Source organism: Vanessa tameamea, chromosome 17 (genome assembly GCF_037043105.1).
Source record: "Vanessa tameamea isolate UH-Manoa-2023 chromosome 17, ilVanTame1 primary haplotype, whole genome shotgun sequence".
NCBI classification, from domain to species: Eukaryota; Metazoa; Arthropoda; class Insecta; order Lepidoptera; family Nymphalidae; genus Vanessa; species Vanessa tameamea.
Genome location: NC_087325.1, coordinates 2,231,723 through 3,385,155, shown reverse-complemented (window position 1 = coordinate 3,385,155; position 1,153,433 = coordinate 2,231,723). Strand labels below are relative to the sequence as shown.

The window sequence follows — 1,153,433 nt, the reverse complement described above, 5'->3', positions numbered from 1 at the left end:
TTACTTTTGTAGCTTACGTTACGTCAAAGGTCATATGGATTACACATATGTTATAAAACATACTGTATGTAATTTATATGTTAAAGAATTTATTCCGTCATACACGATGTTTTCCTTCGTCGCTGATGACGACAACAATTCCGTAGATACAAATGAAGCACTTGAAAACTTAGTGCTTATCCTGACTTGATATATTCACAAATACCTTCGGTTAAGTACCTATATATGTTATAAGTAATGAGCCATTTGTAATATCCTTGTTTACAATTAGGAGATCATTACGACGTGACTCATAAGAAGGTCCATTTATTTATGACTGGAAAGAATTTATATTGCAACAAATATTCATATTATTTTCTTTAAATAATTAATTAACAAATAATATCACTTTTTATAATTATAGAAATAGGACCTGTATACCTGAAACATCGATAGGCGTACGTAAAAACTATTTCTAGATATTTTATACGAAATTTAATTTAATCCGTTCTATTGTTTCAGTGTAATTGTGTAACAAAAAACCAATTAAAATTCGGATTTATAATAGTAAAAAGATTTTATTTGCAGTATAAATTTACGAGAGCCGAGATGGCCCGGTGGTTAGAACGCGTGCATCTTAACCGATGGTTTCGAGTTCAAACCCAGGCAAGAACCTCTGAATTTTCAAGTGCTTAATTTGTGGTTATAGTTCATCTCGTGCTCGGTGGTGAAGAAAAACATCGCAGGAAACCTGAATGTGTCTAATTTCAACGAAAATCTGCCACATGTGTATTCCACCAACCCGCATTGGAGCAGCGTGGTGGAATATGCTCCAAACCTTCTCCTCAAAGGCCTCCTGCCTTAGCCCAGCAGTGGGAAATTTACAGGCTGCTAATGTATGTAAAAATTTATCGACAACATTCTCATAGAATATTTCCATACTTCAACCTGAAACACTGAAACTACGATGAAAATTAATTTATAATATATTAATGCTTTATTCGTCACGCGGTACAGCACATACCGCATTAATAATTATAAAACTAATGTGCTTTTAAAGTCAGTATTAATAGCCAAGCGATTATACAAACTGCCTCGGCTATCATTAACAAAATAGGCCTTTGAACTGTCGTTCTAACAACAGTTCAAGTGTGGTTCAACCATAGTTAACGGTTGATAACTCAGTAATTTTCGGCCAAAGATTAATTGATAAGGTTACAGAAAGGTAGCGACTCGGCTTATTGCCGTGTTACAACTAAATATTAAATCGAGGTGTTTATTAGGAGAAATAATGGGCGTGCATACATTTAGTATGCTATTGTTGATATTCGTAGGTTTTTTTCTACTAGTACTTAAGAATACCGTCGATAAGTTTCGATTCGAAAGTGTTGGATAAAATTATTTCAAAGAACAATATTACCTCAGCTGTGGGATGGTTTGTTCTATGTTTGCTGAAAATAAAAATCAGCTACATACATATGCTATACTTTGATAATCCACAGAGTTAAGTAAATGTTCATGTAAGCATTTAAATTTTTATTTTTTGCAATATCCTGAACAATATGTTTTTACAATTGAATACATAAATGCGTTTCGACTATTATTATTTAACTAACGTGACTGTATTTTTAGATATTGAAAAAGATTAACTATTGAGTTTCTTGCCGGTTCTTCTCGGTAGAATCTACATTCAGAAAATCAGTCACGTGTGTGTATATTTCCATTGGCGCACAGGTGGAATTAGCTCCTAATCTTTCCATCAAACGGAGAGGAAGCCTTAACCCAGAAGAAGGACATTAACCGGCTATCACTTTACAAACTCTAAGCTTTTGTATAATCTATTGTATTATTTAAATAGATGCATAAAACTTCAATAAGTATTATACGAAATAAAATAATGATAATTTAATAGTCTGGAATATTTACATATTTACTTCCGAATATCAAAAATATATTCACAACAAACAATTTTTTATCGCTAATTTTAAACATTACAATGTTTATTTTTTATTATCGTTTTTTTATGATGACTAGCATCCTCAAACATAATGCCATATATTGTTCTTTTTTACTTTCATTCAAACCTCAGACGGGCCGACGAACAAACAAACAATGACGCATGTAAGTTTATTGCTGATATCCTCGTTCTAAAATATATAATAATGAGGAACCGTAACAGAATCTACCTGTGCGTCATAAACGTGTATAACAAAAACTATTTGTGTTATTATTATAACGTAATGGTTACAACGACATAATATGTTATGATACACCAAGTAAAAAAATATAAAGGAAGCTTAAAATCTCTATTTTACATAGGTTCATAGTTATATATATATATTTATACTTAATTAAGGGATATAATAAAAGTCTTATAAAACAATCGTTATTAAAAAAAATATCGTTTTAAACAGGAAGCTTTCATTTAATAAGCTAAATAACATTATTAAATAATTATATATGCGTCACGAATATTAAAATACAATTTATATATAATATAAAAAAATATCTTACTTTAATGATTTCAGTACCTCGCTTCCCAATAATTCGCCAAGCAGACATTATAACATAAAACCTTTCCTACACGTTTCCTAATAACAATCCGGCATGTATTTTAATGTATTATGAACAATAATTCCAAAAACAAAATTTTAAATACGAATCGGTAAATTTACTAACAGGGTCGTTCACTATTGATCACACAAGTATTAATGAGGGTTACGAAACAGCTTAGGGCTGTGATTCATTAGGCGATATATCGACTCATACACCGCGATCAAAGAGTGTAGATGTACCTTAAATAAAAACACAAATAAAAAAAAACTGTATATATTATTTATAAATAATTAATTACACATTAAAGAAGAGTCTTCGAAAATGAACGTAAGATTAAATTGCAACCTTATTACTTAACCAATTAACTTCATAATCCTATACGTGTATTCTAGTTTCTAATTGACTATAATTACATATCAAAATATTTTCTACTTTATTTTAATCTGCGATTGTAGTGTGCGCTCTATTTGAAGAAACCGAATAAATTGAAGATAAGTAAAAGATTCAAGTGAGGTGTTTGCAGTGTTCCACTCTGCGGATAGAATTTTTTTTTGAGAATTTGATATTCAGTACTGGCAACATGCAAAAACAAATATTAATTAGTTTCATTTGAAGTTTTGGTTGTAGAATAAATATATACATCCTCATAGTTTTTATCCTAGTGGTGGTATGGACTATTATGCTTATTTGAATATGTACTTTATCTTATATAATATAATTTTCAATTATATTCACTCATAGAATAAGTTACTTAGCTTCTTTACAAGAAGAAAGTTTGGAGTATCTATTTAAGCTTAATACCTAATGGCGTGTCTGCAGTATTTTAATCTTATACCCGAAAGTATTTGGTAATACATCGCTAACACGCGAGCTACACACGTGACTTCCACGACTAATGAAAATGAATAAGCCTTCATATTAGATGGACACAGGCTGATCTTATTTTTTTATTTCAAATTATATACTATGTTACTTTGAAAGATCGCGAAGCAGAAATGATTTGTTAAAGTATTGGACGGATAAACAAATAATAATTATATAAAAACTATTATTATAAATGCAAAAGTATAACTGTCTGTCTGTTATTCGTTCACGTGTAAACTACTGAACCGAATTTGATGAAATTTAGTATAAAGCAAGCTTGAACTCCAAGGAAGGAGGAGGCTCATAGGCTTTTTATGGCCAACACCTGACGACCAACCGACATTGTTATAAACATTGCGAGAGAATCCGCGGGCGAAAATTAGTATGTAATAATTTAATCGAATGGAGTATATCACTCACTTTTTTACGTATTGGATTTCTTTAAAGGCTGAATCGTTTCGATGTAAACACGTACCGATAGTTAGTGATACATAGTGATGGGCGGATACTATACTTTGTGTTTTAGAAGTAGAGGTATTCTGTAAGAAGAAACTCGGAATTCACCGCAGAAAACGAACGTGAAATCACAGAATTTGATAAGCGACGTTGACATTTATAATTATAAAATGTGTAGGTTAAAAGTGTCAAAATGGTGCACCGTAAGTCGTGATGTGAATCGTGATGCAACAATATTAATATTAAGTTATATTTTTTTAGTATCCATAGTTTCGGACAAACATACATACGTACATTTAATGTAAATATTTTCAACCGATACGGAATGTTTGAATGTATATGATTTCATTGGCTCGTAGTTAATTGCTAATTCAGTAAATGTCATGATAGCTTATTTACGTGTTCGTTTTCCAACGTTAACGATTCCACAATCTAGATAGGATAGTAACAGTCTGACTATTTATAATGACTGCCAAAAAAAAAAACACCCTGTATGAGCATGGCGCAAATTCGGGCAGCCCGTGCCAGGCCGCGCCGGCACCCTGTATAATTGCCCGTCTGTCTTCCATGTGTGTATGATCACTAATCTATGCTTCGCTAACTTTAAACATTTAACAAGTAAACATTTCTACGGCAGCACCCTTTTGTTCCCTTTTTTTAAGCTTCATTTTTAATCTTGTTCCTTTTACAGTAACATTTTATTTAGTATTATGATGTGTAATAAAATCTATATATTCTCCTACTCTTGAAAATATGGTTTAGATGTAGAAAACACCGAATAGTTTTTTTCTAAGAATCTTGACACACACCGATGGTCAATTCGAAAACAAGCTTAACTTATGTTTCGAAATGAAATCGGCGTGCAATTTCGTCAGTGTGGAAATAGTACGAAAATCTGTCGAAAACGATTTAACGGTCGATTAGTTTGTTCGGATCGAATTAACCCGATGTTGACATACAGGTCTCGTGGTGTCGCAGTGTCTTGAAGCCATCTTACGTCGACCGTGGGACAGGCAGCTGCGTAAACGGAACGCAGCTGTGACGAATCGATTAGCCAGAATCGATTTTTCAATATAACGGTAGTCGAGCGATTTACATCTCGATAGTTACAATGCAATTTGTGAGCGTGATCTATGAAATTTTCTTTTGCGGGTAAACGTTTGCTCATCGAAGCTTCAATTGTCATTTCATAAGCCACTGCGACGCAATGGCACGAATGTATACAGCATAGATAAGCGGCCAGTTCGTTTTGACCCGTGTCCGGCGGTCGATTTCGTCCGTTGTAGCTCGTATGAAATGACCGAGGGGAGGCGAGGTGGGCCTAGTTACATCGGTTAGGTGACACATTGTCACCGGTCGCACGATTTCACTGTCCGGCGAGACGTGACGAGTTACGCGTGGTCGCCGTTTTTATTTCTGCCAATGACGGGTGTCGAGGCGTGGTGCGACCAGTGCAGATTCACCGTCATAACAAAACAAGCGGTGACTCTTAACACATAAGCGGAAGGTTCATTTTCAGATCACGTTATCATGTTATTAGTTGATTACCGTTCAACCGGTAAAGAGTGGGAGTGATATGTTTTTTCATAGCCGACACACGCCCACAATACGAAATCGTTAGCTGCGAAAAGTAATAGATTGCGTTACACTATTCCCAATTTGATTGTTATTACAACAACGGATCTATACATTTACCATATCGTAGACTCGGAAAATGTACTTGATGCGTGCTTTGTTTAAGAATATCTCTACTATCTATATCAAATTAAAACTTAGTTATTTGAGATCGAATAACGCGTTGCTTAGATTTAACAGTAACATAATTGTAGTTAGAATTTGTAAAGTAATCCGAGCGAGATATCTCCGAGATTCGATTGGGCTTTATGTATTGTCCGCTATTCTGATTATGACGTGACTGGCACATCTGTCCGTCTGTAGCACGCGCCCAGTCCCGCCAAAACGGAGGTCATCGAACCCTTATCTTTTATTGAAAAAATTATGTTTCTAGTAGCGCGGTTTTTTGTTTAGTTCGAGACAAATAAAAAATAAAATAGTTTTTGTTTAACATTTAGAAATGAAGAAGTTAACAATAGATTGAACCGACAAAGTAATGGCCACTAACGATATCGTTACTTTTTAAATGCGGTAAGCTATCTTATATCTGATTAAAAATGGGCGTAATTTTGGAAACCGGATAGTATTCTAGATTAATAATCGAGAAAGAAGTTAGCGATGGGAGATCTGTAGAGTTATTCTGTATAACAAACTAGTTGCTCACCGTAGAACACGATCGCTAAATATAAGAAATTCATATGCGCCATTGACGATGTCAGTATATTAAGTATTGAAATAGTGTATAATAGTTGGTTTTAAACACTCAACGAGTTAGATACGAGGTGAGTACTTAAAGAATAGTACAGTAAGGCTAATGGATCACCTGATGGTAAGTGGTAACCATCTAATAATAAGCATTGTTACAAATACCCAATCACATACACCAAAACCTACTAAGATGATATTTGTGCCTGTACTCACACTGGCTCAAACGCGCTTTAAGCAATAATCTAAGTATTGCTTTTTAAGGTATATTACGTCTTATCGCAAAATAAAAACAATAATTGGACTTATTTCAACACTTCTTTCCTTTTATTATCAAATATGATAAATGCTTTCTTTTGACTTAAAAAGGTTAACTTATAACTATAAACTTAATTCTCATTTTGAAATACGATAACAGTTGCTGTGTGTAGCTTTACATATTACAAAAGCAAGTCGATTAAATCTGGCTCATTTCGGTTCCCAAGATTTGTACGTGCAAGTAATGGGCAAGTTATCGACGTCGACATATCTCGATATTATCGATAACATTCACACGTAGCACACGCTCTAGCCGTCTTGTCAATAGAGATGGGTTGGCGGGTGCTTTGTTGCTATCGTATCGACTATCGATAAAGATTTTTCGACGGCGGTCCTGTCACTCAAACTTTTTTGAGTTTTTATACAGTCCTTGATATATCGCTGTGTTGTAGTGCAGCAGGTAATTTGTGTTTTTAGAATTAATGTCGATTAAATAATTTATAAAGATGTTTTTTTTTAGTTTGAGTTTTTTATTGTAAAAATGATAAATATTTTATTATACAGGGGCCATGCTATGCTCATTACAGATAATCACTGGTTTGACGATATTATTTTTATTAAGCAATAATGGGTATTATTAATAAATTAATGGGTATTAAATTTTATTACATTTTTACAAAGTGGCCATTTGAAAAAATAACTTAATCTGTGAGTTTATCCATAGCTCGTAATAATTACATTGATATTATTAAGTTGTGTACAGACGTGAGATATCGGGACGGTGATCTTAAATGACGGTCAAACCTTCGACCATAGATATGTTTCAGATCGTTTTAACACTCGGGTTTTAATGGATATTTCATTTGTTTTTCATTATTTCTTACGACTGTATCTGATTGTTAGAATATTTGCTCACAGATGTATTGGTACTCATTATACAGAGTAGAATAAAATAAAAATAATTGTTTGATTAAAATAATGTTTATATTAGAATTTGAAATGCCTTATTGGTTTAGTGGTTCTTGTTTTTGGTTGCAGATCATCAGGTTCCGTTTCAGAATTCCCAATAGTCAATACAAAGATTATTTTTACTTATAAATATATTCTCAGTTAAAGCTCAGAGTATGGAAGTTGGCAATAAAGATTAAAAAGTTAAGATGAATGGAATTGGTTAATTTTATTATTATTAAATGATATTTTTTTAAATACTGATTATGTTGTACACATTGAAAATTAATTTGATACCTTTATTCTGTTAAATTAAAGGTTTTCGCTGTGTCAATTTTGTTTTATTAAAGACTGCCTGCAAAATAATCAACATAATAGACGTAAAAATTAAGTAGCTAAAACAATAATAATTTTATATAAAATCAAAGTCAATTTTCAAGTAATTATTTTGAAACAAATTATTATATCAAGTAATTCAGTTTCATTTACAATTTTTTTAACCAATCAAAACATGAATGTTAAACCTATAAATGTGGAAACTTTACCCTGTACGCTGTATATTCTAAGCGGAAGTATTTTTTAAAGTGGCCACAGAGTTCAACGACCCGTTAAAAGTTGCGGACAATGGGAAAAAGTGGGTAAATTTGAAAATACAATGTCAATAGCCGGCGGCCGGACCTGCCCTACGCGCCCTTGACTTGGGATAGAGGGAGATGACCCACCCCGATAGCCGCTGCCCGCTGCCCGATGCTTCATTGCTTCATCCCCGTAAGTTTTTTTAAGTTATGATTCATCTTCAACCATGAAGATTGTATACTTTTTGTTTCATTGATGCAGTCTCAGAATATTTACGAACGTTTCCGAACCATATTATGAACTTAATGTTTATTTAGTTTGATGTGTATTTTTAATCGACAATATCTAAATATTTTATTTAATAAGGTTCTTTTGAATATTATTTATAATACAAGGTAATTATTTATTTAATTATTGGATTTTTTTTTTATATATTTAAAATATAGATAGTTTGTGTTATAAAATTCAAATTAAAGCCCAAAAAGATAAAAATTGTTAAAAACATCTTCGATTTTCCCGCCATATTTTGTCAATACTTACAACCAAAAATAAAAACGTGTTTAAAAAATAAGTAGCGAGTGCAGTTTAATATCAGCTGATCGTAAAACTGTCCCCTCGGTCGGGCGGCGACCTTGAACGCGACCCCACTATTGAAATTAAAAACTCCGAGGTTACTGGCACTTTGCACTTTTTTAAAACACCCGCAGGATTTATTACAGCCCAGTGATTTGACAAAATAAAAATCATAGACATTTTTTTTTTCTTTTAAACTTATTTTATAATATTATGATTTTATTTTTATTTCATAAAATGCTACTTAGCATTTTTAAATAATTGCAAGAGGACATACAAAAATTTTTTTAAAAAGAAGAGTTTAATGCGAATTCATTGTTTGATTGACATATATACATATATATAATATGCATGCTTACGCATATTATTTATATAAGTATGTTATAAACAAAATACGACCTTAATTTAAGCTGTATTAATGTATACGGTTAAGTAATAAAATAAAAGAATCTACTTATATTGTAAGTAACTATCGATTATACCGAAAGGTTTAAAAAAGTCTATTCATAATCGCTCTCACAAGTTAACTGGGCATACAGAGTGGTAATGAAACAAGCGGTTATGTACAAAACTACGCATTGAGGAATTCGTTAAAAACACCAATATATATGACATACATATTCTATAAATCACGTGATCAATTATAAACGATAAATAATTTCGATATCAAGAATGTTATGACTGAGGTTTCTTATATGATATTGTACAAATCACCTTCAGAAATTGATTTCCAATTCTATTTTTGTTGGATTATTTTAATTGGAATTCCATTACATCTTAAATACCACTGAAGAGTGCAAATTTAGAAATCGTATCTTTTTGGCGTAATCAAATTGTTCGAGCCTGATTTTCGTAAAGGAAATTTCACATTTGTCTCTTTTAAAGACTGGTGTATTCGTTTACGGTTTATGCTTACAATAATCAAATCAATTAAAAAACTATTGTATCAGCGTAATTTTATTCTTCAAGAGCAAAGAAACTATTCGCGTAGTTAACATAATTTGTTCATATTTGAATGTTCACAGGCGTAATGACAGCTGCTTCAATGGCTACATTCTAATACAATCGGAGGCCAACGTCCACCACGTCCATTGATTCGGCTTTCTTCAAGAAATCACGTCTTACGCCGGAAGACAATTCGACGCGCACCACGCAACCAGAACGATAGCTGACCAACGCTTCACTACCACACGAAAATCTACCACTAGTCGTTTATCATAAGACTCAAACTCGAACAACAGTGTTTGCATAGGCTTTCTTTAAATGCATAAGCTAATTTGAGTCTTATTACATGTGTGACATAGTTGCTTATTGCTTGTAGTTTTGGAAAACGTCAAGTGTGGCATTTCCAATCCTTAGTCGCTCCTTCACGGGCGAATGCAGGGGGTGTAAACGCTAAGTCACCGACAGATGATGTTCCGCCCTGATAGATGTGACAGTGAGGTGTGTCGAAGTTTTTAGATTGTTTAAACTTATTGATGCCTTTGATACGATTGGCTCATTCAAAACAGAATTATTAAAACAAAATAGAATTTCGAAGTATTTAGACTTTAATATACAGATGGTTTTCGAAGAATACTATGTAGTTATAAATCATAGAAAATAAAGATCAGTACAGATCGTGCAGATCGGTGCAAATTAATTAATTGATATTTGAGACACAATAAATTTTAACGTGCTATCTACATAGTATTAAAATATTGTACTTAAATTCAGCACTGCCTGTAGTTTGTTAATTTAGTATATTAATATGCTTAATCAATACGCCTCGACCCTTTTTCTAGGATAGAGTACATCAACTGATTTAAAATATAATCGTCGTGTACTTAGTACACGCAGAACAGAAGAATGAGCCTTAGATGACCGACCCAACCTTGTGTAGTAAATTATAACATTCGTAAGCGTTGAATTCTTTCACATGCGTCTACGTATGTGTAGCACATGCGTACGCGCATCTACGGAACGCTACGGATTTTAGAGTGGAGATAACCTTATTTAAAATAAATGTAATTGTTTCGATAAGATTTTTTATAATTTATTTCGTTAATGTCTTAAATATATTATTGAATGTGTAATGCAAATTAAAAATAACTTGACTTTATTTTGTACGGTTCAAAGATTAATATAGCAGGAACTGTACATGGGTATGTATTTACGATGATAATATGAAATTTATTTTTTTCTTTAAAAACTATACTCGTGACAATAAACTTGTCTTGTAAACTTGAAAGATAACTTTAGATTGTACGTACAGTTTTTTATTTTCGTAAATATTGCAACGTACTTGGTAACCGTACAAATAAAAGTAAATCAATAATCGGTTAGCAAATAGACCTCTAAAAGATAAAACACACCGTCCCCCAATACCCGTCTAGTTCGCTACACATCAACAGCGACCAATCAAGCTTTCATTAGTACGAAACAATCAATATTCATATCCCATGCGAAATCTTCATAACTCGCAGTCGAGAAAAAACATCCATGATAGATGATCCGCCGACTGCGCCGCATTCGCAAAACGAAATTAAAAAGAACAAGCCATATCACTTAGCCGCACACAGAGGCGAGGTTTTATTAAAAAATTCTACATATCTCGCGCGTCTTCGCTGCCTTTATCTTAACCCCCGCCCGCCATAAAGAGAGACGGCTGAAAAAATACCGCCGAAAGAAAGGGACGAAATAGAATACGAAAATTATAATTGCCAACTGTACGTAAATTAACACCGTGGATTTGGCTTTTGTCTCCGTCCCGTTCCTCATCGCTTACGTTATGGGCCGTGTGAGGGAGAGGGCTTGTGTTTGTGTGCGGAAGAATGATTTGCATACATGGTGCGCTCACAAACACAATAATGGACATGGCAGAGGCGCGGAAAATCGAAGGAAGCGACGATCGGTGTTCCGATTTGATTTATTCGTTGCATTTCGGATGCGCGGCTGCATAATGGATATGAGGCGGACAATTCAGATCTTTATTGGATGCGAACGTACGATTGCTTCATTTGGTAGGTATTGGAAACTAAGATGTATTTAAACTTTAATTTATTTAGTATTTATAAATAAATTAAAGAGCGCTTACGAAAATTCAAATGTCCAAATAATATTTGAATAAGTTTGTTGGAATTTGTGGTTTTTTACATGAAAACAAACTGTGAAATCGTTTATGTTGAGAATATTCTATTAAGGTTTTTTTATCTTTCTTCAACTATACGATATACAAATTTTAAAGAAATAAGAGAATCATTTTCCGGGGAATTTTTTCTCGATAAAAAAGGAACGTTAAAAATACATATTATGTTAATTTTAAAAGTAGTAAAAATTAGTATTCTAGATTTATTTGTACATAATACAATATTAATTGTTATCGAATTAAATGTCTCCCATTATAAGACATAATAATCATGATTCTTACATAAAAAATTGCCGGTTATTTTTATGTATAAAAAAGTTAAACCATCGTCAAAAGTAACGTAATAATGTACTAATTAAGCTTTTTAACAAAAGGCTTATATGTGCCACAAAACTATTTGAAGTCGATGCCAAAACAGCGACTGATCTGATGTTAAAGAACTTGAGATATTTTCATGAATATTTTTTGAAACATCGTTTAATATGAAAGTAAGTACTGGTTCAAATTATGAAGTGTGAACAATATATATATTTTTTCTAAACGTTTAAAATTATGTTGATAAGGATTCAGAAAGTATGTCAATTTTGTTATCAAATTGATCCGATCGGACGAATCAGAAAGTGGACAAACGTTGGTAAGTGTAGGGAAATCTAGGCTGTATTACCATATAATTAACTAAGAAATTACTGGACCTATGTTAATAAAAAATACGTCATTTTACTCTAATATCGATAAATATAATGCAGTTTAAATCATCGATGAACTAAACCTTTATTAAAAAAGTCTAATAAAATCGGTACCGTTTTTTTTTTAATTGTTACATTTTACGATATAAATGTCTACGAAAAATAAATGGGACAATGGGGTTCCGTATAATGGGCTGTTTTTTAAATATTTTTATTTATATAATAAATAGATACATATAAACACACATGTGATTACAGAAATCCCTTTTTTGAATTCGGTTAAATGTGTGGACGCGCGGTAATATGTACTTAAAATCCAAGAACATGAAAATCAAAATCAAAATATTCTTTATTCAATTTGGCTTTAAGTTATTTGATCGTGAGATAAAGTATTAGTATACGAACAAAGACATTTGATACAATACAGATTGTATATTAAAAATATAAGTAATAATATCTTTAAATTTAAAACAAGTATTTTAGATAAATCTTGAATTACGTACGGAGTTGGATAGCTAGTTATTTTAGTATATTGACATGGCTTTTATGCTTTTACGGGATAAACGCCACTGTTAAGACAATAGGTGTGAAACTTAACAGTCTTTTGTCAGTTCCTTTACGTACTTACCAGTGAATAATTAAAACTTTGAATTACTTAAATTATTATTATTAAATCATGCATGCATTTGTTATTATAAAATTAAACGAGAATAAATTAATACGAAATATAATTGAAGCTTTATGTGCTAAATATAATAAGTACAGTAAATAGAAAACAGCCATCTATATTACAGATTCAAATCCCGAAAATACCATTGAGATTTTATGTTCTTAATTTGCGTTTATAATTAATCTTATGCTGGGATAAGATAAAGAAAACTGTCCCACCAATCCACTGAAGCAACGTGATGGTTAAAGCTAGTAACCTTCTTGTTATGAGAAGAGAAGGTTTTTGCTCAGTAGTGGAACATTAATTGGCTGGAACTTAACATAATAATAAAGACGGGTTGTGTGTGGACGGGTCAATATTTTGCCCCGTAAGTCCCAGCAAATGAACCGTAAGTCAGTATATCAAAAGTCATTTCCGTTATAGTATAGTAATCTTTAAAGAAATTCTTTAAGTAAAAAAGAAAATATTATATTCGCTCCCGTAGTAGACGATCATCTACTGTTGGATTAAATTCTCATAGTTTTCAGTGACCAGTGAAGACATTATAACCTAGTGAATTTCTAGAAGTATGTATCTATACCAGCCAAATATTCTACTGTCAATCATCAATGATTTTATCTCTGGTTAGACGGGTGAGTAATCCAGTGTCATTATAGGTACAATCATCTTTGATCTCATATACGGTGTATGAATGACGGTGAACACCATCAGAATACCGATTTTCGTCGTCATAATATATTAAAATATAAAAAAATATTGTAGGGATTATTGTACTTTTATTATATTAAAATACACGAGTAATCTTTTTAAATTGTTTAAAAATTAGATAAAGCCCTTCGATTCGATTTTTTTGACTTTCAATTATAATTAAAGTTCCTTATACGAAATTTAGTTTTCTTAAACTTGAAAATATTTATTCAAAGTTCAATGTTTATTGTGTATTCTTAGAAAATATTTCTTGTTAAAATTATTTGTAAAAGTCTTTTTGAATGTTTTGATTATGGTTTGAATATTTAATCGAACATACTGCTCCAAACAAAGAAAAAATGAGATAATGTTACCATATTATGTCGTCCTGAGCGATTTCTGTCACGGCCAATCTCAAGAGAGACCAGCCAACTACGCAGGACATACTACAGTGGACATGTGTGTGCACAAATACATATGCCCTCTCTATTTACTCACTGTCATAATCCGATGAGAGAGGAACAAGGGTTTTACGTACTTTCCAAGACACGGGAGTATGCACATTTCCAACTTGTAGACTCCGGGCTGTTATTATGAATATTTCTAGGAAAATCCCGAAAACCCTTTATAGGGCCGACCTAGGGTTTGAGCTTAGAATCTTGGAATTTCTGGTTTTATACCTCGTTACTAGAACAAGAAAAGAACATCATCATCATCATCATCATGCAAAGAACAAGAAAAGAACGCATGACTGATACTTCTTAAAGAACTCAGCCAGCTAGCAAAAGTATTACATTTAGCCCTTTTAACTACATTTCTGCGTAGTCTTAAGATATTTGTATTTTTTTAGTATTTGTTATTAAAGTAGAGATCCTTAGTCACTCGGTCCCGCAAGTATTACTGAGTACTCCTAATTGCCTCATTTGTGTATGTAATTCTCATATTTTCTTGAGAAAAATAGTAGCGCGTTATTTATTAAATAAATCAGACTTTATAAGAAATATTTAAGGAGACAGTCAACTTAAAATTAATAAAGTTCTATATTATTTCTAATACCATTTCAAATAGTTTTATAAAAGTTCACCTTATACTTAAGGTAGGTCTGATACTTTTGATAATTGTAATCATAGTTATTCTAAGGCGTTAACAAAGCATCGAGACATTAAAAGTATTATATATTTTTTATTTTCCCAGTAAGTTTAACCATTTTCAATTTACGTTCGAATCTGTTCATTAATATCGAATATAATTTCGAAACAAGGTCAACATAAGAAATATGTACATAAACATACAACTGAGAAGTGTTTTATGTATTATATAAAAGGGCTTATATACAATCCCGTTACCCGTACATTCTACACTCGTACCGAGGAAGCGTAGCGGGCGTCGCGCGTCGCACGCAAAACAATGGCGCGGCGACGGTTGACCTCGCGGCCGCCTCCCCATGTCTTGCCTCCCGGTAGCGCCGCGTGCAATTAATATGCCGAGGCCGCGTGTAGTGCGATTGAATACACCATGTACCTTTAAGTTTTTTTTAAATTAATGGATGATTTATAAGTCTTTTAAATTTAATCTAATATTGTGTTAATACAAAATAAATGCTAATATCATGTTTTTCAAGTATGACAACGACCCACACGATATTTATTATGTAAATAAAAGGGTTAAATATGTTTTTGTAAAATGTAAATTTTACACGTAATATTGCTTAATTATATTTTTATTATAACGTTTCTTTTTATTTTAATAAATTTACTTACAGTTAGTTCAGTATTCTTGTGATCCTTGTATTATTACAAATATATCTTATTAAAATATTATTTTTACTTACGTTTGCACGACTACCATACCATACTGTAATTATATTTATTTTATTCTACCAATCTTTACTCATTTATAGAAAAAAATGTTAAACAACAAAAATAAATATCAATTGAAATTATCTAATTACAACGACCAAGCTACACCGGTTGACACATAACCCGTCCAAGTTTTCTTTTGCGAAAGAAGAGAGAGAATTTTTGATCAATAATTGTCACTGGGCGGGTTCCCTCCCGGGGGCCGAGGGGAGCGGTTACGGGTGTGGGAGGAGGGGGTAATTACGAGTGCGTTTTGTTACCGAGATGATAGGCGCGAAAAATGGCTTGCGCGTGCCTTTACGTGTCTCCTCTAGTTTTGAATATTCAAGCCGGCCTCTTGGCCTGATGAAATATTGAATAGACTGAGTAATTTATTCCCCGAGGAGATCTTTCGAACGGTCCACGTTCCGTTCGGATATTGAAATTAGGTGCTACTAAGAAAGCGTTCGTTTGACGTGTCCTACGCCTCTGTCAGATTGCGATATTATTTTACCTGAGCTCCGGTTATTAATGAAATCTTTTCCTTTAAGGATTGGCAATCAGTGACTCGGCTTGAGAAAGACGAATGTTCGAATATAACACTGTACCATAATTTGAAAGAATGATCCAAGTACAATGACGAACACCTAATATCAAACGAGTGCTCTTATTGTAGGCAAATTAATTATTTATTGAAAACATATCAAAGAAATTTGTTTTCATAATAGTAGGTACTCGAAATATGATGAAATGATTTTCGAGACAACATATTAGTTTTTTCTTCCATACAGAATAAAATATTCACTAAAAAATATTCGACAGCAATGACTTTTCATAAAAAACATATTAATTGTCAATTCGATTTAGCGAGAAGTGGGGTAAAATGTGTAAATAGGAAGAATGTTTGAGTGCGTAGACAAGCTATTGCACTTAGAGCGTTGAATATGCAAATTCATGCTTCTCATAGCTACCAGTGTGTCGTGTGCGGACAGCGGCTCGCGAGATCTATGGAGATTACATCATTCTAATTACTTTGGAAAGCAGTTGCGTGCACGTTCAGTTGAATAGTAGTATACAGTGGAGAGTGGAGGTGTAACAGTGGATAGATAGACGAAGATCGGTGGATCAAATTCGCGTACCGTATTGTGCTCGGCTGTTAAATAAGCTTCGTAAGAATGTTAATGTTTTGGATGAAATTCTTAACATCTATAATTGAAAATAACATTTGAACGACATCGTAGAATAAACAAGATTTATTATAGTTGTATTAGTATTAGTAGAGTAGTAGAGTATTAATAGTAGTTATTATTTTAATTACTCGATTTAATTATTTGTAATAAGTTCCTACATTTCTCGATAGATGGCGGTATTTAGTTTTCAGAATGGTACAATTGTTATGTTACCGTTGTTGCTATAAAGTAAGATATTAATTTAAATAATCGGTATGTGTTATTCGAACGTTTATTTATTAATTCATGATTCGGCTGTTGTATGTTGTATTGTCGACATAATGATTATATTAAATGTCATAATAACTTAGAATATTTCCATTATTTTGAATATGTCAACATTTTTAAACTAAGTTTTTTTAAATATTTTTAATAGTTAACGGCTCTATGCATTGCTCTGTTATTTATGAACCAAATCCTAAGAAGAGGGTGGTTAATGAATAAAAAAATCCCGTTTTTTTCATAGCACAGTGATTAGTTACCCTCATAATTAACGTGGCGTGTGTGTGTGGATTTGTGTGTGTGTGTCGGGGGGCATTATGAATCGCATGTGACATTTCGTGAGGGACGATATATTTTGGTATTTATTGAGTCATAAACAAATATTGTTAGAATATTTCATACTTCATTCGTATTCTATTTTTAATTTTAGATGAAATTGTCGTAACTGTTATACATAATTTAATTTGTTAAATTCGTGTCAATATCGTCAAGACTCATGCTGTGGCAGAAACGTGTCACGTGTGTGATGAAGTTTTGATAGATAAACTGCTAAAACGTATCGAAACTGCGTGGCGTACAAAGTATAAAATTATGATTTTTACATACTTTCTGCGAATCTCATTTTAACATTAACAAGTTATGTTGCAACTAAACCTACAATATGAAGCCAATGATGCAAAAGTAATCAAATATTTTCGATGATTGTTTTGACTCAAAATAAACTAAGTAATTGTTTTTCTTATTTAGTTTCTAATGTTGTCTAATTCTTGTTTATATCATCACATTCTATTTAATATTACAAAGCAATCTTATTTTCTAATAAATGTTAAATATATTTATAAGAAAAGTAATTAAGGCTAATAAGTTCAAATAACAATATCGTACTTATGTCAAGAGTAGATTCTCAAAACCGGCGCTGTTCTCCCCAACTCGGTGTAACATAGCCGCAAACGGCGTGTCAAGGTGAACCCCAAATGAAATCGGCTAAGTATCACATACATATAAAAAAAATAAGTGTACTGCCTGAAGAAATGGGGGCTTTCTTACTGTTGCCTCCCTTCAACTTCGCATGTCAAAAATATGTTGAACTATGAGCTCAAGTATCAAAACGTCCTTGTAGCCTATTTTAGAACGACACGTGACAGGCAGGGTAGCTCAACCTAAAACGGCTCTCATTCAAGTAGGGATGTAAGAGTGACTCAAGTTAAATTAAGAATGTGGAGCTCGTATTTTCTTTTACTTTTTTCACTCACTTTGTTTGTTGACGGAGACTTTTTTGACATTGTGGACTTTGTTTGCTCCTTCCTTTTTTAATTCTTGAGGCGTTCATGTATACACACCCTTATGTTACATTTCCTCGTATAAGGTGCCTTTGGAATATTTTTTACGACGTATTAAGGGATTTTGCGAAGGAGAGGTGTGTTTTTTGGATTACTACCTCTTTGAAGTTCCTGATTAAGGTTTAGGTATAAGGTTTTACGGGATGCGTTGTGTTTACTTTGGGAGGGGTTTCCGAATTCGCAATATAGAAATAATATTACATATTGGATTTTCTAGTTACGGTAAACCAAATCATTCGGAAGTAATTTACGATAAAACTGGTCACGATTTCCAAGAAAACAAATCACCGCTGATCAGAAAAAGAGCGAGGAATTAATTAAAAAAAATATTGCAGCTATTTGTTTTTTTTATTTGATTTTGAATCTTATTTCGTACGGTATAAAGTTTGAGGCAAAGGTGATTTTTTTGAAGCGACCATTGTGACGGTCAGGTGGAGCGTGTCGCGAACCGTCATTTCAGAAAAAGTGTGTGACGTCGGAGAAGCACACGTAGGCCTAAATAAAAATACTGCAATGTCGAAGAAAAACAAAAAAAAAAAACGTTTACGTCCGATTAAGATTGGTTGACTCGCCTCGCAATTTTTTTATTTCCTTACGGTTGCGATCTTTTGTTATATCGATTATCGATATATTATTTATACTAACTTTCTATTAAATGTTTCTAATAAATTGTACAAAAAGGAACACGTTTAATCATTTCTATGACAACCTTTATTTATGTCCAGCAAAAGCATCCGCAGACGTTATCTTGATTGAATATGTATTTTATACTAAAACCTTCTTCGAGTTATTATATACTATATATAGACATATTAGGTGAGTACATTTTAGTTAGGCATTAAAATCGACTCCTCATTTATTTGGCATCGAGTATAGAGTTTATAATGATATTTATTATCAGAGACACAATTATTCAAAATAATATAAAAATATTGTCTCTAACTGCACAAAAATAAACCTCTCTATTAAGTATGAAGAATTGCTAATCAACAAAAAAAAAATCATCAAAATAAGTTGAAACATGTGCTTTGAATAATTAAATAGTACGTGATAAATATTAACATTTAGTACGAGTAAGGTTACTTTGAAACAAATCGTGAAACTTTTTTAGCACATTAGTTTGGAGATTTTAAGGTTGTCTAGTGGTGCTCAGAGAATTTCGTTAAGGTTCGCGGGTTTATATTAAGTTTAGTCACGTTTAGAGTTAGCGGCTCCAATTGCCACTTAAAGTTTGTATTGTTATGTACTTGTTCCTCTAGTTAGTAATATTAATAATGATAATGATAAATAAATTATTAAAACTAAATGTCAAAATGAGTTTGTTTGTTTGCCCTGCTCAGAAGTTCAACGTGTCTCAAGTGATTCTGACATTTAGCAGAGGGTTATATTGGTGATGATCAAGCAGAGCGATCCTACGTGATCGAATTTTTGACTTGACTTAATAACTTATAATATATAATATGTTACTTTGGTCCTTTTAGAATATTGATATGCCATCTCACGCGTAGATAAGTTATCTGTTTGGGTATAATTTTCATAATTATTTTTACACAGAACCAGAAATCTTGTTATTATATAAAAAGACAATGAAATGATTTGTGATGGTAATGGTAATGTTCCACTTACATTAATATCGCTATTGCTATATATGGCGCCGGTGCTCGCTATTTATCAGAGTAGATCACCGATCTAAGGACTTTAGAAAATTCAGTACTGTAACTATAAATATTTACTAAGTAGTTTGCATGTTGTTCAAATATATTTAAAACCAATTTATGAAGATCCACCTGCTTTATCTTTTTTTGAAATAACTCTCTTTACAAGATTCGCTTGAACAGCTCTTTATAAAACTACGTGTTGAGTATTAACGTAAATATGAGTGTATTGGTTTTTTTCCTAAACCGCAACAGGCAGGTGTGTGGAGCGGACCGTGATTCCTCAATCACATCGGAAGGGGCAGGAAATTTGCGGTTAAAACGCCTCAAGAGGAAAGGATCTAAGACGTCATCAGTACGCAGTGAAGGTCATTGGAGGGGTCGAGGATTGATAGCTGTCGGTAAAATATGCAGACACTTTTTTTGACCTATGTAGGCGGACGGGCAAATGGGCCACAAAATGGTAAGTGGTCACCACCGCCGATCAGATATTCGCTTAAATGTACCGCCAACTTTGGGATTTAAGATCTTATAGCTCTTGTGCCTGTAGTTACAGGCTTGATTACTTTTTAAGCAGGAATACAAGAATACTACTGGTTTGCGGTAGAATATGTTGAGTCACTTGAGACCTTAATCCTTTATATGTATGAATATACAGCGCTTTTTTTTCTTTGTAAGTTTGTGTGAGAACTACTGAACGTATGAGACTATGACCAAACGACGCGGAATCGTTCGTAGATGATTATGGGCTGTATTTTGAATTCCATTGATCGTTGTCTTTGTCAAGTTTATTTAATGACCAGGCGATAGATGAAACCCGCTGGGAACAGTTAGTGTAAACTAAAAACCTTTTTTCATTGTATTTGCACGTAAACAATTCATAAAAATTACAAATGATGTAAACGAAAAGTACTCAAAGTAAAACCTCCAGTAGGCAGATGTATAAACAGTATAATTTTTCAAAATCTTCAGGAACAAAGAAATCTTTATAATGATAATTTGGCTAATTATAATATAAGATTTAATAGAATCATTATTACTATTGGGCCGTGCATACTAAAGCATAATATAGTTGCATATTACTAAACATTTATAAATATAAATAAATACATAAATACCGAAGTGGCACAAGAAAAACCAAACAATCAAAATTCCCAAACGAGCTAATAACATTATGCAATACTTTAAATTGGAATTATGGTGTAAATCCATATCGTGAAATAAGGAAGATTTTTTTTAAATGTATTTATAATATCGTTTATAATGAACGACCAGCTAATCTTGAGAATTTCTTGTAATTTTTATCACTTCGTAGAATAAATATAACTATTATCACCATTTTATGATATCGTCAAAGGGTTATAGGTCTAGCCGGTTATCTTCTTAGTAATATTGTGTAAGGAAGCGCAGTTGTCATACGATCATTTCAGTTAAAACACGTCTCGAAAATTAAAAATATGAAGAGCGTATACTGTTTCTGTCTTATTGTGAATACATTATTGCTTGTTCGTAATAGTGATGCAGGATTGGCCAGAGATATATTCGGCTCAATACACGATGCTGCTCACAAAGTTCGTGATGATATTCATCAGACATTTCACCCTAAACAAGATCAAAAAAATGAAAAAGTTGATGTAGTTCACGTTGCCGATAATAAGAACAATGATAATAATCAGTTCGTTTTCGTTACAACATCTACTGCGGCTACTATAAATAAAGAAGTAAGTAAGGAACCAACTGGTTTTGTTATGCCGAAGGATGACGATGAAACCAAATTCGTTTTTCCATCGATGCCAACAACTGCAGCTACGGTGAATATAACTTCGACTACTGTTAAAGATGGAAGAGAGAATTTCGCTGGCGGATGTTCTACAGGCTATGAACGCACCGCTGACGGTCGATGCAAACCTACTTTCTAACTAAAAATTACTTAAAAGTTTCTTTTGAAAAATTATACTATTTGCTAGTACAAGACGTGTGGTTGTTTTTTTTTTAATTGACATAAACTTTGAATAAGGAATATAGTAAAGACCAAGTAGGTCTTATAATTATATTTAAATAGAGTAAAAACTATTTTATCACGGCAATTAATCTAGCTTTCAGTACGTGTGAACACGGCCCGTTCACTATCAGCTATTAATTGGCTCTGAAAATACTCATAATGAAGTAACAGTGTGGAATACGTGACTTGAATAGTTGAGAAATATATATAATTACAACTAAACGGAAATGCAATGATTTGAAACTGATTTAGAGAAATAAAAGCGTAAAGTTCAATGAACTATTTAGAGGTAACGGTATGAATAATGTTTATCGTAATATTAACAAATTAACAAAGACATAAACAAATATACTATAGTTATATTGTATTGTTAGTAAGTATATATGTTACTAGTTGAAAAAAAAAAAACTTATTTAACATTTCATATTGCTAACGTAATTCATTTCAATTTACATAAAGCTGATACGAATCCAAACTTAACTATAAAAGTACTAGGAGAATGCTATGTGCTGGTAGGCTCATAGTTCACAGATATATATACATTTATATGGTTAATATCTTATAGTTTTGAGGGTGGTCGACAAAGAAGTATTTAAATGTTATTATTTTTCATTATAGTATTAGAATTACGTTTTTCTTGTTTATTAAATAATCTGTTGAACTGCCGCTTAAAATATAAGCCTTTTGTAATAACTATTACGTATAGCTATTATTTATTTTTAGGTATAAATTGTGCCTGTATCTGCAACACACACAGTGTTTGCTTTAAATTAAAGTAATATTCTAAGCTAGTTTAATGCGATGCACACAAACACACATTAAATAAATTTCTTCGATTCGATTTTCATTCGATGACTCGTTAATTTCGATTAATCGATTAGTAAACTAGCGACCCGCCCCGGGTTCGCACGGGTGCAATGTTGGCTATCGCTAAGAGATAGACATATACCATCGCGAACTTTTATGAAAACCGTTGTCCAATACTGTAGTACATTATTTTGATCTATCTCGTAGGGTCAGTCAGCGTTTGCAATTTAAGCGAAAAAAATTGTTTATTTACGATATCACTTCAGAAACCTGTAAAATTATCAGTGTATCTCTACTATATTGTGCATATATTATACATATAACCCTTCCTCTCTAATCACTCTTTCAATAAAAAAAAAACCGCATCAAATTCCGTTGCGTAATTTTTGAGATCTAAGCATACACATAGGGACAGACAGCGGGAAGCGATAGATAGCTTTGTTTTATACTGTGTAATGATATAAACCAGACGGGTCACGAGCTGACTAAATAAAACGAGACAAATTTTTCTACTAAATCAGATTTCGTATTGCATAATCGATGTTCACATTAAACTTTTCATATGGTCGTGCGTGCCGCCGCGACCGATGCTATCGTCTGCTACGTTATTAATTATAGAAGGCGAAGGAAGGGTTTGTGCATATTACTGCTGTAATTTATCGTCGAAATACCGACGATACGTGCTGATACGTATTCGGTGTTCCGATTTTTACGAGTCGGAACACGCGATTTCGAGTTGTTTCGAATGTATCAAGTTGATATGTTGAGTTCTTAACTATGTTGGTAAATTATCATAATTTGAACAAACGATATAAATTCGTTCGTTTTTCTTTTGAATTTCTACTGTATTTGCTTCATGTTTATTGATCAATTGATGAGCTTATAGTTTCGACTTGCAATGTGTTCATTTTTTTCTATTCACAGGGGTATATATTGTCAAAGAACATGAAGTCATCGACTTATTTTCAGGCCATAATTTAATTAAATTACATACATAAAATATAAAACTAACAATGTCATTTGAATCGTTACTGGCTACTTTTTATGTTGTTTAATCATTTTAAAAGATATATTTTACTAATGTTATTTGAAGAATAACATACTATACTACATATATATATCATAAATGTAAAGAACCTGCGATTTAACGAAAAATTCTAGAAGCTTCTTAAATCCCAAGGAAATATATTGGCTCCTTTTATATATGTAAAACCTACAATTAACCCCTCCCCCCCTAACAGCGGGCGAAGCCGTTGTCGTAAATTAGTATATTTTCACCAACTAAGAAATTTGTAGTAGAAACTTTTTATTGAATATTTATCACCCCACTGTTTTCCCCTTGTTCACACTAACAAATCATCACGTGTGCTTATCAAATGGTTATAGTTTGGTAGTTTTAGGTCTAAATTACAAACAAAAAGGTTCTTCAACTTTCAGTTACGTGACTTCCTATCGTGAAATTGTGAACATCCCAACTTTCAACCTTGTTTTCATTAAAAACTTTAATTTTTTGATACTTTGATTTTGAATCATATTTACAGCGGGATAGGGATGTTAATGCCATGCCAATATAGCTGAAAATAATCAATAATTAGTGTTATATTACATACAAAGATTGGTCGTCAATTTCTGAGGAAGATGAGAAATGATCAAAACTGTAGAAAGACTGATCATAATATTATCTCATGTTATCATATACATCTATGTGAATATCTATGTGATTAACTTTACTGTACCGCTTCGTATAAAACTTTTGTATTCTTAATTTTGTCTTATTTGATTCACACTTTATCAATCAACTAGGTGCCATATTAAATTAAATTATCAAGGGTTTGACATTGACAGTACTTATCTATAATACTAATATTATAAGTGCGGAAGTAACTCTGTTTGTCTGTTGTTCTTTCACGGTCAAAGCACTTAAACGAATCGATGAAATTTTGTAAGAATCATGCTTGAACTCCAAGCTCCAAGACCACCAAAGACCACGGCGCGAGCAAAGCCTCGGGCGACAACTAGTTTAGTATGTATAACAAACAATATACAGAATTGAAGCATAAAAATTTCAACGCCTAATACTAATATATATTTTTTAATTGATTACGTCTCAAAGCGTTGAATAATATGCAACTAGGTATTTAGTTTGAATTATTAAATTATATTTAGCCCTTTTTTAATTCCTTTATATTTGTCACATAAAAATTCAAAGGTAAATTTTAGGTTAACATCCTATTAATTCTGAATGAATTATTTAGAATTCTCTTTTTGATTATGAAGTAATTATTTTAATATAATAATTAAGATACTACAACAAGAGCCAACGAACGAATAAATTACAATGTACTGTAGTTTTCGCGCAATATATGTATATCAAATTGCTCGCCAGTAGTTACTGTTTAAGATCAACACCAAGATACTATCATATTTGATTAAATCAACTTAATTTCAGCCGACGAGTTATCACCGAGGGCGTTTACGCTAAAATATGTTTCCGTTTGTAATAAATGGTGATAATTGGACACTATAAGCAATAAATAACTAATGGAATTCAGATAAGCCATAAATGTTGTAACAGGTCGACGCTGGCAGTTTACTTGATGAATGAAAAAGAACATTCATTCCAAGATTCCATTACGATCATTCGAATTCGAAATTCTAATTATAATAAAATATTTTTTCGAAAAAAGAAATCGGGTACTTCTTTTTTTGAATTTGCTTCGATGAAATTGATATGAGATCTACTCAAATCTGTACGAACGAAAGCGTGGCATTTTGACATTTCAACAGCTTTTGACAGGATCATATGGAATACCGTTTTTAGCCAATAACGTGACGCAAGCGCGTTACAAGCTCTTTTATGTTTTCGGTGGCATACAGAATAATTTGATAGTAAGACTGGACTGTTAATATTTGTTATATACGTCATTAACATAATTCTAAATACCGTTTGATTATAATCTATATCGCGAGATTGTAAACTGTCGCAAAATTGTGAACCGTAACACATTGCTTAAAATTTAACGCATTATTTTCCGGTAAATTTTAATCTATCGAAGTGAATTTTATTTTAAAATGAATTACCGTTTACGAGAGAGATTATTATCTAATGGTATTACAATTGTACGGTTACATACATATATAATATGTTTGTAATCGTATGTATTGAAGTTTTACAAGATATTACGAATACACATAATAAAAGTCTTGTCTTACAAGAAATATAAGTTTTGTTTATATTTAACAATATTTTTTTAAGTAGATTAAAGATTTTTACTTTGTATTAAATTATCTCAAATTTTTTACTAATAGCGTAATGTTTTATAAATTAATTAATTAATTTATATAAATACATATATATATGCTGACGTTGTTACACTGCAAATATACTTTGACTTTTAAACAATGCGTTTATTTAACCCCTGTATCAGGTAAAGGATCAGTGAATCAGTGTAATGATTATTAGGGGAAAATATTTACCAGTAATGTATGCCAATATTTTTTTCATAAATTAAATGATTTGTTTTTCTTATGTTTTGTTATGGAAGATATACTCCAAGATAGATTATTATTTCTAAGTCACTCTTATTAGCCCTTGATCGATATTCTCAGTACGGCGATCCGAATCGAGAACGGTAGCCGATCGAGAAATTCACTTAGAGCATCGGACGAGCCTGGAATAATTTAACCAATAACAATCCTTCAGCTAATTTTAGAAGCGAATGAAAAATTCGAAGTGTTCTGTATGATGTATTTCGTTAGTTGTTGCGTAATTTAATATAACATTAAACATCAAAGAGATTGAATCACATTAATAAATAACATAATGACAAAAAAATTAGTGTTTACTATGACAAGACTCGAGATAATAACAATTTCTTTCTTTAAAAAAAAGTGTAGTATCAATGCCTTTTTCTCGTTCACAATAATCTTAAGTTAGCAAGTAGTTATATAATAAATATTTTATGGATACATATATGATTAATTAGAATGTTATAAAACAGTGCATTTTATGAGTTCGTTTAAATAAGGGCCGAATAATAAATCAGTCAAAATACATAAAATAAGAAACTATTGGCTGTATAAGATGTTTAAAAACAAATCTCTATTACCTAAGCGATAAAACCGCCTTGTTGTACAAATGTGTATATTATTATGATTTCATTTAATTGGTGGTAGGGCTGTTTGTAAGCTACTCGGGTTGGAATCACCCACTCATTAGATATTCTACTGTCTAACAGCAATGCTTAGTATTCTTATGTTCCGGCTCTAAGGTGATTGAATCAGTGTAACAATAGGTACAAGGGACGTAACATCTTAGCTTCAAAAGTGGTGGTGCATTGGCGATGTAGGAAATGCTTAATATTGCATAAAACGCCAATTTCTAAGGGTGACTTACCATTATGAGGCCCTATAGAATATATATTTATAGTAATTTTAAGAAAAATAATGTATTTATTTGTGTCAATGGTGACAATAAAGTGGTATCTATCGCAGTTTTAAAAAAATACAAAGATTAATATAGAAAGTGTTTTTGGATTAAAGTACGGTCTTAAACAACGAGATGATACGCGGACAGTACCAATAGCACTGAAAGTCGTGTATCACTATGTTCACAGAGGAAAATAATTTTTAATTTTGCATTGTCACAAATCGGCGGACCCCTACCACGGCTGTACGCTTCGCGCTGGTAAAGCAATTTGTGACGAAGTAATGTCTGCGTGATCAACGAAGTCACTGTCGTGAATTTTCTTGGTTACATTGTTTAATGTATTAAATAACTTTAGAATGTATCCTTTAACAAAATTTAAAATAAGAGCTTACAAACATAAGTATTATTAGGAATAAGTCCTTAAATATATGTATATAAAAATGAATTACAAAATTAACATAGTATAGAGAAATTTTGCCAAGTTATGAAGAGGAGAAAAGTAGCTAAAAATAGCCATCGTAACATGGCCGATCTTAATGTTTTTTAGCTGTTTATAGAGAAGAAATGATTGATTAATGAAATACATAATCTCAGTAAGAATGGAGAATTTTGCTTTAAGAATGGAGAAATCTTCATTAAAGTATAACACCTCCTTTCATTGCCTCCGCTGGAGAGAGAAGGGCTGGTTCATATTTTGCCAAGAAAAACGGAGAAGTGTTGCTAGCATTCTTGCCACCATTCCACGCGGTCGTGATTTATATAACTATTTTTAATTCTTATTCGTATATATGTAGGTTTAAGCCCTTAATTTTAATCATTCCTTGTGAGTATAGTATTATATATATTTCTATTACAATATATTAAATGAATAAGAGAGCAAATTTTACCGAAAATCGTATTGCATTATACGTAATATGTTTAATCTGAGCAGGAAGGTTCTAGTGCCTGTGTCATGAATCTTAACTTCCATATTCAAACCCGGGCAAGTAGCACTGAATTTGCATGTGCTTCATTTCTGCTTAAAATTTATCTTGTAGTCAGTTCTGAAGGAAAACATCGTAAAGAAATGTGCTTGTGACCATATGTGTGTGGAGCAGTCCGCATTGCAACAACGTAGTGAAATAAGCCGCACAATATTCTTCTCAAAAGGCGAAGACGCCCATACCTATAGATTACTTATTTAATTTTTACTACATAATATACATAATATAAAGGTTAACACATGTTGTAGGTAAAAGTAAATCTGTAAGGCTACCTCTAAACGAATACGTAAATAAGATCGACAATTAATCAAGTAATTTTGATGTTGTGTTGCAAACGGACGTTGTACATTAGAAGCATTCATACTAGGTATTAACTTGTCGTTGTGTGGAGTCTAATTAGTGACTGCGGTTAACGGTAACATTTAAAACCTACCTGTATTTAAATACAGTATGAACTATAAATAGTATACATACTTTGAATATAATCTTACATTGATAAACTATATTACGAAGTCGAAGCATTTTTTAAAGGTTAATCGCAGGATATATTTGTTACTATTTGATTCGATAGATAATATTTATGGTAACGCCAAACAGACCACCTGATGGCAAGTAATCACCGTTACATATAATATATATTAGCGCACATTACACCATCAATGGCTCACCAACCATGGGATTTATGTCCCTTGTGCCCGTAATTAAACTGGCTCAAATCGTAACATAGCAATACGAAAGATGTAGGTATTAATGTTTGGCTCTAGAATAAATCCTTACTAATATTGTAAATGAGAAAGTGAGTCTGTCTGTTACCTCTTAAACTGCTGAACCGATTTAGATTAAATTTGGTATGGTGATAGTTTGAGTTCCGGGGAAGGACATAGTTTTTTTTTTAAATATTTTTTTCATAAATTTCGCGCAGGTAAATGTATAGACCCGAGTTCAGCAAGTAACTATATATAATTTATAATTTTGAAATATAGTCACTCTGTCTTTAGTGTCTGTGCGTAAAAAATGTTATATGAAATTCAGATTTGACCAGCACAGTGGTTTATGTTTTTGTTTTATTTTCTATAAAAAAAACCAGTTTCTAATCACATACTGAAATTTATATTGGACAAATATTTATATAAGTATAGTCATAAATATTTAAATAAGGTTACAATAGTTTAAACGAGTAAATAACAGATTGCCATATCCCACTGCTGGGTAAGGGTACGTCAACGTTCACGTCATCCAAATGTCAATAGAGTCTAGCGTTTCCCACATGGTGGTCCGTATCCAACAGCGTGCCACGAAAATATAATAAGCAAAGCTGTCTTGATTTAATTATCATTGTAAATGATCAAATTGCGTGGCGTGACGTCAAACCAGGGTGAAACAGTGACAATACAATATAGCATATTAACTTTTTTTTTTAAAGTGAGTAAATACTCTTTTCTATGTTTTAAATAATTTATTTTATTTCACCTATTAATACAGAGATAGTTTTATTGGGACAGAATATGTTATGCATGCGAAATGGGAAACTGCAATAGTATACTTGATACTGGAATGGAAGGCTGTCGCCCACGTGTTATAAATAATGATTTCCATATCACCTATAAATCCACTCGAAGCTGAGTTAATATAAATTGTAATCAGATCAGTTCAACAGGTGAAATCTCATTAGTGGAGTGAATTGGACCACGTTAACTTGGAACTTAAGGTTGATGCATTAACGACGTTATTAGTCTTATTTATTAATATGGTGGTTTTGATTATACCAAAATTCAATCGCTAAAATCAAAACCGAAATATATCTTATTCAAGTGAGTTCTTTAAACGATTTTGAATAGTTATGTTACGAATAAACTAAATGTAAAGCTATCACTAGTTGGAAACGTAGTACTGAGAATAACCGACGCCAAATTCAGTGGGAAGTTACTTCTTATACTAATTAATTTTTTTTTTTTGGTGTATATATTTTGTTTTTTTTTTATAGATGGCCTATAAAATTCAACCTCTTTTGTCGTTCATGATCAGTTGACTTAAAATGTCAAAGTTATTGATTGAAAAATTACCATTTATTTTGTAGAATTATGACATCATAAATAAAAACAAAGAGCAATCGAAAAACAAACACACGCTGAAATATTCACACACACATGTTTACAATCATGTACGCATGAAGAAAGTGACATTAACCATTATAAATAATAGCTAGCACTTATTCCAGTTTTAAAAACGGCTAGACACCAATATTTGAACGGTTGTACATAACTAATAGTGTTTTCTGAATACGTTATGAGATAGTTGCGCCGTAATTACGTGTTTAGCAATACTATACGTCAGGGCAGAATGCGATTGCGCAGCGGGACCATAGAACTTGGAACGTTCTATTTATTATTTATTTACTTTTCACTAACTCGCCTCACTGCTTCTGTGGGATATCTAATTAACATATTAATTTAATGGTTTAATATTCAATTTATACGTTTAACACGAGGGATTAATATAACGGTAATAGTTTTTATCTCATTCCCGATTGCGGTAAGTTAATCGAAAGGTATATTTCGTTTACGCACGTTTAACGTTCCTGTTATAAAACAAACAAAAATTAAAATTTAAAATGTTGTGTTCGATATTTAAATAATTATTAGCAATAAACATTTTTTCACGACAAGAATAATTATGTTTTTTTTAATTATTCATATATTGAATTGGTAATTATTAATTGTTAAGCTCCTTCAATGTTCGGGTCTATAGATTTATAGATCTACTAGAACCGGCGTCGCGACATGTCACTTGAATGGACGCCCGTATTCTTACTATTTACATATTTAATGACGTAAAACGTCGCTGAGTGTTCGTTCGTCGCTTAATGAGATACACTATCGGGTTGAATAAACGCACAGCCTCGTTTACGTCCTCCACTGGATTTAGGTGAAGTGGAGACAAAATAATGAAACTCGCTAATTGTTTGCTGAATTTGTTCAAAACGTGAGAGAAAATACTGAAAGTCTATGATGTAACTATAAAGTGTGAGTTCTTAATAATAAAACAGATGATTAATTAATTGGCTATATTTATAGATGTCGCTAGTAAAATGAGTCTCTGTCTTGAATTCCAAAGACTGAGCATGGATATTTACGTATATATTTTTAGTTAATATCATTTGAAGTCTACCAAATTCAAACAGCGATTACGCATTTATGATGTGTAATGATTATAAATTGTCTATGGTCTCGGCTATTGTGCTATACAGATTGACAAATCGAAATGCCTTTATCTAAATAATTCACATAACACATTCAGAGGTTTCGTGTTGTAGGCAACAGGAATAAATATTATAGTCGCTTAAATTAGACTTTCGAATTAAATTAGCTATAAAAGATAGCCGTTAGAGGCGTCCTTAAATCACGCAGGCATCGTGTAACAGTAAAACGTTTGACCAAAATTATCTATAAGCAATGGCCCATTCAGAACCAGTTGTATAGTGCACACGCATGGCGCCATAATGAGGGCAGTGCGGAATCGCTGGATTGTCATTTGTGCGCTATTGTTCACTCTATATGGTGGAGCTACCGCGTATGCGTCGTCTCGATTTGGACGTGTCTAAATAGGCATAGATCTATGTGCGCGGCTTCGCTTTTTGCTAACGCCAGATTCGCTTGAACCTATTTTCTACTAATTTCTCAAAGATTACGTGTACTATCGTATCGTTTCAAAGGTCAAGTATTTCTGGTCGTTTGAGCGGGCTGTTACGTATGGAGTTACATTGTCAAAGTTACAGCTTTCTTCTCGGTTGTTGACTTAATTAGTAAGTTGGATATGTGAATGGCAGCGCAATGCATTCTACCATTTCTGCGTAAATCTAAGAGGGTCGTTATGTTGAAAATATGGGTGGCGGTAAGCGACTACTTTTGTGATGTCGGGTCGCTTTTGTTTTCTTGTTCGCGTTATTTACGATAATTAATATTTGTATAGGTTTTGAGGTTATCTTTTAATATTTATTATTGAATACATAAATGTTTCGTATGCAAATAATTTCTCTTCTATATTACATTCCGGGAAAATTGGAAGGTAAAATTCTAAGATCAATGAAAATATTCAGAAAAACGTCTACGACGGCTAATCTCGAAGGTTTGCGCAGGACATATTATATTATATATATACAAATGCGCAAACAAAATAATAATATGGTTATTTGAAGTGACCGAAGATACCTCTACTTACTCTCCCAGGCATGGCAATGTAACTTTTTTGGTTCCGTCCGGATTTGAACTCAGGATCTCGGGATCTGCAGCCATATAAACTAGCTACTCTAGTATTGACATATCTAGCTCAACTGATTTAAGGCGACAATGAGAAATATAAATTTAATGTAATGATAAATGTAAGGTGGCCTTTATAACTTGGTTTATAAATATATAAATTATTTACTTTAGGGTGAGCTCAAAACTTTGTGAGAAATCCGGTAGGTTTTAGAAGACACATGTACATCTGTTTTTTAGCAGTGGAATAGGGTTGATTCAATTTTGTATCATTCTTCTTAACAGAAGTGACTTTTGCAGTATTTATATTGTTTTTATTTATTGAAAAGTAATAAACAGTTTTAATTTTTATTTTTATACAATTATAAATATTTATAAAATAATATATATATATACATATATTATAGGTTTTACATACATCACATTAACAGCCTGTAAGTGCCCCACTGCTGGGCTAAGGCCTCCTCTCCCTTTGAGGAGAAGGTTTGAAGGCATATTCCACCACGCTGCTGCAATGTGGGTTGGTGGAATACACATGTGGCTGAACTCTGTTGAAAATATTAGATACATGCAGGTTTCCTTACGATGTTTTCCTCCACTGTCGAACACGAGATGAATTATAAACACAAATTAAGCACATGAAAATTCAGTGGTGCTTGCCTGGGTTTGAACCCGAAATCATCGGTTAAGATGCACGCTTTCTAACCACTGGGCCATTATAGGTATAAGAAGAAAACTAAGTGTATCATTATTAGCGTGGTTTTGTTTTTGCTAATAAACGTCATCTTCATTGTTATGTTTTAGATAAGCGAAATATACCTAAATTTTAAGTTTTATCGTAGGTTTGAGCCACATGTGAAAGAATAGTTATTTTTTCGTTAGTAATTAATTAGCTTTAGATCAACAAAAGGTTATCTAGTAATGAAATACATAGCCGTTGCTTTCTTGTTTATTTTTACTGTAATTACGATTTTTAACTGATTAGTTACTAGTGACACTTAAAAATACATTTCACGAATTTAAAATTAGTTAATGTACGGAAGTATAGTTTTATAATGTTTTTTTTTTGTACCAAAATAATAACGACGTAAGTTCGATTAAAATTCTCTATTTTTAATTCCCAATAAACTCAAGCGGAATACGAACTGGGCTTAACTCGCGATCTTCAGACATTAAAATACAAAACTATGCGAAATATTATCGAAGCGGGCGAGCAGGAATTTCCGTGCAACATCCGATTTATTAGCAAAAGTTCTACCAGCGTACAGTTAAAGACGATTTTTTATGTAATTTAAACTTTGTTATAAATAAAATAGTGCATCATGTAATTAGTAAATAGCCGTCAGTCATGTGACGTCATGTGACGTTTCACTAGAAATTAGATTGTATTTGAGATGATCATAGACAGCCGAGATGGCCCAGTGGTTAGAACGCATTCATTTAACCGACGATGGCGGGTTCAAACCCAGGCAACCATCACTGAATTTTCATTTGCTTAATTTGTACTTATATTATTCATCTCATGCTCGGCGGTGTAGCAAATAATCGTGAGGGAACCGGCATGTGTCTAATTTCAAATAAGTTCTGCCACACTTGTATCCACCAACATGCATTGGAGCAGCGTGACAGAATATTCTCCAATCATTCTCCTCAAAAGGGAGAGCAGGCCTAGCACTGGGAAATTTACAGGTTGTTACTGTGATCATAGACAATGGACAATGTACAAAAATATGTATTTTAACACGATTTTACTAATTAATACAATGACAACAACAATGCAACGGCATATCTCGAAAATCAAATTCAGCCGTACCCTTCACAGTACTTCTAACACAAATGATCAACAAAATAAAACATAGATCAAAAAGCAAATTCTATCAAACTTGAATTAAAACGAAATTTAATAAAGACCGAAAGCGATTAACTTAATGTAAATAACGCACAAACAATATCATACATCAGGAAACGAAAGCCTCGTATTAATTGAACATTGCGTGCGCGTAGACAATACCGACGTTACTATTCGTAAAGAATCAATAAGATTAAAACCGTGTTAAATCAACATTGGGCGAAGAACAAGAAACGAATCCCAGAATTTATGGTCGAGTCCGCGCAGACTTGGCAAATACTAGAGCCGGCGTAAATGATGCGACGATATTTCATTGTCACCGGCCCGAGTGGTGCTTTGTGTAAGTCTTAGGATTTGAGAAGTCGAGATGTTCATTTTGGACCTAATTAAGCCGAGATTTATTCGCTTTGGTGGTTTGAGTTTGTAAATGTTTTTGGTGTTAGCATACAAGAAACAATATGATATCATCGTCGGTTTAATTGATGATTATTTTTTTTTAATTAATTAATTTAAATAATATTAAAGTTTCGATAGATGGTGATAGGTCCTTGTTAACCCTTTTTAGTTAGGTACAAACTACTAAATACTGGTTGTGCCTGACAAGGAATATACCATCTCATGGGAATATACATCATCATGGGGACTGTCCCATTCTTAGTAGGTGATAGCAATGTATTGTTAACATTCCATGATGACCACGATTAGGTGGCATTTGTAAGACTTCCTACCAATTTCAAATAAAAAGTTTGATACATTATTAGGTTTCAATTACATAGCTTTAATTTAATAAATTGAAGAGTTTGAAATATAAATATTTGCCCGAACAATCAAATAATTTATTTCAAAGAGTCGTATCTAAGAATACATAGGTCTATTATATCAAGCTTAATTTTATTAAGGACGCGCCCGCACCCGAAAAAGGCGAGAAACACACGCGATATAAAAAATGGCGGCATGCAATTTGAATGCGTGAGTTATTGTCTTTTAAGGATAAATAATATACCTTCTATTCAGCCAGATGCCCCTCGAATATCTGTAATATCTGTAATACACTGTAAAGTATAATTTACTTTATTAATTTTACTTGTAATGTGAAATAAAATATCTCATCTTAAATTGGATAGTTTTTAAAAGACGGATAAGATTCTGTAATACAATGATTGATTTTTCAAACGTTAATTAATTTTTATCTAAATGATTCGTTTGATATTTTTACTAATTTTAACGGACTTCGATAAAAGGATATTATCCATAGGGATTTCTTTTTATTTTTTTAGTTCATAACTCCATCATTTAAGACCCGATGTGGATTTTTTTTATTCGTTATTTTTTTCTGTTTAACTATAACTTAAACAGAATACTTTATATTTGAATAGAAAATTCAAAGTCTTGTTTTTAATATTATTTTGCCATTATTTTGACCAATGACCAATGAGAGTTAATTCGATTTGACCAACGTTTTAGTATAGGCGATGAAGACATGATTAGTTTTATATTAGATGACATGCGACCTGATGTCAAGTAGCTAAGATTTCCGCTGCAAGAAATACTTATTAACAGTTTCTTACATCAAACCAATGCGTCACCAACCGTAGGAGCCAAGGCGTTGTGTCCTGTGCCTGTAGATACATTGGCTCACACTCCTTCGAACCGGAACACAACAGTACTAAGAATAGCAAGCAATACTTTTACAAAACATCTGGGTATGTACTAACCTATCCAGATGTTTTGTAGACATTAATCAAAATCAAAATACACTTTATTCAAGTAGGCTTTTACAAGCACTTTTGAATCGTCATTTAACAAACTAAATTAAGTGAAGCTACCTTCGGTTCGGAATGCAGATTCTACCGAGAACAACCAGCAAGAAACTCAGTAGTTAGTCTTTTTCATAATTCCATTTTTTTCATTTTTTCATAATCATTGCAAAATTAAAAAAAATCTGCGGAATTTTATTAAAGAAACGAATACGTAGCCCTAAGAAGGATTTATTGACTTTCCATAAAACCCTACCAACAAGTATTAAAATTAGCAAGACATTAATAGATTTTCGCAACGTTATTTTTTTATCAAATCGTTAGTCGTATAATTATATAAACGAACGTTTATGTTCAAACATAAATAAGACCAATTTATCGTAACAACGAGCTTAGATAGTTTTTGCATATCCTTGGCGGTTACAATCCAATGGTTGGTTTGATAACTTGAGATTGAATCTGTCATTACTATAATGACTAGGAAAAGTGTTGTGTTAAATAATGTTAAGGAAAATGTCGTTAACGTGTGCTCATTAATAGTTCACCTTGTTTGTATTTTTTTTTAATTCGAGATATATTTATACAAATTTTTGATCGACATCTGACTAATTCAGCTATAATTGTTATATGAGTTTCAGGGTTTGTAAGCATTTGATTATTCCCTATAAAATTTATTAAATATATTTTTTTTAATATTAATAAACCAAACTTAGACTAAAAAACTATGATCAAGAATGTTAACACAGTGAAATTTGAATGTACCTATCCTTATTTTTTTATTGTAATCTTGTGTATCTGGTCATAGATTTATAACCTATTGTATACAAATAAATGCATATGGAATCGAATGTTTACTTAAAACAATATGTGCGGTACGAAATACAAGCGATATATTTCGTTTTATATCTCATCGCGGCGAATAGAATCAATTTAACATCATTATTATAATATGTACGCAGGCTTCTTGCACAGAATCCATTGATTAGCATTAGGCTAGATAATACCACAATGTACTAGCAGTAACCTGTATAACATACTCGCTCCGCAAGATACAAAATTGTACACGCAAATAAAACGTAGCGCTATAATCCTCACAAAATGGCCGATTTGTCAGACGAATATATGAAACTCACGGCTTATTACGTCAACCGATTTTATGTGGCCAATAACAGTTTATCGGTTCGTAATTCCAGCATTCTATTAAAACGCTATCTATAATAATATCAGTGTGATACGAACGGTGCTCTCGGTAAGTTCCACTTATGTGACTACAGTATCGCTTTCGCGTATCTGAATTGCTAATAAAGGGAGAATGTGTGCCAGGCGGGTGCGCGGGCGCAGCTTAATAGTGCAGTGGCGCCCTCCGGACAATCGGCCGTTACGTAGCCTGGCGTGAATGAATTAATGGACATTGGACACGTCTTAGCGGGACCTTTTTGCATACGTTGCTACTCGAACACGGTTTGGTTGTTTATTTTTTATTTGTTGTTTATAGTTAACATGCTTCTTGGGTTTTTTGCTAGAGAAGGTTATACATTATAAAAAGTAATAAAAGCAAAACTTTTCTTATTTTATTTCCATAATTAAAATGTATGTTGTAAACATATTATTCTATAGATATTAGGGTTAAATATAATCTATTTAAATTATAAACAAAGCTGAATAATCGATTTTAGCAAAACATATAAGAATTGAAATTATTAATTTAACTTACATTTTATCATACCTTTAAATCAATGAAAATATAAAATTACAAAATGTAAGAAAACATTACGTATTAAATTTTCACAAATAAAGGAGGAAGGTATCATTTAAGTGAGTTCGACGGGAACGCTGTCAATGCGGTCTGGCAAATGCCGTTTCAATTTACACCAGGAAAAGTATTTGCCTTGATTGTACAAGTATTTGTCGCTGGCTAGGTGTGTCGTGTGTCGTGTGCGATTCGAGGCGCGGACATTCTCGATGGGGCTTCGAGCATTGTTTGTTTGAATGGTAAATAAACGGTATTATCGACGCTGCATACTTTCCGATGTTATCAATGTTAGTTAGATTTGAAAAAAGAATGATGAGGGAATATTTTTTAAATGAAAAATTTGTTCAATGATTTTGTGCCAGTATTTTTGGAATCTCTTGTTATTTTACCAATGTAATAATACAACAATATATTGATAGAATTGTGTTAATTGCAATACGTTGTCTATACTAATATTATAAATGCGAAAGTAACTCTGTCTGTCTGTCTGTTGCTCTTACACGGTCAAACCACTGAACCGAACTTGATGAAATTTGGTGTGAAGCAAGCGTATACTCCGTGTACCTAACCCAAGCCCTAAAACACTAGCGAAGTTACGGTCGACAACTGGTTGTTTAATAAAATATAGTTTAATAAAAAAACTGTACAAAATGTTTTCTTTAAATTATCAATAAAATTGAAATTAAGAGATTTAATTTTCTGATCAGTTGTTGCGTATCAGGTCCAGTATATGATCGTATCCCGGTAGCTCTCAGGACGGCGGCGCAGCGAAGCAAGTTTCTTGATAAATGATAAAGATATAGGCTGTAAGAATGTACGATAGGACGCGGATATCACGCGTGCTTCCTACTTTACAAGCAGTACTGACGACTAACTTTACGCTTCGGGCGAATCAAAGGGCTATTTTGCATGAAACGATGCCCTATAAAACTATTTATAGTATAGTGGCAGTTACCGCTTTAGTCGGCGTACTTATTTATTTAATTTAACAATGGTTTAATAAAAATTATGAGTAATCACCTACTGAACTGAAGATATAAACGGCTTCTGCATTAAACTTGAATTAGAATTCGACCAGCCAGAAAGACCGCGGTTGTGTAATAATAGAATTCATACACTATTTCATATGCTATTTCATAAATATATGTATTAAGGAGATTATTCTAACTGCATTGTTGGTCTAGCTTTGTCTAGCTGTACACAAATTAGTAAGATCTTATAGCCCTGTAAGACCCTGAGATTCTAGGTTTTTCTGAAAAGAAGTTCGAAGTTTGGAAGTTGCCAGTTTTTAAATTTCCGTGCTGTATAATGCACACAATATTTATCCTCCGCCTGAACTTTCATTGGACGCATGGGATTGCTATCCGATCGGATTATGAAAGTGAAGGAAATTAAAGTGCCTGTGTTTAGACACACACTTGTGCAAAATAATATCTTCTGCTCAGCTGACTAGCTCCGTTGAGATTGTTTGCCGTGACCTAAATCATTTAGTGGCAAATCTTCAAGATTATTATACAGATTTTAGGCCAACGTGATTTCCAGCTATAACTTAATTTGGAAATTGAATGAATGACTTTTTTCTTATAATATTACCTTGTTGTTTTAGTAAATATATTAAAACATGTAAGATTATTTATTTTCATTAAATATTTGGTTAGACTATTGTATATTTTAATTACAATTTAAATTTACGAGTTATGATTGTCAAAGATTAATAAAAGTTATTCTTAACAGACGGTCATCGGTTCAAATTTGGATAAACGCCAAATAATTTGATTTTTGCTTTTGTAAAATTTTCACGGTCTCAGTAAAGGAAAATGTCTTCAAGAAAACTGATTATTTAATCTATTATTGTATGTAATGTATTCCTAAATGACAGATTCGTTGATCTACAAGGTGGAGTACGGAACTTATAATACTACTTTTTTTTTAAGAGAACTTCAAAGGAAAAACCCCAGCGTGTAACTGTGGAACATTAAGGGTCTATTAATTGAACAAAAAATAATGGCTCACAATCTTACTATGAAGAACAGCTGATTCCATAAATTAATGAAAACCTTTTCTTAAATGTAAGTTTCATTACTCGCATAACCCGACATATTGATATAGGGTTAATATACGAAGTCTATTGGCACTTTGTATAAATAGAGGCGTATTATATTAACTTTCATTAATAAAACCATTGAGTCAGCTATAGCTAAATATGTAGCATGTGCGCACATAAAGTAGCATAAATTTAACCTAATATATTCATAGTTTTAATCCAGCTATTTCAAGTAACAGGTATACGCGCCAATAAAATGCCAGTGACATAAAGAGCACTGTCTGGTTTTAATTAGCATGCTCATGTTAATATGCAAATGGCGGATGCAATAATGAGTGAAAATGATATGTATTATTAACTCGCAGTCGTATTAGAATTGTTGATTAGCTTAATCGAAATACTTAGGTCGGAAATTTACAAATAGATTATTTATAGCTTTATCTGAATCTGTTTTGTTTCGCCGTGTGATGTTAAAACTTATGTGCTTTGTTGCCCTAATATATCTGGAGTTATAACTTATAAGATATTTGAATGTTATTTATTTGAAATGTTCATTAACAATTATATTTCTCGGGAAAACGTCGAAGAAAACCGGAACAAACTTGTGTCTGAAATCGAGTCTTATTTAAACAAAGTCTCGAACTGGGGCCGGCTAAACCTAGTCCATTTCAACCCCAAAACGACGCGAGTTTGCGCGTACATATACATAAAATTACAGTAGTCAGGGAGTTAGGACCTTCAAATTCCAATGTCTCGAAAAGCAAGTAAAGCTGATGATCCTGTATCTGATCTCTCTCTCTCTGCGTTTGAACCTTTCTATCTGATTGCGAGACTGAGTGAGGTGTTATTTTTTCTCATCCTGGATTCACTAGCTGGATGATTTATATTTTGATATTTTCTTCAAATGCTGCTAGTATCTTTCGCACTATGTTACATTTATTATATTCATTCAATTGTCGATGCTTTGACGAAATAACGAAAACCATCTTTCTTACCACATATTAAGAGCCATGAAATATTATATAAATTGAACAAATCTTTCTTATGTTATTTAAGCACGTATTTGATTAAAACGTGCAAAAAATATTTGATATCACGCCAAACGTCAAATCGTGACCCATAAAGATATTTTGATATTTGTGGTTACGCAAGGGTCTACACTAGAGCCGATTTCGTTCAACGTTTACGATATAGACACATATCCTTAAATCATAATTCACGGAACGTGCGGGACTGTTACTCAATGTTTAATGACAATATAAAAGTGACGCGAAAGTACAATCGCCTCAGATCTCGCGTCGTGACCGTTTGAGATAAGTGGACATGTGAGATTACACAAGGAACGAAGGTGGTTCCACATTTGAGTGAACAATGCCTTAAATTTTTTAAATCAAAATTAATCCACAATAATTAATTTTTATTCTATCTCTATTTCATTCGGGACAATACAATCGATTTATATATAAATCGTTCATATTAATTTTTAAGTGAAAGCAAAAAATATATTTCAAAACAGATATAAATGTCTCACCTAAGCATATTTATTACACCTGTAATCTGTCAATTAATGTCAATAATATAATTGTTTATCACATATAAACATTTTATAAGGCAGTAGAAATTGGAATAAGATTTAAGAATATGTTAAGAAATATAAATGCATGTTTTTAAATAATAATTTTCTGAATTTTGCTTTGATTTGAAGTTCGATTAATTGACTTTTACTATAACTGTATATGTTGTCAAATAGAATAAGATCTTTTTGTAATTGCCATGTACAAAAAAAAAAAACTTAATATTAATTTTTATTCTACCGTTGCAAGTGCTTAACAGCTGGTCGTATCATATGTCCCGTAGCCCTAAACTCATATCATTATTTGTACCGCGCACGTTACGTTTATGGACCATTCGCCTCCATTACGTACTCATATAAAACGGTTGGTATTTAGACAATAGTAGCAACTACCTTGCAATTTAAAGTTCACAGCAATTTCCCAACGCGTTTTGTAACACGGACGTCGAACATGTTTATTATTATGTTAAATTATAAATGGATATCACCTTCTAAATTCTTGGCTTTTAGTGCTAGTATATGTGGTATACGAAATCTTATTTTCTCACGCTAAAATGTTCGTTCGCATGCGCATTTTGCGTATCTATAGTTATTATTACATAACACAACAATTGGAATACTTTTAGTTGTTTCCATTTTCGAAAATGATTCAATCGATTGATGATGATAACGACTGATTTATTTGAATTATAATAAAATCGTTACTACTGAACTTACTGCTGGTATCTTTCAATACATTCCGAACCGCCAGTAGTTTCACCGCGAAAAATCTATAAAGGCCTTTAAGAATTCACTTGTTTCATTTCGATCACATATTATTTTGGTATAAATGAGTTGACCGATAACGTTTTTATGGTCGAGTTTTTAATTTATTTTTTTAATTTAGAATCTATTTCCCGCGTAATATTGGTGACATAGTATGTTATTATATTTATCGATAATCATGTATTACATTGAGTTACAGGTTTTTCCTCACAAGTTTCCATATATTATGGTTACCGATAATTATCAAGAGAGCGCTCGGACCAGTGATTTCCGAACCGACTGCATTGACTTAACTAACCATATCCCATTAAATATCCAGTGTATAAACATAATTATAGTTTATGCTGTCTTAGATTTTAAAGCTATCGTAATACATATATTTAACGGTTAGTATTGTAAGTTTCTTGAAATCTAGAAATATTAATCAACAAATCAAACTAAAGAAAATATATGTTTTATAAATCTGAGCAATATTAGTTTTTATTATGAACATAGAAATTCGAAAAAAGATGATGGTCGAGAGCTATTTGGAGATGAAATGCATATTTAGCCGGGACGACGAAAGGGCACGGAGTGGTGGGTCTTAGAAGCGAGGAGTCCAAACCACCACCGCAAAGATAAACAGTAAATCATATCATATATGTAAGCATATGTGTAACATAAGAAAGAATCCCTATTGCCAGGAGTGGATTGACGTGGAATGATAATATACTATTGAAATCATTACTTGAATTTATTTCAATGAAAATACGCGAAGTAGGTTCATGTTGTAAAATAACCAAATTCGAATTAGTTTCTTATTAACTTTGAATTATTCTGAGGCGATTACTTATTTATAAATATAACGAACTCTTGATTCTCGATTTCAGTTTTTATAAACTTAATGTAGAATATATCCCCTTTAACATACAGGATAGTTCAAATATATATAGTTATATAAAAAGCAGATCCAAATCCATGTCTATTAATCATAGACAAGAAATAAATAAAAAAAAATAATTATATAAACGTAATTAAAAACATATATGAATAAGCATTAAGACATTCCAATTTAAGTCCATTCACCATTACGACTGTGTGTCAAACAAATAAATCGTAAGCCTACATTCTAACCATAACTGATTATATCCTAACAGTTAATGACTAGTGTAATGCATTCGGTTGTATTGAGTGTAGCCATGCGCGTGCGCAGGCACAATGCGCAGATAATCAGGTGTTACCCGGTGCCCTATATAATGCGAAATGGAAACGGTAAGGGACTTAATATAGAGGCTGTGAATATTTTAGTAAATATTTCATATTATATTTATTTTGATTATCTGATATTATGTTTTTTTTTATATCACATAAGGTATTTATTATATATTTTGAAATGGGTACTTTGCTATATCATTGGCTGTAATAATAAATATGTATAATACATCTCAAACAGTGTTTCTAGCTACATGAACATGTTTCGTGCTGAAATTTATGCAGTAACATAAGTGGGTTATATTAAGGAATTTATGAACTGTTGTTTTGTAATCAACCTGTATAACGTCAGTTACGGTACATTGTCCTTCAAGGCTGTGGGCGCTGTCACTCGCCCACGTCTATGGACATGCTGCTCAATCAAAACGTACTGTACTATGACGTCAGGTCAACATATGACTGTTGGAGAAATTTGCAAATATGTACATATGCTGTGTATGAATTAATTGATCGACCAATGATCCATCAATAACCTGTCATACACTAAAATATAATTTTTCACCATAGTATAATGTTTATACAGGCTGTTACATTGTTATAATTTTAATGCAATCGCGTTATGAACAAGTGGCTTATTATTAGCAACCTGTATATCGCCTGTTACGGTACATTGTCCTTCGAGTTTGTGGGCGTTAGTGCTCGCCCACGTCCGCGGACACGGTGCTTAATCGAACCGTATTGGACTCGTGTAGGGACGTCGGTCAGCTGATATTGTAACTTATGAATTATGATATTCTGTTGTAATTTTTAGTATTGCGTATGTAGCGTGTGGGTATGTGTGGTCTTGTAATTATATGTCCTATTGAATAATACCTACTTATTAATTATGACTTATGAACCGAGATGGTTCCAGTAGTTAGAGTGTATGATTCTAAATCAAAGGTTGTAAGTCGAAACCGAGCAAGCATTTTAAGTTTTTTTGACACGTGTTTCCTACAAACGACTACACTTACTACAACTACGAAACTACGTATGTACATGAACGAATCATACGCTTACTAGAATTATAAGATGTGTGCATACGTAAAAAAGTAATTTTCACAAAATAATAAACAAAAGCCGACTTAATTTTTTTAATTAATGTCTGCATATACTCGCACTTAGGTAAACTAAAACTTCAAAATATAATTTTTTAAAAGATCGAAAACACTTACTATAGTACTATAGAGCATTATAAACATATTGTTTTTATCTTCCAGAAATGTAGTTGATCGAAAATACTTTGATTTTTTATTTTACTATTTATAAAATATATTATCCTTTAAATGTAATTAATAAATTCGTACAAAAGTCATTAACTATAAGGTATGATATAATTGTGTACTTACAATAGTTCATTCATAGAACAGATAGGAGAAGAAATGGTAACAGCAATTCCGAATTCCGATATTTTTATTGGAAATTAAATTACACAAAATTATCGTTCTGGCTATAAAAGGAGGTGTGTTTTTATTATTATTTTAAAACCACATTAAAAAATCGATATTGAGGACATTTCGTTACTGTTAGTGCAAAAGTAATTTGTAAAATGATATGTACTTAAAAACAGAGCCGATGTTGCCTAGTGGCCAGAACATTATCACAACACGAGTGTCATTGGCATCACGTATCCTCAAATCGTGCTGGGTCGTAAAGAAAACACCCTGAGGAAACCAACATGGAATAATGACATCAGTGTGGTGGAATAAATTCCAAGTCTACTCCTCAAGAGGACCATTCACTGATTGTTACTTACATAGCAGAGCAGAGCATAAAAACTAATGATTCCCTTATGTTTAACTAGCTGTTGCCCGCGGCTTTGCTCGCGTGGAAATTGCAAAAATATTACAGTTATTATTACAGTATTATAAGGGGACTCAAATCCAACTTGAACGCCGTTCACTTTCACCTTGAGACGGCGAAGCCGGCCTTGCTCTTTCTTACCGAGACCCAGATATCCTCTCCTGCCGATACGACTTTTCTTTCCTACCCCGGGTATAAATGCCTTTATAGTTCCCATAGCGGTAATGCCGAAACCGACCGACTGGTCGAGCACGTCCAAATGGCTACAGATTCCGTGCTGCAGCAGATCCCATCCGTAGAGATCGTAGTTCTTGGCGATTTTAATTCCCACCATGCCGAATGGCTTGGATCACGCACTACCGATTATGCGGGTAGATCTGTTCTCGACTTCGCTTTAGCATATGATTTGACACAACTGGTCACCTCGCCAAAGCGAATACCAGACGTGGAGGATCATACACCTTCCCTGTTGGACCTTCTGCTGACTTCCCATCCGGATAGCTATCAGGTTATCGTCGATCCCCCTCTGAGCTCGTCGGATCACTGTCTCGTTCGGAGTACAGTGCCGGTTGCGCGGTACTCACTTTATGTTGTTAGTCACTTAATGTGTACTACCTTAAAATATTAACGGAATTCCATACAAATTATCAACCCTTAAAAACTTAAAAAATAATGGACTTCTATACAAATTTTTAACCCTTATTGCACCCCCTTAGGGGTAGAATATCTAGTAGTGCTTAAATATTTATGTACTAAGTTTTAATCAGTATCTCAAAAGTAAAGCTTCATGTTTCTACTTTAAAAAATACGGACTTCCATATTTTTTAACCCTTATTTCGTCCCCTTAGGTAGAATATGCAGAAACGCTTAAATATATATCTACTGATTTCTAATCAGTATCCCAAAACTAATGTTTCATGTTTCTAACTTCAAAAATGGCGGATCTCCAGACTAACCTGTATACGAAATGGCCATCCCTATTTCACCCCTTAGGGCTAGAATATCCAGAAAAGCTTAAATAGGTATCTACTCATTTTTAATAGTATTTCAAAAATGAAATTTCATGTTTCTAACTTAAAAAATGACGGACTTCCATACAAACGTTCAACCCCTATTTCACCCTCTTAGGGGTTGAATTTCTAAAATTCCTTTCTTTGTGGGTGTCTACTCAATAAAACGATCCTACTCACCAAATTTCAAGGTCCTAACTTTAATAGTTTACGCTCGGCGATGATGAATCAGTCAGTCAGGACTTGTTATTTTATATATATAAATTAATATAATATTCATATGTAACGCTCTACTATTACCTGTTACCTGTAACGAATATAAAACCATTTTTAAATTATAGCATTTATGAATAAAAAAATGTGAAACGTTCGATTTTTTAAATTTAGAACTTAATTCTTATATGACAGTATAGTTAGTACGTGGCAGGATTATTTGTGTCACTTTTGATGCAATACCAATTCCAAGATATTCTTTATTCTAAGGCATTAGTACCAGAAATAATTTTGCTTTCCCTCCTACATAAGATTATGGAAATGGGTTGAAATAAGTAGCGAGTCATAGGATACCTAATGCTATTCTATTCCATTCGCAGACCATAAATACGTCTTAGCGTCGATTCGGAGTAACGGTGGAATGCAAAATCCGACATGCACATACATACATACGTGATTATGTCGCATGATTTGTTAACGAAGTCATATTTTATTGAGATCACTGTCAAGGAAGTTTTCTATGAAAGTAAATAAGCTTATGTTCCTGGGTTTGTTTCTATTTCAGCTCCGTACGGATTATATGCTTCGATTTATTACATAACATTTACAATAGGTTAGGTTTTTAGATATTTATTCTCAAAAAGACATAAGTCGTTTAAATGAGAATACACATATATGATAATATAACATTGGAGTTCATCTTAAATAATAATAATAATAGCTATGTTAATAGTTACCCATTCAACGCATTGGCTTATTATTGTTATTTTTTTTGTTTTTTTTTTCAATATTAATTTATCTCGTATTTTTAATATAATATGAACTATAATATACTGTTTTCGTGATTACTTTTAACGTTTTGCTTTTAAGCTAGTCGATACGTGTCATAAACGTAAAGTAACAAGTGCCACTGCCAGGCAAAGCCCTCCTCCTTATTAGACGGTAAATAAGCATTGTTTGAAAAATAATAATTATAATATCATAATTATAAGTTATACTATTTAAAAGAAAGAAAATGTGTTCAGTTGTGTCAGTTTATTTGGGGAGTTTACAAATTATGTTATTGTTATATTTGTGTGTGATGTTTTTCAAGTAAATTGAATTGCTCAACATAATTTGAAACTATTATTGTATTAAGCCATTGTTTATTGACCATATCATCTCTGACTCATCAGTCTTTAATTAAATAAAGAAATAACGAAATATTTTTGAATATATAGTATTAGTAGCAGTATAGTTTTAATTTATTTGAGGTTATATGCGAGTTCCGGTTGTTGGCGACATGTCGGTGGCAGATTATCAGCGTGGCTGGAGGCTAATGGCGAAATAAGTTCGTGCCCCACTCAGATAACCGTAGGAACGATACAATCTCAACTTTAATTTAAATTGTACCCGCTTATTTAACTGTAATTGTAGACTAACAAAATTGTTATATTTGATAATGGTTTATTTTGTCTAAGCTTGAGTTACACATATAATATACCAATTTGTCTTGATGGTCAAGTGGTTAGCTTAAAAGGCTGCAAATACCGAGGGTGTGAACTCAATACTGAGTTTGGCCAATAAAAGAATATTAAGTTTTCTATCGAATAATACTTCCGAAATATGGAAGTTCGAAGTGTTTGCACTCTCGGAATTCGAACTGCGTGGATACTCGGAACGCACTTAAAAATATCGCTCCTGCCTCTGAACTCTTTCCAGGTTCACTCCATCGATTTGATAGTTAGGAAACAGAAAGTGCACCTGTGTTTAGCCACACACTGGTGTCCTATAATATGTCTTAAGAAAAAAAAAAATCTTTGGCAAAAGTCGGTTAGAAGGATATCATCATCTGATTGTATGTATGTATATGCTACTTAGAGGTATTCGCTGGACCTATATCCAGCGAATACCTCTAAGTTCAAGTTCGAACTTGGAAGGGTATGACTATCTCATATCCTCCCAAGATTGCCTAAAGATATCTCTATTAGAGATCTGTCTCTCTATAAGAGAGCGAAAATAAGGGAAGGAAAAATAGTATGGTAGCAATTCTTACTTTTTTATTGTTATTTGTATTGTTGGTGATAAAAATATATTATTGATATTTTTTACTATTGTAAACACTCAGTAATGGTATGACTCAATGTAAGCTCCTGGGTTGGTGTTGAAATATCTATGTCATTATAAATATTACATATTGTTAGTACTACTGTGTTTATTGGTGAGTGAGCCAGTGTAATTACAAGCACGAGGTATATCACATACTAATATTGCATATTTGCATAGGACTAGCGATATAAGGAGTATACTAATATTTTTTATTAAGGGGGAATGTCACCAAATACCAAAAACTTGTAACCGATTTACCTATCTTTCTTATATTATATCTAGTGAGTGAGCCAGTGTAATGACATGGTGGTTGGTGTAACATTTTAATAATATTTAAATAACTTGAATGTAGAGTTACCTTGTTACATTTGTATATGTAATTGCAATTGTATGTATGTGTATGTTTAAAATATGTTTCGCCACAGAGTTAGAAGTGTTATTTATACCGTGGTAAATAACAATCAGCACGCTCTAACACGTCCTGTGTCAACAGAGTGAATCAACATAAATCAAACACACGAGCACAGCGCGGTGGACTGAGCTCAGCTTGATTGTTAGATATTTGATATTCTTACGAGTAAATACGTCATATATAAGTAGTATTATAAGTATTATATATTTTTTTATAATGATCCTTTGTTTTGGCGGTAAATTTACAAAAAAAAGAAAAAGTTATTGCCTAAATCATGACCGCGTGATGAATCATACTATTTATTATCTGTTGTATCGCAATTCCAATCTTTTGGTATATGTGATCACTAGTTTAGTGTGTAGAAGCAAAAGCGGCGGCAGCTGCTGTAATCCTTATATTATATACAAAAACTTTATCCGAAAGGCGCTGCAACTTCTGGTATAAGTTTTTTGCAAAATGGTTCAGTTAGGGAATGCAAAAAACTTCTCCTAATTTATTAATATACATTGTTACAAACACTCAAATGAAGTGCGAAATTACACCTAAAGCAGTTGAGAAGATCTGCTTTTAAAGTGAGTTACAAAATTTGGACCACATATACAAACCAGACAAGTGTGAGTCGGACTCCCATACAACCGTATGGGAGTCCGACATACACAACTACATAAAAAAAGGAAAAAAAATGGTTTGGTCTTGAATTGGAAGTATGTATTTTAAAATATAAAAAAACAACGTATTAGAGCTAAACCAGTTAAAGCGTGCGAACTTCAAATAATTTTTATTTAAAACTAATGTTTTTTAAGTTTTATTTTAACTGATGCACTAAAACTGTATTACATTATAGTGATGCTGCCAACATTTGGACCAACCTTAAAAATGTAAAGTTATATGTAATTAAATCAATAATAATGCTTAGAGTTATTTGTAAAATTAAATAAAAAAAACGGAAAAATTAGAGAAAAAAAACGTTTAATCTCGTTTTATAATTTAAATAGGTTGTATACGTTCTTAAAAATCATTTATAAATTAAAAAATAAAACCTAAAATATTATCGTTATATTTGCCACCTAAAGTACCCCACGTTCCCTTGATTTTATGGTTTCCTTTTTTTTAATAATGGACAGTATTTATTACTTTCTATTTTTTCTGATTTTCGTTAAAAAATATAAACATAGTTTATATTCGATTCGTTTTTGATTTGTGCTTGATAATCCGCTTCAAACTAATTTCCAAAGCTGTTTTTTTTTAAATATCAATGCTCGATATTCATACAATATCTTTATAATAATGTAGAACAATATTTAAAAAAAAAACATGTTTTTCGTTGTACTTGGTGGTAGGGCTTTGTGCAAGCCCGTCTGGGTAGATACCACCCACTCATCAGATATTCTACTGCCAAATAGCATACGAATGAGCCAGTGTAACTACAGTCACAAGGGACGTAATATCTTAGTTCCCAAGGTTGGTGGGGCATTGGTGATGTAAGGAATGGTTAATATTTCTTACAACGCCATTGTCTATGGGCGGTGGTCACCACTTACCATCAGGTGGCCCATTTGATCGTCCGCCTAACTATATAATTAAAAAAAAAATCGAGCTATAATGTGCGACTTGATGCTCTTATGACTTTTTTTAATTCACCTCAAAATCCATTACAAATAGCAGTTAGATTATTTACGTTATACATCAGTAGTTGGGGGATCACTAAAAATATTCAAACATACGGACGAATGGACGCGTGAATTATGTTCGAAATATACGTTTTTAAAATGTTTGTATATTATATATGAATGGCGTGGTGGTCGTTTTCTTTCTAAGCGCAAATAGGAATTCTAACAAGCTCATCATAGCAAGATATGTGCCAGTTTATTTGTGTATGCAAAGTCGCCTGTCATCAGACCGCTATGAGTTACTTACGTACGTCTAAATTATTGTTCGGTTATGCATATGTGGGAGAAACTACTCGTTAGGTTGCCTGATTGATGTATTCCCTTTTAATATATACAATATTGATGAATGTTTCTTGCAATTTTTTTTTTATATTTTGCATACGACTTGTACATGACGCATGGTTTCCGTTCAAATAATATTTTGTTTTTAAATTATAAATGATTTCAAGAAAGTGTCATTGTGAAGTTATTTCTATTTATACTGTAAATTTTGACATTTGAATTTTTCGTGTTGATATCTTCCTGGCTTTCTGGCCGACTTCCGTGCTTTCAAAATCAAAATATATTTGCTAATTCTCATCATTCACGTTTAATATGTATAATATTAATACCTTGGCATTGTATACACTATTGTACTATTGATAAGTTTATAAAAGTATATTTGAAACGATATTTCCTATATTATTTTATGTCTAGTCTAATTATATTCAGTTAGTCTTGTCCATTTAATTAAGAAAACAATCAAATATTAGTATTATAATATTTAAATGGGTCACAGTAAGATTTACATGGGGCTTATTGGGCATTCGTTGTTTCAAATCCTATTTGTTATTCCATTTGTAGGCACAGCCTAGGTGTTACTGTGGTGTTACCGTGTTTACCTAATCAAGTAAACCGTACGTGACCGAAATGAGTCAGATGGGGTATGGACCAGTGCTGAGCAAACACTGGGATGTTAGCGTAAACATGTTGAGGAGCGCTGCCTGCGATAATACGGGAACGAGAGTACCAATTGCGTGTTGATTGATGTTTATTTTTGCTGTATGGAGATCAGAAATTGGATGTAAGATAGGTTGAGAGCCAGTGTCGGCTTGAAATGCAGTTACAAAATGTGAGTTATCTTTACGTTTATTTTATAAGTGTGTTTAGATATGTCACATGATATTATAATATTTATTTTAAATTATGAAAATATGAATACTAGAAGATCTTTTTGTAAATAAACATAAATAAATTGCACACCAATTTGAAATTCGTTGAAACGAAAATGCGAGACAAAGAGTCAAAAAAATCGTTATTAAGTTTGACTTCTTTAATCGTGAAATTCTTTTTTAATTAATTACTCCTTCTAAACATATATTTAGGCAATATGTCTCTGAAAAGTTCAATGTGAAGATAATTTAATATATCACAGAGTAAAATTTCAATTTGAATTATAAAAACAACGTGTATACAGGTTTGCAATCTGTCGTATCTATATAAAATTAAATCGATTTAAAAGTAAACGATCCATTTAAATAACTTAGTCATACATATTCTTAAACCTATCCAATTCAAACCGACATAATAACAACAAAAACGAATATTATATACAAAGTAAGTAATATATTATATATGAACACGCACTATGCCACGTATTAAAATATATCTCATCTATCGTGAGAGCATAATATCTTTGAGTAAAACCCGACCCTATTCGTTATCGTAGACTTGTAAATGCAAATCAATTCAGTCCACATCCACTCCGGCGAGCTATAAATAACCAACTTTTGATTAGAAAACCTTCTATTACTACGTATATTCATATGAAAATTAATTGGTTGCAAGCGTTAATGAATTATAGAGTAAGAATTCAGGTTTGAAATATATGATATATGTGTTGTTTATGGTCGGCGTGTCGATATTTCGATACTTTACACAGTGTTAAACGGACTGCGTTCAGGAATATCTAAATATGCATTGCCTATTCACATGATATTTTTCTTCGGTTTGCTATATATTCTCATATTCTACATCTCGTCAAAATTCCAAATATCACCCGCACCGCCTAGATGTCCGTAGATGTCCTAGATGTCGTATATCCACAACAGCACGATTTTTAAGACATTTTCTGCCTCGCGCAACCACTCTGTGGAACCAGCTTTCGCCGGCGGTTTTTCCGAACCGATACGACTTGGACCTTCAAGAAAAGAGCGTACTCGATACTTAAATGCCGGCAACGGATCTGCAAGCCCCCGGTGTTGCAGATGTCCATGGGTTGTGGTAATCACTTTCCATCAGATGAGCCTCCTGCTCGTTTATAACATAAAAAAAAAATCTGTCGATGTGTTGTGGTACCAAGAGAAATAGGTCACCTAATGGTAACTAGTCACAACTGTTAACCACTGTAAGGAATGGTCAACATTTCTTATTACCAATGCGCCATCAACTTTGGGAACTAAGATGGTACGTCTTATGTTCCTCTAGTTACCTACATCGTCTCACTCACCCTCCAAAGCAGAAAACAAAAATACTAAGTATTACTGCTTGGTGGAAGAATGGATCGTCACAAGCTTTTCTCAGCAAGTAAATAATAAATCAGATAAGGTTTTTTTTTTCTGTAATAATAGATGTGTGAGTAACTTTGTGCATGTGTGTAATTATTGTTTTCTTTATGTTTCTATGTTATTACTTGCCTTTTATAGTTATGGTAAATATACTGGTTGGAAGAAAAAGCTTATACAATTATGTATGGCTTTGTAAATAAATAAATTTAATAAATGTATATTACAATATTCTCTTGAAAGTCAGGGTAATCGTTTACTATATAGCTCAACTATACCATTCAGCTTAGTTGTTCTTTTGTCTTTCAAAAATCCTTCGAAATGAAGCATAATATCTCTACAAGTAAAATTATTAATTTGAATAACTTTCGAACATACTAGTCTTTGTTTTAATGTTTCTATTTTCTAATAATGTTTTGATGTTATAGTAACAACTAACTTCATAGTAGCTAAATACTGACATATATTACGAAAGTTAGTCAAAAATATAATTATAAATGGAATGTCTTACGAAAATGTGTTATGTTTAAATAAAAATAAAAAACGCGTCTTAGGTACGGAAGCACGTGAAGTAAAATTAAAAGAAAAGAATATACTCCGTAACATAACACAGCAGACGCAATATTTAAACAATGAGCATGAATCATATGTAACTCAAAGTGGAATGGTAAATATTATTTGAACTAAAATACATAATACGTAAATAAATGTCAAAATGGTTAATAAAAAAACATTACATGTCCTCGAAGAGCACGTCTGTGGAGAAAAAAAACGAAAACAAAAAAAATGTATTCCCTCACAACTTTCGTGCTCAAACAGCAGACATAATATCAATCAATGAGCATGAGTCATACGTAACTCAGAGTGGAATGATTAATATTATTTAACTAAATAATATACGTAAATTAATGCCAAAATGAACAGTAACATCAACCCACGCTCAGCTGCGCATCACACCAAGTTCTCATTCAGAAATGGCTTAATAATCACTAACAATAAAATGTTTACTCTCGTTTTACTGTTTAAGTACTGCATTGACATATCCTATCGTTCGGAGCTGTAAATACTCCGTTGTTTATAGCTTACTTTCAATATAACTTCGTTTAAGTGCTTCTTAACATAACGGATCATATCAAGGAAATATACATATATATTAAAGTTGGGGAAATATATGTTGAAAACTAGAAATAAGGCATGTAGCGTAGTCTTGTTTTTTATTTTTATGGTATACGTGGACTGGCAAGTGGTGTGGTGGTAAGTGACCACCTTAGCACTGTAAGAAGTATTAATTATTCCTTACATCGCCAATGCGCTTCCAACCTTGGGAACTAATATGTTAAGTCCCTTGTGCCTGTAGATACACTGGCTCAGTCACTTTTCAAACCAAAACACAAGACTACTAAGTATCGCTATTTGGCGATAAAATATCTAATGAGTGGGTGGTACCTAACCAGACGTGCTTGAACAAAGCCTTAACCTCTAAGTTATAATTAGAATTTAATTGTTTTACGCACTTGTCTGTCAATAAGGATTTAATAAAATAAAAATAACATATCTGGTTAGTTTTTAAGTTACAGCGTTAAATAAGTAATATTAAAACTCAACTTTTTGCCTACAGTTAATAAAAATTTATGAGATTTCCAAAGCGAGAATTTAAAAGTGTCCCTATAAAAATCGGCTCTTAAGTAATATAGAAACGACTATGTGACTCGTAAATCTAAAACAATCGTTTATTGATGTACAATAATTTGTTCGTTAAATATAGGCATCGGGTGTTTAAATCTATGCTAACAGTTCATCCACTCAGTGGTAATTTCCATATCTATTATATAGCACTACGTATTATAAAACTAGGTTTCTTCATCACGTTTGTATGTCTGTGTGTTTGTCTGTTGGAATGCGGTTTGATTCCTGAGAGAGTTATATGTGTATAATTAATATCATTGCTTACCGCTGTCTGTCCCTTTGTATGCTTAGATCTTTAAAACTACACAACGGATTTTGATGCGGTTTTTATTAATAGATATATTGATTCAAGAGGAAGATTTATATGTGTAATACATGCTCAATATAGTAGATAAACACTGATAATTTTAGAGGTTTCTGAAGTGATGTCGTAAATAGACACATTTTTTGCGGTTACATTGCAAACGCTGGATGAACCCTACGAGATAGATCAAAAGAATGTACTATAGTATTGTACGCCTTAAAAAAGTCTATAAAATGTCTGCAATGGTATGTATCTATCTCTTAGGGATAACCCACAACAACCGTTTTTTATCATTTACATTTAACGAGAAATAATGGCTTATTTTCGAAGCGATATTAAGTAACACAGCATTAATATTTATCCAATTAAGTACCTTAAATACATTGCGACTTTAATATAGATCAATATGGCCCTTTACAACATGTAATTTAAATGAATATTTTCGAATTTATTACAGATTTAAAACGCAGGGACATAGCGGTTTGTATTGTCTAATGACTGAAAAACTGTGAAGTTGTAAGACATTCTGTAGTATATTTAGTATCAACATTGCACCTGTGCGAAGCCAGGGCGGGTCGCTAGTTTAAAATAAAATCATGGCGAATTGGGGCTTTAAAGAAGTTTGCCGCGTAAACTATTAGAGTTATATGTATATTTCATATATTATCTAGACGATTCCTCTACCCGTGGGAAGCTGGAAGTTAAGTTGGATAAATAATTAGGTACAAAACTCAATTCATGCTCACCATTGTAGACGACTGATAAGATTAAATATTATTGTACATTGTAATATATAATATATATAATATTAACTTATGATATTAGAAATCAAATATCCATCTCTCATATAATTCAAAAATCTTATTAAAACACGGTCCAAGTAACATTAATTTAATTCTCACAAAGGAAGCCAAGCTCGAGAAAGGTATATATAACGTTGAACATATTCTCATGTAGCCCTCAGCGTTTTATTGTGAAAGGATGTGAGCGGATATGCGAGTAATTGTACCAAATAACAGCTATAAGGGACAAAGATGTCAGTTCAATTGAAGTGGCATGAGTATTTTATCGTTATATTTAATGTAAACAGAATCAAGCAAAAATATGTCGTAGTTTTTTTAAATAATCTACGACACTAAAAAAGTGAAGTGTTTTTATTTAAAATGAATATATTTTTATAATAATATATAGCAACTAATATAGCAACCATACACGCAAAAAGGAGTAGAAAATGGTTGCAGAGAAAAAGCCTGTAAGAGAGTGTTAAGTTAGTGTTGTTCCATTTACCGTCACGACATACGAGTCTTACCCGAAGGTGCGCCAATGAATAATTCAGATAAAAAATAAAACAGTAAAAACTGAATATTATAAAATATTAATCGTTTCAAAAATATGATCAAAATTAAAGTCTACGTATATCTATGTAACTCTTTTTATTAAGTAAAAAATATGATGGTTGAAATATATATGTGCCATTTCTAGTATTTATTAAGTCTGCAAAGCACCACAATATCAATTAGCCGAATAAATCGTATCACGAGATTATTATTCATCAGATTATCGTTTTTATTACAATTCGTTGAAAAGTAATGTTTACATTATATTGTATGGAAGGTTTTATTTAAAGCCTTATTAATACTGAATAACTGTTACTAATTAATGTTTTAATTATTAAATATAATTGGCAACGATTATCATTAAGACTAAGAAGCCTTGCTATCTTTATACACGAATGTAAAAGTAATTTTATATAAATAATAATATAATTCGGTTACAATAATAACAGGCAATAAAACTAATAATACCAAACTGCAACACTAAAATCATTCACATCACTATAACGGTACCACTCCGTTCCTCAGATATGTTAACCGGTGTGTCAGCACACAATATCGGTTTGAGACATCGTGCAATTATAAACTGCCTTTGAGTCAACTAACATACTTACGACATTTCCTAACGACTATCTGATACGATTATCTTAAAGTTACAATGCAGTAATTACACTCGAGGGCTTGACATTCGCGAATAAGTTGATCTTACCATTTATGTGATTTTTTTTAAAACATTGCAAGGTTTTAAATTTAGAACATCTCGTATTTTTTTTAATATAACACGGATCGGTTTATATAAAATATATTCAAACTATGTTCTAATCTCTTGTTTATTTTCTTATGTTGATTGTTGGAATCTTGTAGATAAAATAGAAATATTAATAAGTTTACATACATATAATACAACTTTTGTAAGAGGTGAAAAAGGTACCTGCGGTTTAAATAATGAAATATAAAATTAATTTATATATCGGAAATGTATTCCCCGAACCGCCCCGTGCGACCAACGGTAGTGCAGCGCGTTCTATCGACATATCGACTTCGAGAGATTTATAGCGGACGTACCGCGGACGCTCGGTATTCGTACGTGTTAATTAATCGGGATCCGTTAAATCACAGATGCTAAATCTGGCCTTGAGATAGAATAACTGTTGTTTTTATCGATATGCAAATCGGCTCTTTACTATGCGTGCTCGGGAACTCGTATATGGCTGTCCGCTTACAATTAAAGCTCGGAGAACACGTTGAAATGTTTAGACTTGTTTTATTTAGAATTCGTTTAATGTCACTTAATATATTAATTATGTAAATAAATAATCGATTTGATTTTTAAATTATTTTTTAAAAATAAAAAAGAATTAAAATATATGGCAGGAGCCTTCAATAGTATTAGATTTAAGCTTAAATATAAGAGGTTTATAAAGATATGAAAAATACACGTACAATATATTTAGTAGTAACAAGCGTGGTGAGTGATTTATATTAATTATATGTTGTATGTTTTAGTATATTGCTAACGAAATTTATAAATAAACTTTGTACACAACTCTTATATATTGACATAGTTCAGTATTGTATTCAATCATTTATAAAAAACGCTACATATTTTGAGTTTAAGGTATTTACAGAAAAGTTGCGGAAATGATACTATTTCTCGCCCGTATATTTCGAAATTAGAAGCCATTTGCTAAGATACTGGTGATAAAGCAGAGTATCAGATTTATGGGGCTCAAGCGACAGCTCCGTGCTGGCCCGTGGACACTGCATTGTGCCGCCACGTCGTATTCATACGTCAACACCCAATTTATTAACCAACACAACATTTGCACCTATATATATAAAAACGCAACACATCGTACCCTTATTCCTTATACATAAAGTTCAAAATCCCGTAACGAGAAATTGTCAAATAGAAAAATATAATTGTAGCGCGAATCCGCGAGATGTATGGAGACGGTTTCTTTCAATAGCGACTTATTTATTGCGAAGGGGAATTTAATTACAAGCTCTAAGTAATTGCTTTATTGATGGAATTATCGTGATCCCAAGACTTTGGTTACATGTCTCCGATTAAATGTATTGATATTATAAACACACATAAAATAAATACAAGACGTATTGATATTATATTGTGATAACAGCCGAGATCTTAAATAGTACTAACGATTGACTATATTTATTACTAGGAAAACTTTTATGTAATTACGGTAGTTAGTTTATGTACCTAATAGATAGTTACGCAAGATGTACACATACTATATTGTATGTATTCAGACAAGACAACGTCTGCAGGGTTTTGCTAATCTTACACATAGGAATACGCTATGTTCATAAATCCTTAAAAAAATTAATAACATTATATTATTATTAAAATAATATATTTAAGAAAATTAAAAAATAGTTTAAATAATATTATATAATACAGAAAAAGAGGGAAAAGTCGTCTGTAACCCTTCTTCTCTTTCGTGACGATTTTTGCCAGTTCACTCTAGTGTAAGCCGCGTAAAGAACTTCGTTCCAAAAATAATGGGCCACTTTTCATAATACGCGGTCAAACGGCGTCGAAATCCATTTATCCCGAATATATCAACATTCAATTTTCATAACATGAAATTGACTTGTCACGTCAATCAAATTTAAAACGGATGGAACTGCAAAGGATAGCTACTTATGTTACAATACATATACAGTAAAACCTTCGCCAAAACGTGCTGCATCTTCTGACTTTAACTTATAATATGACACTGACTTATCATTGGTCTCCTCATTTATAAATAGATGTAAGATAATAAAACAGGCCGTCCAAAAAAATGTAAAATCCAAGAGTACATTTAAAACGGGAATCTGTTATCAGCTCACGCTAAGGATCCACTTGGCGCTGGAAGCTATCCGCGATCATCTCGATAGCCATCTCTCTGTAAGCGATCAAGTAACGTGATACACTATTGTGTTGTCTACGAATCGTTAACGTAATTGACTAGGATTTAAGTTTCTCACTGACTACCGGAACCGTTTGACTGAAAACATCTAGCAGTTCTTTTTTTTTAATAGGTAAGTTATGAGGTTTCCTTTGTAATCACACATATCACTGTAAGTTACTGCAGTTAGTTTTACAACGAGGCTAGGTACCATCCAGTCATGAAATATTCTACCGCCAAACAGCAGTACCCAGTATTGCTGTGTTTCGGTTTGAAGGGTGAGTGAGCTAGTGTAACTAGAATGGACATACCATCTTAATTCCCACGGTTGGTGGCACTTTGGCGATGTAAGGAATGGGTAAAATTTCTTATATTGCCATTGTCTATGGGCGGTGGTGACCATTTACCATCAGATGGCCCATTTGCTTGTCCGCCTACCCATATCATAAAAAAAAACATATGCGAGGTTTTGTGAACCTGGCACAAATAAAATTGCAATAAATGTGTTATGGCTTCTGTGCAGTTACACAGGCTTACTCAATATTCAAGCTAGACCAGTAGACAGTAGCACAAGTGTTTTTGCTTCGTTGTTAAATATTCTGTCGGCGATTGTTAAGATATGTCTAGGTTTAATGCACTCATTGACATATTATTAAGTAAATTAAATATAAATTTGATGACAAAAATCTGAAAAATATTTCGGTTTATCCACTGAGTAGTCCGACTTACCTATCAAGATATAATCTTCTGACTAGTTATTCTACGGACAACATCGACGTGTTTTATTGTTCGAATAGTATGTGATCCAGTGACAGGCACTACCATCTAAAATGTCACCTCAGATATCATGGTAGTGAGCGCATTGAAGGCGTTAGAAGTCGTTAATATTTGTACAGTGCCAGTATCTATTTACAAAATTTGTCAATTTATCCGTTTGCCTTCCAAAAATATTAAAAAAAAAACTTATTAAGATTTGGTACCCAAATGAAAATTGTATTTAAAATTTGAACAAGCTCATGCTATGCTGCTGCTGGTTTTTTACTTTTTTTTATAATTCTATTTAAATCTACATGCAAACAGGTAAATAAACAAACAATTTACTACCAGTTAATATTTAGAGTAGACAGTAAATGATGTTTATTATTATTTAATCGGTAATAGGATTCTCAACAAATAAATAATCGAAACAAGCTTAGCAGTTGTTTTGAAAAGTGATCGTTATTAGGTTTAATGGCCAATTAGTCTTGATAGTATTATAACGTACTTAAAACCAGTAAAAACTGACTATTTAATAGTAGTATATAACAATACAGTCACTTGTAACAGGCCTAATTTGACGTTTACCAGCCGCCATTTTATAGATCTAATGACGTCACTATGACACGACTATGTCGTTATTTAATTTATTGAAATTGATTAAGATATGGGATGTGGTATAAAAATAAAAATATTTACAATTATAGGTAAGTAAAAAATATGAGAACTATCATATCTGTACTTGGAAGGTTTATAAAATTTATGGATTATAATCCCCTATTCTGATTTTCAATAGACAATTTTATTTAATTTTTAATTGGAGGCAATTGTCGGTAATTCTGTTTGAGTCATATTTTTTGGTGAATGTATTAACTTGCTGCTTTCAATAAAATATTAATAAGTACAATTTGATCCCTGAGGATCACTGAAAGCATTTATTTTAGGAAATTTATACGTCAAATGCAATCTATAGGAATTATTATTTTTATTCATCTGTCGTTATTGGTTTTTTAATTTTTGTCTCTAAATGAGTTCTTACATTTGATTATTGGACAATATATTCTAAACAAAATATTTAGTCATAAAATCAACATACACACACATTAGATAAAATCTATTAAGGCGTTGAAATGAAATCACGAAACATTACTTCAGATATTAAATAGAATTTCCATTAGATTTTAACATAATTTTATTTTATGACGCATTAGACACGGTAGAGTAATTTATGTAATTACTTTTCTAGACACAGTTCTCAGTTGGATAATAAATCAATTAACTAGTATTCTCATTAACAGTGCGCTGTTATCGGGAATCGAACCCTGGACCGGTCGGCGTCGCGTGCGCAAGGTGAAAGTGTTTATTCGCACACATTCGCGTTCATTAGCGGGCATTTGATGTGGATTTATGGAAATTATTCTAATTACATTAGTTTATTCATATTGTAAACTATTTTAAATCGTTTTAGATAAAATTATAAAATTCTTATCTCTATATCGCTTGTAAGTTCCAGACAATTCTTAGTATACAAAAATGACAACAGTATAATCTAATATTGTGTTAATTACATTAATATTCATCTTAATCTTATATGTAATATACATATATTTATATTTCAATAATATTCATTTTTTGGTTCATTTATTGATATATTTATTCTTATAGAATATCGTTGTAATTTAAGAATCTGTTTATTTTTACAAAAAAGACAGACAAATTTTACAATATATAAATTTATATATTAACATCAGACGTTGCGACAACGAAGAAACAGTCATTATTTAAACCATTATTTATAGATTAAAAATTAATAATTCGCAAAGCAAAGTCCCGATCTGATTATAGAGCTGTGTTATAACGAAACACAGTTCAAGCTGCTAGTGCTATTGCTTGCTGTCAGCGTTGGACCTGTCCCGATACCTCGCAGCACGATAAGGAAGCGACGGCACGTCAAGCTATTAATGTTTTAGCTTACTATTATAATGCATGTGGATAACATAGTGAATTTAAATATTGATTTATGAGGAACTATCAAATTTGTAACACTACACATTAGTGCTAATGTTTTATCGAGGTATGTCTACGGCGAACATGCCTTTTAGGCTGATGGGCACCGGTTCAATTCTGACTCCGCGAGGTATTTATAAAGGCTATACGGATATATATTTATGTAAGGAAATGAAAATTACATTCAATCCAATTTACCAAAGAGACAGCTCAGGTTAAGTCAAGTGTGTGTCGACTAACACTGATATTCATTGACAACCTATGGCTGTTAACAATGAGGTTATAAACACAAATATCTTACTACGCTGCTCATCTCGAATGTAAAGTTGCGCGTTTGTGTTATATTATACATATGCGTGTATCGCGCCTATATACCTATATATCATTGTGATGAACTCAGCTTTAATATTTTTTAAATTTAGCTAACCTTACATGTTTAATGACGAAACGATTCATGCTCGAACTAGACGAATCTAACAATTAATTTGTAAAAATACTTCGTATCAAAATGAGCCGAGATGGCCCAGAGGTTAGAACACGCGAATTTTAACCGATGATTGCGGGTTCAAACTCAGGCAAGGACCATATAATTTTCATGTGCATAAGCTAAATTTGTGTTAGTCATTCAACTAGTACTCAAAGGAAAACATCGTGAGGAAATCTTGGTATATCTAATTTCAATGAAATTCTGCCACATGTGTATTCAACAACCCGATTTGGAGCAGCGTGATGGAGTAACCTCCAAACCTTCTCCCCACAGGAAAGGAGGCGAAGGCCTCATCTCCTCAGATATTTACAGGCTGTTTTAACTTTGTATATATGTTTCCTATATATATAATCCTAAAAGGAGACGAAGCCTTATTAGTGAAATATGATATATATAGGTACTACTATAATGATTACGATTTAAAAAGTTGAATATTCTTTAATAAGATTCACTGATAAGCAGGATTTTATATAAATAGACATAAAACCGAACGCATTCTGAAGTTAAACGGTTAACCCGATTACTCTGCTCTTCAACATAATTATCCCATAAAACCGAGTATGCAAATACATGCATGGGTGAATTCAACGCTCATTTAGTTATTGTATCCAATTAAGGCTCGTGTTTATCATAAAGTTCTATAGAGAAAGTCAGTTGAATGTATGCCAATAATCATATGATTACACCAGAACATTGCAATGGTTATTAGAATAATGTATACACTCGGAACTTTAATGTGGACTAGAATATTCTCGGAGTTATAGTTAGTGGCGTTGACCGTTCAATAATTGTTAAGACTTAGATGCTGTCTTGGATTTATCTTTTAGAAAAAAAAACTGATAACTGATAATCTGTCATTGTTATAAAAAAAATCTTCGTATCATAAATGATGCAAAGGTCAATGAACTTTATATTATACATAGTGCACATATGATTATTCCTTTATATTGATATGCATTGTATAGTTTGATTTATAGAATACAAGTTCAAAACTGTATTTATGCATACGTAAATTAAACAGCGAACGCAACTCTTCACTAACGATATCCGCATATGTGGTAGCTAATAGATAAGATAAAATTGATTTAATTCTCGTGTCTTGTACAAGTTCGATCTGGAGATAAGCCCCGATTGGTTCTAAGATCTTGTTAACATAATTAATATGCGAGCGTCTTATTAATATTACTAGCGGACTTAGTAACTTGGGAATGTGGAATTAATTATGTGCGCATGTGGATTTGATATATCGAATCTATTCAATATATCGATTTTTTTAAGGAATATTACTTTCGCAGTTATAATTATTTATGCGAATAAAAAAGAGTTTCTTCTATCCTGAATTGCACTTGTTTTTTTTTTTTTTTTGGTTAATGTGTTGCCTGTCCTAAATTCAAAAGTTATACTCAGATATCACCTACCATTTGTAGTACTTAGTACCGAGCATGCCTTAATCCTTTATCAAGGAAACAGTATATATATATAAATAGATTATCCACATTTTATTTATTCGTTTAAGATTCAGACTCAGTACCGTCAAATAGATAGTAGTAGTACCAAACGTCAAATAGATAATAAAATGCCTAAAAGACGAAAAAGTTCTTAATTAAAAAAATAAAATAAAGAGATTGATTGAATTGAAAATTTTATTCTATTTTTAAAACGTGTTAATACAATTTTAATATAAAATGAAAAGCGATGACTAACACATTTTAAAAAAAGAATAATGCCTGCACTTTCCCTGCAAATGTAATTTTCTATGCATGTTGCTAATCTCTCGCCCCGGGAGACTTTCCAATTCCCGTATCGTAACCACTACAATGCGTGCACCTACAATTCATATAGAAAGTGTTTTGCGATCACATTGATACCACTGAATGTTTGAACTTAACCCTTTAAGTCAAATTTGCATATTTATTTATAACTAAATTAAAATAACGTTGATACCACTGATAATTCGAACTAAGATATTTAAGTACATTTTTTAATATTTTTCCTTTTGATATTCGTGACGGTTATGTCTTACGGTCTTGTCACTGTACTTATAATGGTTTCAGTTGCGATTGAAATGACGATAATGTACTTCAAGTCTTGGTGAGATAAAACACAAGATCTTAGTAAGATTCTTAAGCAACTAAATAGATATAAAATATTGAAGGCTAACCCTTCAAATATATTTAATAATGATATATATGTTTAGAAAAATATATATAAAAATTGTGATATATTGTACAAGGAATGAGTCTAAACTTGTACTTTTTGCCCGATCATACAGAATTGGTACTCGTATACCAACAGTATATCAGATCTGAAAAATGGTATTCACTTGTGGCAGGTACTTTTGCAAGACTATCTTGATTGGTACCATAATATTAGTTAGCTTACCTTCTAAAATTAACATAAAATTGCTGTGATTCGGTTTAAAATTGAGTAAACTCTTAGATCACACGTTTGTTTCTCTTTACAGTAACTACACTAGGTACTTTATTAGTTTAACTTACTGTTGGTCATATAACATCATAATCAATACCATTATACTATTATTCTAGTCCTCTGAACAAAATATGAACCAGTTCTTTCACCTGTGGTATAAGACGAGGAATAATAAAAGGGAATTTAATTATAATAAATATATGTAATTCCATAAAATTATTATATCTGTTAAAACATTATATTATGTAATGTCTTATGTAAACTCGCAACGCCGCATTACATAACAACATAGCTATATTTATTACTAGTTTTCTTATTGGAAAATACAAATAATTTAGAATATTTTTGCGATTCATTAAAAGGTAAAAGTCCCACCAATGGGCAAAGGCATGATCTCCTGTCGAGGCAGATTTTCATCTGAAGCGTGCAGGTTCCTCAACATGTTTTCATTTACCTTCATTAACGAGATGAATTATAAGGCAATTTAAGCACATGTAAATTTCTGTGCTGCTTATCCGGGTTGAACCCGCAATCCGGTAAAGTTGAGCCATAACATGTTTTATGTATATGATATGGTTATATATTATATATTTCATCGGCAGTTATCGTAATGTTTTTAATTTTATCGTTGTACCGATTAATTTATATGTAAATATTAATTTAATAAATTGATCATCATAATAAAATGCAGTTTCAATTAAGCTAAATTATAATCTTTACTGATTGTATGTATAAAGCGAAAGTGAAGTTAATAGTTTATATTTATTAACTTATTAACGATTCAACTATAGTTTTTGACTTGATTTTATGTTTATGAACCAAGGTTTTTTAGTAGGTTTTTTTTATGCCATAAGTAGGCGGTTGGGCATATGAGCCATGTGATGGTAAGTGGTTCCCATAGATATAAGCACTATAAGAATTACATCTCCAATGCATCAACAAACTTGGAAGCTAAGATATTATGTCATTTGTGCCTGTAGTTATACTGGCTCACTCACCCTTCAAAGCGAAAAACAATTCAAAGTATCGCTGTTCAACGGTAGAATATGGTGGGTGGTATCTACATCGGGTTTGCTCAAAGTCCTATCACCAAGTAAAGGTAAAATATACAGCAGTGGTATGTGGTATTATAATGATAGTGAACGTAGCTTTCGTGGTGTCAGTAGAAAGCGGCCGTGGTATCAGATGAGGGAGCTGGCCTGCGGACATCCTATAGTGTGTTTGACGTCTAATGCCTAGACTTCTGAACTAACATATAAATACTTACTAGGAGTACTTTGTTAACTTACTAGGCTTAAGTGATCTGCGGCTTAAATTTTTATTTAAAACTTTAATAATTTCTTAGATCTTATTTTACAGATTTTTAAAATAAAATTTTGGTTAATAACTATTAAAAAAGTTTTTATTACTAAATTAAAAAAAAAATGTATGAGAAAGTTTTAGTATAAAAATGTTATTTCATACAATTAGTAAGATCATACATTTTTTACATAGTGGTTACCTTCGTAAAAGTCTCGAGGGTGTTGGCAACTGGGTTATGTTGGAATCCTACCCACTAAAACAACTGCGATGACCGTCTTCTGCACGGTTCGGAGAGGCTTCAGTTTTTTCCAAATAACGCTCGCGCTGGGTGCATCTCGTGCTATGCCAACCTTACGTTAACCTTACGAATAGGTATAGGAACGATTGCTTCGTAGCTAATTTCTTGTATTATCCTGATTGAATGGTATGTTTTCTTCACATTCTAGATCATTTTCTAGTTTCGTACTTTTCAAAGCACAATATATACCGTATCAGTTTTTAATTGAAATAAATGAATATATTGTCAATACATTTGTTTTTGTTTATGATGTTGGTCGAGTGAAATGTATCAAATCCTTTTTCGTGAGTAGTAATAGACACGTTAACAGTTGTGATATTAATCAACTAGTCTATATAACCTTAATTGATTCTGGTGAGAGATGGCGAAAGCCCGTGGTCATCCTAAATCTTGATCTGAATGCATATCATTCTGATACAAATAGCTTAATGTATAGTTATAGCTTTAATAGCTTATCAAACGTATTAGCAATTTGTAATATAAGATTGAGTTGAATTAAATGAACGTAAAACTCGATTATGTAATTGTGACAAAAATTATACTTTTTATTGATATTTAATTTATTTAATTATTTATTCAAAACATGAAAACATAACACCGCCAGTATTATTAAAAAAAAAAAAACCTATTTATCCTGTTTCATGCCATAATCTCCCGTTTTTTAAAGGTTCACATCACACACAAGATTAATTCATCCATAAACAAAAATTATCAAAAAAAAGTGAAAATAGTGCGTAAAATATTTAAAAACCAATCGAATAGAACCTCTTTTAAACGATCAATAATAATAATCACCCATTTAATTACAGCTAACAATGATATTATTTGTGTTATACAGCGATCGACTGTAGTAAAACTTTCACACGTGTTATTTTATTAACTAGACTTAATCATAGACAATGAACGATTAAATATCTGCATAAGGCGCGACCACCGTGCATAACTAGGGCGTGTGTGGGCGTCACGCTCGTGTGCTAGTCAAATATGAATATAAATGATGGAAATTGTGCGGTATTTGAGATTATTAGAGATATTATTGGTTCAAGGCATCAGTGCCGGTCCGTTTGAGTCGGTACCACCCACTCTCAGCTTATTTTACCAAACAATGCTTTGTTGATGTGTTTCGGTATTGATGGTCAAAGAATCCGAATAAGTAACAGTTATAAATTCAATTAAAATAAAAAATTAATACACTTTATTCAAACATATTATTATAAGTAAAACTGCCACAACTGTTTCGAAATGTATACGGAATGTTATATAATATGATTGTTTTAATATTTAGTACTAGCTGTGACCCCCTATTTCACTCGTATTTTAGGGGTTGGTCGTCGGGTGTGAGCTATAAAAATGTAGTCTAAGCTTTTCCTTGGCGTTAAAATTTGTTTCATACCAAATTTCATCAAAATCTGTTCAGTGGTTTGGCCGAGAAAGTGTAATAGACAGACAGAGTTATTTTTGCATTTGTAATATTAGTATAGATTGGTAGATATTTACGAAAAGTCAATAAATACTTTACATTACATTTACATTAACAGCCTATAAATAAGGACTCCTCTCCCTTTGAGGAGGACTTGAAGCATATTCCACCACGCTGCTCCAATGCGGGTTGGTAGAATACACATGTGGCAGAATTTCGCTGAAATTAGACACATGCAGTTATCCTCACGATGTTTTCCTTCACCGCCGAGCACGAGACGAATTATAAACACAAATTAATCACATGAAAATTCAGTGGTGCTTGCCTGGATTTGAACCCGAAATCATCGGTTAAGATGCACATTGCACACGTTCTAAACACTGGGCCATCTCGGTTCATAATAATTACATATTCATCGCTTTTAGTTATCTATACAAATGTCATAAAATAATTATGATGTCCTCCTGACTGACTCTGGGGAGACCAGCTAAGGACGAAGGATATATCATATGACACAAGTGTGTATAACACACAGACGCACTCTCTATTTCAAAGCTCTCATTGGATGGAAACGCAAATCCGACATTGCCGGAAAGAGTTCAGGCGCAGGACCAACGGCTTGACGTACTTTTCGAGGCAAGGAGTTTAATTTAAAACGTTAGCGGCCTTCTTTATAAACTTTGTTAATAGTAGAGGTAGTCTGTGAAAGGAAACTAACCGCATAAACTTTGAAATTTCAAAATGTGATATGCGACTTTAACTATAAGAATTATATAATTTATACGCACGTACGTCGCACAATGGCATACATACTTTAGATCGGTTGTCAATATTTCAACAGGTGAGATACAAAGTTAATTCTATCATGACCGTACTGTAGGTGTTTAGGTAAAGAATATTATCTCCTTTTCTCTCTTCCTTGATTTTCCATCAGAAAGAACAACACAGTATTATTTAAGTACTCATAGATAAAATTGTAGTACAAGCTCACTTAGTGAATATCAGTGGCACAGGTGACACTTTTTCAAAATATTTTCGTGGTAGGGTTTTGTTACCCGTCTGGGTAAGTACCACCCAAACACCATCAACATTGTATTGTGTTTCGGTTCGAAGGGTGACTGACATGCATAATGGACATAACATCTTGGTCCCCAAAGTTGGTGACGCAAGGAATGGTTCATATTTCTTATAGCGCCAAAGCCAATGTGCGGTGAAGACCCCTTGCCATCAGGTAGTCAATTTGGCCGTCAGCCTACCTATTAAATAAGAAAATAAACTTCACCGTGACAGACGAATCTTTAAATTTAGAGGCGAGTGAGCAAGTGTCAAAAGAAACAGGACAGTCTTTGCAGGCGGTTTGGCATTGATGTTGCAAAATAATAACAGATATATAATATTAAATAAATAAAAATAAAATTACTGTCATGTCATTTCATTAAATAAAAACGCTTATTTTTATGTAAAGGTTAAATCTACGTCTGTAGAATAACTAGAACAGGACAAAGTTTTGGTCATGTCTACCACATTCTAAAGCCGATCGGTATTATAAATGCGCGCACGCAGATCTGCGTCCGCTACATCAGTCAATTGTTCGAGCTGTCGCTGGTAATGGCGCAGTGATTGTTAACCGCGATACAATACAGACGGTAGCACAAGTTTTGTTGTTCTATACAACTAGCGGCAAAGTTTATTTATCATGTATTTAAAATCGAGCAATAGTTTTATCTGTAATGATAATTATAAAAAAACCCTAAAGAACAATCTTGTAAAATTTCGAATCGTATGTTATATTTTTGATAGTTTCTCATATTAACCACATACATATATTTTATACATATTTACTCATATTATTTTTTAAATTTACATAAAGTCATTTCTAAATCACCCAATTACTGTTATTTTTATTGAATCTACTATTATTATAAATGCAATAGTATGTATGGATGGATATTTTTTTCTCAATAACGACAGAACGACTGAACAGATCTGAATGAAATTTGACATAGAGATAGAATATAGTCTGGAAAAGCGTAAAGCTTACTTTTTAATAACCTGCACCGCCCTCTCTTCCTCCTCCTCCTAGTGCAGTCAATTTCGGATCAGCAAAACTATACAATGATTACTCTGTATGGTGTTGATGCGAAATGAAAATAAAATAAAATTGTAGCTGAAAAAAAAATTATAGGTGAACATTCAACTGCTAGAATTATAGTTATCATGTAACGGAAAAGTGGGAAAGCGTTCAATGATGATAATAACTGATCTACGCGTGTAGGTTTTCTGACAAGAACTTAGTACTTAGTTTCTTGGACTTGATCTCGTGAACTTTAATCGGCGTACACAGATTCTGTTTACTTGATTATCTAACTTTTTCGACGGGTTGAGGGAGTGGTCAGGTTTTTGTTACCCTATGATCCTCAGTAACTAAGATTTGAAAGCGTTACAAAAAAACCAATTATACATACTCTTTTTCTCATTTAAGAGATAGTATTTGTTAGGTTTTTTTAGTATAATGATTGCAATAAATCAATAGAGTTTAGTATTCATTATTATTCAATAACATTTGATTTTTTCAAGATATTTTTTCATTGTATGATTCTTTTTTATTTCATAAAATTAATCTTATCATTATAAATGTATATTTTCTACGCTTTTTAATTACTTCGATTAACATGCAAAACATATAACAATTAACAAAACATGTTAGTTATTAATATATTAGTAACAAAACATAAACGAACTCACGTTGAATTTCCGTCTACTACAAGATCAGTAGCGTTTATCAGTAGATCATGACAATGCGTCTGCGAGTACGCTGCAATTATTCAAATAAGCTAGCGGAGGAACCAGCTATGTTACAGAGCTCAGGAAACTCTAATTTATAAAACGACATTTAAAATTAATGCTTAGAAAATAACCGGAATGAAAATAATATTCAATTTAATCAAGAAAATATAACGTGTAGATATCGATTAATTTCCCACAGCTGGTCATATTATATATAGCTGGGGAGGGTCAGAGATGATTCTACTATGCTGGTCCATGGCAAGTTGGTACATTTACAAGTGTCAGATTTAACAGCTTCGTTCGTGTAGTGGTTAGATTGTACGCCTGTAGATCGTAAGGTTTTGACTTTGATATTCAGGTTGGAAAAACAAATGTTGTTGATCTCCTGTATCTGGGTAAGGGCGTTAATAATGATGTTCTTATTTTATTATCGCTTTATCTTTTTCTGTTTGTATCGGACTGGAATACTAAATTAATCAATAGTTACCGAATTTGATAATTAACTTGATACTATCATATTTCTAGCATAGTAGTTTAGTCGCCGTAAAAAATGGCCGCTATAGTCGAAATTTCGCCTATAGAACTGTAATATGTTTTTTTCGATATATCTAATTTATATAAATTAAATATATTTATATAATAAAAGCAACAGTATCCTACCAAGTAAATTTTAAACAGTTCAAGAGTGACTAACGAAGGGAGTTTCACAATAGTATTGCAATGTATAATATATGCATAGACTGCGGTGTTAGTCTAGTGGCTCCAGATCCCGAAGTCCTGTTGAACTCAGGACCTTGGTAAAGCCAATAAGATGTAATCGTGTTTTTCTCTATCTAGATATTGTCAGTAGTAGCTCGTAGTCTTGACCACACTCACAAGACAGGCTTTACACTCTCGCGTATCGGAACGAACGTAAAGAAATTGGTCTTGAGCCTGATATCTTTCCGGTTTTAGAGTTTAGCAGAATTGCGTGCATTATCATGCATAAACTCCAGCTATGCTTTCATTTCAATGTTGTATTCCATAACAATACTTAAGCTAGATCATTAGAATATGATAGAAATTTACTTAACGACTCGAATCTCAGTCTTATAATATCCTGATATTATAAACAAACTTATCGTCTTATTAAGGCTCCTACTAAGTATTTATTTAAAAAAAAAAACAACTTTTTAATAATCAGGCATTTGGCATCACGACCTTAAGATACGCAGCCTCACAAGCCGCTGTATCAAGAACAATTCGTCTGTAATTACGTAACAGATGAAACAATCACGTGTTCACGTCAATGTATAACAAGATATTTAGTCCTTCTTACCGTTACGAATGTTTGTTGAATTTCAATTTCATCATCCGCAAAGGTTACACAAGTTACGTGTAATGCAAAACAGTCATGCGTGATTCTGGATATGCATAAAGGGAACACATAAATCCATTTAAAGTTTGCGCAACGACAGGCGGTTTAATCAAAATAACTCAATGCAAACACGATGTTACGACAAACGGAGACATACACTAATACATACATAATATGTAAACGGTATTCAATTTTAATATATAGAAATAGTTCATAATAAAAAGATGAGATTTCAAGGTCAAATTAGATTGTACCGTTTAAATATTTCTACTTATATTATGGGTTTTTATTACGATATAAAATTTATTTCAGTTCGGTATTAAGAGGCACTTTAATTATGTATTATTAAAAAAAAACGAACTTTTAGATTATTATTTCATATGTAGACGTTACACTTGGTGGTAGGGCTTTGTGCAAGCCCGTCTGTGTAGGTACCACCCACTGATTAGATATTCCACCGCCAAACATCAGTACTCAGTATTGTTGTGTTCCAAGTCGAAGGGTGAGTGAGCCAGTGTAACTACAGGCCCAAGGGACGTAACATCTTAGTTCCCAAGATTGGTGGCGCATTGGTGATGTAAGAAATGGTTAATATTTCTTACAACGCCATTGTCTATGGACGGTGGTGACCACTTGCCATAGAGTGGCCTGTCCGCCTACCTATCGCCAACCTATATTATCATAAAAAAACAATCATAAAGTTAAACATGCTTGTAAACCAACTTCGCTGTGATCAAGGAGGTTAATGGTTTTACATAAAAAATTCTAAGCAAACTTCACGTTTTGGTACGTGATTTTATTTTGTACAGAAACATACATATACTATAGTTGTGATATATATTTTTAACACAATACAGAAGACCATAAAACATATTTATTTATTATAACTTTCAGAAAATTAACTTTAACAGTAATAATCATTAAACCATTTAAGCAACGATTGCAAACGCCTCGTCAGCGTTTATCGCGATTGAATCGCGTGTCACTGCGCACGCGCAAGCCTACCTACGGTAAACTAGTTACATTTAATGTAACAATTATGAATTGTTATTTTATATACAATTTAGTAAATATATATATATATTTTTAAATTAAACAATTTATTAAGACAAGGATTTTGGTCTCTTGTGTGTGTGATGTATTATGTTTTATACAATTTGATGTCCTCATACATACGCACTTTAATCTATAATTTAAATGTATGGTTTCATGCATGTCTATGTGGGTAGCAACCATTATTCTACCGGCAAACAGTAGCCCGATTTCAAAGGTGGTAGGGCCAGCTAAACGGACTTAATATCGAAGTTCGAGTGGTTAGGGACACATTGAAGGCGTTTGAAGCATTTCTTAGACTACCAGGGTCTCTGAATTGACAACTTAACACCATTTTTTCCATTTCCAAAATTGCCCTTTGAAATATATAATCTGTTATTCGAATTTAATGGGAAACTAAATCAGTTGCCTACTATGAATCAGCGCCATTAAATTGGACTCAAGATAGCGACGACAGTCACGATGCTACGAACATATTATATATGTATGACGTCATGTACCTACTCTAAGGCCTTCTAAACGTGAACAGTCATCAAAATTTGGATTTACGATACCATAATTTACGTATGTAAATTACTTACGGAATATATTTTCTTTAAATAAATTAATAATAAATAAAAGTTGTATTATTATTATATTTAAAGTAATTACTTTTACTTTATAGATTAGAGTAAAAGTAAAGAATGTTTCATAGTACTCTATTAACAATTTTGAATAGCATACAAAACACACGGTGTAAACTTTAATTGAACTTCAGTGTACAGATTTATCTCAGTTACAGTTATTATAAATACACGCGATTCGTATCCGAGACCTCTCGTGTCGCTGCACGTCACAACTCATACATTGAAATTCTATGGCCTATAGTTATTTATGCAAGTATTTGTATTCATGGAACATTCTCTGTGATATAGAATTATGGGTATTTTTATTTATTGGACGTTTCTAATTGGTTGTAGTAATTGTATTGAGGATGTGTTATGAATTGTGACGTAGGGACGATATACTGTATATATAAATTGGATGGAGAGACTTTTTTATGTGATCGATAGGCTGATGAGCAAATGAGCCGCCTGGTGGTCAGTGGTCACACCGCCCATAGACATTGGCGCTGTAATAAATATTAGCCAGTCATTACATCAAACTAATGCACAAACCTTGGAAGATGGGAGATGATATGTTTCTTTTGTTTGCAGTTCCAGTGGTTCACTTACCCCATAAACCTGAAGACATCAATACTAAGTATTACTGTTTGGCGGTAGGATATCCGATGAATCGATAGGACTTGTTCAGAGGGGCGTACACAAAGCACTACTACCAAGTGAAATTTATACGATTTAAATAATTAGTACATAAAATAGTTCAGCTTATATAAAAGGCACATTTGCTTTTAGTTTGAAGTATAGTAGCAGGTAAAGTCACAGAATAAGAGAGAGACAGAAAAGTGTTTTTTGTCTAGGCGACCATTGATGGTATGATTCGATGTGGCCTAGTGGCCAGAACACGTACATCTTAACCGATGATTGCGTGTTCAAACCCAGGCAGGCACTACTGAATTTTCATGTGCTTAATTTGTGTTTATAATTCATCTCGTGCTCGGCGGTGAAGGAAAACATCGTGAGGAAACCTGCATATGTCTAATTTCAACGAAAATGTGCCACATTGAATCCACCAATCAGCAACGGAGCAGCATGGTGGAATATGCTCCTAACCTTCTCTTCAAAGGGAGAGGAGGCCTTAGCCCAGCAGTGGGAAATTTACAGACATGCATACATGTTGTATGTTGACCATTGTTAATGAGACCATCTAACGTATATTATAGTGTCAATTTGTGCGTGTGAGCCGAGCTTTTGATAGTACTGCAAAAGACAAAACTGGTGCGAGTTTAGTTCGCAACGGCTTTATGTGTTTACCGATGCGTGGGAGTGTAAGTACTGTCTCCTAAACTCAGGGCTGCTACTGACAATATCATGAAATACAACCTCAATACTGCCTCGTGGCTCGTGACTAATCTCCCATGCACGTGAACTGAGAAAACTGATTGATGATGAAATTCTGCCAAGAATTTTTATGAGCTTTCTCATATAAAATATGGGTAGATTTAGTTGTTTTGCGGTAAAAATGCTCAACGTCAGGATAGGATAATAGGGCTTACATATTTTGTTGTTTTTTTTACGCTCAGCAATTGAATTGTCATATCATTTTTTTAATATACCGTTGATCGTCTGAGATATCGAACGAGAGTGTAAAAGACTAAGAGCTTGAAATTTGTGTGTTTAAAAATTACTGATATTGAATTAATAAAAAATAAAAAAAAATAAAAAACAACAAATTTATAATACAATATCGGAATGGACAACATAACTCAATTTACTTTGTTTTCTAACTGCAATCGTAATTTCAGTGAAAGCAACATTGTCTGTAATTTGATATTGCAACGTATGTCATTTGCGTGGGAGATAGCCTACTTGGTCTCTTTGTATTGCAATACAATGTGTCGAATATAATATGAGGACACATATCAGATCGTGGATTATTTATTGCACAACTAATAGAGTCAAAAGGATATGAAATGCGAGAGGCAAAGCAGATTTTCCAGTTTCATTTAAGAATAATAATTGAATTTATTTCTTTTATTATTTTCTAATTAAAAAAAAAAACTACAGGTGTCATGGGACATCCGGTTGGAATGTATTTGAAGTATACATATTATGTATTAAATGACAATGAAAGACTTGTTATTAAAATACCGTGTGAAATAAAAAAAAAATTATATAAAACTATATTGTGAGAATTTCATGTGTTTTTTAAAATCACATTAAAAAATATACTTTATCGAAATTTTAGATAATACGTACGTTCGATAATTCGTTACGTAAATACCGAAACGAATCGGCAGCTCCGTAGTTACTTTTTCATCAATCATGTCAGGAATGCTTAATTTCGGAGATATTTTAAAGCGAATACGACCTTTATAAGTAGTGAGAATCGAGCTTGGGTACTACAATTCTAACCAGTTCATCTCCACATCAATCGATAGCATTTCATATGTAAAAAATGACCTTTTTTAATCGGGTTAAAAAAACTGACAGTTCTTTGAGTTCTATGACAGTAATATAAGAAGATCAAATATGATTACAACGTATGCAGATGAAACTAGCTATGAAACGAGCTATATTATTCGTTCTATTAATAAAATTGCGCTACACGCGCTTACAATATTTTGTTTGTTAAATTATGTGAAATAGTCTCAATATTTTGCGTAACAGTTTTGGTATCAAGGACGCAATAGGTCCATAAACTAACAAAGCAAAGATATATATGTCCGAGCGACAATAAATCAACGTCCACACGTAGGCACATAAGCGTGCAGTGCAACCAATCACTAGACTTGATTTAGCTCCTGTTACGATGTCGTCCCACGTACGCACCGGCCGTCGCTTACCGGCGCAGTAACATGAGATTCAGGGCCGCTGTCGATACGAGTTTTTCCGGGTACATGTTTTACAATGAACTCTTCTTTTGCGGAAATCTTTTCAAGGTATAGAAAGTAGCTATTTTAAATTGTATAATTTAATGTATATTTGTTTTTTTGCTTTTTTAGTATTTGGTTTGTAATTTTCGTGAGGTTATCACTATTTTCTTTTTCTTCTTAATGAATTAAAATTTATGGTTCTGTGTTTGTCCTTTATGCGTTCCTAATTTAGTTATACTTTTGAAATAAAATTTAGGTGGGCTGTTATAATAACGCAACACAGGTTCATCAGCAGACCCATATTGACCCAGGGCGTAGGGTGTGCCAAAAACCTGGGACACACACATTGGAGATCACTTCACGGATGATGATAAATATTGAGACCGTCGGTCCCAGGAAGGGGAGATCGCCATAAAAACTGTTGAAACCTATGCGCTTGATACGCTTAAGACGGGGCTGTTCATCACGCTAGGTTCTGAATTCGTTGCAAATGGACTGTACAATAATGCCATGTCATTAGATTGAGAATTTAAATTTTGTTTTAATTAAAAATACCCTATTAGTACATTGATAGGTTGACGTTTAGTTTTATTCTGTAAGATGACGTTTTAAATGACTTTACAAGAGCCTAATTAAATAAAGAATATTTTTTCATCTTGGTTCTTTTCAACGATTTTCATTTATATGACCAATATTTGAGAACAGGCTACCCGATGCTAAGTGATCACTGCTGCCAATAGATGTTGGTACTGTAAGTATTATTACATAATTCATTGCCAATGCACCACCTTCCGAGCTAAAGTGTTATATCCCGTGTACACTGTGTGTGTGTGCACTGGGTCACTCACCCGTCAAACCAGAACACAACAATACAACGCATTACTGTTTTTTTAAATAAATATAAGTTGCTTGTTCCAAGCCAGATGTCTTGTACAAAATCTTACTAGTGGTCATTATTTGGCATATATTTGGCACGTGTCACGTAAAAGTGACTAGATCTCTATTCCATTGGAAGAGTTGAGAGATTTAATTCTAACTAAATAACATTTATTTTTTAGTAATAGTTAAATGGTAGATATAGACAGTTACGTACGGAAGTGTTAACGTGTCATTGTTAATGTATTTAATGATTGGCATAATTAATCGCCATTGGAAATGTTATCCAATTCGACCCAAGCTTCTTCTTGAAGAAAGTCATGCCTCTTAATTATATTATAATGAAGGTTGTTTGTTTAAAAAATAAGTCGCGTTGTGTAATATGCTTCAGGTTCTTTGCATTAACAAGAGGGTTTTTTCCATTTATGGGGTATTGCATGACTGTCACTATAGATATGTGCGGTTTAATCTTTTCCATACTTTTACTTCGGAATAATTGTAATAGATGGTTGGAAGGTCACTTTTACTTTATAATATGTTAAAGTAATTATTATATATATAAAAGCGAAATACCACTCACTGATTACTTTAAATTTGGCAGGTTGGTTCCTCATAGGGTGTAGACGCTACGAACGGGTTTTCAGAAACTGAGGGAGTAAAACGGGGATTGGAAGTTTGTATTTTATAAATTTCGTGCGGGTAAAGCAGCAGGTTCAGCTAATTAAATATATATTAAAGTGAATTCGTGTAACTTTTCTGTGTTTTATTTTATAACCTTCTAACTTCCCCTTTTATTCCTTTCATGAATCCATAGTCGGATATCACTTATATGTCCATCCAAGAATCGTGTTAAATTTTATAGAAAGTATTGTCTTAGTATTTTAGCAGCCCTACTTAGATTGGACATACTCCTAGCATTAGGCTCATGTGATCTTACTGTTATATCGGCTACAGTTACGCGGAACAATCTGCGGCCCATTCTGCAATAAATCCTTGTCCGACGCGTAAAGTATCTGTTGTGATAGGTGTCATAGACTTATCGGCTTTCGCAGAACTTTTGTTCAATTGAACGGACAATTATACCTTATATAAAATTTAAATGGTTTCATTTAAATGTATAGATTTCGCTTATACAGATTAAAATTATACAAAATGTTGAATAAAATGAATGAAATTGTTTGCTGAATTCTAATATATATTTTAAGCGTCTTTGATTATTTTGTTTTTGTTCATTGGGTACAAATCTAGTTTTATTCAGTTTATTCGAGTTTGTGTTTGTTTTTTTCAGAGTATCAGACGTAATCTAGTCATTATTGATCAAAATATAAAAGGTATTGCACATGGTTTGCCAATATGTTGGCACTTATACAACTAAGTTATAATCCTTGGTGATTTACACGCTCTTTTTAGCCTCCACACCATAACGTAAAAGAGGATTTAACATTAATATCGTTAAAGCGTATCGTGAGAGTTAAATATATTTAATAAATTAATACAATTTCTAATTCAATTATTCCAAAACAAAAACAAATAGTTTCTAGTTCGCAAACGATCCCGGAAGTAAGGCAGCGTCTACACGTGATTCAATCTACTCGTGTATTATGAAAGCAACACGTTAATGCACGCGAAACACGCCGTATCTTCCATCTCGTTCTGGCAAACTAATTCCTTAATTAAGTGTAAACCGTTCAATAGCTGTGCGTGGGTTAAGGCAAGCAGATACCGGGACTAAATATAGAACTAGAATATCTTGTAAGGCAAAGGGATGCGCGAAAGAGACAAATTATTTTTTAACGTTACTTTGTGATAAAAGTTACATTTTAATGTCGTTAAAACGACGGCATTAAAATGAAATAATTAATAAATTAAAAAAACACGTGAAAGAAGGTTTAATATCAGAAACGTTACAGTTTGAAACAAAAACCTTGCACTCGAAATTGTAATTAAAATAAGTTGTATTGTAAAAACATCAAAACTCATAGTTTAATATAAAACGGGCGAAGTATAAGATGACGAATAATTAGTAACAACTAATATCCATACTAATATTATAAATGCGAAAGTATCTCTGTCTCTCTGTCTGTTGACCTTTCATGGCCAAACCCATGAACCAAATATGATGAAATTTGGTATAAAGCAAGCTCAAACTCTAAAGAAGGACTAGGATATCTGTACCTACCACCTAGTCAGTGTTGTGTAGTGTTGGTGGTCACCAACTCCCAGAACGTGAGCGAAGCCTCGCACGACAACTATTATACTATACATAAATGCTTAGTGTCTTAAACAAGTGTAACTTTTTAGATATATTTCCTTTTGAAACGCAACAATATCACAGGTTATTTGACATAGGTATGTTCACTGAACTTTGGAAATGAGCAAATGTTGACATTTAATATGCATTCAGACGAGCAATTTGTACGACATGACTTATTTTACCTTTTTTTCTTTTTTTATATGTTTAATTATATTCTTCATTTACTTGGATCGTATATTATGAATCAACATATGAAAATACGTAGGCAACATTTAATGATAGCAAAAATGAAATGGACAATAATCGAATCTTAAAAAAAATAATTGGTCTAAGTTATTTTGGCCCTATACTAAAAAAAAAAAAAACAAAATAATTAATACGCTGTTTGACAGTTCACCTGAATTTATGGTAGAGTCATTATAGTCTGTGACATTTTGGCTTTAACATGACTAAAGCTCTTAGATTGTATTCTATTTCATCAAAACTTACGAGTAATATGCGTTTTAAAAAATCAAAATTGTGTCAAAATTTCTTTGTGAGTTTAAATTACATTAAATCGCCCGTATAGACCACAGTATCAGGCCAAATCAATATAAAGCTTGTCAAAATTAGTATGATCGTTTACAGTCTCCGTAACATCAAATAAACAAGATAAGATCTATGAAAATTTTGTACACGAAATGTTAACAGTTATAATTAATTCAATCTCAGTGTGCACACAGCGTTATACTACCGCAATAAAGGGGTAAATGTTGACACTGTAATACGCCGCCACTTCTGATACGCAATTAATTACCACATACCCGCATCACGCAATCGCGAGTACACAATAATTACCTGTACCCTTTCAAACTAATATTCCTATTTGGAATATTGTATTCGAATATCAATGTTACAAAACTTTTGTGGTATTTTGAGTTGTTTTGAGGTGTAAACTTTAAGTGTTATTGACAATTTAATTTATAATATATTCTACATGAAAATTAACGAATTTTATTATATTTGTAATATTTGTACAGAATAATCTAGAATAAATCTTTATAAGACGGGTATATCTTATAAGGTGAAGTATTTTCTTATTAAATCAGAAATAAAAGGCAGAAGACTAAATGGGCTACTTGATGTCATGTGGTCACCTGCACCCATAGAAACTGTAAACTGTAAAGAAACCATTGTTTTTAGTTTTCAACCAATCACGTTGATCAATCACATCTGTGTTATTGATTGGTCACAATTCAGTTTTTTAGAGACTTATTCCCAATAATTCTCTTTTTAAATTCATTCCAATATATATTTTTTGCAATAAGAATAAAAAATTGGAATTAATATAAAAAATTAAATTACAAACACCAGAAGTTCACCTAAATTTGCATACTACATCAGTGATTCAGGTCCATTAATGTATGACGCAATTTTAGTACTTCTTTATTGTTTAAATATAATTATATATATAATTCCTTCGAGCCCACGTGGCCCAGTAACTAGAACTGGTGACTCTTAACCGAAAATCCCGACCTACATCTTTGAGTTTACATGTGCTGAATTTGTGTTTATTATTCATCCCGTACTCGCGTGCATCTTAACCGATGATTGCTGGTCAAACCCAGGCAAGCAGCACTGAGGTTTCATGTACTTGTGGTTTTATAATTCATCTGAAACTTGCATGTGTCTAATTTCAACAAAATTCTGCCACACGTGTATCCACCAACTCGCATAGAAACAGCGTGGTGGAATCCAAAAATCCAAATCTTCTCCTCAAAGGGAGAGGAGGCTTCAGACCAGCAATAGGTCATTTACAGATTATTTCATGTCGGAAATGGAAAAATTTGTCAGGAAGCCTGCTTATATTAAATTTCACTCTAATTCTGCTACAAGTGTATCCAACAACCCGTATTGGAGCAGCTGGTAAAATAGCTCCAAAATACAAAGGCAAAAACAAAGTGGTACATTTTTAGGTCACTTTTCTGTTATTCCTATTTATGTTGGTATCACTTATGGGTATCAAACATCTCCGATAATCTGACGTTTTATAAGTATATACGCTCAATTATTACTTTGCTCTTTGCACCTCGTTACAAATGAACTGGTAAAATATATAATATCTTAAATTATTTAAATATCTAGATAGGGTGTCGCACTATAAAATAACTAAAAAGACGCGCCAACTTTATTATCTTGGTATGGCCAAAGGAGCTACTTTACTAGTGTGCGTGTACTTAGTAGCGAATATCGAAAATTTGTATATATTTTTAGTATTTGTAATAGAGAAGTGGAATATTAAAACTTTGAAATATCATTAGAAAAAAAAAATGTTTTCGAAAATTTATTTAGAAACAAAGCATAACAAAACCATTTCATCGTCACAATTTCAGATACGAATTCCAAATTCAAATTTATTTATCGACATATTTAGTAACTAATTTGCATTTCGTATGCAAAAATATTTCCGAACGTAAGATTTCAATTTTGAACACAGAGGCGTTTAGAAGTCATGTTTTTATTCCTTTCGTATAACATAATCCAAGCAAACAATGATGAATGGCAATGTCCAAGATATTAACATAAGAAGTATGAACATAGCTCGGTGAATTTTAAACAAAACATGACTAGCGTGGCCTCGCTCGCATGTTATTGATATCCTACAGTCTAACATATGCCTAACATATAAACAGTACGCCTATTGCCTAGCCTGAGATTTGTAGCTTCATTCCGACGTGGAGTTATGGCTGCAACTCGGTGAGATGTGACGTATACACGCTAAAGTTTCTTAAGGAGGTTACATTACTATGTAAAAGCAATGTATACTATTATAACAAGTACGTATTATAACAGGTACGTTTGCACTATGTTTTTTTAAGTCATATGTCGAAGGTGAAATATCGACCACCACCACCTGATGGTAAGTGACTACTACGTATAGACATTGGCACCGTATGAAATTTTAACTATTTCTTACAAAAACAATGCACACACAACTCAGACGTTATATCACTTGTGTCTGTAGTTACATTGGCTTACTGATCCTTTAACACAACAATAATAAGTATTACTGATTGGCGGTAAGAGCAGAAGAAGATTTAATGAGTGTGGTACCTACCCAGACGGGCTCGCAAGAAGCCCTACCACCAAGTTATTAAAATTCTACCACAAAGATAATAGTATATTTTTTTAAATTATAACTTATTAAAAAAACAATGATCCATGGTGTCTTTTTGTGGTAAATTTTATTTTCTACGTTACACGCGTGAGCATACGTATAATATTATATATGTATATAATGAATAATATTGAATGGTATATTTTTTGAGAAATAATGTATTCCATTTACAAATTTAGTTGGTTAGAAAAGTCTAGAAGGTAATGCTATAATATTAAGATGCGTTCTATATTATATGATTAGAAAATAATCGGACTTCTTATTAACAATATTTATTTATTTTCGGGTATGAGTTCGTAATACTTATAATAATAATTTTATTATGTAATAGAAATATAAATTTTAAATATGGAATTAATTGATTCAGAATTTTAATTTCGACTATGTTTCTTTATACATATGTACATATTATGTGCAATCTTCTTAACTCGAGGCATTGCAACTATATTTAGTTGAATTTAAATCTTATAGACCGACGATAGAGTACAATTTAAATTGTCATTTATTTATCCTTTTTCATCAGTCCGTCTGTCTGTCTAAGGGTGATGTGTTGCCTCTTCATGTTGCAGACTCCATTAAGAAGCGATATATGGTCGCTTGGCGTGTATAGCCTCGCTTAGAGAATGAAGCAACCAGTGGCTTTTTTAACCCCCGAGGTTAAATGCCGGGGTTGCTGTATATTATTCTGTGTACGCGTCTGCAATCACGCATACGTCATCAATCAAAGTTGACTGTGTGATGGAGTTTGTTTATTTGAGTATAATTCGTTGAACTATATTAACATCGTAGTGTAAATTTTTGAAGTCATTCAGGTTATTTGATACACTAATTTATTGATGTCTTTTTTAGTATGTAAGTTTAAAAAGGATAAAATCATACATATTACATAAGTTTGGGTAGAAATTATTCAATAAGTTGTTACATACATTTTTTAGTAATTATTTTGTAAAGCGTCAGTAAATTTCTGTACGCGTGTATGTATGTTTGTTAATTGGTTTTAATGCCTATCATACATTTGGTTTATTATTATGAAATACTGTTTTTTAAATATGTTTTTATCGTAGTATATATCAAACCCTTAACAATATAAGCCGTATACGTCCAAGTAATGTGTTTATTGTGAAGTTTGTGTGAGCCAATTTATATCAGGCATATGGAACATGCCGTCATATTCACTATGACTTTAGTGTATATACGGTGTACAGGATATTGCAGTGACAACATACGAGCTGTGGGACCACATTTTTGGTTTGACCATATTTTCACCCAAAAAGTATTTAATTGGGCAATATTTTTTCGCCAATTGTTAACCATTATAGGATATTGATGATGAATTTCTATTTGATCAATAATATCGAGTGTGGTCTCATTATAATTTATAAAAAAGAACCCTAAATGTAATTTTAAATTTAATTATAGAATATTAATGGGCTCGGCTATTGTAAAACAATTTTTTTTTGCTAAATTTATTAATTAAACATGGGTATTTGTACCTACATTATGTTTCCATAAAAGTTGATATCTTATTTGAAAAGGGCACTTAAAAATAAATGTGTGGTTGTGCAAACCAACGCCAAACATAAGATACTGATTGGGTATTTCAAATGTTTAATAATTATGCTCGAGTTTTCAATATAAGTATCGAATTTTGCCTTGCGACATTTTGTAAGACAGAATCATGTACAGTATCGTACACTTGGGAACTTTCAAGAAAAGAGCGTACGCATTTCTTAAAGGCCGCAAGGTTCAATCCACCCGCAAGTCGCCTGTGCTGTAGATGTCCATTGGCGTAGGTAGTCACTTTCCATCTGGTGAACCTACAGCCACTACTGCGTCTTTCTCCCTCTCCGCCAACGTTCTCTACCCCTTTTTTGCGTCCATGGAGCGTTTACTACGAGTTCTGTTAATTATTACTTTATTAAAGGAATGTAACTGTAAAATATTTTCATATTCAAGTTTTTAAATTAAGACACTGCCTATTAAGACAATACCTTACATAAATAATGATACATTTTTGTCAAATAACGAATGTAGGTTATTTCTCGTACCGGTTATTATCGGGCGGAACATTGGAATAAGGTGATTGTGGAGTAGATAGATATGAAATATGTATTCGCAATTAGAATATCTAGGATCTTGTGTTAATAGTTTTTGCGCAATGTTTAGGAAATTGTTAGTCTGTTTGTTTGGCGTAATAAAGCAGCTGTGCGCAGGCGCCGACCTTGTTATATTGAATACGTTTATTGAGACTATGATAAAAATCGTTAATATTATTACGTCGAGTTTGTTTGTCTTTCTATTTATTATATTAATTTATCTTAAATTTGCTTGATTTTAAATCAATCTGAGAAATATATTGTAAACTATTTAAAAATAAGTAGTATATATTGTACGTGAACATGGTCATGATTTGACTATATTTATTAAAATGTGAGAAAATCAGCAAGGCGGGTAGACAAGTAAATTGTAAATCTAAGAAGGGTTCAAGATTTTAAAAGCACCGTGTGAATAGATTAGTTCTCAGTTCGTGTGTTTGTGTAAGATTATTGTACTGATTATAATGTTCATTGTATTAAGTTAAAATGTACTAATGTTTAAATGTGATTTGTAAAAATAAATATATCGTATGATGTGTGTTCTGTTTTATTCTAATATAAAATAATAATAAAACGTTAACAATATTATGCTTATAAATCAAGAAGGTTTAGAGCTTGTCTACGCTGCTCAGTTAGACACTCTTCCGCCACATAGCAATACTACCGTTATATTCCGGCTGAAAGAGTGAGTGTTACTACAGGCACGTGAAGTATTAATTTTAGTTCCAAAGTAACGGTTAACATTTCCGAAAGTGCCAATAAGAGGTGGAACCAATTACCAACAGGTCGCCTTTTCGTCTAGCTATATCAAGTAATAGTATCAAAGAATGTAAGTTGGTTGGTACTTGAGGCAGACTACACACGATACAGGTTTGCGACGATGTATTTCTTCATGCCAAATCAAATCAAAATATACTTTTTTCGAGTAAGCTTCTACAAGCACTTTTGAATCGTCATTTTACACAACTGTATTAAAAAGTAAAGTTATCACCGGTTCAGAATGTAGATTATATAAAAAAGAACCGGTAAGAATTTATGATATTATAATATATTATATCTTGCCTGAAAGTCAACAAGTATTTGAAATCGCGATTTTCTATTGATATATTGGTTGTTCTATATGCTAGGCCATCTCAACTTTGACTCTCATTCAGACATCTCATTTAGAAGAGAAGAGACCTTAGTACAGAGGGCAGTTGAGTAATTACTATTTAGGAAATGAAAAAATATTTAGACAAGTAAAACCACGGCTTAAGAATTGTACGTTATATGTTAAATACTAAATATTAATTGGACGAAAAACGTTTTGTCAAATGTCATTGTTTGGTAACGATTTTAATAGATAGTGAAAGGTTAAGAATATTTACCTATTATTAAGCAAAAAATAACATACGTTTAATTACCTACAATATTAATCGAAGATTAAACTCAGTTTCGATTGCAAACTGTTAGATAATAATACAATTATATTCAAACGTAAACGTCAGTTAAACAATAGTTATTGGAAAAACATATAATTTATAAGAGCCGAGATGGCCACTGGGCCATCTCGGGCGTTCTAACCACTGGGTTAGAACGCGTGCATCTTAACCGATGATTTCGGGTTCAAACCCAGGCAGGCACCACTGAATTTTCATGTGCTTAATTTGTGTTTATAATTCATCTCGTGCTCGGCGGTGAAGGAAAACATCGTGAGGAAACCTGCATGTGTCTAATTTCAACGAAATTCTGCCACATGTGTATTCCACCAACCCGCATTGGAGCAGCGTGGTGGAATATGCTCCATACCTTCTCCTCAACGGGAGAGGAGGCCTTAGCCCAGCAGTGGGAAATTTACAGGCTGATTATGTATTATGTTTATGTTATATAATTTTTTAATTAAATACCTTTTAAGATAAATGTAAAGTAAATAGATATATCTAGATTAACGATAGGTTACCTAGGTTAGGTCATAAACTCACTGGCATCTAGGGCACGGTTTTATTGTTACTTGTACTCGGACAAGTGGAAGCGTTAATATTTATAGCTCCAATCTCGTGATTAATACGTATCCTATATTGTAATGCAAAGGCGAATGGTAACGCGTGTTCCAATGTTGAATTATGATATAAAATAATTCATTTGTATATATTTTAATTGATTTACAAAAAGGTCGTAAGATATAGCAAACATTTTGTTAAAAAATTATTTAATCTGTGACATTTTTTTTGCAATGCATGCTTTTATGGTGCTTATTTCACGATCCTCTCATCTGACATTCGTCAAATAATCTCCCAACCAACATAGTTACTCTGTGATCTTTGGTTCACGGTTGGCGGCCAATTCATGGTGTGGCTAATAATTCTTATATATTTTTTAAGTACATACTAAGGTTCACGTAACTATTAATAAATTATTATAGTGTTTTAAATTGATATTTATATTGAGCGTCACAGCACCTTCTGTACGCTAGATTAAACTAAAATGTTTTGTTTCTGTATGAAAGGTCAAGGAACCGGTGTAGTTACAGACAGGAACATAGCATGTTAGGTTCCGTATCTACTGACGCATTGGCATTGCAAAGTGTATAGTACAGGTGTATACATTTAATATTAGTTTTTATTGATATATCATATAGGTAGATGAGCAAATGGGTCACTTAACTCAAACTGACATTGCAAGAATTATTAATCATCTTACAACGATCGAAACCATTGTGGCAAACCAAACGTTAGCGCGATTCAGAAAAAGATTTTCCATACAAGTTTTAATAGGAACTAAAAATGTATTTTGTTCCTCGTATTATTATTCTAGTGGCTCATTCCTTCCTTTTTGCTAGAATTTTTGGTTGTTAAATAATTGATGGATGAGTGATATCACTGTGGCCACTCCGTGATTCTGAGAACTATGTATTCTAAGCTACAACATTCACAAAGTTGAAATAAAATTAGCTTGAATTTAATTCACCGTTTATTGTACGGAGTGAAGTTTGCAAACATAAACACAAAGTTCACTCGAGATGTCGTAAGTCTTGTCAAATTACAGAGGACAGTAATGTGCCTAATTCTAGAGAATACGGTGCGCAGGAGTTTTCTATTAGTAAATGTGGTTTTAAGCTGAGGCTATGGTATTATTTTAAGCGATTTAATTTATGTATTACTATTAATTACTTTCATTTATATTTAAAGTAAATATACATTGTCAAAATGTGACAACATTTAATTTGACTTCAAAAACTAAGGAAGATATATCTAGGATAGTTGAAATTTTCATTACAATTTTATTAATCCGTTTTTTTGAGACGCTATCAGCCCTATTAAGTAATTTAGGTATGTTAGATATTTTTATCCTTATAAATTGTTTGAAACGTTATAAATATATTGTGTTTAGTTTAGTTATATATTGTTTTATATTATTTAAGATAAAACGAAAGCACTTATTGTATTGAAAATTATTAATTATATGAGAAATCAATACTGAATAAAGAGATTACTAATTTAATTATATAAAAAAGTGAAAATATACTAAAGGTCAGCTAGGATCAAATTTCAGCGGTCTTTCAAAGAGCTCTAAGCTGAATTTTGAACTTTTTTTTTTTGTGACGCAGTGTTCGATTATACATTTATAAAAAATTCTTGCCCATCTTTAAATATCGTTTGAAAAATTTAATGCCTATCCATTTCTAAATAACGTTTTTATTTGGTATCTTTTATTTTATCAGTTTTTATGTTGTGCGATAATGATAGATAAATAAATATAGTAAATGTAATCAAACACTCATCGTTTTATATAACAGTAGCCGTAAATACGTATTTTTCTGCACCGTGTCCTGGGTGCGTGATATTGCTGTGTAGGACAGCATTCCAGCGCAGACCACAGCCACACGCGCGCCTGAATTAATCACAATTATGTGACAGCCGCGAGTGTGATTGTGATAGAAGGATGCTCCGTGCACGAGCTCTGTCGTAATATGAATTTTAGAACACATTTTAAATTCTTAATTTAAAATTTTAAAAAGCACTTTTGTTTTTTTTTTTATATAGGTTATTATGACTTTGAAATCGAATTTCAAATTCGGATACTTGTATTATTAATAATAATATATTTGTTTTTAAAATTATATTACTACGATTTGCAGATTTCGAATTTTAGTTTGATTCTTATTGACAGTTTTTTATTAGAACTGAAAAAGCTCTGCTACCGACAATGGAGCTGAGCTAATAGAAATATTTCGTGTGCTCTATTATAGTGTGCGAATTTAAATTTCATGTTAAATAAACATTAATAAATGTTACTGGTATGATACTTAATATAAATTTAGTAGAATTTAAATAACAGTAATATAAATTTCAATGGTCGTTGTGTATTCAATTAAAATACTTCTGTGATTTAATTGCTACAATAGAGTTACTACTGAGTTTCTTATCGATTTTTCTCGGCAAAATCTAAATTCCAAAGTGAATAGTAACATTTAATTTCATTTAGTCTTATAAAACGACGATTCAAAATTGGTTACAATTATATGAATAAAGTGTATTATTTTTGTGATTTGATTTCAATGAAGTACAAACTTATTAAAAATAAAAAAAAAATGAACCTTAATGAAAACGTTTAAAAAAAAATTGGCTACCAATTTAAACGTACCACATTTATAGCAAGGAGGTTTTTGTCCAATGATTTATTCACATAAATATAGAGACGAAGAGTTATGTTTTTAAAAAAATTGATGCGTTTCTTTTGAATACTGAACGAGGTTGAAGTAATAGTTACGAAGAATCATTTTTTTACTACGATATCAAAAAAAATTATGACAAATAAGCGAAAAATCTATCGCAAAAACAATTATAAGGCGCACAAGTGCCACTACCTGATAGCAATAGAGGCTGCATTGTCTCGGGTAGCGATACCATCTTATAAGTATGTAACGAGGTACCGCGGTGGTCCGCCGGAGAAACGCCAATATTTCATGTCCTAGCATTCCGACGGCTGGACGAGATATTACCCCGTCATATCGGACAATGAGATATCCTTCGCTCTAAACTTGGACGTAATTAGAATTCGATATTTGAAAATTATAATATGTATTATTATTCCTAGCAAAATGACTTTGTATATAATACACACACATATAAAGAAAAAAAAGTAACTCATATCTTCTAGAGAAGAAGGTGTAAAGTCTATTCCATCATGCTGCTCCAATGGGGGTTAGTTAGTGGATACACGTTTGACCAACTGATGTTAAGTGGTCACCAACAGCTGACTGTGGAGCTGTAAGTAATATTAATTATTCCTTACATCCCCAATTAGCTAAGATGTTGTGTCCACCAGCTACACTGACTCACTCATGCTTAAATCAAATCAATTTTATTCAATGAAGTGTTTTTAAATCGTCAATTTTAAGATACTACCACAGTTTTGGAAAGCAGCCTCCAGCGAGAAGCAACGGCAAGAAACTCGCAATTAGTACTTAGTTTTACAGTTTGGCTGAAGAATATCAGATGAGTAGGTGTTACCTATTCAGACGGACCTATACAAAGCCCTACCACCCAGTAAAAAATAACAGAATCATCATATATGTGCAAGTTGCCTAACGGTGTTTTCTTTGACCACCGAGCACGAGATTATAAAAGTAAATTAAGCACATGAAAAATCAACAGTGCTTGCCCGGGTTCGAACCCGCAATCTTCTGTTGAAATTCACGTGCTCTAACAATGGCTGCTGTATCATTATGAACGAACGAGGGGTTTTATATTAGTAATTAATTTATAGTAATAAAAATATAGAACAAAAATACTAAACTTAGATTACCTATATAATACTTATTATACATACAACTTGAGTGCGCTTAGCAGTTTTAGCAGTTTCACTTTGAATTTATATTAGAAAGCAATAATCCCCTTAATATAAAAAGGCTATATAAATTGCATACTTTTACTAATTGCGAAACAAATAACTCCTAACTAACTACGTAATAGTTTAGAACAGCTTTAAAGTAAAGAGCTTAACGTATTTTTAGTTAAAGGCCGTAATTTGTATACTTACAGATGACTTGACGCTAAAATACTAATTAAACACTTGGTGTAAATTTTTTGTTAAATTCGCAATTGATCACTGAATTAAAATAAATGGAAAAAAAGACAATTTTATATACAAAAATAAAAAGCCCACCGTTGGGCTTCATCTTCTCTTCAGAAAAAGCGAGCTGGCGGAAACAGCTGGTATTTTTTTTTTCGGACACATGCAGGCTTCCTGACGATGCTTTTAAAATTAATTATAAACGAAAATCAATAATACTAACTTTGGTAAGATTTACGTGTTTTAGATAGATATGTTAACTAATTACATATTCGATATTTCATAATACACCCCCTGTAATAATTCAGCGATAAACGTGTTTACAAGTCAGGTAAACTATTTCATCAAATACAAATTAAGATTCCAATCATTTACAAGGCAATTTCGCTAACAAACGTTTCCAGAACAAATTCATAAACAAACGCACCCACGCTCTTGATCACAGCGTTATCATTAACGCGAGCATTGGCGTACGAAATAAGAACGTAGTATTAACCACAATATCCGTGTTCCACTGATATTATATCATCCGTGTCTGGTTCTAGGTGCAACCTGTATAAGGGATGGTGTACACTGGGCACTATTAATTTTTTTTTTAAAGATTTAAATGTAACATAACATTAAAAAAAAAATAAAATAACGGTAATTCCGGTTTACACTCGTTACTACTACGCTGTAATTAAAGAAAAAGAAAATCTAATCCTACATGTATCACGGAAAACGAAACGACAGCGCGATTCAGGAAAATTTTAAAGGCCAGCAACGTACTTGCAAGCTTCCTGGTTTTGCAGATGTCCATGGTCGGTGTTAGTAACTTTTCATCAGGTGTGCCTCCTGCTCGTTTGTCGCCTATAACATAAAAAAAATACACATTTTTTTTGATTTAACAAGCTATCAAGATCAAGAGAAGATTAGCCCTGCCATGAGACATTTATCGGTAACTTTTATTAACTTTATGTTAAGAAAATATTGAATATGTTTTACGTTACAACGGAACCGGATCGTAATAAACGCTAGATACCATATAATACATATATATATATATATATATATATATATATATATAGTGGAATACTACTACTGCTACTATACTGATCTCACTGTATCGCCATCCGGCTCGTAGATAATACAGTAACACGTAGATAACAATGCACCTCCCGGGCGGGGATTGGTTGAAAGGATTTCATTAGTACACGCGGAACAGCTAACAATGATTCATCTTAGATGTGGGTCATGCACAGATTGCATTATCTACGTTTGCAGCTATCTTGATTATAATTTCAATATAATTTATTTAAATGTTATATTCTACGTTCAAAAATTTATAATGAACATAACACTGTAACTAAATACCTATTAAAATATTTCTGCTAGTATATTCTACGTAAAACGTTTGCTTTGAAGTGTCGCTAATTTACAATACAAAATTTCGCTTGTGAATGGATTCCTGAGTTAGATCTTGACAATTTATATATATTATGATGTAATGATAAGCTATGTTTTAAACAAGAAACATATCTTGGTTACAGCATATCATGTATAGGAAGTAAAAGCGTTAAAACATATGACTAGCTTACCGTCCCGGTTTCACTCGGGTACAATAATTATACAAGTTTTAGATTGAAGGACAAACATAAAAATTATGCTTTTTTTTCGGTTAGAATAGTAGAAATTCTCAGATTTTCTCTACTCATAATATGCATGTCTTATACGTAAACCTTTCTCATAAATCACTCTGTTTATTGTGAAAAACAGCATCAAAATCCGTTGCGTAGTTTAATAGATCTAAGAGGGATGCGACTTTATTCTATACTATGTAAAGAAGCTGCTGTATTGGTTTCTTTGAACGCACTAATCTCAGGATTACTAATGCCAATATTAAAGCACATATTTCTTTTGTAAGGCAGCCAATTTATAGCGAAAAAATTATATATTAAATCATAGTTATAACACCATATTACTTGCCGCAGTTGTAACATTTAACGCGGACTTAACTACGCGCACGAGTTAGTTATTATTGTTTCATTCATTTGAAAAAAAAGATGAAAATGATATATTCATAGTATAGGCTAATTTAAAATTCCTAAAATAAATGGTTATTTAAAAGTCTAGAAGCACCGCTGAAATATTAAAAGAAAATTGTGTTTTATTCATAAAACAAAACTCGCGAGGGAATATTTTGACAGGTTCAGGTTCTCCATTGGACCAGTTCTCGCAGATTTAAGATCATGAATGTCAAAATCGTTTTTTTTTTTAAGTTTATTCTAAATAAATAGTTCAAAAGTTTAATAAAGTTTTTATTGTTGATTTATTGAAAGTAAAATGTGATATATTTAATTTTAAAATTCCAATTTTTAAAGTAATTTCTTACACCCTTGTTTTGCACTTTAAGTCACTAAGTATAAGTTGAATTATTGCGTAAACTAAATACGTAGTTAGAATTATCTCCGCACACTCCATTACACATTACAACTCATTTACTTCTAAAAGAGATAGTTCAAAATTGCTTGTCAATCGCTTATCTATGGATTATCCTTTTACGAGCAAAATCTATAACCTACTCATTGATTAAAATAAGAACCTTATTGCTTTATCTTAAGGTGTACATTTAAACGAATTTCAGATACTTAGCTGCAAAAAATTACTTTGTAAGCGAAGCCCACGTTCCTGTGACGTTTATATTTATCGGCGCTGGCGCACCGCGTCCAAACACGGGAACTTGGCGCGAATGTGACCTAGATGTTAATCGTGCCGCTCTTATGGTACGAATTTGTTTTATAATCTCTTCATCTAGAAATAAATTTGAAGCGCTAATATTATCAGTTTTATACGTAAATGGTATTAAGTGTAAATCGAGTTTTAAATCATATCCTTATAATTGATTAAATTTATATGGATAGATTTACTTCGACAACTATGGTGGACCGTTTTAAAATTACTGTTATTTGATATAAAATGAGACAAGAAAACAAATAAATATATATATATATATTTTTATAAAAATCGTCTCAGCTAAACGGCACACTCGCTATTGGCGATCACGAGCGTCGTGTCCGCTTATTAACGCTACAGGGGCGATATATCACGCCGCTCATATGCCGTTGAGCGTCATACTCCCCTCCATAGATAACAGAAATATTTAGAAGTTGTCCTTAATAATATCAAATAGTTATTTTTTTAATAATATCCAGGATATAAGCCCAGGAGTCTGGCTCAACTTTATCTTACTTCTAGAATCGCCTGTATCAATGCATTAGTGCAAAATTTATTTATAGTTATAATCACTAACGAAGGCGCGCCCCTCGATGTTAAATTAAATATTATCAGCGTGCATTAGTGTGAAGGTCTGTGCTTTACTGTAATATTCCTATATGTGCTTGAAACGATTGAAAGTGAAGGCAGCAAAAAAGACAAAGTTTTACTTATGAAAACGCCGTTAATTTAACGTAGATCTAAAACCTTCTATGATCATACTAGCTTACTCATTACATCAGAATACAGCATCATGGAGAAAAACTATTTAGATAAAAATCAGCGTGGAAATAATCTTAGAGAGACAGAAATATAACATGCGAAAAACCATGGAGTTTTTACTTATTTTGCTGAAAATATATTAATGTAACAAAACGACTGATATATGATATGAGTTTAGATAAATTATTAAATAACCTTTGAAGAAGAGAGAAGTTATTCGAAAGCATTTCTTATTCATTTTATAGATTTTAATTTGAATCTTAATACAAATAGCCCATCAAAATGAAATATTTCTTAATCTTCGGCCATATCTAACATTCACAAGGCTATAGCTTCTAAGGCATTGTATCGTAAGGAGGAAGTGATTTATTTAGAGCAAGCGCCGACCATATATCTGACGGTCGTGGCTCTGCCTGACCATTTACAGGCTGATTGTGTGGTCACCCGATGAGCTATTGACCACGCGCCGCTTTTAACGAGTACCACTTGTAATTTGTATGAACCTGTCGTTTATGTGCTGATAGACACCTATTAAACCTATAAAATCCTTATATTGTCTTCCTAACACGTATCAGGTTCCTTTAAAACTCTTTGGATCATACCTCTAATATATTTACGGAGTGGTGTAAACAGCGATCGGTATCACCCGACCTGCAATCTTTAAAACTAAGTCAGAGTCTTTTAAAATAATCATATCAAAATACTCTTTATTGTAAAACAATAAACACAAACATAAGTCACATTTAAGAAAGATGCACGAGAGGAGGCCTTATCAACAGCGATCTCTTCCTGGCAACTCTAAGGTAGAGGTTTCTTTAACAGAGGTAAAAATATTTTAAACTAGGAAGGCTGAAGTGATGTTATCAACAATAATAAGCTATAAGTATTTGGTTGCTGTTAAATATATAATTTTATTGAACATATTAAAATAAGACCTGTCAGAGGGCAGCACTTACAAGAATGTAACTTTATATTATATTAACTTTATATTTTCTATTATTTTGTATCTGTGTCTGGTTATTTATTACAAATTATTACAAGTGAAAAAATAAAGTGCTACATACGTTATGCAATAGAATATCTCAATTTCAATATACTCCGAATCATATATAAAAGTAATTAATCAATAGTTGCCGTTAGATTACCGTTCTATCGAATTATGTGTGTGAAGGAATAGAGATTGGATCTTTGTTTCCGCACAAAATTGTGCACTAGAATGTCTTCTTGGCAATGTTTAGTTTACTTAGTAGGGCTTCGTGCAAACTCGTCTGGGTAGGTACCATACTGTTAGGCTTATCCCACCACGCTGCTCAAATGCGGGTGGATACACATGTGGCAGTTATTACCAACGAGGCTTCTATGTATTTTTACATACCTATATGTAGCAATATTTATATTCATTATAAAATTATATATTTCATACAGACGAGTGTAAAGTCGTGAGTTCTATAACATGTAAATAAGTTCCGTTTAAATAAGCTCTCGCCGAATGTAATAATGCTATTTAACACGCCAAAAAGGGCCGTTCACAAAGAAACAAGCATTATCCTACTGGTATATTCCGAACTAACAGAAATCATCAAATCAAAGGCACGACTAGATATAACATCAACGGATAATGCAATTTATTTCGTAAAGCACGATTTTGACACAGTGTGTATTAGACTATGATCTAGAACACAACAGGTTGATTAACCAGTCCGCTATTCGGGTGCGCGCGCGCATGCCGACGTGACTGGCCGGCGTTTTCATTAAAATGCCTCCCGCTTCCAATAGAATAACGTGTGTACATTATTATATATCTGTGATCGATGTACTATATTTATTATGAACTGGCTATGATATCTTTAAGAATAATAATACAATAAAAACTTCTTAAAAAAAAAACACTTAACGATTTTGACAATCGAATAACGTCTTGGTGACGTCACCATATATTTATCTCGAAAGATACTACAAAACGAATTATAATCATAGTGGTTTTCTGGTATGTTCATAATTTATGAGTAAGGTTTTTTTAAATATTAATAAGTTAATTATATTGGTTCGTATTGTAATATGCGTGCGCGCATCTGTTTTGAGTTGAGTCTTTCAACACTGTAAAGTTGTCGCGGACACGAACGTGAAATCTATTCAATATTGGCGCGCAAGTCATATCAGATAATTAAATATTAAGCAAAGCTTCGGGTTGGTTGCCAAATGGTTGGTCAGTCTTATATACATAATATTTATATGTATGTTGATAGTCAAATAGTACTTTTTTGGGGCCAACAATTTCAAAATGTTGGATGTAAATTTTTGGGCTTGATTTTGGGCGTGATTTTTTCATCTACATGGTCGAATTTGAAAATAACGTTTGTTAAATTAATAGTTTCTAATCTGATTCGTTGGTTTTGGTATAGAGCTAATAAATATTTTAGTTAAAGATAATTAATATTATTATTTAATTACATTTTAGTGATATATTTGCAAGCAATTGTTTTTATAAATTATATGTTTGTTTAATCTGTTGTTGGTCTTGACACATTGTGCCTTTAACGATTTTTTGGGTGCACAAGTGACATAAACTTAATATCCGATTGACTTGGAATTCAGTATTATTGCTCGTTTAGCGACGACGCTCACGAGGAAAGATTTTTGGAATTACAACTTTAAGGGGAGTGAAAGGGTCTGCTTTGTATTAATTTTACCCTTACGAAGTTGGTTAATGCCTACCCAATATTGCTGAGATGGCTCAACAGGTAGAATATATGAGTCTTAACATAGTATTGCTTTTTTAAACGATTGATCAAATACCACCTATTTTTATGTGTTTGATTTGTGTTTCGATTCATCTCGAGCTCGGTTGAAGCAAACACCGTAAGGAATCCTTCATGAGTTGAATTCCGGCCATCGACCAGCAGGATATAGCATTGTCTGCAGACGGGTTTGCTTGTGATTACAATACGATTGATTACACGAATTACAAATTCACATTTTTGTTGTTACAATTATTACACTATTGTCAAATAACCTTGTATCACTGCATTAAAGTTTGAAGAATGAGTGAGCCAGAGTAATGAAAGATCTTACGTATATGTTCTTATATTATGTAATATAATATTTTTGATTTTGTAGTTAGCAATGTATTGATAATTTTATATTGTTTATAGCCAATGGCTCATGTGTTAGGTGTATCATTTTATTTCTCTCGAAATTCGAAATTCGAACAATATTTTTTAATAGTATCAAAATCTCAATGTCAAAAGATTCAATGATAAGGAGTATAGACTTTTATCCCGCTATCGCCGCGCTAACGATATTGTTACATTGCATCCGGCTGTTATCGCAACTATTAGCCGATAATAGGCAATAAATTATACGAGCCGCAATCACAAGGCGATTGTTAAGATCCTAGTATGAACGAACAGCTATGGGTGAGTGCGAATTTATGTTGTGGAGTGAACGAAAAACCCAGGTGAATATCAATGAACGAATTGACGGGAACCGAAAATTGGAAGACTCTCGCATGTCTTTTGAAGAGATTTTACTGGAATAACAAATTAGAAAAAGATTAAATTAAGTAACCTCGTAAGTGGTCAGTATTTGAAATCCGAATTATGTTCCTTGATTTGCTGAGGCTGTGTGAACGCTCCTCTGTGTGTGTACCGTTCACTCATAATTTATGATATCAGCTAAATATCAACACTCCGTTCGGCTGTATTCCCGTTTGGATTTCTTGCCGGGTCTCCTCAGTAGAATCTACATTCCAAGCCGGTATAATCCTGTAAAGTAACGATTCAAAAGTGCTTGTAAGAGTACTTGAATTAAGTATAATTTGTCTTTAAAGTGAGCTAGTTTAATATAAGGCACAAAGGTTATAACGTCTAGATGACATAAATGGGCCTCCTATAAATGGTTCTATGAATTTCTTTACACATGCGATGAAGATGTGATGACTACACCAATAGCTGACCAGTTTCTGCTTCTGGTTATAACAATGATATCGATGCTTATCATTTTTTTTTTATATAATTTATTTTTTTGCATTGACTGAACTTTACAGAAATATACGCGTATAAAGAAGTTTTAAAATATTCTGTAACCCGGAGTAAATTAGCGTGATGTATTATTGTATAAATTCAGTCACTAGTTGTCGCCTGTGGCTTCGTTCGCGTTAGTCGTCCGGTGTTAGGCATATATAGTTTACGTCCTTTCTTGGTTTTCAAGCTTGCTTCATAGTAAATTTCATCGAATTCGGTTCAGTGAATTGGCCGTGAAAGAGTAACAGACAGTGTTACTTTAGCATTTATAATATTAGTATAGATTAAGTGATTTACTGGAAGTGTCTTTACTTGGTAGGGTTTTCTGCAAGCCCGTCTGGGTTACCACCCACTCATCATATATTCTACCGCTAAACAGCAGTACTCAGTATTGTTGTGTTCCGGTTTGAAGGGTTAGTGAGCCAGTGTAACTACAGGCACAAGGGACATAACATGTTGTTTCCCAAGGTGGGCAGCGCATTAACGATGTAAAAATACAAAAAATAAAAAAATAAAAAAATACGGAAAAAGTACCGTAAAGTACTAAACTTGAGACTAATTTGAACGATTAATTAATCGACTAACATTCGATTAAAAAAATCGATATTGGTAAAATATTAAAAGAGAGTTTACCTTCAATATCATTAGTGATATCGATACAGGAATATCTTGTATAGGTCGTACATACTTGAATAACGGTATTATGCTTCTAGTATAGCCATTATATCTTTGTCCGGTGTCTGTTAGATTTATGGTGAATGTACACCTCGCCTAACGCCCCGGGCTCGCATTGAATTAAAATCCGTACTGCTTGTCTTGTATGCACTCGGTTTAATGAGTGCAGTTGTTACCCTTGCAGCTAATATAGTCTTTAAGTATCTATTATTTCATTATAGTAAATTTAATTCAAATTGTGTAATATTATGCTAGGTTTTATTGTATAGTCTTTGTTCCTTCTATTTAATTCAGATTTAGTTTTTTTATTATTCTATCAATAAAACAAGCTTGGTAATAAAATATAAATTTGAGTCCACACCTTTTTGTAGTTTTTTTAATTGTATTATTCCATGGAAACATAGTCAATTTTTAGAGATGTGTTTTTATTCTGTTTTGTGTTCTTTGGCTAAAAGCGTGAGGTAGCATGCAAGTCGACGAGAATTGTGAGATACGTAGGTATCGGCTGACGAATACTATATTGATGTGGTGGATCAAACTTATATCCTTAATGAGTTAAGAAGCCTTTGATCATTGGAAGGATAATATTTTTAAATGGTAATTTTTGTAAGGCGGACGTGCAAATGGAGAACCTGATGATATGGGTACACCAGTGCCCATAAACATTGGCGCCGAAGTAATTTTGACAAGTCCTCACATCGCCAATACGTTACGAACCTGAGTGACTAACATTATAGGATACTCGTGTCTGTTACACTGGCTCACTCACCCTTCAGATCGAACCACTAAATTACTAATTATTACTTGGCGGTAGATTTTATTATGAGTACCACACGTTCCCAGCCGGGCTTGCATAAAGCCCTCCTACGAAGTTTTTTTTTAATTAGTAAAATAATTTTCATATATTTTTTAGATTAAAATCATTAATAAGATTTCTTTCATCGTTAAAAAACTCAGCCACTTCATTCCGCCCCTTGCAGATGAATCACACGTCACGAAACCTCCGTGACAGTTTCGTCACGCGTGACGCATCATCCATCACGCTGTGTGTTAACAGCTTTACCAAGTTTTATTTTATATTTCGACACAACCTTATCCCCATCACATAAAGTTTACTTTTGTTTGCCCCAATTGCAATGTACAATGTTGAAGAACATGTCAACATAACGTAAAAGAAGTATTTGCGGGTTGATTACATAAGACCGATTTTTCCTTGGCGCGTGATTGAATTTGCGTACGTGTTACCATTTTTATAATGCGTTCCATTATGTTTTATTTACAATGGCATAAGGTTCATTTTTATTTGAATCTAACAGAACAATGGATACAGATTTGCGTCACGAGTTTAAGGGTTGACGAAACGTAAAATTGCTCGGTAACTTTATTTTTTAAACGTGAGATTGACGCGCAATATATCACTGATAACTTATCTCGTTAGGTTTATTGATAGGCGGTAAACGTAATGGGATCTTACAAATTATATAAGGAGGTTTTTTGTATTTGTCGAAGACTTTTGGTTACGTTTTGATCTCAAATCGAACTTTATAATTTTATGCTCAATTTCTTGTAAATATTTCCAGGGCGTTGTGTGAGTTCAATAATAATTTGATAGTGCGTTAAGGCAAATACTTCCATGATTATATAAGGTTAAAATTTTCCTTACTATAGATTTACCGGCTTAATATTCTGTTTTACCTAAATTGTAGTTCTTAAATAACTAAATAAGAAATACGAATGTTACGTAAACGATTATTCAAACCACAAGCAATCCAATAAAACCATCTATAGTTGGAGTATTTATTCGACTAAATAAAAAATTAGTGATCGCGGAAATACTTTCGCTTTTGGAGATTTAACTCCGTGGTACAAGCTAGCATATTCAATATCCGCAACTGCGTGACTGAAATGTCATTGAGAGCCCTGATGAGCAGCTTGATCACATGATGGTAAACCTTTGCCCTAGATACTGACACTGATGATAATGTTGACCGATGTCGGCCACGGCACAGTCAAGGGAACCTGGCTAATTACGAAGGACATATTACAGTGCACAAACACAGGTGTACCCTCTATTCCCTCACTCTTCTAATCCGATGGAATGGAAAATCCGACACGACTGAAGAGAGTCCAGGTGCAGGACCAACGGCTTTAATTGCATTCTAAGGTATGGGATTGTCGCATATCCAGCTTTTTTTTATATGATAGATGGCAAACGAGCAGGAGGCTCACCTGGTGGAAAGTGACTACCATGCCCATGGACATTTACAACACCGGGGGTCTTGCAAATCTATTGCCGGCCTTTAAGGAAGGAGTACGCTCTTCTCTTGAAGGTTCCCAAGTCGTATCGGTTCGGAAAAACCGCCGGCGAAAGTTGGTTTTCGATAGGAAAAATCCGAAAATTTTTTTTCGCCCGACTTGTAATTTGAACCTAGGATATATAGATGTATGTATAGTCAACGACTCAGTTAAGTAGTCAATTCTATATGAAGCATAGACTGTTTCTCAGAAGATCAGAACAATAACTGATACCATCGCAGGCGTAGATGATCCTGCTCAAAATCCATTTGTATAACCTAGACATTCTACCAGCTCATTAAACCAACTTTTTTATTTAAATAAATCACGAGTTGTTTACCGACAAGTTCAGATTAACCTTACAACATATATGTAGTACTGAACTCACTTTGGTCTTGTCGGATTAGCGTTCTACGTGATTGTGCAACTGTCTTTGCGCACACACTTGAACAACAACTATAATATCCTCCGTGGATCTTGTTATTGTCTTTCAAAATCGTCATCGAGACCAAAATTGGTCAAGAGGACATCATCAAGGAGAAGTTGAGACTATTATTGGTTATGTCGATTAAGAAAAATATATTAAGATTGAGATGTAAATATAAAAAAAAACGAACGTAGGTATATGTTTATATATTGGTTTACTAGTAAATTATTACGTAAAGAATAAATATTATGAACATTTTTCCAAAATGGGATTGCACAAATCTGAAAACGTACGAAATAATTATAAGCAAAGTGTGTAAATTCTTAATTCTCATCTTCTTTTTTGTCATAATTTGTATAAATCCATTATTATGTATGTTGAAGTGAACTTAAAAGTCACGCATTAATAAGTTTAAAAAATATTAACGGTTAACGGGTTGTTATGTTCGATATTTAAATCTTTAGATAAAATCGTAATCACTCAACATTTTGGGCTTAGTTGGAGAATAATAATCTTCGCTAAGATTTTTATTTTAAATGAAGACATGTCATTATAACATTGTGTAAATTGTGAGTATGTCTTATATACTAGCTAGAATTGTGAGCATGTCTTATATACTCCAATAATAATTCAATAAATCAGTTTTCACCATAAATCCCTAAGAAATCCTAAGAAAAGGAAGATATTGAGCAAAGACCGTCTAAGACATCGCATAAAGACCCAGTCGATAGAATCTATAACATTGCACACCCGGTATTGATTAAAAAAGCAACATAAATTAGCGAATTCGAGGGGAGAGGGCTAAGGGGGGTTGTTGTCAAAAAACTTTTATAAGTGTTTATGTGTACGCGGCCCCCCTATTCGCCCGACACCCTTTCGCGTATACCCACATTCGTATAAAACAGCCGAGGTACTGGCGAGTTCATAATTGCGATGATGGATTTGCTGGTTTCAGAATTAAACCTTTGTAGCTATTATGATTAATATACTTATTTATTGTATTATGAACTCGAGTTTCGACTCATATACAGTATTTTGAATATAATTATTATGGTTGTGAATTTTAAGCGTAGGTTAAACTCTTTTAAATTAAAACTCTTTTAGGTTAAAATCTTCTAATTTAATCATATTATGGCAATATAATTTGAAAATAACAAACCAGATTAATTTGACTGATATTATTTATAGTCTATAAATATCTTAAAATTATTATATAAATAAATAAATTACAATTATACTTTAATAGTTATTGATGAGTATTGCTAAATAAATATTTTATATATATGACAATAGAACTATATATAAGTCTAAATATTACCTAATACATAAAATTGTAAATAAACGAGTAATAAAACGCATTAATTTTCCATAATTCTCACCCCGCGCACCGTACGACTGTACTGACATACAAGTACATGTAAATTAAACACCACCGCACACAGACACGCACACAAATAAAAACGTAAAGAAACACCGCGGAGAGGAAGAATGTATTAAGAAAGCGCGACAGAGACGACCTGTAATTAACACCGAGGGAGTGAGCGAGATAACGCTATCCAACACGCTAATTAAGAATACAAGAAGAAAGACGCGTTTTATGTACGCTTCTGACTTACGTTAGTGTGCGCGTATTTTATGTATGTGTTGACGATTTCCGTTTGTAACGCCCGTGTGTAGGTGTTGTGTTATTAACTCATTATGTGAAGAGTTAGTGAGTACATAGACTTATTTACTGGTTAATTGAAGGCGGTTACTCTGATAAGAGCTTAGTAAAGACAGCGGTGTAGAATTTTTCCGGCCGATAATGATTTAAATAGACGCTTAAACTTAATAGGTATAATATAATATAATTATATAAAAATATTATAATTACGAAAATTTTATGAGTCGTTTTATGTTTCGTCTTTATATAGATAAACGAAATGTCTTCGAAATAGTTTAGAGCATTTATGATTAACCGCCTTCTAAAAAATAGTTACGTACCCAATTCGTGTTTCAATAATTATTTGTTTATGCATTTTTCTATTTTTTAACGGATTTTTTTTTTGGATTCGTTTCTATAGCTGTAGAACCTCTTTGGTCTTGTGTTCAGACCAAATTTTCATCAATCAGTATAAAGTTATATATTATTTTAGATGTCAATACAGTTTGTTAGTTACGGACTGTTAATGAGGTTCTATAAATGCATTTGATAGAATTTGCAATGTAAAGTTGTCTGAATATATAACCTATCAATCATTATTGTACTTCAGTTAAAGAGATAGGGTATTACTTAAACCTTTATTTTCTAATCAAGAACTAGATTTATAATAAAATTGGAATTCAAACCGATATCGATAACTCGACTGAACTATTATTATCGTAAAAATGAATGGAGCTTTTTTGATGGAACTTTTTGAATTCTTGCCTTGTTTTTTTGGGAAAGACATTAATTATTATTATTGTTATAACTTTATTGGTAACATAGTTGATTAAATGCAGACAAAGACGGATGAAAATGTGGCTAGTTCTATGAGCACTCATTATTCACTTCAATCATATTAAGATTTTAGCTCTATATAATGTCTTCTAGGACTTATATTTGTTTAAAAAATTATCTTCTACAATTATATATCAGTAAATAAATTATGGTACTATGATGTTTATCTATACAAATGAATAATCTACGAAAGTGTTTCCCTGCCTGCTCACTCAGAATCGAATCCCGAACCTCTAATGATAGCTTCGTACAGCGAAATCTTATCTTGAAACGTTCACGTTTATTTGTTTAAGGCTTTCAATGCGGACGAATGAAACAGCCTGTGTATTGGATTACTAGAAATGTTATATATCATTGTTATTGCTATTGTAATATCAACTTTACACGCGTGCAATTGAGTTGGTTTTCGATTGGATGCATTATCAGGACACAGGTTGTACTATCTTGCTCTGGAAAAAGCTTGTAAGAAAGAATGGAGGAAAAGGGATGGTAAGGAGATATGTCCCAAGCTGCGTGATGAATTAAATTTTTAGGGGGTGGTCGGGAGACTCGTTGCCGCGTCTTCATTTAGTTCGTTTCTTTAATTTGTATTAATTATGTTTTTGAACGAGTTTTTACTTTAACAAGTAAAGGATTGTAATCATTTTGTAGCCAAAATTTTAATAGAAATATTAATTTTTAATGTTTATTCTAAATTCAAACGGTTTTATTACTCGATATGATCGCATCGGCACTGAGTTGAAAAGACAATTTTCTTTTATACATTAATTCTAAATTGCTTTCTTGATATTTTTGCGTTGTTTAAAGTTTGTTAAAATTACATATATTCGTTATTAAGAGTATAACTAACTATATGATTACCTAGTTCTATTTTATACCACGAATCTATACTAATATTATAAAGAGGAAAAAAATGTTGTATGTATGTAGGGGCTATCTCTGGAACTAATGATCAGATTTAAATACATTTTTCACCGGTAGAAAGCTAATTTACTCCTGAGTGCGATCGGGTATAAATTATATTTATATCATATAATTGTCTTTATTAATAAAATACACGCGTGCGAAACTCGGGTAGGTCGCTAGTATATGCGGTTAAGGATATAATCTAAACTTAATTCAAATTGGCTCTTATGATTTTCATATTGTCATTTTACATGATAGAATTACATTTTAAGCTACAAGGCGACTCGATATGTAGTATCTACCAGGGATAATCGTCCAGAAAATCAGTTGCTTCTGTACGCATACATAATTACATAAATAATATATTACAATTTCATAATTCGTGCAAGATATGTATGGAAATCTATGAATAAAAAAAATGAATTAGAGTGTTTGTTAATTTGTATTGAGTACTATGTATTTTTAATTAATGTGTTTTTATTTTGTCTAAATAACAGCTTAGCTAATCATTGGTTTACCTAAGTGATCAAAGTCACTTCTTTGGCTTCAATTTTAATTCTTATTGGCCAATCGAAGTCGATGACGTCATTGGCGACCAATGGGCGTTATGCTGTTATGTCTAATTGTTAAGATTTAAAGACTCTTCCTATAATTTTATCAAAACGCCATTAATTTGAAATCTTTATAAATATATTAATCGATATAAAACTTGGAAGTGATTTAAAAATTACGCCGCTTTTGAAAATTAGCGTTAATGCATCTATTGACATCTGCTTGTCTAGATGTTTTAAGAAATCTTTTTTCGTATTATTTAAGCCGGGCACACACTGTATCAGTTCGATTAAGATTATCCCAAAATAATTCGGCTAGTTTTTTTAAATTACTTTTATTTTTTTAAATTCAAACTAGCAACACTAATTTCACACGCTGACGTTTACACCCTACACATGTTTTCTAGTGCCGTTTTTCTTCCACCTGACCGCCAACCGCGAGGTTTATAATAAAAAAAATTAAGCGCTTTAATTCTAAGTGGAAATTAACTCACAATCTTCTATCCAAATTTAGATATCTATTATAATTAATATGTATTTTAACAATAGATAATTTTACTTGCAATGATTAAATACAAGCTATTAGACATTAAAACTTGTAGTAGCAATTAAATTAAAGTGCTGTAAAGATATAACTTTAAGTTTACTATTTCTTATTAGTGTTTTTTTTAAAAACAGTGTTTGTTTAAAACACTGATCAAATTTAGATCTACTGATCTTTCGAAATACTGAACGCCCATTGGTCGTCAAACACGTCATCGACTGCTTTTGGCGAATGATCGTTCAAGTTACAAATAGTCAATCGTATAAATTATATTATTGGCTGCTATCGTAGCTTGAAACCACAATATGAATAAAAAAATTCATAGATAAACAAAATAACACTGATTGATAAACGTCATGATATCATAAACCGGAATCAAAGTAATGTTACAACATTATTACTGTTATTACGAATGATGATAAACACGATAACTTTATGACATTCAAAATTTCAATAAACATCGTTGTGAGCATTAGTAAAATCGATTCCACTATTAAATTAAAGCGTCCCCCGCACATATGCAAACTCGACTACAAACAAAAAATGAATCGATAGGGCAAAACAAAAGACTAACCCCCGAAAATGCTAAAATCGATGCGAAGAAGTGTCATTAAAGTACCCCCAAAAATTAAAACCCCAGCACGCACACATGCAAGACTAATAACGCATGAAGGGTAATGAACTTTGCATGTGGGTTTTTTTTTGTGAATTGTTTCGAGATGCGGGGAATAAATCAGATAACTATGAAATTTTATATTCTATTAAATTCCTATCTTTATTTTACGATTTACTGTTGATAGTTTGAGGTCTGACATTTTAGAATTTTCTGACTAGATTTGAATACTTAACTGTTTTTGAATGATAAACTCTATCAAATCTTTATTTAAATAGGCTCGCATGAGGTCAATTGGATATATCATAATACCAAAAAATAATTAAATTTAAACCTATCACCAGTTTGAAAGGATAACCCCCTTTGTAGAGCCTTTGTCAGGCACTTAGTAGTTATTCTATTCGATTTTATCCAACAGCAAAACTAAATAATGCCAATTTAATTATTTAATCCTACGTCAACGAATATAAGTTATCTCAAGCAACTTTAAGCAATGCAGCATATTCCGTAAAAAATGGTTTGTAACACGAAAAAGACTACGAGGCACAGATTCAAAAGCTGACTGTGGTTTTGACAGATAAGTGACATTTAATGACATTTATAAAGTGTGACGTCAACCGAACGTTATTAAAAATAATCTAAAATTAAATAAAGAGAATTCTAACAATAGTTAGTTTATTGCGCATGCGCAAAATAAATTATTTTGTTTCTATGTATGAATATATCTTACGTTATTTAAACATGAAATAAATTTGTAACGGGAACATATCTGTCTATGATATCTTATCTGTCTGTCTGGTTGTGTACGTATTACGCGGAAACAGCTGGATGTTAATGAAACACAGCCACGGGGCTTATATCCTGGTGTAATATCTTATATATAAAAAGTTATGCTTATATTTATTTGTATTCTATATGCTTGTACGCGTCGTTATCCGATCGAGTTGAAGTTTTATACTTTGCTAACGTTTCTGGCATAGTCGGATGCATATTTTTTAGATATTATAATATTAAATAAGTAAATATTAGAGAGTATGAACTGTATAAAGCCGTTCTGCTCAACTAATTTTAGTAATAATTAGATCTCGATCGTTATAGTCAAAGTCAAAAATCTTTATTCAATATCAAAAATCTACCACCGGTTCGGAATTTAACACCTCGGACCTGAGAATAACCGGCGAAAGAAACTCAGCGGGATATATTTTTTTTCCATTTTGCATGTACAATAATAATTATATTTTAGTTATTTGAAACAGCCTGGAGGCGATCATTTCATTCCCAAGGTGTGCAGTCAACTAAAAAGTCATTAGTGTTGTAATATTCTTTAGCTTATATTAACTCCTAACGGATAATAAAAATATAAAAATATTAATATGTATATTATAATTCTACCAAAATTCTTGTAATTCGCAAACGCCATCTACTTAAGTATAAAATATACGTATAATATTAATTGTATAGAAAAAAAATATATAAACACACTTTATGCATATTTAATGTAAACGCAATTAAAGCACCGAATCGCGAACCGTTCCACTTTATAGGCCAATAAAGGGCACGCAACGCTTACGTTAAATGCCAACAATATTATACCGTAATGTGCACGTATTTTTAATGTAACGGCTATAAATTTCACTAAAGCCGATGTTTTCAGCCTCTTTGACATATACGGAAAATATATTCTGGCGTGGTTCGTCGCTATTGTACTGGATAATGTTCGAAACAATTAAATGATTGATTTTGATTATGTAAACGAGGTTAAAGCATTCATGTAACGGATGTCGGAAAAGTTTTTTTTTTTTTTTTAGTATTGTATCGAGATTTAGTTGAATTATGAAAGCATATTGGTTGGATATATTCATAATTATGTTAATGTTAATTTAAGAAAAAATAAATACGACTTTCAAAAGAAAAGGTATTTTTTTAAACCCTTATTGAATGTTTGGCGATATATTTTTCGTTGATATCAGGAGGTTTCGAATCCAAATTCAGGGGATTAACGTTATTGGATTGTTTACGCACACATTTGTCCAATACAATATCTCAGAATCTAAGGAGATCTAGTATGCCAAAATAACTTAGCGATTATTTTTAATGACAACATTTTAAAGACGTATTTTAATTAAAATCTGATAGTTCAACTCAGGATCATTGACCGAAGACATTTTATATCCCATTCCGTGTAAGCTCTTAACTAATAATAAATTGGTAGGTTTATATTAGATACACATTAAGGAAAAATATGTGTTCGGTAACGACGTCGTAAAGTATAAAAAACTCCAGTTTAATTAAAAAAGACGAATGTCTTAATTAAAAAAAAAATCTTCAAATAAAAACGTTTTTGAAAGCATAACTGATTTAAATTACGTATCAATATATGTATATCTGTTTATATATGCACGGGATGGCAAGGCGGCGATGAGTTTTAAAGTTTTTAAGGGTTCGAAGATTGCGTGCCTTGATTACCGTCCCCCGGGGTGGCACACACGCTGCCCCGAAATGCCCTCCCATTTTTAAGGAGGGAAAATTAAAAGTGTCTGAGAGGGACGTGTAATCTTGATACTTTAAGACGTTTGTATCATTTATTACGATTTATTTAGGTGCGCTTTCAAATGTATAATTGGTACGAAAATCTCTGTACGAGAAATACTTTCAGTAGTATTTATCGTTGACTTGTCTAAACATTTTTCATTAAATATATATAGATATTATATTTCATATTATTATATGAGACCTGTCTATTGGTAAATTAGCTGTAAATATGTATTGACCATTTGCTAGATTTTAAAATTGTATTTTTTGTTTCATATAAATAATCTGAGATGGTCTATTATAAAAAAACAATATATTTTTTAATATTTTTGATACTTAATTAGTATTGACAATAGAATCGAGGTAAATACGCAGTTTTATTAATATATATTTACAAAAAAGTACTTAAATCATTTGCGCTTTATACTATTCCAAATTCAAATTATTTTATTTTAATAAATTTATCCTGAAAACAAATTACTGGCTATCTAAATAAACTTATTCCAATATATTCAATGAAAGTATTAAGATACAACATTCGTAGTAGGCGACATGTGTGGCGCGTTCTGGCGTCATTCATTTTCAAGATTCGAATTTCTTACTTTTTCCTAGTGTGGGTGTCGCGGGTAATATTAAATAACGACGTTGTTTTTGTTTTTTAGCCAATGGAGATTAAGTAAGAATTGCATCAGTTATTTATAACGTTACTTATAAATATCGTTATATTAAATAATACTTATTCTTATTTGTTGTTTTTTGTGTGTTACAGTGATAAAATAATATGGGTCGAATGTTAATCTGTGTCTTCATTAAGTAAGTTTATTAAGTTTTTTAATCTGTAGTACATATTGACTTACTCTGCTCTGCTCTGCTCCAGCTAAGTGAGTTTATTGACACATTATACGTATAAGAGCTTAATAATGTTACGGAGCGGTCATGCATTAGTTCCTACTTATTTTAATATTGCGAAATAAGGTCGCAGCGTGTATAAAGTGGTATTATTATTACAAAAAACATAAAACGAATACAAAAATTCTTACTTCTAATCGCACGTTACCCCAAAATTAAAAACATAACGCACACAAGCGTCATAAAGCCGAGTACACATCTACATCTTCACCTAATTATCGGCGCGGGGGCCTTTGCATAAGAAAGTATTGCTGCGTTACGACGCGTGTCGCTCCCCACCCCTCGGCCCAGATAAAAAATCTCCCATTTCCTTAATTCGTTTATCGGGGCCTGCCGAGGCTTTGTCTTCGATCGATGAACGCCTCCAAATGAGCGTGGAACGTGACGCGCGTGTATTAGAAGTGACGTTTATGGTTTACTACTTTTTTTATATACCTACTAAAATTTTAAAGTAGAAGTTCGTCTTATTATTATTATCTGTGAAGTGTAGATATATATCTGTAGTTTTAAGATAAAATGAAGTATTGTTAGTAGATTGGATGTAATTGAGAGTGACTGATAGTTATTTAATCGATGTTTAATTACTAAAGAGATAGTTTTTCATTGAATTTCTTATTGAAATCTGTCAAGGTTTGTATGTAAACAAGACCAATCACAATTTTGATGATACATTAATAACGAATAGGTAGTAAGGTAGTTGTTAAAAAGTTAACAATAACAACATATAAGACCTTTTTTGTTTTAAAATTTAAAATATAAATGAATATCGAAAGATTAAAATCTAAAATTTACGTTTTTTAGTTTCTCTACGTCATTCTACAAGATTAAATTTATTGCTACCACCAGTTCGGAGAGTAGATTCTAACGTTTATACTTAATACTAATTACGTATATACCATAATAAGCAATTAAATTTAAGTATCCCTAATAATTATTTAATGGCTCGTATATGACCAAATCGTACATTATTAAATATAAATTCAAATTTAAATATTTTATAATTATAAAAATTTGACTTGCAGATTTGATTGCAGACTAAGATTGCAATCAATTTGAAAAAAAAAACCTAATAAACGTTGCACAAACATACATTATAAATACAAATAAGCCCTACCTTAAAAAAAGCTTAAAACTTCGCCAATCAAAACCACCCCAAGACGACGTAAAAGTCAATAAATTAGGCGGGAAACACATGCATAGTCCCCCGTTAGGCGAACGATAACTTAGTAATTAAGAAACGCATTAATCATGGATTGGAGACACCGGCTTTTCTACGCGTCTGATTGCACGCTGACAAACTGCGGTCTGACATGCGTTCGTGGGTGCTAAGCTTTACAATTGGATAAGCCTTATATACGACCATGCTAAATTCGATACCGAATGTTGTACGACCGTGTTCACGCTAAATTTGCTTATGTAGGTCACTCCGTTACTATTTCTAATATATTCAAGACTAAAACTAAAGTACGCCCGACTATGATATTGAATGCTTTAACATAATAAATACTTTGGTTGACGATAAGTATGAAATATTATAAGGCATTTACTTTCACTTTGTTTTGTACAATTGATTCGCGTCCTATGGTCAAACATATATACGTAACGTGATTAAACATTAAAGGCCATCCCTTTTTTTAGTATAATCTGTTACTTTATTTCTTCTATGAAAGTATCAAGATTATTTTAATATTATTTTTGCAAGCATTTTAAAAATATCTATTCTCCTAATTCAAACTTATAACTTCAACACAGCAGTGTCCGTAAATATTAATTTGTGTAAATGAATATTCTTTATTAGGTATGTACACTTGCTTATGTTTGTGTGTGTATTTTTTGGTTTGCCAATGATTAAATAATATCTGCGAGACGCCGTGTACATCCAAGAGAATAACCTAGATCGAAGAGTATATGATATATGACTATATAGCTTACAAAATATTTAAGTAACGTCAGATGAAAATCGTATCTACGACTATTAATATTTAAGCTATTCCATTATAATTGTCATATTTGACAGTTTTTTTTTAATTATTAGTATTGGCGTTTAATACAAGGAACATATCATCAAGTAATTTTTATCTGTTTATATTTGAATTTAGAATACGTATAATGTTTTAGTTATTCAGTTACTTTTTAAACAAAGAATACGGTAGTTTGAAATTTGTTTTATGCGAAGGCTTGACAGCGTTCATATAATTGCATATCAATGTTGAGCTCTGAGCTCTGTATTGCAATTGTCCACGATATCTCTGTATTATACAGCATAATAAATAGTATATTTACATTACTCTATACATTCAACACACCTGTTTTGTAGCAGCGGTAGCATTCGAGTATTCTGTTTTGTGATATTTTAATATTTCATTTTGAAACCTGGATTGTACTGTTTATATTTATTTTTCATGTAAATTATTGGAATACTTATGTACTATATATATGGTATAGTATTAAAAATATACAATGCCAATGGCAATATCTGAAAACCTATAATTAAGGCACGTTCAAAAATAGCGTTATATTTTTTTTTTTCGTGTTTAATTAGGCCAATGTCTCACGCTGAAAGGTATGAATATTAATAATAATTAATACTCTTATATAGTCGTTACACTGATAGGTACGAATATTCACTGCAAAGCTAATATCTTGTTTGAAGATCAATTAGATCAGATCGTGAAACGTGAAAAGATTATAGTAATTAGACTTACATCGTAGACCATATTTATTGACACAATATTTATTTTTTAAGAAATACTAATATTAATTTTTACCTTGATGATGCTTGAATTTATATAAAAAAGTCGCGTAATTTATACTAATATAGCTAAAATATCGAAACGAATATTTTAGACTTTAATTATTTTCCATTTAACTCTCATAACACGCATTGTTACGGCACTTTAGACGGAATATCGCAAACATTTCCCCTACCAAAAATTAGAGCACCATTTTCACCTCAAAGAAAAATCGGGAGGTAAACCTGACAGATTAAATATGCTGTCCACATGACTTTTATTAATGGGCGTTAGAGTCGAAATTGGCTTGTGTTTATGATGTTAATAGCATGGTCTATTAATATGAGGGAGTGGACGTGACATTTATTGTTTGACAAGCATCGATCTGTCCTTTGCGATGCGAGGCGTGAACTCAAAGTTCACGGGGACTTTTTATATTCTAAGCTTCTTGTATAGTTAACGTTTAAACAAATTATGAACTTAATTTATTTGAATATAACTTTTTCAAGATGTATTGGTAATATTGTTTCAAAGTCACTGTTTAGTAATCAATCAGTGGTGTAACTGAATCGCGTTTGTGTATTTTTATTCGATTGATATTTTGTTTATGATTGAGTCACCACCGCCCATTTTTGATGTAAAAAGTCTTACCCATTCCTTACATCCCAGCCCCTAGTATCTGTAGTTTCACTGGTTAACTCACCATTCAAAGTGGAACACAACGATACCAAATATTGTTGTTTGGTGGTAGAACATATGTGAGTGGTAAATACCTACCAAGAGGGGCTTGCACAAGTCTCTACCACCAAGTAATTAACCAAGTAATAGTAGATTAATTTATAACAATTTACTATTTTTTTGGGTACTGCCTTTGCCTTTATTAAACAGCTGTTGATAAATTGTTTGTTACTTTATTTCAGATACATTATTTTTCATGACCTTCTGGGAAAGTTTTAATATTAAAATAACCCAAATGACATCAGAAAAGCCGTAATTTGTTGGTTATATGTATATTCAATTCAATTCAATATCTTATCAATGCCCAAGTAAATTTTATCAGGTATGTTTAATAAGTAGTTTAATATTATATCTTCGAATCCCGTAATACGAGCGTATTAGATTTTTTTATAGAGACTCAATACATTACGTCAGGATATTCTAAGAATAATTTCTATTTGTTTATAACGTCATTATACTTTAAGGTTATAGGACAATAAAAGATTATATATGAAACACAAATATTTATTTAGCCATTATAATAGCTGTAGTAATCGCAATATTGTATTAATTAATATTTACATTAACGCCTTAATACTAACTTTGTATCTTGATAATTGCAAAAAACATAATTCATATATTCATCAATAATTTAACAAGCAATAAAAATTATACTTTATCACACAATTATATCATACCTTAAGCGTTAACACCTTGCTGCTCCAGGAAAGATTAAAGAGTAAAGTCAGTATTCTGTATATAGCTTCCATAACTTATATAAGTTCACTACAAATCACACGATTCATAATATTGAACAGAAAAGACAAAGTACCCTCTTATTTAATATCAATGTTATTAATATAATTTAAATTTAATTATTATTATTATAGAATTGATTAAAACATGCCATAAATAATGTAAGCGTTTTTTGTAATCATCTAATTATTTAATAATTTCTCACTTAATCTGTCAAGCGCGACACAGATTTTACAAACAAACATAACGATTAACGATTCACGGTTTTATTATAAAGATTGATTGTTGCACACGTTGATATTTAATAAATAACAAATAAATAAATATTAGACAACATCACATACATTACTCTGATCCCAATGTAAGCAGCTAAAGCACTTGTGTTATGGAAAATCAGAAGTAACGACGGTACCATATACACCCAGACCCAAAACAACATAGAAAACTAATGAACTTTTTCTACATCGACTCGGCCGGGAATCGAACCCGGGATCTCGGAGTGGCGTACCCATGAAAATCGGTGTACACACTACTCGACCACGGAGGTCGTCAATATATGTGACATATAATGTGACTAAAATAGATTCCTCTTCTGAACTTAGTAATATTACAGATATATTACAGATATATTTTCTAATCAAATCAAATCAAAATCAATTTATTCAAGTAAACTTCACAATGAAGCGTTTTTCTATCGTCGATATTTAAATACTACCACCGTTTCGGAAAGCAGCTTCCAGCGAGAAGAAACGGCAAGAAACTCGCATAGTTGTTCTTTTTAAATAAATAGACTTACAACGCTGGTTTTTACAATAATTACTGTCCTAAAACCAGGCTTTTTTTTCTAAACAAGTATTATTTTAAAGAATAATAAGATTTATTTATTAATTTAGTCTTAACAAACTTTTTAAATTTCGTAAATGGTAAATTGATTATATTTCCCGGTATCTTATTATATATGCGCATACCATTGCCCAAAAACGTTCTCTGTACCGTATGCAAACGGAAAGGGGTTACAAGTTTATTCTTATTTCTTGTATTAATAGTATGTATATCAGCTTTTATGGAATACTTTTATATTCTTCTGTATAAACAATATATTATCATAAATATATTGTGAAGCAGCCGTTCATACACCTCTTCTATCATCAAATATATTGAGAAATCAATACCTAATATGGTTACGGTAACCCTTTGTGAAATCTTCAAAAACAAAATTATAAGATAAATGTCGCCCTAAAGTATAAAGTACATACATATCAAATTCCTGTTCGACACGACTCCTAACCATAATTACAATAATGATATCAATGTATTCGTCAGAGTTGTTGCCTTCATTCGATTAATTAATATATTTTCTTATATCCAATAACGAATTAATCTGGATATGCAACAATGTTTTCTCAAAGTGGTAAACTAAGCTATTATACTTTATTTTACATATAAAGGTAACTGCATAACTGGTGTTTACAGTTAAAAAAATTACATTAATTCCGTAAAAGCCGGCAACGCACATGCAAGTCACTTTCCATCAGGTGAGCGTCCAGCTCGTTTACCACCTATTTCATAAGATGTTGGGTGAGATATTGCCACCCGAAGTGAGTTAACGTAATGCTCTAAGCCAGTTCTATAATATAATATGGCTTTCGCCCAACAGTGGGACATTAGCGATACCTTAAAAGGATATACATCTTATAATTGTAAGCAATGTTGAAGTCTTTATAGAGATCGTATAAATTATACCAATTTATTGATACTAATATTGACTAATAAATTATTTATCGTATATTAAGTAAAATCAGTCTATCGTCTGTGTATAAAGTGCTTACTCATAATAATGAATGTCGAATGTGTGACGCGGCACTTGAGCCCTCTAGCGTCGATCATCGACAAACGTTTTGAGTGCCTTTGTAAACTCCTTGCTTTGATTTACAATGCTTGGCCTTTTATTAAAAGAACTTTTTTAAATCACGTGAAGGGATTTTTTGTTGTTGTGTATTTTCGTCTTGAACATGATGAGGTATGATTTTGAGATTTAATTTAATTATGGTAATATTTTTTTAAGTAAAACCTTTTTTGGTATCGTTGTTTTTGTTAAATGGCAACATTGGAATGTTTTCAATTAGCGGATCAACATTAATAGATGTGTATTATAATATAGATACAAGATGGCCCAGTGGTTATAAAACGTGGATTGCGAGTTTAAATGAGGACCAAGAATTCATGTACTAATTTGTGTTATTATTCACCTCGCGCTGGTCGGTAAAGAAAAACATAAAATACGTAATTATGCCACATTAGTGATGGATACAAATGTGGCACAGTCCCCTATGTATTAGCGAAATGAGTGGACGAAAGAATAATTACAAAAAAAACTTACCGAAATATTTGATTATTTTTATAAGCAAATCAAAATAAAGTTTTATTCTAGTACGACTTTTACGGAAAAAAGAACCTTCTGTACTTACTAACGACTTTTATATAAAAATCTAAATACTGTTATTATGTAAACATAGATGAATAAATTGTTAATAATAATAAAAAAAGTAATTAACTCAATATAAGGTATTCGTTTTAAAATACTGTATTATTTTATGGAAGTGAGGTAATATACTGGCATATTGTCTTATTTAAATCAGCTAAACGAACACAAAAAACACAAGATATGAATTTACCTACTCAAACAAATTACTCGGGAACGCATTACACCGTTGGTAATCTTTTGTATCCCGACATAATTTAACGAAAGAAAATTCCGAACGTGAGGGACGCAGTCTTACGCAGCACACATACACTTAGTGAGTTACACCCCAAATTAATAGCATCCTAACAAAAAATGCCCCCCCTATCTTATGAGGGTGGTCGTTCATTTGCATATATGTCCCCCTGGCACCCTAAGGAGCGGGCGAGGATGTATTTTTAATTTCATTCTTATCCCTGAGCTTAAATCATGAGAGCGGCCATGCGTGCAAGGGCGAACCCCCATCCCCCCTCTAGCTTGCGTCATACGTCGCTAACCACGTACAGAGTAAAAAGAAAAGAAATCTTAATAAGTTTGTTAGGGAGAGACAGTATTATATGGATATGACTCCCTATCAATTAGCAAATAGACAGAAATTCATCTATTATTTGAAATTAACATTTAAATTAAGTAAATACTTATTAGTGACGTTATATTTTAGTTTTCTATTTTATTTTTAATAAAATAATTTATTAGTAATAGCCAATGCCAATGGCAACACGAGTAAACCTTAACCTTACTTTAAACCTTGCACCTTGATTCGTTGGTCAAGATCTAAAACAAATAATTTATAGCTCACTACGTATATCAATAAAAAGTTAAATATTTATAAATAATGAAATATCTTCTATATATTAAACAAAACATAATCGCATATAATAAATGTAAGGCTTGATTATCTTTACTCCTTCCGATATTGGAATGTCCAATGTGTATATTAGCGACGAAGAGCATTTTAAAATGATAAAATATTTCTGTAATCAATTCTATATCCTATACATTTTTTTATAATAAGAGTCGTTCGTATATCACATGAATTGGTGAATACCTATTATAAAATATACGAAACTTATGAAATAAGCGTTGTAGTAAAATAAGAATAAGAAAAAAATAAAATGCTAATTAGTGTGGTCTTATCCTTACCATTCTTTTAATGAATTATACGCGAACAAAAAACAAAGTCGTCATTTGGGCGAATTTGGCGGAAGTTTCGTACTGCGCAGTGTATATGTTAGTTGGTATGTTAATATTCTGGAGTCACTGTTCTATGTGTGTGTGTCATTATGGTGAATAATTTCGGGATATTATTTCGTATGTGTGTTAAGGAAGATCTCGAGAAAGTAAAAAATGGATGATATTATTGATGAATTAGTTTGGGATCATATTTTGAAAATTTAACTATATAGATACATTGAGTAATTTTAAATTATCGTTCGTTTTCTACAAACCAAGACAGATTTAATAAGATTTTTTCTTCCAAATATATTCAATAAGATTTGCACCAAAGCAATATAAATATGTGCGATTATATACAATTTGTATTAGTAGTTTTAACGATGTTTAATTTCATGTAAAAATGTTGTAGTCAACCATTATTCTTCGTACAAGCTTATCGCTGTAGCAACAAAGCGCTCTACCGGCAAACTGAAAAATGAAGATAACTCAAAAACCGCGACCTTTATAATCGCATCAGCGACCTCGGATTGTGGCCGTTAATTATTGATAGAATGAAACTTTTATCAAAACTTCACGAGCAGAAGCCAAAATTATTTGAAAGCAAGGAAACCCTTCATAATGCTTGCGAAAATATTAAAACAAAGCCGCGGTGCCCACCCCGCCTTCTATACAGGACAGAGCGACTTCAGTATCTATATAGAGCTGATAATACGAATTTATAAAAACTCAAATGTCTGCTAATTAGGTAGCTAGATATTTTTTTTTAGATATGCTATATACCTACCTATTTTTATTTTATTTATTCAAGTAAGGGGGCCTCTTAATATGTTTATTATAATTGTGAATACCTTGAGTTATTTCAATATTGTAATTTTTTTTATATTTATTTTGCAATTTAAATTGATAATTTATATTTATCAATTAATAATGCTTCTATATTATTTAGTTTTAGTTTTCTCTAAATACTATGTAAGTGTTAAAGTTTGCATTTAAAGAATAGTTCTTAATTGATCGGTTGCGTGAAGACACAATATGCAGTAAAAAATTGAGAAATAAAGAAAATCTTTTTATATAATTTACACTCTATTAAATAGAATTAGATAAGATCATAATATACATAGATATTATCGTACTGGATTGTTGCATTGGCGGTAACATCAGCTCTGCGTATTGTCATTGAAATCCTCGAAGACGACTGCTAGCGGGTGGTGATTAATATAACGCATCTCCCCAACGGTTTAATCGTTGGCTGGCAACATTTTTACCCAATTTTTGGGGATCCCCCTGAAGCCCCGCACCCACCCCTTTCTTTCGTTAAGATAAATTATCTTGCGATCAGGATAAGAGTGTAGGTTCAAATTGCCGCCTTTAAAATTCAGAGTTCGGCCGAAAATTTTCTTTGAACACAAGCCACCCCGAATTCACTGTTTCTTTGTAAATGTTTAAACGGTAAACTTACCCTTTAAATGGTGTTAGGAAAGTCGAATAATAAGTACGAACAAACAATACATTTTTGCGTAAAGTAACAATGGTGGAATACAATAGTATGATTTTACTGTGACAGCAACTTAACAACTTGATTACTCTTAATTTGTATCTTGCCAAATAAACCATTTTTTTTTATTAAAATAAATAATTTGTTAATTTATAAAATAAAAGTAAGCAATTTTCTAATAATAAGATCTCTTTAATATACACAGATAGGCCATTGTTTTTTTTTATTTATTAACGGTACTAACTTAAATGACAATTATACATTACAATGAATTTACTTTCATTTTATTTGCGGGCAACATTAAACTCAGTAGCACTTAGAACAGATAGAGAGAGATATATATTTCGAGTGCCATTATAATATGGTGTGGTTTAAAATTTAGACTAGAAGCACTACCCAACCGTTTGAGCGGAATACACAGATACTTATTCGATGCTCTTATAACATACGATTAAATTAAATGTTATAATTTTTTAGTTATATGTTACATATAATATTTCAAGTATCAAGACAGGTTGTCCTTTATTGCTATCTATAATCATTTCTGGTCGGATTGTTTTGACCGAACTTTTTCTTGATATTATTGGTCGTTTTGAATTTCATACAAACTTCAAATCATCTTCCTTTAACCATCTATTATATATTCCATCATCTTTAATGATTGGTTCTGACTGTTCTTTAATGGTGGCTTATTATTGGTCAAGCCTCTTTTTCCTTCTTATGTAATAATGTTATCCCTATTTGTATATTTAAACAACTTACAACTAATTTATCAAATTAAATTGTAATACCATTTTTTAAATAATTCAAACGAATAATGTATTTAAGCAAATTTGATCTTTATGTTTAAACGAGCTGTTACCCGCGGCTTTGCTCGCGTAGAATATGAATAATTGAATATATTTACAAATTAACTTAAAATATTACGTTAATGTAAGACCTCTTTGTTGACATTGGTGTGTATTTCATGCTTCTAACTACAAAAATGACGGACTTCCAGACTTACCTGTATACGAAATGTTAACCCAATTTCCCTTCATAGGCGTCAAATATCCAGAAACACTTAAATGCGAATCAAGTCATTTTTATCGGTAGCCCAAAAATAAAGTTTCTTGCTTCTACCTTCAAAAATGACGGTCTTCCAGACTATCCTATATACAAAATATCAACCCCTATTTCCCTCCTTAAGCGTAAAATATCCAGAAACGTTTAAATACGTATCAACTCATTTTTAATCGGTATCCCAAAAAGAAAATTTCATGCTTCTAACTTCATAATGACAGACTTCCAGACTAACCTGTATACAGAATGTTAACCAAATTTCCCTCCTTAGGGTAGAATATTCAGAAACGCTTAAATACGTATCGTATCTACTAATTTTTAATCAGTAGCCCAAAAATAAAGTTTCGTGCTTCTTCTTCAACTTCAAAAATGACGGTCTTCCAGACTATCCTATATATACGAAATGTCAACCCCTATTACCCTCCTTAGGCGTAAAATATCTAGAAATGCTTAAACACGTATCAACTAATTTTTAATCAGTAGCCCAAAAATATAGTTTCATGTTTCTATCTTAAAAAATGACGGACTTCTATACAAACTTTCAACCCTTATTTCATCCCCGTTGGGGTAGAATATGCAGAAACACTTAAAGTATCTACTCCTTTTTAATCAGTATCGCAAAAATAAAGTTTCATGTATCTAACTTAAATTATTTAAATTCACTTGACTTATTTCAATCACCAGCATAATAAAATTATAAATTAATGTTAATGAATCAAATTTTATTTATTAGATGTAATATTATTTTATAAAAAACATCATTCTTGATAAACTTTGATGTTTTTATCTGTTGTTTATATATATAGCAAAATTTTCTTACTTTTTACTAAAATATTATATTTGTTAATTTTTTATGTTTTATTTTAAACAACATATAAAGTATATTTAATCGAACTATGGTTAATTATTTAAAATTGTTTAAGATATTAAGAATTATAGAATACATTACAATGGGTGGTGGGTTTTGAAGACAAATCTTTACCTAAAATTTAACTGAATACAGACATAATTTATCATTTGATGATTGATAAAACTTTTTTTTTTGTAACAAAGCCATTAACTGCTTACGCTTTGCGTTTTTATTATTCCTTTCATATTTTATTGACTTTGATCTAGTATTATCTCTTGTACTGCAGGTCTTTAAGGCGCCTAGATTCGGGTCCCGGTTTGGGCCAGTAAAACAAATTTTGGTTTGCCTGTCTGGAAACAAGAAAAGAACTGAGAACTTTGGAGCTCGGAGTTATTATGTTGGCGGCACTGAGAGAATGATGAACTAAGAAACTAGGTGGTAGCCTTTATTTGCGCCTAATATACATATTTTTGATCCATCTGAATCTATTGAATTATGACAGCATTGCAATGCACTGCACAGTGCACAAGTGTGAGCGTCCGTGCACACACTGTGCAGTTGAACTAACTTTTAGCTTAAGAATGTTCCGTGTAGCCGAAATTAGTTAAAAGGGCCTCGTCATTATATTAAACAATAAAAGCAACGAATCGCCCAACGATTAAGAAAACATTTAAATGTTGCCGTAATACACTAAAAAATTAAAAGATTTTTTTCATAAATGACAACCCTAAAATTCATTCCCTTATAAAGGCTATCGCGGTGTTAAAAACGCAAAATGCTTGTGTTAGCTTTTTATACCCTACAAAGTTTGAAAAAAGTAGTCGTTTAGTATGCAGGCGACCGTCCAATACAAACAAGCGCTGTTTGCTGACGCGACATGTGAACTCGGCTCGTTCACGACACGTAACATTAAATGAATTTTTCTTTTTACTTTTATTTTCTTTTTATTTCGTATTCTACTGGCATTTTAAATGTTTGATTTTTATACGCTGCTTGGAATTTTTAACGTTTCAAACGTGGCTTAGAATTTTGTTAATATTATGTAACTTTTGATTTTGGAATAAGGTGTTTTTATGTGTGATGTTTTTCAAACATAGAATAATAAATTGTCTTGTTAAATAATTTAAGGCTTACGTTAATCTTACAGCTTAATTTTATGTAATTATAAAAAAAAGACTAATTACATTTTATGTACTAGATGTCGGTTTCGACTTCGTACGGTAAATTCATAAAATTAAAATAAAGATAACACACATTGACCCCGCCCCCCATAATGTTGTTCTGTATAAAAATAAGTAAATATTTTTTATAAAAAAATGTATTGTTATAATGACATCTTATTAAAGAATATATTATCGTTACACAGTTTAAAAAAAATAATTTATATTTGTTCTTTAATATAAAAGTTGTACATATACCCTTATTTACCCTTTGAGACGGGACGAGTAGCTAGTTTGTTATAAAAAAAATCCTTAGTATATTCAAGTGCCCCAGTAACTGATAATTCATATATATATATATATATATATATATATGTTTGACATGTATATCTAGTAGAATACATGTATATCTAGTAGAATACATGTATACTAGTTAATTCGTTCAATGAATCTACTTCTGTCATGTAGTTTTTAAGTTAAGTATTTTAAGAATAATTTTGATGCTTATGAAAGAATAAGATGATCCCACTAATTATGGTTCTTCGTTCTATTCTCAAGTGAGACTTGCTAACTACACGAGACACAATACAGTGCACAAGTGTGTGCTCAAACACAGGTGCACTCTCTATTACCTCACGCTTATGATGTTATAGTAATTCCGACACGGAACTGAAAGTGTTCAAGCTCAGGACTAGGCTTTACGCGCTTAAAGATATTAGCAACCTCTGTATTCATTTAGTCTGTATTACTTTTTGCTTTTTTTTTTTAAATTACATGATATTAAATTTAAAAAAAGCACATTACTTACATTGACTTCGCTAAGCCAATAAATCTCAACGAAACATAAATATTCTATTTGATTTCCGATCGTTTAAATTGCATGCTAAGCTGTATTACTACTTTTTTAAACGTTTCAGCAAATAGACCGGTCCATTTTTTCACTAATTGGCCGACCGAGATGACGTTTTTACAGCCATTCGATAGCACTAACAATAATGACGTTTTAACAAGCTAAGTTTAAAGTAAACCGCGACTCTTTAACAACCTAATTTTGACATAATAAATTTATTGGTGGATTATTCTAATCAAATTTTATTTGTAATGATCGCTTAAATGTTGATAAGTATAATATTACAGATATAGAAAATGGCGTATGAGCTATTAATCACGTTAAGTTATTTGTGACAAGCTACTTTGTGGAGCAAGAACGTCTAGGTAAGTCTTCTACTTGCTGGTCCGCATACCTATATCATAAAAAAAGTCACGATATTTTATGTAGATTTATATTAATGTCAAAAATTAAATTCGCTAGTTTCACGCTCATATGAAGGAATTATTTATATTGAATCTTTTACTTACTACCTTGACCTTAGTCATTTTCCTAGGGACATGAAAAAAAAAAAAAAACTCAGTCTTACATTTCACGATCATGTGGCGCTGAGTTTCGAGTTTGTTTTTAAGGAATAGTATACGACTTATAAATATTCATTTCTATTTGTTGACAACAGAATGAATCGGTTAGTATAACACAAGTGAACGGGGTACATGAGTCTTAGGAAGTGAAGACGTGGCTACACCTGTGGTGCAGGTTCGCAACAAAGTGTTTGTCACTTGATCGTAGTGTAGCTGAAGATTTATAGATGATTCTACTTCGCTCCAGCTCGCAAGTGCAATGGATTTAATATGTAGTATTAGAATTAACATATGGACGCTTATCTATGAAATTATTATGAGATTTTCACTCTGTTATATGTTCTAGAAACAATGTAATTGAAAATTATAAATTTTTGTTTATTTTACGTTAATTAGCTAACTAATGTGAGAAGGAAATTTATAGAGACGAGATGGTCCACAGTTTCGGAAACGTGAATCTTAATCGGAAATTGCGGGTTCAAAAGTGGGCAAGAGTCGCTGCATTTTCAAGTGCTTATGTGAATTTAAAGCCACTTGTGTTGAGTATCTACAACTGTGTGTACAAATCGCTTTAGCGTGGCAGCGTGGGTTAACGTCGAGGTAAAAAGAGGTCTTTGCCCAGCTTTGGGATACTTAGAGGTATTACTGTATTAATATAGTTATACACTGGGTTGTTAGAGATGCATTTAAAACAAAAGCATCTTGCAGGTTAATATTGTTGATATCATTTGATCGTTCTGTTGATATCGTATTAATTTTATGAATAAAGTCTTAAATTTAATATTATATTTTATATTCGTATTTAAAAAAAGAAATTACGGTATAACAAATTATAAATTGAATATATATATACTAATCCTATACACTAATCCGAACTGGCCATTAAATAAAAAAAGGGGAAGATCAACGGAATTTAAAAACTTTGAAGAACCGATTGGTCATAATCTCATATCGATACGTTCAGTATTTTTCACGTGTCTGTCGCACAATGAAAAAAATAATCATAATATATTTATCTACCAGATATATATTTGTTATTTCATTTGCTGCACTCGTTCATAATATAGATGTCATACAATGTGTTAGTTTTTTAATAAGACTCGTGTGGTATGGAACTTTGAGCCCAAGCTTAGCTTTTAGTGGAGAAATTCTATTTCGTAAAATGCTTGTTTGCTTGCTTTGTAAAATTGCTAATATGTTGTAATATTTACAGCTGTTGCTTAAAACAAGAATGTATGAGTGTATGTCAATGTGCACTTTAGTATTTTTATACTTTATTTTTGTTGATCTGTAAATAAAAGGAAATGCACGAGATCGAGCAGCCATTAGGGCTCATCCCCACATCAGTCCGTAATGAATGTTGACGTCCCAGTAATTACTAGGAGCACGGAAAAATCTAATCTCACACGCACACATGCAAAACTAATTCCCGAAAGAAATTCACACAGACATAGACACGTGCCTAATAAATTAAGCATCCCCCTACAATATATGCGATGGCTGTGTGTTGGTATTGTAAAGTCTTAAAAATGAGAGGACGGAGGAATCTTTTAAAGGGTAGGACTTAAGTGGGGGCCTCCCTGTCCTTGTCCCCCTAAATGGGGGGGCGTTCGCGCAAACGCGTTTTACGGCCTACTGCTTTCTCATTGTCCGTTGTTTTGGTTCAATATTCTGATGACGATAAAGGTGGGTTAAGTGTTATTTTACGAAATTAATTCTGTTACATCGGCTTTTTAAGAACGAGGATGAACGCTGAGAGGTCTCCGGTATCGTTTCTTTGCTTTTATTATTGTGTTAAATATATCTTTAAATGTGTCTTTAATTATTAATATTATATGAAAATAATATTAATAATTAAAGTACATTTAACAACTGTAGTTAATCTTCACAATACATGATAAAATTTTAATGTTTCAGTATCTAGAATTATTTTATTTTTGGGTAACGTGACGTAACACGTTTTAGCTTGCTCTTTAACTTGACCTGTGGGCCAAATCTTATATATATTACCTATAATTTGGATGTATTTTAATCTCCCGTCTTGCCTTTACTACCCGGTCGTCATAACTACCTAAATTGTAAAATTATTGACGAGAATACGGTATTCATATGCAAATACAAGTTTGTCTTGGGAGCTTCTTGATACACTCGGAATTTGTGTCAGTTGTCTTCCTTGAAGGGGTGTTTGTCTTCATGGGGTTCTGGATTCCTTAGCCGGTCCGGATGGCATTCGGCCAGTCTGTCCATAATCTGGTCCTCTCTATTATGGCAACATTATTTGAAACAAGTTCCACTAAATCGGTTGAGCTGAAATTTTGCATATATTTTTGGTGCTGGTGACAATACCTCTGTCAGGCAAGTACACGAAACATTGAAATTCAATCAAAATGTCGTGGTTAATTTTTTTTTTTAATAGAAACCGAAGATATTTTTTATAATAAAATATGGTATTCCTATTGATTCCGTAGAAAATTTACGTGTTATTTTTATTCTTTATAGGGTAATAATATCGAATCAGGAGAAATGTCACCAAGTTGAGTTAATTTATATTATCCAATCAATAAGTTATTAGATTTGTTATTCATAATATTTAATATGGGAATAAAATATTTTACTTATTTTTAAAAAAAGTTTTTATTTATTGGTTATAAATACGTCACTGTCAAATTAATACGTTTAAATAAGAAGTATTAATTATTAATATGGTATTGTTTTCACACGTATTAAATTAACATAGGATTACGCAAAGTAAATTTTAATGAATTCTTTGACATAAAAATGATTTAATTTTTCTAATGAATTAAAAAAATATTTTTAACTTCAGTTGCGTTGTATTTAATGTCGTGTTTACCTTAAAAGGAAATTAAATTGATACGTGTTAATATTATGTATCTTTGTTATTGTACTATTGCCATTTCTAATGGTGATCCTAAGAATAATTTAAAAAAAAAATTATCAATGTTTTCGAAGAGAATTAATCATATCATATTATATATTTTTATTAACACACAAGTTTTATATAAAAAAAAATCCATAAAGCATTCATCACCACTCGCTAACAGAAAAACTTTTAATTTCGAATTGTCGTGGGTATAACATTAAGACGGAGCGAGCAGCGATCGTGTCTCCAATGTTTACTTAAACACAGGCCAAAGTTTCAAATAAACTCGGTTAACTTGCATTCTCGTAAAACCTGCGACATTAGCTAGGTATTATTTACGTACTATCATTGTCACGCACGTTGAATTGCGATTCCATTATGGAACTACACATTTACAAATATAACGTATCTCATTCGAAAAGAACAAATCGTTGTAAAATGGGCTCTATTTTTATAAACATAAGGTAGAGTGATAATTTCTTAAATTGTATCGATTTTTTGCAATCGTTCACGTTCATAATGACATTTATTAGAAGCCGTATTACATGACAATAATTAAAACCCATGCACGAACTCTTGTACCACACCGTGCCTCGCACGTGAGGGTTTAGCATATTATTAGGTTAAAAATTATTGGCCAGACGATCGTTTGGTGCAGTGGCAGTGACGACTGCTTTTAACGAATATTAAAATCGTATTTATATTGATATGCTTATTTATCCCCACATACGATCCAAATTTTAAGTGTTTTGTTCTATTCGAATCTAAATGTAGTTTATACGAGAAGGGTCTTACAATCACTTATGAAAGACTTAAAAAAATATGACTGTTTTTCTGTACGTAAATTAAATCGAGTATAATTAGAAAGAAACTCAGTGGTCGACTCTTACATTAATCATATACATGTTCTTTAATGTATATGTTACTGTAAAAGTTCGAGCGACGGTTAATCTTAAGATTTTGCAGTAAAACCTAAGTTCCCAAGGTTGGTGGCGCATAGGTGATGTAAGGAATGGTTCATATTTCTTACAGCGTCTTTGTCTATGGGCGGTGGTGACCACTTACCATCAGGTGGCCCATATGCTCGTCCGCCCACCAATGCCATAAAAAAAATAGAAGAAAGTGACAGCTTTTTAATATCCCACTGCTGGACGAAGACATCCTCTATTCTAGATGGAATCAATGTAGGGCGGTGATTTAGGAGAACGTCTTCCGACATATGCAGGTAACCCAACGATGTCCTTCATTATGCCGAGTACGAGATAAATTATAAATACCAATTAAGCAAATAATAAATAAATTTTACTTGACCAGTCCTGAACCCGAAATCTTTAGTCATGACCTGACCACTGAACCATCACGACTCTCAGATATTTAAAATAACACAAAACATGCAACTCGAATTTACTGCGTCAGTTGACAAGCGCTTGTTATTTGCATGTGTAATGGAAAAGTTTGTAAGGTTAACAGAGCTGATGGTTTTCGTGTCTTCGACATCTTGATTGCATTGGTATTGATCCACATAACTTCGTTTATTAAGTCGATTTTTTTAAATAGCTCGATATCTTTGCGGAATTATTGGAACTAAGTTATTTTACACGACTATCATTAGAGTGAAAAAATCGTCTCATTTGGTAAAAGCGTTATATAGGCGTCCTTTTCCTCGCTCTCTGTCTCTTTCTGTTATAAACGGTTTATAAACTGTTTGGAGCATATTCTACCACGCTGCTCCAATGCGGGTTGGTGGATGTGCTATTTTGATATTGTGAATGGTATTTATTATCAAACTATGTTAATTTATTACATTGTGTCTGGTATTTAATACATGATACAGGAAAATTATTATAGCGATAGCAACTTAATTCCAAACGGATATCCCACGACACCACTAGATTTTTTTTTTGTATTTCCTATCTGTTATATTAGAAATGTAATGATTTTTTGAACTTAATGACTTTGATTATGTTAGTTCCAGTATTTATGGCCACAATGTATTCTTTACCCACTACCTATTAGGATATACAAAAAAAAAAACGATACATAAATATTTTTCATTCATCAAATTAATTCATAAGTGGTATTTTACTCAGTACAAGATTTTATAGATTAAAAGAACGCCCGAGCGAGCAAATACTACCAAATATGAATGCATCCTACAGTCCAAGTGTTTATGAACAAGTAGGTGTTTTTTTTTTAATAATTATTAGCTAATTGCTTCTGACACTAAAATCCTAAAATACAAATGAGGTTTATAATGTAATAGATAACTTGAAAATTACAAATTTAATCCCGTAAAAGAGTTTTCAAACAAATTTAAATTATGCCACCCAGTGCCAATAAAAATCAGCCGTCAAAGTATCCCGCTGTCGTGACGTTCCCCGAAGGCCATAAACCAAAAGTGACAGCCTTAATGCGATCTGAGTTCTAATTATATCTGAAATTTCCAAAAATTCCAACCACCAGACCACCCCGTTTTAACCCATTAAGGGAACTCTTCGAAACTCGCACTTTTCAAACTGTTGTTTGTCAAACGCGGTTTGTCAAATAGATTATTAATTTTTACATAGCCTGCCTATGTAGGCAGAAATCATGTAAGCGTTAATTCATATATTTTTAATACGTTAATTGTCTTCTTAACAAAAATTAAATGTTTGTATGTTCGTCCTCTATGCATTCATTGAAAGGTTTATAAGACATATTAGTAAATGGGGCATATTATTTGGTTAAAAATTGTATAAATATAAAAATAAATTGCAAACACTTATTTTGATAGTATTCGTCAATTTTTATGTTACTGTGTAATTAATTTTCAAAATTACTTATAATATAATAAGTATATTTTTATTTTTTATGATAATCCCGTAAGCAATAAATTCATGCAGTGTAAAATAGTTTAATGGTTTGGCATTATTAATAAATAACTATTACAAAAAGGTAATTATTACCCATCAGCGACACATCTTCTTTTCGAACATTCTATTAATAACGAATATTGCCTCATTAAATAACTTAAAAATTAGGCATGAATATTATTATAGAATATTCTTAATCTTTGCAAAAGATGTCACGAACTTCCCACGAAAAAATCTTTTTCCGTTTCTTTCGCGCGTCAGCGAAACTTTTTTCTTCAAGATAAACGAAGAACAAAACTTAATTACACCTCTGTCAATGCATTTTCACCTTTATTACAAGAGGATAAGATATTATAATGTTATTATTGTAATGGGGCTTCAATGTAACATTAGTTTGTGTTGTACTGATAAGGGTTTGTAATTTATAAAGTGAGTGATGAACGCAAGTGTTGATTTGCATAATGACTTTGGGAGTGTGTAAATTACATAATGCCTTTGTTATTTGAACAACATTAGTTTAACGAGTACCTTATACTAGTATGATATATGAAATAGGAAATAAAATCATTTTGTGTCATTTTTTCAAATTAATAAATTAATAATTTATTAATATGTATCATAATTATATAGTAGATAAGTTGAGTTGAATGAACACATGGAACATACTTATGGAAAATATTAAGAATCACATATACCGGAAGGAATCCTGCAACATTCGTATTTACCAAATGGCACTGGAGCTGGTATGAGTTCTAAACCTACTATTTAAGAAGAGAAGTAGTCTCTGAGCAGCGATGAAACATTTTGACTTGTTAGTATTTAATTTAATTTCATAAATTGTCGCTGAAATTTCTTTAGACCGTTAACTAAAAATTTTGTATGGTTATATACAATTTTCCTTTTTGTTGATGTCTCATGGAATTTCTTCTGTCAATTACTCATATTATGTTATATGTATACAAACTTTGAGTGACAAATAAGCTCAAATAAATTCTATATCAATCAATAAATATATATATAAATCCGATGAAAATCCATTTAAGAAAGTCCATCCTGAAACTGTGATCTGTAAATATAATACTTACTTCATATTAATCGGATAAGTGGTTTATGATATAATCAAGAGTAAAGAGAGTTTTATCTTTATATTATTAAAAGCCAAGCCAGGCTCGTATAGTCCTTCTTGTATACTAATAGTCATGACGATCAGTTCAACATTGTATAGAATTTTATATACAAGAAAGTGGATAGTATAAAAACTGTCTTTCTAAAAAAGACATTAGCATTAGCAGCCTGTAAATTTCCCACTGCTGGGCTAAGGCCTCTTCTCCCTTTGAGGAGAAGGTTTGGAGCATATTCCACCACGCTGCTCCAATGCGGTTTGGTGGAATACACATGTGGCAGAATTTCGTTGAAATTAGACACATGCAGGTTTGCTCACGATGTTTTCTTTCACCGCCGAGCACGAGATGAATTATAAACACAAATTAAGCACATGAAATTTCAGTGGTGCTTGTCTGGGTTTGAATCCGAAATCATCGGTTAAGTGCACGCGTTCTAACCACTAGGCCATCTCGGTTCTTTTTTTAAAAGACATTACTATACAAAAATCGTTTAATATATATTGAAAATGTACCTTTATATAATATATGGTTTACACTTTACATCATAAATGTCATATATGTAAGTCATAAGTATTTTGACCGCTAACAGATACCAGCATACATTTCGAATAAAATAAGATATATTTTCTATGGTATGCGTAGGCGAGCAAATTCAACACCCGATGGGAAGTGCTCACCAATGCCTTAGACATGGACGCCGTAAAAAAAAAAAAAAACTTAACTCGTAATACGCCACCAACTGAGAACTAAAATGTAATGTACCTCGTACCTCCAGTTACATTGGCTCACTAAACCTTCAAATCGGACCAGTACAACACTAAGCGGTATATAAGGTGAAAATATTAAGGTTATATAAAATACAACGTTAGAATATAATAATAAATGTGGATTTACTCGTGCCTGTCAACGTGCCGAAATGTATGTCTGCCTGAAACAGATTATATTTCTGCAAGATTTACTCTAATTATATGAAAGATGTTTGTTTTTATAAACTATATTTTGTAATATTATGATGATATTCATTTTGTAATATAAATATGCTCTGTATAGACTAGCTGCGCCTCCGTCTTCGCTCACTTTTCGGTAGGTGTTAGATAGCATATGTGTTAAGTCAGTGCAAAAGCTCTATTGTAAATTTCATCTAAATCTGTTCAGACCTTTTTGCATTATTAATTAACAAACATATAAACTTTCAAATCAACACATAATATTAGTAGGATAAGTAAATGAAAAATTGTTTATTTTTCTTAATGCAAAAGTACAAAACGTGCAAAAAAAAACACGTTTAATATACTCGTAGAAGCCTCATAAGCTCAATGGTGTATTCCTTGCTCGCCCGGCGATTTGAAAGTAGCAGATTCGAGCAGGACTCTTAAACTATTACTGTACTGTCGAATTACAAGCGTATACGCTTATATGTATGTCGGTATTAATTCGAATTTACAGTTAAATAGCAGAAGATTATGAATACGTACTACCTTTTATGACAAAATACATTTGAAAAAAAAGTACCATAAAATGATTCAATTTTCCGTCCACTTAACTATTTCGTATAAAAAAGTGATATATGATAACCTATACTCTCCGTATTGCAAAACACTCTACATTGCATTTTATATTGTAAGTACTATGTCATAAGACCTACTTTTCATTTTTTCAGATAAGGTTCGGATTTCATTCGCTCTCTTCCAATTCTCCAATTCGAGCACGAAGTTTTACGCATTAATATTACAATTATTTAACATATTTAAAAAATGTACACGACGCTATGGAAGAACGAGATCTCCTGACACGGGTTTTCTACACACTCATTAAAAGGGCCCAACCTTGTAAACTTAAGAATTGTACATTCTTTCAAAGAATAAAATATTTTTCACATTTCTTCTTATATTCGTCTGACGCTCGAAGTTAAAACATAAATTACCTTCAACTAATATCAACCCATATTAAAATTGTTTTTAAATAAGATTTGCTGGAGTATCTACTTCATAAATATTAAAAAAAACAAGATATTTATGAAAGTATCCACTCCATAACAAAAAGCATCTCCAACTGTCGGAGACACACGTGTCTTATCACAGAATCTCGTCTTTTCCGATTTATGTATGAAGACAACTCATAACACAAAGCAATGGAAAATATACCCTATTACTAAAGAATTAAAGTTTGTTTTCGTTTACGGGTGTTAACTCGGTAACCCAATTAAGTATGCATATATTTTACTATTATTGATGAGTATAAATTTTTGAATAAGGTTTGTATTAAGCGCTTATCTACCTGTCTTTGTTAAATGAAGTTAAACAATTGAAGTATTAGTTTTCTTAATATAATACAGTTTAAAAAATAGTCGAATTGTAACTTATAATACAAGACTTAATTCTAAGTACAGTTTTTTTTTTATAAAAATTGGTCCTTCCATTTTTAATATTCTCAAACTTTATAAAACAGTAGGAACTCTTTAATCGCTTTGTAAAATGATATTTCATTGCTAACAAACTTTCTTTTAAAAATGGAACAAAGGATATTAAACACATAGTAAATATAATAGCTCAGAAATAAATGAATACAAGAACGTTAAAAGTCGAACTACTACACAAAAACATCTTATACAAAAGGTTTGCAAAGCCTGCTTTATTTGACAAAGCACTAAAGAAACTCACAAACGTCCAGGGGTAACAAACCTAAAATACGTGAAAATCCGTGGGACCAATTATTTTTTGCCCCTGGAAATTCGAGAATTACAAAATTGGAATCGTTTAGAGAGAGGTATTATAGAAAAAGCTGAGCATCTTCAAAGGTGGGTTTAAACCCTTTCGGCGTGGGGAGGGGTGGGGAGCACGGTACGCACAGTAATATAGAAAACTTGTGTTAGCCCAGTTCCGAGTCTTTGTAACATCATTTCGGCAGCCGGTGTAGTTAAACTAAAGGAACTTGATCATTTGTTGTGAATTAATATATTGAATTTATTTAGTTAGCTAGTTTTCATAATTATGGTGGTTTGTTTAATAAAGTTTATTAATTTCATTAGATTTGTTTTCGTTTTTCTAGAAATTAAATTAATATTAAAAATCGTGCATTATTAATATTAATGTTACCTAGAGAACTAATGATATATCTTTGAAGAAACAAATTAATTTAAAGATATGTACATTGTACATTATTATTAACATATTATTTGTTTAAATAAGATTTATTTACAAATCGGTAAAGTAAACGTATACAGTATTATCAAATTTCAAATTAATTATATTTGATTTAAATAAATAAAGCAAATATTAAATGTAATAAAAAATTAAAAAGGAATATATATTTTAAAAGTATCAAGACTTTTCGATCCACAGCCAGCTTTATAATTTAAGAAGAAGAAACAGGCCATAAGAAATAAATGTAAAGAAGGAGAAGAAACGTTCGGATCCCGAAAGGGTTAAAAAGGGGTGCGAAACGCCCCCACCTGTGTACGACTAAGGAAATTAATACGTAATAAATATTTTTATTTAATGTTTGTTTGTAAAAGAAAATATATTTTATTACTTAAATAGTTTTATTTTGAATTACACAGGTGAATTACTGGGTGTTTATAATTGATTATATAAAGAAATAAAGTTATATTTTTATTTAGTAGATATATTTTATCTTATATACATATATATAAGATAAAATAATTTGTAATTTTTATTTTTGCACCGATTTAATTTAAAAAAAACGTTTGTAAAATATAGATTTTTAAACGTAAATTATAAACGTCATCCCGCGAGGCGAACATATAGTTCGAGTATCGATGTAGTGGTGCCTTTCTCTGTGGTTGTGAATTTTTGCTTACGGAATAAATCGTAAGAAGCATGCTCTATTTAAAATCGTCCGACCCTTTGTTTCATTAGGGGTAAGAAATTCTCACAAATTGTTTTTACGACGCGTATTGATTGCTTCGCTAGAACGTTGATTTAAAATATACGTCAAAAATTTAATTCGTTTATATTTTTTTATTTGAAAATGGAATGTTACATTTTCACAAAACGGTTTTATAGTCAGGTATGTCCGAGCAGACTTTAAGAAACTACAAACGTCTATTATGATACCGTAAAATTTTAGGGACCGTTATTTTGTAACATAAATTTATTACTTTATCTCTTTCATTTTTTAAACCATTGCTTAATGATATCCAATTCCATATCGATCCTAGCTAAAATTAATAGATGTATAAATAGATAGATAAAATATTTCATTAAAAAAACAAAAGGCTCTGTCTCAGTATGTATAAAAATCAATCTTATTAAAATATAAGCTAAGGTCGATATGGAGTTGGATCTCATGACGTAATGGTTTATATATTTTAGTTGAGACGATTTCAAGCTACAAGTCCCATTGAAAATAACACAAAATCTCTATAACAAAACAGTTCAAGATTGGTTATAACGCAAAAAAAAAAAATTCGATGAACACTATCCTAGGAATAATACTTAGGTTATATATTACGCAAGCATCGAAGACAAGCGATCAAAGATCTGGTAAATTCGCCCACAGAAAATCAAAATCAAATTCCTTTATTCAAAATAGAAGAATTACACTCACTTATTAATAGTCAAATTTAACAGTACCATCGGTTCGGAAAATAAAATACCCTGACCTGAGCAGAGAATAGACACGAGGATATAAGTCTAAGTTAGATTCTTTATATAATCAAGCAAGAAAATATTCCTTACATAAGGAGTCGACATCGCTCACAAAAAGTAGTACTGTATCATTACATACACCGTAAATACGCCGCGAACCACGGCGATATTTGCTATGTACCTACTCTTTGTCTATATAATCTTAATCAGTATTTAAATTAATAAGTTAAATGTAACATTACATGTCCCACTGTTGGGCTAAGGCCTCCTTTTCTTTAGAGGAGAAGGCTTGGAGCTACCACCAATGCGATTCACATGTGGCGGTATATCATTGATCATGTATCTAACATGCGGTTTTCTCCACGATATTTTCTTTCCCTGTCGAGCACGAGATGAATTATAAACACAAATTAAGTACATGATAACTTGATGGTGCTTCTCTGGGTTTGAACCTGCAATCATCGATTCATGCACATGCTTAAACCAGAACAGAACAATAGTAGTTATTAGTAGAATTAGTAGCAAGCGACTACATCCATCTCGCAACTTACAAATATGTACGTACATATATCCATAAAACCAGTGAAATGCATCTGTGATACTTATCACGTATCAGTAGTGTTTTAAAAGTGTATGTAAGAATTTCCTATTATGTATATACCTGATAAAGGTCTTTATCTAATATATATTTCAGTAAAAGCGATCTCAATAACGTAATGTTTAAATTTTTATTCGATATTGTTAAAGTGAAAATGGATTCTAAAACGTATGGGTATTTTCAAAATACCTATAATATATATTCTATTGCATTACCTATGTATTATGTCACACGAATATGTTGATATATTTTTATATACTTGGGAATGGCAACTATGCTATGTTAATGAAATAAAAGATATAAAAAAACGAATTATATCAAATATCTATTACATAACAAAATTAAGAAATGTTTCATCAGTCATTGATTAATTGAAGATAAAAAATACTTTTTTCCAAAAAAGATAATGACTCACTTTATAATTTGATTTGTCCGAACGTACATAAAAAAAAAAAAAATTCGTTAAATCAGTATTAACAATAGTCAATACCAATTAACTGGAGACTACTATGGGACTACCTAGCGGTTAAACAGAAACCAACGCAAAAATATCATCTAAGTTAGATCAGAAACAAAAAAGGTTATATGCGATACACCGAAAAACTTAGACCCAAATTCCTTGAAGTCGGTTAAAATACATAAATTAATCAAATTAAGAACATTAAGACTTTTTTAATGTATTCTGTTTGTGAAACTGATAAAACATTTTTTATAAAGCGCTCGGACAATTGGATTCGAGAGATCCCTGCAATTATTTCCAATAATAACTAACACCAAACCCATTCCTCTATCATCTGAGGACAATACGAGAAAAAAACAAGATAAAGTCACCTAAGTACCCAATCGAAATTCAATACCAATTAAAATGGTTCATTTCCCCCCCCACTGCCCCGAGTCTTGGCCCTCGAGATAGTATTTAAATTAAGGAATATTCTCATTGAGTCGTCCCAAGCGGCTCATTTAAATTAAGCTTTTTGAAAAAGTCTCATATCTTCTTTACCCGAGGCGCACCGGTACATCAAAGAGGGTGGGTGGTAACGGGGTAAGGTATTTTTCTTGGAGGGGGGGCGGAGGCAAAAATGCGTAGACTCACACTTGTGCGTGAGTAAATACCAACGCACACAGCTACGTCTGTATGTAAAACACTTTAAGAAGCGACGAAGAAATGCGAGAAGCTTAGACAATACAGGGTGTTTTAAGTAGACCAGTAATTAAATTTTAATAATAATGTATATGTTATAATATATTTTGAATATTAAAAAAAGTTTCAAAGTTGAGAAATCAAAAGTTAATTTATGTTTTGTAAAATAAAACCATCACATTGTCTGAATAATTGTAGCATTCATTACGTCTATTTCTTCTATAAATACAATTATTCATTAATCGTGATCAAATTATGTTGTTTGTTCTGTAGTATTTTTATAAAAATTAAACTATACTAAAAATAAACGTTCGGTATACTTTAAATATAATTGGGTGTACTGATGTGATTGATACCAGTTATCTAGTAACGTTTCTTTTCCTTAAAAACACGTACTTTCAGTAGAAATTTGATTAATTTATTGATTAATTTAAGTCTCTTAAACATATAATTTAATAAATATGACAAGTTAAGTTTACATTATAATTTTCTTAGATACTTACATTTACTTTGCGATACATTTCAATATTTCGTTAAATATTTTTTTAATTACTCAATACGAAATAATATAGATGATAAAAAACCGTAAAGTTAATACATTTTTACTTTCAAATTCAATATTGAATCAATACATTATCCGGGAGTGATATGGGTCGATCAAAATTTTTTTCGATTAATGTATATTTCGAGCCGAGATGGCCCAGTGGTTAGATCGCGTGCATCTTACCGATGATTTTGGGTTCAAACCCAGGCAGGCAACACTGAATTTTCATGTGCTTAATTTGTGTTTATAATTCATCTCGTGCTCGGCGATGAAGGAAAACATGGAATATGCTCCAAACCTTCTCCTCAACGGGAGAGGAGGCCTTAGCTCAGCAGTGGGAAATTTACAGGCTGCTAATGTAATGTAAATGTATATTCCGAACAGTAGTTAGTTTTAAATTTAATACAATCATATAAAAGACGTTTCAAAATCGAGGCACTTCATCGAAAAAATCTATGTTAAAGCTAAAAGAACATATAATTTTATTTTATTAAATTTTAATATAATTTGAACAGCCTGTAGGTGGGGGTAAAAGCGAAAGGGTTGAAGGCGATCGTCTCCCCGTGGGGTGTCCACCGCCTTCTTACAACCTTTTTACAAAGGGGGCAAGAGTAGGCGCTAGTAGACCGCTCGTGCTGAGATGGAGACTTTTCAGAGCATTTATAATTATTAATCGATGTTAGAAATAAACACGCTATATATGACGACGTCGTTATTTATTTAAAGAGTAAACCTATACGCTAATAATAATATAATATATTAAGAGATAAAGTTAAAAAGTAATATTTTATTTATATGTATGATATACTGACTTTAAGCCTCTTATTTTTGCGTCATAATCATATATAAAAAAGTCAATGTTATCGAATGCTGTCAAATCGGTCGAATGTGATTCAGTGACTGGTATTGGTTAATTAACCCATTTATTTTATCAATTTGGAAACGTGTATCACTAGAAGTATTCTAAGTTACGCTATGATTGCAACATATAATGAATAATTAATAAATATCTCAATAATATTGAGTCAAACACGTGTGTTCTTAAGCATAAAAAGTTGTAACAATAATTCGAAAAGCCGTTATAATACGGAACTTAATTTAAGATATGTTTGCCCCAACGGTTCAAAGGGTAAATATAAAATAATAAATATATATTTTTATTTCTTCATCTTTAATCGCTTCATATGTACTCTAGAAGTTTGTCCCGGTGCCTGTCGCCAAGAGTGTTGTATTAGCGAAGGGGGAAATAGCCGGCACAGAGTTGGGTGGGGGGTGTAATTGCAAAATAAAATTAGCCGGAACGGGTACGTGCTCAATTTGTGCCACCCGCACTGATTTGTTTTCATTCCGTAGTCTCGGTTTCGCTGCTCTGTACATCTTAGCCTATATATTATTGATCGGATCATTGTGAGCCTTATTGTTTCACAATTCGCCTTCCCAGACTGTAAAAGTATTACAATTCAGAAGCCTTTCAATTATACGACCTTTTTGTTAATCCTGACTTTATATCATCGAATACTCGTTTATATTTGCTACTTCTATTTAATGTTGAACTGTAACGAAATGATATTGATATAAAATAGATTTTTAAAAGTCACGATCCAGTATTTCCAAGGGTTGCATTGAAAACAGATTTCAGTAGTTAGTTGACAGGAATAAGCGACATTCCCCGGAGCTACGAAAAAACCTCGCTGTGATTCCGTCCGCGGGATGTTGAAAAAAGCCGAAACTTTCAGGGCCGGTCTGCGGAGTCAATGGCTTTTTTATTTTCGCGTTTTCTTTCCTTTCCGGTTGAACTTTTCCCAAGTTTTATTTTGAGGAAGTTCCACGAGTGTCAGTTTGACGTTCGCCCCGCAATTTTCCGCGGTTCGCACCGATAATTGCGCCCGCAGGTGGGATTTTTTTTATTTTCTTTCCCACTTCACTATTTAATTTACGGAGATATTACTATTTGCGGGAAGTTTGGATTGGTATGTGCCGGGTTGCTTACGTTCGCCCCGCCCATCGATATGTGGCACGTATGGCCCGCCTACCGTGGCGTACGCCCACCGAGCATGTGCTTCACATATGTGCCCTACTTCGGGGACACTGGTGCACGCGTCACACGTGGGCGTGCGTGCCCACTGCGCATGTCGGGGCGTGGCCTCCCCGCCGTGAACCTTCACGTCACGTTACGCCGTAACGCTTCTGTGTGCGCCAACGTGACAGCTATTTATCCAGCCGGCGACTAACGATAAATGAGTTATAATTTATTTTTACTCGAAAAAGGAAGGGTAAGGGAGGCGGCCTTGTAATTAATGGCGAAATTGGCTATTCCCAGTATTCTGGAGTCGGTAATGAGGTGAGATTGAGATTAAAACCCGGGTAGATGAGCTCGTGAAGGATTAAGCGCGGAAAAATGGAGGCGCATAGGCCGGCCGCCCGCTTCAGATACATTATGTATGATTCCCTTATTCGCTCGAGTCTTAGCGTAAGCTTTGAATTAAATCAGTCTTCTAAGATTTATCATAATCTTAGAATATATATTTATTCATCTCTGTTTGTTTAGCGTAGTTTTTGCACTTCCTTTACATTTCTCGTCATACGTAGACTTTATTTGTATTCCTAGTGAAAAGTAACTTCTTAAAAGTTTATATACATGTTAATATTTTACAAATAGATACGGTCATTGACACGGATACGTTTTCACTTCTCATGTCTCTCACGTCAGTGTTTAGTCAAATATATTTCCTCGGTATATTTATGTATCGTAGATACACGTTTTTTTTATGATATATGTTGGCGGACGAGCATAAAGGCCATCTGATGGTAAGTGGTCACCATCGCCCATAGATAATGGCGTTGTAAGAAATATTAACCATTCCTTACATCACTAATGCGCCACCAACCTTGGGAACTAAGATGTTATGTACCTGTTACACTGGCTCACTCACCCTTCAAAGCGGAACACAACAATACTCAGTATTGTTGTTTAGCGGTAGAATATCTGATGAGTGGGTGGTACCAAGATGGTGGTAGACCTACCACCAAAACAAATACCAACTTTGATCGAAATCTCAATTTCAATCTATTTTGATATTATTTACTTAGTTATTAACATATTTATGTGAATTATTAAGGAAACCTGTTATTACCGGATGAAAATCTAGCACATGTAGGTAGGTAGGTATCTACCAATATACAGTAGAAACATAATATCTAAGAATTCTTCTTAAAAAATTGTAATGATTTCCCCTTCTTGCTGTATTCTATGGCTATACAGACCATTTAAAAAAAATCGTAAATAATTAATTAAATAGGATTAAATAGTGACTCTGTCTCTGTTTGTTACTTATTGTTGAGGAAATTTAAATAAAGTAAATTTAGCTGTATAGGATATATTGTAATACTTATAAGATTAAATGTATTAGCGATTTAGCGTACGAGTATACTATATGTGACGTAAAAATATCTTGATTTTAATTATCATATAAATTGCAAAACACATACTATATGAACCGAAGTGCGGGCTTTATTCTGTGACTCAAAATGGCTAAGAAATACCGAAACACCATAAATTACTTTTCCACCTCTGCTGGTCATTTTTGTACTTTCTTGAAAATTTTATTCAATTCCATACATTCGGTCCAGTGTTATCAAACCTTTTTAAAAGTTGTTTTACACGTCAAATACACACACACACACACACATTAACACATAAACATGTATATATACATACAGCTTATAAAAATAATTAACTGTTTTGATTTTATTACTATTACGAGTATATTAATGAAAACCAGGGTATACAATATATACTTCCACCGAACAAATTTACATTTACAGTAATTCTTCTAAACAAATTATACATACAATGCACATAAGTTTATCCGAGAAAGAGAAACTAAATAAATTATGTAAATATTCGTTTAAGTATGTTAACAAATGATCGCACAGCGGGTTCGGGTGACCATTAAATAATGTCAAGGCGGAACGTGTGGAATTCAGGTAGTAGTTGTGATGGACTGTCCACAGTCGTTCCGGGTTTGTGCGTAATGGATTATACAGCGGTTGTTTATTATTATCAATTTTTGATAATCTTTGCTTTGTATTTTTATATGTTAATCTTACAAAATGGTATTACTGGTTATTTTCGGTTTTTTTTTAAATTAATTTTGTCTAATCAAATGTCCAAGACATATCAAAACATCCATCTTATTTTTAACTATTAACATAATATTATTACTTAAAAAATATAAAATTAACTTTTTTATATAGAAAAAAAATAATTAAAAAACATCTACAAGTAAATTTATTTATTGCATTAAATATTCGATTACAGTTGACATTTTTTTTAGTTCCTTTTCTTTTCTTAAAATACAGATAGATCCCTGAAATTCTCAAAACGAGAAGATTTATTTAAATTTGAACTTACAATACACGGAACTAATAAATAAATTTTGTAATAAGTAATGAAAAATAAAGAATCAATTTCTAATTTGCAAGTTGATAACAAAAAAGAGCAGCATGTATAGTGAACACAAATCACTTTTAAATGATTAAATAGTTCCGAACATGGTAGTGACCGTGCGTGATGATGACCGGAATGGTTTACATTCGGTTTTTATTTAGTTTAATTCATTTTATTGAATAAAATTCTTACTTGTGATAAATTCAAATAAAGAATACCAATTTTTAAATGAAAATCTTTGATGAGTATCTTCATATTCGAACACAATTGTTTGGAAGAAGTCAGTCTGTAAGGCTCTATGAGTATGAGTCTGGTACTAATAGCGCAGAGTTCTGTACTGAACCGAATTTGATGAAATTTGGTATGAATCCTTTATTAAACTCGAAGGACAGAGGCTACTTTTTTACTACTTTACTACGCTACTTTTTACCTAACACTTGACGTGAAACGCGAGCGCAGTCGCAAAACTAGTTATAAAATAAACTATGCTGTTAATTGGTGGAAATATATTCCCAATTAGAAATAACGAATCGAAACGATACCCCAAATGTTATAAGGCTAAATGATTAGTCGGAAATGTCACAGGACATTGGTCCAGATCGAATGCATCGCGATGTCACACTGATATGAGATGTGCTGAGATAACGCTCGTGTGTCTGTTTGTAATTAAATTAATTAAATAATTATTTTCAATTTATATACACATTTTTAATTATTTTTTTCTGGTTTTAGGATGTGTGATTAATTAAGATTAAAAAAATTGCTTTTTTAATTAGTTCTGACGGCTAGAGATGAAATATGTTTTTTTTGATTATCGATAAATTTTTCCCACACAGTTAAGAGTATATAGATCTATCATATATATAGAACATAGCATTGTTAATTGCATATTTCTTTACATATATGTTTACTTTAAATATGCAGTTTTTATTACTCACATCGTCATCTTAGTGGACATCGATCATTTTTTTTAAATAATGAATGCCTTTTACTTTATTCAATAAATTAATTGTTTTACTTACGGATAGTAGAATCGACTACGAGAATTGAAATCGAGATTTTAATTTATAAAGGTGTTCCTATAAAATATTCCATTAGCGAAACTATTAAAAAATAAGGATGTTTAGCATGCATTCATTTTTAATTCAATCCTTACTAATATTATAAATGTGAAAGTAACTCAAATCTGTTATTAAATCTGTTCTGCGGTTTGAGTGTGAAGAGTTTCACACTCAAACCGCAGAACAGATTTAGATGAAATTTAGTAAATTGATAGTTGGAGTTCTAGGGAAGGATATAGGGTTATACGTATATATTTTTTTATTTTAGCCCTCGAGGAGGTAAAATAAAGGTATATATTATTATAATGTTCGCATATAGCCGCGGTTTCAAATAGTTAAAAATATGTTTGTTTGTAATAACGCAATATCGCATATATAAAAACTTAGTTAGGACGTAAAATTGTAAAATGTTAAAATATCTTAAACGATTCGTTTTACTAAACAACGACTAGTAACTGATGTGTAATAATTACCTAATTGTAGGTACAGGGCATTAGCAATTACGAATTGATTTTTAAGCTCTCGGAATATTTTTTTTAATACTATTCGTTTACACAGTAGTGGTTTCACTCGAACAAGAAAATACATACATGTATATAATATAGTACTGATAGCCCTCATACATTACCTCGCCCTATAACAAAGACATAGTAGCGGGCCGGCTCCATTCATCACAATCGATGGCTATCTTTTATCCAGGCGATCTGCGACCGAGCGTATGATTAGTATTGTGGGCATTATTTTAATGGGCCGGTTTAAAGTGGTTTGTCTTTACGTAACCAAGGATTCCTGGCTCTGGAGCGGAACATGAAATTCCTCAATTTTCGCGCTAATTGACGTATTGTAGATTTCGTATTATGGTTGAGTCGATACTTTTAAATGTTAATAAAAATGATTTTTTTTTGTTCAGAGTTAATTGAGGCCGAGTGCGTATATGGGTAGTGAGCGAAGGTGGCGGCTACAAAATAAAATACTAATTATATAAAATAATCAAAATTAATTTAAATGAGTAGTTAGATTCCCAAATAAACTTATATTGAAATCTTCTACGCATTGCGGGCGTGACCACACTTTGTCCACAAAATGAGTGGAAGCCAGTTGTCGCACAATGTCCGACCATTTATGAATTGTTTCTTTACTTTTTATTTTACAAATAAACGTTGATCATAAGTTATTACAAAGTAAATTATTAAGAGATAAAAAAAATAACATAGTTTTTTTTTATTATTAAATATTCAGCGTTACATGTATATGTTGTGGAAAACTTTATTGATAAAAACTGACTCGATCTAGGAAGTTGAACTTCAGGCTACCTTTCTTAATCACTATGGTATCAAAATTCCATAAGTGGCAATATGTTATCGTGAACTGCAAGATCTGATCAGCCCCAAGCGGCTCCGTTTGTTTTGGCTCTATCTATAGTAAAAGATAATTAATATTTTCTTTGAAATAATACTTGAAATGCCCATTTTCACTTACTCACATATCAAGCAAAAGTTTGGTTTAGCAAATGAAACGAAAATAGCCCGATTTTGATCTTGAGACTTTCACATCGCTAGGCTTCCCGTAATAGTTGTTCTGATGAGGCTTCTATACAACCACATATAAGGGTTTCATAATATAGACCAACAAATAACCCCCTTAGAAGATATTTCATTAATTACAAAATTTGCGGAAAACAAAACCATCACTATATTAATGGCAATAAAAGAGCATAGAAACATTGAAAAATTGAAATAAAATTTAAAATAACAACGAAATCTTCAAGAGTATTCAAGTGGGCAAAGGTGTATAAAAAAAAGTCTGCGCGAGCAGCTAACTTCGCGTTCGTAAGCGCGGTTAAAATCATTGCGTAGTTTCGCACATACATACGCTTTTCTGCCTATGGTCATGCGCACCGTAAGAAATTTTAACCATTCGTTACATCGATAATGTGCCACCAACCTTGGGAAATGTGATGGCTCCTGTGCACAGGTACAATATAACTACAAAGTTATACTAGCTCACTAATATTTTAAGCTGGAACACAACAGTACTAAGTATTACTACTTTTAAATATATGGTACTCGGAGTACGAGGATCTGCGCGTGCAGAGCAAACCGCTCTCGTCTCATATCTGAACGAGCATGCTATGTTTTAATACTATGTCATAGAAAGCAAGCGCAACTACATCACGATCTATAATTAAACCAACATATAAACTTAATATTTGTTAATGCTATACGTAATTTTCTAATTTATTTAATCAAAGTGAAGGATTTGTTAAAATCTGTTGAGCGAAGCAGATGAAAGTCTTGGTGATGGAAATTATTATTTTAATTTAAAAACAAAGCGGCTCTTTAATTAGTAGTAAGGCCGTGAGTACATACATTATTACGAGGTAATTTTCATAGATATCTTTATGATATACTAATTTAAATATTATTTAAATAAATAAATGAAAAAGTCTCGATCCTTCTAAATGAGCCTTTAAAGGTTTATGTTAAGAAAACTTTCACAGTTTTTATTATAGGATATATTTTGTAACAATATATTTTTATTTATATGTATTATACCATTTAAGTAAATAATATATATGATGTTATTCTGGTACAAGGAATAAACTTTACTAGGTAGAACACTAGATTGTGTTTACATAAAAACTTAGACAGTAAAGGAGGAAAACATTTGGTAATTTATAGCTTTTATTAACAACGTGACATTGATATATATGAATGTCTATGAGTAAACAGGATTAGCAATGAATCGTAACATTGGCCGTAAGTATAGCAGGAAAGTTGGGCGATTACGTCACACATAAGTTAGTTCATCATGATCATCATCAGCCAATTGTAATCCACTGCTGGACGTTAGTACACGTATATATCATGACATGACTCATGTATATACATAGTGAACCAGTACTTCCAGTACTCTGCCTTCCCCTTTCAGTCGGGTGCAGCTTTCTCCGTTCCGTGCCAGTTGGCTGAGTGGCGCTCTACGCTGCGTCTGCCAATTCACGGTCTCCACTCTTTAACTCGTATGCTCCAGCGGCCATAAGTCCTTCGACATACAGGACCAGCCTACTGCCACTTCAGTCTGCTTATCATACAATAATATCAAATGTTTGATATATATAAATTACGTGTTCAATTCCTGTCGTGTAAATGGAAACATCTCCAGAAAAAACAATCTTCGGGGTCTGCATTTATAATCAAGATTTTTTAAATATATTTTTCTGTAGCAGAGTGTGTCAGAATTTAAAAGAAAATCCTTTGATAAGCGTTGTATAATTAATAAAATTAAGAATTGCACAATGCTGCAACCATAAAATAAACAAGTAAAGTAAAACTTCTTCAAGCTTAAAATATTATCTAGGGTATGTTTTAGGAGATTCTAAGCATAATATAATTTACACAAGAATAATAATAATTGACTTCAAAGAGACCGTACTTTACTAAACGTTTCTCCAACACTTTCCCGTTCACGAGACCTGATTTCTAAAAATAACACCAGTACTATAAATACGTGGTCATGTAAAGCACAAGCAACGTGGGTTGTAATTCTGAACATAACATTTACGAGAGTGAGAATTGCTGCCTCCGGGACACACGGACTAGCGCAACGCAGCACTAATTTCAATTTCTTTGTACACTAGCCTTATTTTGGAATTTATTTTATATTAAACAAATAAATTTTGCTATTGAAATAGTAAGTGACTTATACGTATATGCAACATTTTTTTTACCAATCAGTTTCAAATCTTCAAACTTTTTCTGAGAGTGGTTCTAAGTGGGTCAAAGTTCAGGTGGTCAATTACTAGTTGTTTCTATCTTCTAAATCTTCTTAATTTTTTGACGTACATTAATGAATATGGCCCGTTTTTGTTTTTCTGAAAAGTCCTAGTTATTTATTCGTAATAAAAGAACCAACTAATTTGCATCGTCATCGTAGCTATAATCATTACAACAATTGTAGTCAGCCAATTTTTAACGTAATTGACAAATTATAAAACGGCTGGTCATTTAGGAAATTTAAATTTTCAACTTATTGCTCATTAAAAAATATATCCTAGATTTTCAAAGATTCAAGGCCATCATTATAAACAAATAACACACTATTATATTACAAGTAGATAATCTACAACAAAAGAGCCTCATAAGCCTTTATCGGTATCTAAATCAAGCGACACGCTCCATAAGAGAATGGATCGTACCACCTTAAATAAGGAAGATTTATTTCATCCCATCGCGTATATGAATCATCTGGCAACCGTGACTGATCGTCGTTTAGAGTCAAAACACGACGACACACGGAAGAACTAAAAAAGCCACCGAGCGCATCAATCCAACACGATTTATTACCCATTCGAGCGTAGGAGGCAACTTAAAATTAACCATGAACACAACTACCGGTCTCTGGATTTTAAAATTTCCACGCTAAAGTAATAGTCGAGATTAAGAGCAGTGTTGCCTCGGGAGCCACACAGAATAGATGCTTATTAGAATTTATACGAGCGCCGAGCACCTACTTATTCTTGGAGTACGCGTTTGATGTAGCGCTGGCCGTTTTTTAGAACACCCCGGGACTATCATCGGTTTTATTAGAAGAAATATTGTGGTTGAACATCATGACATATAGACTGAGCTTGTTAGTTTACGCTCGGGGCCTCGGGACGTAAAATGGGATAATTTCGCGAAGTAATTCGAGCTGTCGACGAGATATCAGCCTCTGGTGACGCAGCTGTACGCGTCCAACGTAATCGTCGGTGGTTCGAGTAATAGTAAATTCAAGGTTATTCGGTAGCGAGTGGTCAGTAATGGGCGAGGATCGCTGGGCGGGGTGCCGGAGTTGTTGCGAAACACTAGCGGAATTTTCGAGTGGGGACCCATTTTGAACGCACCTTTGCCACCAAACACGCCAATTGGTCCGGTCTTTGACACCTTGATGTATGCCGTTACTAGAGTACCCGTGAATTATTAATGGTATCGGTGCTATATCGTGTCGCTGTTTATTTATTCGTAACTTTGTATTCGTAATTAGTATTTATTTTGACGTTGAATAAATTTGATGTCTTTATATTGAAGCGATGTTTTTGTACAAATCACCTTTTTCGCTGCTGCTGAGTTAATAATAAGGTACTTCGAGGGAATAAAAGGCTATTGAGGTCTTGATCGGTATCGAGTATTTACACGATTAATTCACTTACCGCTGACACACAACATTAACGTCCTTGTGTCATGTGACGTAACTGTTTTGGTTAGGACGAATGGTTTTTAGAAAGTAAATGTTTTTTTTTTTTTGAGTAAAAATTCTTTAAATGCGAAATTTTTCGAATTTTATTTCGAGCGCATCGTTTTTATGTAACTTTTAATTAATACAATTCTAACGAAAAATGTTTTCATTTATGTTAATGTTATATAATAGTTATGACCGAAAGACATACACTTTAAACGATTGTCATTGAAATTTAAAGTTAATTTAGCTTTCGCCCGCCTTTTAGAGGGTTCCAGGTTTTAGATATAAAAAGTATTCTATGTCCTTTAATTTCATCAAATTCAGTTCAGTTATTTAACCATGAAAGTAACAAACAGACAGACAGGCTTACTTTCGCATGAATAACATTAGTATATATTTTATTATTATCTTTTGCCAGTCTGGGCGGGACCTTACCACTGAGTCTATTGCCAAACATTAATTCACTGTTACACTGTGTGCTAGTATGATTACTAGCACTATGCATATAATTACAGAGTATAATGTATACAGAGTACTGTAGTAGATTTATGTCCAAAGAGTATTTAACCCACCCAGACAATTTGTGTATCAATTCAAAATTAAGAAAAAATCATCGTGATTGACACATGACACATCCATATCAAATGATAAAAAATATTCTATTTTTATTATAACGTCTATCTCACATGGTACAAACTGTACTTATTTTTTTTACACCTGGCAATACTAGTTTAGAAACGCCAGATAAAATGTGTACGAGATTACATTAAAAGTGACGCGAACGTTTTGTTATGACCAACTTTTGATTTCGCTTGCATCATGCAATCTTATATTTGCTCTCTTTGCATTCGACACGAATTTAATTTGGTCACAATTCAATTCTTATATTGATTTGTCATAGATGGGACGTAATTTTAAATTAATGATCTTTTTCTCGTATGGTTGTGCAATATAGATGAAATTAAATTATAATTCGATTTTTGAATGTGTGTTTATTCATTTGAATTTCGAATTTAATATATTCGGCCTTATGAATCTAATTATGACTTTCTTTCTGCTATAATTGATTCGATATTCGAAAGTAGAAGATATAACTGCTTAATAGAATACTCCCTAAATTATGTTTAGCCGTTAACGTTTGAGTTAATGTTCAATACAGGTTACATTCTATTCACAAACAAAGGCGCGCCCCTCCACGTCATATTATCGGCGTCCATTCGTTGAGTGACGTTTATGCTTACAAGATGTCTTGGTGCTCGTGATCGAGGACTAATGTAAGAAAAACAAATTAGATCAAATCAAAATAGTTTGATAAAAAAATCTAATATGTTATGTATCAAATGGTTCTAAGATATTTTAACATATGTCACATATTTAAGGAAAAAAATAATGAATTTATTTCATTGTACTAGCTATATTTTATTTGGTTTTTATATAAAATGAGGCAATATTATGATATGACAGGAATTCTTTTAAATATGATTTTCTCGTACTGGAATTTAACTATAGCCAGTGTTATAATATTACGAAACATAATTAATTAGTGAAATGAAAAGCTTCCTCCTTGACAGATATTTTGCAAACGATATCAAATGTACTTTAAAACATTTCTAGACTAGACTCTTAAAATTCATCTATTGCCTATACTTAAAGCTATAACCCTTTTCTACCTCATTGTACCTACATTTTAAATTTAAACAAAAGAATTAACAAAACGGAACGACATCTAATTTAAAAAAAAAACACCAATTCCTCATTAAGAAAACATCGTCTTAATAGATGCCTAATCATTCAACGATCTTGTTATTCAAAATGTATTCGTTAGTAATTAGGCAAATATATATATATATATACATGTTATTCCACATATTATTAATTTATAACCGTTCCCCGCGATACCAGACGACATACGATGCATCGATTATTGTAATCGTTTTCTATTCAGGATGTTCTCTTTGCATACGATTATAAAACACACGTTTATTAGAGCAATTTTCTCTAAACCAGATTGCGAAGACACAATGACATATTGACAGTGTTAGAGAAGTCTACCGTTAGGCAGACGTCAGATTTATCCGCAACTGTCCGCACTTGTCAACGTCAACGTTCAACGAGTTTAATCGATTTTATTTCGGCTTACTATTGTCGTTTTATTTTTTTAGGTTAGTATGGTACTTAAATAAACAATTATTCGATATAATTGGGTTGAGTTTTAATTATAGTTTGATATTATAGTTTTTATCATCTATCATACATACATATATATTCATATGGAAAATATTTAAATTTAATAAAATTGCATTAATTACATTTTATTTTCAACGAGATTTCTTTTAAAATAATATATATATTTTTTTTTATAGTAATTTTAATCATGTTTGTAACTAAATGGTTAAGGCGATTCATCTCGAATGCTTGCGTCTAATTCTGTATCATACCTGTAGGTTCAGCTTTGATGGAATATGTCATCGTCGATGCCGAAGGCTACAATTATCGACATGCCGTCCTTCAATGATTTGCAACCCCTGATCACTGGCCCTGGGCCTCACATAAACCTCGATATAAGCTGAGCAAACACGGTTATGAAGATAACCTCGTAAAAATAAAATTGCACTAGCGAGGTTTGCACTTAAAATAACTGTACTTGTACATCGCGTTTTCATCTTGTTTTATGATGAAAATTTGTGGAAATTGTAGATAAAACTGCGCTCAAACGCTTCCTATAAGTATGTGCTTTATTGTCTTCAGTTTTAAAAATTACTTAAACGATTTTTGTTGTTTATTTTTTTTAATTAGATATTTGTAAATGTTTTTTAGTCTAAGGCTTAATATATACAGCCGTGATTGTTAGTTACACAGCACTTAGTATTGTCATTAGTAAACAATCGTATTAAAAAAATATATTAGCATATTTCACATCAACTTTGTACTTTACGTGTAACTCTAATGGTATAAGATTATAATTTAATCGAATTGAAGTATAATAACTATGATTTTATTATAAAACGGTAAGCAAAGATACCGCTATTGAACCGATACATCGACTCCGTAATTACACATATGACTTCTGTGTTCCGCATAGACGTCATGTGAATGTATACACCGTCATTATCGCATAAATCAGCCGACATCGATTGGATCATAATTGCAGATACATCGATGTATCGACTATCGAGCCAGCTAAATTAAAGTTGCCATCGATATAATTTAACTTGATATGTGTGACGTTTAATAAATTGTGTGATACTATAGTCGGTTTCTAGCTTTAGCTAATTTTATAGATTTTTTTTAAATCGTGTTTGTAATAAACTATAAATTATCTTCTAAGTTTAAATTTGTAACTGTTCTGTTTTTGGTAGATTTTTGAAACCCTACTGGGAGCATTGTAGGGCTACAAGATTTCAACTCATATTTTTGAATAAAATTATTTAAAACGAACTCCAGAAGTAATTCCACATATAGCTAAATACGATTTATATTTTAAATAATAAAAATCTGAATGTTGCAATCATGGATATTTTTTACTTATTAACATAGCTACCTCTAACACACATTTAAACGAATTAAAAAAAAAAAACACAAAGAAAATGCATTTTAAAGCAACAATGACGGTTCAACGCAATCAAAAAATAAAAAAACGACGAAAACAATTCAAAGCGATCTTATCACATTTATGTAACGTACGAACAAACCTTTCACTCTTATTATATATAGTGAATAGTCTCATAAGATATAAATCATGCATCATGCGTGTAATGAATAGCAAATTGTGTTGCTAATATATTAGATAAGGAAATTTAATTGAACCAAGTAGCAATCTGCGATTTGTTCCGTTAATGTGAATCAATTTAATTTCATTATTTTGATACTAAGCCGATAACACGCGGAGCGTATTTAGTATCAGTAGAAGTCATTACGGTGTCTTGTGTCTTGCATTTTTTCATAATTACTTTTGAAATCATTTGATTTCTTATTGATTTAGTTGTTAAATAGAAGTAAGATATTGTAGCGAGCATCTGCGTAATACGTTAACAAAAGGTCTGGCCGATTTCGGTTACAATATCCGGCCATATTTTACAGTCACGCTTAAAGAAGAATAACTAGCTATGTGAGTAGTATTACTTCTTCGCAGCTGAATGTAAACTCTTCATATCCGTCACTTTCGTAATCCAATAACGCACGACCAATGACTTTTAGTAAAAAGTTTGACCTTTTCTTCGGACAATTCGAGTTCTTGAACAAGTATTACTTAAACTCTCATATAACAGTATTGTCATGTATACATTATAGAAATATAAATACATTATTATATAGCCAGTCTTATTTTATTTAAACTTTTACAAGTATCGATTGCGGAAACAAAATATATATCAGCACCGAAGACTTGTTTAAAACTTATCAATAAGGCAATACGATTTACATTCTCTGCAAGGGAAATACCGATACGTGGATACATTTGAAATGTTGCTGTTTATTTACGCGGTAATGATACAGTTATTCTATTCATGAATGTATCTGAAGAAAATGTGTGCTTTAATTTCTAGGAAATACTTTGTAGTGTGATATAAGTTACGTTTTATCATATGGAATCAGTTGGAATTTAATATGTATTATTATATACTCGATGGAAGACCTTTGTGCAAGTCTGTCTGGGTAGTGTTGTGTTCCGGTTAGAAGGTTGAGTGGGCTAGTGTTGTACTGTGACATAACATCTTAGTTCCCAAAGTTGGTGGCGCATTGGCAACATAAGGAATGGTTATTTCTTATAGCACCTTATAAGAACGATATTGGCGTTGTTAGAAATAAACTCCCTCTTTAAACCGGAACACAACAGTACTTAGTATTGCTGTTTAGCGGTAGCATATCTGATGAGTGGATGGTACCTAGCCTAGGGCTTGCACGTAAAATTGGCCTACCACCAAGTAAAATTGGATGGGTGGTTCATTTGTCGCGAGGAGACTAATATTGTTCACTAAGGAATAGTATTCTTCGAGAGTGCCTATTGTTAATTTCGATATACTTAATATGTTTTAAATTAGGAACTTAAAATACATACAATTCGAAACCAGCTACTCCAAGCCACTTAGAGCCATTAATCATGATTTACGAAAATTATTTCCCAAGTATCAAATACGAATGGAACATTATTCCAGTATGTATTGTGCTATTAACGATTTACGGTACAATAGCAGTGTGTATGGTGCTATTCATGTGCGGAATCCGGTCGTCGAGCGCCGTAATTAATACGCAACACAATTAATACATAAGGCATTGATTGCGTTCAACAACATATCAAAATTATATAAATATATATATTCGATTTTAAATTAACATGGTTATTTTTATTACTAAAAGTATTTAAAACGGGATATCTACCATGTTTTTTTATTTTTATTTGGTGGAGCTCGATATTTCGACATTATCTACGAATGTCTTGTTCACGAGACTCGTGTAAATAAAAATAAAAAACATGGTATATATCCCGTTTTAAATACTGTTAGTAATATATATATTATTATAAATCTATTCACGCTCGCTGGCGCATAATACAAATATAATAAACTAATCCAATTTGTTTTTTTTTGCTATCTTCACACGACTCACGCACACTAAGATATGTTATAAGCACACGTTGACACTTATACTATAGCACGCCAAAATTTTAACGTGAGAGGCGCGCCTTCGTGACTAAATAGATCTATATTATGTTAAATTACATGTAATTCAAGCCGGATGATCTAACGAAGATCGACAGACCCGACTGTATGTGATGGCTCAGGAAAGGCATATCCAGCAGTAGGTCATGTTTAACCGATGACGACGCCAATAACCATATGAAATTCTAAAATAATTCGTATTAAACACACAATAACTTACTGATTAAAAATTTTCGAAATCAACATAAGCAGTATTTGAATATATTGGTAAAGTAATAAACATCTCACTGCTGGACTAAAGCCTCCTCCCAAGTTAGATTGTTTCGAAGCTTAATTAAAAAAAAAAAACAGTTTAATACCTATTTAAAATTTACATTACAAGTAATATAACGAGACGCTCGACTGATTTATGTCACTTTATATGCGTTTACGCGCTGCGTCCTGCGCATACGCAACTGGCAGAGATAAATTGCATTGCTACCATACGATTGAAGTTGTATCGGATGTTTTGTTGTTTTACTCGTATGAAAAATGTTGTTTTTTTTTTTTTACAATTAAGATAATGGTATAAAATCTAATATCATCTACGTTCAACCAACCAAACTTATAGTTTTTCAGCTCTTCCATTGAGGCCGAATTCCGTTCACAATTTTGATTAATAAAAATGACTTCATTTTCCACTTTTCTAATTTTTTTATATTAAACTTCGATCGTGACAAAAAATTAACTTACATTAATAGTTTAAACAATAGCATTGTTTTTTTTTTAATTTAAATCAAAACTTAAATGTACTTTATTCAAATAGGCTTTTACAAGCACTTTTGAACCGTCATTTTTAATAATTGTATCAAACGAAGGCTATCGGTTAAGAATGTAGTTGTTACCGAGAAGAACCGGCAAGAAACTCATTAGTTACTCTTTTCCAACATTTGAAATACAAAGTCCTTTTAATTAGGATATTGATTTGAAAAATTAGAAAGTTAATCTATCAAACAGGAATACAGGAATAAAAATATTACTCTTCGGTCGAATGGTTAGTGGTACCTATCCACCGGACTCGTATCTCAATACCGGTAAACGTTATCAGTGTTTTGATAAAATAATTTTATTATACCTTTTCATTTTCCACCCTATTATTATAATTTTTGATATGTAAGTCTTTAATCCCGACCAAAGATTGACTTCTAATCTACAGCAAAAAAAAAAAATAGTATTAAATCGAAATGCAAAAAACTCTGGCTGTTCGTACGCCTCTTTTTTCGCTTTTTCTTACCTCTAAGCTTCAAAAATCAACAATAAAGTATAATGCATCTTAATTGAATAAATATCTTGACAAATCAGATACGGTTCGCGCAAAAAATACTTTTCTGTGTGCTATATATTACATAAGTTGTCTGTGCAAGTACACGATCATGTTAAAAAACTAAGCGACACGTTGAAATGAAATAGCTACAGTTGAAGCTAAAACAAGAGAAATATAAAATATACAACACAACTATAAAATGTCTACGTCATATTAAGATTTCGTGTAAGAAATATACAATCTAAGAAAGAGAGATAAGTCAAGATACCGCATAAATAACAGATTAAAATAAATTATTGTAATGCTAAAAATGTAACCTATTCAGAATATTATGGTAACGTTGGGGATAAAATGATTATTAGTATCATGAAATGCGAAACCTGGGAAAATAGAACAGTTGTTTTCACCATTATATATAGATCAGGATAACAAATAAAGGGTACTTCCCATAGACACTTTCTCGTAATCGTGCGAAGTTTCCATTCTAATCTAACTGGATTATTGGAAACATATTGAACAATAACGAAACGGTAGTCAAACCACGATCGAATGGCGAACTGCAAAATTCAACGGATATCCAAATTAACTAGATGTGGCTCCAAATTGTAAATATACTTTTTTCAACCAAACCTTGCCCTCAAAGTCAAAAGGCTATCCAGATGTTTACGGATTGTTAATTTACTTTTACTTTTAATTTATTCAAGTAGAGTAATTTGATATGAGTAGTTTTGAATCGCCATGTTATGTGATTGAATTGAATGTAACCCAGCGGTAACTGCCGAGAAAATTGAAACACGGTAGATACTCTTTTCCTCAATACAAATAAATTTATTAATGCCCTGTATGTAAATCATTGGATACAAGTTTTACGCTATTTTATCGCCTTTCCACTTTATATTCATAGATACAACTGAACCATAAATAGTACTGATATATTATGTTTATATATATATATATATATATACAGCTGCCTACAGTATGCACCTGTATTTATCTATCATTCTTATATCCAGTATTCCTTCATCGATAATTTTTTAAATTTCGAATGTAGAAGTTATTAGTATTTTTATTTAAATTTCTTATAAACTGTTATGATGACGTATTATGCTGAAAGTAAATATGATATTGTTTAAGATGATGAAGAGATATTGTCATTGTTAATTCAATCAAGTGATGAAATCCTTGGATTCTAGTTCAACATAAAGTTAATTGCAATATCATATACATAACCGTCAAATAAACTGGAACAAATATATCAAGAAGTAGCAACCATGAAATATATAACACTAATTGTCGTTCGCGGCTTCGCTCGCGTTAGGGGTTGGTTATCAGGTGCTAGGATAAGCCTAAGTAAGTAAGCAATGAACCGAATTTCATGAAATTTGATATAAAGGAAGCTTGAACTCCAAGAAAGGACATAAGCTATTCATATTTATAATATCAGTATAAATATATACTAATTTAATTTGATTTATAATAATACTGTTTCTTATTCCAAGTTAATAAAGTTCATTTTGAAATTCAACCAACATCAGAAGAACCACTCCACTTCAAAATTAGAATTTGATTAATATAGTGATATATTATAATCTTTATAGACCTTGCATACAAGCGGTATCAAGTCCAAATCAAAGCATAAGCTTTGATTGGACCGTGTCAGAACAGGATGTGATTTGCGGTTTTGATATTTGTGAGTCATTCGAAATTCAAATATGTAGATAGGAATATTTGTTCTGGAAAAAAACTGTAAAGTATTATTTGTGATACACGGTCACGTATAAATTGGAATTTAATATGTAACTTTATTCATAACAATTAAATTATTTTTTCAAAGTTATATATTTTTGTCTTAAAAATCGTTTTGTTATTTGTTTATGGATTTATATAATATTTTTCTTAAGGCCTAATTATATTTACTTCAGAATATATATGATGAATATAGATTAAAATTAATAAAGAAACATACATCATTTTGATATCATTGTAGTTGTAATTATGGAGTCGATTTGATTGGTAAAGGTTGAAATCTAAATCTTAGGTATTTTATTATATTATAAGTATTATAAATGCAAAATTAAGCTTATCTATTACCTTACGACTAAATACATTTGACAATAAGGTAGCCTGAGATCGAGATAATTGATGCGAACGAAGTCATAGGAAACGGTCATTTTTATTCGAAAGAATGCCGTATCTAGTATATTTAATTCTACGCCAATATTATTTTCAATTGGTCGTGAGACGTGACGCTCGTGGAAGTGAAACTTCTTTTGTAATGACTTCCACGAATGAAGTTTTCATATCTTTTTTTTTTTTCGAAAATCGTGACAAATCTTACTAGAGATTTATTAATCTTCATTGATAAAAAATATATTTATTCTGTGAATAATGAATACAATTAATTAACAGGCAGGAGAGCTATTCCTTCTGAAATCTGACTGAAGGCGATACGCTATTATAATGCGTGAATTCTTTAAATGTTCAAATTATTATTAGTCAATATCGTAAAACACTTTCTGACATTTCACGATCGAGTTTTAAGGTGAATTTCGAGTATCTTCTACCAGAATACCTAATATGTTTCTTGATATCTCCTCAGCGTATATTTTATGAAACGATTATTTCATACGTTGTCGGCTAGGTAAAACTAATTTAAAATACTGTAACTTTAAAAGGAAGTTATAAGAAACTATCATACTTTGAATCATTTAAATTATTGATTAAAAGTGAGGTGGTTTATTTAAAGAAGTATCTCAAACTATGCTTATTATATACGTTAACTAATTAGCGATGTCGGCTTCCGATATCAAGACTATTCAACTATACACCATATGATATACGTTTACTACTACTATACTATAGTGATGTTATATGAATTATCACATTGTTATAGCCTGATGGGATAGCCAGTCGGTACGATCAAAGAGACACAAGTTGCAAGACCGACTAGGGCATTGTGCTCTCTGAGTTACGGCGGAATGTATCACTGGCGTACCATACATATAACTATTTTTTGAACAATACTTGGATTGAGGCCACTTTCGTACCCTAATTACTGACACATGCCTACGCTTGTAGACTTTCGTGCCCGTATTACTTATAATTATATAACTGACATAAAATATCTCATATTAGAAAATGTTGGCAAAGAGACTGATTTCATTGCCAGTACGTATCTTTATAATCTACATTCCGAACCGGAACTTTATTCTAGTATGGTTTTTTAAAGTACTTGTAAAAGACTACTTGAATATTATATTTTGATTTTGAATTTAAGCCGTCCAATTTAACCACAATATCAACAAGAAAACCAATAAATAACGAACTATAAAAGTATAACATGTTACGTAGAGTTCATAAAAGTTTGTAAATACGATGTGAATATAATCAAAAGATCCATAAACAAGCGACGCACGCGCAATCTTCAATCGCCGTTTGTCAACTTCTGTCAATTACTGACAGATCAAGACAAATTGAAGCGTTGACGCGGCCCGTCATGACAACTATATTATCTTTATGATATTATTGTAATGTATCGGAAGGTTTGTTTTTATTACTTTGTATTATTATGAGTACGGATAAGATTGATTTTCAGTCTTATGACATTGTAACAGAATTGTTTTTTGTTTAAGTAATTGAATCGGATTCAATTGTTTATTTTGTCTGTGTCATATATTTGCCATGTTAAAAGACATTTTTTTGGAGTTAATGACGATTCGATACCAGTTGGGCTTTGTGGGAAACCGTGCTGGTTTCCCGCATGATCCTCCTGTTTAGGGATTACTGACTCACTTCTATTTTCTACTGTGTAGAGAAAAAAGTGAGTTTTATAAAGACAATATATAGTAAGCAGTAATACTTAATTTTTTCCTTGTAATTTCGCTTCCCGTAAATTAATCCGTTAAATTATAGGAATTTAAAATGTGACGTATCATCACAATAATTTTAAGTCTCTGAGGTTTGCATATTGATGATGTAAGAAGTCGTCATGGTATAATTTAAGTGTCCTAGGGGGCTCGTGTGCCTTCTTAAAGTGTAATAATTAAAAAACAAACAGAAATCCTTGCTTAGTACCTGAATATATAAAATTTATATTGACATTTGCAATATACATTAGTACGGGTCAATGACAGTTAAATTTACCATCCGTTGATTAGGATTCCAAGAAAGAAATTTAGAATAGTTTCAATTTTTAAAATAAATAGAGTTCTATATTCGAATCTAAAGAACCAATTAGTAATTGATATCACAAAAAAGTTTATATTACAAGTATTATATAAAAACTTTACTTAAGTACAATCTACTGGTTGCACACGTCACAATAATATATAATCAGTTAATGCGCGTGTACTTTTGTAATGATAGGCACATGCGGCTTAGGGCGGTTTTATAACCAGGGGGAGGTTGGGGTTATTTCGACTGATTTAAAATATTTATTCATATATATTTATTATTATTATTATTTTTAAGTCACTGAATTTGATGTTTTAAGTTAATTTTGTATTAAAATATATAAATAAAATATTATGATGCTTTTAAATAATAACATATATTCGTACCCGTATATTTAAAATATTAGTTTATATGTTGAATCCCGGTTCTCTATAACAGGAAATATATTAAATGTTATTTTGTTTATAAATAATTAAAAAATATGAAATATGTATGTCTAATATATACTAACGATTTTTCACTTTCAATGTTATTAAAAATATGCCCAACTAACCCCAACCTCCTCTCGGTTTCTTGACACAGATCTCTGTATAATTGTAGCAATTTACCATAGTCGTAGGACACGTCAAAACATATCGACGTTCGTTGCTCAACCTTGCTATGATTGAGCCATTCACATAATCAGCTGTTTATGCCAGTTCTACTCAGGCCCCTCGTCCCCCGGGGCCTTGTGTATGCGGTGTCATTATTTGTTATCCCAGTCTGACATGTGACATGCGATACATTGTGCAAATGAGAATGTTTACTAGTAAATATATTGTTGATATGTAATATACTTGAATAAATTATATTATCGTTATTTATTTAGTAATTGATATGAAAATTATTATTTTGTATAAATAATAATTAATTACTTTTAATATATTTGACATTACATTTATTTGAAAAAAGAACTTTCTGGAGTGTTATGTTTTTTTGTCTAAAATATTTAGTTTAATTTATGTTAGATAGTTTTATTTTCATAAAATTGTCTAGATGGCGTTACTAGTCTTTTAAATCGCGCTGACGTTTTGTACTAATGATTTAATTAATCCACTGAGGAGTGTGTTCAGTACAATAGTGCAGTGTTGACGTTTCTAGAAATATTATTTATTATTTACTTATAACAAAATTGTAAGGTAAGGTGTCGAAGTACGTATATTATATAAAATAACCCCTGAGCACGTGATGTATTGGTTTTGAATCCGCTATCTTCGGTTAAGATTCAGGTGTTCTAGCCACTGGACCGTCGGCTCTATACATTAAATGTAGCTTATGTCAGTGAGAGAAAGAAATGTAAAATTGACTTACTAATTGGAAATGGTTTGTATACAAATGCATTAATGACAGAGATTCAATCAAATGAAACCAATTGAGTTGGAATGAAATCTTTATGTTATCCGCTTTACTAGTTCATTTATACTGGTATTTGTTACTTGTTATTTTTTATATTTGTTACTTTTCTTTAATGGTATAGCCTGGTGGTCAAGTAAATGGGCCACATGATGGTAAGTGGTCACCATCGCTCATAGATATTGGCACTGTAAGAAATACTAACCATATCTGACCTCGCCAATACTCTACCTACCTCGGGAACCCTAGAGCTTGTAGTGCACACTCACTCACCCTTCAAACCGGAACACAACGGTAGAATATCTGATGAGAGGTGTATACCTACCCAGATGGGCTTGCACAAAGCCCTATCACCAAGTAAATCCAAGTATATTGAATCGAATAAATATGATAAGATCTACTGTTTGAATGGTTTCACTGTTACAATTACATGGTTCTATTTATAATTTTGACAAATTGATTGTCTTATGTACAATAAATACATCAGTTCATCAACCCCATTTTTTTGTGACGCTGTTGGTACGTTCTAAGGATACCTGGATCTTACCCGAGTGATACCTGATTATGTAAAATAACACCTTACTAAAACATCTGCTGCTATCTGTGACTTGGTTAAGGCTATCCTTGGAGGATAAAGTGTGACCACGCCTCTCCACACTGCTTGATGTTGCGGACAGCAGCTCGTAGCCAATACTCCCCCGACTGTGCAGCCTTTCTATAGTAATAGGAAAATGGGTATTATGTATATATGTATGTTACTATGTTACGTAAGCCGTTCTTGTAAGAATTAGTGGATAAACGTGGCAATATATCACTAGCAGGTTTTTACAGGAGTATATTCCATTTAACGTAAAACTCAGTACATTTCCGTGATTTGAATCCACGACACATTTAGAAACGTATTATTTCTACTAGAGAATTTCAGCTCCTTAGTAAATTTTTACATTACAACAATCATATTAAATTATTTCAATTAAACACTATTTCATTCTACTATTTTACATTCAAACGACGTCACGGCTAGAAGCTGCTATAAAAAAAAATAGAAACAAAAAATTACGTACCGATTTCATTTGTAATGCATTTTATAGTCTGTTCGATAGCGGCGTATCGTGGTAGCCGTCGGTTAATTTCATGGTCATTGTGAAAGTACAGTTGCTTTTTTTGTATCAAATAATTACATATTCAGTTTAGTTTATTTGAGTTTATGTTAATTATTGATGCTCGGTAGCAGCGTTGTCATATCGAGGAAATATTTTTATTTTTTTTCTTGTAGTAAGGCTATGTGTGACCAGTCATTCTTTTTTGGTAGAGCTTTGTGCAAACCCCTCGTATCCACTCATCAGATATTTTACCGCCAAACAACAATCACTTTTGTTGTGTTCCGGTTTAAAGGTTGAATAAGCCAGTGTAACTTCAGGCATAAAGGACGTATAACATCTTAGTTCGAAAGGTTAAATGGTTAATATTTCTTATGGTGCTTATGTCTATGGGCGATAGTGATGCGATGGTGGTCTAAGATGTTATCTGTCCCTTGTAACTATGTAACGATCCTGGGTCACTTATCCTTCAAACCGGATGATGTAAAGTGTTGGTGTTAGCGGATATGTGATCAATTGATGATACCCACACGGACCACAGAGTTAAATACAGTTTTTGACAGCTTCTTAGCTATACATGAAGTTACAAAGAAGTTTGATTAAAAATATGTACCTATATACTAAACGCTGTGTATGGATATGCTCGTCTAAAGATTCCACACCGGTATCTGACTGACCGGTATGTGGACTTTGAATTCTAAAACGATTGGGGATTGAATAAAAATACCAAAACATGAAAAAACAAAATGGTTTTTTTAGCCGAGTGACGTATGCAATAGGTTGATTTCCGCACCGACGATTTTTTTCTTTAAAACCGCAATATGGTAACCGCGTATTCAAAAAAACTATTTTGTTCACGAATGCTAGGAGTCTCTAATTGACAACATATACAATAACTTGAGTATTTTATTTATATTTATCTACTGTATTTAATACAAAAATGTCATTAGTAAATACTTGGATATTTGAGTAGGCAATACAAAATTTAACCCCATTTAACGTCAATACGAAAAAAGGTAAAAAAACGAATAATTTAGTTTTATTTGTAACCGAATCGAATTAAGGCTTTCTACTATTACATAAATATAGTTATCCGACATCACGTAATCTTCTATTACAATGCAATTATAAAAATAATTAGTTTTTGATTTGAATTTATAAAAGCTGTGGTAAAACATTACAAAAAACCTAAACAAGATTTTATTTTTCTTCTCTTTCTACATTTGAATAGATAATTTATTTTCAATATATGTCATCTATGTATGTCAGATACATACACAAATGCCAACATGCACAGTTAAACTTTTTACATTAAATCTGTTAACTCTGTATTTAATAGTCAATATTACACATACACAAACACAAATACAAAAATGTATTCACACATTCATAGACTGTTTTGCTGGGATTTGGACTTAAAAAAAACTTGTTAATTACGATAATATCTAGGGAAATATAATGAACAAAAATTTTATGTTTTAAATGTTATTTATTGAAAATAGATAAATGTAATAAATAAATACATATGATAGATTATCTTGTTATTATTTTAAAAAAAAATAAAAGTTTCAGAATTTTAACGTCTCGATGTTAGCTTACAATTTTTTAATGTTTCCTAATAAAATGTATATATGTTAGGAAACGTATTTTTTTCGGTGGAATTAAAGTAAGCTTGGGAACGGACACAAAACTCCGTGACGGAGTCACTCGAGTGTAAACAGTGTGTTAAATGTTAACAAAAACCAGTCTTGACATCATTTCACGTTGATCAACGGCTGCCGATGAATAACGCAGGAAAAAACACCAAAAAACAACTTCAAGACTCCTCAATGCGATTCATTTTATGAATGAAATAAGATTTTTTTATACGGAACCGCGTCAAATACGTGCTTTCCTTTCTCGACCGTCTGACGCGACGTGCATTCATTTTCAAACAATCTCATTTTAAATCGACCTATCTTGAATAGAACTTAGAGCTAAAATGAACTGTATTTTAAATAATTACGGTTTATTTTGAATTGTAATCGTTTAAAGGTGTGTATATATTTGTGCTCTCTTTGAGGTGTAGTGGACAAGCTGGTCGCTGCACTACATCGGCAAAAGATATTGGAACGCTTGAGGGACGCAGATGTGGTCTCAGTAACGAGATTTTACTCTATATAGGCTGAATTCGTTTCTTCCGCGTCATAATTAAAACTAACGAGCTGTTTTCCTGCACTTTCTTAATTACACAGCCTACTTTGTTCTATTACTTTAAAAAATGTGGATCCAGATAGAGGTTATCTTGATTGATTTCATTTTTAATTGTAGCCATTGGTCGTTTAAGAGTCGCAATGTATTCAACGTTCTGCCACCAAGCAACTTAAACTAAATTTCTTTGCAAGTAAATGAATTTTTAATTTATAATTATAAAAAAAATCTATATTTGTGTCATTTTAAGAAATAACACATTCCATTATAGTTGACAAAATAAAAAAAAATATAACTGAAAATTTATATAAATTTAGTCATATTATTCGATACTCGAATCGATTAAATATTTATTTACAAATCGATTAATAGTTTTTTTGAACGTGAACATCTATCGCGCTACTCGCTAGGTATATCTTGTCAATCAAAAATGATATCAAGAACATCTGTATACATTTTACAGTGTTGTAGTCGCAGGCACGCGGGCCAGCGGCAAAAAGTCTTCGAGCTCGTGGGAAGTCAATTACTCGATTAGTCTTCGCTTCGTACCGGTTCACGCTTAGCCTCCGATATCATTTACACGATGCATGGTCTAATTATTATGAATATTGGAGTATTATAATATATATAATGTTATATAATATAGTAGAACATCTACCCGCAAACTTCAGTCTCGTGAACAAGACATTCGTATATAATGTCAAAATATCGAGCTTCACCAAATTAAAATAAGAATCATGGTAAATATCCCGTTTCAAATACTTACAGTAATAAAAATAACCATGTTAATTTAAAATATAATATAATATATATTTTTTTATCTATCTGTGTGTATTATTGCTTCGAAACCTACTCTTGATTTGAACAAATACATCTAATATGCATATATGCCCCCCCCCCTAATTAAGTGTAAATCTTGTGATAGAAAGTGACACAATAAGGATTAAAATCGAACTTGAAACTTTTGCTTCCTTCCCCTGTGAACTGTTGCGTAATTGTAGTTTAATTTTGTAAACATTTTTTTGGTGAATTAATACTACATATATTCAAGAATAATTTAATAGGTTAACTAAATTCAATATTAAATTATAGGAGGTGAACATATTTAAATAGGTAATAAAAATACCTACTTATTTTATTCATGTTAACCTATAATTCGGCTTACTTAACTATTTGTATAAACCCATGTAACTACTAAAATGAGCGGTCAGTATTCTTATACTAATATTATTGAATAATGACAATTAAACGTATACTTGGTATACTGAAATATGACAACTAATTATACCTTCCTCGATAAAATAACGCCAAACAATGTATATTTTTAATTATTATATTAATAAATATTATTATTAGCTAAGTACTCTAACTACATGTGATTTGGCACAAAGAGTGAAACTTATTATTCTTTATGGGTTTATATAACGTGTTTTCAGGATAATTGATTATTCCCTAACAGGAAATTATTAGTAACATAAGATAGCAGAGTAATTCAAAGTGTCAAGAAGTATTTAAAAAATGAAAAAACAAAATGTAATGTAATATAGGCGAACGCTGCAAATGAAAGCATGGATGTGTGTGTTGCTGTGTATGTGTGTGTTTGTGATGTGATGTGTCCAAAAAAATAATTTGTAGATCATCAGATAAAGCTAGATAGTTGAACTAAAATATTTGATATTTTATATCATATTCGTTGAAGTTATTTCATCGAGGAATGCTCGGGACGTTACGGTGTTGATGGTACCATCACCATCAGGAAGCGGATGCGTCGAAATCATATCGTCTAGTCATACAGATTTGCTTGATTAAGCGGCTAGTTAAAATAGTGTACACTTCCATGGTTGTTTTGGAGAATACCTGTGGAATACCGGACGCGAAGCGACGACAATGCGTCACCACTGTGTCGCGGACTGGGACACCCCCCAACATACGCTGGAGGCGTGCCCCGCATGGAACGAGGAGAGGTAGATCCTGGTCCGCGAGTTTGGACGAGACCTCTCCCTGCGAGCAATCGTGTCGGCGATGCGACGCAGGGAATCGGCGTGGAGGGCCGTAGTTTCCTTCTGTGAGACCGTCATGGTTCAGAAGGTTCAGAATACTTCCATATTTCATTTCTCATTTGAAAAAAAAAAACTATAATAATTATTTAATCACTTGTTTATTTTCATAGTATAATTATGACATTAAATTCTAAAGCGAACCGCTTGTATAAACTTTCAAACGAATAATATTATGAAGTGTGTAATGTTCAATAATTTAATGTTGAATGACAACTAACATTACAGGCTGTTGTTAATTAATTTATGAATTTCAAGCCAATGAAACATTAAACATTCGCCACTAGCTCTGCCTTAACCTACAGTTCTAATTCTAATTTAGTTCTATATTTAATGTATGTTAAATTGTTATATCTTGAATGTCTCTTAACCAAGTTTAACTTATACTCAAAGAGTTCAATCGTATGAGCACAGGTGCGGTCTATATTTCTTTTCAATTCCATGGATTGATGGCTTGAGAATCCGTCATGATTGAATATACATCATGTGCAAGACGGCTATAATGTTCTTCTAGGACGTATGTGTGACTCAGACTTTTTACTTGGCTTGCATTTGATTATTCTATAAATTTGAGTTGACAATGACAACTATGATTATCGCAACAGTTACAGTAGGTACAATTTAATAAAGGTTTAATAAAACCTTTCATAAAAAAATTGATACAAAAGTTCTATCAAAAAAGATTCATCTTCTTGGATACTATATACATAATGCGTTTACATTACTTTACATTAACGTTGCTTATATTTATTATCAGTGATAAACGAAGTTGGGTCAAATAAAATAAGGTTTACAAAATTTTATAAACAAAGCGTGGTAATAATTATATCTCGTTAAAACGAATATTGCGCAACGAAACCTGTAGTTTATACTAAATAAGACTGAAACCTTGGCCGTTTTGCGACACGAACAACTAAAACAACAAAAGGCTGGTTTACATAAACGGCGAAACTTTCGAATGCTAACGTAATCGAGATCACGACTCGATCCTTTGAGATCGATACGATCCATCGATCTCCGCGGCGCGTCGCGGCGTGCGTGCGCGCATGCATTATGAACTCGCATTCCTGGATCGGCCGGTTCTACCGTATTTTCATTGTTGATTAAAATAAAAATAAAAAAATGTCTTACTAAAACTATAAATAAAGTTATGGAATCAAAAAAAAAAAAACTAAAACGACTTACTTTCAGACAGATATAACATAATTATTTCTTTGTTGTTAACACATACTGCTACTGCTTAAGCAAAATAAGCAATTTAAATATTTCATGCCAAGACAGAATAAAATGTATAGTAAAATTTAAATTTAAACTAAAGTTATTTTATCTGTTCTTACCTAATTTTACTATTGGTTAAGGTTGTATTATTTGTAAACTTCAACGCTATAAAAATAAAATTGGTAATGTTAATGTTTGTTAGGCTAACGGCTAAAATAACTACTTAAAGGCTCCTCTAACTTTCTCTTTTCTCATTTATTTTTCTCTTCGGGAGAAGGTTTGGATCTGATTTCCCCTAGCTGCTTCAAACCGTTATTTTTTTCTCTACTTCATATTATTTACCTCTAAATGTAACAGTATATACTATTAAAAATGGGAAGCTTTAGCAAATTTGTACCCGTTTACCTGCATTTAGTTATATTAATATATTGTAGCTCAATGGCATGTATAAAAACAAAAAATAAATTCAATAACACATAAATTAATATTAAATTGAAATCATCGGTTAAGATTCGTGGTTTAACTAGCCTCTACAAGTAGAAACCCGATAGGCATCCAGCAATGGGATCGTTAGTTAGTGCAACGCGATAGCTATTGCGGGCATTTTGCTTGAAATTAACAATTATGGCTTAACACTCGATTTGTATGTTTGAATGTTAGAATGGACGTGAACTAGAACGTGGTCCTAACGGTAGTTTAAGAGGAATTGTATGTTACGATACAAAATAAACACCTTGTTACAAATTACTGCTATTAATCGATGTACGTGTGAGAGTTTAAAATTTTAGTATTGTACAAGGGAACTGGTTGATTTACTAACAAACAATGGTTTAATTCCCGATTATTATAGATTCAAATTTATTTGGTGGTAGACGTCTAAATATGTACCACCATATATCACATATTCTACGGCCATACAACAATACTTCGTATTGTTGTATGGCATGTATTAGTTCCCAAGTTTGGTGGCATATTGATAATATGAGGGTCAGTTCTTCTAATCTATAGGCTGTGGTGATAACAAACCACCATCAGATGGTTTATTTATAACCTGCCTATCTATTTTAAATTAAAAATTTTAAGCAGCCTAATAAATAAAATTTAAAAACAGAAAGTTTGTGATACATTTATACAGGTAGTATTGATTTTATGATGGTTTTTATGGGTGTTGTTATTTTTTAATTGTGTCTATAGATACTTATCAAATTTACTAGTGATGCTGTCTGGAAATAAAAATATGGAGGTACATTATATCAGTAATAACCGTAAGTGCATCCCGCGCCTCGGAAAGCACGGAAAACTTGGTTCTCTTTCCGGTGGTTTCGAATTTGCAGTTGGATAACAAGAGTGAGAGAATAGGGAGTGCATCTATATTTGCACACACACACACACACACACACACACACACTTGTGCACTGTAATATGTCCCTCGTATTTGGCTATCACCCCTGACAAACGCTGCCATGGGTTTAACCTGTCAGGAAAACAACATCATCAATAACATAAATCAAAGCAATAGTATAGATACATCAATATTTACAAGCAAAACCGTCGACAGAACTCGTATTGCTTGACCATGCAAAAAACTCCAATAGATTATGGTAACTTCCGAGTAATTGTAGATTTCATAATGTGCATTTTTATATAGTTATAGGTGAAAATAAAAAATAACTGCTGCATTTATTGCCGTTCTTTTATTAAAACTCTAAATTAAAGTTAATAAATAAATTTATTGTAAAGTGTGAACGTAATTGAGTTTTATAAAATGAAGATTACCTCAGAAAAACTAAATATTGTCCACATTACTCAAGTAGGATAGAATAAAAAAAATCGACTCATTGGTTTTGTATAGTGCGTTCCTCTTCATCTTCACAGTGCAGATGGTCAGTCTTTGGCGTTAGTTGCTTTGAGTAAAAATTAGTCTAGAGGACATTACAGAATATGCCCTTTAACATCTGTGGCCTTCTAATAATTTTCATATCGAATTAGGTTTATACCGATTATTTGAAGAATACGCTTATTTGTATGGTTTCTTAGAAAATATGTATTATTGGTATATCTAAATACTATACTAGGTTTTTCTTAACTATAAAAAAAGAATGTTCCAGTAAGCAAGGTCAGATATTTGTTTGTTAAATAGGCACGTTAATAATAATTTATATTGAATAGAATAGTTATCTATATATACTGGTCTGCTTGATATGCTTATATAAAGTCATTAGGTTCCAGTGCAGGTTTTTATGGAAACATTTTAAATTCTAATTTTTCACCTTAAACAAAATGGCTCTGGTATGCAAAACAGTAACACAAACATAAGGGACGGCGTGAAAGTAACGAAGTGGATCTAATATAAGGGACAATCTAGCGAATTACATTCGCGTGTAGCCATCAAGTGTAAGGACATACAAACAAGCGTCCATTAGCCGTGTCCAATAGCGGAAGAACTCGCGAGCTACGGAATCGGCCGAGCCGTAACAACCTTCGACATCACACGACGAGACAGTGATGTTCGAATATGGAGCGATGATTATATCGATATAATATTAATATTATTATAAGCATATTAGTAGTTTTGAGTAAGACGTTTTCAGAATTCTTGAATGTGCAAATTATTATCGCAAAATATAAATGCAGTTTTAGCAAATATTTATGATTTTGGGTGTCTAAAAAGTTTATTAAGCACTATATATATCTACAAATCTTTACTGCACTTATTGGCAAAGCAAATTAACGAAAATATTCTATCCCGTCCAGTTATAAAAATTACTCAACACTATAAAAATTAATTTGTGAAAAAGGCACACGAAACAAGTGCTTCTATTAGTTGAAACATTTAAAGACTGTTAAAGTATGTAACTTCACATTTAACGTGAAATTATTTTTCCCAAAGCATTTAAATACAATTATGGTGTTAATATCACGCAGAAGTCGAGTAAAGCCCCGTGCAGAAGGAAGTATTAAGCCGACCACATTATCAACCCGGCTCATTCCTTCCTAATTGAGACGGCTCGGAAACCAACTAAGTTTCCCGTAGACCCTAAAAATAATTAAAAACTCCAACCATTTAACCGTGGTACGTTAAATCTCATCTTGGAAGCTAGATAATTATCCTGGCGACACTCCAAAGTGTCGGGCTCATTTCAATTAGCTCTCTTAAATATTCAATGTCTTTAAAATAGGCTTCGCGATTGCACGCCCCCTAACGTCGAGTCTAGGAGAACCATTACATCCAAAGGTTAACTGGTAAGTTTGGTCTTCATTTTACGACTCGACTTTTACGAGTGAAAATTTGATAATACTGATTTTGGTAATAAAAACGGAGATTGTTTTGTTTTACCTCTGTTTTGTGTTTTAATGGATTGGTAGTTTATTTATATTATAACGGCACATCATATTACATGTATATTTAAAATAGTTTTAACAAACACAGATAACATTAAATAATTTATTTAATATTATGGGCGTTTGTTAGTGGTATTGAATACTTTTTTTAAATATGATAACTGTATTCCTTCTTGTAACCTGGTTATTTGATGATTAATCACAAAGCGCAGACTCATCTATCAGTGTTCGCATCGTTCCTACATACTTCAGTATCGATAACGTACCGACGTATCCGCATCGATAATTGGCAGGAGCGCGCGGAATGCGTCCGGTCACATCACTAGACGCACACGGACTGATGATCATTGCCGGCGCATGCGCTCTATAAATAATATGTTGTAAAACGATTTTCGATAGATTAATCTGAATCGTGCGCGCGGTCGTGCGCCGCCGGGGCAGAAGAGGGATCTATTGTAGATCGACGTTGGGCTTGTAATATCACGAAGTACCAAAGACTATTATTTGCACTATTTTTTGTATTTAATAAAAAATACAAAATAATCAATTTACTGTGGAATGAGATAAAATAGTTTTGCTTGTCCCTTTGCTGCCATCTATTAATTTTAAACAGTTAAGTAGAAAATAAATGGAAATTTAAATATTTAGTACCTACTGAGTACAAAATAATACAATATTAAAGACTAACATAATAATTATGTAAAATGAACTCTATAAAATAGTTTACTCAAATGTTTATTTTTTTAATTAGTCACTTATATTAAATATCATACCAGGAACCAAAAGCGTCATGAATGTTTTTTTCTTTAATTGGAAGGTAGGCTGACGAGGGCTACCTGACGTCCTGGCCACCATCGAAAATATATATTTGCACTTTGAGAAATATCACCATGGGAGATGTTATCACTGATTTTCTCGCCAACCGGAACACAACAATATTAAGCATTGCTGCTTAGCGGTATAATATTTGATGAGTGGATGGTCCCTGTCCAGATAGGCTTGGACAAAGCCTAGTAAAAATTAAACTAATCTCTGTCACTTCTACCACATTTCTAACTCTACGGTGGTCAAGCGCACGCGTGTCCATACGTAGTACCTAAATGAGCGTAGTTGTGGGAATGTCCGTACTGTTTGCCCGTACAGCCGTCTAAACGTCGGAATATAATGCATTTACAATTATTTAAGCAGTTATATATTAGATGCATGATGCGATATAAGATATAATATGACCATTAAAGATTTTCAGATATCAAAATTACACGATAGTGACGTCAATAACTTATATATTGAACATTTCCGATTATCGATAATATTTTCTTAATATATCGATGTTTATATAGAATTGTCAGTTATTTGTAGACAAAAAATTGTACAAACTTGAATTTGGAACGCAATTTCAGTTCCGAAATTAATTATAGCAGCATAATAAAAAAGATGATTTTTATGATGACGAACGAGCGTTTTTGTAACGATGCGTGAGAAGTTCTTCTTATTCTAAATAGATTTTAATCGCATGCAAATAAATAAATAAAATAAAAAAATAATATTTATTAATAATAAAATTATTATAATTATTTAACTTCAAAAATGAGTGTGTCGAGGATGATTATTATATGATCTTGAAAAGGAAATGTCCGTATTGGATATATTTATATACATATTAGATATATATGTGGTAGAATCCGACCATTTTTCTTCCACCGAGCACGAAATAAATCTATTACAAAAAACAAATTGAGCATATGATATCCAACGCTTTCCCGAATTGGACTCGTGTTTTTAGGCTTAACGGTATCTATCCTTGGTCATCTCGGTTTACAGTTGATTGAAAAAGTAGGGATGTTTATAAGTAATCCGCTCTAAGATATCAAATCTCTTATACTATAATTACACTGAATCACTGACCTCAGAGAGGGTAACTATATGTAGCAGTAACTGCAATGAAGTATATGCTACCTACCCAAATGTGTTACTCTGATATTTTTATATGCAAATTATGTATTAAACAGAATATATGATCATCATCATGCTCCTGCCCTTATCCCAATTCTATTTGGGGTCAGCGCAGCCTGTCTTCTTCTTCCATACTTCTCTATCTGACGTCATATCACAAGTAACATTCTTTCTAGCCATATCGTCTTTCACACAATCTTTCCACCGTTTCTTTGGTCGTCACCTAACTCTATATCCATCCACGTCCATGCTCAAGACCTTCCTCATATATTCAGCATAGACATATATTGTGCATAAAAGGCTGCGGAAGGCGGAAGGATGATAAAATATTTTTCGATTTTCTCTCGAAAAAATTTCAGTAACATTTCGGAGTTTGGAAGTTGGAAGTATGTCTTGCCTTGGAAAGCAAGTAAAACCATTGGTTCTGCGCCGGCCGATATATATATTTGGGCACACACTCGTGCACTATGATATGTCCTGCGTAGTTGGCTGGTCTCTCTTGAGACTGGTCGCTGTGGCCGTGCTGAGGCGACACCCTACGCATAACGTCATATTTATTAAATGACGTCACATTAAATAAGCCATACTTTTCGAAAAACGACGGTTTGTTCATACTAGTATTCACACACTTGCCGATATTTGGCGTTAATTTCCGAAAATTTTTTACCTATTGTTATTTTTATTGAAGGCTAGGGCTCATTATTATCAAACAAATAATATTAATAAAAGATTCAAAAACAGAGGAAATATACTGAACACTTTTGCGAGTAATAACTGTACCTTTTACGTATAAAAGGTTTCTTGATTTAGCAACATACATCGTACTTACATAATAAGGCTTTATGTGAAAAAATATAGCATCTATATAATATATAGATGTTCTTGGTCAATAACTTTATATACTTTATCTAATTTATTTTCGTTGGTGATAAAATGTGTTATGCTAATTTAAAAATAATAATATAAAGAATTTTATTGACGTAAATGAAAATTGTGCGCCATAATGGCAGTAAGCTAAAACTATCAGCATAAAAAATTCTCTTTGCATTTTCTTAACTGGACATTTTAAGCCCCATAAAACTTTTGGAGCGTACTTCACATAAGTTTCACGTTCGCTCCTATAATATACAAAGACAAAGTATTAAATACACACAAAAAAAAAATCAATCGCCCATAAATCAATGCTCATTAGGTTGAAAATCGCTTGCATCTATTTTTATGACTGTTATTGGTATAGAGTAGTGTAAAATACAGGACTGTTGTAGTAGAATGGTCGTAAACAGCTGTGAGTGTGTACTGCATCTTTATCTCAGTAAGACTACCGACCGCCCGCGGCTCGGCTTCTGTGTATCTCAATAAATTGCTGGGGAAATATTTAACACTCTTTTTGGTGGGAATACATTGTGATGTTGAGCCGTATCTGTGACCATTTTGAAATAAATACTGATAAGTATATCGTGTTTATTTCAGTAACATATGAGGTATCAATTTTAATTTTATTTTTTCACTTCAAATATTTTATGTCCGACTGCAGGACTATGCAGGACATATCATTATTCGTGCACAAGTGTGTGCAAGATACACAACACTATCCCTCACTCTAATCATTAAAGGGGACGGCAACCTGACACCTGAGCTTAAACGTTGTATACTTCCAAACTCTGGGCAAAGAATTTCGTGGTAGAAAAACCCTTTGACTTCATAGTGGACACGTGATTACAAGCAAGTCTCGTCATTAAGACAATGAGGCAATTTAGAGAGTAAGTCGATCCGATTCTTGCACTAATTCGAGGATATAATTTAAATACTGCTTACAAAAAATATTGAGTTCACTAAATTATTGTTACCAAAATTTGTAGCCTTTTGCTAACAGCATCTTTATTTATTTAAGAAACCCGACAGTTGTCATTAACATAACAATTATTTTAAATATATATTGAATTTTATTGGTAGGTATACATTATGTTCGAAATTTAAAATATGTTTAAATATGTTCTTTGGCAATTGGCGGTACTTTATAAAAGTAATTTTAAATCTATTCAAATGCCTTTTACCATATCAACGTTAACACTAAGACCGGCTTACAAAACAATTTAACAATACATTCGTACGTTAGATCAGTCTGTTGATAGTGAAATTGCAATAATGCTAATGCGTAACCGTAAAATGACAGGAGATGGCAATTAATGATAGTATCCTGCAAATGCACTGGCTAACGTACAAGACAATGTGGGGTAAGTATGCTGTGGGGCCGATATTTTGAGAGCGTACGATAAAATTTAGTTCGTCAAAGTTGTATACATTTAATTATCACATCACACCGTGTGATGTCTATACTTATAATAACTTGGTCATAGCAGTTTGAGGTCATCAGTATTGGGATTAATTGGTAATCATACTAGAGTAATAGATTGTAAATGAAAAGATAGAGCTAAAGCCTAACCTTTTATTGGGAGTTATTAGGCTTCTTCTGCCACGCTGCTGGATTGCAGAAAAACACGTGGTAGACGTTATTCTGACAGATGTTAATTTCTTCACCGCAAGGTCTGAGATGAATTATTATGCATAAAGTTAAGGAAATGAAACTCAGTGGCATACCTGGACTTGAACCTAGACAGATTAAGATTCACATGTTTTACCAATGGGGCTGTTTAATAATCGGGGCAAAATTGTAACGACTAGGTATTTCGTCTAGAAGTAATTAAAATAAAAGAACTTACCAATCATTTTCATTTGTTCTTTTAGACTTCGAAGTAGTTACTTGATCTATCCATACATATTATGATATTATTAAAATTATTAAATTTTTGATCGTTACTATAGCCTAACCACGAATAAGATACGTTTAGCATATTCTATATCATTATGTCGGATTAACTATTCGAGTTTAAAACACAATACCGAATAGTTTACAGAATAGTCCCCCGGTATCCACGTGTGTGACAAGATCTCATTGTTACAAGAACGCGTTCGATCGCGAACAACGATTGCGAATGAACGCAAAACCGCGGACACGTTCGTTCCAATCATGATTTGACTATTTAATTCCTACTCACTTTTCGGTCGGTTGATTGTGGAATAGATTAATACAATTAAATACAGTATGACCAACGCCTTGCTATAAATGTCAGTGATAATGTGTCACTTCGAAATGGAGTCATGTGATAATGACGTCACAATTCATGCCGATTGTAATGGATTGGATTTAGTTAACTCAAATTCAGTTTACATTTAAAGGGAACACGAATTATAAAGTGCATCAAAATTGTACTGAAAAGTTATATCAACAGTGTTATTTTCAAATTGACATAATCAAGATTTTTTTTAATTAATAAAAAATTTTGATGATTTTGTGCAAGCTCGCTTGTTTAGGTACCACTCAATCTTCAGACATTCTACCGGTTTGAACGGTGAGTGAGCTACTGTAACTAAAGCTGGTGTAACAAGGGACATAACATCTTGAGAAGTTTGGTGTAGATTTATGGAATGGTTAATATTTCTTACAGCGCCAATTTCTATGGGCGATATTGGCCATTCACCATCCGGTGCAACATTTACCTTTCCGCCTGGCAATTAAAAATAATATACATTTATATGTGGCTTTACAAAACACATGCATTTTGTTTTTTTTTCTTATTAAATCGTCGCTCCATTAATCATGTATACATTGCTTTAGATAGTCGACTCTCTCCGCTAAGTGTTCCTAGATAGCAATGACATTCGCTTGATACAACTTGTTGACCGATAAACTACATCAGGCGAGATATAAAACTTGATTCTTAAACTAACAAACATTTAAATCTCTCTGAACCGAACACTTGGTGATAGGGATTGTGTAAGCCCGTCTGGGTAATAACGCCTACTCGTCATTGCCCAGTGGTAGGTGAGCCAGTGTAAAAATAGGCTAAACTGACATAACATTTCTATTTCTCGTGAACTTACTATAAGGTACTGGATGATAATTTTTTTTGACGAAGAGAAGGTATGTATTAGAAGGACCATATTGCTATGGCTAAGATGTATTATTTACGCGGTGGTGAGGTTTTGTACATCTGGGTAGGTACCACTCACCAGATATTCTACCGCTAAATAGAAATCTTAGTATTTTTGTATTCAGGTTTGAAGGATGAGAGAGCCAGTGTATATACCACAGGTTATTGGTACATTGGCGATGTAAGGAATGGTTAATATTTTAACAGTGCCAATGTCTACGGTGGCTACCACATACCATTAGGTTGCCTGTTAGCACATCCGTCTGCGTGTATTATAAAATAAATAAATTGTATGAAGACACAATGTTTTCTTCCCAATTTGAATTAAACTGTCATCATATTCATCTATCACGGATGAATAAATATATATTTTTTATATATGTATTGTAATGTTAGTTAAAACAAGCATGATCCGTGCATTAAAAAATTTTATGCTATAAAGTGTCCTTATTCTGACGGTACCGCGACTTTGGTCACACTCACTCAAACCAAATAGCTTGTATTATATTTCTCTTACAGGAAATTCATAGTTTTATATCCAGAGCGGCTTTATAGTAGCATATGTACATACATATGTGTTCGAGCGATCGGATTGCGTTGGACCAGAGTGAGAAAATAAAGTGAACGTGTTTGTGTACAGTTATGTAATTAAATTTGACATGTAAATTGTCTTTGAACGATTTTCTAAGGATGACTAAATTTTAATACAAATATAAGAATAAGAAAATGTTTATTCAGGACAAAAATATCTACGTAAATATCTACACCTGCAAACTTATCATCTATATAATTGGCGATTTTGACGAATATCTTCGTGTTTTATAATGAACTTATGTAAATAGAATTAATTAAATTCATAAATTTTTAATAGAGCCATATAAGATAAAAAAATTAAAAACAATAAAATGATAACTCAAATATCTGTAGAGATAGTCTGTGGTTATAAAACAATAATAAGAATCTCAAAAATATTGCTTCTTATATGGGACACAAAATAACTCATACCAGACTCGTCCTTCAGAGCCGATTCCTTAAAGACAATCGAATATATCTGGTAGTGAATGTTTATGATATTGCATATTGTAATTTTATTCGTTTCACGGCGCATAATCTAGTTAATTTTATTAGCATAATGGTTGACAACATAAAACCATTAAGTCTCGGAACCATTTATAGTGTGCGGCTGCAGTTGCGCTTGCGCCCGACCTAAGTGTAAAGGATTAGCGATTCATATAAACTGATTACTATTAAAAAATCAATACGTACATTGATATTGGACATATTTTATTCTATATGAATATATTTATTATTTATATTTAAAAATGACGAGTTAATAAATGTTTAATTTTTTTTTATGATATCGATAGGCGGACGAGCATATGCTTATGCACCTGATGGTAAGTGGTCACCACCGCCCATAGACAAAGGCGTTGTAAGAAATATTAACCATTCCTTACATCACCAATACGCCACCGACCTTGGGAACCAAGTTGTTACGTCCCATGTGCCTGTAGTTACACTGGCTCACTAACCCTTCAAACCGGAACACAACAATACTGAGTACTGCTCATTGGCGGTAGAATATCTGATGAGTGGGTGGTACCTACCCAGACGGGCTTTCACAAAGCTCTACAACCAAGTAAATATGTATCAGTTAAGTTAAATAAGAGCACGGTTGCTGTCTGTATAGATAAAATGATGAATAATAATTTAAAATACTTAGTTGACCAAGGATATCGGGTTCACAAGAAAGTTGCTAAAGTTATTTTGCTTAGTTTTATTTAATGTAACCTACGAATCAGCACGTATATACTTTTTGTCGATAGTAAACATTTATTCTCTTCCTTTCAACAAGAATATACACCTTCGCTTGTAACCTTAGACCATGCAATGTGAACGAATGTGTACCCCGAGGTCGGTGTACGTTTCTATATATCAAGAGAATATAATTATTGCCTCCAACCGTTCGTGGTTGTGTCGTCATACTTTTCCGAGTACGTCGCTGTAGGCCATGTGTGATTGATTTTATTAGTTGTTATTACTTACTTATTATCAAGATTCGGTAGATAAATACACGTGATATAGTCAATGTAAAGTATTTTGTTGCTTATGTTTATGAAAAGACTTTGGCCGTCGCGGGACCTCAGGATGTGAAACAAGTTCGAAGTCGATTTTTGAAAAAAGAATTATCAGTTTGTAAAAGTCACGCTGCTGGGGAAACGCCACCTCTTGAATTTGAGGAGAAAGTGGATACAGCACGTGACAGTTTCTCGTCCACCGAGTGCAGATTTTCTTACGATGTTTTTCTTCACCGCCAATAAAGAGATGGATTATAAATACTTATTATGCGAATGAATTCATTAGTGCTTGCCCCGGGTTGAAATCGGAATCATCGGTTAAGATTCACGTCTTGGTAGCACCGGGCTATCACGGCTCCTCGGTTATTAAATTGAATTTATGATTAATGAAAATGTAATACACAAGTGAATGAAATCTTAAGAGATCGCTATGCCGTTTCCCGCCACGGCATTCTAGTCAATCTTACTCTCGAAGCGCGCCAATAGTTTGACATCAAAAAGTTTTTATATGTTAAAATTCTTGCCATCCTTTCAATTTTGACCCCCAGTCCGACTAAATAAAGTAGATCTGATATGGTAATGTCAATTAAAAATTGTATGTTAAAAAAATATGAATGTATTGTTATTTTTCTATACTGTGATTTGTTGCAAAACTATTTAATCTAACCTGTCATAATATATCGCATTTCTATCTTAAGATATGACATAACCTTAGGCGTTTAGACCCTTCCCTAAAAATCTGATAAATAAGTCATCCCTTAAGCCGAATAAACGGCAATAAATCGACGTACCCTTGTGTTAACAGCATATTAGTGAATATGGATCGACCAGTACATCACGACCTACCATACCCCTACAGCATTATACTTACATAGAACCATGAAGGAGATTTACATATTACGCCAAAGGTCTACAAAGCCTGGTCGCGTTAAGCCCTCAGATTTGTCGCGAGTAAATCACGCGAAAAATTCAACGATAAACGTCTATATCCGCTTTTCCCACATATTTTCGTTTCCCTCTCATGTGCTCACTTAACATGACGGTGTTTGCCCTTTTCCCCTTGCTACCCGAGATAAATCTATACCGTTTAAATTAAATATAAACCTTATGAGCTTCAATTTAGTGTTCGATTTTCATTGCAGTAAGTAGAAAAGAATAATGTTCACTTCATTTTTTCAGAAATCACCACGAACGAAAATTTTAAAAAGAAAGAAGCCCTAAATGTAAAACTTTAAGGTTGATTTTTGAATGTATTCAAGTATCAGTGTTTACAGGGTTTTTCTATGAAAGGGGAAGTTCTGGTGACATTGTTACACAGTGTATTGCACATTATTGGGTGATTGAATGGTATACTTAACTGGCTGAGCGACAAGTTTGATAAGGTGCCCTCGTGTTGAGGATAAAGTGGGAGTAGGGAAACCAAATTGTTTTGATATGTTGCCGCGAATTTTTATTGACTTGATGTTCTTTTATTAATATACCGAAAATCTACTTTATATATAAAATAAGTTCAGGACACGCTTGACTCGTGAATTTAAATAAATGAAACGGTAAAGAAATGTTTTATAGTTGTATAAATGGTAAAAAATTGCATTATTTATTTGCGATTCTAGAATTATCTTCATATGGAAATTTCGAGAACATGATCTATGATTATTATACTATACTTACATACTACATACATAATAATATGTTGAATAATAAATAAATATTGGACAACATCACATACATTACCCTGATCCCAATGCTAAAGCACTAGCTAAAGCACTTGTGTTATGGAAAATCAGAAGTAACGAAGGTACCACAAACACTCAGACTCAAGACAACATAGAAAACTCATGAACTTTTTCTACATCGACTCGGCCGGGAATCGAATCCGGGACCTAAGACTACTCGACCACGGAGGTCGTGAAATTGGTTAATTGTATTTGGTCACACAATCAGCTTGGTGGTATAAGCTCTATTAGAGGAGAGGAGGCTTTTGCCAAACCATTTTATATTTAAGCCAACTTATCAAGATTATTTATCAAAATATGTTCAGTGTTCACTAGTTATTGTGATTAGATGACAACTGTTCTTATGGCTTAAATACCCTGTCTGGGTTACTGCCCACTCATCAATTATACTACCCTAAAAAAAATATTATTTATACTGCTGTTTTTTAGGTTTAACCTGTAAACAGTATAATTACAGGCACAAGGAATACAATCTTAAATCTACAGGATCAGACATAGTGCATATTACTATGAGCATTTCCATCAACCATTATACATAAAAAAAAGAAAAACGTACACATAAACAGACCCTTTAAAATCTGTACTATATTTGATTGCAATTAATTTACGAACAAGACGATGTAATTTCCTCTTGATAAATCGAAACACAAGTTATATTGTTGCCTTCAATTATTATGTATGAAACTTTCTAAGATTTGCATGTAACCATTATTGGTACAAGTACAATTTAATTTCGAATGCCCTCAACATATATCGGCGATGTTTTGTCGACAGGAACAAATTAACACTCGACCCACCAGCAGCGCTTTACTAGCTCAGTTTTGAAGTACGTTTTATTATTAAGGAGTGTCTACACTTAAAAATCTATGTAGTTACACCAATACGAGATCACCTTTTTTGTGATTGGAATCTAGAAAATAGATATATCGGAAGATGCGGTGCTTTTCATATAATATTATCATTTAAGTTGAGCTTCAAATTTTACCAGCTTAAAAAAAAACTATTGACGTCACAAGCGTGTGTTACGTATTCTAGTAAATATATAAATAAAGGGCGGTGCAGTGTTCTAGTATGTATAATACACAGGATTATAAATGTTAAGTTATGTATATAAAAAATATAATACAAAAATATTTTATTTGGGCCGAGTTATGAACAAATTTTAATACATTTTTCACTAGCACCAAGTGTCTGGAAATTACAGCTTAAACAGGTAGGACTTGTTTATACACACAGGTATACACAGAAAAACGAAATAAATATAACACATAACGCAATTCGTTCAAAATTTTACTCAGAAACTTAATATTATAAACATTACATATAAAGTGTTTTAATTTAATTTGAATAAAAAAAAACCGCCACTCGAATAACACATTAAAGACATACATGTACAGCCTGTAAATTTCCCACTGCTGGGCTAGGGCCTCGTCTATCTTTGAGAAGAAGGTATACTCCAACATGCTGCTTCAATGTGGAAATTAGACACATGCAAGTTTCTTCAGGATGTTTACCTTAACCGCCGAGATGAATTATAAACACAAATTAAGAACATGAAAATTCGGCGGTGCTTGCCTGGGTTTGAACCCGTAATCACATCATCATCATTAAAAGCATAACTTATGAAATAGTCAACAGTTCCAGGTCCGTCCATTTTCAAGTGTAAAATCGCTTTAAGCACGTAATTTCTATAAGCTGTTGTACGAGGTAATAATTCGTACAAGGAGTCCTGCTGTTACATATCGTATACCTCATGCGTGATATATTTAACGAATTGTGATCATTTCGTGGTGCAATTTTGAATTATTTCGTCGATTGTTTTATATTGATTCCATTTGTTTTCAGAAGACTACTATCGACGTGATTAATGCTACGATATTCTTGAAATTGCCTTTATATATCCTGTATATATATGTTAAGACGTCGCTCGGATTATCTAAACACGTACCACGTTAAGAAGTTTTGTATATCACAAATAAAGTAACAGCGGTCCGTGTCTCAGCGCCTTCTCTCGCTTTTGAGGAGAACATTTTGATTGCTTCACCAAAGCTCGTTACACGTGGCAGATTCTTATCCGCCATTAAGAAGATCCTTGTATCGTTTTATAAAGTCCACATACAGACTTAAATATTGTATACGTAACGTTGAAATTAATGAAACAACACATACAAAATTGTTGCAATTAAACTACATAATGTATAATAATAAACTAATTGAATATAACTGTATCGCAATTTCCATTAGGCGCAATAACAAAGCGATACGAACGAAATGCCAGACCGCTTAGCATATCACTACGTTCGGATCTAAAGCACCGGTCACAGGGGCAGAAAACGTGATACAGAATGTTTAATTTAAATATTTAATATCTAAGACTAAAATGTTACACGTGTCCGACACGATTGAAGTACCTTTTCTTTGTATATGTTTAGATAAAGTTTTCATTATTAAATATTTTATGACGTTGATTATACTGGTATCAAATACAATGTGTCTAAAATTATTTGACTTTTTAATATTATATATATCCCACCAAAGATATTAAGGAAGAATCGTGAATCGTGAAACGATACTAAGCAATTTATATTGGAGTGACTTCATACATTTTAATAGTATTTCAAGGTCACGTGACGTAATGCTATGAAATAATTGAACTTACATTCTGTACGAACCTTAAGTTACTGTTCGGACAAATCAAGCCACTGCTTCAATAAAAAAAATATTATAACAATTCAAAGGCTCGTATGCTCTACCAAAGGTCACATCATTATAATCTGTGGACTACGTGACCGACCGAAATGGCGGCCATTGCTATCTCGACGTTCGTAATTCGAAATTTCTATTCTCTTGTCGTAATAAAATCATGCGCGCACGCATGCAGTCCACTCTTTCTAAATTTAAATTGAAGTAGTTTAGTTTATTTATTACTTTTTCTTGTTCGTAATAATTTAATATTATAACGGATATTAGAAAAGCAATATTAAGAATTGCTCTAGGAACATCTATACTAACAGTTCAATGACTTTAACAATCACAGATTAAAAATGGAGCTTATAATACAGCCTCCAGTGTAAACATTAGTTCAAATGACCGAAGCAAACAGAATTCTAATTAGCAATGCTACAATTTGCAAGATTACAAAACCGCGACCATGTACCTACACGTTACATGCGAAATGTCAACATGTACATGTTGTTAGCACTAAGCTAATTAGTTAGATCGTGGCTTGGAACAATAGGAGTTAAACGGAACACTCTGATAACAGATACACGCTGACGTATCAAGGTAGTGCTTGAATTGTTTATGCGTTTGAATCTGGAATATAAAGACATAAGTATATTATACTAAGAGTATTCTTTTTTTAATTTGTAAAACTGAATTAATTGATATAACGAATCACAGTGTTTTCAGTAGTTCTCAAATTAGATTATATTCCAGGTTTGAAGGGGAGTGATCTTAGTCTTTGATTTAGATAGGCGGACGGGGAAATGGGTAACCTGTAAGTGGACCTCACGAACCATATACATAGCTGTTATGCTGTAAGAAATATTAACCATTCCTTCATACATCATCATGCGCCGCCAACCTCAGGAAAGCAATTTGGATTGGGAATTATCAAAATATTTTAAATCAGTGATAACCTCGAAAATTGTCATAGAAATTGGATTGTTGTTGAAATACTTCTAGTATTTCCCGAGTTACGTCATTCGTAATCGGTTTCGCAATTATAGTCATACGTAAGATGTAGAGTTGTTATAAATAAAAAAGTGTTTGTCTACTTATGAATATAATTTATATGAGCAAAACAGAACTAATAATCTTGACAGTTCCTTATTAAATATATAAAAATTTCGACTTTTATTATTGATTTTAAATTTTCTAGATATATATTTTTAATGTTAATCGTATCACTTTAATTTTTTTAGGAATACGACGAGACGAACGTTTAGGTCAGATGATGGTAAGTACAGTAAAAAGTTTAAAGCTGTTTTTATACCGAAAATAGGCACAACCATTGGATATAAAACAATTTGTTTATTGTGCCCGTAATTACGTGGGCTCACTCATCCTTTGAGTTAAAAGACTTTGTGCTTCTGGTGATTGAATAATTGGTGAGGGAGTGGTGATCATCCAAATCGATCGGTAAAAATACCCGCCATCGTTAAACGTCAAATATCGGTAAATCTGATAAAATTGTTCCTCTTATTCAATCATTATCTTATAATTAAGTACTATAACTTTTTTTAATTATCTCAAAATATAATCTCATTTGTAATGATATATTACATACTATATATACAAATCTAAATGAATAGTCATATTCCCTTATATAACTGCTTAGTCACGAAGGCGCGAAATATAATGTATTTTTTTTTGCTATCTGTATTATACAATTTACATTAGTGATCTCACGCACACTATTGCACGCCGATAATATGGCATGGAGGGGCACGCCTTCGTGAGTAAATAGAGCTATACTCGATACTAAAATTAGTCAAATATTCTGTCATTCTAACCATAAGTTTCTACTTAATTTTACATGCTATTCGTTCCAATCTTGCCTTCTATCAATTCAATACTCGTTATTTCATCAATATCTATGCTTAAAATATAAAAGACGTATGTATTTCGCATTTACGATATTTATATAACCGATAGTTTCAACGGACGTGAGCATTTAAAACTAAAGCAGCGTTACATTTCATATTTTCAGAGCATAATACAAGCGATTTATAATAGAAATTTTATCTACATCGAACGCTGGGGTTCCTGCATAACTATTATAGATTATTGTATGGAGACAAAACAGTGCATTACCGCAATAATATGTTATTATTGTGCGACACAAGTTATCTGGATCCGTATTATTTATCTGTTCTCGGTGTGTGCATGACAATTTATAGATTCAATAGCCATGCATAGAAATATAGTATATGGAACGATTTAAAATGAAACTTTCACGTTTTAATTGTTTTAATATTTTACACTATTGATTGGACAGAATTGGAAGAATAATAATTTCATACTTAAGTAATATTTACTTGGGTGCGACGAGTACAGTTTTTAGACGATTTTCTGTACATGAAAGAAGCATATTAAGTTTCATTATTGAAGAAATACTCCTTTGTGTATAATGGGAGTAAAATTTCTAGGTCTAATTGAAGTAATACGTTTCAATATGCAACGTTCTTGATGCAAAAATAACAAAAAAATACATACTTATGTCACGAGGGTAATTTTTTAGAAAGTATTATTATATATTTAAATCTATTTAATAATCCAGTATTACTTAATATTATTTTTATGGTTAAAAATTGCGTAATGTATTATGAAAAAAAAAACAATCTTAAATCTTAAAACTGTAAACTAAAATGACACCATTCTCCTGCTATAAATTTTATATTTGTAAATCGAGGCAACATCTGTCATATGTGCTTGTACTATTTATTTCAATAAATGCCTCGCGGGCAATCTTTGCCTTTTGTCTGCAATACTATAGGTGACATAACATAGAATGTATTTTAGTATTTATGTTATTATATTAAGACCTATAATCGTATATCGATCATTTAGCCTTGTGTAGAACTAACTGCACTGCGCCGGCTCAGGCTTAGGGATTCTCATATTTATGTATTTCCATATGTTGTATTTATGGTAATGCAATGGATATCTTGAGAATCGCTTACGTCTAGATATAATATCCTTTCAAAATAATACAAATAAACGATACATTTTATTACGTTGTTATAAATAATTACGGTCGTATCAAAATCATATCAAATCTAATTGGTATTCAAATATATCTGCAATTAGAATATTTTAATATTATCAATTAAATACAAGGTAATTTACGTAGCAGACACAGATATAACGTATTTTACTATATACAATTTATAGATACGACACATGGAGACACTCTCTCTTTGTATAAAGGTTTTTTTGCTTGATTGTACTATTGACAGGATTCCGGGAATTAACAGCCCAACACATGAGCTTTCTGTTATATTTGTTCAGCTTACATATTTTTAATTATACACAGACATGATGAAGTGAAAATAAGAAATGATAATAAGTGAAAATAAATTAACATATTCAAAATTCTTTAGCGTTCTGATAAGTAACCACTGAACCTCTTTCGTTCTTTTGAAAAATTTGTCAGTAAGTAGATTTAAATGCAAGAAAATTAAATTTGGTACCACCCACAGCTGTTCGTTAAATAAACCTGTGCAAGTTGTATGCCTAATTAATTTTTGCATACGAATTAACGCACTAAATACTCTGTGGCATTGAGTTCGATTTTAAATATAATTCATGTTGAAATCGTAATTGCATACAATCATGTTATATAAAATGCAAGTGCGTTTAAGAATTAGAATTAGGTAATCTTATTTGTGTAAGTTGAAAGTAGCTGCGATGGTCTAGGATATCGAAGATAACGTGTTCGAATTGGGAATGTATATATTTTTAATTCGTATTAAATAATGTGCTCGACAATGATCAAAAACATCGCAAAGGTCACTTTAGTGGAGATTCGCCTAGAACCTACAGAGGCCTCGAAAGTGAGTACGGCAGCATGGAGCCACTACGACTACCGTCATCGACAGATGATTGGAAACGGGACATGCAAGGAAACCTCACACAGTCACACCACAACCTAAATCCGACCTTATCGTTTAAGCACGGGCGTCGAGGCTGTGATGTGAGGCGAAGATTGATATGAATTCTTCCTTCAGGATTTGCTGTTTTCCGAAGCATCTCCTATGTGTCTTGTTCGGAAAAGTCTTCTAGCGCATGTTGAGCAGTTTTCCGGTCCTTGCCAAAATGCTGACACACTAGAGACTAATGTAATTACATCTCTTTAAAGTATGGGTTGTCATTTGCCACACAGGGCAAAGTGTTGGTTTATATTATCGAAGTTATAGAAAACGTCATTCAACTTAAGGCGACTTATCATTTTAATTACAATTGCTATTAAAAATGTGATTCATGTCAATCTTTTCATTCTCAATTGGTTATTTTGACAGCTTACAGTCCAAATATTTGGTTAATAGTAATATTTAATTATAGTCATTCTTATTTTGCAAACTCACATAGATAAGCTTATTTTTGTAACATTTCCTTTTTGCATTAATAAATTATGATTTTTACTATATTTGAGGATGACCACTTCTCTCAATGAATGTACCAATCAATAAAAATTTTGATAGAATTTAGATTTTTCACTTTTATACAAATATAAAGTCACAATGCGATGTATAATAATAGACCCAACATCCCGACGCAAAGACCTTTAGAATTCTTAGAAAATCAGTGTATCAGCTCGTGACTTGAAATACTCGGTTCTGGTACGTTGTAAATAATAACACATGTCCGTGTGTCGCGATACGTCGCGATATCTTGCGACAAATTGTCGCGGTTCGTCGACCATGTCGCCATTGTGGACGGTACAAAACGCCGCGGGTATACACGCGTGAGTTATGACTGGTGGTTTAAGTGAAACTTAGGCTTGGGATACATTGTCTATTTGTAACATTAAATAGATCACGCGGCCTATTTAGCAAACATGTTTTTTTTTTAATATAAATTAGAGATTCGATTTTTGAATAAAACCTTCTTATTTTTTACTCATATTTTAAACTATTATATATATTTAATTTGCCTTTATGGGTTAACATAAAATTACGTATTACCTCACCTATATGAATAGTTCGTATATAGATTTCGGATATTATTTGCCTTACTATTCATCGTATTTAGTTGAAACTATGAAGTTACAGTTGACAATTTTTTTTATTGGTATGTGAATGAGCTTATTATCTACCCATCTGGTTACTATCGTCCATCGATATTGGTGCCATAAGAAATATTAAACATTCCTTAAAACACCAATGCGCCACCAACCTTGGGAGCTAAGGTGTTATGTCCCTTGTATCTGTTACACAGGCTCACTCACCCTTTACACTAATAAATAATAGATAACAGATCCACTAAAGTCACCTATACATATGTATAATAAAATTGGAGTGTCTGTTTGTAATATTAAAATAACCGCGTTTTACTAAATGCATATGTATGTATACACGGTAAATATACCTAAATAACATTTTTTACAATTTTTGTCTGTCTGTATGTTTGTTCCGGCTAATCTCAGGAACGGCTGGACCGATTTTGACGGGACTTTTATTTTAGAATTATATGTAAAATAATAATAAAGTCACGCTTTTTTATTAAATTCAAACGCCCACGAAGTCGCGGGCACAGCTAGTTTTAAATAAAAGTATAACAATAATATTCTTAATTTAAATTGATATTGCATTATTTAACCGTGTACACCCAGCATTGGATTATCGACATCACAGTATTTGCCTGTCAAATAAGGGTGCGTTAATTTGTAGGCTGTTTCGGGAGCCCATTGAATTGATGGCAGCAACACGATAATGTTGTTAGGTCGCCTTGTTTATGGAGCTTACTGGGTCATTATAACTAGTTTTAATAATTGCCTCAATCGATTGTTAGCTGTGAAAGTTTACCCAGTAAACATAACGAAAGTTTGCAGGAAATGAACACAAAAATTACATGAATATGTTCAGACAAAAAACTAAACAGAGCGTAATTTTTCTTGGCATTTACCCTTTTTAAAGAGTTTAATGCACTGCGCTGTACTCCAGTGCAGGTATCTTGCCAGAATTTCACTCGACGCATGCAGTCATTGTTTTCACCGCCGAGCTCAATGTTAATATTAAACAGATATTAGGCACATGCCAATTTAAAGTTGCTTGCTGGGTGACCCGTCAATCCGAACAATATTCATTTAATGTCTACCTACTTTTGTTTCTGCACCATCTCCTTATTTATGTAAAACGGGATTATTTAATTAATAAATTGTCATGTCAGTTGTCGTTTATATTTAATTGTACCGAAAGCGGTTGTAACTGCGAAGTGCAACTACTTATAAAATAATATCTTAAACGAAACGCACGGTCTGGTATAAGTTTTAGGTAGGTTAGGCATCACAAAAAAGTCTCCCCATTTAATCATATGTAATTTTTGAGAACAAATTTCATATAAAGATGCTGGCATATTCCAGTATATATAGCTTCTATTTTGTATCTCTATGTATGTGTATTTTATTTTTATTTGTCATATTTAAAAAGAAAAATAGTATGTTTAAAAAGATAGACAATCATCAATTTGTTCTGTATCTAAGACAATAGGGTAATGTGCTCTCTGGATACACTGGCCTCGACTGACATTTATACAGGATGATGTTTATTGTAAAACGTAACAATGTATTCAGTATATTTTTTATTGAATTATAATTACGGTAATTATTTACTTTGTTGCCGATTGACTTAACTTTGAATCGTTATAATATGAGTTTGTTTGTTATTTATCAACATACAAATTTACTAACTTAACTTTGCTTGACGGTGGGGCTTCGTCCAAGCCCTATTGGGCACCCGCTCATCAAATATTGTGCTACCAAATATTGTTATGTTCCGGTTTGAAGTATGATTAAGTAGGTGGAACTACAGGTGCAGGACAGAACATCTTAGTTCCTAAGTTTGGTGATGTAAGGAATGGTTAATATTTTTTATAGTGCCCATGTCAATGGGTGACCACCTTCTATCAGGTTGGCTATTTGTTCTCCTTTGTTATAAAAAAAAATAATATTCTTATCGTTATTTGATCTGATTTTTTTATGGTGTTATTAATTAAACACATATTTTGATTTAATCTCATTTTGCATGTTCAATACATTTTCTAAGCAGATATTTTTATTCATACGTATTCAGTATCTATTCAGAAAAAGTCCTTAACTTTTTATTCAAGCTTTTTTATTCAAGCTGTATATAGAGATGTAGAGATTCGATAACATCGTCGTCTGTCACTAGACTAGCTACCAGTGGCCATTATAATTGACGCTCGCTAACCATCTAACAAATATGTATAAGAGCTCCCCCAAATTCAAGATTTTTAACTATCCTTTTCATTTAATATTCGATTTCGAAGGAAATAATACGGGTTATGTATTTAACTTTTTTTTAATAATATTTATTAGTTACATACATACATTATTATATTTTACATTTACATTATTAATTAAAAAAAAAGTTATATATATATTTTTCATTCCAAATAGGTACACTGCCTGGCAACTGGGCCATCTGAGTAGTCGAACTTAACGCCATCAACCTTGGAATCTAAGATTGTATGTCCTTTGTGCGTGTAGTTCCACTGGCTGACTCACACACACCGATACTTTTGTATTATTGTTTAGCAGAATATATGATGTAGGTGGTACCCAGTGCCTTGTATAAAGCCCTTCCAAGTAAAATTGTAATTGAAAATTATTTTTAATTATTTCGATTTGCGTTCGAAAATTAAATACATGTCATAAAATAATTAATAGTTACTAATTATTCTGTACAAGATCATAAAATAGTCCGGTGTTAATATTCATTGATTTAATTATCGTATTAAAAATATTATTATATAAAATTAACTTACCATATTCTCTTAGTAGAATATATTTTATACGAATCAGAATTAATTTACAATTTAAAGTAATTATGTCACTTACAACAATGATAGAAAAACGCTTCTTAAATTATTTTTGTATGCCTAATTAAATACTGTTTATAATAAAGAAAAATATTATTTAAACATATTTAATTTACTAAAGAGTTTCACTTATATTATACATTAATGACAGTTATAATTTTTAATCTGTGTTCAAAATAGCCGTGATTCTCGTATCTATATTTTAAAACAATACAATGTATCTGTCATCTTAATGGGCGAGATGTATGGAATATAATAAAGTATGTATAAATAGATAGATAAAGCTTTTAGGAGATAAATTCAGTTTGATCGATTGTGGGAATGTCTGAGACGGTGACAGTAAGTTGTTTTTGATGAGCCTGTTGATCTCGCTTACCGTATGAGTGTGATACTATCTGCATAGTTGGATTGAGTCGTCTTGATGTTTTGTATATTTATTTTTGAATTTGTAAATATTGCTAAAAAATTGATATCGTTAAAATAAAATATATTTAGTAAATAATATAACGACAATTCTTTTAATAAATATTTAAAGAATAGTTTTTTTATCTTGAAATGTAAATAAATTATAACTGGAAAGAATCCAATTAATATAACTACAAAATGAAAATTATCGCATTTAATTTAACTTTAACTAAAACCTATATATCTTACTATTATATTAAATTATTCTTGTTTATTATATTGAATATAAGTATCAAGATTATCTAATTTTGTATACTCACAGAACGCTTCATACATTATGCGGTTGGCATACATTATAATATAATCACATTCTCATAATAATATCATTAGAATTAGTGCGCTTTACGACGTGTGGGGTCTGCGGGCGGGATTGTCAACGATTTAAACGTGTGTTTAAGTATGAAGAGTCAGCGTTTAATACGATAGCACTCCAGAATCTTCGAGATTGTTCAAGAAGCGTTTACGTAAATTTTTGTACTTGCTGTTTAGTAGTTTTTTTATCAGAACTGATACATAAGTATCCTTTATGCCATAATATTTTCTCTCCTATCTGGCTATGATAACCTGGTACCTGTACACCTGGTGCACATCACTTTGTATTACTGTTAAGCAGAATATATGATGGAGGTGGTACCTACCCAGGGCCATGTATAAAGCATAAAATTTTCTTCTTCTTCTTCTTTTCTCTTTTTATCAATTTGCATTTTTTTCTTATTGTGAATTATTAACAGTGAAGTCATCATTTGTTTTAAAGTGTTTGTTTCTCAAAAAAATAAACCCTCATCACAATAAAATCTTATCTTATTTCGGTTGTTATATGATAGTATATACAACGCAATCAGTTCTTTTGCAGTTAGTGACGAGGACGAGATGAAACGGGTCGGTTAACAAAAGTTCACAACATAAAGAATCTACGCTAACGTTGTTATAGCTAGATCTACGAAAGTGTTGGAAGACGAACATGGATAAAACAAAAGCAATCTTATGGGACGGACACGTTCTTTGAGTATCAAGGTACCAACGACCACCAAGTGGCATGCAAACCGTGGCGACCTTAGGGTGAGACCTGAAGCTAAAGGCAAAGTGAGGTCAACGCACTCATTCTCGCGGATGATTTGAGACAAGCCTAAAAAGAAATACAACAGATTTATCGCTGATGTGATGAAATTCATGATCTATATTGCAGCGATTATTTTTTTTAAACTATTTTTTATTTTTTGGGTAGGCATATGACTCTGCTCCACCTGGTGGTAAGTGATAGTGGAGTCCAAACGATTGTCGTAGAAATCCAAATAGCAGGAGTGACTGAAGTTCTAATAATGCCGTATAATAATGCTGCCTTTAATCCACCGTACCGGAACAAACTTTGGTCCCCATGTTAGCCATATATCTATATATAAACTATCGGTCATGCTCGGAGCCCAATAGATCAACTAATAAATTTTATTGCAGTACATATGCTAATCTCGAGTAAGATTATTGAGATAGAAAATGTAAAAGGATAAGTTGCCTAAACTATCCGCAATACAATCTTAAAACTCAAACTAAAAGGCGTGCATCCATATTGTAACGTCGCCAAGTTGTGTCAAAGTCAGCACTCGTTGCCATAATTTCTCGTTTCTTCAATTACTCGAGCGAATTAAATCTTTCACTTAAAACTTGAGTCATACGACAAGTATCAAAATGTCACGAAACATGAACGTGTGTGGTTAGCTTAATGTCCTCTTAAATACGTGTGAGTAATTGTTAAGGAGTTTGTTTGGATGGTTATTTAGGGATCGTGCGGGATCCAGTAGCGATAAGAGATTATAAATTGTTCTAAGAATATTTTATTTGCCAAATGTTTTCTAAGCATATGGCAAAACTGTAACATGAATGTGAATTTTCTTATGAAGTTATAAATCAAGCAACGTTTATACGTGTATTATTTCATTTAAAATATTTAGCAAAGATGCAAAACACAAACGTAACGGTTGTTTCTGTAACTTTTTTTTGAGAGTGTTTATATCCAGACAATGAACAGTGTCAGTACAAATCATTAGACTTTTTTTTTGTAAAGTAACAGCATGTTCCGCTGCTGGGTCTCCTCTACCTTTTAAGGCGAAGGTTTGGTTCGGTTACTGGCTAATATTTGAACTGTGACCAAAGCATTACATATGATTGTTAAAAAAGAGAAATTTGATATCCCCCGATAATACCCTAAAATTGTATGTAAAGTTAAAATGAGTTTGATCTCTCGATTATAGTACGAAATGCTAGTATAAGTATACTTTATACCTCTTGAACAAGAAATAAATAGTATTGTTTATAAGTACAAGTAAACGAGTACAAAGTACTGTACTTATATATAACACAATAAATAAGCTAATGGCTGACTGTTACCTAAAAGTTTAATTCACAATGTCTCACGTTAATTAAAGTATTCTAAATAAACCAATTAACAAACACGTATAGCATTAAATATCTACTTACGTTCTAAGTACGTGTAATGTGAACCAAAGTATTCCCGAAATATGTCAACGGAGTAACCCTTCCCGTTTTCAGCAAATAAACAACCCGTCACCGGCCTCGCGAAATAAACTCAATTTTCCTCTAGAGCGACGCCACAAAATCTCTCGACGTTTCCCCGAATATCGTCCCGTACGCCTACGTGTACTCACATCGTAGGGGTACCGTAGACACCGTATATGGGTTGTCGTATGCGAGCAACAGGTGGCCGCCCGTAGGGTTAAACGGTGCAGAGACTCTCACATGGAAGTATGCTCTACCATATTTTTTAAAAATGATTTCGTATTATTCAAGTTTTGTTTTTAATGTAATTGTATCATCAGATTATTTATTACGTCATATTATTTATTTATTATAAATAAATATATTTTTTTCATTTTAATTTGGGTAAAGCCCATAGAAGCTGCACTTACATATAAGTCGTGTTTGTACACACTGATCCATTTCGTTTTAATGAAAATATATATCTTTTTTAATTTTACGAAATACAAGAAAATAACAATAGACATATCAATAATACTATAGAAATATTTATAATTGTATGTCTATTTAAAATGTATCTTAAATAATAGATTGTAAAATTATCGTCAATTCCTTAAGCTACGACTTTTTAATCGAAAAAGTTTTGTGTGGCAAAATTCAATTCGATTAGCTGATAAGCGTTTTTTTAAAATAAAGTCTTGTTTGAAACAAAACAAACAACATGAACAATTTATCTAAAGTAGAGACCAAAGTGGAGCATACTTATAAAAATAAATTCGTGTGCAATATCAGGAAAATGTTTTCTCATATGGTGGAAAATCCTGAGGCTAATGCGTGTTAGGGCCCATAGCGGAGAATTTATGTCGCACTTTTGTTTTACGAGCTCTTTGAATAAATTTCATAATACAGTGCCACGGGCGAGTTAGTGAACATTGTTTATGAGTGAGATAGCTGTATTTATAGCGTACATGTTATATGTTTTAGAGTGAGATGGCTGTACATTTATGTTTTATATGATGCTTTTGTGTTTAATATGATTATTATTAGTGTGTATCAAATGTCCATTACATATTTACTATTTGACATCTGTGTGTGAGTTTAATAATGTTTTTAAGACTATCAATTGTTTTATAGAATTCTCGATTCCCAATTTGGTTTGGAACTAAATTTATATATAGCAAATATATAAATTTAGCCCTCTTAGTGAGTATGTTCTACGGACACGTAGGCGTCTGGGATCTTGATGTGTGTGTTTTCAGACTTCGGCACAGTGTATCTTCATCGAGTTTGTGTATAATTTTATAAAAAAAATATACTCGAATTTTCACAGTCAAAGTCTTGGTCTTAATATTATCATAACACTTCAAAATAAATTAAAATTAGTAAAACATAAAAACAATTTAAAAGATAAAACGCTACGAGATATTTTGACAAATACTTAACTTATTGATAGTAAGTAGTCTTATTGATAGATACAATCTCCCCTAGTCGTGATATCACGTAACACGAATGTGTGATAATACAGAGGGGAGGCCTCCTGGGAGATTACCCTAATATGTGGGAGCAAGATTTACGGAATTTACTTGTAAGAAATCTTAATCTCTTCACATGTAAACTTATTTGCTCATTGAATTTATGATAACACAGTTGAAATTTATAGTTGGGTATAATTACAGTAAAGTAATGCTCTATAATGGTTCTATTACTTGGCTTTGCCTCACTGATCGAATGCGGATTGGTGGATTGGACATAATCATTTTTTAACCCTTTGATTGCCGTGTTGCTAGTAGTTAGATATAAGATCGCACATCCTGAGTTCCCAGGTATCCATTTTCTGTAAAAAAATTATCAGTAACAGCCTGGCGTCTTAAGGTTGGAAGTTTTATACTTTAGCCTCGGAAATCACGTAAAAGGAGTTAAACCTCCGGTTCTTTCTGTTCGTGTCGGACTATGATAATGAGAGATTACAGAGAGCACCTCTATTTGCATATATACTTGTGTCTTATAATATGGATTGCGAAGTTGGCTAATCTCTATACATATGAAAATAAATCTACTCAAGCCTTAGTCTTAGCCTAGTATTTTACTTGGTGGTAGGGCTTTGTGCAAGCCCGTCTGGGTAGGTACCACCCACTCATCAGATATTCTACCGCCAAATAACAGTACACTGTATTGTTGTGTTCCGATTAGAAGGGTGAGTGAGCCAGTGTAATCACGGGCACAAGGGACATAACATCTTAGTTCCCAAGGTTGGTGGCGCATAGCTGATGTAAGGAATGGTTAATATTTCTTGCAGCGCCTTTGTCTATGGGCGGTGGTGACCACTTACCATCAGGTGGCCCATATGCTCGTCCGTCAACCAATGCAAAAAAAAAAAAAAAGCCGTATGTGAAATATTTGCATATTTGTGATGTTCTGAGTTATTTTTATCTTTATAAAATAAAATATTTTATAACAGATGACTACTTGTTATTAAAATTGTTTATTATACATTTCAGGAACTAAAATGTTTAGTAGACAAATTCAAAACAAAACTTTGTGTATAAAACGCATTTTGCACGTATTCTATATAGTCATTCATCCCATTAAGTAAACGCTTTATGTAATCGTTATAAGCTCTTCGTGATAGTTTCTGTTGAAGTATTATCGCCGTCGAAGATTGGCGAGTATTATGAAATAATTGTTTGCATAAAAAAAATATTGCAATGCATATCCTTCATTAAATAGTTATACATTATACATTTTTGGATTAAACATATATCAATATATAGCCGAGATAATTCGTTGGCTTTTGATCCTGGAATATTGCTAGTGTTTATAAATATACCTAAATTAGAATAATAAATATCGGTGTGTACATTAATTTGTTATAATGAAATGTTGTTAGTAATTAAAACGAAAACGAAGTGTTTCTTTATAAATGTTTTTATTATATTTATACCGACGAAGCGTCCGTGTCCTTTTTAACATAATTGATGTATATTTTTAATTTAATTTGAGGCATTTAGTAAAAAAATATAACAAAGAAATATCCGAAACACAGCAATTCAAAGTTGGCGTTCCTTGATATGTGAAACTTTTAATCAAACTAGCGTTATATGTGATATTAAGAAAATTTTCTTTATTTCTAATTTTCATATTGTTCTCCTTAACCATAAAACTTAGTTTAGGTTTACTAATGAATGTGAAAACAGTTTTATATCACAGCTAAAAGTCAACTCGTGGCTTCGACAGGTAACTCTATAGAAACATCAGATAAAAAAAACAATCGATTACTACGTATTTTAAAATTTGATGTTTTTAAATTTGGAATTAACTTACTAATTAAATGTAAAATCGTATGTGTAATGTATCAAACATTATTGTTTCACAATGCAATATAACATGCCATAAAACCTGCTTGCTTGAAAAATAATTTCATATTCGAAATTTAAAAATACGAGTAGAATAAGTACACCGAGGCGCGTGTCAGCCGACGCATCTGAATGGAGGCACATTAACGCCCAGCATTCATCAACCGACTAATGACACGTCCGCACGTCACTACGGTGATGAGGTACAAGATCAACGCTAAAGCGATCTTAAATGAGATTATATTACGCTGTTGGATCATTCGTCTTCTTAAAGATAACTTAGAAAGCCATACTTTACACTGACTTTTAACATGATTGGTTTTTATATTTTGTAAATCAATCAAATAAATGTTTAAAGCTCGAATAAACTGCAAATATTAAAATGTAAAACTAACCAATAAATAAGATTATTTAATTTAATAAAATTTGATGAAGTATAATTCCAAATGTTTTAACTGTCTCGAAATCTGTATTCGTTATGGAAATAAAATTAACCTGATTGATGAATTGCCAAGGAACCATATGAAGCGGGTGGAATCTGATAGTGATTGTGCAGTTAGCCCCAGATGCAACTAGGCTCATGAGAAACCTCATGAGAAAGATCAATTTCTTTTGTCTTAGCTCCAAAGAGGTTCTCGTCATACGTTGAAAACAGTCGAGGACGACTGCGTGCGGTCTGCCACCACGATATCATATTATTATTATTAATAACGCTTATAACTTGGACCACACGGAGAGGCATAACAGATGGGAATATTAAAACATTACATATTTTCCTTTCTTCATTCTGCCGTAGAGGCTTTCAGCACTCATTTCTAGCCTAGCTGCCTCTGAATAGGTTACATACATTTTATATTAATAAAGTATTATATTTATCTTTTGTACTATAACTAGTTTATGATGACACTTTATCTATAGTAGTTTGCTATTTTGCATGGTGATTGCATACTTTTATACTTAATTCAAACTTCAACCCAGGTATCACTTGCGATTGAGAGGAGTCATGAGGCATTTTTTTATGCTATAGGTGGCAAACGAGCATGAGGCTCACCTGACAGAAAGTGACTACCACCGCCCATTGACATCAACACGGGGGGCTTACAGATGCGTTGTCAGCCTTCAAGAAATGTGTACGCTCTTTTCTTGTAAGTTCCCAAGTCGTCTTGGTTCGGAAAACTGCCGGTGAATGCTGGTTCGACAGTGGTTGTGCGTGGCAGAAAATGCCTTAGAAATCGCGCTATTGTGGATTTTTGGATATTTACGTGGTTCGGGTGAAATTTGGAATTTTGACTGCGATGTCTGAAGGTGAAATTTAGCAACCGCAGCAGCAGCATGTGTAAATTTCACACAGCTGATAAGTTCTCCTCTCCCTTTTCAGCAGAAGGTTATGATCATATTCCACCACGCTGCTCCAACGCGGGTTGGTGAATTCGCATGTGACAGAATTTCGTTGAAATTAGACTCATGCAAGTTTCCTCACGATGTTTTCCTTCACCGCCCAACACTTCACGAATTAGTGGTGCTTGACTGGATATGAACCGGCAATTTTACATCAAAAGTCACGTGTTCATTTCTTGTTGTTCAAATCAAACGATATCCATTGTAATTATGGTTGTTAAGATCGTCTCTGAATGATCTCTATAAATCTTACAAACATACATACATAATATAAAGTTCGTTTAAATGCTTTACAAATCCTATATAATACCGACAAAAAGTCACCCTAATGTGTTATATAAAAACCAAAGAAAAAACCTCTCAAGAACATGCACGTATAACATTTTCAGTTACCATTCATAGTATCACTTAAGTTAAACGCTAAAAAACTTCCTAACACATTCGCGTTTCGCCACTAGCTGCACGTTAAGGGGGTATTCACACGTAGCACCTGGAGAGCGCCGAGGAGCTATTATCCAACCATTATGAATGTAATAACCCGTCTAGCTGAATAATGTGTGAAAAAATGCACGGTTTCATATAAATGTGTGCTATCTAGTCGTTGTGTTTTGTTTACGTCTCTGGCATTTATTTTTGTATTATAAACTAGATTTATTGCTGTGTTTTCTTGTGTATTTTGTTGATTTGGATAAAAATTAAGCTATAGCTCTCGTATGTGCTGATATTTTGGAAGTACAAGACTTTTACACTTCGGTAAGATAAATAATTGATGTTCAAATCATTACTAATATTATAAAGGCGAAATTTTGTATGTGTGGATGTTTGTTGCTCTTTCGCGCAAAGACTACTGAATTGATTTTAATGAAACTTTACAATAACATAGCTGATACGTCAGAATAACATATAGGCTATAATTTATAAAGATATCGTGTGAAAAATACTTGACAACCAACACATAAAATACGAGCGAAGCCGCAGGCAAAAATAAGTTTATAATATTAATAGCTACCGTTTCGTGAGCATAGCTAGTATTTTGTTAACAACAACAGTCTTTTTTCCCCGGGCTACGGCTTTTTCTATTATTGAGGAGAATGCTTAGAACTTATTCCACCACGCTGCTCCTATTCGGGTTGGCAGATAAACATGTGGCTGATATTGCGGCTTATTATCATTAAGAAGGACACCAGAGTTATTCTGATTTTGGATAACAAAAAATATACTGACATAAAATAGTACATAAGGTATGTTAAACTCTATCTTTATGTATAAAGTTGCTTGCCTTGTCTGACTATCAACACACAGCCAATACCAGTACAGTCTATAGTCCGTATAATATAAAATAATTTTATAATGTAAGTATCCGCTAAGAAAGGATTTTTAGAAAATTCCACTTGAAGTGAAATGGGACTTAACTTATATGATTTTACCCGAATGAAGTCCCGCAGATAGTTTTACAGTAAAAGTCCAGTTACTGTTAAACTGTTCTTATCATTAATAACTATTAATTTCGCCACCAATAAGGACTACGGGTCTTTCTTATAAACGTTCTTTAGTGCGTTTTTAGTTGAACGTTTTAATTTACCTCGCTCTATCATAATTCACTTGACAGTCGACACAAAACAGCATTGTTTAACTACACCACATTAAGAAATATATTAGTATTAGTAAGTATTCAATAAGTACTTTGCTTGGTAACCGAAATGTTTTTAATAAATAATTAACCACGAAATAGCGTAAAGATATTTCAACTTACAACCACATTAAGGTGAATTTTACTTGAAATATTTATCAATATTTTGTGCATAACTGTTATACACAGACCAGATGTTTTGAACAATGATAATGTTTATGTTAGCCTTTGGCCCGCTGGACACTAATGGCTACTTTATTTTAGTTAATCTATCTACACCTTTGTGTTGTAATATCCTTAACAACTTTATGGATTCAGGTACAGCATATTTTGAAAGGCATTGATTGTTAACGGTGTAATTCTAGCTAGTTCATACACAAATCACAGGTCGATTGCCGTTACAGCGATAAACATTGCACCGAACATTACGCGCTGCGAGTGTAAGACTTTTGTCGATACTTAGATTAGGAAGTATTGTGGAAATTCAATGTACAGTCATCATCATCAGAGTTTTAAGTAGATATTTCAATACAATGTAATAAAAGAGAATATATAACTTTTAAGAGGATTTATGACAATTGTAATACGTCAAGGGTGTTATGTATAATGTACACACATTGAACACATGACAATTCAATTGTGCTTGCTCGGGTACCTACAATCTTTGGTTAAGCTGCACACTATCAATTTAAAGTAGCATATTTTTTTGAGTTTTATTAACTATCTCGTTATTGTGAGCAAAGAAAACAATTTACGAACAAATTGAATGCCTTACTCGTTGACGATTTTTTTTTCAATCACCGTGGAATTCATTTCATAAATATTTGAATATATTTAGTTGACAGTAGTTAAATGATGTTGCTGGGGAAATACACCGTCTATCAAAAATAAGGATAAGGTTAAGACAGTGCACGTTAGATGCATTACTCTTTTTAAAAACTTTATGCAATGATAATGACTTGGTGGCAGGGCTTCGTGCAAGCCCGTCTGGGCATCTACCACCAACTCACATATAACACCACCAAAAAGTAATGCTCAGTATTGTTGTGTTACGGTTAGAAAGGTGAGCACCAATGTAATTACTGGCACAAGGGATTTGCTTCCAACGTTGGCGGCGCATTGGCGCATAAGGAATGGTTCATGCAGCACTAATGTCTATGGGCGTTTTCTAGTCCCTAATTTATATAAAATAAACGTTTTTATATATATTTTTTTGGAAATATACAGAGTACACTTGCGTAATTGTAAAAAAATTATACAGACATTCTGGCAGTCGTAACCGAATTTTTTCAGGGTGATAACACCATCATCAATTTGATGCCATTTTTAACTCTTATATCTTTGCCAAATATGTACCAATATATTTCTACAAAGGTACATGTTTTAAATGAATCTAACACACATGTGTTTTGTCGGGCCCTTCTATAAAAACTTCTGTCATCTATTCCGCCTTGATAATCCGCAGTAATATTGTAATGTTTGTTTGTTTGAATATGTTTATCTCAGAATCTGCTCGTCCGATTGAAAGAAAGACAATATTATAACAACACTACGAATTTCGGGGTTGAGTTAACTAGTAACTTATACACAGTTTTTTTTACAGAAATGAAATCGTGATTGTGATAATGTTTTAAATAGAAAATATGATAAAGTACACACTAAGATATTTCTTACTTTGGTTTAGATATAAAATGAATTATTAATTATATATGGAATATTTTATTCATTTCAAAGATACCACGTTACTTAGAAGTGGGAGAACTGGATTCTGAAGTGTAATACGACGTGATATGTCAATCGTTGACAACTGTCGACAATAAGTTATTACTCTAAGTGATATTTTAAGAATTATCTATGCTCAATTGCCACCACTGAAAGCCATTAAACGATTAGCAGTAGGTATTAGGCAATGTAGAATTGAATCACGTATCCTATATACAGTGTGCTTTGGTCTACTCGCCTGAAGGATTGAAGATTCTGAGGTCCTAGGTTCTGCCTAGTCGAGCGATTCACGATCACACATACGTTGATTCTATACAGAATGTGCAAATTTTAGCCTATTCTTGATAATAACATTTTAAGTAAAAAAAGTAAATTTTAATTGTTCGTTTTTTTAGTTTTTATTTTGTGCATAAATATATTGTAATAGGCTAAATAAATCATAATTATTATCGCATGATTTTCGTACATATCGAGTTTTGACAACTTTAAAATTTTATGAAAAAAATTCTAAAAGTAGATTATAGGTAGAATTTACTTTTACTTTGAATAAATACTGAAATTGAATTTAAACATATATCAATAAATTATATTTTCTGTGACCTAATTTACTTTCTTTAATATAAGAAAAGTAAAACATACCAATTGTATATTTAAAAATCTCCATATTTTTATTTGAAATATATTTATTGAAAGTAAATAAAACAATGTAAGCATTGAAAATGAATTTAAATAAAGAGGTTAAACTTCTAATATTATATAAAAAAATTATGATATGAAATTCGAGCTTGTTACGTCAATAGTCCATATTAAAAGCTTGTGAAACTTCAAAGCGCAACTTATTAAATGATATACTGATCCCTTCTTCAACAGGGTCTACATCTTCTGATATAAGTTTATGTTTATTGGTTATGATTTTCTTTGTAAAAACGTACTCTTCATAAATATTATAGATATGCAGATTTACATTGCGCTAATTTGACGCGCCATTTTGTATGTATCGTTACGTCATACCAGTTGAATAAAACGGAATCTCATTTGTTAGTACATTAAATTGCATATCTTCGTCACGAGAATGAAATATCAATCTTCAACGACCATGTGATTCATTTTTGTCGCACATACATAAATAGAAGCTATAATCAGTTTGCCCTAACCGGTATTTATCGTTAGGCTTATTCGTTTTGTGCGTTACAACTATTTCTGCCAAGTGCTCTGGAGGCGAGGCGTTAAGATATCGTATCAGTGAAGCTAATGCAATACTAACTCATGTGCACGCGCCTTTACGATGCTATAATGTCCACTCTGATTTACCTGTTCTCATTTTGAAAATATCGTTGGATAGCGTTTTATATGGAGTCGTGGGATAGTTAATGTCTTGTTAGCGTATCGATGGTGTTTTTGAATGAAATTTGATCAGAAATTAAATAACGGAATTGTCTTGTTTTGTATACCTACTCATAAGGTTACTTGATGTTCTTGGTTGTGTTCCAATGTAAAGATTGGTTGTGAAATAGGGAATATAACATAGAACAGTAGAGAATTTTTTGCAAGAATTTGAGCATATTTTAAGTAAGGTAACAACTGTAGTACTTTGGACTTTGCTTTATAGCTGTTAATGCCCACAGCTTAATATACAAAAGATTCAAGTTACAAAATGGTAAAATAAATAAAATAAAAATATATCGCTTTTGAGTAAAATGTATGAATATTTTTAGTACAGTTCTTTATAAAATCACGTATTCACACATCAGTCATCAGTCAGTTTCTTTAAATTTTTGGAGCAATCATGTTTCTAAATGCGTTACTGTTTTCTCATTTGATATAGTATCAATAATGGTTATCATAAAAGTCTGAAAGACTCTTAATATTAAAAAAAAAACTAATGAAATATTGGGTATTTCGGTTAAATTAATCGATAGCATCATACATGATATTGCTCCGTATATATTTGCTATAGTAACTTTCAACAAGAGTTTGGATATGGTTTTCTTTCCTAATATATAAAAATTTTGTTCAGTTTTACTACGTTTAAGACTGGAAACAATAGTGATCCCAGTAATTACAGAACTTTTACATTTACTTGTACATTGTCTCTTCGTAAAATATTTGAATAATTCATTTTAAATCAACTTATTGTCAATTTCGGTATTTATTTTAAAAGCGATCAATTGCATTTAAAAAAAGGTTGCCCGACAACTGATGTGGAAATAGTACTTAAAGTGCGTGGATAAAATCATGATATTGGCGTAATCTGATATTAATTTGTTTAATTGCTCGAATAGTATATTTGGTTATTTTTATAGTATAATGTCTTATGGTATATTAACGTAACGATAAAAATAATTATAAAATAAAGATAAAATAAAGTTTTAATTTTATAAAAGAGCGCTGTCCGGTCTATTTATAATATTGGAATCTTCGGGATTGCGTCATAATATATTTGTAACAATTTTATGTATGTTCACAATATTATTGATCACTTCGATCGACTCGGTAATAATCATTGTATAAACACTAGAAGTTAGGATAAAATTATAACGCCACGTTTACGTCACCACAAAAAAAAATCTTCCTGGGCTATTTAATTACCCTTGGATTTATTGAAACTATCTGCGAAATTCCGTAATAAATATTTTTAACTTTGTTAATTTATAAATTCAAAACATACAAAAAAATAATATTAAGCATATCCCACGGAGTTAGTACTCGTTGACAATCACACAGGAATCTTTTCCTGTGTGATTGTCTTCCTAAATTACTCTTGTAATTACTGAGTTTCTTACGGGTTCTTCTCGGTAGAATCAACATTCCGAGTAGCTTGTAAAAGTCTAATAGAATAAAGTATATTTCGATTTTGACTCCAATCAATAGACAAATCATTATTACTAATATATATAATGTCAAAGAAATTCCGTCCTATAAATATAAGCTTAAATTAAATAACAATCACAACGTATAATTTCCTTCGTATCTAACGTTTCACATCCCACAAGTGTAACACAACCAAGATGCAGGGCATTGTTGACACGTGACAGACGAATTTATGCGACTGATAGTATTATCTCACAGCTTTATTACTCGAGCACTGGAGCAGTAACGGTGAATGTGCGTAAAATTGTAAAATCTCGTTCTATATTTCTGCTATTTGTTGAAATCTATGTAAATAAATTTAATTATCTAATTCGCCTATATTTAATTATGTATGTGGTAACCGAATCTTTGATGTATACTTCCAACCACAAGAGGATGAAGGCGAAATAAACAACATTTGACAGCAAATTGACGCAATATCATTGGTCGAGAGCTTGATTAATCTGTGATATTATTGACTATGAATTAAAAAAAAAATGGCGTTTTGCACGTCGACGAAACTGTTGTCGGAATTTTGGAAGTAAAATTAAAATGTAAGTATGTAGTTAAGTGTAATAGTATTGTATTATAAATAAAGATTTATCACAAACTCTTAGTAGTGCACAATATTATTAGTAAATCGCATGAAATACGTAAATTTAAGGTTTGTTTATCTTTATTACTACCTGCATTGGAATAGGTGGTATGTACAACGGTGTTTATAATATTTTGACTACTATTTTACTTAACTGAACAAGTTGCAAAAACCAAATCAAGCATAGTTGTCGGGATGAAATGTTCAAAACAGATAAAATTCCAAATTTAAGTTTGAGTATTTCATCAAAATCGGTCGAGTCTATCAAAGATATAACAACTTTATTTCATACTTTTACTTTAGTTATGAAAATGTTTAGACGTATGTACATGTATAAAATTAATAATACCAAGACTTTGTACCGTTCGTATGTAAGCCCACGAAGTTTTGTTATTAACTCTAAGTCATTCGCAACACAGACGAATTATATGTGGATTATAAAAAGGTTGCAAAAATAGAACGTCCGTTTAGTTAGTTAGTCCATTCTTCAAATTTTAATAAACACATTAAAGATAGTGTGGTTTTTGTCCCTGTGATGGCCATCATCCGCTGCCCCTTCCGTTCCGCAACATTTTCATGCGCGGTGGAACTCGCCTCAGGCTACGTAATGTTCTTGCCCAAAATGTTTTTAAAGCATAAACGGAAAGATAAGAGATCATTGAATTTTTAGTTTATAGAATTGAAAGACTTATCTTTTTTACTTTTATATCAATATCAATAATATTAGAATAATCTATATTGACAAATATTTAAAAAATACATTAATATTACGAAACGAAATTAATAACACAAAATTTGTAAATATAATTGTTACTTTAAAGCATACATTTTATAAAAAACATCTGGTCTTAAAACATTTTAGACTTGCGACTATACAACTCGGTCGTGAAATATTGAAAGCCGAAATTATTATAAAAGTCAATAGCGCATATCACTTTCTGAAGTTTCACGGTCGTGTTCTGCGGTGAGTTTCGAGTTTGTCTTACAGAATAGCACTATAGTACGTATATACGTCAGTGCGATGTTTCGCCTGGACACGAACCCGTACCGTCGACACTACCGTATCAGGTTACTGATTTAGTGCGCTGTTCATGGTATACAAGCGTGGTACTGGCTTCGATATGTTTCCTACACTGTGTCTAGAATACGTGTTCTTTAAATTCAATGTGTGTTTGTTAAATATTAAGCGATTGTGTAGTATCATTGCTAGAAGTGATTTAGATCTAATTTAACTACTTTTAAATACTTATAATTCGCTTGTCTGAATATTAAATTCACATTAACAAATAATATTAAAAAAACACAATTATATTACGATATGATTTTTTACAATTTTTTGGGTCCAAGCACATTAATAACTAGACATTATACCATCGCGGAGTTTTTGAATTTGAGATATACAATTTCAAGTATACATTTCAATTATTTGAAGAGTTCACTTCAACAGCGCCCACACCGACAACTTTGACAAAACGAGTTTCGTCTAAAAAGATGCGATTTAACATACTATATAGTATATCCATACAGAAACTATAAATTATCATGATATGAAATTATAGCAGTCTGCCTCTACATACTAAATGTGTATCCTTAATATCCATCCTCTATATCCAAAAAATGTAATCTAAACGCTAAATCTCTACGTACATCTCATATTACCGTATCAATTAATTTTTAATACATTTAATATCGTATAATTTCGAAACGGAGTTAAAAGCTTGAATTACACAACTGTTACATTGAAGTATGCATTAAATGCGAAATGTTTATGATAATCGTACACCCTTATGTTTCATAAAAACTTGCTGTCGCTTTTATGTGTTGTCATGTTTCTTGTCTGATAAAGTACATTTAAAAATAATAATAATACAAATATAAAAACTCTTTGAATGTATTTATTTTTAATACGTTTTTTTTTTTTTATTTGAATGTAGAATGTAAAATAAAATTAATTTTACTCACCGCATATTCTACTACCAGCCAAGACGTAAATGCAAGGTATTGATCGTGTTCTGGTTTGAACGGTGAGCCAGTGTACAATATATCAGCTAAGATTTCGTCATTAGCGAGATTGATGATTATAAAGTTAATATTATTAACAGTTGTCAGAGTAAAAACTTACCACTTACACCGAATAGCCTCTAACTTTTTCAAACTAATTAAAAAAAAATTAGTGCCCTAAAATAGTTGTTTAAAAAAATTTTTTTTAGATGTTTAACGTTCGAATGAAATGGTTTTTAGTTCTTGTAAATTATTTTTTTCTAATAAATAATAAAATCCTATTTGTATATGAGTCGTGATAGCCCAGTGGTACAAGACTTGAATCATAACCGATGATTCTGAGTTCAAACCAAGGCAAGCACCACTGAATTCGTGTGCTTAATTTATAATTCATCTCGTGCTCGGCATTGAAGGTGAAATCGTGAGGAAGCCTGCTCGTGGTGGATGAGAATTTGCCACGTGAATCCACCAACCCGGATTGGAGCAGCGTGGTGGAGTAAGCTCCAGACCTCACGTGGGACGCTCACGGGCTGTTGCTTTACTTTTTTGTTTGTCTTCTATGCGCGGCTAAGCTATTCATCCGATTGTGAAACTTGGGTCACTTTGTGTATGCGCAAATAACAAGTTTTTAAAATGTTATTTCTTCAATAAAAGTTCCATGTAGACCCTTATTCGACACGTGCGAAGCTGAGACGGGCTGCTAGAAACTAATCATAATAATAGGCACTGATTTTTAATTGTCATGGAATGCCAATTAAAAATTTTAACGTCTTAATATTGATTGAACATAGAAAATATCAAAAAATAAAATGCATTTTACGTTAAAAAAACAGTTATGACATTATATTCAAATAAAAAGTGCAATTGACAAATATGTTCTTATCTATGTATATCAGTATTTAAGTATCATTTGATATTTGATTAAACACATTTTATTACGTTACAAGCTTGCATAAAATGTTGTAAGTTTTAGAATTAGCCTCCTTGACGAGCACGGTAAAGAAACGCCGATACAATTTCAATGGCTAACCTTACACTTATAAAAGGCCCTTAAAGTGAAATACTCACTGAACATTAGTGCTTAATAGGTAACACGTTACAGCGACTCCGACATCGTATATCCGAGTGACGATGTTCCTACGAAGCCGTGTCGCCGAAACTGTTTCGTGCGCTCGGATTTGATCGTCTTGATATTTGAGAAAAAGTATATATTTAAGTTTAGGTGAATGTGTAAATGATAAATTAAAATATTTATTTATATTAATGATTGTTTATGTGTAACATTTTGGATATCCGTGGCGTTGAATAGTTTTACTAATAAGACTATGGGTGACAGTAAGTAGGTAGATGATATTGTTTTAATCCAAGTAGTTTTGTTAGTCTAGAGACTAGCTTAGAGTAAATATCGTGAGGTCTTCTAGGATGAGAATCCGTGAAAATTTATTAACTTTTTATATAATGTACTAATAATAGGAACTAAAATTTTTATGGTGGATTTATATTCAATTTTTAACAATATTATAAAAAAAAACTTATGCTAGTTACGTTTATTGACATGTCAACGAAATCGTAAGGATATATCAAAAACGATTAGAAATTATATCCAGAAGATTCGTATTAAAAATATTTGATCCAAGTATCAATGGTATTGCATCCACCTATGTAGGTCTAGAGAGCGTTGTCAGTACACACATTACGTGTGAGATACTGTGGTATTGTAGAACGAAACAGGCGATTTAGCTACGATTTAACGGAATTATTTGACGCGAATTAGGGCGTTATGGCTCGCGCCTACGCTTCTTTCACGCTGTGAAAAATGTTAGCGGGTATGATGTTTGGTTTATATGACTACACTTTAGAATACACTATGAAAACATTTGATTAATTATACAAAACATGATATATTTATAAAAAAATATAAGTTATTTTAAACAAAAAAAAAAGGATGTTATATGGAATGTTTATTGCAAACGTTTCTGCAATTGAGAATCAATAATATTTTATCGTATTTGTTTTGTCCTAATTAAAATTTTAATCAGAGAGAATTTAACTAACGAACTCATTTCTGCAGTTTAATTTACACGCCACTAACAGAATCAACAAATTAGCAGAACCAATCACATATCATCTACGATCGTGATGGCCACTAATTGCGTCGGAGCATCGCGGTCACGACGCAACAACGCACACATTAATCATAGACGTATTGATAAACAATTGCCTTACCTTAAATGAGGGGTCAATAGTGCCTTCCTATGCTGTGTTCGCAAGCGCCATCTACGAAATATCTGCAAACAAAAAACAATCTTAATATCAATCCTTTGAGACGCCAATTTGGTAATTTCTTAAATCATACTTAGAACTTGTTGAACATTGAGTCAGAATGTGATTTTTCCTCTGTCTCATGTAATGGATTTTCAACCCTCAGTTCATATGAATAGAGTAGTGATTGCAAAGAATATATAAACAGAGCAATGATACATAGAGATGGCATGTCGTCGGCGATGCTTTGTCGCAGGCCGACAAAGGATGCACGTGGGAATGTGCGCGTGCGCTCTTCCTTAATATTATATGTGTATCGAAAAATTATTATTATAGTCCAATCTACATTATCAAACTATTTATAATTTTCATTAAACTTACTTACTAATAAAAAAAACTGTTAGAGATTTAGTCAACCAAAAATATCAAGATTGTATAATAAATATAACATATAAAATTTAAAACAAAGAAGCTGGTTTGGACCCTGGAGGACAAGCTACACTGAGACATTTCGAACTGATAATTTACTGCGTATTTTTTAAATATTATTTTAAGAAACAACTGAGGAAATTATCCTTTTCATAGTAAGTGGCCACGACAACCCAAACTCTGCACTTGCAAGAAGTAAAATCCACTCAATGTGCTTTATGCTTACACCGTCAATGTGCTATAAATCATGGAATCTAACGATGTGAGATGCGATGACCTTGTTCCTGTATTTGTACTTGTTTATTCTTCAGAAATACTGCAAATATAGAAATTGATGTTTAGTGGTACCCACTTATAAATTACATACGTTTACTTGAACAAATTTATATGGTCAGGTCATGGTGTAATCGACTACGAACAAAATGTACAGTAAGTGCTTGCTTTGGATGAACTCTGACTCATATATAGTCACTAGCCCGTACTCCAAATCCATCTTAGCAGGGAAGACTTTCGCATAACAGTTGGTCGTTTTTAAGCTATGGCTGTTTGAATTTAAGTTATTTGGATATTGTAGCGTGATTTTATTTTTATTCTATATATAATTCTAAAACAAAAATAGCCTAAGTTAGTCCTTATTACATCCGCTATCTGCCAGTGAAAGTCCCGTCGAAATCAGTCAGCCGTTCCAGAGATTAGCCGGAACAAACAGACAGACAGACAAAAATTGTAAAAAATGTTATTTTGGTATATGTACCGTGTGTACATACATATGCATTTAGTAAAAATGGGTTATTTTAATAAAACAAACAGACACTCCAATTTTATTATATGTATAGATAGCAAACGAAAAAATATTTTTATGATATATGTAAAAGGCACAACTGATGGTAAGTGGTTATCACCCATAGACATTGGCGATGTAAGAAATATTAACCATTCCTTACGTAGCCAATGCGCCGCCAAGATGATGAACATAGATGAACTAAGATGTCACGTTCCTTGTGCCTGTAGTTGCACTAACTCACTCACTCTTCAAATCGGAACACAACAGTACTAAGTATTTCTGTTTGGCGGTAGAATCTCTGATTAGTGTGTGCGACCAATTTAACAAAAGTAAAACCGACTTCAATAGCATATATACACAATAATATAACAACATAACTTAGCGGTTGGTTTGCGGGCATTCACTAAAGAGTTCCGTTGTTTGTCTCCGAAGCTCATAATCAGATCTTTACTAAATTTAAATGTGACCACATCGGAATAATCCTCTTTTATGCCAGAACATGTATAATATATATAAGCCTCCAAATTGGGAACCTCCTTCTTTTTGAAGTCGGTTAAAATAAGATTTTACTTATAATATTATAAAAAACATAACTAGACGAGTGAATTGATATTAATCATTTCAATAAAATAAATTGCATGGAATAGACAAAATGCGTCTTTTCACTTTATATATTTGTGTTTATAATTCATCTCGTGCTCGGCGGTGAAGGAAAACATCGTGAGGAAACCTACATGTGTCTAATTTCAACGAAATTCTTCCACATGTGTATTCCACCAACCCGCATTGGAGCAGCGTGGTGGAATATGCTCCATACCTTCTCCTCAAACGGGAGAGGAGGCCTTAGCCCAGCAGTGGGAAATTTACAGGCTGATTATTTTTATGTTATGTCTTTTCACTTTACGCAAATATGTTTTAAAACATTATTTAGTAACGGTTATGCGTTGTTCCCACTTCTCGTTCATTTGCAGTTAAATCTATCAAATCATTACGTCATTTTTTTTTTCATAAATAATATTATAAATGTTAAAGTTTTTATTATTAAATAATAATATAAAACAAAATAGTACAGATTCTTGGGATGAAATTTGGTTAAAAGTCGATCAATCATTAATAAATGTTTAATAGCTAGTTTATTAATGAACTTTTTTATTTAGATTTTTAATTCAAATAATTACGTTCTAAGAGTAATTTATTTTAATAAAAATACATTATTAAAATAAACGTAATATTATAAGGTGTATTGTATCATTGGTCTTACTATACAATAATGATCGTTGCGTTATAATACCCACTGAGACCCTGGACATTTTCATTGTATACAAATTGCATTAAGTACTAGCTAATGTTAGTGTCAATTAACCGTCATTGGTTCAAATCTAATTAGTTCCGTCTAAAAATTGAGTCCGACACACAATAGCTCGGTACATACATTAATTAATGATGAGCTAAATGTTACTGCACGTAGCCCCCCATAGCTCTATTGGTTAAGACGTAGAATGTAACTGTTTACGTTCGAATTCTTGCTTCAATTCCATATTAAATATATTATGTTTTTTGTTATAAAAACTTTTTTACTACTAACTTTACTGTATTAAATGAAGTTTTATCTGTGGTCGATTTGTGGTAAATATGTGTTGACAATTGCTCTACGGTAGATGATTCTTATCATATATAATTGCGTGGTGACTTGAGCTTCGACTAAACTTGTCAGAAGAAAATATAGCCCAGCAGTTGGATAGTTACTATTTGGGTATTGAATTGAATATACCCTTTTAGTATAAATATTATGACACAAAGTATTTAATAAAATACTAAAGTTTAATCAAAGGAATTATTAAAACTCAGTTAATCAATCGTTGTATAATGACAGTTGTATAATCGTCGCTGAGAGGCATTAGTTGGTAAAAAGTTTATGCCATGTTCGTTTACGTTCTACGTCAGACCTCACATGCGAATGGACCCGCAAGTCATGCCCAAATGAGTCGATCCTATTAACGATATAAATAGTCGAGATATCATCTCCGGCTTTCATCCGGCTAGGAAACAATTACATGTGTGCGATTTCTGTTTCAAACTTTGCAGTTCTCATTGTACCTACATATTTGATATTTTGAACCTTAAGCTGACGTAATAAAGATCAATGTGACCTTTCGAATTTCGAATTTTAAATGTGATTCGTCATTTTGTTTATGAACTCCATTGCAGCATTCTTTGTGCCTTTTCGAGAAATGTTTTTTTTTTTTTTGTTCTCAAAGTTAATTTTGATCAATATTCAATTGTGATTAATTAAATTCGTTATACTGTGGGAATTGTATTTTCAATTGCATACATTGTATTGGGACAGGTTTCAAATATATTCTTTATTCATAAGTCTCGTATAAGCATTTTTGAATCGCCATGTTTTCTACCTGATCTGATCTACCGAGAACCGGAAAGAACGGAGTCACTCTTTTTCTCAAATGGTACATCGTCAGCTACATACAATTATATTCATATAATTCCCTGCGTGTAAATTACCGAATACAAACTTAATGAGCACGTGCTGCTAAAAGGGAATATACTCGAGCGCCGTAGGGTTTGTCGTCTATTGGATTTTTAAATTCGTCAAAAAAATACAATTACATGGATATATTTTAGCGTGTCTGATATTTATATTTTAGGTGTCCAACATGCCCCTGACAACAGATATGTTTATAAGTGCTGAAATAAACATCTATATATTATCGTATTATATAATAAGCGTCATCTATCTATATGTTTTAATATATTATTGAAATGTTTTAACAGGCAATCTGAAAAAATCCCTTGACCTTGGAATCATATATTGACTTAGACTGCGGAGTCGGAAACTTGGTATTGTGTTGTATTGGATACCTTTTTCATCCTTTCTAAGAATATAAATACGGAAGACCGTCTGTTCGTTTTCACAACTAAATAGATTATTAGACGTATTATGATGTTTTATTCACGCTTAAGCCGATGAAACGATTTAGATAATATAAGGCGATAGTTTGAGTCCCTGGAAAGGACACATGCTACTTTTTTAATCCCCCCCCCCCCCCACCCCGAGGTAGTAAGCTGGGGCTGACGGTTTGTGTGCTATAGTTAAGGTTTTAAAAAAATCGCTCAAGTAAAGCCGCAGGTTCATCAAGTTTATTATAATTTCTCAACAGACGTTCTGTCCGTGGCGATGTTATATTATATATAATTTAAATTATGTTATTTTAATATGCCTATATTTTATTGCCAGCCAGTATCACAATCTGGAAGAGGACGACCTAAGAATGCATGGATGGAGTGTGTCAGAGATTTGAGAGAGATTGATGTGAACGATCAGTTGAAGAATAATAAAGGAGAATGGACGGAGAAGACATCCTGTCCCGACCCTAAATAGACAGCACAAGAAAAAGAAGAAGCAGCATTACAATAAGCGGATTGAAATACATGCGTGCGTATTATGGGGAATTGTGTTATTGTTTATGATTTTAATATTAGAAAGCCAATGAGCAATTGGCCATCTGATGATATTTGGTCATATTCGTCGATAAAGACTGTCATTGAAAGGATAAATTCCTTACACTTCAATACGTCTTCAACAACAAGGTATAACAAATTGTATACCTCGTGCCTGTTACATTGGCCGAAGGGTAAGGAACCTTTAAACTAAAACTCAACTGTACAATGTATTGATTCACGGTAGAATCTATGGTTAGAGGGAGGAACCTATCTGGATGAGATTAAGCAATCCAAAGCAAATGTTCTACAACATAGGCTTGAACTCTGGATAAAACATCTTTGAATATATTTTCCAAATCAAGCAATACGACGGTAATATTAAAGCGCTTTTTTTGTAAACGATGTTGGAAAGAGGTATGTACAAAATTTAAATATTGATCTTTTTATATTTATATGTCCGAAATAATTTCTAACGATTCGTATATAAAATTGAAAAACAAAAGTAATACGATTTTTTAAACCAGTACTTATAATTTTAAATTTATTGTCTATTAAAATTCTTTGAAATCATAACGAAATAGTTTGATTTGATTAGAATTCTACAAACATATTGATTCGATTAGTTTTGATGATATAACACTGTTATGTAATAACGGGTAAGATTATGATATTTCAATTAGTCCAGCATATCCATTACCCAGTAAACATCGGACGAGGAGTTACCAAGTTGGTCTACAAAATGTCCGCCGCTAAGTATAGTGCAGCGCTAATTGAAGAAACTCAAGCGTGCGATGAAATCATTGTAGGGATGTAACGTGTCATTGTATTCGATGTCGATATTCCGTAATAATCTATCGCTCTATCATTTATCATGTATCATTGATGGTTATTGTAGCTTTTGTATTAAGGTCTCGCGCTCGCTTTGTGACATAGAACGATATCAAATCGATTTTCTAATATATGTATTTTAATACAGATTATTCGACGACTTGAATTGAACATTATGAATCGATTTAAATTAGTTTATTAGTAATACATATGTTGTGTAACTTTATATAAGAGAAATTGAACACTTAGTAAAAAAAATCATAAAATTAGTTCTCGATGTTATAATCGATTATTATTATATCGATAATCTGATATAAGTTCCAATTACCCACAGATAGAATAGAGATATAAGTACCTACGTGTTAGACTTAATGTATACAATTAACTTACACAGCCATTATGATTACACCCCTAAGATTATGATTGTGATGCGCACGCGCCTAATTTTAAGATAGGAGAGATGTATCGATTATGTGTGTAGCATACGTTTTTATTGTAAAGGAAAAAAACAGAATAATTGAATTTTAGTAATTTTGGTAACGGAAAAAATATACATTATGATATACTTTTAGGTACGTTACAAATGATTTGTTCTTGTGTAATATATAAATTTATGTTCTTCAGTAATTATTATATAATAATAATAAATAAAAATATTAAATTCTCGCACGTTACGTCAATAATCTTATTGTAAAGAGTATAAAGGTGAAAATGCAATATTATATGTATAAATAAATATCTATGTCTGATGGCAAGTGGTCAGACTGGTCAGTGTCACCTTATATATTGGCACTGAAAGAAATACTAATTTCTGATGGTATCAATGCGCCACCGACCTTGGGAACTAAGATGATATGTCCCTTATGCCTGTAGTTAAACTGGCTCATACAAGAATACTATGCATAGTTGTTTGACTTCAGTTAGATACAACAAAAATCCTCCCGTATGGGTATTAATTGTTCTGAGTCACACGTGACATTTGTATACGTGGATCATAAACGAAGATAGCAGGTTCAAGCACGGCATGCTATGTCAGCGGTGAAAAAAAATATCGCAAGGATATCCGCCAACCGGCAATGGAGCCGCGTAGTGAAATAAGCTCCAAGCCTTCTCCCTAACAGAAGAGGAGGTTGATATTCACGGGCTATTAACTTTTTATTTTACCTCTAGGTAATATAATTTTTTCAGTCACAAAGGAAAAGTTTTATTTAAAAAAATAACTAGTTGCTTGCTCACAAAACTATGAACAAGCACACTCTTAAACCATAAGAGACATGTACTATCTGAGCGCTAATTACCAAAAAAAAAAATTATGCAGAAAAAAAACCGACGGTAAAGTTTTACACTTCCAGAGCCTTTTTTATTTCGTCAACTAATTATTACGTCCGGATTTCAAGCATAATTCCGAACGAATTCGAAAAAAAAAAAAAATCACAACTAGAATGAGTTTCGACTCGCATGCACTTAAAATTTCAAGTATTCATTTTTAATTCGAGTGCCAGTTACAAATTCGCGACGACTTGAGGCTACAACTTTTCATTTCGATATCAAACAATGCGATTTTTCGATTGGTCGCGGTCGCTCGGGGCAATTAAAAAGTTTACGAACGACGGACTCTGGCTTATTTTTTGTATAGCTAAGCATATTTGGTTAAAAGATATATCCTAATACTAGTTCGAAGCGGTTTACCGATCCTTATAAAAAAACTATATTTGTAACACCTTGTCTGCTGCTAAGACTATTATTTAAACTTAAAAATGTATTTTCTTATATGTCTAAGTAATCTAAATTAATCATAACAATTTAGTGGCATAGATAGATAATCCCTTGATCGTCGGATAAGACTTACAATGTTTTTTATAAACTTTAAATTGAAAAAAGATATTTTATTGAAATTTAATTTACAAATCGAACGATCAATACATTCATATACGTTGATTGAAACAAAATATATTTCTATTTTAATTATTATTATTTTCCTTGAATATATAGAATATAAAAAAAATGATCTATATAATTGACGAATCTATAGCCCTTTTAATTGCTTAAATTGTCTTATAAATTACACAAATATTAATACAGTGCTTCGTGTTTTATCAATCACGCATCTTACATTCGATAAAATACAAATATTAGCACTTCAGTGAAGATTTATAAACAAGGACCGAACTATTATTATATTAATTAAATTTGCCAATACATAAATTTAAATAATTTATTAAAAAAACAATCATAAATAAGGCATATTATTCAACACAAGATTACGTAGATGAAAAAAAATTGGACTAATACTTGTTTAAGATTTAAGATAAATTGTCTTCTCAAATGATGGAAAAGAGAAACTACTGAGTCTCTTCCTATACAAATGTACTTCTCGGTAGAAACTACATTCGGAACTGATGGTCGCTTTACGTACATACAATTCTGTAACATGACCAATCAAAAGTACTTATGATAGCCTTTTTGAATACATTCAATAAAGCATATTTTGATTTACATATGCCTCGCATGCTTTAAGTGGTGTAAAATTAAAATGTTACTGTGCTCTGAATAATCCATTCAACAATTATTCAAAATATCATTCGCAACAATAAAATAATGAAAATCATTTAAATCATTCGTTCTTCATCCACCCGTGTATTATGTAAACTAAGGCTACGTATGCCGTTTGTTCGATAACAATAAAAATGCTGACTTTTGATGTTTCACTTCCCGCAATTTTTGATCCAATATGGCTGCAGTTTACATTATGCTGTCAGCGTTTTGTTGCTGTATTTGCTTAAACGGATTTTGGTCTGTTTGAATACTTTTAGTGTTTCACACAAGGAATATTTTATATTTATAAACCAAATAAACTCAAGTTCAATCAAATATACTAGATTCAAAGGTTATTGTTAAAGTAATGAAGATAATTATTTAAAAACTTTTAAATAATTATCTGAATAGATAATAATACGTGTTAATGTATGTTCCGATTGTTTTTCGGTAAATACATAATCTTAAATACATTTCATCTACTCCATAAAGTATTTCCATATATATTTTTTTATATTATATAATGAAAAATTAATTTAAAATTAATTTAAATTAATTTTAGTGAGTTACAAAAGTATTTTATTAGTGTACATTATCACGTATGTTGTGAATGTACCGTTATAAATAAACAATATAAAATGTAACGCCAAAAACAGTTTTCTTTAATTATATCAACATTTTATCTTTTTGTGAAGGCATCAAACCTCAAAGGCGATTGGTGAAATTTGAATAGGTACGCCAGTTTTTGCTTGAATTCTAAGCGTTGTATTCCATGATCCATCTGACAGCTCTCACCTATTCTAATATTATAAATGTGGAAACAACTATGTTTCCACTTAAACTACTGAACAGATTTTGATGAAATTTGGTACCCAAGTGGAGAACCCCAAGAAAGGACATTACATTAGCAGCCTGTAAATTTCCCACTGCTGGGCTAAGGCCTCCTCTCCCTTTGAGGAGGGTTGGGAGCATATTCCACCACGATGCTCCAATGCGAGTTGGTGGAATACACATGTGGCAGAAATTCGTTGAAATTAGACACATGCAGGTTTCCTCACGATGTTTTCCTTCACTGCCGAGCACGAGATGAATTATAAACAACAATTAAGCACATGAAAATTCAGTGGTGCTTGCCTGGGTTTGAACCCGAAATCGTCGGTTAAGATGCACGCGTTCTAACTACTGGGCCATCTCGGCTCTCTCAAGAAAGGACATGCAGTTTTTTATACCTGTCGGGGGGTAAACTCATTTTACGGTGAAGGTAAAGGTTTTGTGCAATCAATTTTGCGCGGGTAAAACCGCGGGTTCACCTAGTATATTATAACTCAGATATTCACTATACATATATTATTTATAGTATTTTTGATGATAATATGGTCTGTTATGTACAATACGCGGGACTTCATAAATATATTTTTAATAAAACTCCGGGCGTTTATTGTTTAAGCTTCGGATATATAGGATATCTTTTATCCCGGAAATTAAAACGGTTTCTGGGGATAGTCAATAAATAAGAATATATTTTTCAAGTGAAACTTTCTTATGCAAGGTTGAATTCAAGCGGAACTTTGTGTCTTACGATATAACTTTTGTGTTTCTAGCTGGTCTAGTGGCGAAATCGTCAGATGACAGATCCCGGTGTCCTGGATTATATATCGAAACTTTTTTTGTACCTACTCGATATCTATGTTAACAACATCAACGTAATGAAAGATCATTATTTTCGGACAGATATATAGGCAATTAAATTTTTTATGTGTTGTAGCTTTATATATACAACACAGTCAGCGAGCGATTATTTGTTGTAGAAGTTTTCCATGCTAAAGTATTATTGCTTGGCAAAAAATATGTGGACCAGACTGCCTTGCACGAAGCCCTACCACCAAATGAAAAGTATATTTCGTTGTTACATTCGTTTGACATAATTAGATTCATAAAGTCAAATCATTTGTAAAACGTACATCAATAAAAAAAACATATTATTCAATATAATATTATATAGAAGATAAAAAAACGTACAGCTAATACTTGTTGAATTTCAGGCAGGAATCGGCAGGATATATATTATATACATATACAATAATGAACTTCACATAAGAAGTTCATTTGAACGTATATTTTACGACAGAACAGTACGTGTAATATCTCAAAACTGCTATAATGGGCCACTTTATCCACATCGGGTCCAAAATGAATGATTAACCAAACTAGCATTAAGATTTTAGTAAGGGACTGAAAGTAGAATCACTTGGCAATTACAGACTGACTAATGTCAGGGTATTAAACACATGTGCGGCCAAGTTCTGAGGACGGATCGGCCAAGGGGAGACACATGAGACCGATTAAGGATAGTTTTGGACCTCAATCCAAGTGATTACTAAGTTGTATACTGTTGAATTGTATCAAATTACCTTCTACTTATAAATATTGTCTGTATGAATTTATTGGTTAAATTAATACTTAAAATCGATTTGTTAGAAAAACAATCCCTTTTTTTAAGTGGGTTATTTGAAGGACATTTTAATTTACATTTTACACGATTATACTAAATCTAAGCTATTTTTTCGGAATGTCTATTCCACGAGAACCTGCAAATAAATTAAATTAACTATTTTTGTATGATGATATAATGATATACGAATAAAGTTCCATGATAAGTTGGTTACGACTTTTTTGGTTTTGCTGTTTACTATCGGTCGGACCGTTTTGAGTTACAGGAAACTGCCGTTACAGACATCATATATATGCGACATACGAAACGTATTTCATTAGGAAGTTTATGATTGACGATTCGTGGAAAATTCTAGCAATAATAATAAATAATAACAAATATTGGACAACATCACATACATTACTCTGATACCAATGTAAGTAGCCAAAGCACTTGTGTTATGGAAAATCAGAAGTAACGACGGTACCACAAACAATCAGACTCAGGACAACATAGAAAAATAATGAACTTTTTCTACATCGACTCGGCCGGGAATCGAACCCGGGACCTCGGAGTGGTGTACCCATGAAAACCGGTGTACACACTACTCGACCACGGAGGTCATCATGAGGTCAATCGTAAGCAAAATGTATATTTATTTCAATACAGTAATTGGAAATGAGAGTTTTACGTTTATTCTTCATTGGAAAAAAATAACTTAATTTATATATCGTAAATACGATAGTTATGATATTTTTAAGATAGTTTTGATATAATATATATTATATTATAAAATAACGTTTCTTAATTTAACGTTAAAATAACGTTATTGAATATTTTTTATTATATCGGTAGGCGGACGAGCTAATGGGCCACCTGATGGTAAGTGGTCACCACCGCCCATAGACAATGGCGTTGAAAGAAATATTAACCATTCCTTACATCACCAATGCGCCACCCACCTTGGGTACCAAGATGTTACGTCCCATGTGCCTGTAGTTACACTGGCTTACTCACCCCTCAAACCGGAACACAACAATACTGAGTACTGCTGTTTGGCGGTAGAATATCTGACGAGTGGGTGGTACGTACCCAGACATTTATTAAATTTTGTAGCGAGTGTCGTAATCATTATTATTTTATTATTATTTTTTTAATTATTATTATTTATTTATATCTAATTATTATCATGTAATAACTATTTTCAATTCCAAAGAAGAAATCTGCGCACATTTTTATACTTCCACTCACTACGGAATTAAACATGTACATAACCAAACAATCCCGTTAGAAACAATACACCAATTTGCGTAGGTGCAAATAATTTCAACCATACAGATAATCTACAGGAACTTTCTCTACACATCATGTCCACGCGTGCTATTAATATCGCAGGCTCTAGATATCCTATCGGATTCGATAGTCCACATATTCAGTTTCCTAGACCCATCGGGTCATGATCTTATCTCGAAAATTATATACGAACGACAGTTCACTGTTAGCTGGTTAATGTGGATTCTCTATTGCCACGTAGTAATAAGCAGAAAGTTTCATAAACCTACGCATCGCCCACGTCTCCAACTGTCTATATTGAAGATACCATTTCATATTGTATGAGAAAGTTAGTCGTGATGCTGGACGTGTGAATTTTATATTAGGAGATTTGATTGTTCATTATTGAAATTATATGTAATTTTTGTGTTTATTTAAAAATGTTGTTCTTAAAATTGATATCGAGAAGTAATGTATTACACGAATAAACCAGTAAAGTATTTTAATTAATAAATAATTAAAAAATTAAATAAGCATTGATTTACTTTTCGTTTTCACTTGGTGGTAGGGCTAGTTCGCCTGGGTAGGTACCCTCCACTCATCATATATTCATAGTTCGGGTTTGAAATGTGAGTGAGCTTGTTTAACTACACACACAAGAAGTTTATCTTCTCAGTTCCCAAGGTTGGTGGTACATTGGCGATGTAAGGAATAGTTACTTTTCACAGCGCCGGCATTGGTGACCACTTACCATCAGGCCCATAGTTCGTCTATCTATGCCATCAATTTTAGTTACAAGCGGTAAACTTACAAGCTGTTATATTCTACACTACAATAATAGATTTAATAAATTTTGTTTTTATTTTAACAATTTATATATTCTAACTTTAAATAAACATTTTTAATAAAAGAACAAAAGGCTGCGACTACGTATAGTTACAAAATTATACAGCCTAACATAGCTAAGACGAAATTACCATAACAATTAACAAATAACTCATAGAAATTGGTATAGACCCATTACGATTTCAATAAGGCAACACACATTCTCGTTGCCATACAATTTTGATACGGGTAGGGACCGCCACTAGGAATTAACTTATCACTGGGCCTGCATACCTTAAGCATTTATGATTAAGGGACGGACTTGAATGTTATCTGCGAACTTAGTTTCAACTGTATGGGGTACTTTTGTAATGACAGGGTTATAATGTGTTTAAATGATAACGTTGCCTGTCGTTCTCAAATCCAATGTTGCCATAAAAATCTTAAATTATTGGTCTATTTGTTCCTTCAATTATAAGAAACTACAGGACGTACGTGACGTATTGTATATGTAAGTTACAGAAAAAATATATAAATATATGTATATATTATGATTAACATATAATAACTTTTTTCTTTTATTTTATATTTTTCGTTTACGTTAACGTTTCGTTTCGTAAGTTTGATTAAAGAACATATTATAATTTAAAAAAAAATCTATATACAAAAAGATATTATTAGCATAACTACAATTATGACAGATTATATTATGATTGTCTTTGTTATATTTTATTTAAGAAATAAAATAACAAATTTTATCTTTTAATTTAATTGATATTAAATAATAACTCCTCTTTTAAATCCACCCCTGCAACCACCCCGGGCTCGGACAGGGAGGCCCAAGACACATATCTCAGACGGGGATGCAAGAAATGCTCTACCAATATGTAGATTTGAGCTACCGAGGTACTGTGGTCATTATTATAGAGCAACTAACAAGGTTTGATACTTTATATACAATTATATTATTCTTTCAATATCTGGTCGTGGGAATTGTGCTTGACGATCCAGTAGTTTAAAATACAACTGTGGATATTGTAATGTTTGGGAAGTTGTGATAGATGCATAATTGGAGCATTGTAAATTCCTCAATTACATAATATATTAGTGAAGAAGGAATCTACTAGCAAAAACAAAAAAATTTGTAAACAAATTGCCAAATCAAAATATACTTTATTCAAGTAGGCCTTTGCAAACACTTTTGAATCAACAAATTGTACAGAACTTTATTAAAACCTTTCCTTTTCATGCATACTGTGGCCAGCTAAATAATAATTAAAATATAAAAGTTTAAATATAATCGTATTGTTCAAATAGTATCAAAATTATTCGATTCACTGGATGTTCATAGTATGGCAATCAGCGCGCACCGAATGTTTTGACTGCGTTAGTTGGCGAGTGTGTGACGGAACCCGCCACATGGCTCAAATATCCTTCCTTGCCTATGATACGTTTCGATTGAGACAACCCTTTTAGGCCAGGAGGTGTTTTTAATATTATATTCGTATTAAATTTGTATGTAAATTTTAGAAAAAATATAGATATTAATTAATTCAAAATTATTAATGATCCAGTTTGTTTATATTATTGTTTCTATAAAATACATAACGTATATAAAAATAATTATTATACAACCTATTTACATATATATTGAATATTGTTTGAATACTGTAGTTTGAATAACAAAGCATAAGCTGTATCCAAATAAAAAGAAAATAATAATAATAATAAAAATACGTAATAATGAATCATAAAAATTGTAAACGTTTCACATTTTAAAATCCAAGTTTTTAGACGTAAAACAAGAGCTTTGTAATCCGTCAGCTCTTGTACTATCGTCTCAAGACACCGCACCCAGGGTTGTCCAACACAGACTTCAATAATACAATAATATGATTGCGATTGTCGTGTGTGTCTGAGGGAATTATTAATGGTCCTTGCACACGACGGGACCGTTTTGAATGTTGTATTATTTGAATGGATTCTGTACATAATAACTAGACGTAACGTGGACCTTAGGGAATTAACTTTTTGATTAGAATAATTGTTATTTTTGAAACCTGCATGTATTGTATGAAGAATGAAAAGAGTGTTAAACTAAGCTCCTAACTGTTTCCTCGATCGGAGAGGACGTCTGAGCCGAGAACACTTACAGTTCATTTTGTTTTACTGTGATCAACGAAACAACTCGTCAAATATAGTCAGTGGGTACTTATGTCCAGTTTCTAGCGTTCATAAGATACGTTTCGTTAGTTTTTATGACCAAAATGTGTATGCGACTTTAATGGTGCGAAACAGATTACTTTTACCGTAAAACCGATCGGTTCGTCATGTATAATACCGATTGATTAAATAGAAAATATAAAAATATAATAGTGTATAATTCCCCTTGTAATAATAACAAACAAAGTATTTATTTTTAATTTTATTATACAATAGAATCAATCATTTTTGTCATCATTTTTATATCATTAATCAATAATAGTGAATCGGAAGTATTACAATGATTATCTTTTTTTAAATTTCATTGAACCCTTTATCAATACCAACTATCCCTTCTCGACAGCCCTTACCCTTCTATCGCAGAAGGAGCTGGACAATGAAATATTCGCTCATTAGCCCGTCTACTGATTAATTGGGCTTCTTAGTATAATGTTGGTCCCAGTGACAGCGTGTAATAAGAACGTTCATATTATTTTTTTGACATTATAACATTATATCACAGAAAATTGTAAGAACTCATTTCGCGTTTCAGTCTTGAAATGTTAAAAACCGACATACGTTGCTTACGGGATACGCCATTTTGATGCGTGTATTCTTATTGTCAAGGTCATATATCAATTATTGACTTTTCACGATCGCGTTCTGCGAAGATTTTCTCAATGAAATTTGAACCACATGGATTCTTATGGCATAATATATAAAAATCGATTACATACGTAACGGAATAAATTTTGCATATATATTTTTTTTATTTAAACATTTTCATATTTTAATGGATACATGATGCAACTGTCTATTACGTCGCAATTAGTTTGCACTCATGTATAATACTATGATAATTTCAAGTACTATTCCACATATATCTTTAATTTATACAATATTTACTTTGAAGTCCCATTGAAATTATAGTACATTCAGCTATTCTTCGTTGTACATTCAATCGCTTTATTTCTATTTCTTCCCTCTCACAGTCAGACCACACATGGCTTGTCGTCTTGCCCATTCTATTGTTTATGTAGAAGATATTATAATGTGTTTTGTCGGTAGCTGCGGTGATATGGAGCTATTTACGAGGCAGATAAATGTGTTGGGACGGGAATGTGGGAGACAGCTTATATGGAGATTCTTCGGTTATCCCTTAAGATCTCTTTGAAGTTACCAGGATGTATTAAATATGCGATAAAAACTTATCGTGTGTATAAAATTGTCATTGAGCTCATTCAATGCACGGTAGTGTACTTTATTTATATAGCTTCCTCGAAGTTCAATTAAAGATTCGAAACTTATTATTATATTAATATATGACTTGGATAAAAAAATAATTTAAGAAAAAAAAGAACAGTTTATTCTGTATCCATATTCAAATATTATGAAAAAATGCTTTCTTCAAATGTAAGTAGCAGTGATCATCAGAAATAATACAAGTTTCTAATATTTTTATTATATTCAATAATAGAATGTATAAAAATCAAAAATTTTAAAATAAAAATCTACAGTCCACACAAAAAAATTAACCAATAACCGAGCTTCGGTCATCATTTATAAAAAGAATTGCGTGAATGATTAAAATGAACATTTCATGATACAATTTGTCTCAACTATAAAGCTATATATTAGGAAGGTTTCTAGTGTTACCTACTTTCATATGGACATAATTGTCGAATGCAGATGTCGCAAAACCCAACCGAGATTAATCTTAACGAGGGTACAGCTATACTTATGCGATTAATGTCTGGTACATGCATAAGCTGAAGCGATTTTAGTCACTTTATGTCAGTAAACAAAAGCTATTTGAAATAATAGAATGATTTATATTGAATGACCTTGAAAATTATTATTTTGTACCGGAACCGGAAGAGGTGAGTTGCATTAAACAATAATAATTAGATTAAATACAAATAAAATAATGGAAACATAAGAAAATCATAACCTACGTAGGTAATTATAAAATACAAATACACATTTATAACCGAACAGTTTTGTTGTGATTTTAAAATGAATAGTAAGGACAAACAGTGATCTAAAGATTACAGCTTAATTATGCTGGTAAAAATAATACTATACAAAAATGTATACAGATACCTTTGAATTGACCTTCCATTTAATTTGACCGGCTAACCACGTATAACTTAAGCCGTATTCCAACAATACGTGTAGTACACACGCCGGGACCGATCTCGCCGGATCACGTGACTGGGTTTAATCCTCGCAATACGAGCGCATACGATCTCTTAAGCCCGGATAATTCCGCAAATATTGGTCCGCAGGATTGGAATTTCCATGTTCGAACTATGTGGTACTGTGTGGTCAGTTATTACCTGATCTATGATCGCTATCCAATTAGAGAATAAACTTTGTACACGCAAATAAACCTGGGCTAGGTTCAAGGGTTATGTTGGTTAAGTTTACGTAGTGCTTTGATCAAATGATATCTGTTTGATTTGGTAGTAACGTTGAAGTTCCAAGACCATCCAAGCGTTGTATACAATGGTGACGTAAGATGATCTAATAAATTATGACTAATATTGAGAAAATTAAAATGATATTGTTTTTTGAAATAAGTTCATCTAGATTTCGATGATGGTTTTTATTAATTATAATATATAAATAGTACAATCCACATAAAAGTCTTCGGACTATTGTTATTTTTTCAAACAATTCGAATTTTCAATGAAAGTTTATATGAGCTAACAAAAAGAAAGAATCACTCAAAAAACATCAACAGATGTGTGAGTCATATACATTGTTTACACTATTATATACACATACATAAAAACTGAAACATATTCGAAATACAAATTCTTTAAAAAAAAAAAATTACCATAAAAATTAATTCTACGTTCCATCTCGTTTGCACCTTATTAAATAAAGCATTCGCCCACCTTTTCCGAAGACACTTAATGTCACCGTGTGATATGTAAATGTATGGTAATGTACCAACAATTTGCACAACTCATGACCTCCTGGTCCCAAACTATTTGCGAGCATCCCATAACTTTGCCTGTTTAGATTCGGAATGCAGATGTGGGTTTAAAATTAATATGTTTGGCTTATATTAGGACCCAGAAAGGATCATATATTTGAATAACTTATGTGCTGTGGTTAATTAATAGTTCTGATTCAAAATAATAATTTAAACTAATGTATTCACTTTCATATTTGCCATTTTTTGAGTATAGGCACTGTGCATTCGTTTAACGACAGCTTAAGCTTTATTTTTTTATATGACAGTTATCGTAAAATTGTATACTACATACGGTATGTAGTACACAATTCTTCAGTTTAATATAAGTCTAGGCAGAGCCGAGGTGGCCCAGTGGTTAGAACGCGTGCATCTTAACCGATGATTTCGGGTTCAAACCCAGGCAGGCACCACTGAATTTTTATGTGCTTAATTTGTGTTTATAATTCATCTCGTGCTCGGCGGTGAAGGAAAACATCGTGAGGAAACCTGCATGTGTCTAATTTCAACGAAATTCAGCCACATGTGTATTCCGCCAACCCGCATCGGAGCAGCTTGGTGGAATATGCTCCAAAACCTTCTCCTCAAAGGGAGAGGAGGCCTTTAGCCCAGCAGTGGGAAATTTACAGGCTGCTAATGCTAATGCTAATGCAGATTGTAAACTGTCGAAATGTGTTGACAGAGAATTTTTGTCAGGAATAAGGCCGTTGTATTAAATCCAATATGACGATGGATATTATCTAATGTATCATGGAACCAAAAGTGGTTATTATTTTAACCAATTCGATGTGTGACACACGAGACGATAATAGAAAAGCAACCCTGCAAATTGAAAGAGTCGTATTACATTTTTCATTTGTTCCACAATATACATCTCATTCCAAAACACCTTAGGCCCGTAACGGATACGACAATATATTATTTCTCATCCAGACAGATAATAAATGTGAGGAGATATTTGGATTAATCAAATAATTTTATTCTAATGTTGTTTACTTGAGCTTAAATTGTAAATTAAACTATTATAAAAGTATGTAATTGTAAAAAAATCGTGTCTATGTTGAAGGAACTCCTAATTTAGAGCAAATACATAATCTACACTCAGGTAGAATCAAGTTAGGCTTAATATTGAAATGCATTTGAATATAATCGGATGAATCAGAACTGAATCAGGGGAAATTGCAACTCCGTAGGATAAGAGTAAGTGGAACTCCATCTAACAAAATTAGATCCAAACAAAAAAAAGGCAGATTAAAGCTTGTAAAAATATATTTATGTTATCTTTTTGAATATGAATGACATTTTTTTGGTATTGTAATTCTATGTTAGATTCATTTCAAAATGTTCACACAATGCACTCTTGGGTTTATTGTATTTCAAATAGTGATCTATCTATAAAACTAGATAGGAATTAATAAAATTGTACAGTCGTGATACTTCAATTTTATTTAAGTTTCGATCCTAACTCAAGTAAGATATTATACGTGTTACATAAACTAAATTCAAGAAACTTTATCAATCTTACCATATTAACAAGGATTTCTGAAAATACAAATAATAAATATTTTATTCATTAATTCATACAAATATGAGCCATATTTCTCTTGAATATCGTTGTTACAAGTATAAGTTTTGCATGCACGTCGAGTTAAAAAGTTAGGAACTGATAAGTCGGCTCATATCCTGAAGCATCAGATTCACATCCGAATTAATTTCGATACCTCTCGAGGATAACTCGTTATGTATGTTTTGAACCGAGCTACGAAAATTATTTATAATTTAACTTATTTTATTATAAACTGTGTTGTTATTGACCGAAATATTCGTAAAATATCGATAAAAAAATGTTTACGTAAATGCAATAAGTATATATATTTTTTAAAAAAGTTTGTTCTAAAGTCACTGAATACATACATTACTGAATACATTAAGCTCCCGCTGTTTCATGCTATTTCAGACTATAATAGTCGTCTCTATGCCAAATTTCATTCAAATCTGTTCCTTCATTCTAGCATGAATGAAACAGATATCCATCGAACTTCGCATTTACAAGGACACTATTCCTGCATCCATAATGCATTACAGATTATAAATACTTAATAATAATATATATTTTAATAATTGATAACAATATTTAATATTTTCACAAAAGTAAAAGCGTTTTTAATACATAAAATTAATACCTTCTCCGAATTCGTTTGTAACTCGACGTTTCAACTTGGCCGATTCAATTTCCGACAATATCGATAACATATTGTCGCTCGGCACTAATGTGAGTTAAATGTGTATTTCGATTTGCTACAAATCGATTATTGATTTAATCGTATATTAACTTAGCTGATCATATATCGAGTCGTTTAACATTATTGGCTTTTATATTCCGACAATTTGCAGCAAATTCAATTTTAACTAATTTTATTAACGCGAGAGTGAGTTATTATGTTTGATACGTTTTCACGTCTATCATGGAAAATCGATGGGTTTACAGTGTATATACACAGCGATCCAGTAAACCTCGAGTATTTGAGTGCGTTCAGTGTTAAGGTCCGTAATGTATTTTTAACAGATTACATAAATAGAAGGATAAACGTAAAAAAAAAAAAACAAAATCGTGTAAGAACTTGTCTTTTGGTTGTTTCGTTATACGGTTATGAAAAATCATACTAATGCGATTTTTCTGTACTTTATTGTTTAATGTCTTTCATAATAAGTAAATCGATTATCATAGTATAGTATCAAACTTATATTGACATACATGTATTACGTAACAAAACAAAACTCAAAAATTAATTCAAACAATTTATCTTTCAAATCTCTAGCCTGTAAATACAAAATGTATCATGTACATGTACTAATCTACTAAATTTAAATAACATATAAAATTCCGATTCAGAACAGTAGGTAATTAGTCTCAGATACATAATCTTATATACAAGCAATTCGTATAGTATTTTGATGTTCGATTTCAAGTTGCCTCCATAATAAGGATCTACCGGAGAACGTTCCAAATCTCACGTATTTGATCGTTTGCGTCGCTTACGACTGTAACATGTGACTAAAATGTACAGAGCTGATAATACGTTTACACTTATGTAGCGGATACCATGTAGTAGTAGTTATATTATATGTTTCAAAAAGTATCGAAGGAGTATTATTATATTATAATTCCTATAATATTATTTCTTCTTCTTCAAAAAGTTTATCAAAAGTAATGTGAAATTAAAACAGGTTGAGTTTCTTATTGTTGACTGATAACAATAAAACTTATATTAAAATTTGATTTTAATTAAAAGTTATTTTAATTTTTAATTAAAATAATTTATTGATTTAAAATATATGAACCCTGAATTGAAACCAAGAAAGACAAATTTTTTTTTTGGGTTTTTTTCTCAAGAAATATACTGAAGTTAACCGAAGTTGTGAGAAGCATGTAACCTACTAGCTCTGCTCCTGAACTGTCTGTCGTGTTGGATTACCACTCAATAGGGAAAGTGAGGAAATAGATAAATGCACCTGTGCTCGGCCTCACCCTTGTGCACAACATCTCCAGCGAAGTTTGATAGTCTGCATGGGAAACTCTCTGTGACCGAAATCGGTCAGGATGACATCATCAATATTTCTTTTTAATAAATAAAAATCCGGTGGTGATAAAACTTTGATGAGTTGTCTGTCGGGAACAACTACACCAGCAACTTATAATAAGCATCAAAACATGTAAGGTATTTTTGTGGCTTTTATTTGTGCCCTTCTCGGCACAAATTATTTTGCCATGGTCACGTGCGGTAGAGAAGACATGCTGTAGATTGTACGGCACGCTTTATATTACGGACTCAATTTAATTTGTAACTCATCATTATAGTAGTCTCTTCGTAAACCTATGCTACTAGAAGAACACATAAGAACAATCACAAAACTATTTCATAACAATTTGCAAAATGGACCCTCAAGAAAAGAGCGTACTCCTTCCTTAAAGACTGGAAACGCATCTGCAAGAAGGTGTTGCAGATGTTCATAGACGGTGGTAGTCGCTTTCCATCAGGTGAGCCTCCTGCTCGTTTGCCACCTAACACAAACATTCAAAATTAATAGGACGAGGAACTTTAGGAGGGAGAATGTCGTATATGGGATGGAGTTTTTTGAGATCAGGAGAACAGTATATGGGATAAAGAACTTTTGTCTAGGCCGCATTCACACAAAGACTGATCTTTAACCCAAATTTTGCATAAATCTGTGGGAGTACATGCATGTCAATTATTTTTTTGTCCTTCATTAGAAAAGTTTTATACACTACCAACACCCTTGCTCTAGCCATACGAAGACAAAGGTAGGTAAAAATAAAATATTAAAAGACCCCTAATTAAACAGCTCCATATAGATACATGGATCAAATGATGTGTACAAATCAAACCGGCTGTGTTCTATCAACAATTTGAAGATATTTGCGTTCCGGCCCAGCGATCTTACGATCTGTCTCGGCTATGCGTCGTGTGACGTCAGACTGTCATTTGTGGTATTTTCTTGTGCCTGTATAACTTTGAAGTATATCACTCGTAATATTTATATCTCCGTATCCTTGTTCGTTCATATATAATTAAAAACAAATTGTTCTTTATTCAAGTAGCCTGCCTACTAAATAAAATATAGGTTCTGAATTTGAATGTTTAAATATTTTTTATGTGTGTTTTGGCGTGTTCCTCCGCATATAACGAGACTTTAAAATAATCTAATGTATTAAAAACAGTACACTTTTTAAACATAATATGCCTTCGCCAAAAAAAATTAAATAAAAATTAAGAACGAACGAATTATGTAATTTTCGAATGTCGGATCAGCATTACATTAATGAACGAATACCGCAATGTCCAAAACATTTGTTTTTTTTTTTATTTTTCATTCCCGACTCTGCACGGCGGCTGGAGAGGTCACTCGAAATGATTATATTAGCCTAACGAGCTATTCTCGGAACATAAACGTAGTATAGTTTTTTTATTAAAAATATGCTTATTAATTTGCCTTCAATGTTCATGTTTTTTATAAAAAATAAATTTATTCTCATTAATATTATAAATGTATATATATTTTTTTTGGGTCCAATTTCGCGGCAGAATATTTCTTCCTATCATTATGAAACTTTATAAAAGAATCATTTGATATACAAGAACTTATTTTTATATATTTTTCACTCAACACGCACACGTACCACTAGTGTAAAAGACAACTATTTTTATATTTGCTACGAAAATTATTCTCAACGAAGGTATTAAATTGGACAAAAATACCCGTAAATACAGACGCACTCTATATTTTTCACTCTCGTTCGACCTTGGCGAGCAAGATGTCTGCGTACGACTAGGTATTACATGCTTCCGACGAACGGGAGTATTCAAATTGTAATTTTTATGACCGAAAAATCCAAAATATTTTTTATTATTTTTTTTTTAATTTTCGACCCCGGACTTATACTCGGCTGTGTGTTTTATAAGCTAGGGCAACGCAGGATATGTAACCATGAAAAATATTTCATTTATTTAGCAATGAGCTTGATCCACTTTCAAAAAAATTGTTGCGTGACAGTTAGCTTGAATTTGACATTCGCCAAACGACAAAGTATGTTACTAGTGTGTACGTAGCCAACTGTTGACCACTATTTATTTTCGACAAATTCTCAGCTTTGACAGTGTGTCTAGACAGATCAATAATCATAGATATTATCATTTTTTATTACTTCTAACACAGATAAACTATAATTATAAGACGCGTGTTATTAATTCTGAAGACAAAATTGTATATTGCACACATCTATACAAACATGTTCACTAATACATGTATAAATTGACGCACACACCCAAACAAAAACCTACACAGTCTTTATTATCAAAATATTTGGTATCACACACACATACATAATATTGTTTTCTATGATATTATAATTCTCTTTAATACCAATTTATCAGAATACGTAAATACCAAATCTAAAGTCAATATAATCCCGAGGCCGAACCTGTATTAGTTCCAATATGGAGAGGCGACGCATTATACATACGAAATTATATCCCGAAGTTATTCACATTTGCCTATTACTATTGAGCGAGTTTCGCATAATATGCGATATTATTGTATTCGAATAGCACCACTGACAATCAGTTTTAGGTATCAGATACCAACTTGTTATGAGTGGTTTACCTATTTGGATCACGTCAATGTTACAAACTAATACTAATACTAATTACTTAATGGACATTTTTTTTATTTAATACTTAGATTTCGTTCTAGATAAATATCCCGTTCTAAATACTTGTAGTTCTAGATTGTCTTGATATTATAACAATGATAATTTATTTGTATGAATTATAGTTTTTTATAGATGTTTTGGTATATGAATATGTGTCTATAATTTTCGCCTATTTTAATGAAGCAAATATAGATAGTTATTTAAGTGTAGGTTAGATTGAGTTATATTTCGAGTTCTTCCAATTCCAGTACAGATATGCTACCATCAAACAGAACTGTTATAATCAACATCTTAGATCCGAGGGTTGACGGTTCATTGGCAATGTAAGGAATGGTTAATATTTCCTAAAATGCCAATGTTTATATATATGATGACCACTAACCATAGTCGCCCATTTGTTCGTCGACTTTCTATTTTTTATAACTACACTCTTTTTAGCCCTTATTTATTATACATATTAATTATTATATATATACAAGGAATTAGCCCTTATTTATTATACATATTATATATATACAAGGAAGTAACCTTCAATAATATTTTCATCGAAACATTTGCATAGGTCACATTCTATTTTCATTATATTGAATTCATATATAAAATACAGATAATAAAAAAAGCATTCGAAAAACAAATTACAATTTACTGCCTTTGAAACACAATGTACTATTTGTCAATGTGGCAGTAATCGCAGAAACAAACATTCATTGTTCTTAAAATAGCACACGCGGATAGATAGCGCTTAATGTGTGAGTATATTGTGTTAATGCAATTTAATCTGCGCACACGCATCACCGGACTGCGCCCACGCGTGTCACTGTACACTATGTTAGGGTAGTCGTACACTGATGGTACGATAAGTTAATTATCATATCATCCATATAATATACTTAGTAATAACTCTGTCGAAGCATCAGAGAATCCCATCCACTCATTCACTAATGAGCGAACACTATTAAGAAACTGGTGATGTTATCATGGATTTGGTGCAGTAATAAGGCATGTCGTATTCTGATAACAGCAACACGCAATCGACGTATGTACACAGACTCGTTAAACATTTTTTAACCTATTTCAAAAATGGAACAGGGTCTTAATTTATATTTATGTACAATACGTTAGTAACGTGAATTTTACATATGTGCGAGTTCATGGCTTGTTTGTGTTAGGTTAGGTTTGATAGACAGACTGAGACGGAGCTACCGTGCGGCTCCAAGTAGCCTCGTGTCAGTTTCATTGTTATTGGAAATTGTTAGGTTTTTGTTTTTTTTTATTTAAAGCGTACTTATGCAGGGACATATTTGAAGTTCAGCTTACTTATTTCAGCTTTTATTTTTTAATTGAAATTAAATGTATAGCAAAGCATAGCATATCTTTCTATAGTCGCTATGCTGAATCGAAGCCTGCACATGCTAATGTAATTTAAACAAATGGCGGAGCGACAATGTGTGAGAAATCCGAGATAATCCTTGCATACTAGTTTATTACCGCGATTTGCCTCCGGGTATGTGGTATTGCCATTATCAATATATTCGGTATCATGAGCTATATATTAGATGGAAGTGTTTATCAGATATGTGAAGGTTGCTATGTATTTATTCGAATGGTTTTCTGTTACTATAGCCATCTGTTTCATTTCAAGCAATTCGTGTAACTATATTTATAGATATTCGAATTTCAATTGCTTTTGCGAGGTACTCTATATTGAATAACACACACATACAAAAATATTTATTTCATAACATTAGAGTACATAAATTAAATTATTTGAATTTTATATTCGAGATGGCCTTATGGATCTTAACTAAAGTTTGCGGCTTCCAATCCAGCTAAGCACCACTGATATTTCATAGTCTTTATATTTATAAACTAGCTGTTACCCGCGGCTTTGCCCGCGTAGAATATGAATATATTTACAAAGTAACTTAAAATATTACGTTAATGTAATACCTCTTTGTATACCACATTGGTGTGTATTTAAGTCCTTAGGGTAGAATATCCAGAAACGCTTAAATGCGAATCAACTCATTTTTATTCGGTAGCCCAAAAATAAAATTTCATGCTTCTAACTTCAATATGACGGACTTCCATACTAACCTGTTTACGAAATGTCAAACTCTATTTCTCCCCTTAGGCGTAAAATATCCAGAAACGCTTAAATACGTATCTACTCATTTTTAATCAGTGGCACAAAAATAAAATTTCATGTTTCTATCTTAAGAATGACGGACTTCCAAACAAACGTTCAACCCCTATTTTACCCCTTTAGGGGACAATACTTTCAACAACTTACAACTTTTCAACCCCCTTTTCAACCCTTTACAGCACTTTTTTTCCAAATAAAAAGTAACCTATGTCCTTTCTCAGGCTCTAGACTATTTGTGTACCAAATTTCATTTAAATCGGTCCAGTAGTTTTGGCGTGAAAGCGAGACAGACAGACAGACAGAGTTACTTTCGCATTTATAATATTAGTATGGAAGTATGGATTATATCGTGATCGGGTAATGGAGTGTCACATTTGACTGTATCTCCCCATTCCACATTTTAATAGCGTCGTGAAATTAGCTCGAAAATTGTTTAAGAGGAGAAATTACTTAGTGGTAGGGCTTTGTCTAGCACAAAGCCCTACCACTTCGTCTGGGTAGATACATCTGTTATATAATCTACCGTCAATTAGTAATATTTGGTACTGGTACTGATTTGAACGGTGAGTGAGCCAGTGTAACAAAAATAAGCAAAAGCAAAAGGAACATAACATCTTAGTTCCCAAAGTTGGGACATCGGTGTATTGGTGATGTAAAGAATGATAAATATTTTTTACAACGCAAATGTCAATTGTTCAAGTTATAAAAATAATATCCACTTTAAAACAGCGTGGTGAAATACACTAGAAAATAAGATTCGGAAGAGAAGAGGCCTCAGGGCAATAGTAGGATATTTTTTTTAATTTTGATTATGTTATTATAATTTTCCTTTTATTGCTAGCCAGCATCACAATCTGAACTTTTGGATCGACATTGGGATATTTAAAGGCTTTTACTTGACAGTTTTTACTTGCACAATGTAATATTCCATAAAATCCTGATGATACTAAACGCCTTGTAATTTTAGTCGATTTTTTTTTTTTATTATTTCAGCAGTCAATATTTGTGATATTGGATACGAATTCAAACTTTCTTCAAGATTATTTCGAATATTTTTATAAATTCTTCTTTTAACAGTGTGTTCTTGTTTCTTAACTAAGTAATATCCTTAGATTTAAATTAAATCAATCACATTAAAATATTCTTTCTTCAAACTGGTTCTTGCAAGCACTTTTTGTCAAACAGTCATTTTACATGGTCAAATTAAATTAGGTCCTAAGCTACATCTACTAACTATAAACCTACTAAATATGTATTATTATTTATTCTCGAATTATAAATATAAATCAACGAATACTTACACTACACTTTTATGTCGAGTAATACGCCTTATAAATCTAATCATTTAACAAGCTTGAAATGTATTAATTGGCAATGCTAAATTTATTTAAGGAATTTATTATAGTAGCGAGCACATTGTCCGATGAAGAATGACTTGACCTTGCGGAAACGGAAACTAGGTGATGAAAAAAATTATAACTGAATTACATACCATAATTCAATTGTTATTATTGATATTATTTATTTTTATTAAATAGTTACGAATTCATTAAATAAAAACACAAATTAAACCTTATAACGTCACTACGTTGTCTTGAGATTGTTATATTTTCATTCCGTTTAAAATATTTTGTAAGGTTTAAATTATATTTCAATTTAATACGATTAATTTATCACAGAATTGCTAATATATAACTACTCTGTTAACTATCAGTATTAAGTGCCTAACACACGCACGATATTAAAATAATTACCTTACAGACATTGTTCCGATGTCCGATATAAAGCCGGTTGCAGACGGAGGCAATTTAGCACGAGCGATAATATGTAGACCCGTTATTAAGAGCCGGGACTTGTCCGGTCGCATGTCCCTGCCATTATAACAATGTACTCGGTACAGTCGCGTCGAAAAGTAGCTCTATATAAAAGTAATTATAATTATGAGGATAGTATAGTTTATTTTAACTTAAAAATGAAGGTGTTATTCGAAATTATTTACGCCTATCGTTTACCGATTCTAATAATTGTCTTAATCTACTAATATATTATTTAGACAATCAGTGGACTTTATTGGTTATACCTTACTTTTTAACTATTACAATTAGGAAAAAAGGATATTCCCTAAGCCGTGCTCTAACTTAAGCAACGTCTTTTAAAGTGCGTACCTATATTTAATATAAAAAACCGAACAAGTGCGATTCAAGCTCGCGCATTGAGTGTTCCGTACCGCTAGACAGATAGACAAACAGACACAGATGTAACAAAAGTTTTACGGTTTTCGGATTAGTTTACGGTTTAAGGTTTTCGGATTAGATTCAGATAACTAAAATTTAAAACATTTAAATATATCCATATTTTAGTACATTTTATAGAAGACTAGTTGCCTGGCCCGGCATCGTCCGCGTGAAATAAGAGTTTTATACTTGCATCCAGGGATCCATTTAAATACACACAAAAAAAAGGATATCGGCGGTAACCCAACATTTAAGAGTGAAGTTATAAACGTACAATTTATTTAAATACATAAGTATATAACAAACTCGAAAATTGAAATAAGGGTTTTTTTTTTTATTAAGACAATCGGAAATTAAATTGCTGATATTTTTTAAAAAACCCGTTTTATTTTGTATTATGTGTTTTGAGAAAATAAAGGAATAAGACCTTTTTTAATCGAAGTATTCTATGTTCAATGACGAAACGGAAACTCATTGATCACTTGTAGTTAAATTATAATTACTTTAGTAGATATATTATTAATCTATAAAATACTTCACAACCTATTTATTTATTTTATAATTCAGTATATGTAAAGATTTTTCTTAAAAATAACTTATTAAATCATAACGTAGAAAATGGATTACATTAATGTATTACAGGAATTTGTATCTTATTCATCAAAATTAAGGTACAAAATGCATTGATATACATTTAAGCTAACTCCGCCCACTAATCATAGTGTAATTAACTTAATACTCATATATTCGTTATTGCGATGCATGAAGGCAAAATTAAATTAACCATTTTACAAGCCTGGGAGGTCTATAAAAACATATTTTACTATGAATATGCTAGTGATGTCTTCCGGTCTGATGTCTCTACGGAACCAACAAACTACGTAAGAGAAGTTCAATTAAAAGTATGTTAGTGTGCTCGCCGGGCCGATAGACTCTCGAATTCCTTAGTTTTGTACTTGGAATCGAGGAGAAACTGTGAGGCATCAGACGCGAGAACAATGGCAGTTTTTTTTAAATTAAAATGAGTGGCTAGTTTGGCGATCTGGTGATAATAAAACTAATACAAATAATCATTGGCATTGTAAGAAATATCAATAATACCTTACATAGCCAACGTGCCGCCAACCTTGGGAACTTGACGTTATGTCCCTTGTGCCTCTAGTTACTGGCATACTCGCACTTCAAACCGGAACACAATAAGTAATTTACATTAAAGACATACCAAACTAAGTATACAAATCAAATTATTCGAATATCAAGATTCGAAGAAGTTATCATCATGTCCACGTTGAATTGCAATTTCGATTCACTCGACGAAAATTTAACAAGCATTACTCCAAGGTTTGGCACTTCATCGCAAACGGCAAATCCGAACGATAAACATAAGGAAATTTTAACGTAAACAGATATTTAAATTCCAATTCCGTTTATCGTTATAGCAATTGAACCTTGCATTACTTGACTTAATGCACAGATTAAATAAATAATATTAAGTCATACTTAAACAGCGCGTATAAAGTTAATTGCAAATAAAAGAAAATCAAAATCGGAGCTGTGCCGAAAAGGATGCATAATAAATAATACTCTATGCGGGGCGACCCTATCATTCCGAGCGTTTATAAAAATGCATCACTAATTAAGAAACATTTTGTAGGGAGCGTGCATCGGCTTAGACTCCTGCCCATTCGGGTATCTATGGCGAATTTTCATTTTTTCGCAGTTTTGAGTTATGAATTTTTAATGAGATCGCGAGAGATTACGAGTCAGAAAGTCATTTCCCGGTAAAGGAGGATAAAAAAAGAAGCCTCGGTACCGTTCGTTCGAGTCGGGCCACAAAAAGCGCTGTGTCTGTCAAAATAGAAAAAAAAAAAATCTGGATCTTTCTGACGAGGCGTTCTATACTTCTCCGTCTGTTTTGTTTGTTTTGACGTAATTACGCGTGTTTTGTGGCCACGTTAGGCAATCCAAAATCTGTTGTTAAGTCGTGTGCTGGTTACCAGATCCATCTTCTTATTTTTTTCTTATTTAGTTGTCTGTAAATATATAATATATGAGACGATAATTAGAACACTATGGTTTTTTTTAAAATAATTTTATACTGTTCATTATAATGCCAGAATTATGCAAATACATATTACAAATAATCTTGAATCAACAATATTACAAAAGGGCAGGGAGAGAATGCGATACCAACATTTTCTACAAAATAAAAAAAAAAGTTTCGTATGCTATAAAAATATGTAATAAGAAGCGAAAAAAAAAATTACTTATCTACCTAATTAAAATTTAAAATGACACACAACGCACAGCCTAAGCCCGTGGTTCTAGCAGGATGAAATCTTGCACTGGAATTACAAGCGAGGATTTTCCAAAATTAAATTTATTCATTAAATTCATAGGTTGAATGGGTTGAAGCTGTTAAGAAAATTCGCCATATATCGCCAAAATATGTGGAAACGGGTATTTGGAGCTAAATTAGTTTATGGAAAAGACATATTTGAATGATTTTTTAAAAATCATCACCTACGAGGTTGACGTTTAGGATAACAGTTCGTATCAAAGTACGCCTGTTTCCTATGTTTGAAATAAAGAAAAAAAGGTACTGCGTTTTTGAAAGTTCATCAACCAAGAGGATGAAATTGGGGCTGGGGGTTGAAAGATTTCATCATCTTTTAAGTGTAAAACATGGAAATCGATTTGTCTATAAGTAAAACACCAACTCCACAGTGTTATCTGATGGTATATCCCATTGGAAAGACTTGTATAAATTATATAAAAAAAAAACAATTTACCTGCAAATCGATGTACAGCGGAAATAGGATAGCTATAAACTTATGTTGACAACACATAAAATGCACTGATATATTCAATTTTTACGAATCTTTAATAATTCTGTGTAATTTTTATCTAGAAATTAACATAGGAAATCAAAATACCCTCATTCAAGGCTTATCTACGGACTTTAGACATTTGTTTTTGTCATTTTACAAAATTAAACTAAATATACAGCTACCGTCTAGAAATGTAGATTATACAGGTAGGAACCGCGAATAAAGTCGTACATGAATTATAAATAATACTTGTACATATCATGCATAAAAAAATCACCAAATACTACCCCGACGCTTTTTATCAATCTATTATATCTTGTATCTAGTAATATCCCATTTTTTATTTTATTTAAAAAAAAATCAAAATCAAAATATACTTTATTCGAGTAGGCTTTTACAAGCATTAACTTCTCGCTTTTTTATCATCTTGTAAATTTTGTATCGAATAGTATGCCTTCTTTACCAATGTATTTTTTTTACAAATGATTTGAATTTATGAAACGGCAAAGTTAAAAAAATTCTTATGATATAGGTAGGCGACGAGCAATGGGCCACTTGTTGGTAATTGGTCATACATCGCATTGGCCTTACATCGCCAATGCGCCAATAACCTTGGAAACTGAGTTGTTATATGCCGATACTAAATTATATACTTGTAGATAGAATATAAGTATATTATACACCCAGCATATGATCGGTCCCAATAAGTAAATATATGTTTAATTAAAAATAAATACTAAGAAAAATATTTGAAATATAACGAAACTATGTGTATGTAACAAATACCGTCCACGTACAGATGCCACATATGTAGAGAACAGCAGCTGACGTGACACTGTTCTGCTGCCCCCATGATAGCGTAACTAAAAGTCACGTCGTTTGCCGTCACAGCTTACGAGTCGATTAATCTCCCAATGCGCGCTAATAAACATTTGACATCAGAGAGTATAACGTTATAAAATATATACTGATTGTAATTTATTGTAATCAATGTTCCCAAATTCATGTAACTCAAAGTTGTTGTTATCGTCTTAATATGTGAATATTTATGTATAACAAAGTATTATAAAATACGACTGTTCTGTGGCCTTTTTTCGTTTGCGAGTACCAAAACTTTTCTTTAATAAACGGCTCGAACACTAGCAAAGAGAGATAGGTGACCGACTTTGATGTCAAGAGTCTGCAGTCAAATCGGTTCATGAATCTTTATGACGTGACAGCGAATTATAACAACAGTAGAGCTATTCTGTAACAAGAAACTCGAATCTCACCGCAGGAAAGGACTGTGAAATGTCAGAATTTTATAAGTGTCATTGAATATAATAATTATAAAATTTATAGGATACACTTATTAAAATGGCGTATTACTGTAAGTCGATTGTCAACATTTCACGCGTGAGATACGTGAATTCTTACAGAATGGCACTGCTGGCCGTAATTCGTTTCTCAGACTATTTTAGTATCTTTATGTTTCACATTTAAGCTGTATATGTATATTGATTAGCCGTCATCGCTTAACAGGGGTACAATAAGAGTCTACATAAAACTTATTGATAAAAGACCAAATATAAAAAAAAATTGTTAGGAAAAAATTGCTGCTAGGAAAATCGAAATGTTCGACTTTTCTCAACTATAATATAAACGTATTGTACGTATAAACCTTCCTCTTGAATCACACGGTTTGTTGATGATAACCGCATTAAAAATTGTTGCGTAGTTTAAAAGATATAAGTGCACCGTCTTTGATTTTTTACTTTGTAAAGATTCGTTTCTTATCATCATAATTCTAAATTGGATTGGAACGCGAAATAATTGTATCGGTAGGTGGACGAGCAAATGGGCCACCTGATGGTAAGTGGTCACCACCGCCCATAGACAATGGCGTTGTAAGGAATATTAACCATTCCTTACACCACCAATGTGCCACCAACCTTGGGAACTAAGATGTTACGTCCCTTGTGCCTGTAGATATACTGGCTCACTCACCCTTCAAACCGGAACACACTAATACTGAGTACTTCTGTTTGGCGGTAGAAATTATGAGTGGGTGGTACCCAGCCAGACGGGCCTGCACAAAGCCTTACCACCAAGGATGATTATCATTATCCTGATTATCAATAATAATAAAGAATTACCTTAATTAATTATTATATTAATTTTTAGTCACTTTTCAAATTACAAGAATAACTCATAAGATTTATTAAATTAGTCACAACGCGTTGTGAGATTGTTTTTTTAATGCTTATAACATAGATACATATCAGTTGTGTAAGAAATTTCCCCACGTTTTTTTCAATGCGTATGCGATCATTGCATTGCCTTACTTCAATAAAATTTAAAAAGTCAAAAATATGTAAATATTCAAAGTCCACACAAATAAGTCTCAGTACCTCATCAACAAATTATAGCGCGAATTTTAACAAACTCGCATTCGTCAAAGCCGAAGAAAACCTTGTCTTTTTCGTAACTCCATCGCCGGATATTTTTATTATTCCGGTACTCCTTACGTTCCGGTCCGGAGTCAAAAGCGTCGTTGTAGTTGTAGAACTCATGTACACTGCATCTTAAATAAACATTACAATCTCGTTTGCCTTTACTAAGTAGGCAATTCAATAATATAACTATCGTACACATAGTTTATTTCCGATTCCAAGTTAAGTAATTAGCATTTTAGCATTAGCAGCCTGTAAATTTCCCACTGCTGGGCTAAAGGCCTCCTCTCCCTTTGAGGAGAAGGTATGGAGCATATTCCATCACGCTGCTCCAATGCGGGTTGGTGGAATACACATGTGGCAGAATTTCGTTGAAATTAGACACATGCAGGTTTCCTCACGATGTTTTCCTTCACCGCCGAGCACGAGATGAATTATAAACACAAATTAAGCACATGAAAATTCAGTGGTGCCTGCCTGGGTTTGAACCCGAAATCATCGGTTAAGATGCACGCGTTCTAGCCACTGGGCCATCTCGCCTCAGTTAAGTAATTAAACAAACTTAAATATCATGTGAATACGTGACAATAGCGAAATCAACTTCGTCCCAAAAGCGGCGTCCACGACATCCCTCACTGTTTGCCAACAAAGCTTAAATAAAATATAATTAAATACATGAATGTGTGGTCGTCTCATCTTCAAACACTACGTGTCCTACACTCGCGGTGGGAGATTAAACTGAAATCCTAATTAGACCTAGCGTCGCATGTGTTACCAGATTTACTTGTTTAATTAGTAGAAATATATTTTGTTGAATTAACATATTTTAATGTATTATGTTAACGTATATTGGAATATTTTATTTATCTGTATTAATTGTTCAAATATTACCAAACATTCAATCCTTACCATTCACTAATTCTAAAATGTAGCAATTTTTAACATCGTTGGGTTCCGGTTTGAGGAGCGAGTAAGCCAGTGTAACTACAGGCACAGGGGACATAACGCCTTAGTTTCCAAGGTTGGTGTGATATAAGGAATAATAATTATTTTTTACATTACCAATGCTTGTAGTCAATTTATCAGTTTGCCTACCTATATGAAAAAACAAAAACATATTTAATTGAAATCCATGTAAACAAATTTCGTCATTTTATTTTTATTTTCATTAAATTAGATATTTTTAAGAAATACGATATATTTAGGTCACTGTTGAAATCAATTTTATTCACATAGATGCAATTTGATATAAATCTTTTGTACGTATTATAAATAAAAATAATTTTATTAGAACCGGATCTATCTAGATACGACCATACTTTATATTTGATGTAAACCATCTTTTTTAGTAAACTAATGAAAACCCGGCTTTGCTCGGTTAAAATAAATTAAACTAAACAATATCTGTATTTGTAATATGAATTTACTAAGAACAAACATGGCCGCCCGTTTAACAAGTCACGTCATTATATTTCATGAATTTAATGTCGATATATTTCGATTATACGAATTTTGCGGATATACATATATGGGGACAAAAAAATATTATTTTTTAACGATCTATAATTGTGGATAGATTGCGAGAAATTATTAATCTAGATAGTCGCATTATACTAAATTTCATAAGACATTTCCTTATTACATTCTTTGGGAGTCAATATCAGAATTTGAATTAAAAATATAAGACACGTAAACGAATATCCATATATAGGTACACACAAACACACATCCTTTAAAACCATTAAATGTGTTATTGGTGTACAATGAAGAGTATTTTGATTTGATTTGATTAACTAAATTCAAAGATTTTGTAAGAGTTAAAAATATACAAAACGTCAAGATATTTCAGATTTCGTTTTCAAATTTCGAATAATTCTAATACATGGAGCACGGATAAAATAAAAAATTTAAAATAAAATTGTCTATGGTTTATTTTCGTTGCATTTATAGATAAAAATAGTAGCAAGGATAATGAACACGTATAAAATCAATTATGTCCTTAATATGCACGCCTTGTGTCGGCGTCGTATGCCCAGCGTACAAACTGAATGGATTATGAGTATCGTACAAGACTTAAATGAATAGCTGGGTTGAGCTATCCGTCATTCTGAGTAAGAATAAAGTGGAATTGAAACAATAATGTTATAAATTGATTTAATTAAATATAAAAATGTAATATGTCAATGTGTTTAAGTACGATTCCTGTAATATTTTTTACTATGATACGTATTTATTTTATACGTATTCTTATATTCTTAAGCATTGTTTTTATACTACGTATAAAAACAATGCTTAAGAACATTTCCAAGGTACGTTACTTACGTTTTCCTTTTAATTATTAAAAAAAAAGCATTTATCAAGGTCCTTGTAGTCATGGCTTAAAACAAAAATAATTTTTTCCTGGCTATTCATAATTTAAACACTATTTTTTTTAAAAGTAATGACTGGGATACGTCTTCGCTAAATGCATTTCTTTGGACAGTATGTTTTGTAAAGTAAAATATTATGTAAATTGAAGTCAATTATTTAAAACAAAAATCAGTTTAATTACTTCTCGATAAAAAGGTAGGTCCACATTATATTATTCGTATCAAAACACATTTCGTGGTTCCCGCGCACCGCACGCGAACCTCTAACATATTGCTGAAACCCTAGTTATGGGTAGTCACTAATGAATCATGTGTCGTATTATAAGGTTATATTTATTCCGGAACGGTGTTTATTAGCTTTACATACGAAATAAAATTTAAATATACTTTATTAAAATAGAGACGGTTACAGGCAATTTAATAAACAGGTTCGGAATCACAAAAATCAAAATCAAAATTTAAAAAAAAACTTTATTCAAATAGGCTTTTACAAGCACTTTTGAATACTCATTTTGCAACATTATATTAAGTGAAACTAATTGTCAAACTAAACGTATTTGAGGATTTTTTGTTTTGAAGGATGAGTGAGCCAGTATAACTATAGGGACAAGGGAGATAACATTTAAGTTTCCAAGGTGCGCATTGGTGATGTAAGGAGTGATTAAAGTTTCTTACGAATGTCAATGTTCATTGTCCAATATCTATGAGCAGTGGTGACTACTGCTCATAGACCAAATGGTTGCGTATTTGCACGTCTACCTACCTATATTACAAAAAATGTATTTTGGTGATACCTACCAGCAAACCCCTCGGTGCTGTGGATGTCCATGGGAGGTGGTTGTCACTTTCCATCAGGTGAGCCAAATAACTACTTGCCATCTACGTCATAAAAAAGCGAACCGAACTTTATTTAAAATAGCGGTTTTCTATTCATTTAGATACGTGTGTAATTACATTGGATATTTGGATTGGCTTACCCAAGTTCCAATGCATACAACTAACTACCGCGTACAAACATACTTCAGACCAAACCTATACCTAAAGTTATAAGTGGGATGGGGTTAGAATAATAAACCCTCGGTTCGAGCTAGCGCAGAAATTTAGATATATACCTAATTAACATTTAATTTGGAAGATATTAGGCGGACGCGGGCAAATGGCCTAGTTGGTAAGTGGTGACTTGTGTGTTGTAAGATATGTTAATCATTTCTTACATCACACCAATACGCCACCGACCTTGCGAGCTAAGATATTATGCTCCTTGTATCTGCAATAACACTGGCACACAACCTTCAAAACGGCACAAACAGTACTAAGTATTGCTGTTTAGCGGTAGAATATCTGATGAGTTGGTGGTTCCTGGTGAGATATACATAATATATTTGGAAAGAAAAACTTCTCTAAAATTTCTGTGATTTGAATATCGATAGAACGAAAAAAAAAAACAAGACCACTGACAGACGACAAGTTATCACGAATTGCATTAACACATACTTTTAAAAAATATATATATACGATTAGGGAGAAAAATATTGTATTGGTAAACATTTTACTTCCTTAGCTTTAACAAACTTCAAAACTATTAACTCAGAACAAAATAGTACTAAATGAAAAAAACTACCAGTGTTTATGAGAATATGTGCCTCACATGGTAATTTGTCAAACGATGTCAAATAATCTTAAACAGGTACACCGTATTATATGGTATCGAAATTAGTAATAGTACATAGGGGAACTCCGGAACTCTATTTTTGTTTTCATTGGTTGAAAGCAACATTATTTCCTAGAATAAATTTAACTTCATCAGACACGTCATAATAATGACGCATCTGCATAATTAAGCCTTAATCTGTATCTATGGCAAGTTGTACATTCAGAAATCGAGGTCACCAGATAACCTTCCGGATAACTTAGCGGTCCACAATCAGCGCTGGGTGCATCGATACCTGCTGTTTCAATTTACAGACACGTTTTACAATTACCAATATAATCTCCACCTCTTAATCGTACGCCACGCCTTTGACCTTTGGCTATCACCCGGTTTTGTTTAGAACACACTTGTGCGCTTATCGATAATAATATTGCTATCAGAAATACAGGTTTGAAGGATCGAGGTTCCACGTCGAGAGATTTGCTAATGATATTTCAACATTTAATACTTATTGTGTTTTTTTTTTAGAACATGCACGTGTAATGAAGAATTTTTATAGGTTTAAAAAAGAAGGTATTTACCCAGATCTTGGAAGGGATCTAGGGAAGATCTTTTTTTTTTTTTAATGTGATACGTGGAAAACGAGCAGGAGGCTCACCTGATGGAAAGTGACTACCACCGCCTATGGACATCTGCAACACCGGTGGCTTGCAGGTGCGTTGCCGGACTTTGAGGAAGGAGTAGCCCCTTTTCTTGAAGGTTCCCAAGTCGGACATCTAGGCGGTGCAGGTGAAACTTAGAATTTTGACAAGATGTCCGAAGGTGAAATTCAGCAGCAGGGATTAATCCAAACATTCTTATTATTAACTAGCTACCTATGCCGGCTTAGTATGAGAATAAGTATCACATAACTTCGTCCACGCAGTGCACGACAGTAAAGTTCCCAGTTGGTACGACTTGTTCCGACATCTTCATCATTTTAGCCAATTTACAAATCAAATCGTAATTAATAATACGCTTAAAAATCACAACGTCTATTCGTGATTTTTTTTTTAATCCGTTCGATATTTGATTGTTATCTCTTAAATTATTTGGATTTGGACAAAATCTAAAATACGTGGAGAACTAAAATTTAAGATTGCGATTAGGGTCTTACAGTTATTAAATTATCAATTGGTAAATTTGATACCAATTCTGTAAATCAAGAAAAAAAACATGCTTTTAATTAAAACATCTAAATTACATTGAAACTAGAGAGCACACTGCGAAGATTTAAACACACCAGGTCTATTCCTCCAATTAGGTCTCTACCTCACTACACCAATTTTTTATTTTAAATATAGTAATGAGCAATAGGGCACTCTGGTAGTGTTCACTGTCGCCCATAGACATTAGCGCTGTAAGAAATATTAACCATTCCTTGCACGCCAATGCGACATCAACCTTGGGAACGAAGATGTGTCTGTAGTCTAATCCCTTCTGCCTATACACTGGTCACTTTAAAAATGGAACACAAAAATACTAAGTGTTTGGCAGAATATCTGATGAGTGGGCGGTATCTAAACCATATAAATAACTAACACAAATGAAATTTACCTACTTTTGAAGTATGATATAAAATGTGAACGAGTAATATCAGTGGCCATAATGATATTAAGTGAAAAGATTCCAATTTGTATCAGCCACGAACTGCCTCTCCACATATCGACTTGGCTTCATTAATCGTATTCCTCCAATTAGGACTGAAGCTGTCCCGTTGCGATATTCGCAATAGATACGCATAGTAAAATGTTCGATAATTATTATTGAATTTAGGTCGATGTAATTAATTTGAAGATTTTTTTTTCAATACAAGCGGTATCAATTAAAGCTATACAGCTCGTTTTTAAGTATGCGTAGACTCACAAATGTGGAATTACAAAATATATCGGATTTGACACATTTTTTTTATAACAACAAAATTTTCGATATTAATTTTGATAAAACAACATCGTACAATATCGCACTAGCCAATCGTATCGACAACAGAAATCCATATCTGCGCAACAGTTTTTTTTAATCATTCCGTATATGAGACACTCTTTTGCCTTTGAATTAAAAAAAAAAAGATTTACGACAATTCTATAGACGTTTTAAGCGTCCTTATTTGTTATTTAAGAGTACATATTAGGAATTATATTTGGTAACAGGTGAGCTTTTACTTTGAACAGCTTAAGGATAGATAGATTGACATCGAAACAATTATGTTCCGTACGAATGCTCTTAGCGATTATCTTCCAAAATGCATATTTTTATAATAGAATATCTTGTAACCATAACGAGAATAAACAAAAATTACAACTATAACAGAAAGGTCTTTCAATCTCGCATGATCACCTCATTAGTAATATGGATGCTGTGACGTCACTTCCAATCAAACCTCTCGTGGAGAGACCCTCATTAAAATATAACGAGTAATTTATACTACTTTATAGTCGGTTTATTTTAACGTCAATTAGGAATAAAAGATTGACACTTTAATTTAATGTTACACAAATATGTAAGAAGTGTTGCCCTAATTTCTGATTACTGACTTTCAGGAGTTAAAAGAAATATGATTGTCACGTATATGTAGCTCTATACATATGTGTGCGTATATTGTAATGCTGCAAAATTAAATTGTCTTAAGACAAGAGATCATTTTATCGAATTTTCGTTTGTGAAAGATATATATGATATTTATTGGTTTCATTTAATAATAGGATGGTGATATGATATACATTTTTTTATATGATATGTGGCTAACGAGCAGGAGGCGCACCTGATGGAAAGAGACTACCACCGCCCATGGACATCTGCAACACCGGGGCCTTGCAGGTGCGTTGCCGGCCTTTAAGGAAGGACTACACTCTTTTCTTGTAGGTTCCCAAGTCGTATCGGTTTGGAAAAACAGCCGGCGAAATTTGGTTCCACAGAGTGCTTGTAAGAAAATGATGATCATGATCACCTTTTACGGTTGCCTCTACCTTGAGATTCACATATTCTATCATCAGACAGCATTGTTGTGTTTCAGTTTGAAGGGAGAAGCACATTAGTGATGTACGATTTTCAATATTTCTTACAGTGAAGATGTATCTGAGCAATGATAGCCCCTTACCGTTTGGCAATATACCAGCCTGAGGACATACTTTAATAAAAAAGAGATATTGTTATTACCAGTCACTGGATATACAGTACTATGTTCCGCATATCGGTACCTATTTATTTATGTCTTACATGGAAATGTAACGAAAATTCTCTATCATTGTTTGAGTGATTTAAAGATATCAATAAAAGCATAATATTATTTAAAAATCAGAAGAATTTAATATTTTAATATCAACTTGATTTGTAATGCCATATCTAAATATTTAAGGCATTATAATTATATGTATTATTTTGAAATTTCAACATTCGACGTATTAAACCATTTTTTTTAAATTAGTATTTGCTTGGATAGTGATTCACACATTACACCCCTGGATGTAACAAAGTTTAATATGTCAATACGTTAATAGCGTGTTCCTTGTTCGGCGTTAAATGATCGTCCATTGTTTAAACAGGCATAATACAAATTGACTTTCCACGCCCTAAATTAAAAAAAAACATATGTAATATTTTCAAATAAAGGTGTATCTGTGTTATTTTTTGTAATTTTGAAAATAGAATAATTTGGTTTTGAATTAGTTTAATAGTAATTTAATTTAAAATAGTTACTGAATACATGACGGGAATATATATGATGTTACGATTATTTCTATAAATATATCGCTTTCGTTATTATTTATTACCTCCATAAAAGTGGAAATCGTCAATTCTTTTTAAAACTCAGAATTGTATTCACGAGTATTTGTACTACAAGCATTAAAAGGTACACTGGCTTTCAACATATTTAATGCTCCCTACGCTCATATTTCACTAAGAAATGGTTTAAGAAAAGCAAAATTATGCTCTCCATGAAAAATAGAGGCAACGATATAAAAGGGAAAAGCATAACCGAGGTCGGAAAACAAAACAATTCATAGAGTGCACCCATACACGGCCGCATTGTGACACACGTCGGGTCATGCGATTCAGACGGACAAAACAGTACAAAACCGCTATTGTGTCATGAATGGGGCGCTTTATACATTGTGCGCGGGAACAAATTTTTTTAAGAACGTGTTTCTTTCCTATTTTAAAAATGGAATGTGTTTTCGCCGTGTGAATATTTTAAGTGTATTGCTGGCGTGTGTTCCTTTTTTAATTTAAATAAATGCGTTCCATTTCTACATTGTTTCGGTAAAAGTAAATTGTATTGATAGTATGCATTGTGTTCCTTGAACATGCTTTTCCAAATTATAATAAAATGCGAAAAATATATAAGCTCGGAGTACACTGGCGAACTATTGTGCTATTACGATAGCTATTTTAAATATTTCGAACGTGTATGAAGTATTCATATTCAATAGATAACAAAGGATTTAATATAAAGCACGGATAAAACTAAAGGTTATTTAAACGATAATGTGCTAGGATTATTATGACTACATTGAATAGCAGAATATTTAATCATTTTTCTCATTGTATAGAATTATAATTGTTCTACATTTTATCTATAGTAATAGACTATATTGTAGACAGAGGGATCTATATTTTAGTTAACGGAATAACTTGACTGTTCACAATTATAACTAAATTATCTCTGAAAATATAACGATTATCTTGACATATTCTTAAAGTTTATACTTTATTCAAATTTTTTTTTAATCCATGTATTTTTTCTATACAGCACATAATCATTATTGTGTGTATTTTAGGTAATTAATAGGAGTACTTTTTTATTAATCGGTACTCTATATTCTCGCCAATTTTTGCACAACTCGTACTCGGCTGAATAAATCGTTTCAAGTGCCAAGAATGCGGTACACGTTTTTTTTAATTTTAACAAATAATATTATTATTTCTGTATATACATTGATGCATTCGAAATTAACATCACTGTTATGGATATTATGAATATTTTAACATTTGTATTTTTCTCTGTATTATATTTTTCTTATAACTACGTATTAACAAATAAATTAACACGATTTCATGCAGCAATATATTATATTGTGTGGTGTAAAAGATATCAGAAATAAAAAACCAAATCATTGACGAAGTGAAAAATGCGTAGATGTCTGTTCGGGCATGTTAGTTGAGTAGTAACGAACACGCGATTACGTCAACCGTTCTGATTCGTTAAAATTCATGAAAATATTTTTTTTTTTCTTACCTATGGAATAAAAAGTGTGTGCGACCGTATTATGAAACAATAAGTACAATAAATTCTTAAGTATCCGAACACCGATTATCCGGACTTTGATGTCACAGATATAATTGCCGATTTAAAATTGTTTTCACCGTACTAAGATACATTACCACAAATTTATTCCTAGCTCAGATCGTACATTCCTTGCCCGTGACGTCACTTGTGTAAAAAGTATTTCATTTTGCTTATTATTGAAATTTTACATTTAAATATTGTTTAATTTGACTTTGAAATTGGCTGATTTCTTATTATACGATATACCCCCAGTTTCATTTGATCCGGATTATCGGGATTATACAGAATGCACGATATACTCAAAATAAATGAAAGCCTACACATGTGATTATGTATCACGGTCAATATTTTGATGATCACAACGTTTTTAATTTCGCAAAGTCACTACTTTTGCAAGGCTCATCAGTTTTATCTTTAACAAATATTTTTTTTTATTTTCAAGTAAACATTTAGAATCTTATTTTTAAAAACACAATTATTACATACACAATACAAGAACATAATATTTCGAGACAAAAAAAGGGAAACTTAAACCTCCAGGTTCTCAGCTCAATAGTTTTTAATACAAATTCCTAACTTATTACCTAATGAATTCAAATCTATTTATAAACAACTATAAACTTAGTTTTAAATGACTATACAATGATATTTCGTTAAAATTCCTTCACAATTAATCAATACTGTATTAAACGTTAGCGAATCCAAATAATACCAGAGGGTGAGGAATGAGGCGTGGTCATAGTTTCCATTACAACTTAACTGATATCGACAGCTCAGCTTATGGTCTCGCCTCACGAGGATCTCACTTGGATAAATATTAGGACTTGGCTTACATAATATGTTTTGTAATAATAAATGAATATAGATAGTTTTTTGTAAGCTAATGGGTATATTTTGGGTATGTTTGTGTTAGTGACTAGTTGTGCCCGCGACTTCGTGTGCGTTTGAATTTAATAATATTTATTGTTGTAGCCTTAGTTACTCCTTATTACATTAGCTATCTGCCAGTGGAAACCCCGACAAAACCGGTCAGTGATGAGTCGGAACAAATAGACAGACAGACAGACAAAAATTTAAAAAAATGTTATTTTGGTGTAATAATGTAAACATACATAATATGCATTTAGTAAAAAGCTGTTATTTTAATATTAAAAACAGACAACTTACTTGGTGGTAGGGCTGGCGTTGTGCCAGCCCGTCTGGGTAGGTACCACCCGCTCATCAGATATTCCACCGCCAAATAACAGTACTCTGTATTGTTGTGTTCCGGTTAGAAGGGTGAGTGAGCCAGTGTAATCACAGGCACGAGAGACATAACATCTTAGTTCCCAAGGTTGGTGGCGCATATGTTATGTAAGGAATGGTTAATATTTCTTACAGCGCCTTTGTCTATAGGCGGTGGTGACCATCAGGTGGCCCATATGCTCGTCCGCCAAACAATGACTAAAAAAAAAAACGACACCAATTTTATCATATTATGTATAGATAAATGATACGATTTGATCAAATATTTTTGTAATACCTAAATTCATAATTATAAATCTATCGAATTTAATTTTATTGTGCTGTTGTTAATGAATATATAATATGTTAAGGAAATGTTTTTTTTTTCCACAGATTAATCGAAAATGTTGAAATGATTTAGATGATTTTAGCTTTATTTCACGTCATATTTTTATTTTGACTTATACTTTTACTAATGTTAGCTTGGAGATCGGGACACCATTTTTATCAGACTATCATGAATGTATGCTTTTTAATGGATCGTCTTTTATTTTTTAATTACTTGACAATAGAGCTCATTTAATATTCAATGAAATTTGGGAAAATTGTGACAATGTAAAATATAAACTTATAAATGTCCGGGGACTAAGGATTTCTACTTTTAAGGATAAATTTTAAAAATAATTTCACATATGCCGCTGTAATTTCAATACACATGTACCAGAGAAGAGAATTAAGTACCACACATGCGGCTTTACTCGTGAATTAAGCACATAAAAACTCAGTAGTACTCTTTCAGTTAATTATTATTAATTAAAGACATAATATTCTTATAGAGTAAACTAATTTAGTTCAACATTTACGTTAGACTTCTAGTAATTCCCGTAGAAACGTCTGTTGGAAGTTTATTTCATTAGTCTTCTATAACTTGCCGCTCTCCAATCATTCCTTGCCGCATTTGCTTATTACTTTGAGATGGGAAAAAGATAAAATTCTACGTCAAATGTATTGGACGGTGAGGTGTCTTACTCTACATTATTTATTTTTATTTTTTATACGATCACGGTTATATATTATCTTTGAGTACATTTTGAATATATATTTTTAGCAACCAGAAGCGAGGTAACACCCAAAGAATATCACAAGCAAATACTGCAAACTTCAATAACAAAAATACATCACGACTGACACTGATTATCACCATCATCCGTACCATACCACCGATGACAAGACAAATGTCACGTTACTACGAAATTATTTTTCGTCGGGTGGTTAAAGACGATGCATAAGAACTCCTTACATACATGTGCATGAAAACTCCTTACAATATATTATTCTTTTTTCAAATCTGCTTTTATGTTGTAATATTTGTGTGTACTTTTTTCATTGACATAACCATAATAGACACAGTTTAGCTTACACGTATAATAAGATTACAGATTCCGAAGTTCTAGATTCAAATCGCTGATAAGGTTATTTTTTTTGTCTATAAATTTACAGTAGCTGTTCGTTAGAAAGTTAACAGTGTTATATTACTGTGTTAAGGAAATGAAGCCTAGAGCTTTGTAACAATTTCACTGGATGTTTACATGATTGTATGGGATGACGATTCCATCGAATTATAAGAATAAGTGATTTAAAACTGCATATGTATTTGTCTAAATATTAACTTATGTATTTAAATTCAACGTATGTTACTGTTATATAACATATGTAGTCATACTATTACTATTGTTTACTTGGTGGTAGAGCTTCGTGCAAGCCGGTCGTGTGCCTGTTTGAAGACTAAATGAACTATTGTAACTAGAGGCACAAGGGACGTGACATCTTAGTTGCCAAGGTTGCTGGCGCATTGGTGATGTAATGTTTTATAATATTCTTACAACGGTAATATCTATAGGCGGCTTTGACCACTTACCTTGAGATGGCCCATTGGTCGTCAACCTACATATAAAAATTGTGGACTCAATTAAATATAAACATGATTCAACGATCTGATTTAAAAAAATCTTTACGCTTTAAATATCATGTATACATTAGTATAGCATTTTTAAAATGCTCTAAAATAAAAATTTCAACTAAAGCTATTCGGTTGAAATTATTTATAATTCATCTGCGAGATTTTCACCAAACGTGCTAACATGTAAAATAATAAAAGAAACTAGTGAAAATTATCAGATCATCATTCACTCATAGAACGAGTCAGTTCGTTCAATATAATATGCATTAAAGGAATGTCATAATTAGTTATTTTAAACATACAGAGCAAACAACCCTTAAATAAAAAAATAAAAAAAACAAATCAATTTCCTCATTGCAGTAGTGAAAAATGTAAGTGCCTCTGAGCAAACTTGACTAAGTCCTCGAGACAACGGATCTCTTGTCTTATGAAATCCTTGAGTGGACTACCTCAACGTTTTTATTTTTATATCTCACTGAATCAAGACTTAAGTAACCTCTTAAGTAAGTTTGAGAAGAAACTGTTTTATAATTGGAATGCTGTGGATTCTGACATTATATTATATATGGGTTAGTACTTATTTAATTCATGCTTCTGTGACCGGATGTGCGGGAATATCTCACGTCGACTTCATATATCAAAATATCAGTTTCCAAAAACAATTCATCAATTTACTTGTTGGTAGTGCTTCGTGCAAGCTCTTCTAGGCATCACTCATAACATACTCTATCGCAAACAGCAACATTTTGTATTTTTGTGTTCCGGTGTTGAAGGATAAGTGAGCCGGTGTAGCTACAGGACCAATGGCCATTGTCGATGGTGATGGTGGCCAGTTACCATCATTTGGCCCATTTTCCCGTTTATCTAGCTATACTTGAATCGTTATTTTACGGTATTGAATTATTTGTATGGCAATCACGGTTTGAAAATAATATGCTACTGAGAAGAACGGACAAGAAAATCAGTAGTCAAATCAAATCAAATAAATTTTATTCAAGTAAACTGTAGCGTTTTTCAATCGTCGATATTAAAATACTACCACCGTTTCGGAAAGCAGCCTCCAGCGAGAAGAAACGGCAAGAAACTCGCATAGTTACTCTTTTCAAATAAACAGATTTACAATGCTGTTTTTTTACTATAATTAGTGTCCTGTGATGGAACCCGAGCCTAAATCCAGGCGTTTTTTTTCTAAAAAGTACTCTTTTAATGAATAATAAGATTTATTTATTAATTTAGTCTTTTTAAATAACTCTAATAGTAAATATTTTCTCTATTTAAATTACAAAGTTTATATCAATCAAATACAATTAGACATATATATGATTGATTAAAGAAACTGAAATATATAATATGTAAAATCAATAAATACTACTACAAAGGACTTCCTCACATTTATATTATTAAGGTAATCTCATATTGTATAATATGCCTTATTAATAAATATTTTTTCATGATATTTAAATTCACTGATAGTTAAATAGCCCTGGAATCTTATTATAGAATATCAAACGTAAAATGTTTTTTTTTGAACTTCAGTTCGTCAAAAATGTTTGTTTTTTTTTTGGTTCGATTGCAATGAATAACTTTGATTTTACTAGTAACTCATCGGTATATTAATAGTGATAACATAATCATAATTAATATACAATAATATAATTTATTTTATTATTAAATAAAATTAAAATATATTATATTGTAGTAGGAAGTACATATTATCGTAATTTTACTAAAACTAATCTCCCTAGATGATCATAAATCTAATAAATTATTAAACTAAAAAGGCTTAACTAAACTAAACTTAAAAACAACCATTTATTTTATTCACGTACATACACGTTGAATAAGATTTACTACAATCAACTTTTACCGACCAAATGATAACAACGCGCAAAGATTGAGACAAATATCACTTTAATTTATTCAGTTAAGTGGTTTCAAATCTTGTTACAAGTTTTGAATCAAATATTCTAACAAATAAATATAATTAAAGCTTATTAAAACAAGAACACATAACACTAAAAAAAATAGTAAACAGAAAAACAACAGAAAATGTACAAAGACGGTCTAATCGCTAAGTAAACGATCTCTTAACTAACTGATCTGATAATAATTGTGCACATGACTCGACGTTGTATCAGCAGTTTGGAAACACCAATTACCGCGTCTGTATTGACATGCATTACATAGACCTTCTAGAAAAAATCATAACACATTTCTTAATGGCCCGCAACTTGTCTTGTCAAAATTCTAAGTTTCACCCGCACCACCTAGATGTCCGACTTGGGAACCTTCAAGAAAAGAATGTACTCCTTCCTTAAAGGCCGGCAACGCACCTGCAAGCCCCCCAGTGTTGCAGATGTCCATGTGCGTTGGTAGTCACTTTCCATCAGGTGAGCCTTCTGCTCGTTTGCTAAGACCCGAGATACACATGTACTTTTATAATACGTTTATTTATTAATTTCAAAATGTAGGCAGACTGGCAAACCGACCATAGATATTGGCACTGTTGAAAAATAATAACCATCCCTTACATTTCCAATGTACCTTTAACTTTGGGAACTATGATGACCCTTGTGTTTTTTACAGTGACTCGCCCTTTAAACCGTAGCACGATAATACTAATAACTACTGTTTCTGGGGTAGGATATGTCATTAGTGGTATTAATCCAAATGGACTGACACAAAACCCTATCACCAATGAAAACGTAGCTATGTACATCGTTTATAAAGTTATTTGCATACCCCCAACCGAAACCTACCGCACAACAAAGGACTCCATATAATTTAAAATTCGTTTCTCAATTTCGTAAAGAAAAAAAACTTCCATGATAAATCCAAATTTTCTTCCTACTTAACCGCGTAGACAGTTCAAAGCAAGTAGTCAATTCACCTCAGTCCGAGAGATATAGTACAAATTAATTAAATTCCCATACATTTGCAGCGAAGTCCCGCAAATCGCAATGACGACTAAGAGGAAATTGTTAGCGCGGCCCTTATTTGCGTATTTTCGGCAGTTAACCCCTTTGTTTTCGCGCGTGTGTGTACTGGAAGTCATTAATTTTTCAAGGTTCAGAGGAAGTGAGTGTTACTTTTTTTGGGAGGGGACTTAACTTGGGAGTTTGTAAAGTGCGAGTCTTAAGTTTTTTGTATAATATACCTATTTTAATACAGAGAGCAAACTTTGGTCACATTCATATAAAAAATTAAAAGCTTGTTACGATGAGCGATGTAGATTTGTATATTTATAATTCTTATTGAATAGCCGTCTTAATTAAGTAAAGACCTTGAAACTATAAATTATAGTACTAGTTTTGTTATGTATGAATATTATTATATATTTATTATAATATATTATATATATTTCATATTAATTACAATTTTTTATTACAAATGACTAAATACTTTATTTTATTAAAGTAGGCTCTTATAATTTTTTTTATATAGTCAATTGACAAGATAAATAAAATTGAAAGCATCATTTACCGCCGATTCGGGAGAGATCTGAATTACTCTTTTTATAAATCAGAAACAATACGTAATAGATTGTTTTTTATTATTTTGTTTTCTCTAATTTATGAGAAATAAATAACAGTAAATTTATAACTATGGTATAGTATCATTGCTGGGGGCGCGTAAGGGAGGGCCCGCAATTAAAATTATAATTTTTGGCAAACGTTCCTACCCCTTGCGACGTGTATCTTTGACTTGTCCCGTCGGAGGTTGAGGTGGAGACACACTCAGGAAAAATAATTTGCTTAAAATGAAATATTGTTATAATTTTCTATTTAATGTTATTATTTGGATGCATTGTACTTTTCTACTTGAATAAGTCTCACTAAACGAATTGACTGAAGAGTCAGTTAGTCATTATGAAGACGGGCTTCAAGATTCCAAGACAATATTTTATTCCATTTTTGTATGCGTTTTTATATTAATATAAATGATTTAATTATACCACACTATTAAAACCTTAAACATAGGCTTAACTTGAATAAAGTATATGTTATAGATCACTAAAACAATTTAAAAGACTTCTTTTTTTCTAAGTAGACTTCAAACAAAAGTTATATTTCGCTTAAAAATCCTACTTCTCCATAATATTGAATTAGATACTATTTTATTAGTGATGGATAATGTTAGAAAACCATTTGGAGCCATTTTGAGATGCGGTCATGATTGGTCATATTGATCTTCATCTATATCTATGTTGCATCCCGTTTTATCTGAGGATCGACGACCGATGGAGCAATGAGTCCTAGAGTAGAATAGTTAAATGATGATGATGGTAAATTAAAAATATAATCTGTGAGGAAGACTTTATATCCGGCCCCTGTTGCTATTCAGAAGATACTAGCCAACCGTGCAGGAACTATGTAACAAGTGTCTGAAGATGACCAGGGAATAGAGGCATTCATTCGTAGTCCGATCAAGAAATACCTCACGACCAGAAAGAGATCAGGCGCAGCATCAACGTTTTTAGATGCTTTTAGAAGGGTCTGTAATCACTAACAAATGTTCTTCTCTTCGCTTTTTGTGTCCAAAAATCTACTACCACTTGGTAGTCGATTTTTGCCTATCAAGAAGCAAGTGTACTTAACGCTTCTATTTTTAATAAAGCTCTGATTTTGACGTCATTACTAAAGGGATTAACATTTACATTTAAAAAAAATCTTACTTGAGTGGTTCATTCGCTAACTTCCAGAATAATCAGGCAGCAACTGATCATACATTTGTAATTGTTGGGTAAATTTCTAAACACTCAAGAAATATCGTTTATTTTTATAAATTTATTTGGCTGAAATATACGTTGTTACAGTTGATTTATTCCAACAATAAAATCACTTATAGATGAATTATTTTGATCTCGGTGTACAAATCGGAAGTCGCTGCCGAAAATACGTATCTTTCTAGATTTGGACAGCCCCGAATGTCATTGTGCTGTCAGGAGAGCACCCTTTACGATATTTAAATATTCATTTTAACTCTTTAATTATACTCCGCGCATGTGGGCGACCTTTCCATTTTACTTTCGTCTTTGTTGTATATTTTTTTTTTCAAAATGGAATCTTTGAAACGTGCTCACGCTAAGTGCAGCTTTATGTTAATTCGTATTTGTAAAGGTAACATTTCGTATCGTAATCATTAAACGTAAATAAGGCGAAATATTCCGAGAGTTTCTCTTTCGTACCTTCTATTTTGACAATCCTATATGTTTTGATGAAAGTCTTTGGACATTTTTATTGACTCGCAGTATTCTGCTTCTTGCCCTTGTCCGTGGTATAATTGGGATTACTTAACTAATTTTGTGATGGAGAACATAATGTTTACTTATTATTATTATTTTTATTATTTAGTGCCCGGAGTTTATAAATTGGTAGTGTTCTATCGGAGAGTATTTAAAGCTGTTGATCCTTCGCGGGAAAGAGTCTTTTCATGTTGGTTTATTATCCCATCGATCTAGGAAAGTAAATTAGCGTAGTGCATGCTTATAATATTTCTAACAGTTAATTAGTCATTGATCAAAACTGCATGGGAATACTACATTTTACCTCATACGCGAAAATCAGTGACAAAAAATAACATTGCCAAATAGAATAATTTAATACGAAAGGTAAAATGCAAGCGATATCTAATAAATTACTAAACGAACGCCTTCAAGACGTTCATCTTTAGACATGTGCAAATTAGATTTCCTTAAACGTCGTCGAGGTTGCAAGGTGCATATAAGTAGTCACCCGGCTAACAATTTTACTCATAATCAATTTACGGTGTCGCACCCCTCTCCCCCCATGACACGCTCCACCGAACCCGGTTCCCGCGGACACGGCACAGTGGTGCAAAAACTGTAACATAAATTAAAAAAAAAACTATTACAGGATTTTTTTCTATACCTTTTCTATACTATGGGCACAATAATAAATAAAGTTATATAATTTATATTTACTACACTATGTCATGTAGTATAAGTATATCGTGTTAAGTAGAAAAAATTAAATACATTCAACCCTGTATTTCTTCTGAATGCCAATGCCATGAATGTCATAATCAGTCTGTGAGCTGTGTTTTATTCTCATGGCAATATTTCAATTTACTGTGTAAGAGTATATTAGACTGTATTGTTATTTTCTTAATATCGATTAATCGTTATTATACATTAAAAAAGGATATATCAATCTAAAAGTATAAGATTAGTTAGATAAAGCCACGCGAGAAAATACATTATAGATTTTAAAAAAATGATCAGCATTGCTATTTACCAAGAATTCCCTTTAGTTCTTTCTGGTGAAATGTTAACAGTTCTCTTAAAGTTATTATGGGAGTGAGTCTTTAATATTATAGTAGTAAATATTATCAAATACAAATTTAAATAAATGAAATTAATTTTAAAATGTTTATATAAATCGCATCGTAATTTCAATAGTTCATAAATAATAAGCCGTCTCCGTAAAATATCAGTTTTTTTTCTATTTAATAATTGAAATTTTCACAAATTCCATTTCTACAGTTAAATAAACGAATTCACAGTACAATCCACTGCAAATTATAATAATCTTAATACAATAAAAATAATAAAAAACATAAAAGAAATCACAGACGTTGACTTTTAATTTTTTCCACGGATCTTTCAATCCCGCCCACCGTGCAAGGTACGACAACGTCAAACAAAGTTACGTCGAACCGTGATTACTTTTCCTGCACTATACTGTTTTGTATCGAGCTAGTGTTTATTGGTTCCGCTCCACTGACTATTCCATTTTCTCTGCACTTTTTTACTATTATACTTTTTACTTGCTATTAAAACCGAAACTTATAAACAAAAAGTACTTTAAGATGGGTAAATGAAACTACAGACGAACATTACATATTTCTTTTTTAAACTTGTCACTGGTCTTTGTTTGCTTGCTAAAGGTTTTCAGATAAAAATATACTATCGATGGAACCTCATTCTTTTTCATATTGAAAAATTCATCTTATATATTCAGAGTTTAATAACGAATCGGTAATTTGCATTGCTGTGTTTCGGTTTGGGTGAATCTAACGCTAAAGAATCAAAAGAATCGTTAAAGAGTGTTTGTATGCTAAAGGATATTACAACACTAATGACTTTTTAGTTGACTGCACACCTTGGGAATGAAATGATCGCCTCCAGGCTGTTTCAAATAACTAAAATATAATTATTATTGTACATGCAAAATGGGAAGAAAAAAAATATCCCGCTGAGTTTCTTTCGCCGGTTCTTCTCAAGTCCGAGGTGTTAAATTACGAACCGGTGGTAGATTTTTGACTATCAATAAGCAAGTGTAAACACTTCTATATTTAATAAAGATTTTTGACTTTGACTTTGACTTTGTTTTGTCCGGTTCGAAGGGTGTAAAGCCTGTACCTGCAAAGTTTCATAATGAAACAAGAGACAACTTAAAATCGACTTTCAATATTTGTTAACATACTTATAGACTGTTGAAAAATTTTTTTTTTTTTGCATGATGGCTATGAGGAAATCTGTTCAGTGATGCTGTCATGCGAAGCGGCTTCCCATTGGAGGCACTACATCTGTTGCTCAGAGCTACTGCCGGTCTTCTAGCTCTAAGATATGATGACGTTTTAGCCGTTTCACATATTTGACCATGGTGAGTTGTCGAGCGAGGTCGTTGGGGTGACGGATTAATCGCTCTTTGAATTTACTTGGCAAACTTCGAATTTCCTCTTTAATTGTTTTCATTTCAAGGTGCCCGTGAACTTCACTGCTGGTGATGATCCATGGTACCCTTGCAATTGCTCTCAGGATCTTGTTCTGTTGGCACTGAAGAATATTTAAGTTGGATTCTCTTGCACTGCCCCATAGTTGCAGACCATATGTCGAAATGGGTTTTAGGATTACTTTATATATAAGCAGTTTGTTATCCAAAGAGAGCCTTGAGTTCTTTCCTAGCATCCAGTACAGTTTGTTACACTTCAGCTGAAGCTCCTGTTTCTTACATTTGATGTGGTGCCTCCAGGTTAGTCTGCGATCAATGTGTAAGCCAAGATATCTTACGTAGTTACTGTGGGGTAGAATACATTGGCCCAATTTAACAGGTGGGCAATCTCCTCTCAGTGTAAATGTCACCTGTACTGACTTTGCAGCACTGGTCTTTATTTTCCATTTTTCGAGCCAAACTTTGTTAAGGGCTTTCTGCAAGTTCTCTGATGCCAGTTTTGGGTCTTTGTTACTTGCCAATATAGCAGTGTCGTCTGCAAATGTTGCTGTGGTTATCCCTGGTGATAGCGGTAGATCAGCAGTGTACAATGTGTAGAGCATGGGGCAGAGAACAGATCCTTGTGGTACCCCAGCATAAATTTCTTTGAAGCCAGAAGTGGCGTCACCTTTTTTTACATAAAATATGCGATCATCGAGGTAAGATTTGAATAATGCAAAGTATGAGTGGGAAATATTTTGCTTAATCTTACATAACAGGCCATCGTGCCAAACCTTATCAAATGCCCGCTGGATGTCCAAAAACACTGACGAATAGTATTCCTTTTGTTCTAAGGACTTTCTTATTACGTCACATACTCTGTGGGCTTGTTCGACTGTACTATGATGTTCTCTAAACCTGAATTGGTGATCTGGTATCACTTTGCGCTCCAAGAGGCTTGGCATTATTCTGCGAAGTATCATCTTCTCCAATATCTTGGATAAAGTAGGCAGCAGGCTGATTGGTCGATAGGATGTTTTTTTCGGTCATTGGTTGTCCAGTCTTGTAAATCATGATGATTCTCAGAAATCACTTTCCACGCACTCGGAAAGTATCCTACTCGTAGTATGGCATTGAAGATGATGGTCATGAAGACAATGGCCTTTTTCGGTAGTTCCAGCAATACTTCTTTAGTTATCAGGTCGTAGCCCGGTGCTTTTTTACTGTCTAGCCGTTTTATCGTTTTTATGACTTCCGCGGGTGAAACAGGGATGTTGAATAAATGAAAATATTAATGTTTGCAATATATATGCTACTGTATAAGCTCGAACTTCGGTAAATCCTAAGATTTTTCAGTAAAACCTAAGATTTACCAATTCTTAATGGTAAATGTCCAAAAAGGTTTGCCATTCTATCTTTTACCATCATTCACTTTTTAAATCTTAGGATTTACATTAAAGGTACAGTAAATGTTTTAGAATTATATTGATATATACATATGTATATATATAATTTAATATTTTACGCGTGTGACATACAACAGACAATTACACCGAATTAATTGTTTTTTTTTGTATGTTGAGTGGATCCCTGAACGGTTTAGGTTGGAAATGGTAGGAATTGGTACACTGAGATCGGGAACCATATTTTTTAAATAAAAACAAATAAAATTAATTTTACTCGTAAGTATTTCGTTAGTAAAATATTACTAACGAAATACTTTGTAATAACAAAAATTCAAAGCAAAGTAATTTAGATATTTCTTAAATGTACGGTTCCGTTTCAATGAATGAATTTATAAAATTATCAAGGTTATTTCAAAGGCAGATAATTAAAGCTATCAGTACCTGCGCTTAAATCACTTAGTGCTTTTTTATTTCGGTAACAATATTTCAACCCATAAAATCTTATAACGGCTCATAAAGGCGGCTACACACGTAAACAAAAGTCCATTATTATTCATCTACAGGCTGACGAGGCAAAGTCAATGTCTATCTTATTTCTTTTATAATTATTCACGCTGCCTCCTTGAGGGGGTGTCCCCCTCCTTAAGGGCGCGATAGAGAAAACGTCTTCGGTTTTTGCGGCGTTTGTTTCAAGTTTTTTAGGGGGTAAACCCTTTCCTGAACATGACAGGAATTGGATCATTAAGCAAGCCTACCCATATTTAATTCGGCACCCTTAATTCTTGCTGTTATGAATATCAACATGCTATAAAAACATAAAGTGTTTCGCTTCGTACAAAAATTTCAACATAAATAAGTCGAAGTAAGCAATATGAATACAAATAACTCAATTAGGTTAGTTGATTAACTCGTTTAATACGTATATTTTTGTCAATGCTATGGTGCAATAGTCTCTCAATTTTATTTAACTATTTATAATCTATGTATTATTTAACTTTATTTTATAAAACAAACAAAAATACGAGGAAATAAACATGAAAGATTACGACAGGGCTAATTGCCGGTTCTATTTATGTAATTTTGATTTTATGATTCATTTGAGATTCGAATTTTAAATACCATTTAAAGAATTAAATTAATTAAATACATAAGACCTCGTTTCAATATTTTCATGATAATTATAATAATTTTATTACGCAATATCATTATACATTAAGTTTTTTTTAAAATTATTAACGCGTCGAATGTATAATTATTTAAGAAATATAAATACTTTTAATTTAACGGCTTTAACTTTGGTCAAGGTTATAATTTAGTTATCCATATTAGAATTAGAACAAACGTAGAATTAATTTCAGATAAGAATGTTTAAGTAATAACTTGAAACACAGCCAATATGATTAGACGTATTAAATGAATATCGTAAAATACTCCAATATTCAATATCGCAAAACCGATTTGAAATAAAGAAAAAAATAACTGCACTAAAACATCCAACTCCATTCATAACTCGATATGAACCAACCTAATCAATTCAAAAGAGGAAAACGGGGCAAAACGAACACACGCATCGCGCCGTCTGCTTATGAAATTATATCGTGGAAAATCTACGGTTGGAAATGTCGAATAATTTATTCTATTTTTTTTTCTTGCAAGCAGTTCGTCTGAGACGTAAATGGGTTAGAAAATTGAATGAGCGCATGCCGCAAACAGGTTAGCTTTGAATAAGTATGAGTATGGAGGTCTGTACATCTGGTTTATTTGAACATTCGTTTGTTCAATTTGTTTTCTTTCCAATTTTGCATGATTTGGTTTAAGAAAGCTTTCTTCGACGTTATATAATGATTCACTTCGTGTTACTATATTATGCGATATAAACTATAAATTATAATTCGTTTAAAAATAGAATGACCATTCGAAATTGGAACAGCGTGGTAGAATATTCTAGTCTAGCAGTGGGATATAATTACAGTTAGTATATAATAATCGACATATTCGTGAAATATAATTTTTATAAAATAATATATCGATAGAAATATAAGTTTCGTGTCCTTAAAAATATTCGATTGACTTACTTTTACATTAAAGATTTTTACTTGACGTTGCAAGATATTTTTAATCAAAGAGAACCAGTGCATTCAGAAAAATACGATCTCGTCATACGATGTCATAATGCTCTTATCTCCCGTGCCACTATCGATGTCTACATCAAAGATTTCCTTCCATATGTGCGGTAGCTAATGAAAAGACTCGGATTTGCCGATGCCTCGAGACGTACCGATAGGAAAATTAAAATGTCTAGACAGTTACTTTTACTTTTTGTTCTATTAAACATTACATCTTAGTTTGATCTGTACATAGATTTTTTTAAGCTGGTAAAAATAATCAAAAAAATATCTAAGTTGTATTGTTGTGAATGTAAACTTAATTTTAATTATTAATAAAAATATACTAGGCGTATGTTAAAACATTTTCCTTAAAATAAATGATAAGCTAAATTAGTAAGCGTTGGGAAAAAAGTTTTAAAGCCTCAGCCAAAGGCAACCCATCCAAGACGTTCTCTTCATTAGCGACAAGAAAAGTGATGTCATTCCGTTGTGACACAGCAGCATGCGAGGGAGGTCCGCTCCCCCCGGTGGTCTCTTCGCGACTGACTTGTACGCGGTTACCACTCCCCCAGCGCCCATTCCAAAGGTGGGGGTGGACGGCTTTCTCTTTCATTTTTCCTTCGCTCTTCGGCTCATCCAGTTACATCGTTCTTATGTTTTATTTTTAATTAAAGCGTACGCAAGTCGGCGGCGTAGATCTTCCCCCCTCAGGGGGTCGGCGGGTACATACGCGGTGGGTGTTGATGATTTTTCAATGGGGAGAAAGAGTTCCCTCATTTTCTTAAGAGAAAATTGCGTTTTGTTTTCGAGTAGTCGAAGTCTGTCGTAATCGCTTTTGTTTCGTAGAAGTTCTTCGTCGTTCCTGTGCATGTGAACATTTAAGAGTATCGTAAATTGTGTACTTTAAAGTTTTGAGTAAAATTGTTGAGACGTCGGGGTAGTTAACGTGTTATACATTGCAAGTGTTTCAGTTGAATTTTAACTTTGATAGTTTTATTTTATACCAAAACATTGAATTTATTATTCACGTCATCCCACTTTTAACAGTATAAAATTTTAAATATTAAGAGGTAAATATCTGCGATAATTGTAATTAAATTATGTGTACTATAAATATTAGTAATTAGTAGAAAATATTATGGTATCGGCATATTCTAAAAATTAACGAAACATATTATTAATGACAATCATAAAAAAAATCATTACCTAACTAAATTACACGCACACACGGACAACATATAATCCTCGTCTCAAAAGTTAATGTAATGAAAAACAAAAAGGGCCAAGAAAAGGGTGCGTTAAGTTCCACCGAAAAACGGGAATTTGTAAGAAGTTGCCCCCCCAAACACCCCGGGGGACACTGCCCCCTCGTGTGCGAAAATAAATTGCCAGGAATAATAATTATAATGAAAGCGAAAGAACGTATAAATTAGTGGGGACGCCTCGAGACGCAAAAACGCTAATGTGAACGACAGCTCTCGTCTATACTTATACATACGTATATGCACTGACTACACGACCCTTATTAGGAAATCTTCAAAATTAAAAAAAAATATATTCGACTTTTTAATTTGTAACATATTTTTTACTTTTTAAATAACCTAAAAACAAAAGAAAAACGTTTGAATATTACAATATAATATTTTGCATAAACATTTATTTTAAATCGCCATATTTTTTTTATTACCTACATTGATTAACCTTACCGATGGATTCAGAAACAAAATGTCTTAATTTCTTTATTCATAAAGACTCTGTTAAGTACTGTTGTATCATAATTTGCATTTTTTTAATTTTCTAAAGTTGTCTGATAAGCATTGTTACACTATTAAATATAATACGATCGCAAATTTAAAAAAGAAATTCTAATGAGATGATCTTCAAAATCAGTACTCTTTTCCACCAACTAAATTACGTAGTACTTATGTATGTACATTAAACACAATAAAAAAGTAAATTTTCATCTGTCCGGTATTGAAATCAAATCAAAATCTTATTTTTCCCTTGTCATAATATAATACTAATATTTGTCAATTTACGGGACGGGGAATGATAGAAATTTTATTTCTAAGTGATAACAGTTATAACTTAGTGAATAGCTTCTTTCTAGTCACTAGCTTAAGTGACTAATGGTCGCACCAATTTCCACTCCTTATATTGACATTATTTGAGCACAATAATTTTGTAAGTATGTATATATGTACTTTTATATTTACTATATATGTCATAAGATAAAGTGCAAATCATTCGCTTAAAGTTATTTGGGACTTTTTTTTTAATACCTGCGCTGTTTTGAAATTCGTATATTGCATACATTTTTTATATATTTGTATTTTGAAAGAATAGTTTATTTTTATTTGGTGGAGCTCGTGAACAAGACATTCGTAGATAATGTCGAAATATCGAGCTCCACCAAATAAAAATAAAAAACATGGTAAATATCCCGTTTTAAATACTGTTAGTAATAAAAATAACCATGTTAATTTAAAATCTTAAATAGTTTATTTTAATGCCTAAACTTATGCCAGAAAATTCAGTGCGTTTCAGATAAATTAAAATATGTAATATTATTACATAAGTATTTTTAACCCACTTTCAATTCAAATTATTCACGTGACCAGCGTGAATTTCAAATATACAACACGGAAGTATTAAGTTACAAATTTTTTAAAGAACAATGAATTGTACAATGATCAATTGCTACAAAGAAAGATCGGAAATTAATATTGACTTGTTTATATAACAATGTAAAAAAAATATATAAATATCGTTAATCCTGAGGCAATTGTATACGTTTCGATATATTATTAAGTCAACATAATTTACCATGATAATAATTGTATTAGTGTGGGTAAGTTATGATATACTTAGTTATACCAATATGTAAATCTAATAATATAATCGACAGATCTCTTGCCTTGAGCTAGTGGTGCACTCTTATTAAATAGAACTAATACGAATACTAAAAAAAAGGTAACAATTATGATTTTAACTTAATTCGACGAAACATCAAACGATAACATCGAATTTAAAATAAAAACAGTTAAGTAATATTTTTAGTAAGGAAAGTAATCATAGTCATATCAGACAGATCATTATATCGCATTTTTACTAATTTTATTAAATATCAAAGGCCAAGTAAACCTTTGAATATGAAAATATTTTTCTGAAATAATTGCACTTAAATTTTTTGGAAGTAGCTTAATTAAATTTTCGGTGAAGTAATTCTGGTTTTTTATGTCCCGTTAACTGATAGTCGCATTACCTGAAAAACTCTATGTTCTATTTCTTGATCTATAATATATTTATTTAATATAAATATGGCATGAAAATGAAGTATTAATTAGAAATATTAAAAATAAATAAATATCATTGAAGCGAGCGCACATAATACACCCCATACACAACTCAATACATATTTCTTACGCGATCGCCGGGATGCGAAAAGGGGGAATGAAAAAAAACTAATTAAAAAAGCAATCAAGGTTTTCTTGACGGCGCTCACGTTCGCCCATATCGTCTTACCCCCTCTTCCTGGGGTGACTCCCTCCCCACCTCCCACTCACCCTTTAGTGGGTGGCAGGGGGAGTGGTACTAGATTTACGTAACACGTTTAAAGTGTGTTTTGATGAAGTAATCATCCCATTTCCCCGGACTGCGTTTAAGAATTTTGCGGCTCGGACTTACGGCGACATTTCTTCTCTTTTTTTCACTTTAACTCTTTAATCCTGATTTCTTAACGAGTCGCCATATTATTATAATTTCAGCGGCAATTCTCGAAATTCGTTTCGCGGGAATGTATTGAATTTTTTTTTAGAGATTCGTTCGGAGTAATTGCCTTTTTATGATTTAATGTTTTTTTACATTTCCGAATTAAGGTTTGTTTTAACGTCGGCCTCTGGAATTTTTGTAAGCACCCGTTGATTCAGCGTTAGCCTAAATGTTGTATAGGCTAATTATAAAAGCTACTTAAGCTCGTGGGAGTGATTCATACACTTTTATGCGCGGATTTACAAAATTTTAGATTCATATTTCTTATTTTTAACTTCTCAAGTACCTTTTATTGCCAATAAGTACCTTATACATGTTAATAGAGAAATCCTCTATAATAATTGACATAATTGTCGTTAATATAATTCTGCTTAATATTGTTATGAGAAATGATAAAAAAAGAACTTTTGATGTGTTTGATTCCCGGTGCTATTGTTAGCGATCATAAATAACTCTTCACATAAATCCTCTAAATAAGAATAAGTAAAATTTCGTAATTTTTTAAAACATTTTTTTTTTTTATTTACATGAAATGTTTATACATGATATTTTGTATTTATAATCATCCGATAAAATAATACTTGCTATAATTAATATGGAATAATTATATACTACATAATAAATTCTTACTTATTTACTTGACTTCGTTTTTTAAATAACGATAAATTAAAGGTTGATGAAAGTTTTGCTTGCGAAATTCTTAGAGTATTACATTTCATAAGAGAAATACAATTTGCGACATTTGTTGCTGTTATACGATTCAATTTCGTTTTGTCTTTATTTAGAAAAAAATGCTACATATAATAAAGTAATTGGAATTCCTTCTGTCCTTTAGAGTCATCCTGTCCTAGATACAAGTGGCGAGACATGATTTGAAGATTAACTTATACAAAATATACCTTATTGCCATACACATAGAGTTACAGTTCCTTTGTAAAATAAGTCGGTTTATTAAAATACTGTGGCCGTACAGGTACAGAGGTAGAAATAAAAACGAGCCAAAGCAGTTACTTTTATGAGGGCGCGAATAAGATGTTTCGGACTCCGTCTAAGGAATGAGGTGTTATACGCAACGTACACTAAACCAAAGAACCGATCGGTAGAAGTATTATTCTCGTTTCTGAAGCGTTGGTCAAACTTAAATCTGAACGCTCATTTGTCAAATATTACGTCACTAGTTGTTATCGACCAATGACAACTTATTTCTACTATACATAATACAGTAACATGTATCGAATTCAAACGGTGTGACAACTTCAAATACTTAAGGCATTATAAATTGTTACTAATCGATACGATAACAATATAAAAGTATGTCGTAGCCAATGGTCACTAGCCACTTTACTAAACGGCGCCGCTCAACCTCAACGGGCTGAATTACATATGTCAATTAATCTTCCGTTCGTTACTTCTGATTCTTCATTGTTATTTTTCTTGCAGTTAGGTGAAAATAACCGACTTCTGTTAACCCGCTAACTTTATGCGGTCTTGTTGCTTTGATACTCAAAATATTTTTAAGGATCTACCAGCAGCAACTTACTTTCAAAATTGTTGATAAAACAACCTTACTTTCAGAGGCGTTACTATTCTATAAGCGTACCTTCCTAAATAAATAAATAAAAATAACGTTACTATTATAAATATTTTGAAACGTTAAAAATCTTACTAAGGCAATCCACTTTAAGCGTTTTTTAACGTCATTGTGAGTTCGTTACGCGAAAATAATAAAATGCCGCTGTAGAGTCGTAACAAGCATCGTTGGAACAAAGCGGGAGCTCGCTCAAATAATTTGTATCAATTTGTAAAAATGCAGCGCCCACCTCTCACTAACCCCCTGAGGGAGTGTAACGCTATCTTAGAATGTAATAATTACTAACGACAGGTCTTTAAGTCATGGACTTTTTTGGTATCCTTAAAGGATTCGCGCGTGACTTTTAGAGGGACGTTTTTATCTGACGAAGGGGCCTTTTTTGATTGGATCGTTAATTATTTTTCGGCTTATGATGTTAGATCTTTTAATACGCACCCTCTGATGACAAATACCGCATACGAATGACATAATTTTTAATAAAGCAATAATTCATTAGTTGAATCATTACTGTTTATTTGAATGGATCGTCTAAATAAATTAGGTTTTTTTTTTCTAAAAAGAACAATAAACTTATAATGTATACGAGCACCGAACAATACATTTTCTCATATCTTGAAATGGTCAACATTATTATGATTACATTCTAATGGTTGTAAAATTGTTCCATACGAAAGAATTACTTAAACAAAGAACATCAGAGATAAAAAAATATTACTTACCAAGATGGAACGATAAGAATACCCAACAGACACGTCACGTCAAAGAATTAAAATACCCATTGAGGAAAATTGATTTGAATTTTTGATAACGCCTTCAAAGAATCGTTAATTATTAATTTGGAATATCAAAATTAACTGGTTCGTACCAGTTACTTGTTACCTACTATTGTTCTTAAACGTGGAGTTCATTGACTAACTATTGGTAATGTATTTTAATCGTATTGTGCGATGTGCATGATTAACGTCTAACTTTTTAAATTTAATACACGCCTACTTTATCTATAGATTTGAGATGGTTAAGTAATGTTGTTCGAAAAATAAATATTAATTAAACACCGATGTGTTCTACTTGTAGTTTTTATTATTTATCTTATTTTAAAGAACAAGGAACCTCGTGTCAAAGTCAAACACTATGACACTATGCAGACGAATCAATGACCATTATAAATAATAACATTCTACTAATATTGGTCTATAACATTGTTGTGACCATATTTCTGTGCAGTTGCAAATATCTGTATTACTTTTAACTCGGTCTTTCTGTCTGTTGTTCTAGTATGAAGCAAACTTAAACTCCTAGAAAGAACAAAGGCTACCTTTCACGCCTAACATCTGACAACCGACCCCTAAACAAGAAAATTCGTGAACGACCACTAGTCGCACAAAAATGATACCTACATAGATTAAACTTACGACAGATCTACTAATTTTTAGAGGTGTCACAATCTTAAAAAAACAGTAGCAATGATTTATTAGTTAAAATTGTAATCTCTAAAACAGAAAAGGTTCTATATTTTGTACGTGTAATAACAAATTATAGAACATCGAATGTAACTGTTACTTTTTCATATTCACACACGTTCTCATGTGAACATAATGTACCGTAATTACGCGCCTCGTTACGCCCATTGTCTAATCCGATCCGGTTAGAAAATTATAGAGGTAAATGTTGAATAAATGTATCTTTCGTACTAAGATATGATAATTATGTTTGATTTTTTTTTTCAATGCGGATGGGTAAATGAGCCATATGATGGTAAGTAGTCACCACTGCTCATGGATATCTGCCACCAATTATGGAACTAAGATGTCATGTCTCTTGTACCTGTAGATACACCCTGTTATACCAGTACCCAACAATAATAAGTATTGTTGCTTAACAGTACAATATATGATGAGTGACTGGAGCAAGACTTGCTGAAAGCCTTACCACCAAGTAGGTTTCGATGCTTAGATAGGTGGGATAGGTGTTTTTTTTTGGGAAAAACAGCTTGATATTTAGTATAAATTCTTGCTTAATATTCATTAATTTTGTCATCATTCAATAAGCACTTACCACTTATATTTAATTTACATTATTGGCATTCGAAATATGTAAATTATCTCTAACTTTCTACGTACAAATACGTCAAATAACAGGATATTTCCATACATACAAGGCATCAGCGCGTTATTGTCCCACGTTCCGGCAAAGGCATCCTCTCCCAAGAGATATGAATTTTAGAAACAAAATAAGCACGTGAAAACTTGCTCTCATGAAACACTTTTGGTAAAGGAATAAACCAAATTAGCAGAATAAAATTTTCAACTTGACACGACGAATTGAACAACAACATAAGCTAAAATACAATTATTTTCCAATGCAAGTCAAAGTACTATAAAACTCGGTCAAAATACGAGTTCCCAGGATTGTGATGTAAAATGCTTAATCGGTAATCCGGAACGATTGAGGTAATTGCCTGCACGGTCGTGTCACGCGCGAATATTGAGTGGACTTGCCCAATAGAATCTACCAATGCGTGATGTAGTGCCATGGAAATGTTCAAAGTAATTGTATGATTGTAAATTAAGTAAGCTAGGAGAATTATTAATTTAATTCAATGTTAATTAATAGCGATATTTGAAACTGAGGGTTTAATTCCGTGTGCATGTACTTTTTCATCCTAAATGTGATTACAATTATGTGTGCCTGTATTGCTTTGAAATTTAATAACTCTCTAATAATAATTATATGAAAACATAACTTTAACTTTAGAACGGGAAGATTTTCGTAGAATTTTTAAGATATCACGTGTCCCGACTGAATATTAACGAACAGCTAAATTTAATTTACTAAATCTAGAAAGTTCAAATTTGGAACATGGAGATTTTTTGAAAATTTCGTTCTTCAAAGGAGGGACTTAAGGTAACTTCGCTCGAATTTCAACCCATATGAAATCAAAACTGGCTGGTTTAAAACATATGCAAATGTGATCATTAAAATTATTCTTTGCTAAAAATAATATTATATACTTGATCAAGAATAATGCACAAGTTCAAACACACTTAAGCATGTTTGTTTTGTATCCATGAAGATGTTACCTCAGTCGTTACTCGTGTCAAAGGTTGATAAATATGCAATATCCTTTGATCTGAGATCGATCGTGCCCGAGTGACCATTATCACAAGACCCTCAAACCTATCCTTATTGTAAGACGATAGTGTCAATTTTATTATCCTGCAGAGTTCTAGATATTTTTGACATATTCAGAGCACTAGGAAAATTATAGATGGCGCCTGGAGAGATGGTTCGCTGTTTACATTCCGGACCGATGTTAGGTGATCTGAGGTTGTTTAGGAGGTTAGAGGTTACGTGTGATTACACTCTCGTCTTGTTTGCTGTACTAAAATTGATTTCGCTTGGACTTAATTTTGTATATTTATAATTTTTGATTGTTTATCTTGATTATTGAATTGAATTTAAATTATGGCAATTTTAAAGTACATATTCGTAAAATAATTAATAAATAACTTCAGATTAATCATCAGCTTGACAATGAGCCGAGATGGCCCAGTGGTTAGAACGCGTGCATCTTAACCGATGATTTCGGGTTCAAACCCAGGCAGGCACCACTGAATTTTCATGTGCTTAATTTGTGTTTATAATTCATCTCGTGCTCGGCGGTGAAGGAAAACATCGTGAGGAAACCTGCATGTGTCTAATTTGAACGAAATTCTGCCACTTGTGTATTCCACCAACCCGCATTGGAGCAGCGTGGTGGAATATGCTCCATACCTTCTCCTCAACGGGAGAGGAGGCCTTAGCCCAGCAGTAGGAAATTTACAGGCTGATTATGTTATGTTATGATTATGTTGACAATAATAATAAAACGGTTACCTACAAAACTATAATTACGTCATTAAAAAGTGACGAAAATATTTTTCTTTTCATTGTACTTGTTTTTAAATAATATAATATTAAAGCAAGCTGTCTGCCAAATGTTTGCAAAAAACTTACGATTTTACTCTCCTTAAATGAAACTTGAAGAGACGATTAATTTTACTTCACGCATCATTTATCTACCGTATATATGGTTTCCATACAATGAAGGCAACAATAAATATAATAAGTTTATCGAATCATCACAGGGGCCATAAAGGAAATCGTAATAAAGGCGATGTATTACGTCCGAAACATCAGACAAAACCAACTCAAAGTTGCGTCGCTTACAATAGAAATTTGCAATCAGGTCCCAGATCAGAATAAGGGTATGGTTTATTATAAAGAACCTTGCCCATCTTAATATCGCATAAGGTTCATCGCTTTAGAAATAAAGGTGTTAATAAACATTCTAAATTCTACGAAGAAAACCAACAATATCGAATAAAACACATAACAATTCGAATTATTAGTTTTTGAAGTTTTATTTGATTTATCCTTTTTTAATTTAATCTAAACGTAATTAAAGCGCTTCAATAAACCAGAAAACATCTGTAAAAGTTTTGAAAATGTCAAAAGTTTTCATAACAAATTTAAAAATAGTTCATCTGCCGGATAATGTTATCGCGATATATTATTTTTAATGGATATGTGTATGGCCTTTTAGAGCGTCGACCGGAAGATCTTGATACGGCTTGGCCACTCGTGATTTAGAGCAATGCTCAAGAAATAGTCGTCCATTTGCACGACGAGCCAGCGTCGTGATGCAGGCGTTTGAAGAAATGTAATGTAATACGGACCCGACTATCGGTAATAACCTCAGAATGATGAGTATGATAGAAATGCTTCAGCAACCTTAAAATATGATGATACCCATCTACTATTAATAAAAAATAAATTTTGAGTGTACTAAGATTTTACCAGATTTTAAATGAATATTTTTATTTTACAAAGAAATATTAATAAAAAAAAAAATCTTTTGAAATCATTCGTTATGTTTTACTAATTATTTAAAAAAAAAAGTAAAAATGTGAATCTGGATATGGATTTATATTTATCATCTATGTCATTTCTAAACCTTCTATATTCTAATATACCTGAATAACGTTGTTTATACGTAGTGCCGCAGGGTTCGATATATGGTCCGATATACTTTAGTGTGGTCAATGATGACCGATGCTATCAGAATCATTATCTACCAAGTTAATAGAGTTATTTGTTTAAGATACTATATCTATTACGATATACTATAGTAATAATCATTCTAAATTAACATCTTCATCTGTCCATATTAAAGTTGACAATATGTCTATAAATAATTTATTATGAGATATTATGATATATAAATATTCAGCTAAAATTATTTATCACATTTAAAAGACGAATCGGCAAATTATGGTTCGGAGCTATATTGATTCTTTTTCGTTATTTGTTTTTGATGCTCATGGTACTAGTATATTTTTTTATAATAAATACATTAGCGAAACGTTGCAAGAAATCTAAGAGTAATAAAACCACAGGTACTACTTAAACTCTAGATCATCAGGGCTTTAATGTTAGCGATGATTTAAAACACCCATAATACTCTAGTACACAAACATTGAGAGATTCGTGCTGCAGACTCGACATTGAGCCACTTACAACGATTAGATTCATGAAACTCTGAGGTAGCGTTTATTTTTGAAGCGTAATGTTTTGAAAATATATTATCTAATTACCATTTGATTATATTTTAAATAATGTAATTAACAAAACCGAGCAAGATGATTCAATACGGTAGAGAGGGAAATATACTTGAGCAAATCTACTACAATACTGCTATGTGCAATACACCAGTATACATATAGACATACGTATATATTTATACTGGTGTATTGCAGCCGCTTTATGAAATAAGCTCCGACCTTTCTGGCCAAGAGTTGACCAGACTTTCGTTCAGCATTGAGAAAATTACAGGTACAATTTACATTTAATACATTCTGCATTTATATATGTATGTTATTTTACGTTTAATGTTAAATGTTTATTAATATTCCTCTATGTTTATTTATTTAAATAATACAAAAAAGAAATTAAATAATATGATTGAATAATTTTGTATTTAAAACTCAACATTGTATAAAATAATATTATAATATGTATTTACACTGCTTTAGCAATTATTACTATGTGACTCTTTTTGTTAATTTGAAATAAAAAAAAATACAACCGCTGTTGCACATGTTGTTCTTATATCAGGGTAAATATCGTTTTTAATAAAAAAAAATCTGGGCGTGTTTTATTAATTTTTGTATTTGTCTTGTCTTGCAATTAAAAATCAGCTCCATTTTTACGCATTCCGCATAACCACTCTGTGGAATTAGATTTTCCGGGGCGATATTTTTGAACAGATATGACTTACGAGCCTTCGAAAGAAAGGACCCTTAGATATTAATACATTCCTAAAAGGCCGATAACGCACTTGCATGCCCTTTGATGTGATAATGCCAAAAGTCCATGAGTCATAATAGTCAACTTCTATCAGGCGAATTTACTGCCTGTTTGCGTGTATTCAATAAGAAAGAAAGGAAGGAACCAATCTTAAAACAATGAAGAGGATCCCCTTTTAATGTTAGAGAATATATATTATGATATTTATGAATTGTTGATCCTACCATGTTATTTTCAAATCAACCCAGAAACCAGCTATTGGTTAAATTTAAGGTCATCAAGCTGTCCTCATTTATTTATATAGATAAGATAAGATAAGATAGATTTCATCTAACGAGCGATTGGCACCTGAACGAAAGTCGTTAGTTGAAGGCCCACTCGAGGTCGGATCGTATCCGTCTTATCCAAATCGACTCCTTCGACTAAACAACTATACGGACAGATACGGCAAACGAGAAAGGAAATATATAAAATTTTTTTTTGTGGAATCTATTAAAGAAGAAACTATTATTATATAACTATTATTAAATAAACGGTATTTACGTTGATTTAAATAAAAATGCTTTTAAATATTTACAAAGCTGTCTTTTTTGTTTCCCTCACCCCACGCCTTTATTATGTACATTTATATAAAATTTAACATATTTAATTATATTGTCAGCGGCAACATAGTATATTGTGGAAATTCAGTTGCAATATTTTAACAAATGAAATTAAAGAAAATCGGAACACGTTTGTGTTGGCAAATATATTCTAGAAAACAGAAAAAATAATAATTTTAGCCATGAAATTAATTCTTGTAAATTCTTGCACATTCATAGTTCTACGTACAACTTGGAAGGCACTAGTAAGAATTTCCAAACTGTAGTTAAGTGTACAAATTACTTAATCTGATGTTAAGTTGGCTTCAATCACTCGAGAGTCATTCATTAGATTCGAGGAGGGACTTTTACTACACACACTTTCAGACAAATTATATTGTTTATCAATATTAAAGTACCGCTCCACTTACTCATAATACAGTTCTATGATACACAATTTTTTTTTAATATTCGAAAAATAAATACAATATAATATAACGCATTAGCGTCTATTATGAATCAATCTTATGAATAAGATATCAAAAATTCAAAACAAACTAGACATCTGATAGAACACCACCTTACAAAAAATATTAAGATGAGTGCTTCTTAACGCGAGACGTTTGTAAAATTTCAATTAAAAACATAATTCGCCGTGTATGGTAAAAATTATGACATTCGATGATACTGAAGACTGAGTTGAAGAAGAAATTGAAGCGAAGAAATTTTACAAAAGCTTTCTCATGCTTTTCTACATGATGTAAATGTTTTCAAGGTTCCTCTAAAAAATCCCAGTCTCTATTGGTCATATAAGCTATCTCCAGATCGATTTTGACCAAAAAATATCAATAAATATCATTGCAAGTCATCTATTCCTTCATTATTATTATTCGATGGTACGGCAAACTGAAAGAGTTCAGGTGCAATCACATTATCTTTGTATGCTTTCCGAGCCACGATGTGCAAACAATACCAATTCTGACAGAAAAATTAACAAGTTGATCAAATATGTTTGAACGACTGCCACGTTAATAATATTTTTGTAGTAACATTTTGTAAATATCCCAATGCTGAGATAAGGCCTTCACTCTCTTGAGGAGAATGTTTTGGAGTTTTTTTCACCTCGCTGCTACAATGTGGCTTGATGGATACACTTGTTGAAGAATTTAGTAGAATTTAGTCACATGCTGGCTTCCTCGTGATATTTTATTTTACCAGCGAATAGGCGATGAATGAAAACAGAAATAGAACATAAAAAATGCCTAAAATTTTCGTTCACGTTTTCCTGTACCCTGTAAATGTTACATATTATGGTCAAAACAGAAATACTGTTTTACCATCCTAAAAACCAACAGCAAACTCAGGAGACATCAAAACATTGATAGTTGTCAATATTTGAAGTTAAAAAAAGAATACATTCCAAATTTAAAATTTCATTTAAAACAAATAACATAACGCTTTCATTAAAGTTTTATTATAATATGTATAAATGTATATATATTTTAGATTTCAACAGAAGCAAAGACTTTGTAACTAGTCTAGTACGAATTTCTGGTAACTCTCGCCGCTTTCCTTGCAAGGGATGCATAATATCTACATTTCGGTCAGTTGGAATTTAATATCTGCCTCATATACAAACGTTTCCGACTTACAGTCGTGTTCGTCGCTCTTTGGTTACTGAGTCTATACAGTTGGTTTCAAAATATATTATTACAAACAAATAATTTAATTTATAATAGCATTTGAAAAAAGAAAACAATTTAAAATGAATCCTTTCATAAAATAGAGACATTGTTTAATAAAGGTACTATTTACATAAATATTTTGCAATAATAAAAACAAAACGAATTTTATTCGCAACGTAAACAAACAAATCCGCAAAAAACCAACTAAACATTAATATCTTATTAAACATCGACAAAACAAATCCCTATTATTATAATAGATTAATTAGGTTATTATTTTATAATCTAAACCGAACTTCTAATCCTTTGTAACAATAACTCCGAACACCCTGTCATACTAAATACGCCAGCGCCAAGAAATTACTGACGGTCAAAATATCTTAGTTATGACCACTTCTGTCCGGCGCACGGCTTACGTTTGCCAAGTTTACCCCCTTAAGGCATAGTTACCCCCTACCCCATCCTCATGCTTATTAATAAATCTATCTGTGCATATTCGGAGAGTTAAAGACAGTTGCGGATTGAAAACACACGATGCTATTTGGTATTAGTATCTTACCTTTGAGTTTTAATTTGATATATAATATGTTTTGTGAGTATATATAATAAGTTATTAAGTATATGGATATATACATAATAAAGAATCTTTATACATAATAAAGAAAAAAAGAAGACATTTTAGATGTCTGTTTTCAACAGTCAAGACTCAATTTCTATGGTACTTAAGGTGTCATACGTTTTTTTTTACGATGGTTAATTGAATGGTTTTTAAAATATACACGATAAGTATATAATTTTTTTGCGATATAGGTATTTTTTATTTAAAAATAAGAAATATCTATTGCGTATGCATCGGTCGTATTCTCTTATAAATCTTATTTTAATACTTTGTTACCTATTGTGTAATTTGAATTCTACTTATTTCATTTGAGTAGAGTTTTCGTATATATTTTTAATTGATCATACATTTTGATAGGATGGGTTGTTACATACATATTAAATTAACATTTCAAAGGCAAATTGAAATCAGAATTCATCACACACAAGTATAAGTCAATTACGCCGGGACAAGACGTCCGTCTGACCAGACCGACGGACAATAGTTTCGTATGGATCCAATTTGCTGAAACCACTCCGCAATCTTATTGAAATATGGATTTAATGCGGTCTTGGGTGATTCTTGATTCGAGATTCATTAATCTTCTTAATAAGATGCATGTGCTTGAGTTAAATATCATAAAATATATTAGTAATTAAGTTAAGTATTAAAATATATAGATTGTAACAAACAAGGAATTAGTATTCGTTGATTTCAATTTAATTTCTCGGCGGTTGCATCAATAGAATTCATATTTCTACAGAATTTTAATTCACGTATACTAATTGTAAGGACAATTCAAAGTACATATATTTTTATGAGATATATTCGCGCATGTTAGATTTCCTCTATTTTAAAGCGAGAAGAAAATGTTTAAATTGTAATCTTTGTAACTGCTGTAAACGTATCTATGAATTAAAAAAAATATCGTAAATAAAACTAGAAATCAATTAAATTATTGATTATGCAATATTTTATAAAACGATATTATAGAAAATCAATATTTTTAGTTAAACAATAACATAAAATAACTGACATCAATGTTTTTTTTCAAATTTAAATGAGACCATAAATAACGGAGCTCTGAAATATATAAAAAAAAAACTGGATTGATAACATCTCTTTTGCAGTAATTTTAAATTGAGTAAATATTTTATAATGTTATATTTTATGTTGTATTAATCGTTCTTTGAACATATTATGTAAAAATTAGTTTCGAGGTTACACTAAAATAAATATGTTTTAAATTGCAATATGGTTTTATTTCATTATTTACAAAGTATTTCAATCAGTATACATATTATAAGCCCAAGTACACCAATTGCTAAGTTATAATAAAAAAAAAAATCCTCTGACCTAATCTTATGTAATTCTATTCAATGAAGTCATCGTCGTATTTCAAGTGAAAGGGGTCACCTCAAGAATTCGTTGCTAAGCAATCGTTATACTCAGAATATTCTATCGTCCAGCACCCATAGGGCCGTAACCACTCGTAAATTCCAAACGTCTTCAAATTCAACTATTTCCAACTATTGCTCAATTATGGATATTTGACAACTAGATATGATACGAATGTGTGTAAATACTGCGCGTACTAAAAACTCTTAATACAAAACTGGGTTAATTTCTGACACAATTATTCTTAAATAAGCACGTATTATCTACGTATAAAAATATCTCGGTGAAGTTATTTTATAAAAAGGTTAGATATGTACTACAAAACTGTCTGTAGTCGGACCTTTGCTCAAATAATATACTACAATATTGCATTTGGACATAGAAACAACGATTATATTTTATTCTACTATCGTATAATATATCCAAAATGATAAGTCTAAATTGCATAGTTGGTTTATAATATAAACATATTTATAATATATTAGAACATTTTTCCTAGAAACAAATTTCATAGAAAAAAAAAAGAAAATTCAAACACGCGCCATTAAACGCGGTCATGATTTTTACAGTAATTATTTTTAATTTTATTTTTAAATAATAAAGCATTAATATTTTATGTAAATAAAAATATTGTTCACACTTGAAAAAGGATCTGTTTTCGGAATACCGTTTCCAGTTGCTTCTAGATCAGTGGTCATCAACTATGTCTTGCTTTTACACGGAGGAGCGCGTTATTATTGTGCCTCTGTCAACGGAATATGAAATGTATTGGAAGTTGGGATGAGTCCCCCGTCTTGACCCGGGGTGGTGGTCAGCTGAAGGGTTAGAAATAGCAGGTTACGGGTAAAACAACGAAACGAGAAATTCTTAACTTCGCTTTTATTTAATCGAAGTAGATATAAACGGCAAAATTTTTTTTAATGATTTTTTATTTTATGTAAATATTTTACTTTTAAAATCAGTGTTAGCAACATTTTCATTTCGGTAAGTATAATAATAGGAATTCTAATTGTACCCTAAAGAACCTTCACTCAAATTAGATAATATTTTCATTATGTATTAATATATATATATATATTAAACAATTGTATTTATTATGAACTGAAATATCGATTTATTTGTAAGATATCAACAAATATAGGCAACATTTTTAATCTCAAATACTTTTTTTTCACTGGCGTTATTCAAAGTATAGTATCCTTGTGATTAAGATAAGTTATATTAAAGAAATCACACTCACTTGCTACCTTATGCATTAGGAGTGCCGAGGCGTCTTTAGACGCGATAAGTTTTTAAGATTTTAGGTACAATCCTCAGTAGTTTTAGTAGGAAATAGATGTAAATACTTTGATGTTAAAAGACATACAAATGTCTGCAATATTATATACGTTTGATTATATAATCGTCTCAGCTAATCGTTGTGATAAGGGGTTAGTTACAAATGTTAAGACAATAAATAAGCACCTTTGTCATATTAAGGCTCAAACCACAGATATACGTATGAATAAATAAAAGCACATTGTCTGAAAAAGGTTAGTGATAAGACAGCCCTTTTAATATATATTTTTCAATAGTGGAATAAGCACTATTCCAAAACACTGCTCCGAGTAATTTCTAAAATATCAAATTCTAAATTAGTAAATATGAATTTAAAGAATTGAAGTAATAAAGTATATATTTATTTTGGATAGATATTTATTTAAAGATTTCCCAAACAGACAAACTGCGTAAATGACTCGAGTCAATTTCTTTTATGTAATATTATACTAATAAACTTTAATTAATCATAAATAAGATTAAACATAATATAACAACAATAATTTCAATAGTTTCCTCAACAATCAACGCAGTCAGCTTACCCATTTCAAATTAGAAAACATTGCCCCACAACTTATCCTTGTACAAACGTAACTCCAGTACTCGGTGTTTGACTTGCCCGCCCCGTACTCGAACTGGGCACAAGGTTATGCCGCAAGTCATAAGAAAATAAATATTAATAAATTCTAATAGCTTATTTTGTGCGTTTTTCAGCATTTTTATTTAAACATACAGGACTAGAAAAGTAATTTGACGAATTTATTTGTAGGAAACACCAAAAACGTATAGATAGTATTTTGTGTGTCACGTGCTCGAAGTGATAAAATATTTATGCCATTGAAGAAATTCAAAGCAATATTTTTGGTCCAGACAATATAAATTAATTTTTGGATATCATTGGAAAGGAGTTACATATTGTAACTGCTTAATGGACCATTGAAACCTCTATAGCACTTAACCCAGTAACATATTTCAACTAGTTTTTTTTTTAAATGAATCTTAGTTTTCCAAATAACAAACATACAAATTTTACCGAATTTCATAGAATTAACCGCTGAACGCCCATCACTTATAAGTTAACTAGATTATCTTAATGTATTTATATGCGGCAGAAGGTAATTTTCGGACAATCGCCGCGGTCTTCTCTTTGGTTTCGGGTCTTATGTGGGTGTTACAAAGTGAGTTATGTTAGCTTTACGGAAGGGATTGATATAATTAAGATAGATATACTAAAATATATACTAAAATAACGCTCTGGATTTAGCTTCTCAATCATATAACTATTACGATTGCTAAATTGATTATCAATATAATTAATATTAAAAATTACAAGCTTTTATATAAATTAGTCTAGAGCCAATCCTGTATGTAGAATTAAGTCTTATCATAAAAATGGATTGTCATCTGAACTGACTGACTTATAAAAAAGCCATAATACCAAGGAAGACTACTTAGCACAACCAAAATCCGAATAGAAATCATCTTCGTAGTGTTCAATGCAAACTTTTTGTCATTAATTGTTTATCTAAAAATGTGACGAGTGTGACGTTGCTGAGCAAAATAAAATAAAATCTCATTAAAAACCACATTAAAATGATTATAATTATGATATAAAACTATTTATATGTTTATTAATTTATTACTTTTTTCTTAAATTAGCAAATTTCCTCAGACGTTTTCGGCGTGTCGTTTTATATGTTTTCCTTTGATTATTTATATGATGTCTAGAGAGACTATCAAAGTTGAGAACGCGCCAAAATAATAATGACCAATCATGTGCCACTAAGTACACGCATTAGTAAAGTAGTTTGACGCGTGGCAAACATACCCGTCACTGACACCAAGATGATATAGTTGACCCGTACTTTTAGATCTTTTGTAGTTTGACACTCAATCCCATATATAAATAATATCAGATCTCATCTATTTATTTTCGTTATGTTCACGTGCCTGGATGTTTTAATTTAATATACAGGCACGCGCATTCGAGCTTGGTTTTGTTTCAAATTGTTCTATGCTAGCAGACATGTATCTTAAAGTTTAGTTTAGTAGAATGTGCAGTTTTCACTTTTATTGGATAAATGTTAGGCCAATCGTACAGGTTATCATCAATATCTCTTCGCAGTTAATTGCTAACGATATAGATAATCCAGTGCATTGCCCTTCTAATGGTTAAATATCATATGGTAATTGCTAAATTATTTGAGAATTTCAATATTATTTTTAAATATTCATTTTATTTTGTATTTCGTTGATTTATTAATGGAAATTTGAAACCATAGTCTCGTATAGAATAGCTCGGTAGAATAACCTCTTACAGTTTACCTTGAGAGTTGAGGTCTTTACCCTGTCCTGAGACAGTTACTGACGTTTAGTTTTTTACTTTTGATTTTTTTTTTTATGAACGTTCAGTAACCCTACACAAATTTCTCAATGCGCGTAGTTTGAAAATTCGCATGTTCCCTGAAAAAAATATAAGATGTATATTTGTTGTCATAAATATCATCGGATGTAAGCTAATACTTGGTCTTCTTTTAGTAAAAACCCATCAGTTGATTAAGACTAAGAATTATGAAAACTTTTTATTCAAATAATGTATTAAAACTGAATGGTTCACAACATACTAAAATTCTAGGTATTATGTTTAAATGTTATTATATTCAAAAAATAAGCTGCAATAAGAAAAATGAATTGATATAGGTTTAAGTATGAAAACATTGTTAAGCATAAAGCTGCGGCCACAACCGGCTAATAAATATTGTCACAAAAAAAAAATAGTTAAAAGCTATCATTGTTTAAGCATTGTCTGTTAAATTTCGTCCGTCCACTCGAATATTCGCATCAAAACTAAAAACAAAGGCGGATTAAACCACAATTTTTTTGCCACCACAAAATAAAAGACCACTTTTGAAATAAACACGTTTCTTTCAATATTAAAATGCGAAACATTCTGCTTTACCTAAAATTAAGGTGTATTGGATTGTTTTCTGACGTAAAAAAAGTCACAGAGAACCAACTGGGCATTTTGAGCGTTCAACGGTCTTAATTTCTTTTAATATTTTTTGTCTATTTAAGTCTTTTATTTAAAATACAGAGGGCGACTTTTATTTTTTACGCAAGTGAGTACAATGAGACTTTACGTCTAAAGAAAATACTGTTTTTATCAATAGTATCGATGTACCCACCAGTGGCTTAGCAAAGTTTATTTTAGAATCTAATTGCAAGTTCTTTTTTTAATAACGGTCGGGCAAATGCTTCGCCATGGTCTCTAGACATTTGCACGGAAATATTTTTTTATTGAGAAGTAAGATACTATGTCCTCTGTGCCAGAGTTTTTTTTATGATATCGGTACGGACGAGCAAATGGGCCACCTGATGGTAAGTGGTCACCACCGCCAATAGACAATGGCGTTGTAAGAAATATTAACCATTCTTTACATCACTAATGCGCCACCAACCTTGGTAAGTAAGATGTTCCGTCCCTTGTGCCTGTAGTTATACTGGCTCACTCACCCTTTAAACTGGAACACAACAATACTGAGTACTGCTGTTTGGCGGTAGAATATCTGATGAGTGTGTGGTACCTACCCAGAACGGCTTGCACAAAGCCCTACCACCAAGTAAAAAGTGTTTCCGAATTTCAAATATTTGATGAGTAAGTATTACTCACAGACTCGGACTTCCAAGAAGCCCTATGAACGTCTGTCCTGCATCTAAATTGTTGATTTTTCTTAAATTTAATATACATACTGTAGTAAATTGTATATATTTACAAGATAAAAACAATTTTAGCACTTAGGTTACTTGGAAACCTATATTAATACACCCTTACAATATAAACGCATCCTCTGTAACACGCGTTATCAATTTATTTTGACTAACAAAGCATCGTGGTCGAACCTGACTTAATATATATAATTTAGTATTCGAAATATTCTGTTAGTCTTGTAAGTTAATCCCTTAAACAGTCCATGAAATGATGAGACAGTGAACTGTAAGTAAAACGCAGCTAATTTGAGGAGCCTACCTTATCTCTGTGTAAGTTCGACATCGACCATCATTTGTCTTCGTCAACGTTGCCCGGTGATCATTTATGCCACAGCACACCCTACCCTTTCGTTGAAAACATACGGTCGAAAATTTGGACAATCAACTAATAACTTTTTTTTTTTCAATTTGTAATATCGCCATTAGTGAAAGCTAAGAAGTTATGACCTTCATGTCTATAACAACACTGGTTTTGGACTGTTAAAACCGGAACACAACAAAAGGATTCGAATCTCACACCTCATAATGTGCAGTTGTACAGTCCAGCCACCAAACCAACGAAGCAGTAACAGTATACAAGAACTGTTAGTTATAATAATTGTCACTGGAACTGGTTCTTGATTATGAAATAAAATCCTTGTAGTTCACAGTATTAGCATAATTATTTAATGACGAGGCAATCATTATACGCATCATAAACTAATTTAAAAAAATGATTTACTGTTTATAGAAAAACATAAATTGTAACGTACGAGATTACGTTGCGGTTAAAAAGAGTGGTGTTTAATTATGTTGATTATCAAGCAAATTGGAATAATTAAATATCATAATAATATCACTAGCTGCCGGGCCCGACTTCGTGCGGATGAAATGGGAATCTTATTTATTTCGCGACCGTGGTACCGTATTAATCAAATACATACAAAATAAATCATCAAAATCGTTTAGGAATTCAGTGACAAACACGACATACGTGAACTAATCATAAATATAAAGATATATAAACGATGTCACCGTACGCTCTATACAGGGTGTCTCAGAAATCAACGACAAGCCGGCAATGGGCGATTGGCCAATTTTTGTGGATTATCAGAAAAATAAGAAAAAAACATTAAAAAAAAATATTGCCTTTTTAAAAAAATCGGGACATTGACATCCTGTGAGAGTCTTTCAAGCTTTGTGACCACGAATCTTGACTATGTTTTGATTTTTATTGCATAACGGGTCCCTGAATAACCGTTTTATAAATTGTATTCTAGAATCGATACAAAAATGCCTCGATTATATTTAAACCTTAACTGTTTTACTTGTTTTGTACATTTACATATTTCCTGTTTTAGTTTTTATTTAAAATGTGAGTTTTCATATGTTTGTATTCATTTGTTTTTACTAAAAAGAATAAAATTTAATATAATTGATTGTTTCCCAAATAAATAAATATATCCCAAATAAATAATAATAGATAAATTAATTAATTTAAGATAGATAGATAGATAAATAAATAAATTTATTAATACATTAATAATTCATATAAAACAAAACACATGCATCGATCACATCACTAATCACGCAGTTCAATCTCCCAACCTTTTCGCACTGCAAAGGAGGATAATACGAGTTATTTATACGATATCTGAACTGGCTAAATTAACTTTGCTATCGAATTAATTAGTATTCTTTCTATTCTGTGTTCAATGTGAAATTGGTAATTTGTTATCAAGTTGTTCTAGATATTTAATTAAACGATTCCCACTACTAGGCTTTCAAAAGTCTGGGTAGGTACCACCCACTCATCATCATATTCATCCGCCAAACAGCTGTACTCAGTATTGTTGGTCAGTGAGCCAGTATAATTACTGGCATAAGGAACATAACATCTTAGTTCCCAAGGTAGGTGGCGCTTTGGTGATGTAAGAAATGGTTAATATTTCTTACAGCGTCAATGTCTATGGGCGGTGGTTACCACTTACCATCAGGTAGCCCATTTGCTTCGTCTACCTACAACTTAAAAAAAAAACTGAAAAATCTGCATCAGAAATATTATAAACAAAATTTAGTTTAAAAAAGTTCGATGCAATATTCCATCGTGTATCAAAACCACAAATATTCGTAACACAACACCCCTATTCTTGAGTCGTTAAGGGCGTATTTTGCGTGACATATGTGGTAAAGACATGACTTGGTAGTTCTTAAGGAAATTGAAGATGCTCTTTTGGAAAAGTGTGGTGACTTCGCGATTTTCCGAGACGTAGCACTATTAGCTGTTTGTTCTTGTTTTTGACTGATAAAAGGGAGAATGAGGTGTATAATTATAATTTCATTGTTTCGGTCAAAGGTCAAAGGTGACTATTATATGTACGTTATTTTAATAATAATAATTAGTTGTAACATATTATACATCATAACAGCATTATTGACACGAAATCTGAAAAATATATTATGAACGATCTTAGTGTGTATTTGGTTAATTTATATGTATGTTTGTCTATATGTAAAGTATGGACATAGTAGATCATTGCATTTTTCTTATCAGTCGACCGATTTTTTTTTGGAAGAGTATTGACGAACGTAAGCCTTAAAAAATGTAAATAAGAAAAAAAAATCAAAGTATGTAAATTCTCAATAATCATTACGTTTGAATTTCGACCACTGGGTAAAAATTAGTACGTTCACATAAATGAAGCCTAAATTGTTTTTTTTTTTTAATGATTACCGCAAACAAGCCAATATATATTATATATAAGTGTATGCGTATGCTAAGCTGATACACATATGACATAATTTCTTCCGGCACAGAAGTCTTCACTTCACGATATTTTCCTTGACCACCGAACAACAATTCAGTTGTAACCTTGGAGAGAACCCCGCACGTTCATTGACACCTTCTCATTTTAACTACAAGGCCATCCCGGCTTTTAAAAAACAAACACGGAATCCGCTAAAAAATTACATCTCTTCAGAACGCCGATTCAGCGTAACACGTAACGAATAATCAACAGAACACTCATCTCGTGTAGACCCACCCTAATTAGTTTAATGATACTATTTGCATACGTCTGTTTGTTTTTAAGATTCAACACGCCCCAATGACTTCCTAACAATAACTTGGTCAAGATGTTTCGAACAGTTAATTTAGTTTGATAAGGGTTGGACCCTTCAAGATGTACTTCAGGTGGTCAGTATCTGGTCCAAATATTGAAAGGGGATGAATTGTTTTATTTAAGCCTCGAGCTGTTGAACGATCGATCGAATTTTTGATATTTGGAAAAGGAATTGCTGTGGTTTTCTACCAACATGTTTTTTTTAATAGTTATATTTGGTAAAGGTCAAATGATAATAAATATTGGTTTCGTACTTAACATCGATAATAGTATTTGAAATAAGAAAACTAAAATGTGGGATTTGAAAATTTATTTAAAGTGACGCAATATCAATTTAAATTATTATTATAAATATAATATTATATTATAATATAATATAATATTATTATAATAATTATAAATTAATTTGCCTATAAAACTGAACTTTAAATAAATCGTCTGCGCCATTTAAATGTGAATTCGTTATATATTGCAAAAAATATATAAAGATATATTCGTTACAAAACAACGAGTAATTTATTATTTCTCTTTAGATTTTATTCAAACGAATTTTATATTTGATTTTATTTTTTTCTATCTGTTGAATGCAAAGATATGGAACTAACAAGCTTCAGTATGATAGTTTTATTTATGTGTAACAGCCGCGAAAACTTAAGACAATACGACAAATGACAATGAGTATTGTTTTCCAACTTACTCCTAATTATTAAAAGTGCTACTTAAATCGGTTTCTTTTTACTGTCTCGGTTCAAAGTGGATGTGTTGCTCTTTCCTTGGTTATCTTTTATGTGTATTCTGTATAAGAACGAAATATTATACTTTGCACAGAAAACACTGGTTCTATTTTAATAAAATAGTATCTAAAGTTATAACTACTGAGTTTCTTGGCGGTTCTTCTCGGTAGAATCTACATTACGAAACGGTAGTAGCACTACGTTTAATATAATTGGGTAAAATGATAATCAAAAGTGCTTATGAAATTCCACTTGAATAATGTATATTTTGATTTTGATTATTTAAAAAATACTTTTATAATATAATGAATTATTTACATACGTCATCAAGGGTCTTATGGCGACGGCTTCTAATTCGGGGCAATTTTTTTCTGTTAATAAATTCTTAGTCAGAAAGTTTGGGAGTAAGAACATTGATATTACGCCGGATCTCTCTTCAGTCGTGTCCAATATAACAGAAGATATTATTATACACAACGATGTATGTAAATACAGATTTTCGTAATCTCATGCAATTGAACGGCACGTCAGGAGAAAAATAAAGTGTTATTAACACTATGTGATGATTGAGGCAAAGGCGTCTAACGTGTAAATGATTTCTTCAAAAATAATTCTGTAATTTTTATAGGCACGACCTGGAATTCAAATCTAAGCCCCCAAGACTTGCAGCGGTACTTTTGCCGCTATAAAGCCGAAGTTAATAACCTCCTAAAAAGATGACTAGTAATTAATCCTACCAACAAATCAATCGAAACCATTCATACTACGAATAAATAATAAAAATCAAATAAAACGCAGTCATAATATCATATAATAATGTATTATAAATTTAACATAAAACGGCAACATAGACCAAAACAAAATCGCCATCGTGTAGCGATTCATAATTATAAATTCCGCGTCACTCGGCAACGGTGGAACAATGAAGTTAATCCATCAGGCCGAGTCCTCAGGCGTGGGCAGAGATAAGACAAGCCCGTATTCGACCCACCCCGGCTTCTTGGGTAACCACCCTGCCATAGATTATATAAATCATAGATAGTTCATTTTCATATCTGCACCTAGAAATAAATACAATAAATTAAAATTGTAGTCAATTTTATCAAACATTCTAGAAAATGTTAATCCAATTACATCGATAGGAGGGCTAGAGGATCTGTTCATTTACAAAGGCGTGCACCTCCACGTTAAATCATCCACCAACGCTATAAAAATATATTAATTCAGTTCAAAATACCTAACTACTGAGTTTCTAGCCTAGTTTGGTAATATCATATTTGCAATCACCCCTATATGGGAATATATATGTATGTGTAATCTAGCATTAAATACTTTTGTTTGTATATGTATATATTTTGGTTAATCTGCTTTATTTTTAATACATTAAATATTGCTAATTGTTAACAGTAAAATTATATACAGTATGTTTTTTTAAAATAAACCTATAAAAGAGGTCATTAAGATGGATGGTCGTTTACGTAAAAAGATTATAAAGATATTTAGTCAAACAGATTTCTATCCATGTATCAAGATTATTAGACAACAATATAGAAGATGACCACAAAGAAATATCCAGTATGATTAGGCATTAAACTCGATAAAGAATTAGCACATCTGCGTCTTAATCTATAACCGATGTCCATTGCTTAAGTCCACCCTTCTCAGATTGTGACGTCCACCTGGGTCTTTCGTATGAATATTAATTCAACCATATCTTGACCCCTGTCCGGCGGCTAAGAAGGTGACTTGACGTATGAATTTCTTAGAGAATAATTAATGGTTCTAGGTTATTTGATTGCTTACACTATCCTACGTTTAATGAATATTCAAATGTAAAACTGTTTACTTCGATTATAACTTTCTATTATAAATTTAAAAATCGAACCAAATTTTCAGTTTAATACATTATTTTACTTATACAAAAAAAAGTGCTCATTACTTTAATATAAGCAACAAAAAGCATCGCTAGGCATTTTTACTTGTCTGCTTAATAAACCGCAGTCTTCTATAAAAGCATAAAATATTCTTCAATAAACATAAAATGTGTATTTAAAATAGAATTAATAATAATAAATAAATCAATGATTTACTATTTAATAATTTTAAACGAGAAACGTAACTATTAAGCATGCTCTTTAGCTGGCATTCAAGCTCTGCTATAAGCATCTAAGCGATAAAATTTTACATAAAGTCATATGCTTTGATTTGCTTATATCTTTTATAAATAATCATATTATAAAAGAAACATATAGATAGAAAAACAAGTCATATATCAAAATTATTTTTGTACAATTTATGATGAGCGTAAGGGATGCTTACAGGAATGTTAGTAGCGTTTCTATATTGAATTGACTTCTGTACCTTTTATATACCTGACATCTCCTTTATTGTCCTAATGAAACTATAAACTAATTATATAAATAAAAAGTCATATTTATAGTACAAAGATTCGGCGTGCTTGTCCTTAACTATAAGTTTAATTTAAGCAATGTTATTATTGTATAAGGTAGCATACCTATTGAGACACGTTTTAATTTACATATGTTTAATTGATCCACTGAGATGCTAAGCATGTTTTGTATAACAAAAACCATAAACTTCATTTAGCCAAATTTTACTAAACAGGTTTAAAATATATTATGTATAAGTGAGTAATACCATGTTACCAAATTGATTCATAATTATTTATTAGAAAAAAATATATAAAATAAAATCAACGAAACCTGTTTTGTGATTACATAATAACTTCGTAGATATTTTAAAAATCGATTTAATTGTTATATAAATAATATCATAAATGTTTAAAGTAAATTAGATACAGACTTCTTGTCCGTAGATTAAGCTATCTGAAACTGCCATTAAGATTGAATAGAGGCAATAGCGCCAGCGTTTGGGGAACAAAATTTGAATGTAATTGTTTAGACATTATCCTTTTATATTTTATTCAGGTATTAATGATCCGCCCCGGATTCGCATGGGTGCAATGCTCATACTATAACGTTCAGTATTTCAGACGTTTGACAATACAAACCGCTATGTCCCTGCGTTTTAAATCTGTAATATCTTCGAAAATATTTATTTAAATTACATGCTGTAACACGGCTATATTGATCTATATTGATAATATGTATAAATGCACAATATACATATTTAAGGTACTTAATTGCATAAGGATTAATGATGTATTGCTTAAAATCGCTTTGAAAATAAGCCATTATTTCTCGTAAAAAGTAAAGGTAGAAAATGGTTATTGTGGGCTATTTCTAAGAGATAGGCCATACTCGTAGATAGATCGTAGAATCTTGTGAAGACCTTTTTTTATCTACCTCGTAGGGTTCAGCCAGCATTTGCAATGTAAGCGCAAAAGTATGTTTATGTACGACATCGCTTGAGAAACCTCTAAAATTGTCAGTGTTTCTCTACTATATTGTGCATGTATTATACGTATAAACCTTCCTCTTGAATCTATTAAAAAAACCGCATCAAAATCAAAACCTAAGCATACGTAGTGAAAGATAACCGTTCTATGAGAACGTCGTAAGGGTACGCACACATTGTTAAATATTTATGATATAAGATCGTTGACATGTACTTTTTTAAAAAAAAGACAAACGTCTCTTGTTTTACTTATATGACAATTTAACTTTCGAATCGTTTTCAATTAAGCAGATCATCAAATATCGATTCAGTAAAAGTTTACTTCGGTTGATTTATTTCCATTTTCATCCCTTTCCTTTCATCAACTTAAATCGAATCCTCCTTTGGTTATAAATGATTATATGTATAATTCGATTCAAATCAACTATGATTTACGAATTATAGTTATCATATATCAATTCTTGCTGGACTAAATACTCCCTTTGATGATAAGGTTGTAAATGAATCTTAACCGATGATTCTGAGTTCAAACCCGTGCACGCAACACTAAATTTTCATGCGCTTAAGTTTTGCTTATAATTTATGCCGTACTCGGCTTGCATGTGGCGGATGAGAAGTGTGATGGGCTTGGTGGAGTAAGCTCTAAACCTAATCCCAAAAAAGGAAAGGGGGTGCATTAGCCCAACAGCGGGATATAAACAGTCAAACAGTACAAATTATTGCGCAACATATAGAAAAACAAACTAAATCATTCAAGCATCTAATGAATCTCAACACCGCACCCGAAATGGTCTTAATTAAATACTCCTCTCGTGAACTTATATATCCTAAAATTATTAAACCGTTATCCCAGTGGCCGCAATTCACGGGTGTTATTCCAAAGGTTCTTGCCACGATATATTATTCCTGCCATAACGGTCGGTCAGTTCGCGCAAATATTGTTTTAATTGATTAGCCCGAGCCGACTTGTCCTTAAGATTTGTGAACACGGACGAAATTATTCAATATGAATTACAATGAATATTTATTAATCAAACTTCCAAATTTAAATTCATTTTCGTCCTGCTAAAAGAAAATATTATAAAAAACATCCCCAGTCGTTTGCAGTAAAGCGGCCCCCCATACATCTACAATAATTTTGCACAATATTTTTATTGTGCAATAATATTGAATACCATCTTTGAATCCAAACGTTCAACAATATTTAGCAATAAGATTGACGAACCATTCACGTCAATATTTTCATGAGAATAACATGTCAAACAAAATTTACATTTTATTGCGCGATACTAACCCTACACAGTACAAAAAATACATATTGCGCAATAAAATTTAAGCTCGCTCAAACTTCCGTTCAATCATTGCGCAATTTTTCAATATTATCCCTACACTGCTAATAACTATATATGCATAGCATATGGGCCACCTGATGACAAGTGGTCATCACTTCCCATAGACAAAAGCGCTGTAAGAAATATTAACCATTCCTTACATCACCTATGCGCCACCAACCTTGGGAACTAAGATGTTATGTTCCTCGTGCCTGTGATTACACAGGCTCACTCACCCTTCTAACCGGAACACAATAATACAGAGTACTGTTATTTGGATGTAGAATATCTGATGAGTGGGTGGTACCTACCCAGACGGGCTTGCACAAAGCCCTACCACCAATTAAATTGTTGTAGATGTATGGGCCGCCTAATGACAATGATAAAAATGACGAAGCTCATTCCAAATTAAAAAAAATAAAACAATCATACATTCATTTTATTCTAAAATTAAATAAATATGTTCGTGTTAAATTTAATTTTGTATCTGTGCAAAAGAACAAAAAATATCATATTATGAATGAGTTCTCATCTTAACAATCACACTATCACTCTCGGTCAAGTGAGCGCTACTAATTAGTCGAATATCTTAATTGGTTAGATTTGTCTTACTGAAACTCAATATATCTTTATGAATATTCGTCCGAAATAATAAACATTTAATTTAAAACGATATTATAATTAATCTTGATACTTTATTAAGAATCTTTTAAAAATAACGATTTGAAATTAATCTCAGTTTTTAATTTTAATTCTGGTAGGTTTCTTCCTAAAGGGGACTACCTCAATGTTGTCGAAAATAATATTATGATACTATATAAGATCAGCACTTTTTGCTTGCTGAGTTTCTTGCTAGTTCTTTTCAATAGAATCTACATTCCAGTGATAGGATTTTTATCAATTTAAATGAAGAATATTTCGTTTCTCACAATGTAAATTCTTCCCTGATTGCCTAATAGCGATGAGAGAAGTATACGTGTTAACTAATAGCAAGTTGGATCTTCGTTCGTAAATATAAGTAACCCAATTAATTTCATCGAATAATTTTTTGGTTTGGCTTTTGTAAAGTATCTACACTGGAGAATAGATAGTAGATAAATAGATAGTAGCCATTTAACGGTTTGCTTCCTTAACTGTATGTCTAATTACAGGCATAGGAGATATAATAATGACTTTTATTTTTTGGTTCGCAGTATCATATAAGGAATTAGACTAATATTATAAATTGTGAAAGCAGCTAGACTATAACTTAACCACTGAATAGGTATCAAATAAGTCATGGATAAGGATCCAGATCTTCTACTCTTTATATCAAATCAAATCAAAATATACTTTATTCAAGTAGGCTTTTACAAGCATATTTGAGTCGTCATTTAACAAACTATTTAAAGTAAATCTACCGAGTAGAACCGCCAGTAGATTCTACCGAGAAGGACCGGCAAGAAACTCAGTAGTTACTCTTTTTCAACATCTAAAAATACAGTCATGTTAAATGAAATTACATATGTATGTTATGTCTCCTGCCTGAAAATCAACGAGCATTAACTCCACGCTTTTTTATCATCTATATAATCTTGCATCGAATAATATGACTTCTTTACCAATGTATTTTTTACAAATGACTTGAATCTATGAAACGGCAAAGTTAAAAATTACTGCTAATACAATACATAAAAAAATTCAAAAATCAAAATATTCTTTATTCGAGTAGACTCAAGGCACTTTTGATTCGTAATTTATATTTTAATAATTAAAAATTTCACACATTATTCGCCTGTTATTGATCGTAGAATCAGTTAAAGGTAAAACGATCAGCTGAAACCCAGTTTGGTTGTTAATTTTTTTTGCTATTGTGGACATTTCTAATTGATGTACATATCAGTAATAGTTACGAAGTCTGTTTTTTTTTAGTGTAAAATATTAATAATGAGTTAAAGTACCTTTTTAAATAAATAAATGAAGCTCAGATGCAATTTAAAGCGTCAGACAAGATTATTGTAATGAAAATACTATATGCTCGGATAGAAACGATCCCAGATGTGTTTTAAACCATATTCATTAATAATAATTATACTTCTAATATTGCTCAGCTATGTGTAATGCCAATTGCGAAAGCAAATCCAGTCGAAACTTATTCCTAACCTACAATAGCAAATAGCGATTCTAAATTCGAAATATATGTCGCCGTTCCATCGACTTCCGGTCCAGTTTGAATATCCGTCCAAGTTGGACATCCGGCGGAAGCGGCCGCAGTCATGGCGTCTTTATCTGAAGAATTAACTAGCGATAGTTATTCAAATGCACTCAGAAAGGGTGGTAAGGTGGCCTACATTTTCATATATACATAGTTATACTGGTATGTGTAACATATTGTCAATGTGTGTTATGTTGATAGAACGAGCATACTTACTGTAGTAGATTTTAATAAGTCTGCATTTGGACACACCAGTGAAATATTGTTTTGTATATAAAATATATAGTGGACGATCGAACGGGCCACCTGGTGGTAACTGGTCACCAGCGTCCATTGAGATTGCAAATGTAAGTAAAAATTAAACATATTTTGACATTGCCAATGCATCACCAACGTTGGGAATTAAGGTTTTGTACCCCTTGTGTCTGAAGTTACACAAAGTCATCCTTCGAACCGGAACACAACATAACTAACTATATAAGTATTGTTGTGTGGCGGCAGAATGTTTGATGAGTGTGGTGTGTGACGTACCCAAACATGCTTGCACAAAGCCCAGTATAAAAAGTGACATAAATTTTTTGAAGCTACGTAAACAGTGGGTATGTATCGTATTGGTCAAAATAGTTTAGTATCTTCTCCTTCTGTTTTTCAAGCGATTTTCTTTTGTTTGGTTTTTAAAATCAGATTCCAAAGTTACTTATAACTTGGTCTATTAAACAATTTAAAGCTTATGTCAAAAAAAAATATTGATACATAACTCATATTATTCAATACAATATTGAAACGTGTACTTTGTGTTTATTGATTTCTAGGTAGTATATATAAGAATTTAATTCTACTTCACTGACATAATCTGTAATTAAAATGGTCGAAAAGAGTAACTATTGAGTTTCTTGCCGGTTATTTTCGGTAGAATCTACTCTCCGAACCGGTGCTAGCTTTACAATGAATTCAACACTGAACCACTATGAGCCTACTTGAATAAAGAATAATCTGATTTTGATTTTTGACACATCACATGATGTGAATTTAAATAATGTGTAATAAAAACTATCGAACCAGCACTAGGATAAATAATGTTTACAGCAAATTTGCTATTTTTTACAAGCTATGATGAATTCATCTCATCTCATGGTTAAAACTAGCAACAAAATCTCAAGCAGTTTTATTAAATATATTAATAAGCGCAATCAATAAGTTGGAACGAACCTTGTAAAACTTGTCAATAATCCTCTTAGTTTACATTAAACGTATAAATAATAGAACCACCCCTTATAGTTCAAGACAGTTTAAGGGTGTCCGAATTCCACCATATTTCAAGTGTAACTCGGAAAGGTGAACAGAAGGGTTGTATATAATTGTCCGTGGGGTGTCAGGGGGTGGTGGTGGTGGTCAGTGTTTGTGATTTGTAAATGGGCTCAGACCTTAGCCCTTCCTGAAGACAAGGATATATCACGCGCCTTGAAAGATAACTTTGTTTGAGTATTTATATGGAGCTGCTATTTTGAACTGTATACAAATTAATATGTGGTTAATTAATCCATATTCTCATTATTTTAATGAGAAGCAAAACTTGAAATTGTGGGTAGTGTCAAAACAAATTTAGAATCGACAGCAGAGACAATTTTTATTTGTTTATTTTTTTATTAATATAATTGTTTGGTATACGTAGATAACAGATAATTGTGTTTGTAATAAAACAATTAGTTTATTAAATTATTTAAGTATGTAATAATTATTAAGCGACATTTACATATAAATAAATAATTGAAATAAATAAATAAATAAATAAATAAATGCTGGTAATTTTTTTTTAATAAACATTAAAGACATTATTTCATACCTATTTATTTGTAGTCTTTCACGTCGCCGCTCCATTGATGTCGATGGATGCAATTTCATGACAAAGTCATGTAGGTTAATTCATGTTAACTTAACCACTGATGACGATGTATGGACATATTACGCACATACATTTTTCCATATATATAGCCCATCATATTCAAATCAAATACAAATCATTAATATAAAAAATATGTTCTTTTACTTAAGTAATGATTATCGTCAATTTGATATCATACTAAAATAATCACTATCACACGTAAACATCTCTTGTAGTTACACAGCAAAAGGAATAGCCGAGTACAATTGTTTGACGAGATATCTTAAAGGGCACAAAGGTTGCCGCAAATTGCCAAAGTAAGTGTAACGTCCGAATAGAAATACATTATCTGGAGAGGAAGGCGATCGGAAGATTTATTATTCTGTAGATTGTACTGCCTGGTCAATTTACGAAACAATTCGACTAGACTTAACTTGGTCACACACAGACACACACTGTACCAATTTGAACTCGTTAACAATTTTCAATAGACATGTTCTATCGACATAGATCTCCATATCACATATGTTTTAGTAACAACGGTATTGAATACAAAAATCAATATCAATATTAACAGCCGATATGTCTGCTAGATTTGTATAATATGGCAGAATTTCATTCAACACTGCTTAGTTCCTCACGATGGTAAATTTTGCAGCACTTTAAATCTTATACGGCTTAAACCCACAAACTTCAATAATGTATACGAATACCAATGTATATAAAATTATAAGCAAAGATTTTCTGTTATGTAAAGTTATACATAATAACAGGAATAGAACGATTACCTTTAAGCTATTACAAGTAAAAATTATATAGTACTATTAGTTTTACTTAATATTAAAACGAATTAGATATAATACGGACGCAAAAAGAAATAATACTGTTAAATATTTTTCGCCGGTTCTTCAAAGCCAGTAGAGTTATTCTGTAAGAAGAAACTCACTGCAGAATACGGACAGAAAATTACAGAATGTAATAAGCGACATTGAATCTAATAATTATAAAATTAATCGGATACACGTATCAAAAATACGTAACGTATGAGAAGATCAGTCATTAAATATCAGTGGTTAACTAACGATTGCATCAAATACCGCTGTATTTTCATGTGCTTAAATTGTATTTATAACGTGCCCGTCGGTGAAGGAAGATATCGTGAGGAATCCTGCATGTGTCTCATTTCAATGAAATTCTGCCACATGTGTATCCACCAAACCGCATTAGGACAGCCCGTCGGAATAAACTCTAAAACCTTCCTCAAAAGTAGAGGAGGCCTTAGCCCAGAGATATTAACAGACTGTTATTAAATGACGTATAACCGTAAGTTATCAACATGTTACGAAGTTAATTCTGATAGAATCGCACTGTTGAGGTATTCCATACAAGCAAGTTTAAAGCTTCTATGTTGAATAAAGATTTTGACTTCGACAATATTGATGACCTCCGTAGTTGAGTAGGGTGTACACCGGTTTTCATGGGTACGCCACTCCGAGGTCCCGGGTTCGATTCCCGGCCGAGTCGATGTAGAAAAAGTTCATTAATTTTCTATATTATCTTGGGTCTGGGTGTATGTGGTACCGTTGTTACTTCTGATTTTCCATAACACAAGTGCTTTAGCTATTTACATTGGGATCAGAGTAATGTATGTGATGTTGTCCAATATTTATTTATTATTTACAATTGCCTGGCATGTAATATTTATTAAAGGCAATATATATTTATTTATTTTCTTACGAATTTTAAATTAAATTTCTATATAATTTAATATTCTAATTTGATTTATTCTGAATCAAAAAAATTAAACATCAATTATTATTCGGTTAATGTTGAAAACACGAATACTAAAACAAGTATTAATTTTAGTTGTAATACAAGAAATAAATCAAGCAAATATTTTTTTAAATAATAATAGTCCTATATTAAATAAGTTTAAGTTAAATAATAAATACCTCAAAACCCCGATTCCCCTCGACTTCCACAATAAATGTGATATAAGGAGCAAGTTTTAGTAGCGATTTTATGAACTTGCGTTTCCCAGAGTCGTTCGCGTCGGACGTTTAACATTAAATATATGTTTTACCACCTTATAAAGATTGCGTCGGAGATCCGCCCGGGGCATGCGGCACGAAGCACTTGTATTCTACGACAGTTCTTAGCCCTTTTGTAGGCTAGGAGATAGCGTTCTGACTCAGCCTGTTATAAATTTAGTAATATCCCCCATCTGGGACTATGGTGGCGGTTGACGTCGGTAAAGCTCTCCTGGATGTGTACCGTTAATTCACTGTTAATCGTAAGTTAAAAGCATCGACCTTCTAGAAAGATCATTAATAAAAATAATCAACCGTTACAATGATACTGTGGTTTTGGTTTTACGTTTTTATTTTGAATCTGTATTTTCAATGAATATACATACGTACATTTATATACGTTTAATTGATTTAAATATATATATTTTTTATGTTATAGGGAACAAACGAGCAGGAGGCTCACATGATGGAAAGTGATTACCACCGCCCATGGACATGTGCAACACCGGGGGGCTTGCGTTGCCGGCCTTTAAGGAAAAAAAAATATTTTATAATTAAATATTTGACATCTATCTTCTATACTATATTACTTATGCTCACAAGCTCATGTGTGTATTGTAGCCGCCATGTGTGCCTTGATGGGCACCGCGTGACTTGCACTAACAATCTTTGTTGCGGCCCGGTGATACATAGTCTTAAACTATTGTATCAAAGTAATTGCTAAGATAACAGATTTATTTCATGACAAAAAAACTAAGCTTTACTTTTCTAATCGATTTTACTTAATCTGTTCTTATATAACTTTTCTACTGATTAAATATGGAAGGATTTTTGGTAAGTTCAAATTTAAGGTTGAATTATACCCATACGAAGTCGGGATGGGTAACTATAGTATTTTATATGAAGATACAAACTATTTTCGCTTTAAATCTATACGAATATTATTAGCGCTAAAGTAAATCTGTCTGTCTGTCACGCTGAAGTTTGGTATGAAGCAACCCCAAGGAATAGCATGGTCTACTTTTTTTATATCAAAAATCGAAGCCGCGAAACTACTTTAAAATAGACTAAAATGAGTTGGACCCAGTAAGATCTCACTTTCGTCCTCACTCGTGAACAACGAAAACCGAGTGACGGTGATACTCTTTTTATGTTATAATTTTTATTGCCATCGTTGCATCTCCCTTTCATACCTCTGTATAACTCTCATCGCCTCTACCGGTGACACTAGGGCTGGTTCATTTCTTGCCCAGAGGATCGGAATTGTGATTCAACGGGGAAATGCCGCTAGCATTCTTGCCACGAGTCCACGCGATCATGATTTGTACAATGACTTTGTTCTTTTTCCGAAATTTCAGATTGATTTTCTACGGTAATTAAGGTAACGTATAATCACTTTAGACAACATCTATGTATATTCAAGACGACATAAGAACATAGAATAAATATATAAGATTAAGTAGTAGAAGATATGAAGTAATGCATAGACAAATAAAAAAAAGTTCTTTTTGTTATAATATTAATACATTTAGTCACTTACAATGACTCTTTTAATTTATTTGTAAACTGTTGTTTGATATGATTGGAGCTGGTGTCGCTGTGCTCAAATGTATAGCAATTGTCTTGGTGATTGATCGAGTATAATAAAAGTTGATATGACACATTGCCATCTAATTTGGCAACAATCATTATAATTTTGAACATTATATTATTTATAACACAAATGTTCTTCGATAACTACCGAACAAATAAAAAGATAGAAAATCCGTTGACAAAGATACGGCACAGTTTTATGTCTTTATCTATTTATATATAGATTTCACGTCTGAAAACATGGTGGTGATTGTTTGAATTCTTTATCCCCGTGACTTGTCAGCTTATGTTGTGGTCCATGATTTCTTAAAACAATATAAGAGCATTAGATATTTTAATTCCTTAACAAAACTGTAACATCAACCCTATGATAGATAACTCCCAACATATATAGCATGTATATATCTTGTACATACTATACCGCCGGTTTAACACTTTAATGCAGTACACACAATCAGATATTTGTTTTAAATTATGGTAATAAAATGTCGGTGAGAGTCACGAGCTGTGCGCGTGCGCAGGCACCGACGGGAATTGGATCGGGATCAGGATTAAACGGCCTTTATTATAATGACGAATTTATATGGAAAACAACCGGTTCCTTATTGTTTCGTGTTTTATTTTATGGTGTTTAATCTTTGCCTTTTTGTATTCTTGATTAGTATAGTTTGAGTTTATCTCTGTGTTTTTTTTCTTTCTTTTGCGTAATATCTTCTAGTGATTTTTAGGAAGTTGATAAAAGTTCGTACACAAGACGAGTCCTAATCGAAAATTGTAAATTTCAGGAAACGTCGTCTTTGTCGTATTTAGATTCAAAATAAAAGACAGTTTACATAATACAATGATTTGTTTAATAAATATGCTTAGAGTTGTGCCAAGAAAACGCACATTATTTCATTCAAGACAGGTGGAATGTGAAATATAATAGATTTTAATCGGCGAAAGAAAATTTTATAGCAAAATATCAATTCATATATTAACTAATAAAACATTTTTCGTGGTAATCCCCTCCACTTCCGCCAGAAAACCGTTCCTTCCAAATAAGGAACCTACGGGTTCTACTGGATTTGCGCAAAGCTCAACTAGCTACATCCTACTCCCGACTCATTGCCCCCGCTGGAGACAAGACCTAATTTTTCAGCGAATCAACAAATGCTGTAAACTTTTCTACAACAATTTCGCGCAGTCGTGATTTGAACAGCAGTTTTAAATTTTGGTTGGGTATACTTTCTCAGTCCTCTGTGCCAATGACTCTTATACGTAGGAAATGAATGTTATATCAAGAAACAACCACCCAATCCTCAGATTTTCTACAGCCAAACAGCAACAATTAATAATATTGTATACCGGTTTCAAGAATATGAGAGCCAGTGTAACTACAGACACAAGGGACAGAACAATAAGGGGTGTTCTTATTTTGAATTATTTAATAATAATCTTCTTCAATAATATAATAAATTAAAAAGAAAATTAGCTAAATATTCAGCATCCTCATAAATTAAATTAACGATTAATTTAAAGTTTCTATTACTTAACTACATAACAAATAAAAAATACGAGCCATGAAAAGAGACTCGAGTAATAACTATATAGAGGCACCGAAAGCACTAGACGATCCTAGTATAAGAATAAAAGTCTACGATCTAAATACTAAGCGATGCATGAAGTCTTGAAAAGAGAACATAAATAATTCCACGCACCGATCGCTCACACAACGGTGAAAGTACAATATCTCTGTCCTGCGAGATAAGAAAATACAGATGTGCAGATTTAATATATCATTGTACAGCAGTGACGCATACTTGGCGCGCAGGAAATGCGCAGTGAGCGATAAGCCGAACGGACTTTGTGATGTCTGCTGTCCGCGCGTCGACTGCGGTGATATTAACATGGATGGGCCATGACGTAGTCGCTGACGTCAAAAAATGATGACGTAGTCGGAAACTACCACCTCAATATGTTTCTTGTTACAGAGCCACTCTTGACAATATTACAAAGGTATCATATCCTTATTTGTTGCGCGACAATAACTAAAAGTTATTTCTAATAAAGTTTGTATGTAACCTAATTATATATGATGTAGGTACATCATAATAAAATTTATTTAATTACATTAGAATTATTGACATTAAGACCTTCATTGTATACCTACATATAAAAATTAAAAATAGTTACTGTTTAAATCACGACCGCGTGGAATGTTGGCACTAATGCAACTTTTCCCCGTTGAATCGCAATTTCGATCCACTGGGCATAAAATTATCAGCTCTGCTGTCAACAGTGTAGGAAATAAGACACAGGAACCTTTAACATTTAATTAATAAAAAAGCCTGTTCTCTTGTAATAAATTATATTTGTAAATAATAATAATAATAGTATAATGATTTTCTCACCAATAGAATAACTTATTTCTTGTTGATTAAATGACAATGAAAAATAACATTAAAAAAATTTAATTAAAGTCATATCCATACGATTCCGTCCATCTCTAAGCAAATCAGAGCAGCTAGCGGCATTGTTGCACTGATTTAGAGCAGCAGACATCTCCAAACTAACTCGATCTGTTCTCACGTATTAATATATTCTATTCGATTCCATAATTCGCTAGACGATGTATCGATTCGAGGCGAGATTAGTCGAGTTTGTTGAGGAGTTATTGGAGCGTTTGTATTGGATTTTGGAGATACCTGATTGATATTACGGTTTAATTTGAAATTGTTTTTTATTTGTCGATGTTAAATGTTAATACTTTGTTCGATTTATGAATTATCGAATTTATATATTTTATTGTAACTTTTATCTCGATATGTATACGGAACTACTGTTGGATTACTTGTATAACTAAGTATTTCAAAATAATTTTATATTTATACCTCTATTTGGAAAATACAACTTTGCCTAGCGCTGGGATGTTGACAACCAAGTACTATATAGGTATAGCTATACAAAGTAATTAATTACTATCCTCATAAATTCCATAAAGTTTTTATTTTTAGTTTTGTGGCTGAATGTTCAATGTTTTGTAACAGTATCAATAAAAAAAATGGTTTTAAATTATTCATCGTGACATTATAATTAAATTTCATTCCCAAAGTAATGTATTATTTGCATTGCCCTTAATGTTGTTTTCTAAATCAATACGACACACAAGACAATTTATTGGCCCGACATTTACTTGCTAAGGTTTGCATACAGCCTTGCAAATTTTAATTTGCCTTTCAAATTATATTAATAGATCTTATTTTTAAGGTATTAAAGGTTGAAATCGATTAATGAATTCGTAGATGTTAAGATAATAGTTTTGTAATAAAGCATGTTTTATCTAAATCGGTCAGTCGCCATCGTGTGGGGGCCGATTGTATGACTGAATATGTATCCGTTGTAGTAAAAAAAAAAATTAGGCATAGATTGAAACGTCTACTGTCTTTAATCAAATATAGATTAATGAACACCGAAATACTTTCATACGAGTTTGTTAAAACAATATCGTTTTGTTCATTGAATTATGTGTTAAGCCGCCTCAAGTTAGTAGTTTCACGTAGAATTAAACATAAACAATTATAAAATAATTAAAGCTGAATTATTGTATTTTAAAGGCTCATGAAATATCAATTTATTAAAGTTTTGTATTCTTCTATCGGATTTCAAATAATCAATTTCCTAGAAATTTGTGGATTTTTTCATACACTATAGGAATGTATGTAGCGCTTTACTATATAATACAGTTATTTTTAAGTTGGCTAATTAACAAAAAAATAATAATCTCATGTAAAAACTGTCACTCAATACACTATTATATTGAAGAGAAATAAAACTTGGACTCAGTATTTACTGATTTCTAGGCAGGAAATATAAATATTTTATTGTACTATACTTACATACTACGGAATTAAAATTCTGGTAAATAATAACTACTGAGTTTCTAGGCGGTTCCTCTCGGTAGAATCTACTTTCCGAACTGATGGTATCTTCAGATTTAGTTCAACACTATAAAATGACGATACAAAAGTGCTTTTATGAGCCTACTTGAATAAAGAATATTTTGATTTTGATTTTTATATAGTTAGTATACTTAAATACAAGATCATACCACTGGTTGATTTCAGTCAAGTAACATCATATTCTAATCAGGGTCCATGCACACGTTTCAAAATTATAGTACGACACAATTTAAATGTAGCAACGACAAATAAAAAAAAAACAATAATTCGTCAATTTTTCGAATGTATTTGGTTATACGACATTACATATTATTACGTTTGCGTAAAGATCATTTTCGCATATGAAATAAATAAAGATTAATGATTTTGAACTCACTTTATTCTGGTGTGATCGGTTTTACGAAATTTGCCGGTGTTACATCTAAGTTGGGTCGTATTATACGTATAATGTGTACAGACAATGACGTCATAAGATTGTGCCTCCTTGGTGGTAGGACTTGTGCAAGCCTATCTTGATACTTAGTATTGAGGTGTTTCGGCTTGAAAAGAGAATCAGTTAGTGTTTCTTATGTCTCTTGAGGTAGACAACATGTATGTGGTCTAACATCTTAGTTTCCAAGTTTGGTGACGCCTTTAAGAAATTGTTAATATTTCTTACAATACGCCAATGTCTATGGGCGGTGGTGATCACTTACCATCAGGTGACCCATAACATGAATGGTACATTTGTTTATGAGATATAAAACAGTTTTACAATCAATTATAATATTTCATTTCAAAATTTTCGAATCATTTAACTGTCCATGTTTGGTAAATATATATATATATATGTATATATAAACAAGTCGTGGATCGTTTGCGTAGACTATACGTTTACCTCCAAGCACTGTATTAAGTTACCGGTCTAGTATTTACTACGAGCTTTATCAAAACCGGTTCATTAGTTTTTGCGTGATCTAGAAACATTTGATCAACATTATAGCACCACTGTTTTATTGAAGGCATTTTAGTGCAAACATTAAATCGAAATAGTTCAAATAATAATACAGTAAATTATTTAATTACACTTCTTAAAGAACTTAAGAACTATTTGTTTTTTGTCCCAGTGATGTTGTCGTGAACTAACAAGAGTATAATAGTAATAATAATTGAGTTGCATATTAACAGTCGCGAAATAAAAATGGACCTAAAATCGAACCTTGCGCGAAAACCTAGTTTAAAAAACACAGTAAAGCCTATAAACGTCGTACTGTTATCCTTTTGAGAAGATTCGAATCCTATTCCATCGAGCTGCTCTAATGCGAGTTGGTGGATATGTGACAGAGTTTATCACGCATGCTTCCTTCCGATGGCGTTCACAATTTAAGAATATAAGAACTAAATGGTGCTTTTTTTTCTGCATGGATTTGGAAACGGTGATATCTAGCGAAATACCACCCACTGATTAGTCACGAAATTTCATAAAATACAAACTTGAAATTTAGCAGGGAGGTTCCTAATATCCGCTGAGAACGGATTTTACGAAACTCTACGCGTAAAGGGATAAAATGGGGATTGGAAGTTTGTGTTGTGCGATAGAGCCGCTGGTTCAGCTGGTAGTGTATAAGATAATTTTAATCTATATTAAATGCCCAAGGGAACTAACATATTCATCTGAATAATGATTTATAATGAATTACAGAAAATAGCTACGAAAATACCCTATAGTTTTTCTAACTGTAAGACATTAAAATAAGTTTGAATCAGAGATCATCAATTACAATTCACGTGTTCTATCCACTCTCTCGGAACAATAATACACAGTCTGATTTCGCTTAGAATTTTGAAAGCTGTTCATTTTTTTTATGGCATATTTTGGTGAACTAGTATATGGGTCCATAGACAATGACAATAAGAAATATGAACCCTTCCTCACATCGCCAATGCGCCACCAACCTTGGGAACTACGATGTTATATCCCTAGTGCCTGTAGTTACACTGGCTCACTCACCGTTCAAACCGAAACACACAATACTGAGTAATATGTTGTTTGGCGGTAGAATATCTGATGGACCCTACCCGGATGGGCTTGCTCAAAGCCCTACCACCAAGAAAATGTTTCTTTAAAAATATAAAAAACGCTATTCAATAAATGTATGTCCCTTTTCAATACAATACAATATATGCTGCAATTGTGTAAACATAAATAATATAGTTTATATGTATATAAATAAATGACGTAATTTTAGACATAAATGTTTTTATTTTTCCTTTCGGTTTTAAAGAATAATTTGATGTCATAGCCGATTCAATGAAGGAGTCACTCTTTACTGGCTAACATAATCCTTTCGAATTTGGTCACATTTAGCTAAGCAATAATTATTGTTTGGTATTCATAAACATTTTTATTGAAAAATTATGTTCAATATAGCGATTAGTATTTTTAGACATAGTTGTAACTACGAGGTTATACTAAGAAATATTTATTCTGCACATTAAGTTTATTATGCGACATCATCAAAATTTACCGTAACATAACGATTATACCTATCACAAACCATAGAGGGCCAATCTACGACACTCCGACACGCCCACTAAACGACAATAATTATTACACACACATGCTCACATGCTTGAGATATGTATTGGAGAATGGAACATACACACAAGTGAACTTAAACCTACCAGTTTATATTGGACTCTATTCTCTATTATAACTGATACTATATGGAATACTTCACAAACTGGACATCTTTCTAAATCGTTTTTCGTTACAGCATTTTAACAAGCTTTATTAAATATTTTTACAGACAATTATTTTTTACATAGTTATTGTCACCAGAAAAAAATTATATCGTACCTCCTTTGTTACATTGTGACTACAGTAAAGGTTTAAAGAACGAATCACTGGCCATTATAACTGTTTAAAAATAAAATTCCGTTACGAAGCTAAGAGACGTATTAATTTAACTCAAATAAAAATTTCACGCAAAAAAAATCAATTGTAAACGGCATGAAAGCAGTAATTTAACAATTAACAGGGTCACAGATCGATTTCGTGACATGATTGGGATGTAGATCCGCTACCGGACTACGTAAGCACCGTTACGACAGAGTTAAGAAACCTTTTTTGACCGACTACGAAAAAGGGGGGAGTTTGAGGGTAGTTTATACGGCTGCGTACAAAGAGGATTACTGATTGTTTTTAAATTGTCAAGATTTTTTGGTACGATTTTTTTACTAGCAGTTGTGTCCCTCGCAGTCTTCTTCCAGTAGTTTCAGGTTGGTATCCCAACGTACTATGAGAATTAATGAATATATTGTGCATTGGTTACACGTACACGCGCTATCTTATCTATTTTATCTTTTGCGCAGATAGTCCGTGTCTATGAAATACGTCGCTGATGTCAAAATTCAGCCAATCAAACATTATGTCATTTTTTATAACCTACCAAATTCTATTAAATCTCATCAGACTACGTACGTGTTTTTCGCAATGTATATTTTAATTACTAAAATAACTCTATTAATTAAATTAACGCGTAATTTTTATCGAACAATTTACCAATTGACTACACAAAGTTCCTAACCCCTGACCGATTAGCTAAGCCACGATAAAAACGTAATTATACACACGAATGCGCATGATTCACGAAATATTTGAATACTGTATTACATACATTCGCCACGCTGAAACGGTCTCAGCTACCAAGTTTATTACAATCGAAATTATACCCTAAAACTACAATATAGAGTCCAAATTCAAAAGAGAATAACGCATAAAAGCTAAAAGAAAGATGCTCTGAACTCACTCTGACTTGTTGCTGTTTGAATTTGCATTCTAAGTAAAATTATTAAGGTTGTATTTTGATTGTTTAAATAATGACTTTTGGCTTGAGAATAGTGATGTGCAGCGTGGGAACGATAGAAATGGAAGCGTTTAGCTTGAGCGTGAACTGCTGATGGATGCAAAGATACGAAGAAATTGTACCGAAGTTTGTTCATGCAAAATAATAAATGTTTATAGCACACATTTAAGTGCTAAGATTAGTTTAATGTTATAGAACATTGTAGACACGTCATAAATAAACTTAAATGATTGAACGCTGTTCCTATTGAAGTACTCGTCTGTTAGGGATAAGAATTTCAAGGTCAAATTTTGACCGCAACGTTAAGCATCTAGGTAGGATCTACTTTCCGAAGTGATGCTAGCTTAAAATGTAATTTAATTTGTGAAAAGTCGATTCAAGTCTCCTCGTAGGAGATTTTTTTTAAAAAGTATTCCTACTTTAATTTGATTTTGATAAATATGTACAACATTTTTGTTAGCTTTTTAATTCAATACTGTTTATCAAGTGCAATTAGATTTTTTTTAATTACTGTGTTTTTAAATAATTAACATAAACATAATATTATTGTATTATACTCAAACAAATTTAATTTTCGAACTTCAATAGTTGTTTATATGTCTCTTATAAAATTAGTCAACAAAAAGGAGGTTTTATTTTAAATAAAAAATTTCATAAGCGAAGTATGTAAAAATGTTATTTATACCTGGGATGAGGTAATAGGTAGATTTATTTATATATTTATTTATATATATTTATTTTATGTATCCTGATTAAATTGTTATTGCTTAGTATTAAGTGGACACTGTGACTTTCTCAAGAAGCAAATACACATAATTAAATAGGATTATATTTATAAATATATTGCTTTCTTTTAAAAAAATGTTTAGAAAAATTATGGTTTTATTTAAATTTTTATTATGTATTTTAAAAAAATCCTTCAATATATTTTCTAATAATAATAAATCAAATAGTCAACCTAAATCTCATAACTTATGACATCATAATGTTATATTAAATTCTGTTATCATACAAAAATAATTTGTAATTTATTTTCAAGTATTACATACCTAATCGATTTTCACGCACACGAACTTTCCACATCACTACTGCCAAATAACATATTTTATACCGAATTACTCTAAGTGTCATGACATTTTGAATCTTATTGTTATAGTAATAAGGAGTAATCTTTTTACATAAATGACTCATGATAAAGAAAGCCCAGTCGATCGTAACGGCTATATCCTGTTTATTGTAACTTTAAAATTACTATTTTTCTTCAACCACATTTCATGAGTGATGATTTTCTAACAGATTTCGATTACAGCGGCCAATTTCAACGGAGTCTACTTCGCAGGTAGGCTGTCAAATGGACCACCTGATGGTAAGTGGTCACCACCGGTCATAGACATTAGCACTATGATAAATATTTAGCAACTCTCCCCAATGCGCCACAAATATTAAAATAATGAGGACTTATACTTTTGCATATGTCAAGATATACCTAAATGAGAAACAGTCTTTGAGAATAGTACTGACTTTTTTAATGCAAATGGACTACCTGATGGTAAATGGTCACTACCGCTCAAAACATTGGCACTGTTAGAAATAATATCACCCATCCCTTGGCTGTGTTCTTCGAGTGTATGAAGATCAAGGGAGCGCTCCCAAGAAGAACGTGTCTTGATAAGTCAGAGCCCAGTTTTGAGGTAACAAATCCCCTTTTTCCTTAACTACAGTCCACTTTTCTCTCGCGCGTACATTTCGTTTTTATCCAAAATAGTCAAAACACAATTTTAAACAGGTTATTACTATGGATAACGTTTCTAAGAAAAAATATAATTGTGGTACATACATACACTAAAAAATCCACATACATGACAAATTTGTATAGGACTCTTGTTCTGATAAGTCATTCATTTTGAGAACATAACTCCTATAAAATGTATGCTGTTTCGAATATCGTTCTTCGTATCTCATATTATTCGTGTACTTGATCCGGATTGATGCTTGATAACAAGAGAAATTTAAATAAATTACGTTAACATTTAACTATAGAACTATGGCTAGTCTTACAAACAACATTTTTTTTTCCAGACAGACAAATGAATACTTACGAAATTTATCCACGTCAACTATATATGCACAGCTATAACTACTGAGTATAGAAAACTGAAATTCAAGAGGTAGGTTTATTTTATAACGTATCTGTTAAGATTTATGGAAATTTCAACTCTAAGGAGGGACAGAAGTCGGGGCGCAGCTATACATACAAAATAATTACGTCTTAATTTCTCGCTAGTTTATCTGAATTAATATCTTGTCTCGGACGTACCTAGAACAATGGACCAATAACGATGTTTTCACATCTTAACCAATACATCTAACTTAACGATCTTGAGAAGTAGTTTTAACCTTTCGCTTTAAAACAAAGAAAGCGCTTTAAAACAAAAGTTTGTCGTGCCGATTTTGATAAAAAAAATCATGATAACTTAAAAACTTAATGTGTATTGTTTAGATTTTTTATATATAATTATGTTTGTCTAGAGAGACGCACTACAAAGTATCTAAAAATTACGGACTAATTTTAATATTTAAGTGTATGTAATAATGTGTACGAAAATCTTATTTCTATTATACCTACTAGTGTGCGTGTACTTAGCGGCCAAGGGTGTATTTTTGGGGTATTTCTTTAAGCTTTGACAGTCTATATATCTAAGACATATAAATAATCTAGTTGTAAATTATTAGTAGTTGAGAAAAAAAAAACATCTAATTTAATATCTACTACAACAACTTTCGCTTGTCTATGTAATTGCTTAAACAGAACTGATTAAATATGTCTTTTAAATACACAAAACGTTCTCTCCTCATTTATTAGGAGTTCATGTTCTCTCCACATTTATACAAAATGCTCATACTAGCGCCATCTATTGCGCAGTAGCAGAACGAAGCGTAAATTATACGTATCGGTCTATTAAAATTAATTCTAATTATTGTATCACACTGTTATCAAAACAATATAAAATAAGCGGCTTTCTTAGGAAAGCCTCTAAGTTTATATTGTTTTAAGTACTAACAATTTTTCGTAAAATCTATGGGAATTTAAATGAATATATTATATTATTGATATGAATTACCGACGGCTTAATACACGCTTAAAAATCATTGTTAATACAGTCAAACTCAGATCAAACTTGTGGTCAAAATTAGGTTACGTACATAACCATAAAATATTTCATAATACAATCAAGTATTACGAAACACGCGACATTGTGTTAATTTGTGCGAGGAACCGTTTGAATGTGGTTCGTTTTAAGGATTCGTTATAAAGACGTTCCATATAAAGGCTGTTAATAATTATTGTTTAAATTTAAAAATACTTTAGTTTTTCCTAGAATGAACTGATACAGTTTTCCCGTTATAATCAAATATTTACACATAATATTGTCATTATTTTTCTGACGTGGTATAGCCTATATGATAGGTGGACGAGCAAATGGGCCACCTGATGGTAAGTGGTCACCACCGCCCATTGAAAGTGGTGCTGTAAGTTATATTATAAGAGAGATAAGATGTTATGTCCCTTGTGACTGTAGTTACACTGGCTCATTCATCCTTCGAACCGGAATACAATAATAGATACTTATTACTATTGTTTGGCGGTAGAATATATACTTTACCCAGCACAAAGCCCTACCAACAAGAATTTTATAATGTATAAATATATAAAATTAATATGTATTTAGACCATAACACATACTAATAAAACATATATTTAAAAAATCATTGTACTTAATTTCTTCTAATAAAATGTTTTTGTATTGTGATTCAAGTATCCATTGACCTGGCTGCCTTAATCTGTATCTGATGGTAACCTTACTCAAATACTACAAATAGCGCTGCCAGTAATATTTATTGAGATATGATGTCCCTCGTGCCTGTTATTCTGGCTCACTAAAGTTTCAAACACAAACAGCAATATAAAGTTTGACAGTGGAATAAGTAATAAGTCAGTACTAAAACGAGATTTATGCAAGATAATATATTCACTCTTTCGTAAAACCTTCCCTGAATCTCGACAAACATATCCCGTGATAAAAATACCCGAGTTGATTTTATTTATTTGTTTGCTGGAATGAATTTACATCGCCCTGTAGATTCGGTGTTTTCTCAGCATTAACGTGAGGTAGGCGTCGCTGCTTTAAATCTGCGAATACGCATGACAGGGCTGTCACAAATTTGTACATCAATATAATGATATACATACATGTAGTTTTTATCTGTGTTGTAACTGTTTTGCATTTATTTCATTTTATTTTTTTGGTAAACATATAACTTTTAACTGAAGGCAAAATGTAATCTTGCATAGGATGACTTCGATTAGGTAATTGTCTTTATTATTTTCTTTAACACTAAACCATAGATTGTAGCAGCAGGTGAGGTTTTAAGGTATGATAAATTATTTAAAAAAAATATTTAAACTAAAAAGTTTGCATATTTTATAATTTTGTATAAGCTTAATTTATTTCTATTACCAGTAATAACGATTTCAGCCAAAGCAGCTAATCTATGCTATGCACAGTGCACAAGGGTGTGCGCAACCTACTCCCTATTCCCTCACTCTCATAATCAGATGGGACCGCAAATCGACCGGAAAGAGTTCAGGCACAGGACTAACTACCAACATCCAGACTACGGGCTGCTACTAAATTTTTTTAGAACTGGGTATGGAAACCAAGACCTCGGCATCTGCGGCCTGATATAGCCACTACATCAACAAGTTGCAGTATTATTAGTATATACCGTAAAACACTTAACCTACCCAAAAGTACAGTCGATTTTGTATAATCATAACCATAATGCGAATAAAACAAACGTACCTTCATCACTTTAAACAAAACCGAATAAATCTGGTTATAACCAGTTATTAGAAGATATTACACGACGAGCGACAGCCCTAAAATATCAAAATTTTGCCACTTATTCCGCGTCGACTCCCTCAGCCTCACAATACACTGTATGTTATAATTTTTGTTCCCCAAATGTATTTGGAGAACAAAAGGCGGCTTAATGAATATATCGCGAATTCGCAAAACCGTGATTATGCATTGTTACATCGAAACCTCGCATCCGCTGATTCTAAGAGATTTTTGCTCTTATTGGAGCTTTATTTTAATGTGCATTCTATATCCTAATGAAACGAACGAACAATTCATATTGTTCCGGTACGTTTTTTTAAGTTTAATTTTTAAAATTTTCAAACTGAAAATTTTCTTTAGTTCAGAATTTAAGTTTCGTTTTTACTAGTGATTAAATGTATTTTCGTCTATCTCAGCGTCTCAAAATACGCATTTTTTAATTTGAATAAATTTTCTTAATTTTCGACATATTCTTAAATATAAATAACGAAAATAACTCTTAATTGTATGTAAATAGATCATCTTAAACTTTTACATTATAATTGACTGACATAATATAATTATTCTTATAAAATATTAACATGAAATATATATAATTGAAGTGAAACTTCAAATATCCGAAGAGGTCACGATGTGAATAAACTTAATTTGAGTGCATCGTTTGACTTAAACAATTCTTCTAACACACTAAATACATGTCTAATTAACTTTATAATATATAACTAATAAAATTATCTGTGGTTTTATACATTTGTTTTATTATTATTAGCTCCCTTTAAGTCCCTTATTTCCTTTCTTTCGTACTCTATTCAAAAGTTTGAGTAAGAGTAATACACGTACTCTGCTTTTCTTAAGAATAGGGTGACCATGGTTTTTGGTTTAGTAAATTCATCAAACTCTATGATCTCGATAGATAAAGTAAAAAGTAAATAAAAATGTTTTTTTCGTAGTTTCTTCTCGGGTCTGAGGAGTTTCTTTCGGAGTTGGTAGTAGTTTTTTTTTTTGGTATTATTACCAAATTAAAAAGTCTACTATATTATTATAGTAGACTTACGTTCTATTCAAATATGTAGACAATAAGTGGAAAATTATATAATTAATGATAGTTATTTCATTTTTACTTTTTTTTTTTACTTTACTATTTATTTAATTTGGTACAATTAAAAAAATGCTGTAGGTTTCCAAGTATTGTATTTTCTACCGCCAAACATCGGTGTTTAGTATTGCTGAGTTCCAGTTTGAATGGTGAGTGATCCAGTGTAACTACAGGCACAATTTAACATCTTAGATCCCAAAATTGGTAGCACATGGCGTTGTCAGGTATGGTTAATATTTGTTGAATTGTCCATGTACCTATATAGGAGGTCACCACTTACCGTCAGAACCCATTTGTCAGTCTATATACCTATTTAACATAAAAAAATGACATTCTTATATACAGGTTAGGTTACAAATATATTTCTTAATTTAAAAATCTGATATTTTAGTCAATAATAAGTAATTATGAACCTTGACCTTATTTACTTACCTTATTACACTAATCACACCCAAAGAAGTTTCACTTCGAAAACGAATTCCCGCGAATACATGTCTTCATAAACACCGTACTTAAAGTGGGAAGGCAATTGTTCTTCAGATCGTTTCAAGTCTCCGCATGTGATCTTAATTAATGAATGAAAACGAATGAGTAAGCTTATTTACGTTAATTTATTTATAACGTTGAGTGCAAACACCCTATATATAATTACGTGTATTGTGAACAAGAGATTGTTGGATTCGGAATTGAGTTAGCGGATTTAAATTGAGTTGAGTCTGTAAAATAATTATGCGTATTTATTTTTATAATAATATTGAAAAGTCTTTAAGGGGAGAAAATAATTGGATGTCATTGACTTCGGTATTTTGTTTTTATTTGAAGATTTGATGGTAAGTTCAGGTTAATAAAAATCCTTCTAATATTATAAATGAAAAAAATGTGTGCGGTTGTTTGTTACTTAAACGTACAAAAATGGCTGAGCTGTATCCTGACTTAACGCGTTTGCTACTTCGACACCTGCTTCTGCTCCAACTCACACGCGGACTGCAGCATATTTTAGTTTTAGTTTAAGTAAATATAACAATTGAAATGCATAAATCTTGAGAATAATTAAATGAAAAGAAATAAAATTGCTATTAACATCCTGAGTGAATTAAACAATGACAAAGTAAGTTAAAATAATCTTATTTAAAACTGTAGATATATAATTAAAAGGGTCAAAGAGAGAGAAAAAAAGGTCGCCTGTAACGGACATAACGTTTCCCTTTGGTGGCGATTTCTGCCAGTTCACTCTACTGTAAGCTGCGTAAAAGAATTGCGTTCCAAAAACACAATACATAGACACATCCTTGTAGTAATTACAAGAAAATACTTGTATCTTGTTTTTATATTAAATTGTATTTTTTTTTGCGTTGTAGAATTATGTCGTAATAAATATTATTACAAACATTCTTTGTTGTAGAGTTTTATTCGCAAACTCAACCTTAGAATAACGTTGTGTTCATTTGTTCGTCCATTTACAAATATTTAAAAAAAATAATGCACCTATTACGAAAACGTATAGGTGCACAGTTATTAAAAAAATATACACGTATAATCTATACAAAAGGCCAAGAATCTATTCTACATAATTGTAGCAAAAGGACAATGAAAGCGGAATTTTATCGTACGTCATGAGAGTAAAAATATTTTTACCATATTCGCATACTGTTCACGGTCTCGTTGATAAATCTTCAATGAACATTAATGCTTTCTAGTTACCGTATGAATATTTCAAATGTGCCCGATGCGCCGATAATATGGCGACGAATTTACTTAAAGTACCGTCAGAAAAATAAATTTAAAGATGTATTCTTATTTTGTTTAAATTAAATTAATACTTGTCTGAGCATTATGAGATTTATTATCAATATTAATTTTGATAGACGTTAGGATCTCATAAGTAAAGTGCATTCGATTTGTTATACAATCACTACTAATAATGTGTGTATAAATAATTATAACAACAAGACATGCACCTTGTCAAGCAAAAGTTCAGAAAATTCAGATGTATAATTTTTTAATTCTATGAAATAATATAAAAAATAACGTAATACTGTGTATTATTTTGTTGACGCTACTCCCTCTAGACTGCATGTTCCCGATAAGAAACGCACACATTAAAACTTCGAATCTAGAGTACAACTGAACGAATATATAGTACGAAAGGTTCCCATCTTCGCTTAATTTTATATAAAACAAGCTTTACGTTCTAGTGACGTCTTAGACATTGGACGTGTGGGTACAGCTTTATGAATATCGCTTTTTAAGATATTTCTTATATTTGCTTGAATAAATAGTATCGTGTTATGATTTTACGGGCATCATTTTTTATGGGAACTGTAGTTTGCCCAACATGTTGGCATGTTGGATTCCTTGATAAACACAATTTTCTCTACATATGAATTTGAAGACCACCAACCTCAAAGGTTTAGCCAACGCAAGATAATAATAATGGTGCACTCCACATATGCGCTGTCCACTCTCACTCTCCATATTTTTATGGAAAGGTCATATACGATCCAAGTTAAATTAAATGAGAGACCAACAGTTTAGTGAAGTGCTACTCCTGGCTTGGCACGGATCGGCGCCTTCCCGTACTGTGGCTCATCGTAGATCTATATAATATACTCGCTAGTTCGCGAGGCTATACCTGACCACTCATCAGGATCATCTGAAACAAGTCACGCGTGGCGCCACCTCACACGTCCATGATAAGTTTGTGACTAAACCAACGAGCCTGTAGGATTATTATTTTTTTTTTTTAAAAGTAGACTAGTTTGAATAGCCATGCTAGAGCTCTAAAGTTAATGTTAGACTACCACAATTACTCTGCTCCAGTGTGAAATACACGATCAGTCAGATAGACGAATGATATGGTTTTAAATACCTCAATAAAACGCTTATAGAATCAAAGAATACCTTACCGCAGAACATAACGTTGATTGGAAAAATATTAATCTGGTTTCGTAACATTACTACTGGCTAGACTATTTAGAAATCGGCCTCTATTTATCAGATAAGAAATAATCAATACTAAGCCGCGAAACCTTTAATACATCACACAAATATATATCTTAAGCCCACTGAACCAAATGTACCGCGACCACCCTCTCCCCCCCATTCGCATCATTTCATTCCATTATGCTTAATTTCTTCTCGTGTGTCTCAGTGGATTTTTCTTCGAGACAGACGAGATTATTAGATTTTATTCAGTCTGCGGAACTGAAGATCGGCTGGCTGTACGTTAAGGAATCAATTTTAAACGTATGCTTAGTACCTCAGACCAGAATTATTCACCGAGAGATATATTTACGTAATATCAATTTAGAATTCCATTCAAACTGATTAAATCAATCATATTTTTTTTATAAATTTATATTGTATTTAACTTAATATTTTTAGCAGTGTTAATGGTTCTGGTTATAGGATTGAGATACAACATATCATACCAACAGTCGACTTAATAGAAAAAGTACCAGTTTTCGTATATTATATCAAAACAATTAAAAACAGTAGGTATGCAAGAAAGAAATATATTAAAAATAATAATTCTTTTTTTTTTTCTTTTTTTAAATCAATACCGACTCAATTAATTTATTTAATCCCAGTTGATTTGCTGTCATTTATTGAAGAGTTCCGTTATTTGTCCCTGAAACTCATCATCAGACCTTTATGATATTCAATGAGACCATTAATTATTTAAAATGGTTCCTTTCGAACAAAAAAATATTTTTGCAAATACATGTCCGAACATCCAAGAAAAAATAAAAACATTCAAATTGAGAGCATCTTCCATTTTCGAAATTCAATTAAAAAACTAACACACACTACACATCACGGAATATAATCTTCAAAGCAATCTACTAATTATACAATCTTAAACCCGCATCCTTTCTGTAATTCGCAACGAATGTAACCATAATCGTCGCTAATTTCGTCTGTCTGTGCATTAACACGTAACTAAAGTCTAGAATAATGGAAGTATGGAAGAAAAAGGAAACGTCAACTGCGCAATTACTAATGTCTCGTGTCTGGAACATTGATGTAGGAAAGTTTAGAGGTGGCACGATGAATAATTAAAATTACAGACTTATTACATTTCACAGGCGGGCGGGGTAATGGGATACCTGATGATACTTACCTTCATCATCGCTCATAATTGGCGTTATGACAAATATTTAACCATTCGTTAAATTGGCAATACGCCACCAACCTTGGGTGTTAAGTTGGTATGTCTCTTGTGCCTGTAGTAAAACTGGCTAGCGCATCCTTCAAATCGCAACACAACAACTAAGTATCGGCTGTTTGGCTATAGAATATCTGATGAGTGAGCGCTATCCACCCAGATAGGCTTACGTAGTACCTTATCAAGTTAAAATTATCTATACGTGTGAGTCATACTGATAAGCAAATGGTGCTCATTTGGGGATGTACAATAAACTCATAAGTCTCTTCTTGTATAGATTACATCTCAATTTAGACACCTTACTTAAGTTTAAACAAATATATTGGTAAAGAGTACATATAGTATCGTCGTTATAATTCGATTGGCTTTATCCCGTTTAATTGAAGTCGGCGTTAATGCTTTCTCTTCCATTGATCTCTACATCTGTTACTCATCTGTCGCAATGTCATTTCTTATAAAGCACATAGTTCAGAATATAACAGATTATAATACACATCTCCGTAATGAATTAATTATATCGTCCAAAACGAATACTATGTATTACTGTGTTTCAGTATGAGTTGTGAGTGCGTTTACAAGAGACATAGCATTAAACAGCGCGTATCACTAATCCTACGTTATTTAGTGATAACAAACATGGATATAGATATGTAATTTTTTACAAACATCGAGTGTTCGGTCGCTTCGTTTGATGTAATAACCTAATATTATATATGTTAAAAAATATAAATTATATTGATTTCAGAAGTGGTCACTGTGATATTGTCTTCAGAGATAAGGGCATTGAAATTCTAGTAGCTTTCTGACGCACCCTATCCGTCAACGCGTAACCAAGGACCGTAATATACCTTTTCCCTGCAAAGTACATTTCATCATACAATTTGAATTCTAATTTATAAATACTAACAACCAATCCCGGCTTCGCACGGCTACAATTTATTAATAAAGAAAATGATATTATATAAATATATTTGATACTCTATAGCGCTTAGGAACAATGTAGCTTTCTACCAGTGTTTTTTTTTTAGAATCGGTTTATTAGTTTCGGAGTTATCACCCTTACTCTTTATAGTAATAATATTTGAAATTCGAATAATTCCTAATAATAATTGTGTCGAAATTCAAAAGCCTTTAAGACTTTAAATGTGGTGTCATCAACGTTTGTCTGTAGACTGGGTCGCCGATCGTCCTTATCGAAAGTCAATAATTTATCACTGCTGCTAAAGTTAGACTGACGAATGGAAAAATCGCATCCACAAAATATTATTCCTAAGTATATTTATTGTGGAAATGAAGTTTTACTTCAATGTTGCCATGTTAATTTTCTGCAGACTGACACGCATAGACAAAGATTTAAATGCAAACTTTTATATAGCATACATTTTTGTTGAAGAAATAATTAATATATAAGTGAGAATTAAATGTTTTGGTTTACTGACTAAAGGTTCCAGAACTGCTTTGCAGGTACAACAGTTTTGTAATAAAAAAAATATATATATACATTTTTTTTTTTATAATTTTTTTTTTGTAATTGTACAAATTATATCAAGATACGTCTTTAAGTTTGAAGAACTTCAGCGTAATCCCAGAATAATCCCCTCACACAAACCACAACTGTCGGCGGCAATTTCGTACGAATGAGTTTGTCTACACGTGTTGGGTTGATTAACCATCAAAAACATAGCGCTATATAGTACATTATAACCTGACATAATGTGATATTTTCTAACAGTTTCATAACTAAATATAGTAATTACTCAAGCTACATTCTGTACATTTAACGCAATTAAATATTAGATTTATTATAAATCAAAATATACATTATTAAAATTTGATTTTAGAAACACTTTTGAATTAACATCCTACGAGATTATATTAAAAATAAATTTATTAATGTTTTAGAATGAACATTTAAAAAAGAAGAACCAATGAAAATTTTAACAAATATTCAATTCACGCTTTTAGTATCATCGATGTTTTTTCTATTGAAGTAATATTATGTCTTAATTGTAAATGATTTAACATAATATTTAACCATCGATAGTATTTTAATCACCTTTTTCAAAATCCTATAATAGATATTTCCAAGTCCAATTAATAAATACTGAAATATATGCGCTTAGTATAATCAATGTGTAAAAATAATACCATTGTATTCCAACAACAAAGCAAAGATGGTTCATCTGATTTGACGTTGCATAGCTTTTCGTATCCAGTGGACCGTCACCTTTAAATGCTATAATGTATGTCAACGACTCATTTTCAACTCTATAGCATTGTAATAAAGATTACAGAATAAATCAAGCAATTTTGTATGCACATAATAGAAATCGTGAACACGTAACTTTGATGTCTTTCGCAAGACAGTTTTAAGTAATTATAAGTCTCGTGTTTGTGACAATGTAAGGAATTCATTTAGTAAGATAAATTAAAAGTTTCGTATGAATAGGATCTGATAAGTAACGTCAGCGGAGATAACATCTGAATAAGTCATATGGTAGAAAATTTACAAGTGGCTTTGTATAAGTCTGCCATTTAATAATTACCTACCAGACCATGACAGCCGTGAGACTATGACCTAGATCAAAAAACAGTCCAGCTTTTTGATGTCATATACCCGTTGCCACTGGATTGAAGTCTCGGATCGGATAATTAAAAATGTGTTTGGATGTATCCACCACGAAATTTTCAGTAGCAGGCCGTAGTTGTAAAAAAACTATTTTTCCCATACCTTGGAAAGCAAGTTAAGCCTGTTCCTGTACATGATTTCTTTCTGGTCGTGTCGGATTTTCCGTCTCATTATATTATGGGAATTAGAGGTAGAGAGAAGATATATTAGGACAGACTTTTTTGCTCTATAAGAAGTTTACATTACATTAACAGCCTGTAAATTTCCTACTGCTGGGCTAAGGCCTCCTCTTCCTTTGAGAAGAAGGTTTGGAGCTTATTCGACCACGCTGCTCGAATGCGGGTTGGTGGAATACATATGTGGCAGAATTTCGTTGAAATAAGACACATGCAGGTTTCTTCACGATGTTTTCTTTCACCGCCGAGCACGAGATGAATTATAAATACAAATTAAGCACATGAAAATTCAGTATTGCTTGCCTGGGTTTGAACCCGATATCATCGGTTAAGATGCACGCGTTCTAACCACTGGGCCATCTTGGCTCATAAGAAGTTTGTTTGTGCATAAATGGCTAATCTACCTTAAGAATGGCTGCCGTGGCATAAATTGGTGTGGAGGATATTACATAAGAATATTCATATCGATACAAAGGACTCAGCATTCGGCCATATCATTCCCAAGTCTAGTAACTATGGAAATATATGCCATGAATAAAATTAAACCTCGCCAGTTTCGATGGTATCGACACAGACATACAACCAGACGAATTAAACTAACATTAGATGAATCGCTTTACACAAATAGCGGATGTTATAGTGGTTAGTATGATTGCTAAGGTTGATATGTTTCATGTAACACACGAATTTACATACGAAATTGTTTTGAATAATTGTAGCTATTGTGCTTTAAATTGGGGTAAGATTATGATTTGTTTTAAACTAGCGAGTCGTAAAGCGAAAGACGTACGCTTTAAGTTAAGTAGATTGATGTATTGTGCTAATTTTTAGAACGCCTTTTTTTTTTTTATTTAATTTACAACATCCACGGGATCACAGTTGCCCGTGCCTTTTTTTACATTTTACTTTTATACATTTTGTATTTTATATTTTTACTAAACATCAGCAGATTTTTGCTGGACTTCAAGCTTGTCATCTTCTTGAATGACGCGGCCCGCACTGACCTTTTTCTTCATTTTAAAATAATAAACGACTTTTATTAGAACTCTTTAAGATTAATAAATCCATGATACAATGTATACTAATAAATAGATAAACATGTTTCTGTTTCTGTAATAGGTAGGCGGATGAGGTCATGGGATATTTGATGGTAAGTGTTCATCGTCGCCCATAGACATTAGTACTGTACGTAATATCAACCACTCCTCACATCACAGCATTGCACACCAACCTTGGTAGCTAAATGTTATGTCCCTTGTTACACTACCTACAGTTACACTGGCTAACTCACCTTTCAAACCGAAATACAACAATACTAAGTATTGCTGTTTGGCGGTAGAATATCTGATGAGTAGGTCGTATCTACCCAGACGGGTATGCACGAAGCGTATTTCTCGCAGAAGGTTTTATTACGTTACACTGTTACTAGTTTTCGTTAGTTGTTTTTGTAGGATTTACGTATTTCCATCCTCGGGGTTCAAGCTTGCTTCAAACAAAGTTTCATCAAAATCCGTTCAGTAGTTTGGTCATGAAAGCGTAACAGACAGAGATACTACGCTTTTCAGTATAATATTAGTATAGATATATACTAAACAAAACAAAAGACAATCGGTACACAAACACGAGAAATATATTTTTTGATATAAAATATATTTGATAATAGTGACATCTTTGATTTAACTTTGAAACTATTAAGCCACATTAGCAGTAGTATTAAAAACATAGAATGTTGTTATAGTTACGAGAATATCCCAGAGATGGCGCTTTTAAGTAATTAAAAATAGTGCAATTTTATTTTCAAAAAAACACTATAGGTGCATTTGCTTTTAAGATTAAATGAATCCAAATAAGCTTTTCTATATGACAAGATAGGGTTAACACACTTTTATGTTGTTTTTGTTGTTTAGCTATTGTGACTACCAAAGTTTTTCTAGAAGAATTATCGTTTATGTTATCGTTAATTTAATAAAAAATATATGAAAATAAATTTTCAGCAACTTCCCGTCTCAAGTCAATTCATCTTTTATTAATCACCGTCTTCTTACAATATTGAGGCGCAGATTCTCTGTTATATTATGAAGATGATAAAAGTTTCGTTGATTTTCATACAAAATAAACAATAATGTAATTGTATGTTATTAACAAACTATTATTAAATTGTTCGAATTCGAGGCTCGACACGATATTTTAACACTCTTGAAATAATAAATAAACAAAATATTAATTTAGTACAAGATTGCCTGAGTAACTTGCCGGTTTTTCTCGTCAGAATCTACATTTCAAAACGGTGCGAGTTTTATTGTTTATTAGAAATTACAACCAAATAATGTACATGCATGTATCACACCTTATGAACAATATTACAATTTGTACGTGCAATTATTCTATGAGTACAAGCGCCTGAATTAGGCCGAGCCTGTCTCAGACGCTGAATCTAACATAGTCGTAATAAAATAGGTAAAAATCTAAGTCTAAGAAAGCTGAATCTAAAGCTTTATTTACTAGCGCCTACACAAATGAGGTAGTTAGTTAATAAGTTAGATATGAACAGACGAAAAACCAGGTATCCGAACCAATAATATGCAAATTGAATGAAAATAAACCAGATACGACTATACGTGATGGTTGTGATCATGACGGAGATGGTAATCACGATACGAAACAAAAAGGTGTCTTAATAAACAGGATTGATGAATTGAAAATGCTCGTTTTGCTATTCCAAATCACCACCCAAACCTACGGAAATGTTTTTGCTATGAATAATATCATTTCGATCTCAACATATTTGGCTTATAAATGTTCAGATAAAATTTCGTTTCCAATGAAATTTTATCTCTCCCATTTGTTAAAATAATCTCGTCCCGTTATCTTTTATTAGAATGTTCGATTTTTTTCATCAATTATTTATTATTTCTTTGGCTGAGTTTTGTATGGAATCAGAAACAGCCCTGTTCTTCACAATTTTTCCATTTCACCGGTACAACAACCTTGGTTTACCCTAAACATATCAGTTTTGACACTATCAATCATTCGCACCTCAGATAAAAATGCTTTCATACTAATGGACTACTGTACTTATATGTTATCTCGAGAGCTTTTGGTCAAAATTATTCATTTTCCACAAAACATTACCTTGTGAAGTTCGCTGTGATATGTCTAATAGAAATATTGGTTATTAATAAAAGTATGTGATATGCTGGAAGACGAAGATTTTGACGAGATACCTAAATTCCTGACCAATTGGAGCAATGATTATTTGAATGACGTAAGTTTTTTTTATACTTTCCTTTTATAGAGGATCATAAAAGATGCGATTATTAGCCTTTCCAAATTCAAATTACTAATATATATTTTTCTTTACTATTTTTATACTACTCATTGTCTTAATAAGTGATGCTTTCCATAAATAATGATACAAAAGCTTGTTTTTTATGCTGATATATATTACTCATCTATATTTTAACACGTATAAGAAAATTACCAATATTATGAATCAATTCTTAATAATAATAATTTGTATCTCTTTTAAGGAACAAAATTGATTAATATCAGTGCCGGTTTTTCCCTATTTTTAGGTAGACACATCACAATATCCTTTCCCAAATACACTATGGCATGTAAAACCAGCCAAAGAGTTAGCTCTCAAGTCCACTGCAATGGTCTTAGTAGGAGTCATTGGCATATTCCTGAACTCTGTCATCATTATCATCCTCATGAAGAATAAGTGGCTTTGGACAGCGAGCAACTATCTAATCGGAAATCTTGCGGTTATTGATCTGATCACCTTGATTCTGTGTCCCTGGTTTATGCTAGTCAGGGATTTCTATCAGAGTTATGTTTTGAGAACCTTCGGTTGCAGGTTTGAAGGATTTTTACAAGGTGAGGTGAATTGGAAATAATTAAAGGAGCTACGTTTTTCGTTTGAATAGCTTTATATTAATTATTTAATTATAAGTTTTTTTGTTGACACTGTATTCCAAAAATTTAAGGTGATAATTATCAAGTTCTTTATCAATATAATATATAAAAAAAGTTTTATATAATTCAACAATAAAATAGTGTTAAAATTTCCAGCTTCTCTTCTCCTAGCTAGTGTGGTAGCAGTTATACTAGTATCTTACGACAGACTTGCAGCAGCAGCGTTAACTTCTGAAGCTCGTGTCACGAAGTCCGCAGCTCCAAAACTAATCCTTGCGTCTTGGATTATACCGATAGGATTATCATTACCTTGGATTGTTAAAAGGAAGTACATGGTAATAAAATTAATTATTTAGAATTAATTATCATTACGGAATTAATTAAAAAATGAGAAAAAGAAAGGTTGCCTGGAACTTCATATTGAGAAAAAGCGTTATAAACCCATAACGCTTTTTCCTTACGTGAAGATATCTCTCAAGCGTGAACACTGTACTGTGTATATATATATATATATATATACCGTATATTCCTATAATACTGAAATTTATATTTTGTTTCAGGAACGTCAGTGGCTCGATTACGTAGAATCCTTCTGCGTGGAAGACTTAGACATTCTTAGCATATATTGGCACTTCATCGTTTTATTGCTTGTGTGGATACCACTTGGCCTAATGATTGTGACCGTCTGTATTATTATATTTTAATTCTCCTCTTAGTATATAATAAAACATTATATGATAAGCAAGAGTAGATACTAATCTCTCTACAGAATTTCCATCACACAGCAATGTTTTAGTTTTGTAACGTTAAATCAATGAGTCATTCAATGTGCTTCGATTTTTGAATCCACAAAACGTCAACATCAAGGCGCAACACTAACAGCTGCCTGATATAATTTTCTAAAATTCGCAGTCATTTAATATTTTTAAGCGATTGCCAAAATAAAGAAAATATTATTTAAAGTTATTGCAGACAAATTGTAAAGTCATGTATCATCATTGCAGTATGGAACGATTATGTGGCGTTTGGAGTGGAGCGCCCGGGAACTATCATCACGTGGAGGTGGTCAAACAATATCCAGAGCGAGAGGCAAAGCTATGAGGATAACAGCTTGTATCTTATTAGCAGCAGTTATATGTAGGATTCCGTACACTATTTTGGTGTATTGGAGAAATAATCTAAGAAGGGAAATCAATGCGGTAAAGATATAAAAAAATGTTTAATAATGTGTTAATGCATAAATTTAGCTACTCAAAAAATATTTGAAATAGGCCTACGGTGCGTTGACATAGCTTTTATCTAAAAATATAATTTAAATATTGTTTTAAATACAAATTAAATCTTGCTATAAGGTTCCAGTAAAATTAGGTAAATATTTTTTAATGTCTTTTAATTATATTTACAATTTCAGGTAGAAGGAAGCTTTGGAATAATGTGGTTCGTAGCCAGCTACCTCATGTACCTCAACTGCGCCATCAATCCTCTCATCTACGGTTTTACTAATATCAGATTCAGGAGAGCTATGGACCGAACTCCTGGCATAGCTTGCTTCAGATTTGGCTCATGGTGCTGTATTTGTACCACGGTAAAGTTTAATGATTATAATATAAATATATTTTATATATTCATTAAACTTAATGCTTGTCTAATTGACAATTGCAAATATCAATGATCAGTATGAAAGTTTTTTTTAAATCTATCATAGGAAGGTGAACATATTCATAGGTATTATGTCAGATTTTTATTATTTTGAAGTTCTTTTTTTAAATTATATTTGGTAAGCAGAAAAGCAAAATGGTATGTGGTCAACACCGTTCATTGGCATGCGTTTCCAACGCTCAGCATTTACTTTTGAATAAGACAATTGTAGACCATACCTTTTATTTTTACTCTCATTTCTAATATACATAAACATATTGAGTACCTGGTGGTTGAAAAATGGAACATTGAGGAACCAATACACTGTAGACCTTAAATCTGTATCTTTAAATTCGTGTACTAAAAAAATTAAGACACTTTCGCTCTTGACTAATATTTTTTACCATCCTTGAACTTATAAATTTAATACTATTTGATCAGATTCACATATAACCAGATAATTCTTCTAATAAAATATATTTATCGTACTCAGGTAGTGAAGAAAAAACAATCAGTTCAAAACAACAACGTTGAAAAGATCTTCATCATAGATAGTCCACGTCCTAACAGAAAGCTGTCCAGGATGGTCAAAAACATTTTCCACATTAACAGACACACAGTAGAACTCAGCGTCCCGAAAGTTGATGAAGCAACTACAAAACCAACTAAAGTTACTCCACTGAAGATAGAACATGTACAGGAAATGAAAATTTGTAACTGAAGATATGGTTTACCTGATGTCATTTAAAGGATTTTAGACCTTGGGATAATAGATTCGAAGGATTTTAATTATCTCAAATAAATATTATTGACTGAATCATATTGTCAAACTTTATAGATATAGGCGACATCTTATTTAATGGACTTAAGTATTATATTAGACTGTAGTTTAAACATCAATATTAATCATAATAGAAATTCCAAATTTAAAACAGAGAATGTGAAATTATTTGTGTTATATTTCGATGATTTTTTTGAGTATTTGAGCGGGTCTCTCGATGGCTTAGATTGATCTCTATAGATGACGCTTTGCTCTGGTAGTAAATAAAATTTTTGTTTCACCCGGACGAAGTCAGAACGAGCAGCGTTATCCATTAAACATTGGTACTGTCTAGCAAATTTGATAAATCTTGAACTTTTGTTTCCAAAATTTCTTTCATGTGTGGTTCTATTCTCAATATATTTGTTGCTTCTTGGAGCAACACCATGCTTTCCATTAACTGATCCTGTAAATTTAATTTTTTTTTGTCATTACATCACATATTAATGTATACTAATAAAATAAAATAACTTTTTATTTATTTGCTTTCATGGTTTCTTTTAAATAAGTAAAAAAGGCTTATATTATTTCTCAAACAGAAAGGTTGACTGGCTGATAGGCCTCTTTATGCTAAATAATATCTAGGATATTGCATGTCACAAAATATATTTACTACAATAATAAACGCCAACTTAATGCATAAAAAATCATCTGCCCACCTTATCAACCAGAAGAAATAACGTTTCAGAACCGGAAAAATATTTTACCGACAACCAGTAAAGATTAATCTTATATGATTTTTTTTTTCATAAATATACGCTTTAAAAATATTTATTACGTAAGCAGATTGTTTCTGCAACTGTAGCCAGTCAGTTTTTTATTATCGATCTGTGATATATATTCAATGTCCTACGATAATACTTAATTTAACAAATGATTCTTTTGCTTAAGAACGGTCATACAGCGTGGCTTATGAGGCGTAATTTGGATTTGATAATATTGGGTTGTTACTGATTAGGCAACTACGAATAACGGATAGTCTAGTAAATTTAAAAAGATGACAGATACGTCTTTAAATAAATAAATCTAAACCTAAATTTGACATTACTACTGATCGTATGCAAATCGAATCGTCTTTGAACATTGTAACGGACCAATAATGCTCCGATATTCGTTTTAACATCTTAATAGATTGATTAAACTAATTTTGGTTCAGTAATAGCACCGCCTTGAACAAATAGTTAAAATTGTACACGAGTATTCGTGTTCACTGTTATGACTATTAATAAAATCTGGAACGCAGTATTGCCTATCAAGCCGGGAACACAACTTTCACTGGAGCTCTGCCAATTTTTTTCTCAAATCAAAGTCTTCTAAAGCATTCATAGATCGGAAAATAAATGAATGCTTCGATAAGATACGTGTTCATTTAATGATACGTAAAGTTAATTTTCATAATTATCAATATTCAACAGAAGTTTTTACTTTTCCAATTGTGACTTCAGTAGTAACGAAATTGGTACAATTTTGTCAATAATCCTATCATATAAAGCCTAAAATTTGTACACCACAAAATTCTTAAATTAATTTATTGTATGAAATAATCACCTGAGCTCCTGCTTTCGTTAGCTTATCATCTTCAAACTCTCTCTTGGTTTGCATTGCCATGGCACCTTGTAGTTCTAGCAATATAGTGCCGCGAAACCTTGTCCACCCTGACTCGAGTTTATCAGCGACTTCCAGGAGGTCATGGCAAAGATCTATTTTACGCGTTAGTAGATAATCTGGAAGCTCTGTAATTAGTATTAGTATAAATTACAAATATATTCTCATGAATTGTTTTATTTCTTTAATCGATTTGAAGTGACCTTAAATATAAATATTTTGACATATCATAATCATTTCAAGGTAAGTGCAAATATGCTGCAGTTTCTAATTTTGATTGGTGCTTAGATGTTACATTTCATAGTGTATAAGCCTTGAAAATTTTCACGGGATATACATGAACATAATTATGGATAATAAATTACCTGTTAAAGTATATCCTTTATAGTTTCCATAAATCTGCATCAGCGCTAATTTAGCTTGAATCACCAAATGATTTGTGGGATGAAGTGTCGCTTTATACTTATCTATAAATTCTTCGAATACTTTGGGACCTGACTTGTTAAGTGCATTTATTTCTTGTTTTAACGCATTATTGCCCCAGAACATTTGCCTGCTCTGTATGCAGTATCCACATTTTTCGCATTTCCAAGGCGCTGTCTCATCTAGAGGATTTGTTGAAACTAACATACCATTTTTTTCTGACACTAGATCTATGCTGGAACTGTTACAAACGGAACAATAAATATTGCCCAGATATGTACCGAATTCAGTTGGATCTTTACATCTTTCACATTCACAATCGAAACACTTGTTAATTTTTATATGTTTTCTTCTATCTAATGTTCCGTATAGTGACTGTGTGTATGTTGCAGTTATTAATTCGCCTTTGGAAATAGGCACAGTGGCAATGAGAGCTAAAATATTATCATCACCTATATAAATATGCCGCGTATTAGGTCTGCAGTTATGGTTCATCATCGACGCTGTCACGTAAATAGCACGTAACCTTTTGGAACCATCCGGACATCTTACATCAAAGGAGTTAGTGTCAAATATCGACGACACTTTCAAAATAGTTTCCTCATCAAACGACAGTCCAAGCACTTGAATGACAAAAGTGACAAGGTTGGCCTTTAATACGAGATATAAAGGTGTGTTTATTCTATCCTTCAAATGAGATTCCAGGCTCATTATGTTTTCATATTGACGTGGATTACTTTCTTTCATCAACAACACTCTCATTGGTGCAATAACGCAATACGCCGCTTCCGTTTTTTCAGGAGTCTCATATTTGATGTTGCATTTGTAATTTTTCCTTGACATAGCTTTGCACTCTTCTCTGTGCACTTCAGATTTTTCACAAACAACATCACACATGGGCCAATTGCACGAGGAACACTTGTAGAAATCTAATTGATCGTCTTTCTGTATTGGTTGAAGCTTTACGCCACAAGACAAGCAATGTGCTGTGCAGGACATCTTTGGACCACTCACGGCCGGTTTTTCCTTCAATATTATTTCACCTTGCTGAATATCTCTTGTAGCTACCATATGTCTTCCTAATTCTTCCGAGTAATTAATCTTGTAAGCGCAGCATTTTAATTTGTGGCCTTCTTTCCAGCCATGTTTTTGGTGAGCCTTTGAACAGTAATATACTAGCTTGCATCCTCCGCATGTTTGGTTGGCTGGCCGTTGGCAAACTTCGCAGACTGGTATTTCGCGCCTGATATAATCCATTTTTTTCTTATTGGGATTAACAAAAAGTTTTTAGGGCGAGCGCGCGGGCATCTCAGCTCGTCTCTAACACAATACTCGTTTAAAATAGACCCGAGTAATTATCACTGCTAACTAAAGACTTGTGTTGGTGCCAACAAAATGAAGTATTACAAAACTTGTGCTGCTTGATAAGAACAAATGTCGCATTTCAGTCAACATAAGTTTTCGTGTATAATGTTCATCGATATTTAATGAATTGCTTCCTAAAATGACTTAAATCGAATGTTGCCTTTGGAATATCGAATAATCTATTAAATTGATTTTTTAACTGCCAAGTATTTAAATACTTGAAAAGTGTCATTCATTACATTAAATAAACATTAATAAAAAAAAATAAAACATAATTAGTATTTATTATCTTACAACTAAGAAATATTTCAAAGTATTTATTTCGGTTTTCTTATCACAACGTAGTCGAAATACTCTTCTAACAATCGATTCTATTTTCATAGAAAAAAAGTATTATAATGGCTTTCAATTACGCAACGTTATGTCCAGTTCCGCCCGCCCAGTAGTCTGAAGTATTCACGCGCGCGCGCAGTTCGTGTTCATGAAAGTAGTCGTCTTTTCATCACATTAAATAATTGTGTATACACTGAACGATGAGTTAATTGAGTGTTAAGATTATTTAAATATATATTAGTAAAGCGGTGATAATAGCTGGTAAGTCTTATGATATTATATTGGTTATAAACACCGTATGGAGTAATGCATTGAAATTTGATATAATGCACCTATTCAAGTTTCATTAGCTGTGGTTTAAACATTAGTGCATTGATTAATGGCTACAAATGTGTTTATCTTAATTACTATAATTACTATTACAACATTCAAATAGATTCAAATAGATATATTTAGTTTTAAACAAAATAATAAAGACATACAAAGTCGCTTAAATATAATTTTGAAATTAATGTACGGAAATTTACGAAATTACGTTTGTACGTTATCGTTTATTTTTTTTAAATAAGTTATTATAGATAAAATATATATTATGTTTATTTAAATTTTAAATAATGTCACGTAAGCATATTTACCTATATTATTAAGAAACAAAATTGAAATGAAATTATATATTATAATATTATTTTGATTTTTGTTGCTAATATTAATTTGTGTTTTTGGAAATATTAAAGATATTTTAGTAAATACAATTATATTAAAATGGACAGCATTTTAGGTATATAAATGTAGGCGGTGCTAAAATTGCTTTGCGAATGCAGTAACAAATATTATACGCTAATAATAAATAAAATAATAAATACTTGGTACCTACTAGGGTTTTGTACAAGCTCGCCTGGGTAAAATAATAAAACATAATCAGCCTGTAAATTTCCCACTGCTGGGCTAAGGCCTCCTCTCCCGTTGAGGAGAAGGTATGGAGCATATTCCACCACGCTGCTCCAATGCGGGTTGGTGGAATACACATGTGGCAGAATTTCGTTGAAATTAGACACATGCAGGTTTCCTCACGATGTTTTCCTTCACCGCCGAGCACGAGATGAATTATAAACAAATTAAGCAAATGTAAATTCAGTGGTGCCTGCTTGGGTTTGAACCCGAAATCATCGGTTAAGATGCACGCGTTCTAACCATTGGGCCATCTCGGCTTGTTGGCTCGCCTGGGTGGCTTTCATCAAATATTCACTGCTGGACAGGAATACTTAGTAACGTTGGGTTCAGGTTTGAAGTGTTCAGTTATAAAAGACATAGCATCCTTCCCAAGTTAGTTAGTGGTGACATATTGGATATGTAAGGAATGGTTAATATTTACAACGCCAATATCTATGTGCGTTTGTGATCATTTACCATCAGGTGGTCCATTTGAACGTCCGCCTGCGATTTATACAGAAATAGAATGATGTATTCGATTTATGAATAAAACTTTTTTAATTCTGATTATTCGAGTGCAACCATCATGACTGTTTCAGTTAAATATTAGATTAAATTAAGCTGTCAAAAATTTACTAATCGTATTCTGCTCAATTATTTACTTTAAAGAAGAACATGGTTTACTTTTATAAGATTTATTTATATTTGAGATATCAATATTAAGTTCTTAAATATACGATATAAAATCTTAATAATAACAACTTTACGAATCATGGCTGCGTGAAATGATGAAAAGAATGCGAGTAGCATTTCTCCTTTGAATCGCAATTCCGGTTATTGACCCTTTATTCCCAGTAAAAACAATAAGTCGGCAGGCCCATCTTAATTCTGGTTACAAGGAGTGCAAAGAATCTAGGTGCTGCACGTTTGGCCTCGCCGATAAAGTCTTGGACCATAGACGAGACGCTCCTGAAGGTATCTTAAAAATATGTTTTGGGAAAGAGGGAAAATCGCTCGAAAGCAGGTTGCATTCGGGTGCTTGTTGTGCTGTAAATTTACGTGTTATTTGTTTTAAAAAAATTTACTATTACTCTAATAAAACGAAACAAAATTATTTAGGAGTGTTGTTATTTTCCATTTATCTCTCTCCAGTCATACAATTGTTTTGCACTTGTCCTCCCAAACATATTATATTATTATAATCAGATCCAAGATAAACATATAAAAACCAATTACCACTGACACACTCATCACGAGTTCTCCAGAACGATGAATACGATTGACTTCAAATTTATCATAGTTACTCCTTTCGTGACGTAGTCGCTCACTAAGAAAGTATTTTTGGGGATTTCAGCCTTAAAGGGGGGAGCTTATTGAGATTTATCGTTGAAGTAATAAATTTTCTAGTCATGTTTATCTCACAGATTAAATTGAATGATAAACTCTCAAATGCCAAGAATTTCATTACGTACCTCTCTAATTATCATGTTATGAAAAATGTATTTATTACAATATATTTTATTTAAATCCAGTCAATTAAACACAATTACATTATTATGTCTTTAGGAAAATCGAAGAATACGGACTCTGCGCTTTTTTGTTCATCTCTGTACTTACTCTTGAATTTTGTACTAATAGTATTAGTATGTTATCTTTTTCTTTATATTTTTGTAGATTAATTAATGTCATAAGTATATCGGTTAATTTATTTCTTTTGTTACAGATAATAATGGGTCAAAATAATATGATTTCCGAGACATATGAGGTAAATTTAAAATAAGAATACATTTATTTTAAAATAATTGTACGGTAATAAAACTTATTAGAAAACAAAAAAAAATTAAACTAAATTATATGTATTAAAATTTACACAAATAAATGGTATTATTCTTTACAATGACATCTATTGATTATTGTTGGTACTACAATCTTAGCTAATATTTAAGAATTCGTTCTATCTAGAAGTGTTTGTAACGTTTCATAGATGTCGCTAGTAATGTAGTTCGAGCAGAAAATTTTATAATCGAAACTTGGTTTAAATTACAAAGTGTAAATTATATTGATTACGTTTAATTTTTTCCGTTATTTTTACACGTATAATATTATTAATAAATAAACAGTAGGTAGGTACTTCATACAATAAATTTGTCTTACCAAATTCTTCTGAAATATTCCATTAGGTTCATAAATCTGAAGAACTTGGGCGCTACCTGATCGCCGCACGTGATCTGTCACCTGGTGATGTTGTATTAACAGAACTACCACTGGTCTTCGGACCTAAAGCGATGTTTGATCCTGAAGCATCCATGCCATGCGTGGGATGCTATAAGCCAGTGTTTACTGACGTAGGAGAGAGGTGTTCCAGGTATCCCACCAATGTTTTTTTTCTCTTCAATAATGAAAATGAAGAGCGATACTAGATTTTATTTGTTATTAGTAGCATTTTCCTTAAGCTTTAACGCCTTAATGTTAAAATAGGTGATATATCTAGTTATAATATTGTTGCTAAAAATAATACGAAATTTAATTTTCCAATATAAATATTGAAAACTTAAATTTAAGATTACGAATGACATCTTTAGTTTCGCCATGAATCTTGACTGCGTGGATTCGGTTTGGGTTAAAAATGGATTAAAAATCGTGTTGCTAAATTGTACATTTTAGAAGTTAGGTGTTTGAATTGCAAATGGAAAAATAATATAATGAATTCAGAAAGGAATATTAGTACCGATTGTTCGCTTAAGCGCTTTTCGATCTAGGTCTAACTTTTAACAATATTGTATGAGAATGATACCCTACCAATATGACGTCACTAAAAAATTAAATAGAAATCCAAAAAAGTACCTTAATTATAAAACGAATTATATATTTCAGTTGTGGTTGGCCTGTATGTTCCGGACACTGTCCAGGGTTAAAAGACCCGCGCCATCACGGAGTGGAATGTGCCATCCTCAGTGCTCGACCGGAATGCGTCCTTGATAATATGGCTGAATATTACAGGTATTTCAATAACATTTTTTCCACGCCAGTTAATACCTTTAGAAAGGTATCCTGGACTCTTTCATGTGGGATTCTTACCCGTCCAAAATCCACCAAAGGCATGGACATGATCAACGTCATGGGTCGGAGAGACTCCGGGATAGAGTTGTTATAACGCATCCTCGGCCCCTTTCGTGCTGTGACTCGGCGAAGCTCTTTTCGGGAATTTTGGATATAACCTAGTCCGTTATGGATGTGAATCAAGGCTACGGATACATTTAAGCAAAACTACTTACATAAAAATTTTGAGGAAATTCATGGGCAAAATGATCGCTTTGACATTCAAAATGACAATACTCGAGTGACCTGATACTTGACTAAAATGTATTGTGAGAACTAAACCATAAGGAGTAATGATTTATTTTATTTATTTGTTATTTATTTTATATTTAAAGTTGAATAAACAATACACATTTAGAGTGCGCTTTGATTATGAATATTAATAACGAAATATATGTGAAACATTGAGACACAGCATCATTCTAATCTTAAAGTGTTTATATTATATTAAAGGAACAAACAAATATATATATAATAAACCGGAAACAGGTACGTATCGATCAATAACACACATACGAAGGCGTCATCTAGCGATTTTAAATACGCGGCTAACCTTATTCCCTTTGAGCTGCAGTCCCCGTTCGTAGAACATTAGCTTACCCGATAATTACTTATCTATGGTTTAGTTGAAATGTTCAGGTTCATATTCAGGTTGTCGGGCTTGAAAATACCGTCGTGGTCGTTTTAGAAAATTCGTTCGTAAATTAAATACCTCGTGAGAAAACAAACACGATAATTAAAATACAAGTATGAGATCATTGCAATATTTCAAAATAAAATATTATTTGAAGTCTGTCATATAATTCAGTGTTACTATACTCAATAAAAAAAAAAATGGGATTAAATTCATATTAGACTGAGAGCCAGTGATCGGCAGACTTACGATATAGTAGCAAACTCCATATTCAGGTTCACCTGTTGTTGCTTCACCTGCTGTTGGGGAAATGGAGGTTCACCATTCCCATCATAATTATTATTTATATATTATAAATATAATTTTATATACTTAGAATTAAATAAATAAATAAATATTGGACAACATCACATACATTACTCTGATCCCAACGTAAGTAGCTAAAGCACTTGTGTTATGGAAAATCTGAAGTCGGAGAGACATCGACTCGGCCGGGAATCGAGCCCGGGCGTTCCCATGAAAACCGGTGTACACACTTCTCGACCACGGAGGTCGTCAATTAATCTTTTATTAAATCAAGCAAATCGATTATTATCGATGATAGTTACACGACAGGAAATAAAATCAGTGAGGATATTATGATAAAAATGCAACGAATAACAAATACGTTATAATTACTTAACGATTTATATTTTCTTGCCGATTTTGATTTAATTTAATCGAAGTTGGCAACACAACTCAACGTTTGTTCCTTTTCCATTTTTCATTACTCCTTCCTTAATGTAAAATGTATTGCAAACTTTATATGTCAAATGAATGTATCTGTAAAGATAAAATATATGCTATGTTTTTTTAATGAAAGTTAGTTCTTGTACGTTTCGGGCCAGAAATGGGTATTTCCCTTTGTAAAAAATGAATAAATTTTAATTTAGATATTGTTACTGTATGACATGGATATAAACTTTCTCATGTATGAACTATTTTATATCGATAACGATATTGTTCCAGTTCAGTAGGTTTGACCCACATGATCAAATATACTAATATAAAATGTATAATTAATAAAATACGTCATACCTATCTCTAAGAGTTCCATAGTAATATTTGAGATATGACCAAAATTAAAGAAAGATCTAGAAAAATATCGTATATTGAACAGAAACATTATATTTACGTTTCAGACATGATGCACTATTGCCATTACGTTGCGTTCTCCTTCAACATACGGAACCAGACAAATGGAAGAATTTATTGGAATTGCAGTCCCATATGGAGTGTCGAACACCTGGAACAGAGATCTTTGAGTAAGTATTACTTATGATCTTTTTAAATTATATCGAGAATTGTGTTGACATAACTAAGAAAATTATTTTTTATTATATAAAGTTCTTTGTTTCATGTTTATCTTTGATTAAATAATATTTTAATATTTCTGATTGTAAATGAAATTTATCTTGAAATGTCGTATAATATAATCAGAAACGCAAACAATTTCATTATTTAATAATAAATAAAGTCAGTACCCAAATAATTCACGTGATCCCATTAATTGGTTGTGTAATGTTAATGTAGACATGCTTGATTACAGAGTCAGAACTACCTTTAACCTGTGACTGAATACTATATATATACTTTTTTTTTCTTTCAGCGAAGCAAACGAATTCATTGTCGAATATCTCATGAACAGCTTCATTAATAAGCTAGATAATTCTATTAAAAACAAATATCTAAAAGAAATATCCGAAGATCTACTTCATGTGATGTGTGGAATTATCGATACAAATGCTTTAGAAATAAGATTGCCTGATGGTGCCGAACTAAACGCTTTATATTCAACTACATGCTTAATGGAACACAGTTGTATACCGAATACAAAACATTTATTCAAAATATCCACAAAAGATAGTAACAATTTTTATCGAATTACAGTTAAAGCAGTAATACCTATTGCCAAAGGTAATCACATTGCTACAATGTACAGTCATGCACTATGGGGCACTCAAGCTAGAAGACAACATTTAAAAGAAACGAAGTATTTCTCTTGTAAATGTCAAAGATGTAGCGACCCAACCGAATTAGGTACCTATTTAAGTGCTATGAAATGCTTCGGTGACGATAAAGGACCTTGCGATGGAATTCACCTACCTGAAGATCCATTGGACGAAGAGACAGAATGGGCATGCAGTAAATGCCCTATAAAAGTCAACAATTCACAAATAAATATGCTTATATCTCAAATGGGTGAAGAAGTAGAAAATGTACAGATGTTGGGTGGGTCAGTCAACATGTTGGAAAATATACTATGTCGCCTGTCAACATTTTTACATCCTAATCATTACCATCTGTATTCTATAAAACATTCACTAGTCCAGTTATATGGTAGACAAGCCAGTTATATGTCTGAAGAAATATTGGACAAGAAAATCAAGATGTGTAAAGATTTGATTTGTATTACGAAAACTCTAGATCCAGGTAACGCTAGGCTTAGCTTATATAGCGCAGTTTTACATCATGAACTGCATTCCGCTTTACTTGTTAAATCTCAAAAGGCTAAGAGTGACGGGACTATCAAAACTGTTGAGGAAATTAAACCATTTTTAGAAGAGGCTAAAGGATCATTAGATATAGCATTACTTACATTAAGAGACGATGTCGAAGAAACATCTGGTAAAAAATTGTTTAAAGTCATTGAAGAGAGTAAAAAGGATTTTGAAAAGTTTTGTAAAGAAAAAAATATAAATGTTTAAATAAATTTATTTAAAACAAAACAAAAGTAAATTGAACATAAATTAAACTCTTAATTCTAATATCACAGTAATTAAATTGTCTGGTCACTTATATTTTAGAATAATTTATTTTTGGTAACAATAAAAGTATCAGAAGAATCGATTATAACGATATTTTTAAAAATTGACTAATTTCGCTAGCCGCTTCTCGTATACCAGTTCAAACCGGCTCTTGCATTATCATCATTCACAGATGAAACTATCCATTCAGTAAATTTAGATACTCTCGAATATATTCCTGGCATTTTAGCTCTAGCGCAACCACTACCAGTGGAAACAACACCAATCAGAATAGAATGTCCTTTCTCTTCATTGATCATTAGGGGGCCACCGCTGTCAGCCTAAAATTGACATTCTTCTTATTAAGGTGTTGCAATAACGTCTGACGTTCAGTGTTAATGATTAGTTTATTTCAATAATATTATTAATGTGTTTTAATTTACATTTTATTATGACCTTTTTCTCTTATCATCAGTTATTGTATTTTTGTATTTATATTGTTAATTAAAATGATTATTGTTATATTTTCTATTTCATTTCATATATTTACCCAACAAGAGTCTCGTCCTCCTTTTTCATGACCAGCGCATATTTGTGATGAAATAACCCTGACTTTGCTACCTTTTGATTCGTACCAACTGTTGCATTCTCCATTTTCCACCACTATGACATCAGTCTTTTGTAAAACGTTTGGTCTGATTCCTGAAAATGAAACAGATACATTATTTGCAATTACACCAATTCTATTCTTGAAATATATCACATTAATGTGACTTTTTTTACTATTTGTCTTAAAACACAACACGTTTTATAATAAACATTTAAAAAAAAAGTATACTTAAAGTGTTTGGTCTTAAGCTTTGTTAATTAGTGTTAAATAATAATTACCGATCCCTCTGTCTTCGTTAGTAAATCCCCATCCAGCTACAGTTGCCATGGTACCGCTGAAGTCCGACGACTTCGATTGCGGAAGACATGCCGGACGAAGTTCATTAGTCCATTTCAATTGACGGACCGTTTTAAGGAGAGCCAAGTCATTAGTTTTCTTTTTACATCTAAAATATTAGATACTTGTAAAAAATAGTAAAGAGAATATTATGGAATGATGTAGTTTTTAAACAAATAAGTAAATTTAAACGTGAAGGTTGGTAGAGTTTTGTAATAAAAAATATAAGCTTAAAGCTTCAAATACTTATAATATCAGATTAAGGTCAGTCTTATCCAGTTTAAATAATTGTAATTTGTCTGTATATCGGATAGATTAAGATTCGATTAGCTAAAAGGTATTCTAGGGGAAAAGTTTAATCAAAATAAGGTAGAGAAATTTAACCTTTAACCACCAACAGGAGGGCCTTTGAAGCCTAGTTCAGGTATAAATTTCAAATAAATCTCGAAATACCCCACAAGCGACTAACACGCCGCTTCTACTGAGTAAACTTTTTTAATTTTTTTGCCTCGGTGGCTCGGTGTGACTACGTTTTGGTTGCTTTGATCAAAAACGAAAGCCAAACCAAGAAGGAAAAGTCAAAGGTGTCTCCTGAAGTTCCAAAAATAAACAAATCGCATCTGTAATTCCTTTACAAATAATATTTGCCCGAAGTGTGCTAAGGACAGTTTGCCCGAAATACGAGTGATTTTGCCCTCCATTTTTACTCAGTATTTATTAGAAACAATTTCTTTGCCTTATATTGATTAATATATTTACTAAAGTTTCTCAAAAGTATAAAAACTTGTTATTTAGATTGAAATGTGTGTAAATTTACATGTGAGGCAGATTATTGATCTAAAGTTACTTTGATCCGAAAATTATGACCAAAAATATTGACGGTAAATTTTCTATTATGTCGATAAATATTGATTGAAAAAAAAGTATTGTAAAGTATAAAATTAACTCTTTATTTAAACATTATAGTCCCACAATTACTTGTAAACTAATTTAAACGCAAGGGCTTCTCAGGCCCCCGCGTGAAAAAATTCACATCGTAATAATGAACGTCGGTGGTTAAAGGTTAATATAACTTTTATAAATTTCAGTATCAATGTTTACCTGTAGTCGGGATGTGGCATAATTTTAGACAGTTTTTCATTTTTATCTGTGACCGATATATCTGTGTACCCAACAACGACTGTAAGTTGCTTGGATTTATAGAATTCATCGAATACGCTGAAACAATATTTATATTCAATAAGTCCAATACATGATTCGAGTATGTCTTTAGTAGTAATTACAATATTTTGGAACGTAATAAAGATTTAAAACTACAGTCATAAAGTAGCCGCGATGTTCCTGTGGTTGGAACACGTCAATATTAGCCCGAAGGCGGGTTTAAGATAGCGAGTACGACCGAGTTTCACATGTTTGATGATTTAATGTTCAGCAGAGTTGTTCTGTAAGAAGAAACTCGGAACTGCTCAGAACACGAGCAGGAAATATCAGAATATAATATGCGATATTGACTATAATAGTTATAAAATTTATATCAAAATGGCGTATCACCGTAAGTGGGTTGTTCGTGAGGGCGATACGATGTAAATTCGTACTGAAGTCAGTATTTTTTTCCAGATTTATCAAATTTGCGAATGTGGCGTTCTATATTCAACACTCAATTATTAATTATGTTATAATAGTTGTAAGGCTGACAGCGGTGGCCCCCATTAGGGATCATGATCATTAGGTCAAAGAAGACAAAGGACTTGGTATTATGATTGGTGTTGTTTCCACTGGTAGTGGTTGTGCTAGAGCTAAAATGCCAGGAATATATTCGAGGGGATCTAAATTTACTGAATGGATAGTTTCATCTGTAGACGATGATAATGCAAGAACCGGTTTGAACCAGTTCAAACTGGTTCTTGCATTACGAGAAGCAGCAAGCAAAATATATAAATGATTTTTTATGAGCGGCTTTAACCCAACAGCGAGACATTTTACAGAACAATTGATTAAAAATAATGCACGTATGTCTGTTTCTGAAATCTTAAGAATTAACGATTTTGCAATTATTCATTAGAAATGCATGAATAAGGTACTCGGTAACAATTTTTTTAATGTGAGTTAGATTGTTGATCATTTGTAACGTTTAAATTTTTTCCATAAAATTGCGCATGTTGTTTATAAATCAATGACTTCATAAACATTTTGGTAAGTAACTGTCAGAAATACAAAGCCATTAAAATGTTCTGCGGGTAAAAGTACTGCGCGCCAATTCTACTGAGAAAATTTTCATCGTTTTCCTATTCTACTAACACGACGTCCAGTTACGGTGAGGTCAATTTTGGATCAGAATAGAATCGGGAACGTGTTATAAGTTATAAGTAAGTAGAATTTGCCCCCTGCTCCTGTTTAAGGAGCCATCTTATTTCACCAATACGTGCTTCGGAGTTCTTCAAATATCTAAGTTTTCTGCACTGTATTTATTTACTGGCGATGAGATTTAAACAAATTGTGGTTTTCACCAGAATTTGAACCAGCAACTAGCAATATTTCCATGTTTGTCAACGAAACCTTCTACAGAAATTTGCCTTTTTTGATAATATCTAACAAACTAAACAATTAAAAGTTTTTTTTTAATAAATTGCATTTAGTGAGGATCTTTTAATAGACAAGATTATAAACAAAACGCTATACTACAAATTATAGTATTAATCTTACCTGCAAATACAATGACCAGCAGTTAGCAGCCACCTGTCGCTAATGATCGTGGCTCCACACTGGTGGGTCCCTTGTCTCCAAATGCTGGCTGCCCAGGGAAACTCAGCGGGTAGGCTATCAGTACCACCGACGATACGACCTTTTCGTGCCATGACTAGACCACATTCTATGTCTGCCACTAAAAATATCCAAAAAGATTTAATTGTACGAAAATTTTGAATTTTAAACCACTTTTATTTTGGAGCTGTTATGGGAAAAAGTGTCTCATCGTTATCTTATTTAATTTTCGATGAAATCAATATTATTAAAAATGTTACCAAGAATATAAATATTGTTATTTCGATCGACTGTGACCAGGGGGGTCATTCTCAAAGGGGACTAGCAAGCTGCATGTATAGCACACGAGATATCTCTTGTGTCTCTTCCCAATAACATTCGCTTTTCAGTCTCATATTCCAATGGAACAGCGATCCAACACTAAGTGCTATGAATATTATTTTAAGAGAGACCGATGACGAGCTGCTATTAAGAAAATTTTAATCTAATTAGTTTAAAAATTGTATTTAATTTTGAGTTACATCGGATTTACGAATAATAATATATTTAAAATTTAAATAATTTAACGTTTCATAAATTAATAAAATTTTTGACAAAGAAACCTATAAGAAAATACGATAATTTTAAATACTTACAATTCACATAGCACAATCCAAAATTCACACAAAACACTAGGAAAATAAAAACAGCGAATCGACACATTTTGACGAATCACTATTATAATCTGAAGTTAGATAATATTAACACAATTGCCTTTTAATGACTGCACTTCAAATTATTAGGTCAAGATGTTTGATAAAGAAGTAAAAAATAAAATAAAATAAATATAAATATATTAAATAAATACACTTAATTAAGAGACAAGTGCACTCATGTCAAAGTGCGTGCACACACTATATGATCAGATTTCATACGGTTAATATTTAAAGGAACTATGATTTGTTGGAACGATCCTCCTTCGTACGCTCGAAGGCCTGGCCCCTATAACTTGATGCGTCTAGTGATGTGCGGTACGGTTCAAGTTAATATCGATAAATTTAAATTTGATATCAAGTAAAGTTAGTTATATATTTACAATAATTCTTCTTTCAATCTTTCTTAAGTATTTTTATATAAATAGATAAACGGCATACCAAGGCAGTTCCAATTACATTAAGCTATACAACATCTGTATTATTTTAACTATAGGAGACTCGACATCAAAATTAAATTACTATTCTAGTCTTGTGATCCCATTTATTATTTTCATATCCATAAGGAAATATATGTATATTTTTTTTGCATAAAATGTCGAAACATTTTGCGTAAAATGTCTCTTACACGGTTGGCTAGCAAGATGTATACGCTTTTGCAATAAGATAGCAGAAATTCTCTCGTATCGTTAAAAACATTCAAGAAACGTTTATGTTCAGTTAATGTTGGAAGAATAAATCGATGGATTTATATATAACAACTAATTTGGACTGAAAAGTTATCACCTATCTCTGTAGTATTTCTTATTGAATATATTTTATTTCATTTTATCAATTTTGTTCTTGGCATAGTTATTTAATTGAAAATAAATAGTGTAACACATAATATTTTTAAAGGTAACCCCATCGATAACCGTTGCGCATCACTAATTTCAATTCATTGTCAGGTTCGGCGCGTAGCCTCGGTTGATAAGCGTAGATAAGAAGCGCGGAACCGACTGTCATTACACAAATGAATGAGCATTATCGAAATATTTCTATGCAATGTCAGGTGTAAGGAATTAGGGTGACCATGCTTATAGTAAATATTATGAGTAATACAGTTTTTACTCCAGACTTTTTCATAAAATGTCTTGTCAATAATGAATCATACCCTGATAAGTATTTCATTATTTGTTTTTTATTACGCAAAATTAAATAATGTTAATAAAACTTCATGGTTCAGTTGTTCTTGATCATAATTCGATGTAAATTATACTTTACACAATGGTTATTGAGATACTGATCAAAATCTCAATGTATATAATTATGTGTAGTTGATTTCTTGTTCTGCGGATGATTTTTTCCTTGATTGTATTGTGAAATTTTGTAATAAAATTCTTAAATTCATATCATTGAATTTAAGCGAGAGACCTTATAAAAGTGGACATTTTTATAAGGTCTTTATCTTCAACTGCAACTTTTCATCAACCAAGGATAAGAATAGCTCCGTTTATTTTGCACACAACGGTACGTTCTGGTTTCCTGCTGTTGTTTAGCAATATACAATATTAAATATTTCAAGGCGAAAATATACACGTTAAATCGACACCTCAATTGCAGAAAATATTACGTACATGCACAAATGGAAGAGACGTTCTTCTCAATGTCTGAGAACATCCAGAAGATAGAGATCGTTTTGAACAAAAAAATAATACAAAATAAAAAGAACAATTTAAAAAAGATATATTTTGAAGACTACTACTTTAATGGTGTGGTCGTTAAGAAACGGATAAACGATAAAATGAAATTACTATTAATGTTAAATTAACGGCAAATTAAAATGAATAATAAAATAAATTATAATATCTAATATATCAGAAAATATGGTTACCCTGGAAATTAGACGTGTATATTAGTCGGCCAAGTGTAACGTGAAGTGGTCGCATCTTGACCTACATTCAGTGAGCACAGATTTCTTTATCAGTCACAAAAATACAAGGTCTTAGTAATTTATTAGGAATAAAAGTGAGTTTATAGCCCTTTATTGAGGTGAAATCAAACAAATAAAAAAATAAATTGACAAAAAACATCGTTACGTCACTTCGGTTTGGATTGACTACTGGTCTGGGAAAGAGTTCATTAAAATGTCTAAGGGCAGAACTCGTACGCATGTTCTGGTTTTCCATTAAAAAAAAGTATGACTTCAAATATTGCAGATTGCCTTTTTGTGATTAAAATAAAATATTTCTAACTACTGTATTATATTTCCAAGACCAGAACCGACTTTTAATTTTTGTCTTATTGCGTTTTAGATCGCCAAACTTTATTCACGAAATCAAAAATATCAATAGCATTAATTGTTCGAAATTTAAAATTTTCCAAAATTTATTCGAAATCTAACTTATCACTGCAATCGCTCGATTCCGTACGGAAGTAAAAAGCGGAAAAGTTAGTTTGAATATAGGCGATAAAACAGAAGGTCAACCCGCGGCCTCCATCAAGTCTGGTCAGACCCGCATTTGTTGAGATTACACCACATACGGCTTAATCAAATTTTCACACAATGCATAAATTTGTTTGCAGAAGTAATTTATGCAACATTAAACCTTTTAAAATAAAAAATAAATAAATTTTAATTTATTTAAGTTATCAAAATTTTATGAAAATTAAATATTGAAAGTTCGATGACCTTTTTATAGATATCTGATAAACACATAGTACAAAATGTACGAAACTCTTAACATTCTTGAAAGACGATCAAAAAACTTTCCAATGTATATATGACTATTCTATTTTTATAATTTCGGTCCCCATCAATGCATGAACGTTGATCTATAAAATGTTCAAATAATATTTGAGAGTTTAAATAATGTTAGAGCATTAAAATAAACCGTAATGTTACCTCGTAAAAATATAACTCGGAAGAGGAATAATATGAGGATATGTAAGTCAGAAATAAAAAATACAAGGTACAGTTGTTTTATGGTATAATGAATGATAAGAACAATTCAAATTGTCATTGAAATAAATAGTATCTATTTACCTGCTATGTGAATATAAATAAAGTGTTTCAAATACAAGATATATAGTTTTATCATCGCCTTAAAACATTTTAATATAAAACCTTTTTTTATAGAATCTCTTCTGATTGATTTTTCACTTGCAACTGTCACTTAAATTGTATATACGTAGCCATATTATATTATCCCGTAATATATTTATAGTGCATTTTTAGAGAAATTTATGTTATACGTTATTTCTTGACAAGTCGGATTACGAACAGTTGTTTAAGACTGTTAATTTTGGAGCGAGAGATTCCTTTTGGCAATTTGATGAAGTATGAGAATTATTTTAATTTAATTAAGACTTTAATTTAAATAATTCTAATGTTAAGGATAACTATTTATGTACGTAACATAAATGTTTGTACTTTAATAAAATGTATTTTGTTTTTGATCAAAACGAATAACCTTGATAATGAAAGGAAATGATGTCTAATCTCTTACATTAGGATGCATCACGCCAAACAGAACATCAAACACAATAATAACATGAACAGTATCAATATCAGTCACCTTACATAACGCTCGCCAAAGGTTGCGCATGAGTTGCATACGGACGTATGTACGTATGAATGTGTTACATTGTCACGGCTAAGGACGAGGAATTAGGACAATGTTGCATCGTGACTACTTGAAGGCAGTATCCTTAGAAAACGGTGAAGCTGTATGCTAAATGTTAAAGATATGCCTTTGTTTATACTTATCGCCAGCTTATATTAACTCTTCAAATCTATATATATATATAAATGAATCCCTATTCCCCGTGGTCATGCCATAATTTGGCAGTGACTTTCACGATTTAATTGTTTTCTCAAGTTTTCTCATACTTTGTAGAAGGTTCTTACGGAAAGAAAAATGCGGACAAAATTAGAAATTATCAGGAAACTTAACAGCGTTCAAACCGTCCGTAATCGGCGTGGGTGTGGTGTATAAATATAAATAGGCAAAGATAAAAAATGTCAGCAGTCCGATTCTGTAAGAAATCGCTTTGTATCTAACACGGAATATGGTCACAACCGACTTATGTCAATACGCCATTTTGATACGTGTTTCTGACAAATATGTTGATCGTTATAGTCAAAGTCGCATATCACAACCTGACATTTGACGTTCGTGTTCTGCGGTGAGTTTTGAATTTTTTGATACGGAATACCTCAACAGTACCCTTTTCCTTCGCTGCTTGTACGAGTAGTTGCTGATTAGGTTTAGTTTATTTAAAAAAAAATAGTAAGTGTAAAACATAATTATGTTGAAAGCAAATTCATATAATATGTCCTCTAATAATTGATAATAACAATATGGATATTTATTATTGGAAAGCGTAAAGCGTAAAAGCGTTATTCGAGCGAAAAAAAGAAATGCTGTTTTCCTATGTCTTCCTATGTATGTAAAAATTAAATACTATTAAGTATTTGAAATAATGAGATGGCCGCAAGCCGATGTGGTTTGAAATTAAGTTTAAATCAATATCCACTCTGTTACGCTTTAACGGCAGTGTAGTGACCGCTTACCATCAGGTGACCCATTTGCCTGTATATAATAAAAAAACTTAACATGACAAATAACCTTTCAACACAACAGTTATAGGTACTCATTGGTTGGTAGTTTAAATAATTAAATACGTTGCAATTTAGTCAAAATCTAAGTCAAAAATCTTTATTCGATGTAGAATTGATTACACTCGCTTATTGATGGTCAACCAGTAGTACTTAGTCAATTTTAACTAATGCATGAAATTTGTTTTTAAAAATATAAGGTATTTAATATAAGGTAGTTAATAGTCAAAATTCGAGAGTCGATAAATTGCCACACTTAAGTGGCAGTGGTCGGGGCACATCGCTCGATAAACTGACGGCCGATGGGGCCGACGAGTTCTCGAGGGACGACCATGGACTGGAAGACGCAGCGTGGGTAGGCCCCCCACAAGGTGGTTAGACGACCTGGTGAAGGTCGCGGGAAGCCACTGGTACGTACGTACGGGCACACAAGACCGGTCGTTGTGACATTTTTGGGGGAGGCCTATGTCGTCCTTCGGCTGAAATGAATGAATGGATGAATAGTCGAAAGATTACTATGCGGCTTAATGTCGTAAAGAATATTAAAATTTAAACATTTCTCATATCACTATTGTATTTACTTGTGCCTGAAACACTAGCTCACTCACCCTTCAAACAGGAACACTACAATACTAAGTATTACTGCTCGGCGACAGAATTTGATGAGTCCGTAGTACCTACCCCGACGGGCTTGCACAAAGCCCTATCACCAAGTAGAACTGCACTGTTCTTATACCTAAAATTCTGTGTGTGCTCATTAAACTATAATGTTAATAATTCTTATGTAAATAAATACTTTTTATTATTTAAAAAAAAAATACAATTATATGTTTATATTTGATTGCGTCTTGCCGGTTTTCAAAACAACAATAATATTTAAGCTACACTAACCATAGAATTTTCACGTGTTTAATTTGTTTTTATAATACATCTAGCGATCAATGAAGAAAATTATCGGTTGGTATAATATTTGTACCCACTAATCCGTATTGCAGTGTGCTAGAATAAAATCTGAAAAACCTCGTCAAGTGAAGCCAAACCGTTGAACGTTAACTTTGCAACTATAATATTGTAAGCATATCCAAAAGTTCTTGTCAATTTTAAAATATACTTCAAACCGCAGTTATTCAAGCAAAGGAAAAAATTACACGTGTCGTATACGTTGAAATGATTTAAAATGTATGGGAGTCGGTGACCATCAAAGAAAATGCATCTTGTTAAGGCGAGGTCCGTCGACAATGCGTCTCTGGAATACCTCGATTTGAGCGCATATTATAAGTTTCTAATTTCGTTTTCATTGTTATTTTAGTAAGTAAGTCAAACTGATTCTTGAAAAATTCGTTACAATAAATGTTGAGCACGATGATCAATGAAACAATAAAAAATATGTTCTAAATTGGTCAACATCTGATGATTTTGATACATTTTTATTCTATCGCACAAAGTTTCTTCAACCGTGTATCGATTCTCAGTTATTAAGGATTTATCTGCACCGTAAAAGCATTTAAACTATTTTTTAAAAATGGAATTAAAAGTTTTGGCGGCCGCGATCCCGACCGTCTAAGACCACTTCACCTTAAACGGAAAATAAGAAACAACGAAATACCAACGTCATATCAGAAGATCCAATATGCAACAAGTTGGAGTCGTTTTTGCTATTGCTATTGACGACAAGAGCCGACTCGCTATTTGGAATTTTAAATCAGTTCATGTATATATCAGTTTCGGCAGTTGCCTAAACAGGATGAGGATTCATCAATGTTACGGTATGACAATTTAAAAATACATCCTTGAAATTTGAATAATGTATTCTATTACAGTCATACAAGAATCAAAATTGATTGAAAACGATCGTAACAACCGAAAATGTAACTTAGTATTTAAAGTTATGCGGTGAACTGATGTCAAATGCGCTCTTTTGAAAACGACTTCTGGAATAAAAAACATTGTTGGCAGGTGAATCCTGTATTTTTATTATCGGCATTTTGGAGTTGTGACGTCACAGTCGGAATAGATTCTTATATTTTTCGAGCTCCATGCTATTTGCGGTTTTATTATTTTTGGGTCACATAATTTGAATTTGGAAAAACAAAATATTATTCTTGAAATAATAAAGTTATTGCATATAGAACGTAACTATAACATGTATTTTTTTATTAAATAGTTACGTATGGATCTATATCTAGGTGCCGAGAAAACGTTATTCTTGTAAATTATTTAAAAAATCACATTTTTCAACTTGATTTTTAAATTACTTTTCATATAAGCAATTTATTTTTTTAGGAAAATTAAAAAAAAAAAATTACAGTGTGAACAAATCCTAATAACAGGAAATGAATTCATAGCATTATAATGCATACTGCTTTACATTTATCCATGAGATTGATGTCATAGCGCTATATTATTTGCAAAACAAATCTCCGTGCCTATGTTACCGTTAATATAAGCTAAGGAGGACAGAGGTTTTCGTGTTCCCGCCAAAATTTGTCCTATTAAAAGTTCGATATTTAAATGATTACTGTTTTCATTCAATCGAAAATCGAATCCGCCAGAATGGTAATATATGAATTTATAAGTATTTATATATTATGATACGTATGATAGAATAATACTAAGCTTAGTAATTTTTAATTCTATGTACATAAATTTATTTTAAGTGGTGAAAAATAAGAAAGTCTTTCGATTCAGGAAAAACAAAATTCCGAATCACATCGATTTGAATTATGATAGTTTTTTTAGGTGTTTAAAATTATAATTATTTATAAAGGATACTAATATACATATATTTAAGAATATGTTTCAAGTGGTTGTCTATTGGAAATTCGTCCGCAAGCCATTGAATCATTCATAAAAGTATAGGTTATTTTAAATGAATAAAAAATGGGTTATATTTCGTTATTAAGTAAAGGTTCGAAATTCGACATCAAAACCTTCGTCAGCGAAAAACACAAAACTGATAACAAAATTTGAAAAACCTTGTCATTATTGCAATAAAGAAACTAGGGAAATATCAAACACGCTTTATTGTTTTTTAATTTGACACGTGTTTTGACAATGATATGACCGTAAACTGTGAACGTTACATTTTATTCTATTTATTACCTAGGGCTTCGCCCCCATCTTAGGGGTCGTAGATAGCCTATGACCATCCTTCAGGTTCAAACTTGTTAAATAACAAATTTCATCAAATTCGGTTCACTGGTTTAGTCCTTAATGCGTTTGCATTTATAATATTTATTAATTAATTTTTTTAAAGGCGATTTTAATTTTTGGATTGGTTTTAACCAATACCTGAGATATCTGAGGAATTTTATTACAGAAACTAATACCTTGCCCCAAGAAGGATTTATTAACTTTGCGGAAACTTGGCTTATCCTTACTTTTTTTGTTTATACAACGATTATCACGGATATTATTAAATTAATCAATATAATTGTGTTTATTTATATACATAATATTGTTTTTAATATGTTGTGACATAACTGTATGTATTTCAACTTTGTTAAACACATTCCTAAGTGAGTCTCGAGTATCAAGATTATAAAAATACAGAACAGTCTTTTGTAAAATGAAAACATATCACATGTCATAAAACAAAATATTATGAAAATAACCAAAAGAGTTTGTGCAATTTCAATATTAGTTCGTTGTTTGACTTTTCTAACCGCATGTGCCGCGGAGTTGAGTCTTCTTGTTTGAAACATTATATGTGGATTCCATTAAAGTTACCAATTTCTAAAAGTACTGTAGCAGCGGTTATACCAAGAATGTTCAGTGATGTATAACTTTTTTCTCAAGCGTTTGATAAGTTACTAACTACAAATTTTGTTGTGTATCATTCAATACTAAATTATTGATTTACATTAATCTTGTATCGTGCTTTATATATAATATAGTTTTATTGTCGACTTTAACAATTTATTGAAATTTATGATCGTTAAAATCACATTAATTTTTAATTTGTGATACTTAAAAGAGAATAATATAAAACAGTGTCAGTTTAAAAAATACATTAGTCCCATAACGAAAAGTCAGCTTTATAATTAGACTTCCTAGTTATGAGTGGTCACTTTACCACAAAAACATTGGCATAAGACATTTACATGGTGGTAGGGCTTTGTGCAAGCCCATCTGGGTAGGTACCACCCAGATATTCTACCGCCAAACAACACTATTCAGTATTGTTGTGGTCCGGTGAGTGAGCCATTCTTACTACAGGCACAAGGGACATAAAATTTTAGTTCCCAAGGTTGGTGTCGCATTGGCGATGTAAGGAATGGTTAATATTTCTTACAGCGCCATTGTCTATGGGAGCTGGTGACCACTTACCATCAGGTGGCCCATATGCTCGTGCAACCTATGCCATAAAAAAACCAGTACAAATACACTTTTTGAGATACACAGAATGCACGTCCAGCCACCTAAGATGTTATATCTTCTGTGTCTGTATTTACTCTACCTTACTCACCCCTAAAACATAGTCATACAAAATATTAATGCCCTTCCAGTTAGGGGATCTAGTATATTATATATCTTGTACCTAAAATCTGAATTAGTTTATTCATTCTTCAAAGGAAACATTTGACGACCTCCTTGGTCAAGTAGTGTGTACACCGGTTTTCATGGGTACGCTACTCTGAGGTCCCGGGTTCGATTCTCGGCCGAGTTGATGTAGAAAAATTTCATTAATTTTCTATGTTGTCTTGGGTCTGGGTGTTTGTGGTACCGTCGTTACTTCTGATTTTCCATAACACAAGTGATTTAGCTGCTTATATTGGGATCAGAGTAATGTATGTGATGTTGTCCAATATTTATTTATAAAAAAAAAAAACATGGAAATAAAAAAACATATTGCTGTTATAGTTTAACTGACAGCATGGGTGGTACCTTCTCAGAGCAAAAACAACAACCAATAAGTATCCCACTGCTGGGCTCTTTAGGGAGACGGTTTATACGATGGAATCATACATGGCACGTTCCCGTAGCCGCCATGCACAAGATGAATTGTAAACACAATTAAACACCTGAAAATTCAGTATTGCTTTTCTAGATTTGAACACGGAATATTCGGTTAAAATTCACCTATTCAACCTCTGGGCCATTTGAAATTAATCATTAAAAATAAATATTTGTTCGAAACGGTCAACATCGACAATCCACTCGCATTTTACGTCACAGCCATCCATCGTTTTAATGATCTCAGAGTATGATTACATTTTAATCATAGCTCTGCTCAGTCGTCAACATTGTAAACTAATAAATCGGGCACATTTAACCGTAATTGGTTGAAATTGACACTCGTGGTAACGAACTACGTAAAGGCTCGTGTAAAATGCTATTGTATTTTATAAGACACTTGACAGCTATTGTTAAATACTTCGATTACTGGCAAATGGGCGTTAATGTAACAGCAACCTTGGGAGCTTGGATATTATGTCCCATGTGCAATTACAATGTTTAAAAAAAAATTCAAATTGGAACACAACAGTACTAAATATTGATACGTCACGGTGTTTGTGATAAGTGGATAGTTTCTACCAAAAGCAAAATTTTGTTTTGATTAACAATACATCTATATCTGTCTGTACACTCATTTTTTTTGTCGAATTTCGTCATCAATTTTCGTTTTATGATTCAATGACATCAGTTTTACCATTTTTAAAATTTTTGTCTGTCTGTCTGTCTTTATAAAAAATGCTATACAGTAAGAACATGTGATTGCGCAAATGATAGGCTATATCAATATCTATACGTCTATACTACTATATAAATCTGTAGAGTCTGTCTGTACACTCAATTTTTTAAGAGAGTTTGTTGTGAACGAGTGACAGTTGAGGCGGAGCCAGAGGCTGATTAAGTTTGTCGCGGAAATTCAATTTCTTTTTTAGTTTGGTGTTTCTATTATTAATTTTATTATTTCCACTATTACTTATTATTTTATTATCTTATCTGTTCAATAAATACATTCAAAATAAAAAAGTATGGTTTCCATTGATAATAATAATAATTATTATTATAAATAACTAATTTTAAATAAATTTTAAAACGCCCAGCGAAGCGGGCGGGAAACAGCTAGTACAGCTATAATCTTTAATAATAAACTTGCTGTTAAAATGCGTTAAAAAGTTGTTAGTTATTTTCCGTCAATAAATTCTATTCAAATTGTAAAGTATCTACAAATCGTTTTGTTTCAAGTCGAAGTATTGCAACAAAACCCTATACAGTCAAATATTGCGCAATTTTGATATACATCTCCAGCGCATTCAGCTATTCTCCATTGAAAATGACTGAAATGGAGAAAACATGGTTGGAAAATTGGAAGGAAAACATTATCACACTAGCGACCCGCCCCGGCTTCACACGGGTGTAATGCTGATACTAAATATAATACGGAATGTCTTACATTTTTTATGGGTTTTCAGTCCTTAGACAATGCAAGCCGCTATGTCCCTGCGTTTTAAATCTGTAATATCTTCAAAAATATTAATTTAAATTACATGTTGTTAAGGGTCATATTTATCTATATTATATTCATAATGTATTTAAGGTACTTACTTAAATAAGGATTAATTCTGTATTGCTTAAAATCGCTTCGAAAATAAGCGATTATTTCTCGTAAAAAGTAAAGGAAAAAAAAAGGTTATTGTGGGTTATCCCTAAGAGATAGACATATACCATCGCGGAATTTTTTGAGAACCTTTACAATGTGTACAATACTGTAGTAGTACTTTGATCTATCTCGTAGAGTAAAGCCAGCGTTTGCAATGAAAGCGCAAATAGATGTGTTTATTTACATCACTTTAGAAACCTCTAAAATTATCAGTGTTTCTCTACTATATTGTGCATGTATTATACATGTAAACCGTCATCTAGAATCAGTCTATCTACTAAAAAAAACCGCATAAAAATCCGTTGGGTAATTTTAAAGATCTAAGAATACACAGGGACAGACAGCGGTAAGCGATTTTGTTTTATACGATTCCTTAATTTACGTGAAGCTTATATAATATCCTGAAACCTTGGAAATTATTTCATTATTTTATTTCAAAACGAAAACTTACAAAGTTAGATAAAATATATGATTAATTTAGTTTTTGGTTATCATTATATAACTCTATTTAAATAACGTTATTTATCGAGGAATGTTCGTCCACTCTATGATGATAAATTTAATCTTCCCAAAGCAAGAAGAACTGATATCGGATCTCCATATATGTCATTATACTTCAACAGTTTATATCTCCAAGGCTGATATACAGCTAGACAGAAAAACATATTTAATACAAAGAATATTTCAATCGTACATAAAAAAGGCGTCGGTGTTTTTGTATCGGTTGTTAGTTTTAAACAATTTTATATTTAATAAATATTTTGTATATAAATAAATGATTAAGATTTTCTATCTACTTATTCAATATATTTAACTCGGATATTTATTACACGATCGCTCTTAAACTGATGAACAAACTCGAGTGTGTCCTGAAATAGTACATACGATAACTTTATGATATTGATCATCTCAAAAAAAAAAAACGAAAAGAAACCAATGTTTACTTGGTGGTAGGGCTTTCTGCAAGCCCGTCTGGGTAGGTACCACCGACTCATCATATATTCTACCGCCAAATAACAGTACTCCGCCAAGTAACAGTAGTGGATTGTTGTGTTCCGGTTAGAAGGGGGAGTGAGCCAGTGTAATCACAGGCACAAGGGACATATCATCTTAGTGATGTAAGGAATAGTTAATATTTTTTACAACACCTTTGTCTATGGGCGGTGGTGACCACTTACCATCAGGTAGCCCATATGCTCGTCCGCCAACCAAAGCCATAAAAAAATATATGTAACTGGCTTATAATACTAAGTTTAGAATCGGCATAGCAGTATAGTTGTTATATGTACGAAACAAACCTCGAACTCAACTCGAGTACTCAAAACGATTTTATTCATTTTTTAGTAATTTCACCATTATTTATCGGCATACTTCACAGTTATTAAATTTCCATAATCGTTATTCAGTTAACATAAAAAGTCATAAACTCTCGCAATAATCCCGATACAGGTTTTTAAATACAACACTATAGCAATTTTCATATAATTCCATTATAATATTAATGGTTAAAATAATAACTTTATTTACTGTGTTCAATATTCTCCGCGTAATACACGGACCATTTAATGGCATGTCTTATTATGAACTTTTTAGTTTTTTTGTACATATTCGTGTTATGATAGTTTTATGAGCCATTTAAAAGACGTTCGACTGGAGAACCCGTCTTCGACGTTGGGGGTCGAGGATCCTTGTACCAGGACTGCTTTGCTTAGATATTTTATCTTGACGCAGTTTAATTGAGTTGGTATCATAAATTAATTTAGATTTATCAAATCAACATTTTTAAATTTTATTAATACAGAGATGATTAAAATATATTTCGAGGTCAATAATATTTTGTTTCATTATTTAAATGTATAATTTTATATAAAATTAAATACATTTATTTATTGCCGATTGGACACACAGAACACATCTGATCGATGTCGATATTATTTTTGTTTATTTAGTTTCAGTTTTATTTTACAGAGTGAAGTTTACAAAAAAAATATATAATTTATTATTATAATTTATTTATCGACAATTGACACACACACATCCGATCGTAACTTATGTAAATACTAAAGACTACATATAGGTAAAGATTATAAATGGTTTTACTCAAAAATGTCATTCAGGGGGTGAATAGTTATTTTCTTTCAAATGTCAAATTAATTGTAACAGGAAGAGACAAATAATTGTTTAACCAGAGACCTGCTAAATAACCTTTATTAGTAAAATATTTACATAGTGGTTTGTGTAAGCCCCTTTGGGTAGGTACCACCCACTCATTACGTATTCATTTATCAAACAGCAATACTCAGTATTCTTGTGGTCTAGTTTGAAGTGTGAGTGAGCCAGTGTCTAGGTAACGGTGACCACTTATCATCAGGTTATCCATATACCCGTCCGTACACAAATTTATAAAATTGATTTGGTTCAACTTTGGAAGCTGGAGTTGCGTACAGTCACGTGTCTCGGAAAGCACGTTAAACCGTTCTCTGTCTAAGATCTTTCAGGTCGTATCGCAATTGCCCGCCCATCGGATTATGAGATGTCCTATGTATTTGGCAAGTCTCTCTTCAAAGGACATCATCATCAAAGTATCTTTCAAAATTGACAATTAAAAAATTTATAGCTTCGAATGTATCCCGATAGACTATAAAAGTGTAGACAGATTATAATCGGTACAATGATCTCAAATATAACAGGGACCAATTAATTTTAGAACTTGGTGGTGAAGAAAACGTCTCGAAGATACGTACACGCGTCGATTCTGCATTGCATCCGTTAACGCGCAGTACCGCGTTATAATAAGAGCTGCAAAATTTGTCCTTAAGCATTATATTTTGTTACTTTACTATATATAAAGTAACATAGGGCAGTTTGAATCAATGAATCAATTTGATAATATAAAAAAATCCCAAAAGGAAATTGAATCAGTAATAATATGATTATGTATTGTATCTTCTAATGTGTTTGTCAGCACAAATATTATTGTAATGATTCTTAAACAATGTTTCAGACACAAAAGCGCAGTACAAACAACTTATCACACAAATAGATCGTAAAAATTAATGACATTCCGCCGATCGATTTTCAACGTAAGAAACGCAATTTTTGCGATCCTTTCGATCGCCGCTTTATATTTAAGCTGCGGTTTCATTTAAGATTAAGACTGTCTTAAGACAAATGAAAAATATTAAAATAATGTTAATTGTTTTTTTTTTTCGTATAATTAATTATTCCATTTATTTTTTCAATTTCAATTATTCTTTTTTATTAAAAGTGTATATTCTTTATTACACAAATTTATAAAAAAAGATTTAAAATTTATGATATATAGATCAAGCAACTAGCAGACTGTCGAACTAATTTATCACTGTATACTTCTTTAAATTATGTTAATAAATTATATATATTATAAATAATAAGACTAATAACGAATCTAATAAGGCTTTAAGATTAAAAACCAATTATTTTTTTAGGAATATAAAAATTAAAAAAAAAAACAAGGTGCAATAGAGCAACAGCAACTTAACTAAATTATCCCGTAATTATTTTAAACGTTTTAACTTAATATTTAAGGCGAAACGACGGATGTATATTATTTTTATCGTAACTGCAACTCGAATTATGAAATAATAACGTTAAACTTACGAAAGGTGTAAGATTCTTCCGTAATTTTATTGTTAAACGCATTCTTTCGTTTTTAATACGATATTAAAACAGTTTAAATAATAATTTACATGATAAGTACCTTTGTAATTGTAAAATAATTTGATCGAGTTTAATGTATTCTGATATGATAATACATAAATATCCAAGTTGTATATCTGAGTCGCGATCCAACTACAAGCTGCACTTTAATTTTTATAAGTCTTTTTTTTAAATTAGAGTAACAACCTTTAAACATCCCAGTTCTGGTCATAGTCATCCTCTTTGATTGAGGATAATGTTTGGAGTATACTCTACGGGGATTGCTCGTAAAGAGAGACCAGCCCATTACGTCCGACCAGCCCACTCAATACACCGCGTTCACAGAGCTGTTGCAAAACGTGGGTGAACGTGGTACACCGGGCATCAAAATCAAAGGTGTGGCTCTCTTTATGAGTGGAGATACTGAGAGGGTGGACATTGGATTCTGTTGCCCGGAGGGCTCAGATCGCTTGACTGTGTCTCCTGGAATAGCCTTACTCATTAAAGGGAGCACTTCCAAAGTTAGCATCAAGCGGACCACCATCGACGCGCTATCAACGCAAATGCCGGGTGCTTTGACCTGTCGACTGATGCGACTACGAAACAAAGTAGTCGCACTCTTTGAACGGGAAGAGGAAGCCCCCTTTGCAATGGCGTGCACAATGCTCTAGAAGATGGGCGAGGAGGACCACGGAGGGAACCCAAGTACGATAAGCGTGGACGCCATGAGAGTCGGCTTTGAAATAAGTGACATTGCAGTCCGCTTTGGCTGCCTGTTAGCCCCGAAAAAACATGAGGTTATCGCATATGAGGAAAGGGGGGAAGACCTGAGTTTCCTGAAACCCGAGGTCTCAACAACATTCCCCACTGCAAAGCCGGCCACCATCGAGTCCAAATTAAGCGGATCTGAGCAATTGCAGCTTAAAAATAGCAGCGCAGAGAACGGCCCAGGCCCCGAAGTGCTGTCGAGACAGACGGCCGAGCCCTGGACCTGCAGTGACGGCGGTGACGTGTTTATTGCGATGTCATTCTTCACTGCCGCACATGAAAACCCAGTGGTGCGCGGGTTTGAGCTTACAAATATCAGTTAAGATTCACTTACTATAGCCACTCAATTTAAATACTAAACATAAATCTATTTAAAAATGGAGTAAAATATCCTAAGTATTGCCTTAGTAAGTAAAAGACTATTTACAGTGTTGAAAAGCTAAATCTCATGATATAAATGAACAATAAATACAGTAATACTAGATAACAAAGATATTAATAGAACTTAAAAAGGAGAATACCTCTCAAATACTTCACTCACACATGCAAATATTGATTCAAACAATTGTATTGATAAATACCGAACCTATTATTGCACTTGTGTAACAGTAATGAGAATCGATTGTACTATCATCGCTGTGATCTCTGTGCGCCACGGTAGCGTGTATTTAATCGCTGTTATATGATTTGGTCGTATCACGAAATGCTATAATATAATAAGCGATATAATACGTACATTAATATATACACACAAAAATACACCTTATAATCCTTGATTATGAAATTTGATAAATGTTTTATTTTACAGATCTATTAGTTTTAGTTACGCAAACGTTGTTGAAGTAATTTGTAATAAATAAGGAAAAAAAATCGGGTAACAATGCGACGAAACGATTGTGTGTTTTGATTAGAATCAGTCTAATAATAATGAACTAACTATTGACACACAAGTTATAATGAGCGAGCCCGAGAGGCGCAAATAAAACGTTTTATTTCTAAAACTATTTATAAAGAACCAGAAGTAAAGAAATTACATTTATCCTATCAACTAATTAGCCTAATGTCTACTGCTCGAAGCGTGAGCCAGAAGTGAAGTCACCTTCGTACTCGATACTCATGGTTGGCGGCGATTCATCGGTGGTCTTGATGTTACAACTCGTACGATTCCCACGTTATGTGTTACGAAGAATTATTGAATTCACGGCGATCGCTTTGGTGGTCTTTGTGTTGTATTCCCCAGAATGCTCAAGTAAGGTGATACGAGAATTCTTTAATGTGCAATTTCGATGGGAAATATATTACGAAAGGTATAGATCGATAGTTATCAATACTGTAGTCTAGTGCTATTATAACACACAAATAATTGTGATTTGTAAGCAAATCCCAAACAATATTCGTCTTCAAGTTCAATCTAATTTTACACATAACAATAACAATGGCATGTATTTCACTCCAACACAAAAAAATACATTAAAAACAAATTTTAATAATAAATTTTACAAATGTGGTTTAGATACTAGGGGCAGATTAAATACACTGGTGATGTTCGGTCATACCAATAAACGATGAATGAGTTTCTGATATATATCTATGATATTGATCATCAGCATCGTCCTTGGTCTATACGTACGTGTTCGTGAAAAGTCTGAGATAAAAACACGTTTGTATAACGTATTTTAATGGATCATAGTAAAAAATGAAATCCACGCAATACGGATTTAGCCTTATTATTTATTAAAGATCTAACACAGTGAGTTGGCTGTATATAAAACACCGAATATCCGGTTTGGTTTTCGGGCAAAGTATCAAATATCCGGAGCCACAGAAGCGAAGGTACTTGGGTTTGTACAACGGTACGTGCCAAGAAGTATCAGGTATATGGAATGTTGAGTTCGTTTCTCTAATGAGTCGTTTCAAGGTTATATAAACTATATATAATTAAAATCTTAATTAATAATAATAATGAAAGAATTTATTTCAAATTTAGCCTACCAATACTTTATTAAAAGTCTAAGTTTATTTAAAAAAAGTCCCTTACCACTCACTAGAATATAAATGGTAATTCTATCCTTGACGATTCATGCAAATGGTACTTTAAAATATGACCTTGAAATTTCTGATCAATTGAGAATTAAATTGAGCCCAAAAAAACTTTAATTTGATAGTTACTTCATTTGTTTATTCATTTAAAGTAAAACTATATATTTTAAATACAATATTAAACTGGATATTATATTTTTTTCGACACCAAATTGAGTAGCTGCTATGCGCACTGAGTACTCAGGTATGAGTAAAAGAACAAGCGGAATAATGAATATCTATGAAATATCGTAATTGTCGCGTCCAGTGAAACTGCATCCTAAATTGTCTCTACAAAGATAAACCAGAAACAATTTTAACGTCGTTAAGCGCTCCAATCATAGTATTGTTCATAGGCTCGCAGTAATGTATAAAACGATAAAAATATTTGTTGTTTTTTAAGTGCGTTCGCTTTGTAATGTAGGACATGAAATCGACATTAACAATTTCTCGCGTACGTAAAATAACTTTCATGTTTCATATTTTCCCATACAATAAATTATCTATATACATAAAAGACATAGACGGAACTGTCTGTTTCAGCCCTTGTAATTTTATAGACACAAAATTAAAATGTTTTGTTTTTTTTTTTTAATCTGATAAACTGACTTACTAATAATTGTTATGTAATTAAGCGTGTAGAGTTACTTATATCGTTTTAAATCATGAAATTCGTTAATCCTTCACGACACTGAAACTAACGAACGTGTTATTTTTGCTAAAACAACTCAAGAGTAAGCTACATACATCCTTACTAATACTATAAATAAAAAGTGAATTTGTTTCTGTGCGTCACGTCTGAACTAGTCCGATCCTTATGAAAGTCTTGCAATTGGGTTCAAAAAATAAATAATAAATTCGTCCTGACCGAGGACTATAGCATACGAGTGTGCGGCAAATTCAACACGATCGGAAAGAGTTCAGACGCAGGACCTCTACGAGCTTTCCGAGGCACGGGAATGTACGCACTTCTAACTTCCAGACTGCGGGGGTAAAAACCTAATAACTTTTTATTATTCCGACATGGAGTTTGAACCTAGGACTTCGGGATGAACGAGGCAGTTAACGGAAATGCATATGGGCTGGTTAACAAGACCTCCCTCCTTACGCGGGTCTAGATGGCGTTCTAATGAGATACGGAAGACGGAGTAATATCTGAGATCTGGTGGTTGGCAGTCCGTGACGGTAAACAAAGTGATTTATATTTCTCACAGTGCAATCGTTTACGGGTCAAGGTGAACAAGAAGCCCATTTGCGCATCTGCCTTCCAAGTCAAAGCCGTCTTAATATATAAACACAACTATTACGCCATTAATTCTCTGATGGAGATAATTATCTGTTCAACATATTTATTGCTATGACTTCTTATAATATATGGAACGACGGCTATATATTTTCAGAGTCATTATTTCTTTTTAACTCGATACCATAATCGCTTCCGTTATATCTCGTTTTGCGCATGCGTAAACATTAGCATCGTATTTTGTAAACAATTATAAAAATATAAGGAGGTTTTATTCAATACACATTTTTTTATTTTTTTTAGTGGAACGATTTTTGTTTTTACTTAAACATATAATATATGTCTATCTCATGTAATCTATATTGTAAAACCTCATTTGTTCCCAAAATTTATGACTTCAGATATATTTTTCTAGTTTTAAGAAAAATATACAATTTGAAAAACGAAGTCAAATTAATTAACAATTCAATTATTACGTTAAATGTATCCTGGTTATATATTTAATTTTTAAATGTATTAATAAAGATATCGTATTAAATGGAACGAATATAAATATATTTAATTTTTATTATTTTTTATAGTGATGTTCTAATACACAAAAATATTACAAATTAATGCTCTATTTTATAAAAGATATCTTCCAGTCTTGTGTAAGTAATTATATTAATTCAAAATAATAAAATAAATAAACTACAGATAATAATTAATTTATCTTATTTTGATATCTTATTATTTTGATTATGGACATTCGTATATTTAAATTTTGTGTCAGAACACATATATAAATATTTTAATTTACGTACAAGTCTAAAGGCTAGAAAAAAGCCGAAGTACTTTACAAAGCAAAATATTTACTTCGTGTTCTCTTTGGTAAAGGCATTAATACCCTTGATTCCTCGCGATCGAAGCACCCAACAATTCATCCATTGATATATAAATTCTACTTTACTTGTACGATTACACACACATTAAATTCACTTATATATGCATTCCTCGTTAAAGTCTTAGTGTGTAAACAAACAAAACGTATACATCGCCATAAATACGACCTTATAGGAACAACGAGATACATAAACTGAACGTAATTTAAAACTCTTCCCTAATTCAAGGCAGTAAGGACTGATTTCGTTTAAATAACACTTTGTTCGTTGCAAATAATTTTTGCAACATTTTGCAGAATGAGCCGATATCGGGATCAGGCCATTAACGCGAAGAGTTTAAGGCGTGGCCACACTGACGTGTTGATTACAACTTTCGGTACCGAAAAATTCAGCGTCGGCCACATCGGCGCTAGCCCCCGGGCGTTTCGGCGCTAATGAAATAATTCCACATGTAATTTAAAACTGTTTAAGATGTCAAATTTTAAATTGGATGCGCGAAAAGGTTGGCATGAAATAATAAATTAATCGGTTCTCTGAACGGTTAAAGTGACTCCGGGTAATGAATTTTGAGTTAAGTAGGTGGTGTGTTTTATATTTTTTGCGTTTATTAGCGCTCCGGACGCGCGCTTGATTGATGGTAGTCAATTTAAATGCGTAATCGGATAACTGTGATCGCTCACTGAATTTGCAAGGACGCTTTAGTAGAGCTAAGAAGGAATGTCTATATGTTACGGTTTTTTTTATCGATTACGTCATATTGTCAAATTATCGAATGGTACGGTTGACAAAGCAGACAATAATGAAGTTTATATATTTTAGTAAAGTGTACAGTCATACCATTTGTAAACAATCATCATTGGCTCGTATTTTAATGAAGTAAAAAAAAAAAATTATTTAATACTATGATATATATTTTATGTAAATGAAAAAGAAAATTACGTTCATTTTTAAACGATTATTAAATTTATTTTATATCTCGAATAAATTACAAATGAACTAAATAACTATAGAATATTGTTCTATTACAAAATATATAATAATAATAACCTTATTTATATAAAATAAAGCTTGTTTTCGTATGTGTTATAAGTTTACAGATCGTTCATCCGAGTTGAATTGATTTTTTTACAGGAATGTTGGCTATAATTGCGTGCATGTCGTGGAAACCAGAAGGTTCAGTACTATTACGTATTTATACACTAGCCCTATCGGATAAATAATTGTCATAAAAAACTAAAGCTCTTTCAATTAGTTAGTGTAATATATATTAATGTTCTATTGGTTAGAAATAAGTCTTCTAGCCTGTGATAGGTCTGTTTCTCCTAGACAATATCAGTAACCAAATCGAACACGGTGGTGGATTTAATGACAAATTAATATCCCAAAGGATGTTCCGATGTCTTACTTGAATTTTATTTTTGTGTTTGTAACCTCAGTCCGTAATTTATAAGTATTTTTTTGTAAATAGCTGTTACCTGACCGCTTCATTGGCAAAAGAGTGGGAAACGTTGATGGGATTAAAAAAAAATTAGAACCATGATTCACAGTCCATTGCTTATATGCGATACGTTCAGAGGTTGTCACGTGATTGATGTACGAAGTAAAATATGTTCTTTTTATACATACAAGACTACATAATACGTACTTCCAGGTTGTTCCCAGTTTTGACAAAATCCAGTATTGATAATAAATTTACTGTAAGAAATATTAAACATTCCTTACATCGCTAATGCTCCACCAACGTTGTGAACTAAGATGTTATGTATCTTGTGCCTGTAGTTACACTGGCTCACTCACCTTTCAAACCGGAAGACAACAATACTGAGTACTGTTATCTGGCGGTAGAATATCTGATGAGTGGGTGGTACCTAACCAGGCGGGTTTGCACAAAGCCCTACCAGCACCAAGTAAGAACTACACTCAAAATTAGATTGATATAAAATGTTAGCATGTGTTTTAGGAAGGCAGACATACGGGTTACCTAATCGTTGATTTCGCGTATAGACTAGCAGAAGAAGTATAAACAATTTCTTACACAGTCAACACGTCGTTAACCGCGGTATCTAAGATTTTATGTCTCTGTAATTGCACCTCTAATTGCAATTGCCTTACCGTTTAAACTGGAAACACCAATACGAATATTAGGGTTTATCGTTTATGTAAACATATACATGAATTGTGAAACGATTTCCATTCAACAATGTTACGTTGAATCGATTACTGAAGTTGGTTGAGCGATTTTAATTTTGCTCTTACTAAACAAGCAATGGTTAACAAATAAAATAGGAATATATTATATTTTTTTAATTTATAATACGTAGGTGGCAAATAGATTACCTGATAGTAAGCGGCTAGTGGTTACCCATAGATGTTGACGCTGTGAGTAATATCAACTAAGTATTTATCATCAATCTACTAAAGTGACGTGCTTTATCATTGCATTGTATTGTTAAAATTAAAAAAAAAAAATGTTTCGAAATATGAAAATTCATATAAGTTCATTATGTTCGAATTTCCAAGTCGAACACTAGGTTACTGAAGTCATTGGTATTTTTAGGAGAATACTAACACTATAAAAGCGAAAGTTAGTTTGTTCATTGCATTGAGTAGCTAAGAGATTAAAGTATTAACTCAACCGATCATCATAAAAATTAGCATACACGTTAATAAGAGAGGATTCCTGTTTAAGGAGAAGGTTTAAATTTTTTTTTCTCCTTATTAAGAGATATACGCGCACCAGAATGTGTAAGTTTACAAATAAAGTTAAATTTGTTCCCTCCTCGTCTATTAGAAAATCAATCCATCCCAATCAGATAGCTTCTCAAGTTGCTAATATAATTTATTGGCCCTAACGAGATTTGAAACTAGGACCACGGGAGTATGAGCCACTAAACCAATGAGACGGTCAAATCGTTTACAATAAGGTAAAAACAAAACGAGCAAGCGGAAAATCAAAAATCAAGCAGAAAGAAAATTATTGTAGTCATTTGATTTGATATCTACTGCCTATGTAATTCCTTCAAAATTGATTTCACCTTCATATAACAAAACATCTTATACGACAACCTCTATGGATAGAAGTTTTTTTATTTTTTTTGTTTATTATATTTAGTATGTCAAGGTTGTATTGTCATCAGCACCACGAAAAAGACGCCGAGCAAACGAAAAATATGATCACAAGTATCACCACGTGGTCAACGTTGCATAGATCTGCTATAAGTTGGAAAATTGACGATGTCTAGTCGTCATTTTTGAAGACATTGAATTGAATGAAGATAACCTTTATGGAAAAGTTTTTTTTTAATCTATTATATTTAGTATACGCGTTCTAACCACTGAGCCATCTCAGCTCTCATGATTACGGGTTCAAACCCATGCAAGCACCACTGAATTTTCATGTGCTTAATTTGTGTTTATAATTCATCTCGTGCTCGGCGGTGAAGGAAAACATCGTGAGGAAACCTGCATGTGTCTAATTTCAACGAAATTCTGCCACATGTGTATCCGCCAACCCGCATTGGTAGAATATGCTCCAAAGCTTCTCAAAGGGAGAGGAGGCCTTAGCCCAGCAGTAAGAAATTTACAGGCTGCTAATGTATGTATGTAATTTAGTATACTAAGGTTGTATTGTCTCTATCACCAATAATTTGAACTCAATCATTTTAGTGGAATGGGTTTAAAATTCATTCGCAAGACTCGAACATACTAGAAGGTAAATTAACATCGTAAAATGGAATACAATAATAAAAAAATAAATACCATGATAAAATGTTATCAAGTTAATAAATATCATGCAGGCTTTGATAATGTTACATTGTAACATTTGAAACTGCGTCTAAGTGATGCTATTTATTTAGTTGATAAAATTATAAAAATGTTATTTCGAAGTTAAGTTTACTAGTATTTCCTTTTGTAGCTTTATACTTGTTACCCCTCCCGGCTTCGCATGGGCACAATGGGTATACTTTTAGATGGATGAAAAAATATAAAAATAAAAATTGTTTTTCCGGTTTGAGAGTTGAAATTCTCTCGATTCACTCTATTTATTGATGAAAACCGCATTAAAATCTGTTGCTTAATTAAATATATATAAGCGCACAGACGGCGGAAAGTGACTTTGTTTTATACTATGTAAATTGTAGAGAGATATATAATTCCTCTGTATGTATGTCCGTCACGAAACTTTTCCTAAGCCGATTTTGATCTGTATGTACCTTTGTATATTTTAAATTACTTGGATGGTTTAAATTGGATCCGGTTTGTAGTGCTGCTATAGGAAAGAAAATAAAATATAATATTACCATCCATTCAAGGTCGGGACAGATCAGTAGTTTTTTCTCCTCTGTTGAACTGTGAACTGTTTTTCTTTTTTTTATTGGTATTCATTGACGTGCTTTATTAACGATAATTTAGAAAATAATAAATGTTACAAATTCTAAAAATGTATATGGGTATGTATTATGTTCGAACTTCGACCACAAGTCGAAAACTTGGTACTGAAGTCGTTGGTATTTTGACGTGAATCCTAACTAATACTATGGACGTTAGTTAGTTTGTTCTCTTCATTGAAAGTTAAGATCATTAAAGTATTACAGTCAACCGATCATCATAAAAATTAGCATACAAGTTATAATAAGACATAGAGTATCTAACACCTAGAACCTTTTCGGTACTTCCACCTTACACACGTGATGTCGCGAATGGAAACGAGTTTAAATATAGAAACTAACTAGGCATCTCATACTCTGTTATTGTCATATGACGTAGATATCAAAGTGTCAAATAATTTTGGTAAACACTTACAAAATTAAAATAAAATTTTTCTATAGGTATTCATCACAATGTTTCACAATTAGAATAAAACTATTAAAATTACTGTATCTCAGAGTACATGTTCTGTCTTGTATATACCGGTATATAACACACAAAATTAAATTATTTAAAAATTAAAATTATGATGCAATAACGTCGTTTTGAAACGACATATATACTCATTAAGATACAGCTAAACATATATTGGATATATAATAGGTAGGGGTAGACACAGATGTGGGTATCAAACAATATCTGGATTAATTTATCTTTATCCAAAACGAAGTAACTTAAAATTAAAATATACTCGAAACCACTAAACTGGATTTTAATAGTTAGTACATTTTTGTTCGTGTTTTAAAATCGATATAGGTTATAATCTAGCTAAATATAATTCTAAGGCTGTAACTATATTTTAACCGAGTCGTAATAAACGTTTGATAGTTTATTTATTCCTCTCTGAGATACTATAAAAATATCATATATTTACATCCAACGCAAGTCTAGTTATTATCGGGTATTCATATCGTCAAAAAAAAAAAATCTCCATAGAGTTTAAAATAATACAACTTCTTTAGAGAAAAGATAAGATATAAAATATTTAAAAATGGTATAATGTATTTAAATATAATCTGTGTGATTTTAGTAGAGAAATAATACATTCGTATAATCATTTGTACCAATTAAATTACATTTTTATTTTCAATCTACTTAAGAGTGTTTTAAAAATAGAATATAATAATTTAATTGTAATATTCACGTTCTTTATTTAAAATATTATTGTTTTATATTTAATAATAAAATCGTTCGTAAAATAATATATCTTAATTAATAATATAAGCGAATTGTCCCCTTCGTTTAGAAAGCTAACTGACCATTGTCACTGGTTATTTTAAACCTGACGCTCGGATGCTGCGCGTGCGCCGGACATTTTATTTTTACTACGATTAATTAAATAGCACTTTGAGACCGATCGAAAACGCGATAATTATGCGTGCTTAAATATAATAAATAAAACCGTATTTTATCTATAAATAATAAGGGAAATATATCAAGTTGTAAATGTATTCAAATTGTTAAAATTTATAATATTATAATGTTCAATAATATTGGCAGCTTTTCATCTAAGTATTTTAGTGCGTCACGTTTTTTTGTGGATGTTATAAATTTGAATATAGACTTCTAGTTCCTCGTCCGAAATAGGACAGGCGAGAAAATCTTTTACAGAAGAAAAAAAAAACGTATAAATACATCATCATGAATAATTTATAACGAAAAACAATAAAATATAAAAATATTATATCCACGCGTCAATCGAAATTCATTCATAAAACTATCCAATAAATTCAGTATGAAGTGACGTAAAAAAATGGTCATAAAAAACACATGCTACGAAACGCAATCTGCTAAAAGCTGTGAAATTACGCGCGAACCCCGCCTAAGATTGGTCGATGTGCAGTTTAGTTTGTTTGTTACAGTGCACCCGCTCACTGCACACGCATGATCGCAGCCGTGCAGTCGCGGCGCACGCGTCACCCGACGCATCGGTAAATGTGACCGCACCCTTACATTCCGTTACCGAGTACCGAAAAGCTTAATACAATAATATCACTATGCGAAATAAATTTAAACGGTCCTATAATCGTCCACTTGCTAGGTGCATAATTCGACTTACACGTTCATGATTTCGGTTTCGATTCAAATCCAATTTTTCAACATCGAATTGAATTTCAAATAATTCTTTATATAAGCGTTCTTGTTTTTACACGTTGGACTATTTCCCGTTGTATTTTCAAGGAGGTGGTTTTGTGTACGGGATTTGTTTTTAAAGATTTTGTGCATCTTTTCCGATATGAGGTAAGATACTTTTTTATTTAATGTTCTTATTTTGAATTTTTATGACAGTTTCGTTTTGTTTTAAATTTTGTTATTAATATTATTTAAAAAGAGTTTTTATTGAATGCTTAAATTAAATTTAACTTACATATATCATTTGGTGAGTGCTATAAGTTACAATTATATTAAAAATCATTATTTAACTTGTATAATTCATTTTGTATTTTTGGAATTTATTTGTTTTTTTTTTATATAAATACAAATTGTACGCGAATTAAATTAAATTGAAAAAATATATTTAAATATCGAATTTGGTGAAATAGCTACATCTGAGCTATTCTTTGCATGAAATAATTTTAAATGCAAAGTATTCGATTTATAAATTTATTTTATTCAATAATTAAACAAGCTTTATTATTATTTTTCTTTTCGCGCCATAACGAACAAAAGATCAAGTTTAGAACTATAAATCAAGAATCATTATTTTTAGTCAAGTCTATTCTAAATATAACTAGTGAAAATCGTATAAATTACATTTGGAGTCGTTTTGTTACAAAACCTATATCGAATAGCTTTTATTTTATAATAGGTTCGAATAAAACGATATCATTTATATCGGTTTAAAATCAGCTGTTTTTAATTACAAGATATGATTTATAAACCCTTCTTAATTTCTCGTTATAAGAGTTAATATACAAATGTATAAATAATCTTTAAATATGTTTGATACAGTGCCTGAGCCAGAGCTTGAAAAAAAAAAAAAGACAAAATTTTGAACGTTTGTTTTTATTTGCATGTATTTCCTAAATAAACAATAAATTAAAATTCTATTTTTAAATATTGATCATTATGAAATAAACGCAACGTATGTTTCGTTATTTTTCCGGATTAACGTAAAAACTACTGAGCCCATTAATATGAAACTTTCACATTATGATAGTAATAAATAACTTTAACTAGTTCTTAACAGATTGCCTTTTAGTATGTTTTTATGTTGTTTTATATCTGAGATAGGTACTCGAAGATATGTAACAAAAATGTCTAACTAGTTTTTCGCAATGATACGAATATTGACCAAAACTTTGGAAAATCCTACACATAAACTATATGCGGTACATAAGTCACAGTATTTTTTTATATTTAAAATAATGGGATGAAATAAAAGTTATGTGGAACCTGGTCATCTCCTCAGTCCTCATTAATTGCAAATGAATCACGAATGGATGGGGCTTTACAAGTAGTATAAGTTTTACTAGAAAAAAAAAAACTAAAATTATAAAAAATGCTTTTGCCTCATTATTAAAAAAAAAAAACGGAATGAAACTGTTAGCTGTGTAATTGTTTGTTATTTGTAATATATTTAGTTAATTCACATTAGTTCTAAGACACCATAATATAAGTAGGTAGTCAGGATAAAATAAATTTTAGGTATGTACCTATATATTCGTTCATGATACCTATCGTATATTTTTATGACAACAGCTTATAGATCATTGTCATTTTTAAATGCTGAGGAAGTCAAACGTTTCGTTTCCGATTTATGTATAAAATGTGGACATGATGAGTTGTACCTAAGCTCTCTCCATCAACATAAGACTTTGTGTAGGGAATTTTGGGTGGGTAACCCCCATACTTCTATTGTATTTTTGTTTTTTATTCTATAATTCCTAGCTAAACATTATTTTAGTGCAAGAAGTATATATTCAAATTTATGCTTCGTCTGCTTCGTTGGTATAGTGGCTATCCTATGTGTCGGGATCCTCAGGTCCTGGATTCAAAAATCTAATCGAGTTAGTGGTAAGCTAATGTATATTTGTGTCAAAAAACAAACAATAACAGCCCAAAATTTGGAGGTTAAAAATGTACATTCGTTTAAAGCCGTTCACCCTGCGCCTGAACTCTCTTTGGTCGGATCATCGGATAACGAGAGTCGGGAAGCAGCGCATGCACTCTTAATATATCATGAGCCATTGGCTAGTGTTCGTGCAAACTGGCTGCCGTATATCTTCATCTTCATCATATATTTAATCAAAATTTAAATACACTTCATTCAACTAGATTTTTACAAGTACATTTGAATCGTCATTTTGTTTGAGTGAATTGCATTAAGTTTAATCCTAGCACCCTTTCGGTATACAGGCTCTACCGAGAACTGGCAAGAAACTCAGGAGTTACTATCTTCTCAAATACAATTATATAATACGTTAATATAATATATCCTGCTTGAAAGTCAACAAGTGTATCAATAAGAATATTAAACATAGTAATAGAGCATTTATTCAGTGTTTTAATTATCATGAAAATGAAATTTAATCGGATATATTATACTTTATTATGAATGACTTTTGCGTCGATATTTTCGATTATTCTCGATTTGTTTGGCCGACTTATTAATAAACATACGTGAAAATAATAATATATATAAAACAGACGTTCACATCAATTTCAAAAGCAGAGAATCCAATGGTTGGGACTCTAACAGCTGTTCTTTTTTCCCTCTCAGTAGGATTTGGTTGCGATGCGGATTTCGTTTGGGGCACTGTAAGACACCTTTATTTTTATTTTTTTATTTTTTATTATTATATCTATTGTATTTCATTGTCAAATTGTCCACAGCCATCCAGCCCCATCTTAAGTATAAAAAGCGCCCGGATACAAGCAGTCCTCTTGCGATCTCCTCTCCCCAAAAAATATTTTCGAGAGACCTGTTAGGGTGCCTCATCTACGGCAAAAAACTTGACCATGGTCAGCAAGGCCAAGATCTCCTGCTCCTTGGACTAAAGGCATGTTATCGGCAATTCTGTTAAAAAAAAACGTAAAAATAAGCTAGTAATTGCAGCAAATTAACATTTCGTTTATCGTTTCAATTATAGATACTTATTATTAAATAAAAAAACGATACAAAAATTAACTTAGTTAAAAAATAAGCTTACAAATTAAAATGGCAACTACGAATTACCAATTTACTTAAAGTTATATTGCACCAAAAATTTTCGTAATAATAAAATATTCAATTCTCATATCAATTATGAAGCAACATTTATTCTTATATAGTACTGGTTTTACATAACAGTAGTACTGTGGTAATTAAGCACACTCAGATTTGACACCAGGGTTTTCGTCTTAGATCCAAATTTACCATCCACTAGGCAATAGGGGTCAGTTAAACATCCCAAAATCAAAAAGCAGGCTATAGCTGAAAAGTTATCACTTCTATATGTAGGCTGTACATTCTTATTAACATTAGTTCATCATCTTCATTGTTCGATACAGAAGGTCCCTTAAAAATAACGTAAGTTAATTCAACAATGAATTCTATATCGATTACTGGATAAGTACTTATCAACTTAACCCCTTCGTAACAGAATCGCGAAGCCCCTCGTCGACATAATTACTACTTCATTAGTATATGACATAGCGTAATGCTACGGCGTTACATACGATGTTACATAGTTCTAATAAATATGGTTTCAAATATATATTTGTTATATTTATAGAATAGTTTACAATTTCTATAAATTTCAAACTATTAATCTGATATTGAACTACCTACGTACGTACATATATGTTGCGATTTCTATGAAATAGTATATCTATATGAAACTACATAATTAAAACTAAACTACATAAATGCAAATAATTTTATATTTGGTAAGTTGAGGTACTTCCAGATATTTAGTATCAATCCGTATTGACAACACAAAAATTACCAAATTGTCTTCCATTGAGAGTTTACACTTACGACCTTTCGTCATTGGATAGCGGTTATATAAATACACAATGTTTTGTCTTTTTTATTCTAATGATAAATTACTAAGGACAGAAAAAGATATCTATAAATTTGACAAAAGGAAACAGAATCGATAAATTGTAAGAAACTATTAACTGTCATCTACGGACGATTCTGCGTCGATTGGTCAATATGTTTAGCAGATATCACGAGATTGACGCACAATGAAATATATATACATAAATTATACACAGACGTTCAACGCCAAATTTTTCTCCATATCGTGTTTACGTTAAATAAATTAAACACGGTAATTGTATACGGAGGGTGCGGAAACACCGTTTTGTTTCGACATTAGGGTACAACCAACCCTAAAAAACATAAACGCATAATCTGTAGGCTACATGAAAGTATATGTTTTATGTGACAGTGATTTTCGTGTTTGATTTTGTTAGGTTGTCTATACTGATTACTAAGTGTTGTGTACACTATATACTTTTTTTTAATCGATATTTTTTTAAAGCGGACGGGAACAGCTACTTAAAATATATTTAAGAAAAAAAAAGTGACGTGTCATGGGACATCCGGTTGGAACGAAGTAGGTTTCGCTATATATCACGTATTTAATAACAGACACGATGATATAAATTTACAACAATATAAATGAAAAGAAATAAAACTTGTATTAAAAATCCCTTGTGAATTAAAACAATAGCAAAATATAAGTTTAAAACATTGAACCGTTTATAATAAAAAGAGACAGAGAAACAGACAAAAAAAAAGAGAGGGCAATATAAGTTCCAAAAACAATTGTTTCTACATACCATTAAAATAAATGGATTCACAGTTGTTATTGCTCTAGTGTGAGAGGAATTGCTTATATTGTATATAAATATATAGTATTGACAACACGTTCACGCTTGACCACCATTATACTTGATATAATGGTATTTATTATGTACTAGTTGTGAGGACGAGTACCTCTGAAAACTTGTATGATAAATTTAACGATCATCAGTTGAATATTTAAAATTTGAAATCGTATTAAACAAATAAATAAACTAACTATTATATAAATAATATTAGTTAGAACAGATGTCAGAATATTTTAATCAAATATGAAAATCGTTTGCCTAGAAGATACGCATGCACTCTTAAAAGTATCCGAATCATAATTCTCGAGAAACACAAACGTTTGCAAGGACATTTGACATTTAAATAAATACGAACTTATGTTTGATTATTTTATCATATTTATCACAATGTCACCAAGAAAACAAAACTATGAAGAACTTTACTGTTGAATTTTGAAAAGAATTAAATATTCTTATTTAAATTCCATTCCAAATTTTCCAGAAACCAGAGTAGAGTCAATTAAAGGTACAACTTAAATTAAAAGCTAAAACTTAAGTTTAAGTCTTAACGTCATATACCTAATAGACTCGTTTCCGTCCGCGGTTTTGCTCATGTGTGAAGTTGCACGTATTAGGGTTACAAAGTATTAAGTCTATGTTCTATTTCAGACTATAATCTCGTTCTTCTAAATTTCATTCAGATCCGTTCAGTCGTTCTGGTACGATTTACTAACAAACACCCATCCATTTTCACAATCATATTAGTAAGATAGATTATTTGTTAAATCAATTATTTCTGTTCCACCCTTTCCACTAAATATAATATCAAACGTACTCTATGGCTTAAGTAGGTGATTTTTCCATTTATAAATGTAGCAATAGATTATAGTAGATATTAACAAACGTTAAGAAAATAACCGTCTTCAGATTATTTATCGTTTTAAACATTGTAGACAATTATGAAATGTATCAACGACAAAAGAGTTTATATATGTCAGTACTTGGTAAAGACTTAAGTCCTAAGATCTTTGCTGAACTGGCGGTAGATTTTATTTAAAAAATAATAAGCATAATCCTTCATTTTTAAATCTACACAATCATTATATAGAATATTATTTTCTAAAAATACAAAAGAACAGCAAATAAATTATTACAACAATATAAAATACCTATAAAACACAATCCTAAAACGGAGTTACACATAAAAAACTATTAAATTCACCGTCGAATCACATATAACTGTCCCCAATAAATCTTTGTCCTTCGCATACGAAAACAATAAAACCAAATTAATCTCGAACCTCGTTTCTGATGTAAGGAAACTAGATTTTTTTTGACAGAAACAAAGTCGTATTCATCGTATTATTCATGCAGTGAACAAAGCTATAATGGGAGTCAATGTGATGGAAGAGATATCTGCTTTTAATCTTTTTTACCCTCCAACGAAGTCAGGAAGACGGGATAGCTAAAAAGTGAGATGACTTTAACGACATTTTAGTTCGATATAGCAGTGATAAGTATTGCGTGCGGTCGAAATTAACTCGACATTCTTTTACGACATTCGATTTATTTATTTTTTTATAATGAAATAACATTTTAATTAAAACTATTTAAAATAAGAATTACTTAGTTTTTTTTCTTCATATTTAAATAAGACCAAACCGGTATTATGGGTCCTAAAACGAAAAATATTTTTTAAAATCGGTTCTTAAATGAATGGTAACAAACAAAAAATACAACTGATTATGAAGCCTTTCTTTCGAAGTCGAAGTCGGTTAAAAAATGTCAATATAATGAAAAAAATACGTCATTTTTATAATACGTGCATCTTAACCAAATATTGCAAGTTCAAAGCCGGAAAGGAACTATTGAGTTTTCATGTGATAATTCATTTCGTGCTGGGCGGGTGTTGAGTGTAATTTTGCCACAAGTGTATCCATCAATCCACACTGGAACAGCGTAGGAGGCTTCGCCCTTTTTACGTATTAATATTACATATACATGTATTTGAATGTAAACAAAGTCTTTATTCTTCTTCACACAACACACACACACACACATAAGTTAAAAAAATGCTAAGATATAAAAAAATATACATTATACGACGAAAATAAAGTTGTGACCTTACTGAGGTCTGTTTTCGTTGCTTTTTTTTTAATTGTCGCTCTTCGTGTTTTTATTTTCCAAGTATTTCCTTGTGTAGTTGAGCGTATATCGGCTTATACGTTATGACAGGTATCCCATGTGGTGATGCTGTGGAAGCCGTTTTGACAGCGAGCTGCCATTTTTTATTACACAAAATTCATATATTCCTCAGCATTAAGCACAGAAACCTTAACCTTTACCTTGAAATATTTTTAAAAATAAACTTTTGTAATTTGAAAATAAGATTTAATATTGTGTGTGTTTTTTTTTTAAACTATTTTATAACATCACAATGAACCATCAAAATGTTTAAATCAAGTTGGATAAGTTATCGCATGATTGTAAACATTGAACATTTTTTTTTCTTTGTGCGTCAATCAAGTTAAAACTATCGAACATACCGGTATAACATTATAACCAATCGACACGAAATCGTCCTTAGTTTATAAGCCAATGTTTATTTTATTCCATTGATACTTCCCCCTTTTTTTAATTCACATTTAGTTTAACGTTTATAGTTTAGTAGGCGTTTAACAGCTAGTTCATTAATCTAGATAAACTTATAGCCTATTCCAATGGAAGTAGGAAAAAACATAAACAAACCTTAGATTTTGATTTGCTAATAACTCAGCTATGTTGTGGTCTACTAAGAGTTTATGATTAATAAACATCTATTTATAATATAGAACTATTGTATTTAACCACTTATTTAGACTTTAATTTTACTTCCAAAATTCCGATAACAGTTTCGTCGACGTTCAAAACGCCATTTTTTCTCAAATCGCAAATGTGAACATCACATATCGTAATTAGAGTTACTTTTAAAGAAGATGTAATTTGATGTATTTTTACTAATTTATTATTGTTAACATTATTTTATTTTAATTAAATGCTTATGTGTTCAGATTTTATATTAGGTTAGATTAGATAATTAATATATTAAATTAAATTCATATCATTGTATTCAAATTGCTCTAATTCTGTATTATTTGTAAGTGGAAACTTAATTGGTATCTGTATTACCTTTTTTAATCATATATTTGTGTATTATGTTACTGTTTGTTTCCCAAATAAAATAAATAAATAAATATTAATCGAGCCCTCGACCGATGATATCGCGTTCATTTGTTGTCAAATGTTGTTTATTTAGTTTTTTTCCTGTTATGGTTGGAATAGAGAATAGGTAAATTATATGAAAGGTTTTGAAATATATAAAAAAATAGCGACAGATGATAAAAATAATTATTATCGAAATTTTATACGTTTATTGCAAAATGAAAATTCCGGTCACATTTTTCGACGGCTCACAATATGATTAGATTCTTTGTAATCTGACCGTCCTGAAATTTTTACTAAGACATCATATTATGACAATATATAAACTTATTATACAAATATTATTATATTGTTGTGGTCGTTATTAATCTTGAACCTTAAAACTGAACCTACAATAAATAATGATAAAATATACAATAAAAATATAGTTTAATATATAAACACCTCGGATCTGAGAAGAACCAGCGAATCCCTGGGATTTTTTGTTCTCGAATGTTTTATCTAACAATTTGATTATAGGTTTCACAAAGATATTAAGATTACTTTTTTTATTGCAAATTCTTAAGGTGCGTATTAAATACGTTATATCTATAACCTTGTAAATCGTAACGACCATATCGTTAAATTATTAGTAATTATTTAGTTCTTAAAATGTGTGTAAAAATATTTCTATTCAATTTTATTATTTTTACATTACATACATACTTTAGCAGCCTGTAAATTTCCTACTGCTGACCTCAGACCTCTCCATTTGAGGAGAAGGTTTGGAGCATACTCCACCACGCTGCTCCAATGCGGTTTGGTGGAATACACATGTGGCAGAATTTCGTTGAAATTAGACACATGCAGGTTTCCTCACGATGTTTTTCTTCAGCGCCGAGCACGAGATGAATTATAAACACAAATTAAGCACATGAAAATTCAGTGGTGCCTGGTTAAGATGCACGCGTTCTAACCACTAGGCCATGTCGGCTCTTCATTTTATTATACGTCAAAGAAAGTAGGCGAGATACAGCGTTCTACGCGTTCATCGATTGAATTAAAACTGTATGTAGTTAATTTAGGCACATGCGTGAAGATTTCTCGCATATTATAGTCAACATACAGTTGTACGCACGAGATGTACCGAATTTACATTTAAAACGTGCTGTGCATTACCTTATAAAAAACCTACATCATCATCCTCCTGCCGTTATTCTAATTTTATTCCGGGTCGGCGCAGCATGTCTTCTTCTTCCATACTTCTCTGTCAGACGTCATCTCACATGTAAAACTCTTTCCAGCCATATCGTCTTAAACATAAAAAAAAAAAAAAGAAACTACATACTACAATTTTATCACTCCTTGACTCACAAGAAAAAAATTATCTAAACAAAAATTATACTAAATAATCAAACAAAATATTTACAATAAAACAAACGTAAAAGAAATAAAATATTTATCACGGTAAATATTATATTATATCTAGCATATATATTACGTAACATTCGTTTTACATTACACGAACAATTGATGTAGACTTTAAAAAAAAAAATTGTTATAGCCCGTTTTATTAAACAAAAGGCTAAGATTAAAACATTGAATTAAAATAATATCTTGATCTCAACCACTTCACACTAATTTATATACTTCGTTACAATATTAAGACAATTATAACGGACCTAGGACAACGACTTTAAATTATTTTTAGCTACCTTTGATGTATGTCTGTTTATTGACCTGGGCGATTCGTTGTTTGGGCTTAATTAGATGTATCCGCATAGCGCGAATTACATCCGTAAATATAATTGAATGAACGAAATTTATAATTAATTATTTAATGAAGTCGTAAGGTTTTTTGATTGATTGATCAATTATTGTATATATGACAGAAATTTTAATTATTTTTAGACGATTTTATTAGTACGTTGATCCGTTTTGATGTCGATATTTTATGTTTTGTTATTTTTTTATTGTTAACTAGCTATCCGTCCCGGCTTTACAAGGGTTATATTAAGGGTCTATATACTTTTAGATTCAAGAACAAACATAAAATTTTCGGCTTTTCTCTACTACACTAAGCGTGTAGTATACATAATAACCTTCTTCGTGAATCAGCCTCCTTATTGATGACAGCCGCATTAAAATCGGTTGCGTAGTTTAAAAGATACAAGATACATACACACATATTCATACATAATTTATTACTAATATCTCAGAACGTATCACAACGTTCGGAGATATACAGTACGACCACCAATAGTATTATTGGACACACAATTTCCGAATTCAAATGCTTATAATTTATTTAACTTATTTATATTTTATCTTATTTTATGGCATACGTAATCGGAAGAGCAATAGGGCCACTCGATGGTAAGTGGTCACCGCCGCCCATAGACAATGATAGATATGTTATCAAAGTAACTAACTCAGCTATATTATTGCTTACCATAACAATTAACCTTTTAATAATTTCGTTCAGTTGTTTAGAAGATGTTACGAAGGAGTTCGTAAGATAAGTTGCTGTTTATAACGTGGGTTGTGACGGGCGAATCGATCGATCGATCGATCGCGCAATGTAGCTAATAATTACAAAGCACTGTATCAAAAACAAATAACTACCTACTGACCGTATTTGTCTCGTGTTAAAAGTAGTAATTTATTCTTAAACGTGTTATCATTGTTTAATATAAAATTCATTAGTATTGATCGTAACCGATTTCCATCGCAGTTTCATTCTTAAGATAGACCAGCCAACTGCGTAGGACGGTAGTGCACAACTGTGTGCGTATACCCAAGTGCATTATATATTCACACAGAAGCTCGTCGATGGATGGATCTGCGCAACTAAGACGACTGGCGACTGCAGGACCAAGACCAACGGCTTTACGATTTTCCATGGTTCATAGTGAGAATTAATTTCAAAAAGCCAGTAACTATTTTATTGGGCTGATCCAGTATTTGAACCCCGGTCTCCGGGAGTCTTATAAGTTAGTCTAATCTTTATACCCTCAATCGATATTTTAGTACTCTACTCTTAAACCATATCGGTAGGGGTATTGTTCCATTGAAACAATAAGCACATGCAGGAACGAAAATTACAAAATTATAATTTTATACAGAAAATAACTAAACTTCTATCCTTCCAAAAGCTAAATATGCCCACATTTTGATAGAAGATTCGTTAAAAATTAGCAAAAAAAATAATAAAATAAGTACAAAATTTACATCAGATATATTTATTTGTAAATTCTGAGAGGGATATAATAATAAAATAAGACATAGGCGATGTCATCGTTTGTTTTCATAATCATACATTTTGGAACCAGAGAATAAGCAAATATATACCTTTTTTTAAGACTATTGTATTTGTTACACGGGATTTTACTCAGAAGCTGAAAAGGATTACGAGGTGATCTATGCGAGAAACTACAAAAAGGAATTCCAATTTTATGTGGATATGCTTTACTCACGTTCTTCAGAGCCTGATCCAAATTTTATAAAGAGGATAGCATTTTCTTCGATGGAATAAAACGTTGAACACAGCAGGTTCAACCACCTTCCAATCACTTTTTTTTATCTTTATCTTGACTATGATAGTCTCACCTGAGTAGGAGATCGGACTCTCCCTGTCCCCGGTTTCCATGATTCAATCAGTTAATCAGAGAAGTAGCATTTTGAAGAGGAATTGCTGACCATGCCCACGATACACCGCGAGGAATTGAATCATCGAATATAAACAATTAAGCTAAAGTCTCATAAATTATACCCTTACACAAAATTAGTAAGGATTCTGTAAATTTTAGTTTTGAAGGTTGTTTGAGCAAGTGTAACTTCAGGCACAAGGGACATAACATCTTAGCTTCTAAGTTTTGACGTGCATTTCCGATGTGATGTGGATGAATATGTCTATGGTCAATTCGTTGGGTGGATGAAAATGTTGTCTACTTATCATCAGGTGGCCCAGTCGCCCTTTTTTTTCGCTGGAAAAACGCGTTACGCGTTTCCCCCTCGTGGAAGTTTATGTGGGACTCGCCGGTGCCCAAGATGTTGGCGCTACACCGGAATACCCACTAAAAAACCAGCGGTACCCACTCCGTCTCATCGGCAGGCGCCACGGGATCGCTTTCGCATGCTACCGTGAGCAAAAAAATAAAAAATAATAAACTTATTAGTAAAATAATATTATCAAATCACGAATCACATACAATATAATCGAAGCTAATTCAACAAAAACAAGCTACACTCGTATGTAAATAATCGTATCGACATAACACAAACGAACTACAAAATTTAGTTCCAATTAAACATATCGTATAACCAATTAACTGAACTAAATTCATACGAAAATATTTTGTAACAAAGTAAAGATCTCTGTTGAAGCACGTTCTGAAACGAGACTCGTGAAAACAAATATCGCATAAATAAAAGCCTATACGGCTGCGTTTCAAAGCTGTTGAACGTGTAATGTAAATAAACTGAATTCACTGTGATTAAAGGATTTCTAAAGTAACATCCTGTAGCTAAATTAGGGCTGTCGCAGACGAATGTATTTATAAATTATTAAACCGTCATTTTGTTTCGTACGTGTGTTTGACGTAGCGTTTTAATGTCGCCGATGATTAGTAACAGTTCTATGTATGTATTCAATATGGTTATTATGAGCTCCTTTGAGACTATTTTAATATACAGGGTTAATGGTAATTCGACGTATTCCCGTTAGCAGGTGATAGTGACTATTTGCGATAATTTTAACCCCCATATGCATGATGCAAAAGTGAACCATTTTTTAGTTATCACGTTTTTTAGATTTTTTCAAAATAAGTCCAAATTGCAACTTCAAAAATTTATTTTAAAAAAAGTGTCGATTAAAATCTACTTTTTTCTTCTGATTTATAAAAACGATTAAACACGGGATATTTTTCAATATTTAAACAATAATTATGTATTCAAATTTAAAAATGCGAGACGGAAAACGATATTATTTTAATATACTTTTTATTTTTTTCCCTCAAATATGCCTGAAAAAAAAAACATAATGAAACTTGTTCTGCAGATTATTTTAAAAACATAATCGTTTAATTAGCTTTCCGAAAATGTATAAAAACTAGGAATTTATTTCAAAGCAACCGAAATAAAAATAAAAGCAAGCAAGCAATAAAATGATCAGAAAGGACGCTGGTGGAAATTCGTATTCGAACATGACTGAATTGGTACTAAAGGTCGCTCTTTAAAATTCCCACAAAATTTATTTAAAATAATCAATGTAAAAAAACTTACTTATTGACTTAACTTACTTACTTAATACAAAATTAAAATTAAATTTAGATACATAAACAGTTCAGTAGCTAAGTTACAATTAAGATATTTTGTATTATCATTTTAATCCTGTGCACGTTATTTACGAAGAGGATGCTGAAAGAAGAGTTGCGTTCTGTAGAATCATGCTTAATGAGGATTTAGAAGATGCATCTTTTTTTTAAAAATCCTCTGGGCCGACAAAATCTACTACCACAATAAACATTATTGGAGTGAAAAAAGCAATCTAAATACTGCAGCTAATCAAATATTATAAATGCGAAATTTTGAATGAATGGATATGAATGAAATTTGGCACAAAGATAGATTGTTTTCTGGAATAGGTTACTTTTTATTCCTAACACTTGCACTCCCCTCCTTTCGTCACACTTGACACGCGGCCGAAACCGCGCGCGAAACTAGTAGTTTAAATCTTTTATAATATGTTACTCGTTACGTGTGGTAATATTTTATTAAAACCTAACAATGATTCAACTAGGTAACGTTGCTTAATTTAAACAGATAAATAATATAAAAATTAAAAAGGTCACTACTGTATTAACTCATCAATGGACCAAGAGTTTCTTTTTCTGTTAATGAGTAGCGAAGTTTATTCCACCGAGCGAATTTAGAAACTCCTCCACATCCACAACGCGAACATCTATTTGATAAAAAAAAACCTATTTTTTTCGGTACTAGAGCGCCATTTTCTTCTAACAAATTATAACTTTATCGCACTCCAACCGAAACGTTATCGTAAACGATCAGCTGTTTCCCTATTCTATTAACACAACGTTCACAACCCAGTTGCGATTCAATCGAAGTTATTCCGTTAAATGTTAGTAGAATTAACCCCAGTGAACTACGTTGAATGAGAAAATATTACATTAAGGATTTTAAAATATATATTTAAAGGTATTTACCCTCGTTATAATATTATTAATAGGAGATGGTTAATCGGTCAGTAAATTCATGAATCGAGAGTACTTTGTCACAGTATACGTTTTATGGAATTTAATCTTTATGGATATACAAATAAAGTCTATATTGTAATAGAAAACTTTAGGTTATTATTACAATTAGTAGAAAATGGTAAACGAATAATTTAAATATGATTATTTTAAAGGTTTATGATTGTTTTGAATGGATTATTTAGTTAGCAAAATTCAAAATATGGAATTTTATGACTGAATTAATTTTATAATTATTTGTAATATTTACATATAATTACATTTTATTCTTTTTATCGTCGTTCATTACTAAATATTTAAATTATGAATAAAATACATTAAAAATTTTGATTATATTTTTTACATATTTAATGTATGTATTTAACAAGAAGTATCCATTATTTTAATTTAATACATTATACAATTGTTCAAGAAACGATCTGTTTATATTAACTGTTAGAAATTAATATCAAAATATTATTATTACAAATCTTTCATAGTATAATTTATTTATTTTATTAAATATAATGTGTAGTTATTTTTCATTTCATTGTTACCGAAAAATATTAAAATAAGGCCTTTACTACTATATTACTTGGTATCGATATTTTCGCGAATCGATAATAATTGATTTGTGAGTATGGCATCCCTATGCATATAAAAATTGAGAATCAGCATTTCATTAACAGAACGAACAGTGAAAGATATCGTCATCTTTGCAAAACCTTAAGAATTGACGAAACATGAAATAGCTTCATCAGCATAACAATGAATATATTAAACTAGCTGAACCTGTTTTAGCCGTGCGAAATTTACAAAACTTTACCTATAGCACGCTAACCATCATTCCACGTTTTACCAAAAGATTTATGTGAATTCAAAAAAAGTAGCCTATATGCTTCTTCGGAACCGAAACTATCTCCATAACAAATTTTATCTAAATCGGCTAAGCAATTTAAGCTTGAAGAGGTTACAGAGTTACTTTCGCATTTATGATATTTGTATATATTTTTCACTATAGTAATATATATATAGTAAAGTTGGGGATTGAAATGTATCGGCACTTAGGCTTATATTTATAAGCAAAATATTGCTTCAGGCAAGTCGTTTCAGTAAGAAAACTCATCACCTAAGAGGATGAAACTTAGGGTTAATTTTTCTGTAGAGTTAGTTATTTTTGAAAGTTAGATATATGAAAATCTATATTTAGGGTTCTGTAAATGAGTGAAAGACAATTGTTACAGCGTTTTTGAAAATCACATAATCACCTGAGGGTGAAATTAGAAATGTTCAAAAATAAGTTCGCATTTTTTCTAAGTTTGAAATGTAGAAGTCTGTGTTTGTGCTAATATTTAAATGTATTAAAAAATGTATATGAACATATTCGGTCTTAATCGGACTTTAGGACGAAAGTTTTTATTGAATTTCCCACTTTTTATATTATAAATATGAAAACCGGTATTAAAGCCTGCATTCTTGCGTCCGTATAAAAATTAAAAAGACCACTTTAGTATAAAATGAATATAATTTAAAACATTTTTAAAAGTTATATAAAAACGATGATACCAATCATAATATTATAATGATAATGATTTCCTCATAAAAGATTTTCAGGCAATCTCAAGAGAGACTAACCAACTGTGCATGATATAAAGTTCACAAGTCTCTGCGCATAGTCGCAAAAATAAGTATACTCTCTGTTCCCAAACTCTCATAACCCGACGGCATATTCAACAAGGTTGAAAAGAGTTAAGGTGCAGATTAACGTGTTTTCCAATGCATAGGAAAATTCCGGTTGCTACTGAAAAATTCTCGACGCATAAATCTGATAACTTTCTATTAATCTGACCTGGGGTTGGTACCTTGTACCTCTGAAAATGTAACTTTATGAGATAGTCACTAAACAAGGAGGCAGTCTTATATATTATGATAAACATAATAAATGAATCTAATTATATATTAGTAAGTAATATATATATTATATTACTTAGAGCCGAGATGGCTCAGTGGTTAGAACGCGTAAATTTTGACCAATGATTTCGGGTTCAAACCCAGGCAGGCACCACTGAATTTCCACGTGCTTAATTTGTGTTTATAATTCATCTCGTGCTCGGCGGTGAAGGAAATTTACAGGCTGCTAATGTAAAATGTAATGTAAATATATAATATAATTATTAAATCTGTGGTGTTTGTGTGTATATGGTCACGGACCATTAATCACTTCAGCGAATAATTTACGTATAGTTTTTAAAATTACTCCGTCATTAACGAATTTAAAAATATGAACAAAGCTTTTCGACCGAAGCGTACGATTTACTTTTCGTCATGACTGTACAATTAGCGGAATTCAAAATGACTTTTTTCTTATAAATTAAATGAATGTAAATAAGCCGCAACTGTATCGTTACAGTTAGCTTAGCGTGTTAATCCCTGTATCTATTTATATCCAGACATCACGAAAACCGCGGACATTAAGTAAAATACATCAAAACACAGACAGAAATACAAAAGCGTCGCAGACTGACGGGCAGAACGCTTATTTATAGTGATTTTTACTCCCCCGTGACAGTTATTGATATATTCGCTTCAGTTTTCACACGTAGCAACTGATTTTCGGGTACAGTTCTCTTAATGGATTAATTTATGGTGTTGGAGTGACATGTCTTTTGCGTTTTGTAAATAATATATTTGATCTTTTGACTTAACTTTTTTTCGTGACGATTCGTCTTTGTTTTTGTTTATAAATATCGATATCGGTCGCTTTTCGCCGAAATACTCTAATAATGTGTTCTTGACCGAATAAACTCTGCACAGGGAACTCAGTGGGCCATGTGCAAACCCTATGTAACCTCTATACCATTTTTCTCAAAATCCGACGAGAGGGCAAATTTAATTTTATTTTTATTTTTTATCAATGCGCCGACAGCCTTAGAATCAAAGATGCTATATTAATTTTGCCTGTAATCACAAATTGTCTAATATACACTCAAAAATCCTCACCTATGTTAATATGAATGAATAACAAAATAGTCTTGGCACGGTGTCAATGACCCTCAGATATAGAAATAACAAATAAAATCATTAATCATAAGTATAAAACGAAGCAGTTAACATTCTCATAGATATTTAAGCAACTAGGCCGAACAAAACGTATTCGGTGTTTATGAATACGATTTGTAAAATACTTATTGCAATACGAACTCAAATATGCGTTTTTTATTAGGCATTGAAATAAGTATGGAGCAATTTACTATTCATTCGAGATTAGATTGCAAAAATATTTGACTAATAATTATTTTATCAATTAAATGTTTTATTTCAATCATATGAATCATATCAACCATTGAATTGTTTACTCTAATCTATTTAGTTCTTAATTAAAAAAAAAAAATTAAAAGGATTGTTTTTATTAAAATCTATTTAAGTCTTTTGAATTCGAGTAATTGTATTGATATTTCATAGATAAAACTTGATATCATCACGTTGAAAACATATTACCGTAACAAAGAGTTTTCTTTTTATTACAGAGGTAATACCGTACGAGGTAATTATTACGAGCGTTCATAAAAAAAATATTACCGATATTTCTCACTGCGTATACGACCGCTTGTGAATGACAGCTCATTTTGTTTGTTTTCCTTTAGGAAAACAACCTACTTCATTTGGAAAGATTTACGTTACTTTTTGTTACCAAATAACTCATATATTTTACGACTTTTTCGGTTTTATTACCTTTCTGATAAATAATTAATAGATTCCAGCGTAAGAGGAGTGCAATTAGAGGGAATGGTCATATAGCATTTTAGATAGTATAGAACCGTACTGGTTAGTTTGGAATTAGCACTTGTTAGACATTTAGAGGAATATTGTTATGGTATTGGTATGATTGATGAAATCGATGAAAATTTGAATGAATAAAGTGAATTTCGGTCTCATTGTGTGCGTGATATTGTAGCGTACAAACACAGATGCACTATCTGGTGCCTCATTTACTTAATCTGATAAAATGGCAAAATAGCTTGATCGATATGAGGCTAAGTCAAGGCAAATAGCTTTACTGGATTTTTAAGGGATAGGAGCATAGAATTACCAGCCCCTCAGGCCTGACATTATATTTACAGGGACTCTGCTTAAAAGTCCAATTCTTTATTTAAGCCCACGATCTCTGAAACTGTATTTCTATGCAAATAATCGTAGTATCGATATCAAAGTGGTAATTTCGGTGGTATGACTTTGTGCAAATCCGTCTAGGTATATTATCTATTGTCATATTTCGTTTTGAAGATCCAGTATAACTACAGGCACAGATAACATTAAATCTTAGTTCACAAGGTTAGTAAGGGATTGATGATGTAAGGAATGTTGCTGACAGTGGCAATGTCTATAGATGGTGGTCACCACTAGCCATCAGGTGGTCCAATTGCCAACCGGCCTACCTACCTATATAAAAAATCAGTGAGATAACATTTGCAGTAACAGCTTTCGATACTCCAATTAAAATGGCTACGAATTTACAATGGGATTCAAATTATTATGTTAAGGTTGTAATTTATGAAACTTAATTATACCATTTAATCGTGCGTGGTCGTATACTCGTATACTATACTTATGGTAGGATCAATTGTAGGACCAGTTTGATCATCTCGATTATAGATATTATGGAAACGATGGTCAATTTTAAAAGAACTGTGAAGGAGAATTTGTTCTAATAAGGATATTAAATACCGTTAACATTTTAGATGATAGCATATCTTGGTATGTAATGATCGCCAAATTAAATATAAGAAGCTAATTGTCAAATATGATTACGAAAAAAAACTGAGTTTCTTCTCGACGTATATAGTAAATAGCCGAGATGGCCCAGTGGTCAGAACGCGTGCATCTTAACCGATGATTGCGGTTTCAAATCCAGGCAAGCACCTCTGTATTTTTATGTGCTTAATTTGTATTTATAATTCATCTCGTACTCAGTGGTGAAGGAAAACATCGTGAGGAAACCAGCATTTGTCTAATTTCAACGAAATTCTGCCACATGTGTATCTACCAACTCGCATTGGGGCAGCGTGGTGGAATATGCTCCAAACCTTCTCCTCAAAAGGAGAGGCCTTAGCCCAGCAGTGGGAACTTTACAGGCTCTTAATATAAATAGTAAAATATATCAACATTTATTCGTGCTAAAACTTAATGTTAGCCAGTTTCAAATCGTTCCATATGTATGTATATGTCTATTAGTTCTGATTTTCGTCCGAGATGTAACTGTCAGTAAGCGCCAAATCTGGCGCTTGTAATGAGTGGGTGTTGAATTAGAGCCAGTACATTAAGTAGCCGAACGTTCGCCGTTCATCAAATCGGCTATTCCCGTATCACGCTGTTTTGTATTTTATCATGATCAATGTTAAACATCAAATTAAACGCGGCATTAATAATTCAATAAATTATTTTGTGACGTATGGAAGTCATATTGTACGGTCAATATTAGTTATAATGACTTATGTTATGAATCGAAGTGGAGGAGTGATTTGTTGATCTTAACGAGATAGGGAGTTTCAATCCAGACAAGTAGCCTTTATATTTATAATTCCATTATGTTATAAAGAATATGACTATATGCTTAAAAGCACACAGGTTACTAAAACTTTCCTTCTAAAGATTGAAGATGACCCAGTAGCTAGGATGCGTATATCTTAACCGAAAAAAGTGGGTTCAACCCGGACAAACACCACTGAATCTTCATGCGCTTATTTTATCTTCATTTGTGTTTGTAATTCATCTCGTCCACGGCGGTAAAGGAAAACATCGGAGGAAACCTGCATGTGTCTAATATCAATAAAATTCTGCCATATTTGTATCCACAAATCCGCATTGGAGCAGCGTGGTGGAATAAGCTCCAAACGTTCTTCTCAAGAGGGACAGGAGGCCTTAACGCAGCAGTGAGACATTTACATGCTGTGAATACTTAATTTTTTCTTATAAAAAAGTAAAATATATTTTATATATGTATCTTCCATTACTTATTTGTTCCCCTATCGTTTTTGTTATATTATTTATTAAGTTACATATTATTTATTTCACTACTATAATTACATATACAGGAGGTATTACAAAGGTTACATGAGGTGCATCAGACGCCCTTAACGCTGAAGTAGCGATCTCCACCAAACCTTTGGCCAGATGACTGAACATAAAAATATGGTACATACACTAAAACATAGAAAAGTTACTTTCTATTGATACATAGAGTCAAATAGAGAAATAACAGTAATTACTGTTCTATTATTCTTTCCTTGTAAGACAACACAAAATCATTAAATCATCGTAAACGCGACTATCGCTTAAAAAATTGCGCTCGCGCATGAACCGGACGAAAAAAAAACAAAGCTAATGGAAACTATAAATCATCGTGAAATTTACTACACACAACTACTCCGAGATTTATAGAGTATGGTCAAGATCGGCTTACGGTAATGGACCTCCTGTCAAAATTCGTAACGCCATTATAGTTTTTGCGCCAAAACTATACGGGCGATTTTAGTGTAAACATTCTTCGCTGTTTATTTCTTTTGGAACGTGAAACAATGACGTGTTGTGGTACGAGTACGGATTTATGGTCATTTTGCCATATGAGCTCATTGAACTCTGGTAGTGTTTATGGTGGGAATTTCGAGTAAAACAAAATGTATAATAAAAATTATATTGTTGTTTAAATATCCCTTGTTCTCTATACATTTGCACGTAAATATATATATATATGTAAAAATATATGTTTAGTACTGAAATATCGTGATATATGTACTTATTGAGGTGGGGTTGGACTTCTTACAATCCCATCTGGGTGGATAAATACCACTCATCATATTTTCTACTACCAAGCAGCAAAACTCAGTATTGTTGTGTTCTGGTTTGAAGGGTGAGTGAGCCAGTGTAACTACAAGCAGTACCAAGGACATACCAGGGTTGGTTTCGCATTGGCGACAGGAATGGTTAATGTTTCTTACAGTTGCAATGTCTAAAAAAATGACAGTGCATTTACCCCACTTAGTAAGCATATTTTTATGAGAGGTATTTTATTGGTGTCAGGAATTATTATTGACACAATCTAGAGGTAATTATCATAATTCTATTAACAAATCCCTTATTACTCGTTTGTTAAACAACAACTCAACAACTGTGATAGTTAAAGTAAGCAAAGGCCTGTTACTGTTCCACTTCTAGGTTAAATTGAAATTGTATATGTGAGTGTATTTATATTTTTTTGTTTATTATTGAGGCACACATAAGGTTATAATAAAATAAATAATTAAAACATTTAAAAGATATAAAAATCAATCAACTCTTCACTTGTTGGTAAGGTTCGTGCAAGCCCGTCTGGGTAGGTACCACCTACTCACGTTTCCAGTGTGAAAGTTAAGTGAGCCAGTGCAACAACAGACACAAAGGACATAACGTCGTCATAAGGAATGGTTATTATTTCTTACAACGCTAATATCTATGGGCGGTGGTTACCACTTACCATCAAGTGGTCCATTTGCCCATCCGCCTACTTATACCATAAAAAATATCCACATGTTGTCGCGAAAACAAAAACACAAGAAGACGAAAACTAAAATGATACATCAAATTACGCAACTTTAAGAACTTATATAAAACTTTAACAACAAAAGTAAAGTAAAGTAAAAGTTAGAAAAAAAAGAGAGAGTTGAATATAATAATATACTAATATGTTATACATTTTAGGCCTCACTAACTCCAAAACGTGCTGCTGTCATATTTTACGTATGTATTGGTTTAATTGTTTTTTTAGTTAGTCTTAACAAAACAATTTCGTATCGTGAACCTATGTTCATATAATACTAATATTACATATAACTACTATTATGGTAAATGTAGCCATGACTTATCTTTTCGATAACGGTACCGTTACATTTGAAATCATTAAAAATCAAATATTATTTGATAATCTATGAAGTAAAAGGGAGTGACCCAACGTCTAACCTTCGTCAATTTGTTTTGAAATCTATTTATATATTCTTAGCTTTATCCGCTGAATCATTGTTACATCAACGTTTTTTTATAACACAACCTTTTGACGATGTATTGTAATCAATAAAGGTACAAGGAAACCTTATTGCGCTAAATATAAGGTCTATTTCAAAGAAGAGATAGATTATCTTTCTGACATGATATAGAACACAGTCGAGGAACAAAGAGTTTGGAAGTATTTTTAAATGGTGAGAACTGAACTGTCATATGTAACACAATTAAGCTAATAAATGCCAAAAGAAGGTTATCCTAAATATTACTTATAAATACTGTTAAATTTCGTAGTCATAAATGTCCATAGAACGATAGTAGAATATGGTTACAACTCTTTTGGAAGCATTGTGTTATTTGTATCTAGCCTGATGTCAGCAGCTTTTGGATTAGAAAGGGGTTTTATAAGTCGTACATCGAATTCTTGAAACTATCTAATTTGTTGAAGATTACAGAAATATACAATCCAATTCGGGGAAAAAATAAAATAAACATTTACTTTATTCAAGTAGGTTCTTGCGATCACTTTAAAATCTTTAAAGCTACCGGTCGTCCGGAATATTGATTCTACCAAGAGGAACCGGGAAGAAACTCAGTGATAATCTTTCGCGATAGTTAGTTACTTAGATTATGAAATACTTTAATTTGATTGCTTAAAGTATTCTCTTGCTTAGAATCTTATTAAACATTCATGTTCTGGTTTGGATTTTTTTCAACAATAGCCTGTAAATGGTCCAGTGCTGGACTAAGGCCGTTTCTCCTTTCTAAGGAGGCACTGCTCCGATATGAGTTCATAAATATACCAAGCTTTTATTCGGTGCAGAACTGCAGTTTTTCTTGTTAATATATTTATATAGAACTCCTTGGACGAAAATCACGTCTCGTCTAGAAAATGCAACAAATATTTTATGCCACAATGAAACCATCCAATCGGAAATAACGAGATTGGATATTTTTGCAAATAATCTTGTCAGTTTTTATACGTGATTTTGGCAGAATGTATTTTTGATCAGAACATTTTGACAAATTTTTATTTTAAATATACCTCGATCAAGGGATACCCCAAATCTTTACAAGCTGCCATTCGATTTGGAAGTTAAAGGTACTGGTCTAATTTGGGATTTAGCTAAATAAACTAATAGTGCAGTTCTATTGAGAGAATATATATAGCTTGCAAATAGGCGTTCTTATTGATCGCTATAATAATAATATACATAATTTAAAACAGAAAAAGATACAGCAAAACATAAATCGCCTATGCATTTTGATACATAAAATACTTTTATTACCGTCGAGTACCGCGCATTAGTACATTACGGACCATAACTTTTGACCTTAACAAATCGATTTCCGAATAAGGGCAGTAATCGAATAAAAAGTGATCATTATCCAAAATATAGTTAAATTTTCATAGCATTTCACGAATCGATCTGAAATAATAGCGAATGGACCGAGACAGGCGAATCGAAGTCGTATTATCGATAATAAACACAGTTTTATGGACACAAATAACCTTTACAAATGGATTCTAAATAGATTACGTTTTCAATACCAATTGATGGATCTTGACTTGTTTTTTTTTTTAAAGTATTTACAAAGCAACTACACAATATGATTGAGGCAAATAATAAAATATTATATATAAGGCAATATTTGTTTTTAAAACGAGCATTGCTAGATTTGGGCCTATTTTTCATTTGGGAGGAGAGGTAGGCCTTGATGAGAATATAATTAACTAGATGATTAATTCGTAATTTAAAAAATGTAGCTGACACGGGATGACCAGCAGATGTAAAAAATCTAAAATTAATTGTTCTTGAAAGGATCTCTAATTAAAGAAAACAAACGAATTTATATAGAGTGTTTAAAGTTAATGAAGTAAATATATTTTCTATTTATTGTAATAATATATAAAGCAATGAAATATATAAGACACGCTTACACAAAGGTGACAGGGGAGAGAGCATGACATCGTAACAGAGCGTCACGTTGTTTGCCGTCACGGCATATGAGAGATCTTACCCCTAAGGCCAAAGAATGTTTCATGTTAACGCTAAAATATCTTAATATACACACTAAAACTACATAAGTTTACCTTACATAAATTAATACATAAGATTTATGTCTGTAGAAAATTGTGAGTAATTAGAAAGTAAACTTATACCATTTAAAAAAAAACAGTTAGCGCGGTCCACGTCTGTCAAGACGGACGACGAGCTCCAACTCCAACGAAGATCTGCTGATGTTTAGTAAATAAGACAAAATTGTAAATCAACTCACCTAACTAAAACTAAAAAGTGAAAAAAGTTATGGGAAACTGTGAGCTATTGGACGTAATGTATCTTAAAAAAAAACCAAAAATACGATTTTATCAAAAATATTTTCGATGACGTAAAATAATCTAGCATACATCATTTTGTAAACCCCCCAATAAAATAACTGAAATAACTCATTTCTTCAGTAACAATTACATTACAATTTCATGTAAATTTATACCAGTATGAGCCAGTGTAATAACAGGCACAAGAGACATAGTTTCAAAGTTGCCAATGTCGGTGATGCATTGACATTGTAAGGAATGGTTAATATTTCTTACAGCGCCAATGTATATTCGATAGCATCACTGACTGCTTAAACACGAGAAGTAGAAGGTTCCACATATTCAATACATCTTTGATGTGGCAAGTTATCAGTTTCTATATTAATATATGAGGCATTTTTAGCTTTACCTTTTAATAAATTTATGCAAATATGTTAAAAACATAGATTGATCTTCATACAGGATTTATTAATTTAACTTTATAATATGGTTAATGTATTTCCGCAAAGGGAATCAATACCGATAGGGTACTTCCTGTCGACCTAGACTTTTGACAAGAAGCGATATCTTGTAGCACATGTACAGTAAAAAACCGAAAAACGTAAGTTTTTAGTTACAAACACTGTCTGTCTATGCATCTGTCAGATGGTACGGAACCCTCAGTGCGCGAGTCCGACTCGCATTATCCCGTTTTTTACCTTTAAAACCGAAATGACGCTTCAAAATGCTCATAGGAATAACAAATAATATATTAACTTTGAACTACTGTCCCAAAATGACTTAAACATTTTCAATGAAATAATTTAGATAGGGAACGAATTAAATTAAACAACGAATAGTACAACAAAATGAAATTTTAGTGTCATCATTATCATCAAACATCATCAATATTCTATACAAATATAATTTGTAACTGTTTACAGAAACTTAGACAACTTTACCGTCCGGATGGCTGTCCTGGTCATCGTCAACGCAGCTGGTGCAGGCTTCGCAGCACCAAGCGTGCTGGTCACACGGCCTATATCCAGAGTTTCAGTGGAATGGTTGCCAATGGACAATCAAACGTTATACAGGCTGGAAGAAGGGGAAAGTCGAAAGTGAGAAACATTTTTTATATTTATTAATAAAATTAAAGATCTAGTCAATTGAAATTTCTAGAAAGCATAATGTTTATCAATGATCTTCATCTCATATATATTTTGATTAAATTTTATTAAAATAAAACTGACTTTATATTTTAAATTCTGTTTCGAATTACACGTTACAGCGAGATACGAAGTGAGTTCTTTCAGAATAGTGCTACAGATTTTTAGTATTGTCGAAAGTAAGTTAACGGATAAACAATTCACAAATTGGAAATGATAAATTGTATTTTAAACCTATTTCTATATTGGTGCAATTCTCTCCTAGGTCAGAGAGCTTTAACTAAGTCTTCAAACGAGATGTCTATTAGAAATATCAAATCAATATGTCCAATGTATATACACATAAAATATATACCATGTGTTTTTATAATGTTTTAGTAAATAATTTGGTCTCGAAGGCATAACTACGCATTTTTAATAATATTCGTAAATACTTGATCTGCCGCTAAGGAGTTATAAATCTCTTATTAAAAATTCATCAGTAAAGTATATTACTCCTAACGATCGTTGGATCTCGTGTAATAATTGTCCAGTATTATGAATTTTCACATTCTTAAAGAGTAACTGCTAACTTTCAATCTGGTTCCTCGTTAGTGTTCGAAACTTTTCGTAAAAGTCTATTTGAACTAAAAATATCTTTGATTTGATTTTGTATGATATATTTACAACCTTTGTTTAATCGATTTTTTTTTTAAATAAGAGTTCCGTACTATAATCTTATGTATATTAAATACAATAAATGTATACTGATATGATATATGAAGCCAAGGTTACCCAATGGTTAGAAAGCGTCCACAAGCGTCGACCGATGTTTGCGAGTTCAGACCTACGGAAGCACAAATAAATTTTCGTGTGCCTAATTTGAGTTTATAATATACGAAGTAGAAAATATTGTTAAGAAACCTGCACGTGACTAATTTGAATGTAATAAAAGTAAAACCGTAAAGTAAATGTAAATGATCCACAGTTGAGTTCAGTCTCAGTTTTCCTTTACGAAAATTAATCGGCGCTTTCCTGGGCTAGGATCTGAAATCCCTTGTGCCTGTATTACACTGGCTCACTCACCCTTCAAACCGGAACACAACAGTACCAATTATTGCTGCTTGGCGGTAGAATATTTGTTGAGTGGGTGGTACCTACCCAGACGGGCTTGCACAAAGCCCTAACACCAAGTAAACTTGCAGTGGTAGCTTGTGCGCATGGCTAGTCCTCATCGAAGGGTTACAGGGTGCAAATTAAACTATAATTTATTTTAAAACAATTTAATAGCATAAGATTTTGTTTCAGTCTGGAATTAAATACGTCACTGATATCACAGACAGTGGTATATCTCACAGTGAGTCCGTGTTCACGACATCTACATTGGACGTTCTATCGTGGACCAGCTGGCAGTAGCGACTGTAAGTAGAATATTAAAAATTCAATATTCAATGGAAGTTTCTGGACATTTTATACTATTATCACACCGGGGCTTTACATGTCAATTTTCTTTTAAATACGAACTTAATGATGAAATAATGTTAGTTTATGTTAATTTAATTATATTTAATGTGAACCAGTGTAACTATTGTTACTATGTTGGTGGCGCATTGGCGATTTAAGGAATGCTTAATATTTCGTACAGCGCCATTGTCTATGGGCGCTGGTGACCACTTACCATCAGGTGTCCCATTTACCGATCCGTCTACCAATTACATAAAAAAAAAAAACTGTCCAAGTAGACTAGCCCAAAGATAGTACTGTAAAAATTATTAATCAATCCTCATATCTAATTATACTTCTAAAAAACCCTCGAAAATAGGTAATAGAGGGGTAATTATTAAGTTTCTTGTCAGTTCTGCGCTGTGGAATCTATATTCCGAATCAGTAGTAGCTTTACATTTCATTTAAAATGGTTGCTTATGTTCATTATATTATATAATATAAAATGTAACAATTTTAAGTTACAGTACTTTGTCAACAAAATTATATTTAATTACACACAATTAGTGACATATCATTCATGAAAATTAACTTACATATATGTGACGAAATTCCAAGGTTTTCCTTTGTATAAGAATACTGTGCTTCCTGTAAAAAGATTCTTCTGCAAAAGATATTTGTGGTCCAAAAAATTACATATTGAATAAGTCGAATAAGTAATACATTTTTAAGATATCTTTGAAATTCACAGCACAATTAACGCTAGTTCAAGAACATGGTGGCAGTGAGATGTACACGATAAGATTTCTAATATCTAAACAAGACAGATATGTATTACAGGTAATTTTATCTTTTATATTTTTATAGATAAACCAAGTATATATAATACAATGTTATTGCATATATTTAAACAAAAAATAAGACCGTTTTTATAAATTACACCATTTTTAAGCATCTACAGAGACTATATAAGTATGAATGTGTGTTCATATGTTCTCGCTTATCTCAACTACCTATCATAATTTGACGATGTAGGTATCGTCAGAAACATCTAGAGCTTTGTTAAATTTGAGGTTATTTGTGACGTCACACTAAATACAGTATGGCGCCCTCCAGTTAAAATATCTTACGATCAAACATTATTAATCTGTATTGATTAAGATTTAAAGGCGATTCTAAGATGAACTTTCTTTGAGATTATATTTTTTGTTTTCAGCTGTCATCATCAAAAGGCGGCGCAGCGGCGGTTAGCGTGCGTGGCGAAGCTACACGTCTCGTGCGCATGCGCCTCCGAGTTAAATCCAAACGGAGACTATCGGCTAATTGGAATCCTAGGTAAGTTTTCGAGTTATGATAATTACTTTAGTAAAGTTTTTTTATGACGTTTTATATATATAATTTATTCCAATCTCTTGATAACTTATATTTGACGTAATTAATGACTGGATCGGAACATTAAAACAATTTGTCAATCCATAAAGCCATCGGCTTTATTTTATACTGATTATAAACAAATAGTTGTGTTACGAATTGATTTCTGTATACTCTATACACTTCAACGAATGAGTAATGAATTGTAACTTCAAGTATTTTTCACCCCATATGATGTTTTATCGTAAAACATGTCACGCTCTTCACGTAAACAGTCTTAATTTAAAGTGGGTGCGAAGTCCATCGGATTATTATATAATAATAATTATACAAAAGCATCTTCGCACTGTATCTTCGTGTAGTATATTTTTAGTATGACAATACTAAACCAATCGCCTCCTCACATATGCCACTAATTTTAAGAAATAAAATTTGTTTGTATGTAAGGGGTGATCTAAGGATTTAATGAAACAATTCCATAAATTTTTCACCGGCAGAAACACTAATCCAGACTACATTACACAATCTATAATATCATTGTTTTTATTAATAAATTTCTACACACGCAAAGCCAGGGCTGGTCGCTAGTTTATTATATGCCATTTTAATTTACTTAATCAATATCAATAGTGATTAAATAAACGCTTTAATAATTAACACCTAATATGGTTTACGACGTCATTTTAACGGGATAACGAAACAATTTAATGTATAAAACCCGTAAGTAGAATAACACCGTTAACCATAACTCTCCCAGGCCATAAATCCAAGTTGTCCGTCTGTTCGTCACAAGAACAAGTATTGATCAATTTATGATACGCCATGTATGGTGTTAGATATGACTCGATAGACTCGGGTTTAAAATGTATGTTGCAATGTTTTTGTGAATTATTGGTGACGACGTGTTCGATATACGGTTAACTGAACGGGATCTGGGTAATATTAATAATTGTTTGTCATATAATATTATATATGTATATCATGAAGAAGGTCGTATATATAATCTAATCTCGCTCAGTGGTAACAATTAAATCGCAATGATTATTGAAAATTTTAGGAAGCTACGTATTTTTATGGTTTCAACATTTTTTGTAATTTTATTGCCATTATTTTTTTTTTATAAATAATATTGGCAACTGTAACAAAAAAAAAAAGGAAAATCGGTTGACCAATGGAGGAGAAAAAGATAGTGAACTGTTTTCTTTGCCTATTTATATGTAACTATTATACATATTAATAGTAAAAAAAATTCTGATATTTGCGATGCGATTTTTATACGGCTTTTACTCTTATTTCTGCTAATGTCAACCTTTGTATACAAACATATATCCTCTGTGCGCACGTATGTTACTGAACTCCGTAACAGCTCTGTCAAATTAGATGATTTTTGTGTGTCTAAGAGGTTAGTATAGTTGAGATTGAAGCCGGCACTACGATAGGGTTCTAGGATATTTTTTAATGCAAAAAAATAATTTAAATCATCACACGTACGAAGATGGTTCAGACAGTAAAATAAACTTCATTCTTCGTTATCTATCTATGAATATGTTATACAGTCAGATTATTTCCTATTTCCCTTTCGGTTAGTTTAGCTTTGTTATTTACCAGGGAGTCAGAAAAGACCGTATCGTATCGTCTACTGAGATGCGCTTAATATACCCAGTTGATACAATTACGAAAATATATATATCTAAACTAACATAACCAATATCTTAATTTAAAGTAAGTATTCTTGAACGGTATTTGTAACGGAAAAGAGTTGTATCTGCAATACAAATGATTATCGACAACATTGTATTTACTTACCGGTAGGTCGTTCAACTATTCCTTTACAATTTGTTTGATTACAAGATCGAGCAACATTCCGAAACATCCATACATAAAAAAAATATATATTTGGTTCAAAGGAGTTTTTTAATATTATTTTTGCTATAAAAACTCCTTGCTACATTGAAGTAATGCACGGAACAAACATACAAACTGTTTTAATTGTATACGATCATGGACCAATACTGCCTCCGTATCTACATTCCAATTTATAGTCGATCTTATGTGAAATGGTTTATTTTATAAATAAATATAACTTTAATTAAAAGTCTAAGATAATAAAAGTTTTAGTATTATTTACTTCTGGCAACACTGTTCTTACTTAATATTTATTATAAAGATTTTTAAAACTTGACAAAACAATTTGTTTTCGGCAAAACTTTTTTTATACCTTTTTTGGGAATTGCTTATTATAAAAATTTGGCTTTTGTATGAAAATCACAAATAAAAGTTATGACTTATATTTTATGACAAATACAAAAGACCCATCCAAACAAGTATATACAGTTATAACGTTACGTGCAGAAACGTTGTAATCAAAGATGACCTTGACGTTTAATTTATAAACGTTAAAACAAATAAAACTATAGATACCAGGAACACATAAACAGGAGAACGATAAAGCAAAAAATACTAACGGGCTAATCGTGTTATTTTCCATCCGACATTAATAAAAATAATTTCATTTACATATTGTAATAAAAATAATACATTCACATTAACAAGCAAACTAACATTACACGACTAAAAAGAGCTCAAGTAATTTTATCCTCGCATAAATTTCACTAGTAACACCAATAAAACGCTAAGCGAAAAAAAAAAAAATTCTCAGTAACGCCGACAAGGCTTATAAGTGCCATAAAGATAATTAAAAAAGTAACGAGAACTACATCTTGTATTTCAAACTGCCAATATAAGATGACTCTACTATTTGCGGGAACGCTACTGGGATAGCACGATAAATAGATACTGCAAGCAAAAGCAACCTTCATTCCTTCAACTTTTTGTGCAATCTCATCCCAACCTTCATTGAAAAATGTCTCTAATTTTTTTAACATTAAAGTTCACATTCAATTGCAGTAAACATCCTTGAACTTGGACGTGAAATCTAATAAACGATATTACATTTTAATAACATTGATATTAGGTCTAATTTTGCTTGAGTACGTTTAAACGCCTCCGGCCTCATTGACCGAGCTTAATAAATTAAGTTTTAGTGACACTTTTCAGAAGTAAGTGTAAATTTATTTTGAATACTATATTTGAAGTGGAATGCATTACTTATTGCTAGTATTGAGAATATCATTTTAATCTTAGATTTGTGTCGTAAATCAAACTTGTTGTGTAGTTGGACCCGGAAATGTGTTCGTGGATTATGGATGGACATTTATAGTAAGTTCTGAAAACAATTTCATTAAACGGAATGAATAGGCTGTTTTATTATTTTTATGCCGGAAAGTCGCCAATGGCCCCGTGACCAGAATATGTGAACTTCACTGAGGATTACGACTTAAACCTGGTCAAAGCACAATTGAATTTACATATTTTTTTAATCAGATTCTGGAAAGGAAAACATCATGTGGAAACCTGCCCGTATCGAATGAAATGACACTGCTTTCCGTGGAAGTATTTCAATACAAATTTCCTATATCCGGGTAATTTGATATTTTCAAACTTACTAAAGTCATGTTCATTCATCCTTGCTTGGGGTAGGTGTACGCTTCTATAACAAATGCCTCAAATATATTTAATTGAAAATTAATAATTTTAAGTCTCATGTTAAGAAACTTTGATTAATAAGGCGTATTACTTGATAACGGATTATTTAGATTATAAAAAAACGTGGGCTTAGTATTCGTTTGGTATTTAAAAGTAAAGATTTTCTTTACGGTTCATCTCGTTAGAATCTACATTTTCGTTAGCATTATATTCAATTTGATCATGTAAAATAACTATGGTCAAAAGTGCTCGCAACAGCCTACTTGAATAAAATAAATCTTTGTTATGATTTTTAAGGACTCCCGGTATTCGTTTACCGGACATTGAGTCTGTTGACATAAACTAGCATCTAAACCAACGATTGTGCTAAATGTTATCATGGATAATATATAGATGGAATCTTCTTAAATCATATTCAGACAAAAGCAATAACTCTTATACTGGTAATTATTCCATCGAACGCATAAAAGGCTTCATACATGTGGGATATAATTTATATTTATAAATAGAAACCGTAATACGATGGTAATAAAAACAAAATAGCTTATCAATATTATATATATAAATTGATGTTGGAATAATCTGTTTGACCGTTTGACTGATTATCGTGAACGTTGCATATGTATTTTTGTATTAATGTTTTCGCTATGCACATTGTGTTCAGGTTTGAAGGGACATAACATCTTAGTTCTAATGCTTTGTGGCCTATAGGCGATGTAAGAAAATTAACGATATTTCTTACGGCGCCAATGTAGTTAAAAATAAAAAAATAATGTAATTATAACGTCTGTAGGATGTTTTAAACCTTGAGGATCGTAAGGGTAAACTCGCTGGGTCTAGTAGTTTCTTATATAACACACATGGTCGTAGGGCTTCGTGCTAGCTTATTTGGGTAGGTACCAGCCACTCATTAGATATTCTACCGCCAAACAGGAGTACCTAGTATTGTTGTGTTCCGGTTTGAAAGGTGAGTGAGCCAGGCACAATAGGTGGCTCATTGACGATAAAAGGAATGGTTAATATTTCTCACACCGCCATTGTCTATGGGTGTTGGCAACCACTTACCATCAAATGGTCTATTTGCTCGTCCGCCTACTTATATCTTTAAAAAAAACTCAATTCAGCACTATTAATTCTGTGCATTAAAAATATAAATATTATAAAATTATAGTATTAAAGTTTGTATGTAATTTCTTCTGTCAAACTTCTGTTCAACTGTCAATTCTCATAATTAATTAATTCTTGTTGAAATTAATTAATTATGAGAATTGACAGTTACACTTTTCGATACCGATATTTAAAAAATATACCTTCATGTAGGATTTTTTTATAACGAATTTGACCTCGTGTCTAAAATCAAATGGCTAGTTCGCTAGTCATTTGATTTCGTGTAACAAGAAATCGGAATTCCAAACGTCAGCGGCAATTGTATTTGATTTTTAGAAGAATGTTATAATATTCTTGTTAATTAATGTTACCGAGGATATGTCACTTTATTTTGGAAAAAGATTATGTACGGTTTCGTGTACATACTTTTGTTTTGTATACATTGCGCAATCGCTTTTCGAGCCGATGGATCGCTACATTTTATACGAGTGCACTTAAAGAAACTAAGCCGAAGAGACGTGGCCAGTTACTCCAGTAATTAAAGTACTTTAAACTCATAAATATTTTAGCTTGTGCACTCCAAACTTGTATTACAACTTTAATTTACTCTTCTAACTGGGACGATACAAATTAACCTTAAATAATTGCCCACATAGTTTTTTATTTAGTTTGATGAAGGTGCTCACACCTTATATATGTTTAAATAGTAAATTCTATTTGTTATTTTTATTGTATTTTCGGTAATTTAAAGTTTTAATCAAAGAATATAAGAAAAACGTGCCATCTGATGGTAAGTCGCCACCAAAGCACATATACATTGGTGTTATATTTCTTATATTAACCATTTCTTTAACAATCGACACAATTCCATCAAAATGCAGCTTCAAAGTAATAATACAATTACTTTTATAATTTTAGTCACGTGAGTTGTTTTTAAAACTATAATGACTATAGTGTTGCAAAAACAGGTACGGAACCATTAAGACTATTTGAACGAGTTCTTTTACTTTTAAAAGTCAATATATCTTTTGTATCGCTCTTGAGACGATTAATTAATTTAATAGCGGCTTTAATTATTATTTTTTGTACTTAAGTAATTATTTGGATGCCATCACAGACGAACGCCGTGTGATAACTTTATGGCTAAGTTATCGATTCGAATATAATCACAGACCAAGAGCTAAAAGAAATGGCTTGAACAGATACGCCTTTTTCCCTTGCCCTCTTTCGCGCCACCCTTCTCACTTAACACTAGAAAGACGGGCAAGGGTCTTTTGACCCATTTTGAAGTTTATCGTTCGACAATTTCGAAACTATTAGTTTTGGTGCTACGTCCTCCCGTGACTTTTAATGAAATAGTTTATATTTCAATGTACTGTTGATGTTATTGTTATATTATCATCCTGAATTAAATAAACATAACATTTACCTACAAAGACGGCGCCGGGTCATTTGACCCAAGCGGCATTTATTAAGATAAACAGTATCCATTTGAAGGTAGGTCGTAATATTTACATTATTCGTTTATAGCTGTGGATGTTACATGTGAAACTAATTATATAGAATCATACCAACTGTTACTTTCGTGGAGCAAACAGTGTTATTTAGTTATTTTACAATGTCTAGGCTGAGCGACCATCAAATATTATTATCGTTACAATCATTGCCCGAGGATCAGTCAAACGGTGAGGGTGAAGATGTGGAAAGTAAATGCGATTCAGAAGAAGAGATAATTCCATCCGAAACGAGTTCTTCAAGCAGTGACGACTCAAATGACAACATGCCACTAGGTAATTATTATCTCTTTTCTTTACTTATTCGATAAGAATATTTGCATCTATCGATTACTAGAATTACCAACATAGATGATTTGATATATTATACAATTACATTTAAATATTTTTCGTCGTCTTTTCAGCTACTGTACAACGTCAACGATCATTTAGGGGAAGAGGTGAAGGAGACAAGTGCGTGGGATTCGCGAAATGCAAGCAACGGATAATGCGGATGATAACAGTATGGTGTCGTCAGGAGGAGTATTGTGGCAAAAAAACTCTGGAACTGAGCTTGGTCAAGTAGGTCGACGAGCACAGCACAATATTTTGACTGAACACTCTGGTCCGACTCCGTATGCACGAAGGCAAATTGGCGAAAATTTTATTACTACTTGGAAACTTTTATTGGATGAAAATATTCTGCGACATTCAAATTGGTCGATTACATAAGAAGAACTCGAAAAATTCATCTCAATTTTATATGCTAGAAGTGCCTATGACGCAAAAAATATTTCCGTAAATGATTTGTGGAACAAAACTTGGGGCATAGCTTTTTTTTCTAAAACAATGTCAAGGGATCGATTCAAATAGATAATGAGATATATTAGATTCTATTTACGATCTGAAAGATCTTCAAGATTACAAACTGACAAGTTTGCACTCATTTCAGAGGTTTGAAATCCTTTTATAGACAACTGTATTACTTGCTACAAGTCAGGTGAAAATCTGACTGTTGACGAACAATTGTTTGCCACTAAAGTCAGATGTGCCTTTATTCAGTACATGTCTAATAAGCCAGATAAATTCGGAATCAAATTTTGGTTGTGTGTCGACAAGCATTCCAAATACCTACTGAATGCTTCGCCTTATTTAGGTAAAGATGAAACTCGTTCAGAAAATCAGAGTCTCAGTGATCATGTTGTTATGAAACTCCTAGAACTATTTCTCAAAAAAGGAAGAAATGTTGACTGACAATTTCTTCACATCTGTTTCGCTGGCTAAAAAATTACTTTCCAAACAAACTACAATAGTAGGCACAGTAAACAAAGGAAGACGTGACATACCTCCCTACGTCAAAAATTTAAAATTAAATTTATATGAAACAATTGTTTTGAAGACAGACGATGACCAATGTTCATTGACTATTTATCAAGCGAAAAAATCAAAAAAAATGTATTATTACTCAGCACACTGCATGATAATATTCAAGTGGATGAAAGTACCATGAAGAAAAAACCTGTGACCGTTACATTTTATAAGTCTACTAAATATGATGTTGATGTTGTTGACCAAATGGCCAGAAAATACAGCGGCAAAGCAGCATCGAGAAGATGGCCAGTACAAGTTTTTTATAATATATTAGACCTTGCTGTTATAAATGCATGGATTTTATATCAAGAAGTGACAAACGACAAAGTGTGTAGAAGAGATTTTATACTCCCTCCAGCTAGCTTTAGAACTCAGCAATATGTCGGAGGACTCTTCTACTATTGGTTCAATACAACCAGCAATACCGAGGCAGTCAGCCGTAGCTACTAGAAAAAGACGCCACTGTTCTACTTCTAATTGTAAGAATAAATCCAATAAAATGTGTGATATTTGCAAAAAACCATTTAGTGGACAATGCAGTCAATCAAAAACATATCTTTGTCAAAATTGTAAATAAATTAATATAAAAGTTCTAGTTATTAAAAACTATATTATTACGCAACAAATTAATGTTTGAATGATAATCCCGCCTTTTCTAAAGATCACAAACATATTTGCAATCAAATGCTCATTGCACATATTAAATACATTGTTATTATGACGTGGAGTCATTTGACCCCTAGCCGGCTTTCTTGGTAAGAGTATTTTGCCGTCTTTCTAGTGTTAATTTCTGTTAACGACCTCATAAAACTCACTGCAGAACACGAGCGTAAAATATCAGAATTAAATTTATATTTATATCGTAGTTTATATTTATATCGAAGCGTTAACAGCGCAATGGTTTACGGGCCGCCTAGCGATGTTAAAAGTCGCAGGATCGATCCTGAACCCCTGGGCTATTGTCGTCCCCGCTCGTACACACGAAGGAGGAGTAACAACAAAAGGAATCTTAGTAATTCCTTAATTAATTTTGTGGCATTGTTACTATTATTTGTTTAAAAAAATCTCCTTTGAATATGCCATATCACCATACGTCGATTGTCAACATTTCACAAGTGAGATATGAAGTGAATTATTACAGAATCGCAGTGCTGTTGGCCGTTTATTACAATATCCGGGTGTCATCCACACCTTCAAGATACTAAGGACATGTTTTCTTAAGTTCATGATAATCGTAGTTTCTAAGGATATGTCCGTACTTAGGAACTACGATGTTTAACTAACGAAGAGGTTGTTTGGATATATTAATAGTGGTACCAATTCTAAAGTATACAGTTTTGTGAATTAATAGAATAATCGTTAATAAATTAGCCCAAGGCTTTTTTCCATAACTGAGATAAATTATTCTATAAATATTATTTAAAAAATGTTTACATTTTTGTCGTAGATTTTTATATATATTTTTTTATAAAGGATTTTACTTTAATGACTAACTCTATAATCTGAGTTAAATCTATGTTTTTTTTTTATAAATCTTCATAAAAAAACCGTATAACGACGCTATCACAAGATGCGCGTTGAGTAAAAACTCAAGGAGTTACGAGATTCTATAAACGTAACTCACATTACCTTTAAAGAAATTGAATAGAATTTTTCAAAACCATTTACCTACTTATAACGTGATCGTACGCAACGATTTTACTTTTTTTTTTAATATAAAAAGAATTCTATTGAATGATTCCATAGTAATCGCAATTGCTTACAATTACTAAAAGCTAATAAATATCACTAGTTGGTCTTTCTAACGCAAAAATATAAGCAAAATTTAAGCTCTAAATTTCTAAATCTATACAAAATAATGTATAGATTTATATTAAAACTTATGAATTTATATAATTACATATGAAATTAAAATTTAAACTAACTTAATAAAATGCGATTCAACGGGGAAATTCTGATAGCATTCTTGCCACCATTCCACGCGGTCATGATTTATACAGTAACTATTTTTAATTCTTAATTTCATATTTAAGGGCTTAATGTTAATAATTCTTATGTAAATCACTCATATACATATATATAAGAGTATATTTGTGTAACTTGTGCAATATAACCGCTATAAGCAAACCCACAGAGCATGCCCCTTGTATATTAACGTAAGTGCAATTGACATATCTTTATTTCTAAATTTATGTATCACCTATAATCACCTAAGGATCGTCTGTTTATATGTATAAAAATTTTATTAGTCTGTAAATTATTCGTAGATAAACTTTAGTGCGGTGGGTTGGTTGGTGGTCTTAATATTATGATCGATAAAGCCATTACCAATATAAAGATTTATGTTACTATTTCTAAATAAAAAAAAAATATCTATAATTAATTTTGTTACCCGATGCAAAACAAAAACATTTTAAGTTATTTTTAAACAAAATTGTTAAGCATTAAAAAGCTTATTCCTTGGAGTTAAATCTTCTTTCATACCAAATTTCATCAAATTTGGTTCAGTGGCTTAGCCGTGAAAAACAGACAGACAGAGTTACGTTCTCAGTTATTATATTAATATAGATGTTTTGACGTAGGTACATCTGGCTCACTTGCTTCTTTGTCTTCCTATTCTCTATTAAAAAAAGATCGCCGATTCGAGAAATTTTATATACAATTTGGCACTCTTCCTATATAAATACGCACAATTACAAGTGTATATATAAACATCTATAATTGAAATTTTAAACATCTTCTTGCCCTTAGCATGTAAAAATCTGTATTATTTTCAGTCCAATAGATCCCCAAGAGACAACGTACTGTGTGGTTGCATCGCATCGAAAAAATTACACATCACTCTGTGCAGCACAATACGACGTCAGATCAAGTCGATCAGAGAAACGGAATCGCTTTAATTCAGATGAGGAGCAATCGAATGAAACAGATCGTTCGAAACCAAATTCGGTCAACAATACTTTGCCTGAGACGAACAAAATTGACTTCGACACAGATGGATTTAATATCTATGAAGAAAACTTTAAGAGTGTGTACAGAAGGAAGAAATTCGGTAAGTTACTAAAATATGCATTGGTTTATTGGTAAACCATTTGTAAGTTAAGTTTTGCGATTGTTATCTTGTGATGTGAAATCACTATCATCACAGAGCAGCTGACTTACGTATTAATGTCGCCGCAGCAAAAAAAAGGCTTTGATTTTGGGGAAACAAAGTGTTGTCCCGGATAACAACAATAAGTTTGTAATGGGTTATTTATCACATTACTAGAAGGTTTAGATTAATACATTTGACTGCACAAAATTGATACAAAACTGACTCTGTTAACTCTGACTCAATACAGTTTTGTCGGTCTTACCCCCAGTGTTTTTTAAGAAACCACTTAGTTTCGAAATTGATGATAAACAACCTAATTTTAAGGTTAGAATTACAATATATTAGGAATGGAGCATTTTTGCTGCGGTGAGGATAATACGTGTGCCAATCTTAATCGAAGATTGCGGCTTCTTCAAATTCAATATAAATTCAAATAGTCTGAGAAAATGTTTAGCATGGAATTCTGCCACCTGTAAATGAACTGCATTGGAGCAGTGTGATGTTCTAAACATTAAAAGTAGGGAAGACATCTACTTAGCAGGTACGACATTTACAGGTTGTTACATCACCACATAAATAACATCCCAAAGATGGAGAAATCATTAGTGCTCATACACAAAACAAGCAGCTTAGAAAATTGAACAAGGCAGGCTAATCAAACAAGATTTGCATCGACTTATGATCATTTAATTTATGTTTCTTTTTTGTTTCTTTTAGTATCATGAATTATTTTCTCAGAGATCGCTCATGTTAATTATTTCAAGTATGGTAAAAATGAGACCACTCCAAGATTTCGATCTGCAATGTTCCGTTGTCAAGCTGTTTTATATTTCCGTAATGAGCTTTCATTGCATTAATACATTTAAATGTTTTTTTTTTTTTATGTTAACAGGTCGTAGTACTAGGGTATCGAATGAGGATCCAGTTATTGCGTGTGTCGGAGACAGGACGCATCATTTAATTGAAAATCTAGATCCAAGCACGGTATGTTCTTAAATTACAACTGTTAGGCAATTTTATTAATTTCAATATTAAGAATCTATCTTCCACAAATTTCGGGGCATATTATCTTGTCAAAAATATTTATTCATTTATTTACAGGCCTTAAATTTTTATGCAGCCGAGATGGCCCAGTGGTTAGAACGCGTGCATCTTAACCGATGATTTCGGGCTCAAACCCAGGCAGGCACCACTGAGTTTTCATGTGCTAAATTTGTGTTTATAAATCATCTCGTGCTCGGCGGTGAAGGAAAACATCGCGAGGAAACCTACATGTGTCTAATTTCAACGAAATTCTGCCATATGTGTATTCCACCAACCCGCATTGGAGCAGCGTGGTGGAATATGCTCCATACCTTCTCCTCAACGGGAGAGGAGGCCTTAGCCCAGCAGTGGGAAATTTACAGGCTGATTATGTTTATATGTTATGTACTTACTATTTGTCTTCATTTCTTACAGACGTATTTTGTTAGTATATTTGGTGTAGCCAGGGATCGAAGAGCTGGATCTTTACTTGCAACAGGCAACGTCCGGCCTCGAACATCCACAGCCAAAAGACTACGAGAAAATATTCCGTATAAAGCTGACATAAAAGGAAAAAATGTTTATTACTTAAAGGTAAGACTTGAAGTTATCCATTTTATTATTCCAAGGTGGAATGAATGTGACCTTATTATAATACATTTTTGGAAATATGAGTTTCTCAGTTGCCTCATTTCAAACCGAGGGTACTTAATTTGAATAATGATATAAGTGTCGCACGTTCTCGTGAGAATTTTTATTGGTGGTATTAAAAACACACGTCTTAGGCTTTTTCTGAAATAATGTCAATTATTATCGCCAAACCGACCTCAGCATACATTTTACGCTTATTAATTACGTAATTATACTATACATTTTCGTTGCGATAAATAGAATAACAGATTCAGAATTTTTTGATCTGACTTGATCTAAATCCTATTAATCCAATACATTAAACCTAATGTTCTATCTCTTTATATGTTATCAAATTTCTATACTTATATAAAAATTATATGTTCAATAAATCAAGGTTCTATGTTTAATATTATTTAACATTAAACATCGAGAGTATAAAATATATTTCAAAATGTGATTATTTTAAGACTCGCTAACTTTATTTTAGACAACATCAGGTGGATCAGGTATTTGGCTGGTTGTATCAACTTGCGGAGGATCGGTTGACATAGAAGTATCTGTGAGAGGAAAACGATTATACATGGCTAAAAATATAGGTTAGTGATGAGTTAAAGGTACAAATCAATAAAAAACACCATTAATTAAATATTCCATCCAATGATTCACTTTACAAACCAGTGCCAAGAAGACTGGAATATAATATTTCCTTCCCTAATCGAATTGAAGTATTTGAAAGACAAAAGTCAGTAAGCAAATACTGGTAATAATATATCAAAATGTATTTCAGAATCTCATTTAAAGTTTTATGTACCAGCGCCTATAACGAGTTCGTCTATTCAAGAAACAAGCGATGAAGGATCTGTACAATTTGACTCTAGCTCTGAAGAATCTAAAATAAGATACGTCTTACGAGTTATACCGAATAAAAGGTATCGAGACGAAGCGGTTACACTCGAGGTAAGGGCTTAGCTTTTATTTTTGTACATTCAGTCGAACTTGAAAATTAAAAAGAAAAGAAAGCAGTGTTGCCAATTAAAAATGTAATATACATTTCCGTCTTTGCATATTTTCCACAATTATTATTTATCGGACGGACTATCTATTGCAAAATGAACTGATGAATGAGCATTCAATCATTCAAACTTTATAATAAAGACTAGCAACCCGCCCCCGGCTCGCAGGGGTGCAATGCTGATACTAAATATACTACAGAATGTCTTACAACGTTCACAGTTTTTTTCAATCATTAGACAATACAAACCGCTATATCCCTGCGTTTTAAATTTGTAATATCTTCGAAAATAGTCATTTAAATTACAAGCTGTAAAGGGCCATATTGATCTATATTAAATTTACAATGTGTTTAAGGTATTTAATTGAATAAAGATTAATGTTGTACTGCTTAAAATTGCTTCGAAAATAAGGCATTATTTCTTGTAAAAAGTAAAGGATAAAAAATGGTTGTTGGGCTATTCCTAAGAGATAGACATTTACCATCGAGGATTTTTGTAGACCTTTGTAAAGGTAAAGTGTAAAGGTGTATAATACTGTGGTACATTATTTTCATCTATCTCTTAAGATTCAGCCAGCGTTTGCAATGTAAGCGCAAAAAATGTCTTTATCTACGACACCACTTCAGAAACCTCTAAAATTATCAGTGTTTCTCTACTATATTGTGCATGTATAATACATATAAACCTTCCTCTTGAATCAATCTATCTATTCAAAAAAACCGCATAAAAATCCATTGGGTAATTTTAAAGATCTAAGCATACACAGGGACAGCGGTAAGCGACTTTGTTTTATGCTATGTATTGATGATGATTAATATTTTATAAGGAGGTTCAATAATGTTACACAGATAAAGTACGCATGTTAATGTCGTAATAACAGTTTTCCAATTTAAATTTCAGATTTTAGAAGTAAAATTCTTTAGGCGTAAAAATTCAAGGTCGTTTCAGTATATCAATATGAAATGTCTGTGATAATAATAATTAAAAATTTTCACTATTGTTATCAGAACTAAGTTGCACCGGTACTTTTAAGCTTTATAAACTGCATAACATAGTCCTTCACAATGGGCCTCAAGAAGGCTCAAGGTCACCCAAAGGGCAATGTAGAGGGCTATGCTCGAGATCGAATCAGAAATGAGGAGATCCGCAGAAGAACTAAGGTCACCGACATAGCCTTCTATCGGCTTCTTCTTCTAATTATATGAAATGAAATGAAATGAGATATACTTTATTGTATACCACAAACAACACGAAACACACAGAAAAAAAAGTAAAACAAAATTAGTAAAATAAAAAAACGAAAATTATATTACTCGAGCTTTCAGAGAAAAATCTTAAAAAGCTCAGAGAAATAAATCTTGAGAATTTTTATCACTAATTATGAAATTATTAGCATAAGACACTCGTGTTAATGACATTATTGTACCTTATCATTGTTTAAATATAACATTGGAAACTACATTAAAGATGCTTATTTCTGGAAATTTAAGGATTTATTGCATCCTTATTATTGGTACATTAATTCACACTCACATTTAGTAAAAGATGTCGTCAAAATGAATTGTTTTTTTTTAAATAGGTAATGCCTTTTATTTTGAAACGTTCCATTTTTAAAAATAACCTTTTTAATGGTAGAATGAAGATTGCAGAACAAATCAAGGAATTGCATAAACAGTACTTTAGTTACAACACTTTCAAAGCACTAATTGCATTTAACAACAAACTGCTCGACTGATCGAGTTACGCAAAAATAAAAGTCTAAGACATTGAAACAAGCAACGCAGTGACTAGCTGTAAATTTTAAGACTTACAGCAACAGCTGTGCGATTCTGTAAGAATTCACTTCGTATCTCACTCGTGAAATGTTGACAACCGACATACGTGGATACATCATTTTGATACGTGTATCCTACAATTTTTATAATTATTAGATTCAATGTTGCATATCATATCATTCATTCGTCTTCCATTATATTTGTGTATTGACCTTGCATTATGTGAATAAAAAAAACATTAATTTGTGAAAATATATTTGTTTTATAATTATGCACATAATTTGTATTACGAGTAGTGTTGCCGCATTATTGATACAGCAATAATGTTTATCTATTAAGAGTTGTTTAATTATACCTACATTTTTGCTTCTTCGTATTTATCATGTCCATGGTCCCTGGACTGAAAATGGGTAAAATCTTATTAATCTCTATATACAAAAGATTAATTAGACCGACTTTTAAACATATTCTTAGTAACTAGCAAAGTTTTAATATCAAAATAAACTGCGTTCTTGTATAAAAAAAACAACAAAATGTGTTTTCAGCTAACAGCTTCAACGTCACGGTGGGGCATGAGTACTCCAGAACTGGTGGAAGATGGTGGAACAGTTCGTGAATTGAGACCGAAAAGATCATGTAAATCCGTCGACATTGCCTTTCTTCCCGCTACCCATAACGCTACTGATGTTATTAGGTAACTTCCAACTGAACGAATTTTTTTTTTTTATAAAATATAAAAAAAATGTGTGTGCTGTTTGTCTTAACCGGCATTGACTTAAACATTGGAATAAAAGTTAAAACATATTCGATTTTTAAATAAAAACATGTTTATAAGAAAATCTATAACAGAAAATTGTGAAAACGAATAGATATGTACATACAGAGTATTAATAAAAAATAAGTATTCGAAATTTAACAATTCGGATATAAGGCAAAATGTTGTCATTTTTTATTTGAAAAATTTAAAACTGTTTTTTTTATTACATTTTTTTTCAGATATTGTATATTTTCTCGTGAAATAATAAATGTTGATAGCACGATTTGCTCTCTATCAAAAAAACCATCACCGAATACTCAATGTATAAGTCATATGCAGCGACCACCGTAAGTATAGCACTCGATCAAATATTTTTATCTTGTATTACCTTCTGCACTAGCAAATTGTTTATTGTAAAAAGTGTTTTAAATCTACGATACCCTTGTTTGTTCACAGTATTAAAGTCACTTATAAAAGCCTGTCAAAATTCCACAGTATAATAGAGCTACGTACGATACGTTATCCATACGATATTTTTCTTCACCACATAGCACGAACTTAACTATTAAGAATGTAGTGAATTTAAAACGCGAAAGTCGGTTATTTCGTCTGGTAATATCGGTCTGTATCAAAATATCCGACTTTAATGATCTTACTATCGTTCCATCAAACTGTTTAAATAATAACCATCATAAGAATAATAGTCTATTTTTAATGTAATTACAATTTATTTCAGAACAAGAGTGATTGTACAAAAAGTCGTCGGCTTAAAAGCAGGAAGAAAGTATGCCGTACAAGTAACTGCCTCGTCTAAAGGAAGCTCCGTGCCATATAGCATTTTGTACGTCGAAACCAATGTGTCTTGTAAAGATGAAAATTAATCGTATTTAGCGTGTTAGAAAATCAGTATTAGCTATATTAGTTTTATTATCAGTGTATTTTAAATTTTTAGTGAATATTTTTCAACCGGTTGTACTGGTTTAAGCTTTATGTACATATAAATCATAAAAGCGCTGAAGAAATCTCTATTTATTTTTCTTAATCATACTATATTAAAATATAATTTGTGAAATATAATTAATTATAAGTTTTTTAAAAGTAAGTTTATTTTATGCATAAAAAAAATTGAGAGGCATTTCTTGTAATTATTTACTATAAAAATCTGTCGATAACATATTATTAATTTAAAGTTATATCCTGATTGTTTTCCTAATAGATTTAGATCAATAATTATTAACCTTTTATATTATATACTTATATCATATTATGTAAGTTACTTATGGCATTTAGTTGAACAGATTGTAAGTTCCTACTATTTTTATGCAGAGTGTATTTAAAGAAACAATTATTAAAAAATCTAGATAATAATTTCTAAATGCTTATTTCCCCTGTATAATATTATTTTAAACAAATACAATATTATTTAGGTACATAATTATATAATATTATAATGGCATAAAATCAAACCTTGAGCCGAGATGGCCCAGTGGTTAGAACGCGTGCATCTTAACCGATGATTTCGGGTTCAAACCCAGGCAGGCACCACTGAATTTACATGTGCTTAATTTGTTTATAATTCATCTCGTGCTCGGCGGTGAAAGAAAACATCATTAGGAAACCTGCATGTGTTTAATTTCAACGAAATTCTGCCACATGTGTATTCCACCAACCCGCATTGGAGCAGCGTGGTGGAATATGCTCCATACCTTCTCCTCAACGGGAGAGGAGGCCTTAGCCCAGCAGTGGGAAATTTACAGGCTGATTATGTTATGTTATAAAATCAAACAAATCGTAGTGGTTTCTTTGGACGACTTTAAAACTTTAAGACTATTTATATAAATAGGTATAGACATTTTTCATACAATAACCTATGTCCACTAATTTTATATTTTGACCCAAATTTAACTAAGCTTATATGAATCAATTTTTTTTTCTAAAACTTTATAATATATTTTATAAAAAGTATTAAATATATTATTGAATGAAATGGTTCCCTTAAAAATATTTGATTACAGCTATTACACGCAGTAACTATTCTTGAGATTTTAGATCTATAATGATTATTACGAATGTCAAAGTCAGCGTATCATCTGACATCTTGTGAACGAGACACCGAGACGCGTGAATGTCAATTGTCAGTGTCATCTGAAAAAAAAACATAGTAGCTTTTAAGTCTCAAATCATTTAAAAAAAATACTATAAATCAATTTAAAAAAGATATAAATCATGGGTACAAGTGACAAACAATTCTTTGGCCCCTTAACATTACATCAGAAAAGTGAAAAGCCATCTATTTTTAAGTGTGAAAAACCGACGGAATGTGCTTGTGTTTTGTGCGATGAAATATTCTCGTTACCGGCTTCCGAGAAGCAATTTCTAACACATTTGTTCATGGAACATCGTCTGGTTATAGCTGATGTTAACGAAATTGCTGACTTAAGAGGTTATGTGAAGTATTGGAAACAGAGATTTAAAGGTAATGTAAAGTTTATTTACCTTTTTCGGCTGCAAATAAATTATTAGTCTAATCTTAGATATAAAAAAATAAAACTTAACTGTAGTTGACCGTTGAAGAGTTCCTTTGTCGGCTAACCCTGGTTGTAGAAACAGGTCATACTTAATATAAAAAATGTAATTTTATTGAAACTGATTTAACATGCAAAATTTCTATTCTTTTCAACTATAATCGTGCTAGATTTTACCCTAACTTGCAAAATTTTATGTAACAAACATTGTATGATAAATAAAAGCTTGTCAAACAATACCTTTTCAATAATATTAGATATTATCAATTAAAGACTATTATTATCATAAATTTTTTATTTAATAAACATTGAAGTACAATATGTACAAATTCAACAATGATGTGCTTAGAAATTATTCTAATGATTATTTAATCATTTCTTTTTTCAGATCAAAATTTGCCATATTATTGCACAACTATGCTTCTTGACAACAAACCAGATGGAACAAAGTCTAAAAATGAAGAATATTTTCTACTAAGCGATGTGTTACCTGAGGACAAAGAACTACGAAGCAATCTAAGGCAGAGCAAATTAGAAATTCTATTAGAAAGGCATGCATTTGAAAGAGAAGATAAAATATACTCAAAAGAGTGTCTCTTTTGTCGTTATGTCTCAAACGGCACTAGAGCTAATTATTTAAATCATTTGTATGAAAAACACAATTTTCATATTGCAAAACCTGATAATTTAATATTCGTAGATGACCTAGTTGATTTGATTGCTTCAAAATTGGAAAAACTTCAATGCATTTTTTGTGAAGGCTTGTTCAAGGATCGCACAATTTTAAAAGAGCACATGAGAAAGAAAGGACACAAGCGAATAAACCCAGCCAATAAAGAATATGATAAATTCTTTTTAGTCAATTATGTTGGTGACAAACACACTCTCCCTACCTACAGACTGAATAAACCAAACACATCGAAATATTCAAATGCTAATAAAGAAGAATATGAACAGGATTCAAATGTAGACAGTGATCCAGAATGGTCGGAGTGGACTGAAGAAAATGGACCTTTGATAACTTGTCTTCTCTGTGATCAGACTGAAATGGAGTTTGAGAGCATTCTGAATCACATGGAAAGAAAACACGAATTCTCCTTTTCAAAAGCAACATCTGGATTCGATTTTTATCATAAAATCAAAATCGTCAACTACATCCGACGACAAATACATTTAAAACAATGTCTGTCGTGTGAAACAAAGTTTGATGATTCGAGAAATTTGGAAAAACATTTAAAGGAAATGAAGCATTGGACTCTACATAAGGAGAAATGGGACCAACCAGAATATTACTTTCCGACCTACGAAGACGATTTGTTCCTGTGTTTTATTCATGATGAGGATGAAAGTTGGTGGTCAAGTGATGAACAAGAAGTCGAAAATCAGAATAATATGTGTGATAATATTTCAAAAGAAATGGCATTATCTGTTTTAAGTGATTAAGGCGTTACTTATTAATAGTTAACATGAAAATTGATATCTTCTTATATGAGAGGTGCTACAATTTTTAAAATATATGTCTATAAAAGATATTTATCTTTTTAAATAGTCTTCTTTTTAATGTTAAATGGATTTGTAGATGACTGGAGTTGTCAAATAATACAAATCAGATTTGTACTTGGTATTTCTAATTATTCTATCTACAAAATGTAACTATTGGTGAAAGAATTATAATAAATAATAGCAAATATATTATTGTAGAACGAATAATTTAGTGACGTGGTCAAGTGATGTCACCTTTCAGACATAATAAAAGATAGGGGCATCCATCTTGGATTGTCATTATGGTAACAAATCTGTGACTGTCAGTTGCATTCTTGATGAATTTAATAATATTTTTTTGGTATATAACTGAAACTTGTTAATCAGTGTCTGTCGGTATTTATTTTAAATGTTTTAGTGAATGGTCGATTATAATGTATATATATATACTGATATTATATAGTAGTCAAAAAAGTATATACCAATATACATAAAACTTATACTAGAAGACGCAGCAACTTTTAGTATACACTTATTATTATAAGAGTAGTTGTGCTTTGCAGTTTCATCCGCTTTAAATTAAGACTTAAACATGTCCTGTGGGTAGTTTATGTTCATATTAATAATAAGTCTATGATAATTTATATTGAATGAAATGAATTGATCATCATTCGGAGATTGTGGAAGCAATACTTCTATTAAACTAGTTATATCTGGATCTATTACTTGATAATTGACGTTCTAACAAATTGTTAATCACACAAATTGTACAGTACAGTACTACACACAGTGTACAGTACTAAGACTGTCTTCACCACAGATATCTGAGTCTTTATAATGTATAAGATATCGATTCCTTAATGAGACTTAAGATCTTTTTCAAAATATTAACGTTATTTTTAATATTTGAACCTTTTTAATAAAAACGATGCCTAAGTCACCTGTTTGTGAATATATACACATATTATGTATGTATATAAATTTATTTTAGCGTGTAAATAAGAATAATTTTCCGTATGTATCATGTATCTTTTGTATAATTTCTAGGCTTGTACAGCCCCGTCTTAAGCAAAATAAAAGTCCGGGTGCAAACAGTCTTCGGGTGACTTACGTCTTACACTCCCCGAAAAAAAATTTAGTCACTTTATAGGGCGCCTCATGGTCTAATACTTGACCATCATTGGTGAGGCCCCAACCCGCGGCGGCTTTTTTAGTACATTTTTTGCACCCTGGGTCGTAAACGAATTCCTGTGTCTTTTGTAATGTTCTGTATTTTATCATTGTGTATTATAATAATACTTATCATTTCAAAATATGTGTAACCAAATGAACTAAACATCGATGAAAAAATTGTGAAAAATAAAAAAAAAATAAGTTTTTTTGTTTTGTTTTAAATAATTACCAATTCTCCTTTTACTATTTAACTGGCCATTAACAAATTTACTTTATAATATTTAGGAAAACAAATGAGGAAGGTAGTCAACACAAACTAAATTCTGTGATAGTTGAACATATTATATCTATAGAAGTTTTTAAATTACTCTTTCTTGAGGTAAATTTAATATACCTATATGTTTATTATTAATGTTATAAGTTCTCCGCTCAAAACAAAAATTGTGTAGGTAATTCATTTATCAGAGCAAAATTACACATGCGCAAAAAATGGCCTAAAATTTGTTAACATTATTGCTCTTTTAGAATAAATACCTTCAACATTTTTTGACTGCTAATTCCTAAAATTGCGGATTAAGTTCAGTATCGTAAATATTAAAAGTAGCAATATAGGTATTTGCTCGGAGTATAAAATTTATGAGCATTTTCTTAATAGTGAGCTTAAAATTCCGTTATCAATACCAAGCATTGTACACTCAGGCTGCAATTTTTGTATTTCACGATCGCGTTGATGCGATTGGTTGTTTCGTTGTAACAACATATTTATACGTTTCAAATAAACGTCCTACGATAGTGTATAAAAAGTCCACAACGCTCGACAAATATATTTTTCTACAAACAGCAATTCGCTTATAATCCAATATTGCTCAATGCCAACGATGCCTTGAACGAATGGAGTCAATTTTTATATTAAAGAAACTCAATTGATCCAAACCTTCAATTGGTAGAGAATTGTATTGAAAGGATTATTATATATGTTATGGTCACAGAAGTAAATATATATAAGCAAATGTGTAAGTATAAATATTGCTATATAAATCTATATATATATATATATACATATTTACTAACACGTATGTTATTCTGACTTCTCAATATATTTGTAAGCAGTGAAGAAAAAAAATTACATTTACCGCTTACTAAGTTAAACAAGAGCACATACATATTTGTTTAAAAAATCTTAAATTAACTTTTTTAAGTTTTACACTGCGCGGTTTTTAGTTGTGACAAACGTACATAAAAATTTCAATCGAAAAATGCACTTAACTGCTGACATCCACTTTAATTATACTGTCAAAGTTACCAGTATCAGCTTCGTCGATTTTCATGAAGACAATTTTTTCGTAAATACGTAATTAAATATCATAGATTATTCAAGCTTTCGACCAATGATATCGCTTCAATTTGATGTCAAATGTTGTTTATTTTGCTTTTGTTTTCTTGTGATTGGAATAGGCTATAAAGTGGATGGACCATGGAAGGCCACCTTTACAAGTAAACACTTTTTATTCGTTTATTAACTGAATAAATGAAGGAACCAAATTTTTATGTGATACTTTGTTTTATTGTGTACCATATAAATCACTTTTTTTTAAGCTACCTTTAATCAATTTTTAAGGCCAATATTTTACATCAGTCGTACAACTTAAAAATAGAATTGTAAACATTGATATATCTGCTTTTACTAAAATTACATAATACATAAGCTCTTTCATTTAAGCGAAACATTAAATGCTCAATATGTTTTTATCATCTATAAAAAACTCAACAAACATTACTTGAACACCACCCTATAACTAAGAATATATTCATGGAAATTATTTAAAAATAATAATAATGAGTATTATATTGACATCAAATAACTTGCTAACGCGTTTTATAATAAAATTTAAAAGTTTTTTTTTTACCTAAAATGGCCTTCTTATGGGTCCGTTCTTTGTAAGGCCAAAGTGTTCCTAAGAAGGCCAAATAAACAATGATTATCAATTACTTTTTTGAAGAAGTGAGACAAAACAAATTTAATTTTAATAAATTGATTAGAAGAATATATGAATGAATAATACTTTTATCATTTTTTTGTTACTGAATATTATTACAAAACAGTATAACAGTAATACGCCTGACCGTATTTCAAACCGACTCCCGCCAAAAACGAATGAATTAAAAACAAATTTAACCGCTTGACGTTAACGTTCGGAAAGTTAAGACTAATTTTTCTTATACTATAAAACGGTTAAAAAGAAAAATCTAAACAAATAAATACAAGTTACAAATTACTAGTGGGGAGCGACGTGGCGAAATAAATTTTAGACCTTCTCCTCAAAAGATAGATCAGGAGTGAGGCATTCATGGACAGTTTTACCTTACTTTGTGTAACTCACATTGGTTGTACTATTTTATATTATTTATTTATTATACAGTAAGGAACTGCAATTGTGTTCTGAGGAAAACTTCAATATTGTTCTGACGCTTCAAGGCAATAAATACCTCCACATATTTTAACAATATGCATAGTTGTATGAAACATTATGAAATTCTCAAATATTTTATCGCTTATAAAACTTTTAACTTTTAAAGGAGGTTGTTTACACATGGCATTGTTTAAAGGAATATTTTATGTATGTACTGTAGAGGAAGATAAACTTAAGTCATTGTTGATTGTTGATCGTTTACCCTGATAATTACTATAAGTTAAAGTTGATAAAATATGTTGGAATTGCTATTGCTTGAAACAAATATTTATATTTTATACCAGAAAACTGTTTTGTAGCAACAACGATTAACGTTATACTAAAGCTTTATCTACATAGTTCTGCGTAACTACGAGTCCGGCCGGGTTACAAGCTTATATCATATTAATACAATCTACATATAACACACCTCTATATATAATTATAATAACGGTCGTCTTATGGTATAAATATTCATTCGTTCCTATTTTAAATACAAAAATATTTATGAGGCGAACGCCTATTTTCTTGTTAAGAGGAACAAACTTATTTTCTCCGAACATTGCCTTGGTTTGTTTTTTAATTTGTAGGTAGACGAACAAATGGTACACATGATGTAGTCACCACCGCCCATTGACATTGGCGCTTTAAGAAATGTTAACCATTCCTTATATCACCAATACCTGTATTTACACTGGCTCACAACAATAATAAGTATTACTGTTTGGCGGCAGAATACCATAATGGGTGGTACCTGCCCAGTGCCCAGACGGGCTTGCACAAAGCCATAGCCCAAGTATTAATTTATTTTAATAGTAACAATGACATTATGCATATATTAATTCATATTTGTTTATATGAAATATAAAACGAATTTATTGTGACCACAGGTTTACTATTCAAGCGAAATTTTGTGAAAAAACGCGGCGCCATTGCAGTTGATGCACCATATACACGAAGCCTTAAAAAAAGTTATACATGTTCCTAAATTCCGAGTCTGAATTTAGAGTTTTTGAGAGGAAGACTTTTAAGTGCTTTTCATTGCTTTATCCAATATTAACTTTCTAATTCATTACAAACCGAAATGTCGACACGGACACAACTCTCGTCAGAATATCTCCAACTTTAACTACCCTAATTATTATGATATTTTCCGATTTTATGACTTCTTAAACCGAGGTTCTAAATTGAGGTTAATGTATGACCTCTTTTTATTGTACCTTTTTCCACAGCTGCATAAATATTGAGACGTTATACATTCGCAGAATGTCAAAGGAAGCGAGCCAATGTACACGAATATTTCTTGTTTTTCCTATATTATGCGTGTTACTACGGTAGTTGTTATCTGTCTGTCTAATATATCAGTGAGATTTAGTTAATTTTATTCGTTCATTTCTTGTGTTTCTTTTTAATTTACATTTCATTTCTAACAGTAATATAACCTACTCCATGAGAAAGAAACGATAATATGTTTTACTATAAAGTTTAAATCGACTATAATGTGTTTCCTTCGCGAGAAGCATATGTGTTTTTAAAAACATTGATTCTTAAAGTTTGTATTTTTCGATCCTATGAGAATTTATCTTGATGTAAATTTTTCCATAATGGAAGGCAATACAGACTAAGGGCGGCAACACGCGGCAAATGTGAGGCATAGTTACATCAAAGTGATTAATTTCTTAAGTTCTTTTGCACTGTTTTATTGATATTGATATATAACGATATCTGAAACGTCAGATTATTTAATTTGTGCAGTTGATCGGCGGTAGTTGCATTTACTATTCGAATATATGCACATATCGGAGTTGGATCGAAGCCGACGCTTTGAACAATTGGAAGAATTCATCAACTTCCCTTACCCGATGACATGGACGCGTGAGCTTCTACAATTGGGGCAGATATCGGTAGTGTGTGGAGAACCTAGTGAGAATATGATTTATGTGCAAACTCGAATCGATACATCGTTGCCGTAAGTAGCCAACATAAGGTATAACCTACGTCCAGCGAAGTGTTTGGATAACAACTATCAACAACATGATATACGGGCTTAAACAAAACGAGATTTAATTACGTAATGTAGTTTTCCCGAAGTTAACCACACATGTTTTAGTTCGTGGACATGTTAAACTTCCGTCAACTCACGATCTGTCGTTTAGTTGTCGACTAAATGATGAGTCAGTAATTTGTACTTAACTTACTAAAGTTACTTTAATCCAATGCAACATAAATCTTACATATACAGATTAAGAGACTTCGAGCATGTTCGATCGATTATCTTGAAAGATGGGATATATATTATATATTTTTGAGATGACGCTGTATATCATCAATTCCAATACATATCCTCCAGCTGTATGTATGTCCTTCACAATAAACATTTTGTGTGGCGTACTAAATTCTAAACTCCGAGGTTTTTTTTTTTTTTTTATTTTTTTTTATGTTAGAGGTGGCAAACGAGCAGGAGGCTCACCTGATGGAAAGTGACTACCACCGCCCATGGACATCTGCAACACCGAGGGGCTTGCAGGTGCGTTGCCGGCCTTTCAGGAAAGAGTACGCTCTTTTCTTGAAATGTCCGACAGATTCGCGACATTAATTGTTACTGATAAGTGTAGCAGTCGACTAGCTTGACTAGCCCTTCAATCAACAGCCTAGCCTCTTTACTACAGCACCGTTTAACTAGCGGCCTCAATAATAAATATGCAATGTATTTCTGCTTATATGCATTTACATGTACACGCGCCGCCTTCGCGAGTCTGGTCACAGTCACGTCACGTCATGTCGCATATAAGGGTGACGCGACCCTTTTGCCTCAACTAAAAATGGTTCAACGCGGTAAAATAATTTTCACTTCAAAAATATTACAGTGTAAGCTTTAATAAACGGTAATTGTGGACTAATCGCAATTATTGTAATGATGATGATTTCACCTGATCAATATCGGTCTCATCAAGTAACGAAAACTAGGCGAAGGACATAATATTATTGTGGATAAGTGCATTTGTGCAAGTGTGGATCTATGCCTTTCACTCTGTAATTCAATGGCATACCAAATGCGATGCATACGAAAAAAAATTCAGGCGTAGAGTGGCAGCATTGTATACTTTTTGAGGGATTATGTTATACGCCAGAATAACGCCAGTATAACATCATGCCTTAGTGTGTATACACTACCATCTTCCAAACTCCTGGCTATTTCTAAGTTATTGATAGGAAAACTCTTTTTGCCTGAGCTGGAAATTGAAGCGAGGGTCTCAGGTGCTTGATAAGCTAGCCACAAGAGCGACGAGGTAATCAATTACAATATTTACTGTTATAGGATAGCACCAGAACTTTAAGTGAATCGGTTGATATACACTCGTTAAAAATTCAGTTTCAGTCTGACCCAAATCCATGAAATACAAACTAACATCACTAAGTTACATTTCAAGTTATAATATATGAAAATACTCAGTGTTTTCCTACGAGTTTGTGTTTAAAATTTCTTAATTCAAACACAGACACCAAGCGGTGGTTTAGTGCCTTCAGCAGTTAGTATCACACACATATGAAATAGTCTAGTTAAAGTTTAATATCGTCCTAAGGCCTTCGGGGTAGTTAAAACGACAATAAAGTTCACTTAGATGAAAGTTTCTCATAAATCCCACCTACTTTGCAATTGACCATAATTGCACATTATTACCTTATACATTTCTATAGAAAAATATGAATAGTCACGATATTTGCTTGTTTTATTTCATTAAGAAGACAATCGTTACGAGTTTATAATATATTCATGTAAATTCCATATTAAAAAAATTGTATGCATCGTGGATCTCTGCATGATAATTATCTTCTAATTTCGAATATTGGCATCTAAGCGAACCAATTTAAAAGATACTCTGCATTTTTTACTAAAAGCTTAGTTTCATCATAGAATATTATATTCATAGATTAATTAATGGTAAAATCTGAATTTATACACTATATTTAAATATATTTTCAGTAATATATAATAAATATATATACGCGTGCATCTTAATCGATGATTTCGGGTTCAAACCCAGGCAGACACCACTAAATTTTCATGTGCTTAATTTGTGTTTATAATTCATCTCGTGCTCGGCGGTGAAGGAAAACATCGTGAGGAAACCTGCATGTGTCTAATTTCAACGAAATTCTGCCACATGTGTATTCCACCAACCCGCATTGGAGCAGCGTGGTGGATTATGCACAAAAACTTTCTCCTCAAAGAGAGAGGAGGCCTTAGCCCAGCAGTGGCTGCTAATGATCATATGGTCTGACAAAGTGACTGGCCATAAATATAAGCATGGGAACTGAATTAACCCTTGGTCCTTGCGCACTAAATTACACGACTACACGGGATCACTCATATTTTAGCATCTGAAAAAAATTGTCTTCTTAATTCGGACTCTCAAAAAAGACTAACAAGCAATATTTAACTTATTATAGCAAAAAAGCAGAAATCCGCTCTATATTCGTAGAATGGACTTTCATTGATACTATTATTCATCAATGTTTTATTACACAATTGACAAATAAAAACAAAAAAATAATTTAATCAAATGAATCACGTAGATCCACTCCGAGTATTCTTAAAGGGATGTTACTTTGCTGTACGGCTCAGCACCTGAATAGCTGATCAGTGATCGGTCAACGTAATATTGCGACCGAAATGACGTTGAGTGATTAAATGTTTTGTTATTGTATTAAAACAAATAAATTTATTATACTGGTATCATTTCTTGTCTCGTAGTCGAAAATGCTATTCGAACCGGATGGCACATTGCTGCAACATGTGAATCTTAACCTAAAATTCAGGATTAAACTCGATCCACCATTGAGTTTTCATGTATTTAATTCATGTTTATAATTTCATCTCTTGCTCGGCCGAGCTAAAAATCAGAAGAAACCTTGTATTTTATGAAAGCCTACCCGAAGTATGTCCACTCTACTAGAAAAATAGATGCGAAAAAGACGGAGAAAAAAATTTCGTGCAGGGGTACGGTAGACTCGATGGAATCTTATCCACATTAAATTACTAATAAATGATAAACCGTTTTTGTTTAGTTTTATTTATTTTACCCGAGCAAAACCGAGTTTTTATCTAGCTAATAATATTAAAGTGCAAGTCGTTTCTATGTAACATAATTCTTTGTTCGACTTCTAGGAAGGATTTTACAGCGTTTCTGCTATAAAACAAACTTCCACGTTGAAGGAATAATTTACAGTTACGACGTTCGTTATTGGTATTTTTTAATTAAACACAGTAGGCGGTATGTTAGTAATAAAAGTAGAATTAATAAAACGTTTACTAATAAAGAAATTCATGACGAAGTCCCTTTTTTACACGGTGCAAATTTCATACAAAGTAATAATAGATTAAATTTTCGTTTCAGTTCATTATTCTGATAAGGAATATTTTATGACTTTTATGAATAAAACATATCACGTTGTTTTAAGTTTATATAAAATTTAAAAATAGAATCTTGTGCTATTAGAACTAGGGAGACGTAAAACATTTATTTTAGCACCAAATTTTCACCAAAAAAAAACCTCGGATGTGAAAACAACCTGAGGATGACAGTTAGCAGTCTGATGAAAATCTGCTACATGTGTATCCACCAAACCCGCATCAGAACAATATGCTCCTAATGTGCATATCCCACCAGTCAGAAATTTACAGACTTCGCTTCACTGTTTCACCGATTACCATGAAAGTGTTCAGACTAAGTACTTTAATGGAACCATTTTAGATAATACGTAATGTCACTTTTCCTACAAAAACGGTTACTGTGTCTTCATCTGGTTCTAGTATCGGTTCATATATATGTCGGAGGGACAGCATCATCACTACCAACGTCAGACATCATAGGGGCGTATTGCTAGGGTGATCGAGCTAAGAGGAAACCACGAGTACATAAATCACGTTTATTTCACTTTCAAAGTTACTTTGTACAATGATTATTACACTTGGCAAACGAAGCGAATGACAGTTCCTAGGATGGAGGTACTGATCTCTACGAAGGCAGAATAGTAACTGACTGTCGTCTCTGTGCACCGCCATCGGGCAGGCTCCGTCGTAGCACGAAGTCAGCCGCGTTCTGACGTAATCTCGATGGTGCTGCCACCTCGTGGGAATCGTGCCGCGCTTCGTTTCGCTACCATATACATGACCGTCTCCGACATATATAAAATTTTCATTTTTTTGGAAGTTGCGTGATTCCCTCACAGCTTCTAATTATTTGAACAAGAAAATTAAATTATGAAATTAGGCTTGTATTTCTGCTTATTATTTACTAGACGTACATTATTATCAGGTCACAGATCTCGAGGTTTTTGGATTCAAACCCCAGGCCGGCCGATAAATGGCAATTGGGTTTCGAAACGCCTGATATCTCTGGTCGGATCTGCCGGTTTACGGGCGTGACATAATAGACAGGGTACCAGTGTTTTCGCAAAAACTTGTGTATTATAATATGTCTCACTTAGTTTGCTGGTCCTCCTTGTTATTGGCTACCGTGAGTGAAATCGGTCAGGATGACATCATCACCATCATTTGGCTTCGCACGGGTATAATAATTAATAAGTAATACTTTCTGTTAGTAAGTCGTCAACAACACTCACAAACATTGGCGCGGTAACATTAACCATTACGTACATATCCAAAGCACCGCGAACCTTGGGAACTAAGATGTTGTGTTCCTTGTGGCTCTCTCACATTTGAAACTGAATCAAAACAATAGTAACGTACAGCTGCTTTGTGGTGAATATAACATGATAATGCGAGGAGATTAACCTAAACGGCGTGCACAAAAGAATTGTTTTGAAAAAATAATGACATTTTAACGGGAATATTAAGTTAAGTTAAAGATGGGGGTGTACCACATTCTTTTTATAGTGAACAATGACATTACGATCGTAGGTTTGTCTCAAGGAAACTGGAAACTTTCGCCTTTAGAGGAAGAGTCTCCCTCTTCCTCTTCTTCTTTTTCCAGAAGTGGGTAATTTATGGGCATGTTCCTTTAGTGTACTTTTTTTGAAATAATTGCATTTTATATTTTAAATGAAAATACACGTGTAATTTGTAAAAATTGACTGTAACTTATCGAAGCCATCTAATGTATTTTTCATAATAATTATAACGGTACTTAAAACTGCCGAATCTCGATACTTATATTTCATAGCTGATAGCATATGCACTAGAAATTGACGTTGAGCACGCCGTAAAGTTAAATAATAAAATTTAACTGTGTACAGTCAACACTAAAATGTGTCCTTCGGTATTTTATGTAGGAGCTAATAAAAAAAAATCTCCTTTCCTTGATCTCTAAACGTTTCAATATAACTCTTGCCGATGTAAGGTTTATATGAAATATTTGGATTAAGTGAGGTCAAGAAAATACGCTATAACAGGTGCGGTATTCATGATTTTATGAAAACCTCCTTTGATTTGTTAAGGGGATTCCTTTATCGAACCTTTATAAGTACTTGGTTTTAATCAGTTCCAATTGAATTAGTGTGTTTCATATTGTCATTGGAAATTATTTTATAAAATCCTTCCCTGGGGTCACAAGCTTATCTCTTTATCTAATTGATTTCAAACCGTTTCAGTGGTTGCTTCGTAAAAAGAAAAGCGAACCGATTGACTATAATACTAGAAAATGTCTGACGCGAGTTTTAATACCCCTTTTAATTTGGTTTTAAGCTTTTGTCCAATTCAAATACCATTTTAATATTCTCCGTGCTAGTATGTATTCCAATATTGCTTAAAATAATAATTGTTTTTAGTATGCATCGAATGAATGTGGTTTGGTGTCGTTAATTTAGTAACGAAAATAATTTCAGATATTCTACCGCCAAACAGCAGTGCCTAGTATTGTTATGTTCCGGTTCGAAGTGTGAGTGAGCCACAAGAGACATAATATCTTAGTTTCGCAGTTTGGTGGCGCATTGGCGATGGGGCTTATGGACGATGGTGACCACCTACCATCAGGTGGTACCAATTTGCTTGTCAGCCAACTTATATCATTAAAAAAAATCAAGTGAAAGAAAACATTTTAAGTTCCTTTTTCAAACTATTAGACATATTAAATACGTGGTTGAAAATTACATTGGCAATAGTCATACTCGTTTAATCTTGTCGTCAAGCAACGTTACGTCGCTACGCATCAGCGTTTATCTAGTGGAAAATTAGTATCGAGTCCAGTGAAGCGCAATCTCGTCAATTTTCACATACGTGTAGTTCCAATAAAATCGTCATATACGTGACTGCAATACATATTTTTTTTGATTCACACAAACGAATTCCTTATATATTTTATGAATTATTTTCATCCATTTTTAGTTGTTTTGTCTTCTTCGCTAGTAATCAAGCGTCTTCTATCTATATTTATAAAAATATCGCTGTTTTTATTGAACGCCCATCACGCAAATATCACTGAATAATTGGATATGAAATTCGTAACAATATATTCAGCATGTTTCTGAAAAGGTTTTAGGATAAACATTAGCATACAATCTTCTTTAAGGTTTATACCTTATTTTTTATTATTATATATGTTATCATATCCAAAGCAATGCGTGACCGGGTCCGCTAGCTTACGATAGAAATAGGATAAGAAAAAACAGTTCATGGCCTTTTTCTTCCAATGAACCAATCCAATCCAATGAACCGATTTTATTTTGATAGCTTTTAACGAGTTTTATTATTTCTAGATGAAAAAAAAAGAATTATAAAACTGTATTTTCAAAACATGCAAATTCATATAATATTGTTCCTGATTATGGTCAAATTTCCATTGAGTGACCACCATGTACACACTGGTTACTTTATAGAATCCAACCAAAATAAAAATACTAAAATATACAACCACCTTTAAAAGTCTGAGCATAATCGTAATATCTTGTTTAAATAATATACCATTACATATTAAGAAGCTTGCATAGATATTAAAAACAGAATCACTCAATTCCTTATTGATAAATAATTCTATTATATGCTATTCGATTCATGAATTTATAAATGACTCCTTGTCGCTTGCGGCTTTGCTAGAGTTTTTGCTAGAGTTTAGGGGTTGGTCGTTAAATATTATAATGGTCGTAATAAAATAACCAGTATACTTCCTTGGAGTTCAAGCTAGCTAGTTCAGTGGTTACGCCGAGAAGGAGCAACAGACAGACAGAGTAACTTTTGCATTTATAATATTAGTATAGATAATTTACAAATACATGAGTTATGCTAATATATTACAAGGGAGATGAATATTTAGTATGGCATTTTATTTTATAACCGAATGGCGCACCAACGTAATACAGACCACAGATATTATTATAAATTAACTTTTATTAGCTACTTATCTGTAGCATATAAAACATATTGATTAATTGTACTATTAATAGGTACTTTTCAAATAGAGCTTCATCAAAAAAAATTCAACGAAATAATTTGGCTTACAGTTGATAGTCGATTTTTTAGAATGGCAATTACTGAATATTGGACAACATCACATACATTATTCTGATCCCAATGTAAGTAGCTAAAGCACTTGTGTTATGGAAAATCAGAAGTAACGACGGTACCACATACACCCATACCCAAGACAACATAGGAAACTAATGAACTTTTTTCTACATCGACTCGGCCGAGAATCGAACCCTCGGAGTGGCGTACCCGTGAAAACGGTGTACACGCTACTCGACCACGAAGGTCGTTAAAAGACCACGAAAACTAAGATGTTGGGTTACTAAGGACGTAACATCTTAGTTTTCGTGGTTCATGTTCCATAGTATTAATATGTGACTCGTTGATCATCAGACAGCGTAGTTATCATATTTAGGTTCCAATTTCAAAGATATACAAATTCCAATTTCAAAGTATAGCTTGCTTGTATATTTTCATACAATATTTATAACAAAATTAATAATTTATAAATAGATGTTGTTTTATAAATGTAATTAAACGAGGATCTGTTCATAGACGCTCTCTTTACGCTTCGAAGTTTCGCCATACATGTTTATTTTGCTAATAAATCAGTTTACATAAACTAGAAATTGTTGTTTAACGCTAATGGAGTAATCGGTGTCTAGATCGTATCTCTATAGAATAAACAACACTGTTAACTTGTTTTAATAATACTGGTTTGTAATTTTGCTTAATGAGCAAATTTATTCCATGCCTTTTTACCTTATTAACATTCATAATTTTTCTTCAAAATTAAAGTGGTTGTTCCAGTGTTAGACAAAGAGGAAACGATTTAAATCTTCCGTTGAAAGATTTGTAAATTTTTATACACTATTCACAGTATTCTAGGATATGCTATCGTGACGGTAGCATGCGAAAGCGATCCCGTGACGCCAGCTGAAGATACAGAGAGGGTACCGCTGGTTTTTTAGTAAGAAACACTAGGCGTCCTGGGCAAAGTCGATCCCACATACCCCCACTTCATGGAGGTTGTGTACAAGTTTGAAGGATATTTAATTTTTTTTGAACTATTTTTATTTAAGGAAATAAAATCTGATGGCAAGTAGTCATCTTAACTTATAGACACTTGTACTTTCAGAAATTTAAACTAATTCTTATAATGTCACGTTGCCGCCAATTCTGGAATCTAGGATATTTTCCTTGTGCCTGTTTATTATAAGTTGTCATGTATACATTGCAAGAGATCAGAAGATGAAAAAATAATGTTTAATACATAATTAAACTTAGTTTCTATTACATATATGTACATCAGGTGATTAACTTTAACAAAACCTAATTGGTTGAATAATAATAATCGTTACGATTGACAATCAAGGGAACCCTCCGACGACTAACGAACCAATGACAATTCCCGAACTCACTATTTTCACAAGATCCGTTGGTATAAGAATCAAGAATGCTAATTCTAGTTTCCGTTGAAGGATAAATAATAACCCAGTTTTTATTACAAGGGATTTAATGAGATATAAGAATCTTTATTTGTTAGTTCTTTTAAATTATTTAACCGTAACTTGTACCATTAAATATACTGTATTGTAGAAGATGGATGAAGAGTGGGGAAAACATATAAAAAGCAGCGCCAGCACCCGGCGCGCTCTTTGCTGTTCGGCTGTTATCGAGTCAACATCTCGGCAACGTCATTCTGTTTGTTGGGTTTTTCGTTAGATTGTTCCGTAATTGTTGTAATAGTTTCGGAGGTCTTACATTTTTAGTTTTTGTTTAATTTAATTTTGGTTTGTTAAATTTAATTGTTTTCAAAGTAGATTCGTTTTGTAAATTGTTTTCTTGAGGGTAGTAATAAATTTGTATTTAAAAAAAATAACTTCTGGTCTTATTTCTAAGAGTATATTATAAATGATAAATGCCCCTCTGCTGGGATAGAGCCGAAGGGCCTAGGATCTGAGCGCTATGTAAAATGTTCAGTGCTTCTACCAACAAGCTGCTCCGATGTTGGTTATACATCTGCAGATTCTCATCTGACTCATCTCCGCTGAGCACGGGATGAATTATAAACAAAAATTTAGAACATGATAATTTACAAGACAACATGGATATGTCGTAATCGACTACAAAATTTGTATAACCGAGATTCAATTCAATTCTTAGTTATGCCGACAGGGCATAGATTATTTCGCCAATGTGTATAGCCGAGATATTTCGATACGAAATCCGTAAAAATGAGAAAAACGGGCGGCCATGTTTGACGTTTACGGGTGCGTTCAGAAAGCTTTCTGAATGTGTAAAGAATGATTATTGTTAGTTTTCACTCTTTTAAATAGAAAAATATAAATGTTTGATAATCATAACGTTTACAAAATATATATATATGAAAAGTAAATAATAAACCATATTCGTTTAGTTTTATTTATTTTATATTTTATGGTGTCATCTAGTGAAAATATAATACAGTCCAATTTTACTGCATTTTTTCCCCCTTAACAATCTTAAATTGCTAATAATGTTATGGTATCTATGTTGTCATTATGAAGGAAGAAGAACCACTAATTATAAATTATTATACTATGAATGACAGACATATAGACCAATTTTAACCTTTTAGTGCATTTTCTCTTATTTTTGCGTACCATTCTTTTAAGCAAATCTAAGCCTATAAATTATTTTAATAAATAAATTATTATTATAAATAATCATTACAGGTTGTATAGAGTTTAGCTAATGAGTTATATTCAATTATATAATAATATAAATGTAATAGATACTTCTTGGTTTGACATCTTTATAAATAAATGTAGAAAAAGAATATCTTTGACATGGGATTTGTTAATCTTGGTTGAAAAACGGAAAGTTGTGCTGTGTTGTGATTATTGTAGAAAAAATTGAAAAATATAAATATTGCAAACTATTATAATTGTAGATTATTATTTGATGTTCCTGTTTGCTTATAGTTGGGTCTTCACAAAGTATGGAGTTTACGACGTTATGATCTGCACGCTTTAGTCTTTGGAGTATAAATCAGAAATCAGATCATCCGGGGAAAAACTGTAGGAAAGCACAGCTTGAAAAATTAACAGAGCAAAGTGAGGGAGTGATCACGAATGTCGAAGGATTGATGGTCGTTATAGTAAAGAAGTCCTAGAATGGAAACCGCGGTTTAGCAAATGAAATGAGATCGACCTCAGCCAGGTGGGCGGGCCCATGTCCGGAAGAAGATGGCTGGACCTAGCTGGATGCAGACGTAAACTGATCGTTGTCGCATATAGGGACAACACTATGCCTAGCAGTGATTAACGATTGGCTGATTATTATGACGGTTACATATAATTGAAAGACCGCTAAAACTATTTTCTAATATAGAACCTTTGTGCAAACCTCTTGAAATGTTTCAAAGAAAGTCCATAATTCTATTAGATTAGTCGTTGCTTTAAATGCTACCTAGTCATCTCAAGACCTTGCCAATTCTTGTCAAGATAACATTACATATTATATTTAAAAGACGTTAAGATCTATCTCATGATATCTTGAATACATTCACATTTATGTATGATTTTTGTAATTGCAAACGAAATTATTCTTTCATCTTATTAGTTCTAAAACGTTGTATGAATAATGACTAATAACAGAAGCATCTATCGCAATTAAAATTTTATTTTATTATTAAATGTAACGTAGAATCACGCGAGTGTTTGTTATCAATTTCTAACTGTATAAAGCTGGTTTTTCCATTAAAGCTTTAATATATAGCGTTTAAAAATATATATAAACGTCGTCGTCCATGTTAGTTGTCCAAGAAACTGATTTTATTATAACTTATTCAAATCTAAGAAAGAAAGATAAACAAACCTTAGATTAACGTATTTCATTGTATGTGCTAATAGCTCAGCTATGTCGTACACCACTAAAAGTTCTTGATTAATATATGTTTCTATTTTTATAACACAAAACTTTTCCACTTAACTATTCACTTAACTATACATCACCACTTAACTATACAACCACTTTAATTATACTTGCAAAATGCCGATATCAACTTCATCAACAAAACGCCATTTATTCGTAAATCCATAATGAAAATCATGGATTATTATTCAAGCTTTCGACCAATTTTATGGCGCCAATTCGATATCCAATATTGTTTATTTGCATCTGTCTCAGATCAGTCCATGATGATTCAAAACCTCTAAATATTACATCAGGCAAATTGAAATTCAGATTTCTATTATATAGAAAATGTATTATATTATATAAAGAATGTTTATATAATATAATACATAGAGACTACTAAGTATTACTTATCCAAATTTTAAAAATCTCTTTTTTTAATGTTTCGCATAGAAAATTTACTTATATGTTCAATTCTTTATGTTTTGTTTTTTTTTAATTATATTAAATATGATAAAATTAATCACCACCGATCAGCATTGGAGCATCGCGTTAGAGTCTGCTCCAAATGTTCTGATCATGTCTTCCTCTAGAGACTAGTCAGCTACGCAGGACAAATTTTTGTGCGCAAGTGTATGTAGAGTATTACCTCACTGTCATAATCGACCTGGGGTTTGAACCCAGGACATTATGATCACAGAGCAACATAGAGACTACTAAGTATTACTTATCCAAATTTTAAAAATCTCTTTTTTTAATGTTTCGCATAGAAAATTTACTTATATGTTCAATTCTTTATGTTTTGTTTTTTTTTTAATTATATTAAATATGATAAAATTAATCACCACCGATCAGCATTGGAGCATCGCGTTAGAGTCTGCTCCAAATGTTCTGATCATGTCTTCCTCTAGAGACTAGTCAGCTACGCAGGACAAATTTTTGTGCGCAAGTGTATGTAGAGTATTACCTCACTGTCATAATCGACCTGGGGTTTGAACCCAGGACATTATGATCACAGAGCAAGACAGTAAATTGAAGATATATCTATATATCAATGTAATAGACTCTTAGACTAAAATCATAATTATTCCCAACTCGCATAAAAACAATTCAAATTGTTTGTTTAACAAGATTGCGTTCTACGATAATTTCCAAAGATAACATTTTACGTAATGAAAAGGCAATAATGGCTGTATGTTCTATGTTTTTATTTAAATTACTGTGGCCTCGTGCGAAAAGGGCCAAAGAAAATTTTTACGTGAATGTATACGCCACTTCACCAATAGAAATAAGTTTATTTGTGCTTAGTCTATAAGCTAAACACTACTAATGATGGTGATGTCCTCATCGATTTCAGCCGTGGCAAATCTCAAGGGAGACCAACCAACTATTCAGGACATATTATAGTTAGCAAGTGTGTGAACAAACTCACGTGCACTCTCTTTTACCTCACTCTCAAAATCAGACGGCAAATCCAATACGACGGGAAAAAAATCAGGTGCAGAAACAACGGCTTTACGTGCTATACGAAGCACGGATACACACACTTCCAACTTTCAGATTCCAGACTGTTGCTGAGAAATTTTCGATAGGAAACCCCAATCAATTTTTATTGGTCCCAAATAGTGTTTTAACCCAGTATCTTCGGCATTATATCTAGCCACTGGATCAACGATGCAGTGACATTACTAATACCAACAATGTTCCGCGAAAGGCTATATGTTACCTATATAAAATAAAGTTATTATTTAAATGATCGAACATAAATTCTAATTATAGGTGTCAATAATCCTGAATATGGTATACTGAAATACTTAGTGGGCCAATGGCTGAGTAACTACAAAATATATTGAAGACGGCGACATAAAATTACAAAGATATGCCGAATGAAAAGCGTATCGATTATTGTCTGAATTAGTTATTATTATTACGTTTTAACCCGTAATGATAATAGCCCATTTTGCAATAAATTTGCCCAATCAGTATTATTTTAGTCCACTTAAGTATTTAATTTTGTCATTTAAAATTTTAATTACTAGCTTAGATTAATCAGGATGTTTTTAGTGATTTATTATCATCTCCAGTATAATATTTCCTTCACACACATAATTTAACGCTGCTCGATTTAGTATTAAAATATTCCATTAACCGTCGCCAATTATTTTTTTATTCACAAAAGTAGTAATCTCCCTCAAACAATCAGTTCTGTTGGTATTTTCTGTTCTGATACCCAAAAGGTAGTATTTGATATTGGCACTTTTAACGCTAGGCCTCAGAATATTGTATTTGAATTCATTACACACATACGTGTTAAAATTTACATTATAACAGATGTATACAGGAGTATAGTAAGTAGTTATAAATATAAAGTACAAAATAATCCATCCATCTTTAATGTCTTATTTTCCAAACGATCCCTTTTCTAGAATTAAATTAAATTAATAACTAAAAAGGGTTTCCAAATCTTAGAACAATGTCTGAGATATAGTCTCGTGAACGAAGACCGACTTAGTAAATCTGAAATTGTTTTGATCATTTGAGAAGAGACCTAAGAGTATGTAGGTATATATAACTTATTTTTTATCTAGCACAATGGTCATTATTTTTCTGCTCTAAATCGCGGGGTGAATCAGGTCATTGACATATCATGACACTGCCTGACAGTGTCATGATATGTCACTGTCAGGCTTTTAAATTATTGACATTTATAGTATCTGTACAAAAATCTGTCATTAGTCGTTACCCTTTTTTGGGTACATGAAATTATATTAATACTAGTGCCAGACATCCTCACATATGCCAAGACGAAACTAAAAGTACTGTACTGATAAGAGTCAAAGAACTCGTAGCGACGTTAATAATATATAAACAAATAAAGTAACTGAATACCTATCAAAGTCGAGGACATTGTTAAATTGAGCTTCATGACCCAAAGGTCCGGTTGACAGAGAAGATTTATTACAGTCGTTTAGTACGCGTAGCAACATGGAACCCAGTATACATACATTTCGGAAAACTAAAGTTTTTCGGCCTAAACCAAAGTTTTTAGTTATGGGCGCATTATAACGGTACGTATTTTATTTTTTATTTTATATCCAAAAGAAAACGATTTATTTATAACTAATAAAAAATATTTAGGTGAAAACTGTAACATTGTTCCAAATTCTAAATAAAAACAGATAGTATACTTCAGCCACAGGAAAGCCTCCATCAAAACTTATCCTGGTTATTGTGTTTTACGTTTTTGTGGCTTCTATTTACAGGGTAGATTATTTTGCCAATGGCATATTATGCGATTGAGATTGAACGGTACCGTCGACATTACGGGGTGGTGTGTGGTTGATATGTGAACAATTAATAAAAATAACAAAACATACGTATGTTGAGTGAGTTTGAGTGAGCCAGTGCAGGCACTGGAGACATAACACAACAAGTTTGGTGACGTATTGGCGATGTAAGGAATGGTTAATATTATTTACAGCGATAATGTCTACGGGTGATCGTGACCACTTACTTACTTACCATAAGTTGCCCCAATAAAGTATTACAATCTTCCAATAATAATTAAAAACGAACAACTTTCTTAATCAATATTTTAATAATAAAACAGCGAAATGACGCAGACATAGTGCGCTAGTGAATGAAAGTGCCAACAACAAGCTCTCTGGCCTCTTATAAACACTCTTAAAATTATGAAATAGTATGTCATATACTTCATATGCGTATAAATAAATTAATAGATGTAATATACGAGAAATTACAAAAAACATCATATTATAATTAAATTGGAAAACTCATTAAAGGTGTTCGAGCAATAATATTACTTATCGATTGTATGTAATACCTTCATTCATTTGATTTAATACACTACATAATGGAAGTGTTTTTACAGTTTGCAAAGATTAATTACACGAACACAAAATACAGTAGTAGACCGTCAAGTTCGTGTATAGCCCCAATTTCGATCACGCATGGACGTACGGCTTGTCTACCGGCTACTTCAGGTTTATTAAAAGTCTTAAAGACGATGACATTTGATGAAATAGTTTCAAATATAATGACGTAATATGAAATAAAAAAAAACGTTCGATGTCCGGTTTTGATGTAAGTTTACTAAAGCGAATGAAAATTTTCAAAGATTTTGCTTAAAGATGATAATAATTACAATATTAAAATGTAAAATTAAAATATTTTTTTAATATATTTATATATGTATGTATATGATAATGCCGATGAATATGGATATTACCATATACATATATTATCTGTTAAAGATTAATATACTTTAACGCTATTTGACAGATTACGAAATATGTGCCAGCACATTGTCAATTTATCGATTTTTTTTTTATTTATATTTTTCAATCGCATCAACTTTGTACCGTAACCTTTGTATCACCATGGCAATTGGTAGATTTTTCTAGAATAATATAATTGGTTTTACTGAAGCACAGGATCGACATTGAATTTTAAGTCGAAAAGATTGTCTTGCTAATTGCATGGTGTACTATAATTAATGATCCACGAATTAAGGTTATCACAGTGATTGCGATATTTTTAAGAAATAAAATGAAGATCTTGGCTCTATACTTATTTTCTTTTCAATTTTAGTTTGTGTTATTTAACTCAGTTACATGCAAATTTATGGCAACTGCTAGGTCATCATTGTACCAGTAATCCTTATCATTATTATAATCGCCCTGAAATGATTCATAAGAGCGGCGTTCAAAAATGAAGATGTCCAATGCCGTTATTGTATCTCAGGGTACCGAGATCCTCTACTCTCAAGATTCTCTACAAGTATCTGTCTAGTGAAAAACGGTGTGCAAGGCGTCGTCTCTCTGATGTAGTTGGTTGGTGAAACAGACACTTTTCCTATACACATTTAGCATCTCTCACAAAGATTGGCAACGAGCGGTCTTCCCATCAACAACCAAGAGATAGTACGCTACAATAAAAAAGGGAGCAGTAACTATGCCTTTACCGATACGACCAAAACTACCGACGTTTATGAAAAAGGAGTGTATAATTCATATCGAATACGAGTAAAGACGCGTGGAACAATTTGATGTTTATTATTTTGTAAACGAAGGAAATTACAACAAAAAAATATTGTATAAAGTGACGCATGTCATTTATACATAAAAAAAAGTTTGAAGACAATTTCATTTATTCTTCGAATAGCTAGATAGAACGAAAATAGTTCATAATTCGTGTTCATCGTAGTAAAATAATCGATTTTTATAGTTAGGCAAAAAGTACGTATTAATATTGTAGAATATAATATTCAATGAAAACTACTAATGCGATTAATATGGAACTTTAACGTAATGGCGAAAGTTGAAGGCACAGGACTGTAATTTAGATTATCGTTTTATAACATTTAAAAATCATGAAACTAGACCGAAAAAAACTTGCGAGAATGGTTTTCCGAGGCCGTAAGTATTTTGTAAAGTCTATTTCAATAAAAAGATAAGTAAATATTAATAAACAACTTTGACTTTCATGACATAATTCGTTCCAGATCTACAATAGTCTAATGTATTAATTGCATCGTTAAGCTTCGGTGATGTTGTTAACTACCGTTAAAGCGTTAATTTTTTTTGGAAGTAAAATTAATTAATATTAATTTATATGAATCAAAGTTTTGTTTTTCTTACGCGTCCTGACATTGAAATATACTTAAAGACTATTTTAGGATAAGAGTTTTATTTTATACACATTCTTTAAATTTAATTCGTTATTATTGTTGTGTACGTGTCCATTATAGAATTTTTTTTAGAAAGTTATGATTCCATATGTACAACGACATCACTAAAAAGATCTGAGAAACTTCGCTATCGTCTATGAATATATTACATATAGTATCCCAACTTGACCCTTTTTTAAATGAAGGTACATTATACGAATATTCCAAGTATGAGATAACTATCAGGTAGCTTAGTTTAGCTCATTTTTTTTTCCTTTATTTCAACTTATATTTTGTGCTGTGTAAAATTTTCAGAAATCAATAATTTGAAATTTTTTCATTGCGTAATCGTTTTTTTTTCTTTTTTATTTAAATTTAAAGTATCAATATTTATTTCGTGCATCAGTACTTCAAATGATAAATTATACAAAATTATTTCATGAAAAACATGCCATGTCAGTTTAATATGCGGCGTGTTTTATATATTTATGAAAACAAATATTTTTTATACCAAAAGTGAAAATAATTGTATATTAATTAGATTTTCAGCTAAACAAAATAAATTTTACAAGAGCTTATATTATATTTACATTTGAACCAACAACATAGACAAAATTACATAGCAATTATCAATTTCTTGAAAAAAATTGTAGAAAAGGTCAATATGTTTGGAAAAAATATATTAGGATAATCCCTCTCCGGTGGAACTCTCCTGCAATGTATCAATTTGGGGTATTACGTTACAGCACTACCTCATTGGCTGACGAGTATTCGCCTGTAATGTGACAATCTAAGATTCGAGCATCGATTTTGAGGACTTGTCTTCAATCGAGTCAATTGTTTTCACGCTGTAAAGCTCAATACTTCTCTCTCACAAATATAATGTTAAAATAGTATTATCATAGATTGCACACTGTAATATCGACCTTATGTTCGAAAAAAGTTTGAAATAACACCGACAATTGTCGAATGCACTTGGTCCCAAGATAGTGATCTCATTTCCACACCTATTCATAAAGTTTAGTCTCATAGGTATGTAAGTACCAGGTCTTGTGGTACCGGAAACAGCATTTAACTTACCTATCACTTTATGATTATATTGATTAAGTCGTCTTCGTTGAATTTACAGGACGTGCTGAAGAGACAGTCTACAGTCAGTCAGTACAGAGTACATATGTTGTCATGTATTCCTTAGCATGAGGAAGTCTCTCGTAATTTCTCTCTATATTCTTGGTATAAGTTTCACCAAATTATATAGATCGGAGGACAAGCATATGGGCTGCCTGATGATAAATGGTCTCCACCGCCCAGACAATGGCGCTGTAAGAAATATTAACCATTCCTTACATCGCCAATGCGCCACCAACCTTGGGAACTGCAGCTACACTCGCTCACTCACCCTTCAAACCGGAACACAACAATACCGAGTACTGTTCTTTGACAGTTGAATATCTGATGAGTGGGTGGTACCAACCCAGACGGGTTTGCACAAAGCCCTACCACGAAGAAAATTATACAATAAAGAATATGTGTATTATACGGTAGTATAATGGATTTCCACGTACCACCTGTAGATATTTTTTTACCTTGAGTTACAATAACCGCAGTGAAAAGCCTCCCTCGTGCGAATATCGTATATCGTTAAAAGTACTACGATATGGTACAAAATAAAGTAAAATATGTCCCGCGACGGCTCACCACACGTGGCAAGTAAAGCGTTACTTTTTCTTACATCGCGTCCGAGATTTTAATTGGAAAATATACCCTGTTATATTTTCCTTGTTTATTTCACTCACTGCACCAATAGAAAGTTCACTTTTAAAGTTCAAGTAATATTAATTTCATATCCTTCATACGTAAGTCTAATAGTTGCAACATTTCGTAAGCGTTTAAGGAATGAAAAAAATAGCTAAGTATATATGTTCCATTGAATCTCCTCTTCTTATCTTTAAGGAGGTTTGTGCCAGATTACACCAAGCTTTTCTGTTCCTATGCGGTTTGGATATTTATGTCAGAATTTCATTCTACTCATGGACTATCTTCACTATGTTTTTGTCGATATCTATAAACAAAAATAAAATACGTGATAATTTAGCGAATCCGGATTTGAACCCATAAATTTCAGACTTTTTCTTCCACTTCAGAATCTCGTCTTGTACGTCTGTACTTTTTCCCAAATCGAGAACAATTTGGATTATCAATGCAATATTTAAAGCAGTCGATCGTATTATGCGGACCGTTTACGTTTTATCGACCAATTTAATAGCGTTCCGGGCGAAAGGTCACTCCCTAACGCTTAAATATAGCCTTCCGGTTTTGCTTATGTGTTAACACATGTGAGATAAGCTAATCTTAACTAAACGGTTAAGTAAAGCTGGAAGATTAGCTCGACAATATAATACCTACGAACTTAAATAAGCTTTAGTAGATAAACTTTAGTAGATCTTGAGACTGTTTAGTCAATTAATTTGGTTGCATAATATTAATTTTTTATATGTTTGGGTGAAATTTTGCACTTATTTTTTGTGCTAATCATGCAATCCGGTATACTGGATTTGATTACTTCTCTTACATAGATCAAACATGAGCTCGTTTTATTTTAATTGATATACAAAGTATATTTTTTGAAACACAATATATTGTAAGAGGTAAAGGGCACCTTCACAAACTATATAAATATATATATATATGACGTGATAACCGTTAGTAGGGCCAGTTGCTTGTCAACTTTCGTGCTAAACGTCGACATACTATTCATTTTCAGTGTTAAGCTAGGTCACGTAAGCCACTTTAGACTTGCTTTAATTATTTTATAATAAGTAATCGATACGTTTCATGTTTTCAGAACTACATGTCGCTTTGAATGTTAATTTTATTTTAAACATTGTATAATAAAAAAAACTTAAAATTAAAAAAAAAAACGATATGTATAGGTATCAATATCAACAAAGTACTTATTTCAAACGTTTTACATAGATACATAGTGCCTTTTACAATTAGCAATAAGAAAAAAATCGGGGTATTTAAATCAAAGTGCGTAAAATACGCGGTGTATGTTCTACGATGTAGACCGGCTAATGATTGTTTAATGTTCATATAATGTTCTTTGAATATTTGCACTGGATACGGTATGGGTTTATTTATATAGTTGCCTATTACAATATTTAAAATATCCCAAAAGTTTCATACAAATATTTCATATAACTAATTCCCTGGTTAAAAATATTTTTTAACAAAAAGTCGCATAAACGTCGCCAATTTAGATTCAGATTAAAGTTTTTATCCACTGAACCATCTTAACATGGCGTAGCAATTCAGCCGTATAGTGCTCGCTACACGTCACAGTCATAGTTTACCAGCTAACGAACGATAAACCAGACAATAAAATACAGGTTCACAGTTGAAAGCGTATCATTCAAATGATCTTGTGTTAAAGGAAATGTTTTAATATATAAAAAATAATTGTATTTAATAGACATTGCTATATAATTAACTACGAAATTTCAAAAATGGGTCTTCTCGCCAGAATAATTTGTGTGTAAATGTTGGTAGGTCGGAATGTTTCTATTTCTAATCACTCATCAACGTCATTATATTTTGAATCATCCAATAATTACGAAAAACAATTCATATTTATTTATTACATTTAATAAACAATAAAAAAGTGGGTGTACAAAATGTATGTACGCGCCTGAAAAGTTATATTTCTTCTTATTGAAAATAGGTTTTAATTACAGGAAAATTATTAATAATAATAAAATAATATCATCATCATCATCCTGCCCTTATCCCAATTTTACTTTGGGTCGGCGCAGCATGTCTTCTTCTTCCATACTTCTCTGTCAGACGTCATCTCATAAGTAACATTCTTTCTAACGATATCGTTTTTCACACAATCCAACGATCGTTTCTGTGGTCGTCCCCTACCTCTATATCCATTCACATCCATGCTCAAGACCTTCCTCACAACATGGTCCTTAATCCTCCATATATCAATATACTAGCTGTTACACGCGGCTTTGCTCGCGTAGAATATGAATATATTTACAAATTAACTTAAAATATTACGATAATGTAAGACCTCTTTGTATACCACATTGGTGTGTATTTCAGCCCTTAGGGTAGAATATCAAAAAACGCTAAAATACGTATCAACTCATTTTTAATCGGTAGCCTCAAAATAAAATTTCGAGCTAACTTCAAAATGACGGACTTCCAAACTATCCTTTATACGAAATGTCTACCCAATTACTCTCCTTAGGCGTAAAGTGTTCAATATCGCTTAAATGCGAATCCATTCATTTTTAATCAGTATTCCAAAAATAAAACTTATAGATTCTAACTTCAAAAATAACAGACTTCCAGACTAACCTGTATAAGGAATGTTAACCCAATTTCCCTCCTTCAGCGTAAGTTATCCAGATACGTTTAAATATGTCTAAACTCATTTTTAATCGGTATCCCAAAAATATTTTTTCACACTTTTACCTTAAAAAAATAACGGATTTTCATAAAAACTTTCATCCCTTATCTCACCCCCTCAGAGGTAGAATATCAAAAAACGCTTAAATACGTATCTACTCATTTTTATCAGTATCCTAAAAATAAAGATTCATGTTTCTATTTTAAAAAATTACGGACTTCTATACAAACTTTCAACCCCTATTTCACCCCTTTAGGGGTAGAATTTCCAAAATTCTTTCCTTAGTGGGTGTCATTATATGTTAGTTTATAAGTATACAGCCTAAAATATAAGTTTTATGCTTCTAGTTCTAAAGATGACAATACTTTCAACAACTTACAACCCCTTTTCAACCCTTTACAGCACTTTTTCCAAATAAAAAGTCCTATAAAAAGCCTATGTCCTTTGTCAGGCTCTAGACTATTTGTGTGTCAAATTTCATTTAAATCGGTCCAGTTTTGGCGTGAAAGCGAGACAGACAGACATACAGACAGAGTTACTTTCGCATTTATAATATTAGTATATAGAAGTATAGATAGTATATATATAGATTAGTATAGATATAAAAATAATATATAAAAGCGAAGTACCACTCACTGATTAATCACGAAACTATGACACTTACAAACTTGTCATTTGGCAGGTTCCTTATAGGGTGTAGACATCCGCTAAGAACGGATTTTACAAAACTCCACCCCTAAGGGGATAAAACGGGTTAGGAAGTTTGTGCTTTAATTTTCGCGTGGGTGAAATTAGACACATGCAGGTTTCCCCCTCCGAGCACGAAATAAATTATAAGCACAAATTCAGTGCACATGAAAATTCAGTGGTGCTTGCCTGGGTTTGGACCCGCAGTCATCGGTTAAGACGCGTTCTAACCACTGGGCCATCTCGGCTCCATCCCATGTGCGCGAATCATAAAAATCTCATTATTATTCATAACGCGCCAATACGGAGTATAACTTTAATAATAATATTTAATAATTTGGAAATACGAAATTCTCACAAAATTAAATACAATAAGTGCTTCGTAAGAAAACCATTACTGTTAAGAAGTGCGCTTTCAGTGACAAGACGACAAGTCGTTGAGAGATTAACAAGCTGAAAGGGAATTGCATTTCAACTCGTCAAGGCAGACGCTTTAAATCTTATTCAAATTAAAAGTTCTCTTTGCCAATACACTTTATTTTGCGTCTTACCCAATGTTCTCTAGTAAATTGAATTCGAAACTGTTTGCAGGTCAATGCAGTATTGACACGAATTGATTAAAAAAAATCCTGTTAAACTAGTTATATCCGGTGGAGTCAAGATAACCCAGTAATTAGAATGTGTGTATCGGAATCTAATTTCGTAGGTTCAAGCCCGGGCAACAATATTTTTTCTTAATAGCGTTTATAGTCATGATATTATCCAAGGTAGCTTTAAAAGAAAACATCGTGGGGGAGCCTGCGTGTGCTTGCACTAACATATGCATGTTTTTACATGGTGCTCTAAAGAGTGTTGATGGATGGACATGTGTTAGATTATTATACTCACTTTGGAACTGTCGTTAAAACTAACGTTCTAACTAGTTAGTTATACTTATGATCATTGTAAATTAATAATGACAATTTACATCTAAACTTATGATTTCGATCAGCTCAAATAGAGCATCAAATATAATAATAAGCTTAATTCAGGACTATATATATATATTCACAGATACATTCAATATATATTATGTAGCGGAGTTGATTGTATAACTCGTATATAAGAGGTTATTGAACTATTTATAATATGGTATTAGTAATAATATTCTAATAATCGAATTATAGCCACTACTCCAATATCAAGGAATAATGTCACTTTCGATATTACGGCGCACAAGTTGTAAAATAGCAATAATATAATAATGTAGAAGTTATATGTGTAGAGTAAAGGATTATCAAACTAGAGGTTACTGACATTTATTTCCGTAAAAAGAGACAGTGAGAATGTGGGCCTTGAAAAAAATTAGCACACACAAAATCTAAAGAAATGATTTATATTCGAAACGAAAACGCCATTAATATAAATATAATTGAATTTGTTATAGAATATATCTATCATTTCGTACAAAGATAGTAATAAAAATTCGAATTTGGAATCCATGGAATCAATATTGGACACTAAAAGAAATAAAAAAAATTAACCAGATACTAAAGCGCAACATTAAATCTCTAACAAAAGTATATCTGAAAGATGTCAAAGATCAATGGATTTCTGCCCTACACCTTGTAGGGCAGAAATAAGATCAAAAGACAAATATAGAAGCGATACAATGCGTAACATAACAAAGGTACAAAATAAAAAGCAAATATTCTTAACAGGAAGTGAAGACAAGTTGAGTTAAATAATGACATTAATTGATGAAACTATTTAAAAAACAAAGGAAACAAGGCTGACGATATAAGAGAAGAGATACTGAAATATTTTCGTTGCACGGAAAGCATAGAAGAGGAGAGCTTAGAATTGAAAAAAATTGAATAAGCTTAATATGAATTTAAGAAGAAAGTATGTATCTAAAGCATTAACATTTATTTATGTAAGCTTTAAATGACTTAATTAAGCCACATTTTCGAACCACCCACGAAAATAAATATTACTTCACACTGCACTGAAAGTAGCAGCATTTTTTTTTTTATAAGTTCAATCATTTACACCTAGAGGAAAAGTTTTTGAATACTACAATGCTGGACAAGGATCCCGTTGCTTTATTGAGCATAAGTATTAAAAGTTTCTTTAACAACCACAGTTCACTAAGAATTTCTGTGCTGAACAAAGATTCCTTTGTTTTGAAAAACTTAGGTATGTTAAGGTTTAACAAGGAGAGTTCGAAGTGAGTATTTCTAAAATATGTCAGAATAAATATAGCATTCACAGAAATTAATTAAAAAAAAAAACAACCATATCTGTAATATGTGCACGTAACTGACGTGTTTAATCTGCTAAGCCAACTCGATTTATAAAGAAATTAAATAAAAGTGAAAGTTTTTTTTTTAATTATATTAAACATTTTGCAGACCCTTAGTTACCAAAATTTGTCACAGTTCAGTGTTAACTGTCACGATTAGCGACAATTGAGGTCAACGTTCGTAATGTGCCCAGTGAGGTGCAAAGGAGATAAGAATTACTTTGCCTTGCTTAATGTTTTCATGTTTATCACTCGAGGTTAATGCTTTTTATCTTTGAGAGACTCTTCAATTTTTCTTTTTTATATAAATATGTGGTAAAGATCATATAATAGAAAGTTTATCAAAAATGTCAAATGTTTTTGAAATTTAATATATTCAGTCAAATATAGAACACTTTTTATTTTAAACTTTAATTATTAATGTTTCTATTATTTAATTGTTTCCAAATATCACAAAAGTTCACTCAGTTGATTCAAGACAAAGGTAAGAAAGTTGTATAATCGTAGTAGTATCGGTGAAATCATTCCACTCATTCGAGACATACTTGGAAGTAAAATTAGACATTGTGACGTATCAAAAATGTGTACAGCAAAATCGTGGCATCTATTTTAAATATAGCGAAATAAGTATTTCGTCGCTAGATTAAATAAAGCTTGATCGAAATGAAACTGAAGCGATTTTCAGAAAACGTAAATAATAAAATTTAAAACAATGATCCTATTTCACCCAATTTAAACGGAGTTCCAAAAATTATTCACAAATATAATCTTACTATCAAACCAAAAATCTATGAATAGAATATTTTGATTCCTGTACTCTTTAAAAATATTTTTTCAGCAGATTTTAAAATGTGGACTTGCATACTATCATGGATTAAACCACAACTGGATGTCCAGGGCATGTTCAGTCACACCTAAGGCGTTGAGCAGCGCGTCACGATTGGCAGACACGTCACGACGTGGCAGAATCGAGTACTTACTAAAGGCGGGACATTGACGTGAGGGGGTTTCTGAAAGACAAATTAAATTACAATTTCTATTACTTCATGCTCCTACCTCTAAGTGAGCCTGTACACTGCTTAAAAAGCAGTAAATATTGCAAATCGCCTAGTTGATTAGATAAAACACGATATACTTGTATGTTATAAATTAATTGAACCAAAAATATTGCACTTCTCCTTAACCCAACAAAATCGCAGACCATATTCAGGAAAAAACAAGCAAGATTGTTTGAAGTAATCTGCCGTATTTATGATGGAACAGCATTAGCCTATATAGCGAAACAGTTTAACTTAGGATTAATTATTTACTTTAAACTTTCTTCGCAAGATATAACTGAGGCCAATGTCATAATTAATTAAATTCGTGAAAGAGCTGCAGAATTTTCTTCCCTTTTAAAATAAAAATAAAGAAAGTTATTCCTTTATTTATTTCTTTATTTCTTCCTCTTCATATTCTTGATCATGTTGAATACTACCCTTAATATTCATGAGGAATACATTTAGTGTTCCTGCATTGGTACAATTTACGGTTTGTGGAAATGAATTTAACAGCTTAAGTCTTCGACGTCAATTAAAGCAGCCACTCGTTTTCGCTAGAACTTTCGCCAGATCCAAGGAAAAACAAATATAACAAATAAATAAATAAGAATGTAAGGATCATTTAAATCCAGTATTATAATTGTCATCTACATTTTGTGCAAGTTGCTTAAATAAATTTCTTTGTAGGATAAAATATATATATCAATTCCTGCTATAGATTTTTAAAGACTTGCCGTAAACTATTATTAATAACTTTACCTATGCAGAATATTAATAACGAGCCGTCTATAGTGCAACCAGATGTTATTGTAGCTTTTACATTACTAATTAAACCGCGCATTCACCTGCGTAGAATTCAGCTTGTGGCGAAAACTCAACGCACTATTTTAACATTTGGGTCATGTTATAAAGATAATTCTTATTTAAAATATGTAAACATTGGCGGAATATAATGTCTATCTGTTCGCCTCCCAGACATAAATTGGCCCTTTGGGGATCTGGAAGGGACGGAACTTTGAACAGGTCCATAAGACAAAGTTGATGATTTACGTATATGTATATTTAAATATTGGGCGTCACGTTCTCCAACTACAAAATAAATGTATACGTATTATATTTAAAAATGAAATGAAATTAAGGTGGTTCAAGGCGTAGTTATATTTAATATTAGAAAAACAATATCTTACTATACGCGTTTTAAACAAAAAGTTTACTCCATATTTAAAATTTATATGTAAAATTGAATATCCATCGAGAAGTTTCTATAATAATAAACAGTCGCTCGGATTGTCTGTTATATAATATTAAATCCTTGTAGAAAGTTAAATTTGCAAATGGAACGAATTCATTTAACGGAAGTGAAATATGGATAATATTCTAGAATATTGAAACAATAAAAAAACGCAGTAATTGTATTGTAAGTTAAACGTTTTAAAAATGGATCGCGATAAATGTAACATTCAAGACCGCTCAATTCGAAAATGGATCAGCTAGAAGTGTATTACCGAACGTCGCAAAATACTTTACAAATTGATGTCGTTACTTGGTACCGGGGAGGTAACAAGCATTGACAGAAGATATTAATTATTGAATTTCATGATTGATATGTTGTACGTTATAATTATCAAATTAACGTGATCTCTAGTATCTAATTATTGTGTATTCAGTTAAAGTAAAGTTGATAATGTTTCTTCGTTGGTCCAAACGTTTTGTTTTAATATTTTGTCAAGTCAAGTCAAGTTTTTCGTAACTTTGATTATATCTGAATTAGTAGTCATTAGTCGTACATAAGGTGTTAGTTTATCTAATTGAAAACCACGAAATGTTGACGTAAGCTTATTTCGCTTTGACTATATTAAATTAAACCTAGGAAAATGTTTCAAAATATCTAGTCAAAACAACTTCTGTTATTATTACACTTTGGGGTAGATTTTAACGCTTTATAAAGGTATTATGAAGGTTGTTGGATGTGATATGTTGGAATTGAACTTAGTTGATGTTGTATTGTATTTCGTTTGCACTTCTCAAATCAATGGTTACTGCGCATTGTCGAATTAAACATATCATATGTGCATTCATTGTTATATAATTATATTAATGGGTTTAATAGATTTACTTAATAAAATATTTTTTATTAAAATCGTTATATTATTTTTTTAAATGATATTTTAAGCCATAGCAGTAACACAATAAATAATATAATAATCTCACGTTTTTTTTTAAAAGAATGGTATATCTACATGAAGTTTTTTCCGGATGTTTTTTTTCACAAGATCATAATTAAGTGGGAAATCTTTACATACAAATAAAAAGTGACGCTTGTCCGCGCGGGCAAGGACGTCCTTGGGCTAAGTATCACGTGTTCTTACCTCGTGGATATCTTGGCTTTTATACAAAATGTTTGTCTTAACTGTCTTAATAACTTTATTAACACAAGAATTAATAATATTACGTGCTTAAATATATACAAATATGAATTAAAAATAGTTACTGTATAAATCTTGACTGCGTGGAATAGTGGCAAGAATGCTAGCAGCATTTCCCCGTTGAATCGCAATTCCGATCCTCTGGGCTAAAAACGAACCAGCCCCTTGTCACCAGTTGAGGCAATAAGGCGAGATTTTGTTTATTTAATTGTTTGTCTTTGAGATAAATTCATTCTAACGATCCTATATTTTTAAGACGTTCTATGAAATAAATGATTAAAATAAAATAAGAATAAACTTTATTGATGTGTGCGTATTTTGTAATAAAATCGACATAACATCTGCAACTAATATAGATCTAGTTAGAGCTCTGAGAGTAAATCTATTACGTTTAATAATCTCCGACCTTATTTTCCTCTCAGTTTTGAAAGGCCTGAATCGCTTAAACGGTTCCTTTATGATAATTTTTGTAATGAAATTTTATTGGTTTAGAAAATATTTCTGCATACTATACCGCCGCTCCACACATTAATAAGATATGGTATATTTTTTCAAGGTGTAACACAATTAATAAGGGAAGCTTTTATATCGAGTTATCTGAACCAAACGAAAGCGCGATTCAGTACAAAATCGTTTTCTATTAAAAGTTGTGGTATATTGTTTCAACTGTAATTTCAAATAATAAGTTAGGTTATAGTTCAAAAATTATAACATAATATTATTTGCAATAAATTTTTTTAAGTAGATATATATATATATTATACTTATTGTACATTATTTGTTCTTAATATTAATATGACATTTTTTTATTAAACTGGTTCAATCACCCTTCAATCTGGAAAACAACAATGACTGTTTCGCTGCACTCGATCCCTAAAAATGGCAACCGCTCAGACCTGTCTTATTATAGCCTGAAGTCATCCACTCCTTGGTCTCCAATCTAATGGGGTCCATTATTAACTGCAAGCAACTGTACCTAGAGGAGCATCTGTTGATTAGCGATCGCCAGCACACTTTCCGTCGGGATAATCTTCAAGTATACCTAGCGCATAGATGGACGGAAGCAGTTGAGTCCAAGGAGCAAGGGCGTGCATCCTTAAATAAAAATACACCTTAAAAAAATACCAAAAATAATGAAGTCCAGGTAATAAATACCTATAGTTTCCAAAAGTAAATCTAAAACCCAATTACTGTGTAATTGAAAATTTTAATTGAAAATCACGGTTGGCCGCTAATTTTAACTATTTGCAAATGAAAACCTTTATCAATAGACAAGGATCCAAATTAACTCTTAAAGGATTCAAACGCCTTTTCCATTTTAATTAATATTACGATATTGAGTATACGCACGAATTGTTTTCTAATTTTTTTCTTTTTAGTTTCTATTTTACATTTCGAATTTTATTTTTATATAATTTTAATCTAATAAAAATTTGTGTTGAAGTTGTATTCCAAATTATATTTAAAACTAGCTGCCCGCCCCCGCTTCGTTGGGATGTAATTCCATGAGAAGGAATAATATTTAATTATATAGAGCTTCTCTGTAAATTAAATTTGATTTTTGATGTTATATTATTATGAGTTAGTAAAATATATTGAGCCGAGATGGCTCAGTGGTTAGAACGCGTACATCTTAATCGATGATTTCGGGTTCAAACCTAGGCAGGCACCACTGAATTTTCATGTGCTTAATTTGTGTTTATAATTCATCTCGTGCTCGGCGTTGAAGGAAAACATCGTGAGGAAACCTGCATGTGTCTAATTTCAACGAAATTCTGCCACATGTGTATTCCACCAATCCGCATTGGAGCAGCGTGGTGGAATATGCTCATACCTTATCCTCAAAGGGAGAGGAGGCCTTAGCCCAGCAGTGAGAAATTTACAGGCTGTTTATTATTATTATTATTTTATTTTATTATATAAAATATATTGTTTTTCGGGAGCTCCGACTCGCGATAGGCCCCATATAGTTTGACGTGACTAAAACACAGTTTTCGTAAGTCTATCCCTACGAGCTTGAAAGTTTGGCCTTGGGACTTATTAATTCTTAAAGCGTTCGATTTTTTCACAGGAAATCGAAGACGACTGATTGATAAAACGGTAGGCATCATAGGTATCTGAGGTATGTGCGCAAACTTATCGGAGGGGGCGCTAGTAATTAAAGTCACTACAATGGTATTGTCCCTCAATTCCTTTATAAGAATTCTCTTGAATTGCATATGCTAGGATATTTTAAAATATCGTAATAGCGTTAAAGGTGTTCCAAGGCCGCGGACTTTGTGGCAAAAAAAAAATGTGTCGTTGAGTCTACCTATTGTGTTCTAGAACACAGCCAATGAAAATGTCTTTTGTCTTAATTTTCAATATCAGGATATACGGCATTTATTAAAAATTCTAAATTATGGGCTATTCGCCCTAATGATTCATCGAAAAGACATTATAATTAATGCTTAAATTAAAATAATATATAAATTTATAATGCCGACCCCAAATAAAATTGGGATAAGGGCAGGAGGATGATGATGAATTATTGCTTAAATTTAAAGAGGAAAAAATTCCGTCTCCAAGTAGTAGAAATTGCTATGCGTATGTGTATTTCCTACGAAGATGAGCTCTCATATTAGTTCGCAATTTTAAACTGTTAATGATGTCCACAGGGAAGAAAATTTCAATCATAATGAGAAGTGTTTGTCGCAAATCTCCAGCAAATACAAAAGTAATCCCACCCATTAGGGCAGTGGCGTTTTTAAGATCCTTTAAGTTTCTAGCCTCGACATGTGCTCTATGGCTCTTGATGCATTTATATTCCACATTATCAATGACTATTCTTATAATAATTTACCCAGAGGCCCATTCTTGCGGATAGACCATGTAGACCTTTGATTAAGAGAAACAGATAGCGGGAGTTTAAAAGTAGAACGAGCAGCTTTTCCTTCATTACTATAAGTATCTATTACGGATCGTACCTAAATTGCGACTCGACGGTCTGACAGAATGACTGCCGCGCGTGTAATTATTTTGTCGCGCGTATATTTAGAGATAATAGACAAAAGTTTGTGACTTTATAGAGTTAAGGATACAAATAGTCTATATTTTATTTCCGTTAATCTATCATTAAATAAGGTTTGAAAAATATCATTGTTTTTAATCTAAAATTTTAATAGTAAAAGCAATTATTGTGAATTATTCGGCGGGGGCGTGTGTTATCGCTGACTTTTTCGTAGATATTGACATGTTCTTTAATATTTTAGTACATTGTTTGGTCTCTCATCAATTTAGGCAGCGCATGCGATGAAATACATTTTATGACATTTTTACATTAGGTTACATTATTCAAGTTCTAGTAGATTTAACTAATTATTTCTGGATATAAATATAGCCTATGTTATTCGGTGAAGCTTTCTAACGATAAAGAAATTTTAAAGTATGTCGAGTTAAATCACAAACCATTTTCATCTTTATAATATTAGTTTAAATGGACATATTTCGTAGAGCTTAAACCAATAGTGTTGTGTGTGTGCCATAAATAACCTACCACCTCCCACTACCTCGCCATCTGCGGGTCCTATAACTGGACTACGAGTCAATCATAAAGAACGAGACAAGTTATACGACTAACATTACTCTCTGAATCAATACACGCGTATAAAATTGTTTATGTGTTCATTAACAAAGATTTTACCCACACAATAAAAAACTTTTCGTATTATCCATTGTTCTCCGTCGATATTGAGAAAGTTGGGGCACTAGCTGACGTAACCATCTGATACCAATCTAGATAGTACAAGATTAGAACCGACCGCAAACTCAGGTTGTGTCGAAACACCGGCACAACATAATATTGTAAATTATTAAATTATGATAGGAATTAACATTATATTTTTATAAAACAAAAGAATGAACACTAAACGAAAACGTGTCGGTACGTAACGTAGGTAAGTTTTTAATTCCATACTCGGTCAATATTCGCTGTCTTTTAGCTCTACTGACTACCGGTTCAGGTATGGTAGGGTTGTGTTCTGTTGCGATGGTGAATGCCTCTCTGGGAATCCAGGCTCAGGACGTACACCACCAACTAAACAGACCAGTCTGCCCTCCGAATTTTGGGAAAGAACATAAGAAGGCTGAACCTTGAGAGGGCCGAACCGGCCTTGTTCTTTCTTACCGAAACACAGATATCCGGTATGTCAGGTATGACATTTCGTTGAATTGAAATTGAATTGATAGATGGGACCTATCTATTATCTGGCTGCCGGTGGCTGGCTGTGAGTTTCCTGCTTGTTTGCCAGGTTTACCATAAAAAAGGGTGTTTAAGCAAATGAGACTCGTCTTAAAATGTTCTAAAAATGCCAGAATACGCGCTTTTGGCGGAGACAGTGTAAGTGTGTTATGGTCTTGTAACTGAATTCCAAATCCGAGATTTTTATTGTCAACTGCAGCCACCTGATAAACGATAGTATTATTTAACCGGGAACTAACCGGTCAATTATAAAGTTGGTTCTGTTAAAAAAAAGGACCATCAAATTTCGATATGAGTATATTATACCATTACGTATGTTACAGTTAGTTCCAACAAGACTTAATACTGTTTCGTAAAAAACCTGCTATTTTCAGTTTGAAGCAAGTTTATCTCAGGCATGTTATAGTACGTCCAGGGCATTCTTATTAAAAGATATTCTTCACTGTTCACTGTAACAATTCCGTGTAAAATATATCGTGTTTCTCGAGATAAATATATCGCTTAGTTTCATATTATGGATTCATAGTTATTTTAAGATATTCATAGACCGTAAACACACACACGAAGATAAACTGTATACTTTTTGTTCATTTTAATTTATTTGTTAAATAATTTGGTCGTGCCCTCATATGTCATATTTGTTCTACCGCCAAACGACAGTACTTAGTATTGTTGTGTTCCGGTTTGAAGAGTGATTCAGTTTAACTACAGGCACAAGAGATATTACGTTTTAGTTCTCAATATTGGTGGCACATTGATGATTTGTAATAAAAAAAAACGTACAATGTCCTCCTTCACAGCCGAGGACGAAATTAATTATGAATAAAACTTTAAGGACATAGAAATTCAATGGTGAAATTGTATGTATTAATACCGCAATCACGGTTATACGATCTCGGATATGAGTTGTGCTGACCACATAACATCAGGTGGCAAATTTGCTTGCCCATTACATAAAGATAAGGATATATTCTAGGATAATAAAGAACATAAACAACACAAATAAAAATTGCACACTCGCTTGCTTTAGAAAATAATAAATATTTGTTTCTGATAATAAATAAGGTTGCTTACCTCGAAGGTCTCCTATCTCTTATCACGTTTTGCTATTTTACACGAAAACTTTACTTCCGATCGCAGTAGATTTATAGTATAAAATGATGTGTTGTATAGCCATTAAAAACACACAAAAAAATATTCAACATATATTCAATAATAAAGATGATTAAAAATAATTACTTCATTATATTTTTTTTACTTAGTATTTTAACGTCTCGCTCAGCCAAGCCAGCTAAGCCAAAGCCAAACCAAAAGCCGAGCCAAGCCGAAGCCAAGCCATATCCCGATAGTTAGTTCTGGAACTGCCCGCCAAGCCCGTCTGTGACTATTAGTGACGTCACATCCGAGTATACAATGAGAGGAATTGAATACCCGAATTACTCTTTTCAAAACGACCTTCGCTATTTATGCAAGAGAGACCGTTGCCGATGGCGACCGTAATAACGAAAAAAAAGTAATGTCGCGATAGCAACGGAGCGGAAGGAATATAACAGAGTTGTAAAAATATAAATAATAAAAAATATATATAACATAGTACTTGTTATTGCCCTTCGTTTCAGTATTTATAGCCTCACTAGATACCAGACCCGGCTTTGTGCGATTATTATGATTTATTTTATTATTGCTTATTCTGCTGATAAGGATCTATATAATTTACTTTTGTATTGTTCTTCATCATTTTCATCACAAGTTCAACAATCTACATCATATTTCACCCAATTTACATCAAATGATAATGAATTGTACCTTTTTCGTGAATCACTTCATCTATCAGTGAAAACTATATAAAATTTCGTTTGGTAAATTTTGAGTTTATCGCTTAGATATCTGACTGAAGGACTTTTGTAATATGCAGTGATTTAAATTATCACCTAACTTACAGTGTCTATGACTGTTGAGTTCAGGTAAATTTTATGCTTCACCAATTTTATTATGAGATTTTTGATCCACATCTAGGTCGTTAATAAAATTACGATGTGCCAGTAAGCACAAATTTTACTTTTAATGCTTGTTTGTTTGTATATATTATTTATAGTTGTCATTTTCAAACTAGGAATCATTTTCAAAAAGGAATCCCACCTCCAATCCTCCAGAAGAATAAATGTCTATAATGTTCCATTACTGAATAAAATCCTCCTGACCTTTTATGTAGACGATACCAGCATAAGGAGAAGATACAGCTTATATCAACACGCTACACCAATGTTGGTCGGTAATATACAATATACATGTGGCAGAATTTGCGCTCGATTTATTTATGTGTTTGTCAGGATTTGAACCCAAACTGCAATTAAGATTCAATGATGAGATGCTTCTCAAAATTCCTTTTTTATAAAATTAATAATCGAATAAAAGTCTACCCAAAAATGATCTTAAAGCTTTTATTATATGTTAATAAGCTCGGTATTCTAAATTGTTATTACCTTATATCATCATCATCATCATGATCAGCCTGTCATTCCACTGCTGGACGTAGGCCTCCCCCAAGGCGCCACTGAGCCCGATCTTCGGCCCTTCTCATCCATGTTCTACCGGCCAACTTCCGTATATCGATGTATTCGATTCTAACTGATAATAGAATTTGCGAGCAATAGTAATTATCAATCCAGAATCACCGATTGGCGAATTAGAGACCCTGTTTTAATCAGTGATTGGCCGATTCGTTCAGTCTTACATTTAAATAGGCATTTAGTAGCCAACTGTGTTGGCCATGTATTATCTGACGAATGTTATACGGTGAATATTTCGTCCTCGTCCGCTTGATAGAGACGTTTCGAAATGGCTCATTTAAGCGATCACAACACTTTATTAAAATTATTTTATGGTGTTAAAAGTTATGTTATTTTGTAAAATTTTATAAGTGGAGGTACTGGGATTTGAACCCAGGACTTTCAGCATGCGAAGCAGACACTCTACCACTGAGTTACACCCCCTGTGATATTATCGTTCAAAATTGTACTTCGTTTTTAAAATACAACAATAGTTTTAAAATTGTTGAAGGTTTGAAGCTTATTTTTGCTGCGGGTTTCCTTACGAAGTTTTTCTAAACCACTGAAGCAAGATAAATGTAAAAAAAATCTTTTCACTGTATTTAAAAATATATATATTAAGATTTTTTTATAATAAAATATATAGTTATTTACTGTCGGAAGAGGTCTATACCAGCCAAGGGCCTTAACAGATTAATTCTAAATAAATATATTCTCTTGAAAATAAAAATGAAACATTTATTATTATTTTTGATATCAGTGGATATTGGGTATAATAAATAATTCGTAGCAAATTTACGCAATGTGGATCGCGCGAAACTAACATACAAAAATGACCTCTATATATTTCACCCCCTACGGTTTATATAATAAGGTTAAGAAGCTATCCAGACGAGGACAACAAGGGAGGCACTTTATACTGGAAGGCACAGTAGCTTCTTGATACATCTTAAGATTTTTATCAAGTATTTTCTCGTAATTTTAAATAATTATGAATGTCTATAGTTCTAATAATTTGTAGTGAACGTAATAATATTTTATTTAAGCAAATTAAAGTAACTTTTATTTACATACAAATTATTAAAATTAATGAAAATCGTTACTGTATAAATCATGACCGCGTGGGACGGTGGCAGGAATGCTAGCGGCATTTCCCCATTTAATCGCAATTTCTCTGGCAAAACGAACCAGCCATGCTGTCGCCATTGGAGGCAATAAAGTGGTGTTACAGTTTTAATATAGCTTTTTGTACTACTACTCCAAAGTCCAAGTGATTCAACAGTAAATGGAAGAACAACAACAATTTGGAAGACACGAATGACATGTATGTTGTTATATTAATTATATATACATAAGTATATATATTTACATATTATGTATATATTTTAATTCTATTATTTCATTCCATGTAAGCCGAGATGGCTCAGTGGTTAGAACGCGTGCATCTTAACTGATGATTGCGGGTTCAAACCCAGGTAAGTATTACTGCATTTTCATATGCTTAGTTTGTGTTTATAATTCATCTCGTGTTCGGCGGTGAAGGAAAACATCGTGACATCTGTTTGTATCTTATTTTAACGAAATTCTGCCTCATGCGTATCCACCGACCCGCATTGGAGCAGCTTGATGGAACATGCTTAAATCTTCTCCTCAAAGGGAGAGGAGGCCTTAGCCTAGCAGTGGGAAATTAACTGGCTGTTACTGTTCTGTTCCATGTAAAGACTGTAATATTTGATTAGGTACTGGAACGTTTGAGTACTTTTATTTTAGAAAATTGATTTAGATATTTTTTTATTTTTATAAAATTGTTAGGCAAAGGCAAAGGCCTCTTTATGGTGAGTGGTCACCAATTTCCATAGACCCTACAGGTACAAATGTCAATTGTGCCTGTAGTTACACTGAGTTACTCATCTTTTAAACTGGAACACAATAATATTATGTATTACTTTTTGGTGGCAGAGAATCTATTGAGTGGGCGGTACTTACTCAGTGAGAATTGCACAAAGGCTTTCACAAAGTAAATTAAATTCCTTATATAAAAATACTGTCAGTGATTGTTACGACATCTGTTAAGATAAGTAACTACATAATATACTATGATAAAAAGTAAGTACTTATACGAACGACCTCATAAAGCTATGATGTCATCCGTAACTTTGATACGAAAATAAAACACTTGTAGCTTGGGGTCGGAAGTCACTTGTACACGTAATGAATGTATATATTGCAAGTTATGATTACTAGATGGCGTTATGTCAAAGTGTAGAAATTTCTACATCACGATGGCAAGATTCGCGAACTGTTTGATATAGTGCTATGATTTTTTTAAAGTAGTTATCAGTGGCACCTATTAGTTTTATTATTAAACAATTATACCCTGTACAAGATAGATTGATCTTTTTGACAGATGTCAATGTGTCTGATCGACATAACTTTGCAATGACGAATATATTATTTTTTTTAATTTAATGATTTTAAAAATTGTAAAAATATTAAAAAAAAATACATATAATACCTACTAAAGATTCAAGCGTTATCCGAAAATTTTAAGACTTTTTCTATTATATGTTATTGCTTCAAAGTAAAATTTAAATAGAAACACTGAAAATAATATACGCTTTTACAATGTTTCATCGGTCGGCCGGTAGGGACGCGAATAACAGGCAGTAACTGCTACAAATATCGATTACAGAAATCTTTATTAAAGATCATTGTTAAATTATTGTTACGAACGTGGGTCCTTTTGCTTGGAGTCTTTTTGGCTAGTGGTTGGGGTCTCTTTAGCTGGTAACTCTTTTTAGAAAAATAAGTTTAAAAAAAATTGAATTCTAATTTGAATTACGCATTCCATCGTTCCATCGAGTGTTATATATGTTATATTTTCTGTTTCTCTATCACTGGCCCGTCTGTCAAAAAGATCAAGCTAACTTGAACAGGGTATAGTGTCGTGCAGCATCCTTAGGGTCGAGTGAGCTATGTATTCAACACTTACATGCTGATTTTTGGCGAAAGGATAAAGTGCCTGTGTGAATGTATATGTTTATGTATGTGTGCGTGTATATATTATAGTAATTACTAATGGTCGAAGTTCTTCAGTAATCATTGAAAATTAATGTTTGAAATACTTTAAATATTTATACACAATGTACTAAATAGCGTGTTAGAGCTGTTAGAAAAGATCTTTTGCGTCATAAAACAAAAACTGGAAGATAATACAAAACGAAATATTTTGATAAACATTAAACAGCGCATCTGGTGCTTGAATGATCGGGTTCTGATCAAAGTGCGAAGAACGGAAAATAGACTGGTACGTCAACAAATTGTAATCGTAATAAAAGGGCCATCTGTTGAAAGAACGAATGACAACATTCATTCTTAACTGTTGATTTATGACCTATTAAACAATGTTGATTTTAAAGTAGCAAATTTAAAAAAAGAACCCGTTACTAAGTCTTATGTGCGTGTTTGTGTTGACAGGCTCATATCGGTATTGTTCTTTATACGAGCACACATCTTTGAAAGAAATCACAGTTCTATGCACACGACACCTTATTTAAATTATCCTTATATAATGACATTAATTTATTTTCAACCAAAATAGTATCCATAAATTAAATATAAAATAATTGAATCAATTTCTTATTATAAACACATTTAAGAGCTGAGGCGATTGGATATTCGTAATTGGATTATAAATTACATTCAACTTTTAGTAATTGACTTAATGTTAGATTTTAAGTTTTTTAATTTATTATTATTGATGATGGTCCCATAATGGACAGACTGGCATCCATCCAGACTAGCTTTGGAATCCATAATTCGAAGAATAAACAATAATTCTTCGAAGAAGACATCTGGCCAACAAAGAAAAGAGAAATCGCAAAAAAAAACAGTTGACAATTAAAATTATATTTCCAAAATTGCGAGTAAAATTTTACCTGAAATTACAAGGCTATCGATACTATCGATAGTATCGATAGTCTATAGATATTCTATCGATAGTTGACTATCGATATGCAACACTAGTGTACTGTTTATTTGCTCACTGTCATAATCCGATAGAACGATATATCCAATACGAACGGAAAAAGTTACATATATATATAAGGCGCACGAACAACGGTTATCCGAACTTTCTGAGACAAGGGAGTGTACACACTTCCAACTTCTAGAATCCGAGCCTTTACTGAGGATATTTCGACACAACGTTCAGAACCTCGGAAACTGCGGCCTTATTATAGTCGATGATCCAGTTGTAATCAAAGAATACAGCGGCGGCAAAGTTATCTACTTATTTACGTACCTAACCAAGAAAACTTGCGAAGAAATTGTAGTGTGATTCTCTGAGGCCCAGCCTTTAAAGATAATATAAAATTCTTATGGGTAAAATTGGATGCCCTTCGAAAATCTTATACCGAGATGACTTGAACGGTAAATTATTTCCTAACTGTTAATTTGAAAAATTCAAATTCGACTAAAAAGTTGTGCCTATAATACTTAAAAAAGCCTGTTGATATCCCATAGCCGGGCTAAAACATCCTCTCCTCTTTAAGGAGATCTTTTGAAGCTTGTTCCAACACGAAGCTTCGATGCGGATTAGCGGAAACACGTCACGGTCGGATCGCCCGGGCTCAGAATAGTCGGTTAAGATTCACGTCTTCTGACAAAAGGGCTACGTTTTGAAGCAAAATAAATAACAATATCAATTAGCTTAGGTACTTAGAAAAAAAATATCTTCTTAATTATTACAGTATAATAACTTATTTCTAAAATTGAAAGAGGTAAGTAAATTCTCGTCCAATATATTATTGAACGACAATCTTATAAGAAATTAACTGTGGCACGCGGCTTCGATCGCGTTTTAGGAGGTGATTGTCAAGAGTTCAGCGTATTATTCGATACGAGATTATATAGATGATAAAAAAGCGTGGAGTTAATGCTTGTTGACTTCCAGGCAGCATAAATATATCCTGTGTAATAACATATATAATTAGTATTTAACTAACAATTAACTACTGAGTTTCTTGTCGGTTCTTCTCGGTAATATACATTCCGAACCGGTGGTAGCTTCACTTAATATAGTTTGTTAAATGACTATTCAAAAGTTAAAAAAAAGTAAAAAGCCTACTTCAATAAAGTATATTTTGATTTGATTTGATATAGCAGCCTTCGTCATTCTCTAGGGTTCTTAAGCTTACTTCATACCGAATTTCATCAAATATGGTTCAGTAGTTCGGCCGTGAAAGCGTAACAGAAGGACAGACCGACAGACAGAGTTATTATCGCTTTTATAAATTTTGTAAAGATTGTCGAGTATTAGTAAGAATAGTACTTTGTTATACACACAGACAAAACAGATTTAAAAAAAAATCGGCTTTAGAAGTAAAGTGCGCTCTGGCAATTTAAGGACGAAGGAAAGGGCTAGACTTCCTCTTCGTTGCCAGATGTTGGTATATAAGCGAATATACATCTAAGATTAATGCAATATATTCACGTGTGTTCATAACCTAAACACATAATATTATACATAAATGCGCCACCATATACATTTACACAGATATGTAACAAAACATATAATGAAAAACAGATACGAAAATCTTATCAATTAAACTGCCACTAACATTTCACTATACAATTTCATACTGTTGTTTTTTTTTAAGAAAAATAAAGAAACCTTTCAGGAATTACTGATATTCCTATTTAACGCACGAATTAAGCATAGAGGTTATGTCGTGGGGACGACAGCGACATTTACTCCAATAGGCAGCATGTTAACCATTAAACTATTGACCCTTTAGTATCATAAATCAATAAAAATAAACTTAAATGGCAAATATTAATATCATTCATAATATCAATATCATTACAAAGCCTATCAAACATATCAAGCTGTCATTAAGTTGAAAGCGAATCATTGTATGAGAGAAAGAAGCCCAATTCATATTTATTACAGTTATGTATTTAAAATAAATTACGTTAAGTGAAAAACTTAGGCATTACAAGATATAGGGCGATGCCGTTCTGACTATACCGGTTGCAGGTGATAAAGATTTGTGCGTGTAGGTTTCGGTAGGACTCATTCTCCATTTTATTCCAGAACAAAATATTAAGCAATGAAATGCAATGATTTGATGTGATACAAGGTATTTCATTTCGTTTGATTTGTGACAATCAATAAGCAAGACTTATGTACTGACTTTGCCACGACTTTGATTAAAAATTGGTACTGAATTGTAGGTTTAATGAAATAAAATATTTAATGTATTAAGACCTCTTTTCTTGTCTCCTGTCTCAAAAATACCGACCAAAGACTATGATATAACAAAAATAAAACGATCAAATTATAAACTCGTTTCAAAAGTTATAAGAGAAGGAAAGTCCAGTTTATATACAATTACTTTTTTTGCAATCAAAAAAATGTTTAAAAAACGGAGGTCAGAAATGCGCGTTTACAGAGTAGACTGTACAATAGGATGAAATTACCAGAACTAATTAACCGGTCTCATTCCAAAGTGGTAGTTAAATGTAGTTAAAATGACATTAAAACTAGCAACTAACGTAATAGGTACAGTCAGCCTCAAAAATATGCATACATTACAAATGTATAACGTGAAAAAATAATTTAATGACCATTACTTCTACGCAGATGTGTGTGTCAGTGATTGTAACGACAAACCATACATTTATTTTTACTTAAATTTAACTCTAAGTTTTATTACTTTAAGATTCAATATTAGAATTTTAACAAATGGTCATTTACATTAGATATCATGTACATTATAAACGGTATGTTTTACACAGATTACTTGGTGGTAGAGCTTTGTGCAAGTCCGTCTGGGGAGATACCACCCACTAATCAGAGAGTCTACTGTTAAACAACAATAAATAAGGAAGGAATGAGCCAATTTAACTACAGGCACAAAATACATAACATCTAAGCTCCCAAGATTGTTGTTCCATTGGCAATATAAGAAATATTTAATATTTGCAGTGCCAATATCTATTTGTAACGGTGACCACTTACCACGAGGAAGCCCATTTGCCAGTCAGCCGTCTTTTTTCATTTCGGGAAATTTTTGATGCGAAACTTCTATTGGCGTGTCTTACTGGTAAGATTGACTCGTATCATGTAATGTGCTGCCGCCACCACTATATTTTCCCTTGTCTATGCATGTCACTTGTACCAAAAACTTCGTGACTATATATTAACTTAACTTTTCATGTACTCGTAGTTTTAATAGCTTTCGCCTAGAATACACCAGATAAACGTATCCATATTTTTGAGGCTGACTGTACATGTAGAATCGGCAGAGGTGAGATTTCATTATTCGTATATTTCAGTGTGCATCAGTGTTCAGAGAGACGTACAAGCTATCTAGATCAAAGACACGTACGGAAACTTTTCAAATGGTCTTTGCTTTGTCTGTATACCATTGGAAGAAAATTGAAGTGAGTGGACCGACACACTATACAGTTGTCTTATTTTTAGTTTCCAAATTGGTTTTTCAAATCTACACCCTGTTAAGGCGCAATAGTTTATAGTTTAAGTTTCATATTTTCTACTGAAATACTTTAACTTCTATCAAATATTTTATTTTTATTCGGATATGTTTTTATTGTATTGTTTTTTATTTCGTTTTGTTATATTTTGTACTGAATGTTTTTAGATTTGTTTGTGTTTTAATTTTTTTTCTCTAATATTTTTTTTATTTTCGTGTATTTGTAATTTGATTGGAGACAAAATAGATCAGAAACTGTGAGATAAATTTAAATACGCAATATTTTTTTCTAATTGATAATAAATAAATAAGAGATACATTTACCAAATGAAGGTATACTGAAATTCATGAACTGTGTCACCGGGTAGAATTCTTCGATAGGTCAAGGCGACTGGTCAAGGCGGTTACTACCTAATAACTGATAAGGATAATTTGAAACACAAAACTGTTCCTACATTTATAGATGTCTCAAAGAGACTGGAACACACTAAAATGTTTTCCCTAGAATTCTACTTTTCCACAAATGGCAAAAACTAAGATTGCTGAAGATTTAGTATTATACTTGTTACGTAGTTTCTTCTTTGTCTTTATTGTCAAGTGGAACTTTTTTTGGGGTTTGATTTCGACATGTTATGCAATAAATATCTGGATCTTTTTGTATTTCAATTAAATCCTTTAAAATTTAAATCTAATTAAGTTGTTGTTATTGTCGATTACAATAATTTTAATGAAATAAAACATGAAAGATGATTACTTTTTCATATTCATGAGAAACCTAGTACAATAAAAATGGTGACCTGTGAAAGCCTAGTAGTCAGAACGCGTAAATCATAAACAAGCAATTTTCAAATGCTTAACTAATGTTTATAATGCATCTTAAACTCTATTCTGAAAGAAAAACATCGTAAGTATCCACCGACCTACTTTGAAACAGCGTGTTGGAATAAGCTCCAAAACATTTCCATCCATAGCAGAAGGACAGCAGTGGTACATTAAATAGGCTTTTACTTACATATTTAATATACTATGTTGTTTATTAGCGTAACATGAAATTTTACTAGACTTAGTGTGCGCGTAGCAAAATCACTTAGATCGATAAAATAATTGCCGTATTCAAAATACTAATTACTATCAAAAAGTGTCTTGAAACCAAAATAATGAGCCAAAATATTAGCTTATTTATAAAATAAATTGTGCACCGAGCAATACATTAATGAGCAAGCCAATTAACCAACTGTGGACGACAATGTAAATATTTGCCTTATACATCTCCCTAAGCATATCTTTCTTTACATAGTATAAAACAAAGTCGCTTTCTCTGTCCCTATGTCCCTTTGTACGCTTAAATCTTTAAAACTACGCAACGGATTTTGATGCGGTTTTTTTAATAGACAGAGTGATTCGAGAGGAAGGTTTTTGTATACAATACATAGACAATATAGTTAAGTAATACTGGTAATTTTAAAAGTTTCTAATGTGATGTCGTAAATTTATACATTTTTTGCGCTTACATTGTAAACGCTGACTGAACCCTACTAGATAGATCAAAATAATGTACTACAGAATTGTACACCTCTAAAATGTCTACAAAAAAATTCGCGATGGTATATGTCTATCTCTTAAAGATAACCCACTATAAACATATTTTTTATCGTTTACTTTTTACGAGAAATAATGGCTTATTTTCGAAGCGATTTTAAGCAATTTAGCATTAATCCTTATCGAATTAGGTACCTTAAATAAATTGTTGATTTAATATTGATCTATATGGCCCTTTACAGCATATGATTTAAATGAATATTTTCAAAGATATTACAGATTTAAAAATTGCGAAACGTAGCGTTTGCGGTGGTACCGGCCGGCCGGGGCGGCGGGAGCGTGCTATAGTCGCGTCGGAGGTCAGAGGCCGCGGTTCTCCCTGTAGCACTTTGGATTTAGCAGCGATCGAACGCGGTTATTATCAGAGCTCTCTAGCGAGGGAAATAACAATCCATAGTTCCATACTAATATTATAAATGCGAAAGTAACTCTGTCTGTCTGTCTCGCTTTCACGCCTTCACGCCAAAATAGAGTTTGACATTTCGTATAGGTATAGGATAGCTTCGAAGACCGTCATTTTTTAAGCATGAAATTTTATTTTTGGGCTACCGATTAAAAATGAGTTGATGCGCATTTAAGCGTTTCTGGATATTCTACCCTAAGGGCTGAAATACACACCAATGTGGTATACAAAGAGGTTTTACATTAACGTAACATTTTAAGTTAATTTGTAAATATATTCATATTGTACGCGGGCAATGCCGCGGGTAACCGCTAGTGTATTTATAATTAAACGGATGCCCGTTGATAATATTTGTATTATCATAAATAAAATATATAATAATCTTGCTTACCCCTCTAATGGCACAGAACAACATATAAAACGCGACTTAGTCGACAACGATTTAATTTTTTTTTTATAAAATTATCACTGAAGCATCACTGAACTCATGTGCTTAATTTGTATTTATAATTCATTGCGTGCTCGGCGCTGGGAAAGGAATACACCGCGAGAAACCTGTACGTGGTGGATAATCTGCCACGTAATTTCACCGACCTGCATTGGAGTAGTGTGGAGTAAGCTTCAAGATTTTTCTCAAAAGGAAGACGCAGACCATTTTATAATCACTTATACCTTATCTTGTTTTGCTTTATTATCAAATCATATGTTATTACGTGCTAGGAAAATATATTACCGCCATTAATCAAATTTCGCTAAAAAATACAAGAGATGGTAATCTGTCGCCCAAGCGTACAAGACGACGTAATAATTTTATTAATTATCAAAATGCCTCGCCTCGCGTCACGGTGACAGGTGTTTGTGATGACATAACCTTTTGTTTGGCCATTAGCACGATTAAGAGTTTAGGTAATGTGATTATATCAATTACATTTTAATATTACAATAATGTGACAAAATTATCGTTTATGTGGTGAAAATTATCGGTGGGGCTTTTCCTGGGAAGATATCAATCAATCAATGAGTTTATTTACTTGGTGGTAGGGCTTTGTGCAAGCCCGTCTGGTTAGGTACCACCCACTCGTCAGATATTCTACCATCTAAAAGCAGAACTCAGTATTGTTGTGTTCCGGTTTGAAGAGTAAGTGAGCCAGTGCAACTACAGGCACAAGGGGCCAAGTTAGTTCCCAAGTTTGGTGGCGCATTGGTGATGTAAAGAATGGTTAATATTTCTTACAGAGCCATTGTCTAAGGGCGGTGGTGACCAATTACAATCAGGTGGCCCATTGGCTCGGCCGCCTACCATTATAATTAAAAAAAAAACAAAATATTCCTAATTCAAGTAGGCTCATAAAAGCACTTTTGAATTAATCACTTCATATTCTACAAAGAAACAGTTACAATTTGTGTTGTTGTGTTTTAATTTCAAGGGTAATTGAGTCAGTATGATTATAGGCACAACATATTCGTTCCTAAGGCGCATAAACGATCCACGGAATTATTAATTTTCCATACAATGTAAATTTTAAATTACTGGGGACCTATCATCCGATAGCCCTATTCCGAGTATGTCTGTCTGTCTGTATTTTACGTAAAAATAAAACGTCAAAATCAAAAGTCAAGTTACTAAAATATACTGGACATACTTGGTATTTGGTAGTGACTTAACGTTACGGAAACACAGCCGTGAAAAGCCTTGCATAGACATCATCTGCTGCGAGCCCGTAACAGTATTGCAGCAAACTTGATAATGTCAATTCAAAGTTCACATAAAAATATATGAGTATAATTTGATAAAATTATATGAGTTCTTATCCGTCACACTGCAGTGTAAGATATATAACGTCTCAAAAACAATTACACCAAATGAATATTTTTTTTGAAAATCTATTTTGAGATAGAGGACACGTTATGTGTCCTTGGTTCAAGCCACAGGTATCGCCGATAAAAAAAGATACGGGTTTTCTAACGAAATACAGTAAAACCCCTAGAAGTGTTTACACTCCCGTTAAAACTTGGCAGTGTGTACTGCTGTGTGTGCCTCGGAAACATATAGCCGATGGTCCAGCGACTGAACTCTTTCCGGTCGGATTTGCCGTCCCATCGGATTATTAAAGTAAGGGAATAAAGAGTGCACCTGTGTTTGCGTACACGCTCGTGCACTATACTATGTCCTGCGTAGTTGGCTGGTCGCCCTTGATATCGATACAATTAGTATTGTTCAATATTTCATCAAAATTAAAACAACCCGTACATTGTTTAGAACAAGAACTCAACGCACAGTAATATGCATGTTATAATTGCACTAGACTAGAATATTGGTAACTCGGCGATCTATACTTTTCTTAATATGTATCCCAAGAATGCTCGTAATACCTTACTCGAGCATTCTGGGGAAAACAACACAAAGACCACCAAAGCGATCGCCGTGAATTCAATAATTCTTCGCAACACATAACGTGGGAATCGTACGAGTTGTAACATCAAGACCACCGATGAATCGCCGCCAACCATCAGTATCGAGTACGAAGGTGACTTCACTTCTGGCTCACGCTTCGAGCAGTAACCACTAGGCTAATTAGTTGACAGGATAAATGCAATTTCTTTACTTCTTGTCCTTAATAAATAGTTTAAGAAGTAGAACGTTTTATTTGCGCTTCTCGGGCTCACTCGTTATAACTGGCAACCGTATCTATTGCATCATTAAATTTAATGTTTGCACAACACATTTTTTTTAACATTATTAACATTAACGGCCTGTAAATTTCCCACTGCTGGGCTAAGGCTTCCTCTCCCATTGAGGAGAAGGTTTGGAGCACATTCCACCACGCTGCCCAAAGCGGGTTGGTGGAATACACATGTGGCAGTTTCGTTGAAATTAGACACATGCAGGTTTACTCACGATGTTTTCCTTCTCCGCTGAGCACGAGATGAATTATAAACACAAATTAAACACATGAAAATTCAGTGGTGCTTGCCTGGATTTGAACCCGCAATCATCGGTTAAGATGTATGTAAGATGATCGATTAAAATAAATAAACGTCACGTTTAGTTTAGTAGTATAAAATCGTTTTTATATATAGAATTTCGTGTCTATGCTATTGAAAGTGGTGAAGTTTTTGTATTTCTAGATCCAATCCCAGACGTAGAATTAGGTCACGCTTGTTAAAAAAACAGATATTACATGTTAAATAAAAGTCTTCAAATAACATAAAATAAGGCGTATTACTCGATACAATATATTTATGTTGATAAAAAGCGTTGAGTTAATTTTCGTTGATTTCCATGAAAAATAAATAATAATATTAAATTCTATTTAATTTCTATGAATTTTAATCGTCGGAAATTTGTAACTGTTTTTCTATTCGGTTCTTCTCGGTAGAATATATATTCTGGAACTATGGTAACTATAGAAATTAGTTCTAAAAAAAAATCCAATGAGTAAACATATTTAATGAAATATATATTTGTTAAATGTGTATATTGTAAATAACTAAAAGAATAACATAAAAGATTTATAAGGAGTTAAAATAATTTATTTGGAAAATAATTAGAGATCCTTTGTTGCTAGAGCCTCCAGGCCTCTAAATCCAGTCCTGCTCATTAATTTGATAACAAGAACCTAGATAGCACAGTAGCTAGAACGTAACATAAGAATCTAAACCGAAAACCACCCATTCAAAGCCATACCCAGTTAATTTGTATTCATAATTCAACATATTATCAACGTAAATATTTAACCTAGAAAAGTATAACTGACATTCTTTAAATAAATCCTGATTAAAGTCTTCCATCTATTTTGAAATTTAATGCATAAATTCCAGCATTAATTAAAGCTAACCACGTTGCAGTACGCGGGCATTTGGCACGGAACAAGTTCTCACTCGCCGACCTCATTCGGTTCAACGATAATCGTGACAGGACCGATTCGATTCTAAATTTGGTATTGCAAATTAAGTATTAGTTGGATAATTGTCACTTACATCTCTAACCTCGTTTTCTCCTCGAATTTCATTTACGCAGCTACTACGCTCTATCTGATAATTTATCCTATATAATTTTGATTGAGATGGAATGTTGAAATATTATTTGTCCGCATCGACAGTTTAGGCATAAAAAAATAGTCACTGTCATATTCGGTTCAGTGGTTTGTCTGAAAGAGCAAGAGACAGACAGAGAGATAGACAGAGTTGCATTTATAATATGAGTTAGATTATATAGGTGACTTGCTTGGAAAGATTTTTAACCCAATTTAAATATATTTCAGTCTTTAATGCATTTTCTGTAATTTTTAATTCCTCCTGCAGCTTGAACGAGCAAATGGATCACTTGATGGTAAGTGGTCATCACCACCCATAGACATGGACGCTGTAAGAAATAATAACCATTCCTTACATCACTCTAATGCTCCAACAACCTTGAGAGCTAAGATGTTATGTTATCTGTGCCTGTAGTTATACTGGCTACTCACTGAGTAACTTTTTAAAAAGAGTGATGACTTAAACCAAGATCAAAAAGTTATCACCGCTGGGCTCAGGCAATCGGTATAATGTTCACAAAAGAATATTCCATCGTCCAAAGCTTGTAGCTACAGAAAATCGCTAACGCCGCATAAACACGCGATTGTAGGATGCATGAATCAAGCGAAATTGCGATGGACTATTTCATTTCTGCATTTGACATATTGCGGGTACGAGTAAAACGCTCTAAGACGCCGTGAATCATAAAATTGGGAATGCACCTAAATGGTTCCGTTTGAATCTAAAAAGCGACTTGTTCAAAGGCCTCGCTATGTTACATCGACTTTTATTCATTTCTATCGTATAGGTGGTTTCACAGATAAAATTTCAGCTCTCTAAATTCGCTTAATAAATCCTTCTTTCATCGAAATTTTAATTAAATTCTAATGTGGTTTTATTTGAATAGTGCTCGTTTTCCATAATAACTAATTATAATATAAATTAAACGCTCTATTCTGTATTAAGAGTTTGGCTTACTCTGGAAATGTTATTGATCTAATTTAGTTTATAGTTGTTTGTAGTGCAGTATTATAAAAAAAAACAAATGACCGTTAAAAGAGGTGAAACTCGAACTTCGATATTATAAATTTATTGATGTAATAAGCATTCCCTAAAAAATTAATTTAGAATAAGTATATTTTTCATTATTAATGTTTTTTGAAGTAAATTTAGGCTGCGATTCGATAATCGGCGCGTGGACGAGAATTCGTGTGAAATTTTATGGACGCGTCAGGTTTAAGTATATTTCGTTACATTAGAGAGAAGAAAGATAATAGGAAAGAGAGCTATATATTTTAAGAAGTTTCACTTCTCTCTATGTATAGTATTGCAGGTGCATTTTTTTTTGTATATAAAACAAAACTTAAATACCCTTAATATGTTGACAGTATTTTTTTTATGATATAGCTGTGTGGACGAGTAAATTGGCTACCTGATGGTAAGAGCTCATAGAAAATGATGTTGTTAGAAATGTTCTCTATTCCTTACATCGCCAATATGCCACCAACTTTGGGAACTAAGATATCGTGGCCCTTTGGTCTGCCTGGCTCATTCACCCTTGAAACCGGAAATACTTAGTATTTCTGTTTGGCGGTACAATATCTCTTACATCCCGGGATGTAAGGGGGCGCAAACTACACCTTGGCGCTCCAAGCCAACCTCACCTGCCCGTGGTGCATCCTGCCGATCAGCAAACGAGGCTCTGGCGACCGACTGATGGCGGTATAACCATCGAAAATAGGCGTAACTAAATACCACAGGCCGGTAACGGGCAGCAGCGTCACCGGTGCGAGAAGTTGCGTCCTGCGATCGCCAACCCGCCTGCCCAGCGTGGCGATTATGGGCAATACCTACAAATGCTGAAAACACGTAAGCCACGGCCCCCAGTTCCCGGCGGTCCCGCTATTCCTCGTCATGGTGGCGACGGTGGTAACGGCGGGACGGGGGGTGCTAAGAATCACCGGGCTACGGGAGGCCACCACAACCGACTGACCCTGGCGACGTACAACGGACGCACGCTACGGCTTGACTCGCATCTAGCGCAACTCGAGGTGGAACTTGGCAAAATTAGGTGGCACATATTGGGGTTATGTGAAGTCCGTAGAGAGGGAGAGGACACCGTAACCCTCGAATCGGGCCACCTAATGTACTTCCGAGAGGGAGACCAACAATCCCAAGGAGGCGTTGGGTTTCTGGTTAATAAGTCCCTAGCTGACAACGTTGCGGAAATCTCCAGTGTGTCGAACAGGGTAGCGTACCTCATTATAAAGCTCACCGAGAGGTATAGCCTCAAGGTGGTGCAAGTGTACGCACCGACCTCGACACACTCGGACGATGAAGTGGAGGAAATGTTCGATGATATATCGAGGGCCCTCCACTCCACCACGAAAACCCACTACAACGTTGTCATGGGGGACTTCAACGCTAAAGTGGGAGTACAGAATTGTAGCGAATCGGTAGTAGGACCCCATGGATTTGGAAGTAGAAATCATAGGGGGCAAATGCTTGTCAACTTCCTCGAACGGGAGGGGCTCTTCTTGATGAACTCCTTCTTCAAGAAGCAGCCCCAAAGGAAGTGGACGTGGCAAAGCCCCGACACTATGACCAAAAATGAGATCGATTTCGTCATGACGGACAAAAGGCACATATTCAGAGACGTCTCAGTGATCAACAGGTTCAATACCGGTAGTGATCACCGACTTGTCCGAGGCTCTATGAATATCAATTTTAAGGCCGAGCGCGTCCGTCTGATGAAGTCTACACTCCGACCATCCCTGCTCCAAACCATTGCGGGATCTGAAACGTTCCAGTCAAACCTGGAGAACCGATTCGCTGCCATGAAAACCACAACAGACGTAAACCAGAACCTCAAAAATGTAGTGAGAATTCTCAGGGAAGAAGGCACGAGATTTTGTAGCATGCAGCGTAAGGGCAGAAAGTCCAAACTTTCGGAAGAGACTTTAGGGCTACTGAAGAAACGACGTGAAAACCCACCTGTCACTTCGTCCGAGAAACGGCAACTAAACCAAGAGATCAGCAAGCGCGTACGACACGACCTCCGGTGCTCCAATACTCTTACGATTGAAAGAGCCATCGAGCAGAATCGGGGGTCTAAGGTGTTCGTACAATCTCTTGGAAGAAGCCACCTGACGAAGTTGACCACAGCAAGTGGAGAAGTCGTTTCTTCCAAGCCGGCAGTTCTTTCGGAAGTAGAGGACTTCTACGGCCGGTTATACGCATCGCATGCATCTCAACCTGATCCCGAAAATGAGGATCCTCGAGCTACATTAACACGCCATTTCACCGAAGACCTGCCAGAAGTCAGTATTGGCGAAATCGAGATTGCTCTTAAACAGCTTAAAAATGGAAAAGCCCCTGGAGAGGACGGCGTTACAACAGAGCTATTGAAAGCAGGAGGTAAACCCGTACTGAGGGAGCTCCAGAAGCTTTATAACTCTGTCCTCTTCGAAGGGAGAACTCCGGAGGCGTGGAGTAGGAGTGTGGTCGTCCTGTTCTTCAAAAAGGGAGATAAGACCCTGCTGAAGAACTATCGACCCATATCCCTAATGAGCCACATCTATAAGCTGTTTTCAAGAGTGATCACGAACCGTCTTGCGCGAAGATTCGACGAATTCCAACCCCCGGAACAGGCCGGATTTCGGAGCGGATTCGGCACCATAGACCACATCCACACAGTGCGGCAGATTATACAGAAGTCCCATGAGTATAATCGGCCCCTGTGTCTTGGATTCGTGGACTATGAGAAGGCCTTTGACTCGGTTGAAATCTGGGCTGTTCTGGAGTCCCTGCAGCGTTGCCAAGTTGATTGGCGATACATCCAAGTGATGAGATGTCTCTACAAGGCCGCCACCATGTCCGTCCAAGTACAGAGTCGGCAAACGAATCCCATACCATTGCATCGAGGAGTGAGACAAGGGGACGTTATTTCCCCCAAATTGTTCACTAATGCAATGGAGGACATGTTCAAGACGCTGAACTGGAAAGGGCGTGGCATCAACATCAATGGCGAGTACATCTCTCACTTGAGATTCGCAGACGACATCGTCATCATGGCAGAAACGCTGCAGGACCTACAACAGATGCTGAATGAGCTGGCTGATTCTTCTATGCGCATCGGCCTACGGATGAACTTGGATAAAACCAAGGTCATGTTCAATGAACATGTTCTACCGGAACCGATTGCGATACACGGTACCGTCCTCGAAGTTGTTCAAAAATATGTCTACCTCGGGCAGACATTGCGATTAGGTAGAAACAACTTTGAGGATGAGTTGAATAGAAGAATTCAGCTAGGTTGGGCAGCATTTGGGAAGTTACGACGAATCTTCACATCGTCGATCCCACAGTGCCTTAAGACGAAAGTCTTCAACCAGTGCGTCCTACCCGTCATGACATACGGAGCCGAAACGTGGACACTCACGACAAAGCTGGTCCACCGGGTTAAAGTCGCTCAGCGTGCTATGGAAAGGGCTATGCTCGGAGTATCTCTGAGGGATCGCATCAGAAATGAGGTGATCCGTCAGAGAACCAAGGTCATCGACATAGCCCACCGGATTAGTAAGCTGAAGTGGCAGTGGGCTGGCCATATTTGTCGTAGAACCGATAACCGTTGGGGAAAACGTGTTCTAGAGTGGAGACCGCGTCTCGGCAAACGTAGTGTAGGACGTCCTCAGGCACGGTGGGGTGACGATTTGCGCAAGACGGCTGGCAGGAGCTGGATGCGAGTTGCCGAAGAAAGACCACAGTGGCGTGCATTTGAAGAGGCCTATGTCCAGCAGTGGACGAATGCGGGCTGATGTGTGTGTATGTGTGTGTGTGTGGTACAATATCTCATGAGTAACCGAATGAAGATAATAATTAATGAACGTATGGAATATTTGCTCCTGCCTATAAATATATAATTGTATTTAATTATATATAAAAATATTAGGTGTTTTTGAGTTTAATTTAACTTACGTTGGAGGAAAATCGTTGATTTTTAATTTTGGAGTCTAGCAACGGTTTGCATCTGTCATCTTTAACTTTTATTTGGTTGAATGATGAATACATAATTACTCTGCCTATTTATATACGATTTAAAAAAAAAATAAGGAGGTTATTAGTTCATATGTATTTTAGGATAGTTCATAGGTAGGTTATACTTTCCGTTTAGTCCCATTTAACTATATAAAGAAAGTTTTTATTTTTTAAAGTTTTATGTCATTATTTAAGCAGTAATTTCATTGAAGTTTATAAGTAGTAGGCCCGAGATAGGTAGATCCTAGTAAATCCTATAATCGCCGGCCGAGACTGAGAAATGAAGTGAGTTTGTGATTATTTTAGTCCTTCTTTTAGCCACTGCTGTAATTTTCACGAGAGACCAAGTGCATGTAAAAATAAAATTTTGGATGATAATACCGACGTGATCGAAAGGAGTTCTGGTGCAGGACCGACGCTATCACGAGCTCCGCATACTACCGTTGTAAGTTTTGAGAAGTTGTCCATGTTTTACAGTGCTGACGTCGTAACAGGCGAAGGTGACCTTGACTTACCATCAGGTGATATTTATAATGTACGACTATTCTTCGTTCTCATATAGCAAACTAGTATTCTTTTGTTTGCTGTTGAACATAAAGCCCGTCTTATTGCGTCCGTCATACCTTTTTTTACCTTTAAAAAATATTGCCATGATTTAAGCAGTAGGTTATTTTTAATTTTGATTTGAATATACTCATTTAAACTCACCATGTGAATATATAGCTCATTGTTAAAAAGATAATAGTTCTAATTGAAATAATTAATATATATGATGAATTACGTAACCTGTATATAAATTACAAACGTTTCCAAATTAAACTTCAATTATTCACGCTTTGGATTTTGTGGAAATGTTAGTAACACATGTAGAGAAAATTACAGTTAGTCCTTTTAATCAATTTTCAAGTAAATTTTATTTGATTACAGAATTACATTAAATGCTCAAACTTTGGAAGTAATTATATAAAGTCAATAATGTTATGAATATATATTTTTAATATGATTCATGTGTTTGTGTATATGAAGCTAGATTAACAGTCAATAAGCAATTATTGTAACTCTTCTATACAAAAAAGATAGATGTGCAATGTGCATGCTTCCAGAAGTCAAGAGTAGTCGAGTCGTTTCGGTGTAAATTTAAAGATTATTATCAGCGACTTCCAAAGCGTACTACCGTCTATGTCTGACTCAGATGTGACCAAAATACCAGGTAAATCACCGGTTTAAGTTAAAAGAAGTAAAAAAGTCAACATATTCTTCATTCTAGAAGGCTCATAAATGCAGTTTTGAATTGTCATGTTACAGTTTAAATTAAATTTAAAGCTACCGCCGATTCGGAACATACATTATACCGAGAAAAACCGGCAAGAAAAACAGTAGTTACTCTTTTACTACCACTTTAATAACAGAGTATATCAATACGATTAAATTAATATATCTACTGCCTGGAAATCGACAAAAACTCAGTCCACGCTTTTTTATTATTAATATAATATTGTATTGAGTAATATGACTTAGGTATTTATCAAAGATTTTTTTGTACAAGAGCAAATTGATTAGTTACTGTCTATGATGTTATTATTATTGTTTAAGGTAAACATGTTATAGAACGATAGGTTTGACATTCGGCTTTATCTCTAAAAATGCCCTAAAAAGAAAGATCTTTGGATCTTTTTAAGATTAGTTATACTTCGATACTGATTACGATAAAAATGGCACTACAGTAAATCAACTTCTTTTTATAGTTGTTCAAACGAATGTTACAACAATTTGTATATGAACAGGATGTGTGCTAATATAAATTAATTATTCCTCAGATGCAATCAGGTCTCCTCAGGATGTCATCCAAAACTAACCACGGGATGGATAGTGACCACATATTTGAAAACGCTATATCCGGACACGATCTGTTTTGTACATATTTTTGTCTTAAATATTGATATTACTTTAATGGTATAATTTTTAAGATCATCGTTCAGGAAACATTGAAACGATATTTGAAACACATTTAAAGATTATTCATAATTATAAAGTTTTTATTTTGGATGAGCTGTAATGTTCGAGATTGTTTTAAGTGTTTTGATCGCTATGGAATAATATACAATAATAGTTTTGAACCGTTAATTTATAATTAAGCTAACGAGGGCAATACATTGTAAATGCGTATTTAGAAGCATTATTTACTTGAGAGCCCAGCAGCTAGTAATACCTGAATCTAACACGAAGATTGCGGGTTCAAATCGGGGATCTGGCAAACGTTACTGAATTTTATTTTTGAGTTAAAATTATTACCAAATACTGAATTCTGCGGTACTTTGGAGCTGGGAAAAATTGAACCTCTAAGTATGCAAAAAAAACGATGGTCGTTAATTTCGTATTTCCCATACATTCGCAAAGGAAATCAAAACCTATTCCGTCTCGTAGACCTAGAATCATGAAATTTGACAAGAAACAATATCTTGAAACACATGTATAGGAAAACATCCGAACACTGGTAAATCTTTTAGTTTTGTTTCTGGGTACGGAACCCTCAGTACGCGTTTTTTGTTTTATAATTATTTCCGTACTCGACGATAAAGGAAAATATTGTAAGGAACTCTGTTGGTCGAAGTTCTATTCATCCGTTATTAAATAAGCGTAGTGAAATAATCTCTAAACATCCTCAACACAAAAAAAATACATAACATTAAAATAAAATTGACACACCTGTTATCTTCCGTTGTTATGTTTATGTTATATGTATGTTCTCGTCCGGATTTGAACTTGTGACCTTCGGTTAACATCCACTGTACCGTCTCAGCTCAATATTAATATTACGGCATATGCAAAGGAATGTGGAATATTTAACCGCATTACTCAGCATTATGTTTCCGTTGTTTTGACAATCGCGCTGTTGTAAATTAAGAGTTTAACTACTATAATACTTGAGTCTATGCTACCATTATAATATTTTTTGTGTATTCTTTTTTTTTATTTATTTATTAGACCAGTACGCGTTCCTTTTTAATACTATTGAATTTGGAAAACATATTTTGAACTTAACTCTCGTCTTTTTTATTCAATTAATACCATGTCCGCATAGTTTTCTTTTTTTAAATAATATTTCACTCTGCAAAATACGAATTACATATTAATAGTTTAATCAAAAATATTAGGATTTTCATTTAAATTTCACACAACACTCTGCATCTTCTATCAAATTTATCACGGGGAATGTTCCGAGGAATTGTTTGGATTAATCTCGGCTGCTGGATTTCACCTTCGGACATCTCGTCAAAACTCCAAGTATCACCCGCACCACCTAGGTGTCTGAAAATCCACAACAGCGCGATTTTTAAGAAATTTTCTGCCTCGCACAACCATTCTGTGAAACCAGTTATCGTCGGCGGTTTTTCCGAACCGATACGGCATGGGAACCTTCAAGACAAGAGCGTTCCTTAAAGGCCGGCAACGCACCTGCAAGTCTTCCGGTGTTGCAGATGTCCATGGGCGGTGGTAATCACTTTCTATCAAGTGAGCCTCCTGATCGTTTGCCACCTATAACATAAAAAATAAATTCAAACCGTTTTTTTTTAATTTCATCTAAACAGAAGAAAATTTCAATATTTTTTTCAATTCAGTTCAGTAGACGCAATTGAGCATAGCGAAATACCAGAATAAAAAAAAAGTAAATTTGTAAAGATTGGCGACAAAGAAAAACTTCAAAGATTGGTAGAACTCTAAAGATACAGTTTTTCCTTTACAAAGCGCTACGTGACTTTGTAGAGGTCTGCTGGACACCTTAATTAATACGATTCATCCGTTTGGTAATGTATCCGTTAATGTGTCTGACATAGTACAATAGGCGGCGTGCTATTCGGGTCGGATAACTGTCTATTCACGCAGTGAACTAATCACTTGTATTTAAATCATCATTAAAATATATAACCTATCCATTCGATTAGTTTTATGGAAGGCTTTCTACAATTTTATTACAGTACATTTTATAATTTATCAATAAAAACAGGCATATTCATAATAAAAAAAATATCTGAAAATTAAAAAAATATTTAATACAACTTTAAAACATAATATTATGTTAATAAAAAATTCACGTGGGTGTGTTTTGAGAAGAGAAGTATACGAGTGTGGTGCGCTTTGTGTAAAAGTATATCCACGATTTCCATGCAGAAGTTAAAAATCGAATTGAAAGCGAATGTTCCATTTTTAAATTAATGAGTAAAATTGATATTACAAACCGTTGGTACTTTTCCATTTAATTGACGTTAAAGACTTTTATAATGTCGCTTCAAAAGCTCGTAAGAGTTATTTGAGTAAATTATATTAGCTGGTTTTAATAAAAGCGTTTAATGTTGTACCAAAATTATATGAGATTCAATTACCGATTCTGGTCTGCAGGGAAGCGAGGGTGCAGTATTTTTATGTTGCATTTTAAAGTGAAATTAACTGTATTATCGGAGATAAACTTGCGTAAATCAGGAGAGTTTTCTGTGAGAAGAAACTCAATACTTATGGTGAAACGCTGAACCATGAAATTTTAGAGAGTAATACTTGAAATTTTTAAATCCCTAAATATAACTTAATGCTCGTCTACTATTTCAACTAGTTTTCCGGAGGTAGGAAACCTATGAACTTGTAACAGAACAAAGCAAGTTCAGAACTTAATCAAATTGAACTCGGAACGTTTGACAAGCTGACTCGAAAGACGGTCTCTGTATGACGCCTTATCGAGATATAATATGCCATAATTTTACCCGAAATCTTCTTTTAAAGGATAAATCATTGAAGATACTTTATAATTTTTTTAAGTTATCAATGATATCTGAAAGTTTTTTTTTTTAATTTCATTATAATTATTTTATATTATTTTACATTATAATTATATTACTGTTTTTTATAGTATAGGTATATACGAAAGGGCAAATGTAGACCTGTAGTAAGTGATCCCCACCTTCCATAAACCTTAGCGTCGTAAGAAATATTAGCCACACCTGACATCCTCTATATCCCTTGTGCCTGGTACAACAATAACTTACTCTCCGTTCCAACCGAAACACAACAACACTAAGTATCGTCGTTTGTTATTTTAAAAATACGTGGTCGACTTTCACGAATTTGCACAAAGTAAATATAATGTATTAAACACAGATTCTGAGGGAACAATTTTCATTCAACTATTCATGCATCACTTCATATTTTGTTTTGTTTTGTTCAAATAAAATATATATAACAACTACAATACAAACAACTAAACACGCTATACAATACAATAACAATATCCTTTAAATTGAATTCACGAAATCAAGGCCTTGAAATTGATTGACACACACACGCTCACAAAAACGTGTTCGCGCGCGGACAAATGCATACGCACGCATACGCAAACGTTGAAGTAAAAATCTACGACATATAAGTACCTAAAGTGAAATAAAATTACAAATAGTTTTGTATAATATTAGCAGCATAGTTGAAAACAATAAAATTATTACAATATAACGAAGAAGATACTATACATACGGAAGTTGTGTCATATAGTTTGTTTTATGCAAATGTTTATCAACACTCCGTTCCAGATGTTTCTAGTTTAAACTTGAACTCTCTGGAAAGTAGAAGTACTTGTGTATAAACATTTTGTTTATTTCAAAGCGTAGTTTAGATAAAACCTATTTATATTGGTGGTGGTATAAATAGTCCGAAACGGAAGCATTGCTATGTTGCTGAATGAGTCAGAATAATAACAGTTACGAGGATTGTCCAGTTGATCTGTTCTCTTATTAAAGAAAAATATCTTTAAATTCTCAATATTTTCTTCAGCAAAAATTTACGACATGAGGATTCCGAAATCTTTGTCTTTACAAAAACGTAATTTTTTTAAGTCAGGAGACTAAATTAGTATTATTAATTACTTCATTAATGATACTATTGTCATTATTCATAGTAAAACAATAATATATACTTTATGAATAATTGAAGTATATATCAGAAATATCGTTATTTGGCCACTATATTATATATTGTTGGAAGCATATAATGATTCTATGTAACGTATTATTCAATGGATATTCTTTACAACATAGCAGGTTTTTCATACTATGTGTTTACATATGTTTTCAAGGTTATTATTTAAATAAAGAAATGGTATAAATTATAGGTAAGCGGACAAGCAAATAGGATGGTGATCATTGGTCACCACCTACTGCCCCACATAGGCGGTGAAAAAAATACTAATCATTCCGTAGATAGTCAATACGTCGCCAACCTTGGAAGCACCTTATGTCCCTCGTGTAGTTATGGTTCACTCGCCCATCAAACCGGAACACAACACTACCAACTATTACTGTTTGATAGTAGCTCTGATGACCGGATGGTATCCACCCAAACAGGCTTGTACAAATCCCTACGACCACTGTGCGGTTATTTTCATCACAAGCTACTTAACTATTCCACAAAATATATACATTTTATTATATTTACTCGTTTAAAAGTACGTGGTTATCTAAAATTTCAAAACCCTCTTATACCCTCTTTATTAAACGAAAATTAGTTTCGAAACTTTCTTCTGTTGAAATTTTATCCGTTTAAGCGACTGATAAAACTTTCTGTTTCCGGATATATGCCCCGAGGGAACACTGAATATAATACTTATACGATTTTGAACGATATTGCATACCATTCAAAGTCAGCAAGAGTGAAAATAGTATGCGTAGTTTTATTAAGAAACATATTGTCGATTCGAGTGAAATGGAACCTTTTCTTGGATGACAAAAACTACTCCAGTAATCTTTCATTATTTAAATACCCTCTAATATTCGTCAATTGTTTTTATTTTGTATTTAAATTGTATTTTACTATTTTGAGGTCTTATAAAAACAAATTTAAGTATTTATTGTGAAACTATATTTTTCCTGGTTATATAGATCCTACTTTACCTTTACTTTACCTTTTTTTTCGCTGGAAGAATGCTGATTATACGCACATGAAGTATGAGGGAATCCCTGCGAAGACTAATAAACCAGCAGCACACACTCCGTCTCTGCGGGCGGAATCACGAGGTCGCTCGCGTATGCTACTGCGAAGAAGCCCAAGAATCAACTATAATGTTTTATCAACGCTGTTTCCAGTAAAAATCACAATTATTATTCAATGTAGAAACACTTACTTATTAATTTTCCAGTGGTGGACTAAGCCCGTCAGAGGCCCGGGGCGGCAAAGCTGAATGAGGCCCCGCATTAATTCATGGATTCCTAGGGAAGTAACCGCTACAAAGAAGGGCATTCCCCCAGCGTATTAGACGCGTTCAGCGAAATTAAAAGAATATTATGTAGGTACTAAGCACATTTTTAAAGTCTTGTTTAGGATTTGATCAGGGGAACGCGGATGGTTTTGGCCCCCGAGACTGGAGACCCGGGGCGAGCCACCCCTTCCGCGCCCCTGTTAGTCCGTCAGTGTAATTGTCAAAAAACTCTAACCCCAATTTGGAACTCAGCGAAATATTTCTTGTTATTTACAGAACAATTATTATAAATATTGTGGCCTGGATTCTACAATATTTGGACTTTATTGTCGTAATATTCGAAACATTCATGTTTGATTACCATCAGAAAGCGTACTTCGGTTGAAGTAGCTGCAGTAAATATTGGTTATATTGCCAGAAGGCCGTATCCGTGTTGATAATAAAATAAATTTTGGAATGGATAACTTTTGAGGTTTGACTTGTAAATAAAGGTCGCGGAGAAGGTCAATCAACATCAAGCATTGGCTCCCATCCATCATAGTGACTGATGGACGCTAAATATAGGAAAAAAAATGTTGTATATTTTGCTTGAGGTATGCATGACAAATATTTTTTACTGAAAGTGCAACACCGAAATTTACCGTAAATATAATATAGAATTTTGCGTAATTTTTTACTTTATGAAATTAGGTAAATTTTTGATTTTTCTTTCCTGAGTTGTAATAATTTCATTAGTAAGTTTTACCCAGAAGAAAAGGCGGTGTTCTGACTTGAGTTTTTATAAGTATGCCGTTGTTTCTGATCTCAAAATACTTGACATATCTTTATATATATACACATATGTTTTATTTTCAATGGAAAATTCATCGCCCACAAGTTCATCGTACGTACGATATTTGAATTTAAACGTACGAACAATCGTTATGTTAATAGAGTTATAACATAACGATTGGGTCTTGTATCAGTTATAAGATAAATTAACCCAAAGTAATTTGTAGCCATAGATTGCAGGTTGAATTTCGAAGGAGCGCCACAGAATTAGCTTATACTGAACTTTAGTTGTAAATTTATCTCATATTAAGAGGTAAAGGAATTGTATACAAGAATCTTCGTATATCGGATGGATTTCTGATACATATTTGTCCGCGGTCTCGAGTTCATTGCGGCTCACTGTTAATACGTAATAAAATATCTCAATTCTCCATTCCTAAGAATAGAGAAGAACCATTACATCGGTAGAACATGTGTGGGGTACTATTTTTGTTTTGTATTTTACAGTTCTTGAATATAATCGTGTTCTGTTTTCGGCAACAATTTCGAATAAAGTTTTCGACACTAATTGTAAAACTAAAAACGTATGGACAGAACTCATGCAGGTTTTGGCAGAATGCCGTACTAATGTAGAAACGAAGCAAAATACGTAGCCAAAAAAAATTAAACAAATTTCTCCTCAACGGAACATTTATCGGATGTCATTTTCGTACCAAAAACAAAACGTGTGTTGTTTTTTTACTGACAGAAAAGAGAAAGGAAAGTCGTTTGTTGGAAAAAGTTTCGATAAAACTGGTTTGATCCGCATTTTTTCCTATCTCGTATATAGTGCGCTTCCATTAATCATAGAGTATGTTTTCATAGAAGCTGTTATGGGTCTAAAAACGAAAAATCCTATTATTGTTGCAAATGAAAAAGATATGGTGAAATGACAATTAATTAAATATTAATAATCATTTTGCTGCAAATTTTGCCTACTGTCTTCATTTATACCAAATTGCATGTTCTGCCGTAATTGAACAAACATCCATACAAATATATATATACATATATGTATATCCCCAATATAAATAATAACTCAGTGATTCTATGAATAGTCTGTATATAGTGAACTGATTATGTTTCAGCTTTGTCAATTAAAAATCATTGGAAAAATGAGTACCGTTGATGAAATTAATAATGACTTTATATTTAATATATATACGTTATTTAATTGTTAACAATTTAATTCCTTACCGGTTCTTCTCTGAATAATCTGTATTCCGAACCAGTGGTAACTTTTTAATTTTATTTTTCATCTGTCTCTTTCACTCTTATTAAACGACAATTTAATAGTGCTTGCAAGATTTTTTTATGAAATAGGTGAACGTGCAAATGGCCACATGATGGTAAGTGGTCACCACCACCCATAGACACTAGCGCCATAAGTTTAATCATTCCTCATATCTACAATGCGCCACCAACTTTGGGAGCTAAGATGTTATATCCCTTGTGCCTATAGTTACACTGGCTTACCCTTCAAATCGGAACACAACAATAATAAGAATTGCTTCTTGGTGTTAAAATATATTATGAGCGGTATATATTTATTAAGAGCCGAGATGGCCCAGTGGTTAGAACGCGTGCATCTTAACCGATGATTTCGGGTTCAAACCCAGGCAAGCACCACTGAATTTCATGTGCTTAATTTGCCTTTATAATTTATCTCGTGCTCGGCGGTGGAGGAAAACATCGTGAGGAAACCTGCATGTGTCTAACTTCAACGAAATTCTGCCACATGTGTATTCCACCAACCCGCATTGAAGCAGCGTGGTGGAATATGGTCCAAACCTTCTCTTCAAAGGGAGAAGAGGCCTTAGTCCAGCAGTGGGAAAATTACAGACTGCTAATGTATATACTTACCCAGATGGGCTTGCAGATAGCCCTTCCACCAAGAGTACTCGAATAAATATTTTGCTATTTAAAATAGTTTCTAATGTTTCGTATGATAAATACTAAGAAGTACGACGTATAAAATAGTTAAAATATATATGTATATAAATATATCATTTAACACAATGTGAAAACGATATTAATCCTGTTCCCGCTTACAACTTCAAAGGGCATAATACCAGTAAAAAAGGGTCGGATATTGTTCAATAGAAAAATATCATCCCGCAATGAAGCAGGGATCATGTTTATTTTACATTAATTATTTGTATTTCAAATGCGTAGCTTACTTTTTATCATGAAAATCTGAAATCTAACGATAATATTATGTCGATAAAAGGAACTATTGGTTTTAAGTATTTTTAGTATAATAACATGAATTGCTCGTGTCCAAATTTTGGCAAGAGTGGTCAATTGTGAAACTAAACAACTTGGAGATAGAGCACAATTGTGTGGGCGGAGAACACTATATTTGATAATTCTATAAGACTTTAATGAAATACAACCAGCTAGGTGATTCTGAAACTTATATTTCGATTCCACATGTGGAATTTTTAATGAAAATTATATTTGGTATTCAGAAACTCGAATTAAAGGTATATTAGCGCCACTTTGTGAGATTGTAAGTAATACGAACTAATTTTCAATGAGAACTGTATTATTTGACATTAATTACGATTCTCAAACATGATTTCGATTTTAAAAAATGATATAATGTGGCGGATGGCTCAAGTGAAAACTGTAAATCTATGTGATCTATTCAAAACGCGTTCGAGGACCAAATAAAGCTACCTTGGCATGATAATATCACTCGGAAAGAGTTTTTTCTAACGTATTTTTCTAACGTAATACATAAGTAAGCTAATTTTACTATTAATCATTAAAACAAATGAAGTCATATTTATCTTGCAGTAACGAATGAAATGAATTCATTGTCAATGAAGTTCTAATGAGATATAAAAAATATAGAAGAACAAAAACCTTTTTATTAATCTTTAAGGCCTTGATCTGAGGTTTACAATTTTACAAAGATTTTTCTTTAACATATAATTGCTGATTTTTATATCAAGAGAATACGTTCCTTCTAATTAACATATCCATTTATTATAATTCTGTTTTAGATGCATTGCAAATTTATATAACGCTACAGCTACCAATCAATACCCATTAAAGTCAACAATATCTTACTAGAATATATACAGGTATATATATAAAATATAAATAATGGGTAAACAGATACAGTTTACTACAACCAGACACCATGACACACTACACAGACAAATAGATACTACACGGTAAAGATTTTGGAGCAATAAGTAAATACTTGAATTGAATCTTCTTTTAAAATTGATGAAAAAGATACTGGATTCCTGCATACTGTCATGTCTAATCTACACTTGTATATTTAATAATTAAACAAAAATAACTTACTATTACAAGTATTTCAAGTCAATGGAATATACTAAATCTAAAATTAAAAGACAAAATAAGAAATTCAGATAAAATGCATTTAAATTTGTGTTATTAATAAAAGCTAAATAAGTGCCTAGTTATTTGAAAAATATAAATTATTAGGCATTGCGAATAATTTAATTATTTATTTAAATGATGTGCAATAAATTGTTAAATGTTAGTTAATGTACACTATTTTAAAAAGGCATGGTATTAATATAAAAATATATAATTAAATGAATAGATACCTAATTAGAAATGTTTGTAGTTCAATTATTTATTTAAATTCAGCGTAATGAATTTTTAAATGTCAATTACTTTACACTACTTAAAAAAGAATCAATAACTTAACAAAATATTATAATTATTTATATACAACTAGATATCTACCTAATATTTATATTTTGTGTATTTGAACGACAATGTAATAAATAAAGGCTATAATAATAATAATGTGTATATCTATATACAAAAACTGTATTGTACAGATAATAAAACAACAATATATATATAATTTTTTAATGTTTCATTTCAAATCCCATACATTTTTAGCTCCCTCATCGAAATTTAGACCGTTTTGTGTAGAAATTTTAAAATCTGCAGAGCAGATTAGTAGGGCTAAAACTTATTATGTTTTAAAAAATTTGATGTTCCTGTGCTAGATGCTGTTTCTCTATTTTCACATTTTTTTCAGCCATGCTGGTATGCTGTCAGCATCAATGGTATCCCTAAAATAAATAAAATAGTAATAAAAATAATATTAACTATACTGAATGTCTGAAAATTGATTTGAATCAACCAATTTAGGATAAAGTGATCACTCAAAGTTGTAGTTGTATATTATGTAGCACATTTTTTTAGCAGTAGCACCTTCAGGATGCATTCTAAATAGGTTGAAAATGTAAGAATACAGTAAATTTACATAGGCATATATTTAATGACCAGCGTAAGGCCATATAACGTAAAAATTATATAATTATACTGTATCGGTTTCATTCGCACTATTGAATTTCGAACATAGAAAATAAATATAGAAAAATAGGTACTTACTTCATCATCAGGGTTTCATAATAAAAGCAAACGGAAATAATTAAAAGTAGTAAAGAATTTTCAATTCAATTAAATTATTGGTTTAATGATAAAATTTAATTATATTGTTTGACATATTTTTGTTGACATTGATAATTTTTTTTACAAAATTTCATGCAAAGGTAGTCTATGTTCAGATAGATATTAAAAAAATGTGTCTGATTTTGCGTTACAAATTATTTTAAACTATAAAATAAATTATTTATAACATATTTTGCATGAATTATGACGTCATTGATTTTTTAAATCCTCAGTTTTTTAGAAATTGCTAATCGAAAATGTTTTTTTAAAAACCGGCAATAAAAGTAGCTTCACTATCATCTCGCTTCACAGTTTTCGCTTCACACGATATGACATATATAGTTACGGAATACCAAATATTTTTCAATTCAAGGTCGTATCGAAATGAGTTCAGAAATGAAAACTGTTTATAATCCTAACGTGGTTTCTGCCGAATCGCACTACAGGTCTACCGGTAGTGTAAAACTGTGATCGTTCTAACTCGTAGCTACTACTAAAATTCTTGACAGAAAGAACTTTTTAAAAACTTTTATCCTGGATTTTAACTTAGTCTTAATACTGCAACTTCATCGGCTAGACGGACGACACAGTTTCCCGTTTATTTTATGCAAAATTTTTAATAAAAATAAATACACTATTTAATTTGGCTATTACAAACAACTTTTATAAGCGCTATATTTAACTAAATTACTCAGTACAGATAAGTTGTATAGGTACTTGCTTCTCGTTTAACAATGTATTCAGAAAACAAATTGCTCAATGACTAAATCAAATGAAGATTGCAGATTCAGTCTTAAGCACAAGTAAGTTTTCATATGCAATTTATTCTTTGATTGTTGAAAAATAATTTATTAATAAGAAATCAAAGCTTTGAATAATAAATAGTATTCAATACAATATTATTACGATGATGAAAACGCGATGTTTCAGAGGATTCTAATGTCATAAGAAAGTATACTGTAGATATTCTATACCCTGTTCAAGTTAGCTTGATCTTTTTGACAGACGGGCCAGTGATGAGAAACAGAAAATATAACATATATTATAACAGTCGATGGAATGATGGAATGCGTAATTCAAATTAGAATTCAATTTTTTTTTAACTTATTTATCTAAAAAGAGTTATACCAAATAAAGAGACCCCAACCCATAGCCAAAAATACTCCAAGAAAAAGGACCCACGTTCGTAACAACAACTTAACAATGATAAGGATTTCTGTAATCGATATTTGTAGCAGTTACTGCCTGTTATTCGCGTCCCTACCGGCCGACCAACGTAACATTGTAAAAGTGTATATTATTTTCAGCGTTTCTATTTAAATTTTACTTTGAAGCAATAATATACAATACAAAAAGTCTTAAATTTTCGGATAACGCTTGAATCTTTAGGAACTTTTGTATTATATGTATTTTTTTTAAATATCTTTACAATTTTTAAAATAATTAAATTAAGAAATTAATATATTCGTCATTGCAAAGTTATGTCGATCAGAAAAACAGGGTTTAAAATACTAATAATAATAACTAATAATAATAGTTAATAGTCTAATTTTTTTTACCGCGAAGCCTACAGTCTATCTATTTATATGGGCTGTTTCTAAAACATTTTATGTTTCCCCATTTAAAAGTTCATTCATTTTGACATAATATCTTACGTTAGCGGCGCATTGACAATGTAAGTTATGGCCGACCATTTTTTGCCAGCCTGCCTACCTTATTTATTTTTTTTGTTTTACCAGTATTCACCAGCTCGTGTGTGGGAGAAGTGGGAGTGAATCTTAGGTATTAGGTACCCTTTGTCTTTTTTGTACAACTAATAACGTGTATTCGAAAGTTAATTATGATGGCTAGCCCGCCGATCATAATCAATTCAGATTCAGACGTGAAAGCGTAACAAACAAACTCACATACACATTTATAATATTAGCTAGGATTTTCTCATGTAATATATTTTAGAGGTAAGTATTTTTGAATCCATTCAATGAAAAAAAAATGAAAAGCGAGTGCGAGTTGAAATATTTATTTCAGACCAGAATTCATTCATCTCAATTTTTACATTCGAAACCAAAAATAAAGAAACTTTGGAAAAGGCATGCAATAAATTATCATATTATGTATAGATCTGTTCACACACAAAGGCGTCCACGTTAAGTTATTTGTGTGCATTAGCAAATATAATCTTACATTAGGCTGAGGCCGCACTACGGTTAAAACGCTGCGGTTTTTAATCGCGTGAATTTGTGTATTAAGGAAACTAATACAAGCGGCCGCACTTGCGGTTTTTACCCGCGACTGATTTCAAAACCGTGAAATGTTACAAAATGTTCGCCGGTAAAAACCGCGACAAAATTTGTAAGCAATAGAATTTAGTTGGTGCGCACGCAATTGCGGTAACCGCGAACGGTTTTTGGTTGCGCCGTAAGGAGTGGTTGCATTGGCGCGTCATTGCAACTATTACGTCAACAGAGTCGGGGTCTGTTTCAAACGAACCAGAATATGAAAGTTTATCTCAGAAAAACATCGTGGAAGTACAGAAAAGACCAGCTTTATACGACACTTCTCTTTTTATTTCTTAATATCAGAGCAACAACGCATACTGCCATATTGAAATCCGTCTTCAAACTGCAAGAATCGCGGGCGATTTTGCGATTTTTAATCGTAGTGCGTGCGTCTCAAGCGGTTTCGCGGTTGTAGCGGTTAACCGCTAGCTGGAAAAAACCGTAATGTGGCCTCAGCCTTCGCAGACTAAAACATTTTGTACATTTATTTAATGTGAAAGGTTGGGACATCGTTTGCGAAAAGATCTATAATAGAAAAGTGGTTGTCAAAGCTGCCTTAACAACTTGTTATAACGTAAAAAGATGCTGATCTCAAGGCCCTGTCCCCACCGACTACGTTCTGAGCCGAGGTGCGATCTCATAAGAGACACCCTCAGGACGAACGTCACTCTCGAGCCCAAAAGGGTTCACCTTAAGGCAGAGTTTTAACACTCGCCCCAACGTTCGGTGAAGCTGTAAAGGCCAGTAGGGCCAACAGCACGACTCAATCAAGATACAAAAAAAAGGCCCTTGCTTCAAATTCCGTGTTGGGCTAAAAGTAAAACGTTGTTTGTTTTTTCTGTCAAGAAATACTGGATAGTGTAGTGTACACAGATCTATAATTATTAATGAATATTAGATTTGTATTTTATATAAATATATATTATCTGTGAAGTTATGCATCTGTCATCTCGAGTGACACATATCGCAAAAACGCGGGAAAATAAGATATAAAATGGGCGCGCGGTGAAGACGGTGTATTTGCACAGCGAGCTAATGTTTAAATATAATATCTATTTTATCTTATTGATAAATTGACCTTACATGATATGCAGATAGTACCGTTAATTTTGTAGGTCGATAGTTTCAACACTACCTTTCCTCAGAAATACCTGAACTCCTTTTAGTCTTTTTACGTCACTGCTAATTATATAATACGATTGGGTCTATCGCGAAACTTCGCGTTTATTTAAAAGGACTTTTTGGGAATTACAAAACCTATGACAGGTTTTGTTTCGATTCCATTTCATTGTAAACTGCAAATCACTCGTCTATATTTGGCGCCAAAATGATGAAACCTTATTAAAATGAAATTTTTAATGTCAAATAGTATACATTAGTTGAGTTCGAATTGTAGCTCGTCGATAGCAATTTACTTTAATTTTGTTTGCGTTTTTTTTTTTTTTCTTATACAACCGTAGTACCGGCCAATAACTTTTTTGCGATATCTAATTCACTCTTTGTTAAATCGTAACAATTTAGTAAATTGCAATCACGCTTTCTCATTATTTTTCTGCAGATATATGACTGGAGCTTTTCAAAATGAGACCATAACCGATTTCTAATGTGCAGCTATCGTCCCATAATAACTGGGACAAAAATCGGCTTACACTATTAATAAATATGATTATTTTGTATCAGAATAATTTTCTTTTATCGTCAATAATGAACTAACTACACGATCTAAAATAGAATAAAATATACGTTATTTTTAAGCTTTATTGCAAATAAACTGAGGTTAAATTAAAATAATTTAAAAGTTATTTCCAACAATAACGCTCGATACGTTTTTTAATATCGCCACTAATAGTTTCATAATTTACATAATAATATTTTGTACAAAAACTCCTCTGCATTGAGAAAAATCGTACACAAAATCTACTAGCACAACATTTATGAAAACGTAGAAGACTTGATTAGCCGCTGCTAGTATTAGTTTTCGGGATTAACGGTTAATAGATTTTTCAGTTATACATTTTAAAAAAAGAACGTCTCGTCATTTAATAAATAGTATAGGTTTTTTTATTATAATAATTTATTTTAGCGTAAATCAAATTTCCCACTTCTAGTATCAAAATTACTTAGGCAAGGTATCCACACACTCAATCTTGTTTCCTTTAATGATTCCACATTAACGTTACATATGTAATCTATGTATATTCTTAATTGAAATTTACTATATGTATTGTCACAATTTAACAAATAATTAATTTTAGAGAGCGGAATAAAGTTACTAGCCGGGTAGTGATGGCTGTATGAAAAAAAAAAACAAATGTAAAACGTGCGCTCAGACGTCGACAGTTTACAACGAAATTAAATCAAAACAAAACCTGTCATACTCGTAGGATTCGAATTTCTAAAAATCTATTAAAAAAATATATTTATTACTATTACATATTAAGAATATCCTCCATAATAGCAAAAATATCCAAGATTTTAGTTCCCAAGGTTGGTGGTGGTGGTTATTCTTACAGCGTCAATGTATATGGGCGGTGGTATCCACTTACCATCAGGTGACCCATTTGCTCGTTCGCATATCTGTAATAAAAAAAACATAATACTCCATTAGGAAATCTCCCAATGAAGAACGGTACACGAACACTATAATATCTCATCTCGCCTCGTCTCCCATTGAGTAAACATTTTATAAGTTTTCCCAATACGGATTGGCGGATACATTTGTGACAAATTTACAACTGATACATACAAATTGCCTCACGATTATTTTCTTCACTGGCGATCAAAATAATAATTATTAACACAAGCACATGATAGCTCAATGGCTATAACACCGGTTTGATATATTTGTTTTTGATACCCGTTTCAACCAATGCGCCATCTTGGTTTTAAAGTTAATTCATTTATTTTTTTTAAATATATAGGTTATAAATGTATAACTCGTTATTTATTAATAATTCAATATAAGTGACGAAATATTGCTAAAAATAAAAATTATAAATCTAAATTGTACGAATTTATTCGATAAAAACGTACTCATGTATTTGTCAAATACTATAACAGTCCAAATACCAATACAAATGAATCCCTGCGAAAATTGAATTTCGAATACATTAAGAATGTTATTAGTTTAAAAACATCTTAATGTGATGGCTAACTTTTTAAAATAAACGATTAAAAGTACGTACAATACACGATATTTAATAACAACGCTTTTTATACACAAATTTACGAATTACAATAGATCTTTGAAGTACCGTTACAGCTTTTAAGTATCGTTACAGAAGAAAATGAATGAAGTATCTACAATTCAGACTAGATTTTCCCGCCTCGTTAACGCTGAATTATACCAGTGTTTTGAAACCGCGGATGAAGAAGCGGCGTTCAAGAACAGTCGAAAGCGAGCTACCGTCAGTATAGGGCGGGCGCCGGCTGATGTCTGAGCGATCCGCGGAAAACGCATTCCATTTTCGAAATACGATTAAAAACTATTTTGTGACATTAACTTTTTTAATTTATGCCTGTTTATGTTTTAAGTAGTGTTCGATTCAGTGTATTTTGAACTTTGTATGATTTGTGAACTAATTGAAACTTTTAAGATCCGATTTTTTTAAATAGATTCGAATTTAAAAATCGGGGGTTTTGTGAATATAACTGGAACCATAAATCGTAAGTAGTAGATAATTTATTATTAATATTAAGGCATTTAGCTTATAAAAATTGTGTATATTTTTTTCAGAATAAACATGGACTATACGTAAATTAAAAAAAAATATATATCACGTGCCTGACTTTCTTCACAGTGAATTATTTCAAATTGAAAAGTTTAAAAAAAAAAATATGTCTGATTTTTAGACGTGATTTTAAGACATATATTTTTTCCGCTTCTTGTTTAATGCAGTTTTAATTAAAAACTAACTATGAAATGCTGCACTTAGAATGTGTTTTTTTATTAACATAAATACTTACTATGCTTTTACATTTTTAAATTGAAGTTAATTCTTGTTATTAAAATTTCATTAAACTTATGTAAGTTCCCGGGAAGTTCGCGGGAGACTTGTTATGTCATAAGATGTATGTTTTTTTTAATATTTATTTCTTGGAAACCGGCAAAGATTATATTGCTTATATAATGCTTACTATGTTATTTTAATAGTTATTTTTGCATTTATTTCCATTAAATATCAAACATCAGCTAAGCTATTATTACTATGGAGTTTGTGTAAATTTAAACATTAAAAATCATTTTTTAGCATTTTTTCCAAAAAAAAACATAGCAATTGTATATTTTTCTAATTTAATGTATTAATAGCTTGTGATGTAAATGGGCACAGAAATTTTCCACTGAGATATTAAAGCTTGAGTATTAACTATAAGTCGAAATAAAAAATATATATAAAACCTATCTGTACTGTCACCAACATCAATAAAGAGTGCAAAATTTTAGCTCAATCTGTGGATCTAACTGGCTTAAAATTAATTTCCAAGTTGCACACAACATACTAATCAGTATAATTAATAAATTACTAAAAAATCTCACATATCTATTTTTATTATGTATAAATTGAAAATCGTAGTTACACGTGTATAGTTTGATACATTTACAGTTTGACAAATACAGTTGATTAAGGCATTTCAACAGGTTCAATTTTATTATGTGTGTATATATTGATATATGTTATTGTTTTGCTTATGTTTTATATACTGATATCGATTTCTATGTTAATATGCGTATGTATCCGGTGCGTAATGCTACACAGATATCTGAACAAATTTTTATACGAATAAGATTACGCAGTTATTTATTTATAATTAAAATATGCATAAAATGTTTATTATCCTTTTTATTTTATTTTCAAATGTGTAACTTTTCATTCTTAATATTATGACATAATAGTGTACAACATAATCTTCAATTAATATTAAAATATAGTTATACATTAGTCCAATTTATATAGCTTTTAAGTTTATTGGGATTTTTCAGAATTCCCTTTTTTTTATTACAAATATCTCGAATTTCAAATATATAAGGTTTTTTATGCAGGGACTGCTGACCAACAGAAGACAAAAAATACTATAGACTATAAAAACTTAAATTAAAGTAATAGAAATGATTAAAAATCTAATTGTATGAAAGCTTACTTGTCAACTGTTAAATTTTCTTACTAGGAAAAGTCAGACGACAGAAGCGACGATCATAGGATAAACAGACTATGCGCTATTGATCCGTCAGTATTATAAGTCGAAATAAAAAAAAAAAACTCTTTTAAGATACATACACATTAACACACTAACGTAATCATGATCATTCTCATTATAAAACCCTACACACACCAAAAACACAACGCAAATCGAAACCACTTTTCATTTCACAATTCACAAAGGACTTCAATAATAATAACATAATAATAATAAAAATTTGACAACATCACATACATTACTTTGATCCCAATGTAAGTAGCTAAAGCACTTGTGTTATGGAAAATCAGAAGTAACGACGGTACCATATACACCCAGACCCAAGACAACATAGAAAACTAATGAACTTTTTCTAAGTCGTCTCGGCCGGGAATCGAACCTGGCACCTCGGAGTGGCGTACCCATGAAAAACGGTGTACATACCACTCGACCACGAAGGTCGTCACTTCAGTAACTAACTCTTCTTAATATGAGAATCAGAAAAATTAATTAATAATTAAATACATACATACATACATACACAAATATAAAGATTAAAATTGTTTCTTGTTTGCTGAAATAGTGTTCGCTAACACCAACCATATGTATAAAATATGTTATTTGTTGAAAACAAAATCGAAATGACTGATTATAGATTTACCTAAGACTAATCAGATAAGTTCAAATCATTGTAGTTCATATATTGACTTATAAAATTAATTATCTAGTTATTTTAGTAGGATATAATATTTTAAATAAAGCCTAGATGGCACAATATTTAGAAAACGTGTATATGGAATAATTATAATCAACTAAATTTCTTAAATAACATTAAATAATGTCTTTATTTGTATAATTTAAAGGCGAGCATACTATTTTTTGAGTATGTAGACATTTTGAAGTTTTAAATATTAAAACTTATTTTTATATGAAATATGTAGACGTTCGGGCAAACGGTGGACTATGGTGCATCTGATTGGTAACTAACGACCGCCAATAGGCATTAGTGCCGTAAGAAATTTTAATCATTCCTTACATCTCAAATGCGCCACCAATCTTGGAAACTAAGTTATTATGCCCCTTGTGCCTGTAGTTACACTGGCTCACTCACCCTTCAACCCGCATAACAATAATACAAACAATGCAAATTGTTGCTGCTTGGTGGTAAAATATATGATGAGTAGGTGGTACCTACGCAAATGGGCTCAAAAGAAAGCCCTATCACCAAGTACATTAGTGCATATGCTTTGCTAAAATGATAAAATAATATAATTATAGATAACTTAATTTTCATTTGCTTATTTTGAACTTATAATATATTTCCTGCTCGGTAAAGCAAAATATCTTGAAGAAATCTATTTCTTCCGATAAAAATCTACCATAGGTGAAACCTGCAGTAGAGTAGAGTAATATAATAAGCTCCTTAAAAGTAGAGCAGGATTTAGTTCAATATTACCGGGGATTTACTTCGTTTTAAAACATTTGAATTAAAGTTTATTTTTATATGTTTTAAACTTCGAATGTGAAGCGTATTCAAATAGTATTCTATTATTGGCAGAAAAAATTAATCACAATTCACTGAATTTATTTATTTAAAAAAACATTTTAACCATATCGCAATTCATCTGAAAGAACTCGTTCGAATCATTATTTAAATTTCAAAATACGTTTATTTGTATTAGGTACTGTGCTGTGCCCGCGACTTGGTGCGCGTTTAATTTAACAAAAAACGTTATTTAGTTCTCAGATTTTTCTATAAGGTATTAATTCTGTATTAGGCAGCTTTTGTGATATTAAGTCGTTGGTGGGAGGCACCCGAAGTTTCGGCGGAGTGGTGGTATGCGTGAGGGCTGCCCGCGGTACTGGACAGTATTTAGACATTGCAGCGTGACTTTATTGTTATTTTATATATAATTATAAAAAAAGCCTAAGTTACTCCTTATTACATCAGCTATCTGCCAGTGAAAGTCCCGTCAAAATCGGTCCAGCCATTCTAAACAAACAGGCAGACATAAATTGTAAAAAATGTTATTTTGGTATATTTACCGTATATTTATTTATTAAAAAGCGGTTATTTTAATTTCACAAACAGACACTCCACGACGACCTCCGTGGTCGAGTACTGTGTACACCGGTTTTCATGGGTACGCTACTCCGAGGTGATGGGTTCGATTCCCGGCCGAGTCGATGTAGAAAAAGTTCATTAGTTTTCTATGTTGTCTTGGGTCTGGGTGTTTGTGGTACCATCATTGCTTCAGATTTTCCATAACACAAGTGCTTTAGCTACTTACATTGGGATCAGAGTAATGTATGTGATGTTGTTCTATATTTATATATATTTATATATATATATATATATATATTATTCCAATTTTATTATATGTATTTTTTAGTGTCCGACCGAAACTGGTTTTTACGACCGAAACCGAAACCGAAACCGAATTTCGGCAACGGTCTCAGTTTCGGCCGAAACCGAAACCGAAACTTTTTTACAGGAATCATGTTTAGAGGGAAAATAGAGAAAACATAATGATAATAATCAGTCTATTTTAATTTTTTTCTTAAAATCACATACTTTTATTAATGCGTTAAATAAATACTTAAATACTAATTTAAGTTGTTACCTAATATCACAATAGTTATAAGTAGGTACTTAATATTTAAGTAATAAATAAAACAATATAAATCCCATTTATCTTTAAAACAAATTAACTCCTTCTAAAGTTAATTCGTCATTTTGTATGACACTTCAACAAAAAACTATAGCTAAACTACTAAATTATAAACTAATCGTAATATTTCAAAACGCGTATACTTGATTCTAATAATTTCAAGCAGCAATCTGTATTTTTTATGTCTTATTAATATTTATAGTTAAACAATCTTATATTATAGGTAAGAAACAATAGTTTATCAACATTTTCGCCTCGCAGATTACTCCTTCTGTCTGAATAAATTTGTCGTTCACTCGTCGGTGGAGCTGATAAGAATTTCAGTGCTACCTTACTCAAAGACAGAAATGAACTAGAATTCCAGTAAGAATAAATGTCTGCACTTCTCTGTAGCCTAGGTTCTTACAAGTATGCTTGAATGGTTATCTTAATTTGGGATAAACTATCACTGTTCTCCACACCAGAGGTTCCTTTTAAATTACAAGTAGATTTATCATGGACATCCCAAAGCCCTCCGCTTTTTCGGGAGACGATATTCTAGATCAACAAGATGGCTGTGATTCTACAGAATGACAGTTTTCACTTATTGTATAACTAACATCGTCCGTGTAAATCCTCAAATGGTTTTCTATTTCTAAGGTGGCAATGTCAACTTCATCAGAATTCAGATATGTGCCTTTAAATCTTGGATCCAGTAATGTTGCAGTTATTAGTGCAGGCTGTCCTTTGACGTATGCAAATCGACGATTCATTGATTCATGCAACCGTGTTTTCATGTTTCTCATTATTTCGCTTTCATTTTCGTCTCTAGTTTGCAGCTTCCTATTTAATAGTGATATCAAAGGAATTGCAAGGGAAATGCATGCGATACCATATGACAGATCAAGTGTAGCTTCATAAAAAAACTTTAGTACCTCAGTAAGATTCTTTATAATATCCCAGTCCCAACTCACAACAAACAAAACGCATTGCGAACACAAGCAAGTCACGACATGATTAGACAATTACGGCTCCGATTATGACCGAGCACAGAGCGGCAACTCCCGAACGCAGTTTCGGCAAGTTTACTGCCGAAACCGAAGCTCATTTTTTTGCCGAAACTCAACCGAAACCGAAACCGAACTTTCGGTCGGACATTAGTATTTTTATTACATTTTACGTAACGGCTTATATATTTTTAGGTTACGTTTTTAAACAAATATTAAATAAAATATATGCAAATAATTAATGTTATGAGCCTGACGCTTATATGATATAGTAGCACCACCACCCTACCCACACGCACATTGTGGCACCAGAGTGTTGTCAGAGGTAAAATATCGTCGCAATGTGTTTGTTTCGCATTAGAGTATTCAAAATCAAATTTAATTCCTTAAACTGTAACATATTATTATAAAAGTTTTATCACTTTAAGCAGTCGTTTTTACATTTATATCTTGGAAAGAACGTAACTATAAGCTTGTAAAGTTATATTATTAATAAATTATTGAATAGTTTTAATTATACCCTGTAATAGTAAGTCATTTTTTTTTAATCTGTATCTTTCTTTTTTGTTTTTTAATCTGTATTTTCCTCTATAGACTAGAGCGTCCATTAATTTTGATTTTTCGTTTTGTATTTTTTTATAATAGAAATAACGGGCAAATGAGCCACCTGGTAGTAAACAGTCACCATCATAATAGATATTGGCACTGAAATAAATGTTAACCATTCCTTACATCGCCAATGCGACAACAACTTTGAGAACTAGCAAACCGTGACAGCCCGAAATCTTGCAGTTTGAAGTGTGTACTATTTTTTATTTTATTATATATTTGACGGTGGATGAGCCTCAGTTTCATCGGTTGGTCCATAGTTACTAACTTCTAAGCAGTGGGCGTCAATGGGCAATGTTGGAGCAACGAAACACAGTAGATTAATGAACTCGTTTATAATTCAATCGCTTAGCTTAGGAACGCGCGTCGGTTTTAATATTCGACCGCAATAGCCGGTTGCTGCTCGAGTAGTGTCGAGTGCGGCGCCGAGCCGGTGAATCATTGACACCGTGGAGCGCCGACAGAGGGCGCTAGCGTTCCAATGACGTTCCGATGGCACGTTTGCGACATATATATTAATTAATGAATAATTTAATTGATTGAATACATTGAATTTTAATGAGAAAGAAAAATAATATGAAATCAACACGCTCATTGAAGAGAAATGATTCAAAGCGGAGAAGTTGAAAAGTGGAAAATATCAATTTAAATAGATATTGCTATCCGCTTAGCCATGCCATAAACATAGAAATGTGATAGCCGATCCTCATGCCTTAGTTAATTGTGGAAATAAGAATATTAGTAATTATTTAAAAATTTGTATCTATATTTATGTACTTCCCTTTCTTTGTTTTAAGAATTCAGTATCTGCAGTGCGATTCTGTAAGCAATCACTTCGTATCTCATTCGACTTTTGTCGGACTTCAGTGTTACGCCATTTTGACACGTGTGTCCTATAAATTTTATAATTATTAATGTCAATGTCCTATATCTCATTAGCTCGTGTGACAGCACACGAGCTAATGAGATTATGAGACAGAACTCTGTAACAAAACACTCGAAACAGGTGTGTTTCGAGTGTCTTGCTACGGAATAGCCTAGCCTAGCCTGTTTTAGTTTATCGGCGAAATTACCAGTATCTAATACACGCCAAATTATAATCCTAAAAATTATATACGCAATTCAAATATTAGATAAGTTTTTAATTTTTATTATCTACATTATATATATAAAAATAATAAAAATGAAAAATATTACTTTTGTTATTGAATATTATGTTAATCCTTGTAACACGATGTATATCTTGCTACTGTAAACTGTAAAACGTTAACGTAATTTGTTTTTAGTTAAGTGCATGACTTTAAATAAAAATCGATATAACTTCATGGATGAAATATGCGGAAGATTAACTAAAAAAATTGCTTTGCATTTGAAGTAACTAATTTCAATGACAGGCTTTCACTCACAAACACATAAATTATCAAGTATTAATAGGCTTAGAACTATCTAAAAAATTTTGCCGTAAAAAGTCAATGTCTGTGCAGGGTAAGCAGAATATGATAAATCAAGACATTTATACTTCGCATAATAAATTAATTAATCTAGATAACATTATTATACGCGAGGGTACCACTTAGTTGAATCTGATAATCCATAACGATCGAGAAAGAAAATGAAGGCAATAAATAAGTCACTCTTGTCTTATGGTAAGGGAAGATTTACACCGAGGAAGCCGAGATAATCTTATTTTGTGGCAACTCGGGAAATTTTAAAAATAAAAATATACTTACTGGATTATATTTAATTGGCGTCATCGGACGAACCAGTATGAAGTTAGTTGAAAATTTATTTATAAATAAATATGTCACAGTATTCCCAAAAGATAAGGAATATATATATATTCCACTATACACTTAAATAATACACGTTTGCTGAAGTGAATATCGTTTTCACGCAATAATGCTTATTAAGGTGCGAATACCGCGTGCTCATGGTGAGCCGAGATGGCCCAGTAGTTAGAACGCGTGCATCTAAACCGATGATTGCGGATTCCAACCAAGCACCACTGAATTTTCATGTGCTTAATTTGTGTTTATAATTCATCTCGTGCTCGGCGGTGAAGGAAAACATCGTGAGGAAACCTGCATGAGTCTAATTTCAACGAAATTCTGCCACATATGTATCCACCAACCCGCATTTGAGCAGCGTGGTTGAATATGCTCCAAACCTTCTCCTCAAAGGGAGAGGAGGCCTTAGCCCAGCAGTGGGAAATTTACAGGCTGTTAATGTAAAAAAAATATACGGGTAACAATATTTTAATAATTCCTTGAAATTAATAAAATAAAATACGTAGCAGTTCCTTTAAAATAATGATCACTAGAATTATTAATCCAAATGTATATATATGCTAAGCTTTTGAAAGATAAGCGTAAAATTCCATAACATTATAATAGATTGATGGTGGTTCCATATTTCGTTATCTTTGATAATAATACATACGTATCGTGTGATTGATAATGAAATTGATAAATTTGATTTGTTTTATGATAAGGTCTTTATTTACGAAATCATAATATTTTTTCAAATACTAAAACTACAAATGCGAAAGTAACTCTGCCTGTTACCTCTTCACGCTTAAACGGCTGTACCGATTTCGATGAAATTTGGTGTGGAGAAAGTTTGAGTCCCGGATTAGGACACAGGCAAACATACCTCTCGATGGAGTAAAATGGTGCTGATGGTTTGTGTGCTATAGGTAAAGTTTAATTAATTTCGCGCGGCTGAAGCCTGAGGTTCAGCTAGTTATGATATGTTTGTGAAATTATGTTCTTTAACCGAAAATTCATCCGACTTCGTTGAAACTTCCTTCGTTTGTTGTTGACACTTGCGTAGTAGTTCCTCGATTCATCGATGTACGATCGTACCATTGAAATCAAACAAGAAATGCAACGTTAAATATACTATACACACAACATAATACTAAAATATTTTAAAGAGCATTTAATTACTTTCTGTAATAGTAATTCCATTCAAGCGTTATTATTGAAAGTTGTTTATGTAATAGGCAGAAGAGAAAATGGGCCACCTGATGGGAAGTGGTCACCATCACTCATAGTCATTGGCACCGTAGGAAATATACACCGGGTATAATACGCTACAGTCTTGGGAACTAATATATTATGATCCTTTGTATTTTCCTAATTAATTTTCTTGTATTTAAACTGGCTGACTCACCCTTCAAAATACAACAATTATGAGTTTTCCTCTTTGACGCTAGAATATATGTTGGGTGGATGGTACTATAATTTCGTATTGGTATACCAAAGACTTTCCTCGGATGTATAACTTATTATGAGAATAATTAATTAATTTTATTATATATTTTTTTAATTATTCAATTTGCAATTAGTAAGAATAATGACCATGATGATTATCAAGGAAGATTTTGAAAATATTAAATTATAGTTTAGGAGTGTGTATGCAAATCCAAGTGCACTTTCTAATTCTTCCATCATACCGGACTAAAGGACGACTACTGCGCAAAATTTCGCGTGGTAATTGATTATATTACAGAATAATTTAAAATATTACGTTAATTTAAGATCTTTTTATATACCACATTTGTGGTTCAACTCTCGTGAGCTGGATCCACTCACCTTACTCACCTCGCTCACTCGCCACTCACATTCCTTATTCCACCCTCTAAGGGGTAGAATATAAAGAAACGCTTAAATAGGCATCTACTCATTTTTAAGCATTATCCAAAGAATAAAGTTTAATGTTTCTTACTTAAAAAATGACGGACTTCCATACAAACCCCTATTTCGCCCCCTTAGGGGGTAGAATTTCCAAAATGCCTTCCTTACTGGGTATCTACTCAGTAAAGTGATCCTACTCACCAAATTTCATGTCCCCAACTTTAATAGTTTACGCTCGGCGATGATGAATCAGTCAGTCGTGACATGTTATTTTATATGGATATATAGATAATATATACCATACATAGATCTATATACCTGCTTTTTAACTTTAGACTACTTATACAATTCGTTTATGCAAATACCTAATTTTACTGATTCGAGCCGATATTCGAAAATGGAATCTCAAGATAAGGGGCCGTTTAAGCTATAGATCTCGCGATCGCGCACTTCCACTTTAAATTATTGGCGTTCTTAACAAATATATCCTAAATTGTATTTTTTGCTGTCTTTGTGATGACATTAGTTATCTCACGCACACTAAGACGTATCTTAAGCACGAGCATCACCAATGCACGATAATTTAGCGCGGTTCGGCGCGTCTTACGAGTGAACATGACCACAAAAATAGAAACTAGTAAAAGCTTGTAAAATCCCATAAGTTCTATTAATCTTATCTCTTAAACCTATTACTCATACACTAGTACGCTCTCCCGTTTTTTAATCGAATTTATTTTTAACCCTGAACATGATAAAACTATTTCAGTAAAAGGTGTTACTTTTCAAATTTATATGACCTTTAATAATCACTGTTTAGAATCACTTATTTTAAGTTTAACTGTTTGTGTATTCTATTTTAATTATGTGTGTCTTTCGCTTTTGAATGAAATAGAAATGACTAAGAAATATCAGAAAAGAATTCAGGGCTTAAATATTCATTAACAAACGCATAAAATGAAAGCCAAAAATAATAAGTATTAAATTCAATAATCGTAGATAAAAAAATCGAACATTAATACTTTACACCGGAATCTCAAAAACGGGTTGTGATTTAAATCTCAGCTCAAAGTCGAAATGTGTAGTGACAACTTATAAATAGCCGACTGTTGGCCAAAACGTTCTCCTCCTTGTTAAGGGAAGATGTGGAGTTTATTTCACACCCATAATGTTTCAAACATTTTTTCTGACACATGCAGGTTACCTAACAGTCAATTGCAAGAAAACGCCGAAAACGGAATTAATTGATAATACAAATAAACAACTCACATATACTAGCTATATAAACAACATATAAACAGAAATTTTATTTAGAATGTAAATTGTTTGAATAAAGTACTAGTTAGTATTTTTAATTGGCATCTTATTTATCTTATAATATGTTTTAAATCCACTAAGCTATCTTAGTCCTAAAATAATTACAGTTATATAATTCACTGAACTGAGCATGCAAATAACAAAGCACTCGCGTAATTAATCTCTTACTCCTCTCAAATTAAATGAGAGCTTTGAATTAAACAACGAACTATAAATAACTATGTTAAGTGAAGCTATTGTCGTTTTAATTAAAAGGGTTGGAGTTATGCTGTGCAAATTTGTTAAATTTGTGATATCTCGCTCATGGTTAAAGTTGTAACAGCGTTGTTGTGGGTAGGAGGAAAATAACGAAATAAAACTGCTCCGTTGCAATGGTTTTTGGCGAACATTTCTTTCATTGACCATTTTACTTGAAAAAGTAGCGGCGTTAGAACGATTGGATTGTATAAAGTGTAAGTGAAATAAATTTTGATCTGGAACGAAATAGAATTGAAAGCTAATTGCCACAATTAAATTTGATATGAAATATACTTTGATATCGATATTTAAATCTTGTATATTCCTAATCTTGCATATTCACTGAGAGAAAATATTCACAATCGAACATCCATAAAAAAAAATAACAAACTATTTACAAGTAACAACTAACAATAACGTTTTTTATAATTGAATAATGATAACCTCGAGTTGACCTTGACATGTCACACAACTATAACTCGCCAAGGTGAACTTAGTGTGACTTGCCAAGTGAAGGGCTCGCCAAGAAGGTAAGATTTGTTAACACCTAAGTTTGGGTTCTCCTCAAATTCTACGCGCCGATTACATATGCGTAGGCACCTAACGTCGCTATTATTGCTACACGTCTTACGTAGTATCACTAGACCAAGAATTCGAATATACCAATGAGATAATCTTCTGGCCCTTCCACAACTACTCTGGAAACGGAGATTGGTCATGAAATCTTAATATCACGTATTAGAACTAATAAAGAGTTAACGAATGACCTTAGTGGTAAACTCTTTGCTATAGGCGGCACCAGTTCTAGTGGCAGGCGAAACAAAATATAGTTCTAATAAAGAATATATAGAAAATTAGGCCATTTTTTTTAAACCGTTTAACGTTGAGCGTTTAATATACTCGTATCAATTATTATTGTTGTTTTTTTTTTAAAGTTGATATCGCCATGTAAACTCTATTATAAGGATCCCTCAACGTTATGAAAGTCACATGCGATTTAATGGCGCTTAAAATAATTTTGTAACGCATTTAGTTCAGAGTTGGGAAAATAACGGTTAAAAAACAATTTAACGTTATTAATTTTGTTGAGTAAAATATTTTAAAGGTCAGTATGTTTTCGCTTTTACCTGATTTTACCCAGAGAACTATCTGGATAAAGTAATTTAGGCGCAGATCCGAGGCCGAGAGATTTATTAGATCTTTAACATAAAGAGAAATTCAACAGACTTTTATTCATTACGGCATCAGATTAAATCTTTTTCACTATAAAGATATATTGCGATTTTTATTACCTTAAATTAAAATATGATTTATTAATATAAATTGACAATAAAATACAGCATATTAACGTCCGTGACACACATAGCAATAAAGGCGATGAGAGTTTTTGTATCCACCAAGAAAATTGTATAATATCTAAAATGTGTGCAACAGTTTTTTTAAGGATGACTAGCAATGGCCCGTTATAAGGAATTACTAATATTCCTATTTACCCCTCCATTTAAGCTTGTCTTAGGGGTGGGGACGACAATAGCTCAAGGGTTCAGGATCGACCCTTAAACCATTGCGCTATTAAAGATAAATTGAAAGTATTATGATGTTTTTAGTTCGTACAACTCCTCGACTATCTTGAGAACTCTGCTGTGTGGTGTTTGTATGTAGTGTGGGTGTATTATAAATTTGACTCGTCTCATTAGTCTAATGGTAATTTACCTCCGTTTAACACTTTCCTCACCTAACCCATTTTCATTTTGCCTCGCACAACCACTCTGTGGAACCAGCTTTCGCCGGCGGTTTTTCCGAACCGATATGACTTGGGAACCTTCAAGAAAAGAGCGTACTCCTTCCTGAAAGACCAGCAACGCACCTGCAAGCCCCCTGGTGTTGCGGATGTCCATGGGCGGTGGTAGTCACTTTCCATCAGGTGAGCCTCCTGCTCGTTTGCCACCTCTAATATAAAAAAAAAAATAACCCGGTGTTTTTTAAATACCATTTTGAAGGATTCCACTACGTGAAAAAATGATATATTTTCGGGCATGTTTCCTTTGTGAAATTCGCAGTAGTAACCAAAAGTTTGGAAATTGGAAGTTTATAATATCATGTCTCAGAAAGCACTTACAACGTACGTTCAAAATCCATACTAAAAATTTTAAAAGAGTTAATCTTCAATCGTTAGGTGCTACGAAATCGGTGTAGCAGAATGTGCCATGCCTAAGTATATCCACGATAACGTGTTTGGTATTTTCTGAATATTTTAAGCCACGATCTTAATACATTAAACATTTATTTTACAATTTTTTTATTATAGTTTATTATTAAATAAAACTTCAAAATTATATTCTTATTATTAAGATTGAACTTATTATATTAAACTCATAATATACATAATTATCTATAAGAATTTGTAATATAAGGTAAAGTTATCCAAATATAAGTATGTAAGAGTTTCAATGAAAGTATTTATTAATTAATCGTTGTATTGTCAATATATTTATTAATCATACTTTAAGGCACTTTTAATAAAAAAGTTTTATACAATGTCAGTATCCTACATAATAGTCATAACATAATCAGCCTGTAAATTTCCCACTGCTGGGCTAAGGCCTCCTCTCCCGTTAAGGAGAAGGTATGGAGCATATTCCACCACGCTGCTCCAATGCGGGTTGGTGGAATACACATGTGGCAGAATTTCGTTGAAATTAGACACATGCAGGTTTCCTCACGATGTTTTCCTTCACCGCCGAGCACGAGATGAATTATAAACAAATTAAGCACATGTAAATTCAGTGGTGCCTGCCTGGGTTTGAACCCGAAATCATCGGTTAAGATGCACGCGTTCTAACCACTGGGCCATCTCGGCTCTGTATCCTACATACTATGTATAAATTAACTCGTATAAACCAATCATCATTTGAATGAACCAACTATTTGTTTAGAAGAAAAAAAGACAACAAAAATACACTCTATCAAGTGAAATCCGGATATAACCGGAATTTAAACGCTGTCCAGGCAGCGGTGGACCGTGGAATTATTTTACTAAAATAGAATTTATACTACCTATGCCAGTATGCATTTGAAATGATATTTATAAAACTATCTAGTGTTGCCGAACAGAATAAGTATGTCTACATAGTTTTTTTTTTTAAATATTTTGAAGTAGTTTATAATATTTCAGAAATTCCAAATATTAGTCGTATATTTTGTTCCTTATTGTCTTCTCATCACACTACGGGATAAGTTCTATATTGAAACATAAATACAAAAATATTAAGAATATATTTTATCGTAGAAGTAACTACTTACTTTGTCATGCGATTTATATTAAAATGAGAACTTATAGCAAATGTAGTGCCTAGCCTGCCACCCTTAAGGCCCCAACGTATTCGACGACGTCCAGTGTGATTCGTCCTTGACACTTTCCCCCAGCGTTAGTTTCTCATAATTTTAAAATATAGATCAGTGCGTCGCGGGAATTAAAAGGGAAAGGTCAACGTTGTTTGCTACCTCCACTCCTGCGCTCGTGGAGTGTAACGTTTTGTATTTTAACTTTCCCTTTCTTGTATGTTTAAATTCCGTGTTTATTAGTTATGACTAAAAGTATGTTGAATAAGTAAAATATTTAATTGCAACAATTGGCAGCCCAACGTTTGGCCGAATCAAAGTGACTTTGTAACAATTACTTAGTGGATTAGTTTGTGTAAATAATAATTAATTAGTGTAAATATATAAGACGCGAGTGAATTAACTTTTTAGTGTATATTATATTTAGTGTATATTATATATAGTTGCAATAATAGAATGGCTGTAGGTACCATGACTATGAACATTTTGCATGCCGCCATTTTGTAGATACCCACGCCGAATTCCGTTACAGGCGTCGCGTTGCACGAGTATAAAGTGAACTATGCGTGTTGTAAATATAAATTATTTTCTTAACTTCATGTGAACATTACGTATATTGTGCAGTGTACTTAGTATAAATAGTCGTTACGAACCTGATATCCAAATTTCGCGAAGTGTTTGATACTTGTTTCTTCGTTCTGTTTGTTCTTTTTCGGAGACGTCCCGAGCTTCTGGCGTCGTATCAACAACATTAAAACCAGTTAACTATAGGCTTCGATGTGTGTATTGCAAGCAATATGGACACACGAAAGATGATTGTAAGAGATTAAAGATAAAGGAGGATGAGACCAAGGCAGAGAAAGCTGAACTGCGTACCAACCGAGCTACGATTACATGTTTTGGATGCGGAGCACCTGGAGTGATCAGGTCGCCCTGCTCGACGTGTACGCAGAAGGCTACATCATCTTCTGAGTTTTTATCAGTGACCGCGAGCAGTGTTAATGTGAATTCGCGTAGTATACCAATTATTGATATAGATGTGTACGGTAAACGTGGTTGTGCTATAATTGACACTGGTGCAAAACAATCAGTAGCTAGTTATAGTTTTAAGAATTATTTAGTTAAGTGTGGCCAATGTTTTAATATAATGAATATAGATTTAAGGTTTGCGGTCGGTACAGAACGGACTGAGCCCGTGGAAACGGCGCTTGTTAAAATCGGCGTGAAAGGAGTCACCATACTTACTTTATTTATCATATTTCCAAACGCTAAACGAACTCTTTTAGGAATGGATTTTATTAGTGACTCAGGCATGGTACTTAATATTAGAAATAGGTGCTGGTCGATTTCACAGCTACCAGGCAACTTTCCGCTAGAGTTTGAGGCGTCTGAGGATAGAATGCTCTACGGTACAGCTCCAGCTGCGCGATGAGGAAGGTGGTAAATTAAGCCCACAGCAACGAGATGCGCTTGTAGCCCTTCTACACAAAAGCCAAGACATTTTCCAGCCAGGGGGAGCTCCAACCAAGTTTGCGGTACATCGAATCAACACAGGTGAGTCTGCTCCTATATCAGTACCTCCTTATAGAGTAACTCCTGCCAAGAAGGAAATTGTGCGAAAGGAGATTGATAAGATGCTGGCAGAAGGAGTAATAGAAGAAGCTGAGTCAGAGTGGACTTCACCCGTAGTCCTGGTGCCCAAGAAAAATGGTGAGGTCAGGTTCTGTGTAGACTACAGTGCCATAAATTCTGTAACACAGACAGACAAGTATCCTTTGCCGGTAATTGATGAACTTCTGCAGCCCACGACTTTAAATAGTGTAATGAGCACTATAGATTTAAAATCTGGGTACTGGCAAATCGAAGTTGCTCCGCAAAACAGAGACAAAACTTATTTAGTCTCCCCTTTTGGAACTTTTAGATTTCGGCGGATGCCGTTTGGTCTGAAGAATTCGCCAGCCACCTTTCAGCGACTTATCGACCGGTTCCGCGCGGGCTTGAAAGACATCAAAGTAATAGCTTATCTAGATGATATACTTGTCATCTCAGATAGTTTCGACGCTCATATGGACGGGGAAAACGTAGCAAATGCTTTTCAGCTATTAAAGGTAAGGCTTACTTCTAGTCCAATTCTGAGCCAACCAGATTTCAATGAGGTATTTATTTTACGTTCGGATCCAAGTGCTTGTGTTCTCGGGGCGGTGTTAATGCAAGGTCTTAATCCTAAAGACGAACGCCTTATTGAATATGCCAGTAGGTTGTTAACTGCTGCTGAACGGAACTATTACACCACTGAGCGAGAAGCACTAGCAGTTGTGTGGGCATTGGAAAAGTTCCGTTGTTACTTGGAAGGTTCCCAAGTACGAGTGGCAACTGATCATCAACCCCTACGATGGTTGTTATCAGTTAAAACGCCTAGTGGACGGTTGGCTCGATGGGCCATGAAAATTCAGGCATTTAACTTGGAAGTAGAGTATACGCCAGGTAAAGTGAACGTGGTTGCAGACACGTTAAGTCGACCTACCGGGTCTTATTCTCCGTGTGATATTTGTCCAGTGTCTGTGAATTTGCCTCAAAAGTCAAAGGAAGAGCTTCGTGCTGCCCAAAAAAACGATCTAGAGGTAAACTGAATTATCTTTGAAGAAGGAGATCCAAGTGCAGCAAAACAATGAACGGATCGTGGGTTTTATATGGACCAAGGTATAGTATGTAGAGCGAATATCTCAGACGAGATAGAGGAGCCTAAGTTCGTCGTGCCAGTATCCATGCGGGAAGAGATACTAGGCGCACTACATGATGCACCGACGGCGGGACATCTAGGAATCGAGAGGACTTATCGTCGTGTTAACGAACGCTTTTATTTCCCTAGGATGAAACGTTTCGTGGAGGAATATATAAAGAAGTGTGAGATATGCCAAAGGTATAAGCCTCACAACCAAAAGCTTCCAGGGTTTCTGCAGGTTCCGGCTTTACACCAACGGTTCGAGGTACTAGCTATGGACTTATTCGGTCCTCTGCCGCAGGGAGAACAAGGTGAGAAATGGGTTTTTCTTGTAGAGGATACCGCTACCAGGTGGGTAGAATTATTTGCCCTGAAGGACGCAAAGGCCGAAACTTGTGGCCAGGAAGTTTTTCTACGATATGGCATTCCGCGTCGTATTATCAGCGACAATGGTACGCAATTTGTTTCCGCTGTTATGCAAAAGGCTTTGTTTGTATTAGGGGTGAAACAGAGCTGAATACCCTGCTTATCATCCAGAGGTCAATCCAGCAGAACGAAAGAACCGAGACCTCAAACAGACAATAGCTATTTTAGTAGGACCAGAGTGAATTGAAGAGTGTATTGCTCATGGCGAGGTTTGTCTTAAATACGACTTTTAATCAGGGCACGGGCCAAACGGCTTCATTTTTGAACTTTGCGAACTTATAATATTTTTATTACATTTCGGAACGGGAACGTTAATATGATCACCAGCAATTAGATTTAGTAGTTCAAACGTATGTATCCCTGTTAAAACCTTAAAAAATGGAAGTTTATTATACATTAATGAAGGAAATTGATGATGGAACAATTGAGCAATTTGATTTACACGACGATACGCAAAGGAAAACTCGAAGGTGAGGAAGTTGATCACTCATTCCGAGGATTCCGATGATCCCAACCAATTTGCCGTTTGATTTCAAACGAGTTCAATTTCCGATCCGTCTTGCATTCGCCATGACCACTAAGAAATCACAAGGCTAATCTTTAAAAGTTTGTAGCATGTTCACAGATCGGAAGGCCATCTGCGTGATTTGTTCTTGCGCCTGATAATAAAACAAAAAATGTCGTCTATCACAAGGGACTTCACTGATGAGTACAACCTAAGCAAAAAAATACCTGACCAAAAAATAATCATTAAAATACTTGATTTGTATTTATTATATTCATAAAAAATTAAACTTAATAAAATCCAAAATCTGCTCATTTATTGCATCTAAAACGGAACAAAGATCGCTCGGTCAGCTAGTATATAATAAAAATAGAAGAGGACCTAGCATTGATCCTCTTGGAACTCCAAGCTTAAGTAAAAATGCTTTTATTTAACTTATAGAAGTTGGTCGAGGTTTTTGACTTAAGCTTAAAGTAATGAGAGGAAGAGTTATACTTTTAACAAGAAAATTCAAGCATCGTATAAATGCTCAAGCAACGTCAACATCAATAACAAGAACTGTTTTCGAGTTAGTCAATAACCATAACGCTACTTATACTGAAGAAATTAGTATTCACCACAGAAAATATTATTCATTAATATTTATACAGTCTACAGAGTGCTGCAAAGAATAGAATGATTCACAAGCGAATCTGGTCAATGGAAAAAAATGTAATTAAATATAGTATTTTTTTTATATAACAGATCAGAAGACGGAAATGGCTCAAAATGGTAAGTGTTCACCGTTGCTCATATTAGCGCTGTAAGAAATATTAACCATTCCTTACATCACCAATACGCCACGAACCTTAGCATCTAAGGTATGATGCCCCTTTTTCCTATATTTATACTGCTCACTCTCGCCTCAAACGGAAACATATCACACGTAATACTTAGTATTTTTGTGTGGTTGTAGAACATCTGTTGAGTGGGCGGTACCTACCCAGATCATGTTTTAACGGAAACTTTATCGAAACATCTTCAACCTGGCTTCGTTTTGACATTAAGACCAAACATCTTCAAAAATAATCAAAAGTTTTCCTTGACTTGTATCCATACTGACTTGTCTTTAATAAATGTTTTGAATACTCCAAAATACATTTCCAAGTGGTTGTATAAAGAGATACTTGCCTCTTTTATTACAAAAAAAAATGGGATTAATATAAACACAATTTTTAAACGGAATTTTAATTTAAATCAACTCTTTCTACGTGCCATCCAAAACATATTTGTGATCGTATCCTTAATTTCTTCTTCTTTCTTACTCTGATCTGAATTTCATAATCTTCTGCTATAAAATATTATTATATACATAAGTAACTTATAAATAGACAATACATGCTTAAGATACGATGTTTATATGATTTTTCTCCAGATGTTCGTAACAACGAAGCCATAGGCCAAGTTATTGTATGTTATAACGCATTATTTCGATACATTTCAATTGCAATATTATTAAAGCTCATGATTGTGACGACACAAAGAGAACTTTTTACTTTATAATAATATAATGTGCAACTGTATCATACATAAATGCATCGATGCGAAAAACTGAATTTCATACAAATTTTACTTGAAAACAAACATATTTCACAACTATTATTTTGTAGAATAATATGTGATATTAATGTTTACTAATGAGCTTGTGCAAGCGTGATGCCAATACTAATTGCCAAATAAAATATGTTTGAGTTAATCTGGTGAATCAGCCAGTATAATTACGGGCATAAGGAACATAAAATGTTAGTGGTACCATCAAGTGCCCATTAGCCTAACTACCACCTAAACAAAAGTTGGAGTTGAAATCCACCTAAAATATTTACGCCTATATTACCTAAAATGATTGTTTATTTTAATTAAATAATTATTAAAGTTGAAATCAATGCATAGGTTTGTTTGAAAACTTAAACTATTAAACTGAGGTGATAGTTTTACTTTAATTATAGTTCTGCAAAATGACGATTCAAAAGCCTTTTGTCAGCGTAGCGCTACTCTTCAAATTTTAATTCATTTCCACTATCACAAATGTCATAACCTTGGATTTAAAACGTATTAACGTCACTCTCCCGTAACTCAAACGACAATACCCAGTACAGTTGCGATCAATTACAACGCCGATATGATTGACAATGATAAATAGCGGTTTAATTTTTAGTTTTAATAAAACATTTAGTAGACGTCAAATATAATGAAATAAGTTTGAAAATGTTTTAACGAAGTTTGTTAGAAATTCCAAACGAAATTGCATATCATGTTAAGAAGAAATATTTTACTTAGGTATAAACTTTTGGCTGTTCAGTTTATTTGCTTATCCCAGCAATTTATTGTAGTCGGATTACTAGTCTGCTTATTGTACGTCAGTACACTTATTTGAAATATTTTATGACGTCAGAGTTGGAGTTGTTTAAATAAACATAATAATAATGATTTCTACATACATAAATGTAGAATTATTTACATAATATACATACTATGTACGTATATGTGAAACGTTTGAATTACTACAAGATTATTTCATCTTTGATTTATACATAGAAATTTATGAATAGTCGAAATTCGGCCATTATTATTGGAAATTTAAAACGAACTAAAATAGACTAGAACGAGATTTATGATTTTACAGATTTCTGACGTTTTATTTTTATATTCCCAAACTCGCCAGTAGCAAACAAAAAAAAACCAACTACATAATATATTAACATTATTTAAATAAATATTTCATCGACATGCAATACAGAGATTGTGTTCGATAAGTAATTTATTACTTTTTAATTTTATAACAAACATGATCAAAAGGATTTTCCTTCAGTAACATACACGCAAGTGTAATTTAATAAATTAAATATTTTAAATGCTATAAAAGTTGATTTATAAAAAGATAAATGTCTGTTCTATCCTATTCAAATGAATATATTTTCCCTGAAGACAGGGACTTAAAATAATTTATAATAATGTTACCTTTATATGAAAAACGGTTGTTTTTTAAAAGCATGTCAAGATAAATCAGTTAATACTATTGTTGTGACATAAAACGTTGTTATTTCAGGTGCTAGTATTTTATTCTCTACAGGTAAATAAAATTTAAAAAAAGTTAACTAGTGTTAAAAAAATAAATAAACACATGTTATAAAGAGGTAAAAAAAAATTGTTTGCATGTCCGTTACATAATTCAGGTACTAATGAATCCAGTTCTATATTTTCAATAGTAGAAAGCTACAATATTTCTAATTATATTATTATATCATTTACTTTATTAATAAGTTCTACCCGGGCGAAGTCGAGGCAGGTAATAAGAAAGAAATAAATCAATAAATACTAAGTACACGCTGTACTTAGTATTCTTTGATTTCCAGGCTGTAGAGTTGCAGGTACGTACTTTATTGACATAAAGTCTCTAATTAAAATTGTGGAAAAGAATATCGGTAGAATTTTCTTTCTGAACCGGCGGTAGTTTTACATTTAATTCAGCAATATAACATGACGATTCAAAACTGCTTTCTTAGCCGACTTAAATAAAGACTTTTTTGTTTTTGATTTAATAATCGTGACTATACCAATTAGGCGTTCAAAATGTCAGTCTCGTATTGTTTGTTACATACAAACGTATATATATACATATATAAATAACAAAACGAAAAATAAAACCAAGCAAGACTAAGCACTTATTAATATTCCATTGCGTCGGCTTTAATCCTAAGTGTTCAACGCGTGTCCCAGTCGTGTCAATGACTTGTCCCAAACAAGGCTTATATTTACAGAGTACATACGATATTTAATTAAATAAACTAACACTATCTTAAAGCAGTCTAACCCTACCTTTAATGTGAGTTTGTGGTCCACAGATCGTATTTGGAATTTGTATTTGTAATTCTTTTAGAAAGAGCTTATGAAGTTTGCCAAAGTTTTATATTGGTTAAACTTAGTGTAAACTTTTTAAATATATAAATATTTGTTATTGCACAATAAAATAAATTGCACCAAAAGTCGGCTTAACGCTACTGTACTGTTTGCAATCTAATCTCAAAAGTACGCGAAAGGTTGTTAGCGCCTAGGCACTAGGCGTTTTAGGTAGCCCAAGTGTTAAGTCAGGGTATAAGCTATTCCAAATCTCATCCAACAGTTCGTCGTTTTGCTCCATTGAGTAATTAAAATTCAAACATGCAAACTCTCACCTTTATAATATTAGTGGTATATATATTTAATTCGTCATTGTTCTACTGTAAAATAATAATTATATATTTTTAGTGGATGCGAGCAGACGCGTCGAATTTAGTTGCCAACTGTGATCGTAGTCTTCTCGAAATATGTCGAGCGTGAATAGATATATATAATTAAGTCATTACGGCTCATTCATTAGTAATCATTTCTATTGTTGTACGCTAGATTCAAATGTTTAGTGATCCAGTATAATTACAGGTTTATAACAAATCCTTCAAAGAATCTATAAAAAAGTAATGGTCTTTTTTTAGGTATGTATTCTTGGTGCATAGTTGATCGAGTAGCAAGTTTATTAGGGATACTCTGAAGTTCTGATTTCAAATCCCAGCTCAGGCAGATACTATATTGGGTATTTCTGTAAAGGAATGTTTCGTAGCAGCCATTGAAATTTAGAAGTCGACAGGACTAATAATTTCGTCTTGGACAGCACGTAAAGCCGTTGGTCTTGAATAATGAGGGGTGCATATGTTTAAGCAATAATGTTTTTCTCGTATAATCTAGGCTAGTCTATCTTAAGATTCGCCACCGTGACTGAAATCAGGACATCATTAATATATAATATTAAAGCATGTTATATTTTATTATTAAAATGGAACGAATATCACAGAAAATATATCCAATTCCAGCAGATTATTTAAATCAGACGCATAAATCAGAACACTGTAAACCAGATTACTGTAATTAAAATTATTGCTTGTTGGCAGAGTAACTGACCTATAATTAATCACACATTTAAGAATCGATGTGATGATGAACAGTTAGAGTGTTATCAGCTGGAAACTGTCATTGACCTTGAATAAAATGATTATAAATTTGTTAAAGAGTTTCTTGACCTAATTATCTAGGATTTAGTAGTTTGTAGTAATAATTATAATTGGATTTGAAATAACATTCGAAAATTGAACATTTTAATCATTTTCAATTGGTAACTCGTGTTTGAACAACCAGACTAGTCTCTCCCCATTCCCTTGTAGTTCATTGATTAATTATGAATTTTAAATTAAGTGGCTTATACCGTTGGATATTCACACATTTGATATTTTTTATTTTGGGCTTAGGCTTTCTTATACTCAACCGGAAATTTTAATTGGCCATTAAGAAGAAAAATAATCCAGTTACTTAAATTTTTTTTAAGTAGAATTACAATAATTGATTAAATATAACATCCAATTAATCTTAATACTATTTAGAGTTTTTATCAACATTATTAATTAGGAAATCAGAGTCCATTGCTGGCCTCTACCTGTGTACTCTGCTTTGGTGTATGGCCTTTGATAAAGCCCAACATACACCAAAGCCCCAGGTTCTCCGCACTTCGCATCCAGTTAGGTTTTGGCCTACATCACTTATTCGTCTTTATAAAATTTTACAAATTAAAAAAAACAAATCGCAATATTTTTTACAATAAAAAGCATCATACAGATTTTATTACACATTTTGTTTAAATTTTAAAAACGTTTTAAGATATTTTATTATGTGTCAAGAACAATCAAATTTAATATCAATTTTTAAAATGGCAATACTGTGTAATGGACAGAGTACTTCCCGCGCCACTGCTAAAAGCATTTTAATAGACAGTATTGATTACTCATATCTCGTTACGCTTACTTATCCATAAATAAAAGTAAACTCCATTATTATCGTTCAGTGAAACATCTATAGTTTAACAATCAATGCAATAATTAAAAAATGTTATATGATATGAATTTAATACGTTTCTAAATAATATACATATGTATACGATACACCGCTGAATAAACCTTAGGAACAATATTTGAATTTTTTGTAGTTTTCATTTTTAATAAAGCAACTTCCGATGTGCGTCCCCACTTAGTGGAGCAGCTATTTGGATTAAGATTCAGGCAAGATGAGGACTTCGATGATTTTGATGAGACGAACATACAAAATAATACCAAAATTAAGGACATCATTAACCACAATAGAGTGAATTTTAAGGCATTTTCTTCCACATACTCTTTGGAACCAGCTTTCGCAGGCGGTCTGTCCGAACTGATGAGACTTGGGAAATTTGAAGTACATTGATTACACCTTTCTTTAAAGCCGGCAACACACCGGCAAAATGGCCGGTATTGCAGATGTCCATGGGAGGTGGTAGTCACTTTCCATCAAATAAGCCTCCTGCTGATTTGCCACCTATATCAAGAAAAAAAAATGCTTACGTTTTATGTTAATGGTTATGCTCAAAAAATTCGAAATACAAAATTAGTCGGAGGTATATTATAAGAGCAAGGAAAAACAATTGGAGAAAAAAAAATACATCAAGATTTTGGATGTGACATTTTCTCGCTGATTGATAACCTACGAGGGAAGACAGCACTTGGCGTGGTTTTGTAATGATTGACGACAACATTTTACATTTTTATAAACAAATTGTAATCGTTAATCTTAACTAGCTGTTCGAAATTATGGTTTTGCACTTTTAATATTGTAATAGTTTCATATGTAATTGTCTCTTTCTGTCACCAGTAATTTGAACTTCAAAATAATAGAACAAAACATTGTCTATAGTAAGACTGTGTTTTATAAATGATCTCATACGTAGCCGAGAAGAAAAACATCGGGAAAAAATTTACATCCATTGGCAGTAATTCTGACATACATGTGTATAATATCTAGTGGAGAAACGTAGTGGAATAAGTTCTAGAACTTCTTAACGAGCGACACATCTGGCCGGAATATTATATTAGTTATTTACTGCTATTTAAACATATTTACGAACAGTGGTCAGACTATCAAAAAAATCATCACGAGAATAAAGATATTAGAGTTTTGGTGGCATATCAATAAGTTTTGTACTTAGCGAGCCTTTGAAGGATTAGTGATCCAGTGTAACTAAACCCAAAAAGGACATAACTTGTCAGTTCCCAAGGTTGATGACGCTTGGGTTATCTAAGAAATCTTTAAAATTCCATAAGCTGTCAATCTCTATGGGCAGTGGTGACCACTTACCACCTGGTGGTCATTAGATCGTCCGCCTACCTCTGTTATAAGAAAAAATAAGTGTTATAATTAATTAGTTTTTTGATTCAGAAGCCTGCAGGTTGTTATTCAATATGCAAACTAGAATCACAAAAACTAAATTACAAAATCAATATCATATATATTATATATAGTATATGTACGATTAACAATGATTTATCATTAGTGTAAATTTATTTATAAGGAAAATTCATTTTAGTAGGGCAATTGGTACGAGTAGATTATGGCCAAAACATTACTAATAAAACTGGATTAAGGTGGATAGCATTTGGCTTTATCTAGTATGAATCAGATTTTGTTTTGATAAACAGTAGTTGGTCAACTGCGGTCACGATGAAAACTTTTTTATAATACTCATAAGGCTCATTACTGAAAAAGTAGAAAACAACAATTCTATAACAACGACAATGATATTATATTATTGTTAAATGAATAAGAAATTTTAATCATCCCTTCGGTCAGCTAGAACGCAAGATATTTGAAATAATTACCCTTGGGAATCGACTCCGCTTGGTTGACAGATATGAATAGAAAAAAGTTGTGATATTAATATTATGTCAAATGCTCGGCTGAAACAAAGTCGCAGCGATTTGTATCAAATAAATAATATATCATAAGCGTTACGAAAATATAAATGAAAGTTAGACGACGAATAAGTTATATTTTTTTCTTCCATGATTTATCGTACATACACAGCAGACATTTACTGTGAGCAGTTATTTTTGTATGATGATCGTTCGTGAAAGGTTCACCGTCCCGAACTATTTCTTATGTAGCTGTAAAAGTATGTTATCGTATTTGTTTTATAATTGGCTATCCGTCATTCAGGTATCGATAAAGTATATTTGATACTAGCTGAACCTGCAGCTTGACCCACGCGAAATTTATAAAACTTTACCTATATACACAAAAGTATTACTACCATTATACCTCCCCCCCTCGTGTGGTTAATTAAAAAAGTAGCCTATGTCCTTCACCGATACTCAAACTATCTCATTACCAAGCTTCATCTAAATCTGTTCGTGAGGAGGTAACAGACACAGTTAAAGTTACTTTCGCATTTATAATATCAGTATAGAAGTATAGATTATGTATCATCCACATCTCCAAAATTAATGCATGAAAATTAATATATTGATACATAATCCTTTTAGTACATAGATTATATAAATGTTTGTTTAAGAGAGGCTTCCTTTAACTTGCTTACTTATTATTATTTGCATTCTGTTCCATAAACATGTTCCACAAACACGACTTAAATAAATAAAATGGAAATTTATATAAAAAATTAAAGTTTTTCAACTGTTGCCGTATGTTGTGTTGATAAAGTAGTATGAACTCCCTGGATATGTTCTATTAATTTATGTATCGCTAAAGTTAAGAATATAATTACTTATTTGGTTTAAGTTCTTACAGAATTTAATTTGTCTTATATTTAAAGCCTTAAGACAAACTTAAAGATAAAATTTTGAGCGGCATGAACCGTCAAAACAATATTGTCAAAGTCGTAGATCCGATGCCTACATCGGATTTTACATTTTTTTTAATAAGTTTAATTACGAAGATTCGAAACGAAAAAACAAGCAGAGCTTTCAAAAAACAAACTTTCGACGACTTTCTTTGTAATTTTTTTTTAATTATTCCTTTCAGTGAAGATGTTAAGCGAAGTTTCTCAAAGGAAATAATATGTCGTTCGTTATAAATTTTTCCTTACAAGGATGAAGGATATTGCCTAGAGACTTGGTTAAAGAATAAAAGTACACTTATTTCAGAGTATTTAGTTTAGCTTTTTAGGTTAATTTTTATAATTATTTAATTTTAAGCGTGGTGTTATTATTCGTGGTTATTCTTGAACTATATGTATTGTAATGATTAGATTGTATTTATTTAACTAATCTAATTAGCTTGAACCTTTTAATTTTATTGCTGGAAAAGAATATATAGTATAATACTCATAGTAAAAAAGTTCAGTCGAAAGCACTTGTAAGAGTCTACTTGAATTGGGTATATTTTTCTAAAACATAATTTTCGTATAGTAGACTTTTTATAACTCTATTAATTAAGTTCTAATGTTCAAGAAAGATAAAATTATAATAAGAGATAATGTAATTAAATCTAAATTCGATATTAAATAAAAGTATAAGGCCAAACCTAATTAAAAAAATATTGTGTTTTTTCCTTTTATTTTTAATGAAATCATTAATGAATATTTAAAATGATTATTAATATTGATTTCAATAGAAAAGTAAATGTATCCGTTTCGAACGAACTAAAAAACTATATCATAAAATAGTTACAATATTTAATTCACACCTACTAACAGATAAAGTTAAAATAATAATTATAAAACGATGATAAATTATGGAATTCTTTGTATTTTATATCTTAAGTATAAACTGACACGTTCAATGGACGTGTTCAATTGCCAAGCCATCCAAATACTTTACAATACGTCCCAAAGTCGTCATGTTCAATAACTTTGTTCAAGTAATGGGCATATGGTAGCAAAGTAATTTCAATACAATTCGTTCCAACGTTATAAACTTAGACGAATAATGTATTGTTATGGAAATTGTTTTAATGGAAGTTACTGTATTTGTGAAAAATGTTTATGTAAAAAGTAGAATTTGAAGTTAATGATAGTTTGCAAAAATACAAATACAAATTTATTTTTAAAAGAAACATTGATAAAAGGACCATGAGTCAAAACCTGTATACCTACATCATACATTTTAGAGAATATGCAGTGCGGTTAAAACAATCAGTGTGACAATTTAATTCAATTTTTAGTTTAATGGCTTTTAGTTGGCTTTTAGTAGACAGGGCACAAATTATTTGGCCATTGTCACGTAGGATGGACAAGACACGAAAGAGATTGATCGGTACGGTTGACGAAACAAACTCAATTAAATTTTAAAGATTAGCATAGTTGTAGCAATTTCCTTGTTAATCCTTAACCTAGAACAACACAAACATTAAGGGTTAATAATAAGGTAAATTAAAAATAATTGTTAGTACATCAGTGACAATACAATTAACAACAAAGTTTTTGTTCGCTACCCATCGACCACGTATTACAACTGTCCAACGGCGGCCAGTGTGTCGTAGAAAAATAATTGCTAAGCGTAAGTCATTCGGGTCATTATCGCGTGGTAGTGCCGATTGTAAGCTCCTATTACATTAACAACTAAAACTATGAACTAGCATTATTTTACAAATATTATTTTATTTGTTGACAGTTTTATTCAATAATTGCGGCTGTTATTGTTAATTGTTATTGTTGTAGGTTGTTAATGTTTGTAGGGTAACTCTCATGAAATTTTTAGACCAGGAGGTAGTCGGGAAAAGGGGGATTCCCTGCGTCCAAATCGGGATCTCGTGTGTGCGTACCATCACAGTCCTCACCATTATATAATAACCAGCAAAAATAATAACGATTTTATTAAAGTAATATTTCAATTTGCCATTTAACTGATTAAGCAATTTATCTGTCCAAATTATTTCATTAGTTCAGCTTTGTTCGATACCTTCACAATAGATGACATACGTCTTTGTGTTCTTGTTAACCAATAGAGGCCATTTTGCTCTTCGTCATTACTATAAACTGTGAATTAAAAATATGCAAAATTAAAAAAAAAATCTAGTGAATATTTTAAATGTTACCAACAAAGTACTTAGTTTTAATAACAGCCAATAAGATATTCAATCTAAATTCATAATTTAAATGCGAAATTAACTCTTTCTCTTACACTTTCATTGCCACTCCTCTATTATTATATTATATGTAGGTGGACGAGAATATGGGCCACCTGATGGTAAGTGATCACTTCCCATAGACAATGGCGCTGTAGAAATATTAACCATTCCTTACACTGCCAATGCACCACCAACCTTGGGAACTAAGATGTTATGTCCCTTGTGCCTGTAGTTACAGTGAGTCACTCACCCTTCAAACTGCAACAGAACAATACTGAGTACTGCTGTTTGGCAGTAGAATATCTGATGAGTGGGTGGTACCTACCCAGATGCGCTAGCACAAAGCCCTACCAGCCAGTGGCTACTCAATCGCATTTGATGAAATTTGATATGAAGCAAGCAAGGAAGGAGATACATGAGTTACTTTTTTATACCTACCATCTGACGAATGCCTCTCCTAACACGCGTGCTAAAACGCGGATGGCAAATAGAATACTATATATTCGTGAATAAAATATCAAGTACCGTACAAAGCCGACCGACCAACTAAAAATTCTTAAAAAAATAACAAAATACTGTCGTTTTTTTTTTTAAATATTACAACAGTAGATGAATATAACTTATATAAATTAGAATTGGCATATTATTCAGTACGAGATTATATAGATGATAAAAAAGCCTGGACATTATATTTGTTGACTTCCAGGCAGGATGTATTACATACATGTAAGTATAATTGTATTTAACTGACATGACTTTGTATATTTAAATGTTGAAAAAGAGTAACCACTGAGTTTCTTGCCGGTTCTTCTCGGTAGAATCTGCATTCCGAGCCGGTGGTAGCTTCACTTATACTCATATAGTTTGGTAAATGACCATTCGAAAGTGCTTGTAAAACTTAAAACCCTATTTGAATAAAGAATATTTTGATTTTATGAAATAATAATATGCGAATAAATTTGAAGTAGCTCGGTTGAGATGGCCTAGTGGTTAGAACGCGTACATCTTAACCGATGATTTCGGGTTCAAACCCAGGCAGGCACCACTGAATTTTCATGTGCTTAATTTGTGTTTATAATTCATCTCGTGCTCGACGGTGAAGGAAAACATCGTGAGGAAACCTGCATGTGTCTAATTTCAACGAAATTCTGCCACATGTGTATTCCACCAACCCGCATTGGAGCAGCGTGGTGGAATATGCTCCATACCTTCTCCTCAAAGGGAGAGGAGGCCTTAGCCCAGCAGTGGGAAATTTACAGGCTGTTTATGTTATTATGTTATCGGTTGAGGTTCTAGCAGTCGTTATCTATTATTATTAAAAATATATTGATATAGACCACGAATACAATTGTGAAAAGATAAATTCCCGTTTGTGTTGTTTCAAAGTTACTAGTTAAACCTTTGTTACTCGCAGGTGTATCGTATTGTTAGTAACAATTGCAACAGAAATCTGATTGCATTATTTCTGTGAGTCCAGGCTTTGTCCTACAAGGCCTTGACAAACTCCAAGGAATCCATAACCGAGTTAGTCTTCAAATGATAATATTCTGTACGTTCCTAATGGTACATGAATTTATTTTAGCAAGTGAACGAACACTGAAGCAATATTCAATTAATTTAGCAAAATGACGCGACTACGCTTGGTCATAAAAAGTTTTAATCCAGAGCTAACTTTTTTCTTTTAATTTTCAGTTTCTCTGTTGATAAAAATGATCTTCGATCATAATCGCATTATATCTAACCAACAATTTTTTCTCGTATTATACCTTACAAGTATTGGTTGAATATATTTAAATATTTATATACCTAATACTTGCCAATAGACGTGTATATATATATATATATATATATATATATGTGTATGTATGTATATATATACATGATGTGTTTTCTAATATTATAAATGCGAAATTAACTCTGTCTCTTAAACTGCTGAACCGATTAAGATGAAATTTAGTATTGAGATAGTTTGAGTCCCGGGGACATAGACTATTTAATTTTAATTCACACTTCTAGGGTATAATGGGGGTGACGTTTGTGTGCTATTGGTAAAGTTTTATAATTTTCACGCGTGTGAAACGAACGTTCAGTTCAGTATTATATAATTACGAGCATACGAATAACATTCCATTCAATTCAAAAACAGACTATCATCTTATTGACCTCTATAACAATATATCTTACGAATAATTGTAATTAAATATGAATTAAATGAATAAAACCAAATAAGTAGAACAAAACGCTGATAAGGATTCTCGGGAATGTACAGGGATATCAAATTGAACCTTTTTCATCTCATTTATATTCAGTAGAAAGATCTAGATAATTAACTTGGTTAAATTTTACGCAAACCAATCTGGGTAGGTTCCACCCAATCATCATATGTATATTCGAGCGCCAATCAGCACTAGTTAGTATTGTTGTATTATGGTTTTAAGGGCGAGCCAGTGTAACTACAGGCAAAAGCGATGTCATAGTCTGAGTTCCGAGGCTGGTGGCGTATTGGTGATGTAAGCAATGGTTAATATTTCTTACAGCGCTAATGTCTATGGGTGGCGGTGACCACGTAACATCAGACGACCCATTTGCCAGTCCGCCTACCTACATCATAAAAAAAATTATATTAAAGATTGTCCATAAATTTGTTCCTTTTGGATATGGAGCCAGACAAATATGTACCATCTGGTAATAAACGGTCACGTTCGTCCAAAAGCACTGGCATTTCAAAAAGTTTAAGTTAGGCTCAAATCGTTGCCCGCACACGCCACGTAATCTGCGACTAATGAATCATTTTCCATATTTTATAGTATTACATGCGAAATTCTTATAGATGATATTTCATGTATTTCAGAAGCGGCTCTAAAGATTTGGCTCAAATTGTGTATTTAAATAAGGCACCGGTACGATTTGGAAACCTTCAAGAAAAGAGCGTAATCATTTCAATTTAATTTATGTTTGTTTTCCTTTCTTTTGTTTTTATCTGACGGCGTTATGACGTGTCTGTAATGTTCACATGTAAAGTCGATCTACCAATTAAATAAAATAAATATTATATTTAAATATCAGCTCGCTGTGCACACACACCGCCTTCACCGCGCGCCCATTTTTATATATCCTCTTTTCCCGCGCTTTTGCGATGTGTGTCACTCGAGATGACAGATGCATAAAATACACAGATAATATATATTTATATAAAATATAAATCTAATGCTAATGAATATGTTACTATAGATCTGTGTACACTACAGTGTTCAATAAAGAGTACTTATAAATTAAAAATTCACACTAAGAACCTTTCTAATTTTATTAATGTAGTATACAGTTGCTGCGGACAAACCAACTGAACAGCTATTCTGTAAAAAGAAGCTAGAAAGTCAGCGTAGAACTCGAGCGTGAAATTTTAAACCGTGATATGTGAAATTGAATAAAATCAGTATTTGTAACATTTGTAGGATACACGTATCAAAATGGCGTATCATTATTAAGTAGACCATTAAATCTTACGAGTAAGATACGAAATGAAACCTTACAGAATTGCACATATATCAAAAGACAATATATTAACATTATTTTTTACCTTACCATATATTGTACAATATCAAACCAGACAATAAGAATTATTTACTGTATTTTTCCAAAACAAAAAACAAATGAAAGTTTTAAATAAATGAAAATGACAAATTAAATCGTCTTACATTAGAGTAAACAAAAATTTATGAACGATTATATTCGAAGTGTCTGTCGAACGCCATTCAACTAACATCGGCAATCACTTCGAATGAACTCGTATTTACATCCCATAAAATACGATTTTCGATATCTCCTATAACGTTTTCGGATTTATTACTTCATCATATCTTCTGCCATAAATATCTAGCCATTACATTATTTCGACTGGAAAAAATTGTACCCATATAAATTTACATAGGTTACTTAAATGTGTGTATATAGTTATTATTTTACGCATTTACATTTAGCATATTATAACATTTATGTAAATGATGTCAAATGGTTCTCTTTTGAATTTCGTACCAGTTCTTCTCGGTAGATTATAATCTTAACTTTTAACGTTAACTGACTATTCAAAAGTGATGGTAAGAGTCAATTTGTACCCGTATTTTGTGTATACTTTAACGTCACACGTAGTCCTGACACTTTGAATGCAAAATGTCATAATGACCAGTTGATTAGTTGAAACGTGACAGCGTGACAAAAATATATATTATAGTTAGGATGTGATTTGACTTATTTATAAAGTCATAAATTTGAATTGCACTGTTAACAAGGGCGAGTGTAATTTACACTCGAACATGATGAAATGTGGCAAAAATTCCATTTCCACCCTATCCCAAAAACTAAAAAGATTATAAATAGATTATTATAAAAAAAACTATAGATATTTGCATTTTAATAGCCACCAAATAAAAGCTATGCTTTTATATATTGTATATACATATATAATATTTAATTCATAGACATATTCGAGTAAACTTATATCGCAAATAGTGATGAATTCATCTTGTTATTTCTATAAGACCTAGTACTACTAATTAATCTTCTTTGGCACTTCTTTATTAAGATGCCAACATATAAAAATATCTTTTATTTTGATTTATTGCCCAAACAAACCGATACAAAAGTATTATAACTTTATATATTAATCTAAATTTTCTTTATGCTATAGTCAAATTATTATATCATTTCAATTCAGCATTTCTACCGCTATTCCAAGAGAGCGTAATTTATACCGAAGCTATTTATTATGATTTCTTTATGACTTACGATTTTTCGCCGGCGGCTCAGGATACATGCTAGATTTTAGGTATAAAAAAGGGTATAAAATGAAGCTGGAGTGAAAGCGTAACGAACAGACAGACAGAGCTACTTTCGCTTTTATAATATTAGTATAGATACCGTCGTAAAAAACCATTTAAATAGTGTTTTATACCAATGAACCAATATAGATTTTACTTAAGTAGGCTCTCACAAACTTTTCAACAGACCTTTTGAAACAGTAATGAATCTACTAAGAACCGGCAAGTTTTACCCGCTTACTTTTTTTTACAGTTTTTTTAAACATTAAAGAACTTCATTCACGGTAACATTACGGTATGTATTGCAATTTTTCTTTAAATTGATTTTAAAGCAATTTTTCTATGCTACTCGCATGCCTTCCTAGCCATTGATACTATGCCATTATTTAATGACCGAGGCTTAAACTTCTACATAAAAATTTAAAAAAAGAAACATTATGAAATATTCTAGTACCTCGGTAAGAGGAACGTCAAGAAAGACGTTTGTTTTTTGTTAATTAATTAATGTTTTTGTTTATAAAGTATATATAATAATTGTATATAATTTTTAAAATACATAGTTTTTGCCTTTGTTGTTGTGTCGTATACGTCATCCTTCAAACCACAACACAAGAATACTAAGCATTTCAGTTTGGCGGTAGAATACGTCATGTTACCTACCCCGTCTACAACAAATCTCTACCACCAAGTAAAATAAATTCTAGCATGTAAAGATAAGTAAAATGGAGTCTTAAATATATAGTATATTATTATTTATTTTAATTTTTATTCTTAAATATATATTTGTTTTCGATGGATCGAGGGAAACTATATAGCAAAATACTTGTAAGGAAAGACTGATTATTTTTAACGAGAGCTCAGTTTCGAGTAATGGGGGTATTGGCTTGAAGAGAAAGGAAAAAGTTTATCTCGAGTTCCAAAGGTTTTCAACATCGACGTACGATTTACCGAGACTCTACCGTATAACATTTGTAGTTAAAATATTATGAAGATTAAAAAATAATCAAAAATTTTGCCTATTTATAATCTTATGTTAGAAATGTTTAATTATATATAATATAATACGATACAAAAATATATATGTATATTTTTTTTCGTTGATTTCCATACAGGACGTATCCGTTTAATTCTATCTACATAGTTGACTGTATCTTAATTGACAAAAATGACTAGTGAATTTCTTTTCTTTCTCGTGGTAACTTTATATTTAATTTAATATTGTAAGAAACATTTTATAGGATTAAATTTAATGCAAATGTCTTTGGGACGAGGTGACCACTTACCAAAAGGCCGAATTGACCTGTATCATAAACAATAATACCGTTACAAGCTGTTTAATTAATACAAGATTATATGAATGTCCATTTTAGTTAATTTTCGAACTGGATATATAAATTTAATCATATATTATTAATATATGATTTAATAATTGGAAGAGTCGGGACCAATTAGTTGTCGGTTCGTATCGGTTGAATCTACATTCCGAATCGGTGTCAGGCGATAATGACTCAAAGGATGGTTTTAAAGGCTTCTTATATAAATTAAACGTACATTGATATAATTTTTATATTTATTATATAGGCAATAATTTTAACTTTATAAAAGATTGTGTACACATGTCGAACCAAAAGCATATCCATCAATATAGCCACCAATTCACTTAAAATTAAAATATACTTTTTTCAAGTAGGCTTTGAATCGTCATTTCACAAAACTACATTATGTGAACCTACCAACGGTTCAGAATGTAGATTCTACCGAGAACAACAGGCACGAAACTCAATAGTTACTCTTTTCATATACATATGTAGGTATATAACTAACTATATGATGATAAAAAACTAATTCTCCAACGAAAATAGAAGAAAGAAGTAAAAAAGGGTCGGCGCCAAACAGGCGGTCAGCCATAAAATTCTGTCAAATCTTTTATTTTATGCATCTTACACCGCCCGACCTCAATATAATGCAATATGTGGGAGAAGGTCCATTGGATGATGATTATGAATACGAAATGGGATAAGTGCCTGAACGTTACCACGTCCGAGTTCATATGTGCGTTAAAGGAAATCAACTCGGACCTATAAATGTCAGACAAGGCTTCACCGATTGGTATTGAAACAGCTTAAGACGAGAGGATCACTTTTAATTTTTTTTTAATTAGTTCCGAGTTCAAAGAAATTTTGTTTTTTTTTTTAAAACACCAGTTGCTTTTTAGGAGCTGGTCGTCAGGTGTGAGCATTAAAAAAGTAGCCTATGTCCTTCCTAGGAGTTCATGCTCGCTTCATTCTGAATTTCATCAAATTCAGTTATGCGGTTTTGATGTAAAACAGACAGACAAAGTTACTTTAGCATTTATGAAGACGGAACGAATAAAAGTTTGTTTACTAAGATAAGAAACAAACAGATAGTCTACGAAATTAAGGTAAACCCTGTGCCCCAGAACTTGGGTAAAATTACTATTAAGATACCTCACATGGCCATCCGTGTGATTTCAGATGTTAATGCTTAAGTCCCTTGTGTTTATAACGAAGGTATGAGCTCACATGAGCTCGTTAATTAGCTAAAAACCTTTACTAATGAAGGCTCTTTATTATATACAGATACTATCATTCTCTATATTAGATACTATACAGGATGTACTTTTTTATTTTTAATTGATTCCAATGAGTTTATTGTCGATAGATTTAACAAGCCAGTCTGGAAAGGTATCACACACTCATCAAATATTCTAGCGGATAACTGAAATGCTTAGTATTGTTGTGTTGCGATTTGAAAGACGAGTGAGCCAGTGCAACTACAGCACAACTACTAGTCGGCTTATTCTAAGAACAATTTTATTTAAAACAAACGTAACGTATAAGGCAAGAAATATACGTTACAAATAAAAGATAATAATATGTACAATTATTACGTGTTATCAGTATTATTGTGTTACGGTTTGAAGAATGTGTGAGCCAGTGTAACTACAGGCAAAAAGTATATAATAATAGTAAGTACACATCTCTAAGAGATTTGTTCACCCAGGACAAAATAATCCGCATGTATTTATTATTTAGTAACACGTTTATAAATATATTATTGATTTGTTTTAAGAAATAATTATTATATTGATTGAAATGAACCGTGACGGACCAGTGGTTTGAGTAAGTTAAATCAACTATGAGTGGGTTCTAATCGTAGAATCACAGAATTTTCAAGTAAATTCGTCTTTATGATACATCTCAGCGGTAAAGCAAAACATCGCAAGTAATCCTGCACTTCTCGATAAAAAGTAGCCTGTCACATGCGTACCTACTAATTCCAGACCAAATTAGATCTCTTCAAAAGGAGAAGAGACCTTAGTCCATGAGGACATTTGCAGGTTTTTAATTATATATATTAATTGAATCGAAAGTAAATCCTGCTGAAAATGATCTAAAATTTCTCAGATTATTCGCCGAAATAATTTTAAACCGACATTAAATCAATGACCTAAAGGTAATATCCTGAACGTAATTGAACGCGTACAATCTTTGATCTGAAGTTATTGATTATTGATAATATATGTTACATATAATTAATGACATATACTTAAGACTACCTTGTACATGATTTACGGTAGATTATCAATCTATAAATTACACTATAAGTGTACAGTAGGATATTTGACAATGGGCATAATAAACTGTCAATTATTATAATCAGTATATATTATGAGTTTAAAACTGGTTATTTACTAACGAAAGTTGAAAATAATAATTAATTTATTAAAAATAATCATAAATAAAAATGCACTTTTTTAAACGTATGTCACGTGACACAAAACGCTCCAGATTGTTCGGGTTTATGATGACGTCACTTGCTTGTTAACCTCGTTTGCCTACTGTATGTGGATTATATGTGCCACAGATTACAATATAGCTAAGTGACGTCACCGACCCCATTGCAGCGCCATATTGTCAAAGTAGCGTTTTCGCGCGCTATTTAAATATTGATTTTTTAATTTGAAATTTTTCAGCAAATATGTACTAGAATTAAAAAACAACAACTTTTACTGGGTTCCTTAACCTCTACTAAATAATATAAAATGTATTTTAAAAACCAGTCAAATAGCCTATTTATGAACACAAAAATATAACATAAAAATTGTATCATATGTTTATTTATACTTCGTTATATACTAATACTAGCTGAACCTGCGGCTTTACCCGCGCGAAATTTATAAAACTTTGCCTATAGCACACAAACCGTTGCCACATTTAAACCCCTAGAAAGATATATTAAAAATAGTAGCCTGTTACCTTCCCCAAGCTTAAACTATCTCCACACAAAAATTCATCCTTTAATTTAAAATTTTCTTTATTAATAAATTGCACTCGGGTGCGAAACCGGGCCACTTCATTAGTCATTGTGTCAAAATATCATAGGGTAGACGAACCCTCAGATTACCATTATTTAATATCATTGTAATGTTTGCGTCTGACATTTAGATCTGCGTTTAAACGCGTCATTCATAACTAGGTTTCGGAAAGCCACCAGATACGTGAAGTGGATTCATAAAATGACATTTGAATTAAAATTTTACTTGATGGTAGGGCGTTGCAAGCCCCTAACATCCACTCAACTTCTTCGTACGATGTGATTGTTTTATACTACAAGGCTAAACGCGCTTGTTCAAATTTTTTTTATTCTTATCATTTTTTTTTAAAGATTTAGTTAATTTTATATCAAAAAAATTGAACACTATCTTACAGTACCCTTATATAAGTTATTTACCATTTTTAATATGAACTTTAAGTTATAAAGAAAATCCCTAGCCAGGAACAATCTTTTTCTTGGGAACTTCTTCCAGAGCCGTGAATTACAGTAGAATTTTACTCGAAACGTTGCCTTCTTCACGCTGGTTTTGACTACATACGTGTATGAAATTAACAATACATAACTATAACACGATAGATTCCAAATTCGAATCTGTATTTTTTTATCGTCAATCATTCATCATCCAATGGAAAATATAGGTTTATATATTAAAACAATACTAGATTTAATTTCAGCGTTTCATCCTCCTCGCGCTGTATTTTCTTCTCAAAATTCTTTATTACTGTTTCGAGTGTTTACATTCTCACTCAACCTAAATCTCTGTTCACATTCCTGCACAATATTGTACAAATATGTTGGTCTAATATTATTTTTTGTTATATTTTCTGTTTTTATTTCCACCTTTGTATCCGTGCCTTTTCAGTAACCATTTTTTCTATTGGTTGTGTGTTTTTCACAACTCCGTTACATTTGGACTCTACGTGAATTAATTTATAGACGTACGAGATTTATATTTATTAGAGCTATATAAAAGCAAAAACAATAAGCAAGAAAAGAAGGATTGGAGCTTTTTCCACAAAACCGTTCCAATATAATATAACAATAGACGACCTCCGTGGTCGAGTAGTGTGTACACCGGTTTTCATGGGTACGCCAGTCCGAGGTCCCGGGTTCGATTCCCGGCCGAGTCGATGTAGAAAAAGTTCATTAGTTTTCTATATTGTCTTGTGTCTGGGTGTATGTGGTACCGTCGTTACTTCTGATTTTCCATAACACAAGTGCTTTAGCTACATTGGGATCAGAGTAATGTATGTGATGTTGTCCAATATTTATATTTATAATATGGATGTGGAATTTTCATCCGACATTCCGTTTTAACGTTAGTTCCGGTATCTAAGTTAAAAATTAAACTTTGTAGTAAATACTTTTAATTAATTAAAAAAAAAAAAAAAAAAAAAAAAAAAAAAAAAAAAAAAAAAAAAAAAAACAATTTTATTGATATTTTGTAATATAATAACGCTTTATTTAAATGAACTTTGCAGTTGGAGATCTTACAAAGGAGTTGTATTTGTTCTTTAAAAAAAAACAACTTGGAAACAGCCATGATGACCCAGTTAAATTTGTTGAAGGTTCCAAATTGAAATCTAGGTAAAGACCAATGAGTTTTACCTTTGCACGAGTTTCTCATTATTAAATCAGGATTTCACCTCGACACCGACACGACACCTCTTTTCATTGTGATTTTCTCTGAAAGCCTAAAATGGGTTGATTTACAATTTAAAAACACAAGCTCAGAGTTGCTTGCCCAGATTTGAAGCTACGATTCCTTTTTTTCAAAGAGAATTAATAAATCCCATTAAATTAAAAATTTGTTAGATTTATAACTCATAATGTTCGTAACAGATATCACTAGATTCTAAATAACTCTTTTATACAGTCGGCCAACTGATATGTCTAGACAGAGTAACCGTGCGGGGTTTGAGGGCGAGGAGGGAAGGGGGTGCAAACTCAAGCTGCCATACATTCGCGCGGGACGTGCCATTAAGGGTTGACGCATTTTTGTGTATTTAATTAATTTCTCGAGCCATAAAATGACTCCCACTACAAGTGCTGTGAAAGAATGCACGTCGACATCACAGACAAATAAAAATTTACAATATCGGCAGTATTTACATGTAGAGGAAAGGTAAGTTCAACTACATTAATAAGCTTATTGTTATTTGAGTTAGGATGCTACATTTTATCCCGTGATTGTGTTACCTATATTGCAATCAAAATGGCGTCCGTTTACGAGTTGAACTTTAAATAAAATCAATATACGTCCTACGTTCGAGGTTCCCCGGTTTGCTAGTAACAAATATGCCATTTATAACTAAAAATGAACGCCACCTCTTAAATAAAATCAATATGGGTATCATATTCGAAATTATCAGGAATTCCGTACGAATATAAATATTGCGTTAAATTTTTATTGCATAATCAAATTATGCTACTGCATATTAATATTATATTAATCTCTTTCAGGTGCAAACTCTCGATTGAAGATTGTAGGAGATCGGATTTCGTTGGAAATACTTCTAATAATAATCTGGGACAGGCATCGGTTTGCAGTTTGCGTCTTGAACGACATATTTACAAGAAGAAAACGTCTAGTCCAACAGAAATCTTGCCCAATAAAGAAACACATTCAGTCCACACCCAGACCGACCCAGATGACAATAGTTCAAAAGAAAAAGTCCAAGATAACACGGAAGAACGTCATTCAGAGAAACGAAAATATTCTGCGGTACAGGATAAATCAGCCGAACCTTCAGTAAGGATCTCGAGAATAATCAAACCGAAAACAAATGCAGGAGAAAGTTCGCAGAAACCAGCAAAGTCAAGCAAACCAAATCTACCGACACGTAGACTCAGGGAAAAAATGCTCAGCGCAATTACTCAGAACGAGAGGTTACTATCGGAAATCGATACATATGAAAAAAACATAAAAGAAGAAAAATGGAAGAAAAAGTTTAATAAATATTAAAACGGATCAATTCAAGGCAAAGTAATACGAACTATATGAAATATTACATTTATGTCACTTAAATATGTTCACGTGAAATAATATAATATTTACGTAGAATTTTAAAGTCTTCAAAATCCTAACTCGCAAAAGTATGATAATATTTCTATTGATGATAAAATATGAAAAGGTTAAACTGCATCCATAAAATGAATGCCATTATAGACCTTATTGTATCCGTAATAACGTAGGTAAAATACTTGACTTACACAATCTTAATAATGTATATTGTCGTATAATCTTCGAGGTATAATGTCACCAATTATTATTTTCGTACAGTTTAATTTAGTACAAAGCTGTTTATTCAATACGCAAGCCTTTGTATGATTTAGTTTATCGTTATTGTATACTTTCTATAGAAATTTGTAGTTTTGTTATGCTGTAAATATTGTTTTGTATTATATTTCTGATGTTAATCATTTAAATAAAATGTACTCAAAATATCAATTGAATATTAAAAAAAAACTTAAATAAAAATAAAATGGTATGATATTGAAAATGTGTATAATTGAAACACACGACGATTATCATGTTCCTCGACTGACAGAAGCTCAATTAATGGTCAAGAATTTAAAAAAAAAAATCCGGGTGCGTTCACGTTATCTGCAACTATGTATATGTAACGTTATAAGAAAAAATAAACTACGATGCGTCTGTTTCACCCATTGTAAAGTTCTGAACGATTTACTGTATGTAGAAATTATCTTTTTGATTTTAGAGCTCGATTTTAATAAAAAAATAATTTTTGATTATTTTTTAATGATAAATAAAAAAAAAATCCATCTGGGCAAGGTTGGGACGAGCATCTGATATTTACCTTGGAGAGATTTACACTAACTCTCTGAATTCCTTGTAAAAGAATGAAATGATTTTGAAGACATGTCTATTTTATGTTTGAGCGGATGGCGATTTGGCGATCCAGGAATTTATTTTCACCTCAATATAAATGTATATTATTTCATTCGTACGGAGTCAGGTCATTTTGTGATGTTATATATTCTACTGGAAATTCTATAACATAACGCTAACTACTTTAATAATTATGAACTGCGTTAATCGTTAATGAATCAAGCCGCGCATAGCGACTAGTATTGAAATACATATACAGAGGTAAATAAACGTTTTCCACGGATAAATATTTTTAATAAAATCTTTGTAATAGTCTCGTGAGCGAGAGAAAAAAAAATGTTATAAATGACTTTCTTTGTTTTTACTAAGACATGATAAATGATCCTAAAATCCTGAAAATTTTTACGTGTCTGTCTGAGTGTGATTTATGTAAAAAGCACTAAACGGATTAAGAAGATACTTTTTCATGTAGCAACCATACTTCACATTTTTTTTAATTTTATAAATAAAACCAATGACAGTGAGTCAGTAACTCTTTTGTGGGGCAATGTATAAGCTTCTACAACAGGATCCCAGAAAGCGTTCAAAATGCTTCTGTTGCCAAATTTAAAAAAATTGTTAAGGACCGCTTGTGTGCGAAAGGTTACTATACAATTAGTGAGTTTATGTTTGATAGCACACCTTGAGAATGAAACGATCGCCTCTTGGCTGTTTCTATTCATATACAATTATATATGTAATTAATATAACAAAAAAAAAAAAGACCCGCTGAATTTCTTTCGCCGGTTCTTCTCAGGTGAGGGTGTCCCTTTTTCCGAACCGGTGGTAGTGTTTGATTTGACCATCAATAAGAAAGTGTAATACTTCTATGTTGAATAAAGGAGTTTGAGTTGAGTTTTGAGTTTGAGTTTGACAGATCAACATTACAATTTTATAAAATCTATAAGTTTTATCATTACTAGATCACTTGTACGTACATGACAATGCTTCTTATGACTTTTCTCTTTTATATTACTTTGATATATTTATCTAATATATAACTTCTTTATTTAATTGCGGAGAAGTGTATGTATAATTACATAAATATATGACAGAATTTAATTCGACACACACAGATTCCCTTAAAGCGTTACGAGTAGAGACTGTTTTTGTATCCGATTCGAGACATATAAAGGTTACAATTCATGTTCTAACCACTGAGCCATCAGCTCATATTACTGTTAAGAATAATAAAATTAATTTGTCTGAATATATACAAGAGTTTTAACGGCTGGTACTATTTTTTGTCGATTGGCAGTATTTGAAAAGATCGTCTATTATTAATAGTGTTTCCTTAGAATGTGTTGTATAATTATTGTTGTTATTTAAAGATTACGTTTTAAATTAACTTATTTTCAAGTCTGTAGATTGAAAAATCATAACTAAGCTTCTATTTATTTATACGGCGACTCACTCACGCCTGCAATTTATTAAAGAAAATGAAAAGTGCTCTTTGTAAGAAAATATTATATAGGTATATTTATTTTGTTGCGTTTATTTAGTAGAAATATAAATAATAACTTTATTTTGAAAACAATATCAAAAACAAACACATCAATAATTTTAAATGTCAACGTCAAATTTTTTTTAACATCCGTTTTTTTCTATCATTCTTCAACCTGCTAAGAATTTATGTTTTTGTTAATGATGATGACGTCATACACCAACAAGTATAATAACACTTATTAAAATCTCGAATATGATCGTATAATGAAACCTTTAATGAAACCAAAATTATCACACAAAAGAAAATTTACCATATAATGATGTCTCCATGAATAACCTCTTTATAGGCTTGAATAAAATTATGGTGCCCATAAATAAGATCCCTTATGAAGAGAAAGAAATATCATCATATTTACAAACATACCCAACATACTAATATCCTTAATATTAAAGGAGGATATTTAACTATGAAAGACACAATGTGCTTACATTGTATCTTTACTTATATTTAATGCCGACAAATGACGTCGAAAATCATGAAATCTAAAACGCTTTGTGCCTTGTTCCTCTAATTTACGTAGTTGTCACCTCCAGTTTCTGATTCGCTGATCAAAGTACAATTAACTGATTTGGCTTAAATATGAATGGTCGATGGTTAATGATGACGTAATAGGTAACCAATGAGCGTTCAGATTAGTTACGTTGACTTTCAATAAGATATTCAATAATTAAAGTTTATTTTTTAAAATAGAACACAGTAAAACAATGTCTTTAAGTGTTTACATATATTGAGCGATTATGAAAAAAAAAAGATAATAGGATTTCAAAGTATTAAATTACTCGATGACTCGGACATTGTGATGAAATTAAAAAAATAATATTAGAATGATCTAGAAGCTTTCAAAATTTTGAACGGGTTCAATTTTATAACGAAGTTCTGAAATATTTTTATGAACATGTTTGAACGGCATATTTCGAAACGTTCGGATACATTGACTTAATTCTGAACTTTGACATTATTAATAAACAACCTCATAATGTAACTTTGATAGATCATAAAGGCTAGACATTAAATCGTGTGTTTTTGTATTTATTAAAATGATGTATACATACATATTAAACGACTATTATATCTATTATGCCTATTATAGTCATATCTATGAAAATTCAAAATAGGCGTATACAAGAACTTGCCTGAATAAATAATCTTTTAATTTTAAATTTGAGTATAACTAAATTGTTAACTTTACAGTGTACCACAAAGAAGTGATAGGCCACAGCTTGTACCGCTACTTGGGATAACATATTTATATTTATGATAGTCAAGTTCAGTTTTTTGACATAATATTTATTTTCAAGCAATATCAGGAGAAACCTTAACTCAATAGTTCAATATGATAATAGTGTCAATTAAATTTCTATTCAGTCCTAAATGGCTTTAACCTAGACAAAGCGTATTCGACACTAATTATTGAAACAACTTCGAACTTCGAACTTCGCGTTCGTTTGAAGTGTTCGTTATATATACTAGTGTTAAATCGAATACAATACTTTTTATGTACATTTTGGCCTTTTTTACAAATTAAATCTACAAATTTCAATCGTCAAAAGAATGTTCACGCCAGTATAATAATACTGTGGTTTCAACGAGCAAAGAAATCTGTAAGTGTCTATATTAAAAAACGTGTTTAGTATTTGATTTTATGTGGTTTGGTTCCCTACCTTTAGTGCATACGAAATTGTGACATTTAATTTATTACGTCACTCAGGAATTGTTGTGATCTTTTAGATCTTAATAGCAAAATTTGATATCCTGTCTCTGTATATAAATAAATCTACACACCCACAGTAAATGCACACCAACGGCCAGCGAATAGTAAAAAAATCCACTTCACAAAGAAATAAATACGGATGTACTTTTCATAAGTATCGGTCAAACGCTGTAGATCAATCTATATTTTTATCTTTTTTATACATTATGTAATAAGTAGGCGGACCGGAAAATGGGCCACCTGGTGTTAAGTGGTCACCACCGCCCATAGACATTGGCGCTGTTAGAAATATTAACCATCCTTACTTCACCAATGGGCAACCAACCTTGGTAACTAAGATGTTATGTCCCTTGTTCCTGTAATTACACTGGCTCTCTCACCCTTCAGACCGGAACACAACAATACCGATTGCTGCTGTTTGGCGGCAAAATATCTGAAGCGTGGGTGGTACCTACCCGGTCGGGTTTGCACAAAGCCCTACCACCAAGTAATAAATACATTTACATCCATTTTCATATTTATAAGCGTAGCATATTTTTAAATATAAAACAATCTTTATAAATCACAGCTGTCGATGTCAACCAATCACAGGGCTCCAAAATCACGAGATATTCTCTCAGCCAATAATAGTTTAGATTTGAATATACCGTAAAAAAAGTGGTGAAGATGAAGTTAAAATAACCTCAGTCTCAACATTCTGCTAATTTATTAAAAAAAAAACCGACATTGTTTTTAAGATTTTTTTTCTGTGTCATAAACAAATAGTAAATATTTCGATATTATTTTATCAACAGGAAACGAAGGTGTCGAGTAAATACCGGTACCAAAATTAACACGCATGTGCTAATAACATCAAATCTACATCTTCTGTTGATAGTTACTTAAAAAAAAAAACAAATTAGAACCATTAATAAAACCTGATTGTGATCTAGTAACGCCTTAATTAAAAAAATATTGATTTCTCTTAATAATACCATGTTTATAATACCATCCTTAATAATACAATCTTCGTCTATTGATTCAACGACGTATAGATTATAAAGTTGTACTATAATCATTGAGGTAAATATTTTTTTCAGATTCATATTGATATGCTTCAATGCACATGTCTTTATAATATTTTTAACTTAAATATAATTGACAGTAGAGAACTTCGCAGGAGTTAATTATTGGGTAAAAAAAATTATGCTCGCTCTCTTGATGCTGTGGTGCGGCAAATCAAATACGACTTGAGTAAGGTGGTTAAGTTTCAAATTCCAGAATCAATAAATAAATAAATAAATAACATCACATACATTACTCTGATCCCAATGTAAGTAGCTAAAGCACCTGTGTTATGGAAAATCAGAAGTAACGACGGTACCACAAACACCCAGACCCAAGACAACGTAGAAAACTAATGAATTTTTTCTACATCGACTCGGACGGGAATCGAACCCGGGACCTCGGAGTGGCGTACCCATGAAAACCGGTGTACACACTGCTCGACCACGGAGGTCGTCAAAGAGTCAAGAATCTTTGTTGTTATTGAGAATTTTTCGATAGAACCTAAACTAACAGACATTGTAAAAACACGGGTAACTGCTCTCGGTGTAGAGCTGATCTAATATATCTAGTTAAACCCTGTGGGATTCGAAACCAGGACCTCGTGATCTGTTCGCTGTAAACTTTCCTCTTGACTCATGCGACGTTTTTTTATGTGTGGTATTTTTTATTTATAAATACAACCGTTTTAATGTTAAACGTAAAATCAAAATTTATAACAGTGTGATATTGTAAAATAATAAAATGTAACGGGAAAATCCGCTTTTATAATATTAACAAACGTATATTTTTGACTCTTTTAAATTAATAAACGTAGCAAGTATTATTGGCAGGATTAAATAAACTATTGTTATAGAGTGGCCTATTACTTTGCATTTTAGCTGCGCATGTGATGTACTTACATCATATGGAAATGAAGTTTTCAAGGTGATGTAGAATGCAATCAGCTCCGATTACGCCATTAGCATTGTTCGGAAACCAACCCGGGCCGTTCCTTTATGAGTGTATATTGCAGTGATAGCTCTAAGTTTAAATTAACTTATAAATTTATTAATTATAAATGTCGATCAATATATATACACACATATTAGACATATTCGCATACATGCAAATAAAATATTTAAGTATACACGTAAAACAAACCATAACCGTAAAAATATATAAAACAAAAAATGAAAATAAAACGCAAGTTAAATGATTAATTATTAAAAGTGAAGGCTAAGTTCAAATATTATGGTTTTAATAGAAAAGCTCTTGATTTCAATTTTCCGTGTTTAAATCAAGATTGTTCAACAAGTTTCGAAATACGTATATGAATTTTTTTTTTTTATTCTTTTAGATCAAGTTTAGATCCTTTTCTATTTTTAGTATATATAAATGATCCTTATTTTCTGTTAAAGATATGTTTGGTATTTTATTGATTGCTGATTAATGGCATTTTTAAGGTGTTTAGAAAGCTGGTAATTATGGCAAAGTACACAGTGCTGAATTGGGTCTCCAGGATATACCCTGGCTAGTGCAAGTATGTTGGATCGGACGGGTTACAGATCTGCGTCTCCGTTAGAAAGAGTAAGTGAGGTCTCTTAGTCTCGAGATGGTGATAGTTAGAGTGAATAGGGGAAGGGGAAAGAAGTTGGGAAAAAGTACCAAACCAGGAGCCAAGCAGCCCGCCAGGAACAATACACCGATGGGGAACTTGTTTGGAGAGCGCGGGGACGCCCGAACCCCCCCGGGAGTCGCCATCGGGTCCTATCCATCCGGTCGCCAACCGGCACGATGGACCAACTCCGGGATTAAGCGTGGCCGGCGAGGCAGTCTTTCACGTGGGGCTAGCACGCTAATTGGGCCCCCTACAAAACACGGGCGGCTAGCGGAGCACCGTTTCTTCGGATCCCGTTGACCTCCAGGACAAGTAACCCAATGCATAGATAACTTGCGAGCCCAAACGGCTGTCTATTATAGCACAACCACCCATACCAATCCCCATTTATGGGCTTCCGGAACTCTCATCTGATGAAACACAGAAGCATTAATATGCTGCTGTTTCACGACGGTATTCTGTGAGAGAGTGGTAATTACCCGGTTCGAGCCTGGCCCTTTTGAGCTACTGGTGTTGGTGTAGCTTGGCTCTACCACTTACAGATGAATGAAGTCCATATCTAGACCGAATGTATATCGAGAGATTCAATTCCCAATAAGCCGCCTCACCTGTACAATATAAACACGTTTTACTTAAGGTAATGTCATAAAGGTATAAATACACTTAACTTAATCAATTGACGTATATAAACTTTATAGAGTCAATAAAATTTTCTAAATATTTTAAGCTGAGTATTATAAAACCTTGGATAGTATAGATGGATACAAAAAGTATATAATTATAATAAAAATGGTTTATATATGTATATGTATAAAGAAAAAGTTAAAATCAGCTGGTTTTTTTAGGGCTTAGACCTCGAGCTTTATTTTATTAAGTATTTAATTTTTTTTTGCTAATTTCATCAGTTATCTTATGTAACATCGATTGCGATTTTAAGTACGTGATCATATTAATGTATACAATTTAAAAGTAAAAAATGTAATCCGCAATAAAAGTTAATGACGATATGTAGAGCTTAAATGATTCGAAAGCTCGACTTTATTACTTACGTGATCGGAATACGAATAACACGTAGCCACTAAGCGGAGTCTTTATTATAAATGAAGATGACTATTTTGGTAAATAAAAATCTAGCAACTCGAGATTTGTGCTAAACGGAAATTGAAAGATTTTTTTTCGTGATAGAGGTTTGTGCAAGTCCTCACTCACTTAGAAATATAACATTTTAGTTCTCAAGGTTGGTAGTGCACTGGCGATGTAAGGAACGGTTAACATTTCTTACAGAACCAATGTATATGCACCGTGGTAAACAGTCAGGTAGACTAAATACAGGGAAGCAACCCTATATTTGTTCAAAATTTGTTCGCGCAATTTATCATGCGGTAATCGATTGGATCGAAGACATCTTAAGGAATTCTGTGCCAAGTTTAAACCAAACAACAGTCAAAAGCTTTGTCAATGACTGTTTTCTTCCTTTTATTTGGGAAAGACAAATTGATAGAACCTTAGAGAAAATTATACAGGGTAAAATTGAGAACTTATTGTGAGTTACGATTAGTTGACTGTTCTCCCTTCCTTACCTGATTAGAAAATCAATGCCCATATAAAAAAAAACAATAATAAATACGGTATATTACTCAATAGATTATATTAAAGATAAAAAATCATGAACTATAAGACACGTGTGTTGTGGTTCCGTAGAATATCAATGTTTATAGGCAAGGCAAAAACTATAAAAGGATTTTCATTAGAAAACGATCATTATGCGAGTTTTTTTTAACTTTTTAATTTATAGTTCTATATCGATAGAACGTTAAATTTTCTGCTTGATTGGAGATTAAAAAGGAAAATCGCTGATTTATTGCGAAATAAAATTCGTTCCGAATAGAAAAACTATGACTAAAAGCCGTGTTATAAAAAGCGCTCGGGGCAAGTCGAAGATAAAATAATGGCGTTATATATGTTTAATGTTTATTTTACCTGACTCACGAATATTTAGTTACAATGATATAGCAAAAAAATCTCATATTAAAAAGAGCCATCGACCACGTCACGAGTTTTATAGATATTTTTACCTTTTAGAATTAATAAACTACTAGTGGGTGTCTAACGAAACGTTGCGTTCATTCAAAAACATTTTTAGGCATGACGAAACCTATGGCAGGGTTTGTTTTGATTTCATTTCATTGTAAACTGCAGTTTACATTTGGCGCCAAAATGATGAAAACTTATTAAAATTAAATTTATAATGTCAAATAGTATACATTCTTTCAGTTAGAATTGGAGTTTGTCGATAACAATTTACTTTAATTTTGTTTACGTTTTTTCATTTTGTTTCTTATACAGACGTGGTACCGCTCTGTAACCGTACCAATAACTTTTTTCGCTCTCTTAAATTAATTCTTTATTAAATTGTAACAATTTATTATTATATAATTATAAATTACAATCAAGAATCCCCTTTAATTTTGAAGCTGGAGCTCTTCAAAATGAGACCATAACCGAATTTTTATTTGCGGCTATCGTCCCATAATCACTGAGACAAAAATCGACTTACGCTATCAATATATAAAATTAATTTTATTAATCGATATCTCAAAGTATATAAAGTTTTTATAATATATGTATATATTTTAATTAATTCGCAATTAGCATCTTATTATGACTTTGAAAGATATATAGATAATTAAATCCACAATAATCTACAGAAGAAAAATCCTTATAAATGTGCGCCACAGATATAATACGGATTGAAAAAAAAAAACAGTAACATGAATTCGATTCATTGAAATCACAGTATTAACTAGACCTTATCAAAATGTATAGTTTATTTATTATACTGTTATAGGTTTTAGGTTTTTTAAATCAACATCAACAACAAAAGAGGCTCGCAAGATTTTCTTTTTGCAATTGTACTTGAGGTTAAGCCTTATTATACCCCGATATCCCTCATAAGTTTTGAATGTTTTCTCGTTATACTATTAGGGGAGTTTCTGCTGCTTATATAGCTTGTATTTTTCATTTTTTTTTCAAAGGCCTCTCTCATTAAGACAAAGGGTTTTTGGAGCTATTTCCACCACGCTGCTCCAATGCTTATTGGTGAATTTACATACGGTACATTTTATTGAAATTAGACACACGCAGGTTTCCTGACAATGTTTTACGATATAAAATTGAATATGTCTTTTTTTATAATGGATGTATACTCGGATGGTACTTCGTAGGTTCGCAAGTAATCCTATCGCATCACATATTTCGAAAACGTAACACTAAACAAAGGTAACTTAACATAAAACATTTATTTAAGACGATTCAATTTATAAATTATTACCATAATGGGTATAAAATAAAATATCATCGAAGGGATGACCGAAAATCTTCCAGACGTTATTCTGTGAATGTTTTATCGATGAATAGCTGCGATATGGACAAACGGTAAAACGACTGAGTCGTGAAAAGGTAATCATATGGCACGCTGAATCTGATGCCTACGTTCCACGTTATAACGTGTTACCGGGTAAAGTACGCACAATTGACTCTTAGTAATTTGTAGGCTTCATACCAGGCCATTTAAATATCATTCTACATTGTTTCGTATATTGACAAAATGAGTTTTCATGTGTTTAATATGTGTTGATTGGAATAAATTGATCGAGCCTTGTCTTTGCCGGTACTTGATTTAAAAAAAAAAGTTAAAATAAAATATTGTACATATAATAACGACATTACACAACGACGAAGATAATTTGTTTGATCAAAAACTTTCAATGACAAAAATCTCGTTAAATATAACAGCTGATATTTTAAAAATTTGTTCTTATGATAATATCTTCCTGCTCGGAGATACATAATAGGTATATAGATCCTAACTAAATTACCTTGAAATTTATGAAATTTTCATAATCATAACTATTTGATTATGAAAATTTAAATAAGGCGTTTCCACGCTTGCTGAATAGGCTATTTGAAAATGCGAAAAACAAAGTGTCAATTATTGTAATCAGTATATATTATGAGTTTAAAAATGGTTATTTATTAACGAAAGGTGAAAATAATAATTAATTTATTCGAAAACCCATAAATAAAAATGCATTTTTTAAACGTTTGTCACGTGACACAAAACGCTCCCGATTGGTCGGGTTTATGATGATGTCACTTGCTTGTTAACCTCGTTTGCCTACTGTATGTAGATTATATGTGCCACAGATTACATAACAGGCAAGTGACGTCACTGACCTCATTGCAACGCCATATTATCAAAGTAGCGTTTTCGCGCGCTATTTAAATATTGAATTTTCAATTTGATATTTTTCAGCAAATTTGTACTAGTATTAAAAAACACAACACAACACAAACTTTTACTGGGTTCCTTAACCTCTACTAAATAATATAAAATGGATTTTAAAAACCAGTCAGATATCCTATTGTAGATGGAATAAGCTTATACAAAATAACACCCTTGGTAATCTCTGAAGCTGGAATTTCAAATTTTATTTCAAGTAGCATTTTCATATTTCAAACTGGAACTATTCGAAGATTTTCTTTTATAAACATTTTAAATTCAGCAATATCACACTTGTCGGCATACGTATATTATCTTCTAGAAGTGCAAAGTGCAAAGTGCTTTTTACGATAGTGGCGTTCATGATTGCCATGTGTCACAATTTTACGGACCAAAAATTTGGTGCGGAATGCAGCAGAGCAATGCTGTTTGCACATTCATATAATCCTATTTTCTGATTATTGTATAGACTTAATCTCGGGTCCGGAAATGATGTTTGTAAAATTTAAAGTAGGATAAAAGTTATTTGCATTTTAATTATTTATCATGAAATAAGATTTACAAATTAAACTTACATAGAAATTTAGTAGAGTTACTTAGGAAAATGGTGTCATTCTTTTGAGATAAAATAGAAGTAGTCAATAGAAGAACCGTATCATCAACAGTGTTTGGATATCCTATAAATGTCAAAGCCTTATAGAATGGAGTTTGTTTTATTTTTTAATTATTTTTAAAAGAATAGCAGACGGTCAAAAAGACATTGATAATTTTGATGGAATCAGTGATAATCACTGTATAAACACGTGAATTAAAGATGAACTCATAACCATAAATAAATATAGTCGCCGACTCCGCAAAGTCAATAATTTTTTCCTGGGCATTCGTTTACAGAATAAAATATTTTGAATTTTGCAAATTTATAAATATAAATCTGTTAAAAAAAATATTATTAAACATTACTTTCTACACAAGATAAAATAGATGATAAAATAGCGTGGAGCATATTACTTCTTGACTTTTAGGTTTATTAAAACCAATCTAAGTTAAAGTTTAATGTCGGCTCTTCATTCCAAACCGATGGTAGGGTGACATTTACAACAATTGTATAAAATGACGATACATAAGTGCTTGTAAAAGCCTACTTGAATATAATATGATTTGGTTTGCAACTTAAGAGATATTAAACTATCAAAACGCGCCAACGCGCCGCCGCCCATAGGAATTAAGATGGTGCGTCCGTTTTGTGTGTACTCGTCCTTCAATCCGAAACACTACGAACAATTCGGTGGTGGAGTAATTAATGATTTTGGGTTACCTACACAGGCAGACTTGCACATAGCTCTAGTACCAAATAATATTTTTGTTTTAATGTATTCGTGAATTTTAGATATATAAGAAATATTTGTATCAGCCGGAGAAGTATCAATAACGGCTTGTGAGTTTTTCTTGTTAATATTTACCCTAAATTCAAAAAGCGTATTAAGTTGTCCATACTGAATATAACTAATGAATATTGTTCAAGGCTACACGGTTCATATTTGAGGTTATCGGTAAACAGTCGTTAGTTCTTTCAATAAAGATATATGAGCAGTAAAATATTTCTTATAGATTCTTGGTTGCTTTAAGTTAACAAGTCTAAATATATTGTTTGGAAATTAGTACTAAAATTTGACTTAAAATGACTTTTTTATTTCAAAGTCTAGTATTTTTTATTTAAACCCCGACGCAAAAAGAGAGAAGTTATAAGTTAACGTGTGTATGTATCTGTCTGTGATATCGCAGCTCCCAAACGGATGAACCGATTATCGTTTAGTTTTTTTTGTGTCATAGATAATTTATGAAAATCTGTTCAACCGTTTGATGATGATCAGCTCTTTAATAGTTGATGAGGGTATCTGACTACTTTCCATATGTCCTATCCATTCGAAATTCGGTACCGTATTACTTCAATGATATTGAAAGAACATGCTAAGGTAACCATGACTTGAAATATGACATGTTAGGGTAAGGTTTAGATCCCATCAAAACATAAATGTGAAATGAGAGCCAAGTTCAATATTAGAACTAGCAAAGTCAGACCTTAGGCTACAATATATTCTCCTAAGATATAAACAGAAATGATATTTTATATAGTTATAAATAAATTTCAGGACTGACCATTGAACTTGGCACCCATTTAGATCTTACTTCTTTTGTCGTTGAAGTCATCAACCAAGGCCTATATTGCAATATCGAACTTGGCTCTCATTTCACATTTATGTTTTGATGGGATATCATTACTTTTTGTACATAAATTATTAGTAAGTACTTATTTATAACAACATTAGTACCAAATAGTTTTTGTTAAAAGATTGTATTTTTCTACGTTTACGAGGTATAATTGTCTTTTTTGTGTTCCATGCTTGCCAACATTGCAGTATTAAACTGGTTACATATATTTTGAGTGGGCAAACAACCTGATTCATTGTATAGTAGTCAAAATATGATATGATTTCTTTAAGTCGATCCTTTTTATTTTTAGCGGTGATTTGAGGAATCGATTAGATATATGTAGTAAAACTGTTTTGACTTGTTATTATACCCATTCTAAAACGATTCAACGCATTGCGCGCCTAATACCGAAATGCCTATTATTTAATTATTTATGGTAATAATTATCTTACTCTAATGATGTGCGCTAAATATTGAAGCAATAATTAATACTAAAACCCTAACTGGGTATAACGTAATAAATACGTCAACGTCAAATAACGTCAAATAACGTAATAAAGTCGGCTATACTCTTAATAATAAGTACTAAATCGAAAATATTTGGATAAAAATTAAAGGTGGTTATCATTATATATTCACGTGAAGACCTTAAAATCCACATAAAGACTGGCTGTCATAAGTTTTGATTGTTGATTCTTACATTATTTTTTTATACAGTTATCACAGAAACTAAGTGTTCCTAATAGAATCAATTAAGTGAAAAATTATAAGAAAATTATAAAAATTTACCAGTTTCAGATTTTTTCCTTTGTATACCTGATTACCTATCTGCATGCAAAATTTAAACTTTCTAGGTCACCTGGAACTGGGTTACAGTTTTGATCTATAGGTCAGTCAGTGACAAAAATGCCGATTTTTGGACGTTAATATCTAAATAACCGTTTGAGATGTGTTAATGAAATTTGAAGCACATATCTATCTCGCGAGTCTCAATATATGAAACAAATTTGACATATTTATGTAAATAGTTTTTGAGTTTTGAGAGGGTCAAAAGTGGCTCCAAATGGTTCGTGTAATATTACACACGGTGCTGCTCGCCAGTTCTTTTACTTGAACTTGGCTTGACACGCTACCGCGTGCCTAGATTTCGAAGGTTGGTAATTAAATGGGATCAATTAGGCTCAATTACCACTACTATTTATACCTATGATATCTAGTACCTAACTAAGTTACTAACTCAACTAACTAATCACTATAAATACCTTCTTAATATTTATACCTACTTTAAAAAGGACAAAATAAAAGTAAAATTAAAAAAATTAAAAACCACCGACCCAAAAAATAAACTCTCAAAACTAACCAATAATATTTTTAACCTATTAAAATTATTATCATCACATATATTATGTAAGTAACTTCAAATGTTTTTATTTTTCAAGCTTCGTCGTCACGTCGGGGGACCTAATTAGTATAAAAAACCTTTTTAGTATAAAAAAACCCATCGTACTGATTTGAAATCCTTAGGTATCTATCTATTTTTCTAGTCCAGTGCAGCCTGGTACACTTATTTATAACAACGATTTTAATTTCGGTTGACCTATATTTATTTATAAATTTTACTCAGAGAAATTTCATTAAATGTCTTGAGTGTTTATTATTCGAATGTAATTTCGAGTAATACTTTGCTCGAACATCTATTTATAAACTAAAAACCAATTCTCAATTTAGAGAGACCTTTTATAAAATTAATCTCTCCCATTGTTAACTACATTTGGACTCGGATGTAATTTGTATTGGTTAATCTCTTTAGATAATCTCATCTTATTATTTCGTCTGTATTATGTTTTGAGTGAGATTGAATGACAAATAAATTAACGTGAATTATATAATAATGGCACTATTTTAAATCTATCAGCGATTTATCTGTGTGCGTTTGATTGCGTATGTGTTTATATACTTACGTTGCATGTTCGTATCAGATGTTTAGTGGGTACTGGAGCAAATATATATTTTAGTTAAGTCCGTAAACCGCTCCATCTTGCCAAACTTGCTTTATTATTGTTTAATCAACCCCACCTACCCACCCAAACGTTTTAGAAAGCTCCAGTATGGTACAATTATAAACGTATAAGGTTTTAATAGGATTATGAAACTACGCCAAGTTTTATTTTATTTTTAATTGCAATAATTTATTGTCACGCAAATTATAATATGTAATAAATGTAAAATAAAAAAAATATTTCGACTCTAGTGCGAATTAGTAAAAATAAAAACGAAACATACAAAATATCCATAGCTCGTACTACAAAATTAAACTGCTTCATATTCCTGTGTTATCTATTGTACATATAAAGAAGAACATACCTACGAATGAAATTTATCAATAAACCAGATTATAAGAAAAGTATTTTTTGAAAATTAGTGTGTAGCACTAACGTTCTACCCTTTAGGTTATTATCATATAACATATACACAGAAAAAATACGATATACGATTTGAGAAAGTTTGATCAGAAAAACAAAATAAATAACTAGGATAAAAATGCTGTCTACATTTGATTCAATCGAAACCGACCATCAAATTCGAAAGCCAACCCAACATGTAAAAATACTATATAATAATAGTATATATATTTGTGTTTATAATTCATCTCGTGCTCATCAATGAAGGAAAACATCGTGAGGAAACCTGCATTTGTCTAATTTCAATGAAATTCTGCCACTTGTGTATGTGTATTCCACAAACCCGTATTGGAGCAGCTTGGTATTGCGGGGAATATGCTCCAAGATCTTCTCCTCAAAGGGAGAGGAGGTCTTAGCCCAGCAGTGGGAAATTTACAGGCTAAAATATATATATTATTAGTAAAACCTTGCCATTCCATGTGATCCAGATTTTTAGTTTACCGCTTTTAATTTTTATATCTCTATAATTAAGGCCTTCGTGTAAATAATTATTATGTAAATAAATGATATTGAAATGAAAAAAAAAAAGTAAAGATCGTTTTGTTTTCTTTTAAATAAAAGCTAAACAAACGTCGGCACAAGACCTTATCTGCTTAGTAGTCTCGCAAACATTAACGATCACGTCTTGAGTTACCTGAATCAAGAAATCCAGTTCATTTACGGATATGAGCATATTTGTTTATCGGAATACTGCTTTTACTCAAATACAAACTAGTAAATACATTATTTTATTTACCTAGTGATACGACTTTGTGTAAACCCCTCTGAGTAGTAATATCCACTCATCTTATATTCTAACGCCACACAGCAATACTTCGTATTGTTGTGTTCCGGTTTGAAGGGTGAGGAAGTGTTTACACAGACGTAAGGCTCATAATATCTTCCAACATCGTTGGCTTTTTGGTTTTGTAAAATATGCTTACAATTTTATCCGGCGATAATGTCCATGTGGTATCTCTTTCGACTACTTACAAATTGCCAATTTACCTACCGATTCCATAAAAAACTAAACTATTTTTAACTTTCGGCCCTTTGGGGATTTTTCTGTTGACAGAATCTCTATGCCTGTTCTACTCCTTGTTAGGAATATTAGGAAAATAGTACACGTAGTCTTGCACGTAATCTCTCTGCACGAAAAAATATATAATAATGTTCAAATATTTTACTTAGCCGCGATGGCCCAATAAATGAATATTAATGGAAAGTCGTGGATGAGATTATACGGTGAGCAACGTAGAGCAATTTTTTACAAGCGAACTCGACACTCAATGCCATAACCGATCATAAACTTACAGAAAGTAATATGGAATAGCAATAATTGTAATACCGCTTGGAACTTTAAAATTTAATCCACATTAAACCACTGAACTAAATCTAATAATAGAAAAATACACGCTTCTAAAACGCATCACCGTAAATCAGTTATCATAATTTTAACAATGCAATACAATAGAACAAAAACGCTCTACCACACACAAGCTTTATAACATTTAATTAAGCTTAAAATTATGTATGCCATGAGCGTTCATATGCTGTCTTATTGCATTCACCAAAATTCTCTTCGACAGAATAGTACTGCTAACGAAATAGAGCCCAGAATTTTAATTAATATTGCAGTATTGTTTTGTTAATTAAATATGTCTCTAACAAATATTGAAGAATTAGACGAGTAAAAGTATGTACAGCCTGTAAGTGTCTACAGGTGGTCTTTAAAAAGAAACCTATTTTTTCGTTCCATCAAGCTCTACTATTACTCTATTGGTGGTACTTTTATGCAGATTTTCATCCAATACGTACAAGTTTCATCACGATGGCTTACTTCATCGCTGATCACGAGATGAATTTTATTATAAACCCAAATTAACAAACGGAAAATCAGTGATGTTTGTCAATAATGATACAAATTGCTAAATAAACAGTTGCGACGACATGTATGTATATCAAGCAAATATAAAAAAAAAAAAATATGATTTTACGTCCGTGGTAAAAATATATTATGTATTATAAATATATTGTATATATACATATGTCACCGTGAAATTATAAATACTGTTAGATTATAATCCATTTCGCGAGATTGTGAGCTGTCGAAAGATTGAACCATAACATACTGCTTACAATTTAAATCATTATCTTTCGGTAGATTATAATCTACCGAAGCTAATTAAAGTTAAATTATAAAAACTCTAACCTAACTTAACCGAAATATAACTATCGAATTTTTTTTTATTATGAGCTAAATCACCGTTCTCAATATTTCGGCAGTTTACAATCTCGCGAGATAATACAATCTAACGGTATTTACAATGCTACGATGATATATATATTGCTTTACTCGTAATATTTCAGTGAATATAAAACTGGAGGGATGTCACTTCGACTAAGGGCTCTTATTTAAACTATTCTTCTCAGTCTTCATACACATAAAGATGAGATCATTTTAAGAATCAAAGAACCTAAAGATGGGTAATAACCCAGGCATGTTTCAAATCATTGACTTGAAGAAATATAATAAGTACACACATAATTCACAAGTATTTCGGCAAAAATAGTCCAAAAAAAAATACAATCGTTAAAATAATTAGAAGCGTCCCAATCTGGAGAATGTATACAATCCACTTATTACTTACAAACAAAATAGTAAATACTCTGTATTACTGTACATTAGTTTTAAAACATAATGAGCTCGGGTATAGATGAGCCTCCTGCTCGTTTGCCACCTATAAAAAAAAAAAAACAAAAAAAAATACAAGGGACGTAAAGCTATATTGGCCTATGTTTAGCAAACGCGATTAGGTAAATATTTGATTAATATAAATACATTGATGTGTTTATCATCGATGGTAACCAAATCTGATACCATAAAATAATATTACATATTTTTTTTAAATTACAAAGTGCACAGATAAACACCTCCATTATCACATTAAACGGTTTTAAATTCGGAACAGTCGATTGTAGTTTGATAAATATGTCGTATCTGTTCTTCGTGACACTACGAGTGTAACGTAATACGGTCTGAAAACTACTTATAATAATATATTTATCCAAAATACATTGCAGCGAGTTAAATATTGAATATAATGTACGATAAGTCGTATCAAACAGTAGTATTTTGAGTTTTTTTTACGTGATAAATCAAATTTCCAAATATTCGTTATTCAATTAGACTTTTATCTATTAACACAATATATGAAACGGCACTTTACAAGAATAAATTGAAAACAACCAGTTCAGAATAGAGATTCCTAGTCGTCTATACCATTTTCGTCCTTCTATACGAATATTATAAATGCGTAAGTAACTCTGTACGTCCGTTAGTCTTTCACCGAAACAAATATGATAAAATTTGATATGAATCAAGCAACCCGAATAGAATGACATAGGCGGCTTTTTATGCCTAATACCTGTGTGACCAATGCGAGCGAAGCCGCGGCCGTCAACTAGTTATAGATAACTAGTTGATGCTTATATTTTGTAATATATCATATCTTCATAAATACTTTTTTAACGTTTCAGCTTAATTAAAATGCTGCATATACAATTATTGGCTGTTCTCATAATTATGATGCTAACCTAAAAAAAAAAAAAACTGTCACCTTTTATTCTAGTTTTAGGTCGTTAGGTTATAATTCACACAATCTTATAAATAGCCTATGTGTTAATATGACGGATAAGCTGTTATTGTAAAGTTTCATTAAAATCCATTCAGTAGTTGCGCGTGAAAGAGTAACAAACATACAAACCTTCGCCTTTATTATATTAGTACTTACTTACTTCGCCAATACGCTACCAACCTTGAGAAATAAGATTTTATGTGTTGTTATACTAGAAAAGCGGAACACAACAATATGAAGTATTGTCGTTTGGCGGTAGAATATCTGATAAGTATGGTAACCCAGCCAGACACAAAGCCCTACAGCCAAATATCTCAATATTTTCATTAAAGTCAACGAAAAGAAAAGTAAGGCTTTTTAAATTTTTAACACGAAATTACGGTAGCCATTAAGGAATATGTCTTAATTCCTCTTTCAACGGTTGAAACAGATACAGCCGCTGAATAATAACATTTATCTTTACATAGTTCACTTAAATACTTAATTTGTAGTTGAAATTCGGAATTTATTATCTTAATTCACTAATTTCCGATTCACGTATATTATTCGTAGATAGTTTAAGAATTCTAAAAAAATCTACATACATCGAAAAAAGGAGGAAATAAATTCTCGGAACAAAAAAAACAAACTTTTGGGTAAGATCATTCTCGGCCGTAATAGCTGAAAAGATCTGAATATCGCTTTATCTAGTTCTCTTGATTCCGAGAAACTGTTACAGTGGCGGGTTCTTAAAGTTGTGTCAACTTTAATCAATACATTTCCTAAAAATCACGTCAAAGATACGTTACTTTGACTATACTAGAAGCATAACTTGTCTTGTAAAAAACAATCTCATCTGATAAAGACAAGATTGGGATAATATTACTTAAAGTACATTGCAAATTTTGACATATTCTAGAATATTCTACTCAATTCGAAAATGTTACATAACAGTATTTTTATATGATATAGGTATGTTGTCACCGCCACCTATAGAAATTGGCCCTTTCTTACATCGCCAAAGCGCCACCGACCTTGGGAACTTAGATATTATGTCCCTAGTGTCTGTAGTTACACTGGTACACCCTTCAAACTAGAACACAACAATACATATCTACTCATATGCTTTTATTTAACAGACTTCCTAAAAGTCAAGAGAATATAGAATATAGTCAATATTGTCATGCTGGTTTGAATAGTACAAAAGAAATTTGTCTATTAGTATAAAACAAACACATCGTACTAAGACAGGATTAGAAAAAAATACCTATCAATTTTATGGCAAATTATACTCATTCTAGAATATTCTTCTATGTTCTGAAGTGTTGGAGTAAAAGTATGCTTTTAATAAAAAGCCTACCTAAAAGTCATATCAAAGTTTAATACGTTACTTAGACTAACAGAAGCGTAACTTGTCTCGTGGTACAAAACAATCTCTAGCATATGACGACTATTGACCTTCAATTTCTTAGTGAGTTCGATTCTCTCTGGAACTTTCTGGTATATTCGTGAAAGTGTTACTGTACAATTCCTAGGCCGTTTAGTACTTTTATATAACAGCCTTCTAAAAGGTCATGACATTGTCAATGCATTGTAATATACAACTTGTGTTTATAAACACAAGGAATTATTTTCAGGAAAGTAAATAGCCGAAGATAATAATTATATCGAAGGAAACCGAGATATGATATCATTTATACAAACGTTTACAATTTTAATTATTTTTAGTTCTGTTATAGCCATAATATTAAACAAATATTATTTAGTAATAATATACATAACTCAGAAAATTTTGTTAGATGTTTTTAGGTCTATAAATCTACAATTATAATTGTTCATTTCGTGATCTGGACTGAAAACATTGCATCTGTCACGTGATAGGAAAAGGAAAACATGTAACATTTCAGGAAACTTTATATTAAATATAAATTCCCTTTAAATTAGTTGCTGATTCTACCGTGCGACTTCAGTTCCTAGAGTTTTGAAGAGAAACCATATAAATCAAAATCTATATAATTATGAGTTGAGTGTTTGTCAAAGTATTTATTACGGGCAGTTTCATCGAACTACTCCATCCCTTTAACCGACTTTTAATATAATTTTACTTCAATTCACTAAAAATAGAGAACCGAGATGGTCCGGTGGTTAAATCTCGTAAAATGAAAAAAATACTTGGTGGTTGGGCTTTGTGCAAGCCCGTCTGAGTAGGTACCACCCACTCATCAGATATTCTACCGACAAACAACAGTACTGAGTACTGTGTTTCGGTTTGAAGGGTGAGTGAGCCAGTGTAACTACAGGCACAACGGACATATCATCTTAGTGCCCAAGGTCGGTGGAGCATTGACGATGTGAGGAATGGTTAATATTTCTTACAGCGCCCTTGTTTATGGGCGGTGGTGCCCACTTACCATCAGGTGGCCCATTTGCTCGTCCGCCAAAGTATGCCTTAAAAAAACAATATTTGACGTGGGTTCCAGATTCATAGCCAGTACCTCTGAATCTTGTACTTGGTGGTGAAACAATATATCATAAGATTGAAACTCAACCACAGTCATGTTTATCTACCAAGTTTATCCATTAAAATCGTCTTATGGTCTTAAGGCTGGTTATCTACTGTAAACATTGGCTGGCTTATAAAAGCACCTCTAATAACCGTTGGATACGTCGAAGTTTACTATATAAAAATATTTCCTGGATAATATTATTGATTCTGTTATGTTACTTTTGGTTTTTATATTTTTTTTTTATTCCCAGCTATATTCGTTGGTAGTTTTCAATTTTTATTTTCGTCGAAATGGATATTGTATGTCTGTTTTTATTTGTTTTGTATTTTTTTAATACCTGCTTTTCATATACAAAAAAAAATCTTACCACGGCTTTAGCCGCTTGTGAAAGGAATGGGGGAATAGTTTGGTTTGAGTATATCTCTGATAATGTGTATGAAAAAAGCCGTCTGATTAGACGTTAAAGTGTAAACAATAAATTACTTTGACATTTATAATACATTAAAAAAAAGTATTATTCATAAAAATTGTTTCAAATTAACGTTACGCAATTATAAAAAAGTGCTATCGAGTTCGAATTTTAAAATTTGTCTTTAATAGAGTTCAAATCGGTTATCCGTTTAGAGAATCGATATTCGATAACCTTCCTTGCTCTATTTTTGACCACAAGTGACGTTCATTCTAGACTTTAAAGACCGGCACACAGATTAGTAACGATTAAAATTTGAATGAAGAACGAATAATATACTGCATATGATATACATGCATGGAGTTCATTTTCATGGGGTTTAAAGAATAATGTTATTCTTCTTAATTCAAATATCGATGTCATTTTAATAATGGAATTGAGTATTTGCTGATCTTGCCGATTGACCTTCTGTACCATAAAATGAAATTATGTTTTGTGATAGCGACGCTTATGCTTGCGAGCCTACTTGAATGAAGTACAAAAAAGGTTCATCGTATAATTCAAAGAGTTTTATTTCATGCATTTAATTGATAAAAATGGTGCCTTTTGAAATTATTTCTGGTTCCGCTCTTGAAGACCTATATATAAAATAATTGGACGTATGGGCTTGTCGGTCACCTGATGGTAAGTATCACCGCCAGTAGACATTGACACTGTAAGAAATATCAATTATTAATCATACATCGACAACTTTTTGAACCAAGAACTTGTGCCTTCCGTTGGCTTACACGCCATTCAAGCCGGATCACAAGAATATTAATTATTGTTGTTTGGTGTTAAAATATGTAATGTGTGGGTGGTACCTAACCATGTGGGATTTTTTTTTAAATTGTTGACTATCTCTGTTTTTGTTCTATTTATCTATAAATATTTGTATAGACACACAGTTTCTCATTCAATTTAATCATCATAACGAATCAAATAATCTTTTAGGAGCTAAGAATAATACATTTTCTTTAATGATTTCATTTATTCATTTTATGATTAAAAAAAATACAATATTTTTCAACAAAGAATTATTATTTGCCAGGCGATTATAAATAATAAATTGACTGTCAAAACTCAGACGTCGTTTAAGAAAAACAGTACCTTAAGCCTGAAAGGATTTTTACTATGGACTCTCACAAGAGGCTATTGTTAGTTTTCACTCACAAATTATTTTCGATAATATCGTTTTGTTTCTTGAAATAAAATTAAAAGAAGATCAGAAAACAGTATGAATTCAAATTATCCTAATGATCTTACGGTCAAAACCGAGATCAGAAAGTTTTTCGTATCGTACATATAATAATATTTATAATGAGATCGAATTAGTAATTAATCACGCAAAAATAAGTTCATTGACCTCGATGACATGCGATCACCCGTCTAAGCGTTATTCGTTTTGTCGACAAAAATAAAACGTCGAAATTACTAAAAAATATAATGGCGCTTAAGTCTCTTATCTGTACTAATATTATAAATGCGAAACTAACTTTGTTACTCTTTCATGGTCAAAGCACGTAACCGAATTTAATGAAATAGGGTGAACATGGGCTTCCGACCTACAGACCGAACCTATAACGCGAGCAAAGCTGCGGACGACAATTAATATCTTGTATAGTTTATAAGGCCTCCTCTCCCGTTGAGGAGAACCTTCTCCTCAACGGGAGAGGAGGCCTTAGCCCAGCAGTGGGAAATTTACACGCTGATTATGTTATGTTATGTTATGTTATGTTATGTTATGTTATGTTATGTTATGTTATGTTATAGTTTATAATATTATAAGTGTATCGCTTATAATATTATAAACGTCACGAAATAAAAAATAGGAGCCATATTCGCAGTCGTCCTTTCAGCAATCGGCTTCAATCAGCTTTATTAAAATGAAATGTAAATATTTTTTTACTCGATTCAGCTTTCCGAATAAAATATTAGCTCAACAAATTCTCGATCGACAGTCTCTTGACGTCATTTAAGGACTCAAATGCCTTAGAAAAATCAATTATGATCCAAATATAATTGACAAGTTGGACAGTTTTTTGGGAGAGGTATATCTATATTTTTAGGCTACCTAAAATTTATTTGGTTATCGGTGTCTGTCTGTGTGTCTGTTGCGCTTTCATGTACACAAAGTTATACTGGGACCGCTACTCAGTTGTAACTAACCACTCGCATCGTATCCGTCTCTTTTTAAGGTCAGTCGGAAGTGTCGGAATACCGCTATGTTCGAGACCCTAGATTGATTATTTATTTAATTCTTTGTCGACATAAATAATATTATCATTCAATTAAAAAAAAATAAGATCCCATCGGGTAGATCGCTAGTGGTATTATAAAAAATAATCAATATTAAAGTGTTCCAAATTTTAAAAAAAATATATCTCTCATTAGTACCAATCAAAGCGTTTTCCAGCCACGATTGTGTCTATTAAAAAGGTTTTATATAATAACAATTTGAAATGTTTTTTGAAACAATCATTAATTACTCAAAGATGGCATATTTATAATGCACATTAATTAAATTAGCAATAGGATACTCGAATTCTAAATAAAATAGAATTAATTAACGAAATCATATTATTTCATTCGACTAATGAAACACGTATTTGATTTGTTGCTGACGTCATAACAATTATAATAGAATCATAACATTAGATTTATGCAATTCGATAATTGAATGTATATATAAATGAATATAAATAATATGATGACCTCCGTGGTCGAGTTGTGTGTACACCGGTTCATGGGTACGCCGCTCCGAGGTCCCGGGTTCGATTCCCGGCCGAGTCGATGCAGAAAAAGTTCATTAGTTTTCTATGTTGTCTTGGGTCTGGCTGTATGTGGTACCGTCGTTACTTCTGATTTTCCATAACACAAGTGCTTTAGCTACTTACATTGGGATCAGAGTAATGTATGTGATTTTGTCCAATATTTATTTATTTATTATTATGAATATGATCAATGGAAAAAGATATCATTATCCATCATTTTGGCTGTCACATACTACATTATGTAACTGAAATATTGAATTAAAAAAATACCTAATCTGAAATTAAAAATAACGGTTAGATAAATATAAAACTTAATTCCAGTCTAGTATTGAAGTTAGTAAGAGGTGTCTGAACCCGTTTCCAATGAGAGTGAGTGGTGAAAACAATTATATGGTGAGAAAGGTATATCTGAAGTCTTGAGTTCCGCTTTTATTATTATTATATACAAAAAAACTTTTATTATTCATCGCTTATGATTGGTAGAAACTCAAAATGTGCGAACTGTATTATCGTAAAAACGGAAAATCTTTTCATTTATTATTTCATGATATATTCCAAAATATTATTATAATTTTCATGTGTATTTATTTATAAAGGTTAAATAGGTAGGTAAGCTGGCAAATGGGCTGATGTTAAGTGGTCACCAATGACTATAGACATTGGTACTTTAAGCAACATAATAAATCCTCATAACATCGATGCGCCACCACCTTTAAGATTGAAGTATATATTTAAGATGTTATGTCCCTTGTGCCTGTAGTTACACTGACTTAATAATAAATAATAATAAATAAATGAATAATAAGACTTATTTATTAATTTAGTCTTAATAAACTTTTTAAATTTCGTAAATGGTAAATTGGTTACATTTCCCGGTATCTTATTATATATGCGCATACCATTGCCCAAAAAAGTTCTCTGTACCGTATGCAAACGGAAACCCCTACTGGGTTACAATTTTATTCTTATTTCTTGTATTAATAGAATGTATATCAGCTTTTATGGAATACTTTTGTATATTATTCTGTATAAACATTATATTATCATAAATATATTGTGAAGCAGCCGTTAATACACCTATTTCTTTAAATTTTTCGCGTAATGATGTCCTAGAGCTAATATTGTAAATAGTTCGGATAGCTCTTTTCTGCATACCAACTAAATGTTATATTTACCCGAACACCCCAGAAGTAGGGTTATGCTTTTCAATTGTAGACATGTCTGTATATTATATGCATCTTAATTTATATTTATTATAAATAATACTTAACACATCAATGTAAAAAAAAATCTTAAAAAAATCATACTGTTTTAGTTGTCGTGTTCAAAACGATTTTAATATTTTTTAATAACATAGAAAAACGTTTAAATCGTAAACTGTGAAAGTTATTAAATGTATAACTCATAGTTAACAAGAACGAGACCACAGCTAGTTTTTAAACATTCATGTTTTAAAATCGATAAAACTATCCGGTTAAACTAAACTTTAAATAAAACAAAACTCTGCAAATCCATGTTTAATGTGAAAGATTTCAAAGGCGAAAAAAACAGACGCAGCGTTTTTATTCAAACGACACTAAAATATTCCTGTTTTGTATATTTTTGTTACTTTTTATTATCGTGGCGTAACTTTTCGATACGGACGTGGAAGCTATCGATATAAACACGTCAATTCGGATTTACGTCTTATATTAACTGGTATTCGAACCTAATTGTTACCATTGAATTATCGACTGGTTTATTTTGTTTTGTTTTTTTTTTTAATCCATATCGTTTTCAACGAAGAAATAGGCACGTGTCGTATGACATTCTGCCGTATTTATATCCTCATACACATCAATTTAACGTCTAGTTTAGAAGCCGTTACCTCGTAATACCTCCATTGCCAGAACGAATAAAATCAGTGAAAACCAACCCACGTGTAGGCTACGAAAAAATCACATATACGATACAGGCTATAACGAAATATATCAAACATTAAACAAAATTAAACTCTATCTAAAGCTGAAAAGGTTCAAAATCGCGCGGATCCAAAGAGCGATGTTATGTCTTAATTACACATTATAATATTTTGATGCGTACATTGTTATTGCAAATGGTCTCTTAAAGTAACGAACGTGCCCTAAACCTCAATAATGTCCGTATAAAACCGTAATTATGTCAAAATATTGTATCATTTTCTTGCCTTTGCCCAATGTTTGAACTTGACTTGATTTATTGTTCTTATACAGCAAACAATTGGTTTTATTAGTATCAATAAATTGAATCGACCATAACTCGCAGTTAGTCTACTATTTTAATAACCTTTTATGCTCTGAATCGAAATAAAACTCTGTCAAAATCAACGTGGAACAGCGAATACTAAGAACATTCGGTCAATGATTAAAATATTCGAAATTTGAAAACTTAACAATGCAAAAGTTGCAGTTGAAACTGTATTAATTATCTGCTGCTGGCAAGTTCAAATGTTTTGAGTGTATAACTTGAAGAATATACTAACTAAACCCTTTTTCAGTTTGTACTCGCAGTCGAAACTACTAAAGTATTTTGTACTACTACTATTTGAGTTTATCTGTTTTTTGTTAGAATTCTGTTTATTTTCGCACACCGGCGAATATTTCCGGTTCTACATATGGAGGTTTTGTTGACACCGCTTTTAGCAATATACTTGCTTTTTGCGGATGCTATTTTGTTTTTGTTAATAATTTATCTATGAAGTAAATCATTACGAACATGTTTGTTCAGACCTGCTTTAAAATTGTTCAGTAGCTTCAGAATCAACCACGGAAAATGCAGTTTTTATTTACAGAAGCGCGAAGAAACGCTAGAAGGTAAACCGATTAATTAAAAACTACCCGATTAAGTAAAATAGTTAAACATATAAAATATGTATATGGCTATAAAAATAAAACTACTGGCATTTTAGAAATAATCCAAAAGCGATATCTTTGGACGTCATTATCGAATTCGGAATTCAAATATTCATCATTCATCGTTATATTTAAATATTTAGCCAAGATAAGGCAGCCAATTGTAATGATTGATTTTATAATATCATTTATAATGAGACTTAAATTTTTTTTATATCAATCGAGTTTACATAGTCACAGCTAACTTTAAGAGGTTGGTGTTATCATAGCAGATACAACTTTATCAAAACGTCACGTAGCGTAAGTATGTCGTTTCCAGTTAAATTAAATTGCAACGGAAGACGCGTCGAGTAGTGCTAAGTTCACATCCGTGCGTCGTGAGTTGTTAAGTCAGCCGAGCGGGTGGGGGCGCGAGTATTCTCCCATTCTTTTGTTGTTAGCATCACGGAACTATATGCTAGTTTCATATCAGCTACGATAGCTAGCCACAATTAGTGATTTTGTATCTAAATACAGCGATTTTATTGGAACACTGACTTTTAAATCATGTACATATACACAGTGTCGTCTGAAAACGTAGGCTTTTTCCGTACCTACACGACTTGGGAACCTTAAAGAAACGAACGCACTCATTTCTTAAAGGCCGGCAACGCACCTGCAAGCCCCCCGGTGTTGCAGATGTCCATTGGCGGTGGTAATCACTTTCCATCAGGTGAGCCTCCTGCTCGTTTGCCGCCTATAACATAAAAAAGGCGTTAAGCTTGACAAACAGATGTCGTGAATCTCTAAAATATAATCATCTTATTATATAATTTCATAAAACTCTGAGAAAAAATTAATTAAATCATTCATTTTTAATTCAATTCAAAGTCGCCCCAAACTAAACTAAACTTTGGATGAACTGGCAAGAGATTCAATGTTATTATTTAATACTTATTACAATATATTAACAAAACTAAAAACTAAGAATAATGGTATACACTGAATGTCAGTGAAAATGCAAAGCGCAGTTAGACATATAATAATATTATATACTTCAACATTCTACAAAATTACTACAAGTATTTAAAACGGGATATTTACCATGATTTTTATTTTTATTTGATGGAGCTCGATATTTAGACATTATCTAAATAGTATGAAATATCCCGTATTAAATACTTGTAGTAATGAAAATAGCCATGTTAATTTAAAATGTTACTCTACAAAATGTGCTGCATTTCCTTATATAAGTTTTATGTGTATTGGTTTACTAGATTTTCTTTTTCAGTCAGGCATTAAAAATCTATGCAAAGAAATTAGAACATAATTTCTTTGCATAGTTTTTTTTTTTTATTTCTTTGCTAGCTAGTTAATCTATCTAACATAAACATCGAAGCGGATATAGAGATTTATATATTAAAAGCTTTTATTAAAGTCCACCTTCACAATATAGGGATAAAATATTGTAGCTTAATTTAAAGTCGGTTTCATTGAACTGATTAACATTTTGTACTCTCTCTTAATGTAATTTTTATTTTATATAACTAAATTACTCATCATATAAAATGATCTTATTTTTTCTTATAACCTAAGTTGATCTTACAATATGAAGCTTTCAATGAGGTCTTAATTAACTTTTATTTACTCAGAACTCCAATATATTTATTATTGCATAAGTTCATAAGGGCTATATATTCATCACGAGTGAGGCATTATTTTGGTAGTCGGTGAAGTAAACTCGATACACTTTATTGCATAACTCCTGATTATTTTATCCTTATATCCTTAATAATAATACTATAGTTGGATTCGGTGCAAGGAAACTTTATTTAATATCAATACGTCGGGTTTAAACGGATAAGAAAACTATTATAACAATTGTTCCATCTTCGTTTATTATCATTAAATGCGTTTGTATTACTATATTATAAAAATCATAAAATATTCATATAACATCACTTTAAATTTATGTTTACAATATAAAATAAAAATCTTAGATAACCGATAGAATAAATATTTAATGAATCATTTTATCCTCAAATCCCCAATGTTTCAACCTTTACAGGTAGATTTAGTTCCAAAAACGCTCGTACGTTAGGAAAGTTAGATATCTTACTGATAATGATACTGGATATTACCCAACATATATAATAATAATAAAAAGTAAATAGTCTAATAGCATAGACTTTATTTTCGGCTAATGCTTTTGACATACTTTTAATTATATTAATTATTGGGGAGCCCCTTCAGAATGTATATTAAAAGTGTCGACACAATAAACATTTTTTCACAACAACAGTGACATTGATATTAAAGCTACAATACTATTTTTAACAGAAATAAAAAAGTCTCAACAGAGTCAATAGGACCGTCCTTGAACAGAGTACTAACTACAAATACAAATATAGGCTTCCGATATAGGCTTTGCCAATTATTGACTTAAAGCTTTATAACACATAAGGAGTATTTTAATGTCCTAGTTTAACGATTATAGAAACCCGTGTAGTAACTAAACCTTATACCAACATTGTTGAACAGTCTGTCATATAATTTAAAACAGGAGATAATTATAAAAAAACCTTAAGAAAAATCTCGACGTGGAACACCTGTATATTATTTATCTAGTTGTTGTTTCTTTTGTTTCTTTTGTTTTGATCTTGTTTCATTGTATAGTTTCAAGTCTATAAGTGTTGACAACAAATACCGATGTACGGATAAGATCCAATAGGGTTTTTGTTACATCGATCTTAATACAGCACAATTTAAATTAAAAAAATAAATAAATAATAACTAAAGAGTTCTTTAACAATTCTTCACTCTGTACACTTGAATAGATTATAATTTCTTGTTCTGATTGGATTAAAATTTTTAAAAAAGAAACAGCTGCCTCGTAAATTTGATACAGATAAGTTAAATTAAAGCTTAGTATAATAAGTAACTTGTTTATGTAAATAAAAACTGAATTAATGATTCATTCGTTATGTAATGTGTGTCGTTTAATGATGAACCTATATGCGCCCAAATTACGGAGGCGTTCAGAGGTTTAAATTACAAAAATTACGCCTTCCCTATTTATAATTACAGGGAGATAATTAATTTTAGCAACACACTTATTTAATACATATACAATTATACATACATTGAATGGTTTATAATACATACAAATTAAGATGCCCGTGAAGCATTCATACAGTCACGCATACATTTGAAAATCATAATCCTACTACTGAGGTGGTCGTGTAAATACATGTATTTGATGATTGGGTTTTGTGCAAGTCGTCTGGGTAGGTACCCTCCCAAGTATTGCATTAAATGTATCCCAATACAAGTGTTAATATAACAAGGTATTTAAGGTAAGGTAGGGTTTCATGATCTTCTGGGAATAGAGTTTATGTAAAATCAACTGAAATCAGAGCTCACGTAGAATTCCGGACTACATTTTTGTTTTATAAACTACGTAGGCTGTTTGAAAACAGACTAATCGAAGTTTTGATATGCAATATGCGTACGAAATTGACCATGTTGCATTCATGAGACATGTTATGTAATTGGATACGATTCAGTTAGCCAATCTGATCAATTAAATAATAAAATTACTAACTGTCATATAACGCACAGTCTACACTGGTTATGATGAAATGTTCAGGAATTCTTTGTGGAGAGCATGTGGCAAATTCGTCTCCTAAGGGGGCTAAATTCTCTATTACTTCAACACCTGGATTTAAGGATCAAGGCCCAGGTAGATCGGATGCCAAACTATTGAGTTTTTCTGACGAAAAATTCTCAGTAATCACTCGAAGTCTGATGGTGGAAGACAAAGCTCCGGTGCTTCGGAAAGTAAGTAAAACCGTTGAACCTTATCCGATCGTGGCAGATTTTCCGTCCCATCAGATTTTAAGAGTAAGGTGAAAGAAACTGCACCTGTGTTAGCACATACTTGTGTAATATAAGACCTTACGCCTGGTCTCCCTTGAGATTGGCTCCAGTGGTCGGAATTGGTCAAGACGACATCACCAAATAAGGAATGTGAGCTTCGCCATGTTTTATGTTAGAAATATAAAATTCGTCATTTAGGCTTCTGTTAAATATTAATTAAATTTAAAAAAAATGTAATCATTATCTAAGGGGGTAAAATTTAGGATGAACGTTTGTTCTATATAAACGCTGCTAGATTTCGACATTAATAAAATTCACACTTTAATAATCGGCTAGTAATTTATAAACTAATAATACGACAGATATACAGATATAATTCAATTAATCCTTAATTATATTATAAATTTAATGTTCACTGTAAATTATGTTTTTGAATATTTAATTTTGGTCCTAATAGTATTACGGTATAATTTATAACTCCTGTGTAAATAGGCGTGACATAATTATGAATTAACTATGTGGCGCTTGCGGGTAATTCTGCTTTATTTTATTTAAATAAATATAGATTTTTTTTTTCAAATATTGAACAGGCTTAAGGTCAATTAAGAATTTAATGACATCTAGCTACTCTAGAACGATGGTGTCATAAAAATTAAAACGTAACTATTATAACATTAGTAATGTTAAAGCGAAGTAAGTCAACGGAACCTTAAAAATCACACTGCTATATTACCAGCGCAGACCAACCTGGACTTGGCGCTCGATGTGCCCTTTTTATTACGAAGAGAAGTCTCAGATTTTTTCCACACCAATGACGTAAAAAAATCGTTACAAAATATTATGAACATCTATTGCAAATATAAGCCGAAGGTTCCTTTGGTAATATATTATTCAAAATGCTGATGTCAATAAAAAAAGCAGAAAAAAGATAGTTTAGAAGCAAAAAGGGAATAAGTACGTTTATTTAATTCTAATACTTCTAATTGTTTTAAAATATTTTGGTAGCGAAGATGTGATGCTATAAATGTAAATTACTAAATATATTATGTCGAAAACCATAACGTAGAAAAAACGGTTTTAATGAAAGACAAATAAACCCACTTAACATATATTCACGTCACGTCTTAAGGAGGAGGAGGGTTGAATAATATCTTATTTAAATAATAATTAATTGTATTACTAACGTTGAAGGTCTTATATAGTTGTTATCTAATCTAGTTACAAATAATAGTATTTTAAATGAAAATATATATTTTTTTATAATATAGGTCGTAGGATAGGAGCAAATGGTAAATATTTGACGAAGTTTTACCTACCCAGACAAGCTTGCACCAAGCCCTACTACCAAGTAATTTAGAAATAAATATAATAATAATAATTAAAACACACTCAAGTTTTTTGTACTATAACTAGGTGTAGTCGAAATATTATAAATTTTATAATAAAATCATATATACATAACTTGCTTAATGCACAGCGGGCTGGTCATATATATGACTAAGGACTGGCCGTTTTGAGTTCGCTATTTTATATACATTATTGTATATTTACACTAACATACGCCGCGCTCCGGATAAGCAGGAGGTCAACTGCCCCTTTTGCCCCGGAGCCTTCACAAGGAAAGGATCTCTATAATATATATTTCGATTATTTAGATAAGAAAAAATCAACTGAAACCACAATCGTTTTCTTTTATTTGCTTTCTGGTCACTTTTTGGTCACTATTTGCCGGTCTTTAACGAATGCGTAGACTTTTTTTTTTAAGGTCCCCATATCATCTCGGTTCCGAAAAACCACAGGCGAAAGTTGATTCCACTGATTGGTTGCGTGAGGTAACGGTAAAATTAAAATGAAGTTTGTAAAAAACAATTAAAAAGTCCTTATAGGGGCCTACTTGAATGAAGTACTGCTGACACTCACATTTAAGCTGACGTAGGTGATTAACGGACATGGTTGGTTCAATAGGTACAGCATATTTTGATTTAGATTTAATTGGTATATTGATTTCATAGATATTTTGATAATGACAAACCAAATCAGGATTCAAATTGAAACCGCCATTGTTTAATACAATAAAGATGTGCAAAGTGTTTGTGGTCGATGTTCGGTCATTATCAAATAATATAGAATTTTCGCTTTATGTATTAGGTTTCATAATAAACAATATGTTAAGGATACCTGTAACTATGCATGAGGTATTTATATGTAACATCTATATTTAAAGGGGGAAATTTAATACATTACTGTCGATTTCCTAAATTTTGGTATTTTTCTAATTGATTTTACCAAGAAGTTGCTATGGTAAGGTATGGGATGTAGTTTTATCGGTGGTGGGAATTTGTGTAAGCCCATCTTGTTAGGTACCACCCACTCATCAAGTATACTGCCGTCAAATAAAAATACTTAGTATAGTTATGGTGTAAAATCGACTCGTCACCCTTTCTATCGCCAAACAGTAGTAATATGTTGAAAAATGTTTAAGGTGTTGGTGCACATAACCTTACCGCATTATTGTTACAAATACTATTGACTACTCGCGCCCATTGTCCATCAACTTTTTGTCGGCCACAGAAATCGATTTTGTTTTCTAGACGGATGTTTAAGTGAGTATGTCTTGTGGACGTTATTCGTCCTACAAATTTTCTCTTAAGAACCTACTTAAATAAAATAATTTTTTACTTAGATTTTACAGATTTCCTAATTTTCAATTTAACACTGAAATATTAATTGGTCCTTCTTCTAAAAGTGTCAATTGGATAGAATAATGAAGAAAAATTAGTCTAGATTCTTTACACACATGTTATTTAATATTTATATAGCAACGACGTTTCCAGATACTCTGAAAAAATGAACTAAATTTCTAAAGAATTTCATTTAAATTTATGAACAATATACTATGAATTTGTTACAGATTCAGTTTGTTATTCTAAGGATTAAAGTAAAAGCGTCGCTTGCTTGTTTTCCTAAAATTACACGTACTTTGAAATCATACATCTCATCTCAATATTATCTGGAAGAAACTGCTTATTTTAGGATAAGGTGCCATAGTTTTTTTAGGAAATTATCCAAACCTGAAAACTTCCAAAGAGTAGAAGATACAGTGAATTTTCAATCCAGTTGCTACATATTGAGTTGCCAAAAAAATATTTATATACGTAGTACACAATGCTTTTATGCGTAAATCGTCTAAATTTTGCGTAAAAATATATATTTCAATAGCAGCTCTAAGTTTGGAAGCTGGCAATGATTACAATTCTGTGCCCTGAAAGCAAGTAAATCCGTTGATCCTGCGCCTGAACTCTCTCCACTGGTATAAGATTGCTGTCACATCGGATATGTCAACTTATGTGAGGGAGGAAATAGAGCGTGAACTTATGTTTGCGTTCACATATTGTATGCAATAAATTACAGTTGGCATTTCTCTGATGAAAATTATAACCAAAACCCAAATTGTTTAGAAGAACAATATTGGTGATGACACATTTTATACGAATTATATTATATAATAATAATACGTGTTAAGATCGCAGTGAATAATCATTTTATTCAAATTAATTTACAAGTTGATCAAGTTGATCAATCAAGCTCTGGAAACGCATTAAGTATAGTTTTTTCTTCAACTAAAATTGAAATTCAACAAATACTAATTAATTTTGTTATATATTGTAGGTTCTGTAAAATTGATTGCGAAATTATACAACACAACTATTGGCATGACGCTCCATACGATTACGTTACGAATGTGTTATACCGGTGGAAACCTGAGATAAGCCTGCAAGGCTACCTAAAAGTTATAGCTACAAGAAAAGGACATTAAGATACTGTCCATTAATTTCTAAGTTTTTCAAATTTCGAATGCTCGATTGATATCGATTCCAAATAAAGTACAGTCAGAATGAAAACCATAATTTGCACAAAATTATCTACGGAATCAACGGACATTAAAATAGTTTATACATATAAGGAAAAACACGTCATATAGTTTTCATAATAAATTCTGTAAGATTTTACCATACAATAACATTGTGGATTGCTCCAATTAGTTGACGGATCTCCATCATCTTTGAAACCAAAGCTTCGTCAACTTCCAAAAAACTTTACCAATTAAACTTGTAACAAAGTTGGATGTGGAATGGATTTTTGGTTGATCAAAAACTGAGATGTTCAGTTTTTGGTCAACCAAAAAACCATATATGTTTAAGTAAATATAAAACTTATTTTAGTATCTTGTACTATACAGGTAACATAAATTGACATAAACATTCAAGTATTACGACTTTACACTACTTAAAAATATATTTTTGACGGAATAAATCCAGCAACCAGTCCTTAAAGTTTCACAGCTAAACCTTCCAAATCCAGTGGTTTCCCACTGGCTTCCATCCACCATAATCTCCGACTTTCCCAATCCACCATGTCCGTATTAATCCTGTACCTGAACCAGGTTTGAATATCATTAAAGTTTTGTTTTAAAAAATAATTCATTATACATCAAAAAAGATTCACAAAAATATTTTTTTAAATAATGATATGTGGCATTATGAAAACAATCACTAAAAATAAAGTACCCTTGTGCATATAATTAGGTTTAAAGGTCTTTGGTATTCCTCGTCTTTGAGCTGTATAAATAAAAAGAAGGAACGATTTCAGCTTCAAGCTAAAAACGTGAAATTTCGAAGTTTGTCTTTAAAGTATATAAGTATTTTAACTCGTTGTTACCTGCGGTTTTGTCTATGCAAATATAATACAAATAACAGATGTCTTTAAAAATTTTTAGAAATCTTAAAATAGCTTTTAATCAAGTAAGTTCAGTTAATTTACTAATTCTCCCATTGCCTCAAGGGCTATAAATGATGATTCTAATTAAATTCAAATTAGTTAGTTTCGCTTTGATCATCCTTCATCATCGATCATATTTCAGAAACTTGAAGTATCAAGACTACCACCGCTCAGGGTTAACTATAAGACATAACTTTATATATCATTGTTATTTAAGAAGTGATAAGGTCAAAAATGCTCCATTATCTTCTTTAGAAAGGGAAAGAGAGAAATTAGTATTTCACTAGACGCTACAAAAAGTTGATAAGAACAGCCGATAGATTTAAAATTAAGACGCGACCTAGGTTTTATACAAAATAATTTTGCGTATCTTTAATTAAAAGGAAGACGCTGTATCAGACAGTGGATTTTACGCTTAAATGATTCACCGATAACTAACTTAAAAGAATAACCTAGTAAGTAATAAATGAACTAGAAAGTTAAGTTGGCTTTCTCCCAAGTAAAGTTCTAATTATTGCAGGAGACCTGTTCACTAAAATTGTAAAATTTAAGTTAGTAATCTTTAATTACCCTTTAACTTAAAACATTTATTCGCTTCTTTAAGAAGAAAGTTTTGTTTTTATTATACCAGTGTATGGAAAAACGTTGGGTACACAAAAATAATTTGTATAAAACTCTGCGCTCTGATTAGTATGACTTCATTTTATACTTTAAGTATCGAGCTAATTTAAAAGCTGGCAGTTTTAGTTAAAGCCAGTGGTATATACATGTGTATAATTATACATATGTTTTTGAAACGTTCTAGGCCCATCTTTTTCTTTTTTATTTAAAAAAAAACAACTTTCTAAAGAGCGCCATAATCCATCTGACGATTCTTAATATGTCGAATCATTATTCATAGTGGAGAAGTTATTTAGTAACAGATGAATATACTGACATCCTATTTCAACTACAAGAAGACAAAGAACAAATAAACAACTTATGAGATAATCTTAAATACTCATTATGGATTTCCGAAAAATGGCTTTTCGAATATCGACGAATCTGTTATACTAACATCCTATTTCAACTACAAGAAGACAAAGGACAAATAAACAACTTATGAGATAATCTTAAATACTCATTATGGATTTCCGAAAAATGGCTTTTCGAATATCGACGAATCTGTTATCGAAACTTTGCGAATTAACACATTACATGAACAGCCTGTAAATTTCCCACTGCCGAGCGAAGGCCGCCTCTATCTTTGCCACCACGCTGCTCCAATGCGGGTTGGTGGGTACGCCTGTGGCAGAATTTCGTTGAACATTAGACACATGCAAGTTTCCTCACGATATTTTCTTTACCACTACCACGAGATGAATTATAAACACAAATGAATCACATGGAAATTCAGTGATGCTTGCCTGGGTTTGAACATGCAATCACCGATTAAGATTCACGCTTTCGAACCCATCTAGGCTCTTCTCGAAGTTAAATTAAAGTGAATATAAGTACTTAAGTGGAATGTTTTATTATAAATAATTCCATATTAAATTCAAATTCAAAATACTCTTTATTGTACACCATTAAACACATACTTTAATCACGTTTAGGAAAGATGCACAAGAGGCGGCCTTATCGCTAAAACAGCGATCTCTTTCAGGCAATCTTAAGGTAGTGGAAAGAAACAGAGTTAGAAAGAGGTAGGGTTGTACAAGACAGATATAAACATAATATATAAATATACGACACATTGCCATTATCATTATTTTCTGTATCCATCTGTGGCTGCCGAGCGATCGTGGGTAGGCGGGCGAGGAGAATTAAAACCACGTGTTTGAAGGTTTTACAGTTTAACAGTAATACAATCAGCACTTTTTATATTATAATAAAATAACGACGCTCCACCAGGCACGTCTTGCTTGCACAAATGCAAATGCATTCCACAAAAGAGCCTGAAGTTGCGTCAGAGTGAAGAAACGTCAAATCGCACTATATCCAATTTTACTGTCAAAAATGTAATTATTACTTTTTTTCGTTTCTTGGCACCCTCAAAACACAGTGGCCCGTCAAATACATTACATACATAAACATAATAACATAATCAGCCTGTAAATTTCCCACTGCTGGGCTAAGGCCTCCTCTCCCGTTGAGGAGAAGGTATGGAGCATATACCACCACGCTGCTCCAATGCGGGTTTGTGGAATACACATGTGGCAGAATTTCGTTGAAATTAGACACATGCAGGTTTCCTCACGATGTTTTCCTTCACCGCCGAGCACGAGATGAATTATAAACAAATTAAGCACATGTAAATTCAGTGGTGCATGCCTGGGTTTGAACCCGAAATCATCGGTTAAGATGCACGCGTTCTAACCACTGGGCCATCTCGGCTCCATTACATTACAGTAAAACAATAATATAATCGCGTGGAATTCGTAAATCTAGGGCTTGTTTATCTTAATTACTTTGATTGGAAAAGGTTATACATACATTCATAATATATACAGAAACCATATACGTCCATAGACGAGTAAAAATAAAACTTGTTTTTGTTCGTAATATAAGCTTTCATCCGATCTAGTTAGCTATGTAGATATAGTTTTTAGAACCTGTGTGAGGACTTCGGCTCTATTAGTATTACTTGAATAAAATGAAGCACGTGCTATTAAGTTGTTACCTAATTCTATTTACTTACGTTTTTGTTATGTAAACCCAATCAAATATACAATAACCATTTTTTTTAGTAAAGTAGTAAAAGTTGATCCAGTTTTAGGAAGAGTTCAAACATACACGACGACATGACGACCTCCGTGGTCGAGTGGTATGTACACCGGTTTTCATGGGTACGCGACTCCGAGGTCCCGGGTTCGATTCCCGGCCGAGTCGATGTAGAAAAAGTTCATTAGTTTTCATTTCATTTCATTTCATTAGACGACATACGTCTCGGGTCTGGGTGTTTGTGGTACCGTCGTTACTTCTGATTTTCCATAACACAAGTGCTTTAGCTACTTACATTGGGATCAGAGTAATGTATGTGATGTTGTCCAATGTTGTCCAATACAGAAGTTTAAACATAAGGTGATCCATTTATGAATCTATCGACACATTTTCAACAAGAATAACGTCGTTTATCAAAAACTTCGCACGACATGAGATCCCTTTGTTGTACCCGTACGTCGTGATGAAGAATTAGATTACATAACGTGACGCGTGGTTATGGTGCAGCCAAGTTGACAAAGCACGACTATGGTTGACGGCTTTTATTAAAACGAAGAGACGTTAAGTGCAATTTCTTTAGTTTCACTCAAACATTTCTATTTTGTCTTTTTAAACCGAATTATACAATTACTTCTACCAAGAACCATCGAGAAACTCCTTAGAATAATAGTTTCCGCTCAAGCATTCGTTCCGTTTCATATAAATAGTCCCATTTTAATATCAGTCTCTTTATACTTACCTAGTAAACAGGGTAGTCCCTCTTAGTGAGATATACCTAATTAATTCCCCTGTAAGAAATATTTATCGGTGTCGTTGTATTTATTAACGTTTTCTTGATTTTATGTCTTGATTGCACTTGTAGATATTTTTATGGCATGTGGGCCACCTGATGGTAAGTGGTCACCACCGCCCATAGACAAAGGCGCTGTAAGAAATATTAACCATTCCTTACATCACCTATGCGCCACCAACCTTGGGAACTAAGGTGTTATGTCCCTTGCGCCTGTGATTACACTGGCTCACTCACCCTTCTAACCGGAACATAACAATACAGAGTACTGTTATTTGGCGATAGAATATCTGATGTAGGTGTAACCTACCCAGACGGGCACAAAGCTCTACCACCAAGTTAGTTTAGTTAGATAAGCAGCAGTTCAGGTAATAATAATCGCATATCATTGGATGGCCACATTTATTAATTTAACACTTTATTGCACAATAAACATAAATATTTTACACGCTTTGTGTAGCCTAATGTTAAAAGTATTATGTATCAGCCAACTTTAGGAAATGTAATAATGTCCATATTGTCTAGGTGTGCAAAGGACGTCACGGTAGCATGCGAAAGCCATCCCGTGGCGCTCACCGATGAGACGGAGAGGGTATCGCTGGTTTTTTAGTGGGTATTCCGGTGTGCCGCCAAGAATCTTGGGCGCCGGCGAGTCCCACATACCCCCCCCTCCTCACTTCCACGTGGGGGAAACGCGTAATGCGTTTTTCCAGCGAAAAAAAAGGTGTGCAAAGGAAATATAATTACAAAACATAATACACATATTCTATATACTAGCTAGCTATAGCTACTGTGTAACTAAAGTAACAGTAACTCCTTTTTAACCGCATTTTTTTTTCGTATGAAAGTTAATTTGTAAAAAAATATATTTCCTAAAGTATTCTCGTATTATTTTTTGCTAGGTATATTTTAGTGTTTCCTTGGCTGATACTGACTCCAAAACTAACAATAATGGTAACTAGGTACATTATATTATCGTAAATCGACTTTTAAGTATTCTAATATTTTTTTATTTCATTTTACTTGATTACTAAACTCATAGATCGTACCTACATATTGATGAGTTGAAAAAGTAAGTTGATTATTAAGTTGTAGAAGAATACGCAATTTTTTTTTTTTACTTTTTAGTGCTTATTAATTTGTTTTGGAATAGTGTTTTATTTGAAGTCGGTATTTTTCTGTTAATTTTTTTGTTTATTCATGAGACGTTTGACCCACATGTGACAGATACTCATTTGCCACATACAGGTTTCCTCGCGATGTTTTCCTTCACCTTGGAGAACGAAATGAATTATAAACACAAATTAAGCACATGAAAATTCGGTAGTACTTAGCCAGTTATGGACTCAGAATGATCAGTTAAGATTCATATTTAATCATACTTACACATTCAGAAATCGTTCAATTATATACAAAAATCAAGGTATTAGAGATAAATAGATAGATAATTTTACGAAGAATAGATAATATCATAGTATTAAAAGACCTCATCACTCATAGATGGGACGTGTAGTGTAAACATTATATTTAAATTAATTAATAAACAGTTTCTTATACGTCACATAGATAGGACTGGCAAACAGGCCGTCTTACCATCAGGTGATGGTAAGTGGTACTATAAGAAGTATTGATGATCCCTCACTTAATCGATGTCCCACCAACTAGAAGCTACGATGTTCTCTCACCCTTCAAACCACAACTCAACCATAATAAATATTGCTGATTGGCGGTAGAATATATTCTGAGCAATTAGTATCTACCTAGACGGGCTTGCACAAAGCCTCCCTCCAAGTAAGTAAGTTACTAAACTCATATACTACCACCAAACATCAATCAACTAAAATTAAATCTTAGAATTTTTATGTTCCAGTTTGAAGAGTGTGCGAGCCATAAACAACATTACATCGTCATATTAGTGGTCACCACTTATCTTCAGGTGGTCTATTCACTCAACCACCAATAAATTAAAAAAAAAAAGGTTTCAACTAACTTAAACAAAATTACAAAAACCGGTATAGCCGTATCAAAACAAATCTTTAAAAAAAGAAATCTTTGCTTAGAAACTTCTCGACTCGCTAAAGGTAAAGTTTGTTCTAGCGGAGTTAAGCCCGTAATGATATTATTCCACTACACGAAGTAAACGGATTATCCAATATTTATAAATAAAAAAAGTGTTATTTCAACGCTATCATAAAAGGACTGTTTTCAATTTAATAATTAGCTTTTCATCGAAGTATCCTTTGATCTATTGAACTCATTGTCATAAGCAAATAATTTATGCTTATAATGAAATTGAGTTTATGTTTTTGTTACCCATTTATTTCTTAACTAATCAACCAATTCTAATAAAATTTTGCATACACGTAAATAATTAATTATACGTCTTTCTGCCATAACGTCAAACACGACTTATTACGTGCGGAAGATGACGGTAAAAAATACTAAAATAAAGCTCAAAATAACTTGTTTAAACTTTGACTTATGAATATATACACTAAAGTTGACTCGCACAATAATGTATTTAAACGTAATATTCGTGAAATAAAAAGTTTCTCGTATCAGAGATTGTTATAACATAGATATAAGCAATCCCCGAAATTTTGTCTGAATATTTAAACCACTATTTACACTGAGAATAAATATTATGGCGTAATTGTTTTGAAGAACGAAGTAGCATTATAATATAGTCTACAACGGTTGCGCCAACAGGTACATTCTCTATCCCCTCCCTCTATTAACTCAATTTTGAAACGACCAATTCGACACGGCCGCAAAGAGATCAGCGGTGCGATTCTATAAGAATTCACTTCGTATCTCACTCGTGAAATTTTGACACCTGATTTACAGTATACGCCATTTTGAGACGTTCAGACATTTCATCGTGTTCTGCGGTGAGATTCGAACTCCTTGTTACAGAATATCCTAATTAACACAACTTGCTGAATTAATTGGACACCTATTTAGGATACGATTACTATAGTTGTTTACCAAATTTTTTCTTTTATATTTCTTTCCTTTTTTGTAGATTAAGTAGTATATATTTTGTTTATTTTTATTTTTTTATTGTTATTATTATTTATTTTTGATGTTTTTTATACTTTTTCTAATTGTGCCGTGTCCTCGATAAACTTTTCTTTCTTTTCAATAGATTTACGTGATTTGCAAGGCAGAGGATCGTCCATACTTCCAAGTTTCAGAATCTGTACTACTACAGATAATTCTCCGGAAGTAAAACCAAATAATTCTTGATCGCCCGACCTGGTGTTTTAACCAAGAAAACCCAGAACCTCAACTGTCTTAAACGGCCTTATCTATCATTAGACCAACGCAATCACCGTGACAAAATTATACAAGCCAAAAAACTTAAAACACATTTTACGCCAAGCAAAAATTGGCTCATTTAAGCTTATTACGTTCTCGTATAAAAGGCGAGAAGTGTCGTTTTATGGGTAATCTTCCTGTTCTATTGAGCACGCATCACGTCACATCTATGCGTTATAAAAGTACCGTAACGGAATGATTATGAGTGGCATTAACCAAATACTTAATGACATTTCTCGTATTACGTATCCAGCTTGTGAAGGTCGTTAATCAACTTGATGGCGCTTATCCTGCATTGACTTCCTAAAAGAGCACGGTTATATTCAAAATAAATAACAGATATTTTTTAATAAAATTGATAGAAACTCTTCATCTATTAATTTAAAAGTAAATGTCTTGTTTTATTCCATTTACTCGAGAGGATTTGCTGCTTCGCTGAGTCTATTCGAACTGTAAGAACAATCAAAGAATTTTCTTGGTTGACGTAATTCGTTCGTCGTTAAGTTTAATGAATATAAAAAAAGATTTAAATCAGATAAATTATTTTAAGCAAGAAAAATAAATTATAAAAAAAGTTAGTTCTAACATCTATACGGTAATAACTCCTTCCAATCAGATGGGCCAATTGCCAGCTTACATTCTCCAAAAAGTTTAAAAAGGCGTTATCCACGTCTGCTGTCTGTTTGGTCGGTTTAGATTTTTTAACCTGCACTGGAATTGGAAGTGGTTTTATCATTATCTAGTTTGAAAGTATTTATTTGTAAGTATTATTTGAGCATGGATGTGGGTGGATATAGATGTAGGGGACGACCAAAGAAACGATGGATGGATTGTGTGAAAGACGATATGGTTAGAAAGAATGTTACTTGTGAGATGACGTCTGACAGAGAAGTATGGAAGAAGAAGACATGCTGCGCCGACCCAAAGTAAAATTGGGATAATGGCAGGGGGATGATGAGTTGGAAAGTATTTAAGTGTAGATCAAGTCGTCGAAATAAAATATTCTCTTTGTATGACTTTTAATACATATGTAAATTAAAATACATTACTGAACCGTGGAAGACAATTAAAATCTTAAATCAAGAATGTTGGATTCTGTACTATGATTATTTTATGATTTAGCTACTAAGCTTAATCATAAAATTAATACTTAATAATAGAAAAATGCAGAAAACGCACAGACAACACGTCTGCGGAGATTTAAAAAGTTACTACTGGTATGTACGCATATAAAAGCGTACTGAAATAGTCTGCAATACAAATTATTATTTTCATTTAAATACACGGTTTTACACGGTTCACTTTAGTTAGTTTTTCAAATAAATAATACCCTTTTATTAAGTGAATGGATGATGTAACACCACTGGAACTCTTTAGAAAGATTTTAACCTCATCAGCCCTGGTTCCATAACATCCCGATTTTCATAAAATAAACACTATATGTTACCCCAAGGCAATTACAGTAAATCAATGAAAACTGCTTCCAAATCGGTTAAGCCAATTCCAAGATTAGCAATAACATGAACAGATAATCAGAAACAGATAAACTGATAAACAGACAAAAATTCTAAAAATCATATTTATGCGATCTATTGTGTTAAAAGATACCTCCAGTAATATTTTTTCTCGAATATCTTCCATGTACAGATTTAGATCAGTTACAATTTTATTATATGTATAGAAGATAGATATTTAATATATAATTGAATAGATTCCCTTCGCCTATTTAATCAAATTCGTATTGCGTACACGTTCCTGGTTATCAAATATATTAAGGCTTCGGTTGACAGATATGATTGCAGCCACACGGACATAAAGCAATATGTCCATCACACCGCACGTAAATTCAAACACTGTGGATAGCTTACAACGAGATCCACCGTATTGCAGATTAGTTTTACGTACTACTTACATTTTGAAAGATATTTTAAAATGCATTATTTCCACGTATAAAGGAAACAGGGAAACGGGAATATGATTACCGTGCAATTGACATTTTATTATTGAATAAAAACGCGTTTTGATTCATAATTTGGAACTGTGAATGAATCTGTCAATAAAATCTTGTGATTGATTGATGATGATAATTTAAAGAAAGGTGTGCTAATAATTATTTCCAAAGAGATGACAGATGACTAGACTAGATGATCTGCATTGGATGTATATATACATATAGTATGTATATAGATACATACAGGTATTTATGAATACTATAATACATTCAATTCTCTGGCCGAAAAGAACCATTTAATCAAGAAGTTTTTTTTTAGAAAAGTTGTGATCTTTTACTATTTTCTTACTTTATCGATATGCTTAAGAGTGATATATAGGCTTATGGACCCTTTGATGGTAAATGGTCACCACCGCCCTAAGTCATTTGAGCTGATTAACCATTACGCAACTAACCTTGGGAGCTGAGATTTTAGGTCCCTTTGCAACCTATGCAACCTACAATGCAACCTACCCAGAGCGTATGCTCGTCTCTCTCTCTCTCTCTCTCTGTGTATACAGAGCCCTACCACCACGTAAAACTACGTAAAAGGCTTGTATTGAAGTTCAAAGATACACAGAAAAATCGAAGTACGCTGATGAACTTACCAAAATTTTTTATCGCAATTAAATGAACAGATTAGGAAGGCTAAGAAAACTAATAAAAACATTGTTTTTATTTATTAAGAAAAGATAATAAATACTATATAATTAATCCCTAATTTGAAGGATTACTAATGCTTCCAATTTCCTCTGCAAGAAAGCGTCCAGGAACGATAATAATAGCTTTTAACGTTAATATCAAACCGTGGAGTTTACATAACATTATGCGGAGACCCATTAAACTTGTAGCTATTAATAAAGGATTACATAATTCATAGAACAAGGATCCGGGATGGGCCTATTGTTAGACGCCGTATGCGTTGCCACATTGACTTTGTCCATGCCATGTCATGCAAAATAAAAATATACGTTATTGTATTTTTTCAACTATATCTTAAAACCGTTTGAAGACATTTCAGCAATACACTTAAATTCGTAGAAGAGCAAAGGCCTAAAATAAATAAACTGAGCTGACATATTTTAGAGGAAATACCTGAGCCGTTGGCGAACCAGACTGTCTGTTGGACGTTTAGCGTAGGATCGTTATCAATAATGCTCCAACAAACTCCCGTGCAAGAGCCTAAGCGGAATTCTTACGGAGGAAAATTATCAACCAAATCCACCTGAAAAAGATTTTCCATGAAACCACATTCCTACGACTATACTGTGCCCATAAAATTTAAATGACCAACAACTAATTATGTATTCGTTATTTTATATTATGTAAATATGAAAATAAAATATAATTAAACATCGAAAAGATTTAAAAATGTTTTTTTTTTATGATATACATAGGTAGGTAGACAGACAAATGGGCCACCTGATGGTAAGAAGTTACCATCTCCCGTAGACATTGGTACTGTAATCCACCAATAATATTAGGAATTACATACACTGGCAAACTCAAAACAAAACAATACGAAATATTGCTGTTTAGTGGAAGAATATCTGATGGTACCTAATCAAGTTTCGGGAGCTTCAATTAGACTTTTTAAAAAATATTAAAATTTATTTAAAAATTAAATTGAATTTAAACAGAAAATAAAACTTAATTATAAAATGAATATGATGTGTCAGAATTGGATGCCAATCATGCATGTACTTATTTGTTAAGCTTAAAACTATACAATATTAAATTTTAAGGAATCAGCAAGTTACTGCAAACTCAAGGTCGGAAGGTCTGGTTCCCAGATATTCCTTTGTTGGCAGAATCTGTGTACTGCGCAACATAATTACTACACAAAGAGAACGACCAAGTCAATTATTGTTTATATTTAAAAATAAACATAATAATTTCCAGACGAAATTCGAAATTATCCAAAAAGAGCAATAACGTTATTTTTTGCACAAATCGACTGATTAATAGTATAGTAATTAATAAGATTATTACATAAGTTAATCTCATTCGTGATTGCCTCGCGATTCGTCTTCCAATATTTACTAAGTGGAAAATGTCAGTATGAAACTTGATTGGCATCCGTGATATATTGATATATAATATGAATATCATGTAAATGCACTTTACTTTAAATGCAATTAATTTTTATATTCAAATTATTCTACGTTAAGCTGAATTAAATTTTATTTTAAAATTTGCTCACTTTACTGGAGATAAAATATTTTCTTTTTCATTTCTGTAATAAATATAAAACTATTTTTAAATTATACCACGAAAATCATGTGAACATAATTATGTAAAATCTATTCAAAGAAACGAGTTCCCAAAGGAAATTTCCCTTGTGCGCTCATTGGTTAATCCGCGTGACTGTCATTGGAAAAAATATTTCTCAAGATTGTCTGCTGCCTGTAAATTTCCCACTGCTGGGCTAAGACCTCCTATCCCTTCGAGGAGAAGGTTTTTGGAGCATATTCCAACACGCTGCACCAATGCGGGTTGGTGGAATACACATGTGGTAGAATTTCGTTGAAATTAGACACACGCAGGTTTCCACACGATGTTTTCCTTCGCCGCCGAGTACGAGATGAATTGTAAACACTAATTAAGCACATGAAAATTCAGTGGTGCTTGCCTGGGTTTGAACCCGAAATCATCGGTTAAGATGGACGCGTTCTAATCACTGGGCCATCTCGGCTCGTTTAAAATATTAATTATTTTTTTACAAAACAAAGTGATAAGCTTCTTCAGTTGGTTCACATACATATAAACAGCTTATTTAATTTAACAGCTCGGGAATTCGCGTGTGAGGGGATAACGAGGTGCAGATGTGAAGTTTTCCGGGATAAAAAGTAACCTATTCTATCCCAGAATATATTGTATCTTCGTACGATATTTAATTCAGATCAGTTTAATATTTCCGACGTGATTAGTAACAAACATATAACTTACTAACTTTCGCATCTATTTATTAGAATGATATCAAACATCCTGGAAATATCCAAGTTGTGTGAAAGACTCTTCCCTTTGATTGGATGAAATGCATTTGGCAGAACTTCGTACGACAGAACATGTAGGTTCCTTCGAGCATGATGATCGTGTTTTTTTATTACTTGATGCTTTCTAAGCTTGCAAGCCTATTGGGCTAGCTCAATCATCACACATACCACCAAACAGTAATACTTGTATTGTTGTGTTCGGTTTGAAGAGTGAATGAGCCAGTGTAACTATAGGCACGAGGAACATAAAATCTTAATTCTCAAGGTTTATAAGTTTTATAAAATCATCTAGCCTTGGTCTATTTATCAATGACTACATTATACAAGAATAGTATACAAATCCTGTAACATATTATTTGTATAGATATCTTATAGAGGAAAAACATTACTGAATTAAATTAAGATACAATTATTTATTAAAACGTTAATATAAGATAATATACATAATATAGTAAATATAGTAGTTATATAGAGAGTTCTTGTAGAATACTTATTGACTAATTTTCGGACGAAATATTTTGATATGAGACATATATTGGCGCGTCTTGGGGGTAAAAACGACTTGACGTTCTCTTACGACGTCACACCCCCTGCCACTGTTCTCTACTTCCATAAATATCTACGATGCGTATATACTATATACTTCTTTGCCATATATTAGTATATTAATAAGAATAAGGTATTTATATTATTTATAAAAAAAAAAAAATTTTTTTGCTTTTTCAAATATTTCAATTTCGGAGTGCTCCCTCTAGCTGTTCCGTGACGGCCATTTTTTTTCCAAATCTCCAGTTTTTGATTGTGTGTATATAAGATGGGATAAATTGGAATAGGAAGTCCATAGGACCGTGGATTTATTTAATTTTGGGATATTAAAGTTTTATATCAATTTATTCAATATTGTTCTAAATTATGTAATTTTAAATAAAACGAATTACGCTATATTGTAACTTGTGTCTTGTCACAGACATTGCACACCAAATTAAAAAAAATATTTAAGTTTTCGTCAAAAGGTTAATTCGGACGAATTAATTCGAAATTTTCTCACCAAACCATTTATTAATACCGGGATTTGACGTGACCACGAACTTAATACTGCGTACACACTCCGGGGTTAACCGCTAAGGTCAGTGCCATCAATTATTTATATAACTTTGTCAGAAGTTGATGAAATTTATTTTAATAAATAAATAATAAATATTGGACAACATCACATACATTACTCTGATCCCAATGTAAGTAGCTAAAGCACTTGTGTTATGGAAAATCAGAAGTAACGACGGTACCACAAACACTCAGACCCAAGACAACATAGAAAACTGAACTCTTTCTACATCGACTCGGCCGAGAATCGAACCCGGGACCTCGGAGTGGCGTACCCATGAAAACCGGTGTACACACTACTCGACCACGGAGGTCGTCGTTTTATGCAAGCTTAACATCAAACATTATTTTATATTATAATTATAAAGGCATATTCATTTAATATCGAATGTAAAGTTACTGCGTATTAGTGTTATCAAAAGAACAGTTTTGGAATTAATAAAAAAAAATGTTTTAAAGATTAAATCTTTTTAATGATCACATTTTACCGCAGGACGATCAATAGTTTTTTTTTTTTAATTAGCCGGCTTTTGTTCCAGGCACAGAAACCTGCAGCCTTACAATCTTATAACTTAGAAAAACAAAGCTCTTATTTCTTGTTTACATAAATATTTCCAACATTATTTAAAATGTTATTTTAACAAATCGAATTGAAAAGAACACTTTTGAGCGGAATGTCAGCCGCTTTCGAATGAAGAGAATTCTTGCAAAGAATGAATACGTCATTTAAAACTGTCTATTGTGTTTTTTAGCATTTTGCCTTCAACAATACACATTGATTCACTACAAAAAATCTTAAAGGAACAATTCAATGATAACAAATAAAAAATGAATATATTTTTACGAGACATTACCACCGAATTCCAACCAAAACTAAAACTGTGAGTAGAACTTTTTGCAAATTAATGGATGCCACACATTTACCATTTCTTCTTAAATTAAAAAGCCTTTATATATTTATTTCGATTCGAATTGCGAGTGAACCAGTAAAGGCACAAGGAACATTAAATCTCATAAGATCTCTCTCCTGAATAAATAATTATTTTAGAAAAATGTATAAGTAGTCAACTAAAAAGTAGACTACTCGTGATGCTATTTGTTTCAGAGTTACTCTAGTACAGTAGTTCCCAAACTTATTTTTCTCGTGGACCACCTATTGGTATGTGTCCGTAACCACAGTTTGAGAGAAACACTAAAATATGAACTAAATTTAAATTTGTTTCATATTGGTGCTTTTAATTCTATCCTTAGTAACCCTACGAGTATTTCAGCAATTAAAATCTATGAATTTGTTAGTGATTCTCTCAAACTGATGAAGAAAAAGAAAAAAAAAAGGTTATAAGATACCTTTGGCATCAAGTATTTATAGTGGTGATCAAGTGATGTCGTGAATAAACATATTTTTTGCGCTTACATTGCAAATGTTGGCTGAACCCTACGAGATAGATTAAAATTATGTACTACAGTATTGTACACATTAAAAAGGTCTTCTAAAAATATCGGTTTATATTGTCTAACGATTGAAAAACTGTGAACGTTGTAAGATATTCTGTAGCATATTTAGTATCAGCATTGCACCCGTGCAAAGCCGGGGCGGGTCGCTAGTTAAAAATAAAATGCTTAACGCTTTACGTTATTAAAACTTTTAGTACGGCTACTATCTGCAAATGTTACCCTCATTTTGAATAAGTGTATTAAGAGTTTTAATACTAAATGAACCGAAAGTGTTCATAATGTTGTTATTGGGTCGTTGAGATTTTTGGAAAGGCCGCGGGTGCGTTATATCGACACGATCCCGCAGCCTCTCTGATCCTTGCCCAAGATGGCCATCAAGCTCGGATACCTCCCTGAGGTTTTCAAATGCGTGAAAAAATGTGAATAGCTTACATACATGGTGCTTCTATACTTGATCAAACAAAGCTACCTTGTGCAAACTTGGCTACGTTCTACAGCCAAACAGTAATACTCAGTAGGTATTGTTAATAGCAGGTGATTGAGCCAGTGCAACTTTGGGCACAAAGAACTTAGTTTCCAAGGTTGGTGGCGCGTGGCCTTATGTCATAGACATATGCGATGATTACCACTTACTATTAGGTGGTCATTTAACCCGTAAAAATGCCCACCGTAGTGCGCGGGTAACAGCTAGTGTTTTTATAAAATCAGACAGTTATAAAAATGTCTTTTAAAAAGACATTTTCTCGTCTGGTCTGAAACAATGTGTATACATGTTCTGTACGCGTATATGTAAATAAACTTCTTGGAATGCTAGAACCGATTTGGATGATTTTTTTGTGTGTTTAACTGAATCTACGAATTATTTACATTGTATCCGCTGGCGTTCCGAAAAGTAAATAAAATTCTTATTTCTAAAGTCCGAGACTGGCTGTAATTACATATAAATGATTAATGGTCAATTGTAACTACGTCTCTTGTTTGGTTTCCTCGGTAGAATCAACATTACGGAACGACTCTAATTGAAATATCTTGTAAAATTATTGTTGAAAAGACCTTATTTGAACAATATATATTTTTAATCATTTATTTTCGTTTATTATATATAATAAGTAAGTTATCTCCAATTCCAGGTTTTGAGTTCAAAATTGATTAACTAAAAAAAACACTTGGCTATCTCTGAGAATCCTTGAAAAACCCAATGGGTGTCTAAGGTATCTCACAGAACAAATCCGTTGGTTTGTAACTAGGTAGATAAATATAATTTATATGTATCTACCTTTTTACTCAACTCATCTCAGCTCAGCTATAATAGTTATTTATTTAGATATAGAATAAAACTACATCTTCCTATATTCTTTCTACATCATTATATCTAGGTAGAAATAAACTGAGGACTTGTACGAAATTAATTGACTTCATTATTTGTTATAAATTTCTTTTCATAATGGCCAAGATAGCAGAGATGTCTTATTTTTTTTGCCTTGCTTAATTAAAAGAAAAACCTCCGTTGTCAATAATTCTAAAACTTCAATTTTAAAAATAAATTTGAACTGTGATCTGGCATTTTATTTTATAAATAAGTTAAATCTTAAAAACTGACAACAAGTTTTAGTATGTGTATGAAATTTCGTATCTATGCTGTTGACCATTGATGAGTTCTTATATCCAATCAGGTCATGCTTACCATGAAAATGCATCGTCATCGAAACTGTACCAACATGTGAAACTTCAATTCTGCAGGTTAAGAGGAAATTATTCTTACACAGCTTTCAAGATTTGAACTAATCTAACAAACGCTGTACTTTGGGGTAACGCTACAGATATTGAAATTATTTTCATAATGCAAAAAAAAACAGCCGTTCCGGTCCATTCGTAATCTTGGAGCTCGAGACTCTCTTCGAAATGTTTTTAATAAACAGGGTATACCTACAGTTACGATAAGTTTTCAACAATATTACGTATATTCACAATAATATACATCCTTTCGAAAGAAACGGTGACAATTACTGTATGTACACGAGTAGGAAAGGTAAACTAATAACACCTAGCTTCCGACTTCGCAAAGTTAATACATCCATCCTGGGGCACGGTATCCGTTTATATAATAAGATCACACGGTTACTTTTAACTTTGCCCATTAAAAAATTTAAAACTCAAAGCAAATAATCATTGATAAATAATTCCTTTTTTATCAATATGCCATGTTATTCAATACAAGATTATATAAAAGATAAATGTGCGTGAATTTACTTATTATGTATCATGACGATTAAAAAGTGCTTGTATGAGCCTACTTAAATAAAAAGCTTGTAAAAATAAAACGCACGGAGTGCAACGAGGATCTTCTTATCTTGGCCCTGGTACATTGTTCATATTTCCAGAGCACTTGTACTCGGTAGAACCGTATTAATGGATCCACTTTGAACAAGTACAGGAGCGCCTTTGTCATTTAATATAGGATTTATTTCACTCATCACGGGAATGTTGTAATTAATTCCGGAAATAAAAATTGGTATCGTTAAATTATAATGTTGTTTGTTTTAAACGCGTTCGTACAGTAATTTTCAATTTCAATCGAATAATTAAAACTGGGATTCCAATTATAGACGTCGGCAATCCGTTCGCGTGACATACACCGCCCTTACCGGCTGTTATTCGTTGCCTCAGCAATATCAAACACCTAACGGCGCTGCCCGTCAAACGATTCACCAGAGCAAGCTAGACTCACCCTCGTCCAATAATCGAAGCCTTACAATTTAATTCGGCATAAATCAATTAGACGGCACCGCATTTGGCGCGCACCGTCATATTTGTAAAGATTTGATGACAGTTTTTGAGGGAGACTAACAAATAAAGTTGAAAAAATAATTTAAGGAATACACTTTTTTCTTTGGTGTACTTAAGTGGATGGGAAAATGGACCACCTGATGGAACTTGGTCACCACTGTGCATAGGTTAAGGCAAGAAATTTTAACCATTCCTTACATCACCAATGCGCCACCAACATTAGGGACTAAGTTGTGGCGATGTCTCCCTTGTACCTGTAATGACACTGACTCGGTTACATAGATTACATAGATACTCGGTTAATACTTAGTAAAGCTGATTGGCGTCAGAATATAATATGATAAGTTAGTGGTACCTTCCTAGACGGACTTAAGCTTAGCAACCCACAATTAACTAAGTAATATATGTAATTTTCGCGACTTAAATGTTTTGACAAATTTAAACTCACAAAGAGGGTTAAACAAATTTAACCACTTTTTTTTTCAGGGGTTTACTAAAAGAAGCACAACCCTCATTCGTTGTTTCTTTCCTGATTCTTCTTTATTGGCAATCATTGATTTCTACTTGATATCGAACAAAAGTTTGATAAGGTATAAAATGCTCAATATTGAAAATTTAGGCATTATCTTGAAATGCTTTAATATTGGAGATTGTGAGTTTGACTTGGCTTCGATTAAATGCACAATTTAATTTAACTTCGACGTTGTAGGCGGCAAAATTGCTTCGTCTTACACGGAGTGACTCAGTGGCATTATATTAAATAAAAGCCTCATTGTACTCGTGACTAATTCATAAAGTTGCTGATCAAGATCATTGATTCAAATCCTGTCAGGCCAATAAAATAAGAATAAGAAGTAAGGATGTAAGAAATTCTCAGTTTAATCATGGAAGTGGAAGTTGGCAATGATTCACATCCGGTCGTTTCAGGTAACCGTCCCATCGGATTTCGAAAGTGTATTGGTGTTTCCACACACATACGTTCCGTACAGTAATATAACTACACGTGTATGTATGTGTGTGTGTATAACTCATTATCAGCGTAACATTCATTTATTGGTAAATTTATAAGTGAGGTTCATGTGATGTTGAAATAATTCAAAATCTTTAAACGTAGTAATACTATTAAGAAGATTCAAAGGTCATTGATCGCTTTAATATACCATAATTTAATATAGCTTCAATAGATACATTGACTATAAGCTCTCTGACTTTATCGTAAAGGGAAAGAATAGCTCGACTGTTGAATATTCAATATTAATCTGCGACGCACCTCAAATAATAATATAGTTAGTGCTTTATATTTAATTTTATTAAAGGAATATTTCGAATAACTTGAACCAGTGCAGTGAAGTCACTGGAATGTCTCAGTAAAATAATTAGTCTACTACAACAAATATTTACTTTAAATGGTAAATAAATGAAATGAATATTTTATTTTTTATTATGTCTTTTATTTATATGTTCAAAAAGTTTAAAATAAACTTTAAAATAAATAAAATCCATCACTCTGTTACATTATAATATGATATAAAATCTAAAATGAAAAAAATTATTATTTTACTTTTAATTAATTAATTTATTTTTTACTTTTTCCTGGACATGTTTCTAAGTCTGCTAATTTAAATTAACGGCGATAACGTTGTACTTATCTAAAGGTGGTAGCTTACCTGATAATGTACTACAATTTAGTTCTTCAATGAGGACACCTTCTAGTGACTTGACCACAGAGGTTTGCTAAGCACCGACGAACCTAAATAGACAATACTAACTTGCGTTTTATGTACCGTCAAGCGCATCATGACATGATTTGCAACTTAATACGTAACACCGAACATCATACTTATGACAGACCTAAATACGGACTGTCATTATTGAATACTGTAACTTTGATTTTCATCGTTGCACAGCACACATCAGGAGCCAACCCTAAATGACGTGGAGGCACCTTATGACAGATCTGTAGTTATCTTATAAAGTCGATGGAACTAAGGTTATATTTAAAACAAAACAATATAAACATTTCAAATTAAATATTCGTTATTAAAGTAAAGGTAAAGTAACAGCACTGCTGAACCTCTTCTCCCTTTGAGGAGAAAGTTTGGCGCTTCAATGCATGTTGGTGGATACACATGTGGCAGAATTTAATTTTAATTAGATATTTGGTTTCCTCACGATGTTTTTCTTTACCGCCGCACGAGATTAATTCTAAACAGAATTTAAGCACATAAAAAATCAGTTATGCTTGCCTGGGTTTGAACCCTCAACCAGGAAGCACGCTTTCTTACGACTAAGCCATCTCTCTATACAAGTTCTTATAATTCATTAAATATACTAACTGGCTCATCAATCACTGAACCAAAACATTCGTTTCTAACTTGAACAAAAATGTAAGATTAGGGATAAACCTTCGACCTATCACGTCGTACTACGTGAGATGAAATTATCAGAAGGGATGCAAATATACCTCTAGGGCACGACGATAAAGTTTAACTGATTCCACGACAGTTATTTGTGAATGCACAGTATCTGGAAATCACGGCATGGACACGGAAACGCTTCGATCATACAAATAATATAAATAGGTCAGTTTTGTTTGTTGAAGTGAAACTTCTTTCGATTCTCGAACTTCGAACTCTTTGTTCCTTCCCTCTCATAATCCGATGTGAAGGCAAATCCGACCCAGATGAGAAGAGTTCAAGTGGACTAACGGCTTTATGTATTTTTCGAGTGGCAGCTCGGAGTCTGAACACTCCAGAGCTGACACTGAGAATTTTTGGACAGAAAAAACCAATTACTTTTTACTGACCTGATCTGATCTTTGAACCCTGGATCGTGGTACCTCGAAACCTTGTGATCTTGAAATGGTCTGATTGATTAAAATGACAATTTAAAAGTATATTTGATTGGAACATATGGCGGACTTGAACTGTGATGGAAAAAGTTTGTCATCGGTGAAATTATTGTTAATAATTATTAATTATTCCATTTGGGAAAGTTCCACCTATTCATCACATATCTACCACCAAACAGCAATAAATAATTCTGTTGTGAGCCTTTGCAAATCAAATAAACTTAACTCGTATTTACGGTCTTCAGATATGATTGATACTGAGTGCACTTTGTGACCGGTCGCTATGTAATAACAGCAAATTTCGTTTCCAACAATTATTAGTGTTGAAGTAAATCAATACGATTCCAATCATTTCACCTGATATTATATTCAGTTGATGTATGAATACAAATATATCTAGCTTTCTATAACGGTCGAATAACAAATGGTACTTGGTCGTAGCGCTTTGCGCATGCCTGTCTGTGTGGGTACCACCTATTCATCAGATATTATACCACCAATCAGCAATACTTAGTATTGTTGTGTTACGGTTTGAAGGGTGAGTTAAAAATTGTAACGACAGGCACAAGGTACATAACATCTTAACTCCCAGTGTTGTCGCATTGGTGTGATGTAAGGAATAATTATTATTTCTTAAAGCGCCAATTTCTAAGTTGACCACTTAAAGCTGCTCCATTTTGCTCAGACACCTACCTATTCTATAAAAAAATATCGCTCACAAAATACACGTATATTTTGTGTCATAGGCTACGGTTTGGTTTAGCGTCTGATTTTATCTCTCTTTTAGTAATATAATATTTTAAATGTTGTGATCAATTTTATACGAGAAGATATGATATAATTATTATGATAAAAACATATAAATCAAGTTTCTTTTTGTATTGCGATCATATCGCCTTACTGTGTACCCCAAACAGTTCTATGTTCATATTGTGAAATTTACATCTTTGTTGTCACAATAAAAAGTATTATAGTAATATATTTTTAAATAAACTATTGATAATATTTTATTAAATAAACAATATTTTTTATTCAACGAACAAGTGTTAAAATTCACAGTAAAATGCATGGTGTTTCGACAGTTTCTGAATAATAATATCAAATAAAATAACCTACTTATTTGCACAACAGCAATTAATTCGTTTTACTGTAAATTAATTTATTAATTTATTTATACATATACCCACGACACCCCAATAGACGGGTAAAGCCGTCTGCGAAAACTGATTTATTATAAACTATTATATCTACGATTATTCAGTAACATTGTTATCATCAAATGGGAACTTCATATTATTGCAAGATAGTCTAGAAACAGCCTCACTAAGCTATTTGACTAACGATTAGCTTATGACAATTGTGGTAATTTTATTCAACTGTCTGACAACCCTATATTTCTCTTTAACCACATGGTTAACTATACTAATATTATAAATTCGAAAGTAACTTTGTATGCCTGTTGTTCTATCACACACACACTGAATCGAATTTGACCATATTTGGTACGAAGCAAGCTTGAACTCCAAGTAAAGATATAGGTCACATTTTTATAGCCTACCAATCCCTAAAATGCAAGCGAAGCCGCGGAAGACAGCTAATAAAAATATGACTTAAATTTGAATTCAAGATCTATTCACTCACGTGAGCAACAAATATATTTTAATTATTATATTTTAGTCGTCTTTAATCTTGGTCGTCTTACTCATACTAATGCACGCCGATAATTTTACGTGGAGGGAGTGAATAGACCTATATATTATAATGTTATAATATGTATCAAAGTAAATTAAAGTATCTGTAAATTTTTCAATTCTGAGCTAAGGCCTCTCTTTTTGAGGAGAAATTTGGGGAATATTCCACCACGATCAGATGCAGGTTGATGGGTGAACATGTGGGCTTTCATCGAACACTTACAGATGATTTCACCATATATTTTTACCGTCAAGAGCCGAGATGGCCCAGTGGTTAGAACGCGTGCATCTTAACCGATGATTTCGGGTTCAAACCCAGGCAAGCACCACTGAATTTTCATGTGCTTAATTTGTGTTTATAATTCATCTCGTGCTCGGCGGTGAAGGAAAACATCGTGAGGAAACCTGCATGTGTCTAATTTCAACGAAATGTACATGTGTATTCCACCAACCCGCATTGGAGCAGCGAGGTGGAATATGCTCCATACCTTCTCCTCAACGGGAGAGGAAGCCTTAGCCCAGCAGTGGGAAATTTACAGGCTGTTTATGTTTATGTTATGTTTTTACCGTCTTGCACGAGATGATACATAAATACAATTTAAGCACATTTATATACAAGGCTTGTCTGCGTTTGAGCTCGCTAGCTTCAGTTAAGATCCAGTAGTTAACACTTGTATAACCAGACGAATCAACCTGTATACGTAGCATTGTAAACCGGCTTGAGTGCCATTCGCGTGCCTGCATTGTTAAACTCATTGCGGCGTTCGTAGCGCATATACGTAAAATATTTTCAGTTTTAAAGTCTGACTTTTGTTAGTCAACGAAGAGGAACGTGTAAAATATTTACAAACTTTAAGTACATAATTAGGTTTTAAGATATCATGACGTAAATTATGTTTAATAAAGGATATTTAGAATTAAAATGAGAAACGAATTGGTGGAACTTTGGAACTTTTCTGTAAAAACAACAGAAACAATTGTTTAATAGAAATCATGAGTATGGGTCGTTCAAGATAGGGAAATGATTAAATATATTAAAAACTTTCAATGGTTTTACTTGGGTTTTTTTTTATAACACGGGTTGGCGGACGAACAATTGGGTCACCATTGTCAATGGACAATTTATAGTGACCACAATTCCATGTGCATGTACACGTTGTAACAAACTTTAATAATTCCTTACATCGCCAATGCGCCTTTAAAAACATGTTATGTCCCTTGTGCCTTTAGATATAGTGTCTCGCTCATTCTTCAAACAAGAACACAAAAACTAAGTATTGCTGATTGAATGTAATTACGATGAGTGAATTGTACCTATCCAAAGGAACTTGAACAAAGCCCTACCGCCAAGTTAATTTATCTTGTGTAATTTTAAAAAGATTATTTAAAAAAAAACATATTTTACATTTATAAAGAAATTCTAAAAACAGACAAAATATCTTCGCCAAATCTGTCTATGTCCTAAAAAAAGTTTCGACTCGAGGTACACGAATAAAACGTCTTGTGATTTATGATCTAGTACTTTATCAAACACTCTCAGCCTGGACATGGGTTCTTGCGAACTTATTTCTACGTCTTGTACTACCTCTGAAATTTATCGTTGTAATATGAGAAAGTCCGTTGCAAATTGACAGGCTTAAAATTTAACTGGCGCCGTAGAATAATATGCAATAAGATATTTACTAAAAATAAAATCTTATACTACATTTACTGTACAGAAAAAACAGGGTATTTTGCTCTAAAAATCTTTCGACGACGGTTCTTTTATTTCAAAATTCCGTTTCAAGCTTCAATGTACATGCTATTAAATAAACATAAATTGTACTCAAACATATTTGAAATGCGTTCTGTAGTATTTCTTAGTGACGAGTTTCCGATACAAATCTCGCGTCACTTTTGAGTATCCTAATCCTGATATTTTTCCGCAAGTGTCGAAAACTACTGCACAAAGTTTTAACGGAACGCATACTGCACCAACATGACAATATTCAATTTTATTTATTCAAATAAAGATTTTCTTGATTTAACTTGGTGTTAAAGCTTTGTTCAAGACATTCTGGGTATGTACAGTCAGAGTAAGAAAACCTTCGTCAGTTTTCAAATTCATTCCTTTATGAAGTCGTAAACTCTTAGTACCTTTTGAAACTAAAGCACTAAACAGACAACTGCATATAAAATTAAACTAACATTGTATGACAACTTGGTTCAAAATAGCGTAACATCTTTGGACTACGTCTAGTGTCATATCAACATGAAACCTTTTTAATGGCCTAATTAGTCATTACAAGATTTAAATTAGATATTATATCTTCTACTGAATTGTCAAAGTCTGTCATTGTCATGTATTTTCTTGCAATATCTTGCAATTTTTCAACAATTAGAATAAAAACGCTTGTAATATTATTCGGCCGTTATTTTGAGTGACGGTTAATGTAATGACGTGACGTGTGATGAGTGGTTCCAACGGCACCGGTTAGTGGTGGTGATTGCTTGGCCTGTAAAAGCGGCGGATATAAACCCTATCGAAAATCTATGGGGTTTGATGGTGCAGCGGTGGATAAATAATAACGGCAGAACCAAAGCAGCTGTCTTAGAACATTGCCGAAGTGTTTGGGAGAGCTTCAGAGGAACCGACATATGCTCTCGCCTTGTTGGATCAATGCGACAGCGACTACAAGCTGTGATTGATACGAATGGCGGATATACTCGTTTTTAATAAAATTAATACGATTTGTTTAAATGAATAAATTTTACGATAATTACTATTTATTTTTACTATTTTATTTACTACATCCGTCCTGCGGTTTCACCCGCGTTCCCGAAAGATTTTATGTTTTCCCGGGATAAAAAGTGTCCAATATGTTATTCCAGTATATATTCTATCTGTGTGCAAAATTTTATCCAAATCCGTTCAGTAATTTTTACGTGAAACAACAAACATCCATCCATACCTCAGTGAAATCAGCCAGATCCATACACACAAACTTTCGCGCTTATAATATTAGTAGGAAGTAGAATTTTTTTTTTTTTTATCTGTGTTTGAGTATTGCTGTTGGCCCTACTGGCCTTTACAGCGTCACCGAACGTTGGGGCGAGTGCTAAGACTCTGCCTTAAGGTGAACCCTTTTGGGCTCGAAAGTGACGTTCGTCCTGAGGGTGTCTCCTATGAGATCGCACCTCGGCTCAGAACGTAGTCGGTGGGAATACAGTAGAATTACTACTATGCACTCTCTTTTATAAGAGACAAAGATAATGTCCTAATCACCGATGTTACACGAGCATTCACGAAGGGCTATGTATGAGGTTTCGTGAAAAGTTGGTAATTGTCATCCCGTTTAACGGCTTCTTCTTGTTATAATTATAGCTTTTAAACGCTATTATACTCTGCTAGATTCGACTTATAATGACATTGCGACGCATTATGTCATACTTAATCGGTAAAGCAGGTTATCGCTCATACTATTGTAAAAATAAATCCCCTTTATATCACTGAACGTGTCGACGAAGGTTATAGTTAAACGCAATTATTACGCTGACAAGGACTATATTACTTGAAATACAATTCGGTAACCTTTTTTAAAATGTCGCTTCCCGCGCTTGGTAACCAACCGCCATCTTATTTAGATGCCCCGCCCCGCCGAGCGGCTACCAGTGTGCCCAGTTGATAAAAAAAATCATTCACCCGGTAAAGCTACTTTAAATTTAGGATAATTATTAAAATAAACCTTACACCATGCACACGAAAATAGATCTTAAGGTGACGAACCTTTTCTTACCCCGACTGTACCTACCACCCACTCAACATATATTCTACCGCCAAACAGCGTGATTCGGTTTGAAGGGTCAGTGAGCCTGTGCACAGGCATGGTGGATATAATAACTTAGTTTCCAAGGTTGGTGGCATATTGGAGATCTAAGGAATGATTAATTTTATGGCGATGGTGATCACTTACCATCAGTACATTTCTATATTAATCAACTGACCAATTTAACTTCCCAGTGTAAAACACATCTTTCATTGTGTCTTTAAACAAAACAATCTTTTCTAAATTTAAATGGAAGAAATTAATTATTTAAAATTTCAGTAAAAAAATGAGCTCAGACAGTTAAATCGATAACTGATTTGCGGTTTTATCTATAACTTAAAATTGTCTTCACTAGCCAAATGTGTCGTTATGACTATTTGTATACTATATTCCAAATTATTTCAAAATAATTGCTTCATACGTTACATAAAATAGTTTAAGTATAGCTCCATGTTCAAACATGTACGTAGCTAATGTAAAAAAGTTCCAGCCGTTACCGAAGTACTCGACACTGTTTCCACAACTTAACGACTCTCAGCACATCTCGACTTCGGCAACTCAATTGTTAATTGGTATTTGCCTTTTGTCAGACGAATAATAAAAAATACGCCAGTTTTTGCAATACACTTGATTACCCAAGAAGATCGGAATCATCCGGTAAAAACTGGTTTAGTTTAGTTTTGTCCCAATACTTAACTTTATATTCGACCTGCTTGCTCAGATCATACATTTAATCTTTTTTATTGGATACAAGTCATAATTCTCGGCTTCGCTTGCTGGTCCTGACGACCAGGTATACAAAAGTAGACTATATTGTAGTCCAAGCTTACCGCATATCATGAAATATGTTGCAGTGTTTTGACAACAGACACACATACTTTCAAATTTACAATATTTGTATAGATGTATTCATAAAACGATTACTGGTATTTTTATTACTGAAAAAATATTACTATTGTAATTTTTAGTAGTCGTTTACCAGCTAACCGGTTGAATAGGCTTCACACGGGTCCAATAACAATTCTATATACAACTTTAAGATTAAAGAATAAACATAAAAATAAAGTATTTTTCCGACTAGGAAAGTTGAAATGCTCGGCTTTTCTTTACTATATATAATATGCATATTATAGTAGACTCCTCCCTGACGACCTCCGTGGTCGAGTAGTGTGTATACCGGTTTTCATGGGTACGGTACTCTGAAGTCCCGGGTTCGATTCCCGGCCGAGTCGATGTAGAAAAAGGTTCATTCATTTTCTATGTTGTCTTGGGTCTGGGTGTTTGTGGTGCCGTCGTTACTTCTGATTTTCCATAACACAAGTGCTTTAGCTACTTACATTGGGATCAGAGTAATGTATGTGATGTTGTCCAATATTTATTTTATTATTTACTCTACTATAATGTACATATAAACCTTAACCTTGAATCACTATGCTTATTAAAATAAACCGCATTAAAATTCTTTGCGAAGCGTAAAAGATCTGAGCGTATACACGGCGGGAAACGACTTAGTTTCATAGGATGTAGAAATAAGTATTTTTTTTTAATATATTTCAGTTTCATTAATTTTGTACACGACTTTTTATAATCTTACTTGATTAATTCGCCTCCTATTTTATGAGTGGATATTTCACAGGTTATCTGGATGAGATCCTTTTTTGGGATAAGTCTGAAATGAAAAAGTCTGACTTTGTCATTTCCATCTTCTTAACAATTAACTAATTGAAAAAATATTTCATGTAAAGTAACGAGATTTACTGCTACTCCAAGTATATGACGGTTAACCGATTGATGTAGCATTTAATACCTAAATATTCGACGTTTAAGTAGTTCTTTATTTATTTGTACTGTAGAAAAAGTAGTATGCACTAATATTGTATGAGAAATGAAAAGTTCAAAGAATTATGCTAGTATGCGTATAATATTTAAAATCACACTGTACGTGTTTATGTATGTATTTAATTTTTATGTATATTGAGATATATACAAATGTTGAATCTCGCTCGTAATTTTAAAGAAATGGAAAGTTAACACTTAAATAATTAGTTACAAAGTTTTTTAAAATATAAACTCAGTGATCAATGAATGGTTCTAAGTACCAACTGTACACTGATGTATTAATTACAACCGAGCGAAGATTTGGTCAGCCCCCTGGAAGTATTGGGTCGCCCTGTGTGACTTCTCGTGTCCTTTGGAGGCTACATTGGCATTCCAATGGATAAGAAATTCACTTACAAACAGAATCAAAAAATGATATCGCTTATGAAATAAAATAAACAAATTAAACATGTCAAATGTTTAATCAAGTTTATTTGAAACATTACAAAGGTTTAAGTTGAATTTAATTAAATATAAAATAAATTTAGCCGCATTTGCGATAAAACTTCTTCTATTCGAACAAAATCTAGATAGAAAAGCCATGTCAGCTGTATGTGTAAAAGTTTTGCATTGTGATTTAATTTATTATATCAAAGATATATTAAAAAAGTGTACGGAATTGTTTTTTTAGATTTTCGCACACACGGAAACTGATGATTTTCTGTGAGAAACTTTTAGAACTGATTGCGAACGTAGAACTTCAACTAAAATTCAAACATGCGTTGTATAGCAAGAACAGAAGTTTTGATCGTATTTCCTTCATCCTATTTTAGTGCTGAGTGTGTATTTAGAGCCAAAACTTATATAGTGTTCCTGTGTATGTTCATCTCCTTTGACAATGAAGAGTAGAGAGACAAAACATGAATGAACTTCGCGTTAATTTACAATAGTTTCTTTATTGTACATATAGTTTAAGTTTCAGTAATTTCATCTTTCTAATTAATAAATATAGCTACAGATAATATTATGTAAAATAATTTTATGTGTGTGAATTTATTGTAATTAAAAAAAAAAATTGTAAAGATTTGTATCTAAATCTCTTCGTAATCTTTAGACGGTTAAATAATTTAATTTGTTTATTATTTTGATGTATTTATTCTTACATTAGAAATCTCATCTCTCTCAGCTAACGCACTCCGGTAATTTAACGCGAGCGCCTTAAATATTTCACAAAAAAAAACAATAATCTTAATATTTATGTCACGTAAAATTTTAATACATTGACTTTTCTTTAGTATCGAGGCAAGAATTAAAGGCATCTTTGCTAGATCAAGCCTTCGTGCTATCACTTTAAAGAAAATTGTTGCAAAATCGCAGAGTTAATTAATTTACTAAGACGACATTTTTATATAAACTTTTTTTCCTATTATCGCTCCCAAGCGAACAAGCTTCATAAGAATTTTAATCTACCGTAAAATATTGTTTATTTTATTACCCATAAATTTACAGTGTTTAAGATTTATGACTAAATTAAAACATTTGTTTAATTAGAATTTATATACTAAACACAATATAGAGCATATAAATTTTTCACTGACTTGATACTCAATATCAATGTTTTACATTTAGAAGGTTTATGTATAGCGCTACCTGATGGAGTAGGTAACACCAATTAATCAGTTATGTTACCACTAGCAATACTTTGAAGAATTGCGTTTTAGTTTAAACTAGCGACCCGCTCCGGCTTCGCACGTGTGCAATGTTCACAGTTTTTCAGTCATTAGACAATATAAACCGCTATATCCCTGCGTTTAAATTTGTAATATCTTCGAAAATATTCATTTAAATTAGATACATGTTGTATAGGGCCATGTTGATCTATATTAAATTCGGAATGTATTTAAGGTACTTAATTGGATAAGGATTAATGCTGTATAGCTTAAAATTGCTTCAAAATTCAAAATAAGCCATTATTTCTCGTAAAAAGTAAAGGATTAAAAATGGTTATTTTGGGCTATCTCTAAGAGATAGACATATACCATAGCGGACTTTTTTGAACACCTTTATAAGTGTAGTATACAATACTACAGTCCATTATTTGATGTATCTCGTAGGGCATTTACGACATCACATCAGAAACTTCTAAAATTATTAGTGTTTCTCTACTATATTGTGCCTGTATTATACATATAAACCTTCCCCTTGAATCAATCTATCTATTAAAAACAAACTGCATCAAAATCCGTTGTGTAATTTTAAAGATCTAAGCATACATAAGGACAGACAACGGTAAGCAACTTTGTTAAGTAATGATGGTGAATACGGCACCGTGATTATAAAAAAAAATTGTAATTTCATTACATTTACATTAACAGCCTGTAAATTTCCCACTGCTGGGCTAAGGCCTCCTCTCCCTTGAGGAGAAGGTTTGGAGCATATTCCACCACGCTGCTCCAATGCGGGTTGGTGGAATACACATGTGGCAGAAATTCGTTGAAATTAGACACATGCAGGTTTCCTCACGATGTTTTCCTTCACCGCCGAGCACGAGATGAATTATAAACACAAATTAAGCACATGAAAATTCAGTGGTGCTTGCCTGGGTTTGAACCCGAAATCATCAGTTAAGATGCACGCGTTCTAACCACTGGGCCATCTCGGCTCTCTTTTGTAATCATTTTCGCATTTATTTTCTTACATTGATAATATCTATTGGCGGTGGTGACGGCTTACTAAATTTCTCCGCCTTATCACAAAAAGATCAAGCCAAATAAAATAGATCTGAACTTGAGCTAGGTAACCATTGACGTATTTATTTCATTGTCGGCCGTCTAGAAAATATTAGTAACGAAACCTACATTTCCTTCCAAGCAAATCAAAGCCTACACAAGCAAACAGAATATTTTGAATGCAATTTAATTGGAAAAACCCCAACATTTCAAGTGATAAAGATAAATTTTAAAACAGATATACGTTTCTGAGGTGAAATTTTATAAGGCCATTGCATAACTGATGCAAAAGTCTTGTTCGCGTCTCATATGTAAAACCCATGAATAAAACATACATCTGGGAGGGATAATGTCTCATGAGCCCTGAGGACGTTTATGAAAAATCGACTTGAGTTTGACTTTAATATATTTTGTTTGCGATGGAAATAACTTTGTCTGTCTATAAATTAGATATGTACACGGGTATATCTAAAGAAACATACGACTCAAATTAAAAAGGTTCGTCCTATAACGAATACAGTACCGTAATAGTTTTATACCAATCAAATTATTATTTTATAATTATTGTCATTTATAAAAAGTCGGCAACGCAACTGCAAGCCCCCCGGTGTTGCAGATGTCCATGGGCGGTGGTAATCACTTTCCATCAGATGAGCCTCCTGCTCGGTTGCCCCCTATTACATTTAAAAAAAAAATACAAGAGGATCGCCCACTCTTATAAAGTTCATTTAATAGAACCGTTCAAAGTGTAATTATGTTGAGTATCCAAGATGAATACTTCGAGGGATGAATTGAAAAGAAGCCTGTCCCGTGTCCTTCCCCGGTACATTCCCATTTATAATATCAGTATAGATATATATTAAAAATTTACGTGGAATGTGACTAAATATACCTTAATAACTTTTTTTTTTAACATGCGTCGAACGAGCTGCTTTTCTCATTATATTATTTTATCGGCTTATGAGGCATAAATTAAATGAAATAGCCTGGGGTGCCAACCTTATTTAATCAGTGCGAAATTGCCCTTTACAATATTATATTTGCTCGGTCGATGCTTAAAAAAATGATTTATCTAGGATAAAATTAATTCATATGTTTCCAAAAAAAACTTATTATTCAAAAATAAAAATCTTTTACAAGATATCATTTTAAGATAGACGAATGTGTGTGCAAATATATATATTATAACAATATGTTGTTGAGTGATTCATTTCTCAGTATTTGACCGAGGAATACAATACGGAGTACCTACCCGAATCTGATTCGAAAATATTTGGTAGAGGCAGTTTAAACTGGAGGCAATGTAAACTACTACTGCTATTTTTTTAACAAGACATATACTATATATACAGTATATAATTGTATTTAACTGATAGCTCTGTATTTCAAATGTCGGAAAAGAGTAACTACTGTATTTTTGCTGATTTTGGGTAGAATTTAGAATCCAAACATTTAAGTTTTACATTTAATACAGTTACGTAAAATAATGATTCAAAGGTGCTTGTAAAAGCCAATTTGAATAAAGTAGGTATATAATGAACTGTATACTGTGTTTTGATTCAACAAACTAACTAACTGAGTGAAATTTCAAATGTCGTTTGCATATTTGTATAGTAATTTGAATAGAAGGGATTATTTCTTAATAATCATACAAATTTATTTACCTTAAAAGAACTAATACTGAAACAATCAAAAAATAAAATGTTTGGCACACTTTTTATTTAATACTCATTCTGTATAATAATTTATCTCTTCAAAAAGCAAGTATTACGAAACAATTGCTATATGTTTAACACAACAAATTAATACTTGACACATCAAAGTGGGTGAAAATACGTAGCCACTTGCATAACAATATTGAATACTAAAACCTTCTCCGATACGCGCTGCGTTTTCAAGTAGAAGTTTTATATACTCTGTGAACAATAAAAAGCTTACTTCAGCTTCACTGTATATAATACAATACATTTTGGGCTTTTGTTGATGATATTGTCCCTACTGGCCTTCACGAACCCGGTAACGCTAGGGGCTAGAACTTCGCCTTGAAATTTGTACCATCTCAGACTAAAATTTGAACTTTAACCAAGAAAATTGTGCATCAGCTTGTAGCGATTGCCTTTACAAAATGTTATGAACGAAATTTATTACTCAGCATCAAAGATCTTCCCTCCACGATCATAAATGTGTAATAACTAATTGTGTTATTCCAACGTATTTTGGTACTGGGTTGGAATAGTTCTACATGATAGATCATCTCTTACATTAGCAGCCTGTAAATTTCCCACTGCTGGGCTAAGACCTCCTCTCCCTTGAGGAGAAGGTTTGGAGCATATTTCACCACGCTGCTCCAATGCGGGTTGGTGGAATACATAAATTAAGCACACGAAAATACAGTGGTGTACGCGTTCTAACCACTGGGCCGTCTCGGCTCAAATCGGAAAAACACAGGCGGTAAATAGAACAGTTATTCAAATGAAAACAGTAATAAAAATTAAAAAAAACAAGAAAATGCCAACTCTGAATTTATAAAGGAAATGTAATAAAAAAAAATATTATGATTGTATAAATACGAGAAGTAATAAAAGATAACTTAAGAAGGTCAGTTTCCGATTAAGCAAAGCTAATATAATCCAAGGTTTTCGTTTCTATAATAAAATTCGGCCGATGTTTTTACTTTCCTCTTTATTTATAAAATGCAATACAAGGAAATTTAAATTATATATACGTAGCAACTCATCATATACTCCACCGCCAAACAACAGTACTCAGTATTGTGTTCCGATTTGAAGGGTGAGTGAGCCAGTGTAACTACAGGCCCAAGAGACATAGCATTTTAGCTCCCAGGCTTGTGGCGTATTGGTGTGATGTAAGGATTATTATTATTATTTCTTACAGCGCCAATGTCTATCGGTTGTGGTGACCACTTACCATCAAGTGGCCCATTTTCCCGTCTGCCAACCTTATATAAAATAAAAAATGAAAACTATATATACGTAAAAATATTTTTTTTTAATTATTCCCATACAAAGACTGACAAAGAATCCTGAAAGACTCTCTTCCAGACAATCTCAGAGTACTGGTGTGAATTAATGATCTAGATTTAACATTTAATATTAATATGAAAATATATAATATTCGAGTAAAATATCTATATATTAAAGTGTGTATTTAATATTCATAGCTTTTAATAGTACTTGATTTGTTTTCTATTTTCTATCTATATATACTAATATTGTAAACGCGAAAGTAACTCTGTCTGTTATCTCTTCACGCGAAACTGCTGAGTCGATTTCGATGTCATTTAGTATGGTGCAAGTTTGAGCCCCGAAGAAGGACAAAGGCTTCTTACTTTAATTCACTTCTCGAAGGAGTAATAGGTGATGACGACTTTTGTGTTGTAAAGTTTTATAAATCTCAAATGTATAAAGCCACAGGTTCAGCTCGTATATAATATTTGATATTAATTAACACTACAAGATACAATATATTTATATTTCGTAGAAGTAAGGTCGATTTACCAATTTGATTAACACTCCAGCGCGCGCCCATTTCTATACATCTGATTTTACCGCGCTTTCGCAATGACAGTGTGATTAGTGACAGATGGACAAATCTTTCATAGATTATTTTATTTTATTTCATTTCATAATTTCTTTGTTTTCAATTTATTAATCGACAAATGTAATGATCTAGAGGATTTAACAACAATAATTATAAATTAATACAATATACACTATTTTCGTGTATCAATGATTTTCACTGTTTCCGTCAAAGTAATGAATATTGTTGTAGGTAAACAGGATATAGAATATCACTGCAAATGTAATGCGAAGGTTTCGTGTATAAATGAAAATCTGGACACACAGCTGTTATGTTATAATTAGCCCTTGTCAATGTCAGATTCATTCGACGTGCTGTCGATGCGCCGTCGATCATGAAAATAAGCTTTTGTATCTGTTATTACTGACTATTCATATGATATAGATTTCATTGTCTCATGGTTCTAGTGGGTAGATTATTTTATTAAATATTAGCAACTACCCCGGTTTCGCACATGTGTGATTTTTTAATAAAGAAGATAATATTAAAAAGGGTATTTTTAAATTTGTCCACGGCTTAAATTTGGATAATTTTAACTGCGAGTCAAAGGTCAAAGTTTAAGTGTTTCAGTTATCGGACCACCTATATTGCAGCCATCTGCAATCCATGATATCGTCTAAATTATTAATTCCAAAAATGTAACGTCAACAATTGATAAAAACTCGAACCAAAGAATTCCACGGGTATCTATTAACGGAATAAAGTCTTCTGGATCTGTACTTAGAATAGGCGTTCCACAGGGATCAATTTTGGGTCCTTTTCTATTTTAGTTGTATGTAAATGATCTTCCTTTTATGTTAAAGGTATTTGTGATATTGTATTGTTTGCTGTTACCTCATGCCTCATTACTTTTGAAAGGAAACAACCTAATTATGACAGTGAACAGTGTAACAATGCATTATCACTGTTACATACAAAATTGGTTGTAATGTAACAAAGCAAAATTTCAACTTAACTTTAAACAATAGTGATCTAAATGTAACCGACACTTCGGTATTTCTAGGAATCACTTTAGATTCAAAATTTCAGTGGAATTTTCGTATATCGTCCCTGACATTGATATTTTGAAAAGCTGTTTGAAAAGTTAGACAACTAACTGATGTTATTGCCGCTCTATTAGTTCGGTTACTTTCATAGTATTGTGTCTTACTTACCTCCTGAGGCACGGTATTTGTGTATATAATAAGATACAATACTATTTTTTAACGTGGCCTATTAAAAAATTTAAATCTCATGTCAAAAACATTAATAAATAAGACATGTTACTCAATACAAGATTATAATATAAGAAAAAAGTGTGGTCTTAGTATTTATTGATTTCTAATATATATATAAAAATTTAATTGTTCTTTATTGACATACTCCGTAATTATAAACAAAAAAAAACGACTCCAAATAAAACACTATTTCAAAACAAATTAATATATAATAAAAATAAAAAAATAAAAATTGCGTATTCTTCTACAACTTAATAATCAACTTACTTTTTCTACTCATCAATATGTAGGTACGATTTAAGAGTTTACCACGCGATAACATACCTATGAATATCGAACAATGACCAAAATTTTTCAAATTTTTCAATCAAACTTTTATACGACTATATGCTGTGACAATTTCTGCGACATTCTAATATCTTTGATAACTCACAATAACCATTTTTATCCTTTACTTTTTACGAGAAATAATGGCTTATTTTCGAAGCGATTTTAAGCAATACAGCATTAACTCTTATACAATTAAGTACCTTATATACACTGTGCATTTTATATACATCAAAATGGCCCATTACAGTATGTCATTTAAATGTATATTAACCACATTACGGTCGATGACTCAAATATCCGGCTATCCTATAAAATATTCGATCGAGTAGTGTTCATTTGCTCCTCAGCATTGAAGAGGACCGTTACTTTGTCATGGATTCCATAATCAGAACGTAACCAAACTCTCATCAAACTACCCTTGAAGTATATCCTTTCCGATAAAAAGAGAGAATCATCAAAATTGGTTGACGTGATATTGAGTTATTCGTCCATTTGTCGCGCACATACTTAATGCAAATTTAAGACTTATATGGTTTTCTTATAGATGCCCTCATCAGAACTGGATCGAAATGGGACCACACAGAAAGCACTAGCTTTCAAATAAAAAAAGAATCATCAAAATCGGTTCACCCAGCCGAAAGTTCTGAGGTAATAAACATAAAACAAAATACAGACGAATTGATAACCTCCTCCTTTTTGAAGTCGGTTAAAAATGGTGGATATGAGTTACTATTGAGCTTCTTACCGGTTCTTCTCGGTAGAATCTATTTTCCGAAAAAACTTAACAATTAATTCCACACTGTAACATGACGAATCAAAAAATGATTTATGAGCCCACTTAAATAAAGTATATTTTGATTTGGATCTATATTAAATTCTCAAGGTAACTAATATATTTATCTGAATAATTATTTAGAGAAAATTACTTCGCAAATAACTTATAGAATTTGTTAAGAATCTGAATTTGACAAAAAATATATTTATAGGTATAAATATAATACAAATCCAAACCACCTATAGTCCGACGACGCGCCTATTTGTTAATACGCAAATAATTAATAATTAATTGACAGCATTCTTTCATACCGACTGAGGTCGGGCTAGTAAGATATAATTTTCATCTCATCTTTATGCTACTGTTACTCGGGAAACGTTGGTTTTGCACCTGAACTATTTTTGGTCATATCGGCTCATGAGCGCACACTTTTATTCAGACACATAAGTGCATTACCAGCTTTTAAACTTAGATCTAATACTAAGAATTACTCAACATCAAAATTCAGTAACTATTTATTGTTCCAACTGGGGTTTAAGCCCAATAAATATATTTGAATCTGGAGCTTTTTAAGCTATAGAGCCATTAAACCAACCAAACAATATCTTATAACGTCAAGATGGAGCCTAAATAGAGAAATATTGCTTATGTAATATATAATCTTGAATTATTACTATATAATTCATCTTATATAAAAGATTGGTTATAAAAAAAAAAGTCTCCAAATTTTAATTAAGTAAAAAAATATAAAACACCAAAATATGTTACACATACAAAAACATGCTTAGCATAACATACGTACAGTAATTTCAGCAATGAAATTGTATAGAATAAATGATTATTAAAACGGTTGATTTGAATTTAAGATAAGTCTGACAGTGCACTTCGTGTAAATTGAATATTTTATGCACGAAAAGTTGAAAGAATGGCATTTTTTTATACCCTTGGCCGTAATCAGAACCCATGGAAAGGCAAAAATGATAAAATTGAGGAAACGCCAAGATGATTCACTCTCGTCTTGTCTGTTTTTTGACAAATCCACTAAAACAGGAAAAATTTCAGGCTCTGGCCGAACGACTTTATTTTCTTTTTGAGGAATAATTACAACTTATTGTACTGAGACTCCAGACTAAAAATCAAAATAAAAAGATCTGTCTTGTAAACTAGCCACTAATCAAAAGAGGTATTCATATTTATATAAATTCAATACTTAAAAATTGAATCGTCACGAGATCACTGAAACTATACGTCCGATGGTCATGAAATTCAGTATGGTTACTCCCGATAAAGCTTAAGGAAGGATTTATGGAAATTTAAACTGCAAGGGAGAAGGGACAAGTAGTGTATGAATAACATTACTTTTTAACTGTATTAGTAAAAATAAGTATTTGCAAAAATGTTATTGGGTAAATGCTTTGCTTAAAAAAATACTCCCTAGTAAGTGCTGTATTGTTAGAAAATCGAGCAATCGTTATCCCTCGATTTGATTTACGAACGCCCTTAAGACCTTACTTAGGTTTTAACGTTTTAACATTGAAACGAAATATATTACGAATTTATCTCAACCCCTATTTCAAACGCTTTTTTATTAAAGATTTAACATTTATTCTGATGTTAAAGAAAAACGATTTGTTTTTAAATAAAGTCAGTACATGTGGCTGAGTTACAAGCTTTTTGCGTTAGAAACGTTTTATATACACATTGCGAATTATTTGTGGAATGTATTTCTTAAACGCAACACGGTCGACAACAGCTATTAATTATAGCAAATTAATTAATATTATAACCATAAAAATACATTTTTATTTAGTAGATATTTAGTAGACTATTTTTCTTAAATAACCTAGCTAAACACCACAGACATTTACGCTGTAAAAATATTAACCAGCCCTTACATAGTCAATTCACGGCCAAACTGTGGATATAAGGTCTTATATCATGTGCATTTAGTTGCACTGGTTCACACAATTTATAGAATAATGGATGAACTCAAATGAAGCCATTTCTTGTACATGCACTTCTTAATAATAAAAACTAAGTAAACCTGTAAGTATTTAAGGAATTTACTATACAAAAGTAAAGTAAGTGCCTCGATTGCCAAGAATTTGCAAAATCTATTCAATGATTGTAACTTGGAAATACATTGAATATTGACTGTCATTAATAATTTATCGACATAAATTAGTTTATGCAATGACTAATATTGTTAATTAACAGTTAGTCAAATTAATGTAACCTTGTTATAATAGATTGACTTACATTCCAATCTTGATAAGACTTCACCTTTCATTTTTATTACAGATTTTATTTGATGGCGTTGAAATTTAAATTTCGAACGTATCATTTAATATTTACTTTCAACTATTTTTATCTCACTCAACGGTTCTGTTCTTTTGTGCGAGTTTTTTCAATGTAATTTTAAACCAATTCCAATCAAAAAATTAGTTAAAAATGTGTGCAAAATCCTCATGTCAATAATATTTTACTCTTTGAAAGGGTTTTATGCAAGCATGTCGGGCTATATACCAGCCTCTCATTAAATGTTCAGTAAATATATGTATTATTATTATATTAATACACAAAGAGTAAAGGAAGGTTGCGAAAAGCCTACAAAAATGCGTACGGCGTACAAAAGAGTCGTGCCATTTGCCGTAACGGCCTATGAGTCGATCTTACCCCCAAGACACATCAATCGATGTATCACATAAAAACTATGGAATAAAGCACTTTTCCTAAAATTCTCATATAGTCACTTAAATTGAAAAGATAAAATTCAAATTCCTTCATTCAATCAAGCAGCATTATTCCTATTAATAACTCATTGATAGTCCGAGTAAAACTACCAGTGGTTCGGAAAAAATATCTTCGAATATCGTAAAACTTAGCTCCTCTTACTAATAACGACTGAACTAATTTTATCAAAACATGTATAATTGAAGCAAGTATAAGGGTAGCCCGTTAATGTCTACTGGGCAGAATCCCTGGTTAAGGAAAAAATAACACGATTGACTAAAGTGCTGATTAGCGGTTTTGGTCTCTAATCTCTTTCTAATGTTATACGGAAATTTCTTCGAGATTAACAAATAAATTTCCTCAAAAGAACTAATTGAGTACACGAATTCATTACTCTTTTATTTTGACTGAGCCAATAACAAATAAAATATTTATTTGTGTGTATGTGTGGAAACTGATGTTGATATGTACACACACATATATACAATTTTAATAATTTTATATAGATAAAGATAACGATTTATTATAGATACGGATTAATATGAAATTAAATTTTCTTTTGTATTTCCTAAACATTCGCTCTACTAGAATATAAACACTATTATACTGATCACACTACTCAGTGTATAAATAAAACTAAATATTTTAAATAAGAAATATTAACAGAAACAGTAAACGACCGAATTAAAAACGGAAACACAGAAATTTTGAATATTCATGTTTCATGTCAACAATGACCGGCACTAATACCAGCAACGTATTCGTACCTGCCTACATACTACCGGATTCTAGGTTAAACGATAGCTTCTATTCCTGTCCCAGTTATCAATGTACGTGAACTTGATATCCAAACAAATAAAAGTCTTTTAATACCTTAATCCATTTTTCGAGAGAACATGATGTATATTTATATTAATATTTTAAGATAATAATATTCATAGCTCACGTCGCCCGTATTAGGGATTCTGGATGTATTTTATTTAAGAATCTCATAAATTCCGTCAACATCCCGGTAAATACATTAATTTCGCAAATGTGTAAAACTTTTTTAAGCGTAATGCTTACGAATATATTTGCTTGCATTACTGTTGTGATAGCGATTACTAATGTTTCTTTTATTTTTCAGAATAAAAGTATCCTGGTTACAATAAATACGAAGATTAATAGGAATGTTCATATAAATAAAAGTCTGAACTAATTAATTAATTAAATTTTCGCATCTTATAAAAAATATTATACACTATTCTAACAAACCGTAAGATTAAATAAATAAAAAAAAAATAACACGAGTGGCTAACCTATACTTATAGTTATTTATTTATTTATTTATAATCGAACACAATTACCGTCAGTATATAACTTTAATCAGCTACATAAGAATATTGCAATACATAGAGAGTTAATAAGTATATAAGAATAGTAAATATCACGACCGATACGAACAGACTCGAACCTAATCGACCGACAGACAACCGAACATTAAACCCGTTACTAAGCGCTCTTCCGTATTTATGTGATTCCGCTCGGTCCAGGCTGAGGATGGGGTAGTTCTTGTAAGACTATAATATAAAGTACACTACGTTAATGACCTTAGTCACCAAAATAGAGTATTAATTAAAAAAAAAAAACTTTAAACTGCATCCGATGTATGCGTAACAAAGATATATTTTCAAAAATACATAATTCGTCCCATTTGACACACTATAAACGTCTAGATTTGTTTAGCCTCATATGCATCGGCAATACGTCATTAGAAATTTTCGTTAATAATTTAGTTACCAGCTGCGTTGAGACACACTTCGTTTGTTTTGCACATGCAAGGACAATATTAACATATTTATACATTTTTATATCGTAAGTCCATTATTTAAATTCAGCTATTCCAGGCAGTCACTGCAACTTAAGTACTCAAATATAAATCAAGTCGTTACACTCGCGACAAAATGCACTGAATATCGTAACATAATCCGCATTGATATATGACTCTGTAAGAGCTTTTATTCACGATGGTTATTTTCCGACTCATAGACTTCCTCACATTTTAATTCTGCATGACTATGACCGTAGATAGATAAAGTGGACCATAGATAAATAAATCTACATCGTAATTCATATTATACTTCTGGTTTACGCGACGCATGTCAAACAGCAATACTTAATATTGTTGTGTTCCGGTTTGAAAGGTGAGTGAGCCAGTGTAACTACAGGCACAAGGGACATAACATCTTACCCAAGGTTGGTGGAGCATTGGCGTAAAGTAAGGTTAATATTATCACTGCCGACCACTTACCACCAGGAAAGAGCATGCTTTTTTCCGACATATTCAACAACAATTATCATATTTCAGCTAAATTACGCAATATTTAATGGTTACCTTCCTCATGAATCTGTGCGTCCATTGCTGAAAATTATATAAGAATTCGCTTCGTAGTTATTTAATTTATTGCCGTCTCAGACAGATAGACGTCGGAGAGGACGTTTTTTTATAATATATTAAGTGATATACTATACATTTTCGAGAATGTTTATTTAACATTCTTAACTAAAATGTTTTACGAGAATGACAATAAGAATGTATTACGAGATATATTTTTAAATAATATTGGACATCACCGTTGCCTACTTTATGTCTAGTGGATAAGCCTTTTGTAATCCCTCGCGAGCCATTTAGAATAAGATATGCTTCTGATAAACCATCTCGACTTGACCTAGACTTCAACTTGAAATAAAATTACGTTGGTTAAATTTTATATTTAAAAATAAAATTTATATTTTTTTTTAAAAAACTATTCGTCTAATAATCATGTTCTACTTGTTAATCTTGTTTGATTATTGACTAGTACTGGAGTTGTATTTTAACTTAAAATATTACTTAGGATTTTTTTTAAGGATCAAATGATTTAATAAAATATCACAAAGCCGTAGTCTGTAACAGATCCATGACTGGGCCCTCCGACAAATACATTTCTTCATTTCCTTGTGATGTATTCCACCGGAAAAAAAAAATTAAAATTAACATATTCTATATTATGTTAAGCCGTTTGGCAGTATCGCAAATGTTTAGAATCTACAAGTACATATTATATTATTTGCTAGTGCTTAAGATCAATTTTATGTAATTCCGTATTTTTTTTTATGCCAATCAAGATATTATTCAGATGATTTCTCCTACTTACCTACCTAGTTTGTCTACCTTTTTAAATAAGAAATAATTATTTTACGCATGTATCCATTAAAAATAGTTTATTTTCTGTTTGTTTCAGTTAATATGCACAATGGATTACAACGATACCTTTAACATTTCTGAACCGTACAAGCCGTACTACGAGCGTCCCGAGACGTACATCGTACCTCTGCTGTTCGCTCTGATCTTTATTATTGGAGTAGTAGGGAACGGGACGCTGGTCGCTGTATTTGTACGACATAAGGCTATGAGAAATGTGCCTAATACGTAAGTACTAACATTTTACTACTTTTTTTTATTTTAACTTAGCATTAAAATATACGACCGCAATCGCACACATCTAGTGCAATAAATTTAACAACCTTAAGTTTTGTAGTCGTACAGTTCTCGCATGTTGATAATTCACAAAATTTAAGCTCCTTAACAACATAATAATGCATACTAACGCAAAACGTCAATTTTAAAATATGCATTAAAAAAAAACCCTTGCAAGTCCTAACATAGTTTAAGTATAAATCTAATTACGGTTTGGAATGTAGATTCTCCAATGATGAGCTGATGAGCAACAATATCTACTCCTTTCCAGCAATTATTATTGTAATATATCCTGTCGGAAAGTTAAGTGATGATATTTTCACACTTTTTTATCATCGATATAATGTTTTCACTTGGTGGTTGGCCTTTGTGCAAACACACCTGGGTGGGTGTCGAACACTCGTGTATACTACCACTGAACAGCAATACTTGGTAAAGTTATGTTCCAGTTTGAAGTTTGAGTGTAACAGGCACAAGGGACAAAAAAAAACCAGTTTCCAAAGTTGGTGGCACATTGGCGATGTAAGCGCCAATGTCTAATAAAATATAATCTAATCTAATGGCAAAGAAATTATATATTATATGGTATAGAGATACATTTCTTCATCAGATAACGCCTTGATTACCAATGTTTGGATATGAGTAAATTTTATCAATTTTGACAGGAAAATTTTCCAAACCAAAAATTGGTCTTTTCAAACCTAGGCACATGTTATAAACATATGTTACTATATGTATATACTAAAGTAAAGCAAAAACTAACAACCTGTAAATGTCTCCCTGATAGGCTAAAGCCCCCTCTCCTTAAGAAGAGAAGGTTTGAAGCCAATTCCACCACGCTCATCCAATGCGGATCGGTGGATTCACATGTAGAATTTTATTGAAATTATATTATAAAATATAATTAATAATTTTACTTCACTATCGAGAATGAGATGAATTATAAACACAAATTAAGAAAATGGAAATTCAGTGTGTTTGGATTTGAACCCGTAATCATCGGGGAAGTACGCTGGTTCTAACCATTCCACTGGATCATCCCACTTCACGATTATACATAGAGCTATTTTTAAATAACCAAACAATTTTTACGATTCTAAGGTTTAATTAGCTTTTATTAAGTCGCATAAAACTTTTATATTTTTTTATTTACCAGCAATAAACGTAGTCGTAAACTGCAATTAAATTAATTATGGGGTTGGTTGTTTAAACATTCTATAGCGTGTTCGGAATTACTGTGAAAATTATTTGTAATGTGTTAGAAACTCAATCAGGTCGAAAGATCGCATCAACAATTTGTAATCATTTATTATTCAGAAAAACTGGGTAATGAGAAATCGTTTATTTATTATTACTATTTTATAGGTCGCATTAGTAAAATTTAAGTAATAATAGTTGCATTAATTAGTAAAAAAACGTGCCCCACAGTAATCACATGTGATGTACCTGATGTATATTTGAATAAAGAATACTTTCATCTTGATTTTGTGAAGCTCTGACACCTCACCGACCAAAGTGCAATTAATATTATATCATTTCGGAATATGAATCTGAAGACCAACGCTAGTACCACGCGCGCTCATTGGTTAAATCAAATAGCGCGCGCTTCTCTGGTTTTTTGCTACACACTTTTAGGAAGTTGTGTCACATTAATAATACATTATATATATATATACATGTATATATGTATATATATTATTATTAATTTAATTTACAACATCCACGGGCTCACAGTTTCCCATGCCTTTTTTACATTTTACTTTTATACATTTTGGCGTTTTATATTTTTACTAAACATCAGCAGGTCTTCGCTGGACTTCAAGCTTGTCGTCTTCTTGGAAGACGTGGCCCACACCGATTTTTTTCATTTTACAATAATATATATGTACATAATCTATAATAAATAATATTAATTATTACTAAATAATAAATAATACATACGGCTTTACCCACGCGAAATTTATAAAACACAAACTTCCAATCCCCGTTTTACCCCTTTAGGGGTAGAGTTTCAGATTATCCGTTCTTCGCGGATGTCTACACTCTATAAGGAATCTGCCAAATTACAAGTTTAGTAGGTGATATAGTTTCTGAGATTTCGTGATTAATCAGTGAGCGGTGTTTCGCTTTTATATATATACTAGCTGTTACCCGCGGCTTCGCTCGCGTAGAATATGAATAATTGAATATATTTACAAATTAACTTAAAATATTACGTTAATGTAAGACCTCTTTGTTGACATTGGTGTGTATTTCATGCTTCTAACTACAAAAATGACGGACTTCCAGACTAACCTGTATACGAAATGTTAACCCAATTTCCCTCCTTAGGCGTCAAATATCCAGAAACGCTTAAATGCGAATCAAGTTATTTTTAATCGGTATCCCAAAAAGAAAATTTCATGCTTCTAACTTCAAAATGACAAACTTCCAGACTAACCTATATAAGAAATATCAACCTCTATTTCTCCCCTTAGGCGTAAAATATCTAGAAACGCTTAAATACGTATCAGCACATTTTTAATCAGTGGCACAAAAATAAAATTTCTTGCTTCTAATTTCAAAATGACAGACTTCCAGACTAACCTATATAAGAAATGTCAACCTCTATTTCTCCCCTTAGGAGTAAAATATCTAGAAACACTTAAGGGGACTACAAGAGCTAAGTGCCCTTGAGAATTGCACGCACACACTTACAAAATCGACAAAAACGGCAGGCCCGTGAACTAAGGGTTAAGCGAGGTAACGAGGTTACGCCCAAATATTCTAATAGATGGCGCCAAACCGAGCTAAGTAAGATCAATCATAAATCTCATAAAAAATAGATAGGACAACAGAATTGTTTTTATTTCTTTCGATGTTAGTTAACGAATGATTATAAAAAAAACTGATTCAATTAAACTTACAATATTTTTATTTATATTTTGTACACAATAAAATAGACAGTTAGTTTTAACCTTTTTTTCTTTTATTTATATTATTATACCTACCACAATTAGTTCTTATACTAAATATTAAAACATACCAATTTTTAATATTTTTATAAAAGTTTGATAATCTATTTATATAATAAAATCGTAAGTGTTCGAAACCTGTAGTGTAGTAACCGTGGGGTAACCTATAGCGTAGTGTTTGTTCGTTTTATTAATATCGGTTCACAAAGAAAAAAAAAATTCAACTAAAACAAAAACATCTAAATATTTACAAGAAAAAAATGTCGTCAAGTCGATTTGGTTGAATCATTGGTTAACTAGGTTAATCATACTAGGTTTAATTATAAATCTCATAAAAATAGATAGGATATTAGAATTATTTGTTTTGCTTTGGACTGTTATTCGAAAATGATTAAATAATAAAACTGATTAAATTAAACTTAAAATATTTGGATTTGGTACTACAAAAAAAAAACATTTAGTGTTAATTTTTTTATTAAAATATTTTATTTTATTTCACTTGTATGTATGAATGTATGTACGTATGTCCTGAAATCTTGCAATCAATATTACACCTACTTCCATTGAAGCTATGGAGCTGAAAGTTGGCACACATATTTAGTCTCGATGACAATCCACGATTCATGAATTGCTTCCATTTTCAATCTAATATGGCGGACGTTACTAAAAATTACAATTTTTGAATTACGTACAAATGACACTTCTAAATATTCTAGTTCTCTGGTTCACAACAATTACATTTTTTTTATTATTAAAATTAGTTCATACATAACTTTAATTCCTATTATAAACAAAATCGATAAAATTAAACTCTTACGCAATATAAATAGCTTCCGTGTTATTGTTTTCGACTTTCTTTATTCTGTAAAAAATAAATATATGTTAGTAATTATATTTTTATTAATTATAAAATTATGTATTTAAAAAATATGTATCTAAATATGCCCCATAGTACTTTTAATGAAAAATATCAAATTGCTTCGAGATCATGGGGATCGAACGTAGTCACTCTCAATTGATTTTATCCTTACTTTCACCAAATACTCTATCATAATATTTGAAGAACAGCTCGAAAAATCTGATTCTATGCGAACTGATTGCACATTTTTTCTAATAGATGTTTTCAATATTTATAATTTATAAAAAAAAAATATGTTTACTAAAAAAATACTCTTACCTTTTAATATCGTTCATAAGTATGTTCGGCGCTTAATTTATATAAACGTTTTTTAGTTTTCCTCACGCGTTTCACTTCATTTCCCATATTTACACAATTAAAATTTATGACAAATAATATAATAAAAAACAAATGCCTAATTACTACTACATTATTTTAACTTAATATATTTATCTACAAGAAAGAATAATATTTATTATAAGAAAACATGAAACAATGAATTTACAATTAAAATTACAAAAAAATATTTCGTTACGTAATGAGGCTCGTAACGAAAAGATCAACACGTCTGTATAGCATCAGGCCTCGGCCGGCAATGTCTGTACACGGCGTTTACGCACACATGCGTACGAATTTTGTTCGAAAATAAGAATATCTGATTTAAAAAAAATCTATTGAAGTTATTAAAAAAGTGACGCAGAGGTTAAATAATATATTGCTTGTAGAATAATCTGACAAAAAACCAGAATTATTAAATGTATATAAGTATAGTTTTTATTTATTAAAAGATTTTTTTAGAGGTAACTTTGTGATTTTTTTCTATCGTACCAAATTAATTACATCATGTTTTCAAAATAGCAAATAACTAGCATGTATCCTGAAGATTATCATATATTTTTTTCATTTGGTTTACTGCATCGGATCTTATACTTTTTTGCATTATAAAACTTGCATTTAGCTCATGTAGTCCCCTTAAATACATATTTACTCATTTTCATCAGTATCCCAAAAATAAAGTTGTACGTAACTTAAAAAATTACGGACTTCCATACAAACGTTCAACCCCTATTGCCTATGTTCTTTCTCAGGTTCTAGACTATATGTGTACCAAATTTCATTTAAATCGGTCCAGTAGTTTAGGCGTGAAAACGAGACAGACAGACAGACAGACAGAGTTACTTTCGCATTTATAATATTAGTATGGAAGTATGGATTTGCAAACATATTTTCTGAGGTGTGTTTTCTGAATCATTTTAACGAAATGCAGAGACACGATTTTATTCAACTTTAACCTGCAAACCTAATTACGAACTAAAAATAAACCAACTAGAAATAAATGAAGCCTAAAAGTAACTATTCAATTGAAACTAACCTACCTAATAAAGTGCGAGTCGGACTTGTGGACCGAGGGTTCCATATACATATTTATAGGTATGTAAATAGCTCATAGATCTACCAAAAGGGAACGATGCTTGAAGATATTTCCCTTTTTGCAAGTCTTTTAAAATTACCAATGTAAGTAGAGCCCTGCTCCTAAGCAAAATGTACGCAGTGTGGGATCAATTTATATTGGTTACTTTTTTAAACAAATAAAAAAATCATGACTTTCGTTTTTTTTTTAGTTTATTGTGCTATAATAACTATCTTCATGCTAAATTTCAAGTTGCTAGGACTACTGACTTTCAAGAAAAAAATACAATTCTCGTTTATTCCCTATCCCTTGGGAATTCCGAAATATCCTAAAAATAGTTTTTAGTAGTTGTTATAACCTACTTGCATGCTAAATTTGAAACCTCTAATATTTATAGTTACGGAGATAGAGCTACTTTGGTTCGAAAATATAAATCCCATTTATTCCCTATCTCGTGCGAATTTTGAAAAATCCCTTCTTAGTGCACCTCTAGGATACTCAAGGTATACGTGTGCCAAATTTCAAGTCTCTAGGTCCAGTGGTTTAGGCTGTGCGTTGTCTGTCAGTCACTCAGTCACTCAATCACTCAGTAACGGAAGAGTTTTATATATATTGATATATATACAGATTGATACCAATTTTGTAGGTATTTTGGCGATCTTTAAACATTAAATGTAGCTTTGCTTCTATGTAAATCAGGGTAAAACTTTTATGAATAAATATTAAAATATTTATTCATTAACACATCGGTTTTCATGTTGAAATAATTATATTTTCTCTTCCTTGATTAAGATATCCAAGTAATTTTCAATCTGAAAAATAAGTGGTAGAGCTAGTGTTGTGCAAGCCCGTCTGGGCTTGAACAACACTAATTGGTATTGTTGTGTTTTGGTTTAAAGGGTGACTTAGGTATTGTAACTACAGGTACACGGAACATAGCATCTTAGTTCCCAAGGTTGAATTGGTGCGATGTAAGGAATGATTAGTGTTGTCAGCGCCAATGTTTATGGATTATGGTAACCACTTAGCATGAGGTAGCTTTTGCTTAGCAGATTATTTCATAAAAAAATCTTGTGTTACTTGCCGGTTCTTATCGGTGAAAATTACATATTTTTACATTACATCATTACATTAGCAGCCTGTAAATTTCCCACTGCTGGGCTAAGGCATTCTCTGCCTTTGAGAAGAAGGTTTGGAGCATATTCCACCACGCTGCTCCAAAGCGGGTTGGTGGAATACACATGTGGCAGAAAATCGTTGAAATTAGACACATGCAGGTATTCTCAGGATGTTTTTCTTCACCGCCGAGCACGAGATGAATTATAAACACAAATTAAGCACATGAAATTCAGTGGTGCTTGCCTGGGTTTGAACTCGAAATCATCGGTTAAGATGCACGCGTTCTAACCACGGAGCCATCACCATATAACTTTAATTAAATTGAATATTGTAAAATGACGATTTCAAAATAATGTTAAGAGCCAACATGAATTAAATATATTTCATTTCATTTTATGCAAATATATAAAAACTTAGGAAAATTAATTGATAATTATGTAATCAAAATACGGAAACGTCAGCTAAAATTAGTCTCATTTCCTTTTATAATAACCCGTCGACACGGCAGCCTTTCTAATTTCATTTGAATGACTTTAACTTTACTTTCGTCCAGTCAAAGCATTCATTAAATTACTTAACCATAAATATATAATATTATAAGAGTTCCGTAGTCAAAGAGGTTCTTAAAAACTACGTTTTCAAGTTTATAATTTATTAAACGAAACGTTTATTTGTCTAATTTAAAGGAAAATTTCAACTAAAGGAGAACAGACAGAGAAAGTTCTTGATGTCCATTCATGGCCAAAAAAACCTTATGGTTTTCTTTTTAAGTTACAATACGTCCACTGTCTCATAGATGTCTGGCGTTTTTGCTTATTAGTTTTAGTTAGGTGTAGCGGTTTACAATTTTTTCTTATTTACTAAACATCGACAAATTTTCGCTGCAGTTGGAGTGGCTCGTCGTCCTTCTTGAAAGACGTACCCCGTATGGTTATGAACAGATATGTATCGTCGTTACACCACACTTATACAAGTAAATATAAAGCTGCCGTAAACGAGAACCAAGGGTGAACTCAGGGAGTGAATTAGGCTGCCTAATACGTGAACCCAGGGTGGTCTCAGGAAACGAATGCTGCCGAATATAATACAAAAGAAGATACCGAATATGTAAAATTCGTGGGTTCACGTGTTGTCCAACGTACCGGCCTACCATCACTTTACTGATGATTGAAGCACTTACGTACTTGACAGGTAGATATCCTTAACGAAAATCAGAAGGCGGTTCTTGTAACAATGCATGTTGACACCGAACAAAAAATCAACTTCAAATTTATCTATTCTAAATTTAAATTTATGAGTAGTATGAATAGACGTCAAAGCAAGCTTCGCTATGGGCGTCCTTAATAAGGGTCGGAGTCGTTGCAGAAACATATCGATGTACGCGTTGCGACCTAGCTCTCCTGAATGGGCAAGAGTTATCTCGTGCACTTGAATTACTAGAAACCGAGGATACGCCTTTGTCATTCTAACAGACGATGCAGGTCTGTTTATAGACTTGTATCCCCATCAGATTAAATGTCCATGGATAGAAATCGCGCTAGGACGGTTGCTACATATATGTTTATATGATATATTACGGTGCAATATTTCCATACGATGTGGTCATTCTTTGATGCATACTCTGTAGTTTAGACAGTAATAATAAACCAGCCTCTAGACCAAAAAGGCATGTTATAAATCACCATGTCAAGTTTTAATTAGTGTCAACCAGTAATTGCGTGATGCGTGTGTTAGATTTTTTATAGAGACTTAATACATTATGTCAGGATATTTTAAGATAATTTCTTTTTCTTTATTATTTTATTATATTTTAAGGTTATAAGACAATAAAAGATTTTACATGAAACACAAATATTTATTTAGCCATTATCAAAATCAAAATATACTTTATTCAAGTAGGCTTTTACAAGCACTTTTGAATCGTCATTTAACATACTATTTAAAGTAAAGCTACCACCGGTTCGGAATGTAGATTTTACCGAGAACCGGCAAGAAATTCAGTACTTACTCTTTTTCAATATCCAAAAATACAGTCACGTTATTTAATTACAATTATACTAACTTTGTATATTGATAATTGCAAAAACACAATTCATATATATATTCAGCAATAATTTAACAAGCAATAACAATTATACTATATCACAAAATTATATCGTACCTTAAATGTTCCCACCTTGCCGCTCCAAGAAGAGTAAAGTAAAAGTAAAGTACAAAAGTGTTCTGTACCGAGCTTCCATCACATATATAAGCCTCACTACAAATCACGTGACTCACAATAATGAACAGACAAGTCAAAGTAACCTCTTATTTAATATCAATGTTATAAACACAATTCAGAAATAACTTAAATTAAATTATTGTTATTACAGAATTGATTAAAACATACAATACATAGTGTAAGCCTTGTTTGTAATTGTCGAATTATTTATTTATTTCTTACTTAATCTGACACGTGCACAGAACGATACACAAATAATACGACTTTAAACATTTGTTAAAAAATGATTTCATAACAGATTACAATTTCTTAAATATATATTTTATGTTCAACGAACCCTTCTATAAACTTCTTTTATAAACATGATATTATAATGTATGTAAAATTATATATTTGCGTGCGATACGAACATAAACGTGAGAAAATAGTTCGTTTGAGTAATATACCTTAATTAAGATCGCACTGATTACTAAATTACACTTTTCAATTACCACAATATACATTTTACGTCTTTCAATAATATACACGTATTATCTAAAACGGCGTAACTACACACGAAAACGATTTTCAATGAAATTGAATAATGACTTACCTTAAGAGGTATTTTCAAATAATTGGATATTTAGTTAGGTGTTAGGACATCGCTTTCAATTGACATTTGTGAATTTATGTTCAAGAGAGAGACTTACTATGTGAACCTTTTTTATAATCCTCATAGTAAGCCATCCAGAAAAGGGAAAGAAAAGACTTTCTCATTAATAGAAGAATTAGTAGGAGATGACGATTAAAAAAATTTTTTTTTTCTATTTACAGTGGATTTAAATACATAACATAAAAACACAAAAAAGATTCCCTTCTTGGTCTAGTGGCTTGAAATAGGGAAACAGATACCGAGGTTCTGGATTTACATCGCAGATCGCTATGAAAGTTAGACGTGTGAACTCCCGTGCCTCGGAAAGAACGTATAACTTATGATTATGAGATTACTTGTGTTGGCACACGTTTGTACACTATAATATGTCCTTCGTAATTGGCTAGTATTCCTTGAGATTGTGACCGTGTGAGTGACCGTATACGGTTAGGATAATATCACAAACAAACAATATGGGTTCTAAGAATTGGAAAATTCGTTCTTCTGGAGATCAAAAGAGTTTTCAGAAGAAATATTATAATATCTTCTTGATAAATAACTAATAAACAAATTAGAGAAAATTAATACAGAGATGGAACTTCTCGTCTGTTTCGCTGTTTGCGAGAAACCTCTGCAAGTTCTAAGAGTATCTTACTTCCTTCGAAGCAAGTATTTAAAAGCACTAATTAAGCACTAAAAGTGTATACTTTTAAAATAATAGCCCTTCCTTCTAAAAATATCTTAGAGTATCTCTTTTAATGAATTAAATTCCTAACGTTCCGCAGTTTCTTGTATGCGTAAATAGATTCACTTATGGATATTGCTGTCACACCCACTAGGTAACTTGGTGGTAAGGCTTTGTTAAAGTCTGTCTAGGTATGTACCTCCCACTCATTAAATATTCCACCGCCAACACAGCAGTACTTAGTACTTTTATATGACTGTTTGAAGAGTGAGTGAGTCAATTCAACTACAACTCAAGGTTTCCCTTGTGCATGTAGTTACACTAGCATCTTGGTTCAAATGTTGGTGGTGATATGGAGAATGATTAATATTTCTTATAGTATCAAGTCTATATTGTTGAGCATTTACCAGCAGGTAGCCTATTTGCCAGTCCGCCTACCTATGCCTAAACCAATAATATGATTTCCACCTAATCGATGTCCGTTGCGGTATTCCAATGATCACCTTGCCCAGACTCGTGAAAAAAAATATTGAGCATAAGTAGCACAAACCGAAATCTACTACCAAAATCCGATGGAACGGGAAATATGATACGATCGGAATGAATCCAGGTTTAGGACCAACCCAAGGCCTTGCGTGCTCTCCTTGGGAGCATGAATTCTGCCAACTTCTTAACTATATACATATCGAAAGGGGTTAGGCATCAACTCATTATCAGACATCATGATATCGGAAATGTAAGCCTATTCGTTCACGTTCGTTATATATCCCTTTATTGATATTCCCTTACCTATGACACTTTCGGCTGTCACGTTTCCTCTACGTCATACTGACATTGCTAGCATGTACGATAAAGGATAAATAAATCCTAATTAAACTTATTGATGCTTCGACATATATAACTTATAAGTTAGCGACTGGACCAACGAAGCAACCTCATAAAGTATATTATAAAGAGGTAAAATTTACTTGTATGTAGGAGTTAATTTACGGAACTAATTATCCGATTCTAAAAAAAAATTCACTAGTAGTAAGCATTATTCCTAAGTGCTATACGACATAAATTTTATTTATATCATGCTATTTTCTTCATTAAAAACTGCACCCGTACAAAGTCTGGGCTGGTCGCTAGTACTATATTTCGAAGCAGGTAATACCCTCACCCGTTGTGTACTATATATAACAATTTTTCAAAGCTTGCCCTGTTTCTTATACGATTATTTAATTCCCCAGTCGAAATAATATGTTAGCATTAAATGAAGATCTCGAGTAAAGTATTGAGTTATCATATGGTAAATTCCAACCCTCTCAAGAGAAAATAAGTATTCGCCTACCAGAGAGACATTTTACAGGTTGGTACTGTTTTTTTTAAAAAGACGATTAAAAATTGTCTGTAGAACTTTACTAGAATGAAGTATATTATGTCCTTGCGCACCAGAAGGACTATTCACTAAATGTTTGTAGGTAAAAATACCTATATCCAGCCCAAGACAGCAGCCTATATTCCAACTAAACGATATTAACGTTTCAAATCCGAAACTGTTAGCATGGTAGCCACTTGTGCAAAGCTCACCACCAAGAGTTTACTAGTATATTTGTTTTTCACCACAATATAAGTTGAAACGAGTATGTACTCGATTGATGGATACTTACAACATCATCAAGCAAAATTGAAAAATAAAAAATGTAGTAACTAGCGCAATATCCTGCAAAACATATGTCGTTTTGAAACTATACAAGTCAAAGCGTGTAATTCACGGTGCGATATATATTTTATTTCAATGATTGTCTTGTCCTGTTTCTCTGTTCACTCACAATCACGTGGTATTGTCTTAATAACAATGAAGATATTTCCAAACGAATTCGGAATCAAAATGAGTTTCAGCGAAATTTATGTTGAAGTGAAATTCATTTCGGAAATTGCAAAAGTTTTGAATTTGGAATACGTTTGGATACTGTTAATTACTAACAGTGTTTTTAGATAAAATTAATAAATTAAGTTGGAGTACGGCTCAAATATTAATCAATTAATTACGAAATGAATTCTTAGACTTCAGTTAACACAAAAGGTTATCTGAATACGAGTTCTTGCAACTAGTAGACTAATAAAAGTCTAACGTTGGTTTCCCAGAATGTTCGGAAACTTATGCTATACCTGTGCACTATATAAATCTCGTTCATTATAATAATCTTTAATATTCAACAATAATATTCCATAAACTAACTTCATTTTCCCACTACAAACTATGAGCAACAGCTCGAGAATCTCGGGACTCGCTTTATTATGAGAATATTTTTGATCTCTAAGCGGTTTTTATACTAACAGCCATCCGATATAAAATTTTAACAAACGCTTTTTATTGAAAACGAATAAATTAAAAAAAAAAACAATATAAGTACTACTAGAAAAATGCAATCCCCCGTTTCATTAAATCCGTATGGTGGTATTTCATTGGCGTTAAAATCAACTTACAAGCGCAATGAAAATTCAAATAATAAATATATTACAATAATTCGACCATATTATGGCGATACCATAAATTATACAAGTACTTACATTAACAGCCTGTAAATTTCCCACTGCTGGGCTAAGACCACTCCCTTTGAGGAGAAGGTTTGGAGCATATTCACCACGCTGCTCCAATGCGGGTTGTTAGAATACACATGTGGCAGAATTTCGTTTCAGAAATTAAACACATGCAGGTTTCCTCACGATGTTTTCCGTCACCGGCGAGCACGAGATGAATTATAAAAACAAATTAAGCACATGAAAATTCAGTGGTGCTTGCCTGGGTTGGCACCCGAAATCATCTTTTAAGATGGACGCGTTCTAACCACTGGGCCATCTCGGCTCTCAATACAAGTACTATTAAGTACCATTCAAATAAGTGTCATTAAAATGTATTTCATGTTTTGACATTAAAAATGTTTTTAATATTAAAAACGTAAAACAGAAATCCATAACAGTTTAAAGCATCGCATACTACACTAACTTATTACTATAATAACTACTGTGTTACAATGTCAAAATATGTAATGAGGTTTTCTTTTTCAGGTATATCCTCTCTCTCGCTCTGGCGGACCTCCTCGTCATCATAACTTGCGTACCGTTCACATCAATTGTCTACACCCTCGAGTCCTGGCCGTGGGGTGTCACCGTGTGTAGAGTATCTGAAGCTGCCAAGGACGTCAGCATCGGCGTATCCGTTTTCACATTGACCGCCTTGTCAGCTGATCGATACTTTGCGATCGTTGACCCCTTAAGGAAGCTGCATGCCACAGGTGAGTTTAAAATACATACAGTAGAAGTACATAAAATATCCCTAAAGAAGATATCGTAATAATTGAGAAGCAGAGTGAGCCGAAGGTTGAATGTCTTGTAGACTTTATTTAAACTTCTTACTAGAAGCTGCTCGTTTAAAATAATATATACAGGATCGAAACAAGATAAATTTCAATAAGCAAATCAGAGTGATCATATTTTTATATTACATTATTATTATCTCCCGTAGACTACTTCTTTTACATTTTAGATCATTATTAACATTATTTTATGTATATAGCAACAGCCTGTAAATTGCCCACTGCTGGTTTAAGGCCTCCTCTTCCTTTGAGGAGAAGATTAGGAGCATATTCCACCATGCTGCTTCAATGCGGGTTGGTAAATTCACGTGTGGCAGAATTTTGTTGAAATCAGACACATGCAGGTTTCCTCACGATGTTTTCCTTCCCCGCCGAGCACGAGGTGAATTATAAATACAAATTACGCACATGACAGTTCAGTGGTGCTTGCCTGGATTTGAGCCTACAATCATCAGTTAAGATGTACGCGTTCTAACCACTGGGCCTCTTTAATTCATGTATGGTGTTAAAATACATAAATGGAGCTAAGTATTGACACTAATATATATTCCTAAGAGGTTGGTCTTTTTTCATAAAATTGTTATGTAAATGACAAAAATCCAAATGTCGAAAATCCAAAAATCCATGAATTGTTTACCCCCATCGACATTAGCACTGTTAAAAATATTAACCATCCCTTACGTCACCAGCACCGCAACAACCTTAAGAACTATGATGTCATCCGAAGTTTCGCTGATTTTACTTTTAGCTTTAACTTCAACGGTCCTGTCCATCACTTATTTTTATATGATATTATGTAATAGGTAGGCGGACCGGCAAATGGGCCAGCTGCTGTTAAATGGTCACCATCGCCCATTGACATTGCGGCCGAACCTCGTGACCAAGTAATCAATCTAACTGGCCTTGCAAAACCAACTGTGCTAAGGAAAGCTGAAAACAGAACGGGGTGAAAACATATCACAATAAATGCAACGCAGGATTTTCAAAGACGCGTTCGTTCACGAAAATAACAATCATGCAGAAGGAAAAAGTATAATTTTTGAAACGTCTCGAACACAATCAAGCTAATTGCCGTTGCATAATGAAGTAAAACGCTCACGAATTATAAATTTACTTTACGTTTACATTTAATATAATGGATAAAATTTATTCAACGTGATTTGGCAACAAAACATCCAACGGTTGTCACCCATTCGGATTTGGACGTCTGCCAAGATTAATTTAAAAACCTTTACTTAAATATATACTAATATTTTTACGTGAGCAGAAATAGAATTCGAAATATGAAATGTGAAGTGAGATAACCAAAATATTATGAATCTGCATTAGGTGAAGATATATTTTGTAATATTTATCTCTGTTACGTGTTTAATATTTTCATCTCCGATATGAACTCAAGAAATATAAAATACAGACGAAGAAATACTATACCAAATCAAGAAAAGCTTTTAGTATTTACTCTGAGTAAGATGACATTTTAAAACGTTCATTATGTTCATAATGTTCACCATCCGAAAAAAATACTAATATTATAAAGACAGAAAAATCTTTGTTCTTTGGATTGTTTCGAATAAAAATTAGATAATTTTTTCATAAAATTTTCATTCAAGTGATTTATAATAAGTATAGTCTATGTTCTCATCTGCATCATCTGCAAGCATTTTAGTTTTTTTTAGTTAAATCAAATCAAATCAATTTTATTCAAGTAAACTTCACAACGAAGCGTATTTAAATCTTGAAAAAATAAAAAAAAATAATATGTTTAATAATATTTATGAAGTTATAGAAAACTAGTTGTCACCGCGGCTTCGCTCGTTTTAGCGGTTGGTCGTCACGTATTAGGTATAAAAATATCCTCGGAATTCAAATTTGCTTCATACCAAATTTCATCAAATTCGATTTAGTGGTTTGACTGCAAAAGAGCAATAGACAGACAAACACAGGTGATTTCGCATTTATAATACTATAGATTTAATCGCTCCAGGCGACAACACTTTTTCAAAAGGTGTCTTTATATATATCGCAAAACCCCAAATCCTGAGACTAATGGAAAATAATTTGTGCAGACCCTCTCTGGGTTCAACGACTTATGGGTTATTCTATCACCAACCATTAATATTTTTTTTAATCCCACATTTACGTTAGAAACTAAGCAAGTATTATCTATATATTAATACAACAGTTACTATTGTTGGTTGAAATAAGGCTAAGGATCAGTAACTATGTATCATTCGTTTGTCTTTGTCTTTGGAGTTACATTAAAAGCCAAGATGAATAGAGAACGTCGATTTTTATCGAGGATTGTGGATTCAAATCCTTTAAAGCACGAAAGAGTTAGCCCGTTCTGAATTTGTATTTTAATTCATCTTGTGTTCGATGCTTAAGGAACGCCTCTTGCCCGCATTAGTTCAGCGATGTAGAATATTCTCGAAACCTTTCCTTAATAGTAAAGGAGGTCTGTTTCTTTACTTTTTTAAGTATAGAACAAGATAAATCCGAGATCTCGTCACAACCTTTACTGATAGTATTTTTTACAAATATAAAATTCTATAATACAACGATGTTAGGACATGAAATAATTATAAAAATGAACCCCTTTTCAGTCTCTTTGCACAATTATAACTAAGCCATATTATTAACAAATTGTTTCTGTTTTATTTTATAATTAATCACCATCATCAATTCAAAATCAAGTCAAAAGTGCTTAGATCTTTAAAATTACACAACGGATTTTGATGCAGTTTTTTTAAATAGATAGATTGATTCAAAAGGAAGGTTTATAGGTATAATACATGCACAATATAGTAAAGAAACACCGGTAATTTTAGAGGTTTCTGAAGTGATGTAAACAAACACATTTTTCGCGCTTACATGTGCAAACGCTGGCTGAATGAACCCTACGAGATAGATCAAAATAATGTACTACAGTATTGTACACCTTCAAAAAGTCTTCAAAAAATTCTGCGATGGTATATGTCTATTTCTTAGAGATCGAAAAAGCTGTGAACGTTGTAAGACATTCTGTAATATATTTAATATCAGCATTGCACCCGTGCGAAGCCGGGGAATGTCGCTAATATAGTATAAAGTCCCTTCCCGCAGTTGTACGTTAAGATATTTTAAATGCGGTTCTCATCAATAAACAGTGAATCAAGAAGAAAGTTTATATGTATAATATACTTTATTATAAAGTAGAGAAAAACCGAGAATTTCGACGTTCCTAGTCGGAAAAAGCAAGAATTTTTCTTTCTAAGTTTGTTCTTCAATATAAAAGTTATAGCCTTATTGTATTGTAGTTGAACTTTATTGTAGCAGGGTGAAGTCGGGACGAGTAGCTTGTGTTAAGATATATTTCAGCGTCGTTCAGTAATGATTTTAATTCAAATGATATTGTTAAAACTGTTTGAGATTACCCTAAATGTTAACACGTGTTTATATATTTTCATAATATTTTAATGTGGAAGATTTTATGCTATAAATTTTGTTATTACTTACCACTAAATGGCGCTACAGCAGATCAACTTACATACGACTAAACGAATCGCCACTACATTTAGTCTATAGATGATAGCGTTCAGACCAATTTCAAATCATGGCAGTTAATTTCAAGGGATACCAGCCTATTGGCTGTCGCACAACAAATTGTAGGGCACAAGTGTTTACGCAAACACGTGTGAAATCTGTATTCGGCAAAATCCAACGCCGAAAAGTGTTACGACTCAGAACCAATGATTTTACGCGGTTTCCGAGACTCGGGAGTGTTCACTTCCAACTTTCATATTCCGTGCTGTTACTGAGAATTTTTCAAAAGAAACTTTTCGGCCCGACTCGATGTTTGGTCCAGAACCCCTAGATTTACAGCCTTATATCTAGTCAATAGATCAAAGATACATTTGTTTAGAAGCAAAATAACGTCAGCCAGGACTTCTTAGTTAAATTTGTAGTATACCAATATTTGCCACACAGTAACGAAAACAATCTCAGTAAAATCTTTATAAGATAGTAAATCAAATATCGTGACGTGGATCAGTTTATTAAAACTAAATCAATCATTTAATTTAACAAAACTATTTAAATGTTAATACTTCATAAACAAATACTTTAAAGGGTGCAATGTCTCTATGTATTATGAAGTAATTTCTCGCCCCAAGGTTAATCTAGTCGTCTGATAAATAAGTTTAACTGAAAATGTAATTGATTTCTTTGATGTTTTTCTAAAAAAATTTTAACTAAGAGAGAGTTTAAGTAAAATTTCATTTTGATTAATTGTTTTAAGTACCTGTGAAGTTTGCTTTGTTGACACTTTATAATTAATAAATTAAATAAAAGTTTAAATTATTATTTAGTAAATATAACTCTATTTACTACAAATTATTATTAAGTTGTTGTCAATTTAGAATGTTCATTAATTTTAATAGTATTGTCAGTTGCGTTGGTCTAATTGATTTGAACAAAGAGATTTATAATTTATTTCTTATTGGTGAGCCGAGCTTTGCCGATTGCTTAGGACGTTTGCATACCGTCCTGGGCTCAAACCCAAGCAAGTACCACTGAATTTGTGAAAGTGAAGTAAAATATCGTGATGACCTGCATGTGTCTAATTTCAATTAAATTCTGCCACATGTGTATGGAAAAATCCGTATCGGAGCTGCATGGTGGAATAAACTCCAAACCTTATCGTCAAACACAGGAGGCCTCAGTCCAATATTTCGTATTGCATAGAATATTTAATAATCATACAAAAATTGAACATCCGGTGCCATCAGGAAGATGTATTATCTCAAATAATCAGAAGTAATATATCATTGTGAATGTTTTGCTGTGTTACTGTGTTAGTTGCCGCTAATAAGGCGCCCTTGGCTAAAATTACTACTCGCTTTTTGTCTTCAGGAAAATGAAAATATATTAAAAAAATAAACTTCCTTCAGCAATAAAAAAAAACACTGAACAGTTAAAATGAACTCAATCGGATTCTTGAATGTTTTTGAAATTATAAATCCTTAGGTTAAACCGCTTCGTTACGTAACGCGTTACGGCATCAGTCTGTCTGACTTCCATTTCTCTTACGCATACGGTAGCGATTAGTTTAAATTATCACTTCTGTTGGGCGTCCCGAGACGCACACATTTTTTTTTCTTTTTATGTACAAGGACTGTTTGCATTCGGTGCCGTGGCCAAGGAATGTTTTTAATTTAAGCACATGTTCACTTAACACTGACAATGAAATGGGGGGTGTCATATTCAATTTAACCAAAGATAGACCAAGCGTAGGACAATGGTATATAAATAAACATAGTATGTAAACCTTATGTTTATTTATAGCTTGATGATAATGATTTACTCTTGATCGATTTCGGTCAACGAGCTATTCACAAGGGAGACTGGTCAACTGCGTGATACTTATTATAGTGCAAGTGTGTGCAAATACAGGAGCACTCTCTATTCCCTCTCACATCATCTCGAGCGCAAATGGAAAAGTCCAGACTGCATCTGAGATTTTTTTGCAAGAATACTTAAAACCTTATGAAAGGAACCAAAGATCTCGGGATCAATAGCCTTATAGCTAGCCACTAGATCAACGAAGCAGTAACTATAAATTTATTTGGTACTGTGGCGATTATCTGTAATTACCGAAACATGCTCATAACAATAAGTTTTTCACTTACAATTTGATGTTTTTTTCGATACAAAATACGTTTTCGTTTACCCATGATTAATTATCCTGTCAGTACCTTAAATTTTGTACTACTAAATGAGCCGTAAAAGTGTTCATAAATATTTTTTAAGGGTAAATCAAAATAAACTTATAAAATTTAGGAAATGACTCGTCCGCTCCATAATGCTTGCAACTGTAGACTTCTCAAACATTGTCGGACTGTTCAAATATATTGATAAATTAATTAATATAAAAGAAAACATCTTAAAAACAAGCTTTTTAAGATGTTTTTGATTCCAAATAGTAGAAAATAAACTTCATAATTAAAAGAAACCCATGAAACCTAGCTTTTCCGATTGATTTTACTATCAATAAAAATGTACTAATTTCTACTTATGTAACTTGTGCCAAGACATAAGTATATGTAAATTCTTGCGGTACAGCGGTATTACTGAGCCGAGATGGCCCAGTGAGCCGAGATGGCTCAGTGGTTAGAACGCGTGCATCTTAACCGATGATTTCGGGTTCAAACCCAGGCAGGCACCACTGAATTTTCATGTGCTTAACTTGTGTTTATAATTCATCTCGTGCTCGGCGGTGAAGGAAAACATCGTGAGGAAACCTGCATGTGTCTAATTTCAACGAAATTCTGCCACATGTGTATTCCGCCAACCCGCATTGGAGCAGCGTGGTGGAATATGCTCCAAACCTTCTCCTCAAAGGGAGAGGAGGCTTTTAGCCCAGCAGTGGGAAATTTACAGGCTGCTAATGCAAAAATGCTAATTCTAATGGTATTATTAGCAGTCACGGTAAAGCGAAACTTAGAAAGGACTATCATAATGAAATATTTATACAAAATGTTATCTCTATAGTCCTAGCGCGCTTTCGGCCTTTGGACAAACTTTGGCTAATATGGCTGCGATGATGTGCATACCCTCCGAGTGCGCTCGAGGCGTTGAATTACTCCAGTGAGCGCTCCAGCGAGTATTTCCGCGAGAAAAGGTACGCGCGCAAACGCGTCGTTGGAGCCATCCTACCCTCCTTCGAAGCCTGGATGCGACGAAAGCAACGAGGCACCTTACGACTTAGACAACTAATGATCAGTCACGCTAGTTTTGGATAATAACTATGTATGACCGGACAAGAAGCGACAACGCTGTGTCACCACTGTGGCGCGGACCGGGACACCACCTAGCTTACGCTGGAGGCATGCCCAACGTACGACAGGGAGAGGAAGATCCTGATCCGTGAGGTTGGACGAGATCTCTCCCGCCGGGAATCAGCGTAGAGGGCCATAGTCTCCTTCTATGAAACCATCAGTGTCCAGAAGGAGACAGCGAAGCGGGAACGGCAAAGGGTCGATCCTGCTCGACGGAGATGACGTCATCTTAACCCTCCAACAGCCCAGATGGCTGGTGCTTAAAAGATAGAAGAAGGACGTGACCCTGGGGACATTGACGCCTGAGGTGGGGGTAACCTATTTCAGACAGCCCTGAGAAAGACAGTAGCAGGATGGTCTCGTGCTGCCGTACGCACTAGCTAAGAATGCGGGGTGGCGTGATCAACTTCGTATTCCGCTGCCTGGAAAAAATGGCTTATTTTACTAAATAGTATTATATAAATAATGAAAAGCTTAGATTTCATATTCGTCGTATAAAATTATTACACGTATATATTTTTGAGTGAAGAAAACCGATAAAAAGTGTAACTACTGAATACTTTGTCGATTCTCCTCGGTAGAATCAACATTCCAAGCCAAGTATATTTATGAAATAGGTAGGCAGATGGCCAAATGAGCTATCTGATAGTAAATTGTCATCACCGCCCATAGACATTCACCCATGCGCCATAAACCTTCAAACTGAACTGAACCACCGAACTAAGTTATTATGACCCCTTTACCTGTATTTACACTGGCTCACTCATTCTTCAAGCCGTAACACAACAATACAAAGTATTGCTGCTTGGCGGTAGAATATATGATTTGATGGTACTTACCCTCGCATAAAACTAGTAAAATGACTATTGAAAAATGCATGTAAGACGCACGCCAAGTAGGCATACTTGGACGAAATATATTTTAATAATAAATATTAAAAAGTCAATCGGAGGAGATCCTTTATTGGAACAAGCCTTTGTTGTTCAATTTACTGTTTGCAATACCACTTGCAAACACTAAAGAGAATAACTACAACAAAAAACGTTTAACTCCAATTAATTTCGATGAACTCCTAAAGTCCTACTCCTTCGTATAAAGTGATTGTAAAATAAACTTCAAAAGTATGACAAATTGTGTAGATTATTATAAAAACGAAAGTGTGACCGATTCCTTACCAAATAGCTGGATAGTGTCTGAAAGGAAACTTGACATAATATGTTGCAAAGCCTCGTGTGTTTTTGATGGATTTGGAAAAGACAGCAGCCTGTTTGCCTCCGTAGAAACATTGGAACTTAAAAACGAGGAACAAGATCAAAATTCCACTTGAGACGAGTTCCACCGAGCCAAGAAAGGAACATGACAAAAGCGGGAGGCGGATCCTTATATGAAAATTATTCAGAACTCCCACTATCCACTGCAGTAGGTAAAATATCACATAAGTCGTTTTGCCCAAATGCCCCGGTATTTTATTAGAATTTGTTTCAAACTTTTGATTGAACGACGGGTTTAACATGGAATATCTAGAATAATATGGAAAATATTTGGTACGTTTTGCCGATTGGAGCGATGTAACTTAACATTATTCATAATCCTCGGGCATTTCGTATAATAATAGGGCATTTATACCTTAATCTATAATATATAAATATTTCAAGGTCAAACTCAAATGTAACATTTCTGTCTTATAAAAGTTCGAATTAAATGTTTCGGTCCCATACTGTAAGTATAATATCGTGATATTAATAAGACTGTAAGTGTCCAGTTACATTGACTCAACGCATGCATTGTAAGTGATACATAAACGGAATATACGACACCCAAACGCTGGTTAGCTTTTATAATTTGTTTCAAACTTTTGATTGAACGACGGGTTTAACATGGAATATCTAGAATAATATGGAAAATATTTGATACCTTTTGCCGTTCACGTACTTGAGAAGTTTTTGTATGTATGAAATACTCAAACTTATTTTCAGACCTAATTCAAATAAGAATTGTTTACTCCTAGACAAAATACATTGCGCCTTATTTTTTTTTAAACTTTTTTTAAAATATAGAATGCTTATAATGTAACTAGATTCCTTGACACGCAACAAAATAAACTAAGAACCTCAGATAAAAATATATCAACGTAACAGCTTTAAATTTACTACTTTACTTTTAATTAGACACGTGCAGGTTTCTTCGCGATGTTTTCCTTCACCGTCGAACACGAGATGAATTATAAACTCAAATTAAGCACTTGAAAATTCAGTGGTACCTGCCTGGGTTTGAACACGCCATCGTCGGTTAAGATGCACGTGTTCTAACCACCGGGCCATCTCGGCTCGTCAATATATAATTTTAGATAATGGAAAATAAAGTAAAAAAATATATCTTTAAACAAAGTTTATAAGGACAAAGTAAATAGCATTACTTCAGAATGATATAATCTAATATAAGAAAACGTTATGATACAAAGGATTATATTCGTGAAATCCTCCAAACATCATTCTTAAATAAAAAAAAGTAAATCATGTCGAGAGTCCGGCGAGATATTATGTTCGAATGACCAGAAAAGCAACTCAATGAACGAAAGTTAATTCTGTATCCTTGGAAATATATTTTTTGCTCGATAACCACATAGCAATATTCAAAATGTCCAGACAGTGTGACAAATTACATTCAGATATTAATCACTTGGAACTATGTAACTTAACATTATTCATAATCCCCGGGCATTTCGTATAATTATAGGGCATTTATACCTTAATCTATAATATATAAATATTTCAAGGTCAAACTCAAATGTAACATTTCTACGTCTTATAAACGTTCGAATTAAATGTTTCGGTCCCATACTGTAAATATAATATCGTGATATTAATAAGAATGTAAGTGTCCAGTTACATTGACTCAACGCATGTATTGTAAGTGATTCATAAACGGAATATACGACACCCAAACCTCATCAATTTTGAATAAAATATATTTGGATAAAAATCAGTACTAAAAACTTTTCGTAACATCGCCTTGTTGTGTTTTACCAATTAAAATGAGTTCAAATTTTTTAAACACGAAAAAAAAGAAAATGCTAGAATGTTAACCTAAACCTTGAAAAAAAGTCGGTTCGTATCAGTCCAAACGTGCCCATTAAGTTGGCAGCTTTACCGCGTACCGATAAAATATCATGAGTCTAATTTGAACCAGAACGAAGGTCACCGACACTGAGACAATGGTTTAAGTCACGTACGAATAATTTGGCTTAGGACCTCTACTATAGCCATGTCGATAACAAAGGGGACAATATAGACTTAGGAAGGTCTGCAGTTTTATTTTTTCTTATTGTCGAATAATTTGCCTTCAAGATCAAATACCTCGATTATCCCGTTGTATTTAAAATTAAATATGTATATAGGTACATATATACGTAATAGGTTTTGCGGTTAAGCCGCCAAACAGATTACGATTGAGAATGGAAATAGCTTGCATCCTAAGAAAGTGATTACTTGGTGGTAGGGATCTGTGCAAGCGCGTCTGGGTAAGCACCACCTACTCATCAGATATACTATCGCCAATACCATAACCAAACAGGAATACTTAGTATTGTTGTTGTTCCATTTTGAAGAATGAGTGAGCCAGTGTAACTACAGACATAAGGGGCATAACATCTTAGCTTCTAAAATTGGGGGTATATTAGCGATGTAAGGAATCTTTAATATTTATTATTGAGCTAATATGTAAGGGTGAAGATGACCACTTCCCATCAAGTGGCCCATTTGCCCCTCCACCTACCTATAGGTACTATAGAATAAAAATAAAATAAATACTGAGAGCGACGCGATTATTTTTATTTTTGTGGTGGACATCAGTGCTGCAGATAAACAGCATGGTATCATGCATTCATCACAAACTACATTTTAACAACAATTGTTACTTATAACGAAGAATAAGGCAGGTAGATGGGCCACCAGAATAATGTTTCTTTAATCTAAGAGATATTTATCAATTATCTGAATACGTTGGTTCATTTTTCAAACATGATCTGTACGAGCTACTCCAAATTCTGGAGTTAATCTTGAAGCACTGTTTAGGATGTTTTGATATTCACAACAAAATACATATATATACAAAAAAAAAACGTTACGAATATTACATATTAAAAATTACCAGACTATTAAATATTAAATATAAACACATTTATAAAGAATAATTACTGTAATATGGTATAATTTTAAATCAAATAATGTCCTAAAACATAAACAATAGTTTAGATTCATACGTAAAGGTTAATATTTCATCTCTCAAAAGTGAAGGGATATATTGTGAGCAAACCTGCATCGGATCCAATTTCGCCACAATTGAATCCAATTGCCCGCTTGTGAATAGTTGGTAGCAAGCTTCGAATGCTCTCCTTGAGAGTAGCAGTTTCCGTTACTTTAAATAAATATTTAATCTTCTCCTCTAATTTAATCACTTATAAAACATAAATTACAAATATTAAATATGACACAAAAGTTAAGAAACTTCTGACTTAGATCAGCCCAGAATCTCGAACAGCCTCGTCGCATTAGACGGTTGATTTTCCAATTCCGAAATTTGTTATGATGGATTATTATAATATATCTAAATTGAATCTTTTGGGAGTGACAAGTTTTTCAGGATCATATTTTATTAATAGAAGACCTCTCGGGGATTAAAATACAATAAAGGGACTTTGTGAAAGCCATGATAATATATAAATTCGTAAAAGTATATTTTATGGTATGATGTACGAGTTCTTTCGTGTTAGAGTTTGAAATAAAGTTAATGTTTATTATTTGACACCTGGGAATGTGTTACCTATGGTAACTATCGTTTATACTTTGCGCTGACTTTTCGCTGTAAAAAAATTCAATCATATTTATTTAGGATTGGTCACTTCTGCGTATAAATGGTAAAATTGTGAGAAGCTTACTCCATTATTTTCTTGCCACTTTTTTTTAATGCCATAAGTAGATGGACGGACAAACCTTATGTTAACTGGTTACCACCGCCCATAAATATTTCCGCCCATTTCTTAAATCGCCGATACGCCACCAACCTTGAGAACTAAGATGTCCGTGTGTCTGTAGTTACGCCAGCTCATTCAGCCTTCAGACCGCAGTACAACAATTCTGAGTATTGCTGATTGACGGCAGAATATCTTGAAAGTGGTTAGTACCTACCTAAGCGAGCTTGCAAAAAGGTCTACCGCCAAACGCGTTTGGACTTATTATTTTAGATTGGTTCAAAATCAGCGAAAGACGAATAACGGACATACAAATAAACACACATACATATTCATCTTTGAAGTCGACTAATTAAATAAGGCCAAATAATTATCATCAAGCTGACCGGGCTTATCTGTCTAACAGTTCCACGTTTCTGTATGTGTTCTTTTAACAAATCTTTTATTTCCAAAATGATTAAAGGGTAGTGTACATATTTTTAATTTGGAACGGATATCTTTTACAACGCTACTGTGTTATTTATAATTAGTAACAAGTACCTAGTTAGTTATATTTATATATTCGACGAGCAAACATATAAATTGAAGGAAATATAATAAAGTCTTCACTTATTGACATAAGTGTAATTAATTCTACAGAATAAGTCTACAGACTAACACAAATAAAACATTTATAGAACGCTTTTTTTTCAAATAGAGCTATATTTTCTGCGCTATTTTTAATTCGTCAATTACTGAATACGTGACATAAGAAATACCTTTATCGTTTCCATGAAAGATAATTTTTCCAAATAAATTCATCATTCGATAAGCGATTTTGTTTATTACCAAAATCCTCTTGACCAAATTTGTACAAACACAGGTTTGGACTGGACCGGAAGGACACGGGTGGTATAATAATTATGGACAGAAATATTTTTGTCCGCTTTGAGCTCAAGTTTCAGAGGGAGCCTCAGGTTCAAATATTTTTTAATTCTTTTCCGTTTTATTTTCCCTGCGTACGTACGAATTTTACATGTAAGTCAGTTTATCCGACTGGCAGACGCCACCTCGACTATATGGCTAGTCCAACACTGCGCACGCAATTTTATAGCATATCTCAATCGCTCCAGTGACTACAAAGGTCGCAGATCATGACCTTCTCATAAGGTTCAAATCCTGGTTCAGATCAAAAACAAATCAATATGCACTGTCTAGAAATTCTTAGTATCATATTGATTCTTCTCCAATCGTATGCAGATTATGAGTAAGGGAATAGAAATGACCTGTGTTTATCCCCACATACAATGACATATCCGTACATAAATCAGTACCAAATTAATTACGTTAATTGTGTTCATTAATACTGTACAATCAAATTAACTTGAAAGGGATATATTACGCACATTACGTAAAATTCATCTCACCATAAATTATTAATGTATTCATAAATTATTTACAAACGTGTGGCTGTCGGGGTTAAGGCCTAAACGCTTCGTTTGCCACGCATAATATTCGTTGAAGTTCTTATTAGCAGTTTAAATTGCATCTTATTAACGATTAAGTTGTCTAAATCGATGGCTGTATTGCCGTATATAGTAATCGACTTAACTCTTCCAAATAAAGTAAAAAATAAAGCAATTTAGAATTTTAGTAAATTAGTCATTTGAAGAGATCGCAATGCTTTCGAAATTAAGAACGAGTTCATTATTTAGTTCTAATAGTCTACAATATTCTGACACTTAATTCCACAGCACACTCCCAAAGTTCTGATAACAACTTTCAAAGCGCCATTTTTTCTCAAATTCATATTGAATATCAAAGATTATTCAAGCTTTCTACCAATGATATTGCGTCAATTCTATGTCAAATGCTGTTTATTTGGCTTTTGTCCTCTTGTGGTTGAAATAGTCTACAGTTTTTCCTCCCGATAACTGTTTTAAATATCGCGATGAATAAATTGTTTTAACCGCTGGAAACTCTAATAAAAATTCATCTCGCGATTTTTCAATCCAATTGTTTGAATATACCTATACAAAAAAAAATATAACGTCATATTGCTAACAAAACACCAACCACAACATTTTTGTTCGAACTAAAACGCGATTACTATATTAATTTTACCATAAAATCCATACATTGCATTATAAAAAATCTGTAAAAAATTGTTCACATTGTAGGTATTTTAAAAAATGTAGAAGGAATTAGTACAGCTGGATGGTTTTATTTCATTTTCAATCCACGCTCTTATATAAGGATTTACAATCCGATTTGGAAAAATGTGGTCATGTAAAATGTTACCGGATATAACATTCAGACAAATATATCATCACGTTCGTGATGTCCGTGGATCGTCCACGGTCGCGGTGTGGTTATCATTTAACGTGGATAAAACGTGAAGCTCTATTTATTAATAGAGCTCCAAGTTTTGTCTGTCAAAACTTATATAAAATTCTCAGTGTATTTATAAAAAAAATTAAATCCTTATTATGACATTATTTATGACCCAAGAAATAATCTCATTGATCAATAAAGTTTAATTCTTTTTACTCAATATTCCCAATACCTCGATTCCTGAAGAATATATCTATTTGTTAATGGTGATCTTTCATTTGATCTTTCTATAATTGGATTGCTAAGACCGCTTAAAAAAATAACTTCCACTGACACTATTAGTCTTTGGTATATTATCCAATTAAATTATAGATTTTTTAAATCTAACTTTAATTTATTTGCATTTAACATTACATACATGTTTAATCAATATATTTATGACATGAAAATATTATAACTATTAACTAAATATTTAAAGACACAATACATTATAAAGTTACAAGTCACTTTATTAATTTTATTTTTAAATTACATAACTAATATTTTCTTCCATTAAATTTTATAAATATATGTTTCACATTTACTGCAAAAAATATTTTACAGAGTAAAATTATTTCTCAACCAACCAGTCGTATAAATATCTCTTGAATCTTAAATAAGGCAATATCCGAAATCTACGGATGAATAATCATACGGTTTGAACTGTTAACTGTTACGGTTTTAACTGTTTAACTTTGAGCTGTTTTACACAGTGGCATGTACTCGTATACTTTGTTGGGATTGAACAGAATAAATAGTATTTTTCAAATTCAAGCATAAATTATTACTACTTAGTCGTGGATTCGTGGATTTCACCAATAGTTTTATTTATTGTCTGGGGATCGTTAGTAATTTTGACACAAAGCACTTTCGTCGTCTGCGAACATTTAATATACTTATGTTGTGTACAATCGGTAAGATCAATGATAAGAAATAAAATGGGGTCACCCCATGATACTTCCCTTTGGTACACCATATTAATTTATTTGTAGATTTGACTTAAGCTCTTTCATTTTCTAATTTAATTTCGAAAGTTCAACAAATTTATACCTATCTTTTAAATATTTTTTTGCGTTATAGAGTCTACGAAATATTCGTATTTTTTTAATAAGTAATGCGAATTGTAGTCAATTAAATTAATCAAAAATCTCAAATTCCACTATTGAAGTTGATTTCGTCTTTTGAAAACCATTTGGTTTACTTCTGATAGTGTTGTATTTCTGTCGGAAACGAACTATTAGCCTATTATTTCAGATAAAATTTGGTCATAGTGAAAACTCGTAATATTTTAACATTACATAACATAAATACATAATCAGCCTGTAAATTTCCCACTGCTGGGCTAAGGCCTCCTCTCCCGTTGAGGAGAAGGTATGGAGCATATTCCACCACGCTGCTCCAATGCGGGTTGGTGGAATACACATGTGGCAGAATTTCGTTGAAATTACACACATGCACGTTTCCTCACGATGTTTTCCTTCACCGCCGAGCACGAGATGAATTATAAACACAAATTAAGCACATGAAAATTCAGTGGTGCCTGCCTGGGTTTGAACCCGAAATCATCGGTTAAGATGCACGCGTTCTAACCACTGGGCCATCTCGGCTCATTTTATTAACATTTTTCATTTTTTAACATTAAGGAAGCATATTCCAATATTTCTGACTCCAGTGATTTCCTCCATAGTAATATTTTAAATGTGAAAGTAACTATTTCTGTTACCTTTTCATGCTTAAACCATTAAACCGATTTAGATGAAAATTGAACGAAAAATGGAGATATTTTGTGTGCCGGGGAAGGAGATAAGCTACTTTTTTTAATTCACCCCTTGAGGGTATAAAATGGGGGGTGTTAAAAAAAATTAAGGTGGTCTCTATTAATATTTCTCCTGTTTTATGCGGTTTAGCTAACCGATACCGAACCGATGGAGTTACATTTTCTAGTTAAATTAATAGGTCCATTGTTAAGCCTCTACAAAGTTTACCCATGTAACCTAAACAACAATAGACCAGTAGCTTTAGTAACAATATTCACGAATATTTATGAAAAAATAATCTGTAAGAAAATTTATGACTTTTTGGAAACCCAAAATATTCTATCTGAAAAACAATATGAGAAAAATTATAAGAATGCATTTTCTATTTGAGTGTTACAAATTAATGTAAGCCGTATTTAAATAAATTGAAAATACCGCCCTTGTATATCTGCAAAAGCATATACTTTTTGTATTTTTTATAAAAATACATAAAGATAGTTTTGCTAGAAATTTGAGAAAGCTTGAATACTATTCCATTATGCTACTAAACGGGTTGTTGGCTAAACTAATCTTCAATTGTTTAAACGGAGCCAAAGGTAATTAAGGTAGATTGACAAAAGTACCACCAGATAGAAAACCTTCGTTCAATTCACCACCAACCTAGGAAGCTAGGGTATTAAGTGTTTTGTTACTGTAGTTACACGGCTCACTTGCATTTCAAACCGTAATAACAATAATAAGAAAGATGCTCTTTGGTACTATAAGTGAGGAGTGGGTGGTCAGTAGTTACTCAGACTTGCCAGCACGAACCCTACCACCATGTATTAAAGTTTACCTTAACATTACAATCTATGACGGATTGTGTCCTAAACTCCTAAATCATAAACATTCCACTATTTCACATAAGGCGTATTGCTCATCAATGTCTTCACAGGCAAAATATGGAATGTCCTTCCGGCAGACGTGTTTCCTGAGCATTACCGTGATAACCGCAAAGCGAGAGTGAAGGTTTGTGAAAAAAGTGAGTGGTCTTCTATTAAAGACCTTTTAGTAAATAGCGCCGCGTATGGATGTGGTCAATCCTAAAGACTTTTTATTTTATTCTCTTTTCTTTTAAGCTATAGGTGGTAAATGGGCAGGAGGTTCACCAGGTGGAAAATAACTACCACCGCCCATGGACATCTGCAACACCTTGGGTTCGCAGATGCGTTGCCGATATTTAAGAAAGGTGTAGGCTCTTTTTTTGAAGGTACCCAAGTCGTATCCATTCCGAAAAATCACCGGTAGAAGATGATACAATCCATACTAAACGAATTGAATTATAATTATGTATCTTCTGATTTCGCCCATCACAGCCAATCAAGGGAGACTAACCAATTAGGCACGATGTATTAGAGTGCACAAACACCAGTACATTACGTTAACTCAGCTGTACTCTTTGCGTTCGGAATGATTTAAGGTGCAGGGCCAACGGCTTTATGCACGGGAGTGTGATTACTTTATAATTACATGTATGATAACGTACCCAGATGAGAAAAGAAACCTTGTCTGCTTTTCTCGGAACACAAATAAAACAGGAACGATACAACAAAATTTTGTATGCGGGATTTCAAAAACACATACTAAAATCCACATTTAATTAAGAAGAACTTAAAAATATCACAAGCGTCTTTAGAAATCCCCAGATATCTTTTGTGGCCCATAATTTAAATGAAGAAGCAATTAGGCGAGTTACTGAGTCGTTTAGCCAACCTCTAGCTAATACAAGCATCGTTCAAGCTCACCTCGACTAAAACAACATGTCTTATCCGCCTGCTTTTAGGCATTGTTCCAAAATATTAATCTTGTGCTAAATAGTGTTGAGAAAGACTCTTGACTAAAAATAAAGTCCATATTATATTTAAATAAGCAAACGGCCTAAACGTTAATGTTTGTTTTTAATAGAATATTGTGGGATCAAATCTGGGGTTAGCAAAGCAGAGTTACCAAGTACTTAATTTGTTATATTTCATTTCTTTTGAAATCTTGTAAGAAAATATGCATGTATCAAGTTAAGTTTTGCAAGATTAATTTCTAACCCACATTGGATCATCGTGCTGGAATAAACTTCCGTCCAAGACTTCTCTGTTACTTTACTCTTACTTTTATATATTTGGCGCATGAAATTAAATATTGCATTTAATATTCCGAAACTTCCAATAAAATTATCAATTAAAATGTCAGCACCATTTCCTGCGAAAACTCTTCGCCAAAATAATTGACAATATGAAGCCTTTACCTGTCACATTTTAATCGTCCTGAAGTTGTCTCCTGTTGGTGCAAAACAACTTCACAATATTTTCGTTTGTTTCTGTCAGCACCCAACTTTTGTCAATTCTTTATATACACAAAAATCCTTCTAAAAAGACAAAAAATGTGTATGTTTGTGAATATTTCTTCTGTCTCGCATCTTGAATATAAACAGTGACATTTATTTCAGACTAGTCTTATCTTCTGCATCATTTTATAATAATCAACTTAGTAAGATTTTTGAATAACAAACCAGCATTTTTATCGTTTTCTTTTATAGATTAAATACGAGTATTTAAATTATCGTTAATGTCGTAATTAACGTTAAATTACGGGCGTCCATTGACAGATAGAATCGAATTTGTATATTTTTTGTTTTTATTTTTACTGAAGCCATCGCAGGCACACTAATACATCTTGCAAGCAAGAGTTTGGTGGTAGGGTTTCTGCAAGCCCTTCAGGGTAGGTTACCTCGCATCATCATACATTCTACCGCCAAACAGCAGTCACTGTTCAAACCGGAACACAACAAAACCGAGTAGTATTGTTGTGTTCCGGTTTGAATAGAGGGTGATCCCGTATAACTACAGGCACAAGGGACATAACATCTTAGTTTCCAATGTTGGTGGCACATTGGCTATGTAAGGAATTGTTAATATTTCTTACAGCGCCATTGTCTATGGGCAATGGTAACCAATTATCATCATTATGAATTACCATATTAAGAATTAATATGGTAATTCATATTAATTCTAGTAATAATAAGTAATAAAAATAAATTAAAGCATCGCACTTACGCGTAACACGCCGGTAAAATTAAACGTGGAGGCGCACGCCTTCTTAAGTAACTAGATCTATTTATAGAAATACTCATATGGCGCCTGTTTTTCTAATGATGCCTGAGCTGATGATAAATATGTACTCCTGGTAGAATACGTTCAAAATGGATCTCAAAGAGTAGTAAGCCAACGGCGCAGGAGATTTTATAGTGCTCAAGTGTGTGCACCAACAAATATACACTCTGTATTCCCGCACTCTTACAATCAGATGACATACGCGGGAAGTCACCACGCCATTTCGTTGCTGCTACTGATCATTTCTTAGCTTATCTAGCATAACCGAGCCATTGCTTGACTTAAAACTGTTTACATTACAATATTTTTAATCTATCATTATTTAAAAATATATTATGCGATATAGACCCCTAATCTAATGTTATAATTATAATAATATCAGGAAAATTTAAAAGTACTTAAATAAAAACTACCATATAAAACAATATTTAATTAAATAAATTGAACAATAGGCGAAAAATATGCTCATATATCATTTTAAAGTGTTTTTGAAGGCGTGGCGGTATTATTTATTAGTTAGAAGAAACGGCTTACCCTTGTTGTTGTCGGTTGTATGTTTTTAATTGTTATTCTGTTTTCAAAATCATTTTAGGGTTCCGTATTCGTAATTTTTAATTAATTAAAAAATATATATATATTTTTTTTTAATTGTTACTCTTTATATACATATCAAGTCCGTTGGATTATAATTTGATATTTTATTTGATTTCCGTTTGCAGTTTTGACGTGAAAGAGTTACGTGCACAGTTATATGCGCATATTTAACGTAAATAACAACACTTTCGTATTTATAATATCTTACATAAGTAAGAATTATTATTGAATGTTGAGCCGTCTGTGTTGTTATAGATACAAGGGAGATAACATTTTAATACTCAAGGTTACTGGCGCGTTCACAATGTTGAGGTTGGTTAATATTTCTTACAATGCCAGAGTCTATGGGCGGTAGTGCTGACAATGTTTCTTACAGTGCTAGTGTCTATATACTGTGGCCCATTTAAAATTCATCTTACTTATCTTATGATAAGTATTACTACGCGTGACTAAAAGATAAATCCACTGTGAATTATATGACCGTGTTGTGTGTTTCCTGTCCTCCCACGCAGGCTATAGTCAGAGCTGCTGAGTACGCCTTATACTTTATTGTTTACTATTCACTAACACGCTTATATTTATCAGATATCGTTAATTTTAGTAACTTTTGTTATCGAATCTTAGATGGCCAAGTGACTTAACACGGAAAACAATGTGATGAAACCTGCATGCTGCATATTATATTGGCTTACTGTCTTTAGTTAAAAATATATTTGTCTCTTTTTGTCATCGTTGATTTAACATTGAAAATAAAGAGACCATCATCATCATCGTTGCCATACCTATTTCCTTAAATACATGCCGAAGCAGATTACTAGATCTTACGCAATTTCTAAACCATTGACCTTCAAAAGGTCATTATAATTATACACAGGCAATATTTTTTCCTCCACAAACATTTTCTGTTATCTGTAGAGTCAATATCGAGTATATCACACTTCGAACCGCCTGCTGTTTGTAATAACGTGGAACGAATATACTTTACGACCAATTTCCTAAATTTGGTTAGTAGCTGAGCCCCGACAAAACCTTAAGGGTTTCGTGATTTATAATGCACATTGTGGGTGTATTTTAGGGACTATAAACTAGTTAGAACGAACGGCAGGATATGATTAAATGGCGATGTTACTGATTATTGTTATAATGGTGCTCCTGGACCAATTTTACACTCCTACTTTGTCCCTTTATGGATCGAATTTTGAAGGGTAAAATTGAATGTGTTTTTAATTTTAAAATAACAAATTCAATTCATTTCAGGAACTCAAATAAAAAAAAAAAACGGCACGCGGATTTTATGTCCTCCAGATAAACAAAATAGCAAGCAAGTAACAAATATAAATTACACGTAAATCTTACAACTAGTATGATTTGAAAATCGAACTCCTCAAGTGGTGAAATAAGCCTTAAATAAGCCGTACAAGCACGTACTTGGCGAAAACCTACCTCCATAAGATCCATAGACTCAGTACAGTTTTGTAATATGCCTTGTGCTCCCCAATATATAAACAGATGATTACACTTTCTGAATCGCACTATCGTTTGGTAAACGAAAATTATATGAAGGCCATAACTCATTTAAATAGATAAGTGTTCCACCGTTCCGACAACTTTCTGAGTTGAGATTACAGGAGACTCATTTAGGACGTTCGTCTCACTGAGCCCTCATGTTGCCTCTCCTTTTCTGAACTCTCTCTCTCTCTCTCTTAACACCCCCTACCAGTAACTCATACATGACTCTGAAATAGAAAGCCTTTTTCATGGAAACGAGTGGTATTTTATTCAAGATAAAGCCTTCTCAACGCATTTTACTGCCTGTAAGACATTTACCGAGTCACTCTATAGTTACTTACATAACTATTTCTGATAACGCCCGCTGACATGAATAAAAACTTCACAATTAAAACAGACGTGTAACCATATAGGTTTTTGACATAAAACGTCCATTTGCGCGTCTCACAGTAAGACCGACTCGTCTATCGTGACGGCTAACGTGACTCCCTTTATCACCCCCTATACTCCCTTGTATTTAAATAACGTATATACTTAATCCTTTGTTGACTTAAATTATTATACTAAAGACTAAAATATATTTACCAATTTTATCAACGAAATTCTTCTTCGTGTTTTTATTTAACTAACAATTTTTCTCATCTCTGGTGACAATTTAGAATTACATAGATTAGTCAATTTACTAATTAAAGTTCTGTTATGTTTTCCTCTGTCCAATTGACGCGGGCTGTAACATGTTTTGGACATCTTTATCTAATTGAAACTAGACTTTCAAGTTTTAAAATTTATATAACATTACTTCGACAAACAAACGACATGTTTCGCTTCAGTACGATACATTTAAAGCAAAATATATCTAGATATAAAAATGAAAACATATTTATTATTTACTTGTAGGTTTTAGTTTCCTCAAAGAAAACTTGTTTACATAGATAATGACAGAGCATTTACGTTGTCTCCGGACCGCTAGAGATGCCTCAAGCTATTTCTGAGATCCTTTGTATGTTGTTTTATATCACAATTCACTTATTCTGAATAATTTAAATTATTAACCAAATAAACATCTTAATTTGAAATAGCAAAAAAATAATGATAATTTTAAATAGAAGATAATTACAAGATATTAACAATTAACAATTATGTATACACTCAATGGAACATTTTTCAAGCCCAGCCGGGTAAGCACCACCCACTCATCAGATATCTCACGAGTATTGTTATGTTCCAGTTTGAAGTGTGAGTAATCCAGTGTAACTACAGACACAACGGATGACATCTAGAGCATATTCTAATAGCTGTCAATGGATAAATACGAAGCAGAATATCATCCGATACATGTGGGTTTCCTCGTGATGTTTTCTTTCGCTGTTCAACACTCAACACTAATTAATTAAGATTATTAGTCATTCTTTTGATTAGGCCCTTCTCCGTTACTCAACTTGCGTCAATTTTTTGTTCCGAATATCCCGTAATTTGTCCTACCAGCTCCCAGGCTACTTCAATGACAAGTTTTATGACAATAAGTTCAATGGCTTAGTAGCTACAGTAAAATAAAATACTCATAAGATATCGACTTCAGAAGTCGATATCTCCCTCTATATACGAAATTAATAAATAATTATATTATTCCAAAGGAAGAAGTAAAGATAAACAAATCACACATTTAAATATTCTATGCGATTTGCTATAACTATATAACTATAACTCCTCTTTAATTTGAACACAAAGAGTTTTTGATGTATATATCTTTATTTTTAATACAACATTATTCATTATTTTACTTGGTGGTAGGACTTTGTGCAAGCCTGTTTGGGTAGGTACCACCCACTCCTTAGATATTCTACCAACAATTATCAGTACTTAGTATTGTTGTGTTTCGGTTTGAAGTGTGATCGAGCCAGTATAACTACACAAGGGATATAATATCTTGATTCCCAAGGTTGGTGGTGCATCAGCGAAGTAAGGAATGGTCAATATTTCTTACAGCGCCATTGTCTACGAGCGGTGGTGACCACTTACCATCGGGTGGCCCATACGCTCACCGCCAAACTATACCATAAAAAAACCACTTACCAACACATAGACCCAATAATTCTGACAAAATACTTGCTGACATTCAAAACGGCATTTTTACGAATCCATAATGAATATCATAGGTCATTTTAAATCTCGACCAATGGCATGACGTGAATTCAAGGACACAGTTGTTTATCTTTACTCCTTCTGCATTGAATCCATTCCATCTAAACGAAATTTATTAAATCATTTATTTAGAATTTTATACAATTGTTTAGAATAAAATAGACACTTATTGAAGGCGGTGTTAAAAGTCATAATATCAATGTTGGCAGTAATTGGTCTGTATCTTTAGCTCTGAGTAACTGAATACTTGAAAAAAATATATAAAGAAAACGTACTGATGAAATATATATTAAGGAGGATTCCTTCGTTTATTTTTACTTTGTAAAAAATAGGAAAGCTAAGATGCATTTGAAAATTAGCGATTCGTAACACGGAAATCATTTCGAAAGGTTAATTTTGCCGCAAATCCCGAATTCCTACGTTCAAATCCCAGGTTGGGATGATAAAAAGTTATTGAGTATTTACATAGAAAAATTCTCAGTAACAACCCGGAGTCTGAAAGTGCGTAAAGCCTTGTTTGGTTGCGTCGGTCCTGAGCCTTAACTTTTCCCGCTCGTGTCGGATTTTTTGGCCCATGAGAGTTAGGCAATTGCCTAGAGAACACCTGTGTTAGCGCATATACTTATGAACTTTAATAGGCTGGAGCCGAATTCGGTATAAAGCTATACCCAAAAGTTAGGGTATACCATTTTTATTTACGTAAGAATTATTAACATTAAGTCCTTAACTAAAAACAGTACCTGTATAAATCATGAACGCTATGACTGTTAGCAAGAATGCATCTCACAAAGCGCAAGAGAGTAATGAACAATTTAATATTACAGAGTGTTGGTATGTTTGGACCATTTTTGGCGACCAATAAGCGAAACGAGTCCCATTGATCGTCGTTTATACTTACGTGTAGGTTGCCATAGCAACAAGGTATATTATTTTGCTTATGTGACATTGTACTGCATTTGTATTTTGTTTGAGTGTATTATTTATTCAATTCACATATTATCACTGATACATAAATGATTATCGCTAAAGTTAGTTTTATTAAAATGTTTATAGGTCAGGCCAACATGACGTGAAGCTTAACCGACAGCTGGTTCAAATCCAATAAACCACTGCTTATGTTTTAATGTTTTTAATATGGACTATTTTCTTTATATTTTATATCGTGTTCGGCGGTGAACGAAAAAATTGTAAGGATCAGTATATGTCGGATAAAAGTCTGTAACATGATTGTGTAATGTGTATCTACTCAAATGGAGAAGGCCTTAGGCCAGTAGTAGTACAACTCCTTTCCGTTACTTTTCTTTTCAATGTATCAAATATCAATATAATTTAAATATTTTAAGTACAAAACAATGTTCGAAGTAGTTTTATTTTATATTAGAGTCTAGAGATTTTTTTTCGTAAAAGAATATCGGTACGTAGATTATTTTTTTTTTGGAAACTTTAAGTGTCGAATTTGAGTGCAACATCGAACACGGAATATTTGAGTGATCACCTGTCACGAGACAAAGTTCAGTGCTTTGAGCTTTCAACGTTAGCATCCGTCTGTTTCTATATTTATATTATCTAAATATTTTTGGCATCCGTTTATTTATTTTTTTATTATAAAGTACGTTTCCGAAATAATTAGCACAGATTGTGATATCACACTACTGAAAGTATCCTCTACTTTTTGGAAGACGTTTTAGAGCTCAATACACCTCGCCCTATTGCAGATCGATCTCTTCGCGTACAAAAAAATTTGGCAACTGTTTTCTTTGTCGCACCGCAAAAAAAAACTCTCACCAGCACACGTGTTCCTCTCTTCTTAAAAACTGGGTGTCTTCAAACGAGGCGTGAAGAGGCTCTCGCCATGCCAGCAAAGTGTTGCGGGCTGGCATGGCGAGAGCGACTAGTACAGCTCATTCTTGCTGACTGTACTAGTCACTTACCATCAGGTGGAGTGGAGACATATTCTATGTCTATTGTCTCGGGTCTGAGTGTTTGTGGTACCGTCGTTACTTCTGATTTTCTATAACACAAGTGCTTTAGCTACTTACATTGGGATCAGAGTAATGTATGTGATGTTGTCCAATATATTTATATATATTTATATATATCTACCCGACAGTATAAAAAAAATATTGGCAGATTTTCATCCGACAATTTCGGGTTCACAATTTTTCCTTCAGCACTGAACAAATCTTCCATTACGATTTCTATTTTTAAACTCAACGTTAATTTCGCCTTCAAGAATTTAATATTATACAGAAAATGAATTTTCATTAATCTAATAAATTGTCACTTTACTCGAGCTTATACAAATTCTTGAATTAAAATTCAAAAGAAGAAAGTTAGAACTTTATTAGCAAGTAATTAAGACGCGAACGTCTCAAGTTCCGCAAAGAAAGAAAAAAGAATCATGTCATTTTTTTCGACACTTCACTTTAGCATTAGGTACGTTTCTCAATTTTGCAAGCGAGATATACGAATATACATACATTCATGTATCGACGAAGGATTGCCTTAATATCGTTTCATATATAAATGGATATTGGAATGTTCCCGGGAAATTAATAAACTCGGACCCCGTTTGACTAAGAGTTCTGGCACACAATTAACATATAAATACATATATTATATAAATTAATTTGAATATTTTTGTTGTTGATCCTTGTCTATAGTCTTGTAGCTTAAAATCAATCAGCTACTTTACAGCTTTCTGCAAGCCCGTCCGGGGTACCACCCACTCATCGGGTATTCTGCCACCAAACTACAATTGATAGATGTATGAGCCAGTGTAACTACAGGGATATAATACATTTGTGCCCAATGTTGGTGGTGCATTGGCGATGTAAGGAATGGTCAATATTGGCGATGGTAACCACTTATCATCAGATGGTTTATTTGCCGGTCCGCCTACCTATAACATAAAATAAATAAATACAATAAATGGCGCATACAGGTATATCAGATTTAGTACCAAAAAAATACTACCTAATTCGTGTTACTTCCATTAGCATAAAGAAAAACAATAAGTAATAATATATATTATATATCTTAGTGGCCGTCTGTTAATATTTCATACAGTGACAATGTATATATAAGTGATCACTTACCATCTCGTGGGGTTTAAAAATATAAATCTTGATGGAATATTTGTTCGGTGATCAAGGAAAAATTGTGAACCCGAAATTGTCGGATGAAAATCTGCCAATATTTTTTTAAACTGTCGGGTATGTACATGTCTCCACTCCACCTGATGGGAAGTGACTAGTACAGTCAGCAAGGTGGGCTTATCTGTTTTAAATAAATAAGTCCGTCTGCTATTACACTTTAAAAAATGAGTCATAGAAAACAAATTATTTAATTTGAACCATTTACAGTCGGCTATTTATAATATAGAATCATTCAGAAAAAAGGTATTCAATCAAGAGATCTGCGACACAAAATCTTTCTTATTTTAAGCGTATACACTGATTTGCACTTAAATAAGACTTTTATATTTTCTCTAATTTCCACGCTTTGTCTATTTCGTCCTTTTTAGTACTTCAGTTAATCAAATCAAATCAATTTTATTCAAGTAAACTTCACAACGAAGCGTTTTTGAATCGTCGATATTATAAAACTACCACCGTTTCCGAAAGCAGCCTCCAGCGAGAAGAAACGGCAAGAAACTCGCATAGTTGCTCTTTTCAAATAAACAGATTTACAATGCTGTTTTTTTTACAAAAATTAGTGTCCTGTGAATAAACTTAATAAACTTTTTAAATTTCGTAAATGGTAAATTGTTTACATTTCCCGGTACCTTATTATATATGCGCATATCATTGCCCAAAACGTTCTCTGTACCGTATGCAAACGGAAAGTAGGCGTTACAAGTTTATTCTTATTTCTTGTATTAATAGTATGTATATCAGCTTTTATGGAATACTTTTGTATATTCTTCTGTATAAACATTATATTATCATAAATATATTGTGAAGCAGCCGTTAATACACCTATTTCTTTAAATTTTTCGCGTAATGATGTCCTAGAGCTAATATTATAAATAGTTCGGATAGCTCTTTTCTGCAGAATAATTACTATTTCAATATCTGCTGCATTACCCCATAACAACATTCCATATGACATAAGACTGTGAAAATTACTAAAATAAACTAGTCTAGCAGTACTTATGTCCGTGAGTTTTCTTATTGTTTTTATTGCATAAATGGCACTACTTAGTTTCCCTGCTAGGGCATACAAATGGGTGCCCCACTGAAGTTTGGAGTCAAGGGTTATCCCTAGAAAGGCCGTCGACTCAACAAACTCAAGCCTTTCATTATTCAAAATGACGGCAGAAGAATTTGATTTGACATTTGGCAGAGAAAACAAAATACATTTAGTCTTTTTTGCCTTTAGTACTAAATTATTTATGTCAAACCAACCAAGAACCCGCGACAAGCTTTAATCCCCGTTTGATTTTTATAAGCTTGTGACACACTTGGGTCTCAATAAAATAATTAAGACTGTTGTCGTTTATCTGCTAGCTCATATAGCCGTACGTCCCAAGGTCGTGTGTAGAAATCCAAGGACTTGCCATTAAAATTTATTCGATATTCAATGTAGCAACACGTAGTCTGGAAGTTGTCATTGTTTACACTCTCAACATTTTACAACATTAACAGGCTGTAAATTTCCCACTGCTGGGCCAGTATGTATGCTGACTTTTACTTTCCCTTTGAGGAGAATTTAGTTGAAATTAGACATATGCAGCTTTCCCTCATGATTTTCCTTCACCGCCGAGCACGAGATGAATTATAAACACAGATTAAGCACATGAAAATTCAGTGATGCTTGCCTGGGTTAAGATGCACGCGTCCTAACCACTGGGCCATCTCGGCTCCAGTTTTACTGTTTATAATCTCGTGACTTGGAAATCACATAAATCCGTTGATACTGCGTCTGCACCCCTTCCGGTCGTGCCATACTGTCATTTCATCGGATTACGAGAGAAAATATGATGAGCGTCAGTATTTCCAAACACACCTGTCCATTATATCTCCTGCGTTTGACAGTCTCCGGTCGGTGTTTGTGTCTGTAATAATTTATTAGTATAAATATTATATTTAAAAATCTTACGAATATTATAATTGCTAGAAATTGGATGGAAGAACGTTTTTTACCCAATCGCGCCATAATGGCTGAACGGATTTGAATGAAATTTGAAGAAGAGATAGATTATAGTCTGGAATAGCACACAGGCTAATATCACAGTACAAACATTATCCACAGACAGAAATAAATATACAATTACTCATTGGATAAAATTAGCTTAAACATAGTTTTTATAAAAAGTATATAAAAAAATCACACACACACACAAACGTTCATCTGAAAATATCTATCTGATTATACTTTGAAATAAAAATATAAAAATTCCATTTTTTATGTTCCAATTTTAGTATCGAAGTGACACAAGCTTTAAACATCAAAGAAGAAAAATAGCTAACGAAGCTAATCATTTTTAATAGAACATAAGACACTTTGTCATTGTCTCAAAAAAAAAATTAGCGCTTTACTTGGTTACTTGATACATTCGAATTAGCATGGAAATATATGTATTACTATTATAATCATCCCTCTTAATAAGATCAAGTTAAGGGTTGTAATCCTTCGTATAAATCGACTTTATTTTTTTTTTATTTTCTTTTTCTTAAAAAGAATAATTGTGAAGGTCGTTTTGGGGAATTGCTAATATTTCTATTTAAGCTTAAGATAGGCAAAAAAGAAACCTCAACTCTTACACACTTCCCTTCAATCGGAGACTATTTCGAAATAGTGATGGGAATTTTTCTTTTATATCATCCTAAGTCATCACGTATGGCCTCTTAGCCCACTTATGAGTATTATTGTCATTGTGGTATTATTACTTTTATTAAATTGGTTACTGTTTTAGTGTTGGCCATTCTAAACATTGCAACTTCGACATAATAGTGACGTTAAAAAAAATTAAGTACTGTCAAAGTTTAAATAATATTTATAAATGTTCTAATAATCGAAATTAATTCATGATCTTCATAAAAAAAATCTAACGTCTATATATAAATGTCTTCGAAAGCATTGACTTTAATTATGTTCTAAATTTAAAAAAGAATAGACATTATCTAAAAAAAGATATATCCAGAATATTAATTATATATCCAGAATAACTAGTTCGAAAACTCACTGAAATTATTATTAATAATGAAATAACCATCTAGAGGTGATCGTTATACTTTCAAGTCGTCTCAAGTAATTATGCTCGCTCTTTACACATAAAGATTAAAGTGTTTTTACTAACTGCTCCAAAAATTTTAATGCAATATATTTATTGATCGTATTTTTTTTATGGCATTAGTTGGCGGACGAGCATATGGGCCTGATGATAAGTGGTCACCACCGCCCATGGACAAAGGCGCTGTAAGAAATATTAACCATTCCTTACATCACCTATGCGCCACCAACCTTGGGAACTAAGATGTTATGTCCCCTGTGCCTGTGATTACACTGGCTCACTCAAACTTCTAACCGGAACACAACAATACAGAGTACTGTTATTTGGCGGTAGAATATATGATGAGTGGGTGGTACCTACCCAGACGGGCTTGCACAAAGCCCTACCACCAAGTAAATAGTCGATAATAATAACTTACATAGTAAATCGTAAGTTAAGAAGCAACCACGATACGTTTGTATATATATATATATGTATATTGTATATGTATATATATATTTACTTTTTTGACCCATTTGTTGTCGAAACAATTGACCCTTGGAGTAGTAGTGCAAAAAGTTTCATTAAAAGTATAACACCTCGCCTTATTGCCTCCACTGGTGACAGGAGGGCTGGTTCGTTTATGCCCAGAGGATCGGAATTGCGATTCAACGGGGACATGCTGATAGCATTCTTGCCACCATTCCACGCGATCACGATTTATACAGTAAATATTTTTAATTCATATTTGTATATATTTAAGGACTTACTGATTTTAAATCGAAAAGTAACTTTAAAATTTCAATAACTGCGCAATATTACAATTTTTATAACCTCCTTTGTTTTGTACAAAGAAGATTAAAGATAAATTTGCACACGGATTAGCTGCGTTCGTACGTGCGTACTTTATTTTGTTTTTATACACTATAATAAAAAAGGCATAATGCTAAAAGCATTCCTTAGTTGAGTCGCTATTATCAAAACGAATAAAGTAAATATTATTTCCTGAAATAATTCAAATGAAATAAACTTCTAACGGTATTTTTCTAATACAAACACCGAAATACATCAAACTTTCATCAAATTAACAAATATTTTTTATTGGACAAGTTTTTAAATATAAAAACAATCAATCTATTCAAAACTCGATCAACATCGAGAACAACAAAGTCAGTATTACCCTGAACCTAGAATACTCGAACCAGATGGCCTCATCTCAGCGCAAACATCGACTAGATAAGTATGCTCTTTTATCGATAAAACTAGAATAAAACTGTCGATAAACATAGCATCGACAACATTTCTGTTACGTTTGGCGTTCATTCAAATATCGTTTGATGTACGGATCCCTGGTATACCATTTATTCTATTTCTGATATCATTGCTCTTGAATTAGAAACAATGTCTGGTGGGCAACGTCGATATCTCAATGTCGTGTCAAACTTTATAATCCCGTACTAAATACACAGGCGCAGTATTAGTGCACATTAAATATATTTTTTTATTTAATGTTTTACCAAAATTCCAACGCACCAATGAAATCCATAACAGAAGACATTGACGTTAGATGCTCAACTTGAGGAGACTGTATGATTTTTCTAATAATTTTAGCGGGACAATGCTATTTAAAAAAATCATCTATACCCAAAAGTTTTCACGCAAGAACTTGGACAAATTTAATCAAAATCTAACAACCTTTGGAAAATAAAGCAAATAGAAAACACCGAAACACTGATCGAGAATGAACAATTCTACGGAAAACTGGAGCGGATCTTCGTTTACGAAAAGTTCAATCTAAAGCCTAACAAAAATCAATTGAATATCATAAAGAGACGCAAAAATAATACCATCTGAAGCTTTTCGATTCGATATCGTCGTTTAATCATTTAAGCGAATAAAATCAAAAATAATGAATGAACTTATTCTGAGTGAAGCGAATTGAATAACAATATAATGCCGAACATTTTCCAAAAGTATTACTTGTTCTAAATTGTTATATTTATTTAGGATAAGAGTCAGATTAATGTTTATCGTTTGTAATATAAAATTAGCTAAATTAACTTTACCATTTTGATTAAATTGCCAGGAATCATTGATTCTATTGTCCGAGAATAAAGGAGGGATTTTCCTTAACGTTTTATTTTTACATGCTCGACAATGCGGGTCTTTTTATAGAAGATGTCTTTCATTTTACATTAATGTCAAATCCAAACATCCACTTTACAAAATTGTAAACTCTTATTCTGATTCCCTCCATCTCTTATTATACGTTTATTTCATTTGAATTATTATTCTGTATGATCACGGTGTCCCCTACGCCAGGTAAGTATTATATATAGTATAGAGCCGAGATAGCCCAGTGGTTAGAACGCGTGCATCTTAACCGATGATTGTGGGTTCAAACCCAGGCAAACACCACTGAATTTTCATGTGCTCAATCTGAGTTTATAATTCATCTCGTGCTCTGCGGTGAAGGAAACCTGCATGTGTCTAATTTCAACGAAATTCTGCCATATGTGTATCCTCAAAGGGAAAGAATGCCTTAGCCTAGCAGTTGGAAATTGACAGGCTGTTAATGTAATGTAATGTGTCGAAACTATAAGGGTATTATAGCTGCTGATAAACCATCTCTAGACCTTTTCACACCTAGACTGTACAGCATTTATATCAATAAAACTTTGAAGCAATTTATACTAGCTACTAATTAAGAGTATTATTAAATTATTTTCAGCCTTCTGGATTTCTATCTTTTAAACTTATTTTATCTTTCTTCAGTGAACTGGTGAATTTTAATACGACAGGGTTCCATTTATTAGATGCGAAGAACATATGATTTATGTTCCTATTATGTACTAGTAAATAGTGCTTGACTAGATTTCAACCCACGATTACTTCACAGTTCGGTTAAGGTCCACGTGTACATTATCACAACCGGCTGGTATACGCATATAAAAGATAATATTTCTAGATACAGTCATCAGTAAATAAGGCAGATTACTCCTTAAAATATATATTTAAAAATGGATGGTTCGTATTTGTTATTTTCATGACAGATAAAATTCATGACAGATAAATTATAATTTAATTAAATTTCTGAGTAATTTAAGTGTCGCGGAATTAAATACTTGGCAGATATTCTCAATAATGAAGCTTACATTCCGTACCGTTTAATTTTTTAATTAAATTATATTTTATTTAAAAAACATTAGATAAAATATCATCTGAACTATTAAGAATATATTTGTGTCAAACAGGTATAAAAATAAAACATTACTGCTGTACATATGGTTATTTTTAGTTGTTGAAGTACATTCTTCTGTAGTATAGTTCAACGATTTTTGAACAATACTCGTAATACCCCATTTCATTCGTTGGCTCTTCAACGCTTGAATGTCACGGGCAGTGCATTCCGATAAATAATCGTGAAAGTAAAAAAAAAATGGATTTCATTTTTGATTTTTATTATGACATTATTTTATTTATCAAAAACGAACTTGTAAAATTTGCTTGCATGTCAATTTTATCCTGTCTGAACTTTCGTCCTCTTTATGGGACGAAAGCTGCACGTAGAAGATCGGTTATGGTCTCATTTTGAAGATGTAGCCGTAGATGTGCAGAAAATTAAAGAGGATTCTTGATTGCAATTTACTTAATTGTTACGATTTAACAAATAATTAATTTTAGAGAGCGGAAAATGTGACTGGACGAGTAGAGAGCGGCGCTATTGCTGCATAAAAAACCAAATGTAAAACGTACGAACAGACATCATCAGCTTACAATGAAATTAAATCAAAAGTAAAACAAAAAAATTAAATCAAGGTTTAAAAATTCCTAAAAATCTGTTGCATAAACGTGAAGTTTCGCGGGCGACCCACTAGTTTATAATAATGTTATCATTGAATGATAAGTATTTATATTTATTTGTTTTTTACTGCTACCTATATTTTTTTCACTTTTTTTCACTTTTTATCTTAATTGTATTTAAATTATTTAGTGCGTGCTGTGTGTCTCCTATAATTGAAGGAGCACACAACTTGTAACCCTTATATTGTTTAATTTTAAGAATATGTATTTAGTGTGTATCTTTTGTTGGAGATTCGAGAATTAAATAAATAAATAAAAAGACATTAATAAGATAGTCTCGATATAAGGAATAAATAAATGCCACTTAATGGATATTAATATTGATAAAAGAATGACTAATTTATAAGATTGAACTTTGACCTATTGACCGAGTATTTGAAGCTATATTTATAAAATACAACAGATAACAACGTAAGATGTACGTACAAACCTGCAACTTCATGATAATTCAGAATAGGAATGTGTTATCTTTGTACGCTTTTAGCTTGGCACGCGATTCGCTGTGCAATCAGAGAATGATATTTGTATCGTGAGCTATACAATTGTTAATGTATCAAGATTTACGATTACGGTAACAGTACACATTTCTGCAAATTGTAAACTGCAAGACCGTTTAACAAAAATGATCGAATTGTTTTGTAAATTTTATTGGGAACAGTTTAAAATGTTCAAGTCAAGGTATTTCTGAGGATCCTAAAGTCCCTCCGATCTATATAAAGAATGACTGATGCTAACGCTTTCAGTGGGTAAGATTCGTAGATAAAAGGGGTAGCTAGATACTCTTTTAAGGCTTCCTCTGTCTAATAAAAACATCTTACTTAATTGAGGGAATTTCGAGTTTTATCGAGCCGAATATGATTTAGTGCTCGAAGTCCTAAAAGAGCTATTCCCTGCATCAACATTGCTGGTTTTATTGATACGTATGCAATAAATTAATTAACTGATCCTGGTTTTAGAAATATTACTAACTAGTTGTCGCCCGCGGCTTCGTTCGCGTTTTAGAACTTTATCTTCAGAAGTTAAGTATAAAAAAGTAACCTTAGTACTTTCTTGGAATTCAAGCTTGCTTTATATAAAATTTCATCAAATTTGTTTAGTGGCTTGGTCGCCAAAGAGCAACAGAAAGACAGACAGACAGACAGACTTTGCATTTATAATATATGTGGATTAATATTCGAATCGTCCTTCTTGCGTCCTATCCATGGTACACGGGACTACAAGACAACTGACGTTAATTAATAAGACTTTAATGAATACCAATAGCAAATTATCCGAGTGACCTTGAAAATGTTACCATCGTAAGTATTGTAAGGCTCGTTAAATTGTTCGGAACGATTAAATTTGACATAAATTAAGCGTAAGCCATAGTGAGAATACTTGACCTCAGCCGTGATTTAAATATTACAGCGACTAACAGATAACAGCAAAATTTTCTATTATCCATTATTACATTGATATAGTAACATCGTTTATATTTTAGAAAAATATATGGCTCTGATTGCTTATATTCGTCAATGGACACTAAAACTACAAGAAATATAACCCCTTCTTTACATGCACCCGAAGGTAAGCTTACTGTTGTGGAATGTAAGATCAATATCCATTGCTGATATAATTAGACTGGCTTACTCGCCCTTCAAAGCTGTCAAAAGCAATACTAAATATTGTGTTTTGTGGTAAAATTATTGATAAGTATACTTACTCACGTACACTATAAATTATAAAAAATATACAACCAGAAGTTTTCGATTGCTGGTCTGTAATATTATAGACACACGTCCTGTTTTTTGTATGATCGAAGGGTTTAGAGACTGCCTCGTTGGTCTCGTGGCTGGATAAGGCACGTAAAGCCGTTGATTCTGCTCCGGAACTCTTTTCGGTCATGTTGGATTTGACGTCCCATTAAACTATGAGTGTAAGGAACAAAGAATGAACCTGTGTGCGCACATACTTGTTCTCTATAATATGTCCTGCACAGTTGGCTGGTCTCCCTTGAGATTGGCCTTCGTGACTGAAATCGATCAAGACGACATAATCATAGCTATAGCGGATACGTGATAAATTATAGATACAATTGAAAAAACGTCATTGCTTCGATATTTTACAATCTATTCAATTGCCGACAGTCGCAGCTCGGAATCGACCTTGTATAAATATAATACTTATTTCTTCTCCTACGGTTGACGAGTTTTAGTTGAAGAAAATGTAAGAGAATGTTAAACAAACTGCGATATTACAACTTTAGATGTGATGGCACCATTTCTTGCAACAATATTTAATAGTTGTGTCTGACGTGGTGTATATCCTGACCTGATAAAACATAGTAAGGTCATTTCAATATTTAAATCTGATAATACCACAACAACTATAGACCCTCAGCTAAATATTTGGAAAAATCCATTTTTAGCCTACTTTAACAAACATTATCTGCTGAGAAGCCTGGGAGGAGTCACAGGATATATAGGGATTTTCTGTGACTTATCCAAAGCCTTTGATTGTGTTCAACATGAAACTTTGGTCAGGAAACTTTATTACTACGGAATAAGATAATATGTGCTCAACTTTTTGTCTTCTTATCTTAACAATAGAAGCTAGAGAGTTGACGTTAAAGGAAAAAAGGATCCTGGAGTCTCAGTTAGTATTGGTCCCTATTAAATCAATTCTTGGACCTTTTCTATTCCTCATATATATACTTGCCCTTTCTTGTAAGAAGAAACATAATAGAGTATTGATTGCTGATGACCTCAAAGTCGCAAAGAGCAATGGTAGGGCTAAGCTCGGAGTTTCCCTCAGACCGAAACTCAGGAAAAAAATCTTGAGGCCTAATTTGAACTGTTTCTAAAATTTTCTTGACGGAAAAAGCAAATACTTTTTTTATTTACAATGGCGTCTTGTGATCTGCAGTTTTATAAGCTAGCTGCTAGAATAACAATACATTTATATTCTACTATTTTTTATTATATTATAATGAATTCAGAGAATACTACTTACTAAGGAGAAGGCTTGAATATAATTCCACCATTTATTTTACTAAATCTTTTTTTTTTTCATTTTTATTCCAAAACAAGAATTGTGTTGAACTATTGAGTCCTTTGACACGAATAACAATAAAAAATATTAACATATAAACAGTTAACGTAATATATTTGAAACCTTTTAATGATTATGAAATTTATAGCAAAGGTAAAATATATACAATCCTGTTTAGTTATTGTACAATGTCAATCTTCAATTTGTTCATTGTAATAAGAAAATTATCCATTTATTATGAATGTAAAATTGAAATATTCACTAGAATTTCAATACGTACATACGACAAAATACATTATGTATGAGTTTTATAGAAATATGCTTCGTATTGAAATAAATTTTCAATATATATCAACTTTAGAATTCACAAAATCCGCAATACCTGAATTGAGCTCGACCATGTCATTGTTGTATACGTTTACAGATTTCCTGTATATATAGAATTTTTCGAAAGAATATTTGTACTTTTTTTATGTAAATTATCTGGATTTTATAATATACTTGTTAGTGTGCTGTGCAACTAGTATCGTATAGTAAGTATCTACTAAATACAGATATGCGATTCAATTTTAATACATTTGCTACCATTCCACGCGGTCAAGATTTATACGGTACCAATTTTTAATTCATATTTGTATATATTTAAGGACTTAATGTTAATAATTCTTATGTAAAGAAATGAGATTTATATATATCTGTTAAATAATATAACATATTTTTAGAGCTAGCTGACTTCATAGCGGCATAAACTATCAAAAATTTCTTATATTTAATATTTGAGTATTTTTTTATTACTAGTTGGCGCCCGTGTCTTCGCTGGCGTTGATAGAGCGCCAGGTGTTAGGCATAAAAAAGCTCTTTGTTCTTCCGTGGTTTGGCCGTGATAGACAGACAGACTGAGTCACTTTCGCATTTATAATATTAGTATAGTATTCATTTATTGGAATCATTATATTCAGAGTCGAAATAAAATCATGGATGACCCATTGATTAGAACATATGAATCTTAATAAAAGGTCACGTGTTCAAACCCCGGTCAGCACCAACGAATTTTCACGTGTTTAATATTTTTGTATTCTAAAGGAACACATCGCGAGAAACCTACATGTGACGGATGAAAAATGAAAGGGAATATGGCGCTCACGAAATATTATAATTAAGCAACAAAAGCGAATAGAAAATAAAAATGAACATCCCGTAGTGTGAAGTAACGCATCTTTTTGTTGATTCGTCAAAAGCGCTGACTGCAGTGCAGTTATATTGCTCATTAATCATTGTTTCTTACGCTAATTCTTCTGTTTTGTAATCTACATAAACATAACATAATCAGCCTGTAAATGTCCCTCTGCTGGGCTAAGGCCTCCTCTCCCGTTGAGGAGAAGGTATGGAGCATATTCCACCACGCTGCTCCAATGCGGGTTGGTGGAATACACATGTGGCAGAATTTCGTTGAAATTAGACACATGCAGGTTTCCTCACGATGTTTTCCTTCACCGCCGAGCACGAGATGAATTATAAACAAATTAAGCACATGTAAATTCAGTGGTGCCTGCCTGGGTTTGAACCCGAAATCATCGGTTAAGATGCACGCGTTCTAACCACTGGGCCATCTCGGCTCTCAAGCCCAGTTTTGTAATCTGTAGGTTAACAATTCGCTATCGTTTATAATTCTACGTCTTTACAATAATTTATTTCTTAGGTATATTTTTAACAGACACATTTAACTTTGCCGTTTCATAAATTCCAATCATTTGTAAAAGATACATTGGTAAAGAAGATATATTATTCGATTCAAGATTATATTGATGATAAAAAAGCGTGGAGTTAATGCTTGTTGACTTTCAGGCAGGAGACTTAACTTACTTATATAATTATATTTAAGTAACATGATTGTATTTTTAGATGTTGATTAAGTAGCTACTGAGTTTCTTGCCGGTTCTTCTCGGTAGAATCTACATTCCGAACTGGTGTTAGCTTTACTTTAAATAGTTTGTTAAATGACGATTCAAAAGTGCTTGTAAAAGCCTACTTGCATAAAGTATAATTTGATTATGATTTTTTTGATTATACATCTATTTGATCGTACTATAATTTGATCATACTATCTGGTATACATGGTAGACACATCATACATATAACATACTGAAAAGAATTGTATCTATGTATCTACGTCTCCAAATAGTCTCTTTAAATGTTTTAAGGACTCGGCTCTGTTAAAATTTCGATGACATTGTCTGACAACTTTATGGGCACTGGGTTTTCGATTTCTTGAGTCAAACTTATTATTGATGTGTAACATCTTTCCTCGCTTTCCTGCAATCTGATTACGTGAAAAGGGACGGAAGTGTGTAACAGGAAGCCGGGAATATGCGCGCTATTTGATTTGATCATTAAGCGCGTAGTGATCCTTGCTAATTTACCGAGCGGATATAATGTTAATGTTGCTTATTACCAACATGAGATATTTCACAATTATGCGACTAGTGATAGGCTCTTTTTCTTTGTTCTTTTGTTTTGATAGTGTTATTTCTTGTTATTATTCTTGTTCACCATTCTTTTGAATTTTTGTGAGCAAAAGATTAGCTTAAATAGTAGCTAATATTTTATTAGAAACTGGTAAAAAAAATTTTGCAGAGGGCATTTTCGAACTAGACTTTACCAACGAAGGCAAACTTCCCGCCCAATCTTTTTCTGCGACGACCGAAATTTATTAATTTTCTTTACGATTTTCATAAGTATTTGTATAAGTTTTGTATTTCTTATATTTAATTCAACATATTAAACTCATGATTTGTATACAATATATATCAGAATACAGGACCAATCAGAAAGTCCTACTGTTTTATAGCTTAACCTGCTTCCTGGGAAAAGATTAGAGGCTTTTTCCATCACTGCTCTAATGTGGGTAAATAATTTATTCGACATAATTATGCAGGTTTGCTCGATGTTTTCCTCCACTAACGAGCACGAGATGAATTATAAACAAAAATTTTATTTATAATACTATGGTGAAAACATTGCCGGCTAAAAGAGTTACTTAGTCTACTAATATAATTATATTAGTCTAATTAATCAATTACATAAGTAATTATATTATCCTGACCTATAACAGTTACTTAGGCATCTGTTTATAATATCTGAATGTCTGTTTGTAATCTCATCGCCACTAAACTCCTGAACAAGTCGCATAGAAATTTGGCGTAGGCGAATAAGCGGCCGAGTTTTAACAATTAGTTTGAATAATTTTCTCTTATTTATCTTTCATGCCGACCTTAAAAAGACACAATGAATATACAAGCCCAGGTTAAAGATCTCGATAAAACAACGAAATATTTATATCACCGGAGGAATAATCGATTCATCGAAGAATCGAATATTTATTCAACAAACAGTGTATAAAACCAGGTTGGTACATGAAAACATTTGAAACAAACAATCGGCTACAGCACATTGTTTATCGACATAAAAGAAAATATAAAAGCAATACATTCCAGATTTTATAAAACTGAGTTCTATTCGTCTCCATACATTTTGTTCCATATATTCGTATGAACAGAAGTTCAAGTTTTCAGAATCGAATGAGGATTTTTGTTTTTTCAGAAAATATTGAAAAAAAATTTACATCACTCCTGTTAAATGTGTAACATCAAAACTTATGCTTAATGTGAGATTTATAAATAACTTGTTTCCATCCGCAGTTTCGCCCGCGTATGAGGGTGGAGTTGCAGGTGTGACATTTTATAAAAAACTAATTTCATTCAGGTCCGTTCAGCTGATCTGGCGTGATTGAGTAAAAAAACCATCCACCCAGACATTCATAATATAGGTAAGAAGTATACATATTAATAAATATGGAGTGAAGTACAGACAGATATAGAATTTAATTACTAAAATCTAGACAAATATATTGTTCTGGACTAGAGACGAAGACATGGTCACTCCGTTTTCCGTTACGGCTAACGACTCGGTCTGACGAACAAGGTCCGCTTAGCTATAATTGTATATCAAAACAGGCAATTACTTTGAAACACACAGACGGGCACTTCAATTCTGTTTATTAAATGTTAATAACAAAATTGACCTTTTCGCTTCAAGCATCTCATACCATATTCGGTAAACGTACATAGATACAAACATAAACGTACATAGCGACCTCGTTACAAGAGGCGAAATCAGTTTTCGTTTACGGAGTTTGTTTATTTCATTTTCTAATATTTAGTATTTGACTGAGAATCTTTCAATTTACGAGATCGGTATACGAATTGTGATTTGTTTTAAATTCTTATTCCAAGTTCAAGTTTATATTAAGATTGGAATTTTGTAAAAATAGAAAATTGTCTTCGTGAATATCATAAATAAGAATATCTGGACAATAGGATCTGAATTCGATTTTACTTTATTGTACATTCTAAGGAAGAAAGTACTTTAATATAAAATTAAAAAACAAGAACAGGAAAAAGTAAAATGAAGTAAAAACCCGTCGAGTGGTTGAAAACTCTCCAAATTTTTTAATATTATTTATGATATCGGTAGGCGGACTAGCAAATGGGCCACCTGATGGTAAGTGGTCACCACCGCCCTGTGTGAAATATTAACCATAGAATATATTAACATCACCAATGCGCCACCAACCTCGAGAACTAAGATGTTATGTCCCTTGTGCCTGTAGTTACACTGGCTCACTCTCCTTCAAGCCGGAACACAACAATACTGAGTACTGCTGTTGGCGATAGAATATCTGATGAGTGGGTGGTACCTACCCAGACGGGCTTGTACAAAGCCCCACTACCGAGTAATTTATTTTATTTCATATATGCTGGTAGACAGGCAAACAGGCTACCTGATGGTGAGTCACCACTGCTCATAGACATTGGAACTGTAAAAAATATTAAGCATCGTTGAGATCAGTCTTGGAAGCTAAGTTGTTATGTCCCTTATGCCTGTAGTTTCATTGGCTCACTCACCCTTCAAACGGGAAAAATTATTAGTATAAATACAAATTAAGCTCACAAAGATTCCAGTCATAGCCCACTGATAGTTATACTTGAATCAGCGTCCTTTAATTAAGATCAACGTTTTCCATCCACTGGGCAAACTCCAGTATTTCAATACTCAAGTTCTTTCAATTGCAAAGCCAAGTTATTTTGATTTTTTTTAGTAAATAAACAATAAAATCCAATCAACGGACCTACCTATCAAGTGAATGGAGAAGCTAGGCAATTTATTATGTTTCAAGTTGGCAAATTTCTAAAATATTATGTTCGTTTAATAATCAAATTATTATTTGACATATCTATAATTTCTATAACTAAATCGAAAATAGTTTCACTTTATTCTGTTCGTTAAATCTTAAATTTTAATCAAAATCTCGTTCATCAAAACGCTCGAGCACTTCTTACTCAAGATGTTTCCGAGAATTAAATGAACTACGAATAGATGTACAGCATTTCAGTGCAGTCAGTAATGACTTCAGTAAAGGATGCCGATATTTGTTATGTCCCATGCCGTTAATGTCTCGGCTCAAATAAGTTCTAAGGAGGTTATGAAACCAATATTTTCAATTGAAAATCACCTTTGTTCCTACAAAATTTCCTGTCACGTAAACGACGAGAAAAAGTGTCATTGCGATTTAAGTTTAAGCATCTTGCTGCGATATTATTCATTTTTTGAAATTTAAATCTCATACTTTTAAATATGATATTTATGACAAAAACTAATTCGAATTGTAATTCGTATTAAATTGTGTCACCGACATAAAAATCAACGAACACTCCGTTCTTTTTATCATTTATATTGTAATTTATCAAATAAGACTTATTTATAAATGTTTTTTTTTTTATATATTATATTATGAAGTTGTACACAACTAACGATAAATAACAATATTAATGATAAAAAGAGTGGTTTATTCGTTGATTTTTTATGACGGTTATACATTATGTTATATTATATATAAATATACATATACATATATATTGGTTGTCAGACAGGCACCTATTGGTAATTGGTCAACATTTCCCGCCAAATCGATCGACAAAACTATTTAAATGAGAAAAGTGTATTGTATTGTCAATTGAGTTTCGTGTCAGTTCTCATTAGAATCTCTTCTCAATCGGCGATACCATTACATTTAATTTAGCTCAACAAGGTCTTGACAAATCCGACTTCCGTTTGGTGATTAATGATGGAAAGAATGGTGCACAAAGTGTTCACCATTTGCACATTCACATTCTAGGAGGACGCCAAATGCAATGGCATCCTGGTTAAAAAAATATATTGTTATAGTCTGTGATTAATAAATCAAATAAACGTTAAATGAAGAGAAAATAATAATACGTTAACATGGTGATTCAAAAGTTCTTCTATGATAATGTTTTGATAAAACCACTCAAATAAAGTCTACTGAAAATGCTGAGCGAACAAGCTAAATGTTTATCTCTTATTTCTAATTATATAATTTGTCCTTTGCAGTTGAAACATTTGGACATCAAAGTCTTACTAAAAATAAAATTAAGGTTTTAACGCCCCTAATTGCCTCCGTCAGTGACAGGAGGACGAGACGAATTTTTTACAGTGAAACGCGTTCCACACTCCGCACACAATTTTCCTTTATTATTTATATAGTAATTATTTTTTATCCGAATTTAACTAATTATTTTTGGTGTGTACCAATTTTTTATACAATACAAACAGCAGTACTCAGTTGTGTTCCGGTTTGAAGGGTGAGTGAGCCAGTGTTACTACAGGCACAAGGGACGTAACATCTTAGTTCCCAAGGTTGGTGGCGCATTGGTGATGTAAGGAATGGTTAATATTTCTTACAACGCCATTGTCTATGGGCGGTGATGACCACTTACCATCAGGGGGCCCATGTGCTCGTCCGCCTACTTATATCATAAAAAAAAACGAAAATCAATTGTATTAAAGTTTTGAAAATTTATTTCCTTTGCGATGCTAATAAAATGGTATAAATTCGTATGAGACGTTTAAATAGATGGTGATTTTTTTTATATAATTGCAGCATTTTTAATGGAAATTGATATATAAGTTTTTTGCTTCTAAAAAAAATAATTGAACTGTATCTAGTATTTATTTTCTAAGTGGAATAAAATAAATGGCAGAACAAAGTTTGTCCAAAATTATTTCGTAGGCAGGAAAGTGAAAGTTTGGTCATTTTGGTGTTTATTTGCTTACAAGGAACTTACTTATTGCATTCAATCAAAGAGCAAAATAGAAGACATAGCTAAATATTTCCAAAATACTCTGCACCAGTCACTCACTCACTCACTCACTGCCTAACCGAAATACTTTGAATTGTTGCGGTTTAAAGTGTACATTTAACTCATTCTATCGAATGGTCCAATTACTCGAATGTATTCTACATACAAAATACTTCAAGTTCTACGTAATGAAATTGACTTGTACTACATAAATGACTGTTGCAACTTACGGTACAATGGACTGTTATTCCAACGTATTTAGTGCGGTGATAAAACAAGATCCGACAGAAACAGCGGCACTCTGGCCAGCAAATAGAAACGATCGTTTATTCAAATGATTTATATACGACGCGCCTTGATTTCAAGAAAAGTAACATTTGGTTTCCCTTCTAAAGAGAATTTTATGTGATTTTAATTTACTAAGAATAATCTAATCTCTTAGGGAGAGCCCACAATAACGATTTTTTTTTCCTTTATTTTTACGAGAAATAATGGCTTATTTTAGAAGCAATTTTAAGCAAAACAGTATTAATCCTTATCCAATTAAATACCTTAAGTGCATTTAATATAGATTAATATGGCGCTTTACAGCATGTAATTTAAATGAATATTTTCGAAGATATTACAGATTTAAAACGCAAGGACAAAGCAGTTTGTATTGTCTGAAAACTGTGAACGTTGTAAGACATTCTGTAGTATATTTAGTATCAACAATGCACCCGTGCGATGCCGGGGCGGGTCGCTAGTATAATATAATAGAGAAAAATAAAAACACAATTGTAAACAAAAATAAAATTAATGGTATGTACAAAGTCTTATCGCTGAGAGAGACCATAATAGTTAAACCGTTGAGATCTGACGTATGAACTGTAAAGATTTCCTGTGATAATTAATAATTCAAAATTCAAAATGCTTAAAATTTATAAAAACATATGTTGTCCCAATTAGAGAATGATAACTTATCGCTTTACTACTATGATAAGCCACTCGTGCAATATAATTTTTTTATGGCATAATTGGCAGACGAGCCTATGGCAAATGGTCACCACTGCCCATAGACTATATAAGAAATATTAACTATTCCCTACATCGCCAATGCACCACCAACCTTGGGAACTAAGATGTTACGTCTCTTGTGCCTGTACTGAACTCAACTGCAATACTGAGTACTGTTGTTTGGCGATAGAATATCTGATGAGTGGGTAGTACCTACCCAGACGGGCTTGCACAAAGCCAAGACCAAGAAATGTATGTTATTCGTGACACTGTAATAAGTAGGCATAAAAAAGACGAGTAGTTTTTCTACAAACGATACTTACGTGGAAAACAAATACGACGCGAAGATATAAATGAAATTTTGTTACTTGAAGAAAGTGAAAACTTCTGTGATATCGTAATACGATATCGTCATCCAAATACACGACAGAGAATCACAGCTTAGAATAGGAAAGAAAAATAAAACCTTAATAACGTTATTGAAATAGGAAATCTAATTAAAATGGTTGAAGCAAATTTATACATAAAAAGTTAATTAATATTAAATTAAAAGGGCCTATAAAAGGCGACTCAATCATGGATAGGCTATCAGAAAACCACGAAGAATCGGTCAAAAAAAACGAAATCCCACCAAATCAATTAACCTACAACAAACAAAAACAAAACAATAAAAAAACTACAGAAGGCAATTAAAATAATAATCCTGAATTTTTTATTGATATGCTAACTGGAAATAAAAACCTGCGAGCGCATTAAATTACCAAACTCAATGAAATAATCGAAAAAATTATCATCATTACATTCTTTTATATATTTTCTATTATTCTATATCTATTATTCTATATATCTATCTTTCTGTATATCTATTATTCTATAATTTTTATCTGCTCAAACGTATAAAATTTAGGTAAAGTAACCTGAAAATGTTAGCTTTTATAATAAGCAAATGGACCATCTGATGGTAAGTGGTCAATACCGCCTATACACATTGATTATGTGAGAAACGTTTACATCACCAACGTGCCACCAATCTTGGGCGCTAAGATGTCAAACCAAAAATCTTAAAACCGTCACACAACAATATTAAGTATTGCTATAGTATCTGATGTATGCTACCTACACAGACGGACCTTTTTTTTTTTTTTTTTGTTTAACGAGGAGGAAATGCATTTACGCATGCCGCCCGGTCGGGGGACCGGGACGGGTATGTGGGACTCAACCGGGGCCTAATGCCCCGTGCCAGGGCACGCTGATGCTAATGCCCTGTCCTACCCACTAAAACCATCCTCGGGTTTCCACCATGCCGCCGAGTGGTGAGGCAACGGGATCGCCAAGGGCATGCAACCGCGACCCCACCAGCGGCAGCCGCCGTGAGGCGGCTGAATATTCATGGAAAGCGCGCCTAGTGCGCGCCTTCCCCCTCATCCTCCACGTTGTAATGTGACGAACTCCCCCGAGTCCGCCACTGGAGGCTGGGCGTCAACGAAGCTGACGCCCTGCGGCGGATAAGATGGTAGGCTCCGCCGCTGACCGCCGGTGTAAAACACCTGGGAGGCTCAAGTAGCGAGCCCTCCCACTCCCTCCTAGCCAACGAGGCCACTCACGTGGTCCGCCCTGACGCCGATCAGGGACGTACCAGGAGCGGCCCCGCGGCATCCCTCCCGCCAGTCTTAGCCGTGGCCGACGAGCAAGCTCAAGCCGGCCCCGTTGCCCAGGGTACACCACGAGGAGGTGACTGACATGTACCCCTACACAGACGGACCTGAACTAAGCCCTTCCACAAGTAAACACGAGCGAATTCCACCTTGCTTCTCCAATGCACAAGTATATACATAAGTGGCATACTTTCATCAAATACACGACAGATTCCTCACGATGTTTTCCTTCATCGCCGAGCACGAGTTGAATTCTAAACACAAATTAAGCGTGTGAAAATTTAGTTACGCTTGTCCGAGTTCGACTACTTAAACTTCGGTTAATTTAAGTGTTCTAGCTACTGGACCATCCCAGTTCATAAATTTATAATCATATTAAATATCATTCTATATGTTATATAATACATATATTAATTGTAATATGTTACATAATAATCTCAAGCGAATCATAGCTAACACGTGATTTGTGTTTATCACTCGATTAAGGCTTAATTGATTCTGTGGAAACTGCGGAAATTATGGTTCCTACCGATTATCAGCGTGCATTTAACCAAATGTTGCGAGATTGATGAAAATTAACACTATTGACATCATAGTTCATGCATTGTATAAATACTCGTTGATAAATGAAAAAAAAAAAATGTGAGTTATACAGGATTGTCGGTTTTTTAATTAATCTCACTTAGTTTAATATTTTTTTATTATAATGGCTCACATATTTAAATACATACTTCAAATAATTACATGTTTTCGCACAATTGTTGAATTGAATTAAATTGAATAATTAATACATTTGTTGATAAAGCTCGACGGAGCGACCAAAAAAAAAATTTACAAAAAGAAAATTGAAAAGACAATTGTTTTAAAAACAAAGAATAAAGAGGTTCTGAACTATTACAATCGAATAAGATAAAGATAAACAAACCTTAAATTAACGTAGTCCATATTATTTGCTAATGTCTGAGCTATACTGTGCACTACAAACAGTTCTTCGTTAACATATTTATTTATAGCACATGATTATTCCACTTTATTGCTTATATCTATACTTTAATTTTAGTTTCAAATTTAACAGCGTCCTCGGTATTCGAAATGCCATTTTCTCGCGACGTGAGTCCATAATGAATCATAGGTTATTCAAGCTCTTGACCAATGATATCACGTCAATTTGTCAAATGTTGTTGATTTGTCTTTATTCTTGTAGTTAGAATACTTTGTAGATTAACCACCATTTGCGAGCGATTATATCCTGTTCTCTGAGACATCCACTTTATCATATTTCTCTAAAGTATTTTGTTTTATATATGAAACTTTTACTCGTAAGTAGTTGGGGCAGATAACTAGTTTTTATACAATTTGCATTAGAAATATATTAAATTAATTTAAAAAACACTACACACACTATCTGTTGAATTTATATATATTTAAATAAATAACAAATAAAAATATTGACTGTATGCTCATAATAACATAGAATATTTTTGGGGAAGACGGATTCTAGCTGTTCCTATAACACTATTTCTAAAAACGAAGAAATCTTGTTAGTAATAAAATATAAAAATTACTGAGATTTATCACAAGCAACAATTTGAAGCAATTTCTTACTTGCTGGGCATAGGATGTCTTGAAGAGGTTTTGATCTTACTCCACCACACAGCACAGAACTACACTCTTCGCAGAATTTTATATTCCATAATTATAACGGTTCCTTCTACACCGACCACGAAACGTACCGACAAATTAGCACATGAAAACACAGCCGTGCTTGCCCGAATATAAACCTGTGCTATTAAATCTGGGATATTCATTTGTAGATAATCAAATTATACAGATAACAATATTATTATCGGTCGAAAATGCCAAAGCTAGCAAGAGTTGCGAATATTCGTCTCAAATCCCAAATTTTATCGTTGAGTCGTTTGCAGTTGTAACACTTGAACCTTGAAATAATAGTCCTAAAACATGTACTTCCACTGGTGACAGCGGGACGGTCATTCTTCATTAAAATAATCTCAATTTAGATACAAGTTGCAAATGCTGCTAGAATTCTGGTCACTATTCCACACCCCCATGATTTCTATAGCAAATATTAATTTTGATTTGGATATATTTAGTTGAAATCTTCAATGAAAATAATGTCTCAGTATTCAGAATAACGTTTTTTTTTTTTATATGTACGAATAACATACGACAAACCAATCGGTGCCAGATTTACGAATTCGCCTAAATCGTATCAAATAAGGCTTATGTATATCTAGGGCGTCTATGAAAGAAAATATATTGCCCTGAACAAAAGATACTTTGTTAAATTGTTCACATGATCGTAACAATGGGATCTCAGAAAGGGAGTAACTTATCTCTACGTTTCTGAATCATTACTAAGCTTCGGACGGTTAAGATGGCCGGAAGATTTTTTGGTATATATTTTGAGGTCACATTTACGCAGCTATAATATTGTTATTTTTATATAAGATAACATTAAGAATAGAAAGATTATAAAAATATAAATGCCACACTGCTGGAGAGAATATCTTCTGTTAAGAAAGTTTTGCAGCTTACTTAAATATTGTTACATCTGAAATACTTTCCAAAAAGGCATTTATTTGACAACGCAAATAAACAAAGCAATATTCAAATTGATCTGTTATTTAAGTAGTGATTCGAAGCTGAAGTTGTTCAGTATCGTCTATAGCTCTGTGATCATTTCTGTTTTTCGATATTTTACTGATCATATTTAGTATTCTAAAGTTCGGTTTGACTATAGTTAACTAAGGGTACAAAGATTATTTGGGTGCGATTTTGTAAGACAATGAGTCGACTTTCAATTACTTTTATTAACGTAATCAAAAACTTAACAACTTATAACCAAGCTCAAATGTAAGGTAATTCTAAAAAAATTATGGAGAAGATTGTTCAATTTCTTAATAACTTTCTGGGTACCATTTATCAAATTAAAAGTAAAGTTCGGTTACGTCCCACTGCTTGGCAAAGACGTACTCCTCTTGAAAAGAATAAAATCAAATCAAAATAATCTTTATTCAAGTAATAATAATTATTATTATTTTATAGTTCATTTAAGCCGTCATGTCACAGAGTGGTAATGAACGTAGAATCTTCTGAGAATTCAGGCTAGAAACTGCGTATATACAATTGAATTTATATATCCTGTGACTAAATCAACGAATGCGAACTCCAAGTATTTTATCATCTTTGGATTAAAACTAAAAATATGAAGGTTACGTTATAAAAGGAAGAGCTAACAAAGGGTTCGCTTTATTTCCTAGACGGACTTAACCCACCTGGGTCCCTCGGTTACCTAAATTGTTTAGCTTAATTCTGGATTAGTCAGGCTCTTTCCTTGATTTCCATATAATAAAGCCCAAGGAATCAACTTCATAAAGATATATGTAATAACATTATATTCTACTTAAACTTATATTCTGAGCAAGGCCAGCGATATAAGACCTTAATCAATGGAAACAGAGTATATTTTTATATTATCATGTTTTAGGAAAATAATTAGGAATTTACATGTTTCGAACTTTCTTATTTCGATTTGAAAATGTTTTTATAAATATCACTAAACCTACACAAAAAAGTACCAAAAACAAACAGAGGAGAAAACGGTCTTTAATTGCCTATATAAAGTATATAATTTTTTTTTACTAGTAACTGGTGAAAAAATGACGTATTGAGTTATTCTTTATTATTTAAAAACCTTCAGCTGAAAGTCCTAAATTACATTTTCCGTGATTTCGGTTATTTTTAATACTATGATATATACTTTTTAGTAGTAGGGCTTTGTGCAAGCCTGTCTGGGTAAATACCACCCACTGAGTATATATTCCACTGCCAAACTTCAATACTGAGTATTGCACTGACCTTAGTTCCCATAGTTAGATCACTTCGTTTACTTAGTTAGATTGGTGACGCTTTGGTTATATGAGAAATTATTAATGTTTTATACAGTACTATACTTGCAATGGTGACTACTAAGTGTACTGGTAAGTGACCAGTAATTACCCCATCTGCCTACCTGTATGACATAATTTTTTTTAATAATATTTAAAATTCTGCGCAACAACATATCCAAGTTCGAAATATTTACGACATTATTGTTTGCAACGTTTTGGGAAATATTTTTACTTCAGTCTCACTGTTTGATCACTTCAGATACAGCTGACAAAGGGCCTTGACCACTCAGCCATTCCAGTCGTCGACGATGCAAACTATCGTGAAGCGAATTGCGAAAGAATTATATTACAAAGTTGTCACTTCTTAAAATTTATGTCTTTAATATAGTTGCCTGTTTTGCTTTGTATTTCGTTTGCTTCTGACGTACGACTTGTTAAGCGTGATATATTTATCTGAAGTTTCCCGTCAGAGGAATCCCACTTGTTACAACTAGAATCATGATAAAATAAAACGATTTTTGTATTCTATATTCAAAAATTTATTTAAATATTATTTTTAAAAAGTCCGTTGATCTAGTAGGTAGTTTATAAGACTATATGTCCTCAGAATTCTAAATAGTGGGGGAAGGTATCTACATGGCATTTTCTTAATAAAATCTTTAACAGCAACCCGGTACTTGAATTTGACGGTATTATACTCCCCTTGCCACGGTTAACTAGTAAATATACCTGATCTCTAGTACTTATCATGCTCCGGACGTATACGATACGATACAATTGTATTTTGTATATAGTGTTATATACGGCTCACACTTTTGCAGTAGGAACATAATCTCTTGCACAATCGTTGTTGAGTGTTTGAGATTTATCGCCACAAACTAATTTCGGAGACAAACTTTATTTTAAATATTATCTGACTTCTATTGTAATTGCTATATAATAACCGTGTTTGATTAACTTTTAAACAGATTTCTTAGAATAGTATGTTCTGGAATAGAACAATTAAAATATGTGTTATATTTACAGGTAAACGGGCATACTACGGGTCAATTTTTATTTCAAACATAAATATTGTTTATATGTTACTGTAAAAGCTCGAAATACGGTAAATCCTAAGATTTAAGAGTAAGTCTTAGGTTTTACCGATAAGACTTGGTAAATGTAAGTATTTCTGAAAATGGGACGATTTTTTCGGGCTTTTACCATTCGAATTCAGTATATGCTAGGTTAAGGCTTACCGCTGTCAGCTGGTAGATGTTGGTTTTAGGAATAAAACAATGAGTAATTCTTAATCACTTATTTCAATTAACTATTAGTCAAAACCTTAGGTATCAAACGATAGTAATTAAGTAACGAAACTAACCTAACCTCACCTATTTAAATTATTTTCATTTCGGATATTATCTTATAACACGTTATAACATGATTTTTTTCAACGTTTACCGTGCCTTAAATGTAAATCCTAAGATTTACTAAGTGAATGGTAGCAAAAGTTCGAATCGCAAACCGGGCATTTACCATTAAGAATTGGTAAATCTTAGGTTTTACAGGAAAATCTTAGGATTTACTGTAGTTCGAACTTTTACAGTAACATATATAAAAACTAATTGTCGTCCGTGGCTCCACTTACGTTTTAGGGATTGGTCAGGTGCTAGATATAAAAAATAGCCTATGTCATTATTTTATACCAAATTTCATTGATTTCGGTGGTTTGGCTGTGAGCAATAGACAGACAGACAGAGTTACTTTCGCATTTTGGTAGTAGAATATCTTGTGAATCGGTGATTAAGACAATAAAACAAAAATAAACATTAAAACTAGAACTAAACCAGACGATTTTGATCTCAATCGCAAAAAAAGATTTGCATTCAAATAAAGCCCAAGTAATGTTTTCAATGAAAAAGAACGGTTCGTAAAAATATTCACGATATTATTGCAAACGTGGAATAATTCATGATCTGATTTCTTGCTCGATATTTACATGGAACTCGCTGTGAATTTAACTTTGTATTTATATTAATTTTGATATTGCTTTAATATAGTCGGAGAACGTACGTAGCATTGCTGGGAAAAGCCTCCTCTCCTCTTAAGAAAAAGGGTTACAACATTGCTAAATGTGCCATGCGCCTCGAGTCCGATTTGGATTACACAAAAACACACGAGATTAGTTATAATTAAAAAATAGGCAAATGAAAATTTGAAATCGTGATTTTCGATTTTAATTCGCGTGTCCTATTCGCTGATCCATCAAGGTTCTCACTCTCGTCTCACGTATAAAATTGTCAACACTTTTACACGTTTTACAAGCTCGATGTATCTACTTGTGATCAGTTATTTGAAAGACATATTTTTTTATATTTTGACATCTTTAAAGTGACAATTGTTTAGGAAATCGAGTTACATCTTCCATCTTCTTCTATCTATATCTATACATATAATAAAATATTTGAGAAAAAATAATACTGGGGGTATTTATTAACGCAATAGATCACAAAAATGTGATTTTTACCGCTAATCTCGGAAACGGTATTACCGATTTGGATGCGGTTTTCACTAATATACTGTAGTTAACTCGGGATAACATATAGTCTTTGTTTTATTAAAATCGGTTCACAAATAAAAATATATATCAATTAAAAAAATATATATATTTAAATATTTATTGCAAAAATGTTATTTGGTTGAAACTTGTTGGTTAACTATAGTCTGTAAAACGGTTATAATTGACAGTTCATTAAAAAACTGATAATTTTAGAGACTAATGTAAGTTGAGCTTTCGGCAATGTAGTCGATCATATAAAAACTTATACTGGTCCATTACAGTCGGTCACGGCTTTGCCAATATATATGTAGTATTGAATGACTGCAAGCATATGAACGTGTACTACAATAATATTTAAAACGCTCGCCTAACAATAGATTTAAAAGATGTTTATCAATTCGTTATTTTTTGTATATCTAGATATTAATCAATTGTCAACCAATTTTATTTGTTCTCATTTTATTAAATTATTTCTTCCTGAGATAAATTCAAATGAAACTAAATTAAAATAATGATTTTTTAGTCGACAACATATATACACAAAATTGTGTGCGCAAACATAAGTCCACTCTCCATGCCTTCATAAAGAGAGGGGACAGCAAGTACGACACTAACAGTGACACTGACAGGACAGCCGTCACCAGTGAAAGAAATAAAACAGAGCGTTTTATACTTTAGAAATATTTTATGCTATTGCTCCGACATCCAAGTGTTTCAACTACAAATGCCACATAGATATAATTGGAATTAGAGACAAATATCCTCGCCATTTGTTCTATCTATTTAAAAAAAAAGTCTGTATGGTTAGCTAAAGCACATTTTCACTGGTTTATTGTGCAATTTGAAGCTGACCTAATTTCATTAAATCAAAGTTACCTCAAATTTCGATTATGTGTATTGCAGATGTGGTTTTACTTAAGCATCGTACCTGGTATATTCTAATTTAGATAGAATGCATCGGACGATGTTGGGCAGTTAGATAAGATTAAAGTCATCATTTAAGGGCACGTGAAATTATATCCGTAAAATTTTGAGTAAGCTGATGTGACCTTACAATAATATGTTAATTATAAGAAAAAATATATCTTTTCCGTGTTTATTATATTGTGTTATATTGCCATAATAGATATAAAACCGAATGAAGCATCAATAGCGCCATGGTTTACGGGCCGCGGTTTGGTTTAAAAGGAGGGGTAAATAGGAATATTAGTAATTCATTAATTAATTTGGGGCATTGCTAGTATTCTTTTAAAAAAACAGAAAAAACAATGATTAAGTCCTGGGCTTAAAATCCAGGTTGAATTTTTTGAGTCTGAAACTTGGAAGTGTGTACACTCCTGAGACTTGGAATGCACGCAAAACCGTTGGTACTGCGCCTAAACTACTGCCTACTGCCATTGATTCTTTCCAGTCGTGTCGGACTTGCTGTCCCCTCTCTTTATGAGTGCATAGAGAGTGAACTTATGTTTGCGCACACACGTAATTGACTGGTCTCCCGCCGTCGCCGATATCGGTCAGGACGACATCACCATTATATTCCATGGAAGCAAGAAGCTGTTCGTTCTCCTTCCAATATTTTTTGAAGAAGATAGACTAATCTGCCATACCTGCCTATAATTATTTGTTCATTTAGTTCCAATAATATTTTTTATTGCAACACCAAATAATTAAATGATATATTACTTAATTATAATTTAATAAGCATGTAGTTACTTATATATTAAAAACTATATAATAAAAACATATACATATGTTCAAATGGAACGAAGTTAATTGCACGTGTGTGGCGCCATAATGTTGAGCGTATTAAATAAGTTACTCCTAAGTAACAGTCTCATAATTATGTTACTCAGACTTGCTCTAACCAACGAAGAATTTTTTAATTGAACCTGCTAAATTACTTGAAGCTAAGTTAAAAGTTATATGACTAGGCGCTATATTGAATAACGTTCTAATCTTTTTATCTGAGGCCAGCGACTTGATTTTATTTAGTTTAGGCTCTAATAAAATTTTCTTAAAATATAATATCTAAGTTAAAATTTATATAAAATGAAATTATTCTTTATAAATAGAGTTTATTATTCTGTACAAGATTATATAGATGATCAAACAGCTTGGAGATAAATAGTTTTACTAATATTTATTGAAGTCATGCATATATATGCATATAATTATATAAGATATTTTTTTATGATTGACAAAAAAATCTTTTACTTGGTGGTTGAGCTACTATGAGTATATTGTGCCCTCATCCGATATTATACCGTCAAAGAGCAATACTTAGTATTATTGTATACCGGTTTGAAGTATGAGCGAGCCAGTGTAACTACAGTCACAAGGGACGTAACATCTTAGCTCCAAAGGGCAAAGGTTCATTAGTGTTTTAATGAATGATTAATATTTCATACGGGACCAATGTCTATGAGCGATGGGGACCACTGACCATCAGATAGACCACTTTCCTGCTGATACTTCTCAGTATATTTTATTTTTATATTCTTTACCGATTATTATAAAGTTTGAGATAGCCTAGGTAATTAGAGTGACTAATTATTATAATGAAACTCCCAACTTTATGATAAACTAAATGTAAAATGTAATAAAAAAAAATGTTTTGTCGAATATTTCACTTATTTTTCCGACAGTACGTACTGTTTCTTCAAAGTCCGTCATCTATCCTGTCTATCAAAACATATTCACGGCAAATAAAGTAAATTATGGTTGGTAATGGCCAAGATTAGTTGAGCTCACCTCGTCCTTGCATGACTGAACTATAGGGCATAGTTCAACGCATAATATGTTGTTATTGTATGAATACTTGTCGCTTCGACGTAAGCAAGCAATAACTGCGTGGGATGTTTGACCTTTACTTCATTTATCTCGTAACCCTTATCGAACCGAATCCTTTATGGCTTCAGCTATCCACCCACTGCTGTACAGGCATGCATTTACTTCGTGCTAGGGCTTTGTCCAAGCACGTCTCGATATATACCACCCACTCATCAGATGTTCCGGCTTGAAGCGTGAATAAGCCGGTCCACTGAGCCAATGTATATGGGCGATTTTACATTACAGCAGTTCAATTCTAAAATATCAAACGTGTTCAATTTTTAATGCAAAATTTAATTGATAGGATTTCCATTATAAAATCATTGATATAATCTACATTTCGAACCGATAGTAGCTTTACATTCAATATAAGTATGTATAACGACTAATCACAAGTGCTTGTAAAGACCTACCTGTATATTTTGATTGTGATTGCTGAAACTGCGAAGCGTATACTACTTATAGACGAGTTTTTATATATATTTAAGATTTTTCTGATTATTAATACCAAAAGATGCAGATAGTCGTCTTGGTATGTATGTACATATATTACTTTAATAGTTTATTTCAGTTTTAGTACACAAATAAACGTGTCCTCAATTAATTTATAATATCAGCATAATATCATGTATGTACAGACATATGTTGCAGCATTATTTTTATCGATTCCCTAATACAATATTGGAATTATAAACAATTCCTAGGAACATACATAAATGTCCTAGGAATTGTACACATGTACGATATGTATTAAATAGTTTTTGAAACAATATTTTATACATTTCCTAAATAGCTTCGAAATTGTATAAATTTCTTAGGATTTGTATACATTTCCTAGATTTCATACATTTTCGGTAACATATATATATATATTCCGTCGATTAGAATAGGCTATATGTCCGATACACTTGATAAAGTCAGCTTAACTGAACAAAAAATCTATCGACGTTCGACATGTGCATTCCAATACTAAATTTCTCTCGTGACGTCATAGTTCGTACAGGTACTACAAATCGAGTGATCTATACAATTTAACCAAAGTGACATAACTATGTAAAATATATGCATAGATTCAAATAAAAAATACTTACAAATAAAAGTATATTACAAGTATAAGTATCCGTAATTAGTCATATATTTACCTGTGGCTTAACGCATACAAAACTTCAGTCCCATTCTAACCTCTCGAGGGATGAATTTAATAAATTAGCCTCTTTCCGTAGGCTCAAACTATCTCATTACCAAGCTTCATCTAAATCGATTCAGCGATTTAAGCGTAAAGTGGTAACAGATAGATTTACTTTGGCATTCATAATATTTGTATAGTTGAATCTTGTTAATAATATTCATTTATTTGTATAGTATCCTTTGAAGAATAAACTGCTAACAATTCTTCTGACACTGTTTGCGTTACAACAAAATTATGCAAGTCCACAATGATTACCATTATGAATTTATACTATATTTTTGAGACCTTAATAAAAGATTAATATATGAAAAAGGTGTTTTGTATTTGTTCTCAGGTGGTAGCAGACGCGCCACCCGGGTGACTGTTGCTACGGCAATTGGTATATGGATTCTAGCCGCCGCGCTCGCCACACCAGCCTACCTCGGATCTTATCTGCGGGCCTTTGTCGTGAACCCTACAAAACAGGTACAATTATTATTATATTATAAAATATTACAGCTTACGCTTAGCTTAAACTCAATTATTAATTATGTTAAGTAAATAGAACAGACAAAATAAGGACAATCGACATTTATATTTTTTATTTTGAACGTTTTTCGTACATAAAAATGACCGGCAATTTTTGCAATTTGTAATATGTAATAGCAAATCTTCCGACACTATATTACGATGACATATATAAAAAAAAAGACATGACTTCCATATATATAAATAATTAAAAATAGATCAGTATTTTAGTGATACTACAAGATATTTTAGTAACTGTATAAGAGAATAACACGTGAGACCTACAGACATATAATTACAGTTGATACAGACGAATAAATCATTATGCAATTTACTTGGCTCTAAATAACAAAGTACTATGCCAATTAATGTTAACACTAATAACATAGTGGTTTAGTCTTTATAGCCTTGGCATCGACAGTAGACAGTTTAACGATACATTACAACCTGATGGAGCTATTTTTCACTTTGCATTTATTCCTTCAAACTTCAACTGTTACAATGTGACGATCATATTTAAAGCCAGTGCCGAAAAAATTGAGTTGCAATTTTAAGCAGCTCAAGGTGGTAGGGATTTTTGCTAGCCCGTCTGGGTAGCTGATTAAATAAATATTATACCGCCAAACGGCAATACTTGTATTTGTAAAAGTTGTGCTCCGACTTAAAGGATGAATGGCCAGTTTATAGGAACATGGAACATAACATCTTAGTTCTAAAGGTTGGTGGCGCATTGGTCCTCTAAATTTTTCTATTTGCTGAGCTAAAGACTCTCTATTTGAAGTTAAGCTTTGAAGCTTATTTCACACCGCTGCTTCAATGCAGTTTGGTGGATACAATTTCATTCAACAATGCAGGTTTAGTCACGGTGTTTTCTTTCACCGGGTATGAGGAATATTATTAAATGGTAACCTTACTCTCAAATATTTTTTTAAGAACTCGTATTCATTTTCATTACATATTTGATAATTAAAATAGTAGAAGTATTATAAAAACAGGATAGGAGAGATTCAAAAAGATCCAAAACAAAATCGCACGGCATTTCACAAGGGACAATTATTATTGATCAATTAGTTTTCTTTATTTAATTTGGCGATATCCATGCTTTAAATTAACGAAGTGATATTTTGCTATATACAGATGATTCAAGCCTGTTTTAATACGGAAATACACCAGAAACTATCACAAAGGATGCTCAAATTGACTTTGGTTTCAATCTAATTTACACGCAGTAAAATTTTGAGATAAATCAGATACATCATAACTGCTTGAAAAAAAAATATCTCACAAATTATCTTTAAATATCAACAATCAAGCTATCATTAAAGTTGATCAAGAAACATTTAGGAATAATTTTAGATAGTAAAATGACGTCATGAAGTCAGATATTCAAAAAAATAAAGCTAAACTAATGTCTCTTTAATAATTATTAGAGTATTGTTCAATGTTCGCCGCGTATGGTACGGTATATTATATAAATCTCTTATTAAACCACACATTGATTATTTAAACGGTATTTGGGCAAGCGGCAAAAACAAATTAAGAATCATTACAAATTTTACAATTTTTTTTAAAATAAATCCTATTTAAATACGAAATAATATTATACTATCGGTACTCAAAAGTATTTTACGGGTCTTATAAGCGTTAGTCAAACCTAGATGTATTATGATTCTCAATCACTCCGTAAAATTTTATATAAAGATTGAACTAAGATCTGCCAACGACATTAAACTGTATAAATTAAACCAAACATCAATTTGCCAATTAAAGAATCACTTCAAACTTTCACAAAACTACTCAAATATCTATTTAAAAAATAACCTAATAAAATAATCAACTAAAATATATAATAAATATAAAATAAATTGTTCAATAATATATATCCAAAGCTCTTCCATTTGCGCTTATTCTGTTAACTCTTGTATAGTTTTTAATCTTATTCTGTCCTTGTCAATTGTCTTGCCTGTAAATTTGCGATGTACCCAACAATTTGAGTAAATGTAATCTCTCATATAAGTGAGTTTTAAATTCTTTTGGGAAATAAATTTTCTTAATCCAGAAAATATTTTCCAAAAAAAGTTGTGAATTTCAACTATCTTTTTAAATCAAGAGTGTTTTCTCTCGAGAGATATTTATCTTGTCCCTTCGTTCGGTTTCAATATAAAGAAAACTTAGGAGGCAACTTGTAAAGTGATCTTGACAAGAATAACGTCTTTTGTAACTGGACCACTTATCCCCTTGAACTTTACTGTCCCTACAACAGTAAGACAAATTGCATACCACATATAATTTTACTAGAAAAATATTTCTTTACGGATTGTTAATAATAACATATTTTTTTTATATTTGGAATAGTAGTTATATAATATTGAATCTAATATCAACAAATATGTATCTATTACAATATTCGATTACAAAGATAGAGACTACAAAAATTCGTTGACAACAAAAGCAAGCATTTTTAAATTGTTATTTTAGAAGATTGACAATTAATGTTACTTATGTCTGTATTTACAAATACATATTAAATACATCACAAAAATACACCGTATTTTCGTTTGCTGGATTAATTGATGGTTGGTAAATACCTAGACCGCTTAGCACAAATATTAAATATGAAAAGATACGCATTACCACTACAATAAGACCTACATAAATTATTTCAAAGTAAAAGAATGACTATACTTAGAAGCCTCAATCTCCAAGTGCAAAAAATGTAAAACAAAAGACCAGTTACATATAAATGCAAACGATTTGTACTATTTTTTATTTTTTTATGATATCGGTAGGCGGATGAGCAAATGGGCCACCTGATGGTAAGTGGTCACCACCGCCCATAGACAATGGCGTTGTAAGAAATATTAACCATTCCTTACATCACCAATGCGCCACCAACCTTGGGAACTAAGATGTTACGTCCGTTGTGCCTGTAGTTACACTGCTCACTCACCCTTCAAACCGGAACACGACAATACTGAGTACTGCTGTTTGGTGGTAGAATATCTGATGAGCGGGTGGTACCTACCCAGACGGGCTTGCACAAAGCCCTACCGCCAAGTAAAAAATAAGTATATAAAGAGTATGTACGTGAAATATTTTACTAAAATATAAAATACGATATATCATAACCTATACTACACTATAACTGAAGTTAACGTGTTGACCATCTTTAATTAGTAACCAATTCTAATGTAACAAATTCATATATATAAAGTAATTAATTTTACGCAAATTAAAAAAAAACAACCAAATATAACTTATTATAATGTATTATATTTAAATATCCCTATAATAAAAATTAAATTAAAATGTTATACATATTTGTAGGCATCCTTGCTAACCTGCCTGCCTGCTGGTCGTAACGTAGAATAAAATAATTATCAAGTTCATTTTAGCATTTTTAAGGATTTAATTCCTAAACCTCAAAGATAGATATGCTCTCCTTTTTAACTGTAATTATTTCTGCCCTGAAGTATACATGTATGTATAACTTTAAAGCTTTCTCATATTCCGGGTTAAAATTCTTACCAAAATTAGAAATGTATATCATAATATGGTAGCTTAGCATATCGAGTATTTAATTGTTGCCCACGTTGACTTAAATTGTTAATGTTAAAAAAATAATATTTCGGAGCAATAATGTAAAATTAAGTAAATACAAAATACTTACTTTCAATTTAATTACAAACTCATGTTACTATAAATCTGGAATGGATAGATAAAATATCTCACAGAGATAAGTTTTTTTCCTTATAACACGGAACTTTACGTTAAATATTATTCAAGAACATTTTTGTCATGCAAATAATATAATAAAATATTGGAGAATAATTTGTAGCATTTTCACGACGTTCGACTTTTATATTTTATTTTATTGAATTTTTTTATAGATTATACTTTCAGCTTAAATAAGTCACTTCTATCAAAATAAACTATTTCTTGTAGAGCAATCGTCGGTCTAGTACACTAAGCCTTTATAGGACTATTAAATAATTTATTATTAACATTAACACTTACCAATAAAAGGATTAGCGTTACTGAAAGATTTATACGTAGCAATTAGTCTTAACCTAAAAGCGTTGGAACGTTAAAATTTACCTAATGTAACCATATTGTAATTTTACCCGAGCCGTACCTTTTACCGAATGAAATCAAAGATATTTACCTAAAATGAATCTTTAAGGCTGACAGAGTAATTTCTGTGAATTTATTTTTCCTTCCCGTCTACATTAGTACATTTGGAAAGATTTTATTAAAATTATTATCCCATTGATTTTGTAAAAATATTGTAGCGTAAACTGTGATGAATGCTAATACTAAGTTAGTTAATTTTTTATGAGTTCATTGAAATTTACGCAATTTTGACGCTTTATAAAAATAAGATGAAATTACTTGGCATTTTATGTGATTTCGAATTCAAATAGTATTATCTAACATTTCTATAAATACATCTGAATGACATAATGCTTCAGGCTTACTTAAGCGTTACGTTCTTATGAAGTAGTAAAAACTTTCAAATCATTAATTTTTATAAAGACCAGCTATTTATGGGATTTATCAGTTAAATTATAAACAAAATATTTAGCTCCTTATGTCCTGTCACCTTTAATAAATATGTAGAATTTGGTATTTTTCCATATCGATTAAAATTAAGGTAAAGGAATTCCATTGCTTAGTCCGGAGATCAAAATGACCCAAATAACTATAGACCAATCTCAATTATCAGTATTAAGTAAAATATTATTAACAAAACATATTTTATAAATTATTATTTTGTTTAAACTCGAACAGGCATTCTCAACAGTTCGGTTTCACTAAGGGCCATTCTCATACTATATCTTTTATTAAGCACGTTTATAATGCGTAGGAGAGTCACAAAATGCTTTTAAAGTTCTTGTGACCCGTTGAAAGGTTTCGATTGTGTTAGCCATGATATTATTTAAGAAGAAATTAAATACTATTTCAGATATAAATTAAAGCATTTAAATTCATTTCCCCTTCCTGTATAAAGGAGTTTTAAAGGTTGTTATTAACTAGCCAAAATCAAATGGTGCTCAGGTTCAAATGGGCGTACCGCAGGGTTCAATTTAAGGAGCTCTCTTGTTTTTAATACATGTTTGTAAACGTGTTTTATACATTGCTTATTTTTATACTTGACGACTATGACGTCGATAACGGCTCTGTCGCTAGTTCTAGGTTGGTTCGACATGAATAATCAAATGAATCACATGAATAAATGCAAAAATTAAGTGGCCTAAATCAGGTTCACATAAATCTTCTTTATAATAGATAGATAGATTGATAGTTTCATATACATTCGCCTATCTTTTAAAACTACTTTGTATGTGACCTTATGTGGTAAATCGATTTAGGTGCACACAAGTGTATTAAGACACTTTCTCATTTAGATGATGGAGATCACGTGTAGGAAGGAACTGAGCTATTAAGAAACTGCGCTCGTGTCTTATAAAGGATACCTTCGTGACAGTTAACTATTATTCATTTTAAATATTTATAAACAGACGTAATATTCTTCTGCTTCCGTTTGTAAGTGAAAAATGCTAATGAGCAGGGAACCATTTAATGTAAATATTTATTTATAAATGAATCATATACAAATCTATGATAAAGATAGACGGAAATGGGCCATCTGATGGTAAATGGTCACCACCTGATGGTGAGTGGGTAGTACGTACCCATAAAAACTTGCAGAAAGCCCTACCACCAAGTTAAATTTTAAATACCGATAGATTAAATATTTATAATCTATCTCGTGATTCAACTTACAATAAACTGGATACCATTTCGATAGCAATAAAAAGTCTATATTAAGATATATTTCGGTTATTTTTTTTATAATTAAACTGTAATACACTTCGATAAGCCGAGATGGCCCTGTGGTTAGAACGCGTGCTTCTTAACCGATGATTTCGAGTTCAAACCCAGGCAGTGAAATTTCATGTGCTTAATTCGTGTATATAATTAATCTCGTGCTCGGCGGTGAAGGAAAACATCGTGAGGAAACCTGCATGTGTCTAAATTCTGCCACATGTGTATTCCACCAACCTGCATTGAATCAGTGTGGTGGAATATGCTCCAAACCTTCTCCTCAAAGGAGAGCAGGCCTTAGCCCAGCAGTGGGAAATTTATAGGCTGCTAATGTAAAAAAAAATGTACACTTCTATATTTTATAATCCTATAAATAACGTTAAATTGTAAGCATTATGTTTCGGTTCACAGTCTTTCGAAAGTTTACAATCTCGCTAAATAGATTATATTCTAAAGTGTTTTTCATCCGACATGAAAATGTCCTCACGATATTCACAATAATAAATACAAAATAGAGACATGAAATAATAAAACAATGATAATGTTATTTATACTTCACGGGGTCCAATTTCGCGATACTCTGTTATCAGATAAAATATTTATAAAAAATAAAATTTTAAACCGACATGACATTTATTGAAAACTTCACTTATGATCGTGGAATTACCGATGGGAAATCGTACGACATTACGAGATAAGTAATGTAACTGCTTTTAGTCGCTTCTGTTGTAAAATTTTATATTTTATTGTATCAATAATTCTTAGTGTTACTTTATAGTTAGTAAGTAAAATATGAATAAATACAATCTTTTGAATTAAAAAAAAAAACGTGACCACCTCAAGCATAAGAGATGTGAAGTTATTTAATTTAATTAATATATATTAATTTTATTATTACATTTAAATATGTGTATATAAAAACGAAATACCAATCACTGATTAATCAAGAAATCTCAGAAACTATGTATATACAGATGTGTTCCTTAAAGGCTGTAGACAAGGACGCTAGATTTTACGAAACTCCACCCCTTAGGGGCAACCAGGGTGAGCCAGGTTCAGCTAGTATTCTATAAAGTTGTGGTGTTAAATGGTGTGCAATAAAGAATAAATAAACAAATAAATATGTTAGATACTTCAAGTATTATGAACAACAAATTACACCAGCTCATTCATTCAATGGTTCGTGTGATATGGAAATTCAACGATTTAATATCTCCTGGGTGCGTTTTATCGTAGACACAATATGTAATTTTATTTAAATTGTACTTTTAATCTCTGAATTATGTTCACTGCATTGAATAAATTTATTCAAAATGTATCTTGAATGAAAAATACTGGCAGCACTTCAGTATTTATTTTTGATTAAGTTTTTTTTTTTTTAATTATCTTTGACCGATTTGATGTCCATAATATTATTTAAACTAAACTAAACTGCATGGAAAATTACTCACACAGGCCGATTTGATTATTAATTTTATTACATATAAAAACTCTTCAATTGACCTTATTGTAACTTAATGCCAAAGGTATACCAGTCAATCTTATAGTTCAGTCTGGAGATCAAATACTTTAGTCCACACGAGTCCGCTCATTTGTAATTGTATTACAACTTGCTTAAGCAAACTTGTAATTAGAAAACTATACAAAGACCTATTTACACTGTTTTGTGTGATATTTAACTTGTTCTATACGTACCAATGAGTTTGCCGAATTTCAAAGTCAAATGGTCAAGACTATTCAGTAAAACCATTTTGCTATTATAATTTAATATTTGTGAGTGTGCTGCTGTGTTGTTGTTGTTGTTTTGAAAAACAGGGAAAATATGGTTTCATACTATTAATGAAATTAAATTATTATTATTATTCAGGGAGACAATTGCAATTGCAATGGAAATTTTCTTACTTTGGGTTGCAACTGTGAATTTCTTAATAGAAAAACCCAATAAATTTTATAAGCTCCACCTAGTGTTTGAACCCGGTACAACTCGAGGTTCGGATTTTTTTTTATGGTATAGGTTGGCGGACGAACATATAAGCCACCTGGTTGTAAGTGGTTCCATGTGGACGCCCATTAACAATGGCGCTGTAAGAAATATCAGCCATTCCTTATATCGCCAATGCGCTACCAACCTTGCGAACTAAGGTTTTATGTCCCTTGTGTCTGTAATTACACTGGCTCACTTACCCTTCAAACCGGAACATAATAATACTAAGTACTGTTGTTTGGCGGCAGAATATCTAATGAGCGGGTAGTACCTACCCAGACAGGCTTGTATAAAGCCCTACCACAAAGTAAAGTCTTATAAATGGTGTAAAAGTTAGATCGTGAAGTAGCCTGGCAAAGCAGGTACAACAATAAAAAAATAAATTTAAATTATATATAATAAAAGATACAACAAAGATTTAATTAATTGTTTGGGAACGAAGTTCTTTTACGCTTACGGTAGAGTGAACTCGTCAAGCAGAAATCGTCTCGTAAGGAAAATGCCCCCTCCAGGTGACCACAACGTCTCTTTCTCTTTCTTTCTGTCCCTTTCTACTCTGTACGATTTTATACAATATAATTTTTTTTTGATAAGGTTCCAATTCACACAGAATTTTAATAATATTTTTGTCCTTTTCATTTAATTATTCTCAAACGTTGTTAGTTCCAGCCTGGTTCCACGATATCTTTCACTTTTATCGCAAAGCAATTCGTTTAATTGAATCCTATGATAAATGTAAAATAGATTAAAAAAAAATTATGTAACTTAAAAGAAAAAATAACGTTTAAATACGTTTTAAATTAAAATATAAAAGCTTCAAGTGATTCAATAACAATTCCCCATGACTCGGGAAATGCAATAAAAAATATGTATTTCAGACGCATAATGTACGTGCATGAAACCCTTTTACCATTAATCAAATTGAACATAAACTTCGCCTTCGAAGAATTGCCAGATTTAAAAAAAAATATATTTATATTTACATAAAAAATATTTATATTCAGGGCGAAAAATTAAAAATAGTTACTGTACAAGCCATGACGTATGGAATGGTGGCAAGAATGCAAGCAGCATTTCAAAAGTTAACGTAAAATTTTTAAATAAATCATCTTATCAGATATTGAATGAATCGCTTTGGTTTCGCTTCTATACATTTTATTCTTGCATGAACTGTATTTTCGTGGTCTATAGACGCTTAAACTATTTGCATCGAAAACTTATTCAAGGGAATACAATCGTTTCTAAGCTTCTTTTTTAACTGTGTATAATCACTGATCGAGCCGAGATGGCCCAGTGGTTAGAACACGTGCATCTTAACCGATGATTGTGTCTATGGATTTATAGCACTTAACTTCACCCGGTACTTTCTGCATAATTAAATTGTTTATTTCGTTGACTGTTTAATTCCTGGGAGAAATTATTTTGATAAGTATTAATAGCATTAGTAAAATAAATGCATTTAAATGTAGTCCAAAAAAATTCAAGATTTTTAAATAAAAAAATGGTTGTTGTTCCTCACTCGACATAGATAGGTATAATGTGTCGCGGACTTTTTTGTAGATATTTATAAGATCTACAATTCATTTGAACATTTTATTGTTCTATCTTTTATAGTTTAGGCAGCGTACGCAAAATAAGTAACTTTTTTGGTTGATTTTTTACACCTCTAATCCGAAAAACCCAAATATCTTACGAAACCCTATTTTTTTCAAAATAAAATTTAGCCTATGTTACTCGTGGATAATGTAGCTTTCGAATGCTGAAAGATTTTTTTAAATCGGTCCAGTAGTTTTTGAGCCTATTCATTACAACCAAACAAACAAAGTTTTCCTCTTTATAATATTAGTATAGACAAATGCAAAGTGAGAACTTTATCTGGATAATATTTTGTTAGTGTAAAAGTTATTTCGTTTCAACGATTTCAAAAGGGTCGCTTACTACTCGTAAGGGACGAACTATTTAAGCCCGAGATTATAACGGCTTACGACTATTAACTAACTTGCGAACATCACTGAGCAAGCTACAATATTAAATAGATTTTTCTCATCGATTTGTGGGTAGACGTAAGTGATAAAACTTAACTAAGAGCTAAGGGGACTCGATTTAAAACAATAATATGAATGGAATTTTAATTAGTAGATTATAATTAATTAAAATGAATATGTTAATAAATGATGAGACTTATTTTGTATTGCCTTACTGAAAAATTAAAAAAATATATATAAGATGTGAAACGCCTTTCGGAGAAGGTTATTCATTAAATTTATAATATATATATATATGTATTTCGAATAAAGTTGTATATATATGTATATATAACTTTATTCGAAATGTAGATTTTATCAGATTCTACCGAGATTAGATGACAAGAAACTCAGGAGTTACTCTTTTCCAATATTTCAAATACAAAATCATGTCAGTTAAATACAATTTTCTATAGTATAACCTGCCTGCAAGTCAAGTTAATTAGCTCGACACTTTTTATCATCCATATAACCTTGGGTTGCATAATATACCTTATTTATTAATGTTTTATTTGTTTAATGTGATGACCTCCGTGGTCGAGCAGTGTGTACACCGGTTTTAATGGGTACGCTACTCTGAGATCCCGGGTTAGATTTGATGTAGAAAAAAGTTCATTAATTTTCTATGTTGTCTTGGGTCTGGGTGTTTGTGGTACCGTCGTTACTTCTGATTTTCCATAACACAAGTGCTTTAGCTACTTACATTGGGATCAGAGTAATGTATGTGATGTTGTCCAATATTTATTATTTATTTATTTAAAGGATTTGAATTTATGAATTGGCAATAATATAGCCGATTTTATTATCGTTTATTTGTTTAATTACAGTTTCTAGTATGCTACCCGTATCCCCAAGAATGGGGGGAATCGTACGCACGCACTATGGTCCTGATGCGGTTCCTGGTCTACTACTCGCTACCTTTGGCGGTGATCGCGCTATTCTACGTGCTGATGGCTCGTCACCTAGTACTGAGCACGCAGAACGTGCCGGGTGAAATGCAAGGAACGCAGAGGCAGGTTAGTTATCCGTATTTATTTTATATTCGTTATGTTCTTCACCATCTTAATAACACTATCCTACATAAAAACATGTCGGAAAACCTCAGAATCGAACGCAAGTGTGACGTCATAGCGAAGTCATCCTTAACGCAGTCGTTCGGACGAACGGGCATTCAATATTCAGAACCGGTAACAGGTGCTCGTTTTTGTCAATTATAAGTTGTCATTCAGATTTGTGTATTAAAAATTAACTAATATTGCTAAGTATTTGTTTTATAGTATTGGCAAATGGGCCACTTGTTGGTAAATAGTCACATTCCTTACATCACCAATGCGTCACCAATGTTGGAAGATAACATGTTATGTCCCATTTGCCTTTAGTCACACACCCTTCAAACCGAAACACAACAATACTAATTATTGCTGTTTGACGATAGATGATACGATGAGTGGTTGCTACCTACCCAGAGGGCCTTGCACTAATTTCCATCAAGTGAGTTATTACGCGATTGCTTATTATATTGGATACTTTTGGCAATACGCGCCTAAATCCACTAGTCCATCTTATAGCGACTGCTACAAATGTACGAAAATATATTTAATCTTGAGTGTTACTCTGAGTTACTCTGAGCAGTATTCAAAACAAATACTAAAAATAAAGTGAAATATCAAAGGCTTCTTATATATTATAAACGTATAAACTTTAATGTCACTAAATGTTTAAGGGTTTCCCATACAACTGATGATTTGAGAACAAAGGGCGATCGTCCACAATAGGTTAGCTTAGTGGGAACATTCAAAGTCGGTAACTTTGTTAGTACAATATTGTTATAAATTAAAATATAACCATTAATAGTAAGGTATTAAACTATACTAATATTATTCTTGGGAGTGTCTGTATGTCTGTCTGTCTGTCTGTTGCTCTTTCATGGGTAAACCATTGAATCGAATTTGATGAAATTTGTTTTGAAGCAAGCTTGAACTCTTTTTTAGGTCTAACACCCAACAATCAACCCCTAAAATGCTAGTTAAGCCGCGGGCGTCAAGTAGCACCTAATAAATGATATAAGGAAACTGATAACTGGCTTTTGGACATAAAAATAGACGGAAGATATTTATGGTGATACCACACGTAGAAAATTAATTAACTAGTATCCATAAATAAACGAGCTACATGAATAAGGAGAAATACATATTAATTGAGTATTTCCAAGTAATTCAAATAATGATTTTGTTCCGTTCGCAGTTGAAACACTTGAGTCTAAAAATATAACACCTCGTCTTATTGAATTTACGAGTGATAGAAGGGTTGGTCCATTTTTCGCCCACAGGATAGGAATTGAGATTCAATTGAGAGACAAAAAACTGGAAATTGCTAGCATTCTTGCTTTAAACGCGGTGATGTTTCGTACTGTGACAAATTTTTAATTTTTATTTGTATACTTAACATTTGGTATACATTAGGCCAATGTAAATAATTCTTATGTGAATAAAATATATTTCAAGACAAAACGAACATTTCTGAAGATTTTGGAACATTGAAGTTTAAGTTCATATAAAACTACACTTTACTCAACTAAGCGCTAGGTTAGAAAGGCATAGAGTTCTTATGTTAATTTCTACAATACTATTAAATATAAATAAATTGAAGTTTTATTTTCGAAGAAGGTCATCGATTTTTGAATAGTTATATAACCGAATGCATTGTTGGTTGTTAGAGTTGAAATATTGACGATTCAAAAATGCTCTAATGTAAAGTTTACTCGAACAAAATATATTGGATTTGAATGAGGTTCTTCACGATTAATTTCCCATTTTTCACTGATAAAATAATTATTTTATACACTAGTAACAATTATATTGTTGCCATATTTATTAAATACTTTGATATAATAGTAATAGCCTGTATACGTTCCACTGATGGGTTAAAGTCTCCTCTCCCTTAAAGGAATAAACTTGTACCTTATTCAGCCACTTGGTCCTATTTGTGTTAGCAGATTTCACTGTAAGATGTCATCTGTTAAGATGCACGCATTCTAACCACTGAGCTATCTCGGCTAGCGTCAGTGAATTGCGCGAATTCACAAGATTTGATAAGATACGTCATTTTGTTCTTTTAATATGAAAACATCATTCATTATAAATTAAAGAAACTTTTTAATTGAAAACATGTATGACCTATATATTTAATTAACTTTTGTTGTCCTCTAACGACTCCAAACTGATATTAGTCAAAAACTATGCTGATATTTGTTCAGGAATTTGGGGCGAGAGGAATTTTAATATGCTTTATTTGAGTTTACAACACAACTTGTGCTCGGCGGTGAAAACATCGTGTCGGTCGAAAATCTGGCACGTACCTATATACAAATTCGCTTTGATATTGATGTGAAATAAACTTTAAACCTACACAAAAGTAGAGAACGCCATAACCCAGTAAGCCATAACCCTGTTCCTGGGTTTGAACCCGAAATCATCGGTTAAGATGCACGCGTTCTAACCACTGGGCCATCTCGGCTCTTATTTTCCCACGACACCTCACATTATTAAATATTATTGAATGTATACATCTAACAATGTTCTTGATCTTATAATAAACTTTTACAATTTCCATTCCACTATTCACTAAAGATAATTTAATGACCGATATTATAGTTCCGAATCAAAACGATGCCATTTCTCCGACTCGCTTCCAAATGTTTATTAGTTGTACTTACTATAAAGATAAGACGACCCTAACGAATAATTAGACCCCGTTCTCTCAATGTTTCCTCCGGTAGGGATGTCAAACTAAATTGGTATTCGTATCATTGAATACAAATTCTTTACTTGGATTACTTCCACGGTGATCGAGGTTTTGTTTAAGCCTGGGTACCACAATCATATATTTCACCAGTATTCAGCAATTCTTAGCATTATTGTGTTCTGGTTTGTTAGGTGAGTGTCAATGTAAGTACAGGCTATAGGGACGTAACATCTGACTTACAATATTTGTTGCGTACATCGGCTTTGTAAGGAATGGTTAATATTTCTTACAGCACCATTATCTTTTTTTTTATGTTAGAGGTGGCAAACGAGCAGGAGGCTCACCTGATGGAAAGTGACTACCACCGCCCATGGACATCTGCAACACCGGGGGGCTTGCAGGTGCGTTGCCGGCCTTTCAGGAAAGAGTACGCTCTTTTCTTGAAGGTTCCTAAGTCGTATCGGTTCGGAAAAACCGCCGGCGAAAGCTGGTTCCACAGAGTGGTTGTGCGAGGCAGAAAATGTCTTAAAAATCGCGCTGTTGTGAATTTTCGGACATCTAGGTGGTGTGGGTGATATTTTGAATTTTGGCGAGATGTCCGAAGGTGAAATTCAGCAGCCAATTTCTTTGGGCGGTGAGATCACTTATCACCAGACAACTAATTTACCAGTGACCTATTACAGGGTCAGTCGAATGAAACACTGTAATGGCTTTAATTAATTCTAATACATTATCAAACTTCCCTACCGTTATCCAGCCGGGCTCAACCATGACAAAATGATAAAGTAGTCCCTGTGATTGGCCAACGTTCCTGATTGGTTAGCGTAGATTAAGTCGAATTAATATCTAATAATCGAAACATTAATTGATCGAGTAAAAATCTTAATGTTTTAAATCTAAACAGAGGTTAATTTACTAATAATACATTTTTATTATAGAAAACTTTATTTGCAATTTTTACATATATAGCAATTTTAAAGACATACATTTGTAAAAAGTTTAGTGGAAATCATTTAACATAACTATGGAACGAAGGCATTCTTTGTATTTTGTATAAACTCTCACAAAATAAGTATTTTGAGCATAATAAGTTATCTTAGAAATATAAAATAAAGCTTTAAATACACGAATAGTTGTTAGAAAAATATTTAGTCTAGAGATATTTACTTCAAATATATTTTAAAAAGCTGTTGATAATTACAAAGACTATTGATATTATAAATCTGTACTTATAAATTACACGAGTTTATGTTATTCTGAAAAAGTACTTAACAAATTTACATAAAACTTATATCAGAAGATCCTACTAAGAAAAGCAGTGAGCGTTTCGAAAATGATTTTTTTATATAATATATAAAGGAACTGTTCTTTCTTGTTTAATATGCTTAAAATTTAGACTAATCACGTGTCTAGTGTGAATTTCACGGTATTGTTATGAATAAAAGAGATGTACTATAATTGAAACGCATTTTTCAATTAGGGCACGCTTTTTTTAATCGAGGTCCACAGATATTACCGACATCCGCCAAATTGACTTGATTTTAATATATTTATATTTTCTCACTTATTAACTATAGCATATATTTATTTAATTTATACATAAAAGTTTACAAAACAAAATACTTCCAGCATCAGAAAACCACCCAAATGTATATATCATAATATTCAAATTATTAAACGACAATAGAAGTACTCTTATATTGATTCACATCTATGTGTACATATATATATATATATATATATGTATATATATATCTTAATTATGTTTTTTATTGATAACAAATTATTCGACTTCAATATTTAAATTAGTTCCTAACGCAATCTTTGAATGGTTCCCCCTTTGTGAACGCTGCACTTTCATTCGGGAGTTTCACCGCTCGCAATTCGCTCCTCGTAGCTACATTAAGCGATTTCATTCAGACCACGTACAGTCATTTAGATGGCGTAATCCCGTTTCGCACTTAATATGGCTAGCTCCGATCGTTTAATAACAATATGGATGACATCTTCACCATCGTCCGCGCAGTAAGTAAAATCACAAACAGAATTTAGTTCGTAAAAAAGATTCTTTTTAAACTGACGCAATTCGTATCTAAGAACGTTAAATAATAAATTTGAAGATAAATTTTATTTTAATTTCTCACGAAAAAGTTTTTATACAGATGAAATCGACCGGTTACGTATAGCCTATAGCTATCACGATACATAACAATAATAATAATAATAAATAGTACACTAAATTTAACACACGTCCAATACAGAACAAAAAACGACAATTTTTTTCCCTGTTGTATGTTGAAAAAAAAAAATACGCATCAAACAGTATGTAATTGTAGTGCGTACCTACCATTTATTATTAAAATTTTAAGTTTATATATATATATATATATAAACTTGAAAGGGGATTCCTAAATTATTATCGCGATAATGACAAAAACGGATGCCGTAACTACCTAAAAAAATTGCAATAAGCTTGTTTTATGAATGTATAAAGTGACTATTATTATATTTTTTATGACTGATATGATGATTTATATGAACGTAAACAGTGTTCATTCGTCAGTTATTTCACACATTGTTTTAATACGGAACCCTATATTGTTATTCGCACTTGGTCGGTTTTCATTTAAACGTATTAAGCGACTTGAGAATTTGAGATATCAAGTAGCCCTAAAGATGCTGCGACTACTTTCCACCCTATCAAGTGCGATGTCCTCAACCGCAGACGTAAATTCATTAAAACGAAAGGCCATTAATTATTATCGCAAAGTTTTCAATTAAATATTAAAAGGGTTTCCTTCGGCCGCTTATGGGATCTCCAAGATTTAAATGTAATGTTTGCGTAGGATATTTGCAATTTTAATCTTGGAGATTGCTTAAGGTTGTTCATACTTAATGTTAAATATTTTTACTTGGTAGTAAGACTTTGTGCAAGCCCATCTACCGAGTAAAGGTAATGAGTAATGAGTGGGTACTACTTACGTACCCACTCATTCTACCTCCAAACAGCAATGGTGAGTATTGTTGAGTTCCGGTTTTAGGTAAGGATATTTTAATATTTCTTAAAGTAAATAATAGATCCATTTGATGGTAGCTGAGATAGCCTAACACTATCGTTAGTTTGAGGAGGTATTATTTAGACACTATGAATGGAATGGAGGTTCTAGCAACATACTCAAGCAAACAGAAGTGTTTGCTTTTATTTCTATTCCTAGAACCCACACCTGAACTTAGAGATGGAGTCTCGGAAACCACATAAATTATTTTTCCGATGTCTGTCTTCTATGCGTTCGTGTCTTATTACTGTCGGGTCTCCGTGGGACTGTGATGGTACTGGCAAGTCAATGAGACTAGTCTAGACTGGCCGTAAAATAAGTAATTATTGATAGAAATATATAACTGGACATGCGCATGACCCAATAACGTTTGGTCAACTTTTCTCATTCCAATTAAAAACCAATCGTAATTTTTTGATGGCAGCATTTTGTGAATTCTTCTACCTGTACTGTACAAGATTATTACAACTTATTGCTTACATATTAACTTGAACAAAAAAATGTACCTACAACATACTTCATTTGAATATTTACAATAACCAAGTCCCACGACATTATATTGAAGTCTGCTGGCTTCAAACCTCCTTCATTAAAAAGGAACACACATAGCAGTTTGACAATTACAGAGCTCAGCACCGCTGCTAATATAAAAATAATAATAGTAATATACCTTACGATTATTGATCACAATCCAAATAGGTCGGACATTATTCAGTGTCAACGAGGTCACTACAAATGAGATGACAAGGCCTCATTCGATCAACGACGTTCTACAACTTTAATGACGTCAAAGTGTCTTACGCCCTTTTCGAACACGTGATTAAAATTTGTAATTTTCAAGCAAAGCTAATTCTTCATAAAAATCGATTTAATCACTTTTAAAATTTATCATCATCAATTTGACGACCTCCGTGGTCGAGTAGTGTGTACACCGGTTTTCATGGGTACGCCACTCCGAGGTCCCGGGTTCGATTCCCGGCCGAGTCGATGTAGAAAATTTCATTAGTTTTCTATGTTGTCTTGGGTCTGGGTGTTTGTGGTACCGTCGTTACTTCTGATTTCCATAACACAAGTGCTTTTGCTACTTAAATTGGGATATAAAAAAAAAAAAAAGTTTCGGATACTTAAGAGTTATCTAGAAGATATCTCGTATTGGGAGAAGTATTTCCACCTTTTTTTTTTGTAAAGAGTTTTTTTTTAATGTTATTGACAAAATTAGAACAACAGAAATTACTTATAGTTCAACTAATAAGTTGAACTATAAGTAATTTCTGTTGTTGTTTGTATGTAATAACATATTCGAACTACATCCATGTACAACTGTCTTGTTAAATTCTATTTCTTATATTAACTTTAGCTCGCAATGTATTTTTATATCTTGAGTTGAGAGTTTACCCACGGCGTGTATAGGATAGTAGAGATGACTTTTTTTTTAAATTAAGTAGTAAATATTTCATTGTTTCAGATGCGAGCTCGAAGAAAAGTAGCCTTGACCGTCTTAGCATTTGTAATGGTTTTCGCTGCATGCTTCCTACCGTCACACGTGTTTATGATGTGGTTCTATTATTGGTAAGTTATCAGAATCAACTCATGCTAAATATGACTCACTGGTCATTTTTAGGTCAGATTATAAACTATACTATACATATATGCTGCGAATGTATAGCGTATTTCTACATAATATATTTGCGACGTCATGATGACAGGAATATTTTTGAAACATGTTAGGCATGTCATAATAATTAAATGTATCCAATGAAAATTTATACATACATATATATTTTTACATACATACATACATACATACATACATACATACATACATACATACATACATACATACATACATACATACATACATACATACATACATACATACATACATACATAGATGCATGCATGCATGCATGCATACATACATACATACATGCATACATGCATACATGCATACATACATACATACATACATGCATACATACATACATACATACATACATACATACATACATACATACATACATACATACATACATACATACATACATACATACATACATACATACATACATACATACATACATACATACATACATACATACATACATACATACATACATACATACATGCATGCATGCATGCATGCATGCATGCATACATACATACATACATATATGCATACATGCATACATACATACATACATACATACATACATACATACATACATACATACATACATACATGCATACATACATACATACATACATACATACATACATACATACATACATACATACATACATACATACATACATACATACATACATACATACATACATACATACATACATACATACATACATACATACATACATACATACATACATACATACATACATACATACATACATACATACATACATACATACATACATACATACATACATACATACATACATACATACATGCATGCATGCATGCATGCATGCATGCATACATACATACATACATACATACATGCATACATGCATACATGCATACATTCATACATGCATACATGCATACATGCATACATGCATACATACATACATACATACATACATACATACATACATACATACATACATACATACATACATACATACATGCATACATGCATACATGCATACATGCATACATGCATACATGCATACATGCATACATGCATACATACATACATACATACATACATATATAACGATAACTTATTTGTAAGGCTTTGTGCCCATCTAGTATGTCCCGAGTAGGTACCACCCACTCATCAAATATTCTGGAGTACACCAATAGTATTGTCGTATTCCGATTTTACTAACAAGCACAAGGGACATAACATCTTAGTTCCTAAAGTTGGTGACGAATTGCCGATGAAGGTATGGGTATGGACGGTAGCAACCATTTACCATCAGGTTGCATCTGCTCGTCCGCCTAACTATATCATAAAAAATATATTAACACGTTCAAACATTTTGTTTCAGCAAAAAATGTATTCCGCTATATAAATCTAGATTTACATTACTTTTCTAGTTTTTCATAGTCTTAATAAAGTTACATTCCTGATATACAAATATGGTTTAAATTAAATTCCAGTTCAAATTCCAGTTCAGTTCAAAAAAATTTTTTATTACAATCATTTATCCTTTACCCAAACAAATATGTCAACTATAAACTGAAAAAAATAATTATAATTCTTATAAAACCTAAAATTAAATATTATTCAATGAGAAATGCGAAATTTTTACCGTTAACGTTTTTTTAGAATCAAAAATTCGTACAAGACATGCAAGAAAAAAACTTTTGAGGGAAATAAATATATATATACAAAGCTATTCAACCGTATAAACAAAAGTGAACGCGAAAATTTTCCCAGAAAAAATTCAAGTACATTTTTTCTATTTACAAATTGACCAATGTTTATTGTAGTATTCACCGTAGGTTTTAGGTATAAAAATAGCTTACATCCCTCCTTGGTGTTAAACCTTTCCTCATACCAAATTGGATCAGATTCAATTCAGGGGTTCAATTGATTTAGAAAGAAAGAGTAACAGACTGACAGACAGATAGATGAGATGAAGTTACTTTCACATTTATAATATTAGTACAGGTGAAATCTAATATTTCTTTTTCTTCAGCCCGACAGCCCAAGATGACTACAATCCATGGTGGCATGGCTTCCGAATCGTTGGGTTCTGTTTCTCTTTCCTCAACAGCTGTGTGAATCCCATTGCCCTCTATTGCACCAGCGGCATCTTTAGAAAACACTTTAATAGGTAAGAAATATTTATATATCTTTATGTTACGAAACTTTCTCCATGCGATTCCGAGTCGCTGTTCACGCATGTTTGCACTTGACGAGGTGAAACTATTTAGCGTCGTCATTGTTTTATTGGAACGTTGCCTATAACGCTGCAAGACATTTTGCCAAACTTGAGGTTGAACTAAATTTCACGGAAGTGAAACTATTTTACGTCAGAATCAGTTCTCTCAAAAGTTACTTATCAGACGTTACAAATGCAAGAACTTCGAATTATATGCCCAAAAGTTACTAAAGTTACTAAAAATGTTTTGTTATGCGTAAATTAAAAAAAAATATCCCGCTGAGTTTCTTTCGCCGGTTCTTCTCAGGTCCGAGGTGCTAAATTCCGAACCGGTGGTAGATTTTTGACAATCAATAAGCAAGTGTAAACACTTCTATATTGAATAAAGATTTTTGATTTGATTTGATTTGATTTGATTTGTAGGTACCTCCTGTGCCGCAGCGGATCAGCTCATGGACCTCGCGGCTCGCTCTCACTGTCAACGTCACGACGACTCCACTCCAGCAGGAAGACTAACATTAGTATGGTTCCACGCACGTAAGAATACAAGCTTATATATTTTGTATTATGAACGACAATTGAATGAACATTAGTCTAGTAAATTAGACAACTGAACGAAATCTCTAGTGATCTGTCCAAAACAAATTCAAATCAAATTCAAAACAATTCTTTAATAAAAACATTATCGAAACTGGAAAGTGTAATACAAATATTTCTTATTCATCCAAAAATTTTTGGTTAAATTTATTTTATTTTATCGAAAAATACGTCAAGCCAAACTTAGACTTTTACGTTAACTTAAACATTCCATTATAATAATTGTTTTTCTCAGAACAAGCGTCGGTCGAGACAGCAGCATTCGTCTCCTAAACAACGGCTCATCGAATCTCTGAGGAAGGCATCGGCCGCATAATACGGCCAATAACAACCAGGAACGCAGCAAGGAGAACTACAAGAAATGCCTCGTGTTCAAACCGGACAACATGCCCCCTTTCCCCAAGTGCTGTGAAAGTGATAACAACCTCCAGCACGCTGAAACTAATCTAGATAAGAAGGACATAAGTACAGAGAGCTTTTTATTGCCGATAGATAATTTCGGTCGGAGTTAGTTGTGATGATAAATAAATGTATTCGTCTATTATATACCTTACTTTTCTGAATTAAAAATTAACGTAATTATAATGAACGCCTATTTCATAGCCAGATAAATAATAATGCATTTATGTGTGCATTAAAAAATATAATTTAATTTGTATTTTTCTGTGTTTATTCTTGTATTATTCATCTCACGCACACTTAGACATCTTGTAAGCACGTGCGTCACTTGCAAATGCAAACCGAGAATTTGGCGTAGAGGTGCGCGCCTTCATGAGTGAACAGAATCTGTATCATGTAGCTATTGGTGTAACCAGTACATTTTCAGCACAAAGTAAAAAAAACTATTATTGTTGTAATCGATTCTTTTGTTTTTAAATTCGTTGAAAGAATTTTTTCATGTATTATTTTACGTTACGGTTACGTAAAGTAACGTAACACTTGTACTGTATTATAAGAATTTCTATGCTAATTGTAAACTCAAGAACCAAACACAATAATTAAACATATAACACATTTAGTTAGCTGATAAGTACATTTATCCAATACTTAATTCGTTCATAGACTAGAGTTATTTGCGTTAGCCTCTTCAGAAAATAAAAATAATTATATTGGTTAGTTTATGCTGTAAAATAATACCTAATTCGTTAAACAAAATTTTATAAATGTAACTAAGCCCATGTTAAAAAAAATAACCAATTCTATTAACGGAAAATGTATTCATTGAATGTCATTCAGGGCGCTGGTTGAACTGCACCATTTAGTAAAATGGCTAGGGTTTTTATTGAAAGGCTAATTAAACTAGTTATTCTTGACCTAACAAAACATTTAATCGAATAGATATTTGAACATTAAATTATAATAATAATATGGTTAATAAATTTTATGAACTGATAGAATGTATTTATGCAAACGCCCTTTTGGTCTTAGATATAAATTAATTTATTCAAACCGATTTTGTCACACATGCAAAATTCACTTCTACGAATACAAGAGAGGAGGAGACGTAATTAATGTGTTCTCTCGTGTAATGACAAAGCAACAATGAGAGACGAAAATTTGCAACGTTGACCAATCAGAATTCTAGAAATTGACAACTAATGACCGAAATATAACCTGATCGGATTTCAGCCACTATTTAAGTAAATTTCTATAAGACTATTTAGGGCGTCTATTCTCACTTTGGACTCTATCCACTTTTAAATAGATTGTCAATATACCCAAAAGGGCCAAAATCTGTTTTATTATACACAATCTTTTAATGGTTTTAGTAAATGTGTTATACGTTACATTTTTAAAACCTTTTCATTATCACGTAGGATAAAAAAATGTATTTGAATATAAAAAGTACACAGTTGTCATTCACGACATACACAAACAAAAGCCGAATTATGATCTCGAAAAAGACAATAGGGACTAAACAGTCGATAAAAATAAAAGGTATGAAATATATTCAAACGAAAATGCCGCGTATATTTTAAAGGATCGCGCGTATTCAGTACAAAGTGATCATAGAAAATGTATGTAAATATTATATTTCGAGTAACATTTAAATATTTATGTGATATTTGTAGCTGATACGTTTTACGAAACAGATTTTTGAAAGTAATTTTTTTTTATTTGTGTGTAAAGGTATTTATTACTTATAAATTGCAAATAGATATTTTATTCAATAAGTTACAAATAGCCCAGCGGATAGAACACGTGGATTTAATTCGAAAATCGTAAGTTTTAGTTCTATTTTCCAATATAACAATAAGCAAATAAAGTAGATCACAAACGATAAAATATTAAACACAACAGTTTTTTTTATTGCATTCATAAAACGCTGTAATGAACTAAAGATGTCTGCAAAACAATACAAATGCGTTTATACATAAAAGATTTATAGTCTTTGAAGAGCAACTATCAAACAAATTCAGACACTTTTCACCGAGTATTTACGTGCCCGTCAGAATATATCAAATGAACGAATAAATGAATAAATGAAAGAGAAATTTCCTAGAAGCTATCAATGAGTTAGTTTTTTATTCAATAATGTCTAATGACCTTATTATTTCCGTAACCTTCGTTTTCGAACCTTTTTTTACATCTCTTGCTTTTATGCAGAGCGTTAAGGTGAGTAATATATGCCTGCAAAAGGCTGTGGCGTATAAAAACAAGACCATATATCACATCAAATGTATGCACTATCGTAATAAGACAGTTCTCACACCGAAGAGCGTTTCCTTGTTGGGAAAACAGACTTGTTTTGTTCGCCGTTGGCAATTCACGGAGAGGAAATTCTTACACTTATACAGCACCGTTTCATGAACGTAAAATTTATTGCCCTTTCTGAATGTTGTCCCTTTTGTTACTGGTGCTAAATTGCAAGGCGTTTTTTAATTATTTATATATATATATATATAATTATTTGTTTTTTAAGGATTTTCTGGAAGTTATTATGTTAAATATAACTTCCAGAAAATCATTAAGTACATTAATAGAAATTTTCATTTAAATTTCCCAGAATAATTTTCCAGAAGTATATCGCTAACAGCACGATATTGGTCAAAATAATTTACGCAAATGCTATGGCATTAGCATCGTGACGTTTTAAGTCGTACCCTTATTTCGACCTGCCTTCAATGACAGGCAAGTAGCAGAAGTGTAATTAAGAACTTAATTCCATAAATACGCAAGACTGATATGTAAAACTTCAAAGACTTCCATCGTATAAACTTAGTATTCTACTAATTAATACATTCTCGTAAAACAAGGGGATAACAGCAAATCACATAAATTGCCGGCTAAATTCATCTTTGTAACGAGTTTTATTGTTCTACATAAAACACGGAAGTACTTTGATCAGTATGCGGAACACGTGTAATAAAGTACCCAATCATTATTCCAGTATCTCATGTGAAAGGTTTCGCGTATCTTCGATATGTCTCAAAGGATAGGCCGTAAATTATAACCTCAAAATATATCTAATCAATGAATTTGAAAACGTGTTTTGAAGTAGTAAAACTGGTGGCTTGAATATCAATTCAAATATTTAAATAGCAGTTCAATATTTATTTGATTCTGGCTGTGTCGATCGCTATTTGATAGGAGATATTATATTGGTTGTGTGTGTGCACAAACACAGGTGCAGTTTCCATTCCGTCACTTATAATCCGATCTAAGGGTAATTCATAATGACCGTACAGATGTTACTACTGAAATTGCTACAGAATATTTAAATCTAAACCAAAAGATGGCTTTCAAGAAATCTTACATGTAGCTTCCAGTTTGAATCAGTGATCTTTATTTAAGATTAGTCGTCGCCCGCAGTTTCGCTCTCATTTCATGTTTCAGTCGTCAGGTTCTAGGCATAAAAGAGTAACCTATGTCCTTTCTTGGAATTCAAGCTTCATACCAAATATCATCAAATTCGGTTCAGTGAATTGACTGTGAAAGAGCAACAGACAGACCGAGCTACTTACGCATTTATAACATTAGTATAAATTCCGAGAGAGAGAAAGAGACAGCTTTACATTGGTTTCTTATTAATTAATAGTAAATAAATATATTAAATACTAGCTTCCGGCCATAGCTTCGTCTACATGTGAGAAGGAGGAATCAGTCAAAGAAATTTACTTTAGCTACTTTAGACTTTTTAATGTTAATATAGATTTGCCTGTTTTATCAACTAGACGATCCTCTCAGGGCTAAGTGGATGAAGGGTAACAATGTAAGGGATATATTCGGATCGTGTGACTTTTATATCAATAGCCTGTCTGAATAATATCAGGTAGACATCGATCATTTCTTCTTAGCGTAATTCATATTTAACGCTCCAGTCAATCATTTGTCATCACTCAGCGGTTCATGGATTTGTATCGAATACGACAACAATTTCTCACATATTTTCGCTTTTATTTTTGCTTGCTGTAACTCTTCAATCAAATCAAAGATTATTAAATTTACGCTATATTTAGAAATAAAATATTCTATATCTTTAAATGTTTTCGTATCGCTGGGACGGTTTGGTCCTCTGTCGGTCTTTCTTATTCGACAAATGCATCTTTCTAATTCTGTGTTGCCATTTACAAAATTAAAACACATTGAAAGTTGTCACTCTAGGACTGATATTCTCCTAATTGATAATATTAATTTGTATTGCAAATTTAATAATTGTAATTATAAAAATATCCCAATCCTCCACATTTATATATCAAGATGTATTGCTTATAAATTCGTTGACAAATTATTTATAAAATATCTGACTGACCTTCTATTAATTACATTACATTATATTAACAGCCTGTAGATTTCCCACTGCTGGGCTAAGATCTCCTCTCCCTTCGAGGAGAAGGCTTAAATTAAAAGGCAAGGATGCTTGAAATGCAAATTGGATACCTTCGATTTATACTGTAGAGGAGTTAACGCACTAAGAAAGGATTAAGCAAAATTTCGATTTTAAAGGTCGCTGCCCTGTTTCTTCTTTAACTTAATCCGATCAACCCATTCAGACCGTTTTACTATTAAGAAAACCAAGAAACCTTTTTTAGAATCCGATTGACATGTCGCTCTAAATTAAAATTGGAATTCTAATATCTTTATGCAACATAGAAGTATTCCACAAAGAAAAATACTCAGCGGTTTTTTTGTCAGAAATGTTTGTTAACAGTGATAAATTATTTATTTTTGAAACGACCTGGAGTCGATTGTTTCATTCCCAAGACGTGTTATCTATTGAGACGTTAATGTATAAGTAACCTTTAGCACACAAATGTTCTTAAACGGCTTTTTTTAACCTTCTAATAGTTTTTTTATGATTTCTGGGATCCTTTTGTAAAAGCGTATACATTACCCCAAAAAGAATTACCAATTCTGTAAAGTCGGTTAATAGGAGTAAAAAGTTTATGCGAGTTAATTGTATTTTCTAATTTATTTATTTTTTCGCTCGCAGCGAAACTCTGTAGCCAAAGTCCTAGTTTATTATAAATTAGCAAAATCAATCAGTGTATTTATGATGATGCAGAAAATGTTTAGTTTTGCGGTATTTGATTGGATGTTATTATATAATTCATTAGTCCATGAAAAAAATTGATTTCAATAATCCTATATTTCAGTATCTATATTTTTGTCTAGTCTTTGTGAAAACAAAATATCTTTACTTCATTTAATTCTAATTTGTAGTTTTGTGTCGTTTGACAAAATTGAAGAACTTTTTTAAGTATAAAAGTTACTACAACGAAACCCAACATTGTAGACAGTAGCGCCGTAAAAAAATTAACAACTCCTTACACTTTGAAAACTAAGATGTTATGTCCCTTGTGTCTGTAGTTACACTAATTCACTCACTTTTCAAACCAGAACACAACAATAAATATTGCTGCATGGCAGTACACTATGACAAGGGGGTGGTACCTAACTAGACGAGCTTGCACAAAGGCATTCAGCCAAGCATTTTTTTTATCAAAATATTTATAACGGTTATTTAATAATACATCCAGCATTAATAATTTATCGGTTTATTTTAGTAATATGGTTCAAGTTAAATTAAATTTATGCACCTTATTTTGTTTCTTTTGTATTTCAAAACGATATAAATATGTATGTAAATAAATATGTATGTAAAAATGTAAATAAAAGTGTAACTTCAAATTATACGTAAGAAATTATTTAAATAAACCGAATAAACTACATTTACACAAAATATATAATAGTGTTAATGTATATGTCTGTATAAGATTAATACATTGTATAGTTCCCATTTAATTATAGGTATAATAATTTATAATAAATTCATTAAAAAAATAGTTATTATAAGGCCTATTAGCTCTGTAATTAATTCAGTAAACTAATCTAGTTTTTGTGTTATATTAAATTATAAATTGTGTGTAAATGACTAAATAATATTTTATAATAAGTTTGATGGAGTTGTAATGTTATTAACAGACTGGATACGCACGTCCTTTCGTAATGTAAAAATAAATAAAGCTTATGTTTTAAAACACTTGAAGTATATTTATTTTACGTAAAATCGTATAAAATTCCCTTTTTATTAACATGTTCATTAGCCAATTTAAACTAGCTAATTAAACATTTAACGAGAGATTTTAAAGTGCCGAAGTTTGTCCTCTAGCGTGACTACTTGATTTCCACCGCACAGGCGTAGCTTTGCTAAGTTCTCTATTGCGGGACGATATAAAAAAGCAATACTTAACGTTTATTGATTCAATGCAAGATTGATGATCAACATCGTAGTTGGTATCATTTATATATAAATTGTATGTTTTGTTTATGTAAATTTTACTTCTATTCCGGCTGTCTTGGTATGGGCATGTTATGCGGAGGAATGAGGACCATGTTGTGAGAAAGGTTTTGAAAATGGATGTGGATGGATATAGAAGTAGGGGACGACCCAAGAAACGATGGATGGATTCTGTGAAAGACGATATGGTTAGAAAGAATGTTACTTGTGAGATGACGTCCGACAGAGAAGTATGGAAGAAGAAGACATGCTGCGCCGACCCCAAGTAAAATTGGGATAATGGCAGGGGGATGAATGAATCTGGGTACGTTATGTATACCTGTTAACTATACGGATTGGTTTATTTGAATACTTATGTACAATAAGAATATGAACACATGTTTAATTTGAATGTTTTTTGATACATTTACGTAAATTATGTATCATAACTTATATAAACTATCAGCTTATAATAATTAATTTGTATTTGAATGTATTAGGTCGTCCGTTAAAGTTGGTAAGTTGGAAGGTTCTGGTTTGGAAGCACGTACTAATGCATATATGCATGAATATATGCATAAATGCATATTCATTCTTAAAATAGGCACTGCAGGCTTATTTGTCGTGGAGCAGAATGCCTTATATATTATTTAATATGTATGCCAAAATTTAAATTTGTTACATTTCCAAATTCGGAATGACTTTTGTCTGATATTGAACACTCAGAATAACGAACAGAAGGATTAATTACATTTCCGTCTGGAATTCGTTACGGACGTCACAAATTTATTTGTGAGAGAATAATTCTACATTAAATATATATTAAATATAAATAATAAATAATTAATTGCAAATATTGAATCACATATATTAATACATAAGAGTTTATTGGAGAAGATCAAAAAGAACTGTCTGACTTCAAATCTCTATCCAAACGCTACGTTTATACGCAGTTTATCAAACTTAAAACAGGTTACATTTATGTTAGCGAATTTGGAAAAAAATGCGTTTGGTACATCGACGAAGCTATCTGATTTTGAAAGTAAAATTAAAGTAGACATAAGTAATCAAATGGAACAGTGTTGTATTATAACATACTAATTAACATAACATAACAAAGATATGTTAATCGTGATCTGTGGTTAGTGCATAATATATGCAGCAGAGCCATTGGCATTGCGTGGAATACACAAATCTAAGATTTGTTTATCTTTACTTCGTCTTCGATTAGAATAGGGCATATAACTTGGTGTATATCATTTTTTTACTTAAAATATACTTTATTCGAGTAGACTTTAAAATACACTTCGTCATTTTACAGAACTATATTAAGTAATGCTATCACCGATTCGGAATGTAGATGTTCTACCGAGAAGAACCGCCAAGATAATCAGTAGGTACTTTTTTCCAACATTTAAAATACAAAGTTATATTAATTAAATAAAATTATATATAATATATCCTGACTTGAAGACAACAATTCTCAAACCGTTTTTCACCAGTAAAATTATTTTCTCTGCAATCACATGGACAATATTGGCTATATTAAAAAAAACAATATAATATTAAAAAACAGACATACTCTATGTTGATCATCTTAAACTTATTAGATATCATGATAAAATAAATTCACTTGAATTAATGTTGAATGTTATCTGTGCATTTAAAATATATCATCTTTTGCTGAATAAATATGACATTATATCTGAGGCTAATAAGTTATAATTATTCTTTTTATAAAAAAAAACCTATCGTCGGTTGATTGTGCCAAGTTTTTTTTTTTGGATATGCCAAAAAATATGTCAGTCACGTCTCTCTATCTTGTCAAGCTTAAATTAATTACTTTGTAGTAGGCAATTTGTTCGTATTTGTTCTTTGTATACGAAAAATCGCCTTTCAAAAATAGAGACAAAATTAAAAACCCTTAGAAAAGGTTTGTCATCTCTGATATGAGTAACGTTTATTAATTATTATCTGTTGATATTGGTTTTAAAAAAAATGTTATTTATGAAAAAATTAAACGTCAACAATATTATATTATTTATGATACTTCTTTAGATAGATGTTTTTCAGTCTTAGATTAAAACTATTGTTTTAATCAAGTACATACAAGACCATATATTCATGATTTTTTTAAATATACTTATATAATTTTAATTGAAATAACTGTCTGTTGTACTGCTTTGACTTTTAAATACGTTTTTTTTTAATTGAAATAACATGTATGAAGTATGATTATTGATTCGGTTATCGACACCGTGTTGTGACACTCCCGTCTCTTCCGTCTCGTGGCGCGGTGAGGCGAGCTGGTACTGCCTGGCACGGAGAAGCGCGGGATTTTAAACTGGAGAGAAAAACTGAGGACGAAGGACGGATTTGCAGTTAAAGTTATAAGTAATATATGTATCGAGTGGTTTATTAATATAATGGAAGTTAATGTGATGCGAGTTGTTTTATTTTAATATCATATAAGAAATAAGGAGAAATAAATGACTAAACAAATGTTTATTTAGTACCAATTTCTGAAATTAATGTGTGTGTGTGTGTGTGTAGTAGAAGATAGACGTTTCTTATCAATAAACCTAATAAAAGACAGGGGTTCGTTAAGTTACAATAGGAAAAAAAGAAGAAATTTCACTATTCTTAGGATGGTCGCAAGTTTAAACAACGATATTCTTCCAGATTAATTTATTAACACTATTTTCACATTTATTTTACCCACTAATCCGTGTTTCACAATACAGTATTCTCCAAAAATCTCCCTATAATTCTAATTATTTAAAATATAATTAGAATTATAACAAAACACTGCCGCCGCGTTCGATTTCTTGACATTCTTTTTCTTACCGGCCAGTATCAGACATTCGGCCAGTATTAATCGTGAAAAATTAAAATATTACATTACAACATATTCTAAAAATAGTCAATCGACATATTATTAATTAAATTATTCTAATAAATTATAGTTATACAATGTGTCAAAAAATAACTCTAACACTATTATGTATTTAGTTATCAAATAGGCAGATTAAATGAAAAAATATTTAATCACACGAAGCTAGGCTATAGTTTTCAGTTTGACCAACAGAATTTGCCAGAGCGAAAATTCGAGCGGTGTAGACGGTGACGCGTGCCGGTACTGAAACAATTGTATGGTGATATACCAAACATGCCATGCATGCCACAGACAACGGCGACGAGCAGCATGAATGGCGAATCTTGCTCCGCAAATGACACGAGCGTCAAGCGACGTGACGAACAATGAAAACAGTATGTCACTAGGTAGGTCAGCTGACCTAGCTGGAATAGCCATTTAGAATTTTAGTCTCCCGCATATTTCATATTTAATAAACATGCAGTGATGATTTTGTTGGAAAAAATAATGATCCTATTTCCATATTAGATCGTATCCTACAAAAATACTAACAAATTTAATATTTTGAACAAGTAAACTACTACTCTCAAGGAATGTCGAGACAATGTTATTATTTTGCTCTCGGTGTGTCTGGTCGCAGCTGTGATCGCAACTGTCCATGACTTGAAAACTGCGACGCACGAATTGTCGCTTCGCACGTCGCACCGCGTCGCCCGTTCCCGTAACCAGACAGTAAACCTTATTAAACGAGCGTTCACACTAACTTAAAGTCAGTTACCGATACTAATTAAGATGGGTGACTTTTAGTTCTAATGTGAACGTAGTAACAGACGTTCACACTATGCGTAAGCTGACTTAGTAAAAGTTATGCTAAGTAGTTTCTGATCAATCAGTAAATCAGTTTATCAGTGTTCACCACGCGTACTGGCGTATAATTATAATTCGTCGAGAGTCAGTGACTACGTATAGCCTTATACCGTGTCTTCCGCTCGATGTGTACAAAAAGTTTAATACATAAGGAAAAACAGTAAACTGCATAAACACTTATTTACAATTGGCATCTAACTTTGCTTTGTGTTAACGCTTGCTAAATTATCAAAAAGTTTTATTTTAAATGAAAGTGATTTTGATATATCAAGCACAAATTCAAGGTTGACTTTTAATACAACATTGCTTGTAAGAAACGTTACCTAATTAAACGTATGCTACATAACATTGTACGCGCTTTCTTGTTCTTCTCTCCAAATAAAAATATCAATGCATTAAAATTATTATTAATATTAAACTCCAATTACACGATACATGCTAATACGAAAATTCTTGAGAAACTCGTACCTCCTAACGTTTAAACTGACTCCTTAAACTGCTGACAGAGCTCCCCATTATTCCAGCCATTAGTGTTTTTCTGGAGGTTCCAAATGATTACCTATAATGTAAGGTTGGCTTTATTGAAATAATTGGTTCAGATTTATTTTCGATGTGATGTGTATTCGAATTTTGATTTTGAGTCACTTTTGTCCAATGTACGACTGATTAGGTATTGTGAATATTTTAGTATACTTTTATCAATACATTGTATTTATATTTTTAAATTCAAGCAAATTAAACACATTGTAAGAACCCAATTATCCACCCTTTGAAGTTGTTTTTCTTTTGTCACTTGAAAATCAATCAACAAAAAACAATTAACATTCGGCTAAAATATCGAGTAATATACACACAAACAGAAACAAAACGAAATGTTTTAAAAAATCTAATTTCGCTAGTAAAGGTAGGTACACGATCGGTGATAATATCGAAGAACGCTCGCACACACACAAAATACAAGTGAATTGAGAAGATCCTTCTTTTTTGCAATTGGCTAAATAATGAAACCGAATTGATTACTTTATTTTACAAGTCGGATTAAAAAGTAAAGTGGAAAATACGAGTATAACTAAGAAAAAATATGTGGAGGTACTTGTTTATTTAATTGCTTAACCTCCGACACAAAAGATGTGATGTTATAAGTTTAACGTATGTTACTATAATTGAAAACCTATGTTAATATAATTTTCCCACACATGATGTGGGGGGGGGGTATGTGGGACTCGCCGGCGCTGAACCTGATCCCGTGATGTCGAAGTGCCTCCCCTATTGTCTCAAAATGAAAATTATTGAAGATCAATACCGCCAGGACCACGTTCCTTCGGGCTACCACCTCCATGGTCCGGGTCTTCGGGGCGTTCAGGCTGCGATGTTTGAGTGACCCGCCCTGAACCCGTACTAGGCCTCTGAGAGACCCAGTCACACCTCCTCGAGGTGCTTAGCAAGACGGGCCGAGAATCTTCTCAAAGAGTTTACCCGTCTCATTCAGCAGCACAATTGCCCTGTATGCCACAGAAGAGTCTCGTGGACGCCTCTCCTTCGGCAACAGGACCAACTCTCCCTCCTTTCACAGCTTCGGGAACTGCCCACTAGAAAGACAGTCGTCAAACAGTTCCCGAAACCTCCCTCCTAGGTGTTCCAGGGCGTCACGCAGAACACGCTTTGGAACCCCGTCTGGTCCCGGCGCTGTGGTTCTGGTCCTCAACCGATCAAGGGCCATCTCCATGTCTCGCTTCATGACATGTGGTGGAACCACATAGTCAACCATCACGGAGCGAGGGGCCATATTTGGTGGGACGTGCTCGCCAGGGTTAGGAAGATCTCGAAATCCACGTCTTCCATCCATCATCCATCAATCCAGGCTGCGGTTGGGCGAGAAATACATTCTCACAACTACGTACTCACCCCACCCCGCCACTACTTAGCCCGAGCCCGTCTCAATAAATGAGAGGAGGGGACCTGTTCCGCTTCTAATCGCCATAGTGTCAAGCAAATCTCCACTCCACTCCGCCATGAACTGCAGTAGCAGGTCCTGCGCCCTAGCGCAGTGGTTGGCATTAAGTTGGAGGAAGCTTAGCTTGTCTCTCATGATGACATGGCAGTTTCCTCCTCAGCTTGAAGCCGTCCAACGTAATTGGTGGTTTAGTTGCCGTAGACCACCTTTGTTTTGTGACGGGTGGGTTACAGTCCCTTGACCCCATCATGTACTCGAAGGGCTTGCCAGCGTCTGTGCATGCAGGTAGCTGACTGGTGGCCTACGACACCACTCTGGAAGCAAATTCCCCCTCGATCTGCCTTAGATAGGCAGAGCGCCTTAGTGTGACCAAGTCCCATGCACTTGAAGCAGCGCAAAAGGCTAACCTCCAACAAGCAAACCTTGACTAAACTCCACCCAAAAAGGAGATGACCGGCATCGGACAGCGTTATCGCTGCTATTATGGGGCATGTCACCTTGACCATCCTCAAAAAACCGGAACCACGCTGCATATCCCCGCGCCTAATGGCCTCCAGGGAGCTGTCCTCTGCGCGTGCTACTAGGGTGACCACCTTCTCATTTGTGAAGGAGTCGACCAGGCCTGTCACTTTGAGGTTAGCTCTGCTGTGAAGCCGCCGATTCCTTCTACCTCTTGATGAAGCCACCCTTCTAGTTGCTGGACTTCTGGGCAACCTCCAAAATCAGCGCTGAATCGCGGCCAGCTTCTGCACGCAGTTCTTCTGCGCCCATTTTAGTGGGATCTATATGTGAGTCTCCAGTCTAGTCCAGCACTAAATTTAACAAAGTGTCCGTGGTATCGCAACTCTTAAGCGGATAAAGCTATTTTGATTTAGTGGAAAGCAAATAGGTAGTCGAACGGGCAAATGTGCCAGTTAATGGTAAATGGTCACCAGTGGCAATAAACATTGGCGTTATAAGAAATATTAGTCATTTGTTACATCGCAAATGTATCGCCAACCTAGGGAACTAATTTGCTATGGCCTTGGCACCCGTAGTTACACTGGCCCACTAGCCCTAAAAACCGAAACACAACAATAATAACTAACTAATGCTCTTTTGTGGTAGAAAATGTGATGAGTGGTTGGTACTTATCCAGGCCAGTATACCCTAAGACATATCACCAGCATAGGTATCGTATTTGAACTCAGACGAATGTTCTCAATGAATAGGTTTTAGATATACATTATTTTTTACTTATTATTTGGATCGGTGGATTATAAATTTGAAATTGAAACTAGACACTATATTTATTTTTCTCACGGCTCAATATCATACTCAGTGTAAGTACGTTAAAACCATTAAAATAAGTACTTTGACAAATATAGTGAATTAAAATATTTAAAACGAAACTATTCGATAGTTGATTTTATTCTATTACTAAGTAGTAATTAATAGAACTATTACGACACAGCTGTGAAAATATTCTCATCGTATAACAAAAGTTCTCGCTATGAAAATGTTCCCACTGGGAAGTAATCGTCACGTTTGCTTTGTCACAGTAGCTCAATCATCAGATACGGTTTCTCATGGCCGGGTGACTTGGACGGACGGAAATTATTCCTCTTTGACATGAACTCTCTTTTACATGACGAAGTATTCAGCCCTCATCTAGCACCAATAGTAAAGCCAATCAAATTCATATAATCCTCAAGCTGTGCTATCATTTGTAAATTTATTAACTTTTGGTGAGTGAGACTTTGTAACTAGAGGCACAGGGGACATTACATCTCAGTCCCAAAAGTTTGAGGACATCGCTCATCGTTGCGAATCGACACTAAACTACAACAATTAATTTGTAAAAATGTATTTCTTAAGGGGTTTTATTCCTTCCTGAATCCTGAGAGAGGTCGTCGTTTTATAAATATATTTTTCTTCATTAAGAAGCACGTTATTATCCATCGTGTCCTTTTGTCCTCATGTGCTTTTTTTAAGAACTTTATCATGTTCTTTTTCATCAAACCCATAAATTTTATTTATAAAGTTTGAACTACCTTCACACTGCAACAACATTGTTTCTAGCACTTTCTGAAACATGTCAGGTGCGCAAGAAACTCCAAATGTGAGTTTTTCAAATATGAGGTTGTAATATGTATCTGCTATCTTCATAAATTTCCAGTCAGTGGAATGAGTAGTTGATATTATTGGAAATGAGAAGGCAGACTCATATGCTAAGATTGCTACACAATCTCGTACTGAACATTTTATTTATTACTTACAATATTTGCTGAATCTTGCAAATGCTCAAATTAATAAATTATGGAACTCTTTTTGGATTTCGTCTAAATCGATTAAAAGTAAATATTATTCAGCGTTACAGCCTGAAATTACGAGGTGACTTTGGTTTTCATTTCACAGACACGCTGACCGTTGGGTCATTTCTCACTATCTGCCGGTAACGCCTCGGCCATGCATGTACATCCACTCACCTAGCTGAAATGAAATGAATGTAACCTTCGAAATTTTAATTATAACTCAAACGATCCCAACTTTTTATATAATTCACTTTTAACATTAATTGAAAACAAATTTAATAAAATATTTCAGTTTAAATCTTTTTATCTAAACGATCAAATACAATTCTCAGACTGGGCCACTACCGGTATCTATATAAGTCGAATCTATCCGAACTATTTATAATATTAGCTCTAGGACATCATTACGCGAAAAATTTAAAGAAATAGGTGTATTAACGGCTGCTTCACAATATATTTATGATAATATAATGTTTATACAGAAGAATATACAAAAGTATTCCATAAAAGCTGATATACATACTATTAATACAAGAAATAAGAATAAACTTGTAACGCCTACTTTCCGTTTGCATACGGTACAGAGAACGTTTTTGGGCAATGGTATGCGCATATATAATAAGGTACCGGGCAATGTCAACAATTTACCATTTACGAAATTTAAAAAGTTTATTAAGTTTATTCACAGGACACTAATTTTTGTAAAAAAAAACAGCATTGTAAATCTGTTTATATGAAAAGAGCAACTATGCGAATTTCTTGCCGTTTCTTCTCGCTGGAGGCTGCTTTCCGAAACGGTGGTAGTTTTATAATATCGACGATTCAAAAACGCTTCGTTGTGAAGTTTACTTGAATAAAATTGATTTGATTTGATTTGAAATAAGAGTTCATGCCCACTCGCTGTGTGAATGTGGCCGAGACAAAGATTCCGCAACCCATATCCTATTCCTTCGTCCCAAGCTACTTCATCCCAAATGGCATTAATATTATGTCGTAAATACGATATTCTCTCTCCTAAAGCCCCTCGCCCTATAAATGTTGAATGTTTGTTGACGTTTGTCTTTAGTCAGTTATGTTCATTCTTATGTAAATATATTAAATGTAATAAAATTAAGAGCCGAGATGGCCCAGTGGTTAGAACGCGTGCATCTTAACCGATGATTTCGGGTTCAAACCCAGGCAGGCACCACTGAATTTTCATGTGCTTAATTTGTGTTTATAATTCATCTCGTGCTCGGCGGTGAAGGAAAACATCGTGAGGAAACCTGCATGTGTCTAATTTCAACGAAATTCAGCCACATGTGTATTCCGCCAACCCGCATTGGACCAGCGTGGTGGAATATGCTCCAAAACCTTCTCCTCAAAAGGAGAGGAGGCCTTTAGCCCAGCAGTGGGAAATTTACAGGCTGCTAATGCTAAAATTAAGTTGTGAATAGTCAAATTGAGTGTCATGTTGTATTATACATAGTTTGGAATACTAATAATTATTTTTAATTTACCATATTATTAAAACTATTTGTGCTGTTCTAGGTTAAGGATTAACAAGGAAATTGCTACTACTATAATATACTTGTGTTCAAAATCTAATTGAGTTTGTTATCGTAAGCGTACCGATCAATCTAATTCGTGTATTCTCCATCTTACGTGACATTGGCGAAATAATCTGGACTCTGTCGGGACAACTAAAAGCCATTAAACTAAGAATTGAATTGAATGAATAAATTGTATGGGATGTTCATGATTACTCGTAACAAATATTTTTCGTAATACAATCACAGATAACGAGACGCGAAATCGAAATTCGAGATCTTGTATGGTATTCATTATGAACTCGCAAAAAATTGACGCTTTGAATGTCGGTGAAATTATTATCGGAACTTTTGATAGATAGTTATAGTAGATATATATAAGGTAGGTAGATAAGTATTCAAGTTTTTTTTTTTATGTTATAGGTGGCAAACGAGCAGGAGGCTCACCTGATGGAAAGTGACTACCACCGCCCATGGACATCTGCAACACCGGGGGGCTTGCAGGTGCGTTGCCGGCCTTTCAGGATAGAGTACGCTCTTTTCTTGAAGGTTCCCAAGTCGTATCGGTTCGGAAAAACCCCCGGCGAAAGTTGGTTTCACAGAGTAAGTGGAAATAGTATTGTATTATGATCAACGATATATTAATTAAGAACTGTTTTTGCGCATAATATAGCAGAGCTAAGAGCGATTTTCTCTATGGGATATGTAAATCTATGGTTTGTTTATCTTTACTCCTTCTGTTGGAATAGGCTACATATTAACTCATGATAGCATTGTGAGATGCTTCTCGGAATTCAACTTATATAATACGTATATTATGTATTTGCAAATGTAAAAGCATATTTTATTTGAAATTTCTTCGGTGTTAGTACATTCAAAATTATCCTTACAAAATGTTAAAGGTATATTTTAAAATTCGTAGCAATATCATCGTGAGTAAGTGCGCTGAAAGTAATGAGTCATTTGACACAGTACGTGTACTCATCTTAACTACTTAGCAGGTCGTATACACACTTGAAGCAAAGAATTAATATCACAACAACAAAATTCTTTAAAATATTAATATTCGAAACAGTTCAAATAAAAAATAATAATAATATTCAAGTTAGCTAGGAATTAAATAAAAAACTATGCTTACCGCATTTTAAACTTATAATTAGATAGGTTTAAATAACAATATCGAATCGATATTGATGACACCTTTGCCAGGAGTGTTGGATAAATTTGATATACAATCGGTATCACAATTTGTCAACAAAATATGAGAAGTAACAGAAACATTAATAAATGCCCACATACTCTTAAAGATAATTTATTAATAACAGAACCAAAAAGCGTATTAATTTTGAAACAAAGCCAATATTATAAACAAGAAAATTGCTAATGTGCTAAGGGCCTTATTCAGACGGTCCATTATGTCAGGTAAGTATAAAACAACTGTATTGACATCGCGATGGTTTAAAAGCTAAAAGCCACTATGTCGTAACAGCACGCTAAAGTGACGATAAGGTTATCGGTACATTTTTAGCTCTGAATGTTGAAATATCCCATGCTAACTCTGTTATTAATTTTCTTGCTTCCGTAAAAATATTTTTCTTGGCATATTGTGACTTTGTGAAAAAATGTACATACATTTTAAAATACATTACTTAGATAATGAAATTGACAATAACTGAAGCCTAATCTAGAATAAATAAAATTAGGTACAGCATAAACAAACGCTGATTGAAATATCTAAAGAACAATATAATTTTCCTGGAAACTCGCAATAATTAATGTAATTATTATGAATACCTAATACGCTGAAATAATCGCTTACATAAATAGTTCGTAGTATCAAGTTTTGTGGAAAGGTAAAATAAACAAAGTTCATTGTGATATTTTTCTTCGAGATGAAACACAACTCTTAGAAATATTTCGCGTGATCATATCAACGTGTTTCATTTGCTAGATTATTATGGTCTAATTTTATATCTAATTTTTATAATAAACTAGCTACCTGCCCCGCCTTCACATGGGTAGCGTAAGTTTCCATACACGTTTACATCGCACTAGGTGTACGCCAGTAAAGCACGCAGTTGGCTTGGTTTTTGGGATCGTTTACAATCATCGTCATATTTAAGCCAATTTAAGCAAAACCTTATTAATTATACACCTAAACCTTCCTTATGAACCACTCCGTCCCGTAGTGAAAACGGTATGATAATAATTACGGTAGTTTTTGAATTTATCGTGTTTACACAGACTAACACGGCGGGAGGACTTTGTTTTGGAATATATTTAATACAAATCAATAAGTCTGTAAACAAGTTCATACAATATTCAGACTATATATTGTGCCATATTCATCATATCACGATCTATTTTAACTGGTCACGGTTTCACATGGTTTTATTAAATATTTCTTAAAATATCTTTTATACACCAAAATCTATAAATGTCTAAAACAAATTCGCTTTCGGTTTTCCTTGTATCTCCGCTTTCTTCTTCTACTATTCAACGGATTTTGATACATTTTTTAATAATAAAAAACCGCTAAACAAGCAAGGCTTATATAATTTGTACAGATATTTTGTACAAAATAGTTGAACTATGACATATTTCTATTCAAAAAAGTGTTTTCGTATCTACACTCACATAACCAACACTGACTAAAACTTAGATGTATCAAAATAATGTACTAAGAAAATAGTATTTCTAAAAAGGGCTTTTTGTAGAAAGTCCGCAATAGAATGTATCTTTTTTCCAAGGTACACTACGATTACAAATTAATAAAAAAATGACATAAAATGCAATACAATGTGCTTAGCCATTCCTCTCAGTCAGTCAGACTCTAATTCATTATTAATACATATTCAGATAAATATTTTAGTTTAGATTTCAATTGACTTTAACACTATAACATTCGTATGAACACTAGGAGATATAATTCCAAAATGTGCTTGCAAATGTGTGGTGGTCGGATATCTGGCTGTAGCAATAAACCTTTGAACTTGGCAGTTAAAATTTCCAAATTTGAATCTATAAGCCGTGGATACATTTAACTCTGTTTACCATAAAATTATAAATAATTAATAAACATTATAAAAACGTATCAAATATATTCTTGCATAGTGCACTTCTCGTTTTCTTTAAAAGTAAATAGCACTCGTGCTAAGCCGGGGTTGGTCGCTAGTTTCATTTATATAACTGTATTATTTAATATCATATCATATTGAGACGGGCTATAAATATATATTATATAATATATTATATAAGCATTTAGTTATAAGCGGTAAATTAATCAAAAATAATTTCACTATGGGTCTAGATAGATAGATTTTATACAATTAAATTAACTACTATGGCGATCGAAATTGAGGAGCAACTTTTTCTTTAACGTGTTTTTATATAGTCTATAATTATATTAATAGAACATAGATAAAAAAATGATTTTATTCGTCTAAACTTATATCAGAGTCAGGAACATCTGAATTGTCACTAAATTCATCATCTGTATCTGTAACGGATAATATTAACGATGAGTCCATTGTATTATTAATATGGATGTCACGATGCCAATCAGACATAATATCCCTTTTTGTTTTATTCACAACCTTCGACCTGTCTTCAGGTTAAACATTGTTGATGGCCTCTTGTAATAGGGCCAACATCTTATTTGCCGTAAATGGCGGCGATGTATTATTTCTTGAGGCGTGACTATTTATTTTGGCCTAAATCATCTCAATAACGTTATACTGGCAATGGTAGTCGCAGGACCTCGTGGCCTTTTTCTTTTGCCATTTCGTCCAGATAGCAGTTGGTGGCTTATGACGCCGCACTAAGGCAATAGTCTTTAACATTTTTATATTTGTTGTAACTCCGTTTTCATTCACAACTTCACCAACTCGCTTTTGCGGTTAGACTGGTTTGGGGGTTCATTAACTTGTACCGAATGATAGGGTGTGCTGTCCATTATTATGGTCATAGGCTCTTTTGGTTCATAGGTCTATTATAAAATTGACCTATGAACCAATCTTTAAATTTTTCGTAGTTCATCTCCTCACGATACTCTGTAGTTTTTTTTTTTTTACTTATGTGTTATTGTAATATTATAACTGACAGCCGATAATATACCATAAAAAATAATTCTAATAAATTTGTAAAATAAAAAAGCTAATATAATAAATATTTTTCTCAAACGTGCAAATATTCAAAATACATGAAAACATAATACGAAAAATATTAGTTACAACCCGTAACCAAACATATCAGGTATAAACAAACGTTAAATTAAAAAAAAGAAACGTTCCAGCGAAGTACTTTGAAAAACATTTTTGTCGTCCTGTTTTAAATTTCAAACATAAAGCGTTCCAGGAAAGTACTATGAAAATCTATTTAGTTTTCTGCGTTGTTGAGGTATCTTTGCCTGAATAAAGGCGAGCAAACGAAACAAATATGATTAGTCTCAGACTTTATGTTTCAAATAATTATTAATTATAATAAGGAATGAACATAAGCCTGTTACTGTTACCCAATTTCGGGGTTAATTATTATTTTGGGGCTAAATGTATGCTTTTACAACAAAGAATGAAAAGAGAAAAAAAAAATCGTTGTTGAGTTTGTATTCGATTTTTTGCTTAACTTGAATAATCCACTCGCGCCTTCTACCTTTTGATTTATAATCCGAGAAATACACTAACAAATTATTTTATTTTACGCGATAATTAAATGATAATTAAATTTTATTTTAATACATTTTTTTTAATATTATGAGCATTCAAAGATAAAGAAAATATCTGAAAATCGGGCAACCTAAAACTACTGTCAACTGTCAATATTATTTTATAGTTGTTACCTGCAGATTAATGTCGTGAATGTTTGATTTCCATAATTAAAAAATTGTGTTTGTTTAACACAACAAACCAAACAACTCTTTACTTTTCTATTCATTGAAAATTTCAAGAGGCAGAAAATAACCTCTAATAATGCATAATGGTGAATGCTATGAAAGGAGTTCTTGTCGAATGGTACGTATTTATGAAACATTTATGATTCTAATGCATTTGTTATCTGCTTATACTGTATGAAAACAAAATATATTTGTCTTTACTCATTACTGAATATTTCTAGTCCATTCCATACAAATCATAATTGCTGTTAAATGACTACACCAGAAGTCATTTATTATAATCTCTCCCTTTTACTGATATTTCTCCATCATACAAACCAAAACTCATCAGGAACGTCATTTTTAGGATAAATAAACAATTCTTAAGGAAAAAAGATTATCCATGCATCTTCACAATATGAAATATTTAAATTAGGTAGATAAATATATATAATATATAAGGTCAAACATAAACACATGAATACAAAGTTTAGTAATGTAATGAAGGGTATGAATTTTTACCCACATAAAATAAAATAAACAAGGACTAAAAGAATATTAAGTTTAGGTAATTATTTAGTGTTGTGCCACCACCATGAGGCTGAATTTTTTTATAAACTTGTGCCAAAATGTCCCAGTGGTTAGGATATGCTCATCTTAATCAATAATTGTGGGTTCAAACTAAGGAAAGCAATTTGTGTTTATAATTAATCTCATACTTGATGGATCAAGAAAACAAAGTGAGGAAACCTGTATGTGTCTAATTTCTATTAAATTCTGCCAATGTGAATCAACCAACCAACAATGAAGCGTGGTGGGATAAGCTCCAACCCTTCTCCTTAAAAGGGAAAGATAGCCCAGCTGTGGGACATTTACAGGCTGTTACTCTACATTATTATGACTTGGAAACATCATAACCAGTCCCATCATGGTCTTTTAGAGTGTTAATATAATATTAAACAAAACCATTTGAATTCTGACTTTATGGAGTGACGTCAATCTTCCCTCTGCAATATTTTATAAGAAGCCATTGAATTTTGAAATATGTAATAATTAAACTAATTTAAAGCTTGAAAGTATATAGGTGGTGCAGTACTAAATATTAATCTTAGTTTTCAATATAGTCCATATCAGGAGGTATGTTAAATGTTTGATTGATTGTTTCATTATCCTTTTGAAAAGTATTTTTTATATATGATTTTAATATATATATGTTCTCAGTCCATCTGTTTGCAGCTGTTTTCAAGTCCTAGAAAACAATAATCATTATAACATATAATAAATGTTAAAAAATTGTACTGTTTCAGTAAATAATTACTTCAATTTCATTTTTTAATTGAGCAATATATTCGGGATCTGAATCTCTATATTTTTGCAATTCCATCTTGAGTTCATTTTCTTGTTTTGTGACTTCACTTAACAGTTTTAAAAGTTGATTCCTCTCCTCACTTGGTTCCCGACCAACCTGATGAAAAATATATATTAATGTAGACTATATTTTTGAACATTGCAATTTTCCTGTATAGAATCAATTTAAATCACTAGAAATGAGAATATTTTAGTATCTTACCAAGTACTAAAATATTCAAGATTACTCTTATATTGCTTTATAATAGTTATTATTTTCACTTGAAATAAACAATATTCTTGAATGAATACTCTTTTTTTATATAGTTTAACATATAAGCAGGCAATCTTTAAGTGGTCACCACTGCACATAGACATTAGTGCTGTCAGAAATATTTATCATTTATTAGCTAATATTTGGAGTGACCATCGACTAATGTTAAAAATATTTTATGATAAAGTTTGATATCATGATAAAGCTTAATATATTAGCTAAGGCAGATAGATATAAATTAACTACAAACTAAGAGGTGATATATACAAAAACTTGATTTGGTCCCATGCTGTGATAGATATATAATCTATTTATGACTAAAATTTACTTACAGATTCGATTGTAATCGCTTCTTCAACCTTTTTTAACCTTTTTGTTACATCTTCAAACTCATTTTGTGTATCATGTAATTTCCTTTTCTTTATATTTTTTGTTTTGCTATAAAAAATTGAGAAAGTTTTGATGTCTTATATTTTGTTATAATAGAAAAATTTACAATATAGAATTGATACACTTCATAAATTTATAACACATTCAAACTATTTTAATTAAATAGCTGATTTTAGTATGTACTTTGCTTAAATATAAACAATAGCGAATTATGGATACTAATTTAAACCTTGGAAAAGACCAGAAATATATGGAAGTTCCTATTTTTTCTGAATCCACTAAGTGATCATCAACTAGTCCTTGAATAACCTCCTTCACTGATTGCATTGTAATTCCTTTTTCTTTCGGAGCAATTTTTTCCAGCTCCTTTCAAGAAATATTACCATAATTATATTAATTAAGACAAGAATACAAGCTAATAAGCTTTCTGATGGATTTTCTCACCCATGCCTTTAAACATTTGCATAGAATTTTGTTAGAAAAGGAGGAGGTGAGAAAGAGAAAAAAAAAAGCAAAAATGTGTTACTGTTAAATTAATTGTATATGTGTGGTACATACCCATTAGAGTCTTTACTAACCTTTAACTGAAAGAAATCTTTACTTTGATGAAATATTTCCAACATTCTAGTTTTCTTTTCATCAGCACTTAAGCCTCGTTTTTTGGACATTCTCCTCAAGTTTTCTGTTTTGTTTTAAAGTGATCCAGCAATGAAGCAATTCCTTCTCCACTTGGATGAAACTCTTGCACTTGGTAGAAAGTTTATTCTTCAAGATCTAGACGAAACTCATCTGTTCATATCATCAGATATAATTGATACATTACAAGCTCGTGTGGATGATTTAATGGACCAACTTAGTTTTCCAATACATGATAAAGGACTGTAAAATATCAAAATGACGTCGAGAGAATCTGGTAGAGTCAAAGATGCGGAGAAGAGAAGAGTGTTAGACGATGCAGCGAGAAAGCGGAGAGCTAGGAAAGCTATTGAGGCACTTGAACAAGATAATTTTCATGAAGATCCACATGCAGATCTGGTTATGTCGAAAAAGGTGCCGAAGTTTGCAGACTCTAATGAAAAACCGACAAGAAAGAAAAAAGCCAAGAGTGCTGAGTATTATAAAATGAGGTTCAGAAAAACATTTGCTCAGTTAGTTGAAGAAGATGCCAGTTTTAGGCCTGATCCACCCAATTATTTATCGGCACAAGTTCCACCCTCTAAGTAAGTATTAATAAATCTATGCTCTAATATATCAGTATTATTTTAAAGTAATTTTTTTTTCATCCATAGACAGGGTTGAGAGCCAAGATGACCCAATGGTTAAAAAGATGCATCTTAATAATGATTCAAACCCAGCTAGTCCCTTTTCATGTGTTTAATTTGTGTTTATAATTAATCTTGTGATCGGTGATCGAAAATATCATGACAATACAATGAATTTGTCTAATTTCAATAAAATTCTGCCACATATATATCCAACATCCCACATTGGAGCAGCTTGGTATTATAATCCTCAAAGCACTGGAGGCTTTGATACAACAGTGGTACATTTGCAAGCTGTTACTTTACACTTAGATAGAAAGTTCATTTTCATTATATTTGATTGAATGATTTTGTTTTTTATTGTCCATAAGAATTTGAAATAAATGATACATACATTTATTATTTTTTGTTAATCGTCAATTATTGTGCAATATATTCAAAATATTTAAAAAAAAATGTTTAATTTCTAAACTAAAACCAGAAAATTAAAACTAATAATCACAACTGATTTATTAAATAATTCAATCAATTTGTATCTTCTCCAGATTTCCTGACCGCCATTTTTGTGCTGTTTGTGGATTTCCATCAAACTACACGTGTATTCCTTGCGGAGCGCGATATTGCTGCGTACGATGTCTTGGCACACATTTAGATACGAGATGTCTGAAATGGACTGCTTAAAACCACCTTAATACATGATATTCAAGGATTCTTTCAATAAAATGAAACCTACAAGCTGTTTGTTTTTATCTAGTTGTTTAGTGCCATCTATTGTTAAAAGGAAGAACGACGATGTATGGAACGAATATTATATACGACCTCTAACGTCAATAACTAACTTAAATAGTAATATGCTATTCGTCGCTAGGTGTCGTCACTTGTACTTTAAATACAATGTGCATTTTAAAAAGATTTTTATTTATTTAAACATTGCACAGTAAGTGATTTTAAATAATAATTTTGTATATCGGTGTTAAATATTTTTTTTTATAATAATTGTATTTCAATAAGTATCAAGAAATGAAATTGTCTCATGTACCAACATCGAGAATTATCACAACATGAGATCCCTGAATCTATGGGTCCAATAGACTTGAAATTAAGCATAGTTACTTCTTTTGCGACGTAGACGTTCACTAAAGAAAGAACTAACTCCTTGGAAATTTGAACCTATATCCATAGGGGAAAGGGGAGGGGAATAACTTAAATGAATTTAATCCGTATTAAGTCGGGACAAGCAACTACTTACAGATATAGTTTTTTTTTTAAATAATAATCAAAATCAATAGAAAACATCGATCGTAATCGAAGATCTCATGTTCGAATCTGGGCAAGCATCACATTGTTTGAATCTGTTTAATGTTTCGTGTTCTTAATTCACCACGTGTGTGATGGTGAACTAACTCATTGAAAGAAAACCGGCATGTTTCGATGTTTCAAAAATAAGACATATAATGATTTTAATCACGTGCTGATATAACATATTACGACAGATTATTTACAAGTTCATATTCCACGATCGCAAAGAAATTAATCAAAGTAATTCCGAACAAAGAAATCTGACATCGAGTAATTATACTTTATATAATTTACATCAGGAAAAGCTCGATACAAATGGTACTGACTTTTCAAAGAAATACATTTTAATAGTTTTTTAATGCTTTCGAAAATTAACTATTGTTCGGCATTGTATTAACAAATCATAATCGATAAGAAAATAAATAGTAATTCAATTATTATTAAATCGATTAACACATAAGTTAAAGATTAATAAAAAAGTACTTATTCAAATATATAACATAAGTATAATAATATATTCGGTTCGTATGTTACAAGAACCCTCTCTATTAGTGAGGACGTTAGGGGTGATTGGACACTCGCGTTTGCGATAATTCAACACTCGTGACAACAGCTGTCACTATATCGTTACTAATAAAGGGTAGAACAGTTCACAAATGTGCAAATAAACACGTACCACTATTGCAGTTAACTAGCAAATGACCAATCCATACAAATAATAACAATATTATTGAAAAAAAAAGGAAAAACTATAAGATTAGTAAATAGACTTTAGACCCTGTTGCGTATTTGGATCAATTATTATTTTGTAACTACTGTTAACGAATATCTTATTGAAATTTTAATCGTTTTGAATCGGGTTAAGTTGACCTGACCACGAATCAGCATCGATTCCCAATTTAAGCGATGATAGGTTATCTTAAGTGGCTACCACATGCTTCAAGAATATATCGTTTTTTTAAGACTCGCCTATCACATACAGCAGATCAGTTGAAATTAGCGTTTACATAATTTCCCATCCGTAAGCATTCGTTCTCATGCGTTCATTAGATAAATAATCCATTCATATCCGTTAATAGTCGTGTGACTTCTTTAATATAAAATATCGATGATACACGTATTCTCATTTGAAATACAAAAATGCGAAGCTGAATCCATGCCGGAATAATTGATACGTCAATTTCAATACAATGGTATTATCAATAGATAGACTACCTACGAATAATTTTGTTGGTGGGGCTTTGCACTCAGCAGTAACGCTCTGTGCAAGCCCGTTGGGGTAGATACAACCCACATCAGATATTTTTCCACCAAAACAGCAGTACTTAGTATTGTTTTATTCCGGTTTGAAGGGCGAGTGAGCCAGTATAACTACAGGTACATAACATCTCAGCTCCCAAGGTTTGTGGCGCAATGACGACGTAAGAAATTTCTCACAATTCCAACGTCTGGGCGGTACTGACCACTTACCTCACATAATACAAATATAATTAAAAATACACCCCTCGTTCACTGTTTTCTTTTTTTCAAAATGCTTAAAGAACTTCATGTCAACAGTTTCTTTTAATGGATTATTATTTTCTCCGACCATTTCAAATATAATCTTCGTAAAATAACTTGAAAGAAACAACGTGTTTTATTAATACTAAATAATATAGATGTTAATTTTACGAACCTCTAATTTAATTGAGCTTGCCACTATAATCCAGTCCAATAAATCTAAAATTGCAACTTAATTTTACCAAAACAAAAGTAAATTTTAGATAACGTTCTTCCCGCGTTTCTCGATGTCTCCCTTTTTTAATATCCCAGATAAGGGGCAAAGGAATATTGACATACAGCCACGTGCCACCTTATCTGCCACCCCAAGCAGCTGTGGTCATAACAGAGGTTATTGTGAACTAACAGATGCCCGCTACTTCCTATTTAGGTAAATGTCGATGTAAATAGTGGGAAGTTCAGATAAATAACTCGTTGTTTTGCTATAAAATATCATAAGTTAAACATTTTTTCAAATGTCATATTAAGAATTTATTAACCGTCACACTTTCTCTGTGGGCGTTCATATTTTATCTTACTATTAGATAACTTTGCCTTAAGATTAATGAGTTAAAAAAAGATTTGGAATAACGATCAAATTGATTATTAATTTGATACTATACTATAATTCTAATATTGTTTAAATAGGAAAGGTTGTTTTGTTGTAATATGATATAAGCATGTAGTATAGTCTTATACTTTGCTAATATAAATATTAGTAGGTTTTCTAGTAGTAGTAAACTATATAATCAAAGTGAATTTTCAGATTTTATATACTTTACATTTAATTAATGAGGTAGTAGAATCAATAAGTTACATATTTTTTTCGGAAATAACATAAAAATGAAACAATGAAAATTTCTGTAATCTTTCATTTATTATCTGTATCTGTTTAAAAAATGAGTAACTGTGTTTGACAGTTCAGTTATAAGTTATTAAAGTATTTGAAATTAATAATTAATAAGTGGAATGTCAAGAAATTAAATTCAAGACGTGCATACAGTTTTTACTATTTTTGCATAATCATTTATAATCGGTTAAACTGTCATAATAAATTGAGATTTGTAACACAAAACGATAACAAAAGAACGCAGACTCCCCTTTTAATATATATGTATGTCTACACTTTATCGGCTGTTGATTATCACATCATATCTTTAAGGCATTCGATTTTTGAACATTAAAATAAGTAGCTACCTAAAAGTTTTTTCCACATAACTTTTTTGATGAAAAGGCTTGAATGTATGTTTACATTTAACTAGTTAACAGATAAACTATTCTTATACTTTATTTCGAACTTACAAAATTGCTTTTATTTGAACAAATATTATTTTATACTATATTCGCAACCATTTAATACCAACAGCATTTACTGTACATTATAAACGATAATATTTACATAGAATACACAACTTACAATCTAAATAAAATATACAATTCTGACTTAAAATTACTGACTCGATTTGTAATAAATATAAAGTATTAAAGCCAAAATACACAGTTTTTATATAGTATCCTCATTAAATAGTTTTTTTTTGTCTTAATACTGGGCTTGGGGAATGGTTAACACAGGCGTTTACAAAATTGTCTTTGCTAGGAATTAGTCATCAACCCGAAATTATATTTAATTAAGGAACAATATTTATAAACCGATAAATACAGACCATAAGACAAACGAGATTCAAACAGAATTTTGACCAATGTTGAATTAAAAGAAACGACCGATCTTAACCTACCGATTTTCAAATAAATAAATCGTTTACTATCCAATATTATTGTCATTTTTTGTACTTAAAATCGCGTAGGCTTAGGCTCCATAGGACGGTATGAACCACTAACAATCCCCTGTTAGTCGGTGTACGTTCAAGGTTCGTCTTTCTTTTTTCTTAATTTGCCTTCAGTGTGTATAGTTTGCGTGACTTTTTCCACTGCTTCTGAGAGGTCAGCCTCCGGTTCGATAGCCGCGGATAAAGCCGCGATGTAAGCGCATGCTATCCGCAGCACAGATAACTTAGACAGCTTTTGGTTGTGACTGTACGATGGTACAGACTTCCGGAGCGTGTCGAAGGCCGCACTTATGGTATGAACTCTCGTCCTTTCTCTGGCGTTCGCTTCTATCCGCCTTTCTCTCGTCATGTTCTTGTAATTTCTCTGCTCTCTCGGTTTCGACCTGTCGGCGAATGATTCGACGACACCAGGATGAGGCGGGACTCGCGGTGGGCCGGGTCTTGTGTCTGGTGTTGGTGTAGGAACTTTAGGCGGTGGAGGTTCTAATGGCCTCCGCCTTTGCCTTAAAAGACTAGTTTCGCTGGTTTTTTTAACTAATGAAAGAGGTTCTTGTTGCGGTTCTTCGGCGAAAGACCAAGGCCTGAAAGGACTGGTGGGGTTCTCGCATTCAGGACTCGCTAAATCTTCTCTGGAGTCAAGACGGATGCGTTTCTTTGGAGGCGCGAGACGATTTGGCGATCGGTCTCTCTTGACCCGCGAGTCTGACTCGACAAGTCTTACACCGGAGTCATCGGAGTGTGCGGGACCGGAACACGAGTCATCATCTTCTCCGCCTGACACGAAACCAGCATCACGTTCTAGTATGCGTTCTGTAACAAACGATAAAACCATTTTAGTACCAAATTGCCAAATAATTAAATATGTTCTTACATTTTGAGAAAAAATTACATAAATTTTACACTTGGAATTAATGAAGTCGTGTGAATTTTCAACGAAGACTCGCTTATCGGCTCCATTTCATCTATACATCAGCGACGGAAGCTTAACAAAAGACAACAGACAGACGCACAAACGACGCCGCTCGTTAAAGGACAGGGACGCGACTTGCCTATCGAATGTGATCGTGTGGCTATGAAATTAGCGATAAATGTAACCGATGAACTTTTTTTTTAAATAACCCATTTATATATTTCCTTTTTGATAAGGTTTTATTTCCTTTATAAAATATTTATGTAATATTAGTTTACATACATAATGTATTATAAATACGATAAAAAAAGTCAAAAAAGTACAAAACATGAATGCGTAATTTAGTCGTAAGAGTTCTAGCAGCATTTCCCGGTTCAATTGAAATTCCAATTTACTTATTTTTATTTTAGTATGGTAACACAGCTGAGCCAATTCTGACTTGTGAAATCACAACAAACACCTAGCTTTTATGAGTATATATTTTGTTAAGTCGTGCATCTTAGAATCTTACCCGCAACACTGGTTTGTCCGCCTGTTTAAGCACTTCGAGCATATCCTAGCGACAATACATTAATACATATAAGACCAGTAATCAATCAAATGTTACGTAGGTATGTTTTAATAATTACAATTTAAATATAATTTTATAAAATAGTGATTTTTTTTCCAAAACTATTTGCAAATTTGTTCGTTGAATAATTTAAATATAACAATTTAAAAAACTTACATATTTAGTAATTGGTATACATTTTTTTGTACACTAATAATTTGTTACCCGCAGAGATGAATATTAAATCGTTAAAAAATCCCAATTCTTTTGATTACATAATCAATTTGAAAGTTGTTTTGTAGACAAATCCGCGGAAAAATTCCTAAGTTTAATATTATACAGATACCAAAATGTATCAAGACAATATTAAATTACACAATGGCGCCAAAATGATATTCCGGTTCAACGCTTTAAGAACAACAGATAAAAATGTCTTAGCTATTTTATAATTGCAATAGGCATTGATTACAGTCACTAATTATTGTTTCTGATAACTGCTATTAAACTAAAGCAATATACATATTCTACCATTTGCAAACAATTCTCATTAAATCAATAATTTTAAAAACGCAGCAAAGCTTCGACGCGCTAAGCGCCGGCGCCTGCGCAGTGACGTCACGACTTACACGAGATGGATTTTTAAATGCCACAATTTAAAAAGCATATTATATTTGTTACTATTTTGACAAATATATTGTATTTTCTTCTGTTACGTAAAGTCTAATCGGTTTTATATAAAGCAATTTAATAAAAAAAATATTTTTTAAAAACAATGAATGCACAAATTGAATAATATTGATGCAAAAACTTGATAAGAAAATCGGTACAGTGATAAATAATTTCGCAGATAAATCCCGAGATAAACATTCAGCCCGTGTACAGTGATATTGTACTTAAGTTATCCGATTTATACAGGTTTGATCCTAACCGGTTCGCGGCCATATGTTGGCGCGTCTTTGTTATTTATTAATATTTTACTTCTAGAACAAGAGTTTGTCCGCATTCCTACACTTTTTGTTGCCATAGAGATAATTGGTTAATTCTTTCGGGTTTTTCTTATAGACACAATCTCTCAATCTAAAAACTGTACACAAAAAGTTAAGAATCGTCGCTACATGAATCTTAATCCATTTTTTTAGTTTGACAGTTTTAAATTTCAATACCCACAGTAAATAAATACTTTTTGGTCGTCATTACTTAAAAAAAATATTTATTTTTAAAAAAATGTCCATAATATAAGCCGTCAGAAGGTCCTATGTTACAGGAAATACAAAATAGGAGTTTTAATGAAACCAATTTCATTTCCTTTAACGTTCTAATTGGATGTTTGATATTTCCTGCTAACGTCATATAAAAAAATATTTGTTTTTGCAAAATTCGAATAAAGATAAAATTATATGTAATAATAAGTCGAATTTATGTAAGAGTCGGATAAACATACGCTTATATAAACAGACTCGTTTAATTATTATCAAATGTTTCATATTTACGAAAAATCTAGTGAAATCGTGCGATTAATAGAAGATAAATCGTAAAAGTCCGTAAGAGTTGAGCTACCGGAATTGGTTTATGGCTCATAATCGAGCGAACGTGGCGCCGCGAAGGCGTTCCAATTAGACAAGAATATTATAAAAACGAAAACCAAAGTTCACGGCAATTTGAATCTTATTTCCTAGATATAAGTATCACGACACTTCTATCAACTTGAAAGGTAAATCGGCAGAACTCGATGCCGCGGCTACGCTCACGTACCTTCTCACACTACAGGTGGGTTTTTTTTACAACGATAGAATTGTTCAGACAGCTCCGCCTACGTTTGATTGAGGTTTTAATTGCTTTAAGCTACATATAAAATTCCTTTTCTATTTTCTGATAAGAACTATGCGAATTGTTACAGCAACTCTTAGCGACATCTGCATTCCTGGTATTTATAATCGTCACCGTGAGAATAAATTCTGTTAAATCATTTTAGTATTTTAATTATATTTAAAACAATCTTAGTTTTTTAACCAATGTAAACTTACGATCGAATATCCACAGAATATAATATAAACTTCTGATACTTGATAAAAATATATTAAGCTACATTACACTTGCTAAACATAACTTAAAATGAAAATGATATTTATGAAACGTCGAATGTAATGTCGATATGTAATATTTTTAAACGTATTCGTTAAAAAAAAACTAATTGAAAACGATTAATGTACGTCTCAGAGAAATCCGGGTCGACAATATATCACAGTTTCTTGCCCACAATAAAATAAGGACTATGAACGACTATGGGTCCGTTGCTCATTACGCCGATTCACGTTGACGTGTAAAACAAAGAGTACACGGTATATATCATACGCAATTATCAACCTTAATATGTTTCGTATAAGGTTCGTTTTTAATATGAATGTCTTCTACAAGATTCAAAGGAGCCGGCGCTATGGCCCTCTCAAAAGGTTGAATAGTGTCGATCTCACCATTAGATAAAACCTCGCCTCCAGAGGTGATATTAATCTGGCGCCAAATTTCACAGAAACAAAACGCGTCCTTTAAAACGAACCTATTCAAATACGGCCCTAAAGTTAGTTTTTTAAGTTCCTAGACATAGTTCATTTTTTTTGTACTATTATGACGATACAAAACTGGATGTTTGTTAAAATATTAGAATGTTGTTATATGATACCTATTTACTGGTTGTGGCTTAAGGCTGGAGTATTTACGGGAATGTTCGTGATGCTACCGAAAGAAATGGGAAAATAATGACGATGATCAGTATTATAAAAATGATTTAGGCTAATACGTCGCGTCCGCGGTTAGACATTCGCACGGTCAGCTTAATGTATGAGAAGTCGTGATGTTGAGACTTTCACCACGCAAACATTACTGATGGCGCCAAACAGTAACTTGGTACAATACTGTAATGCCTAAAATGTAATTGACGAGCATTTACAAACTTAATATACCTATTAATACAAAATACAAACGTATATGTTTTAGTGCTACAAATAGTACCTAAATTCTCTAAAATGCGTTATGACCTGTACATATCCTAATTTCGTTGAGGTCCAGCCCCTTGTGTTTAGGCGGGATAGAATCCCGCAGCCTGGGACCCGATTAGTCATGTATGCGGCGCGCGCCACCGCGGCGACACGTAGGCGCCATGCGGTCGCCATTGCTAAGTAACTAAACAATTTCTTATATGGAATGGCTTTTATTATTATTCAATGCGTTAATCGCAGTTACATAAGGAAGCCATAATTAACACTAAAATCAGAATCATTATTCATTTCGTTCAAAATGAATGCGGGAGGTTTAATCACTCAAGGATTTAGTATGGGACTAATTATGTGTAAAATATACTCGATAAAATTAATGTAACACTACATTAAAGTTTTTGAGAAAACAAGTCATATGCATATAGATAAATGTATATGGTTTTATATATTTTATTCCAATAGGAATAAATTATCCAATATCAATTAGATTGCATTTACGTACATTGCTATAATGCATAACACAGGTATCCATTTTTCTTATTGTTCGCAGAATAATCGGGTTCGTGAAAATGTATTAAACTTATTATAGTTTAACACACAGCTAACCAAATAAAACCATTGTAACGGGAAATGTCTGTTGAAGTCAAAATATCCTATTGTTACAGGCCAGTAGTCTCAACACTGTCTGCAACACACCTGGTTGACACGTGCTTAATTCTAAAAGAGTTTAATATCAAATAGGTCGTTTATGTATATTTAAGTACCAAGTTTTAAATTCAAATAAAGAAAAAAAAATGAATCCAACGATTTCTAAATAAACTTAATTATTGTGAACATAAGTAAATTTATTCTATATTTCAATAAGAGTTTAGGCTAGAGATGACGGTAAACTATAAGGATAATTATCATTAGTGTAATACCATTTATTTATTACTAGCAACAAGGAAAATTATCACCTAAAATACCAAACTATTACCGGATACCATATGAAACGTTTAAAAGGCACAAATTAAGGTCAAAACCTTTCCAATGATACTAAATATGACACTAAATGGAACACTTTTTTTACCATCTTAATAATATAATTATTATTATTATATATAATTGTATGTTTATATGTACATGTAACAATAATGTGACCCAAGTGCCAAATGTAAGATCGCGCATGTGCTCTAAATAAAAAAAGGAAAAAATTTAAATTTGCTTAGATTTTTTATACTCATCTCCGATACGATGTTTAATGGATAAAACCACCTGGTTGAAAGAGAAATATTGCATCTCTGTGACATTTTGTCAGAAGTCATTTGTTACACATCTCTAGGAGTGCTCATTTAAATAAAACCTAGACTTTACCAAAGATTTTTGTAAATACATTAGGGTATTATGCATGACAGGAGCCGACGTGATACAGTCGGTTGCAAAAAACTACTGATTTTATGGAGACACAGCTGCATACATTCTGAAATATAGTTTGATTGACAGATAATAAAATACATTCCGAGGTGACTGTACTTCTCTTTGCAACCGGGGGCAAACGTATGATAATTTTTGTTTGTAATGATTTCTTAAAGCAAAACATTAATTTACAACTTGTTTTTTGCTTTTGACAGCGCACGATAAAAATCTTCATTGGCATATGGAATACATTTATTTACTGCACAACTGTTCTTTCGGACATATTTTCCTTGCCTATTTGCAAATCGTTATTGAATATAATAAAAAAATCAAATGGGAATTTAAATAAAGAACATATTCTGCCTTAACAATAGCAAATCACATTGACAATTGAGTGCCGGAGAGTAAAGCGTGGCCTTGTTCTGGCGTCCCGGCGTCGATAAAATAAATCACATATAAAAAGTTAATTTCGCATGCGGCTAAGTTGAACCAGATGGCGGAACCCGGTGTTCTTCCGCCATCTGGCACGGAAAAATGTAATTGTAACTTCGATCATTGTCATTTTTTAATCTTCATCTGTATATATTAAGATATTAACCGCTTGTTACATTAAATGAGATAAATTTTATTCAATAATTTACGAACCTCTTTAAAAACTGAAGCTAGAAAATGTAATGATTCGCAGATTTATGTATTTAATTATTTATCATTACATAGCAAATAAAAAAGTCAAAAATGAATAAATAACATAATCTGTCTGTTCTTTTCCCGGATGTTGCTTAAAACGAACTAGTTAACGCCAGCGCCATTTAAATTAGGCGGCTATATATCTTTAAAAAACATTATTTTGAATTTTTATGTGTTCGCGAATTAATGCAAATTATCTTGTTCGTCGCTCGTGGAATGTGGAATTGAATACACATTGCAAGTAAACAAAAACATAAGACATTGTTAAAATATAGAATCACCGTATTTTTGTTACATAAATTGTTATATTCAAAACATCTTATTCAGTTGAAAGGAAATTCTTTCGTGCAATCATAAAACAAATATTAAAATCAATTACGCGAATGAAATAAATTTTCAACAGAAGTATTTTTTATTTTTCAATTTGTATTTTAAAACGGACGCAAGTATAAGATAATGTTCGATCTTCGATAATGACGATGTGGGCGCTTGCCCGCCACGTTTATAAAAAAAATAAACCAGATCGTACGTCCTAACAAGGCCACATAGTGTCATTCACGCTCCCTCGGGTGTATGCGTTTGATCGTTGCAACATTGTACATTTTTTGTTATACAACCTGTTGATCTATCTTACATTAATAGCGTAAGCCGATTTTTGTCCCAGTTATTATGGAACGATGGCTGCACATAAAAAATCGGTAATGGTAATTTTGAGGAGTTCCAGCCGTAGATGTGCAGAAAATTAAAGAAGATTTTTGAGGGCATTTTACTAAATTGTTACGAATTAACAAAGAGTTTCGAAAAAAGTTTCTAACCGGTTAGAGAGCGACGCTCTATGGATGTATAAGAAAAAAATTAAAAACGTAAACTGAAATAATGTTTACTATTTGATATTAAAAATTTCATTTAAAAGAGGTTCATCATTTTAGCGCCAAATGTAGACGAGTGACTTGCAGTTTACAATGAAATGATATCAAAACAGAACCTGTCATAGATTTCGGAATTCCTAAAGAATTTTTTGAATTTTTAGACTCACTAGTACACAATAAAAGTAACACGATGCGATACAGAAGTTATAATATGAATTAGATACAAAACAAAAATATTGATAGTCATTATTATTAAAGAACAATATTGTGGCTTGTGTTTATTTTTTATATTGATTTGGATGAATTTGCTTGCAAATAGATATATACTGACAAATAGCGGTTTTAGCCTGTGGCGACAAATTTTCGAAGGCGAAATTTAATTTCTCAATTATTGGTTTACTTTAGTTTTCCATTCCGTGAAAAATTGAACATATGGTAAAACACTGGCACAAACTACTGCTATCATAACCAATTAAAGTTGAATACGTGGTTAATTAGTACCTTTATTTCATTTTCTGATTTTTTTTTTTTGTTTAACTTTTACATTACTTTTGTTTTATTCTCATTTTAGTTTTAGTGGGATGGTGGCAATTTAGTTTAACCTGTATGCTAACAAACTCTTCCTTTTCCTTTTACCCTTTTCGTACTTCCTACAGCAATTTAATTAATTACTAGCTGTGCCCGATACTTCGTGCGCGTTTGAATTTAAGTTATTTGGATATTGTAGCGTGATTTTATTTTGATTCTATATATAATTCTAAAATAAAAGTAGCCTAAGTTACACCTTATTACACCCGCTATCTGCCAGTGAAAATCTCGTCGAAATCGATTCAGCCGTTCCAGAGATTAGCCGGAACAAACAGACGGACAGACAGACAAAAATTGTAAAAAATGTTATTTTGGTATATGTACCGTGTATACATACATATGCATTTAGTAAAAATGAGTTATTTTAATTTTACAAACAGACACTCCAATTATATTATATGTATAGATTACGATGTTTTTTTTGACCAATGAGAGAATATATGTGTTCACTTATTTCATTAAAAAATACATATATTTTTAAAACTATATTTTCCAATTTTGGGCCCAAGCCTACCCTACAATAGTTTTTCTTTAAAATTTATAATTGTCTTTAACGAATACTACAAAAATGTATATTTAAATATATTAATTTCTTTGGTTGAAGCCAATCTAGGCAAAGAACTAACGTTTTCGTCCTTACTTCCTCACGGGTTATTGCCTACCAGTTAATAATTTTAATTCATTCGGTCAGGGTCTAAACACATGCCCAGTGACTGGAAAAAGAAAGAGTCAGCCTGACAAATTATATTTCACTTTGATTACACTAGAGGACGTCAGGCAGTTATTTCATTTATAAACATGAAGGGACCAATTTTAAATATCGAACTACAACAATTAAGAACGAATATGAAAAAAACCACAAGACTTTAATTAGTGACACAAACTTAGACATTATGCGTCATTAGGCCAACCTTTGATATCCGGGGGACAAGATACGCTTGTCCCTACACCCTTGCGCATATATTACTAAACTTAATACTGACCTGCTCACCGTTTATAACGAAATACAGTAATATTGACAGCGGTATTTTTTTTTTTTTTAATAAATTAACCAAAAGTATGAATGAAAACCGCAAAAATACAGATAATCAAAAATATAATGTTCTTCTTTTTTTCCTTGTATAATATTTAATCCATTTTCTAACGAAATTTTGTTATCGTTAAAAAGTCGTTTCCTCAGGATATTGTTGAAGTCTGTAACTCAATACGATTTACAGCTAGACATTCGTTTTGCGTTTGTACTGATAAAACTTACACGTAATAGGTACATTATTTTACGATCATCCCGCCTCAGACTTTGAAGTTGTGTTCAGTATTTAGGTTTAGGCATCTTACACAATAATTACACGATTTATTGGATTAAAAATTCTAAATTCTTACTTATTTAACTAACATTTAGTTATTAGTATGTATTTTAAAGAAATCGTGTTTGGATTTAGTTTGAATGATTACCTGGAAAAGTAAATTTTGTAATTTAAAATAAAAACAACGTATTACTTAAGTGCCTAATTTAATAGCGTTTTTTTATGATATGTTAACTTTTTAATGCATGAAACTCGTAAGTCTTCCATTTAAAACTTAGCACTTTTTGTCTATGGTTACGTTTTTTCATATCCGCGTATCAGGGGAAGGATGGGCGATCTTTTGTTTTTGTGTGACCACCCCGCTCGCTTCCTCCCTTTGTCTTTTTCGATGAATTTCTTGTTTCCTGTCACCCCTCTAATGTTAATGCATAAATGCAGATTCTATGCTTTGATTGCTAATTTCACAAAGCCCATTGTTTTGTAGTTATGTAGATTCTGTTCACTCATTTTGTTATAAATTATTGTTAATATTTTATTTTAATTATTAATTTTATTTATTTATTTTATAAAAGCAGACGACCTAATTATTCATCTGATAATATTTGGTCTCCTTCACCCAGGGACACTTAAAATGTAAGAAACAGAAGCGACCTTCGACCATAAGTACGATCTGAGATCTATTGATCCTAGTGCTTGAAACGGGAACCCATCATTTGATTACTAACAAACGACAAATTTTCATTCACGAATAAGTTTAGAAATAATTTTGAATCATATATTTAGCTAAAATGGTGCTATAAATAAATAATTCATTTAACAAATAATTAGCAAACAATCTTAATGTAATAATTTTATCAGTAAGGATAGTATATTTAAAAAAGAAAATTATATTTCAGCATATTTTCAAAAAACATGCGATAATAAATAATTTATAAGTTTTTTTGTCAAACATTAGTTTATGTAGCTTTAAATTTCTTAAAAATCATTATTTAAATCAATGTAATACTGTGTTGTTTAGCAAATAAAAATTAAATAAAAAAGGGACCAGTCCAAGCTACTACGTAGCAAGGTAATCTTCATAATATTTGTTTACATACAAATTGAAACCCTGACAACTGTATTAGTATGTACTAAGCTTTACAGACATCTGTTTTTAAACGAGTTGCTTGCATATTGTTGATTGTTACTGCATCTGTCAGCCTTATGACACTAACATTGTTTTACGCGCGCAAACGATCGGTGCTTGACATCTGTTACAATTTGACTTTTGTTATCGAACGAGTCATTTGACCGTAATGATTTATAACGTGACAACAGACTATTAATAAAAATGTGGAAAGCGTAGCCATATTTGATTTTAATTCCATTGTACGAAAATATATAAGACATATCAATTAAATTCAAACCTGATGCCATTTTGAAATTTTATTATATATTGAAGCAGAGTAATACGTCATTGAAGTTTTTGTTGTAATTAAAAACTACTTTATAAAGTACTCGGTCATGTATGTTCTTATTATTTGATTTGATTACGTTTTTTATTATGACCGTTCCAATTTCTTTATTGTATTTGTATATGTAATCACTTTATGAAATTTCGTACAAAATTAATAAGTAATTATGTACATATTGCTTAAATAAATAAGTTAACTTCTTAATTTTTATTATTATTTTATTACAAGCTTCTTACTTATAATCGCCTATAATTAATAAAATTATTTTTTCTGCAATTAAAAGAAAAATATGGGCACTATCAAGCAAATGTATAGTATGTCACGGTAGCATGCGAGGATTCCGTGACACCCGCCGAAGAGACGAAGAGGGAACCGCTCGTTTTTTATTGGGCACCGGCGAGTCCCACATAGCACCCCCCCTTCTCATGGGGAGAAAAGCGTGACGCGTTTTTAGTGAGAAATAAAAAAATGGCAGACGTATATAATAGTATCTTTATATTATTCTATCTTATAAAAAGACAATTCAAAGATTTGAAGGTACTTGAACAGAATAATTAATAATATATCTTCATATTTCCGATCATAAAAATAGGATTGTATTTCGCAGATAAAATAGTTATTGAATGAAAAAGCAATTGTTTTTCAAATTATATCCGTTTTAACAGTTTTACGGGTTGATATTTTGAAACATACTCACGTGTATTACGACACGTGTTTTGTCGGACGATATCATTTCAACACTTAATACCATTTCCTTTTAGTAACATATTGTTTCATGAATTGTTGCATAGTTTCCGTTCCTGAAAAATTTTGACAAGCGAAGATGAACAAAATTATTTAAAAGTCGAATTTAATTTTAGTAAACACTACTATGAATACAATTTTTTTTTTTTGGTTATGCTTTTATTTGTGCCAAGAGGGCACAGATTATTTCGCCAAAATACAATTATAATTTGACTATAACATTATGACGTTACTGATGTCATTTACAGTAAGGAAATACATAGATTATATCGATACCTATATATCTTATTTTATTTTGAAATTTAATTGACAAAAATGTTCATGTACTTATTTGTTAATGTAATTTCAATTTGTAAACCAAAAATAAAATTCACAATAAAAGTAATATCAAATTTAGTCGATGCATCTCAAGCGAAATATATATGAAAGATTATTTTAGTTCGAAAGTCAAATGGCATCAATGCTTATCTTTTTTGTCTCGAATAATCTTGAATAAATATAAATAATAATCTTGTAGAATTATGATATTAAATATAAATTACTAAGAGCTAACTACACATTAATATTATACAGACATCATCATCTCACTTTTTTTCTATTGATGCTCTGAGTAAGTATTACGACACCGGGAAATCCCACTTATTTCGTTTGCCATAAACAAGATCCTGATTTTTATTTGCATATGCATATAATTGGGATGACTAAAATAATATTTGTTATATTGATCTATTTACAAATGAAAAATAATTATAATAATATTTTAAATACATACTTGATCATATTTTTAATTAAATAAACAGTTTTTACAATTTTAACGAACAAAGATCAATGTTATTCTTTAAAACGAATAATAGATTCTTTAAGTACGTACCGACATTTATGTTAACGAAACATGATGTAAACATCTGAAAAACAATTAGAATAATCATCCCGTAATAAAACTGTACGATTGTCGCCACATGTCAAAGTGACGTCAACGATTGGCCACCAGATGTGGTACCACCAGATGTGGGACATAATAGCTGTAATGGAATCGTTGTGTCGCCTGCTTGACATGTGTAACACCGACTTGTTACAAAGTAAACCATGACTTCTGTGCAACTGATTAATTCAATAATTTTCATTACGTTTTTTCTGTATATATTTGAAGATTTTAAAGCTAAGAATTATTTAATGTGTACCATCTCGAAATTATTGATGAACTGTTTAAATTACAATGAATTATTACGTAACTTTAATTCAATTTAATAAAACAAGAACAGATGTAACATCTGGATTGGATAACAATTGACAAATTATGTGTAATTACTGTATAACATAGATATTGTGAAAAGAAAGATATTATAATATCATAGATATACATATCTATATTAATAATAAAAAGCTATTTAAATTTAATGTAGTTTTTAATTTAGATTGGTATTCATATTGATTCGTCCTATTCTTTTCGAATTAATTTATTTTTATTTCAAATTCAATACAGCGAAAGAGACTGTTAAGTTGGGATAATGATGTGTGCAAGTGTACTTGTACATTACGCTTAAGATAATGTAACAGCTTATATTTCCTTAATAAATTTGCAAACATATATATATATATTCAACTGTTTAACTGTTTTATAAAAAAATAATTTTGAAATATGACGTAAGAATGAGTTTCTTTATTCCGTATCTTTTTAATAATTATCTATATGTACAGATAAAATTTTATTGTTTAAAAAATGGGTCGATAAATACCTACAATGCACTAATTTATCTTTATGAATAAATGTCGTTGATTAATAAAGTTATTTTTTTAGATATTTTAATACATTCGTAGATAAACTAAATTAACCATACGCTTAATTCTTTTTTCTTTGTTTGCGAAACAGTTGGCAACACTAACGACCTAATTCTATTAAAAAAAAATAAACTTTGACTTTAAATCTCACGACCCCCGCTATGCGACATGTGAACAAACAAATTGGATATTGACACAAGAATCCCTCTTATGGTATTGTAATAGGAGCTAAAATGGTATAGTTGTATTAGAATAAATTAGTAGTGAAACATACACTTGTTCGCCTCAATGGGGTTTTCACCCTCGCTAACATGTGCATTGGATTTTTTGTAGCACCCCTTCTGTTTTAGCACGATAAATAAATTGATATCGATTAATATTTAACGGTTATTGTTTTTTTTTTTCTTTAACGTAAACGTACACGTACTTTTCAAACAGATAATGAAATGTTTCAATCGATAAAATGTATTCTAAATTAAAACCTTATTGAAAATATTTTTAAATGTAATAAAACGATATCATTACGAATTAATTTATCCGTAGGCGTAGAACAATTTGCTATTTAAATTAATCGGGTCCTTTTACAGCGCAATGTTTATTTACGGCCTGCCTCATATGGGCGCCGAATTTGTCATTCTGTCTGTCCGTCCGTTTCTGAGGCTTCCGGCGTACAAATTACAGAATATTATACCCACGTAATAAAGCTATTTGAATATGGAATGTATGAAATATATTCTTTTGTAGAGTAAGTATTATGTTTCTCTGGTTACTAGTATTTTTAAAACGCGATCAAATTCCAGTATGTGTTCTTTATTTAAAAAATAAATTCAAATTCGAAATTTTTCAAAGTTCGTCAATCTTATAATTTTGTTTTCTAATTCGTGCCTGATGAAGGAAATTACTCAAAAGTTATAAAATGTGAATGAACTTTATGCAAATTTTAAATCAGACAACAAATGTACTTACGTAAAGATATATAAATACCTACCTATATAGCTAAATTTTTAAAAAAAATGTCTTAAATAAATATAAAATATATTCGCAATTAAGTAAATACACAATAACATTTAAAATTAAATGATGTTTAAATAAACTTAGTTTCATAAATTTTATTTAAAAATAAAACTTATAAATATAAATATTTCAATTACCTTTCACATCAGCTCGAGTAACATCTTCATTATTTGCTATAAATGTATTTGTTGACATTTTTCCCTCGATCAGCTCATTCGAATCCAAAACTTCAGAAAACAATCCTCAATAAACAATTCATACAGACACACTCATCAAGGTAACTTGGCAATATTGGCACGATTTAACACAGTTTAATTCAAAACAAACACTCAAATTGTCATTGCATCGTATTACGTTTACGTATTTGTTAGACGAATGTTTAAATATAACACACACAACCTTCCCGTCTAACGATTTGAACACAACTGAAGCGCCAGTAAGGAACTTGGCTTGGTGGACCGAGGCGGGGTAAAAAAGCGCGGCGCCAGCCCAGTCTCGCCCTTAGAGATGCACCGACTGTCATGTGCTCAGATTATCGTAAATTTAAACTTATGGAACTGATGTAATAATATATACAGACAATTGTACAACTCTTTAATTACATTTTGTATTATATTTTAAGTTTAATTGTATTAACTGATCATAATTAAATACGAATATTTCAGTATTTTGTCTCTCTCTCTCTCGCGTTATAATTAAGTTAATTATTAGTAGCCATATTACATTAACTACTGTTGAAATAAATAATACCGTTGTCACAAACGTTTAAATTTTACATTCCACAGCGATTTATAATTAGTGTGACGAATATTGTTCGCATTAAAAAATATTCTATAACCTTAAATATGGGCACTTAAGATAATCAGAAGTTAAATTTGGCTCTTTTGAATGTTAAAAGCGATTAGTGCAGTATTTTATCGACATATCGCAGCACTGGCGCGCCAGCCGGTCGCATACTCTGGCCGGCGGGGCGGCGACTCGTGGTGAGGATCGCCGCTTCAGATGCGAACATTTGTTCCAACTTGCAGCTATTTCCATGTCCACATGTGCAAGTGCGCCGTGACTCACGCACGCATACGCATTACTATACTTTACGATCGCTTATTCGTACCGTGTAACGACGACGTTCCCGCATTTTGATCAAATTAGAATTTAATAACCATCTAATCATGTTACTATCCCACACATTTTAATTGCACACAGAATGAATAATACGTTGTTTTATTCCTGGCATATAAATATAAAAATATTTATCTAAAACAGATATATATGTATAGAAATTATTTTGAAACCGTAAAATGTTATAGTAGAAAAAAGCGAGACAAATTCGAGTTAATCTGATGAAGATATTATGCAAGTCACTTATCAGACATGATATAAGACTATTTGTGTAAATTGTCTCGTCACACTTACGACTTTCCCAGTCGAGGAGATAAGTGAAGATATAAATTAATCCTTTGGGTACTATATTTTCGTCTGAAAGATAGGTGGTGTCAAGGTGTCTCTCGTTTATGGAAGGACATTGGTTTTTGTTTGGTTTTGCCGTGATTCCTCCAGCGCCGGGTCTGCGGTCTGGCGCGATGGCGGCGTCCCCTTTAACATCTCTTAACGCGTCCAGATTTGGCAACGCTGATACGAAATCCTGTTCCGTCGACTTTTTGCTCGGACATTTCCTCAGTTTCGAGGAACGGCTTGCAAAAAAACAAAGTTTCGCCTCCAGCCGCTTATACAGGTTTTGTCATGAATTTTTATGGGCTCAAACAGGGTAACAACATTAAATCGAGTCATAACCGTAACAAAAATAAATATACACTTTCCGAAATCTTGGACATTTCGCCATTGATATTTAATTTACAAGAAAAAGTGTATTATGATATTAATATGAGAGAGATTTATTTGCGAAAGGAGTAAAAAACCGTCATACCGTATACGTCATCATTATTATGAGACATTTCTTTGTATCAATAACATAATAATAATATAAAACGAAATACTGAAAATCTTAAAAATTACTTTATGAATTATGTGCATCGCACAACATCTTTTTTGAAGAATCATTCGTGTCAATCACGAGAAATAATTTTACAATATTTAAACAATAATTTGAGTAGCGACCTGAATGTGAGGTGTGAAGGGATAACTCCCGAACAAACAAAATGTGCCTGAGATAGTAAATATTCGGCCCAGTATAAACTTGTACTGTGTAGGCGTGAAACGGTCAGGTAAGGCTTTTGACACCTAGCCATAGCCGCGGGGAATGGCGTGAATATCGGCGCGTTATGTTTAACATGTAGTTTTTTGGCTATTTAATTAATCCCTCGAGGAAATCACGACCTCTTGACTGAAAGATTCAATAAACCGATGGTACGTACTGGTTTTATTTGACTAAAATGGTTTCTGTTGAAGGATTTTTGGATATTATCCAAAAAACTTGGCTAATTGACACGCGGTCGTACACAAAGAATACGATACGAACGATATCATTTATCGGTGAAGTCAAAGCGAGAAAGAGCAGCCACCTGGCAACGTAAGTGGCGCCGAATATAAACGCAGTAAGCGAGGCTAATATTAGATACATTAAAAGAACGTCCAAAACATTTATTGGTCGTCTACAACTTTTGCCATGTTTGCAATTGCAACAACTCACCTAACTCCCTCTTCGAAAAACCCACGCGAGAGTTAAATACATTTATCAGTCGTAGCATCTGTAAAAATCGTATTGACTTTGTAGATTTAATATTAAGCTTTAAAAAACTTTTTACAACAAATAAATTTCGTATAAAACCTCACGCTTCCTAAAAAGTAGCTTTCTTTTTCTTAGCGTTCGGAATTCAAAATCGAGAAACTAATTCAATACATTGCCCGCAGATATGATAAAATTGACTTTACTGTTTTAGAAATAAGGATAGTATTTCATTTATATGGGAAGTTACAGCTGATATACAAATGTTTACTTAATTTTCAATCTTAAAGTATACAGATAAGGTTGAATGTTATTTGCGCGGTCAGATATGTAGCTGGCAGGATAGAAGGCGCCGCTTTTGCCGCCGTGGCGCCGGCTGGCCGCCGACACCTCGTGTATTATGAACTAGCCCCGTGACCTGGCGTCGATCAACTAGTACCTACTTGACTCAGCAAATGAATTCTAGTCGTTTCCAAGCAAATGGCCGTATATGGTATTGTTTTATATATATTATTGAGGCACATAAAACATTGTTATTTAATTACTTAGGTACTGCTGAATGCACAAAATCATGTCATGATGTACATGAAAAGCGAAAATCCATAATGGATGTATAAAAAATATTTAATGTTTGTTGTATAAATTATATATTTTTTTAAATATTTTATTCTTAATTACATTAACAATAAAAACATTACGTCCTAATATTCATTAAAACACGAATATTCTGAAGTAATAAAATGCTTTAAATAATTAATTAAGAAACATTAATTAGTTACACCCAAAATGGCAATATCTGCGAGCGGATATGTCAATGTTTTGCTTTGGGAAACCTCGGCGGCGGCACTTGTCTACTCCAAACATTCTGCGAACCGCGACGAAACAAAAACAAGTGTTTAGAAAGAGACAGACTTATTCCACACTCCTACTTCCAAGCGAAACATCGATAATTTATGCGAACATCCCTAACAAGAATGCAATGTATGTAAGCACAATCGAAAATGAACCTTATTATCTAAAAAATATAGTTTAAATTATCTTAATATTAGGCTAAATAAACGTTGTGGTTGAAACAGGTGTTCGAAGCCAAGAGTGTTTACGCTGCTACAAGCAAAATTGAACTTAAAATTTTTGTACATAAAGTACCTTATCGGTATTTATAAATTGTTTTTAAACCGTTTTGTGTATTTTACGTATTTCATTACTCCCAGATGTGCATTCAGAATACGCCTCGATGTATTTAAGGCGCTCGCAATGGAACGCGATGGTAGCAATTAACGGCTCCTTAAAAATCGTCTTTCGATTAAAATTGATTAATAATTATTGATAAATATGATTTATTATAATTGCAAGTTGTCCGTCCCGATGCAAATGACACTACACTGTTACTATAAAATTAAACGCTTTTTTTATTTTTTTATAACCCATACGTTGTACATATACAGATGTTTAATCTTATTTTGAATTGCAATTGAGTAATTTGACTTAAGTTCTTAAATTAAGTTCTTTTTTTTCAAACAATTACATGTTTAAAAAAGTACTTTATAATTATTAGAATCTAAAATATTTACTATGATATGGTTATGTAAATTCTAAAACATACAATTGATAATGAATATTATATTATGTAACTAACTATTTATTTTTGTCCGATTCTATCTGATTGTTCGCTCGAGCACCTGTACTAACCACGTTTAGGTGATTTCAATTAAAAAGGTTTGATTATGAAATGACGATAATAATAAATTGATATTTTATTGAATGATATGAGTTTTTTTTGGATATTTTTTAATTATTACACACACAGCAAAAGATAGACGGAGCTCGCCGAACATTATATTGAAGCAACAAAAACGAATACACAATCAAAAGCGATTACATACTCCCGGGAGTGCGTCAGGAGTTAAGGACGCATATTTTTGTTAATAATGCGTCAAATCATTAATGATTAAAGAGACGACACTTATCCGCGTGCAACTCTGTGATTGTTTATTGAGATAACAGTATTATTCCTTATCCAAACAAGTAAAATATTTATTAAAGAACTTAATGTGGGGAGTGATATGATTTGATAATCTCTTTTGAAACTAATATTCGGTAAATGAAACGAGATAACGTAGTCCTAAAGTAGATGAATAGCATATGAATCATAAACGAATACTCCGGCTTCAAACCCGGGTACGCACTATTGAGGTTTTATGCTTAATAAAGGCTATAATTCATCTTGTGATTGAGGAATACATCGTGCAGTACCTGCATGTATATGACGAGTTTTCCGCCACATATGTTTTCACCAACCTGCATTGGAGCTGCGTGGCGGAATAAGCTCAGTTAAACCTTCATTTTTCCCGAGAAATTCGATACGGGTAGCTAGTAATTATTTATTAAAAGTTGTAATTAATCTTATTTATAGATATTTAAAATAAAATATTTGAAGATAGTTAATGTATATATATTTAAAAAAAAAACAATATTCTATAACTACGTAACATACATTAACATTTCACCATTTGAAAAATTGCTCTAGCATTATAGTCTTAAGTTGCATACGATTAGAGGCTATGTTGCTGAATAATACGGAGTAACTGTGTGGTCCACTGTACTATGAACAATGAGCTACCTGTCATCCTGTCAGTCACTTGACATTGACAGGGGATGCGCCGGCGCTGATTTCGGTCCGTTAGATACTTTTATTGTTATCGTTATACTTAATGTTAGAGATATTATCGAGGAATATAAGTGCGTGAGATAAGATCACACCGTTATCTTTTTTATTAAATTACTCTTTACTCTGATAATGTTTATAGATATTTTTTTTTTTTAATTTTCACGCTAAGATAAGAAAGAGCACTAGGTACTATGTACTAGTTTGGGTCCTGGCATTAATAGCCTTAATAAAAACAAAAACAAAAAGTTACAAATCACAATTATAAATTACGCTTATATAAAAATTAAACAAAACTATAAAATTAATAATTTATTTTAAATCTTTTCTTGTTTTAATCACTTTTTTTTTATCTATAATATTCATGTTATTTAATGTCAAACGTCAAAATTCAGTCGGAATGGCATAAAAAATAAGAGTAGGTACACGAATAAGAAGCCTCAATAGGATCGTAGCAAACATGATACACTTATTCGTGTTTTTTTCTAACGAGCCACCATCACCATCGTAACCTACATCCCGGCACCTGATACGCACCTGCGTTGAATCCTTTCGTTTTTTGTGCCTTACCTACACCTGCATCACTGTGCCATTGTGCAATGAAGACTTGATACATGTGTAGAAGTGACATTTGTAATTTTGGGTTGTCTATTACCTTAAAATGAAACTATAAATAACGTAATTTATGTATTTCCTTCATTGCCGTATAAAAAGTTTTTATGAAAGTCTATTAGAACTATTAAAAGTACTTAGATTAAATGAATGAATCTATGAATTACTGTTAAAAAATATATCTTAATTGTTGTAATACAAATATATTTATTTTAAAGCAGTTTTTTTAATGTCATTAAAAATAAAAATGACATTGGACTTTTTAATATTATTTTAAGTAGTAATATTAAATTAGTTTATGCCGTGTCTATACATTTAAAAGCTTTCTTACTTTTGTAAGCTTATAAAGGTCGATACCTTATTTTTTCAACAAAGGTGTGATTCCGAAACAGATTAAGAAACATTTTAGAACATAAATTGCTCAAATCTGACTAAACTATATAAATATATTACGAAATAAATCTTTAAGGATGTGATGATACGAATTCAACAGCATTTTATTTCAAATCTATGCAAATATAAACAGATATTTTGAAACGATAACGTATTTATTATATTTAGGTATATTTTCGTGGGTTAATTATTAGTTTAATTTATTTTTTTATTTAATATAACGTTCATAACTCACTAATGATTTTTAAAAACTAATATTGTTTGATTTTTTTTATGACATTATGGTTTATTTAGAAAATTTGTCCCAACGTTTTTTTTCAGTCTAAAATATATATAGTATAATATAATACATATAGTATTATATTATATTGTTGTACTCAAGTTTTAAGGGCGAGGAGACGAAGGGCAAGGAAATAAATACAAAAGTGAGAAAACATCTTTGATATCGTTGTTGGCGACGCGTTGACAGTTTAAAAGGTAGTTTTGTCATTATTTTACTCAATAGGATGTGGAGTATTATACTAAGCATACTTTTAACTTAAATTATTTATTAATCTTGTACTAGTTAGCCCGCAGCTTCGCGTGTGCAGGTGTCAAGTAGGTACATGCTTCGGGAATAAAACGTAACCCATGTGCTAGTCCAGAGTGAGTAACAATCATCACATATTTTACCGCCAAACAACAGTATTGTTGTTGTTGTGTGGTCACCACTTACCATCAGGTGGCCCATTTGCGCGTCCGCCAACCTAAGACATAAAAACAAACAAACATCCATTCATCCAAACTTTCGCATTTATTATATTAATAAGGTTAAAGGATGAACGAAATCGGAAAACAGAATTTTCGTTACAATCTTACAGACGCTACTTCTTCCTAGATGCCATTTGTAAAGCAAACCGTCCGCGTCAGGCGGATTGAGTGGGGTTTCAAGGCACATTTCGTCATTTTTTGTAATATTTTTTTCTAACTGCCGAAACATTTGGCTGACTTTAGAAACACTCATAAAGATGATTGTAATCATTCAATCCTGCAAATATCCCAGACGCAGTTATCGTATCATTTTACTTAGCCTTGTAAAATTTTTGGTTGATTTATAAGTAGCCAAAGATTGATTAACTAGCTAGTGAAGACTAATCTTATCACGCATATAGACTTAACGGGTTATCAATGCAAATATCTAATAAAATATCTTGACAGAAAAATCCAATATATTTTTACTGGCCCAACTTGAACCCAAGACCTCTGAACTTGTTGGCTTATAAGCAATCCAGTAGCCCAAAACGACAGATGTATATAAATATTACAAGTGGAAGATGAGCCCACAAAATTGGACAGAACAAACACTACATTCAGTAAAAAACTGTATCTTACTGAATTATTACAAAGCTTATAAAAACATTTTGAAGTATGTATTTGTTTGCCTGGGGCGGTCACCATGTTTAAAACCGACCACTTGAATATCGAAATCATGTGAGGTCCAAAATTAGACAAAAACCAACTCATTTGACTAATGATATCATCAATTTCTCGGCAAATACCTTCCGAAGACATATGCGGCACATGTCATCGTGGTTGATGTAACAACTGCGTTTCCGGTGCGAAATGTCGCCGGGTTGACGTTAATGGGGACACGTCTTTACATTATTTTAACATACCATTTCTGTATTGGATTATAATTGAATCGTAATTGGTGATATTCAGTGATAATTAAGGTTAATTTACCAGTTACTACAAGAACTGAGTGTCAAACAACCTTGAGTTAATATAAGAGGAGGGTGGAGTCCAGAATAATTCAAGCCAAAATGAGTTTGTTTTTGTCCTACGGATGTCGCGCAATAGCAGCAAAATTCTAGGAAGACGTTATACCACTTACCTACCTATCCAATAAATCAAAATTTTTAAAACAATTGTCGTCAAAGATATTGCATTATTTTATTGTTAATCTCTTGTCTTATCAATTCATATGTAGTTAGTACATACGTATCAATCCAATGTATAATTTCTAGAAATACTTATGTTATACTGAATCTTCGCCTATAACAATTATCTGATAAAGTGTAAATGTACACACTATTACGAATTTAATTGATAAAGTTTCAAATGTTGCTACATTAAAAAAATATATATTAGAAAAAAAAAGTTACCGTCGTATCTCCTTTAAGCCAGCCATATTATATCTGTCGTGGGTTCTCACTAAGCTGGAACATATCTGTTTACAGCGTCTGTGGAAAAAATCATACTACAATTTGACAGCCAATGAGCCGGATGCCGCCTTTAATTAGTTCAAAATTGCTCCTCTCTTTATGATCTTTAAGATGGAAATGAGATGCATGTTATTATAATTTTGAGATAAGTTAAGTTAATGCTAAATAGTATGGATCTTTTAATGAATATTGACATTTGATTAGTTTAAACTGAGATTAGGTGTTAAAAACTAAATGGTTTCGGGTTTGTACAGTGAAAAAGTTTGTTTTTGTATTGTGGTAAGATTGTGAATATTTTTTTCAGGTAATACGAGCGCTTGACCACAGTCACACCTGATAGAAAGTGCCGACTTTAACACATTTTTTGTGGTCATGTGACCACAAAAATTACAGGTAATTATTATAGATCCACGTTAAAATATTATCGGAGAACATAGGTACGAGTAAGTGACGCTGCTTACAAGATATCTTAGTGTGCGAGAGATGAAATGACAGCATAATAATAGCAATTAGATTATATTTTTGATAAGATTATTTTATTAATATGCCGATGGTCATAAACAGCTTGTAATTTAGTAAGCTAATTTAGTAGGTATTTATTTACGTCTTGGTGCGTGTCGTTGATTTCCATGATAAGTAACAATTTGATTATATTTAATTACCAATGTACCTTAAATGTCGAAAAAAGTAACTACTGAGTTTCTTGCCGGTTCTTCTCGTTAGGATCCATATTCTGAACCGGTGGTGAATTTTATCTTGTAAAATGGCCATTCTTGCAAAAATGCTCGCAAGAGCCTATTTATATAAAGAATATTTTTTAAATATCTATTTAAAATTCCTGTGGCTTTTTTCGCAATAATATCGTTCAATAAAGCAATGTATCTATACTTTGTGACATCTTTCGTTTATAAATTAAGTTATTAAATATTTGTTTGCAAGAATTCCAAAAATGAAATAAATTAAATATTCCTCACGATTTCATTTGCGATAAAAATATATTATATATGACTGTGTTCTATATTTTAGAGTCGTATCGCGACGTTATCATCATATAAGCATACCGAATAAACGAGTTTTCTAATGTGAAGGATTTTTTTTAATCACACAGTTCAACCTTTTTATATTAGTACATATTTTATTTATGACATGTTTCGAAACTTGTATTACTAGGCATTCTCTACCAATCAACCTTTATGCTGAAATATTCAAGATGGCGGTGAATGCCAAAAATATATTAACAAAAAAATCGTCTGCTATATAAAGACAATAGGTAATAGGAGGAAAGTAGACGGTTGTTCTTCTCTGTCAACCGATTTTTTGTTTGGCTATTGACGATCATTAATGTTATCAATAAAAAAAATCTGAAATAAGAGATGAAAAATAATGTCAAAACATACAAACTCTTACTCTCACTCTTGCCGGATCTTCTCGATAGAATCTACATTCCGAACCAATGCTAGTTTTAAACTTAATTGAATCAAAAAAATTACGATTCTAAAGTGCTCGCATAAATTTGAATCAAGTATAATATACTGATTTGATTTGATATATTTTTTCCCAAATTTTCAATATTGATTACGGTCAAATTTCAACCACTGGGCGTAATCAAAAGTAATATTAATATAGCTAGTAGATTATGACATTTCTAATATCACGTGTGTCCTAATTTGAAGGTACAGTTTTAACGTGGTGTCAAATACAATCGCAGAGTATGAAACAATTCTTGACAACCGTGTCTTAGATCGGATCTTATTCACGGGTGTTGAACGTGTTATTTTTAACGTAAATAAACTCAGCCGCCATCATTCATTGTCTTGTAAACTTGAACAGTTGTTTCGGAAGTTCGACATCCTGAAGTTAGCGGCAGGGAGAGTCAACGTTTGGTTTTAATTTTTAATTTTTCATGAAAAATTTAAAAAGTTTTATCCTGAATTTAAATAGATATAAGATTTGTCAATGTTAAAACTTGAAAGTGTGGATGAATTCCATTATTGATAATATAACTTGTTTTTTTATAAATGAATTTTAGGGTTGTCAACTCCTGCAATATCAACTAATAGCCCCCAACGGAAGCCACACGCAAGCTCCGAAATTGTACGTGTTAAAATTAGGTCCAGTGCATAATGTGTTTTAACACATACATTAAACACCTTTATAAAAAGCAGAAAATCGTGATGAATAAAATTTTCCGTGGCTTATTGGATCTTTAAACTTTATCAAATAAAAAATATGTATATATGTATAATTCTCATTCCTTTTTTTAATTTGGTAATTATTATTATTGCTACTTTTTAGTCAATACATATTTTGATTAAATAATTAAGTTACACTATTTACCTTTTAATGTCATATCGTAAATGTCCCTATAACGAGCCCCTAGCAATCATCGGGTGCGCTGCGCACGCGCCCGCTCTTACTCGTAATTACGGCAATCTGTTGCGTCCAGGATATCCTCGGCCATCTGGTGGAAGTGTCTATTTGTGCCACTGATTATTTATAACTGACGTGTAACAATATTAAGGGTATAGTAAATAAGTGTTCGAGTTCAAACAACACCTCCTTAATGTTAAGGCAAAGTGTAAACGTTTTCTATAAAAAGTCGAACTTTGACTGATTAGGCCGCGATCACATACTCAATAGAACATACTGTACTTAATTAGAAATTCTGGGTGTCTTATCTCAGATAGTGGACATGACATGGATGGAGTGCTGTAGCTATCATAGGGCGAAGCAGTGCGGTGCACCAGGCCTCCTTAAGCTTGAGGTGCAAACGCAACATATAAGAAAATATATATTCAATTTTATAACGAAAAATATTTATATTTTCAACATATACCGAGGCTAATCAGATCATTTTACTATCATACATTATTTTAAGCCACCGTGAAGCAAAAGCCCAGCTGAGTAACACATTTGAAAATATTTTAAACAATAAATAATAAAAATGCAAAAAATATTGATTGTTAAAAATAATGAGAACCGAGTACAATAGATGTCGCCACGTGGAGGACACGTGTCTACCGCGTGTCGCTATTGACTACTGTCATTGTCAGTAGCACGCCGACGTCCGCAGGGGTAACATCTACTCTACTGCAGATGCATTTTGAAAATAAAAGGGTGAAATACATTATTCACTTCCTTCGCATCGACGCTTTGCTTGAAGGTATTATAATATTATGTGCGTGTATATATTCGATTCTAATATTATATAGAGGAAATATTTATTTGTTTTTTAATCGATAAACTATGAAACAACATAAATGGAACTTAATTTGGCATCTTTATGAAACTACTTTATTCAAAAGTAATATAAGTTTTTTTTTTTTTAATTATTTGACTTCGGCTTCAAATAATGGTATTTTAAGCAAGTCGTTTATCATAGACAATGTTACGTGATTCAAAAATACTGCTTCTTTGTACTTAGTTTAAATAATTGTTAATTTTGTTGTAAAATAAAGAGACCGATTAATGTCTATTAATAGCCACACACAATACATATATAATTAAGTATATTTACGTACATATCTCCCGAAATTCGCTATATTTCATAATAATTATGTCAAGTATCATAAATTACATGATTTATATATATATATATTTAATCCTTAAGATAAAATCGATAAAAAATAGCTAACTCGGCCTTAAATCTTGCAAATATTTATATGTAGAATCGATACAAAAGAATTTCCATGACCATATTTGTTAGTGTGATAAAATCGCAAAATTTTACATAATTTACTGTTTCATTGACTAAATTGATAACACGTGTAGATGTAACCCAGTTGCTTATTGCTAGTGCATAATGCATCAATGCCAACTAACTTACAGTCTACGGATTTCCTATTATTTTTATATTATATGATAAAAGTTTAGGTAATTTTAAAATAATATTTATTCTTTCAACGTCGATTTGCGTATGCCTTAATTTATTTAATATCCTAATAGAAACAAGATACAAATTACTGAACCGAATCAATTTAATGTTTAAATATTTAAAACGATAAAAAATATTTTACATTCTACATTACAATTTTGATTAATTGTAACATTTTAAAACATTTGATAAAAGTTGTAGTTAAATCACAACTTTAATGTCGAGCAAATATAATAAAAACAATTATGTAATTGTGTCAACAAATATTGTCATTAATTAAAGATTTGGTTCTATTCTCCCAAATACACAAGATGAAAATATCATACAGTAACATCAAACGTAATACATTTTTAAATCTACTTAGATTTCGTATCCAATGCGACAGTCAGGTGAATTCTTAATAATGTGTGTCACTGCTGTGTCGTTACGACAGCATCAGGCAGAGGATAATTCAATGTTATTTGAATTATTTACGCGAGAACTTATTGTTTTGTTTTGACTGTTTTGATTTCTCTAATATTAACGCATCACTCTTCTTGTCAAATATATAAAAGATAAATAATAAGCGATTAAAGGGATCAACGATATTAATGAAACTTATGTTTTTGTTCTTTTCGTGATTAAATGACATAAATAGATATTCGATTTAAAAAAAAAAATTTGATATCGGTGTAATTTAAGGATTTTTTCTCCTTCAAGTAATTAAACATTAAACCAGATAAATCTAGCACTATAATGCAGGAAGCATTAGGGTGTTATTGCTAAAAGTGATTATATAGTATCTATTGATGTTAAGACCGCATTTATGTCTCTTGCGTTAATAAGTTTTTTTTTTATGTGATAGTTGGCAAACGAGCAGGAGGCTATATCCGCGAGTACTTGCATAATGTCTTCTACATTTCCGCAATAAATGATTTTTTATTGATAGAAAATTTAGTGACTGCAAGCACACTATAAAAACTTTTTAAGTATTTCAATAAAGCAACCCTGAGCACATTAATGCTAAAATTGTTATTATATATATTTTAATAGCTCCATTATAATTCGCCACAGCAAACATTACGTTGCGTTAGCATCTTCGTCCAAAATAAACAAAATGAAGCACAGATAAACAACCAGATGTTTCGGCTTATGTTATCTGTGGCAATGGAACGACAAATTCAAGATAGAATGATTTTAAACTGTCATTACAAATTACAGGAACAATGAACATTAGTATTCGAATCTCAATTTATTGTATTAATCATTCATTTATAGTCAATGATGTTCTAGTAAAAATATCTAGTATTACAATATCATTGTTTATAGTTGTTTTTTTAAAAAGCCTGACAGACTACACTTTGATCTTAGCCAAAATGGCCGTGAATAAAAAAAAGCCTGATACTAGTATGATTAATTAAAACATTTTGTTTACTTAGATAGTTTTATTTTATAACATGTAAACATGATATATTGTAGAACATGCATTATATATGAAAAAAATTAAGATGAATGAAAAGAGCATATATACATATTACATAAGTTATGTAATTAGGCTAAACATTTTTTTATTTTTTATTAAATAATTTTGTAATGTATTAGTCAGACATTTATGAGGATCCTGTAATAGTGTTCTGTGAAAAAACAGATGTGTTATGTCGCAGTAACTTTACTCTATCCAAGAAGTAAAAAGTAACAAAAATATATGTATGACGACAGTATTTTCTCTCAGTAGAGTATAATATAAGAATAATAACAAAATCAGTGAAAAGAACTCATTGATAACAAACAACAGGTGTATAAGGAGCCAAACAATTGCACATGAGAATCGATGATATCATAAACACTGTTTGTTTTTTATTTAGCGTTTTGTGCAGGCCATCGATCGGTTCACAGATGATCACGAGTAAATATTTCTAGATGATAATATTTATAAAAGATAATCTTGTAAATATTAGATATTGATTGTAATTTTAAAATAAAAATTTCTTTAGTATTGCTATATCACTACAATTTTTTTTAAAGATTTTTTTTTAAAGACTGTCGTAGACAATAGTCGTGATTATTATAATACATGAATCGTAACGAAGGTTTCAAATTGTTGCATTTTTTTTTTAAATAGTTTAGCGGACGGACAAATGTGCCACCCAATGGAAAGTGGTAACTAATGCCCACAGACATTGGCACTGTAAAAAAAAACATTGACTGTAAAAAAAACATGAGATGTAAGGAATTATAAAATTCACGTTCGCGTTAGGCCATTTCAGTTCTCGTCTTTGTGATTAAAAATAATGCCACTTAATATTTATCAATATAATTTCTGTGGATTTTATTGATGTCAGTGTAACAGACACACTGTGGTGAAGTAATTTCACTATTATTCTTTATCTCTTTGTATTCAAAAAAATTGTCGTTTATGTTACTTCTAAAACAAGGAAATAAATCGGTATAAAACGTCTCTTGACATGACTACGATTGAGAAATATTTTTAAGCTATAAAAAAATATATTTTTGCAGAATTATCTGTGACTTAAATAAACTGTGCTTTGAAATAATATTAGGTTTTCCTAAAAAGGTGATACAAAAATGGGCGATGAGTTTCTTAAGAAACCTTTCACACACCCACGACAAAATTATTAATTACAATAATAAATAAGTTCTTATATGTATTTAGTCGCCTTTCTAACGACCGTGGATACAAGTTATTTAAAGTTAAGTATAGTTATTAGATATATCAGATATAGAAAAAAAAACCCCTACTTACATAAATAAGCATATTGCTTTAATAATAAATCAATATATGGTGCTATAAGCCCAAATCGGTATCATATATACCTATATGAATAAAATTATTATACTTTTAAACTTATGTCTATAATTTATCGCGATCATGAACGTTGACTGATGATTCACCCACCCAAACGATATCGAAGACATCGCCATTTCGCCGCATTTGGTCGCAGCTTTAAATAGTGTGTAATTATGGAAAGGAAATTCCGTAACGAAAAGACAAGGTGGTATGGCTTAAGTCTATCATCATCAGCTGCTAACGAATCAGGTGTTCAAATTTCGACCGAAAAGGTGTGTGGAGGCGACTTAATAAAATATATAGAATGAAATTCACCACTGGATCATCTAATTACCGGAAACAGACGGCATTTTAATTAAAAACAAAAAAAAAAACGAAACGAAATAGGTCACTTATTTTTGCATTATCTGAACCCATCTTAGAATTTCCGAACGCACCTTCCCGCGCGAATGTCAAATGTCAGAATTACTGTTACCATGTTAAAAAATGCAAGGCGTTTTAGCCCAGCTGGTTAGCAATAAGAGCCACGTGCGCGCGAAAAAAATAAAGAATAGGGGGACAAGATGGCGTGGGCTCTCGTGCACTTGACATTTCCAATTAATTTGCTCGGGACATCTGTGCCGTTAGCAGCTGAACGATCGGCTATTTGAGAATAATGCGGATTACGTTTATACCCGTAACGAGGAGCGTGTCAAATACAGCGGACTCGCTTGGGACAAATATTGTCATTCCGTGTAGAGGTCGTTTATTTTTTTATGTCAATTTGTGTTACCATTACGATTGTTGTCAAGCCTGTCTGATTATTTCTTCATATGCAATTTTATTTGATGACTATCTTAAAATATTATTGGTAGTTCATCAATGTAACGAACAGAGAGTTATTATCTTGTCTTTTATTTTAAGGTATTCTATGTAAATGCAATTTACTGAATAACTGGTTATTATGTTGCCTGAAGTATGAACAATAAATTTAAAAGTCACTTTAACTCTGAACAGGCTTTAAATTGTAGTACACTTGTTATATTCTTAAAGTATTACACTTAACACTTTATACAACATTCGATAATGCCCACTGGAGATTTATTTTCAGAAATATCATGTATATGTATAGGGTGACATTATATTATCTGTATTTATAAATCTATATATAAACAATAAATCAGTGCATTGCCAACCGTCGTTTGATTCGCTCATATTATTAGGTAAACAAGTTGAACAACACAACAACAAAAAAACAAAAATACTTCAAATTAAATATTTACTAAGACGAGAATCATTCCTACAGAAGTCAGCGTTTCAAAAATCAATTCTAAATTAAACGTCGAATCAACGTAGTTTAGAAGTAAACATTGTAAAACTGATTTAGATATGCACCACAGAATCTGGATTTATGCTTTCCTTGTAACATTAACTTTAGACGGATTACGGCCTTGATGGCAATTCCTAACGGGGACTAGCCATCTGATAATATAAGTCGTAAGTATATGCACTAGTGCACAAGTTTACATGGTTCACTCTCATCATTTTATGACAGGATAGTTCAACACAGATTGGGATGACGCACGCCCGACCGTTCGGTTTTACGTGCTCTTTTAGGCAAGGGAGTGTAAAATACGACCAATTTTGAAATTCCAGAGTGATTCTGATAACAATAAAAAAAAAACGTGATGATGTTTAACCCGCAGACCAAAGAGTACGTTGACAACGTATTCGTTACACATAAGTGTAAATTCTAATTACGAGTTGTTATTAGTTTATTCAAATTGAATTCTATGTATTTTCAGTAAATTTCCTTTGATCGTAAAACACTCTGTGAAATATTAATAATATTTTTGTTTAAGTCAATCCTTGATACCTTTCAGTAAAGTCTACGTAACTAACATAGTCGGATAATATCTGATAACCTCTTTTCAAAATTAGTAGCCTTTTCTCTACGGAGTCAATTTGCGAGATTATAGCAATTATAAGCCGTTAATTTACAGACAAAGATACATTCATAGGTTTACGTAAGTGTGAATATGTGAGCTCCAGTTTTGAATAACGATTACTATAATAGGTACCGATACTTACTTGGAGGTGTCTGAACTTCTCGTCATTTCTGCCACATTGAAATCTAAATACTATACTATAATATAAATTATTAAATATTATGTTTTAAATATAATCCAAGCATTTTTATTTTAATTAAAATAAATACTTTTTTATTTTAACTCATTCAAAATTCATAAATCAGGAGTTGTATAATATATATATATAGTATAAATATTTTATGGTTTATGTTTGAAGCAGTCAGACCTCATTCGTATTAAAAATTACAAACATCAGTGCCTCCCAAAAAAAAAAACAGTTAACTATTTTTGTTCTGTATTTTACGTTCGATGTTTAAATTTAAAATCACAACTTTTAATACTATTATTCACATATCTGACTAATATTTTGTATATAATTTCTTAATGCATGCCTTACACTGCGTAACCAATTATCTAAACAAAGACAGCAGGAAAAGGAAGCTATTAATTATCCCCTTTGCATTTCTTTACGTACGGGAGCACTAAACCGCTACAAAGAACCATTGATACGAGTCATTCCTGAGCAAACAACCGAAGACGGCGTGTTCCGAAATTACGTATGTGTAATGTAAGTAGCACTTCACATCACGGCTTTGCCTGAACATTAAAAAAAAACTTTTTTTTTAATTGGTTCTATTTGAATTGAATTCAAAAAATGCCGTACAGGACAAAGTCCTTGCAAAACTAGACTAGATTCTTTTTATAGTAATCATTGTTTGTTTTCCATCTCTTTCACTGCTCTTATTTTTACATACGTGGTTTATGTTCTCGTCCTGAGTATTAAAGTTATTTTAAGTTGTTAAGTTATCACGTTAGCTGAGCAGGCAATAACAGAATGATTCTAGAATTTTCTCTTTAAGCAGACATTTTATTTATAATGTATATAGTTTATACTGACATTGCCAATGCAAAATTAATTATATCTGTCTGTTACGCTTGCATGACCACTGAACTGAATTCGATGAAATTTGTTATGAAGTTAGTGTAATGTTCACATGTAAAGTTGATCTACCAATTAAATAAAATAAATATTATATTTAAATATCAGCTCGCTGTGCACTCACACCGTCTTCACCGCGCGCCCATTTTTATATGTCCTCTTCTCCCGCGCTTTTGCGATGTGTGTCACTCGAGATGACAGATGCATAAAATACACAGATAATATATATTTATATAAAATATAAATCTAATGCTAATGAATATGTTATTATAGATCTGTGTATACTACAGTAAGCTTGCAACTTTTCTATACTTAATACCGTACGGACCACCCTCGAGAAAGCCGCGGGCGAGAACTAGTCACTTATAGGGTTCCGTATTGTATTTTAGAGCAATTCAATGTCAAGTTATTATATTATGTTAAACACTTCTTTTAAACGAATAGTTAATATTAAAAAAAAAATGTTTTTAAAAAATCATTTTAAGAAATGTCACAAGCACAAATCGAATACACTACCTGGCGCCTGTTTATCTTAAAGCATACCGCCAAGCCACCGACTGTATTCCTTTGCCAAGGGCTTAAATTACATACCTATAAGTTTTTATAAATAAATTATTCGTGTGCCAAAACCCAGGTAGCGGGTTTAACAGACGATCTGGAAACAATGTGAGATGCGCGCGCGCCGGCGTTTTAGGGCTGACGCGTGACAGAGACGGATGATTTGTATATTTAGAATTGATTTGATAAGAGGTAAAGCCAAGTGTTTTTATAATCAATAGCCAAGATATTTGTGATTTCATATAATCGATCCAATTTCAGTCCAAGGTTTGACTGCTCTACATAGAGAGCTAGCATTATTTTAAACCAATTTGTATGTCGTTTTTGTGCGTGGATTACGTAATATGAATGACCGGGAACGACTGATGTTTCTATGTCGCAAACATCTCCAGTAACTGACGATAACGAAACCATGCAATCCCATCTAGTATGAAATAGCATAAGGAAAAGAATTTAATTAAATTATATAAGTACTTATATCCATGTTAAGGATATAATTTTGATCTCTGATAATTTGGGCAGAATATTAAACATAAGAGTTTTTTTAAAAAAAAAAATTTATATAAGCTTACATTTGAATATATTCAGTATCTGAGAATGACAAATAAAAAAAAATACTATTATTATTTTATATAACTGTTTAGTATAGTCTTCTCTTAATTTGAAATGATTAAACTAATAAACAGAGGCGATTAAATTATTCTTGCTATTGTATTATCGCTACATAATCTTAGTAAATGTAATTATGTTTCATTTTATATAATTAGTTTATTCGGTGTATATTTGAATGTATTTTAAATCAAACAACCACTGTTTATTTAGGCTATCAGCCCTAAGCACAATACACTCGTTTTTATTAAGAATCTAACTGCAACTATACAATCTTGATAGTTGCGTAATATCTATACATATTACTTGATTTATTCGGCCGACTTCAAAATTGATAGAAAATATACTAGATGTGTAAAAATTAATACACAACCTATTCTGTAATGAATAACTTTACAACTGTCAAAAGTCTAAAGCATATAATATGTATATGTAGTTAGGATGAAATCAGATATAGTATCATAAAAGAATGTTGCATTATAACAGCAACAATTAATTAAACACCTGTAATAAACACTAATATGTTGATTGGGCTACATATTATCTTACATAATGCAAAATCAAGATGCACGCGTTCTAACCACTGCGCCGTCTCGGCTCGTATATTATCTTACGGTATAAATATATAGAATATTTACTTATATATAAAACAGTTTAAATTAAGCAAATTAATTTAATCGTTTATAAAAAAAATAGTGAATAAACAAAACAAATTTCGAACACAATTGTAATTTCCGTGAAATCGGTTAGTAAAACTCACTTCATCTTGCTTTCGAAAAAAAATTATAACTTTTAAAAATGGTTACCGATTATGGTCCAAAAATGACTATTTAAAAAAAAGGTTTATGCTTAGTAGTAGTAAAATACTAGTGAAGTTAATTTAGACCAAAACTTATAAAACTACAAAGAAAACATACAATATACAAAACACACATTAAAGCTACTTTAAATACTCTTGTCACAAGTATATCATAAGAATTTTTAAAATTACTGAGTTGAATAAATACTTTATTAAAGTATCTAGTACTATTTAGTCGCTCTATATTCGTTATACCAGTGTCGGTCGACGCTTTTAGCCAATAACCGTCGATTTGATACTTACGCGAGACAAGTATTTGCGTTAGAAACGAGAGGCGTATGTATGGCTCTCAATTAACATTTCAAGATTGCATTTTAATTAATTCCATACAATAGATTTATAATTAAAAATTAAAAGTAATCTATGTATTAATTTATTTTTTGTTTTAGGTTTTTTACATTTTTCGAAGGATTAAAAAAATGTTACTTAGTTATTATGTAATTTATTTCATACGTGTGATATATACATGTTAACGCGTATATTATCCTAAGAGCAAAATATTCAAGCTTATTGTTCAAGAAATGAGAAGTCATTTTAAACAAACTAAAATCGAACCTATCGTAGCACGTCCCACGAAGACAGGTTTCTAATAAACAGAATCTCGGTATCTTAAATATAGAGCAAACATGATGAGTAATATTTCAAGCATATAAGTGACAGGGCCCGATTCTGTTCCACCAAAATTCTACAAAAGAGATAATTTAGCAAAAAACTAAATAAATTAAGATACTTGCAACAATAGTGAATCTGTCTATCTGTTTAAAACAAAAATTACTTATTTCTTGATCAGAAATTGTTTTGTGTCTAAAAATACTATTTATGGATTTTAATATATGTTTCGAATAAGTACATACATATGTAATATAAGATAAAAATAAGGATTTTAAGCAAGTATAAAAAAAAATTAGTACTTCTGTACTACATAAGTTTTTTCTTCTGGACTAATTTATTTTTTGCTCAGAATTGCGATTCAACGAGGACATGCTGCTAGCATTCTTGCCGCCATTCAACGCGGTCATGATTTAAACAGTAACTATTTTTAATTTTGATTTGTATATAATTTCAATAATTCTTATGTAAATAAAAATACATTTGATGTTCTGTTGTCCGAAAAACAATTATTTTTACGATTTTTGGCGTTATACCTATAGCGAATATACGAATCGGTGCGACAATTGACGGACGAAATTTTATTTGGTATTAACAATTTGTATGATGTGTTTTTGTTGCTTTTTAACGAATTTGTTATTTATACTTATAAATTATCATCTGTGCATCAAGAGGATGCTAAGATATATGTTGTCATCTTTACAATTTGCAATGAAAATTGTTCTCGAAATTTGAAAAGCATTGCAAAAGGTACCTATCTAGTAAGATACCTTTTTTAGAGTTTTTTAAAGCCGATCCTTTCTAGAATAACTTTGTATTATAATAAATATATTCAAAACGTAACAGATTATATAACTTGATGTCATTTAAAAAATTACATAACCTAAATGTCAATGTTGTTCTAAGATTTTTGTTATATATACAAATAAAATGAATAGATGACATGGTCCAAGACATTTATATTTATATGTAGCTATTATTAATATCCGGCACGGTCTCAGAGTCCTCCATTATCAAACGCCCCGAAAGGCTAATACGGCCCCGTACTGCCCCCTACCTGCCCCGAGGCCCCGCAATGGACAAAGACGGCCCTGAATAAGGCTACATTAAATCGCTAGTAAAATCTAATTTTCTAAGTTGTATAGACTTTCGGGCATTGTCCTTTATCAAATACTTTTTATAAATGTCAAACTGTGAGTGAGTGAAGACTCATCCGTTATCGACTATAGTTACCGTTGCTTACCCAAATGAATAATCAACATTCGCAGGTGCAGGAGACCACAACCCCTGATGTTAAAAAAATATAATAATTATTATAACGGTTCTAATGTTATGCCTGTTAGACTCGCATTTCTATTGAAGAATTCTTAAAGGCCAAGAGTATTTAAACAGTTAAAAAATACTAGTTATTAGAATATAATACAATACAAAAATTAATTTTATTTATAACCAATTCCAATCCAATAAAGAGACTTTAGATTTACGTACTTATTTCATGCGATTTGCTAATAACTCAGCTATATTTTATGATACAACACAATTAAACTAAACGACATACATATGGATATCCCTTAGTTTTATTTCCAAAATTCTGATAACAGTTTCGTCGACATTCAAAACACAATTTTTTCGTAAATCCATAGTGTATATCGTTTAAAATTAATCAAGCTCTCAACCAATAATATTGCGTCACTTTACTGTCAAATGTTCTTTATTTGGATTCTCTCCTCTTATGATTGGAATGGAGTATATATTGATCATAGAAATGCATTTTTTATTATTATTATTTAATTTACAACATCCACGGGCTCACAGTTGCCCGTGCCTTTTTTTACATTTTATTTTTATAAATTTTGGCGTTATTTTAAATTTTTACTGAACATCAGCAGATCTTCGCTGGACTTCGAACTTGTCGTCTTCTTGGAAGACGTGGCCCAAACTGACATTTTTTTTTTTCAATTAAAATAATATATAAATAATCCGTAATAAATAATATATAAAAATACTGTATATAGTAGTTTTTTTTATACTACATAGAAATGCATTAAAACATTTTACGACTTAAAAAAATCCAATAAAATTAAAACAATTATAAACAATTATATTGTTTTTTTTATTTACGGAATAACAAAATATGTTTCATTATTCACAGTTTTAATAGACATAAATGGCGCCAGCGAAATTAACGATGGTCAGTCGCACGATGTTGCAAGCGCCGTCATAAAACCTTTTTGAAAAGATTTTTTCATACATTTTGCACCTGCAAAGCAAAAAGGGCCGAAAGGTTCAAACGTATCCCGTGTTTTGACAGTTCTTTTATGAAACGATTAGAGGTAAATGAAGGAAGAAGTCGCGATTTAGCGCCTTTTAAATGGATTTTATGACTTCACTTGAAGGTTCAGCTGTTTTGTAAGTTGTAACTTTTAAATTTATGTCGGATCATTGCGTATTTTTTTTAATACATTTTAATTTTATACAAATAATAGTTTAAGGTGGCTGATTTTTCATCACACATAAATTGTCATTTATTACAACACTTTTATAATCTTCATTATTCGCACGTGACATTGGCGAAATAATCTGTGCCCTCTCGTCACAAATAATAGCCAAAATTAAAAAAGAAAAAAACTTTATTATTTTATCATACTTACCTTCAATATAAATTAAAATGGTTATTATTTATTTATGATTCTTTCATTCAAGCGAGATGATGATGATGTAGTCCTCATCGATTTCGGCCTCGTTAACCACTTCTACTGCCTATTATAGAGCACTAGTGTGTGTACAAACAGAACACTTTCCATTGCTTCATAATCCGATGGGACGGAGATCTGACACGACCGAAGAGAAGTTAAGCGCAAGACCAACTTTACCTACGTATTTTCCGAGGCGCGGGAGAGTAAAATACGCGTCCCAGACACCTGTGGGGCGTGTATGTGGGATGTCAAATCAAATCAAAACAAATCAAAAATTATAAATCAGTGTTATGGACCTATGCATAATACTCCGCAACAAATATTTGATAGCCACAGTTGCTTTGCTATAACCGTAATTGCCCCACTGGTTGCTACTGGGAATTTCTCTACAAAAAAAAACAATTATTTTTGAGTCTGTATACACGTAGAGGTTATACTCTTACTGGTGTCAGATTATAAGCCAAGATTAATTGTTATACATCTAAATTCAAAGTAATACGTGAGCTACGCGTGCCAAGTTGATAGCAATCAAGTGTTACGAAGCGTAAGATAACAGTGACTTCTGAACGAGAGTTTATGTCAGTGTGACACGACACGCACATGTGCCCGTCACTTTCACACGCTCCCTTGAAACAGTAATAGCGCAATGGTACAGCAGACTGGCGATATTAATGTCGCCGGTTCATATCAGTCGCTTGAACTAACAGTGTTAGTTGGTTGTATTTTATAAAATAGGTTGGCGGACAGACCAATATACCATCTCATAGTAAGTAGTCATCACGCATAGACATTGGTACTGTGAGAAGTAAAGATGGCCTCCAAGACGACTAAGATGTTATGTCCCTTGTGCCTTTACATTGGCTCACTCCCCTTTCAAACCGGATCACACCAAAACTAAGTATTGCTGTTATATTTGTACCAATTTTGTGGTTATATTCGTACCAGTACAGGTATTTCTAATATTAGACCAAGTTATATGAAATAACGATACAGAAAATTAAGTTAAAAGGAAACAAATGGCGCCCAAATCGCTAATAGCGAAGATCTCGTCCAGACAGATTGTCTACATAAGTATAAAGATGTCCAAACGGTCATTAATGACTACTATTCACGGGAATACGTAATTTTGTATCGTAGATACTTAAAATAATAACAAATGTCTGCTAATAAAGAACTACTAAATAAAACTAAAATACTTTTCTCAGAAAACTTTATATTATTTCAAGGATATGGTTTTTTGTGTGCCTCACAGTTTATTTAACATTGTTCCCATAGAACCAAATGAGTGTACCATGAGTGTGAACTAGTATCGAGATGGCGATCAAATAAAAATAAATTATGAAATATTATTTATTTATTTGTTCTATTTTTAAATTATAAGGATACTAGATATCGGCGCTTGAGTGATGATAGCCAATTAATGAACCACAGATAACACATCACAAATTTGAGTTTTAATTTTTTAGCATTTTGTATAGTATTTTCAAAGTCGATTTTTAACATGATATTTATTTATTCACTTATATTAAGAGTGTTAAAGTGTTTTGTAACAACCAGTATCAACCAAATACAAGCGTAATAAAACGAGTATTTCTGTATTTTTATTTATTTAATATTTAATTATTTTTATGAATATGATTTTAGTTTTAATAATTAGTACTATGTATCAAATTATTTGAACGGGAAGTGCTATCTGTTTGTTACCTCGTCACGCTTAAACCGCTGAACTGATTTTGATGAAGTTTGGTATGAATATAGTTTGAATAAAAAAAATGATGAAATTGCAGATGGTGTTTTGCTATAGATATAGTTTTATAAATTTCGCGCGGATAAAGCCGCAGGTTGAGCTACGTTTTAAAACTACTAAAACGTATCGATAGCTCAAGTCTATCTATTTCGATTTTAACTAAAAACTGAAAAAATATCCGTTACATGTCAAAGAACAAAGTTTAAATCACCCAATTAGGTCTAGTCGTAATCGCCTAAACGGTAAAAATACAAAAAATGGCGTCGATTACATTATAACAATTTTTGGTCGCTTTAAAATTTCTGTTTTAAGTTTAAGCAAAGGATTTACTATCAATATGGTTCAAAAGGATATGTGGCTGCAATTCAATTCGTTCAAAGAAAAGATTTACAAAGGAATTCAGTAATCAGTAGTCTCGCAACACGCAGATTTAAAATTTGAATGTGAACAAAATAAAATTCCAATTTGTTTGGAATGTCGATCAGTAGCCAGAAAGATCAATGGCCAGTATCATTGAAATTACACAGTAGTGTCTTTGTCAGTCGGTTACAATAATTATATAAAAACTTTTTGAATGATACTTGTAATTATCACTGTGATTTATTCAGGGGATTTAAGAAAAAAATATTTATTACTTATAAAGATGAGTATTTAATTATAAATTATCATAAAAATATCCGATGCGGTACTTCATTTCAAATTTCCAAAAATTGCACATATTTTACTCATATAACCTACCCATATAGTTTATTTTGGTCTTGGTACTGACAGCGCATTAAAAAAAAAAAGTTACAAATAAAAGCGTGAGTTATCATGATCAACTCCGTTAAATTATTTTAATGACCTACAGCGTCGTCATTTTCGTCATCAAAATTCTACTGTAAACTATGAACATTACACTTATTTGTATTAAAAAAGATAATTAATTTCTCGTTATAACAAAATTGGAGGTTATTATGATCAGTAAAATCTACTTACCGAACCGGTGACAGCTTAACATCTAATTCAAAACTGACATGGCGATTCAAAAAAGATATTTTATGACCTACTTTAATAAAATATATTTAAATTTTTGATTTAACGAGAACGAGATTTTTTTTCAGAAAACATAATCAATTCATTACATCATTGTAAATTCTAAATTAGAGGTTCCATTAAATAAATTGCCATTTCTCCGTTCCCTGAGTGATACATCTGATTCGGCCTCTATCTCTGTTGTTCAAGTAATCTGGCAGGAATGTTCGCGTGGCTGCCCAGGGCTAGTTCGCACGCCCAGATAAACGCTGACCACGAACCATGTGGAATTTTGAGTTTGATACATAATGGTAATAAATAATTATAGACGAGAATTCATCAAAAAAAACGTGTCGCGGGACACCCGGTTATATATTATAATATATATTTATATATGTGGATATAAATAACAGACACACTATAATAAATTAACAACACTTAAGAATAATTGAATGAAAATAAATAACATTGTTATTAAAAATCCGCTTCCTCCTCACTTGCAAAGATTGCAAAGAACCACGTTCCTTGGAAAACATAAATAACATATACTATCAAATCCATCACTAATACTTGGTGGGCTTTGTGCAAGCCCGTCTGGGTAGTTAGCACCCACTCGTCACATATTCACCAAACAACAATAATCGTATTGTTGTGTTCCGGTTTGAAGTGTAAGAGATACAGTGTAACTATTGTTGTTATAAGGAATGGTTAATGTTTCTTATGCAGACAATGTCTGTGGGCGATGGGGACCTTTTACCATCAGTTGGCCTATTTGCTCGCCCGACAACCAGTTTTACAATTGTCTGTCCTGACTCCATACAGGTATAATTAATTCATAGTTAACGCTTCCACTTCCTCTTTAAATTTGAAATATCCAAAAATCTTTTCTCAGTGAAAATACATCGCGAAAGGAACTACATTTAAAGTCAATCGGACCTATAGTTTTGGAGATCTCGTGATGAGTCATACAGTGTATATTACACGTTATATATATATATATATATGTATTGATTTCTTGCAAATAAATATTGGCTTCATTGAACACATATGAAGAAAAAATATCAACGGAATGCAAGCAAAGAAAAACTATAACAAACAATTCACTCAAACGTCAATAAAACATTATTATTCAACGAAATGTTTATACAAATAAGCTATTGTTATATCTTTCATTGCGAAGTGGGGGGGGGGGGTTTGAAACGTGATGATCTTCTCATTCCCACTATTATCAAATCTGTGCAAAGAGTGTGAACACACGTCTAAGTAAAATCCTCTAAGTTGTGTTTTATTTAAACGAGTTATTTACATTTTTCGCACGTGTAAAAGCAAGATTACACCTCATGATTCTTTAAAAATATTCAAGTTTGTGTTGTTGATATTTGTTGGTTACATTCCGGGTACATTCAACACATAGCATAATCCGATTGCAGAAGGTTTAGAGATAAACAAGCCTTAGATTGAAATATTCTATGCGATTTCCTAAAAAAACTACTTACTTTATTATATTCATTAAATTTACAAAATAATAATTATTTAAATTTAGGCCTTAATTATATACAAATAAAAATTAAAAATCATTAAAAAATGATAACGCGTGGGATGGTTGCAAGAATGCTAGCAGCAATTCCCCGTTGAATCGCAAATCCGATCCTCTGGGCAAAAAATAGACCGGCTCTCAATTGGAAGCAATAAATCGAATTGTTATGCTTTTAAGGTTTTTGCACAACTACTCCAAGATTTAAGTGTTCAAAATCAAAACAAAGACATCATTTGTAATAATAGACAATAAATTAATAAAATATATTATGCAGCATTAACAGATCTATTTAACATCACTAATTATATCCTTTATTTTTAAATTCCAAAGTTGCAATAACGACTTCGCCTACATTCATAGCTATTTTTCAGGAATCCATAATAATACCATATATTGCTTACCATAGCTTCCTTAGATCTCGACCAATGATGTCATTTAAGATCAAAGTGGTTTATTAGTATAGACTAATGTCACCTAATAATCTATATTATTAGGTGACATTAACATTTAATTTTAGTATTTCAATTGACAATAATTACAAATTATTTTCCTTTCGGATCTTACCACTAAAATCTACATTAATCATGAATTAAATATTTTAATCTGATTAACATTAACACACTTAACTAATCGTAAGAGGTTCTAGGATTAAATATATGTATTATCCTTGATCAAATGTGATTATTATAGGGTTTTAAATGCTAACAATATTCCCTTTTATTACAATATATTTCTATTATTAATAAATATATATTAATCAAGACTTGTTAATAGTGTACACCATAGCTAAGTTATCTGTAAATCTAAGGTTTGTTAATCTTTCTTAGACTGGAATAGTCTCGGCTTATTTATAATACATAAAATGGAAAAACCGAGGTAGTGATAAGTCTATTTACGTGGAAGCGTCTTGCCATTATGAATATCTGCCACATTGCAATCACCTCTATTCGATAACGTAACCAAATATTAGAAACCCACGTGGGAAAACGCAGTGAATGATGTTTTATAAAAATATTCATCAGTCACGGCTTCATATCGTTTTCGGGAATGCAAATATAAATATTGGTCCGTATTCAGCGTGATACGTTTGAAGAATTCTAAAACGTATATGAACAGTAAACATATGTATATATTCATTTTGATACAGTTATTTACCTCTGGAAAATGGACATAGGCTTCTCTAGCTTTCTGCTTCTGACATCCAGCTTGTACCGATACATTCTTCAGGTTAACGGTCCATGAGAGCGCTCTACGCTGTGTTCGCTGACCGCGGTCTATAATCTAACACTTATTTGCTGCAAAAGTTTTTTCTCGATTTGCTAAAAATAATAAAACTTTGAATTAAATAAAGGAATTCTAGAATCCTAGAATCCGCAAAAAACATTCTCCGTGTGATTTACAGTCAAACATTATGAAATGAAATTCTCCTCAAAATTTAACAATGTCTTATCAGTTTAGATATCAGTAAAGACTACATTAAAACATAATGCAACAACCTTATGTGAACGTGGTGATAAAATGTTTTAAAGCAATGTAAAAGATCTGAAACGTTCAAGTCGATTTTGTTATCTTATGCTTAGCTACGCTGAATTCGCAAATATCTGAGTTTTTAATACTCTAGTCATTGCCCACTTAGCTAGCGTAAAATATGACAATACTTTTTTTAATAGTCAAAGCATACAAGGCAAGGCGTATATCTACACTGACTCGAACAGATAACAAAACAAAAATACTCGATCAATAGACACAATCCGGTGGAGATACGATCTTACAAATATTATAAATACGAAAGTTTTTATTACTCAAGAACGCCAGAACGGCCAAACGGATCTGAATAAAATTTGGCACAGAGATATATTATCATCTGTAATAACATATCGGTTACTTTTTATCCCATACTGCACCACGACCCACCCTCACCCGCAAATGTGCACGAATCCGCGCGCGGATACAATTAATACAAAAAAAATTACACTTATTGGTTCAAATATATACATAACGACATTGTATTATTATGAAATTGTCACTTTATCGCAAACGAATCGAAACGTTGTCGTTGCCGTTTCGTTCCGTTGTAGAATCGGGAGCGTATCGTTAACTTTATAAATTAATAGAATTGTCCGCAAGTTTCCAATATTGTAATATTGTAAACGTTTCCACATATATTAAATCTAATAATCATTGGAAACGAACTTAAGTTAAAATATACCTCTATCTGTAGGTAGCTTAACAATATAAATTCCTACATCGGCTGCTATCTAACCGTTATTTATCTTTAACGATAGATGTAATTTGGATATTCTAACACGTTTTACGACATAATAAAATCAAACCAACTAATTATAAGGCAAGTAGCGATCGGTAGCGGAAGCACAAATCATGAACCCTCAATTATTACCGTAGCGCTTATGCTGGCTTTCCACTTCAAACTATAATCTGTTAAGCGACTATATTACAGCCATAAATGTAATTTAGTCATTGAGTCATTGTCTCATTGATCGATAAGCTTACAGTGATGTAGATATCGAAATCCTTGGTTAAAATTCCAGGATAATCCAAAAACGTTTTTATGTTCTTCAGATTTACGAAGCACGTAAAGGCCATTATGGTTTGCGGTCCTATCGGATTGTGAATGAATGAATTAGATTATTAGAGAATGCATTAGTGTTTGTGTACACACATGCTTACTACTACAAAAGAGCCGATATGGCCCAGTGGTTAGAACGCGTGCATCTTAACCGATGCTTGCGGGTTCAAACCCAGGCATGCATTACGTAGAATTTTTCAGACTATTAATGTTGTATAATGCTTACTACCTTATATATCCTTCGCAGTTAGCTAGTCCTTCAGAGTTATTGCTTTTTTCAATTGCAATTTTAATCTATACATAGCTGTAAGTTTATGTACTGAAGCTAAATTAAATGTTATTATGTTCATTGTTCGCCTTATTCTATCTAAATATCCAGTACAAAATTTATGTTCACTAAATACTGTAACAAAAATGGCATATGTAATTTAATTGAAAGTTTGTCATCTAAGTTATAAATTTCGATAGCTAAGAGAGTCTGCGCTATTACGTGCTATGTATTCAAAGGATCACAATCTTAAAGCGATATCGGTATCGTCCATAAATTGTTTAAATACATCGCGTTCTGAAATCTTTAATATTTCGAAGCATATACATAAAATTATAATTTTAGTCTATGTAATATTTTAACTTAAAATAACTAAAACAATTTCTGAGATTTTTTTTGTCGACGTAAAATACTTTTAGTTTTTTTACTAAATCCGCGAAACAATAAGAAAATTTAATGTAAAAATATATTAATGTAATTTCTAAGCATACTGTCCGTAATTAAACCTATGATTATGTACGTTTCACAAATATTTTCATTGTATACAAATGAATCATACAATCATTCCAAGATAATATTGGGTTTCATTATTTATGCGTTGAAAAGTTCAGTTGGATTGACGTAATATATATACGGATACTAGTATAATATCATTACTCAGTTTTGAACAGGCAATCTTCATTTAATATCCGTATACCCACCCAAACTGATACCTGACTACGCTAATGATTTTACTAGATTAATTGCCGTTTAAAATGCTCTGTTGAGTCTGTTGACCAAGCTCAATATGATAAGTCATATCGTTAAAACGAATATTCTGTGGTTAAATCAACTTATTGCTTTACCTGGATCGTGACCGTACGATCTGACATATATTATCATGAACTTTCACACAAAAGAATACACACGCATCCACTGTGACCTTATAGCGATCAAATCGTTATTGCTGGAGAAAATTAACGAAAAAAACTCTTAAGTACCGTCCGAAGACCGAGCAGTGTCGCCAACGGGCTTTTCTCACGATGATCTAAAGCCTCGTACACATATTAATATAGCAATAGTTTAGTATACTAAAGTGTGGCATAAGGAAATGAGGATGCCGGAAATTTCGTAAAATACTTAGGCATACTGTGACTTCGTGGAAGATATTGAATACGACCTCATTTCCCTAATAATTGATACAATATCTTTATAAAATGAGAAGTCTAAAATTTAGATGCCTGATGAATTATTATAAAAGCATATCGCCACTTTAGGATAGTGTATGTCAATATGTTTGTGGAGTAACAATCTCCTGAAGAAAATAAAAACATAAAGGCATTTTCAAAGTAAAGTAACAGCTTGTTTATGTCACTGCTAGTCCAAGGCCTTCTGTCCTTTTGAGGAAGATTTGAAGCCTATTCTAATACACTGTTCCAGTGCCGGTTGGTGGATAATTATGTGGCAGATATTCGTCATGCAAGTTTCCTCACGATGTTTTCCAACTCTGAACACGAGAGAAATAATAAACATTAAGCTTATGAAAATTTTATTCAATTCACAGAGCATAAAAACTTATTTGAGATTGAACTGTATATTTCTATACATTAAAAAAAAGAAATATATAAACATAAGTAGATAGATATTTCATCTGTTCCATCTACTTAATTAATTTAGTTCAAGATTTACGAGATATATATTCATTGTGCACACGGCCTTACAATTGTTCCACAAAAATTCCGAACTCGAATCAACAGACTTTACATTGCGTGTAATGACTTTGATTTTTTATATATTATTACAACTGGTAATAGTTATATGAGAAATTACCCATAGTTTCGTATGTAGATTTGATTGAGAAGAGCCTGCGAGGAATCTAGCAATCACTCTTAAAACTTTGAATGATAAGAGGGGCAGAGTAATTACAGTCATAAGGGTCATAACATGTAAAAATCTTAATCCAGAAGGCCGAGACCGTTCCAAGTAATGTTAAACAGATCATATCATCAGTGGCCTTGAGGATCAGATACATCAGATACATATCAGTATATGTGTGCAGTGACAAAGCTAGGCGAATAATGACTTCGGTGCGGCGTTGCATTGAGAAGAAAAAGTAGTTAATATATTGACCACGCCGCCACTGATACGCCACTGATGATTTTCGTGAAGCAGATGTGGTTGACTCGTGGTTTTCAAGAAGCGGATGAACGAAGATGAAGAACTGGATGCAATACTTTATAATATGACTCCGCACGGCAACACCTGTTAAGAAAATGATGCAAAATAATATATATATATATAAATATATTTTTTTTTCACACACAACACAAAATACGTGGAGATATAAATTAAACAGCCATATATTTAATCCATTTGTTGCCGGCGCAAGAATTGGTTTAATTTGCTAATCTAAATATGTGTGATATGTAATTCCATCCTTGATTATTTTAATCACAAAGTATAAAGCGGAAAAGCTAATGATCTTAAAAATTACACAGTTGAAAAATTTAAATTGCTAAATATAAATCGTTATAGTGGAATCGTACCTTAAACATTTCTATCATAAACTTTCAATTAAACTCCAATGATACAGAAAACGAGCAATGTAATACAATAAATTGAAAGTTTCACATGAATTTCCTTTCATAGCGTCATGATTGCAGGTTGCGTTGATAATAAACTCGCGTTTATCATATTGATTTCGATAGCAATTGACTTAGCCCGAAGCGATGTATTGTAAAATCCATTAAATAAATTATCGATGGAGGTGTGACTATTCAATTAGCCATTATTCAAGTTCTATTTTTCAATGTAGTTATATAAAACTTAATCATACTATTCAACGTAACAAAGCATCGACATCCATTAGTTCATCCAAAAAATAATGGTCCTACGATTTTGTGTCGATTATAATGTAACAATTATAATTTCTCACTCATAATTGGAGTCAATTTATTATTTCGAATGTATAGAAATTGATTTGGATTTAGATTATATGCTTTATTATTATCGAATGTTCCAGATTCATTATCGTTATTTTTCTAGGAATGTTTTCGCAACGTGTTTCAACGACTCTGTTCGTTAACGAAGGTGACATCTATCTTCCGAAAAGATTTCTAACTTTTCTCGATTATTAAAGTAAGTGAAATCAGTAGATACACTAATACAACCAATGCGATTGGGCACCTGATTGAAGGGCCCCATGAGCCACGAACGATTCATTTAATTTAAAACGTTTCCGGTTAGGGCATATCCCTTTTTCCATTAGGACGCGAAGAGGCTAATTACGCAACTGAGTGAATTCAAAACATTTAACAATAATGTCCTCCTGATCAATTTAAGCCGCGGCGGTCACTTAAAATTCCAAGTCGAGTGTATAGGTAATATTCTTTATTACCACACTCTTATTAACCGATTGAAAGGCAAATCCAACACGACGCTAGATAAACCAAGTCAGCAACGGCTTTCATTCATATCAATCTATCATTTTTGAGCTTCTTCAATCGCTTATTCAAGGGTTTCTCCAGCTGCAAGATGTTTAAAGGTATCTACGAATTATGTACTGTGTATTATAAAAACAAAATAAGCAATCTATACTAATATATAAAGCGGAAGAGTTTGTTTGATTGTTTGTTTAAACGCGCTAATCTCAGGAACTACTGGTCCGATTTGAAAAATTCTTTTTTTGTTGAATAGTCCAATTATAGAGGAAGGCTTTAGGCTATATAACATTACGCTGCGACCAATAGGAGCGCAGCGACAGTGAGAAATGTTGCAAAAACGGGGAAAATTATTCACATTTATGGACTTTCGATGCGTGCGCAGCATAAACGTTTTAAGTTACTCAAAAAATGTGTATGAAAGATATATTCCTCTTTTAATAATAAAAAAAAAGTCCGTGACACTATATGTCTATTTGTTAAGAGTGTGCTAGCAGGCGGGGCGCGGCGGCGGCTGAGGGGGAGGCGGGTCAGCCCCGCCGCCGCGCTCGCCACTCTCACCCGCGGGTGTAGTTCTGCGAAGTAGCAATGCACATAACGACTTAAAAAAATTAACATTCTTAATAGTTAAATTATTTATCAAAATTAGGTTTTGTTATCAGCTTATTTGCTCATTATTTTTTATCGTTTAAAATCGGTTACATTTAAATCATAATCTGCTGTAGTTTTAACTTACGATATAAGATAAAATTTCAATGAACATTCCTTCGTACTTTGCAAGTAAACAATTCAAACGTTTCACGGTATAAATAAGGTATAAAAATTACATTACACACGTAAAAAAGTTCAAAATGGCGAGCGATACTTTCACCGATGCAGATTAATCATCACTGAGAAAATAAATTATGCAAATAAGCAAATAGGTGAATATCGTTAAAATGACTACACAAATAAATTAGTAGTTCAATATTTCAAGTAATTTCTATTACGTTCAAGCATATTCAACACGGTTGTACTATAATCACCTTATGAAATAATAACACCAAAGGAGAAACAATCTAAACTTCTTACTGTTCGGTTTGTTTATCTTATTACGTTTAAGTTAATATTGTTTGTTTTCAACCGACTTCAAAAAGGAGGAGGTTATCAATTCGTCTGTATTTTTTTTTTATATGTCTGTTACCTCATAACTTTTCACTGGATTTTGATAATTTTTTTTTGTTTGAAAGGTAGTGCTTCCCGTGGGGCCCCATTTTAATTTTATCTTGTATTTAATAAAAGAAACAAATGCATATGATCGTTTCCAGAAGGTTTACATTGGTAAAGAAGGCATATTATTCGATACAAGATTATATCGATGATAAAAAAGCGTGGAGTTAAGGCTTGTTGACTTCCAGGCAGGAGACATAACATACATATATAATTGTATTTAACTAACATGCCTGTATTTTTAGATGTTGAAAAAGAGTAACTACTGAGTTTCTTGCCGGTTCTTCGCGGTAGAAAGTTTGTCAAATGACGATTCAAAAGTGCTTGTAAAAGCCTACTTGAATAAATTACAAATATTTTGACTTGATTTGATTTGTTGAACGGTAATATATGAAACGCACTGGTCAGTATATCACATAAAGTTACAAGATCGTGAAGGCAACGCGCCATTTTGATGTACGTAATTAGCGAATATAGAGTGCCATCAACAAGGAGTATGGAGTACATTTGTTTGAGGCCGCCGCGGGCCGGCTGTATGGTGCAAGATGTAACTGCTCAACATCTAAATATACTTTATTCATGTAGGCGCTTATGAGAACTTTTTACTCTTCATTTTACAAGATTCCTAACGTAGATTCTTTAGAAAAAAAATATATAAAACATTGTCAACAGCTACATATTTTAGCGGGTGAAAAATTTGTAAAACTTTTTTATTTATGGCAGAACTTATTGTTAGACAGTCTGGATCGTCACTTTCTGATCACCTTTTCGACGGTCAAACATACACTTTAATTTTATTTACAAGTGATAACGTTCTCTAGTTCTCACGGTGGTACGTTGCAAAATATTGCAATTTAGTTATAAAGGGGTGTGTTATTACTGAATTAAAAAATACTTATAGGATATTTCTTTTGAAAAACATTTATACAAAAATAACATCCTGTAAACGTCTTATTGCTGGGTTAAGGCTTCCTTTTTCTTTTAGAAGAAGGTTTGGAACTCATTCCATTCAGCGTAATGGAGCAGCGGTTCCAATGCGGGTTGGTTGATTACACATATGGCAGAATTTCATTGAAATTAGACATAGGCAGGCTTCTTCGGGATATTTTCCTTCACCAACGAGAATGAGATAAATTGAAAACAAATATTTTTTTAAACGAGTATTCTTATCAATCATGGTATCACAAAGTCAAATTTCATAATATTCAGCCTGACAGCGCTACCCACGCCTTTATAACAGTAGTGCAAAATAAGGCCTTCAAAATGCTTATGAATTAGACCTTTCTCTAAGCGATCAGTCAGTGCGAGCGGCAAAAAAATGCAAATTGTCATAGGCCACAGGCGTTTCACGACCAGACATTCCCACAGTTGAATCGACGCGCCGCTGGTACTGTTAGCAACACATTCTCCACCGTCCGGTCTACTTTTATGATGTTTTTTAAGTTACTCGTTAATTCCGTTAATATGATTAACGCTATGGTTAATTTATTGATAGTTAATTAACTATTATTTAACTTTAAATTATGTGCTTGTTTGAACATCATGCCGAAAATGTCTATACTAATTTTGATTGAAATCTAATGATGATGAAATTTTAAAACTGGTGCGTAATTTGTATTCGTGTAATGATGGAAGCTGGATATATGTATAACAATAAAACTAAATGAGGACTACGTACTACTTATATATTAAACTACAATATACAGGTGAGGCAACGGGCATAGGTAATACATATAACCATTTAAATATTCTTTCGAATCCGTGTTCCCATGCCATTTTTTATAATATATATTTGTAATAAAAATTCAGCACAAGTGATGCGTTCGTCGAATTAGATAGATATATGCATGCGATAGATAAGCATTAAACGTAACAACGAAAGTGAACTTAAATTGGTACCTGACTTATTCACTTTTTAATAACGCGACTAAGAAAAATGTCTCAAGAATTACACTGTTTTAAATAAGAAGCTTTTTATTTATTTAAATTGTTGGTTTATTTTTGACTGATAATCAAATCGAAACAAAATATTCTTTATTCAAATATACTCATTAGAACACCTTTGAATCCTTATGTTAGAGTATTGAATTAAACGTAAACTATCACCGGTTTGGAATGTAGATTCTACCGAGAAGAACCGGTAAGAAAGTTACTAATATTTTAGAACGGCAGTATAGTGAATAATTAATAAAGTTTAATTATTTGTTGTGACTTTTGTGCACTCGAAAGACCGACCAATTTTTGTTATTGTATGATTTTTTTATATATTATGAATGTCATAGAAAAATAATTTATATCTTTATGGTCATTAAAATAAAGTACCTCAAATGAGCAGATTTTTTTTTTGTTAACCTTACATTAAGCGTGACTAAGTCCTTCGCTCCACATAGACGTAGCCGTTGCAAGGAATCTGAATCAGACACAATCACCAGTGATTACCACAGTACACGGTCATTATATCCCATAAATGCTCGTAATATAGCCTAAAATTGCAGATTTCAAACCAAAGCTTAATACTATAATGATACTTTCTCGTCTACTGAGTCTACGATAAGCGAAATTTGAATATTTTTAAGATTTATATAATTACCATTTTTATTTAGATGTTTTATAATTATTTGATTTATATACATATTATTATCTAGATGAATGTGTTTAGTATTGATAGAGTCTGCCTTAATAGAGAGTAAGATAAGCTTGAAAAATATTATTGGGCAGTGGGCTAGTCACGCATGCCCAAAGACCGGAGCTGGAGCAAGTCCTAGAGACCGCACCGCAACCTCAAGCCAAATGGAACGATGACTTGAAGAATATGGCGAGACCGGAGGTTTGAAAGTGAATATCCAGCAGTGGACTACGATTGGCTGACGCTGATAAATAAAACATAGGTACTTGGGTATTATGTAGGTATGTTTTGTACAATATACTTTGAAGCCATGAGCGTAAATACATTTCTGAGTTATTGATGTATTTATCGCCATAAAGGTCAAAATAAATTTAATCCAATTACTTGAAGCGTTACACTAAAATCCGGTTCGAATCTGCATCGACATCTACTTGCTTCTTGCCGGATTAGTTGTTACAGAATGTATCCGAATTAATTCAAAAATTCAAAAAATTTTAAAATTAATTCAAAAAAAATTTAAATATATATTTTTTTTTATAGTACAAATCACTCGTGTTAATAAATATTATCTTATGTAGTTAATATAGTACGTGTATTATGTATTCTAAATTAAAAGTAATATCCTTACTAAGATACCAATAGTGTACATATTTGTTAGCGGCAGGACTTATTAGAGGCAGCACCAATTGACATACATGTGTCCCCATAAATTGACATCCTACGGAAGCTGGAGTGAGGGTGGACGGTATCATACCACAGATTACCAACGAATCTTTGAAAATATGACATTACTTATTTTTAAAAAAAAACACTAAAAAAATGTTGTTATCACCAACTCAGTGAAAACCAAGATGGACGAATGGGACACATTCATTTTAACCGAAGCGTATCCAAGCCCGGTCAAGCAGGAGATAAATTTAACGTGTTAAGTAATCGTATGCTCCGTAAAAAACCTTGTAAAGAAACCGGACGTGTCCGCATTGAGCAGCACGGTAGAAAAGCTCTAAACGTTCACTTCACGAGAAGAACCTAGTTGCCTAGCCGTGAGACTTTTACAAATATAGAATATCAACATCTACCCGCAAACGTCAGTCTCGTGAACAAGACATTCGTAGATAATGTCGAAATATCGAGCTCCACCAAATAAAAATAAAAAACATGGTAAATATCCCGTTTTAAATACTGTTAGTAATAAAAATAATCATGTTAATTTAAAATATTAAATATAGAATATCGTTTTAAATAATAATTAGAAGTTATCTTTTAATATTAAATATCACAAATACACATGTTCTATTCTGCATGTGCACACGCACGCATGCACAGCTAGGGTCAAGAAGGAAGCGGAGATAAACAGGCAACGTTCTAATTAATTCTAATAGCTTAATGGCAGTAGATTATGCTTTCTTTGAAGCTGTTGAATGTAAGCTAAAACTTTAAATATACAAAGATACATGTGCCTTTGGAAACAAGTGAACTGATTTGAGCTCTTCTAAAAATTTTAATCTCTACTTACTACTAAATCCTACTAAACTTATTATATCGTTACCCTACTTCCTTTTATATATAAAACTTATTGTCGACCGCGGCTTCGCTGGTGTTAGGATTGGTCGTCAGGTTTTATGTATAAAAAAGTAGCCTGTCCTTCGCTGGGTTTCCAGCTTGCTTCATGCCTAATATTATCAAACTAAGGTCAGTGGTATGAATGGAAAGAACGACAGACAGACAGAGTTTCTTTTGCATTTATAATATTAGAATAGATTAGATTTTTGAAAAATTAATAATAAACTGTTTTGATGTAAAATAAATAATAAAATGTTGTTGATTCGTATCGTTCAATTAAATTTATAATGTTTAAGTTTAATTTATTTAATTGTATAATTATCCCACCACTAGTGATGGTAATACCTAAAACAAAAACAAATACAAATTTCCGTCCAAGCTGTTGAGCAAACATAATTATATACATACAATCGCATTAGTAATATCTCTAAGTTTATAAAAACACAATTTGTAGAAGACTTATAATATTACTTCACTGTCTACGCTAGTTGAACGTAAAATATTCTACGAATGACAATTTTCTGTACTAGCCTACAATAATAATATAAAAACATAAATTGTCATCAATAGACTGTAACTACTGAACCGATTTTAATTATAATGTATAATTACCATTACGCCTTTCGAAATCCATTTCAACCAAAAGATTAAAATCATGTATTATTCTTAAAGTTATAAATTGATTTCCTCGCGGGATAAGCCGCGGCCAAAGCTAGTTATATTATAAGTATGTAGGTACTTACACATCATTTGGAACACGTCATTTTCGAACATTGGTACTTGATACTTCAGAAAAACAAATGAAAGTCAGAGTTCATTGCTTCAAAAATTATATTTGTTCTCACGAGCTTGCTTGTTTGTCAAACATCAAAACCAAATAGCCCAAATGATTACCGTTAACCTTTAGTCATAGCAGTACTCTTGTGACCTCTCACCTTGTGTATTCCCGTTTTCAATAGTTGGTATATTCCTCACTCGTCTTTTACTATGAAACCTGAAAATTGGTAGGGTGAAAGTAGTGTTAGGTTTTCATGAGCTCCGGTTGCAATGGTTAGTGAGGCTTATGTTTAAGACCGTGCCAACGTTGATGTTGACCTCGTACCATTTGGTGACTTTACCAGTACCTTTCTGAAATCACAAAGGATCATCTAGTTCATTCATCAATCATTCATCAACATCTTAGTTCTAAGAGTTGGTTGTGCATTGGTCATGGAAGGGATGGGTAAATGTCTTACAGTATCAATGACTATGGGCAGTGGTGACCACTTACCATCAGGCCCATTTTCCCGTCTACCAAAATTATACATCTGCTAAAATTATCAATGCAAAGAAAACATTATCTATGTGTCTAAGTGTCTGCTTGTTTCGCTTTTAAGATTAAACATCTGAACCGAATTTGTTGAAATTTCGTATGAAGCAAGCTCAAATTCCAAGAAAGGGCACACTTTGTTACACTTAAAACCTTCGACCCTACAAACACGTAAACAAAGCCGCGGGCGAAAACTACTTTAATAATATATTAAATTATTAATTTTAATGTATAATAAACAACAGAAGAGTAGGTAATAAACTAGATTGTAAGTTCAGTGGTCATCATAACACCTCGACTGGGTAACTCGTCGACACCTACGGTGTTATCCGGACAAATAAATAAATACACCGTTCAAATATAGACACATCAAATTTGTGACCTCCCGAAATCTTTCCCAGACATTTTTACGTCGTTTTATTTTTCATTCTGACAGTTCTTTTTCATTTATAACCTCAAATATCTATTTGAGGTTATAAATAGCTATATTTAACTCGTTTGCTCCTAGGTATTGTTTTTGAATATAATTATTAATTTAAATTGATATGACCGAATGAGTGTGTGATTTGTTGAAATGTCAATATTTTAGAAAAAGAAATTACAGATAACTAATGAAGAGATAAATAAATTCACTTTACATATTACCTATTAAATCATTAAAATAAAATATAAGGTATTATTTGTGATACTTTTTTAAAAATTGGTTATATGTTAAAGGATTTACACTGGACAGAACCACGTTTTAACAGATAAATTATAATAAATATATTTACATTAAATTTTTTTTACATTAGCAGCCTGTAAATTTCCCACTGCTGGGCTAAGGCCTCCTCTCCCTTTGAGAAGAAGGTTAGGAGTATATTCCACCACGCTGCTCCAATGCGGGTTGGTGGAATACGCATGTGGCAGAATTTCGTTTAAATTAGCCACATGCAGGTTTCCTCACGATGTTTTCCTTCATCGCCGAGCACGAGATGAATTATAAACACAAATTAAGCACATGAAAATTCAGTGGGGCCTGCCTGGGTTTGGACCCGAAATCATCGGCTAAGATGCACGTGTTCTAACCACTGGGCCATCTCGACTCTTATATACTTATAATAATTCGTTTATAGTATAGGAGTTGTGAGTAAGTCATCATATGATTAATATTATCCCATTTATTTGGCACTCGGCGCAGTGTTTTTACAAGCTTTTCATCAGTTCATTTGTTAGTATGCGGTATGCAAATCTTGCAAATATTTTTTTATACTAAATCTTAAATCTTTTAAATAAATTAATATTTACAAAATATACTTTTCGCGCTGGTGGTAACAAAAAAAAAAGGTAATTACTATTTTTTTGTTACGCTAAAAATGATTTTAAAATGGATTTTTATTTTTTTCATTATACTCCTAATATAGTAGCAGACTTTTACAGCCGGCTAGCTATAAACATTATTCGCAAATAAATACTGTACAATAAGTCCTCGTAGGTAAAAGAAAGGATTTCTTTATAGTTCTTGCTAGTGAAATAAAATAGATTGTTATCGGTCTTCCCAAGCACTACGGACATATTTACGTATTTAGGCGTAAATCGTACACTAGAATTCCATTTATTTGTTAATTAAGTATATTCTAATTGGAAATTAATTCTATTAATGACATGTTACTTATTAATTGTCTAATTAAAAGTGTATATCTTAAGGAGATGTATCGATAAGGTGTACAAGTATTTCCGAAAACACTCGTGTCGGGTTGCGTGCGCGCATAATACAGCGATGTGTTGACACAATCACAGTAACAGATATCGTATAGTGTATTCAGTGTTGACTAGTCTTGATAATTGACACAGTAATGTATAAAAATAAAACCGTTGCATATTTTGCAGTATTCTGGCTGAAAATATATTAAATTTTCAGTGATAATGCTAGTAGATCACTACTATAGTAATGACATACATATATAAAATCGTCTTAGCTTTTTTAATAGCAAACGGACCACCTTACAGTAAGTGTGGCCCTCTGCCAGTTAACTCTGGCTCTGTAAGAAATAAAAGCACATTTTCAATGGGCTATAATTCTGCCTGTTAATTTACTGGCGCACTTTTGAACTGGCCATTTGAACAGCAATACTGAGTATTGTGGGTTGGGTGGAGCTCGTGAGGGGGTGTTATTACTACCGATACAAAAATCTTACGATCTATCACTAAAATCACTTCACACAACTACATTAATTAAAACCATTTTCTTTAGTTGCTGGTTCTGTATCTTTTGCCTGGATATATAATATTGATTAAAAAATTGTTGTTATCTACCAACCTATACTCATCTATAGCTAAGCATCTGGAACTATGTGTTCTAATTTCGTTTTGGTTAACCTTTTTTTTAGGTACATTCCATGTTTTACTGGAAAAAAGACAGAAAAGGAAAGGCATACAATATTCTAAAATCAAATAATCTGATTATAATATCAAGTATATTCAAACGCAGTACATGAGACTACGTGTGAAGCAATGGGAAGTGATTCCAATTTTACTGAGACCCGGAGGTGCCCGATACATTTTTAAATGAACTAATACTAACCTCGGTCCAAGGGTAAACGAGTATAAGTATAAAAAAATATGTAAAAAACATACATAGTAATTGTTTATATCAAATTAAAGTTACTTAGGTATGCACGCGCGTGTGAAATTCTACTTCTTCGACGTAAATAAAAATTATTTTTAATTGCATGCAAATAATTAATTACAATAAAATAGTAATTATAATTATGATAAAAATAATATACTTTGTTTCGACGCTATTATAACATTTACAATCAAATTTAAACATTCAAAATATGCTAAGGAGTGAAGTTTTCTATTTCGAACGACTTGATACTTAATTGGAGTGCAACGACTTAAATCGTGTAGTTTCCATGTCACCCTAAGCGCGTCATAAATAATCAATCTTATAAGTTTTCCATGGCGTGTTGTACACTTCGACCATCAAATGTAAATTTGTAAGTAGAAGCTCACACTTAAAACTAAATATCAGTTAAATTTGTAACCTTAATTTACCTTACATTCAAGTTGTAGAAGATCAATGAAACCAGAAGCAAAGTCACTTAGTAAAAAGTCGAGTAGTATTTCACATTTTTGAGTTATACTACTTTGCTTTCTCGTCTTGTACGAACGGGAGGTGGACGGTATCGGTGCTTTGAGTGGGTGTAACCCTAAAATAGCCGTGAGAAACCCCGGACCCAGTGGGAACCCGCGGCCGTGGATCCTATGCTCACATGAGAACCACCATCTTTAAATTATTCTAATACACTTTTATATATGGAGTTTTTTTGTATCCGTGGAATTTGAAAAAATGTATTACGAAAGAATAAAACGTGACAAGTTAATTTTATTAATTTAATATCATTATCGTCATTTGCTTGCCGTTATTATATTAATAGAGAGTCAGTACAATATATTCAATCAAACTAATATTTTATTAATAATAATTGCAAGAAAAAGGGTTTGGGAATATTACACAGTCTGCTTGCCTGATACTAACCTTCTTTGGGAATACTTTTGCTAGTGAATTTTAAGATAGAATATTTCGTACTTACGGTTTGGAGTACTACTGGTCCCTTAACAAAAAAAATTACCACATTTTTTTGACAACACCAATAGACTCTATTCTACTCAGCTTTTAAACTATATTCAGACTTAAATTTAAAAACAACTATTACACAACACAAATCTCGACTGCGTGGATTGGGAGCTAAGAACGCTAACAATGTACAGAGATTTACAATTTGTTCGAAATTCATATTCAGTTACACATACAACCTTATTTAAATAGATTATGTGATTTCAATTTTATGTAAAACTACCACCAGGCGTGGAGTAATATTCCTACCCGGATTGTATAAAAAAAAAGAGCTAGGACTTTTAGTGTGGTTACACAAAAAATACAAAACATATCCTTTTTTACCCTTAATGTAATACTATAAATACATTTATGTCTAACTATTACTTTAAATAATAACCAAGCAGAGAGGACAGATCACAACGAATTTTACTAAAATGAATGCGAAAATTGGTGTTTTTGAATGAGTGTTTATGATCTACTGGTACAGGTAAACTCTCTTATACTTACAGGAAATTTTAAGGTCCGAGAATCCCTTCCACTTTTAACAAAGTATGATGTGGAATGGATATGTGAATATGGAATGCTAACGTTGTAAAATACTAGCTGTGCCCGCGGGTTGATACAGATTTATATCAGTGTGTAACTGTAAGAGTCTTATTGTTACCGAAATAAAATAATATGTTATTGCTGGATAATTGTTTCAACAGATTCAGATTTAATCTATTACAAAAAAAAAAATTATAAATAATATTATCATGTACGACTCGCACGGTTTGTTTTAAGAGGAGAAAATGCATTTACTCATGCCACGAAGCTGACGCCCTGTGGCGGATAAGATGATTGGCTCCGCCGCTGATCGCTGGTGCAAAACACCTGGGTGACTCAAGTAGCGATCCCTCCCACTCCCTCCTAGCCAACGAGGCCACTCACATGGTCCGCCCTGCCGAATCAGAGATGTACCAGGCGCGGCATCACTCCGCGCCAGTCTTAGCCGCGGCCGACGAGCAAGCTCAAGCCGGCCCCGTTGCCCAGGGTACACTTCGAGGAGGTGACTGACATGTACCTCAAACTACCAGCCCCATTTTAACCCCAAAAGGGGGTTGATTTGTAAATAAATAAATAAAAACACCTCTACACCATCATAAAAAGCACACATTTTAAATTTCAAATCTCTCACTTCAAAAACACAGTACTTCCATACAAACTTCCAACCACCATTTTACTCATTTAGGAGTGGAGTTTCGTAAAATCCGGATGTCTACAAACTATAAGTAACCTACCGGCCAAATTTCAAGTTTCTAGGTGTTATAGTTTCTGAGATTTCATGATTAATCAGTGAGTGGTATTTCGCTTTATACATACTAGCGGCCCGGTACGTGCTTCGCTACGTATAAAGTGATATAATACAAAAATGAGTTAGAACATCGATTCATTTCTTAAAAAAATATATTTACTTAATTGCTAGCTATTTAAAAAAATAATTCAAAACATTTGGATAAACAATATTTTTGGTTTTTCCATTTTGAGTGTGAATAAACAAACGGCTGGGGGTACCGACTCTGGAACAGGCAACATAAAGTTGGCCGTGTGAAAAACATGATTCTTCCAAATTCACACCACAAACGTGAAGTGTTTGCCCTTGGGCCTTGTTGATGGACATCGCAAATGATAAACGAACAGGATATTGTAATCGTTTGAACTCGAATGGCATATCAGTTTGAATCATAGGGATACGCGGTATCAAACAAACTTCACCTGTAGATTTACCAGTTAAGATCGTAGCTTCGATCAAATTTGTCAATAACTTTTTCACTGTCAATGTACACAGTTTTGGTGGATTAATATTTCGCAATAAGAACCAACTTTCAGATTTAAGCAGTGCGGTGGCATACCAGCCGGTTCCAATGAATTTAAAAATTCAACTGGAAAGTTCAATGCCGCATTTTGATTCATAGCACTGTCAATTGATTTATATGTCGTGAATGCACCTGGCAGTTTCTCTTGAATTTGAAAATTAATAGCATTTATATGAATGTTCTTTGGTGCTAAAATAGCGCGTTCTCTCAACCAATCATGATTTATATCATTTTGAAGAATATTTGGAAAAACACATTCAATCAATTCAACTATCGATTGCACAATAGTACAAAAATTGTTCGGTATAGCGATCAATCCATTGGTCCTGTCGATTTGTATTTTGTCATCACCAATTTCTAACAATTGTTTTGAAAACTCATGGGCAGCAGGATCATTTTGTTGATCGAGGAATGACAGGCAATGTTTGACGAAAATCCCCTGACAGTAATATCAAAGCGCCACCAAAAAGCTGTTGATTACCACGTAAATCTTGCATTGTTCGATTAAATGCTTCTAGTGATTTTTTATTCGCCATTGTACACTCATCCCATAAAATATTTGGGGTTAATCGCAGAACTTTTGCCATAGCAGAATTTCTCGAAATATTGCAAATTGGAGTTTCAATCATCTGTACATTCAATGGCAATTTTAATGCAGAGCGTGCGGTTCGACCATCTTCTAATAATGTAGCAGCAATTCCCGAAGATGCAAGTGCCAATGCAATTTTCTGTTCCGATCGAATAGTTGCTAAAATCAATGATATAACGAACGTTTTGCCTGTACCACCAGGTGCATCCAAGAAATATAATCCACCTGAATTATTGGAAACGGCTTGCATGATTGTGTCATATATATGTTTTTGCTGAATATTCAATTTGGTAATATTCGATTGTCCAAATAAACGCAAATCATTAGAATTGAATTCCTGCTCACGTTGCAATTCTCGATCAAACAAATCATGCATCTCACGATTTGGTGCGGTCATACCCAATTGTGCTAATGCTTTATTTGCAATTGTTGGACACATATCTTCAATTATTATTAAAGATTCGTTATACATTTCCAAGGTAATCAACAAATCAGGATTTCTTGCATGATGACGCATACGAACTAAAATATCTTCTGCCATATAATATTTATATTTGTTCCATAATTCAAGTGGATTTGATAGCATACACGTTGATAATATAATGACAAATAGCATTCGTATTTGCTGTGGATGAGCTGAAGTAGACGCATCATGAAGTGTTGAATCCCAATGTGCATCATCCTCTAACAAATGCAAGAGTTGACATGCTTCACGATATGTTTGACACAAATGACCATTGACTGTTCTCAATTCTTGAAATGATTTTGAGCCATTGACGTTAACTAATAACAATCGCAAATAAAAACACTCAGCATTTTTTGGATGTACTGTATATATTCTCCCAATTGCGTCTGTTTGGAAAATACCTGGATGCCCATCGACTGCTATTCCTTGTCTTTGAAATTTTTTCGAAGACACATTCCATGTGTAATACTGAGGCACTTCAGAATATAACAAATTTATTGCAAATGTATCAGTTTCACATAATTTGAAAAAAGCTGTAGTAGTTGCTGGTGGTTGAGCTGCTCTTTCCAATATATTTGCTTCATTAAAATAAAAACGTTGGCCATTCTCAAGATGCACAGCCAAGTGAACAACCATAGGATGTCTTTCGTGCATTGGAATCGACAGAATCCTCCAGACGGCTTCATTACTACTAATATAGCGCCCCATTTGATACTTAGTAATTTCATCATTTCTATTATCAGCAGCCATATCGCTCCCTTTATTTACATACTTGCAAATATATTTAATAGATTTGACTGAATTACAATACTCCTTAATTTATATGAGCATTGAATATTTTCGATAATAATGGACAATACGGAACTATCCAACGATTATCAATTTCAACGTCCTGGTTACGCATCCTCATGATTGCCGTTTTTCCATTATCGTTAGGTGATCTACGTCGATATACATATTGCGTCGCAATGTCATTATAAGTCACATCTAGCAAAGAGTATAATAGCGTTTAAAAGCTATAATAATACTAAGACGAAGCCGTCAATCGGTATGATAATTACCAACTTTTCACGAAACCTCATAGTCCTTCGTGAATGCTCGTGTAACATCGGAGATTAGGACATTGTCTTGTCTCTATAATAAAAGAGAGTGCGTAGTAGTAATCCTACTTCCTATTAATATTATAAACGCGAAAGTTTTTGTGGGTGGATGTTTGTTACTCTTTCACGTAAAATTTACTGAACGGATTTGGATAAAATTTTGCACACAAATAGAATATGTACTGGAATAACTTATTGGATACTTTTTATGCCGGGAAAACATAAAATCTTCGGGAACGCGGATGAAACGGCAGGACGGAAGTAGTAAATAAAATAGTAAAAATAAATAGTATTTATGGTAAAATTTATTCATTTAAACAAATCTTATTTATTTTATTAAAAACGAGTATATCCGCCATTCGCTATATATACATATATATAATATAGCTTGTAGTCGCTGTCGCATTGATCCAACAAGGCGAGAGCATATGTCGGTTCCTCTGAAGCTCTCCCAGACACTTCGGCAATGTTCTACGACAGCTGCTTTGGTTCTATCGTTATTATTTATCCACCGCTGCACCATCAAAACCCATAGATTTTCGATCGGGTATATCCGCCGCTTTTGCAAGCCAAGGAATCATCCCCACTCATCGCACGTCGCGTCTTTACATTAACCTTAAAATATACTATATAGGTAATACACTTAAAATAACGGCCGAATAATATTACAAGCGTTTTTATTCTAAGATTGCAAGATATTGCAAGAAAATATATGAGACTGACTTTTACAATTCAGTAGAGGATCTAATTTAAATCTTGTAATGACTAATTAGGCCATAAAAAAGTTTTTATGTTGATATGACACTAGACGTAGTCCAAAGATGTTACGCTATTTTGAACCAAGTTATCATACTTTGTTAGTTTAATTTTATATGCAGTTGTCTGTTTAGTGCTTTAGATTCAAAAGGTACTAAGAGTTTACGACTTGATAAAGGAATGAATTTGAAAACTGACGAAGGTTTTCTTACTCTGACTGTACATGTAAAATAATGTAAATAGTTTTGATATCAAGTAATAAATATTAAAAGTAGTAAATAGTTGTAACACTACTACAGATTATAACGATTATAAATAATATACGGTAAAATCAGGTGAGAATTATGTTCATATATCTGTCTAATATTTATACGTTAAACTATGACCAGTTCTTAAACAAGAGTCATTGACTTTGCTAAGTCAAAACATCTCTATTCTCAGGCTCTATAATTTATTGTATTTAGACAATGTTCGACAACATTACTATTAATTAGCAGCCTGTAAATTTCCCACTGCCGGGCTAAGCCCTCCTCTCCCTCTGAGGAGAAGGTTTGGAGCATATTTCACCACGCTGCTCCTACGGGTTCGTGGAATACACATGTGGCAGAATTTCGTTGAAATTAGACACATGCAGGTTTCCTCATAATATTTTCCTTCACCACCGAGCACGAGATGAAGTATAAACACAAATTAAGCATATGAAAATTCAGTGGTTGCCTGGGTTTGAACCCGAAATCATCGGTTAAGATGCACGCGTTCTAACCACTGGGCCATCTCGGCTCCACATTACTATTAAACGCTTGATAATTTGACAAATATACTATTTAAAATAAGCAATAAGAATTGTTTTAATAAAATATTTTTTTTATAAAACAACATTGTCCAAAAATGGATCTTACCCTCAAAAATATCCTAAATTTTGATACAAAATAAATTATGCCATTTTAAAAGTAACTGAGTGAAAATTTAAATTGAACAATTTTGTCGGGCTATAAGCGACTAATGATATTATTGTTAAAAACATGACAGAACAATTACAATTTTAAAATATGGTATAAGGTCTTTCAAAAATAATAATAATTCCTTTGTATTCCTTTTGACTGATTTACTCAAATCTGACATGTTTCTTTCCGAACCCGTGGTATATTTTTGACAATCAATAATAAAGTGTACGGAATGCTTCGTTCTTAATTTGAACGAAAAAAAGAAAAAAAATTGCGTGTATGCAGTTATGTACTCGCGTGCGTCTTCTTTTGCGTAATTAAAAATATTTTCTAATAACATGCAAACAATTAATAAAAATAAAATATTAACAAATCACTTATTAATAATATAATTATTATCTGTAAATGTAATTTCTTTTCTTATCATCTCTATGACATTCGCAAAAAACGTTCTAAATTTAAATTTGTAGAATAAGCATTGTGAGTTGTGAAGTTCTCTACTTTGAGCGACTTGATACTCCGTCGTTGTTTTGAATCCGTTGAAATTTCTAAACGATTTAAAATCACTCAGAATTCATCGACGTTATTGAAAGTTAATTTACTTAATTATGATTACGTCGAAATGTGTCAAAATATAATCATGAAGATTAGATGCAAATACATTTTAAACCCATCAAAAATTGATTTCACAAGAACTATTTTAATTTACCGTTGAACATTACAAAAGACGGTAGGTACTTAATTAAAAATTCATGAGATAAATTTTTAGGGAAATTTAACAAGCATGAAATATAAAGTCGCGTTGTAAGAGGAAGGGAAATAAAAAATAATGGTAAACACATAATAGCATAGTCTGTGGCCGGGGCCGACCTCTAATTAGGTTGGACGCAGCGGGTTGCGTTGCGCAGACGCCGATTGATTCGACCGCTGTCATTTCGTATTTATTGCTTTTGGATACTAAAGATTTATATGGATTTTAATAACTTACTCTTACATATTCAACTTTACATACAACGAGAACAATTAAAATATGCGTTCCTTAGCTCAGTTACAATATAAGATTAGGGACCAGTCTGTAAATATCATACTTCAGCGCTATGACCTTCTTTTGAGGAAAATCCTTGTAGCATATTCCATGACGCTACTTAAATGTAAGTTGGATACAAATGTGGCAGATGTTAATCTGACGAACACGAGAATAATTCTAAACATAAATAATTACATCTTAGCACGTTAATAATCAGATGTGGTTGGTGGTGATTGGGTAATGTTATCATGTTTTAACAATTGGGTCTTCTCGGCAGTTACAATGTGAGAAGCACAACAATTTCTAACAAGACGATTTCCGTGTCTACTGGTACTGTTCGTGCATGGTTAAGTAGAATTCATTCCGGTTCGATTAGATACAATGGATATGAAAATATTAAAATATCAACCTGTCTCCTCTCTATTGTTCTCTAAATTACTCGAGATCACATCCACAATAATCTCACCTCATGTCAGCGGGCGCCGTGGTTTTGACAGATGATTCAGTGAACCGAACCCGAGTGATCAACCTTTTTTTTAATTTATCCATAAAAAACCTACCGACATCACCTGGCAGTCCACTCGTTCATTCTAAAGATAATTTGCATTTTCAAACAACATACGAGATCTGAATGAGATTTGTATTATCATGTTAATTAAATATAGATGATTCATATTAGGATCGATTATTAAACCGTACGTGATAGTAAATAATTATAAATGTACGCAATAAAATTATTCTTAATATAATTCGCATTTAAATCATCTTTGTAATGCAAACAATGGAAAAAGACTGTTATTGACTCAGAGCTGGGGTAAGGCCTCTTCTCTTTTATGGAGATGGTTCCGACTTTATTGGATTGGTGATACACATGTGGAAGGCTTTCATCCTACACATGCAGGTTTCTTGACTATGTTCCTGCATCGAGCACGAAATAAAACACGCACGCGTTACTACGGCTCCGGACGCGTAGGTCAACAAAATAGAATTCCTCCAGAATTATGCTATCAAATTAAATAATACTTCCAGAGGTCAGCACGATCAAACAAAAAATACCCTTTAGCCTTATTTTTAACGATATATTTATATCATATTTCAATTTTGTTTTTAATGAATTACTGACGAATTCTTCTGGAGAATAAACGAATCGGGATCGGGGTGGGTTGCATGTATTTTATTTATACACACATACCCACACATACACAGCACCAATATAACAATAAAAACAAAATTGAAATATGATATAAAGACCGTCATGTAGTCTACACATATTTTTATTACAAGCTTTTATTAAATATCACCTGTCCCGATGTAATCAAATCTTGCAAATTATAATACCCACATACCCTATCCTACGGATCTGAAACTTCACATGTTGATTCAGCTCGGATGTCAATAATTTTATGGTAACTATGACCTGAAATGCAGTGCCAAGACTGCTTCGAGACGAAGCAAGTCCTCAACAAATATTTAATTATGATAGCCCGTTCTGTTTCAGCTTAACATGACTCCCGACGAGCGAACTCCTTAACGGATAACAGCACAGATATAAAGTTTTGTATACGCATTCAATGGCAAGCTTCTTCTAAGGTCTGGTCATAACGGAGGTGGTTTTCACGTTATTTTCTGTACTATACACAGAATGATGCTAATCATATTATGCTGAGCTTGCACAGTACACAAAATACAGGATAGTACTATCTACACCGCTGTCTATTTAGGCTCAAATTTATTTGGTGCCGAGCATGCCTATGTTGCTTTAAGTACGGTCTAGTTACTAGAAGGTGTCCTTATTGAAGAGCTATATTGTAGTACATTAACAGACAAGCGGCCGTAAAGTAACGACGCAATAATTAAAATTAAGAGATTTAGGAAAATGTCCACCGGAAACATAAGAAGTTGCATCATGTAAAATAGTATAGTGTAAAAAAATGATGATGACTTATTTACTTCCAAATATAATTCCTTTCTATTTTTTAGAGCATTCAAATGAAAGTTTGTTTTTAAAAATGTTTTTAGTATTTATTTATTTTTTATTTCTCAATATCAAGTATTATATTTACAATACAAGAAAACTACGAAATGTACATGCAATCCGTTTTAGATCGTATTTTTTGTGTGACATGAGAGAGAAAGAGACAACAATATTTAAAAAATATTTTTTTAAAGCGCCTTTACTTTTAACAATTTTTTACTTCCTTTTTATACGTCCTGAATAATTTAGTTCATCATATTTTTTTATATCTTTAGACTATTACTCGGAGGATGTATTAATTTCTTACATTTATGCTACAGTTTAAATATAGATAATAGTTTTAAAAAAAACATATTTTCCTTTTTCGCCGTAAGGGCGAAAACACATCTGCCTCATTCTACTCATAATGGTTAGGGCACAATTACTGCATTTGTTCCGCGTTTTTTAATTAATTATTTTAATGACAATGTAACTTTTAATACCATGTTACAAATAAAAAAATAGTTTGTCTATTAATAATATACGACGGTAAGACTTAGGAAACTATATTTTATACTAACTATGTTTTAAAGCGTTATGCATCTTTTTATGTCTAATAATATATCCAAAAAGCAATGTATAAAAATAAATCGTGTTTTGAGTTCATAGCAATATATGATAACGAATAAATAAATCATTATATGTATTTAACCACTTAGAGAAGCAAATATCAAATAATTCAAACATTTGAGATGTTAGGTTTGGGAATGACACTATTCTGTGGCTATAACGTCATGGGAAATTCAAAATTGTGGACAGTTGGAATAGTATTTCGTCGGAGTATCTTGCTTTTTATTCGGTACAATACAATAATTTAACCAAGATCATTCAACTTGAACTTTTAAAGGAACGTCGTCATATAACCTCATACCAAAACTGCGGAGCAAAAAACCGTTTTTATCACTAAATGGAAAAATTAAATTGGTAAATAAATTATCCGGTTGTTTATCTGTGCTCGCATCAATATATTCTTGAATGAAGTCATACATTATCATCAATACGCCTATAAAATATATTATCATTCAATATAATGAATGAACGAAAATAGCTACCATGTTTAAGGCGGTCATACAAAATACAGTGTGTGTTTACAAAAAGTCGACATGATGATTTATAAGCCACGTTGGCTATTAACAATATATTTTATTTTGATCCAAGACCTGCATGCTTATTATTAACATAAATGATAGCCCTAGATAAATACTTTTTTTCTTTTCATCTGCAATATGAATTGTCCACTTTAGTGTTGCCATCCGAAAGTAAGGCATTTTTGTAATCAGTAAAGCGGAATAATATATTATGACAAATATTGTTTGGTAGTTGCGCCTTTTTTTGCTTCAGTCAAATTATTCGCCCGTGGCAATCGCAACATTTACGTTGTAAATCGTGTAAGCGCAACGCTTTCAGGTCGTCGAACTATACTTAAAAACTGTTCTGGCTGCGAATTTATCTGTCAACATGACAATTTCCAGTTTGACGTACTTAGAAATGATATTGGGTTACTCCATATTCGTTTTTATTTTTTAAGTTTTATTCAGTGGCAACCTTATTCGGTGCTCATTATGCAATTACTCATCGGATGGCATTTGTTTGGAGTTGTCAAGATACGTGAGGCGAAAATTATATTTGTATTCTAAATACATGTATAAAAATAAAGTTATTATACTAAAAAAACACCTCGTTGCTTATATTGCTGCGTTATAAGGCTGCATATCCAGAAATCTTGCGTTTAAACGTTAGTTCATAAACGTGAACAAACGAAACATAAAATATAATACACACATGCATACATATGATCTATAAAATAAACGTTAATTTTTTTATTCCTTTCATTCCACACCATAAACCTAAAAACTTGATTAGTTATTCTATCTATGTATAACTTTTTATATGCTAAATAAGCAAATGTATTCTTGGTATATAACGTGGAATAAAGGTCTCGTGACAAAAAAATGGGCGAATTTTATATTATTAAAAAACGCTCTTGCATTGAAATTACCCTTACCATTACTATTCTGTAAAACTAAAACCTCTGTTCTTTATCAATTATATAAATAATAGCGTGTTCCAAACAGTTGTTAGTTTATCATTTTTTAATCTTGAAACAAAACCTACAAATTTGGGTTGCCATAAAACCTGAAATTATTACCTAGACTCGACGGAGTAATCTTAAATTTATTCCAAGTCTTGAATGCTTGTTTTTATTAAGTATTGAATGTTTTTGTGGCTGTCGTAAAATACATTGGTAATTTATTTTGTAATAATTTTAAACGAACTTGTAATAACAATACGAACATAAATGTACAAATTTATACGTCGCTAGTATTTACATTCGTTTTGCAACAATTAAAGAATAACACTAACAATTTTAGTAAAAAATAATAAATAATGTATTTAAAAAATATGTTACTTTATATTAATAACACTACAGAAATAAAGATAATTTAAAAGTACCAACCATTATATATTTACTTGATATTACTATTTTAAAGTAACTCCCTAATAATAAAAATTAGTCGGTAGAGTTTTTATTTTTATTTTATTCAAATATTTATATTAGTCTGTCATTCTATCAATTTTATTTATAATCTGCAAAAGTAAATAAAAGATAATTATAATAATTAAAACAATATATTACGGATAATGTAAGCGCGTAACCTTTATACAATAATATATAATAAAATATTTTAAATGTTACTGAATCGGTTGCATATTTGAAGAGCAGTAATTAAACAATTTAAACGCATTTGCACGCCAAATGTAGTTAGTTGTTTGTTATACACGGGAATTATCTTTTGATATATCGTGAGACTAGTGATCCAATAATAAACGCAACTCATAACTGGTTCAACAACAATAAATATTATTTATATCTATTTTTTCTTTAATAGTAAATAAATACATGGTTTCATCTTTTAATTAAATTTCTGCTATCAAGATATAATTTTCATTTTACATCCATAGCGAAATATAAATCCATTAATTATTATATTGAATACATCCCTTCATGTTTTAATTTATTCGTTTTTGCGTGAAACACTTTGAAATGTAACAACATATATAACCGTTGTACTCACGTTGTAAACCCTTAGCTGTATAGTCGTTATAAGTAATTATTTTATTAACAATTGATGCGATGAAGAGAAAAAGAGATAGCAATCTTCTCTCACCAAGTTAAAAAAGTCAAATGTAACATGAAAAAGACGAAAAGTGACGTTAAATTTTTATTCATAAATTCTTAAAACTTAAATCAATTAAATGTAAAAATCAATAAGTATACCAACTCTTAAACTATTGAAACAAGTATTTCCCAAACTCATAACATATCTTTAGATTAATGTCGACTTCAAAATAACTTGTAGGTTCCCTACAAACAGCACACCTGTTTCTACGATCAGGTGTGTTGCACACTCCCCATACTTATACCAATATACAAACAATTTCATACTTCTCCCCTACAATAAAATACACTGCTGTTTTTTTAAATATTTTGTAAATGGTATGTGTATTAAAAACGCAATGTATTATGATGTAAGTTTTGTCTCAGTTTTAATCGTACATCTTGATAGAACTTAGCATTCATTGATGTTTCGATTCGCCCACTACCGTTACAAATTGTTTTATTTAGGGTTCCACCTGAATGGAAAAAAAAACTGATGTAAGTTTATTGTTTAATTGAAGTTTTATTTCACCAACTGCATGTGCAATTTAGTATTAATTTACAAAAGCAATTTATATTTTATGTTTAGAATGCATATCAACCGTTACATAAATTTATTCTATTTTTGATTGCGTATCTGTTACGTTTGTTTTTTTTTTCTTAGCTCTAAGAGCTAAGGTTTACGGATTTGTGTTCCGAAGGACATTGCTTAAAACCGCTACGTTACAACAGTACGTTTATTTGATGATTTACTGATAATCAAAAGTTGTACCTTGGCAACAAAGGACTTAGTTGTCCCATAGTTACACTGACTCACTTAGCCTTTAAACTGGAACGTAACAATCCAAGTACCTATTACTTTGCGGTAGATGATATAGAGTTGATGGTACTTACATAGACTTGGTTCCACAAAGCCCTACCACAAAGATATCTAAAACTTCAGCTATAAAAGCTTCAACTTCAGCTATGTTGATAATATTATATAGCATTGGATAAAAATTACGAAGGTGCAAGTTATTAATTAGTCGCTACGAATAGCTGCAACGCCTACCTTGAGATGTAGCCATCATGCACGCAATGCGAATAAGTTAAGAGCCATATTCTAACGATGATGCAGAAGTGTGCCAGTTGGTGACACCTGGCGCAAGGTGCGTGGCATGTGCTTGGCTCAACTGCCAAATTGAAGTAAGTATCGAAGGACTGAACCACAGAATAATACACTAGAAATGCCATCGAATATGTTTGATAAACAGGACCTACTTGGGTACTTTTAAATTCACGTGTTCTTTGGCTAAGTAGATTTTTTCTTTTTCATTCAGACTTATGATAATGAGTATAATGTTTCTATATCCATGATATATAACTATCATATTGTCAAATTATTATTAGCGCCTATAAAAAAGTAACAGCCTATATAATATGTTCCATTACAGGCCCTGCCGTCACTCCTTTTGGATCAAAGGTTTGGTGCTAATTTCACCACGCAGTTCCTGTTGTGCTGTGGTTGGATGTACACAGGAAACAGATTGGATCATTGGACACATACAAGGTTTTCTTATTTTAATTTTTCTTTACCACCGATGACATAATAACACATATATAATTTTCTTAAAAATACAAAAATAAAATTTCTCCAATAATAATAATAATCATTTTTCAAGAATTTCCCGAATCGTGAGAGCCCTATATAATATAATTATCCAACTAAATATACTGTATTCCAGCCATAAAAAGAGAAAAGCTAAATAAACAACATTTGACATTTGAAATACGTAAATCTAAGGTTTGTTTAACTTTATTCCTACTTCGATTGGAATAGGCTATATATTCTTCATATATCAATACCATAGTATTACCAAACATGCCATTTCTAGCGTATTCTTTAGTCCGTGGACTGAACACGTGCTACTTGCGTCTAAATTACATTAGAACATTTACTCGTCTGAATATATAATACTGCAACTTATATGACATTACTATTCATGCGTATATGATAAAATTTATATCAGTATAAATTCTGATTCTAATCTTATTGGCATTAACGCTTCTGACACTTACATATTCATGAAAAAATATGATAATGTGTACACGGCCTTAATGAATTATCAAAGTATTGGTTAATTTGTCGGAATAAAATTAGCATTCGTTTCTAATATTAAATTAAAAATTTAACGCACAATCGATTGAAATTAAACGATATATAAATATTATATCGCAATCGGTCTTTTAATTAAAAATTATCAACCATTATTTGAATTAATGATTGATAATTAACAATATAATTAGGGCTACGATATATACTTTAATTTTAAACTACGTGCAACAATTAAATAATCTATAGGTACAAATATTATAAATACGAAAGTAACTCTGTCGGTCTGTGTGAATCGAATTTGATGAAATTTGGTATGAAGAAAACTCCAAGAAAGGTCATCCAAGGTCAGGCTACTTGTACCTAGAACCGGACGACCGACCCCTACAACGCCAGAAAAGCCGCGGGCAACAACTAGTATTCAATAAAGCATAATCATATTTTTGATTGCGTTATTGTAGTGACGTTTGGTATTTGATATTTCTAAAAATGTAAAATAATGAATCTTTTCGAGATAATTAATAATGAGAAATCATCGAATAAATCATCCCAAATAGTTTTATCCCAAGTGATTTGTCATTCATGTCATTGTTATCAAATCTTTACACGATCTTTAACATTTCATTCAGAGTCATTGAGATTAAGATTACTTTAGTAGGTACCGATTCGGAATTACGAACCGCTTAATAAAATTATATTTGTTACGAGAGTTTCGTTGGTTGTGGATTTGTCAAACATCTATGCAATATTTAATTTAAAAAAATAAAACTTTCTGATAAAATGTATGTTAAAATATATCTGTGTTTAAAACGCAGCTGTTCTAATTCATGAACCAAGCATTCGGTAATCAATGCTCACGAGGAATTCAAATCTGTATCAGATTTTAAATGCAAATTAATTTTATAGTTCATCTTAAAAGACTAGTTACCATTGAAAATTAATAATTGGTATGCAAACCCATTTTGAAAAATGGATATTCTATAAGAACAAACTCGAAGCCCACCGCAGAACATCACGAAATCATGAATCATGAGATGTCAAAATTTTATATGCAACATTGACAATAATAATCGAATAAGAGCCTAAATTTTAAATAGAATAAAATAAAATATAATTAGAAAAGGATAACATTTAAAGAATACCACCCATCAAAATAGCTTATCATCTTGAGTCAGCTTTCAACATTTCACAGAATAACACTGCTTGCTTGAAAAACCTAGACTGGCTGAAAGCTATTGGGGTCAGGACAGAACTTGCAATGTAAATATGTTTTTAATAATAGGTAATAACCGTTTTAAATTTTTGTCATAATTATTTTATTTGAATTTTTTCATGTACATACCTATATAAATTTTGTTTTATTTTTTTGTTTTAATCTGCTTGTTTTTTTTTTTTACTATTTTCTATCAATTGTTGTGCAATACATGTTACCACTTAAATAAACTTTCTCTCTATTGATTTCTAACACTAATCGATAATAAAACAATTTTATTGTTTGATATATTATTGACCAAAGCATACCACTTACAACCTTTTGCTCATAGGACTTTATACTAAAGGTGCATTATAAAATACAATTAATTTATAAAGGTATTCTGGCTATTTTTACAAGATCAGATTACGAATGTTGTAAATTGTAATCCATTACGTACACAAATGTAAACATATATAATATTTATTCCATGTGTTCAAGGCAAGCACATTCATAGTTCAATTACAAAAGAAATGACCTTAAATTATGGCAAATGTTTGAAAAGGTGTTCCTGACATAGACAAAGGTCCACCAACGTAAGGAGACATTTTGCTGAAAAACGACTGCGCTAATTTGAACCTTATTCGGCTATGTTAGAGTTTATTGTATTATTTATTGTGTAACATGGATGTTTTAGTATTCACCGGTGTTTAGGGTGAATCCACCTGACACGGCTCACCTGTAGAGACAGTTGCGTCACACCTTGGCCTTATTACATCAAGTCGTCTAGTTGTTGTTCCCTACGGTATACAAAGACAAATTCATACTAATATTTAAAAGCTAACGAGTCTGTAGGTATTGAACGCGGTAATCTGAGAATCGCAGATATATTCGAATTTAAAAAACGATTTCCGTCACATAGTGTTGAGGCTATATAACTGCATGCTAGGATTTAGAAAAACAGTTATTATGAACGTCACTCAATCTGTCAAATTAAGAAAAGTATTCATTGTTATCAACGGACTCATAGAATCCATATAAACGCGGCTGAAACATCCTCTAGTTAATTATAAATTCATATAACAATAACGGATACATTCGCCATTCACGTAGACTTCAAATTTAAACCAAATGTCATAATGCTTCGACTTCGAACTTTAAGAAATTCGATATATATTTTTACTACCTTATACAATTGAACTATTTGTACACAAATATTTATATCAATATTTTTATAAATATAATATTATGTAATGATTTAGTATAAGTAACAAATGAGTGCGCGGAATATTCGAATTCGTTAGCGCGGGTAAGTTATAGATATTACACTAGTAAAAATAATTAACATAACAATATTTAAACGATAAAACGCATCGTTAAATGTTTGTTAATATTTTTTATCATTTTAACGTATAAATTATGTACGGCATAATAATATAAATTATATTATAGGGTTTATTCATTTGATGACGTTAATTGTGTACAAGGGAATTATAATTCTAATATAATAATTAAATAAGCTCTGTTTGTCTTTGTTTTTTTTTTTCTTGTTTCATATGGAAGGACTACGTCGTACGTACATCACATTATGTTGTAATTTTGGCGAACTATGGATTAGGTACAGCGTTATGGAAGTAAATATTATTAATCCATTCAAAATCTTTTGACTATCAGACCAGTAAAAAGTTATTGGTTTTTTTTTTACAAGACAGTTTTGAAGATTGCAGGTTTGCTTCCTAAATCTTTTCCAATCGTTTTGGACTACGACTCATTTTACTATAAGAGTGAGGGAATAGAGAATAAACTTATATTTACAGTGAGTAGTCTAATGTAATCTGATTAGTTGTCTCATCTTGAACATGTCCTTTGCAAATTTTGTTTAGGATTTTTTTTTTCTTTTGACAATGTTGGACAGTTACATAACAAAGACATCGTTTTTAGATCCAATTTTCCATATAATATTTCAAGTCTACATTCAAGCACACTTTTATGTTTATATTCAATTTATGACAATGTAACATTTAATGCATTTCAAAATTGTTGTTTTGTTCTTGCTATTATATATCAGAAAAAAGGCGTTTGTGGTAAACCCGCATGTAAAACATTGCTTATTTAACTAACTTCGAGGACCGACCACATCTTACTATTTTTTTTTAGTTTTCTAATGATGAAGGTATTCTTCATTAAACTATTACAAATTAACGGGTTGAAGAGCATTGTGCGAACCCATCTAGGGGCACTATATACTTATTCAGTTACATTCGTATCAATGTTTTGTATTGTTGTATTTCGGTTTTGGGCTGAGTGAGCCAGTGTAATTTCTGTCGTAAGGGATATAAATTCTCAGTTCGCAAGGGTAGTGGCGCAACGCAACTTATGACACAAAAAAATATCTATCGGCAGTGGTGACCACTAGCCATCGGGTAGTCCATTTGGCAATCCGCCTACCTATGCTATATAAATATTTATATTATAAAAAATATATCGCTCAAGAGACAAGTTAGCAGCGCATTAACAACATAGTCTTTGGTGCATGATTATACATTGTTTATGGGCAAAATAAAAAAAAAAAAACAACATATACGTATAACAAAAATTTATTATTTCTAAAACAGGTGTAGCAAAGTTTTGTAGGTAATATTTTCAACATATCATGAAATCAAGCACGGTGGCGTTTGTATAATTTTACATGACGCACGTTGTATTTCAAAAGAAAAAATATTATGACGAATACCTACTTGGATGAAAAAATTATGGACAAACGCAAAGCTGTTCATGTTTGTCTATTTATTCAACCTTTATATAAAGGTATATTTTTAGTTCTGTAATTAAAAAGATCAAAACCGTTGGACGGTTTACAAAATTGTCGTAACAATTACATTTATTAATCAATTTTGAATAAACAAGTATGTACTTCATGATTGTCGATTGACCATAAATGACGAACGACCTTTATATGTAATGGAACGCAAAGTGTATAATGGGAGACCTTACAAGTAAAAGACATAATTACTCTTTATAATACGCTTAAATCTATTCATTTCCAAATTTGTACATATAGCCCTTTCCAATGGAAGTAAGAAAAAAGATAAACAAACCTTAGATTTACTTATTTCCTGCGATTTCCTAATAACTCAGCTATATTGCGCACTACTAAGAGTATATAGATAATATATCTTTATTTATAATACAACACTATTACTTAACCACTTATTTTCACTTTAATTTTACTTCCAAAATACCGATAACAGTTTCGTCGATGTTCAAAACGCCATTTTATTGCAAATTCATAGTGAAAACCATAGATTAACCAAACTCTCGACCAATGATATCGCGTCATTTCGCTGTCAAATGTTGTTTATTTTTTTCCTGTTATGGTTTGAATAGAGTATATATTTCTATTTATTATATACCACAAAAGAGATTATATACGAATTAATAGAAGATTTGTAATTCGTTTTGGAGCGTAACAATAACGATGTAAAGATGTCAATGTTGAACGTTGACATTGGCATTGTAAGCCAAGCCAGCACATTGCCAACGAGCAGAAATAAAACTTTAATGTTATATTAATGATTAGTGTAAATTTACTTGACACGATATTTTACAGACATTATAGTACAAGTCAACCAAGAAAAATGAGTGAAAATTTTATTATCAGAAAAAATGTTAACGAGCTTGTACATACTGCCCAGTTAAGTAGCGCATAAACTCCTTAAATGGAATAATGGATGTATTTCTTCGAATAAAACGGACTTAAGTGAACTGTGTCAGTTATTACCTGTTTTACGTTCATTCAACAAATTTGAAATTCGCGAATTGCTAAACTTTTATTCCATATTAATTTAAAAAATATATTTTATTAAACAATGAGCATTTTATTTTGAAAAATGTGTAAAAAAATATTTATTTTAATCATGGTTATAATCAGAAGCAGATGCGAATATTTTTTTTTAATGTCTCAATATTTTTTTAATATTCGAAAGGGTCAATGCTTACCACAAAGGCTATATATTTATTTTTATTAATTACGCGAGCAGACAACACTGCGCATTCTTCCACGGCCGGCTGTCTTGAACGATGGCTAGGTAGGACAGCCAGGTGTCAAAGTTAAAAAACTTAAGATCACCCGGCTAAAAAATCTCTGCAGGTGCGAGTATCCGAATGTGGTCAGGCGAAAAATCAGCTGTTCTAAAACTACAGAACATAATTACTTTAATGTATATTTTTACTTTCTAAAGACATTTTAGTACCGTCTAAAATAAGGGACGTCCGCTATCAACATTATTTGCAAGGTTTCTTATAGAATAAGCCGCAATGAAGACTCCACTCTAGGTATTTTGATTATTAATTTAATTAATAGTACACATGAACATTTACAAATAAAGCCTTTGGTAATTAAATTATACACGTATATATATTCGGCATATTCATTATTATATTTAATTACTTTTCTTTATCGTATTCGACAAACAATTCGACAGCTGCCACTTCATTATCATTCAGAACTTTTTTTTCTTTAATGTTCTGACTGTTCAAAATTAATTTTACTCTCTATTCTTAACAAAATGTATGAAACTGGGTTTGTTCCTGAGTCATGGAAACATCAAATCATCATTCCTATCCTTAAACCCCATAAAGATCCTTCCTCCTATCGTCCTATTGCCTTATCGTCAGTTCTGGCCAAAATTATGGAACACCTAATAAAAAATAGATTGGAATGAATTCTTGAAAGCAGGAACATCTTGCCAAAATCGCAGTTTGGGTTTAGAAAAGGTATGGGCACGATGGACAGCTTGAGCGTGTTCTCTTCAGAAATTCGCCTGGCTCTCTCAAGGGGACACCATCTTGTTGGTGTCTTTCTTGACGTCACTTCAGCCTATGATAAAGTTCTCCTCCCGCTACTCAGGCAGAAAATGCTCCAGCTGAGTCTTCCCGCGAGGATGATTAATATCATACGTAACCTTTTCATGCAACGTTATATTTCTGTTCGAGTCCAAGGTACTATGCATCCCCCAAGAATAGTATGGAAGAGGTTACCACAGGGCTCGGTTTTAAGTCCCATTCTCTATAGTTTATATACTTCTGAACTTGAGTCTTCTTGTTCATCCGATTGTAACATATTACAATAAGCAGACGATATAGCCCTATATTATGCCTCAGAATCTATTGAAGATTGCTCTGTTCGCCTTAATTCTGCTTTACAAAATCTTTATATCTGGCTAGAGGATCATGGTCCTAAAAGCTCTGCAGTGGTGTTTTCCAGAAGAAGATTGATACCGGATGTTGATATTGTTCTAGAAAATGAGACCATTCAAGTAAAAAATAATGTAAATTTTTTGGGGGTATATTTTGACTCTCGTATGACTGGCACGGTCCACCTTAATTACATTAAGGAAAAATGTGAGCTTGGGGTAAATGTTTTGAGGTCTCTTTCAGGTGTGTGGTGGGGTGCTCATCCCTGCACTCAGAAACTCCTTTATAACGCCTTTGTTCGGAGTCATTTTGATTACGGGTCATTCTTGCTTGAACCGTGTAATAAATCTGCTTTAGCCGATTGATTCATACTATATATGTATCAACTTATTTTGATGAATTACATACTTTATTAAACATAAATTAAATTATTCCATTTTGAATGTAAGTAGCGATTGTGACGCCATCTATTGACTTGAATGGTGAAGCTGTTATTGCAATATCATTTCCTGTGATTTTCTTCTGTGATGCGAATGAAAATAAACCGCTCGTAACATGAGGGAGTTACAGTCTTTTCCGCTGATCTTTGGGAAAAAAGTAGTAAGTAGAACCACTGTTGGTTTGACTATAATTCTTTACTTTAAACCGCTTGTTTTCAATGCGAAAATTTAATCTGTGATATTAAGTATTGTATTTAATTAACTTTTTTTTTGGTTTAATGTTTGATCTGTTGTAACTATTGAAGCAATTCTTGAAATAATAATCGTTCTTCTATGCCTCTTTATTCGCAATATATATATCGGTTAGGATAGGTTGCTATATATAAATAAATAAAACCTAACCTAATTACAAAACAAGCCGAAAAACATTTATACGAACTATTGATGTTGGGCGGTTGACCAGCATGCACGTAGTCATACTTTGCCTGATAATTACATTTCTCCTAAAAAAAAAACAATATTTACGCGTTAACGTTTCCGTAATTTGTATTCGAATTTGTTAAAACCGATACCGATTATTCATAGGCCATGCACTACGATTATTTTAATATAACACTGGTTACACTTCAATATTTGTAATATAAATACTTACATCGAATGATTACTCGATTATATTTACCTTACATAAAAATACGTACCTAAAGCTTGGTTCTCTTTTGGAACTAATTGATACATTTTATTGAAACATTTCAAGCCCCAGCTTTTTAGTACCTATACGTTAAAACAAAGAACTATCGATCACCAAAATTTTATACAAGAAATATTTCACCTCAGTCCTTAATGAGACTGATAGCTAGACACAATATATTTTTTAATATTTTGACCTTGAAAAAGTCGCTTGCGCATCAAAACCAGAGATATTTTTTTTTATCTAAAAAAGCCGAAGTGTACCGTGGCAAGGACGTTCGTAATGATAAAATATCGTTCGTATCATAAAGAATTCGTATCTTAAATACTACAAAAAGTTCTTTTTTTTTTGCATTTAAATAATTTGTGAAAAGGTGCATGCACACCGGCCGCACGTCAACTCAAGATAATTTGTCACTTTTCACAACTATTATCTGTCGGTTGAACGGCAATGTCGACTTGTCGAAAGAATTTTTATTTACATTTATTTAAATAGTTACTGAATACATTTCAAAGTTCTCTTAATTTTCTTTATGATTTAAGTTTGGAATTCAATTTATACCTATGTAGCATAAAGGACATTAATTTAAAAGGAAATTCCTACGAAGTAATATATTTTTCTTAACGCTTTACAATTGTTACGGCTTCTAACGTTTTATTATGTAAGAAAAAATGTTTTAAATACACATTAAGAGTAAGCGAGTAAGCGTAGACGAAGTTTGTATAAAATGTCAATAGTACTACCGTTTGTTGCTCAAATATTAAATGATTATAAATTAACTTTATTGTCATTTATCAGGTTGTTTAAATATGGCTGTGGTGACGTCATCGTATATAAGAAGATGACACACTCCCTAGTCATACTATCTAACGAACATGCGGTATCTAGCCTTCTTTAAATCTGTTGTTTTAACGATCTCACTTACTCTTGTCTTGAAAACTAACTTTTTTTTTAACTACATATTTGTTTCGCTTGCCATGCTTCTTGGCAATATGCCTTGAACTGAATCATTGGAAAGAATCCTTTATTTATAGTATTTTTTTTTATTTCACTAAAAGTTATTTATGAAGAAAAATAAAATATTTTTTTAGGGACAAATCATTTTACAATAGTTTCCCTTTTCATTAGTGCCGAGTTCTTTCTCTGGTTCTTCTCAGGTCAGGCTATTTTTTATACCGAACCGGAAGTGTTTAATTTGACAATCAATTTTTATCACAGTATTATTTTACCTACTTATATACCTACCTACCGTCGTTTGTATTCGTTGATTCTACGAACCTATAACAAAGTTTAATTTAAGTGTACAATATCATATATAGATACAGAGCCGACATGTATGTATGTACGTCTGTACACGAGAACATTTGCTCAGATACACTACAGTGATCTCGGCGCCGCACTGGCGCCATTTTGAATTTCTATACTCGCACCAATCGAAATTGGCTCATTTTAAAAACTAAAAACAAATCTTAAGCTAAACTAACGTAATGGCGACACCATACATTTTTTAAAGATTAATAATAAACGCGCTTAATATTATAAAAAATCATTTACATTTTTGATACAATAATAATGACATTTAATTTTTTTGTGTTAGAACGATAAGACGAACAAACTTGTTAACGATTGTGTAAAATATATTTCGAATTAAAGTTTGGTTAAGTTTTCAAAAATAGTGAACGAGAGCAGTTACTTATTCATCATCCTATAGAAATAAATTACATAATAACAATTACAACACATTTATTATTATTATGACCTGTTTTAATATATTTTTTAATTTTTTTTTTTACTGTTTGTCGCTTGAAAATTATTCCTAACATAACCGATTTCACGAATCGTATCGACCAATACTCTCTGGCAATATTGAGTGGCGCGTGCTAATCGCTGACGAATCTGTGAAATTGGCTCGTCCCGGTCGCCAGCACGCCGGTCGCCTTCACTACGCGCTACGCGTTCAGTGGAATTAAAATACAAGAGAAAAGCGTTTTTGAAACAAAAGCTATAAATAATAAGTGTAAATGTTGGAAAATTTGTTGATAACTTTTTTTTTGTCTGGCATCGTTCGAGTGTTTTTTACTAATCTGTGGAAATGTTCCTACGCATTTATAGTCACATCATTTGATGACAAACAACTTGTCAAGTCCTTGTTGTCAAATAGTGACGTTAAGTGACGTTATCGTTTACACGTTTTGTAGAAAATTATCGATAAGATACGTAAATGTTGCCGTATCATCGTAACTTTACATACATGTGATAAAGCAAATAATGAAAGAAAAAGCGTCATAACTTATGGTTTCCAAATTCGAACCACATCGAAAATGTATTTATTATATAGAAATATATTCTTATATTAATAAAACATTTTAATTTATTTTTAAAACAACGAGATGATTATTAATTGTCCCTGCATCATGTCTAATGAAACAGAAAAACAAAGTAATACAAGTACTTAAAAGTTACTTTAAAAAGATTCAGCTAACTAACCACTTACACCACGCCCCAAGGCGACCGTAGCATCCACATCACACGCGCGTTTTATTGCATCTGTGGAACCTTTACACAGATAGCTATAAACGCAGTGTTAGTATCAACTGTCGAACCACCCAGAGTCGAATTTTACCAATTTAGTGCGTGTATTTTTATACCACGCACAGCTGTTACTTCCTTCCTTTTGGTTTAATCTTGTAAATCGTAAAAAGTATTCTATACGTAAAACTTGATATTAATAATTATCCATTATTGCTCTTCTTAACGTTAATATTTTTTAATTTATCATGAATTAAATGTATCTTTTTCGTTTAGTCTGGTGAGTCGTTTTTTAAATTGTAGTTTAATAACATTAAATACTTCATTAATTATGTTTATGTGTTGTTTTTATTTAAAATTGTAAAAGCTATTAAGTATTCTGTTACTTATAAGGAATATCTTATGACCTTGAAACAATTTGCAAGGAAAAACGATGTATTTTAATAATGTATGATTGAATGTTTCAAACCTAACCAAAATTTTAAACTCAACTCGACAAAAATGTAGGATTGGCATTAGCCAACATAAGGTTTTTGATGTCATTTAATTTATAACCAATAAATAATAGTATTAACATTAATTGTTCCCTTTCTATATGTATATATTTTATTATTGTTACTTTACTATAAATATTTCAAACGGGAATGTCTTGTTCATGAGTGTCATGACATTCGTAGATAATGTCGAAATATCGAGCTCCACCTAATAAAAATAAAAAAAACATGGTAAATATCCCGTTTCAAATACTAAAATAAAAATTACAATGTTCATTTAAAATCTTATATTGTTACATTGTCTCCACAGAAATGTCGTTGCCTTGTTTCATATCTGTTATTTGTCTTTGTTAATTTCGTGTGCCTGCATATTTTTATAATCAGGCAGCAGAAATTTATGTTTTAAATGCAATTGTAGCTTTCTCATCGCAATTTGATGGGAATTACCGTAACGTAATTTAATTCCTGTGCCTCATTTATTGTGAGGGTGTTCAATCCTCCATTGCTGTACCCTTGGACCAGGAGGGATACTTTCTTGCTTGTGTGTATGTCAAATTCAGAGTCTTCGTCTGGATTTTGGATATTTTTTAAAAATATTTCATCTCTAACAATCTTAATTAGTAAAAATGTGCTCATCAATGTTTTTTTCTGATTAAATAAAAACATTTTGAAGTAATTTATTAAAAAAGCTACCGAAAATACTATACGATATTATATATATATTATACGATATTATGCAGTATCACAATTAAGGAAATCTTTTATAACGTTTCTCGTTCGGTAAATATTTCGCGTTCACATTATCTGCCCTAAACGGACAAACCGCAATTAAATGTCTTCTGCGAAAAAGCAACGTACAATTAAACCTGTAATAATTAAGCTAATTATCAATAAATGGGCATTTCTTGGTGATTCTTCTTTAAATACGCCATTTTTAAAATACGTATCAAACTGCTTTTAAAACTTATTATTTTAGTGTACCTATATACATATACTTATATGAAATTGAATTTAAGTTACTACGCATTTAACCGACCTGATTTCAGTTGCTTGTTTAAAGTGGTAAGTTCTATCTACATGAAAAGAACGGAACGAACAATAAGAAAGTCGTATACTTGAAAAGTAGTATTATTTTAACGTAATAAAAATGCTAATATGTATTTAAAGCTTTCATTGACTTGGTGGCATTTTGCTTGCATGTCCACCCGTACCTCATCACTTATTCTACCAATAGTTAAACAGTATTGTCTTGTATCGAATTGAAGGATGAGCGAGCTTGTGTATTTACTGGCACATAGCGTTTAGTGTCCAAATGTTGGCACATTGACGATGTAAAGAATGGTAACAATTTCTTGCTTTAATGGCTATTATATATATATATAATATATATTTTTTATAATATGATATATTTAATGTCTGTTAGTGGCCCATTTGCCAGACCGGATACCTATTATATATAAACAAACATATAAAATAATGTTATATTCGTATTTCAAGCATGTACATGTTCTTTCTTCTATAGTAGCAATATTTGTACATTCGTAGAACTTGCTCGACGCCATATTTAATATTTATTTGCCAGGGATATCCCCTGAAATATTATACATAGATGTAGGATCGAATGCTATAAAATAAAATGGAGCCACTCGTTTCAAATTCTCTACGTACATTTTGAGTATGTTATAAAATTAATATAAAGATATCTTATCAATTATTTAAATTAAACCAAAGTACTAAAATTATTAACAAGTAAGTCATTAATCGAAAGCGGATGTCAGTTAGTGAGTTTACATATCGTTTAAAGGTTGAAATAAAAATGTCTCTAAATATTAATTTGGCTCTCTTATTTGGAAACATCTGCGTCAATTGTTGACACTTTGTGACTGCAAAGGAGCGAACAGATAAAAAATAACAAACGGCTCACATAAGGCTGCACATGTGCGTTCCTTTGCCTCAAAATCAACAAAATATTAATATGTGACACATGATGGTTTAAACTGATAGTTTATGTTTTACGAAATAAGGTTGGGGTTTGTGTGATGTTTTTTTTTTCATAGTTGCTAACTGTAAATTTTTCTTAAACATTTATGTCATTAACACAAATTTTATTATTAAGGGATAGTTTTTGCCGCCTAAAACTAACCTTTAGGACTTGAAAATAAGATTTATTATAGAAACAATTTAAAACAGGCAAGTTGGTGTTTTTTTTAATGAACTTTGAACTTGCTCCTATTTGTCAATTTATTTATATGCCGGAATGTCAGCATCATGATCCCATTCGAATGATTACTTATCGCGTTAGCTATTTCTCTGTCAACTTCCAAAGATATTGACATTGGGAACGATTTTTCAGCAGATGCTTATGAATAACTTCATTTTTTTTTTTAATTTACCATATTCCTCGATAGAATAGTAGTTAGCGTATATGGATAACATGAAATCCTAGGAAATCTCAGACAGGAATAAGTAAAAACATATTTCGATCCGGTAATTTCGGTAAGGCGCAGTATTAAGAAAATGACATTTGGCAGCGTTACACTCGAATACCTCAAGAGCACTTAAAGCTGTCAGTTCTGCGCCTGATCTTTCACTGGTCCTGTTGAATTATCGCCCTATCAGATGATGAGAGAAGATATTGTACTTATAAACGTTTTGCTATAATATCTCCTGCGTAGTCACGCAGATATGGCGGCTAACCTCAAAGAGTACCAGTTGGCTACAATTATAAAGTATAGCTTATATAAGTATATGTTATACATACATACATACATACATACATACATACATACATACATACATACATACATACAAAAAAGCAATTTGCTATCCATTAGAAAACAGTTCAAAGAACAAGAAAAGTTTTTTGAATTATATTTCTGCCAAGGTATTTTCGACTCTAAGATTTAAAGAATAATATTGTATTTAATAAATTATCAGGCCAGAGTGACAGTAAGTTTTTAGCCAATGACAATTATATATTTTTTTACTAATTTGTTTTTCTGTGCTGTAAAGTTAAAAAAAAAAAGTTAAGCCGTCAAGACTGTATTCAAGCCCTAAAAGAGCAAACAAGTTTACGATATTATAATGTTTCTTTAATCGGATTGTCGGTTAATTATCATGTAGCTATTAATAGCATTACCAAAACTCCGTAAAAATATTTTTATGTCAACGTCTATGCCACCTGATACGTTTTTTAGCTACAGGTGGGCTTGCGAAATGGGAGCTGTAATGTTCTCTCTCGATCCAACGAATCGACTCTTACACGAAGACTTATTTTCAAAGTTTATTCTTGAGTTTTATGCTCATTCTATTTTTTATTGCTTTTATTGTTATAACAGACTAATGTTGTAAAATTACACGGCAGTATATTAACAATTATCATCATTATTAGCAAACCTAACAACTATCTAAAGCTCAAAGAAATATATTAATAATATTTATTTTTATTTTTATAACTAATAGTTACGTTTGACCCCTGCAATTTTTTTAATTAACTTTAATTGAATAATTTTATTGATGCATATTGTTATTACCTATAAAAAGGAATAAAATTGTTATATTGACATTTCTCTAGGTGATTCTAAGAATAAATAAATAAAATCTTCTTAACTAAGTGAAATAAAAAACATTTTTTACGATTCAATGGGACAATACTGCTAGCATTCTTGCCATCATTCCACGCAGGCAAGATAAATATAGTACCTAACTATTTTTAATTGATATTTGTATATATTTAAGGACTTAATGTTAAAAATGACGTAATGATTGTATATTTAACTCAACAGTGAAGTAACGTTAGAATTGGAAAAGACATCAAGTGGCTAATACTGAACAATTTATTAATCTGGTCTAATTTTCTACGAGCGATGTGTGATTTGGAAAAAATTTCAATAAATCTGAAAAAACAATTCGAGTCATAAAATATCAGTTTCACAAACTGTAAATTTAACTCCGTCGGAACTAAGTGGAGTGAGCCATTACAAGTGTGCGCGCGACCACCTTGCTCAGACAGGTGATGCGCACGCGTCGATTCGGGAAACGGAAACTCCTCATGTTGTATTGTCTTATTCGTTTTAGAAATGTTACAATTCAATTATAAAGATAACAATTTTCAAGGTCGGGAAATCCTTGTGTGTAAAACTTTCTTAATATGTTGACATACAACATTGAAGTATGTATGCATTGTCGTAAAATTATAAATACCGTTAGATTATAATCTATCACGCGAGATTGTAAGCTCTCGAATTTTGTGAACGATGAATTGGATTCAATTGCTTTACAATGCTTCAAATTGTCAACAGTAAATAATAAGTTTATTTTTGAGTTGGATGGAAGCTGGGAGGAGTAAACTTGATCGCTTATTTATTAGCACACTAGCGTTTTTTAATAACATAAGTAGGCTATCGGGCAATGGTTCTGACGTTAAGTGCCCAAAAACATTGGTACTTTAAACATTAATCATTTCTCGCATCACCAACGCGCCACCAACCTTGGGAACTAAGATATTGCGTCCCTTGTGCCTGTAGTTACATTGAATCAATTCACACCCACAATACTGAATATTACTGCTTGGCGATAGAATGTATCTAGAGTGACTGGTACCAGACAAGCTTGCACAAAGCCCTACCGAGAACTAATTTTACGCATTGCATGTATTGGTCACCTTCTAAGCGTCCACTCCAACTCGGCAATCTGAGACTTATACCGTCTCATTTCAGGCCATTAGATGACTAATCCTATAAATCGTTTATACTAGCAAACAACATATACCTATGAAACATTGAAGATAGATTAATATAATTTATCCATTTTATACGATTTTGCACATAATTTAAAGATGTATGTATCAATGAATTTCCTCAGGTTTAAACACTTTAAATCATAATGAGTACCATAGTTCCCTTTGACTCAAATGGACTCAAAAGGCCTTATCTTTCTTTATAGAAGAAAGTTTAATCCAATATTTTTTTCTAATAACTAAGTAGAATCATGAAAATGGATGTGGATGGATATAGAGGTAGGGGAAGACCCAAGAAACGATGGATGGATTGTGTGAAAGACGATATGGTTAGAAAGAATGTTACTTGTGAGATGACGTCCGACAGAGAAGTATGGAAGAAGAAGACATGCTGCGCCGACCCCAAGTAGAGTTGGGATAAGGGCAGGAGGATGATGAACTAAGTAGAATCATAATGTACTTAAGCTAAATACTACTGTGCAGAGCAAAGAAGGCGAAATTAAAATTTCTTACATATAATAATTTTATAAATATAACAAGCATGACCAGCCAGTAAGGGTCGCCAAGACATTAAAGGTCAGTCAAAGAAACAAATAGACACCAATACGTTTTATTTTAGCCAACTTATAGGGCAGTATCGACCGAAGCTGGCGCCATCGCGTCGGAGACGAACTAGCGTTGAGCGAATTGCAGTGAAGTAATAAAAGAATCACACACGAACGTCGAACTTAATGGGTATAAATGTCATTGTTTAAGGTAATCATTATTTTTATTAAACAGGTATGCATAATTAGCATAAATTAAATAATTGATTTAAATAATGACACCTGTTAGAATCTATGAAGATGAACTTACTGATTTTTTAATTACCTTTTGCGCGCAAATTTTTACATTTGCTGCTGTGGCCGATTGAACGCTTTCGTGAATCCTTTTTAAAAACCATACATGGCCCAACAAAAGCTACTGACTCTAGGCAGGCGATTGATGGGATTAACAATAAATATGGTTAAATTATACCAATGTCATAAGACTCAAAAAAAAGTATTTATATAACGATAAGATTTTTCGAAAAAATATCTCAAGGCGGTTCTCGTATTTAATCGCCAGTAAGCAAAGTCGAACAACATCTATAAAACGATTCTAGTATTTATGGATGAATGCTCTGTGATTTTCTCCATTTGCAAGTTCATCCAATAGTTGAAAGCTAGCCAAAACAACGCATCTGTCCCCTTGCGACAGACATGTAATGATGCAAAACGTTTTATGCGAAATCGAATGAGTACTATTATGTACGTTTAGGACGTGACCGTCTCAGTCCATAGTTATTTTTTTTATATTTTATACACTTGTATTCTAAAATTGATAATTATTATTATTTGGCGCATGTTAGAAATAGTATTTATAAAATTAATAATTGTCTATGGAACATCTTCATGTCTGATTCGATATTTCAATGTAATTATTAATTTGACAGCACGCTAGAAGTACTTATATGATACGGTATACATTGTTCACAGAACTCTGTAGAAATTCACGAAGTGTACGTTTATAAGTTTTTTTTTTTTATAAATGTATTATAACTTTGATTTCTGACAGTTTTTCTCACTAGAATTTTCAATTTACATTCAGAACCAGTAAGTAGAAGAAACTTTTGAAACTTCACTGGCAAACTAATCGTTGGGTCATCACAACTATCTGCCGACTACGCCTTGGACATGCATGTACTCCCATACACCTATGTAAAATTAGAGTTCACATCTTGTGCGAAAGTGGCCTACACGAAGGTTCCTTATCCCATATACTGTTTTTTGCCCCAAACTCCTCCATCCCGTATACGACGTTCTCCCTCCTAAAGTTCCTCGCCCTATACTTGTTTAATGTTTCTTAATATCTGTGTGTAAATTTTTATGTAAATACATTGAGCGTAATAAAATGAAGTTATAAATATTTTTGTGATTGTTCTTATATGTTATCTTAATAATAATTTATGTTTATCTAACTATTTATTATTGTGTTGTTTTAGGTTGTGGGTTAACAAAGAGTCTACTACTAGTATGTCTTCAAAATTAAATTAAGCCTCTAATCTCGACCGTACCGTTCAATCTCCATCGTGTCTTCTTCATCGCACGTGACATTGGCGAAATAATGTGCCGTCCCGGCACAAAACAGCCAAATAAAAAAAAAAATTTAAACTTGAATTCAAATACTTACCTACTATAACTATGTGTTTTAATTTGAAATACTTTTATTAGCAATGCACATCAATAACAATTAGTAAAAACGTACAATTTTGAGATTACTGTCATTTATTTTTTGTAGTAATATATAGGTATTTCAATAATTATAGGTGTATATCCAAGAATTTTACTATGGCGGCTAACGTTAAGGAAAAAGATAAAAAACATATTTGTCAAAATTTCCATCAGTATCATTCAAAGGGATTCCATTCCATTCCATTCTCACTACGTTTCTATCATTTATCGTCGTTATAATACGAAATCTAGAACCGGATGACAATCACCGCCATCTAGAATGTATATCATGAAACTTATTTATGGACATCTTAGTTTCGCTACTTGACGAGAGATGGAGATCGTTGAAAAACATCGAATGTAATCTTATATAATTCATTCATCATCAGATTGTTTATCTAAATCTTCCTTTGGCGCTTAATACATAGCTGATCAATAATTGTCAAGTAAGTGTGTATATGCTTGTTGAATATTTGCTTATAATTTCAAATAATTTAGAACACACAATTACACTGATAACGGATCTTATAATTATGAAAATATTTAAAAACAATATCTTGATAAATAAATGTCTTTGTAGGTTAGGTTCTATATTAAAATATTTAAAAAAATCAACAAATATCCTTATTGTATATTTTTTATGCATTTTTTTTATGCATTTTAGAATGCATAATATAAATATATTTATGGAAAAAATTTTATTAGATACTTTTTTAAATTTATTATCTGTGTATTTTATTAAGTTTCCAAGTATATAGTTCGTAATTAAATAAATTCGTTATTATATCCATACAAAAATTTAAACAAGATACCTTTATTCATTATAAAACAATAATTTTGTTCACTTAGAATATCCCATAATATTTAAAAAAAATGAGTTTGCTGAACTGATAGAAAGGCAAATTAGATAAAAAACAACAAAATGTGATAGTTTTGGTAAAAGTCAGATCTTCTTAACTTAATTTAGTCAGTAAATTAATTTAAGACACAGTTATTATCCACTGCCATCTGTTGTCATTTGGAAGAATTCAAATTGACCATTCGGCGTCCATTTGCCGCCAAATTCCGTACCAACTTAAATCAGATATTTCCGCAAAACCGATGTAATTTTAATAAAACCAAGGTCAAGGGCGAAAAATAGCCAATTGCTGGTCGAGCTGGACTTGATCCCGATGAGGGTTACAGAAAATGTATAAAAAATATATTAACTATAAAAGGGATTTGCAGAAATAAAAAAAAAAAAACATTTATTTTGATTTTGATTTTTTAACATTTGTTGCTTTTCCCGCCAATCGTATTTTCCTTGTTTGTACTCCTGTTCAGGCAAAGTTTGACATTGCTGACTGTTGACGGTCCTTGAACTACAATTAAAACCTAAACATTTGCAGGAACGTTAATCAAAAATATATTATTTCATTTATTTAAAATGGCATTAATTAAAATGGCCTGTAATAGAAGATAACTAATAATAATTGTATATGTCACACCGTTTTTATATACAAATATATGAGTACAATAGACTTTAAAATGGCCAAATTTTTCACCCATGTAAGAATAGGTAAAACATTTTTGTTTTTAACTTTTACATGTCATCAGTGGACATGATTTTTAAAGCTAGGCGTGTATTAACTACCTAGGTTTATACTTAAATAAGTATATAGAATCCCACAAAATATACAAAACCTTGTTTACATATAGAAACAGAGAAACGCAACGAATATTTTGTAATTTAGGATATAATTTGTAAGTACTTCAATAGTGTATAGACTTAAATTGCATAGTTTTATAATCTAAAGCGATTTTGGGCGAATAACCCATAATTTCAATCTTAAAAAAGGCTAAATTTATTGCTGTAATAACTTCTCATTCTAAAGTTAAAAAAATATTTCTTTTTACACACTTCCATTTTTTCCTACTGCATAAGATACAAAAAGCAATCGTTTACGGGATCAGTTGCAATTGCCGCTAAGAATGTAATCGGTATTTTAACCAACACTGTTTCGAGATCAGCATACATCGATGTAAAAAAAATTCAGGCCATTTTAAATGGTTGTCCTAAATGTTATAGCGAATTAAATTTAAATGAATGTATGTATTTCAATCAACATGTTTATTTTTTATTGTATATTTTGTAACGTTATCTGTAAGTTTTATCTAATTGTTCAGCTTCTGTAGATACGCGACACTACAAAGACGACACTTATTCTAAATATATTTTTTTAAATAATTTATTCTCATTTTTTTAAGATACTCAAAATGTCTCTCAAACGTGTACTGATCGTAAATAAAATGTTTCCCTCGTCTGGACTCGAATTATTAAAAAAGGAGTAAGTATTTTTTTCGTCATTTTAATAACATTTTGCAGATTTATTTTTAACAATTGTTAAATATGTTTAAATTTTTTGTTTATTTTTCTATTTAAAATTAAAATATTGTATGTATAACTAATTATAATATAACTTTACGAATAACTATTTATTTAACATCTAAAACTTATTCTTTATTTAGATATTGGGTTATTAATTATATTCACACAATATCTGACATTAGCGATACTTAAAAAGAGTTTTAACCGACTACATTTTCTCAATTACATTCATTACCAATAACGTTATTAAAAACTTTAACTTAAACACGTTACATAAAAAAACTATTACGTAACGATTTTTTTTCCATTATTAAATAAGATTGGTTAAATTTTTCAGATTAGAAACAACTGTGTTACCAATTATGGATTACGAAGCGGACAGTTTGGCTACAATCAAAGCTAAGATTAGCGCTGGATTTGACGGTCTAATATGGAATACCAAACATCGCTTAACTGGGGAGATATTAGACTTAGCGGGTAATATTATTTAGTTTAATTTTTTTTTTATTTGTATTCCATAACTTTTGCTCTTTTGTCAATATCAAGTTACAATTTTCAAAGGATCTAGCAAAACTTTCTTATACCTTTATAATTTCAATAATTTACGACATTTCTTTATAATACTATACGTGGACATGTACATACAAGGATCATAATTGTTCACTGCCTCGTTGCTGTAGTGGCTAGCTTATGAGGCTAAAAATATAACTGAAATCGAACAATAAAAACATATCCCGTGCTCACGTGCTTTGTAAAGCGCTTAAAGCCGTTACTCATTGCAAAGACGTGTGACCTCTTTTCGGGCGTGTCGATTTACCGGACGAGATCTAATGACAGAAATTTCGATTATTTTGACGTTCTCATGAGCGAAGAAAGAGTACCTGTATTTGTGCATACATTTAAACACTACTGTATGTATTGAGCAGAAGAACTAACTCCTTAAGGTTAACCAACGTGATCGAAACTTTATCAGAGGCCAATTATTGTCATTTTCCAGGATCTCGCCTCAAAGCTGTAACCACTAACGCATCTGGCATAGATCACATAGATACGGACGAACTGAAGAAGCGCAATCTTCCCCTGGGAAACACACCGAGTGTTTTGGACAACGCAGTTGCTGATATCGCTATCGGACTTATGATTGGCGCAGCGAGACGCTTCAAAGAAGGCGTCAAGGAAATTGAAACGTTAGTATGAAATTAGTATGTTTAACAGTTTAGAATATTCAGAACTGATTACTGATTAGATAGCGCTTAGTACTGAAATGTACAATCATTTATTTAAGTACATAACTATCTACTTTAAGGACTTTTAGGAATATCAATACATTGTCTAGCACAAAAAGAATTATTCAAATCTAATAAAATATACCCTATTCCAGGAAGGAGTACAGAAACACAAACCATAGATTTACATAGTCCTTGCGACTTCCTAATAACCCGACTATATTATGCACTATATAGTCTAGTATACATATTTATATAGTAACAACACTATTCCACTCAAGTAATTATATCAACTTAAAGTTCCGATACCAATTTTGCCGACAATAAAACGCCATTTCTAAGACATCGACCAATGATATCGCGTCAATTCAGATTCAACGTTTTTTACTTGTCTTTACACATCTTGTGATTGGAATAGGCTATATATTATACTATGCTATTATATAACATATATATATATACACATATATGCTATAATATAACATACTCATTACTTCATCCTCGGTAAGTATTCAATCCTTTGGTAATACTGAAATATTTTTTTATTATTTTAGCGGTGAATGGAAATCGGGCGTGCAATGGAGTCTCGGGCAGGATATAGCCAACAGTACTGTTGGTATTGTGGGTTTGGGAGGAATTGGACAAGCCGTAGTCCGCAGATTGAAAGGCTTTGATGTCGCTAAGTTTATATATAGCGGACGCACAGATAAAAAAGAAGGTTTAAAATTAAAACAAAATATATTTTTTTATATTATGTCAATTTTATTGAGTCATCATTTTCTATTTCTTCTATGAAGATAGTTAAATTAAGACGCTTACAACAGATATATACACTTATATATACATAATGTATGTATGACGTATGTATAATTCAGTTTAGGTTTATAAGTAGTAGACATATATATATTTATAATTCATTTTTTACTTACTCTGTTCAATTAGCACCAAAGAGAAAAATAAATTTGGAATGTAAATAAAATGGAAGACCCGCATTAGATAAAGTTCGTGAAGAATCAGCAACACCAATAAAAATGTTTGCTATAATATTGATAACAAATAAAAATTAAGATCATTATTTCTTGAAATAAAATCCTTTTCTTGAACTTAACCGATAACATATAATCAGCGGAAAATAAAAATCAAAAACGCCAAAATAGTACTTTCGGGAAATGAGGTTTAATAACTTTAAACCTCAATTCCCAAAAGCAGCACTTTGGCGCTTTAGCCTTTCTTCCTCCCACTGACGATTTGATTTACATTAAAAACAATTTATGTATCATTGATTTTTGATTCTTTCGTATAAATTTCAGCAAAAGACTTGGGAGTGAGTCGTGTGCCATTCCCACAATTGTTAAAAGAGAGCGACTTCATTATCCTTTGCTGTCCTCTAACAAATGAGACGAAACACATCATAAATGCTGACAGTCTAGGCATTATGAAGAAAACTTCCGTTCTCGTTAACATTGGGAGAGGGGGTACGTAAGATTGTATTCGTATCAGAAATGTATGTACTATGTCATTAATATATTATGGTGTCAATCCAATCCAATGCAATTTTTATAACTTGTCACGTCTAATGACTCCTTAACATACAATCTCCTAGTAAGCTATTTGATTCATTAATCAAAAATATTTTAAATAGTAGTTATTACTAAATTTATAGTCGGGAAAAGCGGAATAAAGCTAAAAAGCTTATAACCGACTTTAACTCTGAATTGAAAATACATCAATGGTCGAGACCTAAATTAATCTATGGTATTCGACATGGACTCTTGTTACTTGCGTTAGGACTGCAAGGTTATCAGAACTTTGGAAATAAATTTAAGTGAAGTGACATGCTGTTGTATTATTATTAAAAAATATATCTGAAATATTTATCCTGCTGAGATTGAAATAGCTATATTTAGCAAAAGGAAAACGAAACGATTTAAGTAATCAAGAGTCTGACCAACTTAACGTCTGCAAATAGCCTGTAAATATACCTAAAGGATAAAGGCCTTCTCTACCATTGAAGAAAGTTTGAAGCTTATTCCTCATCACTGTTCCAATACTGGTTCGTGAATTAACGCGTACTTGTAGACAATTTATATGTTTAACCCAACGTACAGCATTACATAGAATTCAATCAAATTCAAAAAATGAGATTATTATGACACCTTAGTAAATGTTCAATCGAATCGGGATTCAACTAAACTCTAGTTTAAACTGTAACGATAACAAAATCGTATTGTGGTATTCTATAAAAAACTTTAAGGATTATCCTCATTGATACGGAAGTAGCGTAACAGAGAACGTTATTAATTAATTCTTACAAGCAGGGCCGGATCTACCGTATGGCTTTTTGGACTTCAGCCCAGGGCCCCGTGGATTCAAGAGGCCCCCAGCTAAGTCAAGTCAAAGTCATAAATAGACGATAATGCGAAAGAATCCATCATTTTATTAAATTAAACAGATCGTATGGTTTGCAGCCTGCGTTCAGGTGTGTCTTAAGTGGGCCCCTAAGTAGTATTAGCTCAGGGCCCCCTAAACTCGCGGTCCGGCCCTGCTCACAAGCAATTAATTAGGTTTTTTCAGCCAATGACAATACTCAAAAGTGGTTCAGTTATTTACATATAAAACGATTTTATTCTAGGTCTTGTAGATCAAGCAGCTTTGTATAATGCGTTGAAGAGCGGGGAGATATTTGCGGCCGGATTAGATGTCACGACGCCCGAACCGTTAAACAAAGATGACCCTATAGTTTCTCTCCCTAATTGTTGTAAGTAAAAAATATATATTTAACTAACGGAGACTCAATTACTGTTTAGACGAGTCTGCTAGTGATCATATCAGGATTTTGTTGGAGCACACAACGTATGAACCAAGAATGCCCATTTTTACATTATTGCGTAACGGTTAATATTAGATTAAAAAAACATGATTGATGTGCTACAGAAGTGAAACTAGGCACGAATTGTTTTGTATGATTTTAATTTATAACTAAACTACAAATTACATGTCTCAAAAGATCTACAGTCAGCAGAATAATGTGGTCTGAACTGTCCTGTTATTTGTCTGAACTTGAACAAGTTAAGAGTTCGATAAAAACTAATATGAATATGATATGAGATTATAGGACTAAATCTCCTAACGTCTCCTTAATGACACCATCATCCTTGAGGCTAGTGCCTTGTATTTAAATTGATATACTCGTCAATGTCAAATCAAGCCGACATAATTCTTACCGCGGCTATTATTTTTGCCACCACCCCGAAAGAAGGTCACACATTTTTTTTTAGACAAGAAATTTATCAGAACATAAACCGAGTTCTTAACAGACTCGTATCATTAGCGTAGCTGATGTTATTGACATTAATTCAGTCAATGTGACATCTTACCTACTGTCATGGTTGCTGAATGAGATACAAGTCCAATATTTTAAAAATGTATTGATAAGGGAATACTAATCGCTCAAGTATATTTATAATCTGCGCTAGTTAAAGTAATTTAAAATAAAGTGCATATATTATAAGGTATAAAGAACTTTATTTCTCATAAGAATTTAACATTCACTTAAAATGAGATACAATGAACATTTCTATACATTATAATATATATATAGCTTCAAAACACATAAATGATTTATTAAAACTGGAAATATTAATAGTTTGTTTTTTTTAATAATGTTTCAGACATAATTCCACACATGGGCAGCGCTACGGTTGAAACAAGAAATGCAATGGCTAAAATATCTGCTGAGAATATACTTTTGGCTCTTAAAGGAAAACCCATGATGTGTCCTATCCCATTATGAATCAACACAAACAGCATACACTTCAATAAAATCGTTGAAGGAAAATATAAATATAAATCGTTAAAATTAAAAACTTAAAAATATTTAATTGATTTAAGCTAAACTTTTTTGTATTAAGTAATAAATAATGACACTGCATACTTTTTTTTATTTTTAATCATGTAGTTACGAGAATTTGCAACAAAATAATTGCAAACATACCTAAATCAATTACTAACCTAAAAATACTACGAAATTAATTGGCTGAATAGATTTAGTCTCGCATATCTAAACTAGACCGTAAAAAATATAAATTGTATCTGTAACAACATTACAATCACCCACGCCCGATCTTGTTTCGGAACAAGTGTAGCTCAGCAACCTTGATTACATTCAGACCAGAAGACAGAACACAAGTAGCGCGTCAAATGATAACAAGTGTTATCTAGTGATTGTTATACTGATTAAATAGTGTTACATAAATATAATAATGCTATATGCATTCATTGTCACGGCAGTAGTGGGCGTGTTGTTACCGGCGCACAACGCATTAACAACAAATATGACAAAAAACCTTAAAGTTCTCGTGTCTTCGAACGACTATCCTTCCAGTGGGTTGGACGTACTTCGTGAACAGTATGTATACATAATATTATTAAGAACTAATTTAAACAATAGATGTTGATTATACTATTACTAATATTACAATTTATGTAAATTTCGACAGACGTTTGATTTTCTTAACGATATAACCGATCAGTTTCGACTAAAATCAACTAAGTAAATATTACCAAATGACAATAAGTGTTTACAATAGTTTGAATTATAAATTAATTCATACAAAAACATAATATAAATAAATTATAAGATACTCAGATCAAATAAAAAAATGCTTTGTTTTTAAATTAACGTTCAAATTAGTTAATGTTCATAATTATACACTCAAAAATAATTAGGTACTACATTAACTAGGTATTACATTAAAATCTTGAAGAATTAAACTAAAATAATGTATTTGGAGGAATGTATTTCATGGTAGGAACATATTATAATTGAGGTTATAATATGTTCCTACCTTGAATTGTATTCTAGTAATTATTACCTTAAGGTTGTATATGTGCATAAATAATAAAAGTTAGTTAATTCTGAGGTTAACCGCATTTATTTATAATCTAAAACAAACCGCTCCCTTATCATATTTGACACTTATTTTACAATCAAACCACAGATTAAATACGTAAAGTATACCTACAATAAATCGTTACTAGGATCATATTAAACAAAAATAAAATAAAATAATAAATCTTTTTTTAAGCGACTTACTGTAACCCTGTTTATTATTTCCATCAAAATAAAAAAAATATTCCAACAAAAATCGTTAAATTTATTGGTACTGGTATTATTTACGGTAACTTTTATTGGTCGTCGAACATAATGTATTTCATTCAATTAATTTCTTAGTTCAATGGCTTTTAGTTGTGTATCATGTGTTTCTATTTTGCAATCCATGGTCATTCGTCATGACGAGTTTGAATGATTTTATCTACAGATAAAAAATACAACTATACGTTATACCATAATTATTACCATTGAGTTTGCTACTTCAACTTTTGATTTTATGATAAATCATTGTTTGTTTTGCTTAATCATAGATATTGGTACCTCTATCATTAGACAGGTATGTTGTCAAATATAGATATACTCTATGTAAGATATAAGAGGTTGCACAACACGGGTATAGGTTTGCAACAAACGCGGAATCTGAAGGGTTCTTCCGCTAGAAGTTCAAATACACATATTGTTCGGTTAAAATTACGTAAAGAGTTTATTAGCATTATTTTTACTACTTTACTTGCCCATGGGTCTCAGACTGCTTAGTTTTAAACCTGGCCAGATTAATTTTATTCACGAACTTTATTGGATGATTATTAAAATAAAATAAATTAAATTAGAGGTATTTTGGCATAAATACTTTTACACAGCAATAACACCATAAACTTCCAACAGTTACTGTTTTAATATTTATGTAAATCTGCTGATCATTTTTTTTTCATTGGTTTTGGCCCGATGAAGATTTATTTGAACTGAAATATAGCCAGAAACACGCTGTTACATATAAATAGATGCTTTTGTAAGCAGAAGGTCAAATAAGCGTACCGATGGTAAGTGGGCATTACTGCCCATTGGCACCGTAAAAAAATTAACCATTCCTTACATCGCCAATGCGCTATCAACCTTAGGAACTGAGATCTTATGTCCCTTGTGCCTGTAGTCACACTGGCTCTCTCACCCTTTAAGCCGGAACATATCAATATAAGTACTGCTTCTTGGTGGTTGAATATATGATGAGTCGGTGGTACCTAGCCAGACAGGTTTGCACAAAGCCACTAAGTAAGTGACGATGTAAAACAAACCGTAACGTATATGAATTGCAACAGTTTCACGGTGGTTCAGAGCCCATACTGCAATTTTGGCGAAGAAGGCGCTAATGAGAACAAGGCAGAACTGCTGAAACTAATACCTGGATCATCAGCACTGGTATGGATTTCACATCATCCCATCACGAAAGAATTATTGGACAAAGCAGGTAATTTTGTAAAATATGCGTAATATATAATACCTATTATGTTGTACACAATATCTAAGCTAAGACGGAACTAAAAGACATTTTCTCCTACAGATATTAAGTAAAAATCATTTTCTTTAGTCGTATCAAATTAGGATAGAAGTTGTGCTTGTCAAGAGGCTATCATCTATTAACTGGCAAAACTCTGTAAACTTTCTGTGATTTGGGTACATTGACTCCCCTTATCCTTGGGGTTGAAACCTTTAACTGGGTACTTCCTTTACAACATTGTTACACACACCAAAATTATAGACTTTAATTGTCCATTGCAAATATGAAAAAAGAAGGAAAAAAAGACTACATTTTAAAAATCTTAACTTGAATCTTTGTTACACTAGCATTCGCAATCTCAGAATCTGCTATCTATGCGAATTGATAATGAGTTATCAATGATGAGATATTATATTGATACATAAAAATGCATTTGAGAAGTACTGCCATAATACTGCCAATAAATGTAACAAAAATTTTGTGATAGCTGTTTTTAATGAGGTTATTCATCGATCCATCCTTGGTGTTCAAGCTTGTTTCATATAATTAATATAAAAATTCTTATTATTCGGTTCAATTGTTTGGCTGTAAAAGAGCGATAGACAGACAAACAGTCAAAGTTACTTTCATAATATTAGTATAGATTAGTACCTATATATGTATGTATTTTACTCTAACGATAGGGTATTTCTCCATCAATTAAATTACTTACATAATATTGTGTATGTGAATTACATACCAATAAAGCAATCATGCCTTTTTATCATCTATACAATCTTGTGTTATGTAATATCCCTCAACGATAAATGTCCATGACATAGTTATTAATTGGCAAAGTTAAAAACATCTGCGGAATTTTATTATAGGAAGAATACCATGCCCCCGAAAGGATTTATCTACTTTGCGAGTCGGAAACTCGAATAGTTATAAGATTGTATATAGAACATTTATTGCTCGTCTTTAAACAATGATTGTCGCATTCTATTAACATTATCTAAATCACTGTAAATCTATATAATATTGTTTTAAAGATATTGTAAATCAACTGGAGGTATTCCTACCCTCCTCTGGTCGAATTCCCAGATGAACAAAATCCTGGACACTACTTTTTGTAGAATGTAAACAGATTAAATATCAATAACGTTACTCCAAAGTGATATGCTATAAAACTGTGAATATAGCCACAGTATGATCGAGTTTTAGCATAATTTATGAGGTACTCTAATTTTTCTAAACAACATATGCTGCAAATCTCAGGGTTCAAGTGAGTGACAATAAAGAAAGATAATACTTAAATTACGAATCTAAAGTGATTTTTTTACATTAACATTACAAAATATGTTTTGTAAATAAAATTTTAAATCAGTTATTAGTAGACAACAATGCATTGTGTACTTCGTAGATCTGTCAGTAGTCAACTTTAAAAAGTAATGAAGTATCGTCATCAACAATACAATATAACTCCATAGATTTTTGATTCTTTCATAGAAGAAATCAAGGCTAATGACATTATTTTATTTATCTGAAGCTTTTGATTGTGTAGAACATGAAACTCATTATGTTGAAATATTAAGATGTTAATGATCGATGATAAAAGTTCTTGTTCGCATTCCTTCATACTTCAGTCAAAATATATCTTAAAAACAATGATAATACATTAATATGTGTGCATGTTTAAATGTTAATCTTTTAATAATAAATTGAACACCAAAGTCGTCTGGATCTGTACTATATTTGGGGGTTTCACAAGGATCAATATTATGTCATTTCTATTTTTGACACTTTATTAAAACCTAATTAATAATTTGCAAGTTGATGAATGGACAATCAATTTAGGTATAAATATAGATTATATTAATGGTACTTTGATATATCTGATACATAAATGACAAAACCATAAGAGAACTTGGCTTTAATTAACTTTAAGAATTGTACATAATAAAGTGACATTACATTTGACAAGATAATCGAATACTATAATTTCTTCATAAATTACACGTCATTCACCCCCTCTAACATTTTCTAACACGCAGCTATAATCTTTTAAATAATATGGAGTTCGTCTTGTCCTTTCGGATCTCCTAAGATGTTGATCCTCAGACGTACTCGGCGTCACAGATTGCATCTCCTGAACATCAATATGCTCCGCATTTATATTTCGGTCTTCTGAGTCATAAAAAACATCTACGATATCTTCTTGTTCTTGCTGTCTTTTTGTAGTCGAATTATTTAATTGTTCTTCTAAATTTTGATCTATGTAGTGTTCTATTGGAGTGGGGAGTGGAGCTAAGTTCCGATTTGAAACTGTTGATTCCCGCCCATTTTTATGTTTCACAAAAGAGTAATAGGGGTTACTTTGTAATAGTTCAACTTCTTCAACATATGGATCGTTTTTATTGCGTATATTTTTTTTCATTAGCACAGGTCCAGGAATTAACCAAGAGGGTAACGATTCTCCATGAGGTGATCTACGAGGATGATTAAATAGTCGTTCGTGTGGAGTTGTATTAATTGGTATACAAAGAAGTGAACGAATTGCATGTAAGGACATTGGTAGAAATTGCTCCCAGCTTTCAATTGGCATTTCTCTTGTGCGAAGAGCAAGTTGTAATGTTTTCCACAAAGTACCATTGAGACGCTCGACTTGACCATTTCCACGTGGATTATAAGGCGTTGTTCTGCTACATGCAATCCCCAAGGAACTTAGAAATTCTGTAAACTCTTTAGAAATAAAAGCAGATCCTCTATCACTATGAATATAAAGCGGTGTTCCAAAAGTGTAAAATAAATCTTTTAAACATCTTATAACAGTTGCAGTTGTTATTTCCTTACAGGCATATGCAAAAGGAAATCTACTGAATTCGTCGATTATTGTTAATAAATACTTATTTGGAGTATTCGATGGTAAAGGTCCTTTAAAGTCAATGTTTAATCGCTCAAAAGGTGCTGTTGCTTTTATTAATTGACCTTTAGATTTCATAAACCGAGGTTTAATTTCTGCACATATTTGGCAAGACTGTATAAGAGATTTTATATCATTCACCGAATACGGTAAGTTTTTCATGCGAACCCAATGCATCATTCTTACAATGCCAGGGTGACAGAGGGAATTATGCAGTTCACGTAATTTATCGACATTCATATGAGCACACACTCTTGATAAAGCATCAGCAACTGTGTTTTCTTTACCCGGACGATAAATTATGTCATATTTAAAACAAGATAATTCGAGACGCCATCGTTCAAGCTTCTCATTTTTTATTTTACTGAAATGATTTTGGTTAAACATAAATGCAACAGAGCGTTGATCTGTTAAAAGTAAAAAATGTTTACCAATTAAATAATGACGCCATTTGCGAAGACTCTCTACAATAGCGCATGCTTCTTTTTCGATTGAAGATTGGCGTTGCTCTGAATCTGAAAGTGTTCTAGAAAAAAAAGCTATAGGTCGCCCCTTTTGAGATAGCGACGCAGCAATCGCAAATTCTGATGCATCAGTCTCAACAGTAAGAATATCATTATCATAAATAACGGCTAAAGTTGATTTTTCTATTTCTGATTTTAATGATACAAAGCAAGTTTTTGCAGTATCATCAATTGGAAAAGATTTAATGCCAATCAATGGTTTTATTTTTTTTGAAAAATTATTGATCCATTTTGCATAGTGAGCGAATAAACCAAGTGTTCGTTTTAATTCACTGTTATTCGTTGGGGGTGGCAGGTCTAATAATGGTTTTAATCTATTAGAGTCAGGCTTGACAGTATTATCTTTAATATTGTATCCAAGCAGATTAATAGAATTGACACCAAATGTAGATTTTTGTTCATTTAAGGTTAAATTATACTTTTTCACAGCAGCCATAAAACAATTTAAGTTTTGATCATGATCACCTTTATCCATTCCACAAACTGTAACATCATCTAAATAGCAAAATGTACCTTTCAAATGTTCTGTTTTAATTATAAAATGTAAAGCTCGCTGGAATGCTGCTACTCCATTTGTAACTCCAAACGGTATTCTTGTAAATTGATATAGATTGCCAGAAGCTTCAAAAGCAGTAAACAATTTTTCTTTTTCTAATATTGGGATTTGATGGTAGGCACTTTTTAAATCTATTTGACTGAAATAATTATATTTTGCAACTTCAGATATTACATTTTCTATATTTGGTAAAGGGTATGCATCTAACAATGTAAATCTGTTAATAGTTTGCGAATAGTCTACTACCAAGCGTTTTCTGTGAATTCCTCCTCCAGCAACAAGGACTTGGGCACGCCAAGGTGAAACGCTGGGTTCAATAACTCCGTCTGCTAAAAGCTTCGAAATTTCAGTATTAATAAAATCGCTATCTTCTTTACTATATCGTCTAGATTTTACCGCCACAGGCTTAATATCAGATGATAAGTTAGTAAATAAAGACACTGGTGGCACAGATGCATTCATAACGTTACATATTTTTAAAGGCTCTCTGTTACCTCCAAATTTAAATTCCAATTTCGAATGATCTTTTACTATGTCATGGCCAATAATGATATCTGCACAAAGATTGTTAACTATTAGAAGTTGACGTTGTTGATAAATATGATGTTGTAACTTAACTGTAGCATGGCACATTCCTTCTACGAAGGATACATGAGTCAACGATGCTAAAGTAATTGTCTGTTTACAAGGTTTTATTTTTAAATTCATTATTTGTACTAATTTCTTATTGATAAAACTGACGGAGCTTCCTGTATCTATCAAGGCATCAGCGCGTATATTATTTATAAAAATAGGTACGGTAGCATTTTGTAAGCTACTAGGCGATGCAGCTAAGAAACTTTCATGTGAATAATGTAAGGATGTGTCTGTAGTAAGAACATTTACAGTTTGTTGATTACCGCTTCGACAAACCTTAGCAAAATGGCCTTGTTTAGAACACAGTTGACATGTGACTTTAAAAGCAGGACATTTTATTCTTTGATGTATGTTGCCACCGCAAAAGAAACAGCGTCTCCGTTGTGTAGTAGATACAGCCACATTTTGATTAAAATCATTTATATTATTAGAAAATGCATTTAGTTGCGAAGAATTTGTGTTACCAGCAATTATTTCTGAATTTTTTTCTGCCTTTTCTAATGATATAGCTTGATTTAAAGCTTCATCCATAGTAATTGTAATATTTTCTAAAAGACGCTCTCGAATTTTCTGAGAACTTATACCTGCAATAAATGCTCCTCTAATCGTTTGTTGTTCGTGTTCTTCGGCAGTAACATTTCGGAAGATACAGTCATGAGCCAAGAGTTTCAAAGCTCGTGAATATTCGCAAATTGTTTCTTCCGGTCGCTGTTTTCTTGTAATTAGTATGTGCCGTGCTAGAACTTCGTTTCTAGGTTTTATGTAGATACTATCAAGTAATTTAATAGCATCTTCGTAAAATTTACAATCACGAATATATGAAAAAATTGTTGGAGCTAAATGATTTACCAACAACATCAGTTTCATAGAGTCAGGAGTATTAGTGGAGATTTCTTCTGATAAAAAATTTGTAAATGTAAATCGCCAATGAGTCCATTTTAAGTCCGAATTGCTAGAATTCGGTTCTATGTCAAATCTGTCAGGTCGGAGATAGCGAGACATTGTGCCTTGTGAAAATGAATGTGTAGTATCGACAGAATCCTCTTGAGACATATTAAAGTTAATTAAATTGATACATAAATGACAAAACCATAAGAGAACTTGGCTTTAATTAACTTTAAGAATTGTACATAATAAAGTGACATTACATTTGACAAGATAATCGAATACTATAATTTCTTCATAAATTACACGTCAATATCATCGCCCGATCCTGCACAAGAAATCTGTAAATGTAGGTTATTAAAAATCGTATTTTATTTTTAGTGTAGAAAATACCATACCTAATCCCTTTTGCTTCGCATAATTTATACAAATGTATTTGCATATATTATAAATAAGGTGTATGGGAAATCATATAATGCGGAAACCCAGTGTTTTTGATTGTTTTTGTGCCTTCCCTGAATCTCTCAAATCAATGTTAAATGTGCAGATAATATTTTACGAAATCTATACTAATAAATAAATAAAGAAAATTTACAATCTAAATATACAAAAAATACAAATTTCATTAATGTCTGCTAATAAAAGTCTACTGCGATATATAATTATATTTTAATAAGTCTAATATTTCCAAGGTCCTCAACTGAAGATCGTGAGCACTGCTTCCGCTGGTTACAACCACTGCAACGTGCCAGAGCTGAAGGCCCGTGGCATCAAACTATCGAACACTCCCAATGTTCTCAGCTCGGCTGTAGCTGAAATCGCTGTTGGACTCATCCTAGGAGCTGCAAGACGATTCACAGAGAACCTAGACCAAGTTCGAAGGTACATCTAACTTATAATAAAATTTAAGACGTTTTCTCACCTCAAAAAATATTACTATATTTTACAAAAGGCTTAATGGTAAAAACTCTACAAGATAACCCTAGGAAGTACAGAAAAGAACTGCCAAACAAGAAATAAATGATTAAATTATACATTATTATTAAAGATAAATTGTTTAAAGCCAAATAACGTGAAATAAGGAATTACATACTAGATAAAAATAGTTTCGCAATTTGTCTTTGCAGCAGCACAGGATGTTGCACGATAAACGAAAAATATAACATGGAAATGTACCGTTAACAAAATCGTTTCTTTTGTTTTTTTTTCAATATATTTTTTAGTAAATATTTTAACAAGTGATTGTTTTTTTTTAAACACAAGATGATCCCATAAGGCTTCCGTTTTTTCATCGGATGCACGAAACCCTAAAACCAACTGTACTTTTTTTAAAGTCCTCAATTTCTTTTGCCCCAGTATCAATGCCTATATATAATTACAGAACAGCTTCTTCGATATTGTACACATAGCGTTAATATTTTTTTCATTCACAATATAATGTTTAGATTTATTGAAATATATATTTGTAATCATATTTTGTAACTTTTTACTAATTTATCTCAAAGGGGAGAATGGGAAAATGGCTTCAACAAGGTATTGGGACAAGACGTTAGAGGCAGTACCGTAGGCATTGTAGGCCTCGGTGGTATTGGTCAAGCTACCGTCAAGAGGCTGTCCGGATTTGAAGTCGGCAAGTTCCTTTACACTGGCCATAGAGAAAAGCCTGAAGGTAACTTATTAAGAACTTACTTACTTTAATACAAATCTTTAAAATTAATGCGTATTGGTTAGAACGCGTACATCTTATTCAAACGCAAGCAAGCACCACAGAATTTCCATGCGCTTCATTTTTGTTTAAAATTCTGAAACCTGCACGTGTCTAATTTCAATGTCATTTATCACATCTGTCCACCATCCTACACTGGAGCAGCGTTGAATTAGCTCCAAGCCTCCTCTTTAAAGGGAGAGGAGGCCTTAGCCGAGCAGACATTTACAAGCTGTTAACATACTTAACGATTCAAATTCAAAGTCCATTTGAAATAAAAATTGCGTACTTTTTTAGCGTATGCTTAGCTTAAATGCTAAAAGTAATTGATAACAACGCAACTGATCTTTTGCAGCGAAAGCCCTCAACGCGGAGTTCACATCACTTGATAACCTGCTAGAACAGAGTGACTTCATTGTGCTAGCGGTACCTCTAACTGACGAAACTCGTCACATGATCAACAGCACTACCCTCGGGAAAATGAAGAAGAACGCCATTCTCGTCAACGTTGGACGTGGGGGTAAAAAACACATACAAACACATTGAAAGATATACCTAAGACTTGTTTAGATACCTATGATTAAATTGAAAACTTTTTGAATCAACGATTCATAAAGAACATACTTTAAATCAAATTGAAACAACAAAAATCGATTCAATTTTAGTATTATTTTTTTGTAATATAAATGAAATAAAAAAACATTGACAATCTCACAGATTTGGTGGACCAAGAGGCTTTGTACGAGGCTTTGAAGAACAAGAACATTTACGCAGCAGGACTTGATGTCACCACACCAGAGCCTCTGCCAAAGGATCACAAATTACTAACACTGCCTAATTTATGTAAGAACAATGATATATACTATAGTTTCTATTGAATTTCTTTCAAATTTAATAAGCAATATTTCTGGGAGATTTTACTTTCATAATCAAACTTCAAATAACTAAACCTGCATTTGCAGTAGCGCTTTCAATGAACTTATTTATCCTTTAAATAAAAAATAGAGCTACATGAAAACATGACACATTAAACAATTCCTATTTTTAGTTGTCCTGCCTCATATTGGGAGTGCTACACTGCGTACAAGAAGCGACATGGCTGTGCTCGCATCCAACAACGTAGTAAATGCTCTCACCGGGAAACCTTTAATTACTCCAGTCCTGCCTTGATTCAAACTCAGATATGTTATCCATATTCTTAAAAATATAACAAGAAATGGTCTAGGGACTCATATTTTGTTAAATCTTTACTAATATTATGTATTGACTTTTTTTCTATAATGTATTTACATAAAATTACAGTAATTAAAATAAGTTTTGAATATGGAATATATGAATTACTCTTTTCAGAATTGTGACAAAAATTGTATTAACAATAACAAATTCAATTATAACTCTATATACTCTTATTAATAAGTTATTGGTAAAACAAAAGAACCTAATTTACATGAGATTAAAGATTCTTTAATATTTCTTTTTATTTATTATCAATATACAGACACAAGAATCCACTATACATACACTGGAATACACATAAATAATTCTTTAGTGATTTAAAATAAAATGTACCAACAGGATATATATATATATTTTATTTACATTAAAGCAATATTCAAATAAAAGCTGATACTATTATTAGTATAAATTTAAATATGTTATTGTTCTCAAAGAATACATGTACATTATTGTATTTTTGAACTGCCTTCTTTATGACTTATAAAAAAGAATATAATTTTTAGTATAAAACTGAAAAACTTAAACAAATTGATCACCTCTAACCCAACAGAGCTCTTCTTTATGCATTCTACAAAATTTTAAGAGAGTTTAAATTGAAACTTGACCTAACAAAAGTGATTAACTAACTGTAGAAAAGTAGGAATAAATTAAAGATATAATTACAATCATGGAGCATCTGCGACAATAGTTCCTAGATCCTTCAAAAAAGGTTCTATTTGACTTTCCAAAGACAATATGTGACCAGTGTTGCAATTATCACTGCCAATAAATGTTATTACTAAGGGCAGCTTATTCATTTGTATCACCTAAAATAAATTAAAACTTTTAATTCATTATTTGTTTTTACCTGCAGCTTTTCCATATCATAATCTGTGTGTATGATTTTGTATAGATATATATACTTTAGAAGGATCTAATGTATAATAGTCACTATAAAAAAAGTTTAACCTATAATAGTTAACATAAGTTCAATTAATTATTTATAACTTCAGGCTAGTGTTTGGGAATACAGATATTTTAAAATGAACTGCATAGATATATCCACCAACCCATATTGGAGCATGGTAAAATAAGCTCCAAACCTTCTCGAAAAGGAGAAGTCTTAGCCCAGCAAGAGGAGATATACATGTTACTTTATGCGTATTATCAGTAAAAAGAGAGAAAGGCTATGGCAACTTTGGGATATGAGTTTTAAAGTTAAGTGAGTAAACCTCCATTACCAAAAGTATCAAAATAGTGCTTTACCGATTCTTTGTTTTCACTGAAGATACAAATAAAAAGATACAAGAATCAACTTATATTTTAAGATTAATACTTTTAACAAAAATAATTCATATGTTCATCATACCTGGTAGCTTGAATACATTGATATAACAGTTTTATTTCTCCCAAGCCCAAGTTTACTTGCTTGATCTGTTGCCATGCCGAATGTGGATATAAAATTAGGTCGCAAAGCTAATTGAGGAGCCTTTTCTGTAACAGATCTCACTACAGGAACTCCATCACGATCAGTAATTAAGATACAATGAAGACCGTTCACCCTATAGGAACAAGACAATAATATTAAAATCAATAAAACAAAATAAAATTATATAAAAATCGTATGTATAGAAAGTACTTTTCAAGCAAATGGTTTAAATATTTCCTTAAATCATCAACCATTTCTCTATTTGTAATTTTAAATTAAAAACAAAGGTAAGGAAATACAACAACAAATCTGTGAATCAGCTGTCAATTGCTTTTTTTTAATGTTATTTTTCTTCGCTAGTTAAGCGCAAAACATTCTGCCAAGTGTTAATGTCACACATTATGATCGAAGAGACCCACAGGAGGCTTTTCGGATTGAATAATATAAAAGATCTGATCTTATTCAAATAAATGTTATATATGCTTATTTATATACAAACTATGTAAACTGTAATTAAAGCGATCTTTGTTGAAATCTCGAAATCTCATCGCATGTGTAGCATTGGATTAATATGATGGAATACAAATGTACGCTCTTCTTAATGTCCTCTTTGTGTACGCTAATACTCTGTGGTCTATATCTATAGTCAAAATGGAAGGTTCGAATTGACAAGTTTGTGATTTTCGTAATTTTATTTTTGGATTCACAAATGTTAATATACCTTTTGACTTTAAAAAGGTGTTTCTGTTATAAACGGCAGACTGAAGTTTGTAATAGACATAAAAAACAAAGTGAAAAATCAACTTTTAAGGTGTCGCAACTGGTCGAAAAATAGCTCTGGTATGATGATAACAAAAGATATAAAAATTCAGCCTTGTCTCGTTATGTGCTCTTTTTCGTCACATGTGTACCGTAGGGATTAACGAGTCATGAATATTCGCAGCCGTGAAAGTTCAGTGATGTACACGTAACTATATGAAAAAGAGATTTTAAGGTTTATGACGTCACTAGAGTGAAAAGACAATAAAATTTCGGGTTTCGTATACGATGTTTGTTAGTTTTTTTCGGTGAGTGCAAGTATATTTTTGTTAATACAGTGAAAGGCGAGTTCACGGTGCAGAGGAGGTCTTCCGCGAGGATGGGCGGCGATGTCTGCCCCCTCCGATAGCGCTACGAGCCCTTCACCATGTGCGTGCACCAACATATCGCTTATGCAATTGTTTCATGAACTGAAACAAAAGTTTCCCGGCGTTCCCGATCATGTTGTGTCCAATACAATCGAACTGTACTGTCACGATAAGAAAGCTTGTGAGACACATCTCCATAAAGAAGTCAAGGCCTCCCTAACACATGCATATCATGCTTCTTCCTCGGCTGCAGCTCGTCAGCTCAATGAGCTCAAAGTTAATCCACCGATCAAGTGTCGCAACCAACCTATCATAAAACATGAAGCTGCTAAATGTACAGCTATTAAATCTCTAACTTGCGAAGGCCCACAAAAAGCTGTGATCAGCACGAGCTCTGAAACAGAAGAAGAACAGCCACTAAAGTTAAACACCGACGCAAACCAAAATGTTGTTGAAAACAACACTGATGGCAAAATAAATAATATTTCATCTCCAGTCACCATTATCAACATTGATAACTGCTATGCAAAGTATAATGCTGAGTCCCCAAGTGATTTGGAACTAACTAATGACAAGGCAGATAAACAAAGTACATTTCAAGAGTGTAAACAACTGGAGCAAGTCATTGATTCTGAACAACCTGAAAGCACAAATTACAAAATTTTAAAGAGCACTAAAATCAAAGCTAATTTAAATGAGAAATTAGATGCTTCAAAAGAAGTTAAAGAAAAGAAAACTATCAAGAAAGAATCACCGGTTAAGCCACCACAGGAGAAGCCCCAAAGACCTAACACACTAAACTTTGTCAAGCCAAATCCAGACATTGCATTTACAGATCATTTAAAACAGCCTGAAGCTGAGTCCTGTAGAACAGTTTCCCCTGCACCATCAATACAAAAACCAGAGAATAAAGAGCAAAAATCTGGCAACTACCGACTAGATAGAGGATACCCTCTCAACTGGTCTGTTAATGTTAATTGTCATATGGACCTTAGTCGTGCATACTCTGATGGTGATTATGATAGCCCAAGAGCTATAACTTCTGTTAATTTAACAGTTTGTACTCCAACTTCCAACATGGCTAGTCCTGTAAGGGATACAAGAGAAGAAGACGGTGCATTTGAAGGTCATGTGACGGTAACTGTCAGTCCAAGCACAACACGACCACCGAGACGTCGTGCTCCTCCACCTCCAATGCAGAAATCTCACTTGGAGTCTCCCAGACCTAGCAGGGCTGCTCCAGAACCACCAGGTCTATCACATGGTAAGATTTTTTTTACATATTTTAAATTAGATTAATCACCTGTAAGATTTATGATTATTATTTTTATGGGGCCATTCAAGTATAACATAAACATAGAAAGGATTCTCTGTTTATTTTTGACATGACATGTAAGACTGCTGGTCCTGGATGGTAATTATGTCAGCCTTATATATTTCCAATGAATAAATGATTAAAATTAAATTCATCAATTAAAGTATGTAGGAGAAAGGAGGGAAAGGGGGAGAACTATGCTTAATTTTTACTAGCTAGGAGGAGGGTAAGGTTAATAATTACTAAAATTCTGTTCCCCCTAAAGTGCAGGTGAAAACTAGTAATATATAAATTAATAATTTTATAAGTATATCACCGCTAAATTTTCGTATTTTTTGTTCTTTTTTTTTAAAAACAAGCCAATAATATATCTGTGGCTTGGTGCTAAAATGGTCAACAACAATATTTTTTTGTAATCATTATAGAAATTATGAACAGATTTTGCTTGTTTTAAATAACATTTACCCTTTTCTGTCGGTATTAGTAATGTGAAACTTATCATTTGACAAAAAAAAAATTTAATTTTTTACAAATACCTAATTGTGGTTTACATTTCACTCAAAAATGTGCAATGGCCCTTTTAGTACCAGGACTAAATATTTTGGTCTCCAGAGTGGATGTTAGTAAGACAGGTCCAAGAAGTCATCTTTATTATTTTGTGTTCTCTAGAAAGATAAGAATAATGCCAAAAAAATTTTCACAATGTCCTATCATTAAAGCTAAATGATGATATGGAACCTGACACAGATAATGTCTGTATCAAATATTAGTTGCAGTTATCAACTCCATTTTCTTGAAAGAACAAATGTCACGAATGTTAGACGAATTAATAGCAGAGAATGAGAAATAGCATGGGCGTAACTTATAAGAAGAATTTGCATGGAAGGTCAAAAGGCAGCTGAAAGGAATGTCAAACTGCCTAATCTATATTTGATGTTGTATTGCTCTGAAAAAAAGTTAATTTTAATTGATTTTACAAATGTTTTCCCTAGTGTTTTAGCCTTTATCTCATGCAATATACAAATATAGATAATAGATTACCTTTGATCGTCATCTTTCCGGGGAACCACAAACCAAGTCTAGTAGATAATTGTTCGCTCACTTCGACGCCGTCCTCCTACGAAAATTAAACACATTAACTTAAAATCAACTCTTGGCTATGCTGATACTTGCTATCTTCATTTTGACGAAGATCAACTGAAGATCAATAATTGCAATATGGTTTATATTTGGTCTTCCCAAACATGAACATGTCTCTGATTATAAACCCACTATATAATAGAGGAATTTCTCAATTTGTATGTTTATATATTTTATGGTATTATATGCATAACGTTGATGTTATATCATTTTGTTTGATTCGTAAAGATCTGGTGCTTAGTTTCGGAGATAGACAATAGAAATTATAATTTTAAGTATGTATTATGTCAATGACATTGAGTATATTTATTTAATATTTATTATATATAAGTATTATATATTTTACATTCCAGACCGTTCCTTGATTGACCGACAAAAGGAACGTCTATCTCGATTAGCTTCTGCTGTAGCTCAAGAAAAGGGTCGGCTTGCGCAACTTAATCGGGAGACTCAGATACTTGCTGCACCACCACCGACGCCAAGTGCAGCACAGAGGCTCAAAGATTATGTGGAAAGGCTACGGGATGAGTGTGATACATTAGCTAAACGATTAGAAATGGATGGTCATGGTATGTATTATATGAAATAATCAACTTAAATTAGTATCAGGAAATCTATTTAACTGATTAATTATTATTTAACAAGTTTCTTCTAATAATTATGAATCTAATCTTAAGTAAGATTTATACATAATTATAAAATATATATATATGTTTTTTTTTTTTGAGTGAAAATATAATTTATTTTATTTTTTATTAGCTCGTGTTATGCCCGTTGCAGAGGCAGACGACACAAGCAACTTCTACAGCAACATCTACACGGGTCAGCGCCAGCCCACATCGTGGCAGTGCCATATGTGCACCTTCCGCAACCACCCACTGCTTGACAAGTGCGAAGAGTGTGACATGCCGCGGATATTCGTAGGTACGTCCCCAGCTACCACTCACGACTCGGGCTTCGGCTCCTTTCGCGATAGAAACAGGAGGGGTGCAAACCGACAGACCACAGATGTGGCCGATGCACCGATCTCCCATGTAGTCGGTGACTACAGAGCAGTGAATGTTTGAAAATTTACCATATGCCTTGAAAAGTGCCTTTGATATACGAGTGTTCGTTTTTCAGTGTTTAACCAGACTTAAGTGTTATTTCTAAATGAGGAATACTAAACAGTATTGTGCAATCTTAACCTAGCATGTGGCATGACCACTCTATTGAAGGACTTGCCAATAATGGACTGTTGCTGACATTGGCATCTCCTTTACGGTTTGCTATTCATACCCAATGTTCCTGTTTGATATCAGACATTGAAGTTTTGCATGTGTGTTCTTATATACTTTGTAATTATATTAACCTTTTAAAGTTAGAGAGATTTTTATGTATATAGGGTTTTTATTAGTTACCGAGTTAAAGTGTATAAACGGAATTACGTCGGAATAGTTTATTTAATTTCAGACTAACAATTAAGATGGTGGCTGTAAGGATAATGAATAATATGAATATAAAAGAATTTAAATAAATTATAGTTGGAACTCTTAATGCTTTATAGAATGGTGCACATAATTTTACATTTTTTCTTGTTGACATAAATTATCCATAAGGAAGAGCTATGATTTTGTGTAAAAAATTAAGGAAAAAAATTAAATAAACATTTTTAAAGAAAAATGAAATTAATTGTTAAAAAGTTTTAGTATCAAAATCGATATATCTAATGTGATGATAGTTTTAATTAAAATATTGAATTTTATTAGGTGGAATTGTATATTTTCTTGTTATTTTAGTTGTCATTGTTAAGTTATGATACTATACGGTAGGAACATTTATTGTTTAATCTATATATTTTCTAGGCTGGTTGAAATTACATCACCTATTTATAATCTGGTCACATCTTGAGGCATCACATGATCTCATAAGAATATTATAATAATAAAACTAGAAGCACCTTGCCAAAAATAATACATTAAATTATTATTTTTTTAAATTTTATATTGTCGGAACTTACTAGCCATATGTTAATATTAATATTTGCTCAATTTGCCATTTGCTCAGATTGCTATAAAATTTATTGCCTAATGATTTATCAGGGTTTTAATTTGGTTAGTTTATAAAAGGCAGTTTTCTTAACCTTATGATAAAAAAATACAGTGCTTAAATTATTGGATTGTAAAAATTTATACATAATAAAATGTTATCATTTTTAAAAACTATTTTAAAAATTATTAGAGATTTTAAATATAAAGCTTCTGGCACAATTATTGATATCACTTAAGTCTTATTTGAATATTAAGTGTAATTTAAATCACAAATCACTTATCTAAGTTATCACAGTATTAACATTTATTACCGAATTTCATTGTGATAATCAGTACAGGCATAATAAATATTCTAAAACATACATTAATAATTAAATATACAGATATACTTATTTAGTGAATTACAATGATAAGTATTTAACTTGTGGTATCTAATTTTCTTTACATTTTTTTTTTATGTTCAGTTGGTTAACTAAGTTTTTAATTTTAGTACACACTATATACAAAATGAGATTGCAATAATTTTACATTGTAGAATGATTATTGACTGTATTGACTTAATTATACTTAATAAATTAAAAATGTGATCAACATTTTTGGTTATTGAAGGAGAATAAAATGTAAAAAATATCATTGTTTATTTTTTTAGTAATGAATTGGTTTTTAGTATAGCTAAATATTCAGTCGGATACTGGATACAATTGAATTGAAAGAGCTTCATCAAAATTACTAATGTTAGAGGTAAAACGGATATTATTTCCAAGGCAATTGTCCACTATGAAGCCTAATCTGACTATCTAGCCGGATATCATAATAATAGGTAAACACAGCAAAGAGACACTGAAAGATTCAAGAAAATTTTGTCACAATAGAATATTGTTTCGCTTTAGCTGACCACCAAAGTAAAGGTGGTGCTTGCTATGAATTCTGTCTTAAAATTATAAAAAACCTGACTATTTTTATTTATCTGTTCTGTCTGCAATATTTTTACTATTCCTTTCATTCCATAAAATGTCTATTATTTTTTTTAAATATTTGTAATATATAAAGGCTATATATCTATAATGTGCTTCTAATGCTTTAGTTTCAATTTATTTTTGATTGAAGTTTTTTAATTTTGCAAGCTATAATTTCCGAGTGTTATAAAAAATTTTGGTACTCCTACTGTAACATATTTGATCTACAGATCACTGTTATTTTAATAAAAAAAAGATAAAAACCGCCTTATGGTAAGTACTATTTTATCTGTTATTAATTTTAACTCCTTGTTTGTTGCCGTGTTGTCGTTGGTTTTGCTTCCGTATCCGTTGTGTAAGTTATATTCAAATTTACATTAACATTAATAACTAGTATGTTCCTTGTACAGAATAATATTTGAGTTTTGTTTTATTTTTTACGCAGTTCGAGCACCAGATGGAATCACAGTTCATTTAATGCCTGGTCGTCGGAGTGAGTATATTAGTATTATTAATTAAGGGGCTGTAAATAAATGTAAAATATATATTTCATGACTTATTGATAATATTTGTGTAATGTATCGCACTCAAAACATCAGAAAATTGTAAATATTTCGTTAAATTGAACGGGGGTGAATTGGCTAATTGAAATTCGACTTTTTTTTTTCAGAAATAGTGCGGTCGTGGGTATTATGAAATGCAGCCTTGTCAATGAAATGTATTTTTAAGTTAAGACCTCTATCTTAAGTGCAGTAGCAATAAAATAAAAAACTATCTGTGATATTCGCATTTGGTAGTCTAATTTTTAGTTGAGGATTTTTGATTTGCACATTCCAAAACAAACGGTTATAGGTTCTTTCGTTGATCGATAGTATTAGGAACTGCGTGAAACGTAACTTACGAGTGAACTTGAGGACCTTGACGTGACTTTAATATTGTCCTTATTTTCGTTTTTCTCTTATACTTTCCTATTCTCACTGAGTGCTCTGTTGTACCAAATGCGAATAACTTAATGTTATTTTCATTTAAACACTGCTGCACTTAAGGTGGATAGGGAATTTATGTTAACATGTACTTTACTACATTATGTAAATGTAGTTATTATACTGGATGTGTTATGAGATAATCTTGAGTAATATTTACATAAAACCAAAAAAGGAAACTGACAATTGTTTATTAGTATTGAACTAAGTTCAGTGAAATTACTTTCAAAAAATGAATGCGTCCCTAATGTGATCTTATGAGGCATAAGTCGTTATAAAAAAAACATAGATTCTGATTTAAAAAAAAATCAAACGTGATATTTATTAGCAGATTAAATTTTTGCATCGTGCAATAGGCTATTTGACAATGCGAAAAATAAAGTGTCAACTATTGTAATCAGTATATATTATGAGTTTAAAAATGGTTATTTATTAACGAAAGTTGAAAATAATAATTAATATATTCAAAAATCCATAAATATAAAATGCATTTTTTAAACGTTTGTCATGTGACACAAAACGCTCCTGATTGGTCGGGCTTATGATGGCGTCACTTGCTTGTTAACCTCGTTTGCCTACTGTATGTGGATTATATGAGCCACAGATATGCAAGTGACGTCACCGACCCCATTGCAGCGCCATATTGTCAAAATAGCGTTTTCGCGCGCTATTTAAATATGTAATTTTTAATTTGATGTTTTTCAGCAAATATGTACTAGAATTTAAAAAAAAACTTTTACTGGGTTCCTTAACCTCTACTAAATAATATAAAATGGATTTTAAAAACCAGTCAAATAGCCTATTGTCACGAAACACGAGTTCATGCTTTACTCTAAATTCAGTACGCTGTTTCTGAGCATACGGTACATACAAGTTAATATAAGATAAAGTAGATTTTCCAAAAATTTGAGACATGCCTATTGCTATCTAAGTACTTATATGGCTTACAGCTTAAGTAAATATCAATTTTGTTTTAACAACGATTATAATTTTTTTATTTGACCACCTGTCGTGATCATGAAATTATAAGGAGCTCCATGCAAAATCCACATATTTTAATATATAAAATGAATACTATACCCCGCAACAATTTAAAAGCTACAATATAAAATATATATATATAAACATTGAAGGTAAGGTTTAGAAAATAGAAACGATAAATGAAAGAACAATTATTGTGTAGGTAAAAAATCAAACAGGGTGGAAATTTGAAGCAAACTACAGTAAATGTATTTATAACTTGAAACTTAGTGCCGTCATTAAGTCAAACGGGTCGGGATAGAGTACTAACATAGCACTAAAAACAAAACAGACTAAAAATATATTTAACAAGCTCGATAAATTTCTTTTCGAAATTAATGACAGCAGCTCTGCTTACAAATTTCCACTCTGTACTTTATTAAAAAAATATTATTTTAATTAAAAAAGGTATACACATTATTGTTAAAGTGAAAGGTATCATCCAGTGTTACTAGACATATTAACTCTTGTAGATGATAATACGAAAGCAATAATAGCGCTGAAAACCTTACTTCAATTAAAAACTATCTGTTTTTTGGAATATAAAAATATACTTTTATTTATTGTTTAATAAATAAAATAACTTGCAGGTCCTAATGACGACTTTGTGTTTTCCTACAGTAATCCATGTTAATTTGAGCAAGCAATAAAATTATTATAAATGTCTGTATTTTTGATGTACTAGTATTTTTCCGGTTGTGTTCGACGTACTGGAAACAATAATATTTTCAAAAAAGTTTTTGCTATTGTAGTACGAATAAATGATCTAAAGAGCTATTTAAATCTTAGCACAAATCCGCCAGATGTGTATTTTATCTTATTAAACATGCAAGACTTTAAAAAATATAATTGTACAATTTTAATTCCTTTTGGGATACCTATGAAGGTATAGTCTGTTTCATTTTTAATAATAATAGTTTTAAGGTGTAGTTAAAAAAAGCAATCACATCAGTTGAACCTACACGTAATGTACTTCATAGAATGAATAAAAATGCTTTTTAAATTAGTATACCTATATACATCTACAATAATTATCAACATACGAAATAATACTTTTGACTATTGTTTTATAGACAATTTATTGAAACGTTGAATTTCAATATTTAAAAAGCACGTTTAAACACTTAACATTATTTTATTGAAATAATATGTAGCCACGGATTATGTCTTAGTAAAAATGATTTATGAAAATATTACTTTGAAATCAAAATAAAAAAACAACTTTGTATTGTTGTAGCGAGGATTATCGAAAGTCTATTCCAATCGAAATCGAAATAGTAAAGATAAACAAATCTTAAATTTATACCGCGCAATTTGCTCAGCCATTAGGTATATTGTGCACTACTATGAGTTTTTGATTCATATATCTTCATAAATAATACAACACTATTCCACTAAACTACTTATATCCACTATAATTTTACTTCCAAAGTTCAGATAAAAGTTTCGTCGATGTTCAAAACACCATTTTTTCGCAAAATGAAAAGCATAGAGCATTTACGTAACGATACGACAAATGTTGTTTTTTTGTGATTGGAATAGACTATACATTAACGGATATGTACTTGAATTTCGAAAATTGCTTATGTGTAATTGAATTACAATGTAACCCTGCCATTATAATATGGCTTGCGTCTAAAATAAAGGCAATTATAATGTGCTATATAAATGTATTATGATTATATAGCTTTTTAATTATATACTTTGCTTGAGCTCCTCTAGGAAAGTTTAGTTAAATATTTGTTTTATTGTTTTATTATTTTGTTGTAATAACTAGTAAACAAATTAAAGAGAAATAGTCTTATTCAGTAAACTTAATAAAATTTTTGATTATTTAATTGTTTAGAGCTATGCTCTATGCATTAAATCTTTAATCGAAACAAAAGAACGAGACCTAATTTTAAATGCTCTTTTTTGTATCTTGATTGAGTAGTGCTGTTGGCCCTACTGGCCTTTACAGCGTCACCGAACGTTGGGGCGAATGTTAAAACTCTGCCTTAAGGTAAACCCTTTTGGGCTCGAGAGTGACGTTCGTCCTGATGGGTGTCTCCTATGAGATCGCACCTCGGCTCAGAACGTAGTCGGTGGGGTGTGAATTTAAGCACTGATAGAATTTACTTACGTCACAGCCGCCTCCGTGACGTCGCTAGTCTGGGTCCTCGTTTCCACCGGCAGAAACGCTGTGAGTGTGGGTTGTGTAGATTGGTGGTTTTCCCTACTAATGGCGCGTTTGCGATAGTGAAGCTATCGTCTTCGTCGTTCAGGACGTGTATAGGTCGCCTGAGTCTATTAGGTAGATTACCTCTGAGGGAGGTGTATTGACAGGCTTGTGCTATCAATGGATTACTATGTTGCTTGGCTCTCTCAAAATACGCCGTGGAAAGTATTTTGAGGTGTTTCGCGATCGAAATCGAATTGAATTGGTGTCGAAGTCTTTGTGTAGGTCGACGTTACGGATGTACCACGGCGAGTCCGTGGCGATACGAAGAAATCGTCGAATTAAATGCTCGTGTGCATATTGTTTATATGCGCGCTGCTTCTTATGATGATCGTTTTGCGTGCTGATTGATGGCAATAGTGTTGATATCGGTAGACAATCGATAGTATATCGATAGTTAAGGTGTTAGCCATCGTATAGATAGTATCGATAACTCCTCATGAGAAATACTATTGATACTGTCGATTGTATTGCAAAAACCATTACTCTTAATCTAAACTATCGATAGCTAGTTATTTTTCGATAGTATTACTTTCTCAAGCTAAGTTATTTGATATATTTTAATACGTTTAATTAAAATTGCGCCAGTAAAGAGTATAAGAATTAATACATTAAATATATTTTATTCGATTTATGAAAAAAAAACATTAAAGTATACCTCAAGTTTAAAAATTGTGTATCTTCTTGTAGAAGTTTAGAACTTCCATGATTACATACGAAGGTCGATGGCCAAAGACACGTTTAAAAAAATATTCAATGATAAATTAGGGCCTCGATTTCAAGAAACATTAACGAGAACTTTGACTTCGTCATCCTTTTCTCAAAATTCATTCTCTGACTATCGATAGTCGAAAACTATTGTTGTTACCAATAGTATTGCTCACAGAGAGCTATCTATACTATCGATAGTACTATCGATATCCTGAATAGTTTTCGAGTTCAACTATCGATAGTTCTGCAACACAGGATGCCATCCTACCATCCTGAATATTTCAGCGATTAGTCTGCCTCTTCGGTATAATCGCTACCTAACAACGAGGTCCCGAGATCCTTAGCCCAAAACCCGGGTCGAGTCAATAAAGACATTACTTTTTTCCGTCGAAAAATACTCGGTAGCTGCTTAAGTTGTAAATTGGCATAGTTAACTAAATATAAAAACTACAGGATTTTTTTCTAATTGATAACATGGATTTAATAATTTTCTGTTTTTGTTTATGGATATCTGTGTTCTATTTCGTTAAATCGAAAACCAGCCAGCCAAAAGGTGTTTTCTTCATACAGACAGTTTTAGTCACTAAGCGACGATCCCTCAATGCAGAAACTCAAAACTGTCATTATAAAGAGCAACCGTTACTAAGCATAGGTATATAATAGTTGGAGCTCTAGACGAATAAATAATTAAAATAAAAAAATTAATGATTGTTAGAACATGACCAATAGAAGACTGCCTCACTACAAATCATCTCAATATGAACTGTTTAAACCAGTACACTTTTTGAATGCAGTTCTTTTTTCACACTGTCAAAGACTATGTTTTCATTAGTTTTCTGTTATTTTTGCTCAATTAATCTATATAAATTTAAATGTACTAATTATATACAAACAACTTTTTAGTTATCACAGTGATAACTTATCATTTTTAGTGGAGCTCAAGCTTTACAGCATTTCTTTGTAAAAAATAAAGTGCTCATTTTATGTATATATGAGTAAGTACTTGTGATACCATTAGTACTTCTAGTGAATATTATAAGATAGTGCAAGTTTAAGAAAAATCTGTATTTAGTATCTATATGTAAGAAAAAGAACTGGTGCGGTATAACTTTGCAATAGATTTCACTAAGATTTACAAAACAATCTGGAAAAACAGACAACTTCAATGTCAAATTTTTTATTAAAGTGCCAGTAATAAAATCTTTAGAAAATGATGTGATTTTTAATTCAACGTATTAGATGGCATAATCAATTTCTGTAATACGTAACTAAATTATTAAACTTGTACAATGAATAAAATTTCTAGTGCTTTATAGATTATATATTTAAGACATTTCGTATCTATAGATTTGATATGTACTTACTTAATCATCTGTATCAAAATAAAATTGTTATTCAAATTTGTTTCATTTGATTTTCTTAATATTTTACATTACTACAGAGAAACAGAATTATGATTACATATTCATGTAAAAACCATTTGTATATTTTGAATACATAAAGTGCTTTTGTATCTATTAACAATATTAAGCTAAACTCTCAGTGGATGTTACCTACCATCTTTATACTAAAAACTTCTCTGAAACACAATTCTAGTATAAGATTTATGTATATTGGTTTGAATTTTTTTTCAGCTAAAGATCATAAAAAATACTTCACTTATCAATACAGATTGTAAGTAGATGCAATTTTTTTCAAACATTAATACTGAACACTGAATCTTTTTAAATATCAGGAAAATAGAATACAAGTATTTAAAAAACAGTTTATTCAATTGGTAAGTCACAAATACACTAAAACAATTTTGTGGTATTTAAATATATTTTCTTTGTTTTAAATTCAGATATCTCAAGCCAATGAAAGTTTTTCCTTGATAACAAATTATATAGCTGTACCCCTTTCAAGATTCTGTTTGATTTCAGCAGTGTGTTCACCATAAAATCTCTCCAACTTCTTGTTAAATTTGGCATTCCTCTCATTAATGTAATCAATATCAGCATCATCATTATGTGTACGTCTCCTAGAGTATTTCGCCCGTTTTGATATCTGTCCCTCTATATCATTAACCATTTTGTCTATTGCTTCTTTACGGTCTTCATGCATACCATGTATAATCACGTTCTGACCACCGTAAAATGCATCTCCATATTTTTCTTTCTGTTTTTCGTATTGTTCTGGATCCATTGTGGGCATATTCTTAACAAGCCTATTGTATTGTCGTACGGTGGCCTGTTCGTAAGTAGAAAAGCCCTGGTCAGGGTTCTTTTTCTTTTTTTTTCGTTCGAGCCTTTCTGCTTCAACTGCAGATATGCTTAACAGTTTCACTCGGTCGTAATCCTTACCCTGTTTTGTGGCTTCTTCCCGTTTATTTTGATCGTCTAGCAACCACTCTGCCTGCCTTTTCTTAGCGTCATAATTCGCTGGAAGTTTATTCCTAGCTTCCTCGGCAACAACTTCTTGATGATTATGCGTCCTAGCTTCATTTCTAGCTGAGTGCAAGGAACGTAATCGTTTCATTCTCTCGGCTTGCTTTTCAGCAAATGTCATCTGAGTTTCTGCCGATGAAGTCCCCGCGGTACTCATTTTCAATGTTGATAAAAAATAATTCAAATATTAAACTGCATCAAATAACATAAAGAAGGAATTTACGCAATTAATTATATATTTACAAATCAAGTCTGAGTTCTGACAAGTTGATAATTAAACTGACAAGTGACAACTGACAAGAACTCAATACTCAAATAAGTCATAGAGTATAGTGTACTTCTAGTAGGTGAATGCCATAGACAATTAAACAAAATAGTGAAATACAATAGACGGGCTATGTAATATGCTTAATGTTAAAATGAAATGACAGTCCTAACTCCTAACACAGATAATATATTTATTTAGTCTATATAAATATCATAACAATTACGTTGTATTCAGAATTTCTTGATACAATCTCTTGGAAATTGAGAAATGTAGACGAATAAAAATTGTTTAATTTTGCATATTTAATTACATATTGCAAATTTCACTGCAGTTAGTTGCGCAAGTTCTGCCAAGTAAGCATTGTAAAAGCTGAAGTTTGATATGAAGTATGAACTGAAGTGAGTCAGTCTGTCCGTGTTGTGGATTAGTGACGGTTGTGTTGAAGTGAATACGAAGTATATTTTTTTAATAAATCCGAGTGTTTTTTGGAGTTCATGATGTCGGATGAAATTGCAGAGAACGGAACAGCGAACGGAGACGTCCCAGAGATCGAACTTATAATAAAGGTAGCATTTATATTACACGTGTTTATGCGCAAGATTAGCTGAATAAATTCAGCGGTCAATTCAACAACACAGCATTGCATTTACTTGTTCCTCGTAATTTCCTGAGGATTATGTGAAGTTGGAGGTATATAAACGCGACACTCCGAAGATATTTTTTCTTTTTTGAGTATTATTTTAAACAAACGGCGTGACGTGCTTAATTCTTATCCTCACATCTTGTTATGTACATTTTTGTTTCGCATGAAATTGTCGTGCACGGTTCGTATGCATGAAAGTATATTATTACTGCACTTGTAATGCGCGTTATTTAGGTCACTAGCGACTGTTTTTGTTGATTTATTGATGGTATAAATTGAGACTATGGTGTTTTTGTGTGTTCTTTAAAATTATATTTCAAAAGATGAGGTCATACATGATAATGGCTTATTGTAAATGTATCTTTTTATAATGTCTAAACCTGGTTGTGAATCATACTTTATGCCTATATATAGCAAATTTCTTATTGTTTAGTACATTACTTTTATTTTTATATATTATTCAATAAACTAAAGAAACTTAAACATTATATAGAAGAATATTGAATTATTTTATGTTGATATTAATTATTTTAAAAATCTACCCATGAAACCTTATTAAGTACGTAAATTTTATTTTTGATTTAGTTAATCAAATATACAAATTTAAAAAATTGTGCATAAATAGTGTTTGTATTATTACAGCAATTTAAGTGAGCTTTTATTAGCTATATAGCATATTTATAAAGTAGACATGAGTTAGCTGGTGTATTCTGCTCTTAGTAGTGTGAAAACATAAAATATGTTGCATAAATTATTTAAGAGGCCATGTAAATTACTTGAAAAACATTGTGAACTATTCTTATAAAACCCTAATGTTTGAAATGAAACCCTCATGAAAAAGAGAAGAATATGAAAGTCTGCAATTATTAATGAAAGCTTAACAATATAAGTCGCAACTACTTAACAAATTTATAAACACACACAACAATATGATAAAACAGTGATGTAATTTAACTCCTTATAATATTGTGAAACTTAAATCATTGAATTGTAAATTGATTATCATGACATTGAGAATTTAATCAATGATAAACATATAATGATAACATTCTAGTAAATTATTTTCTAGATTTTTTAAAATCGGAATATAGGACCTGCCCCAATACAATAAAATTTAAATCGATCTAGTGCATTTTTATGTTATAACTGGATATTACTACATTAACTTCTTCTGTCTTTGAAGTTGAATATAAATATTACATTTAAATTGACTTTAAAAGAGTAGATCTTTCTGACACTGCTGTTCATGAATATTAAACGTCAAGGATTAAATAAGATAATATATTCATTCACAACTATTATTTAAAACAAGATATGAGTATCATTAAATTAAACTGTAATTATGCAAATATCAATTTCTTACATATTTTAAACAACTATTGTTCCATTAGTTATTTAAAATATTTTAAGTAATTTTATAACATATTAAGAATAAACTTCAAAACTTCTTAACCCAGTGGTAGCATGTGTATGGGCTATATTACTTTACTAGTTACCACCTCTGGTGTCACCCGCGTTCGGAATTGGTGTTTGGGGGGGGAGGTATGGTATGTGGTTGTGAGTTCTTATGCAGTTCACTTGCTTATATGCATTTGTATATCATCATCAGTATATTTTTGGGTTGCGAAAATGTGATATAATATTTTGGATTAGTTAAAATGTATATATGTATATATAAAATCTTAAGTGTAAGTGCATTAATAGTAATGTATATTTAGGATTTTCGTGTTTCTATGTATTAAGTGGTTATAAATTAATAATATATAGAAAAATATATATTCTTTATCAATCATCAAACTTAAGTTATTTTAGTAACCAAGTATATATCTTATGTTTTCTCTATCTCAAATGACATTACTTTATAATCTACTAGACCAAGAATAGTTTAGATAAATTAAAAATGTAATATGTATAAGAATTCGATTTTTAACATTTATGTTAACAATTTTATAAACAAAACAAAAATAAATTTCATTCATAATCATAGATAACAGTCTCCTTGGACCACAGCCAAAGTCTAAAATACTTCAACATTATGTTCCAAAACCAATGATTACAAGTACTATGTTTTGCTTATATATTTTCTTAACGATCGCAATTATTAGTTAAAACCTAAAGCATAAAAATGCTATCTTTAAAACTCTAAACTCGCCTTTTACATACTGTAAACATTTACTCTGTGTAAATCGAGAATAGAGTTTAAAAACTGCATATTATGTATTTTATTATCTCAATGTAATCAGTATGTAATATAACTTGGTGGTAGGGCTTTGTGCAAGCCCGTCTGAGTAGGTACCACCCACTCATCAGATATTCTACCGCTAAATAACAGTATACTGTATTGTTGTGTTCCGGTTAGAAGGGTGAGTGAGCCAGTGTAATCACAGGCACAAGGGACATAACATCTTGTTCCCAAGGTTGGTGGCGCATAGGTGATGTAAGGAATGGTTAATATTTCTTACAGTGCCTTTGTCTATGGGTGGTGGTGACCACTTACCATCAGGTGGCCCATATGCACGTCCGCCAACCAATGCCATAAAAAAAAAATGTAACTATCACGTGTAACTGAAATGTAATAGGTATTTGGTAATAGAGTTGTGTGAAAGCTCGTCTATATAGATACAACCCACTCATCATATATTATATACAAACAGCAATACATAATATTGTTGTGTTCCAGTTTGAAGGATATTTCTTATAGTACCAATGTCAATTCGGGGCCGTCGTTCGTCTAGTCGGTTGTAAGCGCTTCATCAGGTGACCCATTTGACAGACCACCGAGCTATATGGAATAGAAAAATGTGAATGCCTCATTAGTATACCGGCTAGCTTTAGCCTTTAGTTCCCGAGGTATATAGTCCATAGTTTTTTAAAGGAATAATGTTTACCCTCCCGTGGCTTGGGAAGCACGTTAATCTGTTCGTCCTGCACCTCAACTCTTTTCGGTCAAATTAGGATAATGGCATTTGCGTATGTCAGTGTTCAGCGTTTTATAACTTCTGTAAAGTTTACAGTGAACATACGTTTCGCATCGAAACCAGAAATTAAACTTTGAAAACTTCACGAAATATCCTGCCTGTTTATTTTTCAGTATATTTTATGTTCAGTACCAATAATTTAATTTCTAAAGAAATGTTCTCGATTAAATAAGCCACGTTCATATTTTTATGTAATATTTCTGCATATTTTATTTTCACGATAATTTAGTTGCTGTTCTTAAGAAAGTAAACGTACAATATTAATGCAAGCAATAAAGTAAACTAGGAAAATTAATTTGTTTAATAGATAAATAAGTTGTTACTAAAGAGGCGCTGACTGAATTATATAACTATAATTGGCATTATACACACAGTGAGCACACGGTAGCAATTGATATATAGATGGAGTTAATCTCACTTAACAAATGTTTATTTTGAACGCAACCGTCCACAGCGATTATTGCGTGATAATTAAATAACAAGCGACTAAGTAATACCAATTAATTTTAATTCTAAATTTAAAATATCTACATAAAAATAAATTACTCCATCGCATTTAAATTACATAAATAGCAATAGAAAATTCCCGGTGTAATTAATGCATCTCCAGATGAGCAGATGAGCATTCCAAGCGAGAGAGCGCATGCGCGCCTTCGAAACAGAAATCCTGCGCTGGTGTCGAAGCCAGGGGAAAGTGACATTGCACGCGACAGAACGTGCATCTGGGCACTGAGTGACACTAACAATTAGCATGTCCAAGCATAATCTCATTCATGTATAATTAGAGTAATTTAAATATACGATCAAGGCTAACAAATTATATTATTATTATGGACTTTCTTTAAAATCAAATCTATAAACATACATTTTAAAATTTATCAATTAATACGTGATTATCACAGATTGTAATAGATATAATATCAATTTACTTTGTATTCAGTTATCATATGTCACTAAAGTGTTTGTAAGATATATTTATTTTTGTAATTGAGTATTTTATACTGGCAACATTACAAACACTAGGAATTATATTGAATAAGAAAATAATATATTTTTATTGAAATATTTTAGTACCAATAACTTAAGTTTTAATACCAAGAATCAAAGGAGGAATCTCTATGTAGTATAATATATGTTTATCGCTGAAGTTAGTTTTTCTCTGAAATGACTTAAGCTATTAAGTGAAATAAATACTCTTTTCTAAGGTACATACGGACTTCAAATGCTATAAAAGCTTTAAGTGCAAAGCTTAACGAGCATATAAAATGGAATTCACATTTCTCAATGTGTGTGTGTTGAACGGTTACATTATTATCCTTAAATTCAGCGCGATCATTAAGTATCATAATCATTATTTTGACAAACATCTGACTAAGGTACAATATACTGGAAAAGTAAAAATATATATAAATTAAATAAACTAGTACATGCTATTTATTTTTATATTTTACGGACTCCTAATGAATTCAATAGCTCAGTAGTATATGGGCCGTAAAGAGATTTAAAAGTCGCAGTTTCGTGCCTTACCCCATCACCCTAAAGGCAACCCCAGATGGAGGAAAAATCTGAGTATTAGAAAATAATAAGATACCGGCATTAATTAGGTACCTTTTAATGATCGTATCCTTCCATAGATTATTACTTATGTTATATAATAAATCAATTTAACAACGGAATGCACTATTACACGAAGGTCCAAAATTTTCAAATAAAAAAAAAAAAACATTAAATATGAATAAAACTTATTATTAAGCAAAATAGCTTATAGTAATATATCGGCAAGTCGTTTTATTACATGCATTAATACAGCTTTAAATCAATTTACAATAGATAGTTAATATTTTATCGATTCTAATTTTTAATTCTTCAGCCGTGACATATTACATACGTAATTCAGAAATATTGAATTTATATTTATCGTTCGTGGATTTGTTCAAAAATAGTGAGACTTTAGAACGTGTTCTTGTTGCTTAGTGCTTAATATGCCAGGAAAGATCTGGGTTATGTATTTGACCTTTTTGTCTAAATACCTTAACGGTAGCAGTCGCGTCATAATCTGACTTAACAATACTTTGGATACATATAGCTTCGTTTCTTTTCTCAAATGTTTGTTATAAATTTACTTTGTTTGTATAAACTAAAAAACATTCATTATTCTTGGTCGTCGAAATTCAAACAATAATAATCATTATTGAAAATTTTGGGAAAACTTTGATTTCCAATGTTTATTTTTTACTAGTTGTCGACCGCGACTTCGTTCTCGTTTTAGGGGTTAGTCGTCACCTGTTAAGGGTAAAAAGTAGTCTATGTCCATCCTTGGTGTTAAGGTTGCTTCATAGCTGAAAATTTTATGAAATTTGGTTTAGTGCTTTGACCGTGAAAGAGTAACGGACCAGTCAGACAGACTGACAGTAACTTTCGCCTTAATAATAATAGTATGGATCATTAATACTTAATAAAAAAATAAATCGGTTGACCAACCGAAAAGAGAAAGGTACTGAACCGTTTGGTCTTCGTATTTTATATATACTTAGATGTTACTGAGACATTTTTATAAACGCTAGAAGTAGATTTTTAGTGCAACGTTTGAGTGAGACGATACTGACGTAATCAATGTAACGTGTCTGTCTCAATTTCGTTCGATTTTGGTGATGCCGCAAGGTTTTCATAATTGATAAATAAATTTGCAATTAACGGATCTTATGTTGCTTAACTAAGGCTCATAATAAATCTTAAACAACAAATACTATAAATTCTTCAGTGACTATGTATTAACTAATGTAATAAATTATTAAATAAAATCCGTAAATTTGATTGGTTCTTTTGAGCTTACAGTCTTTAGTTCTATTACGTAATAACTCACTCGTTGCAATTTAAAGCATTTTTTGTACTGGCAATACTGCAGTTAGAATGTCGACGGTGTATTATCGAAAGCAAACAATTACCTTTTCAATATAATATTATCTTGCTATATAATAGGCAACCTATTGTTCCTATTTTTCATTCTATATTCAAGCTAAAGTGAGAGTATTGTAATTATTTGTACTGTGTTGTATCGAATCAATGTTTATGGTCATTGATTATTAAAAACGCGACGAATTATTAGCTATTTGCGAGACGATACTATAAATTTCGAAATGTCACAACGATGTAACCATTTTCTATTACATTATTATTTAATATTTAAATATATATATTTTTTATTGTTACGGTGTTCTTATTCTCGTTCATTTTATATTCAGACTAGTTTATCGTAGCGTTTACTTCAACATTTTATCGTTTTGTAAATTATATTTAAATATTAAAACACCTTTTATTTATTTGGGTCTTACTTTTGTTAAGTTAAACTTTTTAGTGCATATTATTTTAACAGATTATATAAATTTTGTATTAAATATAAAAAGGGTTTTAATGTCATCAAACAAGGCTCTATGCCGTAGAGTCTTTGCTTCACCAGTTACAGAAGTATTGACTAATAAATAAAATGTAGTCTTTCAATTTTTTCGCAACGATTCACAAGATTGTGCGAATTCATTAAGTTATTTTTTAGTGATGATATAATTGTTTCGGTTTGTTAGGTCAGTATTTCACAAATCTTTGCGTAACTAATATTAATAATGCAATGTGTTTATTTTTATTTGGAAAATAAAATGTTGCCTAAATACTTAAAAGGCAATTATCATAGCGAACATGATCTAATATTATATTAGGTATTAAATAATATTATATTTATTTATGTAAAACACTATACATTGCTTTTAATTTTTACTCATAAGTATGATATTACAGTATAATGTTAAGAAGTTTCTATCTCTTTCTCACGTGTGGTATAGAAAAGGATAGCATCTTTAATTAGCAGTTTGTATTGCGTAATTATAAGATTTTATAAAACATTTTCAATAATTAATTCGAGCTTATCTCATTCAAAGTTTCCAATGTGTAATTTTCTAGTTGACGGAGCGAAAGGTATGTTAATTCTATAATGCCGTTAGACAGCGATTATCTCATAAAAGGATACCAGCTGTTCGTGAAGAATGTTTAGTTAGGATGTGCATCTTAATTGTTTAATCTATATAAAAACGTACAAAGAAATTATGTTTGTTTCTTTTCGAAATTTAAATTTCATTTCAGAGTACGGCGCATAAAGGTCTATTTTGAAATCGCGATTTTTCAAATATTAATTATTTACAAAAGTACGACTAAAATATACGTAAATTAACATAGAAAATTATATCTTACATTTTACTATGAAATTTTAAATGAAATAAAAATTAATGTGATTCAATTATGCCATAAATATGTTCAAACGATTTCGTGCAAAAATAAAAACGAAATGTGACAAGAAACATTAATGTTATATATGTTTTATTAACAGTGATATAGTTTTAATTGACTTATGAAAATATAATTAGGTTTCATCAATTAATTTTATTACAGTTTTTGTATTACTTTTCTAAAAGTCGATAACGTTATAATTTGAGTAACTTAACAGTTATTAATAGTTTTCGATTTCAATAATGATAATAATTCAACGTTCAGTTAAAAGTATATTGAATCATGTTCCGAGGGTTACCGGTTCCTGCACATGGCTCGAAGCAGCTGTTGCTCGTTACGTGTCACCGCCATATCTAAATTCAACCACCATAAAAAATATACTTCCCTCAGAACCGCCTTCACATTGGCTTGGCTTTAGATTATCCATAGATAAGAAATATATTAATAAAATGCATCGTGTTTTTAATAATTCACGTCGAAATATCGTTGGTATTATTTTTTTATCAATTTAAAGCATAAGCAATTTTGATTAATTCATCGGGCAACACCTTTCCTCAGTTACATAATTCATGTCTTTATTATATCTACTAGCTATCGCGTGCTGAAGCAGCTCCGCCCCTTTTAGCAAGGAGTATTCATTTGTTATTAGTTTATACAAGTTCAATTATCATTCGTTCATATCAAAATTGAAAGTCAATTACTTTTACATTTTTAAGCGATGAAATAAGGCACGTGATTAATTTATTATTTCTACGTGGAGCAATGTTGTATTATTTGCGCATTTAGATATGAGATGTGTGAAAAAACGAAAATAAATGTTCGTTGATGTCATGTTCGTTCTTGACACGACTAACATAGTTTAAGGAAATCATTAAATCATCATTAATGATACCCGCTTAATATATATATTTATTAAATCAAACTCATTATTATCTCCACGGGCAACACTTAGTAATAAGAGTATAGGTTATACTCTACACATGGTCACATAATGAAACTTAATGTAACTATTTATATTACAAAAAATACAAATTATATTTAAATATACTCTCTTACTCAATGGAAATCAAATAAAAACATCCTTTATCTAGGTAAACTTTTACGGGCCACTTTGAATTAGTACCTATTCGTTTCCAGAAAGTAAATACAATTTTTATTATATTAAACATGTTAATCCCAGAATTTAAAACAGAAACAGGCAGATGAAACGCACATAAAATTGTAGTGAAGCAACAAAAGCGAATACTTTTCTACAAAATATAAGAATTTTGTTTTTTCTGTGTCGTTAATACTTAAAACTAACTAATTGTTATATGAAGACTGAGACTAAGCTAATTCCAATGCCTATATTAGTAAATTAGAATAAAAAAAAAAATAATAAATTTGAAGGTCAATTTTCATTGCTTATCACATAACATTGTATCTCACTTAACTAAAAATTATTTAGCAGAATAATTGACAGTTTATAATTTGAAATTTGGAATGAATGCTCTTTGTGTAGCTTAATCGTTTTTTTAATAAGGATATTATCACGATACATTTTAACGAAAAAAAAAACATTACAAATATGGAGTCTAAAACTCAAACTATTGTTAATGTGACGCATCACGCATGACTTAACAGATAATACAGTAAAACCTGTACGCCGTTTTCAAAGCTTATCTACACCCAATATGTGTGTTTGAAGCCATTACAGCCATTTTTTGAATACTTGAAAGAATGACAAGTTTGCAATTCTAAAATTTGCAGTTATTAACATAGTGATATTATTCTAATTTCACAAATTATTCTACAAGAACACATCAATACTCTGTATTGCTGTTTCATGGTTCTAATGAGGAGTGAGCCAGTTGCACGACATGCACATGATCCTATAGTTGATAACGCATTTCAGCTGACAATGTATAAATTGGTCTTTAGTTTACGGACGAAGTTGGATTGCTTTAAAATTATACGCAAATCTTCCTCATGTTTGTGTGTCAACATCGCAAATTGTCGTACCTACATTTTATTAGTATTTATCGAGAGAATTTATTTTTAGAGGTGAATGATATTATTTTGGTACCATAGATAGGTAGAAAATAAGAATACAGTCCAAATGAATTATTAGAGAATAATCGAATGCGTCATTATTTGATTATTAATAAGTTATCTTTTATATTTATCATTACTTCTTCATTGATTACATTTTCGTTCTTACAAATGATCATCTTATAGCAAAAAGTAAAAATGTTAAGAAGTAAAAGCAAAACTGACGTAAGCTCCGCCTTCCACTTCAGTGCCATTTCTACAGTTTATGCAAGCTCACTTAAATTGCAACAGCATTTGTTATCCAATTGAAAATCTAACCTTTTGGCACTCACTATGTAACGTTAAACCGCGGATTCGAAATTTCATAACTCCGTATTGAGAGGACATTCGGTGGTATTGAGAGGTCGTCATGAGGTCGAGTGAGTCACCGGGAAACCGGATTCGCCGACCAGACGTACTCCGGTTTGGTTAGTACGACTTACCGGTCGATATTAGAAAAGAAATTTGTATCGAAAGTCGTTCGAGCAATTGCTTATTGCGTATTCTGTTTCGTACTTACTCGTTTATTCTGTTGTCAGTTGGGTTCTTGTCTTATATAAATAGTACCCACACTTGAAGATGTTTTGAACTAAAATATCTTCCTTTTGAATAAACACCTCGGTCCCTTGAAGAAAAGGCGTGAAGTTTATTCTACTAAATTGCTCCAGGACGGGCAATGTGGCAGAATTTAATTATGGTTTCCTTCGAGGCCGAGGAGATACATTATAAACACAAGTTAAGCACATCGAAACTCATCGGAGTTTGTTCGTCTGTGAACCCGTGACCTTCGATTAAAATCCACGTGTTCTATCGACTAGGCCATCATAATTATCTTTAAGCATATCATAAATTATTATGAGTTCTATTATGTAATGTTAATATTTTATCTTGCATTACTAGTCAAAGTATGTCGAGAATATTTAAGCAAATTTTTAAACACAATTATTATAATGCATTAAAAGTTAGTCGATTTTTTCATAGAAATATTTTTAGCTATTGGTCGTTACCAAAGACAAAGCAGATAACGTTTCCGTCGATTAGATTACACTGTTTGCGCGTTTGACTAAGTACGTTCTGTTTCCAAACTCTGTTAACAAACTTCTTTGTTCTAATTATCTTATAGTTTCAAAGAATGTTGCAATCGCTTAAAATTGTTCAAGATCGCTATGAAATATGCGCATAGTGGCAAGTTGGTGTTTAAATGATTATTCATTTGCTATAAAATATGTTTATAGTACGCATATATATGCGATGATGATGACCAGGAACACTAGTAGGGTGGAATATGGTCATACTATAGGAATAATATAAACTACATAGAATAACTAATATGAAATTGAATAAGCATTGCTTCCACCCGATGTTATATGTATAACAGGATAATATTACATTCATATAAAGCCGAGCAAGTCTAGTACACGTGGATCTAAACCCGAGGTCGCGGGTAGAAAACATCACTGAGTTTTAATACAATGTGACGGATTACGGAAATAACTTTGTCTCAGATAAATCTTCGATTCATACAGAATTAAAGGTCACGATGAGAGTCATTAAGAAATCTCTAAAATTTCAAAAGATACTGGCATTTATAGGGCATAAACAAGTTTATGATTTACAAAAGGCCTCTGTTGTAAGTTAGTAAGGAGTTGGTTACCGTGCTTTGTTATTACACAGACAGTACACATTTATTATACCAGTGGAAGTTACTCATATTAATACAACAACAAAAGAGCTGATGGTCTTCAAACAGCGAACAGATTTGCTCTTATCGTAGGTAAGAAAACTCCGCGAAGTCGCCATCAAACAAAAAAAAATCTGAAACAAAATCGGTTCTTTCGGTTAGGAGCTACGATGTCACAGTTAGACGCACGTATAAACCGTCTCTTTTTGCGTCGCAGTTTAAAACAATAGGAAGCCGCAAGCTGCACGTAACCACTACTCGACTTTGAAAGAATACTTTCAAGAGCAAAGTAAAGTCATTTTTATTTTTTTTAATATCAATTTTAATTATAGTATAATTGCAAGTAATCTGTTAAATAATTATACGTCATAATGATATTATTCTGAACGATTCATTCGAGAATTCAGACGGCAATGCAGATAGTGGATATTGTAAAACTTTTCAATAACTCTTTATCAATGTTAACAATCGGTTATTGATAACGAATATTACATTTTATTATATATTATTATAGTAATCGTATTTTTGTTCAATTATTACATTATTAACATTATTATTTTTTAAATATATAACAAAATGTCAAAGAAAGAAAAATAACTTAGCTGAGAAAAATGAGGTAGACATGTACAATAAAAATAAAATCTTATTCTCCATGATGATGAGATGTTTTTGACCTCAAATAAAGTTCTCTATTATAGTTAAAAAAAGACGGTGTATTTTTTTTGTAGTAAAATAATAATAATAATAATAATATATACTTCGATAAAAGCGTAACCTACTAAAACAGATACTGCAGAAACATTATAATAGACTATTACCTACTAAAAATGCATCATTGCATATAACAAATGAAGTCTCCCGCAGTAAAAAAGTTGGATAACGCTGCGATAAATAATAATTAATAAATTGCCACGTGGTTCTGTAGTAATAACAGTGGTAACAGTAGAAAATCTGGTAGGTACAAATGTGTGTTGAATTCGCGTCATCAAGATAAGAAGAGAAAAAAAAATTGTAGTTCAAAATTCAGACAGGACTGGAAATAGATCAGGTGCAGAAAAATTGCCATTACATGCCAAAACACCGGAAGATATTACTGCCAAATTCTTAAATAATGGAGGTTGCTGAGAAACTTTTGACCGAAATCTAATAGCTTGTCAATACAAGATATTCGTTTCTCGGTCAGAAGAGGTCTATTAGTTTTTCTAGTATTGACTCGACCCGGGATTTAAATCCAAGAAGTTAAAATTTGCACCCCTATAAGTTAGCTACACGACCAACAAGTTTTTCGTTACAAATTAAGTATCATAATTATATGGACAGCAGTCACAATTTTCCATCAGGTGGCTCTTTTTATCCATGTGCCTATTATAAATAAAAAACAAAATTTCAATGTCTTTGCTACTGGTCTTTGTTAAGGACTTTTAATGTCATTATTAAATGTAACTTTTATAACATTTAACTCGTATTCGAATTAAAGCTAACGAAGCTGTTAATGGTAGTTTTTAAAATATATGGGTATTAGGAGGCTGACAAGCTAATGAGCCAGCTGATGCTAGGTGCTCACATCCGCCCATAAACGCAGGCGCTACAAGAAGTGTAAACAACTTACACCATCAATCTAATAAACCATATATGGTTTGAGATACCGAGCATTGACTTCACTAAGAAGTAAATTTAAGGAAATAAAAGTATTGACCAAAGCTGTTCAATGTACATTTGATAATTAAATGTATGACCGATAATTTTTTTGATATTATACTAAATTTTTAACGTTGGTAGTCTTTCGCTGGTTTTTCTTAGACGTGATATCAAACATTTGGTAGATTTTTGCCAAACAATATATACATATGTGTCCTTTATGTATAAATTTGTATTTAATTGATGTTTAGCGGTAGAATAATTGATGAGACGGGTGTACCCAATCAGATGGTCACCGGATAGTAAAATACGAGTAATATTAAAGATATCCAGTATATACTCGCCTATTGCATATAAACACGTTACATATGACACGGGTTTAGCAAGTATTTGTCAATCATTACATTTTACTTTACCTTTTTCAAGCGTCTCGATGTTGCAAGTGTCTCTGGTAAGTTATCTCCTATCACGGTTACTGTCAGTCGCAAATACGCTTCAACTGCTTTTTTTTTTTCAACCGCAAATCGTCGCCTATTTTCTAAATTGTGGCTGCGATTGCTCGTTACGGTTTATTTGTAATAGAAACTTACGTTTTATCTACCGTTGCTAGTACTCGGGCATTGCCCCTTTTAATTGTTATGAATCGGTTTTAATGAATGTGATAGCTAAATGGTAGTTTGTTTAATTTATGTTTCTTAATAGAGATATTATTGTAAATTCTTTGTCATATATGTCACCTTGTTCTGTCACATATAAATATATCTTCACGATGTTTTTTACATATCATACTTTATAATTATGATTTGTTCGATCAGGTGGTTGGTGGTTCTTTTGCTGTAATTTTACAACTAAACTGCAATGTTTTTAGTATTGCTAAGCTTTTATTTTTTATTTATTGATCTATTGCTTATTTAACATTAGACCGAATTATTCATTGTTATAAAGTTTCTTCTTTTTTAATTATAAGAACGTAACCTATCGTTTATTTTTTATTGTTATCCTTAAAACGTAAAACTGTTTACATTTTAAGGATAACAATCCGAATACTGATTCGGAATGTTATAGGATTATTCTTTGTTGATCTATTTGTTATCCACGAACACACCTTCTTTCGAACGAGAGCATCTTTATTTAAGTCTGACTAATTATTTTAAGTCGTTAACTGCTGTATATTCAATAAATTAAAAATATGAAAACCTTGATATTGCTATAAATAGTATACGTGCATAACCATAATCAATTAAGTAATGAAGTCATTACTTTACTTCATAAATAAATTGATTGAAATGTTAGTCTTATGAATAGAATCTATATCATAGAATCATGTTTTTCTTTGATTCACGGAGATATTGTTATAGTTCTCATTATAGCTGCTTACAGCTATTTCTAGAATCGTAAGTAACGCGCTGCGCAACCTCAAGTCAATGGAACAAGTGATTATGTAATCTCATTGTACACTTGGTTCACATGAAGACTAACACGATACGAAGCCACTTTAATATGTCCGGCGATTCAAGTTCGTATTGTTACCTAAGTATTCATTAATGAATACTTAAGTTACAATTGATTTTTATAAAATGTTAATAAGAACAATATAAAACATTTTACTTATTTGTTGAATTAATCACGTCCGAAGAATCTTTTCTGATAGAATTTTGATGATTATCACAATCGTTCTTTGCAAAATATTAAGTGACCAAAAGTCACGCTTAAGGCATTCTGCTAATAAGTTAAATGTCTGAGCGATTATATGTCACGAAACACTTCTTATAACTAATTATATATGGTCTTAAGCGACCGTATCGCCACCTGGAACTAAATCTAAATATAATACTTCAATAAATAATCAATGTGTCATTTTACAAAGGATTCTTCGAAGCGTATGCGTGTGACTTTGCTTTTTTAAAATTATCGTATTGTTTATTATACGTTGATCGAATGATGCTGAAACATTTTTGTGATATAGCTTTAAGTTAATTGTAATAACGACCGCCCAAGTGTTGATTTTTGTTTTATAATTTTTGATAAAGATAATGACAAATATATGTTTAAAAAGTATTAAATATAATAAAGTACATTCAAACGACCACGAGACCGCATGTTTGTATATATTACGTGACAAGGACGCTAAAATTATCACAATAAAGTATCCTAAGTGTTAAACATGTGGACGTGACTAATAGTTTGTGACAGAAGAAGCAGCTTTGTTACGTCATTGCGAAATCAGAGATGAAGGATAAATTAAAATGAGTAAAATAAGTCAACGTCAATTGTTGGTACAACTATTGTTGTTAACTAAATTTTGGAAGCGACCCTTCCTGCTTTAATAAAAATTTTATTAGAAGTTAGGAGATAGCTGTATGTCGTTTTCGAAGAAGAAATTTCCTGACAAAACCCAAAGCTATAGTGATAAAATCAGACATTAGATTATTAATATAGAATTAACGCTGACCTTGGCACTATTGGAGATTCAAGAGATACATATATCGGATTTAAATAGTTTTATTACATAGAGTTAACGATTATCATCTGTGCTATATTGACCGATGACGTCACTTGGAAGCACGATAGTCAAACCCGCGAAGATACCCAACTAAACATATTAATGACACGATGGAATCCTCATAGAAGGCACGTTCCCCCTGAACGTGAACGTGCGGGAGATTTTTTAAATATACAGTTAAACGATATCAATTCTGCAAAATAATTGAGTAAAACAAGTATCATCGTTGGTAACACTGAATATAAATATAAAATGATGACTTAAATGACGTCATACGCTGCGGTCGAGGACAGCAACTTCCGATAAACGGTTGAACAGGGAACTCGTAAGAGACACATTCATACTATACGTTACTATTATGAGCCGTAAAAAAGCATAAGATCTATTGTGTTTGTTGTAAAATTATCTATGGCACAATTATCGTATCAGCTCGATTATATGTTCACTTTTATGACCAAACGATAGTGCGGGAAGGAGGTTAATATATAAGCCTTATCAAAATTAATCGCTAAAGTGTAAAATATTCGTGAAATAGCTGCAATTACAATAAATGCTAAACAAATAATAGAAAAAGTTTGCTACAGGGAAAGTAGGTAAATTGGATACGGTTCCAACAAACAATTAAACGCTTTAAGAGAACAATTGTTTCAAATTATGGGATAAAATTTACGTTCGAAAGTGTATTCCATTATTACCTTGTCGAAATAATATATTGAATACTTTAAATACGTAGGTAATTCGCAAGCCGTCTATTATTTTACTGAATTTAAAATTCACTTCTGTTATGAGCCATTTTAGCTCGCATTTATTTATCGTGAGCAGTGTCTCATTTTATCCGATTTTTCCTCTGATCTGCTCCGGGGTCTGGTATCTTTGTGCTGAATAAATATTACTGAAATAATTAAACAGATATTTTTATCTAGATATTTTTGTCATTCAAAATCTAATGATCATCACTGCCTTGATAATAAACGTGACTTTTATGGATAGATCTCTAATTAATTAAACACTTAACTCGATTGCCAAAAAGGCTTATTGAGTTGATTATTTGGGCAATTCTTCTGCAATATTATCACCAAAGTGCTTAAAAAGGCTAGAAACATCGTTGTTTGGTTTTTCCGTCATAGCTTTTAAGGACGTTTTAAGGATAGTATCATAATAGAATACATTGACATACAAATTAATATATGGTTTTGAAAATAAATGGTAAAATATGTAAACGATTTCTAATTACCACTATCTTGAAAATAATCTAATAATGTTCAAGAAATTATTTGTATAAGCAATTAGTATTATGTTAGACATATTGAACGATAATTATTTATCAATAAATGTGTGTCCATTAGCGATATTGCATGTTCAGGGTGAGATGGTTCGATCATAGTGTGAGTTTAGACACACATAAGTACATGTTAAGATGTTCTCACAAACTATGTACAGGTCACTATAATAAATAGGCTGAAGATTTGGAGGCAACATTCCTTTTGCAATATAGACACGCATTGAAAAAATATTTGTCAGTCGTCAGTCAGTTCTCATCAGTGTTATTTTTAGCACAGTAAAATAAGACATGGTGATATTCCTTTTGGGATTAGATAAATATATCGCGCCTATAAGGTTGCATATGTAGTTTAAATATGTATTTAAAATTCCATCTGGAACGGGTAAATCATAAATATTGCGAATAAAGATGCACGAGACAGATGAAATTCTGCCATATTTAATTGACTCAAAATGATTATTATCGTAAAGAGCTGAATAACATTTTGAGGTACCCTGTAAGTGTGTACACAATATTGATCATATGTATTTAATTTAAATTTCATCATAGATGTGTTCATTACGTATCGCTGGCTACCTAATTATACTATATATGTATATAAATTCATCTCTCCGTTACCAATAATAAATTACGTAATCTGTAGACTTTAATTATCCGTTAACATGAACATAATTTTAAAGCCAAGCATTTATACGATCCATGTTATAATATCAATTGAATTTGGTATAGTAGCTATATTTCACCAACTCCAAAATCGTGTCCAAAATATCAGCTCAATCGTTTGGATGAAATTGGTTTAAAGTTCAGTCCCATGATTTGATCTCCACACCCTAATAGCAGCAGAAGTAGAAGAAAATATTTTTGAAAATTGTAACGAACACAGTAAATTTAAAAAAAAATCGAATGAATCCAAAGCCTTTCCTCTAGTCAAGTACAAGTAAGTTTAAATTCCACTGGTATTTCCTTACAGGCAGCTGATGTGCATTCATTAGGTCAATTGCATTCAAAGAGATGTCGTTGTTACGAAAACTAGCCCGTTTAAATGTTACGCTAGTAATTATATATAATGAATTCAACAGGTATTTACATAAAAAAAATATATGCGCATGTCCGTCAAAAGCGACTGCAAAAAAGGGCCATTGTTTTCTTAATTTTGAATAATAATTTTCTTCCACTCGAGACAAAAGGTTATACGTCGTCAAAGAGTGATGTCAGTTTCAATTTTATTATCCAACCTTATTAACCTAAATTTTATTACTTTTAATTGGCATTTGTAATGTCCAATGTGTCTTATATAATAATCTTATCGTTCTGTAATTTTATACCAAAGTTTTTCTGTTTGAATAACTGAATTTTTAAAAAATGTTTTCTATGTTATCTGCGAACAGTCAATACTATTACAATATTTCCTATTATCATGAGAAATCATATCACTTATCAATTTTAAATTGATTTGTCTTCAAAGTAACCCAAAGCGCAAACAAGATAATCAATTAATACAACCACGGCTACACACAAAATGTTCTGTGTGCTACTATTGTTTAATGGAACATGCAAATTGTCAATATGAACAAGCTGTTCACGTTTCTGACCCGGTTTCGCGTCTTTCACAATTTATAAGGTCAAGTGTAAAATCCTTTCTATATTGCCAAACTTGTCTTTAGCTATTGTAACCTTTGAAATAACTTCACGACTATTTTAATTACCGTCAGTTATCACCCATTCATATTCTGTAACGATGTCATTTATTTCCTTTGCTGTCACGTCCAGGATAATTGCGAACAAAGTCACCACTTTAGTATTTCATGTCAAGAATTTCCTTTAGCTATTCCATGTACGTAAGCATCGTGAGGCAAGGTCGTGATGTCATTGTCATTACACGCATGACTATACTTTAAGCTGAGATCATCAAAATTTTATAAGCTGGCTTGAATAATAAAGTAAACATAAGGTCAACTCCTTCAGCTGCTACAAATACAACCGTGGAACTAAAATTATAGACAAATTACTTTTTTTATGTAGCTAATACTTAATGCGATTTTTTTATACAGTAGTATTATGAAAAGATAATATTTAATTTCCATTAACATGTTTAAGTATATGTTCAGTCAAGCCCTAAAGCAACAAAAAGCGAACACCGGATATGATCTGATTATGCAATTGTCCACGCCTTTTGACTTCCGGTGCGTTTACCCTACAACATGCCTTTATTCCCTACATAATATTATCTTGAACAGTTCGGTTTGTCAAAGAAAAAATGTAAATCAGCAACCAGTTCCCATTATCATCGCTCACATCCGATGCATGTAACAATAGTTATCAGGTGATCTAACTTTAGACACAACTGCAGTAGCGAGAGTGACTAGCAATCGTAAATCTATCGACGTGTCCGAAACGCGAGGAAGTGTTCGCAGCAATGCGGACGATATCAAATTTCACTTTGACCGAAACGAATCGTCACGCGATATTTCTTTCAGGAGCGTCGAGTAAAACTGAACAAGTCCATTTATCAAACTAAACGCGCGCGCAGACAGTTGTGTTCTATTAAAACATGCGAGATCTTCATTTGTTATTATATCACAAACGGCTTGTTGTAATCGCACTTTCGGTTTATGTCGTCCGTTAAATTGTTACTTATCATTTTATACAAAATGTACTTAAAAACATTCTGTTTTTTTTTAACTTGGAATACTTATGTACATCATTCGTTTTCTCTATTATTCTGCTTTAATGTGTGATAAAGTACAGACAAGTAAAGATATAATGATCTGTAGATGAAATTTCAAAGATATTCAAGCACCTGGAAAGGAAAGACGGGTTGTGCGTAATTAGAGACCACACTTTCACGGTCTGTAAGGTTGGACCGTGGTCAAGTGTTGATTGCTTTCCTCGACTTGGGTCATTGCACTTTTAGAAGCTGGCAAAATCTCTCTTCTATATCTTCCTGATATGTTATTATTTTCATATATATATTAAATAGAAAAGAAGGAACAATATTAATATATTTTTGATAAAATGTGAAACTAACGTCAATAACTTTACGAAAATACTACATTAAAAGTATTTAAGAACAAATATTTTTAAGATTACTGTCTTGTAAATGTATTTACATTCTATAAGTTATGAGGCTGATCGTTATAGATGAAACGAAGTAAGCTCTGTGATGAATTAATCACTTTTTCCTCCTGCATGGATAAAAATTCTCATTTAACATATGTGTGGTATATGGGCTGCTTTCATTTTCATGAAACTGAAAGTGCATATATGTTCGGGTAATGTGTACAATGTCGTTGACTTGAATGTTTGTTTTGCCACGCCTGGTTGGTTCTTTGCTGTCTTATCCTATCGTGTTTCGATGCCGCTCTTATTCGGTGTTGCAATTTATTTTGTTTTCAGCCGGTCTCAGCAGCGACGCGTCGCGCACCGTTACTTCCTTGTATTCTTACGGCACGACGTTCAACTAGTTTATTGTTACAAACAACGCGAGCGGCTTATATTACATTTTCTCAATACTATTCGAAAATATTTTTCTGTTTTCGGATCTCAAAAACTTCTTGGAATATGAAAGACTCAATTACTCATTGATATTATTTGATTTTAATTGCCATTTTAGTCACAGAACGTTACTTTTAAGAGTAATAAATATTATATAAACTTTAACAACAAATTTCGTAAAGTAATTTTTAGGGATAAAACTAATTGTGGTTATGTACCACATGTACTAAATTAAACTTAAGCCCTTTTAAGATTCAGAATAAAAAAGAATGTAACTTTGTCGCAAATGCCAGTAATAATACTGGCATTTATCTAAACAACTGATAAAATACATACATGAATAACATCGTAGCTTGTACCAAATATAACGTTGATGTAATGAGCGTTCAAGGATATTTTATTGTCAAAATATTTATTTCCAATGAATTTCGAAAACTGTGCATACATTTCCAATGAGGAAGTGTGTTAAGTTACAGTTTTACACGAATGCCATCGTAAAATATTCATTCCCTGTGAAATAATTGGTATGTGTTGAATATCTTGGCTACGAGCCATCAGGTAAATAATATATTCAGTCATTATGTGACCGATTATAATACAAATTACATCACAATTCAATCAGGCGTTAAGCTGGCATGCAAATATGAGAAAGGACGCTCAACAGATTTTCATGGCTCAACCGTGACCATTGTCAATTGAATAGTCTACGGTTTCTAATCGTAAATACAGTATACACGCGGGTACGTCATGTTCTATGTCTGTGCGTTACGCGCCATTGCTTCACCTAGTTTCTTTTCTGTCCAGTCGTTGGTTGTGAAAACACCATAATGTGTAACTAACTACAGTTTATTAGAAGTTTCTAGAGGTTACGTTAATCCTTCTAACCTTTTCTGGCCTGACTTTTTCCACTGTATGAACTTTTATCATCGTTTTAGCTATTTCAAATCCAACAGGTAAGTTTATATAAGATTTGTAATAGGTTTTATAAACTTTTAAAAATAAATAAATATCACTTACAGCCTTCTGCCCTGAAGCACAATATTTTTTTTTTTCATAATTTGTTTTTTTGATACACCATTGAATGGAGTCCATGCTTTTAATTGATTGGAGATCTTTATCCTGTCAGGTATATATTCCATAACTGCTACTAGATATGATGATTCCTTCGCATCATAATTGTTTTCAAAAATCTCATCAAATCTCGTATGCAATGAACTAGATTATCTAGGTTCTAAGAAGCGTAGCATGCAAATGAAGACAACGACCACGTTTGATATAAACATATATGCTCGTCCCATAATAACTAGAAAACGTATCAGCATCTTGGTAAAACTACAGCATTATATCCTACAACTTAGCCACTTAGATGTCGTTTAGACGCGTATTGTTTATGTGTTTATGCATCGTGACCATTAGACCATAACGTTAAGAATAGAGAAAACACACATTTCCAGTAAATTATAAATTGTTTCAACTGTCTGGTATATGAATTATTTAAAAAAATATATATATGCGCATTTTTTTTTAATTATTTTATCGCAAAGGTATCGCTATCTAATCCCGTATGTCTTTTTTTTTTTAATAAAATGAAGTTTAAGAAATGTATTTAAACAAATAGTTACCATGTTATTATTTTTAAATTTCGATATGAAATTTTAAAGGAAAAATCGAATTGGAATTTGCTTGGAACTTTCTGTGTTTTAATTCATTAATATCCGTTTAGTATATATAATGCTATTCGATTGTCCACTTAGCGATTGTTATAAAGTTCAATCGAGGTGAATCGATTATCGATATTCGGAGTAGCTAACTAGCTGCTTCGAAAATTTAAATTATTATAAACTATCCTAAATAATATTAAATTTTAATTTTTGTAGAATGAATTAAAGTTAATGAAGAAAACATTGCCAATTTCTAATTTCACACGTCTGTGGGTGTACTAGAAAGTTGTTCTAATCAACGCATATTCAGCCCTTTGACCTCGAATCCGGGCAAGTCTGACTCATGAAGAGCTTACAAAGAGCCCTCACATTATCGCACGTGTGGGCATATAAAAAGCCGATGAGTAATAAATATATAAAGTAATTGGATCGTTTTACACTAAACTGCTTAAACGATAAATCAAGTGGCAAATTTGTATTACACAGGATAACTTGTATACAGTCCATTACTTAAAATTATTCTAAAGAATGAAGTCATTTATTGTATAAGTATAAAAATTACGTCTCGTTATTAATATGCCATTTTATCTAATAGGTAATAATTCACTGCGATACTCCATCGTTTTCTAGAAGACATGATTTAAAAGTGCATATTTTTAGATGCAGGATTGAGAATTTTTGTCAGATCACTTTTTTACGGTACTTTCCACAAACTTGATTGTAAAACGTGGTAAGACGACAATCCTCGATTGCTAAATAAACGCGAATGAAGTCGAGAATAAATACTATTGTAAAAGATAAATTCTTCAATTCGCCATTATCGAATCACTTTCTATTGAATTGCTGAAGGAAAAGCTCGTTTCTATAATCGTTCAATGTTCTAATAAAGTAAAAGTTAATAACTGGTTCATCGGATTTTATTTTATCGGATATTTCACGTAACCTATCGTTCTGTTTTACTATTACGATTATAGCGTTTTCTGGGTATGATTTTAGTTCCAATTTCATAAGATAGTGCTTAAAAGCTAAGAATAAATATGTGCGCTAATTTACTATTTTTAATCTTACGACTGAAAATTCCTTTCATAGGAAACTACATTTTTTTAAAGACGATACCAAATATATTATCTTCTATACTTGGTTCTGTTTTTAAAATACCTCTTCATGTCTTGATTTCCAACTGTACAAGTGACAGCCCTAAGAATATCTTTATTCATTTTTGTATTCATACTCAACAGCTACAGTTACACATGTATGTATGAACCCTATAAAGTTCCAATAGTTTTATGAAATTGTTTAACCTCGTATAGTGTACATTCGCTTTCCATGTAAACTCAAAGTAATTTTGAATCGTCATGTTACAATATTGAATTAAAAATAATACCACCTGTTCGGAATAAAGATACCGCTGGGAAGAACTGGCGAGAAAACTACTATTTTACACTAATATACATAGATATGTATGTAAAAAATATGTAAATAGATTAAATTAGATTATTATTTATCCTGCTTGACAATCCACGAATACCACTAAACGTATAATTTGTGTAGTCTGTACAGTGTTTAAGAAAATCGCTGATGTATGTATGTGACTTAAATCTTTGTGAAGTCGTTACATTCGGTCACGGGGTATCGTGTCACGAAACAATGGTGTCATGAATATTCAATGAAGGTCTGCATCTTACGTTCGCTTTGACGTTGGAAATAGCTTCTATTAGACTGGATGCTGTTTACTTGTTTAGTGAATACATTACGCCATCATTTTACTGTTTCTATGTTCTATGTACATCTTGTTTTGGTAAACGCTCTTTAGATTCGTGCGTTATGTGTCTGTATGGCGTCATTAGGTATATAATTTGACTGATGTTGTCAAATTTTTGAAAATATAATATGTTGCCAAATTATAACTTAACTATACGAACAATATTGGGGTCGGAATCTATTCAACTATTTCCTAATTGTTAAGACGTTGATTTAATGGCACAAAACTTTGCGGTGGTCTAAACTCTAAAGAGTTTACATTAAAGCAACCGAACGATTTATTGTAAGCTATGGTCTACTCTAATCGTACCCATACACGCAATCATGTATCTAATAGATCTACTGCCGATGAATATAAGATCATTGACCTAAAAAATGATTGAAATGTAGTCTTATAAAGTGAGGTGCTACGTGATAAATAATTAACAGTTTTTATTTTATTTGCAGGCATCCACTATCGATGGCCGGCGGAAGGGAGCGTGTCTTTTCTGTCAGGAGTATTTCATGGACCTTTACCTCTTGGCAGAGCTCAAAACTATAAGTTTAAAAGTAAGTATTTATTTTATAAAATCGTAAAGAAACTTATAAATGTAATTAACAAAGTGAGCCGTATTTTTAATGTAAAGTTTATCAGTGATATTTGTTCTACCGCCTAGTACGTACTGTTTTGTGTTGTTGCGTTAAAGTGATCTGAGCTACTAACAAAGAATTTAAAAAAATATTACGGATAGAAGCAAAATTTGTTATCAAGTAAATGAATGCCTATTTATTATTACTTTTATAATATTTTTGGGTAGAATTCATCATTCACCAACAAGCTGCTCATTTGCTTCAGTAGCTTCTGCATTTACTACTCTTAAAGGTTAAGTTGATTCAATTTCCATATAACTTTTACCATATTTTTAAAAATAAATATTATACTACAGGTGACAACAGTCGACATGCAAAAACCGCCACCAGATTTCCGCACCAACTTCGAGGCCACGCATCCGCCAATCCTCATTGACAACGGTCTGGCTATACTAGAAAATGAGAAGATCGAACGGCATATTATGAAATCTGTTCCCGGTGGACACAATCTGTTTGTACAGGTCAGGAAACATACATACAAAAATAATAAGAATTAAATAATATTATCTCTTTTTAAGATTATCACATTAAATAAGAAATGAATGCTACACATAATGGCAGGCTAATCACAATGAATATATTTAATGAATATGATTTATAATAGGTTTTCTGGAAGAAATCCCTTATAACTTATCAACACGAGAAGAACCTAACCGATGGCCCCATAAGTATAAATACTAAAATGTACCAAATCTGTCTAGTCATTTAAGAGAATAAAAATACCACTCATGAATTTTAAAATATCAATATAACTTCAAAGATGAATCGATTTATCTTTGACATATAATTCTAGAGATTCATCAAATTTTATTGTTACAACGGTGACACCAATTAATAACCATATTAACGTTTTTGGCGTCATTCTGCAAACATTAAGTGCTGTGAACTAGTTTATTGGGACGTGTTTTATCATCAAACCAGTTCTCGATTGCATTATAAAGATGTAACTCGTCGAGACTAGAATTGTGTTATATTTATGTAATAGGTCAAGAAGTTAATATTATCGACGATGCATTAAATTTAGATGAGTCAACATAATGGCCTTATTATGTTTTCATTACTTAATTTATATATATTTCGAGCTTGGCTTCTGGTCTTCGTGAATATTATCTGCATTATATTTATTAATTATGGTCTGGTAATTTTTGTAATAAGTTGGGATACGATGTCGGAAGACTTACATTTCAATCCAATAATTTATGGAAAAAAAATAATTTCACATCAGGACAAGGAGGTGGCGTCGTTGATCGAGAACCTGTATTCGAAGTTGAAACTGGTGTTGGTGCGCAAAGACGAGCAGAAGTCCGCTTCGCTGCGCGCGCACCTTCAGCGCATCGATGCACTGCTTGAGCGCAGGGGGACCAGGTAAACTACACAGATTTTCCTTGCAAACATTCGCGAGAGATTCGCGTTCTTTATTAAACATATTTGTAGAACAAATAATAATAAATGTATGATATATTGCTTCGAGCATGAATATATATATGTATAAAAAAGAGTGCGCTCAACTCAGCACGTACGTGAAAGTAAAATTTTGTCAGTTTTGTTTTGAAATCTGTAGAGGTAGCACTCCAATTTGACCTTGATATTTGACTCTTATCATACCGAAAGAAGCTCCACTTAAAAATGTACGTGACAAATAAAAATAAAATTTTGAGGAAATGTGCATATCGTTCTTGCAATAACAAAAATACAACGTATATCTTATAATGAATGATTTATCTTGAGTTTCCACGTATCTTTGATTTGAATATACTAACTTTGAAATTGTGTCGTATCGGTTCTCGAGTTTCGTATTCGTTTTCTAGTTGGAATTTAACAAAGACCTCATCGACAGATTCTTAACCGGAGACACGATGTGCTGCTTCGACTGCGAGCTGATGCCGCGCCTGCAGCACATCCGCGTCGCCGGCAAGTACTTCGTCGATTTTGAAATACCGGTAAGAACCACGGATTACATTTTTGTTGCTTTAAAAAAGGCTGCCATAAAATTGATTATCAATGGGCTATTCTGAAGAAACTCACCGCATAACACGAGTGTGAAATGTCCGAATGTGACATTGATTTATAATTATTATACAATTTATAGGATACAAATAATAAATTGGACTATCATCTAAGTTTTCACCTCACCGGTTGTGGTTTGTTGTTGAGTGGAATACGAAGTGAATTCTAACAGAATCGAACTGAACGGCCTTTGGGCATGTTCGTCTTTACTACATATTTATCAAAGACAAATGCCCGCAAACACTAATTATTATTTGTATTTGAAGAGTTCCGATTCGCATGGTGAGTCCAAAGCAATGACAAGTAAATGGGATGAAAGCAATAACAGGTCCAATTTTCAGTTTGTATAAATATAACAAATAGAATTAATATTGTTCGTCACCTCGTATGAATAAGTTTTAAGTTTTTGTACGTTGTAATCAAGTAATTCCTTCAATTAGGTACATTACTATCTCCATTGTGGTATGATGTCTAGTGGATAAAATACGTGAACCTTGATAGAAATTTGCGAATTTGATTGAAGCCGCTCCGAGTTTTCTGTTTATCCAAATCTTGATCGGTGTTAAGGAAAGAATCGTAAGCAAGCTTGCCCGTTTTGGAAGAAATTCTCAAACACATGTGGTTACGCTTGGTGATTACGAAATCGCGTTGGAGCAGCTTAATGGATTTACTAACGTAACCTTTAATTTGTGGTAGGACTTTGTACGAGCCCGGCTGAGTAGGTACCAACCACCTATCAGATATTCTACCACCAAACAATAGTTAGTATTGTTGTGTGCCGTTTTGAAGGTTGAGTGAGCCAGTGTAACTACAGGCACAAGGGACGTAACATTTTAGTTTCCAAGGGTGGTGGCGCATTGGCTATGTAAAGTATAGTCAATTTTTCTTATGACGCCAATTGGCAAATGGCCCATTATTCCGTCAGCGTACCTATATTCTCAAGAGGACAAGACGGTTTTACGCAGCAGTGCGACTAGTTTTACTGTTTTTATAACTCTAAACTTGGTGTCATCAAGTTACCTAGAGCTTAATGACTTCATCAATTTTGACAATTAAGGTCGTCTTACATTCTAAGTGTCGAGTATCATAGATAATTTGACGTAACCTAGAGTCCGGTTATTTTCAGAGTTGATTTGTACTTCACGATGTGTTTCGTTCTGTAGGCGAATTCTTGTTATTTTCTTAATACTGATAGTTCTTTTACTTAGTATTGAAGTGTACAGTAGTGTTTATATGGATTCTAAATCAAATAAATTATATTTGTGCTAATAAAAACCATCGGTTAGCTTTTGAAAGTACCTAAAAATGTTAATGCTGCACCTAAAAATGTTAATGCTGCACCTAAAAATGATTAATTTTATTTTCCAGACGAGTTTCCGCGCTCTCTGGCGTTACATGTACCACATGTACCAGCTGGACGCGTTCACACAGAGCTGCCCCGCCGACCAAGACATCATCAATCACTACAAATTGCAACAGGTACGTCGCAACCTTAACAGATAAAACATAATTCCCTAAACAAATCCAATACGTCAAACCATTGACAATTTTTTTTATTAAATCTTAATATTGGACACAAGTCCAACTTATTTTATCTATCCATATGGTAGCTATTTTTATTTTTTACCTATTCCTTAATTTTATGTAGACCTTGATTGTATTTTATGTCCAATACTATCACTGAACAACAAAATTTCGGGTATCATTTTTCTATTCTCTATTTTCTATCCATGTTACTATCGGCTGCAGTTATCTACAAAAGGTTTGATCTTGTCACCGACGCTGACAAGGCAACGCAAAGAGGACGCTGCGACGACGGTACGTTGCGTGGTTGTGACGTCGCGAAACATTGTGTACATAGATCATAATAAAAAAAAAGTTTTTACGCCTTGCAATAACCTACATTAAACATAACTGGCAACATAAGTAATGGCCGTAATAAAAAAATGAGGGTATTTTGAAAATGTGACGCACAAGTTTTCACAAATCACAGAACATTGCTTATTGACAGATTAATTCCATGCCTGCTGTGATGTATCTTCATTCATAACGTTGGTTGCGGTTTATTGATGTGATAACTTTATTGTATTAACTATTTAGTACTATTACTGTTTTTTTTTTTTTTAATTATGAATTATTATGTAAGATTATACTGTAAATATTCAAGGTAATCTCATTGTCTGACTTTGTTATCGATTGGTTTATTATTCGATAAATAATGTTTAGCATTTTTGTATCGATAAATTCTTATCTAATCGATTTCACTTGCACGTAAATGATAAAAAAAGAATTTCGCAAAAATGTTTTCTTGTGTATATGTAATTTTAAAATTATATAACTTTGAAGATTGTATATAATTCACAGAGTATCGTCTCGACAGGCACTTCATACCGAACCGGTCATAGCTTTCAACTCAAATTAATTTTGTAAATTGTTGATTCCATAGTTCCTGGCAAGATTTCTTGATTTAGATATTTATAATTGTTTTAGTAATTTATGACTCGTATGTTACAGGCGCTAAAGATGAAGAAACATGAAGAACTCGAAACGCCAACGTTTACGACGTCCATCCCTATCGACGTCAATGATTCGAATAACTCCGAACAGTAGAACGATAGATGAGCAAAAACTGACCCTCGGTACAATAGGCTTTAAGCTGAATTTTTATTGTTACTGCTTTGCCAATAGTAATTAAAGTCCTTTCCTTAGGAGTTTACCGAGGATCCAATTCATATCACTCCTATGTGATATCTCTTCCTGCACCTTACTCAAGTTGCGACGAGATTTGGGTGAAAAAGTATTTTTTTTGTAATTTTTTATAAGTTTTGACGTTGATTTTAAATACGGTAAATCTAAAAGATTGAATAGTTTGGTGCAATTAAAATTATGAAATTGATGGAATCATGTTGTTATGGAAGATTGTTATAAAGCGGCTCTTTGAATATGATTGAAATGATAATGTAAGTCTGATTTCCAAGTTCCGATCCTCTTAAATTTTCTTTCTCGTTAACACGAGATGTTGTTGTGGCCATTTTGATTGGTTATAATTTAAACAGCTCTTATTTATAAAAACATTGGCTGAGGTTATTTTGTTACTCTACTAGCAACACTCACCTTAAAATTATTCTCTTGTATTTATATAGAGGTTGTTTTTTTATATTTTTAGCTCGGCATTCAAACAACGAAATCACATTTGGATTATTGTGTTATATTCACAATTTAACCTTTGGCTTACAGTATTCATTTTTCAACCATCTTAGTTTAGATTTTAGTTAAGAACTTCGGCCATTATGAACACCTCTGCCTGTACGGTTTGGTAATTGCAACAATTATTATTCTTACTTATATTTATCAATATAAAGCATATTGAGTGCTCTTGCCTGCCTCAAAGTTACCTTTTTTGAAGGTAGTATTTAAGTACTTATCTTTTATACATAGATTCAATCTTAATATGTATGTGTTTAGAACATAATTACATAAGTTGTCAATAATATGCATAATTTAAAAGCACTAATTATTCTATGTACACCATATGATAGTAAATTATTTTTCATTAGATTGAGTAATTAAATAGTGATGGGAATCACATTTGTTTTAACATCATTTAAACCATTGGTGTATCGATATGTATAGCTTTTATAATTCATGCTTGATTATTTGTATTGTAATCAATTTTGTATGGAAATATGTTTCAAATCTTTCAGCTATGTTTTACGACCCTGTTGACTTCCAACATAAATGCTTTAAAAATTGACCACCTGAATATAATCCCCGAAAGTTATTATAAATTTTTATTTTAAACATTATAGATTATTTTGTGAATCATTTATTATTTATAGTACACAATAGACAAGGGCGAGAGACATCAACATGTCAATTGGACAATGTATAAAATATTAATACTAGATTTTAATATAATGTTAAGGAATAAACCTGGATAAATATTATTATTTTTTTATTTGTGTTTTATTTTTTTCCTTTTGTTCATTTTATTTTTATACAGTTAAAACCGTTTATGGCGACATCGTTTAGAACAACATATCGGTTATATTGACCAAAATCAAAAGTCCCGGCTGAATGCTATATAACTGTCTTATCAAAAATATTGCTTTGTACGACATTGCTTACTACGAAATACCGTATTAAACGACCACATTTGGCTAATGTTTTTGGAGAATTATATCTGTAGAACAACCAGCTGAGTCGTATTGTAAACAATAACTACTGAAGGAGAGGAGTGCATTGATGTAGATAGGTCCATTGCGATTTGTGCACCGGCTACGAAAGATGATATTGTACGAGAAGTTCAAGAAGAAAAAGACGAACTGATGAACAATTTACAGTGGCAACTTTGAATGATGGTCTCAATGCTGTTAGTGTATTACGCAAGATTGTTCTTTTTAATTAACAGTTTCACATGCATTATAACGATACACTGATTAAACTCCAAAGTGAATTACAAAATGCGTATACAAGACAGAAGTGTTCCGAATTAAAATTACAGATTTTATGCATAGAGGAAAATGACATTGATCTTTCTCAATATGTATACGTTTTGATTGAAATAAACGAAATATAATTTAATTTCATACATTAATATACATGTTTTGCCTATTAATACCTATGACCTACACATTCAATAATACCACTTCATAAAAAAAAAAGCATCACCGGTTGTTACGACTATCGGTTTTTACGACTAAATATGAGTAGTCCCTTCAATGTCGTTATAACAGATTTTAACTGTATTTTCAAAAAAAAATTGTTATATGTGCCATCATTGAATTATTTCTTTTTTGTAATGATTAAACTTGTGTACAATTCTTAAATAAATTTCTTTTTTGTAATGATTAAACTTGACAATTTATGTGTCTGAAAATAAATTACAATTTATTTTCCTATTCAACAAACATCAATTTATATCTTTAATATCGATTTTTTTTTTCATCCAATCGTTTCTATAGACATCTATAGGTAACAAACAGCTCAAGAACATATGAGTTATATAAGCAGTTAAGCCCCAAATTTTATGTTCATCGGCAATAAATACTGGCAGAATGAATCCATTAGAAAACTGAGTATGATATTGGTTTTTAGGATCACACAGGTTTTCAATGGGAACAGCAAACACTTCTTCTACCTCGTCATTATTTTGGCACAAATCCTCTTCCTTTAAATCTGCAACACAACCAATAACTGGTGTAATCATTATTTTATTGTCTCTACCGGGCAAAGCTGGACCACAACCCCATATATCTATCTTTTCCGGTGATAAACCTATTTCCTCTCTTGTCTCTCTTAAAGCAGTCTCTATTGGTGTCTCGGCTTTATCAGTTTTACCTCCAGGAAAAGATATTTGTCCACTGGCGCTCTTTAAGTTGGCTGATCTCACTGTATAAAGTAAAGTTGTGATATTATTTACACGACAAAAAGGAACTAAGACGGCAGCAGTCGCTGAAGGCTGTTTTCCTCTTTTGTTTAGTGGCAAACGAAATTTCTTTAAATTTGTCATGCATCGCTCACGAGATGCAAGTGAAAAAAGATTCTGAAACGAAGACGAAGCACTCATATTAAATTTGTATATAATAAAAGTAAAATAGTAATAATATATAGGTAATTAAATTTATTCCCCACTTTCCAAAAAAACTATCATAATGACAGCTTCCACTATCAAAATAACAGTCAATTTAAGACCTGTCATCATGTCAACATTAGTAATTACTTTACTCTGTATTTTGTATTTATGGAAAGTTTAGAAATACTGTTTGAACCATATATCTCTAAATATTATGTATGTAACAAAAAATATAAGAAAAAGAGAAATCCTGGCTACTTTCCAATTCATCGTAAATATTCATTTTATAGAATATAATAAATTATTTTTGTAGCCAATCTTACGACACTTATGTTATCATAATTCAAGATAAAAATGACATATAAGTTGAGCATCTCTTAAAAATAATTAATAAAATGGCTTTTATTTTATTTTTAATAATAATCAAGAGTTAAGACTACTTTTACTAACTCTACTACACGTATACACTATACAGCTGATTTTGACAATGCTTGACACTTTCCACTGATCACTCATCATTACATAAATACGTCTGTCTGTTATACTTGAACCTTTTTTAAATTACTTGTTACTTCTTGTTAGTTCTGCTTCTTACTTAATTCGGTTTTGTTTATAATAAATGTTATAACCTAAGTATAAAGGTATATAGTAAGTTGATTTCCTGTGGTTCATTAACAGTTTATATCCTATCGGTTATCATCACATTGTAATACAATATAATGTATAATCAGTATTTATTTTGTCATAGAAACGAACAAAGTTCAAAATAATTTTTTTGTACTAAAATTTTCTATGACGTTTTTTTAGTGCCTTCAGAAGTGTTAATAGGTGTTAACGATGTCTTTATCTCCACACATTTTGCTGTCAAATTTAGCGCGCGAGAGGTGTGTAGCTAAATTAAAAGATTTACCAGCGTTTATAAGATCAGATGTAGAACCAAAAGTAAAAGCTGCTGTTCTGGTGCCACTTTTCGAGCGAAACGGAGAATTACATATTTTGTACACACTCCGGTCATCGAATTTGAAAAGTCACAGTGGTCAAGTATCATTCCCAGGTGGAAAAATAGATGAAAATGAGAAAGTAATAGATGCTGCTTTACGAGAAACATATGAAGAAATTGGAGTCCCTGGAAATTCAGTTGATGTCTGGTGTGAGATGTCTCCAGTTCAAGGTCGTGATCGAAACATACTGATAACTCCAGTGGTTGGTGTAATAAAGAATCTTATTTTCAATAACTTAAATCCTAATATACATGAAGTTGAAGAAATTTTCTCAGTACCAATATCAACATTTTGCAATACTGCTAATCAAGCTCACTTAAAGTATGAAGGTATATTATTACCAGTATATTTACATGGCAAACACAAAATATGGGGAATTACTGGATACATAACTCACTTTTTTCTTCAATGCTTTTTACCGAGTGATTTGTATAATGTAGATTTCACTCGAAAGGGTTACAAGTTAGAGGAACTTATGCCATCAAAATTATAACTTTAATGACTTTAAAATGTATATAATACATTGTTGGTCATTTGAAAAGTTTGTAATTCAAATGATTAAATATCTTATTATTTTTAATTTTTGGAAATGTAGAATTTATATACCTAAGGCATAAAGTAATAGTAATAAATTGTAGTAATAATTACTGTGATAAATTCTATTTTTCTATTGTTTATAGTACAATATTTTACAAAGTTTTATTAATATAGAAGAATTATTTTATTTAATATTACAATAGAAATCAATATTTTACAATGGATAAAATTTAACTTTATTGGTGGATTGAAAAATGTTTATGGAATAATAAAATTTTATTTTTATGAATCTTTTTTATTTGTTACACATCTTCCATTTATCTTGAAATTATTTGTATTGCCAGAATAAATAATTAACCTGAAAAAAATAATTAATACTTTAGTATTTAATATAAGTGTCATTTTATTTTTTATATTAGTTTTTGATCTCCTTTTGTACCTAAATAGCAATATTTCACAGAAACGAATAGGAAGTTTATGCGATTTATTGCTATCGAGATATCAACATCACATTAACATGAACAAAATATTTATGTTTTATATACAAACATAAATATTTTCATTATTCACATAAAAACCTTTGAAAATTAAAAAAAAAAGTATTATGTATTTATTGCCTTCTGTATATACATTCAACACAATATTATAACAAAAAAAAACCTGTCCTATTCAATTCATTTTGCTCATGGCCAGAGTCGAATTTAAAGGAGTGGAGGGCCTAGGGCCACAAAGGCGTGGAGGCCCTAGGGCCACAACGGAATGGAGGCCTTAGACCAACAGAGGAGACCCTAATAATTATATTATGAATTAATTAGAATATTTTATTGTCAGTCAGTAAGCTATAATTTATTTATATATAATTTATGTATAAGTAACTTTCAAAATAGTAATTAGTAGTAGTCTGTTGTGTGGGACCCTCCGTTAAGGAGGCCCAAGGGCAGTTGCCCCGGTTGCCTTCCCTTAAATCCGGCCCTGTTCATGGCTCAGACAAATTTAAAATAGAATACAAAATGATAGAATATAGATTATCTTACAAATCTTACTTACGTATCTTAATTATAACTTAGGGTATAAAATTTTATTCTGACTAAAGGGTCTACTTCAATGCAAATCCATTTAAGGCAAAATACTGAACAACGTGTAACATAACTTTACTACATGGAAAATAATTAATAACCATCAAATCGATATCTTCGTGAAATAGTAAAAATAATAAGGATATATATACCGAAAAGAAACCTATCCTTTTAATGTTTCGCATAAATCTTCCTTTATTACAAATAGATCTTTGTTAAAGAATTGCTTGAAGTACTTTGCATGGCATTTGAATTCACATAAATTGTTGTAATTCTTTCCATCCGATGCACATAGAGGTAAGTATATTCTTGTGCAGGGACACTTTGAAGCCCACGATATGCTGGGGTCTGGTAAACAGACACACGATGTCAGCATGATCGCCAGAAAGGAAACTAAAAAGAAAAAAATATATTATTCATAAAAAAAAATTGTGTTTACGAGTGGAGTATGGAGTAACATTAAAACACATGTTCGACTCAACCGGCCTTAACTTCAATGTAGAACGATTCATATAAAACAGTCCTACTTTGAAGTTGAGGTTCTCTTGAGGTTTTTCCTATACTCTCTACAGCAAGATTTAACTAGACTAGGCCAGAGCCAGATCATCCCCTACTGCAATTTGCGCGGAACATTGTAGACACGATTTCCATTTTCTAAAATCAGATTTTTTATTCTTTAACAATTAACATCAGCAACTCAAACCAACGGAATCTTCGGCAAAATATTTTTTCTTAAAATTAAAATAAAAATCCTTAATTGATGCACTTTAATCGCAAAGCCATATTTATCGGTAATGATTAATCTAGCAAGGTCCACGACGGATATCCAATTATCCACCTCTTAAATCCTTATTACAACAAATATAAAACAATTAAGTTTGAAATTTAAGTTAACTATACAGGTACAAGAATATTTTCCTATTTTTTATTTTTATTTCAACATTTTGTCAATATGTCTATCGATTTAGGAACACCAGAAAAGAAGAAGGTATTATAAAGTTACAAAATTTGGTTAAAAATTATTAGCAATTTTTTTAACTTTCCGATAATCGTTAAAACTATAATATGAAAACGGTCAACACCTTACTGCTTTAAAATTAACGACATTAATGAAACTAACCCAAGTAAAGGCAAAGACAACCTATAATTAGAGAAAAAACGCACTAAAACGATTATATAAAAATATCTTACCGACTCTGTAATCCATTTGATATTTTTTTCTACTAACGTCGACACACTAATGGCGAATAACTTTCACTGCGACATTCTGACTTGTGTTTTATATATTCGCTAAAGGTTTTATCTATTTCGCTTCCGTTTGATAATCCAAAGGTTAATAAAAGTAAACGATTAACGACCTGGATCTTCAAGTGTTAGCAATAAACATGAACATCTCCGGTACTTAACTGTACTGGTCGTTTCTATTGTTTTTTTATCGGCAGGCGTTTTTTTGTTTCATACGCATAAATTATTTGCAATTTGTAGTCTCATGCGTACCTGTGATGCATGGTAAGATTATATTACTTTACATATTGTTGTATCGGTTCTTTACCTAGATTTTTATTCGAATGAGATCATTAAAATACGTCAAGAATAATTGTCAAAATAAATTTTGGATAGATATATCAATATTGATTAAATTCAATGGTAATGAAGGTTAAACTTTTACTTTCAATTTCTCCGTTATGTTAGAATCAACATTGTGAATCAAAATATGCTTTATAAATAACGATGAAAACATTTTGAAAAAAATACATTTCGTTTCAAGACTACGTTCACAAGTTATTCTCAAGAGTCCTCAAATGACGCATTACAAACAGGTGTTTCGACTTGCAGCCTCCAATAAAATCGGCAAGCGGCAGTACTATGAATCACATATGTAACACTACGACAGGTTATACAGGGAGAAGGCTGCTAGTATGTTGGTTCACACAGCCATCACAAAACCGGTCCTCGAGACCGAATATAGCGTAGAAGATATTCTAGTGTCTATATATGTGTACAAACAGAGTTGCCCACTCTATTCCCTTTCGATAGGGGATCTATAGGGGATATATTCGGAAATCCGTCGTGAACCAGCACGCCTCTACCTGGACCATATACTACCATGGACAGAAATATATAAAATCTCACTTCCTAACTCCGAGTTGCTACTGAGATATTCTTAACAATAAACTTGATTTTGGCTTGAGCCGGAATTTGAATTCAGAAACTCAAAATATTAAACAGATAAAAGCTAACTACTTGATTAACGAGGCAGAGTAACATCAAAGTGAGATTTAGTGTACTACTGAACAGGAATTTCAATTTAAATGATAAAAAAACAAATTAAATTTTTTATATGAAAAATCTTTCTGATTTTTATAAGCTTCTTTTATTTAGTTTAAAGTTCTTTTATTTATTTTTATTAATTCGCAGTTCATCTGTGTTAAACTTATCAGGCGACCCTCATGTCTGAAGTGAATTCGTTGATATGAGTGTTTTGTAAATAAATATAAGAAGCCCTTCAAAGTTTTCGCAATTATACTGACACAATTACGAAAACGACGTATTTTCCTCTCAAGAGATTATAACTTGTTTACACTAATTGTCAAGTATTTTTTATTTATTTCATTATTTTCCCCAGGTGAGAAGGTTGTATACAGAGCTAAAAAATTGCTTCAACATATTTTATACAAAATAGTATAACAAAGTAAAATATTACCTAAAACAAACAGACAATTACAGAAGTACATTATCTATTTTACAGCAAGCAATGTCCTTTATTAAAGTAATTGCTAATATGCTTAATTTAGTGTGGCACAATACAATATCAAGAACTAGGATCGAAACGGCAATAATTACATCGCTATGTTTTCCGATAGGCAGGCCTATTATATCTTAAGCCAGAGAACAGGGGAGGTAAAAAATTCGGTAGCTGTGCGTTAGGGTGGGCCATGCCTACGATGATAAAATTCTAGATCATAGGTAGGGATTTTTAAAAGAAGCTAAGATCTAAGAAGATATCTTAAAAATGCTTTTAGACAGAGGAAGGGAAATTTACCTTAAAGGTGCTTGCACCCTTACATACTTGCTTGAGACGGTTATTGGAAAAATTATCATCTATTAAACAGGAAACTGCGTGGAAATCTAAAAATAGAAACGGTGCCGAGAGCGTGATAAGTTCCGCATTTCCTTAACAAGAGCTAGGTATTTCCCCCGAAGTTTGTTTCATTGGATTGATTACAGACTGTTACTTATTATTGATTATTTATGATGGGTAATTAAGGATGTCTTGTTGTATCGTCTTGAAAAAAACTTTATTCCGATTCGTTGTCAGCTTTACATTTAAAAGGACACCTCAAAAATTATTTTACGGTACTAATTAAATTAAGTAGGTAGGTATCTATAAAAATCATATATAAAATTCAATTATTAAATGAAGTGTACTTGGTTATTTATTTTACATATTTAAAATAAATGTTATAACGATTATAATATTACTACGAAAGGGTATAATTTAGAAGATAAGGTCAATCAATTTCAATTAAAGTATTCTTAGTGTTTAATGTTATTTATAAAACTTACAAAATTATTTTGTTAAATGTAAAAGTTTAATTTATTAGCAGTTGTTCATTTTATATGTACAGTTTTATAATTTACTAAGTGCTAAATAATTAGTTCAACACTTTAATCGATTTAAGCGCGAAATTAAATTTTCGTGTGTAAAATTTTCTTATTACGTTTGGATACTTTATTCTCTATATATTTCTACTATACTATATATATATATATATATATATATAGAGATATATTATATATATACTCTACATATACGCCTCAAATCTCTCCTTAATCTCTGATTGAATTGATATACCCATTAAATAGTGTCTTTTTCATTTACTTAGTATGTTAATAATCGATACATTTTTTATCTAAGGTTTTTAAAGCTAATGGAAAAATTTTAAGCTACATCCAGAGTATTTGTTTGAAATTAAGTTAAAATTAAGTTGACATTATGTACAGTTACCACAAACTCGAAGAAATCGAAACTTTTCAATTTTACACATTGTGCAAGTTACGAAACGAATAATATGCATTCTGGGCATTACCAACATACAAAGTCATTAAAGACTTAAATCTCTTTGGCTATTTAATTTTAAAATATATCCATGTGTTAATATAAAATTAAATCATAAATAAATTAAATCAATTAATAAGGTGTATTTGATATAATCATATAAAATGTAGCCAATTATAATTAATCTTTTACACTAGACTATTCAGAAACAATATAAATAAAAAGAAAGATTATAGAAAACCATGCCGAATTTAAGTCATATACAATTTTTAAATTCAAAGTACTTTTGTATCGTCAAGCGCTACCACTCATGCAAATTTCTAATAATATATCTAATAGATAGATACATCAGACAGGGTACTCCGGCTATTAAGTACCTCCTTATGTACTGTACACATTTACGAATCAAATTTATTCCTTTAGTGTATAATATTTTCAATTAAAGACAATGATCTGCGACTCATTACTAAATACTCACAAGTAAATTAATATCTAAATAACAATAGAGTCAAGAGAATCTTCATTATTCATTTGTCTCAGGAAAGACCGGTTGTTATTGATCTACGAAGCGCAAGCGCGCAGTCGTTAAAATAGTAGGAAAAACCCGCATTAACCCTTTAAAAACCAACTGATAATATTATGTTTAGTTAAAAAATAACCTAAGTTCATATAAATTAGTATACAAATGAATAAGCCTATTTTAAATTGAAATATGAACAATGCAATGGACTCGATGGATTTTTAAAGTAAGATATTAATTTAAAAATTCAGAATCACTTAAAAAACAGAACTTGTTGAGGTCCAGCAACCCGATGCTAGGATACCAATATACCACAATTACAAATATGTTTATATGAGGGTAAAGTAAAGTAACAGCTTACAGCATCTAATGTGCTGGAGTAAAGCCTCCTCTCCCATTTGACGAGAAGGTTAGAAGCTTATTAAATCATTATTATGAGGTGGATACACATATGACTGTTTTTTATTCATAATATGCAGGCTTTTCACGCTTGTTTCTTCTCGCCGAGCACGAGATAAATATATAGATAAATTCAAATTAAGCATATGAAAATTCGGTGGTGCTTCCCGGGTTTGAACTCGGAATTATCGGTAAGATAAGATTTAGAACGTATTCCATTTCGCTGTTATAATACGGGTTAATATACATTGTGCATATGCCAATATTTCATCCTATACATGAAGGCTTTCCCACGGCACCGTAGAGAACAAGATGAATAAGCACAGATTTTTATGAAACTAATGACTTACCCAATACTGTTTTTATCAGTCTGGTGAAAGACCTTGTAACTGTTTTTCCTATTTTTAAATTATATTTTAAATCTTTTTTTGTTCAATTTTACATTCTAGGTAAGTATTTCTTACCTAGAATGTAAAATTGATGTATAAATAGCGCTGCTCAAATAATAGAGCACTGTTTTGCATTAGACACAAGTGAGGGATCCCATCCCTATTCTTCAAATAGAATATATAATATAGATATTTTTCCACTTTAAACGAGATCAACTCAAATAATTACTAAGAGACTTAACTATATACCTACAAATAAAAATTAAAAATAGTTACAGCACAAATCATGACCGCGTCGATTGTTGGCAAGAATGCTAGCAGCATTTCTCCGTTGAATCGCTATTCCGATCCTCTGGGCAAAATATGAACCATCCTAACTTAAATAAACAATTATAATACATTTTCTATATTATCCTCCTTTATCAATCTCGGCTATAAATTAAGAAAAATATTCATAGTACGATACAAACACGAATTAAGTATCATCTTTTAAGGAAATTTAATAGACGTTTACACGTATTGGTATTTGCAATGTTTTATATGGTCTGTAACTATGCGATAAATAATGTAGTTGGGTTTTTATACGCAAGTATCAAATAAAACATAGTCGTTCCATATAAAAGATAAATAACGTTAAACATGACTATTCTGTCAGTCATTTTAAAATAATTTAATAATAATGTGGCATGAGTCGAATTCACTTTAAGTGTCTATTTATTAGCAATAAATAATGTAAATTTCGAACGGAAGATCTATCGTGTAAAATCAAACACTGAGCACGATCGTGATATATTTTATAATAAAATGATAACATTTGTATGGTACATAGCAGCAATAGAGATACTCTTAATATTGTGTTTAAGAAAAGAGCTTGCTAGTGAAATAGCATGCTATCTACTCAGCATGGCCACTCGTAGTCTATTGATTTGTGCCATAGTATGACTGTGTTGCGCGTTTTATATGAGATTAATGCACATTAGCAACTTACAAGTTTTTATTGTCTATACAATATACTTAAAATAAACATGAATTTAGAGAAATTAATAATCTTAAATATCGTACTACTTTTTACAAAAAAAAAAAATTAAAAACATTGTATAAAATCTTTTTACGCTTCTAGCCATATTTGAATCTAGAAATGTCGTTCGTCGTTTCATTATATGTACATCTTCTTCTAGATTTTGTATAATTACTACTACTAAATTTTTGTTCCTATTTTTGGTTTCAAGCAACGCTATATTATACTGATTATTATTGCAGAGCCCTTCAGTATAGGCCCTACTATCAACCTAACATGACCTTCTGGCCTAATGTCAAATATGAATACCGAACTCGAAACTAATCAAAGACATTGTGATTTAGACATAGACAATTTTATTACTTTATATTCTTAACAGTTTAAAAAACGTATTTTGTATTTAAATTATATTTATGCTCCGGTTGCATTTATTAGTACATACATTATTATTGGCTATTCGTTTTTTGAATTCATTTAAACGTTCAAACCGCTTGGCAACATGGCAAATTGTAAATAGAGCTAATACAGAACGGAAGAAAAAAATACTATTATAACTTATTTCTAGGCCTCTGTGTAAGACCATGTAATGTAAGACCGATTGTTGTGTTCCGGTTTGAAGAGTGAGTCAGCCAGTGTAACTACAGGCACAAGGGATAACATAACATCTAAACTTCCAAGGCTGGCGGCACGTAATAGAATAATTAGTCTCGCAAACAATAAGTGTGAAACGTTATCGTATTTAAAGGCGTGTTCTGAGATCGGGTCCTTTTAACGTATCAAATTACACGGGTGAAATTATATGAAATTATGAAATATATATTGAAGGAAATTTCAAGGAAACCTTATCGTTTAAATTGCACTATCAATACAACAACAAATATTTTCTAGCATTACGTTTTTTACCAATACATACATAATAAAATACCCAAATTATCATAATAGAATACGTCAATCTTAACGAAAATTGGAGGTTCAAACCCGAGTTAACACTGAGTTTTCATGTGCTTGGTGTTTATAATTCCTCTCATGCGCATGGATACTTGTGCTAATACAATTTAGCAGGCAGTGGAAAAAATATTGATGAAGTCGAACTGAAACATAAGCTAACATTGCTCATTTCGAAAGACAACGATAAAAAAAGGTTTTTTTTTTTAAATCTATTGCTGCGCCTTGTATGTCAGACCAAGCGAATTTACTTGGACAAGGTTTCGATACCGTTTTATGTACTGCACATCAGCGCTTAATTACTAATATGTTCAATCGATGCCATGTCAATTTGTATAAATATACAGACTCTGTCGGGTTTTCTCGTGTTTATTTAAGTAGAGAACACAAACAACGTTGCAGTGTAAATCATACTCAAGTAGTTTTGCTTGAGAACAACCTCGTTGCAATGTGTGCGAAACAAATAGCTGTTATAAATATTATTTAAATATATTAACATGAGCTTAGCTTTACGATGTGTTTTCCCGTCGATTACGAACGTTGTTCTATGCCTAATTGTTTAGATAAGATCAGTAAAGTTAATAGCTTTTCAAATATCTAAGCTATTTCAAAATGTATTTACAAAATGAGCTAGGAAATTCAAGATGGCGCAATGGATCGACATGATGTGATTAAACATTAAGCTCAATAATAATTCTAAAGACTTTTTCTACAAATTTTTAATTTTAAAAACTTGAAAGCTAGCCATAAATAATTATTTGCTATACTTAGCTTTCAGTACTTATATATGATTACTTTCTTCCCCTCTTTAACCGAGGGTGCAGGGATTACAAAAAACCTGCTCGTCGCGCATTGGGGAGCGATTCGCTGGTCATCGTCTTGGACCATCGGAATTGGACAATTTAAATATTTTTATTGCGTAGTAGAGATCGCCAGAGCAATGCTTGCAACCAGTGCTTGTTATATTTAAGACGGATCTGATTAGTCTACTGAAAATAACATTTGATTAAAGAGGTACTTTGAACTTTGGGTTCGCTCTTGCATTTCATCTCTCATCATTTGTATGAATTTATGTAAATTTTAGTTTCATATATAGCAATATCAAGTATGTACCTTGATCTGGTTGACGTGTTACAAAAGAAACCGATAAACAAATATTTAAAACAGCAATAGCAACAGTTGTATAAACTTGCTGTTTCTCGAAACATCGATTAGATTGTTACCTACAAGAAATTAACGACAGGATTGATGATGTATTCTTTTGATATTCTTACTAGTGACCTGGCCCGACTTCGCACTGCATTTTATTAATAAAGAAAATGTTATAATATAAATATAATTATGGTGTAAACTACTTATATTTATATCGTAACATTCAGGAATAATGTAGGACGTTAAAACAATTTTTAGAATCGCGTCATAACTCCTTGCCATTACATAGATAATGCAGTGGTACATACAAACAAACAAGTTTCACTTATTTATAATATTAGTTAAGATGATTTATTTATATAAAATGTTCGCACATTTAATTCTTATGTTTACTACCATTATATTCTAATCATGATGAAAAATTATGGAGTTTAATTGACAGAGACTGAGGAAAATCTACAAGATGCAATGTTCTTGATGTAGACGATCACTCAGATTACAGTGAATTAAAATTTAATGTGTCTGTGTGTGCTTGAATGTGTGTATGTGTGTATACGTGAAATGAGTTTTTGTATAAAGTTATTTATATGGTTTTTAATATATCGCAAAGCTATTGAATTAATTTGGTGGCTTAATATATTTGATATATTATGGTGTTGCTTTAGTGATCGGCTCAACTGCATGACTGCACTGGTTCGATTTCGAATCACGACAAGTATAGCCATATGTGAGTTAGTTAAAAGCGTGATTGTTTTGTGACCTCAAAACAGGTTTTCTACGTGGAAATTGTTTAAAAGCTTTAAAATGCGCTCTGTTATTTTACCGCAGTGTACGTTTATAAACATAACATTACACGATTGACTGTAAATGTAATTCCAACAGACGTGGGAGTCAGGAAACTTTTCCTTCGTTGAAATAACAAATGTTTGAAAAAACTACCCAATTTTCTAAGAGGTTGCATCGCAAGATGTTAAATGAAAATATTAAAACGTTTTTTCAATATTACGATCGATTTAATATCCGATGGACCTCCTTTCGGGTAGGAGTTATCCGCGCACCGGATCGATAATGTAATAAAGAGAGCCAACCCTACGTAATTTGTTATGACGCACGAGGTCCCAACTGTCACAATCACATCACTTAAGTCTTGTGTTTTCCAAACAGTGATGTCAGAAATGTCCAGGATTTACCACGAGGAGGTGATTAACCTCCACCCCTCTATAAATATCCCAGAACAATGAACATGAACAGCATTCAGTAATTAATTATAATAATGATTAAAAGTTATAATACAACAATTCATTACAATGTGAATGATTTTTATTAATTTTACATTTATGTACCCCTTCCAGGGCTTATATAAATGCTTCGCATCATGTAAATTAAATATTTAATAAGCCTGGACCCTTTAGGATCGAATACAAAAAATATTATAATAATAAAAGAAAATAACGTAAACAATAACTTAAGTAAAAGCTATATTTCATTTATTTAAAGCTTAATGAAATGTAATAAGTATAATTGCATATTTACTCACTCAATTGTGTAGCTAAGCTGAAAAAATCGAGCCGCTACCTAAAATTTATAAACTATTTAAAAAATATATTAAATAATTTTATATGTTTAATATAGTAATATAATCAAAGTTAATAAAAACATCATAGTTTTATTTTTTAAATGTTGCATGTACTGTTGAATCACACATACTTATATGAATCCTAAAAATATTTCACTCCCTTTTTGGGTTGTGTAGTTAGGGATCTTTGATTTGTAACTCCTTCATAAAAAACAATGTCCTAAGGATTGTGTCGGCACACTTAACAAATATCTAATAAGTGCAAACTTAACCGTAATAATAAGATAAGGTACGATAAACATCTATTAACGCATTGTTTTTCTTATAAGTTATCATCAATGACTCACTATTACTTATAATTACAACACAAATAAACAACTTACCTGAAGATTTTGGTAAATAATCTATATAATTTTTATTTTTTTTTAACCTTTGCGAGCGGCGGTCGTTAGATAGTTTCATTTATATTTAATTATAGTAATAATTGTCCTAATTAATTAAACGATTGTGTAGGTTTCAGGAAGTGTGAGATTATAAATAATGTTACCGTTAAAATTGTTATTCTGAATTATGAGAGATAGATTACCTATATTAGTTGCGTGATGTTTATTTAATTTTTTTTTAATTTATCCTACCTTTGTTTTTTAATATACATATTTTTAAATACATCAATTAATTCACAAATATGTATCACGAAGTTTTGAATGGATACGGAATATTATGTTTTTGTAAACTAATTTGCAGGAACGAACACAGTTTTTATAACTTGTGAACTACATTTAAGTACTAATTGTTACAGAAATTATACTTAGCTTGTATATGTACAAAACTTGATTTTATAAGTCCATCTTCACTTCTGGTGTTTACACAATGATTATCTATATTACTGAGAATATACTATTGCTGTGAAGTGATTCGCAGTACGAAGGGAAACTAGAGCTTCTAAATGATAAATAACCTACACTTTATTTTTTGTAAAATAAAAACAGTTTACAAACAGTTTCAATATAAACAGATAATTAAACTGTTAAAATTTGCCGTAACAAATAATACCTCTCATATTTATAGTAAATGTAAATTTAATTTACTATAATACTTAGTTACTATTATTATAAACCAGATACTATTTAATATTTATTTATATATATTTTATTGGTAGATCCAATAGGATCCAAGGAAGGTTAATAAGAAAGTTTAAAGATTATATAGCTGCTGTGGATGTTGTAGAAATCATATGATCCATTCAATAAATTTAGTTTATTCTTGTAAAATGACGATCATCGAAATCAAAAGTGTTCGCAATTTAAATAAAGTATGTAGTATTATATTGAAGGGTCTTCAAGTAAGCGGATAGGTAGGTACATCAAATAATCAACAATATTTATAATAGTTTACAATATTTATGTTTTCCAGTTTTGATTACAATCTTTCGTTTATAAACTCAGATTAAAAATTCCCTTGTCAAATTCAAAAATATATTTTTTTCTACTTTTATTTATAAAAACGTTAAACCAAAAAGTATTTATTTCATATAAGATTTTAAATAAACATGGTTATTTTTATTACTAACAGTATTTAAAACGGGATATTTACCATGTTTTTTATTTTTATTTGGTGGAGCTCGATATTTCGACATTATCTACGAATATCTTGTTCACGAGACTGAACGAGTCTGGTAAGGTAAGGGAGATGGTAAATTTCCCGGTTTAAATACTGTTAGTATTTATTTCATTTATATAATTCTGTGATGAATAGCCATAAACTATACAACCCTATGTTATTTAAAATAATTTATAAGGTTACACTATTTTTTGATTGCGAAAGCAACTTTCTAAGGACGAAATTACAAACGACTTACAAACTTATATGCACCGATCTTATTTATCTAAGGTGTAAACTAAGCAGCGCTTGCTCGGATCTGAATCTGGGTTTTATCGACTCAACTATCTTTTCTGAAAGCTTTTTTTTTAAACGAATCAGTATTAACTTGACTTCAAATAATGAGTTTATAAGTGACGCGGTCTCCAAGTTATTATAATTTATAGCAACGTTTAAATGAGGTAATTTTCTAAAAAAGTAAAAACCTTTATTTTTTGTCGTTTAACAATAACGACTTTAAAGAATACGTATACCCGGCCAACATAAAATAAATATAATGTGCTATAAGTTAGTTAATAGTAACTATTAACTATGCGACATTCTGCCAATATATGAAACCCTTATTTCATTCAATATTATGAGATAGCTACTTCTCACCTCTATTTCAGGTAAGTTATGGAGCTCCGTAACCATAATCAAAACTAATAAAAAATGTTTTTTTTTAAATTTTGTTTTGGTTTGTGTTATACCTATAGTGGGTAGCTAATTGTATTTTGAAGCCATAATTTTTTTTTCTGTGATTATACTTAATACTTAACAATAGCCTACAAATAAAGACAATTACATATCTTGTAATTTTTTCTTTTACAATTTCTAAATAATCTAATATCCGTAAACAAAAAAAGATCAGAAACACCGATTGTTTCTGATCTTTTTTTGTTAATAACCCGAAATTATTTTGTAAAAGTATCTGAAGCCGGTCAAATGTTATTCATAACAATATATCTATATTCAGAACCTAAATTACATATCTTATGGATATCCTTGCTCTAGATTCCATTTAAACATCAAGATCAATGAAGTAATAATATAAACTATAAATGTTCCTTTAATTGTATTTTGCTGTTAAATACGAAACAACTTCAATTGTACATTTCGAAGGTCTATATTTCAAAAATAAAAATAAATCAGCGTTATTCTGATGATGAGGTTTTTTATGCATAACAAAAGTATAGATTTGAATTTATAATAGCTACTATTTATCTATATTTACAAATGACTAGGTTTATTGGAATTCGTACCAAAAAATCTTGTAAACCGATTCACTTAAAACTTACAACATACTATGCAGCGCGTATCAGCGTTTTTAGTACTTATAAGATAATATTAAATAAATAGGTGGGAATCGCAGTTTTATTCGCATTAATTTAGGCTATTCAAGTGACAGGCGTGATTATTCTCTTCTTGTAATTATTGTAAGAATTAAATTAACGTCTATTATCTGTTACATTTGTAATAATATCGATGATGATGTCTTCCTGATCGATTTTGTCAACTGCAGCCGATCTCGAGGGAGGGTAGCCATGACGCAGGATGTGCACAAGTTTGTGTGCAAAGAAAGATGAATATTAAATGAAAACAATTGAAATATCTGTTGCATTACACCAAATTTTGCCGTAAAACATAGTATTACTATGAAATAATCAAAAAACCTATACAATTTTCTTATTTGTTAACTGTTACTTTTATATAAATACATAGTAGGTTCACACTTACAACGACTAGACTCCCGCGGCTACTGATATTTTTTTGAGTAAAAGTAATTTTTTATCTGAGCAAAAATGAAATTATTAATTCATTTATTTCTTGGTGGTAGGGTTTTGTGCAAGCCCATATGGGTAGGTTACCCATATGGGCTTACCCACTCATCAGATATTCCACCGCCAAGCAGTGATACTAACCATATCATTAAAAAAACTCAACCAAACACTTTTAATGCATTGGTATAAAAATGTATATAAGTTGGCTCCTATTATCTTTGATACGAATTGTTTTTATTTTCATTGTTGTGATATTTTGCTAAGAAGCTACGATAACCTTAGGTAAGTTATTTTTATTGACTGCTTTAAAATGATTAAAATATTTGTTTTCGTTTGGTCTTTTGTAATTTATGTGTTCACAAATATACTAAGTAGTGTGTAGCAGGTATAGTATTTTTATACTCTCATGCAAATACTACTTTCTCGATTGATATGGAATCTACTTACTTATGGCAACTTACCAATAGCCGAAAAAATAGTACATGTAATGTCGATATGTTTATTTGTTAAATATTTATGTAATACATTCACTCAATTAGCATGTCTGTATGTTACCAAAAATAGAAAATGGGTCATTTTATATTGGCAATCGAAATATTTATAAGGGGTTTTATTTATTTTTTATCAAATATTGTATTGACTGAAACCCTTGTATTATATTTGTATATACTGCAAACAAACGACAAGGGATCACTACATTAAATTGACCCTAAAGAACAGAGACATTGCGGTAACATGCAACACTGTATCTGTCAAGGTTTTATCGACCTCGATCTTTATAAGAAATATGATCACAATATTTGTGATCATCGAACACACTCGAGATTATTATGAGGAAGTATACGAAGCATAACATAAATGACCTATTGACCGCTGCTATTGTGATTATGTAAAAAGATTTGTTGGAAAAGAGTAATTCTTCATCAACGTTATATTTTTATTTGTCGACGATCCTTTACTAGATGCAGATGATATTTAAAATATTTTTTTTGAATTTCAAATGTTATTCGTAGATTAAACCATGCAAATGAACTTATTAAATGATTCAAATGATTGAGCTCAAATTTTGCACTACATTTTGATGTTGGTGATAATAGATATCTGTGTATATAAAAGCGAAATACCACTCACTGATTAATCACGAAATCTCAGAAACTATAACATCTACAAACTTGAAATTGGGCAGTAAAGGTAAGTTCCGTATAGTGTAGTGGTGTAGTCATCGGGTAAGAACGGATTTTACGAAACTCTACCCCTAAGGGAGTGAAACGGGTGTTGGAAGTTTGTATTTTATATACTTCGCGCTAATAATTCCGCAGGTTCAGCAAGTACCTATAGTACAATAGTGTGTTTTAGAAACACACTAGTTTGACTTTGATAAAATGGGCAGCGGATTTCTTTTTGACCCATTGGCCTTGACTGTGTCACCTGGAGGAGGAAAAGGCACAGAACAACGTCTTAACTCCTATGGTTACCTGTTCTGAGGCCGGCTGACTCGACTTAGGACGTCGTCATGTCGGGAAAGAGTAGTAATGCATTATCTAAATAATAATAAAAAATTGTCATTAAGCTAATATGTAGGTATTCCCACATAAAATTATATTGAGGAATACTTATAATAAGAAATAATAAATTTCAAATGAAGAATTCAGTATTCATTAACAATATTATTTTTGACTTACAGTTCTAAGTACTGGAACAATATAAATAAATACGCGAGCCGATTCGCAGGAAACACCGTTTGTTTGTGTTGACGCATGCTTGGGAAATCACATGGACGAGAGAACCTTCGTTGGGAAAATATTACTTTATATATAAAGGAGTCGTTTTATGGCATTTATCATTCAGTATTCAACTCGTTCAAGAGTGAAGACGCAATCTTGTACTGTGTGGTGTATATATAATATTTTTCTTGATAACTTTAAGAGAATAATAATTGTCAAAATGTTTTACCAGTTCGGTAAGTACTTAGTATGATTTTATTTTTGATTTTAAGCAGTACAATATACAAAATACTGTTAGTATAATACCTATAAAAATATTTTTGTGAATATTTAAAAATCATTCATTCTTTTTCAATTTTTAATTGTCTTGAATTTGTTTAAACAAATGCTAACTATCAATTTTCATAACTAACAATAGGTACTAAATTTTCATACAACTAATACATTAGTTTTTAAATATTAGCAACCAAAAACATTTATTTATAAACAATAAATAAACATATTCAATTGCGATTCCTCGACATTGCAACCTTCTAAGCGATCAATTATTTAGATACAATATATAATTACGATAGAAACTAGATAAAATATTGCGTGTCCACGAACAACAATGCATACTTTGTGTTAATAACATTTATGTTATGTTGATTTTCACCATAAAAATAAAACTATTCCAAATAGTTTTTATTTTTTTACAAATAATAAATGAAAATAGGGGATTTTTCTACGATCTACATAATAAAAAAAACTCGTACTTCTTATAAGTACGACTTTATAGGAATTATAAGTACATTACAACTTAATATTAAAAAGGAAAAAAATAGTTTAATTTTTAAACAAAATAGAGGATATTATTTTCAATTATTTAATAAAAAAATGTTTGCTAGGTGTTTTACTTCTGGTCGGCACCTACTTGTCCGTGACATCTGCGCTGCCGCCGTGTGTGTGCACAAGGGAACTGAAACCGGTTTGCGGTTCCGACGGAAACACATACAGCAACGAATGTTTGCTCAACTGCAAGCGTCTCGAAAACCAAGATCTTAAGGTCGAGAGGAGCGGACTGTGCGAGAACGAGCCACCCAGCTGTTTCTGCACATACGAGTACCAACCTATATGCGGGACGAATGGTGTGACATATCCCAACAAGTGCTCCCTGGAATGCGAGCGAGCCGACGTCAAGATCGCCTACACAGGCGAATGTAAGGCCGACGAGGTCACCAAACTGCTGCCATGTACGTGCACGAGAGAGAGGAAGCCCGTGTGCGGCACGGACGGCAACACGTACAGCAACCCGTGCATGTTGAACTGCGCTCGGGAGCAGAACGAGGACTTAAACATCGACCATGCCGGCCGCTGCACCAATGATATTAAAGTCGTCGAGCACGCGGAGAATGTGTCGTGCGCGTGCACGAGGAACTTAGCTCCGGTGTGCGCGTCCAACGGCGTCACGTTCAACAACGTGTGCCTCATGCAGTGCTCGGGAACACACTTGACCGTGGTCAAAGACGGACCCTGTGAATTTGCGTAGGATACTCAACATCTATACTAACTAGATTAAGACCGAATTAGATGATAAAAAAGTGCTAAAAGCGCAAAACTGACAATATTATGAAATTTTCATTTCCAAAGTCGAAGTGGAATCTAAGCAATAGATTAAGATACAAGTTTATTCGATATTATTTTATTTTAATAACCTTGGTTGCTTCATTTACTAATATTAAAATCAACTATACCACTATTGTTTTTATGCTGGTTATCTAAAAGGTAACATTACAATATTATTAATATCGTTGTAATGTTACCTTTTAGATAACCTGAATATTATTGAATCTGTACACATCACTTTTATCGTGACGTAAAATGGTATTATTTATAAATTGTGTTCCAAAATTTTTTATTATTAACTATACAGATATAGTAATATTGTTTTGTTTTGTTTAAATATTAAGAGAGGAGAAAAAAAATCAATGTTATTTTTTTATTATTTATTTAAAATAAAAATAACAAATTTCAAACTGGCAATTTTTACTGACAAGTGATTTCCCTTAGCGCATAAGAAAATTAAAAATAAACATATCATGGAATCATATAAATTATGGAAACTTGTTACAAAAAATATTTTTCCAAAAACCGTACATTAAATATTTAACAGAGATTTATAAGTTGTTTCTTGAGTATCAACATAGACTTACATATTACAATATATTATTTGTAAAAGGAAAATATTATACTTTTATTGGATTTTTTTATGAAAATCTATAGAATAAACCTGTTATGAATACATATTTGCTGAGAGAATGCGTTCCTGACGTTTGTCAGATCAAGACTACTGTGATCAGTCTTACAGGTTTTGACGCAAGCCTTTCAAGCAGCTACCGTCACTGCGATCGTGGGATACCCGTCCACCCGGTGCTACCAAGATGACGATCGTCACGCACGCATATTACTGACATTGAACCCCAACACAAAAAGCCTGTTATTCTATACTAATATTATAAACCTGAAAATAACCTTGTCTGTCTGTCCCTTACTCTTTCACGGACAAACCGCTGACAAATTTCATAAAATTTGGTATGAAGTATGCTGGAATCTAAAACCGGGCAACCAACCCAGACAACGCGAGCGAAGCCGCAGGCGACTACTATTTCATAATATTTCTTATATATTATATTTTCTATCAACGGTGGGGTGCCCCTACTATTATTTTTCTGAGCTGCAAGATCTCTATGTACGACTACGCTCCTGACACACTATACAACAATGTAGCGTTAACTCGTATTGTTGCCAGTATGAATTAAAAAATGTATATTCTTAATAACTTAAAAAATATCGCGGCGCACAATTCTGTCATTCATTGTAAGTTGACATCATTAAATAGTTTTTAATTATATTATTCGTTTGTAGGTCAAATAAACGATGCACATATCTTTATTGTATATTTTACATCATTCAACGATCACGGATTCACGCCCTCAATCAAAGACCTCTCAATGAACGCATTCTCTCAGCGGCCGGACATTAATTGATGTATGTTTTCATTTTTTTTTTATTATTCATTTTGTAACATTATTAGCTGCTCGCTATGTATCAAGCGACCGCAATTAATTTCATCAACATCACATAAAACAGCAAAGAAGATTAATTATTTCGGTAACAGATAATTAATTTATAATGTTGACAATTATAACAGATTATAAAATATTTGACAAAGGCGCAGTCTCATAAATCCAAGTTCGCTAATAGGTCGTCGTCATCGTCGTGTTCCAAAAAGAAATCCATTTCACAACTTGTTTGCATTTTCTCCTGCGTGTTTTCTTCCAAACAACTTGTGTTTTGACTTTTAGAAGCCTCAGACTGCAATGGAACTTTTCTAATATTCGTTCCGGGAATGTAATCATTTTTATTTTTGTAACTGCTCTTCGGCGATAAATACTGTGTCATACTAGTTTTACTTTCCTGTGAATAAATATAATTTAATTAAACTCGTATTTTTTTTTAGGTAGGTAGGCCGGGAATGGCCCCCTGATGGTAAGTAGTCACCATCACCCATAGAAAAAATATTAACCATTCCTTAAGTCGACCCTCGTGCTTGTAGTTACACTGAATCACTCACCCTTCAAACCGGAACACAACAATAATGATTACTGCTATTTGGTAGTGGGTGGTATCTACCCAGACGGTCTTGCACAAAGCCCTACCACCAAGTACAGTTCGTTTTAAGCACTAATTATTTGTAAAAAATAATATTGTTTTATTTTATTTTACGTCCCACTGCTGGGCAAAGGCCTTCTCTCCCCCTTTGAAGGTTTGGGGCTTACTTCACCATGCTTCCCCAATTCGGGTTGGCGGTATCCTCGCAATGTTTTCCTTCATTGCGTCGTATAAAATTAATCATAAATACAAAATAAACGCATACATTCAGCGGTGCTTGACCAGGGCTTAAAGTTTAAACTCAAAAACATCAGTCAAGATTCACGCCTTGTAACCACTAGGCCATTACGTCTCTTTATATTTATGTATACAGATTTGAAATAATACCATACTTTACAATTTAAAAATAAACATGCTCTGTAATAAATAATTATTTTTATAATTGGTTTCTATTTAATAATGGGATCATACCTGACGAGTCAGGGTTGTGTTCTCGAAGGTTTCGCCGCTGAGACCCACGTTGTTTAAAACCTGGAACAATGGGAGACGACGAATAACATTTTAATACTATTGAAATGAAGTCGTCTGGGCTCTCAACGCCTAATACATACTTATATTATTAGTATTGCATATTAATACCGTATTGCCATCAAATCTTAACCTTCCTGTAACTTAAATTGTGACTCTGAGATATAAATAAATTCAGGTATATTCTAATAATGTTGATGCAAATCAAATATAAAATACTCACGAGGGAGGGACGTCAGTCAAAATCAAAATCAATATATACATTATTCAAGTAGACTTTTACAAGCACTTTTGAATCGTAATTTATCAAACTATATCAAGTGAAGCTACAACCGGTTCAGTATATAGATTCTTCTGACAAGAACCGGCAAGAAACTCAGTAGTTACTCTTTTTCAACATTTAAAAATACAAAGTCATGTTAGTAAAATACAATTATATATGTATGTAATATATCCCGCCCGGAAGTCAACAAGTATTAGCTTTACGCTTTTTTATCATCTATATAATCTTGTTTCGAATAACATGCCTTCTTTACCAAAGTTTTTTTTTACAAAATAGTGAAATTCAAATGTAATAGAAAATCGAGATGAGTCTTGAGACACGCGGTTTGAACTAAGCTGCTTTCGCTATATATACCATGTATTAAAGTAACAACCTTTGAAAATAAATAAATGAATAAATAATATATAAAACCGAATACAACAGAACGAGACGGAGACAAAGAGAAAGAGAGAGGGAAGGTCGCACTAAGGCTTTTCCTGACGTGACGATTTCGGCCAGTACTTTTCTACTTTAAAAAATTATCTTCTGTTGGCAGTTTTCGTTCCAAAAAGGTCACGAGTACTGTCGAAAGAAGTGAAATCTCAAATCTTTAGAATAACTGTCTCCTTTTCGAATTTTTAAATCTAATTTTGTTTGAATTATTTAATTTCCATAAATTTTTAGTTAAAATTAACAACATCAGTCTGGTTTACACATCTACTGACACTCCAAGCAATAATAACATACAATTTAAATTTTACATAGTTTAGTAATCAATCAAAACTTATGGTGGGCTGAATAAGATCAATCCAAAATATCTATACAACTTATTTGAAATAATGTATATTATTTACATAGATAAGAAAAAATAATTATTTATTAATAGAAATTTAATAATATATAATTATATATACTAATACACTGCATATGTATTAGTATATGTAATTATTGTTAATAATAAGATGTTTGTTACTTCTGTTACCTAACTACATAGGATCAGTTATAGTTTAGGCTTTCATCAGGATGCCAGGAAATTCTCAAAAAGTTATAGTTGTCAAATTGAAGTAAATCTATCATATTAACTTTCCTAGTTTTTTTATTTATTATTTTTATAATACTCCATTATGCATATATATATATATATATATATATATATATATATATGCAGGTGGAAGGCCCGATACGTTCTTGAACACAAATTAATAGAACTCGAACATCTTATCAAACTCAACTAACGACGGATGAAGCTGAAGTAACAAATTTATACAGATAGAATTGTCTTTTAGTATTATTATTTGGAACAGAAAAGGTTGACATCGTTATTTGACCAAACCAACTAAAAACAAAAAATGCTCATGAAGCACACAGACAGCAACGAGCTATAAATACCACCACCAAACTAAACGCCTGCGGCAAAGACCTCCCCTCCTCTCGAGAAGTTTTGGGAGCAAAGTCAAAGTCAAAAATCTTTATTCAATATAGAAGTGTTTACACTTGCTTATTGATAGTCAAAAATCTACCACCGGTTCGGAATTTAACACTTCAGACCTGAGAAGAACCGGCGAAAGAAACTCAGCGGGATATCTTTTTTTTTCCATGTTACATGTACAATAATTATTATATTTTAGTTATTTGCAACAGCCAGGAAAGTGACTACCACCGCCCATGGACATCTGCAACACCGGGGGGCTTGCAGGTGCGTTGCCGGCCTTTCAGGAAAGAGTACGCTCTTTTCTTGAAGGTTCCCAAGTCGTATCGGTTCGGAAAAACCGCCGAAAGCTGGTTCCACAGAGTGGTGTATGAGGTGTCTACGGTGCTGTCGTCTACATAGGAGTGAATGTTACTGATTTGCAACAAGTCATTGATATGCAGAAGAAACAGAGTTGGTGATAGAACGCAGCCTTGTGGAACACCAGTATTGACCAGAATCCTCCCAGAATCAGAATCTCCAAGACAGGAGGCCGGGGCACTCACGTCGAGTTTGTCCTGCAGCATGGGCCACATGAAGTCGTCGGCGGTGCCGCGCGCCAGCAGGTAGCGCGCGCACACGGCGCCCGAGCGGCCCAGCCGGTGCGCGCGGGACTCCGCCTGCGTCAGCATCTGCGCGCACGCCGGGGGAAATTAACACACTCTGTACACCTATGATGATACATTTTAATTAAAACTTAACTCGAAATATTCAATTTTACAGAGCATATATCACAGCTTGAGTAGTTCTTATCAACTTAAATTATAAATTAATATATTTAATTGATACCAAAAACCTGACTTTTAACATAATGTAAGCAATGTTTGTGAAAAACTATTTCTATTAAATGACGAGCATTTAGTGTCTAAACTTGTAGGTGCGTCCAAGCTTATATTACAGAATAACTAGCTTTATGTGTAGTGCGAGTTTCACGAAATTTCTTCAATATAACTTCACCGTCGCGTAATCGAAAATTTTCAAATTATCATATTTGCCAGCTCTTGCAATCCACTGGAAACAGCCAATCACAAGCGTTAACGTCGTCACATCAATGCCATCGAATAAGTAAAAAAAACTCGCACTAGGCAAACTGATCGTAAAATAAAATCGCATTTTCGTTCATCAGGTAGAGTAGTAAAGTGTGACCCCGGGGTTCCAGTGCAGCTCGGCGAACAGCACCAGGTCGGCCCTCGTCAGCGTGAGGCCGGAGCCGGCCGCCGTCACCGACAGCACGGCGCAGCGGCACGACTCCACGTGCTGGAACGTCTCGACCAGCTCCTTGAATTAAACGACAATACATTGTGTACTGCTGTTATATATGTATACGTTTTATTAATTACATTTAAACAGAACCATGAACTTCACGTTTGTGACGTCATTAGTCTTAATTTTATTTAAAGCGAGTCAAACGCGCATCATGTTTTCGTATAAGTTATATAATGGTTTAGTATTTTTTCCACTAGATCACTTGAAAAGAGCTCTCCTTATTTATTTATATTTTCGGGTTCTTTATACATATACAAAAATAAATTTGATGTCCAGTTGACATTCCAGTAACAATATATCAGTATATGTACAAATGATACATAATATGTTTTCATTAATAATAATCAAACGACTATTCTGTAGTTTTGTGTAAATATTAGCAATGTATGTACATACGGCTCTAGTGTTGGTGGGGGTGGAACCCACTATACATATGTAGTGGGTGCTGGTCTCGTCCAGGGTGTAGCAGATGGCGTCGATCATGTTCCGGTGGTGCGCGAACACGAGGAACTTGCTGGTGGTTTCTTTTAGCAATTGCTTGATGTATTTACTGTAGAGTTGAAAACATTTCATAAGTATTACATTTCATAAAACGGTAGTATTTAATTTAAAAAAAAAACTATTTTTCGTTCCAAGTTGTTTTTCTAGGGGAATATAATTATAATAATGCCCCATTATAAGGAATTACTAATATACCTATTTACCCCTCCAATTTCGCCTAAAGCTTGTTTAGGGGGGGATGTCTACAATAGCACAAGAGGATCGGGTTCTGCCCTTAAACGAAGATAATTTGAGTCCCGGTGATGGGCATAGGCTACTTTTTTGAATGAATGCCTCGACGGTTAAAAGGGGTGGGGGGGGGCGTTTTGTGTGCTCTAGGTGAAGTATTATAAATTACGCGGGAAATGCCGCAGGTTCAGCTGGTATAATTTAAATTATTTTTTATTACTATTTCCCTATTAATTTATAATTTACTTATAAATGTTGATTATGTGGTGATTAGTGAAATAATGTTGCGTCTTATTCTTTTAAATGTCAAATCAATGCTGAAAGAAAGGGATAAAATAGTGTTTAATAACGTTTATACGTAAGGCTGAAACAAATTAAAACTAATTCAAGTAAAATCTATTAACATTGATAATACCATATGGCAGGGATTTTGACTTCAGCCGATTTGCTAAAGTAAGTGATCAACGCTGCGTGCTTGTCCGACGACCTCGTGTTCTCGAAGGCCTTCGCCATCTGAGAGAGCCCTTGCGCCTTCTCCTTCGTGAACTGGAGCAGCGAGTGATCCAGTAGCACTGATTCCCTGGATAAAATTATTATTTATGTGAATAAAAACGAATGGTTATATGTATGTTCTCTATATGTTTCTAATCCATTCATTCGTTGTAAATTTTTTTATTATTTTGTTTGCTGTCTGTCTGTCAATATGTAAACATTTTTACAACGACGAGGAATAAATAAAAAAGCTTATCTATAGTTATCTACACTTATATTATAAATGCAAAAGTTACTCTGTCTGTCTGTTGTTCTTTCACGGTCAATTCATAGAATCAAATTTGCTGAAATTTAGATCCCCAAGGACCGAAACAAAAACTTATCCATGCCTAATATCCGGCCCCTAAAACGTGAGCAAAGCCGCGGGCTACTACTTATTTTAAATAATTACAAGAAAACCGAGAAGTATAAAACGGAGTACCTTGTTTTTTTCTCCAGATCTGTTAAAACTTTTTCTTTAGTTCTTCGTATAAGGAATCTCTTTTGCAGTATAATTTGCAGCTCGGTTAAGTTGGACTGCCCCGTCATGTCCCAGCCGAAATTCGTCTGTTTCCCGCCGCAATACCGCTTACCTAGGACGCATTCTTTTTTAAACCTTTTCTCATTTTCATATATTAATATTTATATTTTTTTCATTCCGCCTGTCGTCACACCGGCTCAGCCACCCTTCAAAACCAGAACACAACGATACAACACTGCCGCTCGGCGGTAAAATTGTGCGGGCGTACCTACGTAGACGGGCTCGCACGAAGCCCCACCGACGAGTAGCATTGAACGCCGTACTGACCGTACTCGGTGAAGGAGCCGAGCAGGCGCGGCGCGATGAGCGCCAGCTGCGTGTAGAGCTCGGCGGGCCGGCTGAGCGCGGGCGTGCCGCTCAGCAGCACGAGGCGCGCGCCGCCCGCCGCCACGCGCGCCAGCGCCTGCGTGCAGCGCGCCTTGTGCGACTTCAGGTTGTGCGACTCGTCCTGCAACGCCGGCCCGAGCGCGCCCGGTCGGTGGTTACGATTTGGGGGTTTAGACACACGGGGGGCGTTTTTAAAGAATTTATTTAGGGGATTTTTTAGGATTTTTAAAAGCCAAAAGTAACTTTTAAAAATAAGTTAAGAAAAACTGAATTTGAGGAAAGAAAAATTATGAAACAAAAAATTAAAAATTGTATACACTTATATTTAAAATTTCCCCTCGACCTGGTTGCACAATAAAACTGCAGGGGATTTTTAATCGACGTTTGACGGGAATCTGAAGTCCTAGGGAGAACTGTAGGAGTTGGCATCCGACACACCCGCCCGCATAATGCGTGTTCGTACTCGCTCACACACCGAACAAACATTTCGACTTAAACACGTGCACGGTGCGGTCACTCAGGACGCACACTAAGAGAGACAGACGTTGTTTTTTAATCTCCTTCTCTATCTATAGTAGTTTGTAAACACAGATGTTTAAATATTTATATAACCACCTCGCTACTTGATTACTTTTGGGTTTAAATCTAACCTAATACAGTCAAAAATGAGTCGTACCAAAGTCGAAGTCAAAAATCTTTATTCAATATAGAAGTTACAGTTGCCTTGCTTAATAGTTAAAAATCTACCTCCGACTCGGAAACAACCGGACCTGACAAGAACCAGCAAGGAACTAAGATGGATTATTTTTTTTAAATTTAATTTTCGTTATTTGAAACAGCCTGGGGGCGATCATCTCATTCCCAAAGTGTGCAATCAATTAAGAAGTCAGTTTTAGTAATATCCCATTGTAAACAAACACTCTTAAATGATTCTTTATAATTTTACATAACATTATCAAAAACAAATTGCGAAGTGACAGTCATTATTTTAATTTCTTTAAATTTACGTTAGGAGTAGTGAATTTAATACATTTTGTCTTTTTATTATGTACCTATATAGAGTTTCAGAAATCGAAGTCACAACTCACGCTTTTAGACGTAAGATTACATAGTCATGGATTACTGGCGTTGTTCTTTTTAAATTAACATATTATAGAGTACGATAATTTAAAAATAAATTAGCGTGAATTACATATAATATAAGTATACGACATGTTAACCTAGAAAAAATTCTACACTTAATTCAAAAATACTTACAACAATAATCATTCCAAATTTCTTATCCTTCAGCAGTTCTGTATGCATGCCTGCTATTTTATAGCTGACAATAACAATCTCCGTCTGAAAAAAACAGTCGATTTAACTGCAAAAACCCTTATAACATAAAATAGGTCCTTTACTTTTTTTTTTAATGTAGATTTATTCACGCACGATGGCGCAAGCATTCAAGTTAATGTATCGTGCATTAATAATTAATATATTTTATTGATTTGATACATCCCTATCATGAGGTGCGTAGCTACCGCCGTATCTGCCGTATCATTTCAAATTTTTAAATACGAACATAAAATAATTTTTAAATTGGGTCCATTTAAACCACAAGGACAGAAAAGATTCAGAAAGTAACCGACCTTTTTCGGTCTACTATTATTCATATAATAAGGCAGGCATAAAGATCCCAAGACCATGGTTATGTTATTCTAATGTTTTACCGTACCGTATTGCCTCTTCTGAGAGCCGAGATGGCCCAGTGGTTAGAACGCGTGCATCTTAACCGATGATTTCGGGTTCAAACCCAGGCAGGCACCACTGAATTTTCATGTGCTTAATTTGTGTTTATAATTCATCTCGTGCTCGGCGGTGAAGGAAAACATCGTGAGGAAACCTGCATGTGTCTAATTTCAACGAAATTCTGCCACATGTGTATTCCACCAACCCGCATTGGAGCAGCGTGGTGGAATATGCTCCATACCTTCTCCTCAACGGGAGAGGAGGCCTTAGCCCAGCAGTGGGAAATTTACAGGCTGATTATGTTTATGTTATGTTATTGCCTCTTCTGTTGGGTATTAGCAGATCGTCAAAGCAAATCGTACTCATCTGCATAGGTTAACGGTGTTTCCATTACAAGAAATTTTACGCAAACGATACTTGAAAATGAAAAAATTATTTTGTGAGAACTCTTTACCCTTCCTAAAGGCCCCCCAACAATTTTTTTACGGGGCCACCAACAAAGGCATGCTACGCTTCTGCCTATCATATAGTATGTAATAGATAATATCATTTATAGTACCTGTCTATCCGCGACGAATTCACTGTCCTTGCTACTGGTAAGTGTCACAATGTTCATCATAGGGACGGACGGTAACACCTCATGAATAGTATTCTGCCAAGTTCCTCTATGAAAAAATAAATTATAATACACTTTAATATTAACTTATCTGTCTATATTTAAGTAATAAATCAACATTATTATGAAAATATATATTATTTGTATGTAAATGTATTTATCGTGACATATCACTTTAATAAATATTACAGCACATGAACAAAATTATTTTTGTGCAAATGATTCTTAACTCTATTGCAAACAGGAAGTGTAAGTAAAATATAATTAATGTAGTTACCTCATTGAAGACGTTGTAACAATGAGCAGAGGCCAGTTGTGTCTGTAATAACTAGCAATAGCAAGTGCTTGGTATGTCTTCCCGAGCCCCATGTCATCTGCTATCATGCAATGCCCTTGTCTGGCTATACCGAACCTAAATATTTTATTAATATTATCTGATTTTTAACTTATTACTTTGGCTTTAATATTATGTAAGAAATATCCTCTAAGTTAATCCAATTATTATGTAACGATTCCAATTATTTTTTGTCAAATGTCATACCGAACTCCATCCTCCTGGAATGGCATTAATTTATTCCGAAGTGTCTTTTCTATTGGTGATAAATCCACAGTGTTCGGATCTATTACAGGTTCATTAAGTATCTGCGAACACATAAACACATTAGTTTTTATAAAATATACTATCAGAAATATATTGCTAGAAAATCTATCAATTTTATTAGATATACTTAAACCCTTTTTTAAATTAGGTACATCAACACTATATAAGTTTTAATATGACATATACATATATATTTAAATAAAAATAGATAAAAGAAAGTTGTTTTATTTGTGAATGAATGAAAAATATTTTTAATAATAATTAACTATTATATATTATTTATGTTTTACCAGGCAGATTATGATTGATTTGTTTAAGTATAACAAATGATTATAATATAAATCTTGCTTTTCATTTCTTAATCATTCATGGAACTTAGATAATGTATTTGCAATTTCTAAAAACATTAAAAACTGTATCACAAATTTAAATGTAACTTGTGTAGAGATTATAGGTAAATATTACAGGTATCTTATGAATGCATTAGTTAAAACTGAACATATGTATGGAGGTATTATATGACACAAACAATCATAATGATTACTGGTTTAATGTGTAACTGATTTTATCTATTCATCTCTGATGTCACCATACAAAAGCCAACCTCTTTACTCTTTTACTTTCAAGCAAAGGTATAAAGAGCCACCCAGGATGTCACTTGATGTCATAACTAATGGAGTATTTTTTTAATCATGCAAAACACTATATAAACCTTTAAGACATATGATGGCAAAGGTCCAAGGACTACATGTGGTGCTAATGATGATACTTTCAACATCAACTCTTGATAATCTTTTATGGAAAAATTCCATAACTTCGAATTTATATCTGCGGACAAACATATGTTATTGTAAAATATCATATCAATATTAAATGTTAACTTAAAATTACATATAAAATTAATAGCACTAGTAACAATTGTGTTTCTCACCGTAAGTCTTAGAAGGTATTGTCTTGAAGATATTGATGAGCGGGGCGCTAAACTCTGAGGGATTCACCTCAAATCTATCTTCAGAAATCAAATAAACAGTGCCAGTGACAACCTTTGTACTAGGAATGGAGGCATTTTCAGCGAAACTCTTGCTATTCTCCGGCTTACCGTAAGGATGAAATCCTATAGACGACGCAGCACTAGATTTCACAGGTCCAGCACTTGAGTTTATAGGCGAAAATGTATTCATTCGTAAACATTGTTGATTGTTAAGCTTTTCTTGTCTTTTTTGTAAGGCAGCTAAGCGTTTCCTCTCAATTTCTTCTTTGGTACATGCCATATTTTATTGGCATACAAAAACTTTTTTAAATAATATGATGTTTGTTTAATTCTCATAATAAACATAACATACTTATCAACTAGTGTCAACTGTCTGCGTTAGTGTGTTTATAATTTTATATCGTAACAACACTGATCACTACGATTTAAATTCAATCAAGTGCATAGCCACAGATAACTACAGTCTTCAATATCATATAATTAAAAAAGCTGTACACAATGAGCCGGTGTGTTTGTGCGGAATCCCACTGAGCCTCAGTTTAGGAGTACAGAGATCATAGAGTGATGAAACTGTTAATTCGTCATTTCTGTATACATTTGACATCTTTCATTTGATTAGGATCAATGATGTTCTGAATATCATTGATTAGGATTAATTTTTCTAAACTACTACCAGACTGCATAGAAATATATATATTTTTATTTTCTACCGCACTTTTTAATTTAAACATTCATTTTTTTATTGTTTTGGCTTTTATTTGTGCCAAGGGAATGGGGAAGATTATTTCGCTAATGTCACGTGCGATTAAACATTCATCAAAGAAGAGTAACGAATAACTTTTTACTTATTATAGTTGACATCGGTCATCTAACATCTAATATACTTTATTTATTTATTACCTAAAAGCCATTAAACTAAGAATTTAATTGAATTTATTTATTACTTTTATTCTTGCGTTTGTAAATTTAGATAGAAATAATGTTGTGTTAGGATTTATCTGTATATTTTTTAATATCTGTATATATTTATTAAGAATGATGTTTTTATTAAAATCCTCAAGCAATTCCGAATGTACTCTTTAAGGGGTTGTTGACATCAAGCTTAGGGAGAAATAAATTGAGTGTTCGCCACCCTGATAGCTTGACAAATAAATTGGTTGGTTGATAGACAAGATTGCAGAGTTGGACTTTGACATTTTATTTTAAATTAAAAAACTCGACACCTGTACTAGTGCAGTTGTACAACTTGTGGCCTTTCTCTTTTTGTATTATTTATAATAAATAAAAAATGTCAGAGAAAAGTAGCCCCATCAAATATTTTCTCAGTGGGGGATTTGGCGGGGTATGCACTGTCTTAGCGGGACATCCTATGGACACAATTAAAGTAAGATTACAGACTATGCCCTTGCCTAAACCAGGCGAAACAGCTCTATATGGTGGAACTTGGGATTGTTTTAAAAAAACTATTCAAAAAGAGGGTTTCCGTGGCCTCTATAAAGGAATGTCAGCACCCTTAACAGGAGTTGCCCCTATATTTGCGATAAGTTTCTTTGGATTTGGACTTGGTAAAAAGTTAATTAAGTCTGATGAGAATCAGGTTCTCACTAAACTGGAATTGTTTGCCGCGGGTGCTTTTTCTGGTATTTTTACTACCTCTATAATGGCACCTGGTGAACGTATCAAATGCTTACTTCAAATCCAGCAGGGAGGGAATGTACCACAGAAGTATAGTGGCATGCTTGACTGTGCCAGACAGTTATATGCGGAAGGTGGTATGAGGAGTATCTACAAGGGCAGTGTTGCGACTATCTTAAGAGATGTGCCTGCCAGTGGCATGTACTTTATGACCTACGAGTGGGTGAAGGAAGTACTTGTTCCACAAGATGCAAATGCTAAAATGAAAATGGTAGCGACAATTGTTGCAGGGGGATGTGCAGGTATAGCTAACTGGCTAGTAGGCATGCCCGCTGATGTTTTAAAGAGTAGATTGCAGACAGCTCCTGAAGGGACATATCCTAATGGTATGAGGGATGTTTTCAAACAGCTTATGGAGAGAGAAGGACCAACAGCACTATATAAAGGTGTAACTCCCGTCATGATCAGAGCATTCCCAGCGAATGCTGCTTGCTTTGTAGGATTTGAATTGGCTGTGAATTTCCTTAACTGGGTAGCTCCCAATCTCTGATGACGAATAATGGTTTATTGTAAATTATGACGAATGTATCAAATTGTATTATAGAATATTAGTAAGTTCCCTAAGTATAAATAAAACTTTAAAAATGTTATTATATAACTGTAGTTACAAATAAGTGTAATTCAGCTTACTATAATACTTTGTTGGATGTATTTAGCTATTTGCTAAATAATCTATTTACATGACAACTTGAATATGTCCACAAAAAGCTGTACATCCACAATTATATTGCAAAAAATATTTTTTACTCTACATTTTGCTGCCTTAAAGTTTTTTTACAATATTATTTTCGGTTTCCTGATGTTAAGTACATGAAAATTTATATATTTTTATAAGACATGAATGGATACTACCTTTTTTTTTAGAGGATAATATATACTGCCTTTGACTAATGTTTGTTTTTTTATTTATTTTCCTGTTGTTGATAGAATTACAACAAATTATTTCCTCATGTAATTGAATAACAAAAAGTAGTCAGTCTTTATTTGAAGTGTTAAATGTAAGATAATTTTTTTGCTCCAGCTGACAGGACTACATCACTTTCTCTTGTAAAAACATTTGCATTAAAATTAAATATTTTGAAATGACATTGAAATTATAAAAAAACCATAGCATTTATTTTTCTGTATGTTGAGCATTGTAACAAATATTAAGGACTAAAAACACATATATGTATTATAGTTTAAATTTTGTGTAGTCTTTAACTAAATTCTAAAGTATCTATTACTATCCAACTACCAATTCATAATATAGTTTAATTTAATATATCTAGAACTAGAACTAGGAAGGAAAGTTAAAAATAAAATTGAGGTTAAAGATTTGCTAATTGGTATATTTAATAAAATTCTCTTCTAAAATTAATTTCCATTCTTCTATGTTTGTCATACTCTCTAGAGGCCAACTTTTTATTAAATTCTCTCACAGATTCTGTAATAGGAGTCAGCTTTTTTTTTAATTTATGTCCAAGGCCCTTTTTGTCCTTTTTTTGGATACCTCTGATGGGATATTTTCTCCCAGTACCATCTGGACCTAAACCTTCTTCTTTATCCCAACCGACTTTTAACATTATTTGATAACCCTTATTAGATTCAGGTATGACATATTTTGTTGGGATTTTTTTTCCCTTACTGGCATTTATATTGTGTATTGTAGAAGATAAATGTTCTATTTTATTTTCAAATACTTTATTGTCACAAATTTCACAAACATAGTTTTCTTTTAATCTATTACTATTAGACTTCTTATCATTTATATTGTCCTCATGTAAGCTTATTTGTCTACTGTGTTTTAAAAGTATATCAGCAAGTATGACATTTTTATTTCTTATTACTAAGCTTTGTGCTGATCTACCCGCTTTGTCTCTAACTGCTGTGTCTATTTTACGTTTGAGAAGTTCTTCAACAGTTTCAATAGAGTTGGCCTGACATGCTATCATGAGCAAACTCCATCCGAACTCATCTAACGTGTTTATCTTATCAGGATATCTATCTAGAAACTGTCGTAGCTTATCAACATCATTATTTTGCACACAATGGTACAACTGTAGATTAGATAACTCGATTTCATAAGCTTTACTCTTATGTTTTATCTTACATTCGGATTGATTAACAGTGGATTTCAATTTTTGTGAATTATGACAGCTACCCACTTCTTCTAAATAAAGTTTTCTCGCTGTTTCTCCGTTTAATGAAGTAGCAAAAAATTTAGATGTAGCAGTTTCTTCGCACGTGGGACGCACAAAATTACAGTATTCCTTGTGGTACATGACAAAAAGTAATTAATAAGATGTAATAATGCTACCCTTAGCATAATAAATACAATAATTTGAAAGTAGAGCACGCGTAAATATTGTTATTTTATCATTGTCAAATGAAACGTCAAATCATATTGATATTAAAAATGTAACAGATAACAAAATGTCACAGATTATTTATTACAATCTATAGACAGACAAAATAAATAGGTCTATATAATGGATCCCGAATTAAAATGAACGATGTAATATTGTTAGGATATAATAATTCATACATTAAGGAAAAAATAAATATCGTGATACAAACTTTTTGCTTAATATAGTTGTAATTGAGATAAACATTATGTTTAACTCAGATATTTTACACATAATTATACATGATTCTAAAAAAGGAAACAAATGCTGAGATGAAAAATATAACTTTGTATCTTACTAATTTACATGTTTATTGAGTTTGTTTGCAAATGTTATAACAATAGTTAACATGGTAAATTCCATAAAATATAAGTTACAAATAAGTATAAACACACTAACAATACCATTAAACATATTTAATAATTATTAGGCATTTATTTAATTAATATACAGAAATTGTACTGGATTCTTATTGTGTATTTATTGCTATTCATTCACTTACAACATAATGAAAAGATGTTGTATTTACCTACTATTATATTTTTAATAATTCAGTAACAAATATATGTTCAAGTGTTCCAAATATAGAAGTTTTTTGTTTCTGGTTTAGTACTGATTTTCAAATGTTATTTTTATTAAACAGTATCATTTTGAATCAGTCAAAAACCACAAACAGAGATCTAACGGCAAGTGAGTTTGGATTGACTTAAATTAATTTGATAGTTCCTTGGCTATACTTTTAAGAGCTTCCGTTTGTTCCTTTAAAAGTTTTAACTTCTGTCTCAAGTAATCTTTTTTAAAGTTTAAATAATCTTCTTTAATCTGTATTTTTCTTTGCTCTTGGACAGTTATTAAATCACAATTTAAAAAACAATTATTTGAGTGTTTAGAACTATGCTTTGACCCTCTTAGCTTTAATTTTGTTGTTTTTTGTTCTGTTATATTAAAAACTTTGGGCTCAGGGGGTGATTCAGGCTCACTTATGGAAGCTGCAGATAGTTCATCATTAAAATTGTCATTTTGATTGTCACTTAGAGGCACAAACTCTGTTGACTCTTGATAATCCTCAGTAGAGGAAGACGTTTTGATGCCTAAAGCATCTTGTTCTGCAGCAGACAGCATAATTGTAGAAATTGGCAACTCCCCATTCGGTTCAGCTTGTTTTTTCTTTATTTTTGAGCGAATGTCATGCCAAGTCTGAAAGAACAAATAATGAATAAGTTCACATCAATAACTTTGTTTTATAATGTCAAATGAAGGTCCGCACTTTTCTCCACTGCCTCCAAGTTTTTCTAGCTCCAGGCATAGCATTGCATTCGTTTGCTATATTTTGCCACAATTTCTGTGAATCTTTATAGTTAAAATCTTGAGTTACTTTGCAAGATATCAATTCTGGATGTTTTGACATCAGTTCGATGAGCTTTTTTTTCTGACGGGCTGTGACATAAACACATCTTTGCCTTTTTCGGCCTTCCATAATGTACAAATATATACTTTTAAATGAGAACTGTATACCTTTATAACAACTTTAAACTTCAATTTAAAATTATCTTAGATTGTTCTGGTTTGTTTTATGAAGTTATGACATGTCTTAAGACATTTGACAGCTAGACATTTGCTCTTTAATATTACCAGACTCAGTTAATCTTCACTTAATAAAACCTAACTAGTGTAAGCTACATAATAATTTGTATATCTTTTTGCTAGTTAATTTTTAAACATACTTTTACCTTTTAAAATACAAATCTGGAATATATTGAATATATATATATTAAAAAAATCGGTATTACTATTATTGTTAAATAATGAGTATAATGGAATTTTTCATGACGTTTCGTCATGACGAAAACCTTCTGTACTCTGTGGTTTATTGAGTTTAGTCCAATCCATGGGGGTGACAGTGAAGTACAAAAGATAGCAAAAAATATTTGTATGGAAACTAGCACCATCTAATATACAAGGCGCGTCGTCTAAGCCACATAAAAACATTTAAATTACACTAGATGGCGCTACAGAGCCTGATCTTTAATTCTTTTAATTATTATTACTTTTTAAATATCCAATTTGAGAAAATCAATATTAAAAAATTGTTTATAAAGTAAAATCAAAGTCAATGTACAATTATACTATGAATAAATTTATTCGAGATCACAATTTTACAATGGTGTTGAAGTTCAAAACTATATAAACGTTAGAAAAGTTTGAAATTAAAATTATTCTTGTCGAATTCGTTATTGTTTTGTGCGTCCGTTGTTTCCTGTGCTTTGATATATATTTTCACTTTTATTTTGACCTTGGCGTGTTTTACGGACTCTGATAGTGCTGCTTTCTTTGATATTTGACTATTTTACAAGGCAAAGATGATATGTCTATTAGTGCATCAACATCCACTGAAATATCTACTGAGACGGGTACTGCAGTTTTGATGGAACAGGCTACTAAAAAAAAAAAAAAAATTACTAAAAATTTAATAAATTGCAGGTGTGATTTTTCAATCCTTACTTGTAGTAACCATAAATTGATATTGGTTAATTATTTAATAATTTATCAATTAATTTAATAGTCAATAATTGGTGTAAAGGAGTTAATAGAATTTTAACAGACAAAAATGTAGATTTTGAAAATACTGATAAAATAAAATTACAATCTTTCAATTACAATAAGTCATAGGAAACAAAAGTAATATAGCATATGTTTTGTATATTCAATTCTAACAGTTAAACAGTAATTCTTCAAAGAATTGTTTAGACTTTTAATTTCTGAGCATTTTATAAATATTAAAACTTGATTAATCATGTATGCATAAAGAAAAATACTGAACAATATAAAAAAAATTCTACCTTTTTACAATTGTTCATGTACATGTAAAAGTTCTACTAAACCAGAAAACACAATGTGATAAATTTCTTTCCAATTTTGGTTTTTCTGTTTTAGAAAAACTTACACAACCTCCCTCGAAATAAATAAAAAGTAATTATAATTTAATATATATATATATATATACACGCTCTAAGAAACCAACGCCACCTAGCGCAGAGGGCGGGTAATAATAAATAGTTGATTCGCTTGTGTCGCAATTATTTCAGTATATGAGTATATATGTATTATCTATGGTCCAATCACCAATGAGTATATACCACTACGTATTAGTTCTTAGTTCAGTCAGTCGATGAATGGAGGATATAAAATACTCTTGTGCTAACTGTGACCACAATTTTTTAAAATTTGTGTCGACTCCATCATCTCGTTAGTTTTTGTGGTGTGTAATTAAGGCATGACGACTTTATACATTTAAATTTATAGTTGTGAAGTTTGACTTGACAATGGTTGGCGTCGGTGAAATGTTTTTGCGAAGGTTTCTATCAACCTTCTTCGGATATCTGCTTCTTATACACATAGCGGAATACGTAAGTACTATGATTACATTTTATTGTTCCGCACCAATAAGCTTTCTAGAAATAGTTGTTCACCATTAATGTATAATAACTACATTTAGTGCAAATTATGTTTCTTTATTCGATTTATATACTTACCAACATTCACCTTGCAAATTAAACACATAGTATATGTACTCAAGGCGATTGCGCATTGATGAGGAAATGAGATCATAAAAATGGTAAAACTTTTTTTTTAAATTATTTCATATCTCTATAACTAAGAGACGAGTAACGTCATAAAAGAAATACAATAACTATTAAAAATAATAAATTGGCCATAATTTAAAATCGCGAACAATAATATATATATGATAAAAAATGACTAATAAATGCATATTCTAAGTACCATTAGCTTCACGGTCTCACTTTAAAACTATTGTTTTTAATCATACTCTTACTTATCTTAATCAATAGTGTACAATTTTTAAACAAAATATTTCCATAATTGTCTTATTTTAATGAAAAATTTATACATTCAGATAACAAGCTCTGTAGTAAAAATATTAATCTTTTCTATCTAAAATGTAGCGAAATCTGTAATGAAAATGACACAAACTTGTCTTTATAATTGACATTTATTATTAATTACACTACTAAGGTCTACACACGCACATAAACAAAGGATGGTATAAAATACAGTTTTATATCTAAGCAGTGATATTATTTATACATTTGTATAACTAGTGACTGTATGCACGTAGGATATATTATGATAATTATGAGACACTATTTTTTGGAGTAATTCATTACAAAAAAACTTTTTATTGACTCGAATCAATTATGAATCCTTAATTTTGTACTTTTACAATGCCATACTAGGTTTGATAGGTTTTAAACAGTTTTTCTTGAAGTGTGAAACAATTGTGAATAAAATATTTAATTTATCTTAAAAAATACATCAATAGATCCTTCTCATTGGATTCCTTCTATCTCTTTTTGTAGTATAATTTTATTTTAAAACAAGGCTAAGTTTTATTGAGTGTAGAATATAATATAGTAAACTATGGGTTTAATGAGTACAAAACAATGAACTTTTATTTTGGCCATAAATCTACTTTGACTCTCCAAGTTTAATATGACACACAATATGATAAATATTTAAATTATAAATATTACATTCTAAAAAGTATGAAATTTCCTGTTATGTGTATATTTATCACAATAATCTGCACATCATACAAGCAATTAGAATCATCATCATTAATATTTTTATTTTAAATAATACACAATTATTAAATGTACTGTTTTAAAATATTAAATTGAGTTAGGTGAAAAAATGCATATGAAAATTTTACACAATGCAGACTTATCTATGGTATTTAGATAAAAAAAAAAATTGTAGGCATTTATCAATTGGTATTTGTTACATTAAACATTATCTTGATATTGGAGCATAAGAAAATGTTTTTGTAAAATTGAAGGAAACAAAATAATATAATAATAGATTTTATTTTGTTTTCATCCTCAAAGTATGATTGTACAGTTATTGTATCTTTTTATATTGATTATTACTTCGAAAGTATGATAAATTTTTACTTAAAATGGCCTTCAACCTCATACACAAGATGATTAAATTTGCTCTGATAACAAATAACAATGTAATACTATGATAAAAGAAATACCTGATACAAATATTATAGAATTTTTATCTAACAGAATTTAGTCTTCTAAAAGGAGCTGTTTTAGACTAGTCTTTTTGCTTATGTACATAATATACTATTTCAACTTTCAATATTAATAATTGTATTATAGTTGTAACAATACAGTGTGTACATATATATCTATAGTAAATATATATGTAATTGCAATTCAATGTTGTACTTTTACAAAAAAGGCTATAGTTCCTTGACCTAGTCTTAAATCAAAATAAAGACTGCATAACTTTTATTTTTTTTAATTCCAATAAATCCTCTTCAGTAATATTTACCTTTCATTGGAATTATTTCTGGGATTCTTTAGGCTTTTTTTTTATTCTCACATTATGTAAGATATTTGTGTGTATATCGAGGGGTAAATTGATATGGTTACTGGGATATTGTTTAAGTAACATGATATAAGGGTAATAAATGTCAATCAGTGTAATCATGATTGATGAGAATTAATTGATGTTTATAAATTGATGAATTATGTCCAATTGCTGAGACAGTTGTATAGGGGCTTGTATTTATAGCTTGATTATTATTCTTTTATAAGCACCCAGATAACCCACATTAAAAACTTCATAGATGATAGAATATGTCTCTTTCACTGGTTCTTCTCATTGGTGTTCCTCTCCTAACGGGAGGTAGAATTTTGACAATCTTTAAGAAAGTTCTGTTTTATATATTTGAATTAGAAATATGTTATTATTAAAACATGTATTGATTAGTGTCTGTTCAGATTGAGGAATCTTAAAAAAAATGCTTACTAATTATAATATTGAATTATTGAAATTTTTTTCAATATTATATATATATAATGGTATCGCAAAATGGATTATATGTTAATGTTTTTATTCATATGAATATAATCTGTTTGCTCATTAATGCTATTAATACCTACTCATATTTCATATATGTTGATGTAATGTAAGTTGAATCTCGAAACTATACAATGAGCAGTAACACATTGCTATTCGCACTTCACTGATTTTTAGTTAAGCGTAAAAAAAAATTATGCGAAAGGTATGTTTTTATATTGTATATAAGATAAAATGTTTCATGCTAAAATAAAATACTTAACAATATAATGCTTTTATAATAAGGAGTTTTGGTCTGTTCAAATAATAATGATTTTTGTCAATTATGTACCAAATTTAATATGGATTTTCATTGTGTTTGTACATAAAATAAATGAGTATATCTTGAAATATTATTATCTTATAATACTTGCAACCATTGTTATAAAAATGATTTGAACATTGAATACTAAAAACATGTACGTACATATTTTTCACACGATTTTGTTGGCCAATCATTAAACTATGAATATAATCTATTGGTAGACTTGGGGAAAATCATTGTTATGCAAAGTGATACTCATGCTGCAATGATGGAACTCATGTATATAAATGTCAAAATCAATATTCCATCACCATAGTATAGATAACCCTCAAAACAAGTATCTCACATTCCATACAAAACCGGAACATCTCCAGGAAGTACTCGCCAAAACGGTTAATCGCATGTTTTTTGACCTTGGATTACCGCAAAGTTTTTTGCTTATATTAACTAACCAGAGCTACATAGTATGAAGTATTAGATAACCTACTGTCCAATAGATATACGTGCGAATGTTGTGTTTGAATAGTAAGCCAGTGTAACCTAAGGCACATGGGAGATAAAATCTTAGATTCCAAGGTGCTGGCGCAATAGTGCCAATGCTGGTGAGGTTAAAATAAAAAAAAAGTTATACCGTAGTGTATTTATGTTCTTATTGGTACAAAAGCTGAATGATGCAGTCCCTTGACAGTTTTTTACTTGTATTATAAATTAATTAATTTAAAGACCCTATGGTCATAAACATATGTATAAAAATTGGAATTTATCATGTTTAAGATCAGTGCGAAGATAAAGGAATTAACTTCAAGCTATCGAAAACAAAACAATAGTTCAATAAAATCGATTAGTGGTGGTCTGTTACATGATAATGCGTAGTTAGTGGTAATTATAATCATAATTATATCTACATGTTCATGGAATTTTTCTCTTCGACGATAGAAGACGAGAAAAAAACGTATGATTCTCGATTCCCACTAATATAAACATGCCTGTACACGATTATACATGGGCGCTTTACCGAATATTATTTGATACGTAGTGACGTCTGCAATCGCATATGATGATTTCATTTTAACGCGCAGATTTGTAAAAAATATTAATATATACTTGATGATATACAGTATATTTTGTTTATATTTTAGTAGGCATTTGTAATGAATGTTGAATTGAATGAAGTGTTCCGTTTTCAATTATTCCGTTACTTTTTATTATATTATTTTTCTAGGTGTCAGTGCGACCAGTTACATAGAACCCATAGAATATATTAGAACACTGTACAATGCAAATAAACTAGAACTATCTATTCCTATTTAGACTAATCAGACTGATGTCGGGTTATCCGTCCAATGGGAAGACCCGCCATCAGTTCAGTTGCTGGTAGTACCGAATTCAACCATAACGGCACTATCATCAAACCATTATCAAACTTTTTATAAAGTGGTTAAGTTTCAAAACACCATTACTAAATAAAATCAATCATTCATGGCAGCAGATTTATTATATAGTTTTTATTATTAATATAATAAGATAGGAAAAATATTTTCGAGAACGTGAAGAATACTTTTTTTTCTCATCGTCCATCGTCCCATCATCCCATCGCCACGCAGAGTGCCCTTAGAGTAAATCCTCGGTACAGGAGACAAGGCTTTACATAATTTCCGAGGTATTTACGGTAAACCCTTCTTTAAAATTCTGTACTAAGAACTTATAGACCGAAAAAGTCGATTAATTTTTGCCCGAAATTTCAACCCAGGACCATGGATTTCAGTCTTATGAGCTAGCCACTTGAGAAACGAGCCGGTTGCGGTTACTTGTTATTAATTGTATTGCATCTCTCAAGGTCTTTAACTGATACATATGTATAATTGTGAACGTACTTTATAATTATTTCATATCATTTTGTTTTGTCTTGAGAACGTCATTGAATTTGATCAAAAAGCATATGACTCACCGGAGCTTAATCTGAAACTATGTCTTAAAGGGTTTTGTGATATACATTTTTATACATATTTGATGTAATCAAATTAAATTAGAAGCAACTTTAAGGTTATTACTTAGTAAAATGTAATGTAAATTATTGATTACTTCATAAATTGGATTAAAATAGATCACGCTGACGTCGTAAGCTCGCTCGTTTTATTCTAGCTAATGAAATAGTCAATAAGTCCAAAGTCATTGTACGCAAGAGTTCAACAAACACCATTGGTAACTTTTGCTTCAAAAAGTTCTGTCATTATTGTCCATCAAATTAAATGTACCAATTTCCTGCAGATTTGTTACGTATTATATTTAAGTATAGCTATCAGCCAATACCGAAAATATAAACATTTCGTTTGAAATTCGAATTATCCTAAATACAAACAGAAAGGTTCTGCGAAATAAACCTATTGCAGAATATATGAATGGATAAATTTAGTCGATGTAACTGCCCAGCGGACGCTTCACTGCCACAGCCAGCCATTACTTCCCAAAAAACCGTAATTATCTAACACGATAGAACCGCCTATGAAGATGATAAATAGATACGTACTGTCCTTGAATTTGTAGTCATTTAAAAAGTTATTACTCTACAATAACGTCCATAAATATATAAGAGTCATCCTTTTCTTCGTTTTACGCGAAAGCATAGAAATAAATATATTTTGGGTGCAGATTAAAAATATATTCTTTATTCTGAATTATTGTGCACGTACTTTGTTCTTAGTTCATTAGCACCGCTAAGTGCCATAAGTGTATAATAAAACATATTCTCGGATTGTACGTGTTGTTTATACTTGCATTGAGTGATTGGAGTGTGAGAATTATTATTTTTTTGTTCCATAGCCAAGTAGGTACAGGAAGCACTTATGAATTATGATATTCTACGTTCATATTAATTTTATATAAAATATTGACACGTTCTATTTTAACTTACAATGTCTGTGTTTTGTTTTCGAATTGTCAATGGAAAATCGAAGATCTGAAATGGAATCTATATGCAATTTCCTAATAGCGGATGACTTTAAAATTTCTTTAGTTCCTTTTTTGTATTTTCAATGAACTAAGGAATATGTAATTTTCCATTTGACATTTTATTATTCTTCTTACAGTTCTTGTTGGCAGTTGAGCATTTTAAAAGTTCGTTTTCGATTCTTTTTTATGTGGATGATAATTAGGTTACTGAGCCTTAAAGCATGGTACATCAGTAATACTGGTCTTGAGTTTTGGATCCTGTTATTAATCTAAGATAGTCAGATTGTTTCAATTTAAAATTTTGTGTTCGAAGTCTTGTCTTCATTAATCCACTTTGAATTAAAACAACGATAAGCAGAGCTAAGAGTAATTTCTTTGTAATTTAAATTATTTAAAGAGCCGTTTTCCAGTGGATAGTATGCGTGAGCTAATAACGCTAAACGGTAAAATATTTATGAGGAAACGATTGTGTTGGATGTTATTCTGCCCCAAGTGTCTCTATTGGGCAACGAAAATGCAGCGTCAGTAAGTTCTAAACCTTTTTAAAACTACAGAAGAGGCTTATTTTGCTTAACCCGTTTACAGGTTCATACGTAACATTTTTTTTCTCCAATTTATGTATGCTAAAGCAAGATTCCTCAAGATCATTTTCGATACGATCTTCATAACTAATGGTACACCTAATGGTTCAGTTTTCCAAGATCTGTAGTCCACTAAGGATATTGTTGAAAATATTTTTTCTCTTGAATATTCAAATATATGTAAATTATTTAATAATGTAATATTAATGCACGTTAAATTGTCAGTCACGACCTTGCCAACTCAAGCTTCACCTTGCGGCCACCTCAGAACTTAAACACATGAAGCGTTGCCACCAATAAAGTCGTTGAAAGCAAAAACAAAAAAAAACAAATCTGAGTAAACAGCATAAATTTGTTACGTAGTAATTCTACTTCTCTATCTAATCTCAAAGGCAATTTAATATGTAAATCACGTTTTATAACTTTGTTTTTATTAGAAGAATAAATCCGACGACATAATGTCAAACTAATGAAAATTTGACTGGTGATAAAAAATTAGGTCCTAAAAAATAGCCATATATAATCATATATTTAATCCCATACTTACTTTGTACTGTAAAACATAATTTTGTGCAATATCTTGGCATCGTTTGCTAATATATATCCAAGAAATTGTATCAAAATAGTGCTGGAATACTTCCTAGTTTAAAGGTAGCATATATTACAATCATGTACAGGAGTAATATTATGACTCATTCTTGAACTGGAAAGACCTGATTTACACCCTACGACTACTTGGTAATAAATAACAATCGAAAATGTACTTTATATCCGAAGACATTGCGTAGTAAATGCTTTGAAGATTGATCATCATTCTTTATCATTGTTAATTCATACTTTGTTCAAGGTACATCCAAATTTGAAATGCCGTAATTTGATTATATCGATCTATAACGGCGAATGTTACAGTGGCTTCTGCAATTGCCTTTGGTGACGTTATAGCGGCGTGTTTCTATTTTTCTCGTGTGACAAAATACTATTAAAACCTTTTAATATTCGTAATCAGGGTCGAACTACTCTTGTTTTTCGAGTTACAAGCAAAAGCAGTTAATTCATTTAGAAGGTCAATAGGTTCATGTTAACTTCCATTTTTAAGGCATTTAAGTGACACACTCGTATATGTCTAGTTTTTGGTTATCCTGATATAACAAAGAACTAGAAATATCGTGTCACCTTTGTCTTTGTAAATCAATAAAATATTATATATTGCCTCCATCAAATGTAATAATATACAGCGTTGAAAACTATTCACTTTATCAGAGAGTCGATATAGGGGTATGCCTATTCTATTGGAAAGTTGTTAATAAAAATATTTTAAATAGGCAAAGCAAGGCAAGCACCCATTAGCTCATTTGCAAAATAAAATTCATACATAAACAACAATACAACTCTGTTATTACTTTATAATGTATATTAATTTTAGATGTTGTTTTGAATATTTAATTATAGATTGAAACTTGATATGTCAATATCATGGTATTAGTTTTGGAAGCTCATTAGAACGCATGTTGGCAAAGCGAACACATTACGCACGTGGAGCTGAGTGTTCTTAGCTCTTGTATCTCCGTTGTTTTGTTCTATAATACCAATGATGTCTAAATCTTTACCAGCATGTGGTGCGAAGCGTTTTTATCGATACAAGTATAAAACTCTGACAGTACTGTTTTCACACCTAAACACGTTGTAAACGAGTTATTCTTCAGAAAAATTCATTGAGAAAGATGTAATTTTATGGGCAACTAAACTAGTCCATGATGTACCATCGAATTAGAACATTTTTAAATATGTATTCAGACAAGCAAATGGATAATCTGATTTTGAGTTGTCATCTTAAAAGCTCAAAGAATCTGTCACTGCACCTAAGACGTTCTGCTTCTAGTGTCTTTAATTAGACCAATTAACTGGCTTGCACATAATTTAAATCGAACCATGGCACATACGATACTTTAATCTTTTAATGGTAGAATAATCGGCAATGGTATACAAACCAGACGGTCACTTAACACTTGCTTTATTTTCTTAGTAAAATGATCTGAAGGTCACAAGGAACAAATAGAACATATACAGCATCGTAAATATTTAGATTTCATTTTTATTTGGGTAGGTGGACGGGCAAGCGGGGCACCTGATGGTAAGCTGACACCACCACCAATAGATATTAGCGCTTTAAGAAATATTAAACATAACATTCTAGCTCATTCGCCCTTTAAACCGGAGCATAGCAATAATAAGTATTGCTGTTTGGCGGTAGAATATGATGAGCAGGCACCTACCCAGACGGCTACCATCAAGTAGAATACCGAACGACAAAATAATAATGAAAGATTTTGTTTTTCTATTAAAAGCTTTATAACGGACACGTCTGAAAGAAGACAATAATGAATATTAGTTTTGTATATAACGTCGTCTGATCCGGATATAAATTCCTACACTTGACCTGCATCTTTAGTTCGTTTAGTTCTTTATTAAGATATTTTAGTTTGTCAGACTCTCTTCGATTTTATATTTACAAGTTCAAATTATGTTATGCCTAGTTTATATTTATTTATGGAGATGTTTCCATTGCTATTAAAAAATAAAGTATTGTCTATGGACTTAAAATCACCTACTTTCTAAACAAAAAGGTTATAGTTATCTACCAATCTTTGTCAACAGTGTCGATAAAATAGATAAATTCAATTTATCTTTACAAGAGCATTTTGCTTTACGAGAGCTGCCTTGAAAATTGAAAGTGATGGTTTGCTTTCGTGTACCAGATAAAAGCTGTCTCTGACCTCGGGCTTTGATTATAGGAAAATGTGGCACGATAGAAGTCTATTAAGATGCACAATTCAGATATATTAATCAAGCTGTACTATTTCTATGCAATACCCTTGGTTTGATTATTAGTAAAATCGACGATTTAAATCTATGCTAATATTATAAATAAGCAAATAACTCAATCTGTTACTATTTAACGGTTAAACCTCTGAACCGATTCAATTAGGTAGGAGGCAAGTTTGAACCTCAATAAAAGCTAATTTGATACTTAAAACCTGACGCCAAACCCCTAAAACGCGAGTGTAACTGTAGGTGACAACTGTTTATGATAAGTTAAGCTTGTACAATTTAAACAAGCACGTGAGTTTGTAGTTGCATCAGTCTGCTAAATACGTGTACTTTTTACAATGTACTGGGCATTGATGTATTTCGTTCATGTTGAAACTGCTGCTCATCATTATTAGTACTCAATTATTACTCTTACGTCCGAGATAACGCTGATCCGGCTATCTTTATTGTATTAGAAATCAGAAATATTTCATTATTATAACTAGTGGATTGACCGCAAAACTTCGCGCTTATTCAAAAGATTTTTTTTTAATTACATTTCATTGTAAACTGCAACAATGAAACATTATTTAAATGATTTTTATAACGTCAAATATGTACATTAGTTCCTTTAAAATTGGAGTTTTTTTTTATTACGTTTTTCATCTTTTTTTTATCCAGCCGTAGCATCACTCTTTTACTGGCCAGCAACTATTTTCCGCTTTGTAAAATTAATTCTTTGTTTAATTAGTGAAGTACAATCAAGAATCATCTTTATTATTTTGCACATCTACGGCTGGAGCTCTTCAAAATGACATTTTAACCGAATTTTTATGTGCAGCTATCGTCCCATAATCACTAAGACAAATATCACTTACGCTAATAATATACAAGATTGATGCTATAAAGGGGTTTTATCTTTAAGATATTAATTGAATTATAAATAAATAAATAAATAAATAAATCGCAGTTCATAATGATTAGTACTGCAATTGGTCTAGTCTGGTCTATCTTGAATATTGGAAAACAGAAAAGGAAAACAATTCTATGAAAACGACTCAAGGCCCATTTAAACAACCATGACGGTTTATCATAGTGATGTCCTCCGGCTTATATGCCATACGATATGTTAAAATATTACTTTATCAACTTCCTTAAATTGTTATCAATCAATATCAATATGACACGGAAGTATTATATATGTTTACATATTATAAGTAACCTATACTTGATTTTATATATTAACTAATGAATAAATTATACTTATAATAAATATAATGTATAAAAGTTATACATATAATTACTTTTATCAGTTCTGTAATAATAATTATCGAATGTTCTGGAATCTTGTGTCATAATTGTTTTCTTATTGAGGTTGATCTCTTATTATATTTAATGAATAAAGTGGGCAGGTTAATTTTTAAGTATTTATATTTTTTTTTATTATTTTGCCAATGTCACGTGGGAAAGGAAAATTCTACAGAAAGGCCATTATTGTCTGATAAAACCGAAAAATATAACTGTACTTCACATTTCTATAATGATTTTTTTTTTATTTATTTTCTCTGGCTTTTATTTGTGCCATGAGGGCACAGATAATTTCGCCAATGTCATGTGCGATATAATGATTTATAAAAATATCCGTTAACAACATAATTTAGAGACAGTAGTAAACTTTTGGTATTTTATCCCATTAATTTTGGATCAGCGTTGTATAATTCTGCAAAAAAAAGAGTTTGCTTGGTGGTAGGCCTTTGTGCAAGCCCATCTGGATAGGTACCACCCACTCATTATATATTCTACCGCCAAGCAGCAATACATTGTATTGTTGTGATCAAGTTTGAAGGTCGAACGAGCTAGTGTAATTACAGGCACAAGGGATATAATAACTTAGTTCCCTAGGTTGGTGGTGCATTGGAGATGTACATAAACAGCCTGTTAATTTCCCACTGCTGGGCTAAGGCCTCCTCTCCCTTTGAGAAGGTATGGAGCATATTCCACCACGCTGCTCCAATGCGGGTTGGTGGAATACACATGTGGCAGGATTTCGTTGAAATTAGACACATGTAGGTTTCCCCACGATGTTTTCCTTCACCGCCGAGCACGAGATGAATTATAAACGCAAATTAAGCACATGAACAATCAATGGTGCCTGCCTGGGTTTGAACCCGAAATCATCGGTTAAGGTGCACGCGTTCTAACTACTGGGCTATCTCCGCTCGGAGATGTAAGGGATGATTAAAATTTCTTGCGGCGCCGACCCCTATGACCTCTTATCATCGGATGGGCCATTTGCCCGTTTGCCCCCGATTTCATAAAAGAAGTTCCTATTATGAATAAGCGGAAATGCTTTCGCTGGTGTGTTTTCCGCCAGTATAGGTATCTTGAGGTTCTTAAAGCTAACGGTATCGATAGATACGTAAAGGTCTGCGCTGCCGGAAGTCACATCCGAAGTTCTTAAATGTCAATAAATAGAAAAAAAATTGTCGTAACGTTACATACATTAATTCGGTAGGGACGGTATGATAAATTGATATTATTGTGATTATAATTGGTTGATTATATTTATATCTTAATTAAATCGACGATATTAATAAAGATTTATATTATATAGATGTCAGATGCATTACGATAACAAAATACATGTCTCTTTATATTTCCAAATAGGTGTTTAAAAATGTTTTGTGTATATATATTATTCAAGGCTACTAGCGTTCAAAGCCAGACATGTTTACACACAAATCGCGCTTCGATCGATATGAGGTTGTTAGGCTTCGCTTTAAACCTGCAGCGGAATTGATTTTCTATCTCTCTTTCAACTAAAACTAACAAATAGCAAATAATACGTCAAATTTAAAGCAGTTCTTGTACAAATTGCTTTCGGATACGTAAGCTTTTCTATAATAACGAAATACCAAAACTCAAATATATTTGTATGTTGAGATAAATTGTTTTCGTACCAAATTTACCCTTGGATTTCGCTTATTCATTTAAGATTATACTGATATTATTCAGTTTATACTGGTTCACGAGAATCATGTTTTGAATTTTTATAATTTATCACATTTTATAGCAGAACTGAATAATTTTAGTGAATATTATCTTAGTTTAGAAATGTCGCGGTTATCTTAAAAAAGTATAGCAAAGTCACTTGAAAGTAATTAGAGGCGAATAACTTGCTAAATGTAGGAAATGTCAAAGTAAAGAAGCTTAAAAATAAGTAATATTAAAATGAATCCAACCAAATAGAAAATATTTTAAGTAAAGATACCATGATCTAGAATAGTAAGTCGTATCATTAAAAATGTAAACAATTTTAATTTTAACAATGCTCTCACTAAAAACGCTGCACTAGTTTAAATTAAGATACTTTTTAAATCTACATCTATCATACCAGATTTAAAATGTCTACTCCGTTTGAAATATTTCTAAATAATCAAATCCGACACTCGATTACACGTTTAACGCCTGGTGATATTCCGTTTTACTGTTATCGTTTGTTTATTGTGCCAGGTATCAGTTGATACAGGAAGTTCGCTTGACAGAATATATGAATTATTGAATAACACCGCCGCAAAACTTGGTATAGGAAAATTTTATTATTTGAAATAAGACTAGACATAAGTATTAAGTGTATGTATGTAAAAATTCGATTTAAAAAGTAAAAAGTCGCAGGTCCGATTCTGACCCCTTAAACTATTGTGGCGTGGCGACTCCTAGCACAAGCTTAAATTAAAAATTAACGTATTTTTTTTAAATAGGCCATTACTAATAATATATATTTTTTTAAAAGATCGAGTTCTGTTTAGCTTGTAATAGTTTACCATATTATTCTATAATGAACTTTTTGAGTCCAACCTTTTTATTGTAGATAGTATATTTATTTCCTTTGTCGAAAGTTGTATGTATTTCAATGGCGTATTTTGGAGTATGTATGAGATAAATTATGTAGTCCACGGGTGTGATTCCTATTTTCGAAAATTTCTAAATCAGGTCGGACCCTCATTTCATAGTTCCATTAATATTGTCAACGTCAATGTAACGGGCCCGCATGATTTTTAAGTCAAGTGCCCCATTTGTATTTGATTTTGAAAAATATTCAATGATACCATCTGTGTATGCATCCGCTATTATGTTAATATAAATTCTACTGAATATCAATTTTAGAATCTCGAATTGCTTCGTTTTCAAAGTCATTATCTATTGCGTCATACATTTTAAATTCATTGAAATTTAAAGTTTTAAATTCCAAGTATCTTGTGGGACAAGCATCAAGAATTAAAATGATATAACCATTTAATTTCATAAGCATATGTTTAATTTAATAGAATACCGCAATTTCATCGTCTTTACGTATTAGCGTGATATACCAATTTATAAAACCTTCGATTGGGGTACCTGGTCAAAGGCTTTATAAATATTGAACAAATCGATAATATAATATTTTGCCGCAGATATAATTGCACTTATCAAATACGAGTATTTGTTGTATTTTATTGTTTGATTTCTACGTGTTTGATAACGTTATCTACAATAAACATTACGTTCAATGATCTATAAAGTTATCTTTTTAATTTGTCATGACTGTCATGCCATTTGTTCTTTTGGTTCAATCGTTTTGCGTTTCTTTTTTATTTGTTCGAGATTTGAATTTGACATTCGTACACTTACGACGACAGCCAAAGGAGTGGAAAATTTTCGTTGAAATGTATTTCGTTTTCTTCAAGTACATTTGAACATGCGATGTTTTGGGTGATCGATAATGAACTTTAAATAAATTACTGTGTTGCTTTGTAACTTATTAGGAGTGCCTGCTGTTTGTTTCGTAGAAATAATTCGATGATTATTTCAGTAATAGCGAATCTTAGTAGGAAATGGCTAAACTGTATAGACCTGTATGATTTTTACATCTAAGTGAATAAATAATTGATATAGTATTTGGTTATGAAATATAAACGATTCATTCATGACATCGGAATGACGTACGTGTTGAATTCAACTCACTGCTGACCACGTCAATGCATAACTTCTCCAACTGATAGTGTTTTTTTATGTATAAGATTAATATAAATCACCATGCAGCATTGTTCTCGTATTAAACTAACTTTGTGGGTAAAACAAAGCGTTTTTTATACGCAATCTTGAAAATTGGCGAATACCAATGAGATTCTGGATTACAACCTGAAAATGGCGATTCATAGTAGAGACGATCCGATATTAAACAGACTGCTCGAAAACCATCCAGTCGAATGTTCTTCTAGAATGTACGACTTATTTGCAGACAGAAATCGACAAAAAAATTCCACAAACTTTAATTGTGATGTCGCCTGATTTAAAAAAAATGTAAGCACACTAAATTGAAAAACACAAATTAAAGATTAGATCAAAGGCACGGAGCATGTCTGGGGAGATAAAAAATTAACAATTTAAATTTACTTCTTTATAACAAAACCAAAGAAATTGTATTACAGCCCTAAGATATGTTTTAACTTTAGATTATTATTCGTCATCATTGCATTCATTGTGATTAATGCAAGTAAAGTTCAATAATATCCGCTGTTTTATAACTTTCTTGTATCTTTTGTTTTGTACCTTTAATTTGAAGGGAGAAATGTAGTTTCTCCAGAAATTTATACTGTTTACATATTTCAGTGTTATAAATTTACACTTTATTATATCCTAATTATATGCAATCGGATGAACGGAGAATTAAACAATTTTTCTCCTTAATCATGTGTTAACGAAAATTACAATTATATAGTAAAGAAAAATTGCGTTTAAACTCTGAATATATTCAGACTATAAAAGTATTAAAAGATGCAAAACTTTGTATTCGATTGATATGGAACTTTTTATCCCTTTTAGTTTGTATTTTCAGCTCTGACATAAGGTAACTCGTATAATAACATCTTCCATATTTTTTGAGATATAGGTTAATATACCGAAGTAAACTTAGAGAGAATTGTCGGTCTAGACGCGTTCAAAGCGAACGCTGCCAAAACTACAATAGATACCTAAAAACTTTTCAAAGGACAATTGTAGGTCTCTTAAATGTCTATGGAAAATTAACATTTTATTTTGGAATTAGAACAGGTACCTTTAGAAATATTACGAGATATTGTAATTAGAAGTGAACAAATATGAGTTATGTTGTATCGTGTTTTAGCAAAGCATGGGCGAATAGATTGGTTGGCGAAAGTTTGGCTAAAAAATATCCTAAATTAAAATAGTTAATTTAATCGTGAGAAGACGGAGCCTTACATGTACAAAAATTGATACCGTAGAATACTTTGAATTTAAATTGATAGAAATTGGTCACTATGTCAATGGGTATCTATGGCATTGGGTAAAAATATTGAACCAGAAAGAAAAGCTTTATAAGAATAATAAATGTTTATTATTGAAATAATATATACACGTAATGTAGATGTATTTTCTTCTGCAAACCTAACATGAATTGAAGGATGGAAATAACGCCAACAGTTTATTTCTCAAGACTGTTGCTAAGCTTGGTTCGAAATTTTACGTTTTCAGATACGCATACCAAATAATGCCCTTGGGAACAGCAGCGTCTAGATCGATAACTTGTTTTTGAGTGTCTCATTTTTTTGGTCCTGTTAATGTTTAAGTTTCAGTTTTTTTGGTTGTTTTATATTTTATTTCCACGCGAAGGTTGAAGGCTACATACTGAATATGTAGTGCAGCTACTTTTGCCAATCTGTTTCCATACGTGATGTCTAAGTTTTTATAAACTACTAGCTGTTACCCGTGGCTTTGCTCGCGTTGAATATGAATAATTGAATATATTTACAAATTAACTTAAAATATTACGTTAATGTAAGACCTCTTTGTTCACATTGGTGTGTATTTCATAGCTCCTAACTTCAAAAATGACGGACTTCTAGACTAACCTGTATACGGAATGTTAACCCAATTTCTCTCCTTAGGGTAGAATATTCAGAAACGCTTAAATACGTATCTACTAATTTTTAATCAGTATCCCAAAAAGAAAATTTCATGCTTCTAACTTCAAAATGACAGATTTCCAGACTAACCTGTATAAGAAATGTCAACCTCTATTTCTACCATTAGGCGTAAAATATCTAGAAACGCTTAAATACGTATCAACATATTTTTGATCAGTGGCACAAAAATAAAATTTCTTGCTTCTAACTTCAAAAATATCGGACTTCCAGACTAACCTATATAAAAATGTCAACCCCTATTAAACTCCTTAGAGGTTGAATATACAGAAACGCTTAAATACGTATCTATTCACTTTTAATTAGTATCCCACAAATAAAGTTTCATGTTTTTAGCATAAATAATGACGAACTTCCATAAAAAAAAATTCATCCCTTATTTAACCCGCCTCAGAAGTAGAATATCAAGAAACGCTTATATACGTATTTACTAATTGTTAATCAGTAACACAAAAATAAAATTTCATGCTTCTAACTTAAAAAACGACGGATTTCCAGACTAATTTATATAAGAAATGTCAACCCCTATTAAACCTCTTAGAGGTAGAATATCTAGAAACGCTTAAATACGTATCTACTCATTTTTTATCAGTATCCCAAAAATGTAGTTTCATGTTTCTATCTTAAAAAATGACGGACTTCTATACAAACTTTCAACCCTTATTTCACCCCCGTTGGGGTAGAATATGCAGAAATACTTAAATAAGTATCTACTCCTTTTTAATCAGTATCCCAAAAATAAAGTTTCATGTAGCTAACTTAAAAAATTACGGACTTCCATACAAACGTTGAACCCCTATTTCACCCCTTTAGGGGTAGAATTTCCAAAATTCGTTCCTTAGTGGGTGTCATGATATGTTAGTTTATAAGTGTACAGCCTAAAATATAAGTTTTATGCTTCTAGTCCTAAAAATGACAATACTTTCAACAACTTACAACCTTTCATCCGCCTTTTAAACCCTTTACAGCATTTTTTTCCAAATAAAAAGTAGCCTATGTCCTTTCTCAGGCATTTGTGTACCAAATTTCATTTAAATCGGTCCAGTAGTTTAGGCGTGAAAGCGAGACAGACAGACAGACAGAGTTACTTTCGTATTTATAATATTAGTATGGAAGTATGGATTTGCAAACATATTTTCTGAGGTGTGTTTTCTGAATCATTTTAACGAAATGCAGTGACACGATTTTATTCAACTTTAACCTGCAAACCTAATTACGAACTAAAAAGAAACCAACTAAAAATAAATGAAACCTAAAAGTAACTATTCAATTGAAACTAACCTATCTAATAAAGTGCGAGTCGGACTCGTGGACCGAGGGTTCCATATACATATTCATAGGTATGTAAATAGCTCATAGATCTACCAAAAGGGAATGATGCTTGAAGATATTTCCCTTTTATCAAGCTTTTTAAATTTTCCAATGTAAGCAGAACCCTGCTCCTAAGCAAAATGTACGCAGTTTGGGATCAATTTATATTGGATATATTTATAAACAAATAAAAAAATCATGATTTTCAGTTTTTTTTTAGTTTATTCTGCTATAATAACTATCTTCATGCCAAATTTCAAGTTTCTAGGTCCAGTGGTTTAGGCTGTGCGTTGTCTGTCAGTCACTCAATAACTCAGTAACGGAAGAGTTTTATATATATTGATTAAAGTCTACATTACTAGCTATTTAGTGTTAATTATCAGTATTCCAGGAAAGAGTTCCTTGATATAATATATCAAGTTCACCGTACCGGTATGATCGTTCTCATGACCTAATAACAATTTTACATTACAGATTCCAACGGCGTCTGCAGAAGGCCATTGCGTCTGGTATGGCGTATGTAAAAACGCGACTGAAAAAACACTAAATTGCTACTACGATGGTCCTGCGAAGCCCCTCGATGAAACAGCACGGGTAAGTACCTGATTTATCTTTTGAAACATGATAACAAATGAATATTTATTAGTATATTATCTTTAACGCTAAATATAATCTATAAGCTAAATATAATCGAAAATATTTAAAAAAAACACACAAAATCTGTATTATATATATAATATTTATTTATATTTCAATAGATTGCATAAATATATATCAAAATAGAGTAAATAGTAAGCGAGCTGTAATGACTGCACTAACGATATTCAACGTTTAATTTGCGAAAGTAATTGTATTATCTGCTGATGATGTTACACTTGAAGACAAGATGCCTGATAACGTTCTTAAACCTTTAGACTCTGGTACCGTCACATTGTGATACAGACTATTTAGAATGACTAAGCTACTAAAGAGGTTTTAGTTCTTCAATTTTTCTACTTACGTCTCACAATATCCAATCCACATACAGAATATGTTGTAGCTTCAAGTTACGGTAATTAAACTGATCATTTAAAAATGCTCTTAAATACTTATTTGATTAAAGCATTTTTTTTTAAATTTTGCATGTATAGTAAATCAATGTTGCCATTTAACTTTCATTGAAATGATCCTTAAATACCTATTTAATGGTAACTTCATATACTGATATGTATTATTGTAAAGTTTTGGTATTTTTTTACATTTGCTTCTAATACTAGATTCTAAAATATTTTAGTATTATAGTTTTATAACTTAGTATTTACACCCGATTAAAGAAATAAACCTTGATCCCAATCTAAAACAGAACTTCACGAAAAAAACATTCAAGGACACATAAAGGTCTTTAGTATAAGCCCTAATAAAAACATTAAATCGTGCGAGTGAGCCTTTGACCCCATTTTTAAAAATGAATTCATGAAATCAATAACCGTATATTAAAATAAAATTAAGTTTACTTCTATAGAAGTACTTAATCGCTACCTCGGTTTTGCACAGGCAGAATAAGTTTCTTCATAAAACATTTATATCATAATATATATACAGCTTCCAGTCGGCATCATTATTTGCGACATTTTCAACAATTATCGTTATATTTTACCTCTATTTATCTCTTGGTGAAAACCGTTTGATAATCTTTTCGGTGGCTTTTGAGTTTATCACATTCTGACGAAAATACAGAACGACAGACGCGGGGTGACTTTGTTTTATAATATGTAGTGATTTCTGTCTTCTGTTAAACAAATAATTCTGTAATCCTATCAGTAAGTAATATGAAGATCACGTGTATGCAAAAAGTATCATATTAAACGTATGACCCTCAAACTGATCGTACTTACATCATACTTAATTATACATATATGATCATAAAAAATACTATATATTTTTATGATCTCACTGATTGTGCACGGAGTTAACGAGTACAACTTTAACTGATACTATAATTTTGCGAAGAGGCTTCCGAACGTGTTTATTTGTTTGTTATAGAAAATTTATAGTATAATGTATCATTATAAGAAGCTACTAAGCAGCGTTACTTATTTACTTTCGAAGGACGACTGAGCCAGTTTAATTACAAAAGACATAACGTCTTAGTTTCCTAGGTTGGTGCCGCATTGGCGATGTAAGGAATGGTCGTGGCGGTGGTGATCACTTTTAATCAGGGTTCATTTGCTAATCTTTCCACTTGTAACAGATATAAAAGAACATATTAGAATTAACCGAAATAAATTGGTTCTTTAGTAATATTATACTCGTATATATTTGGTTAGTCAGAGATAAATATACATTTTCGATGATGCTGTTGTTGTCTAGCCTTTTTTTGCTTTTTTTTTAATCCGTCAAGGGCGATTTTGCAGGGTATAAAGTGGGTCATCTGCGAGGTTACTTCTGTTAGTTCTATATTTAGCATTTGCATGCGATTGTGACGTTAAACGAAGCCTACTTTAAAACGAGCATCGGGAACTCGACCCGATCATGAAAAAAACAACATTAGTATTAAATATATCTGTTGATTTTTTTAGTAATCCCAAATCAATTCAGAACAAAGTTATAATGATATGTGTTTTATCGTACTAATGTAGTGCAAGTTTTTCTAAAAGATAGTATTGCAGTTATCCTATTTCAACATAATATTTTAACGTCTAACCTTACCCAAGAATGTTGGAGCACCTTAATAGTCTTGGAGATAAGCGCAGGTGTAATAGATTACGGCGCGCCTCCAAGACGATGAAATTATTTTTTTGACACCGAATAAGTTAAAGAAAAACACCCTAACAAAACTATATGAATGTTCACTAATCCATTGTCACCCATGCGCGGCCAATCATGTTCATGGGAACTAAGATATTATAACCTTTGTGTCAGCGATTAAACCGGTTTACTAACCTTATAAACCGGAACAGAAATACAATCGTAGAAATACCGCCAAATTCTAGAATAAATGAAAATCGCCCAAAACACCGTATTGTATATATATCAGTAGAGATTTGGGAAGTGTATACGAAAATACATAGACAAAATAACTGAATGGAATTCGAAAGATGTAATCGCCTTGATATATAGAATACTTTAGCCGAGATGTAATATTATTTATTTCGAGAAAAATATTCTTAATATTGACGTTGTCCTGAGTTTACTTCACGGTCGGAGAAAGTGGGGCAATGGTTGTCGTCATATCCTTTAGGAAATAGCATGACTTCGCACGTTACACGGTACTATCAAAATAAATACTTCTTATTATATAATGTAATTTATAAATAATATATACATGGCATTGAAGGGTGTCAGATCGGTTTTAATGAATACGTAAAATCATTATCGAATTTTTAACATTTAAAAAAAAAGTTACAATCCTTGTGTTAGTATTAAACAAACTTATTACGTTTAATACTCGAATGAAATCAAAATTACTGAAGATAAAAAAAAAAATTGTTATTGTTGAGAACAGGTGTTGTGATGATAGTACACCTTGAGAATGTAGCGTTATTTCTTATTATATTATATATATTTATTTATTAAAATGGTAAACGATTATGAAATCTGACTAAAAAAATATCGCCGAGTTTCTTTTGTTGAGTTCCATATCTTCTAGGATATTATTTTCCGAACCGGTCGTAGTTCATACTGTAGCTATCAATGTAAAAATGCAATGTTTCAATATTTATTAGAGAAATTTTAATTTGAATAAACGGATTCTTATCTGTTGTCTTCCAAATCTATGTATTTGAACATTAAATGGCATTGTAAGTTGTAATGATACAGTTTAAACTTTGCTAAATATAAAATATATATAATCCGATTACATTGAAATATGATTTTATAAACAAGGAAACTACAAAATGTTTTGTCATCCAACATAAGGTTGAGTCAGACATGCTGCCAGATAACGGAGTATCAATCTATTGTGTGACTTAGTCATTACATTATTCTACTTATTATTATTAATGAGTACTTAATGACGCACGAGTATTTAGGAATGTAGTGGGCTGTATTATTTTAAACTTCTTAAGGATATCAAAGGCTCCGGATAGATATTGTGCAAGTGAGACGTTATAGATGATTTAGTTCCTCTTTCTAAGATAAGACTACCTTCATAATGCGAATATACGGTTTGCCAAATAAATAATTTTCATACTCCCTATATTTTGTTTTTGATTTTACTACACAGTGCGTCGGCGCATTGCCAACATACGTACGTAAAACACCGGCCGTATAGTTTAATTGAAACTTTAAATCTGGCATTTTAAGGTTCAAATTTCATTAAGCTTCTTCCTTTATTGTTTATAACGTTGATGTCACATCCAAAGAGGTTCCTTTTATTTATAAAATATTATGCTTGATGGTTTTTTTTTAGATTAAGCAACGCTATTTACCCTAAACATAAGTATTAACATAACTTGTTTTTAATGTTAGATAAACATTTTTTTTTATTTGTAATACGTTACGCTGTTGTGTAATTGTGAATGTTTGTATGAAACATATAACCAAGTTATTATATACAAAGGACCACGAGAAATTCGATAATAATTTATACTGCGATTACACTTGCGACGTACAGCACTGACCATTACTTACTCAGTTCGACCCCCTAAATGGAAGTCACATTTTTACCAAATCAATTGGACATTAGTGCCATTATCTCCAGGTCTATATATGTATATATATATTGTTAGAAATAAAAATAATCAAACATATACAATAAATTATGTAATTGTGTCTTGATGTTTGGCTCCAGATCTTTCTCGTAGCAACGCCAATGGCGCCGATGACTTTATAATTGTCTTCAATAATATTCACTTACGAAATTAATTGAACTGAATGAGATACAACGACACAAGCGGTTTTATTGACGTCTATGAACAACATTAAATCATTGCGATGCGTTTCGATCAGTCACTATTGACCTTTTTTTGCTACACTGTTTTTTTTTGATAGTGATACTTTTTGAACGTTATGAGATGAGAAATTTCAAGGTCGAATTTAAGTACAATGTTTCGGAATGTAATGTGCGGAATTTATCTGTTCCAAAAAGTCCTCTTCTGTAGTGTTTGCAATGTTTACAATTTTTGGGAATGTATGGGATACTTGAAATCTGAGGACAATGCACAGACTTTTTTATAAAAGTTAATTCAATAGAGGACGAAATTAAAAGTGCTTATTCCATGCAATCGAAGTCACAGATGAAAGCTAGTAGTAATATTTTATTCAAGGGTATTCAACTCCATAATCTACAACATAATCTAATTTTTGTCGAGGAATGCACGACATATTTCACTCACGGTTCATTTAAAATTCCACTCTATAATAAATAAACAATAACTGCCTCGGTGGTGTAATACCTAGATCTCGCGCTGGCAGTGAGTCTGGGTTTTTCTGTTAAGTAGAAATGCTCAGAGCCCTGAGTTAGAAAGTTGGCAATGCTTTATAGCGTCGGTCTCGCATCTGATCATTCCGTTCGAATCGGAATGTTGTCCCATCTGATTATTAAGGGTACTTTACTATATATCGTCAGTGGAAAAGAAAAGAAAAGCTGAAGCGCCAAAATGTTTTTTTTTTTGTAAAATGAGTTTAAAATTTTTACTTTAAATCTCATTTTCAAAAGAACTTGTAATTACTTTTGGCGCTTGAGCGTTTACTTCCTTTTCACTGACGATATAATATTATTACGTTGATAATTAAAATGGCCGCCGTGACCGCGATCGGTCAGGCGGACGTAATCTAATTTAAATGAAAGTTAAATCAATTTAAAACTTTTATCATCAAACTCTATCGACATTTTATATCTTAATTTTAAAGTGTACTGAACAAATTCAGTTTGCTTTGACCCAGCTTGTTTATACTTTGCGATTTATTTTCAACGAAGTACGTATTGCTCTGCGAATGAGCGTGACGTCAGACGTCAAGTATTTAAACGGACGTTTGCGGCGATACGCCATTTTGAATTGACAGTAGCTTTTTTTACATTATCAATTATATCTAACTTCCTTAACGTGTCTAAATATTACAACATTTCGTCAGTGTAAATATTTTAGTAGAGATCGTTGAATTTTTTTGTAATTATGACGAAAAATATCTATTGTTTTATTTTGTACGATAGAAACTTCTGGAACGTAATATGACTTGTACGATATAAACATTACGTTTAATTACAATAATATGATATACTATTCGTCTAAAATAAATATGTTAAGTTTATTTATTTTTTTGTTATTATTTGTTTTAGCCATTATCAAATAAATAGTTCCATATTTTTCAATAGATGTACTTTTTTTAATAAGATTTTGTTGAACTTGCAAGCTATGATTGTTAGTTTGTTTAGGTAAAATCTTGAACGCTGAATACTTAACAACTGTCTGTTATCCTTAGATGTTGAAATTTTACATCCAGGATTGGCTGCATCCGAAAGAACTCCTCAACGATTAACAGCATAGACGAACTTTTGTTCATAAAAGCTTAAAACTGTTTTTATTTTACTAATAATTTATTACAATTTCCTTATTTATCTTAATCTCTTGTGGGTCAAATCTCGCAATTGAATTTTAAAGCAGGTCTACCCAATCTATTCCAACCACTATTGGAGTAAAGACAAATAAACAACTTTGACATTGGATTGTCAACATATCATTGGTCGAAATCTTGAATAATCTTTGATATCTATGGTATCATTATGGAAGCAAAAATACGTCTGAAGGTCAGAGATGTTTTTATCGGAACTTTGGAAGTAAAATTAAATTGTCTATAATTGCTTTAGTGAAATAGTGTTGTATTATAAATAATTAAATAATCTTTTTGTAGTTCAGAGCTATTTGCAAATCGCATGCAGTACGTAAATCTAAGGTTTGTTTAACTTTATTCTTTCTTCTATTGAAGCAGGTTTTATTCAATCAAAGTCTATACGTTATTGTATTCAACTTATCAATAGTGACAATGAATGAAACAATCTCACAGCTGCGTTCTTACGCTATGAATGATAAAATTGAATGAGGTAGCAATGCATTTTTGTTCGTAAATGGGAATCTTATACAAGCTTATTTAGGTGATTATAATTAATTCAACGCAATATCCGACAAAATTTAAATCATGATATACTTTATACCAATAGGTTTTTATAATTGTTTGACTTTAATTTTACAGGATTATATTAAAAGTAAATAATTTAAATTTTATAAAATTAGTAGGCGGAAAAGCAAACGGTGGCCCCTTTGGCCCTGATGGTGAGTGGTCACCACTGCTGCCCATAAACATTGGCGCCTTATAAAATTTTAGCCATTCCTTACATTGTCAATTCGCCACTTTGGGATTGCTCTACCACCAAACCGGAATAAAGCAATAGTAAATATTACTACTTGGCGGTACAATAAATGATGACTGGGTGGTACCCACCCAGACCGGCTTGTACAACTTATTTATCAACTATTGGTAAATAAGTTGAGGACCGTGCATATAATCCCTGTTTATAATAAATATTGCATAGGAATGTAGGTACTGGTGTTTGTTATCATAGTAGTGGTTTCCTGACCTTCATTTTTTATATTACAAAATGACAGACAAACGAATGGATTCTCCGATAACTATGACATACATTGCTACTGTGAGATAAATAAACCGCTCCTTGTATAGCCAATAAAATTATATTACTTTATTTACTTTAATAATTATTATATGCCTTTTTTATTTTTTATCGGTACACAGCGTGACCAGCACGCTTTATTTAGTTGTCTGGACCAGATCGCTCTTTTACCGATAACACCGTCTTTTGTACATACTAATTTTACTAATTATCATCTCTACACAGTATAAAACAAAGTCACTTCAGACAGACTGACTTAAAGAAGGCGGCGTCTGTACGTTTAGATCTTTTAAATTATTTAACTGATTTTAATTCGGTTTCCATCAATAAACGGAATGATTCGAGAAAAAGTAACTATAATATGCATGTATTTACATATTATAGAAGAGAAAAGCCAAGAATTTTAACTTTCTAAGCAGGAAATAGACAGGATTTTTTCTTTTTATATTTTGAATATAAGTTGTACTTATTGTATCCGCGTGATGCCGGGACGGGTACTAGTTTTTTTTGTAACTGGATGTTTTATTCTAAAATAGTTTTTCAGAGCTTATGAACATTTTTATACGAATTTTTTGTTATAATTATAAACAGAACTAAAACTTAATGTTTTCTTTGAAAGATAGATGTAAAAGACATATTTCAAACCTAACTAGTTAAAAATAAATAAAACATAATATATGTATATAATCATAATTGGGTATAGCCCTCTTTTACTTTTGGGAAGGCTTAGACTCTTCTCCTAAGTGGGTTAAACACACAGTTGATAAACACAACATTATCCAACATATATAGGGTTCTTCACAATGTTTCCTAGAGAACCGTGTACGAAATGAATTATAAAAATAGTAATAAGTATATGAAACCTCATTGGTTTTCGCCTTGGTATGAATTCGCAATCTTCGATCAATATGTGTTCTAGTCACTGGCCACATAAGATATCGCCTCTTTACTCTAACTTAATAAAAAAAGACAAGTATATTATAGAAATTAATAATCAATGCAAGTAACAAACGCATGTCAAGGGACTACAAAAGCGAATGCCTTTTATAATAATTAAATAAATCCTCGATTAACCTTTTTTCTCTTCCAACAACAGATTTTTACTATTAAAATAATGAGTACTGAATTACATCGTTCAAAAAGTGTTATCTAATAAAAAAAATATTAATGTAAGCGTAGGTAATTTTTATATTTAATACCATCACAGATTGCTAAATAATAGATTCAAATTGTGTCTTCATGGTTTTTCAATCATAATAGCAGTATTTTATGCTAATTGTAATAGTTTTTTTTTTTTTGGTATTTATTTGACTATTATATTATGTATAATGCGATTATAATGTTTTTTTTTTTAAATGTATTTGACCATGACACGACAATTATCTGACGGTTATTTTGTCATGATGTATTTAATTTGATATCTACTATATTTATGTGCATATTAAAATGATTACGCAATAATATACGTATAAAAATATTCCTGCCGATTTTTTGATTTAATAACTCTTTAACATATTTTTTTGTGATTCAGGACGTAAACTCTTTTTATACTTTAATATCTCCGATAATGTTGTTCACAGTCGTATAATAAGCAAATACTTCCTGTTCTTATGATTTATTATTATTATTCGATACTGAAGCCAGCGGGTAACATTGAACATATTCCATGATAATTAAATTGAAAACTCCTTATTAACATTGGGTACGCACTTACAGGCTAACTCGACATGCAGGTTATATTAAGCCTATGACCTTGTTTAGGTCCCAGACAACCACTATCAAATTTCATTACGATCTGTTCTGTGCCTAAGTCGCGTTGACGTAACGAACACGATATAATGTTATGTATATGTTAATTTCGCATTTAAAATGAATGATTTTTAGTATTGTCAGATTAATTGATATATTTTATAGTAACAGATATGTAGGCAGATAAAACTTTATTGCAAGCAATAATATTCAACAAGTTTGTCGGTAATGGTTTAAGGGTATTTTGTATAATTCGGTTTAAGGCTACCTCGGGCCGAGGTACCGAGGTACATCTCGGGTGAGATTAAACTTATAGAACCAACTATCTACTTAAAAATAAAACTAAACATTCTTTATTCGAGTAGGTTCATAAAAGCATTTTTGAATCGTTATGTTACAGTGTTGAATTAAGTAAAAACTACCACCTGTTCGGAAAATAAATTCTACCGAGAAAAACCGACAACAAATTCAGGAGTGACTCTTTTCCACCGTTTTAATTACATAGTATGTCAATAAAGTACAATTAAATTTATATTACAATTTATTTATTTTTTAATAAGCTAAAAATAACTATTGAATCTTGTTATAGAAACGAATGACGTGCCTCAGGAAGTATGTATTGTTTTTGTGTAGTCGAAAACCAGGTTTTATTTTAGTTTACCTGTCCTCGTGTCAATACAATGATTATCTATGTTTCATTCAAAGATTTATATGATTGTGATATATATAATATTGTTGTAAATATACTGTGAAGCATCTGTAGCTGTAAGTATACCCACTTTATTGAAAACATCCTGAAGGGAGTCGCTAAAGGTGACCTTATGGATAGAATTATATGTTTGTCATTTTGGTATGAAATATTATTACTGAGACATTTTTCAAAAATAGAATTAATTAATAACTACTAAAGCTTCATTTACACTAATTAAAACTGGCAGCTAAAAGTTAGTTTTAAAAAAATTTAAATGTATGTCTTTGTCTTTACACCGAACTAATTGCTTACTCAATATGCAAAGGCGACTTTCCTTTGAACATGAAGGACGTTACTGAGCATATGCGTCCAAACGTACGTGTTAAGTTTTATAATACAGCATCCATTATATTTAATGAAGTACTCGATATGAAACGTATGTTTTTATTTGATATTTGTATCGGCTCGAATTGCGTCGTATCGTTTAATTTTTTCATAAGAATAACAGAAGACGGTTACTAAATATACAGCCGAAAAAAGTTTAATTAAAGTCGACTCCAAAATTAACAAATAATAATAAATAATATAAAAGAAACAAATAAATACATAGTAGGATTTTTATACATCTAGTTCTACTATAAAAAAAAACCAGTCAGTTCAGTCAGAAAGCCAGCAATACAATATCAGCTATACTTTAGATCAGCTTAAATAAATCTCCCTTTTTTTTTAGAATTAAGAGTTTGGCGATGTCTGTTTTAAGCGGCACAACAAAACATCAAAGTTGATTGTTCCTCGAATTCACAAAGTTGGGAACCATTGCCTGTTTTTGCCAATGCGCTTGCAACAATTGAATCTAATTTGGCATTCACGATACTAAAGATTTTCCATTTAATATTATTTTCGGTTAACGAATGGTGTAGATACTAATCACGTTTTCCTTTTAAGCAGTTTTGAATGTTTTTTTAAACTGAACTTGTTCCTGCTTCTTTTGAGTGTTGAATTGCTCAACGGAGTAAGTATTTTTTTTTGTTTCGATGCATATATTCTTCTATATTTGATATGAAACGATTATGATTTTATATGTACAAATAATGTTTAATACGAAATATAAAAGCTTCCTTATACCTTTTAAATTTATATAATGTATATAAATATATAATATATTAACAAAAAAATATACAATATGCTATACCATTATATAATTCAAACTGAATACTATCGAATCGCCCGGCTTCGTACGAAAATAATGTGATGTAAATATAATTAATACCTTATGTTACTTGGTTATAATGAAGCTTTATAATATATAATAACGATTTTAGAATTGGGCCATTAGTTCCGCAGGTAAACCACCTACATACAGTCAAAAAAAAATTTACATCTTTATAATTTTAGTATTGATAAACAGTTGTGATGAGTCGCGTTTATATAATGTCCTTGAAACTCCGCATCAATAAAAAACTTAGACATTATAATTTTTTTTTTCATATATCTATAAAAATAACGTTTTTTTGTCATGTATCGAGCAACAACTGCTTAATATTTTGAATTGGCTTTTGTACCATTATATTCAGTGCGTTTCTGAGAAGACAATACCTAAATATTTTCATGCAATATAATTCAGTGTAAAACGTGGCGTGGCCGGGTCTAATAGTGGATAAATATTTCTTATCAATAATTCGTGATAAATACGTTTTGTTCTCGTGGTGCTCATCAAAGCTTGATGCTTCCTGTCCCGATGTGTTGACACGTCGCCGGTCAGAGTTGTAGTTATATGATAATGTATGATTAACGATTTCCTAATACAAATTGTTTTTATGGAATCGTTTTATTGTGAAATCAAAACAAATTCATGACACATCAGTGTTCGATAAAAAATACAATTTTAACGTTTAAGAGACGATTTAAGGCCTTATAAATGTTACTTCCGGGTGTTCAGTGAAAAATATATTTCTCTCTTTTTGACATAACTGATTTGTCATTCGAAATAAGAAGACAGAGCTTTGTTTAACTATTCACCTAAATAAGATTCTTAAGTAAAGGTTATATTTATTAATATGCATACGAGAAATACAATAAACGATTTCTGATGTGATTCTTTAGAAGCTGTAATCTATTAATTCTAAAGAGAGGATCTGATCGATCAACGTACTAATAGAATATAATTTAAATAGATTTCAAATAAAGCTATTAGTAACTATTATAATTAGCTTACAATTAAAATCTGTGCAGATGGCTTTAAGGCGATCTCGTAGTCGATAATTTCGTAAAAATAAAATAAATAAATGTAAATATTGCTTACCCTGTGATGACGTAACAAGTTGAATATTGTTCTGTGGTAATTATTGCCTTGAAATGAAAATCCGAAAAAGTTCGATATACATATGTAGCGACAATAATTGCATAACTGTAAGCTATTACTTATTATCATGCAAAGTAAGCCATTGCAGCGTTTATATTAATTAATACAAAACAAAAACTTCATCTAAATATAAATATTTTAATAGCAATGTACATTTTCTTTTCGTAAATACCCATTTGGGTATTATGGAAAACTTAACATAGGGTTACCGTAAGTGCTGTGTCATGTGTATTTAGTGTGTAGTGGCTATGGATGGGTATTGGTGAACACTTATCACCCAGTGGCCTATTTTCATAGCTGTAATTCAATATGTAATAGAAAAAAAATAGTATCGATGAAAAGTCGATGGTGTCGCATTCGAAATATGAATATAAATCATTTCAAGTATTCGCTCTGTTTAGTTCGATTCGATGTACTGTATTGAATTTATAAGTGACACGCCGCCTAGACGTTAGGTTAGCAACACGTCTATGATAAAGTTCCGCGTTTGCAATTTACATTCACACATAAATTGTTTTCTTTTTGTCTATATGATTTTTTTAGTATTGCCAACTTACGCTCAAACTCTCTGCATACATTGTATCGTGAAATATAAATAGTTTGGAAGTGTTTAGAGATATGAAAGCTATTCGAGGTAAGAACTATTTCGGTTTAAACAGATAAAACATAATTAATTGTGGATGTTTTTGAATGTAATTATGTTTCATAAAAATTGTGATGTAAATCTAATCTGATACTCATTATGAAATATTATAATAATGTAATGTGGTGCCCTAAGAGAGGAATGAAAGCCGAGACTGCTGAGTAGATACTGCCTTTATTTGCAATAGATCGTACGTTAAATAGGTACAAAAGTAAGTTACATAATGTATAATGGTTAATAAGTATATTTAGTTACTATAATCTATTCAATACATCTCAATAACTATGATGAACTAGATATGAATGAAATGTTTACAACTGAGTGTACCTATCTCACAAGGATAGAGTGTGTCAGGGAAATAAAACCATGTACGATACACCAATAATATATCCAGACTACGTATCCTCTTTGAGCTTGTCACCCATGTTAAAATATCGTTCAATTGAAAGTAAAAATTATGCTTTGTCCGACTGTGGATAACGATCTACTTTTAGTCTCAAACCTTAATCATCATACTCATCATCCTCCTGCCCTTATCCCAATTTTACTTGGGTTAAGGGCAGGAGGAAATAAAAATTAAAAAAATTAAAATTATTAAGATATTCAAACTGGTCTTGTGTTGTTTCCCGGTCTAACGTTGAAAGTTTGACCGGCTCTATGCGATATATATGACTGCAACTTGATTCTAATATTCGATATATACTTACATATGGCTAAATAGATAAGAAAATCGTTTCATATCATTAGCAGATTTGCTATAAGTAGGAATAAATATTATAATAATATTTCGAAATCTTATCTAAAAAAGTTCGTATACGAGTAAACCCTTTGTTGTGTATGTAACAAATCGGTTAGGTATTCAATTTCTAGACGCTATATTTACTGTTGTTAAATATATATATACGTGTCCTGATTGTAATTGCTATTTCTGAGCATAGTTAATATAGTATTTCAAATGAATCCACTTGCTATATCTTCTCTAAACCAATTATATGAAATAATCTGAAATTATATAAAATACGAGGATTGGTCGTTTTAGTCACGCCACTGCACACGTCATCTTGTCATATACTTTATCAATTCGTGAGCAATACGAAACATTGTTATACTATAAAACGATTAAAGTATTCATGATTATTGAACAATTATATACGTAACATCTTTAAAATAAGAACTGGAATCCTTTGAGCGTTTTATGTGCATGCGTGATCGTAAATAATTAAAAATAATATTGTATGAAAAGGTGAGTCTCGGTAAAGATTAACAAGGTATTATTTATTATTGTAATTATCTTACTTATTATAGCTGTAGTAACACTGGCTGTTCTGATACAACAATACGGTTGAAGTTGAATCGAAACATTATCGATATCAATAAGAAGAATTCCTCAGTTACGATTAAACTGAGGTTTATATTTGTTAGGAATAGTCCAAGTTGGATCGAAATAGATTCGCTAACTTACTATAACCGTTAAAATTTAAAATAATTCGGCCTCTCGATGACTAATCTTTAGTCAATAAAGTGATTTTGAAATTATTGCCGTACAGTTTGTATTCTTTAATCGTTAAATTTAACTCCAATGCGCATTGGTGGAATACATATGTGGCAGAATTTCGTTGAAATTAGACACATGCAGGTTTCCTCACGATGTTTTCCTTCACCGCTGAGCACGAGATGATTTATAAACACAAATTAAGCACATGAAAATTTAGTGGTGCCTGCCTGGGTTTGAACCCGAAATCATCGGTTAAGATGCACGAGTTCTAACCAATGGGCCGTTAGGTAGTAAACAGATATGATATTGAAACTAAACAAACTAATTATAATGTTAAAGCCACGGGTCTTAGAGAACGAATGAATGACTAAAGGATAAAAAAAGGCTCAACTGTTAAAATGATTATAATTTCGGTGGTTTTTTATCTCAAACGAGGAAATCGAAATTAAATAGTCATGAATACATGTTTTGATATTTTCCGGTTTTATATTTCGAAATTATTCATTTTAAATTAGCAATTTTTATTATAATTATTCAGTTATTCATACTTTATAATAAAGTAATATTATTTTATGTTACAGTCAAAATTACTTTAGCAAAAGTTTTGACGAATGTCCGATTCCTGTTTTAAAAAACGAACGTTCCGCTTGCGGATAACAGGATTGTTTCCGAGGAAAATGTCAGGAATCCCAATGAAAAACGTTTCGAAGTTTCGACAACGGAACCACTTCAACTTTATCGGTTACAGAAATACATTAACGATTCGCTAAAAATAGAAATCGTTCATATGACAAGGTGCCTATAATATAGGGTTAGTTTTATATGGGGCGTTATGGTTGTATGCGCGAGAGATTTCGAGCGCCCCTCGGGAGACGGAGAGGGTACCGGTATTCTGGCGCAATCGGTGCCGATGAGGGCCCACATACAACCCCCATATATGTACATTTACGCGCTTAGTTTTAATTGTATAAGCGAATCTACAATTTTATATCTTGAAATGGGAATAATATGACCTTCTGATACTGAACTGTGATACCCTAACTGCAGTCGGACAGCCTTGTGACAGATAATCGGTAAAAAGTAATTTTGATCGGGATAGATTTTGACTGTAAAATATATATGCCGTCGATTACGAATAATTAGTAATTCAGTTGATTTTGTTGTATCTGTGGGGTGTGAACGCCGTGAGGTATTGAGTCACGTGATCGGAATCGTTTGAAGACAACTGTCACATTTCGAATTATTTCGAGTCGGAAGCTAAATTTGATTATAAAATTCGATATAGTTCGGGCCTTCCAAACGGGACCGTTGGTTCACGCAACTCTGATAGTTATAATATACCTACTTTATAATTTGTGATTGCTGATTACTTAGATAAAATACAAGAATTGTCATACTGTATCGTTGTGGTTAATTGCCTGAGACCTACGCCATGAACCCTTTACCAGAAGCTCCTACGCCGGCTGATCTATCGCAGTCGCCGTCATATATGCATATAAATTGATTGATTGAGTTATATGTCGACATGCTTAATTGCTGAAATTAAGAAATTTGATACATACCTACTTGGACGAAATATAATACTAAAATCGATTCAAACAATAATCATAGTAGTCTTTACCAAGAGAAATTGTTTTTGACGATGTTCATACAACTTTAACACTGACACCAAGGCGTTTTCAAAAATTGACTCGATTTTAATAATAATGTTTAGACTACCGTATCTAATTTAAAAATACAGCGTTCGAAGTTAATATTGGACAAATAGAAATCTTAGTGTGACTTATAAATATAGTTCTTATACTTCAGGAGTTACTTTAGATTCAAAGATTTTTCCAGATTGCAATCCCTCGTTGTATTATAAATAAATATATATTAATCTAAATAAAGATATGTAAATCTAAGGACAAACCTTAGAATTACATATCATTTTTCCTACTTCCATTGGAATAGGCTATTTAGAATTATGTCCGTGACGTGTTTTTGACAAAACGAATACATGGTCACTATTAAGTATATTTTAAAGAATTGCTTAACGACTGGTTCAGTAACTTTAGTAAAAATGTGTTTATGGACCTCGATTCTTAGTCCTCTAATTACCCTTATTAAAATATATGTTAGTCAAAGATATTAATAAATCATCAAACCAAAAAGCGTTATTCGTGTCATGACATTAGAAAAAACAAAACGGCCGAAACTCACTGTCTCTTGTGACGTACTCAAAAACGCAACGTGGATTTCATTATATTAGCCCGCGACTCGTAAAGGCCATTAGGAAAAGATATAACGCGTTACGTTAGCTGTTGCAACCACGATACGACGGGCAAGTTAATGGACTCATTGCGAACCTCATTCCCTATATACGTGTGCAATAATATATTTTTGGTCACCAGATGGTAGGTAGAGAGGTTTGTCGATGTCAATTTATGAAGTATAAAGTACTTTTTACATCGTCGTCGTCACGTATTATAAGATGTTATGTTCGTTTTGCCTGCAGTTATTCTAGCTCCCTCACCCTATAACCGGAACATATCAATACAAAGTATTACTGTTTGGTGGTAATAATTCGTAAGTGGTCAGCGCTCAAACGGCTCTCAACTGAGGCAACACCGGTAAAACGCACTGTTAGTAATTTTATTTTCGTTTATTAATATATTGTTATTAAATGTATCTTTCTCCGATAGGTATATATGTTACTGTAAAAGCTCGAACTAAGGTAAATCTTAAGATTTTCCAGTAAAACCTAAGATTTACCGACATGAGTTTGAAAATGTAAGTATTTATTATAAAGGGACGACTTTTTCGGACTTTTACCATTCCGACCTAACCTAATATGTAAATCCTAAGATTTACCAAGTGAATTATGGTAAAAGTTCGAATCCCAAAGTTTTATGGAAAATCTTAAGATTTACCGTAGTTCGAGCTTTTACAGTAACATATACACACTATATAATAATTAATCCGACGAATCGTTATATAACATAAAATATACGTATGTGTTAGGCCAGCATATTATACGTATTATTTGTTTCTTTTTTTTTTAATATACTATCTTGTAATAGTTGGTCGTTAGCTGTTAGGCATAAAAAAGTAGCCTATGTCCTTCCTTGGTGTTAGAGATTGCTTTATACCATCAAATTCACATAATATGTGTTTGTGGTTTGGCCGTGAAAGTGTAACAGACGGAGAGACAGTCAGAGATACTTTGGGTGCTGAAATGCAGCGAATGTGGTCGTACAAGCGCTGCAAAAATTGGCTATGTCAGTCACTTGATAACACACAACAGACGTTCTCAATAATTAGATACCAGTACCAGTACCCGTGGCCGAATACGGTCGGGATAGTATATATAGATTTTTCATATCAGCAAGTGAATGGTAAAAAGGCTGATATGATCTTGTTATACGTGAAGGCCGCTGACTAATACACATATTTTAATATTTAAAATAAAATGGCCTCAGATTTTTTTTTATATGATTAATAAATAAATTGAATATTTTGAAGTAGATACCGAATGTTATCCACGTTAAAAATAATTACAAAGAAATTATGCCGAATAGATTATACGACAGGTGTTCGTTATCATTGTGACGGACATGTAACAGCTAAATGTAATAAGGTAAGCGACTGGACGTAAAACATGATGACCGAGTGCCGAATTCTTAATCATTATCAGCCGATAGCTAACTGACTGACCACTAATTGCCTTATATAGGTTTAGGCCTTTATATATTCTACCGTCGAACAGGAGTAATTAGTGTTGTTGTTTTTGGTTTTAAGGGTTTGTAAGCCATTGGTGGTAGAGCATAAGGGACTTTATATCTTAGTTTCCAAGGTAAACGACGCTTTGAGGGTTAATACAGCATAGAGCACCAATATCGATAGACGATCACCACTCACAATCCGGTGGTCAGGCTGCTTGTCTTATTTAGATACTACATATGGTACAATATAAGCATTGGTTCGTCTGTGAGAAAAAAATGTAGTCAAATATTCTATTTGGCATACTATTTAGGACGGGTACAAATACATATACATGTTTCTTTTTTTTTTTTTAGAAAGATTGATCTGTCACGAGAAATATTTAGATGGTTGCAAGTCATTGAGAAATATATTTGTTGGATAATTATTATCAAGCTTGAATTTACCAATTAGGTTTTGATTGTCGGCGTTGGCGTTGCATTGACTATTTAAGACACTCCGTCTTATATTTGCAGTGATAAAGTGTATAATGAGCGAAGATGATGATTAACCCGTCGGTAGGTTCTGTTTGGTAAATATTTCGGCTCACACAAATCGTGTTTTGATCTGGTGTTGTACTAGTGAATTGTAATATATTTAGGGCATGTTATCTGTACTGAAAATACAAATGCGCAAGTAACTCTGTCTGTCTGTATGTCTGATACATTTTCACGCCCAAACCACTGAATCCATTTTTATCGAACAAATATATTTATTAGTACACAATAGAGAGATTCTGTATTGAAAAGTGATTAGAGCTTATCAACGTGTACTACGATCGATCCAGAGGCGATCTTAGGAATAATTAGCTGTTCCTTCCAGAAAAAAATACTATGAAAGACCAGTGATACTTGATTCGACTGGTTCGTAGCCATGACCTCGGCTTTGTGATCGATAACACTAACCGTTTGTATAATTCTCTGTTCCAAATTGTTTTGGAATTCAGACAGAATTCGATTAGTACCCACTGATAGTCATACCATTGTGTGTGAAGCTGTTTATTTTTGATGAATTTTAAATTCCGAGCAAAAATGTAATATTAAGACAATAAACAAAAACTGCAATTATGTATGTAAGAATATATTTTTCATGATAAATCGACATCGTACGGGTGGAAGATTTATTTTATATGCATTCCGTTCGCAACACTACCATCCAGGTAATACACAAAAACATTTATGGTGCATAGGGATTAACGCCATCGCAGCAAAAAAATATATCTCCGAATGTGCCAATATAGGTTAGGTTAAGTTTTATTTATTTGTTATATGTAAAAAAAATAAAAATTCTATCCTATATTGGCGCATTTTTTGCTGCGTGGCGTTACTACGTAAGTGCCACATTAATTAAAATCATTCCAGCATTATATAAAAAGATTACAAAATAATAAAACAGGGTCATATTGATAAATTTTAGTCATATAATTTGATAATTCTGATGTTCAAGAACATTGGATAATATAAGGTCACGTGAATATAATCACTGTCAGTGAAGACAAACGACATCTGTGTTAAATTGTTTGATAGCCTTCAGGTCAATTACTGTACATTACGATTAAGCTGCCCCAGACCCAAACAAGACTCGTCTTTATAGTTCACTGTTTTATCAGTGATAAGGTCCTAGGCCTCGTGAATCACTTTTTATTTTTATTATGATTCAGTTTATACATTCAATCTTAATCAGATAGTGAATAATTCTTTTGAAACATTAAGACTGTTACAAAGTCCGATGTTTTTTCGATATAATTTATGTAGGTATATTGTAATTTTAAGATTGCTTGTTTGAAGACTATTTAGTACTTTATTGTCTATAAAAAATGTTAAGTAACAGCTTTTTAATGTCCCACTACTGGACAATGGCTTCTCAATTTTGAAGAGTTTCGAGCTTACTCTACCACGCAATTCGGGTAGGTGGTTACACGTTTAAAATTCTGGATGATTTTAAAGGTTTTGAAAAGCAGATTCAGATGTATTTAGTAATGCTTTTGATAAAGCAACATTGCACACACTTAAGAGATTTTTTTTCTATTTCACAGCCGATCATTGACAAGTATTGCCCAGATCTCGCAGCCGGGGGCCTTACTTGCTGCGACAGAGAGCAATTGCAGAACTTAAACGATAACATAATAAAAGCAGAGAATATTCTGTCAAGATGTCCGTCTTGCTTGGACAACTTCTACAAGCACATTTGTGCGATGACCTGCTCGCCGACTCAAAGCGACTTTTTGATGCCCAAACTAGAACAATTCAATTGTAAGTATCCATAATTCCATACCGAACCGGTTTTAGTTTTTTGACAGCCAAGAAACAATCGAAATAATTATCTGTTACTACAGTTATTAAAGAATTGCGACCCGCGTCTGTAATATATTACTAAAGAAAATTATATGATATAAATATAAATTATACCCTATGGCACGCGGAAATAATGAAGGTTTCCACCTGTGAATTATTTTTTGGCTTTGATCATTAGAGCCGGTGATTATCCCCTACATATTAACGAACAAATTTTATCTCTTTATAATATTAGTATAGATTCGACTTCGACAATCAATAACAACTTGGACTTGATTGGCAATTCAGAAATATATTTTATCACCGAGACTATAGTTCTTAATGTTTTAAAAGTAACAGTCTGTAGATGTATCACTGATGGATAGCACATCTCTTCCTTAGACAGATTGGTGGATACGCATATAGCAGAAATTTATCCAACTTGAGTAAATCAAAGTGGTGTTTGCAAGGGCTTGAATAGGATGGCTATTAGGATATCAGGGGCAGTACACTAGACACAATATCTAAGTATTGTGATGTCCAGAGGCGTTTACTGTCCCAGAAAGTCTTAGGTATCTGGTGTTTAAATTACTGGGCTCCTCATCGATCATGAGAATTTTATTGTTATTGTCAATTAACTTGTGTGTGTTTTTTTTATTCCAGCTACACACAAAAGGGTAGTGGAGCTCAGTTATCATCTAAGCGCGACGTACATGAACAACACGTACAGTTCATGTGCGAATGTAAGTTAAAGATTGTTTTAAATTAAAATAATCAGTGGTGTATTTTGCCTTCCAACAATAACAGAATGTCTGCAAATGGGTCCTCTGATGGTAAGTGGTTACCATAGCTTATGGACATTGACGCTGTAAGAAATATTACACTACACCATTGCGTCTCCAACCCTGGGAGCTAAGATGTTATGTCCCTTGCGCAGTGACTCACTCACCCTTTTAACCAGAACACAACAATAAGTATTGCTGTTTGACGGTAGGCTATCTGATGAGTAGATGGTACCTACTGAGGTCTTGCACTTACTATTCTTCTCACATCATCTTAAATTTTACTGCCAAAGCTACACATAAAAGTTTTAAGACATTAAATACGTCATATTTTCACGAATCCATACCATGGATTATTCAAGATGTCGAACAGTGATGACATATCAATTTAATGTCAAAATTGTTTATTTGTGTTTACTACTCCTGCCATTGGAATCGATTGTACATGTATTTTGATGAATTTAATTGTTTTTTCTAGGTCCAAATGCCATCTACAAACCAGCTCGCCATAGACCTTATGTGCGGCGACTACGGTTCCAGTTTCTGTACTCCACAGCACTGGTTCGATTACATGGGCGACAAGGATACGCCCGCCGTGCCGTTCCAGATTAATTACATCAGCGGAGATGAACCGGTCGATGGGTTCACGCCTTACAATCCACCAACCAAGCCTTGTAACGTCGGCTTGCCTGTTAGTCTTTCAAAGTTTTATTTTACACTAGTGTTCGCCCAGTAGTCGAAAATAGACTATCATCAAAATTTAATAAAACATCTTAGTTTCATATTTCGAACATTCCTTTTTCTACTCTTATTTTTTTTTTATTGACCTTTCAAATTATTATTTGGTGGCTATTGACGTGTATGTAGCTATCAAACAAAAAAAAACAAATGAAAGAAATTTGGTGGACAAGAAGAGGAGAAAAAGATTTTGAACAGTTTTGTCTTTGCCCTATTTATTTATAGATATTATTCGAATTGTAAAAATGTACATAGTAAATATTATACCGTTTCACATAGAGACATTTAATTGTTACGTTAGGTACTCCTAAGAATAGATTCTATGTTTATGATATACTTGTTTCCTTCTCGCTTGCAATCTCTGGGATTAATTTCGCGAAAAAGGAACGAAAGTGCGTCAAAGGCAGCGCAAAAAGAATGCTACTTGATTTCACCAATGAGCGTGCGCGATGCTAGTGATGACCGTCACGTGATGGTATCAACTCATTTTCCGAGAGGATGTAATGTTAATGTTATCAAGGTGACACGTCAGACGTACCGCATACTTTACGCGACTACCTCAAGGCTGGCTCGTTTTCCCTCAAACGCAACAGTCCAACCGCTCCGCAGGGCCAGCCGGGCTGCTCGTGCCTGGACTGCCTGGAGTCGTGCCCCGCGCCGCCGCCCGCGCCGCCCGCGCCGCGCCCCTTCAGCATCCACGGCGCCGACGGGTACGCCGTCATCATGGCCATCGTCTTCCTCATCTTCACCACGCTGTTCCTCAGCGGCGTCTACTGCTGCAACCAGCAGGAGAACGTTGTCGGTTAGTCACGCCTGCGTTGAGTACATATGATTGAAATCTCTACATAATAATTAAATACCGACAGAAATGAACTTGTAATGTAATTTACTTTGAAAATTTATATTACTGGATAACATAGTGTGAAATATTATATGTCTTTTTATTCTCTATAAGTTCTAAAAGTATCTAAATGTGTAAAATGACTTATTTTTATTTAATGTCGTTTATAACGACATGCATATTATGCTTATGTATTACTTATATATAGATTATTTATTGTGCATTAACACCGATAACTATTATTTATTTTATGCGACGTATACACATAAAAAGTTATTTTAATCCGTAACACAGTATGAATTAGTAAAATTTATATGGTGATGGTTATTATGCTATTGTAGACATTGATATTAAACACTAATCACGCTCTTGTAATTTCAACTCGGGTAGCACTTACAAGGGAAGTACTACACTCACTGAGATGACAGTTTCGTACTGCGTAAGATGTACGTAGAAGACACAGTTATGCTCGTGCAACATGTTCGTATAGCCTGTTCCAATCGCACGAGGAGAAAGAAAAGTTAACAACTTTGACCTTGAATTGAAGCGATGTCATTGGTCGGTATATTGAATACTCGCCATTTTGAATCCTGATACAATTGTTATCGGATTTTTGAAAGTAAAATTAAAGTGGATACAAGTTGTTATGTGGAATAGTATTGTATTATTAATTAATGTATTTTAATTAAGAGCAATTTTTAGTACATAATACAGCAGAGCTATTTGTAAATCGTATGTAATATATAAATTCAAGGTTTTAATTTCTATTCCTTTGATTGGAATATGTTATAGATGGATTTTGTTTACTTGGATTATTTTCCTAATATATCGTAAACTAATGGGATCATTATGCGACTGGACAAATATTATATTAAAAACAAAATTTCCACAATTTGAACATGCAATTGGCTTAATATAATAAATACTAAAAATTTATTGTGAGAAAAAAAAATACAAAATGTTACAAGATTTTTGTACGTATATACTAAAATAAAAAAATTAGAGAGAGCAGAACTTCTTAGTCTTGGTGATAGCTATTAGGTTTAAAGTATTTTGAATTAACTCAATTAGTGTTCAGTATTAAAGGATTAATAATATATTATATAATAACGACACAGACTCGATGGGCAAAGGTACTCGATTGCTGACAAAAAATATATTAATCAGTAAAGAACGATAAGCAATCCAGTGCTGCGTGTCGGGTGTGTGGGTGGGTCTCTAACGTGGTGTGGGTGCGGCAGACTGGGCGGGCGGCGCGCGGCGTGGCGGGCCCGAGACCAGTCCGCTCCACAGCCATCGCTCCAGTACGTACATACCTCCATACTGTAAGATAACGGTAATAGAAAGTCATCCTTAGTGTACTTGTGCCGTACCTTGGCATGTGATCGGCCCTTAAATTCGTACTCTAAACTCGTTATTGGCGGTAGAGCTTTATGCAAACACGGCTCGGTAGGCACCACCCCCTCGTCAGATATTTTACACCCAAATAGCAATATTGTTGTGTTGCTGTTTGTTGCGTGAGTGAGCCAGTTTAATAACAGGCATATGAGACTTGACATCTTAGTTCTTAAGGTTGGGTGCACATTGAGGATGTAAGAGATGGTTAATATTTCTTACACTGCCAGTGCAATCGGGTGGCAGCGATCACTTACCCTCCGATGGTCCAGCTGCCTACTTCTTTTAATTAAAAACAGGAAAGAGACGTGTCCCACTGTTGTTTCGATCCAGTCAGAAGGATCTGTGAGTCCAGAGTACAAGCACAGTTGACATTACAACTTAGTCCTTAATCTCGTCAATGTGCAGATTTTTTCTGAAATATCCAATCAGGCATTGGTTTCTATATTTATTACAAGAAGAGATACAAGCAGATGATGTTGGTAATCGTTAATGGTCACCTCCACCAATGATCACAGTATATACATGCCACCTTTTTAAAGTGTAGTCCGACCATTTCCTGGTTAATTGTGTATGCTTTACTGCCATTATTACATAAATGGTATAATTTAATCTATAGTATTAAATACATAAACAAAAACTAATGGGTTCGTTGTTGTGGTGCACTAATCATAATTTTTACACAAATGGTATTAAGAAATTGCATGCAATTATTATTTTCTTTACTTAAATCCTTATGGCATATATTAACTGCATGGTGATATATTATGATATAGGTTTTATTGTATATGCAATATTCAAGTATAATTTGTTTTCATATAGAAAATATGTACATACATATAGTGTTTGGTTTATTGGTGTAATTTTGATTTTTTTTTTTTTGTGTTTGACATGTTAGGATGAGATTTGAGTTTTTGTAGTATTTTTTTTTTCAATGATGCTTATATACCTTGATATTAATGTATCATATTTGCAAACAGGCGTTGCTTCAGAAAACAATCAGGAAATGGCTACCAATCCCACGTCAGTTGGTTGGTCTGCAGATCAGCCGGATGGTGCTGACGACGCCACTTTCTTTGAGAAACTAGGCGCAGAGACTGAGACTAAATTGGAGGATTTCTTCCAGTGGTGGGGTTGTTTGATGGCGTCGAAACCATGGATTGTCCTATTCCTGGGTAAGTTTTAAAAGACAAATATTATTTACATCGACTTGTAATATTAAATGGACTGCCATGATCTAAAATGTCCTTGAGAACATACTTTCCATATTATTCTCGTAAATCATATCTATGGAAGATTTACTAACTCTGTGTAATATGCTTTTACTGTTTGTTAAACTTAAATGTTTAATTTATAAATTTAAAATGTTATGGTAATTTTAGTTGGAATATGTTGTCGTTGCGATTGAACTAAGAATGGTTGAATCAATATTTACGATATTTTACGGGCGGATATTTGTTATATTTTCTGTTATTTTCAGGTCTTTGTGTAATTGTCGCACTCGGCCACGGTATAAGGTACATGCAAGTGACTACCAATCCGGTGGAACTGTGGGCAGCTCCGAACTCCCGTTCCCGTCTCGAGAAGAAGTACTTCGACTCTCACTTCGAGCCTTTCTACAGGACTGAGATGTTGATCATCAGCTCGAAGGGCCTGCCCGATATAGAGTATAAGTCGCCGAACGGTAACGTCATGTCGTTCGGTCCAGTATTTAACTCCACTTTCCTTTTGAAAGTCCTCGATTTGCAAAATAGGATTATGGGTGAGTAAATATTTTATGTGGTTTAAAAAAAGTGATTAATGTTTAATATACACTATATTCTCTGTACCAGTACAGTACGAGTGGTCCATTCTTATGTCCCACGCCTTGACTTGAATGTCCGTTTCCAATTTTTCCAGCACTGGGCAACACGAGCCGCATCGAGGACATTTGCTTCGCGCCGATGTCATCCCCCTTCAGCGGGCCCGTGACGGCCGACAACTGCGCCGTGCAGTCCGTGTGGGGGTGGTGGGAGAACGACCCGGACCAGGTCACCGACTACCTCGACGACAACCAGTACCTCGAGAAGATTCTCTCCTGCTCCAAGTGAGTACAGCGTGCCACGCTCGCGGCGCCGCCGTCGGCGTGGCACTCCCCCCTGACCCCCCGGCCGTGGCAGGAACCCGTACAGCTGCCTGTCGGTGTGGGGCGGGCCCGTGCTGCCGGGCGTGGCGCTGGGCGGCTTCCTGTCGCCGGCCGAGCCGCTCTCCAAGACTTCGCGCTTCCACCGCGCCACCGCGCTCATCCTCACCTTCCTCGTCAACAACCACCACGACAAGGAGAAGGTATAGACTTATATTATTACTCGAAAGAAATTGAGCTGAATCGATAACATTATCTTCAGAAATTATAAACAATAAAATAGATTTATTAAACTATTACTAAATAATCCTAACGATTTTAATAACAATAAATAAGTAACATTACTCCAAGGATATATTGGATTATAAATACTGTCTGTATTTGAAATTAATATAATTATATAATCGTATAATGATTGATATGTTACCATGCGCCAATGATTATTGTGTTACTATCCAAATTAAAACTGATAAGGTTTCATCCTCATTTATGTTGTTTTTTAATCATATCATAAGTTACTGTTCTTACAAATATTTAAACATATTTTGTATAAATTGTATAAGTAAAATAATATATTTACAGCTGAAACCGGCTCTCGAATGGGAGGAAGAGTATATCAAATTCATGAAAAATTACACTGAAAACGAAATGCCCTCGTATATGGACATCGCTTACAGTTCAGAGAGATCAATCGAGGACGAGTTAGACCGAGAGTCGAAATCAGACGTATCCACCATACTCGTGTCCTACTTCATTATGTTCGCGTACATCACGATATCTCTGGGGAGATTCACCACGTGCTCCAGGCTGCTGATCGACAGCAAGATTACGCTTGGTCTCGGAGGTGAGCCGTTCAATTCTGTTACAAGGGAAAAAATACTGTGTAGTGTATGTATAATTTTGGCGTGTATCGTTTATTGTGACTAAATACTTATTGGATAAATAATTTTAAAAATGTCTACAGAATTGCCATCTATTTTTACTATTTGAAAAATATCTATAACGTGACATGTTACAGGTGTGCTGATCGTGCTGGCGTCCGTGGTGTGTTCCATGGGCATCTTTGGGTTCTGCGGCGTGGCGGCGACGCTCATCATCGTCGAGGTCATCCCGTTCCTGGTGCTGGCGGTGGGAGTGGACAACATCTTCATCCTCGTGCAGACCAGCCAGCGAGAGCCGCGCCGACCGGACGAGACCGTGGCGCAGCACATCGGCAGGACGTGAGTGACTCGCTCCAGCTTCGCCCCGAACCTCCCCTAGTAAAAATCGAGATATCGTTTGGCATAAAACGCGTGCGCGGCGCTCCAGGCTGGGGCAGGTGGGCCCGTCGATGTTCCTGACGTCGGTGTCGGAGTCGGTGTGCTTCTTCCTGGGCGCGCTGAGCGACATGCCGGCCGTGCGCGCCTTCGCGCTGTACGCCGGCGCCGCGCTGCTCGTGGACTTCCTGCTGCAGGTCACGTGCTTCGTGGCGCTGCTGGCGCTGGACACGCGGCGCCAGAACGACAACAGGTAGGCCGCTCGGGCTCGGGCGTCGCGAAGTGAGGTGGAGCGGAGTGGCGGAGTGGCAGAGTACTGACCGGGCGCGGCGCAGGTTCGACGTGCTGTGCTGCGCGGCGGGCACCAAGGCGGACGGCGCGGCGGCGGGCGAGGGCGCGCTGTTCAACCTGTTCCGCTACGTGTACGTGCCCTTCCTCATGAAGCGCGAGGTGCGCGCCTCCGTCATGATCATCTTCTTCGCCTGGCTCTGCTCGTCCGTCGCGGTGAGTGTCGTTTCGACTCTACCTCAAAGATTTCATTGACAGTGTCGTCTTGGAAACGGAGTGTTACACTTGTGGTGGTGTGGTCGTTAATTTAAATGGATTTTTTAGGTGGCTCCACACATAGACATAGGTCTCGACCAGGAGCTCTCCATGCCGCACGACAGCTTCCAACTGAAGTACTTCAAACATTTGAACCAATACTTAAATATTGGCCCGCCGGTGTACTTCGTTGTGATGGATGGATTAGATTATTCAGACCGAGACGTCCAGAATATGGTCTGCGGAACCAGATACTGTAGAACTGACAGTATTGCAATGCAACTGTATTCTGGTGAGTATGTTATATGTATTTAATTGATTATTTAAAATTTGTTTTCTATATACATATTTATAATATTCTTCAAGTAACATGGTTATAAAATGTCATATATAATGATAGAATTTTTCTATTTTATCAATTTAAAATTAACTAGTTACAAACTGTAATATTAATTAATAATATAAGTAAAATAATTTTAATTTCAGCGTACCGTACACCGAACCTAACGTACATCGCTCAGCCACCGAACTCGTGGCTGGACGACTTCTTCGACTGGGCCGCATCGTCAGCCTGCTGCAAGTACTTCCCCTCAAACAGCAGCTTCTGTCCTAACGATTACTCAAGTAAGTCTTCAGGATAATATGGTAAATAATGTTTTAACTTATTTATATTGTACGTGTGTTTCATCACATCGCAATAGTATTGTCTCCCTTATTTAAAAAAAAAACAATATATAATCAAAATAATTGAGGGGGGGAGAGCTTAAACTTTATAACATTGTCTAATTACGCTTCGTCCCGCAGCGTCTCCACCGTGCCTCAAGTGCGCCATCCCGCTGGAGGGCCCGGAGCAGCGGCCCAGCTCCACCGACTTCCAGCACTACGTGCCCTTCTTCCTGCAAGACAACCCCGGGTTCTCCTGCGCCAAGGGCGGCCACGCCGCTTACTCGCACGCCGTCAACTATGTCAACAACCGCACGCACACCCGCATCGGCGCCACGTACTATCAGGGTATGCCATGCGAATACGCTACACTACTACTGATGATCCTGAGTTGCTTCGGGAAACCTATACATTTGATAGCTACAGTTTCATAGTCAGGTTAAATGCTTCTTTCAGTGGGTTGATGTCGTCCGGGTGATTTTGGTTACGGCTATCGAATCCAATATCATGGAAAACCAACCCAACTACACAGACATATTATACGGCACAAGTGTGCGCGCAAACAAAGCTGCACTCTATTCCGTCACTCTCATAATCCGATGGGGCGGCAAATCCGACATTGCCGGAAAGAGTTCGAGCGCAGAACTAACAGCTTTTCGTGCTTTTCGAGGCACGGGACTCCGAGCTGGTACTGATAATTTTTTGACTGAAAAACTCAATAACTATCGGTTCGACGTTTGAACTTAGAGCCTCGGTATCTGTGGCCTTATAAAAAGCCACTAGACCATCGAGGCGGGCTCGGTGGGATACAGACGATATAACCCGATCTCTCGGGCGTCTCGCACAGGCTACCACACGGTGCTGAAGACGAGCGCGGACTACTACTCGGCGCTGCGCGCGGCGCGCTCGGTGGCCGCCAACCTCAGCGAGACGCTCAACCGGAACCTGCGCGAGGCCGGCAAGAACTCCACCGTCAACGTCTTCCCCTACTCCGTCTTCTACGTCTTCTACGAGCAGTACCTCACCATGTGGCCCGACACGCTCAAGTCGATGGGCATCTCCGTGCTCTCCATCTTCATCGTCACCTTCATTCTGATGGGCTTCGACCTCTTCTCCGCTCTGGTGAGTCTTCGCAGCTTCGCACCCCGACGTGAAGTTCGAACTTGACCAGTCTAGGACGTCTGTGAATCGTTCGATGCCCTTTTCCAGGTCGTCGTCATTACGATCACGATGATCGTCGTCAACCTCGGCGGTCTCATGTACTGGTGGGGTATCAGTCTCAACGCCGTGTCGCTGGTTAATTTGGTAAGTAGAGCAATAGACTCGGGACCCAGGGCCGGATTCAGGGAGGGCAACTAAATCCGGCTCCCTCGGGCCCGGGTAACGGAGTAACGGCGGCCGTCCCGCAGGTGATGGCGGTGGGCATCGCGGTGGAGTTCTGCTCGCACCTGGTGCACTCGTTCAGCGTGTCGGGCGGCGGCGGGCGCGTGGCGCGCGCGTCGCACGCGCTGGCCACCATGGGCTCGTCCGTGCTGTCCGGCATCACGCTCACCAAGTTCGGCGGCATCATCGTGCTCGGCACCGCCAACAGCCAGATTTTCCAGGTTCCTTTCATTCATTTCCTTTGAATAAATACTTTCGATATTGCACGTGAGGTGGTTGGCGTTCACGTGATTGCCGACCTCCTCCATTGTATTTTAAATAAGCGTAGGGCACTAAAGTACGGCACCGAAAAAAGTTTTACGGCCAACGTCTGTGTGTTTATCTGACGTTTACTTTTTTCGGGAATATTTTTCCCACACCAAACAAATTAGTTTTGTACAGAAGAACGAAAAATATTTATTGCGTTAATATTTATTCTGTGTGTGAATTAAAGTGGTAATATTTATTCTGACAGAATCACATAGTCGCAAAAGGAATTCTTATAAATCTTGATAATACAAAAAAAATAATACATTAAAACCAAGTACTAATCTAAAATAAAATATAATTGAATTGTTACTCTTCTAGGTGTTCTACTTCCGCATGTACTTGGGCATCGTGTTGTTCGGCGCGGCTCACGGTCTGATATTCCTGCCCGTCATGCTCAGTTATATCGGTAAGTAAATACTTTTATAAAAATACGTTTCATTACAACTTGTAGACAGTTTTAACAATCTTTTCAAAAAACAGGTTCCAAATTTCAAATGGATTATTTTCAATTCGATTATAACAGGTTCACATATGTCGATAAGAGTGGATCAATTAGAATTTGAATCGTCTGTAAATATTTTTAATCGATTTGAAGCAGCAAATATCAATGTAAAAATAGTGATATTTCAACTTATATCGATTCAATTCGAATTCGAGCGAGCACAAAATGTCAATAAAGTTTACTAGTGAGATAATTTCTCAATTCATAATAATCATTGAAAAAAACCGAACCGTGAGAGCTTATTTATCAACTAATGTTGGTCAACTAAAATCGAACTATGTGAACTTTCTGTAAGATTACAGTGGAATTAGACAAAATTCATTCTAAAATAGGCCAAGAGATCTCTAACTTTGAACAATATATTGGTATTTTACAGGAAAGTAATAAAATAAAAATTATTGTTGAAAATAATTTTCACTTAAGAACAACAACTGTCTACGTCATCATCCATCCATGATCACGTGTCATATCGATTACGACGTAGGTATAACCCGTAACGAGATCTCAAGTTATACCTATAACGTATAAGTTGACGAAAACGCAGCATTTGCTGACGGTACCCACGTGTCCATAGCGAATGCGGCAACAGAACGCATTCCGCTCGGGTCTCAAATAACAATATTTTTTTTTCAAACAAATTAGACAATCCTTACTGAAGAGGTAACTTGTTTAAACCCACAGTCTAGCCAAGATAATATTTAAAAAGGAACTCCGATGCTTTAACTTTTCTGATACATTTGTAAAAATTGCAATGAATTGGAATATTCAAATATTCGTGAGCTAGTACAGCTTTTACACATTCATTTTTGGTGTTCAGTTCTATCCTAGTGTCAGTTAGGTAGGTTGAGTTGTAAGGTGATTTTTGAAAATAAATATTTCAACCTGAACATTATTTTGTTTTGTCAGATGCTTTTTTTGTAAGGTGCTCGTCAATTTCATTGAATTAAAAAAAAATATATATAAATTGACTTTAGGAATTTTTATTCGTTTAAATTATTTTTCAAGAATACTGTAATTAACGTTTTTTTCATGATATCATGTATCAATACATAGAGTAAGTATTGATACATGATATCATTAAAAAAATCAAATAACCTACCTACACTGGCACAAAATGCGTGCATATTTGAATCATTATAGTTAATGTAAAAAATAAACAGTATGGACATATACACACACACACAATTAAATACGTACAGATTAAAAATATTTTTTATATTTCATAAAACGCAACGTTGTTCTACAATTTTGTAGAGCAGGCGAGCAGAATTCTCGACTAATAGTTTTATAGAAGTTTTATAGAACTTGGATTAATAATTATCATGGCAACTACATGTTTTCAACCAGATGGATAAATATCAGAAATTTAATAAATTAGAATTTTAAGCATAAACGAAATTGTCGATAGAACATTTAGTCAACGATTTATTATGGTAAAGATTTAGCGCAACAAAAATCTAATAATAATACCTAATTTTATAATAGTACACCCGTCCAAAGGTAGATCAGATTTTGGTTTACGACTGGGTTTATAATAGGATACACAAAAATATATGGAAACGTCGAGGGGTATCTGATATGTCAGGTGAAGATTGATATTGGATGATGATATAGACAATAAGTTCATTTTTAAACGATTAAACAACTAATTAATTTTAAATTTTGATTGAGTAACATAATGTTGGTCAAACTAAAATGAAATTAGAAATCGCTCGACAATTCTTGAATGGATTTTGTTTAAACCGTGAAGTCGTGATTGCCACGACGAACATTATCATATATTATGATAAACAGATAATATTTTTCAATTATGAGAGTTATGCTCACCTGTTATTTTTGTTCATTGTATTCTTTCGACTTGCATCATTTCCTAGTTCCGGCATGATCTTTTTCAGTTTAAAGTTGATTTTATGCACATTTTTATTTTTGCTTCTTTGTATATTGGACCTTTTTTAAATTAAGATGAAAATTAACATACATGTTCCATATAATTATAAATTGTACGAAAATTTATATAATTATAGAACTTATCGAATGTTTAAATTATTGCATAATGTACAATTTGTAAATATATGCTTTCATATAAAATGTATGTGGCATGTTACAAGTCTTATTTTGTGATTGTCTTTAGAATATAACCCAAGCGTTTGCTTAACTAACCAATGAGGTAGGAGGTACATATAATTATATTATATGCACATTTAATTTTATAAAATAACAGTTTCGCCACACTTATTGAATCTAAGTGTCAATATTAATAACATTCACATCAATTCACCTAAAACTTTATTCCTTTAACGATTTTGAAACAATTATTGTAAATTTGAAAATAGAACTACATATATAACGTCACAAAAGAAATATATCTTTCATTTAACGTTGATATATGTTGATGTTTTACAATTGCGATGGTTACGTTTTTATTTTATATTCTGTTAGATTGTTTAATTAATTAATGAAATATAAACCAATAATAATCGCTCGATAACACAGAATAGTACAAAATAATTTGTCTATGTTAAGAGGACTACAAGAGCTAAGTGCCCTTGAGAATCGCACGCACACACTCACAAAATCGACAAAAACGGCAAGCCCGTGAACTAAGGGTTAAGCGAGGTAACGAGGTTACGCCCATATATTCTAATAGATGGCGCCAAACCGAGCGGAGTAAGATCAATCATAAATCTCATAAAAAATAGATAGGACAACAGAAAATATTTTATTTCTTTCGATGTTAGTTAACAAATGATTATAAAAGAAACTGATTCAATTAAACTTTTATTTATATTTATATTTTGTATACAATAAAATAGACAGTTAGTTTTAACCTTTTTTTTTATATTATTTATATTATTATGCCACAATTCGTTCTTATACTAAATATTAAAACATACCAATTTTTAACATTTTATAAAAGTTTGATAATCTATTTATATAATAAAATCGTAAGTGCTCGAAATCTCTAGTGTAGTAACCGTGGGGTAACATATAGCGTAGTGTTTGTTCGTTTTATTAATATCGGTTCACAAAGAAAAAATATATATTCAATTTAAAAAAAAAACCATCTAAATATTTACTAGAAAAAAATGTCGACAAGTCGATTTGGTTGAATCATTGGTTAACTAGGTTTATTTATTAAAATCTTTTATTTTATTTCACTTGTATGTATGAATGTATGTACGTATGTCCTGGAATCTTGCAATCAATATTACACCCACTTCCATTGAAGCTATGGAGCTGAAAGTTGGCACACATATTTAGTCTCGATGACAATCCACGATTCATGAATTGCTTCCATATTCAATCCAATATGGCGGACGTTACTAAAAATTAAAATTTTTGAATTACGTACAAATGACACTTCTAAATATTCTAGTTCTCTGGTTCACAACAATTACTTTTTTTTTGTTACGACTTTTCTTTTTTTTTTATTATTAAAATTAGTAGTAATCGATAAAATTAAACTCTTACGCAATATAAATAGCTTCCGTGTTATTGTTTTCGACTTTCTTTATTCTGTAAAAAATAAATATATGTTAGTAATTATATTTTTATTAATTATAAAAGTATGTATTTAAAAAATATGTATCTAAATATGACCCATAGTACTTTTAATGAGAAATATCAAATTGCTTCGAGTTCATGGGGATCGAATGTAGTCATTCTCAATTGATTTTTTCCTTACTTTCACCAAATACTCTATCATAATATTTGAAGAACGGCTCGAAAAATCTGATTCTATGCGAACTGATTGCACATTTTTTCTAATAGATGTTTTCAATATCATAATTTATAAAAAAATATATATGTTTACTAATAAAATACTCTTACCGTTTTTTAGTTTTCCTCTCGCGTTTCACTTTATTTCCCATATTTACACAATTAAAATTTATATCAAGTAATATAATAAAAAACAAATGCCTAATTACTGCTAAACTATTTTAACTTAATATATTTATTTACAAGGAAGAATAATATTTATTATAAGAAAACATGAAACAATGAATTTACAATTAAAATTACAAAAAAATATCTCGTAACGTAATGATGCGGCGAAAAGATCGACACGTCTGTATAGCATCAGGCCTCGGCCGGCAATGTCTGTACACGGCGTTTACGCACACATGCGTATGCATATTGTTCGAAAATAAAAATATCTGGTTTTAAAAATATCTATTGATTTTACTTAAAAAGTGACATAGAGGTAAAGTAGTATATTGCTTGTACAATAATCTGACAAAAAACCAGAATTATTGAATGTATATAAGTATAGTTATTATTTGTTAAAAGATTTTTTTAGAGGTAACTTTGTGATTTTTTTCTTTCGTACCAAATTAATTACATCATGTTTTCAAAATAACAAATAACTAGCATGTATCCTGAAGATTATCATATCATTTTTTCATTTGGTTTACTGCATTGGATCATATACTTTTTTGCATTATAAAACTTACATTTAGCTCATGTAGTCCCCTTAAATGAAAACATTTTGTATCTGTGTCTGTAAATAAAATTATTTACATTTAGAAATTAATTTGTGATATAGCTATCAGAAAACAAAAACTTGTATTAAACAAGTTCGAGAAAGGTAGGTTATAACACATTTTAACTTATATGTCTGTTGTAAAGATTCCTTTGCCTTATTTTATTGTGAAAAAATGTGTGTGAAACCCCAATATTATATAAAGCTTGATATATTCGGTGACACTCTATATGATTATTATTTATGCTAATGATTATATGTGTATTTTATACAGCTTATATCTATTGTTGCTTTGCACTTTATTTTTTGATCATTTGTGTAATACAATTATATTTATTCTGTTTCTGCTGGTCTGTAGTTTTTCATTATAGTAATTTGATGTTTGTATAGTTAGAAATATTTTTAACCAAAACTAAGGAAGTGGTGTAATATTACAATTAATCTGTCAAATCGTTTGAGAAATGAACGCCCAAACGATCAATTTGTATTGTATTTGTAGTAAGTGGTCACCGTTTTCATAAACATTGCTTTGGTCACTCGATCGTAACTCAACAATGTAACGTCTACTGAGCTATATTATTTGATACAACACTAGGACAGCAAACCGCAGCATTTATTTAAAGAAATTCTAGTAAAGCAGATTTTCAGGGTCATAATCGAATTTGAGGCATTCATGTCTTGAGTGTTGTATTTATACACCACTTTAGAGTCGTTATTTTACAAGATCAAATTATATGTAAATCTACCACACTAGTTAAGAATGTTGATTTTATCGAGGAGAACCGGTAAGAAACTCTGGAATTACTCTTTTTGACGAATTAAATTATATGTAATTTAACTTCAACTATGAGGCTATAATCTAGTAAGCAATGCTGTGGTTGCTCCCCACGTGTGGGCGGGAGCGGAAGGCAGTGAGGTGACACGTATGTAATTGCAGGGTCGCCGGTCAACAAGCAGAAGCTGGCGCGGCAGTTGCTGCGCGGCAAGGAGGCGGTCGCGGAGACGTCGCTCACGCGAGTAAGCGCGCCAACACACCGACACTATAACTTTGACACGCTACTCGCGTGAACGCTTGCACGCACGAGACTGGACCTTCACGTCCGGGGACTTTGACTAGACTTTGAATCAGCAAACTTAAAAAATATATCGATACAATCGTTATATTGTAATTATTTTTATCATCGTCAGTTTTGAGCAGCTGTCGATTATTGTACTATTGATTTTATTGTATGTTTAAAAAAAAAAGAGAATCAAGTCAAATGCCCTGTCGATTTAAAAAATCCATTCGATTCAGAGTCGTAATCGGCTGAACCGTTTCCGATTGTCCATTCATTTCGCGTCTCGCTCACTTGTTCGATATTCAATCTAAATCATAATAATGTTGTGGATTTACGATTGATCATTGACATGACGGTTAGGAGGTAGCTTGCACGTTTATCTTTGTACTGCAGAAGTGATGAGTAAGTTATAAGAAATGCGATTTTAACATAAGCTTTGCTACAATCGGTACGTAATGATGTTAAAATTTTGTTTCCTCAATTTGAATGGGACAATAGTGACGTGCAAAGTTCAATCTCGTTTCGATCACTAACTTATCGATATTTTTTATTTGTAAACAAAACTGGTTGAGTGTCACAGCAACATTGCAAAATTATTTAAACAGCTGTCGAACTTAGTCACTTGTGTTTTTGCGACATTTAGCAACTTTCGGTTGTATTTTGAAGTAATATTTAATGATGGAAAGTTGAATTTGTCGCATTGACTTGTACACGGGAATTTGGTACTCCCTTTCTTGATAATAATATTATTAGCATTTATATGTAAAGGAGATTTGCAATCGACTAGATAATGTCGTTGATTTTTATTGAAATTATATAAATAGATGATATACAATGTGAGATTTTTTATTAGAAGATTCGTGTCGCATTGCAATGTTCCTTAAAGGGTTCGGTTCTAACCACTGGTTGGTTAAAGGGACCTGTAGAATATTAATTTTCCTTCAAATTTGCATGTTTCGTATTTCATGTTTAGATGTATATTGACATTAGTCATTCCTAATATTTCGAATTTAATTATTTTGATAATGTTATTTATCGATACATCTGCGTGTACGTCTCTACAATCGCATTTGAACGTAGTAGCGTCGTGTCCTTGTCCTCGAGTTCGCGATGTGTACTTAAATCGATACACCTAAAGGGATGCGCGGATTAATTCGAATATTCATAGTAAATATTATTATATTTGTACGTGGATAAATCGCGTTTCTTCATAATATAGTGCACAAGGCTTTAATTTCGTTGATAATTACGCAAATATAATTTTCATGATTATTATTTTCTGCGCTTCGACGCTTTATTTTCTTTTATATTTACATTCTGTGCTTCATGTTTTTATTTAAATTGTAAGTTATTTGGAAGTATTAAATTATGAAGTATCCGAAATCATATAAAATTATTTTTAATTTATATTATCAATAAGTTCCTTATATTTAAAAATTTTAGATAACAACCAGAACAAAAAACTTATTTAATTAGTGATCAGTAATAGCAAAAGATGTTGAAAAATATTAAAACATTTTACATCCAGTGACGTACTATAATGTATAGTAGGTATAATTTAATGTAACACGCTGTAGGTGAAAATAAAGATAATAAATATTTTTAGAAGATTGTACTTGAAATAATTTTTATATCGGTTTGTTTTTATCGGCCTTGGAGTTAGTCATTTGTTATAATCTCAAAGGCTAATTAATAGAGACAATAAATTTTTAAATTGGAAATTGTCAATAGTTACGTCAAAATGTTTGATTCTTCAGATATATAGAGTGACGTGTTAGTTGACGAGAGATGCGATTTTGGTTAACTACCTTTATATAATGCTAATTCTGTTACTATATAATCTTTTAATTTATATGGCAGCACTAAAACATAAGCTGTCATTTTTGAACCATTGTTATTGCAAAATGTCGTGTAATGTATGCTTAGTATTTTTTTTAAATTATATTCTATTTTGATATCGACCTTTTTAAAGTTGGTAAGTTATAAATTCGAATTATTAAATTTATATATTTAAAATTGGAACAATTGTTTATATGCGAGTTAGACTTTTTGCAATAACAGTGACGAGAAAAAGGGAGAAGATTGTGTATTACGGAATAGTATTATTTGCATTGAATAGTTGTTCGTCAATAATTTTCAAGGTAAGTGAAAGTCTCGTCGCTGGTTGTAAAAGTCCTCTCCGTGAAAACGATTTAATTTAAATGATTATTGTGTTTATTTACTTAACTAACAATGGGAAATGCTAGGTATTAACTTATTTCTTAAAAAAATGGTGTCGGTTTTATTCTTTTTTCTTCATAAACGAAATATAAAGAGGCGCGTATTTTTACAGGTACGCCTTTAAAGACCAAGGAAATTAAGAAAATATAATTATTTATATTGTTTGTAATGTAGCTCTTTTGGTGATTTTACGATTTCTTTTAGTTTAGTCAATGTGATGTTATTTCCAGAGATTTTCTTAGTATTGCCCTCTATGTTCCTATATGATTGTATAGACGATTTGTATTGATATCAAATGAAATATTTTATCGAATTGTCGTAATGAATATGCAAATATAACAATAATTGTAAAAAGATTCGAATGTTTTTTAAAAACTGAATCTCCTACTTAAAGTTAGTACTTAAATAGAGGGAAACGCTTTCATTGTCCAAAGGTTATGGTTTAATTTAATGTTATAACCGATAACTTAATGTATTAGAAATAAATTACGTTTTTTTTTTATTTTCTTTTCGTTTTATTTTTAGTTTAGCACCTTTGCATGGCATGAGCACTACGCTGCTGCCATATCATTGCATGGAACGCTTATTTACAAAATAACACATCTAAACCCGCCATTATATTTAACCGATTATTATTTGTTTTTGTTGAATATTAATACAATTTTGTAATAATAAAATATTTTTGATTACAATTAAGCATTAACGAATGCTATTACTAATTTCACAATGCTTTCTAATTAAATTAAAAATTGAGTGACACGAATATTAATACATTAATAGTAATGGCGGCTTTAAATGTTATCATTTAAAAATTAAGTCAAGGTCCAATGTACAAATTATAAAAAATGTTTTTTCTTTTTTTATAAAAGGATCTGCTCATGGCAAGTGAAAGCAACGTAAGGAATTCATTGTATTAAAGCAAAAGCACTTAGCGTAACATCATACATTTGATCGTCATCACCTTACATTAAATATAATGTATTTTAGATTACCATATTATGTGCAGTTACAGCTTTAGTAGATTAGCAACACTTACAGTTTACAAAACAAGACACATTTCTGTATAGTTAGTGCTTTTGACCAGAAAATAGTAAAATTAAAAAAAAAAACGATTTATAAAGTATAAGAAATATAAATAAATGCTTATATTTAGCATGAAGCTACACGTAGGGATACACGAAACAATAAATTTAAAAAAGTTAAGAGTTAATTGCAGCAGTTGCAAATTTTGAGGACTAAAAAAGTAAGTATTTCTTAAAAAAACCTTTTTATACTTAATATAATCCAAGGATCTTAGGGCTAGACCTATAAACGCTGTTTAGAGGGTGATTCGTTAAACAATGCTATGTCTTCTTCTTTCGTATATCAAATCAGTCAAAACAGAATGAGAGAATGAGAAATCAGTGTTTAAATAAACACACGCGCAGCAACGTTTATAAGTACGGCCGCTAATTTTAGTGAGTTAAGATTTAACAGTGACTTAATTTTTATAAGCTCCTAAACATATTTTACAGAATTCAAAAAAAAAAACAAGCAAATCTGTACATCAATTTTGACAAAGACACTAATTATTTTGACTCTATCTGTTAAACATTAATTAAGAACTTAAAAATTGTGTTAAATTAGCAATAAGATCTGACAAGAAATAATAATTAGTGACTTGTATATGAATGTTATTCAAATTAATATCGTTTTTGTGTATCGCTAACCAGTTCACGAATTTGTCAAATAAGCTTTGGCCAAAATTATTAAAAAAAAAAAAACTTATTTATCATATTTTACAGAGAATATCGAAAATCAATACTTCAATAAATAAAATTAATATTTATGAGTAATTATCATGAATCATAATTCATACTAGTTTTGTTTTTATTAGAACAGGAAGAAAGTTAATAATAAAGCTGGCAGAAACATGGACTTTCTTCAGGAGGAAATATTTATTTTGGTGTCTAGTAATCTGACTTAACAATCGAAGTACTGTAGAACTGTGTGTCCAAAAGTTACTTCCTGTTACATCTGTATATAGAACGAACAGACATGCTCAAAAATGCTAAATGCAGACTTTTTTAAGTATCGTTATTAAAAAAGAGATTATCAAGATATGAGATATAGATTGTCCAAAAAAGTATTTTTTACTGTTCTTGTTTTAATACATTTATAATTTTATACACAATTATATTAAAGTTGGAGGCTAAGCACAGCAGTAGTTAGCAAACATCGTATTTTATGAATTTAGCTCAAAAAACAATACCAACACAATATTTATAAAATCAAATAGAGAAAACGTGTTTAGTCATAAATGTAAAGTTCACTGATATTGCAAATATTTCGTTCAGAAACATATGTGACTCAAATATCTGAACACGAGCTCAACGAACATGCTTGCTGTAAGTGTTTACGTAGTGTGTACATAGACTGCTGCTAAAATTGCCGTATTTTTGTATCACACCATATTTAGTGACCTCGTGTATACAACGATTCATATTATAGGCATAACCCGCCGTCGGGGACGCTGGCGAGTGGTCTCGGGAGGCGGCCGCACCTACGGCAGTCTAAACTCTACGCCAGTGGAGCCCCAGGCCTCCGGCAGCGGCCTCAACCTCACCAACGAAATGTAGTGTAATGGTATCTGGGATTTACTGACCCCTACTACTGAGTTATATAAATGCTATTTTAAGTTAATAAGAGAAATGTTGAAACGAAGGGAAAAAACGGTTTATCTTTTGATGATAATTTAAAAAAGAACAATACATAAATATTGTCATAATGTAATTATATTAATGCTGTTTATTGATTATGTGAGACCTTTTTTCTATTCAAATTTTGATACCGTGGTGTAAAATAATGGATATCAGTAAATCTCAGTGGAAGAATGGACTTGAAAAAAAAGTGAGTGCTGTCAAGTAGTGGTTAAAGAAAATCGACGGTAGCATGTGGTAGAAATTTTATATGTAAAGGTTAAACAACGATCCAATTTATTACGTACATTAAGTACAGTTAAAGAAGATAAAAATTTAAGTGCTATCCTTTCTGCCCCATTGTTAATTACGTAAAATGTAACCCTAGCCGCCACACTGGATACATTTAACGGTTACTTAAGACATTTTACATGTCAAACCAGTGGCGGTACGACATAATAAATAATATTATGTAAAATTTTATGTTTGCCAAAATGTAAAGTAATTAGTTTTTTTACTCTATATTAAGATCATTCATAAATAATGCTTTTTTTATAACAGCTTCAGATTCTAGTAGATTTTTTAACGATTTTTTTTTAAAGAGGTTATGCATGACACTTTTATTTTGTCTATGCGAAAGTCGAGGCTTGAGATCTGGGGTAATGATATTCATGTTAGAATCGTAATATATACGAAATCATTATATTAGTATTATTCACTGTTATACTCATATGTTATATTTATGTATGTGATAAATAGTGACAAAGTCGAAAACTTAGAATAAATGTTAGCTGAGTTTTATATTATAACGAAAATTATATCCTCAATAGGATAATATTTGTTATAATTTCATGGGTATTAGTTTTTTTTTAAACGAAATTTCCTGGAAAAGGACCATGTACAAAGTTTTTTGAAATTTTTTAACAGAATTTAGCATGGAGATAATATTCGATATTTTTTTCTAATAGTGGCAGTAGTGAAATATATATCATATTATGTAAACATAGTGCTTATGAAATGTTTATAAAAAAAATATTTCAATGAATTATCGTCTAAAACTATCTGTATATAATGTTTCTCGCGAATTTTTCAGGATTTATCGTTAATGTAAGATTAAAAGAATAATATCTATTTTAGCTAATTTTTAATTTAATATTTTTTCAATTTAAAGGAGTGTTTTAATTTAACGGGAAATATATTTTATTTTATCTTGTGCCTTCTTATGTCAATTTGACAGATAATATAGATTATATCAGCATATCATACAGTTAAAACTTAAAATTATATTGATACATACTTACATTGTAATTATTTGAGAGAATTACCTATTGAGCTTCGTATATTTATTACTAAATGTATCTAAAACCATTTACCTTGACTTAGAATGATGTTTTATTTATGATACGATATTTTTTTAAGTACCCTTGGTTCCCTGAATTTAAGTAACTTGTTTAATAAAATATTAAATAGTGTTCATACGCGATTATTACTTTTTTTTTATTTGAAAGTTATTATAATATATTTTTTTATTGAAAATACAATTACTTATAAACGATTACTTCCTAAGTGTAAGATTTATAATCAAAGTCCCTATTCCAAAGTTGATGTAAATAAAAGTATATTAGTATTTACTGATACGATTTGTATTTAACATAATTTGTATATTCGCTGAACTGTCTTAAAGCGCATTTGTGTGTTTTTTCGTGATTTCTGTGTATTAGCGTTTTTAATAAACGATCTGAAAATATATTTTCTTATTCCAATATTATTTTATAAACAAACTGTCACTCTTGAATGAAAGATTTAAACGTCGATTACGCTTGGTAATATTTGGTCCCGCAGCGTTGCACAGTGTCCTGCATCACAACTCGGAACATTTTGCGTGAGACGGGACATGTTGCTTGCTCCCGGTTCCAGAGCGAGTGTACTCTGTATATACGCGTCATTATCACGCCCATATATCAGTAGTGTGGAAACGATACCGTGCTTTCACAACTCCTAAAAAAGTCTGATCTGCAAAATGTGCGGCATATGTCTAAAGGGCATTCCAAGAAATTATAGAGTGCAAGTCCCGAAGCATGTTATTCTATTTATTCCCTAGTGTATACGGAGCTTAAGCTAGTGTTATACAGAGGGTAACTATTACCATTCAAAGGTTTTAATGCAATTAAGATAAGGTCACACATATGTAAATAAATATAAAAACAACTTTAATTATTATTATTGAATACTTCGTCTAGTATCGTCAAACATCGGTAAAAAAATTAAATAAACGAAAATATTTATTTTTTATATTTATTAACTGTTTTAAGAATATTTAACGTAAAAAAATATTTACAAACGATTCATTAAAAATAAACATGTCAGCGACTAGATATTTTTGTATGAGCATGCCATAGTTTGTTGTTTGTTACAAAACACAAATATAAATTGCGTTAGTCTTCATTTGTCACAATACATTACACGTTAAATATCTGGATATAAGTGATTAAAAATATACATCAGGAACGTAACAGCAATTAGGATACAACAATCCATTTTATAACATCAACCTCTAGATTCTGAAACGGTGTGCAAAGTCAGATTCACTAATCGGAGTAAATACTGAACGCTCATTGGACGCTTATAGCGTCATCGGTAAACATCTACCAATTACAACTCAGATCAAATTTAACTAACTGAATTTGACTTTGATCAGCGTTTTTGAAACTGGAAGTAAAACAATCAATGAGAAATGTTTTAGATATCAATTTTTTTTTTCATACAACTTTTATAGAATACATGTAATTTGTAACACAGTAAAGGTAAGATTTTTTTTAACATTGCACACATCGTTTAAAATGAGTCTAAATTTAAAATATACTAACGTGGACATACTTGTACTTATGACTTTTTTAACTGTCCGTATTTTATAAAAAACCGTATTTAATTAAAACACATTTTCGTTATTATCTCTTATCATGTTGGAATTTAGAAAGCATCTATATTTGATGTTCTATTTTTAAACGCTACGTATCGTCGCGGTAATATTGTATTTTTAGCGGGACTTTCTACGATGCGTTTGTTTATTAATAGAATAGTTTCCGGATTATTATTGGTTAAGAATTTCGCATTCGTATTCGTCTACTCGATAATATTTTATAATAACGATTTAACCAATAAGTAACTGTCTAGTATTAAATTGAAAATCACACTGGTGGTGGTCTTAGATAACAGATTTATAGTTCCTGATTTAAATTATGTAAACTGTTCTATTTAGTTCAGTGTTACGAAATATTATGTAAGATATTTTTTTCGGTGGCGCTTACGACAAAGTAGAAACATTATTTCCTTTTAGATACTTGTTAGTTTTTGTCACATACGCCATTATTAATTCTGTTAATACTTTTAAATATTGGCCTAGATTGTATTCTTAATGTTATATATTAATTATAATAAATTACGTATAATTTAAATTGAAAATCAGTTCATAATTGTATTATACCGCAGTTATAATTATAATTCTAAAGGCCCGAACAGGTACTTCGCTGGGCAGTCTTCGCCTTGATCGCTGAGGAAGAGAGCGAAGAGTTCTTGGTATCTCGATAGTGCGATTCCACCCTTTCTTCGATCGTCGTCCTGAAAAATAGACATATACTTGTATTGACAATATTAAATAAGAAAAATTATAAGTATTTTTGAATAGTTATGTTATCACTTATTAAAGCTGTTCCACTTAGCTATTTATTGTTAGAATATTTATTATAATTGGCCAACATCGACTGCGACATCCATTCTCAAAGGAAAATAAGCATAAATGTGTGTGTAAACACAAATGTAGTCTCTATTCTTTAACTCTCATAATCATATTGATCGTTAAATCCTACACGAACTGAGAGTTCAGGCGCAGTACCAACGGCAATATGTGCATTCAGAGGCACGAGAGCGTCAGGTTGGGAAGCTCTTAAACTATTAATAGTTTATGAATTCCAGGAAGCTCTGTGCAAGTGTCCTGACACTTGTGGGACAAAATTGTTATATGCTTATGCCCTTTTTGATGTTAGTATTATGAGATTTCTAGTTTTAGCACTTTTAATACACAGAAGATTGAAACGTCAATATTTTCTTGGATACACAATAATTGTTCCCTAATGGTCTGAGTTATATCACTGACAAGCTGTACAAGCATAATTACGCAGATTTTGAAGGTTCGGCTTCTCGGCTTTTTTTGTCAAATAATTCTCAATAGCATTTCAGTGTTAATAAGGAGACAGTGCTACCATTATTTTATGGTCGAAAAATCTTTGTTTTTAGACAAGTATTTTATTTAAATTTTCATTAAAATGTAAACAAACTAGTGAGTAGAAATGGTAGAATGAAACATAGTTATGCAACAAGATAATAAAAGTTTAACAAGAGATTACCGCTGGACGAGCGCCAACATAAACACTTTCCTCATAGTTCACGGAACATCTTTCTTGAGAATCGATTCAACGAGACATTGTCAAACAACGTCTATCGCCAAAATTCATGTTACAGGACCTGATATGACTATAATACAATGAGACTAAGATGCCACTAAAATGTTGCATTTTATTATATGCAAAAAGTGTGTATATTTTTTAGTAATAGTTTATTACATTTATATACAGATAATACAGAGTGCGCAGGTCCGGCCGTACCATCTAGGCTCCACGGGCGAATCATACATTTGGCGCCTTTTTTACATTTTATTAAAATAAACTTAACTTAAACCGAATTTTCGATTAGATCGGTAGATATACGTTTTCCAATTTCATCTTAACTTCACCACTTAACACACACCACAAGTTAAGCTGGCCCTATGATGTTTTTGTGCACGAAATTAGTAATTCATTTAAAAGAAAAAAAATGTCATCAAAAACAATTTTAAATTTATGTGAATGTAATCAGATATGTAATGTCAAAACCTATTTATATATATTTTATAGTTATATACGGCTTTACCGCTCTTATGTCGCCCAGGGAATGGGAATCTTATTTAAACTATGCATCATCTTTTATCAACTGTCAAATCAATAATGACAGACAGGGAAGACCAGTGTGTAAATAACCATTTGCTAAACAGAGTTAAGAAAGGCCGATAGTGTTTTGTCTAACTGAAAATGAAGTTCGATACCCGATAGCGTCAGTTAATATTGCGATTGCATTTAATCGTCATTGACATAAATTCTCTCGGAAGACTTTGCCAAATATCAGCCGGGTATTCCGAGAATCGCGTAATGTTACGTAGATACACGTAACTAGATCGTTACAAGTGCGGCAATGGCCGTGACTTTTAAAAAAAAACATTAACGATACATGAATCTATTTTTGATTTTGTTTAGTATTTTTGTTGTTGGTTTCTCGTCTTCGTTTCAAATTATATAGTAGTATACATACATACATATATATATATATATACATAGTGCTGTTGTACTAAATGTAACACACTACTTTAATAGATAAATATTTATGTTTTAGTAGCTGTATAGCTACGGGTTACCCCATACTAAAACACTTTTAGTCTTTTACTTATAAAGAGGAGCCTAAACCCGTCTTCTATTATTCTAAATTCAAAATGACGAACTTAAATGTTGCCCTCTCTGATGACGAATTTAAAAATAATCGCTAGCATCTGTCATAACTCAATAATATAATAAAAATCTAAATACCAATTTCCATATTTCGAACATCGGAAATGACTAATTTCCATACAAACTTTCGTCCCACATTTAACACCCTTATGAGATGCATTTTGAAAAACCTTAGTGCTCATCTACATTCTATAAGGAATTCTTGTGAAAAAAACATCGGTAAAAGACCAAGAGGATGACCCAACGGTCTAGCCAATTATTAACTAGGTGATAAATCCTCGTAGTACTAATAAGAGGCTTTAAATTGAAAAATAACTTTAATAATATATATAATAACTTTAATAATTCATGTTAAAGACTAAAATATTGACAGAATTTATGTTATGGTAGTGAGACTTATAAGTAGATTAAGTACAGAATTAAAACTAAATTTAATCCTTGCTGAGAATGTATAATTATTTTATCAATAAAATAATTATTGCTACTAAAGCAAATGAACTTTGATTATTATTATTATTTTTTGTATCGCGTGTATTCGACATTGGGCCTTTTGTTGTGTTTCTTTGTCACACTACCTCGCGAATGACATGATTTTCATTACTCTTTTGTTGTTTATTATATGTAAAGATACTGATTGAATGTCATCTTGACAGATAGTAGGCATCTTGCACAAGTGTGTGCATATATAAAGGTGTACACTCTATCCAGGGACAGATTTTTAACCCTATTCAGGGTTAAATGTTTGTAAATTAAACCGTAAATTAACGAGCGGCTATATTTAATTGGCCTAGAGCAGCCACGGTATCAAACCAGCTTCTGCTTCAATCTAATCATCGAATGGGATGGTAATTCGGATGCGCGGAGAGAATTCAGGCATAGGACTAACAGCCTTACGTGCTTTCCGAGGAACGGGTTTGTAAGCACTACCACCTACCAAATGCGTTTTACTGAAAATTTCTTGACGAAAAAACCTTTTGTTTAGCACAACTCGCTCTGAGTTTGAACCCAAAGAGATCATGATCAGTTGTATTTTTGCCATATGGCTAATAACATAAATGTAAGATTAATTTGTCTCAATGAAAGCTTTCATCGTAAGTGGTTTGATAATATAATCTGTATATAAGGGTGGTGCGTACTGTCTATACTAATGTAAGCTACTGTACCTAACTTATAGATTTTTTTCACAGATAATAAATAAAGCTATTATTCACGAGGTACTATAATTTTCTAAATATTATATTCTAATAAAATACTGATATGTATACAACACTTTTTGATATTCACGGACCTACTTAATCATTTCCTTAGTTTGTAAATATATGAAAAGGTACTTACATTTAATAAGGAACTGTATGCCTCGTCTATAGCTTTGATGTCATCCACAGCCATTCTCTGCACGCAATCGTATCGATATTCCTCAATGCCGAGTATTCCGTCGGAATTTATATCAATCATCCTGAAATTTGTCTCAATGAAAGCTTTCATCGCTTGAGGGAAATCCTCGTAACGTTTTCCAATACAGCTATTTTGTACTGCCTTTTTAAATTCATCGGTAGTTACTATTCCATCCTGTAAAAAATATAGTGACCATAGACAAAGGCGCCATATTGTAAAAAAATAATAAAAAATGCGACAAGCGTGCGCTGCTACAATGCGTGCTCCTTGCGTGGAATTAGTTGTTTGGTTTTTAAGTCAGCATTTTTAATAATATATCATAATTATTCATGCATTTTTTTAATGTGACAATTCGTATTGTGTAAATTTCTCTTATTAGTGTTATTTGTATATTAGAAATATAGTGTGTAAGATATAAGTGCTACTAATAATATATAAGATCTGTTCTCTCACGAAAGTGCGCGCCTCCACGTTGTATTATCGGCGTGCATTAACAAAAATACAATCTAACTTGTATTTATTTTTGCTGACTTTTTTCTTACAGCTCACGTACACTAAGACATCTTGTAAGCGTTGCGAGCGCCATCAATATGCACTCCGATAATTTAGCGTGGAGAGTCGCGCCATAACATTTTAGTGAATCCAGCAAGTCGATAGTTAGCCGTCAAATAATAAATAATTTGATCAATGTACTGACATTTAAAGCCTTTTATAGAGAAAGGTGATTTAAGTGGCCGTGTTTTAAAATATATTGTTCCATATTAAGAATGTTGTAGGTTTTTATAGGCAGTTTTTGCACTTTCTAGAGATAATCCTCACGGCACTGAGTATTAAGTTTTAATTTATCAAAATTCATTAACCGTACAAATCAACTTGGACTAAAGTGTTTTCAGATCACTCAACAGGAAAACTAAAAAATAATTGATCAAAGTTATTCTTAATGTCTTTAAATGGCAATCGAATCTATCCTGGCATTAAGTATCTGAAAATATTAAAAAACGAATTCTCACAATTTCATTACCCTTGTACATTACTTGGACTTTCATTACTCAAATGATTATTTATAAATTAGGATTTTATATAGATTCATATTAATATTAAATGTCTAGCAATCCAATTAAATAAGCCAATTAATTCCTACACATTCATTATAGGCGTTCATTTGTTAGGCTTTATCAACTATCGCCATCAGTAGCTAAGACAACGACGACCACAGCGCAAGAGGCGATGCGTGTAATGGGAAGTGTAACCGACATAGTCTGGCACCTTGTCGAAGTCCGCGAGCTGGGCTATTTCTTCCCACAGACTCAGCATTATATGTTGGTACTTCTGCAGGCGACTCGAGCTGCAGTCCCCCTTCCCTTCCAATACACAAGTCCTCAAAGCGAGGCATTGGAAGTCGTGGGCATCCAAATAGCCGTTATTATCGATGTCTGAAAAAGTTGGAAAATTTAAATTGTTATTTTTTTCTGATGTTGGCAACGCTTCGACACTGGAAATGGTAGATTTCTTTTGGCAATCTATCAATGTGAAATAAGAATCTTATTCGTTTAACTATAAAATTTATTAATATTTAAATTTGAATACTTCAATATTTTGAAGTCTATTATTTAGTTTTGACCATAAATATAATATATTCATACATTTCTAAAATATAAGATCTCGATGTAAGCATCGGTGTCTATATAATAATTATTTCGTATCCGCTAAAAGTAAACAAATTAGGAAAGTTAAAAAATATTAAGACTAAGAATATATTATCCTTTATGCTAGTTGATATGAAAATCTTAACAAAATCATAAGCCCTTAAGAAATCTGGCACAACAATGAAGTCTGTATTTGTAAAAGACTGACTGACATAATGTCGCAACAATCGAAGTAATCCGACTTGGCCGGCACTGGTAAACAATGGCAGCGATTATTTTAACCAGCAATTACTCAAGACCTATGCCAAAACCCAGCCCTTTCGTAAGCTTGGACCTGAACGAACTATTAACGAGTTTGAAATTGTAGAATGACAATCATAGATCAATATATCACTATTTAAAGTATGGCAGTATTATTTAATATATAGAGTTATTATTGCATACATTTTAATGACCAGCTAATGAGATTTAATTATTAGAATTGTCTACTCTTGACATTAGCTAGATTAGATTTGATTCGAAGTTTTTTTTTTAATTTTATTTTGTTTTATGCTTAAGGTCTGTGAATAATAGCAAGTCTATGCTGGATACATCTGCAATAATTAAAACTTATATTTAATTAGTAGTAAAAAAAGATTAATAATTTAATATTGATAATAATTAAAGTAATAAACCCTGGTATATTTTTATCACTTATATTTATAAGTGATAAAAATTAAGCATAAAACAAAATAAAAATTCGTCAGCCAGTCAATTCACTGTATTTAGGTAGTTGATTTCAACTAAATACAGTGAGTTGACTGGCTGACGAATTTAATGATAATTATACAGTTATTTGAACATTTAAAAACTGTAAATTATACTGGTAATTACGGATATTGAAAAAAATATAATTTGAATATGCTCGAAATATCTATTAATTTTAGAGAACATTTTAGTAATCATTATCTAATAATTTTACTTGCTTTTATAGATTTAATATCACTTCACTTGACGATTCCTAAATTCATATTAATATATTGAATATCACGGCTATAAAAGTTAATACTAAAGTTTATGTTTACCGAAATCAAGGAAAAATAGAGAAATAGAATAAATTTTAGTCATATTTGAGCCAAACGATGATTTGGGTTAGTGTTCTTTTGGGTCTGTCGGTGATTAATATAATCTGTGCGTATTGGTATTTGCTAATCAAGAACTCAATGCCAATGTGAAGATTTGTTTCTGAAATAGATCGTCTTGTTCATTCAATATAAAGGTTAGGGTTATCAATATATTTTTTTCAGTGTCTAGTTAATAATTAAATAAATATAGCATTATTTATGGTCTAACAAATACTAATATATTTATAAGAAATCGTTTTCAGTAGGTATAAAGATTGAAATTTCGAATTAAATTGCACATATATCCAATTTAATTGCTTACGACAAGTGATTGATCACCGACGACGAGAACGTTATAATTATGGGAAATATCTCAAATGGAAATTTTATAATAAACCAGAGACCCGCCCCGGCTTTGCACGGGTGCAATGCTGCCACTAAATATACTGTCTTACAAAGTTCACAGTTTTTCAGTCGTTAGACAAAACAAACCGCTATGTCCCTGCGTTTTAAATCTGTAATATCTTTGAAAATATTAATTTAAATTACATACAGTAAAAGTCCATATTGATCTATATTAAATGCACAATGTATTTTTTACATAAGGATTAACGCTGTATTGCTTAAAATCGCTTCGAAAATAAGCCATTATTTCTCGTTAAAAGTAAAGGATAAAAAATGGTTGTTGTGGGCTATCCCTAAGAGATAGACATATACAATCGTGAACTTTTTTGAAGTCCTTTTTAAGGTGTACAATCTTGTATATTGTACACCTTAAAAGGGTTAAATGTTATTTTGATCTATCTCGTAGGGCTCAGTCGGCGTTAGTAATGTAAGCGCAAAAAATTTGGTTATTATATATTTACGACATCACTTCAGAGACCTCTAAAATTGTCAGTGTTTGTCTACTATATTGTGCATGTATTATACATGTAAACCTTTCTCCTGAATCAATCTATCTATTAAAAGAAACCGCATCAAAATCCCTTCTGTAATTTTAAAGATCTAAGCATACATAGGGATAGAGCGGTAAGCGACTTTGTTTTATACTGTGCAATGATAATCAGTTAGAAATTGTTGGTAATATAAACTATATATAATACTTTAATATTAATTTCATAATTATTTGATTAGTTATTGAAGTTTGCCGAACGTGGTATAAATAATGTAACACACGAGAATACACAGCTAATTTAATTGAATCATTATTATAATAAACATTACTCGAATTTTTCTTATGTTGAGTATAGGAAAGTAATTATTAGTTACAATACTGATAAGGAAATTATAATTATAGTAAACTCATCGTAACAGACAGTAGGTAGATTTCATATTGCCTGACAACAGCATAATAAGAATGTATTCGAATCTTTATCAATTCAGGGTTTGTGGAGAGAAATGTGGGATAATTTCCTTTAACACACGCTGCCTGATCTCAAGATGAACAATTATTTGCAACGATTTGCATTTTGTGTCCCCAATAATTAAATGAAATTAAACTTAAAAAAAGTAGATTTTACAGTTATGTTCGAAGGAAAATACGAGTTGGTTCCAAGTGTTTTCCTTTGCCTCTTGGCTCACAGCAAATCGCACCTTTCCCCTAATATAATGGCTCTTGGCAGCCTATTGCCAAGCCAACTCCTAGCTACGACACTAACTTATTGTCATGTGAATTCTTACATTCTCGTTCTCATTCTTCATCTCTCACAAGATCTTTATTAAATAATAATTATCTGAGATGTTTCCGTGCTTCAAACCATCCGTGTGCCAACAGTCTTGACGAACGGTTCCGGCATGGACACATTTATGATGTTAAAGCTAAACAAATTTGAAAATTAAAAAGATAAAGTGTATTTTGTTTTTAATTTAGTCTTGCATGCGCATGAAATAACTTTTAATTAACGAAATTTAAAAACCAGGTAATATTTTTAGGCACTTTAGCCGTAGCCTACGGCAAGTGATGTAAGATTTAATATAACATAATTTTTTTTTAATTGTAGAATTTAATTATTGCTTTAAATGTTAGTAAAACTCAGATGATTTTTGTTTTTCTTATGAGATTTAACGATAATATTTGACATTAAGTAATTGTTTGTTTTACAAATACGTATACCTCAATAAAATTCTTAAGATATTTCACACTTGGCAAGCAAAATTCTTAACTCTTTATAGCAATGCGATGGAAAAGAAACGTATTTTTTTTAAACATAAATGTTCTTTATTAATGTAATTATAACAAGAAATACTTTTAATTATCTTTAAAGAAATATTTTTGGTCCGTTTCCAATGTCAAAAACATAATATCGCTCAATTAACTGAGTAATGGTTTTGTGAGATGTAATAAATCTTCCTCTGTAATAGTCTGTGGGTGTGTCTGTTTATTTATATAAGCGCATAATTCGACTTTGCTCGTTTAATCGAAGCGTCCATGAAACGTCGATTCTTAAATAATGGTATCCGATATTTGTATTAACTTCCTGTCAAATTATAATACCAATAATTATTTTTCTCTTAATAACATGTACCTACTATTACCGAATTAAATCATATATAGGTATACTTTATTAAACATTTTTGAATAAAATTAACAAAAATATTGATTTATTATATTAAAATATCAGAAATAAGAATATCTACATTATACCAGGGACTCCTTTGTTTCCTCATATTCATAATTCGATAGGACGAGAATTTGCAACGAGAGGAGCGATTGAGGCCGGAGTAACAGCAAAATTTTTAACTTAAGACAGAGTTATTGGCCAAAAAAGTCAAATGTAAGTTTATCTGCAGCTGAAGTATACAATTATATATTGTCTCTTAAAAAGTACAATTAAATTTCATTAAAAAAAAAGGATAAGCATTTCTGTGTCTTACACGATACCTATAGGAATCATCAACCAAATTATCATTAGTTGTCTTAGCGAAGAACAAAATGTATTCTCAAATCATCATTATCATTATACTTACATACTCATAACACGAGAAGTATAACGTAGGAAAACCTAAAATATATATACATTTTATTTATACGAAGAGTAAATTTATGTGGTTTACCATTTGATGTATAATTTAAAAAATATGAAACGTTTTATATTAAGCACGTTCAATCGCATTACATATAAAAGAATCGTTATTATTATTTCAAAGTAAAGTGAAATGATTGACTCACCATAGAGATAACGTACAACAAACGCGACTCTATTGTCCCAGGTGTACGCCATAGTTACTGTTTTGATTAATAATTCGGCACAATAAGGTCTATATTTTCAGTTGAATATTAGCGCAAAATGCAAATAACACATACAGGAACGCTTCACGACTGTCAGCGCCGCCCGCGCCGCGTGTAATCCGAATTAAAACAATATTGCGAGACGGACGACGTCACAGTACGGATCCAATAGACGCCCTAAATATATCTACTATATCGTAGTGGCAGACTATCGGTTTTGCTTGTGACTTTGGCACGCTGATAGCAGGGTGACAACGAGAGATGTGGATAGTAGGACGAAGGTGATATTCATAGTATTTAGCTTTCACTGACCCCCTGCAGCTAAATATCTCGTGAAATAGATTAGTAGATTTATCTCGCTTTTAACGTTATCCAATCATCATCCAGTGCTGGACACAGGCCTCTCTATAGGTGCGCCAAAGACGCCGATCCTCCGATTTCCGTATACAGTTTCACCACCTTCTACAGGTCATATTGCCATGACGACTTGTTGACTTGTCTTTGTATAAATAATAACTTAAATCCACATCGAAATAGGAAAAAAAGAAAATTGCACATTAAAAATTAAAAATATGTGTAATACAATAAAGTGAGCCATGGTCATTGTACGACGTGACACAGGGCTAATTGGTTGCGCTAGCGCATCTCAGAACTGCAAGGTCGAGATCAACTGTAATTAATTTTATTTTGACGGTTCCGAACCATGGCGTAACGATTAGAAAAACTTAAAAGTTATTTTAATTTGACTGAAGAAAACCAATTAGCATTCGCAGGAAATTCGTAAAAGTTTATGAATTTATTTAGTTTAACTGTTCCTTCAAATCGCCTTAATACGTAAAATAATAGCCTGATGTTCATATGATTTCAAAATAATTGCAAGTTCTCTATTTAAACGCTTACCGCAGGCTCGTGAGGATTGAGTTTCTTAAAAAATAATTTATTTATAATATAAAAATTAATTTAATTAGTATTTTTCTGAAAGTACTAAGTACTTACGCGTTTTGAACAAAAAATACACAATTTTTTGTATTTGGGAGCGTGATTACATTAATTGCAACCAACACGTTGTTAATATAATTAGGAATTACGAATCTAGATTTATTGGGTATATAAACATTTAGTGACCGTTACGTTAACAAATAAAGTGATTGTCACACATTGAGATCAAAGGGTTACGTTATGTATAAATACCCATACATTTATGCCGAAAAAATAGTTCTACTGTAAACTAAACTGCACGATGTTATAAATTTACATTATTTTTTTATAGATAATTTGACTTTTATGAAGGGTACATTCACGAAAGTGAAGATGAGGCTGTAAAATGCAGTGCCTTTAAATAAAATTAAAAAAACAGCCTGTTCTATAGTAAAATGTCATTGTCAAACGTCAATACGAATACTGAATACTTAAGAACAACAGTAGAATCAAGAATGTTTTTGCTCGTGTTTTTTACAAAACAATGAATTGAATTGAATTAATACGTTACATCTATTTGTAAAATATTTAAAAATGAATTTTGCTATTGCAAACAAAGCCTTAATTGTAGCGATACTGCTCGTAGGTAAGTGTTTTACAAGAGTAATATATGTTTTCTTAATTATTCTGCTCAATTGTTAATTTCTGAAATAAAATGTATATGCTAATTTCCCTTTAATAAAATGTAACAAATGAAGGTTAAATGGTGTAGTAGTGTAATACAACTAAACGAAAACTATCGAATATGAGGCATTCAGTGTTTGTTAATAATATACTAATTTTTTTTTATGGATAAATATATAAATAACACTTATATTTACAGGCTATCCTATATTAACTTCTCAATTCGATATAGATGAAGAAACAGACCTTCAAAAAGATGATGACTTTTCTACAGTGGATGAATCTGAATCACTATTGTCTAATGTTGTATCAGATGTAAATAAAACATTAACAAATTTCTATAATCATGTAACTTCGGCTAATGTATCCGTAGAAAACAATACACAATCATTGAATGAAACTCGGAAACTAGTCAAATGTAAGGAGATAGTGTATGACCAAAGTGAGTTAGTGGAGCCCTCTGTAGAAATAATTAATGGAACTTCTCTTGCAAAACTACTGCAAGCTAAACCAGATATAGCCAGCCGTGATATTGAAGCAGATTGTGTTTTAGTATTGTTTCATGCCAGAGCTTGTCCATTCAGTGCTCATGCAGCACCACATTTTAATGCACTAGCCAGATCATATCCAAATATAAAAATGGTAGCACTTGATGCTTTAAAATACCATGGAATCAATGCACAATATGGAATTGTGGGTGTGCCAACGCTGAAAATGTTCCACAATGGTCGACCTGTCGGTAAATTTAATGGCACAGAATACAATATCCACTTATTTAGTAAATTCGTCCATGCTATAACAGGACAAAACCCACAGGGTTTGCTAGTTACTTCGAAAGATTTTCAAGGACCTGTATCGAGCATTGTGGAAAAAGAAACTGATTATTTTTTAATTCTATCATGGTTTTTCATTATTGTGTGTTCCATTTATTACTTCATGGAGTCAAAATGGTGGAAAATGATTGTTGAAATGATTCAAAATAATTGGAGGGAGTCTGAAGCTCAGCATGAACACAATGACTGACTAATTTTGTTTATTTTGCATTTGTATATATAAATAAATTATTGGTGTTAAGTTTAAGTTGTCTTTAATTTTACAATGAAATTAAAGTTAATAACATTTAAATTCAATATTCTGTATCATACATTCAATTTAAATATATCTATTCAGAATTTCTACAATGTGAACGGAATAAAAATGAAAATTAAGACATCAACATTTTTTTGATTTTCAATATGTATGGCTTTCATTTTTAACCACATATGTAGGAAAGAAATATCAAATTAATAAAAAGATAGTGTGCTAATGTAATTTATTATTAATTATTCAATTTTAAATCCTACTACTGTAACCTATAATGTATTTTATGGTGAATTTATGTAGAAGTAATGTAATACTTCACTTGTTGGCATGACTTGCAGGCCAATCTGGGTAGGTACCACCCATTTATCAGATTTTCTATTGTCAAGCAGCAACAAATAAAATATTGCTGTGTATCAGAAGGGTGAGTGAGCTGGTGTAACTATAGGCAGAAGGGATGACATCTAGGGCTTTGTGTATGCTTAGATAATTTACCACCAAACAGAACTACTGGGTATCATGTCCCACTTTGAAGAGTGCTTGAGCCAGTAATTGCAGGCACAAGGGACAAAACATACTAACTCCCAAGGTTGATTGTGCAATGATTAAGCAGGGGCAATGTCTATGGACAGTGGTAATCACTTACCATCAGGTGCCAGTACCATTACAATATAAAAAAAAAAACGCAAATTAGCAGAAAAATCATATGGCTATTGATATGAAATCGTGAAGTTCAACCAAAGTAAGGAATTTTTAAGATATTTATTTTTCGATGAAATATGTGTGCTGTTTAAAGTTTTTATTTAAATAACATATATTCCAGAAATATGAGATTTCTTTTAACTCCATCCATTAAAAATTTCAGCAACAAAAAAAATTCATTAAAATCTATAGCAAATAATGAAATAACAACATATCAACTTTAATATTATATATTATTATCAAATAATTATGGTAAAATCCACAAAAAATATATTATACTAGTCAAAACCCATAATTAGCACTGTTACTTTAATTCAGCAGGCATGTCAACACCATTCAAAGCAGCTAGTATGTTCTTAGCGCTTAATTCACTCATAGTGTTCCTAGTTTCTATGGTAGCACTACCAATATGAGGTAAGACAACACAATTCTTTAGTTTAAATAATGGACTGTCTAATGGTAAAGGTTCTGGAGTGGTAACGTCCAAGCCGGCTGCTCTTATTGTATTGTTCTGAAGTGCTTCAATCAAAGCATTCTGATCAACAGTGCCACCTCGACTTGTATTTATAAAAATGGCTGTACGTTTCATTTTTTCAAATGCACTTTTATTGAACATCTCCTTTGTCTCTGGTACTAATGCAGTAGAACATATGACAAAATCACTGCGCTAAAAGTTCATCAAAGCTCACTTTCATAGCACCAAATTCCTTTGCTTCTTGTTTTTCACTTCGGTTGAAGTAGAGAATCTTAGAGGGATTGAATGACTTAATGCGTTTCGCAATAGCTTGGCCTATTCTGCCCAATCCTACAATGCCAACAGTAGATCCAGCTAGGCCAGGTCCTGTCATCCATGTAGGCGCCCAAGATACCCAACCTCCAGTTTTAGCTTCATGTTGTGCTTCTGGAAGACGTCTGGATGTGGACAATAACAGAGCCATCTGCAATTTTTATCTTTGTTGGTTAGTAAGTACACAATAAGAAAGATATATTTTATATTAATATTAGTACATGAATATGCTTTGTGTTCATATGTTATAAACCTTGTAACTTGTGTTGTCTATAAGATAAAACTTCACTTGGTGGTAGGTCTTTTGCAAGCCTGTCTGGGTAGGTACCACTAACTCATCATATAATCTATCGCCATACAGCAGTACTCAGTATTGTTGTGTTCCGGTTAGAAGGGTGAGTGAGCCAGTGTAATCACAGGCACAAGGGACATAACATCTTAGTTCCCAAGGGTGGTGGTGCATAGGTGATGTAAGGAATGGTTAATATTTCTTACAGCCCCTTTGTCTATGGGCGGTGGTGACCACTAACCATCAGGAGGCCCATATGCTCGTCCGCCAACCAATGCCATAAAAAATAAGGTAATAGGCAATGAATATACAGTGATTATTTTGTTTGAAATAGCTACACTTGTATTTCTCATTGCAAATTTTCTATTGTGTATGTCTGACCACCTATTTCTTGTTATATGTTATATATATGTTATTATATTGTAATAACAAGACAACTTACTGTAAGTTCCGCGGTGGCATCTGTTAATACATCTGGTGTGTATCCAATCCTAATACCCCGTTTCCTACACTCTGCAACATCAATGTGGTCATAACCAACAGATATTGTTGCTACAACTTTTAACTCCGATCCAGCAGCATCGAGAATCTCTTTGTTTATTTTATCAGTAAGAGAGCAATAAATAGCATTAACACCACATATTGACTTCTTAAACTCATCGAGTGGAATGGGAGATGCTTTGCTCCACATTTTAACTTCACATCTATAAATGAAAAAAATATATTGATTAAATATTACTGGAAGTTCCTAGATAATAAAAAACTAAATGTATTTTGAAAAAACATTAATTGATTCTTTAAGGTTAAGTTTTAAGTAAAAAATAAAATATTTGTTTCTATGAAGTCACAGATACACTCACTGTTTTTTAAGCAAATCAACCCCACATTCAGGCATATCAGAGCGAGTAATATATACTTTATATCTTCCTGAACTCATTGTTCTTGTGATGTTACTTGACAAACCTTTACGAAGCAGACTAGCTACGGAAACTGCGGCTGTTTTATAAATCATGAATCAGTTGAATGTATTTGTTTTTTGTGTGCGAATAATTTCCGGGTTCAGATCTTTACCAAGGTCGTACTGTTCTATGGCAGATATTTAGGTGGCGCTTCGTAACCTTTCTTATCTTCATTGCCCTTGAAATAAGATGGTTTCACTACGTAAATTGCCAGATGTAAAGCCGCTACTGTAGCAAGTATAACTTTGCCTTTTGTTGATTTAATGAATGATACAGTAGACATAGTATAGATTTAATATTTAAGCTTAGTACACATAAACAAATTGAAAATAGGTCAGAATTTGGAACTCGCAGTCAGTGTGTATGTATAAGGTAAAAGAGAGACTACTCATTTGTCAAGTATTTATCGGTTTGAAACTTATCACTATCAGTATTCATTATCCAAAGAACAGTATGACAGATTCAGAAATGAAAAATGACAGATATTCTTAGTAATCCGTGTTGCGTAAAATGTAAACAAACGATAAAACGCCACAGTATTCCACATGATTGAATTACAAGCAAGAAGCATTACTTTTAAGGGACACTGATTAGTGATTTTATTGTTATATAGTTTTAACTACTTTAAATTAATATTATATGTCAAAACATTGTGCAATGTAGCAACTTTTCATAGGTTTTGTGTAGGGGAGACTGGGGAGACTTGATCACCCAGTGATAAATCAAAAACTAAACGCTTTTTCTATTTTTTATATTGGCAGCATAAGTCTTTGTTGTCTATAGTAAACCAAAAATGAACAGTGTTTGGACCACTCAAAGCCTATTATGATACTGTTTGTAGCGATTGGATGGACCAGAATCCTGGCAAAACTATAACGATTTATGAAACGTCGGAATTACTTGGGAAAGCATTTCCAAAAGCTTTTACACCTCAGAATATTCTGAGCGGATTTCGAGTAACTGGGATTTATCCCTTCAATAAACGACATTTTCACCGATGATGAATTTCTCTCGTCGTATGTTACGGACAGGCCTTTAGTTACTGAAACAAATCCAGAACGCACTGATGAGAATGACCAATCACAAAACTGTGAACTTTTGTCTCCACAACGATCAGCTTCAACATCAATTCTATCTGACGCAACACTTCAAGACTTTGAGGTTAACCCGAAAGAACCTGAAAATACCACACAAGATGCGATTATACCGGAACAATTCACATCAAACTCTGTTAATCCAAATGAGATCCTGATATCGAGTACACACAAATCTTCTACAAAGACAGCTGCTCCATCAAGTCCACAACCAGGTTGTTCAAAAATCTTAAAATGTTTTAAGACTCCTGAGGAAATAAAACCATTCCCGAAAGTTGGCTACCGACAGGTAACCCAGAAAGGTCGTAAAAAAGGATCAACAAAAATCTTGACTGATACACCTGAAAAAGAAAAGTTGGTTGAGGAACTATTAAAAAGAAGAAAAAAAAAGAACAAAAAGATAAATAAACCAGTCGACAAAAAGGTGAATAGAGTTAAACGGAACTTTAAAGGGTCTACGCAGAAGGCAAAATCTTCATCGGAAGATGATAATGAATTGCCTCCATCACCAGATTCCACTTATAATATGTCTGAAGATGAAAATGATGATGAATATGACGTTTCATCTAGTTGTGAATCTGAAGATGATCATGGAAATGACATGTCGCCAGAAACTAACGATAGGGTTATTGTCAATTTAATATCAATGAAAAATTTGGTACATCGTTATGTTGGACAAATTCAGTCTGTTACAGATTCTGGTTACATTATAAAATTTGGAAAAAAAATCGACGACAATAAATTCAAGTGGTCTATAAATGACGATGTTGCTGAAGTGGCTAGATACCAAATAGTAAAAAAAAAATCCATCTGAACTCAGGTGGTCTAACAGCAAACGAGTGATCTCATTTAGTTTTACTAAATCCTTAAGAAAATTTAATATTCAACGTTAGGTTGTTACCTAAAAAGAGTGCACACCTTTCTAAATTTTCTAGATCTTGCAAAGCAAATATGTGATATGAATACCTGATGTTATTAGTAGTTTCTAGTTGTCAAAGTTATTTATGTTTGTTAAATTTCCTTGAGATTAATATAAAGAGAGTTAATGATAGTTTGTGATTTAAAAAGTTTGAGTATTAGAAGTTATTTAATTACCAACGTGATTTTCAAATGTTGCTAATGTAAGTCTAACCTTTAGGTGATGGTCAGTTCATATAAAAATGCTAAGACTCCATTCTAAGAGTTAATAATTTGTGATATGAATAGAGTTATTACAAGATATTTCAATAAAACCTGTTAATATTTATTAGATTTATGAAAATGTAGAACTTACATTGAGATTGAGGCTCAATAGTCACTAAAATTAATACTTAAGACATAAAGGTAATTATATTCATAATTTTGTTATAATAAATGATACTTTTATAACCAAACCGGGTTTTCATTTATTTAAGGTTTGCATTAGGCAGACTTGATCCCCTATGATCAAGTCTACCCGTTATTGGGATCAAGTCTCCCAGAATATGGGACACTTGTTCCTTTTGGAAAGTTTTAGGAAAATGCAAAAAAAAAAATGAGCACTCATAAATATAATAATCAAATAATGGGAAACAGTAATAAACGTGCACGTAGTAATAAACATGTATGTATTAATTTTATAGAACTAAATTTGAAAAAAATATAAGCAAGAAACCAAAATGGTGATCAAGTGTCCCCAGTTTCCCCTAATGTGTGTAAATATATTTTTTGTTCCCATTAGTGTTTTCGGCGCTTAATCTGCGCTAATATCGACAATGTATTATCACATAATGTGTATGTCTTGAATAATGTTTAGTGGAAGTGCTTATCGACTCTTAATAATACATATAAAACACCTGATCGAACGAAAATAAACGCTAGGTTTAAATAAATAAATTATTGATTATTAATTTTTTTTTATGCCTTCACCTTGCTATATCGGATTTTACTACCTTGATATACATATATATATGATGACTGTCTTGTTACCGTTAACACGGTATATGTAATTGGAATATATCTTAAATAGAGTTTAGAGAATATTGATAAACATTATATCTCGTTTTGATTTTTTTATTTGGTGGATCTTTAGTTACACGATTCACAAAAACATTAACTATACAAAGCAGTACTTTTAATTACTAAATTAACCCATGATCAATTAAGTACCAATAAATTTTTTTTGCTTGGCTTTTGAAAGTTTGCCTGTATCACCCACTCATCATACATTCTACGGAAAAACAGTAATGCTTATTGCATTGTTCCGTATCGAGTGAGCCAGTGGAATCAGAGGCACAAGAGGCAACATCTTAGTTCCCCAGGTTGGTGGCGTATTGGTAAATAGTGACCACTTACCATTTGGCAGTACGCCTTCTCATATGAAATAAAAAAACGACGTTAATTACTACAATACTGTTTAATGAATTGAATATAAGTAGGTAATAATTTTTACGATTACATGACTTATTTTAAAACATTTGTAGCTAATGTATTGTTTTAAATATTGTTGCTAAATATAAGTCATAGGCGCTTTGAATTTCTGATGACGTTTCTAAATAATAATAATTTAATTATTTCACTTAAAGTATAATATATTAATATAAAAGTATAACTTAATAATATTTTTATTTACCAATAATTATCTGCTAAGTCAAAGGGAGATTGGAATGCGTAAAGGAAAAGATACCGGAACCATATAAGAATCCGTAAAATCCATACGCTAATATTCTAAAAGAATACTTTTCAACACCTAGATATATTATTCCAATTATTATACATATAATATTTTCGGCAAACAGAAACAGTTGAAAATATAAAAATAAAGAAACTTGCCAACATTAGGTCAATGATGAACGTTGACGAATGTTGGAGAAATATTATCCGCTAAAATAAAAACCATAACATATTACAGAACCATAAAGAATAAATGAGTGTCATATTTCAGTAAAGAAACTTAAATAGAATAGGACTAGACCTACAGGTAAGTATAGGGAAAAAATAGTATAACTGTATGTACTTAGGTATGTATTTGGTATCATATAGAAATGAAGACAAAGCGTGGCTGAACCTTTAAATAATAGGTGAATCTAAAATAAAAATAAAAAATTGTAAAAATTGTCTATGTCTTAATCTCATTGCCTTTGCCTTAGTTCGAGTGTCTATAATAGGTTTTTGGCGGGCTATGTTAGAGTATTATAATTTATAGAGGCCCTAGAGGGCCTATGCCGAGGGAATCTGTAATAATAATCTGTAAAATTATAGTATAACTAGTAACCAAATAAATCTAAGAACTCAATAGTGGTAATTAATAGCATTATGAATAGGAGAGCTGGGATAAAATACCACTATAATTTCATGAGTTTTTTTTATCAAAATTGTATCTATTGAAACCGCGATAATACCCAAGTGATCATTAGTATTGTACAAGTATGTCCAACACGACTCTATAAATAAAAACAGCCGTTAGTTAACCAGTCGATCGCATTGTATAATATGCCTAAAAAATTTATATTGGTTTATGTGTTAACGATTTTATGCATACTTTATTACGTATTAGAAACGTCATATGATTTAATTAACTAAGTATTTTAATACGAGATAAAAATAAATATGGTCAAGCGTATCTTTTCATTTGATAACATGCTATTAGAAAAACGGCAACCGCATTTGTTTTACATAAAGAAACTTATATTATTAGCTAATAAAAGAAAATTACAATCTAAAAAATTAAAACTTTGAATCTCTGCTAATTAATGGTCATATAGGTATATTACGTAGACTTGATAATGTGTAATTATTTTCGCTACGAAAAAATTAATTAGAAAAATAAACCGCCCGCCGTACTTTCATTGTAGTAAAGTATATTATTCACTTTCAGACTCCAGTTCGCTCGCAGGAATGCAAACGGAATTCTGTAGTGTCAGACTTTCATCTTGTTAGTATAAAAACTAAACATAGATAAATATAATGACTAAAATAACGCACAAAAATCATTTCGTTGACGCTGATGCGAATCGGTCGGTGAAAAAAATTGTAACTTTCTATCGAGTAATTAGTGAATTCAGACACGAAAGTGCAGCGATGTTATTTAGCGGCGCGACAGTCGACGCGGGAAATGCAAGATTAATGTTAGTATAAGCGCGAACGGAACGCACTTAATTTTTTAATTTACACCGTTTCGGAGCAGGAATTTTAGCGTCTAGTCGGCGATCGAGGGAAATCAGATTATTTCGTTCGAGTAATTCTGGTGGTCTACGTGTAATCAGGCGCAATCAATCTAGAATTAACTCTTGCATATATAATACATATGAATATACATATATTATATATAAATCTACTTCTATAGTTTTCCCTTGAAACAAAGAATAACACATTTTATTTTACTGTACTATTATTCATGTAACAGTTGGTTTGGTATAAATTATCCAAATAATAATTAATTATTGACTAAAAAAAAATCTTCAATTTCTAACAATTAAAAATATATATTATATTAATATCAATAATATTATAAATTTATAGTTTCGTTTCTATAAAGTAAATGACAGTCCAGGTAATCTAAATAAAAACAAAAACTTTTATTTAACCAAAAAAATATTTCATCACGCAGCAGAAAGTATTAACTCCAGTATCAAAAGAAATGCAAATTAATTTATATAAATTTCTTGATGTGATTTGCTATTAAATGTATATCATATGGCAACAATTAACATTTCTCCGGTAAATGCAAACGACGTTACCACGCGTGGTGAAACATAATATCATATCATGAACAATGATTGCACACTCAGCTGCAGCTAGTTTTGTTACTTAAATTAAATAAGTCTGATGAGAGAGTAACTAAATTAATTGTGAGAGCGGGAAAGATAGATAGATATATTTTCTTTTGTGTTCTATCTTTGTATTTCTTGTTGTTCGATTGTATTAATCCAGATTTGCTTTTGGATTATAATTATTTGCCACGTTAATTCTATTGACAGTAATAACGAGTGGTCTTAGGTATGAAAAATATATTCTACGTCTAATAATATAATATAATTTATTTAATCTGCTTGCTAATCTTTGATACGCTTCTGTCTGTCTCTAATTTAAAAAAGAAAATATTTTAACAATGTTTATAACAAGAATTTTAGATTTATAAATAATTATAATATAAATAATTTCTGATGTATTCGTAATGATTAATGACTTTTTTAATATCCGATGCTTGGTAAAGATAGAGAACGGGTTTACGGTTAATATTGGGAGTGCTGCAGTCACTAAATTGTTCATAGAAATCACATCTCTATAACCAAATAAACTAATGACAATTCTAGATTTCATGCAGTATTGACAATAGGTAGTTGAGTCAAGAAAACATGGATAAAATAAATGTATCCTTTCTTGTCTGAATAAATCTAACAAAGAATCATCAAGACATCAATTCAGCTTTATGATATTACTGACATGAAGGAGGCCCTGTTGAAAATTTTAGATTTTATTAAGAACATAGTGAACAACTGCATTTGAGATAAAATTATAGTCATACTTATGTATTTCACGATAGTAGCATAAAAGCGAACGTTATTTCTTAAGTTTAGTAAAAAAGTAGTTGTCCTAAATTTGAAACGATATTTAAAAGTTCTAAACATAGTAATGGAGGCAAGGCCGTCTCCTGTGACCGGCCAAACTAGACGTGAGAAAAATGTGGGTGTGACAGCCTATCACCGACGTATAGGAAAAAATAAGGTAATCGATCATTGCATTCATAGCTCTATACAGCGCTATACTTAAACATGAACTACTATAGTAATTTACTAACTAATTAGGTATTTTACATGATGTTACTTTTATTATTATGGAAAAACATACGAGTAAGTTGACTACTTAATGGTAGTGCCCATAAAACGTGCACTCCAAGATGAAGTATGTATCTTACTCCTTACACGGTCATTGCGCCGCTAATTATGGAATCTAAGGTGTTATGTCTTTGTCTGTAACTACATTGGTTCATATATACTTTAAGCCGGAATACAGCAAGACGTATTAAAGTTTTGTAAAATTAATGATGAACAGGGGTGCAAAACTGCAAAGAGAGATAAAATAAAGCGTCAATAGCGCAATGGTTAACATTAGCTAGATATCTTTTAAAAAAAAAAATCTCTGACAATCAGGTCTGACAGGCACGGGATTTAAAATTGTGATCTTTGCCTCGGGTCTCAGAGCCTCGTACTTCGAGTGAGTCTGCAGCCGTATAATAAGTATAGCAATAGGTCTATTAAAGTCAAATGTTCGATGGACGATCAATTTTGTGCCGTACCATACATTGAACCGGTTCCTAATGCCATTGTGAATAGAATGAAATATTTTGGACACGCCTAAGATTATATTACGTTTCTCCACTGGATACATTAATATATTTAAAATAGCTGTGGAAAATATTTTAAAAATGGAATACTTAAATTAAATTAAGAATAATTTTATTTCTAGATATTGAAATAGTTTCATCATTTCGTGTACTTAAGTTAAAGGCGGTAAATGTCATACTATACCGTAATGTTCTATTTTTTTTATAGGAGAAATTTTAGTAATAAACTCTATAGTTTGAACACATTTTCGATAAGCGGGAAAATTCGAAGTTGCTTCAATCAAGCAAATAAATATTTTACTTATATTATAAATATAAGGAAGTAAAACTATCTTATATGTGGTTTTGGAATTTTCGTATACACTCACAAGATTGGTTACAATGTTTTCGCAAACTAATCACGAGATTTGTAAGCAGTAATAGTAACAGAAAAATTCAATCACGATTGAACAAGTTTGAAAGCGCGACCTTCAATCGAAATCTATGTATTATAACTTGGGCCTTTATCATAATATGTTGTGTATCTATTTCATTGTTATTATTGTCAAAACCTGCAATATATCTTAACCGAATCCGAATTGCAGGTTCAAATCCAAACAAGCATCGCTGGCTTTTTATGTTGTTAATTTGTGATTATCATCATGTTCGTTGATAAAGGAAAACAGTGAGGATACCTGCATGAAATGGATGAAAGTTTGCAACATTTTATCCATCAACTTGTATTGGAACAGCGCACTGAAAAGCCCCAAGCCTCCCCCAGTAGTTCGAAATTAACCGACAGGAATACTACTACACGGACTGTACACACAATATAATTATTTATTATTACAATAAGGTAATTTTTGATAATTTTTCGTATATTGAATTACTACTTTGGATACGTACGTCGTGCAATGAGCTCCAAGCCTTTTCATCAAATAAGAGGAATTAGACTAATGTGACAACGAACTGTAACTACTACAGTTAAATATTTAAGTATTGTTATGATGACAGCAAAAAAGTTTTTTTACGTATCACTGGTACATAATTTACACAGACCATTTATCCATAGATTATCAAATTAAACGCTTTCATTCCATTTTGCCGCTTCCCACGTCACCATTTCACGTTCCGTTTCACCTCAATGCGTAGGTTAAGTGGTTAACCGTTGAGGACGAACTAGATAGCGCATTGCCGATTGCCAAGAATGTGCACGTGGTACGCATGCACATCTCCGATAACAGAATTTGTTATTTTACTGTAAGTTAACGAGCACTTAAGTAACCCGCATCTTAGCGAATTGGTAAATTTTAATGAGATTATACGGCCACACAGCGTTAAGTGGGAGTGCATTAAAAAATGACTTCACATTTAAATAGCAATTGGCATTGTTTTATTAAATCTAAATTATATTATTCATATCATTAGATAATGTAAAGTGGATTAATTATAATTTTAGTTCACTATTTTCATAGTCGCGCTAAGCGTTTATAAGTAATCTGGTAAATAGAACATTAATTCGCAATAGGTTTCCGTTCCTTTCCTCTTAGAGAGAAGATTTTGGTACACATCGCGTGTCAAAATTTCATCCGACATATGCAATTACGATGCATCACGTTTTTCTTAACCGCAGAATACGATATGAATTATAAACAAAAAATAAAGTACGTAAAATATGTTAGTTTTGCCCATCCGGTTTTATATCGAAATTAATTAAAATTACCAATAGCTTCTGTATAAATTATGTACGCGTGGAATGGTGGCAAGAATGCTAGCGTCATTACCCTCTTGAATCGTAATTCCGATCGTCTGGGTGAATGTGGCGGCTATAAGACGGGGTGATGTGTTTATAAAAGGTTTTGCGCTAACTATATTAATGATAAAATATAATGCCGCTTTATAAATTAGAACCAAGCGGTTTTTGCAGAGATGAATGGCTAGAGACCTGATGGGGCCATAATAGACTCGTGTTCAATGGGAATTGGGATGGATCATTGTGTGGGATGCAACTTGCGTAGACACTCTGGCAGTATCGCATTTCCAGAGAACGTCCCGAAAAGCCGGTGCAGCCCCTGAAGCCGATCAAATTCTAATACGCCACAAATACTCAATTTTTTATAATAAATTCTAGCGGACAGGCAAATGGGTGATATGAATATTAGTGGTCATCATCGCCTAAAGACATTGGCGCTGTGTAAAATATGTACTTAACAGTTATATTACATATATGACCGCCAACTCTGGGGAACTTAGGAGTTACCTTTGTACCTGTATTTTGACTCACTCACCCTTTAGATTGGAAATTAACAATACTGAGTATCACTGTTTGGTGGAAGATTGTATGATGAGTGAGTGGTACCTACCCAGAAGGGCTTGCATAAACGAGTCGAGATGGGCCAGTGGTTAGAACGCGTGCATCTTAACCGATGATTGCGGGTTCAAACTCAAGCAAGCACCACCGAATTTTCATGTGCTTATTTGTGTTTATAATTCATCTCGTGCTCGACGATGAAGGAAAAAATCGCGAGGAAACCTGCATATGTCTAATTTTAACGTAATTCTGCCACATGTATCCACCAATCCGCATTGGATTAACTCCAAACCTTCTCTTCAAAGGTATAGGCTTTAGGAAAACTGTGGGAAATTCACAGGCTGTTACTGTTGTGGGGTTGGGTTTTGAAACATTAAGTCCGTAATCATCAAAAAAAATAACGCCTTTCTACGAAACTCTGGTCATCACCCAAGAGCTACTTGGTTCGAAGACTGATCTTAACGGTTAAGTAAGATAATAGTGTCAGCGAATTGACTACAAAAAATATAAAGGAAAATTTATTTTATGATCTTTAGGTATTATAATTTTAATATGTTATAACCACATTATAAGGCTTGAGTGCAGCCCACATTTTAGGTGTTTGAAAGTATACCTTGAGTGTAAAAAAATAATAATACTATTATATTTTAGTCGGAAGTATAAGTAATCAGGCACATATTTATCAGGTTCTTGTCATTAAAATCAATTCTAAAATTCGTTTTTAATATTTTCATAGCAAATGTTTCAAAGTAAATTATACTTTACAGTCCGTTATTAAGGTCGATATTTAAAAAAAATGTTTTTGTCATTGCGTGCGTCTGAAAGCATCGGCGCGTGCTTCCACTCTATGGAAGGTCTTTACCAAGGATTTTGTGTAGCGTGTATGCTAAACTATTAGCACTTGCCATTACTTTGTGTTACTTTGGTATATTATGTTTTATAAAACGTTAAAAAATGTTTAACAAAAAAAATTCAAAATTTGCCTAAAATTATGATTCATGTAAAAACTTCCCAATTGCTAATACCAGTAAAAACTAAGATACGTCGGAGATGTAGAGCTATTCTGTAAGAAGAAAATTAAAACTCAAACCAGAGCACGAACGTGAATAGTCAGAATATGATAGGCGACCTTGGCTTTAATAATTATGAAATTCATACAATACATTTAACTTTATGAGTAAATTTGGAGCTTATTATACCATCCTACTTTAATATTCAGGTATTCTCATGATGTTGTAAATTTGGTTGACACATTTTAATTAATGTATTAACCATATATAAGGATTATTTATATATGTATTTAATTATAGTAATAAGTAATATTTCTTATTAACTGATGACGCGGGAACAACGATATCCCAAGAGGACAGGATCGAACCTTATAATAATTTAAGATGAATATTTTTTTATTAGTTTAGTTGTTTAGTCGTGATGAGCTAAAGAGGTAGGTAGGTTACCTTCGCATTAAAAAAGAAAAAACATAAATATAACTATGAAGGTACTTATCTATAATAGGCTGAAATATAGTGTTATTATTCTTATTAATTAAATATTATCTTCATTCTAGAACCAGTTCCAGTAGAAATCTGTCATTAGACGTGTTCTATAAAAACCAATAAATTTCAGATCGGTGCTGCCGACGTTTCTGTTCATATAAAAGTTATATAGTAGAAAATAGCACTGTAAATCTGTTTATTTGAAAAGAGCTACTATGCGAGTCTCTTGCCGTTTCTTTTCGTTAGAGGCTGCTTTCCGAAACAGTGGTAGCGTTAAATTTTGACGTTTCAAAATAGCTTTATTGTAAAGGTTATCTAAATAAAATATATTTGATTTCATTTGAATACAGTATTCATTTAAAAAATCATGACGTGTACATTTGTAAGCTTTTTTGTTATAAATATTTCTCTCAAAAACTTTAAGAGTTGTGAAGACTTAAGAGGTAAAACTCGACTGGTATGCCGTGACGACAAACGGTATGATGTTCATATGCCGTCTTGTCTCTCTCAGCCGTCGCCCTTTACTTCCCTGTGTGCATGGTGAGCATACTATATATCTACTTCGACGCCATTTGTATATTATATTAAATAAATGATATAATATACTCATTTTACGAACGGAACTATGTATGTAGTCAATAACCATACATTTCGACGTGTCACGTTTGTGGCTGTACCATATTTTTTATAATAATAAATATTTAACCATAATCATTTCAATTCTATGTAGGTAAAGTTGTCTCTGGAACAGTGGCCTAGTAGTTATAATATAGGACAGATCCCGAAACCTTCAGCTCTAATTCCGAATCAGAGTTATGAGAAGTTGTTGAGTGTGTCTGATGTAAAACTCCCGGAGTTAGGAAGCTGATATATTATACCTATATTGGTATACCGGTGATTTTATAGAAATAGTGACAAACATTGTATAAACACGACAAGTAAGGATGAACTTCTAACATCAAGCTTTCGACTTCATAAAGTTAGTACTTCCTTAGTGAGGTATATAATTCGTTATTATTATTTTTTCGATTACATAATAAAATTTAACAGAACACTTTGCATTTGCTTCTAACTGTAACTTGTAAGTATGTTTAAAATACAGTTTAAAAAAACAAAACATGTATTTCACGGTACAGGATTATATAAATGTTAGAAAACCTTGTAGATATGCTTTATGACCATACAGGATACATAAATATAATTGTTTGGAATTATTACAGGTACTTTTGTTATTGTAAAAGGATAACACTATCTACTGAGTTCCTTGCCGGTTCTTTTTGATATTAAAAATAACCTTGTAAAATGACGATTCGAAAAAGTTTTTAAGAGCGTACTGGATTAAAGTATATTTTGATTTTGTTTTCTTTGCTTTTATCCTGCGTTTGTCTCTCCAATCCTGAAAGATTGTCGTTCCACTGGATTATGTAAATAAGGAATTAGAGAGTACGCATTTTTATATACAATACGTCTCCTGTATATACCTAAGTCTGTGGTCGCCGCGACCTAATCTGGGTCAGTAGGGCTTTAATTAATTAACTAATTAGTGCTGTATACCAGTTACAAAAGCGAATGAATAGCTTTGATGTCATGTTGCTTTTTTTGGGGTTGCCATAACAACGTAAGTTTATATTTACTACTATGGTAAAATCTATAGTCATAGTTTAGTCTGTTTATCTTCCTGTTATATTACAAATCAATAATAATATGTACAACCTTTTTGAAGATTGAGTATTTTTTTATATGACATGATATTTCAAGACTAATAGTTGTAGAGTTTTGTGCGTCTGGCGGTCAATTGTACTATCTTATAACGGTATTGATTAATTCCCGATTCTATTCCAATCAAAGTTTAACTATTCCTCAAAAAAATTAACCTGTGGACCAATTCTTCTTATTTACATAGGTTACGATATGATCCCAATTATATTACGATCGAAATTTGACCGAACTGCAACAGGTTTGTAGAATTCGAACACGGCTAAACGGTAATTACTATGTTTCGATTCAATTGTGATATAATGTCTATTTGTTAATAGAATAGGGGTCCTGGGTGGTCTATATTAACTTAACCGCTATTTATTTATTCCAGCAAACATATTTACTGTAATCTTAATTCTAGTTTTAAGAGCGAATAAGCAAGTGTATCGTCGAAACGATATAATATATATTTTTTTAATACCTATAGCAGATGATAGCTGCCAAAAGAAAAAAAAAAAAACAAGAGTTGTCGATCGTAAAATCATAATATGTCATGGAATTTATTTCAAATATAGACACGAAGTATGCAATTACCGAGGTATGCGTGTTATTTTAAATATATGTATTCCGTAAGAACCAGTAGCAAATATAGTAGACACGAGAGCCTTTCAAGGTAGGGATTAAAATGTCCTTGTAAAAGGCTCAAGCCGAGCGCAATGTTTCTTTTTTATGTCGATATAATCACAAGGCGAACTTAGAAACTGAGTTACAAGGCTATTGTAATGGAAATTATTTGAGAGATCTGTATTGTTATTATTATTACGTTTTTCTCTTGTTTAACTCCTAGTCCTACATGCTAGTAATTATTCCTTCGATAAACCCCACTCATACATACGCAGGTACTGTCAAATATAATAGATATTAACTTATCATAGACAATGAGATTTAGACATAGACAATTTTACTACTTTTTAGTACCTAACAAGATCGTGAGAACTTAAGGAGCTAAAAAGGTTTTTATTCTAAAAAGTTCGCTTTGCTTAATTTACTTAGCAATTGAAACAATGGAATATTGTTTTGTATCACTATATTTCTTAGAGAATGATCTATGAATAGCAGTGGACCATTGGGATATTAATTTCAAAGTATCAATGATTGGTACGATTAATATTTAATACGGAGTTAGTCATTTTTTTCTTAATATATTATTAAGTATTTGTTGACATCTTAATATAATGATTGACTCGTAGATTGGCTAGACTAAATGTTCTAAAGTTCCAAGTGATACAAGTCGAAGTACAATAGATAACATAAGCGAAACAGTAAATGATTCAAGAATGATATATTTTATAGTTTTTGGAACTAAATACAAACAACGTACACTTAACTACGTCTCTATTTGAGAAATCTCAAGGAACTAGAAGTAGTTTTGTTCTAAGAACGAAAGTTGTAGTTTTTCTTATTATGTAATGGAATGGAAACTTCAAGTCACTAGAGTAATAGGTCTACTTTAAACCTGTATAGAATTTATGATACCGAAGTCTGGTTTTAATTTATTTATATTATATTTTAGTAGTAACTACTAGGTTTCTCTGAGCGACTTCTCCAAGTGAAATGGATCTACACGCTTTTAAGTAAATACGTGTAACACCTGCATTAAGAAAAAAAAAATGTTAAAAGAAGTTTGTTTATGAAAAACATGGAAATATTATTACGGATTTGGTCTTTATATTTAATTATTATATATATGTTTCAAAAGTACATAATATTTATGAGCCTTAAAAATATTTAGATTATAATACAATAGACGCTATTTCTTGCATAAAAACAAAAAAATACGGTAAAATATCAAGATTGAGTCTCTCTCTTCCTGAATATTTTCGTTATAAAATTACTTATTTAGAAAAAAAATTACATTATCATATTAAAGATATCAGTTTAATCTATATTATTTGACCTTTCGCGTACAACATATGTATGTTATTTTATCTTCCTGCAAATATTGTCGACCTACAAATGTCATTATGATAAGATAAATTGGAGGATGTTGAAGGTTTAGTTCATCTACATTTTTTGATGTTTTTTGTCAGTATTGGGAAAAGCTCCAAATAACAGAATTATTAAGTTCAATGGACGTCACGTTTTTTTTTTATTGATGATGCATCGAAGATAGAATGTACAGATCCCACTGATTTGCTCTACTTAAAATTTATCGATATCCCACTGTTCTATTGATGTGTTCCTATAAAAACATATTTTGTATGGTATCCCAATTAGGAAAAACGGAAACTTAAAGACAAATTTTTATTTTTAATGTGCATTTTGTCTGCTCGGAACATATATGAGTTGATCCTAAAAATTATGATAGGGTCCTTTTTTTGTAAGGCATCTAGTCTTTTAAAGAACAATGGCGACGTAAAATCAAGAAATCAAATAGTCAGTCAGTCTATATAGATTCTGAATTCAATTATAGCTCTATAAAATTGTTACATTTTATAACAATAATACGAAATCGTCTGCCGGAAACGATATTATTTGTGACTGTTGGATTTCGGAGCGAAACGGTGACATAACAAGTTCAGTATCATATTTTGCATAATTTGGAGCACAGGGTTGAAACAATACGAGAAGGGGTTATAATTAGATTAATATAATTGTGAATGTTGATCTCTCTGTTTTGTACAACATAACAATTAAATCATTGAACCCATCGTAATCTAATTTAACATAAATTTCTAGAATTGGGAGAGTGGGGGAAAGATACAAACTTGAAGCGGACTACGTTACGGGACAGTTTTATTCGTACATCTTAATGTTGGTGGTAGGACTTTCTTATCAAATGTTAATTGAATATATTTTTAAAATCGTTCAACCTTTATTTAGTTGTATTAATGACAACGTTATGTGTCAATTTCTTTGTCTCAAAAACTTGTTCGAGCGTCGTGGCTTTCTGTTTTTAATATGGTTGATATCATATTAAAATCTAAAGTTGAAGATGTTTGTATTGTTTTCTCATACTCATATTTAAAAAACATACTCTTTACAAAATGTATAGGAAAACTATAAATTACCTACAGTACTTTCATTGGATTTCTTTCGGGGAGATTAATGGAATGTATGTACAATATAGAAGGTACTGTGCCATAGATGTCCATACAAAACCTTGATCAGATTTCGTCACAAATAATATGTAAATTTCTACCATACGTGATTCAATTATAATTACAGCATATATTCTATATAAAGAAACCTTTAGTTATATGACTTGGTGAGCTATGTACTACTTATTAGGTTCTTTGTCGAGATTCTCTCAGTAACACCTATGTATGTAAGTAATGCAATTCTAAATATAATTAAAAATATATTTATGATATATATGTTTAGAATTTAAAGGAGTTTGTTTTGAAAGAGTTTTTTCTGTCCCAAAAAGGAATAAACGGTATGTAAAATATATTTATTATTTGTTGGTAAAACATAAAATTCCTATGAAACATTTTTTTTTCTTTTTTTATTATGTAATGTCGCTTTTTCGAATTCCTATTTTTCATATTAAATAAACTATTTAACCTTTGTCTCGTTACTCTTTAATTACATATTTTTAAATACAATGTGTTTTTTTTCTTAATTTATTTTATTTTGCTTGTAAGTTTATTCCTTTCCGGAACCTTAAAACAATTATTAAACTGTATTTCTCTAAGTGTGAACCCTAACTAAATCACCGTGAGGCGCAGTGAGGCATGCATCCATTCTAATTGCTGTCGGCCATTTTATGAGTGTTATTAACTTAATTCCGCCGTATTTTGACAGTAACACTATTTGTTAACGTTCCGTATGTATGTAAAAGTTAAAAATAACCCTTAGGCAATTTTAACTTAACAGTCAAATTGTAAAATTTCGCTTCTTCTTACATAAACAGTTGTATCAAGTAACTAAGTAAGTTTTACTAACTCGTCTGTTTAGAGAGTTAATATAATTACGGACAAGATTATTACAAAATTTGTTTTTTTTTTTTTAAAGAAACTTGACTTTGGTCTATATATCCACGTATGAACTTATTTAAAAATATGCACACTTATCTCTATTAAAGGGTAAGCCTTTTCCTCAAGATAAAACGATTTATTGGACATTTTAGCGTCATATGATATGCGATACTATTATATGTATATATCATTTTTGTAATATATGTTTTACCAGCTTACGTCTGGGCTGTAAAATTTCTCTCCGCCTACAGTGACGTAATATACAAACTAGTAAAAAAATAATTAATGAAAAATATTTCACTTGAAATACATTGTAAACGTTAAATCTTAAAGCTGTTATGATTTTTTAAATCTTTACACATGATGGCAGACGGCAGTGCGATACATCTTACATCCATGTAAACCATTCCTTACATAGTTAGTAGGTCGACTATGGGATCTTATTTACACTGACCTTGTATCTACATTTACACTGACTTAATGTCGAAGTAAAATTCGAAAAAAGTAGTCTTTGGAAGGATATAGTATGAATCATTATTATCAGTAAACTTGGGGGTATCCAAACTAGGCCAATTTTACTAACAAATTTTATGTCATAAAGTACTATAGCACACGCATGGAAATATTGCGCCAGCGTAAGTTGATTTTTACCATTTTACAAGTTAGGTACAAAGTCAATTCTTACATTGCTCTTTAAGGTGACACCCACACTGTGCTAAGGCCACCTCTAATTTTTAGAGATCCTTTAGCGATGATTCTACCACGCTGTTCCAATGCGGTTTAGTGGATTCACATGTGGCGGAATTTCACTGGAACTTCATCGGGTAAGATTCACGCGTTCTAAGCAATGGGTTATCTCGGCTCTATATGCGGTTTTACGTGTAAATGTTTTTTGAATGGTGATTAGTTAAACAATGCTTTGTCTTTTTCTTTCAAATGTCAATCCAATTATGTATGAAAGAGAGAACAATATGTAAGTTATAGCCTATTAATCCCAGATACAGGTACAAAACGTATCCTAAAAAAGAAAAAAATCGATCTTACAATAATATTAGATTGATACTGCACGATATGGCGTTGTTTCCAGTGATATTATCTATTAATGTAATTCTTACTGTATAGCGTAATATGCTTTAGAGTTATGTTAATAAGGTTCGTTTTGAATAATTGATAAAAAGAGTTTTAGGATGTTTTGATTTTGATATACTGGTACAATAAACGACGGGAAGTCACGTGTCACGAATGCCTATAAATTGCCTAATTAAAATTTTATTGTACAATCTTAGTAATATTATGCAGTATTTTAAGCAGAAATTCGTTTGATTTGTTTAATAAATAAAAGTATTATATCAAATATATTTTATTCTGTTCTTGAATTACAATTTTAATGGATTTATTAGATGTAAAGCAAGCATTTGGTTGCACGAATTTTTCCCCATCCGATCCGTAGGTGTCCTAAGCACGTCCTATATGATCCCGTCGACTGACTCACTGCCGACACCTCTATTTCGATAGGCAACTCAGATAACACACACCGAACCCGCCGGTTGAATCGGGGTCCCTCATTCTTACCGACTCGTCGACGCCTAGGTGTCTGATGAATGCACACGTCATTCCTCCCTCCAGTCGACGACGGCGTCCTAAGCCGAGATCCGGCCTCACAGGAGGCACCCTTAGGACGCGCGTATTCTGAGCCCCGAAGTGTTGAGCACTAGGCTTGAGTAGTTTAGTTCGCCTACCCCGCCCGGTGACGCTGTAGAGGTCATTAGGGCCAACAACAATACACAGTTCGAAAAAAAAGCACGGGCTCGGAATAGACACCCGCTGTTATACATTCGTTACGGTGAGAATAAAATTAGTGTTTATGTTATAACTAATACCAGTTTTCGCTTAGTGGTTAAAATTTGACCATAAACATTATTGACAATTTGAAAAAAAAAAGGTTTTTTTTTATTATTACTAAAGCTGATCAATAGCTAACAAATAAAGATTAGTTCATAATGAGAGGAAATAAAGGTTTTCTCTTAGCCCATTTGTATGAAACGGAAAGATAAAAAATGTCTATGAAATATCCGTTTAAACTTTTCGATCGTGATTTAGCAACATTTACTCACGTATTTATAATATAATCAAGACAAATGCAAATGTAAATAGTTTCTGTATCTGGGTCTCTACTTGGACTATGCATTTATGTATGGAGTTTTTGATGAACTTCCGGTGTTATAGACACCGGAAGTTTCTAAGGATAATAAGTAGAAAGTTATCATAAAATAATTTAAATTTAATGAAATCAAATAAAATCACTTTTGGATGGTCAATTAACAAACTATGTATATTAATCGGAAAGTAGAACCGGCAAGAAACTCAGTAGTTAATCTTTTTCAACATTTAAAAATACAGTCATGTTAGTTAAATACAATTATATATGTATGTATGTAGTATATCCTGCCTGGAAGTCAACAAGCATTAACTCGACGCTTTTTTATCATCTGTATAATCTTGTATTGAATAATATGCCTTATTTACCAATGTATTTTATACAAATGATTTGAATTTACGAAACGGCAAAGTTAAAAATGTCTGCGGAATTTTATTATAGAAACGATGATGTACTCATTACATAGCTTCCACAGATAAAATCAACATTATTGCATTTAAATAGATATATCTAATAATGATATCTATAAAATGTATGTCATTTAATTTTATTGCAAACGTTATAGATTACATATCTATGCTGTAGTATATTTTATGTCAACGTTGAAGATGTCACAATAATACGTCTTGATTCTCGCAATAAAGCAATTTCATTCGCGTCAGTGTTGCAGGACGATTCCATTCGGTCCCGTGACATCAATTACGCATGCACAGATTCCATGAACTCAATCCAATGATTGAGTTCATGTGACCGAGTGTATAAAAATAACAATATTGCTAACATTGATTTGTTTTAACAAGACAAGGGCGATATTAATTGGCGATTTAAATTTATGAATTAATAGATATTGGCGCTGTAATAAATATTAACCATAGATCGCCAGTGGGTCACTCACGTAAAGAGCTACTATGTTTTGTCCCTTGTGTCTTTAGTTACACCGGCTCTATTACAACAATAAGTATTGTTGCTTGGCGGTAGGGTATATTATAAATTCAATTAAACATTCTTAAATTAATATCTAGTAAAACAAATGATATTAATATACATATTATTTCAAACAATTAACAATTGGAGCGGATAATTGACCATATTAACGTGTAGTATAGTTTAATTTTATAAATATCAAAATTTATTAAGGTCATACATGGTAATTAAACCACATGTTCGCTACAATACTTTACCTGTGCGAACAAGTGTGGCGAATAAATTTGCGTAAATAAACACGCTATAAAAATGTGCGCGTGCTACCTAGAGGGAACTGTAAACATTGGTAGTAAGTTATTTTTGTTTTTTATACAATAAAAAGGGCTCTTGTTACCATCGACGTTGCTGCTCTTACTGAGGCCCGTGGAATTAGTCGTGACTATCGTAAGAGACCTCATGGACTGACATTGGTTGACTGGACTGGACTTTGGGTACGAGGACGGGCCCTCGTGTGGCCGCTACATGCGTTGGTAGTTGTTTTATTTTTATTGACAACAGTAAATGTTGTTGTGCTTAGTCAACAATGAGTCGTAGTAAACCACCAATTCCACGGTGCTTAATAAGAGCTGGAACGTCGATGGTGGCAAGTGCCCTTTTTACTGTATCAATATCACTATTAGTGTACTTAGAATAACTGCTTACGATCGGCAACGAACCACTATACCCTGTTCAAGTTAGCTTGATCTTCTTGACAGACGGGCTAGTGATGAGAAACAGAAAATATAACATATATAACAGTCGATGGAACGATGGAATGCGTAATTCAAATTAGAATTCTTTTTTTTTTTTTTTTTTAACTTATTTTTCTAAAAAGCGTTTGGTATAACTCTTTTTAGAGAGCTAAAGAGACCCCAACCACTAGCCAAAGAGACCCAAAGGACCCCCGTTCGTAACAATAACTTAACAATTATCTTTAATAAGGATTTTTATAACCGATATTTGTAACAGTTACTGCCTGTTATTCGCGTCCGTACCGTCCGACCGATGTAACTAAAAATATTATTTTCAGTGTTTCTAATTAAATTTTACTTTGAAGCAATAATATATAATAGAAAAAGTCTTAAAATTTTCGGATAACGCTTGAATCTTAAGGAACTTTTGTATTATATGTATTTTTTTTAAATATTTTTACAATTTTTAAAATCAATAAATTAAGAAAATAATATATTCGTCAGTGCAAAGTTATGTCGATCAGAGATCAAATTTACACCTGTCAAAAAGATCAAGCTAACTTGTACAGGGTATAGCTTGCGTGGGGTACATGTCAGTCACCTCCTCGTGGTGTACCCTGGGCAACGGGGCCGGCTTGAGCTTGCTCGTCGGCCGCGGCTAAGACTGGCGGGAGGGATGCCGCGGGGCCGCTCCTGGTACGTCCCTGATCGGCGTCAGGGCGGACCATGTGAGTGGCCTCGTTGGCTAGGAGGGAGTGGGAGGGCTCGCTACTCGAGCCTCCCAGGTGTTTTACACCGGCGGTCAGCGGCGGAGCCTACCATCTTATCCGCCGCAGGGCGTCAGCTTCGTTGACGCCCAGCCTCCAGTGGCGGACTCGGGGGAGTTCGCCACATTCCCACGTGGAGGATGAGGGGGAAGGCGCGCACTAGGCGCGCTTTCCATGAATATTCAGCCGCCTTACGGCGGCTGCCGCTGGTGGGGTCGCGGTTGCATGCCCTTGGCGATCCCGTTGCCTCACCACTCGGCGGCATGGTGGAAACCCGAGGATGGTTTTAGTGGGTAGGACAGGGCATTAGCATCAGCGTGCCCTGGCACGGGGCATTAGGCCCCGGTTGAGTCCCACATACCCGTCCCGGTCCCCCGACCGGGCGGCATGCGTAAATGCATTTCCTCCTCGTTAAACAAAAAAAAAAAAAAAAGGGTATAGCTTGCGTGTGCTATGCTTAGGCATGCTTGTTTTCCCTACTCCAGTCTCACACTTTTAAAACACAAATAATTTTTCGTGTACTATTTCAATCATTGTATATTTTTCAATCGCTTTCAACTCATTATCTCTGATTCGGAAATTTTACTGTGATTTGTGCCTCGTTACAATAACATATTTTTAAACGCAATAATTATAATATATTTTCATAAAAATAATGATGTATTATTTTTTTAATTGCACCTTGTAACGGGGAAAGTAGTATTACGCAATCCGTAATCTCAGACTGATTATACTAATTATAATTACGGTCCGTCTCAGAGAAACTAGGTAACTAATTCGTCTAGATTATAACAAAAAAAAAAACATGTTTTTTAATTGTTTCTAATTATTATTATATGTGTAATTAATTTTTAAAACAGATTAAAATAATATAAACGAAATAGAGTCTGGAGTACAACTGGCGGTAAGATTCTTCCGGGGGTATATCTCGTTTTGGCGGATACTTTCAGGAATACCACAATCAAACAGCAACGATTTGATGATATACGTTGCGATTTGTGATAACAACTAAAATAGCTATCTAAGATGGTGGCACATTTAAGGTGTACAAAGTGGTTATTTGTAGGGTATATCTTAATTTTAGAAAGCAGACTCGTCTGCCGAAGGCATCTTTTCTGAAATAAATAAAAAAATCTACTATGACTGTTCACAAGTCCTTAAGAAATGCATTTAGTTTTAGTGATCAAGGAATTTTGGAATAGAACTCAGGTCTCATATCCCGAAAAAAGAAAAGAAAAATAAAATATTTTAGAAAACTGTGTTAAAATTTATTGTTTGTAATAATTTAATATGAGTTTGTATTAGTATCGTCTAATTCGAATGTTTGTTATGACAATGTGAAAGTTCGTTTTTCGTACTAAACTTTTTGTTAATAATATTTCCTGCTCATTCCATCGTTTGCAAAAACAGTATATAAAGTGAACTTATGACTTTCGAATAGCCGGACGACTTTTCTGTATAGAAATCCTTACATTCATAAGGGCCATTTATAAATGTCATACTTCTGCGCATCAACGATCACGATGCTTTACTATAGGTTGATTTATATAAACGTGGCAAAGTCTCATCAGACAATATCAAATTTCCTTACCAAACTTAACATTTCAAAATTTAGTAAAACATTTTTGTATCTATGCAGTACTATCTGTATGCAGTAATTACTTTACTTTCTTTTGTGACGTTTAATTGTCCTTATAAAATGGCTAAAATACCTGAACTTATTTCATAAATATTTTAAGATAATTATAAAGACAACATACCTAAGACAGTCGAATAAATTTAACGAGTCGTACGGTAAGGGTTAAGACCAATACTTAAATGAATTTTAACCACAGACGGATTTTTACTTTCGGTAATAAAACATCTTTAAGCAAACAAAGTCATTAAGTCAATAAACTTATAGTAAAATATTTTAAAAAACGTACATTGAACTCCGCTGTTTTGAAGCCATTAAACATGCATTTCCTTCTAAATATAAAATGTCTGTAATTTAATTAAATATAAAAATATTTAATCTGTGGTTACCTATGAATCGCATAAAATCAACATCATAATATACTTTATTCAAGTAGGCTTTTACAAGCACCTTTGTCATTTAACACTTAGGCAATACTAACCCTGTGAGCTGTTTTTTTAAATATTATAATTGCGTAAGTGTTTTTGCTGGATTGTCCTTCTTTAATAGAGCTGTCGAATAACAGTAATCGTGATTTTAAATGATTTTAATTTAGCTTTACCTACTCGCATCATTCATCGCATACTCGCAAATTAAATTAAATCGAGGGCTTCCATCTTGCGATTGAGTTGTAAACTGGTTCAATTCAATCATATTACCTGAAATATTGTGCAGTTAAGTTATTTTTTTATATTTTTTATGTGGTATATGTTGGCGGACGAGCAAATGGGCCACCTGATGGTAAATGTCCACAATGGCCCATAGACAATGGCCCTGCAAGAAATATTAACCATTCCTTACATCGCCGATGCGCTAACAACCTTGGGAACTAAGATGTTATGTCCCTTGTGCCTGTAGTTACACTGCTTACTCACCCTTCAAACCGGAACTCAAAAATACTAAGTACTGTTTTGCAGTAGAATATCTGATGAGTGGCTGGTACATACCCAGGCGGGCTTGCACAAAGCCCTACCACCAAGTTATGCTCCGATTCGATTGCGATAAAGTGACAATTCTTTAGTAAAATGGGGCTCTGAATGGTCCTTCGTCAGTTAATCTAGGTCGATTAAAAATGTTTTTCTTCTATAGTAAATTTGATTTCAACCCCTGGTTTTATTTAACTTAACCTGTTGTTGTTTTATAAGTGTGTAAAATCCTGCAACTGAATTTAAGACATTTCCATGTAAGTCATTAATCTGAAATTTTGTAGGTACTCACTTTTCTCGTGATTGTGTCTTATTCAGTATGCTCAATTCTATAACGTATTTTCGTTCATAGATTGTTGGAAATACATTTAAAACAAGTTTTTTACTGCTAAATACACAAGATTACTTTGTTTATTAAGATTTTTAAAATAGGCCTAAATATTTGTTTAACAGCTTGACCTGATGATTGTATTTGATTTTAATGTATTATATTGCTCTTGCACTAACGGCTCACCGGATTTTTTCACACTGGATTTTCCTAATAATATTATGTATATACATATATTACTTAATTCTTAGCCTCTTTTTTTCTCGACTTATTATATGTATAAGTTATTAATCTATCATTAATAAAAATCTCGGAATACAATCAATTTACCTGTACGAATTATTGTAAGCGTCAACTTAAAGAAAAACATGTTTTTACAAATATAATTATAAATCGGTTCTTTCTAACAGTAACCTGATTTTCGATTCATGTCAAAAATGTAATAAATAAATTTTGGTAATTAATAAAAAAAGCAACTAAAGTAAAATTAAATTTATATCGAACTCTTTAGCATTTTTTCCGTACATGGTTTTACGAAATCGGACTAAAAATGCTTTGTAGTAAAATTTCTGTAAACGAAGTGTTAAAAAAAACATGTAGGCTAGTTTTTACTCTACATAATAACTTAGTCGGTGGAATTTGTGATAATGTTTCTATAATTTAAAAATTATGAAAAAACAAATAGAGAATTTTTATTACATTATATTTTTAAACTCATTATTATTAAGACTTTTAATAACTATTATAAATATTTTAGTTGTGAAAAAAATAATTTTGGGCTGTTTGGCGACATAATTTGCAGAAAAGGAAATAAAAAAGTACCCTCTTAAAAAAATAATTCCATGTCATTGAAAATAACCTTTTATAGACATGTTATATAGATATATTTTTAAATTCATTTATGTATCAATTATTTTTACTTTTACAAAATCATTAATCTCTTTTTTAATGGCCAGAATGATCTTTAATAAGTTGTCTTAGAGTGAAGAGAGAATCTTTAACTCGTGAATGCTTAAAATTTAAATTGACAAATTTAATAGTGAAAGTTTGAATTATATGAAAATAGTTGTTATCGTCATTTCATATCTTAATACAATAATGATACGGTTGAATTTTGTGTAACGAATTAATTCTACAACTAATGTATTATACTTTTTATGTAAGAATTGTTTAATTCATCAATTTCGGAAAGTCAAATCTTTTCAATGTAATATATCTTAGAATATTATAAAATTATTTTATTTTAAAAAATGCGACATTTTCGTTTAAAAATAATAGATTAATTAGGATTAAAATTATTCGAATCGTAATATAATTTTTGACTGTGTCACTATGGGAAGGCAAATATTCAAGTGAGCCTCTCGATGGTACGTGGTCACCTTCACCGTAACATTGGCCTGCAAGAAATACATATATAATCCATGCGGTCAATTAAAAATTTGACGATATTGCTGCCAGCAATATAGTTAAATTTTTAAATTTTTAGGTTATTTTTAAAGGTTTTAAAACTTTTAAAGGTTATTTTTAATGACATAGAATTCGATGATCTAAGATATATATATATAGATCATGGTTGGCAGCAATATTGTTAAATTTTTAAATTTCACGTTGTAACTACATATGATTAGGACTTAAAAATATTAAGTACCACGCACAATGTACAATATAGTCTAAACCATACGAAAACAAAAGCCAAACAATACAACATTTGACATCTAAATGACGCCATATCATTGGTCTTGAAGATCTCGAAGATCTTTGCTATGATTAATGCACTCGTAAAAAAATGCCGTTAAATGTTATCAAAGTTGTAATCGAAACTTTGAAAGTAAACCAAACTCAATGGTATTATATCAATTCAATGACAAAGGCGTTTATTTGAATTCTCACACCTGTGTTTGTGTATTAACTTTTGTACCTCCATTAATATATCCTGTGCAGTCAGGCAAGTTAGCCTGGAAGATGACGTGAACAAAATGCGATCGTAAAGATCTTCGTGGGTTTGAAAATTTAAAGAAATTGCCCTTGAACATTCCCTTAACGAATAGACATGAATCTAATAAAAACTTTCAACTTAGTAACAAAAATTGCTTTAATGTTGTTCTACACGTGTATATAATACATTGTTCTCGACACAATTATATTTTTTGGGTCTTGATTCAATTTGAAAAGTGCTAGTATAGAAATTATTTTGTTAAATTGCTGACAAGATCATTTGAAGTTGCGCCATTGTTTTGGGCTTTGTAAGTAATTGACTGTATTATTTACATCTGCAAATTTTATTCAGATTAAGTGAATTATTTTGAACTAGTGACCTGCTTCGGCACGGGTGCAATTCATTTACCTAGATATACATAATATTTTTTTTGACCAGATTCAAAACTTTTTAATTTACTAATACTAATAATAACTATTGTTAATATACATAATGATATCATGATATTAAAACTGTGTTGTAATATAAATTATTATGTTTACTTAAATTATCCAATATTGTTGTCATAAAAAAAAAATTAAAATATGAAATCCCAAATAGTTCAAAAGCTAGTAGGAATTATTGTACCAATTTTAAAATTGACAGGATGTAGGTACCTACTTACTTAAAATTCAATTTTTATTTTTGACACGGCTTCAAAACAGTATCGATGTATAATTTTATTACATTTGCTTATTAATAGGTAAAATTGTAGCGTTATCTTGGTTTTGAGAGAATATTTGCGCATAGTTTCCAAATACCGAATGAGACGTTGAACCATGTTTAATTGAAATTAAGTTTTCATAACATGACGATTTCATGACTACTAGTAATATTTTACGTTCAAATTTTATATTAAACTTTTTAAGACAAAGACTGCATGTGTTGAGAATGGTTCGGGAGATACGCGTCGCATTCTCCGATTTCTGAACGCGTCAGCGGCAGACGGCAGTTAGTGGAGAGCGCGCAGCCGCGACGGACGTGTTGTGCGCGCTTTGTTAAATTTCGAATTTCACACAAATATTTTTTCTTTTAACAATTAAAAAAGAAAATAGGTTTCACATTACAAACACTCGTATATTTTGTGGTAGTGTTGTGATTTCGTGTATCGGAGCTTTGGGGAAAGTTTGGAAAGACATTTTCTCCAGAGGCCAAAGTATTGTAAGTGAAAATTTTAAATTACTTAATCAATTTCTGTTACCTGAATAATTTTTCTGAAGTATAATATTTTTAAATCAATCAAGTATGTATGTATTATTGTATTATCTTTAATTTAAATAATTTTAAAATTGTACTATTCATTATTAAAATTTTCTCCGACAAATCAAGAATAAACAAAAAATAAATAAATAGCCTAGGTCTCTGTTAAATTAAAATTTGTTGCTTTGTCTTGGTAATTAAAAATAGTTATATTTGAAATACATAAAAATTAAAAGTATCCGCCTTAAATTGAATTTAACGACCTCTTCGCGCGTTTATATAAAGTACTACCCGCATCATTTTTTAAAACAACAAACAAATAAATCACCATTATATAAATACAAAACAAACAATAATCAATTATCACATAACGCAATGCGATGTTTACTAAATTCAGGGGAAGCACAATATTGTTTTTTTTTATAATAAATCATTACTTAAGCCAATCAATAAATAATAAATTTTATTTAAGTAATGTTTAATAAACGTCATAATTGTGTAAATAAACCTTATTATTTTAAGTATTCTAACTTGATTGTTTGCTATATTTTAGGTTACGACCTATTATTGGTTGCTACTTAAATATTAAGGCATCTTAGACTTACAACAATTCTGATGTGATTAATTAATTAATACGTTAATTAAAAAAAATGCTCCTAATTAATAATTTTATGAATGTAATAAGTTTACAATCGTTAAGTTCGTTACTTAATATTTACTTTTATTATTCCGTCTCACAATCACGAGCAGGCCTTGGACCGGCAAAAGATTTGTGGTCTAATTTTTTTTTTTGTAAGATACTTAGATAATATTTTCTAATTATACTGCCATTATTCTATATTATTATATATCGTTACTTTTTAAATGTTGGTTAGGATAAAATGGACTTATACTATTAAACCTTAGCCTTATAATTGATTATAAATAAAGTCGATTTGAATTTGGTACTTGATACTTGAAACATGACTCATAGAAGTTAGTAAGTAACGGTTACAAAGAGTTCTATTGTGAGTAATGAGGAATTTATGGTTTAAGCTTTAACTGTGTGTTTAGGTGTGAATGTAAATTATACCATTACTATTATGAAGATGGTGATAATGAACATGTAGTTTAACTGGTTTTTGATTCAAAGCAAAAGGCGGCCTTACTTATAAACGTTTTTAGCGGATGTTTAGTTAAACAATGATTCCTCTCTTTTTGACATAATTGGTTTGACATTCGAGGGAAGAAGACACAAGATTATTTACGTTTTATTTTACGTTTACCCTTCTAATAATATTTTAAATAAAGAATTTTTATATTTACAAAATTCCAAAACATCTTAGGAAAGGAAGTCTTCGTCCTACATTGAAACATAAAATATATTTTGTTTTAAATTATTTTTCTCTTGGAAATCGAAAGTGTTGTGTAACACAATCTCATTTTAGTAATAATATTATAATTTATCTTATTTTTATGGTGGTCGCGTTTGATTACAAAGTTTGACTGCCTTACGGGTAATTTTATGTTAATTGAAAAACAATAAACATTAACTTTAATATTGCTTACGTTGTATAATGAAACGAATACAAGATCTACATTAACTGTCCGTCACCTTGGCATTATCAAACTAAAATCGTGATGCAACGATCGATCTGTATCGAGATGTAAATGGATATTGAAGGTATGAAGATCAGATAGGTTTAATAGCGAATCATATTGCATAGTAAATAGGTGTCAGGTGGTAATAATAGGTCATAATCGAAAGTTACGGGTCAAACGAGGGTAATTGTAGTCGTGCCATTGTATGTTGTATTAATAGGATTGTGGTCTTTTAATGAATACAAATGATAATAGAAGAGTTTGTTTGAACCTATATGGAACTTGCAGGCGGATTTAGAACAATCATTTGTCTTTTGAAAAACCCAGTTCTCGAGACGCGAGCACGGCAGGAACGTTCAAAACGTGCATGACACCGCGTAGAACAGATCATTTCTATACACGACTATATTCAAATATATTCAATACAATACATGTTTAAAAAAACATCAATAAATAAGGCATATTACATAATACATGATTATTATTGTATTAAACGATGAGAAAGTTTAGAGTTCTTGTTTTCATAATTATTGACATTTATGCAGGATATATAAAATTAATTATATTTATAGTTTGTGATATAATTTTATTTGTAAACAGTCTAACGAGTGAGTTCATATCGTTTCATTTTGGCCGATCTACATTCCGCACTTATGGTAATTTGACATATTATAATTTAAAAAATTGTGTGTTAGGGCCCACTCAAATGAAGTGTATTTTGATTTTAGTAGCATAATAATAAATAATCAAAATTCCACCTACGTCTTACCATATCAGTGTAAATATAAATATAGAGGTACAAAAAAATTCAGAGTACGCATTCTTATCAAAGGGATACACTGATTAGATACTTGTGTTTGTTATAACACTTAATTTGGTACAATTATGTGCACTTAGCGATAAGAGATAAATTTGCTTTCCAAATTTCAAGAACAAATTTTAGGTTAGAGCTGTTTGATAAGGCGGACGGACATATTTATCGCCTTGACAAAGTTAGATGTATATTGGCGTGTGTCAGTTGATATTCAAATTAATATGATCTGATAAAACTATCGACCGAGACACATGTACCAAAAATTCTACCACGACAATATTAGAATAGTTTTCAATTGCACCATGTATACACCATTAATGAACACCATTTATCCATAACGCACAATGTTTACATACACACTTCGGTTTTGAAGATAAAGACCCCATAACAACTATAATTCTTTAAAAAAAAAAGAAAGATAAATTTATAATTTGTACTATTTTTTTATTTCTTCATATATACAAAATAAATATTGTTATTTATAATTATAACACGTTTTTTTTTCCTTACGTTATTTTCTCTTGGGCCGTGTAACATGACACGGGTAGCACTGGCAGCAACGATGTTCGACACCATTTACGAAGGTCATATTTATTAGCCTACAGTTTGCGCTCGACTTTCAATTTTCAACAAAACATTCCTTTGTTCTGGGTTCAAGGCTAAACCCTTGTTGGTTATTATTGACAATAATATTCCTTTTTTTTACATCATCCTTAAAAAAAAAATATCTTATAGGGTTTATAATTGCTTTGAAATTAGAATACTTGAAAATATAGATTATAAATATTCTTGTTTATAAAGCAAGTTGACGAAGGTGCAGTAAAGTTTTAAAATATAATCAGTTCTTATAAAGTAGGCGATGTTTTTATTTTAATTTAAAAATCATGTCGATTAATGCACATCGTAAACCGATAAGCAAATCTAGGTTTATAAAAGATTACGGATACCTACTATTTTTATTAGCGTGATTTATGATGTTGAGAATGTTTAATAAAGTTGAAAATATTAGAATATCGGATTAAAGAAATGCACTGTTATCTGTTATTGTTGTAATCGGCATATATCGTATGATTGATTATATCAAAATAAAAAGTAAAAACAACTTTGTTTATAATATTTGCGTCAATTTATATTTGTCTTTATTATATTTGAAAGTGTGTCTATGAGATATCGATAACTTACCACTATAAATCAATCTGGCAGATTGTCTATGGTAGCATGCTCCGTTTGATGTTTGACAGTTGACACTGCTCGAACTTTGAAGTTCAAAAACTTGTTCTAATGGACCGAATCTGTTCTTATATCGAATCCCTTTAGTCTGTATTTGTGTTTTAATTTCGAGACAATTAAGATGATTTGGTGGGGATCTATCTACTACGGCCCACAAGTTGAACGAACACAATTCGAGACGGGTATGGGGCCAAATATTGATTCATCTGGTTCATTAACATCGAACATTATAATTTAAGTATCTTATTCATTTAAGAACTAGTTCAATTTTCTTTTAATTCGTACGGCGTAGAGTAAAAATAATTGTATCCTTTCCACGTATGGGCCAGATTTTTCGTACTAGTTATTGAATAAAACATGAAATGATGTAGGTTTAAAGCTTTTAAGAACCACACGAGTTTACAAATGAGGTATATTTGCCAAATACACATCCTGTTTGCAGTAAAATTGATGAATTCAATATTACAATAAAAAGTCTTCTAAAATGTACGTGAATACATATTTTTTTGATGATTTGTTTTTAAATACGTTTTTCAACAACTGTTAAACTAATTTATTTCACAAAAATATTTCTCGGAATCGTGCTTTACGTTTTCTTCTATATTAAAATTATTTTGTTATAATAATGATAAAAGTTTAAAAGTAGCTAGTTCCTATAAATCATGAGCCACCATGGTCACCTTCGCCTTGACGCGTGGACTGAAAACAGTTTCAAATAAACTATTGCTTCGTCAATGCGACATTTCTGGGGCAAAGGAACTGACTCATTCATACTTTACACCGGAAGACAGCAAAAATTGATGGCAAGTAGAACATTTGATGACCGTACACTTGTCTACCACGGTTGAAATCTATTTGAAAAACGTTATAATATGTACATATATTATTATTAAATAAGTTGTCGTGTCTCGGTCACAGACACTTTATCCAAAAATCAAATCTCACGTGCGTTCGCGTGCTTTGTATTTCCAATCACATGTTTATGTTAGCACCCGTCACGCCACGCTTTCACGGGAATTGTCTTGCATAACATATCAAGTTGGTATCTCGACCGGGAAGTCGACGTCTTGAATGCCAATGCCCCGCAAGTTATTACATCATAATACGTATAATAAACCTATTTAGTATGTATTAGCGTAGTATAAACTTGTAACAGAAATCGTATTGATAGTTAGAAAAAAACAGATTATAGCAAATATACAATGTCATGCTAATTGGATTTTATATTTAGATACATACAATTATTTGTACCTTAATCTATCAATTGGCTGTCAATTATGGGATTTTTAACTCTTTTCTCTGTATTAGGCAAAAGAAAAAAAAATGACGCGTATTCACATTCTAAAGTTACGATACATTGTCTGTTAGATTGCTCGAAGAGAGCTTAATTAGAGTGCTAATGTGAAAGTCACAAGTATAATTTAACCCATTGGCATGACATTGTAGTAATTCTTAACATAGTAATGCGTAGGAAAAACCTAAGGTTTTCTTTACTTTAAAGCAAAAAACCAAATGGTAACGTTACGTATTTTTTTACGTTAAAGAACATAACCTTAACAGCCTGTAAATTTCCATGAAGGTTTGGACCATATTCCACTACGCTGTCCAATGCGGGTTGGTGGATACACATGTGGCAAAATTTCGCCGAGCACGAGATGAATTATAAACTCAAATTAAGCACATGAAAATTCAGTGGTGCTTGCCTGAGCCTGTTCAGATGTTCAGAACTTAAGCAATTTATCATTTTAGTTGCTAAAATCAGAACATGCATTATATTACCTAATACAAAATCTATGGGGGAATAATTGTATATACTATATGATAGGTTTGGAGTACGCAAGTTTTTTTCAACTATTGATACAACATAAAATAAAACATATATTTATACGCACTAAGAAGAGTCGTCTTGCGTAATCTCAACACAAAGATACGTAACAATTAATTAGTACATTATTTTTTTTAATTAAATTTTGTTTCAAAATCTAAATAATATTCAACGTTGCAATCACGAGCACTTTTGAATCGTAAGTTTACAAGATGAAAATTAAAATCATGATTACCACTTAGAGTGTATATTGAAAATAACCGGCAGTAAATTCTGTAATAAGTTACTTATTTCATTAATTAAATTACATGTATTAATTACATACAATTACATTTATATAATGATATTGTTTATATAATATATAATATGATTTTCATGCATATAATCAACGAACGCTACGCTCTTTTTATAATTTATAATTAAACATATATAATATAAATATATATCTAGCTTTACGTAAAAAGAAGATCAACCAGGAACGTGTTTTCTAACCTAGTTACGTAATACAACTAATTGGCAATTCTGTATTGAAAACTTTCCCCATTCGCGATTTGAAAATCAATTTAAAATATCTTGAACATTGTATAGTAGGTTCTAGCAAGCAACTATGAATTGTCATGTATGAATCCCGTATATGAATGTATGTATATTTATGAGTGATACGGGTTTTTGTTTGGTAAGAGTAAAATTCCTAAGACTTTATGCATATTTAATCAAGATATCCTAACTAATTAGTTAAACAAATTTAAGTTTTATCTTGTTCTTTCGAATATCACATCAATGATGACAGGGAGAAATCAGTGTCGACCTGAACACCCGTTAAACAATGTTTGTAAGTAAGCATTTCATATAATAAATGTGATTTGCAATTGACAGCGACACAGATAATATCACGGCGTTTACATATACATAATGTGATCGTTTTTATTTCTGCTCCAAATACGCATAACAATGGCCGATACTCTTATCGGTGCGCGCGTCATCAAATGGCAATAATTTAGTGCGAGAAACGCACGAGGCTTTGTTTATGATCACGTTTACAGCAAACCAGTTTATTACTTGAGTTATCGGGATTGACACCGCATGATACAGTGAGGTATGGTCGCACTATGAACATTTAGAGGTGAGGAGATGTATCTCATATGGGTCTTAACGACCTCCAGCAGCGTCATATAAATTTCATACATTTTTAGGAACACTTTTTATACACGGAGATAGTGCTCCTTTACTTTACACTATAAATCGAAGATGAAATTATTGTTGGCTTAGTTTCATACCACACATGTCTAATCTGTCCAAAGTCACTTGGTGGTAAGGTTTTGTGTAAGCGCGAGTGTAAGTACCACCCGTTCATTATATATTCCGCAACGCACGAGGGACATAACATCTTAATCCCCAAGGTTGGTGGTCCATTGGCGATGTACGTTACATTAAATATTTTTACAACGCCAATGTCTACGGACATTGGTGACCACTTTCCATCAGCTGGCCCATTTGCTCATCCACTCTCAAGAAACTGTATAAAGTATATTCGCTTGATTTGTTTGTATTAAACGATATAGTGTTAAATGATGATGTACTCCGACCGTTTCGGCGTGATCACGGCAATCTCACGCGAAACCAACCAACTACGCAGGATACTCTCTATTCCGTCACTGACATAATCCCTTGGGACGGTTAATCCGACACGACCGCAATGAGTTCAGGCGCAGGACCAATGGCGTTAAGTGCTCACCGAGGCACGGGAGTGTACACACTTCCAATTTCCAGACGCCGGGCTGTTACGTAAAATTTATAGACGGATCAACCCAATAACTTTTTATCGGTCCGACCTGGAGTTTGAACTCGGTAACTCGGGATCTGTGACCTTATATCAAGCCATTACGCTAATATACATATATTTAAAAAAAAATAAGCGAATAGTCTTACGTGACCGAAGTTTTGGTGTCAGAAGCGTTCGATATGTAAAAATATTACAAACTAGCTGTGTATTTGCACAAACGAGCGTGACTTTATTATTATTTTATATGTAATTCTAAAATAAAAGTTGCCTAAGTTACCTCCCTAATACATCAGTTATCTGCCAGTCCCGTCAAAATCGGTCCAGCGGTTCCAGAGATTAGCCGGAACAAATAGACAGACAGATAAAAATTGTAAAAAATGTTATTTTGATATATGTAGGTGTATACATACATATGCATAGATAAAAGCAGTAATTTTAATATTACAAACAGACACTCCAATTTTATTATACGTATAGATTAAACCTTTAATATTTATCATAACCGCACACAACTCATAAATTATTGAACTAAAGAAATTATGTCATGAAATAAATTTTAATTTTACGACGCCGGGTCAATTCCCTAATGTCTGTATACCAGATAGAGACGTCGAATATACGTCTAGACAGAGTTCTGATAAAATTAATAATATGATATGCCTGAGTTTATGACTCTACTGTATTTGCTTGAACTTTAATATTGTGACTCACGACTATTTTTAAGTTAAACTAAAATGGCGGTTGATCAGATGGCTAGTTTTTTTTTTCATTATAAAAATACAAATATAGTATACTTGTTGTCGTCCACAGCTTCGTGTTTATATTATTAGTATAGCTTCGAGAAAGATATTACACTAGTTAAATATTTATTAATAGTAAGGACATATATTAAATACTAGCTTTAGCTCGTTGCTTCCCCTGCATGTGCGACGGAGGGATCGGTCAGGTGTTAATAGTATTTGTTATGTTGGTTTATAAAGGGGAATATTTATCTATAATCTATAATTAAGCTGCTTCTTTATACAAAAGCAAAAAAAAGGTTACCTCTCGGTGTCACCCTTTACCACCAAACGCGAAATGAATTAAAAAAAAAAAAAAACAAAATTGCACGAAACTCCAGATGTACAATTTTCGGATTGCAGCTCGTGATCTTCGATTAATAACGTATTATATATTCTGGCTATAAAAAAAAAAAAAAAACATGTTGTTGTTTTTATTATCGAAGCTTATGGAGATAAATACAGAAACCGTGTTTTGTTAAACTGTAATGATTGATTAATATGTAAATAAATGAATTGTAACGATAGCGTGTTTCGCAGAAGAAATTAGACCATGTCATTATGAGGATTAGGTGTTATCACGACTGTTTATTTCACACTATCTCTAAAAACAATAAGTATTGTGTAGTTTTAATTGTAATCGCGTCTTATGTTTGTTTATCAAAATAGGTTATTACTGTAACAGCGCAGTGGATTTCTGTCTAAAGCATTTGATAATTACAACAACATCCTCTTGCGTTCACATATTAAATGGTTTTTTTTTATCATATCTATATATAAATACATACATTTTATTTTATTTTTTTACTTGATTCTCCAAGATATTCTTTCCGTGCCATTGGTGTATCTTTATTGTGCCTACATTTTTTTTTACTAGAAACATTATAATTTCAATTTGAAGGAATGCTATTTGTCTTCTTGGGATTCTTGATTCCTTGGCCGGTCTGGATGGTATTTGACCAGTCTGTTCATTATCGGGTTGCCCCTACTATGGATCGCCATTTTCATGTTGTAGTTCAGAATATATTATTTTATTTAAAGTGCTTAAATTGATGCACTCGTTACTAAGTGACGTTCGAATAGTTTGAAGGATACAAAAGAAATATCTTATAGATATCGAATTGTTGTTGCAAAAAGTAACTTGCCTGTAACTACCCAACTGCTGGGTTAAGGCCTCTCCGTCTGGCGATACGATTTGGAATCTTATTTGCTTAGTGCTGTCTTCGGTTCAGATACACGTATTCTAACCTCTGAGCGATCTCGATTTGTTATTCTTTATTGCAATACATAAGTTCTTATCTCGAATTTCGTCGTTTCTTACAAAGAGCATAATGTGACAGTAATAAGCGAAGTCATTAATGCCTGATGTCTAAACGCTAATCGACCAGCGTGTCCAAGTGTTCCAAATGTGTCTATATGACGTCACAAGCTATAAATTAAGGCAAACAACATATCGAATATGGCAGACTATAGACTATAGTCATTGTCCGCCAAAAGTTTTGTTATAGTTATTAAAAATATTTAGGTTATATGACGCCATTAGACTTTGAATATGGCGGACAATATATCCAATATGGCGGATGTTAGCTTTAATAGTCTACGAAAGGAGGTGTTACAGTTATTTTAACATTAAATATTAATTTAAAATGCTTTTAAACGTATCTTAGTTTTTATATTTAGACGTTCTATTCACAGTGTGATTTCACTTGAAATTAAAATTAATTGTTAAAACACTTTCGGTGTTGTCTGATGAAAGTGAATCCTACGGATGTTACAATCGATGTGAGAACTTTATATGGCATTGTTCTTATTTCGTGAAAAGCTTTTGCTTTTTTTGTTTGGGTAATCTTATAAATAATTACGTAATACTAATCATGGAAAATACTTAGTTTCTTTAATTTTCTTGTCTAAATATATAGTCTGTTTTCCGTATTACGTTTTTGTTTGTGTTTTACTTTACTTCATCAACAGTGTTAAGTGGCTCACGGGCCGTCTAGGTTGAGAGGCTATCTTATTCAACTACAGATTCATAGGGCCTGGTATTTTTTTAAATTTATTGGCTTTAAAATCGAGCAATTCTGTTAGGATGCTGCAGTATTTACATTTCTGTGCAATCCAGTAAAGTCGTTGGTTTGACGCCTGATCCGATCATTCCGGATTATGGAAGTTAGGCAACTCACACCTGTGTGTGAGCAATCACCTGTGCACTATAACATCTCCTCTGCACAACGATCTTATGTGATTGTTTTATTATATTAGAGAGATATGTTTCTATTAATGATATAATAATTAAATATATTATTTACTATAATGAGTAACTATTATTGCTTTGCGAATTCGAACAGTCTGGATAGCGAACCAAGTACAGTATATAACAAACTGACTAGACTAAAGGAAATGTCATTCACGTCCGAGATATCAACCAATAATTCAACTGCAAGTTAAATGTACGACAACCTTTAGTTGCTCGAACAAAATTAACTTTCTGTAACGATACTACATATTTGATTTTATAATAGCTTTCAATTTAAACTACAATGTCGTTTACAAAAAATGACAATGATAGCTTTTCAATATTATATTAAATTAATTCCTTTAATATTTGACTTGTTGACTTCCAGGCAGGAGACATAACATACATATATAATTGTATTTAACTAACATGACTGTATTTTTAGATGTTGAAAAAGAGTAACTACTGAGTTTATTGCCGCTTCTTCTCGGTAGAATCTACATTCCGAACCGGTGGTAGCTTTACTTTAAATAGTTTGTTAAATGACGATTCAAAAGTGCTTATAAAAGCCTACTTGAATAAAGTATATTTTGATTTTGATTAAATAAAATTTTTAAAATGATTTTATTGATTGGTTATATACATGATATGTTGTTACATTGCAATAAACTGTAGATCCATAATGTTTAGATGGGTGAAAATACCGCTAAGCGTTTTCACTAAACCGCCGTTCGAGGGGAAAGCGAGATCTCGGTGGTGTCAGACATAATTGTCACCTAACTTTCTTGACATGACGCACTTCTTGAGAGTTTTAGGATGATTCGTTATATTCACAACAATATTTTATCCTTTCGATTTCAACTAAAGTAACTGTTTGCTTCGCTTGTTTGACAAACGAATTAGGATCGCTTTAGACTCGTCGTTTTTTGAAAAATAAAGCAAAATATATTCGGTTAAAGTACATATAGTTTATAATAGTTGAGCATACTTCGGGTGGGTTTTCCCGTGTGTGCTATGGAGACCTCTTTCACTTTCCCATGGACACATTATTCTTTTTAAATTAATGTTGAGGTGAAACTGACAGCGTTTGTTATTGTAACACAATTCCGTTTTGATAACAATGACCACTTTGTATATAAATTTATTTCCTCGCATGGTGGACGATGAATAGAATTTGTGCTTTTATATAATATTACATATAAGGTATGTTGATTTTTTTTATTATAGGCCAAATAAACTAATTAGTATTTATGTTCACTTCACCTTCACTCAAAGAGATCGACATTGACAAAAGTGTAAACCATTCCTTATACCTTAGTCTTGCAGCCTCACTAATATATCATTATTGTTTATCATTGTACGTTGAATTTCTCCCGAACAAAGCGATTGTCTCTTTCTGTTATTAGTAGTTTGACATTCGAAAGAAGAAGACAACGCAATATTTAACTATACAACTTTTATTAGTGACATTAAAAATAGTTAAATTGGTTATTTAATCGCGTTCCTGTCAATGTTTGACGTATTACATTATTATAATAAAATTGAGAGGCGTGTTTTGGTTGATTTGGTTACAATGTAACGGCATTTAAATTAGAATGTACTAAAATTCTAGTAGGTATGGGAGTTTTAAGAAATTTCGCACTACCAAAAACGAATTGACGAATTCAATAATAAATGTCAAAAACCACACCTTGGTTTGTATATATGTCACTAGTTACAGTTAACATATTAATCACATTCTTGAATTCGTATATTTAAGGGATATATATATATTTTTACAATGTAATATAATTATTCACAATTTAAAACTTGAAATAAATTTCAAATTGAAACTCAAACACGTAAAACTACATATATTGTTATATTGGCAAATGTAAATATGATACGCTTTTATCATGCTCATTTAAAAATGGTTTATAAGCGCTTAATATTTTTAACTATGTGTAACGACTAAAATTTTTTTTTTAAATTTTATTGGGCATAGTGACAGATTATCTTTGTCTCAAAATTTGATTTAAACAAATTAAATTATCAGTCAAATATTTATTATGCATATTTAATGATCTATTTAATTATACCTTTAAATCCAATTATATTGAATAAAAAATATTATAAAAATACTTACTTTTCTAAGTTTTTTTTTGTAAAATAACTAAATATTTAGCAACCTTTTATGTGCGTTTCAATCATAAAAAAGAAACGTTTATTGTCGCAGAATTTTATCATAAAATCGGCAGAGCGTGTCTCCGAATTTTCATAACAGCTTGAAAATTTCTAAGCGCCATTGTTGATTGTTCTGTGAGAACATTGAGTGACCTTCCGATATCGTTTGTAATTGAACTTGAATCGACTACGGTTATTCATTCTTTGTTTATATCGATAAAAACTCGATTTATGTTATCTATGCATATTAACCTTTATCAACTGTCCCATTAAGTTTCGTAGCTAGTATAGAAGAGCAAGGTCATATATACAAATGTCAGTTGAGGCAAAAAAATCTTTATTAGGTTTTTTTTAAGAAATAAGCTAGTAGTTAGTTAGTAGCAAGCCGGAGTTTGAAGTTATCTGTGTTTAGAAGCACATAAATCCCTTAGCATTTGAACTCTTCATCATTCGATATCGTGTCGGATACACGTAACATTATGAGGGCGAAGAATTAAAGAGTTGATGCATTTGTGTATTATAGTATGTCCAGCGCATTTGATTAGTTTTTGTTGATAGCAGTCGCTGTGACTGGAATCGATCACGTGGTCATCAACACCGTCAACACACACATTTAAACACATCGCTTGACATAAATTTCAGTTATTCATTTAATTTATTGTTAGCCAAGTTTCATTCAACCCAGTTATTGACTTTTATATATTAAAACCGTAACAAACATAAGAACAGACAAACATTCATTTTTATAATAATAGTAAGTATATATAGTATATAAGGAAAGTATTGGCTACTTTTTTATTTGTTACCGAATCTTATCTTCAGATATCTCAGATAAAAGTAGCAATTCGTATAGTGATATTTGTATATTGAAAAAAAAAAAAAGATAAATAATATGATTCATAGAGTTATTATGATGAAGTGATTGTATAAAATTATAAATCATACATACACATATAAAAAAACAAAAAAAAAAAAAAATTTTTTTTCCTTTCAAAATTGTATTTCATTAATAGAGAGTTTTCTCTGAAATATTTGGAAACTTCCCTTGTTTGTAATTAACCACAGTTATACAATACAAGTTGTCGCCTTCGGCTTAGCTAGCGTTTTAGCAGTTGGTCGTCAGGTGCTTGCAATAAAAAATTAGCCCGTGTCCCTCTAGAAGTTCAAGTTTACTTCATACCAAATTTTATCAAATTATGTTCAGTGGTTTGGTCGTCAAAGAGCCACAGACAGACAGAGTTAATTTCGCTTTTTATAATATTAGTATAGATTGTATTCATTGTCAACTTTTGTCACCAACAAATGTTGACATTAAAAAAGAGACGCAGTTTGTAAAGTACATACCCAATCGCAAATTCAAAGATTATTATCGTACAATATTATTTAGCAGAAGCTCATTTAATAGATTTCAGATTTAAAAAAAAGAGTTTAATATATAATATATGTATTTCCTTGCATAATAATGTTCTAAAAAGTTCTAATTTAGAAACATTAAACAAATATTTAAATTTAGAATTATGTAATATATAATCGAATTTGATAGAAAAAGTTGATGAGATTTATGCAAAAATTGATAACAGAATTACAACTCACATGCAACCCGCTATACGGGATGTATTTTACATATCGCCAGAGAGCGTATCGTTATTTTTTACGAGTGGATGCAGTATTTTGACTATCTCGTGGATCTAATCTATTCGTCATGATATAAATTATCTCACAAGTGATTTATAAATAATATGCTTATGGATTTAAATGAATTCACGTTCAATGGCTTGCTTGTTTATTTTAGAGAGTTTCCTATAGCAACACGAACACATATATATATCACAACAAAGATAACACAATAGTAAAAAAGAAATGAAGTATTTACTTGATCATAGTTTTATATGCCACGGTAGATACCACCAGCTCATCACGAATTCTATCGCCATACGGCAATTCTCAGTATTATTGTGTTCCTGTTTGAAGGGTGCTGGCTCACGCATCCTTCAAAATGGAAAATCTTAGTTGCCAAATTGTTAATATTTCTTATGATCCTATTACTTACTATGATGGCGATAATCCACCATAAGGCCCGTTGACTAATCCGCCTAACTATTTTAGGAAAAAACTCATTCCTAAGCATCTGCATTTCATATAGCAACAGTTCTTAAGTTATTTTAGTTTAACTTTTATTGAATTAGTAGTATTTTATAAGATATTGTTTAGTATTTCGAAATTTATATTTATTATATTAATAAAATGCCCTTGAGCTATTCACGTTTGATTCATAGTTTATCTTATTGGTTGACGTGTTCTAGTAATTTTGCCGTTCCTTTATGTCGTAGCGTTAAGTAAAACAGGTAACCTACCTCAACTAATAAACTATCTAAGTCAAATAAAATTATTAAAATTACATTTAGTTTGAGTTAAGTGTGTATAAACAAACAAACTTTAGAGCTTTAATATATATAATACTAATAATATAATACTAGTATTATCTAATACACCTCCCGAATACCCGTTCTCGAATTCATGACAAATAAATGTTTAAGAAACGCATCGAGACTAAATACATACATACATACATTAATTTAAAAAAAAAAGAATATAAAATATATTATCTATATTTTTTATTAGGAAGATTCCCCGCGAAATTATTTTATATTTTCTGGTATTATTTCTGTTTTTAAATAAACTGCTCAATCCGAATACAGGCTTTTTAATAAGAATGACGCCATGGCTTTTAATATTCATAACATAATACTTGTAACTATTTTAATATGTAAATTTACATTTATATGTAGATAAAAGTTATGCGATACGTTTTATTTATCGTTTCTTTAAAAAAATTAGTTACAAATATTTTTATCGTTATCGTTTTTAGTTGCGTTACTTACAAGTTACTGAAACAGATATTTATTGATATTGCTTTAATTAAATTGTATTTAACATACGACAATGATGTAATATTTAAAATATTATTATATTGAGTTATTGATTATAATTAAAATCACTAACTAAACTAACAATACTGACTCATAAATATTTAATGGGTGATTATTATAATAATTCTGTCTTTTTCATTCGAATGTCCAATCGATATTGACAGAAAGAGATAAATCTGTATTTAAACTCGTGTATTGTTTACTCGTAAGTAAATTTATAAATAAGTTTAGATTTAATTAATAATTTCGCCCACGATAGGGCCGATCGATACCTATCCACTATTATATCTTGTTAAAAATCGATATAAAATACGTGAAATTCAATTCAAATACCTGAAATATGACAGTTCAACGGGCGGCCATGTTTGACGTTTACGAGTGCGTTCAAAAAACTGTGTAAATAATGATTATTGTTAGTTTTCACCACCCAAATAGAATTACAACGTTTTAAAAAAATATATATGAAAAGGAAATAATAAATGTATTTGTTTAGTTTTTTAGTTACGGCCGAGCGAAGCCGGGTTTTCATCTAGTAATGTTATAGGTATATTTATAACACATTCCTCGTATTTCACAAGGCTGCTCTTAAAACAGTACAATGATTCTATCATATATCTCAATCTAAGGAAATTTCATTCTACCGCTTTTTTACTAACATCAACATATACAGACGACGCGGAAATAATTACGTTCAATGCATAATTATATCTTGTTTTCCATTTCATAGCGATAGAGCGGAAATAATACCGTGAAACCGATCATCTTCGAATTCCGTAATTTATGATTTTAGTTTTTATTTGATTTGTTGGTTACAATCGTGTATGAACGACTTTATATCTTTATAAATTTTGAATAAAAATACAGTTAGATATTTCAATAGAAACGAAAAACAAAATTGGGTCATGATTCCTTTATGACTAAATATATGGATAAAACCTAAATACCTACATCACAACCAACAAAAACTTCAACAAGCATTTTAGTAGAATAAAACTGAAAACATATTATTTAATCGAAACAAGTAGGTATAAAATCCTACACTATACTAAAAATCTAGAGTTTATTTATTTGAACCCGTTAAAGAGGTAGGTCATTTGAGAATGGTTATTAACTATAATATAACATCAGGATACAGCTATCCAGGGGGGGGAGTAGTAATGTTTAATCCAAGTAAAACCGCGCCAAGTACCTAGTCATTTAATATATTTTTTTAACAATCTCACGGTTCCTACTTTACTTAGGAAATAATTTGCTTACAATGCCTACGGAAATGAGTGTATCATCCGATCAATTTGTTTGTTTGCCTTCCCACTATCAATCAAAAAAATATGACGTGACAGTATTGGGAAATTGATTGAATGCGAATAATGAGTTATGTTATGATCTAACTTATGTGCTTATGATTTGTGCTTTTGCCATTGCAATTATAATTTAAAAAAAAGGTTGTGATGAATTGCAATTATATTGCGAAAAGTTATGTGAGATTGATGTGAATGCGTTCTATATTCAAAGTTGCGTAGTTTGTAATATAAGTGACTCAATGTTTAAGAGGAACGGAACTAAATGTCGGTTAGAATGATAATAATAAAATCATCACAGTTGGACATTGGTATTAAAATATTTAAGAATTTTGTATTACTTAAAAAAAAAATCTAGATCTAATTTTGTTGAAGGTAAATGCTGGAATACTTATGACCTATTTCTGGTAAAGGCCTCCTGTCAAATTTCAATCTTTGGACATCATCCTACCACGCTGTTCTACTTCCTTTTCTGTAAACTAGGAAAGAAGTCTATTCGACATATCACGTTTTATCATGTTTTTTTCTTCACACACAACCGAAAAATAATTATAAACATAAAGCGTGTGAAAACATCGCACTTACATGTGCGGAATTGAAATCGTGATCTTCGCCTAAAATTTAAATAAATCTATCATTGTACCTTGTAGTAAAGAAGTAAAAAAATATCCTATTCAGATTTTCATTATTTAATTGTAAGAACAATTACAAACAAAAACAAAATTAGATACGTGTAAGGTGTGTTACACGCACACATATAATAGTAATATCAATCAAGCCGCTAACTAGCGCAGATGATCAATTAACATTCCAGATCAAGCTAATGTTTAGAAACTACGTCGCTCATGAAAAATATCTGAAATTATCATGTTATATCTCATTAAATTTCAACCTAGTCATGAGATTTAGGGACCTTTTATGTAAAATAAAGCTACCTAGTGCCCAAATAAAAAAAAAAAAAAACTAAACTAAACGTAACATATTTAATCTGTTGACGTATTTTAAATTAATTGTTAAGTTCAATATGGCGGCATATTGACTACTAATTGTCAAATAAGACGTTTTTTTTTTTAAATATATCATCGTATGAGTAAGGTTTACGTTGCCGTGTTCTACCTACTTTGTATTCGGTTAGCGGTATATGTATTCATGGTATATTTTTTTTCTTTAAATACTTTACTCCAAAAAATCGACCTAAAATTTTTAAGGAGGTTAATTTGCTATGCATTTATGTTGAGGTATATTATTATACTGATTGTTTTAAGATAAAGAAAAATAATGTTAGTTGTTAATAATAACTAGAAACTATGAATATGTTTTATAGAACTGTTACCGACGTTCATTTAAGGCGATAAAATCAACTTTCGAAAATAGATCGTGGAGGTTTTCAAGGTCATTTAGATGGGTTAAAACCTTAGTATATTGGTCAGCCAAGATATATTTTATTTAATATATTATTTGTAAATTAAAAAAAAATATCGTCTCCATGTTTACTTAATAAAATAAAAATGTACGTAATTCATGACAATGAATTATGAACATACACGTGTATCCTGTATCCTGTAGCTTAAAAAATGACAACTACTTTAATTAGCCAATCAACTTCCAAATATGATAGCTCTGCCTATGTATGTATTGAATATTTTCTGAAATGATTATTACAAAGTTAATTTCTAACAGAAATGTTTCTATACAATGTAAAATATATTTTATATGTGTAGCTACTTACTTATAGAAAATAAAAAACGTTTCGCCTCAATGTAAACACACAGCCAGAGCTACTAAGTCTATAAAGCTTAAATTTGGGAAATTGGTTTTTTTTATGAGGCAGGCATCTGCTACAAAAGCATTTTACAAAATGTAGGGGGGGGGGGAGATTGAGATTGTGGGTAACTTTGTATGAATTTTACCCGTTCAGTTATATTCGGGATGGGCAGCTGGTGTAAGTACAAATATGATGTCCAAGTAATCTTTAATTCGACGAAAACGTTAAAAAGGTATTTGTTTTATTTTTACGATTTCTCATAAGATTGATTAAATCACATGAAGAAGATTTCGGTACTTTATTATAAGATAAATTCAAGGCGTTACTTTTAGCGCCAAGAAATATTAATGATCGAGATTACATAATAAATTCAATCGAGTTTATTTATTGTGATTTGATAGTGCGAATTTACATAAACTCGTCTAACTCAATTATGTAATCAATATTTAACATGTAAATGTCAAAAATTCATGAATATTTAAAATAATTCTTTTTAATCTGTGAATCGAATCTATCAATGAATAAAAGTGTTTTCGTTTTGTTTACTTTCTTAGATATTTATCTATTAATAATAACAACCTGATAATACTCTTGATACACATTCGAAGTTTTTTTTTTAAATAAAGTTAAGAGCAAAAAAAAAAGTTGATTTCGTAACATTTAATATCAATTTCCTCGTATTCTCTAATTAACAATAATTAGTAAGATTTAATTATAGATTTCTGTATGTTCTAGAAAGACCGCCTCCGCGGAGGGGCAATGACCGTAAACTTGTTTTGTAATTCGTTATTTCGTAACGAAAGTACCGAATTCAAGCTGAAAGTAAATCGTTGTAGGTACTTTTTGTTTTAGAGATGCGTGCAGTTTTATAATTTACATTAAAACACCAAATATAAGTAGGTATATTTAAATATACTATATTTACGTATAAATCGCCTTTATATTGTGGTTTTGACTTGGTGGTTCAAATTCAACGATAGTTATGATTGAAAATATGAGGTAACTTTTATGAATTTCGATCATTTATTTCTAGGCTTATTTTTATTGATAACACAGAAGCTCATCTATAGTTACTAAACAAAAAAAAAAAAGAAAATTTTTGAGGCTAGGATAACAAGGTACCTACTAAACTGTTTTGTGTTAGATCATTTATATATAAGTACATAGATATCATTGCTTGCCTATACATGTAAAATAACTAGGATTCTTAATCTATGCAAAACGACTACGGCTAGTTAAGACGCAGTTGTTTTGTATTATGAACATCGTGTGGAATCGAAATGATAATAATAATTTGTAAACATATACGGAGCATATGGAGTAAAAATCATTTTAATTAAGTAGTACACGAGTAAAATTGTTTTTCTTAGAAAAAAAATATAACATGGATGATTATCGAGTACAACTTCTTTTGTTCAAGTAACCCACTTTCGAATTATGTTTCCCGCCATTTGTGTTATTTGACTCCTGTCATTGTGACAGTTCAAGTCACTTTTCAAACCATTGTTGAAGTTTGCAACGGTTAAACTCCTTTATATTCTCTATTCAAATTTCACTGTTCTGGTTTTCACAAGGATGTTTTTTTTGTTTAAACTAGGCCAAGGCATTAGGCAAGGCCGTTTCGAATATATGTAACGTGTATATTGATACAAAGATTTTGTACAACGTAACTATTTAAAATATTAAAGGTTTCTATATTTAAACTAGGTACTAGTATAAAAACGTTTGGAGGAATATAGTAGAGTATAGTTTCTACTTTCTTCATACAACCTACGTTGTAAAATAATAAAATTATAATTTCAAATTTCGAATTCAAGCAAAAAAAAAACAAACAAAAAACATTACCCGGTAAAACAGTAGCAGAATTATGGTATAACACTACCAAGAAACGCGTCACGCTATTAGCCCAGATACAAACAACAGTTAACATTTTGCGAATAAAAAATAAGACAAATGGAACAAAGACCGTGCAATTAACCCCGCAAATCCATGATGTGCTAAGTTTATGTACATAATAATGTTTTTCTTCCAAGTATAATCATACGGATATACCATGCGCCCTACATACGGCTTATTTGAATTTTCTCTTAAACAAAAAAATGTTTGTCGTTAAAAAGTTTTTCTGGCGATCGAAATGCTGTGGTACTAGGAAGTACTAGTAAGAAATAAGTTCAATTTCAAAATATGTTTTATGATTTGGCTTTTACGCTGTTTTGTGTTTGTAGTATCTGGATTTTGTGATATACAAAATACATTCAGATTTTTTGGGATTACTTTGGTGGGTAACTTCAAGAACAAGGCATATAACATCTTAGCTCCCAAGGATAGATGGTTAATGTTTTTTATGTGGTTGTATGGTGGTGACCACTTCCCCATCAGGTGGTCTATTTATCCGTCTGCCTACCTATATCATTAAGTAAATAACTGTTTTGTTCTTTTATCGTTTTTATTATATTTGGCAAAAAACTGAACATTTCTAAGCAAAGGTATTTAACTACTCAGCTAATTAGTTGATTTATTTATTGAATACTTCTTTCAAGTAGTATTAAATATTTGAAATATAAAATACATCAGTTCGTTTTTTAATAGTTTTAAACGCTCAGTTTAGTCATTGAAATTATTATTGTTATATTATTGTTATTGAATAATGTTAAACTACGTAAAAATAAGTTTATTTAAGATAGCATACCATGCCATAGTCATTTTTTTTCCCCCCTATCTAAAATTTATAGAAAAACGCGAAGTCACTTCGCACACACACACTTAAAGATTCAAATATATGTTTCGGGAAAACAGTTATTCATAAACCTCTAAAATATAGTTATGACTGCACGCCATTCTTGTAGATTTTTTAATGAGCGGCCTCAAAATGTTAATGGTGACATTAAAAGTAAAGATAAGTTAGTTTCAGTATAATAATACAAATCGATACAGTTCGGTGTAAGTTGGTCATTATTGATGTTCAAAGTTACACACTTATTTACACACTTCTTTAATATTACGATTATTTAATTGCTTCCATTACTCAGTTTTACTCAATTGAACATAAATTAATTCATTTTAATGCCATAAGGCAATGAATATGGTCAAATGAGTGATCGTTATCTTCAAAATATATTATAACAAAGTAAGGCTTATACAACACCAAAATATTAACAGAACTTATTTATATTAGAGATATGTTTTGGTTTTTTTACTATATATCAAACAAGCGTTCAACCCCGATTTCACCCATTTAGGGGTGTAATTTCCAAAATTCCTTTCTACTGAATAAAATGATCCTATTCACCAAATTTCAAGGCCCTAACTTTAATAGTTTACGTTCGGCGATGATGAATCAGTCAGTCAGGACTTGTTATTTTATATATATAGATATATCAAATGTTAGTCGGTAGGTGGACCTTAGCCGAAGATATCTTCAGATACAGGCTCACATCACTGAGTTATTGCGTGCTCGATTTAAGTTATAATCATCTCGTATATTGAAGGGAAATCTACATGTGTCAGAATCAGAACCAAACCACACATTTGTATTATTAGGGCTTTGTAAAATCTTACGAAATAAGATTTTTAATACGTAAATAATAATAATTATTAACATTAAGTTACTTACATAGAACTAAAATTTAAAAATCGTTACGGTATAAATCACGAACGCTAGAATGATGGCAAGAATGCTAGCAGCAATTCCGCGTTACATCGCAATTTCGATCAAAAAATCAACCCCGAAACTGGTGACATTAAACAGTGGAGGCATTAAGGCGACGCGTTGTACTTCTTATAAAAGTTTTTTTTTAATAAATACATTTTTAAGTATATATATAAAATGATTATCGTGTAAAAGTAAATCTAAAACATTTAAATTCAATATAACTGGTTGGTACGTGGTCGCCGAAGATCGAGACTCAAATGTCCTTGACTCCATGACCGGTCACGCCTACTCGCTCTAGTCTTGTGCGGGCGCTTTCTTCATTCAATAACAACTTTAATACCACGCTTAAAGCTTTTGATACTTGTACTATTGTTTGATCAGGTATGCTATTGTTTAAAGATTAATTAATATTTTCATTGATTATAATAATTTTATGGTTTGTAATATACATATGTAGTAGTATTACAAAATTTCAATTGCAATAAAAATTTCTTAATTATTTTAGAAGAATGCTTGGAACTTATTCGACTAACCAGCTGTGAGATTCTGTAAGAAATCACTTCGTATCTCACTTGTGAAATGTTGACAAACGACTTAAAGTGATAAGCTATTTTGATACGTGTATCCTATAAGTTTCGTTTCATATTAAATTCTGATATTTCACGCTCGTGTTTAGCGGTGAGTTTCGATTTGTTTCTTGCAAAATACCTCGACCCAAGTTTCAGAAATTTCAATCGACTGATTAAGGTTTCCTCACGATGTTTTCCTTCACCGATTTTTAAGATATTCATCATTAACTATGATTAAGCTCATGATAATATATAAAGCGATGTTTTTCGAAGCGAAATTCGCAACTTTTGACATCCATGAGTTCAGTTCGATGAGCCATTTGGCTAAGTGAAATTTCTTATGTGTGACAATTTTTTATTTTACGCTAAATCAGACCGTGAAGGCCTGACTTGTTTCCCATACGTTTGCCACATGTCGGACGAGTTTTGCACGACAGCGCCAAAAATATAAGCCGTTAAAAATCATAGCGTAACAAACCTCTTTTGTTAATATAATCTGTTGAAATTTGTATGTGTTTTGTAAATTAACAAAGCTATGTGTAATTCTACCGCCAAGCAGCAACATTTAGTATTGTTGTGTTCCGGTTTGAAGGGCTAGCGCAGTTGTGTTCGCACAACTACACACACAAGTCATGACAGCTTAGTTCCCAAGGATGGTGGCGCCTTGGTGATGTAATTTGTATGAAACAAATTGGTGTATTTCTTACAATTCCAACGTGTATTGGCGATGGTGACTAATTACCACCATTTGACTTATTTTGCAGTTAGCCTACCTTTTTTAAATAAAAAAATAAATAAAATATTTGATTTCGTTATGTTTGTAGTCGATGTGTATTTTATTACCTTTTGGTGTTACGTCATCTTTTTATAATCGCGACTTTTGATCCCAAGAAATATTTAACCTTAATGACATACACATGAAGACAAATTCTTAATGATTTGCTTTATTTGTTGAAGCTCATTTTAAAGTGGCAATTAGGACCATTATTGAACTCGATGTTTGAGTTTAATGCAAATGTAAACCATTTTACATGACCCACATTGTACTTTAGTAATAAAAAATCAGTCCTGACCTAATTTCCAGTATGGCGAGTCTAACCAACTATGCAGGAGGTTCAATGTGCAACTACATCATTCATATTATGATCTGTCTGTTCTGTTTTAAGTACAGGAGTAACTCGATTTAGTTTGTTGTGTACGAGGGCAGCATTAACAATTAATATTATAAAGCAATCTAGCTATAGGCGTAGGAAATAATGTTTTTTTTTATGTCGTTATCTCCTTGAGTTAGAAGTGCAATTAACTTTTTTTTATTTAATGTATTTTATTTAATATAAATATTGTTAATTTTGTTACATTATCTGAATAAATAAATTGGGTAAATGTCAATGAACTATATATAAATGCAATCGCAATTCATCACGAACGAAGAGAATTCAGGTTCAGGATCAATCGCTGTACCAGCTTTACAAGGCCCGGTGCTTTTGACACATATGTATAATATTAAATGAGTATGTCCCTTGGTTACGCCATAACTTGAGATTGACACTCGTCTCTCATTTTAAAGTTTTCCAATACTTCACAGAAGGTTCTTAAGAAAAATTGTAATTTTCATATAATAGATACGCGAAATGAGTAATCTAACTGTCAATAAACAAAAAAAAAATATCATATAATTATTGACATTGAACGAAAAAAAAACCCAGACGTAACTGAAATATGATAACGACCGCTCAACCGATAAAGACATCAGAAGCGGCCTCGTAGCTATGATGAGTCGTTACAAAATTTCGTCCTATTTGGCAATAATATATTTATGCTTCTTATATAATAAAAAGAGAAGAGATTTGTTTGTTAGTTATCGATAAACTTTAAAACAAATGAACTGAGTTTAATAATTATTTCACCATAAGGAAACTTCTTTATCCAAAAGTCATTTGTTATAACTAGCCTCGGCTCCGCTAGCATTTCAGAGTTTGGTCGTCAGATGTTATCCGTAAAAATGTCTAGGAGATCAAGCTCATACCAAATTTCATCAAAATCGTTTCAGTGTTTTGACCGTGAAAGAGCTACAGACAGACACAGATACTTTCGCTTTATATTATTATAGATTATATTTCATTGATAATAAACTTTCAGCCTGAGATAACGTATAATTTGTAAAGCAAAAGTACTACGGAACTGTTTTTATACTTATACGCGCTTATGTAGTATTCTTTCTTTCAGAAACTGATTTCCACGCAAGCGAAGTCGCGGCACAGCTTGTTTATTATAATATGCATTATATTTATCAATCAGTTTTAAGGTCGTCATTTGCGATTCTTTTAAATGTTATACGTTAATAAATTCAATTGAATACGAACTATTGAGAAATTATTAATTATTCTACGTCTCTTTAAATCAATGTCATTGTTAACTACTCATCGTTAGTATTGTGTATTGTGTTGAAAAATGAGGATTAATTACATTACGATAATATATCATTTTTTTACATCGGAATTCCTATTGTTTTCCAATAGTTAGTCCTCTTTTAAACTACGAAGTCGGCAAACTTGCTAACGCTTCGTATTATATTGTGTAAACAGTCTTAAGCGACATTACTCATATCCTATATTTGGTTCCATACCAGTAATACAAGGAACGGCTAATGCTTCATACACTGCCTTTGTTTGTGTGTAGATCGCGTTGCTAGTGTGAGTGTGATAGAGCGTATTCTATAAGAACAAACTCGACAATCAACTAAGAGTATGATTGGATAAGTCACAAATTAATATAATATATATATGAGGAATACTTAGCTAATAATGATTTAGTCGGTCTTCAAATTTTAAAGATCGGTTCGAAAATCGAATGTCAAATTTGTTTCAGAATAACTTCGCGTGGCCTTCGAAATTGAACTACATGTCATTAAGCAAATGTTCTGTTAATGCACATGAGATAATTATGTTAAAAACTCTTAATACGAGAAAATATATTACAACTGTTTAAAAAAAATATTCAAAGAAAAATTTACATATATATAATATATTGCCTAATCTTATCTGTACCAGCCAGCTATAAATAAAAAAAGTAATTACGCAACGTATATTATAATATATAAAACTAATATGCTTGTTTAAAACTCCATGCATATAAGACCTATTTGCTTAAATTTGCCTTGTTACAGGTATCAATGTACACATTTGATATAAGCCGCATATTTACAAAGATTACCATTGAATCTTTCAAACGATCTTTAATCAGAATTCTACTCATGCGCTGCGACAACAAACATCCTGTGATTACTTGCAGTTTCAAGAATTCTGTGTTTGTTCCACTGGATATGGCTTTAACAGATAAATGTAATCTTTATATATTATGTTATAGCTGGATAATTTGTACGTTTGAACGAGCTGGTTACAGGAACTTCCAGGACGGTTTACTTTTCTATATATCACAAACGTTTTGTGATGTGTAAACTTTTCGTGAAAATCAAATCAAATTAAATGTATTTTATTAAAGTGAACTTCAGAATGTAGCGGTTCTGAATCGTAAATATTTAAACACTACCACCGTTTCGCAAAGCAGCCTCCAGCGAGAAGAAACGGCAAGAATGAAGAAACTCGCATAGTTGTTCTTTTCAAATAAACAGATTTATAATGCGGTTTTTCACAATTATCTTGTGATGGAACTCGAGCCTAAATCCTGGCGTTTTTTCTAAAAAGTATTCTTTTAATGAATAATAAGATTTGTTTATTAATTTAGTCTTAAAAAAGTTTTTAAATGGTAACTTAAATAGAAAGGGAGTATGTGACAGGCAGCCGGGAAAGCGCGCGCTATTTGATTGGCCAATTGGCGATGCTAGCTTTAACCACCGCTACATCGCTAGCATAGCTAGATGGTACCAACACCAACCCATTTTCCGAGAAGATATAATGTTAATATAGTTTGTTACTAAGGTAAGATGTCAGATGTTACACAACATATTACTGTAAGACTCGCTCTTTTTGGTGTCAAATAGACTCTCTATTATGGTAACTGTTATAGGTTATATAACTCCAAGATACAACTGTATGAAATGGGAATAAATAACGCGAATTAATCCGCAGGTAACTCTTAAATAATTTTTATAATAAGGGTTCAGTAGAACAATGATTTATTCTTACTAAATAAAATATACTATATTGATTTTTCTATAAGCTGGAAAAAAAGAAAAGTTACAGATTCGGCAATAACGTAATAAATAAAATCATATCGAAATGAATACTTTACTATCAAACAAAGCTTTTGTTTTTCTTAAGATAATACACAATACAGTGACAAAGGCATGTGCAAAGCGCTCGGACCGGTTCTATCTAATGACGGTTGGCATTTCGTAGTCACCTTCACTTTTAAGTATGCGACTATCGTGTCTCACCATCGTTGATAGCGATGCTAAGATATATAACACTATGCTGTTATATTTTAGTATGACAGCAGTTCAGAGTTTGCTGAAAAAAATAAGCGGTATTTCATTAAATATTACCTCAAATCACCGTCATGTTCTGTGAGTTAAAAATATTGTCAGAAAATTAATAACAAGTTAATTGATCGTACTTGGAATTCGCTTTTTTAGACACGCGACTGATACGGGCAGTTATTATGTAGTTTAGTAAAAAATAAATTTGTTCTACGTTTGATTTTTTTCGATTATAATATCTTATAGCTATATATGTGCTACGAGATTTGTCGTAATACAAGGATATGTGTACTACAGTAGGTAGACCATTAGGTATTGAAGTTTTCCGATTGATTTATATATATATATATATATATATCTATTTATTGATTTTTAAATGATGAATCTTTTGACAGACATAATCTTATTAAGTGCATTGTCTCATTTTGTACTTACATTTCATTTCTAGATAAAATTATTAAAAGAAAGTTTAATGGTTATTTTAAAATCACATTCAATCATAATTTTAAATGTATATTACTTTTAAAAATATTTCAACATTAATTAGATAGGACTATCCCGAGTTTGTTCGCAATTCATATACACTCTACAAAAACATCGTTTGTCACGACTTTGCTTTGTAAGCCGAAGGCTTTCAATAAAGCTTATTATTAACACAACCTTTCGGTAATATAGCTATTGGAATAGACTATATTGTAAACAATTATAAGTGATTTGCAATATTGAAATAATCCAATAACATTTAATATTTTTTGATTTCATAGAAAATTCGATTGCACTTAAAATTAAAACAGTAATAAAATATAACTCAAAAATTCAAAATATACATTATTCAAGGGCACTAGTACTTTTGACTTTAAAGCACTTTTTAAAGTACTAACGGTTCGGAATATAGATTTTCCCGAGAAGTAGCCGCGAGAAACTCAGAAAATATCTTCCCGACTATTCATTTACATAGGTATATTACTAATATAAGTTCTTGGTACATACGGAACAGGTGGTGGCTTAACTTTGTTATATTATTTATATTTATTTACTATTTAATTTCGTCAAATCACGAATAAAAAAGAAGGAACCTTCTTCTTCCTTCTTCTTCTTCCCATATATGTAAATACTATGATCCTCTGCCCAAAGGTTGCCTGGAAGAGATCGCTGCTGAGCGATAAGGCCGCCTGTTGCACCTCATGCAACTTTTTGTTTCAATATTGTAATTTTTAGTTTTAAGTTTGGGTGCAATAAAGTATAAATAAATAAATAAATAAACCTTAACAACTGTCAACATTTGAGGTTACCCAAATATAAAAACAGAACTTCCGCTGAAAATGTAGAGTTGATTAAAAACTTATCGATATACATGAATACATTTTTAAAACATTTATTTTTGAATAATAATTTTTACATAACTATATTGTCATATACAATTTCTAAATCATATAAATATATTTAAAATATCATGATACAGTTTCGATAAATTAAAATGAAGAAAAAAAGGGATACTTTATGTGTATAGTAAAGCGTGTCTTCAATTCATAATAAGAAGAATATTTTGAGCGAGTCAAAAAGTAAGCATCGCTTTGTTTCATTCGGGGTAAAGATATGTGACTATTTGTGCGCAGTATGAATAATGTATGGAGTCACTCGGCGCCTGATTGATATTCGAATGCAACGCGTCTTCCATTTCATTGTTCGTTCGCTTTCTGGGAACTATTCAGACATTATATGGTACATAATATATTCAACTATTTACATTCATATTGTAAAAGACATAAGGTTCACAATGCAATGTATTTCTATAACGTTTTCGTCGCTCTTTAAGGTATTCGGTGACTTATATTCTATGCTTCAATAAAATGTAAAGGGATGTTATCTTTTTACATAAATGTTCTAATTACGAAATAACAGTTATTCTGGATAAAAACTCGTAACTCGTTATAGAATTCGATCGTGAAATCTAAGAAAGTAATATACGGCTTTAATTGCAATTATATTAGAAGGAAACGGATATTTAAAAAAAAAAAATAATAATAATATTTATTCCACACAAAAATCATCTTTAAAAACAAATTACTTGGTTGAACTGTTACAAAAGTCTTAATGTATAACAAAATGGTCATCAAAGGAAACACAGATCAAGTACTGGCTATCCTAGCTAGGCTAATTAAATAACCTGTCTTAAGGATAATCAGTCCTCTCCCCGAAAGTTGAAATAATTAATATACATTAGAAATATCATCTAGGTAATTACAAAACGTATTTTATGTAAATTGTTTGTTTGTGGGCATCAAATTAAGACTTTTTAAGCCTCCTAGCATTTTCAGTCTAGAATATTAACAAAGTTGTTATCATAAACGGAGATTCCGTTACATCGTTATCGAAAACACAAAGAAAAACTATTGTAAGGTATTAAAAATAAATACTTTCGCTCGTTCGTTGTGATAAACAGTTTATATATATATTCGTGTATGTAGTCAACCAAGCTCGCTTGGAATGTCACCAAGAATGCTAGCAGAATTTCCTTATTGAACAATATTTCCGATGGTTTAATATATCGGGGCCTGCAGTAAACATATTATCGCCTACAGCTTAGTTTGATATAAAAAAAATGTAAAATTCAAATCGAAATTGTTAACAGGTTATTCCGGTGCGCGTTTCCGATTTCTTCAAATTATAATGATCATCAATGCTTCTCAAAGTTCTCATTGACAGAAATAAATTATATTAAACGTATCCTTAAACTCCTCACGTGTATCAGATGTTATAATTTCTACGTAACAAATAAACAAAAAAAGATGGATTTTTTGTTTGTTTTACATATAATATATTGTATTATAATTATGTTGATTAAAATAAACTTATCGATTTATAAAAATAAACGTTGTCGTCCACGACTTGTCGGTATAAAAAATCCTGTCATTCCTTAAGGTCCAAGCTTCATACCGAATTTCATCAAATTCGTTTCAGTGATTTAGCTGTGAAAGAGTCAAAGAGTTACTTTCGCGTTAATAATATTGGTATGTTTTTGTTTGATTTTGTTCATGCTATGTTGTTGGAGCTCGCGCATTTTCTCGGATTGTAGTAATGGATTTTTTTAAATACCGGCTAAATATATTTAAATACCGGCTATTAGAACTATATAATAAACAGCATAAAAATCAATCTATACATTTAAAATTGTTAAGTGCATACTAAGGTTACACAAGACAAGGTTACCACGGAAGTCGATCACCTTTAGACACACGCGTCTTAACTTAGTCATAATATGCGGAAGAAGTAATTAACATCTTTACATACTAATTAGCAATTACTAAATAATTAATTCCTGTGTCAATATGTGGTTACATTTAGTGCCATTATAAAATATTTTAAAAGTATATTTTATGGTTCTTCACTTATAGTAACAGAGACTGTACATGGTTTACTGTGTTAAGGCATGTCTACCAAAAAGGACTGGAGCTTATGCCACCACGCTGCTCCGACGCGTGTTGCTGGATTGATATTTATCAAATAATATTACATTTCATTACGTGTATACATATCCCAATGTTGAACACTCCAAGACTTTATTAAACCCTATAAACATTTCACCACGCACGTAGCAGATTTTTATCCAACATACGCATAGGATACAGTGTAATTTAAGCCACTGTGTATTGACTTATAGAATTTAATCAAGTCTTGTTATAATGTTCAGTGTTGAGATAACTTTTTACAGTCAAAAATGTAGAATTATTTTATTGATATCTTTTTTGCCTGTGACAAATCTGACCTGGGCGACTCCATGGGAATCCCTAAGCATAACACCGATTTGGGAAGGAGTGAGGCCTCTTTTTGCCAAGTTTGAAAATTTGTTTCTTGAAATCATCAGCAGTCAGTTTTAACCAAGTGGGTAAACTGCGGCGATAAGGCAACGCCGACTGTGGGATACCTTTACCAGGTGCGTGCATACGACACATGGTTGCGGGTTTTTACAAAAATGGCCGACCTGACAACGACAACAAGAGAAATCGAAATATTGACATAAGTTGACTCGTATACTGCCTGCAAACATTTTTAAAAACGAAAAAATCCCATGTATATGTTGGAGTCAAAATGGCGTTAGCTATATTTATTGCATTACATTGTCGTGGTCACAATGTAATCGTGCATTTACCTAACCGGGCCAACTCGCAAATTTCTTCTGGTGTTGCGCACAGTTCACTTACGTAAATAAAAAATACATACAAATTTTACTTCGATGTTCTATAAATATATTTTTAATTTAATTGTTGTCTATTATGCTAATTTAAGAGTTCTATGAAATACTGTCGTGATGATTTCGTTGAATCTTCGAGTAATATAATCTTTATGTTTTACAGAATTATCAAAATGCTGCAACAGATCTTGAGGGACATGTGGGTGGATCCGGAGATCCTCGCCGAGCTCGACGAGACACAAAAACAAACGCTCTTCTGCAAGATGCGCGAGGAACAGGTACGGCGACTTACCTACATTTTCTTCTCTTTTCATAAGCTATGAAAGAGCAACAATAATCTTGAATTAATGTTTGTGTCCATCATAAATAAGGAAATTCACTTGATAGAAGTGCGGAAATAATTCAAATTCTTAACCTAGATGATACGTGACGTATATTTCTTCTCAAAAAAAAACTGAGTTCTTCTTACTCTAGTCTCCAATTGTCAGGGAAACGTCCTCAGGCGGAAGAAACTTGAAGCTTATTTCACCATACAACTACCATGCGGGTTTGTCGATACACAGGTAGCAATATTTCATCCAGCGCTAAGAAAAAATCTTATCACTATAAGCGTTTGTAAATACAAAGTTAACCTACGGCAGATAAAACACGAAATCACGTGCATTAATAACCCGTCTAACATGACCTTCAGTATCTCTCAACATTGACGTTTTGCAAAGATCCTTTTCGATTCAACGGTTTTCACGGTCTCGCTAAATTCTTTGTTTTGGTAATGGCAAGCCCATTTACTAGGATATGAACTCAAGGTCAATTAGACAATCACTTAGGAAAGTTAAGACGACGTTATAAGCATCTAACAGTCAATGTTATAAACAATTAAAGTATGTATTTGGTTCACGTTTTTTTATAATCTATATAATATTGTGTTGTAGAGTTAATATGCCTGCACTGTCCTTATTCAAATCAATAATATATTTGTACTCTATTCAAGTAAGTAGTAGTTAGATACTATCGACATATTCTTCCAAAAAAAAAACGGCAAAAATCTCGGTAGTTCCAACATTAAAGTTCGTCTAATTCCTTACATATTTTCTCTGGTCAAAGGTTCCATTTTAACGACTAGATTACCAGTTTATTATTGATATATAAAAATGAATGTGAATTTAATTGCATAAAGTTGAATTCATATTTAATATCAGAAATATACGTAATTAACTATTTGAACTGAAATTCTATTTATAAATACGTACTGTTTCAAATCATCTTCCGATATGCATAACTCTGATACATTAATCTATAAAGTACTTACATTCATTTGCACTAAAAACGAACTTTTTGAAGTTATATACTGAAAAAATATGAGTCATTTATTTGAGTAAAATATATAATTTATCCAATTAATTCTACGAATTCTCCCTATTTGTACTTGACTAATACATAATTACCAGTTTTCTAATACTTTTTATTTCGACAATTTTACATGCAGTTTGAGTCCAATATTTATTCGATGAATATGTTTATAATATTGGTCAGTGGTCAGGTGTTTGTTGTTACCATAAATAGTAGGTAAATACTTTGTATTTATCTTATCGCCTTTTACGGGGAAATATTTTTTAAATCCCGTGGTTGGCTGCGCATTTTATTGTTAGAACTTCTTCCAGTGCCAGGAAGAGTTTCCTCCTGAACGATATTTGGTAATTTTCAAAGGATATAAGGAATAGTCATCTGCCCAGTACATATTATAGTGCGTAAACAAAAGTACACCAAGCTCATAATCCAATGGGATAGGAAAATTCGATCCAGGCGAGTTCAAGTGCATGATCAACGAATTTATGAGCTATCTTAAAACACGGGATTGTATACCGTCTCTGAGCTGGGTCTATAAAGTATTTTTATTCTTGGGTTATCTGATCTAAAATTTCAGTACCAGTCTACAGTTAGTAACAACGTTAGGATGAACATGGCCACATTTATCTGTTTGTATCGGATTAGTGTCCCATCGGGCGTTAAAAACGAAGGAATAGAACCTGTGCTGTATACAGTACACAAGTGTGTGTCTGGTTTCTCAAATTGGAAATTCGGTCAGAAAAACATGATATTAAAACACTATTGTACACATTACAACTTAAGTATAATTATAGTATGTAGTCGCTATCAGTGATACATACTATCGTGTCGCCCCACCCATAAATTCCTGTTCCATGTAGACAGAGGAGTGACTGTTTAAGTAAATATTATTCAAGTCGAGTATCGTGAGTTCTAATTGGCTATTATTATTCTATTTCTGTAGATTACTATAACGTTTTATAAAATAGATAACTTGGCTTTTTTCTATATTTTATTGCCTTTTTATTGCCTCGCGTATTGCCTTTTTTTCATAGACAAAGGCGCCACCAACCTTGGAAACTAAGATGTTATGTCCCTTGTGCCTGTAGTTGCACTGACTTTAAACCAAAACACAACAATAATGAGTACTGCTGTTTGGCGGCGTGGCGGAATTTGCTCCAAACCTTCTCCTTAAAGGGAGAGGAGGCTTAGCCCAGTAGTGGGAAATTTATAGGCTGTTAATGTATTTATGTTGTAATTTAAAGACTTTATTTTTAATAAACAATAAGTCCAAATACAATGTTATGAAATTTAACAACTAAATTAAAATTAATTTATTTCACAGGTGCGTCGATGGCAGGTTTGGGACCAGAAAGTAAGCAAAGAGGAGAATGAGCGAAAAATCCAAACAAATGGAAAGAAGCAGGTGCAGTTCTTGAACGGAGAAGACGGGGAGCCATGGGTAAGAAAAATTTTCATCATTTAAAATTAAATATCCTTAAGAAGGACTGCGCAACTGCGCGAGGCATATAGTAAACAACTGCATATGTAAACAAAAGGGCACACTCAATTCTCACACTTTCAAAAATCGATGGGATCACAAATCGACACGACCGTCAATAGTTTTGGGTCAGCACCGTCGCCTTTACGTACTTTCCGAGTTAAAGTGTAATTTCAAAGCACTGTGAATTTCCAGATTTTAGGTTATCACTGAGTTTTCTCGACAGAAACACCCAATAACTGTTCAATGGCCCGACCTGGGGTTTTAAATCAAGACTTCGGAAACTGCGGCCTAATAATCTGGTTACTAAAATGACGAGGCGACCAGTTATGTAAATAATTCACAAATGAAAAACTGAAAAAACTAATAATGATACTGGACATTTAAGGGCGTAGTTTATTTTTTTCTTTTTTATTTGGTAACTACATCGAAATACTCGTAAAGGTACGCTCTGATAGCATGATATCATAAATTCGTGTGTAAACTGACTTAAAAATATGCAGGTGATCTGATACCAGAAAGAAATGATTTGCAATCGACCTTAAATCTTAAATATATAGGTAAAGAACAATATTTGATTTCTTGACCATAAAAACCCCTAAATCTTCTATAAATCCTTTAATATAAGTCGATCTTGACTTTTATTGGTAGTAACCTTGTATTAAGTACGGTAAAATGGGACGATAGTACTTACTTACCTACTGGTAACACCTGGACAATAAAATTGTATCTTTTTATGGGCAGCTTCTAACGAGGATTTAGGGTTTTTATGGTTAAGAAATTAAATATAGTTTGTTATCCATATATTTAAGATTTATCGATTTTAAGATTGAAAACAGTTTTTTCTGAAGTATTTCTAATTGATAAAGGTTTGGTCAACGTATTTTATTGAAATGTCGTAAGAATATTTGTAAAACCTTTTATATAAATTAGGCAATTTTTGAAGGTGTATATTTATTTTGTTTACAATTTGTATTAAGATACTGCGAATTTGGTATAATTAAAGTATGTATAGAAAGGACGGCTTTTTAATGAAGCTCATAAATTGTTCTCTTCTATTCCAGGTTTGGGTAATGGGAGAGCACCCTGACGATCAATCTATTGAGAGCATTCTAGCCGAAGAGGCCCGTCAGCGTGCACTCACACAAGCGCGCGAGGAAGCCCACCAGCTCCGCAAGTCTGTTGAGAAGGAGCTCACACATTTAATTGACTACAAACCCTTGGACAGTTTGGAACAGGTCAGTGTTGTAGTATCTAATGCACCTTACAGCAGTACTAAAAACAAAGTAAAGAAATGACTAATAGTATTTTAAGTATTTATAATATTTAAAATTTTAAATCGCTGACCTACCTTCGAGATATAGACACACAGAAAACTAATACTTCTAGTATATAGGCTTCCATACTTTTATTAGAACCTTTTGAAAATAAACACTCATCATTGACGGTTTTGTTTCGTTTGTTTAACATGGGAATGTTAGATGAGCCTCCGTTGAAAATATTCAATGATCATAATTATTACATGAATGTAACTTAAAGTGTGTTTTGTGTGTTTTTAAATTAGTATAAGCATATCTTCACTAATCGAGAGAACATTACCAAACGTCATATTTAAGTATTCTTATTATTGGTTCTGTTATCACTAAATAAAAACACTAAAATGACTTTTATTATCTAAATCGTTTCTCTTATAATGTGGTAGGGTAGGTGTATAGGTGGTAGGGTAGGTGTATAGGTGGTAGGGTAGGTAGGGTTTTGTGGAAGCTCGTCTGGATCCGAGGCGGTAAACAGCAATGCTCAGTATTTTTGTGTTCTGTCTTGAAGGGTCAGTGAGGCACTAGGGACATAACATCTTAGTTCCCAAGTTTCTTACAACACCCATCAGTCGTGGTGACTGATGGGTGTTGTAAGTAATGTTTTTTTTTACAATTCATTATATAATTTTCTGGCGCTAATGGGATAACTTACTGTCGGTGATCCATTTAACCGACCTCCTTAGTATTTTATATTTATACAAAAAAAAATATTCAAATAAACATAGTGATAAAAATTTAAATACTGCGAAGAAACCCTTATAGGTTAATTAATAACAGCTGTTGTTTATTTTTGAGTCGGTGATTGTCTTAATGACTGAAGTAAAATCTTAAACTTAAACATCTAATTATATGTTGTAAATTTTGTTTTCAGAAATTCGACTTGTCCCCAAAAAACGTTGATTCTCTCGAAGAAAGCTTTGATTTGTATTGTACAGTTGATGAGCTTCGGCAAAGAATCGAGGAACTAGAGCCCGAAGTCAAGGAGAAGAGTGACATAGAAACTGAGAAGGATTATTGCGATGAACACCTCAAGTTGAACCTCAAGAAGAGTACATTGCAGTTCAATTTTATTGAAGGAAAACGGGATGCTATACAGGTATGATGCGTCTGCTGTTAGTTTGGATTTATTTCGATGTTGTAGTCAAAATTTAAGGGCTATTACAAAGTCTAAACAATAGTATAGACTATTTAATTTTGTGCTTTAACTTTAAAAAAAACAAATGCATTTTCCAAGGTTTACCAATTTTAAGTCCAATGCCTACTTTCAATACTTTTTACAAAAATGCCTACGGTGTATCATAGCGTCAAGGTTTTTTAAAATATCTATTAATACTTAATTTGAATAAATTGTTTACGACGTTCTTGATTTTTGAATCCAACATCAGCCAACTAATCCTTAGCACTCGTCATAGGACGCCAGCGTGCCCCGCGCGGGCGACGGCGTGAGCCTGCGCGTGGCGGCGTGGGAGCGGCGCGTGGCGGCCGCGCGCGCCGGGGACATCCTGCGCGGCCTGCGGGCCCGCCGCGCGCGCACGCTGCGGGACGCGCAGCTGCAGGCGCAGGACGAGGACGCCGTGTGGAGGGAGCAGGGTCGGTCACGCCGTTACATTCTTACATATTCTTTTGATTGACTACTGCAGGAAACAAAACTCGCTCATTACGTAAAAGTTTTCGACTGTAATAGCGTGTAATGCAATTTTTCAGAGCGTAAAGCGAAGGAGGCGGAGGCCGCCATGCGACAGATCGCTCGCGCGGCGCGGGAGGCGCACCGCCGCGCCGCGCCCGACGAGCAGGCCGCGCCCACACCCGCGCTCCCAGGTGACACGCGATTCATATTTGCGAATACTTTAATCACAATTATGTTTGTGAGTGCTTGTTTAATAAAGGCAATATTATCAATAACGAATTCAAATTTCATTTCAGCCGACAAACCCCCAAACAGAGAGGCGGTACTGGAATGGTTCAGGACTCATGAAGTGAAACGAGGAGTGGGCTTAGACGAGAACAACAAACCGGTTGACTGGTTTCACGGTAAGTTCTGTTTAATCAAATTATTGCAAATATTTGTATTGTTGAAATGTTACATACATCTCTACCTTGCTGGATCTTCGCGGTAGAGACTTCGGTGCTCGTGATATATATAAATAAAATTAATCTCATATAAGGGAATACCACAATAACTCCGCAGGCCTGATCAGCCGATCCGAGTCGGAGCGGCTGCTGAGCTCGCGCGCCGAGGGCAGCTTCCTGGTGCGCGTGTCGGAGCGCGTGTGGGGCTACGCGCTGTCGTACCGCGGCGAGCGCTGCAAGCACTACCTCGTGGACGCCCGCGGCGGCGCCTACCGCCTGCTGGGCGACGCGCAGCGCGCGCACCGCTCGCTCGGTAACCACCGGCCATGGTCATCGGCTATTAAAGAAATGTTTACCATCTCTTATATCGCCCCTGCACCACTGACCTTAGGAACTAAGATTTTCTGTCCTCGTCCCTGTAAATCAATTCTGAATAGACCGATACTGAGTCTTGCTGGGTATCGTACCCCGTCTGGGTATCACCTTGCGCGAGTACTACTGTCGAGTACAAATGTGTCGTGTTAAATGTGTGCAGGATAAGTTATAACATCAGAAATGTACACAAACTAGTCGTCATCTTGCCGGCTCACTGATCGGCTTACTGAATAGATATGTCTAATATGAAACTAGAATATGTCAACTGTTCGTTTCAGCCGACCTCATCAACTACCACAGGACGACGGCCATCACCGAGAGCGGCGGCGAGCTGCTGTCGGCGCCGTGCCCGCCCGCGCGCCCGCCCGTCGTGTAGCCCCTCAGCCCCCCCCCCCGGCCAGCTGCTGCCCCATACGGACCTACTCTACAGTCAATGTATCATTAATTAGATATTAAGATGTACTCCTTACTGTTTATATAATTCACTGAGATTTTGACTTTAATAGGAAATATACTTTTTTAGGTAGTGATTCCTAGTACCGATCTTTTTGTTAATATATTGTTTATTAAAGGTGCTAATACACTTCACTGTTAAGATATATTGTATGCTTTTGAATATATAACGAGTTGTTAGGAGAGTTTAGATCTCGACATTTAGAAACAGTAAACTTTTATTTATTGTCATGAACAATTTAAAGCATCGGTTATCTGTGCTTCAGTATTATTGAGACGATGATCCCTGAGGCGGGAAAAAAGGTTAGCCAAAGTTGATTTTATTCGAAAATTGGTGTTGCATAAGTGTTTTTTTTATGCCATTTACGCGTATGTTTATGATTATTATTATTGATCTTGTGTTTATTGTTTAGTCATTAACTGCCAACTAGATATATTGTATAAAATGTATAAATTTACACATTATACAATTGTTTTATTTTAAAAATTTATACCCATACTACAAACTAAATGTATACTCAAAAATAATGTATATGTAGATTTGATGTTCCGGAAAAAATGATATATTTTTTTAACTATCAGGTATATGCCTACATAAATAAAAAAAAAACAGAGTTAAATATAAAGGTTCATCCGACGGAGAACCAAAGCTATCGCATATATTTATCAACATAGCCCAAAATATTAGTAAACAGTTATGGAGTGAAGACCACGTCTTGGGTAGCAGAGTGTAAGACACCCTCCAGCTGGGTAGAGTGACAATATACCCAAAGTGGCTTATCTTATCACTTATCTTTGGAAAGGCCTATCTCCAGCAGTGGACGAGGAATATGAAACGACGAACATAAACATTTTTAAAAAGCAGACGTAGATATTTTTATTTAACTTAGACTAATCGCATTTTTTAGATACAAACTCCTCGAATTAATCAATCACAATGACATTTAGATAGACATAGACAATTTTACTACTTTTTACTATTCCTAACAATAATTAACTGAATTAATCGGATACATGTACTAATATTCGACTACGTATAAAACTTTTGTGATGTGAAATAAAGTTACCCCTATAGAAACACACATGTACAAACTACTAGCTGCCTATGCTGACTTCGTGCGAGTAAAATTCACACAAAGTTATCCCACGCATTTCAAAGGCGCTTACGTTTAAATAAACTCAAATGTTTTAGACTCTGGTTTTGGCTGTGTGTCGATAGTCAGCCAGGAAAAAGATTATAAGTATACATAGATTGAAGCATTTATAAATCACTTATCCAATGAAATGCTAACAGAGATATAAATAAAAGACACATTATAGGTAAAAAGGATTTTAATATCGCGTGTATTAAATTTTCATAATATACTGTACATATTTACAAAAACACAATTAACAAATATCTACTTGCGTAAAGTTCATCTAAATTCGTCACATTTTCATAATTATTATAATATTATTACATTTAAAAATTAAAATTTAATTAAAATTGATCACAAGCTACAACAACAAATAAAAAAAAAAGGTTTGGCAATGGTGGAGCATAAAAGTGCCAATGTCTCAAACTGGAATACTTACAATATGTCTATGGCCTGGTGGTAAAAGGCCCATATTAATAACCCTTAATTTTAGTAATAAGATAATGAAAAGATGTTGGTTTGTTTAATATATGACATACATTTTACCTTATATTGTTGGTATAAGAAATGTTAGGAGGCATCCAAAAATTACGGGAGGCGATTAGGGGTCGAGAGGGAGTCGAGCATTTCCTCGCGTAATCTCATCCACGTGAGATTGCGTGAGTGATTGACATGCCGGTCTCGGCAGATGTCATGCGTTTTTTTTTTAATATTTTTTTTTTCTGTATGTTACTTGGATATCCAGTTGTCACGTGATTAAACATGAGTCTCTTTGAATTTTAATAATTTCTATTTAAGTATATTTGACTGATCGATTTTCTGGCTGTGATTCTGAGACCTTTTTAGAAGTCTTAAAATAAAAAGAATTTAGGAAATAGTTTTTTTTTTTAATAAATTCAACGCTATCAAACGCAGATCAACTAGACGCATTAAAAATAATTATATTGAAAAATCTCACATCTTACCAAGGAGAGTGTCGAAAAATCACCAAAATCGCTTCACGTTATTTAAAAATGTACTTTTACCCTTTAAGCACCAGACCACACTTAATTTATCTATGTCATTGAAAAATATGCTAAATTAATTTTCTTAACAACTGTTTAAGACTAAAGACTAAAGACAAAAAAAAAATATATAGAGAATTTCTTTTACAAGACACATTCAAAAATGTATGCGTTCTATTTTCAAATGTATTTTTTAATTTCGAATAAACTTTAAATGTTTTTCAGAACTGTAATTTTAATAGTGGCTGGCTCTCCACAAGCCATGTCCATATAGTCACATATACGGAAGATTCGTCGGTGTTCTTGAATTTGGTGTTACCTACAATAAAAAATAAAAAATATGTCTAAAGCATTAAGCGGTACATCATATTTAATTTTGATTTATTTGCAGTTGAAACACTAGGACCTTGGAGTAGTAGTGCAAATAACTTCATTAAAAATATAACACCTCGCCTTATTGCCTCCACTGATGACAGAGGGCTGGTAATTTTTTTGCCCAGAGGATCGGAGTTGCGAATCAACTGGGAAATGCTGCAAGCATTCTTGCCACGATTCCACGCTGTCATGATTAGTATAGTATCTACTTCCTACCTACCTACCACCACGCTGCTCCAATGCGGGTTGGTGGAATACACGTTTCAGAATTTCGTTGAAATTAGACACATGAAGGTTTCCTCAAGATGTTTTCCTTCATCACCGAGCACGAGATGAATTATAAACACAAATTAAGCACATGAAAATTCAGTGGTGCTTGGCTGGGTTTGAAGCCGAAATCATGGGTTAAGATGTACGCGTTCTAACTATTGAGCCATCTCGGCACTAGTTAAGACCTTAATGTTAATAATTCTTATATAAATAAAGTGTTTTTATTTATATAAAAATAATAAAAATTGGAATATATCTTATTACACTAACATATTTAAGTAATATAATATAATTATGTCGATTTAATGTACTTACAGTATGATCCCACACGTCATAAGACTTGGTGTTATATGGAGGGGGCTTTTTGGCTTTCTTAACTGGGCTATTGCTAGCTGCAACAAAAAAAAATTAGTAACAATATAAAAAAAAAACTGTTTGGTTTAGGTATATCTCATTAATCTACAGTCGCTGTTTGAGGTCTCCGACATATAAGAGTGTCCCTCAATATGTGCTTTTGCTTATTTTTTTAATAAAAATACAATAACCTCATTCTCAATAAAACATTATATAAAAAAACTTCACATTTATAATGCTCAGCTACCAAATGTCTTCGCAAATGTAGAATGAGGGTCTACATAAAACGATTATATCATAAATTACATCTCTATTGGTCGGGATACTTTTTTTCCGACAATTTCTACAGACACGACCGGAGCAGTTTATTTTATAACATATAGTGATTTGTAGATTCGAAAATATTTACGGTCGCCTCGCAGTCTCCAAATAATTAAATTCAGCCCTTATTCTGGAGAGACATATAACGTAAACTTTTTTAAAAAACTATAAACTAAACATTTTTAAAAAAAGATCGTAAACGTGTGCTATAAAGGTAATACTAACATTGTTGCCAATATACAGTATATCAAAAGATATATCTAGATTGATTATAGCACTTGTAGGCGGGCGAGCAATTGGCATATATAATGGTAAGTTACCGCCACTGCCCAAAGACATCGATGGTATTATTCCTGGTTCAGTTCATTTTTTCTGACTGTACCGGCCGTCTTTGCGTTTCGACTCCACTACTACTTACCACCAAGTGAAACCATATGCCTAACCGGTTAATATTAAAAAAAAAAAAACGAACAATATTGGCAGTACAATAAGTAGGTGCTAACCTAACCTACCCAGAAGGACTTGAACAAAGGCCTGTCACTACTCATAAAATACCTACATACCTACCTAATATATGACTTACCTCCAGGGACATAAGGTAGAGAAAAATCAGGTGTCATTTTCTTAGAAGCTTTCTTGGCAGCGGCTCGACCGCGCAAGAGTTCCTCGTCCATTAGTAACTTGCTATTTACTCTGTAATGTTATACCAAAATGAACGTATATACACAGAACAAGGTATGTTGACCTTAATTGATAATTTGTATACCGCACTAACCTAACCTCTAAAGTTTAAAACTGTACTCTATTACTGTACAAGAACTCCACTATTTGTGTTAATAAAAAAAAAAATAGAGTATTTTCTGCGTTTATGTTCTATTACAACTCTTTCAAAAACAAAATTTAAAATTAGAACACGAAATAAAAATATGGCGAGGAAAATGTACTGTGAATATATTTTATGTCGTCCCTGTCTCAGCTCGCACTAAACTTACTCGATCAAAACATCCATTCGATACCAACCTTGGGGACAAGATGTTATGTCCCTAGTGTCTATAGTTACACGGACTTACTCACCCTCCAAACCGGAACAACAATATCAATTATTGCTGTTTGGGTGATTGGTTGATGGGCAAGCACAAACCGCTACCATCATTATAATAAATTTCGTAAAAAGATTCAATAAAAAAATTCCACGAGTATTTTCAAACGCTTGGAATCCAATAATCTTACTTCTTAATGTAGGGCGTCCGTGGGTACGTGTTGACTGGTACGGGAAACGTCTGGAATGTTTCATCAATCGCGCGCGCCAACGACCGAGGTAACGTCGACCGCGCGCCCGTAACCGAACCTCCGGCTGCCGTGTGCGTCGTGTTCGTGACGGAGTGTAACGATCCCTGTTAGTTTAAAAGCAAAACAAACGAGTAACGAAAAACCCGTACTCATGGTAGACTTAAAAAAACAATTCAAGAGAATTAGTACCAAGCTAGTTGCAGTAAATTGTCGAAATATAAAAAAAATACAAAACTTAATATTATTGTTCTCTTCTCAATTTCATAATTACGTCATATACCAATTTAGAAGAATAAGTTGTAATAAATTATCTATTTGTAAAATAATGATCCACTTAATTTACATTGAAAAACACAATTAATTACTTACATGAAAAAAAAAAAAAACAGTTTTAATTCATACGATACAATCGACTCTTACACGTTTAAACATATTACAAAACGAAAACGAACATAATACAATTTAAGGAGAAAAAAATCTGTTACCATGACAATCTGCTTTCGAAAATATATTATCTATAGTCAAGTCAATTCAGATAAGAGATTAACCGCTGCTATTAATTCTATCACAATATTTTTTTATAAATCACCAATTTTCGCCCGCATATTATATGGGGTATATGAGAGGTATTGAATTTTGTTCGTGGAAGCTTGAGGTAGGATTTAGACATCAAAAATAGTCTATGACCTTCCTTGGGGTTCATAAACATCGAAATCGGTTTAGTTGTGAAAGCGTAACAGACAGACTTACTTTACTTTACCTTAGAGTTATTTTCATATTTATAATATTAGTAAAGATTCAACATCACGCATATCAAACTTACTGTGATTATATGATAATATTTGTGATTTTTTGAAAAAAACAACAAAAATTAATAACCTCATTTTCCTGCGTGGTGTGTGATTGCGTTGCTTTCTTCTCAAAAGGAACTGTTTCCATTTGTATTTCTGTACCTGAAGATAAAATTAAAAATATTTTATTTATCGAAAATGAAATAGTGACACGATTATAAAACTTTCGTTAAATATATTATTTTTTCATTTCATACGAGTCCGAGGATTGGTAATTGATCTATCTGAAAGTAAGTGGTCGCCACTCTCCATACACTGAGGTAACGTAAATTTTAATCATTCTTCATATCACCGTTGTGCTTCCAATCTTGGAAACTAAGATGTTATGCCTGTAGTTACACTGGCTCACTCACACCACAAACGGGAACACAATAGTACAAAGTATTGGTGTCGTGGCGGGCTTGCATCAAATTCACATCTCGATGACGTGAATAACTTACATCCAAGTGATACTGACAGATGGTTGAACTACATCACCGGTGTAAGGGTTTTCTGAGCCTGGGTGGGTACCACGTATTGCAAATTATATTTTACTAGTGAATTAATAACTTCACAGCTTTAACTTATGCCTGTGACATATAAAAAATAATCTAGTTGAGCGATTAAATTACGCCCAATCTCAAATTTCTAATCGCACGGGATCTTTAGACCTAATGTAGTAGATTTGATTGTTGTCTCGAATCGAAGTATAGGTTTTGTCCGTCTTATATTACATATAAAATATTTATAATTAAACATTTATTTATTTATGTGTTTAATATTTTAGTTGGTAAACTTGGTTACAAATAAATAACAAAGCGAACATTAACGTATAATACTTACTTGGATTGTAGTTGTAATCTATTAGTGATTCGCCCGCGGTGCTGCTTGTCCGTGATCTGCTGTGATCCTTTACAAAAAAAAACAATTTTAAATACGAAAACTGAAGGTTATATAAACCAAATTACCAGATTATTCAAATGGATACTTACGGCTATAATATTTAACGTCCATTGCTGACGCGGTTTCCCTATTACTCGTGGTGGAACGTGAGTGGCTAGTGTCTTAAATAAATTAATTTAATTTTACAGTTAGTAACAATTGGATCCTCAAGAATAGTATAAACCCCTAATATTTGTATAGTATTATATTTTTCTATAAAAAATAATCAAATATTAATTCTGTGCTTAATCAAATACAAAAAAATATTTAAATCGGACCTTATGCAAAACTTCCATACTAAATAAGATTTACAAAAAGTAAACTACAGACATATACGTACTTCAATTTCTTTGCCCAATTTTTTCTTGAGCTCGACGCTGAAACTCTCCGCAAAACCATCAACTAAAAAATATCTGCAAAAAAATATTGAATTTTGATCAAAATAATTTTATCAATTAAGAATGCAGCTTACTTTTACAATATAATAGAATTGGTGTTTATTTCAACTCCATCCACTAATCTTGTAAAGCACGTCGTTCAATACTAACGCTTACTAACGCTTTGATGGCGGGATACCACCCTATTAGTAAGAAACATTAAGTTCAAAACGTAAGAGCTAAAACGCACTACGCCTATGCCAAATGAATGCCAAATGAATGGCTTGAGGTAAAGTGACTGTTGAACATAATGATGTTCATTCACACAAAGCTTGGCAAAGTCTGAGTGGGTACCACGCACTCATTAAATATTCTACAGTCAACATCAAAGTCATTTTTGTGTTCCGGTTTGAATGGTAAATTTTAATCTACCTTATTATTAACCCTTAATGTCCGTGTTGTTCTTGGTTAAAGATTAACAAGGAAATTGCTACTACTATGTTAAGTCTTCAAAATGTAATTGAGTTTGTTTCCTCAACCGTCTTCTCTCTCTCTTTTCTTCTAATCTCTTTCGTGTCTTCTCCATCCTACGTGACATTGGCGAAATAATCTGTGGCCCGTCGGTACAACTTTACACAACACAAAGCCATTAAACTAAGAATTGAATTGAATTGAAGGTTCAATTAGCCAGCTCAACTACAGCCACAAAGACATACCATCTTCGTTCCCATTTTGGTGAGTTGCGCATTGGTGATATGAGGAACGATTTATATTTATTACAGTATAACATCTATGGTCAGTGATAACCACTTACCAAAAGTTAGCCCATTTGTCAGTCAGCCTACATATTATATCTATAACAAAACGTTTTTGTATAACCGTATTTGTGTCAGTGTATGTTATGTGAAAAACCTACAATAAGTGTGAAACAAAATTCAATGTTTATATATGAATTGATTTCAGATTTAGGTATATTACAACCTTTAGTTAAAAACATAATTGAGAATTGTGCTAGGCGGTCCGAAACATCGTCAACTTACTTGTGTCTTAAAAGGGCCGAGGCTGCGGGTCTCGCTCGCGGCTCGGTGCGCAGGCACGCCGCCAGCAAGTCCTTGGCGTGCGCTGCGCCGGGCAACGCGCCCCGCGTGCCACTCACGGCCGCCAGCGCCGCGCCGCCTGACAGCCGAGATACTACTTGCTGGTGACGAGGTGCAAGTTTACCTGAAAACATATCATACTATATCAATTCAGCTATTACGACGGAGTGACGAGAACACGTGAACTTCACTTCGAAGTGTCCAATGATATATATATGTACCTGTATATATGATAAGATAAAGAATTATTCAAAAATATAAACAACAAACTCACCAACGGTCTTTATAATCAGCGCTAATTGATCAATGTCCGAGTCACCCGGTAACAGCGGATCGCCGGTCAACATCTCCGCAAATAGACAGCCGATAGCCCAAATGTCCACCTCAGGTCCGTATCTACGAAAAGGGACGCAAAAATAAGAACTCGATTTTCGAAAAAAAAAAATGTTATTTTATGAAGCTCCAAAGAGATCCTACGGGCATTAATTAAGCATTCTCTGCCAGAGAACTTTGTACAAAGAAAGGTTCAAGATTAATATTTAAAAAATATATATATTTATTATAACCTGTGTTCAGCGACCAGTAGCTCTGGAGCTCTGTACCATCTCGTGGCGACATATTCCGTGTAGGGCTCGCCGGGCGCAGCTAGAGCTCTTGCGAATCCAAGATCGCATAATTTCACGATACCGTTATTAGAAACTAAAACATTTTCAGGTTTAACGTCACGGTGGATTATCTGAAAATAAATAGGATATACGAAAGATTATAGTCATACTAACTGTATAGAAATATTTAGCTCAGCATAATTACGTACAAAATAATCATATTGTATGTCAGTCATAGTCTGTCAAAGTATATGTAAGGAAAATTTAAAAGTGCCAAAAGCCCACGCTGTTGAAATAAAATACTAATTTACCAACCGAATTCTGATGACAATAATCGATCCCTTTAAGCAGCTGGTACAGGTGTTTCTTGGCAGTGTCTTCACCCAGGCCGCCGGGACAAGCTTCCAGTTCGTCCAGCAGAGTGTGATCCAAATATTCAAATACTAAGTAAAATCTACGTTTTCGCCGAAAAACTTCGAGCATGTTCACTAGATGGTCATGGCGAAGTTTCTGGAATAACATTTGATATAATATTAACTAGCAGTGATAGACTCCGTCTGTCTGTTGCATACGGACGTTAATTTGATTAAATTACCATTATGTACAAATAATAACATTGCTGAGTTTATTTCGCAGTATTTTTTTCAGATCAGAGGTATTTCTTTCCTAGCCGGTGTTCTGATACTCAATAATCAAATAGCGCTCAATAACTGAAGTAATATGTTCACCTTTAGCATCCTTATCTCTCTCAGCGCCATCTTCCTGACAGCTACATCGTCTTCTGTCTCCAGGAACTTCTTGATAGCAACGAGCTGGCCTGTGTCTCGGCGTCTGCACTTTAATACCACACCGTAAGAGCCTTCGCCCACCTAGAATAAAAAAAAATCTATTCAATACTGTGAAGTCTTATCCACTTTTAACCTAATATAAGAAAAAGTATATTTGAAACACGAATATATTACAATAAAAAAAAGAAGTATGTCATATACTTGACACTACACATGACTAAAAAAGAAAAAGTGTATATTACTTAATCTAAAAAAAAACATAAAAATTGAGAGAAAAACAAGAAAGATTTAAGAAACAATGACTGCAATCGTATCCAAAAGGTACCAAGTTGGGTCCCAAAACTTATCACTGATTTTCAATATACTTTTTGTAGCTGTCTATGTTGCAAAACAAAGAACTTAATCTATAAAATCTGTGCAACTTATTAATACTATATGATTATTCCCGACAAATAAACTATGTATATCTTTATTTAATTGATATTATAAAATACGAACTATTCTAACTATTATGTCTATAGTCTTAAACTAAATCTAACAAGCCGCAGTCTTACAAAACAATCGTTCAAAGCGTACCATAACGGAACTAATCAAAACATATTTAGTAAACGTATTTAAATATTCGAATTGCCTAAATTTAGTATATCGTATTTTATATATATTATAAACAGCGGGAAAAGATTGGACCGATAAAGCGAGTGTCAGAATTATGGGGAAAAAATGGAGGAGGATTTACTCTATGGCTAAACTTACTATCTTTAATAAATCATAAAAGTAAAGATAGAAATATAATGTCAAAATAAATTGTTTTTGTTCGTGAATTTTGTATTAGTAACTGAACCGATATGAGTTTAGTAATAATAAGAATAGTTTCTTAAATCATTTCATTTAGTACGTATTCATTAAATATTTTATTCAATGTTACACCTTATATTTACACTAAACTAGGTCACATTGCACCAAAAGACAGTGGAAATGTCATAAATTATTCCACTACCAAGTCCTCACTGACCTGACTTACCGTTTAACAAAAGTATCAGTTGGTTAACATTTACAAGCGTCGCAATAAAGTAAAACACCATGAATTTCATGAGAAAATACAAATATTATATTGCTATTATCGATCCAACCAATGTTATATCTGTCTGTATATTATGAACATATACATATATACGTGAGAGAGGCAAAGATTATAAAATCGTGTTAAATTTTTCTAAAACGAATTTAATTTACGCTTTATCAGGTTTCATAAAGCTAGTACATTTAATCAGGTATACATTTTGCTTCAAATGAAATCTCAGAAAAAAAATCAGTTCAATAACATCAGTATAATTCTCATCATTGCAAAATTTGGGGGAAAAATAACACGTTCCTCAAAAAGAAACAGAACTAAAATCGGAGGTATTTCTATAGTGATGCTTCCATCATGTGATAATATTAACATGATTCCATATGAGGGTTGGGAAACAAGGTTCAATTTGATCTCGGTAATACTCACAACGGCCAGTTGCTCATATTTGTCCATGGCTCGGCTCCTAGGAGTGGAGGGGGAGAGGACGGCACGACGAACACGATCCATATTTATTATATTCACGCATCATCAGTTACTTCTGAAACTAAAAGAAAAATTGATAACGTTAAAACTATTAACCTAAGAGATAAAGAACGACATAAAATCTATGGTTAAAAAATTGCTATTAATGCCTTCGAAAAAATTGTCTATGGTTAATAAAAGTTTACAAAGAAAGTATATTAATATTACATTTGCAGTTAAATATTTATATCAATCATAGTAAACGGTAAATTTAGTAATTTTCATCTATAATTTTGAAGTGTTTGGTATTCTATCGATAAGTTGAGATAAATACCCTAATTGTCACATTGAAGCATTAAAGGTCAATTGAGTCTCCTTCTCAAAATGAGAGGAGACTTTAGCGTAGCAGTGGGCCATTGTCATTCACTATTCAACAGGAAACGTAACAATACTAAGCATTACTTTAAAGAACAACTGGTGTCTGATTTGAGGCTAGTTTTGGTTCAAACTTGCCGTCATGTGCCCTTAACACGTAAGAATTACTATTTTGAACGAATCTTTTTACTTTATTTTTACGGTCCTTACCTGGAAAGTTAAATTATTAACATGTTTAGTACATTCTAAATAACGTATAAAAATACATAAGTAGTTTATAATTTGGCACACAGTACCTTAGTTCACATACTAATTTATTAAAATTATCGACATATCAAATTGTTGGTGTGTTGATGTTTTTACTGTATATGGATCATATAAAATATCGCTTACGAGAAGTTGACAATAAGTGCCGTCTAAAAAAACCGGTTTGAAGTTAGGCTCTTCCAAACAGGATAATTGCCTGTACACTTAATGGTAACGTCTATACTCGTAAGGAAATGTTACTGACTGAACTCTACATTTGCGTTCCTTAAAACGGTGCAGGAACTCATGAATGAAACTGACCAAGCACCTAAAATTGCGCTTACCGAACGTACCCACCTGACATGACCGAGGACTGTCATTATGTTGAAGCAAACTTACAACTTATTGAGGCAAAATCTACCAATTTTTTAATTTAAAATAAGTTAGATAGACTCGCAAAAAGGCCACCTAATGGTCAATGGTTCATACCCATGCATATTGGTACTATAAGAAATATTAATCAACCTTCGGATTACAATATCCCTGTGCCTGTAGTTGCACTGTCTCTTTCACCCATCGAACCGGAATACAACAGCACTAAGTATTGCTGTTCGACGGAAGAATACCATTGCGAATACTACAGCTGAGCTGCGACAAAACAGTCTTGAACTAATTTAAATCACCTCAAAGGTATAATTCATAAAATGACACAGCCTTGTGTCGCCTATTTTCTTGTCAATATTAATTTATAATATTTCTGTTGGTGTAAGCTAGTGAAGAGATCGGGTAAAAGAAATATATTTTTTTCTGAATTACTTTCCATTTTCAAATGAATAGCTCTCTTATATTGGTTTTTCTTTTTCGATCGCTGGTTTAATAAATAGCTTATAAAACAGCGGATGCCAAGGTTCTCATTTTGAAATCTGTATCGAGAACAAGGAAATGAAACAAATATTCTGGGGTCATTGGTCAATGGTTGTTGGGAAAAAATATCTTAGTGGCAGTTCGAGTTTTGAAGTTGGCAGATTTTATAATCCAGTGCCTCGAAAGGCACCTATTGTCATTGGTGCTGCCTCTATTATGGTTAGATTGACGTCTCTTCGGATCATAAGAGTAAAAGTATTAAGAGAACAACACACAACACAATAGAAAGTGTTGGAACAAAGATGGTTTATAGTTATACACACACACACACACACAATTTCATCTGCGTATTTGGCTAACCTTAGTTGAGAAAAGCTACCGTTTCTACAATTGTTAAGAATGATATGAAACATCATCATAAAAAAAAAAACAACAAATCAGATTCAATTAAAGAGTAGTTGCCCGCAGGCTTCTTTATATTATTATTGTATTAAAACCTTATTTGGGAAATAAGGTTTTAATATTTAATGAGGGCGATGGCATAACTGCGTACTATAATATTTATAAAATAAAACATAGCAATTATGAATCAAATTGCATCGTCGGAGAAAAAAAAATTTTAGAATGTTAGAGTAAGGGAAGTGTATAGTTTAGGGGCCGATTTGGTTAATCCGGCAATGGATCAGGTTGCCATTGTATTATTTTGCATCAATTGAAATCTGTTGAAAGCCGATATCAAAGTTTTCAACAAGACACTATCATTTACTCAGTTAAAAACGGATATTTAAAAAAAAAAAAAAATAACACGCTTTCCGCTTGTGTTTGAAGTGGATATTTATCATTATACGCACCTTGTCTTTCCCACGTTTATATATAAATACTACTTACAACGAATTTATACTTTATTAGTTCTAGTAGAACTGTCATGTCGGTTTTTTATTCAAGCGAGCTGTCAACAACACAAAATTCTTACTCGGATCTCTTGAACTTGGAACTGAATGAAGTATATTTTTTAAGACTCAATGATTTATATTTTAATATTAACGATATTCGTTAAAAAAATTAAATAAGGTTTTATATGTTTTTTAATTTCGGAATACCTTTATCATTCCATTTTAGCAGGTAACAAGGAGAAATCGAAAATTAACGAAAAAATATCGAATTCATTTTACACTTCTGTTGAAAACTAATTATAATTATATTTCTTTGCGTAACATAATTTTCTTTATAACTCGGTATTTGTATTATTCTTCAATAAAACACTCGTCGTTGGATCGTGATGTATTTGTAATTTAAAATTGATTATTCTCTTTGATGCATTCAATAAACGGAAAAATTTAACAACTGGGAACTCCAACTTCACAGTAGTTATAGATATAAGTTCTAAGTTTGATCCTTATTGACATATAATTTAATCAATTTTAATTTAAATTCAATACTATTGCGTTTCAATGAGTAAGTGAGGAAGAAAAAAAAGAGTGTACAAATAAACTTGCACTACCTTATGGTTATTGCCTCTCAAGACAGAAGACCAAATGGGTCACATGATGGTAAAAGGTCACAGTCACCCATGAGCCTCATTAATGCCAGGGACACAAGTAAAGCCAAACCGTTGCCTTGTGGAAAACTGTTTTTGTGTAAACATCAGTGTATTACTTTATCTTCTACGCAGATATCTTTGCGATTGCCCGCTATGGTTATTATATATGATGATATTAAACACACTTATTGCTTATTTAGTAATATTACATACCTTTTAGTAACCCCGCATGTCACTCGAAAGACCAGTGCTCGATGCTCGACCCTTATCGAGATATTACGATTTAACCACAAATCGTTGAGCCAGTCAGAACATTTTTTATTATTGATTATAATCAATGACTTTTAACGCCATTGAAAAAAAATTATTATTAATGTTGTGTGTGGTGAAACGATTACACAAATGCCGCCATTAAAAATAGCTACAAATTATCAAAGCTTACGTCTGCCGGTCAAGGTTGTATCACTATCATTAGAAACTCGTTACAGGCAGTGCCTGGCTATATTTGTATAACAAAAATAGATTCCGTACGGCTGTATGAAAAGTTTGACGAACGAGAACATTTATTAATAATAAAAAGTTTATAATTAAATGACTACCTATACTGGGAAAAAGCCTGGGAAAAAGCCTAAGAACTTATTCAACCACTTGTCTCCTCGCGCTCATTTTTTACAGCTCAGATGAGATGTGATATTAACAGAAATTCGTAATAATTAATGCAAATGAAAAATCAACGTAGGTAATTTTTTGTTTTAGAACCATATATCTTCAGCTGAATCACGTGAAGGAGAAGTAGAAGATGACGTTAAAGTACTAATCTCGCTGAGTGTTGAATTGTTAAGCCATTGAACTATAAGAATATAACCTAAAAGATAGGTGGTGTGTGCCCAACACATTTGCAATCAGTTAGTTCTTGTTGGGCTGTCGTTGCCGAAATCCGGTTAGGAGTTCTCCTGCATGTTTAGTTTTAGGGTATTCAAATGTTTCAACAATATTTTACTCAAACGCATCCAGGTCACTATGCAAATAGCGTCGGAAATTAAGGCTTAAGAATATTCCGTCCTTTTTGGAAATCAGTAAGTTTTCTTGAAAAAACAGGACCGTAACACGTCGCTTCTAATCTTACTGTAAACATCTCATGAATTTAAATTATATTGTATGTATCAAAAAAAAATATTGACAAATTCAAATTGACCGCGAAATACACGATCACGTTTGTCAAGATATTGAGCGCCCAGCAATTTGTGGTATTAGAGGTGATCGGCTGTTCGATACCATCATGCTAACCGACCTTCAAGGGTACCGTAGGTAGGGTATATGCAAACATTATAAAAAATGTACGTGGCCGAGTATGTCACGGGGGTGTGTCGTGCGGGTAATGGGTGCTCGGTTCAATGTCAACCCTTAATAACTTTATTGCTTTAAAATTGAGGTTTACGGTTATATATGATGTAAATTGGAAACATACAAGTCGCTTATGGTAAGTATGCACTGAAACAGTTAGGAATATCTGCATTTCGAACTATTTGCAATTCTACAGAATGTCATACAACATGGTTACAATTTTTTTGTGACAAGTAATAGTTCTCCTAAACCAGCGAAGAATTACTATCTTTAAAATGCGAGGATACCTATTGCATTACATTGATATAACCGGACGGTTATATTGAACGGTTGACCGTCCTAGCACGTTTTGCAGTCTTGGACATTCTGGCCGTTATAACAACAAGAATCTATAAACGAACTCCTCGAGTTGAGCTCCATAAGCCACATGAGCATACAATCAATTACAAAAACTTTTGACAATGCGTGCTGACAACAAAAACGTAATTTTCCAACCGTGGTTCCAGCATAATTTTGGAAAAGGGACTAAAATCTGTACAAATACAATTTTTTCCTGTGAAAAGCAACACATCCAAACCTACACACACTTGTATATAAATATATAACGACGCCATACTGGACGAAAGCATCGACGAATATAACGTGGAATAAATTCAATTCCAACAGAGTGCAACCGAAGTACTTGTCAAGTCTATGAAGCAGTTCACGATGGTAAATGTACAAAACAAATATTAAAAGTGCCATGCGAACCTGCGTGTTACTGTCGTCTTAAAATATAGACAGTTGAATTTACCTACACAAACATTGCTCGGCGGGTCGCTGTCAGATTAAGGTCTTAAGCAAATATTACGTTAAATGTTACGTATTTCCTGAGAATTAATTTAGTGTTATGAAACCTAATTCCATAATCAGATACAATGATAAATGTCATAAACAAATCGGTTCGATAACTCAAGCGCTACAATATAAACGGATTACCTACATATTTAAAGTTACACTTACTTCTCATCTATGATAAATCAAAGAATTTTAGTATTGCATTCCGTTTAAAAAAAATAAAAGCGTTATCAGCGCGACATTGTTACTTAAAAATTCAAATACAATGAAGAAATATCTCTTTGAATTTTGTTCAACTTATATGATGTAAATTATTTTTGATATTAAGTTCGTAGATAATTGTACCATTATTTTTTTTAATAACATAAATGATATAGTATGAAATACAACGAGAATGTGAAACAGTTGCTTTGTAATCATAAATATTGATAAATTAATTAAAGCCAATATCGCGTGTGGGCGATGCTCGTATTTTTTCATAACTATTGACGTTTTTTACACTACCGTGACACATCAACTTTAGTTAAATAAGTTAATTTCTTCAACAATAAATACTTTAAAACAATTGCGACAACATTAGGCAACGCTTTAATTCACGTATAAAGTTTGCGAAACAGTTACCTGTAAATGTATAATCCTTTTGCCTTTTGCTGTGTCAATGCGATTTGGTCAATGCGAAATATGAGGAAGAATTTCATTCGAAAGATAAAGGTTTCCTTACCGAACCATGAATGAAATGAATTATTTACATATATTAAGCACCTAAAAATCTGTGGCTTGTTGATTGAGTCCACAACTTTACAAACAGTTTAGACGAGTTCCATGCCCGGTTTTATCACGCGAGTATTTTCACTATCGCTTGTTTTAAAAAAAGAACAAACCATTTTTTAATTTAAATGCTTCAAAACGCGATCAACAAACGACAATCATACATTATAATGCCATGATTAATAGAGGAGGGTATGTAAATTATTTAAATTACGATTCTTCTTCCTAATATCGTCTACAGCGATTCCCCTTCCTTGCGTTTTAAGTAAAAATTGTTACCGAGCAAAAGTATCGCGTGTCCCGGTATAGTATTGTCATAACAAATACTAATCAATAAAAATTCTTGAGCCGCTATATTTGGGATTGGGCTCACGTCGAATCAGATTCTTTGATTTATTTTTCGCAAACTTTATAGCGTACTAGATCAATGCACGAGATTATACGGCATTAATAAAAACAGACGACATGTACGGATCACGAGGATGGATTATGAAAAAATAACTTGAATTATGATACGTACATATGTATGTATGCGTGTATCGTAAGGCTTATTAAACCAGAGATATTTTTATTCCTCTAATTATCTTGTAGAAGAAGTGGTATTTTTAATATTGAATAAATAAATTTTTCTTTATGTATTCTGTACTTGAAGTATTATAATTTTTTTAATCTTACGGGTCACAATTCCTCTTTCAAAAAAAATAGATATTGTACTATCTTGTTACTTTCGTATTGTTATTTAGTGAGACTGAATGTAAATTGTGAGTGAGTGAGTGAGTGAGTTTGTAATTCATTATATTGTTGGTAAATTCGTAACATTACTAGTTTAAAATTATACCAGAACATGCAGCGCGTTTTGGAGAGGTTTGAGTATTTCATACGTGGCAGACAACATCTGCCGACTGAATTAGCGTGTAAATTATTATTAATCTATTATTCAATTTAATGTGCCGAGATGGCCCATTGGTTAGAAAGCATGCGCATCTTAACCGATGACTGCAATTTCACCACTGAAATTTCATGTGCTTAATTTGTGTTTATAATTAATCTCGTGCTCGGCGGTGAAGGAAGTGAAAACATCGTGAGGAAACCTGCATGTGTCTAATTTAAAATAAATTCTGCCACATGTGCATCCAACAACCCGCATTGGAGCAGCGTGGTGGAATATGTTCCAAATCTTCTCCTCTAAAGGAGAGAAGGCCTTAGCCCAGCAGTGGGAAATTTACAGGCTGTTAATGTAAGGTAATGTAAATTATTCAAAGTAAGCAGGTAAAAGGAATTTATAATAAACTTAAACACCATTCGGATAAGCTGAGGGAAGATATTAACTTTAATTCTACATCTAAATAATATTAATAATTATTTTCAATTCTGGCAACATCGCTAGACAACAATTTTAAAGAACGACATAAAATTTATTATTAATACTAAAACATTCACTAAATTGATACATTAAGGTTGCATTCGTTATTATAGTAATTATAGCATTGTGTAAAAATGTCGCATGTCCATGGAGTTCAATATTCCGTTTCACGATAAAATTCGACGTCGAATTTATAGTTTATGATTTGAGAATAATGTTTTCTTCGTTTCAAATATTCTACCATAATATTTATTTTGTATTTTTATATATTTTCAAAGACATTTAAACGAAGAAAAGAAAGAAAAAGATAACAATCATGTTAAATAATACCTAAATGAATTTATCGTAAACAAGTAATCAAAATCACGAATAAAAATAAATATACATAATGAAAATTAATGTATTAACCATTTATATAAAATAACTAAACTTTATTACCGTAGAAAGTAGTATTTAATGGGATATTTATTTAGTAGTATTTATTGTCAATCAAATGTCATGCTTGTCAGCTTACAAAACAAAAGATACGTAAATACGTACTCAAAGGAGAACTAAGTCCTTCAGTAAGAATGTTTAGATTGAAAATATAGTAATATTTTTGAGAAAAGATTACTAATGAAAAATAAACAGCAATTTCCAAAAGTAATTGATTAGATATGTTTCGAGGATTTTTAAATAAACCTCTGTAGACTAGAACCGGGTCAGTCATTAGTTACTTTTAAGTAACTACGTAAAGTGGAGCGATTCCGGTTACTGTCTTCGAAATAATCGACTAATTACTGGGTACAACATTAGCTAACGATACTTGTAAAATTATATTTAAATTAAATTAATTAAATAATAAAATAATATATATACATATAATTTTATAGGTGATGATGTCGGCAATTTCAAGGGAAACTATCCAACTACGAAGGAACTATATTATAGTGCGGAAGTGTGTGCGCAAAAACAAATGGACTCTCCCTTCGACATTTCAGAATCCCTCAGATTGAATCTTTCAAATCCAATGAGACGACTAATCCGAAAAGAGTTCAGGCGTAGGGCTGACGGCTTTACGTGCTTTCCGAGGCTTTTACTGAGTATGTTTTCGATGGAAAAATTCAATATTTTTTTATCGGCCCGACAAAAAGTTATTGATACTAATTAGTCAACAGACGGTAAGTGGTCACTAACGATAGACTTTGGAGCTGTCAGAAATATTAACCATTCCTTACATCGCCAAAGCTCCACCAACCTTCGGAACTAAAATGTTATGTTCCGGGCGGCTCACTCGCTCTTCAACTAAACCGGAACACAACAATAGGTACTGTTGCTGTTGCGGTAGAATATCTGACGAGTGGGTTGTATCTATTCAGACGGGCTGTCACAAAGCCCTACCACCAAGTGGCAATTTAAACAACAATATGAAATTTTTGCTTGTAAGCGAGTAAAACTACGAAGCATGGCTATATATTATATACTAAAACCTTCTCCAAAACACTGGTATATTTTAATGTACATAGATTTTTTTATTAGACATTAAAAACAAATGTATTATTATTTATGAGAAAAGACAATATAAACTGATTTGATGTCAAATACATTACGTACATACATATACGTACATATACTCGTACTTTCCTTACAATATTAAACCTACACGTTTTTATACAAAATAAATAAATCTAGGTAAAACGCATGATTAATATATTATGAATAATCTAGACTCATTACTATGATATAAATTAGACTTCTGAATTTTATTATTATAGACATTTTAGTGAATCGGTTATCACTGGAAAATTGTTTTATCCGGATCCAAAGTAAACCAAACTTGTAATATTTTTTAAAAGCCTGTTTATATTTTTAAATATTTACTTAATATGGTTTTGACATAAAAATAAATAATTTAACACATACATACATTTATTATTGATAAAATAATACATTTTTTTGCTTGTTCCTTCGAACTAGTACTTTTATATTTAATGTATTCGCTATAGAGAATACTCGAATAAAGTACATTTAGATTGTAATTATTCAAATTGCGGTCGTATACAGCTAATGATCAAATCTTTTAACGCCTTTAATATTTCATAATGTTTTATTTTTGTATAAAATAAATACTATACTACAACATTATTAGAACTATTACGATTAACATACAAACTATCGACTATCGAAAATTTACGTATCAGTACATCACTAAAGTAGATATAAATATAACATTAATATTTCCCTACGACTGAATTATAACTACCGCCAAAATCAAAGTCGATAAATAAATATCGTGAAGACTCACCGCATTCCATTATATTTTTGTACACGTATAATACGAACGTCAACATGTCTGATAAAAAAACTATTTTTATTGAACTATAAAGATTAAGTAACGAAGGTTGTATAACACAGATTAAAAAGATGACTCGGTCACGTGTACCGTAGCGGCTACGGCGTAGCGACCGTCGCGAGCGGTTACGGTCGTGAAGTAACGTAGACTGCCATGAAATTGATAGAAGGTATGCGGGTTTAGGCGGTTTAATAATTTCATATTATATTCCTGATGGAGACTTTGCGGCTTGCGGCTTTGTGTGGTACAAGCTACTATGGTTATTTATGATTCAAATAATGTTCGATAACTACGATTCATAAAAAAAAACAAGTTTATTTTGTAAACAAATAAGCTCTTCTCATATAAAATTGAGTTACTTATAAATTTTTATATCTTATGATGATATGATATTAAAACCCAAAAAAATATATTGAACAATGATTGAATTTATTTAATAATATCGTTAGAAAATCTGTATGTGTCGGTTGTAATTATGACACATCTGTATCCACTTGCATTGGGGCAGCGTGGTGGAATATCATCCAATTCTCCTCTCGAACTGAATTTATTATTTAGGTATGGACGGGCAAATGAGACTGATGGAAAGTGGTCACCACCGCCCATATACATTGGTGAAAGAAATCATTCCATATATCGCCAATGTGCTAGCAACCTTGTGAACTAAGATGTTATGTCTCTTATGCCTGTAGTTACATGGACTCACCCTTCAAACCGGATCACAACAATACTAAGTACTGCTGTTTGGCGATAGAATATCTGATGAGTAGGTGGTACCTATCCAGGCGGGCTTGCACAAAGCCCTACCAAGTTAGACGAGACTTTTACCTAGAAATTGGATATTAACCTGATATTAACCAAGTAGAACATTCATATAAAATATTAATATCTGTAGTACTCCATTTGTCCAGGTGTAATTCCATGTCCTGGTTTCCATACAAATTCTAAACACTACTACAGATAATTATACGTTCTTGGCATAATACTTCATAATTTAGATTACGAATTATTTTAAGGAACCTCTTTCTTACAAATAATCGATACGATGTTTTAATGTTATTATTATAACATAAGTTACTCAACTTTAAAAGCTCAATACACGGTTTAAATAGTTAAGTTGCAGCCACAGTAATGTCAAAACGTAAACTGTTACATGCTCTACATGTATAAAAAATATATCCCTTTTTTAATTAAAGACTTAAAAATTGGTCACCAAGTGGTAACCAGTTATCATAGCCAGGTACTAAAAAAATAATTATTCCTAACATAGTTATTGCGCCACCAATTTTGAGAAAGATGGTATACACCTTTTACCATTTTACAATCCACAGGACCACCCACCCACCAAGCTTGGAGGACCTAGCCACCACGCGCACATGATATTCACTCGTGCAGAACAGAAGAAGAAAACTGTGAAAAAAAGAACTGTGTGCGCAAACAGTGATATGAACCTATGCACACTCGACCACCCGAAGGGTATTATTTGCCTTGGAAACTCCTACCACGACGTCTGCCCCACTACAAACCAAATAAAATCAATTTATTCTTTATTCAAGTAGGCTCATCAAAACACTTGAGAATCGTCATGTTACAATGTTGAATTAAATGCAAAGCTACCACCGATTCTGAAAGTAGATTCTACCGAGAAGTACCGGCAAGAAACTCTTTTCCACCATTCTAATTACAGAGGATGTCAGTAAATATACCTATATATCCTACCTAGAAATCAATAAATGCTAAGTCTAATACTTTTTATTATCTTTAATATAATCTTGTATTGAGTAATATGCCTTATTTATCAATGTTTTTTTGACATGAGCTTTAAATTTTTTAAGAGGCTAAGTTAAGTTAGCTAAAAATAACCGCGGAATCTAATTATAGAAACGAATACCGTGCCCCAGGAAAGATGTATTAACTTTGCGAAGTCGGAAACTAGGTCTTATCGATGGTAGCGAAGTTGACCAAAACAACCACTTCTTGACATACCGACCGATTTTGACCACCACCGGTCAAGATTAAGTCAGGCCGTTCAGGCCTAAATAGATAATGCAGCACCTAAAATTTGTCGGGAAGAATTCACCCGGGTAAGATCGAAACCCTCCGAGGCCGTACAGGGACTTATTGGTGGAAAAATATCATTAATATTTTTAAAATGTTTATATGGTAAAAATGGTATTTTAGGTAAATTATATTTTATTCAAGAGTATTTTCTAGATTCTACCTTACAATAACATAGATTGAAAGAAAGGCAACATTTTCAATGATGAAAAAACATAGTTAGTCTTGTTTAGAAAATGATGCATTATTATTAACGAAACAATATTTTTTACTAAAATATATTTATTTAAATAAATTAACCTTTTAAAAAACAATGACGAAAAGCTTTTCTGTTTTAACAAGCCGCTACAAACAAACCATTATAACATAAAAAGACATTCAGTACAATTCATCACAAATATATTTATTTTAAACAACATCAAATGTTAAATGTGTGTTAAATTAATCAATATTTTTGATGTAATAATTTTTGTCTTAGAAATACCTATTAGGAATAATTTTAAACTACATTAAAAGGGCCTGTTTCGTTACTAAAGTCATGAATACTTTCAATTTGTATTTTAAACAATCATAATAAAATAAGTGTGTGTACTGCTCAAGTAAAACCAAACGCAGTCACTTCACCGTCAACGACAGTTCAACGAACCCTCGCGTGTCTTACCCGCGGTCAAGGGGGTGGCCAGAGAAAAAAATATTGCCCTAACGAACCGCTGAACAATCTTTAATCGGAAATCTATTAAATTTTACAATTCAGATTTTAATCGATTGCTGAACTATACAGAATGTGATAAATAATTATTTATTTATTTACGAATATTTTGGTAAACGCGACAAGAAAAAATAAACGACATAGTCGGACGTTGCACCTCAATAAATATGTTTTGATAAGCTGTACAGTTTTTATATATTTTTTTATTATATAATGATTTTATACTTGCACTGTTTACTTACATAGAGCTTGAAATAAACTTCGATAGTCGTTTGACAGAGTAACATTAATAATGAATTACAAAATGTTAAATTAACGTGCAAAAAATACCTGCAATTTTATTGTAATTACAGGCAACTTATATTCAGAATAGACTTAACGTTTCGACGGACTTTTATATAAAAACCCGTACTTATTCTACTTGTAAAATTGTTACTATAACCGGTCCATAAGAAAACCTATTTAGTACCGTATGATTACATTATAATAAAACTGAAACTAATGTAAGAAAAATTGCTAGAAAATTACCTCTGGCATAAAACTTCGGAACTTTTCCGTAGGCTTGGCTTATCGCGTCCCGCTGACCTTAAATAGAATATTTCTGTTATTACATAAGACTAGTTATACTGACGATATAGTAATTGATGTTAAGCTAACGTGTCTAATCTGTGTAGTTTGTGGTTCAGAGCTAAGAGATCTAGTTATCAGAAAATATCTCGATCTAGAGTGCCCAGTGGAGACAACTTTGATCCAATTGAAAGTCTTGGGTTTATATTTTCAAACAATTTTTGTAGTCAAAGTATTTGAAGTTGAGATATATCAGAAGTTATCCAAATGATCTCCCACTACTGGGCTAAGGCCTCATCGCCCATTTGAGAAGATGGTTTGGACCGTATTCCACCACGCTGCTCCATTGCGAATTGGTACACCTATACAAATGTATCAAAATTTCATTGAAATTAAACACATGCAGGTTTCCTCTCAATGTTTCCATTCATCACCAAGCACGAGATGAATTACAAAGGCAAATTAGGCACATAAAAATTCAGCAGTGCTTGCCTGGGTTCGAACCCGCAATCATCAGGTAACTTGTTGTAAGTGATGCATATAGAGAAGCGTGATTAACTAATCTTTGACGAAAAAAAAGTTTATTATATAAAATATATGAAAATTAATCGATAACATTTAAAGTAAGTAAAAACTGGTAAGTTACTTGTAAAGACTAGTGTTTAAGCCAGGTGATTAATATATTAATATTTGTAAAAGGAGAAATTGACTTTACCTAAAATTAGGATTTATTCAATATACAACCTATTTAAATTATATGTACAATAATTGTTTTACTCTACAATTTATATCCCAATTTTATTTTAAGAATAATTTAAAAAAAACACGGGCTAAACTGGCTTATTTTTTTTTTAATGGTTCTATTTGTTTCAACAAAGTTTTTATTTTACACGGGAATATATTTAATGTGTGTGAAACTGTTTTTAAAACTGAACTTTGAAATATATTAATAATATCAAATTAAACTATATTATAAAGATAATTTTTCGACATTTAGTTTAACTTATTTGTGTAGGTCTGATATAATATATATTATCTATGCTTATAAAAATATACGGAATTAATTTAAAAAAATGACGATTTATCAAAATTCATTTTTGTATTCGTGCGAAGCCTCACTTAGAGCAATATTCCTTTAGACTTTATCGACAAGTGTTAAGATAACGGCTTCGACTTCCCGCCTCGAATTTTCCACACGTGGAAATTCGTCTCAGGTTATTTCATGTAAAAAAACCATCAATCGTATTTCTCCGACGCTCAAATGATTAATCCATCACTTCCGAAATCCGAACACCCTCGTCCTATATTCCGCGTTGAAAAAGCGTTGCAAATAAATAAAAAAAAAAAAAACGATTCATGACGTATTAAATACTATATAGTATGTTAGAAATGACTATACTTCTACCTATGTATTGATAATCATGTCTCTCCGATATTGTTATCGGTGTGTGTGATGAGCCTTTTTTATTTACCTGTTTGTTTTTATTTCCATGCATCTTAATCGAAAATCGATTACCTATCTACTGGTGATTATGTACGTGGATATTAAGTATTATTAGCATAAGTATATCTAATATTATAAGGATTAATAGTAACTATGTTTGAACGCACATATTTCAGGTGTTACCCGTTTAATCTATACTAATTCATATTAATATTATAAATGTGAAAGTCACGCTTAAACGGCTGAAACGATTTAAATAAAATGTGGAGACAGTTTGAGTCCCGGGGATGAATGTAGGCTTTTTTTTTTCATTTCACCCCTCGTAGGTATTTTTTTTAAATTATATTTAAAATAATCATTTTATCTCGTGAATCAGGAACGGTTGAGTGAATTGAGTGAAAAAAAAAAAGAATATAATAAACTAAACTATATAAAAATAAGAAAACAATTTGAATAATGATTTCTACGTGAGTTAGGACATTTATTGAAGTAGGTCATAGATTATAAACTCCACTAGGGTTGTAGCCCTAAGGAGCGAAGGACTATAAACTACAGCCTATTGTATAACGAGCATGTGTAATTAATTTTTAACGTTAGTGATAACACGGAATGTTATTTATTCGTGAGATCATATACACCCCTTTTATCTGGGTAATCTTAGGGTGTTCCCTCACCGGGGGCATTCACCTGTATTGTTGCAGTTCAGATTCGAGCATTACCATAGCTTTTTTTTTTACGTAAATAACATAGTTGAATCAACATTAATGAGCTCTATATGACCGCTTTTCGTCCGAAATTGTAAAAACGACTGACTCGATCCCAGACGAAGCCTCAAAAGCTTCGATTGTTACATTACAAGCGAATACTGCCGCTGAAGGACCGCCCTTAAACTGCAATTATCTATTGAGAAATATATATATGTATTCAGCGTATAACTACTATACTGACGATTAAATTCGAAGGATTTTATCACTCATAGCGCTTTATCCTCATCAAGAGGGCTAAGTAGAAGTCGATATAAGATAACGTGAATCTAAACGGAATGTTGCAGGTTCAAACTCGGACAAGCAATGCTTAAAATTCAGGTGTTTTATCTCGTGCTCATAGGAAAAGGAAAATATCATAACGAAAACTTCATTTGTCAGATGAAAGTCTGCCATCTGTGTATCCACTAACCCACAGCGTAGAAGTACGCTCCAAACTTTTGCAAAAGGCGAGGAGACCTTAGCCCAACAATGGGAAACTTATAGACTTAATAGAAGAATAAAATCTAAACAAAGAGCACTGAGAACTCTTCTTTAAACAGACAGAATCTGATTGATCATACAAGATTACTCTTTATCAATCAATCAATCCACATCCTACAAATCTTCATCCAAGGTCACGTATGCACTGATGCCACGCTGATTATATAATGGCCGCCTAACAACTCCTTAGATTGACATAATTGGTTTAAAGTGTTCATGACTTAGGTATATACTTGTATAGACACAGAGTAAATACTCCTACTTTGATCCTCTTTTATTTACCACAATCAAATATAAAAACACGATTGTCAATAAAGACTTTTTGGTCAATATTATTTAAATTCCAAATTTAAAGTTTATGGTGCTCAATAAGTACTATATTATAATATATTTTGAGGAAAAATATCTTCAATATTACCCCAGAAACGGTGAGACGTAGATGAAGACAGACAAAAAATATGGGAGGATGATTTGCCAGATGGAGAAGAATAACAACGGACAGAGAGAAATGGAAGGGAGGCCTATGCCACAAGACTGATAAGTAACTTTACATACTACAAACTGAACCTGCGGAATTACCCGCGTATAAATAAACTCAAACTATCTTTATACAAAATTTCATCTAAATCGGTTCAGAAGTTTAAGATACTTTCATATTTATATTAGTATAGATAGAGATAATTAAAAAAAATACCCATGAGGTTACATCACTAATAAAGGCAATTTATTATCACAAATTAAATTTAATAATTATGTATATGTATATATTTTTTTGATATATTATATTATTATATTCGTATTATTCGGATCTAGTTATACACATAACGTTTATTATTATACTTTAATATCAGTATTCTTAAATTATAGTCGTTTACTCCTCTTTCTACCTATAACTGCCCTTACCAGTTTTCGTCCTAAGCTTCTACCACCAAAGGTTGTCTGTGAGAGATCGCTATAAGCGATAAGACCGCCTTTGGGCACCATCTGTCACATGTTTTTCGTTTCTCTAATGTACTCAATAATTATTGTTTAATACGTGTTATAATAAATAAATTATATGCGGCGTCAGGCTGCCTTCTACATATTTTGAATTTAAAATAAACTCATATATATATATATATTAAAAACATGACAATTATATATGTATCTATTAATCTACTAAACAGTCTTACTTAGTATTAAAATTTTTAAAAGTATCTTATGATTCGCTTAAGCCGTTTACAGGAATAACAGTTTGATATATTCATAAATAACGTAAAGTGGCAACTATGCCTTACTCCGTAGCGAAATTACGGCAGTTATTACGGTAGATGATAGCAATCTGTACAGAACTATTATAGTGCATTGACCTTATTTGATTTGTATATTTCTAAACCAATATGTCGGTTTTTTATTGTGTATTTATTTGTTTGAATTAATTAAATAACCAACATAATTAATAATTGACTAATTTCATTATTATTTATTAAAACCAATTATCAAATAACGTTCTATTTTTAGAAAATATTTAAAAATAACCGTAAGTTGTTTTTTTTACAAAATAGGTAAGTTAGGAAGGTAATGGTAAGGTAAGTACTTTAGTGGGCCACCTCATGGTAAATGCTCACCATCGCTCTTGACATTTGCGCTGTAAAAATATTAATCATTCCTTACATCGCCAATGCGCCACCAAGATTTTATGTCCCTTCTGCCTGTAGTTACACTGGCTCACTCACTCTTCACACCGAAACAACGATACTAAGCATTGCTCGATGATAGTATATATGATGAGTGGGTGGTACCTACCCAGACGGGCTTGCATGAAGTCTTACCACTAGATAAAACTTGGTAGTAAATAAAAATGTTAAAATTAAACTCGCCACGTGACCGATGTGACATCCCATCAAAAAACACCGTAACGTTGGTATTTTACTTATAAATAGAAGCCTAAACACTGGTTTTCGTGTTTCTAACCTAAAAAATGACGAAATCCATACAAATTTTCATCCCTAATATGTCTTCACCAATGCGGGTGAAGAATTTTCGAAAAATCTTTAGAATCTGTCTTCAACTCATTGAAATAAACCTAAATACTATTTTCTATATAACATCAGAGACGACTTAATGCCGTACAAACTCTCATCTCCCATTTACCCCCATTGGAGATGAATTAAAAAAAATCTCTCTTACAACATCATCTACGTTCCAAAAGAAACATCTATTTAACATTTCATCTTGTTAGACCAACCGACTCAGGCAGAGCGTTGTATGTTAGTCAGTCCTTTTAAAATTATATGATGTAGATTATTGTATTCTGGGAAAAAAATCTATTTCGGTCATACACGTTTTACAAATATATAAAACAGTCTGGGAGCAGATAAAAAAAATAATTATAAATACCGAAATGATCACATGGCAAAATCAAGTTAGTATAAAATTATTTATATATACAGTTATCAATTACGCTGGAAACGCTAGACATAGTTGCAAGCTAAGCTCGTCATAAATATATCACACATATAATAATCAACCAATACCCAACTATGTTAGTCATACTATTAATGTAGCAGATTATTTTCCAATTACATAAAAATAATACGTTTATCTTTTAATTGGAAAAGAGTGACTACATTAAAAACGTCAAAAACGCTTAACATTTAATTTAATTTTGCACCATAAGTTAAAAGGAAACCAACTTGAATATAGAATATATTGATTATAAATTTATTTCTTCAGTTACAAACTACCTAAGCTAAGAGTCTATGTATAATGCTTAGATTAAAGAACAAATATAAAAAAAAAGAATTCTAGTTTCTAAGAAGTTGAAATTCTCGGCTTTTCTCTACTGTAAGGCTTTCCTCTTGAATCATTGTCTTTTTTCATGAATACCGAATTATTTGCGTAGTTTAAAATATGTAAGCGTAAAGGGGCGAGGGGGGGGGTTTATGTTGTAAGTGAAGTGACTTTGTATTACACTATAAGAGAGATTACAAAATACATAAATAACATACTTTTGTTGTGTATAAGAACTAAATATTTATAGTATAAATATTTTAAATCTGCATTCTCGTGTACCAGGAGCGCATAAAACGCTAGGCAATGTTTCGTCTATGCGACAAAGTTGCTGACAACTTACAACAACACGTTTTATCATTTCCTAGTAGCGGGCGTATACATAGGGCTTGAATAACGCCAGCTTGCTGATACAGCTTCGTTGAATCTTATCAAACTTTGATGATATTGAATATTGTTACTGAGAAATTATTTGTTTTTTTTTTAGTCTTCTAGACGTACAAGATAAAAAGCTCGTGAGTATATTATATTTCAAATTCATAAATAATTTAAATTATTTTATGTATATTCCTTCTAGAGTGGAAAAGAACATTTGATAAAATCTTGGATTTACTTCCCTTTCGGGGGGGTTAAAAAATATTTTTTGAAGCAATTTACGATTAGATTTCAAAAATACGAATCATTTATCCAGTCTCCTAGATTTCAAGAAAATGTATAATATATAAACAATATGATATTATAAAGGGGTAAATTTAAAGGGGTAAAAATTTAGGGGTAAAAGTATTGGTGTGTGACGGTTTGTAGGGTGAGTGAGCCAGTATAACTGCAAGCACGAGGGATCATACATCTTTCCCAAAATTTGTGGTCCATTGGCGTTGTAGAGATTGGTTAATATTTCATTCAGAAAAACATATTTTTTATAGTTTAACGATTAAACATTTTTATAGAAAAATATTCGTTCTCTTGAGTACAATCACACAGTGACACACTAACCTACAGACACCGCGATTCACGGTACACTTCCGATACACACTTCCTGTTCTAGTTCGTTCTATAATTATTGCCCTAAATAAAAAATAAAAAAACTTGTCTAACGTCTGCTAAAATCATAATATGAACTCTAATAAACTTAGCTCATACAAGCACTTTTGAAACGTAATTTTACTTCATATACTAAGTGTAAAATTACCATCAGTTTGAAATTTAGAGTGGAATTGAGATTTGAGAGAAGTACTCAATAAATTGGACCAACCAGGCAGTTGCAACTAACAACAGACTTCTAATATGAAAAACATTTAAATGATTTGGTTTAACTATTTTAATTAATATAAAAAAATATATGTATATATGACGTACAAACCCATCAAATCAAATCAAATTCCTTTATTCAATATAGAAGCATTACACTTACTTATTGATTGTAAAATTAGAGACTACCTACCACCGGCTCGGAAAAGAAAATACCCGGACCTGAGAAGAACCGACGAAAGAAACTCAACATCAAAAAGGAATATAGAAAAGTGCACCTTCAAGACACTTTAAATTGTAATTCAACAACTTCTGTCCAAGAGTCGAAATTTTTATGACTATTCGTATCTACTAGCCTTTCTTGCTGTACTTCGCGCCACTGGACAAACTCCCCATATAATCTCGAATATATTTATAATGTACTAACTAATCTGACATTTTATCGATAAGAATACTTTATTGTATTTTTATTTTGTCAACAACAAATAATTCTTAGCAAAATATTTTGCGCAACTTAACAAGTCGTTTTTTTATTACTTTAAAAGAACTAACAGTAAAATAAATTATAATTTTGATGTTAGTAACACTGTACAAATATCACATGATATTTTTTTTTTTAATTAAAATAATAGAATACTCACTCGTTGTTAGCACTTGTAGTCTCTTCGTTAACTATAAACGTTTTATATCCCGTAATCAATTTCGCTAAATAATATGATCAATGTGAAAACTGAAACCAACTTTGTCAAATACTAACTGTCAATTTTGGAACATTTTATCGAAATGTCATAATTTACTTTTTTTGTTAGAATCGATATAATTGTAAATCACCAGCTTTATTTTATTTTGTTGTTATATTTAAAAAATGTTTTTTTTTTTTTTGCTGAGGTTACTTTCTTATAAAAAGTCAAATTAGCAAATAACTGAACGCTCATTGGTTGCTTACTGTTTCATCAAGTGCCATCGACCAATCAGATTAGTTAATTTAGTTAGATCAGCGTTTCTATTACTGTAGGGATATCTTATATATTTAGATTATAGTAATTGACTTTAAAAGTCAATGATTATATGACTCGAGAGGCAACCTTGGCTTGTATATCTTATATGACTAGCGTGCCACATATTGTACAACTACAGTCTTGGTGATCGGATGAACGGTCGATCGCTGGACTTGCCTAAACTATGATCCGGTACGCTTGATTCATCTACATATAAACGGATACGCTGAGGTATCTGCCGCATATGCTAGCAAGTAGCAGGGCTCATACAATAGAAGATTCCAACAACAACAACAGATTCTAACAACCCGTCCCTTTTAAATATCGGCAAACTGACATCATCATACCCCATCATAAGGGGGAGGACCGAGTTCTTTGTTTTGAACTATGTTATATTAAACTTAAATTAATTGATATTTATGTTTTTATTATATACAAAATACATAGGCAATGATATAGTTGATGGTAAGCGGTCACCCCGGCCTGTAGAAATTAGTAGGTACGTTTTTAAAATCCCTTCCAATGCGCCACCAACTTTGAGAAGTTTGTTGTTATGTCTCCTTGTGTACGTGATGAATTTATTTGAAACGAATTTTGTCAAAAGGAAATAAATCATTGCACAAAACGAACAATGACAATTGCCCAGCTGTTATTTAAGACAAAGAAAGTCTGAGACTTAATTGTTTTACGCCGGAATTTTTTTTTTCAAGTGACTTCTTGATAACTCGAAACAGATGCTGCGTTTTATTATCAGAGAGAAAGAATACCGAGCACGTAGGAAGACCGTCGTATTATGAGCTTTTTTAATGATAAAAAATATTAATATCATACTTGTAAAATTGTTTTACCTCAATGACATTGTCACATCTAGTTACTAGAAGAGATTTTTAAAATTTTCGAAATAGAAGAAACTTTGTACGAAATTCTTTGTTCTTTACAGTTAGTAACATGACAGTTTGAATCATCATTTTACTTGTAGGAAGTCGGAATGGGCAGCTAGTCGATATATTAAAATGTAATGTCGCATTTGGCGGTATGTGTTTTGTTAAAATTAGGAAATAATTGAGTAAGACAAAGGTCGATTGGAGCAAGATCGCGTTCACGAATGCTCACAAGACCAGTGAATTATCGTTTGAGTTAGTTGGGAGAATAAGAAGAAATATATGGGACTTCAATAATCACAAATTAATACAACATTTTGGAACAAATAAAAGAAAGTGTTAACACTTGTGGGTTTTCTGGGTTTTTATGAAAATAAAACGCAGTCCAATAATTGGTACACTTCAATTTATAATACTCGGACAGCGTAACGTTGTGCCAGGACTTATTAAAACAACTGAATATCTTCCTTTGGCGCGTACTACCCTTTTTATATCAAATAATCGGAAGTCAGTTTACGAACTAGTAAGGTTTAATTATTGTTCACAGCGTAACGAAATGATTAATATTAATGAATTATAGAAATAAGCTATTGGTAAATAAATCACTAAAATATAATTGAGAATAGTTATTATATGCCACAATAGCTGGGCGCCTATCTGGTACTTGTTAACAAAAGGTTACAAAAATTAATCCAAATTTTATGAATATAACTTTATTTCTAGAATGTACGATATCATTCATTATTTAAAAAATACTATATTTTTTTAGTGTAAAGTTATAAACTCCCTTTTTATTATACATTGGTGAGTAATAAACAATCTTACATCACGCCAATAGAGACAATTGGTCCGCATGACGCTTTTTAATTGAGCACAATGAGGCGAGCGACCCGACTAAATGAGCACGCACGTATCTGGTCACCCTTTTGTATGTTTAGACGACTTTTTAAATTGTAAGGTTTATTTATAACAGATAGCATTAATAAATATTGATAGAAGTAATATTCTGGCGACCTTTTTCTGAAGAGATCTTTGAAATCGATGTTCAGTGGAAAATATTTGTTGCTAGATAGTATTACGTAAAAAAACAACGTATAATTGTATAATAAAATTGTAGAACTATGCTGGATGCACTAGAACTGAAGATTATTTTTAAATGTTAACAATTGAGATGCAATGGAGACGAAGGCACAAGATAATCCCCGACATATTAATACTCTACATAGTAGGTTACTAAGAAATATATGTCTACAAGTACGAAATGATAAAAAAAATCTCAAATGTCGTTTGAGGTACGCACAACGTATTAAATTTTATCGATATACACATATATATATATATTATTCTGCTTTTTATTGTGTCAAATCGATACACAAGTTATTCGTTTTCAAAATAAAGAATCGAAATATCAATTCTATCAATTGTTACATTTTAAAATACACAGACATTTATTAAGTAAAATACAAAGAACGCATTCTTAATGTATAATCGTAACGACGCAAGACACAAGCAAAACGTAATCGCAGTTATTAGTTATCAAAAAATACGGTCCTAACAAAAAAAAAACAGTGTACCTATTGATATGTAAATTGGCAATGCAGTAATCGACTTTCGTGACTTAATTCAGCATTATTTTAGTTTATGACTGAACCGTAATAGGGTTAACGATTGGTATCCCGTTGCGGTTCGATCCGAGCGATTAAACTTAGAAAATGCAATGCCGATTTTAGATTTAATGTAATCGTTTTAACTTTATGCAAAACTCTATAGCTTTGTGGTACTTGATTGGACAATATTTAATTACAATGCTCTGATAAGAACTGAGATTATAACGTTTCGGTGAGGTAAAGAATTTAGACTGTTGATCATGTCGTCAATTTTCGGTTTACGCGACCAATATCAAGGGAGACCAGCCCAGGGCCGGACCGTAAGTTTAGGGGGCCCTGGGCTAACACTACTTAGGGGCCCACCTAAGACATATCTGAACGTAGACTTGAATTAAATTGAATTAATAAAATGGGTTTGATTAATTGCAGGTCTCGCATTTTTATAATCAAGAACCTCGAGATCTATGAATAAGAGGATATCTTTTTTAGTTCTCTTATAAATATTTTTTTACGAAGACATGATGCGCCGACCCCAAATAAAATTGCGATAAGGTCAGAAAGATGATATCCCGAGATCTGTGGTGTCATATCAGGGCACTTTAGACCGAAATATATAGATGGATACATACAAATGCTAAAATATAACATGTATTTACAGTGAAATTTGATTTCATTTTTTCTTTTTTTTTTAATGTTAAAATGCAAAGACCAATGAATCATATGATTATAAAAAACTATATCAGCTATAGCAATTAATCAATCTTATGCCTAGTTCAGAAATAAGTATTTCGTATAAATTTAAAAATGCGTAGTACACATGTTTTTGTGATGTATCTTGGTGGACAGGTAAATGGACCCTCTGATGGTAAGTGGTCACGACTGCTCATAGACATAGGTACTGTAAGAAATATTAACCATTTCTTACATCCCTAATGCCAGTAACCTTGGAAACTTAAATGTTTTGCTTGTGCCTGTAGTCTTAATGGCTTTTACACCCATACAAATACTTGGTATTGCTGTTTGGCGGTAGAACATGTGATGAGTGCGTGGTGTCAACATAGAGCATGCACAAACCTTACATCAAAGTAAAATATCTTCCATAAAGGTGAGTAAGTTTTGATTTTAGAATGAAATTAAAACAAATGAGAGAAACTTAAGTTTTTGTATTCCCAAATAGCAATCTTATATCTTTACTTTTAAAGACTAAAATGCTTTGTAAAGTTCTAAGTCCTCTCTTTGAATTGTCCGTCTGTTGACAGATAGTTTGAAGTAGACGATTATATTTTTAGCACTTATAAATAATTATTAATACAAAGTGTGATGAATTATTAGAAGTCGTTCAAATGCTACTAGAGCACTTAGCACGTCAGTTCTAGATGAAATATAATACTGCTATATTCAAAAGTCGAAATAGCTCATTTTATAAGTGGTTTGTATAAAAAAATCAGGTATAATTATGAGGTAGAATTTATGAAGTGATTCTTTATCGTCAGATATTTTTGGACTTTGTTAAAATGAGGAAGTATTTTTTAAGTCTTTTATCATATTTTAAAAATGATGTCAGTAAATTCCTTTATATTTTGGGTACTGCTCGGTGGTAAAAAAAAACGCTTACAAAATTGTAACATCTGTTTGAAATCGAGTTTTGAGGATAGCTGAAGTACAAAACTCTATAAATGCGAAAATTAGCCCGCAGAGCTAGGACAGTTATTATCTTAACACGGTCACGAAGGTTTTTGATAACGATAGAGTTTTTACCCATATATACTTTTTGTCACATGTTAAGAAGGTCTAGAACTAACTAGAATACACTCCTGAGATTCGATTTGTCGGTTATATTTGTGGCAGAATTTCATCAGACAAATATAGGTTTAGAAAGGTTCTGATGCACAAGACGATTTATTATCACATACAAATCTATTCATAATATCATAAAAAATTAAGTGCTTGCCTGGATTTAAACCCGCAGTCATCGCTTAAGTTACGTGTTCTATCAAATGGGTCAACTCAGCTTTTTTGTTGAGTAATTAAGTATTTTTAAGTTAAGTTTTAAAATAAAATTACAATCATTAAGCATCCACTTAGTTCCTCTACTATAACACTTCACTGCACTCCACTTTTAACCTCTTATTTCCTATAATACCCAGCTTTAGAAAATATAATAAGTATATAATTTTTTTTGTTTATTATAAACTAATTTAAGAAATTTCTGTACGGCTTCCATCGCTAGAATTTATATTTCAAATCGCACCGAGAAACGATGAAAATGAACACTCAAAGAATGATTCAATACATTTTAACGTGACACTATCTTTGATAAAGATATCAATATATATCTTACAATCCGTATTAATATCGAGCTGTGCGATCTGATTTACATCTAACACTAAGAAAAGCTAAAGCACCAAAACGATAGTTTTGGAAAATCAGGTTTACATAATTAGCACTAAAACCCATTTTTCAAAAGTACTTTTTTGGCGCTATTAAATTATTTTCGTGATAGGATGAGTCCAATCATTGCGTCGGAAAAATGGTATATACCTCTATATGCTGTAGCGGATTTAAGTTCTTTTACGCGGTTTACAGTAGAGCGAACTGCGAGAAACTGTCACTTAAGGAACAAGCGTTAAGAACTTTTCCAGCGACTTTGAAGTCGGTTAAAAAAGCATCAACACCCATCGTGATCTTGCGTAAAAATAGTGAACACACGGACACACAAAAATGATTGTTTTATGCTTTTTAAATAAGGGAAAGTATAAATACTATAGCCTATTCAAATCGAAGAAGAAATTAATATAAACAAACCATAGATTTACGTATTCCTTGCGATTTGCTAATAGCACAGGTATATTGTGCGCTACTAACAGCAACAGGTCTTGCTTTATATGTGTTTATTTATAATATATATCTACTATTCTATCTAAGTTTACTTGAATAAAATTGATTTGATTTGATTTATTCCATCTAAGTATTTATATCCACTTTAATTTTACTTCCAAAATACCGATAACAGCTTTGACGACGATCGAAACTCCCTTTTTTCGAAAATTCATAATGAATATCATAGATTATCACGTAAATTCCATGTTAAATGTTTTTTATTTGGCTTTTGTATTATTGAACGAAACATTTATGATTTCATACAGAAACGATGCGAAAGGTGCAAAAATAAACATCCCTCTTCAGCCTAATTAAACTACACTAATTTTATACTAAGATAAAGTTAAATTATATATTCTGTTCCAAGATATAATCGACCTATATACATAATATTTTTAGAATTACATCAGGCTTGCGTTGTGTAACAAACACACAAAAACTTTCGCATTTATAATAATAGTAATTGTGTTGTTTCAGTATGTTAAACTACATTTTGTTTACCAGTTACTACGAGATTAAATGATAGCTGTAGGCCTGTTCGTGGTAGGGGGGGCGACGAAAATATTGCTCCAAGGAGTCCCGCGTTGGGTGTGCCCACATGTTCGATAGTGATGTAGCGATGTTTACTCAAGATTATCGATAGAAATTAAAATTAATAATTTTTACCCGACTATCTGCTAAGTAAATGACAAGTGATGGTTTTCAATGGACTAACATTAACCAATTATCTTCTTAAATAATAATTTAAGCTCATTAATAAATTAATTTAAATGTATTTTTTTTTAAATTAGAAGTTCAGTTTATCTCGTTAATATAAACATATAACAAATAAAATGAATAAAAACAATACAATAATAAGTTAAAATGTGATGCCTATCTATAATATAAGAAATACATAAATAAATTACTTACTTAAGTAAGTCATAATTTTGTCTATTTAAATTGTCCTTTAACTTAACAATATTACGTCGACAAAAAAACAGCTCTGCTCGCCGTCTCTAATCCCAAGATCTCCCGTCCTAAGGAGCGCCGCTAGTCACAGTGTGGCCGGCGCGCGCGCATCCCGCTCGACGTACCGCGTTCCAAAAATATCAACAGTCGGCCCGGCCGCGTTCCCATGCCATGTTCCCCGCGTGAACAAACTCCTTGTTACGAATTGCAATTTTTACAACAGTTATCGTCGCTTATTGATATAGTGTTGGAAATTATCGATATCGCATGTGCAGTGCAATTTTGAGTGCATCACGTCACACCGATGCTGCGATGTCACCAACCGCCATCGGCGGTGACTTGCCCCAGTGGTGTGGCAAGACAGAGGGCTGCCCTCAAGCCCTGCTAGGCTGGCTCTACCTGACCCACGATCAGAACGATCAGGTATACGACAATTTCAAACTCCGGCTTCGTGTAATTTTATAATCGACTGTTTTATTTATAGTACTTTTATTAATACGTTGGGAACTGTAAATAGGACTTCTATGTAACTCAGCATGTGCTCGTTACATTCATAATACAACCAGAACTGTCCATCATAATTAGAAATGAAATATATCATATTTCTCGCGATTATTACCAATGTAATAATAAGAACTTATTACTCGTTAAAATAATGTCTTAAGTCGCTATTTCCTGGATCTAATCTATATATACATAGATATTATATTTGTTTAACATTTTTTGTAAACATAATGTGTATTTTAAGAGAACAACTGTCTAGCTTGTCGTTGATACTAACACATTTGTGGCGACGCTTGACGTTTCAAAGAAATTCTATCGCAGCGAAGTGGTGTAATTTGCGTGAGGAGTTTTAATGTATTCTGTATCCATTGGATTTGTTTGGATAATGATTTATGATTCATAAACGATAGTACATAAATTAAAAGTATAATAAACGAGGAACAGGCAAGGTCTTATTTCTAACTAACAATTCGTTTAAACATTTGTGTCAGATTTGAAAATTGACTTGAGAGTAGGTTGTGCAGTTATTTATGACTCCATATACAATACCAATAAGTAAATTACTATATAAAAACTATTTAGCTAATATAATAGTTAATAAATAAGATGCCTATTAAGGTAAAAAGCTGTACGCATAAGCTGTGTTTTTATGGCACTTCCATATTTTTTAGTTCGATGGCATAACTAATATAATAATTTTAATACAAAAGGATTCATAAACAGATAGGTATAAACAGATAAATGAATGATTCGATAAATTTACGATAATATACATTCTATCAAATCAGAAAGGAAAAATTACAGTCAAGATGTAATGAATTAAAATGTATTGAAACATTTTGTAAAATACAATTTATAAATTAAGTGGAAATGAAAAATAAATTTCAAATGAAACATTCCATAAAAAATAAATGTAAAATAACGATTCGACTTCAGCTAATTCAAAATCGAATATCGAATTCAAATTTGGAACACATTGAAGAAATCAGCTACATAGTTTTATTCCTTTAACAATAAATCAATTTAAAAAAAAAATTATAGGTACAACTTACAACGAAACAAAAAACAAAGAAAAAAAACGAAATCACTTTTAACTCGCTCGCAAATTAGTCATTTATTGTACCACATGACCCCACCATATACATTATGTTTTGGTGCAAGTGATGTAAACCATGCAGGTACCGTCTAAAATTAACATTACGATCGACTTCCCCGGTTTTAAACACGTGGTTAACGGCCCCAGTTCTAGACAGGCAATGCAGTTCACTGGAGTCATACTCAATGAGATGTAGTTTCATCCGAGACTGCAGCGAAGCGAATGAGGTTCGTTAACCTCATTGGTAAATTTTACTTTTTTAGAAAATTTATTAAGTGGACAGTTTTGTCGTAACATTTTTTATAAGTATAAACTTTTTGTCATAATATATTTGTCAAAAAAAATAATACGTACTACTACAATCGATTTTACATAATAATTATATATCATGCAATAAATGATTGAAAAAGATCTCCATGCATTCATCCAAATAATTTTGTTTAGAATACAACGATAAAAAGATTTTTTTTTAATAATAAGCTATAACAGATTTATTTGTATTTAAATTAGAATAAACAATGCTTTGACTTCTTCTTTCAAATGTCAAACCAATCGTGAGAGAAAGAGAGAAATGAATGTTTAATTATACGTATGTTTAGCGGAACATCGTTATTAATTGGCGCCGTCATTAAATAATCAGAAGGTTCCTGTAAAGAATCGAATAAACTAACTTTTTAGTTTGACTTTAGAGAATTGAAAATATATTTTCGACATTATTATTATAGCTTAAGTCTGGCTGTGTGTGCTTATACCTAAATAACTTTTTTATACCAATATTTTATAAAGCGAATGTCTTTGATTCTTATCTATGCATTCCTTGTCTTGTTTCTCTGAAAAGTTAAAGTTTCAACTATAATGTTTATTTATGCAAAAAAAAATAAGTTCGCTCTTAGAAGTACTTCATTGAATTAATTTAATTCATTATTGTCTCTTTGATTCCAATATTTTTTTCAAAGATTAATAAATATATCAAATCAATATTAGATACTCTTTATTCGAATAGACTTATAAAATTACTTTTGAATCGCCATGACACAAAACTGTTTTAGATTTAAAGCTACCACCGGTGTCGATAGTAGATTTTAACGAGAAGAACAGTCAAACTCGATAGTTAATAATTTCCATCATTTTAATTACAGACATTACGTCAATAAAGTACAATCGAATGTAAACATATTCTGCATAGAAATTAACAAAAACATATTCCTCGCATTTTTAACATGGATATATCTTTTATTGAGTAATATGCCTTATTTTTTAATATTGTTTTGAAACTAGATTTAAATGTATTAAAAGGACATGTTGAAGGGGGTAAAATCAACCATGCGTTTATAGAGTATTATAACAAGGACTCTACGTTATCAGAGTCACATAATATGTGCATATAACAGATTTAAATACTTAAAATAGAACCAAGTGTTTAATATACATAATACGAGGTTCCGTGAAGGTTTTTTTTATATAGTTAAAGAATACAGGAATAGATGAAGTAGTCATTCATTATAAAGTGTTGTGCGATTTTGATTACAATAATTAGTGATTTTAGTAAAATTACTAACATAGCATTCGAATTTCGAATATGCTTTTAACGAAATAGCTTTACGAACTATATAAACTATATCAGTATAGTGTTGAGTCATAAGCACGAATTATAAAAGCACATGTCTGCTTGAAGTTTATTATATATCCATATTTTGTCACATCGCGTGAGTTTTAATTTGACACTAATATGTTGAATACGTTAACAAATTAGTTCTCATTGTGTTTTGTGAAAAGCCGAAATAAAACCTCCTATTTAAAAAAAAAATTATGATGTGACTTTGGTCACAATATTCAATTTCTCTAATTCACAAGAGAAGTGCTCAGATGTACTCAAAAACACTGGCGCATTCTGTTCCCTTTCGTGATCATATAGGACAGCAATATGTCACGACCAAGAGACTTCAGCAGTTAGCTTAGGTTAGAGGTTAGAGTAATGGCTTTACGTGCATTTTGAGGCACAGAAATGTTAGGATCAACTTCCAAACTTCGGGCTGTATTTATATTTTCTTTACCTGATAATTCTTATAGATATCAGAGGCTAATTCATAATCTACTTACAAGACGAACAAAGCAAGCAACCACATAGAAAAAATAACAATTTATTCAATCTGTATAAGAATACTTTTTGTAGCGTCGCAGTCAACAACGAGAAATACGTTTAAAAAAAAAGTTAATAACGACTGAATAAGAAAAAGGATGCGGCTAGTTTTTCAAATCGGTCGGTTAATAGTAATTCACGGAACGGCTTTACATATCATATTTTATCTTCCGATAGAATATCTATATATATATACGTATCTGGTCATGTATAACTACGTGCCCTGACATAAACGGACTAAATTAAGAGTGGAAAGTGTCAAATTAAATGTAACTCTAGCACATTAATGCGCGTTGACGGTGTCAGGGCTCAAAGGCGGGGCGCGGCCCGGACGTTGAGATCGTACGGAGTAACTCGAGGCACATTTTATAAATGGATATATACAATCCTAACTGATATTATATTTGTAAAAGCGAATTTATTTTTTCCTTTCTTTGATCTATGGCTTTAAATCTTAACTACTCAACTGATCATCACCAAATGTTACATTCACATCAGGATAACATGAAAGTATGATAAAGGAAAATAGGTTACCTTATTCCCCCCACCCTCATCACAAACGGGTGGAAACTGGTTATATATAAAGCATATTGTATACATAATATTAATATTATGAAACGTTTTTATGACCGAATAACTTCCTCGACAACCCATCATAACGACTGGCAACCTACGCAAACTGAGCGCTGTGTACTGTTTATCCTTACCGTCATAGTCTATGGCAGGGCCGGACCGTAAGTTTAGGGGGCCCTGGGCTAATACTACTTAGGGTCCCACCTAAGACACACCTGAAGGTAGACTTTAATTAAATGAATTGAATGGGTTTGATTAATTGTAGGATTCGCAGGGCTGCAAACCATACGATCTGTTTAATTTAATAAAATTAGGCAATTCTTTCGCATTATCGTCTATTTTTGACTTTGACTTGACTTAGCTGGGGCCCCTTGATCCACAGGGCCCTAGGCTGAAGCCCAGAAAGCCATATGGTCGATCCGGCCCTGGTCTATAGTACACCAATTCAATACAACCTAGACAGAAAGAGATAGTACACATTCACAGAAACACAGGTGCACTCTATTTCCTCTCAAAATCCGATGGGATGGTAATTTAGCACGACCAAGAGACTTCGGATCTGGCCATGAGCTATACGTGCTTTCCGAGGCACGAGATTGTTACACTGTCAGCATTTTAATTAACAAAACTGAATTAAATAGTAATTCAACGATGTACGTTTATATGTAACTATGTACATTATATATATTTACTTACAGTAAATGTAATATTTATGATTTGAATAATTCGGCTACTCAGACGGGGTTACATAAAGCGGTACTACCAGTAAATCCGTTCTTTATTCAATGTTGTCAAACTGGAAAAATGAGTACTGTTCCATTACAAAACAAACTAATAAAATCAGTATCTGTATACATATACAACCAAAGGCACGGGTGCATGTCTCTGTGGAGACTATTGAAAAAATATAATCCTCTACATAGGCTGTTTTACGTTTGGTTGTGTAGTTAAGACGTGAAGCGCAACAACAAACGTTAGAAAGTCGTTCAGTTTAAAAATATAACAAGTGTTCGAAAAACTAGAGATCTTGCATGACTTAGCAATTTATTAAAATTGATTCATTGCTTATAAGAGTTACGTATGTTTGCACAAATAATTACTGTTATATCGGATTCTGCAGTAACGAAAATTCTGAGAAGAATAAAATAAAACTTTATGATAAGGATAATTCATATTTCGTGGATTCATGTGATACGAATCCAATAATCCAGAATCCCAGAATTCAGATATCAAATACTGGACTGGTTTTTCCGTCAAGGAATTCTCAGTAGTCGCTACTACTGAGTGCCGCGTTTGGAAATCGAAAGTATTAATACCTTTAAGGAGTGAGTCCTGCGCCTGATCTCTAATAGTTATAAAGATTTGTATGTATCAAGATATTTTTTAATTTTGTGTATGTACTCGTATAAGTGTTATTTTCGAGCGTATATAAGCACAATATTATAGAGACAACGCAATCGCTTCAATTATATTCGCAGCTGTTAATAACAAAAAAAAAATCAAACGAATAATGATTTTATAAAGATTAACGAGCGTGTAGGTTATCCACAATATTTAACCAATTTCACCCACGTAGCAAACGTTAAATTTTATGACTCCAGCCACGATATAATTAAGATATTCGGTGCAAATGTTATTTATCTTTTTTACATTATAAAAACGTTACCAGATTTTTCAAGACATACGTCAGAATCAGAAACGGAAACAAAAAACACGTACGTATTCATACATTGGCAATAAGAAAAACACTCCAATATTGTTACGGAACAAACGCTTCGTTTTCACAAATTAAGCACATTAAAACTCGATGTTTTCCTTAATTTGTTTAGTTAAGAACTACAGTTGATACACTGTGGCAGACTATTACCAAACAAATGGATATTTGCTCAATATTTTTACTGCTGAGCAAGAGATGAATTATAAAATTTGCCCAATGGACCTGAAATGGACCTTAAACTGACTAAATCTACTCATCTAAACATGACTCAACATTTAAAAACCCATTCCAATAAACTCAGAATTTATTTCCCAAACGTCTCAAAAGTCAAGACACTAATCTCCTTTCCCTACAAAATTCAACACCTAAAGTTATTTTTGTAAAGAAACATAAAAAAGTCTAGATTTATCGTACACAGCTGGAAAATGTCAAGTCGTGAAATTCGACCGTGTCGTTTTAAAAGAAAGGCCGTAAAATGAGGTTTTGACATTGGTACGTATTAAAGTACCAATTCTTAATTTTTTAGATAATTATAACAACTACCAAAATCGGAATTGATCCATTAAATTTCAATATAACAAACTAATTAGTTTAAGATTTTTTAAGTTATTTTGAATTAATTGATTGGATGTCAACGTACTTAACATTCTGCTCAAAACAGGAAATCTTGTAAACTATTATTGTGTAAATCGTAAGAAAAAGAGCGGATATCTGGAATACGGAAATTTATATATCTAGTTTAAAAAAAGGTTCCATATTATTTGTTAGATTAAAAATAAATAAATAAACAAAATAAAACATAATGTTGGTATTGCTTGCTAATTAAAAATAAACACTTAAACATCAAACAATCGATAACGACGCTTAATTTATAAATTAGTCAAAATTTCCATTTCGACGTGTGTATAGGAACGACTAGCCGCTTGTTACTCGTAACTCAAATACCATCGGTTACTGATGTACTGTAAAGATTCGTTAAATATCGGAACCAATGTTTAATATGTCTGTATTCTTACAGAACGAGGGATATTTGTAAACAAGATAATAAAACTATCATTGACTAGATATTCTCGTCTTCCGTCCGAGTATTTTTATCCGTAAAACCCGTTACTTAACTCAATGACAAATTTCATTACGATCGGTACAGCTTTGAGGTTCAGTCGAGATGAGAGAATAAACAGACAGATATATACTATCCTAATAGTAATTTATACACCCAATAATACTAAACCCTTAATACATTGGTATCTAAATTATCTTTGTAGAAGGCCACCTGTTTAGGTATCACCCGTTCATCAAATACTCGTATTTTACCGCCAAGCAACAATTACATTATCTCTGTACTTAAAACAAAACATATCTCCAACTTCATTTCCTGTCATTCGATCCTACAATTCTATTATTGGTTATTATAAAATATATAAGACAATATCATAGAAAAAATCCTACCACAGATGTTGTACCTAGAATATTATATCAAAGTGTCACGTTTTAAAACTTAAACTACTTACCAACACAAGTTTTTTGACTCCCGGAGGTTTGGTGAGTCAGCGCGTCAACGCACGCGTCTTAGAATTGGAACGAATTGGTACGTAATTCGTTAAACAGATGCGCGCACGCCGCCCAACCAATGGAAGTATATTATTTACTGCGATTTCATTTGTCTAATCGACCCCGCATCGTGTCGTATTGATTATAATCACGCGCAGTTAACGACGATCCTTTGTTGATGTAACCGGCCGTGCTCATGTGTCTCTTATTTTTTTTTAAATGTTCTAGAATGCATCTTAATTTATACAATTTTTTTCGTAGTGAATCAAAATTAAAAAATATATATATTTGTTTTTTTTTTTTAGGTCAAACGGGACCCTATTACTAAGACTCCGCTTTCCGTCCACCTGTCACCAGATTGTATCTCATGAACCATGATAGTTAGACAGTTTAAATTTTCACAGATGATGTATTACTGTTACCGCTATAACATAAAAAACAGAATAAAATAAATATGTAAAGGCTCCCATACACCCGACATGATTTTTTTGTAGTTTTTAAAGATATTTGTACAGAACCCTTAGTGCGCGAATCCAACTCACACTTGTCTTGTTTTTTTATTTATTTTTCCATAAGAATTGTTATTTTTGTAACTGAGTGCAATATAGTTATCTATATATTTATTGGTACATAAAACTTGTACTTTTATATTTTGCTACCCATCATTATAGAATTATATATATCCCCGTGAACATCAATCAATCTCAACAATCGTAGTGTCAAATAATAATAATATATCTATGTTGAATTAAAGCCACTTAGACCTTAAGCACTAAACCTGAATAAATTATCAACTGAGTACTAAATCTAAATCAATGTCGTAGGACAATCGTCGTCATTGTCGTAGGATACTTCGGTTCTTTGCCAAAGTCCGACTTATCTTATGTGATTATCACGTTATGAGCGCAGATTGGTTGATATAAACATTATGGAGTTGAAGGATGCTGTAATTGGTCAATCCGATGTGGCTGATTATTCTACGTCATAATATTTGCTTAAGACGTATGCTATGATAATATTAACTTGCACATACAGTCATTCAATTGAACATTTATTTTAATTACAGTGGGTACCGGGATCAGTATGGGGTCCACTACCGACCGCCGCGACGGGCTCCACGCACCAGGCAGACGATACCAGCTCGCTGGCAGAACAGCTGACAGCGCTCTCCCTCCGACGTCCCCCGCGACCCCCGCCCCCGGCTTACATGTGCCACTTGTGCTTCAAGAAAGGACACTACATTGGAGATTGTCCACAGGTAATAAATATTCTGCTAAGCTTTGTTAAGATTTTCAGGATCAATATAATTACAGATACAAGAGATCTCAACGTTGGCAATAGATCTCTGTGCTTACTGTCACATGACCTATTTGGTCTGTTAACACCATCCTACCCCCAAAATTCGGGCTTTGATAAGTGTATACATCTATATCATATGACAGAAAACCCTTATAACTTTTCACTAGTCTGAATTGAGGCTCTAATCTTAGTATTATCGCCAAATATCGAAGCCGTTTATTTTATACAAGATGAAAACCCGACTTTGCTTGAATTAAATAAAATTAAACAAATACGGTTTATCAATTACTTTTCTTATAAAATTTATAAACGTTGTGATTAAACAGCTTTATTTTCTATTCAGATGGTGTAAACTAATACAAATAAATAATCATTCTTTACATAAGTTTCTGGATGCACCCGTAAGCGTCAAAAATGGCCGCCCATTGAACTGTCATTGAATTTCATAGAATTAATTTCGAAATATCTATACGAATTTTGCGGATATATGACGTCCACTAGAAATCTTTATTTTTAAACGATCTATAATTGTGGATAGGTTACGATGGGCTCTATCGTATTCCTGCACGAAATTATTAATACAGATGAGAAATAGGATAGGATACTTAAATATGAGACTATGTATGAATATGATTTATCTTACGAGAAGATAAAGGTACAGCAATCACGTTCAATGGCTTTATACATCGCCGTGCGTTCACCTTGTATTCATGTAATGTATCTTACCAACATTATAAAGATATATACAGATATCCTGTATAATTCTCTATTATATCGTGACACAGAATAAAATATGACATAGTCTGACTAAGCCTGAAGCCGCACTACGGTTAAACCGCTGCGGTTTTTAATCGCGTGAATTTGTGTATTAAGCAAACTTAATAGACGCGGTCGCACTTGCGGTTTTTACTCGCGACTGATTTTAAAACCGCGAAATGTTACAAAATGGTCGTGGGTAAAAACCGCGACAAAATTTGTAACTCATAGAATTTAGTTGGCGCGCACGCACTTGCGATAACCGCGGGCTGTTTTCGATCAGTATTCGGTAGACCACCGCGAGATGATGATGAGATCGAGGTGATGTGTGGACGCACAATGTGTAAAACCTTATCAAAGCTGTTTACTGAAATCCTATAGAAATTGAAAAACTTCTCAGGATGTTCTCTTAAGCTTTGATATTTCTTATGGAGAATCATTTCTCAAATCTACGGCTTGTGAGTGGATGAATCCAATATTTATGAAATTTACGCTGACGTCTTCTCTTTCTATTTCTTAATATCAGAGCAACAATTTCAAAAAATTTAAAATAAATTCAAATATTCATAGATAATATAATAAGGTACATTTTAAATGACAGGAGAACTATTCTGTGACTTGATACTCACCGCAGAAAACGAACGTATATTATATCAGAAGTATGATCGTTATAAAATTTAAGGGATACACGACTAGTAACTGCCGAGCCGAACTCGACGAGCCGTAGTTAGAATGCTAGAATCTTAACTGATGATTGCGGATTCAAATCCAAGCAAACAGTGAAGGAGAACATCGCGAGGAAACCTGTATATGTCTAATTTCAATGAAATTCTGCCTCATGTGTATCCACCAATCCGCATTGGAGCAGCGTGCTCGAATATGCTCCAAACATTCTCCCTAAGGGAGAAGATATGGAGTTTTTAAAGTAGTGTGTAAGATGAGTCCGTAACTCCTTCTTTACATCTTCACTTTCACGGTCCCAAGGAATAGCAATCCAACAAATCTGAAGAATTCAGGCGTAGGACCAACGGCTTTACACAAGTTAATAGACACGGGGAAATTAATACTGCCAACTCTAAATCCAAACCGATAGCTTTTATATGCAATGAGGCAATTATTTAATGATACGAACATGTTTCTAAAGAAATCGTCGTCGTAATTAGTAAGTTACCACCATAAACCACGTGTGCTGTATGTAGCTATTTCAGCTGTTTCACTGGCTTTATGCCAGATTATTCAAAATTATATTCATATTTTCGCCTATGGAAGGAACATCAAACTCTTAACTCATCGAAGCCATGTGTCATGATCGTTAAATTGATCTGTCGACGCCTTACCATACATTCTAAATTAAAAATAATTATGTAAAAATAGCACAGCTCTATTTAAAATATATATTCTGTCACATTGAGGCTTGAGGACGAAAGTTATGTTCCCAATAGCGTTGTACATAAATCGAAAAACAATACAGTAAATATCATAAAATATTGTTTCGAACGTTAGATTTGATTGGGTAGTTCGGTTACTAATAGGAGTCAATTATATCTTGGAATGGAAGAGTAGAATTAGAAGCGAAACAAACTGTTCACTATTGTAACAATGACCAACAGTATAAACATTGCGAGTTACTAGATTGAAATGAACTATAAACACAAATTAAGCACATGGAAACTCAATGAGAAGTACCACCGAGGTAGAATCCGCAACTAGAAACATAATTTATAATGTGATTTCAATTATATTATTCATAATAAAGTGATTTACTGAATGTTTATTTGCCATTTTACATTCATTCTGTAATTATATGTTAAATGAAAGGTGATACCGAAATCATTAAAATATAAAAAAAAGAAAAAGTTTAGAAGAAGGTTTTTCTTGTTGCCACGGTAATAAAGCTGTTATTTTTAAAGTCACTACTTTGATTTATGTTCACGAGATTAGTTTGGTACACTTCTTTCGATATAAAGAACCTCTGTTTTGTCACGATAGCGTTTATACTTGAACTGTCAACTTTGCTTTAAAAGGAAGGCATTGATTTTCGTATCCAATTACAGATTATCGAACAAAGTCGATTGTTACTAAAATCGTTTCACATTTTGGCTTAAAATACTTAATAAATCTTAAATTCATTTTATCCCATACTGACATCAGTAATTTGACATTTAGAAGAAAATCACAACGCTCTGCGTAAAAGGGAATATATATGTATAATTATTTAAATAAATAACTTAACGACTTGGCTGTGCGCATGAGATATGAGGATGCAAAACACTTCGTGGACCACATGATGCCTAGTTTGATAGTAGAAGAGGAAGAGTGAAAAAAGTATCAAGTCATGATACTTCTGTATACGTTTCGAGTAGAAATATAGTGCTCTAATATCGTCAGAAAATAAAATAAAATAATGTTATGATTCCAGGCCCGACCGAAAGGCGAAGGTTTGACACCATACCAAGGCAAGAAACGTTGTTTCGGCGAGTACAAGTGTCCAAAGTGCAAACGCAAGTGGATGAGCGGTAACTCTTGGGCCAATAATGGACAAGAGTGCATCAAGTGTCGTATTAACGTATTTCCTCATAAGCAGGTGAACTAAAAAATAAATGATTTATGATATCTCAATAACATATTTTTTTGGTATGTCTTTTTGGTTTGGTTTCATATTCAAACACAAACTCAAATTCCTAGAGATCATTACACTTACTTATTGATAGTCAAATTAAATACCGGATCGGAAAAGAAAATACCCTGACTTGAGAAGAACCGGCGAAAGAAACTCAGCGGGTCTTTTTTTCGTCAATTTTACTATTTACTATGATATATTCAAAATGAAAAGAAACTATACTAGTCCTATTATTTAAAATATACAATAATCAACACAAATTCATAAGTGCTAAATAGTTTTTGTGGTGCCCAATAGGCAGATTAAATATAAAGTACCAATTGATTTCAGAGACCTTTGGAAAAACCCGACGGCCTGGATGTCAGCGATCAGTCAAAGATCCACCCCCAGCATCTCTGCCAGAAATGTCGTTCGTTGGGTTATTACTGCCGTCGTGAATATTAACTTTCATAAAGTTTTTATTTACATTTACACAGTAAATGATGATGATGAGTGGTTCGGCGTACTATTTCTCAAGATCAGACAGTTAAAATCTATGAAATATATTTAATCTTGCAACCTTTACGGCTTCCAACATGGAATTAGATAATATTTACGTGCAAAACACTCTCATGCAACCACATGGATATTAGTGCGTAAATTCATGAATACAACAGATTTAAGTTTACCCAATTAAACCAGCAGTCTTCAACACACAAAATTGTTTCGCGTACTTACTCCGCTTGTGAACACGTTTTTGTACTTTTATCCATGGAACTAAAACCTGTATTTTTCTTTATTACCGTAATGCCGATGTATTGGACAGGCTTTATCCTGTTCAGATTTTGATTGATTGTTTTGGCTTCTCAATAGTTTTGTTTATCGTTTATTAGCATCTAACATGTTATAGCCGAGTACTGACTCATTCTGATTGTCCCCTATTATTTCGTCGTCTAAATTTATATTTATTTTATCAAAAGGGCTGTTTGCTTTTGTCGCGTCATTATGATATCCAACGCGCTCCATTTTCCTTTTACTCTTAATACAAACTATCAATACTTCCCTAAAAATGTTTGCTAAATAAAACCCTTAAATACCCGTAAATGACAGTGATAATGCTTGACCAGATATTTCATAATAACCATTCTCACTAACTTTTATATGGTAATTTTCGTAAGAGTTCCATTGTCATATTGGACATACTCTGAGATGATGTTAATATTATACCCGATAGAATACTAACTCTAATAATTCAATTGCATTAATTCATTGAATGCATCGTAATTCAATTAAACATTTGAGATGAGGTACAATATATATAACCGTGACTTGTATTTAGATATTTTCGTTGATTAAAAAAACACAGAATTTTGGTTATTAGTAATATACTTATACGTATTTTATTTTACGTTATCTTACATTACATGAACGATTCATAACGAAATTTAATCGGACGTCCACGTATGGGACGCCGAACGCTATTGGACGTCAAATCAAATTCAATTAAAACAATGTTGGAACCCGAAAAGGTATAAGAATATAAAAATAAAAAATTTAAAAACTAATCTTAATTGAATGGTTCAGCCTTAGAAACTATTTACTCCAATGATATATGAAGTTTTATAAAACAGTCAATTTTTTTTTTATTCTTCCTTAATTACTTTAGACGAATGCACCAAATATATATACCTAAAATTCGATATACCAAATATTAATATGTAATGTTAGTTACTTAAGTTATTAAGTTACTTAATACTTTATTATATGAAGTTAATGTTTTTAAATATTCTTTAATAATTTTTTAATTAATTACATCCTATGTACTTTTAGACGAAGTGTTAGTTTATATTAACATTCTTATATATATAATGATGATACGTTAATATTATAAGTATTTTTATTTGAAATAAAATGTATATTTCGAAATCTAATTAAAACGATATTGTATTTTTAAATGATAAGTTTAATTATAATATATTCTCCAAAGGGCATTAAAGTTACTTATAAAATATATATGTATATTAGATATTAATGTGTGACCACTAAAAGCTTAGATTTAAGTATATTCCCATTTCATTTCAATTTGGGCAGAACGTAAACAAAACATTAAGAACTAAAAAAAAACAAGAAGAGAGTAAAAAGGAATGGAGCAATTATTAAAAAAAAAATACACGCACGCAAATGTGAAGTTATTTTAAAATTCGGTTTTTATTAAATAAAGATACGTTTTGTAATACCCAGGCGATAGATCTCTAATGTATTTTAATTATCACAACTTTCGGGGAGACGACTGATTATCCTTAACACAGGCTATTTAATTTAGCCTAGCTAGGATAGCCAGTACTTGACCTGTTTTTCTTTTGGTGACCATATTATATTACACATTAATTCTTTACTCATAGTGCAATCATCTAATAGTTTTATAGGTGTTTTCTGTGTGAAATAAATAATAATAATAAATTATTCTCAACGTCGTACTAAAAACTTTGTCTATGTTGTAGGACATGGGTGGTAGGTCTTTCTATTATATTTATATTAAGCTGCAACGAATTTACAAAATGATAATGATGATGAAAAGTTCCGTTTCCGTTTCTATTCGATCCAACTTCGACTGAACAGCGACTGCGATTGTTGTATTAGCAGAATAGGAAAACTAAACTAAACGGAAACGATTACGTTTCGATTCATTTACAATAAAGTGACAATATGTTACTAGGTCTTAATTTAATAGTAGAATTATATAATTTTGCTTATCCTTGTTTGGAATTGAAATTTGCTTTAGTTTTACAAATTTGTTTACATTCTGAACAATTGCTAATGGAATGGATCATACATTTACCATTATAGTATTTGATCATTAGAATGTTAATATAACTCATTAATTACGCTACTTCAATCTAACCGTAATTATAAAATGGTGTGTGATATAATTATGTAGGTACTAATTAGAATTAAAAAAACGCGCGATCCGATCACACGAATGCTGTATCCATACTATGTGGCCGATCATGGTTTGTTCGCGGCCCGATCTCGGTGTGGTAAAATCTAATCACGCATTAGACAATACGACTCAGTTTACGATTCAGTCTTGTCAATAATTGAAGTCGGATGTACTTGCCTCATAATTAATAATAAAATAAATCTTGAAGTATTTTCTCGTTCAAACTAAATTTCTTCAAGACTCGCGACTGGAATGGGATGCTACCGGAACTTATTTTATTTATTTATTTATAATGTGGTGACCACACTGTACTACAATACTCTATGATGCTTCGTACATATACATTGTATAGCATTATTTTATACCCTGTTCAAGTTAGCTTGATCTTTTTGACAGACGGGCTAGTGATGAGAAACAGAAAATATAACATATATAACAGTCGATGGAACGATGGAATGCGTAATTCAAATTAGAATTGAATTTTTTTTTAACTTATTTTTCTAAAAAGAGTTATACCAGCTAAAGAGACCCCAACCACTAGCCAAAGATACCCCTACCAAAAGGACCCCCGTTCGTAACAACAACTTAACAATTATCTTTAATAAGGATTTTTGTAATCGATATTTGTAGCAGTTACTGCCTGTTATTCGCGTCCCTACCGTCCGACCGATGTAACATTGTACAAGCGTCTATTATTTTCAGTGTTTCTATTTAAATTTTACTTTGAAGCAATAATATATAATACAAAAAGTCTTAAAATTTTCGGATAACGCTTGAATCTTTAGGAACTTTTGTATTATATGTATTTTGTAAAATAATTTTTCAATTTTTAAAATAATTAAATTAAAAAATAATATGTCATTGCAAAGTTATGTCGTTCAGAAAAAATTACATCTGTCAAAAAGATCAAGCTACCTTGTACAGGGTATAGTTGACGTATTTTTAAATATTTTAGCATTTCTTATTAAGAAACCGAAATATCTTGACGCTAATAATAAATAATATTTTCCCAGATCGAGATCTGATCGCGAACGACCCGTGATCGGTCGTCTAACTATTCCACTATAAATTACTCATTTGTATTTCTGTGTTCCTTCATGGAGAGTAAGTGAGACGGTGCGTATTTTTTTTTTTTTCAAAAATTGTCAGTTAAAACAATTTAAAATGCCAGATATTAATACAGTCTAACACTACTAGACAGACTGTGTTTGTTCTGCCTGAATATTTCATATTAAAACATTATACAATGTCCGTCGTGGCTGATGTTTAAGCGGTATTGAAATTTATATTTGCAGCGCCATCTAGCGACTAGTTACAACAATGTGGATATTGTAGTAACATACAACAAGCTGTTGAAGTTAATAAACTCAAACAAATATATTAACATTCATTATTATATATAAGATTATAAATATGTTACTAACAACATACCATAACTAATCCAAAGAACCAGTGAATTCTCATCGTGCCAAATATAGTATATAAGCGTTAAATAAGGTATTTCAATTATTAATATAAGTTCTATACGTGTTTAAAGATATAAAGGTACACCAATAATCAGAGACAATTTTAGTTAATTCTTTAATATAAACTCTTTGGAGTGTTGTGTAACGTAAATTGAAAAACATGTAAAAGAACTGTTGTTTTTTTTTATAAATTTCATATTTTCCGCTTCCAAATCAATTTTATATATAATTAAGTAAACATGCTGAATAAAAGGTGCTCTTAATGTTAGAAAATCAATTTATGTGCATTGTTCAGTGTTCAGTCAAATAATTTAATATTATAAAAAATATAATATAATTTAATGTTAAATATATAATGAACTACCAAACAGACGTCCCAAATATATTATATATAAAAATTTGTCACGGAGTGTAAGCCATTATGTGAGTAATTCATGTATTTGAATGTGTTCTATATTTAAATACTCAAAAAAAAGTAACGATGTTTAATTGACTATTAAGGGCCATCGTAAGTTGGACGGATAGCGTTATTGAATACTTTTACAAAAGGAGATATTATGTAAGAAACAAATTTAACAAACAATGTAGACTATCAGAGAGAACATAGAGATACGAATGACGAACGAGGTAATGTTATTAATATGTCTAGATAGATTGTCAAAGCTGAGATCGCATCGAAAAAAGTAGTAGGCCACTAAATACACGCACACCAGTAAAGTATTATGACGTTGGCCGAGTATCAATTGAGAGCTGTCACTCACACTAAGATAATAAAGTTCGTTGGTTTGTTTTAGTTATTTTGTAGCGCGACACTCTATGAATGTATAAATATTATATCGTAATTACCGAGTCTATTCTCTAAAAAACTTCCGCATAAAGTTATATGCGACATTTAATATAATAATTATAACATATTAGCGATACCCGCATCATTAGTCCATAGCCACTGAAAATCGTTGTAAAATATTTCTCGAGTGAGATACGAAGTGAGTACAGAATAGATAATTAAAATAGTAAACAGGTAACATTTATTTAATTATATTGATTATTAAATAGAGCTCTTACGACTATAAAAAGATATTTATTTATTCTGAATATCGAGGTCATAAAAACATTTAAAATACATTTTAATTGATAATTATTATTGATACAGTTGTTCGAAAATACTATATAATATTAATATTTCGTTTTTTTAAATTACGTTAGGCTCAGTAATGAGTAATGAATGCGTATCTTGTAATGTTACATTATAAAAAAAGTATCTTAAATTATTCAGAATATAATTTTAATGTATACAAATATATTCATAATTACGTTATTTCCAATTAACTAAGTTTTACATTTGGTATACATAAATATTTGGTATAATTTTCTTATTATTAGATTTTACGATATGCTAAGTATGCGGTACGCATGTTATGTTTTTTCTTTCTCTATTATTGATGGACATATTATTGTAATCTGTTACTTACTTAGTTCTATCTAATGTATGAAATTTTAATTTACGAATAAAAAATAATTTTTATTCCTGTTTTATTATTTACTGCTACTCAAATATCTTTAAAAATTACCCATAACTACTTATATAAAATAACCCATTACTTCAGAAAGAACAGTTAGCACTTACATTATTATAATTTACTTTTAAGTTGATTAAAACTAATGAAGAAATCCAGGAAGAACGCGTATTCGGTGGGGTCTATCAAACGCATTTTCATAGGCCGGTTGGTAAATACTATCGGCGCCATCTTGATATCCCAAGGAACGCTTCACAAAATGGTGGCCCTCAGCTGTTTCACTGTTATCAACTTCATAATTTGAACGATCTTCTTCCAAATTCTTAGCAAATATAGTTACAACACAGACCAGAACAATAATAGTTGTCAATTTGACAAACGCCGCCATTTTTGAAATTTATATTTTAACAAATGTTCAATTGAGTTTGAATTTCAATAATGTATTGTGCGTTCAATGGCTCTGAAGTGCCTTTATACGATTCTGATCTTTGTTTTTCAAATTATGAACTAAATGTTTTCACAAATAAAGTTACTGTATTAGCACGTGATTAAAGGAAATATAATGTGTTTCTTGGGATTATTTAGAGCGAGCATCCTAATTCAATTCATTATGAATATTTATTTACAAAAGTGTTGATATTCTGTTATTTTTGTTTATTCGCCACACTTTTGCGTCAGTCAAATGACGCGCGAAGTTATTTTTAAATCCAACAAATGTGCTAAGAAATCTTACATGCGTCCGGTTTAAAATCGTTTATTTATCATATTTACAATAATAATATTGATTTATAATATTTATTGAATCATATCATTATATTATATTCATATAAGAATGTTTATTTGTCAATAATAATCTATATTCCGTGTAAACAAAACCTTGTCAACAGGCCGGATTAAGCCATGTCGAGGCCCCAAGACAATTGTCTCGATGCCAGGTTTTTAACCTCGAGCCGTAAAAATTTACGAAGGAAACATTTATATATTCTAGGGAGACTAGCCTAGAACCCAGAATCAAAAACCTCTGCATTTGTGTCCTTATGTCAAATCACTAAGCCAACGAGGCAGTCGAGGTAGTACCCTGCCTGAGCCTCCCATCGGATTATGAGAGTGAGGACACAAAAACACAGGTGTGTTTGCGCACACACTTGCACTGTATTTGTCCTGAGTAGTTACCTGGTCTCTTATATTTTTCATTTGTTTCGTGGATTTATTTTTTATTAATTTAATTGGTAGTTAACTGTCTCGCTAGTCTAGTTTCCCAGTTGACCTTGGGTATGGATACAATACAACGGAGTCTAGTCAACAAAAGGCTTTTGAAAGGTTCTTTAAGCGCATTAAAATTAAACGTTTTTTTATATTGAAATGATATGTTAGATATCAGTGTACTTAATGTCTAAGACAATATCTCGTAAACTATTATTGCGTAAATTTTAGATAAACGATGAATATACATATTTACGATTATTTCTTTGGAGTGACTTATTTGTTAATAGTCATATAGAAAAATAAAAATATAAAATTTCTAGTTACTTATTAAAACCTAATATATTTTATCAAGTAAATAATTTAAAATTATTATTATTATTATTATAACCGATCGTTACTCGTAACGCAAATACGATCGACTACTGATGTACTGTAAAGATTCCTTAAATATAGGAACCGGACATAAACTAATGTTTAAGTCTGTATTCTGACTAAATTCGTGTGGTGACGGCGCAGAATATCACCACCCCATCTCATCCTGTGGGGGCGTAAAAGTCGTCCTGAGGGAATATTTACCGGAGAATGGGCAGCAGTACTTTGACCACCTTATTGCTATTGCAAACCCGCCAGCCAAGCGTAGCGATTATGGCATATCCCTTAAATAAAAACCGCAATAAAACTGCAACCGCTAGTGATCTGGGGAGGGTCCGCTAGTCACTGGATGCGTGTAGCGCAACGTCGGCTTTTGTGGAGATCTTTGAGGGAAGGCTTTTGTCCAGCAGTGGAAGTCTTCCGGCTGAGATAATAAAATTATCAACGACTAGACTTTCTCATCTTCCGTCAGAGTATTTTTATCCGTAAATCCCGTTACTTAACTCATTGACAAATTCCATTACGATCGTGATGAAAAAATAAACAGACATATAGTTACATTCCCAATATTAATGTTAGTATAGATGTATTACTATGATCATATTTATTTCTAGTTAGTACACCTGGTATTACCAAAAACTTAATACAAAAACAAGTTTAAATATTTAATTTCGGAACACGGAACGGAATTTGCTTTAAATGATAGCATTGGCATCTAAATTATCTAATTTTTATTTGAATCTAGTGGTTTGTGCAAACCTATTTGGGCAGGTACTATCCACTCATCACATATTCTAACGCCAAGCAGCAGTATTTATCATTATTTTCCGGTTTGACGAGTGAGTGAACCAGTGTAACTATAAGGACATTACATTGTAGGGTGATGGCGTATAGGCAATGTAAGGGATGCTTAATATCAGATGTGATGTGATATTCTTTGGATTGCGGTTAGCACTTACCATCAAGTGGCCCATTCGCCAGTCTGTCTACCTGAACGTAATAAAATAAATTAGCTCTATACTCAAAGCGGTGAGACAAATAACTCCAATTTAATTTCTTGCCATTCCATTCTACACTTTTATTATTGATCATGCAATATCTTAGAAAAACGTGTACCACAGATGTTGTACCTAGAATCTTTTACCAAAGTGTCACGTTTTAAAATTTAAACTTCTTACTAACATCAATTTTTTTTGGTGAGTCAGCGCGCCAACGCACGCGTCTTAGAATTGGAACGTATTGGTACGCAATTCGTTACAGATGCGCGCACGCCGCCCAGCCAATGAAAGTATATTATTTACCGCGATTTCATTTGTCTAATCGACCCCGCGTGTCGTATTGATTATAGTCACGCGTAGTTGTTAACTACGATCCGAAAATGTGAAAAACAACTATTACTTAAAAAGTTAATCGATAATTGCAATTTTTAATGTACTGGAGTGCCGTTTGGGCACGATGAAAATGCAATTTTCAAGGCTCAAGCTGAGAGCAACGTAACTCTAACTTGTTAGTAAAATAATTCTAACCTAATAAGTTGTCTGCTATCACGTGTACTGAACACGCGCGTCGAATTTTTTATTGCGAATATGTTCGACAATTAGTTAAGGACGTTAATAGAACTTTAGTAAATTTCGATACACTGTTATAATCGATTACTATTAAATTGAGTGATTACACTATACTTATAAATACTTTGCGAGCGAGAACGATATCTACGTCGTGATCGAAAATGAACTTAAAATTCGGTAAGTATAAGAATATTTAATGTAAATTAAAATATAAATCATTTCTAACGTTAAAAAACATAAATTTTATGATTTTAATACAATATTTAAACAAACTCTTGATCGGGTCTGTATCATTAAAAATATTTTTAAATAAATGATTTTAGCTGCGTTCACAATTTGATTTTAGTCGATCGAATGAAATGAACATGATTTTATAATAGAAAATCCCTTTCATAAGAAATTCAACACGACACTGTTTTCCATAAAAAAACTTAGAATATGTTCTTTAATCGATGCCATATTTATTTAGAGTGACTTTACATGGCCTTATTGGCCGAATGGTGATAAATAGTTCAGAAGTTAAACACATACGAGAAGTGTGTGTGTTCATCTGTTCCAGTATCTGAAATCATAACCCTCCTTTTCGCTTCACCTTAGTCTGATTAAAAAGTATGGATATTATACCTATATTTATGGTTTCAGCTTTTCTTCTAACGCTTCTAATGCTTTCGTCTACGATCGCAAATGACAGCGAATATAACTTTTGCGCGTGCTCGTTGAACTATAATCCAGTGTGCGGATCTAATGGTTTAACCTATGGGAATGAGGAATGTATGAAGTGTCAAAACCCTGGTGCCGTGAAGATTAAAGATGGCCCATGCTGAAAACTGTATTCAAAACCGTGTTATTAATAAATGATAACTGTATAATTATATTTTGTGTACTGAATTTTTAATAATTTGTTTAGTAGCTAACTCCCTAGTCAAGTTCCGTAATCGGTCTTGGTGTCAAATCGTGAACTTGTACCATATAATCTACGAAAGATTATATCAAACTCCTACTTATTCACGATAAGAAATAATCTCTTCATTATATGTATCTAAAAATGATATTGATAAGACTCTATTTGTATTTTTTCACCCTTGAATGCTCCACTAACGACCGTTCTAAGAAACTGTTAATAAAACTGCACTAAAGGTGGATTCACAATATAATAAATAAAATATATTCTCATTTTCGGATTATATTTATGAGATTTTGCAGACTCTTTAATGTACGGTTATGTTATTTTTTTTTAATGTTTAAAGGTATAATTTATTTAATGTACTAGCTGAACCTGCGGCTTTACTTCTAAATTCCAACCACCGTTTTGCCCCCTTAGGGTTAGAATTTCATAAAATCCGTTCTTAGCGGATGTCTACATCCTATAAGGAAACCTGCCAAATTTCAAGTTTGGAGGTGTTGTAGTTTCTAAAATTTCATGATTAATCAGTGATTGGTATTCCGCTTTTATATACTTGTATATAAATAACATTATCTACATATATAGATTACTATACGAGTATATATATCATACAAACATGAGTTTGCTGCGTTTTCAATACAAATGTTTCAGTAAGTACTTTATTCCTTGTTAGAAACTTTTGATTTTTTTTTATGTTATAGGTAGGCGGGTGTGCAAACTTGCAAAAATTATCTATATATTCTGCTTTATGCTTCCTTCCTCCCATTTCTCAATTACCTTCTGTTGTATTTACCTCTTATTGAATACGGTTCCAGTACCTACTTTAATTTATCATTACAGTATCTTCATACAACTCGCTCTGCTGCTGTGTAAAATATCATAGATTTATTATTATTATTAAATCTATGTATATATAATGTTTTTTTTTTATTTGTGCGTCAATCACTTTCATACCACAAACCAACGGTTAATACCTATTTCATTATACATGAACTAGCCTTTGCTAGTTTAAACACAATTACCAATTCGCATTTTAAATAAGCAATAAAAACGCCAAGTAAAGATAATACTTTTATATTCATTTAACATAATTGACACAAACATAGAACATTAAAATTCAAAAGATTCGTTTTAATGCGCGCTCTTTCAGAAATCCGACTTAGGGGTTTTTTTCACGAAACGCTTTTACTTCGGGGATGGTCAACACCTTCTCTTGTAGTTTCTTGAAACTCGGATACTTCTTGTCTAAGTCAGATATGTGGAGTAACAACTTAAGACAGTCGTACATGCCAGCAAAAACAAAATCTGCCCAAGTGAGCTGCAATTAAATAAAACATATTAAGCAATAAACAGACTCCGTCGTTTGGGTGAGTTGTTTGGGCCTGTTCATTTTTTGACGCAAATTTGTTTTACAATACATCTAGCACATTTTTTTTAAATTAGCTAATAGCGGTTTATAATTAGGGCACAAAATAAAAATCAAAATATAAGTAAATTGTGCAAAACACTTTTAAACTCGAGTATAGTATTATTTTAAAAGAGCTTACGCAACTAATTTAATTAAACTTTAATATTCTGCATAATTATAGCTGAACGGAAATTCAAACAAAAGCAAGCGCAGGAAAATAAAAAAGTTATTAACAAAAATATGGTCTACAAAATGAAACTAAATCATATTTATACTTCTCTTCTTGAAATTGTTGAAACAGTAGTGACAATATTATGGGCCTGATTGTTTATTGGTTCGACTGACTGAGACGGTTTATTGGTCTGTTCTTCCCTGAATTAGTATTTGAGCGGGTAATATTAAATATATTAATTATGGTTGGGAAGCGAAGACCAGTTTGAAGTGAAATATTTACTCCGCCGATCACCTCCGGCGCATCAAACGTACAGCTTTCTCAGTGGACTAGGTCAATTATCTTGTAGAGATTTGAAATGGGTTACTCTTAATCATACTCTTAAACATACAGACGTAATTTACAATAAATTGACATTTATTTACACATTGATCAATTGATCGATTCTCAAGTCGTATGATTTTTCTAAACTCGAGTAACATCGTTAACACGCAGCTTCTAACTTTTGTAATTTCAATAAAAGTAAAAAATACCTTTCCAAGAGCCATGTGCCCATAGTTTTTAGTAATTATCTCGTCTAACCTTTTCAACATAAATGGATAATGATTCTTTTCATTGTCTTCCTGTATTCTAGCCTTTATATTTTTATCCGTTTCGTGGAAAGTCGCTGATGCCCCTGTAAAAGAATAACTTGCTGAATATTGTATATATTTTACAAATAGAATTATTGAGTACTTTAATGTTTAAACTTATTCAATATATTATAAATCAACTAAAAGGCGCTTAGCGTTTTTTTTTTACGTAATAAGACTACAAATAATTAATCTTTCAAAAAACATAATATTTACTGTTGCGAATATCATTGTAAAATTCAATAATTTGGTCAATCTGGAAGTCTTCTTCAATGTCTTTGCCAGCCAGACCATACTTGCGGCCAAGGTAGCGAGCGATGGCGGTGCTCTGTGCATACTGTTTACCATCGATCTCAAGTACCGGCACTTGACCGAAGGGCATCACTGTAAATAGTTTTACAAATATATCAGAATAAACTCAAACTAGATCTCTTTAAATTCTTATAATCCCATTAGTTTCAGAGCCTAGATTAACCTAATCAAGGTGAAACTTATCAAATGTTAATTGAGAATATTTTTAAAATTATTCTATCTTTATTTAATTATTAATAATATCGTTACGTATCAATTTCTTTGTATCAACAACTTGTTAAGCAACGTGTTCGTGGATTTAATATGATTGATATCATAACAATTGAAATCTGAAGATTAAGACGTTTATGTTGTTTTCTCACACAATAGCATACAGAGTATCTATAAAATGTATAGAAAAAACTATAAATTATAGTACTTTCATAGGATTTCTTTCAGGAAGATTGAATGTGAAGATGGAATGTCTGTTTATAATATAGAATGTACTGCCATAGATGGATATACAAAACCTAGATCAGTCATTTCGACCACACGTGGTCCTATTTATAATAACAATAATAATACATTTTATATTAATATATTTATTTAATTATGTTATTAAAGAAAAACGAAAATCATAAAATATAATTTTATATGCCTAAATTTTTAATTGGCGTTGAATTAGACTAACATGGTTTTAATGCAGGCCAATCTTCCTTTTTCAACCTGCACTCTTCGAATTCCTGGTCGCCGTAGCCAAGTAATAGATGAATGCCCTCACCAACAGCCGTCCGATTAAAGTAGTATAACTTGTACGTCGGCATCGCTCTAAAACACATTAACAAATATGTCGAGATGACTAAAATACACTCGCCTAAGTTTCTGAATAAGGTTTTATACGATAACAAATTGTTTCACGATTTCGCTAATGTCTGAGACAGTTATGAATGTTTCATTGTAGGGCAACGCTTCATCTCCTTTTATTCAGAAGGTTTTGGAGCTAATTCTATACTGGCTGCTGGCTGGCACAGTGGCAAATTTTCATTCGACATCAACAGGTTGTTCTATATTTATAATTTTATAAATAGTAATTTAAATTTAAAGTTAAAAAAACACGTTTCTCCTACAAGACATTAATGATAAAGAGGAAGTGACTTAGTACTTGTTGATTCACAGGAAGGATACATATTAATCTAATTGTACTTTATTGACAAAAGTTCTACAATTTAAATGGTGGAAAAGACTAACTATTCAGTTTCTTATCGGCTCTTCTTGGTAAACTCTACTTTCCGAAACAGTGGCTGCACGACGATTCAAAAGTGCTATTATGATACTTGAATAAAGTATAAAATAGAAGAATCATTTTGATTTGTTTTGTTAAACTTTGGTTCGAATGCACTAAGGCGACTAAAGCTCCTGAAAGAGCTCCTAAAGAGTATGAAAATTTATAGTTTCTATAAGCAAATTTAACCATCACTCGTGGTATTTATGGTGAAGAGAGAGTCATTGTATCACTTTTTAATGATGAAGATAATAACAGATGAAAGTGATTGCCAACTTAAACAGAGATTAAAACTCAGATTTTGGCAAACGTTAAGTTTCATCCAAGGGAGAACTGACCTAAAAATTGTTGTGCGTTTTTTTACGTTACTTGATGTATTTATTTTTGTTATTTAAATAGTTTTTTCTTTTCGTTGTAAATGACTCTGCTGAAAGGGCGGTCAAATTAATGCAAGATTTTAGCAGAATTATTACAGTTGAAAATGAGTACAAACAATTCTTGTTGTCCTGTGTCCAGGAACATAAAAGTTTGTAGACTAAAAAACTACATTAAAGATCAGTTACCCCTGATCGATTATTATTATTTTATATTTTTAACAAAAGAATAATGTTTATCTTATTTTATTTCAATTCTTATTCACTTCATTTGTTGTATTTATAAATAGTTTGATATATATTTATGTTAATTTTATAGCGGACAAAACTATCAGGTAAATAAATTTTAATGAACTTTGTAGTTTGGTCGGCACGGGTTGCGATCATGTTAAAAAGATGAAATTTCATATTTGAGTATTTTTTAGCATTAATAAAAAAATAGAGGGTATGCATTTCGAAATTCCATAATTTTTGTTTTTTTTTGGTCTAATAAGGGATACCTTAATGCACAGTTGCTGAAGGATTATTTAACGTTGTCTCTTATTTGAACCATATATTAGCTGTTTAAATAACAATTAAAATTGTGTAACTGTGATAATATCATAAAACGCTCAAGAACTTACTCTTTTTATAATCTGTGGATATAAAGTATAATAACAAACGACGATGTGTACAACACAGACTCAGTTCCAACTACAACTAAGCGAATAGCAACGCCCGTGTAGCGCGGCCCCTGCTTTGAATATCGCTCTAGACTCGATTTAAGTTATCGACAACGTGCTGCCGGATGAATGCGTCACATAATTGAATAACCACAGATGTATATACAATATAAATATACCATATATTTAATAAAAATGTTTTATTCCAGTTCTGCATACAAAATAAATTCGTAAATTCTGGTAGCCGATGTAAATCTGCGTTGAGGTCGTTAATTTCGAACTAAGTAGTAGAAATAATGTTGTCTATATATCTATATCATAGAGATTATTTCAAATTAAATCATTGGTAGAAACCAAGTGTGAATACAAATTTAAACAAACAAGAATGAATACCTATTTCTTGTAACATCTGTTTGATGTGTATATGCTCAGTTTAATACTTAATTTTTTCGTCTAAAACTGTCTTTTACCTGAATCTTTTAAATAAAACTGTGGCCAGATGTCCGTTTAAAATTAATCTAACTATATGGTCCTTTATAGGAATTTTTCTTAATTTATACTCACAGTTAAAAAGTATTTACAATTTACCACAACCCTCGGTAAATAATACATTCTACTACTGAATGGGTGTTCCACAAGGATCAATTTTAGGTTATTTTCTATTTTTGATATACATATATGATCTTACGTTCCTAGTCTTAGTTAACATTACGACCATGATATTGTGTTATTGCCTAATGATACTTAATTACATTTTAACGTTAACAGAAACAAAGGTAATTATGACGAAGCAAAAATTTCATTGAGACAAATTGGTTACCAGCAAAAAGGTTCGTCTTATTAATATTATAAACCAATAGTCATATACGTAAGGTAATGTTAGTCCAGTGATACTACAGTGTTTTTAATAATAACTTTTTATTGGAATACTTATCTATCGTCAATAAAACTTATCTCGACATTTAGAAGAGTTTAGAAAACAATTTTATATTTCTGGCTATATTATATTAAGTTTAATATCATGTTACTTTGAAATAAGACTAAAGCTATTTAAGCTGTTAAAACCCCGTATCTTATTGTGCAATAAAAGGATTACTAAGGGTCCTTTAATATTTCCTAGTTTTAATGACATTCCTTTTAGGTATTTGGAATGTATTTAAAAATATTGTTAAATGTGTTTGATTTGGGACTAAATATGTCAAAATTAAATTAAGAATTTATATTCATACAACACATTAAAACAATAAAAAAATATATAAAAGAAATACGATTTGAAATTACATTTCTTTAAAAATCTGACTTGGGAGCTTCATCACAATACGCCTTCACTTTGGGGATGGACAGCACCTTCTCTTGTAGTTTCTTAAAGCTCGGATACTTCTCGTCAAGGTCAGATATTTTAAGTAAAAACTTAAAAGCGTCATACATACCAGCGAAAACAAAGTCTGCCCAAGTGAGCTGCAATTAGAAAATATAGAATATTACTATTATAAACAGATTATACAATTTGGGTTATTTATTTGACCTTTGCCTTTAAGGCTTATGTAATGACTGCTTTTTTTATTTTTTTTTTAATTTGGACCAGTTTAAAGTATGTATTAAATAATGAGCTGGTAAACGTAAGAAATATTAACACTTTTCTTACATCGACAATATATGGTATATTGACCTAAGAAGTTAACTCTTCGGTTTATAACTTCAATGACCAGCTCACTCGTCAAATCGGAACACAACAACTACGATGTTATTGTACGATGATGTACCAGGTCGATCGAGTTTCATCATCTTATTTTTTTTATATGTATATATACTTTCAATGTTGTCATGAATACCTTTCCAAGAGCCATGTGCCCTTTGTTTTTAGTAATAATTTCGTCCAACTTTTTCAACATAACTGGATAATGATTCTTTTCATTTTCTTCTTGCTTCTTAGCCTTCATATTCTCGTCTGTCTCGTAGAAAACCGATGCAGCTTCTATTAAAAAAACATTACTAATATCATAATTATATTCTTATTAACTATGAAATATAAAAATTAATTCAAATCCTCTTTAAATTCTAATAATATTGAATACTTAAAGTCTTTATTTATGAAAGCAACAATTATATTATAGTCTTTGCTATTAAAAATTATGCGGCACACCAAATGTTTCAAGAACTTATAATGATTTGAACAGGGCCGGATTTAGGGGAGGGCAACCGATGCAACTGCCCTGGGGCCTTTACGTGAGAAGGACCCCCATAACAGAGATTCCGATGAGTTGACAAATATCAAAACAGTCAAATTATAATAATGTTACTAATTACTGTTTTAAATGATACCGATATAAGTAAATAAATTATAAGTTACCGAATGAAATTAAAATATTCAAATTAATTAATAATATATATATTAGGGTTTCCATTCCTTTGCGGCCCCAGGGCCTTCAGACCTTTAAATCCGACTATGAATATGAAGGTATAACATATTAAACTTATTAATAGTAACAGTAAAAACATTTACTTATACGAATGTCGTTGAAGAATTCAATAATCTGGTCGATCTGGAAATCCTCTTCGATGTCCTTGCCAACGAGACCATACTTGCGGCCGAGATAGCGAGCGATAGCGATAGTCTGCGCATATTTCTTACCATCGATCTCAAGTACCGGCATTTGACCAAACGGCATTGCTATAAACAGATTTATGAAATTATTTTACGTTTTACGTTTTAAATGTAGCTATGAATGCTTTAAAGTCCTTTATGTACTGTAATAACTATTAAAAGTAATTGCTAGATTTTTTTATTTCAAATAATTAGGCAAACTAGCTAATTATGGTCAGTGGTCACCACCGCACTTAGATATTGGATACATTAAAAATTAATTAATGCTCCAACAACCTTAGGCAAGAAGATTTTGTATATATTTATATAATTATAAAATATTTCTTATATCTATAACTACTCGAAATGTGAATTAATATAAAGTCTAACATGGTTTTAGTTCCGGCCAATCTTCCCTAGCCACCCTGATATCTTCGAACTCCTGACCGCCGTAGGCAAGTAACAGACGGATACTTTCACCAGCCGCCTTCACCTGGAAGTAGTACACCTTGACCGTCGGCATTGTCCTGAAATTCAGATTAAAATATATATAATATTGATTAAAAATATTTTATCTTTAGGATTCCGATGGTTAGAAGAGTTCATATTTATGTCGAAATGGTTTTTGACATTAGCAAAAATTACAATTTAAGCCTGTAACGCATTCCTGGGCGAAGGCTTCTTCATCTGTTAAGGATAACTTTTTAGAGAATATTCCAGCACACATCTCAACTGCGGATTGGTGCTATCACAACTTCACAATGCAAATTATTAACTTCACAGTTTGTGTGGCGAAATTTATATCTGGTGCTCTTCAGTTAAGGCTTCTGATTGTCGTATCAATTTGAAACTTTGCAAGTATATGAAATTCGAATAATAACACCATGTTTTGGTACCACCGAGCTAATCTGATGACGGTAGATGGAAGACTGAGCAAGGAAATTGATGAAAGAAATGGCAACCTTGGGCTCATTTTGTTTGTTCATATTTCGCAAAAGCGTAGTTTTCAACTATTATTCAAAATATTAAATGGTAAACCTAGAAGAGAAAGAGCTTAGAACATATATATAATACAAAATACTTGAGCGATATTAAATCCGAGCAAACTGCTCTAGTTTCCAGTGCTTTATATCTACATTTTATCTTGTGATGTGCACTTAACGTTAACATTTAGAGTACGCCTGTGTGGTAAGTAAACAAAGCTATGTTTGTTAAGTTATTAAGTAATATAATATGTTAGACAAGTTTTATATACGTAGAATAAATCATTTATAAAAGAAAATAGGTTTTAATAATTATTTGGTAACTTCAATGAGAATATACTCTTTCAATCTGGAGAGTAGAAGAGGGGATAACAAATACGATTATTTTGGAACTTGTAACTTTTTTGGAACACAGGGAGTACCGCTAAAGTCATGTTCTTTTCCCAACCCACCGGGAATGTTGTCTCGTTTAGTAAATCATGTTTTCCAAATCAAAATAAAGGAACGTAAATTGCTTAACATATTTTTCCAGAACTAACATTAGAAGGAAATGTAATTTTGTTCCTTTAGTGGCAATCAAAACGAAGATCACTAATAGACAGTGTACAACGTAAACGTCATATACAACCTATTAAACAAAGAATCAAGTATACATATTATGACGTATCTCGACTGCAAAAAAATTCTCACTCAATGGCTGAAGCAAAAGGCTACCAGGATGTGAAGGCCACGTTCCCTGCTATCCAAAACCGAGTTTTGTCGAACATACAATATAATATGCGGTACCCTACTGTAATCCTATCACGCACACACAAGGCCAGATTATCCATTGGGCTGTATAAGCAACTGCTTGGGGGCCCCAAATGAACTAAGTATCCCAAGGGAAAGTATTGAAACCAAATATTCCTTCTATTTAAATAGAGCGATGCATACCGTAGTAATACCTATAGAAAATACATCGTGGTTATGAACATGCACACACACATAATTAGTTTTATGCTATCTCTTTTGTTTTTTTTTTACATTATTTCATTAATTTATACAGTAATGGTATTTGGAAGAACAGTTCCCAAATGATTATCACTAAACATTTTATTATTTATTTATTATTAATAATTATTATTCTTTTCTTTTGTAATAAATACTGATAAAACTGTTTTCATTGTTTGTTTACATCTATACTAAACAACATTTGACAGCAAATTGACACGATATCATTGGTCGAGAGCTGGATTAATCTATGATATTCACTATGGATTTGCAAAAAAAATGCGTTTTAAACATCGACGAAACTGTTATCGGGATTTTGGAAGTTAAATTAACGTGGAAATAAGTGGTTAAGTTTAATAATGTTGCATTATAAGTAAAGATATATTAATCATAAACTCTTAATAGTGCACAATATAGCTGAGTTATAAGCAAATAGCATAAAATACATAAATCTAAGGTTTTACTATCAGTATTTAAAACGGGATAGTTAACATGTTTTTTATTTTTATTTGGTGGAGCTCGATATTTCGACGTATCTACGAATGTCTTGTTTACGAGTCTCGTGAACAAGACATACGTATAAATACTGATAGTAATAAAAATAACCATGTTAATTTAAAATCTAAGGTTTGTTTATCCTTTTTCCTGCTCCCATTGGAATAGGCTATATGTGATTATGATAAATGAGAAAGTAACTCTGTTTGTGTGTGTTATGCTTTCAATGCTAAACCACCAAACCGAATTTGACACAATTTGGCATGAAACAAGCTTGAACTCCAAGGAAGGACATAAGCTACTTTTGTATTCCTAAAACTACACGCCCCTCTAACACGATGACGAAAATGTATTATATTTGATTCGATAAATACCATTAACAATTACGGTAATCGCATATGTGCAGAGCCTTTAAATGTCCTACGGCAAAAAAGCCCTCTTGAGAAGAATTCGAGTTTATTCCACCACGCTGCTATATTGGAACAAACCTATAGTTTGGTCAATGAGATATTTTCCTTCGCCGCCGAATACGATGAATTTTAAACACAAAATAAACAATCACTGCGCTATCAATTCCAACTGTTACTCTATAATAATAAACTATTATTATTAGTATTTCGTTTTATTTATTTATATTTTAGAAGGTATTCAATCGTCAACCAAGAATGTCTTATTTAGCCTATGAATGTACAATGAAATCTAAAATGGCCTCTCGAGCCTGTTACACTGGCTCACTGTAACTGTAATCTATTACTATCGAACATAGCAATAAAAACTATTCTTGTTTGCCCATAGAATAACTGATAATTATGTGGTAACAATTAAACCACTATAAAAATGACAATACGTTGTTAAAGCCGCTCTATTCTATAATAATAACAATAAAAGTTTTACAACTTGACGATAACGAAAAAACTATAATAAAACTAATAAAAATCTCGTTACTTACTCGTTTTATTATCTCTGATTATAAATGCAATAATGTAACGGGGTGATGTACGTGAGAATGTAACACAACTTCAATAACAACTAAACACAAACACAACACTCGACTATTTGTGTCTCATAGATTATACAGACTGATATAGTCTCGTTTATCGAGTAGTCGAGTACCTGTCGGCGTATATATGAGTATATGTGTGGGCAAAGCGATTACGTCATCAAATTGAATTTGTAACAACTTTAAGTACAAAAGCCGCCCAGCAAAGGTCTATTTGCTTGTATCTTCGAAACTACACGATGGATTTTGAAGTGTTTGTCGTATTCGTGTTATTGCAACGAAGTTTGGGAACGAAGTTCTCGTACTCTACAGACTACAGTGGAATGAACTTTTAGAAATCGTCACGTAAGGAAGCGTTTTCCCCCTCCAGGCGACCTTGTCTTCGCTTCTTCTTTCTGTCTGTTTCAACGGTGTACGGTTTATAAATAATACGACTTCAACTTTTTCTTGTTGTTATTGTTTTTATTCGAAGGGTAATTTTAATAACAATTTTTTTTTTCGTGTCATTGAATCATTCTCAAACGGTGTTAATTTATTTAATTGTTTAATTAAATTCATAATACATCGCGACAGCAACGTTCTTACCGACACCTCTTCTATATTTGTTTCGGAAGTGTGTGCCTTTTTTCAATTTTTTGTTTATATAGGTGTGGCGGTTTACAGTTTTTCTTATTTACTAAACATAACCGGATCTTCGCTGGAGTTGGACCTCGTGATCCTTCTTGAAAAACGTGGCCCACACTGACTGTTCTTTTTGACATGTAACATTCTCGTTGAATTTATTATTTTATCCATGGCGCCAATTCCACTAACAAATAGTATTTTTATCCGAATTGAATCGAAAGCGTTATCATGAAATAGAATCGGGAACGTGTCATAACCGTTATAAGTTAGTGGAATTGGCCCCAGGGCAGGGTATACTAATTTTCATACCTGGTACTCGTTTTGGTAAAGTTGCTTTTATCGATTTCAAGAGTCTTCCTTATTTTAGTGTATAAAATTAACATCAAAATTAACATAGCATTCAAAGGAGCTTTTATTATGAATACTTATAAGGAGGGATGTTTTATTATAATAAAAAAATCGTATTATAATAATTTTAGCGTGGACCGTGCGGACCAAGTCGTACATAATACTATTATTAATAAAAATTTGTTTGTTTGTAATATATAAAATATGTATCTGTTGAACCGATTAGCAATAACATTTTATTTTATTTCAGTAACAATAAGACTGATATAAATGCGAATAAATCCGCACAGCTGTTAAATAATATATCGAGAGTTTTTTTAATAATAAAAATATATTTATGATGTTTTATTTGAATAAAAAAAAAATAGATTATTTACCCGTATAGGTATTATCATCGGCTGTTTGATAACTTTTCACGACATAAGCCAATAATATTATATATAATAGGATCAAAATATTATGTTCCGATTGACTGCACTAGTCTTAATAAGCCCTGAATATAAACAGTGACGAACAAATAAGCTTATTATTAATTATAGGCACTAAATTTTTTAAGTTATTAAATGATCTTATATCTATTCTATAGGAACATCACTAGGGGTAAAACTCCTAGTGATCTCGAAGGCGAAATAAATAATATATGTAATAATTTATTTCAAATAGGCAGGCAGACTGGCCAACGGGTAAACTCATGGTAAGTGATCGCCATCGCCCATAGACAGTACCACGGTAAGAAATATTAGACATTATCCTTATGAACTGAACTAGCCGTGCCCACAACTTCGTGCGCGTTTGAATTAAATAAAAAAGTTATTGTTGTAACCTAAGTTACTCCTTATAACATCAGCTTTCTGCCAGAGAAAGTCCCGTCAAAATCGGTCCAGCCGTTCCAGAGATTAGCCGGAACAAACATACAGACAAGTGGTTTGGTACATGTACCGTACATACATATGCATTTAGTAAAAGGATTTATTTTAATATTACAAACAGACACTCCATGTTTATTATATGTATGTATGAATTAATATGTTACGATCCTTGTGCCTGTAGTTCCACTAGCTGATTCACCCTTCACGCCGAAACTCTCCGATAATAAGTATTGCTGTTTTGCGATCTGCTTGAAATATATGTTTCAAAGGGGAACAGGGAAACGATATTAGAATATTCGAGGTAGAACTGACATACGAGATTAAGAAGCGATGCTCTGTATCTGAGTTATTTCCTTTAAGCTCGAATCAAAAACATTTCTTCAACAATTTCTCGTAAAGTTATAAATAAATTGTGTATACTGTGAATGTTTATTACAACTTTCTACGTACGCAAAAAACACTCCGTTTTACATGAAACTATTTTTTATTGCAATATTTAAACTAAGTTTGAATCATTAAATTAAATGTTAAGGAAATCAAACATTTGCTCAAATTTATATGATCCGTATTTAACAACTAAGAACTGAGTCGGCCCAGTGGTTGGAATATATGACGCTGTAACGAAAATTTCAGGTTCAAACCCGGTAAAGAACCACTTCAAATGTCGTATTAAAATATGCCACATGCGAATCAAATATTTTAATAAAAATAATAACAACAATGTAAATAATTTATTTGATTTAGATTATCGTATAACAAATATAATTACTAGGTAAGACCTAGCTATGTACAATAAACATAGCAAACAATGGCACTCGTTCAGACGTCCTTGAATAGAATCACACGCTTGGATACATTTTTAATTTAAATGCCAACAAATTAATTGAATTTATACGAGTATGTTTGACATGATATACCTATTTGACGTTCAATGATGATAGCTTACCTAAACCTGTAGTAAAGACACAAACTATCACCCTCATTTTACCCGCTCTTTCCCCGGGACAAACTATCTCCATACTACATCTAAATCAGACAGACAGAGTTACTTTCACATTTATAATATTAATATAAACATAACAAATGCGAAAGGGCGTTTGTCTGTTACGTATTTCATTAGTCAAATGATCATCATGTTTGTTTTTTTTAAATATTTAACATTAATGTTATCTGTGGTACAGAATAAATGCAATCAAATCAAAACTGCGGGCAAAAACCTTATAGGAAATATAGGAAGATTGTCTTTGACATATCAAATTGTTTTTTTACCAAATGTACCCACTTTCAATGTTACGAATATTATGTTACTTGAAACAGATATTTAATATGAAATAATATATGGATAGACGGTATTTATTTTAGAATTGAATTTTCGACAAAAAACTCATCATAATTTTGCTTCATTTAGTAATTTAATCTGATGCTATGATATCTTTTGATGCAAAGGAAAACATTTTAAGAATATATTATTGCAATAACAGCAACAGCAGCAACTTGGTAATAGGGTTTTGTACAAACCCGTCTGCGTAGGTACACCCCACTCATCAGATATTCTGCTACCAAGCAGCAATAATTGGTGTTGTTGTGTTCCGGTTTGAAGGTTGAGCCAGTGTAATTACAGGCACACGGGACATAACATCTTGATTCCCAAGATTGGTGGCAAATTAGCGATGTAAGGAATGATGAATATTTCTTATGTCTATGGGCAATGGAGACCACTTACCATCAGGTGGCCCATTTCCTCGACCGTCAACATATACCATAAAAAACAGCCTATGAATGTCCTATTTCTGGACTAAAGCCATCCTCTTCTCCCTTGTTTTATAGAGGAAAACTTTTATTAAATTTTTCACCTCGCGATTTCAATGCGGTTCAAATAAACAAACAAAGTTTAATATTCTATTCTCAAACCAAAAATTACTTTCTTTTTAAAATAGTACAATGCACTAAAATTAATAAAGTCATGTCGTTTTAGTGGCAGATATAAACGACCTTGAATTAATCTTTAATTAGTGGCGTGGTACATTTAAAAACTGCTTGTCATTGTAAATATGGATGCGTCACAATTTGATGCGGTTATTCAGGAAGTGTCGTATTACTGGA

The 1,153,433-nt window shown here is 32.2% G+C and overlaps 34 protein-coding genes, 1 long non-coding RNA gene and 1 other non-coding gene across 49 annotated transcripts; 20 read left to right on the top strand and 16 right to left on the bottom strand.

Annotated features, from left to right (window-relative positions):
- The first annotated feature begins 21,383 nt into the window (after positions 1–21,383).
- LOC113400327 (growth-blocking peptide, long form-like) lies at positions 21,384–21,957 on the top strand. Its single transcript, XM_026639855.2, has one exon. The coding sequence runs from the start codon at positions 21,441–21,443 to the stop codon at positions 21,900–21,902; it is 462 nt and encodes a 153-aa protein (XP_026495640.2). The 5' UTR covers positions 21,384–21,440; the 3' UTR covers positions 21,903–21,957.
- A 307,097-nt stretch (positions 21,958–329,054) lies between these two features.
- Positions 329,055–332,213, top strand: LOC113400515 (ultraviolet-sensitive opsin). Its single transcript, XM_026640100.2, has 7 exons — positions 329,055–329,201; positions 329,512–329,815; positions 330,011–330,189; positions 330,415–330,537; positions 330,859–331,053; positions 331,266–331,439; positions 331,986–332,213. The coding sequence occupies exons 1-7, from the start codon at positions 329,130–329,132 to the stop codon at positions 332,211–332,213; spliced, it is 1,275 nt and encodes a 424-aa protein (XP_026495885.2). The 5' UTR covers positions 329,055–329,129.
- Positions 331,951–335,812, bottom strand: LOC113400514 (SET domain-containing protein SmydA-8). The gene is made up of 3 exons (XM_026640099.2): positions 334,283–335,812; positions 333,861–334,045; positions 331,951–332,718 (listed from the first exon to the last, which is right to left on the bottom strand). The coding sequence occupies exons 1-3, from the start codon at positions 335,595–335,597 to the stop codon at positions 332,587–332,589; spliced, it is 1,632 nt and encodes a 543-aa protein (XP_026495884.2). The 5' UTR covers positions 335,598–335,812; the 3' UTR covers positions 331,951–332,586.
- A 95-nt stretch (positions 335,813–335,907) lies between these two features.
- LOC113400588 (glyoxylate reductase/hydroxypyruvate reductase-like) lies at positions 335,908–837,884 on the top strand. Of its 2 annotated transcripts, none has more exons than XM_064217613.1 (8): positions 335,908–335,911; positions 832,744–832,823; positions 833,202–833,341; positions 833,862–834,051; positions 834,645–834,808; positions 835,401–835,565; positions 836,723–836,848; positions 837,762–837,884. In XM_064217613.1, exons 2-8 carry the CDS (start codon positions 832,753–832,755, stop codon positions 837,881–837,883), a joined length of 978 nt encoding a protein of 325 aa, XP_064073683.1. In that variant the 5' UTR covers positions 335,908–335,911; positions 832,744–832,752; the 3' UTR covers position 837,884. The 2 variants fall into 2 exon arrangements, with proteins under 2 accessions (XP_064073683.1, XP_064073682.1); XM_064217612.1 differs by lacking the exon at positions 335,908–335,911 and adding an exon at positions 830,869–830,942.
- Positions 336,148–344,011, top strand: LOC113400497 (SET domain-containing protein SmydA-8). 2 transcript variants are annotated; one of them, XM_064217538.1, is made up of 6 exons: positions 336,148–336,192; positions 338,692–338,733; positions 339,149–339,333; positions 339,843–339,968; positions 341,883–342,005; positions 342,350–344,011. In XM_064217538.1, the coding sequence occupies exons 1-6, from the start codon at positions 336,187–336,189 to the stop codon at positions 343,446–343,448; spliced, it is 1,581 nt and encodes a 526-aa protein (XP_064073608.1). In that variant the 5' UTR covers positions 336,148–336,186; the 3' UTR covers positions 343,449–344,011. The 2 variants fall into 2 exon arrangements, with proteins under 2 accessions (XP_064073608.1, XP_026495864.2); XM_026640079.2 differs by having other exon boundaries at positions 336,155–336,299.
- LOC113400498 (trypsin-1-like) lies at positions 343,625–347,923 on the bottom strand. The gene is made up of 6 exons (XM_026640080.2): positions 347,829–347,923; positions 347,137–347,314; positions 345,535–345,651; positions 344,376–344,542; positions 344,038–344,189; positions 343,625–343,828 (listed from the first exon to the last, which is right to left on the bottom strand). Exons 1-6 carry the CDS (start codon positions 347,893–347,895, stop codon positions 343,625–343,627), a joined length of 885 nt encoding a protein of 294 aa, XP_026495865.2. The 5' UTR covers positions 347,896–347,923.
- LOC113400408 (uncharacterized) lies at positions 374,030–419,753 on the top strand. The gene is made up of 13 exons (XM_026639963.2): positions 374,030–374,413; positions 399,682–399,855; positions 401,191–401,303; positions 402,077–402,165; positions 402,542–402,660; positions 412,991–413,265; positions 414,200–414,291; positions 414,766–414,924; positions 415,451–415,559; positions 415,751–415,920; positions 418,297–418,445; positions 418,748–418,855; positions 419,245–419,753. The coding sequence occupies exons 1-13, from the start codon at positions 374,409–374,411 to the stop codon at positions 419,387–419,389; spliced, it is 1,707 nt and encodes a 568-aa protein (XP_026495748.2). The 5' UTR covers positions 374,030–374,408; the 3' UTR covers positions 419,390–419,753.
- On the top strand, positions 420,648–422,701 carry LOC113400409 (zinc finger protein 277). Its single transcript, XM_026639965.2, has 2 exons — positions 420,648–420,984; positions 421,422–422,701. Exons 1-2 carry the CDS (start codon positions 420,735–420,737, stop codon positions 422,474–422,476), a joined length of 1,305 nt encoding a protein of 434 aa, XP_026495750.2. The 5' UTR covers positions 420,648–420,734; the 3' UTR covers positions 422,477–422,701.
- Trnaa-cgc (transfer RNA alanine (anticodon CGC)) lies at positions 463,173–463,244 on the bottom strand. The gene has a single exon. It is a non-coding gene; the product is annotated as a tRNA-Ala (tRNA).
- On the top strand, positions 619,389–711,830 carry LOC113400492 (neuropeptide CCHamide-1 receptor). The gene is made up of 8 exons (XM_026640070.2): positions 619,389–619,570; positions 632,592–632,818; positions 689,971–690,101; positions 700,808–700,996; positions 708,246–708,349; positions 710,447–710,584; positions 711,056–711,169; positions 711,465–711,830. Exons 1-8 carry the CDS (start codon positions 619,395–619,397, stop codon positions 711,523–711,525), a joined length of 1,140 nt encoding a protein of 379 aa, XP_026495855.2. The 5' UTR covers positions 619,389–619,394; the 3' UTR covers positions 711,526–711,830.
- Positions 732,444–735,235, top strand: Tfb5 (Transcription factor B5). Its single transcript, XM_026639969.2, has 2 exons — positions 732,444–732,478; positions 735,049–735,235. Exons 1-2 carry the CDS (start codon positions 732,444–732,446, stop codon positions 735,233–735,235), a joined length of 222 nt encoding a protein of 73 aa, XP_026495754.1.
- On the bottom strand, positions 733,448–735,018 carry LOC113400414 (meiotic nuclear division protein 1 homolog). The gene is made up of 5 exons (XM_026639970.2): positions 734,929–735,018; positions 734,580–734,716; positions 734,293–734,398; positions 733,658–733,804; positions 733,448–733,588 (listed from the first exon to the last, which is right to left on the bottom strand). Exons 1-5 carry the CDS (start codon positions 735,016–735,018, stop codon positions 733,448–733,450), a joined length of 621 nt encoding a protein of 206 aa, XP_026495755.2.
- Positions 735,245–736,345, top strand: LOC113400412 (zinc finger HIT domain-containing protein 1). The gene is made up of 2 exons (XM_026639968.2): positions 735,245–735,570; positions 736,158–736,345. The coding sequence occupies exons 1-2, from the start codon at positions 735,245–735,247 to the stop codon at positions 736,291–736,293; spliced, it is 462 nt and encodes a 153-aa protein (XP_026495753.1). The 3' UTR covers positions 736,294–736,345.
- LOC113400411 (transcription factor ATOH8) lies at positions 739,310–754,996 on the bottom strand. Its single transcript, XM_026639967.2, has 2 exons — positions 754,659–754,996; positions 739,310–741,047 (listed from the first exon to the last, which is right to left on the bottom strand). Exons 1-2 carry the CDS (start codon positions 754,714–754,716, stop codon positions 740,314–740,316), a joined length of 792 nt encoding a protein of 263 aa, XP_026495752.1. The 5' UTR covers positions 754,717–754,996; the 3' UTR covers positions 739,310–740,313.
- Positions 837,885–838,216: 332 nt separating the features above from the next.
- LOC113400587 (glyoxylate reductase/hydroxypyruvate reductase-like) lies at positions 838,217–849,040 on the top strand. Its single transcript, XM_026640229.2, has 7 exons — positions 838,217–838,498; positions 840,301–840,449; positions 846,675–846,864; positions 847,488–847,651; positions 848,043–848,207; positions 848,405–848,530; positions 848,736–849,040. Exons 1-7 carry the CDS (start codon positions 838,353–838,355, stop codon positions 848,855–848,857), a joined length of 1,062 nt encoding a protein of 353 aa, XP_026496014.2. The 5' UTR covers positions 838,217–838,352; the 3' UTR covers positions 848,858–849,040.
- Positions 849,041–849,270: 230 nt separating this feature from the next.
- Positions 849,271–850,710, bottom strand: LOC113400589 (ragulator complex protein LAMTOR3 homolog). The gene is made up of 3 exons (XM_026640232.2): positions 850,542–850,710; positions 850,272–850,464; positions 849,271–849,729 (listed from the first exon to the last, which is right to left on the bottom strand). The coding sequence occupies exons 1-3, from the start codon at positions 850,583–850,585 to the stop codon at positions 849,589–849,591; spliced, it is 378 nt and encodes a 125-aa protein (XP_026496017.1). The 5' UTR covers positions 850,586–850,710; the 3' UTR covers positions 849,271–849,588.
- A 250-nt stretch (positions 850,711–850,960) lies between these two features.
- On the top strand, positions 850,961–857,983 carry Tab2 (TAK1-associated binding protein 2). 5 transcript variants are annotated; one of them, XM_064217415.1, is made up of 5 exons: positions 850,961–852,722; positions 854,267–854,482; positions 854,694–854,837; positions 857,345–857,392; positions 857,570–857,983. In XM_064217415.1, exons 1-5 carry the CDS (start codon positions 851,480–851,482, stop codon positions 857,593–857,595), a joined length of 1,677 nt encoding a protein of 558 aa, XP_064073485.1. In that variant the 5' UTR covers positions 850,961–851,479; the 3' UTR covers positions 857,596–857,983. The 5 variants fall into 5 exon arrangements, with proteins under 5 accessions (XP_064073485.1, XP_064073484.1, XP_064073486.1 ...); XM_064217414.1 differs by having other exon boundaries at positions 854,673–854,837; XM_064217416.1 differs by lacking the exon at positions 857,345–857,392 and having other exon boundaries at positions 854,673–854,837; positions 857,570–857,981.
- Positions 857,984–863,582: 5,599 nt separating this feature from the next.
- On the bottom strand, positions 863,583–864,519 carry LOC113400221 (pre-mRNA-splicing factor Syf2). Its single transcript, XM_026639711.2, has one exon. The coding sequence runs from the start codon at positions 864,412–864,414 to the stop codon at positions 863,713–863,715; it is 702 nt and encodes a 233-aa protein (XP_026495496.1). The 5' UTR covers positions 864,415–864,519; the 3' UTR covers positions 863,583–863,712.
- Positions 864,520–864,844: 325 nt separating this feature from the next.
- On the top strand, positions 864,845–895,105 carry LOC113400220 (chloride intracellular channel Clic). 2 transcript variants are annotated; one of them, XM_026639709.2, is made up of 8 exons: positions 864,845–865,091; positions 888,960–889,061; positions 889,439–889,603; positions 890,368–890,507; positions 890,980–891,082; positions 892,518–892,628; positions 892,899–892,967; positions 893,664–895,105. In XM_026639709.2, exons 1-8 carry the CDS (start codon positions 865,020–865,022, stop codon positions 893,757–893,759), a joined length of 858 nt encoding a protein of 285 aa, XP_026495494.1. In that variant the 5' UTR covers positions 864,845–865,019; the 3' UTR covers positions 893,760–895,105. The 2 variants fall into 2 exon arrangements, with proteins under 2 accessions (XP_026495494.1, XP_026495495.1); XM_026639710.2 differs by lacking the exon at positions 892,899–892,967.
- A 928-nt stretch (positions 895,106–896,033) lies between these two features.
- Positions 896,034–986,733, bottom strand: LOC113400502 (mitochondrial coenzyme A diphosphatase NUDT8-like). Its single transcript, XM_064217614.1, has 2 exons — positions 986,720–986,733; positions 896,034–896,727 (listed from the first exon to the last, which is right to left on the bottom strand). The coding sequence occupies exon 2, from the start codon at positions 896,716–896,718 to the stop codon at positions 896,062–896,064; it is 657 nt and encodes a 218-aa protein (XP_064073684.1). The 5' UTR covers positions 896,719–896,727; positions 986,720–986,733; the 3' UTR covers positions 896,034–896,061.
- On the top strand, positions 897,342–898,310 carry LOC113400470 (mitochondrial coenzyme A diphosphatase NUDT8). Its single transcript, XM_026640036.2, has one exon. The coding sequence runs from the start codon at positions 897,562–897,564 to the stop codon at positions 898,216–898,218; it is 657 nt and encodes a 218-aa protein (XP_026495821.2). The 5' UTR covers positions 897,342–897,561; the 3' UTR covers positions 898,219–898,310.
- LOC113400316 (serine protease inhibitor dipetalogastin-like) lies at positions 914,562–916,085 on the top strand. The gene is made up of 2 exons (XM_026639841.2): positions 914,562–914,776; positions 915,428–916,085. Exons 1-2 carry the CDS (start codon positions 914,647–914,649, stop codon positions 916,066–916,068), a joined length of 771 nt encoding a protein of 256 aa, XP_026495626.2. The 5' UTR covers positions 914,562–914,646; the 3' UTR covers positions 916,069–916,085.
- On the bottom strand, positions 916,576–928,175 carry LOC113400312 (SWI/SNF-related matrix-associated actin-dependent regulator of chromatin subfamily A-like protein 1). Its single transcript, XM_026639838.2, has 14 exons — positions 927,723–928,175; positions 927,504–927,619; positions 926,732–926,832; positions 926,468–926,602; positions 926,134–926,239; positions 925,101–925,184; positions 923,784–923,964; positions 923,418–923,568; positions 922,860–923,024; positions 922,112–922,265; positions 921,596–921,727; positions 920,956–921,081; positions 918,663–918,722; positions 916,576–917,996 (listed from the first exon to the last, which is right to left on the bottom strand). Exons 1-14 carry the CDS (start codon positions 928,060–928,062, stop codon positions 917,760–917,762), a joined length of 2,088 nt encoding a protein of 695 aa, XP_026495623.1. The 5' UTR covers positions 928,063–928,175; the 3' UTR covers positions 916,576–917,759.
- On the top strand, positions 928,934–930,368 carry LOC113400315 (congested-like trachea protein). The gene has a single exon (XM_026639840.2). It carries the CDS (start codon positions 929,071–929,073, stop codon positions 929,965–929,967), a length of 897 nt encoding a protein of 298 aa, XP_026495625.1. The 5' UTR covers positions 928,934–929,070; the 3' UTR covers positions 929,968–930,368.
- On the bottom strand, positions 930,790–931,853 carry LOC113400313 (G patch domain and ankyrin repeat-containing protein 1 homolog). The gene has a single exon (XM_026639839.2). The coding sequence runs from the start codon at positions 931,739–931,741 to the stop codon at positions 930,812–930,814; it is 930 nt and encodes a 309-aa protein (XP_026495624.1). The 5' UTR covers positions 931,742–931,853; the 3' UTR covers positions 930,790–930,811.
- On the bottom strand, positions 932,207–933,446 carry LOC113400317 (uncharacterized). Its single transcript, XM_026639842.2, has 2 exons — positions 933,132–933,446; positions 932,207–933,061 (listed from the first exon to the last, which is right to left on the bottom strand). Exons 1-2 carry the CDS (start codon positions 933,339–933,341, stop codon positions 932,576–932,578), a joined length of 696 nt encoding a protein of 231 aa, XP_026495627.1. The 5' UTR covers positions 933,342–933,446; the 3' UTR covers positions 932,207–932,575.
- LOC113400310 (NPC intracellular cholesterol transporter 1) lies at positions 934,998–995,975 on the top strand. Of its 6 annotated transcripts, none has more exons than XM_064217610.1 (24): positions 934,998–935,271; positions 953,170–953,289; positions 973,018–973,234; positions 973,919–973,998; positions 974,516–974,728; positions 975,385–975,577; positions 976,858–976,920; positions 977,992–978,186; positions 978,492–978,773; positions 978,911–979,097; positions 979,171–979,336; positions 979,716–979,977; positions 980,152–980,353; positions 980,442–980,642; positions 980,725–980,893; positions 981,002–981,224; positions 981,419–981,556; positions 981,737–981,943; positions 982,443–982,717; positions 982,805–982,900; positions 983,005–983,199; positions 983,606–983,693; positions 989,210–989,289; positions 994,041–995,975. In XM_064217610.1, the coding sequence occupies exons 1-24, from the start codon at positions 935,188–935,190 to the stop codon at positions 994,044–994,046; spliced, it is 3,942 nt and encodes a 1,313-aa protein (XP_064073680.1). In that variant the 5' UTR covers positions 934,998–935,187; the 3' UTR covers positions 994,047–995,975. The 6 variants fall into 6 exon arrangements, with proteins under 6 accessions (XP_064073680.1, XP_026495622.2, XP_026495620.2 ...); XM_026639837.2 differs by lacking the exon at positions 989,210–989,289 and adding an exon at positions 992,420–992,446 and having other exon boundaries at positions 994,041–994,173; XM_026639835.2 differs by lacking the exon at positions 994,041–995,975 and adding an exon at positions 991,663–992,050.
- Positions 995,976–996,654: 679 nt separating this feature from the next.
- LOC113400318 (sarcoplasmic calcium-binding protein) lies at positions 996,655–1,007,391 on the bottom strand. Of its 2 annotated transcripts, none has more exons than XM_026639843.2 (4): positions 1,007,136–1,007,391; positions 1,002,472–1,002,650; positions 1,001,158–1,001,391; positions 996,655–997,846 (listed from the first exon to the last, which is right to left on the bottom strand). In XM_026639843.2, exons 1-4 carry the CDS (start codon positions 1,007,185–1,007,187, stop codon positions 997,724–997,726), a joined length of 588 nt encoding a protein of 195 aa, XP_026495628.2. In that variant the 5' UTR covers positions 1,007,188–1,007,391; the 3' UTR covers positions 996,655–997,723. The 2 variants fall into 2 exon arrangements, with proteins under 2 accessions (XP_026495628.2, XP_026495629.2); XM_026639844.2 differs by having other exon boundaries at positions 1,002,484–1,002,650; positions 1,007,136–1,007,390.
- Positions 1,007,392–1,008,576: 1,185 nt separating this feature from the next.
- LOC113400451 (thioredoxin domain-containing protein 15) lies at positions 1,008,577–1,009,877 on the top strand. The gene is made up of 2 exons (XM_026640006.2): positions 1,008,577–1,008,759; positions 1,008,997–1,009,877. Exons 1-2 carry the CDS (start codon positions 1,008,708–1,008,710, stop codon positions 1,009,818–1,009,820), a joined length of 876 nt encoding a protein of 291 aa, XP_026495791.1. The 5' UTR covers positions 1,008,577–1,008,707; the 3' UTR covers positions 1,009,821–1,009,877.
- Positions 1,009,878–1,010,793: 916 nt separating this feature from the next.
- On the bottom strand, positions 1,010,794–1,013,065 carry LOC113400386 (glyoxylate reductase/hydroxypyruvate reductase). Its single transcript, XM_026639940.2, is given in 4 exon segments — positions 1,010,794–1,011,247; positions 1,011,249–1,011,517; positions 1,012,098–1,012,359; positions 1,012,516–1,013,065. Coding segments are annotated over 4 exon segments (1,047 nt in total). The 5' UTR covers positions 1,012,668–1,013,065; the 3' UTR covers positions 1,010,794–1,010,883.
- Positions 1,013,066–1,039,845: 26,780 nt separating this feature from the next.
- Positions 1,039,846–1,078,923, top strand: LOC113400383 (SH2 domain-containing protein 4B-like). The gene is made up of 10 exons (XM_064217505.1): positions 1,039,846–1,040,121; positions 1,071,576–1,071,690; positions 1,074,084–1,074,200; positions 1,075,304–1,075,477; positions 1,076,427–1,076,651; positions 1,076,968–1,077,145; positions 1,077,260–1,077,373; positions 1,077,479–1,077,586; positions 1,077,744–1,077,938; positions 1,078,279–1,078,923. Exons 2-10 carry the CDS (start codon positions 1,071,586–1,071,588, stop codon positions 1,078,374–1,078,376), a joined length of 1,314 nt encoding a protein of 437 aa, XP_064073575.1. The 5' UTR covers positions 1,039,846–1,040,121; positions 1,071,576–1,071,585; the 3' UTR covers positions 1,078,377–1,078,923.
- Positions 1,078,924–1,080,730: 1,807 nt separating this feature from the next.
- On the bottom strand, positions 1,080,731–1,109,866 carry LOC113400382 (cyclin-dependent kinase-like 4). Its single transcript, XM_064217492.1, has 16 exons — positions 1,109,732–1,109,866; positions 1,102,341–1,102,397; positions 1,089,341–1,089,458; positions 1,087,783–1,087,923; positions 1,087,370–1,087,564; positions 1,087,016–1,087,185; positions 1,086,724–1,086,845; positions 1,086,393–1,086,573; positions 1,085,316–1,085,388; positions 1,085,026–1,085,097; positions 1,084,877–1,084,943; positions 1,084,083–1,084,156; positions 1,083,144–1,083,307; positions 1,082,497–1,082,606; positions 1,081,554–1,081,630; positions 1,080,731–1,080,912 (listed from the first exon to the last, which is right to left on the bottom strand). Exons 3-16 carry the CDS (start codon positions 1,089,419–1,089,421, stop codon positions 1,080,868–1,080,870), a joined length of 1,572 nt encoding a protein of 523 aa, XP_064073562.1. The 5' UTR covers positions 1,089,422–1,089,458; positions 1,102,341–1,102,397; positions 1,109,732–1,109,866; the 3' UTR covers positions 1,080,731–1,080,867.
- A 6,619-nt stretch (positions 1,109,867–1,116,485) lies between these two features.
- On the top strand, positions 1,116,486–1,129,899 carry LOC113400531 (zinc finger CCHC domain-containing protein 24-like). The gene is made up of 4 exons (XM_026640133.2): positions 1,116,486–1,116,830; positions 1,125,055–1,125,246; positions 1,128,463–1,128,627; positions 1,128,994–1,129,899. The coding sequence occupies exons 1-4, from the start codon at positions 1,116,675–1,116,677 to the stop codon at positions 1,129,105–1,129,107; spliced, it is 627 nt and encodes a 208-aa protein (XP_026495918.1). The 5' UTR covers positions 1,116,486–1,116,674; the 3' UTR covers positions 1,129,108–1,129,899.
- Positions 1,129,900–1,137,782: 7,883 nt separating this feature from the next.
- Positions 1,137,783–1,138,592, top strand: LOC135193761 (uncharacterized). The gene is made up of 2 exons (XR_010309409.1): positions 1,137,783–1,137,889; positions 1,138,355–1,138,592. It is a non-coding gene; the product is annotated as an uncharacterized LOC135193761 (long non-coding RNA).
- A 1,142-nt stretch (positions 1,138,593–1,139,734) lies between these two features.
- LOC113400764 (glutathione S-transferase 2-like) lies at positions 1,139,735–1,141,958 on the bottom strand. The gene is made up of 4 exons (XM_026640414.2): positions 1,141,811–1,141,958; positions 1,141,045–1,141,212; positions 1,140,730–1,140,872; positions 1,139,735–1,139,934 (listed from the first exon to the last, which is right to left on the bottom strand). The coding sequence occupies exons 1-4, from the start codon at positions 1,141,956–1,141,958 to the stop codon at positions 1,139,776–1,139,778; spliced, it is 618 nt and encodes a 205-aa protein (XP_026496199.2). The 3' UTR covers positions 1,139,735–1,139,775.
- Positions 1,141,959–1,144,707: 2,749 nt separating this feature from the next.
- Positions 1,144,708–1,149,552, bottom strand: LOC113403605 (glutathione S-transferase 2-like). The gene is made up of 5 exons (XM_064217429.1): positions 1,149,439–1,149,552; positions 1,146,412–1,146,548; positions 1,145,941–1,146,108; positions 1,145,270–1,145,412; positions 1,144,708–1,144,895 (listed from the first exon to the last, which is right to left on the bottom strand). The coding sequence occupies exons 2-5, from the start codon at positions 1,146,542–1,146,544 to the stop codon at positions 1,144,725–1,144,727; spliced, it is 615 nt and encodes a 204-aa protein (XP_064073499.1). The 5' UTR covers positions 1,146,545–1,146,548; positions 1,149,439–1,149,552; the 3' UTR covers positions 1,144,708–1,144,724.
- Positions 1,149,553–1,153,433: the final 3,881 nt, after the last annotated feature.

Bases quoted from the DNA above. Each gene is read 5' to 3' on its own strand.
- LOC113400327 (XM_026639855.2), top strand. From the start codon at position 21,441: ATGAAGAGCGTATACTGTTTCTGTCTTATTGTGAATACATTATTGCTT.
- LOC113400515 (XM_026640100.2), top strand. From the start codon at position 329,130: ATGCTGGAAGACGAAGATTTTGACGAGATACCTAAATTCCTGACCAAT. The intron at 329,816-330,010 runs GTGAGGTGAATT...TAAAATTTCCAG, and splicing joins GTTTGAAGGATTTTTACAAG to CTTCTCTTCTCCTAGCTAGT. The intron at 331,440-331,985 runs GTAAAGTTTAAT...TATCGTACTCAG, and splicing joins GGTGCTGTATTTGTACCACG to GTAGTGAAGAAAAAACAATC.
- LOC113400514 (XM_026640099.2), bottom strand. From the start codon at position 335,597: ATGGATTATATCAGGCGCGAAATACCAGTCTGCGAAGTTTGCCAACGG. The intron at 334,046-334,282 runs GTAATTTATTAT...TACTAATTACAG, and splicing joins TAAAGGATATACTTTAACAG to AGCTTCCAGATTATCTACTA. The intron at 332,719-333,860 runs GTGATTATTTCA...TTAAATTTACAG, and splicing joins TAACGAAAGCAGGAGCTCAG to GATCAGTTAATGGAAAGCAT.
- LOC113400497 (XM_064217538.1), top strand. The intron at 338,734-339,148 runs GTAAATTTAAAA...ATATTCCATTAG, and splicing joins TGATTTCCGAGACATATGAG to GTTCATAAATCTGAAGAACT. The intron at 339,969-341,882 runs GTATTTCAATAA...TTTACGTTTCAG, and splicing joins AATATGGCTGAATATTACAG to ACATGATGCACTATTGCCAT.
- LOC113400498 (XM_026640080.2), bottom strand. From the start codon at position 347,895: ATGTGTCGATTCGCTGTTTTTATTTTCCTAGTGTTTTGTGTGAATTTT. The intron at 347,315-347,828 runs GTAAGTATTTAA...GGATATTTTTAG, and splicing joins TGGATTGTGCTATGTGAATT to TGGCAGACATAGAATGTGGT. The intron at 344,543-345,534 runs GTAAACATTGAT...CTAATATTTTAG, and splicing joins ATGCCACATCCCGACTACAG to ATGTAAAAAGAAAACTAATG.
- LOC113400408 (XM_026639963.2), top strand. The intron at 399,856-401,190 runs GTGAGAAACATT...ATTTTGTTTCAG, and splicing joins GAAGAAGGGGAAAGTCGAAA to TCTGGAATTAAATACGTCAC. The intron at 414,925-415,450 runs GTAAGACTTGAA...ACTTTATTTTAG, and splicing joins AAAATGTTTATTACTTAAAG to ACAACATCAGGTGGATCAGG.
- LOC113400409 (XM_026639965.2), top strand. From the start codon at position 420,735: ATGGGTACAAGTGACAAACAATTCTTTGGCCCCTTAACATTACATCAG. The intron at 420,985-421,421 runs GTAATGTAAAGT...TTCTTTTTTCAG, and splicing joins TTGGAAACAGAGATTTAAAG to ATCAAAATTTGCCATATTAT.
- LOC113400492 (XM_026640070.2), top strand. From the start codon at position 619,395: ATGGATTACAACGATACCTTTAACATTTCTGAACCGTACAAGCCGTAC. The intron at 619,571-632,591 runs GTAAGTACTAAC...TTTCTTTTTCAG, and splicing joins ATGAGAAATGTGCCTAATAC to GTATATCCTCTCTCTCGCTC. The intron at 710,585-711,055 runs GTAAGAAATATT...TTTGATTTGTAG, and splicing joins TTTAGAAAACACTTTAATAG to GTACCTCCTGTGCCGCAGCG.
- Tfb5 (XM_026639969.2), top strand. From the start codon at position 732,444: ATGGTGAATGCTATGAAAGGAGTTCTTGTCGAATG. The intron at 732,479-735,048 runs GTACGTATTTAT...TTTGTTTTAAAG, and splicing joins AAAGGAGTTCTTGTCGAATG to TGATCCAGCAATGAAGCAAT.
- LOC113400414 (XM_026639970.2), bottom strand. From the start codon at position 735,018: ATGTCCAAAAAACGAGGCTTAAGTGCTGATGAAAAGAAAACTAGAATG. The intron at 734,399-734,579 runs GTTTAAATTAGT...AATTTTTTATAG, and splicing joins TATTTCTGGTCTTTTCCAAG to CAAAACAAAAAATATAAAGA. The intron at 733,805-734,292 runs GTAAGTAAATTT...ATTTTTCATCAG, and splicing joins AAGCGATTACAATCGAATCT to GTTGGTCGGGAACCAAGTGA.
- LOC113400412 (XM_026639968.2), top strand. From the start codon at position 735,245: ATGACGTCGAGAGAATCTGGTAGAGTCAAAGATGCGGAGAAGAGAAGA. The intron at 735,571-736,157 runs GTAAGTATTAAT...TATCTTCTCCAG, and splicing joins GCACAAGTTCCACCCTCTAA to ATTTCCTGACCGCCATTTTT.
- LOC113400411 (XM_026639967.2), bottom strand. From the start codon at position 754,716: ATGTCAACAAATACATTTATAGCAAATAATGAAGATGTTACTCGAGCT. The intron at 741,048-754,658 runs GTAATTGAAATA...CGTTTGTTACAG, and splicing joins TACTCGAGCTGATGTGAAAG to AACGCATACTAGAACGTGAT.
- LOC113400588 (XM_064217613.1), top strand. From the start codon at position 832,753: ATGTCTCTCAAACGTGTACTGATCGTAAATAAAATGTTTCCCTCGTCT. The intron at 835,566-836,722 runs GTACGTAAGATT...ATTTTATTCTAG, and splicing joins CGTTAACATTGGGAGAGGGG to GTCTTGTAGATCAAGCAGCT. The intron at 836,849-837,761 runs GTAAGTAAAAAA...ATAATGTTTCAG, and splicing joins AGTTTCTCTCCCTAATTGTT to ACATAATTCCACACATGGGC.
- LOC113400587 (XM_026640229.2), top strand. From the start codon at position 838,353: ATGCTATATGCATTCATTGTCACGGCAGTAGTGGGCGTGTTGTTACCG. The intron at 840,450-846,674 runs GTAATTTTGTAA...AATATTTCCAAG, and splicing joins AGAATTATTGGACAAAGCAG to GTCCTCAACTGAAGATCGTG. The intron at 848,208-848,404 runs GTAAAAAACACA...ACAATCTCACAG, and splicing joins CGTCAACGTTGGACGTGGGG to ATTTGGTGGACCAAGAGGCT.
- LOC113400589 (XM_026640232.2), bottom strand. From the start codon at position 850,585: ATGGTTGATGATTTAAGGAAATATTTAAACCATTTGCTTGAAAA. The intron at 850,465-850,541 runs GTACTTTCTATA...TTGTTCCTATAG, and splicing joins TTAAACCATTTGCTTGAAAA to GGTGAACGGTCTTCATTGTA. The intron at 849,730-850,271 runs GTATGATGAACA...AATTTATTTTAG, and splicing joins CAATGTATTCAAGCTACCAG to GTGATACAAATGAATAAGCT.
- Tab2 (XM_026640227.2), top strand. From the start codon at position 851,480: ATGTCTGCCCCCTCCGATAGCGCTACGAGCCCTTCACCATGTGCGTGC. The intron at 852,723-854,266 runs GTAAGATTTTTT...TTTACATTCCAG, and splicing joins ACCACCAGGTCTATCACATG to ACCGTTCCTTGATTGACCGA. The intron at 854,483-854,672 runs GTATGTATTATA...ATTTTTTATTAG, and splicing joins ATTAGAAATGGATGGTCATG to CTCGTGTTATGCCCGTTGCA.
- LOC113400221 (XM_026639711.2), bottom strand. From the start codon at position 864,414: ATGAGTACCGCGGGGACTTCATCGGCAGAAACTCAGATGACATTTGCT.
- LOC113400220 (XM_026639709.2), top strand. From the start codon at position 865,020: ATGATGTCGGATGAAATTGCAGAGAACGGAACAGCGAACGGAGACGTC. The intron at 890,508-890,979 runs GTAAACTACACA...CCTCATCGACAG, and splicing joins CTTGAGCGCAGGGGGACCAG to ATTCTTAACCGGAGACACGA. The intron at 892,629-892,898 runs GTACGTCGCAAC...TATCGGCTGCAG, and splicing joins ATCACTACAAATTGCAACAG to TTATCTACAAAAGGTTTGAT.
- LOC113400502 (XM_064217614.1), bottom strand. From the start codon at position 896,718: ATGAGTGCTTCGTCTTCGTTTCAGAATCTTTTTTCACTTGCATCTCGT.
- LOC113400470 (XM_026640036.2), top strand. From the start codon at position 897,562: ATGTCTTTATCTCCACACATTTTGCTGTCAAATTTAGCGCGCGAGAGG.
- LOC113400316 (XM_026639841.2), top strand. From the start codon at position 914,647: ATGGCATTTATCATTCAGTATTCAACTCGTTCAAGAGTGAAGACGCAA. The intron at 914,777-915,427 runs GTAAGTACTTAG...AATGTTTGCTAG, and splicing joins CAAAATGTTTTACCAGTTCG to GTGTTTTACTTCTGGTCGGC.
- LOC113400312 (XM_026639838.2), bottom strand. From the start codon at position 928,062: ATGGCATGTACCAAAGAAGAAATTGAGAGGAAACGCTTAGCTGCCTTA. The intron at 923,965-925,100 runs GTAAGTATTTTT...CCGGCGTTGCAG, and splicing joins AATTTGGAATGATTATTGTT to GACGAGTCGCACAACCTGAA. The intron at 917,997-918,662 runs GTATGATCCCAT...ATTTATTCACAG, and splicing joins ACACAACCCTGACTCGTCAG to GAAAGTAAAACTAGTATGAC.
- LOC113400315 (XM_026639840.2), top strand. From the start codon at position 929,071: ATGTCAGAGAAAAGTAGCCCCATCAAATATTTTCTCAGTGGGGGATTT.
- LOC113400313 (XM_026639839.2), bottom strand. From the start codon at position 931,741: ATGTACCACAAGGAATACTGTAATTTTGTGCGTCCCACGTGCGAAGAA.
- LOC113400317 (XM_026639842.2), bottom strand. From the start codon at position 933,341: ATGGAAGGCCGAAAAAGGCAAAGATGTGTTTATGTCACAGCCCGTCAG. The intron at 933,062-933,131 runs GTGCGGACCTTC...TTGTTCTTTCAG, and splicing joins CTTGGAGGCAGTGGAGAAAA to ACTTGGCATGACATTCGCTC.
- LOC113400310 (XM_026639834.2), top strand. From the start codon at position 935,188: ATGGTTGGCGTCGGTGAAATGTTTTTGCGAAGGTTTCTATCAACCTTC. The intron at 979,098-979,170 runs GTGAGTACAGCG...CGGCCGTGGCAG, and splicing joins AAGATTCTCTCCTGCTCCAA to GAACCCGTACAGCTGCCTGT. The intron at 979,337-979,715 runs GTATAGACTTAT...ATATATTTACAG, and splicing joins ACCACCACGACAAGGAGAAG to CTGAAACCGGCTCTCGAATG.
- LOC113400318 (XM_026639843.2), bottom strand. From the start codon at position 1,007,187: ATGGCGTACACCTGGGACAATAGAGTCGCGTTTGTTGTACGTTATCTC. The intron at 1,001,392-1,002,471 runs GTCGGTTACACT...TATTTTTTACAG, and splicing joins TCGACAAGGTGCCAGACTAT to GATGGAATAGTAACTACCGA. The intron at 997,847-1,001,157 runs GTAAGTACCTTT...TCTATTTTTCAG, and splicing joins CATACAGTTCCTTATTAAAT to GACGACGATCGAAGAAAGGG.
- LOC113400451 (XM_026640006.2), top strand. From the start codon at position 1,008,708: ATGAATTTTGCTATTGCAAACAAAGCCTTAATTGTAGCGATACTGCTC. The intron at 1,008,760-1,008,996 runs GTAAGTGTTTTA...TTATATTTACAG, and splicing joins TGTAGCGATACTGCTCGTAG to GCTATCCTATATTAACTTCT.
- LOC113400383 (XM_064217505.1), top strand. From the start codon at position 1,071,586: ATGCTGCAACAGATCTTGAGGGACATGTGGGTGGATCCGGAGATCCTC. The intron at 1,071,691-1,074,083 runs GTACGGCGACTT...TTTATTTCACAG, and splicing joins GCAAGATGCGCGAGGAACAG to GTGCGTCGATGGCAGGTTTG. The intron at 1,077,587-1,077,743 runs GTAAGTTCTGTT...ATAACTCCGCAG, and splicing joins ACCGGTTGACTGGTTTCACG to GCCTGATCAGCCGATCCGAG.
- LOC113400382 (XM_064217492.1), bottom strand. From the start codon at position 1,089,421: ATGGATCGTGTTCGTCGTGCCGTCCTCTCCCCCTCCACTCCTAGGAGC. The intron at 1,086,574-1,086,723 runs GTGAGTTTGTTG...ATATGTTTTCAG, and splicing joins GCTGATTATAAAGACCGTTG to GTAAACTTGCACCTCGTCAC. The intron at 1,085,098-1,085,315 runs GTACGTATATGT...AATTTATTTAAG, and splicing joins AATTGGGCAAAGAAATTGAA to ACACTAGCCACTCACGTTCC.
- LOC113400531 (XM_026640133.2), top strand. From the start codon at position 1,116,675: ATGTGCAGTGCAATTTTGAGTGCATCACGTCACACCGATGCTGCGATG. The intron at 1,116,831-1,125,054 runs GTATACGACAAT...TTTTAATTACAG, and splicing joins CCCACGATCAGAACGATCAG to TGGGTACCGGGATCAGTATG. The intron at 1,125,247-1,128,462 runs GTAATAAATATT...TTATGATTCCAG, and splicing joins ACATTGGAGATTGTCCACAG to GCCCGACCGAAAGGCGAAGG.
- LOC113400764 (XM_026640414.2), bottom strand. From the start codon at position 1,141,958: ATGTGTTTTAGAGCGATGCCGACGTACAAGTTATACTACTTTAATCGG. The intron at 1,141,213-1,141,810 runs GTTAGTCTAATT...AACTATTTACAG, and splicing joins TTGGCCTGCATTAAAACCAT to TGATGCCCTTCGGTCAAGTG. The intron at 1,139,935-1,140,729 runs GTATTTTTTACT...ATTTAATTGCAG, and splicing joins GGCACATGGCTCTTGGAAAG to CTCACTTGGGCAGATTTTGT.
- LOC113403605 (XM_064217429.1), bottom strand. From the start codon at position 1,146,544: ATGCCGACGGTCAAGGTGTACTACTTCCAGGTGAAGGCGGCTGGTGAA. The intron at 1,146,109-1,146,411 runs GTTAGACTTTAT...ATCTGTTTATAG, and splicing joins TTGGCCGGAACTAAAACCAT to CAATGCCGTTTGGTCAAATG. The intron at 1,145,413-1,145,940 runs GTAAATGTTTTT...TTTTTTTAATAG, and splicing joins CTTCAACGACATTCGTATAA to AAGCTGCATCGGTTTTCTAC.